The sequence below is a fragment of the Dermochelys coriacea genome, chromosome 1 (genome assembly GCF_009764565.3).
Source record: "Dermochelys coriacea isolate rDerCor1 chromosome 1, rDerCor1.pri.v4, whole genome shotgun sequence".
Taxonomy (NCBI): domain Eukaryota; kingdom Metazoa; phylum Chordata; order Testudines; family Dermochelyidae; genus Dermochelys; species Dermochelys coriacea.
This window is the reverse complement of record NC_050068.2, coordinates 206,288,418-207,437,935: the sequence shown is the minus strand read 5'-3', so window position 1 is coordinate 207,437,935 and position 1,149,518 is coordinate 206,288,418. Positions and strand designations below refer to the sequence as shown.

The 1,149,518-nt window shown below is 43.6% G+C and overlaps 11 protein-coding genes and 5 long non-coding RNA genes across 49 annotated transcripts; 9 read left to right on the top strand and 7 right to left on the bottom strand.

Moving 5' to 3' along the window:
• Positions 1-15,024: 15,024 nt before the first annotated feature.
• Positions 15,025-34,392, top strand: TRIM45 (tripartite motif containing 45). 5 transcript variants are annotated; one of them, XM_038417233.2, is made up of 7 exons: positions 15,025-15,183; positions 16,545-17,023; positions 20,135-20,868; positions 22,428-22,557; positions 28,883-28,997; positions 30,946-31,072; positions 34,050-34,392. In XM_038417233.2, the coding sequence occupies exons 2-7, from the start codon at positions 16,548-16,550 to the stop codon at positions 34,199-34,201; spliced, it is 1,734 nt and encodes a 577-aa protein (XP_038273161.1). In that variant the 5' UTR covers positions 15,025-15,183; positions 16,545-16,547; the 3' UTR covers positions 34,202-34,392. The 5 variants fall into 5 exon arrangements, with proteins under 5 accessions (XP_038273161.1, XP_038273176.1, XP_038273193.1 ...); XM_038417248.2 differs by having other exon boundaries at positions 15,049-15,278; XM_038417265.2 differs by having other exon boundaries at positions 15,062-15,278; positions 16,548-17,023.
• Positions 34,393-65,518: 31,126 nt separating this feature from the next.
• VTCN1 (V-set domain containing T cell activation inhibitor 1) lies at positions 65,519-78,936 on the top strand. The gene is made up of 5 exons (XM_043512802.1): positions 65,519-66,051; positions 72,137-72,484; positions 76,488-76,766; positions 77,874-78,040; positions 78,650-78,936. The coding sequence occupies exons 1-4, from the start codon at positions 65,988-65,990 to the stop codon at positions 77,993-77,995; spliced, it is 813 nt and encodes a 270-aa protein (XP_043368737.1). The 5' UTR covers positions 65,519-65,987; the 3' UTR covers positions 77,996-78,040; positions 78,650-78,936.
• A 4,035-nt stretch (positions 78,937-82,971) lies between these two features.
• Positions 82,972-109,568, bottom strand: CTC1 (CST telomere replication complex component 1). 3 transcript variants are annotated; one of them, XM_038387471.2, is made up of 24 exons: positions 109,292-109,568; positions 109,035-109,198; positions 106,365-106,614; positions 103,839-104,038; positions 100,376-100,520; positions 99,699-99,992; positions 99,393-99,521; positions 98,778-99,007; positions 93,433-93,607; positions 93,151-93,351; positions 92,741-92,867; positions 92,429-92,543; positions 90,990-91,452; positions 90,484-90,573; positions 89,750-89,893; positions 89,364-89,434; positions 87,502-87,611; positions 86,731-86,896; positions 86,319-86,405; positions 86,064-86,241; positions 85,460-85,524; positions 85,042-85,207; positions 84,784-84,910; positions 82,972-83,477 (listed from the first exon to the last, which is right to left on the bottom strand). In XM_038387471.2, exons 1-24 carry the CDS (start codon positions 109,343-109,345, stop codon positions 83,314-83,316), a joined length of 3,915 nt encoding a protein of 1,304 aa, XP_038243399.1. In that variant the 5' UTR covers positions 109,346-109,568; the 3' UTR covers positions 82,972-83,313. The 3 variants fall into 3 exon arrangements, with proteins under 3 accessions (XP_038243399.1, XP_043368592.1, XP_043368598.1); XM_043512657.1 differs by lacking the exon at positions 86,319-86,405 and having other exon boundaries at positions 109,292-109,474; XM_043512663.1 differs by lacking the exons at positions 106,365-106,614; positions 109,035-109,198; positions 109,292-109,568 and adding an exon at positions 106,020-106,306.
• Positions 109,569-109,712: 144 nt separating this feature from the next.
• Positions 109,713-140,248, top strand: TNFRSF1A (TNF receptor superfamily member 1A). Of its 8 annotated transcripts, none has more exons than XM_038387547.2 (13): positions 109,713-110,181; positions 110,691-110,771; positions 112,853-112,931; positions 115,350-115,511; positions 127,336-127,510; positions 128,028-128,156; positions 128,515-128,661; positions 130,581-130,659; positions 130,895-130,986; positions 131,207-131,329; positions 131,676-131,713; positions 138,172-138,322; positions 138,902-140,248. In XM_038387547.2, exons 4-13 carry the CDS (start codon positions 115,473-115,475, stop codon positions 139,168-139,170), a joined length of 1,242 nt encoding a protein of 413 aa, XP_038243475.1. In that variant the 5' UTR covers positions 109,713-110,181; positions 110,691-110,771; positions 112,853-112,931; positions 115,350-115,472; the 3' UTR covers positions 139,171-140,248. The 8 variants fall into 8 exon arrangements, with proteins under 8 accessions (XP_038243475.1, XP_043368696.1, XP_038243485.1 ...); XM_043512761.1 differs by having other exon boundaries at positions 109,715-110,181; positions 130,895-130,977; XM_043512766.1 differs by having other exon boundaries at positions 109,718-110,181; positions 130,895-130,965; positions 131,676-131,722.
• A 2,213-nt stretch (positions 140,249-142,461) lies between these two features.
• LOC122459768 lies at positions 142,462-146,377 on the bottom strand. The gene is made up of 2 exons (XR_006280658.1): positions 145,520-146,377; positions 142,462-142,917 (listed from the first exon to the last, which is right to left on the bottom strand). It is a non-coding gene; the product is annotated as an uncharacterized LOC122459768 (long non-coding RNA).
• Positions 146,378-148,121: 1,744 nt separating this feature from the next.
• On the top strand, positions 148,122-173,124 carry METTL16 (methyltransferase 16, N6-methyladenosine). Its single transcript, XM_038372378.2, has 9 exons — positions 148,122-148,445; positions 149,555-149,754; positions 157,655-157,795; positions 158,835-158,950; positions 160,991-161,133; positions 164,187-164,256; positions 168,759-168,848; positions 171,447-171,620; positions 171,728-173,124. Exons 1-9 carry the CDS (start codon positions 148,318-148,320, stop codon positions 172,340-172,342), a joined length of 1,677 nt encoding a protein of 558 aa, XP_038228306.1. The 5' UTR covers positions 148,122-148,317; the 3' UTR covers positions 172,343-173,124.
• Positions 173,125-173,300: 176 nt separating this feature from the next.
• On the top strand, positions 173,301-176,939 carry LOC122459764. The gene is made up of 2 exons (XR_006280654.1): positions 173,301-176,241; positions 176,390-176,939. It is a non-coding gene; the product is annotated as an uncharacterized LOC122459764 (long non-coding RNA).
• Positions 176,940-179,632: 2,693 nt separating this feature from the next.
• On the top strand, positions 179,633-309,079 carry POLQ (DNA polymerase theta). 5 transcript variants are annotated; one of them, XM_038386710.2, is made up of 30 exons: positions 179,633-179,908; positions 183,337-183,519; positions 184,588-184,718; positions 186,629-186,785; positions 195,721-195,829; positions 197,403-197,622; positions 207,060-207,219; positions 207,334-207,480; positions 209,345-209,557; positions 220,180-220,322; positions 222,162-222,366; positions 224,909-225,048; positions 234,578-234,771; positions 235,121-235,245; positions 248,890-249,133; positions 258,172-261,428; positions 262,912-263,058; positions 263,668-263,864; positions 276,075-276,315; positions 277,809-278,002; positions 280,571-280,708; positions 282,391-282,565; positions 287,348-287,477; positions 292,645-292,763; positions 293,354-293,538; positions 294,318-294,429; positions 295,899-296,023; positions 297,842-297,995; positions 299,235-299,344; positions 307,813-309,077. In XM_038386710.2, the coding sequence occupies exons 1-30, from the start codon at positions 179,707-179,709 to the stop codon at positions 307,924-307,926; spliced, it is 7,971 nt and encodes a 2,656-aa protein (XP_038242638.1). In that variant the 5' UTR covers positions 179,633-179,706; the 3' UTR covers positions 307,927-309,077. The 5 variants fall into 5 exon arrangements, with proteins under 5 accessions (XP_038242638.1, XP_038242637.1, XP_038242641.1 ...); XM_038386709.2 differs by having other exon boundaries at positions 224,906-225,048; positions 307,813-309,076; XM_038386711.2 differs by lacking the exons at positions 179,633-179,908; positions 183,337-183,519; positions 184,588-184,718; ... (1 more) ...; positions 195,721-195,829; positions 197,403-197,622 and adding an exon at positions 199,555-200,228 and having other exon boundaries at positions 224,906-225,048; positions 307,813-309,079.
• A 4,231-nt stretch (positions 309,080-313,310) lies between these two features.
• STXBP5L (syntaxin binding protein 5L) lies at positions 313,311-764,378 on the bottom strand. 8 transcript variants are annotated; one of them, XM_038378599.2, is made up of 29 exons: positions 763,420-764,357; positions 717,194-717,291; positions 565,428-565,509; positions 562,632-562,732; positions 493,572-493,706; positions 485,783-485,846; positions 462,691-462,774; positions 455,168-455,291; positions 454,495-454,573; positions 450,613-450,767; positions 448,271-448,343; positions 442,764-442,911; positions 438,882-438,949; positions 431,659-431,699; positions 420,837-421,054; positions 413,831-414,003; positions 407,264-407,389; positions 398,526-398,677; positions 396,779-396,850; positions 387,487-387,552; positions 373,247-373,297; positions 348,526-348,696; positions 336,546-336,644; positions 329,661-329,900; positions 327,485-327,845; positions 324,749-324,914; positions 321,559-321,670; positions 320,914-321,134; positions 313,311-318,045 (listed from the first exon to the last, which is right to left on the bottom strand). In XM_038378599.2, exons 1-29 carry the CDS (start codon positions 763,615-763,617, stop codon positions 318,004-318,006), a joined length of 3,720 nt encoding a protein of 1,239 aa, XP_038234527.1. In that variant the 5' UTR covers positions 763,618-764,357; the 3' UTR covers positions 313,311-318,003. The 8 variants fall into 8 exon arrangements, with proteins under 8 accessions (XP_038234527.1, XP_043368615.1, XP_038234518.1 ...); XM_043512680.1 differs by lacking the exon at positions 336,546-336,644 and having other exon boundaries at positions 763,420-764,344; XM_038378590.2 differs by lacking the exon at positions 373,247-373,297 and having other exon boundaries at positions 763,420-764,344.
• A 108,023-nt stretch (positions 764,379-872,401) lies between these two features.
• Positions 872,402-959,516, bottom strand: GTF2E1 (general transcription factor IIE subunit 1). 2 transcript variants are annotated; one of them, XM_038376205.2, is made up of 5 exons: positions 959,161-959,516; positions 938,886-939,363; positions 884,673-884,874; positions 879,328-879,566; positions 872,402-874,643 (listed from the first exon to the last, which is right to left on the bottom strand). In XM_038376205.2, exons 2-5 carry the CDS (start codon positions 939,331-939,333, stop codon positions 874,213-874,215), a joined length of 1,320 nt encoding a protein of 439 aa, XP_038232133.1. In that variant the 5' UTR covers positions 939,334-939,363; positions 959,161-959,516; the 3' UTR covers positions 872,402-874,212. The 2 variants fall into 2 exon arrangements, with proteins under 2 accessions (XP_038232133.1, XP_043368666.1); XM_043512731.1 differs by having other exon boundaries at positions 958,594-959,320.
• RABL3 (RAB, member of RAS oncogene family like 3) lies at positions 959,332-988,830 on the top strand. 5 transcript variants are annotated; one of them, XM_043512783.1, is made up of 9 exons: positions 959,576-959,652; positions 962,391-962,432; positions 963,030-963,121; positions 964,656-964,785; positions 974,823-974,937; positions 976,442-976,592; positions 978,765-978,836; positions 984,626-984,664; positions 986,588-988,359. In XM_043512783.1, exons 1-9 carry the CDS (start codon positions 959,607-959,609, stop codon positions 986,735-986,737), a joined length of 837 nt encoding a protein of 278 aa, XP_043368718.1. In that variant the 5' UTR covers positions 959,576-959,606; the 3' UTR covers positions 986,738-988,359. The 5 variants fall into 5 exon arrangements, with proteins under 5 accessions (XP_038230860.1, XP_043368722.1, XP_043368718.1 ...); XM_043512788.1 differs by lacking the exon at positions 986,588-988,359 and adding an exon at positions 988,451-988,830 and having other exon boundaries at positions 959,582-959,652; XM_038374932.2 differs by lacking the exons at positions 962,391-962,432; positions 986,588-988,359 and adding an exon at positions 988,451-988,830 and having other exon boundaries at positions 959,332-959,652.
• LOC122459767 lies at positions 971,787-991,096 on the bottom strand. Its single transcript, XR_006280657.1, has 3 exons — positions 990,738-991,096; positions 974,624-974,756; positions 971,787-972,635 (listed from the first exon to the last, which is right to left on the bottom strand). It is a non-coding gene; the product is annotated as an uncharacterized LOC122459767 (long non-coding RNA).
• Positions 988,970-1,047,438, top strand: HGD (homogentisate 1,2-dioxygenase). Of its 4 annotated transcripts, XM_038374872.2 has the most exons (16): positions 988,971-989,107; positions 989,981-990,052; positions 1,002,400-1,002,675; positions 1,009,695-1,009,766; positions 1,012,539-1,012,627; positions 1,016,510-1,016,615; positions 1,028,659-1,028,718; positions 1,029,568-1,029,659; positions 1,030,726-1,030,760; positions 1,032,646-1,032,725; positions 1,033,199-1,033,298; positions 1,034,811-1,034,935; positions 1,035,679-1,035,783; positions 1,042,857-1,042,983; positions 1,046,223-1,046,404; positions 1,047,137-1,047,438. In XM_038374872.2, the coding sequence occupies exons 3-16, from the start codon at positions 1,002,661-1,002,663 to the stop codon at positions 1,047,266-1,047,268; spliced, it is 1,320 nt and encodes a 439-aa protein (XP_038230800.1). In that variant the 5' UTR covers positions 988,971-989,107; positions 989,981-990,052; positions 1,002,400-1,002,660; the 3' UTR covers positions 1,047,269-1,047,438. The 4 variants fall into 4 exon arrangements, with proteins under 4 accessions (XP_038230809.1, XP_038230800.1, XP_043368664.1 ...); XM_038374881.2 differs by lacking the exon at positions 989,981-990,052 and having other exon boundaries at positions 988,970-989,107; XM_043512729.1 differs by lacking the exons at positions 988,971-989,107; positions 989,981-990,052 and adding an exon at positions 997,073-997,121.
• Positions 1,047,439-1,051,323: 3,885 nt separating this feature from the next.
• NDUFB4 (NADH:ubiquinone oxidoreductase subunit B4) lies at positions 1,051,324-1,059,383 on the bottom strand. The gene is made up of 3 exons (XM_038374943.2): positions 1,059,106-1,059,383; positions 1,053,409-1,053,555; positions 1,051,324-1,051,508 (listed from the first exon to the last, which is right to left on the bottom strand). Exons 1-3 carry the CDS (start codon positions 1,059,310-1,059,312, stop codon positions 1,051,446-1,051,448), a joined length of 417 nt encoding a protein of 138 aa, XP_038230871.1. The 5' UTR covers positions 1,059,313-1,059,383; the 3' UTR covers positions 1,051,324-1,051,445.
• On the top strand, positions 1,059,374-1,137,371 carry LOC119844299. Of its 2 annotated transcripts, XR_006280665.1 has the most exons (7): positions 1,059,374-1,059,682; positions 1,092,901-1,092,958; positions 1,093,458-1,093,583; positions 1,125,101-1,125,188; positions 1,125,463-1,125,526; positions 1,127,032-1,128,060; positions 1,128,274-1,130,971. It is a non-coding gene; the product is annotated as an uncharacterized LOC119844299 (long non-coding RNA). The 2 variants fall into 2 exon arrangements; XR_005289218.2 differs by lacking the exons at positions 1,093,458-1,093,583; positions 1,125,101-1,125,188; positions 1,125,463-1,125,526; positions 1,127,032-1,128,060; positions 1,128,274-1,130,971 and adding exons at positions 1,134,611-1,134,711; positions 1,136,080-1,137,371.
• On the bottom strand, positions 1,077,833-1,099,751 carry LOC122459765. The gene is made up of 4 exons (XR_006280655.1): positions 1,099,508-1,099,751; positions 1,095,878-1,095,921; positions 1,079,239-1,079,250; positions 1,077,833-1,077,843 (listed from the first exon to the last, which is right to left on the bottom strand). It is a non-coding gene; the product is annotated as an uncharacterized LOC122459765 (long non-coding RNA).
• Positions 1,137,372-1,149,518: the final 12,147 nt, after the last annotated feature.

Sequence of the window (1,149,518 nt, the reverse complement as noted above, 5' to 3'; positions counted from 1 at the left end):
TCACCATGTCCGTCAAGATTTTAGAACTAATAGATCTCATCCTCTCACATCTCTTTTTAATTCATAGATTAGAAAACAAACTTTCCTGCTTTTTCAACTCCCAATTGAGTCCTAAACTTTAGATGAACTACTCTTTGAACTGAACTAGTTGAATAAACTGAAATGAAGAATCTTGTGTTAGTCTGTATTCGCAAAAAGAAAAGGAGTACTTGTGGCACCTTAGAGGCTAACAAATTTATTTGAGCATAAGCTTTCGTGAGCTACAGCTCACTTCATCGGATGCATTCAGTGGAAAATACAGTGGGGAGATTTATATACATAGAGAACATGAAACAATGGGTGTTACCATACACACTGTAATGAGAGTGATCACTTAAGGTGAGCTATTACCAGCAGGAGAGCGGGGGAGGGGGGAGACGGGGGACCTTTTGTAGTGATAATCAAGGTGGGCCATTTCCAGCAGTTGACAAGAATGTCTGAGGAACAGTGGAGGGTGGGGGAATAAACATGGGGAAATAGTTTTACTTTGTGTAATGACCCATCCACTCCCTGTCTCTATTCAAGCCTAAATTAATTGTATCCAGTTTGCAAATTAATTCCAATTCAGCAGTCTCTCCTTGGAGTCTGTTTTTGAAGTTTTTTTTGTTGAAGAATAGCAACTTTCTAAAAGTTACAATTACACAAAGTAAAACTATTTCCCCATGTTTATTCCCCCTCCCCCCCGCCCCGTTCCTCAGACGTTCTTGTCAACTGCTAGAAATGTCCCAACTTGATTATCATTACAAAAGGTTTTTCCCCCCCACTCTCCTGCTGGTAATAGCTCACCTTAAGTGATCACTCTCGTTACAGTGTGTATGGTAACACCCATTGTTTCATGTTCTCTATGTATATAAATCTCCCCACTGTATTTTCCACTGAATGCATCTGATGAAGTGAGCTGTAGCTCACGAAAGCTTATGCTCAAATAAATTTGTTCGTCTCAAAGGTGCCACAAGTACTCCTTTTCTTTTTGAAATGAAAAAAATATTCTCTCTGAATCTGCAGAAGAGGCTACTGCCATCAAAAGAGGGTTTAGCATTTCGGCAAACTCTGGTTCCTTCCAAGTGGTTAGTCAGTGACATCTACCAGGTTAATGCTTTTGACTTTCTTTACAACTTTGATAGCAAGCACGGACGTCTAGAATATTTGCTTATTTAATTTCAGTTATGTTAATAGATATTAAATTTAAGCCTGAATATAGGTTGTCATACTTTCACAGTTAAATTTTAAATAGATTTATCTGTAAAAATGTATTTAATTTGAAGGAAAAAAATCTTTTTACAGTGAAAATATCCAATATTTTTGATTTTTTTATCCACCCTCATTCATGGAGGAATTAGGAAGAGAGAGGAAGGGGGCACTGAGATAGAAGAACGAGGGGGCAGGGAAATGGAAGAAGGAAGGGAAGTCGAGGAGAGCTCAGATTCCTTTTCCCAGCCTCTCACTGGAATGTTTCCCCCGATCAGCCTGCGGAAAAACTGGAAGATCCCCCCTTCCCTGTGGAGTATCTAGAAAGGTCCCTCACCCCTGTACTGGGATGGTCGAGCCACAAAAGAATTTTGATATCTCACATATAATTGCAGATGATAGTGAGGATGTGGATTCCTCCACGAGTTCTGTGTAAACAGGTGCTATACACTCCAAAAAATGCTCCCAACTGTCTGAAAAGCAGAGCCCAGACCGCCGTGTGCTCCCTCCTCCAGCTCCCAGAACACACTGAGCCACAGGGCCTACCCCCTTTGTGGCACAAGGCCACTGCTGACATCACAGTGGCAAGGTGGGCTGGGGCTGTCTGGCTAGGGCTCTTGGGGTTTGCATCCCCCAGGTTGGATTAAGGGAGGATTGCTTCTGGCTTTTGTTGGGAATTTTAATCCAAGGGAGCCCCAGGGCCTCCCCAAAAACCCTGTCTGTATAATGTGTCATGAGAAAAGGAGATTCGACCACAAGGTGCAAAATGATTCTGTGTCAGTCCACTCCAGTATCTTGCCTCTTGCAGCAGCAAAGGGGATGGTGAAATCCCCAAAATGTACCTGGCCAGCTTTGCTGTTCTCTGACATATGGGTAAAAAATTCCTTCCTCACCCCTCAGTGACCATGGAATCCCTGAAGCATGAGATTGGACTGGCCGTCTGTCTCAGCGTGAGGCGCTCGAATTGCTAGTCCAGCCACAGCTGCATTGGTGCCCTGGGCTGAGAGAATAAAAGGGCTGAGAAGATTCTTTCCTAAGGATACACACAGACACTAAATCCCATTTCTAAAGGCTGCAATAAAAGGCAGTCAGAGCGCAGGACCCATGCGTATTTATTGAGTCCCAACAGCATGCTGGAGGCTGTACAACACAGCAGAGGGCACAGGCCCGACCCCAAACAGCAGCGAATCTCTTGCTTGATTTATTTGATTTCCCATTCTCCTGAACAGGATCTTGTTTAAGGAGGACCTTGAAGGAAGAGAGGGAAGTTTGGGGCAGGAAAAAGGAAGAACGATGTTAGCCTGAGAAGCAGTATGGCAGGGGGTTGGCAAGGGAGAGCCAGGGAAGGACACAAAGGGAATGGCTGGGAGAGTGGCAGGGGAATGAGCCCAGAGAGCTAGGTGGGGACGAAGTTTACAAAGACTCAACAAGGGTGCTGAATGGAGCTGAGCAAATCAGTGACTTTTCAGTTTGGGGGCCAGTCGGAGAAATAAAAAAAAATAAAAAAATATTGGTTCGGTTTGGCCTGAAACAAAATAGTTTTGGTTTTTCATTTCAGGTTGTTTGTGGGTGTTTTTCAAACCCCCCTCCCCCCCCCCCCTTTTTTTTTTTTTTTTTAAAGTTGCCTCAATTTCAAAATGAAAAGTGACAACATTTTGCTATGGAATGGTCCAAACAGACTGGTTTGACTTTTAAAACAAAATATTCCTTTTTTGTGTGTGGCTGAAAGGATTTGCTGAATTTGAGTGTGGTTTGAGTGGCCCTGAGAGATGCATTTTTGGGGAATTTGCGAGCTCTAGCATAGGACCTGCGAGGGAGCCAGGGGAGGGATCAGAATGGGCTGGTCTGATGGGTTAGATGATTTTACAGTGGGCTCTGAAGGGGAATGAGAGGAGATGGGAGGGGGAGGGCAAAGTTAATGGGATGGGTGATCAAGGCCTGGAGCAGGTGGGTTGGAGAGGACGAGTGGGATTCTAGAGACATGGTAAAGGAAGGCCTGTTCAGGAAGGACAGGCAGGACAGAAAAGGTGGGGGGAGTTGCATTGTATGAAAGAGAGCAGTATGACTGCTCAGAGCTCCAGTATGAAACTGCAGAAAAACCTGAGAGTCTCAGGATTAAGTTTAGAAGCGTGAGCAACAAGGGTGACGTTGTGGTGGGAGTCTACTATAGACCACCGGACCAGGGGGATGAGATGGACGAGGCTTTCTTCCGGCAACTAACAGAAGTTACTAGATCGCAGGCCCTGGTTTTCATGGTTCAAAGTAGCAGCCGTGTTAGTCTGTATTTGCAAAAAGAAAAGGAGTACTTGTGGCACCTTAGAGACTAAAATTTATTTGAGCATAAGCTTTCGTGAGCTACAGCTCACTTCATCGGATGCATCCGATGAAGTGAGCTGTAGCTCACGAAAGCTTATGCTCAAATAAATTTGTTAGTCTCTAAGGTGCTACAAGTACTCCTTTCCTGGTTCTCATGGGAGACTTCAGTCACCCTGATATCTGCTGGGAGAGCAATATAGCGGTGCACAGACAATCCAGGAAGTTTTTGGAAAGTGTAGGGGACAATTTCCTCGTGCAAGTGCTGGAGGAACCAACTAGGGGCAGAGCTCGTCTTGTCCTGCTGCTCACAAACCAGGAAGAATTAGTAGGGGAAGCAAAAGTGGATGGGAACCTGGGAGGCAGTGACCATGAGATGGTTGAGTTCAGGATCCTGACACAAGGAAGAAAGGAGAGCAGCAGAATACAGACTCTGGACTTCAAAAAGCAGACTTGATTCCCTCAGGGAACTGATGGGCAGGATCCCCTGGCCCTGGGAGAATAACGTGAGGGGGAAAGGAGTCCAGGAGATCTGGCTGTATTTTAAAGAATCCTTACTGAGGTTGCAGGAACAAACCATCCCGATGTGTAGAAAGAATAGTAAATAACAGTGAAATCCTTGCTGATCTTAAACACAAAAAAGAAGCTTACAAGAAGTGGAAGATTGGACAAATGACCAGGGAGGAGTATAAAAATATTGCTCAGGTATGCAGGAGTGAAATCAGGAAGGCCACATCACACTTGGAGTTGCAGCTAGCAAGAGATGTTAAGATTAACAAGAAGGGTTTCTTCAGGTATGTTAGCAACAAGAAGAAAGTCAAGGAAAGTGTGGGTCCCTTACTGAATGAGGGAGGCAACCTAGTGACAGAGGATGTGGAAAAAGCTAATGTACTCAATGCTTTTTTTGCCTCTGTCTTCACGAACAAGGTCAGTTCCTAGACTACTGCACTGGGCAGCACAGCATGGGGAGGAGTGTTCAGCCCTCTGTGGAGAAAGAAGTGGTTCAGGACTATTTAGAAAAGCTGGAAGAGCACAAGTCTGTGGGGCCGGATGCACTGCATCCGAGAGTGCTAAAGGAGTTGGCGGATGTGATTGCAGAGCCATTAGCCATTATCTCTGAAACTCATGGAGATCGGGGGAAGTCCTGGACGACTGGAAAAAGGCTAATGTAGTGCCCATCTTTAAAAAAGGGAAGAAGAAGGATCTGGGGAACTACAGGCCAGTCATCCTCACCTCAGTCCCTGGAAAAATCATGGAGCAGATCCTCAAGGAATCAATGCTGAAGCACTTAGAGAAGAGGAAAGTGATCAGAAACAGTCGGCATGGATTCACCAAGGGCAAACCATGCCTGATTAACCTAATTGCCTTCTATGACGAGATAACTTGCTCTGTGGATGAGGGGAAAGCAGTGGATGTGTTATTCCTTGACTTTAGCAAAGCTTTTGATACAGTCTCCCACAGTATTCTTGCCAGCAAGTTAAAGAAGTATGGGCTGGATGAATGGACTATAAGGTGGATAGAAAGCTGGCTAGATCGTCAGGCTCAACAGGTAGCGATCAATGGCTCCATGTCTAGTTGGCAGCCGGTATCAAGCAGAGTGCCCCAAGGGTTGGTCCTGGGGCCGGTTTTGTTCAATATTTTCATTAATGATCTAGAGGATGGCGTGGACTGCACCCTCAGCAAGTTTGCAGATGACACTGAACTGGGAGGAGTGGTAGATACACTGGAGGGTAGGGATAGGATACAGAGGGCCCTAGACAAATTAGAGGATTGGGCCAAAAGAAATATGATGAGGTTCAACAAGGACAAGTGCAGAGTCTGCACTTAGGAAGGAAGAATCCCATGCACCGCTACAGACTAGGGACCGAATGGCTAGGCAGCAGTTCTGCAGAACAGGACCTAGGGGTTACAGTGGACGAGAAGCTTGATATGAGTCAACAATGTGCTGTTGTTGCCAAAAAGACCAATGGCATTTTGGGATGTATAAGTGGGGGCATTGCTCGCAGATCGAGGGACGTGATCGTTCCCCTCTATTGGACACTGGTGAGGCCTCATTTGGAGTACTGTGGCCAGTTTTGGGCCTACACTACAAGAAGGATGTGGAAAAACTGGAAAGAGTCCAGCCGAGGGCAGCAAAAATGATTAGGGGTCTGGAGCACATGATTTATGAGGAGAGACTGAGGGAACTGGGATTATTTAGTCTGCAGAAGAGAAGAATGGGGGGGGGGATTTGATAGCTGCTTTCAACTACCTGAAATGGGGTTCCAAAGAGGATGGATCTAGACTATTCTCAGTGGTAGCAGATGACAGAACAAGGAGTAATGGTCTCAAGTTGCAGTGGGGGAAGTCTAAGTTGGATATTAGGAAACACTATTTCACTAGGAGGGTGGTGAAGCACTGGAATGGGTTACCTCGGGAGGTGGTGGAATCTCTATCCTTAGAAGTTTTTAAGATCAGGCTTGACAAAGCCCTGGCTGGGATGATTTAATTGGGGATTGGTCCTGCTTTGAGCAGGGGGTTGGACTAGATGACCTCCTGAGGTCCCTTCCAACCCTAATATTCTATGATTCTATGACTGGCAAGATTGGGCAGCAGCCTGGATGTGGGGTGGGGGGAGGCGGAGAAGGAGGGGCAGAGTTGTAGCTGACCCCAAGGTTGAGACCATGGGGTTGGTGGAGAGGAGGGTGGCTGTGGGCCTGGCACTAGGAGGGGACGGAGTGAAGCAGCTGGGCAATGCAGCTCTCCCAAAGGCTAGTATGAGTTGCGGGGAGAGAGGCAGCCATAGCCTGGAAGGTTTTTGTATTTGGTTTAATGGAATATATTGGCCTAGAGATTGAAAGGTATTAATGTGACTCCTGCCACTGTACATCACTAAACAGTGAAACAAGGCTTGGGATTTTGGAACACACAGACATTGGTCTGCTCAGTCTCACAGCAAACACCCCGTTAAAAATCTTTGTAACCTTTTATTAAAGACACAGAACAAGAAGGGAACATTTCACACATTTGAAATGTAGCGTATTGAGCGAGGCTTTTGTTTTAACAATATTATTTTGCTATAGAGAGTTTTTAGAAGGGAAAAGCCCTGTTTGAAGGTTTCTTTGATGGTATTAAAGATGATAATAACTGTCTTTTGTTTTTTCCTTTATTATTTTGGGTTTTTTGTTTGTTTGTTTTTGGGATTAGTTGAGATGGGCTGGATCTGTTGTTGCAGACAGATGCTGTTTCCGAAAAGATGGAACAAGCCAAAAAGACACAAAAAGGGGAAGATTGAAAAAGCAGCTTCAGTTTCTGGTGTTGACTTTCAGGTGCAGCCTTACTGCTGGCGAACTAAAGGCACAGCACACAGTCCGATCAGCCACTCTGAGATTTGGCAAACTTGTACCAGCATTGGGCTGCTTAGAACATTGCTTTTTGCTGCCTCTTTAGTCATAGGATCACAGCAGTGTTGCAAAATATGCAGTCTTGGCCAGCTCAGTCAGACTCTTACTAAACAGAAGGCAAAAGGAGAGGAAAGAGGAGAAATAGGAGGGAAGGAAAATGACACACAAAGGTGGGGGTGGTGGTGACAGCAGGAACCAAAGTTTTACATCCCAGGTGGTGTTTGGGATTTGGCTGGAGACAGTGGAGGTGGCTGTGTCATCTGGGTCCCTCTCTCTCAGGCCTGATCTGGACAGGACATTTCTCAGCATCAGGATCATGAAGGCCCAACAGCATTACGGTAGATCCTGAGGTCCCTAGGAGATGGTGGATGTGGCAGCCATGCGGTGAAGCTCACTTCTTCCTGTCCACCCTTCTCCCAGCTAGTCAGAGCACTTCATTCTCCCCCAAAGGTCTTTTTTCTAATGGACCCCAAAGGGAGCAATGGGTGGAATAGTCCTTCCTCTTATTATTTTGTCCACTAATTAGACCTCATTTCTGACATACCAGTTTTCGTCCTTTGATTTCCAGCCCCACAATTCTCTTGTTGACCAGGCATGATCTTAACACTGTCCTTGAGTTACTAGTTGGCCTTTTTGTTTGGGCTCATTCAGTCTGTCTCCCTTTCATCAACATTCCCTGTTATGAGTTACTGGAACATTTGATCAACTTTTTATCCATTTACCCAAAGTTAAGCTTACAATCGGGGTAGGCGTATGAGGCCCAAATTATTACAACAGGCTCCACTAGCCTGGCTGGATCATAACGTGGTGGCTTGTCTTGCTCTCTCCTCCCCTTGAGCCATTTCTTTATCCCTTCTTCTCTCTATAATTTTCATTCCCCCTTCATCTTCTCCCCCTCTCTCTCATTCTTTTCTATTCTCTTCCTCTGCACCTCCTCCAACCCCTTTTCCTGGGGCCTGTGGGCTCTTCCCCTGAGTTTCCCCAGCTCTCCTTCCCTCCAGGCCTCCCTGTTTTCTCTCTCTTCTCCCCCCACCTCTTTCTTTCCTTCTGTCCCTTTTTGGCTCTCTTTCTCCCCCAATCCACTTGCTCCCCCTGGGTGTCTTTCCCTAGTGCATGTCACAGCTCCGTGCCTCCTCTCCCTGCTTTTTCCTACCCATATAGGTACACACCCATCTACTTTCTCTCTGTATCCACACATTCACACAGAGCGACTGAGGAAGAGTCTAATTTAGAATGAATCAAAGCTCTTGACTCTCTTAAGGAAAAGTCACCAAACTATAGGATGGTCCAGCTTTCTGATCATCTCAATGTTCCTTTGTAACAAGAGTATCTTGTCCTCTCAACCCCAGGCAGTATTGTCAGGGGCATCTGCTCTTCCAATGTGCCACTGAGGAGCAGTTTAGTGGCCATGAGAGATGCAAAGGCAGTCTAGAATTGTTCAGTGGATGCATATTTTCACTGGGCATTCCAGGGACTCAGTCAAAGGGGTGGAAAGCAACATGGCTGCTGCTAGGTCTCTTTGATCCTTGTGTGAGAAAAGTTCCTCTCTCTCTACAGTCTCTCCAAAAAGCACTACCAAGTGTTCATCATTCAAAGTGCTTTAGGAAGGTGGGTGAAGAATATTATCTCCATTTTACAGATGGGGAAACTGAGGCACAGAAAGGAGGAGGTCAAAGTTCTCAAAAGCAGCTACTGATTTTTGGATGCCTTCATTTCTTGTGCCCAACTGGGGACACCTGGGGGCTGATTTTCAGTGGGGCTGTGGAGCTTGTGCTCCCATTGCCTTCAACTGTATTTGGGACTAGAGCGGGTCAGGAGGTAAAAGACCTCTGCATGGAGAACCCTGGCCTTCTGCAGTGCTCTGGGGATGTGCAGGGCTTGAGGGTGGGCCTTGTAGCTTTGTTCCCTCTTTGCCCACTACCAGGATGATGTGGAGGTATCTCAGCTAGGGTCTCCTCATGGAGATTTCCTCCCCCAGAGCCATGGGGGAGGGATGACTTAGCCGCAGAATCTCAAGAAACCTCATCCGGAAAACAATTCAGGTCAGATCAAAACCCTCATTGGACAAAGGATCACGGTACAGTATGAGTGAATGGAGAGAACAAGCAATGGCAGTGTGGAACTTTCTGTATTCTGCTACTTTCAGGAAGCCAAATTCTGCAACATGGGAAATTCACAGGACCCAAATTCTTCTCTTACAGAGATGTATCTTTAGATGACTGCCCTTGTCTGATTTCTAGCCCCATAATAGCCAATGCTTATTAAATTCTTAGGGAACAACGTGCATGCCTATTGAGCACATTTGCAGAAGTGGAGATAGAGAGTGTATATTTTAATACATGATTGAATTCAAGCTTCTCTGGCTGCTCACATTTCTGGGAATGATTTCAGCAACTGTTCTGATCATCAGAGAAGTTATCACAATGAAGGCCCCGATCTTACAAGCTGATGATTGTGGGTGGTTCACTGCACCTAGGCTGAAGCTCACCGAAGACTCCGCAGGTGTCCACCTACATGGAGCTGCTAGCAAGGTTTGAGGCTGAGTGTTTGAAATAGGGTCCCCTTTCTACTTATGATTCATTTACAATGCAGCTGATGTAACAGTGACAACATAGTGGTGTGAATAAAAATATTTGAAGATGTAAAATTGCCATACAATGGGGTCAAACTCAGTAAAAGTCCCAGTGCTATCTCTCATTAAAATGGATTAATCATCTCTCTTGCATGCAGTGATGACTATAAAGTAGCACATTAAAGGGAGATGTTTGTAAATGCTGAGATGAAAAAGCCGTATTCTTTCAGAGGTCCCAGTTTTACAATGAGATGAGTGTGAGTGGACCCCTGTGGCTGTACAGAGCTCAGACAAGTTTGGGGGCCAAAGTCACTGATCCTCTAACTGATCCACATGGAAGGACTTTTGTGCATGTGCAGAGCTCCAGTGAAGTCAATTAGACTATTCACATGAGCAAACTCATGCAGAAGTGACACAATCCCGCAAATGGATCCATTTGGGTGGATCCCTGCATGCATGTGGCAGACCCTCCTTGGCTTCCATAGAGCTCCTTGTAGGTGTAAGGACTCAAGTGTGCAGGGCAGCTTGTGGAATCCTGGCCAGTGTTTGCAGGGACAGGGCCTGATTTAAAACAAGATGCAACAAGTGAGTGTGACAACACTAGGAGGAAAGGGCATGTGAAATGAGAGTGACAGTAACAAGTTCAGCCTGGTCCATGGGCTAGTTGTGGGTGTGTTTTATAACATACATTGCCCTAAGTTCTGTTTGGGAGTGTGTGTGTTTTTTCTCATATCGCTGTGTGTTTGTAGTCTGTCTCATAGAATCATAGAAGTGCAGGACTGGAAGGGACCTTGAAAGAAAGGTCATTGAGTCCAGTTCCCTGCCTTCACAACAGGACTAAACACCACACCTGACAGATTTTTGCTCCAGATCCCTAAATGGCCCCTCAAGGATTGAACTCACAACCCTGGGTTTAGCAGGCCAATGCTCAAACCACTGAGCTATCCCTCCTGTGGCCCCATTACTATAGGAGTTGAGCACCTTCCAATCTTTAAGGTCTTTATCCTCACACCACCACTGGCAGGCAGGCACAGAGAAGATAGGACTTCAATGGGATTTAGGTGCTTAAACCCATGAAGATCTGGGCCCAAGTGACTAGCCCACTGTGGCACTGGGAGCCTGCGGCACAGCAGGGCCTGGTTCCCACGGCAATCCCGGGGCTGACCCCATGGCTGTTCACGGCTGGGCCTGGGGCCCTTCCCCAGAGCGGTGCAAGGGACCCCACCGGGGTGTGCGGCCCGCTTTTTCTCCCCAGCAGCCGCAGTGGGGAGCGCAGGCCAGGAATCTGGGACAAGGGAGTGGAGGTGGAGCCCGGATTGCCTGTTGCTAGGCGAGAGGGAGAGGTGGGACCTAGGCCCTGCCCCCTGGGCGCTCACTCCCCACTGTGCCCCCCGGCCCCACACATGCACAGTAGCCCACAGGTACAGGATCCCCCTGTTGCTGGACTCCGGAGCTGTGGCTTGGTCCCTGTCCGTGCTGCTCCATGGGACCATGGCCAGGCCCCAGGGGCTGAAGCACCGGCGTACCACGCTGGAGCGGGCCGAGAAGTTCCTCTCCGAGCATGGCTTCCCCAACTGCAACCTCCAGGGCAGGTGGGAGCCGGACCAGCCCGCCCCTAGTTCCACCCCCTCCGGCTGGGAAACAGCAGCCCACGGGCATCCCCCAGGCAGGTGGAACGTAGGATACTGCCCTTCATCCTGCCCTTATCCCCGAAGATTCTGCTGACTGCTTTCAACAGGGGGTTAAAAAAGTGGCAGAGGGTGTGAATGCTTTAAAGTGGGTGGCAAAGGGAGGAGGGGGACGGTCAGGGTCTGAGCAGTAGGTGGAAATTTACTGATAGGGGGTGTCAAGCAGCTGGAGGAAGCAGTAGGAGAGAGGCTAAAGGGAAAAATCAGGAAAGGGGGGGAGGAGGCAGAGCTAAGCCCAGGAGTGAGGCACTGGTAGAGGGTGTCAGAGGGCAAAACCCAGTACAGGAGTCTATAGGTCTTACTGTGTCATGCTGCCTCTGGGTTCAGTGTGATTGATCACCCGTCAATTGGGCCTCTCTTTGATCTTGCTTCAATTGTACCTGTGTTCTTTTCTTTTGGGGTGGACTCATCTTACTTTGTCAGGGCTGTTGTCTGCATCTTCAGCCCTTAGTGTTTGCACTTAACTTTATCAGGACAGGCTGCAGCTGGAGGTTGATCCCAATATCTATGCATACCTCATTCACACACCTGAACTAAGTTTGAGGTTACAGCTGGGTTTTGCAAATTGAGTAAGCATTTTGAAAGGGGGTTTTAGTTACAATATAGAATCTTATTAAAACAAGTGTAATGAACAATTTAGAATGTTGGGAGGCAAACAAGAGTTACAATGTTAGAACAAAATGTTAGAACAGTGAAGTTTGGTTTGTTCATTTGATAAAAATAAAAAGTCATTAATAATAGTAATTAAAGATAAGAAACAATTTCATACATTCAGCTCTACATTAGCCTGCAAATGACCCTTCAATCCAGAGGTATTGAATGGGTCACACTTTATGTAATTGTCTCAAGGCTATATACTTTTTTTGAAACAATCTGAGCTGGTGATTTCAGCATCGAACAGAACATACCACACATTAAACTTATCAGCATAAAGAAAAGAATAATTGGGTGTAACAATTTTTAAAGTTGAAGACCAAGAGGGGGCCCATCCTTTAAGAATATGTCAATGGTGTGTTACAATTTGTTCTGCTTGCGTAGATACTCTTTATATTTCAGATCCCTGACGTAAACTAGCCAAACTGCGTGTCTGAATCTAGGCCTGTGTGATTTCAATCAGTTGGATAATTTGGTTATTTTTCTTCATTCATTTGTACAGATTTGTCCAATTGACCCACAAAGTTTAAAAAAAGTTTATAATATTCCTGATATCCAGTGTGTTAGTTCTTTTATCCTCATGAGTTGGGAAGTTAAGGTGGGAGTTTTTAACAGTTATATTATGTATACATTGCTCTACTGGTGGTTCTTGCCACAAAAGCTCCTCTAATCCAATGGCATGGTAGCCAGGTTGAGACTCACCAGCACAGCACCTCCTGCTGGTCATCAAGGCAATTAGCTCTCCAGTGTACAGAGCACCTCCTACTGGCCAGTGTCTTGCCTGCTGCTGGCACCCATGTCCCTGCCAGACCCCAGTGCCCTTTACCTTGGGGTGCTGCCCCCACAGTAACCCCTTATTCTGGGTTTCCCCTCCCAGGGGAACCCCAAGTCCTCTCAACCCACCTTGCCTCAGTGGCTACTGCCAGTCATCATCATCTAGTCCCCGCTCACTGGGGCAGACTGCAATGTAATAGCCACTCATCATTGGCAAGGGGTTAGGACCTGCTGCCTTTGCCTATCCCCGGGCTGCCCCTCTGCAGCACCAGTACCTTTTCAAAGGCCTTCATCAAGGCCTGCAGCCTGGGGTTTAACAGGCTGGAGCTCCCCAGCTGTCTTTCCCAGCACTGCTCCACTTCAGGTACCTTGCTCCCCTTCCCACTCACTCCAGGGACAGAATGAGACTTCTCCAGCTTCTGGCCCACAGCCCTCTTATCAGGGCCAGCTGGGCCCTAATTGAGCTGGCCACAGCTGTGTACCATCCAGAAACATATGTAAGGAAAAGGTTATTTTCATGTTTTGTCAGCAGAGGAGTTAATACTCTCATATCTTTAGCTTGTATCCAATCCATCTCACTTTGTTAGCATAATAGCTAATGTTGTCCAGAACACCACAAGGCTAAGAGGTACTGCCCTTCACAGCACTCAGGAACTGCTAATGGTAAGAATTCACTAAGGCCGTCTGATGTAGCTGATTCCTACAGATTGCAGTCTCACATACTGCTGGTGTGAGAAAGTGCTGTCTGTAGGAATTAGCTTCATCACGTTGCAGTGTCAACCCTATAGTTTGCAGCAGCGACAGGTCCAACTTTGCTAAAAAAGGTATTTCAAGCAGTCTCACATGTAAAACCAACCTGATAGCTTTCTTTGACAGTGTAAAAAGCCTACAAGCAGTAGATGTAGTATATCCTGCCTTTAGTAAGGCTTTTGATACTGTCTCCCATGACCTTCTCATAAACAAACTATGGAAATGAAACCGAGATGGACATAAGGATAAATAAGATGGGCACAATGGTGGGGTTCTCCAGGGATCAGTTCTGGATATGTTTCTATTCAAAATCTTCATGATTGAGATAATGGCATAGAGAGTACACTTCTAAATTTAAGGTCTAGAAAACATGACCTAGGTAATGGCATAGAGAGTACGCTTATAACGCTTGTGACAATTTAAGGTCTAGAAAACATGAGAGAAGACTGAAATATGATAACAGTTTTCAAGCACGTTTAAATAAAGTAGCATCTTTTTACAAAAAGCTGTTTCTTACAATCGATATGTATCGCTAATTGCTACAGGTAGCCCCTTTCTACATGTAGCAATTCCACGTACACTACGGTGCAAGGAACGGCTGTCTGCAGGCATTTGCTACCTCAGGCAGCAGTTTCCTACAGTAGCAGGTAGCAGAAGTCACCTACTACAGGACAGGCCCAACAAAGAAAACAACAGAACGCCACTAGCCATCACCTTCAGCCCCCAACTAAAACCTCTCCAACGCATCATCAAGGATCTACAACCTATCCTGAAGGACGACCCATCACTCTCACAGATCTTGGGAGACAGACCAGTCCTTGCTTACAGACAGCCCCCCAATCTGAAGCAAATACTCACCAGCAACCACACACCACACAACAGAACCACTAACCCAGGAACCTATCCTTGCAACAAAGCCCGTTGCCAACTCTGTCCACATATCTATTCAGGGGACACCATCATAGGGCCTAATCACATCAGCCACACTATCAGAGGCTCGTTCACCTGTGCATCTACCAATGTGATATATGCCATCATGTGCCAGCAATGCCCCTCTGCCATGTACATTGGCCAAACTGGACAGTCTCTACGTAAAAGAATGAATGGACACAAATCAGACGACAAGAATTATAACATTCAAAAACCAGTTGGAGAACACTTCAATCTCTCTGGTCACTCGATCACAGACCTAAGAGTGGCTATACTTCAACAAAAAAGCTTCAAAAACAGACTCCAACGAGAGACAGCTGAATTGGAATTAATTTGCAAACTGGATACAATTAACTTAGGCTTGAATAGAGACTGGGAATGGATGAGTCATTACACAAAGTAAAACTATTTCCCCATGGTATTTCTCCTTCCCACCCCACCCCGCCACTGCTCCTCTGATATTCTTGTTAACTGCTGGAATTAGCCTACCTTGCTTGTCACCATGAAAGGTTTTCCTCCTCCCCCCCTCCCCCGCTGCTGGTGATGGCTTATCTTAAGTGATCACTCTCCTTACAGTGTGTATGATAAACCCATTGTTTCATTGTGTGTGTGTGTGTGTGTGTATCAATCTCTCCTCTGTTTTTTCCACCAAATGCAACCGATGAAGTGAGCTGTAGCTCACGAAAGCTTATGCTCTAATAAATTTGTTAGTCTCTAAGGTGCCACAAGGACTCTTCTTTCTACAGTAGCAGTGGCTGACCGCCTGCACGTAGCGAGAAGGGCTCCCCGTCGCACACCCCTACTCGCCCTGCCGGCAGCGCCAGCTTCCCCCGGGAGGCTTCGCGCAGGTGGCGGCTTCCGGGAGAGCCCCCGGCCCGCCTCTTTGCTCAAGGTCCTGCCGCGGGGGAGGCGCGGGGCGGTTTCCCCCGGGGGCTCCTGGGGTGGAGAGTCGGGGGGGGGCGCCCCGGGGGCTCCCGCTGCTCCGAGGTAAAGGCGGGGGGTGGGCGGCATTGCAAAAGAGTCCCCGTGCCCCCGGGGCGGGGGGCTCCCCAGACCGGGCGGCGGCGGAGGGGGCAGGGACTGGCCCGGGGGCTGCGGGGTGGCTGAGTTGGGTTGCGCCGGGGCTGCGAGCGGGGACTGGGCCGGGCCGGGCCCTGCTCGCGCCGCGCGGCCTTGGCGCTGCGGGGTAAGTTGCGCTCCGGGGCTGGGGGCGGGCGGCCTGTGAGAGGGGCCGGACCCAGCCACTGCCCCCCCCCCCCCCAGCTCACAGCGCGGGACTGGCAGGAGCAGAGCACCCCCGGCGCCGCCCGAGAGTGTCCCACTCACTGCCCCCTGTGCCCCCGAGAATGGCCCCTCTCCCCTGACAGCCGCCTCGGCAGCCCCGCCCTCGGGAGCGCCCCTGTTCCCGCTCTGTGAGCACCCCATACCCCCTCCTGAGAGCGCGCCATACCCCCAGCCTAGGGAGCCCCCCCACCCACCAGCAACACGGTGAGTGCGTCCCCTTTGCCGCCCCCAAGAAGGGTCCCTACCCCGTGCCCAACTGCGACACCGGGAGATTCCCCCCCCCACACCGCCTTGCCTGACAGCACCCCACCCGACAGCAATGCCACCACACAGCCCTTGTACCCCCACCGTCCAATAAGAGCAGCCTCATATCCTGGCTTGACAGTGCCCTGGCTGTACCCCCCACCCAAGAGCGCCTCCCATCCCCCCTTGGAGCATTTTCAATTCCCCTGCCAAGAATGCCCCCAGGCCTCCGGATAATGCTCCCCTAACCCCCACCTGGTAGTGATGGCAGAGGAGTGCCCCTGTGAGCACCTCTTGTGCGCTTGAAAGCAACACCGTGAGAACAACCCTGTATCCCGATAGTGATACCGTGAGAGTGCTCCCCGTAGCTCCCCCCAAAAAACACCTCCCATACATCCTGCCCCAAAGTGCCCCATATCCCCAGAGTGCCCCATGTACCCCCACCCAACAGTGATGCTGTGAGAGTGACCCCCACATCCCCTACCTGACAGTGGCACCACGAGAGCGCCTGTCCTCCCCAAGAGTGCCCCCATTTCCCCCACCTGGCGGAGATGCTGTGAAAGTGCCCCCCTCACTTGCCCTGGGATGCTTGGAGAGGGTTGCTAGAGCAAGCTCCATCCATGCTGTGAGAGGGGTTCTCTCAGGGCCATGCCGATAGCCTTGGCACTCTTTCTACATAAATTGCATGGATTGGATTTTATTTTCATTCCATAATCTGAATTTCAGAAGATGTCCGATCCACAGGAGCAGCAGCGGCAGTTTGGAATCATGTCCGAAATCCCTGGTGAGGTCAGGGGCCTAGCCAGAACTAGGTGCCCATTGTGCACAGAGCTCTTCTTGGCCCCCAAAATCCTGCCCTGCCTACACACGTTTTGCATGGCCTGTCTTGAGCAGCTGGAACCCTTTTCAGTGCTCGGCTTCCAGGCGGAGGATTCTGACTCTACCTCAGATGGGTCATGGCTCCAAGATCATAATCAACCACCACTCAGCGTCCTTTGTCCTGTCTGTGACACAGAGGTGGATTTGCCACCAGGCGGCATTAATGATTTGACCACTGACCACCTGGCCATGAATGAGGTGCTACTGGAGGCCCTGCAGGTGCAAGGCGCAGGAATGCTGTGTGACCTCTGTGTGGATGGGGAAGCTGTGAAGCACTGTCTCACCTGCAAAGCCAATCTCTGCCACTTCTGCTGCCAGGCTCACAGGTATGGGAGGAAGCGCCAGAGGCAGAGTGCAGACGTGTAACCAAGCCCTTCCAGGCATGAAGACTCCATTGCTGTTTCTGGCCTTACACAACTATATGTAATATATATACGGTGCCATCTGTCCACTTATGCATGGTAACCACTTAGGCCAGAAGTTAGGTGTTTGGTGTCTGATTTGAGCCTGATTTTTTTGAACATGTTGAGCACCCACCACTCTAAAGGAAGTGAATGGGAGCTGTGGTTGCCCAGCATCCTTGGGAGTCAGGCCCTGGATGTCTCAGGTGGGCTCCCAAATATTGAAACACCCAAATTAGTGAATAATTGTGAAAGTCGTACAGTGCCTCGCCCATTGTGGCCACGGCTGTCAAGAGCCTGCTCACACATTCTCTTCCTCCTCATAGCCCAGGTGGGGACAAACAACAGAGTGGACCGTGTGGGAGAGCTGCACTCATCTACCTAGGCTGATCTGGTCCAGAGGCACCGGTCAATAAGTCCAAACTTTTGGGGGATACTCCAACAGACATTTGTTTATTTTACATTTAAGTGAATGTAGCGCAGCAGAAAAATAAGAGATTGACAGCCCTGGAGACTGAAACCTGCTGTTCCCAGAGCAGGGATAGCCAGGGCAGTGGCAGTGCAAACTCCCTGCTTCTTATCCAGCCCTGTCCTGGAGAGACCCCAGCTCGAGAGGAGAGAGGGCAGTTCAGCCTCCATTGGGCCATCAGCCCTTGGCCTGTCTACTGAGGTTGCCCGCAAAGAGGCAATTTTTAAAGCAATAATTGTTTGTGTGTATGTTTTAAAGTTACTTCTGGGTGAATTTGAGAACTGGTGTGGAAAATTTCAGCCCCAGAGGAGAGAAGGGTAGTGTTGTGCAAGTCCTGATGTTAGCTTAACTACATGGCTTACTTCCAGTCAACTCTGTCCATGTATCCTCTGGGTGCCCACAAACATTCATGAACATATCCACACCATGCCCTGCAAGCCAGGCAGCCAGTAGCTGTAACACAAGCAAATTTCCCTTTGCTTTGCAGCATTTAAGGCAGTTGTAGAATGAAGCTGCAGTAGAGTGAGTGAAAACTGAAGAGGTGTCAGCAGGGGGGAAGAGAGATGTTTCCAGGTGAGGTTTGAAAAGAGCTGAAGAGGTGATGAGGCAGCAGTACAGGGTGGCTGCTACAGATGTAGGTGCTGCAGAGGAGGTTCTTGCATCAATAGTGGTGTGACTGTGTGAGGAAACAAAGAAGTGCAGTGCTAGGGGAGAAAAGAGATGAGATCTGTGAGGCCAGCTGGAACATGTATGTACGTGGTTGGTGAGGACTGGAAAAGGACCAGTTTAGAGCCATTCTGGTAGCTCTAGACTGGCCAGGGAAGTCCCCTGTGCTGGAGTAGCACTCTGGGCCTGTTTCCTCCTTGTTTAGTGCCCTCCAACATTGCCAGAACACATCAAAGTGTCTTTTGCGCTACCAAGAATCAGGCTAGATTCTCTGCTGCCTCGCCCATGTGTAAACACTTATACCTGTGCAACAGGATCTTGATTCCCAGTCGCCTTGCACTTTGTACAATCAGTTACACCAGGGCAAAATGTTACTATTCTACATGGGTAACCTCTTACACCCAGTTTGACTATACAAGATGCTGGACAGCAAGGAATTGAGCCCCAGAACAGCAGCTTTTCATACTGATATAAATAGCCATCCAAAGTGCAAGGCAGTAGAGAATCTAGCCTAACGGGCCTGACTCCAGTCTCATCTACTGATATCACTTGTACACTGGGCTCACTCCATTAATATCAGTGAAGCTGCTCCCGATCTACACTGGTGTGAGATCAGGCCCAAGGAGGACCATTGGGAACTGGGTTATAGGGAGCCAATGGAGTTTTGTGAAGATGGAAGTGCTGTTGCCATGCTTCTTGGTATTACCGATGAGGGATTTCAGCAGAGGTGACATACAGGGTGTGTTACAGAAATGGCACAAGGTAGCTGTGCAGACATAACACAAGTAAGAGGAAGAGAAGAGTTTGAAGAATGCGGCAAAAGGAGAAGTCTGAGAGCACCCTGCTCTGCCCTGTGGTGGTTTTGTGCTGCTCGGGTGGTGCAAAGCAGCTCTCAAGCTATCCTACTGTCTCCTGCAGGATTTCCCCTGCATCGGAGAATCCTTGGCTGGTATAGAGCCACCTTAGCATCTCCTACCCCTCCTCAGACACTCACACCCCTTAGTGTAGGGGGTATGACCAGTGGAAGGAGGCATGGCTAGGACACCGTAATGCCCTGTGGATCCCCCAGCTGCTAAATGTCCCCTGGGGGCTGTTGGCAGGCAGCATAAAATAGAACAACCTTGAGACTGCTTTGCCGTGTGTTTGGTACTGGCCTGGCAGCTGGATAGCCCCGGGAGCTTTCTGCCGTGCCCCCACCTCAGCTGTGCTAAGCAGGAACAAACCCTGAGCCTAGAAGGGAGATGGCATTTGGATTTAAGAATATTTAGTATGTTACCATAGGTCCTTATTTGACTCTTGCATGGTCCTGATCTCCCATCTCCCCTTCAAGGGTATACGAGTTTGTGTTTGAGTGAATAAAAGGCAGATAAAAAGAGCCAGATTGACAGGTAAGGAGCCTGAGATCCCCTAGTCATCCACAGAAGAGGCAGTGGCTGAGCAAACTTACTCCATTCTGCTGCCCGCCAGCCCTCACCTGGTGGCACCCACCACCTTCCTGTTGCACTCATCACAGTGGGCTCTGGCGTCATTGCAGCTATCCTGCTTCTGTCAGGCTCTGTAAAGAGAGACTACCTGCGCCAATGGTGTGACAGCTACCCCCCTGGTCCTCGTATAACATTCTCCCATCTGAGAACAGTATTGCCAACATGCAGAGAGCAGCTACTAATTAGCACAAAGTGGGGGCAGGTTGCAGATGATGTCATCTTTCATACGGAGGTGTGACTCAAGGAGTTTAAAGATCCCGTCATGTAATATTGCCATCTACTGAATCAGGCTGGAGTATCATATGTTGTGGCTTGTGGTCCATGAAGGTCACAATGTGAGGGGGTCATCAACTGCTCTGTAGCAATATGTGGGTCACATGTTGCAAGCCCAGGTTTATCTCTTATACTTCCTTCTAGGAGACAGAAGAAAACAGCTTCCCATGCTGTGGTGGATCTAGAGGATCTGAAGGGCTACAGCCGGACTGAGAAGCCAATTCTGTGCCCTTCCCACCCTTCAGAGGACCTGACTCTGTTCTGTGAGCAGTGTGAGCAGCCTGTGTGCCGGGATTGTGTGGTGGGCAAGCACCGGCAGCATCCATATGCCTTTACTGCCAATGTCATCCGCAAGCATGGAGATTCCATGCGGGACCTCCTCAAGAGCACCCAGCTGCACGTGGACACCCTAGAAGGGGCCCTACGTCATATTGAAGGAGTCAGCAGTGCCATCTGCAGTCGTGTGGAGGCAGTGGCTGGGGAGATCCGCATATTTGCAGACGGATACATAAGGGCTATTGAAGAACACCGGGACCAGCTGCTGAAGCAGCTGGAAGACTTGAAGGTGCAGAAGGAGACCCTGTTGCACTTACAGAAGGCACAGCTGGAGCAACTGCTGATGGACATGAGGACTGGGGTGGAGTTCACTGAGCGCCTGCTGACCAGTGGCTCAGACTTGGAGATCCTTATCACCAAGGGGGTGGTGGCAAGCCGGCTGAGAAAGCTGAACAAAGTGGATTATAGCATCCACCCTGGAGTGGAAGATGGGATTCAGTTCTCTCCCCATGAAAAGGCTGGCCAGTGCTGTGGCTATGAGGTTTTTGGGACCATTCTCTATAAGGCAGTTGATCCAGCCATGTGTGTCCTGCAAGGGGAAGGTATGGGGACAACTTGATTCTGATTGACCAATGATAAAAGTGGGAGGGATTGGGGTGAACCCTAAAAAACCCTATTATAGATGTCATTCCTTAACTGAGGGGCTGCATAACCACCCTGGGGGCGGCCCTGGAGACCAAAGACCATAGTTTATCCAGGATAGGTACAGAGCATGCAATAGTAGGTCAAACTTCTTTACCATTGCTTCTTGTCATTGTCCCTCATCTCTGAACTGGATAGACCAACTCTGTGGCTGAGCAAGTAGTTCAGTCTCCGGGATACATATAGTCCTTGGCCTCTGCTGAAACTGACCACAGTGGGGACCAGTCATTACATATTGTAATGTGGACAACTGTCCACCAAGAACTTTGTGAGACTGTCAGATGCATTTCATACAGGCCACTGAGCATCTGTCAGATAGCACTAACTTTGGGTCACTCATAACCTGGGCTAGATTTAAGAAGAAAGGTTCCTTGTCCCATTCAGCCACTTCCATATTGACTGCAGATGGAAGTGTGGCCTGCCAGGATGACAGCTCCCAGTATGCAATGTTCTGTCTTGATCGGTGTAGAAGGTCACATTGCACAATGGGACATAACATCTGCAGTCCCCGCCTCCATGTTAAAGATAGGGAAGGGGGCTGTACTTGGCCCTGGACAGCAGTTAGGTTATCCCTATCCTATAGGTTTACTTCACTGTACATCTCTAGTGTCACTGCTTTTTAAAAGAAGAAATAACCGCTATTACATTTCCTGAATCAAACTGGTGATCATTCTACACTGGTAAGTCCGGGGTTGTGTTCTGTAGTCTAGGATCCTCTGGCCTGTGAGCTGTAACATGTGAACTCTGTCAGGGAAAGGGAGGGAAAGAACCATGGCTGTCCCAGCCCTTTGCAATCAAAAAGCCACTCGTGTGCAAGGCCAGCATCCTATAGAGGCAGCTCACCCCAAAAGCCCTAGTCGCTGCTGCAGCCCCTTTACACCAACAATGGCCCTAAGGGACTGGAAAACCAGTGGAACCGGCTCTTGGAGAATATCTCCATCTCGGGGGGGAAAATCCTGCTTTTGTAGAGCCAGTGGAATGGTTCTGTATCCCACCCTGCCATGCAGGGGCAGGGTGTATATTGGGGGTGTAGCTGGGTAAGGGAATGAAGCTGGAGTGTCCTTGCACTCTGGCTCTTTTCAGCTGTCACAATGTTCGCTTCGGAGCTGAGCCTAAATTAGAGCAATGCTTGTTCTGAGGACTGAAACAATCACTAGCCGAACTCACAAACCAAGGGACTGCAAAGGGGCATACAGCCCACTTCTGAGCTGCACCATCCAATTGGGGCACACTTGCCATCTGTGGGAGGGCTTGGCCAGCAGGACACTAGAAATGTGTTTGGTTTTACTTTTCATGGAAGGGGCTCAGCGAAGGGGAACCTTGTAAAATCCTGGTTAGACAGAGTGAAGTACAGTGGGGAGGTTGGGAGTTGGAAAGCTGCTGGCTGATGTATGGAGCCAGCAGCTGTATGGAACAGTTCTGTATGGAACAGTAAGGGACAGTTTGCTCTATCTTTCAGATCTCCACAGTGCCCGTCAAAATCAGCTGGCCAGCTTTACTCTGCTGTGTAATAACACATCGGGAGAGCAGATGGGGAGAGGAGGAGAGCCCATCCGGGTCACTATCATCCACAAAGACAAGAAGGACTGGTTGGTACCTTGCGTGGGATGGCCAGAATGGTTTTGTTTGCCTTCTGTCTTGTTTTAAAATCTCTGCTACAGACTTTCTCATCCCCTGTCTCTGTGTACCTCCATGTTTGCATTCCCCTGTAAGTAAAGAGCTTCCATGGGCGGGCCAGGATTTACAGGGAGAATGGCACAATGGTGCTTCACCCAAGAGCTGTGGGCCCAAGTGCAGCCCTGGGGTTAAATGACCTTATGGAGGTCTAAAACAGAGCTACCTCCTCATGATTTTATCACAATATTTGGGCATTTTTAAAGGTATAGTGGGTGTAAATCACTCTGATCTGGCAGCATTTTACATCTACTGCATACTGGGTGTTTGCACATGATCCAAGGCAACAGAGAACGAGGACTTTTGTTTCTGTTAATACCTATTTAAATTAAATGAGCAATTAACATTTTTTACAAGATGTCTTTGTTAAAGCGTCAGTCATCTCTGTCCTTCAGTTAAGGTGACTGAGCTCAAAGGAAGCTTGGAAGCCTTCCATGAAAACCTGGGAAGCCAAAACTTGACATTCCAGGTATTACTAAGACAAAAACACAAGCAAAAAAATTTCTTTTGAAAGATGCTTTGAGGCCATCTTTTGTATCAAAAAGCAGCAACAAAGGACACAAGCCCAATTTAAAAAAAGCTTTTGCAAGTCACCTTTAAGTATGTAATCTGTTCCATTTTATGAAAGTTAGGTACAAGCAAGGGCAAGTTGCCAACATGGCCATTGTTTTGGAGCCCTGATGTAGAAGAGAACATAATGCTAAATTTCTCTGTTATAGGGAAGAATAAAATAATTTAGCATTCAGGACTCCAGCTTTTGCCATATATAGTCTGATGTGGGGTTTATGCCTTGGTACAGGGCAACACCACAACAGTTGCAGCATAGTCAAAAATCAGATAAAGGATAGGGAAACGACACTATATACATAGCTATCTGTTGATTAAGGAGCATTGTCGGAGGATGTGTCTCCAGTCCTTCCTCCTGCACTCTGCACCAATCAGGATGAATGAGATGTGTATACCACAATACTTAGAGGGGAGTAATTTTGTCTGGGGACAGAAGTGGAGGAAGTCACATTAGCTTGGTTTCTCATTTCTGTGTATATATGATCACTTCATCCACTGCTGAAATCCAGTCAGTCCTAGGGTGAGACATAACAGCGATGTAGTAACATAAAGCAACACTTATAACACAGTTTATGACAAGAAGTGAGGTAGGCCACTGTATTCAGTCGAACCAATAGGGGAAAACTAAACCAAGATTTCAGAAAGATTATAAATGGTCATACTTCAGGGCACAATCAATTCTAATTAATGGTGGTTAGGAAGAAATTTTCCCCCAGGCAGGCTGTTCCATAATCGCCTGCTGCTGGGTTTCTTGCACCTTCCTTTAAAGCAGAAGAGTACTGGCCACTAGCAGAGACAGGGTACTGGACTAGTTGGACCACAGGTGTGATTGCGTATCGCAGTTCCTATGTGACTGTTTCTTGATTTCACTGGGATTTTTGCCACCTTGGTTCCCTGTGAAACCAGAATTGGGTTAATTTCATAAAGGGACAGCCTGCCAGTAATGATCAAAAATAGGGTCACAATGTTAAAGATAAGAGTCATAGCCCACATCTTGGATCTTAAGTTAGGTGATTCAGCCCTCTGCCATTCTTGTGCCTGCTGCTTCCTAACTGGCTTTTCTGCAAGCAGCTACTCTCTGAGACAGAGGCCTGGTCTGTTCTACAGAGTTAGGTCAATGTAAGGTGGTTTACAGCAACCTAATTATGTCAGTGAACACACTACAGCTTTGCTCCTGCCAATGAAAGTGCCCTACTATAATGACTCCATTTCCATGAGAGCCATAGGGCTTATGTAGGTGTAGTTGGGGCAATGGAGTGTCTTTGTAGACATTGCCTTACTTGCATCTGCTGTTGGCTAAAATTCTTCTCAATTCCATGGCTCCATGCTGGTGCCATGAAATTGACAAGAAAACCGCTCACAGGGCTGTCACCCTGGGGCAGGTGGGGACTCCCCAGGCTCCCCACTATCAGCTGGGCTGCTGTCCAGGCTCCCTGTTCAGAACCAGGCTGCCTCAGGGGTTCCAACTCCCCATTCTCAGCTAAATTGCTGCCTGGTGCCCCATGCCCAGCTCCTCACTCCCCGCCAGGAGGCCGAGTGCTGTCCAGGCTCCCCACTGGGAGCCTGGCAACCGCCCAGGCTCTGGGTGTGGAGCTCCCCACTGAGAGCGGTGGTGAGGCAGCTGTCCCACTCCCAGCAGGGAGCCAAGAGTCAGGGTGACTGCCCCGCTCCCAGTGGGTAGCAGGGAGCCGAGAGCAAGGTGGGGACAGCCAGGCTCCTGGCAGGGAGTGGGAGCTGAGAGGGGGAGGAGCAGCTGGGTTCCTGACAAGGAGCTCCAAACAGAGCCGAGAGCCTGGGCTCTCAGCCCCCCACATTGCATCTCTTAAGTCAGTGGAAGTGCTCTTGGTGAGGATGCGCACCACTGACAGAAGGAGGGCAGGGTGGACGTGACTCATCACAGTAAGCTGTGGCTGTAAGTCGAGCAAACGGGTCGACTTATTTTGTAGTGTAGATATGCCCTGAGAAGTGACACTGTTTCCAATGCCTCTTATCTTATGGGATAAGCTGCCTTTCCTTTTCTCTTGTAGTTTTCCTCTGATCTCCTCTCTTTGTCTTTGTCCCCTTCCTTCTGTAGCTCCTTTCCCCAGTTCTTCTCCCACTCTCTCTCTTCTATGTTGAGATGATAGTAGTAGTTGTAGGGTCTAATTCAAAGGTTTACTCCGGCTGCTTTGTGCCACTTCAGTGATTCAAAACAGCTGTAAAACCAGATTAACTGGAGAGTGTCACAAAGCAGCAAGAGTGTACCAGTTTAACTGGGCCCATATGTCTCATGAATGATGCACTGCCAGCACTCAGACATCAGATGCAAATAGAGTTGCTAGCAATCCCACTGAGACAGCATGTGCCTTGCAGTCCCAGGTGCTGGGGGGGCAGTTATGCAGAGTGAAATGATCCTTACAAGATCATGGTCTGAGAAAATTAATAGATTCAGAGTTTCCAAGACCAGAAAGGACCATTGTGATCATTTAGTCTGACCTCCTGTACAACACAGGCCATAGAACTTCCCTAAAATAATTCCTAGAGCACATCATTTGGAAAAATATCCAATCTTGATTTAAAAATTGTCTGATAGAGAATCAACCACGATCCTTGTTAAATTGACTAATTAGTCTCATTTAAGAATTTGCATCTTATTTCCAGTCTGAATTTGTCTAGCTTCAACTTCCAGCCGTTGGATTGTGTTGTATATTTTTTTGGGAGATTGAAGTGTTCTTTATTAAATATTTGTTGACCGTGTAGATTCTTACAGACTGTAATCGAATCACCCCTTAACCTTCTCTTTATTAAGATAAATAGATTGAGCTCTTTGTGTCTATCACTATCTGGCATGTTTTCTAATCCTCTAATCATTCTTGGGTCTCTTCTCTGAACACTTTCCAGTTTAATCAACATCCTCTTTGAACTGGAGACATTAGAACTGGATATAGTATTCCAGCAGCAGTTACAGTAGTGCCAAATATAGAGATAAAATAACCTCTCCTCCTGCTCAATATTCCCGTTTACGCATTCAAAGATTGCATTAGGCCTTTTTGCCACAGAGTCATACTGGGAGCTCATGTTGAGCTAATTGTCCACCACGACCTCCAAATCTTTTTCGGAGCCACTGCTTCCCCGGACAGAGTCCCCCATTCAGTAAGTATGGGCTACATTCTTTGTTCCTTGATGTATACATTTACATTTAGCTGTATTAAAACACGTATTGTTTGCTTGTGCCAGATTACTAAGCAATGCAGACCACTCTATATCAGTGACCTATCCTCTTCATTATTTACCACTCCCCCAATTTTTGTGCCATCTGCAAACTTTATCAGTGATAATTTTATGTTTTCCTCCAGGTTATTAATAAAAATGTTACAGCGTAGGGTCAAGAACTGATCACGGCAGGACCTTGTTAGAAACACGTCTGTTTAAGGATGATTCCCTGTTTATAATTACATTTTGAGACCCATCAGTTAGCCTGTTTTTAATCCATTTAATGTGTGCCATGTTAATTTTACATCTTTCTCGTTTTTGTTCAAAATGTCATGTTGTACCAAGTCAAATGCCTTACAGAAGTCTAAATATATTACATCAACACTATTACCTTTATCAAACTTGTAATTTCATCAAAAAAATATGTCAAGTTAATTTGACAGAATCTGTTTTCCATAGATTCATGTTGGTTGGCATTAATTATATTACCCTCCTTTAATTCTTTATTAATCCAGTCCCATATCAGCTGCACCATTACCTTGCCTGAGATTGCTGTCATATTGAAAGGCTTACAATCAACCATGTCATCCCATTTACAGTATCTTCTCGCTTAACGTTGTAGTTATGTTCCTGAAAAATGCGATTTTAAGCGAAACGATGTTAAGCAAAACCAATTTCACCATAAGAATTAATGTAAATAGGGGGGATAGGTTCCAGGGAAATTTTTTTCACCAGACAAAAGACTATATATACACACACACAGTATAAGTTTTAAACAAACAATTTAATACTGGTACACAGCGATGATGATTGTGAAGCTTGGTTGAGGTGGTGAAGTCAGAGGGTGGGCTATTTCCCAGGGGATGCCTTACTGCTAAATGGTGACCTAGCAGTTGGCTGAGCCCTCAAGGGATAACTCATTGTTGTTAATGTAACCTCACACTCTACAAGGCAGCACAAATGGAGGAAGGGGAGACAGCATGGCAGAGACACACACACCCTGTGCGTGAGAGAGAGAGATGCACATTGCTCCTTTAAGTACGCTGCCTTTTTAAGTTAATCAGCAAGATGAGATGGCAGCTGCTGCCAGGAAGCTTCCTCCGTCCTGAGCCCTGTCGTGTGTCCCCCCTGCTCTATGGAAGATGGGGTAAGTGGGGTTCAGGAGCAGGGGGGAGGGGGACACCCTGACATTAGCCCTCCTCTTCCTCCACCCCCACAGCAAACAGGAGCTCGGGGAGCAGCTCCAAGGCAGAGGGCAGGAGCAGCACATGGCAGTGGGGGGAGGGACAGCTGAACTGCCAGCAATATTGGTAGCCTGCTGGGCAGCTGCCGCACAGGGAATTTAGGGGAGTGGGGAGCTGATGGAGGGGGCTGTGGGTCCACTCTGGTTCCAAGCCCTCACCAGCTCGCTGCAATGGGCTGCTCTTCCTGCAAGCAGTGGACAAAGCAGGCGGTTGCCAAACAACCTTATAGGGCACAACTTTAAACGAGCATGTTTCCTAATTGATCAGCAATGTAACAACATTAACTGGGACAACTTTAAGTGAGGAGTTACTGTACTCTTTTTAAATATTGGCACAACATTAGCTTTCTTCCAGTCTTCTGGAACTTCCCTGATATTCCAAGACTTATTGAAAATCACCATTGATGGTCTAGCGAGCTCTTCGGCCAACTCTTTTAAACTCATGGATAGAGATTATCCAGACCTGCTGATTTAATGAATAATGTCAGTGCTGATGTTCATTACATCCATGACTGAGTGGAACAGTGAATGCTTGTCAGGGAGAGGAGTGGTGTGGTCTCCTTGATGAAAGCTTCAGCTTTTCCATACTGGCTGCAGGTGATGTCTCCATCCCTATTTTTGTCTTCTGTGTGGCCCATGTTGCTAATCGCTGTTGTATCGAAGCACTGTGATGATACAGCTCTGAGCAGGGTTTTTTATTGTGAGAACTTGCAGTGGATACAGCTTGCAACATATGCACAATCTTTTGGATAGGCCCTGCTGCTTTCCAGGCTCACTAGTAAGAGTGAGAGCTGGCCTTTAGCCTTTGCCCGTAGGAACTGAAAAAGCTCAAGTTTTCCTTCTTAAGATCAAGAGCTTTGCCACTTCCTCTTGCATCCATGAAGTAGGAAAGAGAAGACTCCGTCTGAAATCTAGATGATGCTCTGATATTGCACTTGTCTTCCTTCCTCTGCTACAGTATTTCTGCTTCTCCTCTTTCAGTACTCACTGGGTTGTTGCAAATCATTGCAACTGACTTTCTTTGATCTCCTTCATATGGTACTGTGGCCTCTGATAGCAGATTTGTGTGTGAAATCTACAGCAAATTCATCATCATTCAGGGGTCTTTTATACATGTACATTTTAGATGGGGCATGGGGTAAGAACTTTCCTATAAATTTAATTCACTAAATGATTACCTGTTAGATCAGTTTTCTACAAGTTACTGACCTTGCTTCCCTCTCTCTTTGTATTTATAGTATAATCAAGCCCAACGTGTGTGATAAGAGGGATGGGACTTACCACATTTCCTACACCCCTGAGGAGCTGGGCACATATACTGTCTGCATCTGTGTCAAAGGGCAGCATGTACAGGTAGCCTTTCAACTCACTGTGATTGATATAGCTCGGGGGTTCTCAAACTTCATTGCACCACAACCCCCTTCTGACAAAAAAAAAAAAATTACTACACAACCCCAGGAGGGGAGACAAGCCTGAGCCCGCCCGAGCCCCGCCGCCCCAGGCAGGGGGGCCAAATCCCAAGCCCAAAGGCTTCTGCTTGGGTGGGGAGCCTGTAGCCTGAGCCCCGCTGCCCAGGGCTGAAGCCAAAGCCTGAAGCCCCCAGGCGGCAGGGCTTGGGCTTGGGCTTAGGCCCCAGGCGGTGGGGCGTGGACTTTCGCCCTGGGCCCCAGCAAGTCTAACGCCAGCCCTGGCAACTCTATTAAAATGGGGTCGCGACCCACTTTGGGTCCTGACCCACAGTTTGAGAATTTGCATAAGGGGCAGGACAATAGTGAGTCAAGCCCAGTGAGCTGTTTCCATAGGTAACCCCTGAACCTCCTAACTCCCTCTGCCCTAACCACAGATGCTTTTTGCCTTCTCTATTATGTAATAGGTATTATTCTGCAGGTGCCCCATCTGCATGCCCTGTTCTTCCCAGTGGAACCGAGGAACTTGATTCATCCCCTGCACCAGCTTTTTTCCCAATTCCCAAAGCACCTAGTTAAAATCATTCTCCCACTTGCTGGTCTCTCCCAATAAAGGAGCCTACTGCAGCCTCCTGGAAAGCACTCCAACACTGGCCCTTCTAACTTTACTGCAGCCTGCTTTGATCCCTCTCAGAACTCCCATGATACCCAAGCTCCCCGCTGATCTATTGCACCTCCCCGCTGCTGATTCCCTGGTCTGCCTCCTGCTGCACACTCAGCCCTGGCTGATTCCCTTTCTCATTATCTACCCATTATCACTACCAAGTTTTTAATTGCCTTTTGTGAGGGATTTTGTCAAAGGGATTTTGAAAGCCCAAACAAAGTATTATCAGTTCTCCTTTATCTGCTATTTTGGCTTGCTCAAAACATTCTAGTAGATTGCAGAAGCTGGGTTTTCGTTTGTGTAAGTCATGCTGGTTTTTCCCTTTCACATCTTGTTCCTCTAGCACAGTGGTTCTCAAACTTTTTTTTTCCGCGGACCACTTGAAAATTGCTAAGGGGCTCAGCGGACCACTTAATGATCTTTCCAAATGTTCTTTGTACTGTTAGCTAACTATTGTAAAGCACTTTGGATAAAAGCACTATATTAAAAAAAAGTATTTTTTTTGTTCTAAAAATAAAAGCACACAACTCATATTTTCATATCCATAATCTTACCTTTCTAATGCGATGGATGTGCCCTCTCTTGCCCACCACCGCAGCTCCTGAGCTGGGGTTGGGAAGGAGAGGGGTCTCTCCCTTTCTCCTCCACCACAGCAGCCCCTGAGCTGGGTCTGGGAAGAAGGGGGGGTCTCTCCCCCGCCACAGCAGCCACAGGGCTGAGGCTGGGAATGAGGGTCATCTCTCCCCGGCAGCCGCAGTCCTAGAGCTCGGGAAAGTTGCCTCTTTCTCTGGCTGCCACAGCCTGCACATCCTAAATTCTCCCCACCCCCTCTTCTCACCCCACTGCCCCCTCCCAGCTACCCCCTATTTCCCCAAGGCCACAACCTCACCTTACATGTGCATCTTCTCCAGGATCCAGGCACCTAATTAGTGGAGCCACGCCTGTGCGGCTCCACTACTTAAGTGGGTGGCCCTTCATTCTCTTGTGTGCAGCCACCCAGGCACTCACCTTGGAGGGAACTATCCGGGGACCACCTGAATTTCAAACCACAGTTTGAGAACCTCTGCTCTAGCAGATTTGGTATTAAAGTGAGGTTCACTAGTCTGTAATTGCTAGCATCACCCTAGTTATTTTTTAAAATTTTGGTACTTTTGACACTCTCCAGTGCCCTACTACAGTAGCAGGGTATGCTGGGCACACGATTGCCTCTCTGTTCTCTTCTGCTCTGCAGGGATCACCATTCACTCTGACTGTGAAGAACAAATTCCGCAAACACCAGGGTGTGTTTCATTGCTGCACGTTCTGCTCCAGCGGAGGCCAGAAAGCCGCTCGTTGCGCTTGCAGTGGGACCATGCCAGGTGAGCTTGTACTAAGGCCCAGATCCTCATAGATTCCAAGGCCAGAAGGGACCATTCTGATCATCTAGCCTGACTTCCTGTGTAACACAGGCCACAGAGCAGATCTTTTAGAAATAATTCCTAGAGCAGATCTTTGAGAAAAACATCCAGTCTCGATTTAAAAATGGCCAATGATGGAGAATCCACCATGACCCTTGGTAAATTGTTGTCAGGGTCCACAGGTCTTGAACGTTGGTCCACAGGGCTCTTAGGCACCAGTAAGTTCAGACATGCCACCCAGTGACTGCTAACACTCACCAGAACTAGAAGCTGAACTCTGACAGAGGACTCCAGTCCTGGGATCTGACTGGTGGAACTCTGGGGGTCCTGACTGGGTCCTTGCTTGTATTTAAACTGCACAGGAACAGGAAGTTGTCCATGCAACTGGGTTGGCTCTGCTTAAGATTATTTCCCTTGTGCTACCTGCTTCTACTGCCTGACTCTGATCTCCTGGTAACCTGACCCTGCCTGCCTCCTGGCACCTAACTGTCAGTTTGCCCTCTGGCTTATCTCAGCCTCTTATCTCCTAGTATCTGACCTTGCCTGGCTCCCGACTCCCGCTCTGACCATCTGACCTCCTGATCATGACAGTTGTCCCAAGTGTATGCTATATTTTCTGTCTGAATGTATCTAGCTTCAACTTCCAGCCACTGGATCATGTTATACTTTTCTCTGCTAGGCTGAAGAGCCCATTTTTGAATATTTGTTCTCCATGTAGATATTCAAAGGTATTCTGGTGCCTAACTCCCACGGAAATCAAAACAGGTTTCCCAAAACTGTTTGAGCCAAGAGCATTTGCCACATCCCCGCCCCACTCACGAAGCACTGTGTTTATAATCACTATGGGCCCACTTCCGCCACAGCATACACGCCAGAGTGCCACTGGTCAGCAGGAGCGGGAGTACGTATTGTCTGGTAGAATCGTGACATGACCAAGGGATGGAGAAAGTGCAAACAGTTCTGTTCAGACAGAATTTTCAAAATATTCAGCTTCTCTTGACGTTGTGGGGCTGGAACGCTCTGAGCTCTGGCTGTATCCATGATCCCTGGGGCCTCTTGAGAACATTCTTTCAGATTTCAGCTTGGTCACTCATTTAATCAGAGCTGGTTTCCATGGTCCTGCACAGGACTCATGCTTGCCTGTTGTCAAAGTAGAAATGAATTCTTCCATCCCCCACACCTGACCTGTAGCCAGCTCTGGCAGTAGCACACTCCCTGTCCGTGAGGTCCAGGGGGTGGTACAGGCTGGCATGGTGGGATTCAGCAGAGCTAAGGTTTGTGATACATCACAGGCAGTGCGAAGAACATGAACAAGAAGGCGTACGTTTCTTAACAGTGGGGGTTGTCACAGTTCTACAGGATCTGTGCTACCCCCCAGTCTCTTGGAGGCACCTTATCAGTGTTCCAGATCCCCAAGGGGCCCCACTCTTCCTGAAGAGTAGGCCCTGCAGTCTCACCGCCTCTTAGGCTGAGCCTCTGGGCTCCAGCGCTCCCTCTTCACACTATAAGCTCTGCTCAGCAAGTCCAGCTGAGATAGACTCCTGGTACAGACTGATACACGCATCAGGGACTAATGTACCGCAGCCAGTATTTGCAGTCACACCCCAAACAGCGTTTTCAAAGCAGAATAGGATTTATTAGTCAGCTGGAACAAAGCTCAGGAAGTCCTTATGTTAGCATGAAGCAATAAAGGTTAAAGCATAATCCATTTTGGTCAAGCCAGAGCAATTGACCAGCCAAGATGTAGTGAGCTCCATTTCCAGGCGCTCGCTCTCTCTCTCTCTCACTTCCTCAGTCAGTTCCAGTAGAGAGCTCCCAGCCTTTATTAAACTAGCTCTTTATTCCTGCTGGACACATCTGTCCTTTGTTCTCCAGGCAGGGCCACACACAGTTCGCAGCACTCCTGGCTGGAGCTTCCTGCTTTTGAGTGTCAAATCATGAGTCACTAGAGCTTGCATTTCCTCTCTAGACCCCTTGTTGATCTGGGTCAGTTTCAGCCGCTGCGTTAATAACTCTATTCTGGCAGTTCTCAAACTGTGGGTCGAGATCCTGTTTTAATGAGGTTGCCAGGGCTGGCGTTAGACTTGCTAGGGCCCAGGGCTGAAGCCTGAGCCCTACCGCGCTGCGCCAAAGCCCACACCCCCGTGCCCAGAGCGGTGGGGCTCAGGTTATAGGCCACCCCGCCAGGGGCTGCAACCCTTGGGCTTTGGCTTTGGCCTCCTCGCCTGGGGTGATGGGGCTCGGGTGGGCTCCTGGGGTCGTGTAGTAATTTTTGTTGTCAGAAGGGGGTCGTAGTGCAGTGAAGTTTGAGAACCGCTGCTCTATTCATTCCACCTGGACGGGGGGTGACACACACACACCTTTGTCTCTTAATCTGCCCTGAGAACAAACTTAATCTTCTCTCTTCCCCTCCCCCCCAGTGAATAGCAATGGAACATATGAGGGGAAACTGAGGCACCCATAGGACTCAAAAATATTTTTAAAATTTCCATTTAATCACAGGAGTAATAAACCACTGGAACAGTTTACAAGGGCCGTGGTGGATTCTCCATCAATAGCAATTTTGGATGTTTGTTTAAAAAATCTTCTCTAGGAATTATTTTGGGGCAGTTCCTTGGCCTGTGTTATACAGGAGGTCAGACTAGATTATCACAGTGGTCCCTTCTGGCCTTGGACTCTATTAATAGCTTTTTGTTGGGGATTACTAGGGTGGTCACCCCGTGTTTTGTCCCTGTTTGTTTGAAGGATTCTGGCCCTGCCAGCCCAAAGCAGGAATACCTCATTGTGTGTGCCATGCCCTCTCAACAGGGCTCTCTCTGGCTGTCAGCCAGCTGTGAGTTGGGGACACGCTCAGGAAGTCACTAGCAGCTGGAACTGTTTATATATGCTATTTTCAGCAATGCTAATGTTGTTTCTCCTCTATCCTTGTGACGGGTAGGTGGGTACCAAGGCTGTGGTCATGGTCACAAAGGTCACCCCGGCTGTCCCCACTGGTCCTGCTGTGGCAGAGCAATTGAAAACTCTGAATGCTCAGCTGTGCCGCCTGGTGAGAACTTGCAGAGAAGCTTGCTCAAAACGGTGGCTCTCTGACTGGCGGGTAGAGTCTCCTAGAGCTGGGGGGTCTCCACTGGCTGGGACTCAGGCCTAAACCAACAGAAGTGCAGGAACTGTCACATGGCCCTCATTGCCAGGGAGCACCTTACCGAGATACAGAGCTGCTGTGTGGGCTGGGAAGGGAGACATGTTAAAATAAAAATGTGCCTTATATTCCATCCTGGGGCTTTGTGAGACAAGTTATTTCATGTACGGTCGGGGAGCCCGGGGAGTCATGTCACTGACTTCTGCACAGTGAGGAGAGAATGAGGAATTCCATAGTCAGTCTCTAAACTCCATGCCTGGGAGAACAGGCTCAGAGAGGAGATATCAGCACAAACAGCTACCTCCTAGAGGGTCAAGACACATCTTGTTCTATGGGGTCAATGTTCCCTTCCTCTGCTCCGTTCTTAAAGGATGGTTACAGTGAGGCCAAAGATGCTGATTGCATCACATTCCAAAAGGTGTTCTGCACATGTTTAGAAAAGGCTTGGCTGCTTACATATTTCTTAAGCCTCTCTGTCCAGCCCAGGGCTAGATCCTGATCACAGATGGGTGCAATGCAACACAATCTCACTCAATGGATCTGCTATTTTGTTTGCAAACTTTACTCTCCCTACGATCTCCAGGAGTATTGGCTTGGGGTGTATCTTTTTAGATCCCACAAGTGAAACAGGATTGGTCTAGAACTAGGGTGGGGAACGTTCGGCTCGCGGGCCAGATCTGTCCCCCTGCTTAATTTCATCTGGCCCACAGCAAGTTTCCGCACCATAGGCTGGGAGCCCTGAGCATCAGCAACTCCCTGGAGCTGTGAGCACTGGCTGGCCCCGCTGCGGGGGGAAGTTAGGGTGTCAGGCTGGTCGGTCAGCTGCCCCTGTGGCCCCTAAGCACAGGGGCAATCAAGAAAGCTCTGAGTTCGTGTGGTCCTACCCCAGTTGGTAGGTGCCACCCCCGCAGCTTCCATTGGCCAGGAACTGCAGGGGCGGACAGTGCGTACTGCGCAGAGCTGCCTGGCCACATCGTGGCCACTTCTGAGAGCGGTGCGGGGCCAGGGCAAGGGGGGAAGCCTGCCTTAGCCTCACTATGCTGCCGACTGGGAGCAGCCTGAGGTAAGCAGCGCCCAGCTGGAGCCTGCACCCCAATTCCCTGCCCCAGTCCTGAGGCCTCTCCCACACCTCAACCTCCTCCCAGAGCCCACACCCCTATCCAAATCCCCTGCCCAAAGTCAGAACCCCCTCCTGCACTTCAACCCCCTGCCCCAAATGCGAGCCCCCTCTCACGCCCCAACCCCCTCCTAGAGACCGCACCCCCACCCCAATCCCCAGCCGTAAGATCATTCCTGCACCCTGAACCCCTCATTTCTGGCCCCATCCCGGAGCCTAGGGGAAGCCCCAAGCCTCTGCACCCCACATGGGGCTGTGTGTGGCCCATGACTGAGTTTTACTGTGGGTCAGTAGCCCCCGATAGAAAAAAGGTTCCCCATCTCTGGTCTAGAAAATACTTAGTTGATGGAAATCCAAGGAGAACTCAAGGTGCTGGAGGAAGGGGATTGGTTTTGTTCAACATCTTCATTAATCATCTGGATGATGGGATGGATTGCACCCTCAGCAAGTTCACGATGACACTAAGCTGGGGGGAAGAGATAGGGTCCAGAGTGACCTAGAAAAATTGGAGGATCGGGCCAAAAGAAATCGGATGAGGTTCAACAAGGACAAGTGCAGAGTCCTGCACTTAGGACGGAAGAATCCCATGCACCGCTACAGGATGGGGACCGACTGGCTAAGCAGCAGTTCTGCAGAAAAGGACCTGGGGATTACAGTGGACGAGAAATTGGATATGAGTCAAGAGTGTGTCCTTGTTGCCAAGAAGGCTAATATTGGGCTGCATTAGTAGGAGCATTGCCAGCAGATTGAGGGAGGTGATTATTCTCCACTATTCGGGACTGGTGAGGCCACATCTGGAGTATTGCGTCCAGTTTTGGGGCCCTCATTCCAGAAAGGATGTGGACAAATTGGAGAGAGTCCAGTGGAGGGCAATGAAAATGATCAGAGGGCTGGGGCACATGACTTAAGAGGAGAGGCTGAGGGAATTGGGGTTATTTAGTCTGCAGAAGAGAAGAGTGAGGGGGGATTTGATTGCAGCCTTCAACTACTTGATGGGGGCGTTCCAAAGAGAATGAAGCTCGGCTGTTCTCAGTGGTGGCAGATGACAGGACAAGGAGTAATGGTCTCAAGTTGCAGAGGGGGAGGTTTAGGTTGGATATTAGGAAACAGTGTTTCACTAGGAGGGTGGTGAAGCACTGGAATGGGTTACCTCGGGAGGTGGTGGAATCTCCATCCATAGATGTTTTTAAGGCCCGGCTTGACAAAGCCCTGGCTGGGGTGATTTAGTTGGTGTTTGGTCCTGCTTTGAGCAGGGGGTGGGATTAGCTGACTCTTCTGAGGTCTCTTCCAACCCTAATCTTCTGTGATTCTATGTTGGCGTGTCCTTTCATCTGAGTCGGTACAGAACCAAGTTCCCAGTGTGACAGTAGGGGACACTGTGCTGCTGGCAGTGAGATGAGTTGCAGAAGTGCAGCCACCTGTTCCTTGCATTCATGAGGGTGCACTCGGAGCAGCTTGCACATTATGGGAAGCTAGAACCAAGTGGCTGGCACTTTCCTGCTACTATTCTGCCTATTCTCCACTGTCAGAGTCTCATTAGAAATTATGCCATTTTCCATACACAAAGGGGTCTCGCACACACTGCCTACAGACAGCTGTGGGAATTAGCCTGAGTGATATAGAATAGCAGATGTAACCTTTTTTTGTAGGTTATTGGTTCAAATGCAGCCTGGGTTGGCAGGGACAGAAAGTCATGACCACTTACACATGTGAGGCTGAGCTGTGAGAGTATTTGACTTTTATCTACTTTCTTTAACTGTTCACTATGATAGGTTTAATTGGTTAGGCTTAGCTAGTGTCCATAGGAATCAATAACTACATTTGAACATTCTCATTCTTTAGCAACTTTAACTGAGTTATCAGAGTTTTGTCTGTTGTTTTTTTTTTTTAATCAGCTGAAAGACCAGGGCTAATTGCAACAATCCAGCTTTTTGTGACCAACTGCTCACACTCACTTCTAATTCCTCTCCGACCCCAGTAAATCCCAAAATGGCCATCTGTGCTTCTGCTGGGCCTAACCCTTGAGCTATTTCACCCTTGAAAGTGGGCATGTTCCACCCCATGACCTGCACAATCTGCCACACTCAGGGTTGGCTGCATCCTAGGCTCGTTGCACACAGCAGCCTTATGTGGCAGTTCTGTGCTGGAGCCCAGCATGGATGCATCTGGGCTCATCGTACTATTAGGGATTGAGAAGGGGGGTGATGGAGCATGGGTGGAGATCAGCCAGTCAGGTATATTGAAACTGGGACAATGCATTGGTTTCAACAATAAAAATAATGTTCTTGTTTATTATTAATAACCAGAATATAAATATTAAATAACTACCTGGCATTGCTAGACATTCGTGGTGCCTGTGTAACCCACACACCTGCTGGGTGTGATGTTCTGTCCCAACTAGTGGCACTGAGACCACTTAAAGAGAGAAATAAAATGAGTCTCTCTACAGCCTTACCTACCTAGCCAGTTGGCTTTTAGCTCATGTGGTAGAGGCTCATGCACTAAGCTCCAGAGATTCCCCAGTTTGATCCCACGCACTGATGACCAGGGTCTGTGGTTGTTACAAGGGGGGACTCATTGTGGATTTCAACTGGGAAGTCTCTGAAGCTCAGTATGTGCTTCCTCAGTTAGAAGAAATATGTAACCCACACACCTGCTGAGTTCTGTCCCATCTAGTGGCACTGAGACCACTTAGAGAGAGAAAATGAGTCTGCTCTACAGCCATAGCTAACAGGCAGTTGACTTTTAGCTCATGTGGTAGAGGCTCAAGCACTAAGCTCCAGAGGTCCCAGGTTCAATCCTGTCCACCGATGACTGGGGTCTGTTGGCATTACCCTGCTCACCTGGGCCTTGAGGATTCTCCTTTATTTTTTTCCTACAAAGCAAATTTTGGAGCCACCATTCTCCATTATAGCTCTCCACTATTCATCCAAAAAGAGGGCTATTAAATAAGGCACTTCATCTACCAGGTGAGCCAAAGGGTCAGCTCTGGGAACCAGACTAGTCAGGCTGTCTTAATCTGCAAGTTGCTGCCCGTGACATCTGTGAGCAAAGATTGGGCGTGAGCCCCTTCTTTACCCAAACTAAAAGCTATCCATTTGTCTCCCTACTGAAGTAAGTACCCTGCCCTACAGAGGATAACCTCTCCCTGGGTGCACGTAGCCAGGAAACTGTGATGTCTTTTATTTTCTGTGTACTATATTGTTACATTTGTAAGCATCCTGTGTGCCATTTTGTCCCCACCTTGTTACAGAGGAGACACCTGCACGCTGGGCTCTTATCTGGAGACTTCACTTCCGTTTGATTTTTCTCTTTTATTTGGTGTAGTGTATATACCTGTCATTGATGCTCTTTCAAGGCACTGTTTGTGGGTGTTGCCCCTGTGTATAAACCTCAGGATCTACAGTCAGTTTGGATTTAGAGCTGGGTGTGGTACGGGGATTGCAATGCACTGCTAGCACTGGTTGATCTGCTATCAGGGTCAAGTGCCCATGCCAATTCTTTTAGACTTGTCGGCTGCATTCAATTCCAGTGCCTACGAGGAGTTGTTCTGCCTGGATACCCCAGCAGGGTGGATAGTGCTTCTACTCATGAGCAGCCCTATGTGCTGTACATTTATTTAATTAATTTAGTCCCTTTTTCTATTCACAAATTATTTGCCAACAGACTTCAACTGGTATGCATTGTTCAAATGGTTCAACAAGTACATGTTTTCTGCAAACATACTTCAGTCAACAGGTTGTTCACAAACTCTTTGCCACTGCTATTGCTTCATTGTTCCTAATTAGCCATTTGGGCTGCATGGTTGGCCATGGCTTTTGCCAGATGGCTTTGCCCCAAGCCAACCAAGAGATTTCAAGATGGCTGTGTGATACCGCAGAAGCAAATGCTCCGGTGGATACATATTCACACAGACAGTTGTGACAGTTTCCCTTTCTGCAAACACTCTTGCTGACAAAATTTCACTAGCACAAAAGTTTATGAAAAACAAACAGAAGGCAGCAATTATGAGGATTGGGGCCAAACCTGGGAGGCCTTTATGAGGTTTTGAGTAAATGTCTCTGAATAATTTGCAGCAGTACACAGCCAGCTCCACTCTTTTCTTTGTTGAGATCCAAGGTTTCCCTTTTCAGAGTAGCAGCCGTGTTAGTCTGTATTCGCAAAAAGAAAAGGAGTACCCGTGGCACCTTAGAGACTAACAAATTTATTAGAGCATAAGCTTTCGTGAGCTACAGCTCACTTCATCGGATGCAAGGTCAGGACTCTCTCTGCCTCCCTCCCTGCCTTCTGGTGCTGGCTGAGGTCGAGGAGGGGTGGAATCAGTAGGGAGTCTCTTCACACACCCTTCCAGGCCTGGGGAGAGGAGCAGCTGGGATTCTCTTTACCCATAGGCCAGGGGTGTCAGCAGGGAGTCTCCACACACACTCACGGCCTGGGGAGATAAGGCTGAGAGCCGAGGAGGAGATGCAGAGGTCTCCAACAACCTCCAATATTTCTAACCACCTCTTCCTGGCGAAACTTCAGAGCCAGTTCTCCATCCTCCTCCTCCTTGACCTATCGGATGCATTGGACACTGCTGATCATTTCTTGGCATCCCTTGGCTTTTCATGACTCCATCCTCTTCTGGTTCTCCTCCTACCTCTCACATTACTCCTTCAGCATCTCAGGAGAAAGTCATTGGCCCTGAGACATGGTAAGGCTTTGCCACAGAGATGAAGAACTCTCCTGTGTTACACAGATAACTCATAGGGGTTCTGTAACTAAAGGCTCTGTATAAAGAGTGAGTACCCCTCATAGCAGAGCGTAGGAGTCATTCCACTGTGTTTGGGAAGTGGACCATAACCTGCTCATTGAAGAGTCTGGCTTTGTGAAGTGATGTAATGTGTGCTGTAATCTTGACCACCTCCCTCCCCCCCAATTGTTTGTTTAGCTCTGAAGTGAGAAACCTGGTCTGCATGCTTGGTCAAGTGGCAACTTTCATTCAGTTGTCGGTGAGAGCAACAGGATGTTTCTTTAGGGTCATTTCACACTGGGTCACATCAACCTCAAGTTATGTGCTTCCACTGAAATCCTGATTGTTAGAATCACACCCATTTTTCATCAATGGAAAACTACCAAATAAATATAATATCCATTTTAAAGCAAAAAAGTAACGTATGAGACAGCAGCAGTATAGGAAAGAAACACTTCATAACCTTAAATAATCATAATGATCAGACAGCCATAGTAATTGTATTGGTAAGAAAGCATGTATACCCTATGTTTTCATTCAGATACTATAGGAAGAAGGTTAGAGCAAAGGACTGGCCACCAGGAGAATCAGGTTCTGCTCACAGCCCTACCACAGATTTTGGACAAGTCTTGTAGCATTCAAGTCATCAGAATGTTCAAACCGGGGGATCTAAAGTTAGACCCTCAAATCTATGGCAGCACCTAAATGAGTGGCTGGATTTGGAGAGGGAGTGAGCCATTGAAGTCAATGGGAACAGCAGAGGCTTAGCAACTCTGAAAATTAGACCACTGATTTACATGCCTGGATGGCAGCCATAGTCTTTTCCAAGCCACTCCTTGCTCTCCCACAGCCTTCATCCCCTCTGACCTGTCCTGCTTCTTGTACCACAGCTGAGCACATTCTCTCTTTGGCTTACCTAATGGGGAGCTCCTAATAGCTGCATAAATAGAACAGTTTAGAAGCTGTACCCTGGCCTGAAAAACAAACTATGAACTTCTTCACATGAGGAAATGCACAATTAAGGTGTTGCTGCACATAGAACACAAGCGCATATTCTTAACTCTGACCCTTTTAGCCGTCCCTGAGGGACATCACACCTTAAACTCTGCCTAAGCCTTTGTGTCCAGTATGATCTCTGCCAAGCAGCAGCAAGTACTCCCTGGATCAGTGGTGCTGCCTTGAGGATCTTATGTCTTGGGGGACTGTATGAACAGGAGTCCCAGTTTGGAGCTGTGGTTGGCACAAAGAAAATGGCAGTTTTTGTTAGGATGGGCAAGTTACTGGAATGTTCCCAGTTCCCTACCACTGCACAGGAAAGCCCTGTACAGACATTAACTAATTTATCATCATAGCAGCCCAGGGCAGCGTAGGGATAAGTGTTGTTATCCTCATTTTACAGGCATTTGCAGGCTTCCCTGAAATCCACGCTCACACAGGCTCCCTCACCCCAATCCACACACAAGGGACAGGGTAGACAGAGTCCCCCACACAAATCCTATCTGACACAAGCAGCTTACACTCCTCTGCTCTCCCCACAGGTCATCTCTCTATTCTCCTCTCTCCCCCTTTGCCTCTTAGAGCTTCCCCTCCCTGTCAGAGCAGGAGGAGAAAGTGCTGCAGGGTCTGTGCTTCCTGCTAGCCTTTGCAGGCTCTGCAGGCTGCTGCATAGCAGACCGTGGGGCCAGTAGCCAGGATGGGGAGGAGATGGGAAACAGGAAATGGTTTGGTCCGGGGAAGCAGCAATAAGAGTGCATGTTTTAGGGGCAGAAGAAATGCCTGTTGCATTTTAAGTCCCCAGATGTAGGGTGGACAGAGTTGGGGGAATCACCAGGGAGGAAAAAAGTTGGGTGTCAGAGAGGGAACATGTACTACCCTCTACTGTGCTAAAGCCTATGGCTCCACATGACTACTTTAGTATGGTATCGGGAGATGCTGGGGAGCATGCCCAGTTCAGATGATCTCTGTGAGGAGGCTCAGTGGGGATGAGGAGCGAGCTCAGTGTAGATTGAAGGTCTGTTGATTTTAGCAGCAAGCCTCTAGCAAACTCAGTACTGAGTATAATACAGACCCCTAATGGTGATTTTTGCCATTTTATAACTTGGCCATATCTGAATGGATTTGCATGGGACCAGCAAAAGGACCCTCTCTGACCTCAGGACCATCCCCCTTCCAATTTTCACATCCCTGCTGCAAATTTTGGAGGCTCTAAGAATTCCTCAAAAAAAAAGTTGGAAATGTTTTTATAATGGGACAAGGTAGGCAACCTTAACATAGGAATCAAGGCTACTGTCCTATAATACTGAAAAAGCTGTGCTTTGTTGCTGTGATTGTGTCTGATGGGAAGCCTGATCAGGTCCTGTTGGCTTCCTCATACCTCAACTTTCCCCTCCTGGAGTCACCACTCCTTACCTGAATTCAGCTATTTAAGCAGAGTAGCTGGAACTTAGACGAATGTGTCTCAAAGGGAAAGAGGCTGCACTGAATACTGCATTGAATTGTTATGCACCCTATGCTTCGCCTGTCTGAACCAATCCACTTACCATGGCTTCTCTGGGTCAGGTCATTTTCTGGAGGTACCGTACAGTCTTTATCCGCTTCTGGAGATAAGGAAGGGAGGGAATTGTGTTTATTTCATTATGGAAGGTCTGGGCTCCACAGCCACACCTGGCTGCTGTGCTGTCCTCCCTTGGGGACTTTTGTTCAGCTTTGGCGAGGGGAATTCTTTGCCATTTGGCTCAATAGCATGCTCTTGGGCTGCTTTTTAGTATGTGTATGTTTTGAGTTGTTGTGTGGAAAGTATGAATGCCAAGCCAGTCATTCATATAAGACATAGACTTAAACTGGTGTAGTCATGCTCCCAGATCCCAATGTGCGATAGTTAGTGATTACAGCAAAAATGAAGACTTATTTCCAGGGAAATGAGTAAGTCTTGCTTACAACACTTCAGAGCTGCATGTTATTAGAAGAGAGGGATGTAAATGGCATTGGAGAGCCTCTGTATTTCCTCTGTCAGCATTGGGAAAGTTGTGCAAATCTCCCCCAAATCAATGTGTTAGAGAGAGTAATCCACAATCCATACTACAGTATATTTTCTGTGTCTATACCTGTGTAAGAGCTATGCTAAGGAGGAGGTGGAAGGAAGAGAAAAGGGATTTCATCTATTTGTTCAATAATGCTTCTACCTCTTGATCTATTTGGCAAAGCCAAAAGTCAAAATCAATATACACAGAGAATAGGTATCCTGGGAGATTCATAACGGGATATAAAGTCTCACACCTACGTCGCCTGGTCTCCAGGTCAGTAATGGCTGAAAATGATTTCTACCAGACAGCAATTTGGTGGCCCCCATGTGAAATGAATTGGAAGACTCAGTCAATTTTCTAATGAACAGATGCCAGTCTCATAAAATCACTACCACAAATAGCACTTTGCTGACTGTCTTTGCAGAGAAGCTGATTATTTAATAGGGCATGGACACTGAGCTCTTTTCGTCTCCCTAAACATGACTCTTCTGGACTGGATTCAGGCAGGTTAGCACAGTGGCATGTGGGAAGCCTATGCTAATATTTATTCTGTTGATAGGACTTCAGTTCTCAAGGCTATCAGTCCCGCACTAAATTCCCCACAAAGGGCCCCAGCGGTAGAATGTCCAGTGCATGAAATTCTTAGAACAATCTAGTTCCTGTGAACCTTGCCACATTTTCCTGAATTCCTTGTGTGAGGAACAGCCTCCTCCTGCTACGAGATAGATAATCACTGTATATATAAAGCCCCTGACCTGGCCTGCCAAGGTGCTCAGGTCACTGTACATCAATTTCATAATAAACTGTGAAAGCAACAATATAATAAACTGTAGTGATAGTAGTATAATGTAATGATAAATTTCAAGTGAACGTCTTATTTTCTGTGCATTTGGAACACACATAACAAACTGCTCTGTTATTAATGGGTGTGTGGTCCTGACTAACTACCTGCAACCAGCCTGACTGGTTTTGTCAGAGGAACAATAGCTGATTAGTGTGACAAATGAGCCCTCTTCCCTTAATTCTTTCAGAGTAATCACACTGTCTGTGTCGGCTAATGTCTGCTTCATATGGACAGTAATGTCCAGCTGAAGCAGCAGAAGGAGACACCAGAAACAGTGCCGATGCTTCCCAGAAGAGAAGGGCTTTTGAGGGTCCCTGCCTCTTATCACTAAGCTTGATGTTTCAGATGGTTAGAAATGGCTAGGGAAAGTTAACTCTTTATAGCCAGGTTAGAACTGGAGATGTAGGGGAACTAAAATCCCTACTGTTTATCACAAGTCAACTGATCCTCTTTAACTATCAAATGTCCCAAAACTTCTTCAACATAGTTAAAATTGCCCAGCGCTGCCTCATGCCCTTCCAGAAGGTGGAGAATGGCTAAATTTAAGCTTCTGAAAGCCAGGAAAGTCTTCAGTCACAACACCTTGTGCTCTGGTCCCATTAGAATGGATAACATGGTTTAGTGGGGATTGTGATCTAATACCAAACAGCATGAAGTCAGAAATTGAAAGCAGTCTACTCTCCCATCTGGCTATTAAGAAGTGTTAAGGACAGAGCCAGAGATGTCCTAATCTGGCCTATTATGAATGCTGCCATGGAAGAGAAGATCCAAGAGTGGAGAAAGCAAACTGCAAAAGAACTATTGAAACCATGTGAGATTCTGGATTGCCCTTGCTCATGTTTGCTGCAGATCTATTTGAAGTCAATAGGAAAGATTACCTCTTATTGTGGAGTACTACACATTTTTGCAACAATTCAATTTTTAAAGCACATCAAGTAGCAGATTGTGAATCACATTTTGTAACTCACTATGGAACTCTAGCTAAAATTAATAAAGGATAAAGCATCTGAGGTGAAATTTTCAAAAGGAACTAGGGATTTGGGGTGCTTTAATTTTTGGATGTTCTATTTAGGGTACCCAAAGGGACTGGCTTTTTCAGAGGGTGAGTACTCAATACTTTCTGAAAATCAGACCCTTTTAATACCTTTAGAAATTAAATACCTTTAGAAATTAAAGGTATTTCTAGCTGGACACCCAAAATTCGAGGAACTCCAAATCACTAGCTGCTTTTGAAAATCTCAGCTGCAATTCACGAGAGGTTCTTTTGACAATCCTCTTTGCTATATCAGTTTGTGCCCTGATGGATTCAAGGGTTCAGCTAAAATATCAAGTTTCATTTACCCTGGGGAGCAGAAGGGTAAAAAGCTTCGTGCCAACATCTAACAAGCTTCTTGAGCTAAAGACAATTAACCTTGAAGTAGCTGCAAAAGAGCTATTCACTCGGAAGCTGGAAGTCATATTACAACACTTATGCTAAAAAGATTTACCTCAACTGGAAGTAGTAGAATGTTAGATTCCAAACAGGAAGTGGTCCAAATCTTTAGAGGAAGATGGCAGGCCTGATTGTTTCTCTGGCATATCTAGGGGAAATATCTCCTCCCTCACATCTATAGGGCCCCTGGCATTCACCTGTTGGAGCCCTAATACCCAGCAACCACCTATATTCCTTTAACTGCTGCTGTCCGCATATTCTACTATATCAAAGGGACGGTATTGCTGCATATAGGGCTCATACAGCTTCAGGGATGGATGAAGACTAAATTTGGCTCCGATCAAAGTCATGGGGCCTAAAATTTGCTCATGTATTTTGAGGGTGGTGGTGACAGTCTCATCACTTGTGAGCCCCTTCAGTTAAAGAAGTTGGGAGCCCATTCGGAAGGAAGTTTGATTCTGCTTTAATCTACTACTGTTTACACCAGACTGCCTCACCAAGGGCTGGCAGGGAGGACTCTGTGGGGCACTGAATACCTATCATACTAGTAACCCACCTAGGTCTGGTATCAGATGGGAGTGTGATGCTGACAGACCAGGTTGCAGCTCATGCCAGAGCCTCAGACCGCATAAGCTGGTTCCGAAGTAAGGGCTCAGATCTCCGAGACCATTCTGGCAGAAGTAATGGCCACAAGGAAGGCCACTTTCCAGGATAGTAAAGCAGCGAGCATGTACTTGCGGGAAACGCAAGGACGAGATGAAGTTCCAGAGATAGTCACAGGCAGTACTGTGAGACACAGAACTGAGAGGGTGGTGGGGCGGCAGGCCCCTTTATACCAGCATTATGAATGTGCAACTCCAGGGCTGACGCAATGGATACCTCTGAGAGAGAACTGTTCTCAGGGCGAGCACACACCTGCTTTGGAATGGCTATGAACAACGTCTCAAAGAACAACAGTTATGGAAGGTCAGTAATTGTTTTTTTTCTGACAGCCTGCCCTGAGGTAGGCACTCACAGTGGTGAGCCTCTCCAGACAGCATGACAGGAGGACACCATTTGGAAAAGTGCGCCACTCTGCTCCCATTGGTGTAATCTTGAAAACAGATGTGCAAGTTCAGGCCAGTGGGGGATAGGGCGGGGTACTCTTAGAATCGCGTCCCCAGTCTGGCATTGTGGGCCAGGGATTCGGTTGGTGGTTAGTATATGCTGGTTCAAGCTGGGACCAAATGACAAAGAAAGGGTTTTTGGTATAAATGGCTGAGTTTAAAATGACAAAGGGCCTTTTTTTCTGAGCAAGCAAATACACAGGACTTTTTGTGCAAGGAAAGGCCATCATCCCTTGGGCTAGGGCCTATTGGATTCCCCATGTGGAAGATAGGTGACTTCTGCTATGATTAGTAGCAGGCCTGTAGGAACTCTTGTTTTCTCTGTCATGCGTTTGCCTTAATAATAAATGTTTTTTGCATTGTGAAGTCTGGTCGGTAATTGATATTTACTGATGTAGCCCCTGGGGAAAGAGTTAACGCCAGATGCTGGACTCTGGTCAGACCTGCTGGGAAAATCACAGTGAGGAACAGAGGGACTGAAAACCTAAAATCCCAGTGTGGAGGGAGAGAGACATGGTGGTAACAGCTGGGAGCCTGAAATGAAGGGATCTTAGAGGGGAAATACAGGTGCAATTATCCTGAAATTGTGCAGGTTGTGACAGATTTCTAAGGGCCAGATTCTGTCACTTATACCAAGTAACACCTTATTCTTCAAGTAATCCCACTGCCCTCCTGATTTCAGTGGGACAGTCACAGGGTGGCCGGCCCCTTTAAGGGGAAAGATCCAGCCCCACCTGTAACACATTTTACTCACCTCCTCAGGTGGGTAAAAGAAAGGCTATGTGACTGGTGGGTCATGTGACTCAGTCAGGCCTTTAAAATATCTAGCCCAGAGGCTGGGGAGAAAGGTGGAAGTGGTGGTTGACTTTTCCTAGTCCAGGGGAGCTGCAGTCTCATTCTGGAAGAGGGGGAGGTTGTCACTGGGAGATAAGCACTGGGAGTCATTGGTTTGGTAAAGAGTGAGACTTGGTTTAAATAGGGTGTGAGTCCCAGGAGAGATGGGAGAGCACTTTGGTTTATGCTGTACTTGGACTGAGAGCAGGGAAAAGCCAGGAGGGTCAGCACTCTGGTCAGAGTGAGAAGAACTATGAGTGGAGGGGGCAAAATACCTTTAGTTAATGTTAACTTGGGGCTGTTGTCAAAGGTGGTTTTTATTTTGGACTTTGAGTACCCTGAAAGGGGACTGAACTCTGAGAGTGACCCAACTCCAAAGAGAAAATGACGAAGGGGTGCTGTAGAGCCATCCTATGCCACAAACAGGTGTTCTGGAGACAGCAACCTTGCTACAGTGACTGTTCATGGAGTGAGGGAGTACTCAATGTGAGTAAGGTAGCAGAGGTTGAATAATGGGCAGTGAATGAAGCAAGGGTGTGCTCACTGAATACTGAGAATCAAAAATGATGAATTAAGACTTTTAAAAAAAAATAATGAATCTAGCCCTCATCTTACTTGGCTGAGCAGGTGAGTAAGGTGGAGTATGGTCTACTTCACCCCTTGCTTAGCTAAGCAAGATCTATCCTGGGGTCTGGTGCAGCCCCTGGTCCCTGGATAATCCCCCTTTTTAGGCAAGTGAAGAGGTGCAAGGGAAGGGAGGAGCCTTGGCTTCACCTACCCTCTACTCAATGGCCTAGCATGAGGGGAGAAGTGAGCTGCACCCTTCCAAGTGTTACAGTGACCTGTTTTCTCCTCCTTGGAGCCAGAGGACCATAGAGGAAGGATTGTACCTCAGAGGGGGATGGATCTCTGAGGCACAACAATTCTGGAGCTACTCTTGTGCAGCTACCACAACCAGATGCTTGTGGGTTTTTTTTTTTGTTTTTTTTGTTTTTTAAAATAGCTCTCAGGGCTGTGGACTCGCAGAGGGGTAGCACTTTGAACTGGCAGGCAGTGTGTCTCTCCCACACAGAACCTCTGAGAACAGTGGTGTGAGTATCTGATGGGTATGTGATAGGAGACATCCTTGAGGTTCAGGGCCACATACTGGTCTCCTTGGGAGAGGGAAGGGGTGGTGATTTGAAGGTCAGCATTCTGAACTTGAAGATATTTATGTAGTTGTTTATTCCAGGGATCTCAAACTCCAAATCACCACAAGGGCCACATGAGGACTAGTACATTGGCCCAAGGGCCACATCGCTGACACACACACCCCTGGCCCTGCCCCCACTCCACCCCTTCCATGAGGCCCCGCCCCTGGCCCACCTCTTCCTACCCCTTCCCTGCCCCCATTCCAACCCCTTCCCCAAAGTCCCCACCCCAACTCCTCCCCCTCCCTGCCCCTATTCCAACCCCTTCCCCAAATCCCCACCCTGCCTCTTCTCCGCCTCTTCCCCTGAGCGGGCAGATCTCCACTCCTCCTCCTTCCCTCCTGGAAAGCACTAAGCACTGCCAAACAGTTGTGGAGTTAGGCAGAGGAGCGGGGACGCGGTGCACTGGGGGGGAGGGTTGGCAGTGGGTGAGGGGAGCTTGGCGGCCGCAGAAAATAACATGGGGTGGGGGTGCGGGGAGCTTGGCAGGCCGCAGCAAATAACTCCGCGGGCTGCGTGTTTGAGACCCCTGGTTTAGTCCCTGAAAAGCTAAGATGGAATGAAGACCGTCTACCTTCCTGGTAATCAGCAAAGTACCTTTCCCCAAGAATCTTTGCAGGATCTCTTGTATTGCCTCTTTTGTGAGAAGAAATTCCTCTAGAAACACTTTCTCATGAGAATGATCCTTGAAGCAGGAAAGGAAGATTTAGGAAGAGACTTATTGTGGAATTGGCTGTTATAACCATTTTAGACAATGTCTAACATGCCTGGATCAGTGGTAATCACACACAAGGCATCAAAGAAATGGGGGAGGTGATCTGCAACAGGAAGGGACACAGATGGATGAGTGCATGGTTCTCTACAATCCTGTTGAACCTGTAGACGGCAGGTAGATGAGGCAGGGTCACTGCTAGAGTTATGATGGCCTTGCTTGGGTCTGTTTCTGTTCTGAATGAAACTGGGCCTGGGGCTTCCATTGGAGGGATCTGTCCTCTTTCCATGCATATGGCCTCTGGTAGCAGAAGACTGGGTACATCACCTTTTCCCTTATGTTTGTGGAAGACTGGGATAGGCTGAGAGAATGAGCCTTAGGTCTGGTGGGCTTCATCTTGTTGAGGGCATCATTGTCTTGGAGCTTAAAAGTAGTGCCTCGATCCTCAATTGGGCCTCAGAAATGAGTCCAGACATCTAGACTCATGAATACACTTGGAGAGTCAATCTGGTGGCCACACCCTTAGCACATGTGTCTGATGAATCATAGACCTCTCCTGGGGCATATTTTGCCACAGTTTGGCCTTTGGTGCTCAGATTTTTTTGCAGGCTACTCTGATCCTTTGGAAGAGGATCAAAAATCAAAATGAGATATACCAGACTGGATAATGGAATCTTTCCATTATCACCTGGTAATTCACAACTGACATGCCCGAGGAGCTCAAAGGTTAGACCTTCCTGACCAAAGCAGGAAATATTCACTCTTCTAGGGGAAGGATGCAAACACGTTGATCCCACGGGTGCTGAGATGAATAGGGTCTTGGTGACCAGGTTCTGAGAGAAGTAATCAAAATCCTAGAAAAGAAGTAGGTATTTCCTGCAGGATGGATTGATTTAAATCAGAGACTTAAATCAATGATTTTAACATGATTTAAATCACCCAGTGGAAAGTCTCAATTTAAATAATTGATTTAATCAATTTTTCTATTTGTACTTCAGTTATTTTTAAAGAAAGGTACATTCTCAGTGGTTGATACAATTATTAAAACATGTTGATTTACAACTAAATAGAGACTTTACACTAGATCTGGTACATCTTTTTGCTACCTAGGAGGGTACAATATAACTATATACATTTATTTAAGCAATTATACAGCTTAATATTTTCAGATTCATATTAATTCTATATTTTTAGTATATTAAAAATGGTGAATGATATGTTGCTCATTTACTAGATGATTATCTTTTTGCTCATGACTTGTGTCAAGCTGAATTAGGATTGTCACTGGAATTTAATTAAATACACAATGGCATATACAATTTATTTTTAATAAACAAAACAACCTTAAATGTTTTGGAAACGTAACCTTATCAAAGCATGTTTCATATTTACAACTATATGATTTATTAAAGGAACAGAGAGATGAACTGCAGTCAGTGAATTTAACTGTTTATTTCAGGTCAGCCTGGGAAAAATTTCAAAGGTGCCTAAATGAAAGTGACTGGAGCTTAAGTTCCTACTTGCCTAGGTCTTCTGAATATGAAACATCAGTCTCCTAAACATGCATCTGATGAAGTGGGTTCTAGCCCGCAAAAGCTTATGCCCAAATAAATGTGTTAGTCTCTAAGGTGCCACAAGGATGCCTCGTTGTTTTTATCAGTCTCCTAAGTTACTTAGCCTGTCCTTTACTCTTTTAAAACTAGTAGATATCCCCTCACCCCTCATTTTTATTCATAGACTGGAAGAGAAAGACAAGTGTTCCTGATTTTTTTCAACTGCCAATCGATATCTCAACTTTAAATGAACTAAGCCAAATGAAGAAAATATTTTTTTCTGGGCCTTTGGAAGATGCTACTTCTGTGAAAAGCTGAGTTAGCATTTCAGCAAGTTCCAGGTGCTTAGCTAGTGAAGTCCACCAGTTCACTCACAGTGTTTGCACTTTTTGAAACATCATTAGCAGACATGTACTGCTTGAATGGTTCACCTCCAGCCCTGAAACTTATGATATTTGATATGATTGATGGGTGATTATTAGATGCCCATGTCACAGCAGCATCTTCTTCTTCAGCAGTTAGGCATGTATCCTGGTACTTTGGGTTTAGAATATAGGCAAGAAAATGAGGTGGAGTAAGTGCTTGATCCATCCACTTTTTTACTGCTTGTCATTTAACTTTGTTGTTGGATATTTCTTTCTTCACTGTCTCTAGAAGTTCTTTCCAAAGTTCACCAGCATCAGCACTACCGCAGCAATCTTTCTGCTGTTTGTCCAAGATTATGGAAATAGGTTTCAGTATATTGAGCCTATCTCCTACATTTCTCTGTATCCAATGTTGACTACTTTAACTACAATAGTTCCATCTATTTTGTAACGATTTTCTTCAAATTGTCATCAGAATAGGCCAGTTCTTTATAAATAGCTCAAATCAGTGAGCCACTGAATTCCATTGTACATCTTGCAGGAGAATTAGTTTGGATCTTCCTGCTCTCTTCAGTGAAGCTGAAGCAACGTGATTGTTTTAGAAGTATTTTTCAATTTCAGCATTTTCCTTTATTTCTGGAGTTGTACTTAAATCTTTGGCTAAATGATGCATCAAATGAGCACTGTACTCATATTCTCTTCATTATCTTTGTCTAGATTTCTAACCTTTGCTCCACTTGCAGCATTGTCTGTGACAAAGCTACGCACTTGACACTTGAATTTTTGTTTAGTTTGTTACAGCTTTTACTGCTACTTCTCTATTCTGCTATATGGGCATTTCCTAATACATCAGTTGTCATACAAGCACATATGACTAAATCATTGTGTACATTGCTCATCAAGACTCAGATTAATGAATTTCCCTGGTTTTTGCGCACTGTTCAATTTCCTTCTCATACACTGTATTCAGCAACCTTCCAGCAATGTCTGCATTGCAGGGTGGAGGATAGCCTGATCATGACTGAACCATGTCAATAAAATGTTTGTTCTGAACAAGAGAAAAGGGAGAATGTGTTGCATAAATGAACCAACCAATCTTTGCATCTATGGAGTTTTGCTGGTCCTGATTACAAACTCATCCATGGGTTTATTAGATAATGAAGAAAGTCTTTTTTTTTTTTTACACAGGTTATTTACTATCTGGTATATGTTTAGTTGTAGCACTGGTGGTGGTACCAGCAGATGACTCTGAAATTGTAGACGTGAAGATGATATCTAAGCTGGACCCTGAAACAAAAGAGGATTTAAAAAAAAAAAAGTCACTCTCACTCACTAAAAAAAAAAAACATTTCAGAAGTCCAGCAGGGACAGTAAAAATGTAGCTGGTAAATACTCCCACAACAAACTAACATCCCAATTATATTTTGAACACAAACATTTTGAAATTCATAAGTAATCAATCCACTCAAAGCACAAATTTATGAGAATAATGTAAGTTATCACTTACTGTCATGTAAGACACGGCTAGCAGTCCACAAGAATGATGCAAAAATAAGTTTACTAACCGGTTGGTCCAGATAGTTCAGACATGTCTTCATCATCATTATCACACTCATTGCCTTCTGAAGAGCATTTTTCATAATGTTGTTTCATTCTAATAACCCAAGCTTGCATCTCTCTGTTGCACTGTTTACATTTGCCACATATTCCTTTTATTAGCCAGAGGTACAGGAGTTTCCTGAAAATATTTCCAAATAGCATCTTTTTTAAGACCTGCAGCCACAGTAGGTTTTTCTTCCTCCAGTCCCCAGGTGTTGAAATCAAGACTAGGGGCTGCACTCTGAAGAATGTTGTCTTTTCTTCCCAGTGTCCTGCTTTGACACCAATGTTGCTTCTTTCTTGTTGCACTCTCTGCTCCTTCTCCCTTGTTATCTAACTTCCCTGCCCCACCCTCACCCCCAGAAAAACAAAACAACTAACAATAATCCAAGACTTCTACTCCTGTAACCCACATGCTTTTTTTACGACAGTATTTGAATTGATTAGAGACAGAGAAGGAAGCAGTGGAGAAATTACTGGATTTCTGTTTCTTTGTATCTCTTTCTGTGTACACACACAAGGAGACAGAGCAAAGCCATTTATGTGAAGTAACCAGAACTATCCAGAGGCAAGGGCTGATAGTTACTGGGCAAATCAGTGTTCTTCCATGAGCTGGAGAGTAAATTTCCATGGTGGGTGGAGTCATAAATATTCATAATTTGAGAACTGCACCAATCAGAGCTCAGGTAGAGAGAGGCTAACACGGCTGCTACTCTGAAACATAGGAGTGTGAGACCACTCAGGTCAGCTCAATGGATGGTCCTGACGATACACGATGCTGTCTCCTGGAGTCAAAGGCCAGGGTCCCCGTGCCTGTAATGAATTTGACAGTCTCTTGAAATCAATAGCACAGCCCCTGGTTTCCCCACAGAAGCAAGCTGTTAATAAGTACACAACTTATTGTGCCATATCTATAAAGCTGGACCTCAAAAGTTGAATGTTTTTCCCCTGGTTCTTTCTCTATATAGAAAAACAGCCTTTAACTCCAAGTGTTTGATAGCGATTCATGGATTCAACACATTTTTTTTATTTAAATGCTTTACAAGATTATAATAATCATAGGCCTTAACATATTTTATATAAAATTCAGATTTCACTTAAAGCAGATTTTTAATAAAAAACATATTATAATTTAAATAACCAAACTGTTTTATTTTTTTAAAGTAATTGAATCTTTATTCACCCTGATATCCTATTTCCTATTTTCCTAACAGCTGGAGAGGCAGCAGGCATTAGCCAGGAGTCATTTACTGGATCAGGGTGTCCCTGACTGAAGAGGGACTCAGTGTACTAGCCAGACGAGGTGGCAGTTTCCAGATGTAGCATGTGTGCCACCCTGCCCAGGAGTGCCTGTAATTGTTTGTATTCATCACATGGTAACACCACAAAGGAGTCTGACACAGAGTGGCTGGCCCCTCCCAGTGCACCTGTGACAATCTTAACTTGCCTCCCCAGGTGGGAAAATGAATTTGGTTATATGATTAACTCAGGCCAAGCCTAGGGATATAAGGGGGAGGATTGAAGGAGAGTAGAGTTCCTCAAAGAGGAGCTGCTGAAGCCAGCTGCTGGAGGAACTGATGTGGGGGGGGGGCAGTGATGAGCTGCCAAAATCTTAATAACTGGTTCCCTCCTCACCCCATGAGGGGGTCGTTGCCTACCCCCCCCCGGGACTCCTGCCCCATCCAACCCCCTACATTCCTTGATGCCCCCCCAGGACCCCTGCCCCACCCACCCCCCTCCCCTGTCCCCTGACTGCCCCCAGAACTGGGCAGGAGGGTGTTGTGGGCCACTGTAGTGGGTGCCCACCCCGCCCTGCCCCTAAGAGCCAGAAGGACCTGCCGGGGGGTGAGGTGGGGAGTCCCGGAGGTGCTTACCTGGGGCAGCTCCCAGGAAGCATCCGGCAGGTCCCTCTGGCTCCTAGGAGCGGGGGAGCGTAGCTGGGGGGCAGCAGGGGAAGCGGCTGCTCCCCCACTGATCACTTCAAAAGTGAGCACCTGGGTGCTCCAGGGCTGGAGCACTCACGGGGAAAATTTGGTGGGTGCAGAGCACCCATCAGCAGCTCCCCGCCCAGCCCCAGCTCACCTCTGCCTCCGCTCTACCTCCTCCCCTGCACTGCACCGCCCCGCCCTGCTTCTCTGCCTCCATCCCCGGCTTCCTGCGAATCAGCTGTTTGGCGGGAAGCCAGGGAGGGCTGAGAAGCAGGTGGCAGCTTCACACTCAGGCCGATGGTGGCGGAGGTGAGCTGGGGTGGGGAGCAGTTCCCCTGTGTGCTCTCCCCCTGGGTTAACTGCTGCGGTGTGGGCTGCCCTCCTTGCGCCCCCCCCGCCTCAGCTCACCTCTGCTCTGCCTCCTTGGACCTGAGCGGGAAGCCGCTGCCTGCTTCTCAGTCTGCCCCAGCTTCCCGCATGAACAGCTGATTTGCGGGAAGACTGGGGGGGGCGGAGAAGTAGAGGGCGGCGCCGTGTTCAGGGGAGGAGGCGGAGAGGAGGTGAGCTGGGGCTGGGGGTGGGGCGGGGAGCTGCTGGTGAGTGCTCTGCACCCACCAAGTTTTCACCTTGGGTGCTCCAGGGCTGGAGCACCCATGGAGTCGGTGCCTAAGGTGCCACTTTTGGCCTTTTAAATTTAGAAGCCCTTTTAGAACTGGTTGTCCCTCGCGGAACAGCCGGTTCTAAAAGGGCTTCTAAATTTAACAACCGGTTCTAGCGAACTGGTGGGAACTGGTTCCAGTTCACCACTGGTGGGGGGGAAGAAGTTTGCTGGTTAGCAGCCCTAGGAAGGAGAGCTGTGTAACCCCTAAACTTAAGTGGGGAGCTACAGGCCATGGAGGCCAGGACCTAAAGTTATGGTCCCAGGAAAGAGAACCATGAGACCCTAGACTTGAAGGGTGAACTATGGGCTGGGGAGGCCAGAACTTAAAGCCAAGGTCCTGAGAGAGAGAATTGTGAGACCCTAACCCTGAGGGGTGACCAGAAAGGAACTTTGGTGGGAGCTGAACGATGCTGAATAAATTAGACCCCAGGAGATGGGGAATATTCTTTCAAAGATTTGGCTGTGACTGGATTATTCTGTGGGAATTCAGAGGGAAACTGAGGCAGGGTGCCTATCGGCCCGCTCCAGGCAATGAGGGAGTACCCAGGGATGGCACCTAATTACAGAGCCAATGTTGTTACCTGGAGAGTTACATCTCCCTCAGGAGGTCCCTCAGGACCTGTCCTCGTGCTCAGTGTGATGATCCCCAAAGTAGGAAGAGGTGGTGGAGCCTACTCTTCATGTAGTGGTAGTTGAGGCTGGACTACCTGGAGAGATGCAGGAGCTGAGGGGACAACTTCCAAAGCCATATGGGGAGGTGTTTGTGTTACAAGTGGAAAGATAGTCCCTCTGTCCATGGCCTCTATATAGGGCTAGAAAAGTAGTTAGAGGAGCTCTTGCACAAAACCTTCTCATTTGCAGGGACAGAGGTGCAGCTACCCCGAGGAACAGTAGCAGGCAGCATTTTCCCTGTGCCAAGGACTCTCAAAGCCCACTTCACATGTAAGTGAGTGTGACTCCAGAACAAATTATATCCATGCCAGAGGGCATGGAGATGGTTCTGGGCTAGAGGGGGAGGCTTCCATCTCAAAGGGCAGCATGGCACAGAGTCTCAATGTGGAGGGAGTTAGTGGGGTGCAAAATGGGGGGAGTGTGTGCTGCAGGCAGTACTGGGGACCCCTGCACCATCACTCAAGCTGGAGAGATCAGGTCTGGTGTATCATCCCTAGAACAGTGCCGGCACTGCTTTTTCTTTTGAGGAGCCAGAGATGTTTCTCTTCTTCCTTGTGGCAGGAGCAGCTGGGTGAGGATTGTGATAGTGCCAAGTTACCAGTGTTGGGCTTCCTTATTGGAGGAGACATATTGGAGGATCCTTCCTGGGGGAGCAGGAAGGTTGACACCACAGGAGTAGTCTGGAAGTTGTTTGGGGTTGATGGGATAATGTCCCAAACATGCGTGCCAAGTCTGAGGACTCCGGAAGAATCTTGGAAGGGATCATTGGTGAATGTGGTCCCTGGGGCTTCCTGAACTTCTGTGCCCCAGCTGGGGACTTCATGGACTTAGATGACCCCAGGCTCAAACTCCATGTAGAGTCTGGTGCATATGTTGGAGCAAGAGCCAATAACTCGGCCCACTGGGTGGCTGTGGGCTTTTGGTATGCTGTGTGGAACCCTGGCCCCTGAAGTTTCAGCCTCTGTCTTTAAGACATCTCCAGTTAGGTGGGCCCAGAACCAGAGTGCTATATCCTGATAGGCTCAAGCTGTGCAGTGGGCTCGAGAGTGGGACACCCCTGGAGAGGAGAGGCCTATCACTTCATGAGGCATTAGACTCTGGAAAGATCAAGGAACATGATTCACGTTGTGGGTATCCTTTCTGGCACTCTGGACTGGGCATGACTTCAGCACCAAGCCAAACCCTGATGGGGAGAGGAAAAGTTCTCTAAATTCTATCTAATTTAATTATCTTGACTTAGATTGAACGCTCTTTGGGGAAGGGAGTATTTTATTCTGTTTTTGCACAGCACCTAGCACAGTGGGGTTCTGGTCCATGAGTAGGGCTCCTAGGCTCTACCAGAATAGTAATAACAATTTTTAAAAACTAATGTAGAAAGGGGCACTGGGTTAAGGTCTGTGGACACTGGCAGGGGTCAAGCTTATGATCTCTAACAGCATATTAACCATAAATGTTTCAATTGTCCAACCCTATCAATGTCTAAACAACAAAATTGAGGGGAATTTGATAAATTAAAAAATCCCAGTGATTTCCAAATAAGTCCTCCTTGTATTACTTAGATTAACAAGAGCCATCACTAATTCTTATGTTTGAGAGAAAAACATTTAGATTTACGCGTTAGAACATTTGAACTTGTGCTCAATTAGTAAAAGATGGTTCTTCTGTTACCACATTAGCAAATGTTAAAAGTTCAATTATTCTGGGGAAAAATAAAAAAACCTACAATTTCTGCAGTCCTCATTGACTAGGGTAACATGATAACTGACATTAACTACAAAACTCAGCACATTGTGTTCAGTGATATTTGTAATCCGTGTTGGATAAACATTTAATGTCCTCAGTTACAAAACATAATTTTCAATTATCTCATCAGTAAAGCTGAGCAAATAATGGATTTTTCAGTTGCTGGCAATTCTTAAAAATATATATATATTGTTTTGGGTTGAATTGAAAATGAAATTTTCAGTACATTGAAATGTTCAAAATTGGTTTCAGGTCAAATGAAATGTTTCATTCTGATTTTGAGTATTTTAAAACCCTTTTTTATTTTTAAAAATTAAAGGAAATTTCCAAATGAAGAGTCATTTTGAATTGAAAAATGGAAATGTTTCATTTAGAAAATATGGCAATGAAATGTTTTGGAATTTGTTTAGTATTTTTTAGACCAAAACAATTCAGTGAAACGTACATGAATTCTTGATTTGGCAACATCAAAACATTTCTTCAATCTTTTCATAAAAAAACAAAAAGGTTGAAAAACTTCACCCAGCGCTATTCATTAGCTGAAAGATTCCACTGCTAGGACATTGATCTTTGAAAATTGATCATATTAAAGACAATATCAGCAGTGAACTTGCAAAAATATATTCTTACTTGTACGTAGATGTGACTAAGGGCATGGCTACACTTGCAGATGTAGAACGCTGAGAATTAAACCAGCCCTCGGAGACCGCAGCAGGGAAAGCGCAGCAATGTGTTCACACTGTCAGCTGCAAGTGCATTGGTGTGGCCACATTTGCGGCACTTGCAGCGGCACTGAGAGCAGTGCATTATGGGCAGCTATCCCACAGAGCACCTCTTCCCATTCTGGCACTGTGGCTTGTGGGAAGGGGGTGGGGGGTGCGGGGCATTCTGGGTCCTGTCCCAATGCCCCGGGATGCATCACTTCGCATCCCAGTAATCCCTGTGCTTCCGTCCACATTTGGCACCATTTTTCAACGTTTTTTGTACTGGGCGTCCTGTCTTTGCTTTTGGTCTGGGAATGGATCCTGAACTTGTGAGGAATATGCTGATGGGTCTCGCCAGCATGTCACAAATTGCAGTCGAGTTACTGCTAAAGCTACAAAGTCACAGTTAGGGGTCCGACCATGATGTCAACTCGCATAACACATACAACACTAGATTGCTTGAGGCATTCATGGGCATTCTCACCACCGTGGAACGCTGCTTCTGGGCTTGGGAAACAAGCACTGAGTGGTGGGATCACATAGTCATGCAAGTCTGGGATGACGAGCAGTGGCTGCAGAACTTTCGGATGAGGAAAACCACTCTCATGGGACTGTGTGCTAGGCTCGCCCCCACCCTGCAGCACAAGGACATGAGATTGAGGGCTGCCTTGCCAGTGGAGAAGTGGGTGGCTGTTGCCATCTGGAAGCTGGCAACTCCAGACAGCTACCGATCGGTCACTAACCAGTTTGGAGTGGGAAAGTCGACCGTTGGAATCATGTTGATGCAAGTTTGCAGGGCCATTAATCGCATCCTGCTCAGAAGAACCATGACTCTGGGTAACATGCAGGACATTGTGGCTGGCTTTGCACAAATATATTTCCCTAACTGTGGAGGGGCAATAGATGGGATGCATGTTCCAATTCTGGCAGCAGGCCACCTAGCCTTCAAATACGTTAATCAGAAGAGATATTTCTCTATGATTCTCCAGGCACTTGTGGATCACTGTGAGCGTATCATGGACATTAACGCAGGCTGGCCCGGAAAGGTGCATAACGCATGCATCTTTCGGAAAACTGGCCTGTTCAGGAAGCTGCAAGCCGAGACTTTCTTCCCAGACCAGAAGTCATCACAGGGGAAGTCGAAATGCCCATTGTGATCCTTGGAGACCCCGCTTATCCTTTAATGCCGTGGCTCATGAAACCCTACACAGGGAGCCTTGACAGCAGCAAGGAGTGGCTCAACAACAGGCTGAGTCGACGCAGAATGACTGTGTGTGCTTTTGGCCATTTAAAGGGCTGCTGTTTTCCGCCCCGGGAAAGCCCAAGACCCTCTGGCCTGGGGTACTGGCCAGGAGGAGCTGAGCCCTGCATGTGCCAAAGCCCCACACAGCACTGGCATGGGGAAGCTTCTCTGCCCCTCAGCTAAGCTCTGGAGTGGCGGGAAGTGATTTCCAGCCTGTTCATGCCCAAAACCTGCAGGCTTCACAGCAGCCCCCTGGGTAGGGGCTTAGCAACCCTCTTCAACCCTCTCCCGCTGCCCTGGGTCCTGCCACCAGGGAGTGCAGGGCTGCTCTGTCCCCTAGGTGCCCTCCCTTGCTGAGCCACCTCTCTGGACAGTTTGCTGAAGCCCCTGCAGTCAGGTTCCCTGGGTTCTGGTGCACAATGCATCACTTAGGGCTTAACCCCTTCCTGCTTGCACTGTAGCTGAGAACCGTTGGCTTATGTCGGTGGCCAGCAGCAGCCTGGAGGTATTAGCTGCCTTTCAACACTATGTGCTGACAAGCTGCTTCCAGCCACACTGGGCCAGGGGGAGGAGGGGAGAGAAACTCTGTAAAGACACGGGCCAGATCATCCTTTCCCTCTCCTCCTCCCCTGTGGTTGGGAGCAGCTCCCTTCCCTCCCATACAGTGCCGAAAGGCTGCTGCTGGCCGCATTCTGCTGTGAACCCTGGCAGAAATCTGGGCGTGGGGGGGGGAATGTGACTTTGCGTCCCCCACCACGTGTTGCCTCAGGAAGACATGGCGCCAGGTACCAAGAGAGGCAGGTCTGTCCCAGGGGCCCAGACAGGCATGGAGGGCAGAGATCGCCAGGCAGGGAGGTTTGGGTCAGTCGGTTCCCCCCCCCCCCGTGTGAGAGAGGTGTACATAACTATGTGTGTGTGTCACCCCTTCTTGTGTGAACACTAAAGCCTTAAAGATAAGGTAAATAAAAATAATCTAACTATGCAGTATTTCTGTTTTACAGGGGCTCAGTCTACTTGATGATTTGAAAGTTTGTACAGCATAGTTCTGATTGATTGCTGTTGAACTTGCTTTAATATGAGTAATATTATTAGGTGTCCTGTACTCAGCATAGGGAAATATGGTCACCCTATTCTTAAAGAGGGCAGAGGACTATAAAAAGAAAGGGGAACACCACAAGGAACCCACTTCTCCTTGCTCACTCTGTCCATCAATTCACTGCACCATAAGAACACCAGAAGGGGTCTGTTGAGAGCATGTGGTGCATGGACGTGCACAAATCCATGGGGCTGGATCTAATGCACCCGAGGGTCCTGAGGGAATTGGCTGATATGATTGCAGAGCCATTGGCCATTATCTTTGAAAACTCGTGGCGATCGGGGGAGGTCCCAGATGACTGAAAAAAGGCAAATAGAGTGCCCATATTTAAAAAAGGGAAGGAGAATCCAGGGAACTACAGACCAGTCAGCCTCACCTCAGTCCCTGGAAAAATCATGGAGCAGGTCCTCAAGGAATCTATTTTGAAGCACTTGGAGAAGAGGAAGGTGATCAGGAACAGTCAGCATGGATGCCTGACGGACCTGATTGCCTTCTATGATGAGATAACTGGCTCTGCGGATATGGGGAAAGTGGTGGACTTGATATACCTTGATTTTAGCAAAGCTTTTGATACAGTCTCCTACAGTATTCTTGCCAGCAAAAGTTTAAAAAGTATGGATTGGATGAATGGACTATAAGGTGGATAGAAAGCTGACTAGATCATCAGGCTCAACAGGTAGTGATCAATGGCTCCATGTCTAGTTGGCAGCCGGTATCAAGCAGAGTGCCCCAGGGGTCTGTCCTGGGGCCGGTTTTGTTCAACATCTTCATTAATGATCGGAATGATTTGCACCCTCAGGAAGTTCGCAGATGACACTAAGCAGCGGGGAGAGGTAGATACGCTGGAAGGTAGGGAAAGGGTCCAGAGTGACGTAGACAAATTGGAGAGAAATCTGATGAGGTTCAATAAAAACAAGTGCAGAGTTCTGCACTTAGGATGAAAGAATTCCATGCATTGCTACAGGCTGGGGACTGACTGGCTAAGTGGAAGTTCTGCAGAAAAGGACCTGGGGATTACAGTGGATGAGAAGCTAGATATGAGTCAACAGTGTGCCCTTGTTGCCAAGAAGGCTAACAGCATATTGGGCTGCATTAGTAGGAGCATTGCCAGCCAATCAAGGGAAGTGATTATTCTCCTCTATTCGGCACTGGTGAGGCCACATCTGGAGTACTGCATCTAGTTTTGGGCTCCCCCTCCCCCCTCTACAGAAGGGATGTGGACAAATTGAAGGGAGTCCAGCAGAGGGCAACAAAAATGATTAGGGGGCTGGGGTACATGACTTACTAGGAGAGGCTGAGGGAACTGGGGTTATTTAGTCTGCAGAAGAGAAGAGTGAGGGGGATTTGATAGCAGCCTTCAACTACCTGATGGGGGGTTCCAAAGAGAATGGAGCTCGGCTGTTCTCAGTGGTGGCAAATGACAGAACAAGGAGCAGTGGTCTCAAGTTGCAGAGGGGGAGGTTTAGGTTGGATATTAGGAAACACTATTTCACTAGGAGGGTGGTGAAGCACTGGAATGGGTTACCTAAGGAGGTGGTGGACTCTCCATCCTTAGCGGTTTTTTAATGCCCAGCTTGACAAAGCCCTGGCTGGGATGATTTGGTTTGTGTTGGTCCTGTGTAGAGAAGTGAGACTCACCGGTGTGGCACCTCCTGCTGGTTATCCTGGGAATTAGCTCAATTCCAGCTCAGAGCACCCTCTGCTGGCTGGCTGCTCACCTGCCTTTGGCCCCGTGTCCTTCCCGGACCCCAGTGCCCCTTTACCTCAGGGTTCTGCCCCCAGCAGTATCCCCTTATTCTGTAAAAAGAAAAGGAGTACTTGTGGCACCTTAGAGACTAACAAATTTATTTGAGCTGAAGCTTTCGTGAGCTACAGCCCACTTCATCGGATGCATGCAGTGTAAAATACCGTGGGGAGATTTTATATACACAGAGAACATGAAACAATGGGTGTTACCATACACACTGTAACAAAAGTGATCAGGTAAGGTAAGCTATTACCAACAGGAGAGGTGGGGGGGGAACCTTTTGTAGTGATAATCAAGGTGGGCCATTTCTAGCAGTTGACAAGAACGTCTGAGGAACAGTGGAGGGTGGAAATAAACATGAGGAAATAGTTTTACTTTGTGTAATGACACATCCATTCCCAATCTTTATTCAAGCCTAAGTTAATGGTGTCCTGTTTGCAAATTAATTCCAATTCAGCAGTCTCTCGTTGGAGTCTGTTTTTGAACTTTTTTTATTGAAGAATTGTGACTTTTAGGTCTGTAGTGAGTGACCAGAGAGATTGAAGTGTTCTCCAACTGGTTTTTGAATGTTATAATTCTTGACATCTTTTTTGTGTCCCTTTATTCTTTTTCATAGAGACTGTCCAGTTTGGCCAACGTACATGGCAGGGGGCATTGCTGGCACATGGTGGCATATATCACATTGGTAGATGTGCAGGTGAACGAGCTTCTGATAGTGAGGCTAATGTGATTAGGCCCTATGACGGTGTCCCCTGAATAGATATGTGGGCACAGTTGGCAACGGGCTTTGTTGCAAGGATAGGTTCCTAGGTTAGCGTTTTTGTTGTGTGGTTACTGGTGAGTATTTGCTTCAGGTTGGGGGGATGCCTGTAAGCAAGGACTGGCCTGTCTCCCAAGATCCGTGAGAGTGATGGGTCATCCTTCAGGATAGGTTGTAGATCCTTGATAATGTGCTGGAGAGATTTTAGTTGGGGGCTGAAGGTGATGGCTAGTGGCGTTCTGTTATTTTCTTTGTTGGGCCTGTCTTGTAGTAGGTAACTTCTGGTTTTGTCAATCTGTTTCTTCACTTCTTTTCACGGCTGCAGACTAACATGGCTGCTACTCTGAAACCCTTACTCTGTGTTTCCTCTCCCAGGGGAACCCCCAACCCGCTATCCCCACCTTGCCTCAGTGGCTACTGCCAGTCATCATCTAGCCCCCACTCACTGTGGCAGATTGCAGTGTAATGGCCACTCCTCATTAGCAATGGGGAAGGACCTGCTGCCTTTGCCTATCCCCAGGCTGCACTTTTGCAGCCCCAGTACCTTCTATAGACCTTGCATAAGGCCTGCAGCCTGGGGATTTACCAGGCTGGAGCTCCCCAGCTCCTCTTGTCTTTCTCCAGGACTACTCTACCTCAGGTACCCTTCTCTCCCAGGCAGCTAGGTCCTTCTTTCTCCACCACTAGAGAGAGACTGACTCAGCTCCTGGCTCATAGCCTCTTTTATAGGGACAGCTGTGGCCTGATTGGGGTGTGGCCCCAGCTGTGCTGCTTCCCCAATTAGCCTAGCCTTTCACAGGAGCAGGGTAACTGCCCCACCACATCTTGCTTTGAGCGGGGGATTGGACTAGACCTCCTGAGGTCTCTTCCAACCCTAATCTTCTATGATTCTAAAAACTCTACTTTGAATTTAACATAGTTTAAGATGGGCCCTGGTTGCATATTTTTATTTTCTTATAACCATTTCTGACTTGTATGCCTCATTACTTGTGTTCACTTAAAATCTCTCTTTTAAGTTAATAAACTTGTTTTATTGTTTTGTCTAATCCAGTGTGTTTAAATTGAAGTGTTTGGGAAAGCTCCATTTGAGGTGACAAAATCTGTGCACATTATTTCCATTGATGAACTAACAGACTTATATTAATCTGTATTGTCCCTGAGAAGGTTGGGCAGTACAGGACATAGGGGGAAAATCTGGGACTGAAAATGAGTTGGGGTCACCCTGCAGTATAACCAGGCTGGTAAAAGTTCATGTGTGGCTGGCTGCAGAACACAGAGACCAAGCTGGGAATGACCTGCATGCTGGAGGCTGTTGGTGAGCAGTCTGAGACAAACAACTGGGATAAACAACTTACATACCACCTTATGTGCTTTATGACCTTTGTTTGTTACCTCCCTTTGTACCTTTTTCCTGATATCCCAGACAAAACATCCCTATTCATTATTTTGTTACACTCCAATCTAGTACAAGATAAAATGGTTTATCTGTACTAGCCTTCTGGAATGCATTTAGGTAAATATTTAAGTGCCTGGTAATGCCTATGTTTTAGCAATGCTAGCAGCAACTTTGCCAAGTTCACGTACTGGGAAGTGAACTTGTAAGCATCCGCTTTAATGCATGGCCTGACTCTGGTTCATAGCCTCTGGTTCAGACCTCAGGTCTTGCACCAGGCCCAGTGTACCAGGCTCTTTCTCCACTACACCAGCAAGGTGGTGAACTCTCTGTCCTGACACAGCAAAACATGTGTGAGTAGTCCCATGGACTTCAGCAGGGCTCTTGGCATGCTTACAATTAAATGTGAATCAGTGATTTACTGCCCCAAGGACAGAGCGCTGAGTACCTTGCAGGATCAAGCCCCCAAAACTCAGGCTAAGGTATCAGAGGGACCCTAAGAGCTGGAAGGGCTCCGTTTACAGGCCAGGGAGGACAGATACCACTCACTGGATATCTCACCAGTCTTAGATGGTGGAATGATCTTCCCCAAGAACCAGGGACCATCACAAACCTGATCCACTTCCCATTCCAAGGGCAAGGTGCAGTTCGTTGTATTTGCCGTCTCTGACATAAACATAGAACAACATGAGTATTAAAAACGATTCCAGTGTTTCACCACCCTCCTAGTGAAAAAGTTTTTCCTAATATCCAACCTAAACCTCCCCCACTGCTACCTGAGACCAAAAAACAACTAGGAAACCCCTGCTAATACAAGACACTCCCTCCTCGGCAGATGCTTTTCCCCCCAGAGAGGGGATGAGAGAACAAACAACACGTGACAGATGTTAGTCATGTCGCTTAATGCACTACGGGAAAATGTTCAGATATTGCAGTTATCAGGCTTGTATAAGAAGCTATATAGAATAGATATGTCAACAAAGGGAAGAAATATTAATGAATGAGATGAGCCAGCCTTTCCCACTGTAAAAGTCCTGACCTGACCGCCCACCCCCAGCTCTGCTGGTGCACCGCATTCCTGGCCTGCACAGCTCACTGCTACTCCAGTCCTGCAAATGTCACCATGATGCTAATCCACCTCACTCTTAGACCTGCAGCTCCCCCTGTTATCCCAGCTCTGATTTTCTTCTTTGAGCAGAGACTGAGAACTATGCCCAAGTGTATGATAATGTTATGATTTAGAGGAGAGAGTCTGTTAAATAATTTTTTTTTTTTTAAATAGCATGATCACCATCATCATAATCCTGGTAGCAGTGATTGCGCTGATCATCGGCTTTGGTGTTTCAGGTATGTTATTACTTCCTGTCAGCATTTTTTTCCCAATCTGAGCATCGTTCTGTTGCATCTCAGTTGGCGTTTTGGAAGCACATGCCACTGGGCAATCATCCTGCTGAAGGATGGACTCCCCTGCCACCCTGGCCCTGTGAGTTTGCTTCAACTGAAATTTTAGGCTTCTTGTTAATCTCAGAATATTTCAGTACTGGTATGAGTCTGTGATAACTTTTTTAACTGAGTCTGGGGTCCTGCATTCTAATCCTAGCTCAGACCCTAGTATGCTGTGTAGTATCTGTCATAGAATCATAGATGATTAAGGTTGGAAGAGACATCATGAGGTCATCTAGTCCAACCCCCTGCTCAAAGCAGGACCAACACTAACTAAATCATCCCAGCCAGAGCTTTGTCAAGCGGGCCTTAAAAACCAAGGATGGAGAGTCCACCACCTCCCTAGGTAACCCATTCCAGTGCTTCACCACCCTCCCACTGAAATAGTTTTTCCTAATATCCAACCTAGACCTCCCCCACTGTAGCTTGAGACCATTGCTTCTTGTTCTGTCATCTGCCACCACTGAGAACAGCCTAGCGCCATCCTCTTTGGAATGCCCCTTCAGGTAGTTGAAGGCTGCTATCAAATCCCCCCTCACTCTTCTCTTCTGCAGACTAAATAACCCCAGTTCCCTCAGCCTCTCCTAGTAAGTCAAGCCCCCTAATCATTTTTGTTGCCCTCCGCTGGACTCTTTCCAATTTGTCCACATCCCTTCTCTAGTGGGGGGACCAAAACTGGATGCAATATTCCAGTTGTGGCCTCCTCAGTGCCAAATAGAGGAGAATAATCACTTCCCTCGATCTGCTGGCAATGCTCCTACTAATACAACCCAATATGCCATTAGCCTTCTTGGCAACAAGGGCACACTGCTGACTCATATCCAGCTTCTCGTCCACTGGAATCCCCAGGTCCTTTTCTGCAGAAGTCCTTTCATAGAATCATAAAATATCAGGGTTGGAAAGGACCTCAGGAGGTCATCTAGTCCAACCCCCTGCTCAAAGCAGGACCAATCCTCAACTAAATCATCCCAGTCAGGGCTTTGACAAGCCTGACCTTAAAAACTTCTGAGGAAGGAGATTCCACCACCTCCCTAGGTAACGCATTCCGGTGTTTCACCACCCTCCTAATGAAAAAGTTTTTCCTAATATCCAACCTAAACCTCCCCCACTGCAACCTGAGACCATTACTCCTCGTTCTGTCATCTGCTACCACTGAGAACAGTCTAGATCCATCCTCTTTGGAACCCCCTTTCAGGTAGTTGAAAGTAACTATCAAATCCCCCCTCATTCTTCTCTTCCGCAGACTAAACAATCCCAGTTCCCTCAGCCTCTCCTCATAAGTCATGTTCCAGTCCCCTAATCATTTTTGTTGCCCTCCGCTGGATGTTTTCCAATTTTTCCACATCCTTCTTGTAGTGTGGGGCCCAAAACTGGACACAGGACTCCCGATGAGGCCTCACCAATGTCGAATAGAGGGGAACGATCACATCCCTTGATCTGCTGGCAAGGCCCCTACTTATACATCCCAAAATGCCATTGGCCTTCTTGGCAACAACGGCACACTGTTGACTCATATCCAGCTTCTCGTCCACTGTAACCCCTAGGTCCTTTTCTGCAGAACTGCTGCTGAGCCATTCGGTCCCTAGTCTGTAGCGGTGCATGGGATTTTTCTGTCCTAAGTGCAGGACTCTGCACTTGTCCTTGTTGAACCTCATCAGATTTCTTTTGGCCCAATCCTCTAATTTGTATAGGGCCCTCTGTATCCTATCCCTACCCTCCAGCATATCTCCCTCTCCTCTGAGTTTAGTGTCATCTGCAAACTTGCTGAGGGTGCAATCCACTTTTCGGGCAAGTCACTTTGTTGTGTCAGTTTCCTCCCTCTGTGGGGAAAAAACAGCATGTAATCAGGTAATTAAAGACTGTGTCGTAATGCATACACAAAAGAGGGATGAATTAAGGTTCCACAGGCCACTTTATTTCTGTCATTTCCTGTCTTCTGAGGATTTCTCTTTGGAATCTTAATAATCTTCTTTTAACATAGTTTGTTTTGTATATAAGTTCTTAGGGTTTTAAAAAGAAAAAAACAAATTCTATTTATAAGCAATTATCATGGCCACCTCTTACACATTATAATGAGGGTTTGCACTCACAACCTTCAACACTTCAGCACATTTTCATTTTGCAATAAATTGGGCAGCTCTGCTAGCTGGCAGCAGGCACAGACTGCTATACTCTATGGACCAGCTGTTACAGGATGCATAACACATTATAACAGTGTGTTACATATGCAAGGAAGATCCATTCTACAGTCAGCATAGCCAAATACATAGAAGCAGTGTGGCTAAATAGAACTACCAAATTAGAGTGCTAGGTTCTCTTCCTAGTTCTGCTGTAATATCTCAGTGGGGTGTGAAGCCTTGTTCCATAATGGGCATTGTGAAAGACATGGTGAGTGGATGAAGTGAAACGTAATCTTATGATGATCTGGTTCTCAGTTCAGTGCACCTTCCCCAGGACAGTGCCATCTGATAGTGTGGGATGGAGGAGGGATAGAAGGATCCATTTTGCCTGATTCTATTTGGCTTTTTATACAGCCCTTAGCACTGTAGTACTATCTAAAAATGCATAAGGTGACATGACTAGCCATCTGTCATGTGTGATTGTTCTTTGTCTCTTCCTCTTCCCATGGAGAGAGTATGTGTGCTTTATGCTTTATTTTGTTTCAAATAATGTAATATATACACTTTGCTATGTGTACTCAAGACAGCAGGTTGAAGAAATGCCTCTGGGAATGGAAGGGGGTGAGTTTTGTGTGATGCTTCTTTGTTCCTGGGGGAGTTTGTTCCAGTTTTGGATCAGCCTCTGAGAAAGCTGTACAAAGATGAGCTCTAGCATTGTGTGGACAATTCCATTGTGTCTGAGGAATGGAGTTGTCAGCTCATTGCAGAACTCTAGGTAATCTTTTAGGTATCCTGGTACCAAACTACTGAGGACTGAGGCCTTGAACTTGACTTGCTATTCTGTGGGAAGTCAGCCTAAAGAGCAAGGGCAGGTTTGATATCCTTATGGCAGCCAGTGTTGCTGAGTAGACATGCTGCTGCATTCTAAGCCAATTGGAGTTTTCTGACAGCTGAGGGCTTCCTGCCAAGCTATATGGCATTGCCATAGTCCAGATGGGAGAAGACAAAGCCATTTATTACTGAGGCCAGGTCATCAGCCGCCAGGTTGGGACACAGTCTCCTGAGTAGCTGTAGATGATGGAACATGCTACTTGCAGTTGTTGATAGAACAGGTTGCTTGTCTGTGCCCCATTCAGAAGTCCAGTTCTGTGCAACCATAGGAAAGAACTAAGGGGAATCAGGAGGAAGAATTGTGTTTACAATTAATATAAGCAAACTGGGAGGTGAGGTAGCCAACCAGGATGGCCCTAAGCAAATGTCTATCTCCACTTCCATAGCACATTTGATCCCATCTCTTTTTCAAAAGTGTTATGAATATTATTGATTGTGTAATTTGGTATGTATATTTTCCATTATATAAACCCTTTTAAAATTGGCTTTGTTCACTTGCATTTATTCTTTCCCCATTTAATGCCCTTTAGTTTATTTTTTTTCTGTTATTTCTGCTCTGTTATTTTTTCTTCCGTCTTTTTCGGTCTATTTTCCTCTCCATATCACTGTTCTCTATTTCCTTCTCTTCTCCTTCTTTTCCCTTTCTATTCTATGTTCTCTTCTTCCAAATTTCCAGTCTTTCTGTCCTCTCCCACTCTCAATTCTTTCTTTAACTTCTCTCTATGTGTATGTACAGCACCTAGCGCAATGTGATCTCATTTGGGGCACCTAGAAGCTAATGTAGTACAAATGAAAATAATAATAAAAGAGACTGAGGAGCTTAACTGTCTGACACAGTACTTGTGGTCTGTTGCCTTATGTACTTGCCTCGTTAGTCATTGGCTAACATATTCCTCCCTTTTAAATTCAGTCTCCTTCCTTCTCTTCTTATTTCTTTCATCTGGATACAGGATGAACCCACTTGCCAGCTTGCCTTGGGTGTGAACCAAAGAGAATAGGAGATGTCATAAATATAAAGGGAAGGGTAACCACTTTTCTGTATACAGTGCTATAAAATCCCTCCTGGCCAGAGGCAAAACCCTTTCACCTGTAAAGGGTTAAGAAACTAAGGTAACCTAGCTGGCACTACCCAAAATGACCAATGAGAGGACAAGATACTTTCAAATCAAAGGGTTAATCTGTCTGTGTGATGCTTTTGCCGGGAACAGATCAGGAATGCAGCCTTACAACTCCTGTTAAGTTAGTAAGTAATCTAGCTAGCAATGCATTATATTTCCTTTTGTTTAATGGCTGGTAATAAGCTGTGCTGGAGGAAATATCTATTCCTGTTTTTGTGTCTTTTTGTAACTTAAGGTTTTGCCTAGAGGGATTCTCTATGTTTTGAATCTAATTACCCTGTAAGGTATTTACCATCCTGATTTTACAGAGGTGATTCTTTTACCTTTTCTTTAATTAAAATTCTTCCTTTAAGAACCTGATTGATTTTTCATTGTTCTTAACATCCAAGGGTTTGGGTCTGTGTTCACCTGTACAAATTGGTGAGGATTCTTATCAAGCCTTCCCCAGGAAAAGGGGTGTAGGGCTTGGGGGGATATTTTGGGGGGAAGACGTCTCCAAGTGGGCTCTTTCCCTGTTCTTTTGTTAAAACGCTTGGTGGTGGCTGCATAGGGTTCAAGGACAAGGCAAAGTTTGTACCTTGGGGAAGTTTTTAACCTAAGCAGGTAAGAATAAGCTTAAGGAGTCTTTCATGCAGACCCCCACATCTGTACCCTAGAGTTCGGAGTGGGGAAGGAACCTTGACAGGAGAGTTCTGTCCTAGAAGGGAAAGACCCTGAGTTAGGGATTCACTGGGCTGCCAGCCCATCAATAGGCAAGGTTCTGCTCCTGACAGAACAAGGAGCAATGGTCTCAAGTTGCAGTGGGGGAGGTCTAGGTTGGATATTAGGAAACATTATTTCACTAGGAGGGTGGTGAACCACTGGAATAGGTTACCTAGGGAGGTGGTGGAATCGCCATCCTTAGAGGTTTTTAAGACCTGGCTTGACAAAGCCCTGGCTGGGATGATTTAGTTGGGGTTGGTCCTGCTTTGAGCAGGGGATTGGACTAGATGACCTCTTGAAGTCTCTTCCAACCCTAATATTCCATGATTCTAAGGTAGATTCAGCCCTGCCTCTGAGCATGATGGGAAATAATCACATTAAAAACCTTCTGCTGTCTCCCTAGGGTACTTTGGGTGAGAGAGCCTGTAGAGGAGTATTGCACAGAAAGAGTATCTGGCTCAGGCAAGGAGTTTGTTCTCAAGGTGATATGCTAGGACAAAAGTTGGGGACTCTGTGGAGATCTGCTCCTCTGTACTGGAGGCCAGTAGCCTGAAGAAGGCAAATGCTGATTTGCTAGATCCCACTACTGGTGGAATGTATGTTGGCCTTTTAATTTTTTTCTTGAATGTTACATCTCTGTAAAATGAGGAGTTTGCTGTTTGCAGTATCTTTTGTAAATATCTACACCTGTGGGAGGAATATAAAGAGACACTGAGCAATGAAAGCTTTTGTCAAAAGCCATTTATATCTGCACTTTTGAAAAAAGAGGCAGTGAGAAAAATCCCCTAGAAAGGGAATCAAGCTAGTAGAGAACATGCTTTTATAACCTTTATAGAAATGATTTTCTCTTGACCTTTTGAGAGGAACTGCTTTTCAGAGTGGGAAGGTACATTGTAATAACACCCCAAAGAGCTCTGTAAAAAGAGTTTTTAAAAAACACAACTCAAGAACCAGACTCCAGTAGGACTAACCACACCAGGATCTGCAGTAGCCAGTTGCTAGTGCCCTTCTGAAGTGGTTAAAGGCATTCTGCCTCTGGCTTTGTCATTCACATTGCAGCAATAGCCTGTTAATGCCCAGGATGTTCTGGCTTGCTGCTGTCCTTTACCCATCACATTGGCATGGCACTGGCACTGAACGTGTGCTCTTTCATTGCAGGGAGACGCTATATCAGTGTCACCACACTAACCTCTGCTGGGAACATCGGGGAAGATTGCATCTTGGGCTGCACTTTTGAACCTGACATCAAGCTCAGCAACATAGAGATTCGGTGGGCTAAAGCTGGGGTCCCTGGGACGGTGCATGAGTTTAAAGGCGGCAAGGACTATCTAAAGGATCAGGATGAAGTGTTCAAGGGCCGGACAGCGGTATTTGCAGAGCAGGTGATTGGTGGGAATGCCTCCTTGATGCTGAAAGATGTGCAGCTCTCCGATGCTGGTGCTTACAAGTGCTCTGTCACCACATCCAAAGGGAATGGAGAAGCAGGGCTGGCATATAAAACCGGAGGTGAGGAAAATCTAGTAAGAGAGCCAAAAAAACCAAACCAAACCCAGAGGAGTTGTTTCCGGAATTCTGTTACTTGCAACAGGCCTGGCTAATGCAGATAGGCACCATGCAAACTGAGCTGCACTGCTCTGCTCAGACACCAGCATCCTCACATTTAGCATCCTCTTCTATTCTAGTCCAGGGTCCCCCCAGAGCTCCGCCAACTCATTTCTGTCCAAACATGTAGCACATCCTTCTCTAACAGTCCTTGGACATTGTACACCTCTGTCAAGTCCCTCACTCCTGACCCTCAGCCCTACTGCTATTTCAGTGCTGGGGCCACTCCACCACTACAGGTTTGCCAGTGCTCCTCAATCCTAACCTGCAATGGCTGCTGCTATTCCATTCCTAGCCTCCTGCCACAAATCAAGCTGTGATGTGGGCAAACTCCCTCAAGCAATCAAGGACAGTGTGCTAAATCCCGTCAACTTGCATTAGTACCTGTAGGGCAGTAAAATGAATCCAGGATTCTGGAGATGGATGGCAAGTCACACTACAGCCAACTCTGGAATTCAGCTTCCAGAGCTATGCAGGCTTCCATTTAAACATATATGTGACCTCCCTGCATGACAGTTTTTGATGAGCCCTTTGGAACTACAAGGGTAAATCCAGGTATATCTCCCAAATGTACCAGTCCTTTTCTGTGCTTCCTTCTGTCTCAACTGTTCCTGGGACTTGCTGCATCTTCCCTGTGGTTCTCTAGCAAAACATTAGAGTAAGGAGAAACGTGGGACTAGCTAAGTAATTCACTGTGGGGAATCTGAGGTTTGTCTCCTGCTTCAGAAATTGGAGGGTGTTTGAGAGTGGGAGTTGACAGATTACTCTGCTCCTAGCGGAAGCGGTGCTGCCTGTCATATGAGACTAGTGAAACAGTTGCTTTCTTCTAACATTGAACAAGGAGCTTTATTAGGCCTCGTCTACCTTCTGCAGATTCTGCCATGTCAAGGGTATTCTCAAAAAACAGCCAGTTTCCTCTCCCTTTGTGTCACTCAGGAAGCAGATCAGGACAGAGAATCTGGCCTTCTGGCCTTAATTAGTCCTTCTTTGTGCTAATTGTTCTAATTCACAGGGCTTTGTTTTACTGTGTAGATCTGTAAAATCATGCTAAGTTACAGTACCTGGAGCAAACTTCTTGTAGAGAAAATATTTCTTTCATCAGTGACATTTTTGCATTCTGCAGCGTATTCCTGACATATCAGAATGAATTTGCTGTCCCCTTCACGCTGCCACTCGACTATACTGTAGATCTCTAATCGATGATTTCACCTACTGTGATCTGTCCACACTTCCCCTTGCTTCCAGGAAAATTTGAAAGCACTGCAGCAACCTCCTTCCATTCTCTGCCAGAATGAGGCATCTCGAATTATCCGTGGCCAGAAGTGTATTGCTGTATGTCAAAGGATAAGAGGGTAGGAAAAGTAAACAAGAGAAATGAATGTAGAAGAGTTTCCTTGGAGCTTCCAAAGAAATTCAGGGACTTCCCCTCCATTTCCATGTCTTTGCTCTGGGAAATAAAATTAATTTTTTAATGCCCCATTTAGAAACATAATTTAACTTTTCCTCCATTGACTGTTTTTGCTTTTCTCGGTTGCTCAGCTGACTACATATAGGGCCTGATTCTAACTTCAGACATGCACGTTATTTATAGAATCAAACCATCTACCTGGTAGCGATTTCATAGGAATCCAGGTGGCTCTTGTGTAATAATAATTAGATTTTATTAATTATTGAGTGACTTCATTTTCTTTCCATAGCTCAGATCATAACTAGAGCCGTGTGAATTACTCCTAGCAAGGAATTGATGGTCACATCTGGAGCCCTTTTCTGTTTGCCAGTTTTCCACAAACTTTGATATTTGCTAATTTGTTCATTATTCAAAAACAATAAGAAAAAATATTTATTCTAACATTAGTGCCAGTGGGTTGGTCATATAATGGCTATTGTCTCAGATGTTTATTAGTGGATCCTTGTGATTGTTCACCTAGTAATGCTATAGTTTCTGCTCCATGATTGAAGGCCTGAAACTTTTTAAAAATAGGCTTTAAATTACTATAACATTGTCATGTTGAAGATGGTCATCCAGATACTGCCAGGGCAAGCCTTTGCACTATCAAATATTCACATGAGTATTTGTGACACTTTTTACTTTGTATGAACATTTTAATTAAATTCATCTAAATCTTTGACACAGGCTGGGTTGTGTTTAATCCAGCCACGTTTGCAGAAAGTGAATTAACATGGTTGTGAATAGTATTGTTGCTAATCTGCAGGTTTAATCATACAAAAGTTCACAGTATTCACCTAGCAGTAGTTATAACTAGCTTTCCATTACTAGCTTGATATGTTTTTTTGTTTTGGTTTTTTTTTTTGTTTTTTTTTTTTAAAAACCTTCCTCAGTAAACACACTTTCTAGCTAGAATTTCTTATGGGTGCTCTCCTGCTAGAGGAGACTTTTTCAGAGCTATTTCAAGCTAACCAGACACAATATTTTTGAAGTCATGGGACTAGCATAATCGTATTTTCAAAATCAAAAATCAGGGACACGGTGGTGACATTTTTAGGGTCACAAAATAGTTATAGAAAAGGCAAAAATGCACTTTACAGATGCGTGTTGGTGTTGCTATTGCCAGCTTGTGACTAAACAGTGGCACAAACATAATTCTTGGAGTGGAGAATAGTTGTTCAGTACTGTAGTATTCTGAATTAGTTTATGATGAAACACTACATTCACTTTGAGAGAGTCTACACTCATTTGACTTTTCTCTGCACTCCAGATACTGTTCATCACTTTGAACACACATTCCACATGACTTTGTTCCTGGTAACACACAGCAATGAAAAAAACCAGGACAAACTATGATTGGCATGGTAAATCTGGTATATGTGTCTCTTTTACATAAGACCATGCGTTCAAAAGCGCGGAACACTCACAATTAGGGTTAAATTTTCAATTGTGAGTGCTGAATGCTTCTGAAAAATTCTGCCGTAATAAATCTTTCACTACTATAAATGAGTACAACTGAGGTCAATAGTATTTCACCTGCTTATGTCATCTTTGAATTTGTGTTATGCCTGCAAGAGCTTATTTTCACTAAAGAGTTTTATGGATTGTACGTCACTGGATGTAGTTACCATGAGTCAGTACATGCACATGACATCCATTTGTAAAGTGCTTGCTGTTGCACCCATACTAGTGCTGCCCTCAGCCATATGAGTGGCAATGTCTTCTGGGCATGTATCTCAGAGTTTGCAGACTCAGGCTACATAGCAGTGCTTTGAGGTGACCTTTGGGGACACCCTCATGAGTAGCTAGGGGAATTGTGAGAAGAGAGGTCAAACTCTTGCAGCTTTCACAATTTGAGGACCCTTCCCCCACAACCACCCATCATGGTTGGGGAAAAAATCCCCCAATTCCTTTTGGGCTCCATGATAATGATGGGTTCAGAAGTCACCAACTTTTTTAAAAGTTCCAGCCCAACCACATGGACCCCAGTTGCAGGCCAACTTATTTTAGAGACTAATCTGCCAACACTCTTTCTGGAACATGGAGGCTGCACAACCCCAAGAGCTGTCACCTCTGGTATAGCAGGGGTTGCAGCATTACCAGTTGACAGCCTGACAATGGGGGACTGAGTAGGACGAATGGGCCTGCCATAATTAGTAAGGTTCAGGGTTACTAGCGCTGCAGGTGCCTCAGTGGAACTTGTTAGCTTGATAAACCAAGTTGTTCAGGTATAAGAAACTTTGGGATATTCTGTATTCAGTCCCAGACATAGTTAATTGCATGAAACTCTGCCTGCCATGGAAGGATGAAGACTGGTACTTGAATCTCTGGTACTTAGATGTTACAGTAATAGGCACTCTAGAAATATGATACAGCAGAGAGGCACAGCCAGTATTTTATACCAGATGCCTAGCGGTTCCAGTTTTGTTCACCGTGCTTCTCTTTTAACTGTTTCTACAGCCTTCAGCTCTCCAGAGATGCATGTGGATTACAACAGCAGCATGGACACCCTGCGCTGTGAGGCTCCCCGGTGGTTCCCTCAACCTGTCGTGGTTTGGACCTCATACAATAACACAGGGGACAACTTATCTGAGGTCTCCAACACCAGCTTCAAGCTGAACTCTGAGAATGTGACTATGAATGTGGTATCTGTTCTGCACAACATTACAGCTAATACTACCTATACCTGTGTTATCAAAAATGACATTGCCAAAGCTACAGGGGACATCAAAGTGACAGGTACATTCCAGCACCACTTAAAGGCATTAGACTTGGGCTGAAGATGTGTTAACGACTGCATGTGGGCTCACATGGTATGGAATTTGGAGTTAGCTACAGAGCCTTTCCAGTTGCTGGTTCCAGTCCAGACCCCAGCTGGGGTAGGCTGGATGGCTCAGGGGGACTATGGGACCTTTCACCTCCCAGTTGCTTGTTCTGAATCTGGTCCTAGCTTAGGGCTTGTCTACACATACAGCGCTTCAACTGCGCAGTCACACCGCTGAAGCACATTAGTGAAACGGCGTAGTTCATCCGTGAGAGGCAGTAGCTACATTGATTGGAGAAGCTCCCTCATCAACATAGCGCTGTCTACACCAGGGTTAGGTCGATATAACTGCATCGCCCAGGCTGGTGGATTTTTCACACCTCTGAGTGATGTAGTCATACCGATGTAAGTTTGTGGTGTAGACCTGCTCTTAGTCAAAGGGAAATTTATCTGAGCATACCTGAAAATATTCTCATTGAGTAATAAAGTCCACAGACCCACTGTGATGAGTTTTCAGCCTGCATGTAATTGGGGGGTAGAACTGGACCTGTCAGGCACTGACCCTAGGGGAATGGACTGACAGTTGAGAACTTCCATAGCTGGGATCATTCCATTTGATGGTCTCTCATTAGAGACAGTGTTCACTATTGCTTGACAAGTCAAACGGTCTCTCCTGCTGCAGAGCACGGCAATAGAGGTAACAGTGAAAATTTTTTGAAATTTGAAACTGTTGATGAGCTCTCCATGGGGATACTTTCCTCTAACAAAAAAGCAACTTCTATCTGGCTGACTGCAGCTGTTCTGTTTGTTTCAAGAGTGGATTGCATCTTTTGGACCTTGTTGTTTTGAAGAAAGGAAATTTTCAAATAAACTCAGACAAGTTTTCCTTCTCTTCCCCATGCTGAGGTCCACAGAACTGTCACAATGGGAATTTCACAGCAGTGTCCCTGCAGGGTAGGAAGCAGGATCATCCTTTACCCATGGACATTAAAGAAAGGAAACTTTGGATGCTTATTTTCCCCATGGTGGGGACAAATATGTGAATAAGACAATTCCCTTCAGTCTTTTTTCTTCATTTACAGATTCCAGCATCAAGACGACAGTTCATTTGCAGCTATTGACCATGAACATGGCATCAGCCTCCTTATCCCCTCTTGCCCTTTACTGGATACTTCTACCTCTCCTGTACCTGATGGCTTTGTAGTGCTTGATCTCCATAAAGAAATGTGAAGAGGAGTTGGAACTGGAGGTAAGATTGGAAGGAGAAGTGCAGAGGACAGATTGGTGTGTGGAGACTGTCATTACTGAGCCTTATTAAAGCAACAGGTTGAATCCCAGACCTCTGTGGCTATGGTAATAGCTCTTTTTGCTGGCTGAATCCTTCCCCCACCCTTCTGCTTTTGAAGCTAACATTACAGAGGTGTCCTTTCCTGGATTCCCTCATTCTCCCACAGCCCTCCCCACTTTCTCTGTTTCTTTCCTTATGTTCTCTCCCTCCTTCCCCAATGCTCACTTTTCCACTCAAGCCTTGCTGCCTCACATCCTTCCCTGCAGGGTTAGAGCCTCAACAGTGCCAGTGCAGCAGGGGATAGCAACAGGTAATCAACTAAAACAGAAGGCACATGATCTCTCCCTACGACAGACACCACAGCAGTGCTGAGTATGAGAAAAAAAATTCAGTTTTATCTTCCCCGTTGGACTCAGAACTATCACAAAGGCTACCTCCAGGCCTTGGGGTATAGAGTGGGACTAATCTGAAGCTGCTGCTAGTCAGTGTGGTCTTTGGTTGGTTCATGGACCCGGATTTTTAAAAATCAGCTATGATGGGATGTTAATTTATTTTTCTTGTATCTGAAAGATGATGAATTCCACAAGGATACCAGGCAGGATTAAGTGAGAAGGAAGACGTCCTAACCAGAGAATGGGATACATTTTCTTACCTTGATAACTTAGTGATCAAAACTTTGGTATTATCTATCTCTGAAGGCTCTAGCCTTGATCATGCAGCTGGAAAAAGGATTTGCCACATTGGATCAGATTGGTGCCTTGAGTTTAGCATATTAGAATATGCAAATTGTGTATTTTCTTCAAATGACCTATAACATTTGATTACCAGGCCTCACTAATCTATCAGAATTCTCTGAAGGTGTCAATAAAATAATGGAAGAAGAAAAACTAGTTGATAATTTATTTGAACTTTGTCAAAGGGTTTTTAAAAGTACCATACTAAAGAAGCTATGTAGTCATGATGTGAGAAGCTGGCTAAGAGAGAGAAAACAAAGGCTAGGAATAAATGAATGTTCATCATGGCAAAGGGTGAATGGTGGGGAACCATATCAGGATTTTGGTTGTTTAATATATATATTAATAATTTGGAAAATAGAGTGAGTTGTGAAGAAGCAATATTTGCAGATGACCTAAACTCTATTTAGGTTACCAGTAAGGACCAAGCTGACTGAGTAGGCAGCATGCTGGCAGATGAAATTCAGGGTTCACAAATGGAAAGTAATGCATATTGGAGGTAATAATTGCCAATTCAGGGAAAAGGCCTGAGCATCACTGCAGACATCTCAATGAAAATCGCTGCGGAGTGTGCAGAAGTGGCAAAAAATCAAACAAACTCTTAGCATGTACAAGGGATGAGAAGGCGAATAATATGGAGAACATTATAATGCTATTATAAAAGTCATCTAGGATATTGTGTTGTTCTGGTCACCCAATTTCAAAAAATACGTAGGAAAAGTAAAGGGGGTTCACAGATCAAAGCTGGTCAGGAACATTTTGACAACACACTTATCCATCGGAAAATGCTGATTTATTGAAACAAACATTTTGCAGAAACATCAGTTTTGATGAAACTTTGGTTGGAAGATTTCTCAGATCCAGGTGTGATTTCTGTTCAAAAGCAGAGCGCGCCACATCAGAATAGCTGGTGGTTAGGGTACACACCTGGATTGTAAGAATCAGGCACAGCCAGGACTTGAAATTAGGGCGCATTACATCCCAGCTGAGTGCTCTAACCACTTGGTTGTTGTGGGGGGAATCTCTCACTCCAAAGCTTTTGAAAAATCTTGGATTCTTTCTGCATCAGAACACAAATGTTGAAACCACTAAATTTTTCACAAACAGAAATCTTGTTTTCCAGCCAGCCCTATTCACAGACGGGTGACAAAAAACAATTTGAAGTCTGAAAAACTCTCATATGAAGAGAAATTGAAAGGATAGGATTGTTTAGAAGGGCTACTAGGATGATTCGAGGAATGGAAAACCTGTCTTATGAAAGGAGACTTAAACAGCTTGGCTTGTTTAGCCTAACCAAAAGAAGGCTGAGAGGAGATGATTGCTCTCTATAAATATATCAGAGGGATAAATACCACAGAGGGAGAAGAATTATTTAAGCTCAGTACCAATGTGGACACAAGAACAAATGGATATAAACTGGCCATCGGGAAGTTTAGACTTGAAATTAGATGAAGGTTTCTAACCATCAGAGGAGTGAAGTTCTGGAACAGCCTTCGAAGGCAAGCAGTAGGGGCAAAAGACATATCTGGCTTCAAGACTAAGCTTGATAAGTTTATGGAGGAGATGATATGATGGGATAGCCTAATTTTGGCAATTAATTGATCTTTGATTAGCGGTAGATATGCCCAATGGCCTGTGATGGGGTGGGATCTGCATTACTACAGAGAATTCTTTCCTGGGTGTCTGGCTGATGAGTCTTGCCCACATGCTCAGGGTTTAGCCGATCGCCACATTTGGGGTCGGGAAGGAATTTTCCTCCAGGGCAGAGGCCTTGAGGGTTTTTCACCTTAGAATTATAGAATATGAGGGTTGGAAGAGACCTCAGGAGGTCATCTAGTCCAACCCCCTGCTCAAAGCAGGACCAATCCCCAATTTTTGCTCCAGATCCCTAAATGGCTCCCTCAAGGATTGAACTCACAACCCTGGGTTTAGCAAGCCAATGCTCAAACCACTGAGCTATCCCTCCCCCCCCTTCCTCTGCAGCGTGGGATACGAGTCACTTGCTAGAGGCTTCTCTGCACCCTGAAGTCTTTAAACCATGATTTGAGGACTTCAATAGCTCAGACATAAGTTAGGGGTTTGTTACAGGAGTTGCTGGGTGAGATTCTTTGGCCCTACATTGTGCAGGAGGTCAGACTAGATCATAATGGTCCCTTTTGACCTTAAAATCTATGATTCTATATTTACCTTAGAAAGGAGCGAATAGAAGGGGACATGAAAATATATAAAATAAGCAATAGTCTAAACAAGACAGATTTCTAACTCTTTGTTATCCTGTCTCATAACACAAGAACAAGGGGACAGTCACAATTAAATTGAAAGATGACAAATTTAAAACTGGTGAAAAGGAGAATTTGTAACTGGATTGTTGAATTTATTGCTACAGAATACTGAGAATGAGATCTTAGTAGGATTAAAAAAGGATTAGATATTTACAGTAAAATCTGTTTTATCCGGCACTTCACCAACCAGAAAGCTCTATAAATCAGCATTTCTGATTGTCATTGAAATTCTGGATTATAGTCCAGTTGGCGCAGGGCCCAACAGCAGGTGGAGAGGGGTGTGGAGTGCGGGCTCTGGGAGGGAATTTGGGTGCGAGAGGGGGCTTGAGGCAGCGGGCTGGGATGCAGGGTACCGGATCTGGGGGGCGCTCACCTCTGGTGGCTCATCACAAGTGGCAATCTGTCCCAGCTGCTCCTAGGTTCCCTTCCAATGGGAGCTAAGGTGCTAGTGCTCGGGGCAGGATGGGTGCAGCACTTCCAGCCACCTGCCGCGCCTCTGCCTAAGAGCAGCCAGAACAGACCACCACTTGTGGGTACCTGCCTGAGGTGAGCAACCCCCAGATCCAGCACCCTGCAACCTTTTCTGTGCCCCAGCCTGCTGCCCTGAGTCCCCTTCCGCACCCAAACTCCCTCCCACAGTCTGCGCCCCGCATGCCCCCACGCCGCACCCAAATTCCCTCCCTCTTAGTTAACCGGCATTTTTCACTTACCGGCACCCCCCATTCCCTCAACATGCCAGATAAAACAACTTTTACTGTACATGGATTGCAAGAATATTAATTCTTCATATAGTAATTAACTAGTTATAGAGCCAACAAATGCTGAAGAAATTATTTACCAGATAAATCATTCAACCAGTAACGGCAACAACAATCTACCAGCTCTCATCAGCATGCAGCTCCACAAATGCTTTTATTGGTCATACAATTATTCAGGCCTCCTAACAGCTCTCTAGTTTTAGGCTTCCTGACTGCCTTGGACAGTCAATTGCAGATGCTGGCTATATGCTACACCCAGTAGCCTTTTGAATTTTCTCCCTAACTTTATTAGTCAGTTTTATTGTGTGGCCTTTTTTGTATGTGATTTTTAAAAACTGAAATTATGTTTCTATATAACCCTTGAAAAGCGTCGTTCTTCTAAGATGATCCCTAAGTGGGTCTCTCTATATTTTGTGGGCAGTGCCTACTGCTAGGAGGGGTAAGAGACTGACACAGAACAGCCATTTTGGAGCATCTGACTGAGTCTAGTGGGAAGAGTCAGAAGGCCAAAGCACTCGTTATGTGGACTTGAACTTTATGAGTTTGCTTTAATTCATGTTCATGGGCCTTTTTAAAACCTATTTCAGTCTGGCCAACTGATCTCACATCTCCCCTTTTTGTTCACTGATATAAATTTACTACTCTTCCCAGCTATGTGTCTCAGCAACATCTCCTCCAAGCATGCAAGTGACAGGATCATAACTCTGGGCTGAGGAAAGCAAGGCACCCAGCCAGTCCACCCCCTTCCTCTGCACGTCACTCCTAGCACCCTTACGCAGCTCCTGGCTCAGCTTGCCGAAAAGCCCTTCCTTAGGTGCTTTGCTGCCCCATACAATGCAAGGGGAGCCTGTCTTCGGGCTGAGAATTCCACTGGGTAGCAGGGGCCTATGATTGGCACTGCACTGCCTAAATCCCCTTTGAATCGAGGCCCAGATGCTTTTCAAACCATTTTCTACGGGGGCTGCTAATTTCAGCTTTGATTTTGTGCCCCCCTCCCCATTACTGCTGTTTGATTTCTCAGGCAGGCAAGCCAATCTAGGCAGCTCTGTACCTAGCTCTCAAATCTGGTACAAATGCTCTTCTGCCCAAGTTCTCTACAAACACCCATGGCATTCTTAAAGTTTTATTAAAAATACTTTTATTTACATTAGATATTATACTGTAAAATACACACAAACTGAGTGCTACGTTTGTAAGCCACGGCTGAGTGCTAAGAGGGGATGAGCACCTGCCACTCTCAGATTTTTAGCCCTCAATTGGCCGTGTCAAGAGTCCCAGAATGACCTCTCTCAGGAAACATACAATCAATTCCACCCCTCAATCACTGACCCAAAAGCCCTAACAACAAATGCTCCAGTCGTAGCCCACAGCCTGTAGTTTCAGCCAGAACACACACGCTGCCAAGCTGTATCAGAGGCTCTCTCATTCCTTTCCTATGGACAGAGGTAAGAGACCAGGCCTCAAGCTGAGTGACCAATCGATGTTTTGATCCTCTTGCTGCTCAGACCGCACAAGACTTTGGGATCTGCCTCCTGGATGTTCAGGCATGTCAAGCTCAGTCGAGCTCCCACTCGGGACACAAACTCCATCTCACCACACAGAAACCTTCTCAGCTGCAGTGAATCTAAGGAGAAAGAAAATACAAGTAGCCCACTGATGAACTCACATTCCATCCACTCACCCAGCACACTACGGCAACATAAGACCCTGAAGTGGGCTGCAGCAGCTGTTTAAGAGATGCTCAGCAGTGAAGGGCAAGAAGTGAACACTGTAACCAACCAACTGCAGAGAGACTGAGGAAGGCAGAATGCTGGGCTATGGAAACCAATGCTCTCATTCTGAGGGAAAGAGCATTTTCACTTTTTATGACCAAAGTCAGCATGTAAGAATTAAGAGCTATGCACTGCTCACCCAGCAGGTGTACACAGATAGGCACCTACTCCCACTAATACCAGCACCAGCTTTACAAACAAGGAATTTACACCTCACGTGAAAGACGTCATCTCTAGCAGGACAGCACCCTCACTGAGTCACCCAGACCAACACTGCAGCATGGTACCACTTTGGCAGCACGCTAAAGCCCTGAGGTCATTGCCAGCTGATAGAGGAGAGGCTCCCAGCACACAGCACCCCTCTGCACCAGTGTGGCATTGGGATCAATACTGATTGGTGGAAGATCTCCCTGAGGTGCCAGCACTATGCACACTGGGATCTTGCCAGCAAACTCCAATCCAAGTCTTGACTTGACCTGCTCTTGTCGGATATCAGGATCTTACAGCTTCCTAAGATCACAGATCTGTGTGTTAGGAACCTGGAGAATTGGAAACTCATTCCAGGAGTGAGAATACTCCACAAGAAAAAGCTCCAGTTCTCCACAGAGCTCTCCAGTAAGGACAGAAAAGACAAACACACAATTCTTAGCAATAAGCTTTCCAGTCTCTCTCTAAATCAGAAAGAAGCCAAAAAAGGCAGATTAACTCCCCTCTTCTCCCTCCCCAGATCTTTAACTGAAGTCTAAGAGTGACAACTATCCTGCTAAAAATTTTAGCACAAAAATTCATTTTCTGGGATCATTGACAGAACTTGACATTGGCAGCACCACGTTCCCTCCCACAGCAGTCTGACCTTTGGGAGACAGCATGGTCACTTTTCTAACCATAAATCCACCAAGCCATGCCACAACCCTTCCCAAAGCACATGAATCAACATCCCACACAGCCTGGCTGAAGTCAGAGGACCTTGATTTGTGGATACTGGCAGGACTGATGCCCTGGGTAATTTCCCCTGGGCTGGCTCAAGAGAGGTGGCCTGCGCACCCTCCTCCTCCTGGCTGCTGGGAGGATTCTTCCATCCAGCTGGTAGGGTGACTCTTTCCTGCCCAGTCAAGCAGCACTTGAGGCTGATGGTGAGAGCTGAGGGCACTTACGCACCTGGCTGGGGAACCTTTGAGGGCTTCCTGTCGAGGCTGAAAGCCAGCAGGATGGGCCGGCAGGCGGCACGGCTCCTACACAGGCTCCTCAGGTAGCAGGTGATGAGGTCTTCAGGCTCCTCCACACACTGAGGAAGGAACCAGAGTACAGTCAGTGAACCTGTGGAGCGAGCCAGATAGCTACATAGGACTCGGTGGACTCCCTCTCAACTGAGGTTCAGGCCCAGCACCACGGCCGCTGCCAGAATAAGCCACTTACCCCAGGCCTGGAATTGGCTCCTCCGTGCTGAATGAAAACGCTGCCCCTTCTCTGCACATTGCTCTGCACAGCTTTCCACTCCACAGGGCTCAGGCCCAACACTGCAGCCACCTGCTGGTTCTTGCACAGCACCAGAGCCTCACCTGTTCCATCCTCCACCAGGATCCTACAGGCCAAGCACAGATGAACAGAGACAATGGCAAGGTCAGTGTGAAGAGCAGGCACATGTGAGCTCAGTGGGGGAAGGAGGGCTGTGCTCACGCCAAAGGGAAGTGACACAGAGTTTTAACTGGCTGTTCCATCCATGTCATCTGTTCTCAACCTGCCTTCACTGGATCAACTGCTCTCACTCCCCTAGCGTGGTGGTCTCTGCTTCCTCCCACCCACCTCTACCCACTCCCTGCCCCGCAGTACTTACTTGGCACTGGCTTGACTCACTCTTGTGTGCGATGGGCAGGGTGGGCTGTGTCGGCTGCACCTCCCCTGAAGCAAGAGCAGAAATCAGAGCTGGGAGTGGAGGGAGAAGCCAACGCTCCCTGTGCCCCCCTAAGTTAAAGAGCTTGTTAACTGCAGTCCCTGGGACAGTGTCTCAAGTGGAAGGAGCCCCCCCCCCCAGGGGCTGAGGGCCCCTGGGCTAAGGGTTTGAGTGGGACTGAAACCCTCCCACAGGAATGGAGTATGCACTGGGAAGGCAGAGCACAGCCCACCCACTCAGCCCAGAGCCAGTCCAGCCTGTGGCTAAGCCACACATCAGAGTCACATGCATCTCTGAAACTGGCAGTTTGGGCCTTTTCTGTTGTGGCGCTATTGTATATGAGGCATTAATGCTAGACACTGGAAAGGAGGCTCTAGCATTGGGAAAGGTCAGGAAGTATCAATTTCTCCGACACAGTATCTGACAAGGGCTAGATTCCCAGCGAGCAGAGAGCAGACTCAGTAAGACAGCTAATGGTCTCTGAGTGGAAAGCACACCACTCCCAAAAGGGCTCCCCTGCAATGATCCCTGTGGGCACTTTGGGTACCTCTCTGAAGATGCTGCTGCAGACGGAGCAGATCCACTGCAGAGACAAAGCCAGGACACAGGACAAGTTGCAAAGGATCTGGCCCTGGGACAGGCTGTGAGGCTGAAGCAGCAGGTTGGACAGAAACACCAGTGAGGCAGACGTGGCTGCAGGGGACTTGGAGGCTATACCTGCAGAACTGGAAAAGAAGAATGTGAATAACCCGCCATGGAGAAAAATTCCCCTGGAGAAGAGCGAGGCAGAGCCCAGACTCACTTGGAGGAAAGGAGCAAGCAGGGGGGCGGCAGAGCCAGGATGCTGATGCAGCTGGAGGCAATGTATGTGCAATAAACATTGTGGAACCTGCAACATAAAAAGAAAACATTAGAGGCAGCTCTAGGAGGCCCCTTTGTCAGGATGGGCTGGGGTCTTCCTTTTGCCTTTGGCATGGCCTATGAGAGTGGGAGTAGTAGCTGAACAGGAGGAAGGGAGAAAGGACAGTAGATCAAGCAGGAAGGGGGGCAAGAGATGAGGACAGGGAGAAGGATGTGGCCATTTGAGTCCAGGTCAGATCACAAGACCACGGGCCAAGATGGATGGTGGCAGGGAGATGTGTACCTGTGTGGCTGGGGAAAGGGAGTGTCTGAGTCTAGATCTGGGCTGACAGCTTTACAGGGACTAGACGTACCTGGAGATTTTGCGCTGCAGGTTCTGGAAGAGAATCTTGGCCCCAGGCAGCAAACCCCAGAGATGCTGAAGGTAGGCAACTGCTATGTAAACATCCAGCACAACAGAGGAGCCAGGAGCAGCTGAGACACTCAGCTTCACACTGTGATCCCAGGGCAGGACGGTCCCTAGGCATGCAGAAGGCCAAGGACACAATGAGCTCACCAGCAGCTGCTCTATCCCACTCCCAGCTTGCCCTCCTACAGGCTAATTTCAGTAGCCCTACCCCACACAGCAGCCAGTCCCCACAATCATACATTAGCACTCCCTGCTTCCTCCTGTACACATAGGCCTATGCACCTTCCCTCCCCCACATTCACCTCAAGACCAAGTACCTTTTCACTTGCTCCCAACACACCCAGGGGACAGAGTCCTGGTCCCTCCATCACACAAAATGGGACACGGTGCCCCAACCCCACACATGTACCAGGGCAGAGCACCCCCTTCCATGGCACACACAGGCACCAGAGCAGAATGCCCCATCCCATCCCTGACACACATACTCACAATGGGACACAGCAGCACCGCCACCCCTTCCCAGGGCATGGTGTCCAACCCTGGAATGCACAAAGGCACAGGGTGGAATTCTCTGGCCCTCTGACACACAGACAGGGCTGCAGTACCCTGGCATGTTCTCCCTTACCCCTAGCATACACACACAGAATGGGGCTTAGTGTCTTATCTCCTCACAGTGCAGAGGGGACCAAGCATCGCCAGAGGCAGATGTGCTGACCTTTTTGCCGCTGCATGCTGCAGGGTACAGAGAGCTTTTCATTCCCAGGGGAAGCACACAAGGTCCGCTCCACTATCTCACCAGAGAAAGAGACAAGGGAGCCTGTGAAACTGAGAGCAGAGCAAAGAATCAGGGGCTCTGTCCTGCCACAGAGACCAGAGGCAGAGCCTGATGGCTGAAGAGATGCCCCACTCTGAGGTTCTAGCAACAGAGGAAATTTAAGGCACAGACACTTCAGCACCTTCACCTGAGCTCATCTGTCCCAGGGCCCTCTGGACATCGTCAGGGCCATGACCACACCAGGGCATTACGTACACGGTGTGAATTCTGCCCCATGATTCTTTGGGCCTCGTTGGTGTTTGTGTTGGTCCAGGTTATGTGGAATGTTGTCTAGCCTAGGAAGTGACGTGGTAGAGCAACAGACAAGGGTGTGTGGCAGGATAAGAGCTGGGATAGGAGAGATGAGGGCAGGGTTTTAAGTGGGGCGGGGGGGGGGGGGGGATTTATGACAGCCCTTTGCAGTGGAGGCATCACTGTTGTTCAACAACTGTACTTCACCTGCCTTCCATCAGGGGCCTATCCAATTCAGCTATACTTTGCTTCTGCACCAGCCAGACAGTGGGGCTAGGAACACAAGCTTTCAACATGTAAGATTCTTATCCATCTCACCCCATGAGCTCCCCGATTCACAGGGAATCCCTGAGATGACAGTGGGTGCATATAGCACATTTGAAGGTCAAGACAGAGTGACAGGTTTCAGAGTAGCAGCCGTGTTAGTCTGTATTCGCAAAAAGAAAAGGAGAACTTGTGGCACCTTAGAGACTAACAAATTTATTAGAGCATAAGCTTTCGTGAGCTACAGCTCACTTCATCGGATGAGACGCACGTTCTGAAGCCCATCCCTGAGCAGACCATGCTCCAGCCCCTTCCCAATAAACCTAGGAGAGGGCCATAAGCTCAAGGGACTCAAGACTGCAGCTGCCATGGTAAGAGTGAAAGGTCTTTAGCAGCTGATAGGGATAAACCCCACCGGAAGATGCCACAACTCTCAGTCACATTATAGACAGTGTGTAGTGAGGCTAGTATACAGCAGGACGCAGTACACCTGGCTCCCACTGAGGGACTGATTCCTGGTGCTGCAGCATGTGGGCTGCAAACAGAACTTGGAATACAGGCTTCTGTGGAGCTAGTTCAGATCAAGCCTACACCCACAAAAGTAGAGTACATGGTTCCCTGCACACACTTCCTTGCTGCTGAATCTGGAGAAGCAGGAGCAAAAGCAACAGGAAAGTAGGGGGAGGGAGGCATCAGAGCCTGGGGTGTGGTCGGGGAGGAGACATTCTGAAGGCAAGCCCTAGAAACTTAGCTAAATAAGATTTTGGAAAAGCAGAGGATTTATATATCCAAGTTAGAAGCTGGGCAGGTGTAGAGATGGGAGGGGAAATCGGCCTTACTGTAGGAGCCTAGTAAGGGCTTCATTGCACGGACAAAGTCACTTCATTCATATTTAAACACACTTTGAAAAGATCAGATTCCAGCCCCATTCAATAGCCTTTGAACAGGCAGCAGAAGGTAGCACCCAATTCCACACCCTCAACAGCCCACACTGTTTTGGGGTCCCATTCGGAAGGTATCTCACTTGTGATCTTGTTACATATTATATGCTAGATAGGGTCGGGTCAGGTCAGGCCAGCACTTACATATGAGGAAGATTTCCAAAGAAACCCCACTGCACTGCAGGGGTTGGTGCAGGTGGCCGAGTAAAGTGCATTCCTAACTAGGAGCCAGCGTTGACCCCATTTCCCAAGTGGTGGTCATGTCTCAGTGACCCTAACACCACAGCAGAGGAAGGACCAACATACCTGTTGCTTAGTAGCTCTGGAATGGAGAAGACTGTCTGCCCCATTCCTGCCCACTCTGACCCTGGGATCTTCTGGAAAAGGAGGAGATACAGATTTAACAGGATTACAATATGCACCCACCACCAATATGGACCAGCTCCACCCAACGCCCATAATCACATCCATCCTTGAGGTCATGAAGCACAGAACTGTGCAAAGCTGAGAGGCTACCACTCCTCAGCATTGGTTTCAGGGCAGGAAGGCTTGCGGGGAGTGTTTTCTTCACTTCTGTGAGAAGTGCCAAAGCCCGCTGTGGTGCCCATGGGTGTTTTGTATGATCTCCTGACCCAGATCCCCTGGGAAGAACTAGTCACCCATGGAAACCCAGAGCTATAAGATGCTCATACCTGGGGCTGAGCCAGGCAGGAGATCCAGGACTCATGTTGCAGGTGCCAGGTATCTGAAACTAGCAGACACGAGGGGCAACCCGACTGGTTCAGAAGCCTCCCTTGCAACAGCGAGAGACAGGGCCGCTCAAACACCCCGAAGTCCTGTGAGAACAACAGTGCAGGAGGCACATCAAAGGAGGCAAGAGGAGAGATCAGCAGGGGAGAGGGCCCCAAGCATAGATGGAAAAAGAGGGGGCCCAGGGAGCAGTAGTAGAAAAGCCATTAGAGACTCCTGATGATTTTGGTGTAACACATGGTGAAGCAGATTACTCTGCCTATGGGTCAGAGGCAGCAATATGAGCCCCAAAGCTAGAAGGTGCTTAGTCTCCTTTGCTGTAACTCTTTGCCTTCCAGGGAGCCACTGCTGAGTCTGTAGGTGGTGTAAGGGACAGCACCATCCTGGCCATTCCATTTGTCATTCAGGGAAGTGGATGTGTCACTAACAGCACAACACTGAGTCCAGCAGGACATTAGCTTCCCCCTCCTCCAGCAGAGAAGGGGTTAATGTGCTTCCCTTAACACTCTCATGGCCACAGGGAGAGCAGGATTTCAATTGCAGGAGATGCCTCTGGTGAGCCAAAGTGTGACAAGCTATTCCGAGAGTGATAAAAAGATGAGGTGGGGGTGAAGAGCAAGCCCCAGCTCTGGAGTCCCACACTGTGGCAGGGGGCAGCACCAAGGCCCATCCTTACCGAACACTGGGGCACAATAAGCTGGTACAGCCCATCTGGGTGCAGGAATGAGAACCATCGAAGTGATCTCCCCATAAAAAGCAGCAGCACCTGGAATGGGACAAGAGAAGATGATGAGGGAGGGTCACTGGTAAGGGAGGTGGGAGGCAGAGCTCACCATGGTGGGAGTGGGCAAAGGGAAGTGAAAGCACAGCCCCCCAGGGTGCAGGGAGAAGGCAAAGTGCCCTTGCAGGGAGAGGCTGGATTACAAAGGATTGTGGGGTGTGCCCTGTGGGGGATAGGAAGGGGAACACTTGCAGGGCAGAGAGAGGGGATAAGTGGAGCTGTTCCTGGTGGGCTGGGAGGGAACCCCTTGCATTCCCAAACATCAGTGATCAAGAGACAACCATCCTCCCACTCTCTGTGGACCTGGCTCCCCTGAACCTCAGGTAGGCTCCCCATACCAAAATCCAGCTCACACCCTAACTGGAAGGCCACCCCCTTGGCTTCCTCCAGCCCTCCCTTACCCTCTGCTGTGCCTCGCTGTCCTCCCTCTGATGGTTGCTCTGCTCCAGCTCTGGCAGGTTCCCAATTTCCCTGGGATGCCCCCAGAGCCGAGGTTTGTCCATCCAGAGTACGGTGGCCTGGAAGCTGAGCTGCAGCTCCTGCCCCTCTCCATCTCCTTCTGCAGCTGGCAGGTAATTGCGTGACATAAGCCCCTCTTTCTGGGTGACCAGGAATAGACGAGACATGCAGCTGGTTCCTCTGGCACTGCTCTGGCCTCTATCACAGCCCTCTTCAGAGCCAGCTCCTGGGCGGGTCCCCTCCAACTTTGGCTGCTTTGCCTCTGGAGATCCCAGCTCAACCTTTGAGCTGCAAACATCCTTTTTCCCCAACCAGGGACTGTTATTGCTTGTGGGACCCTCTTGGATTTGCACCTCAGGCATATGAAGAATCTGAACATCTTCAAAGCAGAATTGCACATACAGCCTGTAGCGAGAAGAGGGGCCAAGAGGAGACATCATCGCATCTCCAACTTAGTAGGCAGGGAGGTTCCAAACTAGGCGGCCAGCAGAGAGAGGGAGCCTTGGCCAAAGACTCAGACAGCAGGAACGGATGGAGTGGAGGCCTGCTGAAGACCGCTGGACCTAGTGTATCCAGGACAGAGCTGGTGGGTTTGTCCTAGATAGAGGAACCCACCTTATGCAGGCAGCACAGGAGATGCACTTAGTCACTGAGATATCCCATTAATGGGCAACTTTATAAATACCTATACAGATGTGGAACTGCAGGGGTATTTCATCACTCAAGGGCTTTGTGATGCAGGAAGCACAGACTCAGTATCACTCTGGCTCTTCATTTGACACAGAGAAAGAGGGACTGGGTGAGAACAGGAATGGCCCCCTCAAAACAGCAGCCACCAGGAACTTGAATTCCACAGAGAGAAACTGTGTGCGTGTGTGTGTGTGTGGGGGGGGGGGGTGATTTAAGGGGAGCACATGTTGGTGAACTCCAGAGGTTGGTGCCAGAGGAGAAAAAAGGAACAGCCAGGAGGTTCAACAGCATCAGAGGAACCTTCAAACACGTCACCAGGGACCTGTCTGAACCATTGCATGCTCAGGTAAAGGACAATGGCAGACATGCATTTCCACTACTCTGGGACCAAACGAGTGAGGAGGAAAACAGCAAGAGCAAGTGAGAGCACAAGCTAAGGAGCACTGGGCTTCTCCCCCACTTACTTCTACCCACCCAAGGCTTCAGGGTGACTCTCCCTCCCAGCCAAGGGTCTGGAACTGCTCTCCAGGCTCTTGGGATTATTCCCCTTCGCACTATGCACCCAGCTGTAGGCACATGACACTGTGGCCCAGGCTAGGGGATCATTTCCCACTTTACATTTAACTTCTTTACTCCTTCTTTTGGGAGGCTAAGGCCTTATGCTCCTGGACACAGGATAAGGGGCACTTGCCTTGTTTCTGTGCCCCTCACATGTTCCAGGATCCACAGCTGCTCCCAGGAGGGAAAGTCACTTTGAAGGAATCGCTCCACCACAAGCTGGTAGGTTTCCACCTGCAAAAGGGACCCTGCAAACATACCAGAGAAGAGCTCAGCCAACAGACAAGCAAAGCAGAGAGAGCAAGTTCAGTGTCCTTGCTCCCAAACCCAGCAGGCAAGGTAGGGAGAGAACTCAGTGCCCCCCCACCCCCACCCCCACCCCCTGGGGCCAGCAGGCAAAGCAGCAAGAGGCCAGGATCCCCCACTGGAGTGGTGTGGGCCGCACCTATGAGAGCTGTGTTAGCGAAGGGGCTCCCATCCCTGCGGGAGATCACACAGGGGATGGAATCACTCTTGTCCCGCAGCTGAAGAGAGCCGCTGCTACAGGAAGCTCTCAGCACCCCCAGCAACACCTGCAAAAGAAAGGAAGCTGTGAAGAAAATCAACCAGTCCCCAAGCTTGAAGGGCATGGGATTGAAGTGTCTGTAATGGTAACCATTTATGACACACTCAGCAACTTGCCACCACCACCTCTTTCATTACATCCCAGGCACAGGAAGCAGGGTCCACCCCAACTGGAGGTACCCACATGTCAATCAAGAGGAGAGGAGCCACAACCCTACCTTCCAGGCATCAAGGTGGGAAGAAGGAGGGGAGCTCCTGTATGTCAGATAGCAAGGGGAGTTTAGCACGTACCATTCGGGGTTGGAAGCTCTCTGCTGAGAATGTATCATAGGACCAAGCCAGTCTGCGATTCAGTTCCTGGGTGCCCATGTGCTGGGCCTCCAAGGGGGACAGCAGCTGCAATGGATTAAAGGCTTCCTTGCTTCTTTGCTCAACCACAGAGCGCAGCAGAGAAAGAGGTGGGGCCTGGCATGGGGGCTCCAAGGGCTGATACTAAATGATACAAAAAGCAAGAAAAAAAATATGAGTCTCCTTCCCTCATACAAACAGGGAGCTCAGGGAGCAGGGCCCCACCTGCTGCAGGGGACAACGGTGCATTTCTGCTAGGATCTCACGATGAACATCTCTCACTGGTGCCTTAGAAGGCACCACAGCGTTCAGAATGGGGACAAGAAACTTCTCGGCTACTCCAGGGCCTCGAGAGACAGAGCGGATGAACAGCTGTCGGCGTCCAACAAAACAGCAAAACCTGAGAGGAGGAATGATACAGGTGTTAATAGCTCACCCATAGGACCCCCCCGCCTCCAGCAAGAGGAAGATTTGCTTGTGCTTAACTGGATGCCTGCTACATGACACCAGCAGTTTGTTAGTCACCCAAACAATCTCTTTAGGGCTCTGCCAACCTTCACTTTGTTTTGAAGGTTAACCAAACAGTGCACCTCAATCCTCTTTGAAGCGTTCCCCTGTGATATCCAGCTCCTGTCACTGGATACACTCAGAAATTAATGGAGTACTTGTGGCACCTTAGAAACTAACAAATTTATTTGAGCATAAGCTTTCGTGAGCTACAGCTCACCTGTCAGAAATTAATGGTTTGCTGTCCCGAAGGGAACCGTATACAATACATAAAGCTTGACTAGTAAAACTTGGGATCATCACAGCACTGAGATACATTTATAGTGAAAACAATCCTAATTTTATTATCAAAGACTAAGATTTAAGAGATAGTAAGGATAATGGAAACAGAAATGGTTACATATAAAACAAAAACATAAAACACAAACCTGGGTCCATACTTATCAATGTTTACTTTTCCTATTTAATAAAGTAGATTTCCCCCCAAGGATCCAGTCTTTTGCAGAGCCAGCTGGTTTTCAGTCTAGGGACCAGATGTCCCAATTTTATAGGGACAGTTCCAATATTTGGAGCGTTTTTTTTTTTTTTTAATATGGACTCCTATTACCCCCCATCCCCATCCCGATTTTTCACGCTTGCTTTCTGGTCACCCTATTTCAGTCATACCAGGATCCAAGCATCCAACCCACTCTTCAAGGGGTTTCCTCAGTGTACGAACAAAACGTCTCTGTGCATTGTATTTATTTATGTTCTTCAAAGTTCATTCCTACCCCGACAGGGAAATGCCCTGTGGTTTAGTCTCCAGTGTCTTCCCATCCCCATTTACTCTGTACGCAGATCTGGCTTCCATTGTATTGGCTTGCAGTACTTAATTTACATAGCCACATGCAAGACAGGTGAGTCAATGTCCTTTTCCTGACTCAAAACCTGTTTGTCAACCCTGCCTTGAATCAGACGTTAAAACATGTTTAGTACATATACATAACTTCTTGAGTATCACTCGTGCATATAATGTTTATGAGGATCAGTGTGATCCTGGCTTTCATTTAAGATCTCATATGACATTCTTCATAGACAAATATTATGAGAACAATGTGCTAGGTATAGTGTTTGTCAAACCTGATAGGAGTTGCTGTTACAGGACAATGAAGCCTTTCCAAGCTGGGGCCAAGGAGCCTTTGTATCACAGTTATGTATGAATGCAAGGTGCAGGCATGAGACTAAGGAAAATATAAGAAGGAAATATGGTGGTAGAGAGGGAGGATGAGAGGGGCGGACATACTCAGGGGACACAAGACGGAGCAGAGAGAGAGTGCAGATGGAGAGAATGGCAGCTCCCTAGAACCCAGAGGTTATGAGATGGCAAACCCCTCCAATCAGAGGACCTATATTTTGTAAGGGCCTTTAAGGTTGAATTTTTAACATGAAATGACCCATGTATAAGTTGGGTATGTGTGGCTCCCCTCTGAAGGCAAATTAAAAAATTCCAGCTTTTCATTATTGTTGTTTTTAAATACATGTTGTGATTGGGAGGTCTAATGTGATTTTTGAATGCCTGGAGTTGGCAATACTGGCCGTAACAAGATCCACTGGCTGGAAGTTGAAGATAGATAAATTCAAAAGGTGCAAGTTTTTAAACAGTGAAGGCAACTACCCAGTGGGACAGCTTACCAAGGATGCCACATTACTTGAAATCTTTAGATCAAACTGGATGTCTTTCTAAAGGATATGCACTAGTGTTCAACCACAAATTATTGGCCTCAATGCAGGAATCTATAAATCAACCAATCCCATCACTCTTAATTTGTGTGCTGCAACTGCATTGGTTGGAATGAGTGAGCAGAAGAGACTATACACACGCTGTGACACTCTGTACCTTGGGGGAACACCCTGTCCCCCATGTTCATCCTTTTAATAAGATTGTGTGGTATCCAATGCAAAGTTTTTCATGTTGGGTGTCTTTGGAAAGCTCATGATATACTGAGCATTGTAGTTATAGTAATGGTATAAGTTGTAATTTCACATATATAGTTATGAGACTGAAAAGGTGTCCTCATGGCTTAAAACAAGCCCAGGCAAAAACTCTCCAGGAGCAGAGGGACAGTTCATACCTCATCAGGGCATGCATGGGACAAACCCAGCCCAGCCTCACAGGAACAAAGGACACTGGCCTAGGCAGCAACAAAGGATCTGTTGGACTCTTAAGTGAGTCACCTCCCTTTCCTTGGTCAGTTTGGGACTACGATGAGGTAATGCTCACCTGATTCTGAAGAGTGGAGGGGCAAAGCCAAGAGGGAATAAAGGACATGATAAAAGGGAGAGACATTTGGCATGCTCCTCCTCTCTCTTCTACCTCCATCTACAGACACCACCACCAAGCAACTGAAGCGCTGATCAAAGGGGAGAGCCTGGCTGGCAACCAGCCAGCCTGTGGTGAGAAGCATCTAAGTTTGTAAGGGCACTGAAAGTGTAAAGATCCGCTTAGAATGCATTTTGCTTTTATTTCATTTGACCAAATCTGACATGTACTTTGACTTATAATCATTTAAATTCTATCTTTTGCAATTAATAAATTAGTTTATTCTACCCGAAGCAGTACGTTTGGTTTGAAGCATGTCAGAGACTCCCCTGGGGATAACAAGCTTGGTACATATCAATTTCTTTGTTAAACTGACGAACTCATATGAGCTTGCAGCATCCAGCGGGCATAACTGGACACTGCAAGACTGAGGTTCCTAGGGTTGTGTCTGGGACTGGAGATACTGGCTAGTGTCATTTGGTTGCACAATCCAAGCAGCGGTTGGCCAAAAGTGCTCACTCTCGTAGCTGGGAGCAGTTTACATGCCAGAGGCTGTGTGTGAACAGCCCGGGAATGGGGGTTCTCACAGCAAAGCAGGGTAAGGCTGGCTCCCAGAGTCGAGGATTGGCATGACCTAGCAGAGCACCAGTCCAGATAACACCAGGGGAACATCACATGCTCATCAAGCATTCTTACTGGTAGATCACTCGATTATCCACACGCAGACAGAACACTACGACCGAACTGGCTCCATGCTTGTATCTGAGGCAACAGGACTCCCTCTCCCGCCAGCCACAACTACCAATCCAAACATTAAAAAACTAGGAAACCCACATAAGTCGTGCCAAACACACTACGCAGAAACAAGTCCATTTGCACTTTACCCTATTCATCCTCCATCACCTTCATAAACAAACACTCCACTAAGATAATCTTAATGATGGCCTTGTAGTGATGCAAGTATAAGATCTGAAAAACAAAAAATATGAACTAGCCTTCTTCACCCATTAGAAACAATTTCAAGCCACCAGTGACCAAAACCCACTAGAATACTTTACTTTTGGTTGCAGTTCAGAAAATTGTGGTCATCTCTAAATCCACACAAAAACATATACTTAAATTCATAAATAGACAAATAACATGCCAAAAGCCAACAGGAGAGGAAAGATGGGTCAATGGTTAGAACCCTAGCCTAGGACTTGGAAGAACTGAGTCCACCACAGGCTTCTTGTGTGACTTTGAGCAAGTCACTCATCTGCTAGTTTGGTAAAATGAGGGTAATAGTACTTCCCTACCACTCAGATACTACGGTAAAGGGAGCCATATAGGTACAGTAGAACCTTAGAGTTACAAACACCTCAGGAATGGAGATTGTTCGGAATTCCGAACAAAACATTATAGTTGAGTCTTTCCAAAGTTTACAACTGAACATTGATTTAATACAACTTTGAAACTTTACTAAAAATATAAAGGGAAAGCAGCATAGTAGTTTACATTTAACATGATACTGTACTCCAATGAAGTGAGCTGTAGCTCACAAAAGCTTATGCTCAAAAAAATTTGTTAGTCTCTAAGGTGCCACAAGTACTCCTTTTTTTTGTACTGTATTTGTTTTTGTTTTTTTTGTCTCTGCTGCTGCCTGATTGCGTACTTCTGGTTCCAAACGAGGTGTGTGGTTGACTGGCCAGTTCGTAACTCTGGTGTCTGTAACTCCGAGGTTCTACTGTACCTAAAATAGATAGACTGTACACCACTGTTTGTTAATAAACTATGTACGACTACTTAAACACTTCACATACGAACAGTACGCATTGCTAACATACGTACAAATCTCAAAACACAGACTATAGAAATTACATTGAAAAAAACAAAGGTTACTGCAAGAATGTCTCTTACTACATTTTAATATTACAGCTTCCATAAAGTACAATATAATTAGAGGTCTTGAGAATACAGATGACGAAGGGAAGATTGGAAGTATCACTGGTATGTTTATTATACATACATATTTTTTTTAATTAAAGATACCCTCAGCTATAATCTATGAACTTCTTATACCCCCAAAATATCACTAAATTCAAAACCAACAAATCTTTAAAAGTAAGGACAGGACCATGAATATCCTTGTGTGAATGTTTTTTAAAACAAGACTCTAGGTAAGAAATGAACAAAAAACTGAAGATTGTAGCTAGCATCAATTATAAGGTTGTTTTAAGAAAAGGACTTGTGACACCTTAGAAACTAACAAATTTATATGAAGTGAGCTGTAGCTCACAAAAGCTTATGCTCAAATAAATTTATTAGTCTCTAAGGTGCCACAAGTACTCCTTTTCTTTTTGCGAATACAGACTAACACGGCTGCTACTCTGAAAAGTTGTTTTAGCAGAGGATGTGATAGATATGTATTGAATGGGGACAGATGCGGACTGCACTTGCTGTAAATTGCTGTGGATTGGCTGCTGTGTAGGGTGTCTGACATAACTACATGTCTTATTTTTTAATATTTGGGTTGGCAGTTGTACTTGAGCAATCTTAACTGTTCCAGAACAAAAACAATGTTATGTAACAGAACCCAGGAGTACTCACAGAAACCAACCTACAACTTCCCTGGGAGAGAAAAGTGAAGCAACCAGTGGATAGGCAGAACCATCAAGGACACAAAGTGTGTGGGGTGGAAGGGAAGGGGGGCAGAGATTTGTCTGGCAGAGCTCTGAATGGCCTGCACAACCACTTCCCAATGGGATTGGGGAAGGAGTATCCTCACCTTTGCTCCAGCATCTCCAACAGGCTCACCAGCCACAGATAGAGTGGCAGACCTAGGTTATACCGGAAGAGCAGTTGCATGTAGACATTTCCAGAGGAAGCTACAGGCTGGTGGAAGGTGCTGAGCCTTGAGAAACCCTTGAGAAGGACAGTGCTGTGCAGACAGGCACCAAGGACAACAACAAAGGGGAAAGAAGCCAGGGGCTTCTGCAGGAGGTGGACATCTCGAAGCTGAGAGACACAAACACATGACTTAATAGAGAGAACGTGGACACCCTGCTGGCCCTCCCCAAAGACCCTCTCATCCCGCATAAAGCCCTTTGTTATTCCATTACATTTCTCATCAACTCCAAGGGGCACTTCATTGATCTGCTGCCACCTATGTGGGAATCAGGGGACCACATAGCTACTATCAGCCATTTCTGACCAGGCCCAGGCACAGCCATATCCCTGATTTAGCTGGGTTCTGGACTACCCCCCGGTTGACCGAAAGATTTAGAGTACTCCTGCCCCCACCCTACACACCAAGCTTGCTCCACACACCACCATCCGCAGGTCTGTGTCTCAGCCACCCCTATCTCCTGGTGAGCTTCAGCTCCCAGCCGCATCACCTCACCTCCACGCATGCTCCTGGTCGGAGTCCACGGGCAGAGTTCAACAGCTGCTGGTAAGCAAGGCACAAACAGATCTTGTTATCAAGCTCATAGAGGCCAGCCTGGGTGTTTAGTACTCGGGTGATGATCCCCTGGAGCAGGAACACAGAGAAAAGTAGTGCGTTTACAAAGAGGGCATTAGGGCCTGGGGGAAAATGTGATTGCACAGTGCAGATGGCGCCCATGGGCCCTGCAGGGCAGGAGCTGAAATTCAGAGGTAGGTGGTTCTGAAAGCAGGAATAGGGTGCAGGTGAGGGATAACTCCTTACCATGTATGACAGGATCTTGGACTCTTTGGCTGGCACTGGCAACTTCTCATCTGTCAGGTCCAAGGGAAGCTGCATAGCAGCCTTAGGGGAAACTGGCTGAACTGGTCCTTCCCGCCAGGCAATTTCCAGAGGCTGCTCCTTCACCTGCTCTGCACAGTAGGGCAGGAGGCAGGAGGAGACGCTAGTGACCAATACCTTGTGCCCCGATGCCTTCAGGCCGGACACACTCAATGCTGTCAGCACATAGCCATGGCCCAACTGGAGCATGTGGTGCCAAGCTAGCTGGGGAGGTTTCTAGAGTAGAGAAAGCATAGTCAACATTAGCATACCCTGCACTGGACAAGAACCTTCCCTGCAGCCAGTGTGTCCCTAGAAATACAGACCAATATCTTCCCTGCCCCCAGGGCTGCACCACATTCCAGCCCAAGCCCTGAATCTTGCTGGGGAAGCGGAGCTGTGCATCACCTCAATGGTGGCTGCATTTCTGCAGGGTTCAGTGATCCTTCTATGCAGTTTATCTAGTGCTATGGGACCCTTTGTGATGGAAGGTACCAGAGATATACAAGATCATTGTGAATAATAAACGGATAAATAAGAATCAAGATGGGAAAAGGCTGACCTCGTGGCAGGGCCTGAAAAGCACCAGCACAGAGGTACACGAAGCCCCAAGGACTCACCTGCACTAGCACTGGAACACAAGCAGCAGAAGTGAAGCACTTCAGAAAGAGGAAAAAGAATGTCTTCTGGTGGATACACAGGACGGTGCTAAGTCTGGCCAGCTCACCTGCCACATTCAGCTTTGCTCTTTTCTGACATGGAACCCTACAGGAAGTTGGGGGCAGGGAAGTGAAGGGGGGAAGGAGAGATGGAAGCAGAACTTAGAACTAGGCCAACAACTAAGCCAAGGCACACATGAGGTGCAGCATGCTACTCATGGAAGGAAAAGGTCCCAAAGGGGTAATGTGGACTCACTCTCTTCCTAGGGATGGGGTTGAGATTTACAAAAACAACAAGCCATACAACTCTGTAATGGGTCTCGGGCCACCCCAGACTGAGAGTCAACTTGTTACCCCCTGGCTCTAGCGAGAGGTAGCCTTGCTCATGGTGGCTGGGCATTAGCTCCCTACCACCACCCACTTGTTATCCACTTAAGCACTCTTCTCCAGGCTACGCCAGCCCTGTCTTCACCTTGCAGGTTAACAACAGGTGCACCCCAGTCCCCAAGAAGCATTCTTCTGTGATATCCAGCCCCTGACACTGGAAACTCACAGAAACCCAATCCTCTGCCCCTAAAAGAGCAGTGTGTCCCAGTTTACCTTAAATCATCGCTTCAGTATACTACACAAAACTTGTAATAAAACAAGATTTATTTGAGAAATAACAGAAACAAGAGAGTGAGGAATGCAAAACAAAATTATGATAAAGTGTTTAATTACATGATCACCTACAATTTTCCACAGGACCGCTGCCTCATTCAGTGCACAGGATGGATGCTCAAAGGGGCTGAATTATAACTGCATAGGCATAAATCTGGCATTTCCTGACTTTCAAGTGGCTGATTTTGCAACTGAAATAATGTTCTTTTAACTTTTTTTTTTTTTTTTTAAACACATCTTATACATAGTGAGAATATTAAATTTTATGTTCCGACAGGACAAAACGAAAATTCCAGAGTCAGCAATAGAGGATTACAGTGGAATTCTGGGTAAGAGATGTTATTCAAAGATGGAGATATACAGCAATAAGAAAAAGACTAAGAATACAAACAGGAGGAACTTTTTAAAAGTTGTGTATGTTACATCTTTATTGTTACAAGATCAAAAGAGTCTAGATCATCATAAAACAAATCTCTGCTACTTCAAAAGTTGACTTGACCCAAGAAGTGTGGCATGCACTCACACAGGAATTCTACAACAGGAAACAGTTATAAAGAACAAGAAAAATCTGGCAAGATGATCAGGCACCAGTGACCAGCAGACTAATTTAAAGCTGATATAGATAACAGATAAACATTTAAACATGCAAATATTAGGTTTCTGATTGAACATTTTGCAAGTGACAGAGATAAACAACATGCTGTATTTATCAAGAGATCAGGTGTCTGAATATGACAATGTGGTGATGTGAACTTGAAACTGGATAAGAGAAAGGATGGCCTTGCATTTGAATTACTGGACAGAGGCTCAGGACATCTGAGTTCAGTTCCCTACACTGCCACTGACTAACCATGGGACCTTGGCCAAGTCACCCGACCTCCCTATTCCTCAATTCCCCATCTGTAAAGTGGCAAGCTACTTTACTACTTCCTTTCTCACACTCTTTGCTTAACTTGTCTAGATAGCTCTTCAGAGCAGGGATTGTCTCCTACTAAATGTACATAGAGTGCTTAGGACAATGGGACCTCAAATCTTGGTTGGTGACTCTAGGTGCTACTGCGTTACCAAAAAGTATTACAGTTGCTTGATTTGCTAATAACATTTCAGATCTTGAGGAAGGAGAAACTAGAAAAATCTGCTAAGAACATCACTTGGACAAAAGAGAGTTGGGGACTCAAATGGCTGGCCACCATCACGTCGCAGTCCCCATCAGTACCTGGCCTGGGGAAGCTAATGATCCAACCAGCGGATCAAATTTGGTAATGAATCCTAGTCACATACCACCTGAGGCATGTTGCACATACGCCAAGAAGAATCAAAGAAATCTGAAAGATCCAGGATCAGGTAAACCCTAAAAAACTTGCCAAAGTTATGCGTTGCCACTAACTACCTTTTCTGAATCCAAGAAAAGAAAAAAAGAAAAAGAACCCATGAGCAAGATCCAGAGAAGAAAAGATTGATAGCTGCCTGCCATCTACAGTACCACCATGAACCAAAGGCCTTGGTGAACATGTACTCATCTCAAGAAGAACCATAACGAGTTGCTGGAAAATTTCATGTATATTGGAGTTGTGTATCAAAGACTCCTTTTATGCATGTGCTTTTACGCAAATGACAAATGCTCGTGTTAAGCCAAGTTCTCAAGAGTACAAACTTTGGCTTATAAAACTTGTATATGACTTAAATGGACAATTTGTCACTACTAACACATTTCAACTTCATTGTTTAGAAATATTTTTAAATAATTATATGACTAAAGCAGCTAAGTCACACTGGTGTGCTCATTACAACCTCAATATAAAGATCTCCTGATAGCCTGCTCTGTTACAGCAGTAAAACCTATTAATGACTTATGCAAGCTGTAAGTAAACTGACATCAGAAGAAAAGCTAAGATTCACACAGCCTACAGCTTTCTGTAAAATATAGAAAAGAAAATGTCCTGTTGAATGACTAATCTGTTAGCTAAAAAGATTACCACTGCTTATAAAAAAATGTTTAAACTAGTCTGATATAGAATATTTTAACTGTGGTTCACTTGCTGGAGAAAGTCAAAAGAAACTATGAGCTTTTGACTTATTCTGCATATTTGGTGTAATTAATCTATTGGTCTTTGTGAAAGAGATAAAAGGTTTCACAAATACATACCATTTATCTATGATGTAATTTGAAATTATAAACCTGAATTTGTGTTTATTAAATTTATTGCTTAGTTTCCAAGTTTATAAACTTTAAAGATTATTTGGGTTTAGATGACATTCTGATTAGCTTAAATGGGCCTTTATCTTAATTACCAATCTAATAAGGTTCTGAATTGTGATATATATTAGTTCAATATTTAAATTTAGAATTACCTACCAACAACTTGTGTCTTTGATTACTGTGGTTCACTCCTCCATTAGAGCTACCTGTTTGTGTTAAATTAACAATTTAAATGAGCTGTCACTTAAAATTAAATGTATTATATTTTGTCATCTTCATATCTTTTCTATTTCCTAAGTTTTATTTTGGTTAATAAAATCTATGGAGTCATGAAAGTTTGAATCTGTACCTTATCCAAGTTATGCAAACCCAACAAATTTTTGGAGTATAGGTATACGTTTTGTATTATATCCACTCACTTTTTCTCTCACACATTTAGCATGGATCTGACCCAATCAACATCTCCCTGAACAGGCCAGGTTCTTGCTGTGAGGCAGGGTGAACCTGTGACAAATGGCAGTAGCAACAGCTGCACACATTGAATTAGGAGTATTGAGTGTTTACCTGGTGCTGAGCAATTGTTCAACTGTTGCTGGGTAGAAGACAGGGATGGTGTCAACCACTCTCTTTGGTCGAGGATCCACTGGCACCGGGTCTGCCAGGATTTCCACGTATCCAGCTGAGCCCTGACTTGTCTGTGGTATGTATGCCCAGCTGGGGAAGAGAAACAGTAGCTCCAGCCACTCAGATTCAAAATGCAGGAGCTAAACCAAAAAAGAAAAGGTGCTGCAATTTGATATATATTCACAATACAACTCCAGAACTAAGACACTTACAGCATTAACCCAGCCTTCCCGTCACACAGTACAAGCTCTCACAGCTCATTTTAGAGCAGGGATCAGTTCCCCGCAAGATGCACATTTTGTTACTCCCCTAGCAGTGGCAGTGATAGTGATTGATCTGTAGAGAAATAAACCCCTCTTTGCTCCAAGAGGACCCCAAACTATATGTAGCCTTGTAAACTCCTATGCAATTTTACTCCTGGGGGAATTCAGTGCCAAAAAAATCTGCATATTTTATTTGTCAAAATACCACAATATAATCACACCATTTTGAATTATTTTGGTTATTGTATTATTTTGACAAATAAAATATGCAGAACTTTGAAGAATTAAAAAATTTTTAGGTGCAGAATTCCCTCAAGAGTACCAGGGTTCTGTGTGGTGCAGCCTGGCTGCCGGCAGCTCGGTAGGGGTGTGGGCGGGATCTGGATACACAGGGGCTCACTGTGGGGTTCTGGGTGCAGGGGGGAATGGGACTCTGCAGGGGAGTCCAGGTGAAGGTGGTTAGGGCTCAGCGGGGGAGAGTCTGGGTGCTGGGGGACTCAGCGGGGGGCCTGGGTGCTGGGGGACTGAGGCTTCATGGGTGGGGGGTCAGGGTGCAGCTGGTTGGGGCTCAGTGGGGTGGGGGTCCAGGTGTGGGGGGCTCCCAATGAAGGGGGTGAGGCTCAGGGGGGTGGGGGGTTGGTGCAGGAGGGCCCAGTGATGGGGTGTGTGTGTTCTGGGTGCAGGGGGCTCCTGAGGCATGGGGTGAAGCTCAGCGGAGTGGGGATTCAGGGGACTCAGAGGGTCTGGGTTTGGGTGATCTCAAGATGGGAGGGCTCAGTTGGGTAGGTGAGGCTCAGCGACGGTGGTTGGATGAGGGTGTGGGGGGGGGATCCAGATGCACAGGGGTTGGTCAGACAGAGGGAGCAGCTCCCTGTACAGCGACACCCTCACCCCTCATGGCTGAGGAGTGATGGAGCCAGAAAGTGCGGGGTGGAGTCATTGTACGGGGAGCTGCTCTGCCTGTCCGTCCAACCCCTGTGCATCTGGGACCCCTCCCGCCACTAACCCCCCCTCCAAGCCTCACCCCTGCCGTACCTGGAACCCCCACCCCACTGAACCACACCTCCTTCACCCAGACCCCCCCGCCAAGCCCCCCTCTGCCCAATTCAGAGCTTCCTGTAGCCAGGGGAGGTTTCTGTGGGTTGATCTGACCAACCCCAGCAGCTCTGTTGGGAACTCCATTTCTGTCCTCCTTCCTCCCCCCCCCCCATCCCAGGCATCCCCAGACACATACCCTGTTTTTCTTGCCGGGAGGTGTGAGTGAGCACTGGTGCAGCTTCTCTTTACTTCCCCCACAAAAAACATTTTTCTATGGGAAGCAAAGAGAATCTTGGGGGGACATGTGTTTTTGCACATGTGCAGTGGCGCAGAATTCCACCAGGAGTAGCAATTTGCTGGGCATTAGGAATAGCATTCCCTGGGCCCAGGTTTCTCCCCATCCAGGGTATGGTGGCGATTCATTTACAGCCATTTAAATTTTGGCAGTGCTTGGTATTTCCAGACCATATTTCTAATCTTTCTCTGTCTTCACCAGTGTTTGAAGCTCATCCCAATGCCGTGTTCTCTGCAAATATAATTAACATGCTCTTCCCCCATTCTTAGATTCTTTATAAAAGTGGCAAAACAAAGAGCCCTGGGCCTCCATCACTAGTGTCACCCCTCTTCTCCCCCATTCCAGATGCTGCCATTTATCTAGACCTCTTTTATTCAAGATCCTCCAGGCAGGCCTCAGCAGAGTAACACCCCATCCAAGCCAAGATTTCATGATACAGTGTATCACATGCTTCACCAAAAGCCCAGCATAATTCCCCTGTTGCAGTAATTTTAACTCCACAGCCTGTAATTCAAGCAAGCTCACCACTGTTGGTCCCATCAGTTTCTCAGAGTCTCTCTCTCAAAGTGTTTGTGCCATTATTTAATTAGTAACTGAAACTACACTTCAATGGTAATTGATAGGATCAACCTTCTTCCCAGTCATTCCCTAGTCCAGTAAATTTGGTAGTTAGCTCTTTAGCAATGAAAGGTTTGACAAATTTCACCCTTCCTCCCTGGCATTTGAACTCACTGCCTTCACCTCGCAAGACACATGTTTGATCTCTCAAGTTACACAATCTTTTGAAATTGTTTCAATCCTCCTGCTGTCTGCAAGGTCCCTCAGAAATGTTACCAAGAGCTGGATCCCTCAAGCTGCCTGCTGCCATACCTCACAGGGAATTGAACCAGTGTTGTCTTGCACATACAGGTTGCCATCCATTAGCTTCTCTTTCCCCTCCTGCCTTCTTCCATCCGTCAGGTAGCCAATCAGGATTAGGTGAGTCCGTGGCAGAACACTCTGTTTGGGCAAGATGTCCTCACCTTGGTGAGCCCATTTCTTGAACTCACTTGTGCTCCAGGTCATGTGACTACAGCAGGGTGTGCATTGTTGACACTGGAGGTCAGAGATGGAAATAAAGCTGGAGAAAAGGGAAAGAATGATAATATGAAGGGATGAGGATGAAGCTGGGGAGGGAAGAGGGACATTTAGACATTTTGCTGCAGGAGGTCAGGCTCAGCACAGTTGCAGTTATGCAGCATTAAATGTCCTCTGAGAGACTGTACCACCATATGGGAAGTCTTGGGGGTGAAAGTACTCACTTCAATGGCATGACACAGGGCTCAACATTGAAATGGCCACTGTGTCAGGAACACAATCTATTTCCACATTTACCCTGAGAGCACATTTACCCTTGAGTACCTCAGAGGAAGCACAACCCATTTTGGACTGTGGATTGTCCACATGGCTGGACACACACAGGACTTGTGGAGAAATATTTGGAAAGAGAGACTGAAAAATATATTCATCTGAACAACCTTCCTAGAAGACGTAGGCGGGCTTTATCCCACAGTTTAGGCAGAATGTTAATGGGAGATTCCATGAGAAGACCAAGGAAACGACGTGGAGTGAGTGATGTAGATGACTCTGTAAGGGGCACTCTTCTTTCTAAATAAATACTGATCCCATTTCCCCAGCAAGGTGCTTGGAGGTGCTGACCAGTAGCTAGAAGAGTAGCTGACTGTAATCTCTGTGCTGCTTATGGGGAGACAGATCAAAACAACGCTGCCAACCTTAGAGTTAAATCTTCATCTTAACTGGCCTTGCTTAAAGGATGTGAGGCTGAGAGATGCCAAATCAAAGAGATCTCAGGCTCTTCTCTTCAACTTTAAGAATGTAGCCAAGCTTAAACTAAGAGAAATTTTGCACACCATCAGATACTGTTAACGAGCGAAAACTTGCCCAATATTCTACAATGCTGAGACTGATCAAAGCACTAAGTATGAGAGACATGGGCAGCATCGTCAGGTCATTCCCAACCCAGCTGGTTTTAATATGTGTGCCTAGCAATAACAATACCACAGACATAGGCCCTGTCTACGTTAGGGAATTTCAGAAAAAAGTTCCCACCAGTGTCAACACCAGCAACATTGGAAGCTCCAGTGTAGACAGTGCTCCAGCTGTTGTTTTAAGTACTTGCACCTAGCAGTTAGCTGACAGGGTTTTGGAAAGAGCTGTGATGTTGGAATGTTGTTTACACTAGAGCCCCCACTGAGTGCAGATGTGCTGTTAGCAGGACTGTAGAGTCATAGAGACTTAGGACATGTCAACACTACAAGTGCTGAAAGGCACAAAAGCAGGTACGCTGCGTAGCACTGTAGCATAGACACTCACTACAGACACAAAAGGTTTTTTTCCACTGGTGTAGTAAATCCACCCCCCTCTTCCATCCACCTAGCTCAGGGTGGACAAACTATGGCTCGCAGGCTGGATCCGGCCCGCGGGATTGCCACCCCTGTGGCACTGCGGGGTTAAGGAAGGCTCCCTGCCTGCCCTGGCCTCACGCCACTCCTGGAAGCGGCCAGCACCATGCACCTGCAGCCCCTGGGGGAGGGGGTGGGGCAGAGGGCTCTGCATGCTGCCCTCACCTGCAGGCGCTGCCCCCTGCAGCAACCACTGTCTGGGAATGGGGAACTACAGCCAATGGAAGCTTCAAGGGAGGTACCCGCAGGCAAGGACAGCATGCAGAGCCCTCTGCCCCACCCCCTCCCCCAGGGACTGCGGCGCTGGCTGCTTCTGGAAGCGGCATGGGGCCAGGGTAGGCAGGGAGCCTGACTTAGCCCTGCTGCGTGCCGCTGACACCCCGGAGACATTCAAGGTAAGCGGCGCAGGGCCGGAGCCCACCCCCCGCACCCCAACCCCCTGCCGAGCCCCCTTGTACACCCTTGCCCCGAGCCCCTTCCTGCATACTACACCCCCATCCAACATTTATGGCCCCGCATGCAATTTCCCCACCCAGATGCGGCCCTTGGGCCAAACTGTTTGCCCACCCCTGATCTAGCTGTATGGGCCTAGGTCACACTAACTACGTTGAACAGAGAAGCAATACGCCTAGGCTGTCCTAACTTTCAGGGCCAACCAAGTGCTGTCCCTGGCCAGTCATTCAGACCCAGACCTTGTGAAACAGTCACTCCAGTTCAACGCCGTTACATCAGGCCCTGGACCTGCAGTTCCCCACGTGCAGCAGGGAGTTGGGGATGCTCCGCACAGAGGCGGGGCAAGAGCAGGGATCGGATTTCCAGACATGCCCGGGGGCGGGGGCGGGGGCGGGGGGAAGGGGCAGCAGCTGGGGGTGGCACTGACACGAGCCCCGCCAGGGCACTTTATACATGGGGAGGCCGAGAGCCGCTGAAGCAGGCGGTAAAGCCCGGATAGGATGGAAACCCCTCCAAGCCCGGGGGTTCGGCTGCGCCCCCAGGTCCAGCCCGGTGCCAGGGGCAGGCGGCGCGGGCACGAGGGGGCGCGGCCGAGGCGGGCAGGGACCCGCGGCCACCCCGTTACCTGTAGCCCAGCGGGAGCTCCCCGCTCCGCCCAGCCCACGTGCTCCGCAGGCACCGCACCACCGAGTCCGCCAGCTGCTCAGGGCCGCCGCCGCCGCCGCCCGGCCCCGCGAGGCGGAGGGTCTCGCAGACGAAGGCCCGGGCCGCCCGCAACCACCGCTGCTCCTGGGGGAGAGACGGGAGAGCGTCAGGGCGGGGGGGGGAGGGGACGGGGGAGCGCGCGGGGGCGGGGGGGGGGAGCGCGCGCGGGTCACTTACAGCCCCGCCCGGCTGCCCCATGCACACAGCGCGGCTCCGGCCTGGCGTCTCCATAGGAACGCGGGGCCGGAAGCCGCGGGGCGCCACGGGTGTGACGTTGCAGGCGGCGCCGACTCCCGGCCAATCAGACTGGCTCCTCCCCCCCCCCCCTCCTCGCACGTGAGACGCCTGGAGCTGCCGCGTGAGCGCCGGACCGGATGCGGCTGTGGGGGCGGCGGCGCCGCTCGGCTTTTTCCTTCCGCCTCTGAGCTGAGCCGCTGCGGGCGGAGCTTCCCCCTCCCCCGGCCCCGTTCACTTGCGCGGCCCGCTCCTGTGGGCAGGGGGGCGACGGGCGAGCTATGCCGCCGTGTCCCTCCGCGCCCCCCCCCCCCCCCGGTGTCGCTCGCAATCCCGGTCCTGAGGCGGGAGAGGGCGAGGGGCTGGGAGGGTCTTGGAGCGGGTGAAGGAAGTTACCGGGGTAGCGTCTCCGGGGCGCTAGTCTCTGTGTGGAGGGTGGCCGGGGTCGAGGGGATTCTCCATCCTCCAGTGGTGCAGCTGCCCTAGCAAAGCTAGTACCTGTCTTCCCACGACGTGGCAGCTGCACTGGGGCTAGTAGGGGCAGGCGTCTTTATCTCGCCTCGAAAACCTGCTTGATGCTGCCCTGCGCCAGTACTTGCACCCTTGCCGTCATTGGCACAGCTGCACTGTGTCTGCTAGCTGCTGAAATGCGGGTGCTGGTTTTGTTTCTGTAGAAAAGGCCAGGAATTAAGATGGACTCGGCCACGTGTGGAGGCCAAACTAAGACCTGTTGGGATCTCTGCCATGAAGGGGAGTGGCTTTCCCGGACCTGAAGACCAACTTCTGTTGGTGAAAAAGACAAGCTTTGAAGCTTCTACAAAGCTTTTCTTCAGGTCTGTGAAAAGTATAATTCTGTGTGGCTTGAAAGCTTGTGTCTCTTACCAACAGAAGTGGGTCCAATAAAAGATATTACCTGACCTACCTTGTCTCTAATATGCTGGGGTGGATGTGGCTACAGCTGCACTGCATGCATGAAAGGGAAGGTCAGATTGGGACTTGGGCTTCTGTGGAAGGTAAAATGAGAAATAGTGGCCCACAGCAGGTAGGTGAATTGGAGTGGGGCTAGATCTGTGGCCCATTTGGGAAGGGAGTGTGGGATTCTGAGGCCATTCTACCCATTGATGCCCTATACAGAGAGCTGGAATTGGGGAGAGAGAGAAAGGGCCAGGGGAGAGGTCTATGGAAAACGTGCCTGATCTGATGATTCTCCTGACTGTGCTTTAAAGTAGCGACTATTTATTATTAAATGCAAATGCGTAGCAGGAGGGAGAAGTTATTTTTTCCCCAGAGTTCATGTGTTGGTCTCATTTCCCTCTGTGACATTGTCCATTGTTGCGCCAAGCTGTCAGAAGACTCTGAAGGTCTAGCAGAGTCCATTCCATGGAGGGCTGGCAACTGATCTAGGAAGAAGCTGAGAGAGAAGGTGTGTTTTCCCTACCTAGTGGTAAATCTGGGAAGTGAGTGCATCTTGAGGCTGTGTTAACAACTATATGGAGGCCCCTTATGACCTGTTGCAGGGATCTCAAATCACCAGGAGGGCCACATGAGGACTAGTACGTTGGCCCAAGGGCTGCATCACCTCCCTCACCCCCACTGCCCCTGCCCCCACTCCACCCCTTCCATGAGGCCTGGTCCCTGCCCCACCCCCATTCCAACCCCTTCCCCAAAGTCCCCACCCCAACTCAGCCCCCTCCCTGCCCCATTCCAACCCCTTCCCCAAATCCCTGCCTCTTCTTCGTCTCTTCCCTTGAGTGTGCGGCTCCCTGCTCTTCCCCTCTCTCTCCTGGAATGTGCTAAGCGCCACCAAACAGCTGTTTGGCGGCGGAAAGCACCTGGAGGTAGGCAAAGGAGCGGGGACATGGCACACTGGGGGGAGCAGCGGGTGAGGGGAGCTTGGCGGCCACAGGAAATAACTCTGTGGGCCGAGTGTTTGAGATCTTTGCCCTATTATATAAGTAACCTCTAAAGGTGTTTCCAGGAATAGATACAATCAGGGACAGCTAAAGCATGGGGGTGGGGGAGAGAGACTGCTGATGTGAAGACCTCTAGGGCAGTGGTTCTCAACCTTTCCAGATTACTTGTACCCCTTTCAGGAGTCTGATTTGCCTTATAGACCCCAAGTTTCACCTCACTTAAAAACTCAGGCTTTGGGCTTCAGCTTTCTGCCTTGGGCCCCCACTAGTCTACTGCAGGCCCTAGTGACCCCAATAAAGCAAAATCCCAGTTTGAGAACCGCTGATATACTATATAGAGCAGTATAAACAAGTCACTGTATGAAATTTTAGTTTGTACTGACTTCACTTGTGCTTTTTATGTAGCCTGTTATAAAACTAGGTAAATATCTGGAAGACCTCTGCATAGCCCCTGGTTTACATGTATCCCTGGTTGAGAACCACTGCTCTAGGGAATTCTCTGAAATCTGCATGGATCTCGGGAGATCTAGTGGTTCTGGAGGCTGATGTCTAGGGCAGTAGGGATAAACCTCATCCACTAACATAATGACATGAGAAAAACTTGATATTTTTTCTTTATGGGGGTGTGACTTTGTCCTCCACATGAGTTATTACATCAGTGTATTAGATTTTTTTTTCTGTAGGGAACAATCCTGTTTCGGCCATCTTCAAAGAAGTAGATAAGCTAGACAAGACCTAACGAGCCTTTTCCATCTCTACTGTCAGAGCTGGGTGCAACTTGGGAAGAGCTTTCTCTGCTTTTGTCTCCCTGCTGAGCACATCATAAACCTGGGGCCAAAGTAAGCGTGATCCCAGCTTGGAGTAAAGAAATGAACTTTTATACAAGGGCCTTGTCCCAAAGAACTTACAAACTGAAGGGACAACATCTAAATGAGGGAGTTCTTTATCATTTAGCCATTTAAATCATGCTGTTTTCATATTCTTTTTTACCATTGTTTTTTATTACTCTCTTTTAATTCAGAGAGACAAGGTGGGTGAGGTAATATCTTTTATCAGACCCAACTTCTGTTCGTGAGCAAGACAAACTTTCAGCCTTATACAGAGCTCTTCTTCAGGTCATTTAGTTCATTCTCTTAAGGCACATTAAATAAAGCAGGAATCTTCTGGAGATATAGTAATGCATCCGATGAAGTGAGCTGTAGCTCACGAAAGCTTATGCTCTAATAAATTTGTTAGTCTCTAAGGTGCCACAAGTTCTCCTTTTCTTTTTGCGAATACAGACTAACACGGCTGCTACTCTGAAACCTGTAAGCACAGAAACGCTGTGTCATGTTTAGCCATTTTTGCACTGCCTAGCCAAATAGTTTAGGCAGATAGTGAAGAGACTTACCAATTTTCTCTAGTTTCTGTTTTTAAATATAGCTATATGTAATTCCATACCAAAAATATATTAAAATAACACTGCCTAATGAAGCACTCAGAAGTCAGAATACGTCCCAGTTAAGATTTAACGGACAACCTTAAGTCTATCTCCTTGTGTTTCTGTTGTACAATAGTCTTTGATTACTGGATCTCATGGTTTTTTCTGCAGGTCCTGTCTCATCTTAATGGAAAAAACATAAAAATAACTTTCTTGTTCGGATAAACAGCACAAAACCAAAGTGAACCAGGTTTGTATGCATCTTAGTATAGTCCAGTGACTCAGGCCCTGTAACTGTGATCACAGCAGGCAAATTGTGATCTCTCTCATTAGTGCACTCCCCTTTCCACTAACAGAGGAGGTTTTCTTATTTGGTTTGTTTCTTGATTATTAATTGATTAATACGACCAAACTGTGGTTTAATGACAGTTAACGCAAAATTTTAAAAGGGTGGAAATAAAAGTAAAAGGCCAGCATTTATTGCTATGTTCACATTATGTTCAATGATGATAATACAGTGCATGTGACATTGACTTCCATTGGCACATACTCCAAATGTGAATATGTCCAACATACATCAAAGCAGTGTGCACCCCAAATTAATCAAACTTGCTTTCTATCACAGAACCTTAACTCTGACCTCCTAATTAACTGTCTCAAGAAACTGGCACATCTTAAATGTTTTTATTAAAGCTAATGTTAAAAAAACTATATAATACACAGGTTGGGAAAAGAGTGTCTGTACATCTGGATATAGTGCTTAGATTATCCACAAAAACTAACTTTTTTTTTAAAAGTCATATGTACTGGCATACAGTTACATAATCGGCAATAACCCAAATTTAGGTGAATAGATTGAACAATACAGTTTAGATATTAGAATCCAAATACTTGGGTACATCACTCATGAAAAGTTGTACAGAGATTTGGTTGTGGAAAGCAAAATATAACAATAAGTGGAGATTGTCCCTCAGTAATTGAGAATTAGGTTGGTTGTCCATTTAGAAAATACAATCCTACTATCACACAGTCTAAACATTGGTAATGTTATATTTTGCCATTGCCTCGTAAGGTTTTTGGATTAGGATAATAGAAACATAGAATGTTAGGGTTGGAAGAGACTACAGGAGGTCATCTAGTTCAATCCCCTGCTTAAAGTAGGAGCAGGACCAACACCAACTAAATCATCCCAGCCAAGGCTTTGTCAAGTCGGGTCTTAAAAACTTCTAAGGATGGAGATTGCACCACCTCCCTAGGTAACCCATTCCAGTGCTTCACCACCCTCCTAGTGAAATAGTGTTTCCTAATATCCAACCTAGACCTGCAACTTGAGACCGTTGCTTCTTGTTTTGTCATCTTGCCACCACTGAGAACAGCCTAGCTCCATCCTCTTTGGAACCCCCCTTCAGGTAATTGAAGACTATCAAATCCCACCTCACTCTTTTCTGCAGACTAAATAACCCCAGTTCCCTCAGCCTCTCCTTGTAAATCATGAGCCCCAGCCCCCTAATCATTTTCATTGCCCACCGCTGGACTCTCTACAATTTGTCCACATCCCTTCTCTAGTGGGGGGGACCAAAACTGGACACAGTACTTCAGGTGTGGCCTCACCAGTGCCGAATAGAGGGGAATAATCACTTCCTTTGATCTGCTGGCAATATTTCTACTAATATAGCCCAATATACCATTGGCCTTCTTGGCAACAAGGGCACACTGCTGACTCGTATGCAGTTTCTCATCCACTGTAATTTCCAGGTCCTTTTCTGCAGAACTGCTGCTTAACCAGTCGGTCCCCAGCCTGTGGCAATGCATGGGATTCTTTCTTCCTAAGTGTAGAACTCTTGCTTTATATTTTTGAAGGTTTTCTTTGTAACCATAAGGACTAGAAGACTTCTTGTTTTTAAATTGAGATTATGGAGAACAAGATAGGACCCTAAAACCCCCCACCAAAGTGCTGGGTCACTGATACGATCAGTGCTATTCAAACCCAGGCCCCCTTGCCAGATTCCAAAGTCCTGCTGCAAATAATGGAAGTGTTAGAGCTGTTCAAAAAAAGTTGCAAGAATCTTTTATGAAAAGTGTAAAATAATCTAAATAATCTCTCCATTATAATGTGTATCTAAATATATATGTAGATAATATAAAGAGCACCAATTACTGGCATATATATGTAGCATTGTTCATAGTAGGTTTAATAGAGTTTTACACTGCAAATGTCTTCCTGAAGGCTGCTCTTAATGAACAGAGGGGTTAGCTGAGTCTCATGTCTAGAGAGGTAATATCTTTTATTGGATCATCTTCTTTATGTTAGTGAGAGAGACAAGCTCTCAAGCTTTCTCACAGTCTTGTGGAGGGTTTATTAGGAGGTTGGGGATTGATATCTGGGTTTCTCTCTGACCCATGAGGTGGAAAGGGTGGGTCTTGTCTTGTCCCAGAAGGAGGAAGATTAGTAAGGAAAATGGATTTCTGCTACCCTGAGGGAAGAGTTGGCGTTAATGAGAACAACTGAGTTTTTGTCTCATGGGGAGGGGAGAGGAGAGTGAATGGGGTAAGGGCTGAATCTCTTGGTCTCTGTGCTGTGGGGAGGGAAGGGTTAACTTTACAGTTCCATGTTGCCTCCCTCATCTGCCCCCCCCTTTCCTGTTGCTTTCTCACCCTTTGCTGGCAGGAAGTTGCAGAACTTACTAGTTTCAGTTTGTGTTCGGTCTCTTGGTGCTCGATCCGGATTGACCTTGGGGGGCTTCTCTGGAGGCGGGGGTCCTATCATGGGGACGTAAGAGACCATAGAACCATGGCCCATCTGGAGCCTTCCCCTGCCTTGGTGGCTATGGTGAGTAACACTTGGGACGAGCGCCTAACACCAACAGTCAGTCACCAGGCTGGAGATCTGGGTTAATGAGAGTGCAGGGCTGGGAGTGGTGTGGGTCTGGTTGGTGACTGCAGGAAGACTGGGAGTCAAGTCTCCTGGGTTGTATCCCCAGGTCTGGGAGGGCAGTGGTGTCTGGTGGGTTAAAATTGGGAGGAGAGTGGGAGTTAGGCCACCTAAGTTTTATTTTCTGATTTGCCTTTTGTGAGTCTCTCCCATTCTGTCGGTCTCCTTTTCCCCCTCTGTAGAAGTGGGCTGGTAGTGATAACCTGCCTCTCCTCCTGAGCTGCTCTCTCCTCCACTGGTGTGACCCCCATAGAACAGTGGTCCCCACATTTTTTACTTTGCACTACCCTCCTCCTCCCAAGCTGGGGCTGGGCTCCTGGAGGCTGGGGGCATGGACAATAGTAAGGGGGGCAAGTTTGGGGCCACAGCTGGGGGTGGGCTGGCAGCGTAACCTTGGCAGAGGCCTGAGGTTCGTAGCCAGGGCCCCTGTCGCGGGCCCACAGCCGGAACCCTGGACACAGGGCTGGGAGTGAGGCATGGGGCTGGCAGCTGGGGTCAGGGCCAGGAGTGGAGCTGGGTGGCGCCCCCACATAGGGGCTGGCCTGGGCCCCAGCTGCACCCCCCCATGTTCCTCAGTAGCCCCTTGGAGGTGCACCTCACAGTTTGGGGACTTCTGCCCTAGAAAGACTGTGGGCTCCTGTCCTTGATAAGTTCTAGAGCAGGACAAACATTTTGGCCTGAGGGCCACATCGAGGTGCAAAACTGTATGGAGGGCCAGGTAGGGAAGGCTGTGCCCCCCAAACAGCATGGCCCCTGCCCCCTATCCGCCGCCACCCACTTCCCACCCCATGACTGCCCCCCTCAGAACCTTTGACCCACCCACCCCCAGTCCTTGTCCCCTGACCACCCCCTCCTGGTACCCCCCACCCCAATCACCCCCCGGGAACCCACCCTGCTCTCTGTCCCCCCCAACCCCTATCCACACTCCCGCCTCCGACAGGCCCCCTGGAACCTCACCCCCTATCCAACCCCCCCATCCCCTAACTGCCCTCCTGACCCCTATCCACACCCCTGCCCCCTGACTGGCTCCCCGGGACTCCCATGCCTGTCCAACCCCCACCCCGTTCCCCAACTCCTGACTGCCCTGCTCCAAAAGCTCCCCCCCATCCAATCATCCCCTGATTGCCCCCCGGGACCCCCTACCCAACCCATGCCACCACCACCCCCTTACCATGCCGCTTAGAGTGGCAGGAGCTCGCAGGCCTGCTGCCTGGACGGAGCCAGCCATGCTGCCCGTGCGGCATCGTGGCTGTGGGGTAAGGGGGACAGCGGGGGAGGGGCTGGGGGCTAGCCTCCCTGGCCTGGAGTTCAAGGACTGGGCAGGACGGTCCTGCGGGCCAGATGTGGCCCGCGGGCCATAGTTTGTCCACCTGTGTTCTAGAGAGACAGGGTTGTAGAGGTAATGTCTTTTTCTCTGTGGGTGAGAGAGAGAAACTTTCCAGCCACACAGAGTTCTTCTACCTTTCCTAAACCTGAAGAAGAGCTTTGTCTTGAAAGCTTGTCTCTTTCACCAACAGAAGTTGGTCCTTTAAAAGCTATTACTTTACCCATCTTATCTCTAATATCCTCGGACCAACAGGCTACAATAACACTGCATACACCTGATGAGTTATGGCAGACCGTGAGCGGGGTTTCCTTACATAAGCTAGGCAAAGGGTTAGTCATGTCCCATTTGGATTGTTGAGTGACCTGAGGCTGCTTTCTCCCACTTTCGCACCACAAGAAATAACACTTAACCCAACTCTCAAGGAGATGATTCTCCTGAGGTTCCCCAGCCACTTCCACAATCCTACAATATCTCTGCTTTTCCTCCTGCAAATGCAATGCTCTAACAGTCCCTCCAGTCCTCCCACCATCTACATATCCAATACCCCCCAGTTCCACAAATTTGGATAATGGATGTTGTCTTGTGTTTCCTGTCCCTATGTATCTAATTCTCTTCAGTAATTCCTTTTGCCCCATCTCCTGTGTCCAATTCTCCTCCCGGCCCTCCCATTTCCAGGGATGCCATTTAGGGAGGGGGGCACATGCTCCCCCAAGTTTCATACCACATTATAATTTTACCAGGAGGGGTGGAGCTATGTGGGGGGGGGGCTTCCGGGTGGCTATAGCCAGCCTAAAATTTTCCTTAGCTCCCCATAACCACCCCTCTGAGGTGGGTGCCCAGCCAGCAACCACAGCTCTCCAGCCACACAGCTCCTGCCACCATGGCCCTGGCTGGCAGTCTCCCTTTCTTTGGGAAACTGATCCATGGCTGGCATGGTGCTGGGGGACCCCAGCCAATGCTAGAGGTGGCCGTGTCTGAGTGGGTCTCTGCTGAGCTAGGATGGGGGGAAAGGAAACCTGTCTCTGTTGGTGCCTCTGGCTTCGGAGTGGGAGCTGCAGCTACTGCTATACTGAACGAGCATTCAATCTTCTGAGTGGTTTCAGAGTAGCAGCCGTGTTAGTCTGTATTCGCAAAAAGAAAAGGAGTACTTGTGGCACCTTAGAGACTAACAAATTTATTAGAGCATAAGCTTTCGTGAGCTACAGCTCACTTCATCGGATGCATCCGATGAAGTGAGCTGTAGCTCACGAAAGCTTATGCTCTAATAAATTTGTTAGTCTCTAAGGTGCCACAAGTACTCCTTTTCTTTTTGCGAATCTTCTGAGTGCATGGCTTAGAGACAGGTCAGGTACATGCACACAGTCTCTCCCCTATAATCCTCCCCAACACACACATGCACAGTCTCTTGCATACTCCCCCCAACACACCCACTCTTTCACACAAACAGTCTCCCTCCACACACACTTACGCACAGTCTCTCCCAATCCGCGCGCACACACTCCCACACTTGTATTATTATTATTATTGTTGTTGTTACTACTTGGTACTTCCTGTCGAAATGCGCAATACACATATATTCTCTGTAATTTTATTCTGTTTTAGTTTTTTTGACTGGTCTATGCATTTCATAATTCTATTTCTCTCTTATGCTTAAATTTTATTCTTTGAGTAGTGAGTTCTAAAATCCCTAACCTGTCCTGGCTGGAGTAATTATCATTATTATTTTTATTACCATATTGTGCTTTGTCATTTATTATCTAAAGTGGTACAATCAAATAATAATATCCTTGTGGAATGTAAATTTAGCTTGTACTCACCTTAGCTGTGCCATTTATTTATTTTTAGAAAACTAAACACATAACTTTAGACACTGTGCAGATGAAGATTACTTATTTTCAAATTGTATTTTTAATTATATCTGTAAAATAATTTAAAATTTGTATGAAAATAAATGCGGTTCCTAGTCTGATAGTAATGATGGAGTCAAATGTTAGTAAGTCACGTTCATGATTGTGATTGGTTAACATAAATGCCAAAATAATTAGAAAAATAAATTTGCATTCTTAATAAAAGAGAAAAAACCTTAATCACATATGTTACAAATTAAGTAAATACCTTTAGTCGAGTGAAAAACAGTTGACTAAAATAGAGTAGATAATAGCAGTAACACAGAGTAAGCAGATTTTATTTATTTCTACTAAAGATAGTGTACAAAGTATCAAATTTGTGTTTCTGATATCTGTGTTAAGGTTCCAAAACTGATACCTCAAGGCTTGGGATTGGAAATATCTAGCTGTACTATCCCCTGATTGTTCTAAACTTGCATATAAACTTAAAATATGTCTTTAATTGGTGTTTGTATATATTTTTCTGTCTTTATAAAGAAATTAGATACAGTGGTCCTATCAGCTAATTTCTAAGTTATCTACCCCCCTCCCCAAAAAAGTAAAGTTGCTCCTCCCCCCCAATCTGAAATGGCGCCCTCTGATCTTCCACCTTGTGTAGTCAATGCCCTTCAGCACCTCCAGTTTTCCCTGCCTTTCTAGTGCTCCCTGTCTGGCTTTGTTCACCCTGACCCTTAGAGGGATAATTCATGTTGAGAAATCTCCAGCTAATCTGAATTGGGTTCTCCATGGGGGCCTGTAAAGCTGTGTTCCCACAGGGCTTTATATTCCAGGGGAGTGTTCCTAGAGTAGGCCTGTTTAGTATTCAGTGACTCTAGGAGTTACTATGTCACTCTGGTGTTCTTTCCCCAGGCACCAGGCAGCTGCCTCTCTTCCCTGTTTCTGACTCCCTGGCACGGCAGAAACTATTCATTTTTAATGAGCTGCCTCCCTAATGTGTCCCTGACTCAGCAAGAGGTTGGATTTACAGGAATTGCAGTTGCTTTCCGGACTTGCCAGCCAGCCTAGAGACTTTAACTCCTCAGTTGCTGGGATTAGTCACAAAGAAAGGAATCTCTCCTCTCCTAAGCAGCACTGGAGAATTACTGCCTTACTGATTTACTGAGGGAAGGATTAAGTGGCATTTACCCCCTAGAACCTATATATGAGAGTTAGTACTGACTCAAAGGAGAGAGTGCTCCCTTTTGACTCACCCATGGTTTTCTGTGTAGTACAGCACCGACTAATACAACGTTTGGGCAGTGGGGTGAGTACTCCCTCTGTGAGAAATTGGACCCAGGGATATGTTCTTATTAAAGCATCATGACTCCTGCCCCTCAAAATCATAATATTTTTAAAAAAAATACAAGTTGGATTTCTTTATTTGATTTCTGGGTTTTGAGTCTTTAGGGAGCACTTGAGTCACATTTTCAAGCTTTTTCTCTGCAATTCTGAGGGCCACTAACTTCCCTCTTTTAAAAAAGAAAGTTGAGATTATCATGCAATGGCGTGACTCATGGAGGTGGAAATACACCAAACATCAAGAGATTTGTGAAATAGTCATGAAAGTTGGCAGCACTGAAGCTTGCTTTCACCAATTAAATATTTGTATTCTTGCTTTACAAACATTTAGCACAGAGAAAGTAGCCTGCAGCCAGTGGAATAAATTTAATCTAAAAGTGTAGGGGCAAAAGCAGCTGGGTCCACAGATGAGCTTGAATTTCCCTTCCTCCCAAAAGACCCCAGTAGTATCATGTGCTGTAATTATACCATAAAAGCTGGTGTACTTGTACACTCAAGGGTTTGTTTACACTTGAATTTTTAGTTGTTTTAACATGTTATTTAGCACTGTAACGTGACCGTAAATTCTAGTGTAGATGCTACACAAACGTTTGTTCTAGAACACAAACATTTGTTTGTAAACATGTTAGCATCACTTGCAATAAGTATTTGTATCCTGTCTGCACTAGAATTTACTGCTGTGTTAGATACATTAATTTACTGCCATAAAAACTTGAATGCAGAGTTAAAGTTACCCCATGCTAACTTGTGTCCTACCATGTTGAGTTCATGTACCCTGAAAAACTTCCCTTTAAGATATAGACTACTTCCACTCCACAAGTGTGACTGGAAGGAAAGCAACTTCCCAGTTTAGAGTAATCTGATTTATAATCAGCAATGACAGGTTTCAGAGTAGCAGCCGTGTTAGTCTGTATTAGCAACAAGAAAAGGAGTACTTGTGGCACCTTAGAGACTAACAAATTTATTTGAGCATAAGCTTTCGTGAACTACAGCTCACTTCATTGGATGCAAGTCTCTAAGGTGCCACAAGTACTCCTTTTCTTTTTGATAATCAGCAATAGCTATCCTTAGACGATATCAGGTGATATTGAGGTATACTCTAGTATCCAGCATGCTACCACTAAGTTTCTACAAAAGTTCATTAGCCTGACATTTTCCTGTTTTGTATATCTTTCCTGTCATTTTAAGAAACTCTCATGGCATCATTGATCCAGTGATGGGTTTTAGGGCAAGTCTTTGGAATCAGAATTCTTTTGGTGATAGCATTTACCTCCTTTTATTGCTCTCTTTGCCCTGGTCTACGCTGGGGGGGTAGGGGGAGTCAATGTAAGGTACGCAACTTCAGCTACGAGAATAGTGTAGCTGAAGTCGATGTACCTAGATCGACTTACTGCGGCGTGTTCACGGTGGAGAGTCGACTGCCGCCACTCCCCCGTTGACTCCGCTTGCGCCTCTCACAGTTCTGGAGTTGACGGGAGAGCACTCGGGGATCGATTTATCGTGTCTAGACTATACGCAATAAATCGACCCCCGATATATTGAGTGCTACCTGCTGATCCGGCGGGTAGTGTAGACATACCATTAGACTGTAACAGTGACCATACTTTTATTTGGGACAGATGTCCGTGATTCCATTCCATAAAAGGCTTGTCACTAAGTTTAGCTAATTGCCTTTCCACAGGGAGATCAGTGTTCTGAGTTGCAAAAAAGACATCTGTTATTGTTTGAGTGTCTGTTCTTGGGTATTGAGATATTTCCTTCAAACTACCCCTAGTGCAGGACTTTCTGCTTCTGTTTTGAAGAGTTGCTTAACTAATCTGGTAGTTACCAGTACAACCAGCATCTCAAAATAATACCACCATGTGTTTCTATAAAATAAACTAAATACATATCGATTCTAATTCATTCTGTTCCTCATGTCATGATTATTGTACTAATCCTTAAAATTTACCCCACCTTTACTGCTATCTTTCTTCATTAGAGAGACAAGATGGGTGAGGTAATATCTTTTATTGCAGTGGCTCTCGACCTTTTCAGACTACTGTATCCCTTCAGGAGTTTGATTTGTCTTACTTAAAATGTATTTGCTTACAAAATCAGACATAAAAATACAAAAACGTCACAGTTTACTGAAAAATTACTTACTTTCTCATTTTTACCATATAATTATAATAAATTGGAATATAAATATTGTACTTCATTTCAATGTTTAGTGTATAGAGCAGTATAAGGTAATTGTCTGTATGAAATTTTGGTTTGTACTGACTTTGCTAGTGCTTTTTATGTGGCTTGTTGTACAAGGCAAATATCTAGGTGAGTTGAAATACGCGCTGGGGTATGTGTACCCCTGGTTGAGAACTAGTGTTTTATTGGACAATTTCTGTTGGTGAAAGAGACAAGCTTTTAAGCTACACAGAGCTGCTCTTCAGGTCCTTCAGACTGTGTAGCTGTTGTGTGTAACTGAAAAGCTTGTCTCTCACCAACAGAAGCTGGTCTAAAATTACCTCACCCACCTTGTGTGTCTCATATCCCGGGACCAACACGACTATATCAACACTGCAAACTCTTTCTTCAACTTGCCTTGCTTACTGGCTTTTATAATTTTCTCTGTCTGTATCAGTATCATAAGGAATAAACCCTTTTAAGTGATTTATATGTACCCATTTTAAGATACGAAGTTGGTGTCCTTTAGAGATTTTGATCTGATATACCACATATATAACATTTTCCCTATGATTTCAGAGGGATCTTCTCAACTGCATCAAAGCTTTTCTGGGCCCTTCTGTTTTAGAAATGAAATATCTTACCATCAATCTGATATTTTCTGTCATAGGTTTTGTATATTTCTGTTACTCTTTCCAGGTTTTGTTGGGCAAGGAAAGATCTTCCTGTAAATATTTGCTTTAATATAAATGTATTTCTCAGTGTGTAAACCAGAAGCTCTATCTTCACTATTTTTCGTATAAAGTATGTGATATAGGAATCTCATGCTGCTTATAATGAGGTCAAAAGGTACAAATTCTGTGAACTTAACTGGTAAAGATTGAATAGACAAAAGAACTATAGGAAATCTTAAATCCCAGTTTCTTGGATGGTTGCGCAAACTCTTTTTTTAGCATGATTATGATCAATTTTCCTTCTCAAATTGGCCAGTGTTTGACATGAGCCATCAAAATGTGTGACAAATGACCAAAATGTGGACTACCTGTGTTCTGTTGTACATAAATGACACATGCTAGGGTTTTTTAAAAAAATTAATAATTGAAATGTTATGGCTTTTAATTTTAATTGTATGTATTTAATTTAAATTTAATTAGAATGTGTTAATCAATAGTTCGCTTTTAACTCTGCGATGAGAAACTGGAATGAATATGTCTGGGGAAAAACTATTGTATAATACAGATGAATGATCTATTAAAATACCACAGAATACAGGAAGTGAGCTTACCTATTCGTTACATTTTAATAAAGCATCTATGTTGTAAAATTTTGTTTTCCCCTGAAATACTCAAATGTTTCTTCCTGAAGGTGATAAAAACTCAGCAAACTGATGATGAGCCTATGATTATTTCAGTACTTTAGCCCGTCTTTCTAATTCCAATACTTCAGCCAACGTGTCCTCACCAACAGCCCCTCTATTCCCCTCTGCAACTATTTATTTTCTTCCCCATTTCCTCCCTCTGTTTCTTCTCCCTTGTTTTCATAAATACTAAGGTCAGAAGGGACCATTCTGATCATCTAGTCTGACCTCCTGCACAACACAGGCCACAGAATCTCACCCACCCACTCCTGTGAAAAACCTCTCACCTATGTCTGAGCTATTGAAGTCCTCAAATCGTGGTTTAAAGACTTCAAGGAGCAGAGAATCCTCCAGCAAGTGACCCATCTTCCTCTCTTCTTCCTCTTACTTGCTCCATCCCTTCATCCCCTTACTTGCAGACATCTACAGTACTTTCAGGCTAGGCAGGAGTGCCTGTGAGGGTATGAATTGCAGAGGTGGTGGCTTTGGGTTTTGCCAGGCTGAAGGTGGCTGGGGTGGGGGTGGGGCAGGTGACTCTCAGTGCCTCCCTGCACCAGCCAATAGCTGTGGTGGGTAAGGTCTGTGCATTGTATCATCACCAGCAGATGCAGGGGATGGGCATATGTAGGTGCTCTCCCTCCCCATCCCAACTGACAGGCACTGCAACAGGTGTAGGCAGCTACCTGAAGAGGCATAAATGTGGAACAGGGAGCTTGAACTGGCTCCTTGATGAACAGCAAAATGCAGTACAGTGGAGGGGGTCTGGCCTAGATAACTGAAACAGTATGCAATGTGTAACTTTGGGTTTAATCCCCAGTATTTTACATATATCTGCCGTGGTCTCAGAAACAGCTTGAACCACTTTCTGATTCTTAAAAGCGGCAAAGAGTCCTGTGGTACCTTATAGACTAACAGATGTATTGGAGCATGAACTTTCGTGGGTGACTACCCACTTCGTTGTATGCAACCGACGAAGTAGGAATTCACCCACGAAAGCTCATGCTCCAATACATCTGTTAGTCTGTCTGTAAGGTGCCACAGGACACTCTGCCGCTTTTACAGATCTAGACTTAACACGGCTACCCCTCTGAAACTTTCTGATTCTTGTTCCGCAAGGCAAGCCTCAGTGACTAAAAACATGATTCACCAGCACACATGCTGTGGTTCGGTGGTTTGAACTAACATTTGATGTGGGGAATAAATTCTTTCCATTTTGTAAACAAATAGGTGTCAGTTAGTATATACTTACTTATCCCAACTTGATCTGTGGAATGGGTCCACTAAAGTCAAGTTGTAAATCTGACCATGAGAAAGCAATCTCTGTGAATTGCAGAGGATGTCTGAACCTTGTCCTGGTGAGTTGCTATTTATGGCATGTAACAACTTCTTTCAAAGCAGCTCATGCATGTCTTGCCAGTATGTTGCTTACTTTAGTGCTTGATAGATGTCATGGATTCCTAAATGACTACTTCTATAGAAATCATCATGGATATGCATTAACAAAAGTTCTGAATAGTTCTTGGGAACTAGTTATCATGGTATTTTGTGTGTGTAAAAGTCTTTTAAAAAGGCTGAGTCATTAGTTTTGGTTCATCCTTGGTTTATAGTTCTTCGTTATTCCGCAGATCTTGATCAGTAATAAAACTTATTAGCCTTTTATGTATTTGTAAAGCCTAGAAATGACTGTCTTGTAACAGCTTTCACAAAATCTGATTCATCCCTGTCCCTTTATCTGTTACGCCTGAAGATGTGGTATCAGAGTAATCAGCTTACATGACCTGGTGTTTTGTATACTTGGCTTTTCTAGTATTTCCTATATTTACACTATGTACTTTATTTACACTTGGTTCATGTTTATACATTCCCAGGGTAACTTGTTGAAAGCTTCTTCTTTGGCTAGAACATCAGCTTCATTATTGTCAGACCATCTGCGTGAATGCTATTCCACTTTCTTTCCAGCAAATAATCAATTGCTGCAATCAGTTCTTTGTGTCCAACTGGCTTATTCTTGGAACTGTGGATTCCATTCTGCCTCCATGCGAGTTGGTTAATGGCAACTGTCCATCTTGAAAGTTGATGATATAAATGCCAAAGCAGTTCAGTTACTATGTGTCACACTACAGCATTGTGAGTGGTTAAAAAGTCCAATTCTTCAGTGACTGTCCTTGCCACAGATAATGTGGGCATAAGGCACCAGGCAAGAAGATAAAGTTGGTGCGCTACTAGCTCTTGAGGCCTGCTGCACTTTCCTCTCTCAACCACCTCTCTTCAGCCTTTTTGAGTCCCTGGTGCACTGTAGCACTCCAGTATGGCCTGTTGCTAGTTGCATCTTCCCAGCTTGCAGTGTTGATGTTGAAAGTTTTCAAGTCCCTCTTGCAAACATCTTTGGATTTGAGCCTAGGTCAGCCCAGTGGCCTTGGAGCACCTAGAAGTTGGTTCGATATATCACATAAATATACATTTAAATACATTCTTTATCTCTCTTTGACTGTTTTGTGGCAACTGAAAGAGCTGACAGTTTCTTATCTGTTATTTATAATTCATAGTTCTCTGACATTCTTGGAGAGGGGAGGTCCCCCTGTTTGCCAGAATTTCATTTTCCTACCATTTCTGTAGTTTTGAATGGCTTTCATATGAGTAACTTTCTCTTAAAAACTTCTGACTTTTGAGAGGGGAATAGGATGGCATACAGCTGTAATAGGCACCTTTGTATGCTTATCTTTTCCTAAACCCACAACCGCAACACTTTATTGGTTTAGCTTTCACTTTGCTAGAGTTCTCACAACTGAAAAAAATCTGTTTCTTTGCAGCTGTACTAATTCCTTTCACAAGAGCAAGTTAGGAAAACATTGCCCTCAAATAAAATTACAAAGAACTTATAAAAACAAAGATCAAAACAATTTCACAGAAGCAAAGCAAAACAAGTACATTCTCACAGCACACTTCTCATTGAGAAGTCAGCCCATTCCAGGTACAAGGGAAAAATATTATTTAACTCATTATGCCTATATAGGCCACCAAAATATCAAGTGTTAGCTTTTAGATGTGTAGTGCATTAAAAAGTTTTCACATTGGGTGTTCTTTTTTTTTTTTTCTCACAGCTCAGGGCTTAACTTCTCAATAAACAGTGTGAGGTAACATACAAAGTAAAAAAGTTTTTAAACGAGGAAGGAAAATAACTTTTCTTAACTGATGGAAATAGTAATAAGACTGCAGTCAAAAATATTCTCAGCTCACAGCTTTATAAATTATTTTGTTAAAACAATTTTCCCAACCAAACACCGACAAAACAAAAACATTAAAATAAAGGATGTGTGTGATACTCGTATAATTATAGATGTGTGAGTTGCTGTAATGATGTTACATTGCTCTGAAGCTTTCTAGACAGTTTTGGAAGTGTCAGGATGTCTGTCTTTGTAGTCCTGGAGCATATTAGTTTTTAAACAGTGAATGTATTACAAAAAAAGATTTAATCAGGAATTAGGTTGTCTTTTGCATGACTCAAGTGAAGAGATTTCAGTCCTTCCTTAAAATTCCATGTGGTTCATATTAGTCCATAGGCCTTGTATCCATTACAGTCTCCCTTAAGAAAGCTCAGTTGGTCTCATTGTCATGACAGGCTGGTGCTAGGCTCAGCTGTGAATTCTACCCAAAGAAATAATTTCTCACAATGGTCTTTTTCCTTTGCAGCTCATTCTAACTCTGGCCTGGGTGTGGGCTGAAGAATGCTTGGGAGTAGCCCCAAACCCAGATGCCCTACAAATACATGGGATAGCCCTGGGGAGAAAGAAGAGGGAGCTAAAGTGTCAGGTGGGAAAGTACCTACACTCCAACAGGACCCACTGCTGCATGAGATGCCACGCAGGTACAATAGAGTGTAACAGTGAGTCATTATTGCTAAGACCAGAGAGGAATTCCTATTTCCTGAACTCTCAGTCCAAATATCTCTTGTTCCCCAGCTATCCCTGGTGAGAATGCCACATCCTGGGGTAAAGGAGACATGTACTCTTAGTCATGGGATCTCCTCTCCCCTTGTCGCCCCACCCTGGTGAGTGCATCTCCTGCTGGGGCTAAGGAAACATACCATTTACTTGCACACTCAGCCAGATGCTGCTCAAGACAATCTGCTGCCTAGGCAAAACTTCAGAGTGTACCCCTCCAACTACAAAATCACCCCACCCTTTAGCATGCCAGGTCACAATGCCATGTGGGAGCCACCCCCCAGAAAGCTGCCACCCTTGGCAATTGTCTAGTTTGCCTATAGCTAGAGCAGACTCTCAGCTCTGGATTCCCCTTTCCCTTGCAGTGTCCATGTCTCTCATTTGCCCTAGGAGAATGTCTCTCTATGCCTGTCAGATCCCTGTTAGGTGATTCTGTTTCAGGGACTTACTTGGCAGAAGACTGTCAGTCAGACAGTCTTGCGACCCGCTGCATGCAATGTCCTAAGGGCACGTTCACGGCTACAGATAACATTTTGAGGAAATGCATTAGTTGCAATCGGTGCCGTTCAGGTGAGTCTCACCCGTCAGAGGATGGGGATGGAGGAAGCGGGTGGTGGCGGCGGGACAGGCACTGCAGGAGTGGACGTGGGGCTGCGGTAGTGAGGAATTAGGATAGAATGGAGGTGGGTGGATGGGGACAAGAACAGTGGAGGAACGGGATAGGGAGAGTGTTAGTAATTGCAATGGGGTGGTGGTATTTTGATGAGGACAAGAGCTTGTAGGGAGTGATCGTCAGGCTCTTTGGTACCAACTCTTAGTTGGGGGAAAGCAGAGGATGATGCCTGTTTCCGGCCTGTGCTGTCACCGTGAAGAGGATCCAGTGGTGGAAAGAGGGTGGAATCATGTCTCTCTCTCTGTCGCCCCTCAGAATTCAAGCAGATAACACTGTCTGAGTGCACTGAAAAGAAGGATACTGTCTGTGGCTGTCTGCCCAACCAATTTCAGAAAACAGACAGTATTTTATTCAAATGTCTGAACTGCAGCCTATGCCACAATGGGACCATCCGGCAAAAATGTGAGTGTGACGCAGACAGCTGCTACTGCTGTCAGGGCAGGACATAGCAACCCCTTCTTCTCACCCACTTGTCTTGAGGGAGCCAAATCCCCTGCCTTGGAGTTATTTCTCTCCTGGAGCAATTTCTTGTTCCTTCCCTCCTACTTTATTTCCCTGAGTCCAAGAATGATTTCACCTTCTACAGTCTTCGCTACCCCTCCTTGCCCCAGTGCAGTCTTTGCTCCCCCATCACAGATTATATTTCTCTCCTGTCCCAGAGAGTGAACTTTTCCTCCCTCCATATACCCAGGAGAAATTTCCTGCTTCATATTAATTCCTCCCACCTCTGCCCACTTGCCTGTGCTGGAGCCAGTCTGTTGTCCTGAGCAAATTTTTCCTTCTACTCTGGATACCTCTCCCCTGCTGCTCTGGAGCAATGTCTTCCCACTCCCCTCAATAAGCCCTGGAAGGATCCTACACACTCTCTGTCTCACACACTCTGGAGCAGTTTTACACCTCCTGTGCCCTGGAGTGATGCGCTCCCACACTGCTGTAGAATCACTTTCTCCTCTGCTCCCCCTGCCCTTGATTGATTTCCCTCTCCCTTGCCATGGGGCAGTTCTCTCCTCCAGCCTCTCCCTGAATTGGGAGTGATTTTTCCATACCCCTCTCCTTCTTATGGAGAGACTACTGGTCTATCTACACTTGAAATGCTACAGTTGCACCACTGTAGCAATTCAGTGTAGACACTACCTATGCTGATGGGAGAATGCCTCCCATTGGCATAGATAATCCACCTCCCTGAGAGATGCTAGCTAGATTGATTGAAGAATTCTTCTATTGACCTAGCACTGTCCACACAGAGACTTAGATCAGCTTAACTATGCCACTCAGGAGTGTGGATTTTTCACATCCCCGACCAACAGAGTTAAACCAATCTAATTTTCTAGTGTAGACCAGGCCTTAGTCCTGCACCACCTCCCTCCTGACCTAGACTCATTTCCTCCTCCATCCCCTTTCTCCCGTAGTCTGTTTTCCTTCTTTTCCCATAGTACAGCTCCCTACCCAATTGTTCTGAAGCTAGTCTCCCTCTCTTTGGCAATTTTCCCCTTCCACATCTCACACCTTCCCTGGTATGAATTTCCCTGCCCCTTAGGCACGTCCCCTCCTCTGTCCTGCCCCTTCCCATTCTCATGTCTCTCCCTCTCACACTTGCACACACTCACGCTTGCCCTAGAGTGACTTCCCTCCTCCCCCTGCCCTTGAGCAATTTCCTTCCCTCTCCTCTGACTTAGAGCTGTTTCTCTCCCTCCTCCCCCTAGTGCTCTCCCCATCTCCCCCCCCATGTGTTCTGGAGCCATTTTCCCTCCCTTCCTCAAGTGAGTTTTGCCTCTCCTCCACCCTGCCCTGCCCTTTATCTGGTTCCCTCCCTCCTTCATGGTGTGACTTCCCCTTGAGAAGTTTCCCTCATAACTGCACTAGAGCATTTTTTCTTACAGATATTGCCCACACATGACATCCCACACCTCAGAGTGATTTCTCCCTTTCCCCCTGCCCTGATTGGCTTCCTCACCCATGCTTGCTGCTCTGGAGCCACTTCTCCCTCCCCTTCCCCTCCTGCTTGCTCTGTAGTGAATTTTTTCCCTTGTGCACCTCTGTTTCCATCCTTCAACCCAGTTTCTGCTACCCTGGAGCAGTTTCCCTCAGTCCTGTGCCAGAGAGTGATCCCCCTGCTCTGAAACAGTTTTCCCCAACCACTATCTACCAGGGAGTGTCATACCTGCCCCCATCTCCTCCCAAACACCCATGCCATGGAGTGATTCACCTTCCTGACAACAATTTCCTCACCCCCAAAGAGAGATCATCCTCTCCCCACCCTCAAGGGATTTTCCTTCTCCATCATCTCCCGTGGAGCTGACATTTCCCTCTTTTCTGTACAGGTACAAAGAACAGTGACACGATCTGTGACTGTTACCCTGGATACTTCCTGCACAAAAATAGCTGCAACCTTTGCAACAGGTTGGTTTCCTGTTCCTATGCTCCCCCTACTTGTGCAACAGTGAGAGTGGACTCCATTAGGCACTGACCTTCTGCAGGCAGATTGAATAACCTCATCTTCCAGGCTCAGGCTGCCCCCTAGTGCTGTCACCAGGCAGATTTGCAAGGGGCTGTGAAATGGGGCAGTCCCAGGGAATACTTGATACATGTTGCCCTCATTCCCCACATCACTCAGATTTCTGCTTCCCTCTTTCAGCTGTAATGAAGAAGAATGTAAGAAGGTCTGTGACGCAGTGCCAAGGCCACCAACTTCCCCCTCAGTGCAGGATGACTACTGGGGTACACAGGGTATTGGCATTCCTCCATTTGCTTCTATTTTCACTACCAACCCCATCACCATCCTCCCTGCCCTATTACTGCCCTATGCATCCTCCTCTCTCCCCACTTTTTCCTCCGCTTTCACTCCCATCCCCATCTTCACATGTTCCCTTTCCAGTCTTGCTCCTGTCCTTACTCCCACCCTCTCCACTTCCTTCTGTTACTCACTCAATGTTTCTCCCTCTTCTAGGTCATACCATCTTACTCGTTGGCCTCGTCGTTGTGCTTGCAGCTAGCCTTGGGCTGCTCTTTGCAGTTAAATTGATCAAGCAATACCGTCAAAAAGTGACAACCGCTATTTTTTACTCCTGTGGTGAGTACAACGGTCTCTGTGGTGATACCTGCTGGGGGGATTTTGGCGGGGAGAGGAAGGGAGGGACATATGGGGCTCGGCATCCCATTGGTCTGATCTAGTGCAAGGATGCAGGTGCAGGCCAGGGTAGATGAGCTCATTGTCCTGATCTTGGCAGTTCTTACTGTCTTGCATCCATACTCATACCTGTGACGAGAATCCCTCCCGTGAGCTCGTTGCTGGGATTTGTGCATTTCACCAAAATCCCACGAGTGAAGTCAGTGCTGTAGAGGCACCCTTGGGCTTGAGCTGCTTTTTCTGTTTATCTTGGAGGGGAGGAAGTGAAAACAATTTCTCCTTTTTTCAGTTTCTACGCAGCAGCCAAAGAGGGAGCCGGTATCTGAAGTAAGCAAGGTACTCAGTGCAGAAATCTACCTTCGGATTATCATTCCCCTCAGTCCCATTCCACCTGCCTGGGGCTCAGGGCAATATTCTTCCCCTAGCCTGTTCTCAGGGTTTGTACTTCTGAACGTCCCGAGCACTAAGGCTCTGGGTCCTATACTCTGAGAAGTTGTCTCTTTATGTATGTCTACACTACAAAAAGAGGTCGAATTTATAGAAGTTGATTTTTCAGAAAGCGATTTCATACAGTCGATTGTATGTGTCCTCACTAAGTGCATTAAGTCGGTGGAGTGTGGCCACAGTACCGAGGCTAGTGTCGACTTTCGGAGCATTGCACTGTGGGTAGCTATCCCGCAGTTTCTGCCGCCCATTGGAATTCTGGGTTAAGCTCCCAATGCCTGATGGGGCAAAAACATCGTCGCGGGTGGTTTTGGGTACGTTGTCAGTCGCCCCTCCCTCCGTGAAAGCAACGGCAGACAATTGTTTCATGCCTTTTTTCCGTGCGGGTGCCATACTGCTTTCAGCAGACGGTGCAGTAGGTCTGCAAACTATCGTTGTCGAACGACCGCTTCCGCTGCCTCTCTGATGCTATGAATCCACCTCACAGGTCCTCTGTGACCATCGTCATCCACTGCTTCTGCTGCCACTCTGCTCTCCTGCTGATCTCGCAGGGCTGCTTCCGCTGCAACTCTGCTCAGCTTCTCTTGTCTTGCTATAACATGGCAAGCGTGCAGCCTGCTCAGCTGTTGTGTCCTGGCAGCAGACGGTGCAGTAGTTTGGCAAAATTGGTCATCCAACCACCGCTGCCCCTGCAACTCTGCTCTCCTGCAGACGCCATGGCAAGAATGGAGCCCGCTCAGATCACCGCAGCAGTTATGAGCATTGTAAATACCTCACGCATTATCATGCAGTATATGCAGAACCACAACCTGTAAAAGCAGGCCAGGAGGCAATGGCAGCGTGGTGACGAGAGTGATGAGGACATGGACCCAGACTTCTCTCAAAGCACGGGCCCTGGCAATTTGGCCATCCTGGTGGCAGTGGGGCAGGCTCATGCCATGGAATGCCGATTCTGGGCCCGGGAAACACAGACTGGTGGAACTGCATAGTGTTGCAGGTCTGGGATGATTCCCAGTGGCTGCGAAACTTTTGCATGCGTAAGGGCACTTTCATGGAACTTTGTGACTTGCTTTCCCCTGCCCTGAAGCACAAGAATACCAAGATGAGAGCAGCCCTCACAGTTCACAAGCGAGCGGTGATAGCCCTCTGGAAGCTTGCAATGCCTGACAGCTACAGGTCAGTCAGGAATCAATTTGGAGTGGGCAAATCTACTATGGGGGCTGCTGTGATTCAAGTAGCCAACGCAATCACTGAGCTGCTGCTATTAAGGTAGTGACTCTGGGAAATGTGCAGGTCATAGTGGATGGCTTTGCTGCAGTGGGATTCCCTAACTGTGGCGGGGCAGTAGACAGAATGCATATCCCTATCTTGGGACCCGATCACCAAGGGAGCCAGTACATAAACCCGAAAGGGGTACTTTTCAATGGTGCTGCAAGCACTGGTGGATCACAAGGGACGTTTCACTAACATCAACGTGGGATGGCTGGGAAAGGTACATGATGCTCGCATCTTCAGGAACTCTGGTCTGTATGAACAGCTGCAGCAAGGGACTTACTTTCCAGACCAGAAAATAACTGTTGGGGATGTTGAAAGCCTATAGTTATCCTTGGGTACCCAGCCTACCCCTTAATGCCATGGCTCATGAAGCCATACACAGGCACCCTGGACAGTAGTCAGGAGCTGTTCAACTATAGGCTGAGCAAGTGCAGAATGGTGGTGGAATGTGCATTTGGATGTTTAAAAGTGCGCTGGCGCAGTTTACTGACTTGGTTAGATCTCAGAAAAAACAATATTCCCATCAAGAAAAGGAGTACTTGTGGCACCTTAGAGACTAACAAATTTATTAGAGCATAAGCTTTCGTGAGCTACAGCTCACTTCATCGGATGCATTTGGTGGAAAAAACAGAGGGGAGATTTATATACACACACAGAGAACATGAAACAATGGGTTTATCATACACACTGTAAGGAGAGTGATCACTTAAGATAAGCCATCACCAGCAGCCGGGGGGGGGGGGGGGGGGAGGAAAACCTTTCATGGTGACAAGCAAGGCAGGCTAATTCCAGCAGTTAACAAGAATATCAGAGGAACAGTGGGGGGTGGAGTGGGGGGGGAGAAATAACAAGGGGAAATAGTTTTACTTTGTGTAATGACTCGTCCATTCCCAGTCTCTATTCAAGCCTAAGTTAATTGTATCCAGTTTGCAAATTAATTCCAATTCAGCAGTCTCTCGTTGGAGTCTGTTTTTGAAGCTTTTTTGTTGAAGGATAGCCACTCTTAGGTCTGTAATCGAGTGACCAGAGAGATTGAAGTGTTCTCCAACTGGTTTTTGAATGTTATAATTCTTGACGTCTGATTTGTGTCCATTCATTCTTTTACGTAGAGACTGTCCAGTTTGGCCAATGTACATGGCAGAGGGGCATTGCTGGCACATGATGGCATATATCACATTGGTAGATGCGCAGGTGAACGAGCCTCTGATGGTATGGCTGATGTGATTAGGCCCTATGATGGTATCCCCTGAATAGATATGTGGACAGAGTTGGCAACGGGCTTTGTTGCAAGGATAGGTTCCTGGGTCAGTGGTTCTGTTGTGTGGTGTGTGGTTGCTGGTGAGTATTTGCTTCAAATTGGGGGGCTGTCTGTAAGCAAGGACTGGCCTGTCTCCCAAGATCTGTGAGAGTGATGGGTTGTAGATCCTTGATGATGCGTTGGAGAGGTTTTAGTTGGGGGCTGAAGGTGAAGGGCTACCTTGCTTGTCACCATGAAAGGTTTTCCTCCTTCCCCCCCCCGGTTGCTGGTGATGGCTTATCTTAAATTATCACTCTCCTTACAGTGTGTATGATAAACCCATTGTTTCATGTTCTCTGTGTGTGTGTGTGTGTGTGTGTGTGTGTGTGTGTGTGTGTGTATATATAAATCTCTCCTCTGCTTTTTCCACCAAATGCATCCGATGAAGTGAGCTGTAGCTCACGAAAGCTTATGCTCTAATAAATTTGTTAGTCTCTAAGGTGCCACAAGTACTTCTTTTCTTTTTGCGAATACAGACTAACACGGCTGCTACTCTGAAACTTGTCAATATTCCCATCGTTATTACTGCTTGCTGTGTGCTCCACAATATCTGTGAGAATAAGGGGGAGACATTTATGGTGGGGTGTGAAGTTGAGGCAAACCGCCTGGCCTCTGATTACGAGCAGCCAGACATTAGGGCGGTTTAGAAGAGCACAGCAGGGCATGCTGCACATCAGAGAAGCTTTGAAAACCAGTTTCATGGCTGACCAGGCTACGGTGCAACAGTTCTGTTTGTTTCTCCTTGATGAAAACCCGCCCCCTCGGTTCACTCTACTTCCCTGTAAGCCAACCGCCCTCCCCTCCCCCCTTCCATCACCACTTGCAGAGGCAATAAAGTCATTGTTGTTTCAAATTCATGCATTCTTTATTAATTGGTCACACAAATAGAGGGATAACTGCCAAGGTAGCCCAGGAGGGGTGGGGGAGGAGGGAAGCACTGGGTGGGGAGGGGAGGAGAAGGCCACACTGCACTTCATAACTTATTGAATGTCAGCCTTCTGTTGCTTGGGCAGTCCTTTGGGATGGAGTGGTTGGGTGCCCGGAGCTGCCACACCTCCCCCCACATTCTTGGGTGTCTGGGTGAGGAGGCTATGGAACTTGGGAAGGAGGGTGGTTGGTTACACAGGGGCTGCAGTGGCGGTCTGTGCCTTTCCTGCATCTCAGCCATACGCTGGAGCATATCAGTTTGATCCTCCAGTAGCCTCAGCATTGCATCCTGCTTCCTTTCATCATGCTGCCGCCACCTTTCCTCTTGATCCTGCCACCTCTCCTGTTGCTCCCGCCACTTGTCCTCTCGTGCGTCCCTCCTGTTCTTGTGTTCATTTTGTGCTTTCCTGGACTCTGCCATTGTCTGCCTCCACGTATTCTGCTGGGCTCTTTCAGTTTGGGTGGACTGCATGAGCTCAGAGAACATTTCATCGCGAGTGCGTTTTTTTCCGCCTTCTTATCTGTGCTAGCCTCTGGGACAGCGATGCTAGTCGCAGCGTTGAAACATTTGCAGCTGCGGGAGGAAAAAAAGGAAGATTAAAATTGAAAAAGACACATTGACCATTTAAAAGGAGGGGCTGATGTTTCGGGTTAATGTGCAGCACAAACCCAACTAAACCCTCCCGACACCCAATTCTCTGGGATGATCGCTTCACCTCTCCCCCGACCGCATGGCTAACAGCGGGGATGATTTCTTTTCAGCCACAGGCAAACAGCCCAGCAGGAACGGCCACCTCTGAACATCCCCTTAATAAAATTCCCCTATTTCAACCAGGTGACCATGAATGATACCACTCTCCTGAGGCTAACACAGAGAGATAAGGAACGGATGTTGCTTGAATGCCAGCAAACATCGGGACTATACACTGCCATGCTTTCTTATGCAATGATTCCAGATTACGTGGCTGTGGTAAAGTGTCCTACCATGGAGGACGGAATAAGGCTGCCTTCCCCAGAAACCTTTTGCAAAGGCTTTGGGAGTACATCCAGGAGAGCTTCGTTGGGATGTGCCTGGAAGATTTCCGCTCCATCCCCACATACGTTAACAGACTTTTACAGTAGCTGTACTGGCCGTGAATGCATCGCAAGTCTTCAGGGCAAATTAATCATTAAACACGCTTGCTTTTAAACAGTGTATTATATTTATAAAGGTACACTCACCAGAGGTGCCTTCAAGGTCTGGGAGCCTGGGTTGGGAGGGTACTGTCTCCAGGTTGATAAACAGTTCCTGGCTGTTGGGAAGAATGGTTTCTCCGCTTGCCTGATGTGCGCTATCTTCAACCTCCCCATCCTCATCATCTTCCTCGTACCCAAAATCCTCATCCCTGTTGCGTGAGACTCCCTTGCAGGAGTCCACGTACAATTGTGGGGTAGTTGTAGGGGCACCCCCTAGAATGGCATGCAGCTCATCATAGAAGTGGCATATCTGGGGCTCTGACTCCGAGTGGGCGTTTGCCTCTGTGGTTTTTTGGTAGGCTTGCCTGAGCTCCTTAAGTTTCACACGGCACTGCTGCGGGTCCCTGTTATAGCCTCTGTCCTTCATGCCCTTGGAGATATTTTCAAATATTTTGGCATTTTGTCTTTTGGAACGGAGTTCTGATAGCACGGATTCGTCTCTGCATACAGCGATCAGATCCAGTACCTCCCGTTTGGTCCATGCTGGAGCTCTTTTGCGATTCTGGGACTCCACGGTCACCTCTGCTGATGAGATCTGCATGGCCACCTGTGCTGATCAGCTTGCCACACTGGCCAAACAGGAAATTAAATTCAAAAGTTCACGAGGCTTTTCCTGACTACCTAGCCAGTGCATCTGAGTTGGGAGTGCTGTCCAGAGCGATCACAATGGAGCACTGTGGGATAGCTCCCGGAGGCCAATACCATCAAATTGTGTCCACACTAACCCAAATTCGACCCAGCGATGTTGATTTCAGTGCTAATCCCTTCGTTGGGGAGGAGTACACAAATTGATTTTAAGAGCCCATTAAGTCGACAAAAATGGCTTCGTTGTGTGGACGGGTGCAGGGTTAAATCGATCTAACGCTGCTAAATTCGACCTAAACTCGTAGTGTAGACCAGGGCTCAGTTTCACAGACCCCCTGACGAGTGAGGAATAGTTCCTGAGTTTCTGTCCCCAGGCTTCATCTTGCCCCATTCTCCTCTCTCTCAGGATTCATGTTCCTCAGACACTTGCAGATGGTCTCATGTCGCACCCTATCTCTCTTCCCCCCCCCCCCCATCCATCCTTTATGCCTGGCCTGGCCAAGCTTGGCAGATTTAGCTCATTGAATTTCTCCTCGGAACTTGATCCCTCCAGCCCACTGAGCATTTCTGTGGCTCTTTTCTGAGCTCACTCAGTTTGTCGCTACCTCTCTGGGATTAAGGGGCTCAGAGCTGAGCGCAGTATTGGGGTCTCCTCAAGACTGTATAAAGAGGGACTGTCCCGTCTCTCCTTTGGAACTCATTTGAGATCTCTGAGAGCATGGGGCCCCGAGCTGGGGTCCCGGCATGACTCAGTTCTGTAGCCGTTTCCTCTTAGACCCCCATTTTCTGATGCCAAAAGAAAGTTTAACCCCTTTTGCTCTGCAGGTAAGAAATGTTTGACCCCATCCCCACAAATAAGGTGTCTTTGAGGAGTTCCCCTCCCTCATGGGAAAGTTTTTTAACTCTTGGGTCCCTGATCCACTACCCTGTTAAGTGTGCAGTAGCAGCTGTTCCCCCTCAGATATAGTGGGTGTTGGGCTGCTCCAGTGATGATTCCAGAGTAAATACTTGTCTCTCACAGGTTGTGATGAACGAGAGGAAAGCTGCCACCTTTGCTTCGGTACCACCCCAGATAGAAAAAATGTGGACAGTCAATGCTGTGCCAAGGTCAATGGTGGCACAAGAGTTACCAGATTGTGTCAGACCTGCTGGAAAGACTCAACTCCCAGACAGTGAGTGCAGCTCCCCCTGAGAAACAGGATTTCTGCGTGCATGTGGGGGTGGGATGTGCATGTGTCTGTGCAGCATGTGCACCTGTGTGCATATGTGCATGACAGCTCTGTGCATCAGTTGCAGTCCTGTGCCCAAGCAGATCTAGTACATATGAGTTTGCATGTGTATGTGTTTGCATGAGGCCAGCCAAGGGTGGCCTGTTGCATGTGTACAGTCTTGTGTGTGACAGTCTTGTTTTGGTGAGTTTATGGCCTGCTGTACTTTACTGTGTGAATGCGTGGCAGTGACGCAGTGCAAGCATCTTTACAAGAATGGCCTGGCATGCGTGTGCATGTGTATGCAAGACCATCCCTGTGAACAAGCTTGCGGGATCCTCCATGGTTCATTTGTAGATAGGCTCAGATCCAGGTGTGACATGTCTGTGTGATCACTCAGAGGGATGCAGGACCTCATCTGGGGGAGGTGCTTCCCAACATGGCACCATCATGTTTCCCACCCAGACTATACTGGTGCTGTTTGCGTCCCCCCTCCACTTCCCCAGACCCTGCTGCTGATGTCCCCTTGCTTTTTTCACCCAGACCCTGTTGTTCTCTATACTGTGGTGGACCATGTGCTGCTGTCTCGGTGGAAGGAGTTTGTGCGACGCCTGGGGCTGAGTGACTATGAGATTGAGCGAATCGAGCTGGAGCAGCGGCGCGTACGGGATGCTCAATATGAGATGCTGAGACAGTGGAGGCTGCAGATGGGCCAGGGTGCCACAGTGGAGCGCATCAGCTATGTCCTCAACCAGATGGAGCTGAGTGGTTGCAGTGAGGCTATCCAGGAGGCATTGTCCAGGCAGCCCTAACCCCCATTCTTACCTCCTGCACAGGCAACTCTATAACCTCTTCTGCTTTAGTGCTCCCTTCTCTAGATCTGTCTCTTCTCTTCAGAGAGGATTCTAGTTCACTCTTTCTTTCTTGTGTGTCTCCACCTCTTTTCCCCACCCCTTCTGGTATGTTTGTTGGGGTTGGCAGCAGGTGATGCTGGTGGAAGGTTAATGATCACTTTTCAGTGAACCACAAAGTCACTTACGCCGTCAAACCGAGAGAGAGAGTCCTACAGCAACTCTCATGGGGGAGCACCTCCGAAAGGACGAAACAGACTGATTCTGTGACTGAAACATGGAGGCCAACCTACAACACAGAACCCAACCTCCCAGCCCTGGAAAGGGAACATCGACTGGGGCCCAGTCATGGGTGTTCAGTGGTTGGCTGGCGCCACCACAAGAAAGAGGGAGAAGTTATTTGCCTGTTCCTCTATTGCTCAAGGGGAGTAATGGGGTTTCTCAGGTGCTGATAGGTCAGGTGAGATTGGTGCTATTTCTATAGCTCTTTTCTGTACCTAAAACACATGTAAAAGAGCATTAACAAAGGACATGTATGTGTGTCACTGTGTGTGTGTGCATGAACAAGAGCAAGTGTGCATGGATGGGCGCAAGTGTGGCTTTGAATGTGCTTGCCTGTGTGCATACAGGAATGACTGGTTGAGAATGGAAAAGTGCATGCACATACAGTGGCATGAGTGTATCTGCACATCTCTGCTTATGCTCAGGCAAGGCAGGCATGCGTGACTGTGGCCTCGTATGTGGGTCTGCCTTTGGATGATTTGCTTAATCTGATTTAACTGCAAATATGATGGCATATATTTTGTTAGGAACTTCTGAATAATTTCACACTACTTCCCAGTCTCCATCCCATGAGTGCTCAGTGTTGCATTCCTCCAAGTGTTAGCCCTTGTGAGGTGTGATGTAGCTAAGGGCTCAAATTATCCTCACACCTTTTGAGCATGAGTTCTGTCTCTTGCACAGGGCCAGAGGGCCAGGCCATTTTTTTAAAACTCTTGTAAATACACTAAACACTCTGAAATAAAAGCCCAGTTGGTAACCCTGCTTCCAGTCTGCATTTGTCCATTTCGTCCTCTCCTGCATACCACTGGAAGAGAGACAGGAGAGGGGGGACCCCAGAAGCAACCAGCATGGGCCACAGCCAGAGATGGAACACTGGATTTGTGGAATGAAGGATCTCCTCTTTTGTACATAGATTTCAATTGTCCCAAAGACTTGGGGAAGTTGGAGGAGAGCTGGCTGGTTGCAAGTGAGGAAAAGAGTTGAATGTGAGCATGAATGGAGGCCTCAAGACATTTGGAGGATTAGTTTGCTAATGAGATGCCAGCAAATTTCAAGTGAACTTGCAAATGATAGACAGTTAATATTAAAAAAAAAATAGTAAAATCTCTTTGATTAAGCACAGGGAATAATTATAGTGAAGTGGCAGTTCCTCTATAGTTAATGTTAAGATCCCCTTTCTATTTAAAGCTCTATAATAAAAATAATGTGCTCTCATATAGCACATTTTTGTAGATCTCCAAGTGCTTTACAAAGGTCAGTATCATTATTATTTACAGTTGCGGAAACCCATGACATAGAAGTGAAATAACTTGCTAGTCATTGCTCTGGTCAGAGGCAGTGCGTCAATAAAACCCAGATCTCCTAACCCGATTCAATGTTCTATTAGCTAGCCCTGCTCACTCTTCTCAATTGGGGCCAGTTCCTTTAACCAAATGACTTCACTTAGGCCAAGTCTACACTACTAAATTAAGTTTACCTAAGTTACATCAACGTACAGCCATAGCTGTAATTGAATTGGTTTTACATGTCCACACTACACTTCTTGTGTCAGCACCAGGAGTGCTTGCCCCAATTTAACTGTCAGTATGGGGCATTGTGGGATGCCTTCTGAAAGGTATCAACAGTCAGTGTAAGCAACACAATGTCTACACCAGTGATACTCAGACTTCAGTAGTTCTGGAACCAAATTAGTGATCAATCAACATTACCCGGAAGAGTCACAGTAGTGTGAATTCATTGTTTCATTTACGATAGTACTATATATTCATATTTATACAGTGTGTGTATATGTGTGTGTGTATATATATATATATATATAGTTCTCACAGCAAAATGACTGACCAAGTATTATTTTATCAACTATAATTAGTTAAAAACAGTAAAAGCATTTTGATTGGCTAATAATTAAATCACACAGTGTTTTAATATGTGCTACAAAGAGCCACAGGCTACACATTAAAGAGCCACTTGTGGCTCGCAAGCCTCCATCTGTATATCACTGATCTACACTCACGCTGCGTCGATCTAAGTACATCGACCTAAGCGCTACGCCTCTCGCGTAGGTGGAGTGATTAAGTCAGTGTAGTGGGTGAGTTACATCAGTGGGAGCTGCATTTTAGTATAGACACTTGACGTAGGTGGACATAAGCGCCTTAGTAAGATTTTTATCCTTTTTACAACCCAACCTTTACTTGTAAACATACAACTATATAACAACAATTAACTGCTCTAGGGATACTATAGATATTCAAACACAAGGAAACAAAGTTTATAAAGGAAAGAGAGTTTTCAGGATTGTTTAAAGCAATTACTGTTATGATCTTTGAATTTTACAAGATTCTTTTACACCAAGCATGCACTTAATTCATTAAAATCAACGATATGAAGGTAAATACACAAAGTAAACCAAAAGCCCTAAAAGCAGGAAGAAAAACACATATTATTGTCATCAAGACAATTTCTTAATATATTAAAGTAACAGAAAAAACACATTCTGAACAGTTAAAATGTACCATAGATCATCCTTAAGGGCTGTTTCACACAGTGAAAGTCATTATCACATTTAGTACATATGATACAGACAAGCGCCGGTATGCCTTACACCAATGATTGATCCATTCTTGATGCCATGGACCATTCCAGAAAAGCAGGGGGGGGGAAACCAAATCATAAACTCCAACATTTATAAATATATAATTGTCAATTCACTGCAATTCCATGAACAATTAAATCTAAAGCGGTAATCATATAAAACATTTAGATTTTAAAATACATTGGTCACTGCTTAATGTAATCAATAAGGTACAAGTAATTAATGGTACAAATTATAATTGTACTGCCATGTATCTCCAGAATCCTTCTGAATACAGTTAACTGTACTGCTGTGTACTTCCAGAGTCCTAAACACTTACAGTTGCATCATTTCATGCCTGCTCAAGCCAATATGAAAAGGGTTTTTTTCACATTATCCCTGCTCTGTTTTTGATTCATATTTGCAATTTTACATGGTTCAGTTGACTGTCAGAGAAGTGACTGAAAGATACCAACTTTAGAAGCAATTTCTCTTTAATTACTCTTCTTGATTACTGTATCTGCTACCATTGATAACAAAAGAAGAAAATATGTGGTAGATCTCTGCATATAAACAGCCTTTTTCATGGGGCACTCTCTGCCTACCTGGTGCAGCTACTGGGAAGCAAATAGATACTGTACTTCATAACCTTTTTTAATTAAACAGAATATAAGAATATGTGACCTCCAAATATTAATTGGACTTGCATACTCACCAGAGGTGCCTTCTCCATCATCACGCTCGGCCATGATGCTGTTCTGTGACGGGCTGAACTGTTCCGGGAGTTACAAACAGCTGCCGGCTCTCTGGGAGAATGGATCCCTTGCTGGCCTATCTCCCATTCTCCATAGTAACTGCCAGAGGAGGGAAAGATGCTTCTCTCTCTCTCTGGCTGGTCATGTGCATTTTGAACATTGTATGCTTCACAGTGGGCATTCACTCACGTGTGTCAGCCAAATGCTAATGAAGAATTGTGAAATCTTCTAGGAGAGGAGATTAGCAGGAAGAGCAGCAGGAGTTATTGTGTTTAGGGGTAAGACAATGAACTTTTGAAACTATATCTGGCATGCAGATGAACCCCTATAGATCTCTTTAATCTGTGAAGACAAGCTGCAAGCAAACTTCATCTTATGAGAAGGGGTCTTTTCATCCGGGCTTGGCTGGTAACACTGAAGATAACTTTGGGTGGGATAAACTTCTTAAAATAGGAAGATAACTTGTTAGTTAAGTTTAGGCTTTAGAAGGCATGTTATGATGTTGTTTTATATGTAACCATATGTTCCCATCTCTTACACTGCTTTTTAATTTAATCTCTATTCTTTCTTTTTTTTTTTAAATAACTGAACTCAAGTTCCATGCATAATACAGGAGCAAAGGTGTAAGGTGAAACTGGGGTACATTGTTCCTTTGGAAACAGAGGATCTGAGATTTCTGTAGCTATCCAGTGATCAGCGGCTGGATAACATAGGGGGACACTGAATGGGCTCGTGGTCTGGGGGGAATCTGTTGTCAACCTACAAGGCAAAGACAGAGCTGGTGTAGCTCAGAGGATAGAGCTTGAGTTGCTGACAGGCTGATTGTGTTAGGGAACCAACACCCAGCCAACACAAGCAAGGCCCCCTCATACTGGAGGCAGGTGGTGACAAGGTGACTCACAGTTCTGGGTGCCCTAAGAAGCATCACAGCAGTCACAAAATGTTTTTACACTTACTGTAGGGGGCATGTGACTGTAAATTGATACCAACTCTCCTTTAGGCTGAGGCTGAAAGGCCACCATCTTCTAATCATCGCCAATTCTTCTGTATCTCAAGAAGTCCAAGTTGTAGCTAGGCTCTGAGAAAGAGGGTGTGACAGAACACCCCTGTATTCACACCCTATTGTAATAATCTTTGTACAAGGTATGCTTGTAAGTTATCATTTGAAAACTCATAATTTGCTGGTCAGTATCATTCTGATAAAATCTGTGTGAAAACATTGTATGTGAAGTTATAAGATTTTTCTGTATGACATTAATACCTGTTCCAAACACCACAGCCCTGCCCAAGTAGAAGTCAGCAAACAAGTCTATCCTAAACAAATGAATGTGTGCCTGCTTTAATTTATATTTAAGCAGTAAAAAGAATCATCAAGCAGGAGGGAAAACAAAGGAAGTTCAAACAGGTGAAAAAAAACATAAGGGAATATCCTTCCACATAGACTCTTTGTCTCCTCGGTCTCAGCTGGAAATGTTTTTCAAGAGGGGGACTGAAACTACAAAAAGAGGGGAGAAACACCCTAAGGCACCCCTCTCTCTCTTCCTGTCCACCTCATCCTCTGCATCTGAGCAGATAGAACAGCTACTGGACACTGGGGGCAAGGTTCTGACCTGAAAATTTGGTCAATAATTTGCTGGAGCATGTGGTGAGAAAGTTTGTTTTGCAACTAAATTGGTTTCTTAAGTAGATATTAGTAGGCATTTTATCTTTACTTTTCTTGTAACCATTTCTGATTTTTATGCCTCATTATTTATCACTTAAAAATCTCTTTGTAATTAATAAATTTGTTTTACTATTTTATCTAATCCAATCTGTTTGAAGTGAAGTGTCTGAATAACTATTTAAAGTAATAGGATTGTATATTATTCCCTTAAAGCAGGGGTGGGCAAACTATGGCTCGGGGGCCGCATCCAGCCCTTCAACGGATTCAGGGTCTTGCCCCGCTCCGTGTGTGCTGTGGCTCCCGGAAGCAGTGGCATGTCCCCCTTCCAGCTCCTACAAGTAGGGGCAGCAAGGGGGCTCAGCACGCTGCCCTCACCCCTAGCGCCACCCCCGCAGCACCCATTGGTTGGGAACCATGGCCAATGGGAGCTGCAGGGGTGGTGCCTGTGGATAGGACAGCGCACAGAGCCACACCTCCAAATAGGAGCCAGAGGGGGGACATGCTGCTGCCTCTGGGAGCTGCTTGAGGTAAGCGCCGCCCAGAGCCTGCATCCCAACCCCCTCCTGCGCCCCAGCCCTGATCCCCGTCCTGCCCTCCAAATCCCTAGGTCCCAGCCTGGAGCACTCTCCTGCACCCCCAACCCCTCATCCCAGAGCCTGCATCCCCCAGCCGGAGCCCCCTCCCACACCCTGAACTCTTCATTTCTGGCCCCACCCCAGAGCCCGCATCCCCTCCCACACCCCAACCCCCAATTTCATGAGCAATCATGGCCTGTCATACAACGTCCATACCCAGATGTGGCCCTTGGGCCAAAAAGTTTGCCCACCCCTGCCTTAAAGGAATAATGGACTTAATCAAAATATACGTATGCTGGGGACAAAGCTACAGCTGCACTGGCATTTCCTAATTTTGAGTGCTTCTCTTATTCCACTGTATCAGACTCGAACGTCTGGTCTGTACTCTCAAAGCCCTTCACAATCTAACTCTTCCCTACCTATCTGACCTTATATCTTACAGTAAGGTTCATGTCTGTCTTACCTCTACCAGTGATGACTGCCCCCAAAATTCAGTTCTCTACTCTGATAAGCACTTCTGTGGGAAGTGGGAAATGTGCTCAGTAAGAATCCATCAGAATTCATCTCTTCAGAACTCATCTCTTCTGTATTGTTTGCACGAAAGTACAATCAGATAATGGCTGAACAAGTGGCAAATTGTGATCACTGTTTCTGATTGGCAAAGAATTGTGCATATCCTTTTGTTTGTTTTATTTCATCCCTTGCCCACTTGTCTCATCCACTTGTTGTGTCTTGTCGCTTTAGATTTATAAACTTTTTGGGACAGACGCTGTCACTTGCCATCTCTGCTTTCAGCACGTTAGCACAATCGGGCCCTGGCCTGGTTGGCCTCTACGTGTTACTGGAATACAAATAAAAAAAAAGGCCATTGCTCTAAATTGACAAAAGAGAAGGAAGAGTATGCAATACTAGGTGTTTTTTCTGTCTCTTATTTTTAATTGTCTTGTATTTAACCTCATGTTTAAATTCATTCTGTTCATAAATTTAACTGGTTTAATCTTTCTGGCATTTTTATCTCAGGGGTTATTCAGCACATAGTTGATACTATCTACTTCCCTCACCCCAGGATCAGGAACAAGCAGACAGTGGTGGTGGTGATTTTTTGTACTGTGGTAGTGTCTAGCAGCCAAACTCAGGTTTGTATGTGCACAGTGCCTAGCACCACAAAAAGTGGTCCTTGCCCCAAAGATGCTCACGTTATCAGTGGGTTCAATCTTAAGAGTTTTATAGTGGTGCCCATCACTGTATCTGTGCCTTCCATGAAAAATCAACAGCCATATCCCTAGAGCAGAAGTTCTCATACAGGGGTCCGTGTAGCCCAGCGGCTGGCCCCAAGCCTGAGCACTAAAGGCAGCAGCCCCCCTCCACCACAGCTAGGAGTGGCACAGGACACCCCAGCCAGGAGTGGTGCAGGGCTGATGCCAGCACCCCCTCAAGCCCCCAAAGCCAGGAGAGGTGTGGGGCTGAAGCTGGGAGCCCCAGTGCCCCCCCCTACCAGCCAGGAGCAGTGGGGGGGCTGAAGCTGGGAGCCCCAGTGCCCCCTCCAAAACTGGGAGCAACCCTGGGAGCCCCCCCACCCATACACAATACCTAGCTACTCCCTGCCTGCACATAACCCCTAGCTACCCATTCCCTGCACCCTGAGCAGTTTTCAAACTTTTTGAACTGAGTCCCCCCTTTGAGTTATATTTTTTGGTTGTGTCCCCCCACAGCCCAGACAGGCTGGATTGCCTCCTGAGCTAGTCAGGGGATGGAGGTGGCGCTCCGTCCCTGGACCCTGCTGTGAAGAGCTGGCTTGAGCTCCCCCCCAGCTCTTGCCCCCACAAATAGAAGTAAAACTATACCTATGCCCAAGGGTCCCCCCACTGGGCCCTGGTATTTTTATAGCATGTTGAGGGGAGCCTCAGCAAGAAAAAAGTTGAGAACCCGTGCCCTAGAGGACTTTGTGATTCAAGGAAAGCATGAGATAGATATAACTGGTGATAAAACTCTAAGCCACCAGGTCTCAGCATGTGATGGTGGTGGCAACAGCCATGATGGCCCTCATGATGCCAAAGCAGTACGAATATCCAATTATTGCACACAGGGATGATTCTATCTCCTCTCAGCTTAAGAGCAATATGCTCAGCTAGCTACTAAAACAATCTGGACTCTCACCAGGAATCGGGGAGAACCCCCCGCTCTGCCATCCTTTTAGATGAACTTGGTTTGCAAGCGTGAAAGAAACAACAGAGCCAGTAAGAATGCTAAAAGAAAAGGAGGACTTGTGGCACCTTAGAGACTAACAAAATTATTAGAGCATAAGCTTTCGTGAGCTACAGCTCACTTCATTGGATGTAAATGAAACACGAAAGCTTATGCTCTAATAAATGTGTTAGTCTCTAAGGTGCCACAAGTCCTCCTTTTCTTTTTGCGAATACAGACTAACACGGCTGCTCCTCTGAAACCAGTAAGAATCCTACAAACCATCTTTACAGGTTAAAATGACCACCCTGCCGCCCTCCTTCCCCTAGTGGGGACAGTTTCAAAGCCGAACAGAGCGGTTCCTCAGCCCTAGCTCTCATCACTGCGGTGTGCCTCGGCACGAGCCTGCACTGCGTGACTCCGCAGCCCCCTCTGCCTAAGAAGAGTCGGATAATCAGGCTCTGGTGCCGGTGGGGCGAATGTGGGGCCGGGGCGGGAGGGGACAATTTAGCTAAACTGACGCCTCCAGCAAGCGAAGCCGCGAGAACGGCAGGGGAACCCGTCTGCCCGCGGCGGCTGCCGGGAGTCGGGGCTCCAGGAGGGGGAGGTTTTACTTCTTCCCAAAGCCCCCGCAGCTGCTACTTGCTCCCCGCCCGCCGCGGGGAGGTTCCTCAGAGTCCCCTCTCCCCCGCGCGGGTCCCGCCTTCCATAGGGCGCCGAGGCAGGAGGAGGAGGCGGCGACCCCTCCTTCCCCTAGCGAGCGCCGCGCGCGTCCCGCCCCGCCCATCTGCCCGGAGTCTCCCGCACGCTCCCAGGAGGCGACGCGGGGGGCGGGATTCGGAGACGTGCTTTACGGCTCCCAGCCAATGGGCTGGCGCAGGCTGCCGCAGTGCAGGGTGGGAGGAGGCGCATGTGCAGTTAGAGAGGCCTGTCGGGAGAAGGCTGCTGTGGTTCGCGGGCCCGCTCGCTCCCCTCTCGCAGCGCGCGTGGGGCTGCGGCCCTGTTCGCGCGCGCGTGACCCTCCCTCCCCCCCCCCCCAGGTCGCTGCCGCCTCGCGCGGCCCTCCCCCCCTTCGCCATGGCGCTGAACAAGTCCATGCACGCGAGAAACCGTTATCGGGACAAACCGCCGGACTTCGCCTACCTGGCGTCCCGGTACCCGGCCTTCCGGCAGCACGTGCAGACCAGCCTCTCCGGCCGGGCCAGGTGGGTCCCCGGGGCGCTCTGACGGGGCTCGGCGGACGCGGCCCGCTGGGGACTGGGATTTTCCGCCGCCGCGGCACAGAGTCCCGCGGCGGCAGCTGAGCGTCAGCGCGGACGCTTGCGGCGGCCTGGGGAGCCCAGTTCCCTCTCCCGCCATCGCCGTGCGCCCGCGGCCTCTGGGCCGGTATCCCCGGTGCCAGGGGCGCCCCCTTCCAACCCGCGCCTCCAGCGTCGCTGTCCTGGCAACAACCCTTCTCTCGCTCGGCAACCCCGCCCCCTCCCCAGCCACAGACAAGTGTGTAGGTCGGTGCAGCTCTGACAGGGGGGGTTGCTGTCCCGCTAAGGGCATTCTGCTGCAGCTGGGGCTCTGAAGTGGAGACCTGGGCTTAGCCTCCCTTGCTACCCCACCACCAGTCATTCCCAGAACCCCGTCCACGCTTTGCCCTGAATGAGCCGGGGATCCTGTGGGGAAAACAGAAAAGGAGGACTGGGGGCACCTTAGAGACTAACAAATTGATTTGAGCATAAGCTTTCGTGAGCTACAGCTCACTTCATCGGACGCTTATGCTCTAATAAATTTGTTAGTCTCTAAGGTGCCACAAGTCCTCCTTTTCTTCTTGCCAATTTTGAGTGTTTGCCTTTGCAACTGCAACGTTTTATTATGTAGATGTTTAACTTTTTAAAATACAAACTGAAGAAATAAGTTCCCTCGTAATATCATAGTTGTGGTAGAGCCAGTAGATAGTACAGAAAAGGATGTGTGTTTTGAGGGTTGAGTTTGTCCCAGAACCAGCACTTAAGGCTTTTTCCTTCTCGGATGCTAAGGGATACTGCCTAAACAGTCTATGTGGTCAGCTTGAGTTTTTTGCTGAAATTGAATTATTTTTAATGGATTTGTTTTTATGTGTAGAAACAAGTTTTCTTCAAAACCGTCCAATTTAAAGAGATATTTCTTGTTTTGAATGTGTGGCTTTTATGATTTTATCCTCACGATAGTTTTAATTAATGCTGACAAGACACTTGTTACTGTAATCCATAAAACTAAGTATTGGTGCTTGGTGCTAACTATAATGCAAGGATTTTTTCTGTTAATTGCATTTTATGCCTTGCAGCCTAAATTTCAAGGACCCAGAAGCTGTGAGAGCTCTGACGTGCACTCTCTTGAAAGAAGACTTTGGACTTACAATTGATATACCATTAGAGAGGCTTATTCCTACTGTTCCCTTGAGGCTTAACTATATCCACTGGGTGGAAGATCTAATTGGCCATCAAGATGGTGATAAACAAGTTCTTAGAAGGGGAATTGACATAGGTATGTGTCATATGCTGGGGATTAGACAACTTTCTGTTTGATCAGGTTTGTCTGGTTCTTCAGTTTGAGTTTGGAAATGACATTAACTAATGGATTTTACTTTATATCCATTGATATGGGGGGATAAAAATTACATGTTCCAAACAACAAAAGTATTTGTGCTTATGAGAGACTGGCTGTCCAATCTCTAGCCTTATTGGGGTTGGCTCCTTTATGGACTAAGCTTCTTCCCACAGACTTGTGAATAAGAAAGGGGGGAAAAAAGTGATCCGGGTAACTACAGGCCTGTTAGTTTGACATCTGTAGTATGCAAGGTCTTGGAAAAAATTTTGAAGGAGAAAGTAGTTAAGGACAATGGTAAATGGGACAAAATACAAAATGGTTTTACAAAAGGTAGATTGTGCCAAACCAACCTGATCTCCTTCTTTGAGAAAGTAACAGATTTTTTAGACAACGAAAACACAGTGGATCTAATTTACCTAGTTTTCAGTAAGGTGTTTAATACCGTGCCACGTGGGGAATTATTAGTTAAATTGGAAAAGATGGGGATCAATATGAAAACTGAAAGGTGGATAAGGAATTGGTTAAAGGGGAGACTACAATGGATCCTACTGAAAGGTGAACTGTCAGGCTGGATGGAGGTTACCATTGGAGTTTCTCAAGGATCAGTTTTGGGACCAATCTTATTTAATCTTTTTATTACTGACCTCAGCACAAAAAGTGTGAGTGTGCTAATAAAGTTTGCGGATGATACAAAGTTGGGAGTTATTGCCAATTTAGAGAAGGACTGGGATATCATACAGGAGGATCTGGATGACCTTGTAAACTGGAGTAATAGTAATAGGGTGAAATTTAATAGTGAGAAGTATAAGGTTATTCATTTAGGGATTAATAACAAGAATTTTTAGTTATAAGCTGGGGATGCATCAATTAGAAGTAACGTAGAAGGAGAAGGACCTTGGAATATTGGTTGACCATAAGATGACTGTGAGCTGCCAATGTTATATGGCTTCCCATGATCTCCTTCTTCCTTTTTTTTTAAAGATGGGCACATTCGCCTTTTTCCAGTCGTCCGGGACTTCTCCCGATTGCCATGAGTTTTCAAAGAGAATGGCCAATGGCTCTGCAATCGCATCCGCCAACTCCTTTAGCACACTCGGATGCAGCACATCCGGCCCCATGGACTTGTGCTCGTCCAGCTTTTCTAAATAGTCCCAAAGCACTTCTTTCTCCACAGAGGGCTGATCACCTCCTCCCCATGCTGTGCTGCCCAGTGCAGTAGTCTGGGAGCTGACCTTGTTTGTGAAGACAGAGGCAAAAAAAGCATTGAGTACATTAGCTTTTTCCACATCCTCTGTCACTAGGTTGCTTCCCTCATTCAGTAAGGGACCCACGCTTTCCTTGACTTTCTTCTTGTTGCTAACATACCTGAAGAAACCCTTCTTGTTACTCTAAACATCTCTTGCTAGCTGCAACTCCAAGTGTGATTTGGCCTTCTTGATTTCAATCCTGCATGCCCGAGCAATATTTTTATACTCTTCCCTGGTCATTTGTCCAATCTTCCACTTCTTGTAAGCTTCTTTTTTGTGTTTAAGATCAGCAAGGATTTCACTGTTAAGCCAAGCTGGTTGCCTGCCATATTTACTATTCTTTCTATACATTGGGATCGTTTGTCCCTGTAACCTCAATAAGGATTCTTTAAAATTTAGCAGCCTCTCCTGACTCCTTTCCCCCTCATGTTGTTCTCCCAGGGGATCTTGCCCATCAGTTCCCTGAGGGAGTCAGTCTGCTTTTCTGAAGTCCAGGGGCTGTATTCTGCTGCTCTCCTTTCTTCCCTGTGTCAGGTTCCTGAACTTGACCATCTCATGGTCACTGCCTCCCAGGTTCCCATCCACTTTTGCTTCCCCTACTAATTCTTCCCTGTTTGTGAGCAGCAGGTCAAGAAGAGCTCTGCCCCAGTTGGTTCCTCCAGCACTTGCACAAGGAAATTGTCCCCTACGCTTTCCAAAAACTTCCTGGATTTTCTGTGCACCGCTGTATTGCTTTCCCAGCAGATATCAGGGTGATTGAAGTCTCCCATGAGAACTAGGGCCTGCGATCTAGTAACTTCTGTGAGTTGCTGGAAGAAAGCCTCATCCCCCTGGTCCGGTGGTCTATAGCAGACTCCCACCACCACATCACCCTTGTTGTTCATACTTCTAAACTTAATCCAGAGAGACTCGGGTTTTTCTGTAGTTTCATACTTGAGCTCTGAGCAGTCATACTGCTCCCTTACATACAATGCAGCTCCCCCACCTTTTCTGCCCTGCCTGTCCTTCCTGAACAGTTTATATCCATCCATGACAGTATTCCAGTCATGTGAGTTATCCCACCAAGTCTCTGTTGTTCCAATCACATCATAATTCCTTGACTGTGCCAGGACTTTCAGTTCTCCCTGCTTGTTTCCCAGGCTTCTTGCATTTGTGTATAGGCACTTGAGATAACTCGCTAATCATCCCTCTTTCTCAGTATGAGGCAGAAGCCCTCTCCTCTTGTGTGGGTCTCATTTTGCTTTCTTTAGTGTCAAATGACTTTTCAATTCAGAGCCTTTTTTGGTGCTAAATTACAAAAGGGATTTAAACGGAAGTCAAGGAAAATACTAGTAAAATTGCATATTGATATCTGTTCAGCTTTTCTGTATCTACTGAGATCAAACGTACAAAAAATCTTTCCCTAAATTATTTGTCAAATGTCTTCCAGCAATAAAACCTTTTTGGTCTCTACTGATTTATCTACTGCTTAATCCAATCAGTTAAGAAAGATTTTCTTGTTGTTGGTTTTTAAAAGTTCTATACAAATATTTTAAAATCTGTGTGGACAGGCACATTTTGTTATAGTTTAGCATCTGAACTCCTTTTTGGTTTTGTTATTAGTTAAATCTTTCCTTTATACTTCGGAAGAATTCTTTTTCTTTTTTTTTTTTGAAAATAGTCCTGCACTGGTGTGGAAGCACGTTACCAAATTGAGAAAAGTATATGGGGTCTCTGGATATCTATCCAACATTATTTGATTCATATCTTGTCTCTTAGCATTTCATCTTTGAAATAAGGCTAAAATTTATGCTTTTCTCAAGGTTTCTATTTATTAATTTCAGTATCCACTTCACTTTCTCTTAACAGTGAATTCAGTGCTCTCCTAGCATTTACTAGTGACTGTGTTGTCTTGTCTAAATTAATGTTTCTTTTTCCACAATTTATTAACTTTATTTTGTATTTTGTCAGCATTGATTTGGTTTAAATCAAACTGATTTAAATCACTAGTCAGGAAGACTCTATTTAATCATGGATTTCTACATAAGTGCATTCTTGTTGGTTGTCATAACCTTAATACATATTCTTCACAACTTATTTGCAAGAACATATTTGCAAGAAAATGAGCTGGAGATAGTGTAACAAAGTAGTCTCTGGCGGGACACTACTTGAGAGTATCAATTCAGGACAAACTACTTAGAGCAGGGCTCCTTCACTACTAAGGCACACCAAACCAGCCAAACAGAGAGGACTTCGGTTTTACCCCACTGGCTAACCGGAACTCATATGAGCATTTCCCTCAGATACTCCCAGTATCATCACCAGTGCCATTAATTATGGGGATGAATGGTTATGAAAACCAATACCTTAGTAAAAGAAAAAAGGTTCTCCTGATAGCAAAGGACCAAGCCCCAGACCCAGGTCAATATACAAGTCAGATCTTACCCACAAATCATGCTGTTGCCAATCCTTTAGAATCTAAAATCTAAAGGTTTATTCATAGAAAGAAATATAGATGAGAGTTAAAATTGGTTAATTTGAATCAAGTAAATAACCTTTGCAAAGTTCTTAGTTCAGGCTTATAGCAGTGGTGAAATAAACTGGAGGCTCAAATCAAGTCTCTGGAGTACATCTACAGATTTGGATGGGTCATTCAGTCCTTTGTTCAGAACTTCAGTTTTTAGCAAAGTTCCTCCAGTGGTCAGAAACAGGATTGAAGACAAAATAGAGAGGATTCCAGGGCCTTTGGTATCCTCTGCCATGTGGAAGGACACCCCTTTGTTCTTACTGTCAAAAATCACAGCAGCAAGATGGAGTTTGGAGTCACATGGGCAAGTCACATGTCAATACATGACTCATTTCTTTACAGGTAGAGCAGCCATCGCTCACATGCTACCTTGAACATTCCCAGGAAGGCTCCTCACATGTGGATTGGAGTCTCCCAAGGTCCATTGGCCGTTAAGTGTTTCTTGATTGGGCACTTACTCAGAATAGTCCTTTCTCAAGAAGCTGAGCAAATGCTTCATTGTTGCTACTTAGAATAAAACACATTGAGATACAAATACATAGCCAATATTCATAATTTCAGATACAAAAATGATACACACATACAGCATAATCATAACCAGCAAATGACAACCTTTTCATAGACACCTTACTTGACCGCCTTTGTACAAGATTTGGTGCAACTATAGGACCTTGGGTGCAACAATGAGCTATAGGGTCACAGTTCATGTCAGTAATGTCACAGATAGTGCTTGTCCCATTTGTTTTTTTTAATGCTTGTAATTTAACTCTGTCATTGCATATTTCTCTTTTTAAAATCTCACTTAGTTCCTTCCAAATTTCAACAGCATCAGCAATAAAACAGCTGTTTCCCTGCATTTTGTTCAAGGGTACAGAAATAGGTTTCAGGGTACTCAGCATGTGTTCAACATTTCTCTTAAGCCCAGTGTTGAGAACTTGGCTGTGACCGTGCCATCTATTTTTTCACAATTTTGTTCACAAACTGTCATCAGATTTGAGCCAGTTCTTGATATATTGCCCCAAACAGTCCACTACTGAGTTCCATCCCGTGTCTTGTGGGAGAGTTAGCTTGGTTCTTCCCACTTTTTTCAGAATAGCTGCTGCAAAGTGGTTGTTACAGAAGCATTTTGCAATTTCAACAACATTAGCCTTTATTTCTGGAACACTGAAGTCTTTGGCTAGGAGGTGCATCAAATGAGCACTGCAACCATATGTTACTAGCTTGGGACTCTCTTCTAAATAACTTCTTCTCATCTTGGATACATTTGTAGTATTGTCTGTGACCAAACTGCTTACTAGACATTTGATTTTTTTTTTCCACAGTTTGTTCTAGCTTTTACTGCTGCTACTTGTAAATATTCTACTGTTTGTGCGTTTCCTGATGTATCAATTGTTTCTGTAGGGAAGACATTCCCTTCTGTTGTCACACAAGCACATACAATAGAATCATTGTGAACATTGCTTCACCCATCAAGACTCAGGTTAACAATTTTTCCCTCTAGACCTTTTGCACGCTGCTCAATTTATTTTTCATACACTTTATCCAGCAATTTGCCTGTGACATTTGCTCTGTTGGGTGGACTGTATCCTAGCCTTCATGACTGAACCGTGTTAATGAAGTGTGGGTTCTCAATCATACAGAAAGAGTTTGTTGCATAAACAAATGGGACAATTTTTTCATCAGTTGCCTCTTTTTGTAATCTGCTGGTTCTTATCACAAACTTATCTATGGTTGTTTCTGGATGATGGAGATTTTTTTTTTCTTTTTGATACAGGTGATACACTGTGGCTATGTGACATACATGATGTGACTGAAATACTATCATTGGCAGATAACTTTGAAACTGTAGAAAATGAGGGTGATCTTGAAGGTGGATAGTCTTCAGAATACTATATGTTGAGGATGGATTCTCCTAAACAAAATAAGTCAATGCAGTTGTTTAATTCCATACTGCTCATTTAGTATTACTCATTGCATTCACTGGCACTCAGTACTATAGAGTAACAACTATATTTTTTTTGCTCAAACATGAGAATTCAAGAATTGTCCAGAAGGAAGACAGGCAGTCCTTAAGAGAGAAGTATGAAATAAAAAAGCTTACCAACCTGAAGATCCTGCATGTTCAGAAATGTTCCTTTCATCATCTTCCACGTAGCGAAGGAACACTTCTCATGATTTTGATTCATTCTGGCAACTAGGCCTTGCATTTCTTTGTTGCACTGTTTGCATTTTGCATGTGTGGCTGTCTTATCCACAGGTAGAGGAAGTTCATTAAAATATTCCCAAACTAGGTCTCTTTTACGGCCTGCTGCCACTATAGGTTTTCCCTTCTAGTGAGAGAATGCCATGGTAGATCTCAAATCAATGAAGGCTACACTCAGAAAGACCTCAAGACTTCTGGAATATGCTGCTCAAACGGTTTCACTTTTGTTTGTACTGCCTATCCCTCCCTTCTCACATTTATCTCCAGACTTTTTCTCCTTGCCCAGATCTATTTCGCCCTCAACAATCATTGAACTTTTTGAAACTTTACACTTTTAGAGAGAGGTAAGGGATTGACTCTGTATACACAAATTTGCAGAGTGACAATAGGGTTGAGGTCTGTTGTTTCTCACCTCCTATATATTTATTTGTTTATTTTAAAACATTTTTGCTTTTACTAAGCATGTCATCTCTGGAGACAGAAATCCACATTTTGACAACTGCAAAACTAAGCATCTCTGATGGTATCTTCTAGACCAGTGGTTCTCCAAGCCAGCCCGCCGTTTGTTCAGGGAAAGCCCAGGAGGTTGGACCAGTTTGTTTACCTGCCGCGTCCACAAGTTTGGCTGATTGCGTCTCCCACTGGCCATGGTTCGCTGCTCCAGGCCAGTGGGGGCTGCAGGAAGTGCGGCCAGCACATCTCTTCGCCTATGCCGCTTCTCTTGCAGTATTATCTTTCCTGCTTTCCAGAGAGTAGTTGCAGTTACTTTCCCTGTGTTGTTGTTTTGGAAATAATCCTATATAAATGTTACATTTTTTTTTTATCTTGTTGTAAAGTGTTGTTAAACATTTAATGCTTTGTTTATGTCAGAAACCCAAAACTACCAATAATTGTTCAGATAAGGGTGTGATTAAAAAATATGGCATCTCCAACATTACTGTTGTGTGTTTTTAAAAAAATCTATATTGGAGTAGGACTTTACTACCAGATGAAAAAGTATAATCTTTCTTATTCTGGTGTCATTCTCTTAATACATCTGCCAATTACAGTTCTTCATGAGAATTTGGTAGCTGTAAGAAGCATTTTTTTCTTTTTTCTCATATCCTGTGTTTTGGTCACTCTTAAGCAATGGTTTGAGGGCACAGTCAAAGTCTTTTGCCACATAAACTAGTCTCTGCATGTTTTCAGTAATTCTTCGTAATAAATAATCTAGGGCTTCCATAGCTTGTACAATGATGAGTCACTTTGTGGTCACATAATGTGCTGTGTGACGTATTTCTCTTCCCTATCAGAAACTGTCAGTTAAGTATGTATCTGGCTTTTATTCTTTGTGTAGTTTAACTTGGGAATCTTTTAGTTAGTTTAGACTTTTAGTTAAAACTTTAAACATTAAGAAATAACCAAGTCTGAAGAAAAAAAGTTCCTCTTGTCATTGGTGCAGTCATACAGTCACTAAAGTGAAGTAATCAGTGTAAATTGAAGAAATGCAGAACATAAATATTTTTGTAATTTCTCTAAGTCTTTTCTGAATAATTAGAAATATACTTGGTCACTAGTGTCTGAATTACTCACTCCTGTTTAAAACAAACAAACATAAAACCTGCTGAAGGAAAATATTCAGTCTCTGATTTACCACATTAGTCCTGGAATAAGTGAAATGTTTTGCAAAATAAATTCATGTTTGAAAATGTTCTGTTTTTTAATTAAAAGATACAGGGGTATCTACTTGTTGGGTAAAATGTTGATTAGTATTTAATATTGAAATTTATTGCTGTGAGTAACAATAGAAAAATGCACATCGTACACCGTGTGATTATTTATTAAATTAAATCTGATGCTTTACTTTTTTTTGCTAATCTAGGCTTTTTTTATTTGCTGCAGGTACAGGGGCATCTTGTATCTACCCATTACTTGGAGCTACTTTGAATGGCTGGTATTTCCTAGCAACAGAAGTGGATGATATGTGCTTCAATTATGCAAAGAAAAATGTGGAACAGAATAATTTATCTGATCTTATAAAAGGTACCATATAGTAATCATTCATTAGCTTTCGTTCCCTTCTGGTGTTTCCACTTCTCCTGTTTTTAAACAGATGTAATGATGTATTTTTGCCTTGTTCAGTGGCTAATGAGGATTTACAGTCCTGCAAATATATGCTACCCTGATTTTGGTGTAGCAAAGAGTAACCACATGTTGCTAGACCATCCTCATTGAAATTGGACAGCCACAATTGATCCAAAAACGTAACAAAAAACCCAATTCACTCTTATAAACCAGCCTGGACAGTTTTAGATTTTTGATGCATGTGACTAATCAGATTTCTCCATATTTATGATGATCCCATACAGACATCTTTGAAATGAAGTTAAGGTTGCAGATACATGCAAAACACTGATAAGTAACATTTGATATGAACATGACAGAATTCATACTGTTTCATGCTGCCCCTTACGTGTGGAATGCTGTCCCCAAATCAATTTGTACAGCCACTGCCCTGCACTCCTTCAGATGCTCCCTCCTTTTTGTATGTGGATTTCCCTTTTTTTTTTATAGGTCTAAGATCTGGAGGAATTTGATAAACTAAGTTCTGTCTCTATCCCTCCTTCCAGTTTTTAAAAATAAAATGGAAGAAAATTAAAACTTGAACTATGAAGATCTATTTTTAGGGTGTAATAATTCTGGAACTCCACATACAGTTGACTTCAAATACATTAGAAAAATTCTCTCTGCTTCAGACCTAGACTATCAGTTTTGAAACATGGCTATTTGAGGGGCCAAAATAAGATTTATAATGAAAATTCAATTTCAGCCATAACTATGGAGCACCTGCTATCGCTCTGAAAATAATGCTTCTAATTCTATGATATCGGTTATAAGAAAAGCTGTTTATATGCGTTATCTTTTGTTAGATGAACCTAAAGTTTGTTGGCAGTGTAGTATGTTGATGATAAATTGGTTGTATAATATGTTAATTATATTCTAAAGGAAGTGTTAAAATACTTATGTAACACTAGAGTTAATTTTAATTCCTTATCAATAAATATCTTCCTTTTTCTGCTAGTGGTTAAAGTGCCACAGAAGACCCTTCTAATGGATGCACTAAAAGAGGAATCTGAGATCATTTATGATTTTTGCATGTGCAACCCTCCCTTTTTTGCCAACCAGTTGGAAGCCAAGGTACAGTATGTTGATTAGATTGACTGTTGTACTTACTTTTGCTCTTTTTAACAGGTGGGAGGGTAATGATACCTCAAGAGATTAAAGTGTTTGAAGGCTCACTGTGAATAACCTCATGTCTCTGGGTTTTATAAGCTGTCATTTCATATATGTATATCTGTATAATTTTTGATTATTTTTTAAAAAAGCAACATTGCAAAACCCACCCAAGTCAGCAATTTGTAAAAGATTAACTTAGGTTTTTTTAATTCTGAAGTAGGAATTGACCTGTGGCATTCTTCCATTAGTTGTATTCAAATGGTCTCTCTCCAATAGATTTAGCACAGAGTAGGCAGTCACCATGGACCTGGTACTAGTGCGCCTCCCTTAGTGGTAGAACAGAGGGGCTTGTGGGCCTCAGTGATGCTAGTACGGAGTGGGCAAACTACGGCCCAGGGGCCGCATCCGGCCCTTCAGACATTTTAATCCGGCCCTTGAGCTCCTGCTGGGGAGCTGGGTCCGGGGCTTGCCCTGCTCAAGTATTCCAGCCGGGGAGCGGGGTCAGGGGCTTGCCCCGTTCTGCACGTGCAGTGACTCCGAGAAGCAGCGGCATGCCCCCCTTCTAGCTCCCCACACCACCCCCGCCCCAACCCCGCAGCTTCCATTGGCCTGGAACTGTGGCCAATAGTAGCTGCAGGGGAGGCGCCTACGGATGGGGTAGTGCACAGAGCTGCCTGGCTGCTCCTCTGTAAAGGAGCTGGAGAGGGGACATGCTGCTGCTTCCGGAAGCTGCTTGAGGTAAGCGCTGCCTGGAGCCTGCACCCCTGCCACCCTCCCGTGCCCCTGCCGCAATCCTGATCCCCTTCCCGCCCTTCAAACCCTTTTTTCACAGCCCACAGCACCCTCCTGCACCGCAACCTCAGAGCCTGCACCCCAGCTGGAGCCCTGACCCCCCCCCCCCCCCCCCCCCCGCAACCCAACCCCCTGACCCAGCTTGGAGCCCCCTCCCTCACCTTGAACTCCTAATTTTTTACCCCACCTTAGAGCCCACAGCCAGAGCCCTCATCCCCTCCCGCACCCAACCCCCAATTTCGTCAGCATTCATGGACTGCCATACAATTTCTATACCCAGATTTGGCCCTCCGGCCAAAAAGTTTGCCGACCCCGTGCTAGTACGTCGATGTCATAGTGCTCATCTTCGCTATTGCGGTACCAGTCTGAGGCCTGGTTTGGAATGTCACTTAAGTTGATACAAGTTGCGTTGCTCAGGGGAGTGAAGAAATCACTGTAGCGGTGTCTACACCATGTTATATTGGAGGGAAAGCGTCTCTCCCTGACTTACCTTCTGCCTCTCAGGGAAGTGGAGTACTAAAGTCAACGGGAGCACTCTCCCATCTGCTTACTGTATCTTCTCCAGACCTACTAAATTGACGCCACTGCATCAATCGCAGTGGTACCTATTGAGCATGCCAGTATAGACAAGCCCTGACTCTAGACTCAGTAAGAAACTTAGAATCTTGATCTCCATAATGACAACTTCAGCTTTTAGAAATACAGGGGAAGAAGTGGTGTTAGCTAAATAATTTTACATTTAAACATTGGGTTGTAACTTTCTGACATGACCATGTCCTGCGGTGCTTTGGAACCAGATGTTTAATGTTACTCTCGTTTAGCATCAGTATATTGCTAACTCTTTTCTGTAGCTGTGACTATATAGATTTTACTCTATTATCTCTATTGCCATACCACCTAGGAGCTCAAGTTGTGGATCGGGACTCCATTGTGCTGAGTTCCCTACAAACACAGAACAAAAAGATGACTTCAGCCCTAAAGAGTTTATAATCTAAGTATAAAACCAGATACAATAGATGGATACAGACAGGGAGTAATAACCGTTACATTGTTAAGTTTAAAAATATGTTGTTAGCATTTCCCCATATAGGGATGGAGTGCAGTGTTGATAGTGTTACTACATGGCAGAGTGTGAGGGAGACAGAAGGGTTTAAGGAAGGATACTGTTCATTAATGGTTTAAACTTCAAACACTTTCTTTCCTGTCCAGGGAGTAAATTCTCGAAATCCTCGACGGCCACCTCCCAGCTCTGTGAACACTGGGGGCATCACAGAGATCATGGCTGAAGGGGGAGAACTAGAATTTGTCAAAAGAATTATCCACGATAGTTTGCAGCTTAAAAAAAGATTGCGGTAAGGACTAGGGTTATTAAGGAAACTTGCCTCCTCCCCGCACCCTGCTGTGGGAATCACACGGAGGGGACTTTAACTGAGGGCCTTCTTGTTTTTGATGAAAATCCAATTTGTGACAATCATCTTCCTTGATCTATGATTAAAAAAAGAAAGTCCACTAGCTCATTTTATACACATTTGTAACCTGCCTCATGTCCAAGGAACAAAGTTTATACATAAAATTTGAGGAGAGGACAGCTGTTCTCCCCTTCAGATTCATAGATTTTTAAGGGCAGAAGGGACTATTATGACCATCTGGTATGACTTCCTGCATAACATAGGCCAAGGAAGTTCACTCAGCGATTCTTGCATCTAGTCATTCAACTTGCAGTTGAAGTAGAATAGCTTTTAAAAGGAGACCCATTCCTGATTTCAGAACACCATGGGAAGGAGGATTTCACATCCTGTGGAAGTCTGTCCAATGATTTATCACCCTCACAATTAAAAGCTTGCATCTTTTTTTTTTTTTTCCAGTTTGAATAATGCTGATTTTAAACTTCCCGCCATTGGATCATGTCACACCTTTGTCTTCTAGATTAGAGTCCTTTAGTATCCAATCTCCTCTTTGTGTCGGCAAATGATAGTCACTGCTAGACCTTCTCTTTAACAAGCTAAATAGATGGAGGTCCTTTAGTTTCTCAGAGTAAGGCATTTTTCCAGACCATAAATAATTCTTCTAGTTCTTCTATGAACTCTCCAACTTTTTTTACTTCCTTTTCAAGTGTGGACAGCAGAACTGGGCATAGTATTCTAATGACTTCACCAGTGTCATATACAGAGGTAATATTGCCTTCCTTCTCCAGTCTGATATTCCCATTTATATACCTGGGGATTGAATTAGCTCTTGTAGCCAGAATAATGCACTGGGAGCTCATGTTCAGTCAGTTAACTACCTTTTTCTAGAATACCTGCTTTCTAGGATACAGTCTTGAAAGTATGCTCCACAGTCTTTATTGCTTGTTTGGCTATATTAAAACGTTCTCATTTTGTAGTACTTTGAAAAAGAATGAAGAGTTGCCCAGTTTTCATTTTTGCAGACCTCTTCACAAGATGCTCAGTTTTCACTGTCCAAGAAGTGGGAGTAGGTCTTGTAGAATGTACTCTTACTGGAAGGCTGATAACACTTCTTCTCTTAAGATTCAAAAGTAGCTCAGACCAATAGGAGCTAGGTCTAAAGACTTCCAAAAAAACATTTGTTCTTGTCATTAAAAGAAATTAAGAAAACATTCAAGTTCTTGAGAGACTTTGACATATCCAGGAGCAATTTTAATGGTGGTACAGCCATCTAGGCAGTGCCAGCTTTCGTTTTTAGAATGAGTGCTTGGGACAGGTGATATGAAGGTGTCGTGCTTTAGCTGAGAAGGTTGTTGTAGTACCATGTTGTCTGGAAACAGATGATTCCTTGATTGACAAGGCATTATACTCACTAATCCCTCTTGTAGAGATGAATGCCACAAGAAAGATCACTTTAGTAAGGGAAAACAAAGATTTAACAGCCATTGTCTGGGTGGCTTCTGGTTCCAAAGAGCTGGATTTGGAGGTCAGGTGTACATCTGTTGGCCTAATTAGATGAAGGCATCTATCTTTAATGTCTTGTGTTTCCAAAATCTGGAAAAGTCATCCAACTTGTTGCTGCTATTTAATATAATAAGTTGTTCTGGGGAGTCTCATGGCAGAAAAATTGACTTAATATTATGTTCCGTTCTTACTTTGCTAGAGACAACTCAACCAAATGGCTAGAATGTTGAGCTACCCTTTACATAGGAGACTGAGACTTGCTGGCCAAAGGAAGAACTTGATAGCTTCTTTTTTCAACTAGAATATTCAAGCTCTTGGAGACAAAGGCATAACATGATTCAGTGACTGGAAGCTGAATTTTAAAAATGTGCATGGTTTTTTCCACTTCATGTTTCTCAACAAGGTAATGAACCAGTGGGTTGTGGTAGATACTTCTGCATTTTGAAGTCTTGGGAAAGCTGTTCGATCTTGATTTGCAGATGTGCTGTAGTTCAGACAGAAGTTACTGGGCTTAATGCAAGAATTAATTAACGAAATTCTCTGGCCTATTATGCAGGTGTGCAAACTAGTGGTGCCTTTTGGCCTTATTAAAAAAATCTATCTTATTTTCAATTGAATTCTGGTTTTATTAGATTCTTCACAATGTCGCATGAAAACTGGTTTTATTTATTTCTCATGCTTGTACCCATGATCACTTTAAAGCATTTTTATCTCTCAAAGAAGCTGCTTAAAATATGTAGAGAGTACTGCATTTCAGTAATTGAAAACTCTCTGGGTACAAAGTTTTAACAGTGTACTTACAAATTATTTCATTGGGCCCCAACACCTCTCCTAAATTTTTTTGTGCAAGTGCCCATAAAGGAATTTTGGGAAATTCTGCTGAAGAACATAAACTTTTGCCTTTGGAAGAGTCTGTGAGACCTGTATCTAAGGAGATGGTGAGCTCCCAGAAGCAGGGTAATCTCTGTCTGCTCTCATCCTTCTGTTTGCCCACTGGTGAGGTGTGGATTTAGAGAGCTGGAAACTGGGAGAATTAATATATCTAAATTTCTCATTGGCAGAGATACCAGGGAGCGGGTCTGTTTTTTCAGGCAAAAGCTGTTGTTTTGCTACTGACATCTTCTCTCTTCATTCCTTGGAAAGTTAAAATTGAAAGTTTGAAACAAATTATTATAAAGGGTACTATTTGCCAAAGCATTTTGTCATTTTTGAAAATGGGACAGTTAGAGTTGCTTAGAAACTTTTTTAAAATTTTACCCAAAATCTAATATTGAAAAAATCCAGGTGGATTTCTTTCCCAAGGATTAATTTCCTTGGTCTCCTAGTTTATCCACTTGCTCAAATCATATTCCTAATGTGGATTTGCCACTATTTTTAACTGGAGAGCATTCCCCTCTTGTGATGCTTGCAGACCTCTGATGCGAACCCTTTACAGTTAGTTGCCATTTTCAAATGAACTGTTTCTAAAACACCTTAATATAAAATGTTGTCCACAGGTGGTACAGCTGCATGCTGGGAAAGAAATGCAGTTTAGCTCCATTAAAAGAGGAACTTCGAATCCAGGGGGTAAGTTTGTCTCCAAATACACTAGGGTTGCATATACTGCTTCCTGATACTGTGCATTTGTGTTGCCTGTTTTTGTCCCTTAAAAAGAGAGGTTTCTTACAAGTTACTGAACTATAGTTCTTTGGAAGGTGCTTTTGTATTATGGAGGCACTGGTAGCAACTCCAAAGTTGAGGTTAAAGCAGAGTTTGAACTTAAAGCAGGGATTAAACCTCTTACATGAGAAGGCACTACATTTTCTAAGTTTTCAGCACTGAATTTTTGAGAATTTGCAACAGCTGTTTTTCCTCAATTAATTTGTATGCTACAAATATATTGGTTCTAATTAATTCAATATGAGGACAGTACATATATCAAGAGTCCTCATTGGTAAGTTACTTAGTGTTCTGTTAAGTCTAAAAATCATCGATTTGGCTCCTTGTGTTTTAAGGATCAGGCGTCTTACTCCTTGCACCCACAGCCGTGTCTCAGTGGGTTCCCTTAGAAGCAGGAGAGTCTGAGTAATGCTGTATATATTCATTGGAAGTCACCCCCACTTAACACACAGGCATGCGGGAGGTAGGCAGCAATAGAATTTTCCCGAACAGTGAAATGTATAGTATTAGCTGCCACTAGCAAGGAGTATATAGCAGAATTCACACCTGCAAAAAATGTTTCTGGCAGCTGTGATGGGTTCCCCCCGGGATGCCACTTGGAACTTGAGTATCACTGAGCTCGCCTTTTCTGCCAGCCTGGGCTCCCTTACACTGTCCTGCTGAGCCAGGCCCTCAAGCCTCCAGCACACACACAGGTAGGGGCAAATACAGCTGCAGAAAGACACTGAGATCAGTTCTTCTTGGGAAAGCTCAGCTAAGGAATGGCCAGCACTCAAGTGCACACCCCCTCTGGAGTGTAAACCCAAAATTGTATTGTCTTGCGCTGCATTGAGAACTCCACAGCATAAACTCAAAAAATTTGCTCCCTCCCTTAATGTGGAGGAAGATATGCACAGCTTTTTGCCCCCCCGTTATGAATTCCACAAACTGGTTTTAGAGAAAACAAGAACAAGTTTATTAACTGCAAAAGATAGATTTTAAGTGATTATAAGGGTTAGCAAACAGATCAAAGCAGGTTACCTATCAAATGAAACAAACACTCAAACTCAGCTTAAGATACTAAAGACACTGCTTACAAATAGTAATTTCTCACCCTAAATGTTAATTTAGGCAGATTGCACAGATTCTTGAAGGCAAGCTGCTCTTGCTTACAGTTTAAAATTCCAGGTATTTCTTTCACAGGCCATACACCTTCCCAGCCTGGGTTCAGTCCTCTTCTCCCCACCCACCCCTTTTTATTTCTTAGATGTTTCCGGGTGTCATCCTGGGCTAGATTCAGTAAAGAATGACCTTGATTATTTCCCTCCCCTGCCTAAAATAGGTTTTACATATGTCAGGAGCTCTTTGTTTTCCAGAGTGGTTCTCTTCTCTCTCTCTCTTCCTCCCCCCGCCCCTTGGAAAAATACTTGTATTCTATCAGAGTCCAGTACCAGGTGACTTGATCACATGATCCTGCTGTGTCGAAGCAGTCATGGGTCAGAGGCTCTTTGTAGCATCCCAGGAAAGCTCCTCAGGAAGGTGGGAGATTAGCATATTCAAAGACCTGTTGTTCTGCCTATGGTCTTTTGACTTGTCCCCAGTTAGTCAGACAGACTGATTGCATTTTGTCTGGTGGGTGTTCCCCAGGTGCAAACACTTTTGTGGTACAGATGTATAGTCAATATTCCTAACTTTAGATTTAAAAAAAAAAACAGCATACAAATAGGATAATAATCAGTAAATCATAACTTTTTCAATGATGCCTCACATGGCCTATCTTGTGTAAAATACATCTTAGTTATGCCATATGACAATATCTCTATGAAGAGTGTGGGGGGGGGAGGGGTTGTCACAGTGGCATCTTCTCCCAGGGTAGAATTTTTTATTTAAATGTGTGTGTTGGGGGGAGATAAATGGAAAATCATGGAAGACATGACTTGCACTACATGCTAATAAATCCTTTAAAAGACTTGGAAATTATTTTTTAAAAATACGTGGGCTGTTAAGGTTGCTTCTGACTGCAAAGATGCAGTGAACTAAAATAAGGTATCTGAAGAATTGAGGTGCTTCAGATAGTCATATCTAATTCCTTTCCTATAACACTCCATTATTTCAGTCTAATTTCATGCCTTCCACCCTCTACACTTCACAGAAATGGCTCTCACCAAAGTCTCTAATGACCTCTTCCTGGTCAGATTTCAGGGCCAGTACTCCATTGTCTCATCCTTGACCTGTTGGCTGCCTCTGACACTGCTGATCTTACTCTTCTCACAATCCTTCCCTCTCTGGGCTCTGTCCTTGGCTCCCTCTTTGTTTATCTTTTTCCCTGGATTATCTCTTGCACAAATATGATTTTGAATGCCATATTGATGATGATTGGCAAATCTGTCTCGCGCTCTTTCCATATTGAAATCTCAGCCCATCTTTCTGCGTCTCCAGTTGATGGCTGGACATCCAAAGAAGCTTAACATCGCCAAAATGGAATTCCTGGTCTTCCCTCAAAACCCTCCCTCCCTCCCTGCTTCTGTATCACTATGGACACCGTGACCATCCCCTCTGTGGCTCAAGCTTGTAATCTTGGCTTCATCTTTGACTCAGTCCTCTTTTGGCTTATACTTCCAGGCTGTGTCTAAACCAGTGATTCTCAAATTTTTGTATTGGTGACCCCTTTCACACAGCAAGCCTCTGTGTGTGACCCCCCCCTTATAAAGTAAAAACACTTTTTTAATATATATTTAACCTTATTATAAATGCTGGAGGTGAAGTGATATTTGGGGTGGAAGCTGACAGCTCGTGACCCCCTGAAGGGTCGTGACCCCCTGAAGGGTCGTGACCCCCAGTTTAAGAACCTCTGGTCTAAATCATGATGTGTTTTCCTGCACGTCTCCAAATCTGATCCCTCCTTTGTGCCCACACTGACAAAACTCTTGTCCACGCTGTAATCTTCTCATGGCTTGACTACTGCAATTTCCTTTTCTTCTAGCCTTGACGCCTGCAGCCTCGCTTCCCTGAAATCTATTCAGATTGCTGCTGCTAAGATCAGGTTGGCTCAACGCACTGTCACCCTGTGTTTAGTTCCTCATCTGGCTTCCCTATTCCACTGTATCAGACTCCAGACTTCTCAAAGCCCTTCACAACCTAACTCTGACCTATCTATCTGACCTTATATCTTACAGTAAGGTTCATACCCACCTTACCTCCATCGGTGATGCCAGCCCCTAAAACCCAGTTCTCTACTCCAATAAGCACTTATGTGGGAAGTGGGAAATGTGCTCAGTCAGAATCCATCAGAATTCATCTCTTCAGAATTCATCTCTGCTGTAATGTTTGCAGGAAAGTACAATCAGATAGTGGCTGGACAAGTGACAAACTGTGATTACTACTTTTCATTAGTTAAGAATTGTGCATATTCTCTCTTTTATCTTGTCTCCTTCATTCCACCCTTGCCCACATGTCTCATCCACCTGTTATGTTTTGTTTCTTTAGCTTTGTAAACTTTTTGGGAAAGACACTGTCACTTGCATCTCTGCCCTGGCCTGGTTGGCCTCTAGGTGTTACAGGAATGCAAATAAAAATAGGACCACTTCTGTGAAGAGCTTATTATCTAAGAGAGAAGAGTATGCAATACTAGGGGTTTTTTTTTCCTTTCTCTTACTTATTTTTAATTTTTTGTATTTAATTCTATGTTTAAATTCACTATGTTCATACGCAAGCTTGAATCAGATTCCACCCTCTGTGTTCTTAATGCTTTTGGTAGAAAACTAGCCCTTATCATTCACCTCCATGAGCTCATGCTTTCTACCCCAAGTTATTTCACCGAGTCTCTCAGGCTAGAGTTATTGCCTTTCCATTCCCAAGCACTCATCCCCATGGCATGAAACAAGTACTGGAGGGTTTGTCTTGCTGATCTCTTTAAATGCAAGGGTACATGTGTGTACATGGGATATTTCTTCTCCTTTACCAGGGAAGCCTGAGTTCTTTTAAGGCCACCTAAAGGCGAGGAGATGGTGGGTCTCCTACCTCATGTGATGGAGGGTGGAAGAAGGTGCTACCATAGCTACCTCATAGGGATATTGCTGTATTCCTATTTTGCAGAAGTGGAGGAAAGTGGTTTGCCCAAGACAATACAGTATGTCAGAGGCAGAGCTGGAATTAGAATTTGTGACCTCCCTAGCCTACCCTGTTCGCATTCTGTTATACCACGGTGCCTAAAGTGCGTTTAATTCTTAGGGATTAAAGGTGGATTTAAGTTGCCTATTTTATTATTGGTAAAGCTCTTTGGTGTGATAAATTTCACTTCAACATTGTTGTTTCAAAACCTTAATTTTAAACGTATCTGAAGTTAGACTAATGTGTGTAAAACAGAGTGACACTTCATTAACAAGAGATGAAAGTTAATGACTGCTTGACCAAGTTTCTCCTTCACATAGGTTCCTAAAGTTACCCACACTGAATTCTGTCAAGGCCGTACCATGAGGTGGGCACTGGCATGGAGTTTCTATGATGATGTCAGAGTGCCTGTAAGTGCCTGTGTGTTTGGTTTGTTTTTCATGGTCATCTATACTTTATTTGGGGGTGGGTTTAACAAGTATCTCCTCTACAATACAACTATTCCCCTTCAACCTAGAGTATAGGGTACAGTTGTTGTCTGAGCTGTATTTCCTGCATGGCAGTACAAACCTGCAACATAGCCAGTTAGAACCTTGTTCTGGCGCCCCTTCCCCCATCCATCTGTTACATGTCACTTGATGTTTGTATCAAACCCAAACATACCTTTAGATAGGCTTGGCAGAATTAGATTTTTATCAGTAAATGTCGATAAACATTCATTTCACTGTACACGCACAAACTGATGAAAAAATATTTTGATAATCAAAATTTGTGGATAGGCAAAGTAAGAAAAATACTGCTTGAAAAAATATTAGTTTGGTTTAAGGATATTTATTATATTTTGACACGTTTGTTACAGTTCATGTCCAGCAAGGGCACCCACACTCAGGCCTTCAGCTCCCCAGGTGTTGCCTCTCCTGGTTGAAGAAACACATCCCTCTCCTTTCTAACTGGGGTATTTCCAGACTTCACAGTTCCCTGCCTACACTGTTATCCACAGCAGAGACTGGTTGCCTGACAAGATCCTGCTTGCATTTTCTTTAGAGACAGTTAACAGGTGCAATTGCTACAGTAAAAAGCACTTCCAATGCTTTTTGATATTTGATAAGGTAAAAAGCATTACAGAGAAAACACATTTAAAAACAAGAAAATGTCCCATGCACATGCTAATAAGCTTGCCAGAGTTAACCCCAACCCTAACATGGATTCTGACCAGAGCAGTCCTTCAAATCCCCTACCCAAGGGGGATTTCTTGTGGTTACAAGTTCATCACAGCTTCAGCTCAGAACAAGCCAGTATTATGAGGCCTCAGGAGGCCCAGTCCTTCCAACCATACCCTAAGGATTGCGGCTCTCTGTGGACCAAGGTTCTTGTCCATTTGCTGGATCAGGAAGAAGGTCATGAGCCAGTTTAAAACCAATCCAGTTTGAGCTACAGTAGAAGCTCAGTTACGAACACCTGGGCAATGGAAGTTGTTTGTAACGCTGAACAAAGTGTTATGGTGGTTCTTTCAAAAGTTTACAACTGAACATTGACTTAATACAGCTTTGAAACTTTACTATGAAAAAAATGCTGCTTCCCTTTCATTTTTTTTAGTAGTTTACGTTTAACACAGTACTGTACTGGATTTGTTTTTTCTTTGTACGCCTATTGCGTACTTCCGGTTCCAAATGAGGCGTGTGGTTGACTGGTCAATTCGTAACTCTGGTGTTCGTAACTCTGAGGTTCTACTGTAGTATATGTGCGCCTTTCCAGGGAGGTGGCTTCTCTGGGGATGTTACAACCTGAGTGAATTTGCGTAGTTACTCCCTACTGTTTTTCTATTTACCCGTCCCATGGAAATACATACAATTTACACCAAAGGCATTAACCCTAATTCAGAAGACTTTAACTTGTTTCCATAAAGTTTGTTCAGAGTATTCCAGGATATTGTCAGTCTCACATTGGTGAAGTTTGTTTTTTCAATAGTCATAAAGCTTTAACGTTTTGAGTCTCAATGTCTGTCATTAGTAATTCTCTGACCCCACCATAATTTTCCATGCCTTTGAAAATTTAAATGGATAAAAATTAAAAAAGCTTAAAAATAAACAATATCTGTCAAATTTATATTAAAAAAAAAATGTAATTCTGCCAAGCCTCTCTCTAGAGAAAACTCAAGTCAGCAAGGCCTCTGATGGGCTTCAATGTGAGCTGCAGGTTCCCTGAAAATCAGGCCACTTCCACTTCAGTGCTTAAATAAGAATTTAGCAGCAAAAAATTACCCCCTTATGAACATTTGAAAATATCCAGGTCTTTACACTCACTTATGTAAATTGAACTGACGCCTGTTAATGTATCTATATTAAATCAAAGCCTGCTTCTCCTTTTTAGATTCATATGTATGTACTTTTTTGCACAGGTGTTGTGGTAACTGATTTTACAAGAGAGATGCAGTGATACACCTGTGTGTGATCAGAATCAAAATGTTAGTGGCTTCATATGTAGTACCAAGAGAAATACCTTTAATAATCTGTTGAGAGATGGCAGCTGAAGGAAAGCATAATTGATTCTTTCTAATAACTTAAGGTAAAATTCACCCCTGTGCAGCAGGCCAGTACAAAGCGTATGCATCTCTTAAGTCCTACTTAAAACCCTCTTCAGGGCTTAAGTGATACACAGGCCATGACAGTGAATGCACATGGTATTACAGTAGAACCCCGTTTTTATCCAGTCTAATTGGCATGGGAGCCAGATCAGATAATCAAAACTCTGGGTAAACCTGGGAATTGGAAAATGCCATGCTGCAGTGCCATCTAGTGGCCACAGGAGAGAGCACCTGCTTCTGGCCTGGAGTCCTGGTTGTTCAGTAAATGTGGAGAGTCAGTTAAGGGAGGATCGGATAAACAGGGTTCTACTATACTGACATCGGTATGATGCAGACTCTGTGTCCTGGGTGTTAAAACTGTCCCATTAGTATTGCACACTTCTGATGTTTGTTTGTAATTCATTTGTTTTGTTGCTATTTTCAGTCTCCTCCCTCTAAAAGAAGGAAGTTAGAAAAGCCCCGGAAGCCAATTACATTTATAGTGTTGGCATCCACAATCAAAGAGTTATCCATCAAGGCTTCAGCTATGGGCTGGGATGCTGTTGAAGGCATAGCGGTGGTTACAAAGTGGATAGAAAAAATACTGACGGATCTGAAGGTACAGTATTAAGTGTTACCTGTTAGAACAACATCCTGCTTTCAGGCATAAATGTAAACTTTTTTTAAAGTAGAGTGATTATGAAGTTCTGCTGTTCTCTATAATAGGTTCAGCATAAGTATGTTCCATGTGGAGAAGATGAAGTTAGTCTGTTTCTAACAGCGATTGAAAACTCTTGGGTTCATTTAAGAAGAAAGAAACGAGAAAGAGTAAGGCAGCTACGAGAACTTCCTCGAGCTTCTGAAGATATTCTGCAAGCAGTGGAAGAGAAGAACAGCCAGAAAGACTCAAACAACCCAGAGTGTGAACAAAACAAGACCGAAAACTTTGAAATGGGATCAGTGATGCTTGATGAGGATGTCAGCTCAGCCAAGGATTTCAGGCAAAGGGAAGATTCCCCTGCCAAAGAAGAAAACAGTGAGGAACGCATGGAAGAGGAGGACATAGAAGCAAAGCAAGCAGAGATATTAGTTGGTGAAGACTCCAGTGATGCAAAGGAGGAGACTGATGCTTCAGAGGATGCTGGCAACATAACAATGGAAAAAGGACAAAGTCCCAAAGGAACTAGTGGACACTTTCTTTTTAAGTGTTTAATAAATGTGAAGAAAGAAGGGGATGATGCATTAGCAGAGATGCACTGGGTTGAAGGAGAGAACAGAGATTTAATGAACCAGCTGTGCACCTACTTACGAAATCAAATTTTTCGACTGGTTGCTAGTTAGCCCTTATTCAGAATATGGTAGAAATAGGTCAGTTCTGGATTTTTTTGTAATCTTTTAATAGACTAAGAAATTTTGTGCTAGTAAGGTTTTTTTTAAGACAAAATGACCAAAATTGAGATGAAAATCAACTTTATTTTTAAACAGCCTTTTTTAAATACAAGGAATCCTAAGTATATAATGATGAGGGGTAGGAGAAACAGTGCTGAAAAAGCACTTCAGTGTTCTAGCTGTAAAATTGCATGATAAATGGAAATTTATTTTAGCAGTAGCTCTGTGGTTGGTTTCATATGGCAACATTACAGCTGATTCTGGTCTTTCTGATCTGACTTGGTGGAAATGCAGTTCTGTTTGCAGAATAGAAATCTTCACTACAATATTACATTTTTACATCATTATTATTGCAGGAATATACAGGTTTTTTCAGCCCTTATTCTCATAATTAGCCTGAAACTCTGTGTATTGTCTTTTGCAGCCAGGAATCTTCCTTGAAGGGATGGCACTTGCCACCCTCATCCATCTCCTTTCCCTATGCATTTGGCCTCAGCTGAGCGACATCTTGATAACAGGTGGCAGTTCTTTAAATGACAGCTCATAAAAGCACAAAATAATATGGGAGAGCTGGGTAGCTTTAGAGATGATCATGAATCTTGAGTTTTTGTTAATGGGCTATATTAGATGCCACTGTTTAACACACATCAGCATTTGCATGGATTTTCTGCTTTTAAAAGTTTAAAAATGAAAAATGATTTGTGCTCCTCCTGCAACATACAAGTTAAGAAAAATTTAACTGTGGCACACATTGTTTTAGACCATGTTTCCCCATTGCGTTCCCTACCCTGATACAGGAGATGAAATGCAGTGTGGTGGTTTCAAGCAATTATTCCTGAAAGATGGGGCTTCACTTAAATACTTAAAAAAAAAAAATAAGTTTAAAGGAGGGTGGGGGGAGAGAGAGAGAATTAGTGTGCGTCTCATCTCCATGGACCAGAAAAACTCATCACAGGGGATATAAGAAAGGAAAGCAGGTTAATTCGATGAACAGTGAAGGTGGGATGGGGACAGAATTCAGCTGTAGAACTCACAGAATTTGGGGTACCAGCTGCTGAGGTCTTACGCTTTTGCACATGCTTCAAGGCCCTGTGCCCTCAATGGTTGGAGCTGTACTGCCAGGGTTTCCTTGGCCACTGCTGTACTTGGAATCTATTTCCCTCAAGGGCGCACAGTAGGGATTCTGCATCAGGCTGGATTAATCTTCTGGTGGTTTTCACACAGGGTTGGTGGAGTAATTATGGGCATTGCTATCCCCATCCACCAACCAGCCTCCCAAGGGATGAGGTTGTCCATGCACAGGTTCTCCACAGGGTGTGGAGAGGACTGATGCTCTCTCTGGAAATGGCAAGATCTGTTAGTGGAGGGTTTTGAAGTGGCCCAGTGACCGAAAATGAGTTGTAACATTAAGTATGCATTATAGTAGTATGGGCCATAGATATAAAAGTGAAATCCACAACAGGGGAAAGAGAGATACATTATTGATGTATTGCAGCAAATGCACCTGCTTCATGGTGTAGGGATCACTCTGAATATGTGGTGTTCATCAAGGGTTCCAAAAAATTCAGTAGAAACTGTACATCTCTTTTTTGCACCACAGCAGGCTAGAAAAACAAGATATGCTATATAAGTCCTGTCCTTAACCATTGAACCTCTGGTAAACAGTTACACACTATTGGATTTGATGATATAAAATTGTTCTGGTACTTTTTTTATTTATTTTATTTGCATCAGATTTTAACCCAACTGAGGTGATACAATCTGACCTGGACCATTATCTTTAAAAGAATGCACTAAATGTTGGCAAATTGCCTGAAAATGTCATTGCCTGGAAGTTTCTAATATAGCAAGTAAAATAAATACTATGTTTGTTTACCATAAAAGTAAAAAATGAAGAGAACATGTTTTTATGGAAGAGACTCTAAAATATTTATGCCTTTGACTTAATGGATTCAATTTTGAGTTAGAAAGATCAATGTTTTTCCTGTGTAGCAGAGAAGAAAAATACTTCTGAGAGAATTTTAGATTTGTTCTCATGTTTCATTAACCAACAGATGTTATGCTAGTTAACTATTTTATCACAGATAACAGGCAGTGATTTATATTTGATTAGGAAAATTATATATATATATATTAAGCCCTTAAAGTGGGTTATTGATCGCACAGCCTAGTGGTTCTCAAACTATGGTTTGTAGCCTGCTGATTTTGCACAGAGCTGCTTCTGTAACAAATGAGAACATCTTGAAGCAGTGATACTTTATGCTAACTAGTTTAATCAAACTTAAGAATTTTGAGAGGTTCTTTTGTGGACATCTCAACTACCGTATATTCTCGTTCATAAGCTGACTTTTTTTTAGTAAAAAAGGGAAGCATCAGAGAAAGGGGGGTCAGCTTATGAACGGGTATAGAGAGGGAGAGGTGGGACACAGCCCCTGCCCCCAACAGAGGGAGCAAGGAGAGGCAGCACAGCCAGCAGACCCAGAAGGGAAGAGGCGGGGCCAGAGTCTCTCCCCCCAGCCAGCTGCTTGGGGCTGGCAAACTGCAGCTGTACTGCTAGGCCCTGCCCACCTGGCCTAGCCTGCTGGAAGATGTGGCCATGCCGCCTGGTCTGGCCTGCCAGAGCAGGCTGCGGCCGCATTGCCCAGTCTGCTGGAGCAGCTCCAGTCAGGCCAGAGACATCCTCCCCAGATAAAGTGGGAATTAGAGGGTCAGCTTATGAATTATAGGGTCTCTTATGAATGGGTCATAAAAATGTTGCATTTTTACTTATCCATTTTGGGGGGGGTCGGCTTATAAACGAACTGGCTTATGATCAAGTATATACGGAACTTAAAACAACACAAAATATCCAAGTCCCACAGAAACCAAAACTCTCTGTATCATGTTTGGCTGTTCCATGGGCTTCTGCCAGGTGTTGTTTTTTTTAGTGTAAATTTAGAAAGTATGGTCTTTTAGAAATGTAATTAAAAATCAGAGGGCAGTGTTAACTCTAGGAAAGAGAGATTTGGCAGCAGGTGTTCTGTGTGGTAGCTTCCTTTGAAAACCAGCAGAAACAGTCACACAACTAGCAAGAGTTGATCTTTTATCATAGGAACAGTGACTTCTGTGCCTCAGAGGGCAAAGTGTAGCACACCTACAGTTGAGGTGGTCAGTGGCTCCGAGGGAAGCTATGCTGCCAGGTAGGAAAGAGTCCTACAGAAAAGAGGCAGACAGCATTTGGAGTGCAGCTTCCATCTCCAGCAGATTCTTGGAATTAGCAGGGTTTGGTACCCATGTTCCCTGTGTTACTCAATATCCCCTTACTTTTTGAAGAGAGCATTTGTTGGGAGGGCTGCAAGTTGACCTTGACATGTAAGTTACTCATTCTGCACATTTGCTGAATCCAAATCAATGAATCATGCTGCTTTACTAGTGAACTTCTATTTTCCATCCCCTTTCCACAGAATACATAACTTACTGTTGCTGAATTGAGCCCAGAGGTTATGTATGACCTGTCAACTTGTGTAATATATCAAAACTTACATATAGCAAACTTTGTTCTGAGGGTTAATTGGACTGTGATTAATATGATTTATTGTATCTTACATTATTATGGTTTCTGTTCTGTCCTTTGTTATACATATTTATTTTTGAAGCTGCTTAAAAAAAATAACTCTTCTATTTAAAAGAATAAGAAACAACATGTTAAGGGGGATGCTAAACACAACATTGTTTAGTGGTGGAAATAAATCTCTGGAATTAGCAGGAAATGTACAGGTAGAAAAATGAGAAGCTATTCATGGAATGTTTTAACATGCTTAGACTCCATGCCTTGAAAGTCAAAATGCATCAGAAGGTAGATACTTGGAGAGGTTTCAGAGTAGCAGCCGTGTTAGTCTGTATTCGCAAAAAGAAAAGGAGGACTTGTGGCACCTTAGAGACTGAGGTTTAAAATAAAATAAAATTAAAAGGTATAAAATAAATTTGTTAGTCTCTAAGGTGCCACAAGTACTTGGAGAGGTTTACTCTCCTTGCAGATGGATAGGTTAACCTTTTAACTGCTGCTGAATGTACCAGGAACATTAACATGCATCTCCATGAAAATCTTAATGGAGGACCTGCCATGAAATGACATGAAGGAATTCATGCTTTTTCTTAGCTTGGGCGTAGATTGTGTAAAGAAACCTGACTAGATGAATCGGGGAAAACACATTAAGAGGCATAGGGTAAGGTAAGATGGAGCAGGGAAAAGAATGAAAGAGGGGAAAAAACAAAAGAAGGGGTCTTCCTGTCATAAAATGTGGAAGTGAAAGGACTTTATTTAGATACCACATTTTGTTAACTGAGTGCTTCTAAAAGGTGCCAAGTCAAGAAGCTGCCTATTCATCCACAGAAGGAATAAAGACAGGTTTCAGAGTAGCAGCCGTGTTAGTCTGTATTCACATCGGAAATGCATCCGATGAAGTGAGCTGTAGCTCACGAAAGCTTATGCTCTAATAAATGTTAGTCTCTAAGGTGCCACAAGTACTCCTTTTCTTTTTAGAAGGAATAAAGTAACAGTACAACTGCATTGCTGTGTGTCTCTGACCTGGAGTGGCTGGGTGCTCTTGGGCGGCTGGGTGAGGAGGATATGGAACTTGGGGAGGAGGGCAGGCGGTTATACAGTAGATGCAGTGACGGTCTGTGCTCTTGTTGCCTTTCCTGCAGCTCCACCAGATGCCTGATCGTGTCAGTTTGCTCCCCCATTAGCCTCAGCATCACCTCCTGCGTCTTCTGATCATGTTCACTGAATGCTTTCCTGCCCTCTGTCACCGAAAGGGTACAGATGAATGCATGGAGGCAATCAGTGAGGGAGACCTCCATGAGCTTGGAAAATGTTGTCATGAGGGGTTTTTTTTTCACCACCTAATCTGCAATAATCTCAGGGATGGACATAATATGGGGAGCATAGAAACATTTGCATCTGCAGGGGGGATGAAAGGGAAAGTAAAATTTAAGATGATACATTTCTGAGACCAAAAAGGAGACTTTCACAGTGAATCAAGCAATTCACAGCAGACAGCACATGTGCTTTAGGTACAAGGTCGCATTTTGACTTTTTTTATTGAGCGCTTACTGGTATGATGACACATCACAGGTGGCTGAGCAACAGAATGCAATTTCCAGGCAGCCATGGTAAGCTAAAAGGTACGTGGGGTTGGCTTCTTTCATCTTTATAACAGGGGAACGGTTTCAAACTGCAGCACCCTCCTTTCCCATAGCAAGCAATGTCAGTTGTGTTTGCCATTTAAAAGGAGGGGCTGCAGTTTTGGGGTAGATATGCAGCACATCCCTCCGATCGCGTGGCTATTCTCTGGGATGATCCCTTCACCTATTGCCCCACTGTGTAGCTATTCTCAGGGATGATCCCTTTTAGCCAAGTGCAAACAGCCAAACATGAATGGGGTCCTTTTATTGTTCCCTTACAAAAATTCTCCTATTTCAACCAGGTGACCATGAATGATATTGCTCTCCTGAGGCTAACACAGAAAAATAAAGACTGAATGTTGCTTGAATGTGACCAAAACCCAGGACCTTTTGCTGCCATGGTTTGTGCTGCAATGATTTCATGCTAGTGGCTTTGTGTAGTAAAGTGTCCTACCATAGAGGATGAAATAGGGCACCCCTCCCCAGAAACCTTCAGAGGCTTTCAGAGTACCTCCAGGAGAGCTTCATGGAGATGTCCCTGGAGGATTTCTGCTCCATGCCCAGACATGTTAACAGACTTTTCCAGTAGCTGTACTGGCCGTGAATCCATCCCAATTCTTCAGGGCAAATCAAACAAACACAATTAGTTTTAACCCTTGTACTGCAGTTACAAATGTGTACTCACCAGCGGTGTCTTCTCTGGCTTTAGGGTCCAGGAACCCATCTTGGTAGGGTATTGGCTCCAGGGTGATGAAAAGGTCCTGGCTGCTGGGGAGAACGGATTCATCACTTGCCTACTGCACATTCTCCTCCTCCCTGTTGAGTGAGACTCCTCCCTTGCATGTGTCCACAGACAATGGTGGGATACTGGTAGGGTTCCCCCAGAATGGCATCAGCTGATCATAGAAGTGGCATGTATGGGGCTCTGACCCGGAGCAATCGTTTACCTCCTTTGTTGGTAGGCTTGCCTGAACTTAACGACTGTATGTCCCTGTTGTATCCTCTGTCCACCATGCCCTGTGCGATTTTGGCATATATATTAGCATTTCTTCTTTTTGGTTGGTGTTCGGCCTGCACAGATTCTTCTCCCTATACAGCAATCAGATCCAGTGTCTCCTATTTGGTCCATACTGGAGCTTGTTTGTGATTCTGGGATTGCATGGTCACCTGTGCTGCTGAGCTTGCCACACTGACCAAATAGGAAATTAAATTCCAAAGTTCCTGGGGCTTTTCCTGTATACCTGGCTAGTGCATCAGAGTTGAAAGTGCTGTCCAGAGCAGTCACAAAAAGAACGCGGGGTACTTGTGGCTTGATTTTCAGAAGGGCTGAACGTGAACAACTGAGCCTGAAATCAATGGGAGTTGAGTGCTCAGAATGTCCGGAAGATGTGATCCCAGGTTTCTCAGGTCCCGAGGGTGAGGGAGGGAATAACGAACAGCAAGGGCCCACCCTTGCAAATTTCGCCTGCTTCTACCCTCCGGAGGGGGAGCGCTTAGGTGCTGAAGTGTTGCAGTTGTAAGGTACCAGCTGGGGCTGTGGGAGGTGGTGTGTTCTGGTCCTTGCTAATGCTAGTTTAGTGAAAATAAAAAGCATGGGAACTGCCAGCTGCGTTGTGTCACGAATTCCCAGCGCCTAAAACCCAGCTCGCTGCTTCTGCAATGCAAGCCCTGGATGCTTGACCCCCGTGGTCCCTTCTAGCCTTGGAATCTGGGCATCCTTGTGTGGGGCTGTTGACTTGCTTCCTATTATTGAGCGGAAAGTGAGCAGGGAGCAAGGGGAGCCCGCGGCTCCTATCAGCCGCACTGGAGGGGAACCAAGGACTTACGCGCGCTGGGCACCATGCATCCCTTGGCGCTGACAGCCTGAACGCAGACCCGGAGGCGCAGTGGGGGCTGCCATCAGGGTCTCTGCTCTCGGGGCAGCGCCGTCATTAGCCGGGACGCTGCAGCCGGGCCGACCCCGGCCCGCGCTCGCGGGCGCAACCCGACCACCGGGGGCGCTAACGAGCTGCGCTTTCCCCAGCGGGAGCCCCGCCCCTAGCTCCGTGGCCACGCGCTCTCTGATTGGCTGGCCGCGCGCCCTGGTTCCGTTAGCCGGCCCGCGCTGGGGGGAGGGGGCGGTGCTGGGGTTTGAATGGCTGGGCGGGAAGATGGCGGCGGCGGCGGCGGCGGGGCCTGGTTCCCGGGCCGCTGGCACCGACAGGAGGCCGAGGCGGGGCGGCCTGGCCCGTTCTCCGCCCTCTCCGGGGGGCTGCAGCCAGTTCGGGTCCGCGAGCCCCGCCCGGCCCGTGCTGAGCCCCCCGCCGGGCCTGGAGCGCTCCCTGCGGGGCCGCGGCAGCCCGAGCCGCTCAGGTACCGCCCGGCGCGCCGGCTCCTGCGCCCTTTGCGGGGGGTGGGCGCGTGTGTGACCGACCGATCCGGGCCCTGCCACCGCCGGTGGGGAGGCGGGTCTAGCCCTGCGGGGGCCTGGCGGGAGCCCCCGGGCAGAGCTACCGGTGGGGCCGGCTCCTGAGGCGTCTGGTCCCAGCCCGGCGGCAGAGCAGGGAGCGGCAGCACCCGCCGGGCAGCGCTCGAGAGACGGGATCCGGGCCCTGCGGCGAGGGCAGCCCTGTGATGTCCCCTGAGCCCAAGGAGGGTTCAGCGTTGGGAGAACAGGACTGTTCGCTGCCAGCGCGCTGGGCAGCCACGGGGGCCCAACAGTCAGTGTGTGGGGGAGGGGGGGCAATGTAAAGAGGAATCAGAAACTCCCCTTCCCCCCGCCCCCCCTTCCGTACCACTTGCTGGCTGAGAGGGAGATAAAATGCACGTGGTTTGTCAATTCTTATGGGGCAGGAGTGTCCAGCGCCTCGCACAATGTAGCCTCTAGGTGCTACCATAACACAATTAATGCATCGTACTATTTATATTCCTTGGGATAGAAAGCGAGGCTCATAGATGTGCAACCGATGAAGTGAGCTGTAGCTCGGGGAAGCTTATTCTCAAATAACTTTGTGAGTCGCTAAGGTGCCACAAGTACTCCTTTCCTTCTTAATAAGGAGAGTAGAGCAAATTGGCAAGGTGATTCATTTGGATGCAATAAGTTCCCTGTGGTCCTGATTGCAGCTCCCTGATATCTTCAAGTACACAGGTGTGTGGACTGACTTTTGATTTACTGTTTAATGCCCTAAGAAGAAAAGGAGTACTTGTGGCACCTTAGAGACTAACAAATTTATTAGAGCATAAGCTTTCGTGAGCTACAGCTCACTTCAGCTTATGCTCTAATAAATTTGTTAGTCTCTAAGGTGCCGCAAGTACTCCTTTTCTTTTTGCGAATACAGACTAACACGGCTGCTACTCTGAAACCTGTTTAATGCCCTGTGTCTTCATCCCTTTTCACAGCCCTTTTGTAAACACTGACACCTCTCAGACTCTGCTTGCAAACATTTACCACCTTATGCTTGATATAATGCTGTCTGATCCCACAAGGCAAGCAGGGTTGGGCTGGGTCAGTGTTTGGATGGGACACCTCATATAAAATGATTCAATAAGTGACATTCCTGAATCACCCGGTGCTAGCTAGTGTTGATAGAGGCTTGTACTGCGGGGTTAAAATTAGTGGTGTAGATGTTCAGGCTTGAGCTAGAGTCCAGGCTATGAGACCATCCTCCCTCACCAAGCTCCAGCCAGAGCCCGAACATCTACATTGGTATTTTTAGCTTTGCAATGCCAGCTCTGCAGTGTGAGTCTGAGCCAATTGACCCAGGCTCTGATGATGTTGTTGATGTGTTTTTATTGTGTGTAGACGTACCCTATTTGCCCCTTGAAAGTTTTCACTCTGTTATGTGGTGCTGCTGCCCTTCATTCTTGAAGGGGCTGGGTTGATTCATCCCTTTGTATCCTTAGTTTCTGTGCTGTGGGATCTTTGAATGTGAAAACTGATCTTTAAAGCTGTAGACGCAGTCTTTTATTTTGGGAGGTAGGGAGCGAACCTCTCACCACTGCTAGCTCAGGAAGGCAGGGTATGCTAATGTGGGTTCTAAATTAGCTATAACAAGGCAGGGGGGAAAAAACCTGGGGTAAAACTGTGGTGAAAACTGAAGATTTCTGCTCAATGTGTAGCTGCACACACCAAAAAAAGGAAACAATGTTAGGATGCATAAGAAATGAGATGGAAAATATACGGAACGTTTTAATGCAGGGGTGGGCAAACTTTTTCGCCTGAGGGCCACATCAGGGAATAGAAATTGTATGGCGGGCCACGAATGCTCACAAAATTGGGGTAAGGGTGTGGGAGGGGTGCAGGCTCTGGGGTGGGGCTGGGAATTAGGAGTTTGGGGTGTAGGAGGGTGCTGTGAGCTGGGACTGAGGGGTTCGGAGGGTGGGAGATGGATCAGGGGTGCAGGAAGGGGTACAGGTTATGGCTGGGGGTGCGGGCTCTGGGGTGGGGGCTGGGGATGAGAGGTTTGGGCTGCAGGAGGGTGCTCCAAGCTGGGATCAAAGGTTTGGAGAGTGGGAGGGGGATCAGGGGGTTGGGGCGGGGGGAGAGGCTCAGGGGGTTCAGGCTCTGAGCGGCGCTTATCTTGGGGGCTCCCAGAAACAGTGGCATATCCCTTCTCTGGCTCCTACGCGGAGGCAGCTCTACACGCTGCCCTATCCACAGCTCCCACTGGAGCATGTAGGAGCCGGATTGGGGCCATGCTGCCACTTCCGGGAGCCACATGGTGCAGCCCCTGATCCTTTGCCCTGGCTGGAGCACCAGAGCAGGGCCGAGCCACATGGTGCGGCCCCCGGCTGGAGCGGGCTGTAGTTTGCCCACCCCTGTTACAGTGCTATTACAGTATCTTAATTGCCCTTAACTGGAACTTGTGTTCATATCAAAAAGAAAAGGAGTACTTGTGGCACCTTAGAGACTAACACATTTATTAGAGCATAAGCTTTCGTGAGCTACAGCTCACTTCATCAGATGCATCGAAATGCATCTGATGAAGTGAGCTGTAGCTCACGAAAGCTTATGCTCTAATAAATTTGTTAGTCTCTAAGGTGCCACAAGTACTCCTTTTCTTTTTGCGAATACAGACTAACACGGCTGCTACTCTGAAACGTGTTCATATCGAATCACCTCATCTCAAAAAGCAGGTAGTTCAGAGATGGGCAAAGAAAATGGCTTGTGGTATAGAAAAGCTCTCATATGAAAAGAGTGAAAATATTTTAGGAGGCAAATAAAAAGGGAGGTGATAAAAGCATAGAAAATAATGAATGGTATAGAGTTGGTAAATCAGGAGTTTCTTGTGACCCTTTCTTGGATTACAAGGATTTAGAGATATTCAAAGATATTGAAACACGGCGAATTAAAAACTGATGGGAGGAAATACTACTCATACAATGTGCAATTAGCCTGTGGATCGTTGTGGCCAAGAGCTTTAGCAGAATTCAAGAGGGACTGGACATTTAAGTGGATGGCAAGAATATCCAGAATTAGAATAGTAAAAATGAAAAGAATAAGCAATATTTCTGAAAAGGCTATAAACTCTCATGCTTCAGGCCATAATCCAAACTCCTAACTATTGGAGGTTAGGAGGAAACTTTCTCTGGGGGGGGCAGGTTATTTTGTAAGGTTTCTTGTACTTTCCTCTGAAGCAGCTGGTCCTGGGCACTGTCAGAGATAGGATCCTTGATAAAATGGACCATAGCTCTGATTCAGCATGACAGTTCCTGAGTTTCTGAAAGCTTAGTGCATATAAGGCCTAAGTGTCCTATTACTCACTATGCTGCCTCTGCTGATGTTGGAATTTTTCCCAAAGGGCAATGCCAACAGATGAATATTCCTGATGACCAAGCAGACAAGCTGCTCCTGGCAAGCTGGGGTCTTCCTGAAGTAGTTCTGGAGAAATACCACAGTCTGGGAGTAGTACATATGTTTGAATGGCAAGCAGAGTGCCTGATGCTTGGACAAGTCCTGGAGGGGAAGAACCTAGTTTACTCAGGTATGCAGACCTCTGACAGAATCATGCTGTAACTAAGGCTAAGATTTTGTCATGAATATTTTTAGTAGAAGTCACGGATAGGTCATGGGCAAAAAAGAAAAATTCATGGAAGCCATGACCTGTCTAACTTTTACTACAAATATCCCTGACAAAATGGATATCTGCAAGTCCCCATACAGCCTGAAGCAGGGCAGCTACACAGAAGCTAGGAGCTGTCTGCAGCAGCTGGGGGCTTGGGGTACCGCTGCCTCCTGCAGCTCTGGGGGCCCATGGTGGCTGGGAGTTTGGGGGTTTGTCTGCAGCTGCAGCAGCTGGGAACTGTGGGGTACCCCTGCAGCTTCAGGGGCCACTGCTGGCTGGGAGCTCGGGGGTTCCGTGGGTGGCGGTGGACCCTGCAGCTCCCAACTGCTGCAGGCTGAAGTCAAGGAGGTTGCTGGAAGTCACGGTTTCCATGACTTCTGTGACTACATCGTAGTCGTAACTATAACTTCACTAATATAAATGATTTTACTGATGCTAAAAGGTGCTGGGCTGACGGCTCTGGAGGCTGAAATCATCTTTGCGTTAGAGGAGGTACAGCACAGATTGCAGCAGGGCAAGTTACTGGGCTCAGCCCACTGATGTGCCTCTGACCTGCTCTGATGAGACCAGATATGAGGAGGGAGTCCAGTCTCCATGGCCATTTCCTTACTTGGTGTCTTTTCTGAGACTGGTAACAGGGAGCCAATTAGTAACAATTGTGGCAGCACCCTTTTATGTGGCTTCCTGTCATCTAGGAACTGGATGGAGACCCACTGGCTTGTTTTACTTGGGTGACTGAACAGCCACCAAAGTGGTAATGACGTTCAGTCATGGCGGACCAGGGGCTGGGTATGAACTAGCCTTAAAGTGAAAGTCTCAGAGTAAAATTTTCAGACACACCTAAATCCCATTTTAAAAAGTGGCTTAGATGTTTAGGCACTTCTGAATATTTTTCTTTATATGCAGTTTCCACCTCTGGGGTCATCCAGTAGTTAATCGCTTGCAGTTTAAGTTTTGACACACTTTTCTTGGATCCTGTTATTTTAGCTCCTACTAGTGCTGGGAAGACGCTGGTTGCTGAATTACTCATCTTGAAGAGAGTCCTGGAGACCCATAAGAAAGCTCTGTTCATCCTCCCCTTTGTCTCTGTGGCCAAAGAGAAAAAGTATTACCTACAGGTAAGTGGAGTACAGGAGTATGGGGGTATGGCTCAAAGCTGTCAAACTAAACCTTTTCAGAACCTTAATCATGTGAAAACGTTTGCATGAAATTGGGGGGTGGTGTGGAAATAGAGCTTTGTGGAAGACAGAAATTCTGTTTTGCGAAGGATTTTGAAAATTGGTTTAGTTTTGAATCAGAACAAAATCCAAAACGTAAGTCTCTTTGAAGAAATTTTGGGTTGATCAAAACATTTCATTTTAATTTCTACTTTTTATGTTGTATTTTATGTGTGTGTGTGTGTGTGTGTGTGTGTGTGTGTGTGTGTGTGTGTAATTTATGTATAGTGTATATATAACACAAGGTCATTTCAAAATGAAAAATGTGAATGTTTATTCCAAAACTGTTGAAACAGGATGTTTTGACATTGTTGGAATACCTGTCTGGTTTTCTTCTGAAACAAACTTCCAGTGTGATGGTGCTGCTCACCTCTCCTTCAGCTGGGTGCACTTCTTCCTGCAATAAGGCTGTCACGTTCTGTGGTGCAATCCAGACCAGAGTGGGGTTGTCACTGTCTGCTTTGCATACTTCACAAGGCTTTGCTGCTGTAGCTCCCAACCTGGGCTGTTCACAACCAGCCTACAGGTCACACAGTGTATGTCTGCATAGCTGGAGTCCTAGTCTAGCACCTCTGATCCCAGCAGCTTGCCAGCAATGCACAGTCACATCTTGGCTTCCACCAGCCTGGGTTACTATTTGTTAGGTGACCCCAACACGCTCCCAGTCGAGGGTTTTCCCCAAAACATGTGTTCTGCAGTGTCCAGCCCTTTCCTGGGCAGTTCAGATATTAAGGTCCATTGCCCTTCCATGGAGTCAATTTTCAACAATTTGATACTTTAACTGGAATTACCACATTTTCCAGTTTAAACACAGCACTGGGTGGTTTGTTTCAGATTAAAAATAAAACAAATTTATTAATCGAAGAAGATAGGAGTTTAAATATTTCAAGTATGACATAAAGTTAGATGTTACCAGCAAATAAGAGTGAAAACATGCATCTAAAAGTCTAAAACTTAATCTAGCAAGTTTTGGTTCAAGACTTCAAAATGGCCTTTCTCATCCACAGTCTTTCAGCAAGATGGTGACTGACACTCTCTTTGGCCAGGATCTCTCCCAAAGGTGCTGGTGCCTTTGTCATCTTAGGTGAAAGAGAGAGCTTGGGGTCCTCTATCCTTTTCTTTTATAGACCATTGAACCTTTGAAGTGGATTCTTCAGAGGGTTACCCTTCAAAGTAAAATGTATTCAAGCAGTAAGGAAGGTGACATGGAATCTGGTGGTGAAGGGGCTTCAGGCTCTTTCTTCACCACTTGTGTTTGGTAAATTGCAAATTGTTATATTTCCCGCCATCTCCTCCTCCTGCTGTCTTGAGGACCCTGTTTACCTCAATTTACATAAAAGTAGTAAACACACATTCCTTTGTTTAGGATAGGTCTTTCAACAACTTAACTAGGCAGTGAGTTTGAACTTGCGCTAGTAATGTCATATGGGGCATTTACAACTTTATATATAATGTAGCAACACACGTTTCACGATAATATTAATTGACCAATTAGCTATACATTTTCAAATCATACTTCACAAGGCATATTTTCTACAAAGTTTATTACAATAAAGAGCAGGGTGTGATTAGAGGGATGCTTTCGGTCATAGTGACTTGGGCTGCTCTCTGTGGGGCAGAAAGTGCACAGTTGAATAGGAGACAGCAGGCACTAGCTGGCTAAGCCATGCTCTTAATTGAGTTAGCTAATATAGTGTTGGGAGTGTCTGTTTTGGATGTGTGTACTGTGCTGATTCCCATATGCAGCACATGTTGATCACAAGTAAAGATTCTAATTCTGTGAACAAATGTTCTGTCTCCCTGGCACACAGACTCTATTTCAGGAAGTGGGTGTGCGGGTAGAAGGCTATATGGGAAGCACTTCCCCTGCTGGACGTTTCTCAGCACTAGACGTTGCTGTCTGCACCATTGAGAGAGCCAACGGACTAATCAATAGACTCATAGAGGAGAACAAGATGGACTCACTGGGTAAGATACTAGGGCCTGATCTGCCTGCAGGAGGAAGGAGCATGTTTATTGTGTACAGTTCATAAATTTTGTGTTGAGATTATGTACACTGTGTATGTTTAAGCCCTTATTTTTACTCTACTCTTGCCTTGTACTTCTTGTGCAAAGGAGATGCTGTGGCACCTGGGTGCGTCTCTTTGACTGAGACGGTTTTTAACTATCAGTAAGTGTGCAGGCTGGGACCTGGCAGAACAATGAGATGGCTGCATCCTAGGTGACTCCAGTTGTCTCCAACTTGAATGCAGGGTTTTGAAAGTGGAAAATCACCAGATGGGGTGGCTGGGAAATGTGTATGTGTGGAATGGATGGATTGCTCTTGTGGTCTGAAGTGAGGATGGAATTGTAGATGGGGCTTTTCTGGGCCTGTTTGGTTGAAATTTATGGATGAGGCTCATCTGTGTTGGCTGATGTGACTAGGAGGACAATAACCTTAAATTATTTTTTCCAATAGTAATTTAAGAGGAAGCAAGCCTGCTGTCTTTCACAGTTATGGACTTGCTGTATTACTGTTGTCTTAGGTTTTGGTGGTGTCCGTTAAATAAGATGCATGTAAAGAGATGTGAAACCATTAGGAATCTCTGGGTATTCTGTGTGCATTTGAGGAGGAAGCTGTATTTTCCCAGCACAATTAAAAATTCATTCTTCCTTTGTGTTTGCCTACCTGATATTTTATGCATTGTTGTTAAATACAGAATCTCTCCTGCCCTGCCCTGGGCCTGTGATGTTACTGTAGTATTTGGATTGATATTTTAAACCAAGAAAAGACACAAAACTAAACGAATATTAAATTGTGTGACCCTCACCCTTGACTTTCCTGACCTGTGTGCATTTCATGCCATAATTTTTCATTGTACCTGTCGGGTAGCTCTTAAAGACAAGAGAGTAAGAAAGCAAAGTTAGAGGCCGATGATTTTATCTTCATGTGTGATGTGCACATTCACATGTTGGACCCTGGAGACTACAGTGATTTATGTGCTATAAATACTTTCAGCTGACCAGTGAAGGTGTGGGTGTACTTCAATGTGCTAAGCTGCAGTTTTTGATTAGTTCTAGTGCAATCTTTATGCCTTTCTGTGTGTCCTCATGGGGGAATATTGCCAAAGGAGGGTCATATAGGTGTGGAGAGTCAGATAAGTATATGATTAGATGTGCAGAGCTTGTCTACTTACTGCTACCTCATTAAAATTTGTGAAATTGTCTTGCATTTTTTGAAAGTACAAAAAAAATCAGACTGATAAAATATCATTTTCTGATACTTGATTATTTGGAAAGTTATGCAAACTAATTAATTTCTGCAACCCTCACAAAAAATCACTTTTGGAGTAAAATAATCATGACTAATTTCATCCCAAAGGGTAATGTTGGAGGTAAATTTTATAAAAGCCTGAAGAGACAAAGGCTGAAAATGACTTTAAATGTAGCCAACACCAAGCTAGTGTAATTATGCAATATTGTACCTTGGCTCTTTTAATTCTAAATTTAGACAGTTTTTTCACGGAGTGCTTAATTCTTTGAGATAAATTATTGAGACAACTGCAGCTCTGGCTGGATTCCATCTCAAGCTTGAGCTGTTCCTTTTGTTGGTGTCAACCCCCTGCTGCCAGCTCGCATTGCCTCTGGAAGTTGTTGAGAGAAACTCAATTTCTGCTGCTGGCAGAGATGTCTGTTGCCTAAGGCAGTTCCGAGCAATTTGATTTGAGTTTAATCTATGCAGTTGCTCGCATTCTGGTAAACAGGAAAGGGAGAAGTTTCCTTGCAGTATTGTTTAGTATCAATGTGAGGAATAAATCTAGAGAAATTTTAGGAGAGCAGACTAAAGAAAAAGCTCCTTCCTGTTAACTGTGCCAGCTGGGAGTGGGTTTGTATTGTGTTACCAGTGGTAGGTTTGTAACTTAAAAATTAAGTTTAAAAAGTAGAAGTTCAAAAATATCTAGATTTTTTGCATTTTTGATATAAAAAAGAAGTTAAACCTTCTGTGGCTGCCCCAAAGAACTGTAGCAACTCAGGGGTTGTCTACACTTGCAAATTAATTCAGATTAAGCTAGGGTATGAATTTAAAAAGCAGTAGCCATTCTGGAATAACTGTAGACAAGTCCTCAGAGTAACATGAGCGCCTTGCTAGGAGCCCCAAAGTCACGTATTATTTGTAGACAAAAGAGCATATTGTAGCTGTCTTCATTTTCAGTAGAGATGCAGTTTAAGAGATTACAACCCCCTTCCCCTCCCTGCTTGCACTGCTCAGCAGGTTGCTGAGTTAAAAAGAATGTTACATGCTGGGGCTTGTGCAACCAATGGAGACTACTTCTGTTTTCAAGATGAGGGTAGCCGCCTTGTTTGAGCTATTGTGGCTACTTTGGCAGCTGCAGTATAATCTCGACAGATACCTCGATGGTACTGCTTGGAGAAAGAAGTGTTGTATGTGTAAATGACTGTCAGGCCTGGCTGATTTGTGCATGGCTCAGATTCCCATATACATGGTTATACTGAGAGCTTGGATGTCATGCCTGAATAACAATAGGAGGTACAGAAGTCCCTGCCCATAAAAAAGGCAGTAGTAGTCTGTCTTTTGGCATATGAATACCATTGCTATTATAGGCTTTATTTCAGGAAGCAATTCAGCCCATTTGTTATTATGAGCACTCAGTGCCAATTTCTATTCCTTTTGTGAACACCACGACACACTACTCCTGGGGGATTTCTGCACCACTGCACAATGCAGAATTTGCACAGAAATTAATGTTCTGTGCAGAATTTCCTTTCCCCCCACAGAAATGGGCTGCAAAGCTGCGGCTGCAACTGGACCTGGCAGAGCCCAGCTGGCAAATAGAAGACCTTGCTGGAGGGAGGAAGCTGGAGGGTTCCCAACAGCTGCAGTTTCCAGCACGCCCTGAAGGAAGGAGGTGGTGTGAAGGAAATGCCACACAAGCCATGGACCCAGCATCAGTATTTCTCTCCCTCTGGATCCCGGGGCTTGGGATGGGGGGCGGTGCACGAATGTCTGGGCTGTAGGGTGCCCTGCGGCTTGGCTCTGGGGGGTAGGGGGTGCGAATGTCTGGGTGGGGGATGCCCTGCGGCTGGACTCTGGAGGCTAGGGGGTCCCAGTGTCTGAGCTGGGGGGTGCTCCGTAGCTGGGATCTGGGGGGAGGGGATGTGGGTGTCTAGCCCCTCAGCTGGGCTCTGTGAGGGGATGGGGCAGAGAAACAGGAACTGGGTTGTAGGGGTTTCTTTAACTTTATTCCCTGGGGGAAAATTTATGTCTGTATTGTTACAGACATAGTTGCTGACAGGTATTTTGAAATAAATTACCAAAATAATTGAAACTGGCATGATTATATAGTATTGTTTTTGACAAATAAAATATGCAGAATTTTGCAGAATTTTTAATTTGTTGGTGCAGAATTCCTCCAAGAGTAACACTGCATGGCAGAAAACATCACATCTGAGACATCTGATTAAGACTGTTCTTAGGGAAGTCTCTTCATGACAGACCTGTGAGGTGCTGCTGTTTCATTTAAAAAAATAATAATAATAATCCTGTGCAGGACTTGAAAAACCCACTTGCCCTTGGTTAGTAAGAAGCTGTTGCAGTAGCCATCAGGTTAATGAGAATAAATGTGAACCAAGTGTAAATGAATGCAGTGCTGTGCCTGCCTGAATCTGCAGGCAGCTGTAGTACCTCTACTGTTGCACATAGTTTTGCCAAATTATAGCAGATTGAAAAGTGATTGGACCATTATTATTTTCCCTGCTTCTATTCAGTGCTTTGTGCTGTGGTCAGCAATGAAAATGACTAGAATCAGGTCTATTCCACTTTGATGTTGCTAGGGAATGTTATAAGAAAAATGAGAGGAAAGCATTGGTGCTATTCAATAAGGAAAGAGAATCCAAAAGAGGCTGTGGGAAGGGGTAGAGCAACATAGACACCGCTCACGGTCAGCATGCTCGTACAGCAGCCAGGAAGGAGACTTTGGGTTGGGAGAAGCAAATGGAGAATACACTTTTTCTTTCCACAACTTGGAGGCATAGACTATGTGGACACCAGCTAGCCAGAGGCTAATGCAAAAGATCGAACTATCAGTTATGTTCTAGAGACATCACTCTGGTAGAAATGTCATCACCCTTTCCTTTCTCAGGGCATGTCTACAGTATGAAATTAGGTTGATTTTAAAGAAGTCAATCTTTAGAAAGCAATTTTAGACAGTTGATCGTGTATGTCCCTGCTAAGCGCAGTAGGTCGGTGGAGTGTGTTCTCAATACCATGGCTAGCATTGACTCACGGAGTGGTGCACTCTGGGTAGCTATCCCACAGTCCTCGCTGTCCTTTGGAATTCTGGGTTAAGCTTCCAATGCCTGATGAGGCAAAAATGTTGTGGGTGCTTTTGGGTAAATGTTGTCAGTCTCCCCTTCCTCCCTCCCTCCCTCCCTTCTTGAAAGCAATGGCAAACAATTGTTTCATGCCTTTTATCCTTGGTTATCTGTTCAGATGCCATAGCATGGCAAGCATGGAGCCCGCTCAGCTGAGCACTGCTTTTGTGAGTATTGTAAACACCTTGCACGTTATCCTGAAGTTTGTGCAGAGCCTGGCTAGGAGCCGCCAGCACAAGAACGATTGTGAGGAGGACATGGACACAGACATTCCTGAAAGCAGGGGATGTGGCAATTGGGATATCATGGCAGCATTGGGGCAGGTTGATACAGTGGAACGCTGATTCCGGGCCTGGAAAACAAGCACAGACTGGTGGGACTGCATATTGTTGCACGTATGGGATGATTCCCAGTGGCTGCAACACTTTAGCATGCGTAAGACTACTTTCGTGGAACTTTGTTGCTTTTCTCCACCCTGAAGCGCAGGAATACCAAGATGAGACCTGCCCAGACAGCTGAGAAGTGAGTGGCGATAGCCCCGTGGAAGCTTGCAACGCCTAACTGCTACCGGTCAGTCGGGAATCATTTCGGAGTGGGCAAATCTACTGCGGGGGCTGCTGTGATCCAAGTAGCCAAGGCAATCAATAACCTTCTGCTAAAGCTTATGCTCAAATAAATTTGTTAGTCTCTAAGGTGCCACAAGTACTCCTTTCCTTCTGCTAACAAGGGTTGTGACTTTGGGAAATGTGCAGGTCATAGTGGATGGCTTTGCTGCATGGGGTTCCCTAACTATGGTGGGGTGATAGACTGAACGCATATCCCCATCTTGGCACTGAAACACCTTGCCAAAGAGTACACAAACCGCAAGGGGTACTTCTAAATGGTGTTGCAAGCACTGGTGGATCACAAGGGCTGTTTCACCAACATCAACGTGGGATGATCAGGAAAGGTGCATGATGCTCACATCTAATGGAACTCCAGGCTGTTAGAAAAGCTACAAGAAGTGATTTTTTGGACGTTTAAAAGGGTCCTGATGCTATTTGCTGAGTAGGTTAGACCTCAGGGCAACCAACATTCCCATTGTTATTGCTGCTTGCTGTGTGCTCCATAATATCTGTGAGAGTAAGGGGGAGATGTTTCTGGTGGGGTGGGAGGTTGAGGCAAATCACCTGGTAGCCAAATTTGAACAGCCAGGCACCCGGGCAATTAGAAGAGCACAGCTAGGCGCACAGCGCATCAGAGAGGCTTTGAAGACTAGTTTCATGACTGGCCAGGCTATGGTGTGACAGTTGTGTGTGTTTGTCCTTGATGCAAAACCGCGCCCTTTGTTGAATGTTCTTCCCTGTAAGCCAGTCCCCTTCGACCACAGCTGGCAAAGTCCCTATTATTTTGAATCCATTCATTCTTTACTTATTTTAAAAAAAAATTGAGATCACTGACAATGCTGACTGGTAAAAGGTAGCCCGGGTGGGATGGAGGAGGAGGGAAGGACAAGGCCGCATTGCTTATTGTAGCCACACTACAAATCAAAACTGTTTGAATGACAGCCTTCTGTTACTTAGGCCATCCTCTGGAGTGGAGTGGCTGGGTACCCGGGGACTCCCCCTGCCTTCTTGGGCATCTGGGTGAGGAGGATATGGAACTTGGCAAGGAGGGCGGCGGTAATACAATGGATGCAGCTGGGGTCTGTGCTCTAGTTGCCTTTCCTGCAGTTCCACCAGACACTTCATCATGTCCGTTTGCTCCCCAATTAGCCTCAGCCTGTCCTCCTGTGTGTTCTGATCACCCTCACTGTATGCTTTCCTAGCTTCTGCCACCGCATGCATTCAGCTGTGCCTTATCAGTGCGGGAGGACTAAATGAGCTCTGAAAACATGTCACTGAGATTGCGTTTTTTTTCGCCTTCTAATCTGCGATAACCTCAGGGACGGAGTTGATACGGGGAGCATAAAACTTTTGTACCTGTAGGGGGGATAAAAAGGGAAAGTAAAATTTAAGATGATACATTTCTGAAACCAAAAGGGAGACTTTCACAGTGAATCAAGCAATTCACAGCAGACAGCACCTGTGTTTTAGGTACAAGGTTGTATTTTGCCTTTTATATTGAGCACCTGCCGATATGGTGACACATCACACACGGCTGGGCAACAGAATTCAGTTTCCAGGCAGCCATGGTAAGCCAAAGGGTACATGGGGTTTTTTTTTTCCTGCATTCATAACATGTGGGAATGGTTTCAAACTGCAGCACCCTTCTATCCCATAGCAAGCAATGCCGGTTGGGTTTGCCGTTTAAAAGGAGGGGCTGTGGTTTTGGGGTGTATGTGCAGCAGCAATCCCCCTCCCTCCCCCAATGTGTGGCTATTCTCCAGACTGATCCCTTTTAGCCACCCTTTTAGGCTTACAAAAATTCTCCTATTTCAACCTGGTGACCATGAATGATATCACTCTCCTGAGACTGACACAGAAAGATAAAGACCAAATGTTGCATGGATGCGACCAAAACCCAGAACCATTCGCTGCCATGCTTTGTGCTTCAATGATTCCAGACTACTTGCTACTGGCTTGGCGTGCTAAATTGTCCTACTGTGGAGGACAAAATAAGGCAGCACCCCCTCCCCCTGAAACCTGCAAAGGCTTTCAGAAGAGTTTCATGGAGATGTCCCTGGAGGATTCCTGCTCCATCCCCAGGCATGTTAACAGACTTTTCCAGTAGCTGTACTGGCTGTAAATGCATCTAATTCTTCAGTGCAAATCAAACATAAAACACAATTGCTTTTAACCTCTGTAGTGTAGTTACAAATGTGCACTCACCAGAGGTGCCTTCTCTGGCTTCAGGGTCCGGGAACAATACGCCTTGGTAGGGTATTGGCTCCAGGGTGATGAAAAGGTCCTGGCTGTCAGGGAGAATGGATTCTCCGCTTGCCTGCTGCACATTCTCCTCTTCCTCATCCATAAAATCCTCCTCCCTGTTGCATGAGACTTCCCCCTTGCAGGTGTCCATGGATAGTGGTGGGGTAGTGGTAGGGTCCCACCCTTAGAATGCCATGCAGCTGATCATAGAAGCGGCATGTATGGGGCTCTGACCCAGAGCGACCGTTTGCCTCCTTTGCCTTTTGGTAGGCTTGCCTGAGCTCCTTAACTTTCTCGCAGCACTGCTGTGTGTCCCTGGTAGCCGCTATCCACCATGCCCTGTGCGATTTTGGCATATATATATATATATATATATATATATATATATATATATATATATATATAATCAGCATTTCTTCTGCTGGTTCGGAGTTCTGCCTGCTCAGATTCTTCTCCCCCATACAGCAATCAGATCCAGTGTCTCCCGTTCGCTCCATGCTGGAGCTTGTTTGCGATTCTGGGACTGCATGGTCACCTGTGCTGCTGAGCTCGCCACACTGACCAAACAGGAAATGAAATTCAAAAGTTCCCGGGGCTTTTCCTGTGTACCTGGTTAGTGCATTGGAGTTGAAAATGCTGTCCAGAGCGGTCACATTGGAGCACTCTAAGATAGCTCCAAGAGGCCAATACCATCAAATTGCACAGTGCTCTATCTCTAGTACCCCAAATTCGACTCGGGAAAGTCGATTTTTCACGCTATTCCCCTTACCGGGGAGGAGTACAGCAGTTGATTTTAAGAGCCCTTTAGGTTGGTGGAATGGGGTTGGTTGTGTAGATGCATTGCTTATAAAATTGACCTAACACGGCTAAATTCGACCTAACCTCATAGTGTAGACCAGAGCTAAGCTGTCTTTTTGCTTTTACGTTGCTTGGGGGATGGAGGGGCATCTTTTCTCTCGGTCTTCAGCTGTGTGTACACTAGGAGCGCTTTACCGGTGCTTTTGCCAGTATAAATTATACTGGTTTGATGAGCAAAACAAACTTTACCAGTAAAAACACTCTTTCTTTTACCAGTATAACTATGTCTATGCTAGGGCTTTTTTCAGCATTGCTATATTGGTAAAAAATCACCTCCATACCTATGTCGCTATGTTGGCAAATATAAATGAATATAAACCTAGCCTAAGTGAGGTGGGAATGTTCATTTCAGCTAGACTTTCTCAAGTTTGGTGAAGTCTGGAAATTTAGAAAGATGTTATAATTAATTTGGATTGAGGTAGGCTATGAATTTAAAGAAGAGTAGCCATTCTGAAATAACCCTGTAGACAAGCCCTCAGGGTCACCTTAATTTGGTGAGATGTTGAGGTTAGAAAGATTATGTAATTTGGAAAGATGGGTGCTCTGCTAGCTAGACTCCACCAAACACGCTGTCAAATTTAACTTTCTTTTTTTAAACAAAAAATGTTTGGAGGTAGAATGTCATGAAACTGATCATCTGCTTCGTGCACTAATATCAGAAGAGAAACGGTGACAGGAAGCTGCAGAAATGTCACTGGCATATACAGAAGTTTTGTAAATTTCAACCATTGGAATATGGAATATGGTGCTGATGGAGTGATGGAGGTTTGTTCTTGCTTTTGAGCTTTGGTGAGTGTAATATCTGCAGTGCTTCTTTTCACCAGGGATGGTGGTTGTGGATGAGTTGCACATGCTGGGAGATTCTCACCGAGGATATCTGCTGGAACTCCTGCTGACCAAAGTTCGATTTGTTACAGAGAAAGTTGCTAAAAGGTGGGTAGACTGGTGGTGTCTGTCTTTTAATACTGAATTCTGAGCAGCTTCAGTATTCAGGTTGCTCTCTGAGTTACTGGAGATATGGATTGGCTCCAGGAATTTGGTGAGAACTCTGATCTAGGATCCCTCGGTTATTAAGGTCTCACCACATCAGGAGGCTATCACTATAGTCAAAAACCTTTTTCCTCATGTTTTTAAATGTGTGTTGATGTAAAATTCTTTTTTTTTTGGGGGGGGGGGGGGAGAAGAAATTGGGATAAAGCTTTAAGTTCAAATATAAAGTAAGCTAATTTTTTTTAAAAACGTTTTGGATTTGTTTCTTTTCTGGTGTCTGGTTTGTACCACTATTGCCTCCTTTAGGAGACTTTCACAACCTAATAGATCTCACTATCAAAAATGTTTTGATACGTGTGAAAGAAGTGTATGATTGGGCATCCTGCGTTGGTCTTTGGTAGACAAGGGGATAGCTTGGAGCAGAGCTTTGCACCTAGGGTTGTAGGATTGTAATGAACCCTAAAATGAGGAAATTTTATTACTCCTTTTTTCTTATGTTTGTTTATTTTGATTGATTATAAACATTATACGCAAAAGAAAAGCCTTAGCTTATTTCTAAGCTTAGCCTTCTTAGCCTTAGCTTAGAAATAGCCTACAGCTATTCTCTGCTGAATTATTCTACCCGCTTACAGGCGTATTGCCATTTGACATGGAAAAGATGAAAAAGCAATGATCACAAGTGTCTTCTATACTAGATCATAAAACATCTACACACCATAATACGAACATGAGCCCTTCATTACTCTGAGTGTTAAGCCATCCTGAGCTGGAGTGTAAGGCTTTGAATAGTTGTTGCTTTTGTGAAAGGAAATTGTGTGTAATGGAGATTTAATTTTTTCAACGTAATTCAGACCAGACATGATCTATCTAGTTCCAGGACTCAATTTGTGTTGAGATGCTCCACAATAATTACATCTTTGTATATGTGATGGATATTAACAGCATGCCCAGCAAGGCATGTAGAATGTGCAGGAGTACATAGTGGTGGATTAAGAAATACATAATTTTTAAAAAATTGTACACTATGGTGGCAGACAAGCTTTTTAAAAAAAAAAAAAATCAATCCTGTATTCTGTGGTTAGAGTTATGGATGGGCCATGCATTTGGTGAGTGATTTAGCCTTAGTTTTTACATAGATTTAGACTTTTTTTTTCCCTTTTCTGCTGATAATAGCTCATCTTACCTGATCGCTCTTGTTACAGTGTGTATGGTAACACCCATGTTTCATGTTCTCTGTGTATATAAAATCTCTCCACTGCATGCATCCGATGAAGTGAGCTGTAGCTCATGAAAGCTTCTGCTCAAATAAATTTGTTAGAGTGCCACAAGTACTCTTTTTTTTTCTATTTGTAGTTATGTATGCTGAGAGGAGAGTAATCAATTTTTCTGCTGCAAGGTATTCAGTGTATTGCTTTGAGCGTGGGGATCCCGGATTGGATGGATAGGATTTGGTATTCTGCACCAGAACACTGGCCTAGGGTTCTATTAACTTTCATTTTCTTTTAACCAATTATAGACAGACAAAGGAGAACAGTCGTGTTTTTGACAGCATACAGATAGTAGGCATGAGTGCCACCCTCCCTAACCTGGGTCTTCTGGCCTCATGGCTGAATGCTGAGCTGTACCATACTGATTTTCGCCCTGTACCCCTCATGGAATGGGTGAAAATTGGCCATAATATTTATGACTCTTCAATGAAGCTGGTGCGGGAATTCCAACCCATGCTGCAAGTGAAGGTAACTATTGATTCTTGCGAACTAGCTGCTCCAGGATCACATTGTTTCTACTGTCTAATTAAAAGAAGACTCTTAAAATGTATCAGATGTGTAATGTTTTTAAGTAGCCGACATTCCTACCCTCTTTCTAACATAGTGTGTGCATTCAAAATAAGGGCTAAAGTTACCCTTTTCCTGTGATTTGATTTTTATTGGTAAACTATCTTAAACTCCTTCCCAAGATAGGCCTGGCTGGGGAAAACCCTATCTGTCCCTAGTTCCCTTTGCCTCAGAGAGATACTCCGTCCCCTCTTATGAGCTAGATTGGAGCTAATTGGACACATCTGAGATAAAAATTCATAGATTCTAAGGAAAGAAAGGACCATTATGATCTAGTCTGACCTCCTGTATAATACTGGACATAGAACTTCCCCAAAATGATTTGTTTTGAGCTAGAGCATATCTTTAAAAATAAAAATTTAAAAAAAAAATCCAATCTTTATTAAAATGTTTGCTAGTGATGGAGAATTACCTGAATATCTTGGCAAAAATACCTTTGCATCTCTGCAGGTTTGAAGCATCTGAACTCAGAGTAATACAACAGAAGAGCCTTGCATTCCAATGTTGGGTCCCAGAAACTGTTATCTGGTTAAAAATGTACATGAAAATTTCCTAGCTAGGTTAATTCAAACTGCTTATTCTTTAGCAAGGAGCCTTTTCTTTTTAATCCCTTTTAAAAACTACTAACAAAACCACCCAAAGCCCAGGACTTGGTGGTGATGGGGGGGCTTCAACTATCCAGGTATCTATCGGGCAAGTAATATAGCAGGGCACATATTGTCCAACAAGTTCTCGGAATGCATTGGAGACAAGTTTATTACAGAAGGTGAAGGAAGCAACTAGGGGAGAGGCAATTCCAAAGTTGATCTGACAAATAGGGTTGATGATTTGAAGGTTGAAGGCAGCTTGGATAAAAGTGATCATGAAATGATAGGGTTCATGATTTGAAGGAACAGTAGAAGAGAAAACAGCAGAATAAAGAGAATGGACTTCAAGAAGGCAGAGTTTAGCAAACTCAGAATTGGTAGGTAAGATCCCTTGGGGAGCAGTCTAAAGGAAAAAAATGTTCAGGCAAGGTAGCAGTTTTTTAAAGTCACATTTATTAAGGGCACAAAAGCAAACTATCCCAATACATAGGAAAGATGGGAATTGTGGTAAGAGATTACTCTGACTTAACCAGGAGATCTTTAATGACCTGAAACTCAAAAAAGAATTGTGCAAAAAGTGGATACTAGGTCAAATGATGAAGTATGAGTATAAAGAACAACACAAGCATGTACAGACAAAATTAGGCCAAAGAGCACAAAGAAATTAAAGTAGTTAGGGACATAAAGATACTGAGACACCATTTTACAAATATATGAGAAGCAAGAGGGAGGTCAAGAACAGGGTAGACCCATTTTCTTCAGTGAGGAGGGAAAGACAATAACAAAAAACACAGCAATGGCCGAATTGTTCAAATGCCTTCCCCCCTCTCCCCTCCCCTCGCTGAAAAGGTTCAGTGATTGGATGATTAACATAGTGAACCTCAGTGTAAGTGGGGTAGGATCTGAGGCTAAAAGAGTGAAAGAACAAGTTAAGAATTATCTAGACAAGTTAGGGTATGTGTACATTGCAGTGTAAGCCTGGGCTCAGGCTTAGACTTGAGCCCAAACCCCTTACGATCTACACACATGTCTCTCAGACTTGGGCTCAGACCTAGAGTCCTAGGACCCTGCAGGGCTGGAGGGTTCAAGCCCAGGTCAAGCGGTGACCCAGGGTTGAGCCCTATTCCTTTGCAATGTAGATGCAGCCCTGCTCGACTCATCTCCTGGGAGTCCACCAACAGTATCCCACAATCCCATGGGCCAACTTCCTTTGTTCTCTCTATCCAGACAATCTCCAGTCGACTCAATTGAAAATGGAAGCCATCCTTCCTTGGCATACAGCAGCAACTCAGTGAGTCAGCATTAACTCTTCCATTGTCTTCTGATCACTGAGCTGCAAACACATCTTCGGAGAGCCTTCTCTGTTGGCAATGGAGATCAAGCAGAACAAGCCTTTTATAAAGCACACTGCTTCATGGTAACGGGATTATAGCCAGTTTTTGGTTAATCTCTGATGTGAGGCCAGTAAAACTATTCTATTAAGCAAAAGTACCAGCAGTGATCACACGTACCAGCAGACAGCTAAAAAGCTGGCAGTTTTGCAAATTTTCCAGACTGGTGACCAGTGCAGGGAGTGAATTAAATGTCTCAAGAGCGAGTGCTGGAAGACGAGGGATCAGAACCGTACCTTGTGCAACTCGTAAGCCTCATGCCTGTTTTTATGAGGAGTTTGACTGGTGCTTGGCACTGTGCCTAGCATAGAGCCAACCATGATGCATGGTGACCTGGTCAGCCCGGATGGCGCCCTGCTGTCCCCTAAATCCAACATGGGAACTGTTGGGAGCCAGGAGCAGGCTCCGAGTGAGGGCCATGGAGTGACTCTGTTTCTGAAACCAGCCAGAACAGGCTTTGGAACAGGATCAGCAGTCAATTCTGGGTGTGCAGTAAACCCAGAGAAGACGGAATCTGCCCCTGAGCCAGGTAAGTTTCTGATTCGAATTAAAAGTTTACTACAATAATGGGAGGGACTTCTGCTCTAAGAACCAATGCAAAAATTATGAGAAGCCTCAACTACCAGCATGTATCCACTAATGGTGGATTGTATCCCATCGGTTGGTGCCCCTCCAATCCCCCAGCATGTGGAGTTCAAAATGGCGACCAGGAAATGCAAACAGTAAAGAACAGGTTTAAAGAGTATTTTAACTGATGTTTGCTAGGGTCATTCATACTTTTTCTTAAAGTAATAATTGCTTAAGTTTGCCACTCTATAATCAATCAGTGTCTATGGAGCTGTCTGGAAACAGTGAACTGAGAGAGAGAGTGAGTGTGTGTGTGTTTGGGAAAATGTGTTCTGTTTCCAAATCTAGTCCATTTCAGTTAGAGGTAGTCCATGCAGTCTGCGCATGACAAAATTATTCCTCCCACGTATGATTGGGGCATCAATTTTTTTTAATCCAGAAATGTGCCGTGGTCAGGGAGGAGGAAGGCTATGGAGTTTTGTGTGTTTGAATGAAGTCATAATAGGGTAAGCTATGTGTAAGCTATTACAGCACCCTGTTAATTACCTCATGGATGCTGATAGTGTCCACATTGTGGGGTAGTGCATATTTCCCAGGGCAATCTTGGTAGCTGACTAGCCCACTCCACTCACAGATGTGCTCTTCAGTTACTATACGTTTGAATATTTCAGCTGCATACACTGCAGGTTTACACTGGTAGCTTGCCAACGGGGCACTACAAGAACGGTTGTGTCCACCAAAATGTGAAAGGTCTGAAATGATAGAAAAAGTCTTTTGTAGCAAGGGCACTTGCCACACACCTTCCCCACCCAAGTAGTTATCCAATTTTTATAAAACAGAAACAGCTTGTAATTTTAAACGTATCATTATCTGTGCACTTCTGTAATTGCGATTAACCAGGCGGTGTCCAGGGAGATTCTGTGGACTGAAGCATCCTTTTTACAATATATTTTGGTTCAGTTTTGATATGTAACATTTGCTGTCCTTGAAATTCCCCAAGAAATAATTCTGTGCTCCTTCACTTAGCTAGTTTGGACAATAACTCTCTGTTTCTTGTCCTATTTCTGGCCTCTCGACCTTCATTGGCTGCTGTACATCCAGTACACAACGCTGGCCCAACATACCCTCTTCCATAGGGCCATGCAAGTTGATAATGTGAGAACACAAAGTATCCCTGACTTCTATTGCCCAGGTGCAGCCAACTCCAGTTGTAGTAGATGCTGCCTGAGTGAACCGATTCAGCTGCTCTTGGTTGTTATAGGCCCATTTAGGGGAAAATGGCTCACATTTGGCTTCACAAAGATTGTAAAGAATACAGCAAGCCACAGTAATGCAGACAGCATTGACGAGTTAACATCCAAATGGGTCTGCTGACACCTCCAATGGGATTTTAATTTGCCAAAGCACATTCAACAGTCATAGAATCTACACTGCTGAGAGTGTAATTAAACCTTCTTTTCCCCGGGCCTCTGAAATCAGGGTATTGCTTCAGAAGACGAGGCAAAAGGGGATGTGTGGGGTCCCCCAGAATAACAGGGCGGATAGTGTTTGACAATGTTATTTGCTGGGAACAGTGTCCCAGTCTGTCCATGAATGTAGACTTCCAATTGGTGAAAAACCCTGACGTGAACTTTGGGGAATGCAGTCCATGTTGACCTTCATAAATTGGCCTCTGTGGTCCATGAGGGCCTGCATAACAATCAAGTAGTACCCTTTGCAGTTTATGTACTCCTTGAGGAGGGCAAACTATGGGCACATGAGTCCCATCAGTGGCCCCTGTGCAGTTAGGAAACTCCATTCTCTCAAAGCCAGCAGCTACTTCAGGAACATCTTTAATGACCGCCACCTTCGGGTAAACCACACACCTTACTGCCTCAGAAACCTCCACCACCACTTTACCCACAGTCGCCTTTCCAACCCCAAACTGGTTGGCAACGGACTTGTAGCAGTCTGGGGTAGGCAGCTTCCAGATTGCTTTAACAACCTACTTCTGCACTGGCAAGGGTGAGTGTGTCTTTATGCTGGAGGGTTGGGGCAAACTGCTCACAAAGTTGCAGAAATGTAGCTTTCTTCATGCAAGAGTTCTGTATCCACTGCTGGTCATCCTAGGTCTGCATGACAACGTGAGCCCAACAGTCTGTGCTTGTGGACCTGCATCAGAAGTGCCGGTCTACATAGCATCAGCTGGTTTACTGCTAAGTAAAATATGCCGATTTTACTTAGCATCAGCCAGTGCGAGTCTGCCTTGTCTCCTCACTCCATCATGAAATCTGTCAGGTGCCTTTGGTGGGTCAGAAAAAGCTGCCGAAATGCCCATTGGCACATCCCAGATGCTCTGTTTCCTGACACAGGAATGAAAGCGTAAGCAAGAGAAGTTTTTCAAAAGGCTGCTCCTCTCTGTTGCTGGCTCCAATAGCTGGGAACACACAGGCCAAAATGGCAGGCAGGGTGGGCAGTAAAGTTTTCCCACAGTGCATCATGGTCAAAAGGCTAGAGTGGTCACATTTTGAGAGGGTGCTATGGATTTTGGGATTGCTTTGATTTGGGTCTGCGTGCTGCAGTGTGGACATCCTCACCACAGGTTAGGAAAGTCTTAACGTAGGGTTAAGAATCAGTGTAGACGCTCAAGCCCAGGATTTTCTAACCTGGGTCAGGTGACTCAAGTCCCTCTAATCGTAGGCTTATCTTGCAGTGTACACATACCCTTAGATGTCTTCGGATTAGCAAGGTCTGATGAAAGACATCCTAGAGCAGTGGTTTTCAACCTGTGGTCCGCAGACCCTTGGATCTGCAGACTATTAAGATTTCCAAAGGGGTCTGCATTTCCATTTGAACTCTTTTTTTTTTTTTTTTTTTTTTTTGGAGTCCGCAAATGAAAAAAGGTCGAAAACCACTGTCTTAAAATATTTAAGGAATTGGCCGAAGAGATCTGAGCCATTAGTGATTATCTTTGAGAACTCGTGGAGGACAGGAAAGATGCCAGAGGATTGGAAAAGAGGTACTATATCCCCCATCTATGAAAAGGGGAATAAGGACAGCCCACGGAATGATAGAGCAGTCAGCTGAAAAGATAATGGAGCAATCAATCAATTGTAAGCACCTTAGAAGATAAATAACAACCTAGTTTGTTCTTGACAAATCCATGTCAAACCTACCTAATATACTTCTTTGATAGGCCAATATACTTGTTGATGGGGTGGGGAAGGAGAAAATGTGATATCTCCTGACTTTAGTAAAGCTTTTGATACTGTTCTGACTGAAAGCGGCCCTGTATTCGCACTCTATACACCATTGTAATAATCTTTGTACAAAATATGCCTTGTGAAGTATCATTTGAAAACTAATAGCTAGCTGGTAGATAATATGGTAAAATGTATGTAGCAACATCATATGTAAAGTTATGAATTTCCCTTGTAAGATGATAGCACATGTTCAAAATCACACAGCTCTGCCTAGACAAAAGTTCATAAACAGGTCTATCCTAAACACAGGAACGTGTGTTTACCTCAATTTACATATAAGTAGTAAACCAGGTCCTTGAGACAGCATGAGGGAGAAATGGCAGTAGACCACTAATCCTGCATTTTAGATACCAGAAAGTGTTTTTTTTTCTCTTGTAACCATTTCTGACTTTAATACCTTGTACATATGCTCACTTAAAATCTCTTTAGTTAAATTTTTTTTTAAATATAAACTATCCCATGTTGTGTTTAAACTGAACTGTTTGGTAACTCCATTTAAAGTAGTAAACAGTTGAATATTGATCCCTTACAGGGCAGCAGACCTTTAATATCTGAACTGCCAGGAGAGGGCTGGATACTGCAGAACACATGTTTTTGGGGAAAATTTGGGACTGGGAGTGTGTTGGGGTCACCCTTCAGGTAGTAACTAAGGCTGCTGGAAATCAGTGTGTGGCTGGTCTGTTGCTGGGGCAGAGTTTCTGGATCAGGGCTGTAGCTATACACAAACACTCAAGGTGTGACCTGCATGCTGGTAGACTGTGAGTGGCCCAGGTTGGGAGCTACAACAGCAAAGCATTGTGAGGTGCCCAAGGTTGCAGGCAAGCGGTGACACAACTTGCAATGGGGGAGGTTTAGATTGGATATTAGGAAAAACTTTTTCACTAAGAGGGTGGTGAAACACTGGAATGCGTTACCTAGGGAGGTGGTAGAATCTCCTTCCTTAGAGGTTTTTAAGGTCAGGCTTGACAAAGCCCTAGCTGGGATGATTTAACTGGGACTTGGTCCTGCTTTGAGCAGGGGGTTGGACTAGATGACCTTCTGGGGTCCCTTCCAACCCTGATATTCTATGATTCTATGATTCTATGATTCTATGGTCTGGATTGCACCCTGGAATGTGACAGCTGTCTCGCATGATCATCTCATAAGCAAACAAGGGAAGTATGTGCTAGATGAACCTACTATAAGGTGGGTGCACATCTGATTGGAAAACCATACACAGAGTAGTTATCAGTGTTCACAGAGAAGTTGGAAAGACACATCAACTAGGGTTCACAGGGCTCTGTCCTGAGTCCAGTTCTATTCAGTATCTTCATAAATGATTTGGATAATGGCATAGAGAATACACTTATAAAGTTTGAGGGTGATTCCACTATGGGGGAGGTTGCAATCTCTTTGGAGGACAGGATTAGAATTCAAAATAATCTTGGAAAATTTGAGAAATGGTCAGAAATAAATAGGATGAAATTCTGTAAGGACAAATGTAGAGTACTACACTTCGTGCAATCGATTATTCCTTCCTTACACAAAATGGGAAATGACTGTCTAGGAAGGAGTATGCAGAAAAGGATCTGGGGGTTATAGTGGATCACAAACTAAATATGAATTGTCAGTATAATACAGTTGCAAAAAAATGGAACATCATTCGGAGATGTATTAGGAGTGTTGCAAGCAAGACATGAGAAGTAATTCTTCCACTCTACTCAGCACTGATAAGGCCTCAACTGGAGTTCTGTGGCCAGTTCTGGGCACCACAAAGTGGGGAAAAATGTGGACAAATTGGAGAAAGCCCAGAGGAGAGCAACAAAAATGGTTAAAGGTCTAGAAAACATGACCTACGAGGAAAGATTGAAAACATTGGGTTTGTTTGGTCAGGAGAAGAGAAGATTGAGGGGGGTAGGGGAAAGAACATGATAGTCTTCAAGTATGCAAAAGCTTTTTAGAAAGAGGAGGGTGATAAATTGTTTTCCTGATCCACTGAGGACAGGACAAGAAGCAATGGGCTTAAATTGTGGCAAGGGAGATCTAGGTTAGACATTAGGAAAAACTAACTGTAAATTAAGCACTGGAACCAATTACATAGAGCGGTTGTGGAATCTCTGTCATTGGAGGTTAGACAAACGCTCGTCGGGGATGGTCTAGATAATACTTAGACCTGCCTCCATGGAGGGGATTGAACTAGATGACCTGTCAAGGTCCTGTCCAGTCCTTCATTTCTATGATTCTAACAGCTCAGCCTGTTATATAAAATAAGCAAAATTTGAGAGTGGCAAAAATTGGATGTTTAAACAAAAAACTCTGATTAGAGATCATAATTTGGCATAACAAGTGGAGGGAGTCCAGAAACCAAAATAAATGTTTATAATTGGAATAACTGTAACTGTGTTTTAATTTTGATGGGGTGAGGTTGCTGCTTCTTTTTCTAGAGGTTACTTGGCAATATGCTTAAACTAAGTGGGTTGGAAAGCCAAATTTGTCAACTCAACAGCTTGAGAGAAGGAGTTTCAACTTTAAGGTGCCCACAGCTCGCTGGGTCCCTGGGATCTACCATCATGGTCTTGGGCCTTTGTCATGAACCTGGAAGATGTCCTAACTAGACTGGGCAAGAAAAGGGAGCCAGATGACATCACCACCTCTCCTGGGTTTGGCAGAATTTTGAACAAGACTTGTGCACCGAAGTTTCTGCTACTGCTTTCTCCGTAGTGTAATATTGTTTTTCCTTCCCTACCTGATTTCTGCTTTCTCCTTTATTCCTCCTTTGGCCGTCTGCTTAAAAATAATCTGATTTAACTATCTAGAACAAATCCATGTCAGAAACATGCTATTAACCTGTAATCAAACAAGCAAACTATTGACAAAGGTTTTAGTCTGACTAGTAAGCGTTTAAGTGTCTGTGCAGCTATTAAAATAATGTGCTTTGCCTGAAATTTCCAAGAAATCAGGTTTTAAGCACGCACACACGTGTGTGTGTGTGTGTGTACACACACACACACACACACACACACACGCACACACACAGTCAGCAAGAAGTTATACTTTCCTATTCTTTTCCTTCTCTTGAGAGTTTGTCTTCTTTTGTCTTAAAAAGACAGAGCTGAACTTTAATAACCACTCGACCTTCATCTTTAATACAACCTAAAGAAACTGTCAGACAAGGGAGTTTTCCGTATAAGAAACTCTATGCACCTAAAGGGAATAAGGGAATTGTTAAAGTTTTTACTTAATTTCTGAAGTTTCAAATGCTTTAACTGTTCTTTTTGTGTTAATAAACGGTTAAAAAGGTTTTAGTTGTGATTGTAACAATGGGAGTAAGCTAGGGATAATTTAACACATCTTCAGATTCATTTGTTGTTGGGCCCAAGACATGTACACATCAGTCCCATACTAATCCCTAGACTTTCGAAGGTCAAGAAAACTCAGCTCCCTTTCTTTCCTTTGTTTCTCCCTCTGAATTGGGATAGGGGATTTGAAGTGGAATAGAGGTGAAAATGGCAACATTTATAATCTCTGTATGATACAAGAACTTGTTGAAAGAATTGTTTGTCTCAATTCAGGGAGATGAAGACCATGTGGTGAGCCTATGTTACGAGACCATTCACGATGGCCATTCAGTCCTACTCTTCTGTCCATCCAAGAACTGGTGTGAAAAGCTGGCAGACATCATAGCCAGGGAGTTCTACAATCTGCAACACTGGTCTCTGCAGCAGGCTGAGAGTAAGAGGGGATGAGAAAGTAGCTTAATAGGAGGCTATGAGCTGCACTATGTCTTTATAGCAGAGTAAGCCTGCTGAGAGCTTTAAAAATATTCTTTCTCTCTCCTGACTAAAGGGTTTACCAAAACTTCAGCACTTTCACCAGTTGCCTTGGACAAGGAAGGAATAGAGGAGGTAATGGACCAGCTAAGGCGCTCATCGTCAGGTCTGGACTCTGTGCTCCAGCGTACTTTACCATGGGGAGTGGCATTTCATCATGCAGGTAGTTCTGAGGTTACTCATTTCTCATGAGCATAGTATATAGATACCAAAATCTAGTTGGACTTATATTTAGTAATCATTTTCTGAAGTCTTTAGTCCCTTTTGTCGCTTATAGGTAAATCAAATGTTATTGCCACCCACAGCTAAAGCTAAGCCTGAAATTATTTTTTGTGGCCTAAGGCTTAACTCAGTAATTGTGTGGTAAACTTTCTCTCTGTTAATTTCAACATAGAGGACAATGGCAGTTGACAAACCCAGCTTTTGTTAAATGCTGGAAATACTGAGTTACAACCAAGACATGTTGTCAAAATTATCAGCTTTGTGAGTGAGTTAAGACAATTTACCCAACCAAACACTGAGACAGACAAGAAGTTGGACAGGAACTGTTATTCTGGGTCTCTGACAAAAGGCGAACATGGAAAGAAAGAAAAACTGTCACTGTTAGTGGTAGCTGCTATCTGTTTACTCCAGGTCTGTGATTTGTTTCTCAGATAAGCATGGTCCCTTTGGAAGGGAAGATTGGAAGCAAGGTCCAGTTGTTGGAAGAAGTTTCCTAGTCTGTCCTGATGGTAGAAACCAGTGGATACTGCATCAAATGTGCAGAGACCAGAATCCAGAGACAACGAGGATGTGTAGTTAACCTTGAAAAAAATCCTGGTTGAGAAAAACTGACAGGTTAAATACTCATTCGATCTCTAAGTTAGACTGGAATATAATGAAATTTAAGGACAGTGATATGCTGAATCAATGAAAGAAAGCTCTTCTCTCCCCTTGAGTTCTTTGGATTTCACTAACTGTAGTTAATGGAAAACTACTCCGGCTAATATGGCATTCTTTTCTGGAGACTTCCAATGGCCCCATTGACACTCAATTTCTCTGAATTTAAAAACAACCCAACCTTGAAGGTATGCCAACAAAAGTTCATTTTTCAAAACAAGATTCCCAGTATGCATCAGGTTCCTTTTTGACGTGACTTTGAGTAATTTTAGATCCTTTGTCAGAATCCCAGGGTAACAGCTCCTCAGTTCATAAGCCTTAAACTTGATAGTTTATTTCTTGTAGGGAAGCTGGTCTTGTTGGCTTTATTGTCATAACAGCCCTATGAGAGAAGGCTGCAAAACTGATCAGGGGAGCTCAGGAGAGTGACTTACAAAGAAAGATGAAAGAGCTGAATATAGGGAGATTGGGTTAGAATGAAGAAAAGTCTACTAATATTTAAAACCTATAAATGTCAAGGATGAAAAAGAATAACTTAGGGTGGTGCAAGGCTGTGGTCTTAGAAACAGACTGACGAAATCATATAAACAGGAAACTTCCTGGCAGTAAGATCTATTAAGCTGTTCAGCAACCTCCCAAAGGAAGTGTTAGAAGCCCTTTTGGACACTCAAAAACTAGACTGGAGAAAACACTGGAAAATGCATTTTGATGGTTTGCAGGGAAATGAACTAGATAACCTAGTCGGACTTCAGGTTCAAGAACGCAAATCACAGAAATTAAATAGGGAAAAAAAACTGTTAACTCCCATCCCCTATTATAACTGCTGGATCTAACTTTCTTCTGTTTTATAAAGATTCTCAAAGAAATACTGTGTGTGTCTGACCTTTTATGGCGTTTGTATGCACTTTGGAGGCACAGACTGCTAAATCATACTATTAGTTAGAATACTTAAAGGAAAACATTTCTGTAGAATTGAGATTATTTCAGCCATGCAGTGATCAAGATTCTGGTGTGACATGGCTCAATAGTTCTAATTGCTACATGGCAAGTGTTCGTTAAGCCTGTTCTCACAAGGCTTTCTCTGCTGATGGTTATATTTCACCACAAACATGCTGTTAGTGTGTTTATTGAAAGCATTGTCTCCTCAGGTCTTACTTTTGATGAACGGGATATCATTGAAGGGGCCTTTCGCTGGGGGTTGATTCGAGTCCTGGCAGCGACATCCACCCTTTCTTCTGGGGTGAATCTGCCTGCACATCGGGTAATTATCCGAACACCTGTGTTTGGTGGCAGACTTCTGGACATCCTAACTTACAAACAGATGGCTGGGAGGGCTGGCAGGAAAGGAGTAGACATAGTGGGTAAGTGGAACCTTTATTAACATTTTCTAAGAACTGTGTTAACCTAATTATAACCAGGGCAGTGCTTTACAATTAGTGATTAATCATGATGAATTCCTTTGGTATTCAGTATGATAAAGTTAATCAAGATTAATTTGTTTGGTATTAATAGGGATATAATTTGTAATTCCTAGGGGATTCTGTTTCACTGCATGAATTGATTTTGGTGTCTGCATGTCAGGTTGCTGGGGGCACAGTCTATTTTCTTTGTTTAATTTCATAATACTTTGATCATTTGCTTTAATTGTGTGGGGTATGGCTAGTTTAGCAAGGAGTTTTACAGACTTAAAATTTGAGAGATGATGTTGAAGTTCTAGACCCAGAATCTGGCAAACAAATAACTTCCACTTGGACAAGTAACTTGGATTTATAAGCCTCTCTCCAGGTAAACTACTTGTTTTGTGAATCTGGAAAATATTGAGTGCTTCCCTCTGGCAGTTCACAGAAAAAAAAGTATCTTGAGCTGTGCTAGCATCAGTGAAGAACTCTTTTGGCATGGCAAGGCAAATAACTTTAATGTCAGTTTTATTCAGAATGGAAGTTTATTTTATGGCTAGAATTGATGGGAACTGGGTTTTTTGCAAATGTACAAATAATGTGGAGAGTATAAAGATCAACATAAATATAAAACAGGGCTGCCCTGCTGCGGGTGGTGTTGGCTACTTACTGCAAGTTCATTGCATTCTCTTTATAAATGGATTAAATCAGGGGTTATCAAACTTCATTGCACTGTGACCCCCTTCTGACAACAAAAAATTACTACACGATCCCAGGAGGGGAGGGGGTGCAAAGCCTGAGCCCTGCCACCCTGGGTGTGTGGGGGGGGGGCAGCTGGGGTTGGAGCCCAAGCCCAAGCATGTAACCTGAGCCCTGCCACCCAGGACTGAAGCCCTAAGGCTTCGACCTCGGGATTCGGCTTTGGCCCTGGGGCCCAGCAAATCTTAAGTCAGCCCTGGCTAACCCATTAAAATGCGGTCATGGCCCACTTTGGGGTCCTGACCCACAGTTTGAGAATCATTGGATTAGATTTATGGCTACATTCATATTTAATGCACGGTTGCAGTTTGCAGACGCTACGTGTCTTGAAATGAAACATTCCATCTTGATTTGAGCAATCTGGCAGCATTGCATGTTGGAACTGAGAGTTTCTGTAGGCCACACCGCTGTGTTGAAGAGGGAAGTATCATGATCTATTGTAGAATTTCTTGTAGCCTGCTTGTTATACTTTGACCAAACCTGCTATAAAATGAAGTTGCTTGGCTTTTGAAGATCTTTTTTTTCCGCATGACAGGAGGTGATTTATTTTTTATCTGTCTGACATGAACCTAAGTTTACTCTTGCACAGTATACAGTCTGAACATATGTTTGTGTTTATAAATGTACCTCCCCCCACCTATTCTGTAAAAGCCTTTTGGATGAAAGTGTAAGCATAATGGCAAATACCAGCTGCTGTTCTTTCTACCACAGCAATTCCATTTTCAAAAAGACCAACTTCCTAGTATGGATTAGAAATTTGGTTGACAAACAAGGAACAAAAAGTAAGGTTTGATCTGAGAAAGATGACCCACAACCTTTGTCTGTAGCAAAATAAAAAAAAAAAAAACTTTGAGATACTGTTTCAGTGGTACCTCACACCAGTTAAAATATATATGGAGGTTGAATAGGGGTAAATGTTGGAGAAATTGTGGTGAAAGAGGAGATTGTATGCATATATGGTGGACATATCTAGTCCTTAGAGTATTGGGATGCAGTCCATAACCAAATATTAAAAAATTATTAGATATTTATTATCAAATGATCCTTTGGTGATCCTCCTGGCGCTTCCAGTGGAAACGGTCACTCAAAAGGAAATGAGTGAATCTCTCATCTGCTAGTTGTTGCTTGGCTATTAGCATCTCATTGGGGAAAAGATAAATAGCAAAACAATGGAGGAATGGTTCAAAAATATATGGGAGGTTGTGGTTATGGAAGAATTAACACACCAGTTATGTACCCAGCAAAATAAACAGAGGACAGATAGTTACTTAGATATTTGGTTACCTTTTACATCAGAGAAAGTACATCACCCGCAAAAAATAAATAATATCCACCACACCTGTCCAATTTTTTTTAATAACATTTGGTAGAAATACCTGATCTGTTAAGTATGTGTATACTGAGATGTATACTCAATTTAATAAAATTGACATGGATGTTGTAATGATGCTCACTCTGTAATGTGGTAACACCCTATTAAATAGAAAGATCAGATTACTTTATTCCCATATAATGTCTCTTTAAACAAATGCTAACTGTTGTAATGATAGTTTTTGTTTTTGGACTGCCATAAGATCTCAATGGCAGAGCAGGCGGATGAATCAGGATCACTTCTCAACGGCTGCAAAAGTGGACAAAGGCTGCAATGGAGGAGAAATCCCCGGTTGTATTGGATTTCCTTGTTGCCAGAGACAGGCTCCTCTTCCGACAAGATTGGTATGGCTGCTGATGCGAAACAGCTCTCCCACATTAAATTACTCACGCACAGGCTTCTCTCACAGGAAGAACTTTTTCCCTAACTCCATCCACAAAAGTCCTGCGGTTATGGACGAGTGGTGACAGGAACAGGTGAAGTGATCACCAGGAGTCCCTAGTCACAGACACACATGCAGGCAGTGACCGCAAGATGGTCGGCATGTGCCCCTGGACTGAGATGGGGGGCATTATTGGCAGCAGCGGTCACGACTGAGCAGGCCTTTTTAGGATCCCCTCTGTTCACCCCATATGGGGATGGGGCTAGAAAAGGTGCCCCCCACACAAAGTCTTTCCCACCATACCTGACAAGATAACCGTGTCCAGAGGGATCACTCCCAATGCAGTCAAAAAACAAAAATGTTTCTTGCCACTTGGAATGTCCATACTCTACTAGACAAATCAAAAAGTGAAAGACCCAAACACAGAACAGCAATAGTCACCCAAGACCTCTCGAGGTACCACATCGACATCGCTGCTCTCAGTGAGACACGATGTGCAGGTGAAGGCCACTTGAAGAGGGCAGCGATTACACTTTCTTCTGGAAAGGAAAACGAGCAAGCGACAGGTGACTACACAGTGTTGGCTTTGCAATCAAGAACCTTCTAGTCGACCACCTGAGTGAGCTCCCTGTCAGCATCAATGAGCATCTCCAATTGGCTAATAAGTCATTTGCTACTATTATCAGTGCAAATGTGCAGAATACAACCTTGTGATCACAAACACAATCTTCAAACAGCAACAAGTAGAAAATAACTTGGCAATACCCCCTGTTCAAAACAATGGCACCTCCTCGACTGTCATTAGAAAATAGGATCTAAGAGATGTCCAAATCACCCATCTCGTGAAAGGAGCTGACGATTGCTGGACTGACCACTGCCTGGTGAGATCAGTCATGTCTATCTGGATTGCACCAAAACATAAAAGTAATCCAAATCATACAGATGGCAATAAAACATCCAAAGATTTCAGTCCTCAGTGCACTAAGAGAACTTCCAAACACTCCTCAGTGAAAAACTGACCATATGCACACCTGGAAATGACAATGTGTGTGTCGAAGAAGACTGGGAAGTCCCAAAATAGGCCATCCATGAGGCTTGTGAGGAATCTATCAGCCTTGCTACCCGCCACTATCAGAACTGGTTTTACAACGACAACATAGAAATCACAGCCCTTTTGGACTGGAAGAGAAAAGCTTTCTGTGACTGGCAAAACCATTCATCATCCAGTCAGAATCAGACCTCTTTCCATCAACTCAAAGCTGAAGTTCAAAAGAGGATCTGAGAAATCAAAAACAAATGGTGGGAGGACAAAGCAAAAGAAATCCAAGCATTTGCTGAAAGACATGATATGCGGAGATTTTTTTTTGTGAGACAAAGACTGTATGGACCAAGCTCATGTGGCCTCTGACTACTGAGATCCAGAGATGGTAGTACCCTTCTTAAAGATAATGAATCCATCAAAGAGTGCTGGAAGAAGCACTACCAAAAACTTTTACGTCGAGAATCAACTCTGACTGACGATATCATTGACTCCATCCCTCAGCACCCAATTTGGGAAACTCTTGCCAACCCAGCAACACCTGAGGAGGTCTGCAAAGCAGTTAAATGAATGAAGAACAATAAAGCACCAGGTCCTGATGGCATACCAGCTGAAGTACTGAAAGTGGGGGGAGAAACACTGACTAACAAGCTTCATTTGCTGCTGCTCAAAAAAAAAAAAAAAAATCTGGCGCGCCAAAGAAATCCCCGCTGACTTACGTAATGCTAACATTGTCACCATTTTCAAAAAGGGATACAAGGTCAACTGTGGCAACTAATGAGGCATTTCCCTTCTTTCCATCGCTGGGAAGAGTCTTGCTAGAATCTTACTGAATTGCCTGCTCCCTCTTGCAGAAGTACTACTTCCAGAGTCCCAATGTGGTTTCAGACCATCATGAGGCACATGATTTTTTCAGCCAGGCAGATCCAGGAAAAATGTTAGCACCACCACCAGGAGCTGTATATGGCCCTATTGATCTGACCAAAGCCTTCGACTCTGTCAACTGTGAGGCTGTGTGGAAAATCATTTCAAAGTTTGGCTGCCTAAGCAAATTTATCACCATTGTAAGATTCCTCCACAACCAGATGATTGCCTCCATTCTGTGCAGTGGCTCTACCTCTGAGCCCTTTGTCGTTTGAACTGGTGTAAAACAAGGTTGTGTACTGGCATCCACCCTTTTCTCCATTTTCTTAGCAGTTATGAAAATGTTATCCCAAGACAGTCTGCCGCAGGGCATTGGCATCCAATATCGGACTGATGGCAATCTCTTCAATCTTTCTCGTTTCCGTGCCAGAACTAAAGTAATATTGACAACAATCACTGAACTCCAGTACACACATGATTGTGCTATAGTTGCACACTCAAAGGAGGATCTACAAAGAGCCCTTAATTGTTTCTCTGAAGCTTACAAAAGCCTAAGGCCAATCTGAACACCAGCAAAACAAAAGTTCACCACCAGCCAGCTCCCAGTCAATCATCAGACCCAGCAAGGAAGATCTACATTGACAAAAAAGAACTGGAAAATATAGACTACTTTGCCTACCTTGGCAGCCATCTGTCACAGAGGGCAGACATAGGCGTCCGAGATTCAGCACAGTATCCTCTGCACCAGCCTTGTCTTTGGCAGACTGTCTTGCGGATGTTCAACAATCACAACATCAGAACAAAAAGAAAAGGAGTACTTGTGGCACCTTAGAGACTAACAAATTTATTAGAGCATAAGCTTTCGTGAGCTACAGCTCACTTGAAGTGCTTATGCTCTAATAAATTTGTTAGTCTCTAAGGTGCCACAAGTACTCCTCCTTTTCTTTTTGCGAATACAGACTAACACGGCTGCTATTCTAAAACATCAGAACACACACTCGACTTTTAGTTTATAAAGCGGTGGTAATCCCAACTCTCCTCTATGGCTGTGAGACTTGGGTGACCTATAGAAAACACCTGAAAAACCTGTAATGTCAGCACCAGAACTTTATTCGGAAGATCCTCAACATAAAGTGGGAGGATTGCCGCACTAATGCCAGTGTCCTTACAGAGGCCAACATCTTAGAATCATAGAATATCAGGATTGGAAGGGACCTCAGGAGGTCATCTAATCCAACCCCCTGCTCAAAGCAGGACCAATCCCCAACTAAATCATCCCAGCCAGGGCTTTGTCAAGCCTGACCTTAAAAACTTCAAAGGAAGGAGATTCCACCACCTCCCTATGTAACGCATTCCAGTGTTTCACCACCCTCCTAGTGAAAAAGTTATTCCTAATATCCAACCTAAACCTCCCCCACTGCAACTTGAGACCATTACTCCTTGTTCTGTCATCTGCTACCACTGAGGACAGTCTAGATCCATCCTCTTTGGAACCCCCTTTCAGGTAGTTGAAAGCAGCTGACAAATCCCCCCTCATTCTTCTCTTCCGCAGACTAAACAATCCCAGTTTCCTCAGCCTCTCCTCATAAGTCATGTGTTCCAGTCCCCTAATCATTTTTGTTGCCCTCCGCTGGACGTTTTTCAATTTTTCCACATCCTTCTTGTAGTGTGGGGCCCAAAACTACACAGTACACCAGATGAGGCCTCACCAATGTCGAATAGAGGGGAATGATCACGTCCCTCGATCTGCTGGCAATGCCCCTACTTATACATCCCAAAATGCCATTGGCCTTCTTGGCAACAACGGCACACTGTTGACGGATATCCAGCTTCTCGTCCACTGTAACCCCTAGGTCCTTTTCTGCAGAACTGCTGCCAAGCCATTCGGTCCCTAGTTTGTAGTGGTGCATGGGATTCTTCAGTCCTAAGTGTAGGACTCTGCACTTGTCCTTGTTGAACCTCCATCAGATTTCTTTTAGTCCAGTCCTCTAATTTGTCTAGGGCCTCTGTATCCTATCCCTACCCTCCAGCATATCTACCTCTCCTCCCAGTTAGTTTAGTCATCTGCAAACTTGCTGAGGATGCAATCCACACCATCCTCCAGATCATTTATGAAGATATTGAACAAAACTGGCCCCAGGACCGACCCTTGGGGCACTCCACTTGATAGCGGCTGCCAACTAGACATGGAGCCATTGATCACTACCCATTGAGCCTGACAATCTTGCCAACTTTCTATCCACCTTATAGTCCATTCATCCAGCCCATACTACTTTAACTTGCTGGCAAGAATACTGTGGGAGACTGTATCGAAAGCTTTGCTAAAGTCAGGGAACAACACGTCCACTGCTTTCCCCTCATCCACCGAGCCACTTATCTCGTCATAGAAGGCAATTAGATTAGTCAGGCATGACTTGCCCTTGGTGAATCCATGCTGACTGTTCCTGATCACTTTCCTCTAAGTGCTTCAGAATTGATTCCTTGAAGACCTGCTCCATGATTTTCCCAGGGACTGAGGTGAGGCTGACTGGCCTGTAGTTCCCATAATCCTCCTTCTTCCCTTTTTTAAAGATGGGCACTACATTAGCCTTTTTCCAGTTGTCCGGGACTTCTCCCAATCGCCATGAGTTTTCAAAGATAATAGCCAATGGCTCTGCAATCCCATCCGCCAACTCCTTTAGCACTCTGAGATACAGTGCATCCAGCCCCATGGACTTGTGCTCGTTCAGCTTTTCTAAGTAGTCCCAAAGCACTTCTTTCTCCACAGAGGGCTGGTCACCTCCTCCCCATGCTGTGCTGCCCAGTGCAGTAGTCTAAGAGCTGACCTTGTTCGTGAAGACGGAGGCAAAAAAAGCATTGAGTACATTAGCTTTTTCTACATCCTCAGTCACTAGGTTGCCTCCCTCATTCAGAAAGGGGCCCACACTTTCCTTGACTTTCTTCTTGTTGCTAACATACCTGAAGAAACCCTTCTTGTTACTCTAAACATCTCTTGCTAGCTGCAACTCCAGGTGTGATTTGGCCTTCCTGATTTCACTCCTGCATGCCCAAGCAATATTTTTATACTCTTCCCTGGTCATTTGTCCAATCTTCCACTTCTTGTAAGCTTCTTTTTTGTGTTTAAGATCAGCAAGGATTTCACTGTTAAGCCAAGCTGGTCGCCTGCCATATTTGCTATTCTTTCTACATATCGGGATGGTTTGTCCCTGCAACCTCAATAAGGATTCTTTAAAATACAGCCAACTCTCCTGGACTCCTTTCCCCCTCATGTTATTCTCCCAGGGGATCCTGCCCATCAGTTCCCTGAGGGAGTTAGTCTGCTTTTCTGAAGTCCAGGGTCCGTATTCTGCTGCTCTCCTTCCTTCTCTGTGTCAGGATCCTGAACTCGACCGTCTCATGGTCACTGCCTCCCAGATTCCCATCCACTTTTGCCTCCACTACTAATTCTTCCCTGTTTGTGAGCAGCAGGTCAAGAAGAGCTCTGCCCTTAGTTGGTTCCTCCAGCACTTGCACCAGGAAATTGTCCCCTATACTTTCCAAAAACATCCTGGATTGTCTGTGCACTGCTGTATTGCTTTCCCAGCAGATATCAGGGTGATTGAAGTCTCCCATGAGAGCCAGGGCCTGCGTTCTAATAACTTCCGTGAGTTGCCAGAAGAAAGCCTCATCCCCCTGTTTCGGTGATCTATAGCAGACTGCCACCATGACATCACCCTTGTTGCTCACACTTCTAAACTTAATCCAGAGAGACTCAGGTTTTTCTGCAGTTTCATACTTGAGCTCTGAGCAGTCATACTGCTCCCTTACATACAATGCAACTCCCCCAACCTTTTCTGCCCTGCCTGTCCTTCCTGAACAGTTTATATCCATCCATGACAGTATTCCAGTCATGTGAGTTATCCCACCAAGTCTCTGTTGTTCCAGTCACATCATAATTCCTTGACTGTGCCAGGACTTCCAGTTCTCCCTGCTTGTTTCCCAACACCACATACTGGGAGACAGTAGTCCAGTACAGGGATAACTGGCAAAGGCTTGTCAGAGAGGGAACATCCATCTTCAATGTTGAGGCCCTGATTATCCAGCACCAGCTGAGGTGGAGCGGGAACTGTATGTGCATGCCTGATGTACACTTACAAAACAGCTGCGGTACACCCAACTTACCAAAGGAGAAAGGAAACGGGAGGCCAAAAGAAACGTTTTAAAGACGTCCTCAAAATAAACAAACATCAAGAGATGTGACATCAACACCACACACTGGGAGACAGTAGTCCAATACAGGGATAACTGGCAAAGGCTTGTCAGAGAGGGAATGTCCATTTTTGAGGAAAATCGCCTTGCCCTGGTCATAGAAACACTAGAAAAGAAAAGACAGACAACTGACACACAGCAATTGTGGCCCAACCCTGACATCCAACACCACCTGCAATGTCTGCTAACGAGCCTGTGGCTCATGTATCAGACTCCTCAGTCACCAAAGGACCGATAAAAAAAAATAAACATCTGTGAAAGAGATCATCCTCAACTTCGAGGGATCACAGACGATGATATGACAACGATATGTAAACTTGTTAAAACTTCCTAAATAGTGTGTAAAAATAAAATAAAATAAAAATAAAAATTACAATTTAAGATTTTTAAGAATAAAAAGAAAAGATATTTGGTTGACAAAACAGGAACAGAGACTAATTGTTACTGTCAAGACCTCCAAATACTGGAATATTGAAGTATCTGGGGACTTGAGTTTTTTCATTTGGTCTGAGTAGAATTAAACTTTTTAATGTTTCTAAATTGGATTATTTCTATTTCTTCTGTATTTGTCAAAATGGTCTCTCTTTACATGGGAGAAGTGAGAAGCACTGTTTAGTACTGAGGAGCAGAAACTACGAAATTGGCTATGTTTCACCTTTTTCCATTTCTGGGTGGAGGTGTGCAGGGTGGTGAATGGATTAGTTACAGAACTACATACTGAACTAGAGGTTAGAGATGGACAAAACTTGTTGGATCATCCAGTTTTCTTCTCTTCAATGCAGGATTGTTCCTCAATGGCCGAAGCACTAGAAGAATGTATCTAATCTCAGATGATTAGCAGATTAGTTAGTTCTGTGTTTGAAAGGAATATGTTTTCATCTGACTAAACCTGCTTGTTGGAATTGTTTAGCAGTTATCCGGAAATGTTGACTCTAAACGTTTAATAACTTCCCAATGAGGGAATGTGTGTCCTCTTCCATGACTTTTTTTCCCCCTGTGGTTCACTTTATCATAGATAATATGATTATATATGAAGGTTATAAATGTCAGTGGACAGTAGTTTTGGTTTGCAACTTTGGGACCTTTGTATGACTTTCACTGCCTCCCTTGGAATTTCATAGGTATGACTGTCAGAGATTAAATTAATGTTAGCTGATACATTAATGACTTAAGTACTTTATATTGTTTCAGCTGTAAAGGGGAAACTTTAAGTCTGGAGAACAAATGGTTACAAGTCAACCTCTTAAGGCTGCTGTCTTAGAATCTATAAAGATATCAGGATATTAATAATAAATATATTTTCATTATGTTGTGAAGCGTTGCTGTCAGACTGTTTGTATTTGAGATAGGTGTCATTCAAGTGCTGTGTAGTTTGTCACATTTCACTTCTGTTTTCTCTCTGGGTTTGTGACAGTCATTTAATCCGACAACAGAGGAGAGAAAAAATGGACTCCTCTGCCTAGTGTGGAACTAGTTGACTTCAGAACAAGCCGAGGCTTTCTCTGTCCTGAATCTTCCCTAGTATTGGCTCTAGTGAGTGCAGTGTCTGTTAATTCGACAGCATATGCCATCTGTTAACTGTCATGCACCAGTGGAGCCGTTCCGCAGCATTGTGTAAACATTAAGGATTGTACAAATATAAAATTGCTTGGCTTTTTGGCCAATATCACCCAAAGTTTTCTCAAGGCACTCTCTGATAACGTGTCCTCACTGAAGTTTGTAGATATTACAGCAAAATGGCCCAGATATCTAGGAGGAATGTTACCTGCAGTATACTGAAATTTCTTACTCATGATCTGTGTAAATTTAAATGATGTTTCTTGCATGAATTGATAAATGCATCATTTCAAAACTCTTCAAATTATATCTTAATTGAAAACGTAGCTTGGTTTTTTTTCACTTCATCTCTATTTTTCTCATAGGTGAGAGCATTCTAGTGTGCAAGTCCTCTGAGAGATCGAAAGGCATTGCTCTGCTTCAGGGATCACTCAAGCCTGTCCACAGCTGTTTGCTCAGAGGAGAAGGGGAAGAGGTTACCTCTAGCATGATACGAGCGATTCTGGAGGTACGGGACACATGGAAAGGGACTATAACTTAGTTTGCTGTGTTATTCCACATAAGTTTAGGATGATTGCTTGTGTGAGACTGCTAAACCTACTTCACACCTATTCTTCTTCTCCTCCCCATTACTTCAACCCAGACAACTTCACATGAAAGTAATAGAAATCCATTTCAGTCTGTACTTGCAGCTGCAATATAAAGTTAATTCAGAGAGGAAGTGACTCTGAAAATTGTATTTTGGGATTCCATCTTTGTGTTTCAGTGACTCCATATTAAATGTGTCCAGGTTATAGGTGGAAAAAGGTATTACTGCTAACATTGCATATTTAAACTGAGATCTGAGGCAATAGCTACACTATAAGCTAGGGGTGTGATTCCCCTGCTTGTGTACATATACTCACGCTAGCTCTCATCAAGCTAGCACTGGTATAAATAGTAGCATAGCCATGGCAGCATGGGTTGCAGAGGCATGGCTGATCTATGCAGTGGATATATACTTGGCATGGCATAACTCAGCTGTGCCTCTGCTTCTGCTACCTGTGCTACCATGGCTATTCTGCTATTTATACTCATGCTAGCTCAATAAGAGCTAGTACGAGTATGTGTACACAATCAGGGAAATCACACCCCTAACTTGTGTCGACGTAGCTTAAGAGTCAAACTAGATCATTCTTGTACAACATCATTAATACTAAAGATTCTGTAGACTAATTTAGGCCCTTAGTTATGCACCCCTTTTCTACAGATGTGATTGATTGGATCTTAGTAAATAATTCTGTTAATGTACGAGAAATACAATCATGCTCGATCTCTCTTATCTGTACTCTTTCTGCAGGACTAATTGAAGTAAAAAAGCAACAGAACTATTTTTTGCCACTTATGTGAACCGATCTGACTCTAACATCTAGGGAATAGATCTGTCCATTTTTACAAAGTTGCTTTTCAGGCTTTAAACATTTTTGTAATCCAGTTCCTTTCTTAACTGTTTTACATATAATCTCTTCTCCAGAAACTATGTTAATATCTGGAGACTGGTCAGATATGCCCCAGATTCTGTATTTTTATTAGCTATGAGAGGCGTACAGAGTATAGGGAACTCTAATTAAATGAACTTCTTTTTAAAATGCAGCTCTCCAAAATCTCTCCCCTTTTTGTTGGTAGTTAGTTTTTTACTTTTAAAAACAAATGGAATTCTCTACAGAATGCGTTTGTTACTAAATCTCCCCTTACCTCCAGCACTGAGGTAGTAACTCATGAAGAAAGAGGATAATATATAATATAAAATAAAAGCATAATACAAAAACCTTTACAAACCAGGAAAATGGTAATGGGATACGATATTTACATGTGTTTAAAAAACATACAAAACACAAAACTTCAATAGGATGAACAGCACTAGGGAGAATTCTGCTCCCTGGTTTGGTTGTTCTGTATCCAAAACTTAATGAATCATGTTTTACCCTTTTCTTAGACTCTCTGTGGTGTCTAAGTAGTGAGTCTAGTTTTAATCTCCTTACCCTGAAATGCTACGGTGTGTATTACTGCCTCCAAAATGTTAGGATGTTCTTTAAATGGGGTTACTAATTCACTTTCTCCTGCAGTGAGCAATCTGATACAGTAGGCAGAGTCAAAAGCATCTTATCCTCTTTTCAAAATAAAGAGAAACCATCTTCACAGTTCTCTTCCTCCGTGGTAGTAGGAGTTTGCAACTGTTTTACCCTATGTTCCTGTCACACCAAACTTTTTCTTTGGATCCATTATAGATCAATCCCTTAATTTTTCATTTCTTAAATTCTTTGTTACTCTTTTGCAACAATGATGATCGTGGAATTTTCTTTAACAGATCATAGTGGGTGGAGTGGCCAGCACTCCAGATGATGTGCGGACCTACGCTTCCTGCACACTCCTTGCTGCCAGTCTGAAAGACAGCAAGCAGGAACGTGAGAGAGATGAAGACAAAGCTCAGAATGGAGCTGTTGAGGCTTGTGTGAGATGGCTGCTAGAGAATGAGTTCATTCAGATTTTAGACTCTGGCAACGGAGTGAAAGGTAAAAATGGCTGCTTCTGTGTGTTCTGCATTCACATTTCTGCTCTTTGAGTGACTGTAATCTAGAGATTTTTGGCTGGGCAGAACTTCAAGAGCTGAGTGTAAATTTATAATTAGCCTTCTGGAATTTAGCCAAAAAAGCTTTAGCAGATATTGGCATTTGATTAGGATGCCATGAATTCAATTTTTTAATTAATTTTATTTTTGGTATGTGTTTAAGAAAAAACAGTTCTTCATGGAGTGGCCTCTGCAGGTCCCCACTAAGACTCATGTGTTCTAGCTTACAAGTCCTGGAACTACAAAGCAGTGTGGCCTTTATGGGGTATGTGAACATTGACCATGGACCTGATGATGTTTTGAATTCTTTAATCTGAGTTCCTTTTCTTTTGCCAGCAAAATTGGTCCTGACATTTCCTCTTGTTCTGTTTCACGAGACATTTAGTTTGGGACACTTTCTATTTAGAATAGTTAAGTTTAATGTTTTGTTCAGTTAAAGATAGGAAATCTCAATCCTGTTGGTGTCTGAGATCGAGCATGGTGATTCCAGTGAAGCGTTCTGCTTTTAAAAGATGTGCCTTGTGTGGAATGAAAATTCCCAGCCCAGATCCCCAGCACATGTGGGACATTTGGATTTTGATATATTAAGTCTCACCCCATGAAAGATTTACCAAACATTTCAGGCAAACTCATTTGTAAAGATAAACAGTTAAACAAGTTTTTGACTACAAAAGATGGATTTTAAATGATTATAAGTAAGGCTATGATTTAATCACAGAGGTTACGGCAGTTAGGAATTGCGTGATTTTACTGGACCTCCATGACTTCTTGAGGTTCAGCTGTCAACAGCTGCGGCTGCGGCTGGAGCTGGAGCCAAGTCTATACTCCCCTGCCCCGCTCCAGGGGCTGCAACAGGGGCCATGTGCAGCTGGGGCCGTATGCTGCGTACCTGCCCCATGGTGTGGGCTGCAACTGGAGCCATGCTCCTCTGCCCCATGTTGGGGGCTGAAGCAGTGGTCACGTGCCCCTGCCCTGGGGCTTCTGTGGGGGAGGGAAGGGGCGGAAGTGGGGACTGTGTGCCCCTGCCCCACAGTGGTGGTTGTAACTGGGCTGTTTGTCCCTGCCCTGCGGCCCCTGCCAGGGGCTGAAGTGGGGGCATGCTCCCCCTTGCGTTGGGGGCTGCAGATGGGGCTGTGCTCCCCTGTCCCGCAGCTTCCGCTGGTGGCTGCGGATGGGGCTGTGTGCCTCCACCCCGCGTTGAGGATTGCAACCGGGGCCATGCACACCTGCCCTATGGCTTCCACCAGGCGCTGCAACTGGGGCCGTGGGCCCCTGCTCTATGGCTTCAATGAAGGGCTGCAGCTGGAGCTGTGCACCCCTGCCCTGCAGCTTCCACAGGGGTCTGCAGCCAGGGCCATGCGCCTCTGTCACGTGGCTTGTATGGTTATTTTTAGTAAAAGTCATGCACAGGTCACGGGTTCCGTGAATTTTTGTTTGTTTCCTATGACCTGTCTGTGACTTTTACTAAAAATAACAATGACAAAATCTTAGCCTTCATTATAAGCGATAGGCAAAGAATCAGTTAGTTACCAAAATAAAATATATAAGCATGTAGTCTAAACTTTCAACGCTATTGGACTGGGCAACATCTAGATTGAGCAGTTTTTCTCACCCACTGGATATTGCAGTGCATAGTACACAGGTTTCACCCTTGAAACCTGGGTCAGTCTCCTCTGTTGGAGTCTTCAGTCTTCTGAGCGTCCTTGTTGCTTGCAGCATAGGTGGGGGAAGGAGAAAAGGCCAAGCATAGGGCCATTGTGTTCTTTTTTTGTACCCATAGTCCCATGTGCTTGGAGAACATGAGTCCAGGCATGTCTGGTGGGCATTGCTGAGTCCCCAGGAAAGATTGAGCAATTCTCCTGGTGTGGCCTTGTGCAAATGAGTCATTGTATTGTAGCTCCCTTGTTGAACAATGGCTGTTGATGGTGGTTCGACACATGCTTGGGCATTGGTTATTTTCCTTGCTGTTGTCTCTGGGGAGCTAATATCTGGCTGATTCCCCAACTTACAGCATGTTTTACTGACAACCATACAACACAATCTTTTAACTTCTTATGTACTAATGATATACATATTTAATAGGTTATGATCTGCCAAAAGTCATTGTTCTTTCTCCTGATACCTTACATGGCCTGATTTATATACAAAATCACAATTATATATAAATAAGGAGTAGGGGGTTACACGGTGCTTCCCCAAGGTATATAGTATCACAGTGGGATTTATATCAGGTTTTTTATTTGATTTATAATTGTCTCTTATTCAGTTGGAGCACAGGATTGAGAGCCTGAGTTTTGATCCCAGCTCTGAGGCTAACTAGCCTTGGGTGAGGCATTTAGACTTCCAGCGTTAGTTTCCCATTTGTAAAATGGAGAAATACTCCTCTTCCCCCAAGAGGGTTGATTAATATTTCTAAAACGCTTTCCAAATTGAAAATGAAGTATTATCTTTCGTGTAACATTAAATGCCTGTTTCTCTTACAGCAGAGGTCTATCGTCCAACACATCTTGGCACTGCTACTCTTTCCTCTTCTCTGTCACCAACTGAGGCCCTGGGAATCTTTGCTGACCTCCAGAGAGCTATGAAGGGTTTTGTCCTGGAGAATGACCTGCATATTCTCTATTTGGTAAGTTCCTTGTTCGTCTCTTTATAGCAGCTTTAGTTGTACAGGTGAAGGAGAAGAGAATGCACAGCACACAGCATCTTGGATTCAAGGATCTCTTGCTTTTTTTATTTTATTCAGGTGACCCCTCAAGGGGAAATGTTTTGAAAAGCATTCAATTCAGGACGAATAAAAATCGATGACTTTAAAATAATCTGATTTTATTTTTTATTTAAATTGGATTTTATTTAAATTAAATTCTCATGCTTTTGGTTGGACAGTGTAGTGGTCACTGAACATGTTATGCACCTCTATGATGTTGTGTCCTGAGCCAAATCTGGCACATGGTAGGATGTCTCTGAGGGACAGGTATCTGTTGACGCTGTTCAGCCATCATGTTTCAGGTCTTCTGGGGGTCTTTTCCATCCTGCTTTCATTGGGTCAAAGTTGGAGGTGATTCTTACAGGAAATTTGGTAGGCATTCAGAGTAGATGACCATGCCCCCTTAAAGAACATTAGGTGACAGTTTTCAGAGAGCAAGACCTGTTTAGTTAGAAAACAGATCTCTTAATTTGACTTGAATTCATACTACTTGATTATCTCAATCATTCGGTGATGCTTCATCTGAATGGTGTCCGGGTTTTCAATCTTGGCAGTGAGAGGTCATGTTTCAGTCCAAGAGGTCAGACTACTGACCACAGTAGCATTCTATATCCTCAGCTTTGTTGGTTTACTTATCAGGATGTTTGGTTTATGAAAGATGTTCTTAAGGAGGCACCCCATTATGAACAGCGCTTTTGCAGTGCAGGCTTCACATTTTCTCAGTGATGTCCCTGTTATCAACAAGAGAAGTGAGGCAGGTGAAATCACTGACAGTCTTGACGGGGTTGTCATCCACTAAGAGGCTAGAGCCTGCAGCATGTTTGAAATTAAAACAAAAATTCTTCCGGTTGCCACTCTAAACAATTTTCAGGCTGACTTTTGCCACTGAGCTTTCCACAATTGGTTCATCTATTGATTCAATAACTAGTGCTATGTCATCTGCAAAATCGATGTCAAGGAGGTTGTCATAAATATAAAAGGAAGGGTAACCACCTTTCTATATACAGTGCTATAAAATCCCTCCTGGCAAGAGGCAAAATCCTTTCACCTGTAAAGGGTTAAGAAGCTAAGGTAACCTTGCTGGCACCTGACCCAAAATGACCAATGAGGAGATGAGATACTTTCAAATCTGGAGGGGGAAGGAAAGTTTTGTCTGTCTGTCTGTCTGTCTGTGTGTGTGATACCTTTGCCGGGAACAGATCAAGGATGCAAGCTCTCCAACTCCTGTAAAGTTAGTAAGTAATCTAGCTAGAAAATGCGTTAGATTTTCTTTTGTTTTTTGTCTTGTAAATTCGCTGTGCTGGAGGAAATGTGTGTTCCTGTTTTTGTGCCTTTTTGTAACTTTAGGTTTTGTCTAGAGGGATTCTCTAGGTTTTTAATCTGACTGCCTGTAAGATTATCTTCCATTCTGATTTTACAGAGTTGTTCTCTTATCTTTTTTTGTTCTTCTAATAAAGTTATGATTTTTAAGAATCTGATTGGGTTTTTTGGGTCTTAAAAATCCAAGGGGTTTGTGCTCATCTTGTTTGTTCTCAGGCCTCCCCAGGAAAGGGGGTATAAGGGCTTGGGGGGATATTTTGGGGAAATAGGAACTCCAAGTAGTCCTTTCCCTGTTTTGTCTAAAACACTTGGTGGTGGCAGTGTTTTACCTAATCCAAGGGCAAAGACTTTGCGCCTTGGGCAAGTTTTAACCTAAGATGGTAGAAATAAGCTTAGGGGGTCTTTCATGCAGGTCCCCACATCTGTACCCTAGAGTTCAGAAGTGGGGAAGGAACCTTGACAGAGGTTCTTATCATCAAGGCGTATGTATTGATTTAGTGTCTGGTTAAGCACATAGTCTATGATGGTATTGAAGAGTTCTGGAGTTGAACGCATCCTTGTCAAATGCCCAATCTAATTTGGAAGATGATTCTTTTCCTATTTACAAGAACTTAGCTTGAGGAGGCATATAGAAGATGAAACTTTCTCCAGAGTTTGTCAGGAAGGCCTGCGAGTTTCAAGATCAGTCAGTGATTCGCTGACAGCAGAATCAAACGTGGTTGATTGTGCATTGTGGTCCACAATGCAATGTGAACGGGGCATTTCAGTTCTCATGCCTTCTCAATAAGCTGGCACACTATGAAGAATTGCTCCATCGTGGAACGGCTGGGAATGAAGCCAACTTATAGTGATCTTCTCTTGCTCCTTAAGATATCAGTGGCTCAGATGACCAAGACAGAAGGAAAACTTTCCCGGGAACAGGTAGATGAGTAATGCTATGATGTTGCAGCAGTCTTGTTTGCTGCCTTTAGATTTCCAAAGCTATAAAATAATGCCTCTTTGCCAGTGGGACGGGACTGAGTCTGTTCTTCAGATGATATTGAACAGCATCTGCAGCCACAAATGAATAGCTTGTCCTATGCTTTTTAATGGTTCTGCAACAATTCCACAAATTCCTGCTGTCTTATTTTCCTTAAGCTTTATTAGAGTACTTTGGATTTTGTTGATAGTTAATTTGCCAGGATCATCTTGTGTGGAATAGGTCATCTTGGCAGTGGCCTTAATATCAGAATCCAAAGAAATTGGGGGTGCATTTAGGAGGTGGATGAAATGTTCACTTGAGAATGCCATACACTCTGCTTCTGCCTTGATTAGCTGACCAGAACTGGAGTAGACTGCACCGGCTGAATGACCTTTCTAGTCAGTGAGCTCACAGAAGTGTTTATACCAGGAGGTGCAGCCTCCTGTTAGAAGTTTTATTAAGTACAGTGGCTTTGGCTTCCATAAAAGCTTTGTGATCAGCATGTATTGCTTTAAAATGAGTGCTATTTAGCTTTACACTATATGACCATATGACCTCTCAAATGAACTGTGCAATGCTCTTTAGTGACGGGTAAGGTATTAAGGAAGATCCAGGGTTTCTTGGCTCTTTTTCTTATTTTTGGGATGACAGTCATAGCATCATCAATTATCTAGGATTTAAAGTCCATCCCAATGGATTTAGCATCAGTACAGTCTTATTGATCCTCAGACCTTTTTGAGATGTCAACTGTGTAGCATTTTCAAATGCTATTGAGTTTTAGGTTAGATTATTCAAAGTTACGCTTTTTAGTCTGGTTTCAGAGTAGCTGTGTTAGTCTGTATCCGCAAAAAGAACAGGAGTACTTGTGGCACCTTAGAGACTAACACATTTATTTGAGCATAAGCTTTCGTGGGCGATAGCCCACTTCATCAGATATATAGAATGGAACATATAGTAAGAAGATGTAACATCTTTTCACGTTCTCTGTATGGGTGGAAGTAGCCATACCAACTGTAAGAGGCTAATTAATTAAGATGAGCTGTTATCAGCAGGAGGAAAAAAAAACTTTTGTAGTGATGATCAAGATGGCCCATTTAGACAGTTGACAAGAAGGTGTGAGGATACTTAACATGGGGAAATAGATTCAATATGTGTAATGACCCAGCCACTCCCAGTCTCTATTCATAGAATCATAGAATATCAGGGTTGGAAGGGACCTCAGGAGGTCATCTAGTCCAACCCCCTGCTCAAAGCAGGACCCATCCCCAATTTTTGCCCCAGATCCCTAAATGGCCCCCTCAAGGATTGAACTCACAATCCTGGATTTAGTAGGCCAATGCTTAAACCACTGAGCTATCTCTTCCCCCCTGTTAATGGTATCTAGTTTGCATATTAATTCAAGCTCAGCAGTTTCTCGTTGGAGTCTATTTTTGAAGCTTTTCTGTTGCAAAATTGCCACATTTAAGTCTGTTACTGAGTGACCAGAGAGGTTGAAGTGTTCTCCTACTGGTTTTTGAATGTTATGATTCCTGATGTCAGATTTATGTCCATTTATTCTTTTGCGAAGAGACTGTCTGGTTTGGTTAATGTACATGGCAGAGGGGCATTGCTGGCACATGATGGCTGATCTGAAGCAAACACATTAGTGGCTTTCATAGCCGTTGGGTTGGGTGGGGGATTGCTAATCCCATCTGATGTAGGCCTGGGTCTTGCAGAAAGACGAAAGAATCTAGGGTGGGCTTCACCCGCTCCAAGCAGGTTGGAGCCACCCTGTCTGGTGTGTTTAGTGCAAGATGGTTGAGCTGCCTACTGGCAGTATGGTTGGTTGAGACAACTGGTGGAATACCACACCTGAAGCTGCTCTTATGAACTCCTTTCTCACCAATTAAATTTGAAATTGACAATCTATGTTAAGGCTTAAAAATATTAAACCTTTTAAAATCATTTACATTTAAATGCAAAAACATTACTAAAAGAATACAGGTTTGCTGCTGAAGTTTTAAAGAAAGTCAAACCACCTTGGACTAGAAGTGCTAAACCAGCTTTTGACAGTAGTAGTCTCCACTCAAACTACTACAAAACTACTCAAGATAGTAAAGTCCTAGGCAGACTGCGAAGAGCTACAAAAGGATCTTACTAAACTGGGTGACTGGGCAACAAAATGACAGATGAAATTTAATGTTGATAAATGCAGAGTAATGCACATTGAAAAACATAATCCCAACTATACATATACAATGCTGGGGTCTAAATTAGCTGTTACCACTCAAGAAAGAGATATTGGAGTCATTGTGGATAGTTCTCTGAAATCATCCACTCAATGTGCAGCAGCAGTCAAAAAAGAGAACAGAATGTTGGGAATCCTCAAGAAATGGAAAGACAATAAGACAGAAAATATCATATTGCCTCTATATGAATCCAGGGTACATCCACATCTTGAATACTGTGTGCAGATATGGTCGCCCATCTCAAAAAATGTTTTGGAATTGGAAAAGGTTCAGAAAAGGGCAACAAAAATTATTAGGGGTATAGAATGGCTTCCGTATGAGGAGAGATTAATAAGACTGGGAAAAGAGACAACTAAGGGGGATATGATAGAGGTCTATTAAAATCATGAGTGGTATAGAGAAAGTAAATAAGGAAGTGTTGTTTACTCCTTCTCATAATACAAGAACAAGGGGCCACCAAATTAAATTAATAGGTAGCAGGTTTAAAACAAACACAAGAAAGTATTTTTTCATGCAAACGCACAGTCAACCTGTGGAACTCCTTGCCGGAGAGTGTTGTGAAGGCCAATATTATAATGGGGTTCAAAAGGGAGCTAGATAGATTCATGGAAGATAGGTCCATCAATGGTGTCCCTAGCCTGTGTTTGCCAGAAGCTGGGATTCGGTGACACGGCATGGATCACTTGCTGATAACCTGTCTGTTCATTTCCTTTGGGGCACCTGCCATTGGCCACTCTCACAGGACAGGATACTGGGCTAGATGGACCTTTGGTCTGACCCAGTATGGCCGTTCTTATGTTCTTTGCATGTGCAGAGAATATTTTCTTCATTTTGGTTCATTCAACTAGTTCAGTTCTACAGCTTGTTCATTCAAAGTTAAGAAACCATTTGGGAGTTGAAAAAGAAGGAAAGTTTCTTTTCCTCTTCCCATTTATGAATAAAAACAAGGTATGATAGGATGAAGTCTACTACTTCTAAAATCTTGGATATAGTGATCAAAACAATTAGTTTTGTTTACTAGCTACAGATAATACTACTTTTGTTTAATAAATCAGTTGTAAATGCAAAACATATTTTGATTAAACTTTTTGATAAACTTTTTTTCCTTATGTATCCAGCACATTTAGGATGTTTTATTGAATAAAAAAAATTGTTTGTGCATCTTTAATTGAATTTGATTTTCCATTCATCCAGAGATTGATACAAATTACAAGTAAAAAAATTAATAATCCTTTGTGGAAAAAATGCATCATTCATCATTTTGTTACATAATAAAAATGTAAAAATTACAAATTTGAATAAATGTATGTTAAGCTATATAATTGCTTAAATAAATGTGTATAGATATAGTGTATCCTCCTAGTTAGTAAAATGAAGCACCTAATTTAGTGCAAAGGTTATATTTAGTGGCAAAATCCAGTGTTTTGTTTGGCTAAACCAATGAAATTCAACCTTTCTTTAAGAAAATAATTAAAAACTACAAATGCAAAACATGATTAAAATCAATTATTTACATCAAGGTTTTCTGCTTGCTGATTTAAATCAATCCACCCTGATTAAGTTGGGAAACTATTCTGATTCTTTTAGGTTTCAGAGTAGCAGCCGTGTTAGTCTGTATTCGCAAAAAGAAAAGGAGTACTTGTGGCACCTTAGAGACTAACAAATTTATTAGAGCATAAGCTTTCGTGAGCTACAGCTGACTTCATCGAATGCATTTGGTGGAAAAAGCAGAGGAGAGATTTTTATATATATACACACACACACACACACACACACACACACACACACACACACACACACACACACACACAGAGAACATGAAACAATGGGTTTATCATACACACTGTAAGGAGAGTGATCACTTAAGATAAGCCATCACCAGCAGCAGGGGGGGGAAAGGAGGAAAACCTTTCATGGTGACAAGCAAGGTAGGCTAATTCCAGCAGTTAACAAGAATATCAGAGGAACAGTGGGGGATGGGGTGGGAGGGAGAAATACCATGGGGAAATAGTTTTACTTTGTGTAATGACTCATCCATTCCCAGTCTCTATTCAAGCCTAAGTTAATTGTATCCAGTTTGCAAATTAATTCCATTTCCCCATATTATTTCTCACCCCACCCCACCCCCCACTGTTCCTCCGATATTCTTGTTAACTGCTGGAATTAGCCTACCTTGCTTGTCACCATGAAAGGTTTTCCTCCCCCCCCCCCCCCGCTGCTGGTGATGGCTTATCTTAAGTGATCACTCTCCTTACAGTAAAAAGAAAAGGAGTACTTGTGGCACCTTAGAGACTAACAAATTTATTAGAGCATAAGCTTTCGTGAGCTACAGCATGCATCTGATGAAGTGAGCTGTAGCTCACGAAAGCTTATGCTCTAATAAATTTGTTAGTCTCTAAGGTGCCACAAGTACTCCTTTTCTTTTTGCGAATACAGACTAACACGGCTGCTACTCTGAAATCTCCTTACAGTGTGTATGATAAACCCATTGTTTCATGTTCTCTGTGTGTGTGTGTGTGTGTGTGTGTGTATATATATAAATCTCTCCTCTGCTTTTTCCACCAAATGCATCCGAGGAAGTGAGCTGTAGCTCATGAAAGCTTATGCTCTAATAAATTTGTTAGTCTATAAGGAGCCACAAGTACTCCTTTTCTTTCTTCTGATTCTGCAGCATATATTATGAAGCAGCTGCCGCTCCATAGTTGAGGTTCAATTGGTTGTATACATTATAAACCCAATTTGGAATCCGCTTTCCTCAAATCCATAGAAAAGTCTCATCTGTCTCAAAATTTGAATTTTTTGTCTGGAACAGAGGTAGAATTTTTCTAAAATATTTGAAGTGAATTGGACAAAGGTTTTCTGAATTTGACATCCCCCTGAGGCGCTTAGGCTCATCAAGCTGTACCTCAGACACCCACTGAGACTTCACAGAGTAACGGGGCCCTATCACCTTTCTGAGCCTAAGGAAGCTTGTTGGGGGCCAATCCCAACCACCCTATAAGCTTTAAGAAGGTTTTTGGTCCCTGATGAGCCTGTTTGGCACATTTGGGGTGGAGGAGCCTACTGCAACTATGAGAGCCGAGCCCTGAGGAGTCTGCTAAATCTGTTGTGGGGTGTGGTTCCCAACAAGACAACAACGCATCTGTGTGTGCATATTCAAGAAGCCTCTAAAAGCCAATTAAAATTCCTGCAGAGGGAGTCATGAGCCTGTAAAGATTAACAAGAGAGTGATTAGGTGTCCTGATGAGCCTTGTAAAATTCATGGGCAAGAGGGCCTTAAAGGAATGGTGTCCAAAATCTGATACTGTTCTCTCTCTCCCCGTTAAATGTGCATCTTTGTACATACTGTCCTAATAAAGACAAAACACAGCCTCTGAAACAGAATTGCGACAGTTTGGAAATCCCTGCTGAGGAACTATGTGACCCATACGAAACAAAGCTGGGATGATGTGATTGTTGGGATCATAAACAGTAAGGAATGCGTGCTTTTGCCTGCTCTCAACTCCACGCCCCTGCTTGTTCTGTCATTGACCAGCTGCTGACCAAAACGGAATGATTTTGGAGAGTGTTCTAGTGTCCCATACGTGCCTGAAAACTGCCTACATCAGGAAGATTTATATTTTGTTTCTACTTTCAGTAAGCAAAGCAGAGCTGCTTTGTATAGTATGCATCAATGTACTCGTTCCCTGCTGACATCTATTAAAAAGTAGAAAATGAAAGGATGAATTCAGTGTGTGTTCCAAGGCAGGAGATGTTAATGTAATGTATTTTCTCTCTGGAGTTTTCAAGCACAGCAGTTTGTCCAGTGTATTTAGTTTGAAATAGTGCTCTTGAACAAAATGTTCTTGAGTTTCTTTCCCATTAACCTTGCCTAAAACATTATTTGTAAACTGTTCATTTTCAAAGCAAGACTAGAGATGATATTTGCCTGGAGTTGCTCTCCAAATGTATCCTGCCTGTTAGTTTTTCTCTGTCTACTTTAATAATGGTTCTTAACTCCCTTAGGCTTGAATGTTCTGACTGTATAAATCTATGGCTGACCTTTTTTGGAATTTGATAAAAAGAATAAATATTTGTTGGTTAGGAACGGATAAAAAAGGCCTAACTCTCTGGAATGGGACCCTGTCTTCAGCTATTCTTACCCTTGCCAACATTAAAAGGGAGATGGAGGATTTGTACCTGCACCCTAGACATTTTGCATTTTGTATTCTGTTAAATGTGCCCCAAGTACTGTTAACTAGTTATTTTGAAACAAAATCTCTCTCAATATGTTGATATAAATATTACGACATTCTCTCTCCTGGTATTGAACCAGACTGACTGAATTTTAACCAAAATTATTTGTTTTGTTTTGGTACCTTAGTGGTTGAATTTTTGGGGTATTTTTCTTCATCTAAATAATAGCACTGAGATTTTTGTGCTGGAGTTTATCATGAAGTAAGAGGAAAAGTGGACTGCAGAACCCTACTCCTCTACATGATCAGATACCATAGCAGTGTCTAGCAAGGCTGCTGTAACTGGATGTCCTGTTTCTTGGTGGAATGTACTAGAAAAATGTCTCACTGACACTGTTCGTAATAGACAGGCATATGTTAATCCGTTATGCGAAATAAAAATAGTTATTGATCAAAAGCCCTTGTTTTTAATGTCTTGGATTTAGGGAACAATCTGACAAGGGTCTGAACTGTGTAATCCTGAGAATATACCAACGGGTGTCAGAGCTCATTAGTCCAAACATTAAAAACTAGTTTGGAAGAGCTTTTACGTTCTTCAGGGTATGTGGTTATGACTCAGTGCATCTGAGTTGTATGTAGGACACTATAACCATATGCCCTGGATTACATTATTATTTCTCCTCTTCCTTGCAATGTAGTTCTGTGTCTGTTCTTGTGAAGTAAAGATTTTGTTTTAAAGAATGAGATATTGATTTGTTTCCTTTTAGGTCACTCCTGTGTACGAGGAGTGGACCACTATTGACTGGTATCAGTTTTTCTGCCTGTGGGAGAAGCTGCCTTCATCTATGAAGCGAGTGGCTGAGCTGGTGGGGATTGAAGAAGGCTTCCTGGCTCGCTCTGTAAAGGGCAAAATCATAGCTAAAACAGAAAAACAGCACAGACAAATGGCCATTCATAAAAGGTAATAACAGATGGGTCTAAGTGCCTAAGGGGAGGAGGTTCTAAAGGACAAATGTGTGAGAAGAGGATACAATTGCTAGGTTCTGTTCTGTATGAAAGCATTGTCTGGGATTGGCTCTGCTGTTGGCTGAGCTGTTAGCTAATGCAATTTGGGTCAGTCCCGGATAAGTTTATCCATATTGGGTAAGAGAATTGTAACTACAAGAAGCTTGGGTATGTGTTAAGAAAAATGTCTGAGACATTATTTCCTTTGTTTGCCAATTCAGGCCCAGAGTAACACAGAGCATTTACTACTAGCTTGGCCTCAATTACTTTATTTTTTAAAATTTCTCTATATGCTTTTTGTACAGGTTTTTCACCAGCCTTGCCCTACTGGATTTAATCAGTGAGGTTCCCTTGAAGGATATTACTAAGAAATATAACTGTAGTCGTGGCCAGCTTCAGTCCTTGCAGCAGTCTGCTGCTACCTATGCAGGTGAGTCATAGGAATAGAAAAAATTCTGGAGTCTTGCGTTGTCTAGTTCTAAATATTTGGTCTTTCTAGTTTGTTACTGGAGGAAATGATGGTCCGTCTTCATATGTGGCATTTTTGGCTAAAATGTGGCAGTGATACATTTAACCCATGCACTATTATAGTGCAATTTGTGCTTGCCATCTGCTTTGTTATGAAAAAGCATCCCGCAGAGGCAACACCACTCATTGGAGGATGATAGGATAAATATGGAGAACTACATGTTGGGAAATGTAGTCTCCAAAGGCTGCATCTTAATGGTACATGAATATAATTTGTCCCATTTTATGCAAATTAAGTATAGGTTAATTCTATGCTCCTGCCAAGCTACCAATGAGGTGCTCTCGTGGACAAAGTTTGGGTGCAGCTGATACTTCAGAGATTTCTTAGTTGCAAAATTAACTGGCTGAAAAATTGTAATTTTACAATTGCCAAAAAAGAGAGAAGCCTCCTTGGCACTTACTATAGTTTCTCAAACACTTAAAAAGGGTTTGCAAAGTGTTAATTTGCCTGCCAAAATAGGTCTGGCAAATCAAAAGATAATAGGTCACAACATGAGTAAGAGAACTTTTTCTTTCATCACCAAAGTCCTTGTAAACTCTACACATGAATTTTAAAGAGTGGTCACATCTCCCAACTTTTCAAGGCCCAAATTGTGGGATGCAGTGTGTGACAGACCGAAAATGAAGGGCACACACAGCTTATTCAGGAAGGAAAGTTCATGTTAACTGTAAAATGTTAACTGTCTTCATTCTGTTAGTGTTAATAACTTCTTGTAATATTAGTTTCATGATCCTCTATTCCCAGTGTAAATCATTTTCATCAATCAGTGAATGGTTACAAGATTTTGTTCAAGAACATGGGTAACTTTGGGGCTAAAATAAATGATGTCTCTTGAAATAAGGTATAGTTAAGAGGAATGAGTGCAGTTGTATTCTGAGTGGCTATAAAAATGGAATTCTGTATCTGTCTTCCAATGATTTCCGTATCCATTGTGCTCAGTTTACAGGTAAAAAGGAGTTGATTTTTCCTAGCACTGCTAGACTTGCAAACTTAGTCTGGCCGGTGAGAGTCAAGCTTGTTTTTCTCCATCTTACCCATTGTCATCAGTAATAAAGATTGTGCAGGCCATATGTTCTGTGCAATCTGCCCTTGACTTCCACAGCCAATTTTTGTAATTTTCATAGTTCAGTGCAGCTGCATCTGGATTTCACCTCAGTAGTCCACTCAAGGACACCCACTCTGACTTCCAGCTTCCTACCCATTGTCTTTTTGCATGGAGACCTACGGTCTCTTTCCCATCTGACCAGGGCATTTCCAGGCTTCACAGTTCCCTGCTTTTGATGTGGTGTTCCCTGCTGAGACAGTCTGCCCAAGCACATCTACTTGCTTTCTCTTCAGAGACAGTTAACAGTGTGACTTTCCATGGTTATTGGTACCACACAGCTCTTTTTATGCAAGCATATTTTCTTATTAGGGTAAAAGCACTACAGAGAAAGCATTAAAAACAATAAAAGAACCTAAATGTATGCTAATAAGCTGACCAGAGATCATCCCAACACTAAGATGGAGCAGTGCTGGCTGGAGTAGTCATTCAACACACCACCCAAGGAGTTTCCTTTGTGGTCATAAGTTCATCACAGCTTCAGCTCAGAAGAAATACTCAGAATTACGTGGCCTCAGTAGGCCAAGTCCTTCGAAACTTCTAAGGACTGGGGCCCCCATGGTCCAGGGGTCCTGTCCATCTGCTGGATCAAAAGAAGGCCACAAGACAGCATACCAGTTTGAACCAGTATATGTGCACCTCTCCAGGTGGGTGACGTTAAAGCGTTGATAACTGGAGGAATTATATTAGCATATATTCCCCTCCTCCTAGAAAAAAACGCTTAATGTTAAAAGCTCACTTTGTTTCAAAAGGTCCTTTGAAGATCCTTACAGTCCCAAGATAGTATGTAAATATTTGTGTTTTTAATACATTGAACTCCAAAAATGTTTAACTTACTTCAGTAAGGTTTAATGTAATTCAGTAGAGCTTGTCCAGGACATTAGAGTAGTGTCAATCTATCAGTCATTTGACTATATTTTTCTATTTATTGTTTCTTTTTTGAACACCCCACTCTAGGGTGCGCATGCATCTCGTGTGCCAGAGTGGAATCTTTTGAATAGCAGTGTCTGTTGGAGCTGCACATGTCCTCATACCTCTCATCTGAGGGTATAAAGGCAGGGAGGCTGCAACTGCCCTCAGTTCCCCCTTACTGCCCATGACAGCAAGACAGAACAAATGTCCAGGTCGCTACTATCAAAATATAGCAAACACTAAGGAGAACAGTCATCTACCTATCTTTTTAAAATGTTCCTGTTTCCCCTTAGTTTACCAATTTGGGACCATTTAAAAAAAAATAAACAAAACCGCACAACCAACCAACCCCCCCCCCTTACAATTTCACTAGGAGCTTCGCAGTACCATGTGCCTCATGGTAGACTCAAAACTTTAAGTCCTGTCCATACTGTGACTGTCTCATTCTGCTTATTGAGGGCCATAGCTGCTGCTTGTTTTGCCTTGAAGAGAACTATGTATTGGATCAGTGCTTTGTCTTCTGTTCATTCTCCTCACTGGTACATGTTTGAAGCTCTATCCTATGGAGCAGTCAGTGAGTCGTCATCTCACCCTGGGGAGATTGTGCTCCTAAGACTGATCAAGCTCTGAAGAAATCTTCTTTGAGTGCCCCCACCAGATGTCCCACTATGCCAGTAGTTCACAAACTGGGGTTCGCAGAATGTTACAGGGGGTTCGCCAGAAAAATTTCACTAATGGCAGCCAGAGGACCCCAGGCATTGGAGGCAGCAGGTGGGACCTGGTTGCAGGACCCACCCCAGGGAGAGCGGTGCAGGGCAGTTGGGGCTGGCAGCCCGAGCCCTGTCCCCGTCAGCGGGGGAGCCGGCAGCCCGAACCCCAGCGCTCTGTGCGGGGCTGGCAGCCCAAGCCCTAGGGAGAGCAGGGCCAGGCAGTTGGGGCAGTCAGTGGGGTCCAGCAGCAGGAGCCCCACAGAGTGCAGAGAAAATTTGAACTTAAATCCCTGGAAATATTCATTTTTAGGAGGGGGTTCACGAGATTTCACAATTTAGTGAAAGGGGTTCGCGGGCTGTTAAAGTTTGGGAACCACTGCACTATGCCAAGTCCTGTCACTGAGGAAAAAACACTGTCAAAGGACTCTGCATGGATGATCCCAGCACCAACAGTTCTGGCACCAAATACCGGTACTGAGGGACAAGGTTGGCTGGAGCACAGACAAAAGCATTGCTCTAGACACTGGTCAGTGTTATCTCATAAGGATGTGCCAGAGAGAAGTTCACTAAGTCCTCAGCCATCACAGGGGTTAGCAGCGCAGGCTTGGTCACAAGCTCAGCATTAACAAACATATCCAGTGCCAACCTCAATGGCAGCATCGATGCAGTCAGCAATGCAAATACTGATGTCAGCATTGGCTGTAGAGTCCTCTGCTCATATATGTTCCAGTGCTTCAATGGAGTCTACATCTTTACCAGAGTCGTCCTCTGCACAGAGACATCATCGCTACTGGCACATGATGGAATCCTGGCACCAAGATCACCTTACATCTCGGCACTGCTCTTTAACAAGATATACTCTTCATCCCCATCGCTGGGACATATCTTTTTTCCAGCATCAAGCATCGAACTATCTCCCTTGAATATTCAGGAAGAAGATCCTGTGTAATGGACTGAATGCTTCCCCAATTAGAGCCTTGTCACAATCTTGGCCCGGATGGTAATGGGTTGGCCAACCCCAGTGAAGCCAGCTGTACCAGTATAACATGCCATCTTAGTACTACTGGGCTTTTGGGGACCACCTTCCCATGCCTCCAGGAGTCAATCTCTATTCCATCTCTCAAGGAAGTGGAAGAGATCCCATTCCCCATCAGCATTGCTGTCCTGCTTACCCACACTGGACTGAGATGATGAACATCAGACACTGTACGAAGTGGGATTAGTGGAACAGCAGCATCTTCCTTCAGTTCCTCAGGAATCCTCATTGTTCCCATATAAGGTGAAGGTTATAGCTCCAGTACCAGCACCAGATGATTTTAAGATATTCTAGGAACTGCTAGCTAGACTCAGAGGCCCTGGATATTCAGACTCCAGTCATTCAAATTCCTTAGCACTGGCCAATTAGCCCTCCCAATTAACAAGGGGATATTTGACCCTGCAAAGGCATTATGGCAAATACTGGTCACCATTCGTCCTACCACCAAAAGGATGGAGAAAAAGTATCAAGTGCCACAGAAGGGATCCAAGCACTTCTATACTTACCCCAGTCAGGATCATTAAAAGCGTCTGTGGTTCAGGAGAACTCCAAATCCACAAAGAGGACCACAAAAGAAACATCCTCTCCTCGCCACTTACGGAGGAAGACACTTCTCATAGATTCATCAACCATGGATTGGGAAACCCACTCAAACCTCTGGATACAAGGGATCTGGGGTCAAAAGGATATGACTCTTGACATAAATGTATTGAAGCTGTGAGTGATCAGGCTATTCTGCATTCTGATCTCTTACAAAATTCCAGAGTGCAAATTTTGATGGATAACATATCTGCAACATATTACACAAACAAGGAATTACCTACTCATCAGTCCTGTGTCAACTTCATGGAATAACCCCAATCAGCCCTCCATCTACAGGGAGTTAGCAACAATCTGACAGACGTCCTAAGCAAATAATCCATCACTAACTACAAGTGGTTGCTGTGGAGGTCCATCATAGACCTAATATTCCAACAATGGGAAAATCTGGTGATAGACTTGTTTGCCTCAATAGACAACAAGAAATGTCCAGCCTTTTTGTTATGGAGAAGGCATAAGATCAGGCTTGCTACAAGATGCCTTGTTCACTTGGTGGATCCTGGGAACCCTGTACACTTTTCCAAGTAGTCCCCTGATTCCCAAGTGAATCTGTAAGATCATCTGGGACAAAGGCAAAATAGTCCTAATAGCTCCATACCGTTCAAGATAGTTCTGGCTAATAGATCTTCTCTGAATATCATTTAGCTAGTATTGCTTATCCAAGGTCAGATACTCTGTGTGGATCTGAAGTCACTGCATCTGACAGCTTGAATGTTGGCTTGTTAATACTGACAGATTGTTCCCTTCAGGTGCAAGAAATCCTCCTACAAAGCAGGAAACCTCTCAAATGGAAAACACTCCAATATGGGCAACCTAATGCAGTCTTCACCTAGTGGAGGCTCCCATATCAAAGATCCTGGACTACCTCCAGGATTTAAAACAATTGGGTCTTTCATTCAGCTCCATCAAAGTTAATCTAGCACCAATTTCATCAGGTCTCTCACCTGTCCAATCCTGTTCAATCTTCACATTTTACAATATATAGATATCTGAAACGGCTACTGTATGCTTACTCTCCCATCAAGGAACCTTCTCCTATGTGGAATCTGACCATTGTCCGTGCAAACCTTATGGACCTCCCTTTTGAACCACTTGCGGAATCTGCTTACACCACTGTACCCTGGAATCAGTTTTCCTAGTTGCCGTAACTTCGGCAAGCAGGGTCAGCAAACTGCAAACTCTTACCGCTGGTATCCGTTAAACAATGTTTCATGAGGACAGGGTGGTGGTGAGACCTCATCCAGAATTTTAAACCTAAACTGATCTTGAAATTTCACTTAAATCATTCCATCAACTTGCCTGTCTTCTTCCCCAGAATTCATTCTGGGCCAGGAGAAAAACATCTTCATACCTTCAGTGTTTCAAGATCTTTATTTGTATTATCTTGACAGAACAAATCCCTTTAGACTATCATTCTGTCTTAGTTTGATCGTTCAAAGGCCCAGAAACAAGATCAATCTCCTACCAGAGGATATGGATCATATATTGCATATTGCTCTGCTACCAGATCCTGATGTACAGCCCCCAAATGTAAAGCACACTCTACTAAAGCACAAGCTACATCTTCAACTTTTAGGAACATTTCAGTATCAGAAACCTGTAAGGCAATCGCATGCAGTATGTGGATTGCTTTTTTTTTTTTTTTTTTAGACACCATGCCCTCTCTCTAGCTGCAGAGTCAGATGCCAGCTTTGGAAGAGCGGTATTAGAATCACTGTTTAAGACAATCAAGACTCCTCAATTCCACCTTCCAGGTGGGCACTGCTTGTTGGCCAGTGAGGAATCCACTCTGACACACACACACACAGGTGCTGAAACTAGAGGTAGGGACAGTGATTTCCATTATATACAAGGTTTACAGTTTGGTTCAATGGTTCTCAGAACCCATGCTATTAAAAATTGTTCCAGCTCCCCTGCACACATACTTGAAGAAAGGACAGTTACTTGGTGTATAGTAACTGTGGTGTTCAAGATGTTGTCCTTAATGTGGATCCTATAACCTGCCCTCCTCTTTTGGAGTGCTTCATATCGGCAAAGGAACTGAGGGATGGTTGTGGCTGCCCTGCCTTTAATGCCTTTGGATGAGAGACTCAAGGACATGTACTGCACAGATGCAGCCCCAAACAACACTGCTATTGCAAAGATTCAGTGCTCGTCCATGTGGGTTGCATGTGCACCACAGAGTGGGATCCACACTGACTACAACATATTGAAGAACTACAATTGCTATAAGTAACCATTTTTTCTATCCCTTGTAACTGTGTGCAAGACCGACGGGGAAATAGTGAAATTTATAGTCAAAAAGTAAACAAACAAAATATAAGTCTCTATTCTCTCAAAGAGAAAGAGTACTGGTGGCACCTTAGAGACTAACATGAAGTGAGCTGTAGCTCACGAAAGCTTATGCTCTAATAAATTTGTTAGTCTCTAAGGTGCCACCAGTACTCCTTTTCTTTTTGCGAATACAGACTAACACGGCTGCTACTCTGAAATCTATTCTCTCAGTTACAGTAACATTAGGTGGTGTTCGTAACAATAATAGACAATGTCAGATTGTATAATTTTTTTAACATTAGCTTTAATACAATTTTTAAATCTATTTAATCTGTATTGCAGTAGCACCTAGAGGCCCTAATTTTTAGGTTGAAAACCAGTATCAAGAGGAGCTATCCAGAAGGAGCCAGCTTCGTTGATTTGACTCAGACTTCATCCTTTGCTGTAGGCAAGAAAAGAGAGTAGAACTTCTTTTAAAAAGGTCCATAATAAAAATTTCTATTTTAGGGTCTCTTTGAAAGTTGTTCTCTAAGAGTACGGAGAGGTGAGATTTGGAGAGAATGGAACAGTATATATTGTGTTGCAGATTAGAATGAGAATGAACTCTTGGATTGTTATGTTGCAGAGAGGCAGGCTTCTTTCCTTACAGACTCTTGAAGTTTTGATATTTTTTTCAGGTTTTGGTACTTTTGTTCATTTGCACCATGAACAAAAGAAACTTGGTCTAATGTGTAGCTTTTGCTTCAACATCTAAGAAAAACATGAGTTTTTAATTCTCTTTAACAGTGGTTCTCAAACTTTTTTTTTGCAGACCACTTGAAAATTGCTGAGGGTCTCAGCGGACTTCATAATGATAAATGTTGTTTGTACCGATAGCTAACTATTGTAAAGCGCTTTGGATAAAAGCGCTCTATAAAAAAAACCAAACCAACAACCCCTTAATAATTAACGTTTTTTTGTTCTACAAATAACACACAACTCCTATTTTAATCTCCATAATCTTGCCTTTCTAATGCGATGGATGTGCCCTCTATCCCACGCTACAGTAGCCCCCGAGCTGGGGCTGGGAAGGAGGGCCGTCTCTCTCCTGCCACAACAGCCACAGAGGTGAGGCTGGGAAGGAGGGCCTTCTCTCCCTGGCAGCCGCAGCCCTGGGAAAAGTTGCCTCTTTCTCTGGCTGCCGCAGCCCTGCACATTCCAAATTCCCCCCACCCCCTCTTCTCACCCCACTTCACCCTCCCACCTATCCCCTATTTCCCCCCAAGGCCACCACCTCACCTTACATGTGCGTCTTCTCCTGGATCCAGGCACCTAATTAGTGGAGCCACACCTGTGCGGCTCCACTAATTAAGTGGGTGGCCCTTCATTTTCTTGTGTGCGGCCTCCCAGACATGCACCTTAGAGGGAACTATCCACGGACCACCTGAATGGAGCTCGTGGACCACTTGTGGTCCACGGACCACAGTTTGAGAACCTCTGCTCTTTAACAATAACTGAATATTTAATATCTGGGCAACTCTGTTAATGCAATGTTAAGGTTTCAAAAGTCAGGCTGTGCCAAAGCTAAGGCTGAATATGAATGTGCAACCTTAATTCTTCCCCTAGTGCATATACATTATGATAGTTATTAAGTATATGAGAACATGCTAATTTTCAAATAATGTATATATTTACTATTTATTTATTTAGGAAGTATTAACAAATTTACAATCCTTCACATGTAAATATCAGAAACCAAAAAATAATCCATTATAACTGAGAGAAATTATTCATTAATATAGTCATCAGATCTCTCTATTTAACATATTGCAGAGTGAGCATCATTACATGTATGACATCATTTCTAGTGATTTTATTAAACTGAGTGAAATCTCTGTATATACTGTGGCAAGGCACCCTTTCTGCCTCGCTGGGCTTAGCGCTCCTTCCTCTGGCAGGGACAGGGCCTGGGTAAATCAGCCCCCACTCTGGAGCATGTCCATCTTCCCTCTTCGGGGTTTGTTTCTCAGAGCCTTCCAGATAGGCCTTGGGACAGGCCTGAGGAGTGCTCCTCTGCCAAACAAAGGGAAACAAGACTACAAGGCACCAAAACAAAAAAGGAATGCCATTCTCTGGCCCCCTCACTGGAGGAGGTGTTGTCCTGTCGCTGGCCCTGGGGTGTCAGTCCTTCCCCTAAACAGGCACTGGGTTTTGGGTGTCTCCCTATGGGGAGAAGCACAGTCTACCACACTGGAGAAGCCTATCTCCCTGCTGCCTCCAGCCTTGCAGCAGTTTGTCTCTCTCCCCCCTCTTTGTCACCAGGAGAGATTTTAACAGATTTCAGGCAGCCTTTAATTGAACTCAGGTGTCACTAATTGACCTGAAGTAACCCCATCCCAGCTTGTAGGAAAAAGGGCCTTTAGCATTCTAGGGCTAACATACTTGTTTTCCCAGACCCTCCTGCCTGACTTTGTCACAATACATATTTAATGAACCAGGCATGTCTATCAAATGTTTAAAAAAAAAAATAGACAGGTGTGCTGGTTTTTGTTACAGGTGAAAGTACTTTGTGTATTGAAAAAATGGTAACCAAATATCTAAGTATTGTTCTCTCTGTTTTGCTCAGTTCATAAGTGGTGTGTTTTTCCATAACAGCAACCTCCCATATTTTTTTTTTTGAACCATTTATCTATGGCTTGATTGTTTTTCTTTTTCCAGTGAGAGGGAGTAGCTTCTAGTAGATGAGACATTACTTCATTTCCTTTTGTGTAGTTATTTTCACTAGGAAGCACCAGGAGGATTACCAAATGTTCATTTGGTAATAAATATCCAACAATTTGTGATATTTGGTCATGGATTGCATCCCAATATTTTCTATTATCATGCAATAGACTGAGGTTGCTGGTCCTCTTTCCAGAGGAAATCCCATTCCTCTAGGGTAATTTATCTGTTCACATCCTTTTCCCAGTGTGTCATATATGGACATATTTTGGTTAGGAAAGTTGTCTGCAAAGGTTGATATCAATTAGTTATTTTTTTGTTTCCTAATTGACCAGACCTCATTTCTTCTATTAAAGTTAGCTTTCTGTATAAATTAGCTTTTCTAGAAAGCTGAGAAACATAATGCCTAACTTGAAAATACCATGTGAGACTGGGCTAATTCTAGTTAGTTAGTTTTTGATGTCTAAAAGTTTGAAAAGTTGAAGTGAGCTGTAGCTCACAAAAGCTTATGCTCTAATAACTTTGTTAGTCTCTAAGGTGTCACAAGTACTCCTTTTCTTTTTACGGATACAGACTAACACGGCTGCTACTCTGAAACCTTTACTGAATAGCTGGCCAACCAGTTGTATTCCATGGCTCTCCTAGTGTTTAAAGCTCTTACGTTCATGATTTGGGTTAAGATCTGGATTATTTGCAATGGGTATCATTGGTGAGGGAAAAGAATTTATTTTACCTCTAGTTCTATCCCAAACCCATAAAGTAGCCTTTGCCTAAAGGATGTGTGGCATTTCCTGGAGGGTGAGATTTTTTTTTATCAATCCATGGTAACTTAGCATCGTTTCCTTTGCCACAATTTTCTTGTTCCATAAAAACCCAGCTGGTTGGCTTGAGGATACTATACATAGGACCCTACCAAATTCACGGTCCATTTTGGTCAATTTCACAGTCATAGGATTTTTAAAATAGTACATTTCATGATTTCAGCTATTTAAATCTGAAATGTCATGGTGTTGTAATTGTAAGGGTCCTGACTCAAAAAGGAGTTGTGGGGGGGGGGTCACAAGGTTATTGTAGGAGAGGTGGTGGTACTGCTATCCTTGCTTCTGTGCTGCTGCTGGCGCTGCCTTCAGAGCTGAGCAGTTGGAGAGTGGTGGCTGCTTGCCAGGAGCCCAGCTCTGAAGGCAGAGCCACTGCCAGCAACAGCGCAGAAGTAAGGATGTCATGGTATGATATTGCCACCCTGACTTCTGCACTGATGTCTGCAGAGCTGGGCCCTCAGTCAGCAGCTGCTGCTCTCCGGCCGCCCAGCTTTGAAGGCAGCACTGAAGTAATGATGGCAATACTGTGACCCCTCTAAAATTACCTTGTACCGCTCCTCCCCCCGAAATTCCCTTTTGGATTAGGACTCCCAGTCTGAGAAACGCTGGTCTCCCCCATGAAATCCCTATAGTATAGGGTAAAAGGACAAAAAAGACCAGATTTCATGGGGGGAGATCAGATTTCACGGTCTGTGATGTGTTTTTCATGGCCGTGAATTTGGTAGGGCCCTATTTATAGCCTTTCCATATGGCGGGAACTCCTTTGTTCTAAGTTAAGTTTCCACAAACCGGGCTGGGAAAATACAGGTACCAAAATGGAGTTTAGTTTCATGTGAATTGATCACGTGCCATGGCATGCTCCCAATGAGTCATAGCAGCCGTTGTCCGTAGACTGTCTGAAGCGTCCCCAGGAAGGCTCACCAGGTGCAGGATAAGCTTCTCCTAAGGCCTATTGTTTCCCTAAATGGCCCGTTACCTTGAATAGCCCTTCATAGTCAGATGTCTAGACTGGAAGCATCTTGCCTAGTGGGTATCACCCAGGTGTAACCAGATTTGAAATACAGATGCATAGTCAATAACTTCAGATACAAAAATGTTACATGCATACAAATCACAAATCATAAGTTTTCCATAGACCCCTCACATGACACACCTTGTACTAGATGCATCATAATGTCATAATCATATCATAATCATACCACTATGATGAATATGGGATGCAGTGTCACAAAGATAATAGAAAAGGAGTGCTTGTGGCAAATTTATTTGAGCACAAGCTTTCGTGAGCTCACTTCATTGGATGTAGCTCAAAAAAGCTTGTTCTCAAATAAATTTGTTAGTCTCTAAGGTGCCACAAGTACTCCTTTTCTTTTTGTGAATACAGACTAACACGGCTGCTACTCTGAAACCAGAGATAATAGACATGCCTCGATGGTCCTTTTGTGTAGTTCAAATGGGAGATTTAACCCCATTATTTTGCACAGCTGCTTTTGGGCTGGTGTAAAGAACAGTTATCCATTGAAGGAACTCTGGGTCAATGTCCATAGGGGACAAGTCTCAAAATAGAAGTTTCACTCTAATATATCACACTATAGCTGAGGATATAAAAAAGTATACAACATCTGATAGATCTTATACTATTCTATATATGTCAAATTGTCAGGGAAAACCATTTATGTGAAAAGTATAGCAAATAAAAGAACAGGAGCACTTATGGCACCTTAGAGACTAACAAATGTATTAAAGCGTAAGCTTTCGTGGGCTACAGCCCACTTCATTGGATGCATAGAATGGAGCATATAGTAAGAAGATAGATGTATACAGACACATACATGCATACATAGAAGGTGGAAGTTGCCATACAAACTGTAAGAGGCGAATTAGTTAAGATGAGCTGCTATTAGCAGGAGAAAAAAACTTTTGTAGTGATAATCAAGATGGCCCATTTAGACGGTTGACAAGAAGGTGTGAGGAAACTTAACATGGAGAAATAGATTCAATATGTGTAATGACCCAGCCACTCCCAGTCTCTATTCAAACCCAAGTTTATGGTATCTAGTTTGCATATTAAATCAAAGTAGTGAAAACTCCCTCCTGCACCCTGACCCCCCCCCACCCAGAGTCAGCACCCTGTACCTCCTCCTGTACCTGAACCCCCTGCCCCAGCCTGGAATCCTCTCCTGAACCCAAACTCCCTCCCAGAGCTTGCACCCCTCACCCCCTCTCCACCCCAACCCCTGCCCCAGGCTCAGTCCAGAGCCCCCTCCCACACTGTGAACCCCTTGGCCCCAGCCCAGAGCCCGCATCCACTTCCGAACCCCAATCCCAGCCCGGTTAAAGTGAGTGAGGATGCAGGGATGGAGTGAGTGGGGCGGGGCTTTGGGGAAGGAGCGCAGTAGATCCTGGGTTGCCTTTAAATTCAAAAAGGGATCTTGGGCGTAAAAAGGTTGGAGAGCACTGTCCTAGTGGGTTGGAGAGCACTGTCCTTAGTTCAGCACCTGTGGTTCACTCTCCCACAAGGGATAATGGCAGGGTTACCAGTGACCAGCCAGCTTTCATGGAGCATAGTATGTTTATTTCAGGACAAAACATTACAGAGGAAACACAGCACAAGCCACTAGACAATCTATGCAATATGCTAAGCTTGCCAGGTGTCATCAATCTGCAACATGGAGACCCTGATATATTGCCAAAGTCCTTCAAATCCTTCCAACAAGGTTTTGCCGCCTTAGTTATAGTTTCAGTTGGAGGATCAGAGGGGATCACTGACTCAGTTCAGTCTTCCCCTTTATATCAAAAGTCCATTCTTTGTCTGCTGGGCCTCTTGAACCCAGTCTGAACTAGTATGTGCAGTTCTTCTCTGGAGTTGTTTGCCGTTCTGGGAACTCCCACACTGCTCTGTGGAGTTAAAATACCATCATTAGCTTGCAAAGATAGATAGATAGATAGATAGATATAAAAGTTTATGAATAATCTGTCTGTTTGGCACATATCTTTTGATGTTTCTGTGCTTCCAAGGTCTTACATCTGTCAGTCTCTATTTAATTACAATTTAATGTTAAGATAATAGAGTAGAAAGGGAGCAATGTCGTCATCTTAAAGAGTAGAACTTCTGTATTGGCAATTTCCTGATCAAATATTTCATACAGAGGCTATAGCTTGTTTCCTGGTTATCCAGCATTTTTCTGACTGCAGCGTAGGTCAAAACATTTAGCAACATAAGAGTATTATTACACTGGGGAATCAAGAATGCTGCCTGACTTGTAAAGAGATAATTTTTAGTTTAAATTATATTATTTTTGCATGTTCAAACTGATATTAGAGGAAAATGGATCTAACTTTTTAAAATTGAAGTTAAATTAAGCCTAACAGAATGTAATTTTCATGTTCCAGGGATGGTAACAGTTTTCTCTAACCGTCTGGGATGGTACAACATGGAACAGTTGCTCTTCCAGTTCCAGAGTCGCCTCACGTTTGGTGTCCAGAGGGAACTGTGTGACTTGGTTCGGGTATCTCTGCTGAATGCGCAGCATGCCAGAGCTCTTTATAATGCTGGCTTCATCACAGTGGCTGATCTTGCTAAAGGAAATACTGCTGAAGTGGAAACTGCCCTGAAGAATGCTGTACCATTCAAAAGGTGAGAGATCAACAAGTTGTCAACCTGGACACCTGTTTGAGTGCATTCCTTTCCTCTATAAATGGAGTTAAGTTATTCAGTCTTGACTATATATTTCCAAGAGTACTTCTAATGAATTAGAGCATGTGGTGGTTATAGGATAAGTTTGGGAGTCCTGAGTTCTGTTCCTTACTTTTCTTTTGACCCACTTTATAGCCTTGGGAAAGTCACTTTATCTCTCGGAGTACTGTATGTCTATACTGCAATAAAATATCTGGGGCTGGCCTGTATCAGTTGGCTTGGGCTGTAGAGCTGATTCTGGACTCTGGGATGCTCCCCACTTTTGGGGTTCCAGAGCCCAGGCTCCAGTCAGAGCCTAAATGTCTACACTGCAGTTTTATGGCCCCGCAGCTCAAGTTGCACGAGCCTTAGTCGGCTGAGCCAGGCCAGTCACGGCTGTTTTATTGCAGTGTAGACTTACCCTCAGTGTCTGTTTCACCTCTTGTTGAACAGGGATGATACTTCTCTTCTCATCAGGAGTGTTCTAATTAATTAATCCTTTGTTGTAACAGTCTGAGATCCTCTACTAGTGTTATGTTCGAGAAAACCACTAGTACAGAGTACTATTGTAAAGATTTAACTGGACAACTGTAAATTTGTGAGCTGGTTTGTTAGCAGAAGGAACGCCAACTAGAAACTTGTAAATTAAATTTTGCATACCCAGTAAGAGCCATATTAATTATGGAGGTGTCTGTACATTTCTTATTTAAATGCAAGTTGTCACTTGAAGAGGCTGCTAATTATTTTACTGGTGTAATTCCACTATGCCTTGGGGAGGTTTTGTGAAGTTTGTGCTTGAGGTACCTTTTTAAACTAAACCGTTGGCCAAACTAACACTGTAATAAAGCAAAAGTTTATGTCCATTCAAAAAGTAACCCATACGGCATGTCTACACAGGTGAATTAAGTTAAATCCCTGCAGAGAGCCTGTTCTCACACTCAAAACTGATATAGTTGTTAGGTGTTCCATTATAACATGAACATGGTTTCTTCTTCGAGTGATTGCTCATATCTATTCCAGTTAGGTGTGTGCGCGCCTCGTGCACAGTTTTCGGAAAGTTTTTCCCCTAGCAGCACCCATCTGGTCGGCTGTGGAGCCCCCAGGAGTGGCACCTTCATGGCGCTCAATATATGAGCCTGCTTACCCGTTGCCTCCTCAGTTCCTTCTTACCACCAGTGACAGTCGTTGGAACTGTGGTGACTCGCTCTCCTTGTTTTCCCTAGCTTTCAGTTTAGTTTAGTTTAGTTCACAGTTATTCCTAGCCTTGTTAAGTTTAATTTTAGTGTTTTTTGGTTACAGCAGATGATTGTTGGAGGTGGGGAGGGTCTTCCCTTTCACCCCGACTGCGTTCCCCTTTGGGACTTGGGGTATGCCTAAATCCCAAGGGTTCAAATCCTGCAAGTACTGCAATAAACCCATTCCAACAGGAGACCCCCCCCTCCCCCACGCTTGCTTAGTGTCTGGGGGAAGCACACCAAATGGACAAATGCAGGATTTATAAAGGGTTTTGCCCCAGACCAAAAAAGGAGGGAGACTTTTGCCTCAAGCAGCTACTTTTGGAGGCAGCACTTCGACTGCAACCTACATCGGCATGGCAAGACCCGGCACCGAGCTTATTAGTGTGCAGCGCCCCAGCGGCAGTGGTAGAAGTGGCACCATGGAAGGACTCCGCGAGAGACCTGCGGCATTCCCATTTCCTGATGCAGAAGTGGCACTGGAAGCAGGGGAGGAATGGATCTCTGACTCAGAGACCCACCCCTTCGGAGCTAGCCAATGGGGTCTGTCCCAGAGAAGAGCACCCAGGGCCAAAGACTTTGGAGCTGGCACCATCGACTTTGGCCCCAGAAGGGGGACCGACGAGTCCGGTGCCATTGGACTCCCCAAGCCAGGTCATTGAGGAGATGGAATTGCTGTCCACCTTGGACACCTTTGAGGCCATGAGCGACCTCATCGTCATGATGGCACCACAGTCCCCAGTCCTTCAAGTCAAGCCTCCAGTACTGCAATGTGGGGCACCATCTCGAGGCAAACTGGCAATGCTCCATCCCTCAGCACCGCTGCTCAGAGTCCCGGCGCCAGTCGCACTTGCGGCGCTGCTCCAGGTTGCGCCAGCCCTCCCAATCGTGACTCCAATCCTCACACCGATTCCCCGTTGTGTAGCAGGTCCTGCTTCCGGCACTGGTCATCCCAGCACTGGTCCACATCCCCGCACAAACCCTGATCACGGCACCGCTCTCCAGCTTCGCAGCACCGCTCGGTGCCACCCTGGCCATCACAGTCCTGATCCCCGTCTTCAGACTCTGAGACGGGTCTAGATACTCAGAGCGGGGCCGGCTCTGGTCAGGCTGTGGAAGACCTGAGATGGGGGCCTGTGCAGTGGCAGGGACTAGTGTAGTGGCCATTTTGGACTATGTGGGCATACCACCAGGCCCAGGGCACCCAATCCTGTTTGATGACCTCTGAACCACGGGTTCCGGAGGCATCAGCCAGTCGTCCCACCCCTAGGGGTGCTGAGGAGGTACTGGTCGCACTACATCCCCTGGAACTAAAACCTGTTCGTGAGCCTGATCCAGGTGTGGTTGGCCCCGACAGAGAGGCGCAACAGGAGGCCCCTGGAGACCAAGAGGGTCAGGAGGACCCTGTTCCCCCATTAGCCTCCTCATCATCCTCCCCCGACAAGGTGGTTGCAGGCACCTCCATCTCTGGACTGCCCCCACAGACAGCCATGACCACCAGGACCTCCTTCGCAGGGTGGCATGAAATATGGGCTTGCAAGCCGAGGAGGTGGTGGAGTCGGAGGACCCAATGGTCGACATACTGGCCCCGGAAAGCCCATCTAGGTTGGCTCTACCCCTCAAGACCATACAGGACAGTGCTAAGACTTGGAGGAGAGGAAGATGATCAGGAAGAATCAACATGGATTCACCAAGGGCAAGTCATTCCTGATCAACCTGATTGCCTTCTATGATGAGATAATTGGCTCTGGATAAGGTGAAAGCGGTGGATGTGATATATTTTGACTTTAGCAAAGCTTTTGATACTGTCTCCCACAGTATTCTTGCCAGCAAGTTTAAAAAAAAAAAAAAAAGTATGTATTGGATGAATGGACTATAAGGTGGATAGAGAGTTGGCTAGATTGTTGGGCTCAATGGGTAGTGATCAACGGCTCGATGTCTCGTTGGCAGCCGGTATCAAGCGGAGTGCCCCAAGGGTCAGTCCTGGGGCCGGTTTTGTTTTACATCTTTATTAATGATCTGGATGATGGGATTAATTGCACGCTCAGCAAGTTTACAGATGACATTAAGCTGGGGGGAGAGGTAGATATGCTGGAGAGTAGGGATAGGGTCCAGAGTGACCTAGATAAATTGGAGGATTGGGCGAAAAGAAATCTGATGAGGTTCAACAAGGACAAGTGCAGAGTCCTACACTTAGGAAGGAAGAATCTCATGCACCCCTACAGGCTGGGAACCGACTGGCTAAACAGCAGCTCTGCCAAAAAAAAAAAAAAAAAAAAAAAAAAAAAAAAAAAAAAAGACCCGGGCATTACAGTGGAAGAGAAGCTGCATATGAGTCAGCAGTGTGCCCTTGTTGCCGAGAAGGCCAATGGCACATTGGGCTGTATTAGTAGGAGCATTGCCAGCGGATCAAGGGAAGTGATTATTCCCTTCTATTTGGCACTGGTGAGGCCATACCTGGAGTATTGTGTCCAGTTTGTTCCCCCCACTAGAGAAGGGATGTGGACAAATTGGAGAGATTCCAGCCAAGGGCAACGAATATGATTAGGGAACTGGGGTACATGACTTACGAGGAGAGGCTGAGGGAACTGGGGTTATTTAGTCTGCAGAAGAGAAGAGTGAGGGGGGATTTGACCCTTCAACTACCTGAAGGGGGGGTTCCAAAGAGGATGGAGCTAGGCTATTCTCAGTGGTGGCAGATGACAGAACAAGAAGCAATGGTCTCAAATTGCAGTGGGGGAGGTCTAGGTTGGATATTAGGAAACCCTATTTCACTAGGAGGGTGGTGAAGCACTGGAATGGGTTACCTAAGGAGGTGGTGGAATCTCCATCCTTGGAGGTTTTTAAGGCCCAGTTTGACAAAGCCCTGGCTGAGGTGATTTAGTTGATGTTGGTCCTGCTTTGATCAGGGGGTTGGACTGGATGACCCTAATATTCTGTGATTTTAAGACCATTTGGCAGACCCCGGCCTCCATCCCTCCCACCGCGAAGGGTGTTGAGAGGAGCTATTTTGTCCCATCTAAGGGATGCGAATACCTCTTCACACACCCACAGCTTTACTCATTGGTGGTGGCTGCAGTAAATGAAAAGGAGAAGCAGGGACAACAAGCCCTAGCACCCAAGTCCAAGGATGCCAAGCGCTAGATTTATTGTGGCGCAAAGAGTATTCCATAGGGAGTTTGAAACTCAGGATTGCCAACCAGTAGGCAATTCTGAGTAGATACAGCTTCAACTTCTGGAACTTGATGCTCAAGTTTAAGGAGCTGGTGCCAACAGAGTCCAGGGAGGAGTTTGGAGCAATAGTGGAGGAGGGCAAGGCAATGGCATGGACCTCTTTACAGGCCTCACTGGACGCTGCGGACTCAGCAGCGCTCACCTTGTTCTCCGGTATTGCCATGAGGTGTAGCTCATGGCTGCAGGCCTCAGGACTCCCGCTCAAGGTTCAACAGACCATGCAGGACCTGCCTTTTGATGGGGCAGGTCTGTTTGCGGAACAGACTGACTCTAGGCTGCATAGCCTAAAGGACTCCAGGGCTACCATGAAATCCTTGGGTATGTACACCCCGGCAACTCAATAGAAACATTTCAAGCCTCAGCAGCAGCAGCAGCAGCAATGCTCCTATCCTCCTCAGCTAAGACAGGACTTTTATAGGAGAAGGGGCAGGAATGGCAAATGAAAGCCTTCCCACCCCCCCGCCTGGGCAGGGTCGGGGCCAAGGCCTGACTAAGCCATCATCAGGTTCCAAGCAGGCCTTTTGAAGGTGCGCCCAAGGATGGCATGCCAGCCTCAATTCCGGATCCTTCCCCACCTTTCTTGAATTGTCTGTCCCACTTCTACCGTATTTGGTCCCAAATAACTTCAGACCGCTGGGTTTGCCATACGGTAGAAGTAGGATATTCTCTCCAATTCTGCACCTACCATCCCTCCCACCCCCCTTTTCCCATCCCTCTTCAGGGACCCTTCCCATAAGCAACTCCTTATCGAGGAGGTGTGGGCGCTCCTTGCCACTGGAGCAGTAGAGGAAGTTCCTCTGGAGCTCTGGGGCAAGGGAATCTATTCCCAATACTTCCTAATCCCCAAAGCCAAGGTGGGGGTCTCAGACCCATTCTAGATCTGCGAGGACTCAACACGTTCATGGTAAAGTTGAAGTTCCTCATGGTCTCCCTGGGCACAATTATTCCTTCTCTGGATCCAGGAGGCTAGATCCGCCCTAGAGATGAAAGATGCATACTTCCATATAGCTATTTGGCCTGCATACAGGCGATTCTTACAGTTTGTGGTCGACCACAAACATTATCAATTTACGGTCCTTTCATTTGGCCTTTCAACAGCCCCCCATGTGTTCACCAAGTGCATGTCGGTCAATGCAGGTGCAGGTATACTCCTACCTCAACAACAGGCTGCTCTGGGGCTGCACTGGGGGGCACGTGGAGTCTCAAATCCGATTGGTCAGATCCACATTCGAGAGAATGGGTCTCCTCCTCAATTTGAGCAAGTCAACCTTGGCACTGACCCAAAGAATAGAATTCATTGGGGCGGTGTTGGACTTGGTTCAGGCAAGATCACTTTTGCCAGAATCCTGATTCCAAGCCTCTGACAATACCCGACCATCACAGTAAGAGGATGCCTGAGTCTCCTCGGCCACATGGCAGCCTGCACTTGCGTGACTCGGCATTGCAGACTGAGGCTCGGGCCTCTACAGGCATGCCTCACTTCGGCCTATCACCCGGGTTGCGACAGTCTAAATTCAGTGGTCCCGGTCCCGGAGCAGGTGCTCGAGTCCCTTCAGTGGTGGCTCGACCCTCGGACAGTGTGCAAAGGAGTCCCCTTCAACAGCCCTTAGCCTTCCTTGTCCCTAGTAATGGATGCGTCACCTCTGGGATGGGGAGCGCGTTTGGGAGGCCTCCAAATGCACGGCCTTTGGTTGCAGGACGAGCTCTCCCTACATATCAACATCAAGGAGCTGAGGACAGTGCCACTAGCATGCCAGACCTTTCAGGCCCGACTACAAAGTCAGTGTGTAGCAGTTCTGACAGACAACACCACTGACATGTTTTACATCAACAAGCAGGATGGAGTCCGGTCCTCTCCTCTGTCGGGAAGCCCTCCAGCTGTGGGAGTTCTGCATAGCCCGCTCCATTCACCTGGAAGCATCCTATCTACCAGGAGTTCAGAACACACTGGCGGACCACCTCAGCAGGTCCTTCCGCAATCATGTGTGGTTCATCCGGCTGGATGTCATACACTTCATCTTCCAAAGGTTGGGGTTTCCCCAGGTCGATCTGTATGCCACCCTGAGCAACAGAAAGTGCCCGATGTTCTGCTCCTTCCAGAAACAGAGCCCGGGCTCAATCACACATTCCTGCTACCGTGGAGAGGCCGCCTACTCTAGGCCTTTTTTCTCTCGTGCACAAGGTTCTACTCAAGGTCTGCTGGGATGGGGTAGAGATAATTCTGGTGGCACCAATGTGGCCTCGACAACATTGGTACACCACAGTCCTGGAACCGTCAGTGGATGCCCCAATCACGTTGCCTCTCCTTCCTGACCTGATCACTCAGGACCACGGTCATCTTCATCACCCCGTCCTGCAGTCCCTCCACCTCACGGCTTGGAAGCTTCATGGCTGAACCCCACGGAGCTTCTGTGCTCAGAACAGGAAAGGGAGGTCCTACTCGGCAGCAGGAAGCCCTCCACTAGAGCCACATACCTAGCAAAGTGAAAAAGATGTACTTGTTGGTGTGACCAGCGTCATACACCCCTGCTCCAGGCACCTATACCTCTCATCTTAGAGTACCTTCTGCACCTGAAACAGCAAGGCCTGGCAGCGTCCTCCATAAAAGTATGCCTTGCTACTATCTCGGCTTTCTGCCAGGAAGCGTCTGGACACTCCATCTTCACCAACCCTATGGTTGGTTGGTTCCTCAAGGGTCTGGAACAGCTACATCCGCAGATCACGCAGCCTGTCCCTGGGTGGGACCTTAACCTGGTCCTCTCCAGGCTAATGGGGGGGCCCCCATCTGAACCACTGGCAACTTGTTCCCTTCTCTATCTGTCCTGGAAGGTAGCCTTTCTTGTCACCATTACTTCAGCAAGGAGGGTGTCTGATTTAAAGGCCCTTACCTCAGACCCACCTCATATGGTTTTCCATAGGAATAAGGTGCAACTCAGACCTCACCCAGCCTGTCTTCCTAAGGTTGTGTCATGCTTCCACACTAGTCAGGACATTTTCCTGTCTGGTTTTTATCCTAAGCATCATGCCAGTAGCCGTGAGCAGAGGCTGCACTCCCTGGATGTTCAGCAAGCACTTGCCTTTTACATTGAGCGCATTAAGCTGTTCAGAAAGTCGAACCAGTTGTTCGTAGCTGTGGCAGACTGGATGAAAGGACTTCTGGTCTCATCTCAAAGAATATCTTCCTGGATCATGTCATGCACCCGCATGTCCTACGAGCTGGCCAAAATACCAGCCCCGGCTCTTACGGCACACTCCACAAGGGCTCAGGCCTCATCTGCTCCGTTCCTGGCCCAGGTCCCAGTACAAGAAATCTGCAGGGCAGCAACTTGGTCCTCAGTAGATATGTTCACGTCTCATTATGCCATCATCCGGCATGCCAGAGATGATGCAGCTTTCGGTAGAGCGGTGACACAATCAGCATTTCCTTAACTCTGACCCCACTGCCTAGGTAAGGCTTGGAAGTCACCTAATTGGAATTGATATGAGCAATCACTTGAAGAAGAAAAAACGATTTCTCACCTTCTTGAGCTCCCCACTGTATTTTCCACTGAGTGCATCTGATGAAGTGAGCTGTAGCTCACGAAAGCTTATGCTCAAATACATTTGTTAGTCTCTAAGGTGCCACAAGTACTCCTTTTCTTCTTGTAACTGTTGTTTGAGATATGTTGCTCATATCCATTCCAAACCCACCTGCCTTCCCCTCTGTTGGAATAACTGGCAAGAAGGAACTGAGGAGACGCCGGGTTGGCAGGGTCATATATTGAACGCCATGAAGGTGCCACTTCAGGGGGCTCCACAGCTGACCCGACTGATGCTGCTAGGGGAAAAACTTTTTGACGACTCGGCACGCAGACCCCTAATTGGAATGGATATGAGCAACACATCTCGAAGAACAAGAGTTATGAGAAGGTAAGTAACTGGTTTTTACCCACACTTTCTCTAAAGTTTGCATGGACTACATCAAAGGAAAATTACATTGGTGGCTTTGATCCACTTCCTAGTAAACAGCTGTCCCTATGAAAAAATCCTAATTGTTCACCTTGGGATCCTTTGTGCATAGCACTCATTTAAATTAATGGTCATTCCCCACATAGTGGGCTTTCAGGACTGTGCTAATTGTGAGCTGACGTAGAACAACAGCTAAGTTGAGTTTGAATTTGAGTCCACAATTACCTACTCTTACATAGGTTGCTCCAGGTTTTTGTCACACCGAAGGAGGAGTGAGGGCAAACCTGTATGGGGGCACTGCACTGCAGCCTTAGCATGGTCACTCTTATACCTTTTACTAGCACTACATTCACTTTAATTAAAAAAACACAAAACAACCACCACCACCACCAAATATTCATTTCCTAGAAGGTGCAGCCTGTGTGGTCCAGAAACATGTTTTGCCATAATGGTTCATTGAAACTACTATCCTAATTGAAGATAAGAGCACAGCAGTATGGTGCTTGCTTTGACTGTTCATTGTCTGTATGAATGTTTCTAAACAACTTTCTGTCTAATTTCAAGTTGTTTTCTTTCCATTAGCATTCGTAGAGCAGTGGATGAAGATGAAGAGGCAGCTGAGGAGCGTCGGAATACCCACTGTATCTGGATGGTGGGAATGAAGGGCTTAACCGAAAGTGAAGCAGCATCCCTTATTGTGGAGGAAGCTAGAATACTCCTACAGCAGGACTTGGCTATGATGGGAGTGCAATGGAACCCAGATTCTTTTTTTGAGTCTGATACATCTTCCATGACCAGCAGTGAATCAGAGCTGGAGGACAGAAAATATAAACTGAATGGAGAATGTTCACTAGGGATTTTAAAAGTATTCAGCAATGAAGGGTATAGAATTATACCTGATAAAGGCACCAATTTTCAAGCTGGGAATTCATCAAATAATAAGAAGGGAAATAAAAGGCTGTTAAATGCTAGTATGTCAAATCCCAGACCCCAAAATGAATTACAGGAAGATCACAACCAGACAAAGGAGAGAAATGGTGATGTCATTGTATACAGCGCTAGAAAGCGGCCAAATTTGGGCAAAGGTAAAGAAAACAGGGAAGTTACTTTTCTGACCAAAAGTGAGGCAGGCTCTGGGGCAACAACTCAAGAATTCCCTACTGAAAAGAAAAAAAGACCAACCTTGAACTTCACTTCACGGAAAATTTCTAAGGCATCTGAGTACAGGAGGACTATGGACACTAGTTTTAGTAAAACTGAGGGCAAAAGCGCTGCTTTAAAACAGCATCAGTTGCTGCTTGATGAGTCAAGGATGCACACAACAAAGATAAATGGGCCCTCTGTATCCAGTCATAGCAAGTCTAAAGCTAAGTCTTTTTCAGATGGACAGAACAAGGAATTTGGAGAAAACGAATCATCCACTCACAAGTGCTTCACTGTCAAACGCTCAGAATCTTTACAAGTGGATGAAATGCAACCAGAGAGCAAAGAGATGATGGAGGAATTGCTTACGGAGCCTTCCACTACTAATAAATCCAATCCTAAAGAAACAGTGAATTGTCTGGAAGCTAGGGATGTAGTGAGGGATGCTCCACCGATGAATATGGAGGCAGATGATACTGTGCGAGACCTGGGATTTTCTAGAAGGTCAGCAAAAAATGAATACACTGGTATTAAACAGAGGAAAATCCAACCAGTTAAAAACTGTGCTGAAAAGATACCCACCAAACAACAAATGGTTCTAGGCACAGATCTTTGTAATGATGCAGCCAGCAGTTCTGCAAACATGCATGGGAGCACTAGTGCTAGCAAACAGAAAACTGTATATTTTTACGCTGATGAAAATAAATCCTTTCATTTTCAAATTCAAAATGACGGCAAAACATGTATTGAAAAGCCCAATGGAATATTGTTACAAACTGGAGGCGTGGGTAAAACAGATAATCAGCCTGAGGATTTTCTGAAAGACTCCACAGTAAAATCCAGAGCTGTTTGTGTTGCAAAAAATATTAAAAAAGGTTATTCTCCTCATCTGTTTTCAGTTTCCAAAGAATTTGAAGATAGCTTCCAGTTGGATACACAGACTGATAAGATATTACAACAGCAGGTGGCAGCTGAAATTGCAAGACAGCAGGGAGCAAAAGATACAGAGCGGGCAGAGATACCTGTGCAGAAAATCTCCATGAAACTACATTGTGCCAGCACTTTACAAAATGAAGATGTTGCGAATGAAAAGCTAGCTGCAGCACTTAGAAAAGTGGTCTGTTCAAATCTTGGGACAAGAAATACCACGAAAGAAACCACAGATTTATATTGCACTAATGCTTTGGGCTCTAGAAGCCCTAATTTACAGCCTGCAGTGAAATGCACAGAATCTGCATTTTGCTTTAAAGGAAATGATTTTTCTTTCACTGACTCACAACTGTGTAGCTTTTTACAAGGTTATCAGACCCAATATTCAGTGAAGGAAAGTGCCTCTCAAGGTCTTCAGAAGGCAGTTTCTCCCTCCAATGGCCAGTGCCCTCACACTGTGCTTCTACAAGTTGAGTGCCACCCCCCTCCTGAAACTAGTCTGAACATGAGTGACAGTTTACTGTTTGATGATAGCTTCAGTTATGTCAATGACCCTCCAGATATGCACACAGATGAGGCTGAAGGAGCAGAATCTGCAGAACAGAAGGTTGTGAGTCCTCCCCCTAAAGCCACTTCCAGCTCTCTTGCTGACCTTTTGCATCAGCAGAATTTGGAGCCTATTCAGGATATATTAACTGTCAGTATAAACTGGAATGAGCATCAGCATCCAGCACAGTGTAATGATGTGTCTGTTATATTTTCTGATATAGATTCTTTGCAGATAGCTGAAGCTTTAGGTAATGTAGACTTGCCTTCTTGTCAAGGAGACAGTCTGTCTGCAGCTCTTGTTGAGCTAGGGTTAAGAAAATCAAGACATGAGGAGGAAGATCCCAGACCAGAGGACACAAGATTGGATCAAGGTGAAAGGCCCCAGAATGCCCAACAAGCTGTGGAAAAGAATACCAATCCAGTGGTATGGTCTGATCATTCATTTCACTTAAGCCCAGGGTTGCAAGATATTTTAGACAGGTGGCCTACTCCTTCAGATAATAAACCTGTTTTAAATCGAAGAGTCTCCTCCTCAAAAGGAAAGTTGGTAATCTCAAATAGGAAACAAGAGCCAGGTGCAATTTCTGAATTCAGCTATTGTCAGAGAGAGTCATTCTCCACTTGCCAGGGTTTAAAGAACTATTTCGAAGTTAAGGAGAGCAATAAGGGAGCCCTGGATGTTCAGAAACCAGCTTATAATCCTCTGCTGTTCAAGGGAAGGAACAGAATATCTGACCCTCAGCCGGATATCAGCAAAGGACTTATTCCTCCAACGCCTCTTAAGGAACCTGTTCCAAAAAGTTTTGGCACATTTTCTCTAACGTTTGGAAAAAACAAAAATGTCAGCCATATAGATGAAGTCCCACCTTTTCAGCCACTGCAGAATAGCAAACCTAGCTCAGACCACCACACAGAAACACTGCCATTTAATCCTGGTAATGGAGACACATGTGAGATTTTGCTTGAGACTAACCCTGTAAAAGACTATTCTATTACAGACCAAGGCTTTTCATTGCCATTATCTCAACATGTTTTGCCACTTATTTCATGCAGTGCTGAAAGCTTCACTATTATTGACGTGGCAAGTGACAAAGCTCTCTTCCAGACCTTCATCAGAGAATGGAGGAACAACAGCAGATTTGCCATCTCAGTGGCTTGTGAAAGAACAAAATGTCTCTTGTCCCCCAAGTCAACTATAGGTGGCAGATTCAAACAAGGTCAGTTCCTCCTTCGCATTCCTACCAGATTAAATTGTGAACAGTACTCTGTTTAACCTGGGGAGTTAATGGGAATGACTATAAATTTATTTGTTTGGATTTATCTAAATAAAAGGATAAAGACTACCATACAAATTTGAGTACTGAGAGAAGGATTTGGGTATCAGGAGGGAAAGATGAATAGCACTAGGTGAATCATTTAAAGGGTGGATCTGGGAAGATGAAGGTGGCTGGAGTGTGGGATAGCCCCAGCCTTATTTAAAAGGCTACCAGCATTACCACCCTGCAATGGACATTAAGTACTTGCTTCCTGTATTTATTTGCAGAATCTTGTTCATGGGAACACTCACACTTGGACTAGTTAGTGCACAGAGCAAATATGAACTGAAAACTTATCACATCCCACATTTTAAAATGGAATGGTGTTGTAGTCTCCTTCTGGTGATACAGGAGGAGATGCATAAATGGCTTTCACCTTGGCACCAAGTTTAGAAAACATGTTTTTGAGTTCAGAAACAAACGAAGTAACTGGTTCGTGGCCTGTGCTAGCCAGGCAGTATTCTTTACAAATATTGTGGGCTGATCTGATCTGAGGTCACATACTTTCCAATTTACAAAAAATTAATTTGGGTACATTTAATTGTTTAGCTATGAAATTCAATCCAGTCCCCAACCCCTCAGATCACTGCTGTACTCCTGCACTTTTTCATGTGTAGTATTAATATACTGCAACTCTCCTAAGGGGCCGATGCAGTGGAAAGAAGGCAGTCATTCAGGAGCAATTGGGAGGCTGATTCAAGCAGAGTTTCCTTAGAGGAAGAAGGATAACCGCTTTCACCTTTTTCCAAACCTCTTTCCCCCTCCATCTTTTAAGACGTGTGAGCAAGCAGCATCTTCCCTCCATCTGTCTTAGGGGAGGAGATAGAACCATCAGCAGCAGCTTGTCTCTGACGTTCTCTGTGCCTGATGGCAAAAATCCCCACATGTACTGTTGTGTTTTTAGTTTTACTCTCTATTCCTATCTTATAAACATGCTCCCCTCATGAAAACAAAAAAACAAGGAGTTAAACACTGGAGGATTTGCCTGAACATAGGAACCAAACCAAAAAAGTTATTGTCTCAGCAACAATACATCATTTTGACTAAAAATGAGATGTGCCCCAATGCGGGGTGAGGGAATACCATTATACCCCAACTCTTGGGTATGTTATGAGGCAGAAAGCCAAATCTCTGTAAGGAATCCTAAGTGGTTGTTTGTGTTGGGCACCTTGCTATTCTAAAGTCGCTAGTTAAAAAGAACTGAGGGTAGGGGGGAGGAAGAGAGAGTCTGATACATACAAGAGAATTAAAGCATTTGTTCAATTTTAAGAATTCCAGGCTGCATTGGATTGTTTCATTATTAGATTTTCAGTTGAACAAACTGCTATATTTATGGATGCTGTTTTAGAATTAGAATTATAACTTTCAAAAAATGTTTGTTTAGTAAGATCTCCCCAGCGTATCCAGGTTAAAGAAGATGGTTTTCCTATCAAAGACTGTGAAGACATTTTGGTAGTTGGATTGTCTGTATGCTGGGGTGGAAAGGATGCCTACTATGTCTCATTGCAGCAGAAACAAGATGACCAGACTGGTAAGTGAGGATTGCCAGACAGACCAAACTACAAAACACCACGTTTCAGGGAAGAACTGTGAGGAGATGGCATCCTTTTTGGAAGATGGCTTCCAAGAGTATGTCCCCTATGAGAGTCCGTAACCCAGCTCAGTTGCATGACAAAAGCAATCAGCCATGATAATCATTAACACCCAGGGCTGAGAGTGACATGTTTGCCACTGTTTCATATATTTCCTGTTCCTCCATTTCTAAAGGAGGCAGTGAAGTCTGTTGGTTTCAGAAAAGGTCAAGAAAGCATGGAGTTGCAGGCTGATCTGCTTGAATGTGACTAAGCAAGTCATTATATTTCCTTGTACCTCAGTCAACTCACCTGTGATACAGGGGTAAAAGCAGGATCTCAGTGATAACCAGATACTACATCTGAGCTATTCTTTATAAATAAACTAGTACTCAGTTAGTTCCTTGGATCCCTACTGCATCAAAACAATATGGATTTATTTGTTCAAACTTGAATTATATGCTCAGTGTTTTCTGTTTAGGGCTGGTAGCTTCAGAGAATCCCACATTCCCTCACCCCTTTCTCTCCATGTACTGAGTAAATAAACTAATTTGTGTCCCTTATCTCAGAAATCAGTGCCAGCTTGGCACCACCTCCTTTGGATCAGAATCTGTCTGTGACTGAGAGATTGTGTCAAGTACAATCCTGCTTGCAGAAGGAATCTGAGAGGGCGCACTCACTTGTCGTATACAACCTCATCCAGCATTATAAGACCCTTCTGCTGGCTTGTGGCATCTCCCTGGAAGGAAGTTTCGAGGACCCAAAGGTTTCAGAAATTAAATTTTTTTAATTCATGTAAAACTTCCATTCATTATTTAAACCAGTGAGTCTGGGTAGCTTTTAGTGCTTAATTGTCTGCTCAAGTCATTTTGTTTTTTATTTAGTGTTGACAGAAATGTTTGTTTTCAAAGTTTTTAAAGATGTTTACAACTAAAGTGATAAGTTCACATTAACTAATATTTTACATTTACTTCTTACTATGATTTTTTTTAAGTTTCTCAGTGTCTGCAACAAATACACAGAAAGGGCTCAGTGGTATGTGTTTCACCCCGGGAAGATCTGACTAAAAATCTTCATTAGATCAAATATGGAAGATGAGTTTGGGTCTCATACAGGTCTTAATGGCAACGCCAGCATTGCAGAGCTCCTATTCCATTGGCACAAGAGGCCGGGATGGATTGGCAGAAGAGGTACCTAGGCTCTCGTTAGTACCACCAGTCCCTCATTTCCAGAAGAACTACATTCATGCTTAAGTTTGAGAGGAGGGGTGGATTCTACTGGTTGGAAATCAAGGAAAGTGTTTGAAAGAGTTAAAAACCAACCTGGCCCTGGTTAGTAAAAAGCGCTGCCACTTCTATATGTGTGTTTTGTGGGGGCTGGGGGTGGTTCTTGGTGATGACTTTCAAAGTTCACATCACAGTGTGAGACACAATCCAAAAAAAAGAGTAAAAGAATTTTAAACCAAATTAAAAATATTGGAACAAGAAAACTTTTCTTACATTGTTCTCAGCTTATAGAAGTTTAAGGGATTAACATGCTCATCAAAGACCTGACACAAATACAAGGAGAATAGCCTATTGATTCAAATACTTGGAAATACTGTGGGGAGAATTCTAAGCCTTCTATCGCTTGGACACTGAAATCTCTGGAAAACAGCTCTCCTGTGAGAGACCATGCTTCAGAACAACCCACAGGTCTTCCTATTTCTATAGCATGGTTTAAGGTGCAGTTTCATTTGAACCAAAATAGTATTGATGCATATAAAATGGACTGGATAAAACAAAGACAGTGATTGGTGCTTTAGGTTTCCAACCTATGCAGGTATCTAGTATAAATGCAACAGGTGTACTTGCAGAAATACCCACACTTATCGTGTGGCTGAAGGCATTTGTGTATAGGCTTCATGGTTCACTACTAACCCAAGTCATTCAGATCTGAACTACAACTTCTTCACATGGCCTCTGCATACTCCTATTTGTGGTATCAAGGCACCTGAGCCACAAACTTCCTACGCTTACTGGAAAGTAGCGTCCATTGGGGTCACCTGCCCCTCCTCATCTTAGAGGGTTGTGAGAGTATGAAAGGGGAAGTGGCCCCAGCCACCCTTCTGTTCCTTTCTAACTGCCCCAGGTGCAACGAGCTTACAGCACGCAGCATACTCTATACTGTCGTCCTCATTTTTTCTTTTTTTTCTTCCCTTTTTGAGGAAGATTTTGTTTAGTTAGTCAGATTTTTCTTTTAAAAGACCTGAGGAGATGTTGGTCCATCATGGTCTTCGATTAGACCTGTGGGAGTGGAAGGGCTACCTCGCATTCCCCTACTAACTAGGAGGCTCCTCAGGCCCAGATAACTAAGCTTGCACCGCATAAGTTCCTCATCAGCTTCAAAGACTGTGCCCCAGGAGCAAGTTTGCCCACCTTGGCCTAATTTGGATCTGGTGCTGCAAAACATGGATCTGGATCTTCAAGCCTAGCATGCATCTGGGGCTGCAAAATCCAGTATCTGGCAGCCCAGAGTACACCTGGGACTGCAAAATCTGGATCTCAATCTGGAAGCCTAGCATGCATCTGGGGCTGCAAAACCTGGATTTGGATCCGGCAGTGTGGAGCTGGGAGCTGCAACACCCAGATGCATAGCATATTATTGATCCAGGGATCCAAAAAAATAAAGCTGTGTATGAATCTGTGGCTGTTAGGAATGACTTTGGATTCAGGATCAGAGCCTGGATTCAGATTCAGCAGTCAAATATGAAGGACTTCCAAGCAAAGTTGCCAAAAAGGATCAAATTGCCTGGGATCCAGCCAGTAAGAGCATCTGACTATTGAGAGTCACTTGTCTAGTGGCTCTGGATCACTGAGGCCCCTGATTCACCTAGGTCAGTGGCTTCTGGTATTTTATTTCCAACAGCATGATCTTTGCAGAGCTGCTTTCCTTCCTGACTCTGAGTCCAACATACTGGTGTAAGCAAGTAGATGCTTACTGTGGAGGTCTTCACCACACTAGAAAGGGGTAGTACAAGCTTCTAATCAGGTGTGAAATCGTGGATCTCTGTTACAGAGTAGTGTTTTCACATTTTGCTTCCTGTTTGGCTATTTTTCAGATGCACACACTTGACACCCTGATTGTCTGGGAGAAGGCTTTCCTTTTCCAATATTCCATATATCAGACCCTCACCCTGAATGTGAGAAGAAATGGACTGATCCATTCTTAGGTGGTTCTACTATTAGAAGTTATAAAAGTTAATTTATTTGGTCCTGGAACTGTCAGTTCTCTTTGTTCTTAGTAGGAATTGCTGAGGTTCTGTTTCCCAGGACCAGATTTACAAGAACTTGATAGGCTAAGAACTGATGCCAGGTTCAGAGGCTGCCTTAGGATGTGAGGGTACTATACCCATCAAAAGTTCTATTCATTCTGAGATTCGTGGATCCAAAGAGTTCTTTGCTACATAGACTCTGTAGGAGAAACAGCATACGGTGTCACAAGATCCATCCTGATGCTCCATAAGGGATTGACTGTTGTCTTCAGAGTCTCTTTATAACCCCTGAAGGCAAAGGCAAAAGAGAGATACCTTCTTCTGGGAGTTAATAAGTGCATTACCAAAGTTCTGCCAAGAAGTTAGTGCTGTAGGTACTGTTTCCTGTTTTTGATTTAGAGCTTTATGTGAGGGTATGAGAACCACTCTGATATTCCTAGGTTTCAGAGTAGCAGCCGTGTTAGTCTGTATTCGCAAAAAGAAAAGGAGTACTTGTGGCACCTTAGAGACTAACGAATTTATTAGAGCATAAGCTTTCGTGAGCTACAGCTCACTTCATCGGATGCATCCGATGAAGTGAGCTGTAGCTCACGAAAGCTTATGCTCTAATAAATTTGTTAGTCTCTAAGGTGCCACAAGTACTCCTTTTCTTTTTTCTGATATTCCTAGAATCTGACATCATAAATATGCTGATGGGGCCGTATGTCTTATTTCTCTTAGGAGGCAATGTTGTTAGAACATTATTGAGCTCTGGGCTACCACATCTCAATCACCTTGATCAATCGGTCCTTCAGCCCTCATATAGATTGTGTCGATCACAAAATGTCTTCCATTCTTCTCTTACCCTGGCCTTCCTTCTCCATGCCTTTTCACAATAAAATTTTCTCATCTCTGTGGAGGTCGGCCAAGTTGTCGTTTCAGTTCCTGTGGCTACCACTTGGCGACAGCTGCAGTCCATCAGTTGTCAGTGAGCTAACTATGTGCCAGGTCCATCGCATTTTGCTATACCTGCTTTCAACAACGATGTCCTGCACTCTACTCTGTTGTCTGGGCTACCTACCTTCAGTTATAACTAGTTCCTGGTCCTAAACCATGAAGGAGAATGTTCAGGTCTGCTTCTGGCTCCAGTATAGAGTACACTGTCTAGGATTGGGTAGTGTCTTTGGTAGCCCCCGCTATGGGTACAGGAAACATGCAGGGGCACCCATCCTTACTTTACCAAGCCTTTCTAGGAACCAATAGGGCACACAAGTCCAATGGAGCAGTCAGCCCAGTATTTCAGAAGGTCTCAGTAAACATAGCTTTGATTCCTTCCATCTTGGAAAGAACAATTGCACCTAAGGGATGAGACAACATCATGGTGCCTAGGGTTTGTTTCCTCATCACAAACTGATTATGGTTTGCCACCTGACCTATAATGTGGATAGTAAGACTGTGTGGCAGTGGCAAAATGCTGTCTGGCTGTATTAACACCCTGAAGTTTGTTGTATTCATCTCTGGGTTCCAGAGACAGAATTCTTTCTAATTTCCAGAAATATTCCAGGGGGTACTCCCCCTTCTGTGCCATTGTCACATGGCAGTTTATTTACACGTACCTCTGACTGGAGTCAAAGAAGACCTCTGTCAATAAAACTGTATCTTACCCCTTAGCCTTTCTGTGGCAGCCAGTGTTCTATTAAATGCCTGGCTATCATAACTGTTCTCCCTGAATGGCTGGTGTCTGTCTGTGTATTGACTTGAACTTCAGCAAAGTGTCTAAATGGTTCTTCCCTAATAGTTTGCACAAAGAAGCATACTTTCATACCCATTGAGGCCTTGATATATTCCAGACCTGCAAACTTTCCTGCAGTGGACAGGATTCTTATTGGGGCAGTTACGTGATAGCTTTAATACCAGCCTATATCTGAGGCTTCAGCAGGGCTCTTTGTGATTCTGCCACCTTTTCTTTATGCAAGGAACACCTGAGCCACAACACCTCAGTGCTTTAAAAGCCTTGTTTTGTAAGAGAGGAGAAGATCATGCCCTTCAGGGAGGTCCTTTGTCACCTTCCTGCCATCTGCAATAATAGTGCTAGAGGGTATAAGGGATTCTTCACCTTGATTTCCATCCACCCCAAGGTTTGTGATCGCAGTGGGAGGTGTAGTTCCATGTAAAGCTACTGGAGCTGAGAGCTATTTCTCTGACTTGCAAGACTTTTCTCCCCTTCGTGAAGTCCAAATCTGTCTGAATTCTGACAGCATTATGGGAATTACACAGACCACTAAAGAGGGGTTCCTGTTCATAAAGTTCGATATCCTCATTGGGTGGTCAGATACAACATCTTTCCCTGATAGATGAGCTATCGGCAGGCTCTTTGAGAAGAGTTTTCCATTCAACAATACAAATGTTCTAGCAAGGGCTCCATCTGATAATACCTTGTTTTACACGTGAGGTAAATGCCAGTTAAGTCCCTTCCCAACACGGATATTGTGCTTCTGTATGGTTCTGATCCAAAGACAAGCAAGTCCTAACATCAATATTGTATTCCTTGCTCTCTCTTGCCCTTGAGTCTATTGAACTAAGAGGTTTTTTTAAGTGTTAGTCCATTTGGTACCAAGTTGCTGTCATTAGTCAAGGTTAGAGATTGGCAATTCTGTCATCAATATCATGGGTATGATATTAATATCCATAAAGTCTTGCTTTCCAAACTACTTTGTCTCTTGTGTGTGAGATAAGGTGGGAATCTACCTGGGTTCCAAGTTTCTCTGGTTGACATCTAGACTCCAGATTACTTTCAATGTTGATTTAGTGTTATGCTGAGGTCTAAAAGACTAATGAAAACCAGGAGTTCAACCAGTCAAACCTACTCTATATCTTGAAAGATATCTTTCCATCTGGGCACCTCCTGAGAGGGTGGATCTGATAAGGTCTTCCTTAGCTGTTGGTTTAGATTTGTTTTAATGAAGATGCCATTCTTAATAGCTCAGATAGTCACAGTGATGCAAGCCTCTTTACCAGAAATATTGCTTTAAGAATAGGTAATCCTATCCACATCTGCAGCCCAACCGTCTAAGATGTCTGAGATATTCATCTCTTTCAGACCATTGGAATGTCTGCTTGCTCTTTGGCCTCCTTTACGTTCACAGGACCAGGTATCATACTTCTGCATATTCAGAGAACTTAGTCATTATTTATTTCAGGCCAAAGCTCATCTAAAACTTCCCCAATCCCTTGGAGAAATGGAGCTGATGGGAGGAACCAGTCTGTTATGGTTCAAAGGTTGCCATCTATGCAATGTGTGTCACAATTATTATGAACTGGCAGGACTTCAATCTTTTTGAAACTGTCAGTCCTCATCCAAGGCAAAGGCGGAATGCATGCATGGCATGCCCTTACGTTGGCTTTATTGTATCATGTTGTATGACTGATGCTGCAGCTATGTGTTTTTAGCAAAAATGTCCCACATTAAGACTTGTTTTGGAAGAGCTAGGTTGGTTGCTTCTATTCGCTGTTTGCATCAAGAACTGATACTTATTTGGCAGTTCTGCTCTCTGTGTTCACCTAGAATTCCTCATCTGACCTTCCTGGGGTTTGTACTGCTTGCTAAACTCCTGCAAATAGAATTATGCAGAGGCCATTTGAAGAAGAAATGAAGGTTATTCAGTGGAACCACAGTTCTTTGAGATGAGCCTCTGCATATTCACACTCCCCACTCACCTTTCCACTTCTTTGGAGTAAAGGTCTGACAAGATTATGACTGTCAACAGATGGCTTAGGCAGTGGTGCTATAAGGAGGGCTTTGGGATGTATGACCACTGGGAGGCATTCATGGACAGAGGTCAGTTCTCTCGGGATGGACTTCATCTCAGTAGGGAAGGAAATAGACTTCTAGGATCGAGGCTGGCACAACTGATAGAGAGCTTTAAACTAGGAATTGGGGGGAGATGGATGGGAGATGTCCAGAAAATCTCCACGCCAGATTTTAGCATTGAGAGGGAAAAAGATGAAGTAAGAATGGATACAGCCGTGGGTAGGAGAATGTATATAAGGAGTGAGGGCGGTGTGGATACTAGTCTAATAGGTTATACTGGATGTAGAATGACTGTGCCTAATAGGGTACAAAATGTGAGCGAGGCCAAACAGCAAAAATTAAGATGTTTCCACCAATGCGAGGAGTCTAAGTAACAAAATGGAGGAACTAGAGCTACTGGTGCAGGAAGTGAAACCAGATATTATAGGGATAACAGAAACATGGTGGAATAGTAGTCATGACTGGACTACAGGTATTGAAGGGTATGTGCTCTTTAGGAAAGACAGAAACAAAGGTAAAGGGGGTGGAGTAGCATTGTATATCAATGATGAGGTAGAATGTAAAGAAATAAGAAGCGATGCAATGGATAAGACAGTCTGTCTGGGCAAAAATTACATTGGGGAAGAAAACTAGTAAAGCCTCTCCTACGATAGTGCTTGGGGTGTGCTATAGACCTCCGGGATCTAATTTGGATATGGATACAGCCCTTTTTAATGTCTTTTTAATAAAGTAAATACTAATGGAAACTGCGTGATCATGGGAGACTTTAACTTCCCAGATATAGACTGGAGGACCAGTGCTAGTAATAATAATAGGGCTCAGATTTTCCTAGATGCGACAGCTGATGGATTCCTTCATCAAGTAGTTGCTGAACCGACTAGAGGGGATGCCATTTTAGAATTAATTTTGGTGAGTAGCGAGGACCTCATAGAAGAAATGGTTGTAGGGGACAATCTTGGCTCAAGTGATCATGAGCTAATTCAGTTCAAACTAAATGGAAGGATTAACAAAAATAAATCTGCAACTAGAGTTTTTGATTTCAAAAGGGCTGACTTTCAAAAATTAAGGAAATTAGTTAGGGAAGTGGATTGGACTGAAGAACTTATGGATCTAAAGGTAGAGGAGGTCTGGGATTACTTTAAATCAAAACTGCAGAAGATATCGGAAGCCTGTATCCCAAGAAAGGGGAAAAAATTCATAGGAAGGAGTTGTAGACCAAGCTGGATGAGCAAGCATCTTAGAGAGGTGATTAAGAAGAAGCAGAAAGCATACAGGGAGTGGAAGATGGGAGGGATCAGCAAGGAAAGCTACCTAATTGAGGTCAGAACATGTAGGGATCAAGTGAGACAGGCTAAAAGTCGAGTAGAGTTGGACCTTGCAAAGGGAATTAAAACCAATAGTAAAAGGTTCTATAGCCATATAAATAAGAAGAAAACTAAAAAGGAAGAAGTGGGGCCGCTTAACACTGAGGATGGAGTGGAGGTTAAAGATAATCTAGGCATGGCCCAATATCTAAACAAATACTTTGCCTCAGTCTTTAATAAGGCTAAAGAGGATCTCGGGGATAATGGTAGCATGACAAATGGGAAGGAGGATATAGAGGTAGATATTACCATATCAGAGGTAGAAGCGAAACTGAAACAGCTTAATGGGACTAAATCAGGGGGCCCAAATAATCTTCATCCAAGAATATTAAAGGAATTGGCACCTGAAATTGCAAGCCCATTAGCAAGAATTTTTAATGTATCTGTAAACTCAGGAATAGTACCGAATGATTGGAGAATTGCTAATATAGTTCCTATTTTTAAGAGAGGAAAAAAAAGTGATCCGGGTAACTACAGGCCAGTTAGTTTGACATCTGTAGTATGCAAGGTCCTGGAAAAAATTTTGAAGGAGAAATTAGTTAAGGACATTGAAGTCAATGGTAAATGGGATAAAATACAACATGGTTTTACAAAAGGTAGATCGTGCCAAACCAACCTAATCTCCTTGTTTGAAAAAGTAACAGATTTTTTAGATAAAGGAAATGCAGTGGATCTAATTTACCTAGATTTCAGTAAGGCATTTGATACCGTGCCACATGGGGAATTATTAGTTAAATTGGAGAAGATGGGGATCAATATGAACATCAAAAGGTGGATAAGGAATTGGTTAAAGGGGAGACTGCAACGGGTCCTACTGAAAGGCGAACGGTCAGGTTGGAGGGAGGTTACCAGTGGAGTTCCTCAGGGATCGGTTTTGGGACCAATCTTATTTAATCTTTTTATTACTGACCTTGGCACAAAAAGTGGGAGGGTGCTAATAAAGTTTGCAGATGATACAAAGCTGGGAGGTATTGCCAATTCGGAGAAGGATCGGGATATTATACAGGAGGATCTGGATTACCTTGTAAACTGGAGTAATAGTAATAGGATGAAATTTAATAGTGAGAAGTGTAAGGTTATGCATTTAGGGATTAATAACAAAAATTTTAGCTATAAGTTGGGGACGCATCAATTAGAAGTAACGGAAGAGGAGAAGGACCTTGGAGTATTGGTTGATCATAAGATGACTATGAGCTGCCAATGTGATATGGCTGTGAAAAAAGCTAATGCGGTTTTGGGATGCATCAGGAGAGGCATTTCCAGTAGGGATAAGGAGGTTTTAGTACCGTTATACAAGGCACTGGTGAGACCTCACCTAGAATACTGTGTGCAGTTCTGGTCTCCCATGTTTAAAAAGGATGAATTCAAACTGGAGCAGGTACAGAGAAGGGCTACTAGGATGATCCGAGGAATGGAGAACTTGTCTTATGAAAGGAGATTTAAAGAGCTTGGCTTGTTTAGCCTAACTAAAAGAAGGTTGAGGGGAGATATGATTGCTCTCTATAAATATATCAGAGGCATAAATACAGGAGAGGGAGAGGAATTATTTAAGCTCAGCACCAATGTGGACACAAGAACAAATGGGTATAAACTGGCCACCAGGAAGTTTAGACTTGAAATCAGACGAAGGTTTTTAACCATCAGAGGAGTGAAGTTTTGGAATAGCCTTCCAAGGGAAGCAGTGGGGGCAAAAGATCTATCTGGCTTTAAGATTCTACTCGATAAGTTTATGGAGGAGATGGTATGATGGGATAATGGGATTTTGGTAAGTAATTGATCTTTAAATATTCAGGGTAAATAGGCCAAATCCCCTGAGATGGGATATTAGATGGATGGGATCTGATTTACTATAGAAAATTCTTTCCTGGGTATCTGGCTGGTGAATCTTGCCCATATGCTCAGGGTTTAGCTGATTGCCATATTTGGGGTCGGGAAGGAATTTTCCTCCAGGGCAGATTGGAGAGGCCCTGGAGGTTTTTCGCCTTCCTCTGTAGCATGGGGCATGGTTGACTTGAGGGAGGCTTCTCTGCTCCTTGAAGTCTTTGAACCATGATTTAAGGACTTCAATAGCTCAGACATAGGTGAGGTTTTTCATAGGAGTGGGTGGGTGAGATTCTGTGGCCTGCGCTGTGCAGGAGGTCGGACTAGATGATCAGAATGGTCCCTTCTGACCTTAGTATCTATGAATCTATGAATTAGCAGAAGGAACTGAGAGGTAATTGGGGCCACTCCCTCTTTCATGCCCTTGGACTCCTTCAGGGTAGGAGGGACGAGTAACCTCAATGGATACTGCTTTCCTGAAGGTTTCAGAAGCTTGCAGCACAGGTAACTTGATCTCACAAGTGTGAATATGCAGTGGCTTATCTTGAAGAACGTTGATTACAGGTAAGTAACCTTCATTTCATACTTTGCCATAGTATTGTTTATATATCAGTGAACACTTAAAAAACAGTTGGTCCCCTAGGGCTTTAGAGTGAAGGCATATAATTGTGAAGGTCTTCATTTGTTTTTTCTCATCAGTAAACCTGATAGATTATAGACCATTTTGTTTGTAACTAATTACAGAGCACATGGATAATCCATTTTTTTCTGTGTCTTTTACCACCTGGCAAATCATTAAAGTCTGACATTTTCTGACTTTTTTTTTTACTTATGACTTTAATTAAAATTTGTAAATCACCTCTGATGGATTTAGTCACTAGGAGATATTACCATTATTGCTTATATAAAGCAGACCAGCCTTCAGGTGGAATTGCATGATGTCACTATCAAAATATGTAGATAAGCAAACTGTATCTAAGATGTGCAGCACAAGAGAGTGCTTAGTTTTTAGTATAAAGGTGTAGATTTAATGTAAAAAATAAAATAAGACCGTTTTTATAAAAAAAAAAAAAAGCTTGCTCTGTTTCCTGTGTGTAACCAGATCTGTTTACTTTACTAAACATGTATTTTTGTGTCTTTTTACTCCATTTTGCACTGCAGCACCATTATGGAAGAGTGAGCTGGATTCTCTTACAGTTCATGCACCATCAGCAGAGCTGTTAGCTATACTTCAGTTTCAGGGTGAAATTTTGATTTCATTAAAGACAGTGGGCTTGCACAGGGGTTATTGAAAATAGAATTGGCTTCCTGAATCCTTATTACTAGAGCCGATATGCAATCAGGAAAAAAGCTCAGCTTCTCAGATCCCACGTTGATGGTAAAACCAATAATACCACTTTTTACAAAGTCAGTTTTCAAAGTAGTCACATTCTAACTATAGTTTTCACATTTACTCCATCTTAGATTTTAATGGATGTGTGTTAGAACATAAGATTGGCCATACTGGGTCAGATCAAAGGTCCATCCAGCCCAGTATCCTGTCTACTGACAGTGGCCAATGCTAGGTGCCTTGGAGGGAGTGAACCCAACAGGTAATGATCAAGTGATCTCTCTCTTGCCGTCCATCTCCACCCTCTGACAAAGGAGGCTAGGGACACCATTCCTTACCCATCCTGGCTAATAGCCATGAATGGACTTAACCTCTATGAATTTATCCAGTTCTCTTTTAAACCCTGTTATAGTCCTAGCCTTCACAACATCCTCAGGCAAGGAGTTCCACAGGTTGACTGTGTGCTGAGTGAAGAACTTCCTTTTATTTGTTTTAAACCTGCTGTCCATTAATTTCATTTGGTGGCCCCTAGTTCTTATATTATGGGAACAAGTAAATAACTTTTCCTTATTCACTTTCTCTACACCACTCATGATTTTATATACCTCTATCATATCCCCCCTTAGTCTCCTCTTTTCCAAGCTGAAAAGTCCTAGCTTCTTTAATTTCTCCTCATATGGGACCCGTTTCAAACCCCTAATCATTTTGGTTGCCCTTTTCTGAACCTTTTCTAATGCCAATACATCTTTTTTGAGATGAGGGGACCACATCTGTACGCAGTATTCAAGATGTGAACATACCATGGATTTATATAAGGGCAATAAGACATTCTCCGTCTTATTCTCTATCCCTTTTTTAATGATTCTTAACATCCTGTTTGCTTTTCTGACTGACGCTGCACACTGTGTGGACGTCTTCAGAGAACTATCCACGATGACTCCAAGATCTTTCTCCTGATTAGTTGTAGCTAAATTAGCCCCCATTATATTGTATGTCTAGTTGGGATTATCTTTTGCAATGTGCATTACTTTACATTTATCCACATTAAATTTCATTTGCCATTTTGTTGCCCAATCGCTTAGTTTTGTGAGTTTTATAGAAAGGATTACTGACTGAGGGCAACATTTTTGTGTGCATTTAATTGACTCCAGATAAAATTTTCAAAAGTGCCTAAGTGACTTTCAGTGAACCTTAAGCTGCTATATCATTCAGGTGCTTTTGAAAATTTCTCTCTAAATCATTTAATTTCTTCCAGGAATTATTCTAACTCTCCTATTTAATCAAGAAAGCTGATACTTTGCAGATGTTTGAATTTAATACTAATGTTAAGAATTTTTGGTCTAATTCCCAATTAATATTTTTGTTGAAGTATTATAATCAATAAAAGGATTTTCAGGTTAGGTTTGTCTCTATTTTAGGTAGCATGCTGGCTGCTGGACCCTGACTCTAAGGAGTGTACCCTTCACAACATGGTAACCAACTTTCTCCCTCACGAACTGCCCTTACTTGAAGGGGTGGGAATCGGCCAACGAGTTCAGAGCCTGGGACTTAGTGCAAATGCTGATTACTCTGGCCGGTACCGAGCAGCCATAGAATCTGTGCTCATCTTCAACACCATGAACCAACTCAATGCCCTGTTGCAGAAGGAAAATCTAACAGGTAAAGAGGACCTGGAGGTAATCCCATGAACTAACTGATTTGTTGAGACCTTTTCAGTATGTATACATATGGGTGCATGAAACTATGTTGAGTCCCTAGTATATGGACCTGCAGGCTCATTGGCTTTGCACTGAAATTTGCGTTGGGGAGTTGTCTAAGTTGGCAGCACAATGTTGTTAATTCTCTTGTTAAAGTAAAAGAAGGGCATATGTATATATGTTGTAAGTAGATCTTGTTGTTACTGAGCCCTGTAGCCAGTTTCCTTTTAATTGTGGCACATTATACATGTGAATGGTCTTAGTATTTCTATAATACCTATCACCACAGTACAGTAAAAGCATTTTTATCCGGCATGTTGGGGGAATGGAGGGTGCTGGTAAGTCAAAAATTCCAGTTAATTAAGAGGGAGGGAGTTGAGGTGCGGGAGGGTTTTTGGGGTGCCAGATCTGGGCAGTGCTCACCTCGGGTAGCTCCCCAAAAGAGGCGACAGGTCTCTGCTGCTTCTAGGTGGAGGCGCAGCCAGGCGGCTCTGGCTCTGCCGCAGCGCCACCCCTGCAGCTCCCATTGGCCTTGGTTCCTGGCCAATGGGAGCTGCGGAGCCAGCACTTTGGGTGAGGTTAGGGCAGCGCACAGTGCCCTCATGGCTGTTTCTCCACCTAGGAATAGCAGAGACATATCACCGCTTCCAGGAAGCCAAACGGTGCCAGGTAGGGAGCCTGCTGGCCCCGCACCAGCTGGACTTTCGATGAATATCAGAAATGCCGGTTTATAGAGCTCTCCAACTGGTAAATAACAGTTAACAGATAACACAGCTTTTACTGTATCTAATATAAGGAAAATAATTGGGGTTTGAAATCTTTGTTCTGAGAAATAAACATGTTTTATGTCAAGGAGCATAGGAAGTTCTGTGTTTGGGTTTTATTTTATTTTATTTTTCTGGAAAGTGTAGTGTTCCTTAATACAAGGCTCTATAACATTCCCTGATATAAGGCTCTCCATCTTCCAATTTCATTGCACTCCATCACAAACATCTCCTTATAATATACTGCATATTTGGTTCTTAAGAATGGTCATAAATATTGTTGAGCCAAGGTGGGTGAGTTGTATCTTTTATTGGATCAAATTTTGTTGGTGAGAGAGACAAGCTTTTGAACTTACCTAAAAAGAGCTTTGTGTAGACCTTCTTCAGCCAGACCTGAAGAAGAGCTCTATGTGCACTCAAAGTTTGTCTTGCTCACCAACAGAAGTTGGTCCAATAGAATATATTATCTCACCCACCTTAGCTTTCTAATATCCTGGGGCCAACGCAGCTACAACAACATTGCATACATAAATATTGTTGTCATCCTGGGATTAGAAATTTACAATGAGCATGAGCAGCCATTGTATTCTGGGTTTATAAATCTAGTTGATTTGGTATTTGCCAAATCCAGCTGTAATAGACCTGCCATTGATGTTATAAATTCATTTCTTGGTTTTTCTACTTATTTCAGATGTTTTCCATAAAGTGGAGATGCCCACCCAATACTGCTTGGCCCTGCTGGAACTGAATGGAATAGGTTTTAGCACAACAGAGTGCGAGACCCAAAAACATGTCATGCAAGCTAAACTGAATGAGATTGAGGCCCAGGCTTATCAGATGGCTGGCCACAGCTTCTCTTTGACCAGCCCTGATGACATTGCAGAGGTATTTCAAGGAGTTGGGTAGGGTGATTGCATCTGAGGGCTCTGTCACATTAATTTCTCTTATATTTGGGTAAAAACCTTGGTGGTTGGAGTGTGTATGATGATGATGAGGGAATTGCACTTTAAGGAAAGACAGAAACCAAGTTTAATTCTGATCTAAGTTGGTTTTCCTTTTCAGCCATCATAGGCCCTAGTCCTGCAAGGTGCTGAGCACTTCCTGCATGGTACTCACCTCCCAGTGACTTCAGTGGAAGGTGAGGGTTTGCAGCACTTTGCAGAATCAGATCTTTAATTTGTAAAGATGCTGTCTGCAGCCCATGATGTATCGGATGTGCCACCTGCCAAATTGCTGCCAGAATGTTTTGGGCTAATAATGTGAGCCTAGTGGCTTGTCTACATTCTGGCTTCTTGTGTGGGTACTTATTCCCTAAAATTGCCTTTGCGCAGTTCAAATTAATCCATTTGGATTAAGGTAAACTGCACAAAGGCACTCTTAATGGAGAATAAGGCTGTCCATGTGGGGAACTAGTGTGGAATAGCTACTGCACTTAAAAGTATACCTTATTTTGCAGTAGCTTCCCCATGTAGACAAGCCCTAGAGCTACTTCATTACTACATTAATATTGCCTTATTTAAAGAGACATTGATGTTTGTATGCATGAGCTGTGACATGGCATGGTCTGACTGGTATATGAACTGATTTGTGTTGACCAGTTACTCCTGCCCTCGACATTTCAGGCACAAACAAATGGAAATCTTACTTTAAAAGTTTTGAAACAGGTGCTGTTAAGCTTGTCAGAACCTGTGAACTCATTCATACAAACGAATCCTTCCAAAAAGACTCAAGAAAATCAGTTACTGATAATTCGCATATATATAATACTTTTGATCCAAATGGATGCTTTCTACACATTCTGTGTGTGCTGATTACAGCAATAAATTGCAATTACCTTGCCATTTCCTTTCCACCAGGACTATTTTTAACATTGCAAACCTTCAAGAAGTTTCAAACAGCTGCCATTTAAAAAAATGCAACAAAAATATTTTTCTTTCCTGCAAATACGGAATGTACCCACTGGTCTGAAGCCAGTCCTGAACTAGGGATTAACGTAAGGTCCAATGTTTTGTGACCAATCAGGGCTAAGAAATAAAATTAAACCTCTCTAAAATAACGTTTCTGAGAAATGTAGTATATACAGAATTATAATGATTTGATATAAAGCTTTAGCACTCATTTGAGATGATCCATATAATTCTGTTGTGGCTTCATCACTCATGAGTCATAGTTTAAGGCTAGAAGGTATCATCATATCTTCTGGTCTGACCCTCATGTATTTCACAGGCCACCATCACCACCCAGCTTACCTGTACATTAAACCCCAAAACTGGAATTAGACAAAAATATTACAGCCCTCAGGAGACTCAGCTATCTTCTGTCACAGGCAGAGAACAGGAGGAACTGCAGTGCACCAATATCTGAGGTTCCTGCAAGTAGGGAATTGGTTGAGAGATACCAAGGCGATCCTGGCAAATGACCCACACCCACACTCTGCAGAAGAAAGGGGAAATCTCCCAAGGTCACTGCCAGTCTGACCCAGGGGGAAAATTCCTTCCTGACCAACATATGGCAATCAGGTAGAGCCTGAGCACGTGAGCTAGAACCACCCAGCCAAAGATCTGAGAGAAAATTCTCTGTACCACATCAGATCACTGGCCCGGCCCATCTCTCCCCCCCACCCCGTGTCCCATCCCCAAACATGGCCATCTCTGATGCTTCAGAAAGAGACCCAAACAAATAAAAACTAAACCCAGAATATGATCATTCTAATTTCATGCCAGTAAAACCTTTGTTATACAAATGTGTGTGAAAATTACTTCCGCTCATGCCTGCCAGCTCCAGAATGAAACACAGCAGCTGTTAAATAGTGCAATATATTACACAACAATTTAGGACAAGAAATAAAGAATTGTGTAGTATTAGGATTACTATTTATTATTCTGTTACCATAGTGCCCGTATATCTAATGAAAAATAAATACTTCATCATGGCTAGTTTTTTAACTGATGGAAATTGATAGAAAAACTCCAATATCCAAATTATTTGAAGCTATTCTGTGATGGTAGTTGCCACCATTTCCTTCAGTGCATTTTGTTCTGCGGTCTCTTCCTTGCTAACATTTTTTCTTTTCCCCTTCCTCTCTTCCTCCCTCTTACTCCCATGAGGCCTTTCCATCTCATTTGACATCTTCACTTCTATTTTCATTACAGCTGGCCATTAAGAAGCAAGGATACATGTAACATTACTTTATAGCAGTCAATTACCTTATCTAGAAACACAGCTCCCAAACTTTTAGGATTAGAAAATGAGATTTTAGACTACATTCCGTAGTTAATTAATATAAGGAGGAACAGCAGAGGGTAACGCAGTTCTTTAATCAGCTTTTTAATTATCTGGAACATTAGTGCTGTGCTTTGGTTAGAATATAGGCTATTTTAATGCTCAGAGTCATTTAATGTTTTCTTCTGTGATGAAAATATAGATATTTACTGAAATGCTGGCCTCTTTTAGGTCTTGTTTTTGGAGCTGAAGTTGCCACCAAATGGAGACATGAAAATACAAGGGAACAAGAAAACTCTGGGTTACACCAGAAGAGCAACTACTAATGGAAACAGGGTCAGGTTGGGCAAGCAGTTCAGTACAACCAAGGTACAGTTGAAGCATAGTTCTCATCTGAAAAGTGATTATCAAAGAACTTCTTGTTACTTCACATATCTGCTCTCTGTATGTATATGAGTCAGATATGCTGACTCTGATAAAAATAAATTATTCCTACCTTCTGCTTCTGTTAGCACTGGAGAACCTATTCAGCTCTTGGGGTGTGGGCTGGATTCTGTTCTGCCTTCTACATCAACAGAATTTTAACCAAGTGCCACTCTTCTTCCCTCAGTTACAACTGTGCCTTAGGAAGAGACTGAGGTGTAAGCAAGGACACAACTCTAAAACAGTGGATTTGGATGCGTTTAAGTCAGACCTGAATATGGTGTGCAGCATTTACTGCAAGTCAGAAATTGTACAGATTGAGTTTTAGATCCCAGGTTAAATGTATAGGGCTAACAGTTGGAGAACCTCCCATCAGTGAGTCAGTTATTTGTATTATTGAAAGGTGCTCAGATACAGTGGTAATAAATACAGTATAAATACCAATGTAGATACATAAAAAAAATATTTAAGTGTAAATGGAGGAGATTTGCTTTGGGGGTCATGTATTAGTTCCTGTGTGGCAGAACATAGCTGATGAATTTTCCCTGTGACCATTCCTGTGTTCTGTGCTTCACAGAATTTGCTTTCAGAAGCACAAACTTGTTGGGGTTTCAAAACTGAATATATTGGTAGCATGTATAAGATCTAAGACCAACAACAGTATTGTCAGTTGTTAACTGTTGTGGAACACAGTGCTCATCCTGATTGCCTGGAGCTAATTACTGCTTTTGTTGGACAAAACATATTAGCAGATTTATGTGTTCCTTATTTTCAGGACTCATTAACTTGTGTTGTTCTCCCAATGTCCCTTTGCTCCAATGTGATAAGTGGGTTGACAAGCAAATACTGATCCCAGGAAACCTTCCAGCAGTGAGGAGATGAGGATGTTAGTAGATTTTGTTTGATGTTCAGCACAGGTGTGGCACAGCAGAGGCAACACAAAGGGGTGAAGGGCAGAAATTAAGTGAGAATACACAACAGGGGTTGACTAACTTTTATGGTGCTGAGTGCTTTACTGAACTACTAGGAGCTCAGGGGCTGTACTCAGGTTGTATATGAATGTGCATTATGATATGCCATCTTTTTTTGCTTTTGCTTGTACCTTCCTTGATCCATAAGTAGAAATTACTGTTTGACTTCAAGGTTTTAATTGCAAATGGTCCACTTTGTCCTGGGCCGAGTGTGGTCAAGGTCCTTGTTTGGGCACTCCTAATGTATAGATAGAAAAGGAACAATGGTTTAAGAACATGAAGGAAGAGAGTTCATGCTGTGAGAGAGGAGACAATACAGGGGTGGTGCAAGCGATAATTTCATGTGACTTATTTGATGAAGCAGACTCTACAAATTTTATTTAGGACTCAAGACACAAGTTAATTCTAATAATTGTTTCTCTGGCTGCATGTTATTACAGCAGCTACATGTCATAGCATTCTTGCTGCCCATACAGCAAATGTGAGTGGAGCTAATGTTCACATAATATTGTGATGTGACTAGAAAAATTAAAGACTACTGTAAGTATATCACTCCCTGTAGATTAGGATTTATCGTTTCTGCAGAACTGAAGAAACTCTTTTTGTAGAACTTGTAAGACAGCTAATAATATATCTGTTCTGCTGTTACCTTTGTAGGATGTTTTGGAAAAATTAAAGGCCTTACACCCATTACCGGGCCTGATCCTAGAATGGAGGAGGATCACCAATGCAATGACCAAAGTGGTGTTTCCATTGCAGAGGGAGAAACGTTTGAATCCTGCACTGGGGATGGAGAGGATCTATCCTATATCTCAGACTCACACTGCAACAGGTAATAAGATGTATATGAAATCTTTTCTGATCACACTGTGGCAACCTCTGTGGGTGAAGAGGAAGAGCTCAGTATGTTCCATATCTAATTTTCCACCCAAACTAATGACAACTGTTTTAAATACAGAAGAGTGCTAATTTGTATTAAGATTAGAGACTTTAAAATCCTGTGTATCTTTGCACTCTTCCAGCAATATTACTAGAATGTTGTGAGTGTGTGAACATATAAGTTTCTGGTGTATCCCCACAGATACAGCATTTGGTTGGGTCTTCAGTGTTTAAAACATTTCTGGGGCACCTTCCATATGAGGATCTCAAGCTACTTCAAAAATGCTCATTAAATTAGCCAACCTCCTTCCCTAGAATATTATCCCAACTTTATAGGTATGGAAATTGAGTCACAAAGCAGGGATGTCACTTATCCAAGCGATGTCAAAGCTCATCGCATGCATCAGAGCCCATCCGCTCACGACTGCCTGGGTATGTCTCAGGCTACTAGGTTACATGGCAGCATGTACCCTGGCATGCATGACTGCGCCCCAGACCCCTGCAGATGTGGATGGCATTGGTCTACGCCCCTGGTGGACACAATTTGGATTTCCATTGAATGTGCTCTCCTCCCTGACTTGGTGGCCAGAACTGTGATCGGTGTTGGCAGGGGTTCCTTTGTGGCCCTGCTCCCATCAGTGACATTGGTCTCTGATGCCTTGCATCTGGGGTGGGGAGCCCATCTTGGTAACCTCATTACGGAGGGCCTCTGGTCCCAGGAGGATCGCTCTCTCCATATAAACATAAGGGATCTCAGGGCGATACACTTGGCCTGCCAGGTGTTCCTAACCTACCAAAGGGCAGAATGGTGCAGATCTTGATGGATGATACTGCTGTGATATTCTACATCAGAGGTGGGCAAACTACGGCCCGCGGGCCACATCCGGCCCACAGGACCATCCTGCCTGGCCTTTGAGCCCCCGGCCTCTCCCCTGCAGCCTCAGTACAACACGCCGCCAGTGCTCTGGCCCGCTGCTCCTGCCGGACAGTGCTGCAGTGGCAAAGCTGGCTCCAGCTGGGTGGCGGGGCTTTGCTGCTCTGAGCAGCTTGGTAAGGGGGGGGTTGGATATGGGGCAAGGAGTCCTGGGGGACAGTCAGGGGGCGGTTGGATATGGGGCAAGGAGTCCCGGGGGGCAGTCAGGGGGCGGTTGGATATATGGGACAAGGGGTCCCAGGGTCGGTTAAGGACTGGGGTCCTGGGAGGGGGCGGTCAGGAGACAAGGAACGTTGGATGGGTCAGGAGTTCTGAGGGGGGGTGGGAAGTGGGAGGGGATGGATGGGCGTGGGGGCTAAGCTGTTTGGGGAGGCACAGTGTTCCCTACCCAGCCCTCCATACAGTTTTGCAACGCCTATGTGGCCCTCAGGCCAAAAAGTTTGCCCACCCCTGTTCTATATCAACAAGCAAGGCGGAGACCGCTTGTATGCTCTGTGTCAAGAGGGTCTCCGGTTGTGGGACTTCTGTGTGCAGCATGCCATTCATCTCAAGGTGTCACACTTCCTGGGAGCCCGGAATTCTCTGGTGGATCTCCTGAGCAGGTTCTTCTTGTTAACTTCACAACTTCCATCCTCTAACTTCACAAGCTAAGTAATTTAAAAACAAAAAGGTTTTGACTCACCGTATGTTTACAGTAGTCTGTGCTGGCTGAAAAGCTGTCCAGTCAGGACCACCCCTCCCCCAGTTCAGTGATGTTCAAGAACTTTGAAGATCAGCGTTTTACTGAGTTGGCTTGGCTGAGTTTTGCCTCTGTGTTGCAGGGGTCTTTGAATAGTGCATTTGTTATGCAGAGTTTGGACTGAACTATTGAAATATACCAGATCAAGTAACAATGGGCTGTCACCCCGCAAGGACACTGTCAAGTACATCTTTATATGTGTTTGTGACCTCTTTTAAATCCTCAAAAGTCACTGGGTTCGGTCAAGGTGCACCTGGTAGCCATTTTGGCATTCAACGCAGGTCGGCCTTTGCCCACCCCATGACAGTGCGGTTCCTGAAAGGTCTGGGGGTACCTTTTCCCGTATGTCCAGAACCTGGTTCCCCTTGGGACCTGAATTTTGTGCTGTCAAGGCTCATGGGTCCCCCACTTCGAGCCCCTGGCTTCCTGCTCCCTTCTGCTTCTCTCCTGGAAGGTCTCCTACTTAGTCGCTATAACTTCGGCCTGTGGGGTGTCCAATATCAGGATGCTCACATCAGAACCACTTTACACGATCCAGCTGCGTTTGTACCCAGCCTTTCTGTCCAGGGTTGTCTCCCAGTTCCATACTGGTCAAGGCATATACCTGCCGGTCCTTTGTCCAAAGTCTCACGCGATGGATGAGGAATGCAGGTTGCATACCCTGGACATCAGACGGGCCCTGGCCTTCTACATAGATAGAACAAAGCAGTTCCGTAAGTCAGTGCAGTTGTTCGTTGCTGTCACAGATAGGATGAAGGGTTGCCCAGTATCTGCCCAAAGAATATCATCATGGATCATGGTCTGCATCTGCTACTGTTATGAGCTGGCAAAGATGCCCCCACAGGTGATAGTGATGGCTCACTCGACTAGGGCACAGGCGTCCTCGGCAGCCTTCCTTGCTCAGGTGTAGATCCAAGAAATTTGTCGGGCTGAGACTTGGCCGTCCATTCACACGTTCATTTCACGCTATGCGCTGACCAACAGGCTAGAGATTATGCTGGTTTTGGCAGAGTAGTGCTCCAATCTGCAAGTCTGAACTCCAAGCCTACCTCCGAGGATTCCGCTTATGAGTCACCCAGAATGGAATCGACATGAGAAAGCACTCGAAGAAGAAAAAATGGTTACCTACCTTTTTAACTGTTGTTCTTGGAGATGTGTTGCTCATGTCCATTCCATTGCCCGGAGATGTCAGCAAGAAGGAACTGAGAGGGCATAGGGCCAGTAGCGCCTGATGTACCACGGCACCACAGTCGGCCCTACAGATACCACTAAGGCAAAAGTCTCTTATGACCGCGCACATGGGTGCGCGCACACCTAAAATGGAATGGACATGAGCAACACATCTCGAAGAATAACGGTTACAAAGGGCAGGTAACCGTTTTTTTTTTTTTTCTTACCAATTTTATCCTCTTACTTTTGGTAAACAGAATTTCTCTAGTGTACAGACCACTCCCGGCTCTCCATTTTTAATGGAGAAGCCATCAAGATTGCTTGCACATCTGTATCCTCAATGATTCTACTTGGAATGTACAAAAACAGTAAAGTTATGGCAGATTAGCCACTGGGCCGACAGAGCCTGTGTCCCCTGGAAAAATAGGTGTCCCCACACCCCGACCCTGTTCCCCGGCAGGAGCGCCATGCAGGCAGTCGGGGTGGGCCAAACTCCCATGTCCTGACCCTGCTCCCTGGCAGCAGTGCCAGGCAGGTGGGTGGGGCAAGCCCCCATGGCCCCAACCCTGCTCCCTGGGGGAGCCCAGCATCCTGACCCCGGCTGCAGCCTCCAAGCTTAGGCATAGATTGGAGCGGGGGAGGCATTTCCCCCTCAAACAGAGGCGAGGTATTGGGGGAGGTGTCACACGCCACTCCCCATTTCCGCAAATGCTGAGCTGCCCTGCAGGACTTGCTCTGCTCACCCTGCCTGGGGAGAAGAAGGCTCTGTCATTCCCATGCAGTGCCGGCCGCCCCATCCTTCCAGCATGTTTTGGCTCCTAGGGAGCGGGCCCTGTGCTCCGGGTCCTGTCTCAACAGCTGGATGCCACGTCCTGGGTCCTAGTGCCTGCCAGTTTCTGCTACAACTGAGAGTGCCTGCAGGGGAACAGAGCAAGGGGTTGGGGTGAGGAAGTTAGTGGGGATGGGGATATGGGAATGGGTGAGTGGAGGCAGGGGCCCAGCGTGTGGCGTTCCCTGGGCAGCAGCAGCCCCAGCAAGGAGACGATTGCAGCAACATCAGAGCAGTGACATCGCTGTAGCAGCCAGTGCCAGAGTGGTCACCAGCAGCAGCTGGGGCTCAACTGTTATGCTGTCCTGTACTATACAGCCCAGGTACTACTGTAGGCAGGGAACTGGCTTCAGTGTGCACATGTGCGAGCTTTACCGCCCCCAAATATAGCCGCTAAACTACACCTATGGCCCTGGGACTTAAGGAGCTCTAGGTCCCTGCTGCAGCCTCAGGGCTGGGGAACTCTCACTCTCTGCTGTGGCCCAGGGCCATGGGGACGTGTGGGGAAGACAGAGCTACTCCGGCCTAGGGGTCGCAGTGGGGGTGAGGGAGCAGAAAGGAGCAAGGTGGTTGAGCCACAGTGGGGGGCAGAATGGGGCTGATCGTGTGTGGGGCAGGGCGGTGCAGGAAAGGGGCAGAACAGGGTGGGACAATAGGCAGGGAAGGGGCAGAATGGGGGTGGGACTGCAAGGGTGGGGAGAGGCCCCCACTCGTTCTGGCCCAGGGCCTCACAAAACTTTAATCCGCCTCTGCTGGTAAGCATTCCTATTAAGGCTGAAGTAATTTTAAGGGAGGTAAAATTGGTTCTTTTTAAGGTGTTTGACAAGTAATGATTTTAAGTTTAGTCTCATTTCTCCCAAGATGTTTATAGTTCAGAAAGCAGTGATTTTGACACATGGATTTTCTTTGTTCTCTGCTCTGCACAGAAATATTTTAGTGTGTGTGTGTGTGTGTGTGTGTGTGTGTGTGTGTGTTCAGGCTGTATGTTCAGATGTATGCTATGCTTACATTTAACTGTTTCCTTCTTGGTCCTTATTTTCTTCTTGCTCTTGTTCCATTTTAGGTCGCATAAGCTTCATAGAACCTAATATCCAGAATGTGCCGAAAGACTTTGAGATTGAAATGCCAACCCTGGTTGGAGAGAGCCCACTGTCCCAAGCACGAGGGTGTGGCTCTACTTTTCCTGGGGGCAGGTAGGAATGTGTCCAGCACTGATTCCACTTGTGCTATTTCTGTTAACTTGATTGCCTTGTCAGTTTTCTTTTTTCTGTATTTTACAGAGATTGATATAGGCTGCTTTCATGTCTGATGATTGACTTATTCAGTGTTTTACTCAGAATTTAGAGAGGATAAATGTCTGAAAATCAGTGGTGCAATGAAATACCTGATAATACTAATAGTATTTAGCTCTTACATAGCACTTTCTCTTTGCAAAACACTATACAAACATTAATCTTCACAACTGCATTGTGACATAGGTTAGTGTTGTTCCTGTTTTATGCATGGACGAATTGAGGCATAGATTATCAGAACTGGGATTAGAACTCAGGAGTTGATTGATTCTGGCTTTTAGGGCAATTCAATGTTGCCTTTCGGAAAATAGGAGAGAACTGGCAGATATAGGAGAAACTTATTTTTAAACACAGCTCTTGTGTATCACAGAATTTCTTAGATCAGATAGCCTGGGTGAACAAATTCTTTGCGCTTTGTGCGGCAGTCTAGCGAGCAAAGCAATATGGGGACAAGAGCAATATGGCAGGGCCAAAAGATGGCTGCTAGACAAGGAAGATGTCTCATACGAGTCCTGGCCTACAGGTGTAAACCTCCCAAATACCAGTAAGGGCCAGCCTTCATTTTCTGGCAATTGCCCACCTGGCCAGCCTGCAGTAATTCTCCTAACTCTTGGCTCCTAATCTGGTCCTTTGAAGTGTCTTTATTAGACCAGAGGTGCTGATATAGCTAGAAGAGATGATATCAAGCCCTGCACGGCAAATCCCAGATTCAGTGGCTTAACTGGGGAATTTTCGCCGGAGAGATTTTCTCTATATGCCTCCACTAGCCACACCTACCTTCTCCAACTGTCTTTAAAAATTTCTTTCCATGAAGTCTCTGAATCCTCTTCTATTTCCTGTAGACTCTGCTTGAAAGAAGAGAGAAACCGGAAAGGAAAGAAACTAACAAGAATTTGATAGGAAGTGGGTGGTGTCTTTCCTCTCCATTTTGTCTAGCTCTTCCCAGGCTAAGGAACCTGACTTTAATCTTAAAAGGAGATTTTTTTCACTCTGCTAAGCTGATTGCTAGTGTCTCTTACTTGGAAACTAAGGACTTGCAAGTCCTTTCAGAGCCCCTGAATTAGGTGAGCCTTGCATGAATGGCTGGTCACTAGGTTCTAACAGGTCACTATTGTGTAGTGTGGTGATACACAGCTGGATGTAGTGCCACCTTCTGCCACTGGTAGGCTTCAGGTGGACCGGAGCAGCTCCAGCCCCCAGAGGCTGCCACCGTGGGACTTCTGGCTTCTCTGCAGAAGAAAAGCAGAAAATACAGGCTTCTTTGGGGATATTTTTGTTCAGTGTTACAAAGGAAACACATTGTGTTTCCTGCATATGGTCCCTTCTGCTTCTGCAGCCCGAATAACAAGCGTGTGTGACAAGGTGGATGAGGTAATAACTTTTCCTGGAGAAATTGGTTCACCTTGTGTGTCTAATATCTTGGGGCCAACATGGCTACAACACCGCATGCAAGTCTGTGTGTGCACATTTCGGAGTGTGTTGTGATGGGTTTTGGGTAGGAGTGAGCCTACAGGGAGTTAGGTTTGGGGGGAATGTGTGTTCTGAGCCTGAGGGTGGGAGAAGGTTCAAATTTGAAAGCGGTTGTCACTGTTACAAAGCTAGCTTTCTGGTTTCTTTGAATGCACCCACCTCGCATCTTGGGCCTTTAGTCCTTACCTGCATCAGATTGGAATTTTGCAACTTTCCCACTCCTTGACCAGGACCCAGGGGCAGTCACCTGTGAGTACCAACCATTTATCACCGCGCACACTCATCTGAGCTTGGGCATCAGGGTGGATAATAATTTTTTAAAATAAGGTTTTTTTATTTAAATCGGATTTTTTCATTTCATTTTACATTAAATATAGATTTATTTTAAAATCAAATTTGAAATTGACACCTACGCTAAGCCATAAACTTACTATGATATATTAAAATGATTTAAATTAATGTAAAAAATTTTAGGTGATACATATTTGCTGCCAAGTTTTAAAGAAAGCCAAACCATTGAACTGGTGGAAGTCACTGGCTAGGGCAGGTGGCACCAGAGTCTGTGGAAGTACTAAAACCAGCTTTTGACAGCAGTAGCCTCTTTTGCAGGTGCAGAGAGAATATTTTTCTTTTCACTTGATTCATTTCAATGATTATTTCTGTAGCACCCCCTTTCCAACCAGTTGCCTCCTTTAGTGCCAATCTCTTTATGGGTTTTGATGGACAGGCGTGGGTTCTTCTGGATCCCACCACCCACTCAGCAGGGTGTAACTTCCTTTTCTTCCTGTATGAATTTATTTGGCATTGCCTCAACACCCCTTGCTCCTTCCTGGCAGGGTCAGCAGGGCAGCTTGGGAAGAAAATTCTAATCACTTGCTAGATTTCCAAGAAATAACAAAAAGACGTACAATATATTTAACAGAGTAATTATATTAAACAGGAAATAAATAAAACAGGGTAAAACACTATTCTCAGGGTCACCGGTGCCCATGCTGATTATACCCATGAATTTCCCCAGTCATGTGACCTGATATCACCAACATAAAATTAGTGTCCTGTTGGTACGCGAACTTTGTAGGGGCCTTGATGACCCATGACAACAATATCTTCTGTGCAGCAGTTAGTGTGACTGATTGGGTTCAGTACAGCCCAAGAAACTCATAAGTGGGATACGCCGGTAAGTCCCTCTGCAGATTTAATAGGGCAGCAGGTTATAAAATCCCCAAACCTTTACCCTTTGGCTTGAGGACACAGTTCAGGGAGTTAGGGGTCTCCCAAACAATTTCCCTGACTAGCGAACTGAAAGATGGTGACTCTCAACTCCATGACAAATCCTCGGGTTCAGAGATGGCTCTGGACTCCTCAGTCACTGCAGAGTGGTTGATGATTACTGCTGGCAGGCGTCCTCTTCATGCAGGAGTCTTGCTGCTTCCAGGATTTCCCCTCACCACAAAAGGGTGCAGGGCTCAAGGTGCATATTACAAAACTATACTAAAATCCAAACTTTAATCTCCCACCCCCGCGCTCAGACACACTTACAGCAGGCAGTAGCCTTGGACTAACAGCCAGAGCAGAGCAGGCCATATGGAGACTGATGTCACCTATAGAGTTGGAGAGCTGACTGGGGGAAGTTTTCCCAACAAAGCTCTACAAACTGGGAGTCGCCTTGGAGAAGAGGGAAAGGGCCAAGCTGAGAGATCTTGCTTTCAGGTCTCCAGAGGCCAGTTCTCAGGGAAAACCCTGCATGCACGTGTGGGACTCACCAGCTCCCTACAACCAATCCTCCACATTCCCTGGCTGGCTCCAGACTGCTCCAAAATGGCTTCTCCCCTCTCCTAAGCTTCCTGGGAGGACCTCACTCCCGATTGGTTGCCGAGCAGACTGAGTCTGCCTTGGCTCCACCTTCTACCAGGGACAGAGTTCCTCTCCCTGAGCTACTAGCAGACAGAGTCCCTGGAACCTAGGTAATCTCTTTGGGATTACACTTCATTCAAAATTAGAAATGGATTGGGAGGAGAAAAAGCAGGAAAGCTTGTTGACCTTCTCCAAGCTGTAAATAAAAACAAGAATGAGATCTACGAAATGTAAATTGTGAAGCACATCGTGACCAGAAACAATCAGTTCAATTCACTAGCTACAGATAATACCTTGTTTGTTTAATAAATTAGTTTTAAATGCAACACATGTTTTAATAAACTCTTTGAGAATTGATGTATCCAGGACATATTAAGGTTGTTTTAAGTTTCTTATTAAATATTTTTAAATGCTCTTTTTGTGCTTATTGAATTAAGTTTTAATTTCCATCCATCCAGAGCTTGACACAAATCACAAAAAAATAATAATCTAGTTGTCACGCTGTCTGGAGTGGCTCATGACGTGCGTTCCAACCTCAGGGCAGACTGTCAAGAAGCAGGGCAGAGACCCCAAGCTGGTTATATATTCTATAATTAGATTTCATCAAGTTAGTAACAATATGAACTCCTAAAGCACTATAGCAGTCTTACTATGGAATCAACAGACAGCCCCCATTGGCATTCTAGTCTATCTTGCCACCCAGGCAAGTTGGACTTAGTGACAGATTGTTGCTATACACCAACAATCACAAAATATTCAGGTTGCTCCCAGTTCCAAGAGATCAGTCATTTATCCCAGATCAAGTGCATCATAGATGTCTCACCAAAGATTATTCTTGTAGTCAATCCTATAATAAACTAACTAAAGGCTTATTAACTAGGAAACAGAAATGAAAGTTATTTACAAAGTTAAAACAGATGTACAAAAACACACAAATGAGATAGTCTTAGGTTCAAAAAGATGATAGTGGCTACTATAATATGCAAGCTTTATATGTCCTGTAGGGCTAACCCAAGCTAAACAGCTGGGGATCACTTGCACATGCTTAGAAATATTCACCCCTCAGAGTTCAAGCAGCATAGGGATACAATTTCTCCTTAACAGGGATTTTTATTCCCTTCCCCCAGCATTCAAACTGGTGGGATGAGCGTTTGTGCACATCTCCGCTTCATGGGTGTGTGGGGAGCAATCCACAAAGTCTTTTGCTCACAGATGTACCAGAATGCCTTGTCTGATGCCTGTAGACCTTCCTTTGCTGGGGAGGAGATAACATCTCTTATAGTAAACTACTATTTCACACTTGGTAATTCATTGCCCAACTGTGGAGGTTTACAGTCTTAGCAAACATTTTTATAGTTAAAGAGCAAACATTTAAACATTACTTTCTAACATGGGATACAGATATTACAAATTGGCTTATACATGCAGCATCCTACAAGTATTCCATAATGTGTAAACACTTTCTTATAACTCTAATATCTATTTTAACAATACTAATACACAGATAATCCAGACTTGTTTCCAGCTATGCATTTGTCAGTGTTTAGTGAGGCCCAGTGGCTTTGGCATGAGCTGGCACTTAGTCTTCCAGAGTCCGACTTTGAAGGAACAATACAAAGTTATTCTGACTGTTTGTTGTTTTCTGCAAATGGTTAGTTTGATTTTAAAAGTCTTTGTAACCACAGTTGATCTAACAATAGGCACTGTAACAATCAGTTGAGTAAACAATATTTTGTCTCCACAGAGGTAAAAAGCTGTGCAGTACCTTGCCTTGTGGCCTCAAGGTTCTGGCTGATGAAGGCCCCAAAGAAAGGGGGATGCCATTTTCTGTTAGCATGAGACATGCTTTTATTCCTTTTCCAGGTAATGATTTGGTATTGCACTGTCTTGTATCTTTTCATTGAGTTAAACACGTAGCTAACGAAAATCTAGATCTAGCAGTGAAGGGAGGAAATGCTTATATGTACATCTTTTTAGGCAGGCTGATTGAGCAGCAGCAGAGTCAAGCCTGAAGCTATTCACTGACAGATTGGGGCAGGATAGCACACATGAGTTCTCACCCAGCCTCATATCAGCTAAAAGTATCTGCAATGGGAGGCAGAGGCATGAGAGAGAGAAGCTACTAGAGCATCATATTGGTGAAAAGCTGTTCAGAAGTGGGGCAGTAAGTGTAGTTTTGTATGCAGTAATCTGCTTAGCCAAATGAGTTTCCACTGCCTTTCTTCTTGGGCAGCCCTGTATTTACACTTATCTAAAGATACCAGTGTGAGTGAGTGGAGAAATCTGATTTGGCAATGTGTTGCATTTCCTTTGCTCCTGTGTAAAGGATGACCCAAGGGCAAGGTAGATGAGGATCTGGTTTGTAATTTCTTAGGTGATGGACTTGGACATGATAGCTGAGTGTTAATTTATGAAAGGTTATTGTTTGGATTTATTCGGTCTGCTGGCTGCAGGAGGTTTAATCTTGGCTGCTGATTACTCCCAACTTGAGCTGAGGATCCTTGCTCACTTGTCTCGTGACCACCGGCTCATTGAGGCCTTGAACAGTGGAGCTGATGTCTTCAAGAGCATTGCAGCTGAGTGGAAGATGATTGATGCTGAAGCTGTTGGAGATGAGATAAGGCAACAAGCCAAGCAGGTAGTCTTTGGTAAAATTTCTAAACTCCATCAGACATAGCAACTTAATGGGTAGAAAGGACTTGATCTAAGGTTATTGAAGTAAAGGAGCTCTCTGCCTCTTCAAAAACCTATTTCCTTTGGCTATTAGATTATAAAATGGGGGAATGTAATAGTTTCTCCAACCCCTCCAGGAGATAAAATAGTTGCCATACGGCCTCTACCCAGAATATTTTTAAGCACCCTGTCAGGAGGTTTTGATTGTTCTGTCAAAGAAAACTATCTCCAGGAAGATGGGAAGAGGGAGAGGGGGTTCATAATTTTCTGCAGTCATCAAAATACATTGGGATTTGAGACCAGTATTGTATACTGTTGGCATGAACACAGCTTAAACTAATAGCTGCAAATTCTGAAGATTTTCTAGTCTTTTCTCCCTTTTCTCCTATTACTCTTAAGTGGATTACTTGGAAAATGGGTGAAGGGAAGTTGCATTTTTGTGTGCATCAATCACTTGCCTCTTCTAAAGATAGGATACTGGACTGGATGGACCAGTGGTCTGATCTGTCACAGTAAATCTTATGTTCCTCAGAAGATTCACGTTCAAAATGGTGTCCTTGAAGTGTGTGATAAATGTCATTTTTCCGTGAATGCAGAGTTATGATATCCCTAAAGCAATAGGATCCAGACTGAAATCCTAAAATCATATTGGGATTTACTCTTTTCCACAGTTTAACTTGTGTTAATACTGCTTTCTGAATTGCTAACCATGTACTTGTGATTCTGCTGTCTTTTCTCTGACAGATTTGCTATGGAATCATCTATGGAATGGGAGCTAAATCTTTAGGAGAACAGATGGGTATTGAGGAAAATGATGCTGCTTGCTACATTGAATCCTTCAAATCCAGATACCCAGGTAAGGCACACGTTTGTGGCCCTTATTCTTTTCCCTCAAATTCCCTCCCAGACTGTTTCAACTCATAACTCCTTCTATGCCTAAAGAAAAAGATTCTCAAGGTTGTATGTGTACACAAAGTAATGCAGTCTCTGCTTCCACATATACTCTGTGCCCCTCCTTTGTTAATCTATGTCTTGTAAATTAAATGCTGCATTACTTCAATGATTTTGTTGTTTTTACTGTCAGTAAGTCCATCCTGGAAGGTTGACTTTTTTTTTTTTTTTTTTAAAGCTCCCAACTTGGAATAAGTTCCTTATTAGAACATGAAGGTTTAAGGATATGTAATATTTGTGGATCTAAGGACTCGATTTGTCATTTGAAAACACAATTAATGATGAATTAATGAATGATCTTTTCCACATTGCCTTCAACTTTCATCACATCTTAAGCAGCTTTGCTTTTAGCCATGCCATTTTTATCTGGCTGCTCAGAGTAGCTCCTACACACTTTATATAAAGACATCATACTTTTAAGGAGCATCTCAAATTTCCTTGGAAAAACAGAAAATGAGCAGAGGTCAAGTGGGATGAGTCACAACAAGCTTTAATAGGAGAGCGTGGAGCTGAGCTGAAAAATAATGAAGTGAAGGAAACAATATCTCATAACATTTCATAGTACAGAACACTTACATGTAATACCAATTCATCATACTAAATTACACACATAATATAATCAAGTAATGCTGTCTCTATTTTGAATACTTTTCTTTTAGTATATCATGTTGTTGTTTTTAACATTTTCAGTTTTTTTCAAATCCTTAAAAGAATCTTTCTAAAATCCTAAAACTGGAGGAGTTTTAAAATATGTAAATTTGTCCACTTCAGTACAACTCTGATCTGAGCTTGATGGTTCCCCAATGGACAGCACACCCTTACTTGGAGTTTCTTTTTACTGCTCAAGACACATTCTGTCCTTTCCTTGCAGTTGGATGAGTTCCTTTTGTTGTAAAGATCTGAAGTCACACTGTACGGGGCATCAAGGGCTCCGATTCTTTCTTTCAATTTATATCCCTTCAGTGCCACCACAAGTCCTAATTTCCCAGAATAAAGAATAAATAGCAGTGGTGTAACATTGACATCCTACCACTTGGAATACAGTTGTGCATAGTTAGCTACAACCTCATTCTCCTCCCAATCATAATAAACTAACCCTGGAGATCTGAATATACACCTAAAAGAAAGGTCACTCGTTTCCCCTGTCTCGCAGGGGGAATGAGAAATGTAAGGACTTCCTCTTCTTCACATATTAGTGATGTGATATTTGGGATTCCAAAGCTAGTGTCAGTGCCTTAGCGCAAAAACAGAGTATGGAGTAAACATGAAATACCAGACGCTCTAGCATAAAGAGCACAATATAGTGAGGGAGTGATGGCTCTCTGGCAGTAGTGTGGAATGATGGGATATTCTTTGTTTTGTTTCCTTTCCCAGGGATTCAAAAATTCTTGAAGGAGACGGTGAAGAAATGCAGCAGGGATGGTTTTGTGCAGACCATTCTGGGGAGGTGCAGATACCTGCCAGCTATCAGTGATCCAAACCCTTACAGCAAAGCTCACGTATGTTGAGGACTGTTCTTTCTGAACAGTAGAAATTCCAGCTGTACTGGACCACAATTATATCCTAACTCTGAAGTGGTGGTCATTGTGAAGGATGCTTAGTTGGTTATTGACTTGCTGCTTCTCTGTAACATGACAAAAACAAATGGGCATTTAGATAGGTATGCTAACGTTCCTTGGGGGTTCAGCTGGGAACATTTGTTCTGATGGTTGAACTCCAGGAGAGACCCTTCTCCAAGATCATTATTATTATTTATAATAGTAGTTTATATAATAATATAATTATTTATAATAGTGCCTATACAGTGCTTGGTGCTTTCCAAATATGGAGGAATGCCCCATCTCTGCCCCCAAAGAACATGTCATCTAAAAAGATTTATCAATCAAATATTTTTGAACACTTAAATGTCTTTTTTTCATCCCACCATCAATGTGGCTTTACCAAGTTCGTTCAGGGCATGCACGTTACTCCAACATTCCATTAGTTCAGTGTTTTCTTAATTACCTTTTTAGAGCTTTTTGGTCATACTCTGAAGTAAGTCTGCTGCAGCTTGGTGTGTAGAAATTGTCATGGTTATAACCTCTTCATGACCCTCACCTAGGAGTTGCAGTGAGTAATTTATTGATTTAAATGGGCACAATTTAAAAAAGTAGAGCAACGTTTAACTCTTTGGGATAAACAAGTCCCAACCAACAGTCTTCATGAATTGCATATTGTCTGGATTTCATCAAAAAGATATTTCAAATTCTGCACTTTTGCTGGTTAAAAAAAGGAACCCTTTAAAGGAAAACTGCAGTGACTAGACAGCTGAATGTTTACAAAATACGAGACTATGTATAGAAAATGTTTTGCAAGGTGAATCTTAGAAATATCTTGTCACTGTTTTGCTGTTTCCCTAATAGTGAGTTGACTCGGTAGGGAAGCAGCCATTTTCCTGACATAGCATTAAATTCTCAGTAGGAGGCTCAGTTATAATAAAGCATTAGGACTCAGTGGAAATACAGATACCAAATAAATGCATGGAGAAACGGCAGACTTTCAAAATTGATACAAGAAGTTGGGGTTGGTTTGTTTGTTTTTACAAAAAGGCTAGTTGGGTGAATTTAAAAGTTGCTAAATCTTATAGGTGCTACTTGATTAGACTGTGAAGAGATGCAACTTCTGTTCAATTTTTACTTTTTAAAAATTATATTTAAGACCCTTATAAGATTGATATTTTATTTTAATTTCAGCTTCCTTTAAATTTTCCTTCGTGAATTTCAATTAGGAGGGGGAAAAAGAAGAACCTGTGAAGAGAATTTACTTGTTTGAGGAGAGCATTAGTAGAGAGAGCTCTCTTTTATGTGAAAAACCTGCCCTTAAACTGTAGTAGTGTAGCTTGTTTTGGTTTTTGAACAGGTTGTAATCTTCTGACAGGCAGGATTTGCCACAATAGATCAGACCTCTGATCCATGAAGTCAATCATCTTGCTTCTGGTGGTATCCTATACTTGATACTTTGCAAGAAGGCACAAGCACCCCATAATGCATCCAGCTAGTTGTGTGATTGTCTTCTGCTGGATGAAATCAGATCTCCACAAGTGTGATGGTCTCCCCCTGATGGCTGATAAAGGTTATCAGCCTTAGGGCTAATAATTTCAAGTATATGAAAATTCTTCTCTAGTGACAAGAGGCCTGTGGTTTGTGTAAGAAATTCTAACTTCTCTTCCCCATGCGAGTTTCATGAAGTTGTGTGTCTATTTGTATGTCACCATAGATTTGTTATGACGTGTAACATACAGGGTTTATACCATGGAGTGATATCTTTGTAATCCTCAGGCAGAGCGCCAAGCTGTGAACACAGCAGTTCAGGGTTCTGCTGCTGACATCGTCAAAACAGCCACTGTGAACATTCAGAGGCGGCTTGAAGCATTCTCCTCAGCAGTGAAGTCCCATGGACATCTGGAGAGCTTATTCCAGAGCAAGAGGGCAGGTATGCTTTCTTTCTCCTTTATATTTGATGTCAAAAACCCAAAGGTGATAAAAGTAGCTTAAAATAAAAGCCCACTATAGCTGGGGGATTTGGGCAAGTGGTGGGGAATAAATGTTTTTCTCATACCGGACTAGTCTGTATTGTTGCGGAGGGTGGGTGGGTGGGCAGGCAAGTCCCAAGTAAGAATGTCTGCTCAGCTTGTGAATGAGAACAAAATACTTGTATCTGAAAACCCTAATTACCTGAATGGTTCAGGGGGCATATCAGAAATTTGTATAATTGGACTAGGAAAACAGGAGTTCAGTTGTGCTAATTTCCATGATGTTACTACCGATTTGTTTAAAAAGGGGGGGGGGGGGGGAGTGCAGATGCTTCATCTTTAAAGGCAGTGAGAAAACACCAATTGTAACAACAGGTTGGTCAAAGAATATAGTTTCCATTAGATTTAAGTCTGGAGTTTGTTTTTATTTAAGATATAAAGGTATGGTACAAAGCTTTTGTCAGCATCAATTTTAGGTGTTAGACTGTACTGAGGATTGAATGAAGCCATTGATAGCCAGTATTTTGTCTGAACTGGAATCTCTCTATTTGCGCTCTCACCTGCCAATTTCTGGGTCCACTTTTTTAGCTCTTAACATGGAGCATGCAGAAGGGATTCTGTTTTTGGCAGGTGTGGCCTGCTAAGATTCCATGTATACATCTGTTGTTTAGTGCTTTGGACAAGGACTGCTTATGTTTTTCAGTAGCAGTAGCTGGAACTCCAGATCAATGGAGTTGGCTGGGTAAAGCCTCACTGGCTCTTTAGAATTAGCCATTAAAACGGTTTTGGAAACGGAGCCGAATTCTAATTCATTGCCTGAAAGAACAGTATACACCACGTTCTCATTAAACCCGATGTGATTGTGTTTAAAATTTTCTTGTAGAACAGATGGTCTGGGAGAAGTGGTTGTCTTTGTTTTTTTCCTAATTTACATCTTTATAATTTAAGGCTAGAATGTTTGTATTTGAAAACCTTTGCATTAACATTCTTTATTTCCAGACAGTTGTATGAATATTGATATAATAGCGTAATAATGATATTGTATATATGTACCCTTGTGTACATGGATTTTTTTCATCTTGGAGTTCTGTCATGCAATTCTTGTTTGTAGCATTATGAATGTATATAGGTCTTTTGAGCTAAAACAGAGATGATTATGTGTAATGCTGGTTAACTATGTATATCTTTTCCCTGCGTAGGAAGGTTAGAGAGGAGAAGAAACAGAGAGATATTACAGAGTGGAGGTTTCTTCATCCTCCAGCTCCATGATGAGCTCCTCTATGAGGTTGCAGAAGATAGTGTAATTCAGGTAGGAGTGTATTTGCTTTTCCAGCCCATGTACTTTTCTATAACAAACCGGTTAAGTTTCATTTCTAGAGGTCTGCCTTCTGTTTCTTGAGTCATCTGCAGACTCATGCCTATAAGTTTATTACAGTAAGGTTTCTCGTAAGGCCAGATGGGTGTAAAAAGAGTAACAGTCTTGGGTCCAGGCTCTTTGAGTAAGACAGGAAGTCCCCTACCTAAAGTTTTTATCTGCTAGCCCAAAGCAGTGCCACCCTGGCTTAGCATGCTGAGAGTACCTGAAACTTCCTTACTGACTCAGGATGGTGAAGTAGCTCCTCTGTGCAGCTGCACAGAATGTGTGTACTCCACCGGCAACTCAGTATTGGTGTGCAGTTTTTTCTCCTTACTTTGGGGAGTCTTTGAATTTGGGGGTTTTCTGCCTGATGGGGCCAACTTGGCTCCGTGCATTGGGTCACTAAATGTATTCTTGTTTGTTTATTTATTGTAGTTTAAAATCTGTTTATGTGGGAAGGAGGATGCTGTGCTTTTGGTGCTTGAGGTCTCTTTCCCTTCTTCAGCTTTTGTCTTCCCGGATGTCACCGAAGGAGCAGCTTCAAAAATCACAAAATATTTATCACAGGCAAACTTACTCACTGTTTTTATTGCCTGGAAAAGGAACGTGGCTGGCTGTGCTGTTCCACCGGTGCCAGAAGTCTCATGCCGAGAGTGTGTCTAGAGGCACTCTGCTTCATTTATGATCACTGATAAATCCAAAGTGAAGTTAGCCCAGAAGACTTCCAATAACAAATATTATGATATGCTGGAATGAAATAACCCCATCTGGCACTGAGCACGTCAGTGCAGATCTAGAGGGAAGAGTCCCCAAGCTGTGTTTCCACACCTTCAATGTGTCTGACTCTCTCAGGACAGAGGGAGAGTGCTGTGCAGGTGGTTGGCATCGATTTCAAGAATGTGATGCTTCAGACACTCAATGAGGCATGAGACAAGGAGATCATATTTGATATGTTTGCTGATACTCCTCTATCTTTGACTCCTGGATGGGATACTTCAAAACCTCTAGCGACTCAGCTCTTACGGTTTTGTCTCCCCTCGAGTATGATGAAAGGCTATGTACCTTGTATACCGTTTTGGCAAGCAGGCTAAGCCAATTGGTAATAAGCTCACAGGTGTGGTTTCTGGATCAAGGAGAAGCAAATGAGATCTTTCTAAAGTGGGGCATGCCCGAGAGAGAAATCTGTTCTCCTCTTCTCTCCAGTGAGCACCAAATGCTCTTCTGCACAAAGTGTCAAGTGAAGGCTGTGTTGGAAGATGACATCTCCATTCACTACTGGTTGGAAGAAGTTAACATGCATCTTTCCTATCCTATTACTGCTGGTTCTGATTAAGTTGAGGAGATATAAATAAAGATTCATAGAATCCTAGAATATCAAGGTTGGAAGGGACCTCAGGAGGTCATCTAGTCCAACCCCCTGCTCAAAGCAGAAACATTCCATTACCTTAATGGTCCACCACTGGCAAATAAGGTTCTCAACACCATTTAGGACTACCAGTGGCTATTCCCAGTGTGTCTCACTACATCACATCACACAGAACAGGGATACCTCTTGACATCCTGCTCTGAGATCCCTTTCCATATAAGCTGTGACTCCAAATCAAGAATATGGTTTTTTTAGGCAAGTGCAGCCTTTTTAGCTGCCTGGAAGGAGTTTGACAGAATGGGATACCTGTTCAGATTGCAAGGTGTCCTGCTGTGAAAAAGTCTGATGTGGATCCCTTCCTGCACCCCACATGAAAGCTGTTTGGTTTTGTTCTTCACTTGTATGATCCATCATCTTAGAGTTCACCTCTTCTATTTGGCTTTCCACGAATGCATTGAAGGTAGACCAGCTTCTGGGACCTCTTCTTCAACTTAATTCTGTGGGTTCACGTTCCTAAAAAGAGGCCATTTTTCTGGTGGTAGATATCAACTCCCCAACTGAGAGAGTTTCAGATGGTAGTTGACTGGTCCAACCATTTTTTAAAACTAAGTTTTTAAAGATAGGATGGTATTTAAAAAAAAAGTATCCCAAATTGCTTCCACAGGTGTCAGAATTCCACCTTCTGCATCCTGTCAGTAGTTTTCTCCACATTTACATGTCCATTCCAGAGCAGCCTTTCTCCTTAAGATTGATATGAAAAGGTTCCAATGTTTCAATCTGAAGTGGACTAAAGTTCCTTTAGACTATCCAGTCTTCTGCGCTTTGACACTGGATCAATATGTCATGCTGTCTCTAAAAGAACTATGGCCAAATATGTTTTCTGATGCATCCTTTATTGTTATTTAACAGGCCTGCAACTTCATAGTCACCTTAAGATAGAAGTAATATCAGCTTCTGTAGCCTGCCTCAGAACTGTTTCCATCCTATAGATTTTCTGTGCAGACGCTTAGAATCCTCTACGTATTTGCACACGGTATCGTTGCCTGCAATCAGTCTTGTATTTCTACTTCAGATTTAGCTAGCTAATGTTACAGAATCTGTTTCCAGCTGAGTGAGTGATCACCTTTTCCCTCTTCTCTTTATATTTTTGAAGGCATGTTTCTATGTTTTGGATTGTTTTTTGGGGCAGGTGAGATAGTTGACTACCCACAGGCCTTGGGACAACTTGTTGAACTAGAACATATCTTTTAGAAAAACATGGAATGTTTTAGTCTCCAAATTGGATAAGAGAAAAGTTTCTCTTCTTTACTGGTGCCTCATATAGAGGTTTTAGCATTATGTAAAACGTACTGTTTTTTGGCTGCTACAGCAGTTCTGGTCTGTGGAGAATTAGCCCAGTTACATGCATAATGCTAGCTCTAATTTATTTCCAGCTGCTAAAGTGCATTCAAAAACAACTAAAAATATCCATCTAACCTGTCTATGTATTTATATGTCCCTAGTCACCATAGTATCTGAACACCTTCCGAGTATTTCAGATGAGAAGCAATGATAATCTCTTGCTTTCTCTATTCCCCTTCCCAGTCTGTATGGGAAACATGCGATTCATTTATTGGGTCGTTTGTGCATGTGAGAGGGAGAAGAACTTAGTTCTGCAAATGGCGAGCTCTCTAGTTTAAGTTCAGTGCCTGTGGAAGTTTTGCCTCCTGTGCTCATGAGCTTTCCACGATGGTCAACAGGTTCATCATTCTGCTGGAACATAGCAGTCATTGGAGGTCATGGTCAGAGGGAAAGGCAATTTCTCAGGTATCATGGGCCAAAACTGGGGAGGGCTTTGAATATCAGGACAGAGACCATGAATTGGACCCTGTAGTTAGTGTGGAGCCCGTGCAGTGTGTCACAGTTACCAGACTTACTGCACCTGTGACCACCCTCCTTGTCTCTTCAGATGCACCCCTTCTGACCTCTAGTCATCGCCTGACTTGGTGTGGAATCAAGCTATTCTCCCACTCACTAACCAGGTCCTGGGCTGCAGTCACTTGTGATTACCTCAGCAGATCTGACTTGGGTTCAGTACTTGCAGTTAATTTCTCTCCTGGAGTTCTGACAGTGATACCCAATGACCAAACAGCATTCTTAAAGCAAATTATTATTTATTTAGAACAAAAGCATTTTGGAAAAACAGATCTTACAATAGTAATCCTGTATCTACATGTACCTATTTCTCCCTAAGGCTTACTATTCCCTGGATGTGAGGAAGGCCCAATTTCTTCAGGCTCTATTCACAGAGTGTCTCTCTCTCGGTCAGCCTGTCCCCTTGGACAGCCCTTGATAATTGATCCCCACCCTTCCTCTCTTGTTTAGTGTCCTTTGATCTCTGAGTTCCCTGCCTGGCAAAACAAGTCTTATATCTTTGTTGGAGACAGGATACAGGCTCCTCAAGGCTAACAGTTCCCCCATTTTCTTGTAATTGTCCCCCAAGTGTTTTGTGTGGAGGTTCCTTATCTGGATCCATTTTGTTGCTTTCCTGCTCATTTTTCCCATAGTCCCCTATTAGGCTAGAACAATGCATTCCCGCAGGAATGTCTTATAACCCAATGTACAGTAACTTCCCATTACTGAGCAGGTCATATACAGTGTTACATCTCAGTATTCTTAGGTTGTTATATGGCAGCTCCACAGCCATCACACTGAGGTCAAAGCACTAGGGTGGTTTGTTCATGGTGAGATGTGTTGCTAAACTGACAGGCTGCAGCAATTTATACCAGAGAGGTTTTTCAGGGTATATGGCTTATTCCTAAATATAAATATAAATTACAATTACCAGGCCAGGAAGTTAGGAATGTGTGCTTCACTGTGGCCAAGTCTGTGTCTGATAAGAGGGCATGCAAACTTCTGGACAGTCACAGATAGAAGTGGATGGTTTTTGTTGACATAGCTCTTTGGGCATCCACTAACAATGAGGAGTCCAAAAGGACCATGAAGCTGTGGGGGCTAGTTTAATCCTCAGAGGACAGATGCCATTGACAGTTGGGGATATTAAAGAGGAGACAAGTTCTTCAAGCTACTTCCCTTTTCCTAATGGAATCACCTCAAGCTTTAGCCAGCTGGTCTTTATCCAGGGGAGGATTTTGGCTAGTCATTGAGAAAGTTAGGGAGTGGTGCTGTTTGATTGACATAAAGGCAACTGAGAGCTTGGTGTTGTGTCTGTGCTCCTAGTGCATTGTCCATGTTGTCTCATCAGCTATCCCAACAACTTCATTCAGGGTGTGTCTTCCATACAGAGTTAATTCAGGTGATCAGCACCCAGGTACTAGCAGCCGTACAGCAAAGCCATACTTGACTGTATCCACACTGGTACGCCTCATTCATGTGTGGAGCTAGGATTTCTGCAGCCACATCCCATAGTGGCTCTTTGAGTAGTGTCCCTATCGGTCCTCTACTTCATGTATGTGCGTGCCTCTTGAGTCCTTGATCAGAGATTTTTCCCTTAGCATTATCCATTTGGCCTGCGTACACTCCATGTGTCTCCTTGTGCTGGACATTGAGGCTAGGTAGGGGTGCATGGGTGAACTGCCCGCAGCTTTCTCTCAACTGCCTTGGCCTAAGACAGAGGCCTAGCGTGTATGCCTTGAGCATGCCTGAGCTATCGTGTTTCTGCTTTCCTATAATTGTTTTTTAGGGTTGGTTAGTTGTGAGTAATATTACAGTGAGTTAAGTAGAGATTATTAGTGAGAAAATTGTTTTGTTCCTCTCTCTCCCTCCTCAGGGATCCTTATTTTCCTGTCAGGGAATGCTTGGCTCACCAGATTTTAAATGCTGTCTTTACTGCTGAGAGGCTCCATCTGTTAGTAATGGCCACACGGGTTCACATACGCAAAGGACCTGTTTGTAATGGACAAATCAGAGTACCCACTTTTCATGGATACTGAGCATCTATCGGTACCAAGATTCCAATCTCCAGATCTCCACTGTTCTTTGGTACCCATTGGACAATATTGAGGAGGATGAAGGAGACTTCCAGTTGGTCTCTTCCATTTTTGTTCAGTGTTCTCCGACATGTCCTTTCAGAAATCTATTTTTTAACAGTAACAGGGAAGATCATGCTCATCATCAAGGTGGTGGAACCAACCCTGAATCCCACCCCTACTTGTATATTGCCCCCCGCAGTGGCCATACTGGGACCCCTGGACTGCTTGTCAGCAGCAATTTGCTAGATCACTGGCACTGTCTCATAGGGAGGCTAGAGTATTACAATCCTCTCCTCCCCAGCCAGCTCTCACACAGGAGGAGACGTTGGAGGAGCAGGAGATCAGGGCGGATAAAGATCAGCTTCATCGGTAACTTTAACAACAGACACATCGCTGTTGGGAGGGGAAGCCCACCTCCAATGCTCTCTTGACTCAAGGCAGATGGACAACTAGGAAACCAATCTCCAAATGAATTTGTTGGAACTCAGGGCAGTTCGCCTGCACACCCGTATATAGCTTCGCTGTCTGGCCTGAGGAGAGACGGAGCATGCGCAGGCCGAACAGACACTGCTAACGGAAAAGCTCCAGTCAAGGACTCCTTAAGTGGAACACCCAGAAGGGGACATATCTCAAAGAACTGCAGTTACTGTACAAGGTGAATAACCTCATCATCTTAGCACTTCCATAAGCTAAGATAAGATTCCTTCCTAATGAATTGTGGGAGAACTTGTCTATTCTTATGGGCACACATAGAGAATTGTTGGAAGGCTCTGGAGGACTATCAAACTACTCGAGTAGTTTAGCCTGTATCCACTCTCCAAAGTGGACAGATTACCAGCCCGAGTGCAAGCCTTGCTCAGATATTAACCTGTTGCCCAGGACAGGCCACCTAGCCCTGGTTGAAAGCACCACCATGGTCGGGCGAGAGGTTTTTGTGTGTAGATGGGAGCTGGGGTGGGGCAACATTCAAATAAGAGCCTGAGTTAACACTGTAGTGAAGTCAAGCTCACTTTGAATAATATGGGGAGAAGACTGAGCCTTGCAGGACTCCACAGCTCAGGTCTTTGGAAGTGGAAAGTAGTTGTCCATATCAACTCTGTGGGTTCTGTCTGAGAGGAAGGGCCTGAGACATTTCAGGGTGTTTCCCCTTCATTCTTGCAGCCTCTTGGAGGCAGAACAGAAATATTTGGTGACCAAAAGAATCAAATGCTGTAGAGGCCCATCTGGTGAGTATGGACAAGAAGAGAGAATTCTCACCAGAGCCACCAGTGGTATCTTGCCCTGACGCCTGACTGAGCGGGATCCAGGGCCAGGGTATGGATCCCTATAGGTGACACTGAATACTGTGTTTAACTAGCTTCTCAGTTAGCTTGCTTAGAAAAGGGAGCTTGAAAGTGTGGAGTGAAAAGTTTGTCCCTCGCTGGATTATTACGTGCTTCAATTTGTGTGGCAGGTTCCCTGTATCAAAGGAGGTGCTAACTATCTGCTAGATGGGAGTTCCAAATATTCTCTACTCTCCCTCACCATTCAGAAAAGGCAGGGTTCAGAGTATGCCAATAACATAAATGTCATCAGGACATCTATGGCTAATAATTATGTGTATAAATGAATATTTTCCTAATGATGCTATTCCATGAAAGCAATTGCTGTATGTTGCATGATGATGGCGAATGGGAGGGAAGGTATCCATGAGATGATGATCTGCTGGGCTAGAGAGATATCCTTGGAAGATTTGGTTCTCCAGGAATGAGAATCTGTTGTCACACTCACCCCTAAACTGAAGCAGATTCCTTACTTGTAATGTCAGTGTTAATGTGTAAGCAGATTACAAGTAAGCAGGGCTGGCCTGTGCTCCACTTCCCCTCCAGAGGCACTAGGAGTTGTCAGGGTTTTAGAATTTGCTGATCAGATTGAATCTGGTTCTTCTTCCTAGGGTCAATGCAGGATTGCTCCTCACAGGACACTCTTCTGTTTCATCAAACCCTTTAAAAGTTCTAAGGGATATGGCTTCACTACTTCTCTTTCACTACAGCCCAGTATGTGTCTCGGGGCACTTTCCCTGATATTGAGTATTTTTCCTATTCTGTTTCATGCCCCGTGCTCCTAGTTACATACCTATGTATCGCACTAAACAATTCCTTTCCCTCACTAAGATTACCATCATACAGATCTTCAGACATGTCCATGCAGACTTCCATGTTCAGCACACATCTTACCCCTTGCTTTGTCAAGCTAGATATATTAAAGCAGCTTGCTATAACATAGGGTTTATTTCTTCACTATGTATTTTCTGTACCCTCAATGTCATGATTCACGTTTCCGATATCAATAGCATACACTGAATGAAGAATAGAAATTTTTGTGGTCCATTTGAGCCTGAAAAGTCTGAAAATTTTAAAAGCTTACATTGGGGAAATCAGTCAGGCAAGTGGGGAGATGATACTGAAGTTCCGGGTTAATTTAGGAAGAACTGTGGCTGGCATAGATTTTTAGAAGAAAAAGTTGACATTTGTACAGTATAGTATGTGTTGTAATACCTCTTTGAGTATGTTACATGTCTGTGTGATTATGTTTTTATTGTGATCATGGGTATTATGACATTCCATTGGGATAATTTTGGTAAAATTGTTTTCCCAGTTGCTTGTAACTGTCTCTTGTAGAGTACCTCTTGTACCGACACAATGAGCTCTTTATTCCTGGGGATCCTTGCTTTGTGTCTCTCCGTTTATGTAGCTCCTCAAATGATTTGCTTTAACCTCTCTCATTTGCATGTTTTGGGAAGAGTGTTTGGTAGAATCTGTTTCTGGCTGAAGCAGGAAGATAGGTCTCCAGTGTATGCAGCTCCTTAAGAAAATGTATTAATACTTTCCTGAGTCTCTCCTTTCATATATCTTAATCATACTTGAAACATTCAGTCAGATTCCTGTCAATGGAGAACCTATCCAAACACACACACGCACAATGGAAAGCTCCAAGCCCCTGACCTGCCAAACTAATGATGATGAAATGGAGCATCTGAAGTGTGTGGCTCTAGGTCCCTCAACAGTGCATTGAAACTTCTAACCTTGTTTGTTTCCTTTCAGGTAGCTCAGATTGTCAAATACGAGATGGAAAATGCCATAAAACTCTCAGTGAAGCTGAATGTTAAAGTGAAAATTGGGCCTAGCTGGGGAGACCTGCAGGAGCTAGAGTTGTGAGCGTGAAACAAGACCCTCTCACAGGGATGAGGCTTTGTGCTCCATGGACTCTACAAGGCAGGTGCCAACTTACGTACAGGTGGAGACATTATTAACTGCACATTTATTATCCAGCACACTACTTATAAATCCAGCAAGTTGATAGCTAATTGGTGCCTTTCTTTTTACTAAGCATGTTACAGACTGGCTTCTTAAATGTGTTTTGGAAGTGTTGTATGAATTCCCCCAGGCAGACTTCTCTATAAGGTCAGATGGCACAGCAAGGAATGTTTACAGTTAATTTCTAAATGCTAATATTTAAATGAATTCCTATTAAAATATTTAAACTAAGGCTATAGATTTTAAAAAACCCAAACCTAATGAATTTACTGCATCTGAAGTTTAATGGACTTTTTAATACAATAAAACATAAGTCACTCAGGAAGTGTTCCTGCAGAGCTGTGTACAGGAGAAGAAATAGGATGTCACTGTATTTGTATTTAATGACAAACTTTGTGCATGTTCAACACATTGAGCCCTGCTGTTGTCCTCAGGTGATGGCAAAATTTTTGGAGATGGTATTAAAGTGTGGAAATGATTTTACAAACGTTGTGTTTTATGAGTAGAATATTGCCTCATGGTGTGCATAAGCCAGAGCAGAGAATTCTCTTTGCTAGAAGGAACACTGTTAGCCTGCTAGGGCCTTAGTATTTTAAGGAAGTCATTGGTTTGTTGCATCCCTGTTGCCTCCATGCTGTTCATCTTAGAATTGACCCTCAGAGGGTGGTGATGTTTTTGAATAAAAACAAAACGTCCTTGAAAAGTCCTAATCTGCAATGCTCAATTTAAAAAAATAAATAAATAAAAATAAAAACCTTGCCTGGGGAAAATCTGGAGCCAGGTGACCAGAAGAAGCAATTTTCCCAGTACGTGCATTTTGGGGTCTGTCGTGTTGATGAGTCATTTAAACAGTAGCTGACTTCTTGCTGTAAATGACTCAGCCTTAGAAACCAATCTTTCCCCTACTTTAGTACAATTACTACTGATCAACCTGGACTGGAGATTGTCTAGATTTCACTTTTTACGTCTGTGTTAACATCTTCATTTCACTTAGAATGTTTAGATGGGGTGGGATCTGAGTTACTACAGAGAATTCTTTCCTGGGTGTCTGGCTGGTGAGTTTTTACCACATGCTCAGAGTTTAGCAGATCGCCATATTTGGGGTAGGGAAGGAATTTTCCCCCAGGGCAGATTGGCAGAGGCCCTGAGGGTTTTTCGCTTTCCTCGGCAGTGTGGGGCCCGGGTCACTTGCTGAAGGATTCTCTGCGCTTTGAAGTCTTTAAATCACAATTTGAGGACTTCAATAGCTCAGACATAAGTTGGGGGTTTATTACAGGAGTTGGTAGATGAGATTCCGTGGCCTGCATTGTGCAGGAGGTCAGACTAGATCATAATGGTCCCTTCTGACCCAACGTCTATGATTCTATGATAAACAGGTAGAATATCTTTTTCTAGGAATATAGGAATTGTGATACTAGAGCAGTCCTGAGGTCCATCTAGGACAGTCTCCTGTCTCTGGTAGATACCAGCACCAGCTGCTTCAGAGGAAGGGGTTAGAACCCCACATTAGGTCCTAATCCCTAAATGTTAGACATTTGGTTTAAACCTTTGAAGCATGAGGTTTTTATCTCCCTTACAAAATATCATGTGAGCATTAACTATTATAACTTTGGAATTCTTGTTATCCATATAAATGTCTGGTCTCCAATTTGCTGCCGTTTAATCTCATTGACTTCCCTTGTGTGTTATGAGACAGGGAGAACCGTGTCCACGCAATTTGCCATTCTAGCCTATTCTGGTTCATGTTCTGTTCTGCTCTGCTCTTGCCAGGCTGACTGAAGTCTTCAATTTCCCCAAAGGGTATGTCTACACTGCAATAAAAAATCCTTGGCACCAAGTCTTAGGGCCAGGTCAATTGACTCAGGCTACAGGGCTAAAAATAGATGCTCAGGCAGGAGTGTGGGCTCTGAAACCTCGGGAGGGGCTGGGTCTCAGAGCTTGGGCTTCTGCCCAAATTTGAATGACTGCACTACAACTTTTAGCCTTGTAGCCCAAGCCATGCGAGCATGAGTCAGTTGACCCAGTCCAGTCACAGCTATGCCACAGATCTTTTATTGCAGCGTAGAGGTCTGTGTGTCAGCTCATTGCTATTCACAGTGCCATCAAAGGATAGAGAAATTGCTCATCCCTGGGGCTAAAAGTTTCTTTTGTTCCATTCTACTGCAGAGAGTTAAGCACCAGCACTTGGTCTTCAGTGGAACCTACCCTCCCTCTTCCAGGTGCGTGCTCCTGGGTTCCTTCTGGGAGCAAAACACCTCAGAGGGATGGAAACTACTTCGTCTTAAGGTGCCATTCTTAATTGCATTCATGATAGCTGCAAAGTAGGGGAATTAAACTCATTTTAACTTGCATGAGAACTCAAGTTTTTGCATCCCCCCTGGAGTTTATTCTGGAGATTCATTCGGAGTTTCAGGTTAATCAATCTTTCATTTCACCTCTGTTGCAGTGACTGCTCTGGTCACGATAGTGAACTCCACTGCCCAGTTTAAAACCCTCATGAATTTTTGAAATGCCTTTTCCTTATTGTCCACTTTGCTGAGCCCACCTACCATCTCTTCCTTGTTGTGAGCAACTGCCCAATCAACCATGACAGCTCCACACACTAGACTCTCTCCTGCCTGGAGTAGACAGGAGGTATTGGATCTCCAATGGGGAGAAGAGGCCGTGCAAACACGGCTACGGACAAGTCATAGACACGTGGACATCTGCGAAAAGATTGCACAAGGATTGCAGGCCAAGGGGTATGATAGGGACCAGCAGCAATGCCGTGTGAAAGCAAAGGAACTGCAATAGGCATACCACAAGGCCAGAAAGGCCAACAGTCAATCTGGTGCTGAGCCACTGGCCCACCACTTTTACAATGAACGGCATACCACACTTGATGGAGACCCCACCAGCACCCCCAAAGCACTCTAGATATGTCCAAGGAGCCTGAGACACACAGGCCCGCTGTGAACAACAAGGGGGAAGAGGAGAGACACAGCAGCAGGGGCATCCAGCTATGCCATGAGCCAGGATCTTTTTGAGACTCCAGCATTCTAGCCAGTCCCATAAGCTGAATGCAGACAAGCCTGATGAAGGGGAAGGAACCTCAGGTAAGTGTGCATGCATTTTTCTTTACAATGTTTAAATGTAAAGATGATGCCCAGCCCACCCCAACTTAGCAGGAGTCAGGCATTGACTTTTCATTGGTTTACTTCTCCGAGAGGTGTTAGTGGTACGACAAACAGAGGTAGAGGTATCTGTTTTTCATTCCACAGTAGGGTTGGGTGGGAGGGCATGCAGAGCAGCTTCTTTGTCCATAAGAATGTTCCTTGTATCCTCCTGAGAGATCTTCATGAAACTTTCATGGAGGCTCTTAGCAACCCTTTCTTAAAGGCTTCTGGGGTGGGCTGCCTCATTTCATCCTCCACAATAGGATACTTTCCCATGCCATTCAACAATGACTTCAGCAGGCATCATAGCAGTAAACAGGCTAGTGGCATATGGGCCCAGACAGTTTTGGGACACCAGCAGCAACTGTTCTTTTGTTGCCCTCAGGAATGAGATATCAGCTAAAATCACCACCACCTGTGGAAAATAGTGGTACTATTCAGTGCCACTGAACTGTACTCATACCCATGGAAATAGAGGCCAAATAGGCAGCTGCTCCTTGATTGTCACCAACAACCTTCAATTGTTTTCGCTGTGTCCCACAACAAACTGTCCTCAAACAACCATCATATCCTCCATTGGTACAGTTCTTCCTGTGGCACTGCAAATATGAGAGAATTGTTTGTTCTGGGTTTGCAATGCTCATGAATGACAATAGAGCTCTTAGAGATGGTGAACAACAAGAAGTGGGATCTATTTAAAAAAGGCATGAAAATTATGGGGTATGTATGTCTGTATGGAATGGAGAAAGTTGCATGATGGGAACTTGACCCCCCACTTGCTCCCAATCACTCCTGCATGACTTATTTCTGCCCCATCATGCATTGCCAAAATTTTCCAAGACAGTGCACTGGATGATGGTGAGTGGCACACTGGGATAGCTACCCATGATGTGCTGCACTGTGCACTGACATGCACTCCTAGTGAATACATGCAGCACTGGTGGAAGGAGTCAAGTATGCACTCACAGGTGTGATATATTAACTGCAATGACTTTGGTAGATGCAAGTTGTATCAACCTAAAGTGTGTTGTGCAGACATGGTCCCAGGCTCTCTTGGTTGCACCAGAGGATCCAGCTGTCCCTGGCTGTCAGGTAGGCTCTGAAGTTTTAAGTATCTTCCACTCAGAAGAGTAGTAACGCTTTTGTTCTGAAGGCTGAAATGAGGGACAGAATCCACAATAACAGCTCAGTGAATTGTAGCTTGAGCCCCCTCCCTCCCCCCCCCCCAAAGCCAAGATTGGGTCCAAAGTGTATGGCCGTAAGTATTAAATCCTATGCTGTAAGTGTATGGTGGAGCAACAGAATCATATTGTGAGTAATTACCCCACATGCTCCTGTTCACCTCCCAGCCAAGGAGTAGGGGTTTTCACAGCAGCCACTCATGCAGAAACACTCCACAGCCATCTGGCGCTTGGATGTGGTGTACCATGGTGACAGTGTTTGCAGCTGGGTCAGGTACTCTGTAAAAAATCACGGTGTGCCTCTAATATGGAGGTGGGGTGAGGGGCCCTGTCCGTATGCTAGAAGACCAACAAACAACATTGCTGTTTTCTAAGACTGGGGGAATTGGGCTTATTGGTTCCATTTGCAAATGTGTGTAGAACATGTGTTGTTTTTTTGTGGTTCCTGTGACACTTTTTATGTTCTCTAAATTTCTTTGCATAATATAAGTGACCTGTCTAAGCAAATGGTGCAGCTGTAACTTACTCAAAGCTTGTGAGGGGGAGGGGGTGTTAAAAAGTGCTTCAGTTATTTAGGAACACAGCTCCCAGTGACAGTCCGTATATATTTTGACACTGGAATCTTAGGCAGGAACTCATGAGCCAAGGCAGTATGGCACTGATAACCCCAATAGCTCCCCCTTCCGCCTCTCTGCTCTGCCAGCATAGTGTGGGAGTCCCAGACAAAATGAAAATACAGAAATAACAGCTCAAGAGACTAACTTACAAGATGGCACTAGTGGGGCTTGACCTTGTATGGAAGTTGTAAACCAAAAAAAGCTGTATGTAGAAATGCCTACTGTAGTAGGGATGCTTAACCACATGGAATATGCATTATAAACCCTTTACCTAACTACATACCCCTGAAACTAGTGTGAAGTGCCTGAAAAAAGAGAATTACACAAAATAATGTCAATTCTTTCCTTTATTTTCTTTCCATCAGTTCTTTCACTGGGAACTCAGAATAGCTTCAACCAAAGGTGCCTTAATTTACCTTTGTGATGCCAGTTTTAGGATATCTGTCAAAACAGTAAATGGTTAGTGGAGCAGGAGGAGCGTGTGCTTCACTCCTGGATTTAATCTTCATTTTGAAATATAGGTGATGCCTCATTAATAAAAAACACACATAATTTGTCCACAGTTCCTTATGAGACAGAATATTGGACACTAGATTAAAAAAAATACAATTTTTGATTTTAGTCAATAATAACATAAGAGAAAACACAGGAATGGAAACTCTTTTTTACATGAATTACACCTAGATGAAGCGTTGTCAACAAATGGAAACATGCAACTCATTAATGAGAGAGAGAGTGTGTTCTTACTGAGACCCTACCAAGGCAGAATTAATCAAGACTGAAATATATTGTTTGCATTCACCTTTAGGTCATGAAAAGTGATGTGGGATACCCAGAGTAGAATACTTAAAGGGTGCAATTAAATGCAGTCTGCAATTTACCTGTGATATAATAGACACAATTTATAAATAGAATAATCCTGAGGTGTTGAATACAGCATTTACATTAGCTGTGATGCTTTTCCCCATTAGATACATACAGAATTATTTTTTCGGTATACAATTTATTTATTATAATACACACAAGGAATTGGGTGTGATGGTTTCTGAAAAAGGAATATGTAAAAAGTTGTACAGAGAATTTTTGTGATAGCTTCACACATGTCTAATCGAATATCTGTTTATATTTAAATATTTATGCAAAACCTATTTACTGCTATGGTGCCCGCTGAAGTCATTGTTGAATGGCATGGGAAAGTATCCTATTGTGGAGGATGAAATGATTATAGGGAACGAATCCTGGTGCTGTTACAGAATTTCATTAGATTTTTTTAAAATTTTTAAAAACAGAATTGAAGTTTAAAGTGGTCTAGGTCTAGGAGTTGGCTGCATATAAAATAGTTCTTACTAGTAAGGACTCATCTAATGAGAAGCCACATAATGAATCTAATTTAATATATTTTATCTGCCTATTGCACCCCTAGCTGTGTGTGAATTTTGTATATCTGATTGTTTGAGAGAGTGCATATTTTTGGGGGAGTGAAAAATGTATTTTCTAACAACAAAAAAATTTAATTGAGCAATATTATGCCAAAAGTGTTGCTAGAGATAGTCTTTTGTACTTTAAATCTAATGTAACCTATCTGGAGTTTGTATTTTTTAATTAAGAGTTTAGATGTTGAAAGAGCCTAAAAGTTATGGATTTTGCGTGAGCTGGTACTGTCTTGGTAGAAAAGGTGAAAGCACATTTGATATCAACATCTTCCTTAGAAAGACTAGTGTCCGAATTTTCCTCTCAGCAAGTAAAATCATTGCTATAATTATCAGCTTGAAGGCTGCAGCTTTATTACTCTTGTTACTAACAAAAAATGTTTAGGGTAGGCCTTTTAAAAATCCCACACTCCTCCTCATGTCACAAGAAACTAACTGGCCAGGCTTCCCTCACCCTCATGAAATTTTAAGGGGAAGGCACTTCCCACATCCACGACAAATCTCAATAGAAAGCATTTTAACAGTGTGCACTAACAAACTTATACAACATATACATTACATATATATATTTATATATATAGAACGTTCTATGTACAAACATATACAATTTTTTAGATTTCTACAGACTACAAGAAAATTATTATAGTCACAAGAGCTGAACATTACAGAAACAGGAATTTGTAACTTTCTGGAAAGATGCACAATATGCCAAAGAAGATATAGTTGTGACCTCCTGGGGAGTTTTTCTAGAGAAAAAGATGATGGATTTAAACATTCAATGTTTCAGGAATCTTAAATGCCTCTTTTGTGAAGTAAAGAGGCAACCTGAAAGCTACGGGCTAGTTTTCCCACTGATACAGCATGGTGTTAAATTAGAGACTGGTGCTAGAGCAAGTATAATGTAAATGACCTACTGGAGGCACATTTCCCTTTGCACAGGCTGTAACTGTTTAAACTGACTTGTGCAACTGCTTCATGATGGAGTGAGCTCTAGCATCTGTCTAAGGAGGCTCCCATTTCATTTAGGATCATAGGTTCCTGAACTGATGTTAGAGCAACACCTTTGTCTAAAAGCAGAATAACAAGCCAAGAATTTCTATACATTACAGACCTAGTACCATCCTAATCACTCATCAAGCTTTCTGCTAATTTTGCCTACACAGTCATGTGTGATGCATTTATGGATACTGCAACATGTCATTGAATTGCAATGGAAACTCCCAGTATAGCCAGTAAAGGAGGCGTACATAGCACCACCCTTGAATATCTTTTTCATACCAGTTATATTAGTATAGAAACAAGTGCAGTAAGTTACAGAACAAACTCATGTCCCTGGTAGAATGATTTCCCTCCTGTTTGGTCTGATCCTAACCCAGTGATGGTTTAAATACCTTCTCGAGTCTTGCAGATAAGTTAGGGAACATATCCTCTCTAAGGTGTTTGTAATTCTAAAGTGCCCACAAGATTAGTGATTCAGACTAACTATAGGCCAGAGTACATGTAGAGTAAACATGCAATTCACATAGGGGCTAGATTAGCCATAAGGCTTTTTAGAGGTCTATAACTGGATTATAATGGCCAAAGCTGTCATTTTAACCTTGCCCACAGCAAAATTTAAACATTCTGTATCTCAAAAAATTCATATTGAGCCATAATAGTGTAACCTTATGATGCCTCAGACTTGTGCCTTAGCCTTAATTCACACAGCTTGTGATGCCAGACTTCTGAATCCAAAACCTAATCTAAAATGGAGCTGAATTAAATATCAAACAGGTGTTTTCCCCAGTGAGCACCTACCCTACCACTAAAGATATGAGAAAGGAATAGCTGTGAAAGTTAGCAGTGCTTTCCATGGAAAAGCAGAATCCAGAGCAGTGTCTTGTGATCAAGAGTGTGCATTAAACTATCATGATAGAAACATGTAGGAAGTTAAAGCAAAGCTGATGGCTATGGCTATTTGGGAGATCACTAGCCGCAGCTGCTTTCTCAGACCATTTTCCTTCAAAGTGAATTCTCCTGATGCAAAGTGTCTCTGTCTCTCTCTCCCTAGTTGTACTTGTGCATACTTGCTAGCAAACTTGACGTTGGCACTTTGTTCCCAAGCCAATTTTAGAATCCATCTGACTTCACAGTTGGTTAGTTTGGAAATTATGCTCATGCAGAGGAGTAAAACTGAGCTGGGGAAGGAAATTGACAGTTATGTAATGGGAATTCTGTTCAGGCAAATGAATCATGATAAAGTACTCTGGAAAAGAATTGGACAGTATCTGCAAAATGAAGAAAATTAAAAGCCCATGATGGAAACCACAAAGCCCTGTGGCAGCAGCTTTATTTCACCAGTACCTTGCACCTCATGTAGGCCTTTACGCTTGTGCAAAGTAGATATAACGTGCTCCTGAATTCTCCACTCACTCATCTCTATGGCAGTGTTTTACACCAGCTTTGCACAGGTTTTAAGTGGTGATACACCAGGCAAGACAGTAGAGAAACCGGTCTATATAAAATTAAATCTGCAGGGCTTTGCAGCTTAAACCTGTTGCTGGTGCGATCAGCCAGCTTTAAATTGGGTTACTGTGCAATTTGCGGGAGAACTCTTTCCTGCAAGCCGCTGACTTGAGGGGATTTACCAACTTGACCCACTGGGCCCTCTACTTTCTTCAGCTGAATTCACTAAATTACTGACTCAGCGTCTAATATTGAAAAAACAAGGCAACCAAGTGATTCAGACACTCCTAGGGTGACACATAGTATTACAGCCCCCACAAAGGCTGCTTGAGATGAATCTAGCAAGCTGTACACATTTCTTTCAAAAAATTAGTGTTTATGGAAGGGGTTTCCTGTACTCTTTGGATTGGAAAGACATCCTCTATTCTCACTTAAATGACATCCCAACTGGCTCCTTCACAAACACTAAATAAAGCATTTGGATTGGATTTGGATGTTAGTTTATTCTTTGGATGGGAATTAAATAGCGCTGATGATTTCAAGCAAAGATTTTCTAAGGAAAAGAATTAGCAGCAAATAAGAAAATGCAGTTCATCTAATTTTTCTGTCCAGAATAGCAGCAACCATGCTTGAGATGTACTGGCTGTTTGTAGTGTAGTTTTTAAAAATAAAGATTTTTGCGGTCTCTAAATATTTTTTGCTCAGCATAGAAATCAATCCCTTTTTCTTCGGTCACAACATGCTCTCTTTTTAAGATGTCAATTGGTCATGCAAAATTGTATTTTTTTAATAAGTGCATTAACATTCTAGGTTTGTACAGAATATTTTTAACCAGAGACACGCTCCACAGTTCATTCCTAGAGCTTCTGAAAAAAGCTACATGCGAATGTGACTTGTTCAGTTGCTTTTGGAAAAAGATTTACTACACTGTGAGCCAGGTATTTTGACTAAAAGACCAATAGAAGTCTAGGCTCCATTTTGTGGGTTATAAAACTTCTCCTTGACTTCCCGCTTGTGGTGAATCCAAACAAATAACAGGAAAACATTTCCTAGGAGAAAGTTTTGCTTCTGGCCCGTGACTGGTAGCATTGGAAATAGGTTCCGCTTCCCTGAAGTGTTCTCATCAAAGCCAAGCACCTGCTTTAAAAGTCTAAAACTGGTACCATTTCTTGTCCTTATATTTCAGCATCAACTACAGAGATGGGAAATAAGCAAAATGAAAATTAGATACAAAAATCTGTAATGGTAAAGACTTGTGCTAAGTTAGAATGTGGTAGAACTCCGTTAGTCTCTAAGGTGCCACAAGTACTCCTTTTCTTTTTGCAAATACAGACTAACACGGCTGCTACTCTGAAAACTGCGTTAGTGGTATCACAAATGAAGTAGGTCCATTAATTGTCATGGACTTCATCAATCAAGTAGAAAAATTGGAGCAAACAAATAGTAGCAGGTTGAGCTTTGCCAAACATGTCATTTACCTCTGCTGCTGTAAAATAACTTTTTTTTTTCTTTCTGGAACTTCATAATTAAGTGTTAAACCTCCACAAAGAAAATTATTTACCCATAGCTCTTATTCACTGAAGAGACACGTCTCAGGGAATTCTTACTTTCGCACTCTGCTTTTTGCATAAGGTGAAGTAGGAACTGCTATAGATTAGGGTACGCTAGGTGCCTCGCCTCGCCTCCAGAATACCATCCGTCAGTACACATCTCTTTGAGGGTATTTTTTGCCTCACACTTATAACAGCCCATAAGAAAACCAAAAACAAATGTTCTCTTTGGGGTACTAGGTACATGGTAATCCAGCTGTACAGATATCTGGAAAACTGGAATTATAGCTAAATATTCCTTAAGGTACTTATTCTTCATTTCAGTTGATTACTACTCTTAGGACTATAGAATCATAAAATATTAGAGTTTCAAGAAACCTCAGGAGGTCATCTAGTCCAATCCCCTGCTCAAAGCAGGACCAAACACTAACTAAATCATCCCAGCCAGGGCTTTGTCAAGCTGGGGCCATAAAAACCTCTGAGGATGGAGATTCCACCACCTCCCTAGGTAACCCCTTCCAGTGCTTCACCACCCTCCTAGTGAAACACTGTTTCCTAATATCCAACCTAGACCTCCCCCACTGCAACTTGAGACCATTGCTTCTTGTTCTGTCATCTGCCACCGCTGAGAACAGCCTAGCTCCATCCTCTTTGGAACCCCCCAACCCCATCAGGTAGTTGAAGACTGCTAACAAATCCACCCTCACTATTCTCTTCTGCAGACTAAATAACCCATTACCTCAGCCTCTCCTCGCAAGTCATGTGCCTCAGCCCCCTAATCATTTTTGTTGCCATCCACAGGACACTCTCCAATTTGTCCACATTTCTCTTGTAGTGGGGGGACCAAAACTGGATGCAATACTTCAGATGTGGCCTCACCAGTGCCAAAGAGAGGGGAATAATCATTTCACTTGATCTGCTGGCAATGCTCCTACTAATACAGCCCAATATGCCGTTGGCCTTCTTGGCAACAAGGACACACTGCTGACTCGTATCCAGCTTCTCATCCACTGTAATCCCCAGGTCCTTTTCTGCAGAACTGCTGCTTAGCCAGTCGGTCCCCAGCCTGTAGTAGTGCACGGGATTCTTCCTTCCTAAGTGCAGAACTCTGCACTTGTCCTTGTTGAACCTCATCAGATTTCTTTTCGCCCAATCCTCCAATTTGTCTAGGTCACTCTGGACCCTTATTCCTACCCTCCATAGTATCTACCTCTCCCCCCAGTTTAGTGTCATCTGTGAACTTGCTGAGGGTGCAATTAATCCCATCATCCAGATCATTAATAAAGATGTAAAACAAAACCGGCCCCAGGACTGACCCCTGGGGCACGCCGCTTAATACTGGCTGCCAACTAGACATTGAGCCATTGATCATTACCCGTTGAGGCCGACAATCTAGCCAGCTTTCTATCCACCTTATAGTCCTTTCATCCAATCCATATTTTTTTTTTTTAACTTGCTGGCAAGAATACCCTATACCATAGGGTGACATCATTACAGAGCAAATGTCTCCATGCTAAGCAGCCCATTTAGAGCAAACCAGTTTAGCATAACACACTATGGTTATGCCCCCAGTTTCCTGTAGTGCCCCACTTGTTCCCTTGCATCCAGATGCACACCTGTGACCCACCTAGTTTTCCCATCCCTGTTCAGCACATCTTGTGCAACTAGCAGGTTTTTAAAAGAAACAGGATTAGTGGTAATATTTCTCCTGTTGTTGTTCATAACTGAACATTTGACAGGAGGGATAGGCACATAAAATCTTCAGAGCAATTAATGAATATTGCTCCCATTGTTCCCAAAGGGACTGAGGCCCCTACGTTGTCCTCTGATTTCAGGATCAACACTGCTGCATCAATGAATGGATGTAATGGTCATATTAACTGAGGGCACTTAGTACTCTCCCTTCCACTGAACAATGGGAGATGTCAGCAGTTCTGAAAGACAGATATTTATGAAGAAAACATTGCAGGAGACTCGGGCATTGGTGGCACCCTGTTCTCTGTCCATGGCACACAGTTTAGTTTCCTGAGGACTGAACTTTTTGGTCTAATTGAAGTCTTTGGACTTAATATAGGGATACTCAGGTGAAATGTAATGGCCTGTGATACACAGGAGGGCAGACTAGATGATCTGATCATCCCTTTTGGCTTTAAACGCTATGAAAATATGGAGTAAGCGTAACCAAAGTAGATGGCTGTCTCAGTTTGCAGAAAGCTTGAAACAACAGCTCTGAGGTGGCAAACTACCCCATTTATTTCACTGGGTGCAGATGTGAATGACAATACTTCACTGCTTATCAAAGCATGTAGAAAAGCAAAGAAAGTGTCACATAATGACAATCTACACCCGTGTTCCCCAATGTGTGGGGAAGGGTGCTGTATAAATTAAGGCAACAATACTTGGGGGACTGTGCTGGGTTTAATTTTCCTGAAGGAGGTTCCGCTTTCTTAACTTTGGGTAACCCTGGGAAAGGAAAACTCTCTCCACGTGTTCGTGCGAGGAACCCATACCTCATGTGCATGTTTGGAAAATGCCTCTGCACTAGCCATCATGCTTGCAGTCTTTTCATCCAGTTCTCCCAGTCTCTGTCCTCTCTCATCCAGGGCGAGGCGCGCACGAGCCAAGTCTCCGATTACCCCTCCTGCAGCTCCTTTCATACCCTCGATTCCACCCGAGCCAGGGATGTGCTGAGCCAGACTCCGAGAGGCTTTTCCTGCTGAAGCCTCGCCAACTACATAGGGAAAGTGGAGTTAGCTCATTCCCCCATTGATAACGAGCGAGTTCATTGCTAGTGCCTCACTCCCTTGCTGTTATTTGGGGTGTACTGTGGCACACAGAGACTGCATCAAGCTACCGAGGCAGGTTTGATACTAGTGCCCTCTTAAACCTGTTCTTCAGTAATTGCAGTGATGGGGTCTTTTTATTGTTCACTTGCTCTTACTGGGAAGAAAGGAAACATTTTGGATAGGTAGAAACAAGGCTCTGAAACGTCAAGCTCTTGCTCCTTCTAGTAACTTGTGGGGACAAATTCTCTTCCCTCCTTCATAGTGTTACCTTTAACATTTTTAACATCCCTTCTTTCCTAGATTGTGTCTTGTCCTTGTATTGGTTTAACTGTTCTGTGTCTTCCGTTAGTTTCAGTAATAATCACTTACACAGCTCTTCTCTGTCAAAAGTCTGCCCACTTCCTCCAAACAGCCCCTTGAGAAAGCCTCTGTTCTGGGCTTCTGGTGTTTCCACTGGGGTAAACAAATCCCCAAGCATGTCCTGGCCAAAATCAGACAGAAGAACACATGAGGGAATTAGAGGGATGAAGATTGTCATTTACTTTAAATGTCTAGATTAACATAGAGTCACTGACATAAGATGTTTGGCAAATAAAAGATGACTTCTGATCTATGTAGCATGTTGTATTGCAAAACCAGGGCTAGCAGGGACAAAATTTACTGTCAGTTTGTCTGCAACATCAATTCTTTAAAAAAAATTTTCATACTATGTAAAGCACAGCATTAAGCATTTGATGTCCGGTTACTACGAGAGCTGGGTCAATAGCGCAGTTAAAATGTCCAACCAGAGCCACTCACATTTAAAAAAAAATTAGTGTGTTCATTTCCCCTGGTGGGTTCATATTTTATGATTTGGGGAGAGCAAAGTTTGCAACGAAGCCACAACATGAAAATGTTGATTAAAATGAAGAAATCACGATCAGCTGGTGAGCAGCAGAAGAGACAGAATTGTTGAAGAAATGACTTGCTGTGAATTGTGTTTTGCACTAGTGATTATCCAGGCAACCAGACCATCAATACTTTGCGAAGAGAAAACAATAAAGATGAATTTAGTGCTTGCTGAAAGGAAGCAATTTTACAAAAGGTCATTGGCTTCCCTCCGAGAGCTCATCACTGGATGCTAGCTGTGCCTACCTCCCACTTAATTTTACTATTTACACAGCACCAGTCATGCACGAGACATTTACAGACAGAGCTGAAGGCATGGTCTCTGCCCCCAGAGAGCTTATACTTGTATCCTTCAAACCAATGGTTCTTTAGAAACAAATCTAGCTATCAAAGTTATTTGCAATCTGCTAGGGTAACTACTTATGTAGCAACCATTTGTGGGGAGATAGCTTCAGTACATTAATACTACTGCTCTGCCAGCTGGTAGGTCAAGGTGGGTGAAACCAGGGCTCTCTGCCAATGCTCCTCCCACTTGCTCTTGGGGGAAGAGGGGATACTGGGTGTATAAAGCCCTTGCTCTTCCTCTCTGTGCAGCAGCCGTGATGTGAGCAGCTGGAGTGTGGCAGTGCTGGAAGGTAAGAGCCTTTTTCCCTTACTTGGGCTAACACAAATCTAGCCCATCCCCTAGTTTTAAACCCTTCTTCAGTGATGTAGTTAGAGTCCCTCCAGTAATTTGTAAACAGTTGCTTCAACTCCTCCTCCTCTCCAATGAGCCCAAGCCTGGCTGCAACACTCACTCCTCATAACAATTCTTCAGTGTTGAAAATGCCAGCACTCTGTGATGACTTCTGCTGCTCAATACATACCCAGGGTCTAATAAGAGCCGGCAGTACCACATCTTTTGTTGGGCATTCTGGCTCTCTGCTCATTATACAACCTCAAGCTTATTTCCTTTTTTCACTGCTAATGATCCTTCCCCAATAACCCCACACAATTCACTTTCTTCAATAAATGACATTTATAGTGTAAAAAAATCTAACAATGAATTAGCTTTTTACTTCCCTTAGACCATCTCCATAGCTGCTGTATTTTAATGTATAGTACAATCTGAGAACCTTTTCCCACCTGCAAATAAGGACTGTATTGGTTACTGTAGTGGAAAATACTATACATAATTCAAAAGTATGTCTTAATCACAAATAGGTTTTTTTTTGGAGATTTTTAATGGTTTATAATCCAACTCGGAACCCCTGCCCTTCTACCCTACTGAGTGATTGCTGAAGAAGCTGTATTAATGTGGGGAGTGGAGCCTGCATTTACTTTTAGAGTAAAATAAGCAATACTAAAGTTAGGGAAGGAACAGAAGTTGTGCTGATGCACTTTCCCTTCAGTTAGACCCACGCTGGTATCGAGGGCCATACATTTTTAAGCAGTCACTTATAACATTTTGAAACCGTTCCTCTTTCAAGCAGAGCAGCACATTAGGACTTTGCTGTACTTTGTGATGGTGAGTGCCAACCTGCTTCAAGTCTGGATCAACTTAGTAGGAACCAGAAGTTGTTACAGTTAATGCCAGTTTGTGGACTTAGTCCAGTTGCTAGGGGACAGGAGCTACTCCATAGAGGCCATGGACCAAAAGTACTGTTGACCTCCGCTTTGTCCCAATGAGGTGGTTCCTGCAGGGCAAGCATAAGGTTTACTTGGGGTGTGTGGTGTGCACGTAGGAAGCTTGGCTTGCTGCTGCAGCTGCCCGTGCTGTCCTGTGCTATTAATAAATAGGGAACTTCCATCTATAGGTTTGTCAAGCTAGCACTGATTTCACTTAAAAAAATAAAAGCAAGCAATTGTTATTTCACGGAAGTGTCACACTAGATCATATCTTACATTAAATCTAATGTCTGGCATATCTGCTGGCAATAATGTTACAATCCAACTTCTCACCATTTTTAACCATTTCATACTTTAACTTTTAATTAAATTTAAATGTAATTAAACTTAGGAGAGGAAAAAGTGTCATTACCTTGAGAAACCTACAAGTAAAACAGACTGTTTCAGATAAATTGATCATTTGGGAACAAATGTTGTTTTAGAAGCATCTTGTTTCCTCCATCTTTAGCTGATAAAATTTTGGGTTAGCGTTTTGCATTCTTTCAGAGATTTAACACAAGGAATGTGCATATTAAGGGACCAGAGCATTAGACAATGATACCATACCACTAAGTATTTCTTTTTCCATTTTACTCTTTCCAAATGTAGGAGCTTTTCTCCTGAGAAAATGTTGATGCAAATTGACATATGTTCCAGGCATGACACGGCAGATGTTACAGAACATCCTGGGCAATCTTTGCGCTGTTATGTGGAGTTTCAGGTTCCAAATTAAAAATAAGAATGCACTGGATTGAAAGAAAATTATCTGAAAAAGGAACAGGTTTCACTAGATTTTAAACCAGAGAACATGGTGTTAACAGTCAAAAGTCTGAGAATGGTGTAAGCCACTGTGATCAAGGCAGTGGCGGGAGAGCTCTGTTGAGATGCCTCTGGCTGGCTCAGAAGTGCTGAAAACATGGTGCAGCACAGATCTCACAATGGGAGCCCGTTAGTGCTTCAAAGATTAAAATAAGAAATAAGAAAGCCAAGCAGCATGGATGCTTTCTTCGGTTACAAGCCCTACCTGTAGATTGTCACACATCTCCTGGCTGTATGTCAATCGCTGGATCTCTGTGGGAGAGCTGAGATACAAAGCTTGCCCTTCATTGGTGAAACAAAATGTCCGTGCTATCCTCATGTCTGTTACTGGCAAGTAGTTGACATCCAGCATTGGGCGAAGGCTGGGCAAGCTGAAGAGAAGCAGATGCCTGTGTTATGTTGGGATTTACAGAAAATGCTTTTATTCTATCACGTGATTCAAATCCACAGGTAACTTACTTAGTATTTTCCATATATAGCCTAGAATGCTGTGGTATTTAAAATGCAGTCCTACTCTTAAATGTGCTAATATAAAAATGGCACCTTTCCATTTCAGAGATCTGTTCCCTCTATGTATTGGTCTCAAAGCAAATTTCAGTGACCAAAATAGTTTTTTAGGGCTAGCTCCACTAAAAGACTTGGGTGTCTTACATGCAGCTTGCTTGGTGTCTAAGTCCTCCATCAAGAGTCTCAAAACCCTGCTCAGCTGCCACCTAACCCTGGAGTAGCCTAAAGTCTTCGTGGCAAAAAAAAGTTCACAGAATGTGTATCTTGTGGTTTTGAAAGGTTAGCGTTTGGTTAAATCCAACCCAATGTTGGACAGAACTCTCAAAGGCGCTGCTGCTGAAGGAGGACTGCTTTAATGCCACTTTTCAACTTTCTACCTGAGCAATTTTCATTTGAGGAGCTATCCAAAAAAGAATTTAAGAATTATTTATTTTTTTAGGGATGTTGATTAATCGCAGTTAACTCACATGATTAACTAAAAAAAATTAATCGCACTGTTAAACAATAGAATGCCAATTGACATGTTTTAAATATTTTTGGATGTTTTTCTACATTTTCAAATATATTGATTTCCGATACAACACAGAATGCGAAGTGTATAGTGCTCACTTTATATTACTTTTGATTACAAATATTTGCACTGTGTAAATGACAAACACAAGGAATAGTATTTTTCAATTCACCTCATACAAGTACAGTAGTGCAATCTCTTCATTGTGAAAGTGCAATTTACAAATATAGATTTGTTGTTGTTACATACCTGCACTCCATAACAAAACAATCTAAAACTTTAGAGCCTACAAGTCCACTCAGTCCTACTGCTTGTTCAGCCAATCGCAAATACAACCAAGTTTGTTTACATTTACAGGAGATAATGCTGCCCGCTTCTTATTTACAATGTCACCTGAAAGTGAGAACAGGTGTTTACATGACACTTTTGTAGCCAGCATTGCAAGGTATTTACGTTCCAGATATTCTAAACATTCATATGCCTCTTCATGCTTCGACCACCATTCCAGAAGACATGCATCCATGCTGATGATGCTTGTTTAAAAAAAAAAAAAGTGTTAATTAAATTTGTGACCGAATTCCTTGGAGGAGAATTGTATTTCTACTGCTCCATGGTTTTACCTGCATTCTGCCATATATTTTGTGTTATGATAGTCTCGGATGATGACCAAGCATATGTTGTTTGATTTTAAGAACACTTTCACTGCAGATTTGACAAAACACAAAGAAGGTTTCAATATCAGATTTCTAGAGATAGCTACAGTGAAAACGCTCAACCCAAGGTTTAAGAATCTGAAGTGCCTTCCAAAATCTGAGAGGGACGAGGTGTGGAGCAAAAAGAGCAACACACTGATGCGGAAACTACAGAACCCGAACCACCAAAAAAGAAAATCAACCTGCTGGTGGCATCTGACTCAGATGATGAAAATGAACATGCGTCTGTCTGCACTGCTTTGGAGTGTTATTGAGCAGAATCCATCATCAGCATGGATGCATGTCCTTGGAATGGTGTTGAAGCATGAAGGGTCATATGAATCTTTGGTGCATCTGGCATGTAAATATCTTGAGTGCCAGCTACAACAATGCTATGCAAATGCTCGTTCTCACTTTCAGGTGACACTGTAAACAAGAAGCAGGCAGCATTATTTCCAGCAAATGTAAAAAAACTTTTGTCTGAGCGATTGGCTGAAGTAGTAGTAGAACTAAGTGGACTTGTAGGCCTTAAAGTTTTACACTGTTATTTTTGAATGCCTTTTTTTGTACATAATTCTACACTGTAAGTTCAACTTTCATGATAAAGAGATTGCATTACAGTACTTGTATTAGGTGAACTGAAAAATACTATTTGTTTTTTACAGTGCAAATATTTGTAATGAAAAACAAATAAAGTGAGCGTGTACATTTTGTATTCTGTGTTGTAATTGAATCAATACATTTGAAAATGTAGAAAACATCCAAAAATATTTATTTAAATAGTATTCTGTTATTAACAGGACAATTAATTGTGCGATTAATTTTTTTAATCACTTGACAGCCTTTTTTTTTAATAATGTAGAGAATGGTATTTTGATTTCCACAGTCATTGAACGTACGTGGGTGAGACCAGGCTTGGAAGTCTTTAGCCCAGAAGCTGACAGTTATAAGTGACCAAAGAGAGATTGCATGGAAATGATTCTGCAACTTTAGCCATAGTAGCAATAGCATGGCAGAAGCAGTAGTGCTCGTCAGAGATAATCCTGATACTAGATAATGAGAAGGATTACTAACCGAGAGAAATTATATACCAGAGCAAAATGGGTACAGCTTTCCTTTACATGTGTGCATAATATAAACAGCAGATTGCAGGTGGCCAGTGTGCATCCTGCTCCCATTTACAGCCTTAATTCTGTTGCCTTTTTACCATTTTGCTTAGGTAGGTAAGTACCTCATTGCCATGATATGCCCGTTGGCACAAAAGCAAGCCAGACAGATGCTGTTACACAGGGTCACCACATCTGCTCGCAGTAGAAAGGACGTTTCTGTGATGTTGTGAACATAGAGGCATGTCTGGGAAGGTAGTGAGAAAACTTTGGCTTGTTTTTCTGAGCAGATGACAGCAAACTGATGATCTCCCATATCCCCGGAGGACGAAGGAGAATACATGACAAGTTTCCTTTTTCTCATTTTTTCACTGTCATCCATGCTATTTGGGTCCCTCCATACTTCATAGGGTGGATGCATCAATGCTCCCATGCAGTCCAGGCATGAAAAAGTCAGCACTGCTCCCTTCAGCGTCAGAACTGTACCTGTAAAATATAATGCTCTAGCTTTGGCATATGCTGCTCAAAAAATCCAGTGGTCACTAGTGCATCATGGTCTATTTTGCATCCAGGTTTTCCCTTTAGGAGTACAGTAGCACATCTTAGCCCTAAGCTAATGAGCTGCACAGCTATTGGCACAAAGTAACCTTTTTGCTTCAAACGAAATATTTTTGCAGCCACACAGAGATGGTGAACGAGCAGGCTGCAGTTACTGAAAATGTTTCAGGCAACCTAACAAAAAAGATTCAATAGAAAACAGTAGAATTTAGAGAGAGAAATAGCCAATATGGGCATGTATCCAATTTGCTTACCAGTAGGTTTGTTCTTTACAGTACAATTTCTAGTGTCTTTCCAGTCAGGTTTTAAGCAAGCAGGTGAGATGCCTCCTATCCTTTCCTTGTCTAGTCTAATACAGACTACGAGTCCTTACTCCTAAATTTCCTCCCATTATTCCTAGTTAGCTCCCTTTAAAACTGCTAAATAAATCCTGTCCCTCCTTGGTGTTTACCCCCATCCAGTATCCCCTGTAACCTGTGTCTGTCACTTAGCCAAGATGTGCTTGGGATCTTTCAATTTTTCCCTGGAAATTACCCCCTTCACCCCTGCCAATCATTTTGTCATTCTCCTCTGCACTCCCTCTGGTTTCTCGGGTAATGACACCTCCGTCCTGATCACAACATTCCAGCAGGGGCTGGATCAGAGCTGTATATAGGAGGACTATAACCTCTCTGCTCAGTGCCAAAATGCTTTTGTCTAAGCCATTCAAAATTATACTGGCCTTGTTTCCCAGCCATGTCCACAAACTTGAGACTAATCTGCTGCCTATGGCTAGTTCTAGGTCTCCCTGCTTTCTACTTTTCCCCCTCTCATTTAGTCTATGTACTTGCAATTGTTTTTCCTCACATGTATTAACTTGTATTTTCCAAAACTGAACCTCGTTTTTTGTTCTCTGCCCTTGTTTCTACTCTCATGGCATGTCCTCATCAGTGTCCATAACTGCACTCAATTGACCATCCTCTGTGTCGGTAATCTTGTAGTCATAATCATCATCGTAACTTGGTGTGAAACAAGGGCCTAGTTCATTCTACAACTACTTTTACCCAAAGCTGAGTTTTTGTTCTGAAAGCTAGACCTCTCCTATGACTGAGACCTGTCTGAGGGGGTCAGTGCATAGGACTAGAAGTCAGGAACTCCTGGAGATCTAATCCTGGCTTTATCATTGGGTCCCTCTTAGCACTGACCAAGTCGCTTATTGTCTGTGCCTGTTGCCTCATCTGCAGAAGTGGGAGCAGCTCCCTATGTCACAGGGAAGGAATAATGAGTTAAGGTTTATGAAGACCTTTAGATATGAAAATAGCTATTTGTGCTGAGTACTATTAATACATCTAAAGATACCTTCTACTGGAATTTAGTGACATTTCTGTTGCCACATGATCCATCAAATTCTTGACACTTTCAAGGAAATCCCAAATATACTTTCCCATGAGGAAATTATCTCTTTTTCCAGTCTGAAAAAAAAGTCTCCTGGTTCCAGGTCCTTACAAGGAATGTGTGCAGCTCTATGTAAGATCTAATCTTTGTGATTAATAAAACAGACTGTCCTATGTCTCTAAATTACAGCTTTCACTGCTAGGATCCCCGCTTTGTATCTCGCTGTGCATTCAATGTAATGAACCACTGGGGGGTGGTAATATTCACTACATGAGAGATTTTGGTCAGAGAAACCAGATAAAAGCAGATATGTATACCCTCTCCTGCTACCGAGACACACACAACAGGAAAGCAGACAGAAACTCTTACCACTTGGAGACACCATGACCGGTTCTGTCTGCCTTAATTCCTCAGTAGCAGGCAGATTAAGGGAGATGATTAAGACCATACCAAGGCCTGTTCCAACCCACAGACAGGGGGAGACAGTAGAGTCATTCTTCCGTGAAAAGGTCTCCATAAAGTACAAAGCTGTAATTGCTTCCTTGGACTCCTTGTCGATGCTGGAGACACTGGAGCTTCGGGAACGGCTGAAGGTGTTTTCCCGGTTTTCTGTATAAATAAAGTAAATACAATCGAGCAGACATGAGCCGGCAGGGCTAGAGCACAGACCCAAACGTATCTGAAAACCAAATGCCAACGCACTGTTATATGTGGACATCGTTACAGACTAGTTGAACGTTTTGATACTTGAATAGTCTTAACTTCCTGCCGCTGCATAAACAACAGTGAGAATGCTGTCAGACCTCTCCAGACAAATCAGGCTGTTAGAAATAGCTGCATAGGCTAACCAGAATTTGCTCCAGTCACGGCTCAAGGGATCTCTTCTCAACTCATACATTACCAATATATTTAAAACTAAATCATCCACCTTATTACAGGACATGAAGTGAGCGCTCAGTGCCAGCATTATGTCCTGTTGCACATGCCCTGCACCAAACACTGCTATGGCTATGTTCAGAGTAACCCTCCTTAGTCTGTGATGTTCTTGGCAGCTGTCTGTCTGAGAGGAGACACTGACCCTTGAACTGGATCCTGTTCCAGACAATGTGCAGGGAGAAGGAACATCATTTAAACCTTCTCACCCCCAAATCACCTCCCACTTCCCATACACTGGAGTGAGAAAGTTGCTCTGCCCCTCAACCAACTCCACACCATGGGGTTGGACCATAAACATTTTTTGTGTGTGGTTTCGTGGGGAACTGTGACCACGTTAGAACAGACACACACTCTCCCCTCATCAAACTCACTGGGAGTCTACCATGTAGAGGGGCCTCGTCCCAACCCTTCCTGGAGAGGAATGGCATCGAGCTTGGTTGGGTGTTGAAGGCTCTGATTTGGGTTATGCTGACTTAGCCTTGTCTATCATCAGACCAGGCAGAATAAGCTGCTCAACACAGACTTGCTATGGGTTCACAGGGTGAAAGCAGAAGGGAGGGGGCTGGGGCTGAGAAGGGACTGGACATTGAAGGATCTGGGAGTGGCATTAGGACACAGGGGAGCAAGGGGTAGCTGCAGCAGGAGGAAGGGTTTTTTTTTCATTTTTGGCCCTTTTTCATTTTCTGGCACACAACGTAGGCCACTTAGTCTCCCCGATAGCATAGTCTGCTTTGAGTATCACTGCTGCTGATCCCTTTAATCTCTAATGCCTTCCCTGTGCTTCCTGGACAAGAAGAAATCAGGGACCCAGGCTAGTCTTTGCAAGACAGGCTTGGGCCAGCTCTGCACTCCATCTACACCGAGTCAGGCAGAACTGGAGGCAGCTACAACACAACACTGAAAGTTACAGGTGCTTTTCTGCAACACAAAAGGCTAGAGGCTGAGAGACTTTGGAAGACAAACGTTTGGAGCTAGTGGACTTGAGACTTCTCTAAGAGCCTCAGAGTACATTCAGATACTCATTTGAGTCTAATTGCTGAGATAACTGGGCGGCTATGGATGCCTTCATCAGGTCTATCTATGCATAGAATGGGGGCCATCACTGTGGCATCTACAGTCCAATGACCTCCTCCCAAGCCCTTGTTGAGAAGCAAGTTTAATCCTTCTTCATCCCCAGAAGAGGGTGATGTCTCCTCAAAGGAGAAAGTTCAGGAGCCAGCAGAAATGATTAGGGAGTAGAATGCTTCCTGGTGTTGAAGACTTGAACCTGGATAAGAACTTTCCCCATCATTCAGTCTCCCAGAACTAAAGCCTGAGTTAAGTTTCACATCACATTTACAGTTCCTACTCTCCTGAGAAAGTGACAGTTTAGGGATCCTAGTCCCACAGGCAACATCTGCTGTGCCATTAAGCTCCCTTCCTCATGACTCTGCACAAGTGGCAGAAATTAGCCAGTGGCCAGCACCCACCTGGGAATTACTGGGCACATAAAAGTATTGCTATTCAGATCAACATTTGGCACTGAGGTGGTCAGTTTATATTTAAGTTGGAGCTGCAGTTTGCAGAGCTATGCTGAGTGAGGCTGTTGCCTTGCCAAATGTGAGCTCCGCAGCACTGCAGGATTTTAGTCCCCCTCATGCTGAAGAGAAATTTATGCCTGGTTCAGTTTTCAAGTTCCACATGCTCCCCAGGCAGGGAGTTCATATTCAACTCTCAGTGCAGGTGTTAGTGCTGCTTGGCCCTGGCTCAACACTACTGCAGAGATCTGCATAAAAGCAAGGGGCGGGGGGGGAGGGAAATGGCTTAGCTGTGAGGCTATATGGACCTAATACCTTATGAATGAATGTTCCCCGTACCCTCACAGACCTTGCAGCACTCTAGCCATGGTACATTGGAGACAGTTCATCAGCACTGCACCAGTTGCTGAACCAAAGAGGGCTAGTGAAGAGGCTTTGCAGGTGTCCCAGACCCCAGAACACCGGGCAGCCCATGACCCCAACTCCCATTTTCCCCACATGATGCACAGGCTGTATGTATTTTTCCCTTTAGTAGTTGGTATTAATGACAAGAGCATGTAAAAAGCAAACATATTGGTGTTCAAGCTGTGAAAGGTGCTGAAGGGACAAATATGTCTGCTCAGTCTGTTTAGGCGACATGCAGAGTGTTTAAAATATGTGATGTGCCATTTGCATGTGTCACAGGACTTTTTCCTTCCTTTAAATAAGAATAAATGTTCCTCGTTCTTGTGCAATACAATTAACTAATGCCTTTTAGCAGAACTGACATTAACAGGTATAATTTTTGGGAGACCTTTGGGAACATGTCATGCTGTTTTCCATTAAATACAATATTCAGATTGAATTTCAAAAGGTCAACATGACACATCTCTCAAACTTTGGAGTCATGAAAGATTTCTGAAAAGAAACATGTAACTTAGGAATGATCAGAGGCATGTCTGTGACCTTCCCAGCCTGCTCTAAAACAAAGTCTAAACCCCACCCCCTTCCTGGAATTTAGGTTTATTAACTATCTGATAACGTTCAGTTTAGGCTTCTCCTCAGATCTGCTGCTCCCTCAGGGGTCTCTCACACTGTAGATCCGCTCACGCTCTCTTCAGAGAGCCATGCCCTTTTATCCGAGTGAGGTATAAAAGCACCTGGCTCAGGCTAAGCCTTTCCCAGCAGGATCAATGACTCTTCAGCGTGAGGGGGACTAAAATATATTTCATGCATTAACAGGAGTGTTGTAAGCAAGACATGAGGAGTAATTATTCCAATCTACTCAGCACTGATAAGGCCTAAAAGGGAGTCTTGTGTCCAGTTCTGGGCATCATACTTCAGGAAACGTGAACAAATTGGAAAAAGTCCAGAGAAGAGCAACAAAAATGATTAAACGTCTAGAAAAATAGGATCTATGAGTGAAGATTGAAAAAATTGGGTTTGTTTAGTCTGGAGAAGAGAAGACTGATGGGGGACATGATAACAAGCTAAAAGGTTGTTATAAAGAGGAGGGTAATAAAGTGATCTCCTTAACCACGAATGCCAGGTCAAGAAGCAATGAGCTTAAACTGTAGCAATCGAGATTTAGGTTGGACATTAGAAAAAGCTTCCTGTCAGGGTGGGTGAGCACTGGGACATGTCATCTAGAAAGGCTGAGGAATCTCTGTTACTGGAGGTTTTTAAGAGCAGGTTGGACAAACACCTGTCAGGGATGGTCTAGATAATATTTAGTCCTGCCCTGAGTGCAGGGGACTGGACTGGATGACCTGTGAAGGTCCCTCCCAGTCCTACATTTCTATGATTTCTGTGCAAACAAACTGCTAACCTCTTACAGCCCCTTAGAGCCAATGCTTAGGCATGCACCCTGGTTTTCTCTTTCCTGGACAATCTAACTCTCAAAGCCCCTGCGGTGACCAGAGGACTTGCCACCTGCAACATCTCATTCTGCATGGTCATGAACCCCTGTGTACACCCTGGAAAGCAGGATAGACTGAAAGTTTACCCAGATTCCCCGCATTTCAATGGGGCAGGATAAAACAAGCAAGCTGCCCCCTTTTATAGGAGAATTATAGGCCCTGGAGTCCTTGTAGTCATAGGGGACCTGTATGGAATCTAATTCCTTAAGGCACTTGAGTCATATCAAGCTCTCTTACATCAAAGTCTGGGTGTACCATGAGTCAACCTGGCAGGCCACCATTCCTAGAGCCCTGCATGGATACAAAACTTGTATCCGCATCTCTCAAACATGGTCTACACCTATAAAGTGGGTATCCACAGATTTGCAGGGCTCTAACAATTCGCCCTTCCATTTCTGTGGGTCCATTTATTACCCACTGGGAGAGCCAGACCCCCTGGCCTCTACCAGACCTCATCTCTCTATCGTCGGTACATCCATCAGGAACAATGTTTTTGAATATACCACTGTTTCATACATGATTCTTGGGGCTGGAGGCTTCCTCCTAAATTCCTGGTGATTGATTTTTGTCTGTGGGTTCAGTAAGTCCATACGTCTTCCCAAAATTACAGCGCAATATAACACAATTTTCTTACATGCGCCTTTTCCTAATAAGCAAAACACATAAGTCCCCCCATCAGCCCCCTCTGTGTCTGGCCAACCTTCTGTATTCATTGCCCACCATTGAGTCCCTTAGTCTTTCAATTTTCTCCCCAAGAGTACTCTATGAACTGTACTATGGAACTGAGCTAAAACTGGGGCAGTGTGGCCTTTCTCACATGTAGGCACTTATATATATTTTACCCCTTGTACCTCTACTGTGAAAAAGGAGCTAAAAAGATGTCCCAAGACTCACGCTGAGCAGGAGCCATCAGCTCAAAGATGACCAGCAGTCTCAGGGTCACCATCCAGTTTCATGATAGACAGAGACGGGCTGATGCTCACCGGCAGCCAGACAGTGGCCATGAGTTAATCATTCTGTGGAACATCAGCTCCCAGAGTTGTTGCTACTGTTCTTGTTAGACTCCTTCACAAATTGCCAGAAGGCCTGCAGCAGCTGTTGTTCGAGGGCAGCCTGGGCCTGTTGCCACTTCTGCCCTCATGTTTTTCAGTTCAAGTTTGCTTCTCTCCCCGCCCCCATGCCCCTTGTGCAGAATACGTCAAAAAAATCTCCCCTGCATGAGCAGCCGGCTCTAAAACAAAGTCCACATGCTGAGTAGAGTCACACTCACCACCCCCTGGGGGTTTGACAAAAACAACAAAACCTTCAGCTCCAACCATCTCCACAGGTGTGGCTGCCCCTAGGGCTCCTCCATCCAGACTGCTCTGCCCACACCTTCACTTCTCTATGTAGAGAGCACTCCCATCTCCCATACACAGGGGACGGTTAACAAGCTACCTGCACCACCAAGTTAGAAGAACTCACATCACGTTTCCCAGCAGCCTCAGTATCTGCCACCAGGTGGGAATGTTTCAGTCAAACAGTGCCAGCCTGTTCTACAATCCTCCATACAGTTAATGTTATCTTCCACCTTCCCAATTCTTTCTATGGACCTAGTTGCTATTAATGTAACATACAGCTCAGCAACGAAGATGACAGGCCATGCTGTGTGTATTCTGTATTATATTGCTCTGTACACCAGGTTCTCAAATATCTTCATTGTATGGACCACTTCTTCATAGAGATTGTTCCGTGGACTCCTCTCCTCCCACTGATGATCATGAGGAGCACTGCCCCTCCCATCTGTGAACACGGAACAGCTCCTTGGCAACTAAAGGCACTGATTACCTGGGACAGTACCCTTAAGAAATGAATGTATTCACAGTTCTCTTTAATAAGTTTAATTTTGTTTTTCTGTCTCTATTTTACTCTTAATTTCACTTCTCCTCCAATCTGTTCTGTTCCTCTTTTCAGGCCAAATGTTCCTCTGCTACTCCGTCCCCTCATCCTGTTCTCTTCCTGCACACAGTACCCTGTTGTGTGGTCCTCTCTCCCCCAAACATGCTTTTCTGCCACTAAATTTCCTTGTGTCCTGGACTCATGGCCTAACAATCAGGCCCCCTCCAGCCATTTATCCAACGGACATAAACCTCTGATGCCTCATTTTCTTCTCCCCTGAGCAGTCTCTTGCTGGTGCCTGGCAGCTCAAGACCCTGTTGGTGGTTCCTGTTTCCTCTTCTCCTCCTAGTAGATGGAGCAATGCTTGCTTTTCCTCCTTGCTTCCAGCTGATTTTATACGTCTCCAGGCTCTTCCTTGATATCTGTAGAAGCAGCTGGAAGCCTGGGAGAAGCAGCCAAAAGCAGAAGCAGCTACGAAAAGCCAAATCTCCACAGACCACTTAGCATGTGCTTCATGAACCACAGTTTGGTATGGTATGCTGTATGGTACCTGTTTATCCATTAGATTGCAAGCAACTGTTGGCAGGGGCTTTCTCATTTGAAACTTACCTACTGCATAGCAGCATTGTACTGTGTACACTGAATGTGCCATCTAAATGATTAATCATAAATTCTGAGTTTCAGTGAAGGAAGTAGAAAGCCAATCAGGCTACCTCTCCCCACCTAAAAATAACAATCCTTTCTCCTCAATGTTCTGCCCTATATATGGATTGGGTTATTCAGACATGGCTTGATCTACATGAATCAATTGCTGTTTTATAACATTAGTTCTACTGTTCTAATTTTTAGCAATAGTTAGTTTGTGGAGAAACATTTCTGACAAATAAAATCAGACAATAAAATTGTATTTGACTTCACCTGAACGTGGAACCTCTACCTGTTGCCCACCTCACTTGACAGAAAAATACAGGATACTTCAACTAACATGTTAGGGTAAAAACGAAGGCGGTGTTGTCAAGCCTTACCTTTGTCCATCCATGTGTAAGCGGCATAGTGACGCTCGTCGTGTGAGAATGTACTGACTCCATGTAATTGCTGAAGCATTGCCCGTCTGGAAATGTAACCTACTGCCACAAAAATGCATGCATTGCAAAAGGACAAGAACAATTGAGCCAACCATCATCATGACATTTATATGAAAGCAGCCCCGAGCAGTTACAGTCCTAGAGCAGGTTTCTTGCCTGACACAAGAGTCCCGCTGCAGTGAGCTGGTGACTTTAAAAGAAAGTTTGATTTATATTTTTCAGGATATTCAAAAGGCAATTCAAATGAAACATTTCCCCATGCTTTAATTTATAGAAATAAAACCCAAACTTGCAACCTTTATGCAGCAGTGTTAAAATGAATAATGGTTTCTATTCTCTTTGGCTTAGTGAAAATAACACCACAGGTTCCTCACTTCCCCATGCAGTCTTAAAAAACACAAGAATGCTAATGAAAATGTGTATGCTGCTGACTTACGCACCTAAAGGGAAATATTCTCCTTTCTGTTCTCATTAACTTCTGCAAGGGCTTTGAAAGAGGAATATACCCCTATAAATCATCTCTTCCATGGAGGTGTTGTGATTATATCAAAATAATGGAATAAACACTAAAGCATAAAATCCTTCATTTTTATAGTCAGGAATTGTGAAAGCAAAAGTATTACTTGATATGAAGAATGAGAGAAAAATACTAGTGACTAAGATGAACCTTTGCACAGTAACGTATACATTCACCATCAGAGAGCCTTACAATCAACACACTTTGCATTCATTTATAGATGTTTGTAGTGTGCAGTTTTAAATTAGTGAATCAAGTGTATACTATTGATCTGCTTATAAAGTCAGTCAAAGAATAAAGCCAACATTCGGTATAAAAATCAGGATATTTTGGAAACAAAGTTACACAGTTGAATAAGTTTTTAGGCTCCTCATGTAGGCACTTCTGTAAATTCCAAGCACCAAACATCTGATTTCATGGAAGCCAATGCAAATATTCAAATGTTTTTCCTGAGTATTACTAGTTTGTTTGTAGTAACACAAATCTCTGATAGTCAATATAAACAAACAGTCCTAAAATTAATCTTTAAACATTACTTCACATATGGTATCATCACACAGACAGAGACTGAATCAAATCATTAATGGCAATGCTTCAGCAACACAGAGGAGCAAAAGGATAGGAACTGACATCACAGGGTATTGAAACACTTAAGAATGCTGCACATAGATCTGGATAAAGAAACATCTCTAAACACATTTTACCGGTGCCACGCTAAAGCTACTTTGCATGTTAAAGCAATTCACTAGAAAGCAGCAAGAGTTGTTTAAAGCACAAATAAGTACTACTGGAAAATTAACTGGGAATTTATAGTGAGTGCCCTCCTATGAATAGACTCGGACAGTGTCCTTATTTCAGACTTTCGATTGTATTGATAAGTATGTGAACAATTACTGGTGCAGTATCTCCTAAATCAGAGCAATTTTGTCTACTAATGTAGGGCCAAATCTTGTGAGATGGTCACCAGGTCCTCACAGACTAACTATTCAGTAGTTACCACAGAGATTCTGCACCTTATTCACCACGAGGTTACACAAGTTGAATGCTTGTATAACTCTACTGAAATCATTAGAGTTTACGGAGATAAAACTGATGTGAACTGATGGAGAATCAGGCCCTCTCAGAAGATACAAGACTGAAGGCAGAACATTTGGATCTTTAGCACGATATCACCTGTGTGTGGGTAGGTTCAGGCCTGGGTTTTGGTTCAGTCTATTTTAAAAATAACCAGGAACTGGGAAAGCAAAAATCCCACTTGATATGAAGATAGACAGAGCTAAACATTTTCACTGCATGAACTCTGTTCTCCATCAGAAATCCTCACGTATTTAATTTGCAAAGATTCCCATGTTCTACTGTATGAATCACTTGCCTCTACTTACAAAATTGAAGTGTTTTCCCATTCAAATTACTATGACTTTGAGCTGAATTTGGATTTCAAACACTCCGAGTGTGTGGGCTGTTGAGATCTGGGACCATCTTTAATTCAAAGATGTCAAACTCTTTAGAGCTTATATAAGAGACTGAAACTGCTTATCAGAGTCCTAAAATATCCCCTTGTTCTGAAGCACTTTCTATTTATGCACGATGCAATTTATATGTCAGGAATGATTTGTGGTAAGTTTTCCATGTAAAACTGCTTCAGGGCAAGGAGAGTATAAAGGGTTCTTCAGAAAACAAATTTCCCTGTTCATTTCTAGGGGAATCAAAATATCTCATTTTGTTTCTTGAAGCATGCAGCCTAGAGCACTTTAAAATTCAATTTTGGCTCTGATGGTTTCCCTACCTGCATATTTGTTCACAATAACTATTTTAGGTACAGTAACTTTGAAATGTTTTGCATTTGAAAAACATTTGGAATGGCTATACTTGCATAACATTATCATCAAAAATACAAGCACTTCTAAATAGATTCTCCCGTGTGAGCTATGTGCATACTGCATATTGTTAGAGCACTGTGCAGATACAAAATTCGTATCCACATCCTATTGGCGATCTGCACACATGGTCTGCGGATATCCGCATCCATGGATGCAGATACCTGCAGATATATAGCAGATAGCTGCAGATTTGCAAGGCTCTACATATTGTTCCACAAGCCAGGCTAACCAGCACTATAGAGACACTGGGGATCCTCCAACTGTATGCATCACAAATTACTTAAGATATTGGGAAACAATTTCTGCCTTGTATAATTAATTGCTAGCAGTGAAACAATTGCAAAATAAAACCCTCAATGCACAGTGCAAAACAACAATCTCAGTATTCAGCTGGGTCTAGAGTGTTTCATGCAATCATCTGAATTTGGGAATGAAATAGACAGTAATTTGTATTAAAATTAAGCAGACATCAAATAACTGTAGAATAACAAATTTCCTTTTATTTTTGTTCACTTTAAAAGTAAGGAAAATGTGATATGTACATGAGCTTTCTACACAGCTAACAAGATAATTTAAAAATCTAACTAGAACCACCACACTGAGAAACTATTCCCAGAACAACAAAACCGCTGTCCTCCAACCCTCCTCTGCTGTTTTTACTTAGAGCCAATTTAGTAGTATGCTGTCAATATTTGAACCAGGGCCTTCCCCTTTGCCTGTGAATAATCTGGAGGCACCCAGGGGGTACCCATTCATGTACTTTCATAGAGGAGGCAGGAGGGAATGGGAAGAATTTGTTTGTTTTCCCATTTAAAGTAAAAACACGGTCTCATCATATCCATAACCAAGGAACGATGCAATACCGTCGGGGCAAACTGCACATTGTTGGAAATGTTTATACTGTATTCCCACTTTTGAACAACATATGGGGTATATAGCATGGTGCTCAAGGTGGGTAGATTGAAATCAAGCACAGGGAGATGAAGCCTTGGTTGGAGGTGCTGGAATAGCCTGCATGGGACAGTTTTTGACTTTTTGGTGATAAGTGCTCTGTCCCAAAAGGCACAAAATTTCGCTCTTCAGACGTATTTATCTGACACCCAGGGCTAAGTCACTTCTGACAGGAATGAGCTAGCAGGAGTCAGAGATTGGGGTTGAGACCTACAGAGATACTTAGGTGCCTAAACCCCAGACTTAGGTACCTAAATTCCAGTTTTAGGCACCAATGTCATCAACAAAACTCCCGCTCAGCTGCTGCCTAGCTCAGTAGGTGCCCAAACTCACTCAACATTTTTGCCTACGTTTTTGTCTCTGAGCACATGCACTGCTGCCTCCCTCTAGGTGTTGAGAGATGCCCACCTCTCACCTCATCCCCAGAGCAGTCTACAGACTGGTGGAAGACAGGCAGAGGAGTGCCTTTCTCACCCATGGGTCCCAATCTGGTAGGTGTTCTCAGAGGCTGCCTCTTGGATCACATGCCATTCAAAATCTGGCAGAAGGACTGGTAGTGCAATATTTGTACTTTAACAGAGAGTCTAATATCTCAGTTGATGCAGACTCCCACAAATTGGAGACTCCTGTTTCAAGAAGATTGCCCAGTGTCACATGTTTCCAAAGTGCTAAATAAAAGTCAACGGAATTAAGCTCAGATTGAAAAAGAAACACCAGCATTTCTTGCAGTTGTGAGTGGTTTCACAAATATGTTTATGGGCAGAAATTGTTCAAGATGGAGACAGGCCCTAAACTTTTGGAAGTCATATAAAACAGACACTGTGACCCAAAGCAACTGCAGAAAATTACCATGGAATTTCAAAATATTTGTTAAATGTAAAATACAGGGAATGTAAGGAGCGTCTTTTAGTGGTCATGCTATCACGAGTGCCTATAAATAATGAAAGGAGGAGATGCAGAAGGAGTTTGGAGCATATCTGATTCAAATACTAGCTAATTCCAAAAGAAAATCTGATAAACTCAGACAAGAAACACAAAGTAGCTCAAACTTACAAAAACTTGAGTAATTCTAGATTGATGGCCAAAATTAGTTTTATGCTTAAAAACTTTTTATTGGGCCTCTAGAAATGTAAATTCATTATACCTGCCTGTGGTTTCCGAAATGAACCATTTATGAATTGTGCAACTCTCACTGATGTGTCAATTCAAGTGTACCATGTCAAACCCTTAAAATGTAGAATTAAAAGGATTATCACAAACAGTACAGAAGCAGAGACAGATTAAAGCAATCTCTATTTAGCACTGTTAGGGAAGTAAACACACCTCACAATGCCTTATTACAATAATCTGTTCAGAGAGTTACAGGTAGAAGGAAAAAAATCTTAGTATTAACATCTAACAAGCCTTTTCAGCCAAAGACAAGTAACCCTGAAGTAGTAAAAAAAAACCCACCACACAGCAGAAAACTAGAACAGAAGCAATACTACAACAAAAATGCCAGTTATTCCACTGCAAGTGGGAGAAAATGTAAGATTTCAAATACAAAGTGGCTAGCACCTGCCAAAGTTACAGGTATACCATCTGCTCCATGGTCTTGTCATAACCACATGAAGGTTAGGAGGTACAGAAGACAGCTACACAAAACCAAGGAGGCAGGTCATTTTCTGAAGAGATCTAAAATGCTACTAACAGTACTTCTATGCTGATAGAGTTAACAGCCCTGCAGTCAGACAGTGGAAAACACCAGGAGCAGCAAATGTGGGTTCAAGATGGCAGCTCCACCCCATTAGCTAACAGGCCTCTCTCTCTAGATTAAACCTTTCAGAGAACAAGAAGTGGCTCTGTGATCAGAAAATCATGAAGGTTCAAAGACAGTAGTTACTGACAAATCTCCAAAGGCATTTCTTAGAGTTGCTTCTAGTCTATTACAGAGGATACACAAAAAGAAAAGGAGTACTTGTGGCACCTTAGAGACTAACAAATTTATTAGTCTCTAAGGTGCCACAAGTACTCCTTTTCTTTTTGTGAATACAGACTAACACGGCTGCTACTCTGAAACCTGTCATTATCAGAGGATACACAGACACATACAGAGTGTATTTTCCACTGCATGCATCCGATGAAGTGAGCTGTAGCTCACGAAAGCTTATGCTCAAATAAATTTGTTAGTCTCTAAGGTGCCACAAGTACTCCTTTTCTTTTTACACACAGAGTGCTCTCCCATGGCAACCTTACTTTTGTTCTTTAATGTCAGTTTTCTCCTTAATCTAAAGTAAAAAACATTTGAGACTGAAAGTGCATGTTGTCTCTCCTATACAGAAACAGCACACACACTTGAGCCAGTTCATCCCCACAGAGACCAATATTCAGGTTCAGATCTCCCCTGCTCCAAATGGACTTGGAACTGGGATGGCTCTGCAGTACTGCCTCTCAGACTCTGTGAAGGATTCTCTGTACCCTCTGGGATCTGTGCAGGGGAAGGACTCAAGGTAGGCCAGGTGAGAATGCACGTCATCTCCACAGAAGATATGTGAAAAAGTGAATACAACCCCAACCTATACTGACTTTTTTGGGTGAGCACTCTAGAGTTCCCAGGAGTTGCTGCAATCAAAATGTAGAGATGGCTGGAACTCAGAGGTGGAGCAGGGCTAGAGACATTCTGGGCAGGTGGCTCTGGCCTGCCAGAAGATCTACCAAGTTGGCGGCAAACCACGTTTTGCTTTATGCAACAATGAGACAATATGAAAAAATTTATTTACAAAGTGTCCCTTCTTGCTGCTTTTCATGAGGGGAAGGGAGAATTTGTGTCCTTGGATTTTTTATAGCTGTTGGTACTTAAAGGCATCAAATTTGGTCAAATTTGGACCCAAATTTAGATTTTATCAAAAGAAGCTTTTACTAAAATTAGATCAATAGCAACATTTTCTGATGTTTTTGTAACTTCAAAAACAATGTTTAAAAAACAACAAATGTTCTCTTTTAGTGTTTTCATCCCAGACAATGTCCAGTCACAGAAATCAAAAAAGTGTCTACACCCATAAACGGTGAAATGACATCAACAATATAAGTTGTGAAATGTGCATTAGGTTTAAAATTTCTGTACTTTTCAATAATCCTAGTTATCATTTATAACGTGAGAAAGGAAGTTTGGTTTTATTTAAAACACATGATTTTTAAATTCAAAGCATCAGTAACAGTTAAAAAGATTGAATTAGAAAATTAAGTGCAGCAATGGAATTTGGCTTTGTAATACCAATAGTTTCTGATACAGTACAAATAAGTAATAGTTTAATTAACACAAGCAGGAAACAGGTTTATCAAAAGTGTGTGAGAGCATGATTATTCAGAATTAATAATAGGCTATTAACAGCCTGCAAGATTCTTCTCATACTTGTCTTGTTAGAACCAGGTATCAAAGGTTCAACTAGTAAGTTTATTATTGCAGCTATGAAAATATCACATTTCTGAAAACTGATAAGCCAAAAGGCACATTGGAAAAACTTGTCAAATTTTAACTGAGAAATTTTAATGTCACGAAGGGTGTATCAGAAATACAGATGTCCAGTAACAAATATTGACAAGGACTATCATCATGACAAAACTATCAGAGCTATACATTATTCATTTGGAAAAACAGGCTCTGAAGCTGATATACTAACCATAAGCAATATTTGAAAAGGCTTCCTCTTTTGACTCTATTCTGAGCCAAAAGAGGCTTTAAAAAAAACTCTACTTATATTTGAAAAAAGTTTTATTTTAAAGCTTTCAAACCAGCTTTTTTTAGTAAGACAAGAAGGCAAGGGAAAGAGATTTTAATGGAATAACTGTAAAGATCAAGTCATAGTCACCATTGCTCTGCCACTACAAGATATTTTAATTTTGAGTTGTGTTTTTTTAAAGAATCTGTAAAATCCTGCAATTCTTTATGAAGCTGAAGAGTTTGAAACAGCTAAAGAGGAATAAGAAAAAACAATTCTCTTCCCTCTCTCACATGCCAGTCTACTTAACAGGGAGGTCCATCAAAAATGTTTTTATAGATTATGAATCCCTTACCCCATGTCAGTTCCTCTTAAATAAAGTGGCAAGTATTAGCAAGATATTTTCAAGGTGATAGCCGGGGGGAAAATACCCTCCTACATAAGTTCACATGAAAAACATCAAAGAAACTGCTGGAAATACACAGACTATTTTTTGATTGTGTTAAAAGGTCAGATCATGGTTATTATTGTAATGCAATGTGGGAAGTACTCGTTGATTTATTGTTTTAACATATTTTGTGTGGTTAGTCACAGAACTTAATTATCTTTTTAATCAGATCAATGATCATATGGGAGAAACAGCAGGAACTGGAAGGAGAAATTAAAACATCAGATACTATTAATGCAATAGGGCTTTCCTTAAAGGCACCAAATTACACAAAAGTAAAAACCACCCAATTTTACCATGGTAGTATATTTATTACTTCTGAAAATTGCTTTAAGTTATTTAGATAGTGATCTGTAAGGACCCATTGATGTTCTACTAAAGCTAATAATAAATAAAATACTACCAAATGTCTCCATTCTGATTTGGAAATATCACGGGCTAGTTTCACAAAAGGATGTAGGTGCCTAACTGCCACGTTAGGCACCTAAATCCCAGAATCAGGTCCCACTGGGATTCACAAAATCCCCACTCAGCTTCCACCGAGCCATGTAGGTACCTAAACTCGCTTGGCACCTACATTTTTGAAGTAGGAGTTCCCTAAATTTCTGCCTCTGAGCATGTGGACTGTAGCCCCCATACCTGGAGGTTGGCTGCCTAAGCACCAGTGTGATTCACACACTGAGGGAAGATAGGTGCTCCTCAGGGTAACTCATCTACAGGGCCTGATCTGGTAGGTAGGCTCAGACTTTACCTACGGGATAGGGTCCCTACAGGCAGCAGCCTGGAGTTAGTTCTCCAGGAGGGGCAGGGCTTAGCACACATCCCTCAGCTTAGCACATCCGACTGGCTATCTTAGGGAAGGAGTTGCCTCCCATACTGGCTTTTGTGAATCCCATTCTAATGTGCCCATCTCTCCCTACTCATTGTATGGGGAGCCTAAGTGCCTAACTCAGGTTTTGTAAATCCCAGTGATTTTCTAGGCACCTAAAAGTTTGGTATGATAATGCTCAGTGTCGGAACGCCAAGGTTCCTTTGTGAATCTAGCCTATTTCTCTTTTTGTGAAGTATCAAGTGAACAAAATCTATATTTTATTCATGTGTGCTCACCACTTCAGAGCACAGGCAGTCAATTCCTCCAAATTACATATGCTGTTTATTATAGCATAAATTCCTAAATAGTGGGTGAAAGATTGATATCCAGGTGGAAAGCTTAGCAAAGCTTCTTAACGGCTTGGCCAAAGAGAGCCTCTATTTTGATCTATTATGATTGATTTGGTCTGAAATGTAACGAGACAGAAAATATCTGGACAGAAAATGTATTCTCAGCATTTTCTTTGCAAAATCCTTTTTTTTTTTTTGTTTTTGTTTTAAAGCTACGACCCTCGCAGGCCTCACATCACTTTTGGCAGTATTTAATACAGAACACTACTGAGACGAATAAACATATGCCAGAACAATGTCTGTGGAAGAATTCTTACATACCAGTCATCTGATGCAGATCAATTACTAAACTGAAACTCAAAAGAGCTAACACAGTAGCAATCTATTAAATGTTTAACCTAGTTGAATGAAAATAACATCCTAGGTTTATTTCAAAATAAGGATTCTTATAAAAAGATTCCATCCCATTATTAATATGAGACTATAAAGTACAAGAAGGCTGTTCTTTTTTAGTGTATATATACTCTAAACAACTTGTATGCATGTGTGTATAAACATATCGTATTACATATTAATTTAATATACCCTGATCAACTATTCTGCTGTTAACTGTGACAGAGAATAGGCTGTTAAAGTCAATTCAGTGACATTAGCGAGAGCCGCAGTACCATTTCACGGACATCACTGATACCTTTAAGTATTCTTTTGTTGACATCCAGGAAAGCTAGAGTACTTTTCAGTGACAAGAGAAAGCTAAATCATTACGTGTGGAAAGTTTTAAAACTTTTACCATCTCTGTAAAATGCTTTGAGATCTACAGATGAAAAGTGCTACCTATGAGCTCCATATTAATTATTATATTATATTATTATAATATTAATTATTATTAGAAATAAGTAACTTGAACAGAACACCCAGGTTAATTCATGAATGAAGTCTGCTGTTATTCATAAGCAGTTTACAATGACTTCATTAGAGCTCTCTAAGTCTATCTTGGTACTGTACTCACTCCAAAACTATCTATTAGTCTGTATTTACATTTGAGCTTATAAAGGGCATATTCTTTGAACAGAGTTATTTCCTTTGACAGGGGGCTGGAAGATCACACTTTTTCTATGTGCTGTGTAGAGACTGTAGGGTGATTTCATGGTTTGTTTTTTTTTTGTTTTTTTTTTTTTTTTTAAGAGATCAGGATTTCTGGGTTCCTCCTTCAGCGACTCCACGTCATATTAAATTTTTCTCTAAATGTAATTCCTTTGGAAGTGATCAATGTTGCCCCTTAAATCAGCTGGATGGAGTTCCTTGAGAAGAATGCAGCTTGCTTCTTCTGCAGTGTGCTGCCTCCCGCCAGCCCACGAGTTTGGGACTTGCACTCAAATCCCTACTAGATCACCATTTTGGGATAATACATGCTTCATGAGTTCATTTCGATACTGTCAGGTTCGGTAGATCCTAGAGTGAGCTCTTCTCTCTTGCTGTGATGTGACTTTAAATGGTCATGGAGTATCATAGAATATCAGGGTTGGAAGGGACCTCAGGAGGTCATCTAGTCCAACCTCCTGCTCAAAGCAGGACCAATCCCCAATTTTTTTTTTGCCCCAGATCTCTAAATGGCCTCCTCAAGGATTGTGCTCACAACCCTGGGTTTAGCAGTACCACTGAGCTATCCCTCCCCACCCCTGGGGAGAAAAGGATCAACAGATTCCTTCCTCTATTTTATCACATCCTAATGAATAAACTCTGAAGATCTAGCTATCAGAAATACTAATGAAGGGGGCTCTGATGCTCTTTCCATTTCCTGTATGTAGAGGGATCTTTTTTACATCTGGGAACAAAGTTATTTTCTACAGTTTGTATTTAAAAGGTGCATCAACAGGCTCTATGGGTGAGATCATCACTCTCGCACTGTCCCCCTTACAATGGGTAAAAGCGCTAAGGCTGCGTAAAGGGCTCTGAAAGCTCTCATTTTGACTCTGGGAGAATTACCCTGGTGCAGGCATTGCTGAACACAGGCAAAAGGCCATCTTCCAATTATCTCCATGTAAGCCACGGTGTGGAGGGCATACTGGAGCTGATGCTGGGGGCAGAAGGTGCATGTCACGGGTGGGACTGCAGCACTGCAGAAACTCCAGGGAGTGCTATCGCCCAGAGGGTAGCCCTGGGAAGTGTCGTTACTTTGGCAGATTGGAAAATCTGTGGCAGCCTCATTTAAGTTAAAAATAGAATTTTTAGTAAGTTAAATAAGAAAATTAATAAGACTAAAGTAGAAGAGCCCCTGTATTGTTTATTCTGATATTACATTTTTTTCAGTTGCTGATTGCCGAAGTATTTTGTACAGACAACACATTGTTGCACTGTAGAAGCTGAGGAGGGTGTGGGGGAAGTTGCAGGCTTGGTAGGTGAGGGATAATTGGGAGTGACAGCATCTCACAAGGCACAGGAGGTGTTTTGAGGTTATGGGAAAAGCACATTAGCTGGATGCTTCTGTTAAAATAATGGGCACTGAAATAGTTATCAATGCTGACATTTAAATGGGCATATTTTATGTTTCACACTTAACCCATTGACATGAATGGAATAGTTTACACTTCTCAGAACTGTGGTCTGAATGTTTCTGCACACTCAGGTAGACAACACTGCACGGTTTATACTTAGTTCAAAATTTGGAGGTTGTATTCACAAACATAAGTGCTCAAAACAAATTATTTTAAAGAAAGTTTTGATTCTGGACCACAATTCTCCAGCAAGGGGTAAATCCCATAGCAAGGGAATTGCAGAATTTACAGCCCTTAATAATATTTAATACCAAAGAATAATACAACATGTGAGCAAAGGTTAAACTCTTAGTCTTATAAATATATTTCTCATTTTTCAGACTATTACTCATGAATAAACAGGGATTAGAATATCTTAAGCTTTTGATGTCACTGGCTGTCAGAATTACTGTACATAAATTCTGATGAACAATCACTTTTCTGGAGCAAAGCTTCCAGGCTCAAAAAGAGGATGGAAGGACGGAGAGTGTTTCAGGAAGTTTGGTATACTGCATCTCTAGGTAGCACAAAAGTCAGCAGCAGGCTGGCTGGTTAGTAACAACACTAAAACACAGGGATCATTCTAATTCTAAACAATTAAATGAAGACAGCAGTTTAGAGAAGTGACTAAGACAGGGATCATGCTAAATAGCGTGTAACTAGTTTGCTTTCACATCTTGAGGAAATATGAAACTAACACATACCTAATGAAAATGCTCACTGGCACTCACCTTCTGTTGTGACTGGAAGGGAAATCTCCATGCAAGCCGCAGACTGTGCTTTTCTAAATGGGGGCCTCCCAGGCCCTCGGCGATTTGATTTTGTAACATCTGCGCTAGGGAGCCGTTTTCCAGAGCTGCAAATCTGGGAAGTTGGGCTTGTACAGTGCCCGTTCACATGATCTGCAAAAAGAACGACAAGGTCCAAGGTAAAGAGGCAGCTTCCAATATTCAGAATGCAAGGGAGGTGTAAATGATGATACTTGAGAATAATTTAAGATGAAACTTCCAAAGAACTGTACATTTGTTCTGCAAGTACAGTATAGATTTGTGGGAACAACTCACCATTTCCTGAGCAGTGTAAATATTTTATAAATATAAAGAGGTATGTACAACTGAAGCCTTCTGGGCTGAGTCTTCCCTCAAATCATGTTTACAATGGTGTAACTCCACTGCCTTCACTGATAGGCAAGAGGAAAATCTGACCCACTGTTTCTAGATCAGATGTTACTGTACATGCTAGTTATACATATTGGAGAATCTGAGTCCCTAGGTCTTCTCTTGACCTACATATATAGACACTTAAGTTATGGGCGGTAATGCTTAAGGTCAGCTTTTGTATTGCATCTTATAAACATATACAGCATGATTTTGAAAATCATCCTTCCTTTTTCCTTCCCATAAAAATGTACGTGTAACTAATTATGGGTTGAGTTTACTATAAGAGCAAATGATTGCAGATAGACCTCTAACTGCCAGATATGCAGATGCAGCATAGCATATGCCTAACTGTCATTCTTTGGGAACATTAAAAAACAGGCCATAGTATCTCCATTCTATTTATATTACATGTATTTATCTTACTGGTGGACTACAGCGTATATCATCTTAAGGTAACATACTCTTTCCCTAACTTACATATGACAGTCTATGCAATAAGAATAGGAGATCAGCTGCTGAATGCAATTTTTCTCCTGCGATGTAAGGACCTGTATTCAAATACACAATCTTGAAAGTATTGTGATGAAGGTGCTTAAGTACAAAAGAACGCTGATCATTTAAAAATAAAAATAGAACTGGCAATTTCGGTAGCTGAATTTTACAGTGGAGCACAAGAGCTGAATGCATAATTCACAACGAATAACTGACTTGTGAAATCCCACCTTTGTTCCCTATTTGTGAATAAGCAAATTGCAACATTTTAACATGGACATGTTATTTAAAACCAGTCTTTATTTTTTTGTGTGTGTGAATGATTCTTGGTCTGCAGATCATTCTGATTTACTATCAGATACACTGTTTACAATTTGCACTGTAATTTATGTAAACAATAAACAACAAAAATTTAAAACTATGCAAACATGCATGATATTTGTAATTCACAACAATACCAATATGTATCATACCCATATAAGTAGCTTTCCCAGACCTGAAGAAGAGCTCTGTATAAACTGGGAAGCTTGTTTCTTTCACCAACAGAAGTTGGTACAATAAAAGATATTACCTCACCCACCTTGTCTCCCATATATGTAACAACAGTGCTGGACCATCTGCCTTTATTTAGATCTTAGATTATTTATATCTTTATAATCAGATTATGCAAAACCATGCTCTCAAGTACCCCTAGCCTGTGTTTGCCAGATGCTGGGAATGGGCTGCAGAGGACGGATCAGCTGATGATTACCTGGTCTGTTCATTCCCTCTGAAGCACCCTGGCATTGGCCACTGTCAGAAGATCAGGATACTGGGCTAGATGGACCCTTGATCTGACCCTGTATGGCCATTCTTATCTCTACATTTTGTATAAAAAACCTCACATTCCATTACTTCTCTCAGTACCAAAGTTTCACTATAGCTAAGAAAATGATAAATTTTAAAATACCAAGATAAGGTCATTTCAATATTATACAAACATACTAATTTAAAAGAACACTATAAAGGTTGCAAAGTCAAGCACTCAAAAGTTAGGAAATGACAGAATTAAGATTGTCTGTGTCACCTCAATTCAGCCCCCTAACATACAGTCTTTAATGAACATATGTTAGTTGTTGAATACAATTTTTCCCAGAGGACTCCTGCCTTACTCAGTGCACTGGATGTACCATGTTCACTTAGTAAGCAAGCTATCCAATATGTTATTTTCTCCTCATTGTTCAATGTGTGGCCCCAGGCCTTATTTATGGCATACTATTCAAACCCTGATCTGAAGACAGAATTATTAATATCCTCACAGGCTTTTTTGTGTGCTCAACATTATAGAATCTGTGTGCAGCACAAATATTAATTAATTTATTGTCACAATACCCCGGTGAGACAAGGGGGTAGTACTATCCCCATTTTACAGATGGGGAAGCACAGAGAGATTACGGTCAAAAGTATTCAATAATTTTGGGTGGACTTTGCTTTTTCATAGTAGAATTATACAGAACTTTATATATTGAAGAATAGCTCCCCCAACTTCAGCTGCAGAAGTGAGTGGAGCTGGGTGAAATTTTGTCAGCAAATAGTAAATTCACCAAAAGAGCATTTTCTCTTCCGTCCATTTCCCCCAACTTGACCACTTCTACCTTGTCCCCTCCAGCCTATCCCTGTCCGAGTCCTGCTTCTTCCCCACATCTGGCTCCTTATCCCAGTCCCACTCTCCACTCCTCAGACTTCTCATCCCAGTCCCAGTCTCCTTGCTCAGCCAGGCTCAGCTCCTAGCTCCCAGCTGCTGGCTCAATGTGTATCTCCCCTCTCCCCAGGCACTAGTTCCCAGTCCCAATCTCCCTCCTGCTGCTCCTGATCCAATCTCAGTCGATCACCTCCATCCCTGGACTCTTCATCTCAGTATCTTGGCCCAGTCAGTCCTAGTTCTGCCTCACACACCACCTGTCAGATTTGTCTCTCCTCCCATTTGTTCCCGTACTCCACCCCCCACTGCTTCCTAGTCCCACTTTCCTTGTTCAGCCAGCCCCAGGCTCTCCTCTACCTCGTTGGCCAATCTCAGTGTCCCTCCAGGAAACTAGCTCCCAGTTGCCCCCCCATTTCTTCATTGGCTCCTATTCCCAGTCTCAGCCTCCCTGTTCAACTAATCCCAGCCTCCCCTCCCCCGGTTCTCTACCCCGTCTTCTTGCCCAGCTAAGCTTAGTCTCCCACATGTCTCAGTCTCATAGATTCATAGATACTAAGGTCAGAAGGGACCATTCTGATCATCTAGTCCGACCTCCTGCACAGCGCAGGCCACAGAATCTCACCCACTCACTCCTACGAAAAACCTCACCTATGTCTGAGCTATTGAAGTCCTTAAATCATGGTTTAAAGACTTCGAGCAGAGAAGCCTCCCTCAAGTCACCCATGCCCCATGCTACAGAGGAAGGCGAAAAACCTCCAGGGCCTCTCCAATCTGCCCTGGAGGAAAATTCCTTCCTGACCCCAAATATGGCGATCAGCTAAACCCTGAGCATATGGGCAAGATTCACCAGCCAGATACTACAGAAAATTCTTTCCTGGGTAACTCAGATCCCATCCATGTAATATCCCATCTCAGGGGATTAGTCCTATTTACTCTGAATATTTAAAGAACAATTACTTACCAAAATCCCATTATCCCATCATACCATCTCCTCCATAAACTTATCAAGTAGAATCTTAAAATCAGATAGATATTTTGCCCCCACTGCTTCCCTTGGAAGGCTATTCCAAAACTTCACTCCTCTGATGGTTAGAAACCTTCGTCTGATATCAAGTCTAAACTTCCTGGTGGCCAGTTTATACCCATTTGTTCTTGTGTCCACATTGGTGCTGAGCTTAAATAATTCCTCTCCCTCTCCTGTATTTATCCCTCTGATATATTTATAGAGAGCAATCATATCTCCCCTCAACCTTCTTTTAGTTAAGCTAAACAAGCCAAGCTCCTTAAGTCTCCTTTCATAAGACAAGTTTTCCATTCCTCGGATCATCCTAGTAGCCCTTCTCTGTACCTGCTCCAGTTTGAATTCATCCTTCTTAAACATGGGAGACCAGAACTGCACACAGTATTCTAGGTGAGGTCTCACCAGTGCCTTGTATAATGGTACTAAAACCTCCTTATCCCTACTGGAAATGCCTCTCCTGATGCATCCCAAAACCGCATTAGCTTTTTTCACAGCCATATCACATTGGCAGCTCATAGTCATCCTATGATCAACCAATACTCCAAGGTCCTTCTCCTCTTCCGTTACTTCTAATTGATGCGTCCCCAACTTATAACTAAAATTCTTGTTATTAATCCCTAAATGCATAACCTTACACTTCTCACTATTAAGATTGCCCAACCAATCCCAGTTTCCCCCCTCCAACTCCCAGTCACAATTACTCTCCCCCAACTTCCAGTCCAAGTCTTCTTATGAGGCTCCTTGTCCCAGTCTATTCCTGGTCTTGCATTCAGATCAGACAGCTTCCTCCTCCTTTTCACTGTCTGGGAGTCAGCCAGAGGGTCATTGAGAACACAGGAGAGACAGTTTCCTTTCTCTCAGTTCCAGTGCCCAGCTCCATCCCATCCCAGAGCAGTCATTGCAAGGAAAGTCCAGCTTCACCCCTGCAGCCCTGGGCTGGAGCATGCTCAGCTGTTTTGCGAGGATGGTGCATGAGCAGTCCAGTCACACACAGGAGCTGTGACAGGATAGAGCATGCTCAGTGAGGAAAGAATCTTTTATGAATTTAGCTGTTAAACTCTTGCAAGTCTGAGTATGTGCAAACTGCAATTTTTCAAAGAATTATAACTTGGCCAAATTTGGGCAGATTTTCACAGGGCTAGGAAAAGGCACATTCCTGACACAAAGGCCACCTCCCTGCCAAAATTCTACTCCAAAGCATGGGGGCTCTAGAATTTCCCAAAGAAAAGGTCTCAATAATTTTTGAACATGGGCAAGACAATATTTTTTTCTCTTGCTTCATTCTTGGAAACAGCTGGACTGTTTTGGCTGATATTTCCCCTGAAATCAGGCCTGGGACACTCATTCAGAATGGAAAATTTAAAGTTAACAAACAGTTAAACTTTAGCAAAGTTAAAAGCAATTAAAAGCAAGGTCTTATAATGAGAAGTGTTGGACAACCTTAATAGCAGGCAGCGCTACCAGCTCCACCTATAATTATCTAATTAGTTAATAAGATGTTCTACTGTATGGAATATAATTTGACCTGTTTAGTTGAAAGTTGACTACGATATGGTAAGCCCCAAGTTTTCTTCAAATGATTCTGCTGAAGTTGGAGGTGGGGAAACAAGGGAGTAAGAAGTTCTCTGCCACAAAAAAACCACAGCATTCAGCCCCCAGATTGCAAACTGTCCTGAGCTCCTAACATAGCTGCACTGTAACACATAGCTGCCACTAGAAACCTCCATTCGGGGATGGCGTGGGTGAGGGGTTGGAACTTCTATAGTGCAGAGTGTGGAAGTTAATGCAGTCTCTACCACTGTTAACTTTTTGACCGATTCCCCACATGCGTGAGGATGATGCACATCCTCTAACCCTTCCTCATGGAACCTGGAAAAGTTTTCTGAGGCTCCTGTGGAAAGTGCATCCGCAGTAACTGAGCACCCCAAGTGGAAAGGGCAAGATCTATGCATCATACCTTACAGTTGTAGATTCCAGAGGAACACATCTATGGGGAAAGGTACTTTTTAACTATAATTTATTTTGGAAGAAACAGAGAAACTAGCAAAATATTGGCATTCCTTCAAGGTATCATGTATTGATATACCAAGGTTGCTTATAAATATTAAATCATAATCAGTGCGAAGTGCAGCACAATATTAGAGATCAACCATTTTAATACAATTCATTTCCTTATTATAGATGGAATTCTCTGCAGTAAGGGTTCCACTCCTAGAGTAGGGATAAGTGGAATAAGCGGAAGCCCCATCTGGTACCTCTGTTTAAGCTAAAACCCTTAATCTAATTTACTGACACAAATTCCAGCTGTTGGGACTGAGTACTTCATTTTCATCCAGGTCACGCATTTATGACCAAATCCCATAGGGTGATAAGCAGGAAAATGATAGCACCATACCACACAATCAATGGCTTCTTATATTACCTGAAGTTAAATGATCATAGATGCGATATTAGATAAAGCAGTATGCATAACATTATGTGATCTGGTAATGCTGTGAGCCTTGCCTGTTTCACATGAAACCAAGTTGATCACAATGAACAAAACTGGAAAGAATTTTTCAGTCTACCTGTATTTTAGAAAACAATGTAATTATCTGCACTTTAATATCTGTACTGCATAAGAAAATGGCGCTGTACGAGGCACAGTTTTCATGGTCCTTATCTTATTTTTGAATGCACAGGTATCACTGAGCTAACAGCAGATATAAAATCTGAGAACATTGGCCTGACTTGGATGATTCATTCAACATGATAGTTAGGGAAGATGCTTGAAATATGTCTAGATTTTAGCAGAAAATCCATTGGGATCACAGACTTTCAAGGGCACAGACTGATTGCTCAAGCTCAACCACAGATACACCCTCATGTGGCTGCTTTCTGTCTTCAAACTTTAGTTTGTGTAAAGGAGTTTTGGCACAATAGCTCATGATCTCCAAGGGGATCTTAGGAAACGGTGAGGAATACATCAGCGTAAAATGGAGTCAAGTTCTACAGAAGTGTCAATAGTATTTCTAAGACCCTTTCCCTGTGTGTTCTATAGAATGGATAAAATTTCTCTAGGCTTGTGATTTTACTTAATACATCAAACTTTAATAGACTTTCCCCTCTCTCATAATATGCTTGTTAGACTCAATTTGTATTCAGGGCCTAAAGTGCCCACATTCCACTAAAAATCCATGGAAGTTGTGAGCCTAACTCCAATAGGTCTCTGAAAATCCCATCTGGTATAAGCAAGGCTGGTTCTTTCTCACAGCATAAATCAGATTTTAGGAAATCCAATGATTATAATTTTGAAATCTGACCCATTACTGCTCACAGAAATCCCTTCAAGGATTGAACTTGATGAAATGTAGATGAGCCACATTAGTGTGTGATGGGAAATTGAGTGATGGTTAAAAAATGCCATACCTCTATATTTTACACTGTTCTAGTCTTCTAAACCAATACAATTTTAAGAATAACCTGATTTCAATGACCCCAGGCATATGTTGATAAAGCTTCAGAGATATGGCATTATTGCTGCATTGTTACTGAAAGACTGTGGGGAATCAGCAAGACATAACTGAGCATGTTTAGATGGAAGACAAAATTACATAATTGTATTTGAAAAGGAATTCCTTGTATGTTATTATGGTACAAGGTGAATGTTAGAGAATTCTTCGGAAGGAAATTTAAATTACAGTTTGAAGGGCGCTATCTCACTGCATTATATGAAAGATTATGAATTATATGCTAAAAGGGAAAGCAATATTACAGTTTAAAGGGAGTTTTCTACAGTACTTGAAAATTAACTTGATATAATACGATCCCAAAGAGTGATGCATTTAGGTGGCCAGATTCAACACTGTTACTCTAGTTTTATGCTGATTTAACTGCCCAGATTTCAGTAATGAATGATCTAGTAGTAAATGAGGTCTACTGGAAATAATGTTAATGGTAGGAATTAATGTGCCACAGAATCATCTCAAAAGGGATTGCCTGTGAAGAAGAAAATAAATTGGACATCACTAATTTCTCCTCTGTGGGTTCAAAAAAAACTGTACAAGTCATAATGTACAATTTCACTATATCCTTCAGGTAACTGTCCTACAGTATAGGTGCTATCTGATGTGACATCACAGTACAATATAGTATGTCCCAGATAAAAACAGCTTGTTTTTCCACAATTTAATTTTTTTTTTGGCAGTTGGGCCCAGAACCATAAAAAGATGTAGGCATTGTGATGCTGAACTTTGCAATGCCTAACTTTTAGGCATGCAGAAAATCACTGGAACAACAATGGGTGAGTTAGGCACCCATGGTTCCTATACAATGAATGGGGAGAGATAGGTGCCTAAGAATAGGATTTGGCCCTTGAGCTGCGAAAAGAAGAGTTTCACTGGATGGGAGGATCAGAGTGTCAGATAAAATATCAGGCATCTCAAAGGTTCAAATCTGAGATGGTGAGGTGCTTAAGGAGTCACAAAGAACTTGATAGATTTAGATACTTAAGTGACTAAGAAGAAGCATGTGCATCAAGAAAAGAAACAAAGCCAGCATTTATTTTCCAAACCAGTTTGTGCTACAGGTAAGATCTTTGTTGCTCTGTTTCATCTACCCATTTATGTAGCTTTGTGTATGGAACATGGAATACAAGTAATGTCCTGTAATGTTTGCGTGAACTCTGTCAATTTTTATCAGCAAATATTTGAGACAGAGTCATATTCAACCCTGCGGTAACTCCACTCAAGTTATACCAGAGATGAATTTGATCACTTTTATATAGACCTACCTGTACAGATCATCTGAAGAAACTACAGGAACATTACTTCCACCACTGGTCTCAGGATTCAAGACCTCAAGGTGGGGCATTTTCTTTGTTGAGGGCAAGGTTTGTTGGAAAAACCTGCAATACTGAAAAGCTGTTCTCTGAGCTAGCAAAGATATATTTTCCTTTTTATTGGAAATGATCCTCAATGTTGTTAATGGAGCACAGAAAATCCCCCCTATTACCCATCACTTTACACCTCCCTACATGTAAGGACCTACACTACAACCACTCCCTTACCAGTCCTGTGTGATTGAACAGAACACTTCAGAACTCATCAGCAGCATCCTTTGTGCAGCTGGAGGGGATACTGTTGAGCAATACAATGTATTTTCCTGGATGAATGTAATGGGCTGCCTGTAGAGGAATCCCAACCTTTGCCAGCATGGGGACCCAGAGAGGAAAATGAATAGCTTACAGGCCTGGCAGTAAAAAGTGCACCAAGCCTTATAAGTTTATACAATGAGGGCTTTTAGTTTTATATAAACAGTTCTCATGTGCACACCCTTTATGCCATGGACCAGATTCTGGCTCATCCTATGGCCTGTTTTGTTCTGGGAGTGTAAAGGAGCTGTTAAGCTCCCCTAAATGGCCAGATGAGAATTCCCTTGAGATGCAGGAACTCTGGGCTGGCATAGGACGGTGTTACTGGCTGAACAGCACTACCTCCCTGGCCTCTGGCAGTAGAAAGGGGCATGGTTGTAGCACACTGCACTCTTGTGATTTTCAACCAGCGTACTTGCTCCTTGGGTGTGATTATGAGCCAGTCTATCTAGAACAGCCCTGGGGCTCTGAACAGTCAATGAACATACTGGGCCAGATACAAGGGTCTGGAACAGTTTCTTCCAGTGGAAACCTTGGCTGAGATGAAAGGGTTCAGTGCAGCAAGTTCACCAGCTCAGGGTTAAAGAGGTGTAAAATGCTAACAACCTCCCTTCTGCCTAATAAGCTCACAGGTGACCTGCACAGGCCCAAGATAGGATGGTTGAGGAATGCCCTAATTTAATGCATCATTGCGATAATCACAGGTAATGAAAACAGCACTTGCCCTCAAGTGAATCCCCCACTCAGACAGAGGCCAGGCAGACACAATGGACTGTTCCTCCATTCATCATCACAGGGGAATTTGGCCCTCTTGCCATCAACTTTACCATAGAAGTCTGTGCAAATCTCTGCAAGACCTACAAAAATGTATGTATTTTGGTGGGGCGTATTTGGAGTGCAGAAAACGGACAAAGTTTTTATTGAATTTAAATGTCAGCACTTCCGGTCCAAAACAGCTCTACTATACATGTGTCCATTTAAAAAAAAATCATTAATAATTTTAAGAAATGAAAAAAAAGTTTAGTAATAAAAGGACTTATTAGTGCCAACCTGCTTATGTGAACAGAATGTGTGAAATAGTTTATAGGTAGATATCTTTGTTAAACTCATTTTTTCCCAGATCACTTCGAGGTCCTCAACTGTGACACAGTGATAGTAGATTGTAGTGCCATTTTTTGTTGTTATCCTGATATATTCCTTGGGATACATTGTGACTGAAACATGTAACAATGGAACATTGAAGATTGTAGCCTTGCTCATCCACAGGTGAATATCCTACACCTCTGGAGACCTGTAGGTATATTTCATCCTTGAACTACTGAAAGTCCTGGAAATACTGTCCTCCATAGGGCAATTTTCATCTTCAGAATTTTTCATTGATCTGTTTTCAGGCTGCCATCTCTGCCTAAGCTAAATACAAGCTATTTCTGAACCATTCTCTGGGAAAAGAACTGAAGCTATTAGTGAATTATTTAACAATACTACAGGTAAAGTATGTATTTATTATTCATAGGTATTTGCCAAAGAGTTTGGGTGCAACAATTTGGTTCCATGGTATTGCTTCTGTTCTATGCATGGATAACTTTTAAAACAGGAGAATAACAAATAGTGAATATTCTTGTTTGCAAAATGCCCCGATTCGCATGCCAGTATAGTGATTCGCATGAAGAATAGCCATTCCACAGATACTCACAGGCAAAGATGCCATTTGCAAATAGTGAATAAAAAGGGGCATAAATGTGGTCACATAGGTGAGGTTTTTCATAGGAGTGGGTGGGTGAGATTCTGTGGCCTGCGCTGTGCAGGAGGTCGGACTGATGATCAGAATGGTCCCTTCTGACCTTAGTATCTATGAATCTATGAAACAGCCATTCAAAATATGAACATATGTTCGCAAACTCTGTTTCTACAGTAGTCGGCCAATTCTAACAGCATCCCTCTTTTATAAAACTGTCTAACATTAATCTTCCACATACCATACAGAATTTAATTTCTGCCAGGTGATTGCATTAAAGAATTAATTACCAAGAAGGGAATAACTAGGATGCAGCAGCAGGAATAGATTTTTTGCTAATCTTCAGTTCTTTGTTTATCCACCATTTGTCATCAGTTTATTTGCTGCCAAAATGCCTAAGCCTGGGGAATTAATAATTGTTGGCTGCTGTCTCCCTGTACACAGAGATCATTTGTTAAGCCATTTGCTTGGGGGTGGGGTGGAGGAATGTTGACAAGTGACTGAAATTTGGGAATTGGTATTCCTTGGTTCTAATTCTAGCCTGGTTCTATTAGGGGTATGTCTACATTGCAATGTAAACTCAAGATTAGTGGGACTCGATTCAGCTGACCCATGTTAGGGAACCCTGGCCTTGAGCATCTTACATTGTATATTAACCTTATGTTAAGACTTTTCTGACCCATGCTAATGGGGCGGCGAGTTGTATGGGCCCGTGGTGTCCAGGCTCCAGTAAATTCAGCACCCAGGGGGCCTGGCTCCACCAACGTTTGGGGCCGGGACTCTCCCCAGACCCCACCTGCTGCTCCCGTATGCCTCCCCCGGAGCGTCCCTCGGCCCCGCCTGCTGCTCCTGCGTGCCTCCCCCCGAAAGTCCCTGCCTGCCTTGGGCAGAGGGTGGCTGCCCCCTGCAGCTCCCTGCTGCACTCCCTCACTGGCTGCTGCTGCAATCAGCTACAAGGGAGCTGCGCCAGGGGCAGGCTGAGACAGCCGCTGTGCCTGCGGAGGGGAAGAGGCACATAGCAGCCCCCCCCTCACCTGACAGGTGATGCCGAGTCAACTCCAGGGGGCTTATCCTGGCTGGATCTCCTGAGCAGCATCCTGGGGATCTTGGGCGAGTGTCTGCCAGAGGGGCCTGGGAGGGGGCTGCTCTCACCTCCCCTGGAGCTCGCTGCTGCCAGCGGAAAGAGGGCTGGGAGGAGTCCTCCTCTCTGGCCTCCCACCCCGGCTCTGGGGCAGCCTGCCTGCTGCACCCCAAAATCCTCATCCCTGGACCAGCCCCACACCCTGCACTCCCTCTTGCACCCCAACCCTTGCCCCAGTCCACAGCCCGCACCCCTCCTGCACCCAAACTCCATCCCAGAGCCTGGGGGGTGGGGGGAGCTGGACTTGGACCCATTCTGAGCACCACCAAAAATTATACAAACCTGCTGCCCCGATGCTGAGGATGATCAAGGATGGATCACTTGATGATTACCTGTTCTGTTCATTCCCTCTAGGGCACCTGGCATTGGCCACTGTCGGAAGACAGGATACTGAGCTAGATGGACCCATTCTTATGTTCTTATGTTCAGGCCTAGGGCTCTGTCATCCACAGACCCAAGTCAAAGTAACCCTATCTCAGAGTCCCTACTACCCCGCCCCCTCTCGTCCTAGTACTGTGCTGCACTGTGGGAAAACTTTACTGCCTGCCCTGCATGTCACCAGGAAACAGGTAGCTTTACAAAAGTCTTGATTGGTTCGCTCTCCATTGCAAACCCAGGAGGCTCTCTGATAGTGTGCTTGCAGAGCAGCAACCAGAGGAGAATGGGTTAACGCTGACCTGTGCTGCTGCCATTCACAAAAGGGGGTTGGCTTCTGTTTTAATTACAGTCGATTGCAGGTTGTTGAGATAGCGAGGACTAAGGAAGTTGTCCCATGGAATTTTGAGATACTTCTGGCTGACTCCCAGGAGCTGAGTCAAGCGAGGCTGAGTCTATTGCAAAGCAATAGGGCTCGCACCCCAGGTCCCTCGAGCTTAGACCCTCCAGCCCTGCAGGGTTCTGAGACCCTGGGTCCAGGCTCTGGGTTAGCGCAATTGCAGTGCAGATGGAAAGGAGATTAGGCTTGAGCCCAGGGCCAAGCACAGCCTTAAATTGCAGTGTAGACATACCCTTAGGGCAGGTCCTGTGCTAAATCTATCAATCTGATCAATCCATCGGGGATCGATTTATCACTAGATGCGATAAATCGATTCCCAAATGCGCTCCCCGTCGACTCCGGAACTCCAGCTTGCGAGAGGCGGAAGCGGAGTCGACAGGGGAGCTGCAGCAGTTGACTCGCTGCCATCCTCACGGCCAGGTAAGTCGACCTAAGATATGCTATTCGCGTAGCTGAAGTTGCATATCTTAGGTTGACACCCGCCCCCCAATGTAGACCAGGGCTAAGTGACTTAACTATGCGACCTAGGGTAAGTCACTTCACCTCTTACTGTTTTATTTTCTCCATCTGCAATATGAGGATAATACAAAGATATTAATACTTATTTACTATGGAGGATTGAGTACCAACCACAAGTAACTGGAGCTATTCAAGTAACACTGTAATTGTAAAATTATGACTAAAAGAGTCAAGTGTCTAACTTGTCAAGCCAGCCCTGGGGGTGAAAACATAGCAACATGTAAATCCAGTTTATTCTAAACATATTATATGCACAAGTGTTGTCTCTCCTCACCTAACACTTAGCCAGATTCAAAATATTCCTTTGAAGTACTATGGGTTACATGAGAATAAATTGGAAATAAAAGAGACTCTCCATCTAGAAATGTTTGCTTTCATGGGCTACTGGGTACACTGTGCCAGACAGGAACCAAGCTAACTAAACATACTCAAAAGTGTGGAAATGAAGAATAATATTTCTATGTACTAATATAAAGAATAATCTCTTGTCTGGAATGGTGATGAGGAGAATGGAGCTTTAATTCAAAGACTCTCAGGAGGATGAGGCAAGAAAGAGAAACAAAGGGAAGGAGAGAGTGAACAGAGAACAGTGTCAGACTTCAGAGTAGCAGCCGTGTTAGTCTGTATTCGCAAAAAGAAAAGGAGTACTTGTGGCACCTTAGAGACTAACAAATTTATTAGAGCATAAGCTTTCGTGAGCTACAGCTCACTTCATCGGATGCATTTGGTGGAAAAAACAGAGGAGAGATTTATATACACACACAGAGAACATGAAACAATGGGAGACTGACTTTGAGATGCTGTGAGTGGCATAGTCCTGCCTGGTACCATCTGCCAAGGGTTGCTCCAGCACTGCAGTGGTCTGCCTCTTCCTAGGACTTGGCCCTCTCACCAGGTCACTTTAAAGTCTTTCCCCTTCTGGGGTAGTCAACTAACAGAAACATGGGGAAATTACACAAATGAATAGTCTCAAAGCTGGGTTGAGGCTCTCTTCCTTCAGAGGGTGCTCATTGGGCTGTGGCCTTAAACTGAATTAAGAAATAATAGAAATGAATATCTCCTCTCAAAGGGAGTCAACATCTAACCCTCCCTTCCTTCAGGGAGGAGCCATCAGGCAGCAGGCATCTGGGGAGCTCCTGCCTTCAGTCAGCCCTCTCTCTAGGGACTGAAGGCTGAAGATCTGCTCTCCTCCCTGGTCTACCATCAAGTAAGCCAGGGTTTCCCTCTTAAACACCTCCCTCCAATCCTGACATCTACCACAGGTGTGACTGGGCAGAGCCAGCTGAACCCACATTAGCTCATTAATCCCATGCTGCCCAGTGTGGGTTTTGTATACCCTATCATAGATGCTGAGACAGGAAAAGAAAAAAGAGAGCGAGATCAGACAGTCAATGAATGTCAGACATTCCTTGTTTACATTAACAGAAATTTCAAGATGATACTCCATCTAGAAAGCCTGTTTCCCAGAATCTAGATTAGCTCTGATGCGATTCTGAATAAAAGTATGATTTTTTAATAAATATCATTTTCTTTAAGAAACTTTTGGGTTACCCACAGTGGGCTGTTCCTGGAGATAAAGAAAATCTTCTGGCCTTTAAGGCCTTTTCTTCACTGTAAAAAAAAGTGTGTTCTTGACCTCATGAAGACAAGGCAATTGTAGTTTTAAAACAAGTTAGCAGGTAAAGATAAACTCTATGCTCCATCAGAGTCTTTACTTTAACTGCCAACATGTGTGAAAACTACAAACTGCTTTGTCTTCCCTAGGATTTTACCTCCTGTTAAATCCTATGCGTTAACTAACACAAGGTAAAAACACACCTTTTTTCCCCTAGTCAAGACACATCCTAAGAGGCAGAACAAGGTAAAAAAGGTACCTGGCCTCTAGCATTCAGCCAGAGGTACAAGACAAGAGGTGGCCTATTCTCAAGAAGTGCAGCCAGAACAACTACTGCAGTCCATTGTGGGGCACAAAGTAAAGACTGGTGACTGCAAGAGTGACAAGAATGGGTGGTCTCAAGTTTACTAGGATCTAACTTAAACATTGAGAATGTCGAGAATGTTAATGTTGGGAAGTGCTTTGAGATCCTAAAATGCAAGGTGCTGTATATGTGTTTTTATGTTTTGAAGAGGAAGGCAAGGAGGAAGAGGGAGAAGAAAAGAAAGCATCTGACCTCTGACAGCACTCACTGATGAGCTTTTATTAAGCTCCAACAAAAGGTGCAGGAGAAGGAAGAGTTTAGTTTGATAATGAGATTCTACTAACCCAGTAAGATTTTATTGCTGCCCACTCATAATTATATTATGACTAACATTTACAGCTTAGCCCTGTTGTCCAACTTACAAAGAAATAATGCTACAGAGTCCACAGTCAAAGATGATGATATCAAAATTATAACATGGGAAATCATTTTCATTTCATGAGAAAAATAGGATTTTGGTGCCTAGGAGAATGAACAAATAAAGATAGCAATTGTACAAAACATTGTATTCCTGTCACAGACATTTCAACTCAGCTTCTCTTTTCCTTTAACTAAATTCTTCTTTTTTACATAAATCATCCATATGTTTCAAAAATAATGAAGCATCAAATATGTACATTTATAGTGAAGCTTTTCAGGTCAGAATATTGCTCTTTGCTGGCATAATTCCTGTCATTAAAAAAGATCATACGGCACATAACTTATTTTGTGCTATAATGATCTACAGGTCTAATTTACATCTCACAATCTTAGCCTATTTTTTGTGTGCCATTTACTCACTGACAGGATGCTCACAAATTTCTGCTAAAGCATAAGACCTCTTTCTAAATTGTCTGACAGGTATAGATCAACCTTCTTTATTCTCATTTGGAAGAAAATTGGTGCTATCATATCTGTGACTGGTACCAGACTAGAAGGCACTGAAAATGTTTCTCTTATTTCTCTCATGGAGAGGTCCTCATTCTGAGATGTGAATAGTGGCTAGCTTGCCATTCTGGAGGAAGGGACATTACTGTGGACTGTGCATAATATCTATCTGTGCATGTCTGAATGAATATGCCAAAAATTTTATGGCCAGTTTTCTGGGAAAGGAAAAGCTGCCAAGCAAATGGAGAGAGAACTGAAAATCAGGATGCTGGGTTTCTATTCTTAACAATGCCACTGGCATTCTGGAAAACCACGGCCTAGAGACGTAAACCCAAATTTTCAAAAGTGGCCTCAAATTTTGGGTAGCTTTTTCTATGGTCTGAAAAGTCATAAGGTACACTCCAATTGAAATCAACTGTTTTTGCTGAACAGGACTTCAAGAAGTCAGAGGATGGGTGAAGTCCCAGAGATCCGGAGAAGGGCAAACATAGTACCTACCTTTAAAAGGGGAAATAAAGATGACCTTGGGACTTATAGATCAGTCAGCCTAACTTCTACACCTGAAAAGATACTAATTTCCTTTTTTGACAAGGTTACTGGCCTAGTGAGTAGCTGGGAAGATGTGCTATATCTTGATTTTAGTCATGCTTCTGATGCAGTCTCACATGACATTTGCATAAGCAAACTAGAGAAATGTGGTCTAGATAAAATTACTATAAGATGGGTGCACAACTGGTTGAAAGACCAAGCTCAAAGAGTAATTATTTATGGCTCATTGTCAAATTGCAGGGCTTACCTAGTGGGATCTCACAGGGGTCTGGTACTATTAAATATTTTCATTAATGACTTGGATAATGGAGTTGAGAGTATTCTTATACTTAGGGCCGTACCAAATTCACAGTCCATTATGGTCAATTTCACAGCCATAGGATTTGAAAAGTGGTAAATTTCATGTTTTCAGATGTTTAAATCTGAAATTTCACAGTGTTGTAAACGTGGGGGTCCCGACTCAAAAGAGGATTCTGTGGGGGTCACAAACCTGTTGCAGGGGGGTCATGGGATTGCCACCCTCACTTCTGTGCTGCCTTTAAAGCTGGACTGTGCCTCCCCTGCCCAACCAGAGCTAGGAGCTCCCTTTGCTGGGGCAGTCCCAGAAGCACAGGGAAGATCAGACATAACTCCACAAGCCTCCTCCAACTGCAGGAACCTCTGGGGTTGCTGCTCAGTCTCACAGTGTCCTGCAGCAGGGGGAGGAAAGCAGACCAAGGGGGAACCTAATAACAGTCTTCAAATATTTGAAGCTTGTTAGACAGAGGACAGTGATCAATTGTTCTCCATGTCCAATGAAGGTAGGACAAGAAGTAACGTGTTATTCTGCAGCAAGGGAGATTTATGTTAGCTATTAGGAAAAGCTTTCTAATTACATCAGTAGTTAAGCACTGGAACAGGCTTCCAAGGGAGGTTGTGGAATCCCCTTCATTGGAGGTTTTTAAGAACAGGTTGGACAAACACATCAGGAATGGTTTAGATTTACTTGGTCTTGCCTCAACACAGGGGGCTAGACTTGATGACTTCTTCAATCCCTGCCATTCCCACATTTCTATGATTCATGTGAACTTAAAGGGCAATCAACATGGTTTGTTAGGGTGAAACTATTGTATGAATAAAACTTTGGAAAAAAGTCTGTGGATCAAACTTCCTATGTTTATGAAAAATATCATCCTATGTTTATGAAAAATTAAATACGGATGGATAGAAGGAAGACTTGTTATTTCTTTACAACCCTTGAACAAATTATGGGTATACAAAAAGAGCTGTTTTGTTAGAGACAGTTTTCACAGACACTACATTTTCAAAAACAGGGGTATATAAAGTAACTCCTGTGATAGTTCTTTGATGAGCCAACTTTCAAAGTAAAGTAAAGTAATGGATGATTCTCTGGGCTCCACATGAGGAGGATTGTCTTCACAGATTAATTCTTGAACACCTTGAGCCTGATTTTCAACTACCTAGCACTTAATGTAGTTATTCATAACTGTGCACAGTGAGTGTGAACTAAATATAAATACTATCATCAATGTGAGCTAAGAATTCTAATTTGGTGGCATTCTACACCATCCTACTTTGAAAGGTATAAATGATATTATAATCATTACTATGAATTATTTATATATTACAGTAGCACCTAGAAACTCCAATCAGGATTGAGGTTCCCATTGTGTTAGGAACTGTACACAACACATGAGAAAAAGCAGTTCCCTCCCCAAAAGAGCTTACAATATAAGTATATGAGGACAGACAACATCTTGATACAACCAACAGATGGGGGCAGCATAAGATAAGAGCAAGATGAGTAGTTAATTGACAAGGGGCAAGGCTGGGTAGAATCAGGTCACTTTTATATACTACTTATAAACTAGTTTCACCCTTTGAGAGATAAAATTGTTCTTGTTCCCTCATATTTCATTTCTTGGGGATCTTGACACTTTTGGCAAGGTCCAGTTGAAAGGCTGTCATTGAATATAAATGTGAAAGAATGGAATTGGTCTGTTTTTCCTTGTATAGAGGCAAAGACTATTATTCTGGGAGGTAAGGCACATTCTGTCCATTTATCCACTGTAGGTTATAAGAAGAACCTGTCTCGTGATCAGAAGCCATTTTCAGGGAAGTAACAGTTTTCTCTCTTGTTGAATGGGGTAAAAGGTGGGTGTAAGATAGACGTTCTCTAAATTGTTTCACTTTAACTGGGAAAACTTGTCACTGTTATGTGAGGTTTAAAAAGTATGCTGAGCAAGAAATTTATGTCCTAGTTTGGCCCATATGTGAGATCTTAATTGTCCCTTTTTGTTCTTTTACATAACCAAAAAAGAGAAGTATTTGATATGTTTTTTTAGGAGAAAAGCATTTATTTTCTGCTACTTTAATGACTTAGTCTCGTACTTCCTTAAAAATTCCGTAAAATCTGAAAGCCAACTCAAAGTTCCATGGTGTAACAAATCGTCCAGAGATACTACAGAGATTGCTGTACGTTTAGTCATTAATTTAAATGCAATCTTAAGAAAAATCACAAAGAAGCATAAAGGCTGTTATGCAAATGAACAACCGCTACAATTTCATATATGTAACGCCAACAGATGCCGGTTATTGGTGGGAGGATCAAAACTGGGAACTCAGTGCATGAGCCTCTACTGCATGAGTTAAAAGCCATATGGCTCTTAGCTAAGGCTGTAGAGCAGACTCATTAACCTCTAAGTGGTCTCGGTGCCACTAGAGGGGACAGAACACCACACCCAGGATGATGTGTGGGTTACAGATGCACCTCAGATAATGTGGATTTAGGCTCTAGTAACTAATCAGCAGTGCTTAATTTGTGCCAGAGCTTGCCAGGGCTGAGCCCCGGCACCTCTAAGCTTAGCATTTCGTAGACCTGGCACCTCTGGGCTTGCTGCATCAGTAATGAATGTATAAAAATTGCTTGACCCCAGGCAGCTCTTTCATTACAAATTAAGCACTGCTAATTCATGGGGAGAAAAGAGATACTCCTAATAGCATAACTGGTGTGTTGTTATCTAAGACATTCAATTTCTGTATTTAGGCCCAGATCCAAAAAGGATCTTAGGCACTTTAGCCACAGATTTAGGTGCCTAAATTCCACTTTTAGGCCTGACTGCAATCCATGAAATGCCTATGTGGTTGCCACCTAACCCTGTCAGCACATAAAGTCAGCCAGCACCTAAATTTTCACAGTAAAAGTTCCCTAGGCCATTCCAACAACTGTATTATTGGGGATCAGAGAGATCAGAAGCCCTCAGGTGATGATGGAGATGCCTTATCACAATGTCTCAATAACCTTATCCCAAAAAGCTAGGAAAGAGACAAGGTAGTAGTTAGTGAGACCATCAACTTCAAGAGATGGTTTCTTGAGCAAGGGCCTTACAACTCCTCGTCTGGGACATACTGCCTCTCTGTCCACACTCAGAAAGGCATTAATGATCACAGTCAACAATGTACTCAGTACCTCTCTGCTAGAATTACTAGCTATTAGGGGCATGGGTAACAACCAGATAGTAGGTAGTAAACTAAGCTAGGCCAGCACAGCCAGAACCTCTGGGAGCAAAAATGGCTGAAATTCAGATGATCTTATTTTCTAAACTTAATTCCTCACAGTGAGAAAATCTTACGCTTTCTTCCAGAGAGTGGTAGACTAGATTTACCAAGCTATCCACAACCCAGTACAGTTTCATGGATGCTAAGATGAAAGGGAAGAAAACTTTCTTCCCCTCTGCCACAGCCATACCACAGGATTTTAAAAATTCTTCATGCTGCTCCAATCTTAGCATGGAATGACTATCTCTAAAACACTGACTTCAATGTACATGAACTTTATTTGTAACAAGTTATCTAAACACTAAGGCTACCTGTATAGATGGCATATAAGGGGAGAGCATTTAGAAAACATGGTACAGTAACTCCTCACTTAACCTTGTAGTTATGTTCCTGAAAAATGTTACTTTAAGCGAAACATTGTTAAGCAAATCCAATTTCCCCATAAGAATGAATGTAAATAGGGGGGTTAGGTTCCAGGGAAATTTTTTTCGCCAGACAAAGGACTAATATTACATATATATATACACAAACACACACACATACATATATAAACACACACACACACATACACAGTATAAGTTTTAAACAAACAATTGAATACTGTACACAGCAATGATGATTGTGAAGCTTGGCTGAGGTGGTGAAGTCAGAGGGTGGGATATTTCCCAGGGGAATGCCTTAATGCTAAATGATGAACTAGCACTCGGCTGAGCCCTCAAGGGTTAACACATTGTTGTTAATGTAGCCTCACACTCTATAAGGTAGCACCAATGGAGGGAGTGTAGACAGCATGGCAGAGAGAGAAGGATGCGCATTGCTCCTTTAAGTACGCTAACCCCATTCTAAGTACATTGCCTTTTTAAGTAGATCAGCAAGTTGAGACAGCAGTCCTGAGCCCTGTCGTATCATCCCCCTCCCACTCTGTGGATATGTGGGTGCAGGAGCGGGGCACCCTGACATTAGCATCCCTCTTTCCCTCCCCCACACTTGCACAGCAAGCAGGAGGCTCCCAGGAGCAGCTCCAAGGCAGAGGGCAGGAGCAGCACATGGCAGTGGGGGAGGGACAGCTGAACAGCAATACTGATAGCCTGCTAGGTGGCTGCCGTACAGGGAACTTAGGGGAGCGGGGAGCTGATGGGGGGGGCTGCCCATCCACCCTGGTTCCAAGTCCCCACCAGCTCACTGCAACGGGCTGCTCTTCCTGCAAGCAGTGGACAAAGCAGGCGGCTGCCAAACAATGTTATAAGGGAGCATTGTGCAACTTTAAACGACCATGTTCCCTAATTGATCAACAACGTAATAACAAAACGACATTAACCGGGACAACTTTAAGTAGGAATTACTGTATTGATTGCCATATTTTGGATTTGTTAGAATGACAGTTAGGCACAGAATGAATCCCTTTGTGGATCTAGCTTTAAATACATTTTTCTCTCCAGCATAGTTTTAAATGTTCCAAGCAAGAGAGGTTCCAGATCATCACATCATATTGTATATTTTTAGATCATTATCATGTTCCCACACCCTTAGCGGTCACTGAACCAAGCTGAATTTATTTAGCTCTTTCAATCTTGCCAATCAGTTTTTCCCACCCCCTAATCTTTTATGTTGTTATTCACTAAGTTTCCTCCAATTTGTTAACATTTTCCTGGTAAAGCCAACAACAGAATTAATATTCTACATGTGGTTGCAAGACAGCTGTAGGGAAGGGAGTTATTAGCTCTCTGATCTATGACATGAGGCATCTGTGCTTGAAGTCCAAAACTACATTGGCCTTTTTTGGCGCTGTATCACTTTGTCCACTCAAATTTCTCTCACCAGGAGACATGCACAGGTAAACAGATGCATGGCTGTTCCTCAAGGGGAGGTGAGAAAAAAATATAGTCCCATCATTATAAAAGGTTGATGAACTTGGAAAGCTATTAATAATTATTAATAAAGAGTAGGTAAGGAATACACAGAAACTATAGCTATTAATAAAGATTACATGCATCCTAAGATACGAAGAGAATCAGCTAATAAATTTACTGAAATCCTGCCAATTATGTTTGAAAAAAATCACATCTGGGGAGACACTAGAAAAGTTCACAAAAAGAAAAGGAGTACTTGTGGCACCTTAGCGACTAACAAATTTATTAGAGCATAAGCTTTCGTGAGCTACAGCTCACTTCATCGGATGCATAGCTCACGAAAGCTTATGCTCTAATAAATTTGTTAGTCTCTAAGGTGCCACAAGTACTCCTTTTCTTTTTGCGAATACAGACTAACACGGCTGCTACTCTGAAACTAGAAAAGTTGGAAGTTAAGAAACTGTATTACTGATATTCAAACAAAGGAAAGAAGAGTGATCCTGGCAATTACTGTCTTGTAAAACTAACTTCCATATCTAATAAAATAATGTAAGAAGAACTGTGCACACATCTAGACAATATTGGAACAACAGGCAGAATAATGGTAACTTTGCTAGTTGACTGGCCACATGCTGAAACAAAGTAGACATTGAGTAGCTCTGCCTTCCTATCATCTTCCTTTACCAGCTCACCTTCTCCATTGAACAGCAGACCCACTCCATCCTTGTTTTTTCTTTTCTTGTTTTGGTCTGATATATTTGAAGAACCCTTCCTGCTGTTTCTAACATTTCTTGCCAGCTGTCACTTATTATTTGCCTTGGCTTTCCTGATTTTGTTGCTACATGATCGCTCTTATTCCCATGTATACTTCCTTGGTGGCACACCCCTCCATCCATTTTCTGTATACATCCTTTTTGGTTTTTAGATGGTTTTTTGAATTTTAGTAATACATTTAAAAATGACTCCTGAAATCTGAATTATTGGATTAATTTTCCCGAGATAAATTAGGTCCATTTTCTAAAATGAATCACATTTCATTATTATTTCTACCTTATTATTTTCTACCTCTTTAGATCAGTTTGTGTGATTTCTCTGGTTTTGCTGGTGTTTGCAGCTGCGCACAATTTGGTATCAAAGGCATATTTCATCAATATCATTTTTATTCCCTTTCCTAGATCACTGATACAGATATTTAATAAGACAGTTTTAGCACTGATTATTATTCTACCCAACAGACGCATCTTCCCAATACCAGACATTATCACATACATTATCGTTTGTTTATGCTCTGTCATCCAGTTTTCAATCCATATGATAGTATTTTTATTCAAGAAAATTTAAATTAATTTTTCAATTCAGATTTCAGGAGTCACTATCAAGTGACATCAACATTATTTTACTAGGGACAGAAGTTAGTGTTACAGGAAAGCAAGTGCTAGGGTCACTCTTCTTTACTTTTCTTTACTTTTATATCTATATCTATATCTCACTACTACAGTTTGAGAGCCAAAGTGCTAGCCTTGTCAACCCCAAATAAACTTGGCTCATCCTGACTCCTCCCATTCCCCAGACCAGACCCCAGAACAGGGAGAGAGGCAAGGGGATGGTGCATGCTAAGCCCACCCTAAGCATGGAAGAGGGACATTATGCCTGAAGGCTCCCTTCATGTATGTGTAGGGCCCTACCAAATTCACTGTCCATTTTGGTCAATTTCACAGTCATAGGATTTTAAAAATCATAAATTTCATGATTTCAGCTATTTAAATCTGAAATGTCACAGTGTTGTAATTGTAGGGGTCCTGACCCAAAAAGGAGTTGTGGGGGGGTTGCAAGGATATTGTAGGGGAGGGTTGCGGTACTGCTGCCCTTACTTCTGTGTTGCTGCTGATGGCAGCACTGCCTTCAGAACTAGGTAGCTGGAGAGCAGTGGCTGCTGGCGAGGAGCCCAGCTCTGAAGGCAGAGCCACCGCCAGCAGGAGCACAGAAGTAAGGATGGCATAGTATGATATTGCCACCCTTACTTCTGTGCTGCTGTTCGTGGGGCGTTGCCTTCAGAGCAGGGTGCCTAGCCAACAGCCGCCACTCTCTGGCCACCCAGCTCTGAAGGCAGTGCAGAAGTAATGGTGGCAATACTGCAACCCCCCTAAAATAACCTTGTGACACCTCCCCCTTCAACTCCCTTTTGGGCAGGACCCCCAATTTGAGAAATGCCAGTCTCCCCCATGAAATCTGTGTAGTATAGGGTAAAAGCATACAAATGACCAGATTTCATGGGGGAAGACAAGATTTCATGGTCCATGACACGTTTTTCATGGCCGTGAATATGTATGTGTCTAAAATGGCATGATCTGACCCAATTATTTTCAGTTTATCTGCCCTCTTTTAAATGTTGGTTTTAGGCTCCCTGGGATCAAGTTTTGACCTCATTTACTGTTCCACTTCACTAAAATAATTAAAGAAGATAATTGAAGAATAAGACACAAAAAGGAGTGCATTTAAGAGCTTATTATAGTATGTTTTAAATGGTAATTCTGAGATACAAATGGCTGAAACCTGACCTGATACCTGAGAAGTGCAACAGACACTATAAAATACATAAGCCTAAGTGTCTCATCACTCTTATGAAATGGAATTTATATATACAATTAGAAAATATACTAGTGCATGCACTGTTACAGACACAGATAAACATCGCTGACAACCAATCAGAATGGTTCAAATTTGTCCAAAAGTCTGAAGTCATTTCATTATAAAAAATTACACACTCAAGTGTGCAATGATTTGCAAAATGTAATTACATGAAAAATGAGTGTTAAACAAGCAAAATGCTGAATGCTGCCAACAGAACTGTATGGGTTAATAGGTGGTTTTTAAGAAAGCCTTTTCAAACAAAGCCTTCAAAGGTTATCGTGCTACCTTATGGATCAGTTGGTAAAAATGTTTTGCCAAATGAATGTAAGGAAACTTAAAACTGTCGGCTTTCGCCTACCGTACCAAGATCAGTCTTAAGATCTGTTGGCAGACTTAACTTTCTTGATCCTTTAACTGAAACAACAGAAAAAGGAGAAAGGCAGTTGTTAATAACTAAGAAAGAAAAAGGAACGAGGGAGAACAACATGCCATCTTCTGGTTAAAATCATGTTGCACATTTTGTATCAGCATAGAAAGGCTGAAATGGTGTTCAAATGTGTTCAGAAATGGTGTTTGCCTAGCATCATTCAGCAAAATAAATTAATCTGAAGGCAGAAGCACTGAAAAAGCCAGTGTTCCAGCTGCAAAGAAGTGAATGGTCCTTTACAAAGTCTTTGCTGTGTATTGCAATATCTTACCTTACTATGACTGGCATACCAAAAAAGCAAATGAGATTAAGGCAAATATTGCAAATGCTGGTGATGTAGCACTGCATAAAAGTATTTTAATAACTGGAAATCAATTTAATAAGAGGGTGCTACTAAGTCAATAGGTTCTGATGACATCATATCTTAAGACATCAACAGTAAAGGAGAGGGCTTATTGCATATATGATGGAGGCAGCACACATTACTGTACATGTTCTAGATGAGGGGACAGATTGCATAGAAATGAAATACAATAGCTTTAAGATAAAATTTAATATTTTCTAGAAATCAAAACACTATATTCAGTTTATTTCATTTGCTGAAAACTTAATTATGTGTACTTTAATGAGATTACCTGAAAAACGTTGAAATTAAGAATCTCTGATTTTGCTTTTGTTCAGAAACTTTCCCTTCAGATATCACTTCAACACAAACAACATTTTAAGCCATGAGCACCACTGAGGAATTCAAATGTAGCATGCCTTATAGCAGTCAAAGGGATTCTGGATATGGATAAAATGCCTTATGAAGTAATTTATTGAGTACTTAGAAGATTGTTTTTCCAATGCAGAACTTTTATTTTAATTTCAGAATTCATTTTTGTTTTCAGAAATGCATGCCACTCTTTTCTATGTTCAAATCAGACCTATATTGCCTGGTAATAAAAATGAACAATTAAATAGTAATTAGCAAATTTTGAGATCTTATTTTATTACATTATTTAGAGCCCCATCCTGCAGTTGCCCTTCAAGTCCATGTATGTTTTGATTAAAGAGGCTGAGCTGATAAGTATGTTGTTACGTCCCTTAGCCAATCGACACTTTACTCAAATTCACTAATGTGACTTTTTAAATACTAGTTCTAAAATCTTCAAATAGAGCTGGGTGAAAAATTTTGGTTAATCTTTTTTTCAGAGAAAAATGCAAATTCAGTGACACAAACATTTTGCAAATTTGTACAGGTTTCACAGAATTGTTTGTGTCAAACCTCCCTAAAAAAAGTCTACATGTTTTGTTTTAACGTTTTTGAAATTAAATGTTTCAATGTTTCTTTGAAATAACTTTTTGCCTAAAAATTTCTTATAACTTTATTTTACAATATTAAAAATGTAAATAAAAAGCTTGAAATAAAAAAAATGTTTCATTTCAGGTTGAATGACACTTTTAATTTGACTCAAATTCATTTTTTTGGACTTTTTGATTCACCAAAAATTTTTTTTAAATCTGTTTTCAGTTTGACATGGAACATTTTTTTTCTTGACTTTTTGGAATTGCCATTGAATCAAAAAATCCATCATCGAACCACTTTAGCCCAGAGTTAGTCCCCTAAATACATAGCTGGGAACCTGAACAAAAGTGGCCTGGTTTTCAGAAAAGCTGAGAATCCACAAACCTCACTGAATTTAGTAGAAGATGCAGAGTTGCAGGTGATCAGCAACTTTGAAAATGAGGCTACTTTTATTCAGGTGCCTAATTACGGATTTAGGCACCTAAGTCTATGCACCCAAGTTTGAAGAGTTTGGCCTAATAAAAAAAATGAACGAAAATCCCTCAAACCGTTAAACCCATCTCAATTAGTTTCTGTAAGAACAAATCACAAAGGAGGTTGTGACATTCGCAGGTTCAGCTATTCTCTGGTCATCTGATCACTCTAGTTAGATTCTGATTCAGGGTGAAGAATTCACGTACCTGGTAGCTCTTGGTGGCACTAATCAAGTTGGCAGGCCACACTCACTCACCCACCACACCATTGCCTACTTCCAGATGCCAAAGTCAGCCTCTTGTTATTCAATTCACTTGCACTCCTCTGGCAAATGGGAATACATTGTTCACACACCCTGACTCTAGCTAATAGGCAGGAAATCACAGCCAGAATGTTTCCACTCTGCATACCCTTCAGTCGGGAGGGAAACACTTGGAATAATTTTAAAGATGTAATTCTATAAAAACTGGCAGACTGATCAAATATCTGCATCTGCCCTCCTCCTCTCTCCTTCCCTCCCTCCCTCCCTCCCTCTCTCTCTCTCACATTGTTTTCCTCTCTGACCACTGCATCTTACCTTCCCTGCTATCATGTGCCATTTCCCTCTGTTTTCATCGGAGGTTGCACAGGTTAACTAAGAGCAAAGTTTGGCCTAGTATCTAGTTATACCAATTCACGTTCTTGGACCACATTGTTGAGGAGTGCTGTGAAAATCTTGTCATGACAGAAAGAGGGACAGGAATACATATTTTGGCACATTCTTTAATTGTCAGTTGCTTCCTGACTAATGGTTCCAAATGACCTGGGCTAGAAGAAACCAGGTCAAAGCAGTTTTCAGGTCTCAAGTTGAAGTGACAGGGTAATTGTGGATTTAAGCAAGGTACTAAACCCTCAGAAAATAACTATCAGAAGTAATTAATTCACCTTTCTCTCATGCTGAAAAAGGGGAAATCTGCCAGGATTCTCAACAATAAAGAACTCACCTCACCCACACACAATCTCAACTCTCCTCTTTGTCCACAGAGTTTAGACACCAGCCTTATCATGAAATAGCTGTGGCACTGACTTACAATGAAAGGTGCACACCAAGCATCACCCTTTTCCTTTTAGAATTGTCAAGTCCTAGACTGTCAACAAAAAGTTTTAAGAATCTGTATTCATCTGTATTATATTAAAACATAGTCATTCTAATAAAGCAAAAACTCCCTACACCATGTGATATGGTTCAATTATTTGATATCGGTCTCATTCTACAGTATAGATTTGCTTCACACTTTTCAAAAGAGAAATGTTTTCCTTCACAGCTATTGTCTGAGACAAGGTAAAGGGTGATTTAAATATTTGGGAAAAGTGCAGTAAAATATGACTGACCCAAATAGTATCACTCACTACCCAACAGTATTTATTTTCATAGTTTGGATGGTCTTATATTCTATGCTAAAGTCTCAAAGTCATGCTGTATCAATTCAAAGGATTTCTTAAATCAATTTATTTGGTGGTTTAATTTTAAACACTGCAACAGTCAAATGCAGGACAAGCAGAACAGGGCTGTGGGGAAGCGATCAGAATCAAGTATTATGAATATCAAAAATATTAGTAATATTCACATTTTGATAAATAACCTGAACACTGCTACTTATGTATTGACTCAGAAACACACTTGGAGTAGATTCTGTTGATTTGTTCAGCAGCATACCCAGTGCTTAGCTAGCTGGTCCTCAACAATCTTTGCTTGCAGAGACCCCATATGGAGTGCTGATAAGTGTGTTTACATGTATCTCCCTTTCAAAAACCCTTCCTTTTTTGGGGCTGCCACCATATACTCTTTCCTCCAGATCCCAAGAGAAGAGAGAGAGAATGCACAGCCATTTCCTGTGTAGGAACAGGGATAAGCACCAGCACTGGTATGGCCTGCTTTGGTCTTGAGGAAAGAGAAGATGACCAGACTTTGTGTATGTGTACACTTCAAGCTGGAAGTGTAATTCCCAGCTCAAGGAGACATTCCCATGCTAGCTCTTATTGAGCCAGTGTGTTAAAAATGAAGTTTAGCTGTGGTGGCACAAGGGACTAGCTGCCCCAAGTATATACCCATCTGATATGCAAGGCACATACCTAGGGCAGCTAGCCACTCATGTTGCTGTGCCTGCTCTTAATTGTAGTGTGCTGGCTGGGTCAGAGCTTGCACAGGTATGTGGTGGAGGAAACAGTGGGTGCATAGGATTTTACAGGGAACCACTGCATCAGGTATATGCATATTAATTCGCCAAAGGGTGACATGTGAGGTCTCTACTGAATGCCAGTAGCCCACTGGGAATCATCATCATTGCAAAATGTGTGGATGGATAATATTTAAGGAGCTATCTATACTAAAATTATAGTATCGTAGTATAGTATAGTAGTAAACTAAAATACTGTATCTATACTAAAATTATGTTCTTAAAGTCTCGGAGGTAAGCCAGGTCACCAGGCAGGAGGCTTCTCTTTCTTTCTCTGTCTAGTCCTGGGGGTATTGTGTATTATATGCTTCACAATGGATGCCTATTTGCAGATTGAACCAAATGCTAATCAAGAGATTGTGAAATCACCAAGAAAGGCGTATACAGGAAAAAACAACTGACATCCTGTTTATGAGTAATAATGTAGTAATGGATTTTGGGGGTATAACTGAGGATGCAGAGATAAATCCTGAATCCTTTCATCTAGGAGACAAGCTGACAGCGTATTATGTCTCATGAAAGAGGGATCATAGCCAGGCTTGGGCATAAAGCACCAGTGAGCAATAGTGTATTAGACAGGAGAGTATCTTGTTAATTAAGTCTAGATTCTATAATGCACATTATGATTTGATTTTACATTTATCCACTTGTTTCCAATACTTCTGCTTGCATCTTCTCAAATCTCTTTCCTTTGTTAAATAAAGTTATACTTGTTTTTACTCTAAACATATCTAAGTGCACTGTGTGTTATGTGGAATGATGATCTGAGGTCGAATTGGTAAACTGGGGGCATACTGTTCCTTTAGGAGCAGTGAATCTATGAATTCTGTGAGTGTCCAGAGGAACAGGAACTGGACACTTCAGGCCCACTCCATGCTCAGAGGGCTTGAGAGTTAGAGTGTGCCTACTGCTAACTTGTAGAGAGAGAGAGCGGGTCTGCATAGGCCTGAAGAGGAGTGCTTGTGTTGCCCGTGGCTGGCTGAGTTTGGAAATTGACCCTTGCCAGGCACAGATGATGATTCCTCATGGTAAGGGCCATTGGTAATGAGGTGCTTCCTCACTTGTGAGGACAGCCCCCCTACCCCTGGGAAGCATCACACTCTTTAAACTGGGAATTGCAATCCCAGCTTAAAGTGTAGATCTACCCTTTGGCCAAGGCAGCCTCCTGGTAAACTCTACCACTTCTGACTACGAAAAAGGCACGAGCATTTCTGAGAAGGCTGTTATTTTTACTCATCAGATGGATCCTATCTTGACAGTAAGATTATGATTTTTCAAAGTTCATAAGTTTCTGAAATCTGTGGATATTTCTGCTATGAGGGGACCTTATCACAGTGCTAACATCTAGAACTGCCTGAAACTTTTCAGATAAAACTTTTTTTCACTAAAAAATGCAGATCCCAGTCAATTGAAACATTTCACAAATTCCTTTTGAATTCACCAGTTTGTCATGGTTCCCTCTCCAACAATGACTTTTTAACTCAAAACAACTTTATTCAGAATTTTACTTCAATTTGATTGATTTTTCCAAAGGTAAAGAAACCTCAAACAAAATAATTTTTTTTATTTATTTATTTATTTTACTTTTTTGGTTTGCTGAAAAATTCACATTTTTTTCTTTTCTTTCTTTTCACCTGAAGCAACTTTAAAAAAAAATTCAGTTTGGTCACTGAACCAAAAAAATCAATTATTTGCACAGCTCTACTGGCATCAGCTAGGCTTTGATATACCTGCTGTATAGTTTTAACATATCCGATTGCAGTATTATAGGTACTATTTCTGTGGTGAGAAGATTACACTGGAGACTTAACAATAGTACACTCCACTCATGAGTAGATCTACAACAAGAAACCAAAGTACAGAGGGGAAACAAGGGCAAGAAAACTGATTGGGTTTAAACTTTGAAGGAATTAGTATAAACTCTGAGTAATACAACTATTCTTTTAAGATTTAAAATAACATTAATTTTAAACTGATTAGAATTTGAATGTCTCACTATCCTGGGAAGATCTTTTTGGCAACGCAGTAATGATAATGGCCACTTAAGCTATTTTGAATATCTACATAATTTATCATAATAATTCTATATTTTATGTTATACTAAATACCAAGATATCAATAGCAAGTTAAACTAAATCTATTTTGCTAAGGAAAGGTGCAAGTAGAAAGCAATCTTGTTGGAAATATTTGACAATGAAGTAGAATTCAAAGGGTGTGGAGAAGAGCAGCAGTTCTTGTTTATGTTACACTAATGCTTAAAGGCACCAGCAAATAGGTTAGGTTCTGTACATATGCAAAGTAAGGAACAGTTCCTGCCCTGAGAAGCTTATAATCTAAACAGACAAGACACATAAAGGGTGAAAGGGGACACAGAGGCACAGAGTGGTGAAATGACTTAGAATCATAGACTATCAGGGTTGGAAGGGACTTCAGGAGGTCATCTAGTCCAAACCCCTACTCAAAGCAGGACCAATCCCCACCTAAATCATCCCAGACAGGGCTTTGTCAAGCCTGACTTTAAAAACTTCTAAGGAAGTAGATTCCACCACCTCCCTAGGTAACGCAGTCCAGTGTTTTACCACCCTCCTAGTGAAAAAGTTTTTCCTAATATCCAACTTAAACCTCCCCCACTGCAACTTGAGACCATTACTCCTTGTTCTGTCATCTGCTACCACTGAGGACAGTCTAGATCCATCCTCTTTGGAACCCCCTTTCAGGTAGTTGAAAGCAGCTATCCAATCTCCCCTCATTCTTCTCTTCCGCAGACTAAACAATCCCAGTTCCCTCAGCCTCTCCTCATAAGTCATGTGTTCCAGTCCCCTAATCATTTTTGTTGCCCTCCGCTGGATGTTTTCCAATTTTTCCATATCCTTCTTGTAGTGCGGGGCCCAAAACTGGACACAGTACTCCAGATGAGGCCTCACCAATGTCGAATAGAGGGGAATGATCACATCCCTCGATCTGCTGGCAATGCCCCTACTTACATCCCAAAATGCCATTGGCCTTCTTGGCAACAATGGCACATTGTTGACTCATATCCAGCTTCTCGTCCACTGTAACCCTTAGTCCTTTTCTGCAGAACTGCTGCCGAGCCATTCGGTCCCTAGTCTGTAGCGGTGCATGGGATTCTTCCGTCCTAAGTGCAGGACTCTGCACTTGTCCTTGTTAAAGCTCATCAGATTTCTTTTGGCCCAATCCTCTAATTTGTCTCGGTCCCTCTGTATCCTATCCCTACCCTCCGGCGTATCTACCTCTCCTCACCCAAGGACACACAACTGCTCAAAAGCAGAGCCAGAAAGAGAACCCAGGTCTCCTGACTCCCACTCTAGTGTGCTATACATTAGCCATGCAGCTTCCCATTAATCATAAAATCCCTAATTATAGGTTTCAACAGACAAAGATGTGCTTGCAGCCACGACATTTTGTGTTGTTATTCTGTTAGATTTCACAACAGAAACACGGTCAAAGACGATCTCTACTTGGATGGAATTGGCATTGGTGATTCATTAGGTAGTATTCTCCCCTCTTACTCAGAGCTGGTCTACACTATGGGGGAGGAGGGAGGAATCAATCTAAATTATGCAACTTCAGCTACACGAATAACATAGCGGAAGTCAACGTACTTAGATCTACTTACCGCAGTATCTTCACTGCGGTGTGTCAACGGGAGATGCTCTCCCATCCATTCCCCTTGTACTTCTTGTTGAGGTGGAATACCGGAGTCGACGCTAAAGTGATCGGCGGTCAATTTATCACATCTATACTAGACACAATAAATAGAGCCCTGCTGGAGTTGATCACTGCCTGTCGATCTAGCTGGTAGCGTAGACAAGCCCTCAGTGCTGAATGAATTCCCTAGCACAGTGGGGTGGGGTGAAACTCTAGTCTATTGGAGGTGCGATATTTTGAGTGAAACGTAAAACAGAGGTCTCGATCATCTGTAGTTATTAAAATTCCTATAGAATGTTTCTTAAATTAGGGGGTCTAACCCTATTGGCTAAATTCTCCTTGAAGATTCAACTGCATATGGCATTCTTCACTCCCTGTCCCAAACTGCTGATATTGAAAGTCAGAACATTTAAAACTGATAAAAGGAATTGTTTTTACTCAATGCAGTATTAGCAGGTGAAACTCACTGCCATAGGACATAACTAAGACTAAGAATTTAACAGCTTTCAAAATAAGCTGAATTCTTATTGCTGATTTTCTCATCTGCAGCTTATGGCTGTGCAGACCTTAAAATCAGGCAACTTATTTAGTTGCCTTACATAGACTGACGAACCTAAAACATGAGGCACCTGTGTTTGAAAATCTTGGCTTGTGCATCTATAGCACATTTCATCTGATCTCAAACCAGTTTAGAAACATTAATGAATTTAGTTTCATAATGCCCTGTAAGACTGGAAAGGGAAATGTGTGTGAATTTTCTACTCCTAGCTATTTTTGCATGTTAAAAATATAAGAGGCGTTTCAGGGAGTGACAAAACACTCAGTTCTTAAATATCTTGTCAAATTAACCTCAGACTTTCCTAAAAAAAAAAAGAAAAGAAAAATGGACAACAGGAGAAGCCCTTACATAAAATAAGTTCCTTCCAGAAGAAATTTTTGAGGTTGTATGATGGAAAGTTTGAAAAACCGGTTTTATTGGAAAGCTAGTTATAAACTCAACTATGCAATCACTACTGCTGCTCTTCTGTTACTCGGAATCTCATAAGAAAGCCTGTTGTCATTAGATTTCCAGTCAAATTTTGCAGACTCAGATATTGATAATTGAAGTAGGCTCGGATAAGTTTCTGAACTTCAGAATGATTAACATAACCATTAAACCTAGCAAGGGGTTCCTTCTAACACTATAAAAATGGTTATGCCTAGTGCTGCCAACTGTAATCAAATTACAAAATATTTTATATTCTAATCTCATGTTTTCATGTGCTCAAATGTTTTAAAATATTTATTTTTTGCTCTGACAGTTTCCTTGCTTGGTCTCTGCCACAAGAGTTTTATTTTTAATTTGAGCAAATCCCAGGCCTGGCATTGGCTGCAGGTATCGCGGGGTGGGGCTAGCTGAACCCACAGGTTTTCTTTAACCCCTGCTATGCAAGGCAGTTTCTCTGCTCCTTCACACACCTAATGATGACACTTAAATAGGCCTGACAGAATTTGATTTTTAATTTTTTATGAGTTTGATGGCTAATATTGATGTTTACTTTTAAGCATTTTATTTTATTTTTATTGATTTATATGTTTACACTGGTGGAAAATTATGGAATTCAAAATATGGAGGGTCAGACAATAATTATTTATCATAGCTACTGAGATTCAAAAAGTTAAAACTTTATAACCACTGAAACAAAAATTGTCAACATCACATGTCAAAATATACAAAATAAATATCCTTAAATCAACTCTAAGTTCTCAAGCAGCATTTTTCTTACTTTGCCTATCTGTAAATTTCAATTATTTACTGAATTATTTGTGTGTGTGTGTGTGTGTGTGTGTGTGTGTGTGTGTGTGTGTGTGTGTGTGTGTGTGTGTGTGTGTGTGTGTGTGTGTATACAGTGAAATCGATATTTACCAACATTACCAATAAAAATCTAATTCTTCCAAGCCTACGTGTAAGGGACAGATTTTTTGTGCTCACAGTATGTGCTCTCAGTTGCATGTCTCATTGCTATAATCTAATTGCTATAACTTAGTGTACATATAGCCAAATAAATAAGGGACAGAAATATCTGTTCCTAAAAGTTCCTGAATAATTTTCCTTAATGAGGTATGGTGAAAAATAGTAAGTTTACTAAATAAGGCACTAATCCTAAAATCTGTTATGTACGGGTTCACGCAGAGCCCTGTTTTATTTTATTCATGGAATAAAAGTTTCATCTGAAGCCTCAGAGTTTATAGCCTGGTTTTTCAGAGCAATACTGCGCACTAACAGTTCCAACGGTAGAGTGAAGGTAGTATACAGACTTAATTTTTGAACTCCAAATCACAGACGATAAATAAAAATGTAATTTGGCTTTCTTCATTCTAAGAATCTTGCACTCTTGAGTTAAAATACGGCATCATAACAACACCCTCAAAGAGTGAGCTCAAAACATCAATCAACATATTTCTTTCCACTGTCTGAGATTTTTAAACAGGCAATAAATCAATCAAATGTCACTGTATGGTAAACCATACTGTCATCATGAGAGAGACATTTAAAAAGAGAACTGTTTACATTCTGCAATTTTTACTAATTCATGTTTCCATTAAAAGAAGACTTTTTGTGCAATCTGCCACAATACAGGTATCCACATACAGAATTTTCCAAATTGTTTTGTTAAAGTTCATTCCCCATCTATCTATAGTATCATGAATCCAACACTAGCATTTAAATTCTAATCAAATTCCACGGGCATACCAGCAAAAAGACTGTTCTCCATCTCTCCTGCCAAACCGCATCGAAATGTGGGCTTGAATTTTTTTCCATTACTCAAAAGACAGTATGTGGTACACTGAGGTTGAGAAATCCTTCCCTCAAGCCATGCAATTCCATGTTCTAGTCCAAAGGGTATTCAGGATGGCCTTTTGATTTTCCAGTTTTATTCACTGCATCTCTGTGGCCTCTAAAATCATACAACAGGGCTAAGTAAAAAGATAATCCCATGTAAGAGGTTTAAATTATTGCCTACTGGAACAGGTTGGATTTGTACTGTAACTAGGTTCCGATGAAGTGAGCTGTAGCTCACGAAAGGTTATGCTCAAATAAATTTATTAGTCTCTAAGGTGCCACAAGTACTCCTTTTCTTTTTACTGTAACTAGGACACTGTCATCATGTATAAAATAAGGACTATTCCGTCAGACCTGCATCATTAAATCAGGGTTCTAATATTCACAGCACAGGCTCTACAAGTAGAGTCATCAGTGACAAATGACAAATGGCAGGAAAATAGGAGTTTAAACAAATAATTGTATGGAATTCTTGAGTGTTCCTGGGTTAAACTATATTTAATAAACCTGATCTTACACTATTAGTACCAAGGGGCAGAAGTACAAAATCCACAAGGAGCAGGGTTTGATGCTGCAAGTACCATTTTTCAGGGGAATCTGGAGTTTGCCAATGCAGCCAAAGCACTGGATAGGCTCAAACCAGGAGTGGGCGGCAGAATATGTGATTTATCCAAGCAGCCCCCAATAGTAGAGTTCTTATGGAGGCCTGGCTGCAACTGAAAGGTCCCTGGATTCTTGACAAAATCCAGCCACATGTTTTGCTCTGGAGGTGAAACTGGGAGTCACTCAGTGTGCCCAAGGAGAGAAATTTGCACCCTCTTGCATCAGTGAAAGTGACTCTGGCCCTCTGAATCTACTTTCTGATTCTGATGCATTTGTGGAGTACCAAGTCCTACTGCCTCTTCTGTGGAGAGGACTGTGCAGAGACTGCTATGGAGCCTAGTTCCATGGGCTCCATGTGTGCCACGTCAAATAAATGCTGTGGGGATCAAAGGGACTAGCGGGACTGTGGTTAGTGAATCCATAACAATGCAGATTCACCAATCATCTCCTCAAGAAAAGCAAGGACCAATAATTAGAAGGATTATTGAAACCCTGAGGCTACATTAAGCTTCTCAATGGTTCTTGCAGATTTCCACTCATAAATTCCCTAGAAATCCCATTTTCACAGTTTAGTTACTCCAAGTGTGAGGGGCCCCAGACTTGCCCCCTTCTGCAGCCGATATACTGAAATAGAACCATCTTTGCATTTTGCAAATCCATTACCCTTTCTGACATATTAAATAGGCTCATATGAAAAAAACATTTTACTTTAAACCAAAGGTATTTTTGAATGACAGCCACTGCCAATAAAATTTCAGCTGGTGACCAAGTTTTACATTTCAAAGACATAAATACAATAAATATTGGTGTGCTTAGAAGAACTAAGATAGGTATCACGCATAAAAAAGTCATGGTTTACCCTGACTACAGCTTTCCAAAAAGACAAACAGTGGAACAAATGTAAGCTCCAGTGCAAAATAACTGCAAATCATCTGATCTAAAGCAGACAGTTTTGGACAGCATTAGAAAAAAAATGCACTTAACTTTACTACCATAAGTAGTCCCAGTGGCACCTCATCCCTACAAGAGTTAAGCACATGCATAAGTGTTTGCAAGGTTGAGGCCTATGTGAGAATCTCATTTAATATTGAAAAGAGCAAGTACATTTCTAGCCTCAATGACTGCAGAGAAAAGTTTGAAAATGCAAACCCCACTGGCTCAAAAAACAGAAGGTAAATAAAAAGAATCCCAAATTTGTTATTTTTAAGCCAATTTCACTAGTTTGGGGGAGCCTAACTCGTGATTTTAATTTCTGGAGACTGACAATACTGTTCTATCCAGTTTCACTTTCATGTTTTCAGATCTGCAAAGTTTAGGTTAAAAATACTATAGAGACTGTTTCTTTTTAAAAAACAACTAATTCTGTTGCAGTTTTAAAAATGTCATTTAAACATTTATATTGGTCTTAGGTTTTGTAACATACTAATTGCCGGGCCAGATTTGAAGTGACTACGTCCCTTTAAAGTTTAATAAAATATGGGAGCCAAAGGCTGAAGATTTGAAGAGCATGTTTGTGGATGTTTACCTCCTCATGAATAAGAGAAAGGGAAAATAGGATAGTAGCTAAAAATACTTACCAAATGGATGGAAAGGAATTGCTGTTTGCAGAGGCAAAATGGCCACCTTAGGGCTGTAGCTGCTTCTCTCCACCAAATTTAAAGGACCAGTTACTAGAAGACAGTGCTAGGCAATGCTCCTTTAAGACAGTGAGCCCATGCTGGGACAGATCAACACTGACTAGACAATTACAAAAGAAGTTCCTAGGGAAAGAGCTAAACTTGCTTGACAGACTGACAATTTACAGCAATATCCTGAATGAATTTTACTGAATTAAGTTAAACCTTATTGAATTAGTTTCAATGTCTTTGGAGTTCACTGAATTAAAAATGCAATTGTGTATGTGTTACTGTGGAATTGTTCATATTTCCATGGGAAGGGTAAACAGGAGAAAAGCAGGAGGTGAATAGGCAAATTCACTCAGGTTGTAACATCTTCAGAGAAGCCACCCCCTTGGAAAGTTTGATTAGTTCAAACTGGATTCTCCAGGGACTCTCAGACATAGAAAGAGGTTTTGGATAAATAGCCTGGTTTTAAACTGGCTCAGGGCAGGCTCGGAAGGACTGAGCCTGCTAGAATCCATTAGGATTGGGGTTAACTCTGGTAAACTTATTAGCATGTGCGTAGGTCCTTTTCTTGTTTTTACCATTTTCTCTGTAATGCTTTTACCTTAAGACTAAAATAGGCTTGTATAGAAAGAACTGTGTGGTATTTAGAACTGAACCTGCTAATTGTCTTTGAAAGCAAGCAAGCAGGTGTTATTGGGCAACATGTCTATGCTCGGAAAGACACATGGAAAGCAGGGAATGGAGCAGCCTAGCAATACCCCAGTCAAAAGGGAGAGAGATGCAGGATTCCACACAGAAAGACAATGGCTGGTGAGCAGGAAGCTGAAAGTGAGTGCCCTTGCTGAACCACTGAGGGGAAATTGCTCTGAACTGTGACACTCCTACTCCCAGGCCAGTTTTGTCACTAATTTCTATTAGTGATGGTAGACAACCTGTGGTTTACAGAGATGGAGGTTGGTGTGATTGAGTTTTCTTTGATATGTTTCTATAACAAAATTCTAGAAGCTCTTTAGACATCAGTGACTTCCAAGAGTTAAAATTTACCATCTCCACATCACAACATTTCAAATTATTATATAATAAAAAACCCCACAGAATCACCCTATTTTGAAAACATCACTTAAAGAGGCCAGTTAGAAAGACCTCTCTAATGATCTGAAGAATTATTCTCTAACAAAAAAATTGAGAGAGTCAATCTGAAATACAGGAATATTGTCCTTCAAGAAACTGTCAGTTCAAATGATTTCATCCCTCTTTTCCCTACCACACACCATCCTCAATTTACCTTTTCTTTAATTTAAATGTACTGTCTTAGCATCATGCCTTGATATGTAGCAAGCTCTCCCCTCTAAACAAAATCTGCTGTGTACAAATGTAAATGACTATGTACTTCACTTCCAAGGGAACAATGAAACACAGAGATGCATGACATGAATGGCTCATACAGATAGCAGGAAGAGATGTCAATCACCTTTACCTGAAGTGGGAGACTTGCAACGCTCTAGCTCCAGGGAAACTGGACTGTCAGTGAGTTCAGTCAGGCCTGAAAAAAATTGAGTTAAAAAGTTAAAGTAAAATCTAGCAGGGTGCACTTCAACTTTCTTGGCTGACTTCACATAATAAATTAGACCATGTAAATAAAGCTTGAAAGTTAAATGGCTGTGGTATGACTCAGCCCTACTCATCCTTGTCAAATTGATATGAAAATAATTCTGCATATTTTCAGCTTCTGTGGAAAGAAAAAAAACACTCAGGTGGGAAAGAAATAGTGTCACAGAAAGAGGAGGAAATTGAGTAGGGGTGAAAAAACAAAAAACAGCCCAGCCATTTAAATATCAGGTTCTTTAGATTTATTCACACATGATGGCTAATATTGAGAAATAAATGTAAAGATGATGGTAATGCTATCTGAAAGTAACAGTAAATATTTATGATGCAAGATAGTTTATACATTTGTTTTAAACACACATGGACACTGTTTAGGGATTTAGTTGTGATAGTAAGCCACACACTGCAGTGTGGACAATGCAGAATTATGACTTCCCATTGGGACCTCTGGGGCATTGTGCTTCAAACAGGCACAATGCCTCTTGCAACATCACATTCACTCCCATTTGCACAGGGCTATGGATTCCCCCCATCTGAGGCCCTACTTTATAGAAAGCTGTCTACACTCAAGATTTGCTGTAAAATTTCCCACCATATCTGTATCACTGGTGTGGCCCCGCTGGTGCTAACAGTGGGAATGCTAGCATGGTCTGGCTGCTGGCATTTTTATTACCACATAATCTAGATCTGCTCGGAACAGGGATATAAACAGAGCCAAAAATACAGTGCCTTGTCTTCCACAGCTGCTATCACTGGTGGAGTTATTCCCATGCTAGAATAACGAGGGGAGAATTTTAAAAAAAATCCAACCTAAATCAACCTAGTGCTAGGACTACAATTATGTCCAACTCTTGCACAGGGGAATATCACTATCAAGATCTTAGTGTTGAGGATCAAAGACCCTGAGCACTGCCTCTAATTTTTCACTTTCAAGCAGCTCTGGGTCCAATTAATTATTGAAGTATGATCAAACATAGGCACCTGATTTTATATGAAGCCTATAAACTGTATTGTTTGCACCTGCTTGGAGCTGCAAAACTGCAGACTCAGAATCAGATACCGGTTTTGAAAATGTGTTCATGCCTGACTTGGTCATTTTTGTAAGAATTATGGCCAACATTTTCAAACCTGAGTTACTGAAGCTGGGGTCCTACATCCATAATTACATTCCTAAATAAAATTGGTCGGATTTTTGGAAGTGCTGAACACCTGCAGCTCCAGTTAACTTCAAATCAAAGATATTTTTTCAATTTAATAAGTTACGGAGCTAGTCTATGTACTTGAACAATACCTAACTGTGACAAATGTGGAGCTACTTTGTGATAATTTATGAATATTGTATGTTGGCCTGATTATTGGGGTGTTTGCTGTATGAATCTATTGTGTTAATTTATTAGAGGGCTGTATGGGAATACAGGCACGAAGAAAAAGAATAGCTTAAGACAGCCACCTTAGTAAACACTTAACAGTGGTTAAGGGACAATGCTAGAACTATTAGCTTTGATGAGTTTGCCTCTGTCTTCTGCTGAGGACTGATTTTGACCTGAAGGATCAAGGCCCACAAACTCAGGAGAAGCTAGGCCTGCTCATGTCTCCATCACAGGATGGCAGGGCTCTAGCTAATATAGACAATTGTTTAGACTGTTCGTTGCTTCAAAATCCTTTTTCTCTAAAAGCTTTGTTCTTACAACAAAATAAGCAATGCTTTGGTTTTTAAGGAGGTTGTTTGGTCATTATGTACCACGGAGCATAGCTCTCAAAAGAAAGAACGGCAGGTGCTTGAATGCAGACAGATCTGCAGGGTAAAGTTGGTGGATATACAGGGTACTGCAGTCCAGGGCCCAATCTAAGAACGGGAGATTTGCAAAATTCTGCCAAAAGAGATGAAAAAGCATGAGGCCAAACACCTGAGGATGTGTGCTCAGAGAAACCAGGAAGGGGACAAAGATGTAGTTAGCCCTATTACTGTGACACTAACATACAACACTTGTAGTTGCTTAGTAACATCAGATTTATTAAAGGCCTTTAAGAGACATAATTCAGAGAATGGTTTACATCTACTGCAAAAGGCTTTAGATAAGTAAAGTAAAAATCCCCATAAAAGCCCTTTGACAATACCAGTATTTGCAACTGTTAAAACTGTAAGAATATCATTCTGTTGTGACTCACTTGTGTTTATGGTAAGTTTTCTAAATCTTGTACAGTTGGTGACATATCAATATGAGATTTTGTTACTGAGTATAACACATTTTATATGAAAGTCAATGTCAGTGTAAACAATACAGCCACTAAAAATAAAGGAAACACACCAAAACATATTAATACACGTTACCATTCTAAAAAACTTACAAAGCAAATATAATTAGATTGTATCTGTTCCCTTATCTTTATCACCATTGTGCCAACCTACAATAAAAAAATATGGTGCTCCATAACGTAGAAACATAGGAATTGCCATAATGGATCAGACCCGTGGTCCACCAGTCCAGAATCTTGTTTCTGACAATGACCAGCACCAGATGCTTCAGAAAAAGATGCAAAAAACCCTATAGTAGACAGCTGTAGGTTAATTTGCTCTGCATGAAGGTCTTATTCTAATCTTCACTGGTTAGAGATTAGTTTAAGTGCTGAAGCATGACATTTTTTTGCTTCCAAATTCCTTTTTGCATAAACTATTATAACTCTGATACAATGATCCAATCGCTTTTTGAATCCTAGTAAATTCTTGACCTCATTACATCATGTAGCAATGAGTTCCACAGTCTAATTATACCTTGATTGAAAAAGTATTTCCTTTTATCAGTTTTGAATTTGCTACCTTTCAGTTTTATTGATTATCCCCTTGTTCTTCTGTTGTATGATAAGAACAACATAACTCCATACCTGCTTTCTCTATACCATTCATTATCTTCTACATATATATTATCATGTCCCCTCTCTTTTTGCCTCCTTTTTAAAGTAAACAGTTAAATTTTTTTTAAAGTCTCTTCCTATGAGAGTTTGTCTTTGCACTTAGTCTTCCTTGTCACCTCTCTCTGAACCACCTTTCTTTAGGAAATCTCAGGAAAACAGACACTAAAATTACATTATAGAAGGAACAGCAGTGACCATTACAATCACGGTTACATTTCTGTTCCAAACTAAGGTCCTGATGTTAGTTGCTGAGAACTTTTTCTGAAATTTTTAATTTTCACACAGAAATTTCCTAGGCTCAATCTCTGTCCAGAGCTGAAATTTTTGGAAAACTTGAGAAGAAATTATTCAGCAAATTTTGAGTCCAAGTAGAATGAAAAAAACCTCTTCCTTTCCTCCATCTTTGAGAAGATGTGCTTTTTAATGTTCTAGGTAATTTTGATTTTACCAAGTTATGATCTTGTGAAAGTGCACAGCAATTGTGTACAAGATTTTTTGTCTGTACTGCATATAGCTAAGGATGAGTGAAAGTTTGTGCTGTGTTTACATACATGGCTAACAGCTAATTATTTATCATATGTATTGCGGTAGCACTTAGAGGTTCCTGCCCCACTGTGCTAGGCATTGTACAAACATATAACAAAAAGAGGGTTTCTTCCCCAAAGAGTTTCTTGAAAGTTTGAAGGGGCTAGGATTAGCTGCTGTGCACTTTGTAAGTTTTGCTGGAAAGATGGACCTTAGGAGTTATGCATCTGGGAAAGGTGCTTTCCACCTTCCTCAGTTGTGTAGCTCCTGAGTCACAGAGCAGGATTCCTTTCTGTGGGCTTCCTAAGGTGTGTGAAACAATGTTGTCTAGTCAAATCATTCCACATTATTGCCACTTTGTTGAAAGACCTGGAAGAGCAAAGCTCCTTTAAAAAATGCTTTTCATCTTAAAAAATAAAAAGTCTTAATCTTTTCTCGCTGGTGTGTAGACATTATGATATGGTGTTAATATACTTTAAAATGTAATATATTTGAATATATTTAAAACTATATAAAGTTTCAGTGTACAATTATTCATATTTGGCACACATGTATAGCATCTTGTAACAATATATTAATTACACTGGATATGGTTCTTATACAAACAGCAATATATTAATTATAAAATAGGGGAACAGTTAACATTTACTAGCATATACAGATCATCTACAGTCACAGATATTTTAGCTTTGCCATCAACTTGCTCATGATCTGAATTGCACCAAAAGAAGACTGCACTTGTGGTTGAAAAGAAAATAGAATAGAATACACAGGGGAAGACAAAAATCATTAAAATATATACTTTAGGGAGAAAAGAACTTATTATAGAATAAAGTCTGAGTGGAATTTTTAAAAATGCCTAAGTTATTTAAGAAGCAAAATCCAATGATTTTCAATGGCACATTGGCTCCTAAATAACTTAGGAGAAAAGAAAAGCACATAGGTGCTTTGGAAAATTTTATTCTATGTCAATAAAGACATATTGGACTGTTGTGGCACTGAAATTAATATAAAGTATAAAAATTGAAAATAGTTACAAGATGATGTCTTTGTATTTAATGTAGAAATATTCTATATTGTACTGTATTTATGAAATAGGAGGTAATCTTGTAAATATATTGTAATGAATAAGCATAAAGTGCAGAGTTAGGTACCTACTTGAGTGTTTATCAGTGCAAATGTAAATATTCTCCTGATTTATGGATTACTATATACATTTCAATATCCAGGAACAATAGTAGTATTTACTTGTTTCAGTGGGAAATGAAAGGACTTTTAACATTTTTACCTACGTTTTATACTCATGACTTATTTACCAGTGTATGCCTGATGTATAAAGTAATTCAGTGTTAAGATGGTGCATATCCTTCCACTATAAAATTGATATTCAGGTAAAAAAAGGTGTGAATGGATAAATTACTAAGAAGTTAACTCACATATTACACACTAAAAAAATACATCAGAGCAAGGTTATCTAAAGTTGATAACCACTGATGATTAAGTCATACGTTGTAAACTGCATTTGAATATTAAGGAAAGGTATCCCTTTTCAAAAGCAAAAGACAGGGATGACACACTTGTAAGGAGGGTGAGAGGTCTCTATACTATAAATAGTACACTAAAAAAACCCCACCCTACATTAAAAGAACGCTATTAAGGTTGCAAAGTCAAGGCCTCCAAAGTTAGGAAATGCCAGAATTATGTTTCCCTGTGCAGCTTAATTTGCCCCTTGTCAGTATGAATTATGATAAGTTTGCAGACGATATCAAGCTGGGAGGGGTTGCAAGTGTTTTGGAGGATAGGATTAAAATTCAAAATGATCTGGACAAACTGGAGACATGGTCTGAAGTAAATAGGATGAAATTCAATAAGGACAAATGCAAAGTCTTCCACTTAGGAAGGAACAATCAGTTGCACACCTACAAAATGGGAAATGACTTCCTAGGAAGGAGTACTGCGGAAAGGGATCTGGGGGTCATAGTGGATCACAAGCTAAATATGAGTCAACAGTGTAACACTGTTGCAAAAAAAGCAAACATCATTCTGGGATGTATTTAGCAGGAGTATTGTAAGCAAGACACAAGAAGTAATTCTTCCGCTCTACTCCGCATTGATTAGGCCTCAACTGGATTATTGTGTCCAATTCTGGATGCCACATTTCAGGAAAGATGTGGACAAATTGGAGAAAGTCCAGAGAAGAGCAACAAAAATGATTAAAGGTCTAGAAAACATGACCTATGAGGGAAGACAGAAAAAATTGGGTTTGTTTAGTCTGGAGAAGAGAAGACTGAGAGGGGACATGATAACAGTTTTCAAGTACATAAAAGATTGTTACAAGGAGGGGGAGACAAATTGTTCTTCTTAACCTCTGAGGATAGGACAAGAAGCAATGGGCTTAAATTGCAGCAAGGGCGGTTTAGGTTGGACATTAGGAAAAACTTTCTAACTGTCAGAGTGGTTAAGCATTGGAATAAATTGCCTAGGGAGGTTGTGGAACCTCCATCATTGGGGATTTTTAAGAGCAGGTTGGACAAACACCTGTTGGGGATGGTCTAGATAATACTTAGTCCTGCCTTGAGTGCAGGGGACTGGACTAGATGACCTCTCGAGATCCCTTCCAGTTCTATGATTCTATACAGACTCTAATTACATGATCTCACACTATTTTTGTCACAGGACCCTGCCTCTTTTAGTGTACAGAATGGCTGGTGCTCACTTAATGAGAATCCATTCAATATTTTGTTTTATCCTGATTTACTGCACACTATTCAAATCGGGCTCAGAAGACAGAATGATTAATTTCCTCCTGGGCTTTTATATGGTTCTCATCACTCTAGTATCTGGGTGCTTCACAAACGTTGATTTATTTTCACAATATCATTATGTGGTGAGGAGGGGGTATTATTTCCAGGCGCAATTCAAGGGGTTGATTATCATTCTATAATGACCCTTAAAATTTGGGTCTCCAATCCTTTTTTCTTTTTGTTGGGACACTTGCTGATGATCACTAAATTGGTATGTCTGGATGCTGAGTACTTAGAGTTCTCAGTGAAACACCCCGATTCTGAAACCTGCTTTTTCCAGGGGATCAAAAATACCCTCATCTGTTGAGCTTCTGGACACTTTGCAAAACCTATTTCCTCAGGCTGTGTCTTATAAGATGGTCTAAAAGAGACTGAATTTCTCTTCCCGTATGGTGAGCTCTCTGATATTCTATTGGTGAGGCTGTGTCACTTTACTTTGGGTTAATGCATGTGTTTTAGATTTATGTCCCAGTATCTAGATTGTATGCAACTCTGGGAGGAGGATTTCTGCAACTTCTGCAGAAACCAAAAACTCTGTGTGTGTGGGGAGGGGTGTGGGGGTGTGATTAAGGTGAGTCACATGGGTTGTAAACATCTCCAGATAGGTACCACCCCTGGGGAGGCTTGAATATACTACTTTAAACTGGATTTTCCAGTGACCAACAGACAAAGAATGGGCTTTTGGCTGCATTTAAACTGACTTTAGACCTTCTGTCTGATACAGCAAATGAACAGGACCTTCTGTCCAAGGGGGACCCAACCCTTGCAAAAGTTTATGGCCTGCTAGGGCCCCAGTCAGACAGATTGGTGACTCCTGTTATGTTTAGTGTATGTTTAAATCTGTTGATTGTTTTTATTATGTTTTCTCTGTAATTGCTGGCAATGCACTGTGCATAGCCTTTGGAGAGAAAGCACAGCGCAAGCAAATGCCATTAGGCAGACTGGCTTACTGGAGATGTCCCTGTGTATGGCAGGGGGCTGTGCGGCCTTAAAACTCCCAGTCAGAAGGGAGGGGGACAGGGTCCTTGCTCAGAGACAGGTGATAGCTGGAGATCTGAGACCTGACTGGGCACTCCTGGTGTCACCCACCTGTTATGTCTTGTCTTTTAGGCTGTAAGCAATTTTGGATCAGGGACTGTCATTTATTATGTTCATACAGCACATACTGCAATATAAATGTTAAATAACGAACAAAATAAAATTCCTGAGGAAACAGAGAAGGCAGATGATGGAGGGAGCTTTCAGCCAGATACCTGAGTGACCAGTCAAAGTGCAAGGATTTAGGCACCTATGCTGTAGTTAGAACAAGTCTAGGGAGATTTTAGGGAGGCCTTTTCTGATTTAGGTATTGAAGCTGGAAAGCAGACAATACATATGTTAAAAAAATTGTGGTAGCAGCTTGTCTCTCCATCTTCCAGTTATAGATGAAGTAAAATTAGCAGGAATTGAGCAATTATGTTTTAAAACATTCTATGTCATAGGCGTTATTCCTCTCACAAATCACATTCCTTTAAACAAGTTACCAGATTTATGACTGGCCTCACATTTAGTGAACAAATGGTTCACATTTTTAAAAGCTTCAAACATTTTACCCACTTTCAGTACAAAATGCATTGCTACAGGTAGGCTAAATATTGTACCCTGGAATTGTGTGGACAGTAGGTGAAGCGCAATCAGCATGGAGACAGGGAACAGATCATTTAGTGTAAGCACAGAACCACATTTTAATGGCATTATTTACAAATACTTTGCAGTAAGCTATCAAGCCACTGTTCCGCATTAGTGATCTTGCCCTCGAGTACTTAGCTTAATTGCCCTATCCAGTTCTTCTATGAAAACTGGTTTAAAAAGAGTTGAGCAAGAGGCCAGTTCATTAAGGGTATGTTCACACTTTGAACTGGAAGGTGTAACTTCCAGCTCTAAGGAAAACATATCCGTGCCAGCGGTGATTGAGCCAGAGAGTTAAAAACAGAGCGTAGCCAAGGTGATGCAAGCAGCTGGAGGGGCTAGCTTCCCTGAATATGTACCTGTCCAAGATGCTAGGTATGTACTCAGGGTGGCTAGCACCTCCTGACGCTCGCACGGTGGCAAGCTAACTCCATCAGAAGTAGCATGGGTATGTCTCCTTAAGCTGGAAATTACACCTCCAGCTTGAAAAGCAGATGTACCCTATGAATCACACAGCAGGCCTCGTAAGTCATTTTTGCAAAATGAATTATAGCCTAGTGCATCACACACTGTGTATAAAACAGTAATTAGAATTTATACTCCACTTTACATCTTGAAAGCATATTACAAATATTAACTAAATAATCCTCACAACCCTCCTTTGAGATCCATAAGTATTATAATACCTATTTCACACATGTGGAAACCAAGTCTCAGAGAGATGGGTTCATTTGGCCAGAGCCACACAGTAAGCCAAGTACAGAGCCAGGCTCAAAACTTCGTATTCCTGGCTCCCACACCATTGCTTAGTTCTATAGACCACACTGGTGTTCTAAAACAGTAGAACAGTTAATTTATTTACAACTACACTGGGGCAGCACCATCTCAAAATAAGAGATGCTTCACATAAGTAGATACATGTTAAAATTAACACAATAACAATGGATGTTAATGATCATCAGGAAGTTAACATTGCTGAATAATCCTTTTTAAGGCCCAACCCCATGGTAAGTCAATGAGAGTTTTGTCATTGACGTCACTGGCAGCAGAAACAGACCTGAAATGTTGGTGTAATGAAAACAATTGTCAGCACTCATCATGGTTTACATTTCTTGTAAAATAAAATTTAAAAAATTTGCATGCATGCTGAATGTGTTTAAAGAAACACATTACGGAGCACAAACATATGGGTTTAAGTTCGGCATATTCTGATTGTGATAAAGCTGTTTGCCTAACCTTTATAGAACTTACTCTGATAGGAAGTACGGATCCGTTTCGTTAAATCAGGATAAAAGTTAGACAGGCCACGCATGCAAAAGTTGTCTTTGGAACATGCCAGTACACCAACATCAGCAGCAGGCAGAGGAAAAAGAGAAAAAAAAACAGTCTAAAGTGAAAGGATGTGATACCATACCCAGCATCTAGAACAGCCAAGGTGAAGAAATTTCAGCAGATGTTTACCCTCTGGTCAGAAGATATAACAAGGAAAATAATAATCCAGAAAAGTAAAGGGTGTGGGATGGATGGTGAGAAAGCAGCTGAGGTTTTATTCAGATGCACAATTTTGATGAGTGGTCTAAAAAAGACCGTTATTTTCAGTAGATATTTATATAAGATGGGCTCATTTATCAGCTGCACAAAACAGCTGGAATGTTGCCCTGACGCAACAGCCAAAGATTCTGCCTGACACAAGGGAATCCTCAGGTGGCACAAAGCTAGCCCAGCTCGCCCTACTTCACCCACAGTCCCCCTCCTGCGCAGCTGCTGCAATGTCTGGTTGAAGCGTGGTTAAAAGAGCAGCAAAGTAAGCAGGGGTTGCTGTGGCCCCAGCCAGACCAGGAGTTGCTCTCATAAGCTGTGGCAAGTTTACATCATCTTTACACTTGGCATAGCTGAGAGCTGAACCTGATGGGCTTAGATATTTGTAAAATGGGATAAATGATATTTCAGGGAAAAAAGCAGAACATGGAGGTTTCTTTAAGTTTTAATAATTTAGAGTCCAAGCTTTCTTACACCAAAGCCAGTGGCAAAATTCCCACTGATTCCAATGAGAACATGACTGGGTGCCTTAGTGCAGGACATATTGATGAACATATAGTTGTCATAAATTAACAGTACACTACAATTTACATTTTTCAAAATTCATGATTAGATTATAAACCCTGAAAGTTTTCATTCAACAACAAATTGTGTTGCTACCAAACTTTAAAATGTCATAACTGTGTATGTTTTAATTGTGTAAAATTGAAACATATAGACAAAAATATTTTACACAAATATAAAGTACTCATTTTACTAATTTTCTGACACAAATAGAAATTTTATATTAACCGAAACATAAGGCAAAGTGTAATTGTATTTGTGGAAACTTAATTCCACTATGCAACACTTAACACGCCATATGCTTCTTGACATCAAATTTTTAAAAAATTGCACAGACAGATTTAATGAGCTTCTATCAAGCGCTCTAGTTACTATATCCAATGGAGGAGAAAAAAAATGTCTACTTCCTGTCTTAAGCTGCTTCAGCTACTTCATGAAGATGTCCCTGGGATGTTTTTTCAGTTAGTCCTTCGACCATAAAGATTCATTAAAAGACAAAAGCATGTGATTTGGCAGAGGATACATGTTGCTTTAAAGTGAAATCTTGCTTATCTGTCTGAAGCATTTGGTAACTGGAAAAAAAGCAGCATATTGACTGTGCACATCATGAGTTAGCTAGCATTAAGACAATCAGTTTTTCTACTCCTTACAATTATTTGGGGACTCAGCTAGGGAGATTACTTGCTGACCACCATCCCAAACAATTAAGCTTCAGATATAATGCTTTGCATTTGAGGAAGTTTCAATACCTAAGGAGCAGTCAGATTTCTCTCATGTGCTTCTATAAATTCCACTGGCTGGCAGATAATCGTGCATTTCAAAAGCACTATAAAAAGCCACAAGCAAGAAAACAAAGAATGAGTCGGGTTCAAAACAACTGTGTTTTATCTCCTACCTGCAGTGAACTGCTTGTTTTTGCGTGGAGAACGGGGCTGACGCTGGTATGGATCACTTGATCCGTATAGGTCAATGGTTCCCATGCTCAGCAATACTGTCTTCTGCATAAAATCCACAACAGCCAAACCATTGCAGTTCCCAAATGCAACTCTGAGAAAAGAAATGTTCCTCAAAGGCATTATACTCTGGCATTATATGGTATAATTCATAGAAATATCATTTAAAACAGCTACTACTGTGAATTTGCAATAATTTTCTAAGACCTTATTTTCAAAGCTTAAGTTTTTCATTGTAATTATAAATGGTTTTATAATTCTGAATTCAAACAAACTTTTGTCCTAAAATGCTGTAATTAACATTCAAAACAGATATAGTTTACCTTAAGGAACACTCACTTTGCATGTTTTATTGTTGTAATAATATCTAAACATTGCTGTATGGAACAATATATCTGTAGTAATTACAACCATGTGGTAGACAATGAAATTTAAGTGCACAAATCTTACATTATATATAACTAGTGCCCTACCAAATTCATGGACATACAAAGAAGTGTCAGAGACCGTGAAATCTGGTCTCCCCATGAAATCTGGTCTTTTGTGTACATTTACTATAATTTTTTTGTCCTTCCTTTTCTCCCACTGTACAAAACAAGATTCCACACAGCAACCATAGAGCTACAACTACCAGGAACGACAAAAGCAAAAAGTCAGTCAGTCAGAGGAGGAATATATAGCTAAGTTTCATATTGTTATTTAAAAAATGACTAAGGCCATGATTTTCAAAGCAGCACAAGGGATTTAGGTGTTCAATTCCCACCAAAAGTCAATCGGAGTTGAGTGTCTGATTTCATTTGACTCCTTTGAAAACAGGTCCATAAATCTTATAGTACATGTTTAATATATATTAGAAAAGCAATATAGATGGGAGAATGTTAGTATGGGAGAAGTGGAATACTACAATAAACATATTCACTAGAAGAAATGGTTTCTCACCTCAGACAGCTGTTATTCTTTGAGATGTGTTGTGTATGCCATCATACTAAGTGTGTGAACACACTGTGCACCAGTGTTGGCGAGTTTTCCTTAGTACCCACAGGGGAGGCCACTCCTGCACCTTGCTGTTCTTGATGCTCCCCGCCAAGAGCTTTGTACTGGATTCTTAGATGACAGACTCTGATGTACTGGGGAAGGAGGGTGGGTCGTGTAATGGACATATGAACACATCTCAAGGAACAGCAGTTATGAGAGGAGAGTAAACATTTTTCTTTGTGTTACTGCATATGTCCATTATACTAGATGTCTTCCAAGCAGTTTCCACTGGAGAAGGGCTAGGAATCTCATCGGATGAGAGACTGCAGGACTACTTTCCCCAAATTCATGTCTTCTCTTGATGTGGTAAATACACTAATTGCATCTAGCAAAAGTGTGGACTGAAGACCATTTTGCCACCCTCCAGAAATCTATAAGAAGGATGTTTCTCACAACCACTTTAGAGGTTGTGTGTGCTCTGGTTGAATGCACAGAGCTTTTCATGAGGCATGATGCCCTTGATCTTGTAATATATGACAATACAGCTGATGATCCACTTGGAAAGCCACTGCAATGTTACATGATGCCATCCCTTTCTTCTGCATAGGAAACAAACAGCTGGGAAGAGACCCGAACAGGCTGCTTTGAGACATGCAGCTGCCTGGATGAAGTAGCGACAGTGGGCGGTTGGGGACTCTTCCCTCCTTGCTTCTGTTTTTGCCTAGACTGATCTGCTTGTCTAGGCATATAATACTGCTGCCTTGGTTGAAACACAGGTCAAAATTTTGTTCTTTTGGGGTCTGGTGTATATAGAGTCAGTCAGGGATGTCATCCGATGAAGTGAGCTGTAGCTCACGAAAGCTTATGCTCTAATAAATTTGTTAGTCTCTAAGGTGCCACAAGTACTCCTTTTCTTTTTGCGAATACAGACTAACACGGCTGCTACTCTGAACACTGGCCTAGAATCTTTTAATATATGCCATGCTTCATCCATCTTCCAGAAGAATAAGGCACAGCCCCTGAAGGGGAGATCTTCAAAAATCTGTGGTACTTCTACAGGGATCCCCGATAACAGGAGGCATAACAAGCAACTCATGGTTACTGCCATCACCATGACTTTGACAGCCAAGTCTGCCACATCCAGGGAAGTCAGCACAGCGGACAGTGCGACCACCGCACCTGTCCCGTATCCTGGTCTTCACCCAGGTCTTGTCCCCCATCCCTCATTGTGTCCAGACTCCAGTCCTGTATTATTCCCCACCATCGTTCTACCCATGTATTGCATAGCTTCCCTCCCCCAGCCTCATATCAGAGACCCAGCTGGCTGGGAGAAGCTCCTCCTGAACCCTGGGTGACCTTCAGATTCACATCCAGAAGGGTTCACTCAGGATGGGAGGGCCAGAGCCAGAATTGGTGGGGCAGATGGAGCCCCATCTCACAAGTCCTAGCACATGGTTCTCTTAAAGATAGATCCCTAATGTGGGGTGGGGCTGGCCAGAACTGCTGGCTCCTTGGGTTGGGGGATCCCAGTGGGGGTCCTTCCAGGGAAACCTGTTTATAGAGGAGCAAGCTGCTCTATTTTCTACTTTGTCACCCCTAAAGGGGAACTGAGCAGAGGGTAGGAGGGGGCATTCAGGAAGCCGCAGGTGCAGCAGATTGTCTTGAGCAGTCACTGCTTGGAGGATGCCCTGGATTAATGTAGGAACCCACTTCATACTGCGAGGAGGAGGAAAACGTCAAAGCCATTCTCTTCTTAGGCTTCGGAGGTTGAGGGTACTCAAAGAACATGTGTCTCTTTGAGGACTGCCCCAATGAGGGGGATTTCCTCTTGTCTCTGTTCACAGGTAAAGCTAGGGGAACACTCCTGGACAGAATGTTGAGGAATGACCTCTATCCAACTGAGGTGGATCCAATGCTAGGCGAAGGGTGCCTCCATGAAGATGTATCTGAGATGCTCTTCTCTTAGCTTGTTAACTCTTGTCTTGAAGCCCTGTCAAATCAGTTACCTGTCCCTGATGTGACCCTCACCCAAGCACTTCAGACAGTGAAGGTGAGGGATACTCATGGCCAACAGCCTGGGACACCCAGAGTAGGGCTTGAAGCCAGGGGACTTTGGTGTAAGTTCCCCTGGAACCACTTAAGCCCAGAGTTCAGACTACGGAGAGCAGGAACAAATAGAAAATAAAGAAAATGGGATCCAAGGGAGGCAAAATGAGTACCACTATTACTAACAACAACTAACTATAACAGAACATTCACAGAAGGAATGCACTGACAGCATGCTCCAACCACTGACCATGGATCCGCCCTTAGACTTTCAACAAGGGCTTGTTGAGTTAAATAAGAACATCCATAATTATATTAGACAGGATAACATTTTGTATGCAGTATACAAACCTTCACGTTTCAGGGCACAGGCCAAGCTCTAACTGATGGGGGTTTGCAAGGCAACTATCCCTATTGTCCATTATGGGGATTCTTGAATCTTTCTGTGAAATATCTGGTACTACCAACTGTCAGAGACAGGGATTTGGATTAGATGAACCACTGGGCTAAACTGTTAAAGCAAGTCCTATGTACCTACGTAAATAAAAGACCAATTTGTACGAAGCAAGTAAAAGGGATCAAAATGAGGCAACATAGCACTGTAGAAAAAGAAGACTGGAGCGTGAACAAAACACAATCTCTTTTCTGTGATTTGAGACAACAGAAATGCTAGTCATCTGCCTCTAGAAAATGATGTGGCTGAGGCCTTTGTTGAACACAGTAAAAATAAAAATAAAAAACATGTAAAGAGATAGTGATCAGTCAGATCTTTCTGAAAGTAACCGTTACAAAATACTCTAAATACAATAGTAAGGACTAAGATGGGCAATTAGCTACAGGAGAAAATCTCAAATGAGTCCTTATCATCCTCAAAGCCATCTGACTGTTGCAAGAAGGATTTTTTAAGGGAAAGGGACATTGCATGAGGCATTCTAGATAAAGGAGGAGTCTCTGGCATTGGTTTATCAAGAGGACTATCAGGCCCAGAAAGCAAAGACAGAGAGGTACAGTAAAGATGGTTTAAACCCAGTTCAACCTGAAATTTTGGAACATTCATGAAAACAGGGGAAGAATACAGAGTCACACAAACTAATGTAAGACTAATCGTGGTTTACAGTGTGTCCGGTGGTCAACCATGGCAAACATGGCAAAGCTCACTGCCAAAGAAAAATCAAGAGAATACCTCCTAATTGAGATTACACTCTCCAGGGATTTGGGTCTGGTAACTCATCCAGTCTGCCTGAATAGTCTTTTGGCCATGATGTACATCACTCTCATGGAAAGTGCTGGAGTGCATCTGTGATGGTCCTCAATTGTGGGTTGGTTTGTCGGGTAGTGTCATCTGGTGGTCAGGGCTAAGGCCCATGACCTGCAGTGGGGTTGTTGGTAGGGGAGCCTGGACCTTCCCACTTCACCAGGCTCCAACCCAGGGCCCTTTGAGGACTGTCAGTGATCTGACAGCCAAGGCTGCCCTCTCTGGGTGACTTCCTATCTCCCCACCTGTGACTGTCCCCAGGTCGCCGGCTGGGTTAAGGTGGCATGAAGGGTGCCTGCTCACCACAAGGCACCTCCCGGGGGCAGCATACAGTGTGGTAGCTCTCTTTCTCAGGTAGCAGCTGCCTTCTCCCATGGTATGGTCCAGCCTCCAGGGCCAGCTCTGTCCAAGGGCTTTCCTTGCTGAGGTAGTCCAAACAAAAACAAAAGGGATTACTGAAGTCCAGAGTTCATATGAGGGGAGAGGGAAATGTTGCTCCATCAGGCTGCCTCTGTGGCAGGTACTCCCTTCCCTCCAGGAGGGACCTTTGGGCAGTTGTCTTAGGGATAGATTCTGCCTTCCCTCAGGTTCTCCTCCGCTGGAGCAGCAGCTTGCAGGTCTGCTCTCTTCCCTGATCTGCCACCAAATGAGCAGTTCCCCCATCTTTTAACTCCTCCTCCAGTTGGAGCATTTCCTACAGGTGTGGTGAGGCTGGGCCCAAAGTAATTCCTTAACCCCTTGTTGCCCAGTGTTGGGTTATAAACCCCGTCACAGCATCCTAAGAATATAAACCCATTGCTTGTGAGCACGGCTTTATAACATATCCTCATATGCTGGCATAGTCTATGGTCAAACAACTGACAGAGCCAAAAAACAGATTTTCTGAGGAAGAATTTCTGAAGTGGCAAAGAAAGTACCAGACTCGATAATCAATATCTATACAGGTTGCATATCAGCATAATAGATCTAAGCTTGACCACCACTGTCTGGGTTTTTGACAGAATTTTTTTTCAAGAAAGCATTGAAGACCTCTAACCAGTCTGAAGAGCGTAATTAAGCTTTCCTGAATTAGGTAGGTTTTTGTTCTCAGTTTTATTCTTTCTAAAGCACTTCCATAATTTAGCTGCTTCAGACTAGACAGGTGAGGTTTCAAATTCAACTTAGAAGACAGAAAAATCTACTCATACTCTTTACACGTTCACGTGGGGTGCCAGCAGAACTTTGGGAGATCATCAGTAAAAGAAACCCTTACCAACTTGTTAAAAAAAAAATCAGTGCACTTATTCAATAAATGTTTTTAAAAATTTTTTGTAAGTGGTCCAAATCCAAATGGATTTTAATTAGACCACATAAAAGGCACGTCTATGAGCTAAAGGTCATAGATTTTTTTTTATAATGATAAAAGGATTTTCCCCACTTTCTTTATACTTGAAAACAGTTAAACTGTTTTTGCTCAAATTTTCCAAAACACTTGACTCCCTCAGGCAGAGATCAGACCTAGAAAAGTTCACCCCAACAAGGAAAGTTATAACTGAAAAAGTTATAAGCAACTGCAAAAGAAAAACTCTTTAGATTGACACTGGCCAAACTAAACTATAGATGTGTTAGAGAGAAGTTGGGTGAGGTAATATCTTTTATTGGACCAACTTCTGCTTGTCAGAGAGACAAGCTTTTGAGCTACACAGAGCTCTTCCTCAGGACACACCGGGCTACAACAATGCATATAGGTGTGTTATGCATTCCAGCTATACAATATTGACTATAAAGAAGGAGGCTTAATCATACCTTTGACAGAGGAACAATATATGTAGGAGAAGATTACTCCTACCAGAACTAAAGGCAAATAAATAATTTCTCTGTCTTCTGTATGCAATCATAAACCTAATGAAGAGTTCAGAATGAATTTCTTATCTCCCACTGGCTACTGTACTTGCTAACTGCTAGGAAAGGACTGGTACTGAAAGAAACTGCATATTACATGCAGCACACCATTCAACTTCTTAAAGCTGATTTTTTGGGGGAAGGGCGGAGTGCTTGTGCTTTTCATTAATTAATTAAATATTTTTCATAATGGCAAAGCTAAAATCTTGATCAGACATTTCTTGGCCGTTAATATTTGCAGGAGCTGAGGACCTGGGGCTCACTTGGAGGGCTAGGGAACACACAAACTGGTTATTAATTTTCAGGAAATGCCTTCTTAGTTGGTCATTGTTTAAATTTAATTGAATATTTTTATATATTTTAAAATATACTAACATATATATACCTGCAGAATTTTGCCACACTTTTTTCTACTTTTATAACGGAAACCAGTAGCGTGATGATTCTCTTTAATTGCATGAAAGTGTAAATATTTCCAATTTGAAGCTTGCAAGAGCTCAAAGTAAACAAAAATAAAGTGAAATACATTGAATTTCACAACACATCAATTGCCTCATATTTGTTGTGTAAGATGGTTTTTTAACCTTTGTTTTTATACATGCTTTGTACCTGCAGTAATGCTGTGACAGCTGTGGAGCTGCTATGTATTACTCTATGTATGAACAGGGATATGTAATAAAGGTACGTCTTTTGTACATGGCCTACTCAGTGAGATAAAGTTACTGTATAAGATGATGGAAGTAAGGGTACTTGAAGTGCTTTCCATTATATACCGGGTTTACAGTTTGGTTCAATGGCTCTCAGCACCTTCCCTATACAAATTGTTCCAGCACCCCTATAACTATGGTGGGTTATCAGAATTTCCTGTATGACTGCACTGATCTAATTTAATAGGGGGCCATGGAAAGAATAAACAGGAAGGCAACACAATGGTCCCACATAAACAACCTCCCAACAAACACCGGGGGGCAATTACAAGATAATGGCCCATTTCCAGGCTCAAGGATGAAGTGACAACTGTTTTGCCATGGTGGGAGGCCAGAGATCAAAAGAATACTAAAGAGTTAAAAAGTCTTCTGAGGAAGAGAAGGGGCTGTCACTTGTCAAAAGCTGTCTGGGCTGAGACAGAGATACTCTGTGGAGGCAGTCTAGAGCAGTTGGGCCTTCCCAGATCAAGGAAATGGTAAACCTTAGGAAAAAGCTCAATATGCATACAATCAGTTTCATTATTTTTAAGATCTGTATTCTCTGAAATGCTTTTGTTCTAAATAAACAATATTTTGCTTCAAAGAGGCTGGTCACCATAGGGGCTGAAACTAGGGGTGCTGGAGGTGTTGCCGCACTCCCTGGCTTGAAGTTGTTTCCACCATATGCAGAGTTTACAGTTTGGTTCAATGACTCTCAGCACTCCCACTATGCAAATTGTTCCAGCACCCTTCCGGGTCATTGCTTACCACTGTCATTGCTCCCAGAGAATAGAACAGAATTGCAGCTGCTGGCCATAAATTGGAGTTCTGAGGTAATCATGGTTATTACCAGGGCACTGCAACCCAGGGCCCAGTCTGAGGATGGAGAAATGAGTGATTCCACTCTGAGCCAGGTGATGGCTAGACCTGGAAAGGGGTGCACTCAATGAGATCAGGAGGGATCAGAGGTGAAGTTTTCCTAGGTATTGTGAAAAATGCAATCTGGCAAAGGTAAAATTAATGAAATTTCTAGATTTCGTGACTAGGAACTGACCAGTACCTCACGACAGACAAATGTTTTCACACTAATACAAAGGTTATGGCTGAGATTTTCAAAGGGGCCTCTGAAGGGCAAGTGCTCAAATTTATACTCAAAGTCAGTACGAGCTGGGCACCTAATTCCCATAAGCCCCCTCGGAAACACCAACCTGTACCTTTATACACGAGTGATATCTTCTCTACCAGAAACAAACTTGTAAAGACTCTTTTCCTGATTTGATGCACATGCGCATTTCCCATTAGTATGAAATGGAATCAAATGGGCTGTGCTGGTTGGAAAGGATACATGGCCAGTGCATCCCCATCAAAACCTTTTCCAGCTGGTTTTCTGTGGAGACCTAGCCATAAACAAAAATTGTCCCTTCTAACAGGTACCCAAGTGAAGGCAGCAGTGACATCAGTGCCTGCCTTCTATCAAGGTGTCACAGGGAGGTCTAATTTACACCCCCTTGTGCCAGCTGCAGGTCATTTTGTGATTATTTTAAAATATCTTTAAAAAAAATTATAACTCAGAAAGGTAATTAGGTTTTGATTAAAAAGACAGGGATATTATGTGAAAGATGCCATCATAAGAATGTCAGATTAACTTCTTATATTACATCTTTTATGTAGGTTACTTGTTCTTGTAATTTTTTACCCAAGAACCTAGCTTAGAGCAACTTTTGATTTTTCATGGTGACTTTTAAGTCTCTTCAGGGAACTTCAAATTATAACTGAAACATACATTGCTTAGTTGAGTAAACAATAAATCAATACAACATGATTTTTAATTACTTACAGTCCATAGGCTGAGTTTATGGCCAGACTGGTGATTTGTTGTGGAGGCTCACCATCCACCCACACCAACTGAATAACAAGTTCTGCTTGATAACCAGGAGGCATTCGCACAGGTCGAGTCTTAACACTAAGAAGAAAAAGGGACACAAAATAGAAACACATAAACAAAACGATTAGGGTACAATAATAGAAACTATTTACCCTGAGGAGATAATAGTGACGCTAACTTCCCTTATAGGACTGGATCAGCACTGAAAAGGAATTCCCACAATACTTTTAATATAGTTGTAGATTAAGACTACATATTCCAATTAGAGCTGTGAAGAGAATGATAATTCCATTTCTTGGAGGGTTTCAATGAGGTTTCAGATTAGGAATGAAACCTGAAAATGTCAAAATTCTCCACGAAAGAAAATTCAAATTTTGTTTGTTTGTTTGTTTGTTTTGGGTCAATTGAAATATTTCATTTCAACAACATTGTTTTGTTTCATTACAAATTCAGCTTTTTAAAATGTTATAATATATAGTGCAAAATAAAACAATTTAGAAACAAAAAGTCATTTCAAAAGAAAAAATTGAAATGTTTCATTCCGAGTGTTGAAATGGGACACCTCAACATTATTGGAAATTGTTTTCCTATTTTTCCCAAAACAAAATTTCTGCTAAATCAACAATCACTTTGTGAATAATTTCTATTTCAATGGAACTGCATTTTGCGATGGAAAATGAAATGGTTGTGTCAAAGTTTTTCCAATCAAGCTCTAGTTCCAATCCAAAGATAAAGAACCCACCCTGTAAAATTGTTTGTGGCACTCCTTGCTCTCTGTTATGCCTATGGTTAATTCCTGTACCTCCTCCTGAATATCACACACTCAGCTCCTGGGATTAACAGTTCTGTGTCCATGGACCCAGATCTGTAGATCCTGCTGTAACCCATTCCTAACTCGATAACTGCTTAGACTAAATATTATTATGCGGAATTCTATTCAGTGGTGATTGATAAAATCTGAGAAATTCAAGAGTGACTATGCTTTAAAAGGCCCCATAAATTGTTAATTCACCTTTTAATGTCCCCTTCTTATCTATCTAGCCACATTTTTATGTAGTGCTCATCTCCGTGGTATCTGGATACCTAAAACTCATGAATCAGGCAAAGACTCCATCTCTCCTTCAATCCAACTAACCTGTTTTGTTAACTCTCCTTCCTTTGAGTACAATCACCTAGTAGCTAATCTAGCCTTGAAGACTGAATGGATTCTTATAAGAAAGACAAGGTGGGAGAGGTAATATCTTTTATTGGACCAATTTATGCTGGTGAAGGAGACAAGCTTTCAAGCTACACAGCTTTTTATACACGCTTCCTATACAGAGTTTGGTGCAGTTAGCAGTCTCTCTTCATGTGTTGTTATGGAAGGTGCAATTGTCTGCAAAGCAGGTCCCAGAGGTGTACCAAAGATGTTGCAAAAAGATTATTCTTCACCTACTGTATGGCTGCTTTCTCTTTTCAGTACCTTTCTTTGCTGACTGGTAGAATGTATTTATCATCTTCAAATATTGTATTGAAGACAATGTCCAATTTGTCTTAAGTGCTGCAGTTTAAAATACCAGACATGCTCTTAAAATTATTTAAAATTCCAGTGGTATAAACCACACTTTATTAATCATAGTTTTTAACTCTCATGAGCTTATTAAAGTTGCTGTATATGTTTCTCACTTCAGTATTTACTCTTTAACAAGAAATGTATATTTTTCTTTGTAACTGAATTTCTTTACCATAGTGGTTACTTATCAGATTGCAATGAATGTTATTTTATTGAAAATAATTATGTACTGTTAACAATGAAAATACAAATCATATCAAAATGAGAATCTGATAGCTTCTGTCTCATTTTTGTAATACTACTCAGTTCTTATGGGGCATGTACACTATACAAATTATGGGTCAATTTAATCCATGTTGTATCTCTACTGACTTCAATGTAGTTGCCCCAGGGATGCATGTGGAGCATTGTTTTTAAGGATCTATACTTTTCTTATTGTTTATTGTTTCATATCTATGAAAAATTATATCTTCTCTGGGGGTGGATAAAGTGGTTTCTGGTAGGCAAGTTTTCCTTTTCAGCAAAACTCAAAAGTGGGACCCAAATAGCATAATAATCTTAGCTCATTATAGGCTAAATTTTATAACTTTCTATTGTTTATCACCTTCAAGATCAACAGTACAGCAGTTTAAAGTAATGATGGCTCATTGATAATAAATAATTATGGGTTGGGTCTTTTTAATTTGTTTATATTGGACCTCTAACTTAGATTCTAAGGTCAGCGGGGACCATTATGATCATCTAGTCTGACCTCTTGTATAGCACACACCATAAGACTTCTCCAAAATAATTCCGAGAGTATCTTTTTTAGAAAAACACGCAATCTTGATTTAAAAATTGTCAGTGATGAAGAGTTCACCACAATCTTTGGTAAATTACTCCAGTGGTTAATTACCCTCACCACTAAAAATGTGTGCCTTATTTCCAATCTGAATTTGTCTAGCTTCACGCTCTAGCCATTGGATTATACCTTTATGTGGATTATACCATTGTGTTATACCTTTTCCTGATAGACTAAACAGCCCATTATTAAATATTTTTTCCTCAGATAGATATTTGTAGACTGTAATCAAGTCCCTCCCTAACCTTCCCTTGTTCAGATAAATAGACTGAGGTCCCTGCATCTGTCGCTATGAGGCATGCTTTCTAACTTTTTAACCATTCTTATGGCTCATCTCTGAACCCTCTTCAATTTATCAACATCCTTCTTGAATACAGAAGTGAAAAAACTTCTTTACTCCAACTTGAGATTACTCTGTTTATGCTTCTCAGGATTGCATTAGCTCTTTTCACCACAGCATCATACTGGGAGCTCATGTTCTGCTGCTTATCCAGGGGTAGAGGGATAGCTCAGTGGTTTGAGCATTGGCATGCTAAACCCAGGGTTGTGAGCTCAATCTTTGAGGGGGCCATTTAGGGATCTGGGGCAAAAATTGGGGATTGGTCCTGCTTTGAGTAGGGGGTTGGACTAGATGACCTTCTGAGGTTCCTTCCAAACCTGATATTCTATGATTCTATGATCAAGTGAGCAAAAAGGGAGGGGGAGTGGCACTTCACATTAAAAATGGCATTACCTGTTTCTGAGTCACTGATAACTGGGAAGAAAATTATCTTGAATTCTTATGGATCAATGTCCTAACAGATAAAGCACAAGATGGGGTAATACTAGATGTCTGCTACAGACCACCAAATCTCATTAGAGAGCAGGATAAGCACCTCCTTACACACCTATCTATAATATGTAGGGGGAACTGTTTATTATTTAGCCAGTGTGACTGATCCCTAATATGTTGAGCCCAGAACACAGTGGAATCCCTAACAGGTGGAGCCCAAACATGCTGGAATGCATAGACGATTGGTGCCTCCCCATACTTGGGGGGGCACAAGCTAAAGGGCAGGACACGTGCTCATGTTTCTCCTCTGGCCAGCGACCCACACAGCCTGGGGCCTAAGCACTCTCCGTGCTCCACATTACCTGCGGGGGGAGACGGGGTGTTTCCTTCTCTCCCTGTGCCTCCCCCCCAGCACATTTGGCCGCTCTACCTGGCAGCTGATCGGGGAGTGGGACGGAGCTGCTTCTGCCTAAGAGAGCCTGGCTGGGAGGCAGCAGCGGCCCGCTCCCTGCCTAGGCTCAGCTGCCGGGGACAGGGGCTGAGCATGCTGGGGGGAAGGGGTGCTCCAGCTCACTCGGTCCCTGTCCCCGGCTGCAGGGCCTGCCCACTGCCACCCCATCTGCTGGAGACAGGGACCGAGTGAGCTTGAGCCCCCTCTTCCCTCAGCATGTTTCCAGGATGTTGACATAGACAAATGGACATTAAAGAGACACTGGAAGTCTGGAAACAGAGTCTTGTTATTATTACAGCTACTTTTTGATGACAGTGATGATATTGCTCTCTCAAATAAGCAAAGACTCCACTGAGGCAGTCCTGGAAACGTTATTGTGTTCTAACAGCCTTCACAAGAACCTCAATATTCAATATTCTCATCACTTCTCTGATTTTTTCGAATACATAATTTTTTTCCATTCACATTTTGAAATAAGAGCCTGTTTCTAATATCAAAAAGTCTTTTCAAATATACATGACGTTCATGGAAATGCTTCATAGTGACAAAGAAGTTCAAACCATGGAAAACAAACAAACAACAAAATACCTCAGAGTAAAATCCTAGCCCCACTGAAGTTAATGGCAAAACTCTCTGACTTTTATGGGGCCAGGATATCACCCTGGGTTGTTTTGGTTTTTTTCCTTTTTCCATTGCGTCTCCCATTGACTTCAGTGAGATTAAGCACATTCTTAAAGTTCATCTGCTTTGTTGAATAAGGATGGACTGATGAATTGGGTGCCAAAGTGAATAGGGCCACATATGTATAAACAACATAACTTTTCTTATGCTAATTAGATGATGCTTCTATGTTCTAAAACATTACTTTCAGGAGCCTAAAAGACAGAACTGTCAGTCACTGTTTATTTAAACTGAGTTTGAAACAAAATGAGACATATTTAATAATATTTAAAGCAATTATGATTGCACTAAAATAAAAATAAACATTGATCTCTGCAATGAATATAATTGCTGTTAAATTACAATTTATAAAACATTGTAAGGAATACTCAAAACCAGAACTCATTAGGGTTTAGTCAGAACATATTAATCTACTCCAATTAGTTGTGATGTATATAACAGACAACAACTTTTTTCATTTCTTAAAACCCATAATACTTCTTTACACACAGTTAACAGAATAATAGAAACGTGGGACTGGAAGTGGCTTGAGAGGTCATCTAGCCCAGCTCCCTGGGCTGAGGCAGAATCAAGTATATCTAGACCATCTCTGAGAGGTGTTTGTCTAACTTGTTTTAAAAACCTCTGATAGAAATTCCGCAACTTCCATTGAAAGCCTATTCCAGTGCTTAACTATCCTTATAAACAGAAAGTTTCCTAATTTCTAATCTAAATCTTCCTTCCTACAGATTAAGCCCATACTTCTTGACCTACCTTCCATGGTCATGGAGAACAATTGATCACCATCCTTTTGATAATAGTCCTTAACATATTTGAAGTCTGTTACCAGGTCCCCTACCACTCTTCTTTTCTTAAAACTAAACACACTGAGCTTTTTTAACCTTTCCTCAAAAATCAGGTTTTCTAAACCTTTTATCATTTTTGTTGCTTTCCTGTGAACTCTCTCCAATTAGTTCACATCTTTCCTAAAGTGTGGTGCACAGAACTTCACACAGTACTCCAGCTGAAGCTTCACCAGTGCAGAGTAGAGCGGGACTATTACTTCCTGGGTTTTATATATGACACTCCTGTTAATACACCCCAGAATTATATTAGCTTTTTTTTCAACTACATCACATTGTTGGCTCATATTCAATTTGTGATCCACTATAACGTCCAGATCCTTCTTAGCTGTACTACCATCTAATCATTTTGTAGCTGTGCATTTGATTTTTTCTTCCTAAATGTAGTACTTTGCACTTTTTTTGAATTTCATCTTGTTGATTTCTGACTAATTCTGCAATTTGTCGAAGTCCTTTTGAATTCTACTCCTGTCCTCCAAAGTGCTTGCAACTTCTCTCAGCTTGGTGTCATCCAAAGATTTTATCAGCATACTTTCCACTCCATTATCCAAGTCATTAATGAAAATATTGAATAGTACCAGACCCAGGACAGACCCCTGCAGGCCCCCACTAGATATGTCCTCCCAATTTGACAGCAAATCATCAATAACTGTATGATTTTTCAACCACTTGTACATCCACCTAATACTAACTTCATCTAGACCACATTCCACTAGTTTGCTCCCCCCTATATTAGACCAGTAACTCTACATCTATCTCATATCATTACCTTTAAGCTTTTTATTATTGTTTTATAAATACATAGTTTTTTTCTATAAATACATACACATTTTTCCTCAAAGAAAGATCATAGCCCCATACTGGCATACTGATGGTAGTGCACATAATGGCAGTTTTGGACATGACTGTTTTATGGAGATCACTTTGTCAACACAAAAGACAATACTTTCCCCTGTAAACTAAAGGCTGATGCATGCTGAGATGCTTGCTTGTTTTCAGTTCAAAATTTGGGACTTTGTGTGTGTGTGTGTGTGTCTCATATCAGTTTAAAAGTCCAGATCTAATTTATAGGCCTCTCTCAACACAAAATCTTCTTTGGCATAATTGGGTATTCAATGTCTTCCTAATCTTTATTTCAGATTATTTTCCCCGATGTATTAAATTGTCTTTGTCTCATTTAATATTTTATATTAAATATTTCTATTTCTAACCATTTTAAACCCCTTTATATTATTTATCTCACTGTTTGCCACAGATTCCAGTTTAGTATCATCTGTGAATTATATTGACATATTGTTTATCCTCCTTTTCCAATTCATTATGTTAAATATGATTTATTTGAATGAGTAGAATACATTTTAAATAAGTGCATTACTTTACCTAAGACATGGGATACTGTCCTTCATCATTCCTTCACATGCCACAGTGTTGGTACTACCTGAAAGGCTCCTTAAGGAAGGAAGTTGGAATGAGGCATCAGGAAATGGAGGAATTATTTCTGGTTCAGGAGTAATGATATCTTCTATGTCATACTGAAGTCGCACCTCTAATGACTGAAGTAAATAAAAATCTAAGTTACAATTTATTAAAATGAGCTACTTAGACATCATTGCTTTTAAATAGATAACACTAATTCTGTTTCTAACAATAAAAGCACAGTTATCATTGCTTTTTGCTATTAGAGATGGTTGGTTACTCATTAACATCTCAATATCAGCATCTGAAAACAATGCATCTGTCCCCAAGCTGGTAGAGAAATACCCAGTTGTATGCTTCCACCAGTGACTGTGACTCAGGTGCTTTCTGGCTGATGAAAGAGACTGAGGGCACCTGGGGCCCCTATAAATAGAGATCCCCAACACTTCCTATGAAGCGGGAAATCTAGCACACAGCACAGAACTGACATGCTGATGGCATTGATGGGTGATCTTCCCTTCTCCACAGACAAGAGTCAGGCAATCACAATGAGATAACATAAGGTTCTTGCTCATTGGAAAACCACATTCCTGGCACATGAGCTCAGAAGCTTCTAGCAAGCATTGTCCAGTGGACTGCTCCATCCTTCCCCACTCACTTTAGGTTCCCAGGATGTGGGCATAATCATCTTGCATTTCTTCTCCCTAATTCAGGAAACTTTAATCCAAGACTTCATGGGCAAGGGGAATATTGGCAGGAAGTGTGAATCCATATGGGCAACTATCGTGGAGAACCACAGTTACCAAGGGAAGTTATTGATTTTTCTCCTTTGTGAACTGTCCAAATGGATCCCTATTCTGGAGAAATTAAGAAGCAGCAATGACCCTCCAGGAGGTGGTTCTGAGAAATACTAACTAACTAGTGACTGCAGGACTGCTCTGCTGAATTGGACATCAGATCTATAGTCAAAGACCCAGATCTAGAATGTAAATTATGCTGCATAAAGATGTTTATAGAGCTCCAATATGCCTTTCATATTTCAGTCATGGAGACTTGTGAAAGCATGTATAGAAGATGTGTTAGACTTAGCTGAATGTCCAAAAGACATCTGACAGATTCTAGCAGTCAAATATTGATCTGATTTGATCTGTAACAATACTGAGATGGGACACTAGATGGGGAGGGCTCTGAGTTACTACAGAGAATTCTTTCCCAGGTATGTGCCTCGTGGGTCTTGCCCACATGCTCAGGGTCTAACTGATCACCATATTTGGGGTCAGGAAGGAATTTTCCCACAAGTCAAATTGGCAGAGACTCTGGGTTTTTTTGCCTTCTTCTGCAGCATGGGCCATGGGTCACTTGCAAGTTTAAATGAGTGTAAATGGTGACTCTGTAACTTGAAGTCTTTAAACCGTGATTTGAGAACTTCAGTAACTCAGTCAGAGATTATGGGCCTATTACAGGAGTGGGTGGGTGAGGTTTTGTGGCCTCAATGTGCAGGAGGTCATCAGACTAGATGATCACAAGGTCCCTTTTGTCCTTAGTGTCCCTGAGTCTATGACCTATTTGTGTTGGGATGGTCTGCTTTCTGGTCTTATCCCCACATGCCACAAAATGTCTGTGGAGCTTGTGGGTGAGTTTGTTCCTATTTAGATAGTAACTAAGTGCCCTCTTTACTTCTATATTGTGAAGGTTGGTGTCCTCTGGATGTGAATGAGAACTGAAGAAAAATACAGGTAGGCTTATGACCTGGTTGAGATGGAAACTAGGATCCTCTTTAGATAGGAAATTGGGGTGAGGATGCAGGACTAATGTATCCTTATGGAACATAGCGTAAGGGGGCTGAACCATCAGGTTCTGATCTACTAACTCTCTGGCTGAAGTTACAGCTAAGATGATTATTATCCTCAGAGACAGATGGTAGATAACACAGTTCAATATGGCTTGGAATAGGGTCCCCATTAGCTTTGTTGGTCTATGGTTCAGTTCCCTTGATGGAGATGGTCTCACATTATATTATCTATTATTTGTATTACAGTAGTGTCCAGAGACCCCTATTGAGATTGGGGTCCCACTGCACTAGGTGCTGTACAGATAGATAGTAAGATAGTAAGGGTCCCTGCCCTGAGGTCTAATCTTATGAGACCAATAAAAGGCTGAGAGGGGAAAACAGAGGTACAAAAAAGATGAAGTGACCTGCTAAAGGACACACAGCAGGTCAGCAGCAGCAGCACAATTTCTTTGGATCCAAGGATACTCCCCAAGGTGGCTGAGCTCTGATCAGCTAATTTTCTAAGTATGAGTGGACACTGAAGCCCTGACATTTGGGAAAGGTAGTGGTGTCACAGAAAGATCCCAGGATACACAAAGTTAATGCAGAGATCTTCTCCCTCACAAAATCAAAGATATCTCCAATGAGAAGGGTGTCAAGACGTGAAAGTAAGCTAATATAAGCCAATGTCACCATATGGAATTTCGGCTTCTTGATGTATTTGTGTAATCACCTTGCATGCATTAGGTGATGCAGACTCCCTTTTTGGGTACCAAGAAATAAATGAAGAACCTCTTGTATTGGCAAGGGACCTCTTCTATAGCCCCATCTGTGTCCCTTACCAGTGTCTCATAAAAGGATCCTGAAAGATATGGAGAAAGGGGAAGGGTACAAACCCACAACACAGACTGCCTGGAGGGTTTTAATCATTTTATCAGACTTGCTGTCTGGAACTCAGTGCTGCAGCCAAGCTTGCCAGTGAGGCAGGATAGACGGCAGACAAAATACTTGGATCTAAGTATGAGAGATTAGTGCCTCAGGGTAGCCTTCTGGCCTGCTGGAGGTCAGGAAGAGTTTTACCTCTGGAACCTGAAGGGAACAGCTTTTGTCCTAAATGAAGCTGTATAGACATCAAATCTGAGAGTCGCCCCTTCTTCAAGATGTCATCTATCTTTTCCTAACAAATCAAGAGTCTTAAAGGAAGACCCCCCCACCACGCTCAGAACATCCTGTTGTAAACTCAAATTCTTCAACCAGGAAGATCAGTGCATGATAACTGCTGTCATTACAGACTTGGCAGTACTGTCAGAGATGTCATATGCTGATCACTGCAGGGCATGTTCACATCATTCAAGAGCTGATCTAAAAGGAAGAGTCACCTCAGCCCAGTAACCACATAAGGAGGTGATACTTCATCAGCACTACTTGACGGTTGGTGATTCTCTGCTGCGGTGTGGCTGAGGACTATACCTTACCCTAACAGACTCATTTATTTGTTATCCATATCTACAGATAAAGACCTATAGGCTTCAGCTTGGTGACATTTTTAATTGGCTTTTGCAACTACTAGATAATACGGAGTTGGATGACAGTAAAAGTACTGTGAGCTGGGTGAAACTTTGTTATGGGCTGAGTGAAAAAACCCTCAATGAGGTTGATGGGTGTGAACGTACACTACAAATTAGTACAACTGTAAGGAGAAGTTAATCATAAATTCTCATCCAAAACAAAAGGGTTATGTGAATCCACCTGGAGTTTTAGACTGTGTAGGTGGAGTGGCTTTTGCTGAGTATAGTTTTGGGTAAAGTAAGTGTGTGTGTGTGTGTGCGCGTGTGTGCGCGCGCACATGTGTATGTCTGTAAGGGAAAGAAGAAAAGGGAACAGAAACAGAGAGACAGAGACAAAAAACAAGAAAGGCAACAGCAGCCTATGAGCACAGTGGAAAAAGCTAGAGAGAAAATTTTTGGGTCCTGTGTTGGCTAAAGAGGCTTGGGGCTGTAAGCTAAGAAACCTTTCTTTTGTTTCTAGCTGCTCCTGCACTCCTTGTAAATAAACAGGATTGCATCAAAGAAAATACCAGATTCCATCACCAATCTCTACCTCCAACTGGAACATCTCCAGGGCCCCAAACTTTGACTAAAGCCACTAAGGAAGAAAAGGGACAATAGTATTTAAATCTTTTGAGGAATAGAGATAGAACAGTCTTTTTGCTTTGGGACAGGAGGCAAAGAGAAACCCTTGGACTCATCTGGGGAAGGTGAGGATGGAGGAGATCTTTCTGGTTCATCAGACACTTCCAACACTTTCTCCTCTATTACAGCAACCTCCTCCACCCCCAGGCTGTCCGGGGCAACACTTCTAACAAAAACCATGTTGGTAGCAGCAGGAGGATGGCTAGATCTCACCGCCTTAAAAGATGAAGAACTATGCAGATGAGGCCTTTGTATATGTCTCTTTCAAGGTCAACCTTTAAGTTCAAAGACCTATGGAAACAGAGGGAAGGGAGGAAAAGCATACACCACAGTTCCTCTAATAATGAGAGAAAATGGCCACTCTCCAGATTTCATTCAGTTCTTATCTGCTGCAGAATCTTGCTATCTTTTTGTTTGTAGCTCTGGCAAAGAAATCCATTGGCAGCTTCCACCTTTAGAGACTGATGAGTAAGATACGTGGTTGAGAACAGCCAGATCTCCTGGAAATAGTTGCTTTTGACTAAGCTAGTCTGCATGGCTGTTAAATCCTCCTGCTAGATAAAATACCCTAAGAGAGAGTATGTCCTCCTCTTCCACTACATCGGAAGTGCAGCTTCTCTGCTGAAACACTTGCTTTTTGTCTCTTCCTGTTTAAATAAGCAACAGGTACTGAACTGTCAATCTGAGTTAGGCGGGGCTATCTTTCACTTCCGGATAAAAGGTGAAACTGAGTTAATCCTAAGGCTCTTAATTCCACAGTATTCTGTAATACCTTCATTTGGCTTTGGTTCATATCCTGAGTGGAAGATCCAGAGGTTGCAGAATGGTGTATGTCTTGCCAATTTGTTTTTGGGCATCTTGCAAAAGCATCTCCTGCTGGGGGTTTACTGGAGATTCTCATCACCTAATTCAATGACCTTTCTCTGTATTTCCAAAGAAAGGCACACTGTTCCCTGCAGATCTCCTCAAAAGTTTGGTCAAGAAGCCATACCAGGGAAGGACTGATGCTACTGGTAGGGTAGAGAATTTCACAGGCCCTCTTCCTCAGAAGCTTGCTGTGGAGCCACTTAGAAGTGATCTTGGATCCCATGTCAGCTGGACATCCTCTGTATACCCATAAGGGGAGGGTCAGTATGAACTGGAAGGAATAGTCTCAGGTGGCAAAATGGAAGCAAGAGCCTTACGATATGCCTACACCACCACCTGGAAACCTATTCTTTCTACAGAGAAACTACTGATCTAGAGTGAAGAGCTGTGTGTCTGAGCCAGAGGAAGGTACAACTGATGGAGGAAGGTAGAAGAGAGGCTTTGGTGGAGATGGCGGTGCCCAAAATTCAGCAGACCTGACTGGATGTGCCATCTGTATAAGAGACTATGGTGAAACAGCCTTTCACAAAAGAATTATTCATGTAAACAGTTCTAAATAGGAGACAAAATTTGAGATATGGAGTATTGAATGTGCACAGATTATTACACTCAGCAAAATGCCATTCATTCCTTGTGACAATTTAGCTGAAAAACAGAAAGTGTACCTAATCATCTAAGAATACTGAGATATAAGAATGTTATGAATACTGTATGTGACGTGGTCAGTGAAATAATTTTATTGTGTATTGAGTGGTATGACTTTCCTGCATGAATGTATTGATCTAGCTTAATAGGGGGCTATGGGAACATCAAACATGAAAGTGACACAATAACTAGAAATAAGCAAACCTCCCAACAAACATGGGGGTGGGTAATTACAGGACAATGGCACGCTCCCAGGATCCAGACAGCAGTTTTGTCAGGATAGGAGCCTGGAACTCCTGAACATTAAAAAACCCTCTCAGGGGAAGAAGGAGAATCAATTGTTAGGAGCTGTCCAGTGAACAGGTTGAAATAGAGGGACACTCTGAAGAAGGAGTCTGAAGGAGCTGAACCTTCCCCAGATCCAGGGAATGGTAAGACTTAGGGAGATACAGGCATACATAGAGGCTGGATTATTGTTTTAAGATTTGTTTTCTCTATAATGCTGTGGTTCTAACTAAATAATGGGTTGGTTTAGGAAGGCTGTTTAGTCACTGTATTAACCACTGGTCATTGCTATCAGAGGGAACAGAACTCCAGGCTCTGAGTCTAAGTTAGATCTGCTGAGATAATCATGGGTAGAATCTGGATACTGCAGCCCCAAGCCCAGTCTGAATGATTCACAGAGGTGAAAGCTTATGGCCTGAAACCTGAGGGAGACGCACTCGAAGGGACCAGGAAGGGTCAGAGGGGCAGTTAGCCCAATATTCGAGACAATAATGTTGACTATTTAGATAGATATCATCTGCCACTTCCTGTAGTGTCGACTTTTTTGCAGAAACAAAGTCAGCATTAGTTGATTAAAATATATTAAACCAGAAAAAAACAACACTTTTACTTTGTCAAAGACTGAAAAATGTTAGATTCCTTTGTATTACAAGCACTATGAAGATAAATTAAAATAAAGCCTTCAAACTCTTGAGTTAAAAGAGAGTGATATTATCATGCAATGAAATAAATTAATGTTTAGTATCAAAGCAGCACAGATAACTTACTTTGTATATTAATGTAAAATTATTTACTGAGAACATTTGGTCTGTTCTTGGGTGCCAAAAATGTACTTTGGATGATAAAAACACATATGGTACCATACCAAGTATTTCTGGAGCAAGCAACTAACACACAGATCCGTCCTGATGGCTTGGAAACAGCCTAAGTCTTGCCTTATTACTATATTTTATTCCTATTGCAAAAGGTTGACTCCACTAAAATCAATGTGAGTTTTCAATTGTCATCAGTGGGCCTCAGATTTCACCCACAACATTTAAACATGAATGCTCCTAAATTTATTCTTAGGCAGCTTAATAGAAGTTTTATTCAGGTATATAACTATGGATTGAGCAGCCTCACACAAGGCACTCAAATTTGAAAATGATGGCTTATATTACTTATTCTTTTCAATCAACATCATATGTGAGCAAAATTCTTAGCAACTTACCACTATTTCAGTATTCACTTCGTGTTTGCTGAATCTGTAAACGATAACATATGCAGAGACTCCCGCCACACAGAATATTCGGCTTTCAGGGCACCAGTACATCATCTGAATGGCAAAAGGATCTTCTTCTACAATCTCAGCTGTTGGTTTTCCTTCCCCTAGCTTCTGTTTTTCAAACACTTTTGAGGTTTTTAACTTGTACAACATCTGTAGAGTTACTGCAAAATATTACAACATATCTAAAATTATTGTTTAACATTAAACAAACCTATACCTCACCTCTAGTTACAAAGTGTCTTAGCTGCTACTGTTTTTCAATCATGACATAGTATAACATGATATGAAGGCTCAACTTAACAAAATAATTGAGAGTAATACTAAACTTTGTTTCATATTTCTAGTAATGAATATTTGTACATGGGTCACTATTAGCACTCTCTTTTCTGGACCAGAAGAGCAAAAGTCATGAGTTTCAGTCACACACGTAGACTTAGGCACTTACTTAACACTGATGTTGCAGTGAAAACTGGGAAGATGCTGTGCTGAATGCTGCATTGTTGGTGCTATCTTCTCTATGAGATATTAAACTGGTGTCTCTTTTGTAATGTCTTGGTAGAAATTAGAGATCCCATGGCACTTTCAGGGGAAAATATAGGAGATAATTCTGGTGACCTGACCAGCTCCAAGGCTGTGTGATAACACAGTGGTTACTCTGTATTCAGAATCATTGCTTTTGATTCATTATGTTGTGAAATGCTTTGAATATCTTAGCTATTAAATAATAATTTAATATTTACAGCATTTTTATATGTTCGTGTTTTATATTTATGGTGTTATATAGATTGATAATATCCAGAAGCCCCAGTCAGGATTGGGACACTATTGTGCTGCTCATGGACCCCGTCCCAAAGACATTACAATCTAAAAGGTATGAAATGCAACTAACCACATTCTATTCTATTTGCAAAATCTTTTACATCAGTGTGGATTATGGAGAAAAACATAGCAATCATATTTTCCTGAAATGTCTCCACCGTCAGGCTCAGATTTGGAGTGAGGTGCAATTTTAGGGTCTCATTCTCTACCCATATTAGTTTTACTCCAGTATAACTGCATTGTCTTCAATGGAGTTACTTCAGATTAACACTGGTGCAAGACAAAGAGCATCAGGCCTGTTGATTCCCCAAGTATGAAATGTATTTTATGCTTTGTGAAAAATTCTTTTAAGACACTGGTGCTTTTAATGCAGCATCCAAAAGTAGGACTGCAGCTTTAAGCCACTGTCTATATTGTAGGTTGGGGATGAGGAGCGCTCAATTTACCATTGCTCTGCACTCTGTGTAGTCATTTACACCTGATTAAGTGGGTGTAAAACAATGCATTCTGATATGGATTTGGTTTTACGCTCGTTTTGCATTCACTTGGCCCTGGTGTTAATGACTACACAAGTTTCAGGACAAATGGTGAACTAGGCCACTGCCTCTGTGAATCCTAGGAAACACAGGCCTGTTACTTGTTTGCAGGTTGTATCATCTGTTCCTCCAGTACCAGTACAGATCTGCTGGCCTTTTATGAGGCGGAAAGAGGCCATGGAGTCCACCTCAGACTTCTGGGGAGTCCAGTGCTGTCCTTAGAGCTAGACTCTTATAGTCTGTGCATACTAGGGATGCAAGAATCACAGTTGTACCTGGTCTTTGCTCAGGGGCACCACAGGAGCAAGGAAAGACTCCCTGAAACTTTCTTCCCCTTGTACACCTGTGCAGGACCAGATAACACCTATTCCTAAGCAAATGAGAAATAGTGAAATGGGTCATGAGCAAGGCTGAATTTTGAAAATTGCTTCAGTGACTTAGCAATTCTGCACTCTCAATATACCTGTGGTTTGAGATATGAAAATACAGGAGAACTAACCAGTGCCTAAAGGCAGAGTACATTGTATCTTTGAAGATCCTGATGCTCACATAAATGTTTGTGATGAATCACCAAACAAAACCTTAAACTGTATTAAGATTATTTCAGCTAAAACTTTGTAACCAGAAAACCTGAAACACAGGTACAGAAAGCAAAGCATGTATTTAACAAGCAGGACTAAGAAGTGTTGTGCAAATAACACATTTTTCAATTTGATGTCTGAATCAAAAAATTGTTTTGGGTTGAATGAAATGTGTGGTTTGATCCTAAACAAAATGTTTGTTTCATTTTCAAGTTCTGTTTTTTAAAATTTTTTTTTTTTAAATAAAATTGAAGCAAAATTCAAAACAAAGAGCCATTTCAAATTGAAAAATCAAAACATTTTGTTTTGAAAATGTCAAAACAAAACATTTAGACTTTTCTGGAATTCCCCCTCCCCATTTTTTTTTGACCAAAACAATTCAGTAAATTTGACTCAAATTTGAAAAATATTTTGGTCAATCTGAATATGCATTTTTTGGCAAAAAAAAATATATAATCTGAAAAATTTTGTCCAGTTCTAGGATTAAGAGGCAGACCCCAGCTGAGCACTGGTAAATTCTATTGGCTTTAGTGGAAGCTTGGGTGTTGAGCAGTGCCCAGGCCCAAAGCCTTTCACTTCTAAGACACAGCTTCAACTTATAATGCTACAGAACCTATGAGAAATAACTTCTAGTTGCTTAAGCTTATTACCAGCTGAAAAGATAACAACCCCCTCACCCCAACACATAAACATACATGTTCCTGAAAAGAACACAAACCTTGCCCCCAGTTACTGAAAGTGGTATCAGGTCCACCGACGGAAACAAAAGGGCTGCTGTGTTTCTACATAAATCCCCTAAAAGAGGTGCATTACAGCACTGGCACATTGGTTCACAAGACCAGTATATGCTAAGTATTTCGGGATCCCACAAAGCTAAACTGCATGTTTATACCAGCAATTATATCATACTTTCACAGAGAATGTACACACTTTGTGCTTAAGAAATAGTAAACAGGCATAGCCATCAAACCTTACTCTTACGCCTTTTGACCCATGCAATTTGCCAAATTTAGGGTGTTGTCAGTTGTTCAAGTTAAAAGGAGAAATTGATTATGCAGTCAGCTATTTTCTTTTATGCAATCTTGTTTATTTACAAGGAATGAACAAAATCCTATTTTTCCAAATGCAGGAGGAACCAAATAAAAGGAGATAGGTTTTTTTGCTTACAGCCCCAAATCTCTTCAGCCAGCACCAGACCCAAAAGCCTTCCCACTAGGCTTCTCTCTTCTTCACATTGTGCTTGTTCAGGATGTCTCTCTCTCTCTCTCTCTGTCAGACAATACCCAGTAACCACCTCTGCCCAGTTCATTCAACATTTTGGGCAGCCATGTATTAATCTTTGTTTTGGCCAGAGACATGTACCTGTGTTTTGATTTTGGAGACTGCTCTTATTTCAGCCAAATCTGTCATATTATTTTTGTATGTAAGAGGCTGCAGGACTACTCGTCACAAGTCAGGCTTCTGCATCAGATATAAACTGACTACATAGCTTACTTCTCAGAGAGATGCATACCAAATGTGTTCACTGTATGATCCTTTAATGCTGTGCCAGGTATGGCAAAGGTTAGCTTTAAATAAGATATTTTACACACACTGCCACTTAGTGTAGTACAATTTAGCATTCCATTACATCTCCCCCTTTAAGTTCTGCATTCCTATCATTTACAAAATATACACTATCACACTACCTTTGAAGTTAAGTACATGTCAGTCTGTTAAGTGTTTCTGAATCATACTGGTTTTCTACTTGAACATGTAACAACTTGGTCATCTGGCTGCATTGGTTGCAATGACTGGCTGTGGTTGGTTTGGAATCTCTGAATCTTCTTCTTGTTCTGCATCCACCATCTGAAGAGTTTGCTCTGTTAATTGTCCTTTCAGATGAACAAACTGTGTATGTTGATGGTTTTCGGTTGAACTCTTCACTCTCAGTCTCATTCACATATGATTTGAGTGCTGAATGTCCATCCTTTGTCTTCATCCAATTAGATGCGAACACGGTAATCAAGTTCTAGATCCAGCAGTTCTTTTATTCTTTTTATTGGATTTGGCTACTTTTTACATGTCTGGCCACTTTGGAGATAGATTCCTTTTCAAAGTCGGAACAGTAGTTCTGAGTTGTCTTCCCATCAGAGTAGTGTTGGACGATATCTAGTACCTGCAGTTGTGTTGATCAGTAACTCAGAAAAGCAAGGAATGGATCCTCCTGCTGTAGGATTTTTTTGGCTGTCTGCACAGCTCTCTCAGCCTCTCCATTGTCTTGTGGGTCATGTGGGCTGCTAGTAATATGATCAAAATCATATTTCATTCAGAACAACTTAAATTTTGCTGCAGTGAATTGTGCGGTTCATTGTCTGTCACGAGTTGTTCTGGAATATTGAAATGAGCCAAAGTGCACTTCAGTTTCTTGATACCACTGTGGCACGTTATGTCTTTCAAGTTCATTATTTCTATATACCTGGAAAAATAGTCCACCATGATCAGATAATGATGTCCTCTGAATTCACATAAATCTGCAGCTAGTCTCTTTTGAGGTTTCTCTGCTGGGGGAGTTTGTACACTGTATGGCTCAGCTTTGTCTCTTAAGTTGTTTTGTACTGGATCTCCTTTCAAAAGTCCAGTAGCATCAAATCCTTTACTGAATTCTTCCTCCTTTATCAATAGGGCCATCATAGCTGCTACATTGTGATTCCATCCACTGTGAATGTATAGCTTTTGTATTAGTAAGTTGTTTCTGTTATGAACTGGCCCATGCAGTTCAGAATACCGTCAGAACTGTGTCAGGCAATGTTATCTCTGGGAGGGGTTTAAGGTGCTGTAAGTCCCTTGTGAGGTTGACTGTGCGCTGAGTGAAGAAGAACTTCCTTTTATTTGTTTTAAACCTGCTACCCATTAATTTCACTTGGTGGCCCCTACTACTTATATTATGGGAACAAGTAAATAACTTTTCCTTATTCACTTTCTCCCCACCACTCATGATTTTATATACCTCTATCATATCCCCTCTTAGTCTCCTCTTTTCCAAGCTGAAAAGTCCTAGCTTCTTTAATCTCTCCTCATATAGGACCCGTTCCAAACCCCTAATCATTTTAGTTGCCCTTTTCTGAACCTTTTCTAATGCCAGTATATCTTTTTTGAGATGAGGGAACCACATCTGTAGGCACTATTCAAGATGTGGGTGTACCATGGATTTATAGAAGGGCAATAAGATATTCTCCATCTTATTCTCTATCCCTTTTTTAATGATTCCTAACATCCCGATTGCTTTTTTGACTGCCGCTGCACACTGCGTGGACGTCTTCAGAGAACTATCTACGATGACTCCAAGATCTTTCTTCTGATTAGTTGTAGCTAAATTAGCCCCCATCATATTGTATGTATAGTTGGGGTTATTTTTTTCAATGTGCATTACTTTACATTTATCCACATGAAATTTCATTTGCCATTTTGTTGCCCACTCACTTAGTTTTGTGAGATCTTTTTGAAGTTCTTCACAGTCTGCTTTGGTCTTAACTATCTTGAGCAGTTTAGTAGCATCTGCAAATTTTGCCACCTTTCTGTTTACCCCTTTCTCCAGATCATTTATGAATAAGTTGAATAGGATTGGTCCTAGGACTGATCCTTGGGGAACACCACTAGTTACCCCTCTCCATTCTGAAAATTTACCATTTATTCCTACCCCTTGTTCCCTGTCTTTTAACCAGTTCTCAGTCCATGAAAGGATCTTCCCTCTTATCCCGTGGCACCTTAATTTATGTAAGAGCCTTTGGTAAGGGACCTTGTCAAAGGCTTTCTGGAAGTCTAAGTACACTATGTCCACTGGATCCCCCTTGTCCACGTTTGTTGACCCCCTCAAAGAACTCAAATAGATTAGTAAGACATGATCTCCCTTTACAGAAACCATGTTGACTTTTGCGCAACAATTTATGTTCTTCTAGGTGTCTGACCAGTTTATTCTTTACTATTGTTTGAACTAATTTGCCCGGTACTGACATTAGACTTACCGGTCTGTAATTGCCAGGATCACTTCTAGAGCCCTTCTTAAATATTGGCATTACATTAGCTATCTTCCAGTCATTGGGTACAGAAGCTGATTTAAAGGACAGGTTACAAACCATAGCTAATAGTTCCGCAATTTCACATTTGAGTTCTTTCAGAACTCTTGGGTGAATGCCATCTGGTCCCGGTGACTTGTTACTGTTAAGTTTCTCAATTAATTCCAAAACCTCCTCTAGCGACACTTCAATCTGTGACAATTCCTCAGATTTCTCACTTACAAAAGACGGCTCAGGTTTGGGAATCTCCCTAATATCCTCAGCCATGAAGACTGAAGCAAAGAATTCATTTAGTTTCTCTGCAATGATTTTATCGTCTTTAAGTGCTCCTTTTGTATCTCGATTGTCCAGGGGGCCCATTGGTTGTTTAGCAAGCTTCCTGCTTCTGTTGTACTTAACAAAATGTTTTTTATTACCTTTTGAGTTTTTGGGTAGCTGTTCTTCAAACTCCTTTTTGGCTTTTCTTATTAAATTTTTACATTTAATTTGGCAGTGTTTATGCTCCTTTCTATTTACCTCACTAGGATTTGACTTCCACTTTTTAAAAGATGCCTTTTTATCTCTCACTGCTTCTTTTACATAGTTGTTAATCCACGGTGGCTCTTTTTTAGTTCTTTTACTGTTTTTTTTAAAATTGGGATATACATTTAAGTTGAGCCTCTATTATGGTGTCTTTGAAAAGTGTTCATGCAGCTTGCAGGGATTTCACTCTAGTCACTGTACCTTTAAATTTCTGATTAATTAACCTCCTCATTTTTGCATGATTCCCCTTTCTGAAATTAAATTCCACAGTGTTGGGCTGTTGAGGTGTTCTTCACACCACAGGAATGTTAAATGTTATTATACTATGGTCACTATTTCCAAGCGGTCCTGTTAGAGTTACCTCTTGGACCAGATCCAGCGCTCCACTCAGGACTAGATCGAGAGTTGCCTCTCCCCTTGTGGGTTCCTGTACCAGCTGCTCCAAGAAGTAGTCTTTTAAAGTATCAAGAAATTTTTTCTCTGCATTTCATCCTGAGGTGACAAGTACCCAGTCAGTATGGGAATAATTGAAATCCCCTTCTAATATTGAGTTTTTATTTTGATAGCCTCTCTAATCTCCCTTAGCATTTCATCGTCACTATTATCAACCACCTGACCTGGACAGTGATAGATCCCTACTATTATATTCTTATTAGAGCATGGAATTACTATCCATAGAGATTCTATGGAACATGTGGATTCATTTAAGATTTTTATTTCATTTGATTCTACATTTTCTTTCACATATAGTGCCACTTCCTCCGCATGACCTGTTCTATCCTTCCGATTTATTTTGTATCCTGGAATGATTGTGTCCCATTGATTGTTCTCACTCCACTAGGTTTATATGATGCCTATTATGTCAATATCCTCCTTTAACACGAGGCACTCTAGTTCACCCATCTTATTATTTAGACTTTTGGCATTTGTGTACAAGCACTTTAAAAACTTGTCAATGCTTATTTCGTCAAAGCTAAAGTTCTTTGGGGCATTGAAGAGTGCATGTTGATGAAATCCTGCAATCTTTGTTGCTTTATTCCTTCTGTTTGCAACTTTTGTTGCTTTGTTTTTTCTGTTCGTTCTCCTCTGGCACTAGTTTACTTCTGATACAATGTCATGTTGTTGTTGCTGGAGTCCCCGTTCTAGCTGATGTGTAAGAGTCAATTTGTTTCAGTGTCTTCTTGTGAAAATGTAAACAGATGAGGGATTCGCAGATGTCTACAACCTTCTTTCTTCTCCCATGCTTCTCTTTGGCTTTTTCTGTTTTGTTATTCTCAATGGCTTTAACTGCAGACCAATAGGTTAGCCACCATCCTGATCTATCAGGAGCAGCAGCTTCTTCTCGATGGGAGGTTGCAGGGCTGCTACTAGCAGGTAAGGATTCTGTATCAAATATAGACTTATTACAGATCTTACTTCTCAGAGATATACACACCAGATGCATTCACTGTATGATCCTTTAGTGCTCTGCCAGGTCTTGCTAATGTTAGCTTAAGGTATGTTACACACACCACCATCTAGTGGCTGAACAGTATAATATAGCTTAGCATTCCATGACAACTTTATATTCATCCTGAATGCAAGGTGGTGATTATGCCCAAGCCATAACAAAGAGGTTTAACTCAACCCACAATGATACAACATCCATCAAAGTTTATTTGCTAACATAGGGAAATTTTCAAAGCACAACGGGCTGTTATGGGTAACATTTTCAAAAGTGCCTGAGTGACTTGGTACCATTGACTTTCATTGGGGCCTAAGCCCCTAAGTGCCGAACTCACTTTTAAAAATGGAACTTGGGCTTCTAAATCACTCAGACACTTTTGAAATTTGTACCTTATGTACCTTAGTACCATTGAAAGTCAATGGGAATGGAAGCCTAACTCCCATTTGTGCCTTTGAAAATCTCCTCCTTTATAATTAAGTTTATATATGTACAATAAAATACATACACAAACACGGTGTTACATACATCATATGGGGCAGACTGTGAACCGGCCTAATTCAGCAATGCAAGGAGCTCTTTTCTACCTTACGTGGCCATGTTAACATTCCCTGCAGTGTGGCTCAAGTGCAGAAGGGTGAGCAAGGGCTGTGCATATACTACTACTCTCTCTACTCTTGGCAGATAGTTTGGGGTGAGGCACTTGGCTTTATCCTCCTTCCAATGTGCTGGTTAGCTGAGCAGTAACAAGGGGGCAAGTAAACTACTTTTTTTTTCCAGGGCTTAAGTTAGTTGCTTCCCGACTGGAGCAAGGGACTAGCTGAGAAAGAGTTGTGACTCTGAATCACAACTAATTACCAACTTTCTCGCTGGAGCAATACAGCTATGAACTGCAGCATACTCAGGGCTGGGCCTAAAGGCTCATTTTATCACCATATATGATATTTTACTGCACCATTTTCACTGTATTACAACTTTCTGAAAAATCCTCATTTAGGGTTAAGTTCTTATATGCTTAGCTTCTTTGCCAATTTTTATGGAAAGCTTGCAGAAAACCCCTCAGCCATTTCTGAGTTAAAGGTACGTGGAAAAAAAATCTCTTTTCAAAAATCTTTTATTAAAACTTAAGATTTTTTTTTGCTCAACAATGGCTGAAGAAATGTACTCCAAACTTGACATGTGCGTGGCCCTCCATGAGAAAGAGTCTTTTTGAAAAAATAAATGATATATTATTGAAAAATCACTTCTCAGCATGTTCAGTGGACATCTGGTAAGATTTTAGAAATCTAACAAGGCTTCACCTCCCAGTATTGCATTACTAGGGCAAGGAGAATCTCCCCTTTCCTCCTGTCCAGCCTGTCACATGCAGAGATTGCTGCTAGACAGGAGAAAGACTACTGCCTGAGAAAGACTTTAGGGTCTAATTGATAACAGTTTTTAGTAAAATTACCCCAGAACATTAATACCATGTATAGGAAAAAACAAACAAAAGAAAAGACTGACTGAAAACTGAAATATTTTGATTAATAAAAGTGCTACAGCATCTCGTGAGAATTTTAGTTCAGGCACCTTATGCTGTCATTCTGGTCAGACTACATCTCCCATGATGCACCATATTTAAGTACTATGATGCATCCCTCCCTTCAGCAAGAATGAAACTGATGCATCATGGGAAATGTAGTTAAGCCATAAAGCTCAGGTCATAAAGGAGAATGGAAGAATAAGACATCTAAACTACAATTCCCATGAGGCACAGTGGTAACATTTTGAACTAAAATATTTCAGTGTTAGGCCAAAATATGTAGGTTTACAGCAACAATTTTTTGTCAAAAAGTCAATTTTTTCTGGGAAACAAGCTCCTTATTTTCTGACCCACTCTATGCACAACATTGGACTCTGCTGTTTTCTGAGGCTTTTGCCTGAAAGACTGTGTGTTGATAGTGCAGTGGAAGAACTTTTCATAAAGCTCAGAGAGAAGATGGGTAAGCTATGTCTATACAGTGGGAATGGGAGCAAACCTCCTACCCTAAGTTAACATAAAGCTGTATAGAAAATGCTTTGAAGTTTTGGCTTGGGCTCTGATACCTAGGGGTGGGGTTGGGGTGGGCTTCAGCGGCCAACCTCCAGCCTGAGCTGCAACTTCAAAGTGCTGTCTACACATCATGAGCCCCGCTAACCCAAGTCTGTCAACCTGGGCTTGGAGGCTCACTCCTGCTCGCTGCACAATGCTGAGCAAACATACCAGTGCAGATTTGGTTCTTATCATGCCCAAAGCAGTCCACCTATTCATAAATGTAATACACTCTACATTCGCTTTAACACTAAATAGATTATATAGAGCCTGATATCTGTTGTCAAGAATCTTGAATTATATGTGCAATAGGATGAACTATTACAGGTTTAGCTTTAAAAAAGAAATCTAGTTACAAGTAGGAATATATACTGTACTCAGAAAGATAGAAATTAGAGTTGAAACAGACCCATTAGATCTAGCCTAGTCCTAACTCCCCGATCCACTGCAGGATTATCTCTTACTGCATATTTTAGAGGGCTTTGTCCACTTTAGTGTTCAATGTCCAAGTTCTGACCTTTCCATTACTCCCCCTGGGAGACTATTTTACAGTCTTATATCTTACTGCCACAATTTTTTCTTACTAATATTCAGCCTAATGATTATTTTCTTAATTTCATCCCATTACTCTTACTTGCCTACTGATACCACCATCTTAAATAACTCCCCCTCTCTCCCAATATTGTTATATACTATAATTTGTTAATTCTATGAGAAAGGGAAGTTTAAAAACTTACTGGCAGAGGCATCCCAAAACTTTATCGATCCGTCTGCATGACTTAAAAAAAATTAAATGTTGGTTAAAACAAGATATAGCTACATATAATTTCAACCCTCAGTTACTGAAAATACAAACAGCAGAACAGAGTCACTGTATTTATTATATAATACAGTACTCAGGTGACCTTTCCATCATTCTTCCAGTGTAGTCTAACCTTGAAGTTAACTATTACATTGCAATGATGCAATTTATATCTATATTAGAAGGGCAATTAATTCAATGTAAATAGACTAAATCAGTTTAATTGATTTGTAGTGTACACACATACCAAAAGAAGTACACATTGACCGTAAGTTACTACAGTTATTGCTACTAAACAAGTGACTGTTGTCTAGGATTTTGCATAATAATAATTTTAATCTTTTATAGAAGAGAGCTCTCACACACACTTTAACAATAGTCATTTTTAAACTGAAAAGCTCACAGATAAAAGACTTTTTAAAAAGCATTGTTAAGAGAAATTTCCAGACTTTTAATACATGACACATATATCACACAATAGAGTCTCTGAAGTGGCCTGTAAATTAGTTTTTATTTAAAACTGTGCCATGAGAGTACTCTTCTTTTTGAAAATCACTGTTTATTTAGAGATCCATTTTATATAACTCCCTTTAGGGCCAGATTCTGCCACACTAGGTCACAGTAAAGTATTTGATATGGTACCACACGAGAAAATATTAGTTAAATGAAAGTGGGGAGTTGTACAAGAATTGTAAGGTGGATAAGGAACTGGCTAAATGGGAGAAGGCAACAAGTTGTGCTAAAAGGTGAACTATCAGACTGGAGGGAGGTTACTAATGGAGCTCCTCAAGGATCAATCTTGGGACCAATTTGATTCAATATTTTCATTAATGACCTTGGCATAAAACGAAGGCAGGCTAATGAAATATGTTGACAAAACAAAATTGGGAGGCATTGTCAGTACAGAGGAGGATTGGAACATTATACAGGAAGATCTGGATCACCTCGAAGATGGGAGTAATAGAAATGGGATGAAATTAAATAGTACAAAGTTCAAGGTCATGCACTTAGGGACTAATAATAAGAATTTATGCTACAAGCTGGGGACTCATCAGTTGAAGCAATAGAGAAGGAAAGAGAACTGGGTGTGAGGGTAATTCACAGATTACTATGAGCCACAAATGTGATGTGGCTGTGGGGTAAACACAAATACGATCCAATGATGCATCAGGTGAGGCATTTGCAATAGAGACAGAGAAGTATTAATGCCACTGTAGCAGGCTCTGGTAAAACTTTGTTTGGAATACTTTGCATAGTTCTGGTCATCCATGTTCAAGAAAGATTAATTCAAACTGGGAGAGGTGCAGAGAAGAGCTGCTAGGGTTAAGGGAGGATCATGGTAATGGAATCAGGTTAATGGAGGGCTTATCTTATAAGAGGAGGCTGGAAGAGCTTGGCTCGTTCAGCTTAGCAAAAAGAAGACAGAGAAGATACAATTGCTTTCTATAAATATCTCAGAAAGATAAACATGTAGGAGGGTAAAGAACTATTTAAGCTAAAGGAAATGTTGGCATAAAAACATATGGGTATAAACTGGCCATGAACAAATCAGGCTGAAATTTAGAAGGTTTCTAACTATCAGAGGAGTGAGGTTATTAAATAGTCTCCCAATAGAAGTCATGGGGACAAACACATTAATTAGTTTTAAGAGAGAGCCTGACATATTTATGAGTGCAATTGTATGATGGGATTACTTGTGACGGTGGAGGGCAGGGTTCAACAGCCCGGGGATCACTTCCAATTTACGTCTTATGTTCCTAAAACTCATGCTTCAGGGCTTCAGCTGGCCACCTGCAGGTGTCAGGAAGGGATTTCCTCTACTCCCACAATATATTCCTCTGAAGCATCAGAGATGGCCATGGCTGGAAATGGGATGGGATAGGCCAGTGTTCTGAGATGGCACTGAGCATTCTCCATCTCAGGTGCTTGGCTGACCAGTGTTTGCTCACATGCTCAGGGTCTAAGTGATCATCATATGTGGTTTGGGAATGAATTTTCCCCCAGATCAGATTAGCAGCTACCCTGTAGCATTTTCCCTAGGGCTGTCAAATGTTTACAAAATTAATTGTGATTAATCGCAAGATTAAAAAATTAATTGCAATTCATCAGTTTTAATTGCACTGTCAAACAATAAGTTTAAATTTAAATAATTTAATTAATTAACATTTAAATTTATTATAAATATTTTGGATGTTTTTCTACATTTTCAAATATATTGATTTCAATGACAACTCAGAATATAAAGTGCACAGCACTCACTTTATATTATTATTTTTGATTACAAGTATTTGCACTGTAAAAAAAGATAAAAGAAAGTACAATCTACAAGTTGAAGCATGTTTAGCGTATCTGGCACATAAATACTTTGCTACAACAGCGCCATGCATACACCTGTTCTCACTTTCAGGTGACATTGTAAATAAGAAGTGGACACCATTATCTCCATAAATGTAAACAAACTTGTTTGTCTTAGTGATTGGCTGAACAAGAAGTAGGACTGAGTGGACTTGTAGACGCTAAAGTTTTACGTTGTTTTGTTTTTAAGTGCAGTTATGTAACAAACAAAAATGTACTAGGGCTGTCAAGTGATTAAAAAAATAAATCACAATTGCTGTTGAACAATAATAGAATACCGTTTATTTAAATATTTTTGGATGTTTTCTACATTTTCAAATACATTGATTTCAATTTCAATGCAGAATACAAAGTGCACAGTGCTCACTTTATATTTATTTTTTATTATAAATATTTGCACTGTAAAAATAAAAGAAATAGTATTTTTCAATTCACCTAATATAAGTACGGTAGTGCAATCTCTTTATCATGAAAGTTGAACTTACAAGTGTAGAATTATGTATTCAAAAATAAAACATCAAACTTTAGAGCCTACAAGTCCACTCAGTCATACTTCTTGTTCAGCCAATCGCTCAGACAAACAAGTTTGTTTATATATGCAGGAGATAATGCTGCCTTCTTCTTATTCACAATGTCACCTGAAAGTGAGAATAGGTGTTTGCATGGCACTGTTGTAGCTGGTGTTGCAAGATATTTACATGCCAGATGTGCTAAAGATTCATATGTACCTTCATGCTTCAACCACCATTCCAGAGGACATGCATCCATGCTGATGATGGGTTCTGCTCGATAACGAGCCAAAGCAGAGTGGACCGACACATGTTCATTTTCGTCAGATGCCACCAACAGAAGGTTGATTTTATTTTTGGGGGGTTCAGGTTCTGTAGTTTCTGCATCGGAGTGCTGCTCTTTTAAGACTGCTGAAAGCATGCCCCACACTTCATCCCTCTCAGATTTTGGAAGGCACTTCAGATTTTTAAACCTTGGGTTGAGTGCTGTAGCTATCTTTAGAAATCTCACATTGGTACCTTCTTTGCATTTTGTGAAATCTGCAGTGAAAGTGTTCTTAAAACAAACATGTGCTGGGTCATCATCTGAGACTGCTATAATATTAAATATATGGCAGAATGCAGGTAAAACACAGAGCAGGAGACATACAACTCTCCCCCAAGGAGTTCAATCACAAATTTAATTAACACATTATTTTTTAATGAGCATCATCAGCATGAAAGAATGTCCTCTGGAACAGTGGCTGAAATATGAAGGGGCATATGAATGTTCAGCATATCTGGCACGTAAATACCTTGCAATGCCAGCTACAAAAGTTCCATGCGAACACCTGTTCTCACTTTCAGGTAACATTGTAAATAAGAAGCGGGTAGCATCATCTCCCATAAATGTAAACAAACTTGTTTTTCTTAGCGATTGGCTGAACAAGCAGTAGGACTGAGTGGACTTGTAGGCTCTAAAGTTTGACATTGTTGTATTTTTGAATGCATAATTCTGCATTTGTAAGTTAAACTTTCATGATAAAGAGATTGCACTACAGTTCTTATATTAGGTAAATTGAAAAGTTTTCTTAAGTTTTACATTGTTTTGTTTTTGAGTGCAGTTATGTAACCAAAAAAATCTATATTTAAAAGTTGCACTTTCGCAATAGATTGTACTACAGTATTTCTATGAGGTGAATTGCAAAATACTATTTCTTTTATCATTTTTACAGTGCAAATATTTGTAATAAAAATAATAATATAAAGTGAGCACTGTGCACTTTATATTCTGTGTTGTAACTGAAATCAATATATTTGAAAATGTAGAAAAACATCCAAAATATTTAATAAATTTCAATTGGTATTCTATTGTTTAACAGTACGATTAAAACTGCAGCCCCACCCATACTCCACTCCGAGGCCCCCTCCTGCTTCCCGCGGTCCAAGCCCAGGCTGTTCCTCTTCCCTAAAGTGCATGGGGGCTGGGGCTAGGGCAGGCTGGCAGGGGTAGCTGGATGCTGGGTCTGCTCGGCGCTCTGGGGCTGGAGGCACTAAGGCGGGCTGGCCAGGGTGGCCCATGGCTGGGGCTGGTGGGCCAGCAGCTGCAGTGTGGGGCTCGGGACTTTGGTGGGTAGAAGAGGCTGGGCCTCGGGCAGAAGGGGTGGGGCTGGAGGCGAGCCATCCTAAACAGGCGGTTCACACGCCACCCATGCCTGTGGGCTGTAACACTTTAGTCCAATTTCAGTTGTTGGGGCTCATGTGAGGGTGGCTGGGAGGTGGTGGTAGCCTGTGATATACAGGTGGGACTGGACCAGCGGTTCTCAAACTATGGGGCAAGATTTCCAAAGGAGGCACAGGAATGTGTCAAGGGAGGCACAAACTGTGTGTTTGTTTGTTTTTTTAAGAGCTTTGGCTGTCCGCCCTGTGCTGCTGGGCTTGTGCAGAAGGGCCTTGCATACGTGGGAAGCGTGGATAAAGGGGACAGCCAGAGCTCCGCCACGCAAGCTCGGGCTCTCCTCCTCTCCCCCAATTCCTCACTGGGAGGCAGTCCGGGCTCAGGCTCTCCTTCCTCACTGCAACTCTCACCTGGAGGTGGTGGGGCTCCGACTGTCAGCCCCGGGGTGGCAGCAGCAGCGCAGAAATAAGGGTGACAATGGGGCACTAAGTCAGCTGTGAAAAGTGATATTCACACTTCTGTGCTGCTGCTGGCATGTTGCTGCCTTTAGAGCTGGGTGGCTAGTATATGTACGTGGGGAGGAGGGGCGTAAACTTCACTGCACTGCAACCCCCTTCTGAGAACAAAAATTACTACACAACCCCATGAGGAGGGACTAAAACCTGAGCACACCCAAGCCCTGCTGCCCTGGGTCGGGGGGCCAAAGCCAAAGGCTTTAGCTCCAGGTGGGGGGCCTTTAGCCTGAGCCCTGCCACCCAGGGCTGAAGCCCTCAGCCCCAGGAGGTGGGGCTTGAGCTTTGGCCCCAGACTCCAGCAAGTCTAACACCAACCCTGGTGAACCCATTAAAACAGACTCGCGACCCACTTCGGGGTCCTGACCCACAGTTTGAGAACTGCTGGACAAGATGATATTGTGACTCCATCTGACTTTGAAATTGTATTTGAAGAAATATCGCTTTACAAACGGTTATCCAACATTTATGCTAGTTCGTGAAACAAAGTTCAACATATTCCAATACAGTCATATTTGTGTATTAATCAATTACAAATTTAAGAGATTAATCATATTCCTGGTAGAGCTGTTTTAGTTCTCTGGCAATTCTAAAAAAGTGAAAAAAAATCATTTTGGATCAAACTGAAAATGAAATTTTCAAAACTGTCAGCAAATCAAAAAGTAAAATAAAATCATTTTGGGTTCAATGAAACATTTTGTTGACCTCAAATGAAACACTTTAGTTTGATTTCAAGCAAGTTTTTCATTTTTTAAATAAAAGTAAATTACGAAACAAAGTCATTTTGAACCAAAAAACCTAAAGATATTGTTTTTAAAATGTTGAAATGAAACATTTCAGGTTCTTTTGGATTTTTTAAAGGTTTTTCATACCAAACCAATGTGGTGAAACTGACATGAATTCACAAAACATTTTGGTGTCATCGAATCTACATTTTTCACTGAAAAAATGTTTTGTACACAAAATTTTGCCCAGTTCTAATCCTTAGTTCTTCATAACTATGTCTATAAGAAAATGTCTGGCTATCAAGCTGCTTATCTTGGTAAAATACGCTATTTTGTAGCAGTGAGCACAAACCAATTCACATCCAAACTTATGCTTTGTAATTAACATTCTATGGATAAATAAAACAGGCAATTAAAAAGTGAATTACCAGTATGAGAAGAATGATGAGTAACCCCAATATGGACAAAATTAATATTTCTACATGGGTGGCATTTCTCAATAAATAAAACTTATTCCAAGAGTTGGTAGTCATGATGAGTGCTTAAAACTACAGAACACTTTAATACTGTAAATATTTCTCCACTCTCATATCTGAGTCATCCAGAATTGTTCCTGAGTCTGTCACTGAAATGTGATCCCCTGCCCGCTCCACCCTCTTCTACTGCAGGGCTGTGTATTACAGACACAATCTAGCTTGAAAGGTAAAATTCACACCAAAGCACAGCACTCAAACAAATTATGGGAGTTTCACACTAAATGGGTTCCACCTCCAATCCAGCCACAGCACCCCCAATAAACCACAAAACCACCCCTGCAGAAATACTTGTGGTACTCTTGGCTCTCTGCACTTCTAATGCTATTTCTGCCTCCCTAATACCCACTGAAGACTACAGCACTCTCTTGCATTGGCCACACCTTCCTGGGGATATTTAGTTCCCTTCTTCAGGGGTATATGGGACCCTTACCAGCTTGCAGACTCAGTCCATGGTTCCTATCCTTGAGCTAGGGTTGCCAACCCTCCAGGATCATCCTGGAGTCTCCAAGAATTAAAGATTAATATTCAATTAACTATTATGTCATGTGATTAAACCTCCAGGAATATGTCCAACCAGAATTGGTAACCCTATATTGAGCACAAGGCTCTATATTCTACTTAAGACTTTATTATTGAGCTTAAGTGCTGCATAAGTACTTCTGTAGGCCCTCCGGACTGGGGGGAATTTCACCCTAAAAGAAATATAAATTTCTGTTACGTAATGGAGTTAAGAGTGTTCATATTCAGATGCCCTAGTCAGCCACCTATATTGTGAGATGGGTAGGGCTGACCTATAGATGTACATCATTAAAAGTGCGAGATATTAACATTTGTAAAAGCACAAACCTTTTGTTGTGTTCTTACCCTGTAATAATAATTTCAGGATATATCTGTGTTCCTAGGTTCCATGCTCCCCCACTGATTGGCCATTCCTAAACACAATTAAAAGAGTTCACAGAAAAGAGTTATTTCTTATGGACCTGTGGACTGCACATTTTTAAATGAATATCATCATAACAAAGTCTTCTAAAAAGCAATATACCTAATTTATAAAAATGAAGACAAGGTTGTAACATTATCTTGATCATTTTTAAATACATTTATGTAGATGCAACTTCTAATTTATTGTTTATAATATTATCTGTCCTAAAAGCATAGAGATTTTTAAAACAATCATTAAATGTTTGTGTGTTCTAGTGGAAGGTTCTGAATTAACAGCTTTTGAGACTGAAATTCTTTATAATGAGGGATGGAGGAAGGAATAATAATCAATTGATCCTTCTATTGGATTCACACGAGCTGACCCTTGGGGCTTCAACAGGTCTCTGCATAGGCATAACAGTCTTCTTGCGAGGATCAAAATGCAGGATTGGGGCTTTAGATAAACTCTTTGTGGCATGCACAGTATTTTTACTCCCTGTGGACAAGACTGTGAAACCCTTACTCTGTGAAAGCAATGAGATCTCTTGTGAAATAAGATTCTATCCAGCAGGAGTAAGAGTATCATAATCTGGCTCTCTGCAAAGCTCCAGGCATATTTATGATGCTACATACAAATGTTAAATAATAAATTAATAAATAAATGATATCCCCAAAACTGTTAGACAAAATGCAGCTGTGCAAACTTTTGAACACTGCTTTGTCAATGTACCTCAATCATAAGAACATAAGAATATAATAATGGCCCTACTGGGTCAGACCAAAGGTACATCTAGCCCAGTATCCTGTCTTCCGACTGGTTTCAGAGTAGCAGCCGTGTTAGTCTGTATTCGCAAAAAGAAAAGGAGTACTTGTGGCACCTTAGAGACTAACAAGATTTGTTAGTCTCTAAGGTGCCACAAGTACTCCTTTTCTTTTTGTCTTCCGACTGTGGCCAGTGCCTGGTGCCTTAGAGGAAATAAACAGAAGAGGTAATCATCAAGTGATCCATCCCCTGTCGCTCATTCCCAGCTTCTGGCAAACAGAGACTAGGGACACCATTCCCGTTCTTCCTGTCTAATAGCCACTGATGGACCTATCCTCCATGAATTTATCTAGTTCTTTTTTGAACCCTGTTATAGTCTTGGCCTTCGCAACATCCTCCAGCAAGGAGTTCCACAGGTTGACTGTGCGCTCTGTGAAGAAATACTTCCTTTTATATGTTTTAAACTTGCTGCCTATTAACTTCATTTGGTGACCCCTAGTTCTTGTGTTATGAGAAGTAGTAAACAACACTTCCTTATCTACTTTCTCTACACCAGTCATGATTTTATAGACCTCAATCATATCTCCCCTTAGCCGTCTCTTTTCCAAGCTGAAAAGTCCCAGTCTTATTAATCTCTCCTCATACAGAAGCCGTTCCATACCCCTAATAATTTTTGTTGTCCTTTTCTGAACCTTTTCCAATTCCAATATATCTTTTTTGAGATGGGGCGACCACATATGCACACAGTATTCAAGATGTGGGCAAACCATGGATTTATATAGAGGTAACATGATATTTTCTGTCCTATTATCTATCCCTTTCTTAATTATTCTCAGTATTCTGTTAACTTTTTTGACTGTCGTTGCACATTGAGTGGATGTTTTCAGAGAACTATCCACAATGACTCCAAGATCTCTTTCTTGAGTGGTAACAGCTAATTTAGACCCCATCATTTTATATGTATAGTTGGGATTATGTTTTCCAATGTGCATTACTTTGCACTTTGAGTTAATCAACAAAATCCTTCACTGAGATAACCAGCTATAGGGATGGAGGAGAATTCAGCCTCCAAAGTCAATTCAGTTCTTGCCTTCTTTGCTAAAGCAGCATATAATCTTCAAGACCATAAAGAGGACTGTCTTGATCATGATTCCTGCACATCCAATGGGAAAGGAAGGCAATGTCTTCCCAGTCAAGCTCCCGTAGGAGTTCAAGAAAAAGAAGGCAAGAAAGCTGCACCCACTTACCAGAAATATATGTATTCCATTTTAAAATGGAATTAGGATTAAAAGCACATATCAGTAATTTAAGGATTAAAACATTACAGAGGTGTTGTAATTAGTCCCAAACCAAGTGCTATAAATCCAGGAAATTACGAGTTATGGTTAAGCTTAAAAGAAACCATCACATGTTGAAGTATGGAAATGCAGTTTAGGGCACCTGAACAAATTTAACTCCATTCTGTAGAGAAACCATGCAATAATCATACTATTCTGACATGCATAATAATGCTTGTAGTTCCAAATTAGATTAAATTGATTTTTAAAGACACATTTGCTTTTTTCCCCCTCTCTCTCTCTCAAGGAGGAGAACTGGTTGCAAGGGGACTAGGGTTGTGGGAGCTTCTTGCCTAGGGAACGGAGAGACAAGTATAGAAATGGGAAGTCATGAACTTGGGGTATTGATTGGTAGGGACAGGATTGTCCCTGGGCTTTGCTTATAAATAACTGGGGCTATAACTATGCTCTTCCCTCCTCTTCTGGTAGTTTGGGAACTGGGTTGGTAGAGGCAACTGCTCAACTGCAACCAGGGAGGATGGAATTAGTGAGTGTGTGAGAGAGTGAGAGAGAGAAAGTGTGTGTGAGAGAGAGAGAGAGAAAGGTAGGTATGTGTATGTGTGACACAGAGAGAGAGAGAGAGAAAGGTGTGTGTGTGTATGTGAGAGAGAGAGAGAGAGAGAGAGGTGTGTGTGTGAGAGAGTGAGTGTGGGGGGGAAGGTGTGCCGAATGAGCGAAGATGTACGTACAGTATAGATGCCTGGAAAATGGCTGGGTGTGTGTACTGATCATCCTGGCTGATGTGGAATGGATAGGTGTGGATTGGGGGATGGATGTGCAGAATGAGCAGATGGGCAAGTGTGGAATGAATGGAGGTAGGAGGTGAAGTGTCTGGGGAGTTGTGTGTGTGTGGGTAGAAACAAACTTGAGTAAGTTGACTGGGAGAATGAATTCAGGATGTGGATGCGAGTTGGACAAATTGGCAACATGACAAATTTATTTAGAGTTATACAAATGTATTTATATTTATGTCCATTTATGCAAATATATGTAAATCAGAATATACTTTTTTTAAATGGTGGCAATAATGGCTAAAAAATACCATTAATCCTAAAAACAAAAATTTGCAAATGCAGACAATGCATCAGGTTTCTGTGAGTTTTAACCACATGGGAAGTTTGGAGGGTTCGTGTTGTTTCATTATTGAAAACAGCAGAGACAAAAAACAGTCTGATACCAGGAGCTAAATTTCTTAAAGGACACATTTTGAATAAATTTTACCTCAAACTAATTAACAGATTTACTTGCAAATTCTCAGAAAGGACCCATGATCCTGCAAGGAGGTCTGCAAGGATGGAACATACTCTCTCATGGTACCCCGCTGAAGTCAGTGGAGCATCATGTGGGAACAGGGTTCTGAGTGCCTACATAGAACCAATTGCAGCATCAGAGCCCAATTGACTTTACTCAGATAAGAGTGAAATTTTCTGTGCATGCATACTGTCAAATGCACAGAGTAAACAAACTGAAAAAATAGTGAAAAATCTTTTCCCTGATAACATCTTTCAGTTATAATAATCTCAGATGTTACTTGTAACTACAATAAAGGAAAAAATTTGAGACAGAAATATGAGTTTTAAGTTGGTGATATCCCTTTACCTTATTTTAATACGAGTATTAATGTGAAAAGACACACAATGAAAATCATTTTCCAAAAGATTATGTACACAGTTTAGATTTTTACAATTAAACTCTCTTCATAAATAAAATGTACTTTTTTTTTACCTTATTGCTGTATCCTTGCTTTTTATGTTTAGCTCCTACAGAATACAACACAGGAATCAAATCTGGAGGACAATCAGCAAAATATTCTGTGCAGGTAACTGGTGACTCATGAATGTCAATGGGATAAGGATTTTCAAAGATTGGAAAACTAATGGAGGAAGACAATTTATTAGTACCATTGTGATATATGAATATCAGATTTTCTTTAATATTAAAGTATACAAAACAAAATTTATCTAAATTAAAACTATTCATTATTCATAATACATGCTATTTTCCTTATTTCATATTTTCTTTAAAACATATTTATTGTTTTTAATCATAAGAATAAAATTTACAGTCAGCCAATAAAGGTGACAAAATTAATGTACCATAACTGCAGTCCTTTCTCCTGTTAGTTTTTAGTCACATAAGTAGTCCTGCTAAAGTCAATGGGACTACTTGTGTGAGTAAGGGTTTGCAGGATCAGATTCTAATTTTTCCCCACATCTCTAGAATCTTCCCTATAAAACATAAATTTTACATATATTTTCTGAACGCTAGAATCAATAACATATGATTTATATTACAATTAGAATCATAGAATATCAGGGCTGGAAGGGACCTCAGGAGGTCTTCTAGTCCAAACCCCTACTCAAAGCAGGACCAATCCCCAACTAAATCATCCCAGACAGGGCTTTGTCAAGTCTGACTTTAAAAACCTCTAAGGAAGGAGATTCCACCACCTCCCTAGGTAACCCATTCCTGTGCTTCTCCACCCTTCTAGTGAAAAAGTTTTTCCTAATATCCAACCTAAACCTCCCCCACTGCAACTTGAGACCATTACTCCTTGTTCTGTCATCTGCTACCATGGAGAACAGTCTAGATCCATTCTCTTTGGAACCCCCTTTCAGGTAGTTGAAAGCAGCTATCAAATCCCCCATCATTCTTCTCTTCTGCAGACTAAATAATCCCAGTTCCTTCAGCTTCTCATAAATCATGTGTTCCAGCCCCCTAATAATTTTTGTTGCCCTCCACTGGACTCTTTCCAATTTTTCCACATCTTTCTTGTAGTGTGGGGCCCAAAACTGTACAAAGTACTCCAGGTGAGGCCACTCCAATGCCGAATAGAGGGAAATGATCACGTCCCTCCATCTGCTGGCAATGCTCCTACTTATACAAAATGCTGTTAGCCTTCTTGACAACAAGGGCACACTGTTGACTCATATCCAGCTTCTTGTCCACAGAAACCCCTAGGTCCTTTTCTGCAGAACTGCTGCCTAGACACTCGGTCCCTAGTCTGTACTTGTCCTTGTTGAACCTCATCAGATTTCTTTTCGCTCAATCCTCCAATTTGTCTAGGTCCCTCTGTATCCTATACCCTCCAGTGTATCTACCACTCTTCCCAGTTTAGTGTCATCTGCAAACTTGCTGAGGGTGCAATCCATGCCATCCTCTAGATCATTAATGAAGCTAATGAACAAAACCAGCCCCAGGTCCGACCCTTGGGGCACTAAACTTGATACCGGCTGCCAACTTAAAGACAAGAATTGTCCATAAAATTATGCTGTAGACATACTGTATTAATAACCATGTCTCATAATAAACAATTTTACTCAATTTGAAAGTGGAATATTAATTCTCCATGGTTTGTACTGTTGAAGCAATTGCAGACAAGTCAGCCCTCAATTTAATTGCTGTTCACTTGTATTAGTTTCATCTGTCAAGATAAGGAGCAATGCCTCACACTTAGAGCAACAATAAGCATAGAATGTCATTCATAAATGAAAAATGCACAAGGAGAGGTTACTTACCTTGTTCAGTAACTGGAGTTCTTCAAGATGTTTTGTCCCTATGGGTGCTCCATGTGAGGATGTCTGTGTGCCCATGCACTCTTGATCAGAGATATTTCTGCTAGTAGTTCCTGTGGGCTTGCACTACAGGCCTCATCATGCTCCGGGGTAGGAGAGAATATAGGGAATAGCAGACCTGTGCCACTCCAGTTCCTCTCAACCTCAGAGCATGGTAAATCTCTGAAGCAGGAGGAAAAAGAGGGTGGGTAGTGGAGCATTCATAGGAACAAAACATCTCAAAGAACTCCTGTTACTGTACAAGGTAAGTAATGTCTCCTTCTTCTTTGAGTTATTGTCCCTGTGGGTGCTCCACATGAACATAAGAATGACCTTACTCTGTCAGACCAATGGTCCATCTAGCCCAGTTTCCTGTTTTCTGACAGTGGCCAATGCCAGATGCTTTAGAGGGAATGAACAGAACAGGGTAATTATCTAGTGATCCAATCCCTGTCATCCAGTTCCAGCATCCCAATATGAGGAGACTCCTGAATAGTACCTTAATGTGGACGAAAGTGCTGAAGAGATAGACCCAGTATGGAGTATAGAACACCTTCACCAAAGACTGCATTCGCACTGGAGGCATGAAGTTGGGCATAATGCTGTGAAAACATGAAATGGAGTACCAGCTGGCTGCCTTTCAAATGTCCTTGATGGGTACATTCCTAAGGAGGGCAACGGAAACAGATTGAGATCTGTTAGAGTCAGCAATGACTCTAGGAGGGGATTCCATCCCAGAGGATTCATAACAATGCAAAATGCACTCCGATACCCAGTTAGTTAGTTTCTCTTGGCAAAGGAAACAAAGAGTCTGGGGGGATACCCTGAGGGGTTTAGTTCTGTGAAGAGAAAAAGCCGGGGCTCATCTTATGTCCAGTATATGGAGACTCATCTCTTCTCTGGATGAATGGGTTTTGGGGTAAAATACCAGCAGGTGAATATCCTGATTGGTGTGGAACTCTGATGACACTTCAGGGAGGAAGTGAGGGTGGTGACGCAACATAACTTTGTCTGGATAAATTGTAATATGGAGGGTCAGCCATGAGAGCTACTAGTTCCCATCTTTCTGGCTGAGATGATTGTTACAAGAAACAAAATCTTGAAGGACAGATGGAATAGCAAATAGGTTGCCATAGGCTCAAAGGCTTTTAATGTGTTAAGTGCTAAATTATGGTGCAGTGTGGGGTAGGGTCCCACACTGGATGGAACAGATTAAGGAGGCCCTTTAAGGAATCTTCTTGTTCTAGGATGTGCAAGACAAAGACACCTTTGACTGATGAGTGGAATGCTGCAATGACAGATTGTAGGGAGCCAGGGTGGCTTCTCTCCGAACCAGAGGGTAAAGAGCCACCCTCTCAGCCTGAGTGGGCGAGGCCAGACCAAGCTTACGCCAATCCCCGGAAGGGGAGGGGTGGAACAGGAAGTACAAAGGGTGGGGCCCTTTGCCCAGTGGGAGCAGCACCAGGGAGGGAGACAGACACAGGTTGCTGGCTGTTCCCTCCAAACCCTGCTGCCGACCCCAGAGAGGCCCTGGGCCAGGAAGAACCTGACCGGGAGGAAGGACTGAGCCGACCAGGACTGCCAGCCGCTGAGTACCCGGAGGACTTGGAGGGGCCAGGCTGTAACCCGGGCCAACGTGAGCCCGACATAGAGTGGGAGCTGGATCTACCAGCAGCTGAATACTCAGACGAGTTGGAGGGACCGGAGAGGCCCGCTTGAGAGACCAGGTAGGAAGTAGCCCCAGGGCAGAACTGCACAGTGTGGTGGGTGTATTTGGTCAGGGGAGCCCGAGAGGCTCTCCGCTGACCCTGCGGTGGGACCCTCGCCTCCCGCCGCTGTCAGGGCCCTGGGCTGGAACGCAGTGGAGTCAGGTGGGCCTGCGTTCCCCTACCCTGGCCAACCTGCCTTGGGTAGCAGAATTGCATGCTGCAGACCCGTGCCGGCGCTCCCCTGCCTGAGGGGCGCGCCGCAGACTCTGGCCAGCACACCTTCTCCGCTAATTCCCCAGTGCCTGAAAGGTGTGACTAAGACCTGCCAGTGGGACAGTAGCTCTCCATCGCTCCCTAGAGGCTCAGTGGACTGATTGAAACCTGTCACACAGATAAATAAATCTTAACAGAGTTCAGGGAAAGACCCAGAGATTTGAAGGTTTCCTTTGAGAGAGGAACCTTAAAGGTACCATTGAGTCCAGAGAGTGTTCCTCTCAATGAAATAAGTTTAGCAATATTGGAGGTGGTACCAGAGAATGCCCCAGTCATTCTCGAGAGGGCTGGCTGCCAGTGGATGATACTAGGTAAGATTACTTCTTTGAAGAGTCCTTAGTCTTGAATGAGTCCTTCTGTCTGTAAGAGTCCAATCTCGGTTCTAATGGGTCCATATCTTGAGACTGCTCAACAGTGGATTTCTCGGTACAGTTTCCCGGCACCTGGCTTTGTAAAAGTCTCTTTCAGCAGTGCTGGTGCATTGGTACTGTATCTGGTGGGAGCTTTATCAGTATCTGCAGCAGGACGCAAATCTCCCTACTCACAGATCTAAGTGGAGAGGAATGGGTCTCTTACATTTGGTTGTTTTCTGCAAGACTGAAGTTGTCCCCTGGTTTCTAGAGGTCAGAGCTGGAGCTGATGAAGTTTCTGCAGCTGAGTCCAATGTACAGCATGGAGGGCAGAACTGACCACACAGCTCTAAGGAACCACTCAATGAGAAGTTTCTTCCCTTAATTTTTGCCAGTCTTTAAGCCAGAGCAGATCTTACACTTGGATGGGACGTGAGTCTTTCTAAGACAATGGAGGCAACTGGAGTGCCCATCACTGAGAAGGGAATAGACTGGTGACTGATCTGGCAGGGCTTGAATCCTGGGGCATATTCTGCAAGAAAAGTCACCAGTCGAGAAGGCCAGAGAGGAAAAAGGGGGCATCAAAGAAAAAGGGGGGAAGAAGTGGAGGGAGACCCCCCTTTAAAGCATAAATTAACAGCAAAAAAACTAAAACTACATATGAAATGAAAATTAAGGATAAAAATGTGGCAGAAGAATAACTGCGTTAGCTAGATAGTAGATGCCTCAAAACTCCATTGCTAACTGCAGGTGGTTGAGAAGGAACTGGAGTGACCTGGGTCCACTCCTCCCTATATGCCCTTATACTGGAGCATATGAAGGCATACAGTGTAGGTGCAGACCTGCAGGCACTAGTAACAGAAAAATCTTTGATTGAGAGTACATGGGTGCACACACATCCTCACCTAGAGCACCCATAGGGACAATAATCCAAAGAAGAAGGCCTGATTCTGATTTCACTTCCACCAGGTTTTACACTGCTGTAACTGAATTGACTTACATAGAAAAATCAGACAAATGAATATATGCTTGCCTAGTGAAATATTGTGGAACAGGCCTGTCAGTGTTGATTGGAGAGGAGAAAGAATGAGTATTATTAGAATTCCAGGCTCGGATGCGCTGAAGATATTAATAATTTTGGAGCATCTACCATGTGTGGACAGAAGATATTACCTTAGAAAAATGGGAAAACCTGCTGGCCTATATTATCCTAGGGTAAAATTGCCTCCAGTGAATGTAAAGTTTTTACATCACCAAAATAAAAAAGAAAAGTTTGAATAGGCTTTCAACATTATCAGCTATATATTTATGAAGCAGGAACAGTTTCATATAGACTTTGTACTTACTTGCTTTGTGTTAGGTCAACAACAATGAGATCTTTTTCCAATAGTACAACTACAGCATAGGGTTCTTGAAATTCTAAAAGTGAGGAATCAAGCACAAAAAACATGCAGAGCTTTCCTGTTAAGCCTTTTAACCAAGATAGCCAAATTATATAATCCTCTCCTGAACAATTATTGTATTTTAAATAAATTATTTGAGATAGAAGTCTGAATAATAACTAAAGACAGATTTGCCAATTAGAAAGCATTGCATTTGATTAGAGTCAGACAGTGACGTAGATGGCCCACAATGACAAGTAGCTCTGGCGACGTAATTGTTGATAAACATATATGGCAAAAATAGCATGGTATAATTATAGCATGCAAACATGGTGTTGAATGAAAAGTAAAGGAGTGGAGTAGATGACATCTGAAGGCAGCTGGGTATGTTACTCTATCACTTGAATCTAATCATCACACACAGGGAGGTACCCTTGTTATAGACCTTGTGATCACAGACTGCAAAGGTTTAATGGGTATTAGAGTTTTTCTGTGGGCAGTGATTGTCCAAAGCTACATTCCACCAACTCCTTGAGATGCACAGTCCACCAACTCCCAATAGTGCACAGCTGTAATCTCAAATGCAAAAAGTTCACTAGATTCATTATTTTAAAATGTGAATTGGGGAGAGTTAATGAGGAGACAAAGATAACAAAGGTACACTCTGGAGGTGAAGAAAGAGATGCAGTTGTACTGCAAACAGAGTTGGGGAGGAATAGCGTGTAATGGGCTGAAAAGGAAGACAAAGATTTAAACTGCCTCCTCCCCTCCTAAATATCAAGCTGCCATTTGCAGTGTAGACTGTGGTCTTCCAACCACTCTTATACCACTTTCCTTTGTAAAAGTGAATTTTTATCTAAGTTGCCAATCACCTTGGTATCCAAATTATGATGTTCCAAGTTTGGGGTTTTTTAACAGAAATGAGTTCCAGATAATAAAGGGAAACAAAGTAGGAAAGAAAGAAAAAAGTTAATACAGTAAATATAAGGCATTATTTATATACTGGGAAGTATTTTTCATAATTAAAACATGCATTGCATAAATTGGTTTATATAGCAATATTATTGTTATGATTTTGTTGTGAGACTGCTGGACGCATCTACTATTTTGTGATCAATTCAGGTGCAGTAGCTCTCTCTCTCACACATGGTGTACCAGGTTGAACTCTTCAGATGGTTGAAGGCACAAGGCTGAATGAACCTGAGGAATGCATCAACTAATGCTCTTCCCTTTGTGGTTTACTATTAATGCACATCCTGTGGTAGCATATTGACACACTGGATTATGAACAATACAGGCTAACATAAAATAAAAATGTACTACTGTGTAAATCAGTAAAAGAATCCATAATATGGAAGCACCACTAAGTTTAACATAGTGAATTGGCAGCCCAGATGCATTAATTCAATTATTGAAGCTTCCATTCACTAGACATTGGAAATAAATATTTGCTTTATACTAATTCAAATTATTCAACAGGCTTTTTTAAAATTAATTTACGTGCTAAATGTTTCTTCTACATTTCTGCTCACCCTCTTTTATGCTGAAGATACCAGACTTAATTTCTTTTAGGTTTTTAGCTTTCCCTACCCCTCACCCTTCTTAGTCTTTTCTGTTAATTTAGTCCTCAATTTAGCAGCCCATCCCTGTTCAGCAGAGCAAAACATTTCAGCACATTCTTAATTAAGCTTGTGCTTAAGTGCTTTGCTCAAAAGGGATGGATTTAAGCACAAGCTTAACCACTTTGCTGATTTAAGGACTTAACGTTCATGAAAAGCACCAGAATTACAGCCATGAGATTACAAGGAGTATGGTGGCACCTTAAAGACTAACAGATTTATTTGGGCATAAGCTTTCGTGGGTAAAACACCTCTTCTTCAGATGCATGGAGTGAAAATTACAGATGCAGGCATTATATAATGACCAAGCCATGAGACTTAAGCTCTCCATTTATTTCTGAGTAGTGGCAATGTAAGCTTCCTGATCAGTGTGCGTCAACTGTGACTTGGAGCTCCCCTTTCCCCCCATTCCCCACCTCCCCCCACAACACCATGGTAAGAGGGGAATTCAGCCCATTCATTTCTTGATCTTTCTGCTGAGACTGCAAACAAAGGGTCCAGTTGCTGTCAATTGTGGTGTTAGTTTTTGTAACATGGAGAACTGTCCTTCGGGAACTGAGATCCCCAACTTGTTTATCATGCTGTATGGACACTAAATTCTGTGATAAGACCACTTCATATAATTTTTTAATGAATAACATTTCTCTTCTTTGACAAAATTGTACTATTGTTGCTTCATACACTCACCATTTGGATATGGTGTTTCACAAAGAGTTAAAAAGTCAACTATAGGGTGATCCATTTCAAGCACCGTAATAGCTTTTCCATGTATGATGGTTAGACTTGGTCTTCGACAAGCTTTGTCATAGGATAGTCCACCAGAAAAGATTATAAATGGTTCACTGTGTCAAAAAACAAAAAGCAATAATAGATTATATAATCTCACATTTGTGTCATGCCTTTCATCCCATAGTGTTTAAAAAGAGAAAAAATGAAATTGTGGTGGTGGATTTGTATCACCTATACAGATGCAGATTTTGAAGGGTTTATTTTTGTGTGTGGAAATATTTTGAGAGACCCATAGCACTGAGAAAAGTAGGTTTATACATATACATATATTTTACATTAATTAAAAATAGGCCTTAAAATATCACATTTTGAATCTCATCATTTTCAGGTCCCTCTAAAAACTACCTTTTAAAAAGTTTTACATAATGAGATTTAGCTGTGTAAAAATACACAATTATTTTATCAATTAAAAGAAAAACCTTATCAGTATTTTTTAGTATAACTGAACATTTATGAACAATGAATAGCTTGTTATGTCATCTACTTCCATATTTGAAGCTGCATTTGGAAGTCTTTATGTGGGCTCTTGAGCTGTCTGAACACTTTCATAAAGATCCTGTCCTTGGTCATACTAGCCATTGTTTCGTTGAACATCCTCTTCTATAAAACAAGGATTTTTGTGGAAGTAACCAACTAATTCAACTGGACACTTTGACAGAGATCAGGTTTTTCATGAAAGGAGCATTGGTGTGTCAGAGATATTAGCTAAATCTATAAACTGGAGAATTAATACACAAAAATACTACAGTGTGTGTAAGTTAAGATTGATCTATACAGACATAACTAATGCAAAATCTCAAAACCAAAAGACGTTAAAAACATCCAGCAGTCCATACTCCTTCCATCCAGAGACAGACCCCTCACCACTAGCACAATCACTTCAGACAACAAACTTAATTCTACCCAAGTAGAGGTGCCAGTCTTCCTGCACCCTCTTCCCCAAACTTGAGTGTATGTGATTTCATATAGCTGTATATAGATCTGGGGGAAAGTGAGTCTGTTCTGTTTGCGTGTGGTGGTGGGTTGTCTACACCTAAAACATCAAAGTAATTCAAATGTAACTGAAAAGCTCTCATGGAAAGAAAGGGAAAGAAACTTGAACTCTGGAAAGCTGCAATGCTGAAGGTTCTCAGTCTTCCATTACTAAGATATTTTATACAGAAATGTTGAATACAGAAGAAATACCACCTTTCTACTCCTACTTGGTATTGACCCGCTTAGCCATCCAAGGATTGCATTTCTGTAATACAACAGACCATTGGATACCTTAAGGAGACAGGATATCAGACTAAATGGACTACTGGTCTGTTCCAGTATAATGAGGAGATAGAACAGTGGACTAAATAAACAATGGTCTGTTCAGGTCTGGCAGAGAGAAAGCATACTAGCCTTGATAAGCACCAGAGAAAGGCCTATATATAAATAATAAATTGGACTTTCCTGGTGTGATAATTCCTAATTTCCTATAAAGAAGAACAAATGCAGCTTTGTATGTTGTAAAAGACTCTAAATATTAAATACCTAGAAACCTCCCAGCAAAATTTTTGAATTAAAATATTAAAAGATGCAATTTCTACTGTTAAACTATATAGTCTTTACAGAGTTCAAAACCCTTTTAAAGATCTTTTCAATGCATCGACAAATACTTTTATGTCATATTGTACCTTGTTTTGTAATATGTTACTTGTCATAACATTTCTGCCTCTACACAAATTAAACAGAATAACCGGTATAAGCTAAGCAGCTCAAACTCCAACTTATATAACTGGAATCTTGTATCTGTTAGTTTTGGATTCCAAAAAGATGTTGATAGATGAAAAATGTATTGCTGGGTTGCTAAAATAATTCATAATATAAGGAATAAAGCCAAAGATTTTGAAATAAAGTACATATGATATGATAATGTTTGCCTGCTTCTTTGTAACATAATAAATTTAAATAAAATAATTCTTTGTACACTGCAGTCTTAAAGTACTATAAAGCAATAGAAAGATGTATTTTCTGATTCCCAAATGTAACTTTTTTCTGTGAAACTTACGAAAAGAAAAATCATTGACCTATCTAGCAAATGCCTGGTTTTCATAATGTGGTGGAGAGGTGCGTCCTTCTGTCTCTACCCGTAGAGCTGCTCATTGCGTGCTGAGTCCACACTTAGATTCCAGTCCTAAGAATAGACCACATGGTGGCTCTGTGTGGGTAGCAGGGTAAGAGGCACATCACAACAACAACAACAATGCTGTGGATGAGGCTGACTCCACCACATTCCGTGCAGAAGGCATGAGATCTGTGCATAGAACTTGGGGCACAATCGGGCAGGCATTACAGAAATGCAAATACTTATATTATTTTGTCCCACTAGTCCTACATGTGATGTACTTAACAAGTGTATTTCAAAATTTGAAAAAACACTTGGACCTTCACATAAATTCTCACAAAGACAAAAACTTACATTTAAAATCTATTAAAGTTGCCTAAGGAGAGAGTTCTCCTCACCCACACAAACCCTTAAAAGTAGGAATTATCCAGCTAAAATATTCTTCTTTCTCCTTACCTCCACCAAACATCATATTCACCATTTTCACAGACAGATTTCTCCCTTCTATAAACAACTCCCTTACACTTTTATCATGTGTAGTAACACAACACACATATCCTAATTCCCATGATTACACTATAACACAAAACCTTAACTCCAACAACAACAACAACACATGTCTTTTAGACACTCCATACCAGAATATTGTGTTCTTCTCTGATGGTTAAGTCTAAGGTCAGAGTTAAAGTTCTGCATTATAATACAATTTTAGGAAATGTTGGGAGTTACTGTATATGCTGGAGGTGTGGGTTATTTTAAAGTGTTTTCTCTGTGGTCATTTCCTTTTTAAAAATTGTTTGTAGGAATATAGTGGAAAATATGACACATAGACCTTTTAAACCCCTTCTCAATCAGACTCCAATTCAGGAATGTATTTAAGCATGCAATAACTTTAAGCATATGCTTGAGTCCCAATGATTTAAATGGGACTTAAGTATATGTTTAAACATGTGCTTAAGTGATTTTCTGATTTAGAGCCCAATATTGTAATGTACATTTGCACATAGACTATTAATTGGGAAGATGACAAAGGAATATATTGAAAGTCAATTCAATGTTTTGCTTTTGCTGTTGTATACTAAATAAAAGAAACTAAATAATAAAATGAATATTATTTTCCTAAAAGAGGTGAAATACTGTATATAGTAGCAAGGATCAACCTCTGGAAGATTAAATGTGTATCAGAGATCTAAAAATGCATAGAAAAGGCCTAAAAAGCAGGGCAGTCCCATTTAATTTTATTTGCTATGTATTCTGTGATTCATTTACTTATTATTTTAAGAGCTGCATTTTAAAAAACAAATACATAATTTTAATAATTTTTAAACAGCATAAATTAGAAACAGCAGTCCATATCATTCTGATTCTTTACTGCAGACCATATCATTCTGAAGACACCTTTTGAAACTTGGTTTAAATGACTTCCTCAGCAGCGAAGGAAATCTATGGCCAAGGTAAGCAGCCTTGAACAATCCAGGTTTCTTGGGTCCTTTCCAATGATCTAACCATAAAACCATCATCCAGACCAAACAACATCTGATCATGTAATTACAGTCTGAATCATTCATCTATATGTCCAACAGTGCCTTGTAGAGAGAAGTATTCATTAGCAGCTCCATTTTACATAGAGTGTAGCCAAGCACATAGATTTGGCTTAATCTTTTCCTAAGGAGACAAAAACATACCTGCTTTTACATGTCTTGTATTCTACTTTAAGAATTGGTTTACAAGACTCAGGTTTTTTCCCATCTCTTTGAATTTTTCCTGTGGAAAGAAAGGAGGTATAAATCTTACTAAAACTTATAATTGCCACCACACTGGATAGTTCTATATATAGCACAATAATTGAACTTTAAAGTCATTGCAGATGGCAGAGTACTAATACCTATTTTCCACTGCAGTTTGGATATTAATTTTTCTGAAATAATTAGATTCCTTTTGCTCTTTTACTCAACATATTTTCTTTCTTCACAGCAAATTACCAAGATAACAAACTTCATGAAAACAGAGGTCCTATTGTCTTTTTAAATTTTGTTTTAAAACACATATGACCTTAAATGTTGTTTCCCAGAAGCAAAACAAATCAAAGATGGTCAGAGGCAGAGGGCATCAAACAAAAATCAGATACTTTGTGCTAAGACAGGCTTTTTTGAGGCCTCTGACGTAAAATGTAACATAGCTGCTAGTTGATTTTGAGAATATTCTGCAGATTAAGGAATATAGGAGCCTATTCAAGAAATGGCTACGAAGTAGGGACACAGGACCAGATAAAATGAACTAATCATAGATCTCTGTAAATAAAACCATCTTTTTCATTCCTTCCCTGCAATATGTTTTTTTTTAAAGCATCTTTCTTACCATGTGGGATTGTTATCTGAAATGGTCTGCTCGGACTTTTCAAGTTCCACAGAGTCAAGCTGCCATCAGAGTGACTGCACATGAACTGCTTCCCCTCATGATGCCAGTCAACAGAATGAATAGCCTAAAGAAATGGTAGTGAGAACAGACAGAAAAAGTCATTACAGAATACATGGTTCATATTAACTAATACGGCTACATTTTAATGTATGATTTGAGGTTATCCTTATCCAATGGCATCTCAGCAATTGGGTGTCTCTTATTTGTCTGCAATCCACCACCATCAGCACTCCTTTAAAGTACTTTCACTCAGATTGCTCATCTGATCAGACAAAAGAAGCACCTTCAACTGTACATGCTAACTTGAATGTGTAGTAACTTATCTTAGTGTATATCATTCTCCACATGCACAGAGAATTTTATCTGAACAGAATTAATCAGTTTTACTGAAAACACCAGAAACACCTGCAAGCTCAGGGCACTTGCTACAAGGACAGATTCCCAGGAGTACATAGGGTTGTGAGACACCACGCCCACCTGCCCTTAGCCTGCGGAAGTCTTGTTTGTGCCTCCTGTGGATCAGCTCCCTGAAATCATCAGCCTCTGGCAACACAAGCACTGTCTTCCAGGCCTCTGCAGGCCTCACCCTCTCTGTACAGGTTAGCGATAAACACACACCAATCTCTGGGTACTCTGAGTGTCCTTCTGGAGTGCCCAGCCCTGATCCAATGAACACTCCAGAATTCTCAGATCCTCTATTTTCAAAGGAATAATACATCCCAGCTTGCAAGATTCATTTTAGGATCCTCACTCACTTAACATGCACCATTTAGATACAGTGATAAGCTGCCAAAATCTTAACAACTGGTTCCCTCCTCACTCCATGAGGAGGTCGTGGCCTGCCCCCCCGGGACTCCTGCCCCATCCAACCCCCCGCGTTCCTTGATGTCCTCCTTCCCGGGACCCCTGCCCCATCCACGCCCCTCCCCTATCCCCTGACTGCCCTCAGAACTGGGCAGGAGGGTCTCGTGGATCACTGAAGTGGGTGCCCACCCCGCCCTGCCCCTAAGAGCCAGAGGGACCTGCCGGAGGGCGAGGTGGGAGTCCCGCCAGTACTTACCTGGGGCAGCTCCCAGGAAGCATCCAGCAGGTCCCTCTGGCTTCTAGGGGCGATGTAGTGTAGCTAGGGGGGGAACAGGGGGAGTGGCCACTCCCCCACTGATCACATTAAAAGTGGTGCCTTAGGCATTGACTCCCTGGGTGCTCCCCACGCACCCACCAGCAGCTCCCCACGCCCCGCATGGCCCCAGCTCACCTCCCGTCCGCCTCCTCCCCGAACACACCGCCCCGCTCTGCTTCTTTGCCCCCCACCCTCCCGGCTTCCCATGAATCAGCTGTTTGTGCGGGAAGCCTGGGAGGGCTGAGAAGCAAGGGCAGTTTCGCGCTCAGGCCCAGGGAGGCGGAGGTAGAGCAGAGGTGAACTGGGGCAGGGGGGCATGAGGAGGGCTGCCTGTGCTGCAGCAGGTAACCCGGAGGGGGGCGCGCAGGGGAACCGCTCCCCACCCCAGCTCACCTCCATCTCCCTGGGCCTGAGCGCGAAGCTGCCACTTGCTTCTAGCCCTCCCAGGCTTCCCGCACGAACAGTTGATTCATGGGAAACCGGGGGGAGAGGGGGCGGAGAAGCAGAGCAGGGTGGCACATTCAGGGTGGAGGTGAGCTGGGGCCAGGCGCGGGGTGGGGAGCTGCCGGTGGGTGCTCTGCACCCACCAAATTTTCCCTTTGGGTGCTCCAGCCCCGGAGCACCCATGGAGTCGGCACCTAAGGCACCACTTTTGGCCAGTTGTTAAATTTAGAAGCCCTTTTAGAACCGGTTCTAAAAGGGCTTCTAAATTTAACAACCGGTTCCAGCAAACTGGTGCGAACCAGCTCCAGCTCACCACTGTTTAGATATACATATAGTGAAAGCAAGAATAAGATTACTATCAAAGAACAGAGAGGTAAGTGATAGTGAGTGAGAATACTGGAAACAAATGGTACATATAAAACAAAATCGCAACACTCTTTCGAAAACTAAACTTAACTACCAAGGCATTCCTCTATCTTCGACAAGTTAGCTTATCCCAAGTCCTTTTCCCAGAATTTTCAACCAGGTTGGCCAGGTTGATCTTTCCATAAGATCAAGCCTGCTGGCAGCTTGTCCTAAAAGACTGAAGGAATAACTGGGGATTCAGCTGCACCTCAGACACAATTTCAAAAGTTCATTGTCTTACTCCTAACCAGGATAACTCCTACTGGTTTTGTTTTTTCTCTGCAACCTCAGCAATACATTGATTAGTATTTTGCTCAGACTGTAAATGGGTGTCCATTCTGAACTACACAATACTTAATTTGCACATGACCAGCCAGAGTGAGATAAGCATCTCTTTCCCTCCCTCCTCCCCCACCTGCCGGAGTATGTGGATTACCTTATGGTGACCGGTCCTAACTCACAGAGTTGGAGAACATGAGTTTTAGTATATATGCATAACTCTTCACATATTTTCTGAACATATATCTCACAATAATGATGATGATCAGTGTGAAACAGGCTTTCATTAGAGACCTTATATGATGTTCTTTGGTGGACTGGTATCTACAGGGGACTCCTGTAACCCTTACTTACCCTGTTCCCTCTGCCAGTAGGGATCAAGAGGTTCTTAGGTAACAAATTCAGATTGCGCATAGTGGGCTAGCACAGAGCTGGTGCTTTGATCTTCATTCCATTTGCTCTGCCTTCTCTGGTTTCACAATGAGGAGACTAGGTGGAAGCCAGATCAGAGCTCCTGCTTTCCCTGTCTGCTTTAGACCTTGGGAGACGTAGGGGTGTATGTGTGTGTGTGGAAGAGAGAGGAATCTCCCATTGCCCCTCCCACAGGTCTGAGGTGAGGAGAAGAACATTCTAGTAGACTCTTCTAGTGAGGTGGCATACTGCTGATGTGTGCGTGGGCACGGGGGAGAGAGCTAATGGCTGGATGAATGGACTAGAAGGTGGATAGAAAGCTGGCTAGATCGTTGGGCTCAACGGGTAGTGATTAATGGCTCCATGTCTAGTTGGCAGCCAGTATCAAGCAGAGTCCCCCAAGGGTCAGTCCTGGGGCTGGTTTTGTTCAATATCTTCATTAATGATCTGGAGGATGGTGCGGACTGCACCCTCAACAAGTTTGCAGATGACACTAAACTGGGAGGAGTGGTAGATATGCTGGAGGGTAGGGATAGGATACAGAGGGACCGAGACAAATTAGACGATTGGGCCAAAAGAAATCTGATGAGGTTCAACAAGGACTAGTGCAGAGTCCTGCACTTAGGATGGAAGAATCCCATGCACTGCTACGATGAGAAGCTGGATGAGAGTCAACAGTGTGCCCTTGTTGCCAAGAAGGCTAACGGCATTTTGGGCTCTATAAGTAGGGGCATTGCCAGCAGATTGAGGGACATGATCGTTCCCCTCTATTCGACATTGGTGAGGCCTCATCTGGAGTACTGTGTCCAGGTTTGGGCCCCACATTACAAGAAAGATGTGGAAAAACTGGAAAGCGTCCATTGGAGGGCAACAAAAATGATTAGGGGACTGGAACACATGACTTGTGAGGAGAGGCTGAGGGAACTGGGTTGTTTAGTTTGCAGAAGAGAAGAATGAGAGGAGATTTGATAGCTGCTTTCAACTACCTGAAAGGGGGTTCCAAAGAGGATGGATCTAGACTGTTCTCCATGGTAGCAGATGACAGAACAAGGAGTAATGGTCTCAAGTTGCAGTGGGGGAGGTTTAGGTGTAGGAAAAACTTTTTCACTAGGAGGGTGGTGAAGCACTGGATTACCTGGTGAATGCGTTACCTAGAGAGGTGGTGGAATCTCCTGCCTTTGAGGTTTTTAAGGTCAGACTTGACAAAGCCCTGGCTGGGATGATTCAGTTGGGGATTGGTCCTGCTTTGAGCAGGGGTTTGGACTAGATGACCTCCTGAGGTCCCTTCCAACCCTGATATTCTATGATTCTATATGATTCTAAGAGGCTAACATATCAAAAGCATTGGGAAATGTATTAATGTGGTACTGACACAAATAGCTTATGACAGCAATCAGAACCCCAATTATACATTCCCAGAATACCACATATGGAAAAGGGACCAAGACCTAAGTAAATTTGGTCACAGTATGTATACTTATGAAAAAGAGAGTATAAAACCTGATGCATAAATGTTCATATGGGACACCAAGAGTGACTGAGTAGGCAGCAGACCAAAACGTCATTTCCTCTTGCAGTGTGCTCCACTGACTGTTTCTTCCACCTTTGATTCTAATGGCTTGCATTAGGTTCCAAGAATGTCAATACTGTGGGATTGCTTTAAGTATGCATGGGACAGGGGGTCATTTTGCTATAGTTTTCTTACTCTCCTATTTTCCTGTTATTTCAGTTATACTTGTCGTACTAACTGAAGCTCAAAGTCTTGGGGTGTGCTTCACCAATCTGAGTAAAGAACCTGTTATTTGTAGTAAGTACATTTGCACCCCATTCACATATTAATCATTTTGCCCTATATTCAATAATTTAGCGATATACAAAATTTAATTTCCTATTTTGTTAAACTTAATTCTTAAAATTAAGTAAAATTCATTTGTCTCAATGCATTGGCTACAGAATAAAAAAACATGTTAAAATATCTAATAACTGATGGATGACTAATTCAATGGAACAGAATGACATTTTCAGCTGTGGCACTTCGTACAAGTTGAAAACATACTGTAAAGATGCGTTAAGGGAAAGCCAAATGTGTACTGAAAAGATTAAATAGGTATACAATAGAAAGAGAAAATGAATGCACAGAAAGTAAGAAGCCAAGTATGTTGCTTGAATAATGAGATGATGACTCCATGAGGCAAGGGTGTGAAAATGAAATGACAACAAAAGGATGCAGTTTGGAAGGAAGATGGTAAAGAAAAGATGAAAATTAATGTGTGAACCATTAGAAATAAAAGAATAAGGAAGAAAAATAAGAATCAGAACCACCATACAACTGAATATGATAATGTAAGAATATGCCATATCAACCCAAATATGGAGTGAAAAGAATTATGGCATCGAATTTTTGCATAGAAAATAATTAAAAGCTAAAGAAGCCCAGAAATGTAGAAAATCCAAAAGGAGCAAGTGACATCCATGAAAGGAGGAACCTGTAGAGATGACAGTCTCTTGTCAAGCATCTCGTACAGGTCACTGCCAGAAACCAGACTAGATGGACCACACGTCAATTTGATGACACAATTCCTACATTCCTAAGTTTGGCTTTGTGGAACTAAACTATGAAAGCATCGACAGAAAAATGATCCAACTATTTTCACCAATAGGAGTCTGGTTTTCTAATATACCTCATACCTGAAGGGTCTGTTCTTTTTCTGACAGTTTGGCAACACCTGGATGGATTGTCATGCTGTAGAGGGGCCCCGCTCCGGCCCTGAAAGGGTTAAAAGCCAGCCCTTGGAGAGGGCTGGGGCTGAGAGCCAATAAGAAGAGGCTGGGAGGCAGCCAATCAGGGCCAGGCTGGGCCCTATAAAAGAGCTGCCAGGGCCATAAGGCAAACAGTCTCTCTCTAGCCTTGAAGAGAGGTTCACTCCAGCCTTGGAGTGGGAAGGACCTAGCTGCCTGGGAGCACAAGGTACCTGGAGCAGAGCAGAGCAGAGCAGAGCAGAGCAGTGCTGGGGAACGGCAGACATAGCTGGGAAGCTCTGGCCTGGCAACTCCCCAGGCTAAGGCCCAAGGAGGTACTGGGGCCGCAGAGGTGCAGCCCAGGGATAGGCAGAGGCAGCTGGTCCAACCCCCTTGCCAGTGATGAGTGGCCATTACAGACTGCAGTTTGCCCCAGAGAAAGGGGGCTAGATGATGACTGGCAGTTGCCACTGAGGCAAGGTGAGCGTAGGGGGAGGGGGTTCCCCTGGGAGGGGAGATCCATAGAGTGGGGGTACTGCTGCGGGGCAGAACCCCAAGGTAAAGGGCATCGGGGTCCAGGAGGGACATGGGGGCCTGAGGCAGGCTAGACACCAGCCAGCAGGGAGCGCTCTGAGGGCTGGAAAAGAGCTAATTCCCGAGGCAACCAGCAGGAGGCGACACGACGATGAGTGCTCGATCTGCTACGTATGCCAATAAAGTCTCACCGAATTGAGCTGAATTGACACAGAGTGCTCATCTGCAAATGGAAATGTTGATTTGCACTCAATTCTTCTGCCCATCAGAAGGGAGTACAGTTTCCTCGCCCATCTCTGCCTAATGACCCAGAAGACACTGAACTATTACCTATGTGCTAACAGGGAGATGGCTCTCAGGCTGATCCAATGCCACCGTCTTCAGGGAACAAGAATCTTAGATCTTGTGGGATTTCTGTCCACCTCACACTAAGGAATACAAGACCCAGGGATAAGACTCCTGCCCAGACAATTTTTAGAGTTGGGAACCCTCCCCGCAACTATTTAGGTATTCTTCATACATTTAAAAAAAAAAAAGGGAGGAGGGGTGGAAAAAACAATTCCTACATGGATGTCCTCCCAGAAATCTCCTTTTATCTCTTTCTGTTACCCAGGAGCTGTATTTGTATTTCTCTGAGTTGGGTTATCCAGTCAATTTGTGTTTTGCTGAATGCCATGTACATATGAAACATTCTCTAAATCATTCGTATTTTTAAAAAGAATTCTGTGGAACACAAGAACTGAATCTTCATCTCATTTTCCAACTTAGTTACAAATTGAAAGAAATAGTGGTCTGTTAGATATGTAAGAATATTACATACTGAAACCAACTGCTACTCAGCCTCTGGGTCTTTGTGTAATATATAAAACCTATTTAATAACTTGCCTTTGATATTAACTAATGAAGTAGAAATATCCAGTAATGATAACAATCCAGTGTACTTCCTAAATACACTTGTAACTAGAGCTGAAACTTTTCTTAGGCAAAAATGTAGATGTGACAAAACCAAAAAATTCTCATCAGTTACACTAAATTGTTCATGTTTTAAAAAAAGCAAAAGAAATTCCAAAAAAGTCAAAATGAAATGTTGCAATTTTTCAGTTTGAGATTCTTTTGTTTAGAAATTTCCTTCCATTGTATTTTTAAAAATTTTTGATCCAAAACTATTTTAAAAATTTTTTCGGAATGAAAACCAGTGAAACCAAAAAATCAGTTATTCACACAGCTCTTGTTGTATACATGCATGCTCGGTGTGGTGCTCTGTCCCCCTCTAGTGGTAAGTAGACCACACAGAGGATGATGAGTCTGCTCCAGCACTGGCTAGAGAGCTGGGTCTTTTAGCTCAAGCAGTAACGGCACATGCATTCAGACTTGGAGATCCCAGGTTTTGACACCTACTGCCAAGGGGGCATGGCTTTAAGTACTATAGTATATTGCATTTCCAAAACTAACAGTGTCTTTCAGATATATCTTCTGCTTCTTAAAATACTACTGAATTGTCCTTTACTCTGAATGAGTGGGAACTACTTACCTCATCATAATAAACTCTCAAGTCTGCTCTTTTTGATCGCAAGTCCCAGAGTACTACTGTCCCATTTTCATAGCCTATTAATAGCTGGGAAGAAAAAGAAACATGTTTATCTTCTCAACTCTAAAATACATTAAAATATTTACACAGTCTATGATTTTGTATTTTTTTTTCTGACTCTGATCATCCTTGGGAAGTTCACCTGGATATTGATGAGCTTGACAAAGTTTGCCTGGCCACTAGTTCAGGTACATTCAGTCCTGATATATATATATATATATATATATATATATATATATATATATATATATATATATATATATATTTGAAATCAATATATTTGAAAATGTAGAAAACATCCACAAATATTTAAATAAATGGTGTTCTTTTATTAACAGTGCAATTAATCATGATTAATTTTTTTCCTTTCCTTCCTTGAAAGCCCTACTTAGGACATAACCTATAAAGTGATGAGGGTACCTCTGCGCCACATACAATTCACTCTGTTATTCCATGTGGCAGCCAATAATCTAAGTGTCACTATGTAATAAGGTAGCATGTCTACATAGAAATCCTCCTATGTCCAGTTCAAGAAATTATAGCAACAACAAGAAAAGAGAAAAAGGTTAGTTAAATGGCATATGTCTGAACGCAATTTTGAAACGAATGTTCTGTGATGCACTTTATCCATGAAGAAGAGAAGGTGGAGAGGCTGGCAGAGTTACAGTACTTTTGGTACCCTGTGAACTTCCATACTTTGTAATGTTTGCATGTTTTGGAATGTTATTTGTCATTTTTAATGTTTATTTATTTGTTTTACAAGATTATATTTAAGTTACTTGTAACATGACTCTGAATTTCTTAGTTTTCTAATAATTATCATAGATTGTAAGGCCAGAAGGGATCATTATGATCATCTAGTCCAGGGGTTCCCAAATTTGGTTCACGGCTTGTTCGAGGTAAGCCCCTTGTGGGCCATGAGACACTTCGTTTACCTGAGCGTCCGCAGGTCTGCCCTTTCCCCCACCACTTCCAGTGTTGAACCACACCACTTCTTAATTGATTATAGGACTTTACCAGTGCTTAATTTGTAATGAAAGAGGTGCCGGGGCACAATTTTTTTACATTCATAACCGATGCAGCAAGCCCAGAGGTGCCAGGGTTATGAACTGCCAAGACTAGAGGTACAGGGGCTCAGCCCTGGCACAGATTAAGCACTGGACTTTACCCTGTGGTTATGAAGTTTCTTTTTCTTGCATAAAGGAAGGTTTTCAAAAGCCTTTTGAAAGTCTAAAATAAATGAATCAATCAATCAATCACCACATCATTTGGATAACTTTTTCAAATAATTCTATGTGGTTAGATAATTTATTCCTACAGAAATCATGACAGTTCACCAATATCACATTATACTCATTTAGTGTAGGAGATCCTAAATTTTAATTATTTTCACCACTATTTTTCCCAGTACTAAGGAAAGGGTCATCCCAGTTTATAATTCCCAGAATAATAATATATTTCATTTTTTAAATGCTGGGTGTACAACTGACTATCTTCCAGTCCTCTAGTACAGCATTTATTTAGATTTTTTCCATCACCTATTTTAGGCTCTAGGCACTTCACATTATTAAAAATACAAAGTTCAATATAAAATCTAAAAAATACCATATGCTTTGCTTAATTAATGGACTATCCCATAGTAACAGCATCAACTGGCCATCCATATCCCAACAACCCAACACCCAAATCAGAAATGCACACTTAGACCCCACTAGACCATCAATCCCACTTTATCCCAAATGCACGCAACATGGGTTTTTAGGAGTAAACAACATATTTTTGTCAATAGTTAATCTACTTCATTACTTGTTTCAGTATAATCACATTAATATCATTTAAACCCATTTAAGGCTGGGTCTAAATTACACACCATTACAGGCCTTATTACTTTTTATTTAAATGATCTCAGTTTAGTTTTTAACTAAACTTCGACTTTCAGTGGGAGTTGGGCACCTAGCTGCCATCTATGTCTTTTAAAAATCTCCCTGTAAAAATCCAAATTCTTTTGAAGTTGGTTTTGTGCTTTGCCTATGAGAACAAATATAGTGTGTTCATTCTGGTTATGTTCACTTTCTCCTTTCTCCAAGCTCTGCAACCCCTTCTAGTCCTCTCCACTTTCCACACCATACCACATATGAAGTTGGTATGAAATAGCATAAAAGCAACTTTATTTAAGGAAAATACTGATTTTTTGGTAAGTCAAATGGAGAAGACAAAGTCTATTATTCTTTTTGAATTATGGCATAACTTTGGGACAAATGTCTACATTGTATAATACTCACTTATAGAATCACAGGGATTTATCGACACACTGTAAATACCAAGTCCTGCATGCACAGGTAGGGCTGAGTTTCCTGCTAAATCCCTCAGAACACATGCAATTACACAATAACATGCAAGACAACAACTTAATATCACCATAAAGATACATCACCATCCATTGGTGGTGATATTGTCTACACTGATCATTAAAATTTTTCCCCCTCTAACGGAATACGAATTTAAAACAGAAACTCCTATGATTCCAGGCAGTCTGCCATCCCCACAGGTTCCATGTTGATCTGCCCACTCAATTCCTATATTCATGGAGACATCACTCATAATTTGATTTAGCTTATTAGTGAATGCAGAGTTCATGTCCTCAGGTTATACCTATCTGTTGTAGACAGACTGTCTGAGGACTGCAGTCTGTTGCGATTCTGAGGATACCTTGGGAATTCCGCCTTCAAAACTGGTTTCCCTTTACGAGACACAGAAACATGCGGAGGTACCTCCAAATCCTCCTCTGCATTTCTCTGGGATGTTTGTTGAACATCCTCAGTGTTTGCCCCCCCCTTTCAATGAATCTGTGCACCAGTTCTCGATGCACTATAAAGGAGCAAGCTCTTGCTTTTAGTATCAGCAAAGATAAGGTGTTTAATTTTTAAATTGCTGTGTAAGGTCCCCTCCAAAAAGGACTATAGGATTTTTTCAAGGCTGCTTTTTCCTGTTGCATAGCTACACCTTCCCTCCTTCCTGTGGATGGCCACATAATTCTCCTTTTTCCTGGTATCTTAGGCCTGACATGCTCATTTCTGGCACATCTGTTCCTCTACCTTTTGAAATTCTGTCCTCAGGCCACCGATATAAGTCTTTGCTCTCTCTCTCACCCACAGGTGCCGGCTTCCTCTGGGCCCTGGGGGTGCTCCACCCACGGCCCTGCCGCCACCTGACCCCTTCTGCCAAGTCCCTACCCCGTCTCTTCCTGCCCCTACCCCACCCCGAAACCATTTCCCCGTCTCTCCTGCCCCATCCTCCAAGCACACTGCACTCTTGCTCCTCTCACCACCCCACAGCCTTCTGCATGCTGTGAAACAGCTGACTGCAGTGGGCAGGAGACATTGGGAGGAAGGGGGAGGGGTTGATCAGCAGGGCTGCCGGCGGGCAGGAGGCACTGGAAGGGGGGGGAGGAGCTGGCTGCTAGTGGGTGCTAAGCACCCACTGATTTTTTTCCGTGGATGCTCCAGCCCTAGAGCACCCATGGAGACAGCACCTATGTTCTCACCTGTGAAGGTGCAGGGGGCCTTATCAGTTCTTGTTGCCACAACATGAAGTCCCAGGGAAGCATGGATTTGTGGAGTCCATAAACAATCTCGCAAGGGAAGTAATAGATAGTTGAATGCTGGCTGGTGTTTTATGCAAAGATAACAAAAGTTGTTGTAGATGATCTCGTTGGTCTTCACTAACTAATACTCTAAGCATAGAACCAATGGTGCAGTTTGCTCTCTCTACTCCCACCTTAATTGCAGAGTGGGCTACACTGGTCCTCATCTTAGTTACCTGGAGTTGCTAGCTGGCAAACCTTGTATAATAACTGTGATTCAAATTCTTTCCCCTGATCATTGCAGATGCAGCTTGGTTGGCCAAACTGCAACACTACATGTTTCATCAATGCAGCCGTAACTTTATCAGTCCTTTTATCCTTCAGGGACTTCTCCCTCACATACTTTGGGTAAGTGTCATAGACTGTCAGCAAATACTGATTTCCAGTTGGTGTTTCTGGTAGTGGGCCTTTCAAGTCAATCTGTATGACCCCACAGGGCTTACGAGGTTGGGGCATTCCCACTTCTCTCTTTGCAGGTGCTTTCCTTTCTTGACAGGTAAGAGAGAGGAAAGTAACTAGTCTTTAACATCTGCAGCCATGCCTAACCAACAAATTTGTTGGATTCTCGGCTCAGTCTCTTTTCATACCTCAGGTAACCTGGTGCTTCGTTATCATTGAAGACACTCCAATACTGTTCTCTGAAAGCTTGCTGGCAAGACAACCCTGTTACCTTCTGTGTCCCTAGGCACCCTTGTATTCACACCTGACATACTACTGCAATAATTTGTGTACAAAATATGCATTATGAAGTGATATTTGAAAACTAACAACACACTGGACAATAGTATCATTGTAAAATATATATAACAATGCTCTATGTGGAATTATGAGTACTTGCTCATATTATACTTTAAAGTTTGTGACCTAGACTATGTCTACACTAGCACTTTTGTCAGTCAGTGAAAAAAACACCCTCCTGACCGTCATAAGTTTTACCGACAAAAGTGCTGGTGTGGACAGCGCTATGCTGGTGGGAGATACTCTCCTGACAACATAGCTACCACAGCTCGTTGGAGATGGTTAATTATCCTGACAGGAGAGCTCTCTTCCATCAGATCAGAGTGGCTACACAGGAGCTCGTACAGCAGCGCAGCTACAGTGATACAGCTGTGCCGCTGTAAGGACTGTAGTGTAGACATAGCCTAAAAGGAGTTTAAATCAGGCATGTCAGGGGAGTTGATTAACAGGTTTTTTTCCAGAAAAAGGAAAGCAGCTGGCACCCCAAACCATGTATGGCCCAAATTCATTTATGTCAGAGATTGCAGCAGGAAGAGATAATTTGCATAGTAGCTACCATCAGCAGAGAGGAACCAGCAGACAAACCAGAAGCCTTATCTTCCACGTCTCATGGCTCCTTTGCTCAGCATGAAATAATTAACTTTACCTGGGAGTACCCATCAAAGAATACATTTCAAAGGTTCACTGAACTATAATGAGAGGGAAGCGAATCCTAAGTTAACCTTCTTTTTAAGGAGACTAAGAAACCAAGCAGTTTGATCTCTGTGATGGATCCTGGCCAATAAAAAGATGGAAAGAAGACTATGGCTGAGAGAAAAACCATCTTGAACAAAAAATGTATTTTACTAAATTAAGTTTTAGATCTTTAGATGCCTGTTTTCACTTTTAACTATTTGTAAGGATCTCTAATGTCTTTTACCTGGTATAACTTAATCCATGCTCTTTTGTTAATAAACTTGTTTTGCTTTCATTATAAATGATGAGTTCTGGATAAGTTCAGTAAAGTGTGTGCTTCTATTTAGCTGACAGGTTAGAATGTTACTGCCTCTGTAGAGGCAGCAAGCCTAATACTTTTTCTGTGAGGATCCAATGAGAGAGACAGGATCTTGCATGAGGATGATTTTGGGGCAAATTCAACGCTGGAAGGCTACTAATGTCAGCCTCTGAGGAGGATCCAAGTTGGACATAGCCATGGTGAGGCTTGTGGGCCACTGGCAGGTTGTTGGGGGTCAGAGCTCTGAACTAATGCTGCATAGCCATAAGATACCGCGGGTTACAAGGCTGATGTTGACTGAATCCTTTACTGGCCTGGGTGAACCCCAAAACATCACCTTAGCATAGTTGGCAGGATTTACACACAGTTTGTTGGTTAACTGAGGTTCCCACTTGCATCACTGATAAACTGGCTTTAAGTGATTCACAAATCAGAAGGTTGAAAACAGGTTAAAGAGAAGTTACAGCTTCATTATTTTTTGTTTGTTTCAAGTAAGGAAAATAGAAAAAGAATAAAGTATAAACATTAGTGTCAGTGAAGCAACCACAAAGTTTGAGATGTCTAGGGTAGAGAATGACAGAATAAAAGAGGAGCATAAACACCAAAAATAGTTAGCTAAGGAGAAAGGCGAAGAGCGTGAACACCAAAAATGGGAAGCTGCCTAGAGAGCTAAAGAACAAGAAGCAGCACACTGGTGGGCCCTGGAAGCTGAGAGGCGAAGGATACCCAAGAGGAGAAGGAAGCAGTTACACACCAATCATCTATGGAGCTGAAAGCGAAGGATACCCAAGAAAATGAGATGGAAAGGCTGTATGCCCAGAGCATAATGGACAGGGAGGAGCAGCTCCCACAGTCCCTAGGTACACCCTCTATCCAAGAAATGCTCAGCTGGGAAAAGCTGTGCCCTACATTCAAAGAAACAGATGGCACTGAAGAATACTTTACCCCTTTTAAGAGGTTATGTGAGGTATATAAAGTTCCAGAGGACAAGAAAATCCCAACTCTGATTAGTAAACTTTTGGGTAAAGTATTTAATGTATTTAATGAAATGCCAATTGACCAGGCTTTGAAATACGAGTTTTAAAAGGCTGTATTGAAAAGGTTTCAAATTACTCCTGAAGTGTATAAATTGAAATTTAGAGCCTTCATAATGTATGACTAGATGAGTCATAGAACATATCAGTATAAATTGTCTGATTTGATAAAAAATGAGTCAAGGGGAAGGGGGCAGAGAGTTATTTGATTCTTTGATAGTTGTTTGATATCTTTGCACAGAAGCAGCTCCTGAGCATATATTCTGAAGGCGTCAGACATGCTATTTGGGATAAATCCATGGACTCAGTCCAAAAAGCAGTAGATCTGATTGATTCCTACAAACAAACCAGTGACTAGTAAGCAAGCCACAGAGGGAAGGGTAGAAGCCCAATTTTAAGAGGGGCCACAGTTTTGTCGCTGGGGAGAAGCAGGGCAGTTGGGAGCTTAGGTACTCTTCACCCCCAGAATAGATCCTCCCTTGGGAATCTCGCTCGCAGACCCTCAGTACAGGAGAACAGTCCATGGTGTTTCACGTGTGATTGCACTGAACACCTGAGGAATAATTGCCCTAAACTGAAAGAAGCTAAGTCCATTACTCCGTCCAGCCCAGGTTGATGCAGCATTCCAAGAGGTATCTACAGGTTTCCTGGTTAAATTTGTGAGGTCTGACCCACAGGAGGTGGACATGGTATTTGTTAAAGCGGCCAAGGTGAATGACAAAGAATGCATTGGGTGGAGAGACACTGGTGCACAGATTTCTTTGGTCAGGGAAAGCATAGTCAGACATGCTCCCTCCCTGGGGAGAATGCGGAACTCTTGGCATTGGGATGATACAAATTTACTGTACCTTTGGCTCAAGTACCCATGGAGAGGAACATTCTGGAAGGAACACTGGAAGTTGGGCTGCTGGATAGTATTCCAACAGCACTTCTTGTCTATGTCTAAATTGGTTAATATAGTAACTTGCAGCAAAAAGGAATATTGTTTTGTGATCTCAGCAGAAAATTGTGCAGACAACAAAGATGTGGGGGAAAGGAACAGCCCCAGCCCCAGCTCAGTAGGAGAAATCAGTGTGCTTTCAGGTGTGGGAGGGGCCAAGGTAAGCTCCTGCATAGCACAGGTGAGTAGCAAGCATACAGAGCTAAAGGAGGAGGAGTTATTCCCTGTAACTTGGAGAGGCTGTTCAGGTTCTATAGCCGGGGCTTTGAAGATGAGAAAACATCTGTGGTTACATCCTCAAGGGGACCCCAGTGAGGGGAAACAGGGAAAGATTTTTCTGAAGAGGAAAGGCGATTGTACAGGGAAGCATCCATGGGGAAAGATAAAAGCCCTGAGATATCTTACAAGAATTGGTTGTGCCTGTCCAGCACAATGGGGAATTAATGTTGCTAGCACATGATTATGCTTTTGCTGGTCATTTCAGGACATGTAGAACCTATGATAGGTTAAAGAAAAATTTTTTATTGGCCAGGGACAGAGAACGATGTGGAAGACTATTGTGGGTCTTGTGAATTATGTCAAAAGAGAGAGACCTGCAGAACCCAAGAAGTCTCTGTACATTCCTTGCCTCTGATACATGAGGCATTTTATAGGGTACCAATGGACATTGTGGGTCCTATGCCATGTCCTACCCAAAGGCAGAAAAAACATATCCTCATGATGATGGATTTTGCCACTAGATACCCCAAAGCAGTTGCTCTAACTAACATAGAGGCCGATTCTGTGGTGAAAGCCCTTTTAACTATTTTTAACAAAGTGGGTTTCCCTAAAGAGATTTTATCAGATTGTAAGTCAAATTTCATGTCCCATCTATTCAAGTTGTGTGGAGTGAAACAACTAAAGGCTGCCCCATATCACCTAGAGACAAATGGTGTGGGGGAGAGGTTCAATGGAACACTGAAATCAATGTTGGGAATGTATGTGAACAAAAGAGCTAGTGATTGGGACGAAATGTTACCCTATATATGATTTGTAGATTCCCTGAGAATCCACAGGGTTTGCCCCATTTGACTTTCTATATAGCAGGAAAGTGAGAGGACCCCTAAGTCTCATCTGGGACTCCAGGGAAGAGGACATTGAGGCAGAGGGGGAACCAGTAACTGAATATGTATAGAGGTTCAGGAAGGAGTTAAAAGACATAATGGAGGTGATTCAAACTAACCTCAGGACAGCCAATCCAAACAAAAAACATGGTATGATAAACATACTTGTAAAAAGAAAAGGAGTACTTGTGGCACCTTAGAGACTAACAAATTTATTAGAGCATAAGCTTTTGTGTAGCTACAGCTACAGCTCACGAAAGCTTATGCTCTAATAAATTTGTTAGTCTCTAAGGTGCCACAAGTACTCCTTTTCTTTTTACGGATATAGACTAACACAGCTGCTACTCTGATACTTGTAAACATTCTTTTGAAGTAGGCGACTTGGAGCTGGTGCTTATCCCTGGGAGAAAATACAAAATGCAGAACTCATGGGAGGGACCTTTTGAAGTGGTAGAAGAGGTGACTGAATGTACATATCATGATAAAAGACCTCACAGTAAAGCTATCCCACAGCCAGTGAGTGTGAATAGGCTTAAAGGTCATCACAGTAGGGAAGCCATAGTAAACATGATTTGTTGTGTTGAAGGGGAAACTACTGAGTCACACCTCATTGCTTTGATGGCTGAATGCCAAAATGACTCATCACTTGACAGTATTGAAAATACGCAGTGAGTTACCCCTAATTAAAAACGGAGAAGTACTGTCTGTGCATCTGAAGAAGTGGGGTTTTTAACCACGAAAGCTTATGCTCAAATACATGTTAGTCTTTAAAGGTGCCACCAGACTCCTTGTTGTTTTTGTGGATACAGACTAACACGGCTATCCTCTGATACTAAACACACAAGTATTTTCCACCAAGCCAGGAAGGAGTCATGCGATGACCCATAAGATCATTAATGAGGACTCTCTGTCGGCATTCAGCCACGCATCCCATACCATTGGCAAGGTACAAGAGCAAATTCACCCTAAGGGCTAGTCTATGCTGGCAACTTTAAAGTGCTGGCGGCAGTGCTTTAACATGGCTTGTGTTGCTGCAGCACAGTGCTGGGAAAGAGCTTTCCCAGCGCTCTAAAAAACCCACCTCCATGAGGGGAGCGGCTCCCAGAGATGGTGCACTGTCTACACGGTGCTTTACAGTGCTGAAACTTGCTGCATTCAGGGGGGTATTTTTTTCACACCCCATGAGCAAGAAAGTTGCAGCGCTGTAAAGTGCCAGCGTAGACAAGCCCTCAGAAATTCAAAACATGCTGCACCTGGGGGTCATTAAAGAATCTGTAAGTTCCTAGGTGCTTCCAGTTGTCTTGGTCCCCAAGAAAGTTAACTTTGTAAGATTTTGTGTTGATTGTAGGAAACTCGGTGCTGTCACTGGTCCTGATACTTATTGTATTCTCAGAATTGATTATATGCTGAATATTTTGCCACAGTTAGAGATCTTAGGATGTTTGACCTTGTGAAAGGTTATTGGCAGATCACTTTACATGAAGATACACAGAATCTGCTTTTATCACTGATATGGGACTGTATGAATTCAAAATGTTACCATCTGGGTTAATGAATGTAGTAGCCACTTTTCAGAGGCTGGTCAACCAAGCGTTATATGGATTACAGAACTTCACAAGAGTATGTTGATGATGTTGTAATCTTTAGCAGCTCTTGGCCTGATCACAAGAAATACTTGGAGATTGTACTGTTAAAGCTCAAAGATGCAGGCCTAACTGTAAAAGCCTCTAAGTGTAAGATAGAAGCAGCAAAGATTCCTCATTTGGGTCTGCCCTGGCCTGGCTGAGAGCATCCACAACCACATGTTACTTTCCATGTTTATTGTGAATTGTGAATGTATATTCAGGCACTTTGTGAATCCATCTCCACAGGCATCCTTCTGGGTTGCTGCTTTGCAAGGAGTCACTGTAGGGCACTGTGATCCATGTACACTGTGAATTCCCTACCTAATAAATATGGACAACTGGACTTATGAACCTCCACAATAGCCGCACACCAAGTTCTGTAGCCAAAGACTTGGGTTCCCTCTCATTTACTTTGCAACCTCCAAAAACTACTCATCTGCACCAATCAAGATCATGAATTTGTTCAAGTGCAAATTGAACAGCAACCTTTGGGGCATCACAGGTTAACATGAATGGGTAGGATGGATCCAGGAATTTAAGCACAGCATGGTTTAGAAATCCTTCTTTCAGCGACTCAAACACTTTTGGTGTTGCTCTGTCCAGACAAAATCACTCTTAGTTACCTGGTATAATGGCACTGCCCTCTCTGAGAAATTTTTTACAAATCTTCTGTGGAATCTGCAGAGGCCTAAAAACCACGGTACCTCCTCCAAGTTTGCAGGAACCTTCCAGTCCTTTCTAACATTCAGTTTCTGGGGTTGGGGTTCCAACTATATGTTGGACTATATGTCCCAGGAAGGTGATGGAACTCTTTGCAAACTGACATTTGTTTCCTGCAAGTTTAAAACCAGCTTTCTTTAAAAGCTTCAGAATTCTTCCCACTCCTATCTGATGTTCTTTCCACATTTTGTGCAAACAAATGGAGTCATCCACATATGTGAAGATGTCTTCAGTTCTCAAAACTTGGGTTAGATCATTTACTACCCTCTGAAATGTCCCTGGTGCATCCCTAAGTCTGAAAAGCATTCTGAAGAACTGAAATAGTCCACAAGGTTTCAGAAAGGCAGTTTTATCTCAGTTCCAGATGCCATTTTAATCTGATGAGATCCAGATACCGAATCAAAACTAGTGTAATAGTTTGCTCCTGACATTTTATCCAGGGTGTCTGCTGTGTGGAGAAGTGGGTAACTATTCTGAACTGTCAGTGAATTAAATCTCCTGTGGTCAATGCATATCCTCAAGTCTCCATTGGGCTTATGTCTACAGGTTCACTGTAGCAATCTTTTATCCTTATGGGTATTATTGCATGATGAGCTGGCTTCACCACAGCTTTATTCTGAGCCACCAAAGGGAGCAGTTCCTCTCTCCATGCATCTGAAGAAGTGGGGTTTTTACCCACGAAAGCTTATGCTCAAATAAATCTCTTAGTCTTTAAGGTGCCACTGGACTCCTTGTTGTTTCAGTTCCACTCTGTGATCCTGTAAGGCCCCAAGAATTGTGCTCCAGTGTCCACACTTCCTCCTACCCTTTTCCAGAAGGAGTGTCTGAATATTGTCATGGGACAAGTGTGTTTTACTAACATCCAACAGTTTTTGTAATTTTCTCGGATGAAATTCACTCCCAATACAACAGTGCTCAATATATTGGTCAAAACAACAAAAGTTCATTTAGTATGCAGAGTCCCCAAGTTCAGTGGGAGCTGTATTTCTTCAGTTATCTGCAGTGGATGATGATTAATAGTCACCAGTTTAACTCCTGCAATTTACGTTTTCTTCCTTTTAGCAATGGATGGTCACTGTTGCCATCACTTCTGCTGCCAAATCTGCCCCATCCAATGCAGGGATGATCCTGCTACCAGCAGCCATCATTCACAAGTGCCTGCTACTCCTTCTTGGCATTATCTAGTAACTTGTCCATAAACTTTGACATTGTGTCCCAATTTGAAAAAGTTTAGCAAGTAAAAAGAGCTTGACAGTTTGCAGTTCTGAAATGCAAACCTGAGGATGAATAAACCTTTCCCCAAATAAATCTGGTGTCCTTGCATCTCTATTTTTAGAAGTAGATGTAGACTGGCCTTGTCTTCCCTTCTCATTTACAGTCATCACACTACCATCGTTCCTGGGGTTGAGTGTGAATAAAAATACTCATAACCCTGGGAAAGAACTTGGTATCTCTTCTCCATTCTTTTGGCAGTGGGTGGCAGAGAGGAAGGAGTTTGCCAAAGGATTCTGGTCATCTAAGACGGCTTCATTAATGAGTTAAAACGACTCTAGCAGGTCCTGCAGTACATAAAAAGAAAAGGAGTACTTGTGGCACCTTAGAGACTAACAAATTTATTTGAGCATAAGCTTTTGTGAGCTACAGCTTACTTCATTGGATGCATTTGGTGGATTCAATTAGACCAGTTCCATCTGTCTACTTGGGGAGCTCGGGACCTTTTCATAAGCTCTTGTTATGTCTTATATTCATCAGGAACCAGGAAGGATGATTCAGAAACAGGAGAATATGAAGAAGTGTTTATTCAGTGGTGGCAGCATAGTATCCATCTGTTTTGATGCTGCAGAACCTCCCTCCCAGATAGGCCACATATTAGAGGTGTAAGTTCCACTGCTTGCTTGGTACCTGGATCGGTACCAGGATCAGTACCAGGTGGACTCTGGTGCCTTGATTGAGACTTAATTGTAGGGAGGGTCTAGGAGATGAGGATCTAGAGTCTGGAGGGATACCCTATGGAGTCCAAAAAAACAATTGCTGGATATGGAACAAGGACTGAACCCCAAGGCATTCTGTCACTGGACTGGCTCCTGAGAGATTGCCAGTGCTGTGAGCTCAATCTACACAAGAATGAATGAAGGGAAACCTCAGGCCTTCTGTAATGGGATCTCAGTGTGTAAGATCCCACTTCCAACTCCAAAAAGGAGAAGTACAGTCTGAGGGCCAAGGCAGTGTAGTACCTGGTGGTGTAGTAGAAGGCTGGAACCTGGATCGACGAGAAGTAGGTTGTGTGGGGAAGCATCAGCAGCTTTCCTGATGATGGTACTGTTCATCTGCCCAGCTGAACAGTAGAGTTTTTGGCTACAGTTATTACTGAAAACCAATGGTGCTGAGTGTGTTGGTGCCAAGGATGATACAGGTACTGAAGCCTGCATCACAGGAAGGCTGGAACCTCGATGTCTTGCAGCAAAGGTGAGTCTGGAACTGAGAAGGAAAGGAGATCCCTGACCACCACATATGCCTCAGAGACTGTCAATACCAAGAAGGTGGGATTCACTGAAGTGTGCACAAAGATGAAGTCGATGTGGTAGAAGGTCCCAGCAATGGAGTTGATCTTGACAGTACTGAAGTTAGTGCCAGAGTCAAGGTCTCTACATTGCTAGTTGAAGTATGCTGTACCCAGGACTGCCTAGCTAGTGCAGTGCTCTAACCTTTCTTCCATGAGACTCTCCAGGAGGGCAAGGCCTCCAACATGAAGAGAACTTCTTCTGGCTAGAAGAGTGCAAAGCATCTGATTTCTTCTGCCATTTGTGTGGTAGGGAAGAAAGAAAATGGTGTCTTCTCTCTGGCTCCCTCTGATGAGGGGATATGGCCAAGTTTGGCACTGCACTCCTCAGCAGAGTAGAGTCTGAACCCTTGTATGTGGAGTGGCTGGGTTCCAACTGGAGTGCAGAGCAGCTGCTATATGGAGCCCTACCTTCCTAGACTTCGTTCTGGTCTTAAGCCCCCTGCAGATAGAGCACCTATGCCTAAGGTATCCTTCTCCTGAACACTTTAGACAATGCGAGTAAGGATTGTAGACTGGAATAGACTTGTTACAGCCAGAACAGCGCTTACACCCTCAAGACTTAGGCATGAGCTTGAAAAGCTCCAAACAAAACAAAAACCTAGCAAAAATTTGTCTAAAATAATAGTTACATTAAACTAACCTAACTATATATAGGGAAAAAATCTCTTTTAAGAGAAAGGGAAAGGAGTATGACAAGCTCACATTCCGACTACTGATCACAGGTGGTGAGAAAGAACTGAGAGGGATTGGGGCAGCTTCAGCCTTTATACCTTCGGCTGGCAGCACGAGTTTGCGGAGGGCACATGAACGCTCTGATGGGCATTGCTACAGGAAAAAAATCTCCAGCTTTGATGCACTGGGTGTGCACACACCTGAAATGGAATGGCCCTGTGCAACACCTCTCAAAGAAGAATGAAGGATATATAATTCCCATAGAACTTGGATTGATAACAATCATAGAAAATTATGTATTACATCTAAATTGTGCCTATTTTACTTTAGCCATACTAATCTTCTTTTAAATATTTAGTATATTAGATGGCTGACACTTTAGCTTCTAGTGTGAAAAAAATCATGGCTTGCCTGCTAATTTTTTTTCTATACTATAATATGTCTGGCAACCCTCCACTATGGCTGCAGACAAAACTTTCCATAGCATAACTGAGTTACTGAAAACAACCAAGGCCAAACTAAACAGTCATCAAATTAAAGTCTTATTCATTTATTGATATTCCCCTCATTTCTGTATCCTCTCTCTCTAAATACATTTCATAAGAAGAGTCAGACAGACAAATCTAGTAGAAAATCAGTTAGCATGTAAGCCAATTGTTTTCTCTCTTCTAAACTGGTATGTCTGGTAATCCTCCACAACTGAGAAATAACCAGCAGTGATGCACTCCCTAAAGAATGAGGACAGAGAAGTAAGATAATGGAATAGGAGAAAAAGAATAATTAAAATGATCCATTTCCTGGCCCCTGCTGAAGAGAAGGATTAAATTATTGCTCTTTTACAGCATACATTCATTCAAATGACATATTTGCTAAGACTGTGATATGAAGTTTTCAGTTTTTGGGGAAGATGTGAAGATTGGCCTACTTAGATACCCTGCAGTTTCCTTCTGGTATAGATGAATCTTTTTCAGCTCAGAATCTGCAATGGACATGGAAGAGTGGGCTTGCAGATTCTGGAGAGGAATCAGACTTCTGGACTTGTAAACCTCCATTATGCATTGTTTATCCATCCGGTGATAGTGACTGCAGCTGCTTTCTTTTCATGACCATGTGTATTCTAGATAACAAATAGGAAGAAGAATGTTCTTTATTAAGGATTTGGGCAGAAGAATGATAGAACTATGTCCTAAGGCTTGTGAAATCTTGTTGGCCGTTTGAAATTATTCTTGTTTAAATATTTGATAAAAATGCAGCTTTATTGGATTAAAAAATAGAGGGACATTGTGTTTAGCATCAAGTATTTCACCCATTAATGCCTGGAACACAGTATTCTATTAATATTCCAGGTGAGAATTCCCTCAATCCTCTTAGTCAAATTCTTTTTATAGCCATGAAAAAACTCACTATATGAGGCTGGATAATACAAGCTGGTATATACATTTTGGGCTAATATCTCCAACTTTAAGAATTGAGGCTAAAATCCAAGCTGTGCTAGTGGAATTCTAGAATATCTGTTATTCTTGCTCTAATCAGATCCATTCAGGACTCTGCACCACAGCAAATGAGAGGAGACATTGTTCAGAAAGCACGTAAACTGGATAGTGGACACACTGTCTCTCTGAAACTGGCAGCATTGACTAGCAACTCTGGAGCAGTGGCTCGTGGCTGACTTGGTCCATAGCCACAGCTTAAATGGGTAGTGAGGGGTTGAGATGGAGTCTATACGACCAGAATGTTGGGAGCACTGGGAAAAAGCAGCAACATCAGTAGTTTAGAAGATTTGGTGCAGGAATATGTAGTGAGTGAGGTAGCAAGATCAGGCTGGTACAGAGGGCACCTGTTAGGATGGAAGTGGTGGCTGCAACACCAATAGCAAGTGGAATCAAGTGGAAGTGAGCAGAGGAGCCCCTGAGAGGTGCTGCTGGAGTAGGAGTCCATCCCCACTTCAACATGCTGGATGATTTAACTGGAGGTGAGAGTGGTAGTCATTCCAGCTGAATATTAGCTATTAATGGCTGGTGGGGCCTGTGCAAGCAGGGCCCTCAGATTTACCAAAGCAAAGTTGGTAAGGGAAGTTGCAGACATAGGCGCTGATTCCATGGGTGCTCTGCGGCTGAAGCGCCCATGGGAAAAAATGGTGGGTGCTGAGCACCCACCGGCAGCCCCCATGATCAGCACCTCCCGCTCCCTCCCAGTGCCTCCTGCCCACCATGGATCAGTTGTTCAGCAGTGTGCAGGAGGTGCTGGGGGAAGGCAGAAGAGCAAGGGTCAGGTGCACTTGGGGGGCGGAATGGGGCGGGAAGAGGCAGGACGGGGTGGGGGGCGTTGAGCACCCCCTCGCACAGTAGAAAGTCGGCGCCTCTGGTTGCAGGGGCTTGGGACTTTCTTGCCATGAGCCAAAAGGCAAAGTGGTCAAGACATCAGTTGTGCTTGAACTGTGTGTATGTTTGAGTTTTCCTTCCGCTGTTGATAATCTGTTAGTCAGTTCTGATAATCTCTCTTTCTCTCCATCCCTTTTGGTTTGGGAAATTTTGGTGTATTCACGGTATGTGGGCTCTGGGCTGCTCCTGTGGAGGCAGAAGCCAATTTAATGCCAAGAGAGTGGTGAAGAGTCCACACAGTCACAGAAGGAGGAATCACTCAGGAAGCAGTTTCAGTAGCAGAGAGCAGGTAGTGTATATGTGCTTGTGTGGATTTTGTGAGACTCTAACTAAAGGACATGGACAAAGAGGGGCCAAGCAGACCCAGTTTTAGCTGATTTCAGAGTAGCAGCCGTGTTAGTCTGTATTCGCAAAAAGAAAAGGAGTACTTGTGGCACCTTAGAGACTAACAAATTTATTTAAGCATAAGCTTTCGTGAGCTACAGCTCACTTCATCAGATGCATTCAGTGGAAAATACAGTGGGGAGATTTATATACACAGAGAACATGAAATAATGGCTTTTATCATACACACTAAGGAGAGCGATCACTTAAGATGAGCTATTACCAGCAGGAGGGGGGAGGGGGAGAGAAAACCTTTTGTGGTGATAATCAAGGTGAGCCATTTCCCGCAGTTGACAAGAACGTCTGAGGAACAGTGGGGGTTGGAGGGAGGGGAAATAACATGTGGAAATAGTTTTACTTTGTGTAATGACTCATCCACTCCCAGTCTCTATTCAAGCCTAAGTTAATTGTATCCAGTTTGCAAATTAATTCCAATTCAGCAGTCTCTCATTGGAGTCTGTTTTTGAAGGTTTTTTTTCTGAAGAAGAGCCACAACAAAGTAAATAACAGAACGCCACTAGCCATCACCTTCAGCCCCCAACTAAAACCTCTCCAACACATCATCAAGGATCTACAACCTATCCTGAAGGACGACCCATCACTCTCACAGATCTTGGGAGACAGGCCAGTCCTTGCTTACAGACATCCCCCTGTATAGGTAGGACAAGTAACTAATGATAAAATTGGTGAAGCAGAGGGTCCATCAGGTAAAGTGACCTCTATAACCCCCTTAACTACCTCTGCCAAAAATAATAGAGTGGGAGCTGGTATACAGGATACAGTCAAAATTTTAATGGGAAGTAATGTCTGGGCCTCTGCAGGACCTCCCTTGCCATGGATACAAGGGGTTATGAAGTCTGTAGTTTTGGTTTGACTAAACGTGGAAAAGGATGAGTCCAACAGAGGCTGTATGAGTACGCCTTTTAGCTTGTTGTCATATTATAATAATCTCAGCTAAAACTGAAAAGGAGTACTTGTGGCACCTTAGAGACTAACAAATTTATTTGAGCATTCTGGTTCATTATCCAATTCATAACTTTAAGCAAGGACCAGGTAATGCCTCCTGTGAGTCACAGACTGGATAAGTCTCTCATTATAAAGTGTCTAATAGACACTTGGATCTTCCTTTCATGTATACCCTGAGAATGTTCATTCTCCATTATCGCTACATGGAGAAAATACTGCTTCTTCACCAGGAATTTAGCAGAGCCTGTTCTCCTCTGTGACAACTGTCTGTCTATAGGCAAATTAAGAGATATATTGTTTAAAGATATTTCAGAAATAAAAGAATCTTTATTTGATTTCAAGGTTATGCTGGGAATGCAATGATTATCGCATGTTTGGCAAGAGTCCAACAATTCTAAGAGAACTATTTCCCCAAAGTGCCCTCATTAGTATCTACTAACCCAAGCAGGATATTTGGCACCCTCTCTGTTCCAGAACACCTAGATAATGCTGGTGTTGGACCTATGTCCATCAATACTGAGCCTGGTACATCCCCAATTGCAATGACAGTTCTCTTCCTTCTGTATCTCTGAAGTTAGTAAGCAGCCGCATGAGTCTCCACACATTGCTTCATCCTCTCAATCTGGTTTAATTTAAAGTACCCCTGATCTAAAACTAAGAAATTCTAAGTACTTTTGGTTTGTGGTCCTGGTTTTTAAAAATATCTCTAGGAAGAAGACTGAGTCAAGGTCTGTTCACAACACCATCTGTGTGTGTTACTGGAACAAGCAGCATTTTATTCTCTACCCAGAAACCAGATTTTAAAGGTAACAAGGGTCTCTAATTTTGATTCTCAAGAAAGAGGAGAGGTAGAGTTGAAAGACTTGTGGGCAGTTAAGAAAATCCAGATTTTGAGAGCTCTTCTTAGCTAGAGGCCATCTGATAGAAAAGATTAAAAGGATACAGTCTAGAAAACATTTCTGTTCCTTTTAACAACAAAATAAATGGATTGGGTCACCCAAGCAAAACCAGTTGGGCTATATCCCATTTTTTACCAAACGGCTGGCCTCAGACCCTGTTGTTCAAGATCTATGAACCATCCAGAGGGTCGAAGATCACTATCCTGGGAGAATTAGGTCTAATCACAAAGCTAATGGTGCAGTTTTTCATGGCAATTTTTCTATTGAAGCCCTAGAAAGGGAGGTGGATTGACTAGATGGGCCTGATAGTAAAACTTCTATCAAAAGTATTTAATGTAATACTGATAGCCTTAAAAGTAAATCCTAGGATTTGGATGTTGGGAATAATGTATCTGTTTGATTTAGTTTTCATCCAAGAAACTTGACTTTCAAAGGATGAGTCCTTATATCTACAGAACTTTCAATCCTTTTTAAAAGGGGGTGTTGCACATGCAAAGAGAGAAAGACTGGCCCTTCTTGCGTCTACTAAGTTAAGTGTTATAACTTGAATGTTAACACCTGGTAATCCTATTTGTAGGCCTATAGTATTATTTTCCCAGATAAATCTATTCTATTACCATTAATGTTCAGTTTCCCACTTTGCGCTTTACTTTCTACAATGAATCTTTATGGGCAGAGCCTGAATCTTTTATTAACCTGTTAATTGAGACTATTTCTAACAGAAATCTTTGCTCTTTTGGGAGATTTTAATGTCCAACTGTATCCTGAGGATAAGGACGTTTTTTATTCTTTCCTCCAGCTCAGTTAATGGGATGTTATCTTCACTACCCCCATGATATTCTAAAGACAAAGTGAAAAATCTCTGGCAATTGGGCAAGTGGCACGCACACACCTAACATGGAATGGACACGAGCAAGCACTCAGAGAAGAACTGAAGCATTTCAGAGAATGCTACCAGGAAGATCTTGGACTTTAATCACTTCCCAAATCAAGCTTTGCCTCACAGAGCTCTTAGGAGCCAATTAATTCACACCTGCCATCCTATGACCCAGAACTAGAAGCTCAGCTCTGATAGGACTCCACTATAGGGATCTGACTGTTGGAACTCTGGGGTCTTGACTAGTTCCCTGCTTCTATTTAAATAAAGCACAGGAACAGGAAATTGTCCATGCAATGGGGTTTCTCCTGCTTAGGACTGCATCCTTTTCACTACTTGCTCCTACTGTCCGACTCTGATCTCCTGGTAACCTCACCCTGCCTGCCTCCTGATATCTGATTCTCCGTTTGCCCTTGGGCATATCTCAGACTCTGATCTCCTGGTATCTGACCTGTCCTGGGTCCTGACTCCTGACTCCTGCTCAGACCACTAGGTCAGACCTCCCACGTCCCGGTTGTGACATGGTATTATTGCTATTTCTTCTCACTGATGTTTTGCACAGATTTCCTCAGGATGATGAAGGGGAAGGAAGACGTTGAGTAGCTGGTCCTACTTCATCTGTGAATTCCTTTATCTGATGAAGCAATTTTGCACTTTTGACTTCTTTCTAGCTCCAGGATGTCAAGTTCCAGCTAATAGTTCTGTCCACTACAAGATTAAAACATCTTCTCAGTGACACTCCACTCCTCCTGGTGTATTGCTGATGTATGCTTTGTCCATGCTAGTGCATTGCAATAACAGGAGGAAAGTCATGCCAAGTCCACTGAAAAAAAGAGCACTTCTTTCCTGTTGAAGTAGGAACATCTGTTCAGATAAGGCATTGTAGCTTATATTTGATGTGACTAGTATTTAGTGGCCTGACAATACAGGCTGAAATTCCATGAGAGCTAATCTGATTGTTCTTAACTCTAGCAGATTTATTACACTCCGAGTTTTTTCCTGCCCTGACCACTGGTTTGGGACCAGGCTCTTCTCATTCACGTTGATCAAACTCATGGTTTTGGAACTTCATAATGACCATCTGGGCAACTTGCTGGACTCTTGCACACAAGATGTCCAAACATGAAAAAGGAGATACAGTCAGCACCAGGATTTCCATGAACATTTAGAAAGAAGGTTAGAGACCAAAAGGAAGAATTTTGTCCTAGTACTATTCATTTTGGTAACACAAATTAAGCTAACATCCATAACAATGGAGGCAGGGACAAAAAGGGATGTGGAGAATAAAAACACCCACTAGATCTGTCAGTGTAAGGCAATCCCTGGTGGAAAGAGATGCTAATGTGGATGCCAGAGTTTCCATCTTAAATTTGTCTTCCTGGTGCTTGTTTAATGATCTGAAGGGCTTGTATAACTCAAAGTCCCCAGTTCTTATTGTGACCTCCAACGCCTATAAGAGAGTACATACTCGTACGAATCTCCACGAAAGTACTGGCTTTCTGATTCCTATCTGTTGGAGAACACTGCTCATGTTGTTGTTCTTAGAGGGCCTGTGGAGTTTGCTGTTATTTTATTAATTATAACAATTATTATTGTTGTATTCCAGTAGCTAACTGATATCAGGTTCTATTGTGTTAGGTGTTACATATGCACATAATAATAAAATATCCCTGGTCTGAAGAGCTTTTAATGTGAATAGACAAGACAAAGGGTAGGAGAAAAGGAAATATGATCATTCCCATTTTACAAATGGGGAACGAAAACACAAAAAGGTTAAATGTCTGTGAGGCAGCTGGGATTGAACTCAGATCTCCTGATTTACAGTCCAGGACCTTAACTACAAAACCAAATTTTCTTATATTTGATTTGGATGAAGTGTTAGTATGGAGTGACCTCAGCAGAGTATCTCCTGTACCCATCTGTCCCTGATATGCTTAGCCAGATACCTGTCCTCTGGCCCAGGCGACTATGGTCCAAGTCCTGGGAATCTGTCACAGGTTTGATTGGGATCTGAGGTGAAATCCCCATGAGAGCTCCCTCACTCCAGTAGATCTGCTCCACTGTCTGGCCTTAGATTAGGAGAGTTTCCCCTTAAACTGCTTTTGCCATGTTACAGGGAGGTTTCTGGCTTACTACCATTACAAATAGCTCACAAACCAAAAAAAACCACAATCAACCATATCCTGGGCCAATACTCCTATTTCATGTTGTTCCCGTGCAGAATGCAGCTCTAAAGACAGCAGATCTGGGTACTCAACACTTACAAAAGTAATACCACTTATTGAGGTAGTGAATGTAGACTTGCTGGTAGAAGCCTAAGCTTAGATACACATTTTTTAAAATCTTGCTTTTAATAACATTTTATGACATCTCTATTAAGTCTTTTCTGATTCCTGGGAAACTTCTACTTGTTGAGGTTAGTCCTACTACCTCATCAGGAAGAATCATCAGTTCCTTCTGGAGGTCTCTGGGGAGGTAATTTCTAATTGGCTCGGCTGGCTCAGCCTGGAGGCCAACAGCAAGCTACTTTAACAGAGTAGTGGCCTCAAATTCTACTTGAAAAAATATCTCCTGTCCCAGTCAGATTTAACAGATTCTGGTTTGGATAACTCACCCTCTTCATGGGACAAATTTCAGGGGCAAAAAAGGGAAGGCTACACTAAAGTATGTCTCCCCCCCGCAGTGGCTTTGATCTTATGTATCATCCTGCTAAGAGGAGAAGAACAAAGATTCAAAAGGTCCAGACTGGGGAAATTTTTCTTTTGGAAAAATTTCATTTTTTTTTTATGGAGGGTAAACCTCTGTCTAAAGCACGAAGGTCAGGAGAGTGAATGGAGAAAAGGGAGCCAGTAGGGACAGATCTAGAACCAAAAGCTTCTAATGGGATGGAGAAGGGCCTAGAGCATGATGCAGAGCCATTAGAACTGGAGAAAGGTAGTGGCAGAGGGGGGAATTGGCCACAGTAGCATAAGCTCTGAAACTGCCTGCCTGTCTGAGGAACTGGAGTCAGGAGCTGGGCTTGTGGGGTACTTGGCTTTCATGATTGACAGCTCTTTGCTGTCTTCATCTCTGTTCACAAATAGCAGCAAGCTCCAATTATGAAATATTGCCATCAATATTCTTGTCAAAGATAAGAATTCATAAATGTGCCCATGTAATACATACTCGGCAAAATTCTGAAGTCCTTACACAGTTTGTACTAATTTTCACTCAGGAAACCATTCAGTCAACAGTAGCTTTGCTTGAATGAGGACTTCAAAATATAGCATATTGTTTATACATAATATTCTTCTCAGTACAGCAGAAAGGGAATTACACTATTTTCCAAAAGTTTTCCCAGGCAATATTTTAGAGTGAACTGAGGATCTTACAATGGAGGCAAGTAATTAAGTAGTGAATGAGTGAAAAGGAAAAACTGCTAAGGTCAGGGAGAGCTATAAAATGTTAAAATATTTACATAATTAAAATATTTTACATCATTAGTTACTGTACTCACTTTTCCCTCATCTCTTGGGCTATCACTTAGGTGTACAACTGGGCCAGGGTGAGTCTTTGTGGATCTGCAAAACAAAATCAATTCAAAGCAATGTTAATTCTTTCAATAAAAAAAGGAGATTTATGTTAGATGTTAGGTATGTTAGAGACAAGGCAACCCAGAACTGTTTGGAAAATTGCCATGGAGGAGGATATTTGCACACAAACAACAACAAAAGACCTTACCCCTTATGTAGAATCATGTATTGTACTATAAATTCTGGTTATCCTTTCTAACACATGGTAAGTTTGAAGCCCAGGAACAATTTAGATACATGTGCATAACAGCCATTAAAAAAACCCTATTTTTTGCATATGAAAGCATACATTCTGCACACATATAAATGGATCTAAACTGTTATACGAGTGATGCTTTCATACTATATTATGTCTAATTACACGATGAGTGAACACCCTCATTCAGAATTAAAGTGACCTTAATTTGGTGTATTTTTATTCACTTCCAAAGTGACTTTAAACTAAGCTTAATTAAGGCCACTTTAATTCTGAACAGCATCATCCACACAGGGATTTAATGTGATTTAACTAATCCACTTCAAAATCACACCTGTAGTTAATTTGGATCAAATTTCCTGGATGTCCCTGGGTAGACAAGATGTTAGCCTCTCTCTGTTATTACTATCCATTTTATTTGGCAAACCACTTTCATTTTGCTCCAGCTTTATTATTTTAGTCTGGCAAATATGTAACTGAGTCTTACCAACCCATTTTTCCATAACAAGCAACTCTTCCCCCTATAGCAGCAATCTCTTCTTCAATCCATGTTAATATAGTATGAATATCAATTTGCAGATCTTTTATATCAGGTAATAATGCATTGGTATCTGCTTGCATTGGCTGTAGGGAGGGCCTTATCTATTTCCGCTTTCTCCACTTGCCATATTGCTATCTTTGTCATGCAGCGAGAAAGGCTCTTCTTCAAAATCCAATTATCTATTTTACTTTCTAAAATTATTTTAAGCACTTGAGGGTTTTTTCAGGGTTGCTATTAGATATTTTTCCCTGAATAGGGATGGTTTTCAGAGGTGATGGGAACAGATATTCTTACTGCCTTCTTGGACTATGGAGCCTAGGGGCTTGATTCTCCTCTTACTTATATAACTATAAGGCAAAATGACAGGTTTCATAGTAGCAGCCGTGTTAGTCTGTATTCGCAAAAAGAAAAGGAGTACTTGTGGCACCTTAGAGACTAACAAATTTATTAGAGCATAAGCTTTCGTGAGCTACAGCATCCGATGAAGTGAGCTGTAGCTCACGAAAGCTTATGCTCTAATAAATTTGTTAGTCTCTAAGGTGCCACAAGTACTCCTTTTCTTTATAAGGCAAAAGTATCTCAACTGAAGTCACCAGTTACATCTCTGAAAAACCTGTGTAAGTGTGACGAAAATTAGGTTCGATGTATTTTTACTTGGAAGGTATCATATTCCCCCTCTCCCCACCACAATAGAGGCCATCTTATAAATTGTTACAACCATCTCTGTGAATTAAGCAACACATAATCTGCATAAGCAAACATTTTTAAGCAAAATGATTAAATGTATTACTTAGACTATATTTTAGGAAGATTTCTCTAAAAATGATGAAGACACCAAAAATAAGAAAACTCTTTAAATCTAACCTTTCAGCATTCCCTGTGTGCACCATGGACTCACTCTATGCCTTAAATGGATCCTGTGCCATATATATTTCCATATAACATTGAATGACTTGTCATTATTGTTCTCTGTGATATTATATTTATCTTATGCAACCGTTACTTATGCTTTTAGTGCATTTTCACCATTAAACATAATTAAAATAAATATTAACCATATACGGCTAGAGTCAGTATGGGATTTAGGGACTTAACTGCCATTTTAAATCCCAGATTTAGGAATCACTGGCCATTTACAAAACCTCCACTCAGTTGCTGCCTAGCCCTTTAGGCATCGCCTGAGTTTTTGCAGTAAAAGTTCCCTGTGCACCTATGCTTCTGCTTCTGAGCATGTGCACTGCTGCCTCGCTCTAGGTGCTCAGATGCCTAAGCCCCCAAGGTGATCCACCAACTGGGGAAAGATTGGTGCTCCTCCGCCTATCTCACCTGTGGGGCCCAATCTGGTAGACATGCTCAGAGGCCACCTATCTCCACACAAAACAGCCAAGAGGAGCACCTCTCTCAAAACATTTAGCCCAGTGGTTAAGGTGGGATGCAGGAGATCCCCTGATTGAAGCCCTCCCTCTGCCTGATAAGGTGAATACCTTAGCCATGGGATATTCGGATGTGGGGAGTGCCCTCAATGTCTCCAGTTGAAGCTGTAGGATGTTTTCAAATTAAGGAGTCATTGGAGCAGGGGGACTGGACCCTTGGTCTCCTACCTCTCAGATGAGGGCTCTAATCATCAGGCTATAGGGTCATTTTCTCTCTGTCTCTGGCCCAATGAATATTTAGAGATCATAAATGCAAGAATCACTGTGGCCTGGTCTGAGTTCCACAGGATGGGAGGCAATTTTCTGCCAGTTGCAGATGGATGTGGGTAGTCTGGGCATCCACTAGCAATGAGGAGTTAAAAGAACTCCAAAGTTGCAAAATGATTTAAAAATCTGAGGGCAGATGAGTCCATAATCCATAGCAATGTTTTAATTCTAGTATTAAGATACCTGGGGTTTTTTTATTAGTTAACTCTGCCAGATTTGAAATACATGCACATGCACAAAACCCAGTCAATGCATAAGAATAAGCTGAGAAGTTGACCCAGCCATTGCTATCTGGAATGCAATTATCTCACTCAGTTATAGTAAAGTAACACTTATTTTCCCTGATGATTTCAGGATCCTATTGCACTCTAGATGTTACCATTTTAGCAGGTCTTTAAGCCATTATTTAAATATATTATTTTATTCACTTATTCAACACAATTCACCTGTCTCTTCTCCCTTAAAGACAGAAGCTAAATTATCTATCCAATCTTCCTTCAGTCTAAAACATTTCTATTTCATTTTCTCTCCAGTAAATGTTCAGAAGGCTTCTCCATCTTTCAATTGCTACATGCATTTTGCTATTTTTCTCAAAAACAGTTTCTAATCGCTCTTACCTATTTTTCTAATGTTCCCAGAAATATTGCATTTATTTCTGTTTATATATATTATTTCATTTTAGAAATGTGAAGATATTAATCAGGCTAAGGCACTAGCATTACTACCAATCCTGCATTCCTTATTCAGAAAATCTGACTTTCCAATTGGCATGAATGTACAATTAAGGATTAGACTGTGGCTTCTTACCCACAGCCCTACCTGAGGAGATGCATTGGACTGATTGTGCACGAAAGCAATGATTTTTAATGAAGCTATAAACTTGGGGGTTGTACCCCATGACTGGAGAATTGCTAATATAGTACTTATTTTTAAGAAAGGGAAAAAAAGTGCTCTAGGAAACTACAGGCATGTTCGTTTGACTTTAATGGCATGTAAGGTCTTGGGACAAATTTTGAAAGAGGAAAATAATTAAGGACATAGGAATAAATGGTAACTGGGATAAAATATAACATGGTTTTTCAAAAGGTGTTTCATGCCAGACCAACCTGATCTCTTTCTTTGAGAAGATAACTGATTTTTTGGACAAGGGCTATGCAGTAGATCTAATTTACCTGGATTTTAGGAAGGAATTTTATACTCTTCCACATGGGAAACCATTAGTTAAACTGGAGAAGATGGGAATTAATATGAGAATTGAAAGTTGGGTAAGGAACTGGTTAAAGGGGAGACTACAGTGAGTCATACTGACACGTGAACTATCAGGGTGGAGGGGGACTGCTAGTGGAGTTCCTCAGGGTTCGGTTTTGGGACCAATCTTAGTTAACATTTTTATTAATGATCTTGGCACAGAAAATGGGATTGTGCTAATAAAATTTGCAGATGACACAAAGTTGGGAGGTACTGCCAATATAGAGGAGGACCGAAATATAATACAAGAAGATCTGGATGATCTTGAAAACTGGAGTAATAGAAATTGAATTAAATTTAAGTGTAAATTTCAAGGTCATGCACTTAGGAACTAACAACAAAAATTTTTGCTATAGGCTGGGGACTTACAGTTGGAAGTGATGGAGGAGGAGAAAGACCTGGGCATATTGATTGATTGATCACAGGATGACTATGTGATAGAGCCATCACAAAAGCTAATGCAATCCTAGGATGCATAAGGCAAGATATTTCCTGTAGAGTAGGGAAGTATTATTACCATTATCCAAGGCACTGGTGAGACCTCATCTGGAATACCATGTACAATTCTGGTCTCCCATGTTTCAGAAAGATGAATTCAAACTGGAACAGGTGCAGAGAAGAGCTACTAGGATAATCTGAGGAATGACAAACCTACCTTACAAGAGGAGACTCAAAGAGCTTGGCTTGTTTAGCCTAACCAAATGAAGGCTGAGGGGAGAAATGATTGCTCTTTATAAATACATCAGAGGGATAAATACCAGGGTGGGAGAGAGTTAAGTTAAGCGCCAATGCTGACACAAGAACAAATGGATATAAACTGGTCATCAACAAATTTAGGCTTGAAATTAGACAAAGGTTTCTAACCATCAGAAGAGTGAAGTTCTGGAACAGCCTTCCACAGGGAACAGTTAGGGCAAAAAACCTAACTGGCTTCAAGACGGAGCTTGATACGTTTATGGAGGGGCCGGTATGATGAGACTGCCTACAGCGTCATATAGCCCGCTTGTCACTGCTAGCAGCAAATATCTCCAACAGCTGATGATGGAACACTAGATAGGGAGGTCTCTGAGTTACTACAGAGAATTCTCTCTCAGATGTCTGGCTGGTGGTGGGTCTTGCTGAGATGCTAGTGGTCCAACTAACCGCCATATATGGGGTCAGGAAGGAATTTCCCCCAGATCATATTGGCAGAGACCCTTGGGACTTTTTGCCTTTCTCTGCAGCCTGAGGCATGGGTCACTTGCAGTTATAAACTAGTCAGACTAGATGATCATGATGGTCCCTTCTGGCCTTAAAGTCTATGAATCTATGAGAAAGGTGAAAGATCTGTCGCATCCCATAGGCAGCACCTGAGTCTTTTGTCTGGGGAGGATATGCCCAGGAGTGCCGGAAACGCCCTAGAAGCGGGGGGCCTCCAACTAAGTTCCCTCTAAGCTGCGCGGCTGCATAGCCGCACAGTTGCCCATTAAGCCCCACGCAGGGGCTCAGGGCTGCGGCGAGGAGAGGCATCCATCCCCAACAGCCCCAGCGAGGACCTGCAACGATGGGGAGAAGCATCTCTCACTGCTGGCCCCAGTGCGGACCTGCCTCAGCCAAGGGAGAGCTGCCTCTCCCCCGGCCCCGAGCTGCTGCGGTGAGAGAGGGCTGGGGGAGTCATCTCTCCCCGCCGCAGCCCCGGGGCAGCCTACACCCCAAACCCCTCATCCCTGGTTCCAGCCCAGAGCTCACACACCCAGCCAGAGCCCTCATCCCCCTCCCACCCCAACACTCTGCCCCAGCCCTGAGCCCCCTCCCACACTCTGAACCCCTTGGTCCCACCCTCACCACATGAATTTTGTTACGTCACCAATATAAAGGTGATGTGTCACACATCACCTCCATATTGGTGCACATAACACAACTAATTCTGCACATGGATGTAAAAAATTAGAGGGAACACTGGCCACCGGTACCTGGATCATGGCCCTGCTCCCCGGCACCTCACCTCCTCCCATGGCCCCGCCCGTGCTCTGCCCAACCCCAAAGCCCTGCCCCCCTCCACCTCTTCCCCCAAAGCCCCACCCACCACTTGCTGCTCTCCACCCACTCACGGGGGGGGGCATAGCCTTTCCACTTTTAAAATTGATGGGGCCACAGTTCCCTGACTCCTCCCCCACCCATTCTGCCACCCCTGCAGATATAAAGCGAAGCTGCTCCAGCATCAGCACACAGGAGGAGGAGTCCCACAGCTGGGCCAGCCAGCGAGAGGTAGAACCTGTAGCATCCACCACCAATGGAGAAAGAGTCCTTTAGAGATTACAGCTTCTGCCTCTCGCTTTTTCCCTGCCTTAAGGGTGAGTGATGGTGGGGGAAAGGAGGCAGAGAGGAGTGAGCAACAGGCGGGGCCTCGGGAAAGGGGCAGGGCCATGGTCCAAGCACTGGTGTGCCCCTCCCACTTCTAGGGAGCTTCTGGAGCCCGTTGCTCTCAGGCTGCAAAGGCGGCAGCAACGGGCCGGTGTAGCGCGCCTCCAAGGCAGGGTTGACAAACAGGTTTCTACCAGATAAAGGATGTATGTTCACCTGCCTACGTCGGTTCACATTAAATTAAGCATTGTAAGACAAGATAATGCATACAAAGTCAACATGAGGAAATAAAGTCACCATGAAGTCAGCACACCAGGGAATAACCCTCAGGTGGTCATCCTGACCTCTGGAGACAAAATAATGAATTTTGGGGTATATATGGAGCAGGCAGAAGGACCCCTCTTTATTCTTCACCAAGGTAGTGCATTAGCATTCATAAAAGAGGGATGTCAGCCATGTTGGCTGGAGATGTTGGGAGATGAGAGAAACTATTTTACACAAGGATTTAACCTGTTTAGGGTAGATTCTGGGAAGCATGTTATAATTTTGCTTTATATGTAACTTTTCGTGTTTCATTTTTATTCTTACTCACTATCTCTTAAATCTTAACCTTTGATAATAATATTTTGATTGTTTTCACTATAAATGTGCTGTGATGTTATATAGGAAGTGATCCTCAGTTGAATCAAACAAGCTAGTGTGTACACTGTCCTTTGGGGATAGAAAACCTGGTATTTCTGTGAGTAGCCAGTGATAGGAGCTTGATATCACAGGGGAATGCTTCAAAGGAGTTTGGGGATTGGGGTGCACCAATTGTTAACCTACAAAGTGAGGGCTAACATTGTCCCGAGGAGATTGTTTGGGTGGCTAAAAGGCTGGTGCTGCCAGGGAGATGACACCCAGTTAAGCACCAGCAAGGCTCTTTCTCTCACTGGAGACAGAGAGGGTAATAAAGTAACCACACAGTCCAGGGCACGCCAAGAATGCATCACATCCTCTCTCCATTTCACAAACTTCATAGGTAAACTGAGGTAACCTCTGAGGAGGATGGCATTTAGAAGCCATAGCATCCATGGTCATGGACAATACATTCTGGCTATGACCTCCCCTACAACTTGGACCGGGGGAAAAAATTCTCCAGCAAGCTGTGTAGTCCAATAGGCTCCATAGTTTTCAACTTGTGGTCCATAGACCACTTGGGGTCTGCAGACTATGCTGAAGATTTCCAAAGGGGCCCACACCTCCATCTGAAATTTTTTAGGGATCCGCAAATGAAAATACTTTGAAAACCACTGGGCTAGAGGATCTGGTGATCAAATTTTGCCAATCCATATATTCAATGAAAAAGTTAGGTCCAGAGGATGTTCACTGAGTTTGTGGAATCCATGACTGTCTGTATTTTATTTAATATTTCAAGCAAATATATTTATTCGGTTAATGATACAGGGTCCCAAACAAATATCTCTTTTTAAACGATTACATGATATCACTATAATATACCTAGAAACTGAATTTCCTTGAAAAATTCTCACAATGAATCACAATCAGTACTGCACCAAAATGTTCCTTAAAACAGGAGACTATAAAATAATTCTAGTGATTGGTTATAACCAAGTAATTATCTCAGCAAAGAATCTGAAAAGAACTGCCAGCAATGTGAAAGTGATAGAAAAGTCTACACTTACAGTTCTATTGCCTTGTTCCACATGATAACGTATCCAGAAAGAATGAAGGACTCAATATTTACAATATGTGTATTTCCCCTCTCTGTTCCAACGTAGAGCCATTTACTTTGGAAAGGAAGATGGCAGTATGTAATCCTGTAAGGGAAAAAATATCTCACTTAAAGTTGTACCAACAATCATATTTTCAACAAGTTTTCTTTTGAAATAGTTGTCCCTTCTGTTTTCCTAAGGCCAGAGTAGCTTGGGCACAGTTCCCAATATGTGATCTGTGGAGTAGCACAGCCTGCGGTGCTGGCTCCTCCTTTTTTCCAGCTGATTCTACAGGTATCCAAGCTCTTCCTAGTGGAGAAGCTGGGAACAAGGAGGAGGAACCATTCTACCTACCTCTAATAGGGTCAGGAAATAGGAGCCATCTTAATGTACTTAGTGCAATCCTGACTGGGAGCGGGTAGACACACGATTAATCTCTTTATGAATATGTGGGTCACCCTATGAAAAAGTCTGAGAACTGTTGAGCTAGAGATTCTGATTTTCTTCTTTACAAAAAGCTATTTTTCCAGTTCAGTACACAGGCATTAATGAGACATGAGCATGTTTAATGTTTTGTACAAAGGAATCGTAACATTACTATTCACACAAAGAAGTGTTCACTTTATTAGCTCTTAATCAGTCGAGAGGGTATGGAGCTGATAAACCATTACCAAGTGCAGTCAAGCAGAGATATGATTTATACTCTCACTCCCACATTCATATCATTTTTATAGAATAGCCCAGTGCTATATCACTTAGGAAAAATCTCATGATAGTCTCTTGTGATAAGACGGAGAGAATCAATTTTTTTGACATTACAATATGTACATTATATTAAAAAGAGAATCCACATGAGGGATGTAGACTATTTGCAGCTCAAATCTAATTATATCTATACTGCCTACATAGACTGAAATGCTTATCTGATACTACAGTATATTCTAGCACTCAGGACGTTTGTCTTTATTAAAAGCATATACTTTGCCTGGTATGCAATATTTTATTACTTTATTATATTTGTCATTCATTTGATTCCAAAAGAAAATATTTCTAGCTTTGAGATACAAGTTGGAGTTGATGGCTAAATTAGTATTTTTATCCTGAGTTATTTTTTTAAATGATGACATACACTATTTAAGAATATACATATTTCATTTATGTTTTTATGAAGTATCAATCTTTTTTCCCTGCTTTATAAGGGAATGATAGCTTCCTTCCAGCAATCTTACTTTGTAAAATATGGTAAGGTTACTTAAGTCCTTTGTGGCTTAAAATATTCACAACCTCCTAAACTGAAGGAAGTGTTTCACTTGCAAACTTATTTCATTTATTTATCTGCAGTTTTGAGGAACACTTAGCAAGCCATATTCTTTTTCTCCTGACCCCACACAGTACTTTGAATGACTGCAGTTTAAGGCTATATTATCATACAATCAAAACATTTTATGCAGAATACAATCAAATGAATAACTGTACTTCTTCCTTTTATATTGCTCCAGGTTTAAGGCAGCTAATGCAACCCTGAAATCCTCAGTCAAGGAATTCATCCATGATCGGAGGGCCAGGACAAGGCCTATGCATCATTTCAGTCTTATTTTGATGATTCGAGCAGGACATAGGCCTTGTTCCAGCCCCCGCACAGGGATAAATTTTACCCTTACAGACTCAATTATGTCAATGGCAAAGATCCCATTAACTTCTGTGGGAGCAGGGCTTTAGGGACAGATTTTTAAAATCACTTTCAATTTTACAAACACAGTTTAGCATCTGCAAAGAAAAGTGCCCATTACAGACATCTAAGTGAGAGTGAATCAGGTAGTCTGACATTTAACAGGAGCATTTATATCTACAATTATTTGTAGGTGCAAAAATGGAGACCACTTTTTAAAATCAGACCTTTAGTGCAATTTTAGAAAGTATGTACATGTACTTATACTGTGTGTGTGTATATATTTCACTTCTGTTTACTGTTTTGGCTTCATACAAAGATAGTGATGCAATTCAAAAAGTAATATAAAATTAAGTTAAGAGACGCGAACGTAATTGTTTTGTTTATTGAATGATTTATTAATTAAGCACCCATCCTCACACAAAAATTTAAATTAACAGCTAAATCACATGGACACAAACTCAGACAATGTCAGCTTAAAAAAAAAATCTGAACACCCAACCATCTCTGCCTATCAGATGACAAAAATTCCTGCTGAACAGACGTGTCTGAGATTGAGAAAATGCTGTAACTTGGAAATCACAGTCCATCCCACTGGTCTTGTGCATCCATATACTGTGAGAGTTAAAGCTACAAGCTGTTCTGGGGACTTTGATGTAGATTATTGGAAACAAATCACTTCAAAAATGGCATAAAAGCAGACCAGAGGAGCCCATCCTATTACTCTGAGTCTCTGCTGATACATGGTCCATATAAGTTCCTTAGGGTCACTTAGCCAATTAAGGTCTTTTACAAGTTTCATGAGTGTCCATCAGACATTAGACTGCTACATTTGATACATTTTCAAAGGCACCCAACTTCCTTTCTTCCTCTACATCAGTGGTTTTCAACCTGTGGCTCATGGACCCCTGGAGGTCTGAGGACTATGTCTAAGATTTACAAAGAGGTTTGCGCCGCCATTAAAATTTTTTTAGGCGTCTGTAAATGAAAAAAGGTTGAAAATCACTGCTCTACATTAATGGTTTACCAAGGAGAAGACATGCTGAACCATGGCACTGATGCACTGGGTCAACAAAAAAGCAAAACAACCTGAGATACAGGGTCCTTCACTTATTGGGACTGGAGCCCCAAAATAAACTAAAATATATAATGTGAAAGCATTGTTAGGCTTCCACACAACAAGCAAAGTTCTTTCAACGTTCTAATGAACTGTCCTGTCTAGTGTAATCCAATTGCCTGAAGCACATTACTTTTTTTTTGTTCTAAAAATTAAATGAAAACTCACTTTACTGTGTTATATTTGAAGTTCTAAATGTTCTAATATATTATGGAATATATTAACTTCAATTCAAGGCTTACACATTGGAAACAAACCTCAGGTTCATAATGAAGAAATTTCATTTCAGCAAAACATTATCATTATGCAATGAGCTTGTAAAGATAGGTATAATCAACTGTGTTATAAAAACTATATTAAATAACATTAGAGAAGTAGATATCTATTTAATAGTGTTATAAGACAATTTAAAAGGGAACATTTTTGCTTTCTGAATGTGCCTTGTTGACACAGCTTTCAAAGGTTGTAAAAAAATCAAAAAGTTGGTTTGTGTCCTATCTACACTGGACTCTTGGTCTGTGTAGGTCGGGGTGGCCATCCTGTGGCTCCCGAGCCACATGCGGCTCTTCAGAAGTTAATATGTGGCTCCTTATATAGGCACCGACTCCGGGGCTGGAGCTACAGGTGCCAACTTTCCAATGTGCTGGGGGGTGCTCACTGCTCAACCCCTGGCTCTGCCACAGGCCCTGCCCCCACTCCATCCCTTTTCGCCCCCTCCCCTGAGCCTGCCATGCCCTCGCTCCTCCCACCCCCCTCCCCCAGAGCCTCCTGCATGTCACGAAACAACTGATTGGAAGGTGTGGGGAGGGAGAGGGAGGTGCTGATCAGCGGGGCTGCCGGGAGGCACTGGGAATGCGGGGGGGAGGGAGAGAGCTGATGTGGGGCTGCTGATGTATTACAGTGCCAAAGAGCCAATGTACATTGGTAAATTCTGGCTCCTTCTCTGGCTCAGGTTAGCCACCCCTGGTGTACATAACAGGGCAAAGCAAACCAGACAAACGTGTGATTTTCTAGCCAGATGTAGATCTGCCTAGTAAAACAGACTAGGGAGGATGAACACTGACTGAAAGGAGCTAGCCAACCAGTAATCCCAAGGCCACAATAAGCAGATAAAACAGAATAAGACAAACAAAAGAAACAATAAAATACATGAAGGCAATGAAGAGACAGCTGGATTGAGTAAGTAGGAGGAGCTTAAAAAAAAGATAGTGAAGGAGGTACCAATTAGAGTTTTAGCAGAATAAGTAAAAATGCATCAGTTAAAAGGATTTTGGATTAGTGTATATGAAAATATATTTAGAATAGAATATTTATAGTGAGGTAGTTTTAATAATCTGCACCTGAAGCATGTTACAAGAAAAGGTATACAGGACGTTTGTTTAACAAAGGGGGTGTGGAGCAGCTCAGGGACTTACACCAGATTGGACCAGCATGGATCTGCTGATAACAGAAACAGCCTATCTGCGCCCCAGAACTGGGTAATTGATCATTACGCTACCCTGAGCTATCTGCTTTACTTATGCTTTCTGCTTGATTGAGGTGGCAGTATATTGTCCTAAAACTTTCTTATTAAAGCTTCAAACTAGTTAGGGTTAGTAACTGGCATGGACTGTGTTTTTCATCCAACAAACTCTTACATATTGTGCTTCAGCTTGTAAAAGAAAGGCATCCTCACATTAATCATACATCCCACAATCAGATGAAGATGTATTTTGATGCCTGTGCAAGTAATCAAGGCCAACAGAGAAAAAAGAAAAGGAGTACTTGTGGCACCTTAGAGAATTACAATTTTATTAGATTAAATGCATCCGATGAAGTGAGCTGTAGCTCACGAAAGCTTATGCTCTAATAAATTTGTTAGTCTCTAAGGTGCCACAAGTACTCCTTTTCTTTTTGCGAATACAGACTAACACGGCTGCTACTCTGAAACCAGAGAAAAAATAGTGCTCATGATAATAAAAATAGGATCATGATGATTTTATGAAAATGTGAAACACTTTTTCCTATAACAATCTGCTTCATTAAGCTACATGAACGAACTGGCAAAGAACTTGATCTTTTGAGGTGCTGAGAATCTGCTGAGCCCCAGTGTGATGAGTTGGATCACAGAAACCCCCTTGGGAACTGCCACCTGATGTGCTGAGACTACCTCTGAGCCCGTTTTCCCTGGCCATTTGGGACTTCAGTGCCCTGCCTGGTTGTGCCAGACATGCTAGCCTGCTACAAACGCAGATCCCGGTCTGAACCACATCCCCCAAAAGCTGCAGGCTTAACTGAAAACAGTTTAAGAAGTGTTCCTGTCTCTAGCACTCAGTTACCCAACTCCCAATGGGGTCCAACCCCCAAATAAATCCATTTTACCCTGTAGAAAGATTATACAGAGTTTGCCCTGTATGACACTGATAGAGAGGTATGCACAGCTGTTTGGCCCCCCCCCAGGTATTAGTACTTTCTCTGGGTCAATTAATAAGTAAAAAGTGATTTTATTAAATACAAAAAGTAGGATTTAAGTGGTTCCAAGTAATAACAGACAGAACAAAGTGAATTACCAAGCAAAATAAAATAAAACACTCAAGTCTAAGCCTAGTTAAGTAAGAAAATTGAATACAGATAAAATCTCACCCTCAGAGATGTTTCAGTAAGCTTCTATCACAGACTGGACACCTTCCTAGTCTGGGCACAATCCTTTCCCCTGGTACAGTCCTTATTCCAGCTCAGGTGGTACTAGGGGATTTCTCATGACTGCAGCCCCCTTTGTTCTCTTCCACCCCCTTATATATCTTTTGCATAAGGCGGGAATCCTTTATCCCTCTCTGGATTCCCACTCCTCCTTCTAAATGGAAAAGCACCAGGTTAAAGATAGATTTTAGTTCAGGTGACATGATCACGTCACTAAGATTTCATTACCCACTTGCCAGGACACAAGTATACAGGGAGACTTAAAAGTAAACAGAGCCATCTACAGTCAGTTGTCCTAGATGATGGAAGCCATCAAGATTCTAAACCACATTAATGGCCCACACTTTGCATAATTACAATAGGCCCTCAGAGTTATATTTTATATTTCTAGTTTCAGATACAAGAATGATACATTCATACAAATAGGATGAACACACTCAGTAGATTATAAGATTTGTAATGATACCTTAAAAGAGACCTTTTGCATGAAGCATATTCCAGTTACATTATATTCACACTCATTAGCATATTTTCTTAAAATCATATAGAGTGCAACGTCACACCCGACAAGTCCTACTAAAGTTAAAGGGAATTGTAGGTGTTTAGCACATGCTCCACATTCCTTGGATCAGATCCAAAGGTTGTACAACAGCTGAAATTGAATGTCATTCTCAATGGGCATTATTAGGACAGTAAAAACCCATGAACCAAATGTGAGATATCTTGAAAGGAATTCCTATGCCTCTTATTCCAGTGCAATACGTTTTACTAGTCTTTCAAGGCATCCAAAACTGAATAGGGTGTTAAAATGGAATGAAAACAAGAAATGTCATATAAATTACAGGTATCAAAAATACCTTAGGCTTTAATTTATTTATTGCTACATAGAAGGCCAGATTCTTCTCTTACATTGGTTTTCCACTAGTTATGTTAGTGTAACTATCAACTCAAATGGAAATACTTCTGATTTACACCAGTCTGAGGAAAGAATCAAGCCCAACATATATAACCTTGTCTAATATGTTTGCAAAACAGCTCAGATTTTTTCATTTGTAACCACTAAATTGGAAAAAAAATCCTGAAGACATTGCCAGAATTCTAGAAGCAACATAGATGAAACAACAGCATAACTTAAAAGAATACTATCAACAATTGCTTAAGCCAAAATTAAGACCTGTTTTAAAGAGACATATACTTTACTGAGGAATAACTTTGTAATTTTAAGTATCTACAGAATTTTTTAAATAAATTCCTCCACTCCATCACTAAGAACTTTAACCAAAACATCTATTACTTATTTGTAGACATACCCATATTTGTAAATGTCTTAGAATACTAGTCTACTGGTTAACATAAGGCTGTTTGAGTGCCTAAATTCATCTTTATATTAAACGTAAATTTAGAAAATACATAACTTTTAGAAAAGGTTAGAAAACTGTACGTATTTTCTACCAAGATAACCCCTGATTGAAATGAAAAATTTTCATTATTTTAAAAAAATATTGCAGAATTTTTTGTGGACATTTTCCAGTTTCTTGGTTGCTTTTGATTTTCTATTTTTAATTAAAAAGCTGAACATTTTTAAAGGAAGCAAAACATTTCCATTAACACTTTCACTTAGAGAAAAGACAATATTTTGTCAAAAATATTTTTGAATGAAAAATGTTTACTAGCTTATTTATTTATTTTTTGAAATTGAAAAATATAACTCCACTTGTTTTAAAAGATGACTAATTTTTTCTGATATATGTGTGCAAAGATGTGCTCTCCCACCTACCCTCTACCCAGTATACTAACACAGTGTCAACATTAATGGGTCCTGATTGTTCTGATTGAACATTAAGGTGTGCAAGGAATGCACAAATGGATCCTAAAATTGTAATTTATCTTAAAAGTGGTGCACAGAAAAATGAGAAAATATAATGATTGTCAAACTACAGTTGTAAAAAGAAGAAACTTCCTATAAAGTAATAAACACAAACATTAGTTTGAATTATGCAAATGTAGAATAAGTGGGAGGGTGGGAAGAGAATAGTTAAGAAATTTTTTAAAATTGTTTTAAAGAAAACAATAAAAGAAAACTAAAAATTACTGTAGAGAGAAAAACATGGAAATAAACTTATGAAAGACTGGACAATACATTGTGTTTTCACTATGATAGATGCACAGTATGCGCTCATTGGTTATAAAAAATTTAATAGTCAAGCAGTGAAATATAGAGAGGATCAACTGTGTATTTTGATCAGCTGCTGTGATAAAGTGCATAAAAGAGAACTTGACATTACTTATATTGCAGACTTTTCTATTGAACTCACCACCTTAGTATCCAATCACTTCCTATACATTCAGGAATTAAGTCTCACTATACCATTGTAAGGTTTGTAAAAATAGGGGAAGTATTTTCAAAGCATTCTGTGAAGATGTCGGAAAATCAGATGAAATATTTGACCACTCAAGGGGTCTGAATATTCAGGGTTTAGCTGGATGGCCAGCCAGGGAATTTTCAAGATACCATTAAGCATTCATGTCACAATATCAAAACTCTTCCCATTACAAAATGTCACAGCTGCCCCACCTCCCATTCCAAGTCAATCACTTCAGCAGTCCTCATAATAAACACATATGGCTAGTGCTGGGTGAAATTTTTCAGATAACTTTTTTTTTTGCGCCAAAAATGCATATTTGGGTCAACCGAAACAAATTTACCAAATTGTTTTGGTAAAAAAAAAAAAATCTGAAAAAAATTGTGACATTTCATTTTGACATTTTCAAAATGAATCATTTTGATTTTCCTATTTGAAATGATTTTTGGTTTTGACTTTTACTTCAACTTTATTTTAAAAAGCTTCAAAAAGTATAATGAAGTGTTTGTTTGACCCTCAATTTTTTTAGTTTTTCAGCTCACCAAAAAAAAAAAATCAAAACTTTTTTTTTTTCAGTTGACCTGACATTTTCTTTAAAATTTGGTCTGGCTAGTGAACCAAAAAAACCCACTTATTTGTCCAGCCCAATGTGTGTCTTACTGGATCAGTCCAACAATCTGACAACCCCTTGAATTCATAGAAAAGCATCATAAATAGGTATGGACAGGGGAATGGAGTACTTGTGACCAACCTGTGTATAGGGATGTCCCTGCCAGATTCTGCTTTGTCTATGGAGCTATGCAAACCAGGCAGCATGGCAAATGCCCACTGCAAATGAGTCCATGCAACTGCTATTCTCTAGGGTTGTTGATTAATCACAGTTTGAATCTCATTGTTAAACAACAGAATACTAATTGAAATGTACTAAATATTTTTGGATGTTTTTCTCCATTTTCAATTATATTGATTTCAGTTACAACACAGAATACAAAGTGTACAGTGCTCACTTTTATATTATTTTTTATTACAAATATTTGCACTGTAAAAATGATAACCAAAAGAAACAGTATTTTTCAATTCACCTCATACAAGTATTGTAGTGGAATCTCTTTATCGTGAAAGCGTAACTTACAAATGTAGATTTTTTTTGGTTACGTAACTGCACTCAAAAAAAAAACAATGCAAAACTTTAGAGCCTACAAGTCCACTCAGTCCTACTTCTCATCCAGCCAATCACTAAGACAAACAAGTTGTTACATTTACGAGAGATAATGCTGACCACTTCTTGTTTACAATGTCACCAGAAAGTGAGAGCAGACGTTCACATGGGACTTTTGACTTTCACCTCCCTGAGCCTGAAAGTTGCAGCGCTGTAAATTGCCAGTATAGACAAGCCCCTACTCTGCCTTGATGTTCACTTCCACTTTGATGTGCACTGCATCTAGATAGGAAACTTTGCTCTGCTTGGGACTGCAGAACTTCATTTTCTTTCTGGAATAGGCCAACCATGGAAACTCTGGACAACATGCTGTCATGGCCAGAATCAGTGCGACTTTCATGGAAGCATAGGCTCTGGATTCCTCCGGGCCCTGGGGGTGCTCAACCCCCCTGCTCTGCCCCAGGCCCCACCCCCACCTCTTCCCACCCCTGCTTCACCCCCACCCTTCCAAGTCTCCACCCCCACTCCACCTCTTCTCGCTCAGTTCCATCCCCTCCCATAAGCATACCCCATCCCCGCTCCTCCCGCTTTCTCCCAGAGCCTCCTGCACGACGCAAAACAGCTGACTGCAGCGGGTGGTAGGTGCTGGGAGGGAGGGGGAGGAGTTGATTAGCAGGGCCACCAGCGGTCGGGAGGCACTGGGGGGAAGGGGAAAGCTGGCTGCCAGTGGGTGCTAAGCACCCACTATTTTTTTTCTGTGGGTGCTCCAGCCCTGGAGCACCCATAGAGTCAGTGCCTATGCATGGAAGGAACAGTTCCAGCCAGTAGAGGATTTACACTCTCTCTGGCTCCTCTCTCTCTCCTTCTATACAGGGGAAGGGACCTGGGGTGACCCCTCCCAAACTGGGTGGTGAGGGGGAAATGGTTTTCTGCTCCCAAAGAAAGCTGCGCCTCTCATAAGACATTTGATAATGGAGTTGAAGTAGGAGACACAGACCTTTTCTTAAAAAGGAGTACTTGTGGCACCTTAGAGACTAACAAATTTATTAGAGCATAAGCTTTCGTGAGCTACAGCTCACTTCATCGGATGCATTAGCTCACAAAAGCTTATGCGCTAATAAATTTGTTAGTCTCTAAGGTGCCACAAGTACTCCTTTTCTTTTTGCGAATACAGATTAACACGGCTGCTACTCTGAAACCAGACCTTTTCTTATGTCTTTAGCTTTATCGGCACAGCTCTCTCCTTGGAGCCAGCAGTGACCTCAGACATTTAATTACCTCAGAAATGGAAATGGAGCTGAGGTGAGGAAACACTCCAAAAAGCAGACACAGCCCTGGGACATAACTGGAAATGAAACAAATTATTAAGCCAAATTGTGATTCAGAAATTTGTGTGGGCTCTTTACATTGTGTGCAGTCAGTGAGGACCTACTGAACACCTGTACTACCTCTGACACCGCTAACACTGAAGAAATCTTTTGGATCCCTTGGGCACGTCTGAAAATGCTGTTTGGGAACTGATATCTGAGCCCATACTTTTGAACTACCCGTATGGAATACCTGTCCTACTGGATGTTCAGAGCACGTAGATGTGCTAAAAAAACAGCTCTGAAAATCCCCTGGGTGCTCAATTCGAACTTGACCACCTAGATTGTGCCAAAATAGCTATTTGCAGCCAGAGTCAGAATTAGGAACAGAAACCAGATCTCCTAAGTCCATGTCCTCTACAGTGACTACATGACCAGATAGTGTGGTTACTGGCTTTAGAAATGAATGTAAGGCAGATTCTGAGGGAGTTTTTTATTTCTTTTGATGCCCCTCTGTTTTCCTGGTATAATAAGCTTTTGCTATTTGAGTTTCAATGGGGCGTTGATATTAATTTTTAAATTGTAGTGTCCATGTGAAGTGGAAATATGAAGAGAATGAGACACAGGTTGTCTGTGGCAATGAGCAGATAATGAGGAGGTTGGTGCTTGAGCAGTTCATTAAAGGATAAATTAGCACTGAGTGATTCCAGAGCGAGTCCCAGCCACAACCAACCATCCTTGTTTGACAAGAAATTTACAGCAACATGAAACAAAAGGGTGGTAGTCAGAAACAGAAAACACTGCGAAGTATCAGAGACTTCTCTAAACATCCAGATTAGATTAGATACAGACAGACATCATCATTTTCCTTGCCAAATGCAAACAGATGGACATCATACCAAAAGGACTGAAGGTAAAAAATCCATTACAATCTACATACCACACAGACTATGCTGACAGCGGATCCGATGAAGTGAGGTGTAGCTCACGAAAGCTTATGCTCATATAAATTTGTTAGTCTCTAAGGTGCCACAAGTATTCCTTTCTTTTTTGCGAATACAGACTAACATGGCTGCTACTCTGAAACACTCTCAAAGAAACTATGGAACCACCTGATCAACATCCTCTACAGCAAACAGGGAAAGATTAAGAATGAGCTCTCAAAAATGGTTACTCTCATAAAGAACCAACCTTCCACACAAAGTTCCTCGTGGCTGGACTTCACAAAAACTAGACAAGCCATTTACAACACACACTTTGCTTCTCTACGGACACTAAACTATCTAAACTACTACATGCCACAAGGGGCCATAACAGCGGTTCCCTTAACCCACCCAGCAATATTGTTAATCTATCCAACTATACTCTTAGCCCAGCAGAAGAATCCGTCCTATCTCGGGGCCTCTCCCTCTGCCCCTCCACCCCCATGAACATGATACAGTTCTGTGGTGACCTAGAATCCTATTTTCGATGTTTCTAACTCAAGGAATATTTCCAACACACCTCTGAACAACATACTAACCCACAGAGATCTTCCTAGACCCCCGAGCATGCTCAAATAAATTTGTTAGTCTCTAAGGTGCCACAAGTACTCCTTTTCTTTTTGCGAATACAGACTAACACGGCTGCTACTCTGAAACCTACAAAAAGAAGGATTCTGGGTGGACTCCTCCTGAAGGTTGAAACAACAGACTGAACTTCTACATAGAGTGCTTCCACCAACGTGCTCGGGCTGAAATTGTGGAAAAGCAGCATCACTTGCCCCATAACCTCAGCCGTGCAAAACACAATCCCATCCACAGCCTCAGAAACAACTCTGACATCATAATCAAAAAGGCTGACAAAGGAAGTGCTGTCATCCTCATGAATAGGTTGGAATATGAACAAGAGGCTGCTAGGCAGCTCTCTAACAGCACTTTCTTCAATCCATTACTCTCTGATCCCACTGAGAGTTACCAAAAGAAACTTCACCATCTGCTCAAGAAACTCCCTGAAAAAGCACAAGAACAAATCCGCACAGACACACCCCTAGAACCCTGACCAGAGGTATTCTATCGGCTACCCAAGATCCATAAACCTGGAAATCCTGGATGCTCCATCATCTCAGGCATTGATACCCTGACAGCAGGATTGTCTGGCTATGTAGACTCCCTCCTCAGGCCCTACGCTACCAGCACTCCCAGCTATCTTCGAGACACCACTGACCTCCTGAGGAAACTACAAACCATTGGTGATCTTCCTGAAAACAGGAAAAGGAGTACTTGTGGCACCATAGAGACTAACAAATTTATTTGAGCATAAGCTTTCGTGAGCTACAGCTCACTTCATCGGATGCATTCGGTGGAAAATACAGTGGAGAAATTTATATACACACACAGAGAACATGAAACAATGGGTTTTATCATACACACTGTAAGGAGAGTGATCACTTAAGATGAGCTATTACCAGCAGGAAGGAGGGGGGGAAGGAGGAAAACCTTTTGTGGTGATAATCAAGGTGGGCCATTTCCAGTAGTTAACGAGAACATCTGAGGAACAATTGGGAGTGGGGTGGGGGGAGAAATAACATGGGAAAATAGTTTTACTTTATGTAATGACCCATCCATTCCCAGTCTCTATTCAAGCCTAAGTTAATTGTATCCAGTTTGCAAATTAATTCCAATTCAGCAGTGTCTCGCTGGAGTCTGTTTTTGAAGCTTTTTTGTTGAAGGATAGCCACTCTCAGGTCTGTAATCGTGTGACCGGAGAGACTGAAATGTTCTCCGACTGGTTTTTGAATGTTATACTTCTTGACGTCTGATTTGTGTCCATTCATTCTTTTACGTAGAGACTGTCCAGTTTGACCAATGTACATGGCAGAGGGGCATTGCTGGCACATGATGACATATATCACATTGGTAGATGCGCAGGTGAACGAGCCTTTGATAGTGTGGCTGATGTGATTAGGCCCTATGATGGTGTCCCCTGAATAGATATGTGGACAGAGTTGGCAGCGGGCTTTGTTGCAAGGACAGGTTCCTGGGTTAGTGGTTCTGTTGTGTGGTGTGTGGTTGCTGGTGAGTATTTGCTTCAGGTTGGGGGGCTGTCTGTAAGCAAGGACTGGCCTGTCTCCCAAGATCTGTGAGAGTGATGGGTCTCCTTCAGGATAGGTTGTAGATCCTTGATGATGCATTGGAAAGGTTTTAGTTGGGGGCTGAAGGTGATGGCTAGTGACGTTCTGTTATTTTCTTTGTTGGGCCTGTCATGTAGTAGGTGACTTCTGGGTACTCTTCTGGCTCTGTCAATCTGTTTCTTCACTTCAGCAGGTGGGTATGTAGTTGTACGAATGCATGATAGAGATCTTGTAGGTGTTTGTCTCTGTCTGAGGGGTTGGAGCAAATGCGGTTATATTGTAGAGCTTGGCTGTAGAAAATGGATCGTGTGGTATGATCTGGATGAAAGCTAGAGGCATGTAGGTAGGAATAGCGGTCAGTAGGTTTCCGATATAGGGTGTTGTTTATGTGACCATCGCTTATTAGCACCGTAGTGTCCAGAAAGTGGATCTCTTGTGTGGACTGGTCCAGGCTGAGGTTGATGGTGGGATGGAAATTGTTGAAACCATGGTGGAATTCCTCAAGGGCTTCTTTTCCATGGGTCCAGATGATGAAGATGTCATCAACGTAGCACAAGTAGAGTAGGGGCATTAGGGGACGAGAGCTGAGGAAGCGTTGTTCTAAGTCAGCCATAAAAAGGTTGGCATACTATGGGGCCATGCAGGTACCCATCGCAGTGCCGCTGATTTGAAGGTATACATTGTCCCCAAATGTGAAATAGTTATGGGTGAGGACAAAGTCACAAAGTTCAGCCACTAGGTTTGCCGTGACATGATCGGGGATACTGTTCCTGACGGCTTGTAGTCCATCTTTGTGTGGAATGTTGGTGTAGAGGGCTTCTACATCCATAGTGGCTAGGATGGTGTTTTTAGGAAGATCACCAATGGATTGTAGTTTCCTCAGGAAGTCAGTGGTGTCTCGAAGATAGCTGGGAGTGCTGGTAGCATAGGGCCTGAGGAGGGAGTCTACATAGCCAGACAATCCTGCTGTCAGGGTGCCAATGCCTGAGATGATGGGGCGTCCAGGATTTCCAGGTTTATGGATCTTGGGTAGCAGATAGAATACCCCAGGTCGGGGTTCCAGGGGTATGTCTGTGCGGATTTGTTCTTGTGCTTTTTCAGGGAGTTTCTTGAGCAAATGCTGTAGTTTCTTCCTGACACAATTAACTTAGGCTTGAATAAAGACTGGGAGTGGATGTGTCATTACACAAAGTAAAACTATTTCCCCATGTTTATTCCCCCCCCATCCCCCGCCTACTGTTCCTCAGACATTCTTGTCAACAGCTGGAAATGGCCCACCTTGATTATCTCTACAAAAGGTTCCCCCCTGCCCCCGCTCTCCTGCTGGTAATAGCTCACCTTTCCTGATCACTCTTGTTACAGTCTGTATGGTAACACCCATTGTTTTATGTTCTCTGTGTATATAAAATCTCCCCACTGTATCTTCCACTAAATGCATCCGATGAAGTGAGCTGTAGCTCACGAAAGCTTATGCTCAAATAAATTTGTTAGTCTCTAAGGTGCCACAAGTACTCCTTTTCTTTTTCCAGATTAGTATTGTTACCCTGAAAGATGTTAATGACTGCCATCAAGTGGCTCTTTGATCTATAGACAATCAGAGACCTGATTAAAGCCAATGGGTATGCTAAACTACATTCTTTCAGGCTCAATGGAAGAAGCAGTTAAGCTCCTTTATGTAGTGATAGCTGGAAACAATAGGAGGCTACCACCCAAGACACATGGCAAAGCTAGAGCAAAACTCTATGTCTACACACAGCACTTTCATCAGTAACATTTTGGCAGTCAGGGGTGTGAAAAAAACACACCTCAGACTGACAAAAGTTTTACTGACTTCAGCGGTTTGGTAAAAGAAAATGTGGAGGGAGAAAAGATTGTCCAAGATGGTCAGAGTATTCTGCTAGGGTGGAGGAGAAAAAGCAGTGTTATAATAAAGTGCACCAGTTGTCTGATGGCTGTAACAGAAGGACTACATTTTTTTAATCAAAATCAGCAGTGCAGATCTGCTCCCTGGGTATATCATTGTCGGACCTTCTGACTTTAGTAATGATTTTCTTTTTAGTGCTTTTTACTCCTGCTAGTCCAACAGAACCCATAAGTCACTGTGCATCATCCACACGCTTGTTTACCAAATTTCCATCAGTTATACCTGTGCAAATGACGAATGCACAGGTATCACTGTGGGCCTAATCTGGCCTTCAGGATCTTTAATTGGGATAATGACATATAAGAAGGAAGGAATTCAGCACGACTCTGGCTGGCAGTTAGGAAAACATCTTTTACGCTGTAAACTCAGTAAATTTGATCTGGAGTGCCTGAAAGGCAGCAAATGTAGTCTCACATTTCTGTTTATACAGAGGCTCATTTCAACAATAGAACTTCACTTTAAAGCAGGTTAAATGAATAATTATCTACAGTAAAATGCAAAATGTTGATCTGCTGGATATTTCTATATTTCAAGTAGGGATTTGTGCCAGCTGTTCATGTCTCTGTTCAGAAAAACAAATCCCCAAAAACAGGCCAATAGGGGAGACATTTGTGCAATATCTTCATAACAAAGCAAATTTTCATTTCCAAGTCTTACCACTTTTGAGATACAAATTGAGGAAAACATTTCAAAATTTTCTAAAATGTTAATTATTCAAATTCCTGTATCTCAGAATTGACAGAACCAATTCAGATCAAATTTGAATTTAAAAAAAATCTCCTGTTTCCCCCACCCTAGAATCACAGGCCCATCTGGAATCAGAAAGGATAATTCCTGAAAGGGGTCGAATTTCCAATTTATAATGAAAGATGGTTACTATAACCTTAAATATGGAATGGCTGGCAGCTGTCCACAATAAATGTACAATCAGTAACTACAGGACCAGAGGAACAAATTAAGGTTAAAGAGCAACATAAGCATGCCAGAATTTGAAATGGAGTTAAGAAAGGTGGGGGGGGGGGCAGGGCTTGGTTCTTTTTTGCACAGATCTGTAAACTCAAATTACTACACATGTAACTTAATATTTCTTCAAACAAATTTGAGAAAAAAAAATCAAATGTCTGAATTAGAGTTACTAGTAAACTTGGCAGACTGCAAATGAACAGAACTTGCTCTAGAGACTGACCATTTTTCTTCAGCTGTGTTTGAATAGGAATACAGTGATTTGATTTGATTTTAATTTAAATTGTAGGGAAAAAATGATTATTATTAATGTGAGATTTTCCACTTACACTGTGAGTGAACACTGATTTTTTATTAAAGTTAACTGCTTTTCTTTTGTTTGTTTCTTTTTGAGTGCTCATATCGAGGGTGGACAACTTTAGCAGACTTGTACACAGGCTACTGCGATACATAATTAACACTGCTGAGAGATAACAAAAGCCCTGTAGTATAGCAGAGCCAAGAAGAGGAGACTGGGACTATTGAACATAGAAGGGAGGGTTAAAGACAATAGTGTTCTGAAGACATTTTTTCTGAAACTTTAGCATTCCTCCAAATTTTCATGCTGAGGATTATGCAGACTACTCAAAATCTCCCTTTTATTGTGAGAAGTCTTTAGAAGTAAAGGTTATATCAGGGTTATAACTGGGTGACGAACATGTAATGAACAAGTTTCAGAGTAGCAGCCGTGTTAGTCTGTATTTGCAAAAAGAAAAGGAGTACTTGTGGCACCTTAGAGACTAACAAATTTATTAGAGCATAAGCTTTCGTGAGCTACAGCTCACTTCATCGGATGCATCCGATGAAGTGAGCTGTAGCTCACGAAAGCTTATGCTCTAATAAATTTGTTAGTCTCTAAGGTGCCACAAGTACTCCTTTTCTTTATGTAATGAACAAATTATTCTCTGAATTTAGCTCTATTTTTCTGTCATGAATCATCCATGAATGGAGAGTGCTTTTTAGGAAGTTGCTCACTGTTTATATTTGTTCAATGAATCAGCTGTGCAAATAAATTTAGCCCATTAATTTTTCATGAACTGTCACTGCAAGCATTTACTATTCACACTGTGAAACTAGTCACCTACGCCATATGGTATTGTTTCTGTTTCCTGAGCGAATGGCCTGAACTTTATAAAAAGGAGTGCTTTGAATATTTTAGGGACATGGTGGTACATGGAAGAAAGCAGCTTAAACAGAGAGAATGAAACCCATTCCACCCACATAAAGACTAAGCATTCAGGCTCCCTGTGAGTGGAATGTAGGAGCCGTTGGGGTTCTAACACCCACCACTGCTCCAGTGCTGTGCCAGGGTGAGAAACGGCTTCACATTTCTTTGCTAGAGCCTCAGGCCTTGTACACTACCACAGATTATTATACATACTTGATAAATTCATGAACAAATTCCCCTTGTTTCCATTTTATGCCATTGTAACACCAACCATTCACCAGTTGTTAACTGCACATTATATTCACTGCTATTTGATTAATAGATTCCAAGGCCACAAGGGACCATTGTGATCATCTAGTCTGACCTCCAGTATAACACAGGCCATCGGACTTCCTTGAGTTAATTCCTGTGCACTACAGCATATCTTTTAGAAAAACATCCATCTTGATTTCAAAATTGCTAGTCATGGAGAATCCACCACAACCCTTGGTACATTGTTCCAAAGGTTAATTACTCTCACTTGTTAAAAATGTACATCTTATTTTGAGTCTGTTTACCTACCTTTAACTTCCAGCCATTGGATCGTGTTATACTTTTGTCTGCTACATTGAAAAGAGTGCATTCACATACCCTTGTCTGTCTCATTGTATTAACTGCATTGGTGCCAGGTCTTTGGCCAGGAATTTCCAGGAAAACTCACTTCCTGCTGTATTAAGTGTCAAGCTCTAAACATAACCATATTTCATAAAACTGCCAAGAACATTTATTGAATTTACACTTATTTTCTTGTGTTACATTTCATCACACCTACTGTCAATCACTCTCAAACAATTAGTAGTTGCATGTGTGTGTTCAGTTCCTATTGTAAATCTATCTTTACATGTTGTTCTATTAATTTCCTCTGCGCAGGACCACAAGCGAGAGAGGACTAGGTTGAACTGTCTCATGTGTGTCCAACTGTGTAAAGCTTTTCTTCTTTTTCCACCAGTACAGAAGTGTAGCCAGGATTAGAGTTGATCAGGAAAATTTCAATGAAAGTTTTTTGTTGGAATTTGTCAATATTGAAGCGTTCTGCAGACACAGTTCAGTTTTGAAAAAGTTCCTCCAGAAACCAAAGAGATTTCCAATGGGGTCCTGGGGATAATCCACAAGGTAGTCCTACTCTGGAGCCTGGACTCTGGAAGCCCTGTGGCCCCAGCCCCTGAACAGTCCACCTACTGGGCTGCCAGAAAACGTAAATCTGCTTGGCTTCTCTGGAAGACTGCTGGGAAGCTTGGGCTTCGAGTGTCCTTGGCTTCGAGGCAGCCCTCCATGTGAACTGCCCCATGTTTTCCAGGGTCTGTGGCTCCAGGGAAGCCTGTTAGGCAGACTGCCCCAGACCAGAGTTTAAAATTTTTTGCGTTTTGTTCAGAATTAGAGCAAAGCCAAATTTCAAAATAGAAAAATCATCCAGAAAACGGAGTATGTTGCACCACCCCGCTCTAGTCAGGCTCCATACAGTGTGGGGAAATGTACCTTTCAGAGGCTCTGGCAAAAGCATTTGGAATTGGTTTTTATGTTATGCAGATGTTCATGTTAAGCAATGTTGATCAATTAGAACTCAAGACACTGAATGAAGCAGACCTCTGTCAGACTCCTTTGCTGTGTGTGCTCACTGAACACCACATACAGATGAACTGTCAGAAAAAGCAACATGCCAAGAGATATTGCTTGTTTCTGAATTTCTGTAGATAACTAGCTCTCTGAAAACAACTAGATTGTAGGAACATATTTTTTCCCGGCACACCAAACTCTAACATTATAAATACGAACCTTCCCCCCAACCCCAACCTAATTCATTTTGATAAAGTGAAGGTTTTCTATCATATTGAAGAAGAAACCATTCCATCAGCACCAAATAATGTATTTTCTAAAACACTCACTCTTCCTGCAAATCATTTCACTTTACATCAAAGCTTCCATTTTATTTATTTATTCTGGCCACAGAGTTCTCTTGTGAATTACTGTAAGTCTAAACTCTGGGACATAAAACCCTTGAGATCCTATAACATTGATTCAGAAAAATAATTCTGAAGCATAATGGACATTTTGAAAGAGCTGACACCTTCCCATTGGGCTAGATTTTTTGTTTTAAAGACTTCTTAAAGAATCACAAATTATTATGGGGGTACTTTCAAGACGGGACTAACAACCACGTAGTCCAAAAAGGCAGAGAGCCAAAGAAAGCAAACACAAAAAGACAGCCATTACCAAAAAATCACAGACATGGCGTGTAGGAATTCTATGTATGTACCTTCTCCCAATAATGTGTAGCTCTGATATGTAGAAATTAGCCTTAGCTTACTGATGAGCAGTATACATTTTATCTGCAAAAAAAGATGATTGGAACTGTGATACTTAGAGAATAGTCACCTTAACTGTAAAATGAAATATATACAAATAAAATGAGATACAATAAATACTTCTAAAAAACTACCACCAAAAGCTTAGCATAAGTATCCTATAAATTTGTATATTTACTGTATCTAAAAATAAAAGTCTGCATGTAAGATATACAATAGAATGGAATTCTGACACAGAATTCGATTTTCAATCCAAACACATCCTAGATATGAGCCAGTATTCTTTCCAACATTTATGAAAGGGCAGTATGTAATTAAAATATTTGTATTCACAAAATGGTGCTCTTTGGAAAAAAAAGTTAAAAGTATCAATATTTTGTTTTACTATGCTTGCAACTGCATTTTACGAAAAATAGGCTGGATTTCTTAAAATACTGCTGCTAAAGACTATAAATATTAGTTTGTGCTGACTAAGTAAGAATTTATGTCGCTGTCCTCCTGTAATTTATTTAGTCTTGTCAATTGGCTGGATTGCCCAGTGCTGTTTTCAAAGCTTATCAGGTGTAAACGTCTTTTGTACTATGTTTTTTACCTGACACGCTGTACCTAAAAATAGTATAAAAATGTGAACAAGGAATCTGAAAAGCAGTTTAAAAATGTTATTTTGTTAGACTTTGAAACCTCCATGTGAATATGTAAGAGATGTGAGAAGAACTTCTTAAATATATAATCTGTTGCAAGACTTGGTACCAAGATTTTCAAAAGTGACTAGATATTTTTGGTTATCGACCTGGGAACAACTTTAAAGGGTCCTGATTTTCAAAAAATGCTGATTACCCAATCATTCTGAAGAAACTTACAAAACATGAGATATTTTTACTAAAAAGAAATCATTCATGTACATATTTTCAATATCCTCTTAACAGATATTTGTATTTGCACAAGAACACGTTTCCTTTTAAAACAGTTGTTCCATCTGCCAATTTCTACTCACAATTCTGTATTTGTGACATGCATCTGTTGCACTGGAAAATATATTGATGTCACAAATTTGGCACTATAAAGTCTCAGAGATGAAATAAGGTTAGATGGGCACAGACCGAACAAGCCACTGTTTAGACAAAAACCAGGAGTAAATTGATGCATCTATTTCTCCCCTAAAAATGTATTTATATTTTTAATAGTAATACCCTGAACACTTTGAAAAACCCTTCTATTTGTAAATAATTTTGTGCACGTACACAAACACACAATTTGTCATATCAGGTTGGACCACTGGTGCATCCAATCTGCTGTCCTGCCTCTTGAAGGGGTAACAGTGGATGCTTTAGAGGAAGGCAAATAACTTTATCTGCAATGTTTTCAGTCCCTCGTTTTTTCACTAAAAGGGATCTTTGACGAAAACGGGCCAGGCCTTTCTTCAGAGGGTCTTGTGGGAGTGCTAGGCAGATGAAATTATTCTATAATGCCACAGCCTCAAGGTCAGTGCCTAAGGACTTTGGTTGGTGGTCTTGTTTTAACCTGTGTTACCTCAAGTTAGCTTGCAATCTCTTAGCTAACACGATGGCAAAAGGTAGTCCACTGTCTCCTCAAACATTTATTCTAAGACACAAATGCTGGTGGTTTACCCCACAAGGAACAAACACCGAGGGAGTGACTAGAATGGCATTTACAAATGTGTTATGTGACAAAGTTCCTCCTCTACCTTGACAGGTTTCAGAGTAGCAGCCGTGTTAGTCTGTATTCGCAAAAAGAAAAGGAGTACTTGTGGCACCTTAGAGATTAACAAATTTATTTGTGCATAAGCTTTCGTGAGCTACAGCTCACTTCATTGGATGCATTCAGTGGAGAAAAAAATGCATCCGATAAAGTGAACTGTAGCTCACGAAAGCTTATGCTCAAATAGATTTGTTAATCTCTAAGGTGCCACAAGTACTCCTTTTCTTTTTCCTCTACCTTGGTGGGTCTTGCGCTTACTGGCGGATTTGCTCGCCTTGGAGCTTCACAGCAGCCCTCAGCTTGGCCGTTTTTTGAACCCACAGTCCAGGTCAACTCCTCCTGTGTCTGATAATGGTTGTACACCTCAGTCCTCCAACTGTCCGCGTTCTCACTCTCAGCTCCTAGTGCCTCTTGCTCCCAGCTCCTCAAACGCACACCACAAACTGAAGTGAACTCCTTTTTAAAACCTAGGTGCCCTGATTAGCCTGCCTTAATTGATTCTAACAGCTTCTTGATTGACTGCAGGTGTTCTAATCAGCCTGTCTTGATTGTCTCCAGAAGGTTCCTGATTGTTCTGGAACCTTCCCTGTTACCTTACCCAGGGAAAAGGGACCTACTTATCCTAGGGCTAATATATCTGCCTTCTATTACTCTCCTGTAGCCATCTGGCCCGACCCTGTCACAGTTAGCTAATGTAAATTAATTTACAATCAGTTACTTCAGGTTAAAACAGGACTACAAATCATAGTCTAGACAAACTGTCAATCAGAGTGTGAAGTAGAAAATACATTGGGGGGGTCTTATTAGAGTAAATACATAAGCCTGGAGACTACAAAGTTCAACCAACATCTCCTTTTAAAAAATATCTAATTTTATTTAGTATTTGGAAGAACACAAGGTTAAGATATATACTTCATAAATTCACCCAGATTATAAGATATGCAGCAACCCCCTTGTCTTCCATTTCTTTTAATTCAACTATGACAGCTCCCCATTCTTTCACCTGATCATGCTATAGCTCCACAAACAATAGTATGTCCAATGTGCATCCAATTTTCCATATGTTCTAAAATATGATCACACAAGTCCTACCTGCAAATAACGCCACTGGGTCCTTGGAGCAGCAATCCAACATTGTTGCACATGGCACTACTGGGGATCCAAAAGGTCAGCACTCAGAAGAGATGGTCATTCTCCTGTCTCCCACACCCCATGAAGATAACTTGCAAGAGCTTATTTCATCTCCAGCTCAACAGGAAATTACTTTCATTCATCCTAGACAAAGTAGCCACAATGATGCATGCAGTTGTTGCCTGAGTTCTATTTAGATTGTAAGCTCTTGTGGGCAGTGATTATTTCTTCATTATGAGTGGATACAGCACGTAGTACAATTATGCCCTGATCACAATACAAATAACAAATAACAACCACCACCAATGGGCTGAACTATTATAATCACTGCATCTAGGACGAATGACTGATACAACATGGAACTGCACTTCACGAGAGCACAGCATCCCACTTCCCTAACAGGAAAAGCTTCAGAGAAAGCATCATACCTTCCATTGATTCCCAATTTGCCTCTGATGCCAATTCAAGGTCCTGAGACAATGCAGCTGAGAGCGAATGTCCTGGGTCAACCTTTCAAGAGCCAGTGATAAGGCAATCACCATCAAAGTTGCATGACTGAGGAGTGACCTAACAGAGGAGATAAGACTGAGCTGGACTATAATCAGAGCATGCTTCAAGATTCATCCTTTTGCAAAGGCCTCTCTGTTAACAATCGAAGATAAAGAGCAAAAACAGCAGCAACAAAAAACAGAACATGCCAGGAGGTAAAAGTTTCTGATCTAAGAGAGGCAAAAAGCAGAGTCCACCACTGAGTATATATAAGCTTTAGTATACAAATTTTAGTTACTGTATGTGGTGCTTACTTACTAAAGTGATGAGCACCACAGAAATAGATAGAATATCTATCCAGGTTCTTTTACCTCACTCACTGAAATGTTTAGATTTAGAATTAGACTGAGAATTTCACTGAGGATAAGTAAGAGAGAAAGAGAGATAAAGACATCTCCCTATAGGGACTCAAGGAGCTATATAAAAAGGACAGGCATATATGGCATGAAAAATTCAGCTACTCGATGAAATTTTATTTATGTGACCAATTTACTATCCTGGGGCAAAAATGATAATTATCTGGCTCTATTAGTCTCAGTGCAGTTGTACATTGTATTGCCTACAATCAATTCCCTTGCAAACTTTTCACTGACATCACCAATAGCAGAGGAAGCTGATAGATATAATAGTCCTACCATGGGCACTTGATCTTTATTTTTTCAAGGAGATAGTCATCAATGAGCACCATCAGTGCAGTCACAGTGCCAGAGGCAGGTCTGAAAGCCATAATGGTAAGTCAAGGAGGTCAATAGCCTTATGTAATTTGAATATTGTACTTATAAGCCGCTCAAGCTGCGGGATGTATCAATTCTGATTTTGCTGAGTGAACCACTTAGAGTCAATGGTCAAAATCAACTTTAGTTTAAGCACTTATCCGAGTGGTGAATTTGGCCAAAGGACTGAAAGTGGAACATGCAGAGAGATAGGTTGGATTGCTGCTTTCCTCTTTTGGGGAAAAAAAAAAGAGAGAGAGAGAGAGAGAGAGAGAGAGAGGGAGAAGTTATAGGATTTTTCTCTATCTACTGTCTTTTCAAGTAGCTATTATAAACCCTTGTGACACTGATGGACAATGCAGAGAAAAAGAAATAGCTATTCCACTTTTTCCTAGAACTAAAATGAGGCTGAAAAACAAGAGCAGCAAAAGATAGGGCTGGAAATTTCAGAAGAGGAGTGTTTCTTGAAATATTTCCTGCATATTCCTGGTTGTGGCTATATCAAAGAGACAGGGAGAAAAAGAGTCTTTTGTAGTATTTCATCCCACATTAGAAAGTGCTGAGCTGCATTTTCCTTTTATTGTTAGCAAATATTTTCCAGCCTCAAAAGTTAAGTTTGATTGAGTTCAAAGATGAGAGTTTCAGGTTTGTCTTTATCTGAATGATTTTGCCATTCCCAATTGTTATACTGCTGGAAAAGTAGACTAAAGATGCAAATGTCTTTTTTTCTAAAAGAGTCGCTGCAGCTACAGCTATGGTGCCTATTATATGGGTCTGTCATGAATTCCTAATGTATTGTGTTCAAGTCCCGCTGATACAGCTACTGAGAATACACTTTTTAAATGACCTTTTGGGCTGCAGGTTGAATAGAACGTTGAAATTTACTTAAGGTAAAAAAATCCTGTTTTTTTTTTAATAGCTTCCATCAATTAATATCACACAGATTTATTAGAGACCAGCTGTTATCCATTTGCTATGTTTCAGCAGACAGGGACTTTGTGATTAATCATTCTTGTTTCCTTGCAATCTGTATTCTTTTCTCTTCTTGCTCATGTACTGCATAATGAGGTAATCTCAATATTATTTCTGATTTATTGGCTTGATGCCCAGAGTTTAATATGAGAGAAAGAAAAATTACCCTAAATCAGTGCATCTGATTCCATTTAGAGCTGCCATGTGCTTGAACAGCACAGGGATAGTGTAAAAATAATTTCAGCTTTAAAAACCAAATGACTTAATATAAAGGATGGGTTGCTTATTTTTCAGTGGTTTAATACTATGGTTTCTCAAATTATAGTTTGCAATATTAATGGAGGATGCAGAATGATCTGGGAGGGGGTTTTGGGAGGTCACACAAACAGAACATTTGAAAAAAAATTCAGTATACTTAAAATTATTTTTAAAAGTACTCACAAAATCCTGTAATGGTGTATCCTTTAAAGTGTCACTGTTTTAACCTGAAAACCCCTGATAGTGGAGCAGTGTAGGCTATTTTAGACTGCTAAAGCCTCTACTAATAAGACAGTATTAAACCTGTATCTGAGTGCCTGGATTTATCTTGTAAAAACCCATTTTCAATATATTTAATATGTTTGACATGAAGAACAAGACCCAGACACCCCGGTCATGTCAAAATGTACTACTGAATTAGAACAGCAGACCTGTCATTTGTAATTACTAAGGGACAAGGGTACTGCTGAGCCTCACATGGCAGTGCCTGCATACACCTTATCTTTGTTACTACTCAGAACTGGCCGACTAGTAATTTGGAAATATAGAGGGTTTTGTGAAAAGGATTGTGGCAAGTTGCTTCATTGCTGGCTCAGAAAGAAAATGTGGAAATCTGATGAAAAAATACGACATATTTGTTATTCCAGGTGATGAGAAACAACAGGGTGTAGCATGCTCTGAAGTGGCATTCTTGAGATTATGAAGTGTTTGAATTTGTTGCAACATTCAGAAAACCAACAACCTGTCACTGACTGATAAATGTGAGGATTTAGGGGAGTGGGGGGGGAGAAACCCAAAGCCTTGAAAAATCAATAAGATTTGACCCCTTAGACTAGCCATTACAGGTGGCCAGAGAATGACAATTCCATTTCACAATAACGGTCAAGATTTCAAAATTTGTTTTTGTTCTGCACTGGAATGAAAGCAAAACCTTTCAAACATTTTCATAAAATGGAATTATGTCAAAATGTCTGTTTTCTGATCACAAAGGTCTTTTTTATATTCCTCTTTCTTTCTGTGGAACTGCCCTAAAAGAGTCCACCCTGGATTTCAGAAATCTTCCCAGCAAAAATTTTGTCAAAATCAATATGCCTCTGTGAAACATTTTGGCTTCAACAACACACCACATTTTGACCAAAAAAAAAAAATTAATCAAAAATGTTCTGACCAGCTCTACTGGCCATGTCAACACAAATGATCCTCAGACATTTATTTGTATCTTTGTGAATCACTCAGCTGTGCAAGGTGTATCCATTGCAGAAACTCTTTTCCTTTCCTGAGCAGCTCCCAAATTGAAAAAAAGCACCTTTGTCAAATAACATTATTTCATACTGTGTTAGGGAACCTAGCTGAGGGTGTCTAAGAACAATTGATTTAAAAACTCAGGAAAAATGACTACTTAGCAATTCATCTGGATAAACCAATAGAAGTATCTACGGCTGCACAGTTTTGAATTTCTGTGAGGTATAGTTTTGATAAGTCAGCTGAAAACAACTTGTCCTTTCATAAGATGGTGCCAGGACGTAACAGGGGAGAATGCTTATTTGAGATATTATGGGGAACAGCAAAAGAGGTCCACATTGAAGTGTTGTCTATATTGAGCCGTTAAATAAATAAATACTCCACCGCTGCACTGCCATTAGGGCAGCTCCACTGATGGCAGCCTTCAGAGTAGACAAGACATTGGCCGCTGACTGTGTTTTCATCTCTTGCTCTTACTAGGCCCATGTCTACGCTACAAACTTTAACTGACACAAGTGATGCTGGCATAAAGCCACCACAGTTAGTAAATCACTGGTGCACATGCATATTTGGCTCCTTGCATCAGCATTGTGCGTACTCACCAGGATTGCCTGTCCCAATGTACAGTGCAGCCCAGAAGCAGGGAGAAGGCTTTTGTCCCGAATTCTGAAGCATTTTGCAGCAGGTTAGTGAAATTTGTTAACCCTCTAATAGGGAAGCATGGGCAATGCCAATTATAGCAAAGGGAAATTGGGAGGGAAAAATAACTTCTATTTTAATTGTATGCTTTGAATGTTGTTTTGATTTTAGCCAAACTGTTCTAGTTAAATTGTCTCAACTAGTCTGAGTCACCAACTTTTCTTTAAATGTAGTAATGGGGAAAGAGTCATTTATATTTTGCTATTCTCAGTTTTGTATTTTCTTGTAACAGGGTTTTCTTTAAATCTATACACTTAACTGAATGATTAGTTAATCAGTTAGCTGACTGGCTAGCAGTTATTTCAGGAGAGAAAGAGTCTGCATGGATTCCAACTGAAGATTCCTGCAAGCAAGTGGAGGGAAGATGTTGTTTTAGACTCAGCAGACTGTACAGATTTGGTGATCAAAGACTCTACCTGAGACTTGGGTGAACAAAACCTAAGCTTTTGAAAACTTTCAGTTTCTTCTCACCGTATTTCTGTGGGGACTGAACTGTTCAGATTTTAATTTTTCTTTGTTTATGTTTATGTATAACTGTGAAGGTAATGTGTGTGGATTATAAAATAGCCATGTCATGTGGTAAAAATACATTTTTGTTTCTTTATCATAAGATTTTATAATGTTATTTAATTAAATTCATTTCTTTAGCTCCTTTTGGGACTTGAATGTGGGGAGGCTGACCCTGTGCAATCCTTGCTGAAAATCCTTAGAGGCTGAACTTTGAGTCTCCAGCTACTCTTCTATGGGAGTTGGGGGATTTTTAGGCACTGGAGAAGGGTAATGAAGTGAACTCTAGCTCACCCAAAGGTTACACAAGCACAAGATACATGATCTTCTGGTAAATGCATAGTCACAAGAAGACCCGAGTCAGCAGAGAACATGACAATTTCTTGGAAGACAGATTGCTGTGGGACGTAGCAAAAACCAGTTCAAGGTTATTGCTGGCATTCACAGAAGCTGCAGATTGCAGAAAGCTACTTCTGGACCTGAGAAATGAGCACCAACTGGTGGGATTGCACCCTACTATAGGTTTAGGATGATGAGCAGTGGCTGCAGAACTTTTGGATGTGCAAGACCACATTCTTGGATCTTTGCACCAAACTCACCCCAGCCCTCCAGTGCAGGGACACTAGAATGACAGCTGCACTGACAGTGGAGAAGCGAGTGGTGATAATACTGTGGAAACTAGCAACATTGGATTGCTACGGATCAATAGACAATCATTTTGGAGTTGGAAAATCCACTGTGTGTGCCATTGTCATGCAAGTGTGCAGGGCAATTGTCTCCTGCTACGGAGGACTATGACTCTTGGCAATGTGCTGGACATAGTGGATGAGTTTGCAGCAATGGATTCAAATACTGTGGTGGGGCAATAGATGGCAAACCTATCCCTATTTTGGCACCAGTCCACTTGCCCCCAGACTATACCAGAAACAGAAAGAGCTACTATTCTATGGTTATGCAAGCAGTGGTGGATCACTGGGTATGCTTCATTGACATCAGTGGTGGCTGGTCAGGGAAGGTGCACAGTGCTTGCATCTTTAAGAACACAGGACTTTTCAGAAAGCTAGAAGCAGAGACTTTTTACTTTTCAGTGGATTACCATTTGCGATGTTGAAATGCAATTAGTGATCCCGGGGGACTCAGCCTACCCCTTGATCTCCTGGCTCATGAAGAGGACACCTCAACAACAGCAGGAAAGGTTCAACTACTGGTTCAGCAGAAGCAGAATGATAGTTGAAGGTGCTTTTGGTAGACTGAAGGGATGCTGGTGTTTGCTTACTCACAAGATTGGATCTCAGTGAAAAAAACATTCCAATGGTTATAGCTGCCTGCTGTGTCCTGCATAATATCTGTGAAGCAAAGGGAGAAAAGTTGCCACCAGAGTGGAGGGCGGAGGCGGAGGCACTGTCTGCTGAGTTTGAACAGCCAGACCCCAAGGCTAGTAGAAGATCTCAGTCCAGAGCTAAATGTCTCAGGAAGGTCTTCGAAGAGCACTTTAACAGTAAGCCACCATAATGAGCTGTGGTGGATTCTGTTCTACCTGGCCCTGCAATTTTGGGGCCTGCTAAAAATTGTGTGGTTATTGGTGTACATCTATGAATATAACACTGTCAATGCACTTATTCATTTTTTGTACTTGCTGTACATTTATGATTATTACTTTGTATTGTCACTGAGTCGGTGAGTTGTGTCACACTGTACACTAACAAGTAAGTATGTGCTTTCAGTACTGCGAGGCACTCCACAGCAAATGTTGGGAACTAATAAAGATGATTCCTCCCCCCTCCAAAAAAAATAGAATTTTATTGAGTAATAAAAGCACTGCAAAAAATTGTGCAACTTAAAAGCAAATGTATTAAAAATGTAATAAATGGAACAGCACTTAATAAGGGCAAAGAACATTGATGTGAATGTTGGCTATACATAAGACAACTGTGGCTCTCCCAAGTCAGTGTTGGTTGTCCTTATTGTCCTGTGGTGTAGAACAGTAGGGGTAAGGGATGTGGCCAGATGAAATGTTTAGGAGGGTGCAGGGAGGTGCAAAATGGAGTTCTCCATGGACTGCAAAGAGAGGTGAGCCTGAGATTGTTGAACCTGTAGGTCCACAAGAGTCTGCAGCATCTGTGTTTGCTGCCAGAGAAGCCCCATTATGTCCAGCTGCATCTCCCTCTCCTTTTCCTGCTGTGACTCCTGGGCCTCTCTCCTGTCCATTCTAACCTTCTCCATCCAGTCTCCAATATTCACTCTCCAGGCCCTCTGCTCAGGGTCTGATGCAGGATCTGGCTGAACATGTCATCCTGAGTCATCTTCTTTCTCCTCCTCATCTGGCTCAGATGTTCCACATGTGTGGAGGGGGAACCCCTCAAGGCCACAACAGCACCAGCTCCATGTAAAACACACAGTGGTACCACAGTCAGTATAGTCACAACGGACAGCAAAAATTAAAATTCAGAACTCCCTTTCCTTGCTCCCCTAAAGTTTTAAACAAGACATGCTTATTGACACTTCTCCTTGGACTGCTTCTGCATGGCACTACTCACAGTGCCAGCCATGGTGAATATGGCCCACCAGCAGCCTGGGAAAAAAGGAGGGAATTTATTCAGTTGCATAAAACTATGAGTATACGGCAATGACACTGAATAACGGCACCACTTTCCACAGGTGGTTGTGATTTGAGCTGCTATCTCACTCCTGAGTGTAACAAAGGTACAGAGAGCACAGCTTCTGTTGGCATCCCAAAGTTACCTGGGGCCAAATACTGCTAGCCTGTTTTCTGCAATGGTGCCTGCTGAAGTTATCGCTAACTGGCGTGGAAAAGTGTCCTACCATGGAGGGAGAAATACAGCTGTCATCCATAGAAACCTGTGGAAGAGGATTGCAGAGGACCTCCTTGAAAGTTTTATTGAGTTCTCTCAGAAGGATTCAAGGGACATCCCTGTGTATGTAAACAAACTGTTACATCTCCCCCGGCATAATTCTATAAGGAAATGAAAAGCAGTTAACGCTACCTAAATCAATGAAAAGTCAATAGCTGCGTCCTGTTAAGTTGGGGGCACCAGCAGTGCATCACTGTAAAGGGAAATACATTTACACACTTACCCAAGATTCTTTTCCCTATGTTGGGCTCACTAGTGCTCAACTGCTAGGACCGCGGTAGAGACTCAAACAGGTCCTGGCTCATGGCATAGCTGGACCTCCAGTCACATGTCCCAATTCTCCTCCTCACTGTTCATGGTAGGAGTCTGTCTCTCGGGCTCCTCAAAGGTTTCTGTGGTGGTCTGCGGGGAGGGGTGGAATTTCCACCAAGTATGGCTTGCAGCTCTTTATAAAAGTGGCAGGTCTGTAGCTTGGCACCAGACTGACTGTTGACTTCCCTGCCTTCTGGTACACCAGCCACAGTACCTTTGCTTGTAAATATCCACATTTCTATAGCTGGCCTGTAGCTGTGCCTTCACAGCCTCTTCCCCACACAGTCCCAAGAGAGCCAAAAATCTACTGTTCACTCCAGGCCGGAGTGCATCTGCAGCACGTAACTGGCATGGTCAGTGGGGCAGTTGCATGAAACAAAGAAGAGCTGCTAGACTTGCTCACCACACTGGACAATCAGGAAAAGACATTTCAAAAATTCATGGAGTTTTAAAGAGGGAGTGACAGGGTTTCCAGGTTCTGTGACCTCTGAGCAGTGTAGTTCACAATTGTGACTGGAGTGGTCAGTGTCGGGCATTTTGGGACAACTGCTGGAGGACTATTAAGTCAACATAGGTAACGCAGCATCTGCACTCACTCTGCATCGACCTCAGTACATAGACATCAATGCTGCTCGGGGAGGTGGTATTGCTGAGTCACCATAATGGGGAACTTACATCGATGGGAGACAAATTTAAGTGTAGACACATACGCAACTAGGTCAGTGCAAGGCAGCTTATGTTGACCTAACTTTGTAATGTAGAGCAGGCCTAGGATTAGATAGCCTGGTGGTAAAAATGCCAGCTCCTTGTCTATGCTGCTGCTGCTATCACTCATGGTAAGAAATTTAAAGAAGAATGACTTAGTATTAGTGTCAGTCTCAGTGGGAGCAATATATTATGCTATGCATGGTGTACTTCAATCTAAGTGGATGGTGCCAAGACAATGCCAAGTAAGAATAGTGGCCTGCTCACAGAGTCAAAATCATCTAATTTAATGCTTCATGAAGGACATGATGCAAGTTTTCAGGCAACTTTTCAAAGCAATGCTTAATTAAAGGTCTTCCAATCATTTCCTGATCTTCTGCATTTGTCTAAGACAAGACAGATTCACTTCATTATTAACTCCTTTTACATTGAACAGAGGTGGCTCACACAAGGTAAAGTGCAAACACAAATTGTCAAAGTAAAAGGAAGTAGCACAAGTTTTCCCCAAAACTCAATCTCCTCTTGTTGATGCCATCAGTAATTTGTTTTTAGTTGCTCACATAGCCTACTTTGCTGACCTCTTCAGGTGCCTACAAGTATTGAACTGTTCTTTCAAGGACATAATCTGAATGTTCTGCCAATGTACAACAGGGGAGAAGCATTAATCAAAAATGTGGAAATTGGCTTTCCTGAGTGCAAAAAGGAAACTTGGAGTAGTTTTCTTTTACACCAACTTCACTGAGGCACAACTGCAGGACTATTTCCCTGATGATCCAAGGGGAAAGAGGTGGGTTATCATGCCCTTTATCCAACACGCTGTTGGCTTGGCAAAAAAGACTATGCAATTGAAAAACAAACTACCATCATCAGAGGGCTCTGCAAATGACTCTAGTCAGGAATTCAGCAGATTTTTGCTGTTTCTAAAGGATATCTTGCATTAACTGTAGAAGCCTTGACAATTCTCATCCTATTTTCATTCTCATATCTCTGCAAGTCAGGTTTTTCTTTGGTGAGGGCAACAAAAATGAAATGTTACAATCACCTGTTAATATAAAATGACTTAAAACTATTACCCCAATTCAATGTTATGGAAACCAACTTTCATCATCAGGACAAGCTTATCTACCACACTGAAATGTGAATACATTCAAAACATTGCACTACCATTTATAATTCAAGATCACTTTTCAAAATTTCATAATTAGTAGTTATTGCTGTATGGTTTTGGCTACAAAATTTGGCTTACTAATGCTTAAAGTTAGAGTTATTGAGAGAGGAGGTGAAGAAACTTTTCTTAGTTTGGAAACCTCAGTTTAATAGTATGTATTTGGCAACACACATCCAGGACCCGATCCAAAGCCCATGGAAGTCAATGATTGTCATTCATTAACTTCAACAGGCTTTGGATCAGACTAAAACATTTAACAAAAAGTAATAAGGGACCCTTTATGCACGTCACGGTGCAGCTTTAGGGAAGGGGATCCAGCAAATGTGGTTGGTTGTAAGCTACCTTTGCTGCTCCCTGACCTTCATGCTGCTGGATGCTGATATAGTGCTGGGGAGCACCTATGGTTTACATTAACTTTCTCATAACATACAAATCTGAGAAAAGCGTGCTTGGTTTGCAGTTAATTCATGACCAGAAAAAGGGAAAACAGCTTTTTCCAAAGCCCTGGATAGATGCTGTTAAGACAAAGGTTAAGTACATAATATATATATATATAAGCAATAATACGGTAAGCAGTATTTGTCTTGATTGTTGTAAGATAAACTCAAGACAAGTTATCCTGAAATGCACTGCATAACGCTAATACTAAAGGCACGTGTGGGATTTTATGCATCTGACTCAGGCAAGGTTCTTCTTGAAATATAGGAATGGAAAGTTTAAAGTTTATTTTCTTGAAACTTAGCTGGAGGAAACATAACTCACTAGCAGAAAATATTTAATTCAGTATTTATGTTCATTAGCGATATCAGAAATAAGACTAGAGATTCCTCTTCCCTGTTAGCCAATGATTTCCCAAGTGAACAGCCAGTCCTGTCCAGGTATGCTGAAGGAGCAAGTTTGCTAGTTAACTTAGAGTTTTTCTTGAAAATTAACTGGACAAGATTTAAAAAAGTAGCCATATTCCATCTTATGTTTAGGGGCTAGACTTTGGCCTGCATTACACAGGTGCATTGGGAGAGTGGAAAAGGTTTGGAGAAAACAGGTAAATAGTACTCCTCTGAAAGGGGCAAGCATAAACTTGATCCTGGAACTCCTGGTGTAAAAGGTTGCAGAAAGCTGAGCACATACGTGCCAGGCGTATACCTCCAGGCCCATTCTTCCTCAGGCACAATGTCTCTGGGAACAGCTACTCGTATGAAGTTTCTCCTTTAACTCCCACTCTCAATACAGGCAGTGCCTTAGATTCACAGTCTTGACATAAATTATGTTTAGCAAGGATCAGTGTTAAGAATCAATATCTGGACTTGAAAGGTGGATAATAGATATGCCAAGTTATCAAGGTCATCCAATAAAGTACCATAGGGAGGGGGAGAGGAGTTATTTTCTCACTTTAGATAATATTTAAATGATGGCTCTCTAGAGGCTGAACATGCTGCACATGACCGCAAACAAATCATCCGTACGGTATCCCACTGTAAACTTGCCATACCAAATGCATGAGAAGCCACTGCATTTTATTTATACACATATCTTAGTCTCTGCATGTGGCACAAGTCTAGTTTGTGCAACACATTTTAATGACAAAATTACAGCTACCATCATTTCTTTTGAAGATGTTTGAACTTTAGTATTTTATTATACTGTACCCAGAGCACAGAACCTGTCAGTACAAAAGGCCAGAGTGAGTGAAAGTGCCTAGAACAAAGCAATTGTTTATGAAAGTTAATTGGGAGAATTTGTATGCTAACATTTCTGGAAGTAACCAGAAACCTAAAGGAAAAAATGAATTTCAACAGCAAAAAATATAAATATGGATTGTTAAGAGAAATGCATCTCAAATGAGCAGGAATCAACAATATGTACTATCCTGTTTACCAACAACATAAAAGCCCCAATTCCCTAAATGAGACATCATAACAAAAACACAAGTGAGATTTGTACAGGATTCAGTTGATAAACTGCAATTATTGTCTGAATTCAGGCTAAATAAGAAGTGATGGTACAGTGGGAATTTTTGAAAAGGCAGTAAGAACACATGGATTCAGTGAAGCAAAAACAATGAAGATGAAAGACAACAGCAATGTACACAGTCTCAGAGCTCTAACTGAAAACTCTAATCAGGGCCCTGTGAGTTTTATGGCACAAAGGGACCAAATTCTGGGGTAACAATCACTAAATTCTGTGGGTGGTAATACCCAAATTCTATAACAACAACCCTAAATCTATCTACAACATTAATTTATCCTAATGCCATGAAACATCTTTCATTCCTACATCCTGCCTTCACACACAGCTGTGGCTTACTATTGAAAATACTCATCAGTGTAAAATCTGGTAGTGATTATTTTTGAGGATGAGTTTTTTCAACTATACTCACTAAGCAGCACAGCTCCACTCCCAGAACTTCAGCTTTTGCAATACTGTCCAGCTCAAAACCTTGTCCCCTGAGTGTGCCAAGGAAGCAGGGAACTTGAAGCCAGCTCCCATAGCTCATCTTCCCAGCTGCCCAGGGCTTCAGTTCTTGTACCATTCTCCAGGCTGCCTAGCTCACCAGCCTACACCTCTGGATCCCCTGCTCCCTGGCTGCAAGCTGGACTGCAGCTCTGGCTCTCTCTCTGACCCCTGCTACTAACAGTGCAGGGACCACGTGCTGAAGTCCCAAATAACTTCTCCTAGTGGGGAAAACTGGAGAGCAAGAAGAAGATGACAGCAGGTCCTAGAAGGGCAGGGAGACAGAAAACTACATGTCAGGAATGTGGCTGCAATAATTCTATGGCTTGTTGGAAAAATGTCAAATTCTGTGGTTTTGTCTAGAGGATCCTGACTGAATGAAATAGGGCATAGGTGCCAACTTCTCCTGTTTCCCCTGGTTGCTCGACCCCTGCTCTGCCCCTGGCCCCACCCCCACCCCACCCCTTCCATGAGGCCCTGCCTCTGCCCTGCCTCTTCCCACCCCTTCTCTGCCCCCATTCCAACCCCTTCCCCAAAGTCCCCGCCCCAACCCGCCCTTCCTTGCCCCATTACAACTCCTTCCCCAAATCCCCACCCCGGCCACACCTCCTCCTCTGAGTACGCCACATTCCCGCTCCTCTCCCCCGCCCCCCAGAGCATGCTAACGCTGCCAAACAGCTGTTTGGCAGCAGCTGGGCAGGAAGCGCTGGGAGGTAGGTGGAGAAGTAGAGATGTGGCACGCTCAGGGGGGAGGAGAGCTTGGCTGCCGGTGAGTGCAGAGAACCCACTAATTTTTCCCCATGGGTGCTCCAGCCCCAGAGCACCCATGGAGTTGGCGCCTATGAAATGGGGCAGTTATCACCTTCTGAGAGGTATTGTTTCAGACCTTTCTGAAAAAAAAATCAGACATCACAGCATCAGTTTGAACTTGGTTCTATTTATCTATAAGCATACTTATATGACCCTCATTACCGTAGTATCTGAACTTCTCACAATCTGTAGTGTATTTATCCCTGAGAGGTAAGTGCTGTTATCCCCAATGTATAGATGGGGATCTGAGATAGAGAGACCAAGTCAATTACCCAAGATCAAACAGGAAGTCCATAACAGGGCAAGGAACTGAACCCAGGGTTAGTGCAGCCTAGGCTTGTGCCCTACCCACTGGACCCTCCTTCCTCTATGGGTCTTCCTTGGAAGGTAATCTCTACAATTCTTCAGTATCCCAGCATGGTGCTAGCATATGCTGCAATACTTGAGATGGCTTCTTTTGCAGATTTCCTTTTCCTGCTATTTACAGTAATTAGAGATTCCAAAGCTCTTTTCCAGGGCTTGGATACAGCCAATATGTAGCAAACAGCATACTGGCTCCTTTTTCAAGTTGCCTCTTGTTCTCCAGAAACCAAGTTTTAATTTAAAAAATAGTAAGGCTCTAGCTGTTTTAGTTGCTGAAATAGCCTCAAAATGTGCACCAAGTATAATCGATCTGCTTTTTGTATACAGAACCTGAAACAAGAGCTCTGAGATATGTGATCTGCTCCATTCAGCTGAATGGGTGCTAGCTCAGATATAAATGATATGATTTTAAATGTGAATACTGCTAACTCACTGCTCAAAGCATGAAAGAAAGGAGAGAGAAGATCATATTATGAGGATCTGCACAATCTTCACTTTGGCACCATAAGTGAGTGGCTTTGGGAGACATCACCCTTTTTTTCCCATCCCTCAGTCAGGAAGGAGCCCAAGGGAGAGTCAAGCTCAAGCAGCCCAGTGAGGCATATGAGCCTCACCAAGGGGAAGCCAACTCCTCTGAACCCTGAAGAGCCCTTGGGTATATTAGGACTTCAGTGAAGAGGAGACAAATCCAAAGAATCCAGAGAGAATGCCTAACCATATTTTGAACAACCGAACAATCTATTGTAAGCAGCATCTCATGTCAGTAGAACTTATTTTGTGGTTGGAGCTTGGAAGAGCGCCACTATATTTTGTTCCTAATTTGATCCTCCTTCTTTTCCCAAAGTAGGGATGCTAGCCCCTTTGACCTGCCACATATCTATATGAGTAATGGCATGCTGCCTACCTAAATTCCTTGCTGTAAATTAAGGTGACTACATTGGAACAAATTCTGGCTACCTGAAACTTTACGCACCTCAATGGAGGTTTCACCATGGATGTGTCTAAAAGATCTGCTCTAGGAATTATTTGCGGGAAGTTCTATTGCTTATATGATACAAATGGTCAGATCAGATGACACATTAGTCCCCTCTGGACTTGGAATCTATGATTTACATTTAGTATTTTTGTTTCCTCTTTTAAATTAGTGTGTAATGTTATGCATGCTTCTGTATTCCACTCCAAAGGTGGCTAAACTTCAGTGACTGATAAAGTGATTTCTAACTATGGTTCATAAAATATGTAGGGAACCTATGAGATAAAGGGTCAGTATATTCTCTAACATATCATAAATTGAAAATGTGGAAACAGTATAAAATAAATTGAATTTGATATCAAAATAATTAACAAAGGGGCTACCATTTGTACAATGGTACAATTATACATTGGTACCATTGTACAATTCATATTACTTCACTAAAAACCTCCATTTTAAAATTTAAATGAAGTACCAGAGAATTTCCTGCCTACCACATCAGAATGCAACAGAATTTAGACCCAGCTTGCCATGGAGTATACAGATTCTTGATCATTGTCACAAGTCCAGCTGAGTGCCCCCTCTTGGCCACTCACCATACTGCTCTGAGGGGATCTGGCAGCTGTGTCCCAAGTGTTTTAAGCCTCCAGAATCTGATCACAGTCCAGACACTGCCATTGCCTTAGGCCTCTAGGCACACTCTCAGGCTGCAGATCCACTACCTAGCACCCTGTCCTGGGAGATGTGACTACACAGCACACTGTCCAGCCTCCTCAAAACAGTGCTTATCCCCTCAAACGTCCCTGATAGCTTAAACACACCATCTACATGAATGTTAACCACATGGGTGTTCTGGGCCCACATTTACCTCTTCAAGAGGCATGCAGCAGCTATAACACTTAAAATGCACCGACACTTTGCATAGGATTCTAACACCATTGTTCTTTAATTAATGGTATGAGAAATGCACAGGTTTATAAAAAATAATAAACCCTATGTGCCTTTCCCTATCACAGGTTCCTCACCACTCCAGAACATTCTTTGCACTGGGGTTAGAGTCAACTGGGGCATCCAGGATCCTTCTGCTGTAGTGCATGGCTTGTGTTCTTAAAACATGGAGCCTTTCCTCCCAGCTCACTTTCTCTGACTTTGGCTGGTCCATCTTGTGGCCCTCTCAGTCTTCCCCCCATGAGTCCTTTTTAAACACCTGCTTTATCACCTCTCTTTGTGGTGTGTGGGAATTTTCCACTCTCCAAAAACCAGACCCCTCTTGAAGGAAGTTGGAGCCAAAATAGGGTTTCCTACCTGAACTGAAACTTTGGTCTTCCAGATGTGGTTGCAGATGTGTATTCCACTCAGATGTGCATGCACCGACTGCACCAAAGCCAAAGAACTTTGCTTAGTAGTACCTGTTGGGGCAGCATTCACATCCTCTGTCCCTTCATAACCCTTCCCATGGCTATTAAGGGAAGCACCACCCTGACCACCCTCATTTGCTTTGCATTGAGCATCAAAACTAGATGCAGAGGAGATGAAGGATGGATTGTGGAATACATGTCTGCACCCATATCTTGAAGAACAAAGTTTCAGTTCAGGTAGGTAACTGTTTTTGATTCTTTGAATGGTTCCAGACAGATATTCCATTCAGGTAACATACAACCAGTAAAGGAAGGGAAGTGGGGCTTGGATTCTACTTAAAGAACAAAAAAGGAACTACCTTCCCAAAGTTTGGATCTGATCTAGACGCAGTTGTAATAGCTTGGTGTTTGGTAAAAGAATTTATGGAAGACCAGATAGCAGCCCTGCAAATATCCAATACAGAAACATCACTGAGGAATGTGATCAAAGCCACTTGGGCCTCCCAGAACGAGCCAGCAGTCTCTGTGGAGAAGTGGTCTGAGCTACCCCTCATGTCGTCATAATATAGGAAGTGATACACCTGGAAATCATCTCCGCAGAGATCATCTGACCTTTCATCCTATCTACATAGAAGACAAAAAGTCGAGGTGATGAATGAAATAATTTAGTTCCTTCCAGATAGAAAGCAAGCATCCTCTCACATCCAATGTGTGAAAATGCTGTTCATATGCATTTGATTGCTTAGGAAAGAATACTGGCACACATTGTAAATGGCTTGCAGATCCAGGACATTGATACAAAGGGAAGTTTCCTGTTCTGTACACAAACTTTGGACTTTCAATGTCCCTAGATGTCCTTTCCAACATACTGTGGAGGCATTGGTAACTATGATCCTGTTTGGTGGAAGATGGGCAAAGGGAACACCTCTGCATGCACTGATCTGATCTGTCTACCACTCTAGGGACTCCCGGAGGGCTGGTAGAAACCAGAGATGGACCAGGCTGTCCATTGATTGACAACTCAGGAGATAAACCAATTTCAACCAGTCTTGAAGAAGACGAAGACACAATCTCGCATGCTGGACTATGTAAGTCTATATGACTCAGCACCTTCAGGCATATACCGCCTGTAGTTGAAGGATGAAATTGGAGGGACAGACACAGGCGATGAATTACTTAAAATTGCTAATTCAGTAGAAAAGCTCTGAAACTCAGAGTCTAGTAGGGCCCCCAATTAACTCAATATTTTGTGTCTGAATTAATATTGACTCTCCTTTGTCCAAAATCAGACGCAGACGATCAAAGAGACATAGTGCGAACTGGACATGATAGAGGATTTGGTCTCTAGATTTACTTCTCACTAAACTGTCATCTAGGTAAGGAAAGACATGAATTCCCCTTTTTCTGAGGACAGTCATGCATTTGGTAAATATGCATGGGCCTTAGGACAGGCCAAAGGAAACAGTAATATTGATAATGCTGATCACTATAAATCTCAGAAACTTTCTGTGTCTTAGCAAAATCACCACATGGAAGTTGGGGTCCTGCGGATCAAGGGTAGCAAACCAGTTGTTTTGAGCCAACATGGGGAGGACTGTCTCAAAGGTGACCATGCAGAATTGCATTTATTTGATGTACTTATTGAGACCTTAGAGATTGAGAATAGGTCTCACCCCTCCCATAGACTTGGAGATCAGGAAATCCCTTTCCCTAGATAGCCTGTCCCCAAATGGCAGAGATGTGGAAAATTTATGAGTGAAGTGCTACTTTTGATAGGCAAGTCAAACTCATTGCTTGCCCAAATCTGAAATGCAGGACAGGGCAGCTGGTTTAAACTGGAACCAGAAGGCCTTCTCTATGACCATTGTCCCTTTCTGAAAAGTCTTATTGCCTACCAGGATAAATCAACTGCCAGAAGAACCACTCTGTGAGTATTGCTGCTGTTGTTGCTGACTTCCATAATAATGTTTCTCTATGGCTGGGGTATAAACTCCCAGTGAATGTAAAGTAGCACAAGAGTACTTAAAAGAATGCAATATTTCACCATGTTTTTCTGAAAACAAAAACCGATCATCAGATGGTCTTCTAAGCTTTGCTAAATCTCAAGAGCTATTCCAGAGCTTTATAACCAAGAGGCTCTTCTCATTGTTACAGCTGAGGCCATAATTCTGTCCCCTACAAAGTGCAGTGATGTCTTTGTCATTAGACAGCCTTCCACAACCAATGCTTTCAACTCTTCCCTGGAGGATCTGGGCAACTTATCTGTAAATTTGAACACAGCCTCCCAATTTACAATGTCATATTTGGATGACAATGCCTGTTGATTAGCAATGCACATTTGTAAAGAGCAAGTAGACTAAATTTTTCCCCCATTAAATCTAACCTTTAAAACTTTTTGTTTTTAGTACCGACTTATGCCTTCCCTTGTCATAATCTCTCATTTGGCATTGTTATGACAAGAGAGTTAGGGGCTGAATGAGAGTAGAAGCATTTGAAACTCTGCATAGGGACATAATACTTCTCATCAGTTCATTTCACTGTGGGTAGTAAGGAAGTTGGGGTATGCCACAAAGTTTTTGTGGGCTCCAAAAGCACTTCGTTTATAAGAAAAGCTACCCTCCCTGGAGCCAATGGCTGGAGATTGTCTACCAACTTACGAGAATTCTCCTGAACAAACTCTGCCTGAAGGCCAAAGGCTGTAGCCATTTGCCTCAGGATATCCTGATACAATTTAAAGTCCTCAGCACAGGAAAGAGGAAACTGTTATAGTGGAATCTCATCCAGTGAGGATGATGGAGAAGGAAGTGGGCCAATGGAATCTGCTGTGATACAGCTTGCTACTGCCATCAAGGCTCCAGCTGACCCAGCACAGGGGAAGCAATATCAGTATGTTCTCCAGCCTAGCAGCATCAGGAGTTGAGAGAGCAGGAGGATTAGGTGACCATGGTTTTGAATGAGGTGAGGATCGGGAACTTGAAGATCCTGAGGGAGGAAAGGGTATGAAATTGGTGGCCAGTAGGTCCTGGGTTAAGAATCCTTATCCCTACTGCAAGAGTTCTGCCAGTCCCAGTACCAATAGTGGTCTCTTGGGGACCTCGAAGACTTTCAAGCCTGGTAACTGGATGGAGAAGAAGAGGCAGAGAACAACTCCAAGCTAGATTGCAAGGCATCTCTCCCAAAGTCCATCAGGAATGGAGGAGCCACCCCTGGTAGACCCATCATACACCCTGACTCCTCTGAAGCCCAGAACAGAGGCTGCATCAGTCCAGACATAGATATAGCAACAGGAGCCTTGAGTATTGGTAGTGTCTCCAAGGCAGAACTAACTCGACACCAGAAAGAGCATCAGTACAGAAGAATGAACTGGTACCACATCTGTAGATCTGGCCCATACCAGACCTGCAAAGGCTGAAATTGTCTCCAGAGCCAAAGATGGAGCAGTTACTGACAAGGGATCCCTAGCGTGTCGATACAGATCCCAAGGCTAACAATTGCATCAGCATAGTCAAGGACTCTTGTAACAAAGGCAAGTCCAAAACAGAGAGGCAGAGTTCAATTCACAGCTGCCTGAAAAGCTTGTGGGATTGATACTGTCACTGCTGAGACGGAGGGTTGTCAGGATCAGACTCACCAGTTGTCTCCTGGACAGCACAAGAGATAATGGTACAACATTGGAATGATCCTGCCTCAGTACTAGAGAGCAGGCAGACAGTCCAGGTCTATCTTGAGCACTCAAGGAATCTCAATCCTGGCCAGTAATTCTCTTACATGAGGAATATGAATCTCCTTGAGCCTTGGAGAGGCTATGGTCAGTCTTATAAATCCTCTTTCTTGGCAGAGAAAATGAAGGAGAATGGTCTCTTCTTCTCCCTAGAGAAGAATCAGAGTCTGGCTCTACATCAGCAGGTCATAGTGGCACAAAAGCCCTCTGGGGGGCCAGATGATCTGAAGAGAGTTCAGGCACTGAAGTTAGCCTCATGGCTTGTTCCATAATTTGCTGATTGAGGCGTAAGTCTTTAGCCACCTGCGTTCTCTTTTTAAAGGAATTACAACTGAAACACTTTTCCTTAATATGTGTCTCTCAAGTAAGCAGTAAAAATAAAAAAAGACTTGGAAATTAGAATTAATGTTAAACTTGCACTCAAATATTTGAAAGTATGGAATAGTTAATACTATGACTCACCATACTATAAGACTAAGTATAGCAACAAAGTGTCATATTTTGTATTGGAGACACATGAAATAAATTATATTTTAATGCTTCACTTGTCAATGAAGGAACTTGGGAGTATGCTGTCTCTACTCCTTTTTAACAGCACACAACAACACTAAAGAGTAAAATAAATAAACTGGTGAAAAAAAAATCTATCAAATTGAGACCACATGTAGAGATTTTGGAAGCAGAAATGTACAATCATTATCCAGATGCAATTTGGATAGGAAAATGAAGCACTGATTCCAGTTATCTTATTTATATATGGCACATTCTTTGAAGCGATATCTTCTTTTTCCTTGAGGGAAAATATTAAAAGGGTTACGGTGATTGCATTCATATAGGATTTCCATCTCCATGATGCAATTAAATGTAGATTTTTCTCTATGACCAATTGATATTTTTTTGTTAGCATTTCTCATTTTAAAAAATCTGTTACGCAATTTTAAGTTTAGGACACTATATCTTATCTATCTTTACCTAGCCATATGATAATATGTATGCAGTATTAAAAGCAAGTTAATGACAGAGATCATAATTCATTCCTGGCTAACTCCTATTAAGTCAATTGAGTTTGTACCTAGAATCAATTTGGCACATGCTTTAAAAATATTTGAAACCATAGCAAGAAAATTAAAGCTAATAATTAAAATCATGGTTCTATTCCATTTTGCCAGGCAAATGAAAGGTATATAGCAGTTTCTCTAGATCTCAATGACAATATTCAGTTTGACATCCTCTTTTCTTATATTTTGTAAGTGTTCTATGCTGTTTACTTATTTAATTTTGTAATTAGCTTCACCTTAAGATTTCAAGATCATGGACCAGATTCTGCTCTTAGTTACACTTGTTGAACTTGCACTGAATATTTTGAAGTCAAAAGTAATTTCTCCAAATATACATAACATATATCTGAGAAAAGAATTAGCCCTTAACACATATATTTCTTCAGATGTCAGTAGTCATTTTTGACTTTATATATTTTATAAAACTTGGATAACATGCTGCAGAGAACAGTTTGATAAAACAGCTTTCACAGAATGTGCTCCTGCATATTCTATATTTGTATATAATAAGCACACAGGATGTAGCATAAAAGCAACATATAACAGTTAATACTGAGATATTAAATTGTTAATTTATCATTGTTGACATACAGAATTTCTTTGCTGGCCATTCAGAAACAGTCTGCCACATCTGTTATAGACCTTTTTATGTTGGGGTCATAATAGAAAATAATCTGTCATAAGTGGCAAATTAAATTTTATGTGAGTTGATGGCAGGCAAATCATTTTTTTGTTTTGGTAGCACTGCTCAAGTAATTCAGGGTGTTGGATCAATTAAAGTAGTTCTGTATTAAAATCACAAATGAGTTTGATTCCCCATAGTTTAAATTCCAGGGCATTACTAATTAAGAGGTCTCTTGGTTTTTGGTACAGTTTCTCTCCCTCTCTGTGTGAAACTTGCAAGCTGCTAATTGTGTTAGTACATTCTAAGACAGAGTCTGTTCTCAAATTTCAGAGTAGCAGCCGTGTTAGTCTGTATTCGCAAAAAGAAAAGGAGTACTTGTGGCACCTTAGAGACTAACAAATTTATTTGAGCATAAGCTTTCGTGAGCTATGCATCCGATGAAGTGAGCTGTAGCTTACGAAAGCTTATGCTCAAATAAATCTTTTCTCAAAGCAATTCTTTGTAACAACTACTCACACACAGAGAGAGACTCAAAGCAATACTCTGTAACAACAGAAACAGCACCCAGAGACTCCCCGCCCTTTTGTTGTATTCATCTCCCTTTGTTAACAATTGTGATTAAAATAGAGATACAGGATGTATGTGGATGGATGTTTGGTGTGGATAATAACTGAATGATCAGGGAGATGACAGCCTAAGAATCCAGTGTCCATCGGCTGAAAAAGGCGTCAAGTGGAAATAATCAGAGGACCCCCGGAGGGCAGACTGGAATCCACCCAACAGCCTCAAGAATGGGCGAACCAAAGAACAAGATAACATCTGGCAGCAGGGAGCTGTCAGGAATGTGCCATCTGCTGATTGATTCAGCAACAGCATGATGAAGCAATTCCCATAGACTGGCATCAGAAGAAACTCCCATAAAAATGGTCTCTAGAAAGTGAGAACTTTCTGCAAACCAACTTCCAGGAGCGTCAGATGAGCATCTGACAAGGCCCTACTCCCTCCTCATGTCCAGGCCACCTGGCCAGTAGCTTGGCATGAGCAATTCTAAGGCTGGTAACTATGATAACAACCTTGCAGAACCTGTGTGTGTGTATGAATGAATGTGTGAATAAATATGAAATTGAATGGAATATTATAGCTATAACTAACTGCTTACTTTGATTCTTTCTTTTTTCACAATAAATGTGGCATTTTGCCTTTTCCCCTTTAATAAGATCCTGCTGGTTTTTATTTTATTGGTATAACAAGAGGCATGATTCGGCAACATTTCTCTGAGTATTGTTCCTGGATTAAGTGTCATGAAAGTGACTTTAAACTAAGTATTGACAAAACACTACAAGCCCAGATTTAAAGGGAAATTGAAACTTTTTGTTCTTTGCGTTTTTATCAAGAACCAACCACATAACAAAAACATTTTTTGTAAAAAGTCCCCTATTTATGGAAAAAATTATAACTGGAATGTAGATTAGGTGCTTTGAAATCCTTCAAGATAAGAGATGCCATGCAAATATAAGCAGCATTTATTAAATGTTTGGCAAAATAGCAAAAGCTGCAATAATGGAAATGTAGCTCAAGGACGTGCCTCACAGTGGGTGAAATATATGGTTGACTTTTCCATTTACAAATGGAAGATACAATTTAAATTTGTTGACATCTGTGAATACTGTGTAAGAATTACTTCAGGGACTCTTGAAAGAGTTGAAGGACAACAGAATGTTCATATTTCTTAGGATACTCTTTTAGTCTTTGGTTTTTCTAACATCATATTAGATTCCAGAGAAACTTTTGATGGATATTTCAGCCAAAAGAAATAGTTCAGATAATAGAATTCTACACTGGTCCCAGCTATTACCCTATAAGAGGGATCAAGGTACCAAAACATAATTATGGGCCCTGAATTTTGAAATATTGCCAGAACAGACAGAACAGATAGCAGGTCTTAAGTCCAAATTTAAATCCCATTAGAGTAATACAACATGGTGTGTCCCCCTCCCCCCTCAAGTTTTCCTGTATAAGCCAAGATGTTACTTGAACTAATGTACCAATGGCCAAAGCAAGAAAGATCATGTAAAGCCAGCAAAAAATATAGCATTAACTTTGGGTCCACTAGCCTCATACACCTATCAAAAAATATTAATTTAGACTTACTGCATGTCACTCTGAAGCTCAGTCGGTAAACAAAATTCAGATCTAACCAGGATGAAGGACAGCCTGCCATCATCTCTTATTTTGGATGATATTGTTAAGCATTTTCCAGTTGAGCAGATAATGCTGCATAAGTTTGTGCATTGTCATCCTATATCAGCCATAGACAATGCAATTTTAAAAGTTCCCTTAGGTCTTCTAATATATCCCCCTGCAATACTGTTATCCTCTATAACAGTGGTTCTCAAATTTTTGCATTAGTGACCCCTTTCACACAGCAAGCCTCTGAGTGCAACCCCCCCACCTTTAAATTAAAAACATTTTTTATATTTAACTCTATTATAAATGCTTGAGGAGAAGTGGGGTTTGAGTGTGCAGGCGAATGGCTCACAACCTCCCATGTAATAACCTTGTGACCCTCTGAGGGGTCACAACCCCCAGTTTGAGAACCCCTGCTCTGGACAATCAGAGAACTATCTACAGCTGACTGGACTTCCTCTGCCCTGCACTGATTGGCTGTTTGCTCCAACTCTCAGCTTCTCTCTCTCCCATTCCCTCATAGTCTTCACCTCAGCTTCACTTTGCACCTAATCCTTTTAACTCTTCTCCCCTGCCCATCCTCCTGACCCTCCTTCCATTCAATATCCTCTCTTCCTTCACTTTTCTTTCCATTTAAGTGAGCCTGTCCTAAATTGAACCCATCTAAAAAAAATTATAATGAAACTAACATGTCTTTTGTTGCCACCACACTGTTCACTCTGCTTCTGCATTACACTCTTCCCCGGCCCTGTGACAGTCTTGTCTATTTAGATTGTAAATTGTTCAGGGCAGAGACTGTCTGCTACAATGTGTTCACACAGTGCTTAGCACAATAGGGTCCCATGCTCAGTTCTTTTTTAGGCACTATCATAATAAACGTGATTAATAATGAACTCCATGATGAGATTTATAAGCCTCAATCACTCTCAACCTAAAATGTTCTCCCTACCTCAAGACATTTAAGTGTCTACTTGTTCTTTTGAGCCTTAGGAGGCTTATGCCCTTCATCCTTGTGAGCATTAGACTGCTGAGTGTAGGGATCCTCAATCTCTACCCTGTCCCTTCCACAGATCTTAGAAGGCTCATTGATAGGCTCTCCAAACCCCATCTCTTGTGAATTGTTAACCAGTGCATATAGGTTATATACCCCTGCCCCACCTGGCACACATTATAAGGTATTATGTGCATGGTATTAATATAAAATATATATATATACACTGGGTGATCATGCTGAATTGTACGATGCTTATTCTTATCACTTATGCCAAGTCATATATCCCACAATGCTCTGGGACAAGCATAGCTCAACACTTGACTTAAACAAATAGAGAAACTCTCAAAAACTAGATGGATGAGCATTATGAAAAAGGTGCAATATGATACAAGGAAATAATGCAATATGTATGAATGCTTTGTATTAGGCAATATCTTCATGACCCTTAATGTTTGGAATTTAATATTCAAAATGGAAGATGTGAAAGTACAGGAAGGTAACAAAGACAAAGCTGGCACAAGCTGGCTAGTTAAACTTAAAGTTTAAGTGGAATGAATTGTGCTGTGTAATTTGTAAACAGCCATACTATGAAAGATGGCTAGTTTAAGGAGGCATTTGGGAAGCACGTGTTCTGTATAAAGTGAACTGAACATGCTGTGAGAATTTGCTTCCAGAGAAGGACTGGTGATGTATCAAGTCTTTCTTTCCTGTACATTATTGCTTTGTCTTTAGACAATAAAATTGGCTGACCTTGGTTATTTGAACATTCTTAATATTGAACTGTATAGTCAGTTCTATACTTTTAGTCAATAAAAAACTTTAGAAAGTTTATCAGGGCATCACAAAATCCACCCCCAGGAACTAGAAGGTTCACAGCCCCACTATAAGCTTCGACCTAGGCTTGTTGGAGTCCCAACAAAATCCTCCCCAACCCCAGAAGACATTAGGAGGTTCATGTGATAAACCCAACCCAAGCTTCCCCTGTCAGTCTTAAGATGTTCTTCAGGGGCCAACCAACTTCTTCTCCTGCCCCCACAAGCCGCAGGAGCCTCATTAATGCCCAAAGACCAAAATACATATTAATTATTTGTATTGCAGTAGTGCACAGGAGCCCCAATCTTTTTCTAGGCCTGGTCTCTGCCCAAATAATCATTCACACTCCTCCAACGTAAAAAGTTTACAGCAAAAGTAGCTCAACTGTATTTGAGGCTGAAAAATTGAACACCCGCCCACTACGCCCATCTTCCTCACTAAAAAAAAATTCCAAAAGTTTTTATAAACAGCTCTGTCAGTGAAGCGGATGGAGATAGGACATTAACATTTGGCAGAGGTGCCTTTCAATGTCCTTGTAAAAAATCCATTTTGATTTGCCTGTTTTGTCAGCTACTGAAAATCATCCTTTACTTTTAGACTGCTCAAAAATTGTAAGTGTAATCACTAAGTAGGGGAGCATCACATTATTCATAACTTCTCGGCTCAAATTTAAAAAAAAATATATTCAGACATGACTGGAAACAATACATCTTTTATCCTGCAACAGTATCTTTAGGCATAGACATCAAGGAGGCTTGTGGGTTAGAGGAGATTAGGATATTATTCACATTTTTTTATTACTTGCCACGATGCAAATGTTGAATTTGTTGATATCACATGTGAAACAAATCTTTAAAAAAATTAAACCACCAAAATTAGCTTATTATTTGAAATTAATGAACATTTACACTTATTGAAGCATTTATTTGTTCAGAATTGGATTTAGCTACTTGAAATGATGGTATATCAATGGACTAGGCCACCTGTCCCCTTTCTCATATGTGCTATTTTATAGGTTGCAAGCCTATATTCCTTTAATGGCATAGTAGATCCCCAACTATGTAAAGTTACTTAAAATATTCACAATAACTGATATATTTAGTACATTTTGCATTTAGGCTACCAGCCTTTGATGGAAACAGCAAACTTTGTTTTATATGACATTAGCAAGCAGCTTTCTCTCACACACACACACACACACACACACACACACTACAAAATATATTTTGTACCTTGGCTCATATCAAGAATAGAACAGAATTTAAATGTTATGCAAAGTGTCTTTTACTCCAAGTAACCCAAATTACAAAGCAACTAGCTAGATACTATTAGGGAAAGGAGGTTGTAGAAAAACATGTCAGCCAAGCTCACATACATTGATCCTATTTTATCAATAGAAGGAATGCTTGCCCAGATACCAGGGTAGCACAGTTGGCTCAGCAGTGCACCCTCCCTCAGCAGCATGGCACCTTGTTTTGGCAGCTGATCTTCAGAGAACCCGTTTCTCATGGGGTCTGCTGCTGTGCAGCCTTAGCCCTCCAGATAAGGCACTCTCCAGTTTCATTCCTTCTAGGGTATCAAAAAATCCCCATACAAGAGTAAACAAGGAGCTCAAGATGGGCTGGTCTAGCATGTCTTCAGTAGCACTCCACTTCTCTTCAGGGTGTGTCTTCAAACAAATGGTCACCTGGTAGATTTGCCTAGGCCCAGTCCCACAGGGAGGCTCACCGAGCTGGAAAGCTGTCTCAGATTCCTGGTTGCAATCAGGTTCTTTAACAGAGGAAGAGCCCAAATGTCTACACCACAATTAAACAGCCTGTAAACATAAGCCCGAGTCAGCTGACATGGACCAGCCACAGGTATTTAATTGCAGTCTAGACATAACCTAGCTGAGCTAAGCCCTCTCCACTCCTGACACCTGTGGGCAAGTGCACAGGTTCTCATTAACTCCCTCCTGGCCAGTGTGGGGCTTGCGTACCCCATTATACCAGTTTATTACCTATTCTTTTCACATGAGGATCTCAAAAGGACAATTTTAGAATAAGGAGGATAGGTCCTTGCAGAGAAGCTAAAAAGACATCTGTGCATCTCTTTAACCTTTCAGTACAAATACACAGGCCGGAGGGAAATTTGTAGGCCATAGGGGCAACAAAAGTGAAATTGACAATGTAATTTGGCTAGCAATATACTTTTATTACTGGTGCTGATACATAACAAGGAAAAGACTCATCTTGACTCTTAGAACAATCAAGCTGGGATTTAGCTGCCAGTGCCACAGAGCACATTTAACCCTGCATCCCTTAGAACATGAATCCCACAACGTTATTTTAACAGTCTTTTGACTACAAGCACACTTTAAATGGTATCATCTTTTGAACTTTGCTTAACACTCTGCTGTTACTACCTGTTATAAATTCACAGCTACATCAAAAAAAATCCACAGGATGTTTATACTAATATTTTCCCATTACTACAAACTAGTGTCGACATATATAGTAATCTTCAACATTAATAAAATATCTTAAATCAACATGTTATGGGACAAATTCTGCAAGCCTTACTACTGTGAAATAGTAATTAGGCATGAAAATAATCCCATTGTCTATAACGGAACAACTTTCATGAATAAATACTCCTCATGAGTAAAGGTTGCAGAGCCTGACCCTGTATAAATGGCTACTGGTGAGAAAGGGAAGTTACTCATCTGTACAGTAAATTGAGCTCTTTGCAATACATTTTTTTTCAGTGAGGAATATATAAATTATGGTCTTGAATAGGTGAATGATGTACTAATATAGCAGCTAGCTGATCCTGTAGCATGCTAACAGAAAGGGCCAACTTCTTAAGCAATAATAGGCAAGGTTAGGAGGAATATCAGCATGAGCTGGAGATACTTAGAGCAAGTCTACACTCAAGTGCTGCAGCTGTGCTATTGTAGCGGGCCTGGTGAAGACACGCTATGCCGATGGGAGAGCACGCTCCCATTGGCATAATTACTCCACCTCTGTGAGAAGCAGAAGCTATGTCTGTGGCAAAGCATCAGTGTGGACAGCGCTCAGGTCAATGTAACTTACGTCACTCAGGGTATGTCTTTTCACATCCCTGGGCGATGCAAGTTACATCGACTTAAGCGGTAGCGTAGACCAGCCCTAGTATTGAGATAAACTGAGAACTAATTCCACTTACCATGCAAGTAGAAAGGATTCAACAAGATCTACTTTGTATTAAAATATTCTGCACATCTCTGGAACAAGTCTTTTGTTTGTTAAACAGGGGATTGGTCCTGCTTTGAGCTGGGGGTTGGACTAGATGACCTCCTGAGGTCCCTTCCAACCCTGATATTCTATGAGTCCATGATTCTTTTCTAAGTCAGCCAACCAGAGAGCATCTAAGTAGTGAGATGCAGGGTATGGATGCAGTCTTTCCTCTTGTCCTGTGAGATTACGTCTTAAAAGAGTGGTAGTATTATTTGGGGATATACAAACAGCTTCATTAGCTCCGAGTACCAGTAATAACAAGGCCAAGCTGGAGCTAAAAGGATTATCAGCATTGATTCCTGCTTGATTTTCTTCAATGTTCTTGGTATGAACTTTGTAATTAGCTATTCTAAGTTGCAGAGTAGCTGAAGAATAGCTCCCCCTTCCAAAGAGAAGAAGCTGCTTTAGTACCTTTTCTTTTGCGTGGATTTTGACATCGGTTGTCATATTCTCTCTGAGCTGCTGCAGGATGTGAACAGAAGTACTCAAATCTCTCAAAGGGGACTTGACATGTGTGTGTGTCTTTTTTGAAGTTGGGAGTATGGATGCTGGCATTTGTCAGAGTAGCTGAGCTGGTTCTAGAAGGCCCTAGTTGACAGGACCTGAGTCTTTTAAGCAAAGAATGTAAAATATCTAATAATTTATGGGCCTTTTTGTGGCTATGGGAAACTCCAGTGCTCCTGCATCCTGCAAAAAAGTTTTGAAATGCCTTATCCCTATAGTCATACGGTGGAAAGGGGGAAGATGGTACAACAACTTCATGTGGCAGTGGGGATATATGAGCTGGAATTGCCTCAGAGAGTGAGTGTTGAAGATGCTCCTCTTCTGAAGTTGGGCTTGCACAGACTCTGCCACAGAGAGAGGAGAAGACTGTTGCTATGTCCTGAGCAAGACCTGCAGTGAGTATGATCTGGGCCTTGATGTTACATAGGAGCTATATTTACATGCTTAATGAATGCTTCAAGGTGCCTAGTAAGGCCAAGAGCTAGGACAATATAAGTAATATGTAAGTGGCCAGGAGTGGCAGGGTAGCAGGTATAAGGAACTTCCCCAAGTTCCCTATGCCTGCTATGACTCAACCAGAATAGTATGGGTCATAGGGTTGCACCCTGGAAAGCAGGAAGGTGATCCACTCTCACTAATATCAGAGACAAAAGAGGAGGAATACTTCTCTTGCAGAGGAGTTGACTTTGTTGGAGCCTGAGCATTGGAGGAAGAGCGGAGATTCCTAGTCGAAGCAGAGGACAATTCCGGTATGGAGAGTGATTCAGGCAGGGCTGATACAATGAGATCTCTGGGCATCACAAAGTTCAATGCTCTTGGTATTAATACCAAGAGGAAGCTAGGGGTAGTCAGCAATACAGTAGATGGTACCAATTAAATTGGTACCAGAAGCCCCCCCTGCCCCACAGTCTAAATTCAGGGACTTTATGAATACAGAGGAACCTTGGTTATACCTTATTTGCTCTTTTTTAAAATAAAAAGATCGGACTTGCCTCTCTTGCTTGGCAGCAATTTAGATGGAGTCCCACATGTTCCTTAGAGGAGCAGTGCTCAGACCTCCTCTTTCCAGGGTGGCAGGAGGGAACGACAACAGAATGAGCAGAAGAATGCTTCAGTGAAGGAGGAGCCCTAACACCTGAGGCAGAGGTAGTAGCCTTTGCTATGGACTGCTCAGAGCCTGAGGGATGCTGCCTTCCAGAGTCTGAGGCACACCTCATGGATTTATAAAGGAGAAAGCTTTAAAAGCAAGGGATGCTTGAAAACAGACATTAATCAAAACAAATAGTGTACATTTCTCAGTGAGAAATCCCTCAATTTCCTCCCAGAGACAAAACAAATATTTTGAGCATCTGTCTGAGGGGACATGACAGACAAATCTTAAAACCAGGAGATTTTTGATCAATCCTGAATACCTGGTACCAGGCTGTGACACTTTCCAAGGGCACCCAATGTTGTGAGACACGTAACTACCACCTAGCCTTAGCATGAGGAAGCCTTGTTTGCGCCTGCAGTGGGTCAGCTTCCCAACTCCACTTGCCATAGAAGCACTCCCCTTCAGGCCTCGCAACCCTGCTGTGACTTTATAGTTTAATGATGAGCAGACCCCAACCCTCAAGTCTTCCAAGCGTCTCCCTGGAGTGTCCAATCCCTGGTTCACTGGACAGTCCCAGTACTCAGATACACTGCTTCCAAAAAAACAGTGCACTCTCATTTATCAATTCTACCTCCTTTACCAATTCTACCACTCCACTTAACTCACAAACCTTCAATATGTTTACAGTGAAAACAAGTATATGTTTATTTAACAAAGCAGAGATTTAAGTAGTAGCAAGTACAAGTATTGGAAACAAATGATTACATATAAAATAAAATCATAATACACATTCCAGAGCCTAGGCTTAATTATCAATATATTCGTGTTTTGTAGAGTATTGCTCACACAAAATTCTTGCAGAACTTTACAGTCAGGTTGACTGAAACCCTCCTTTCATGAGACAAGCAAGCTGTCAGTGGCCTCCTAGATGAAGGATTGTGTGTGCTTCCTTGCACCCAAATGTATATCAGAACAATCCTGTGTCTTTATTCATAAACAGGGCACCCCCTGCTGCTGTTTGTTTCATCCTGGAGATTTCCTGTCTTGTGGATTAGCCCCTGGCTAAGTAGCAAATAGGCATACATTGTGAGGCATACACTATACAAATGGCCGGACAGTGAGATAACATCTGTCTATAACGGCAGATTCTTTGAAGCAGGAGGTAGGTGACCTCCTGGTGACCTGCCTTAGCTCCAAGACCTTAAGAATCTATTTCAGTACAAAGAAAAGCAGTACTTGTGGCACCTTAGAGACTAACAAATTTATTAGAGCATAAGCTTTCGTGAGCTACAGCTCACTTCATCGGATGCATTCGGTGGAAAAAACAGAGGAGAGATTTATATACACACACAGAGAACATGAAACAATGGGTTTATCATACACACCGTAAGGAGAAGTTTCAGAGTAGCAGCCGTGTTAGTCTGTATTCGCAAAAAGAAAAGGAGTACTTGTGGCACCTTAGAGACTAACAAATTTATTAGAACATAAGCTTTCGTGAGCTACAGCTCACTTCATCGGATGCATTGCTTATGCTCTAATAAATTTGTTTGTCTCTAAGGTGCCACAAGTACTCCTTTTCTTTTTACTGTAAGGAGAGTGATCACTTAAGATAAACCATCACCAGCAGCGGGGGGGGGGGAAGGAGGAAAACCTTTCATGGTGACAAGCAAGGTAGGCTAATTCCAGCAGTTAACAAGAATATCAGAGGAACAGTGGGGGGTGGGGTGGGGTGGGGTGAGAAATAATATGGGGAAATAATTTTATTTTGTGTAATGACTCATCCATTCCCAGTCTCTATTCAAGCCTAAATTAATTGTATCCAGTTTGCAAATTAATTCCAATTCAGCAGTCTCTCATTGGAGTGCCATCCACAGCCTCAGAAACAACTCTGACATCATAATCAAAAAGGCTGACAAAGGAGGTGCTGTTGTCATCATGAATAGGTCGGAGTATGAACAAGAGGCTACTAGGCAGCTCTCCAACACCATTTTCTACAAGCCATTACCCTCTGATCCCACTGACAGTTACCAAAAGAAACTACAGCATTTGCTCAAGAAACTCCCTGAAAAAGCACAAGAACAAATCCGCACAGACACACCCCTAGAACCCCGACCTGGGGTATTCGATCTGCTACCCAAGATCCATAAACCTGGAAATCCTGGACACCCCATCATCTCAGGCATTGGCACCCTGACAGCAGGATTGTCTGGCTATGTAGACTCCCTCCTCAGGCCCTTCGTTACCAGCACTCCCAGCTATCTTCGAGACACCACTGACTTCCTGAGGAAACTACAATCCATTGGTGATCTTCCTAAAAACACCATCCTAGCCACTATGGATGTAGAAGCCCTCTACACCAACATTCCACACAAAGATGGACTACAAGCCGTCAGGAACAGTATCCCCGATACTGTCACGGCTAACCTGGTGGCTGAACTTTGTGACTTTGTCCTCACCCATAACTATTTCACATTTGGGGACAATGTATACCTTCAAATCAGCGGCACTGCGATGGGTACCTGCATGGCCCCATAGTATGCCAACCTTTTTATGGCTGACTTAGAACAACGCTTCCTCAGCTCTCGTCCCCTAATGCCCCTACTCTACTTGCGCTACATTGATGACATCTTCATCATCTGGACCCATTGAAAAGAAGCCCTTGAGGAATTCCACCATGATTTCAACAATTTCCATCCCACCATCAACCTCAGCCTGGACCAGTCCACACAAGAGATCCACTTCCTGGACACTACAGTGCTAATAAGCGATGGTCACATAAACACCACCCTATATCGGAAACCTACTGACCGCTATTCCTACCTACATGCCTCTAGCTTTCATCCAGATCATACCACACGATCCATTGTCTACAGCCAAGCGCTACGATATAACCGCATTTGCTCCAACCCCTCAGACAGAGACAAACACCTACAAGATCTCTATCATGCATTCTTACAACTACAATACCCACCTGCTGAAGTGAAGAAACAGATTGACAGAGCCAGAAGTGTACCCAGAAGTCACCTACTACAGGACAGGCCCAACAAAGTAAATAACAGAACGCCACTAGCCATCACCTTCAGCCCCCAACTAAAACCTCTCAAACGCATCATCAAGGATCTACAACCTATCCTAAAGGACGACCCATCACTCTCACAGATCTTGGGAGACAGGCCAGTCCTTGCTGACAGACAGCCCCCCAATCTGAAGCAAATACTCACCAGCAACCACACACCACACAACAGAACCACTAACCCAAGAACCTATCCTTGCAACAAAGCCCGTTGCCAACTCTGTCCACATATCTATTCAGGGGATACCATCATAGGGCCTAATCACATCAGCCACACTATCAGAGGCTCGTTCACCTGCGCATCTACCAATGTGATATATGCCATCATGTGCCAACAATGCCCCTCTGCCATGTACATTGGCCAAACTGGACAGTCTCTACGTAAAAGAATGAATGGACACAAATCAGACGTCAAGAATTATAACATTCAAAAACCAGTCGGAGAACACTTCAATCTCTCTGGTCACTCGATTACAGACCTGAGGGTGGCTATCCTTCAACAAAAAAGCTTCAAAAACAGACTCCAGCGAGAGACTGCTGAATTGGAATTAATTTGCAAACTGGATACAATTAACTTAGGCTTGAATAGAGACTGGGAATGGATGAGTCATTACACAAAGTAAAACTATTTCCCCATGTTATTTCTCCCCCCCCACCCCACCCCCCACTGTTCCTCTGATATTCTTCTTAACTGCTGGAATTAGCCTACCTTGCTTGTCACCATGAAAGGTTTTCCTCCTTTCCCCCCCCTGCTGCTGGTGATGGCTTATCTTAAGTGATCACTCTCCTTACAGTGTGTATGATAAACCCATTGTTTCATGTTCTCTCTCTCTCTCTCTCTCTCTCTCTCTCTCTCTCTGTGTGTATAAATCTCTGTTTTTTCCACCAAATGCATCCGATGAAGTGAGCTGTAGCTCACGAAAGCTTATGCTCAAATAAATTTGTTAGTCTCTAAGGTGCCACAAGTACTGCTTTTCTTTTTGCGAATACAGACTAACATGGCTGCTACTCTGAAATATTTCAGTACAGATATATACTCCTTAAATATTATCCATACATTTTGCAATAATTGTGATAAATCACTGGGTTACTGGCTCTTGGTAGAGATCTCACAAGCTACTCTTTGGTGAATTTATGCATATATTTCTCCCAGGGGATCCCCGTACAACCCTATCCACCCATGTGCCCTCTGCCAATTGGCACCAAGAAGTTCCGGGGTCACAGAGGTGAAGAAAAAAAATTTTAAAAAATGTCACCAAGCGAAAACTTAGAAAGTAAACTTACACTGACTAATTAACTAATCCAAATTATGGTAAAGAACTATATACTATTACTAGTGTAGCATGCAGGACACTGGCATGGGCCAACACACACTGCTGGTCAAAAGATTTTTATCATGAGCACATGAAGTGCAGGTCCACCAGATGTGGAATATATAGAGACAAGAACTTGAAAGAGAATGAGTGAACTGAAACAGATTTTAAAAAAGCAGCTACTCCAACCATCATCCACACTTGAACTGAACATCTGAGGGCATGAAAGTGGAGTCACCTCAGTTTCCTGACCACCACCATCACTTCAGTTAAAACCTAAACCAGAAGTACTAGAATGCTACAGAGAAGACTGTCCTCATTGCACTGTAAAAAGCCAGACAAGGAAGTACTGGAATAACTCTTGTTACTTCAGTTCCTTAGATTCTCCATCTATAAAATAAAGTTAATTATACCTATCTCATGATGGTATCTGATAGTGTTTGCAAAACATTTGAAAGATGAGAAGTACTGCCCATCGTTTACTAAGAATTGTGAGCATTCTATTATTTTTGTTACCCTGTTTTCCACCCTCCAATCCCAACTCACTAGACATAGGTGTCAGACTTATTTTTTAGATTCCAGGCTCTTTGGGACAGGGACTGGCATTTTCTGTATGTTCCTACAGCACTTAGCACAACAGAGCTCCAAAACCAGATTGCCTCTAGGAGCAACTGCGGTGTAAATATCAAATAATAATAAGGCTCACAGACAGGACTATTTCCAATTGGATTTTTCAATGCTACTCCTAGCGTAGAGTTAAGGTAATCCTCTTTGTTTGTCGCTATATTATATGGTTTATTTGGGACATGTTTCTTATATCGAGAAATACAGCCCAAAAATTTCAAGTTTGGATGTCTGAAGTTATGCACATAACTCCATCTAGACACTTAAATAAAAGTCTGATCTTCAGAAATACTGAATATATATACTATTACAATTTGTGTTACCGTAGCACCCAAAGTCCCCAACCAAGATTGTACTAGGCACTATACAAACATGTTGCAAGACAGTCCCTGCTCCAAAGACCTCACAGTGAACAGAAGCACCCTTCTCTCTCTATTTTGGGGAACTAAAGCACAGAAAGATTAATTGACTTACTGAAGATCATATGTGAAGTATGTGGTAGAGTTGAGATTTAAACCCAGTTCTTCAGTCCTGAATGGGCTGTACGCTAGTGGAATGCACCTGACAGCATGACCTCTCAGGCATGTGCAAGGTCACAAAATGCTACAAATTGGAATCCCCCATGCTGTGCGACCTTACACCTGCACACGCTGTGTGGAGGATGCCAATTAATGTTATCCCCCCGTGCAGCAACAGTGCCAGAAAGCTGTTTCACTACACCCCTGCTGGGTCCCAGTCCAGTTCATAAAAATGGCCATATTAGGTCGGACCACTTGTCTCTCTAGCCCACACCCCCTTTCTGACAGGTTTCAGAGTAGCAACTGTGTTAGTCTGTATTCGCAAAAAGAAAAGGAGTACTTGTGGTACCTTAGAGACTAACAAATTTATTTGAGCATAAGCTTTCATGAGCTACAGCTCACTTCATCGGATGCATCTGATGAAGTGAGCTGTAGCTCACGAAAGCTTATGCTCAAATAAATTTGTTAGTCTCTAAGGCGCCACAAGTACTCCTTTTCCCTTCTGACAGTGTCTGGTGCCAGATGCTTCAGAGGGAAAGAACAGCACAGGACAATTTATTAAGTGATCCTGCCCTGTCATCCAGTCCCAGCTTCTGGCTGTCAGAGGTCTAAAGAGACCCTGAGCATGGGACTGCATCCTTGACCATCTTGGCTAATGGCCATTGATGGACCTATCCTCCATGAATTTATCTAACTCTATTTTAAGCCCAGCGATATATTCTTTTGACCTTCGCAACATCCCCAACAATGAATTCTACAGGTTGACTGTGCGTTGTGTGAAGACCTTCCTTATGTTTGTTTCAAATCTGCCTATTAATTTAATTGGGTGACCCCAGGTTCTTCTGTTATGTGAAGGGGTAAATTACATTTCCTTATTCACTTTCTCCAGATCAGTCAATTTTATAGACCTCTATCATAATTCCTTTCAGTCACCTCTTTTCCAAGATGGAGTCAGACTTTTTAATCTCTCCTCATATGGGAGTTTTTCCATATCCCTAATAAATTATTACCTTTCTCTCTACTTTTTCCAATTCTAATACATCTTTTTTTATATGGGTAACCAGAACTGCATGCAGTATTCGGGGTATGGAGATACAATGGATTTAAATAGTGGCATTATAATATTTTCTGTCTTTTTATCTATTCTTTTCCTAATGGTTCCCAACATGTTAGCTTGTTTGACTGCCACTGCAGACGGAGCAGATGTTTTCCGAGAACTATTCATAATGACTCCAAGATGTCTTTCTTGAGTGGTAACAGCTCATTTAGACCCAATCATTTTGTATGTTGGAATTATTTTTTTTACAATGTGCCTTACTTCACATTTAATATTGAATTATATCTGCCATCTTGTTGCCCAGTCACCCAGTTTTGTGAGTTCCCTTTGTAATTCTTCGGAATCTGCTTTGGACTTAACTATCTTTTATACTGTCTGCAAACATTGCCACCTCACTGTTCGCCCATTTCCACATCCTTTATGAATACGTTGAACAGCAGTGATCCCAGTACAGATCCTTGGATGGGACCCGGCTATTTACTTCTCTCCACAGTGAAAACTGGCCATTTATACTACCCTTTGTTTCCTGTCTTAACAAGTTACTGATCCATGAGAGGACCTTCCTCCTTTTCCCATGACTCCTTACTTTGGTTAAGATCCTTTGGTGATGGATCTTCTCAAAGGCTTTCTGAAAGTCCAAGTGCACTCTATCCACTGAATCACCCTTGTCCACATGTTTGTTGACCCCTTCAAAGAAGTCCAATAGATTGGTGAGGCATGATTTCTCCTTATAAAAGCAGTGTTGATTCTTCCACAACAAATTGTGTTCATCTAATGATGATAATTCTTTGCTTTCGTACAGTTTCAATTTGCCTGGTACTGAAGTTAGGTTTACCAACTTGGATTTGCCAGGATTGCCTCTAGAGCCTTTTTAAAAAAAATTGGTGTTAAATCAGCCTCTGTACCAGATGACTAGTGGATAGCTAATGTAAGCAACAGGTCACATACCAATGTTAATAGTGCTGCAATTTCATATCTGAGTTACTTCAGAACTCTTGGTTGAATATCATCTGGTCCTGGTGACTTTCTACTGCTCAAATTCTCCTCTACTGCCACCTCAATCTGGGACAGTTCCTCAGATGTGTCACCTAAAAAGAATGGTTCAGGTGTGGGAATCTTCTTCACATCATCTGCAGCATAGACCACGCAAAGAACTCCTTTTGCTTCTCTGCAATGGCCTTGTCTTCCGTGAGCGGTTCTTTACACTTCAATAATCCAGTGACCCCACTAACTGTATGACAGGCTTCCTGCTTCTGATGTACCTATGGTTATGTACTTATGGTTTTGGCTGTTATTTCAGTCTTTTGCTAGTTACCCTTTAAATTCTTTTTTGGCCTGCCTAATTATACTTTTATACTTTATTTTCTATTTTCCTCAATATTGTGACAAAGCTCTGTCCTTGCCTCCGTGGGTCCTGCGTTTCCTGGCGGATTTAGCTAGACTCAGAGGCTCACTGTGAACCTCCACGTAACCCTTCTTTCTCTAGAGACAAGGGTCACGGTCTACTGAGCCATTTTCATCATAAGCCAGCAAGGGAGGCGAGGAGAAGTTACCCTTCCTTGCACAGTCTCTGTTGTCTCCCCGACTCAGTGATTAAACAGGGGGCAAAGGTGCGGGGGAGTCTGGGCCCACCCTCTACTCCAGGCTCCAGCCCAGGGACCCTAATAGTATCAGCTATGGTAACTGACCTTTTAGAAACACGACATGTACAATTCCCTGGGCTACTTCCCCACAGCAGCCCTCACTTCCTCAAGCTCCACTTCACCCTTACCTCGGGGCGTCCTTCCTTGTGCCTGATATGGTGTGTACTACTCAGCCTCTCCAACAGCGCAACTTCTTCCCACAGCTCCTGACATGCACAGCCACCTGACTAACTGGGAGGCTTTTAACTAGTTTCAGCCAGCCCCTGATTGGCTACAGGTGTCCCAATCAACCTAGCCTTCTCCCTGTCTTCTGGAAAGTTCTTAATTGGCCCCAGGTGTCTTAATTGACCTGGAGCAACTGCCATTTCACTTATCTTGGTACCAGGGATTTGTTTAGCCTGGATCAATCTCTCTCTCTTCCACTACTCAGCCACGGGAATGTACCAAGGGCCCCGTCGGTGAGTAACCAGGAGACCGTAATCCCAGCCCCCCCATGCACTGCGAGAGGAGTTGCGGGAGTTTCTAGAAGAGGTCCGTGGCTCCTGCAACAAAGTACAGCTTGCTCTCCAGCAATGGGGGGACTTTAATCAAATCCTCCAGGCCACAAGGGCCCTCATGGGGGAAGGTAAAAGGACCGGGAGGCAGGGCACCATGGCCTACCAGCGGGTCCACCTCTTCTGTGACTCCTTACTCACATACGGGATAGGTCACGGATTGCTGCGCGGCCCATCGGGAGCAGTGAGCGTCCCTGCCGGCAAGGATCCCCCGCAGCCCTCCTCATGGCACCTCTTACCATCGCAACATTGAACACCCGCGGCTGTAGGATGGGTCTCTGCAGGTCCCAAGTGCTCTCCTTCCTTCGGGAGGGGGGGTACTCTGTGGCTTTCCTGCAGGAGACCCATACGGGTCCGACCGCCGAAGACAGCCGGCAGCTGGATTGTGGGGACAGGGTCTACTTTAAGCCATCTCACAGTTCGTACGGCTGGAGTGGCGACCCTGTTCTCCCCCGACCTACGGCCTGAGGTGCTGGGGGTCGCCGAGGCTGTGCCGGGCCGCCTGCTGCACCTCCAGGTCCGCATGGAGGGGCTCATAGTCAACCTCGTCAACATCTATGCCCCAGCAGTGAGTCCGGAGCAGATGCAATTCTATCAGTAGGCGTCCGCCTTCCTCGACACCTTGGATCCTCATGAGTGCCTGATCCTGGAGGGGACTTTATCACCACCCTTGAGGAGCGGGACCGCTCGGGGACCGAGCAGAGCCCGGCCGCCGCCCTCCAGGAGATAGTCGAACACCACTCCCTGGTGGACGTCTGGCGCGACCACTGCCCGGATGACACTTCCACGTTCACCTTTGTCCGGGTGGAGGCCCATCGGTCGCGCCACTCCCGGTTGGACCGCATTTATTTATCACGCTTTCATCTTTCACAAGCCCACTCCTCCAGCATCCGGCCGGCCCCATTTTCTGACCATCATTTAGCCACCGTGACAGCCTCCCTCTGCGCGGAGAGGCCGGGGCCGGCCTATTGGCATTTTAACAACAGTTTGCTGGAGGACGTGGGCTTCGTGGCATCCTTTTGGGAGTTCTGGCTGGCCTGGTGAGGGCAGCGGTGTGCCTTTCCCTCGGCGCGGCGGTGGTGGGACCTAGGGAAGGTGCGCGCCCGGCTCTTCTGCTGTGACTACACCCGGGGCGCCAGCCGATGGAAGGATGCAGCGATAGAGCAGTTGGAACGGGAGGTCTTAGAGCTGGAGAGGTGTCTGGCTGCCAACCCCGAGGATCTGCCCTTCTGCGGAGCATGCCAGGAGAAGCGGGAGGAGCTCCGGACCCTCGAGGGCCATCGGGCCCGGGGTGCCTTTGTTCGATCCCGCATCCGTCTCCTTCGGGAGATGGATTGCGGCTCCCGCTTCTTCTACGCCCTGGAGAAAAAGATGGGGGCTAAAAAACATATCATCTGCCTACTGGCAGAAGATGGCACCCCCCTCACGGATCCGGTAGAGATGTGCGGGAGGGCGAGAGCCTTCTACGCAAGCCTTTTCTCCCCGGAGCCGACCGATCCTAACGCTTGCAGAGTGCTCTGGGAGGAGCTCTGGACGGTTAGCGCAGGCGACCAAGACCGGCTAGAGCTGCCTCTCACTCTGGCCGAGTTCTTGGAAGCCCTCCGTCGCATGCCCACCAATAAATCTCTGGGCATGGACAGGCTGACCGTGGAGTTCCCCACGTGTTCTGGGATGTCCTCGGCCCAGACCTAGTCACCGTCTGGGCCGAGCCTTTGCACAGCGGGGTCCTCCCTCTTTCGTGCAGGCGAGCCGTGCTTGCCTTATTGCCGAAGAAGGGGGACCTCCGCGATTTACGAAATTGGCATCCCATCTCGCTCCTCAGCACGGACTACAAAGTCGTGGCAAAAGCAATCTTGCTGCGGCTAGGGTCTGTGCTAGCGGACGTGGTCCACCCAGACCAGACCTATACCGTCCCGGGCCGCAGCATCTTCGACAACCTATATCTGGTCTGGGACCTTTTTGAACTCGGGTGTAGGGATGGTCTGTCGTTCGCCCTCCTGTCCTTAGATCAGGAGAAGGAGTTCGACAGGGTGGATCACAGGTATCTCCTGAGCACTCTGCAAGCGTTTGGCTTCGGACCCCAGTTTGTGGATTTTCTCCAGGCGCTGTACACCTCCGCAGAGCGTTTGGTCAAGCTCAACTGGACCCTGACCGAACTGGTCATCTTCGGGCGAGGAGTACGGCGGGGTGCCCCCTCTCGGGCCAGCTGTAACATCTCTACACGCTCGTGCTCCACACCCTTCACGCCCGCACTCTCGTGTCCCGTCCTGATACGAAATGGCTGGACCTCCTGCCACCTTTGGAGGATGAGGAGCCCCGGTGGGCCAGCCTATATTCCACCTTAGTCCCGAGGCCCGCCCGGGATGTCAGTTGGCGGCTCCTTCACGGAGCCGTGAGCATGGGCGTGTAGTTGGCGCGGTTCACCTCAATCCCAGACACCTGCCCCTTTTGCGACGTGAGGGATACCCTGGCACATGTATACTTGGAGTGTGCCAGGCTGCAGCCCCTATTCCGGCTCCTCACCAATATTTTATTACGTTTTTGGTTACACTTCTGCCCTCACCTTCTCATTTATGCACTCCCTATCCGTGGCCCCACAAAGTCACGGGATCTCCTGGTCAACCTCCTCCTGGCCCTAGCTAAAATGGCCATTTATAAAACCAGAGTGAGGAGGTTGGCCGATGGAGTCTCCTGTGACTGTGGGGCCTATTTCCGATCCTCGGTCCGTTCATGTATCTGGGCAGAGTTCTTCTGGGCAGCGTCCTCCGACTCCCTTGATACCTTTGAGGAGCAGTGGGCACTGTCCGGGGTTCTCTGCTCGGTGTCGCCATCCGGTTCCCTTCTTTTAACCCTTTGACCGCACTCCTGTCCCTGTTATTTCATTAGTTATCCCCCGGAATTATTTGGAATCTAGGTCCTATGGATCCCCCTTTAGGCTGGGGGGGGATCCTTTAGCAGTGGACGGGCTTTGCCCTCCCACTTCCCGGATCCCAAAAGGACTACTCTTCCATAGCCATCTGGCCTTGCCCCATCACAATATGATTTGACTTCCAATTTTCAAAAGCTGCTTTTTGTCTCTAACCACCTCTTTTCCTCTTCTGTGTAGCCATGGTGGTTTTTTTTTTAATTTGGGGTACACATTTAATTTGAGCCTCTAATATGGTGTTTCTAAATAGTTTCCAAGCAGCTTGCAGGCATTTCATTCATGACTGTTCCTTGTAGTTTCTGTTTAACTAGCTTGGTCATTTTTGTGTAGTTTCCCTTTTTGACATTAAGTGCTACTGTGGTGTGCTTTTGTTTCCCTCCTCCCCCAAAAGGACGTTAAATTTAATTACATTATGCTATTATGGAGCGGTTCAGCTATATTAATCTCTTGGACCAGATCCTGCACTCCACTTAGGACTAAATCAAGAATTGCTTTTTCCCTTGTAAAAAGAAAAGGAGTACTAGTGGCACCTTAGAGACCAACAAATTTATTTGAGCAAAGCTTAGACACTAAAAAATTTGAGCGTAAGGTGCCACTAGTACTCCTTTTCTTTTTGCGAATACAGACTAACACGGCTGCTACTCTGAAACCTGTCATTATGCAAGGCACTTCTTCCCTTATGGGTTCCAAGCCCAGTTGCTCCAAGAAGCAGTCATTTAATATGTCTAGAATTTTTTTCTCTGCATCCAGTCCTGAGTTGACATGTACCCAGTCAATATGGCGATAGTTGAAATCCCCCATCGATGGGGGCTTTGGAGAGAATTTTTTTTGTAGCCTTTCTAATCTCTTACCATTTCACAATTATCGTCACCATCCTGCTCAGGTGGTTGTTAGTGTATTCCTACTGCTATACTCTTATTCAAGCATGGAATTTCTATCCATAGAGATTCTATGGTACAGTTTGATTCATTTAAGATTTTTAGTATATTTAACTGTATGCTTTCTTTCACATCTAGTGCCACTCCCACATCAGCACAACCTATTCTGTCATTCCTCTAGATTTTGTTTCCAGGTCCCACCATGTCCCATTCATTACTATTGTTCTACCAAGTATCTGTGATGTCTATTATACCAATATCCTCACTGAAGGCACTTGAGTTCACATATCTTAGTATTTAGACTTCTAGCATTTGTACACTAGCACTTATAAAATTTGTCAATATTTAGTTGACTACCTTCAGTCTTCCTTGTTTGACTGTTTCTCTTCAGTTCCTACCTGTACTTCACCAACTTTTATCCTCTCCTCTTTACCAGGCTATCCTAATATCCTCTTTAATAAGTCCTCCTCTAAGAGATATCTGTCTGAACTGTACGCTCCTCTGCACCTGTTGGCTTTTCCCCAATCCTTAGTATAAAAACTATGACCTTTTTAATTTTACATGCCACTAATCTGCTTCCATTTTGGTTTAGGTATCATAGAATATTAGGGTTGGAAGAGACCTGAGGAGGTCATCCAGTCCAATCCCCTGCTCAAAGCAGGACCAACACCAACTAAATCATCCCAGCCAAGGCTTTGTCAAACCGGGCCTTAGTTAAGTCAAGCCCATCCTTCCTGTATAGGCTCCTTCTTTCCAAAAAAAGTTCTGCAGTTTCTCAAACTGAAAACCCTCCTCCCAATATCATCATCTCATACATTCATTAAGACCCTGCAGTTCTGCCTGTCTAACTGCCATGTGCATGAACTGGAAACAGTTCAGAGAATGCTGCCATGGAGGTCCCAGACTTTATTTTATTACCTAGCATCCTAAACTTGGCCTCCAGGGTCTCTCTCCTACCTTTCCCTATATCACTGGTACCTACATGTACTACGACCACTGGCTTCTCCCAAGCACTGCACATAAATATCTGGATGTCTCCAGAGGTCCACAACCTTCGCACTCCTAACCAAAAAAAGGGTATTAAATGGCAATAAACTTTTTTGTTCACATAGTTGCCCAGTGAGAGCTCATGCCCTTCTAGAACACGGTTCTGAAAAAGTTAAACTTCAGAAAACCAGGAATACAGTTAAGTTGCATGCCCATGTAACCTTAATTCTGCCCTCTGAGAGATAACCCAAAACACCCATATCACACATACTTGCCCTCTGCTTTTTCACTGTACAAGAAAGTAGCTACCTGCATCTGCTCTACCCTCAAACACTTAGGTTACTCTCCTGACAGAACAACCACTTCACACTTACTCACAGGATACCAGTGAATAGGGCTCAGCCACCATTCGGGGGCAAGGAACCCCAGATTGTACTCACATGAAGGTAGGACAGGGAGAGAGGCTCAGACTGCCCTAGAGAGGCAAAGGCCCCCAGATCCTGGCACACACACACAAAGGGAGAACATGGGGTTGAGACAATCTTGACCCCATTCTCCCCTAGTCACCCTGCCGCTCACCACTATGTCTCCTGCCCAGTGTCCCTCTCCTTTACCTGAGCCACCCAATTCCTCTCACCACCCCCCCACCATCCATCCTCATTTATCCCACTCCCCATAATCCCCCCTCCCCTCAATGCAGCCCCAAACTCCTCTCATTCCTATTCCCCGCCACTCGTCCACACTAAAATGTCCCTTGCCTGTCAGGAAACAGTCACATGTCTTTTGTGGGGGGAGGAGAAAGGTAATCAAAGTACTTTCACTCAAAACAACCAAATCACTACACCTAACAGACAAATTTTAGCAACGTGATTCTGACCTTTTCAAGATTTCTGTACTAAGTGGGGCTTGAATTGACACAAAAGGTGAGGTGTCAAGAACGACTGCTTAGCCCCTGGGGCTATTCAGCTAGTAACAATTTTCAGACTTAAAAAAATTCATAACTCTTCTGTTCATGAATGCTGAGAATAATCTGTTTGACATGTGAACTTTAGAACTGCTTGGCACATGCCAAACTGGAGAAGCAAACTCTTTTTCAAACAATTCTTTTATCTGATTTCCCGCCAAAGGGCTGGTGGGTACCACACACTCTACTGGGGTAACGCTCAAGTTCTGGAGACCCTAGTGCAATGTTATGAGCCATGGTTTGAGCTCTTTCTGTGTATACACAAAAAAAGAGGTTGCCAGAATAAGTAAACTTTAAGAAAAGCTTCCCACCCCCCACTCTTGCCATCCCCTATTGGATATTAGGAAAAACTTTTTCACTAAGAGGGTGGTGAAACACTGGAATGCGTTACCTAGGGAGGTGGTAGAATCTCCTTCCTTAGAGGTTTTTAAGGTCAGGCTTGACAAAGCCCTGGCTAGGATGATTTAACTGGGACTTGGTCCTGCTTTGAGCAGGGGGTTGGACTAGATGACCTTCTGGGGTCCCTTCCAACCCTGATATTCTATGATTCTATGATTCTATGATACTCTGGGGTGTATCTTAAGAATCCCTTGGCTAAATGGTTCTGAACTTGGATCACTGACCCTACCCTGAATCCCCATGAGGGGCACCAAATTTCAAGTAATCATACAATTTTAGAGTATTTAGAAGAGTCAAATTGTTAAACAGAAAGTTGGTCTTAACCATAACTATATCAGAGCTGCTGTTCTGCTACAATCCTCTCTCTACCTGCAGCTCTAACTGATGTCAATGCGAGCTGAGCGCTCAGTATCTCTGAAAATACAAGCATATTTAAAAGTGACTAACCTATAGGTAGCTGCAAAAAGAAAAGGAGGACTTGTGGCACCTTAGAGACTAAAATTTATTTGAGCATAAGCTTTCGTGAGCTACAGATAGCTAAATTTGATAAATTTTACCATTGATTTAATCTGTTTGGTCTAGAGACTTCTAATAGACATTCAAAAAGCAAAACTAATCATGAAAGGGCGAGATTTATCCATCATAATTATAGTACACATCTACATTATTATGTTAACATAGCAGTATTTACTGGAAATTAATAAGGGCCAATTTCTCAAAAATTTGGATTCCACTCTGTTACACAGTAGAGAAGAATATTCCCTTCAATACAGGAATTATTGGGTGAAGGACTACGCCTTGTGTTGTGCAGTAAATCAGAACAGAAGATCATAGTGGTCTTTTCTGACCTTAAAAAGAATCTATTAATTGTGCCAGTTTGTACAGCTAGAAGGTCACAGAAGCCCAACTTTACTGGGAAGAAGAAATGGATTCTATAGACTTGAGGGGGCTACTGCACCACAAACTGTACGCTGCTGAATCATGTTCTGTGTAAGCCAGATTTTAAAAGTTACAAAGGAAGAAAAACTTTCAAAGCAATCAGCTACATCATTCATTAAGTCAGAAAAAAAAACCCAAAACAAAAAAGAAACCCTCCCAACATATGCAACAACAAATCCTCCCACCAATGATATGTCAGCAAAATCTAATTAGTCAGTTTTTAAAATAACATCCTTGTTTTTTGTCAAACTGGCTTACCGTTCTCTGTTAAATTTCAGAGAATGAAGAATAGCAGGCCGTTTCTGTCTTAGGTTCCACAAATGAAGTGTGTCATCTGCACTCGCACTGACCAAGGCACCCTACAACAATCAGAGCCAGAATATGGTGGAATGTTATTCATTTGCATATTGAAAGGGAAGATTATTTCAGAATAAGACAATGATCTGTCAGTAGACAGCAGTACAACATCTGTGAAACACTTACTTTCCTTCTGAAAAAAATACTCTGCAACAACCATTACTTTGACTGATCCTGAACTAACTCAAAGTGTTCCAATTTGAGCTGATCTGGAAAATCAAATAGCTCATTCTAGAATTAAACATTTGATATTAAATGTGTTTCTGATTGATAAACCAGGAAGAGTGCGGAAGAATGGGAATAAGAAGGGAAGAGGTATTAGCTTGAAAAGATGGGTTTGAAGGAGGCAGTTGAAGCAAGGACAGAGTGCTTAGCACACAAGGAAAGGGAGACTGCCCCAGGCACAGTATAATAGTCAGGTCAAGATAACAGAAAATGCAAAATCAAGAATGGGAAAAAGACGTGAAAGTAGGAGGATAGGGATGAAAGTAGAGAAACTGATCAGGGGAAGTCAGAACAGAAACGCAGATGGTGCCGGGGAACAGGGTCTGGGGACGGGGAGCTTCCCCAGCTGCACCACCCTGACCACCCAGCACTATTGTCCGAGATTAGGGGCTTTCCCCACTCACCCGGAGCTCCAGGCCCCCGCAGTTGGCTGTGGCCCTACACACAGGCCCTGTAGGCCCAGTGGCTAATCTGCCACTAGAGGATAATTGTGTAAAAAAAAAAAAAAAAAAGTGGATTTTGGTTACAATAAAGAGGAAGAAGTGATGTAACTTAAAGATTGTGCTCTCCCCATCCCTTCTCCAATAGTCAATCAAAGATTATGGGCCTGGGAAACAGGAAGGAAAGTGGAGTTCTCAATCAAGATAGAGAAGGGAAGCAGAGGAGGAGGAGGAGGAAAGGTGATAAGACTAGAGTTTGAGATGGTGATTGAACATCTATAGTTGTCCCTCTGGCATCTATTCTTAGATGTGAGTGGATACAGAGTGAGAGGTAAATCCAGAACTATCAGATTTGATATGGTATTTAAATCCATGAGAAAAGAAACATACACAATAGAAATAGGAGAGGAGAGGACAAAGAAAACCCCACAGATAGGAGAAAGGAAGCAAAGGAGCTAGTAAAGAAGACACTGAATGAATAATCAGCAGGGGAATACATGATCTAGGGGAGCACAGAACCACGAAAGCTAAGATCAGAAAGAAAGCAGGGGAAGCAAAAGTGATTCACGTGACAAAATGGTGGCACACGTACTTTTTGATGTTCACACATATACTCCAAAAGTAATTGTCTCAACTTTAGCGTAAGAAGGAAAGGCGTAATAGAAATGTTTTATTCAATTTGAATACATATCTGGTTCCTTTAAATGCCATGTAAAATGTATTTAAGTTTTAAATACCTATGTTAAATTATTTTGCCTAAAAGAGTATGCTCTAGGCAGTTACACCTATAGGTAAGGTTGCCTGAGACTTTCTATTATAAGATCCTATTTTCAGTTGCTTATAACTTTTGCCAAACATTACCTTTTGAAACATTCCATGCCAGGTGTTTGTCTCAAGCTGAGTTTCTCTGGGAAGTTTCAGCTAAAATGTTGTTTTCAGTTGTTTCTCAGAACATGATTAGGAAAAAATGTTTTGCACCTGTAAAAACGGTTGTAAATTTTTTTTTTGTTGAGAAACTCCAACGCCTCCTTGCTTTGGAGCAGGGGCCTAAAGTTTGTCAGGGGGTGGTCTATGTGTCAGGGATGTGCCTTTTGCCTTCCTCATGAAAGTCTGCCCAAATGTGGACAGCTTAGGAGCCTTTCAAAAAAACAAATACACATACAGAGGTTGCACATGCTCATGCTCTTATTAGAGTTTGAAAGCTGCATTCTCTGAGGATTCTGTCTGCACTGAGCAAGCTCCAACCCTCACAGCTCCTCCATGCTGACTGGACTGTGTATGTACCATCTGCACAGAGCGACTGAGTAAGCTCCATCCTGTAGCTGCAGGGACTGAGGCTTATCTCTGCTATTGTTCCTCCCAGCTGCAGGGGCTGCTGTGGCACCAGAACTTTGAGCAGAGAAACTCTCTCCTGTAGTTAGCGTTTCCCCCTCCTTCCAGCACACATGCAGTTTGGAGAAAGAGGAAGCTGCCTGAGTTGAATTGGTGGGGGGAGGCCTGATACCCCATAATTAATCATTATTATTATTTCCAGAGTAAGTTTCATTCAGGGGGTGGATCCCAAATCACTTTGCGTAGTATTTATAGGGATCAGTTTTTATTATTCTGAGTTCCCCGAGACTATGATGTTTCAGCTAAGCAGAAACTTTTTGGATTAGTACCATTTTTGTTAGTTCATTATTTCTGTCTCATAGATGTCTATGCAGTGAGGAAGATGATCCAAGAATTTAGGTTACACATATGCAGCTCGCTATGTGTTCAGTATTTCACATCACCATATAAAGGCCCTGATTCTATCACGCATACTTATCTTGAGTAATACCTTATACTACATGTAGTTCCATTCATTTAAACAGGAATATGTACAAAGAAAATTATATTTCTGAGTGCAAGTATGAGCAGCAGAATCAGGTCCATAGTTTCTTGCTGGCCCCTTTGTTTGCCCTATCTGGAAGTTACATTGTAAAAATATATAGATTGTACCATTCAACCATATTTAAAGAAAATTCTGCACACTGTACATATAGCTTACCTCATTGATTAAGAACTGGAGCTGCAGTACCGCGGCACCACTTTCGTGTTGGCAGTAGCAATCAACACCAGGTCTGCCCAGTCTGTTGCAATCAAAGTCAAGGATTCTGACATTTTGGTTATCACCAAGAGTAAACAGCAAAGAGGACACATACAGAACTCTTGCAATTAACCTTAGATTTAACAATCGTTCTTTCTTTCTCAAACATGCTAATCTTCAACTGTTCTAATTAAAGTATCAGCACTATCACCCTGAAACATGTGCAATTATGAGTGATACGTTCTTGGCTATATTCCTCCCTATGAATGAAAGTGCATAAATCATCATGAAGGTACAGCCAAAACACATCTTAAACTCCAATTTATTTCATTTCATCTTCATAGTATGTGTTCATATTACATCTGTACATACCTAGATAATCAAAAACATCTGATAATACAAAACTAATAATTTACGAGCAGGGTCAACAACATGTTATGTACAATTTACACTGTTTTTCCCTAAAGAGTGCATATTATTTCAAGTGAATAATTTTGCCTTTTTATTATGTTCTACCTGTAATTGTTACTCCATTCTCTGAATGCAACTTTCTGCCTAGGTCTGTTCTCCTTGGCTCTTGTCTCTGAAAGCTATTTTTAGGCAATAAAGACTCTCTTAAGGATGGTAGTGTGCTTTGCATCTTAAAAAAGTGTGCATGTGTCAATCTCCAACTGTTCATTCTTTTTTTTTTTTTTTTTAAGTTTAAAAGAGTTACAGTCTAAACAGAATAAGAAAATCTCACAATTTTACATAGCCAACAAGTTAAAACAGCATTACTGTTGCAGGTAAAAGACACTGAGCGATTCTCCCCTGGAGAGTTGAAGCTCTTTACAATATCAATAAACTTTGGTGTGCGATACTCAGAAAGATCTGTGCGACCAAGATTGAGAGATCCAATCCATAACTCCTCAGGAGTTAATTATAGCAACTAGAATGATGAAATATTACATTGTAAACACTATCTGAAATTCACCTCTGTACAGAGGGGGCCTGCACAAAGACTATACACCATTTTATTCCTTCTTACACCTTATTTTGAGGAGATTTAGGAGCCAGTCAAAAATCTGTGTTCTTGTCAAGGAGAGGGGCAAGCAAATACTGTACCCTTTCAAAGTGTGGTAGAGCTTCACTCCAGCTTGAGCTAGCTCAGATTCCCTGAACACATTCTGGGAGAATCAGGGGTTCCTGTTTAGTCTGACCACTCTGAACTAGAATCCTGAAACCCAATCTGGACACCATGGGACCCAACTACAAGTGTCGGGTCTAGGCTGTGTTGGGTGGGAAAGCAAATGGACCCTCTTGGTCTCGGATCAGGTCTCTTCCACCTGCCTGTGGGGTTGGCACAACGACACAGGCAAGAGCTAGGCACATAGCTGCCACTGTACCTAGCCCATAGGCAGGAGGCAGCACAGCAGGGACTCAGGTTCAGGGGGGAAGGGTCCGGTCAGAAAATGACTCTACCCTCGGGCCTAGGTTGGGCCAAAAAATTAGGCTGGAGTATACTCTACTCTAAACCTCCTCTTCTCCCAAATACAGGCCATAGTTTTAAGTCTGTATCTCATCCTAAATCCCCTAACCTGAATCAAGATTAAAATCTCATATAAACTGGCATGTACTCAACATAGTTTTAGCTCCAGGAGCATAAGGTGTACTATATAAGAAATAAGATGTCTTTATGTCAATTTCAAATAGCTTTCACAGAAGTACAGAAGCTTGGAAAGGTAGCAATTAACTGGTAGTATTTGTTTACTACCAAAATTTGGCATATTTAACTTGCTTGACAAAGCTTGCTGTGATATGGGAAATATTGTACAATTTTACAATGCCCATGTGTACCTCATTTTCCCTCTGTGTTTTGTACTGCTATACACTAAGTGTAAAGAGCTGGATACATTACATGTTTGAGTCATGTAATTGTCTGGGGTGATATGAACAGGTCATAAAGTACTGGCTGGAACCAATGTATATCAATGGAAGATCCTAGAGAGACAACAGGAATCCCAATCACTGAAGATTAACACCTAACTGCAGAGGCTGAACACGTGAACATAGCATGGCTGTGTCCAGAGAACGAAGAGAGGCGTCAAGGGTCTGTTTTAACTACTGGCCTTAGAGACAAAGGAGCTCTCACCTAGGATTTAGGTCTGGTCTACAGTAGAAAATTAAGTCAGCATAACTATGTCGTTCGGGGCGTAAAAAATCTACACCCTGAGCGGCATAGTTAAGATGACTTAAGTTCCTGTGTAGACAGTATTAGGTTGATGGAAGAATTCTTATATCAACCTAGCTACCACTTCTCAGGGAGGCAGATGATCTACACCAATGGGAGATCCACACCAGTGGCACAGCTGTAGCACTTCAGTGTAGACAAGGGAAAAAGGGAAAGTGACAAGAGAAAGGAAACTAAGCTGCTTCCTACAGCAACATGGCTTAAGGGAGACCTGGGCTTTAGACAGAATGGACTGTCTTAATCTTTGGCCTCTCTTTTGAAAAAAGGATTTCCCAGTGCTGTATTCCAGTTGACTAATCAACCTTACTCTCTCTTGAAAAAGGCTACATGGGAGTCACTGCAGATACTTGCTGAAGTGCATTGATCACTAAAGGGAGTAATCACAGGTTTCAGAGTAGCAGCCGTGTTAGTCTGTATTCGCAAAAAGAAAAGGAGTACTTGTGGCACCTTAGAGACTAACAAATTTATTAGAGCATAAGCTTTCGTGAGCTACAGCTCACTTCATCGGATGCATTTGGTGGAAAAAACAGAGGAGAGATTTATATACACACACACACACAGAGAACATGAAACAATGGGTTTATCATACACACTGTAAGGAGAGTGATCACTTAAGATAAGCCATCACCAACAGCAGGGGGGGGGAAGGAGGAAAACCTTTCATGGTGACAAGCAGGTAGGCTAATTCCAGCAGTTAACAAGAATATCAGAGGAACAGTGGGGGGTGGGGTGGGGGGGAGAAATACCATGGGGAAATAGTTTTACTTTGCGTAATGACTCATCCATTCCCAGTCTCTATTCAAGCCTAAGTTAATTGTATCCAGTTTGCAAATTAATTCCAATTCAGCAGTCTCTCGTTGGAGTCTGTTTTTGAAGCTTTTTTGTTGAAGGATAGCCACTCTTAGGTCTGTGATCGAGTGACCAGAGAGATTGAAGTGTTCTCCAACTGGTTTTTGAATGTTATAATTCTTGACGTCTGATTTGTGTCCATTCATTCTTTTACGTAGAGACTGTCCAGTTTGGCCAATGTACATGGCAGAGGGGCATTGCTGGCACATGATGGCATATATCACATTGGTAGATGCGCAGGTGAACGAGCCTCTGATGGTATGGCTGATGTGATTAGGCCCTATGATGGTATCCCCTGAATAGATATGTGGACAGAGTTGGCAACAGGCTTTGTTGCAAGGATAGGTTCCTGGGTTAGTGGTTCTGTTGTGTGGTGTGTGGTTGCTGGTGAGTATTTGCTTCAGATTGGCTGTAGACAATGGATCGAGTGGTATGATCTGGATGAAAGCTAGAGGCATGTAGGTAGGAATAGCGGTCAGTAGGTTTCCGATATAGGGTGGTGTTTATGTGACCATCGCTTATTAGCACCGTAGTGTCCAGGAAGTGGATCTCTTGTGTGGACTGGTCCAGGCTGAGGTTGATGGTGGGATGGAAATTGTTGAAAGCACGGTGGAATTCCTCAAGAGCTTCTTTTCCATGGGTCCAGATGATGAAGATGTCATCAATGTAGCGCAAGTAGAGTAGGGGCATAAGGGGACGAGAGCTGAGGAAGCGTTGTTCTAAGTCAGCCATAAAAATGTTGGCATACTGTGGGGCCATGCGGGTACCCATCGCAGTGCCGCTGATTTGAAGGTATACATTGTCACCAAATGTGAAATAGTTATGGGTGAGGACAAAGTCACAAAGTTCTGCCACCAGGTTAGCCGTGACAGTATCGGGGATACTGTTCCTGACGGCTTGTAGTCCATCTTTGTGTGGAATGTTGGTGTAGAGGGCTTCTACATCCATAGTGGCTAGGATGGTGTTTTTAGGAAGATCACCAATGGACTGTAGTTTCCTCAGGAAATCGGTGGTGTCTCGAAGATAGCTGGGAGTGCTGGTAACGAAGGGCCTGAGGAGGGAGTCTACATAGCCAGACAATCCTGCTGTCAGGGTGCCAATGCCTGAGATGATGGGGCATCCAGGATTTCCAGGTTTATGGATCTTGGGTAGCAGATAGAATACCCCAGGTCGGGGCTCCAGGGGTGTGTCTGTGCGGATTTGTTCTTGTGCTTTTTCAGGGAGTTTCTTGAGCAAATGCTGTAGTTTCTTCTGGTAACTCTCAGTGGGATCAGAGGGTAATGGCTTGTAGAAAGTGGTGTTGGAGAGCTGCCTAGTAGCCTCTTGTTCATACTCCGACCTATTCATGATGACGACAGCACCTCCTTTGTCAGCCTTTTTGATTATGATGTCAGAGTTGTTTCTGAGGCTGTGGATGGCACTGTGTTCTGCATGGCTGAGGTTATGGGGTAAGCGATGCTGCTTTTCCACAATTTCAGCTTGTGCACGTCGGCGGAAGCAGTCTATGTAGAAATCCAGGCTGCTGTTTCGACCTTCAGGAGGAGTCCACCCTGAATCCTTCTTTTTGTAGTGTTGGCAGGAAGGTCTCTGTGGGTTAATGTGTTGGTCAGAGGTGTGTTGGAAATATTCCTTGAGTCTGAGACGTCGAAAATAGGATTCTAGGTCACCACAGAACTGTATCATGTTCGTGGGGGGGGGGGAGGGGCAAGAGGAGAGGCCCCGAGATAGGACAGATTCTTCCGCTGGGCTAAGAGTATAGTTGGATAGATTAACAATATTGCTGGGTGGGTTACGGGAACCATTGTTGTGGCCCCTTGTGGCATATAGTAGTTTAGATAGCTTACCATTACCCTCTGATCCCACTGAGAGTTACCAAAAGTAACTACAGCATTTGCTCAAGAAACTCCCTGAAAAAGCACAAGAACAAATCCGCACAGACACACCCCTGGAGCCCCGACCTGGGGTATTCTATCTGCTACCCAAGATCCATAAACCTGGAAATCCTGGACGCCCCATCATCTCAGGCATTGGCACCCTGACAGCAGGATTGTCTGGCTATGTAGACTCCCTCCTCAGGCCCTTCGTTACCAGCACTCCCAGCTATCTTCGAGACACCACCGATTTCCTGAGGAAACTACAGTCCATTGGTGATCTTCCTAAAAACACCATCCTGGCCACTATGCATGTAGAAGCCCTCTACACCAACATTCCACACAAAGATGGACTACAAGCCGTCAGGAACAGTATCCCCGATACTGTCACGGCTAACCTGGTGGCAGAACTTTGTGACTTTGTCCTCACCCATAACTATTTCACATTTGGTGACAATGTATACCTTCAAATCAGCGGCACTGCGATGGGTACCCGCATGGCCCCACAGTATGCCAACATTTTTATGGCTGACTTAGAACAACGCTTCCTCAGCTCTCGTCCCCTAATGCCCCTACTCTACTTGCGCTACATTGATGACATCTTCATCATCTGGACCCATGGAAAAGAAGCTCTTGAGGAATTCCACCGTGCTTTCAACAATTTCCATCCCACCATCAACCTCAGCCTGGACCAGTCCACACAAGAGATCCACTTCCTGGACACTACGGTGCTAATAAGCGATGGTCACATAAACACCACCCTATATCGGAAACCTACTGACCGCTATTCCTACCTACATGCCTCTAGCTTTCATCCAGATCATACCACTCGATCCATTGTCTACAGCCAATCTGAAGCAAATACTCACCAGCAACCACACACCACACAACAGAACCACTAACCCAGGAACCTATCCTTGCAACAAAGCCTGTTGCCAACTCTGTCCACATATCTATTCAGGGGATACCATCATAGGGCCTAATCACATCAGCCACACTATCAGAGGCTCGTTCACCTGCGCATCTACCAATGTGATATATGCCATCATGTGCCAGCAATGCCCCTCTGCCATGTACATTGGCCAAACTGGACAGTCTCTACGTAAAAGAATGAATGGACACAAATCAGACGTCAAGAATTATAACATTCAAAAACCAGTTGGAGAACACTTCAATCTCTCTGGTCACTCGATCACAGACCTAAGAGTGGCTATCCTTCAACAAAAAAGCTTCAAAAACAGACTCCAATGAGAGACTGCTGAATTGGAATTAATTTGCAAACTGGATACAATTAACTTAGGCTTGAATAGAGACTGGGAATGGATGAGTCATTACACAAAGTAAAACTATTTCCCCATGGTATTTCTCCCCCCCACCCCACCCCCCACTGTTCCTCTGATATTCTTGTTAACTGCTGGAATTAGCCTACCTGCTTGTCACCATGAAAGGTTTTCCTCCTTCCCCCCCCCTGCTGTTGGTGATGGCTTATCTTAAGTGATCACTCTCCTTACAGTGTGTATGATAAACCCATTGTTTCATGTTCTCTGTGTGTGTGTATATAAATCTCTCCTCTGTTTTTTCCACCAAATGCATCCGATGAAGTGAGCTGTAGCTCACGAAAGCTTATGCTCTAATAAATTTGTTAGTCTCTAAGGTGCCACAAGTACTCCTTTTCTTTTAAAGGGAGTAAAAGTCTCTGAATAGGACTCTGCTTTGGTCGCATTCACTGGGCAGAGCTCACGGTGAGAAACAGGAGTCCTGGAGCCAAGAGGTTCAGTCTAGGACTTGCTGAGGCCACATGGCCTATGCTTGTAGAAAACTGACCCGTTGGGGGCTTGGCCCACTGAAGATGTCTGCCCCAGACCCATGACACCACAATGCTTGCTCAATATCCAGCCTCCCAAAGGATATTACAGGGAAGCGTAGGAAGTCATCTGGCCAGCCACGATACCACCAGCAATAACTATAAGAGGAGTGGCTTAGTTAGCCCACACAGGAAGGAGTACTGTGATAGCCTTCAGTAGTTAGGGTGACCAGATGTCCCGATTTTGGGATCTTTTTCTTATATAGGCCCCTATTACCTCCCACCCCCCGTCCTGATTTTTCACACTTGCTGTCTGGTCACCCTATCAGCAGCAGTCCTGACCAGAGCTATAGGACTACTCACTGCAGAAGAACACGACTCCTAGTAGCAAGCTGTGTCAGGACCAGATCTTTAAAATCTGATCCCAAACCCACTGAAGTCAATGGAAAGTCTCCCACTGACTTCCATAGGCTTTGTGTTGGACCCCAAGGGTCTGTCTACACTGCAATAAGACACCCAGAGCTGGCCTGCATCAGCTGACTCTGGCTCCAGCCCAAGCCCAAATGTCTATACTACAATTGTATAGCCCCACAGCCCAAGCCCAGGTCAGCTGAAAAAGGCCAGCCTTAGGTGTTTAATGCAGCGTAGACATAGCTGTAGTTAGCATGCACAAGAATTGCATGGTAACAGAAGTCACAGAACTGTAAGTACAAACAGCTATAGCTAATGTGAAAAGCAGCTGACATAGCTACAGGCTTACTTTGTCATTTATATAAAAGTTATTTTCATTTATTATTTTAGTGCCCACAATGTGCTCAGCACTGAAGATACAAAGATAAAAGTATGTACAGGATACAAAGTCTATGCCCCAAAGTGTTTTCAGTTGAAAAGATATATATACAGAAAAGACAGTGTTGGGCAAGAGAGAAGGAATTACACAATAAATGTTTTTAAAATTATTCTTGTGAACTCAACTTTTCCCACACAGAAGTAATAAGTTTATCAGAGTGATCTGAATAAAAATAAGGTGGCAGTTTTGTATACTAGGATTCATTGGATACAAGATAAGATACAGAATAGCATGGAGACTGGCAAGGTAAAAAGAAACAAATGGGGCATCAGTGGTGGAGTTGTGGGAGATATGAAGAGACAAGGTCCAATGTTCATATTGGAGCTTTTTAGGGACTTGAAGACAAACAAGAACTTTATACTTAACGCAATGGATAAGGGGAAGCCAGTGGCAGGTTTCAAAGATAGGATGAGATGGTTAAAGGAACAGGCAAGAAAAATAATGAGATTGCTTAAATTAGGTTCTTGGCCTCAGCGATGACCCATGGCAGTGTCTCACAGTCTAATTACACATTGTGTAAGAAGTTTTATCAGTGTTGAATTTGTCGTTATTCAGTTTCACTGAATGGCTCTTGTTCTAGGAGATTGAAAAAAAAAAAAAAAAAGCAGAAGTACCCAATTCACCTTCTCTATATATCATTAATTTTTTTTTTTTTTAATCATGTTCCCCTCTTATGTCTCCCTTCTAAGAGATGAGGAAAAGCCTTAGTCCAAGAGAGAACGCAACAGAGACTGAGGACAGGAAGGTTGGACTGAGTGGGAATTCCTACAGCTGAATATCTTTGCTTTAATTTGAACTTTACACTTCATTATAAATAAACAGCACTAGCTAATGCATTCCATGGGAAATTATGCTAATGCTGTTCTTAACCAGCTATCACCACCATTCTCCCTCAAAAGGTGAAATCAGTCTTCTGGGAGAAAAACCTAATGAAGCAGATGACTCCATTCAGCATGTCCCAAATAAAAGTTATAGGATATTCTGTTTACATACATCACTTTTCACTCTAAAGTGAAAGTTTATGTTAATTATAAGATGTAAAATTATACCTGTGTGGCCAGTCATTCTGAAGCAGGGATTCACACCAAGACAGTAGGCACTGTCGCAGCTTTTGGAATCCTACTGAGTAGCAGCAGCTTTCAAATATTCTAGTGGCTGTGTTGGGTGGCCCTGTAAACAGTTCATTCACCACAGCTGCTCCTCCTTGTGGGAATTAGCTCTTCCTGCATATGGTGCCCTCATCTGTTGGTTGCTCAGGCTGTGGTTCTCTCTCTCTCGACTCAGGATACTCGCTCTTTGTGACTGAGCCCTCTAGCCAGGTCACTATGTAGTCCCCACCTTCCAGGTTAATAAAATCCTGCCAGACAAGTGATACACACTCTTCCTCAGATACTCTTCTAGTCCAGGTCTTGTGCCACTTTCCCAGAGGCTGGTAGGGTAATCACATGTCCACTGAGTTCCAGCCTAGGGACCCTACAACTAGAAATCCAGCTTTGTTCAGTCTCAGACCTTGTTACTGTTTCCCTAGGCTCCTTCCTACCCCACCTCTCTATAGCCTTACTATCTCTAGTTTACCATCACAGATTCCTCCGCTCCCCATGATGACTTCACCATTCTCACCCTCTTGCTGGACTCCCCAGGGCAGGACCCTGGGCTTATTCTCCCTCTGCATTGCCTCCTTATCCCTAACCAACTCCCTTCCCCTCCAGAGACTGACTGCAGATATCCTCTCTATGCTCACTTCCTGATTTATAATCCTATCCCAGCTCCTACCACACCTGGGCTTCATCTGCCATTCGGCCCTATCAAGCCATGGTTCCCCTTCAGGTGCAGCATATAAGGTTAACTGGGTCCTTCTGGCCCATACTAACCCACTCACGACTTGTGTTGGTTGGAGGCCCTATCACAGGGCCTTTCTTACAAAAGCTGCTGAGAGATTGGCACATCTTCTTCCTAGCCTGTCCACCTCCTTCTTGGCCAGTTCTGCCCACTTAATCTATCTGTGCTCCATTCCCTCACTATTCCACTTGAGAAGATATTGCAGCATTTATCATGACTGCACACTTTGCTGGTACACTCTTACACTAAGGCCTTCTGCCAGAATCTATATTGGCAGAAGCTGATGTAGACCTTGAGCTGGATTTATTTTCTCCTATACTTTTCTTTGTCTTTTAATAAAAAAACAAATAGCTCTGTCAGCAAGGATTGTAGAATATCTTTTGAAGATGTTAAAAAGGAAAGAAAAAGGAAGATAAAGCTGAATACTTTAAAGTCTGCACTTCTGGTTCCCAGAATAAGACCCAGTCACTATCTTCTCACTCCTACCAATATGTGGGATTTCCTAGGGGTCATGCATCGGAAAATTGTCAGATTACATTCAATCATAGCCATCTCAGAAAATAAAAATTGAAAACTAAATTTGGATACCTTCAGCGATTATATATAAACGAGAGAGGAACAAGTAGATACTGACTTACGCATGCTGAATAGCAAATCAAAAATATGCTTTTTGATTGTTACAAAATAGTTAATGCCTTGTTGTCAAGATGTGTATGTTGTGGAAGAGAATATAGTGTTCTGTATTCTCATGCATAAGATACAAGTTCAGAAAACACCTCAGCATGTTATACATGTGGTAGAGATACCATATTTGGCATCCCACAGAGAATGTTGATTGGATTGCTTTTAAGTTACATTCTATTGTCTCTATAGGTACACAAAGAGAAGAGCCTCAAAAGAATCAGCAATGTTCCTTGCCCTTATTGGTCAGAAGGATGGTACTGCATTAGTAGTCTGCTGTAGAAAGATTAAAGGAGTAAAAAATGGCCCAGAGAAAAAGGTGGGCATTTTCCCTCTTCTTCCAGGGTTCTTGGATGCCTGCTATTCCTGAGTTGGCCAATGTTAATGTGAGACATCTCTCCAGAGACTAAGCATGCTCTCTGCAGCTGTAGGAGAAAGAAATCAAAGTCAACTTCCATGCTGTGGTTTCACTTGGCTGCACATTACCCTACTGATAAGCAACTATTTGTGCTTAGATATCTTATTGGATAGGGTTCAGAGAAGAGCCATGAGAATGATTAATAGATTCAAGTAGCTCAATCTATTTATCTTAACAAAACAGAAGATTAAGGGGTGCCTTCATTACACTCTATAAGTACTTACACGGGGAACAAATACTTAATAATGGGCTTCTCAATCTAACAGAGAAAGATATAACATGATCTAATGATTGGAAGTTGAAGCCTGAAAATAAGGTGTAAATTTTTAACAGTAAGAGTAATGAACCATTGGAACACCTTACCAAGGGTCATGGTGGATTCTCCATCACTGACTATTTTAAAATCAAGATTAGGTTGTTTTTTTTTTTTAAAAGATATCCTACCTAAGAATTATTTTGTGGAACTTCTATGGCCTGTGGTATACAGGAGGTCAGACTAGATGATCACAATGGTCCTTTCTGACCTTGGAATCTATGCCACCCTCCTGGAAGTAAACTAGTTTTAAGTGCCTCCGGTCAAGTTTCTGCCTCAACAAACCCCTTTTCTTTTACATATAAAGACTACTGAGATGTTATTTCAATGTCAGACTAAGTACATTTTGGATTTTTGATGTCAGATAAGATCTGTAACAGATGCTTCTGGTTTGGTGCTATTGTATTATATAATACACTGCAAAAGTAACTAATCTAAAATGATGCTTGGGTTAAGCGCTGCATTTTGTTGCAGCAGAACTATTCCACTGATTTGGAGGCCTTATCAACTAAAATAAAAACTTAAGAATGGCCATACTGGGTCAGACCAAAGGTCCATCCAGACCAGTATCTTGTCTACCAACAGTGGCCAATACCAGGTGCCCCAGAGGGAGCGAACCTGAAAGGTAATGATCAAGTGATCTTTCTCCTACCATCCATCTCCACCCTCTGACAGACAGAGGCTAGGGACACCATTCCTTACCCATCCTGGCTAATAGCCATTAATGGACTTAACCTCCATGAATGTATCCAGTTCTCTTTTAAACCCTTTATAATCCTAGCCTTCACAACCTCCTCAGGCAAGGAGTTCCACAGGTTGACTGTGTGCTGTGTGAAGAACTTCTTTTTACTTGGTTTAAACCTGCTACTCATTAATTTCATTTGGTGGCCCCTAGGTCTTATATTTTGGGAAAAAGTAAATAACTTTTCCTTATTCACTTTCTCCACACCACTCATGATTTTATGTACCTCTATCATATCACCCCTTAATCTCCTCTTTTCCAATCTGAAAAGTCCTAGACTCTTTAATCTCTCCTCATATGGGACCCATTCCAAACCCCTAATCATTTTAGTTGCCCTTTTCTGAACCTTTTCTAATGCCAGTATATCTTTTTTGAGATGAGGGGACCACATTTGTAGGCAGTATTCAAGATGTGGGTGTACCATGGATTTATATAAGGGCAATAAGATATTCTCCATCTTATTCTCTATCCCCTTTTTAAAGATTCCTAACATCCCATTTGCTTTTTTGACTGCTGCTGCACACTGCATGGACATCTTCAGAGAACTATCCATGATGATTCCAAGATCTTTCTCCTGATTAGTTATAGCTAAATTAGCCCCCATCATATTGTATGTATAAGTTGGTGTTATTTTTTCCAATGTGCATTACTTTACATTTATCCACATTAAATTTCATTTGCCATTTTGTTGCCCACTCACTTAGTTTTGTGAGATCTTTTTGAAGATCTTCACAGTCTGCTTTGATCTTAACTACCTTGAGCAGTTTAGTATCATCTGCAAACTTTGCCACCTCTCTGTTTACCCCTTTCTCCAGATCATTTATGAATAAGTTGAATAGGACTGGTCCTATGACTGACCCTTAGGGTTGGTCCTTGGACTGACCCACTAGTTATCCCTCTCCATTCTGAAAATTTACCATTTATTCCTACCCTTTGTTCCCCGTCTTTTAAGCAGTTCTCAATCCTGAAAGGATCTTCCATCTTATCCCATGACAACTTAATTTAAATAAGAGCCTTTGGTGAGAGACCTTGTCAAAGGCTTTCTGGAAATCTAAGTACACTATGTCCGCTGGATCCCACTTGTCCACATGTTTGTTGACCCCCTCAAAGAACTCGAATAGATGAGTAAGACATGATCTCCCTTTACAGAAACCATGTTGACTTTTGCGCAACTATTTATGTTCTTTTAGGTGTCTGACAATTTTATTCTTTACTATTATTTGAACTAATTTGCCTGGTACTGACGTTAGACTTACCAGTCTGATTGCCAGGATCACCTCTAAAGCCCTTCTTAAATATTGGTGTTACATTAACTATCTTCCAGTCATTGGGTACAATAGCTGATTTACAGGACAGATTACAAACCATAGTTAATAGTTCCACAATTTCACATTTGAATTCTTTCAGAACTCTTGGGTGAATGCCATCTGGTCCTGGTGACTTGTTACTGTTAAGTTTCTCAATTAATTCCAAAACCTCCTCCAGTGACACTTCAATCTGTGACAATTCCTCAGATTTGTCACTTACAAAAGACGGCTCAGGTTTGGGAATCTCCCTAATATCCTCAGCCGTGAAGACTGAAGCAAAGAATTCATTTAGTTTCTCTGCGATGACTTTATCGTCTTTAAGTGATCCTTTTTTATCTCGATCGTTCAGGGGGCCCACTGGTTGTTTAGTAGGCTTCCTGCTTCTGATGCACTTAAAAAACATTTTGTTATGACCTTTTGAGTTTTTGGCTAGGTGTTCTTCAAACTCCTTTTGGTTTTCTTATTACATTTTTACATTTAATTTGGCACTGTTTATGCTCCTTTCTATTTACGTCACTAGGATTTGACTTCCACTTTTTAAAAGATGCCTTTTTATCTCTCACTGCTTCTTTTATATGGTTGTTAAGCCATGGTGACTCTTTTTTTAGTTCTTTTACTGTGTTTTTAAATTTGGGGTATGTATTTAAAATGAACAAAGTGATTCTAATACAAAATTAATTTTAAACTTTTATAGAACCAAAAGAAATCTCAAATAAAATAAAAATAAATAAATAAATAAAATAAAATGGTCAAAAAACTCAGCCAAAAAGAAAAAAATAGTCAGTTATGTCCCTGTCACAGGCTGAAGTTTATATAGACAAAGGACAACATTTAACAAAAGTATCAGAAATTTAATAAAAAGCTCAGTATATCTAATCTACACCTGTAGCACTGGATTTGAGCTCAGCTTTTTCCCAGTCACTCTTCTGTTCATGGAGCATCTGTAAACCTCAGATGCTAATCCCATTTCTACCAGGGACAGAATGGTGCTTCTGTATCCTGCCACAACAACATTGCATTGTTTCACTTTGGTGTTTGTAACTGAGTCTCAAAGTGATTATTTTTCTTAGAAAGGAGCTTCCTGATAGTGAAGTGGAATGATACAGTATGCCAAATTCAGAGATGCACAGATTTTAACATCAGAAGGGATAATTATAATAACCTAGTTTGAACTCCTGCATAACACAGACTATAGCATTTCACTCCATAATTCCTGTGTCAAACCCATAACTTCTGGGTTGAGTTACAGCATATCTTTTAGACAGATGTCCAATCTTGATTTAAAGACTTCAAGTGACAGAGGGTACGTCTACAGTACAAAATTATTTAGAAATGATTCTATTTGAATTTTTGGAAGCTATTTTATACATTCGGTCTTCTGTGTCCCCACTAAAGCGCGTGAATTTGGAGGATTGCATCCACAGTACCTAGGCTAGTATCGAATGTCGGAGCAGTGCACTGTGGGTAGCTATCCCACAGTTCCCGCAATCCCTGCCACCCATTGGAATTCTGGGTTAAGCTCCCAGTGCATGATGGGGCAAAAACATTCTCGCGGGTGTTTCTGGGTGTGTGTCACCAGAAAGCTAAGGCAGACAATCATTTTGCACCTTTTTGGCATGCAGACGACATAGTGCTTTCAGCAGGTAGTGCACCGCTGCTTTCCTGCTACTATGAATCCACCTCTCATCTTCCTATGTAATCTCTACTCTTTCTCATCAAAGGCTTCCGCTGCAAACTCTGCTCGGCCATTGTGAGCCGAGCAGCACAGCTTCCGCTGCCAACTCTGCTCTCCCGCTATTGCTGCGCTTCCAAGCTTCTCCATGTTGTCTATCCTGGGCTCCCACCTCCGTGAAAGCCATAGAAGACAACCATTTTCAGCCTTTGTTCGGCTACCGTGAACCAAACAGCACAGCTTCTGCTGCCACTCTGCTCTCCTATGTTTCGCACTCTTTTTCCAGGATTACCCATGCAGGCGCCATAGCCATGGAGCCCAATCAGATCTCCGCTACAGTTTTGACCATTGTAAATACCTCACGCATTATCCAGCAGTATGTGCAGTACCTGCAAAACCAGGCGAGGAAGTGACAACAGTGCGATTACTATACTGATGAGGACATGGACACAGACAACATGGCATGTGGCAATTGGGAGAACATGGTGCTGTTGGACCAGGTTCATCCTGTGGAACGCCGATTCTGGGCCCGGGAAACAAGCACAGACTAGTGGGATCACATAGTGTTGCGGGTATGGGATGATTCCCAATGGCTGAGAAACTTTCGTATGTGTAGGGCTACTTTCATGGAACTTTGTGACTTGCTGTCCCCTGCCCTGAAGCGCAAAGACACCAAAATGAGAGCAGCCCTCACAGTTGAGAAGCGAGTGGCCATAGCCCTGTGGAAGCTTGCAACGCCCGACAGCTACCAGTCAGTCAGGAATCAGTTTGGAGTGGGGAAATCTACTGTGGGGGCTGCTGTGCTGCAAGTAGCCAACACAATAATTGACCAGCTGCTATCAAGGGTAATGACTTCGGGAAATGTGCAGACCATTGTGGATGGCTTTAATGCACTGGGGTTCCCCAAGTGGGGCGGGGTGACAGATGGAACACATAACCCTATCTTGGCCCCAGAACACCAGGGTGGCCAGTACATAAACTGCAAGGGGTACTTTTCCATGGTGCTGCAAGCACTGGTGGATCACAAGGGACGTTTCACCAACATCAACGTGGGATGGTCGTGAAAGGTACATGACTCTCGCATCTTCAGGAACTCTGGTCTGTTTGAACAGCTGCAGGAAGGAACTTACTTCCCAGACCAGAAAATTACTGTTGGGGATGTTGAAATGCCTATAATTATCCTCGGGGACCCAGCCTACCCCTTAATGCCATGGCTCATGAAGCCATACACAGGTAGCCTGGACAGTAGTAAGGAGCAGTTCAACTATAGGCTGAGCAAGTGCAGAATGATGGTAGAATGTGTGTTTGGATGTTTGAAAGTGTGCTGGCGCAATTTACTGACTCAGTTAGATCTCAGCACAACCAATATTCCAATTGTAATTGCTGCTTGTTGTGTGCTCCACAATATCTGTGAGAGTAAGAGGGGAGACATTTATGGCAGATGGGAGGTTGAGGCAACTCGGCTGGTAGCCAGTTTCGCACAGCCAGACAACAGGGCGATCAGAAGGAAAGGAAATAAAGTCACAATTGTTTAAAAACAGTTCTTTATTATTTGTTGCACAAAACATTGAGAGAAATCAGAAGCTAGACTGGGGGGGGGGGAGAAGAGATTGGGTTATGGGGGGTGGAGGAGGAGGGAAGGACAAGTCCAAAAACCAAATCAAAATTTAGGATATGCCAGCTTTCTGCTGCTTGTGCAATCCTCTGGGGTTGCCTGTGTGGGTCCCTGTAGTCTTCCCCCCCCCACCCGCCGTGTTCTTGGACGTCTGGGTGAGGAGGCTATGGAACTTGGGGAGGAGGGAGGACGGTAGTAGGAGCAGAAGTCAGTGGTCTTGCTGCCTTTCCTGCATTAGATCCACCATACAGTGGAGCATGTCAGTTTGCTCCTCCAGGAGCTTGACCATAGCATCCTCCCCGCTCTCATCGCACATGTCCCTCCTCTCTTCATATTCATGTAACGCTTTACACGACTCCGCAATTGTTTGCCTCCACGCATTCAGCTGGGCCCTCTCAGTGCGGGAGGACTGCGTGAGCTCGGCAAAAATGTTGTCCCGAGTTTGTTAGCTTTAATGTAGCTAGCATGGGTAACAACACTAGTGAGGATGTAATGGCACAGGCTTCAGTGTGGGCTAGCTGCCCCAGTACAAGCCCACCAGGGATCTGGGTATTGACTCAGGTGGCTAGCCCACACTGAAGTGTGCGCTGCCATGTCTTCACTACTATTGTTACCTGCACTAGCTAGATGAAAGCTAGTTTGGGTATGCCTGCCTGCACTACAATCACACTTTAATTCGCAATGTAGACGTGCCCATGGTACAGTTTGTTTCTTTTGTAAATGTTCATACTGCTAGGTGTTATAACAAAAAAGCATGGTGGAAGGAGTGGACCTTGCACTTAGAGTGGAAGGTGGTAAAGTCTGTGACAGTCCTTAGTTTCTTTGGCAGTTGTTTCCACAGTCTGCAACATGCCCTTGTGCAAGCATGGTCTCCTTCACAAATAAGCTCTGTCCTTGTGGCAGAAAGTTCCATTGTGCCTGAGGGGCAGAGTTATCCATCAATTATCTCAGAGCTTCAAGCAATCTTTTGGATCTGATGAGCTCAGGCCACTGAGGGTATGTCTACATGGGGTGGGGGAGGTGGGGGTGGGTGGGACAACAAAAAACCAAAAACACAAAAACAAAAAAATGACCCACCACAGCAAGTCTCAGAGCTTGGGGGGGGGGGGCGCGTTGGACAGCTTATACTGTTGGGCTAAAAACAGCAGTATAGATGTTCAGGCGCAGGCTGGAGCCCAGGCGCTGAAAGTGAAGAAGAACTCTGTATAAGCTGAAAGCTTGTCTATCATCATCATCATCAGAAGTTGATCCAATAAAAGATGGATCCCGCTTTCTCTCTAATATCCTGGGACTAACCTGGTTACAGCAAGACTGCAAAAGTAGGTACACTTTTAATGACAAACAAATACAGCAGTACATCAAACTTCTAAATATAGCTGGGTGAATACTATGCAAAATTATTTGTGAACATTCATTCAAAAAAACATGCAAATTTGCATTGATGCTGTTCAGAAACCCTTTTATTAATTTTTTATGAACATTCATAGAAGCTACTTTAGTGTACAAGTGTCTATAGATATTGAAACTATTACAAATACTTGTGACTATGTATTGTCATGATTATTTGTCTGGAAGTGTTCATGTGGCTATCTTGAAAGTTCTTTGTCATTTTGGGAGTCATCTGTTAAGGGAGCAGCAGTTCTACCACCACGTGACTTAACTCAACCAGTCACACTACAAATAGCAAATAATGAACAGCAAATACTCAAAGCAATAGTCACAGTCAATTGTTTGCATGTAATTCATAGTATGACATATGTTTACATATGGCATTGGAGCTGCGTTGGCCCCACTGTACTAAAGAAACAAGGTGAGCGAGAATCTCTTTTGTTGGACCAACTTCTGTTGGCGAGAGAGACAAGATTGCGAGATACAGAGTTGAGACCTGAAGAAGAGCTCTGTGTAAGCTTGAAAGCTTGTTTCTCTCACCAACAGATGTTGGTCCAATAAAAGAGATTACCTCACCCACCTTGTGCCTCTAATAGGTTTACACAAACCATTTATATAATGAAAACATTTGTAAAAGTTGAAGTATATTTATAGATATTTAATAAACTGAAATAGTCCAAATTTGGCAAAAATAAATTACTTGCTGTGAACAGGTTGGCAAGTTCTGCTACAAAATATAAAACGTAGAATCAAAGAACCATAGGATTAAAAGGGACCGCAAGGGTCATCTAGTCTAACCCCCTTCCAAGGGGTAGGATTTGTGGTGTCTAAACCACCCAAGACAGATGGCTATCCAGTCTCTTTTTGAAAACCTCCAGTGAAGGAGCTTCCACGTCTTCCGTTAGCAGTTCGTTCCATTGTCCTACTGTTCTTACAGTTAGAAATTTTTTCCTGAGATCTGTTTTGCTGTAGTTTGAACTCACTGCCTCTTGTCCTGCCCTCTGGGCAAAAGAGAACGATTTTTCTCCATCTTTTTTATGGCAGCCTTTCAAGTATTTGAAGATCACTATAATGTCCCCCTCTTAATTTTCTTTTTTTCCAAATTAATATACCCAGTTCCTTCAGCCTTTGCTCATATGATTGCTTTCCAAAACTGGACACAGTAGTCCAGATAAGGCCTAACCTGCACCAAGTAGAGCAGTACTCTTACCTCCCATGACTTGTGTGTTATGCCTCTGTTAATGCAACCCAAAATTGCATTTGCTTTTTTTGCAACAGTATTGCATTGACGACTCATGGTGAGGTTGTGATCCAGTACAACTCAGAGATCCTTCTCAGCAGTGCTGCAACCAAGCCAGTTCTCCCTCATTCTGTGTTTATGCATTTGATTTTTCTTCCTTAAGTGTAGCCTGTTACATTTATCTTTGTTGAATTTCCATTTTATTGTCTATAGCCCAGTTCTCCAATTTATCACGATCCCTCTGAATTGCAGTGTTTCCAAAGTGTTTGCAATCCCCACTAGCTTTGTGTCATCTGTAAACTTGATCAGTATGCTCTCTATTCCTACATCCAGGTCATTAATAATGATGTTAAATAACACCGAACCCAGAACAGACCCCTGCAGAATCCCTTTTGAGATCTCCTTCCTATCTGACATAATTCCATTAATAGTAACTCTTTGCAGTTGTTTAACCAATTATGTATCCAGTTCATAGTAGTTCTACCAAGCTTTGTTTACCTTAGGTATCTATATGGCTACCCATCACAGTAGTAGCTGTGCATCTCACAATCTTCAATGTATTTTATCCTCACAACACTGCATGAATTACTGAAGTACTATTAACCCAATTTTACAGATGGAAATCTGAGACACAGAGACTAAGCGACTTCCTCAGAATTACACAGGAAGTGCGTAGCAGAGCAGGGACTGAGCAAATCCTGCACTGCTGCCCAAACCTCTGGACCATCCAACCTTGAAAAAAAAGTTGAACATTTACACAAAACAAATGCTTAACTGCAGTATGCAAACAATTTGGTTAATTTCAAACCATTACAACTACCTGTTTGTGGAGACGTTATACTATGCACTCCATCTACTTTCTTTCATTATAGAAATTAACTACTGTACTTGCTAAGACTGTGCTTATTTGAAGTTCATATACCGTACTGCGTGTCATACTGAGTTATATTGTACTACGATATATTGATGGTGGCAAATGGTACTGTAATTCATTAATGCACAACACTTTGAAATGATACAATGTGAAATAGCCGAAAGGTCATAGGCAGTAGAGGCTTGGATCATGTACAGTATGCAAGGTATTGACATGGTGTTTTTATCTGGTACAAAGCTATAACAAAAAAAGGCCAATAAATGTAGCAAAAAAACCAATGACATGGTATGCTGTATTAAGGGAGGTGTCTGAATCAAATAATCCCTATTTATACATACTGGTTGCATCCACATTTAGGACTAAATTGTGCCTAGCTGTTGGGAGAAACACAAGGGAAGAGGGATGTGAAAAGCCTTCCCAAATTTATGCTACTAGAAAAAGCCAGATACAATGGTAAATAATGAAGAGGACAGGTCACTGACACAGAGCAATTGGGATCGCTTGGTAAACTGGGTGCAAGCAAATATGCATTTTAATCCAGCTAAATGTAAATGTATACATCTAGGAACAAAGAATGTAGGTCATACTTGCATGAGAAGAGTGAGGGGGGATTTGATAGCAGCCTTCAACTACCTGAAGGGGGGATCCAAAGAAGATGGAGCTTGGCTGTTCTCAGTGGTGGCAGATGACAGAACAAGGAGCAATGGTCTCAAATTGCAGTGGGGAAGGTCTAGGTTGGATATTAGGAAACACTTTCACTAGGAGGGTGGTGAAGCACTGGAATGGTTACCCTGGGAGGTGGTGGAATTTCCATCCTTAGAGGTTCACACGGCCCAGCTTGACAAACCCCTGACTGGGTTGATTTAATTGGTGTTGGTCCTGCTTTGAGCATGGGGTTGGACTAGATGACCTCCTGAGGTTCCTTCCAACCCTAATCTTTGATGATTCTATGATGGAGGACTCTATCCTGGGAAACAGTGACTCTAAAATTTATATATATGTGTGTATATGGGGGGGGTCAGAAAGGATAACAAGCTGAATATGAGCTCCCAATGTGATGTTGTGGCCAAACGGGATAATGCGATCCTTGGATGCATAAACAGCGGAATCTCAATTTGGAACAGAGGTTATTTCACTTGTGTTTTGCACTGGTGAGACCTCTGCTGAACACTGTCCAGTTCTGGTGTCCACTATTCAAGAAGGATGTTGATAAATTGGAGAGAGTTCAAAGAACCATCACAGGAAAGATTAAAGGATTAGAAAACATGCCTTATAGTGACTGAGTTCACTGAGTCTATCTTAACAAAAAGGTGGTTAGGGATGACTTGATTACACAGTCTATTAAGTACCTACATGGGGAACAAGTATTTGATAACAGGTTCTTCCATCTAACAGAGAAAGGTATAACAATCCAATGGCTGGAAGTTGAAGCTAGAAAAATTCAGACTAGAAATAGGCTGTACATTTTTAACAGAGAGAGTAATTAACCATTGGAACAATTTAACAAGGGTCATGGTGGAGTCTCCATCACTGACAATTTTTAAATAAAGACTGCATGTTTATCTAAAAGATCTGCTCTAGTTCACATGAATTAATTCAGGGAAGTGCTATGGTCTGTGTCATAAAGGAGGTCAGACTAGATCATCACAATGTTCCATCTAGACTTGGAATCTGGGAATCTATTCAACATAGTTGATCATGAGTTATCTCTGAAGGAGAATTCAGGAGAGCAGAGGCATGCACTAAAATTGTTTAGGTCCTTCCTGGAGGGACTTATCCAAAAGTAGTGATGGGAAACTGCACCCCCAGGCCCTTCCTTTGTAGAGTCCAAGAAGGATAAATTCTCTCTGGTTCTATTCAGTACCTACAGGGTACCAGAAGACTTGGTAACACATCACACCCTGAAATACTGACGGCATGTAGATGACACAAAGTCCTATTTTTCATTTACTATATGCAATAGCACCAGAGCCATCAACTAGCTCAGTGCTTGGATGTGGTCACCTTTCACAGATGAAGAACAGCTGGCTGGAGCTGAAGCCGAGGAAGACAGAGCTTATGCTGGTTGGCAAAGGGAAACATTTGAGGAGCTTGCAGCAACAGTGCAGTTTCCATTGGTTGAAGATATAAATCCAAACTAGGTTAAGTCAAGCCACAATTTAGGAGTGTTCCTGGATCCCTTGGTGACTAAGCTCTTCCATAGCAGTATTTGGGAGTCACTTTTTCCACCATCTCCAGGTGGCTAGGAAACTGTGTCCCATCCTAGTGGATGATGAGCTAGCCTCAGTTATATACATTGTCATCCTCTCTGGTTAGACTACAGCAATACAATATACCTGGGCATTAAATCCTCAGCCCTCAGGAAACTCCAACTAGTACAGAATGGAGCAATTTATCTCCTCAGCAACACAGGCTACTACTCAAACTTGTCGTCCATTCTCTACACTGGCTTCCCATAGAATATTGAGTCAAAGTTAAAATTTGTCCTTATCTTCAAGGTGCTCAATAGTCTAGGCCCAGGATATCTTAAAACAGCATTTCTCAAACTGGGGTATGTGGACCCCTGAGGGAACTCCAGGGGGTCCGCAGGCCCTGCTGATCAACTCTTCCCCCTTCCTCCATCTCCTGGAGGCTACTGAAGCCAAACTGGGAGATTTTAGATGCTAAAAGTCCAGTGGCAAAGTGGGGCTAAGGCAGGCTCTCTGCCTGCCCAACCCCACACCGCTCCCAGAAGTGGCCAGCACGTCCCTGTGGGCCCAGTGCAGATCAGGGGGTCTCCATGCACTGCCTCTGCCCCAAGCGCCATCTCCACAGATCCCATTGGCTGGGAACTGTGGCCAGTGGGAGCTCCGGGGGCAGTCCTTGTCGGCGGAAGCAGTGTGCAGAGAACCCCCAGGCCCTCTGCCTAGAAACCGTTGCCAGAAAGATGTGCTGGTCGCTTTCAGGATCCACCCAAGGTAAGCGCTGCCTGGCTGGAGCTCGCACCCCTCACCCCCTCCTGCACCCAAACTCCTTCCCAGACCCTGCACCCCCTCTTGCACCCCAACCCCCTGCCCCAGCCTGGTGACAGCAAGTGAGGGTGGGGTAGACCAAGTGATGGAGGGAGGGGCACGGAGTTAGCAGAGGGTGGGAAGAGGTGGGGTGGAGTCTTGAGGGAAGGAGTGGAGTCAAGAGAGTGCCTGGGGCTGAGAGGAGGCACTTGGGGGGTCCCTGGAAAATTTTAAATCAAAATGGGAGTCCTCGGGTTGCTAAAATTTGAGAACCACTGCCTTAAAAAAAAAAAAAAAAAAAAAAAAACACACCTGACATTCTGGAATTAAAAAAAAAAAAAAAAACACAACCCACAACTAGTCAAAAACTCTGTTCCTCTGGCACAAAGTAGCTATCCCTGACAAAGGGTGAAGCTCATTGGTGCAAGATACATAGAGGGTTTCTTTGGAGGCCTGTCAAAACAGGATATTCTACATGATCTAAGAATTGCTCAAAATCACGACAAACATTTTCATTTAAAAAAAGCTCATGATTTTCCCCTTAGAGAGAATTACACATGACAAATGTGAATCATGCTGTTTAGTACTAGAGGCAGGATAAGAATCTGAATAGAATAGGGCACGCAAAGAGGATAAGGATCCAATGCCCGCCACATTGCCCAATGCATCCTGGTCAGCACAGAGGTGTACACTGTGAAAGGGCATAATCCAGGCTCAATACCAGAAGAAATCCAGCTGCCAATATGCAGCTCTTCCTCACTGTCCACACACACCAAACATGGGCAGTGACTAAGACACAGTCTTGCCCTTGGTCTTCTCTCCATCAGAGAAGAGCCTTAATAGCTACTGGACTAGGGAAGCTCCAGGACCTAGACACCCATAGAGACAACTCCCGATTTTCAGGTTGTACTTCCCTCTCAATAGCAGCTCAACAATGCTAATTTAGGTATTATGCATTTGCCTAAGATGGACCCCCTTTTCATGCATGTAGTCACAGACTCCAATGAGTCCAACTGCCATAAAGGGAAACCAAAAATCACAGGAAAGTCATTGGGGGGGGGTGCAATTTAAGCAGCATATCAACAACATTCATCGATGGATGCTAATTTGGGAAGACCTGAGAGAAGTAGTTAGGCCAAAAACATAGTGCAAAAAGGCAGAGCTGCCAAATGTCACATATCTGTCAGGTTTGTCATGCATAGCTGGTAAAATGCCAGAGAGTGAATGAGAGAGAGAGACCGACCCTCTTCACAAAAGACTCTGTAGACTGTGGGAAAGGTCTCTGAGCTACAACCCAAGAGATCACAAGTTTTAGTTCATGCACTTACCTTAGAGTGAGACATCTAATGTTCCTCCATTTTATGGCTAAGATAACAGAGGTTGTGGAAGTTCATTTCCAGAGGAGAGAGAACCAGGTCTCTTATATGAAAGACTTATAGCGCAGCTACTTTACCATACTGCCTTTCAGAAGAAGTATGCCACATTCATGCTTGACTATACTGTCTCTCTGAACACTAGCTCACATTCTGGTCCCAGATCCAGGACTCCAGATTGCCAATGGGTTACACAACTATTTGCGAGACAGAAGTATGTTGGCTGAGTGTGCATGTCCCCTTGAATCGGCTGGTTCACATAGAGAATAGCCTGCTTCCACCACCAGTTACTTCTATAGTCAAAGTGGAGAAGAGCTGTGCTATTAATTCCAAGGTCCTCAGTTTAAATAGTACTAATGATCAATCTGGGGGGGAAATAGTATATGGTTATGCAATCAGGAGGTTGTATTATAATTCACATACACAAGGGGACTGAACTGAAGCTGTAAGGATCATCTTAATTCTGTCATTTCCTAACCTTTGCATGCTTGACTTTGCAACCTTAACATACTTTTCCGTATCTTATATAAAAGCATCCTGGAATAACTAATTACTTGAATGATTTTACATTACAAAAAAAGATTGCATTTAGACATGAATTTCAACACTGTTAATATTTCTACTGTATGTATTTTGGTTGATGTCCCTTTAAGACCAGGGAATAGCATGTTATTGTAGAGTATGTTTGCAGGAGATTGAGAGCACAGTTTGGACACAGACAAAATTTCCAAAGACTGAAAACTCCGAAAAAGGTCAAAACTCAATACCACTCAGCTCATTCTCCTAAACCAGAGATTCTCAAACTTCTCCATGAATCTTTGGCAAGAAGACTGGTCACACAGTGCTAGCTCTCTTCATAGTTTCCAACTAAGCGAAACAGAAAAGAGGAGAGGGAGATACAGAAGAGAAATCATGTGACTTTTCAAAAAGGCCAAAAATACCTATTGCACTACAGAGATCTAAAACAAACACTTTCCAAATATTACTTTACCATGTAAACAACTGCTGTAGTTGCTACAGCAAATTATATGATCAAAAAGGGATGGTAGGTACTCCCCACCAGAATGGGATGGGAGGTGTGAGGTAATCTATTAAAATGTGGTACACCTAAGAAGCAAATTTTTAAAAGAGAGGATAATTAGCCATTGGAACACCTTATCAAAGATTGTGAGGGGTTCTCCAATCACTGGAAATCTTTAAAATCAAGATGAGATGCGTTTCCAAGAGATATGCTCTTGTTCAACCACAATTATTGGACCTGGAATTAATTCAGAGAAGTCCTACAGTCTTTTATGCAGGAGATCAGATTAGATGATCACAGTGGTGCCTTCTGGCCTTAAAAAAAATTAAAACAAAAACTATGAATACTTGCTCTGGGCTAAGTGGACCTTTTTATGAGAAGAGCCATTACCTTTAACTAGATCTTGGGTTTTCCAAAATACCTCAAAGGCTGACCTGGCTATTTTTGCCAATTCTCAGAATTAGAACAGTTCACTGTGATGTTAGCTTCTCACATTTGCAGTTCTTTAGGCATAGACTTAAAGAGCTAAAAGCTCTACTGTGTGTGTTTAATACAATTTCAAACACTTCTAATGCAATGAATGTAAAACCAATTTCTTCCAGAACAAGTTAGTACACTACTGAGTGCGGGCTATTTCTAAGCTAAATCACAACTTTCAAACCTCAGGCATTTCAGCAGTCCTGTTCAGAAAGCTGCAAGACTTTTCTTTTTTTAAATGGGAAAAGTATTTTTCTTCTCACATTTTACACACATACTTTTTTTTTTCCTCCAGAAAACACCAAGTTAGGACAGAGACCGAGCTTGGAACATTTCAACTCCAAAGGTGAAAGTTTTAAAAAAGCATGAGCATCTAAAAAGAGGAAGTTGATAACAACTGCTATATTTAAGTTGCAAACACTTGGTATAATTAATCTATGCTCTTTTAGCAAGCTAGATTCATGACTGTGAAGCCAGATAAATCCAGAAATAATCTGATTTAAAAAACTCAGACTCAGGTGTATAAAGATTTCAAATCCCTGGAAACAGTCCAAAGCCACTGTAGCTATTGATATAGTTAATCAATTATGAAGGCATACTGACGATTCAATAATCAATTGTTAAGCAGCTAGAGCATTCTGATTCACTTATCTTTTTGCAAAAGCTCAACTTCTTAAATCAATTTACCCTAAGAAGTCAATGAACTGTAAATTTTCTGATTATGCTGGAATAAGCACTAAGAGGTACTCTGTAAATTGAACCCTGAAGCAAAGTGAATTGTCTGGATATGTCCAAAGATGATTCACTCTGAGCTGTCTTGATTTGCTAATGTGTCAAAAAAAAAAATCTCGATGAGCAGCAAAGCAAAGCACAGAGAGGTTAATCTGAGTGATCTAAATGGACATAGGTCTTTATTTAGATCAGTAAACAGGGATGTACTAAGCGAGGGCATCCTCAGTGCACAAAACTGCACCAATGTAAGTTATAGAAAGGTTCCCTGTGTCACACTGATTTACTGAGAAAGATGTCTGAACTTGTTCTGCACACCCAGATGATAGATGCTTCAAGAGATTAATTTGCTTATCCTTAGCACTAAACGTTATGCTCTGAACATTTCCACTGTATCAAGAGACATACCCTGTCTAGAGAGAAGCTCATTAATTGACATCAAGGTGTCAAAAGGAGCATTTACTCCATGCCATTCATACATTATGCTGACTACCAACAAGACAGTGTAGATGCTCATGGAATAGATCATGTTCCTTTAAGTCACCATGGAGTTTCTTGAATTTATTTAATAATTCTGTAAACAGTATGAAGATGTTCAAGATGTAAGCCCTCCTTGCTAAGTCAGGATATCAGTAATTCTTAAGACAGGAGAATAGCAACCCAGATGTGGATCTATTATTATCTAGATAACTTGGGAAGGAGGATTCCAGTGGGTCACCAGTATAACATTTTTAAAAGTAAACAAGACAGAAGGGCACTAACAATGTGAGATTCTTACTAGTAAAATGTTAATTTTAAGAGCTTGAGTTATCTAGGAATGAGATGCCTTCTCCAGAAAGATAGAATGGTGATATTTCCATAGACTTTGGTGGGAGCTGCTGCATGCTCTGCACTTTTCAAAAGTAAGCCACTTATTTTAGGAACCTAAACTAGGACTTGGGAGCCTAATGTTTTAAAAAAAATCTTGACCTAGAATGAAATTTATTGGGGAAGGCAGGTGATAGACAAAATATGCAGAAACTGTTCTGTGTAAAGGCTCCAGGCTGGCAAAGAAACTGTTTATTCATTTTTAGAAGTAAAATTAAATGATAAACTATGGAAAATTGAAAGTAAAGAACATTGAACATTCACACTTCATTTTACAATTAGAGTTTGACATGGTATATACACATGAAACTCATGGGCAGCTTCAGTTCACAGAACTGGATATAAATGCTGCTATATAATGTGTAAATGATTACGTTAATACATCAGACTTACAAAATTAAAAGAAATAGTTCACATCATATTAACTGAAAACTCAAGTTGTTTTTTTTTAATTCAGTAACACTAAATGCATCGCACTACATGGAAACTAAGCATGACATTGTCACTCTACTCCCAACTCTCTGGGGCAGAAACACAGTTAAGAAGTTTCATTTTTTCCCACTATTATGATTCTCTTGTGCCACACAGATATTTCACACAGATTATACCAGAGTGCTCCATTTATCAGCCTTGTCATTTAAATTACATAAAACAGACATTCTGTCATTGATTAAGCCCTTTCCATATAGACAATGAGTATTGACAGTTAAATTTTTAGTCATGTTAGCTAACACAACTGTCAATTCTAGTGTAGACACTACACACACTTTTGATGCCAGTTGTGTGAAACATGCGTGTCCTGTTTCATTAACGTGATTACAAATTTTAATGTATGTGTTAAAACAACTAATTATGCAAGTGTATTAATACCCAATGAGGAGCAAGTACTTCCTAAAAGGAATTTTTTTTGTTTTGTTTTAAAAACACAGAGCATAATGTCTTCTGGGACTCCCATTCTTTCCCTTACATTTCTCAACTGAAAGTCTACATATTGTGCTGATGAATCCGGAGTAGATTACTGATAGAGCGACAGATCCTCAGCCAGAGTACTTCAACTGAAGATCCAGCCTAAAACTGTAGTATCATTTCCCTCTATTTGTTGCAAATCTTTACTGTTTGACAGAATGAAAGAAATTGTGTAGCATGATATTTTGGGTTAGTCATGCAGGTTTTTAGGAACAGAACCAAAATCAGCCAATACGCCATGATTTTTTCCAAGGTCATCATTTCAATTTTTAACATACAAGCTAAAGTCTTTGTGAACTTTAAGGCTGATATTAGAATATGCAGGGTGGATTTGATTTAAATCACAATTTAAATCACTAGTCAGGAAGACTTGATTTAATCATGGATTTCTACATAAAAGTGCATTCTTGTTAGTTATAACCTTAATACATATTCTTCACAACTCAGAGCTAGATGGAGGTTTCATTTTTAGTGATTTTGAAAACTTTTCAGATTAATTTTACAGCTATATCAGAAAATGAATGATTGATTTGGTAAATTAAATAACCAAGGTAATTGAAGCAGATATATATGAAGCCGTTGGGAGGTGAACGATCATTAATATTTGGAGGATTTTCTAGCCATGCTGTATGAGGAGGAAAATATCAGAGACATTTAAATTGTTTTATTTAACTAAAAGCAACATTGTTTATTCTAGATTTTTTCTTCAACAGCAACCATAATATTTTAACAAAACAAGCATATGAATTTTTGAATTTAGTTAAACATTCACGTTTTTTAAAATCAGGCTCGTTTTTGTTAAGATTGTTTTTAACTAAAATAAATAGTGAAATGAATTTTTTTTAAAAAGATTAAAATAGACTATGTCAGCCAGGCAAACATGAAACTTAAAATATTGGCTTCTGCTGCTAATTCAGTCGTCTTCACCTTCAGTTTCCTGTTTGTTCATAATCTGGAAAAAGAAACAAGCTTTCCTGCTTTTTCAGGTCCTGAACAATTTCTAAATTTGGAACGAATTAGTCCAAAAGGAAGAAAATATTCTTTCTACATTGGCAGAAGCTACTGTTGTTAAAAGTGAGATTATCACTTCAGCAGTCTCTGAATTCAAGTACTTAAGGGACTTCCACCAGTTCACTGGTGTGACTCTTGAAAACATCAGCAAACATATTTCTTGAATGGTTCTTATTCCCAAACTGGGTCTCTTTTACGGCCTGCCACCATTATAGGATTTCCCTTCTAGCGAGAGAATGGTATAGTAGATCTCAAATCAATGAAGGCTAAACTCAGAAAGACCTCAAGACTTCTGGAATTCGCTGCTCAAACAGTTTCACTTTTGTTTCTACTGCCCATCCCTCCCTTCTCACATCTTCTCCTTGTCCAGATCTGTTCCACCCCTAACAATCTTTTATTTATTCATTGGACTTTTTGAAACTTTGCACTTTTAGAGAGATGTAAGGGATTGACTCTGTGTTCACAAATTTGCAGAGGGACAATAGGGTTGAAGTCTGTTATTTCTTATCTCTATATATTTATTTCAAAACATTTTTGCTGTTAACAAGCATGTTATCTCTGGAGACATAAATCCAGAGTCTGAGAACTGCAAAACTAAGCATCTCTGATGGTATCCTCTAGACTGAGCACCGAGTCCCATTGGGTAGTGTAGCAGACTGCGGACTCACTGGTGTGGCACCTTCTGCTGGTCATCTGGGAATTAGCTCTTTTGCAGCTTTGTGGTGCTCTCGGTTGGCCAGTGTCTCACCTGTCTCAGACCCCCCTCCCCCCATGTCCCTCCCAGACCCCAGTGCCCTTTGCCCTGGGGTTCTGCCCCAGCAGTACCTCCACACACTGGGTCTCTCCTCCCAGGGGAACCCCCAACCCTCTACACCCACCTTACCTCAGTGGCTGCTGCCAGTCATCATCTAGCCCCCCTCTCACTGGGGCAAATTGCAGTCTGTAAAGGCCACTCAGCATTGGCAAAGAGGTTGTACCAGCTGCCGCTGCCTCTGCCTATTCCCGGGCTGCACCTCCCAGCCCCAATACCTGCATAGGCCTTTATCAAGGCCTCAGCCTGGGGAGTTGCCAGGCTGGAGCTCCTCTTGCCCTTCCCCAGCAGTGCTCTGCTCCAGGTACCCTATTCCCAGGCAGCCAGGTCCTTCTCTCTCCGCAGCTAGAGAGACTGACCCAGCTCCTCCCTGAGCCCTTATAACAGGGCCAGGTGTGGCCTGATTGAGGTGTGGCCCAAGCTGTGGCTGCCTCACCAATCAGCCCAGCCTTCCTCCTCCAGAGCAGGGTAACTGCCCCCCTACAGGTAGATAAAAAGATTAACCTAATTAATCTATACAGAAGCCCCTGGAACTCCAGAAAATTGGGTCCCTAATCCATGAACTATTGTAACTCATTTACAAACCTTTTCTTAAACATTACATGAATATATTGTCTCATACTATAGAATTAAAATTTATAATCCCTATTCCATGATGAGATATCTTTGAGCTATAATGCATCTTAATAACCATCTTTCAATAGGTTTTTTCCCCTCAAAAAGTATTTTATCAAAAAAATCAGATTTAAATTTAAAAAAATCAGATTTTTGATTTTTTTTAAATCATTGATATTTATCAACCCTGAGTATGTATGAATACCAATGAGTGGTACAATTAAGAACAAACACATTTACAAGTATAAAATTGAAAATTCAAGAGAGTAGATAAATATGCACTCAAAATTCACTTACATAAATGTACATGTATAAATTATCACATTGTACAGGGATGAATGTAGTTAAAAGTAGCTAGAAAAGAAGCAGGGGGGCGTCCTGAAGATGGGCCTTGGGGGTTCCCCCACCATTGCTGCTCTTATCTTGAATCCTCCTCCATGATATAAATCAGCAGCACAGGCAGGAGAATCTACAAATTTTAGGTTAAATGCAGTGAAGCCATCTCAACCTAGCAAAGGAATTGTGCTCATAATATGGAAGGTGCTTTAGACTGGGCCACTTGATCCCTGCAGGTCTCCAGAGACTTAAAAAGCCAAGTGCTAGAGGCAGGAAAGAAGAGAAATAAGGAGTGAGAAAAGCCTCAAAAGAGAAGAATGCTCAAGTAAAAACTGAAATATGAACAAAGTGCTGAGGAGGTTGGCTGAGCAGAGCTATAGGATGTGCAAAGATAGGATGATGCCTGCCAGATGCTTTGATAGAATTAAATGATAATCCAGACTTCCTGAGGTGTAAAAATAAATTCAAAACTAAAAGAATTACAGACTATAACACAGAGCTTGCTTTGTGAGGGACCCCAGTAGAAACCTTCTCCTTTTCAACACAGCTCACTCATATAAGGCATTCTACTCTCTAGAAAGATTCTTCAAAACTCCAGAGGGTCGAGTCATGAAGAATAAGCAGCAGCTCCTGGAGTCAGAGAGGGGCTGCAAACAGAGAGAGAGAGAGAGAGAGACAGGGAGATGGAGTGCAACCACAGGAATGGGCATTGGCCTGGCAGAGCTAATCCCCAGAACTGCCAGAGGTGGGGCCATCCAGTGATGAGTAGAACACGCCCGTCACAGTACACATTCGATTTTATCATATGATATATGCTTAATATTCCAGAGGAAGGTGAAAAGCCCTCAAAAATCTTCTGACAATATGCCCTGTAATGAAAGATTCCTTCCCAAACCCAAATTTGCTGTTCAGTTTAACTTTGCATATAAGAATGATCTAGTTTAAATATTAATCTCATTTTACTGAAGTAATTGCCCATTTTTCCTCGTAACCTAGAAAATTAAAAATCAGCTTGATAATAGAGAACTCTCTCTAGCCTATAAACAACAGCCTGAAGTCTAATGCTGACCCTGCCAGGAACAGGCTAACTGTAAATTCACCAAATGTATGTTTATATCAAAGACTGAAATATAGGAAATGTGGAGTTTAATTCCAGTAAAAATGTTGATTGCTATACATGATCACATAACACAGCTATTAATTATCCTTATTTAACAGTGATGTATGCCAAATCACATTGAAAATCTAAAAAACAAGCCACCTCTTCCTCTTCAGTAATCTCTTCTAATTTTCAACATTCATATTCACTGCACACTGATCATTTGACAGATTTATTGTTAATTCTATTTCAAGATGATCATGGTAGCAATAGCACTAAAGTGGTCTTCTACAACACCAAGGGAAAAACAAACACGCACAAACAAAAAGAACTGCCAAATAGTGATTTAGGTCTCCTAACAATTTTTTATCTGTACATGTAGTTACTACAATAGGTTTCAGTGGTTGGCATTTTCGCAAATCAGTAAAACGTTAACCTGATGGAGTACAAATCCAGAGTAAAATTCACTGCAGATAGTATTTGAGATCCCTTATCCAGGTTAAGAAGGATTAAATTAATTTATACCTTTAACTCATACTCATTTAGAAGGTAAAAATCAACTGAGGCAAGTCAAGCTCTGCTATAGCTGGTAAATTCTGTAATCTTCAAGAATACAGCTTTATGATGGGAATTTCATGAAATTCACTTGGTGGCTTAGAACATATTAATCCAACTCCGTGATTAAAACAAAATATTCCAAGCAGTACTCTTATTCATCAACTACCCACAATGTGCTAGATGTCTCACAGACATAGACATCATATAATAAATTAAATAATATGATCCTTGCCCCAAAGAGTTTACAATCTAAGAGTTAACATACCAATTAGAAACTGGAGAAAGGGGAGCAAGAAATAAAGTGATAATGATGGTGTTAGTTACACTTGTTAGTTCCGTGTTATGCTTGTTTATTTTAATTTTGTTTCCACTGTTCAAATGCTCTCCTTGCCTCTCATACCTCACTAACCTGTTCTCTTCCCTAACTGATGTACCTTCTGTCTACCTGCACAGGTAGGGGTGAGTGATATCTGTCAAATCAGAAGATTCCCTTGAAATGAGTTCAAAAGTCCCTAAAGGTCAATTTCTAGAAAAGAGAATGAATATACTTCACACTGAGAAGAACACCTGGTTGTTACATAGATCCAAAAGCCAGATTTTAAAAAGAGATTAAAGAAAGTCTCAGACTAAGAATAAGGGAAAATTTTCTTCCATCCTGGTCATTTAATTATTTTGTTTTAATTACTATGTTTGGTCTAAACTGGCAGGGAGGGGTAAACAAGCTTTCTTACTTGCAATGAACAGAAGGAAAAATTAAAAAGAGGAAAGAAGCTTATGTTTTGAAAGCGTCAAGATGTCCCAGCTCACCAGTAAGCAAGGTAACAGTCCCACTTTATATAGTGTTCATTCTTATGCCAAATAAATTATGCCAGCTTTAATGTACTAACCCTAAAATGCATATAAAATAATGTCTTCTGTAATTTATATCATATATTGCATATTATCAAACAAGAACTGCCTCTTTGAGTTGCTGGCCAGATATCACAAACAATGAATTCCCCTGGGATATGGGAACTCCCTGCTGGGTCCCGTTCCAGTGGTCCTGCAAACTACCTGGCACAGAGGACATGTCAGATGTGGGAAGGGGCAGAGCAGAACAGAGCTACATCCATCATCCACGGCAGTGGTAGGCAACCTGCGGCATAGAATATCAGGGTTGGAAGGTACCTCAGGAGGTCATCTAGTCCAACCCCCTGCTCAAAGCAGGACGAATCCCCAATATTTGCCCCAGATCCCTAAATGGCGCCCTCAAGGATTGAACTCACAACCCTGGGTTTAGCCAGCCAATGCTCAAACCACTGAGCTATCCCTCCCCGGGAGCCAGCCCCTCGCCGGTTCCCGCAGCTCCAGTGGCCGGGAACGGCAAACCACGGCTACTGAGAGCTGTGGGCAGCCGTTCTAATGTAAACAAGCTGTCTGGCAGCCTGCCAGTGACTTACCCTGATGGGCCGTAGGTTGCCCACCACTGATTTACAGGCATAATGTCCATTAAGGATCCTATGCCAGTGACATAACTTAGAGTACACCCCCTCCCGTGTTGTTCTAAACCTTGTTGGGACCAGAGACAATGAAGATCAGCTCTCAGAATCAGGAAAACAAAATGGGCTTCCTAAATGCCCCACACCACCGCTCTCAAATCCTGTTCCAAGTGACACTCTTCTGCAAGAATCTGGGTTATAATGTCTTGTATTTAATTCAGAAGTGTTTTGAAATAGAATTTGAAAGATTATAAAACAGATAATGAATTGTACTGCATATTGCCAAGGCTCAAACTCATTTTGTTTAGCATTAGGTTTATTTTAATCCACTGATCATAATGTTGTTATAAAAATTAGAAATACCTAAGTTAGAAGAACCACCACTTGGATCACTGAAGTTCTTAATATAGCATTCATTCATCAACAGATTTCCACTGCATCCACCTCCAAATGCAAAAGCTTTGCAATTCTGAGACTTTAAAGGGTCACACATTTCTATTTTATACATAGCAGAACTGCTGAATTAGCATTAAACACTGTAGTATGGGGGGGGGGGAAGAAGAGAGAGAAAAAACACTGGATGGAAAGTGCTGAAACAGATTCTCATGTGCCAATATTGCTATCTCAAGAGATTAGAGTCAAAATTCTCTGTATAAATGACAGTATAATGGAAGAAAGGATAAGTTTCCCTACTCATAATTAATTTCTTAAATTGGAGACAACAATAAAAATGAATGGATGTTCTTCCTGGGCTGATATGGGGAGGAAGAAAGTGACCAATGGAAGATCAGATTTTTGGCTCCACCATTCCAGCATCTCTTCTTTCCCAGCCAGGTCAATGACTTCCAAAAGCTGCAACACTGAAACTATTGCGTCTTATAAAATATTATACTCATAATACAAATTACAATAAGTCAACTGAAGGTCAAGTGTCTGTAGTGTTATCTCCAGTAAAGAACTAATCAGGAAAGAAGTTCTCATTTATGTGGTCAATCGTACAGCTGGATTGGATCTGGAATAGTAATTGTCAGAATTGTGACAGAAATAAGCAGAGCTCATTCTAAACAGAGTAGTCATACGTCAACATCCAGCAGCAATCCCACAAAAGGGCAAAGATCTGGCAACCACCATATTTAGAAATTGCCTAACTAAAGGCAGAAACTGAATAAGAGGGCATTAATGTAAGTGATAATGTGTCAAAATGTATGAACTGCCAAGCTGCTCTCAATTTCATCATAGGAGGTGGACATTATGCTAGCAATGTGAATAGTCATAGATTTCAGAGTAGTAGCCGTGTTAGTCTGTATTCGCAAAAAGAAAAGGAGTACTTGTGGCACCTTAGAGTGGCACCTTAGAAATTTATTAGAGCATAAGCTTTCGTGAGCGACAGCTCACTTCATCGGATGCATTTGGTGGAAAAAACAGAGGGGAGATTGATATACACACACAGAGAACATGAAACAATGGGTTTATCATACACACTGTAAGGAGAGTGATCACTTAAGATAAGCCATCACCAGCAGCGGGGGGGGGGGGAAGGAGGAAAACCTTTCATGGTGACAAGCAAGGTAGGCTATTTCCAGCAGTTAACAAGAATATCTGAGGAACAGTGGGGGGTGGGGTGGGGGGGAGAAAACATGGGGAAATAGTTTTACTTTGTGTAATGACTCATCCATTCCCAGTCGCTATTCAAGCCTAAGTTAATTGTATCCAGTTTGCAAATTAATTCCAATTCAGCAGTCTCTCGTTGGAGTCTGTTTTTGAAGCTTTTTTTTTGAAGGATAGCCACCCTCAGGTCTGTAATCGAGTGACCAGAGAGATTGAAGTGTTCTCCAACTGGTTTTTGAATGTTATAATTCTTGACGTCTGATTTGTGTCCATTCATTCTTTTACGTAAAGACTGTCCAGTTTGACCAATGTACATGGCAGAGGGGCATTGCTGGCACATGATGGCATATATCACATTGGTAGATGCGCAGATGAACGAGCCTCTGATAGTGTGCTGATGTGATTAGGCCCTATGATGGTGTCCCCTGAATAGATATGTGGAGAGTTGGCAGCGGGCTTTGTTGCAAGGATAGGTTTCTGGGTTAGTGGTTCTGTTGTGTGGTGTGTGGTTGCTGGTGAGTATTTGCTTCAGATTGGGGGGCTGTTTGTAAGCAAGGACTGGCCTGTCTCTCAAGATCTGTGAGAGTGATGGGTCGTCCTTCAGGATAGGTTGTAGATCCTTGATGATGCGTTGGAGAGGTTTTAGTTGGGGGCTGAAGGTGATGGCTAGTGGTGTTCTGTTATTTTCTTTGTTGGGCCTGTCCTGTAGTAGGTGACTTCTGGGTACTCTTCTGGCTCTGTCAATCTGTTTCTTCACTTCAGCAGGTGGGTATTGTAGTTGTAGGAATGCTTGATAGAGATCTTGTAGGTGTTTGTCTCTGCCTGAGGGGTTGGAGCAAATGCGGTTGTATTGTAGAGCTTGGCTGTAGACAATGGATCGTGTGGTATGATCTGGATGAAAGCTAGAGGCATGTAGGTAGGAATAGCGGTCAGTAGGTTTCCAATATAGGGTGGTGTTTATGTGACCATCGCTTATTAGCACTGTAATGTCCAGAAAGTGGATCTCTTGTGTGGACTGGTCCAGGCTGAGGTTGATGGTGGGATGGAAATTGTTGAAATCATGGTGGAATTCCTCAAGGGCTTCTTTTCCATGGGTCCAGATGATGAAGATGTCATCAATGTAGCGCAAGTAGAGTAGGGGCATTAGGAGACGAGAGCTGAGAAAGCGTTGTTCTAAGTCAGCCATAAAAATGTTGTAGTCATAGATTGTAAGACCCCAAGACCAGTCTTGTAGTCTGACCTCCTGTACAACACAGGAATTTCATCCAGTTAGTCCTGTAATGAGCCCAATAACTTGTATTTGGCTAAAAGGAAGACTACTTACCCAATAGTAATGGAATTCTTCACGATATATGGTCCCAATGGGTATTTACTGTGGTGCATATGCACTCAGGGCACCTGGAACTGGAAATTCTTCAATAGCAGTGTCCATAGGTCTAAGCCTGTGCACTACATCTCCTTGTACTGCAGCACAAGGACATCAGTGGCAATGTGGACCAACTGCCCCTTCACTTCTGACTCTACCATAAATCACATGAGGATCCGAAGCAAAGGGAAAAGAGGGAAGATCACGAGTGCTGATAGGGACCACACATCTCAGAGATAGATACTATAAAGGTAAGTAACCTTACTATCTTCAAGGGCTGGTCCCTTTGGGTATTCATTGTGGATGATTCCCAAGCAGTGATTATTAAGGAGGAGGGTGTGAGGAGATACCTGGCACTAGATCTGTAGGACTGCTGAACCAAAGGATGCACCACCTTACTAGTCTTGATTTGGAGCATCAAGTTGAATGTATGGATGAAGCTCCAAGTACTTGCCTAGCAGATTTCAGAAAGAGGGACACCTTGCAACAATACCACTGAGGCAGCTTGTGCCCTAGTTGAGTGAATTTTGATATTATGCAGAGGAGTTTCTGCAGTTTAGTAGCAGAGGAGGATGCAGCCAGAGATTCACCTCTAGACTGAGAAGAAATGGGCTCATACTCCATTCTTTCAGCAAATGAAATGAACAATTGAGGAGATTTTTAAATGGCTTTGTCCAATCCAAGTATCATAGAATATAGGGTTGGAAGGGACCTCAGGAGGTCATCTAGTCCAACCCCCTGCTCAAAGCAGGACCAATCCCCAACTAAATCATCCCTGACAGGGCTTTGTCAAGCCTGACCTTAAAAATCTCTAAGGAAGGAGATTCCAACCTCTCCCACCCCCACACCCCTCCAGGTAACCCATTCCAGTGCTTCACCACCCTCCTAGTGAAAAAGTTTTTCCTAATATCCAACCTAAACCTTCCCCACTGCAACTTGTGACCACTACTCCTTGTTCTGTCATCTGCTACCATGGAGAACAGTCTAGATCCATCCTCTTTGGAACCCCCCATCAGGTAATTGAAAGCCGCTATCAAATCCCCCCTCATTCTTCTCTTCTGCAGACTAAATCATCCCAGTTCCCTCAGCCTCTCCTCATAAATCATGTGCTCCAGCCCCCTAATGATTTTTGTTGCCCTCCGCTGGACTCTTTCCAATATTTCCACATCCTTCTTGTGGTGTGGGGCCCAAAACTGGACACAATACTCCAGATGACGCCTCACCAATGCCGAATAGAGGGGAACAATCACGTCCCTCGATCTACTGGCAACGCCCCTACTTATACAGCCCAAAATGCCATTAACCTTCTTGGCAACAAGGGCACACTGTTGACTCTCATCCAGCTTCTCGCCACTGTAACCCTAGGTCTTTTTCTGCAGAACTGCTGCCTAGCCACTCAGTCCCTAGTCTGTAGCAGTGCATGGGATTCTTCCGTCCTAAGTGCAGGACTCTGCACTTGTCCTTGTTGAACTTCAGATTTCTTTTGGCCCAATCCTCCAATTTGTCTAGGTCCCTCTGTATCCTATCCCTACCCTCCAGAGTATCTACTACTCCTCCCAGTTTAGTGTCATCTGCAAACTTGCTGAAGGTGCAGTCCACGCCATCCTCCAGATCATTAAAGAAGATAATGAACAAAACCGGCCCCAGGACCGACCCTTGGGGCACTCTGCTTGATACTGGCTGCCAACTAGACACGGAGCCATTAATCGCTACCCGTTGAACCCGACGATCTAGCCAGCTTTCTATCCACATTATAGTCCATTCATCCAGCCCATACTTCTTTAACTTGCTGGCAAGAATACTGTGGGAGACTGTATCAAAATATTTGTTAAAGTCAAGGAACAACATGTCCACTGCTTTCCTCTCATCCACAGAGCCAGTTATTTAATCATGGAAGTCAATTAGATTAGGCAGGCATGACTTGCCCTTGGTGAATTCATGCTGGCTGTTCATGAGCACTTTCCTCTCCTCTAAGTGCTTCAGCATTGATTCCTTGATTTTTCTAGGGACTGAGGTGAGGCTGACTGGCCTGTAGTTCCCCAGATCCTCCTTCTTCCCTTTTTTAAAGATGGGCACTACATTAGCCTTTTTCCAGTCATCCAGGACTTCCCCCGATCACCATGAGTTTTCAAAAAGAACGGCCAATGGCTCTGCAATCACATCTGCCAACTCCTTTTGCGCCCTCGGATGTAGCGCATCCGGCCCCATGGACTTGTGTTCGTCCAGCTTTTCTAAATAGTCCCAAAGCACTTCTTTCTCCACAGAGGGCTAGTTACCTCCTCCCCATGCTGTGCTGCCCAGTGCAGTAGTCTGGGAGCTGACCTTGTTCATGAAGACAGAGGCAAAAAAAGCATTGAGTACATTAGCTTTTTCCACATCCTCTGTCACTAAGTTCCTCCCTGATTCAGTAAGGGGCCCACACTTTCCTTGACCTTCTTGTTGCTAACATACCTGAAGAAACCCTTCTTGTTACTCTTAACATCTCTTGCTAGCTGCAACTCCAGGTGTGATTTGGCCTTCCTGATTTCACTCCTGCATGCCTGAGCAATATTTTTATACTCCTCCCTGGTCATTTGTCCAAATCTTCCACTTCTTGTAAGCTTCTTTTTTGTGTTTAAGATCAGCAAGGATTTCACTGTTAAGCCAAGCTGGTCGCCTGCCATATTTACTATTCTTTCTACACATCGGGATGGTTTGTTCCTGCAACCTCAATAAGGATTCTTTAAAAATGCAGCTAGCTCTCCTGGACTCCTTTCTCCCTCATGTTGTTCTCCCAGGGGATCCTGCCCATCAGTTCCTGGGTGGAGTCAAAGTCTGCTTTCTGGAGTCCAGAGTTCGTATTCCGCTGCTCTCATTTCTTCCTTGTGTCAGGATCCTGACCTCGACCATCTCATGGTCACTGCCTCTCAAGTTTCCATCCTCTTTTGCTTCCCCTCCTAATTCCTCCCTGTCTGTGAGCAGCAGGTCAAGAAGAGCCCTGCCCCTAGTTGGTTCCTCCAGCACTTGCACCAGGCAATTGTCCCCTACACTTTCCCAAAACTTCCTGGATTGTCTGTTCACCACTGTATTGCTCTCCCAGCAGATATCAGGATGATTGACATCCCCCATGAGAACAAGGGCCTATGATCTAGTAACTTCTGTTAGTTACCGGAAGAAAGCCTCATCCACCTCATCCCCCTGGTCTGGTGGTCTATAGCAGACTCCCACCAAGTCTCCTCTTGATCTTGTTGATAAATAGATTGACTTCCTTAAGTCTCCCAATGTAAGACTTTTTTCCATTTTTTGTGGCTTTTCTCCACACTTATTAAAGTTGCTGGGCTGCTTCTCACATTTGGTGGAAAAATCAGAAAGACATCCCAGTCAAAAAGAGAAAAAAAAACTGACCTGAAAGGAAAATCATTCCTTAAAAGAATAAAGGGAAATCATTAAATACCCCACAAGGTACTGAATTCTAGTTGGACATCACAGCAGCACTGTTTTGCTTTTTTGGCGCCTGTTCTAACTCTAAGCAGCGGAAGCCATCAGTTTGACACCTTAGAGCAGGGAGCAGGCATGCATGACCCCCGGTGATGCAGTTCAATAGCTCAAATCCTTGAGCTCTTGACATTCTGAGTCAGTAGTGCATGCAGGAAACACAGTCAAGAGTGGAGAATCTTATCTACTTAATTCTGGAGAACCAGCAATTTTTCTCCATTATTACTACTCAGAGTACTCATCCATTTTACCTTAGTATGCTACCGGTGAGTTGACAACTAGTGAGACAGACACCTGTCTGGGAAGATAAGGCGAACAACTGAAGGGCCCATTTCTGCAGCCACTCAGTGCAGGGTTCTCCCAATGACTTCCTCCTTCCTGACATCTTCATGACATCTTCATCATCTGGACCCATGGAAAAGAAGCTCTTGAGGAATTCCACCATGATTTCAACAATTTCCATCCCACCATCAACCTCAGCTTGGACCAGTCCACACAAGAGATCCACTTCCTGGACACTACGGTGCTAATAAGCGATGGTCACATAAACACCACCCTATATCGGAAACCTACTGACCGCTATTCCTACCTACATGCCTCTAGCTTTCATCCAGATCATACCACTCGATCCATTGTCTACAGCCAAGCGCTACGATATAACCGCATTTGCTCCAACCCCTCAGACAGAGACAAACACCTACAAGATCTCTATCATGCATTCCTACAACTACAGTACCCACCTGCTGAAGTGAAGAAACAGATTGACAGAGCCAGAAGAGTACCCAGAAGTCACCTACTACAGGACAGGCCCAACAAAGAAAACAACAGAACGCCACTAGCCATCACCTTCAGCCCCCAACTAAAACCCCTCCAACGCATCATCAAGGATCTACAACCTATCCTGAAGGACGAGCCATCGCTCTCTCAGATCTTGGGAGACAGACCAGTCCTTGCTTACAGACAGCCCCCCAATCTGAAGCAAATACTCACCAGCAACCACACACCACACAACAGAACCACTAACCCAGGAACCTATCCTTGCAACAAAGCCCGTTGCCAACTCTGTCCACATATCTATTCAGGGGATACCATCATAGGGCCTAATCACATCAGCCACACTATCAGAGGCTCGTTCACCTGCGCATCTACCAATGTGATATATGCCATCATGTGCCAGCAATGCCCCTCTGCCATGTACATTGGCCAAACTGGACAGTCTCTACGTAAAAGAATGAATGGACACAAATCAGACGTCAAGAATTATAACATTCAAAAACCAGTTGGAGAACACTTCAATCTCTCTGGTCACTCGATCACAGACCTAAGAGTGGCTATACTTCAACAAAAAAGCTTCAAAAACAGACTCCAACGAGAGACTGCTGAATTGGAATTAATTTGCAAACTGGATACAATTAACTTAGGCTTGAATAGAGACTGGGAATGGATGAGTCATTACACAAAGTAAAACTATTTCCCCATGGTATTTCTCCCTCCCACCCCCCACTGTTCCTCTGATATTCTTGTTAACTGCTGGAATTAGCCTACCTGCTTGTCACCATGAAAGGTTTTCCTCCTTCCCCCCCCTGCTGTTGGTGATGGCTTATCTTAAGTGATCACTCTCCTTACAGTGTGTATGATAAACCCATTGTTTCATGTTCTCTGTGTGTGTGTATATAAATCTCTACTCTGTTTTTTCCACCAAATGCATCCGATGAAGTGAGCTGTAGCTCACGAAAGCTTATGCTCTAATAAATTTGTTAGTCTCTAAGGTGCCACAAGTACTCCTATTTCCCCATGGTATTTCTCCCTCCCACCCCACCCCCCACTGTTCCTCTGATATTCTTGTTAACTGCTGGAATTAGCCTACCTGCTTGTCACCATGAAAGGTTTTCCTCCTTCCCCCCCCTGCTGTTGGTGATGGCTTATCTTAAGTGATCACTCTCCTTAGAGTGTGTATGATAAACCCATTGTTTCATGTTCTCTGTGTGTGTGTATATAAATCTCTCCTCTGTTTTTTCCACCAAATGCATCCGATGAAGTGAGCTGTAGCTCACGAAAGCTTATGCTCTAATAAATTTGTTAGTCTCTAAGGTGCCACAAGTACTCCTTTCCTTCCTGAAAGGAGCACTTTAAGGATACAATTGCTCTGATCCAGACTTAGCTGTTTTGACTAAAAGCACTTCCCCCCCCCCCCACCAATTCCTAGTTAAGGTGTTATCCCTTTTCTGTTCTCCATGCTTTTGCACTTCAAAACTAGTACCCCATAATGCTTTTTACATAGGGTTGAATCTTGACACCCATTTGGACACTGAAGCTAGTGCAGAATGTGTTTGTTCACTTCTAAAACAGGACCTCAGGTCATGAGCACCTAACACTAGTATTCAATTGAGTACACTAGCTACCTGTTACAAGGCAGAATTCAAGGTATTGGGCGTAACCAATATAGCCCTACATGACTGGAGGAATAGCAGCTTGAGCCACCTATCTTCCAGTGAAATAGCACAGTACTTATGTTCACCAGGTCAGACAGCAAGGGAATGCAGGCAGTTTCCTCAGCTCTGGAACTCACTCACTTCGATACACCAGATTTGTTAGCTTTCTGCATATGGTGTAAAGCTTCCCCACTTCCCTTTTCTTGGGCATTTGGGAAAGTGATGAAATAAAGTTTTAGGCAAGGGTGATTTGATATGCAGTTATGATTATTACATCAGGCAAGTGCTATATGGAATTGCTTTAATTACAGTGAAAGCACCTAAATCTTTAAGGTATGTATTTATTTCAATTTATAATATATCTATGCAGTACACACAGTGGCCTACTTTTTCAAAAGCTATAGTGATTTTGGATGCCCAAAATGAGACAGCTTAAAAAGGAGCCTGATTTTTCACAAATTGCTGAGCACCCACTAGTGTTGCCAACTCTGAGTGAAGCTATTCCAGGAGATTTTTTTTCCTCCCAACATGACATAATGTCATTTTCTTAAATTATCCTACTAAAATCTCCTGGATTGCTTTCAACAGTTGCTGGGAGCTCAAAGCTGATTCCAGGAGGCTCCAGGCCAATCCTGGGGGGTTGGCAACCCTAGCACCCACACTTCTGAGAGTGGGCCCCTTTAAGAAGTCTGAAACTGAGCATGCAAAAAATTGAGACACAAAAGCCCATAGTCATTTAAAAAATTTAGACCTTTAAAATTTAAATTTGTGGAGGGTAAGTCCATTAATGGCTATTAGCCAGGATGGGTAAGGAATGGTGTATCTAGCCTCCGTTTGTCAGAGGGTGGAGATGGATGGCAGGAGAGAGATCACTAGATCATTACCTGTTAGCTTCACTCCCTCTGGGCACCTGGCATTGGCCACTGTCAGTAGACAGGATACTGGGCTGGATGGACCTTTGGTTTGACCCAGTATGGCCATTCTTATGACCTGTAGATCTACAGTTGCTAGTTCTGCTAATCCCTTATCTTTCACAAGCAAAAGTATTATTTTACATACATTATTTATATATGTATACACACACACACACACACACACACACACATATATATAAAATAAGAAATTTTCTTCATTTCCTACAGCTATGATAAAATGCTATAGATACCATAAAAAAAACGAGGAGTCTGGTGGCACCTTAAAGACTAAGGGATTTATTTAGGCACAAGCTTTCTTGGGTAAAAAAACCCACTTCTTCAGATGCGTGGAGAAAATTACAGTTGCAGGCATAAATATACTGACATATGAAGAGAAGGAAGGGAGTTACCTTACAAGTGTTGACAAGGCCAATTCAATAAGGATGGATGTGGTCCACTCCTAATAATTGATGAGGAGGTGTCAACACCAAGAGAGGAAATTGCTTTTGCAGTGAACCAGTCACTCCCAGTCCCTATTCAAGCCCAAATTAATGGTGTTAAATTTGCAAATGAATTATAGCTCTGCAGTTTCTCTTTGAAGTCCATTTTTGAAGTTTTTTTTTTTTTTTGTTAAGGATGGCTACTTTTAAATCCGTTATTGAATATCTAGAGATATTGAAGTGTTCTCCTACTGGCTTTTGTATGTTCCCATTCCCGATATCTGATTTGTGTCCATTTATTCTTTTACTTAGGCCTGGTCTACACTACGGAGTTAGGTTGAATTTAGCCGCGTTAGGTCAATTTAAAAATGACTGCGTCCACACAACCAACCCCGTTCTGTCGACCTAAAGGGCTCTTAAAATAGACTTCTGTACTCCTCCTCGATGAGGGGAAAAGCACTAAAATCGACCTTGCTGGGTCGAATTTGGGGTACTGCGGATGCAAATCGATGGTATTGGCCTCCAGGAGCTATCCCAGAGTGCTCCATTGTGACCGCTCTGGACAGCACTTTGAACTCCGATGCACTAGCCAGGTACACAGGAAAAGCCCCAGGAACTTTTGAATTTCATGTCCTGTTTGGTCAGCTTGGTGAACTCAGCAGCACAGGTGACCATGCAGTCCCCCCAGAATTGTAGAGTGTATAATGTTTCTACACTCCCCCTATCATCTCTGTCCCTGAGGTTATCACAGATAAAAAGGCAAAAAAAAATGCACTCGCAATGACATGTTTGCTGAGCTCATGAAGTCCTCCCGAACTGATAGGGCACAGCTTAATGCATGGAGGCATTCAGTGGCAGAGGCCAGTAAAGAATTAAGTGAGCGCAAAGAGCAGAGGCAGGACATGATGCTGAGGCTAAGGGGGAGCAACTGACATGATGAAGCGTCTGCTGGAGTTGCAGGAAAGTCAACAAGTGCACAGACCCCCACTGCATCCACTGTATAACCACCTAACCTTGTCCCCATGTTCCATAGCCTCCTCACCCAGACGCCAAAGAATAGGCGGGGGGGAGGGCGCTCTGGGCACCCAGCCACTCCAGAGGAAGGCCCAAGCAACAGAAGGCTGTCATTCAAAAGTCTGATTTTTAGTGTGGCTACAATAAACAAACAAATGTAGCCTTGTCCGCTATCTCATTTTTTTTAATCAAAGAAAGAACGCATGGTTTCAAAACAATAGTTACTTTATTTTGAAGGGGGGAGGGTGGTTGGCTTACAGGGAATTAAAATCAACAAAGGGGGTGGGTTTCCATCAAGGAGAAACACACACAACTGTCACACCAAAGCCTGGCCAGTCATGAAATTGTTTTTCAAAGCCTCTCTGATGCTGTGCTCTTCTAATTGCCCTTGTGTCTGGCTGCTCAAAATCGGCCGCCAGCCAATTTGCCTGAATCTCCCACCCCGCCATAAACATCTCCCACTTACTCTCACAGATATTATGGAGTACACAGCAAGCAGCAATAACAATGGGAATGTTCGTTGCGCTGAGGTCTGACCTAGTCAGCAAACAGCACCAGCAAGCTTTTAAATGTCCAAAGGCACATTCTACCACCATTCTGCACTTGCTCAGCCTATAGTTGAGCTGCTCCTTACTACTGTCCAGGCTTCATGAGCCTTGGGAGCAAGGGGTAGGCTGGGGTAGATGCGACCACATGGTGCCGTCGGCTGGGAGAGCAGCCTGAGGCAGAAGAATCTCCATGAGACGAAACTTAAAGAAGAGAATGACCTGGAGTCTCTGGCTCCCATTCAGTGCTCTAAGAGGAGAATAGCCATGTCTGTCCAGGCGCCCCTGATCGACCTCACTGAGATCTGCCAGGAGCACCCAGGAGACTATCAGGCTATCAGTCCTACTGCACCGTCTGCCACGAAGGCAAGGAGATGCTGCTGTGTAGCAATGCAGTACCGCGTCTGCCAGCAGCACCCAGGAGACATACGGTGATGGTGAGCTGAGCGGGCTCCATGTTTGCCGTGGTATGGCGTCTGCATGGGTAACCCAGGAAAAAGGGTGTGAAATGATTGTCGGCAGTTGCTTTCACAGAGGGAAGAGAGGGAGGGAGGGAGAGGAGACCGACGACATGTACCCAAAACCACCCGCGACAATATTTTTGCCCCATCAGGCATTGGGAGCTTAACCCAGAATTCCAATGGGCAGCAGAGACTGCGGGAACTATGGGATAGCTACCCACAGTGAACCGCTCTGTAAGTCTATGCTAGCCAAGTTAGTGAGGATGCACTCTGCTGACTTAATGCGCTTAGTGTGGACATATGCTATCGGTTTCTAAAAATCGACTTCTATAAAATCAACCTAATTTTGTAGTGTAGACATACCCTTAGAGACTGTCCGGTTTGGCCAATGTACATGGCAGAGGGGCATTGCTGGCACATATCACATTAGTAGATGTGCAGGTGAATGAGCCTCTGATGGTGTGGTTCATGTGGTTGGGTCCTCTGATGGTGTCGCTAGAGTAGATATGGGGACAGAGTAGACAACAGATTGGTTCCTGGGTTAGTGTTTCTGTGGTGTGGTGTGTAGTTGCTGGTGAATATTTGCTTCAGGTTGGGGGGCTGTCTGTAAGCGAGGACTGGCCTGCCTCCCAAGGTCTGAGAGTGAGGGCTCATTTTCCAGGATAGGTTGTAGATTGTTGATGTGCTGGAGAGGTTTTAGCTGGGGGCTGTACATGATGGCCAGTGGGGTTCTATTATTTTCCTTGTTGGGCCTGTCCTGTAGTAGGTGACTTCTGGGTACCCGTCTCGCTCTTTTAATCTATTTCCTCACTTCCCCAGGTGGGTATTGTGGTTAAGAATGTTTGATAGAGATCTTATAGGTGTTTGTTGCTGTCTGAAGGATTGGAGCAAATTCAGTTGTATCTTTAGGGCTTGACTGTAGATAATGGATCATGTGATGTGTCCTGGATGGAAGCTGAGGGATGTAGGTAAATATAGCGGTCAGTAGGTTTCCAGTATAGGGTGGTGTTTATGTGGCCATCACTTATTTGCACTGTAGTGTCTAGGAAGTGGATCTCTTGTGTGGACTGGTCCAGGCTGAGGTTGATGGTGGAGTGGAAATTGTTGAAATCCAGGTGGAATTCAAGGGCCTCCTTCCTGTGGGCCCATATGATAAAGATATCAATGTAGCGCAGGTAGAGGAGGGGTGCTAGGGGACGAGAGCCAAGGAAGCTTTGTTCTAAGTCAGCCATAAAAATGTTGGCATACTGTGGGGCTGTGTGGGTACCCATAGCATTGATGCTGACTTGAAGGTATAAGTTGTCCCCAAATCTGAAATGGTTGTAGGTGAGGACAAAGTCACAAAGCTCAGCCACCAGGTGTGCCATGGCCTCATCAGGGATACTGTTCCTGACAGCTTGTAGTCCATCCTCATGTGGAATATTGGTGTAAAGAGCTTCTACATCCATGGTGGCCAGGATGGTCTTTTCAGAAAGATCACCAATGCATTGTAGTTTCCTAAGGAAGTCTGTGATGTCTCGAAGATAGCTAGGAGTGCTGATAGCATAGGGTCTGAGGAGAGAGTCCAAATAGCCAGATAGGCATAGGCACTCTTACAGCAGGATTGAGATTATGGGGAGTCCAGGATTTCCAGGTTTATGGATCTTGGGTAGCAAATAGAATACCCCTGGTTGGGGCTCCAGGGGTGTGTCTTTGTAGATTTGTTTCTGTGCTACAGCAGGGAGTTACTTGAGCAGACGGTGTAGTTTCTTTTGGTACTCCTCAGTGGGATCGGAGAATAGTGGTTTTGGAGAGTTGCCTGGCAGCCTCTTGTTCATAATCCAACCTGTTCATGATGACTACAGCACCTCCTTATAACAGAGTTGTTTCTGAGGCTGTGGATGGCATTACATTCTGTACAGATGAGGTTATGGGGCAAATGATGCTGTTTGTTCACAATTTCAGCCTGTGCACGTCTGCAGAAGCACTCTATGTAGAAGTTCAGTCTGTCATTTTGACCGTCAGGAGCAGTCCACGCAGAATTCTTCTTGTAGTGTTCGTAGGAAGGTTCCTGTGGGTCAGTGGACTGTTCAGTGGTGTGTTGAAAATATTCCTTGAGTTGGAGATGGCAAAAGTAGGCTTCCAGATCACTGCAGAAGTGTATCATGCGTGGGGGTGGTTGGGCAGAAAGAGTTCCCTAGATAGGACAAAAAGAAAAGGAGTACCCGTGGCACCTTAGAGACTAACAAATTTATTAGAGCATAAGCTTTCGTGAGCTACAGCTCACTTCATCGGATGCATGTGAGCTGTAGCTCACGAAAGCTTATGCTCTAATAAATTTGTTAGTCTCTAAGGTGCCACGGGTACTCCTTTTCTTTTTGCGAATACAGACTAACACGGCTGCTACTCTGAAACCTAGATAGGACAGATTCTTCTGCCAGGCTAAGTGTGTGGTTGGATAGATTAATAATATTATTGGGTGAGTTAAGGGTACCACTGTTGTAGCCCCCTGTAGCATGTAGGAGTTTAGATCGTTTACTGTCCTTTTTCCTCTGTAGAGAAGTAAAGTGTGTATTGTAAATGGCTTGTCTTGTTCTTGTAAAGTCCAGCCATGTGGAAGTTTGTGTGGAAGATTGGTTTTGTATGAGAGTCTCCAGTTTTGAGAGCTCATTCTTGATCTTCTCCTGTTTGCTGTTCAGGATGCTGATCAGGTGGTTCCTCAGTTTCTTTGAGAGTGTGTGGCACAATCTCTCACCATAGCCAATGTAATATGTCGATTGCAATGGATTTTTTACCTTCAGTCCATTTGGTATGATGTCCATCTGTTTGTACTTGGAGGAACATAATGTCTGTATCTGTGCGAATTTTTTCATGAAGTTGATGGATTTCCACTTTATACGGCTAAATTCAGTGCCTTGCATGGTGCCAAGTATCAGAGGGGTAGCCGTGTTAGTCTGTATCCACAAAAACAACAAGGAGTCCAGTGGCACCTTATAGATATCAAAGTTGTAACTGCTCCATTACATAGATAAAATATATAAAGCCTTTGGGTCCCTTGTGGACTGAAACTATGACAAATGAATAATACAGATATTGCTAGGTGAGTGACAGATTACATGATTTTGCCGGATCTCCTGGAGTTGCAGAGCACTATTCTATAGTCAACCATCCAAACCGCAGACATCTCTCATACTTCCTGACACTTACTTTCTGCACCATGTTTTCTATGAAGTAAATCTCATTTGAATGCTGACTGGCTACAAGCTAGTGTTGCCAACCCCTCAGGATTGGCCTGGAGTATCCAGGAATTAAAGTTTAATCTTTAATTAAAGATTATGTTATGTGATGAAATCTCTAGGAATACATCCAACCAAAACTGGCATCCCTACTACAAGCACAGCATTCAAAGATACTCTACAACAAATTTTTCTAAATGAAATGTATTTTACTGTCCAAGTCTTCTAAAAAGCACTTCTCTTTCAGAATGAGAACTTCTCTACTCAGTATATCTATGGCTTCCAAACAATCATAATTTTATAATCAAAATTATAATTTTTAGAAGCTAAACATTTTATAGGAAACAGCAACATATCTATGGTTCTTCTTAGGACACAAAGGTTACAAGATTAATGTGGTTTCTTAGTGTCAGACTTCCATTCTGGCTATATATTACTGGAAAATACTTAAGAGATGGACATTTTTAGTTGATGTTGTACAGCAGGACTTTACAGATATTATTTTCATTAGTTCATATAGCGCTGCTCTGAATTTCACCAGCCCTGATGATCAGTTCTCCATTGTTGTTTTTTGTCAACTACAGTAATTTAGTATTCCTGACTGGCTTGAATTTAAAAAAAAAAAAAAGAGCAGTTAAGTGCTACAAGCATTCCCCCCACAGTTCTATCAATGGAATTCCTGTTAGCATAGCTGCACATATATTGACATGTCCCTTACAAAGCATTCTAATAATATATCTGATAAACATCTACTGAATACTCTATTGGGTTACAGGGGTTAGCAAGTAATAATTTTTACTGCTGCTGTAATATGGCCAAAATGTACACTATGGCAGTTCTATTTGAAAAGCTTTTTGTAAATAATCAAGGTGTCAAAGTCCTATAATCCTATAGTCCGATAGTCCTATAATCATCATCTTATATATGTTCCAATTCATTAAAAAGTTTGACTATTTTTTTTAGCTGAATGAGTAGTTGGTGCTTTCTGTGGGATCTCTTATGTCCTTATAATTTAACTTTCAGCTCAATTGCCTTTTACAAAGCAAGGAAATAGTACAAAAACATATTACTCTCAGATATTCCTTCTACTGAAAGATACAAGAGATTGGGCCCTCTAAGCTAGAAGTCTTGATTGCTCAAGATTGCTGTGTCATTTTAAAAACCATAGAATCATCTTGGCCATCCATTTGGCAGCTGCCAAATCAAATTATTATATTTAAAAGGCTGACGCAAGGAGATTCAATAAGGACCGCACTGGATGGGGAGTGGGTGCAATGGAGAGACTGGGGCTGAAGTAAGTGCGGGCGGGGCCTCAGAGAAGGAGCGAGGCAGCACGGGGCAAGGGTGTTCGATTTTGTGCAATTAGAAAGTTGGCAACCCTACTGCAAATCCTTAAATATGTCAGTAGTACCTTACAATGCCTAATTATAGTTTTAAACCTAACAAGCCATGCATCTTAATGCAAATACAGGATGTATCTGTATATTTTGTTTGATTTCTGTTATATGTATTGTAGTTAGGTGCTACTGGATCCTAAAAATTGGACCTTCCACTTTTCAGTGGCAAGTGATTTGGGGCCTGCTTTTCAGAAAGTGCTGAGCACTCACCCTTTTTATGTGGCTCAGGTGGGTCACCTGAAAACTGATACACACACAGTCACTACTCATTGAGAAAAACTAGGGCTACATTCTTTGGATATATAACATTAAATAGCATGGGTACATCTGTAAAAAAGTAGAGGCAAAATACAATAGTTACTTATTTTTACATTTCAGATCACAATCTCTAAAGTGTGCTGTACACAATATTAATTTATGAATTAGTTTAATTTATATTTTAAAATATCATTGACTAATAGTATTTGTACTTTAAAATGTGGCTCATCACATAGTTCGTATAATCACAGAAAATATTCTTGTGGCTCTGAAATTGTATAAATTCTGCTTCATGAAATAGCAAAGGCTGTAATTTATCTTTCAGTAATCAAGTTAAAATTCCTAGTTATTCCAGGATTTCAGTACAATAGTTTACCATACTCATTTCTCTACAGATAAAAAGCAATAATTAAACACAAATTAGAATACTGTGTGAATACATAATACAATAGACCCATAAACTGGAAGTGGAATGACTATGCCAAAAAAAACTCTAAACATACACATATTTACAGCCAGCAGAGCAAACTAAGTTAAAATAATCAGAAAGGAAACAGAAAACTTAAAAGTTTCAGGTTAAAAAGACAGTCCTGTGACCCTTCTGTGGACTACAGCCTCCCCAAAGAAATCACCACCATCTACGAATCAGCCAGTTTGTAGTGCTTCCCCCACAGCATCAGTAAGAGGGGTGGGAGAATTGAACTGAGGTTAGTCCTTTTTTCACCCAGTTACAATAAGTCTTGTTGGCTGAGTTTGCAAAAAGCTTGCACTCAGCTCAACAGTATTTTGATATCTCTCTGTATGTAACAGTAATTTCTGAATGCCACATCAAATCAATTCCAATATTCCAAGGAATGTTCTAGTCTTCAATGGTCAAAACCCTAGGGGTGGAAATGGAACACCAAGAGAGGGAAAATGGGAGACAAATAGAGCCCTTGCCAGCACTTTAGTACAGCCACAGCCTCTAGCACCTCTGCAATTGTCTGCAGACCAAAGAACTGGTTGATGGAACCCATTAACACCTTCGTGCGTAACTCCCTCCTCTTCTGCTCAGCCTCCCAATAGTTTAATATGCTGGACGTCTCTCCTGGACAGAAAGAATAAATCATGGTAGGAAAAGGAAATAGGGAAAGTGCCCACAACCTTTGGAATACGATGAGAGAGAATGGGGGACCTGGTAGTGGGGAATGGAGCACAGGAAAGTCCCAGTGTGGGGGGAGGAGGAGATTGTGGGAACAACGTATAGTGGGAGGGAGAAAGGTAGGCATGCAAAATCCCTTGCATGGGGAGGAGGGAAGGTGGGAACGGAGTGAAGGAGCTAAAGTGAGTTCACACTAAGCTCTTTGCTGAGGGGAAGAATGGAGGACTCTGCCTTGCGGAGAGGGGAGTTGGAGAAATACAAAACCCCTACTGTGGCGGGAGGGGGGGAAATGGTGGATGCTAGAATGGGTGGATGGACAAATTTGGGGCACCCAGAACCACTGGTGGGGGGAAAGAGATTGGAGGAGTTTGGTATGGGAGGAAGTGGGAATTAAGGGTGCACACAGATCCTGCTATGAGGGGAGGGGCATTGAGACACAGACAATATCTGGTGGGAGGGAGACTGAGGGACTCTAGTATGGTGGAGTGGGGAAGGAGGCAGAGTCCCTAGCATGGAGGGTGGAGGGAGGAGAGATGGGAATGGGGAACAGACAGAACCCCTGGCATGTGTGAATAAGAGGAAATAAGGACACACACAGAGCTACTGGTATTGAGGAAGAAAGGATGACCCTGATGTGAGAGCAGAGCAAATAAGAACACAAGAATGGCCATATTGGGTCAGACCAATGGTCTATCTAGCCCAGTGGTTCTCAAACTTTTGTACTGGTGACCCCTTTCACATATCAATCCTCTGAGTGTGACCCCACCCCCAATAAATTAAAAACCCTTTTTTATATATTTAACACCATTATAAATGCTGGAGGCAAAGCAGGGTTTGGGGTGGAGGTGACAGCTTGTGACCCCTCTCCCCCCACATGTAATAATTTCACAACCCCCTGAGGACTCATGACCCCCCAGTTTGAGAACCTCTGGTCTAGCCCAATATCCTGTCTTCCTACAGTGGGCAGTGCCAGGTGCGTCAGAGGGAATGAACAAAACATGCAATCATCGAATGATTCATCCCTCGTCATTCACTCCCAGCTTCTGGCAGTAAGAGGTTAGGGTAACCCAGAAACTGGGGTTGTATCCCTGACCACCTTGGCTAAGAGCCATCGATGGACTTATCCTCCATAAAAACATCTAATTCTTTTTTGAACTCGGTTATACTTTTGGCCTTCACAACATCCCCAGGTAGATTGTGGTTGTGTGAAGTAGTACTTCCTTATGTTTGTTTTAAGCCTGTTGCCTATTAATTTCATTGGAAGATCCCTGGTTCTTGTGTTGTGAAGGAGTAAATAACACTTCCCTATTCACTTTTTCCCCCACCATTCATGACTACCTCTATCATATCCCCCCTTGTTCATCTCTTTTCCAAGCTAAACAATCCCAGTCTTTTTAATCTCTCCTCATATGGAAGCTGTTCCATACCCCTAACCATTTATGTTGCCCTTCACTTTACTTTTTCCTATTCTCTGATATATCTTTTTTGAGAGGGAGACTAGAACTTTATGCAGTATTCCAGGTGTGGGCATATCACTGATTTATATAGAAGCATTATATTTTCTATCTTGTTTTCTATTCCTTTCCTAATCGTTCCTAACATTCTGTTCGCTTTTTTGACTGCTGTGCACAGTGAGAAGATGTTTTCAGAGAACTGTGCAGGATGACTCCAAGATTTTTTTTTTGAGCGGTAACATCTAATTTAAATTCCATCATTTTGTATGTATAGTTGTGATTATGTGTTCCAATGTGCATTATTTTGCATTTATCAACATTGAATTTCATCTATCATTTCACTGCCCAGTCAATCCAGTTTTGTGAGATCCCCTGTAACTCTTCACAATCTGCTTTGGACTTACAAAATTACTGAATATAGTTATCTACAAATTTTGCCACTTCACTGTTTACCCCTTTTTCCAGATCATTTATGAATATGTTGAAAGGCACTGGTCTCAGTACAGATCCCTAGGACACACCACTACTTACCTCTCTCCATTCTGAGAGCCAATCACTTATTCCTACTCTTTGTTTCCTGTCTTTTAACCATTTACTGATCCATAAGAGGACCTTCCCTTTTATCCCATGACTACTCACTTTGCTTATGACTGCTCACTTTGCTTTGGTGAGGGACCTTGTCAAAGGCTTTCTGAAAACCTAAGTACACTATATCCACTGGATCATCCTTGTCCATGTTTGTTGACCCCTCAAAGAAGTCTAATAGATTGGTGAGGCATGACTTCCCTTTACATAAGCCATGTGACTTTTCCCCGACAACCTGTTTTCATCTAGGTGTCTGATACGTGTTCTTTATATAGTTTCAACCAATTTGCCTGGTACTGAAGTTAGACTTACTGGCTGTAATTGCCAGGATAGCCTCTAGAGCCTTTTTTTAAAAAAAAAAATTGGTGTCACATTAATTATCCTCCAGTCATCTGGTACAGAAGCGGATTTAAATGATAGGTTACATACCACAGTTAGTAGTTCCGAAATTTCATGTTTGAGTTCCTTTGGAATTCTTGGATGAATACCTGTGGTCCTGGTGATTTATTACTGTTTAATTTATCAATTTGTTCCAAAACCTCACCTATTGACACCTCAATCTGGGACAGCTCCTCAGATTTGTCACCTAAAAAGACTGGCTCAAGTGTGGGAATCTCTCACATCCTCTGCAGTGAAAATAGGGCGCAAAGACCCTACAAGGGAAGACATTGGGGGAAATTTCACGAAGTCCCTGAAACAGAAAGGAATGAGAGGATGGCCACAGAAAGCTCAAGGTGGGGGGATGGGCATGTGGAGGAATGCAAGAACCTTGTGAAGTGTGCAGTAAGCTCAGCTTGCTCAAGCTATGAAGCATGTAACCTTGTAATAGGATGTCCTGCCTCTTTAAGGACTGGAGGGCTGGAGCTAATCAGCCTTGTCCAAATAGCCCTAACAGCCTCACCTGGGATGGTCTGGAGTGTGAACTTCAATTGGATGTGGAGGAGCTGATTCCCCTATAACAAACAGCAGGAAGGAGCAGAGGGAGTGCGTATGATCCAGTGAGAATGCCGATAGACAGCCAGCATGAAGCTGGCACAAGAGACTTCAGCACGGTCTGCCAAGGCAGGCAGTGGCTACTAGGAGCAAACAGGTTTCAGAGTAGCAGCCGTGTTAGTCTGTATTTGCAAAAAGAAAAGGAGTACTTGTGGCACCTTAGAAACTAACAAATTTATTAGAGCATAAGCTTTTGTGAGCTACAGCTCACTTCATCGGATGCATTTGGTGGAAAAAACAGAGGAGAGATTTATATACACACACAGAGAACATGAAACAGGCTCCATCAGGGAATGCTGAGGTATCAGATAGAATGTGAGCAGGCTTCAAAAGCACGGGAAAGCCTGGGAAACCTCCCTCCCACAGGAAAAAATGTGGAGAATGGACTTTATAGAGATTTGACAACTTATTTTAATAAATCCAGCCCCAAGGCTGAAACTAGAGAAGAGTATGTTTTGGTAGTTTAATTGAGAGAGCCCTGACAAGTGGGGAAACTGAGACAAGACTACCAAATGCATCCGATGAAGTGAGCTGTAGCTCACGAAAGCTTATGCTCAAATAAATTTGTTAGTCTCTAAGGTGCCACAAGAACTCCTGAGGCAAGGCTGTTGCAGAATGACATCAGTCCACGAGGGGGCACTCAGGATGTAGATGCCCAGTTCAGACGCCCTACTATAAAACAGTGTTAACAGCAACATTGACCCCAGTAGGCTATCTCAAAAAGTTTGAGCCCTCTGGGAAAAAAAAAAAAAAAAAAAAAAAGTTACAGAGCTCTTACAGTCTTTCATATTAACACATAACTGCCTTAAGAGTTCTTTAGAATCCACAAAATAGCTTCGAGTCATAAGCAGATTTTTAGGAATTCCATAATACAGTCTACAGTTAAAAAAGAAACAAATCTTTCACGGTCTTCAAAGTGAGGAGCAGAATTAACGCAGGCATCCTCCAACTTGAAAACACACTGATGAAATGCATCTAGCAAGGCAATAAACACTTGTTGAAACCCTGAGCTCTGGGTCAATAAGGAAGGTCACAATACATTGTCTCAGAGTGCAACTCACTCCTGTGCTAAGGGCAAGCACAAGACTTATGCAGCATTTAAACCTATTATGAGAACTTAAATGGGACTAAAGTGGTGCAAAGGCCTGGTACTGTCTGTCTTTGCAGTAGTGAAGTTCTCCTCCAGTGATTTAACTGATTTTTTTTTTAAATTCCTGCTGACTGGAGATCCCCCAACCATTCCATGTAGAGCTGTATCTGCTCCCAATGGACCTTCACTGTTGCTTCTCCCCACCTCAGAACTAGTAATAATACATTTTCATTCAGAGACCAAGTTCTGAAAGCGGTTAGCAACCCCAGCATTTAACTGATAGATCCTGTATTAGTGATACTGATCCTGAAATACTAAAATGGGCACTTGCCTAAAATAAGGATTAAAACCCGATACCCCACTGGACTACTTTTTCCTTTGTTGAAAACAAGACTGTCTTGAACAAAGGAAAAAGTCTTCAGCAAAGGAAAAAGTAGTCCAGTGGTCCTGCAGGGATATTAATCCTTAAAACTGGAAGTGTCAAGAAAATGAAATACATTTTTTAAAAAAGCAATATGTGAAAACACAGATCAGACTAGGTAGGACTGAAGTCCTGGACAAACAAGCAGTGGATATATCAGAAATATCTAAGAAAGCAACAAGAGTAAGTAAGATGATCAGAGAATAGAGAACCAAGAGAATCAAATGAGGAGGCAGAATGTTCAGATATAGGGAACTGCAGAAAACAAGACATTGCCAGATTTGTGGAATTTTATTCCTACATCACTAACATCAGAAAGCACAGTGTTCACATAGAATGCCTGTTCCTGCTAATAGAGTTAATAAAGTCAGTGGGGCAAGAGAAATTACCACTATCTGATTCTAGTGATTTAGAAAGAATTTTGAAGGCTGCACAAGACCAAACTGAAATTGTTTATAAAGCATCAAAGGCTTTATTTCTCTCGTAACTGAAACCTCTTCATGAGCTAGGAGAAACTCCCTCCTCCTACTTCAACAAGGCTTTGCTGCAGAAGAAGTGATAAGATACTAAAGTTATCTGCAAGTGAAAACAAGTTAAAAATATTCAAAGAACAAAAGGAAAAATGAACAAATAACGAAGAGTATTAAAGGAAATAACACTTCTATATGAAGTTTTAATCTCTAATATCTTTCAGTTATAGTACAGAGAAAAATACCTCTATTTAGTTTCCTTTGTGAATTTTGTAGCACATGATTATATAGAGAGGATTACTACAGCTGAAAGGTCAGAAGCCTTTTTCTACAGTAAGCAGCCGCCGCCACATTAGGACAACAGCAGCCATGAGCTAAGAAGCAGTCATATCCTCACATTCCATCTAAATTATGGAGGGACAATCTTCACTCATTGCTATATTTGCTTTCCACAGCCAACTCACTGTATAACTTTTCATGAGTGATGTACCCGAATATTTGGGTGCCAATATCTAAACTATATTGTTAAATTTATTCACCTAAATTTGGGTTATTGCTGATTATGTACAACTGTGTATTTTATGACTTTAAACAAACTCTGTATTGTGGATAATCTAAGCACTATACCCAGATATATAGACACTCTTTTCTTAACCTGTGTACAATATTTTTGTTTAACACTAGCTTTAATAAATGTTTTATATCAGACTGTTAAGGCACTCCACTCCTAGTAGTACCCACCATCACCAGATAAAGAAACAAATCTTAAGATGTTTAAAGAAAACTTTGTTTGATAATCTGTCTGGCAAGGAATCACTTAACACAGCTGCTACTCTGAAACTTAACAGTTGTGATTGCAAAATCTATACTTCTTTATTTTTTTGCTTTTATAATCCCTACTCTCTATTGTTTATCTGTATGCCCTCTGTCTGATTCTTTATTTGTTTGTCTGTTGAATAATTTTGCAAGATTTAAATCAACTAAGGTGGTGGGGTCTGAGTAGTTAAAGAATTGTTTTGTAATGGGCTAGGATTGGTGAAAAATACTGTTTTGTAATACTTCAGTTTAAAATGATTGGTTAAGCTATAGCTAAGCAGGACCCAAGTTTAACTATATAAACTGGGGTCCAAAAGGAAATTCTTTGGAACCTAATTCCAGGGTTGAAGATCAGAGCTGCCACACCTCAACACTCCGGCCATCACACTGTGCAGAAACTGGAACCCCAGATGACCTGATCCTGACTGACCACCAGGAAAAGTTCATCTGCCTTACTGGGAGTGGTGAGCATTGTATGCTTAGTGGTGTATTCTGTTTTGATAACTGTTAATAAAAGGAGGATAAGATATTACTGTGTAAGATTTCACTTGTAAAAGACCCTGCAAGCCTGAAGAAGATTATGCCCTGAACCCTAGGAATTGGGTATGGGTAGGACTTTTTGCCTGAAGGCCTAGAAACTAGGAAAGGGTGGGGGTACCTAAATTAACTGGGTTACGCCTTGAGCCTATGGAAGGGTAAAGGTGGGGTGTCCTAGAGTGTGTGGGTAATATAGCTACCCTCTGCCAAAAAAAAAAAACACGTTAAATTAAAGAAAGCCATGTTAGGATATGAGATGTAATTCTTTGCAATCAAACAGATGCATGAGAGAGGTCTATTTTCACATTGTTGATATATGGTACATAGCTGTATACCTCAGAAGAGAATAGGCATCCAAGTTACAAAGCTCTCCACTATAAACATCTTGTTGCGCGTCAGTGATTTCTAGAATTTAATTTCAAAATATAGTTATAACATATTTTAGTACATAACTGTTCACTTTCTCTACATTTGACTATTTTCTAAATGCTTTGCAGTACTGGAAATTTTTAAATTAAAAACTAAAAATAATTTAATATCAGGTTTATAGCTAAAGTATTTAAACAAAGAAATCAGTTAATTATAAAATATCACAGGCCACATGGAAGCCCACCAGCTATTCTGAATACCAAGCAAGGTCAAGTCAACTAGACAGAATACAACACAAAAAGGGGGAGAAAGTGGACGAAGGGGAGAACAGAAAATGATAACTAGCCTCTTCAGTTATTTCAAATTTATGTTAGGTGTAGCACTTTGAGCAATACAGTAAACAACATTCAGTAAACTACAGCTTCTTGGATATCTAAGCCTTTCAGCAGAATCATATTTTAAACCCTACAGAGGGGAGAATCTTTTGAAATCAATCCTGGAATAAGAAATCTCTCTACATTTGTTGTGAAATGAGTTCCCAGTTGATTGATCTCCTGCAATAGAATTAGGGATTTGTTAAGGGGTTGATCACAAGCAATGGGACTGAAGCAACCTGGTGCCTAGAAGTGCAACAGGCTGCTTCTCTTGCTGAGGAAACCTATCCCCTGGTTGTCAAAGTAGTGCCTGATTTGTATGCCCTTTCCAATCAGATTCTGCCATCCTTATACACCTTGAGTTGCATCTTACTCCATAAGCAGTCTATTGGAATTCAATAGGACAATTTATAGAATAAGGTGGTATACAATAGAAGTAAGATTATTAGACTCTGGACCTTATTTTGGAGACTAGGCTTGACATCAGTTTGGTAAATACTCAGAGCTGATGACAAGCTGAAAGACATTGCTACAATTTGAAGTGTTGACTATTAGCAGCATATTCATTTTAATGTAGATTCGGACTTCAAGAGAAACAACAAAAACAGAGTTCAGGACTCAACTCAAACTCTAGATATTCAACACAGTTTCTCATATTGCATGTATGATCATGCTTTAAGTCATAGGTAGGCAAAATAGGGTCCTTTAAATATATATTGTCGTCTGCCAGGTTGTCCTTAAAGAAATACTCAACATGAGTGTAACTTATGCTTAAATTCCTTTAGGGGATTTTCAAGTGACAAAACAAATAAAACCCATTATATTGGCATCTTGTTACTTTCTCTAGTTATGCAGAATCCACTCTGGTATTGACTCCTATTTTTCAAAGTAGTTCTTAAGGAGTTTGTGTCGTCTGAAACCTGTTGAAGATAGGGAAACTTCTGTCAGTTACAATGTCCAATAATGATGGCCACTAAGTCAAGGTTGGTGAGAGAGTACTTGTCCTAATCTGGAATTGAACATTCTCTTGGCAATTTTTCCCCTGTAGAGCTGCTTACTCATCCATGGAGTGAACTAGGACCCTGGAAACCTCCTCTGTTATAGAGTCAGAGTCTCAAAGGCAAACTGAAAGCCCCAAATAACTTCCAACTTTTTCATGGACTGTTGCATCAGACTTCTCATCCTTTTCACTCAGGTAAGGAGGGAGAGAGAGCTTACCTCCTCAACACTAAGTATGTTTTTAATCAGCCATGGTGGTTATGATAGGGAAAGGGGAGTATAAAGATCCTTTTAGAAGTCCTGTGTGCCCCTTTTTCTGGGGAAAAAGTGAGTGGGAAGACAGAGGGCCCGTACCACATGTCCCAGCATACAAGACACTAGAAAGGCCTAAAGGAAGAGTAATGAACAGTGGCCAGAAAGTGGTATGCTTCAAGGAATTCAAGGTAGTGCAACCTTTCAGAATCCCACAAACATTTTTCACTTATCACCTTTTTTCTCTAGTAATGGGTGAAGATACACAAACCTGGAACATGTGCTACTAAGAAGCCATGCAGATGGCCTGGAAGTAAATGCAGTCAAACCAAAACCTGGTCCTGATACTTAAGTTCCAAAGGAAAAGTCAACTTCTGCTCTGAGCAAAAAGAGGACTTCAGTGGACCACCTAGGTCCTTGGAATGAGCTGGTGGCAGAAGTAAAGGAGCACTGAACAAGCCACACCATTGCCAGTAAAGAACTGTAAAGAACCTTCTCTCCTGGGAAGGGACAACGCCTTCATTTTATACATAGAGGGAGAACCCAGGACTGTCCTGCCATTTAACAGAAAGAGTGGGGCTTTGGAGTTAGGTTGCCCCAGGACAGGGTGCCAAAAATTCAGCTAGTGGAAGGATCTACCTACCTGAATACAGAAGGGGAGAAGAAGAAACCTATAAGTCTGAGATTAGGGGGAAAGTAAAACAAAGAAACTATGGGCCAGATTGGTGACAGAATCAGGCCCTATAGTAGTTGAGTGCAAAAGTTTTAACCTGTATGTTCATGATAAACAAATAGAGCTGAAGTGACCATAAAGCCAGGGTCACATACCCAGCCTCCCCAGATTTCTGCCAAGGTTCACACCAGAATGTGGCCAGCAGCAGCAGCCTTTCAGCCCTGTGCAGGAGGGAAGGGATAGGAGCTGCTTCCAGCTGCGGTGGCAGGGGGAGTGTAGGGAAGGGAAGGGGAAGAGAGGATGACCCGGTCTGTGTCTTTACAGAGCTCATCTCTTCTCTTCCAGCCACACAGGGAAGAGAAGGGAGGTGGCATGCAGCTAGCACTGGCTGGAAACGGACAAGGGTTAGGGCCCTACTGGCTGAGAGCCAGGATGCAGCGGGGGCTCTGCTGACTGACCAGCAGGGGAGTGGGCAGTCCCATGCATCTTTGCCTTGCCACCAGTCTTGCGCACTCACCCCCATCGTCGGCCACTCGATGACACCCCCGCCCCCCTGCTGGTGGGAAGGCAGCTGGTGAGCTGGGATCCGGCCAGAAGCAGGACCTGCCAGTACTGATGGGGGAGGATGAAGGAGACAGAAAATACAGGTCAATGTTGGAACACCTACAGGAGTGATTAAATACAGGACTCTCCCTTTAAAAACAGGACATCTGGCCACCCTATCTGGTAATGTACACATACACACACACACACGAAGAGGTAAGCTGCTGCATTCAGCCTTTGTAATTCCCTGACTTCAGTGCTTAACTGAAAAAATCTTCCAAGTTCTAGAAATTTATTTTTTTGCCTTTATTTTAGTTTTGTTTCCCTTTAAAAGATGGAGAAAGCTCAAAAAGAAGCAGCTTCATGCTCCAAACTTCACAATCATTTACAAACTTCCAGAGTTTTGAAATAGTGCATGTAAAGTCCATAATGTGGAATCATTTTGGTAGACATCGCCAGAATGAAGCCATCCTTGACTGAGGCCTCTTCATTAAAAGTCAGATGTAATTTAGATGTTCACGTCTAAGTGGTATGTCCTCAGACATGAACATCTAAATTACATCCGACTTTTAATACATGAGTTTCCGATTATTTACTACCAGATTAGTCACTAATAAGGAGGAAGTTACTCACCTTGTGCAGCGACTATGGTTCTTTGAGATGTGTGTCCCTATGGGTGCTCCACAGTAAGTGTCTGTGTGCCCCTGCACCTCTAATCACCTACGAGTGCAGGGATGCACGAACACCTAAAGTGGAGCACCGATAGGGACACTACTCGAAGAAGAACTATCCAGTACTACCTAAACGTAAGACTAAATCAGAGCAGATAAGGAGCAGTCATTACAATTCACTAACATTGGAATAAAACATTTTCATTAACATTGCCTTACCAAGAGTGGTTTCAAATAGACCATTTTCCTCTGGAGTCAAATGTAATACTTTGTGCTTACCTCAAAGCACCTTACACATGGGGCAAACTTGACATCTAAAATAAGGCAACTAAATCCACAGTTAAGTACCTGAATAAGTGAAGTCATATCCAGAGATGTGGAGAACCCAGCAGTTCTCACTGAAGTCAATGGATCTGTGTACATTACACTTTTTTCTGTGCCATAAGGAAGTGTCTTTGGCAAAAAGAACACTAGCATAGGCAGGGGTCCAGTGGCTGCTAGCATTTTAAAGTCACAGTATTGTCTAGACCTGCACCAAACAGAATGCTTAAGAGGCCAGTGAGGGGAGGTGCTGATATATACCAGTATTGCTGTCACTGGTAGAGTTGCACCAGTGCAATGGTAGGAAATTTTGAGGAAAGCACTAGGATAAACACAGCCTCACCCCATGCCCTCCCACTCACATTGCAGATACAAATACAAATCATTTGAACATTGCCCAGCACAATGGGGCCCTGGTCCATGACTAAGGCTCCTAGGTACTATGATAATACTAATAAATGCTGAAATCTAGAAATGTTTATTGTAAAACAAAGGTTTACATTTTATTTTTAAAAAGTGTTATATTGTTGAAAAACCAAAAGGGGAAAATTTCCTGTGGATTAGCACCAGAAGGACCAACTTTGCCAAGGCAACACATTTTTTGAGTCTATATTGTCTTTGTAACAATGCAGGATATAACAGTGACAAAACTTGTTCAGAGCAAGTGGAATCACAGTAGCGGTGGGAATACTTGTGCATCAATGGACACCTTGTCCATGGGTGTGAGGTGTGCTAAGGGGATGAAACACAGAATGTTCTGTTGTAGTTAGACCTTTAGTGCCTCATTTATCCAATCTGTAAGATGGGGGCAATTATATTTGGTCAACACAGAGGGATGGTGTAGGGCATCCCTCAGTAAAGGCTGTGAACTGCAGAGGATTATTAGGACCAGTCAATAGAAGAAATGCAATAGAATTCAAGCCCTCTTGATTCTCAGAAGTCATAGAATCATAGAATATCAGGGTTAGAAGGGACCTCAGGAGATCATCTAGTCCAACCCACTTTGCATACTCTCCCAGGCAAAGGGGGCATTTTGTTAAGGAAAGCAGCTGGGGTAGGATTGTCCCTGTACCAGTTTCTGGAGTTCCTGAAATGCTGTTTTGGGGACATTCTATTAATTTAAATCTGTTAATCTAAATACTTTAAACAAACCAAAACAAACTACTCTTCCCCCCCCCCCCATTAAAACAGGTTAGTTCCCATGCTGTTGGATGGACAGCATATAGGCCACTGAACATGTTATGCACCTCCATAATATTCTATCCTGAGCCAAGGGGCAGAATGCTTGAGAGGGACAGGGGTCTGCGGCCATCCAGCCATTGTGTTTTGGGTCTTCTGGAGGAGGAGGAGGTCTTCAATCCTGCTTTCATTGGGTCAAAGTCAAAGATCTTGCATAGAAACTGGTAGGCATTCAGTGCAGAGGGCCATGCCACCTTAGAGAGTGTGTTGGGTGACAACTGGAGAGAGCGAGACTTGTTAGAAAATGGATCTCTTCATGTGACTTAAATTCAAACCATTTGAAGTTTTCAATAAAGAAATATCAGCAATTAAGGAAAAGGCAAGTTCTGCACAAGGTTTTGAAGCAGCCTGCCAAAATTCAGCTCATTCTTATTCCTAGGATATTTAATAATTCAGGCAGTACACTGCAGTCATAATGCCCATTTAGTGTTTCTGCATTTAAATGAAGCATTAGTCAGTGTTTTTTAAATCATGTTGCTTAGCTTTTAAACTGTCATTGCCCTTTTCCATTCAACACTCCCACTGGAGAGGGAGAATACTACTTACACTTCTATTCAAAGCAAAGTAGTTTATAATATTGCCTTGACCTCTTACAAAAATTTCAGAAATCCTATTTTACATTTCGTACACTTTTTTTTTAAACTGCATTCTTTTTCTTCAAAGCTTGGCCTTTTGAAAATGATCTGAATAATTCTATTCTACTAAATTTCTCCATTTAAAATTTTGCCTCAAGTCCTCTAACTTCCAGAGCTTAGAGGTAGGTCATTACTTTCTAAGGCACAGTAAGATGTGGGTCCTGCTGCAGAATGTACTTTGTTCTCCTGAAAGCACTTAACATGGTATAAATTTAAAAGCACATACGTTTTCAAATAAAGATAATGGTTAAGATTGTTATAATTTGATGAGTCAATAAGTTCAATTCTCCCCTCTACAAGTTACTGTGACATAGGAGAGTGAAAACTCCAGGATTTAAACCTGTAGTATTTCCTTCCTTCCTCTTCCCCCCTCCCCCCCACCAACAGGAGACCAGGAATCTCATCTCCTGAAGCCTAAGAATCTTGGGATTCTTAGACAAGGAGGGAGCATCATCTGTAGAGCCCCGGCCTCTGCGCTTACCTAACCACTAGGCAAACTGTGTTCTGCTGCCAGGGTCTCCCCCAAAAGTGACTGCTCCTCCCATAATCTTCCTCAAAATAGGGGGAGAATTCTAGTGTAGAGGAAGAGCCAGCAGTATGTCTTGTATGGTCTTCTTCCATGGGTTTGAAGAAGTGGGGGAAAATCCAGCATTGGTCTGCCAGCCCCTCCTCTCCCCCCCACAGACACACTGTACCTAGTTCCAGTCTTTCTGGAAAGGAACCCTATGTAGAAAGGGAGAAGACCTGCCACAGGGGCTCCAGTCTTCTCCCACCCTACTGCACAGCCTGGATCTGGAGTGAAAAGGAGCATGGGGATCAATGTAAGCATCAAAGCTATTTGGGGTTGAATTATAGGATGAGCTAATAGTGATGCCTAGATTTAGGTTTCCTAATGCTTTCCCCTGTGAAAGATTCTGGCCATTTTTTTTGAGGGATCTGGTGCTGGCATCAGCACCAGCAATGAAGGTGTACCAGCTCTGGACATGGAATTGACATTAGTGATGAAATCCGTGCCAAAGAAGGGCCCAGTATTGGAATGTGTATCTGTTACTGTCACTGAGGTTGGTGCTGGGGTAATAGTGGGAGCTCATCTCATAGCTTCCAAGAGGGCCTACAGAGAGTCCTATATGTAGGGCCACATAAGCAGCTGCAGCAGACCCTGCAAAATGTCCTTCCATCAAGTGTGAATCTGAGGAAAGGGAAGAAGCCTAGTATCCTGATGTTGATTCAGGGACCCTTCCAAATCCATTACCAAAAGGTGTTGAAGGCTGTCTGAAAGGACCTGGAATTGAAACAGGAAATGTAGTTGCAAGCACACAGTTAGGAATTAGAAAAGCAGGTAGCAGAGTGGTCCACAGCCTCAACAATCGTCCTCCACTCAGAAACAGAGATTGAAGGCAAATAGGAATCCGAACTTGTGATGTGACCAGGCTGATTGGTGTTGGACTCAGCACCAGAGGTGTGTGGAGAAGATGACAATTATGATGTCTGAGGGGCCCCTAAACATTTCTGTCTTGCACAGTAAGGAGTATTTGAGCAGTGGCACTTCCGCTTTCTTTATACCCCTTTTATGGGAAATTTTGCTTCCTTTCTCCTCCTTTAATCTAAGGTGGCAGACTGGATTTGAAGTGCAGAGATGCCAGAGGACACTTCTGGTGTAAGCACTGGAGCCAGCAAAGAGTAGGCACCAGGGTGAAAATCTCCTGAACTGGCATCAAAGCTATTAGACAGTGCTGGCTTAGTGATTGGTACTGATTTCACTGTAGTAGATTTGATGGATACTAGTGGTGCCAGCTGAGAGATTCGCTCCCAGTGTGGTGCCAAGAATCCCAGTCTTGACTCTGATAGAAGGTGGCACTGAGGCTCAAAGGGAGAGGTGCTTCTTGGATTCTGCAGAAGACTACCTCAACATGGAGGCAAATCTTAATACTGGAAACAGGCCTGGCAAAACATCAAGTCTCTTTCTCTCTCTTCTGCTCCTATGGCCAAAAGCCACAATCCCTTGTGCTGGTCACTGTGGTTTCCAACCAGAAAGGATACTCTGAAAGGAGGAGAGCATGGCAGTGAAAACAACTCCTGAAGAAGAGCTCTGGGTAAGCTGGAAAGCTTGTCTCTCTGACCAATGGAAGTTGGTCCAATAAAAGATTATCTTACATACCTTATCTCAGTGAAAGCAACCAGTAGAGACACAAGGAAAAGGAATCTGGGGCTGAGAAGAGGAGATAGAGAAGGGGGATCAAAATGGGGGGACACAGAAAGGGAGCAAAGAATAGGGCAGGGTTTGAAAAATCAACAGAATTAGGAACGGGCTGAAAAGGGATATGGGAGACTACTAGGGGAGGAGTACACTTGGTGGTAGTCCACATAGGAACCATCACTCAAAGAACTCGGGAGTTTACACCAGTCAAATTAAATACAGCACTTCCACCTTCAGCAACCCCTAGTTTCCCACTGCCATCCAACACAACCTTCTCTGACTAAGAATTATCCCACTAGCTTAAGTGGAAAAGATCTGGGCTGAGGTTTTGAAGGTCCTGCATAGAAAATCTGCTGATGACCCATAGGGAAAAAATATGTAATTATGTCATTAAAGACTATCATCTTAATGCACAAAGGGGCAGAATTAAGGCTGCCTGGGTAACCTTAATTATGGCATTTCCTAACTTCTAAACACAACTTTGCAACTGTAATGCTCTAAGTATGGTTGGTTTGTTTTTTAAGTACTGTACGTCATCTATCTATAGGACCCATTCTAAATATTCCAGGGGGGGGCAGATACCTCAGAACATTGCTATTGTGCTAATGGACTGTTGTAGGTCACCTGTTTAACCAATTGTTATGATCATAATAGATTATATACACGTCATCTACCAATAAGGTGAGGTAATTTTCCAATAAGAACTCTCTCATACCATTGAATCATTACAATCAAGAGAATAGCAACATACTTCTAGAGAAAGGATCATTAATAGTTTTACCTCTGATGTCACAATGGTCCCAGTAAAAAGAGTATGGTGAGCTGTATACCTACCCTGTCAATTTGCAGTCATTAATAACTTGATTATAAATCTAATTTTTTTACATGTAGCCTATGTAGAAGATTTAATTGTGATAACTGTGTGCAAAATTTAAAAAGTCTGTTGTCTCATTATTGAGATTATTTGGGACAATATAGGTCTTACATAAGGTACCATATTTTTTCAAGGACCAATTTTTAGATTAACTGTATGCATAAACTGATTAGATAAGCTTGTAACTTATCAGAAAATTCATTTTTTTAACTCAGTAAGTTTGGAGTAAATACGGTGTACTCTTCATCCATTGAGTTCAAACAGAGCTACTCTGAACCTATAGGTCAAAAAACAGCAACAATGGTAATGGGTGCTACAGAACTCTATGGGAAAGACAGAGAGATCCAGACCAGTATCTGAAGAGACTTTGGGGACAACTTTTGCAGGAACTCCTTTGAAGGCAGCCAAGCAAAAACTGATAGAGTTCTGGGGGTCAAGTAACAGCAATTGGTAGCTCACAACTACCTATTATCAGAGAAGGAGCCTCTGGCACTAACCACCACTGCCTTAGAGTATGTCTACACTATGAAATTAGGTCGAATTTATAGAAGTTGGTTTTGTAGAAAGCGTTTTTATACAGTCGAGTGTGTGTGTCCCCACACAAATGCTCTAAGTGCATGTAGTCGGCGGACTGTGTCCACAGTACAGAGGCAACCGTCGACCTCCAGAGCTTTGCACTGTGGGTAGCTATCCCACAGTTCCCGCAGTCTCCACCACCCATTTGAATTCTGGGTAGAAATCCCAATGTCTGATGGGGCTAAAACATTGTTGTGGGTGGTTCTGGGTACATATTGTCAGGCCCCCTTCCCTCCCTCCCTCCGTAAAAGCAAGGGCAGACAATCGTTTTGTGCCTTTTTTCTTGAGTTACCTGTGCAGACGCCATACCACGGCAAGCATGGAGCCCGCTCAGCTAACCGTCACCGTATGTCTCCTGGCGGACATGGTACTGCATTGCTACATAGCAGCAGTTTATTGCCTTTTGGCAGCTGACAGTGCAATATGACGGGTAGCCATCGTCTATGTAGTCCTGGGTGCTCTTTTAACCGGGTGCCTGGGCAAACATGGGAGTGACTCAGCCAGGTCATTTCCCTTGTTTCGTCTCATGGCGATTGAGTCCTACCGGTAGTGCACTGTCTTTTAATCTGCAGCCAGCAGTAGATGATGGCCAGCAGTCATACTGCACAGTCTTCTGCCGAGCACCCAGGAGGTGACAATGTCTAGTGGTCACACAGCACAGTCTGCTGCAAGATGTATAAAGATAGATAAAATGGCTCAAAACGAGAAATAGACCAGATTTGTTTTGTATTCATTTTCTCCTCCCTCCCTCCGTGAAATCAATGGCCTGCTAAACCCAGTTTTGAGTTCTATCCTTGAGGCGGCCATTCAGTTTCTCGCAAAGCCACCCCCTTTGTTGATTTTAATTCCCTGTAAGCCAACCCTGTAAGCCATGTCGTCAGTCGCCCCCCCCCCTCTGTCAGGGCAACAGCAGACAATCGTTCTGCGCCTTTTTTCTGTGCAGACGCCATACCACGGCAAGCATGGAGCCATGCCAAAGATCACTTTGGCAATTAGGAGAACATTAAACACCACACGCACTATCCAGCAGTGTATGCAGTACCAGAACCTGGCAAAGCGAAACCGGGCGAGTAGGCGACATCAGCGTGGTTACGAGAGTGATGAGGACATGGACACATACTTCTCTCAAAGCATGTGCCCTGGCAATGTGGGCATCATGGTGCTAATGGGGCAGGCTCATGCGGTGGAACGCTGATTCTTGGCCCGGGAAACAAGCACAGAATGGTGGGACCGCACAGTGTTGCGAGTCGGGGACAATTCCCAGTGGCTGCAAAACTTTTGCATGTGTAAGGTCACTTTCATGGAACTTTGTGACTTGCTTTCCCCTGCCCTGAGATGCAAGAATACCAACATGAGAGCAGCCCTCACAGTTGAGAGGCGAGTGGCAATAGTCCTGTGGAAGCTTGCAACGCCAGACAGCTACCGGTCAGTCGGGAATCAATTTGGAGTGGGCAAATCTACTGTGGGGGCTGCTGTGATGCAAGTAGCCAACGCAATCAAAGATCTGCTGATATCAAGGGTAGTGACCCTGGGAAATGTGCAGGTCATAGTGGATGGCTTTGCTGCAATGGGAGTCCGTAACTGTGGTGGAGCCATAGACAGAACCCATATCCCTATCTTGGCACTGGAGCACCAAGCCAGCAAGTCCATAAACCGCAAGGGGTACTTTTCAATAGTGCTGCAAGCACTGGTGGATCACAAGGGACATTTCACTAATATCAACGTGGGATGGCCGGGAAAGGTACATGACGCTTGCATCTTCAGGAACTCGTCTGTTTCAAAAGCAGCAGGAAGGGACTTTCTTCCCAGACCAGAAAATAACCATTGGGGATGTTGAAATGCCTATAGTTATCCTTGGGGACCCAGCCTACGCCTTAACGAAGCCATACACAGGCAGCCTAGAGAGTAGTCAGGAGCTGTTCAACTACAGGCTGAGCAAGAGCAGAATGGTGGTAGAATGTGCATTTAGATGTTTAAAAGCGCACTGGCGCAGTTTACAGACTCGGTTAGACCTCAGCGAAACCAACATTCCCACAGTTATTACTGCTTGCTGTGCACTCCACAGAATCTGTGAGAGTAAGGGAGAGATGTTTATGGCGGGGTGGGAGGTTGACGCAAATCGCCTGGCTGCTAGTTATGCACAGCCAGACACCGGGCAGTTAGAAGAGCACAGGAGGGTGCGGTGTGCATCAGAGAAGCTTTGAAAACCAGTTTCATGACTGGCCAGGCTACAATGTGAAAGTTCTGTTTGTTTCTCCTTGATGAAACCCCCCGCCCCTTGGTTCACTCTACTTCCCTGTAAGCTAACCACCCTCCCCATCTCCCTTCGATCACCGCTTGCAGAGGCAATAAAGTCATTGTTGCTTCACATTCATGCATTCTTTATTAATTTGTCACATAAATAGGGGGATAATTACCAAGGTAGCCCAGGAGGGGTGGTGGAGGAGGGAAGGACAAGGCCACACAGCACTTTAAAAGTTTAAAACTTATTGAATGCCAGCCTTCTGTTACTTGGGCAGACCTCTGGGGTGGAGTGGCTGGGTGGCCGGAGGCCCCCCCACTGTGTTCTTGGGCGTCTGGGTGAGGAGACTATGGAACTTGGGGAGGAAGGCAATTGGTTACACAGGGGCTGTAGGGGCGGTCTGTGCTCCGGCTGCCTTTCCTGCAGCTCAACCATACGCTGGAGCACATTAGTTTGATCCTCCAGCAGCCTCAGCATTGAATCCTGCCTCCTCTCATCACGCTGCTGCCACCTTTCAGCTTCAGCCTCTCTTCAGCCTGCCACATACTCTCTTCAGCCCGCCACCTCTCCTCCCGATCATTTTGTGCTTTCCTGCACTCTGACATTGTCTGCCTCCATGCATTCGTCTGTGCTCTGCCAGTGTGGGAGGACAGCATGAGCTAAGAACATTTCATCGCGAGTGCATTTTTTTCGCCTTCTAATCGTCGCTAGCTTCTGGGAAGGAGAAGATCCTGTGATCCTTGAAACACATGCAGCTGGTGGAGAAAAAAAAAGGGACAGTGGTATTTAAAAAGACATTTTATAGAACAATGGGTACACTCTTTCACAGTAAACCTTGCTGTTAACATTACATACATAGCACATGTGCTTTCGTTACAAGGTCGCATTTTGCCTCCCCCCACCGCATGGCTAACAGCAGGGAACATTTCTGTTCAGCCACAGGCAAACAGCCCAGCAGGAACAGGCACCTCTGAATGTCCCCTTAAGAAAATCACCCTATTTCAACCAGGTGACTATGAATGATATCACTCTCCTGAGGATAACACAGAGATAAAGAACGGATGTTGTTTGAACACCAGCAAACATACGCTGCAATGCTTTGTTCTACAATGATTCCCAAGTACATGCTACTGGCCTGGAGTGGTAAAGTGTCCTACCATGGTGGATGGAATAAGGCTGCCCTTCCCAGAAACCTTTTGCAAAGGCTTTGGGAGTATATCCAGGAGAGCCATGAATGCCAGGGCAAATTAATCATTAAACATGCTGGCTTTTAAAACTTGTATAGTATTTTAAAAAGGTACACTCACCAGAGGTCCCTTCTCCACCTGGCAGGTCTGGCAGGCAGCCTTGGGTGGGTTCGGGGGGTACTGGCTCTAGGTCCAGGGTGAGAAACAGTTCCTGGGTGTCGGGAAAACCTGTTTCTCTGCTTGTTTGCTGTGAGCTATCTGCAACCTCATCATCATCATCATCATCATCATCTTCCTCGTCCCCAAAACCTGCTTCCGTGTTGCCTCCATCTCCATTGAAGGAGTCAAACACCACAGCTGGGGTAGTGGTGGCTGACCCCCCCTAAAATGGCATGCAGCTCATCATAGAAGCGGCATGTTTGGGGCTCTGACCCAGAGTAGCCATTCGCCTCTCTGGTTTTCTGGTAGGCTTGCCTCAGCTCCTTAAGTTTCATGTGGCACTGCTTTGGATCCCTGTTATGGCCTCTGTCTTTCATGCCCTGGGAGATTTTCACAAATGTTTTGGCATTTCGAAAACTGGAACGTAGTTCTGATCGCTGTATGGGGAGAGGAATCCATGCTATCAGATCCCGTACCTCCCATTCGGTCCATGCTGGAGCTCTTTTGCGATTTTGGGACTCCATCATGGACACCTCTGCTGATGAGCTCTTTATGGTCATCTACAGCTTGCCACACTGGCCAAACAGGAAACTGAAATTCAAAAGTTCGCGGGCCTTTTCCTGTCTACCTGGTCAGTGCATTTGAGTTGAGAGTGCTATCCAGACCGGTCACAATGGAGCATTCTGGGATAGCTCCCGGAGGCCAATACCGTCTAATTGCATCCACAGTACCGCAAATTCAACCCAGCAAAACCGATTTCAGTGCTAATCCCCTTGTCGGGGGTGGAGTAAGGAAATTGATTTTAAGAGCCCTTTAAATCGAAAAACACAAGGGCTTCGTCATGTGGATAGGTGCAGGGTTACATCGATTTAACGCTGCTAAATTCGACCTCAACGCCTAGTGTAGACCAGGGCTTAGAGTGTCCAAATATCTCAAACAACTTTGAGCTATTGGAGTTTGACCTGCCTTGCAGTGGGGGCATGAGTGAGAGTTATGTCACGATAGCATCTTTAAATAAAGGGGGAAGGTTATTTAAAAAAAAAAAAAAACAAAACACTTTCTAACCAGGTAGGTTTTTCAAAATTATCTTAGCTGTAAATAGTTATTTGATCTTTGAAATTACTAAAATTGCAGAGAGAGACAAGGTGGGTGAGGTAATATCTTTTATTGGACCAATGTCTGTTGGTGAAAGACAGACAACAAATTGCACTCATTGGTAACTTCACTGTATGAATAAGCAGCTTTAATAAGCTACCCAGCCAGCAGCTAACCAGTGTAACTCATGTACAAATTACTTTTTATGATGCATTAGATGTCAGCAGATTTTCAGACTAAAAATAGAGCAGTCAAAGCCATTGGTTATTTTTTCATGAAAGTGGATTAGAACTCATTCCGCACATTACTCATGCAACTGGAACACACTGCTGTATTTTGTGTTTTCAAAATTACTGCTTTTCTCCTCTAAAATGTAGGAAATTAATTAAACATGACATTATGAAGGTCACTGCACATAAATTCATATCTTTCTAAACCAGAAGCAGCACTAATTGCTCAAAGAATCTTAAGCACTTAAGATCGGCTGTAAAAAACACAAACAGAATGCAATAGCAAATAATTGGTTATCACATACTCTGAGCATCAAATATTTAAACAGAGAAACAAAACATGTTCTAGTGCTGTAGTTCTGAAACTGGTCTCAGAACTGGCTGGTCATATATTGTCCTGTTTTCAACTAGTTGTATTTCAGAAAAAAAATTAATATACAGTAAATACTTTCCTAATGTAAACTTTTTACGTAAGCCAGCTCTTAGGTTTCAACATCTAGTCCTGTACTTCAGCTACTTGACCTCCTACCTTCCTTCCCTGAAATACAGACTTTGGGAGGCAGCATGTCCTAGCAGATAGAACATTGGACCAGGAAATCTGGTTCTATTCCTGGCTCTGCCACTTGCTCAAGGTCACTCAGCAGGCCAGTCACTTGACCTCTCTATGCCTCAGTTTCTCTATCTATAAAATGGGGATAATGATATGGACCTCTTTGTAAAATGCCTTGAGACCTACGGATGCAAAAACTGTTATACAAGAGCAAGGTACTACTATTAATTCTCTACTGTGTTGCACTTTGCTCATATGTAAATGACAAATACAAAGTCTAAAGAACTAATTCTGAACAGTATAGCTTTATCCTCTTTTTGCAAGAGTGTAAATGACTACAGAAGATGTAAGGGAAGGCAGTAAAAATAGAAGGTCCTCCTTTATATAGTGTTATTTATGTGGACATTGGTGGAAAGAGAAGCCTTTATTGCTACCAATTATTTCTACAAATCCCTGAAGCCAAAACCTACTTCACGTCTATAATGGACAGGAAATGCAGTTTCTGTTTAAATATATTTTCTCCTATTTTGCTTCATACTTAGAGTGACAATACTCCAGCTTACTAAGAATGACTTGGATATGCAGGGATGACCTGGTGTCCCATCTGATTACACAGAAACCCATTTTTCCTCTATTTTCAATAGGTTTCAGAGTAGCAGCCATGTTAGTCTGTATTCGCAAAAAAGAAAAGGAGTACTTGTGGCACCTTAGAGACTAACAAATCTATTTTCAATATAATTGATAACCATCTTATAGCCCACTTGTTATATAAAATGGAGCTGTCTGAGATTGACCCCTCTAGATTTCACTCTATATTAGAGCATGCACAAGACAAGAAAAAAAATAAATTATTTTCCGATACACTGACAGACTTCTACCTTCCATAAAAAAAAAAAAAGAAAATCTCAGAGGAATATTTCTCTCATGGTAATGAATCATATGACTTGCTTCTTTCCTGAATTTACCTTTGTTTAATATGACTGTAGGCATTTTATACTAAAAAGACATTTGCTATGGGACAAATCAGGGGCAAAGGTTTTGGAAGAAAATCAAAGCAAATGGAGACAAGAGAGCATGAAGGTGTATTAATATAGGATAGGGACTACCTCAGATACACAGAATCCCCAGTGGTTGTGGTGACCAGAAGGACTCCCCCTCCTGGCTCTGGGTGCAAAGATAGAAACAGTTTCTTTTTGATCTAGATGACTAAATTACCAATGCTTTTATCTGCTCTAGGCCAGATTGATAGAGTGTAGTCAACAAGACAAGACTACACTTGAAGACTACTTGAAAATTACAGCCCAGTCACTTAGCCAATTATACTACCAGTGGCTTATTTTCTTCTGGATGCAATTCTTTAAAGCCCTGTGTGGTTTGAGTCCTAGCCACTTGAGGGACTTCTAATGGGACTTCTCCTGTAAGAGTTCATTTATGTAACAGGTTCAACAGTTGGGTCCTCTGGAGTACTGTTGCAACATTTGACTTGTGTAAGTGCTTTCAGATACCCTAAAAGGTGGAGCATGCAGTCTCACCCCATATGGTCATTTCAACCCTGCAAATAAAAGGCATGTTCCAACCTTGGTTAGTTAACTTGGTTTAAATTAGGAGAAAAGACACAGCAGTTCTACTTTTAACTCTGATTAACAGTCAGAGTTCAATCCCTAGCTACCCTATAGATTTAATTCATGCTGTCAGAGTTCCCATATCATCACTGCTGTTTAACATGGGCTATCTTGAGTTAAGAGGGCACTTTTTCCTTTGCATTTAGACAGACCCTAACAAGTGCAGCACAGAACTTGTGGCCCTGCAGGGCCAGGACTAGGATGGCTTTAAATCACTTTGCACACTCCCAATCCTGGACAGCTCCATAGCTGCTGGCATAATTTAAACAGTTGAGGGCTGCAGAGCTGCTCATAATCTCTACATCACAACATGACCCCCCGACACCTTGCCCTGCCCCAGCACACCCGTACACTGCAGCTTAATAAGAGGGACTTAGAAGGCAGACCGATAGCGGTCTTCTGTTTCTGCACCTGGGAAATCCTCCCCCAGGTAGATCCAGGGCCTTCAGAGCCCGTTCACATCCCACTGGCCCTTTCTCTCAGTATAAAGGAGCTGGCCATGGAGGTGGGGGAGTGAGGATTTCTCTAAGGTTGTTTAAACAAAAAATATAAATCTTGCAATGAACAAGATGTAGGCAGTGGGGTTTTTAATTCCATCTTCAGACATTTCTAGTGAGTGATGGAAACCACCACTTTTGACCCTAGAAGTAATTAGTAAACTCAGTAAGCAGTCAATACTATGGAGAGTAGAGAATATAAATATACTGGGTAATTCATAATGTTCAGTGTGTAAAATAGTTTTGGACTACTGCCAACCTCTTCAAATTCCAGCATATTTACAACAGTCATCCTGAGTCCACAGTCAAAAGCAGTAGTGGCATAACAGAGGCACAGAGGTTCAGGCATTCCTTGCCTGGAATTATCTTGGTTCTGGCTTTTGGGAAGGGCTGTCCAACTTTACTTCATAGCCACTATTAGTTTCATGGGAATATGCAATTGTACCACTATCTAACAATTAAAATTAAAAGGGTGGAAATCTGAAATGGTGTTACTCAGCATGTTCCAAGTTCATGAGTTGTGAAAGAGAACCCCCTTCCACAGTGAAGGGCTCTTAAAGTCAGCCATTTAGGCAATCACAACAACTATTTCTTTAATACTGCACAGGAAAGAACACATTACAATAAAATAAGCTTATTAAATGTCTGGCATAATCATAGTGGTACACTGCAAACTTAGTCAAATGCCTGCTCTCACCACAGCATTAGTGCTTGACTGCCCGCTTTCCTTTGAAGAGATATAGGGGATACCATTAAAAGCCTGCATTTACCACTCCAGTATATTGGGTAACCATAATATTGTTGTACTTAGAACAAGCAATACTGTGGTTCCACAATTACCAGGCTGCAGCATCCAATCACCACAAGAGCATGCAAATTGCATAAACAGGTGACAGTGAGGATTGTGATGAAAGCCACAAGAACTGAAAAAAAGAGAGTATTTGTGGCACCTCAGAGACTAAAATTGATTTGAGCATAAGCTTTCGTGAGCTACAGCTCACTTCATTGGATGCATTTGGTGGAAAATACAGTGGGGAGATTTATACACACACACACACACACACACACACACACACAGAGAGAGAACATGAAACAATGGGTTTTATCATACACACTGTAAGGAGAGTGATCACTTAAGATGAGCCATCACCAGCGGGGGGGGGGAGGAGGAAAACCATTCATGGTGACAAGCAAGATAGGCCATTTCCAGCAGTTAACAAGAACATCTGAGGAACAGTGGGGGGGGGGGGGAGAAATAACATGGGGAAATAGTTTTACTTTGTGTAAAAGTACACAAGAACTGGTGAGCTTCGTCTGTATGCTGATCTACTTTAAACCACTACCTGCAACTGTCATATCTTTACAGTACAATAAATGTAAACAAAAAACCAAACATTTACCATACTTGAAAGATCTTTTGACAAAAAACTGAATCAATAATGTACAAACTGTACAGGAAAATGTTTCTAGTGAGATTTTATGATTTAAAGATCAATAAGTGATCTAGGGCAGTGGTTCTCAAACTTAATTGATCACCCCACACCGTCTCCATGTATGTCAAAGTTTATGTCCCTGTCTCCACCCCAGCGACACCACACAAGTACATATACCATCAAAAGGGGAAAAAACCCAACATGCAACTCTAACTATTAAAAACAGTAAGACACTGATTCAAACAGAGCCAACAATCCACTGTAATAAGAGCAAAAGCAAAACTGCGATTGCAATCAATGCTTACAATTAAGTATGCACACCACGTCATAGCAAACGGATTAACGTACAGATGGCAACAACTTTGTTTAATACTTTGCAAGCTTAGCAAAAAATCAAAATGCAAATCTAGAATCAAATGCACAGGGCCATCTGAGGACCCGATAAGTCTGGAGGAATCAGCTTTGCTAGTTATTCATTGCTGTGAGTAAAATGTGCACAGTACGTTCCCCCCTTCCCCCAATACATTCTGCACCCCCCCCCAGGCGGGCCCACTCTCTAGTTTGAGAACCTCTGATCTAGGAGAATAGGCTCCAAAGCATCTTATAATCTTAATACAAATTTACACACTAGACTCAGTTTACAAGTAGAACTGGGTTTGCACCACCTTCCTCATTCATAAAGCAGACATGTTCTCCCTCAAACCTTACATTGTGATTTGAGGAGAGCAAACAGCATGAAAAAGCTTTGTTCAGGCCATATGGACAGAAGTGAATAAGTGATTAAGCAGGATGTTTGCTCTTCTGCCTATCCACCCTTTCACCTTCCACAAAACACAAGGGTCATATGGAAAATATTGGTAGGGCCAGGTGTCAGTGGAATCTAACAAAGGAAATGGTTCTCCTCCATGCTATGGCAAGTCTGCAGCTAAAGGCCACTAGCCAAAGGCATTATACCTGGTCCTGTCATGCCCTAGTGGGTGGGAGATACTAGGAGAGAGCTCAGAGGTGGAGTCCCTCCATGAAATTGGGCAGGATCCACCAGTCTGGAGGCCCAAATACCCATGGATACTTGGCCCACCAGTGCCCTTTTGAGCTCCTCCCCTTTCCCACTCCAGGCCCCCACTTGTCCTATGGGCCATATGGGGGGAGGGGGGGAGAATGTTTGGACACAGTGAAGGAGAGTTTGGATTAACTTGTTTTCTAGGGAGCATATGACCTCAGTTGTTCTTATCATAGTAACGTTTCAGTGAAAATCTGGTTCTGAGATTCATCAGCCAGAATTTGTGTGTGTCTGGACTGATTTCAAGGCAGTAACAGACCTTTGAGGGTCACCACTTTGTTGTAGGCTTAGCATTTTAAAATACTAAGTAAAAGAATGCCATGATTGTTTTTCTTCTGCATTGCAATTTGATGTTCCTGTTCAAAATGTTGTGTATATTAATTCCGTTTGTGTGTGAATGAGGAATGGGTGTTAAAAGGTAAGTGTGAAGGCCGTCACTGAACCAAATGTTCTAGGGAGCACCCGAGACAGATGCAAGGGCGCCAGGAGGTTGTAACACGCCCCTATTGAAATGTCAGAGGAAGGCAAATTGACAATTCTAAAAGATGTGGCAAACAAACTATCAGTGGAGGCAGGATAGCTGTGATCAAAACCAGCATGGGATAACTCCCTGAGACTATGAAAGAACAAGATAAAGGATGAGAAAAAGAGTTTAAGAAAACAAGCACTCGTCAAACAATTGATTACAGCATGACTGTGCAAAACTCATTGGTCCCAATGAAGGAAAAAAAATACAGGGTGTATTGCCATGAAACTTGGGTTTGTCCTGCTAAGACTTCCCCAGAGCATCGTGTCGCAAACAGACCCCAGTTCCTACCTACCAGTGATCAACCTAGCTGGCCACTGGAGTGATCCAGATTCTGGACTGGTAATTATAACATTGACTGGCGGGACACACACACACACACACACACACACACACACACACACACACACTGGGGGGCAGGGAAGAGGGGAGAGAGAGAGAGAGAGAATGCATATGCTAATTGTTGCATCTTCAATAAATGTGGCATATTGCCTTTTCCCCTGAAAAAGATCCCGTGTGCTTCTTATAAGCGTAATACCATACTAGGGGTAAAATTTTCAAAAAGTGCCTATGTGACTTGGGATCCCAAATCCCTTTTCCAAAAATGACTTAGGCCATGTCTACAAAGTTAAGTCAACGTAAGGCAGTAAGATCTGATCCTGAGTAGATCAGAAGTGGCTACAGGGCTCTGGGAGCAAGGGATGCAGGTGGGGGTCTCTTTGATCCATCCAGTCAAAGGGAGGGGCTCAGGCAGAGACAGATGCATCCTGGAGATCCAAGCATGTCCAGGCATGGAATATTGGTATAGAAGGATATAGTTTGTTCAGGAAGGACAGGCAGGAAAAAGAGGGAGGAGGTGGTGCCTTACACATTAAAAAAAGGTATTCACTTGAACTGAAGTTGAGATGGAAAGAGGAGACTGACTTGTGGAAAGTCTCTGGGTAAGGATAAAAGGGGTTAAACAAAACAAACCAAAAAAAACCACCAACCAAGAGTGATGGTCTGTAGTAGACCCCTACCATGACACCAAACCAGGAAGAGGTGGATGAGGCTTTTTTTTTTTTTTAAAAAAAAGCCTCAAACAAAAAACCACACAGGACTTGGTGGTGATGGGGGACCTCAATTACTCAGACATCTGTGGGGAAAATACTGCAGGGCACAGATTATCCAACAAGACAATTTTTTCTTATTTCCAGAAGGTGGAGAAAGCTACTAGGGGAAGTCTGCTCTAGATTGGATTTTGACAAATAGGGAGGAACTGGTTGAGAATTTGAAAGTGGAAGGCAGTTTAGGTGAAAGTGATCATGAAATTATAGAGTTCACGATTTTAAGGAATGGTAAGAAGGAAAACAGCACATAAAAAGATAATGGATTTAAAGAAGGCAGACTTTAGCAAACACAGGGGAGTGGGTAGCAAACACAGGGGAGTGGGTAGCAAACACAGGGGAGTGGGTAGCAAACACAGGGGAGTGGGTAGCAAACACAGGGGAGTGGGTAGCAAACACTCCATAGGAAGCAAGTCTAAAGGGGGGGGAAAACAGTTCAAGAGTTGGCAGTTTTTCCAAAGACATGTTAAGGGCACAAGAGCAAACTATCCAACTGCATAGGAAAAAAACAGGAAGAATGGCAAGAGACCACACTGGCTTAACCAGGAGATCTTTAAGGATTTGAAACGCAAAAAATAAAAAGTCCTACAAAAAGTGGAAACTAGGTCAAATTACAAAGGATGAATATAAACAAATACCACTATTACGTAGGGACAAAATTAGAAAGTCCAAGGCACAAAACTAGATTAAAGCTAACACTCTATAAATACATTAGAGCCAAGAGGAAGATAAAGGACAGGGTAGGCCTGTTACACAATGGGAGGGGGGAACAATAACAGAAAGTGTGGAAATGGAAGAAGTGCTAAATGACTTTCAGTGTTCACCAAAAAAGTTAGTAGCAATTGGACATTTAACATAGTTAATGCCAGTGAAAAAGAGGTAGGATCAGAGGCTAAAACAGGGAAAGTTAAAAATTACTTAGACAACTTATAGGTCTTACCTCGGGGGTCTCCCCGGAAGCAGCAGCATCCCTCAGCTCCCGGGGAAGATTTGGCCAGGGGGCTCTGCGCGCTGCCTCCACCTTCAGGCACTGTCCCCACAGCTCCCATTGGCTGCGGTTCCTGGCCAATGGGAGCTGCAGAACAGGCGCTCAGGGTGGAGACAGCACACAGAGCTGTGTGACTAACCCTCTGCCTAGGAGCTGATGGATGTTGCTGCTTCCAGGGAGGTTCAGAGCGAGGTACGAAGCCTGATAGCCTGGCCAACCCCCCACCCGGAGCACTCACAGCACCCCCCAGGCAACCTCCCTCCCCAAGATTTAATCAGGGGTATTTTAGTAAAAGTCATGGACAGGTCATGGGCTGTGAATTTTTTTTTTTTATTGCCAGTGACCTGTCCAGGACTTTTACTAAGATACCTGTGACTAAAATGAAAAGGAGTACTTGTGGCACCTTAGAGACTAACAAATTTATTTGAGCATAAGCTTTCGTGAGCTACAGCTCACTTCATCGGATGCATCCGATGAAGTGAGCTATAGCTCACGAAAGCTTATGCTCAAATAAATTTTAGTCTCTAAGCTTTCGTGAGCTATAGCTCACTTCATCGGATGCATCTGATGAAGTGAGCTGTAGCTCACGAAAGCTTATGCTCAAATAAATTTGTTAGTCTCTAAGGTGCCACAAGTACTCCTTTTCATTTTGCAAATACAGACTAACATGGCTGCTACTCAAACCTGTGACTAAAATGTAGCCTTAGCAATTATTTTCAAAAAGTCATGGAAGATAGAGTGAATCCAGAGGACTGGGAAAGGGCAAATATAGTGCTCAACTGTTTAAAAAAAAAAAAAAAAAAAAGGGTGGGGAAGGACAATCTGGGGAATTATAAACCAGTCACCTTAACTTCAGTACCCGGAAAGATAATGGAGCAACTAATTAAGCTATCAATTTACTAACATCTAGAAGATAAGTAACAGTCAGCATGGATTTGTCATGTCAAACCAACTTAATAGCTTTCTTTGACAGGGTAAAAAGAAAAGGAGTACTTGTGTTTTTTCCACCAAATGCATCCGATGAAGTGAGCTGTAGCTCACGAAAGCTTATGCTCTAATAAATTTGTTAGTCTCTAAGGTGCCACAAGTACTCCTTTTCTTTTTGCGAATACAGACTAACACGGCTGCTACTCTGAAATTTGACAGGGTAACAAGCCTTGTGGATGTCAGGGGGGAGGGAGAGAAGAAGTGGTAGATGTGGCTTTAGTAAGGCTTTTGATGTCGCCTTGCATGACTTTCTTAAACAAAACAAACTAGGGAAATACAACCTAGATGGAGCTACTATAAGGTGGTGCATAACTGGTTAGAAAAACCATTCCCAGAGAGTAGTTACCAGTGGTTCACAGTCAAGCTGGAAGCGCATATTGAGTGGGGTCCTGCAAGGATCAGTTCTGGGTCTAGTTCTTCAGTTATTTAGATGATGGCATAGAAAGTACACTTAAAGTTTCTGGACAATACCAAGCTGGGAAGGGTTGCAAGTGCTTTGAAGAATAGGATTAATATTCAAAATGATCTGGACAACCTGGAGAAATGGTCTGAATAGGATGAAATTCAATAAGGACACATTGCAAAGTACTCCACTTAGGAAGGAGCAATGAGTTGCACACATACAAAATCGGAAATGACTGCCTAGGAAGGAGTACTACAGAAAGGGGTCAAAGAATCACAAGTTAAATGCGAGTCAATGGTCTAACACTTTGCAACAAACATACATACATACATTCTTGGTTGTATTAACGGGAGTGTTGTAAGGAAGACATGAGAAGTAATTCTTCTGCTCTACTCTGCACTGATTAGGCCTCAACTGGAGTATTGTGTCCATTTCCATTTCAGGAAAGATGGAAAAATTGGAGAAAGTCCAGAGAAGAAAAACAAAAAATGATTAAAGGTCTAGAAAACATGACCTATGAGGGAAGATTGAAAAAAATGGATTTGTTTAGTCTGGAGAAGAGAAGGCATAGTTTTTAAGTACATAAAAAGTTGTTACGAGGAGGGAGAAAAATTGGTCTCATTAACCTGAGGATAAGACAAGAAATAATGGGATTAAATTGCAGCAAGGGCAGTTTAGGTTGGACATTAGGAAAAACTTCTTAACTGACAGGGCGGTTAAGCACTGGAATAAATTGCCTAGGGAGGTTGTGGAATCTCCATCACTGGAGATTCTTACCTGCTCTTAAAAAAGACCAGTCAGGGATGATCTAGATAATACTTAGTCCTTCCAGGAGAGCAGGGGACTGGACTAGATGACCTCTCGAGGTCCCCTCTAGTTCTATGATTCTATCACCTAACTATGAAGGTGTACACACTGCAATGCTCCTCCCATCAGTTTAACTCTCCTTCTACACCAACATAATAAAGCCACCTCAATGAGAGGTGTAGAGCTTAGAACAACATAGTTAGAGCAATGCAGTATCAATGTAAACACTGTGCTGTTATGTTGCCCTAAATGGTTTCCATGAGGTGTTCCACAATTCCCATTGTGACCGCTTCGCTCACCAGTTTGAACTCTGCTGCCCTGCAGACAGCTACACAGGCATGCACCCCTCCTCTTTTAAAGCCTCATGGAGTTTTGCTTGGGTGTGGAGAGCTCACATAACAACTGCCCAGCTGAGCATGCCAACTCCATGCAGCAAACTCACTCCTGCTTGGAGTACACAGGAGGCGCTGGACCTCCTGGTCTGTTGGGAGAGGAGGCTGTGCAGCCACAGCTCTGCTCCAGCTACAGGAACTTGCTGGGGCATGGAGGAAAAGGGCTAGGATAGGGATACACAGCAGTGATGTTTAACAACAACAAAAAAAACACCCACACCACACACCCTAAAGAGCTGCGGTAGCCATAACAGAAGGCAAGGAAGGCAAATTAATCACTGGGGCTGGGGTCAGGGTGGTGGTCTGTGGGTGGGTGTCTGGTGAAGGGAGCAGTCAAAGCGGGGTTCAGGGTACTTAGCTTCTGGCAGTGGGAAAAGAGGGCATGGTTTTAAGGAAGAAAAAAAACCACACAGATATTGCTGCAGTATCTGCTTCTACTGCTGCAGTACCACCCAAGCCACTCCACCCCATGGGAAGTTAAACACAGACAGTCGCACATACATCCAGCTGGGAGAGCCTCATTGGTGTATGTGCTTGTGAATTCCCTGTTCCCTCCCCTTTCCCCTGCATGTATGAAGTTTACCTCAGCATTACATAGGTATGTTTGCACGGGTGTGGAATAAAAAAAATAAAAAAATCTACTCATGGAAACTGAATTTATCACATGGTGGCTGCTGCTAACATTCAAGACAATAGTATTAGGTGCATGTGCATTGTTATAATCGGGCACACACAACAATTACAATGTTCATAGCACAGTACAAACAAACAATGCCAGGGTTAGTACACTGAGCCATGGTAATGTGTATTGCTGTAGTGTTAAAATGCTCCTTCAAGGCCTCCCTCAGCCAAATAGCCACCCCCACACTGAGCTCTTATAGCCTTATATTCATAATGCACAGCACAATACTGAAGAGCAATGTGGGATCCACTCTGCTGGCTTGGAGGTTACCAGGGCAGTTGAAACACTGCTGGAAACCTAGTAGGATGCCCATGGAACGATGGGATTGAGAAACCATCATATCACACTGAACTTCCTCCAATGAGGCATTGCAAACCTGTCTCAAAGCACCCTGCAGCCAGTTGCACAGTGGGATAGCTACCCACAGGGCACTGCTCTCTACGTCAATGCAAGGCTGCTATTGTGGATGTGCTCCACTGACACAAGCAGAATAGTATGGACATGCAACAGCAGTTTAATTACAGCAGTGGCTATACATCGACATAACTTAAATCTACTTAACCTTATAGTGTAGATATTTCCTTTGGCACTCATAAGACCGAGGCCTTGTTTACCCTACACAGTTTTGTTGACAAAAGTCAGCTTTTGTTGACAAAATAGTGGAGCGTACACAGAGTAATGCTCCCACCACCAATGTAACTCCCTTCCTATGCCAACACAATAAAACCTTCTCGACAAGAGGCATAAGGCTTATGTCAGAATAGTTAGCCAACAGGCAACCTACGGAATGCAGATATCCTGTTGCCCTGTCATTCTTGTCAATTTCATGGCTCCAGTTGAGCTGTGAAATTGACAAGAAAGCGGACTCCCCGCTAGGCAGCCAGGCTCATAGGCAGTGACTTGGTGGGGGCTCCGGCTGGAGAATCCAGGGGATATAAATATATTTTTTTAAAAGGTGGGTACTTAGGGGGGCTGCCGGTGGGTACTGTCAAGCCCCCCGCACAGCACCTCCCACCCGCTCCAATCAGTTGTGAGGTAAGCAGGAGGCAGGGGGAAGGGGAGGAGCGAGGATGCAGTGTGCTTTGGGGAGGGGGCCAGAATGGGGCAGGAAGAGGTAGGGCAGGCTGGGCAGGGGCAGGAAGAGGCGGAGTCTTTGGAAAAGGGGTGGAGTGGGGGCAGGGCCTGGGGCATAGCACCTCCAAACACAGGAAAGTCAGTGTGTCAAATATAGGGGGAAGAGTAGCAACCTTTATGTATGCAGTAGCATAAAATCCCTCCTTGGCAGCTGTACTGGATTGCCTTACCTGTAAAGGGTTAAGCAGTTCAAATAACCTAGCTGGCACCTGACCAGAAGGACCAATGAGAAAAGAAGATACTTTCAAATCTGGAAGGGGGAAGATTTGTTTGTTGTTCTGTGTGTTGTTCCCTCTCCGGATGGAGGGAGAAGCCAAGCAGGTATAATATCTCCTGAAAATATACCTGGAATAATCCATCTGAGACCACAGAAACTGTGTTTAGGGCAAGGAAATGCACTAGGTTATCTTTTGTTTTGGCTTGTGAATTTTCCTATGCTACAGAGGTAGTTTTATTCCTGTTTTTGTAACTGATGCTGAGCCCAGAGGAGAATCCTCTATATTTTAAAAATTACCCTGTAAAGTTACCTTCCATCCTGATTTTGCAGGTGTGATTCCTTTATTTTGTTTCTTTATCAATAAAATTCTTCTTTTAAGAACCTGATTGACTTCAGTGTCCTGAAGACAACAGGTCTGGTCTGTGCTCACATTGCTAAGGCAACTGGTTGGTAGATTATTCTCAAGCCTCCCCAGGAAAGGGGGTGAATGGCTTGAGTGGATTGGGGGGGGGGGAGATAGGGATTCCAAGTGACCCTTCCCTGAATTTTTGTGTAAATCACTTGGTGGTGGCAGCAATACTGTCCAAGGACAAGGAAAGGAATATGTGCCTTGGGGAAGTTTTAACCTAAGCTGCTAGAATATAAGCTTAGGGGGTCACCACATCTGTACCTCAGAGTTCCTGCTGGGCCAGGCTGCTGCTGGGTCTCCACTCCAAACTGGGCTGCCACCCAGGCTCCCCATTGGGAACCCTGCTGCCTTCAGGGTCTTGGCTCTCTGTTTTCCACCAAGAGCACAGCAGCCGACTGGACACTGGGTGCAGATCTCCCCACCAGAGGCAAGAAGTCTCAGGAGGCTTCTCTCCACTTCTGGCTGGGAGCAGGAAGGTGAGAAGCCCCAGACTGCTGTCTACACAAGGAGCAAAGAGGTGAGAAACCCTGAGGAGAGCTGCGTGGAGCTGAGAGCCCTTTGTCTCAGTCCCCTACGGTGCCCCTCTTCAGTCAGTGGAAGGACTCCTGGTGAGGCTGTGCACCGACAGAAGGAGAGTAGTGTGGACCTCAGCCACTGAATTAATTACTGTGGTGGCAGTCAGTTGACATAATATAGGTTGACTTAAGATTGTAGTGTAGTCATAGCCTTAGTCTCATTGAAAGTGAATGGAATTTAGGCTCCTATGTCATTTAGCTTTGAAACATTTTATCCAGGTCTAGTAGCGTTTCATAAATTTATTAACAATCTGGAAAGGGGGTAAGCAGTGAGGTAACAAAATTTGCAGATGACATTGTTTAGGTTAGTCAACTCCAGATAACATTGTAAAGAACTTCAGAGGGACCTAACCAAATTAGGTGAATGAGCAACAAAATGGCAAATGAAGTTCAGGGCTGATAAAGGCAAAGCTATGCACATAACTGGGTCCTAAATTAACAGTGTCAACTCAGGAAAGGTATCTGGGTATCGCTGTAGATAGTTCAATGAAGACCTCTACTCAGTATGAAGCTGCAGTCAAAAAAATAAACAAGACATTAGGATGAATAAGGATGGAGAATGATAAAGGATGGAGAAAGGATATAAATCCATGTTGTGGCCTCATCTGGAATACTATGTGCAGTACTTATTGCCCTGTCTCAAAAAGGATATTGCAGAATTAGAGGGTGCAGAAGTTCAATGAAGGGCGACAAGAACAGTTTGGAACATGAAAAATTTCTCATAAATAGATCTCGAAAGGATTGGGATTTATTTACCTTAGAAACGAGACATGAGAGGCGACATAATAGACATACAATGGAATTGAAAGGTGGCAAATTGAAAGGAATGGCTTTTTACACAGTGGGTAATTAGATTATGTAACTCATTATCACCAGATGTCATGGAGGGTAAGAATATAGCAAGATTAAAAAGAGGATTGCATATTTATATGGTTAAAAATATTAAGAGTTAGACAAAATTTTGCAAAAAGAAAAGGAGTACTTGTGGCACCTTAGAGACTAACAAATTTATTAGAGCATAAGCTTTCGTGAGCTACAGCTCACTTCATCGGATGCATTTGGTGGAAAAAACAGAGGGGAGATTGATATACACACAGAGAGAACATGAAACAATGGGTTTATCATACACACTGCAAGGAGAGTGATCACTTAAGATAAGCCATCACCAGCAGCGGGGGGGGGGGGGGGGGGAAGGAGGAAAACCTTTCATGGTGACAAGCAAGGTAGGCTATTTCCAGCAGTTAACAAGAATATCTGAGGAACAGTGGAGGGTGGGGTGCGGTGGGGGGGAGAAATAACACGGGGAAATAGTTTTACTTTGTGTAATGACTCATCCATTCCCAGTCTCTATTCAAGCCTAAGTTAATTGTATCCAGTTTGCAAATTAATTCCAATTCAGCAGTCTCTCGTTGGAGTCTGTTTTTGAAGCTTTTTTTTTTTTTGAAGGATAGCCACTCTTAGGTCTGTAATCGAGTGACCAGAGAGATTGAAGTGTTCTCCAACTGGTTTTTGAATGTTATAATTCTTGACGTCTGATTTGTGTGCATTCATTCTTTTACGTAGAGACTGTCCAGTTTGACCAATGTACATAGCAGAGGGGCATTGCTGGCACATGATGGCATATATCACATTGGTAGATGCGCAGGTGAACGAGCCTCTGATAGTGTGGCTGATGTGATTAGGCCCTATGATGGTGTCCCCTGAATAGATATGTGGACAGAGTTGGCAACGGGCTTTGTTGCAAGGATAGGTTCCTGGGTTGGTGGTTCTGTTGTGTGGTGTGTGGTTGCTGGTGAGTATTTGCTTCAGGTTGGGGGGCTGTCTGTAAGCAAGGACTGGCCTGTCTCCCAAGATCTGAGAGAGTGATGGGTCTCCTTCAGGATAGGTTGTAGATCCTTGATGATGCATTGGAGAGGTTTTAGTTGGGGGCTGAAGGTGATGGCTAGTGGCGTTCTGTTTTCTTTGTTGGGCCTGTCCTGTAGTAGGTGACTTCTGGGTACTCTTCTGGCTCTGTCAATCTATTTCTTCACTTCAGCAGGTGGGTATTGTAGTTGTAGGAATGCATGATAGAGATCTTGTAGGTGTTTGTCTCTGTCTGAGGGGTTGGAGCAAATGCGGTTATATCGTAGAGCTTGGCTGTAGACAATGGATCGCGTGGTATGATCTGGATGAAAGCTAGAGGCATGTAGGTAGGAATAGCGGTCAGTAGGTTTCCGATATAGGTTGGTGTTTATGTGACCATCGCTTATTAGCACCGTAGTGTCCAGGAAGTGGATCTCTTGTGTGGACTGGTCCAGGCTGAGGTTGATGGTGGGATGGAAATTGTTGAAATCATGGTGGAATTTCTCAAGGGCTTCTTTTCCATGGGTCCAGATGATGAAGATGTCATCAATGTAGCGCAAGTAGAGTAGGGGCATTAGGAGACGAGACCTGAGGAAGCGTTGTTCTAAGTCAGCCATAAAAATGTTGGCATACTGTGGGGCCATGCGGGTACCCATCGCAGTGCCGCTGACTTGAAGGTATACATTGTCCCCAAATGTGAAATAGTTATGGGTGAGGACAAAGTCAAAGTTCAGCCACCAGGTTAGCCGTGACAGTATCGGGGATACTGTTCCTGACGGCTTCTAGCCCATCTTTGTGTGGAATGTTGGTGTAAAGGGCTTCTACATCCATAGTGGCTAGGATGGTGTTTTTAGGAAGATCACCAATGGACTGTAGTTTCCTCAGGAAGTCAGTGGTGTCTCGAAGATAGCTGGGAGTGCTGGTAACGTAGGGCCTGAGGAGGGAGTCTACATAGCCAGACAATCCTGCTGTCAGGGTGCCAATGCCTGAGATGATGGGGTGTCCAGGATTTCCAGCTTTATGGATCTTGGGTAGCAGATAGAATACCCCAGGTCGGGGTTCTAGGGGTGTGTCTGTGTGGATTTGTTCTTGTGCTTTTTCAGGGAGTTTCTTGAGCAAATGCTGTAGTTTCTTCTGGTAACTCTCAGTGGGATCAGAGGGTAATGGCTTGTAGAAAGTGGTGTTGGAGAGCTGCCTAGTAGCCTCTTGTTCATACTCCGACCTATTCATGATGATGACAGCACCTCCTTTGTCAGCCTTTTTGATTATGATGTCAGAGTTGTTTCTGAGGCTGTGGATGGCATTGTGTTCTGCACGGCTGAGGTTATGGGGCAAGTGATGCTGCTTTTCCACACTACAAAAACAACAACACTACAAAAAGAAGGATTCTGGGTGGACTCCTCCTGAAGGTCGAAACAGCAGCCTGGACTTCTACATAGAGGGCTTCCGCCGACGCGCACGAGCTGAAATTGTGGAAAGGATAAAGGAGTTTGAGGTGCAAGTGTTCTCGTCCATCCTCCCATGGAAGGAAAAGGCCTGGGTAGAGACAGTCTAATTGTGGAAGTCAACGAATGGCTACGCAGGTGGTGGTCGGAGAGAAGGCTTTGGATTCTTTGACCATGGAATGGTGTTCCAAGAAGGAGGAGTGCTAGGGAGAGACGGGCTCCACCTAACAAAGAGAGAGAAAGCATTTTCGCAAGCAGGCTGGCTAACCTAGTGAGGAGGGCTTTAAACTAGGTTCACCGGGGAAGGAGGCCAAAGCCCTGAGTTAAGTGGGGAAGTGGGATACCGGGAGGAAGTACGAGCAGGAGCGTGCGAGAGGGCAAGGCTCCTGCCTCATATTGAGAAAGAGGGATGATCAGCGAGTTCAAGTGCCTATACACAAATGCAAGAAGCCTGGGAACAAGCAGGGAGAACTGGAAGTCCTGGCACAGTCAAGGAATTATGATGTGATTGAATAACAGAGACTTGGTGGGATAACTCACATGACTGGAGTACTGTCATGGATGGATATAACCTGTTCAGGAAGGACAGGGAGGGCAGAAATGGTCGTATGACTGCTCAGAGCTCAAGTATGAAACCGCAGAAAAACCTGAGTCCTGGATTAAGTTTAGAAGTGTGAGCAACAAGGGTGATGTCGTGGTGGAAGTCTGCTATAGACCACCGGACCAGGTGGCTGAGGCTTTCTTCTGGCAACTCACGGAAGTTACTAGATCGCAGGCTCTGGTTCTCATGGGGGACTTCAATCACCCTGATATCTGCTGGGAGAGCAATACAGCGGTGCACAGAGAATCCAGGAAGTTTTTGGGAAGTGTAAGGGACAATTTCCAGGTGCAAGTGCTGGAGGAACCAACTAGGGGCAGAGCTCTTCTTGACCTGCTGCTCACAAACAGGGAAGAATTAGTAGGGGAAGCAAAAGTGGATGGGAACCTGGGAGGCAGTGACCATGAGATGGTAGAGTTCAGGATCCTGACACAGGGAAGAAAGGAGAGCAGCAGAATATGGACCCTGGACTTCAGAAAAGCAGACTGACTCCCTCAGGGAACTGATGGGCAGGATCCCCTGGAAGAACAACATGAGGGGGAAAGAAGTCCAGGAGAGTTGGTTGTATTTTAAAGAATCCTTATTGAGGTTACAGGGACAAACCATTGTGATGTGTAGAATGAATAGCAAATATGGGAGGCGACCAGCTTGGCTTAACAGTGAAATCCTTGCTGATCTTAAACACAAAAAAGAAGCTTACAAGAAGTGGAAGTTCAGACAAATGACCAGGGAGGAGTATAAAAATATTGTTTGGGCACGCAGGAGTGAAATCAGGAAGGCCAAATCACACCTGGAGTTGCAGCTAGCAAGAGATGTTAAGAGTAACAAGAAGGGTTTCTTCAGGTATGTTAGCAACAAGAAGGAAGTCAAGGAAATTGTGGGCCCCTTACTGAATGAGGGAGGCAACTTAGTGACAGAGGATGTGGAGAAAGCTAAATGTACTCAATGCTTTTTTTGCCTCTGTCTTCACGAACAAAGTCAGCTCCCTGACTACTGCACTGGGCAGCATAGCATGGGGAGGAGGTGACCAGCCCTCTGTGGAGAAAAGTGGTTTGGGAGTATTTAGAAAAGCTGAATGAGCACAAGTCCATGGGGCCGGATACGCTGCATCCAAGAGTGCTAAACGAGTTGGTGGATGTGATTGCAGAGCCATTGGTCATTATCTTTGAAAACTCATGGCGATCGGGAGAAGTCCCGGACAACTGGAAAAAGGCTAATGTAGTGCCCATCTTTAAAAAAGGGAAGGAGGAGGATCTGGGGAACTACAGGCCAGTCAGCCTCACCTCAGTCCCTGGAAAAATCATGGAGCAGGTCCTCAAGGAATCAATTCTGAAGCACTTAGGGGATTGGAAAGTGATCAGGAACAGTCAGCATGGATTCACCAAGGGCAAGTCATGCCTGACTAATCTAATTGCCTTCTATGACGAGATAACTGGCTCTGTGGATGAGGGGAAAGCAGTGGACATGTTGTTCCTTGACTTTAGCAAAGCTTTTGACACTGTCAAAGTAGTATGGGCTAGATGAATGGACTATAAAGGTGGATAGAAAGTTGGCTAGATTGTCGGGCTCAACGGGTAGTGATCAATGGCTCCATGTCTAGTTGGCAGCCGGTATCAAGTGGAGTGCCCCAAGGGTTGGTCCTGGGGCCGGTTTTGTTCAATATCTTCATAAATGATCTAGAGGATGGTGTGGATTGCACCCTGAGCAAGTTTGCAGATGACACTAAACTGGGAGGAGAGGTGGATACGCTGGAGGGTAGGGATAGATACAAAGGGCCTTAGACAAATTAGAGGATTGGGCCAAAAGAAATCTGATGAGGTTCAACAAAGACAAGTGCAAAGTCCTGCGCTTAGGACGGAAAAATCCCATGCACCGCTACAGACTAGGGACTGAATGGCTCGGCAGCAATTCTGCAGAAAAGGACCTAGGGGTTACAGTGGACGAGAAGTTGGATATGAGTCAGTGTGCCCTTGTTGCCAAGAAGGCCAATGGCATTTTGGGATGTATAAGTAGGGGCATTTCCAGCAGATCGAGGGACGTGATCGTTCCCCTCTATTTGACATTGGTGAGGCCTCATCTGGAGTACTGTGTCCAGTTTTGGGCCCCACACTACAAGAAGGATGTGGAAAAATTGGAGTCCAGCAGAGGGCAACAAAAATGATTAGGGGACTGGAACACATGACTTATGAGGAGAGGCTGAGGGAACTGGGATTTGAAGAGATGAGGGGGGATTTGATAGCTGCTTTCAACTACGTGAAAGGGGGTTCCAAAGAGGATGGATCTAGACTGTCCTCAGTGGTAGCAGATGACAGAACAAGGAGTAATGGTCTCAAGTTGCAGTGGGGGAGGTTTAGGTTGAATATTAGGAAAAACTTTTTCACTAGGAGGGTGGTGCAACACTGGAATGCGTTACCTAGGGAGGTGGTAGAATCTCCTTCCTTACAAGTTTTTAAGGTCAGGCTTGACAAAGCCCTGTCAGGGATGATTTAGTTGGGGATTGGTCCTGCTTTGAGCAGGGGGTTGGACTAGATGACCTCCTGAGGTCCCTTCCAACCCTGATATTCTATGATTCTATGAATGGAAAGTATTAAGCAATCCTAACTATAGATTTTGTCCCAACTCAGCTCATAAATTACATTTTTAATGATTTCACTATTTATACAAGTATTCTTAAAGAACTAAAATTCAGACATTTTAGATGTGCAATCATGAGTGAATACAAACCTACAAGATCTTCACCACCCATGCTCAAAACTATGATACCCACATGAGGAAATAAGGAAACAGATAAACAGAGCCAGACATGTACCCAGAAGCCTCCTGCTGCAAGACAAGCCCAAGAAAGAAAAGCAGACTGACTCCCTCAGGGAACTGATGGTCAGGATCCCCTGGGAGAATAACATGAGGGGGAAAGGAGTCCAGGAGAGTTGGCTGTATTTTAAAGAATCTTTATTGAGGTTACAGGGACAAACCATTGCGATGTGTAGAATGAATAGCAAATAGCAACAGAACTCCACTGGCCATCACATACAGTCCTCAGCTAAAACCTTTACAACGGATCATCAGAGATCTACAACCCATCCTGGACAACGATCCCCCATTTTCACAGGCCTTGGGAGGCAGGCCAGTCCTCACCCACTGACAACCTGAAGCATATTCTCACCAGCAACTACACACTGCACCATAGTAACTCAGGAACCAATCCATGAAACAAAACTAGATACCAACTCTGCCCACATATCTACACCAGCGACATCATCACAGGACCTAATCAGATCAGTCACACCATCACTGGTCCAATCACCTGCACGTTCACCAATGTAATCTATGCCATCATGTACCAGCAATGCCCCTCTGCTATGTATATCGGCCAAACTGGACAGTCCCTACGTAAAAGGATAAATGGACACAAATCAGATATTACGAATGGCAATATACAAAAACCTGTAGGAGAACACTTCAACCTCCCTGGACACACAGAAAATCAGATTTAAAGGTAGCCATCCTGCAGCAAAAAAGCTTCAGGACCAGACTTCAAAGAGAAACTGCCGAGCTTCAGTTAATTTGCAAATTTGACACCATCAGCTCAGGATTAAACAAAGACTGTGAATAGCTAGCCAACTACAAAAGCAGTTTCTCCTTCCTTGGTGTTCACACCTCAACTGCTAGAAGAGGGCCTCATCCTCCCTGATTGAACTAACCTAGTTATCCCTAGCCTGATTCTTGCTTGCATATTTATATCTGCCTCTGGAAATTTCTACTACATGCATCTGACGAAGTGGGTATTCACCCACAAAAGCTTATGCTCCAATAAGTCTGTTAGTCTATAAGGTGCCACAGGACTCTTTGCCACTTACACAAAGAGTGTGTCTGCACCCAAAATGACCATGTAGACAGAAAACTGTTTATTTGCTAATATATATACCGGATGTGCACATGCAATTACAATAATTAAGTTAGTCCCCAAAATTTTGAAAGTGAGGTCCTTAAGTTGTTTTACCAGTGATTTAGGATCCTGGGTTATTCAGCAGCCCTGAAAGTTGTACTGTTCTTTCGTGCAAATATTGATTTCTCCCTGATTTAATTTCACCCTTACAACAAAATGAGACAGTTTCTCTGTTAGTGAAAACTGAGCTGGCCTAATCAGATTACTCCTTTCCTTTTCAATTTCAGTACACACGAGAACAAATTCATGGCAATAATGTGAAAGAAGCAATGAAACAGAACAGTTCTGCATGCCTCTCCCCTTACACATCGCCCCAGCAGCGGAGATAAGAATTGGAACACTTTTGCTAACAATCCCCAAACAAGATCTTTCAAAGGATGGAGGCAGGACATTCTCCTTGGTGCTGCTCACCTCTGGGATTTGCCTCTCATGGTTATTCATTAGAGCTTGAGATCATTGATCTTCAGCTTATGTTGCAAGACTTACTAATTTATTCAGGCTTTGGCTTGGAAAAAGGTGGTCACCTGAGGGCTTGTGTTCTGAATATTTGTAGTTGTAGTGGGGGGGGGATTTCAATGGATTTTATGTCAATTTATGTTATTTTAAAACAACCAATATTAAATAACATGCTCAGAGGCATGTATGATGTGCACATTTTAACACGTCACAGATTGAAAAAGCATAATCAAAATGCACAGAGTACAAGTCTGGGGCGTTGTGCATACATGGTTTAGCACTTTCACAACCTTAAGCCTGGTGCTTCTTTGTGCATTTCCATCCATCACAATGCTAAAGCAGCCTGAGGACTGACGTAATGTAGGGGGCATTGCCTGGTCTCCCATTCTCACTTTTATCCTTCTGTCATGGCAGCTATCAGGGGTGTGTACACCTCATATCCTACATCAGCTATACATCACTGCAGGATTACCATTACACTAGGATGATCCTTTCTGGGTCACTGTAGTAGCACCACCTACCCAGTGTAGCTTCAGGCTAGCCACTGCCTCAGTTTCTCCTTCCTCAGTTTGAATCTCCCAGTCTACTTTGGTTGCTGTGGTAACCTGCTGCAGCGACTACGCCTTCTGGCTGAGTCATAAAAGAAAAGTCCAAAATAAGCACAAGTCTTCCACTCCCGCCTCAAGCTGGCCATACCCCTTTTTTGAGGCTTCTCTTCTCTGCCATGCCTGGGTTCTTTGAGTCATTCCCTACTCTCTATTAAGCAACAGTTCCCAAGGCTTCCTAACCAGAGTCTTCCCCAAGCCTTCTGGCTCCCCACAAGCTTCTCTTATCTACACTCCAAAGACCTTATTTAGTCATGTGACATTGCTCATTTTCTCTGCTGGAGAAAGCAAGCTAATTGTTCACAGGTAGTCCGGGACCCATTTCCCCTTAAATGTGGAGTCACTTGACGACAGCTATTTAATAAGATTTTGCTGTCAATGTACACCAGCAGTGCAGTAACAAGCAGCTGCACCACACCTTACTTGTTTCTTAACATTTGGAATATCACATTTTACTTCCTTTAAATTTAATTAATTTAGATGATAAATCAAGAGTATTCCCAGTATACAAGGTGATAGTTTACACTCACAAGAGCCAACGTGCTTTAGAAGATGCATAATTTTGGAAGTTAAGTACTCTTGAGTTCTAATCCTAGTTCTGACACTGACTCCTTGGGTGGCCTTGGGCAAGTCACATCACCTTTCTGTGCCTTAACTTCCACATCTGCAAAATGGGGATATCTATATACTTTAGAAGGGTGTTTAAAGGATGTTTCTGCAAAGCTCTAAATATGCTAAGTGTTAGGTAAGTATTAGTTAATAATATAGCAGATTTCATTTTAAAGCACTTTACAGAGATGAATTAAGATTTACACTACTTCTGATTCAAGTAAATAGCATTTTAAAGATTGAGAAAAAGATAAAGCAACTAATTTGAGGTTACATAGCATGCCAGTGTCAGTTTCATGGCTGGAATTACATAATACAGAGCCCCTGTAGAGTAGAGTTGTGCTTTAATTGCTTGAGACAATTCTGTATTATTTCACAATGCTTAAGCCCCAAAGGGCCATTAGATCTAGTCTGACCTCCTGTAAATCAAAGGCATTAAGTTTCATGCAGATACTCCTATACTGTGTCCAGCAACTTTAATTAGTTCAAAGCACTTCAACCCTAAAGGAAACTAAACAGGTGTATGTAACAGACAGAACACAAGAGGTGCCACAAATGCTTACTCCCTTGCAGTGGCAGAGACTTGATTAGGTGAGATATCTAAATTATCCTAGCTGGCAATCCACACCCCATGTTACAGAGGAAGGCAAAATATACACTGAAAGTCCCTACCAATCTGACCTGGTAACGAGGATCAACTCCTGATTTTCACTTTTACATGGTCCACACATAAGCAGAAGTTTAACTGTAATGCTAAGCACACCTGTACTCACACTCTAAGCACTACTATAATAATCTTGGTATAAAATATGCTTTGTGAAGTATATTTTGAAAACTAATAACTCACTGATTATTATTATAGTGTGATGTACGTGTATATTAAGAGTTACGACTATATGCTGGAATTATGACTAAAGTGTGCGTAAACCAGGTATGTCAGGGCAGTTGTTAAACAGGTCTATCCTAAATAAAGCAATGTGTAAAAAGAAAAGGAGTACTTGTGGCACCTCAGAGATGTGGCTACAGCTCACTTCATCGGATGCATTCAGTGGAAAATACAGTGGGGAGATTTATATACATAGAGAACATGAAACAATGGGTGTTACCATACACATTGTAACAAGAGTGATCGCTTAAGGTGAGCTACCACCAGCAGGAGAGCAGGGGGAGTGGAGGGAACTTTTGTAGTGATAATCAAGGTGGGCAGTTTCCAGCAGTTGACAAGAACATCTGAGGAACAGTGGAGGGGGGGAAATAAACATGGGGAAATAGTTTTACTTTGTGTAATGAGCCATCCACTCTCAGTCTCTATTCAAGCCTAAGTTAATTGTATCCAGTTTGCAAATTAATTCCAATTCAGCAGTCTCCCGTTGGAGTGTCTGTTTTTGAAGTTTTTTTTGTTGAATTGCTACTTTTAGTTCTGTAATTGAGGGACCAAAGAGATTGAAGTGTTCTCAGACTGGTTTTTGAATGTTATAATTCTTGACGTCTGATTTGTGTCCATTTATTCTTTTACGTAGAGACTGTCCAGTTTAACCAATGTACATGGCAGAGGGGCATTGCTGGCACATGATGGCATATATCACATTGGTAGATGTGCAGGTGAACGAGCCTCTGATAGTGTGGCTGATGTGATTAGGCCCTATGATGGTGTCCCCTGAATAGATGTGGGAACAGTTGGCAATGGGCTTTGTTGCAAGGATAGGTAACTGGGTTAGTGGTTCTGTTGTGTGATGTGTTGTTGCTAGTGAGTATTTGCTTCAGGTTGGGGGTCTGTCTGTAAGCAAGGACTGGCCTGTCTCCCAAGATCTGTGAGAGTGATGGTTGTCCTTCAGGATAGGTTGTAGATCCTTGATGTATTGGAGAGGTTTTAGTTGGGGGCTGAAGGTGATGGCTAGTAGCGTTCTATTATTAACTTTGTTGGGCCTGTCCTGTAGTAGGTGACTTCTGGGTACTCTTCTGGCTCTGTCAATCTGTTTCTTCGCTTCTGCAGGTGGGTACTGTAGTTGTAAGAATGCTTGATAGAGATCTTGTAGGTGTTTGTCTCTGTCTGAGGGGTTGGAGCAAATGCGGTTGTATTGTAGAGCTTGGCTGTAGACAATGGATCGTGTGGTGTGTTCTGGATGAAAGCTGGAGGCATGTAGGTAGGAATAGCTGTCAATAGGTTTCCGGTATAGGATGGTGGTTATGTGACCATCGCTTATTAGCACCGTAGTGTCCAGGAAGTGGATCTCTTGTGTGGACTGGTCCAGGCTGAGGTTGATGGTGGGATGGAAATTGTTGAAATCATGGTGGAATTTCTCAAGGGCTTCTTTTCCATGGGTCCAGATGATGAAGATGTCATTAATGTAGCGCAAGTAGAGTAGGGGCATTAGGGGATGAGAGCTGAGGAAGCGTTGTTCTAAGTCAGTCATAAAAATGTTGGCATACTGTGGAGCCATGCAGGTACCCATAGCAGTGCCGCTGATTTGAAGGTATACATTGTCCCCAAATGTGAAATAGTTATGGGTGAGGACAAAGTCACAAAGTTCAGCCACCAGGTTTGCCGTGACATTATCAGGGATACTGTTCCTGACTGCTTGTAGTCCATCTTTATATGGAATGTTTGTGTAGAGGGCTTCTACATGCATAGGGGCCAGGATGGTGTTTTCAGGAAGATCACCGATGGATTGTAGTTTCCTCAGGAGTTGTCATGGAGTCCCTGCTCTGGAACTGCTCCCCATGAAGCCAGTCAGGACTCTGGGGAAGTCTCCTTTCTGTGAGCAGACTGTCTTCAGGACACACAGCTCACACAACTTCCACCTTCCTGGGTCTGACCTCGGAGCATTCAGCATCCTCTGCTCCTCCATGCGCTTCCCACAGCGAGTCTACCCAGGCAGGGTCCTGGGGAAGCCAGAGGGTCCTGTACCCCAACTTCGCAGTCAGACGCGACTCTCAGCCAGCCAGTAAAACAGAGGTTTATTAGATGACAGGAACATGGTCTAAAACAGAGCTTGTAGGTGCAGAGAACAGGACCCCTCAGCTGGGTCCATTTTGGGGGGCAGTGAGCCAGGCAACCACATCCACACTTCACTCCATGTCCCCAGCCAGCCCCAAACTGACTCCCCTCTAGCCCCTCCTCCTCTGGGCTTTGTCCCTTTCCTGGACCAGGAGGTCACCTGATTCCTTTGTTCTGCAACCCTTTAGCTCTCACCTTGCAGGGGGAAGGGCCCTGCTCATCATTCCCTTTGCCACACACAAGTTCAGGAATCTTTTCCTTCTTGCTACAGGTTTCCACACCCTCAGTAGGTAACAATCAAATCACCTTTATGTTCTCCTTGTGCCCTGGCTAGGATCTCACCCTGATTAGATGGAGTTGATACACCCTTTCCCAACACACTAGCAACAGGCAAAATACAAGCACCCAAATTGTCTGGGCTCTGGGATTTTGCATAGACACTAACTGGATGCGACCTAGTTACAATGCCATTCTCCCTAGCAGACACAAACTTAGGACCATTCCCTTCTTGGGCTTTGTTGAATCCAGAAACAACTCTGAGACAACTGCACTACCCTCAACCATCACAGGCTGAAAGGCCCCTTCTGTTTGCTCCACAGACAAAGAAGAGCCGGACACACTTTCTCCTTTACCAGACACTCAGCTTGGGATCTCATTTCCCTTGTCCCAGCACACAGGGCTGTTCACAGACAACTGCTTGGAGACCGTGGTAGCTCCCTTCATAGGCAAGTCAATACCCCTGACACAGGCACATTTCCTTCACTGTCACAATTCTCCACCCAGGTAACAGGTAAGGTACAGGGACACTCATCTTCCACTATCCTCGCCTTCCCACACTGCTGACTAGACAAAGCCATCAGCTCACAAGGCTGCCTAGGCTCATCCAAACTTTTCTTACCAACCACCTTTCCACTCCCAACAGATACCCTGCGCTGCCTGTGTTTCCCCCCCACTCAGCTGGGGTCTCAGCTCCCACTATGCTCAGCGCTGCCCTTGCTGTCCCAGTGGGAGTAGGCAGTGAGCTTGCCGCTTTCCTCACTGCATCAGAGACAGTGTGAACCACCTGAACCCCCTCTCCGGTGTGCAAGGGGGCGGGGAACATCTCTGTCCCACCCAGCCCCAGGGGTCTGGTTACAGGCAGGCAGGCAGCCTAAGCCTAGCAGCTCCTCCCTGCTGCCAGCCAGGTCATCTGCATTTTCACTGACCATTTCCCTCTCCGCCGATTGGTTCCCTGGATTCAAATTCAAACCCTTGGCTACTACAGGAGCAGGGCCTGGATTCTGTCCCAAATAGACAGTCACCCCCCAACAGGGTCTCACAGCTGATATCCTGGAGAACCAATGACCAGCCAGCCTCACCCCTTCTGGGTCTGCACAGGGATCTGGGCCATAGGCAGGGTGAGTGGCTTCATCCCTGGGACCCTCACCCAGCTCACACAGCCCCTCAGCATCTGAGGCTGCACCACCAGGGGCCTGACAACAGTTCTCTCTGTCCCAGGATCTCGCCACCCCAGGAATGTCTCCCCATTGACCATCACCTTCCGCTACCACTGGAGGTCCGAGGGGCCTGGGCCCCGGAAACTCCACACAGACATATAGGTTGGGACCAGGAGTGGGAACCTGTCTACCTCCCCAGCCATCTGGCTGAGTCTACAGCCTTGGGACCCAGCAAGGGAGATAGACACCGGGGCTTTTCCACAGGGTCCCCATTGTTCAAATCACCAGCCTGCTCAAAGGCAGTGAGGTGGGCATCCACATTCCCCCCTCCCTTAACCAGGGGCAGCAATTGAGTATAGAGGTGCCCTGTGGGACTGGCACCCCAGGGTCTATCCCCACACCCCTGGGAGGTCCCTTATGCCTCTCTGCTCCACCATTGCCAGTTCATGCTGCTGTTGCTTCTGCAGCTCTCTCGGGGTCTCGCTGTCTCTCACAGTCCTCTTGCTCTCTTGGACTCAGCTCCAATCTCGTCCGTCTCCAATCCCCCACGATCGGGTTCCCCATCGAAGACCCCCGTCTGGTCGGGGACAGGAGTCTTGAGGATGCCTGGCTACCACTCCAGCTGCTCCCAGATCCTGCTATAGCCCCATCTGGGTCAGGAATCTGTTCCTTAGAACGGTCATCCTCCTCCAGCTGCACGATTAACTGTGCTTTGGTGAACTTTCCAATGCTCAACCCTCTTTTTGCACAGGGTTACAATGTCCTTCTTAAGGAGATGTGATAGGCTGTCACTCTGCTGTCCAAGTTGTGGACTCATAGGCCTGTGTGCACTCAGCTCCCCACGGTTTCCAGGGAGAACCCTTAGTGTGCCAGCCCTTCTCCAGGTCACCATCTCTTTGCCAGGGTCGAACTGCAGACTCCTCTGCCCCTGGGTCCACTCACCGCAGTCCCCAGGGGAACCCTGTTCCTGCACAGTCCTTCTTGCTGGTCACACACTCCCGGGGTTAACCGCCCCCTGAAACCGCTCCTCTGAGCCTTCTGCATGCCTGGTCCTCATCAATCCCCCTTCATTTTACTGCTCCCGAGTCACTTACTGCAGGAAGCACCATCTGCTGGGTGCAGTACATCCCACCGCTGCCTATGTAGACTCCCTCCTCAGGCCTTAAGCCTCCAGCACTCCCAGTTATATTTGAGACACCACTGACTTCCTGAGGAAACTACAGTCCATCAGTGATCTTCCTGAAAACACCATCCTGGCCACTATGCATGTAGAAGCCCTCTACACCAGCATTCCACACAAAGATGGACTACAAGCCTTCAGGAACAGTATTCCTGATAATGTCACGGCAAACCTGGTGGCTGAACTTTGTGACTTTGTCCTCACCCATAACTATTTCACATTTGGGGACAATGTATACCTTCAAATCAGTGGCACTGCAATGGGTTCCCGCATGGCCCCACAGTATGCCAACATTTTTATGACTGACTTAGAACAATGCTTCCTCAGCTCTCATCCCCTAATGCCCCTACTCTACTTGCGTTACATTGATGACATATTCACCATCTGGACCCATGAAAAAGAAGCCCTTGAGAAATTCCACCATGATTTCAACAATTTCCATCCCACCATCAACCTCAGCCTGGACCAGTCCACACAAGAGATCCACTTCCTGAACACTATGGTGCTAATAAGCGATGGTCACATAACCACCATCCTATACCGGAAACCTATTGACCACTATTCCTACCTACATGCCTCCAGCTTTCATCCAGACCACACCACACGATCCATTGTCTACAGCCAAGCTCTACAATACAACCGCATTTGCTCTAATCCCTCAGACAGGGACAAACACCTACAAGATCTCTATCAAGCATTCTTACAACTACAATACCCACCTGCTGAAGCGAAGAAACAGATTGACAGAGCCAGAAGAGTACCCAGAAGTCACGTACTACAGGACAGGCCCAACAAAGGAAATAATAGAACGCCACTAGCCATCACCTTCAGCCCCCAACTAAAACCTCTCCAACTCATCATCAAGGATCTACAACCTATTCTGAAGGACAACCATCACTCTCACAGATCTTGGGAGACAGACCAGTCCTTACTTACAGACAGACCCCCAACCTGAAACAAATACTCACCAGCAACCACACAACAGAACCACTAACCCAGGAACCTATCCTTGCAACAAAGCCCGTTGCCATCTGTGTTCACACATCTATTCAGGGGACACCATCATAGTGTGGCTGATGTGATTAGGCCCTATCAGAGGCTCGTTCACCTGCACTTCTACCAATGTGATATATGCCATCATGTGCCAACAATGCCCCTCTGCCATGTAAATTGGTTAAACTGGACAGTCTCTACATAAAAGAATAAATGGACACAAATCAGACGTCAAGAATTATAACATTCAAAAACCAGTCGGAGAATAATTCAATCTCTTTGGTCCCTCGATTACAGAACTAAAAGTGGCAATTCAACAAAAAAACTTCAAAAACAGACACTCCAACGGGAGACTGCTGAATTGGAATTCATTTGCAAACTGGATACAATTAATTTAGGCTTGAATAGAGACTGGGAATGGATGAGTCATTACACAAAGTAAAACTATTTCCCCATGGTATTTCTCCCCCCCACCCCACCCCCCACTGTTCCTCTGATATTCTTGTTAACTGCTGGAATTAGCCTACCTTGCTTGTCACCATGAAAGGTTTTCCTCCTTTCCCCCACCCCCGCTGCTGGTGTTGGCTTATCTTAAGTGATCACTCTCCTTACAGTAAAAAGAAAAGGAGTACCCGTGGCACCTTAGAGACTATGATAAACCCATTGTTTCATGTTCTCTGTGTGTGTATATAAATCTCTCCTCTGTTTTTTCCACCAATTAATTAATCAATTAATTTGCAAACTGGATACAATTAACTTAGGCTTGAATAGAGACTGGGAGTGGATGGCTCATTACACAAAGTAAACTATTTTCCCATGTTTATTCCCCCCCTCCACTGTTCCTCAGATGTTCTTGTCAACTGTTGGAAATTGCCCACCTTGATCATCACTACAAAAGGTCCCTCCCCTCCCCCTGCTCTCTTGCTGGTAATAGCTCAACTTACCTGATCACTCTTGTTACAGTGTGTATGGTAACACCCATTGTTTCATGTTCTCTATGTATATAAATCTCCCCACTGTATTTTCCACTGAATGCATCCGATGAAGTGAGCTGTAGCTCATGAAAGCTTATACTCAAATTCATTAGACTAAGGTGCCACCAGTACTCCTTTTCTTTTTCCGAATACAGACTAACACGGCTACTACTTTGAAAGCAATATGTGTTTACCTCAATTTACATACAAGACAGCAGCAGCAGGGAGAGGAGATGGCAGGAAACAGAACATTTCCAGTTCAGCAAATACAAAATTTGGGGGAAGAAAGAGCATGGAGCTTTCTTCACCATGAGATTCCATGTTGCCTACCTCACAGTTTGAATAAATTTTACATTGAGGGATAACCCTCAGAAGCATCCATTTTAAGGGTTTACTAGGCTATAAAGATTGGGGGCTGAACCTCAAGTGATAAGGAATTGAATCAACTGTACACAATATCACTGTATTATAGAGTGTTTAGAGCAAGTTCTTTTCTGAAAGCTAATGACATACTGGTGATTAATATTACTATGATATATGAGGAAATATAAATAATTATATTATGTTTAAAGTCTGTGGCCAACAGTGTGGATAAAAATCAATGATTTAAAAAAAATTGGATTTTTTTATTTAAATTGGATTTTGATAAAATGCTTTGAGGGAAAAAAAGCCACCTATCTAAAGATTGTTTTAGTTAAGATGCATTACAGCTCAAAGATATCTCATCATGGAATAGGGATTATAAATTCTAATTCTATAGTATGAGACAATGTATTCATGTAATGTTGAAGAAAAGGTTTGTAAATAAGTTCCAATAGTTCATGGATTAGGGACCCAATTTTATGGAGTTCCAGGGGCTTTTGTATAGAAAGATTAACCTAAATAATCTATCTACCCAATGGAACTCGGTGCTCAGTCTAGAAGATACCATCAGAGATGCTTAGTTTTGCAGTTCTCGAACTGTGGCTTTCTGTCTCCAGAAATATGCTTGTTAATAGCAAAAGTGTTTTAAATAAATATATAGAGGTGAGAAACAACAGACCTCACCGCTATTGTCCCTCTGTAAATTTGTGTACACAGAGTCAATCCCTTACCTCTCTCTAAAAGTGCAAAGTTTCAAAAAGTTCAATGAATAGAAGAATGTTGGGGTGGAATAGATCTGGACAAGGAGAAGAAGTCTGGAGATAAATGTGAGAAGGGAGGGACAGGCAGTAGAAACAAAAGCGAAACTTTTTGAGCAGCATATTCCAGAAGTCTTGAGGTCTGCAGCTAGACATGCGTGGCTGGGCCATGCAGATACCAGATGACTTGGGCTTGCAGGGCTCCAGCTGTGGGGCTGTTTCATTGCAGTATAGATTGCTGGGCTCAGACTGGAGCCTGAGCTCTGGGACCCTCCCTCCTCACAGGGTGCTAGAGCCTGGAAGTCTACACTGCAGTGAAAGTCAAAGCCTGAGCCCCAGAAGTCTGAGTTAGCTGGCATGAGCCAGGCATGGGTTTTTCGCTGCAGTGTACACATATACCCTACGAGTTCAAATCTTACCTTCTCTGACCACTGCTTATATGCACTTTGTAGTCATTATTAATAAAGGCAGTTATGTTAACTGAAAGATTGCGTACAACCACTTCAAGCAGAGCTGGAAATGGAACCCAGGTGTCCAATAAGGCAGACCGAAATCTTTTCTGCTCAGACACATGGCTTTTCAAGTTAAATGTGCCAAACTTATGTGCTTGGCTGTCAAGTGTGAAACCCCTAGCTCCTCTGCCGCTCCTAGAGGAGAACAGAACCCAGAACCCAAATATTCCACTGCTGTTTAGCACAGGGGTCTCAAACTCAAAATGACCATGAGGGCCACATGAGGACTAGTACATTGGCCTGAGGGCCACACCATTGACCACCCTCTGCTCCACTGCCCTGGCCCTGCCCCCACTCCACCCCTTCTGTGAGGCCCCACCCCGCCTCTTCCTACCCCTTCTCTGCCCCCATTCCAACCCCTTCCCTGAAATCCTCACCCCAACTCTGCCCCATCCCTGCCCCCAAGGAGTGCAGGAGGGGTGCATCGGGGGCTCAGGGCAGAGTGCAGCAGGGGATTCGGCTGCAGGAGGGGTTCGGGGGTGGGTTTAGCCTGGCGTGCACTGGGGGCAGGCCAGGCTCCCTGCCTGCCCTGCCCCTGCGCCACTCCATGAAGCAGCCAGGACCTGGGAGCACAGGGGTCTGTGTGTTGCCCTGGCTGCTCCTCCAGGTATCTCCCCCGACGCTCCCATTGGCTGGGAATGGGGAACTGCAGCCAATGAGAGCTTCTGGGGAGGTACCTGGAGGCGTAGCCAGGACAACACACAGACCCCTGTGCTCCCCCTCCCCCAGGTCCCGGCCGCTTCCCGGCACGGTGCGGCGGCAGGGCAGGCAGGGAGCAAGTGAGCCTGCCCTGCCCCCGGTGCCTGCTGGGCTGGAGCCGCTCTCGGTAAATGCTGAGGAGGCTGGGGGGCCACGGGGAGCTGGCAGGCCGCAGAAAATAACCCCGTGGACAGCATGTTTGAGACCCCTGGTCTAGCACATAGTTTTGAAACCCACTGGTATGTGTTGCATCCCACCAGGGGCTGACCAACATAGACTACAACAGTCATTCCTTTAGTTCTGAAAGTCCAGGATTCAAACCCTGCTGACAAACTGTTGGGAAAGAGAAAGAATTTCCTTATTTCCAATGTTTTTTTAACAAGCTGATTTAGAGGATATATTTTTCCTCACTGTGTGAATTAAAACAGGTTTTATAGTTAAAATTCTGTCCCTTGTGACAGCATATGAAACAAAATGAAGGTGTTTCACAATTCAGCCATTTGGCAATCATTTTGCTTGGTTGTGTCACATAAATTGACAGATTTGAAGACTGAGATGTTTGGGCTCAGCCAAGCTGCACTCGGTTCAAGAGCTACCTTGACAGTTCCAGAGCTATCGGAAGCCATTTCAGCCCCTAGTGCAAGATGTTAACAAGTTACTCAATGAAACACTTGTATGAAAGGTGTATTTTAAAACACCTACAAAACATATTATAAAAGGCATTAATTAAAAGAATTAATAAGAAGATAATGTGTTCTACAAAAAAGGCCTCGGGGACCATTGTGGTAGATGGAGTTCATTGAAGCAAGCAGAGCATGTTTCAGCCAAGTTCCCTTCCCCTGGTATACCCTGTACATTGAGGGCTATGAGAGGGTTGGTACATAGCCAGCTACATACCATTCAGGGATTCCCCATACACCAAGGTAATCCTCAGCTAGCCATTCAAGCCAGCTTTAATTATGTATTTAATGTGTATTAAGTATTATTTAAGGCTGCTGTGACAGACATCAAGCAGACTTATCCAAGCTGAGGATCTGGCCAAATTTTGGTCCCACTGGAATCAATGGGAATTTTGACATTGACCAAAACGGGACCAGGATTTGGCCCATTAGTAGTAAAGCACAGTAGTATCAAGTGGTCACACATTATCCTAGTAGACCTTGTGCCTCGGTGCATTAACATGAGCCATTGTTTCCCTGAAGTAGGAAAAAATGGCATACTCGAGGTGCTTGAACAATACCCTCAATAGTGCCTCTGCAAGATATTCCAAATCCAATGGGGTGACCAATGCCCCAACATCAGTACTCTGCCCAAGTCAAAACCTCAAGTATTGAAGCTATGATCATCTGCCACTAACTCAGTTGGGCAGGTTATGTTCTTTGAATGCCAGAAAATCGCCTCCCAAAGCAGTTCAGATAACCAAACCATGGCCAATGAGAAAGGTGCAGGCAAAAAAAGCACTTCAAAGACACCCTCAAAGACAACATTAAGAAGTACAATACTGACATAAATTCATGGGAGTCCCAAGCCCTCAATCAACCAAAATGGAAGAGGATCTGGTGGCAAGAATCCCAGTATTTTGAGATCCAATGGAGACAACAGGAAATGGAGAAATGGGAAAGACAACACTGCAGCCCAATTTAACAATCCAGAAGTGCCTCTTCCATTGGGAAATACCTGTCTCAACTGTGACAAGATCTGTGGATCCCAGATGATATCATTAGCCACCTGCAGATCCACCAGCGATAAGTGGCCATCATTTTATTGGAAGACAACCATCCTCAAGCTCTGAGGGAATCACAGACTACTATTTATTAATAAGACTGAGGTGGAGATCCCCTGTTCAAATCCCTTCTCTTCATGCAGAGGGGGGAACTGACCTTCTCCCATATCCCAAGTGAGTACCATAATCAGTAGGCTAAAGATTAGGAGGGAAGCTACTACCTCCTTCCCCTCACCCCAGCCTCATCTTATCTGGTGTTCACTGTACGCAGAGATCAGTCCCACAGGCTAACACATTGGGGATTAGGTGTGAGACAGGTATCCAGACACCTGCCTGAGACAACAGTGCCAGAGGCAGAATCATAGAATATCAGAGTTGGAAGGAGTCATCTAGTCCAACCCCCTGCTCAAAGCAGGGCCAATCCCCAATTTTTGCCCCAGATCCCAATGGCCACCCTCAAGGCTTGAACTCACAGCCCTAGCTTTAGCAAGCTAATGCTCAAACCACTGAGCTATCCCTCCCCAAAAACATAGGTACCTAGGAGACTTCTACAGTAAAAATATAAGCACCAGGCGAGTGGAGGATTACAATAATGCCTGAAACTGAGACAAAGAGGAACAAACGTTGGCAAGTCAAGTGTAAAAGTATAATTAGGTAGGCCAAAAAAATAGAATTTGAAGAGCAAGTAGCAAAAGATGTACAAACTAACAGCCAAAAAAAAAAAAAAGTACATCAGAAGCAGGAAGCCTGCCAAACAATCAGTGGGGCTTCTGGACGATCAAGGTGCTAAATGTGCACTCAAGGATGACAAGGCCAATGCGGAGAAGCTAAATGAATTCTCTGCATTGGTCTACACTGCAGAGGATGTCCGAGGGAGATTCCCACATCTGAGCCATTCTTTTTAGGTTACAAATCTGAGGAACTGTCCCAGATTGAGGAGTCAATACAATAGGTTTGGGAACAAACTGATAAATTAAACGGTAATAAAACACCAGGACCAGTATTCATCCAAGGGTTCTGAAGGAACTCAAATACAAAATTGCACAAGTACTATCTGTGGTATATGACCTAGCACTTAAATCACCCTCTGTACCAGATGACTGGCAGATAGCTAATGTGACATCAATTTTTTTTTTTTAAAAGGCTCGAGAGGCAATTCTGCCAAATACAGGCTGGTAGGCCAAACTTCAGAACCAGGCAAATTGGTTGAAATGATACTACAGAACAGAATTATCATACATTGTAACAGGGTCAGCACCGGCCTCTCATGAGCAAACCTTTTCTATGGCCGGTATGCCTGCAGAGTTTTTCAGGGCAGCACCCGCTTCTCATAGACAGCCCCCTTTGGTTGGTTGAATGTGAGTCTGCTTTTGGTTTTAGTTCTTGTCTCAGCATGGCACCCACCTCTCATGAGCACCTCCTCCCACAGTCAATGGTTCTTTTGGCAGGTCTTCAGCGACTCAGTCCTCCAGCCGAGCCACATACACAGTCCCCCCTTCCGGGGTATACAGTCCTGAATTCTTATCACAGCCCAGGTATGGGGCTGTAGCCCTTAGGCTTCTTCCTAGAGGCACTGCCTTCTTCAGCCACCTAGCCGGGGCCCATCTCAGTACCCTCAGCTGGTGTTCTTTTTGGCAGCCCTCCCAGATCTCAGTTTGCAACCAGACCAGTAGGGCCCATTTCAGTACCCTCAGCTGGTCTGGCCAAGTTCTGTGCTCAGTCCCCCTAGACTCAGCCTGCCCACACTGACCTTTCAACAGGCCTGCTGATTTCTATCCAGCTAGGCACCCAGTCTTTGGCAGCCTTCCCCAGGCTCAACTTTGTTCGGTGAGCTCTCTGCAGTGAGCTGTCCACAGTCCTACTGTTCTAGTCAGCAAGACACCCAGTCCTCCCTCATCAAGCTCCACACAGCAACTGAAAGTTGCTGCTCTGCTGCTTGCCTTTTATCTGGCCCTCCTGGCCCTTATTGGTCACTCCAGCATCCCCTCTGATTGGCTGCTCCTCTGCAGCCACTCCAGGCTGCCTTGAGGACTTCTCGCTGCTCTATTCTGGGGCAAGGTGACACAGGGCCATGAGGCCTCCAGCAGGGAGCCTCCAGATATAGTCCACCCTGCCACATACACATAGATGAATATGATATGTTGGGGAAGAATCAACATTGCTTTTGTAAAAGGAAATTAGGCCTCACCAATCCATTAGGAATTATTTGAGGGGGTCAACAAACATGTGGACAAGGGTGATACATTGGATATAATGTATTTGGACTTTCAGAAAGCCTTGGACAAGATTCCTCACCAAAGGCTTGTAAGCAAAGTAGGTAGTCATGCCATAACAAACAAGGTCCACTCATGGATCACTAACTGGTTAAAAGGTAGAAAACAAAGGTAGAAATAAACGGTCAGGTTTGCACTGGAGACAGGTAAATAGCAGGATCCCCCAGGGATCTGTTCTGGGACCAGTGCTGTTCAATATGTTCATACATTATTTGGAAAAAAGGTAAAATCTGGTAAACACTGAGGTGGCAAAGGTTGCCAATGACACAAAACTACTCAAGATAGTTAAATCCAAAGCAGACTGCGAAGAGTTACAAAGGGATCTCACAAAACTGAGTGACTGGGCAACAAAATGGCAGATGAAATTAAATGTTGATAAATGCAAAGTTATGCACATTGGAAAACGTAATCCCAACTATACATACTAAATTAGCTGTTACCACTCAGGAAAGACATCTTGGAGTCATCCTAAACAGTTCTCTGAAAACATCTGCTTACTGTGCACAGCAGTCAAAAATGCTAACACAATGTTAGGAACTATTAGGAAAGGGATAGATAAGACAGAAAATAAAATGCCACTCTATAAATCCATGGTACTCCCAGACCTGAATACTCCATGCAGTTCTGGTCTCACCATCTCAAAAAAGATATATCAGAATAGTAAAAAGTACAATGAAGGGCAACATATATGACTAGGGGAACAGCTTCCATACATGGAACAGCTTCCATATGCAGAGAGTTTATGTGGAAATAACTGAGAGGGGATATGATAAAGGTCTGTAATATTGTGAATGGTGTGGAGACAGTGAATAAGGAAGTGTTATTTACCCCTTCACATAACACAAGAACCAGGGGTCACCCAATGAAATTAATATGCAGCAAGTTTAAAACAAACAAAAGGAAGTACTTCTTCACATAAAACATAGCCAACCTGCAGAACTCATTGCCAGGGGATGTTGTGAAGGCCAAAAGTTCAACTGGGTTTGAAAAAGTATAGACAAATTTGTGGAGATTAGGTCCATTAAAGACTATTAGCCAAGATGGTCAGGGACTCAACCATATGTTCTAGGTGTCCCTAAACCTCTGACTGCTAGAAGCTGGGACTGGACATCAGGGGATGGATCACTCAATAAATTGCCCTGTTCTATTAATTCCCTCTGAAGCTTCTGGCACCAGCTACTGTACTAGGTTAGATGAACCATTAGTCTGACCCAGTATGGCCATTCTTATGTTGTTAAAGCCCTTTGTGAATCTGAGCTCCGGTCCATGATTAGGATTCCTAAGTGCTAGGAAAGTAATAAGTAGTTACTGGCTGCCTGCAGCTACCAGCTTGGCTTAATTCAGCACAGTACTTATATTTGTTTATTAATGCTAACTACTGTAGGGAGAATGATTTTGCATAGTTCCTGTTCTTGGCATGCAAGTTTACTTTACTATTGTAGTTAAACTAATTTGATCTTTTTACAAGAAGATAAACCTGGGAAGCTGCAGAGAGTAAACTATTTTTTCTCCAATCTGTGGGGATTTTTAAAAGACAATTATATGCAGTATAATTGGAATGAGGAACTAAGAACAACTTTTCCTTCTGTCAAACGTTAATTTGTCTGCATATGTGGTATGTGGCTGTATATAGAGAAACAGCAGGCAATTTAATATTCAGAATCTGAATAAGGACATAAAATCCACACAATATATGAATGCCTCAGGCCCATTATTCTGCTTTGGAATTTGCATGGCTTACATAACTGTTTGCTCGATTATTAAGCAGGAGAGCTTTGATGATCATTTTTTCTTATTGTTTTTAAAGGCTGATTGAACTGAATATATTTAATTTATATGTGTATTTAAATACATCTTTCATACAAGTGTTTCATGGAGTAATTTGTCAAGCAAATTAGAAATAATCAAAAATTCCCCAAAGAATAATAAATAACCCCCATCCCTAAAATAAAACCTTAAATCCTTATTTAACCGGAAATTAGGAGATTACAAACACTGTTTCATGAAAACAATTAATATAGTATTCTATTAAAAGTTGACAAATATCTGCAGTCCCAAAAAGAATGAGGAAGTAAAAGAAAAGAGACACTTCACAACCCCTTTAAAGGGAGAAATAAGCTCCAGTTGAGGGTGGATAAAAATCATGATAAACAAAAAAAAAATTATAAAACTTAAAATCAGATGTTTTTTATCTACAAGTTGTCAGTTCTTTACTTCCGTCTCATTATCTAATCTTAAACTGCCAAAGTGAACATTTTGTTCTTGTGTTTAATTAGTTTCCTCATTTTAGCAGAACTTCAGATTTTACATTAAGTTTTTTTCTACTAAAAAGAGTTTCACGTTTAAAATGTTTATCTAAGGGTGAAAAGAACAAGTCCAGAGCCTCATTAACATCCTTACTATAAGACCACCACAAATCAGACCCAGAGCTTGGGCTCCAGCCTGAGCCTGAATGCCTACCCTGCAATTAAAAAGTTCTTGTGCCCACCCCCTTAGCCCCAGTCAGCTGATATGGACCAGTCACAGGTGTTTAATTACAGTGTTGCCATTCCCTTAGACATCAACCCACAAAGCCAGAATACTAGGTGGGGAGCTGCCTGAGCTAGTCAATGGGAAAAACTGACCATAGGGGTGTATCCTAAGCCCTGTGTCTCTCATGGCACCTAAGGCCAGGTTGCAGAGAGGTGCCTAGCCCTGCTTGCAATCAACAAATGGGAGATAAGTGTTCAGCTGCCTGATTTGCATGCCTTATAAACTTTAGCTTAGTGGATGGGGTATTCACCCAGGATGGGGGGACCCCCCTTTCAAGTCTCCCCGAAAGGGGGTAGGGGGTTGAATAGGGATCAGCCACCTTTCAGGTGAGTGCCCTAAGAACTGTATTATAGAGTCATTCTAATATTTTTCTGGCCCAGTTAATAATTATTCAATTAAATAATTAAAGTGGAGCAACTTCAGTAGGAGAGAGTGAGGGAGGCCCAGCGTCTCTTCCATAGCCTAGTAATTAGAGAACTCATCTTGGAGGTAGTTCATCCTTATTCAGAAGGAGGGGAACTTGAACAGGGGTCTCCTACAGACTGGATGTGGAGCCTAACCACTGGGCTAAAGGGGTAGGTGACTATCTCCTCCTCCTTTGTGTGAACTTGCCTAAATGGCCCAACCCAGTAGACGGCCTCTGAGCATGTGTACGGCTCAGGTCCCTGCACTTGCCAGAGGTGTCTGAAAGCCTATTTTCCCCCAGTTTGTGAATCGCTTTTGGGCTTTGGCAGGAGAGAGCTGCCTGGGCACCAAGAGTCAGGCAGTAGTGTGCATACCCAGAGGCAAAAAACATATGTACCAAATGAGTTTAGGTACCTACAAAGTTAGGCAGCAGCCAAGCGGAAGTTTTGTGGAGTACAGTGGTGCCTAAAAAGGAGATTTAGGCACCTAAGTACCTTTGTGGATTGCACCCTTAGGCACCATGACACTGAGCACTGGAATACCTAACTATCTAGCACCTAGGAAATCACTGGAACCATGGGATCCACAAAGCAGCGAGGCTCCCTATACAATAAGGGGGGAAAGAGAGGCACCTAATAATGTGAGCTACGAGGCTAGAATGCTGGGTGAGGCGCTGCCTAAAACAGCCAATAGGCATAGGCATAATTTGACTTTTATATTGGGTAGGGGGGCAGCACCAGTCAGGCCAAAGGGGCTGCGCACCTGCCTGAGGCTTGCAGTTTTGGGGGAAAGGAGGTATGTCTTAACACCTGCCCCTCTCACAGAATAGGTGCTTAAGTCCAGGCTACATGGAGGTGCCAATCTCTACTTGTAACCCATAGCCAGGAATCCCTCTGCTGGAGTCCAGCAAACTAGGTCCTTAACGACATTTATTGTGAGAATGAGGTGGGCACCTGCCTCACTCCATGGAAAATGGCTGGACTAGGTGGTGATAACCTTGTAACTTTTAACCCAGTAGTTAGAGGACACACGTGGAAAGTGGAAGACCTAGGTTCATTCCCCCGCCTCTATATTCTGATGTGGGTCTTCCTCCCTCTCACTAGTTGGAGCTATTCCACTTTGTATGCATAATTAAAGAGTCAGTGGAACAGGGGAACTAGACACTGGGTCTCCTGTCTGTCAGGTATGTGCCCTAATCACCGGAATTCAGTTATTTTCACTGTCTCATTGTCCCAATGACTATTTAAGTATTTATACACAGTGTAACAGCTTCTACAGGAGAAGCTAAGGAAGGCCCTCCCCTCCCCAAACAGAATATCTCACAACTCAGTGCCTACCCTTCTTCCAATCCTCTCTTTCCTTCATGTAGAGGGGGGGATTGCACCTAGATCTTCTACATCCCAACTGAGTGTGCTATCCACTGGGATAGAAGCTATAAGGCTGGGAGCTCCCTCTCTGACCAGATTTTGAATGGGGGCGGATCTGTTAAGCAGCCTCTGCACATACCTACCACTACCAGAGCGGGCTCCCCAGCTGAGTTAGATGGAGACACATCTATCTTCCCCCAATTCATGGATCACACTGGGGTTTAGGCAGGAGATACTACAGCGAGGCAGCAGTGTGCATGCCCAGAGACAGAAACATAGCAATCTATCAAACTTTTACCCTAAAAACTTAAACGCCAAGTGAGTTTAGAGGCCCACAGGGTTTAGTGGCAGCCAAGTGGGGATTTTGTGGATAGCAGTGGATCCTAAAACTTAGACTCAGTGCCTAAATCTGTGGTTTGGGCACATAAGTATCTTTGTGGATCTGGGCCTGTGTGCCCACATAATCTCTCACAAACCAATGTAGGATGTAAATTGGATGACAGCTCCAAAGGGGAGTAAACAAATAAAAGGTTTTCTGCACCCTAAGTGGGATGCAGACAAAATAAGCCTCTCTGAACTGTTAGCAAAGAATTGAGAAGATAACCCATATCACTAGCATGATACAAACAAAAAAAATATTCCACAGCCACAGCAAGAAGTGGATAGAAAAGTCTCTCAAAGCTCAAAACAAAATCGGGACCAAACACACACACCCCTTCCTCCCCCCCCAAATATCCCATCACCCCAGTGAAGGGTAGGCAGAAAAGGTTCTTAAAGCTCCAGCAAAAGGACAATATGCAAGAATCACAGTCCCAGTGGTGAGTAAGCAAGGAACAGGAACTCAGCAAGAAAACAGAGGAATCTCCCATAACTCTAGTGGGAAACAGGTAAATGGGGATCTCAGAGATACAGAGAAGAGAAGACCAAAAAAAAGTTAATTACAAACCCAGTGACACCCAGAAAACAAAGTTTAGCCAAAAAAAAAAGTGAATCAGTAGTTTAAAAAAAAAAAAAAGAGTTCTCAAATTCCTGCAGAAAACTTAGCCAAGCCTAAAGGCATCCCTGGAACAGCAGTAGGCAGTGCAATGGAACTGAATTTCCAGCCTGCATGTTTTCACATTCACTCCACCACTGGGAATATTAAACTTTTTAATTTAGAAAAACAATATACTGAAAAATAGCCAGTTTACTTATATCTTTTAATGTGTACATGCCTGTGAGTGACTTTGCATATTATGGAGTATAAATCTAATTGTTCATAGCTGTTAATATTTTATAGCTGTATTTAAATGAATCCACATGAAGAACCTGATTTTGCAAAGACTTATGCAAACTTTACAAACAAATAGCCCCACTGAGATCAGTAGGGCTAGTCACGTGTATAAAGTTATTCATGTGCATTTTTGCAGGATTAAGCCCTAAAATAATACATTTTGTTTTCAGATTCTCATATCGATGGAATCACTCCAAGGAGTGAATGAAAACAGCCAATTGTAATGAACCTGTGAGAATACGCATATCGTAGCAGGAAGGTATGTAGAAGCTCTAGAATGAGGCGGAGAGACACAGATAGAATACTTTTAGGGATTATACTGTCTTCCTTATTCTAATAAAGTGTCTTATTCAGTATTGGAAAGAAAGTCACTATTTCTGTGATTCTTTACAATTTTCATACGACACCATGCCAAACATCAACTCATTTGTGAGCTACAATTAACAGGAGGAAAAGGAAGAGCTGGAGTTCAACCTCCACGAGACTTTCAGTTTGATAAACTCATAAAATGGCCTGAGTGGCAGATGTGCGTCTTCACCAGTTTATAAATAGGGTTGCCAGGTGCCAGCTGTGTTGACTGGATACTAGAAGTCCAGTTAGCTGCAGTACCTGGCCTCTGCCACTGGGGGCAGGAAGAGCAGCAGCTGCTGCTGGAGGAGGGCTCTGTTCAGTAAAGGCTGCTCTTCCCACCCCCCAGCCTGACGGAGAGAACTGGCTGGCTCCTGAACTGGGCTCCAAAGTAACCATGTATAGCGGGAGAGAACCTGTCTGCCACCCCCTCACCTCGCTGTGCCCAGATTTCCCCACCCCACCCCCTTACTCCTGGGACCGACCACCCCAACTCCAGCCCCTTGCTCCAGGGACTGCTCCCCCACTCCACTGTGCTCCAATTTCCCCACTCCAGCCCTGCTCCAGGGACTGACCCCTGCCATGCCCCGCTGTGACCCGATTGGGAAGGCAGGTTCCATGTCAGCTCCTCCCAGCCCGGCTCTGCAGGGGGCAGGTGAGTTCCAGGGGATGGGGAAGTGAGCAATGGGGACCGGGTGGAGAGCACAGGGAGGGTGGGAGGGAATACACACACACAGGTGGGGCAGGGGCAGTGCAAACACTTGTGCTCGCTTTCAGGTGACATTGTAAATAAGAAACAGGCAGCATTATCTCCCACAAATGTAAACAACCTTGTTTGTCCTGGCTGAACAAGAGGTAGGAGGACAAAGTGGACTTGTATGAGATGAATTGAAAAATACTATTTCTTTTTGCTTTCTTACAGTGCAAACATTTGTAATAAAAATAATATAAAGGTGAGCACTGTAAACTTTGTATTCTGTGTTGTAATTGAAATCAATATATTTGAAAATGTAGAAAAACTTCCAAAATATTTATAATAAATTGAAATTTGTATTCTATTATTGTTTAACAATGTGATTAAAATTGCGATTAATTGGGACTTTATTTTTAAATCTAGTTAATTTGTTTTGTGTTAATTGCGACTAATTGACAGCCCTACTAAAAACTTAAGTTAGGGCAAGCTCCTTAGCTGGTGAAAATCAGCCTAATTCCACTGAAGTTAGAGCAATTCCAGCCTACACAAGCTGCGGATCTGGTTCTTGGAGCTAAAGTGGATAATATAATACTTATGCACAATACATAATTTCAGCTCTACTATCTAAAAAGACATGAAATGATTAAGAAAATTTACATCCTATTACTCTTACAGTTTATACATTAAGCCTCATTTTACATCTTCATCCACAAAAAGTTATATGGCTCAAAACTGGTAGTTAACCAGGGATGAAGAAGAATTATTCTACAAAATCTGAAGTGAATTGGATGAGAGACCCGTTCATTAGGACCTCCTTAAAGTACAGTGGGTAAGCATATTTTCAAATTTCTTGTAACTTTCTTCCCCTTTTTGAGAAAAAAAAATCCTAAAAATGTAGAGACATAAAGCTTACTTCACTGCATACCACTAGCAAAAATCTAAGGGTTTGGAGATCTTTAAAATCAAACATCGTTAAGAGGCAATCCGCTCTGAAATCTGTGTCTGCAACCTTAACTTCACACTAATTAATTTTCTGCATTGGAATACGGTATAGCCCAAATGCAAGAAGTACAGAAATGAGCATAGAATTACAGAAACAAAAAACAAATAGGTTTCAGAGTAGCAGCCGTGTTAGTCTGTATTCGCAAAAAGAAAAGGAGTACTTGTGGCACCTTAGAGACTAACAAATTTATTAGAGCATAAGCTTTCGTGAGCTACAGCTCACTTCATCGGCTGCATTTTCAAACAAAAACATTTTCAAGCAAAAACAAATAGTGACGTTATGAGTGTAATATAATATCTCACTGAAAGGTGACAGGGCCATAAAGAGTTAATTAACTCACAGACCTGACCCATGGCCAAACTTGAGAGACTGGTGAGGAAGATATGTAAATGAAGAGCTTTGAAATGCAAGCCTGTATTATTAGAGATAGAAGGGTAGATGTTTGTTCAGGTCTTGTGATGTAAGCAAACAAGTCTTGTCTATAGCTTTGATTCAAAGATCAAAAGAAGTATTAGTATTTAGGAAGACACTTGAGGGAAATTGTATTATTGTCTATATGTCTCTTTGAAGGTTGTGGTAACCTGTATCTGAACTGTTTAATGGATAAATTACCCTGTGCTAATTGCCATGATGCTTCGAAGAAGGAAAGTTAAGCCTATTGTTTTCTCAGGCCAAAAGGCTGCAGGAAATGTATAGGTTTCTGAGTAGCAGCCGCCTTAGTCTGTATTAGCAAAAAGAAAAGGAGTACGTGTGGCACCTTAGAGACTAACACATTTATTTGAGCGTGTTCAATAAATAAATAAATGTGTTAGTCTCTAAGGTGCCACACGTACTCCTTTTCTTTTTAGGAAATGTATAAAGACCCTGGGATACAATCCTTCTTCATCTCAGATCTGCTTTGGGTTTCAAGAGGGGGAAACCTTAAGCCAGAGGGATTGAGATCCCCAGTCACTCTCTGGAATCACCCTGAACATGGACATTGGACTATAATTTATGGACTATTTCTAAAAGGACTTTGGCAACTACAAGCTTATCTCTGCTATGTTTCTGAACCTCAAGAATTGAACTCAAGACTGTGTGTATATTGATCTTTTAACCAACACTCTCTCTCTTTTCTTTTTTAAACAAATTTTAGTTCAGTTAATAAGAATTGACTATAAGCGTGTATTTGGGATAAGATCTGAGTTATCATTTGACCTGGATCTGGGGCTTGATCCTTTGGGATCAGGAGAACCTTTTCTTTTATATGATGAAGTAAGATTTTCAGAATTTATCATCATATTTGACAGGTGTGTCTGGATGGAGGCCTGAGGCTGGGTTCTTTAAGGGAACTACATTATTTGGACTTCTGACAGGTTTCAGAGTAGCAACCGTGTTAGTCTGTATTCGCAAAAAGAAAAGGAGTACTTGTGGCACCTCAGAGACTAACAAATTTATTAGAGCATAAGCCGATGAAGCATAAGAATAGAGCATAAGACGATCCGCCGATAAGCGGATGCCGATGAATTGAGCTGTAGCTCACGAAAGCTTATGCTCTAATAAATTTGTTAGTCTCTAAGGTGCCACAAGTACTCCTTTTCTTTTTGGACTTCTGAGTAACCAGTGAGATACTATAGAAGCTGTTTTATGCTGGCTTGGGAAATCTAAGTATTGGAATATCCACCAGCGTTTGGGGTTTGTCTGCCCCATTTTGTTTGCAGTTCACCCCGATTGAGTGACCTCAGCTGGCTACCACAGGCAGCACTGTCACACAAATACATTGATAAGAAAATGAAACTAACAAGATATGCACTAAACTTCTCCATTCAACAACTATTTTTGGAGTCCATTCCGTTTGTGAATCTTTCTATTGCCTTTTAGATTGTAAGTGCCTTGGCACAGAAAGGCCTTGTCTGTAAAGCATCTAGCACACTTTAAAATTATATAATAAGAATAACAAAGCTAATAGTACCTATGGAACTAGTATTGGTCTTGTGCCTTCTGTGGTGTGAAGCTCAGCCAGACATTTGTAGCAAGGCTTTTGTTTCCACTGGGAGCTCTCTGTGTTTCTATCCTCCAACAGGGGGATGTTAAACGGAAAGAGGGAGAGATTCTCCATTACATAATAATCTTTGGCATTCCTGAGGCGTGGACTATGCACTGGGCTAGGAGTCAGAAGGCTATGGGTTTCAGGCTTGACTCTTCTAATGAGTGTTAATATTTCTCTGCAGTTCACAACCCTTATTATTAAGGCCACATATCCCTCTTCTAGGAACAGGCAACTGACATTATCTCATTTTTCATTTAAAATAATTTAGATTACCACTTTGTATTAAAAAAAACAAAATTATGTGACCATCGCATATTAGCACCGTAGTGTCCAGGAAGTGGATCTCTTGTGTGGACTGGTCCAGGCTGAGGTTGATGGTGGGATGGAAATTGTTGAAATCATGGTGGAATTCCTCAAGGGCTTCTTTTCCATGGGTCCAGATGATGAAGATGTCATCAATGTAGCGCAAGTAGAGTAGGGGCATTAGGGAACGAGAGCTGAGGAAGCATTGTTCTAAGTCAGCCATAAAAATGTTGGCATACTGTGGGGCCATGCAGGTATCCATCGCAGTGCTGCTGATTTGAAGGTATACATTGTCCCCAAATGTGAAATAGTTATGGGTGAGGACAAAGTCACAAAGTTCAGCCACCAGGTTAGCTGTGACATTATCGGGGATACTGTTCCTGATGTCTTGTAGTCCATCTTTGTGTGGAATGTTGGTGTAGAGGGCTTCTACATCCATATTGGCTAGGATGGTGTTTTTAGGAAGATCATCAATGGATTGTAGTTTCCTCAGGAAGTCAGTGGTGTCTCGAAGATAGCTGGGAGTGCTGGTAACGAAGGGCCTGAGGAGGGAGTCTACATAGCCAGACAATACTGCTGTCAGGGTGCCAATGCCTGAGATGATGGGGCGTCCAGAATTTCCAGGTTTATGGATCTTGGGTAGCAGATAGAATACCCCAGGTCGGGGTTCTAGGGGTGTGTCTGTGCGGATTTGTTCTTGTGCTTTTTCAGGGAGTTTCTTGAGCAAATGCTGTAGTTTCTTTTGATAACTCTCAGTGGGATTTCTCCTCCCCACCCCACCCCCCCACTGTTCCTCAGATGTTCTTGTTAACTGCTGGAAATAGCCTACCTTGCTTGTCACCATGAAAGGTTTTCCTCCTTTCCCCCCCCTGCTGCTGCTGATGGCTCATCTTAAGTGATCACTCTCCTTACAGTGTGTATGATAAAACCCATTGTTTCATGTTCTCTGTGTGTGTATATCAATCTCCCCTCTGTATTTTCCACCAAATGCATCCGATGAAGTGAGCTGTAGCTCACGAAAGCTTATGCTCAAATAAATTTGTTAGTCTCTAAGGTGCCACAAGTACTCCTTTTCTTTTTGCGAATACAGACTAACATGGCTGCTACTCTGATCCAAGCTACTGTAACTCTGCCTCTACCATGATGGCCTGAGAAAGTCAGAAAAACACTACTTTAGGCATCGTACCAATTTTATTTTATCAGTGACCACAAAGACTATGAAGTCTCAATCTTAATATAGCTGCTTTACCACTTTCTTTCAGATCAAATGTAACACTCACAGACTCTGGTCATCGGCAGGCAGGATTGAACTTGGGAGCTCTGGAGTTTAGTGCATGAGCTTCTACTGTATGAGCTAAAAGCTAACTGGCTATTAGCTAAAACTGGAGAGCAGCCTCAATCTTTTTCTCTCTCTCTCTAAGTGTATGTCAACACTACGAAATTAGGTCGAATTTATAGAAATAGGTTTTTAGAAATCATTTTTATATAGTCGATTGTGTGTGTGTCCATACAAAATGCTCTAAGTGCATTAACTCGGCGGAGTGCTTCCACAGTACCAAGGCTAGTGTCAATTTCCGGAGCGTTCCACTGTGGGTAGCTATTCCACAGTTCCCACAATCTCTGCCGCCCATTGGAATTCTGGGTTGAGATCCCAATGCCTAATGGGGCAAAAACATTGTTGAGGGTGGTTCTGGGTACAGGTTGTCAGGCCCTCCTCCCTCCCTCCGTGAAATCAATGGCCGACAATTGTTTCGGTGAGGTCTGTCAGGCGCACCTTGAAAAGTTTAATGGAGATTCAGTCCTGCCTGGAATACCGGGAGGAGGGATAGCTCAGTGGGTTGAGTATTAGGCTACTAAACCCAGGATTTTGAGTTCAATCCTTGAGGGGGCCATTCAGTGTGACAGTTGTTTTTGTTTCTCCTTGATGTAAAGCCACCCCCTTTGTTGATTTTAATTCCCTGGAAGCCAACCCTGTAAGCCATGTTGTCAGTCACCCCTCCCTCCATCAGAGCAACAGCAGACAATCATTCCATACCACGGCAAGCACGGAGCCCGCTCAGATCACTTTAGCAATTATGAGCACATTAATCACCATGTGCATTATCCAGCAGTATATGCAGCACCAGAACCTACCAAAGCAAAACCGAGCAAGTAGGCGATGTTAGCACGGTGACGAGAGTGATGAGGACATGGACACATACTTCTCTCAAAGCACGGGCCCTGGCAATGTGGGAATTATGGTGCTAATGGGGCAAGTTCATGCCATGGAACGCCGATTCTGGGCCTGGGAAACAAGCACAGACTGGTGGGACTGCATAGTATTGCAGGTCTGGGATGATTCCCAGTGGCTGCAAAACTTTCGCATACATAAGGGCACTTTCATGGAACTTTATGACTTGCTTTCCCCTGCCCTGAAGCGCCAGAATCCCAAGATGAGAGCAGCCCTCACAGTTGAGAAGCAAGTGGCAATAGCCCTGTGGAAGCTTGCAACGCCAGACAGCTACCAGTCAGTCAGGAATCAATTTGGAGTGGGCAAATCTACTGTGGAGACTCCTGTGATGCAAGTAGCCAATGCAATCAAAGATCTGCTGATATCAAGGGTAGTGACCCTGGGAAATGTGCAGGTCATAGTGGATGGCTTTGCTGCAATGGGATTCCCTAACTGTGGTGGGGCAATAGACGGAACCCATATCCCTATCTTGGCACCGGAGCACCAAGCCAGCGAGTACATAAACCGCAAGGGGTACTTTTCAATGCTGCTGCAAGCACTGGTGGATCACAAGAGATGTTTCACCAACATCAACATGGGATGGCCGGGAAAGGTACATGACGCTCGCATCTTCAGGAACTCTGGTCTGTTTCAAAAGCTGCAGGAAGGGACTTTCTTCCCAGACCAGAAAATAACCGTTGGGGATGTTGAAATGCCTATAGTTATCCTTGGGGACCAAGCCTACCCCTTAATGCCATGGGTCATGAAGCCATACATAGGCAGCCTGGGGAGAAGTCAGGAGCTGTTCAACTACAGGCTGAGCAAGTGCAGAATGGTGGTAGAATATGCATTTGGACATTTAAAAGCATGCTAGCGCAGTTTACTGACTCACTTAGACCTCAGTGAAACCAATATTCCCACTGTTATTACTGCTTGCTGTGTGCTCCACAATATCTGTGAGAGTAAGGAGGAGATGTTTATGGTGGGGTGGGAGGTTGAGGCAAATCGTCTCGCCACTGGTTACGTGCAGCCAGACACGAGGGCAGTTAGAAGAGCACAGGAGGGTGCACTGCGCATCAGAGAAGCTTTGAAAACCAGTTTCAGGAATGGCCAGGCTACGGTGTGAAAGTTCTGTTTGTTTCTCCTTGGTGAAACACCTCGCTCTTTGGTTCACTTTACTTCCCTGTAAGCTAACCACCCTCCCCTTCCCCCTTCGATCACCGCTTGCAGAGGCAATAAAGTCATTGTTGCTTCACATTCATGCATTCTTTATTAGTTCATCACACAAATAGTGGGATAACTGCCAAGGTAGCCCGGGAAGGGTGGGGGAGGAGGGAAGGACAAGGCCACACTGCACTTTAAAATTTAAAAAACTTATTGAATACCAGCCTTCTGTTGCTTGGGTAATCCTCTGGGGTGGAGTGGCTGGGTGATCGGAGGCCTCCCCCCACCATGTTCTTGTGTGTCTGGGTGAGGAGGCTATGGAACTTGGGGAGGAGGGCGGTTGGTTACACAGGGGCTGTAGTTACAAAGGCGGTCTGTGCTCCAACTGCCTTTCCTGCAGCTCAACCATAAGCTGGAGCATATTAGTTTGATCCTCCAGCAGCCTCAGCATTGAATCCTGCCCCTCTCATCACGCTGCCGCCATCTTTCAGCTTCAGCCCTCTCTTCAGCCTGCCACCTGTCCTTGCGTTCATGTTGTGCTTTCCTGCACTCTGTCATTGTCTGCCTCCACGCATTCATCTGTGCTCTGTCAGTGTGGGAGGACAGCGTGAGGTCAAAGAACATTTCATCACAAGTGCGGTTTTTTTCACCTTCTAAACTTTGCTAGCCTCTGGGAAGAAAAAATTACTGTGATCCTTGAAACACATGCAGCTGGTGGAGGAAAAAAAAAAAGGAACAGTGGTATTTAAAAAGACATTTTATAGAACAATGGGTATACTCTTTCACGGTAAACCTTGCTGTTAACATTACATACATAGCATATGTGCTTTCGTTACAAGGTCACATTTTGGCATACCCCCCCCCCCCCCGCATTACTAACCCCTCGCACCTCCCCCCACCATGTGGCTAACAGCGGGGAACATTTCTGTTCAGCCACAGGCAAACAGTCCAGCAGGAACAGGCACCTCTGAACATCCCCTAAAGAAAAGTACCCTATTTCAACCAGGTGACAATGAATGATATCGCTCTCCTGAGGATAACATAGAGAGATAAACAGATGTTGCCAGCAAACATACACTGTAATGCTTTTGTTCTGCAATGATTCCTGACTAAGTGCTACTGGCCTGGTGTGGTAAAGTGTCCTACCATGGTGGACAGAATAAGGCTGCCCTCCCAAGAAACCTTTTGCATAGGTTTGGGAGTACATCCAGGAGAGCTTCATTGGGATGTCCCTGGAGGATTTCCGCTCCCTCCCCAGACACATTAATAGACTTTTCCAGTAGCTGTACTAGCCGCAAATGCCAGAGCAAATTAATCATTAAACCCGCTTGAAATCTTTAAACCATTTATACTATTTAAAAAGGTACACTCACCAGAGGTCACTTCTCCACCTGGTGAGTCCAGGAGGCAGCCTTGGGTGGGTTCGGGGGGTACTGGTTCTAGGTCCAGGGTGAAAAACAGTTCCTGGCTGTCGGGAAAACCAGTTTTTCCGCTTGCTTGCTGTGAGCTATCTTCCTTGTCCCCAAAACCTGCTTCCGTGTTGCCTCCCACTCCATTGAGGAGTCAAAGCACAGGGTTGGGGTAGTGGTGGCTGAACCCCCTAAAATGGCATGCAGCTCATCATAGAAGCTGTATGTTTGGGGCTCTGACCCGGAGCGGCCGTTCGCCTCTCTGGTTTTCTGGTAGGCTTGCCTCAGCTCCTTAAGTTTCATGCAGCACTGCTTTGGGTCCCTGTTGTGGCCTCTGTCCTTCATGCCCTAGAAGATTTTGACAAACGTTTTGGCATTTCGAAAATTGGAATGGAGTTCTGATAGCACGGATTCGTCTCCCCATACAGCGATCAGATCCCGTACCTTCCGTTGGGTCCATACTGGAGCTCTTTTGCGATTCTGGGACTCCGTCATGGTCACTTCTGCTGATGAACTCTGCACTCACCTGCAGCTTGCCATGCTGGCCAAACAGGAAATGAGATTCAAAAGTTCGCGGACCTTTTCCTGTCTACTTCGCCAATGCATCTGAGTTGAGAGTGCTGTCCAGAGCGGTCACAATGGAGCACTCTGGGATAGCCCCCGGAGGCCAATTCCGTCGAATTGTGTCCACATTACCCCAAATTCTACCCGGCAAGGCCGATTTCAGTGCTAATCCCCTTGTCGGGGGTGGAGTAAAGAAGTCGATTTTAAGAGCCCTTTAAGTGTAAAAAAAAAGGCTTCGTCGTGTGGACGGGTGCAGGGTTAAATCAATTTAACGCTGCTAAATTCGACCTCAACTCCTATTGTAGACCAGGCCTAAGTCATCTCCGTGCCACTATATGGGACAGAACACCACATCCAGGAGGTGTGTGGGTTACATAAGCACAGTCCACATACAAGAATTTCACAGATTCCTGATTAGATAGCTCACAGACTGAAGGCACTCACAGCCCAGTCTCCATTAAAGGACCAATCCTGTAAGGCCTTAAGGGTGCTAAGTGCTTAGCTCCTCAAAGGACCAAACCCTATGAATCAGCCAGTAAAAGCATCTCTGGAACATAGACAGGGTTTCCATATATAAACCTTATGTGCCTAGATCATGTTGTTCAAGCATATATGAAAAGAGCCGAAGTTAATGGGACAACAAACTATCACATTTAGTAACAGAGATCTCTATATAACTAACTATAAAACCATATTCTGTGGTGCAGATCTTCATCATTATTTATGCAAAAAAGGGAAGATGATAGGTTGGCCTCTCTACAGAGGAAGAGTTAAGATAGTTTGGTTGCCTTGTTTAAGAAGTATACCTTAACTCTGCATTTCCTGGGTTTCTAAGTTTGTTTGTTTACTAAACATCACATTCTTGAAAGGTAATATCAAACCATTGATATATGCTTATGTAGCCAGAATATAGGGAAATGTATGTAGAATTATTATTACACTCCTCTTCCTGTATCTCACTTTAACTCTTGCTGGAGTGCAGGCCAAAGTTTTGTCTTTTCAGAAAGTATTATACAGAGTCACACCCAGGGGCCATTGTAGTTAAACCCTGAATTTAAGGTTTATTCATAACTCCCAGCCACTATCAAAAGGAGAGTATCATTTCATTAAGTTCTACCTCTGTTTTTCATTATTAACTGAGACAGAATCTCAATTTAGAGCAATTAACGGATAACTAAATGTAAGTTACCAGGCTCTGTAGCCTCTCTGAAATAACAAAAGCGCCCCTCCCAGCCTTTCCTTTAGACACAAAACACTGAAATGAACCATACATTTTTCAATGTTTCCTTGATGGGGCATTGGAGGATCAGTTGGTTTAGTGGTTAGTGCGCCTGACCTCCAACCCATTGTCTCTCTGTCGGAGAGGGCGGGGGGGGGTCAATAGCAATACTTGGCTCTTGATCCCAAGTTGAGAGTGTTTGGACCTCCCTGCTGCGTCTGGGCCTTTGCTTTTATGAGGGGCCTGGTAGGGGAAGCCGGGCCCACCCTCTCCACTGGGTCTCAGCCCAGGGCCTTGTGGAAAGTAACACAGACAGAGTCCTCCTTGTGAAGAGTCTAAGTCCACTGCCCTGTGCTATTTTCTAACTACGTGCACCTTCAATTTGAGGTGTGGCTTCTGTAGTCCAAACAGTCAACAGCTTCTCAAACAAAGTTCAGATGAGCAAGGTCCTGCAAGATCAGCTGGTTCTCAAAGTGCGGGCTTAGAGAAGGCAGTGCCTGAGGGACTTACTCATTCTGTGGTCCCCTCTCAGACTCGACTTTCTCTCTGGCTTCCTGGAGTAGGATTTTTCTCTCTGCCATCCTGTCCATCACCCCTTGCCTGGACTGCAGAGCAACTTTTAACCCGCTCCTCCTGCTGCAGCATGCTCAATAGGTGGGTAGGGTCCAGCATTGCTTTTAACTGCCGTGGGACCAAGTGTGGGGTTTGTATACCCCATCACAATTTCCCTACTAACTAAATGCTCAATTGACACTCACTTGTAGCAAAATGTTTCAGGTTTTGAGACCCAGCCATAGAAGTAGTCACATTCCTCTTGCCTTCCGTTTTCAGTCCTTTGAGCTCCTGTCAGCTCAACTTCTGAACCAAAGACATGTTGAACTGCCATTAACGCTGATTTCTACACGGACTTCAAACAACTACTAAGCCTGTAACTAACAATTCTTCTCTGAGATTTTTTCCTCTGCATACTTGTAGCAGGTTTCAGAGTAGCAGCCGTGTTAGTCTCTACTCGCAAAAAGAAAAGGAGTACTTGTGGCACCTTAGAGACTAACAAATTTATTAGAGCATAAGCTTTTGTGAGCTACAGCTCACTTCATCAGATGCATTTGGTGGAAAAAACAGAGGAGAGATTTATATACACACACAGAGAACATGAAACAATGGGTTTATCATAGTCTCTAAGGTGCCACGGGTACTCCTTTTCTTTTTACTGTAAGGAGAGTGATCACTTAAGATAAGCCAACACCAGCAGCGGGGGTGGGGGAAAGGAGGAAAACCTTTCATGGTGACAAGCAAGGTAGGCTAATTCCAGCAGTTAACAAGAATATCAGAGGAACAGTGGGGGGTGGGGTGGGGGGGAGAAATACCATGGGGAAATAGTTTTATTTTGTGTAATGACTCATCCATTCCCAGTCTCTATTCAAGCCTAAATTAATTGTATCCAGTTTGCAAATTAATTCCAATTCAGCAGTCTCTCGTTGGAGTCTGTTTTTGAAGCTTTTTTGTTGAAGGATAGCCACTCTTAGGTCTGTGATCGAGTGACCAGAGAGATTGAAGTGTTCTCCAACTGGTTTTTGAATGTTATAATTCTTGACGTCTGATTTGTGTGCATTCATTCTTTTACGTAGAGACTGTCCAGTCTGGCCAATGTACATGGCAGAGGGGCATTGCTGGCACATGATGGCATATATCACATTGGTAGATGCGCAGGTGAAGGAGCCTCTGATAGTGTGGCTGATGTGATTAGGCCCTATGATGGTATCCCCTGAATAGATATGTGGACAGAGTTGGCAACGGGCTTTGTTGCAAGGATAGGTTCCTGGGTTAGTGGTTCTGTTGTGTGGTGTGTGGTTGCTGGTGAGTATTTGCTTCAGATTGGGGGGCTGTCTGTAAGCAAGGTTACCTTCAAATCAGCGGCACTGCGATGGGTACCCGCATGGCCCCACAGTATGCCAACATTTTTATGGCTGACTTAGAACAACGCTTCCTCAGCTCTCGTCCCCTAATGCCCCTACTCTACTTGCGCTACATTGATGACATCATTATCATCTGGACCCATGGAAAAGAAGCTCTTGAGGAATTCCACCATTATTTCAACAATTTCCATCCCACCATCAACCTCAGACTGGACCAGTCCACACAAGAGATCCACTTCCTGGACACTACGGTGCTAATAAGCGATGGTCACATAAACACTACCCTATATCGGAAACCTACTGACCGCTATTCCTACCTACATGCCTCTAGCTTTCATCCAGATCATACCACTCGATCCATTGTCTACAGCCAAGCTCTACGATATAACCGCATTTGCTCCAACCCCTCAGACAGAGACAAACACCTACAAGATCTCTATCATGCATTCTTACAACTACAATACCCACCTGCTGAAGTGAAGAAACAGATTGACAGAGCCAGAAGAGTACCCAGAAGTCACCTACTACAGGACAGGCCCAACAAAGAAAACAACAGAACGCCACTAGCCATCACCTTCAGCCCCCAACTAAAACCTCTCCAACGCATCATCAAGGATCTACAACCTATCCTGAAGGACGACCCATCACTCTCACAGATCTTGGGAGACAGGCTAGTCCTTGCTTACAGACAGCCCCCCAATCTGAAGCAAATACTCACCAGCAACCACACACCACACAACAGAACCACTAATCCAGGAACCTATCCTTGCAACAAAGCCCGTTGCCAACTCTGTCCACATATCTATTCAGGGGATACCATCATATGGCCTAATCACATCAGCCACACTATCAGAAGCTCCTTCACCTGCGCATCTACCAATGTGATATATGCCATCATGTGCCAGCAATGCCCCTCTGCCATGTACATTGGCCAGACTGGACAGTCTCTACGTAAAAGAATGAATGCACACAAATCAGACGTCAAGAATTATAACATTCAAAAACCAGTTGGAGAACACTTCAATCTCTCTGGTCACTCGATCACAGACCTAAGAGTGGCTATCCTTCAAAAAAAAAGCTTCAAAAACAGACTCCAACGAGAAACTGCTGAATTGGAATTAATTTGCAAACTGGATACAATTAACTTAGGCTTGAATAGAGACTGGGAATGGATGAGTCATTACACAAAATAAAACTATTTCCCCATGGTATTTCTCCCCCCCACCCCACCCCCCACTGTTCCTCTGATATTCTTGTTAACTGCTGGAATTAGCCTACCTTGCTTGTCACCATGAAAGGTTTTCCTCCTTCCCCCCTCCCCCCGCTGCTGGTGATGGCTTATCTTAAGTGATCACTCTCCTTACAGTGTGTATGATAAACCCATTGTTTCATGTTCTCTGTGTGTGTATATAAATCTCTCCTCTGTTTTTTCCACCAAATGCATCCGATGAAGTGAGATGTAGCTCACGAAAGCTTATGCTCTAATAAATTTGTTAGTCTCTAAGGTGCCACAAGTACTCCTATACTTGTAGCAGTGTCACCTGCTCTGTTTTCTACTCATGAGCATCCTATCCCCATGCCAAGTCACAGGACTTGCTGCCATCTTCAGAAGATGGGGAGCCCTGGTGGACCATTCTGTACTCCACTCTGGTTTTACACTCTGCCAGGAATATTAGTTGGCAGCTCCTCCAAGAAGCTGTGAGCACAGGTGGGTAGCTGACACAGTTTCTGGAGCATCGTGACAACTGTCCTTTTTGTGGTGAGAGGAAGTCTCTAGTGCATATCTATGCAGAGTACATTAGGTTGCAGCCCCTTCTTCTGGCTAATCCAGAACCTCCTACTGAGGTTCTGTCTAAACTTTTCCCCACGCCTCCTCATTTACCAAGTTGCAAGCCCTCCTTGTCAACCTTTCTGGCACTAGCCAAGATGGCCATCCAGCATACCAGGAGAAGGAAGCTGAGTGGGGTGGAAGGAGTTCTCTGTGACTGTGGGGCCCATTTCTGGTCTCTCATTAAATCTCATCTCCAAGAAGAGTTCTTCAGGGAGATGTCCACTGACTCCTTAGACACCTTTGAGAAGCAGTGGGTGCTCTCAGGAGTTCTCTGTTCATTGTCCCTTTCCAGTCCCGTTTTTAATCTTTGACCTTCACTCCCATTGCTGTTTTTTTCATTTGGTGCCCCAAGATTCATTTGTGGCCTGGCTCCTCTGGTTCCTCCCCTTAGTTGAAAGGGCAGACTTTTACTTTTGAGTGGTGTGACAAAGCTCTGTCCTTGCCTCTATGGGTTCCGCGTTTCCTGGCGGATTTCGCTAGCCTCAGAGGCTCACTGTGACCCTCCACGTAACCCTTCTTTCTCTAGAGACAAGGTCGCAGTCTACTGAGCCATTTTCATCATAAGTCAGCGAGGGAGATGAGGAGAAGTTATCCTTCCTTGCACAGTCTCTGTTGTCTCCCAGACTCAGTGATTAATCAGGGGGCAAAGGTTGGCGGGGGGAGCCCGGGCCCACCCTCTACTCCGGGCTCCAGCCCAGGGACCCTAATAGTATCAGCTATGGTAGCTGACCTTTTAGAAACATGACATGTACAATTCCCTGGGCTACTTCCCCCACAGCAGCCCTCATTTCCTCAAGCTCCACTTCACCCTTACCTCAGGACCTCCTTCCTTGTGATTGATATGGTGTGTACTACTCAGCCTCTCCAACCACACAACTTCTTCCCACAGCTCCTGACATCCACTCCCACCTGACTGACTGGGAGGCTTTTAACTAGTTTCAGCCAGCCCCTGATTGGCTTCAGGTGTCCCAATCAACCTAGCCTTCTCCCTGCCTTCTGGAAAGTTCTTAATTGGCCCCAGGTGTCTTAATTGACCTGGAGCAGCTGCCATTTCACTGATCCTGGTACCAGGGATTTGTTTAGCTTGGAGCGAATCTCTCTCTCCTCCACGACTCTCCCATAGCCCTCTAGCTTGGAGGGAGATGGGAAGCTGCTACTCCTGCTGCTACTAGGCCCTAAGCTCTCCCTGCTGCTCCAGCTGCTCCCCTGGCTGGGCCAGACACCCCCATTCTCTGCTATTTGGCTGCTGGACCCCCCACTCTTGGGTGCTGCTACTGCTGCAACTGCAACCCTGGGGTGGGGAGGGGGCTGCTAGGAGTGAGGGACCCCAGCCACTGCTGTTATGGATACCACCACCACCACTACCACCTGAGAGGGGTCCATTCTGCCTGCCTGGACCACCACCTGGAGTTCCTGGAGCTGCTGCTGCTGCAGAGGCCGCTGCCTGGAGCTGCTGAAGCCCGAGGAGGAGAAGAAGAGGATCATCTGCCAGTGGGGCAGCACCTAGAGACTTTGCAGACCACCGTGGAGGGGGCCCTAAGACTGAGTAATTTCCAAACTGTGCTCTTGCGGTGGGGGTTTTGACTGTGTTTGTGGGGACACAGGAGGTGTGGCGTGAAGCTGCCCCCCGATCCATCTGTGTGTCCCCCCCAACCCCCACCACTATTACCACCACGGCTGCCCCCTCCATCACCCCCACTGCCTCAGCTCCTGCCTCTGGACTCAGCTGCTTGCTTAGCTTGCCACGCCCTATTTCCACCCTTTGGGCCAGAAGCAGCAGCAAGCTAAAAAAGACTTGTGCAAGTGCACATGGGCACATGTGCCCCCCCTGGACTGCCTACCCCCCAGCTTTGCCCTTTACTACCTGCCCCATTTGCCACTTGCTTTGCCTCCTCTTTTGCTCCAGCCCCCCTTACTAGCTTCAGTTTGTTTGCCTGCCCCGCCCATTTCCTTCTGCAGCCTTTGTTTGTTTGCCCCGCCCCAGTCTCTGAAGCTAGCCCCTTGGTTTCCCTGTTCTACCCCCAGACCGCTTAGCCCCTCGCTCCGTGTGCCCGTGCCCCCTCCCATGCGCTTGTGCAACTCCCCATTTCAGTTGCAACCCTCTTCACTGCACCTTCAATGTTGTTGAATCCCCGCCCCCCATAGTGCACCAAGAGGAGCCGGAATTTCCACCTTGTGTCGGTGACTGACCCCTAATCCCTGATTGCCCCCCGTCCAGCCCACCCCTTTTGGCGCCCTCCTCCCCTGCCTGCAGCCTATCGGGGAGGAGTGGTCGACCTGCTTCCCCTCTCCCCTCCTCCTTTTGGTGTCCCCCTTTCCTCCTTGTTCATGATGGCGGGGGATGAGACGGGTGAAACCCCTCCAGCAGCCCAAGCTCCCCCTCCCCCGCCTACCCCTCTGTCACCCCCCAAGCTTCTACCTCCGCTGCCGAACCATCTGCCATCGCCCCCGCTGGGGCACCAGCAGCGACGGGCACCGGGGTGACCTCCACTGCTGCCACGTCTATCACCCCCTCAGATTTGCGAGGAGTCCTCCCAGCCGGCGGGAAGGGCCAGGGGAAGAAGAAGGGGAAGGGCCCCGCTAAAAAGACCAGGCCCTCCATGGCAGGGGCTGTCCCCGATGCCCCGGCCCCATCTCCAGCTGGGGCGCCCCTCCCCGCTGTTCCCTCCACCAGCTCTGCAGGTGTCCCTCCCCCGGCCCCTAGAGCATACGCCCAGGTGGCGGCAGCCCCCCCACCTGCCGCTACATCATTTCTCCAGCCCACCGCCTCCGCTACCATCTATAGCGGCCGGGGCCCCTTTCCCACCATGACCAGGAAGCACGGCGTCCGTTGCCTCCTGGTGCCCGCCTCACCCCACGTGGAGACCTATGTGCGGGCGTTGGCGAGGGTGGTGGGGCCCACGGCCATTGTGGCGGCCTCCAAAATGTATGGCAAGGTCGTCTTCTTCTTAGCATCAGAGGCTGCCGCCCAGGAGGCGGTGGAGAAGGGCCTGGCGGTGGGGGGCGTGTTCGTCCCCTTAGAGCCGCTAGAGGACCTGGGCGTCCGCCTGGTCCTGACCTCCGTCCCTCCCTTTCTGCCCAATGCCGCCCTGTTACCCACCCTTTCTACCTTGGGAAAGCCCATCTCTGTCATCAGCCCTCTCCCGTTGGGCTGCAAAGACCCCGCCCTCCGTCACGTCCTCTCGTTCCGCCGGCAAGTGCAGCTTCAACTGCTGCCGGCGGCGCGCGACGGAGAGGCACTCGAGGGGTCCTTCCTAGTCCCCTACCAGGGGGCCCGTTACCGGATGCATTATTCCACGGGGGAGGCCCGGTGCTACCTCTGCCGGGCGATGGGGCACGTCCGGAGGGACTGCCCCCTGGCCCGGGAAGGAGGGGCATCCAGGACACCCGAGCCCCGGCAGGACACCGGCCCCGTCATCGCCGACGCCCCTGGCTGCCCGGCACCCGAAACTGCCCCTCCTCCTTCCCAGTCCACCATTGCTCCCGCTCGGGCCCAAGGGGTACCTCCCCCACTATGCCCAAACGAGCAGGAGAACCCCTCCCCCGCTGTTTGCAATCTGGTGAGGCCTGTGGAGGAGGGTGCGGCAGGTACACCGCCCTGCATGGGAGAGGACCCGCCCCAAGGGGAATCTTCCCTCCCTTGTGCTGCCCCACCGTTACCCCCTCGAGTCCCTGAGCCATTGCCTCTGCCCCCTGACACAACCCCTGCTAGCCAGCCCCCGGATGATGCCATGGAGGGCTGGGCCCTAGTCCAGGGGAAGCGGGGCAAGCGGAAGGCTCGAGCTCCGCTCCTCCCATCTGATGCGGAGGCCCCCCGGAAGACCAGGAAGGGGGGCACCGATGCCGAGCCTTCCGCTCTACCCACGGGTGTGTTCCACCCACCAGAGCCGGCTGGGGAAGACGTGGCAGCACTGGAAGGCGGTATCTCCCCTCCACGGGAGTCCCTCCCCTCCAAGACCCCCGAGGCACCATCTGAAACCCCAGTGTGCCCCAAAGTAACCATCGCGTCAGGTGCCGGCGGGGAGAATCCTGGGGTAGCGGAAAATAATTTCCCCTCTATATATGAGGAGATCGAGGCCCTGGGTCTGACCCCGGTCACCCAGGGGGAGGACGATCCTATGCCAGCGGGCCTCGATCTGGGTGACTTCTTTCCAGCCCCCCTTTCCCCATACTCCCTCCCCCTAACCGTCGCTTCTGCTCCCACCTCCGAGGAGCCCCTGGACTCCTCCATCAACCCGGCTGCAGAAGGCACCCTGCTGAGAGCCACCGAGCCAGTTGAGGCGACGGCCAGTGCCACGCGGCTGGAACTGAGCCACCAGGGGCATCCCTCGCTGGTGAGGAGCATTCGACCTCCTTTCCGGGAGAGGACCCTACAGAAGAAAGTCCACCTCCTGATGCCGTGGCTGCCAAATCCACCAGACAGCTTGCGCCCGGCATCGGTGAGAGCCCTCTCCCGACCCAGAATCTCACCTCTACCCCTGCCCCTGCCCTTCTCCCGCCCACCTCCCGAGATATTATTGCCACCCCTGGGACAGTCTCCTTCCCCTTTCCAACAGATGACTCCCAGGGAATGGCCTTTGTGTTTGCCCGTCCCGACCCACCAGGGGCTGCTATCCTCCCTCTGCCGCCCCCTATCGCCCCAGCATTCAGGTCAACCCATCAAGAGCCCCGTCGGGGGTCCGCACCCTGTCTGCCCGTCCCGCTGGGCCAGGGGGCTGTACCAAGGGCCCCATCGGGAAGCAACCAGACCATAACCCCAGCCCCCCATGCGCTGCGAGAGGAGTTGCGGGAGTTCCTAGAAGACGTCCGTGGCTCCCGCAACAAAGTCCAGCTTGCCCTCCAGCGATGGGGGAACTTTAATCAAATCCTCCGGGCCGCAAGGGCCCTCATGGGGGAGGGGAAAAGGACCGGGAGACAGGGCGCCGCGGCCTACCAGCGGGTCCGCCACTTCCGTGACTCCTTACTCACCTACGGGGTGGGTCACGGACTGCTACGCGGCCCGCCGGGAGCCACGAGCATTCCTGCCGGCGAGGATCCCCCCCAGCCCTCCTCATGGCACCCTTTACCATCGCAACATTGAACACCCGTGGCTGTAAGATGGGTCTCCGCAGGTCCCAGGTGCTCTCCTTCCTTCGAGAGAGGAGGTACTCTGTGGTTTTCCTGCAGGAGACCCATACGGATCCGACCGCCGAAGACAGCTGGCGGCTGGATTGGGGAGACAGGGTCTACTTTAGCCACCTCACAGTTCATACGGGTGGAGTGGCGACCCTGTTCTCCCCCGACCTACGGCCCGAGGTGCTGGGGGTCGCCGAGGCTGTGCCGGGTCGCCTGCTGCACCTCCGGGTCCAAATGGAGGGGCTCGTAGTCAACCTCGTCAACATCTATGCCCCAGCAGCGAGCCCAGAGCGGCTGCAATTCTATCAGCAGGCATCCGCCTTCCTCGGCACCTTGGATCCTCAGGAGTGCCTGGTCCTGGGAGGGGACTTTAACATCACCCTTGAGGAACGGGACCGCTCGGGAACCGAGCAGAGCCCGGCCGCCGTGGCCGTCCTCCAGGAGATAGTCGAACACCACTCCCTGGTGGACGTCTGGCGCGACCACCACCCGGATGACACTTCCACGTTCACCTTTGTCCGGGTGGAGGCCCATCGGTCGCGCCACTCCCGGTTGGACCGCATTTATTTATCACGCTTTCATCTTACACGAGCCCACTCCTCCAGCATCCGGCCGGCCCCATTTTCTGACCATCACATAGCCACCGTGACAGCCTCCCTCTGCGCGGAGAGGCCGGGGCCGGCCTATTGGCATTTTAACAACAGCTTGCTGGAGGATGTGGGCTTCGTGGCGTCCTTCCGGGAGTTCTGGCTGGCCTGGCGAGGGCAGCGGCGTGACATAGATCAGGAGAAGGCGTTCGACAGGGTGGATCACGGGTATCTCCTGAGCACTCTGCAGGCGTTTGGATTCGGAGCCAGGTTTGTGAATTTTCTCCAGGTGCTGTACGCTTCCGCAGAGTGTCTGGTAAGGTTCAACTGGACCCTGACCGAACCGGTCAGCTTCGGGTGAGGAGTACGGCAGGGGTGCCCCCTCTCAGGCCAGCTGTACGCTCTGGCGATCGAGCCCTTCCTCCGTCTCCTCCGAAGAAGGTTGACAGGGTTGGTGCTGCGGGAGCCGGAGCTGCGGCTGGTCCTGTCGGCGTACGCTGATGACGTGCTCCTCATGGTCCAGGACCCGGGAGACTTGGTGCGAGTGGAGGCTTGCCAGGCCATCTATTCAGCAGCCTCCTCCGCGCGGGTCAACTGGGTCAAGAGCTCTGGCTTGGTGGTAGGGAACTGGCGGCAGGCGAGCTCCCTCCCACCCGCGCTTCAGGCCATCCGGTGGAGCACGGGTCCGCTGTTCTATCTGGGCATTTACCTTTCCGCCACGCATCCCTCTCTGCCGGAGAACTGGCAGAATTTAGAGGGTGGGGTGATAGAGCGGCTTCGGAAATGGACAGGACTACTCCGGTGCCTCTCCCTTCGAGGGAGAGCACTAGTGCTTAATCAACTAGTCCTGTCCATGCTCTGGTACCGGCTCAACACCCTGGTCCCGGCCCCGGCTTTCCTGGCCAACCTTCGGACATCGATTCTGGAGTTCTTTTGGTCAGGACTGCACTGGGTCCCTGCAGGGGTTCTTCATCTACCTCTGGAGGAGGGAGGGCAGGGCCTAAAATGTCTGCTTACTCAGGTCCATGTCTTCCGCCTCCAGACCCTGCAGAGGCTCCTTTATGTTGCAGGTAGTCCGGCGTGGAGCATACTGGCGCATGCCTTCCTGCGCCGCTTCCGAGGGCTCCGATACGACCGGCAGCTCCTTTATCTCCATCCGAAAGGTCTTCCGCGAGACGTCTCCGGGCTGCCGGTCTTCTACCAGGACCTCCTCTGGACCTGGAAACTCTTTACAACGACCAGGCCCGTGGCGGCCACCGAGGGGACAGATCTCCTCGCGGAGTCCCTGCTACACAACCCCCAGCTCCGTTTGCAGGTGGCGGAGTCCCGCTCGGTGCGCCAGAGTTTGGTCCTGGCAGTGGTCACAAGAGTCGGAGACCTCCTGGACTATGACCGGGGAGACTGGCTGGATCCCCTGATGCTCGCTCAGCGCATGGGGCTTTCCAGACCTTGTACTCCCCGGCGCATACTTCAGGAGGTGAAAGCCGCTTTGCCGCCCGCTGCTCGGGTTCATCTTGACCGGGTCCTGCACGAGGGCACGCCCCGCCCACCCGTTACCCCAGGCCCACCGGACCTTTTAATTGGACCCCTGCCCCGTGGACCCAACCGACCCCTTCACTAGAAGCCAGCTGCACGAGATGCAGCCGGTCTGCTTTCAAACCACGCCAAGAAAACATCTCTACACGCTCGTGCTCCACACCCTTCACGCCCGCACCCTCGTGTCCCGCCCCGATACAAAATGGCGGGACCTCCTGCCACCTTTGGAGGGTGAGGAGCCCCGGTGGGCCAGCCTATATTCCACCTTAGTTCCAAGGCCCGCCCGGGATGTCAGTTGGCAGCTCCTTCACGGAGCCGTGAGCACGGGCGTGTACTTGGCTCGGTTCACTTCAATCCCAGACACCTGCCCCTTTTTCAGCGTGAGGGATACCCTGGCACATGTATACCTGGAGTGTGCCAGGCTGCAGCTCCTATTCCGGCTCCTCACTAATATTTTATTACGTTTTTGGCTGCACTTCTCCCCTCACCTTCTCATTTATGCACTCCCTATCCGTGGCCCCACAAAGTCACGGGATCTCCTGGTCACCCTCCTCCTGGCCCTAGCTAAAATGGCCATCTACAAAACCAGAGTGAGGAGGTTGGCCGATGGAGTCTCCTGTGACTGTGGGGCCTATTTCCGATCCTCGGTCCGTTCACGTATCCGGGCAGAGTTCCTCTGGGCGGCGTCCTCTGACTCCCTTGATGCCTTTGAGGAGCAGTGGGCGCTGTCCGGGGTTCTCTGCTCGGTGTCCCCGTCCGGTTCCCTTCGTTTGACCCTTTGACCGCACTCCTATCCCTGTTATTTTATTAGTTGTCCCCCGGAATTTTTTGGGCATCTAGGTCCTGTGGATCCCCCTTTTAGGCTGGGGGGGATCCTTTAGCAGTGGACGGGCTTCGCCCGCCCACTTCCCGGATCTCAATAAGACTACTCTTCCATAGCCATCTGTCCTTGCCCTGTCACAGTTGAGATAAGCCCACCTACCCCAGTACTCACAATATGTGCACATGGACAGAAATACAGGTGATACCAATTGATCCCTTCCTGCTCCCCCTCTTTAGACTTAAAAATATTGAAAGCTATAGTATAAAAGCATGTGCGTTACACCTGTAGCCTTAAAGTAGAATTTATACAGGTGTAATGACCACTTATTTCTAATGGCTTTCAATTCAGTGTTGATACCAGTTCTTTGGCCCTAATTCAGTGCAATCTATTTATGTAGCCTGCCTATACATAAGGCAGAGAGTTTCCATGAGACTTGGGACTGCTAGGTGCTGTAAATTTTTAAGGTTGTCCCTTTAACTGAATGCCATAGTGTAGTACCTGCTAGTACTGGAGTCAAATTGTTAAAAGCATAGGAAATGCCACACCAGATCAGACCACTGGTCAATCTACTTTCATGTCCAAATATACAGAAAAGCCACAATCTATCCCTTAGTAAAGACTTTAGACTTTGATCCCTAGAGAATAAAGGAACCATGAGAGCTGTTCTTGCTAAACAAACTAGAGATGCTTTCTTTTTGATAAGATTACTGAATTGGTGGTTTAAGGGAGCACAGTAGATGTAACATGCTTAGATTTGAGAAAAGCGTAATGTCAAATTTAATTGTATACAAGCATGTATGTTGTGTGGACTGAAAGCTGGCTTAAGGGTAATAATACTGTAAAAGGCAGTGTATCAAACCGGGAAATGATGCTGAATGGGGTTCTGTCACAGTTTCAGGGTAGCTTCACCTATATCCCACACCCCCTCTCTGGTCCACTCCAGGATGTCCAGCCAGGTCTCAGGACTCCAGCCATCACCTGTCTCTGGGAAGGGACCCTTTTCCCACTCCCTTTTGAAGGGGGGTTTTAAGGCTGCTTGTCCCCACCTTACATTGTGATGGGCAGACTGGCTTGATGGGGATAACAACCAGCTCCTATGTGTTGCTTTCTCTCTGAGGACTATGACCAGTGTATTGGCAGCAGTTACAAGTTCCTACACAGCAAAGTACATTTATTCTTAAGATTTTTTTTAAAAAAATCACAAAATATATATTCCATATATAAACAATAAAAGTTCGTACAGACTTACTAAAAGCTTACCAGAGTTCTACCCCACCTGCTCTATAGGACTCTGGTAGGTGTCAGCCTTTCCAACCCTTCAGCAAGAGTTGGGTCTCCCTAAGACCAAAGGTCCTGTCAATTTGTTGAATCAAAAGAAAGTCCATGGGTCAATTCAAGCTCATTCATTTATATCAAAAACACTGTCTTTGTCTCCTAGTCTCTGGAAAACCCAGTCTGAATCACTATATACAGACCACCTCAGGGGGTGGTGCTTCTCTGCTGGTGTTTAAAATCCTGGGGTAACTTCCTCTCCCTCCCCCCCCCACAGTTTTAGTTCCTGGAGGAGCTGTGATAACCCTCCCCCCTGGAGTAGAATACAATCATATATAAACCATTCATAAATGTAATATGATGGTCCCCAAAAATATTGCCTGGGGTTGCAATATGTGTTACAGATGCCATAGAGATTGGGGTCCCTGCATGAAAAATGGAGGAACACCCAGTAGTCTGAGCATGTGGAAGCAAGGGGTGCCAACTCAAAAGCATTGTTCCCTCCCTTTCCTTAACCACATGGAAGCCCTTCCATAGGCTTTCAAATCTGTATGTGGGGAAGGGTCAGGGAGATGGTGGGGACCCAGGGAAGACCGTTAATCTCTGTGACATTGTTTACCTCAGTGGTTCTCCACCGGGGGTACGCAGAGCTCTTCCAGGGGCTATATCAACTCATCTAGATATTTGCCTAGTTTTACAACAGGCTACATAAAAACACTAGCAAAGTCACTACAAACTAAAATTTCAAATGGACAATGACTTGTTTATACTGCTCTATATACTATACACTGAAATTTAAGTACAATATTTATATTAAAAATAATTTATTTTATAATTAGATGTTATAAATGAGAAAGTAAGCAATTTTTAGTGTGTTGTGACACTTTTTTATTTTTATGTCCAATTTTGTAAGCGTAGTTTTTAAGTGAAGTGAAACTTGGGGTACACAAGACAAATCAGACTCCTGAAAGGGGTAAAGTAGTCTGGAAAGGTTGAGACCCATTGTTGTACCTCATTCAACCTTGCAGCGCTAACAGAGGATTCTGACATCATCAGTCTGTGGGGACAATCTATGCAAGAATGGCTGGAAATAAAGGCTGTCTGACTGTACAGGTCCTCCATTGTATCCCAGTCACCCACAAGTTCCATGGAAAAAAAACTCACCTTATCCCATGCAATGATATTGTAATATTGCATAGACAACACCTTTGCCCATAAGTGGTACTATATCGTTATCTTTGTGCTAAGCTGTTGTCCTGTTTTGATATTACGTTGTTGTAGCTGATTGGGGGGGTGGGGAGAGTTTGTAAGAAGTTTTAGTGCTGTTGGGTGTGCTGGAGCTGTTACTTGCAGTGTTCCAATCAATCCTTTGATTGACTCAAACTTGCAGTTTCCTGCTCCCTAGGCAAGATTAATGCTGATGATTTCATATTAGGTCTGTTGATTAATCACAGTTAACTCAAGCGATTAACTCAAATTAATTGCGATTAAAAAAATTAATTGTGATTAGTCACACTGTTAAACAATAGAACACTAATTGAAATTAAATATTTGGATTTTTTTCTATATTTTCAAAAATATTGATTTCTGTTACAACACAGAGTACAAAAATGTGTACAATGCTCACTTTATATTATTTTTATTACAAATATTTGCACTATAAAAATGATAAAAGAAATAGTATTTTTCAATTCACCTCATGCAAGTACTATAGTGTAATCTCTTTATCGTGAAAGTGTAACTTACGAATGTAGATTTTTTTTGTTACATAGTTGCATTGAAAAACAAAACAATGTAAAACTTTGGAGTCTACAAGTCCACTCAGTCCTACTTCTTGTTCAGCCAATTGCTCAGACAAACAAGTTTGTTTACATTTACGGCAGATATTGCTGCCTGCTTCTTATTTACAATGTTACCTGAAAGTGAGAACAGGTGTTCACGTGGCACTTTTGTAGCAGGCATTGCAAGGTATTTATGTGCCAGATATGCTAAACATTCATATGCCCCTTCATGCTTTGGCCACCGTTCCAGAAGACATGCTTCCATGCTGATGACGCTTATTAAAAAAATAATGCATTAATTAAATTTGTGACTGAACTTCTTGGGGGAGAATTGTATGTCTTCTGTTCTGTTTTACCCGCATTCTGCCATATATTTCATGTTATGGCAGTCTTGGATGATTACCCAGCACATGTTCATTTTAAGAACACTTTTCAAAGCAGATTTGACAAAACGCAAAGAAGGTACCAATGTGAGATTTCTAAAAATAGCTACAGCACTCAACCCAAGATTTAAGAATCTGAAGTGCTGTCCAAAATCTGAGAGGGATGAGGTGTGGAGCATGTTTTCAGAAGTCTTAAAAGAGCAACTCAGATGCGGAAACTACAGAACCCGAATGACCAAAAAAAGAAAATCAACCTTCTGCTAGTGGCATCTGACTGAGATGATGAAAATAAACATGCATCGGTCCGCTCTGCTTTGGAGCGTTATCAAGCAGAACCCATAATCATCATGGACACATGTCCTCTGGAATGGTGGTTGAAGCATGAAGGGACATATATATCTGGCATGTAACTATCTTGCGACGCCAGCTACAACAGTGCCATGCAAACGCCTGTTCTCACTTTCAGGAGACACTGAAAACAAGAAGTGCGCAGCATTATCTCCTGCAAATTTTAACTAAACGTGTTTGTCTGAGCTATTGGCTGAACAAGAAATTGGACTGAGTGGACTTGTACTCTCTAAAGTTTTACATTTTTTTTTTGAATGCAGTTTTTTTTGTACATAATTCTATATTTGTAAATTCAACTATCATGATAAAGAGATTGCACTACAGCACTTGTATGAGGTGAAATGAAAACTACTATTTCTTTTGGGGTTTTTTACAATGTAAATACTTATAATCAAAAATAAATAAAAGTGAGCACTGTACACTTTGTATTCAGTGTTGTAATTGAAATCAATATATTTGAAAATGTAGAAAACATCCAATAATATTTAAATAAATGGTATTCTATTAACAAAATATTGTTTAAAACATTATTAATTTTTTAATCACAGTTAATTTTTTTAATCGCTTGACAGCCCTTATATAGATAGATAGATAGATAGATAGATTCATATATTCATTCTTATATATTTAGATTCATAAAACAACAAGATATGGTCTTATAGTGCTACTATGAAACATTATTTCTCAGCCAAAGTATAAATGGTTTCCATTATAAAGACTCCACCGCACCCCCTTTGGCCACCCACTATATTTAAATTACCTATTCTATATACGAGGAAGAACAAGTGCCAGTGGACAATAACATCTACACTAAAACTATATACAGTAAAAGCTTTTCTATCCGTCATGTTGGAGGAATGGGAGGTGCCAGTAAGTAAAAAATTCCAGTTAACTAAGAGGGAGTGAGTTTGGTGCGGGAGAGGGTGCGGGGTGCCGGATCCAGGGGGTGCTCACCTTGGGCAGCTCCCTGCAAGCAAGGACCAGTCCCGGTGGCCCCTAGGTGGAAGCGCAGCTAGGTAGCTCTGTGCATGCTGCCCCCGTCTACAGGCATCGCCCCCGCAGCTCCCATTGACCGCGGTTCCTGGCCAATGGGAGCTGCGGAGCCAGCGCTGGGGCGGGTGCAGCATGCAGAGCCGCCCAGCCACACTTCTGCCTAGGGGCCGCAGGGACTGGTCACCATTTGCGGAGAGCCACCCCCGGATCTGCCACCCCGCACCTAAACTCCCTCCCAGAGCCTGTGTCCGCACCGCCCCCATGTCCCAACCCCCAGCTCCCGCGTGGCCGTTCCTCTGCCTAGGAGCAGCAGGGACATGTCGCTGCTTCTGGGGAGCGAAATAAGGAGTCTGCTGGCCCCGCACCAACCGGACTTTCTATGACGATCAGAAATGCCAGTTTATAGAGCTTTCTGGTTGGTACAGAGCTGGATAACACAGCTTTTACTGTATACTATTTGCAGAAATGCCCATCAAAGATAAGCTAAAGGAGTGCAGATACTAAAGGGCTAGGTGTCAGACCAAGAGTGGTGAGAAAGAACTAGAGAGGTGATTGGTCCCACACCACTGTTGACCAATATATGCCACTTATTAATACATCATATTAATAGGAATTATCTACACCATATGTATAATAGTATGTATTAAGCACAAATTTTATAGTAATTATATAGCCTACACTGGCCCATCCCTTTACTATAATCTAGTTTTCTTGTGCTAAGTATACCCTAATGCTTTGTGTTAGTTGAAGTAAGCTTTGGTTTAAGCACATAGCAAAATTGTCAGGATCAGGACATTTGATTATTTTACCACAGCAACAGATTATTCTCACAGACCTGTACTGGAATGTCCAAAAAGAAGAGGACAAGACATACGATTGCTCTACCCTAGTACAAACCCAGGAGGTGCCTTCATGCCCTTTGGAATTTGGAATGCATGTTTTCAGAACAAAGAGCTACACAGTACACTATGCACAGAAAAACAAGGTAGAAAACGGATTGGTTAAATGTAGTTTCAGTTGATGTACACAGTACCTTGTATTTATAAACAGATTGGGTTCAAAAAGATGGATTTAGGAATGTAACTTTGGGAGCACAACTTCTATGTAAGGTAGGGTGACGAGATAGCAAATGTGAAAAAATGGGACAGGGGTGCAGGGTAATAGACGCCTATATAAGAAAAAGTCCAAAAAATGGGACTGTCCCTTTAAAAATGGGACATCTGGTCACCCTAGTTGTAAGGTGAATGTAACAACACTGCATGAGATGGCTTCATGGAGACTGGTATCATAGAACTGGAAGGGACCTCGAAAGGTCATCTAGTCCAATCCCCTGCACTCAAGGCAGGACTAAGTATTATCTAGACCATCCCTGACAGGTGTTTGTCCAACCTGCTCTTAAAAATCCCCAATGATGGAAATTCCACAACTTCCCTAGGCAATTTATTCCAGTGTTTAACCACTCTGACAGGAAGTTTTTCCTAATGTCCAACCTAAACCGCCCTTGCTGCAATTTAAGCCCATTGCTTCTTGTCCTAACCTCAGAGGTTAAGAACAACAATTTTTCTCCCTCCTCCTTGTAACAACAACCTTTTATGTACTTGAAAGCTGTTATCTTGTCCCCTCCCTGTCTTCTCTTCTCCAGACTAAACAAACCCAATTTTTTCTGTTTTCCCTCATAGGTCATGTTTTCTAGACCTTTAATCATTTTTCTAGAACTGTTTTCCTATGCTATATTATTTTTGGCTCATAGTAGTAAACAAGACTGACGTTGGTTATTTGATCTCTTCAGTATATTTCATAACAAAACAAAGTGTGGTTAAGCAACTGACTATACAATTTACCAACACTGTCTTTCATAACCTTGGTACATGGCATAAGGTTAGTCATGGCACATATACAGACCGAATGAACGCTGCTAGCAAAAACTCCAATTTCAGGCACATGCACATCCTAGAACAAAATACACATATGGCAAGCACTCAAAGAAGAATTTATTTCACCTACATGGATTCTAAATGTAGTTGGCATCATTGCTTAAAATGCTGCAGATACTGTTCTCCAGTTTACCACCTTTTTATGTGATATTTCTGGATATATAAGAAGCATTTTTCCCTGAAGAGTAGGTTTTAATCACAAATGCTAGGCCAAATTTTGTTGTCACTTATATGGATAAACTCCAGTTGAAGGTGACATTAAATGGTTTTGTTTAACTGAAAGCAGAGTTTAACCCATTTACTTAAAAAGAGTGAATGAACACTTTTGGCCAGATTTTCAACAGTAGGTGAGTTCAGTTACATGCACGAAAATGCACAGAATTAATATGTGTACAAATCAACTGTGTGTGTGCACATAACCATATTCATAACAGGCCTTGTGAAAATGCAGATGAAAATGAAAACTGACTCTCTGGTTTTAATCAGATTTATTTGTGTGAGTAAATCTATTCTTAAATCTTGCAATATCTTTTTCATTCTTGTATATTGACAATTTCATTTCAAAGTGATTTTAAAAAAGAAAGAAAGAATAAATCGATGAGTTTCACTCCAATGCCTGTATTGGTTCACTGCTTGGGTGGTTGAAACACAATTGAAATGTGCACCAATCGCCCACTAATGTTCAGCCTGTCACCTTATTGCTGAAAATGAACCATCTTACTCAACAGATCTGTTCCCTGTGAGCATTCAGAGACATAGCTCCTAACTTCAGGGTCACAAATACACTATTATGTGTTTTATTCATGGTAGCAAACAGATCTAAGAAAGAATGAGCTTGATCTCTCTCTTCTTTGCTGCTTTGAGCAGGGAGTTAGATAGATGACCTCCTGAGTCTCTTCCAACCCTAATCTTCTATGATTCTTGTGCAACAGAATTGTTTACTAAGGCCAGGACCTACAAAGCGACTTTGGTGTTGCAATGCTGAGCTTTGCAATATACCTAACTTTTACGCTAACTAGAAAATCTCTGAACAACACTGCAATCCACAAAGCCTGAATGAGGTGCCTTGGCTCCCTAGTCAATGATTGTGGCGAGATAGGCACCTAAGAAGGTGATCCAGCATGCTAATCATTAGAGCAAGGAGACTGGACCCTGAGACTCCCATCTGCCTGGCGGTTGCCCTAACCACCAGATTATATAATCTAAAATAGAGGAGGCACTATTTGTTCTCCTCTATGCAGTGCTCACTGTTCCTCCATACTATTGGAGGTACAGCAGATAATAATTACTTATACAGAGCCTTATTTTTTTCAAAAGAGCTGTACAAACAATCCCAATTAACCCTCACATTAATTAACCCTGTAGGACAAGTATTAATATCCCCATTTTACAAGTGGAGAATACAAGAAGGTCAAGGTCAGACAGCAAATAATTGTCAAACGAAGACACAAACCCAAATCTTTCATCTGAGATCCAACCCACTATCTTTCACTGTCACTCAGCTACTTTATTCAACCTTTCTTTGAATCAGTGTTCCCGTCTGTATAACAGGTCTAACAATGCTTTGCAGTTATATAACATTTAACTGTAGCTCTCAAAATGCTTTACAAAGATGGGTATTAATATCCTTATTTTGCACACTGTATAACTAAGCACAAATTTAAATCAATGTGTGAGATAGGCACCACAGTCTAGTGAAGCACACACGAAAAATTTCACTTGAAAAGATATGGGCATTTTAAAATAGGTGGCTAGAAAGACAATTATTTTGCTAATGTAACTACAATGATTGCTATTAAGTCCCCATTATGATAACAAATATTTTAGTCTTTCTGTAAGTATAGAATTAAGAAAAGATATGATTAAGAAACATATTTTTGAACTTTAATAAGAAACCAAGCCATTCTGTACTTTTTCAGATTGGAGTATGGACCTGAAGTTATTGTCCCTGATTTTCCTTTCATTTAATCAATATTTGCACAAAGGTCTCTCCATCTTCAATAGATGGGCCCATCAGATCCAGTTCTTCTGTTTTCTCCTGCCTATTCATCCAGTTCTCCATCTTGCCTTGCCCACTGCTCTTGTTCCCTTGCTGCTCCTCCTCCTCCTCCCAGAAACCACTGATTTTCATTCCCAACCCCTTTGTTCCTGAAAGATATTCTGGAATTAATGGGCTAGAGTCCATATGAATAACTTTAAATGACTAATACTTAACTATGTTGTAAAACACAAGGTATCATTAACTTTGATATCCCTAAGGACATAAGGAACTGCTTATTCTTGTCAATTCTATCACATTATTGTTCTGCCTCTTGTCTCAATATTTCCTATGGAAAATGCACAGAAAAATTCACCTCTTCCATATGCATGTCTAATTTCTATCTAGGTCCCTAATTTAGTATCATAGAGAAATCATGTACTGTAGCACCTTGTTCTAGCTTGTGTCAGAGTTTCTGGATCTACCTTTAAGAGTTTAGGGCCACAGAATAGTTTCTTTGCTGGAAAGAAAATCAATATTACCACCACATGATTTGCCTTGGTCAAAGGCAGAATCATTCCATGACCCCTGTAAGCATTTTGGAGAGTAACTCTGTCTTCCTATGTGTTTGTGTTGTCTAATAAAACAGGATCCTGATCTTAGTTGGGTCCTTTGGGAGATACCACAATATAAATAATCAGTAATCCAGTCTAGTCAGAGGCTGGTATTGAATTGATTTTCTTCATGATGGCCAAATTGTCCTTCTTGTACCATCACCAAGACTGTTCAGTGGCACCAACAGCAGAGACTACAAAAGCAACAGCAAGGTATATTGAAGTGATTCCTCCATTCTATAATTATCTAACACTAATCAGTTTCAGGACACTATGTGCTGACCCACTAGAAGCACTTTACAAAGAAGAATGTGTAAGATAGAAAGTCATTAAAACCTGCTCATTTTTTTGATATTTTAAAAGTCTCTCTATTATAAATTCAATTTTCAGGAGGGTAACAATAAATCAGTTTTTAAAATGTTGAAGAAGGCATAACAGGTTTTAGCCCAGAAACAAATGATTGTAATAAATTTGGCTTAAAATGACTAACCATGTGAACATTGTAAGAGGAGAAAATGAACATACTTTTTAAAAAATTCAGATGCTCTAGCACTCCTCTAATGTTCCCATAATTTAAAAATGGCATTGATTTAATACATCTGTCCTCATATTCAATAGCTGTCATAGGAATATTAGGCACATTCATGTCAGAAGAATACTAGGAATATTCAAACACTAGGGTATTTTAACAAGAGATTTAGAAATGAACAAGAGTATATTATTTTCTCTCTAATTACACATAGGTAAAGAAACTTGGGTGATGCTATTGATTGATTCAGATAATCGAATTATTAAATTTTCCATGAACGGAGGGGACTCTAAGCTAGCAGATTGGTCTGGAAAGGTATAGAAAGAAGTGCCACTTCAGCAGCATTGTTCCCCTCCTTCCTTTGAAAGCCCCTCGACAGATAACTGCAGGGTTGAGTAAGGATGGGGGCAGAGCTCTTCTCCACAAAATCTTCCCTTCCTGTGATAGAGGATATCCAGGCTTAATTTAATGCTACTTGAAAGTAGGGGCATAGCCAAAAGGTAGGGCTAGGTGAGCTGCAGCCCACCCACTTAGCATCCAGGCCCACCCAAATCTGAGCAGAGGTGTAGTGCTGCCACAGTGGCCTGGAGCAACACTCAGGCACCTGAAATTCAGGACGAAGTGTGGGCAGGGCTGGAGCCATCCAAATCCACAGGTTGGGAGTGAGGGAGGGAGTCGTCCCAAGTGTGTGTGGGAGGGTGCCTTGTGCAGGCAGGTCTGGGTGGGGCTAGCGCTGGGGCCGGAGCGAAGCCAGTCTGTGCGCCTAGGCACATGACTGGGCTGGGCATGGGCAGGGCACTAAACACCGGGGCAGCAGTGTGTAGTGCAGGTCGCACAGACACAGCGGTGCCGGCAGGACAGAGGGACACGCCTGGCTGGGCAGACAGAGACCGAGCCACAGTTGAGAGAGGCGGGCAGAACTCTAGCTTGTGCACATGGGGCAGCCTCATCTTCTGGTGCCTGCTGAGCGGTAAGGGCCAGCTGGAAAGGGTGGGAGAGACAGGCCCCCCAATCTCTCCTGCCCCCCCTCCCCAGGGCCCCGGATCCCTCCTGCACCCCCCAATCCCTCTTCACCCCAGTCCCAGGCTCCGCAATGCCCCCCAATTCTGCTGCCTCACCCATGTCTCGCCCCCCCTGAGTCCTGCCCCTTCCCCCCTACTCTGGCCCTTGGCCTTTGCCCTCCCCTGTCCAGCCCCCCCACCCCAGTTTTCCCTCCCCTCTCTGGATAAACTCTCTCTTTTCCCAAGATGGCGAGGCTCAAGGAACCTGTTTCCCTGACTGGGTACCCTGTGGCGGGGGTTGGGGCAAAGATGTAGCCTGCGGACTCTGCTCAACTGAATGGGGGTGGAGGGGGTCAGTGCCTATTATCTCCCCTCTCTGCCTTAAGGAATGTGGGGAATTTCAGCCCAAAGGGGGGGAATTTTTTTTAGCCCAGCAGCTACCCACATTGGAGCATGAGGGCGGGGTCCTCGCTCCATGTGCATTATCAGCTCGGCAGATGAACCCATTTCTGGGGGCCCCAGGGCTAGGACAAGGGCATGGTGTTGGGGGAGAAGCTGAGCTTGCAGTCTGTCATTGCCCGCCCACCCAAATCTCCTCTCCTAGCTACACCACTGCTTGAAAAAAGCATTAATTTGGGCTCTGCAGCTGCACTTTCCTTAGAGCAGGAATTTTATGTAGCCATAGGGTGCCTGGCCAATAGCAGCACAGCTCCTAAAAAAGCCTGGCTGCTGGGGTCGGGGGAAGAGGAGGGCAAAGGAATCAGGGCTCTGAGGTGACTGTGTGAGTGAAACTCCTAGAGGTAAAAAGAACAGGAGGACTTGTGACACCTTAGAGACTAACAAATTTATTAGAGCATAAGCTTTCATGGGCTACAGCCCACTTCAACAGAGGTAAAGCTCTAGTCCCCTTCCGTAGGTATTTCCATAACAGAATACAATTTGACCATTTGAGCTGTGGTCTGTCAGAAGTACAGAACATGCAGAGATTTTCCATGCCAGAAACGTATGTGTTCAATAGGATATATTCTATCTACTTCACTGAGGTAAATAATGTTATATTAAGAGCAGAATCACCAACAGCACAGACTTTGTGATATAACTGGTTTAGTGTCCTGGTGGAAGGCTGATATTGGAAAAACATCAAGGCCTTTGAGGATAAAATTTATTGAGCACAAGAGCACTCTAATATGTGAGGAATCAAAGCCCTAGTTGCTAAATGTGTTATGTGAGGCACTGGCTGAGTTTCCAAATAAATAGTTTTCACTTTTTTTGCAACTTGCCTCTGCTGTCACTAGACTCATAGGCACTATGGTGATGAGGAGAGTAGAAGAATCTGTATAGAATAAATTGACCATACTTCTTAAAATACCTTTCAGTTTTAAACCTGGGATTTATAGGGGTATATAATGTGCATAAGTATTGAGAAGCTTAAAATTGAAATCCTCTTGGATTGTAGTTAAGCTTATATGTTAGTGTTCATAGAACTAGGGCACTCATGTTCTCACTTATTGCCAATTATTCACAGCAGAAATGCTGAACCTGTAAACTGAGGTTACAAAAAAAAATTCCTTTCGTTAAATACATCAAACCTATAACATTTTAACTCTCCTGCACTGTTTTTCTTGTCTCTCCTTTATTGACATGTATCCCAGTTTGGTGGAACTGTTTGGGCCCTGAGAAATTGAGAAAGGTGTTCAGAGGAACATCCTGTAATTCAGAACTTTGAAATGTACTTTTTAGATTCTCAAAAATCAGACCATGTTTGAATTTTCATTTCTTTTGTATTGAATTTTTCCCTCTGTTGACAGGTTGTCTCATTTTATCTATCGGTAGCGCAACATTTCTCCCACACTCATCAATATGATATCTGAACATTTTGCAAAATTAAATTTATATTAAAAAAAAGATATCCAGTTCTCTCTCTTTCCCTCCCAGTGAGGCTCATGGTCATCCAAATCTTTTGTAAAAATGAATTCCAAAAGGATCCTAGGCTAACAACTGAGAGTTGAGGAGTTATGCATATTAAATTATAAACATCAAAACTTCAAGGCAAAATATTATTGTAACAATGCCCAATTTTATAAATGGATATTCACTTTTGAAAAAACTCATGAAGAATGAAAATATCGAAAAGAATTTCCTCCACATGTATCCTTGTTTGGAACCTAATATACTTGTTTTTAATCCCTCCACTTTCACATACTGAGCATAAAAATTAACTATGTATTAGCCAGTGTTATTCATAAGCCAGTAATTCATGCGTGAAATGTCTTCCTTAGTCACATTCATAAACCAATATTAATTCCAGAACAACCAAAAAAAACTACAACTTTTTTCAGATAATTTTTCCAGTCCAAACAGTGAAGTAAAACGTTATAAAATGTATCTTACCTGAGTGTTTGTGGAATGAAGCTGATTCATGTTACTACAGTTTTGAAAGTACAGAAACTGTAAAGACTTTGAATAAGAAAGGATACATTCGAATGGCTCCTGTTCTTGTCCCCACAGCCAGAATTTTCTGAACTGGGTCAAAAGCTAAGGCAGTGGGCAAATAAGGAAAACCATGGCGAACAGTCTGAAATAGAGCAAACAAACGCAATTAAAGTATAGGACCTGTAGCACTAAATTCATTATACATATTGCATATCAACTGCATACAAGTAGAATCTACAAATTGTTCAATACTGTATCGTTCATAACAAATTTTATCAAAAAAGCTATTTTGAAGGATATGCTATTTTCAACCATACAGTTTATTTTCCATCAAAGCAATTTTAAATTATGTATTTTACCCAGTAATATCATTGGATTTTATACATATTTAGAGTAACAAAGAAAATGACAAAAAATGTGTATGAATGAAAACAACTGATACACGTTGTTCATTTGCTTTATATTCTTTCACACTATCAAAGACAGCCCTAGATGCCAACTGATGACATTACATGAAATAGTGCCTCAAAACACTGCCACAAACAGGAGCAACAAAAAGGAAATCGAATTAGAACAGGAGTTCTCAAAGTAGGGGTCTACTTCAGTTTTCAGGAGGGACACAATCATCCTCCTTTTCTTATCCTTTAATTAAAATATATTATGTTTCTAGTCCTAATAGTTGCAGAGATGAACTTGAAAAAGTGAACTGAGCATAAACTGATGCAGTAATGCATGCCTGAATCTGCAGACACACTGAAACAATAGCAACATAGTCCTTAAACTGGAGATTGTGAACATGTTTTAGGAGGAGGTGAGGAATCTGCCCTTCTGATGTTGCCAAGTGGGAGAAATGTGCCAGCTAGATTACGGTATGGAAAAAAAAATAGTCCTGTAGGGAAAATGTTGAGAATTACTGCACAAGAACGTATATGGCAGCATTACTTCAAAATAAACTGTTTGGTTTTCAGTATCCCAGCCTGAGTTGCAATATTGTGCAATACAAATCCTCAACTGTCATCAAACTTTCAAGGACCACCAAGGTTTTGAATTGGGGCATTATTCTCTATTGTCGCTGCTCTTTTGTTCTCCTCCCCCACACCCACAAAAAATGTGTTCTTGTGAATTAATTTCCTTCACCATGAGAAGAAAGCATGATTCTGCACTGTCTACATGGCTTATTTTTGTTGTTAATAATTAAAAGTTCTCTTCTGAAGAAGAAGAAAATATATTTTGCATTTCTAGCCATTCCAGTACCAATAACATTTTCTTGTAGGGTTTTCCGGCTAGAGGATCTAGAGGCCTGGAAGGTCAAGGATTTTATAAAACCTGTTCTGCGTTTGTGTCCATATTGTTAGCATTATCTTTTTATTCCCAGTGTTTTTATGGTGTAAAAAGGGTCAGACTTTTCATTCATAAATAATCCTCAAAAGACACGTGGAGGGATGTTTGTGTATTTAAATACGTATGAGTAGGGTCGACAATGTAATAGTTCAGAAATCAAAAGAACATCCTAGCATTTAAATGAATTGTAAACACGGGATATATTGACTAACATGGCTGCTCCTCTGAAATGGGATATATTGGTATTCATCTCTTTGAATTCTAATGTGAATGGTGGAGGAACAAGGAAATTGCCTTATGTTAATTCTGTAGCTAAGTACCGGTGACGGACCTCCTTCAAAGTCATCCTAATTACCTTTTTGTTCCCAGAGAAACTCCCAACTTGTCAAAGAGGACATGAAATTGAATAAAAGATCCTTGGGTCCTGATTCTGTCATCTCAAGCTTCCTCAGGGGAAATTTGAGTCGCAAGACTGAGGTCCCACTTATGCTGGTAAGCCCTGAATGTGATATTTGGGCATTGGACTATAATCTATTAACTGAATTCTAAAGGAACTCTTTGCAACTATAAAGCTCACCATCTCTGCTATGAATCTAAACGTCAATGAACACGGCTGCTACTCTGAAACATGTCTGTATGTATACTGATCTTTCTCTCTCTCTTGTTTTTTAATAAATTTTAGTTTAGTTAATAAGGATTGGCTGTAGCTGTATTTGGGAAAGATCTGGAATATTCAATAATCTGGGAGGTAACTTGTCCGATACTTTGGGATTGGTGGAATCTTTTCTTTTATATGAAGAAATAAGATTTTCAGAAATCATCATATTTGACTTAGGTAGATGGAGTCCTGAGGCTGGATCACTTTAAGAGAACTGTGTTGTTTGGACTTCTGAGTAACCAGTGAGGTAATAAAGAAGCTGTTTTATGCTGGCTTGGTAAATCTAAGTATGGAATATCCACCAGCTTTATGGGAATTGTCTGCCTCATTCTTTGCAGTTCACCCTAACTGAGTGACCATAGCTGGCCCACACTGGAACCCTGGTCACAAACTACATTTTCTGTAGAGATCAACATGATTTTTTTTTTACATTAAGTGGAAGACTCAATTCCAGGAACAGAGAAAAAGCCATCTGAGTGGCTGACAGCATTCTTTCAAAAGATTGACCCATGAACAGCCAATCATCAAGGTACAGGAATACTAAAATCGTCTCTCAATGAAGGTAAGCAGCCACCACTGTTAGAATCTTTGAAAACACTCTTGGAGCTGAGGTGAGGCCAAAGGGGAAAACTCAGTATTGAAATTATCCTGGTCCGTAAAAAATTTGTGTTTTATTTTCTGTGAGATGGATGTATCACTGTATGGCAATATGCATATTGTAGATCAAGGGCCAAAAAACAATCCCTTGAATTTAGTGAAGAAATTATAGCTGCCAGAATCATGATCATGAACTTTTGAGACTTTACAAAATTAGTTTAGTAGTCTTAAAACTAAAATCAGTCTCCACCTTCCATTTTTCTTTGGCATGAGAAAGTACCTTGATTAGAAGCCCTTTCCCTCATGTTGAGCAGACACAGCCTTTATCATTCCTAAACAAAGAAGGGAGTTTATTGCCTGTCTCAAGAAGTGCTAGTGAAAGGAGTCCCCATGGGTGGCGGGTAAAATAGGCCAGTGGCGGCTCAGCCTCCCTTGGCGCTGCCGCAGTCGCCGGACGCCCTGGTAGCAGGGTTTTGAGGGGAAGTTTTTATTTAGTCTGCCTGTGGTGTGAGAAACTGCTACCTGTAGGAATTTGCTACCTGTAGCAGTTACTCATATGTAAGGGATTGTAAAAAACTGCTATCTGATGTAGCAAATTCCCACAGATAGCAGTTTCTTGAAGTACACCAGTCGCGGGGGGGGAAGGGAGGGGGTCTCAGGGCTCTGGCCAGCTCGGGGCTCCTCTGGCTGCGGGGAGGAGTGAGGGGGGAACAGAAGGGGCGAGGGGAGTAGCGCTAAAATTGACCTTGCTGGGTCAAATCTGGGGTACTGCAGACGCAATTCGATGGTTTTGGCTTCTGGGAGTTATCCCAGAGTGCTCCAATGTGACTGCTCTGGACAGTATTTTGAACTCCAATGCACTAGCCAGATACACAGGAAAAGCCCCGAGAAATTTTGAATTTCATGTCCTGTTTCGTCAGCTTGGCAAGCTCAGCAGCACAGTGATCATGCAGTCCCCCCAGAATTGCAAACGAGTTCCAGCATGGACCAAAAGAAAGACACTGGATCTGACTGCTGGGTGGGGAGAAGAATCTGTGCAGGCCGAACTCCAATCAAAAAGAAGAAATGCTAATATATATGCCAAAATCGCACAGGGCATGGTGGAGAGAGGATACAACAGGGACACTCAGCAGTGCCGCATGAAAGTTAAGGAGCTCAGGCAAGCCTACCAAAAGACAAAGGAGGAAAACGGTCCCTCCGGGTCAGAGCCCCATACATTCCACCTCTATGATCAGCTGCATGGCATTCTAGGTGGGGACCCTACCACTATCCCACCACTGTCTGTGGACACCTGCAAGTGGGGAGTCTCACACAACAGGGAGGAGGATTTTGTGTATGAGGAGGAGGAGGAGGAGTTGGAGAATGTGCAGCAGGCAAGCGGTGAATCCGTTCTCCCCAGCAGCCAGGACCTTTTCATCACCCTGGAGCCAATACCTTCCCAAGGCAGGATCCCCGACCCTGAAGCTGGAGAAGGCAGCTCTGGTGAGTGCACATTTGTAACTAAAGTACAGGGTTTAAAAGCAATAGTGTTTAATGTTTGATTTGCCCTGAATAATTGGGATGAATTTGCGGACAGTACAGCTACTGGAAAAGTCTGTTAACGTGTCTGGGGATGGAGCGGGAATCCTCCAGGAACATCTCCATGAAGCTCTCCTGGAGGTACTCTGAAAGTCTTTGCAGAAGGTTTCTGGGGAGGGCTCCCTTATTTCGTCCTCCATGGTAGGACACTTTACCACACCAAGCCAGTAGCAAGTAGTTTGAAATCATTGCAGCACAAAGCATGGCAGCGAATGGTCCCGAGTTTTGAACGCATTCAAGCAACATCGGTCTTTATCTTTCTGTGTTAGCCTCAGGAGAGCAATATCATTCATGGTCACCTGGTTGATATAGGGGAATTTTTGTAAGGAAACAATAAAAGGACCCCGTTCATGCTGGGTTGTTTGCGCTTGGCTAAAAGGGATCATCCCAGAGAATAGCCACACTGCGGGGAAAGGGGTGAAGGGATAATCCCAGAGAATAGCGTGGCGGCATGGGGGGAAGTGTGCTGTATGTCCACCCAAAAACCGCAGCCCCTCCTTTTAAATGTGAAACCCACTCGGCATTGCTTGCCATGGGAAAGAATGGTGCTGCACTTTGAAACCATTCCCACATGTTATGAAGGGGTAAGAAGCCAACCCTGCGTACCAAAAGGTTTCCCATGGCTGCCTGGAAATTGAATTCTGTTGCCCAGCCGTTTGTGATGTGTCACCATACCAGCTCAATATAAAACCAAAATGCGACCTTGTACCTAAAGCACATATGCTGTCTGCTGTGAATTGCTTGATTCACTGTGAAAAAGAGTCTCCCTTTTGTTCTCAGAAATGTATCATCTAAATTTTACTCTCCCTTTTTATCTCCCTCAGATGCAAATGTTTCTATGCTCCCCCATCATGTCCGTCCCTGAGGTTATCGCAGATTAGAAGGCAAAAAACTGCATTCGCGATGACATGTTTTCCGAGCTCATGCAGTCCTCCCACACTGATAGGGCACAGCTTAATGCATGGAGGCATTCAGTGGTAGAGGCCAGGAAAGCATTAAGTGAGCACAAAAAGCAGAGGCAGGAGGCGATGCTGAGGCTAATGGGGGAGCAAACGGACATGATGAAGTGTCTATTGGAGCTGCAGGAAAGCCAACAAGAGCACAGCCCCCCACTGCATACACTGAATAACCACCTGCCCTGCTCCCCAAGTTCCATATCCTCCTCACCCAGACACCCAAGAATGTGGTGGGGGGAAAGGGGGAGGCACCGGCGCCGGGCACCCAGCCACTCCACTCCAGAGGATGGCCTAAGCAACAGAAGGCTGTCATTCAAACGGTTTTGATTTGTAGTGTGGCTACAATAAGCAGTGTGGCCTTGTCCTTCCCTCCTCCTGCACCCCACCCTACCCGGGCTATCTTGTCCAGTTATCTCACTTTTTTTTAAAATTAATAAAAAAAGAATGCATGGTTTCAAAACAATAGTTATTTTATTTCCTTTGCCAGCTGTGATCGAAGGGGGGGGAGGGTGGTTGGCTTACAGGGAATTAAAATCAACAAAGGGGGCGGGTTTGCAGCAAGGAGAAAAACACACAACTGTCACACCGTAGCCGGGCCAGTCATGAAACTGGTTTTCAAAGCCTCTCTGATGTGCAGCACATGTAGCTGTGCTCTTCTAATCACCCTGATATGTCTGGCTGCTCAAAATCGGCCGCCAGGCGATTTGCCTCAACTTCCCACCCCACCATAACCATCTCCCCATTACTCTCACAGATATTATGGAGCACACAGCAAGCAGCAATAACAATAGAAATGTTGGTTGTGTTGAGGTCTAACCTAGTCAGCAAACAGCACCAGCGAGCTTTTAAATGTCCAAAGGCACATTCTACCACCATTCTGCACTTGCTCAGCCTATAGTTGAACTGCTCCTTACTACTGTCCAGGCTACCTGTGTACAGCTTCATGAGCCATGGGAGTAAGGGGTAGGCTGGGTCCCCAAGGATAACTACTGGGATTTCAACGTCCCCAACAGTAATTTTCTGGTCTGGGAAGTAAGTCCCTTCTTGCAACTGCTCGAACAGTCCGGAGTTCCTAAAGATGCGAGCGTCATGCACCTTTCCCAGCCATCCCATGCTGATGTCGGTGAAACGTCCTTTGTGATCCACTAGTGCTTGCAGCACCATTGAGAAGTACCCCTTGTGCTTTACATACTGGTTGGCAAGGTGGTCCGGTGCAAAGATAGGGATATGCATTCCATCTATCGCCCCACCACCGTTAGGGAACCCCATTGCAGCAAAGCCATCCAGTATGACCTACACATTTCCCAGAGTCACTACCCTTGTTAGCAGAAGATCACTGATTGCATTAGCTACTTGGATCACAGCAGTCCCCACAGTAGACTTGCCCACTCCAAACTGATTCCCGACTGACCGGTAACAATCAGGCGTTGCAAGCTTCCACCAGGCTATTGCCACTCGCTTCTCAGCTGTCAGGGCAGCTCTCATCTTGGTATTCCTGCATGTCAGGGTGGAGGAAAGCAACTCACAAAGTTCAAGGAAAGTGGCCTTACGCATGTGAAAGTTTCACGGCCACTCGGAATCATCCCATACCTGCAACACTATGCAGTCCCACCAGCCTGTGCTTGTTTGCCGGGCCCAGAATTGGCGTTCCACTGCATCAACCAGCCCCACTGCCGCCATGATGTCCCAATTGCCACAGCCCGTGCTTTCAGGAACATCTGTGTCCCTGTTCTCATCACAATCGTCCTCGTGCTAGCGTCTTGTGCCAGCACGTACTGGCATGCTCAGCCCAGTTCTGAACATACTCCAGGATAATGCGCAAAGTGTTTACAATGCTCACAACAGCAGCGGTGACGGTGAGCTGAGCGGGCTCCATTCTTGCCATGGTAGGGCGTCTGCATGAGTAACCCAGGAAAAAAGGCACAAAACAATTGTCTGCCGTTGCTTTCATGGAGGGAGGAAGGGGCGTCTGACGACATGTACCCAAAACCACCCTCAACAATGTTTTTGCCCCATCAGGCATTGGGAGTTTAACCAAGAATTCCAATGGGCATCAGAGACCGAAGGAACTTTGGGATAGCTACCCACAGTGCACAGCTCCATAAGTAGATGCTAGCCATGGTATTGAGGACATACTCCGCCGACTTAATGCGCTTAGTGGGGACATACACAATCGACTGTATAAAATCAATTTCTAAAAATCAACTTCTATAAAATTGACCTAATTTCATAGTGTAGACATACACTAAATAGATTGAGCTCCTGGAGTCTATCACTATAAGGGTAACAAACAGAAGGTTAAGAGGTGACTTGACTACAAGTTATAAGTACCTGCATAGGGAACAAATATTTATTAAAGAGCTCTTCAATCTAGCAGACAAACATATAACAAGATCTAAAGGCTGAAAGTTGAAGATAGACAAATTCAGGCAGGAAATAAGGTATACATTTTTAACTGTGAGACTAATCATTGGAACAATTTACCAAGGGTCATGGTGGAGTCTCTATTACTGACAATTTTTAAACCAGGATTACAACGTGGAGTCCGGTGGCACCTTAAAGGCTAACAGATTTATTTGGGCATAAGCTTTCATGGGTAAAAAACCCACTTTTTCAGATGCAGGATTGGATTTTTTCTAAAAGATATGCTCTATGAATTATTTTGGGGAAGTTCTATAGCCTGTATTATACAGGTGGTCAGGCTAGATGATCATAATGGTCCCTTCGGCTCTAGGAATCTATGAATTATGCCAAACCAACCTAATTTCCTTCTTTGACAAATTTACTGGCCCAATAGATGGTGAGGGGAGCTGTAGGTGTGACAGATCTTGGGTTTCGGTAAGGCTTTTGATGCAGTCCCACATGATATTCTCATAAGCAAACGAGAGAAATGTGTTCTAGATAAAATTACTATAAAATGGGTGCAAATCTGGTTGAAAGATTGTACTCAAAGAGTAGTTATCAATGCTTCACAGCCAAACTGGAAGGATGTATCTAGTGAGATCCTGCAGGGGTTTGTCCTGGGTCTGGGATTATTCAATATTTTCATTAATTACTTGGATAATGGAGTGGAGCGTATCCTTATAAAATCTGTGGGCAAAACCAAGCTGGGAGGGATTGCTAGCACTTTGGAGGATAAGGATTAGAATTCAAGACGACCTTGACAAATTGAAGAATTGGTCTGAAATCAACAAGATGAAATTCAATATAGACAAGTGCAAAGTACTACACTTAAGAAAAAAATCAAATGCCTAAATACAAAATGGGGAATATCTGACTAGGCAGTAGTACTTCTGAAAAGGATCAGAGGTTACAATGGATCACAAATTGAATATGAGCCAGCAATATAATACAGTTGAGAAAGAGGCTAATATCATTCGGGGGGGAGGCAGAGTGTATTAATAGGACTGTCGTATGTAAGACATAGGAGGTAATTATTCTTCTCTACTCAGTAGGGGTGAGGCCTCAGCTGAAGCTCTGTGTCCAGTTCTGGGCACCACACTTTAGGAAAGATGTGGACAAGTTAGAGAGTCCAGAGAAGACCAACAAAAATGATCAAAGGATTAGAAAAACTCACGTATGAGAAAAGGTTAAAAAAAACTGGGCATGTTTAGTCTTGAGAAGAGAAGTCTGAGGGGGCCTGATAACAGTCTTCAAATAATTTAAGGGCTGTTATCAAGAATATGGTGATCAACTGTTTTCCGTGTCCACTAAAGGTAGGGCAAGAAGTAATGTGTTTAATCTGCAACAAGGGAGATTTAGGTTAGATATTAGGAAAACGTTATAACAATAGTGAAGCACTGGAACAGGCTTCCAAGGAAGCTTGTGGAACCTCTGTCATTGTAGGCTTTTAAGAACAGGTTAGACAAACCCCTGTCAGAGATGGTATAGATTTACTTTGTCCTGCCTCAGTTAAAGTGGCTGGACTTGATGATTTCTCAAGGTCCCTTCTACCCTACGTGTCTATGATTCTATATAGGAGACTTGTGTATGGATTTAGTCCTATCTAGCTAAGAACTAAGAGGTCTTATCCTTTAGACTATTTGTATGTAATCTGCCTCTCCTCAACAAATGAGGTTCGGGGTAACTACTAGGAATTTAACTTACTGGTTTAGATGAAATTCAGATACCATCTTCATAAAAAATTTAGGATGTGGGCACAGAACCATATTATCCTCATAGAGCACAGCAGGGATGTTCAACCATCAGGTTTGTGATGTCAATTTAGCAGGTCTACTGAAGATCTGCTAAATCAATGGCAAAGCACTCTCCAGTCAACTATGGTACTCCAGCTCCCCAGCAAAGTAAGTCGACTGGAGAGCGTCTCCCATCAAAGCAGTGCAGCAAAGACACTGGGGTAAATCAACTTAAGTTACATCAACTCCAGCTACATTATTTACATAGCTGGAGTAGTGTAATTTAGGTCAATTTATCGCGATAGTGAAGACAGGCCTTAAGTCTCCATGATGGTCGTATAGTCACTTAGAATGCAATCTATAAAAAGGAGAATGCTCATTGTACAATATAATGGTTCAAATGAAGGTGATTAGCAGCAAACAGGCAGGAAGATGTAAAAAGTAGCATGAAGGAAGAATAAAGTTCAATATACTTAAGCATATGACAGGCTGCTTAGTGGATTTTGAGACAGCTCAAAGAAAATCTGGATTATATGGGTGCTAATAGTCCAAAATTGAGGGACATAAATACCAGTGGAGCACTATACTAAAGAAAGAACCATAATGAAAACCTCTTCCACTTTGTAGCACAGACATTTATTTTTGAAGGCTTCTGACACTAGCAGAATTTCTTGAGATTTCCAGTAACTAAAAAGGCTCAGTCCACAGATGCAGCCAAGTTCCACTCAACACAACTGAAGATATGGGGACAAAAACGGATTATGGTTCAAGGCATGGCACAATTTAGAACAGCCTCAGGACTACTGGAGGTTGTGCCTGCCTTTAACAGCCACCAACAAGCCAGTCTATCAACCAGGGATTGCTGGAATGCAGCAACATTTCAGCCCACCTTCTCCCTGACCAGACTTCAACATGCCTCCTATGCCAGGGACTATGTGAAGTGTGGTGTACAATCGATCCTGTTCCCCTATATTTCAGGAATTCCCCAAAAGCTGGTGAAGCTCCAGAGGGACAAAGGGGCTATACCAGGGCTGACCATCTGGCCTTAGAAGTCTTGTTTGCATCATGCTTCCAGGCCATAGCTCCACTAGATCTTGAAGGAAAACCTGATCTCAATCTAATGATAAATCTGGAAGAACTGGAAGTTGAACTGGAGGTTTAACTGACAAAGTCAGAGATCTAACCAACCACATTAATGAGGCCATGTGAAAACCAAAGTAATATGTTTGGGTCTTTTTCTTATTACCTATTACCCCCCACCCCCGTCCCGATTTTTCACACTTGCTGTCTGGTCACCCTAGCTGTGCCCTAAACTATGGATACTAGAATAAGAAAATATCAACAAAACTAGAAATCATGTACATGATTAAACTGTCTAAATAGCAGATAGTGGGATCACAAAGGGAATCCTAAAATAGCAGCCCTGTGCTCTGTGGATTGTAGGCACTACTTATTCTTGCCATGAAAGAAGGAGCCAAAAAGAGCAACAGAGAAGGCAGTGAGGAGATCGGGCTTCTCACCACATAATCCCACCTTCTGTCTCCTTTTTTGGCATCTTGATCCCTGGAGGTAGAAGAACGGGGCAATACCTATGCTCCTCAGATCACATTAAGTGTATACCAAATATATACAAAGTTTTCTTCTAAACAAAACAAACCAAGCTGAGGATACAACTTTAACCAAAATCCTTCTTCAGCTTTTTGAATTCCTTTTTCAAAGGCAATGAGTTGGAATAAACTTTACCCCACCAATATGCATGTATAGCTCATTAATATTCTTTATGCAAATAAATTATCTAGACTTATGTAAGAATACAATTAATTGGGTCTGACAGCATTTCATGCATAAAACTGAAAACATTACCAAAACTGTATAGAATACAACAGTCATTTCAGTTCAATTAAGCTACACAGGAGATGCAGTCAGATTTTTTTGTAGCTGTAGCAACAAAATCCCATCAGAATTTAGTGTGCATGCAACGATATAATTATTTATACTGTGATGATAGCTTCTAATAACTCTTGTCCTATGGTAAGATATATTAGCTTATAAAGCTATTTCCTTATAAAGTATTTTTGATCTTCCATAAATAACTCCAGAAAATACAGACTTAAAATTGATTTTAAAGGGTTTCCATGAAGTAACACAGTATATGCTCAGAAATTGCTTGTGTGTAATCTGTCTAATAATATAAAATTTACGGAAGCCTGGAGTTCTGTTAATATTTTATAGATAAAACATTTTGGGGGTCAAATTTGAAAGCAGGATTGATTTATTCAGGTGTGTAATTATTTGAGAAAATATTCTTTTTGGGGGGGTTAAAAATGGATAATGATGCCCAGGGTTACGAGTCAGGATGCTAGATTCTATTTCTAGTGTGCCACCAACATGCTTTGTGTTCTTACATAAGTCACTTACACTCTTTGAACCCAGTTTAGCAAAGTATTTAAGCACATGCTTAAGTCCATCCCTATTCAAAGAGCACATAAGCCTCATGCTTAACTTTAGGCACATGCTAAATCCCATTGATGTGTACAGGACTTAAACAATTACCTAAAATAAGCGTATGCTTAAGTACTTTGCTGAATAGGGATGAACTTATGAACTGGGGCCTTTGTGCTTCAGGGATGCTCTTACTCAGCTTTGTAAGAAATGTATAAATATCAATTATTATTACTTTTATTGATGTTGAATGCAGAGGTGAAAGGGGGCTTCAAAACAGTGCATTGCTATATGTGGTGGAGCCAAGCTCAACCATGCTCTCCTTCCTTGATGCACCTTTGTGCCTGGACCTGCCCCGTTGAGTTCTCTACTCACTGCCCACAAGAGGTGGAGAGAGTGAGCAAATCAATATTGGGATTCCATCCCAAGACTAAGGAGACACAAGACAAAGATGAGAACACACCAGGCTTCCTCTCGAGACAACACCTATGAGACAAGATAATGAAATGCTCTGAGGTTTTTTATGCTTCCCAGTTTCTTGTCGAAATTGAAACATTTGCCATTTTAAAAAAAGTTTGGGGTTTTGTCCCTTCCTCCTTTTTCCTTTATTCCTGTCTGCCACAGAATTCACCAGAATAAATTATGTCTAGGATTTTGTCCCTTTTGCTATTCTGTTACTGCACCCATCAACTTTAACCAAGAATATCTCTGATGTTTAGATCAACCAAAGATCTTGTTAAAGTTGATAGGTGCACTAAGCACCCATCATTTTGGCTTAAATTGCTCCTTCCATTTAATACCTCTTTGTGTAGGGACAGATGAAACAACAGACACCATTGATGAAAGACCATCATGGCAAGGCCTGAACGGAAGCTAAGTGATACGGACAGAGGAACACAGGGGCTGGGAATTGATTGGTGACAGCTGTATGTGTCTGCGTGTCAGAAAGGCAAAAAGCAATGAAAAAGCCAAGAGAAAGCCAGCAGACAAAGCAGTAGTCCCCCATCTTGTAATGTAACGTACACACTTGGCATACTCAATATGAGTGGTCATAAGCATGACCCTGCCAGGGAGCAGAGAGAGTTCTTTGTGGCACAAGACTTGCTGAAAAAGCAAGCTTACCAAGGGATGTGGTAGATTCTCCTTCACTTAAGTCTTTAAATCAAGACTAGATATCTTCCTAACAGATATATTATAGCTCAAACATAAGTTTCAGGCTTGATGCAGGAATTTTATTGGGTGAGGCCTGATTTCTGAAGGAGGTTAGACTAGATCAGAACAGTCCCTTCTAGCCTTAAAATCCATATATTTATGAAACTAAACATTAGAGCATACTGCAAAGCCTGTTTATTTTCAGAGCCTTTGGGACAAGTTGTCTGGTTATACTAATGTAAGGGTTAAGGTTTTGGTAAAAGATTTATGGGTACAGTTTAATTGTATTTTTAGTGAATATCAAAGACAACTGAAACCATGGATAATAATAAACCTTTTTTTAATGTTACTAAATACATAAATAAATAATATTGACACATATTAGTTGTTTATAGTATATCCTGTAAAAGTGTTTCAGATTCTATTTTTAACTCTCTCAATCAAATGCTTCATATAAAGAATGAAACTGGACATCATCAGCAAATATATTTGTAGTCACTATTGTAATTCCTTCTGGTGCCTAAGAAAAGTTAGGCTTATGTATTTTTATTAGCTTCATTTTTGTTTTTGTTTAAAAGTAAAAACAGTATAAATCACATGCCCATATAATTTCTATGTTACCTAACACAGTCACCAAACTGTAACATCCTAAATGCATTCTGCTGAGTCAAGATGATTGCCATTGCATTTATCATCTTTCAGCACAATTCCCAGAAATGGTTCAGCTCTAGTTATATTACGTGAATTTACAATATTGTGTGCTCTAAACTCCATAGTTTTTCTACCTGAGAAAGCTAGCAAATTGTGGTTACTAGTTTTAAATCTGTTAAGATTAATAATTATTTGGCACTTAATGCAAATATACTGATCAGAATGCACTTTATTTAGAGTCGTTTTGAATTTTAGATGAGACTCAATAAGAACTAATTTATAACTCATCTTTATTTGGGTGAGGGGATAAGCATGCAAAATTATATGTGGCACTTATTAATTCTGTATTCTAATGAATTATGGTCTTCCATTTTTATTAAAATATTTCTTATTTTTAAAAATTACAAAAATAACTAATACAAATCCAATTAAAATCAGTAAATTTCTACAGCAGATTAAAAAACACAAGAGCAAATCTAGAATGTCTCAAGAAACATATAGTACTTTGGAAATGGACATTACCATGAGCCAAATCATGCCTCTAGGAAGAAAACTACATGTTAGTGTCAGGAGCTTTCAGAAGGTATCCCTCCCTCATGGAGTTTTCCTCCACATTTGTCTTTTGGGGGCAAGGACCCTGAACCAGCAGATCTCCAGAGATCTCAGGAATCTACTACAGGACAAAGCCAACCTATACAGACCCTGGGTCCATATGTTGCTGCATACTGTTCCTTTGAAGCTTTCCCCCAAGCTCCCTGTTGGTATGGTTGACAAGGGCTGCCTCCTGATGGCTGCTGCCCCTGTAATTCCTTTAAATGGAGTTTCCACATTGCAAAAGAGAGTCCTTTCAGGAATTAATATAGCCACAGTCTGTATTAACTTCTAAAGCAGATTACTTGTGTAGTTGAAAGAGGGACAACATGATTTTCACCCCTGGCCCTCCTGTACCCTCAGGGTATGTCTATACTGCAACTAGGCGCCCGTGCCAGCTGACTCAGGCTTGTGTGGCTGTTTTAATGCAGTATAGACTTCTGGGCTCAGACTGGAGCCAAGCTCTGGGATCCTCCCACTTCACAGATCCCAGGACCAGGAACTTTTGCAGGGTCTAGATGAAGAGGAGGTACAATGCGACAAAGTCAGCTAACCCTAATCTTCTATACGGACAGGAAGATATTGGCTCGCAGAGGGTCCCCTCCCCATACAGATCAATGAAGCATAATATTGCCTATGTTTTCTACTTTTTCCAAAACATGTAGCTTACTGTTCTTATTGTAATAAAATTCTTTTCTACTTTTAAAAGTGCCTGAAAACTGGAATTGTGAGGCTCTATGCTTAATGTCACCCTGATTTCCAAATCAAATGTGCTTATTTTACTGGTAAAAAGATTTTTTTCTGTCACTGTCAGCCCCGGGATCTGAGAGTCAAGCTTGGTTCTTTCCTTCTCATGCATCATCACTTGTAATAAAAACTCTGCAAGGCAAAAATTAAGCTGTTAATGACTTCTGCCTTCAAAGGGCTTGAACAGGTGTAACTGTGAGGAATTTAGTAAACAATTCCGTTGATGATGCACTAAAGCAGTGGTTTTCAAACTTTTTTCATTTGCGGATCCCTACAAAATTTCAAATGAAGGTGTGGACCTCTTTGGAAATCTTAGACATAGTCTGTGGACCCCCAGGTTGAACACTATTGCACTAAAGAGACAGAAACCAGCTAACTCTCGCTTAGTTCTATTGACTCTGATTCTGCAAGGCTAACAGGAGTAGAATTCAGTGAAAAATTATTTTATAGTCACTGAAATCAGAAGATCTGACTCTGGTATATCCTGGGGGCAGATCTGTTGAGGTGAAGGTGTCACGATATTTACATAGCCACTTTTCAACTTATTACCACACTAAGCTTTTTTCTCTTCTGAATTCTTATCCAATTAATAAAAACTGCATTGTAAAAGATTATTTAATGATACACTGAAGAATAGTGAGAAATTTCTGTCCTTGACTGAAAGACAAAACTAGACTTTAAACTGAGACTTTTACCATTTTGATTTCATAAATATCACACACTATCAATTATGTTTACGTAAAGAATTCACAGGTGTATGTTATTAGCATCTGAATTAACAAATGAGCCTGTATCATACAATTAATTTTTTTGTATTATGTACAGGCAGAGCCCTTTTTCCTTGGAAACAAGCACCTTAACATGTGCTACGTTGCTTTCATATACTTATATAAACAAATGTTTTGATATAATTCAGTAATAATCCTACTTCAAGAAAGAAATAACATTACAAAAATTCATATCAAGCTGATCTTTTTTTTCTAATATGTCATTTTCATTTGACTGTTTCCAAAAAGTCTATATACGGTATATTTGGCTCATCAACAAATTTTTATTATTAATACACTGTACTTCTACAAGGCATTAAATAAATTCTGAAATCACCCCCTCATATTATTTTGGCCTTGAAGGGGGTGGTGATATAAAACTACATCTTTCAGAGAAGTAATTTATTTTAAAAAACCAAACATCTAAAACCAGAAACACAATCACAACAGTAAAGGAAAAATCCTACAATCCTTACTCAAGAATCCTCTCTACATGAGAAAAATCCATACAAGACCAAGAAACTCAAGGAGTCTGATTCTCCACTGTCCTTCCTCAGGATAGTCATTTTCACCTATGCAAACTGAGAGTAGAACACTACCAATTCAAATTGGTCATATTTTACCCCCAGTTTGCAGAAATACAAATGACCACACTATGTGTAAGGGAATGAAGAATAAGGCCTTAGGAATTTCCGACAGTAATTTCCTGCACACTATTCTTTCAGATATGGTAGGATTTTTCACACATACAGAATGAGTTGGAGACTCAGATCTCCAAATCCACAGATGCATCAAGATACTCAAAGAAATTCCATTGATCCTGAACCTCTGCATTACTCCCTGGGCTTTCCCTGTGCCAGTTAAGCTCCATCTAAATCTGTGCCACCATAGGCAGCCTCCCAATAACCACACCAAAGTTGCCACATCCACCACATATCTGGGTTTCAGTGTAAGCAGGGTAACCCATGAAAGATTATTTTCACTGAGCAAGTATTACCCTCTATGGAGACATCCTTAGATTTTCAATAGGGACAAAGTCATGGAGATTGATCATCCCTTCTCACCTTTCCTCTACTCCCAACCAACAGAACACCATCCCAATGTACTTACAGAGGAACTTCCAAGGGGGCAGGAATAGGAAGGAGTATGCCACAAAGCAACTGTTTCTCTTCTATGAACATTTCACCACATACTCCCATTAGTGCCAGTGAAACTGGAGAAAAGCACTGGGGCCCAGATCCACTAAGATACTTAGACACCAAAGTCCCAGACTTAGATAACTAAGTCCTGGTTTTAGGCAACACTACAATCCACAAAAACCCAGCTAGGCTGCCACCTAACCCTGTAGGTGCCTTTATTTTTCCTGTAGACATTCCCTAGATGCTTACGTTTCTGCTCTGGGGGTGCACGCTGCTCCGTCACTCTAAGCTTCCAGATGCCTGTCTCTCAAGGTGTTCCAGAAACTGGAGGAGCGCCTATCACCGATAGGGCCAATCTGGTAGGCAGCCTCTAAGCATATATACTGGATTGGGCCCCATTCAAAATAACTGGTCAGCGGTGGTATACACCTTATAACTTTTAGCCCAGGGGTTAGCGCACTCACCTGAGATGTGGGAGACCCAAGTTCAAGCTGCCCTGCCACCAGAGGGGGAAAAAGGATTTGAACAGCAGTCTCCCACACCTTCCCAGGAGAGTGCTCTAACTGCTGGACTATGAGATATTCTGATACAGGTCTCTCTCGGTCTCTCCTAAGCATTTCCACTGCATATAAATAAAGAATCTTTGGAGTAGGGGGACTGGACCCTTAGTTTCCCACCTTGCAGGTGGGTGCTCTAAACTAAGACTATATAATCATTCATTCTCTCTCTCTCTCCCATACCCCCCATTACTATTTCATGTTTTCATACTCCCACCAAGTTATGTGTGGAGTGAGGAAGGACAAACAGGATAACCTGGTAATTACAGGCCTGTCAGTCTGACATCAATCCTGGGCAAGATAACAGAGTGGCTGATATAGAATGATTAATAAAGAATTAAAGGACAGCAATATAATTAATGCCAATCAACATGGGTTTATGGAAAATAGATCCTGTCAAACTAACTTGATATTTTTTGGATGAAAGAATTTTGTTTGATAAAGTTTGCTGATGTAATGTACTTAGACCTCTGTTATGCATTTGACTTCGTACTGAACGACATTTTGATTAAAAACTTGAAAGATAAAATTGACGTCCTACATTAAATGGATTAAAAATGGCTAACTGATAGATCTCAAAATGTAATTGTAAATGGGGAATCCTCAAATGGGTGTGTTTCTAGCAGGATCCTGTAGAGAATAGTTTTTTGCCCTGTGCTATTTAACATTTTTATCAATGACTTGGAAGAAAGCATATCGTCATCACTGACAGAGTTTGCAGATGACACAAAAATTGAAGGAGTGGAAACTAACAAAGAGGACAGGTCACTGATACATAATGATCTGGATTGCTTGGTAAACTCAGCACAAGCAAACAATATGTGTTTTAATACGGCTCAGTGTAAATGTATAAATCTTGGAACAAAGATGTAGGCCATACTTACATGATGGGGGACTCTATCCTGAGAAGCAGTGACTCTGAAAAAGATTTGGTGGTCATGGTGGGTAATCAGATGACATGTGGGCAACGCAGTGGTTGAAAGGGCTAAAACAATCCTTGGATGCATAAAAAAGGAAATCTCGAGGAGGAGTAGAGAGGTTATTTTACCTCTGTATTTGGCACTGGTGTGATCGTTGCTGGAATAGTGTCTATTGCTGGTGTCCATAATTCTATTTCCCCATGGTATTTCTCCCTCCCACCCCACCCCCCACTGTTCCTCTGATATTCTTGTTAACTGCTGGAATTAGCCTACCTTGCTTGTCACCATGAAAGGTTTTCCTCCTTTCCCCCCCTGCTGCTGGTGATGGCTTATCTTAAGTGATCACTCTCCTTACAGTGTGTATGATAAACCCATTGTTTCATGTTCTCTGTGTGTGTGTTTATAAATCTCTCCTCTGTTTTTTCCACCAAATGCATCTGATGAAGTGAGCTGTAGCTCACGAAAGCTTATGCTCTAATAAATTTGTTAGTCTCTAAGGTGCCACAAGTACTCCTTTTCTTTTTGCGAATACAGACTAACACGGCTGCTACTCTGAAACCTATAAATTGGAGAGGGTTCAGAAAAGAGCCATAAGAACAATTAAAGGATTAAAAACATACCTGATAATGATAAAATCAAAGAGCTTATCTATTTAGTTTAACAAAGTGAAGGTTAAGGGGAAATTTGATCACAGTCTACAAGTACCTATATGGAGAACAAATATTTAATAGTCAGCTCTTCAATGCTAGCAGAGGAAGATATAACATGATGCAATGGCTGGAAGCTGAAGTTACATAAACTTAGACTGGAAATAAGGCATAATTTTTCAAACAAACAGTGACAATAATTAACCATTGGAATAACTTACCAAGGGTCATTGTGGCTTCACCATAACTGAACTTTTTAAAATCAAGAGTGGATGTTTTTCCAAAAGATCTGCTCTAAGAATTTTTTTGGGAAAGCTCTATGGCTTGTGTTATATAGGAGGTCAGACTAGATGATCATACGGGTCCCCTCTGCCTTGGAGTCTATGGATCACAAATAGAGACAGTGTCTCCCTGCAGCCCAGACTCAGGTGCCTATTTCCAGGAGAAGGGCAGGGCTTAGGACAAACACCTCGTCAGCATCTCCAACTGACCATCTTAGGAAGTTCCCAGCCGAGCAAGCTGGATTTTGCGGATCACATTCTTAGGTGCCTCTCTCCCCCCATTCATTGTACAGGGAGTCTCTGTGCCTAGCTCAGGCATGATGGATTGCAGCTTTGTTCCAATAATTTTTTAGATGCCTAAAAGTTAGACGTTACAATGTTCAATGTTGCAGTGCCTAAGTCCCTTTGTGGTTCTGGGCCTGAGTCCTCACTCCTTATGTAAAAATCCCACTGGTAAAAATTCAAACCTTGTGTAACCGGGCATAACTCTATTGCCTTCATTCGGGCTAGATTTGGCCCATTATCTCAAATGGGGACTGTGTATTTGGCCCTAAGTCAAAGCAGTTCAAGTAGTAGTTCATATTAATTTTTTTTGTTGTTGCAGCACTAACCATAATCATCTAAAAACAGAAGATACATTGTGTTCAGAGCAACATTTGTGCAATGGAGAGCTAGTCTGCAGATATTTACCAAGAAGAAAATGATGTAATGCACAATACTGCGACTTATGCACCATAACTACTGTAATTTTGAGATGTTCTATTTTATTATGTTTTATTTTATTAACTTTTCTATTTTATGAACTCCTCAATCCTCAATTTAGTTCATAAAATAGGGGTTCTACTGTTTTAAAATGTTTTTGCAACCTTTTTTGAAAAGCTCTAGCACCACAGCAGGAAGGCTCTAAGCCCTGGTCTACTCTAGGCGTTGAGGTCGGATTTAGCAGCGTTAAATCGATTTAACCCTGCACCCGTCCTCATGACAAAGCCCTTTTTTTCGACTTAAAGGGCTCTTAAAATCGATTTCCTTACTCCGCCCCCGACAAGGGGATTAGCGCTGAAATCGGTTTTGCTGGGTCGAATTTGGGGTACTGTGGACGCAATTAGACGGTATTGGCCTCCGGGAGCTATCCCAGAGTGCTCCATTGTGACCGCTCTGGACAGCACTCTCAACTCAGATGCACTGACCAGGTAAACAGGAAAAGGCCCGCGAACTTTTGAATATCAATTTCCTGTTTGGCCAGTGTGGCAAGCTGCAGGTGACCATACAGAGCTCATCAGCAGAGGTGACCATGATGGAGTCCCAGAATCGCAAAAGAGCTCCAGCATGGACCAAACGAGAGGTATGGGCTCTGATCACTGTATGGGGAGAGGAATCCGTGCTATAAGAACTACGTTCCATTTTTCGAAATGCCAAAACATTTGTGAAAGTCTCCCAGGGCATGAAGGACAGAGGCCATAACAGGACCTGAAGCAGTGCCACGTGAAACTTAAGGAGCTGAGGCAAGCCTACCAGAAAACCAGAGAGGCGACTGGCCACTCCAGGTCAGAGCCCCAAATATGCAGCTTCTATGATGAGCTGCATGCCATTTTAGGGGGGGTTCAGCCACCACTACCCCAGCCATGTAGTCTGACTCCTTCAATGGAGATGGAGGCAACATGGAAGCAGGTTTTGGGGACGAGGAAGACGATGATGAGGAGGCTGTAGATAGCTCACAGCAAACAAGCAAAGAAACCGGTTTTCCCGACAGCCAGGAACTGTTTCTCACCCTGGAACTAGAGCCAGTACCCCCCGAACCCAGCCAAGGCTGCTTCCCGGACCCGCCAGGCGGAGAAGGGACCACTGGTGAGTGTACCTTTTAAAATACTATTAAAAGCCAGCATGTTTAATGATTAATTTGCCCTGGCATTCGTGGCTCTCCTGGATATACTCCCAAAGCCTTTGCAAAAGGTTTCTGGGGAGGGCAGCCTTATTCCATCCACCATGGTAGGACACTTTACCACTCCAGGCCAGTAGCATGTACTTGGGAATCATTGTAGAACAAAGCATTGCAGTGTATGTTTGCTGGCGTTCAAACAACATCCGTTCTTTATCTCTCTGTGTTATCCTCAGGAGAGTGATATCATTCATGGTCACCTGGTTGAAATAGGAAGATTTTCTTAAGGGGACATTCAGAGGTGCCCATTCCTGCTGGGCTGTTTGCCTATGGCTGAACAGAAATGTTCCCCCACTGTTAGCCACACGGTGGGGGGAGGCAAAATGCGACCTTGTAACGAAAGCACATGTGCTATGTATGTAATGTTAACAGCAAGGTTTACCGTGAAAGAGTGTACCCATTGTTCTATAAAATGTGTCTTTTCAAATACCACTGTCCCTTTTTTTTTTTCCTCCACCAGCTGCATGTGTTTCAAGGATCACAGGATCTTCTCCTTCCCAGAGGCTAGCAAAGATTAGAAGTCGAAAAAAACACACTCGTGATGAAATGTTCTCTGAGCTCATGCTGTCCTCCCCCACTGACAGAGCACAGACGAATGCATGGAGGCAGACAATGTCAGAGTGCAGGAAAGCACAAAATGATCGGGAGGAGAGGTGGCGGGCTGAAGAGAGTATGTGGCAGGCTGAAGAGAGGGCTGAAGCTGAAAGGTGGCAGCAGCGTGATGAGAGGAGGCAGGATTCAATGCTGAGGCTGCTGGAGGATCAAACTAATGTGCTCCAGCGTATGGTTGAGCTGCAGGAAAGGCAGTTGGAGCACAGACCGCCGCTACAGCCCGTGTAACCAACCGCCCTCCTCCCCAAGTTCCATAGCCTCCTCACTCAGATGCCTAAGAATGTGGGGGGGGCCTCCGGCCACCCAGCCACTCCACCCCAGAAGATTGCCCAAGTAACAGAAGGCTGGCATTCAATAAGTTTTAAACTTTTAAAGTGCTGTGTGGCCTTGTCCTTCCCTCCTCCACCACCCCTCCTGGGCTACCTTGGTAATTATCCCCCTATTTATGTGACAAATTAATAAAGAATGCATGAATGTGAAGCAACAATGACTTTATTGCCTCTGCAAGCAGTGATCGAAGGGGGAAGGGGAGGGTGGTTAGCTTACAGGGAAGTAGAGTGAACCAAAGAGCGGGGTGTTTCACCAAGGAGAAACAAACAGAATTTTCACACTGTAGCCTGGCCAGTCATGAAACTGGTTTTCAAAGCTTCTCTGATGCGCACCGCACCCTCCTGTGTTCTTCTAACCGCCCTGGTGTTTGGCTGTGCGTAACCAGCAGCCAGGCGATTTGCCTCAATCTCCCACCCCGCCATAAATGTCTCCCCCTTACTCTCACAGATATCGTGGAGCGCACAGCAAGCAGTAATAACAGTGGGAATGTTGGTTTCGCTGAGGTCTAACCGAGTCAGTAAACTGCGCCATCACGCTTTTAAACATCCAAATGCACATTCTACCACCATTCTGCACTTGCTCAGCCTGTAGTTGAACAGCTCCTGACTATTCTCCAGGCTTCCTGTGTATGGCTTCATGAGCCATGGCATTAAAGAGTAGGCTGAGTCCCTAAGGATAACTATAAGCATTTCAACATCCCCAATGGTTATTTTCTGGTCTGGGAAGAAAGTCCCTTCCTGCAGCTTTTGAAACAGACCAGAGTTCCTGAAGATGCGAGCATCATCTACCTTTCCCTGCCATCCCACGTTGATATTGGTGAAACGTCCCTTGTGATCCACCAGTGCTTGCAGCACTATTGAAAAATACCCCTTGCAGTTTATGTACTCGCTGGCTTGGTGCTCCGGTGCCAAAATAGGGATATGGGTTCCGTCTATGGCTCCACCACAGTTACGGAATCCCACTGCAGCAAAGCCATCCACTATGACCTGCACATTTCCCAGGGTCACTACCCTTGATATCAGCAGATCTTTGATTGCGTTGGCTACTTGCATCACAGCAGCCCCCACAGTAGATTTGCCCACTCCAAATTGATTCCTGACTGACCGGTAGCTGTCTGGCATTGCAACCTTCCACAGGGCTGCTCTCATCTTGGTATTCTTGCGCCTCAGGGCAGGGGAAAGCAAGTCATAAAGTTCCATGAAAGTGCCTTTATGTATGCAAAAGTTTTGCAGCCACTGGGAATCGTCCCAGACCTGCAACACTATGCAGTCCCACCAGTCTGTGCTTGTTTCCCAGGCCCAGAATTGGCGTTCCACGGCATGAACTTGCCCCATTAGCACCATGATGCCCACATTGCCAGGGCACGTGCTTTGAGAGAAGTTTGTGTCCCTGTCCTCATCACTCTCGTCACCGTGCTGACGTCGCCTACTTGCTCGGTTTTGCTTTGGTAGGTTCTGGTGCTGCATACACTGCTGGATAATGTGCGTGGTGATTAATGTGCTCACAATTGCCAAAGTGATCTGAGCAGGCTCCGTGTTTGCCACGGTATGGCATCTACACGGAAAAAAGGCGCAGAATGATTGTCTGCTATTGCCCTGACTGAGGGAGGGGCGACTGACGACATGGCTTACAGGGAATTAAAATCAACAAAGGGGGTGAGTTTGCAAAAAACTGAATGGTCGCCTCAAGGATAGAACTCAAAACTGGATTTAGCAGGCCGTTGATTTCACAGAGGGAGGAGGAAGGAGAAAATGAATACAAAACAAATCTGGTGTATTTCTTGTTTTGAGCCACTTCATCTATCTTTATACATCTTGCTTGCAGCAGACGGTGCTGTACGCCCGCTAGACATCGTGACCTCCTGGGTGCTCAGCAGAAGACGGTGCAGTATGACTGCTGGCCATCATCTTCTGCTGGCTGCAGATTAAAAGACAGTGCACTGCCGGTAGGACTCAATTTCCATGAGACGAAACAAGGGAAATGACCTGGCTGAGTCACTCCCATGTTTGCCCAGGCACCCGGTTAAAAGAGCACCCAGGACGACATAGACGATGGCTACCAGTCATACTGCATGTCTGCTGCCAAAAGGCAATAAACTGCTGCTGTGTAGCAATGCAGTACCACGTCTGCCAGCGCCCAGGAGACATACAGTGACGGTTAGCTGAGCGGGCTCCATGCTTGCCGTGGTATGGCGTCTGCACAGGTAACTCAAGAAAAAAGGCATAAAATGATTGTCTGCCCTTGCTTTTACGGAGGGAGGGAGGGAACGGGGGCCTGACGATATGTACCCAGAACCACCCACAACAATGTTTTAGCCCCATCAGGCACTGGGATTTCTACCCAGAATTCAAATGGGCGGTGGAGACTGCGGGAACTGTGGGATAGCTACCCATAGTGCAAAGCTCCGGAAGTCGACGGTTGCCTCAGTACTGTGGACACAGTCCGCCGACCACATGCACTTAGAGCATTTGTGTGGGGGGACACACACTCGACTGTATAAAAACGCTTTCTACAAAACCGACTTCTATAAATTCAACCTAATTTCGTAGTGTAGACATACCCTAAGATGAAATTTGACAGAGAGATAATCTATAGGTTGGGTTTGTACTTATCAATGTTCCAGTGAAATTTTGTTTTGGGACAGATTTTACAGTCGTTACTCAGAACGAATAGTACCTTACTCCACAAACAGATCTATTGATTGCAATGTGGTTACCATAGAGTACTATTCAACATGAACACTATCAGTAGAATTTAGCTCTGTACAATTAAATAAGCTCCCAACTTTCTACTAGCACTGCCACTGCATGTAATTTGAGTGCAATTTTATGATCTTCAATGGTGGATATGGAATTTCATTTATATAACGTTTGATAATGCCTCATCACACGCAAGATGAATAGTGAATGGAACATGGCCTTTTTGTGGCTTCTTTACACCACTCTGGCACTGCAAAGCAGCTAGAAAGCCAGTCGATCCTACACCCTGCATTCCCCTAATGGTTCCTAAGGCACAACTCAGTTCCAACCTTTGGCACAGGAAGCATACCCAGGAGAGACGCTGTGTAGCTGGGGCAATCCTGTGCGGTAGCAATCCCTGACTACCAAAACAGCCATAGGAGCCATTGGTAGCTAGTACAAAGTTGAGCAGCCCTGAGTCTGCTCTACTTTATGCAGAAACGGAACTGGTGCTCTGAAAGTTCCAGGATTAGGGAAGTTCATATAAGTGACTTACCGTCACCTTTGTGCTCTTCACTTTCATGTTGCTTCAGACACAACCCCAGGATCTAGGTCAAAGAGCACACATTTTGTGCAGGACATAGCATTTTACTGCTATATACAAAAGAGTTTCACATAATAGAATTTCTTTGTTTTTATGAACATTCTTTTAAAAATTCCTACGAAATTTCATACAAAAAATAAGAGAGCATTAAGGGTGGAAAGTGATGCACCCAAAAGTCAAGAAAAGCCAAGATTAAGTTTGCTCACACAACCTTAACTCCTAACCCTTTTGCATGTGCACTATGATACAGTCTTTAAGGCTGATTCTCCACTGCCTCTCCACTTGTATAGTCATTTACATTCATGCAAAGTAAGTATAAAATGCTACCAAATCAGCATGAAAATGTTTTACTCTTATGTTGCAGTCTCACTACAGATGTAATGACTACATAATGTGCATGATGCCAGAGAATCAGATCTTTATGTACATGATCCCATGTTATTATCTCTGCATTTATTCACACCCAGTGTGCGGGCTAAACAGTATACAATATCTGAGGCAGGGATACATTAGTGAATGAAACAGAGGTCTTACGGATGTGTGCTTTATTTTTTACCCATTTCTATTTACAATTACTCCAGTGTAAATCTAGAGTAAAAGCAAATTTACACAGGTGTTTACTGAAAGTATGTTGAGTCCCTCCACGTACAGGATAGATAACGTGATGAATGAGGAAAACATCAAAGGACCTGTGTGGCAGGTTCCAATCGGTCCACCGAGCCTCTAGGGGGCAATGGAGAGCTACTGTCCCACTGGCAGGCCTTAGTCACACCTAAGGGGCACAGGGGAATTAGCAAAGAAGGTGTGTCGGCCAGAGTCCGTAGTGCGCCCCCCAGGCAGGGGAGCGCCAGCACGGGTCTGCGGCGCGCCCCTTAGGCAGGGGAGCACCAGCACGGGTCTGCGGCGTGCCCCTTAGGCAGGGGAGCGCTGGCACGGGTCTGCGGCGTGCGATTCTGCTACCCAAGGCAGGTTGGCCGGGGTAGGGGAACGTAGGCCCACCCGACTCCACTGCATTCCAGCCCAGGGCCCTGACAGCAGCGGGAGGCGAGGGTCCCCCCCCTCGCCCCGCTGGCCAAATACACCCACCACACTGTGCTGTTCTGCCCCTGGGCTACTTCCTACTTACTTTCTCAAGCGGGCCTCTCCGGTCCCTCCAGCTCCTCTGGGTATTCAGCTGCTGGTAGCTCCAGCCCCTCCTCTGTGTCGGGCTCACGCTGACCCGGGTTACAGCCTGGCCCCTCCAAGTCCTCCGGGTACTCAGCGTCTGGCAGCCCTGGTCGGCTCAGTCCTTGCTCCCAGTCAGGTTCCTCCTGGCCCAGGGCCTCCCCTGGGTCGACAGCAGGGTCTGGAGGGAACAGCCAGCAGCCTGTGTCTGTCTCCCTCCCTGGTGCTGCCCCTGCTGGGCAAAGGGCCCCGCCCTTAGTACTTCCTGTTCTACCCCTCTCCTTCCGGGGATTGGCGTAAGCTTGGTCTGGCCCCGCCCACTCAGGCTGAGAGGGTGGCTCTTTACCCTCTGGTTCGGAGGGAAGCCACCCTGGCTCCCTACATACCCCACCCCTCAAATCCAGCTCCTGACCCTCGGAGCTGGGGTCCTCACCCTCTCCGAGGCAGGATAGAAAGTCCGCATTGGCGTTGTCCCTTCCCGCCGGATGGTGAATCATGAAGGCATAGGGCTGCAGAGCTAGATACCATCGCATCAGCCTGGCATTATTGTCCTTCATCTTATTAAGCCACTTCAGGGGCACATGGTCCGTAAGCAGTATAAAGGGGGCTCCAAGGATGTAGTAGCGGAGGGCATCGACCGCCCACTTAACTGCTAGGGCCTCTTTCTCCACGACGGAGTAGTTCCGTTCTCTGTGGAACAGCTTCCGGCTGAGGTAAACAATGGGGTGTTCTTCTCCATCCACCTCCTGTGAGAGGACTGCCCCAAGCCCTACTCCTGAGGAATCAGTCTGAACGATGAACTCACGATGAAAGTCAGGGCTGAAGAGTACTGGATCGCTACACAGCTGTTCTTTGATAGTTCGAAAGGCCATCTCGCATTTGTCGGACCAATGCACCCAGCGGGGGCTGTCCTTGGTCAGGAGCTCCGTCAGTGGAGCGGTAAAGCTTGCGAAGTGGAGTACGAACCGCTGGTAATAACCAGCTAAGCCCAAGAATTGACGAACCTGCCTCTTCATGGTCGGCGCCGGATAATCCTGGAGTGCTTGGACTTTCCCGATGAGGGGGTGGACCTGTCCCCGGCCCAAGGTGTACCCCAGGTAAGTGGTTTCCTCCCGCCCAATTCGGCATTTTTTTGGATTGGCCGTAAGCCTGGCTGCACGGGGGTCCTGGAGGACCGCCGCTACTTGGTTAAGATGTTCCCCCCAGTTATTGCCATAAATGACTACACCGTCCAAGTAGGCCGCAGCGTACTTCGTGTGTGGTTGCAACACCCGATCCATCAAACGCTAGAAGGTTGCCGGGGCCCCATGGAGGCCGAAAGGCATCCAGGTGAAATGGTACAACTCTGAAGGGGTGGCAAACGCTGTCTTCTCCTTGGACCTGGGATCCAAGGGGATCTGCCAGTATCCCTTTGTGAGATCTAACATAGTGATATAACAGGCCTCCCCAAGCCGGTCGAGGAGTTCATCGACGCGGGGCATCGGATAGGCGTCAAATTTTGAAATGGCCTTTACCCTCCAGAAGTCAATGCAAAACCACAGGCTCCCATCCGGCTTTGGTACAAGGATGACGGCGCTCCACCACTCGCTCTGGGAGGGCTCAATAACACACAGATCCAACATCGCCTGGACTTCCTCTTCTACAGCCTCCCGCATTCGCCTAGGCAATGGCCAGGTTGTCTCTCGGACCACCACCCCGGGTTCAGTTTGGATCACATGGTAGGTGGGCGTAGTCCGCCCGGGTTTTATGGTGAATGTCTTGGGGAATGCCTTTACTAAGCAGAGGGCCTGTTCTTGCTGCTCGACTGTGAGTGTCTCGGCTAGCTGGGGCTCACCATTAGCCGACTCCTCGGGCGTTTGGGGCCCCAGGTCCGGTTCGGGTACAGGGCAACTAATAGTCCTTCCTGTTCCCGCCAGGTTTTAAGAGGCTTACATGATAAATCTGTTTTTCCTTACGGCGACCAGGTTACTGAATTTCGTAGGTGACAGGCCCTACCCGGCGGAGGACCTCATATGGTCCCTGCCAGCGGGCAAAAAGCTTTGATTCCTCTGAGGGGAGCAGGAGGAGTACTCGGTCCCCTGGCACAAATGATCGAGCCTGGGCGCCCCGATTGTAGTGCTGCTCCTGGGCACTTTGGGATGTGTTTAAAGTTCTCCTTCATGAGCTCACACACCCGCGCCAGCCGCCCCTGCAGTTGTAAGACGTATTGTAAGAGGCCCGGTGTCCAACACCCCGCAGGGTCGCCGCCCATAGAAGAGCTCGAACGGGGAGAACTTTGTGGACGCCTGTGGGACTTCTCGAATTGCCAGTAGTAAAGGAGGGAGCAGCTGGTCCCACTGGCGAAGGTCCTGGGTGGGGAAATGCCGCAAAATTCCCTTCAGGGTCCGGTTAAAACGTTCGACCAATCCGTCAGACGGGGGATGGTAGACCGAGGTCTGCAATTTCTTAATCCCCAAGAGGACACATACCTGATGGAACAGCTTAGAAGTGAAGTTTGTCCCTTGATCAGTGAGTCTCTCCCGTGGGAGGCCCACCCTTGCGAAGATCTTCACAAGCTCCGCAGCGATAGTGTGGGCGATGATACTTCTTAAGGGGACAGCCTCGAGGAAGCGGGTGGCGTAGTCCAACAGGACAAGGACGTATTGATGGCCCACCTTACTTTTTGGAAAAGGCCCGACCAGGTCCATCGCTACCCGCTCAAACGGTACACCTACAACTGGTAAAGGGACCAGGGGGGCCTTCCGTACCCCTGCCGGGGCTGCTTGTTGGCAGTCTGGGCACGACACACAGTAATCCTTCACCTCACGGTAGACACCAGGCCAGAAGAACCTGGCCAGGACCCTAGCCACAGTTTTTTCCTGCCCGAAATGGCCTGCAGCCGGGATGTCATGTGCAAGCTTCAGGACAGCCCGACGATGAATGTGGGGAACCACGAGTTGGGTTTGGACCTCTTGGGTCTGGGGGGTCTCGATCAAGGTGGTAGAGCCGCTCGTGATTGAGTTCAAACTAGGCCATTGGGTGGCGCGCTGGGCCTCCACGATCTCACCATCCACCCAGGCTAGCTGCTCATAGGCAAACCGGAGCGTAGGGTCCTCCCTTTGATCTCGACTAAAGTCCACCAGGTCCAGCAGGGCACCAGCCATTTCCAGGCCGTCCTGCCCGGGTGGGGGACCTGGTCCAACTCTGGGGTCGGACGTCGAGTCGGGGCCTGTCCTTGTCTCCACTGGAGCTCCCTCTAACGCCTCTTTGGTGGGTAAGGATTGGAGCACCTCGACGAAGTCTGGCCAGTCGCGGCCCAGAATCACTGGATAGGTGAGGGATAATGCCACTGCTATGTTCATTAACTGAGTTGCTCCGTTCACCGTGAGGGGGACCTGAACCGTGGGGTACAACTTCACGTCTCCATGTATGCACTGAATCCATACTTCCCCAATGGTCCGCTCAGTGCCCGGGAAGAGCGCCTGGCTGACAAGGGTCTGCCCACAGCCCGAATCCACTAGGCCAACAACGTGGATCCCGGCAACTTCCATGGGGGCTGTCAGTTTGGTCACAGAGGGCAGACAGGCACTCCCCAGTGCACACCAGGCCAAAGTTGCAGTCCATCGTGGGACAGCCCCGTTGCAGCTGACCGTACTCGCCACATCGAAAGCAAGGTCCTATCTCTGAGCGCCCTGGCCGCGTGGGTGCACTGGTGGGGCTGCAGGGTTGGCTGGGGCCCAGTGGTCGGGTTAAGCATCCAGGGGTGGAGTGCCGTGTGGATTCGGCGCATCAGGAAAAATCAGTCCTGCCGCCATCTGGTCGTCGGGTACGGTGTGGTGCATTGGTTTGGGAAGTGGGCCCCCCCTTTCAAGTATCTGTGCACTGGGTCCAGGGTTTGGGGGGCGGGCTGCCGGTCCTATCGGGGCCTCTGCCTCTAGAAATTCCTCCATAAGCGCGACGGCCATGTTCAGACTTTTTGTGGCCGGTGCCGCAACACCCAAGTCCTCCCCTGGGGCGGGAGGATGTGCACGAATTGTTCGAGGATGACCTATTCAGTCACCTTGGGCTGTAGCCATTGACTACCTGCGTCCTTCAATTCCTGTGCCACGGCCCATGGTCTGGCGCCTGGTGGGTAGACCTTTTCCCGAAACCGTCGCCGAAACGTCTTTGGGGTAATGTCAAAGGCATCCAAGATAGCCGTTTTCACTCAAGCATAAATGTGGGCCTCATCATCTGGTAGTCTACGGTAAGCCTTCTGGGCAGGCCCCGTCAGTTATGGGGCGAGGAGAGTCGCCCATTGGTCCGGTGCCCAACCGGCCACTGAGGCAACCCGCTCGAAGGTCACCAAATAGGCCTCTGGGTCATCCTCAGGCTCCATCTTGGCCAGACGGATCGGTGGGGCAGGAGGCATTGGGTTGGCCATCCTCTCCGGTTGAGCCCCACCATGGCCCGGCCACAGGGTTGCAAGCTGCTGGAAGCATTGGGTTTGTTGTTCATTGTGCTGGGCCCCCAGGGTTTGAAGCAACTGCTTCTGGTGGCCACGCAGCTGCTGTACGAGTTGGTGCTGCTGCTGTTGCTGGCTCTCGGCCAGGAACTTGATTAGCCTTTCCATCTCCATCTTTCAATTAGGGGAGCTTCAGAGTCCCCCTCGCTCTAACCCTTCCTGCAGGGATGGGGATCGCCTGCCCGCATTCTCCACCACTTGTGGCAGGTTCCAATCGGTCCACCGAGCCTGTAGGGGGCGATGGAGAGCTACTGTCCCACTGGCAGGCCTTAGTCCCACATCTTTCGGGCAAAGGGGAATTAGCGGAGAAGGTGTGTCAGTCAGAGTCTGCGGCACGCACCCCAGGCAGGGGAGCACCGGCTCGAGTCTGCAGCGCGCCATCCAGGCAGGGGAGCACCGGCTCGAGTCTGCAGCGCGCCACCCAGGCAGGGGAGCACCGGCTCGAGTCTGCAGCGCGCGATTCTGCTACCCAAGGCAGGTTGGCTGGGGTAGGGGAACGTAGGTCCACCCGACTCCACTGCATTCCATCCCAGGGCCCTGACAGCGGCGGGAGGCAAGGGTCCCGCTGCTGGGTCAGTGGAGAGCCCCTCCCCCCCGCTGGCCAAATACACCCACCACACTGTGCAGTTCTGCCCCTGGGCTACTTCCTACTTACTTTCTCAAGCGGGCCTCTCCGGTCCCTCCAGCTCCTCTGGGTATTCAGCTGCTTGTAGCTCCAGCCCCCCTCTGTGTCGGGCTCACGCTGACCCGGGTTACAGCCTGGCCTCTCCAAGTCCTCCGGGTACTCAGCGTCTGGCAGCCCTGGTCGGCTCAGTCCTTGCTCCCAGTCAGGTTCCTCCTGGCCCAGGGCCTCCCCTGGATCGACAGCAGGGTCTGGAGGGAACAGCCAGCAGCCTGTGTCTGTCTCCCTCCCTAGTGCTGCCCCTGCTGGGCAAAGGACCCCACCTTTTGTACTTCCTGTTCCACACCTCCCCTTCCAGGGATTGGTGTAAACTTGGTCTGGCCCCGCCCACTCAGGCTGAGTGGGTAGCTCTTTACCCTCTGGTTCGGAGGGAAGCCACCCTGGCTCCCTACAACCTGCAACTCATTTAGCATGCAGTCTGCATGCAGTCTACAGTGAATGAGGCAGAGGATTTCTCACTGAATAAGGAGCACAAAAATAAATATCGAACAGCTGCCTCATTCCCTGTGCACCATCCAACCTGTATACAAAGGGCCAGATCCTCGGTGCAAATACGACCTACATCAGCTGAGGATCTGATCCTAAATCAGGTAGGTATCCTGAGGAAATAATAATACTTGATCATATATTAAAGACTAGACTGTAGTGCATACAAGCAAGGGGATAGAGGTGTCGGGTTCCAGACTTTTCAGTGCTTCCATTTGCAACATTAATGTTCTTTTATTGTAGTTTTTTGTATGAAATGTAAGAAATCCATTTTAACCGTTTAAGCCGTGATCCTGCAAACAGATGTGCTAGGGTGGACAGTTGCATCTGCACCACATTCCAGTGAAATGGGTGTGGCTACTTGTGAGTACAGGAGCCTGTGCTAGTACATCCACTAGCAGCCAGAATCAGAGCCTTAAATGTTAATTTTGCATTGACTTACACCTTGTGCAATCCTGCTGACTTCAGAGCTATACAAAGTGTAGAGCTATACGAAGTGTATGTAATCACAAAATTTGTCCCTAACTGCAGGCATCAAACATCTCCCATTTGCGTACCAGTCTTTTATCATTCACAAACCTTGCTAGCGAGCAGGCCTATTAAAACTGGACAAAACCATCCAGGGTTAGCATCACATTCCATTTCAAGAGCTAAGTATTATCAACCACCTGTTCTTGACAACATTGCTATCTCCTCCCCCAGATACTCACTACTTACACTTCAAATCATACAACCCTCTGTCCTCCTCTCTCACTCCCAGCAAGCATCTTATATAAGTTTTGACAAGTTAACCAATCCACATAAACAGCTTTTTTTAAAACACAGAATCACAGACACATAGGTCTGGAAGAGCCTTTGAGAGGTCATCTAGTCCTGCCTCAGCATTAGGGCCTGGAATTCTCTTTATTACAGAAAAAAAATGCGCAATGTATTTGCATGATCTTGGGTATGTCACTTCACCTCTCCCATTTCTCATTTTCTCCATCTGTAAAATGAAAATCCACCTTTGTAAAGCACTTAGAGATCAAATGTATAGGTCCCTTTTTGAGGAAAAATACTATACTATTGCTAGGCATTATTGTTTTGTAAAATATTTTTATAACTCCAATGCCTTTTTCCCACATCAGATGTCATAAAAGTAGCGGGTACAATAGAATCTTTTCAGTCAATGGAATGCATTTACTGCATACATGCCAATAACCCCGTTGGGTCAGGATAGTCATGAAAGTTGACCTCTATGCTGCATCCCCTTCACTGTCTCTAGTAGCAACTGCCTCTCTTCTCTCCTGTTTCCTTTAATGTTCTCGAACAGTGTCCACAGGCAGCTGGATACCAGGGTAGCACTTCAGTTCCTCCCACCCCATGGTAAGAGGGAAAGAGGACACTAACCTCAGACCTGCGCCACCATTGCAAAATGCTCCTGTAAAACAAGTTCACCACCTGAAAGTTTCTCCGTCAGCAAATGCTTAAGAATAATATTCTACTACACAGAATCCTACACAAAAACTCTTTCAAAATGGCTGACGTTCCATTATGCCCTCAGGTGGCTATTTTGAAAAAAGCAAGTCCTACTGTACTCATTGGGTCTGAGGATACATCTACACAGCTCAGGGCAGTGACTCTCAGAACCTGGGTCAACAGACTTGGGCCTGCAGGGCTCACACTACCAAACTAAAAATATCTGTGTAGATATTGTGGCTTGGGCTGGAACTTGGGCTCTAAAACTTAGGGAGGGAGGTGGGCTTCAGAGCCTGGGCTCCAGCTCAAACCGCAATATCTACAGTTATTTTTTGCACAGTAGCACAAACTAGAGTCCGTCAATCTGGGCTCTAACACTCATTGCCATGGGCTGCTGCCTCCTGTACCCTTTATGTTCCTCTCCAGGGGTTGATAGCATAGAGTGCCATCACCTTCATGAGGACAGGTTGGCCTCTCTTTCATTGGGAGCAATAGGAGGTGATGGCCTTTTGGAAAGAGGGAATCAACCTATGACCTCAGACTCTTACAAACAAATGGAGATAACAATTTTTTGTGTTTCTCTCTCAGGAAGTTCTTATAAACCAGATACATTTTAGTTATGAAATATAATGGCAAAAAATTATACTTAATCTTAAATTCTCCTTTTCTAAAGCTCTATGTTACACCAGATCTAACGAAAAAAAGAGGGAAGGAGAGAGGGGGAAACCATGTGTGTGCGTGTGTGCACACACATGAAGGAGAACGTAGGGTCCAGGGGGAAGAGGGAAATTGGAGTACATGTGTGCACGCAAGGGACGTGGAGAAAGTGGGGGAGAGGAAATTTGGAATGTGTGTGCAAGGAAAGAAGGGACTTTCAAAAAGGAGGATAATCTTGAGTGTACACTCTTGCTCAACAATGCAACTGCAAACCCTGTTTACTTAAATAGTATACTTTGTGCTGCTCCAGAATGGCAGAAAACAGCCTTTTATGACTTAATTTGGCCATAAAAATTAAAATGATTTAAGGTTGATACTTCATATCTTCAAATCATTAGAAGAGATGGGAACATTCTCTTTGAATTTCTTGTTTAGTGTTCATAAATGAATTTTTTTAATTAAAAAGAACATAATTCACAGACAAAAACTACATTAAATTGGTGTTAAGACTGAGAGTACATATTAGTAATTTAGGATTAAATACTTTGCAGGGATGTTGTCCAAGAACCAAACATTATAAACCCTGGAAATTAAGAGTTAAGCTTACACTTGAAAGAAATCCAGACATGTTACAGTATGTAAACGCACAGTTAAGGACACTGATCAACCTTATCTCTGCCCTGCAATAGAACCCATAAAGGAGGGAAACAAATCTAGTGCGTCTTTAAAAATCAAGTTTCAGAGTAGCAGCTATGTTCGTCTGTATTCGCAAAAAGAAAAGGAGTACTTGTGGCACCTTAGAGACTAACAAATTTATTAGAGCATAAGCTTTTGTGAGCTGCAGTTCACTTCATCAGATGCATTCAGTGGAAAATACAGTGGGGAGATTTATATACACACACAGGGAACATGAAATAATGGGTTTTATCATACACACTGTAAGGAGAGGGATCACTTAAGATGAGCCATCACCAGCGGGGGGGGGGGGGGAGGAGAGGAAAACCTTTCATGGTGACAAGCAAGGTGGGCCATTTCCAGCAGTTAACAAGAATGTCTGAGGAACAGTGGGGGGTGGGGTGGGAGGGAGAAATAACATGGGGAAATAGTTTTACTTTCTGTAATGACTCATCCACTCCCAGGCTCTAGTCAAGCCTAAGTTAATTGTATCCAGTTTGCAAATTAATTCCAATTCAGCAGTCTCTCATTGGAATCTGTTTTTGAAGCTTTTTTGTTGAAGGATAGCCACCCTCAGGTCTGTAATCGAGTGACCAGAGAGATTGAAGTGTTCTCCGACTGGTTTTTGAATGTTATAATTCTTGACGTCTGATTTGTGTCCATTTATTCTTTTACGTAGAGACTGTCCAGTTTGACCAATGTACATGGCAGAGGGGCATTGCTGGCACATGATGGCATATATCACATTGGTAGATGCACAGGTGAACGAGCCTCTGATAGTGTGGCTGATGTGATTAGGCCCTATGATGGTGTCCCCTGAATAGATATGTGGACAGAGTTGGCAACGGGCTTTGTTGCAAGGATAGGTTCCTGGGTTAGTGGTTCTGTTGTGTGGTGTGTGGTTGCTGGTGAGTATTTGTTTCAGGTTGGGGATCTGTTTGTAAGCAAGGACTGGCCTGTCTCCCAAGATCTGTGAGAGTGATGGGTCGTCCTTCAGGATAGGTTGTAGATCCTTGATGATGCGTTGGAGAGGTTTTAGTTGGGGGCTGAAGGTGATGGCTAGTGGCGTTCTGTTATTTTCTTTGTTGGGCCTGTCCTGTAGTAGGTGACTTCTGGGTACTCTTCTGGCTCTGTCAACCTGTTTCTTCACTTCAGCAGGTGGGTATTGTAGTTGTAAGAATGCAAGAGAGAGATCTTGAAGGTGTTTGTCTCTGTCTGAGGGGTTGGAGCAAATGCAGTTATATAGTAGAGCTTGGCTGTAGATAATGGATCGTGTGGCGTGATCTGGATGAAAGCTAGAGGCATGTAGCTAGGAATAGTGGTCAGTAGCTTTCCGATATAGGGTGGTGTTTATGTGACCATCGCTTATTAGCACCGTAGTGTCCAGGAAGTGGATCTCTTGTGTGAACCGGTCCAGGCTGAGGTTGATGGTGGGATGGAAATTGTTGAAATCATGGTGGAACTCCTCAAGGGCTTCTTTTCCATTGCTCCAGATGATGAAGATGTCATCAATGTAGCGCAAGCAGAGTAGGGGCATTAGGGGACGAGAGCTGAGGAAGCATTGTTCTAAGCCTGGTGGCTGAACTTTGTGACTTTGTCCTCACCCATAACTATTTCACATTTGGGGACAATGTATACCTTCAAATCAGCAGCAGTGCGATGGGTACCCGCATGGCCCCACAGTATGCCAACATTTTTATGGCTGATTTAGAACAATGCTTCCTCAGCTCTTGTCCTCTAATGCAGCGTCATAAATGTGATCTTCCAAGATCTTAACATGAGATTTATTCCCACAGCTAACTAGTCATTTCTACATACTGTGTCAGGGCTGGGTAGCCTGTGTGCACCAGTCAGTTACCAATCAGGAGACAAGTAGCAGGATCTGAGTCAGGCACCACATTGCAGTCAGCAGGCAAACAGCAGCATCAGGGTCAAACTGGGTCAGGTTAGCAAGAAGTCAGGGTCAGACAGCAAGTTACAGACAGCAGGCAAATAGCAGAATCAGGGACAACCAGGGTCAGAAGCTGGAGTTTAGGGTCTACAGCAAGACAAGGTCGGGAGTGGAAGCAAACATACAGTCTGCATCATTGCTCAGACAGCTTCCGGGTTTATATACTTGCATAAATCAGTCAGTTGGCTGAGAGGGGCTGCCACTCAGGCCTTCTGGGCAGTACTTCCTGCAGTGCCTAGCTTCACAGGGTCTTCCAGTGGAAATGCAGCCTAAGTTTCCAATGGTGATGTGGAAGCATCAGCAGCCCAGCACCACTACAGTTCTAGGTTCTAGTCCAGCAGGGGTGCTGCTGGTCCAGGCTTATTCAGGTGAGTTCTGTGGAATTCCCCACCAGGTGAGTTGCACGGACATGGGAAGCAGGTTCATAAGTGTGCTTCTCAGGGTCATGGTCTTCCTAGTCCACCAGATAGTACAGGCATCCATCAGGAATCAAGGATGGCACGCACTTTGTACTCCTTGTGACCCTGGATTTCAACCATGGAAGCCGTGGTATGGTTCAATCAGGGAAGGAGTTCTCGGTATAGGGTTTCAAAAGAGAAATATGAAAAAATTGGGTGTATTTTGAGAGACTGGAGAAGCTGTAGTGTAAAGGTAACCAGGTTGATCTGCTGGCATATCTGGAAGGGTTCCAGGAACCAGTGGTCCTATTTCCAGGAGAGTGGACTGATCTGGAGATGCTTGGCAGTGAGCCACACCTTCTGGCGTACTGTGAATGCCAGAACTTCCTGTCGCAGGTGGTCTGCATGCCTTTTGTAAGCCTTCTTCACCTCTGCTAAGTGGTTCCTGAGTTCCCCTGAATAAGATGGATTTTTTGGACCCAGTCGATGGCAGCTGGTAGTGCCAGGTGAAAACCGGGGTTAGGATTTTCGTCGGGAGTCTCCCGGAATCAGGCTCTATCTCCCGGAGGCTATTGAAACCAAACTGGGAGATTTTAGGCATTAAAACTCTGTCAGTGCAGTGGGGCTAAGGCAGGCTCCTTGACTGCCCTGGCTCCATGCCGCTCCTGAAGTAGCCGGTAAATCACTGCAGCCTTTGGGGGGACTAGGGGTCTCTGTGCGCTGCCTGTGCCCCAAGCGCTGACTCCGCAGCTCCCATTGGCCGGGAACCACTGCCAATGGGAAATGCAGGGGTGGCACCTACAGGCAGGGGCAGCACGCAGAGCTGACTGGCTGCCCCTGAGCCTAGGAGATGGACATGCTTGCTGCTTCTGGGAGCCATCCAAGGTAAGCATCGCCCGGCCAGAGCCTGCCTCCTGCATCCCAACCTCCTGCCCCAGTCCTGACCCCCTCCAGCACCCAAACTTCCTCCCAGAGTCTACACTCCCTCCCTCACGCCTACCCCAGCCCTGAGCCTCCTCCTGCACCCAAACTCCCTCCCAGAGCCTGCACCCTGAGCCCTCTCCCACACTCTGAACCCCTTGACCCCAGCACAGTGAAAGTGAATGAAAGTGGAGAAGAGCAAGCGAAAGTGAGGGGGTGGGATTGACTGACTGGGGCATGGCCTCGGAGAAGGGGTGGGGCAGGTGGCAGGGCAAGGGTCTTTGGGTTTGTGAGATTAGACAGTTGGCAACCCTAATTCAGGGGTGGAACCCGTAATTAGAGAAGAAGGGGCTCTAATGTGCACAGGCATGGTCAGCATTGTTATATGAAAACTCTGCATTTGGGAGAAGTGTGAATCAGTTTATCTTGGTGATAATTTACAAAACACTGTTCCAGTACCTGGTTCACCCTTTTGGTTTGTCTATTTGTTTTGGGGTGGTATGCGGAGAAGGGTTTAACCTCGTATATGGAGAAAGTGAATATGCAGACATCCAGTAACCTGAATGCTCCGTGTCAGAAGTGAGAGGTAAACTGTGGGCTTGGTCTGAAACTATGTGGTGTGGGAGCCCATGGATGCTGTCCAGTTGTAGATGGCTTCCATCTTCTGTGGATCCATCTGAATACACTCTGAGGAGATGATGTAACCTAACAATCAAGGATGGCCTGGTTGAAGGTGCACTTCTCTAGTTGGGCATACAAACCATGCTTCCATAATCTCTCCAGGACAGACCAGACATTATGGCAGTGCTGCTCAGGGTTCTCTGAAAACATCAGTACATCATCAAGGTAGATTATCACATATGGCCCAGGATGCCCCTGAACACATCATTTACGAAATGTTGACATGTTGCAAAAGCACTGGTTAAACCAAATGGCATTACTAAGTATTCAAAGTGTCCATATCGGGTAAGAAAAATGGTTTTCCACTCATCCTTAGGTATTATGCGCACTAGATTGTATGCCCCCTGAAGATCTAGTTTAGTGAAGAACCTGCAGTCCTCAGGCAGCCCAACAATTCTGGGATGAATGGTGGGGGTACTGGTTACAAATAGTCACCTGATTCAATGCATGATCGTCTATGCAGAAGTGTAGTGACCCACTCTTTTTTCACACAAAGAGGACTAGTGCCACATTGGAGAGGTGGATCTCTGAAAGAAGCCCTTTATAAGATTTTCTTCGATATATGCACATAGTGACTAACTCTGGCTCAAACATAGTGTATATCCACCCACGTGGCACCTTTGCCCTTGTTTGTAGGTCTGTTAGATAATTGTAGTCCCTGTGTGAGGGTTGTGAATCCATGTTTTTCTTTTCAGATACATTCAGGTAATCTCAGTATTTGTCGGGGAGGTCGAGGTTCTGATCTGGAATCATTGCTTCTGGTCAGCCCCCACCATTTGGGGTCTCGCTTCTGAAGGTCTTATTCACTCCTGGGGCCCTGGTTGCATGTCACCTGGGGGTTGGTTGATTTGCTCAAGGCAAGCTTTCTGGCTATATTTGGAGGAGAAGCTAATGCTTCTCCACCACCAGGAGATACACAGGTCATGCTGCTCCAACCAAGGAATACCAAGAATTATTGGGAAGACTGGAGAGCAGATCATATCAAAGCATATTATTTCCTGGTGCCATTATTATAGTCTCTAAGGGGACAGTCTCTTGGATCATCAGTCCTGATGACAGGAGGGACCCAGCAATCATCCCCACCAGGTCTAGAGTGGGTTTGGCAATGGTTTGGACTGCCTTAGCACCTACAAAGTTGGCAGCAGTCCTGGAGTCTATTATCATTAGTTGCAGAGAATCTGCTGTGCCTGCCCATAGCCTGCAACTGCAGTAGCAACTGGAAATGTGGGGAAGCCTATGGTTCCAGACAGGGTTCTACTTGAAGGTTGGGGGCTGGTTCCAGAGCATGGAGCTCTAGTGATGCCCAGGCTATACTCCACCTCAGCAAGCTTGGGCTGCTCCATTTCCCCAGCTCTTTCAAGTGGGACAAGAGGCAAGGGCATGTCCTGGCACGCTGCAGCTGACATTCTTTCTCCTTTGGGACCAGGCATCGGCGACCCAGGGAGACCTACATGGGTTCAGGACTGAGTTCTACAGGCTTTGGTGTACAGGGTGGGCACGGGGTTTCTTTCCGAAGATGCAGCCAAGAGTTAATGCACAAGGCAAGATTAATAAAAACCTCTAGGAATGTGGCATTTTCAACATGGGCTAGCTCATTTTTCACATCCTAACTGATTCCCCACCAGAACTGGTATAGTTGGGCTGCTCCATTCCATAGGACATCAACCACAAACCAACAGAAAAAAGCATCACAGGAGATGGCTGGCCTTTGCCCAACAAAGCTTCCAGAGGGCAGCCTCTGTGAAGCAGACATGATGTAGCTCATCAAAGATGGTTGAGAAGGCTTGCTGGCCGGAGTCCCAGTCAGAAAGCACTGGGCTGTTCTGCTCCAACAGGAGGAAGCCCATTCAAGCACTTCACCAATGAGCATACTAACTACTAGCCCCACCTTTATCTGATCTGTAGGGTATATTCGGGGGCGCAGCAGGAAGAGCAGCCTGCATTAGTTCAGGATCCTCCAGAATTTCCAGCAATACCCATCAAACCATTCAGGCAGCAGCACTGCAAGGGCCAGTTCAGATGATGTCAGGACCAGGCCATGAGCAGCCTATGTGCCTTGGTCAATTACCCAGCTGCAATCAGGAAACAAGTAGCAGAGTCAGGGTTGAGCCAGGTCTGGATACCAGGAAGTCAGAGTCAGGCACCAGGTTACAGACAGCAGGCAAATAGCAGAGTTGATAACAAACCAGGGTCAGAAGCCAGAGTCTAGGATCCACAGCAAGACAGGGTCTGGTTTGGAAGAAATCTGCACCATTGCTCAATCAGCTCCCCATAGTGGCTTCCGGGTTTATATATCAGCATGAGCCAATCAGTGGTGCTGCAAAGGGCTGCCACTCAGGCCCTTCTGGGCAGCACTTCCTGCAGTGCCCAACTTCAGAAGGTCCTCCAGCGGAAACCCAGCCTGAGCTTCCAGTGAAGATGCAGAACCATCAGTGGTGCAGAACCCCTGTGCTCCCGGGTTCTAGTCCAGCAGGTTCTTACATATTGTGGACTGTGGCTTGGACTCACCTGTGAATTTCTGATGGAAAGCACCTGTTTAATATGATGGCAAAATATAAGAGACTACGACGCTTATTCCAAAGAATGAGGCTAATTCTCTGCCACTAACATCAATTTGAGCTTTACTATCAGGGGTATCATTTCAGAAAAACTCTGTGGGTAAAGGGTGGGCAAAGTTGTGTCAGCATACAGAACATTCTCTGTCCAAAACAGCATCATGAATGAGAAAAACTGGGCAATTATTGCTCTTCTGATCATCATACCCAAAGTTGGGGGAGGGAGGGAGAGTAGAAGACATAATGAAGCATATAGACCTTTGAAAAGTCAGGGGGGTGGGGCACCAAGGACTGGGGAGGCAGCTGCTCCTCCCCCATCTCATAATAAATAACACCCCTGTTTACCAGTAACTTCACCTGGATCAGGCCCAGTTTTTGGCATGAGGCTACTGTCACAGTTTCAGGATAACTTCACCTGCATTCCCACTCTGTGGTCCCTCAAGGGCACCCACTTAAGGCTTCCAGCCCTCAGCCATCACCTCCCTTGGTTGAAGATCTATGTCTCTCTCCTTTCTGACTGTGGTTTTAAGGGTATACAGCTCCCTGAATTACACAGTGATACCTCCAGAAAGCCATTCTCCCTAAAGGCCAGCGCCTGTGCATTGCTTTCTCTCCCAAAGCTATTAATTGTGTATTACCAGCAGTTACCAGTTACCACACTGCTCCTTCTAAGCAAGCACCTTTATTCTCAAGGAAAAACATAACATTACAAAACATGTCAAAAACAATAAAAGTTCCTATACCTATGCTAAAAGCTTACCAGAGGTCACCCATCAGTCTTATGGAGCTCTAGTAAGCCACAGTCTTCCCAACCTTTTTTCAAGGGTTGGAGCTCTTTGACAGAAGGTCCTGTCCATTTGCTGGATCAGAAAGAAGGCCCTAAGTCAGCTTAAACCCAGCGGTTTTACACCAAAAGCCTGTTCTTTGTGTGTTGGTTTCTAAAAAAAAAAAACCCCAGTCTGAACTAGTATACTGAAGCCTCTCCAGGGGGTGGTACCTCTCTGGAGTGTTTATAACTTAAATGATTCATCTTAATCACCCGCTACTGCTTTTAGTTCCTTGCAGAGCTGTAATAATCCTTCCCCCTTGGAATTACATACAAACCCTGGCCCACAGTGTTATATAAACCATTCATATATATGATCACAAAATGATCCTCACAGATACTGCATGCGGTTGCAATATCTGTCACAGCTACTACATTAAATTTTTTGATTCAGTTGATCCAGCTATAATCAATATCTTTTTGATATGCACATGAATACCCACCTCCCAAGGGCAGCCATGTAAACTATGTGATCTATATCTCAGTTTGCTGATTTCACAGTAGCTGACAACTAGAAGAGTGTCAGAATTTCATGTCATTATATTAATACTGTAAAAGAGGTTGCCACTGATTCATTATTACAATATTACCTTCATGTAAATTTATCATGCTTGTTAGGAAAAGCAATAGTAATTTAACTCACAATATTTCCAAACCTAGTGTATTTATATTCTTAAAATCATTAATGTAGTCCCCTACTTTTGAAAATAAATATCAAAAGGCAATTGTGAATACATCCAAATAAAATAAAATATTCAGTTTCTATCTATTAGCTTTCTGCCTACATCTAATTTACTAATATACCTGATAGACACCCCAGTGAGAAGCACCTTCGAAATACACAGAGAGGAAAAAGCCCTCAAATGTGTTAATAATAAAACCAGTGTCTTAATTGTGATCTAGATCCTGCAGTTTTTATTTAAGAAAAACTCCCATTCACTTCAAATGGGAGATGTGTCTAAGTGAGAAATGCAAGATCAGGCCCTATAATTCTGAAGTATGAGTCAGCTTTTATGTTCTACACCTAAATGAAGACACAGCAAAGGAAATAAAAATAAAACTGTTTTAAAAGATTAGCTAAACTGTTGCTCTATCTGTCCTTAGCCTGCAGCCCATCAAAATCAAAATTTTCCATTTGCTTCAATGGGAGTTTTGAGTGAGCAAGGGCTTTAGGATCAAGACCTAAGACATGCAGCTTAAAAAAAAAACAAAAAAAAACAAAAAAAAAAAACTTACCTATTCCAGTTGAATAATATTCAACAGAAATCTCAAAAGTCTGTGTAGGAGTAACTTGAAAAAAAGGCAAGTTTTAGATTCTATAATCCTTTCTTTATTTTTGCTTTTGCAACATTTGTTTTGCATTGGTTTATGGTACAAATTATTACTCTGACCCTGCACCTTGTAGAATGCGAGTGAATGCTGTGCCCGTGTGGAGCCCCACTGATTTCAGTGAGGGCCTGCATGAGCACAGCCGTCCATTCACGTGCTAAAAAATGCAGGATTGGGGCCTATAGGTCTTCTGTTGATTTACTCAGACATATTCATAAGATTACCAAAAGGACATACAGCAGAATAATTCCCATCTAAGGAACCTTTAGGGTAGTGTATTTTTTTTTATCAGCACATATTTATGGAATATTTTGGCAAGTTTGCTTTTATTTCATCTATGTGTTTTGATCAAAGAAAGTAAATATTTTGTATACTATCAGGGTGGCCTCTGCAGTACCATGCTTTTATAAGCAAGTGCTGCTGCAGCCTGAAGCTTTCTTGTATTGATATTAACACTCAGCTTAATAATATTTTTTTAAAATAAAAAGTTTGCTAATTTTAAAAAGAGAAGCAATTATTGCCTGCCAAAATCTTCCAAAAATGACGTGTTACTAATGTACTCATGTATGTAGATAGATTCATCTGAAAGTAACACCACATAAATATTTTAAAGTAACAAGTAAATTCAGAATTAAGGCTGAAAATGAACTGACACTGTTCTTAATGCACCCTATTTTGACTATGTATTACAACATATGACATGTAATAATCACATGATACTATTTTGAGACAAATACAAATCACAGGTACTATAAAATGACTTCATCATGGAGTTCAACATGCCGAGTTTTAGCCTTAACTCAGAATTCTCTTGACTTTGTGGATTTAAGTCAGATTCAACAATGATATTATAATATATTTTTGATTATTTGCATTTCCTTTTTATTACTGTAGTATTAAAAAGGGGAGGCAGGGCTCTGATTAAAATATTAGAAGTTTGACATAATACTGTTTTTTTGTATGCATACACAAAAGGAGCCAAATTGAACCCTGGTGTAAACAGGTATAATTCCATTAAAGCCAACTGAGTTGCACACATTTAGACTACGGAGGAATTTGGCCCAAAGGGCCTGATCCTGTTTTCACATAAGGCAATGAATGGCAAAATTCCCATTATTATTTACACAGAGCCTAATCCAAAATTCATTGAAGTAATTTTCCCTCTGGTCCTGTTCCTACTGATGTCAATGTGAGTTTTGATATTGACTTTAATTGGGAACAGAATTACAACCATAATGCCCCAAACTGTGTTAGTAGTTTGATTTCAATGACAGCAGAAGTGGGCCCTTAGTTTTAAATATTTATGTTGATACATGCACTATAAATTCATAGTAATCGCTTTACATGGTTAAATATCTTAAATTTCTTCTTTTTTCCAAAGAACCAAAAGCAATTAGATTACGATATGATTTGATCACTTCCCAAATTTCAAACCATAGCCTTTTATGCTGACTAATAAAGAAGTATCTTAAACAGGTAAACTTCATTTATTTTTTCTTTACATGCCTTATGTTAATTAAATTATTTTATTTTTTTCAAAGGTATTAAGCAAAACAATAACAAAAAATAAAAATAAACAGTTCACCCTTCGATGAAGTTTTGTACATCAAGTTGACCAAATTGGAATTTCAAAAACCTTGAAGGATGAAGTTTATTTTGGGAAGATTAACACAGCTTTTAAAACATACGAGCAATTTTTTTCTTACAATTTTTTTCAAAAATCATTTTCCCTCCTCACTATTTACAAGACATCCTTGAAAGTTCAACATTAAGGGACCTGATTCTGTAGACCTTTCTTTGGAAAAACTCCCATTGAAAGTCAACAGAATTCATGTCAAAGTTAAGGACAATGGGATTGGTCTCAAAATTTCATTTCTTTTTTTTAATTATAATTTGTTGTTGTAGTGTTGGTTATAATTACTGAGAAGCTAGTACTGATTTGATTTTATTTAAGAGTAGTGCTGAAGCTTTCGTTATGAAAAATAAACCTGAAAAAGACAAACACAGGGATGACCCTATACTTCTTACTCCGACAAAACTCTCATTGAAGGATCAGGTCAACACCTAAGAAAAACAAAGACCAATCAGATTTGGGGCTTTCCAATCTTGATACTGTTCTATTATTATAATGTTGCCATAGTTAACAGTCTTCACTGTGAATATTAAAGGAAAATAATTGATCCCTTTTCAATGCATCACAAATGAGAAATTAAAACATTATGTGTAGCATTAACTACTGTGGATTTTATCTTTGTTTAATGCCTTTTCCTGAAATATTACCTGCAACATATTTTATTTAAAAAAAAAAACCCTTGTATACTACTCTGAATTTCTAAAAAAAGAGCTCACTTGCACATTTTACTCTTACTAGCTTTGCCTGAATTCGTACTGTAGTGTTATCAATTTGGAAACTGAGCCTGAGCTCAGGATTGGGCTCTTGAGGCTGACATTAAGAGCCTTATGAATTTATTGACTACTACAACTGTACACAGGGAAGAACAAGCCTAAATGTGATTTCCATCCCATCACTCCAGGGTTAGCTATCAGAAACACTGCAGTTGTCAAGTAAAAGGTATGCTGGTATCATATCACCCAGGCCCCCTGAAAGATGCTTTTTTTCTTTTATTCTTTCTTTCTTTTAATTCTAATAGTAAATGAATAGAAAGAGCCACTGCAATCCTTACCTTACAAATCTGGAAATAATCCGAAGACATGATTTCCTGGATCTCATCTCTGGGTGTCCCTGCAGCACCTGCCGTCCCTCCTGGATGCATGGATCCACTTCCAGCCCCAATTCCACCACCACTGCCACCACCGCTACTGCCACCAGGAGATGAGGCAGTTAAACCATCCAAAACTTTGCGGAAATTAAATTTCTTCATTTTGGAAAAAATCTTTAAAAGGATGTGGGGGCGGGGGGGGGGGGAAACCAGTGTGCTTTAACACAATCAGTTACATGTAGCAAGAACAACAACAACAACAACAACAACAAAAAGCCCCCAAAACCGGTCCGATGTTCTGCTGGGTCAGGCAGTGCGTTAGTCCCTTGTGCTAAACAGGATGCCAATATTATGTATAACTGACTGAAAAATAAATGCACTTCACTTGGGCAGATGTAAAAGCTGCCCTGAAAAGGCCCTTTAAAAACTCCACAAGCAGCAAAACTAGAATTTATATTCAAAAAAGAAAGAACGTCAAGCCCAGCACCGGATTCTCTCACAGAATCCACCTTTTAGTTATTTTGTTTCAAAACGAATAAGCAGCCATCAATCAAACCCTGCATCCAAAAGGAGCTGAATCTATTTTCCTGTCTGTTTTGCCTCAGCCTTGCCTTTACTTCTTCGGCGTTAGGTAGTTTATTAAAATAACCAACCAGCGCTAAAATCCCCAAAGCACCTTCAAGAAACGGTACCAGGAACCGCTTTCCCCTCCGGCGCGTTGGGCGAACGGGGGGTGCCGGTAAGGGGGAAAGCCCGGCAACTGAGGGGTGCGCGAGACTTTGGGCGCGGGGCAGCGGCGCCGGATCCGGGGGGGGCCGCTCACCTCGCTGGGCTCCCCGCAAGCGGCGACCGGTCCCTGCGCCGCGGCCCCTAGGCGGCTCTGCGCGCGCTGCCCCCCTCCGCGGGCGCCGCCCCCGCCGCTCCCATTGGCCGCGCTTCCCGGCCAATGGGAGCAGCGGAGCCCGCGGAGGGGGGGGGAGGGGGGCAGCGCGCGGAGCCGCGCCTCCGGCGGCGCAGCCGAGCGAGCGAGGTGAGCGCCCCCCCCCCCCCCCGCTCCCGGATCCGGCGGCCCGCGCCTCAACTCCCTCCCAGAGCCCGCGCTCCCCCGCCTCCGCACCCCTCGCGCCGTGCCCCCCCCCCCCCCCCGCCGAGGCGCTGCAGGTGTCCCCGCTTCCGGGGAGCCTGCCGGCCCCGCGCCACCCGGGGCCATAAACCAGACCTGCTCGGAGCACGGGAAATGCTGTCGGGGGTGTAGCGCTCTCCGCTTGGTACAGGGCCGGGTAACAGCTTCTGCTGTGATTGTCGGTTGCGGTTATGGTGCTTCTGAAGCCTGGATTCTCTCCCTGCCCCTGCGGTCTCCTCCTGCTTCTGCTGCTCTTGCTGTGTGCCGGTCTGTCTGTCTGTCCCAGCAGCGACAGCAATTGCTGCTCTCCTCTCGCCTTTTTCCCTCGCCCTCCCGAGGGTAACTGACCGTCCCGCACTGGACTGGTAGCTTTTCACTTGCCTGAGTATTGAACTGCCCCCGCACAGTCCTCAGGGAATTGAACTACCCCTCGCCGCTGTAACATCACTGAACTGCCCCTCACAGTCCTGGTGTATCTGAAACCCCACGCACAGATGTAAGGAAACCAACCAACTCCTCGCCCGTCGAGGGTAAACGCCTGTCTGTTAATCCTTTTTTCAGAGTAGCAGCCGTGGTAGTCTGTATTCGCAAAAAGAAAAGGAGGACTTGTGGCACCTTAGAGACGAACAAATTGATTAGAGCATAAGCTTTCGTGAGCTACAGCTCACTTCATCGGATGCATTCCAGTTATTCGCAAAAAGAAAAGGAGTACTTGTGGCACCTTAGATAGTCTCTAAGGTGCCACAAGTCCTCCTTTTCTTTTTGCGAATACAGACTAACACGGCTGCTACTCTGAAACATTCCAGTTATTGTGACACACGTGGGCCACAGAGTTTTTATCGTATTCTGGGGTGCATCCGATGAAGTGAGCTGTAGCTCACGAAAGCTTATGCTCTAATAAATTTGTTAGTCTCTAAGGTGCCACAAGTCCTCCTTTTCTTTTTGTTAATCCTTTGGCAACCAACCATCTCCTGTCAGTGGCGCTGGAACCCTTTTAATCGTGGGGATGCTGAAAGCCAGCCCACTTACCCCTGTCTGCATCCTCCCTCCCCCCCGCCCCAGGTGTGGCCGGGAGCAGTGCCGTGTCTCCAGGAGGGGGGGGACCCAGACAGGGGTAAGGGGATGGGTAAGGAATGGTGTCCCTAGGCTCGGTTTGTCAGAGGGTGGAGATGGATGGCAGGAGAGAGATCACTAGATCATTACCTGTTAGCTTCACTCCCTCTGGGGCACCTGGCATTGGCCACTGTCGGTAGACAGGATACTGGGCTGGATGGACCTTTGGTCTGACCCAGTACAGCTGTTTTTATGTCCTTGTGGTAACATAACCTGTTGGTCCCAAGATAACCAACCAAGTGTTCCTCTGAGACCTAGAATAATGGACTATACTCCTGGTCCTGGATTAACTGACTGACCATGCCCCACAGTCCTGGGGTAAGCAAAAATTGTTCTCTGCCCAATCCCATGGTAACCAATGGATCATCCACAGCCCTGAGACAATTCACTGGCTCTCTGTCACCACAACACAATCCAGGGGTAAATGAGCAACTATCCCTCACAGTCCTGGGGCAGCCCTTCCTGGCAGTGCTGGAGTAGCTGGAACCTGGTGGTGCTGTTCACCTGGCCAGGATGCAATTAGGCTTGTCCCCCCGCATCCCGTGTCTATCATCAAGTCATTTAATCCCAAAACAAAGATTTACAATGGGGTAAGGCGCAAAACAGTTTAACAGTTTATTAAACGAAGTAAATTAACAACAGACGTGTATTTAACTAGGACCCCCAAGTCCAAAAGGACCAAAATACAGAACCACTCGGCTGTTAAACAAGATACAGGGCTTAAAGCCCAGGCCCCAAGCTATTTACAAGGACAGGCTGCAAAGGTTACGAAGATGACACTGTACCATGTCTTGATAACAGGATGCGACCGACACTCAAGGACACATCAGGACCGGAGCACTGGACACAGGTGACAGGTGAAGACAGGAACTCAAAGACAGGGCTCGAAGACAGGTAAACTGATCTTTCCCCAACAGGTCTCCTTTGCGAAGACAGGGCTCTGACCAGGGATGCCAGTCTTTCTCCCATGGGTCTTGTTCCCCTGCTGCATCCTGCATGTGTGTAAGATCCAGAGACCGAGGACGGCTGATGGACTGCTATCCAGTGTGCAGGCAAGTAACCCCAACCCTGCAGCCAGAGGTATTGTGGCCTCAGCAACCCTAAGTGCAGTCATCCACTGACTGCCTTGCTGACAGGCAGCCCTAGGTGATGGGGGAGATGGACTTTTATACTCTCCCGTTGCCAGGCAGATTAGCTGGTCACGTCGCTTTAGCATTTCCCACCTTGTTAGTCAAAAGAGCGCCAAAGTTGAAAAAGGGCACCAAACTGGTGAAGGAGAAGGGGAACAAACATGGATCCCAAACAACTATGGTGGTCCAAGATGGCGATTGCAGGGGCAGATGTTAAAATATGAAATTTTCCCCACAGTTCCAGGATAGCCGGGACAACTGTGCCTGGCAGTGCCAGGGTGATCATGCCTGGTGGTGCTGGGGTAACCCAAACAACTGTGCCCAGTGATGCAAGGGTAGCCGGGGCAACCGTGCCCGATGATATCAGGTAGCTGGTGTAACCCTAACCCAGCCACTGAGCAGGGTTCACAATGTCCCTCTTTCAGAAGCTAAACAGATAAACAAAGTAGTGGTGGGGACAGCCGCTGTCCCAGACCCACGGCTCCAGCCCCGCCATCATTGCTCCTGCACTCTCTCAGACACTCTCCAAGGTTCTGAAACCACCGGCAGCATCAGTGGCAGCTCCTCCCCCCAGCCCGGCCCCACCAGCACTCATGGGCGCATGTACAAATGGACACGCCCATATCCTCACGTGCGCGCGTGCCCTGCTCTTAGGGGGCGGAGCACGTATCACTGATTGACAGCAGATTTGCCAAGTCACAGGTCTCCACCATTAGCCCATGTCCGCTCCACTGGCTGTCTGAGGGAAGCCAGTGATTATATGCAATTGGCGAGGCGGACAGTTGCCTCAATCTGGGAGAACTGTCCAATAGACAGAGACACACCATCAGCTGGTGCCTGGTTGGACAGGGACAGGTGAGAAAAGCCTTACTGACAGTTGGAAAAGCCAATGGAGGCCAGTTGCCCATCCTAAGGGCTTGTGATTGGAGCACAGCTGAGACTGGACACTAGTGCTGCCAACCAATAGGGAGACTGGAAGGGCAAATGGCCCAGTGCTGCAACTGGTGGCTGATGAGCAGGTAGCACTGGGGGCGCCCAGCCTGGAGGGGGCACTGGGCAGAGGGGCAACGTGTGCAAATACTTGAGCACGTGTGTAAGCGCCCCCCCCCACCCGCCGCCTGTGCGTCCTCCTCTGCGCCCATACCAGCCCCTGCCCACAGGAACCCAGCTGGGGGTACCTGCAGCCACAAGAGGAGCCGCACACCACACGCTCCGCCCAGCCCCATTGTTCCCTCCAGCTGGAAGGGAGCGGGGCCCCTCTGAAGTGTCTGCTTTTGTTGCCAAGCCTGCTTCTTGGGCCAGAGCGCAACCCAGCTGCAGGGCTCCAGGTAACAAAAGCTGAAGTTTAAAGGAGAGAAACAAAACCCAGAGCCCTGCAGTGGTGCTGGAACACTTTTTATAGTAGGGGTGCTGAAAACCAGCTAACCAAACTGTAAAGCAGTGGCCCCCAAACTTTTGACCTTGCACTCCCTAACCCCTGTCCACACCCCCTCTCCAAGAGCTGGGGCCGGGAGCAGTGCCATGGCTCCGGGAGGGGTGGACACCAACAGGGGCAAGAGGGCCAAGGCTGGGGTCACAGCTGGGGACAGGCATGGGGCAGGCAGCCAGGACTCCGGGCGCGAGGGGTATCGGCTGGCAACTGGGATCCCGAGCGCAGGCCAGAGGTGCTGCAGCACCCTCCCCACCCCTAGTTCCCGTGGCTATGTAGCCTTGGAGTTCTGGTGGGGACCTGCAGGCAAAGGCCAGCCTCTGATGAGGGACAACTGGGAAAGCATCACCCCTCTTGTTCAGGGCAGCTACAGAGCTGGCTACTTCAGGGGTTCTTCAGCCTTCCTCTGAAGCAGCTAGTCCTGGTCACTGTTGGTGACACGGCACTAAATGACCTGGCCCCTCCAGTTTGACTATTTCTGTGGTCGTAGCTCCCCCCAGCTCCACCCAAGCATTAGCTGTAATTTTCTGAACAGATTAATGACAGAGAGTTGAGGTGAAAGGGACACGACCTACTTGAAAGCTAGTCAGTTTTCAAGAAAGATTAAATTAATTTCATGTACTACACTTGCCCTGATGTCCCTTGCTCATTTTTGTAGTTTTATAATAAGATTTTCTAATATGTTAAAATGTTTTTTTTTCATTGTGTGCTGTGTGAAAGACCGACACAACCAACAGAGAAACTGATTGACTGTACAAGGGAAATTACACTAATGGATCTGTAGCAGTTACCATGTTTTCTTGAAATGACTGAGTCCCAGAGGCTTACTCTGAACTCAAGAATGGCCTCTTGATTTCAGAAGCATGATATAGCAAACCAAACTTCATGCACAAGGCACAATAAGGAGTCTGTTGAGCTCAAAAGCAAATGAGATAGCTGTTAAAAATGACTCATGCCACCTCGTAAAGTCTGTCAGGGTACTCAAGAGCTTAGAACTGACTAAGAATCTGTTCAGTATTTCATATGATTTTCAACAGAATTTTCCATATTTTCTTGTATAATAAAAGCAGCTGGCTGACTCAATAAGAGCATGAAAACTGGAGTTGAAAAGTTAGACTTGAAGATTTAACCTACTTATTTACTTGTGTGATTATGTGATTTATTTAAGTGATGTTTGGGGGAAGGATGTCCAGATTTTATTTTAGAATTTTATATTAATGTCTTTATCACAATTTTATTTTACATTATCTTGCTTTGCATCCATAATTTTTCTTTGAGTATTTTGTCCAAAATGAAATTTTGATACTTATGATGGTGTCTAATCTAAACTTTTGTTTTTTATGTAGAAACAAAAGTTTTCCAAAAACTGGTAATATGTGTGTTTATTTCAGATCCTTGTACTGCACCCATCACATTTTATCATTGGGTAGCTCTAGAAGTCATAATGCCCACTATCTGACTAGTGCTACCAATAACCAGCCTTACGAACACTCATATCACAGTTACAGTGAAGGTCTAATCAAAGAATAGCCAGTTACTGTCAGTTCTTAAACCTAGGGTTGCTGAGCAAGAGCCTTACCATCTGCACCACCCTGCTACAAGAACAGACATAGTCCCACAAACAGGGGCTACAACTGCGGACTCAGCAGGATCAGCTCACTAGCAACAGACTGCTGATTGGACACATCTTAGCATAAATCTTCTTGTCCAGGCCACTCCCCTTGTCTGAGCAATTAGTTGCTAGGTCTGCTGCTGACCAGACCCCTGAGACCAAGTTCCAGCCTGCTTGCATGGTCCCTGCTCCTTGTTCCTGTTACTTCACCTTGTTCTTACTCCCTTGCCTTCCCTCCAGTTATTAACACTGGCTTCTTGATCCATGGCACATCTCTGACTCTGGTTTGACCCTTGGCATGGCTTCTAACTCAGTCTGTGTCCCTTGGCATGACTTCTGACCATGACCCTGACTCTACTCTGGGCTCCAACCATTAGGTTAGACTGCACGTTATAGGCCCTGAGAGTTTCCTCAGACCCTCTTAGTCTCTTCTGGGACTCGTTGCTGAACCCCTGGGCCAAGTATGGATATTGCTGGAGCTCCAATGCTCTAGGAGCCTGTGAATCTGCAAGACAGATCGCTGTCCTCTAGGCTGGAAACCAGAGGCTTTGGGATCAAGTACAGCATCTGCAAATGGTAAACTGCAGGAACAAGTTGCAGCACTCGGAGCAGCTGTGAGTACCTATTTGTCCCCTCACTACAATTCCAGCTTGGGACCAGCCCCACAGTTCCATTACCAGACAGCTATGATGCCCTCGCAGCTAGGGATGTAAATATTGTTTTAAAAGTTAACTGTTTAAACAATTAAAATTATATTGTTTAACTGGTTAACCAGTTAAAGGAAGAGGGACTGGGGTCATTCCGGCTGGCCCGGCGTGGCCAGAGCTGAGATTGACTGGCTGGGGTCAGCTAGCCCGGGGCTGGTGTCGCTCTGGCTGGCCAGCGTGGGGCATCTGGGGCTGGAGTCGGCCAGCCGACTGGGGCTGGGGTCACTCTGGCAGGGCTGGGGCAGAGTTGGCTAGTGTGGGGTGGCTGGGGTCAGCCAGCCAGAGCTGGGGTCGCTCCAGTCACCCCCGGGTCTGGCGTTGCTCCAGTGTGGGGCATCCGGGGCTGAAGTTGGCCTGGCAGGGTTGGGGCTGGGGTTGCTTCAGCCAGCCTGGTGGGGCTGGGGCTGGGGTTGGGTTTGCTCCAGTCAGTCTAGCAGGGCAGGGGTTAGCTGGCACAGGGCGTCTGGGGCTGGGGCTGGAGTTGACTGGCATGGGGTAGCTGGGGCTGGGGTCAGCTGGCCAGCCCGGTGGAGCTGGGGCCGAGGCCGCTGCTGCTGGCCCTGGGCTGGGTTGGTTGGGGGCAGCCGGGGCTGGGGTCACTCCGGCTGGCCGGGCACAGCTGAGTCTGCTCCAGCTGGCCCTCACGGGGTTAACAGATAAGCCTAATGCTTACTGGTTAACATTTTACATCTCTTCCCGCAGCAAGTTTTGAGAGTTTATTACCCAATGCAGACTCCTCTTTGTGCTCCAGTCCCCAGGAATACGCCACAGAACAGGTCAAGGAGAGGCTGGTACTTAGCTTCCTTCCGTAATATAGGCCTCTCCCATTCTAAATTTGGACCACCCACTTTTGACAAGCTGGGCTTCTTTCCTGCAAGTGTTCCCCGCTATTTCTGATGTCCCACATAATGTTCACATGATGGAGACCACTTTCCATAAGCTTTGGCAAATCCTTCCTATGTCACCTAGTTTAGATGCTTGGTTGCAGATACCACCTGGAATGATGTCACATTCCTCCACCAGTTTTGGTCTCTGCAACAAATGAAAAGAGGAGCTGGCACGGATAGACCCTCCCACCAGGATGAATGCCTTTATGGACCTGTGTATCAGGATAGACACCAGACTTCATGAATGACAAATCCTACAAATTCATGTCTACATTCAGCGCTTGTCCAAGGTTCAGCCTTCAGACTCATAGATTCATAGATACTAAGGTCAGAAGGGACCATTCTGATCATCTAGTCCGACCTCCTGCACAGCGCAGGCCACAGAATCTCACCCACCCACTCCTATGAAAAACCTCACCCACGTCTGAGCTACTGAAGTCCTTAAATCATGGTTTAAGGACTTCAAGGAGCAGAGAAGCCTCCCTCAAGTCAACCATGCCCCATGCTACAGAGGAAGGCGAAAAACCTCCAGGGCCTCTCCAATCTGCCCTGGAGGAAAATTCCTTCCCGACCCCAAATATGGCAATCAGCTAAACCCTGAGCATATGGGCAAGATTCACCAGCCAGATACTACAGAAAATTCTTTCCTGGGTAACTCGGATCCCATCCATCTAATATCCCATCTCAGGGGATTTGGCCTATTTACCTTAAATATTTAAAGATCAATTACTTACCAAAATCCCATTATCCCATCATACCATCTCCTCCATAAACTTATCGAGTAGAATCTTAAAACCAGATAGATCTTTTGCCCCCACTGCTTCCCTTGGAAGGCTATTCCAAAACTTCACTCCTCTGATGGTTAGAAACCTTCGTCTGATTTCAAGTCTAAACTTCCTGGTGGCCAGTTTATACCCATTTGTTCTTGTGTCCACATTGGTGCTGAGCTGAAATAATTCCTCTCCCTCTCCTGTATTTATCCCTCTGATATATTTATAGAGAGCAATCATATCTCCCCTCAACCTTCTTTTAGTTAGGCTAAACAAGCCAAGCTCCTTAAGTCTTCTTTCATAAGACAAGTTTTCCATTCCTTGGATCATCCTAGTAGCCCTTCTCTGTACCTGCTCCAGTTTGAATTCATCCTTTCTAAACATGGTAGACCAGAACTGCACACAGTATTCTAGGTGAGGTCTCACCAGTGCCTTGTATAATGGTACTAAAACCTCCTTATCCCTACTGGAAATGCCTCTCCTGATGCATCCCAAAACCGCATTAGCTTTTTTGGCCCTGGTCGAACCCATCCAGATAGACAGAGTGAGGCCCACCTGTCCCCACGAGAGCAATAGCACTGCAGATGGAGGAGCAGGATGTGTGATATCCATGTGCCCTGCCAAACTCTCTGCCAGCCCAACAACAGGAAAAGATTAGGCCCAGGCTTAGTTTAGGTCTGACCCTGGGCTCCATGACCAAAAGATCCCAAGGTTATGTTCGACCAGGAGGCCCTCATTCCTTCCCACTTCAGGAGTTGCAAATCCTGCTAGACAAGCAGGTCTTTCCTTTAAAATGATCCTTGATTGACTTGGGAGCAGGAGATACTTTCATTGATGTGTAGAGGCAGTGGACAGGTCCCCACTCCTGTCAGGCTTTGTTACTCAGGAGACCATACTTTTGGAAGTGGTTTTAGGGATTATCTGCTATTTTTGTTTTGTTGTTTGTTACCCTCCATATTGCCTCACCTTTTTTTGCCTAGTTTGGTGCTTTATTTTAATCCTTATTTTTGATTGGATGAGTTTAGAAGAGCTTTGCCTAGTAACAGTGCCAAAGGCGGAAAAGGTCATCTGACCTGGGGAAAAATCTCCCTGGTAACAGGAGATTATATAAGGGTTCGGCATAGGGTGCCGGAGCTGTCCATCCTAGAGACAGCCTGTGCTTGTTCACAGTAACATCGAAAGAAGACACCTATCTGTTCCTGTCATCGAACTGCACCGGTTCCTGCCCAGTGGTGACCTGATCCAGTGGTGGCATGATTAGGGATGTAAAATAATAAATGGTTAACCAGTAAGCATTAGTCTTACCGGTTAACCCGTCCTCACCATTAACTCCAGCTGCACCGGCCAGCAGCCAGCCAGCAGGAGCAACACCAGCCCCGGGCCAGCAGGAGCAGCCCCAGCCTCGCCGGCCAGCTGGAGTGACCCCAGCCCAGGAGTTAACCAGTTAAATGATATAATTTGAATTGATTAAACCGGGGATCAGCAACCTTTGGCACGTGACACGCTAGGGAAAGCCCCTGGTGGGCTGGGCCAGTTTGTTTACCTGTCGCACCTGCAGGTTCAGCCGATCGCAGCTCCCACTGGCTGCGGTTTGCCGCTCCAGGCCAGTGGGGGCTGCAGGAAGCAGTGCAGGTGCAGGGATGTGCTGGCTGCCCTTCCCGCAACCCCCATTGGCCTGGGACTGTGAACCGTGGCCAGTGGGAGCTGCAATCGGCCGAACCTGTGGATGTGGCAGATAAACACACCGGCCCGGCCCACCAGGGCCTTTCCCTGGCGGGCCATGTGCCAAAGGTTGCTGATCGCTGGTTTAAACGGTTAACTTTTTTACACAATATTTATGTCCCTAGGCATGATCACCCAAGATTCCTGGTCCTGGTTCCTCAGAGGTTGCTGGATTCACTGATTCTGTCTGGCTTTAGGTTGTTTCCTGCAACAGATTGAGTATCAGAAAGTTTTATATATATATTCCCAGTTGTCTTTGATTTGGGTCTGGACCTAATGTCTATTATGTGTTAAACCACTGAGCTGTTTTGTTAATAAATCCCACCTATTTTATATCTTACAGTGAGTAGTGTAATCCTTGGTGTGACCTTAGGTGATAGATACTAATTCAGGTTAAACGAGCCTGTTGGGGAGGGGGTCCTTAATAAAGATAGCTCCTGTCACAAGATTTCAGGTAATAGTTTATGGTGACCATAGCTGGATGCTTGACAGTTGTCCCTTGAATTGTACTGATTTTTATGTTATTTATGTCTTATTATAATCAGCTTTGTTAAAGGTTTATTTAAGGTCTATAGACCTTGAGAGTGGAAGCACTGACAGCTGGTCAGTGGCTTTCTTGTGTGGGACCCAAACTAACTGAAGGAGCAGACCAAGTTGCTGACAGGTGCTGCTTGTTACAGCAGGCATTAGATTGGGGTGTGCTGCTTGAGCTTTGAGTAGCTGTGTGTGGTAGGCCAGCATAAATTGCTGAGCACTGCTGAGCTCCGACTTTAAGAAGTCACTGCGGTGACCATAGCGGTTGAGGGCCATACAAGCAGTTGTGTCTGTGTGGGTCAGACATTTACTGTTTAAAAATGAGCAGCCAAAACTTTGGCATACATGGATGGAATAAGGAAACAAATCAAAATTCTCTGGAGTACAGTGTCAATTTATTTGGAAAATGTAAAAATCCTTGGAAAGAAGATTTATTTGTGGGGGAGAATGCTTTTGAAAAGTTATGTGAAAAGTGGGAAAGCTTTGTTACTTTCAAACCAACCCCAAATAAGAAACTAAAGAAAAGAGCCTTAATCTATGTTTTGGTAATGGTGGCAAGGGAATTAAATGAACACATTCAAAATAAAGAAAAAGTAATAGCTCAAGTTAAAGAGCAGGTGGTAAAAAGGGGAGCTGAAATTGAAAAGTTAACGATTCAAAATAGTACTTTGTCAGCTCAAGTGCTTAACCCATCAAAGCAATTTAACCAATTAAAACAACAGGTACAAGAATTAAATGCATGCCTTGCGAAAAAGGATAAAGGAAATTTTGTATTGGCTAAAAAGGTAGAGCAATCACAGGCACATAAAGGAGTTGGTTAAAGAGGTTAGAAGCACACAAGAGGGTATCTGGAATCACTCGTCTTGTAATAGTAAAATCAACAGCTTGAGGGATAAATTAAGAAAAAGCACAAGGAGTTGTAGCTGCCCTAAATATGGATCCTTTAAAAGGATATAGATCTGAACACTGATTCAGGAAAGGAGGAGTCTGATGGTGACTTAAAGTAATGGGAAGGAAGCAAAAGTAACAAGGACTCAACCCTCTGCTCCACAAGACTTAGAGGAGCCGGAAAGTTCTAATGAAATGGAGGAGGGGAAAAGATACTCCCTGATAGCACCTATCACCACAAGCATGATAAATTATGGTTCAATTGGCCAATTGAGACCTGATACATGACAAAGCCATATGGGCCCAATTAAGCAAGGGCAATGGAAAGACACTAGGTCCACTTAATAAAGAAACTGCACTGGACTGGTTGTCAAAGATCAATAGTATGGCCACCATCAGTAAAGAAGATACAGCTGCCTTATTAAGGGAATGCATGAATGGTGAGGAGTTTAGTGCCTTACCCGGGGAAATCCAGTTGGCAAACATTAGATACATTACAGAAATTTATGAAGCTATGTTTAGGTTCTACTTCCCACATAAAAAATATCATAGGGAAGTTTTAGTTAGACAGACAAAAAGTGGGTGAGAGACCTGAAAGGTTTTTAAGCAGAAAACGATCCTGTATTGGCTAGCAGGAATATCACCTATTGTTAATGGAATAGCAACCTGCGAGACACCAGAATTTAAGGAGGCTCATTCAGGGGCTCATACCTATGTTGAAAATAACGCTGGATACAGTCAATCCAAGAATGGTGACCATCAGAGAACTAGAAGATAAAATAAGGGAGGCTTCCAAGCTTCAGTAAGAAGCTTTTCCCAGTTACTGGCAAAAGAAGAAGATAGCTGCTGTGAAGTACACAAGTAATAGAGCCAGTGAGCAAAAGGGGAAGAAGTACAATTTTGATGGCAAGAATTCTACACCAAAGGAGAAGAATGTCTCCAACCATGCTGATCCAGTCAGAAACCAGGAATATCATCATAACTGTGCTGACATGAAAGGATTTAGAGCAGTACTGGGGAAGCGATTATTAAAGTATGAGAAAAAGGATTAGATTGATCGACTTCCAATCGAGGAGTTATTTTGAAGATTGGCAAGATATGAAGGGAATAATTTGTCAGCTGCAACTGCACCCAAGCACCTAGAAATGCAGGAGTAGAAGGAAAGTTTATTGTGATGGGGTCCATCTCTTCCACCTTCCCCCATGTGGTGCCTATTGACAGCAATGCATGGAGAAGACCAGTGGTGGATGCCACCTTACAGGGAGTGTTTTGTAAATTTAGACAGACAGTGATCATTAATACAGATGCCATATTGTCTCTTATTTGCACTAAAGCAGTCCCAAAGATCAAAGAGTTTCAAGTGCAAGAAGTAAAAATTTTAGAAGGATATAATGGCAAAGAAAGTGCTGTTCCCTTCTTAAGACCTATCGTGTGCAAGACTGGAAGAACTAGCCACTGAAGCTATATTTGGTATTCAGGCTCTGGATGGACACAGTATCATTAGTATCGACATTTTAAAGAATCTTAATCTGATAGAGGATTTACCGAATAGGGCACTGACTCAGGATACAGCTAGTGAAGGAGGTTTTACTGTTCCAACATCACACAGGGTCACAGCAGTGGAAGCTCTAGAAAAGCTTGACATGCCCCATTGGGAAGAAGCCGTTACACAAATAGCAAAACAAGAATGGACTTGGGGCAAAAAAACAGATGCATTCTGTCAGTTAAAGCAGGTATTTACAAAGGCTCCGGTGTTGGCCTACCTTCAGCCCAACATACTCTTCCAGCTTCAGATAGCTACAACTGAGAAAGGCCTAAGTGCAGTCTTATTGCAGAACAATGGAGTAGGATTAAAACCAGTCGCTTTTGGATCCAAAGTGCTAAGCAAGATAGAAAAACATTATTCACCTTGTGAAAAACAGATGCTGGCACTAACGTGGGCACTTAAGCACGGGGACTATTTGACAGGCATTTCTCCTGTCATGCTAAAGACCGTCCATACACCAATTAAATATGTGTTATCAGGCCAGATTAACGAGGGCAGCGTGTCAAATCCTAGATTGGCCGGTTGGACTTTAAGCCTCTTGAATACAGATGGATAATGAATTATAAAGTAAATGAAGAAGAAATAAAGAGTGAAATCATTAGAATGAGGAAGTGATTACTGTAAGACTTGCAAAGAATAAGACTGTCTTATATCACATGATGATGGAGGAGAAACACTAATTCGATCAATATATTTAGTTTTGCAGCCTAATAGTCCAAGAATGTACGGGAAACACAAAGGTGAAATAGAGTGATTCAGTGAAGAAAGTAAAGGAGTACTTATGGCACCTTAGTGACTAACAAATTTATTTGAGCATAAGCTTTCGTGAGCTACAGCTCACTTCATCGGATGCATTCAGTGGAAAATACAGTGAGGAGATGAATTATATACACAGAGAACATGAAACAATGGTGTTATCATACACACTGTAAGGAGAGTGATCACTTAAGATGAGCTATTACCAGTGGGGGGGGAAAGAAAACCTTTTGTAGTGATAATCAACGTGGGCCATTTCCAGCAGTTGACAAGAACGTCTGAGGAACGGTGGGGGTGGGGAAATAAGATGAGGAAATAGTTTTACTTTGTGTAATGACCCATCCACTCCCAGTCTCTATTAAAGCTTAAGTTAATTGTATCCAGTTTGCAAATTAATTCCAATTCATCAGTCTCTCTTGGAGTCTGTTTTTGAAGTTTTTTTGTTGAAGAATAGACACTCTTAGGTCAGTAATCGAGTGACCAGAGAGATTGAAGTGTTCTCCGACTGGTTTTTGAATGTTATAATTCTTACAGACAGCCCCCCAACCTGAAGCAAATACTCAGCAGCAATCACACACCACACAACAGAACCACTAACCCAGGAACCTATCCTTGCAACAAAGCCTGTTGCCAACTGTGTCCACATATCTATTCAGGGGACACCATCATAGGCCTAATCACATCAGCCACACTATCAGAGGCTCGTTCACCTGTGCATCTACCAATGTGATGTATGCCATCATGTGCCAGCAATTCCCCTCTGCCATGTACATTGGTCAAACTAGACAGTCTCTACGTAAAAGAATAAATGGACACAAATCAGACGTCAAGATTTATAACATTCCTCCCCCCGCCCCTCCTGCTGGTAATAGCTCATCTTAAGTGATCACTCTCCTTACACTGTGTATGATAACACCCATTGTTTCATGTGCTCTGTGTATATAATTCATCTCCCCACTGTATTTTCCACTGAATGCATCCGATGAAGTGAGCTGTAGCTCACGAAAGCTTATGCTCAAATAAATTTGTTAGTCTCTAAGGTGCCACAAGTACTCCTTTTCTTTTTGCGAATACAGACTAATATGGCTACTACTCTGAAACCTGTCAGTGAAGAAAGAAATGCAGGGAGTGGAAGTAAGACCAGAATAATGAGAAAAATCCCTTTAGAAACGTTAGTGGAAAAGAACTGAAGAAATATCATTCACCAGTTACACATTACTGGGACATCAGCAAAATTGTTCCTTAAAGGAAGACCATGGTGTATAATACTAACATCTGGGTACCAATTGTTGTTATGTATTATTCAGCACCTGAGAATCCTTAGGCACCTGAAAAACAAATAAAGTGCATGTGATCCCTGCCCCAAAGTACTTTGACAGGGTCCGGCCAGATGTCTACAGGAGAGTGATCCTATTGGGATCACTGCTAAAGGATCCGCCCGCCCCCCCCCCCCAGCCTAACAGGGGAATCCACAGGACCTGGAAACCAGTTGAGTACGGGGGACAACTAATGAAATAAGAGGGACAGGAGTGTGGTCAAAGGGTCAAACGAAGGGAACCGAACGGGGACACCGAGCAGAGAACCTCGGACAGCGCCCACTGCTCCTCAAAGGCGTCAAGGGAGTCAGTGGACGCCGCCCAGAGGAACTCTGCCCGGATACGTAAATGGACGGAGGATCGGAAATAGGCCCCACAGTCACAGGAAACTCCCTCGGCCACCCTCCTCACCCTGGTTTTATAGATGGCCATTTTGACCAGGGCTAGGAAGAGGTTGACCAGGAGGTCCCATGACTTTGTGGGGCCACGGATAGGGAGTGCATAAATGAGAAGGTGAGGGGAAAAGTGTAATAAAAAATGTAACAAAATATTCATGAGGAGCCGGAATAGGGGCTGCAGCCTGGCACACTCCAAGTATATGGGTGCCAGGGTTTCCCTCACGCCGCAAAAGGGGCAGGTATCTGGAATAGGGGTAAACCACGCCAACTACACGCCCATGCTCACAGCTCCACAAAGGAGCCGCCAACTGATATCCCCGGCGGGCCTCGGGACCAGGGTGGAGTATAGGCTGGCCCACCGGGGCTCCTCACCCTCCAGAGGTGGCAGGAGGTCCTGCCATTTTGTATCAGGGCAGGACACGAGGGTGAGGATGTGGAGCACGAGCGTATATAGATGTTTCCTTGGCGCGGTCTGGAAGCCGACCGGCTGCAGATCATGCAGCCGGCTCATGGTGAAGAGGCAGGATGGTTGATTGGGTCCATAGGGCAGGGGCCCAATGAAAAGGTCTGGAGGACCTGGGTAGGAGGGTGGGTGGGGCGCACCCTCGTCCAGGACCTAGTCGAGGTAAACCCGAGCAGCGGGCAGGAAAGCGGCCCTCACCTCCTGAAGTAAACGCCAGGGAGTATGAGGCCTGGAGAGACCCATGCGCTGAGTGAGCATCAGGGAATCCAGGCAGTTTCCCCAGTCGTAGTCCAGGAGCTCTCCAACTCTTGTGATTTCTGCCAGGACCAACCTCTGGTGCACCAAGGGGGACTCTGCCACCTGCACACGGAGCTGGGGGTTGTGTAGCAGGGGCTCCGAAAGGTGTCCCTCTGGTGGCCACCACAGACCTGGTCACTGAGAGCAGTTTCCAGGTCCGGAGGAGGTCCTGGTAGAAGACCGGCAGCCTGGAGAGGTCTCGCAGAAGACCTCTCAGTTGGAGATAAAGGAGCTGCCGGTCGTATCGGAGCCCTCAGAAGTGGCGCAGGAAGGCATGCGCCAGTATGCTCCACACCGGACTACCTGTACCATAAAGGAGCCTCTGCAGGACCTGGAGGCGGAAGACATGGACCTGAGTGTGTAGACACTTCAGGCCCTGCCCTCCCTCCACCAGGGGTAGATGGAGAACCCCTGAAGAGACCCAGTGCAGTCCTGACCAGAGGAACTCCAGAATCAATGTCCGGAGATTGGCCAGGAAACCCGGGCCAGGACCAGGGTGTTGAGCCAGTACCAGAGTTGAACTGGACTGTGGATTCCACCAGAGGGGAAGGTCTCTGGCCTGTTCCCTGATCCACTAGGTGGATCAGCAGAGACTGCGGGTATTGTTCTTCTTCCTTTTCCCCATGCCGGCCAGTGATGAGGCTAACTGAGTGAACGGCAGATTTGAGCCACGAAAGTGGCCAAACTGAGGGCTGCCATTAACCTCTGAGGCGAGCAAATCCAACAATAAGCACAGGACCCACCAAGGCAGAGGAGGAACTCTGTCACAGTACTTACAATATGGTTTCATAAAACATCTGACAAAGAGTGGGGAAGAAAGCAGGGGAAAGGAGATGGTGGAGAAAAGATAGGTGTTATATCAATACATTGGACAAGGTTTGTTCAAAATAAATATAAATTTGAGAAAAGTTTGTGTTGATTCACTTCTTGTGGATATCACAATAGAAGTAGATCTTAGGGAGTGATTTTAGAGGAGAGAGTAGTGGCTTGGCAAACCAATTCAGGGAGGGAATTCCATGCAAAGTTGGCACTGTGACAAAAGGTGCAATGATGGATATGTGGGGAAATGGACAAACAAGACACTGGATCTGGCATCATTAGTGGAGTAGGCAGAGGCATAATGCAATAAGAGACTACTGTCTTGTCCACATGGGAAAGTGTTACCAGTTATACCAATATAGTTGTACTGGTATACTCATACCAGAATAACCCACCCCATGTGAACACTCTTATTCCAGTATAAGAGTGACTTTTTTCCGTTTAGCTTAAACCCTTCCTAAGCAACATAAGATAAACCTTTAAAATACACTATTATACCACAATAAGAGCATCTACATGTGGGGTTATACTGGTATAATTATACTGGTTTACATTCACACCTTTGGCTTTACAAAAAAAAACAAAAAACTTTCCCATGTAGACAAGGCTTAAGGGGAGAATTTTCCAGCACATCTATGTTATTTGGCATCCAAGTCCCATTTTTAAGAGACTTACACAAGTAGCCTCCTAAGTCACTTCAGTAATTTTGAAATTTTGATCCTAAATCAGATACATAGGCAGAGTAAGGAAGCAAGACTGGGGTAGTGGAGAATAGGGAGCCAGCCGAAGAAAAGGGAGAATCAGAGAAGATATGACTGACTGGCAAGGAAGCCGATTGTAATAGTTTGTCTGTTCTACTGGTTGCAGCTGACTGATGCTTAATGCACTGCCCAAATTTTGTTTTGTTCTGCTTGCCTGTTGAGGTTTTTTCTAGCTTGTCTTCAATAGCGTACACCTTTTGAGTGCATGCTTTAAGAAATACCTTGATACTGTTCCTCCGAAAGTGTCCTTCTATATGTGGTTGTTTTGCTAACGTTAAATATAAGATGTTTAGATGTGTAAAATAAGGTTTCCTCCCCTTTTCAATGTCATAAATTATAAGAAGATGGCTTTTGGTTCTTAAACTTACAGCTTTCACTGAATCATACTACTCATCATTTAGTAACCAGTTATACACTAAATCAGAGAAACCCATTTTTTCTACCAGCAAATGACTTAAACCCCAATCTTTCAACTACATCCACACAGATGGATCCTTGCATCTGTATGGAATTGAAGTCAATGTGGTTCAGTGCTAGGATCTCCGCTCAGGCCAATGCAGTAGCAGGATTGAGGCCTTATTTAACTGCCCTGTCATCATCATAATTTACTATTTGCCAGTGTGTGTGCCATCTGCAGGTTTTATCAGCAATGATTTTATGTTTATTTCCAGATCATTGATGAAAATGTTTAATAATGTCAGGCCTAGTACCAATCCCTTCAAAGCTCCACTAGAAACACCTGCACTGGGTAGTGATTCCCCACTTTCATTTACAGTTTCAGATGTGGCAATTAGCCAGTTCTTAATCCAGTTTAATGTATGCTTTACTGAGGTTGTATAGTGCTGATATTTTATTCAGAATGTCATGTGGTACTAAAGCAAATGCCTTCAAAAAGCTTACGTACATTAGATGGATGCTATTGCCTGCATCAACCAAACTTGTAATCTCATCAAATATTGAAATCAGGTTTGACAAGACACATTTTCTGTAAAACCATGTTAATTGGCATTAATTGTATTCTCATCCTTTAGTTTATCAATTGAATCCTGAAACAACTTTTCAGGTTTTTTGCCTGGGATGTCAGGCTAATCGGTTTATAGTTACTCTGGTCATCCTACTTCCCCTTTTTGAAGATAGGCACATTAGCACTCTTCCAGTCTTCTGGAATTTCCCCATTTTCCAAGACCTATTTTAACATCAGTGGGTCAGAGATCTCCTCAGCCAACTCTTTCGGGACTCCCAGGTGTAAAGCTGTCGAGGCCTGCCAATTTAAAAATGTTTATCCCTACAAGATTTTTTTAATATCCTCTTTATTCACTAATTAATTGAACTGGAAAATATTTCATCATCCTTATGTAATACAAGTACATCACCCTGCTTCTTTTCAAATGAAAAATAGAAATATTTATTGTAAAAGCATGGCCCTTTACCACTTGAGCTAAAGGACCAGCTCTGTTAGCAAGGAAACTGAGTGGGAAATGTTTGTATTGACTGTGCACTCCATTTTGTATTATGTGCTGAACATGGGTCTAAACTTGCCTAAGGGTGACCTATTGCAATGTACTCCTGGTAGCTGCTCAGCTCAGGAAACAGGCTTGACACTTGTTGAATGACTATTCTAGAGAAACCATCATGACTAGAGCCAGGCAAATAATGGATTTTTCCGTTCACTGGTAATTCCAAAAAAAGTTTTGCTTTGGGTCAAACTGAAAACAACATTTTTCAGAATTCCACTGAGCTGAAAAGCTGAAAAAAATTCAGTTCAAACTAAATCCAACATATTTCAGTAATGCCCATGCCTCCTTCAGCCATTTCATGAATCCTTTCCATTACTTTTTGTCAAAATACCTGAAAATCTGAACAAAATGTTTTGTATCAAAATTAAATGTTTTGTTTCAACATTTTTGATTTAATTGAAACGGTTTGGCAACCTCAGCACAAATTCATGAATAATTTCAGCTGACACAATATCACATTTGTTGACAAATTATGCATCCAAAAAATTTTACGTGCTCTAATCAAGACAGCAATCTGTGACTATCAAGTTTGAATTACTCTCAACTAATTGCTCCATGAGGGTGAGCCACAGGTTTTCTGCACAGGTTTTGGGCTATCGTAACTGGGGGAGGGACCTATACCTTTCTAGCTAAGCACATGCCAAAGGAGGCAAAGATTGTACTTAAGAAAGGTTGCTGCTTTGAGTAGAGGGGGCCAGTTGTTACCACATGTAAGAAGGATTTGACTGAGAGAGATGGCAGGAGGAATTCTGCCTGTCCTGAACTCTGACAAATCTCAGACTCTCAGAAGGAGTGAGCTCAGACTAGAGGAAAGTGTATCTCAGGACTTATTAGTTAAATTAGTTTAATTTACCTTTCAGCTTTATGAATCTCTGCTAGTGAAGGTCTCCACTAGAGTTGGGCAACTCATTCTGGACTACTTTCAAACACACTCATTATTGTAGGTTTGAAGAATCAATATTGAGTTCACATTCCTCTTACAAGAGACTGCAGAAAGAGGAGCATACGGAGGTGGGGAAAAATTCAAATGAAAAAATAAATACAGTTTATACTCATCATAGAGAATCCATTTGTTTCAGCCTACATATTTTTGAGGGGAGGGGTTCTTCAACCCCTAGCACAGACCACAGGCTTCCTTTTAACCGAAAAAAAAAAAGTAAAATTCAACAGTCCTTCAAAAGACTTTTCTGTTTAAATTATAGGGTAAAAAGTTCCATGAACTCAAACTAGCTCTGTGAATCCTATGAACCAAAAAATATAGTTTGTGAAGTTAATAGAACTTCAGATCCCACATCCTTTGTCTTGGTACAGTTAATACTTTATATGAAATCCATACCTACCAACAAACGCATCAAAAAACAATAGATTGTAAATTTGTACAAGTGTATACAAATTCTTTTGGGTGGCAGGGGATGGGGGGGAAGCAGCAGCAGCAGAAGCTTAATTTGTATACATTTGCATAAAGAGCCAGACACAGTTAGAAAGATGGATGGAAGGAAGGAAAGGAGAAGAGAAAGGGGGATGGAATGCGATCTCAGTATTTCAATGCGTCCATCTTTAAGAGCATTTAATTCTCCTGCATCTTTATAAGTCCAGAGGATCTTCAATTACATTACTATTGACCTATAAATACATTACTGTTGTCTCTCCTGGAACACTAAATGTGCTGTAATAAACAGCTCCATCAGAGAAATCCAGTGGGGGATATGTTAGTTGTATTTCAACTTTCAATTTTGTTAGATAACCCTGTGGGAAAAGGTAGCTAACTTCCTATAGTGTTTCCTCCCAACTGTTTCTCCTCACTCTAGGAATTGAATTCTCTTTGGACTATGCTGGTATTTAGGATCAGATCACAGCCGCTGCTATGCATCCGTCTTGTCACAGAGGAGTAGAAAACCCACTTAATCAGCTATCTAAGGATTACCCCAGTGAGAGGAGATGCTTGGGTGGTAAAAAAAACTGCAGTAAGCCACATACACACATTTTACCCCCTGGTGTAGGGATATGGGAGGAGAACTGTTCCATTTGAGGGCCCTCACGAATTCGCACAATGTAAGAGGCACTCTAACTTGTTCCTAAGGACTGGATCCAGCAGACCCAGTGTTTTGTTGGGTTCATAAGAGCCAATCCTTAACGGTTGGACCTCACCATCTAACCCGTACTTTCCATGCATTATGTACTGCTGTTATTCCTGATGAATATGTAGTTAAGAAACAATTTTTTAAATAAATTACAAAAGGAGAGAAAAGTAATAATGCACACACTCCAAAGTGAAATGGAGCTATCAATGTCATTTCCACTTTGTTACTAATAAACAAATTCAAAAATAAAACAATACAAAACTTTAGAGCCTACAAGTCTACTCATTTGTACTTCAGCCAATCACTCAGGCAAACAAGTTTGGTTACAATTTTCAGGAAATAATGCTGCTTGCTTTTTGTTTACAACGTCACCTGAAAGTAAGAACAGGTGTTCGCATAGCACTGTTGTAGCCAGCATTGCAAGACATTTACGTGCCAGATGCGCTAAAGATTTATATGTCCCTTCATGCTTCAACTACCATTCCAGAGGACATGCTAGATACAGGGAGGGAACTAGGTGATACTGCAGTGAAATGCTTTCCACTCAGAGTTACACTGAATACATCCCCTCACAGGGCTATTGTGCACTGTTCTGTCTCTGCTGTCATCTTACAGATGAGATATAAAACCAAAGTCCTCACTCACCACTTAGAGATATCAAAGTTCTCTTGGCAATTTATTGACTACATGTGTTCAGAAAATATTCTGGCCTGACCAGCTTCAAAGTTTCGTAATTACATCTTTCCCACCTAAAAATTTTCCTGTAGTTTCAGTTAGATATAGGATTGTTTGGTTCTACCTCCTGTAGATTGCTATGTAGTAGTAGTAGATCACTGTAAAATCGCTGAAACCCCTCAGGGAGCTGTCCGTTAGCGGTGAATGACAGAATTCCTTTGTGGACTCTGTAAAGCACCTTTGGATCTTTGGGATGAGAAGGTACTACATAAATTAAGATGTTACTAGTAGCTGAGAGCCCATGATGCAGGCTGTAGACTGTAGAGATGAAGTTGTTGCATGCAAACTAACTGTAGAGTAATGGTGGTGATTGGTTGAGTTGCATCTGATTTCACAATGGTCTAGGACTCTTCGCATGGCCTTACAACCATGTTATGTATAGCTACAGTAATTCATAACATCAAAATAGCTGAGAACTTCAACATTGGATGGCAACAGACAGCAAAGCCATGTGATGCCTGACCTTTGTGATATTCTAAACAAAAACCCTCAACCTGCAGCTGTTTCCACTGCTTCACATTAACTCAACCACCTTTCTGGGCTTCAGAGTGACACACAGAGTTACAATCCTGCAATCTTACATAGAGTAGTAAAATGAAATCTATTGCACAGGTGTGGCAGTTGGGACAATTATCTAGATTGTTATTTATAATTGTTACCTTTTCACATTTCATTTCATGACATTTCTCACCTGCGTGCAGCTCCTATTCGCTATAGATAACCTCTGCCCCCTACATATTATATTGCTGACTTCCGGAATGCATAATCTATTTGCATGTATATTTCCTACAGGTACAGTTTCTTGCTTTCATCTCTGCAGTTGCATATATTTGATGATAGTGCAGATTAGAGCCATCCTGGGAAGGAAACACATTTAATGGTTCTGGCAATCAGTCACCTGAAGTGTTTCTTACTCTCATGTATACAATCCATTCTTTCCTATGTGCCACATAAGTAGGGTGACCAGACAGCAAATGTGAAAAATCGGTAGGGGGTGGAGGGTAATAGGATCCTATATAAGAAAAAGAACCAAAAATCAGGACTGTCCCTATCAAATCGGGACATCTGTCACCCTACACATAAGAGGATACTCAAGGGGTTGACTTAGCATACATCTACACTGCAAACTCAAAAACACACACAAACCAACATGGCAGTGAGTCTCACAGCTGGGGTCAACTAACTTGGGCTCGTGGGGCTTGCTCTAGCAGACTAAAATTAACAGTGCAGACATTCCTCCTCAGGCTGAAGCATAGGTGCTGAAACTAGGAGTGCTGGGGGTGTGGCAGCATCCCAGGGCTTGAAGTGGTTTCCATTATATACAGGATTTACAGTTTGGTTCAATGGCTCTGAGCACCCCCACTACACAAATTGTTCCAGCACCCCAGGCTGAAGCCCGGGCTCTGAGAAGAAGTGGGGGTGGGGAGGTGTCACTAAGCCCAGTCTCCAACCCAAGCAGAAATGTCTGCAGTGCTAGTTTTACCCCCAGGGCACTAGGCCCGTGAGCCCAAGTCAGTTGACCCAGGCTCCGTGACTTGCTGCCAAGGGTTTTTGTTTTTGTTTTTTTCTGTGCACGGCATAGATATATCATCAAGGGTCTGAGCATCATATTTAATCTAGATTCCCTGAAAACAAAATTTTGGCAAGGTCAGCTTGACTTTTCATGCTTCTGAGGAAGATTAACTTTTACTGGAATTCAGTTTCTGTGTTGGAGTCTTTGGGACTTGATCTTAAAAAATATTTAAAAATTAAGAATTCCTTTCTGCTCTGCAGGTTTACTAAAGGTAAAGGCACTTTTATTTATATAGATTCATAGATACTAAGGTCAGAAGGGACCATTCTGATCATCTAGTCCGACCTCCTGCACAACGCAGGCCACAGAATCTCACCCACCCACTCCTACGAAAAATCTCACCTATGTCTGAGCTATTGAAGTCCTTAAATCATGGTTTAAGGACTTCAAGGAGCAGAGAAGCCTCCCTCAAGTCAACCATGCCCCATGCTACAGAGGAAGGCGAAAAACCTCCAGGGCCTCTCCAATCTGCCCTGGAGGAAAATTCCTTCCCGACCCCAAATATGGCAATCAGCTAAACCCTGAGCACATGGGCAAGATTCACCAGCCAGATACTACAGAAAATTCTTTCCTGGGTAACTCAGATCCCATCCATCTAATATCCCATCTCAGGGGATTAGTCCTGTTTACCCTGAATATTTAAAGATCAATTACTTACCAAAATCCCATTATCCCATCGTACCGTCTGCTCCATAAACTTATCGAGTATAATCTTAAAACCAGATCGATCTTTTGCCCCCACTGCTTCCCTTGGAAGGCTATTCCAAAACTTCACTCCTCTGATGGTTAAAAACCTTCGTCTGATTTCAAGTCTAAACTTCCTGGTGGCCAGTTTATACCCATTTGTTCTTGTGTCCACATTGGTGCTGAGCTGAAATAATTCCTCTCCCTCTCCTGTATTTATCCCTCTGATATATTTATAGAGAGCAATCATATCTCCCCTCAACCTTCTTTTAGTTAGGCTAAACAAGCCAAGCTCCTTAAGTCTCCTTTCATAAGACAAAAAGAAAAGGAGTACTTGTGGCACCTTAGAGACTAACAAATTTATTAGAGCATAAGCTTTCGTGAGCTACAGCTCACTTCATCGGATGCATTTGGTGGAAAAAAAGGTTTTTTCCACCAAATGCATCCGATAAGTGAGCTGTAGCTCACGAAAGCTTATGCTCTAATAAATTTGTTAGTCTCTAGGGTGCCACAAGTACTCCTTTTCTTTTTGTGAATACAGACTAACACGGCTGCTACTCTGAAACCTTTCATAAGACAAGTTTTCCATTCCTCGGATCATCCTAGTAGCCCTTCTCTGTACCTGCTCCAGTTTGAATTCATCCTTTTTAAACATGGGAGACCAGAACTGCACACAGTATTCTAGGTGAGGTCTCACCAGTGCCTTGTATAATGGTACTAAAACCTCCTTATCCCTACTGGAAATGCCTCTCCTGATGCACCCCAAAATTGCATTAGCTTTTTTCACAGCCATATCACATTGGCAGCTCATAGTCATCCTATGATCAACCAATAATCCAAGGTCCTTCTCCTCTTCCGTTACTTTTAATTGATGCGTCCCCAACTTATAACTAAAATTCTTGTTATTAATCCCTAAATGCATAACCTTACACTTCTCACTATTAAATTTCATCCTATTACTATTACTCCAGTTTACAAGGTCATCCAGATCCTCCTGTATAATATCCCGATCCTTCGCTGAATTGGCAATACCTCCCAGCTTTGTATCATCTGCAAACTTTATTAGCACACTCCCACTTTTTGTGCCAAGGTCAGTAATAAAAAGATTAAATAAGATTGGTCCCAAAACCGATCCCTGAGGAACTCCACTGGTAACCTCCCTCCAACCTGACAGTTTGCCTTTCAGTAGCACCCGTTGCAGTCTCCCCTTTAACCAATTCCTTATCCACCTTTTGATGTTCCTATTGATCCCCATCTTCTCCAATTTAACTAATAATTCCCCATGTGGCACGGTATCAAATGCCTTACTGAAATCTAGGTAAATTAGATCCACTGCATTTCCTTTATCTAAAAAATCTGTTACTTTTTCAAAAAAGGAGATTAGGTTGGTTTGGCACAATCTACCTTTTGTAAAACCATGTTGTATTTTGTCCCATTTACCATTGAAAAGACTTTGCTCTAATGTCCTAAATTTTCTTCTCTCTTCATTGCTGTGTTGCACAGTTTGACTGCCACCCTCCCACCTCAGAGATGGCTGCATTTCACTGAGAGGTGAAGTGATTCCTCTGTATGTATAATTTGTAAAGGCTGTTTTGGGATGAAAGGCACTCTATAGTGACATGGTACACTTATAGCATGCCCATGACAGAAACCCATGTGTTGTCCTCTCGTAAGTGAGTGGATAAATGGGTGACTTTCTGATGGAAGTTGAATGAAATGTTCCACAATTTCCTCAGTTAAATTTCTGCATCTGCTTTGTGTGATGCAAGTAAATGTTTCCCCTTCATATACTTTAATATTTCATTCATAAATACATAAGAGCCTGAACACTGGATACATGTTGTTGCATTTGACAGGCTAATTGACCCATTTTTATTAATTGGCTGTGAGTTGTGCATAAAAGATCACCTCTCACATAAGCAGCTTTTAATTAATCCAGACATTAATCTTCCTAAGTGGCTACTCAGTTCTAGCTTCCTCCAAGGCATTAGTTCACACAGCCTCCACTTTAGAGTCTTCATCCAGCAACTAAGTCCCCTAAGACCAACTCATTTGCTGAACTGTGGCAGGATCCTACCTCACAAGATAATCCAAGAAAAATGGGGATGCCAGTATTTGGCCCAGTTGCTCCTTTACCTCACATAAGACAGCTAAATTAAATTCACCTCAGATTGCCCTTGAAAGATTTTAGTCTCTTGGGAACATAAGGTAACAAGAGGCAGTCAGGGCCTTTTAATTCTAACTTTTCATTACCACACTGATACCACCCGCTAATGTAAAACATGTTTACAATCCCTTAGTGTCGTGGTGCAGTAAGACCATTTTACTTCTACTAGTTTTCATTGACCTCTGTCAACATCCAGCATAAAAATGCAATGCCTGCTCAGTCATAACACTGCAATACATATGGATGCATACACAGAAAACATTAGAGGCAGAATGATCTTGGGGCTATTTCTAGCTCAGACACAGATTTGCTATGTAACCTTTGGTCAGTAGCTTCATCACTTTGGGGTTCAGTTTTCCCCATCTGTATAATGGGGATAGGACCTCTTACGTTACTGGGGAGAGATTTTATTCCTTAATGGGCCAAAGTGTGTAGCTCACAATGCGGCCCATTTTTAGGTTCATGGAGATGCACTGACCAAGAGACACTGTGCCCCCTCCGATTCCATGGAAGGCATGAGGAATGAACATGCTACTACCCCTTTGGATGATGAAGCTTGCTCCACCCTGTTTCTGGCCTACATAGAGAAGCAGGGCCATGACTCTGCCTTCTTCCCTGTCCTCACTGTACACCTGTAGAGACACAAAGAGGGAGTAGTTCCTCTGCTCCTTCAAGTGCAAGGGCTGCTATTGTGCCTAACCCATGCTAAGAAGGGTAGACAGGTGGCAGAAAATACACCTAGCACCCTCCTTCTCAATAATCTAGGGTTCTGAGTGCTTTCAGATCCTCTGAAGGACGAGGCCACAAAGAATTACTATAACAGTAACGTTTATGACAGAAAGAAGTGGAGTCAACATTTTCAAATGCAGGTACCTAAGTTTAGGTGTATAAGTAAGAGGCCCGTTTCCCTCCACCCCCATTTAATGGAACTTCGATACAGTATCTGAGATTAACAGAGTGGTCAGCCTAGCTCTTTTCACACTGCAGCGAATCCAGACATAAGCCCTAACAGCAAGGTCAAAAGAAAGCAGTAAAGTAAAACAAAAGTTCCAACTCGTACAGCAATCTATTTAAGACTAGCCATGGGACCTAATTCTCCACTTCACTGAAGTCAATGGAGTTACTCCTCAATTAGAATGGTTTAAATGAGAAGAGAATCAAGGCCCAGATCTACATAAAAGTGACTCACAGAGAGAATGCTCATATTTCTTGCCTAGACAATGCTCAAAATTGTTCAAGTTGCTACATTCTCTATGCTCACTCCATGAATATGCAAGCTTTGTCCAATTAGCAAAATGATAATAATATACCCACTTCATCTTAACAACCAACTGTGTAATATTATCTAGAAATACTCAAAACTTAAAGGTTTCAGAGTAGCAGCCGTGTTAGTCTGTATCCGCAAAAAGAAAAAGGAGGACTTGTGGCACCTTAGAGACTAACAAATTTATTTGAGCATAAGCTTTCGTGAGCTACAGCTCACTTCATCGGATGCATTCCAATGAATGCATCCGATGAAGTGAGCTGTAGCTCACGAAAGCTTATGCTCAAATGAATTTGTTAAAAATGCATCCGATGAAGTGACCTGTAGCTCATGAAAGCTTATGCTCAAATAAATTTGTTAGTCTCTAAGGTGCCACAAGTCCTCTTTTTCTTTTTGTCAAAACTTAAAGAAATCCATAATGCTGAAGAACAGTACCTTAGAAATGGAATTTCTTTATTCTCATCCTTTGAATGGGTATAGCGTAGGCTGTAAAAGTGCAAACTTCCCACATACAGACCTCTACCCGCCTGGGTCTTTCTTCTGAGATAACAAAAATAATTATGTCAGTTATAAAAGTAATTTTTGTGATTTGTGTTTTTCATGACTAGGAATTAGACCAAAACCACTAATTCGTTTAATATAGGTAGGTCACCTACAACCTTCAGTGTCTGTTGATCTGAGCTCTTGTGTATCCAGTGTAAATAGTGAAATCAAGCAGCCATAACCCTTTCAAAATGAATACTTTTCTATATAGATACACACTCACACCCTTAAAATAGTTTGTATTGCAGGACTCTTGTGTGACATTCCAGAGTACAATCCAGACAAATGAGTAGCTGCGTCACCCCTGCCCTGTAACAATGCCTTGCTGCTGTAGCCTCTAACCTGAACTGCTCACAAACACTCTCCAGCATGTACTTCACTCCCAACCATGTCTGCAACCTTGGCTCCCACTAGTCTTAAAAATTATGACAGGGAGACCCCACACACTCCTAGTCCCAGATTTCCCCCCAGAAATGTATGTCCTGTACTGCCCAGCAGAGATAGACTGAGTCCATTATTCTTTTAATGGAATAATCTTACTCCTGAGGGCAGTCTGCACCAAAAAAATAAAAATTCTGTGCATAATATTTTAAAACTCTTCAAAATTCTGCACATTTTATTTGTCAATGTGAAGACTCCAGCATGGCAGTGGTTGGGGCTTGGGGAGGGTGGGGCGGGGTTAGAGTTGGGGGGGTCTGGGTGCGGGTATTCAGTGTGGGGGTCCAGATGCTGGAGGAGAGAGGCTCAGTGGGGTGGGGATTCAGGTGTGGTTGGCTGTTGATTGGTAGGGTGGGGATCCGGGTATGGGTGACTCATCAGGGTAGTTCAGGTGCAGTGGGAGTGGTGCTCATTGTGGGGGATTTTGGGTGCGGGAGGGGGGTGAAACTCAGTGGAAGGGTCTGATTATGAGGGCATCTGGATGCATGGGGGTTGGGCAGATGGGGGAGCAGCTCCCTGTACTCTGATCCCTCCCTCTGCAGCTGAGGAGTGATGGGTGCAGGAAGCATGGTGGGGGTGAGGGAGTTTGCAGAGCTTCCTAGAGCTGAGGGAGAAATCTGGGGGTGAGTCTGACATGGCCCTGGATGCCATGCAGGGGAAGAGGAAGTCTCGTCCTTCCCAGGCCAGGTAAGACTAGCAGCTGAGCCTGCTGCAGGGTAGGAGGCACCAGCTGGGTCTTCCCCAGTCCCACCTCATGCCCCACAATGATTTACCTCTCTGCTGGCTGCCCTGGACACCCAAAACATACTTCTGGGGAGGGTCACATAATCATGCTTGTGGCTTCTCTTTGTTTCGCTATCAGAAAGTCATTTTTCTGCAAAAAAGTAAATAAATCTGCAGGGGACATAAATCCTGCACGTGTGCAGTTGTGCAAAATTCCCCCAGGAGTAAGAATATGCATACAGCTTGTTACCCCAAATAGAATTACCTAGGCACTTCATCTTGAACACAGTTGATTAGATAAAACAAGTTTATTAGCTGTAAAGAGATAGATTTTAAGTGAGAACGAGTAATGAGGCATGAGAGTCAGAAATAGTTACAAGTAAAATAAAGATAAATTGCGCACTGGTGTGTGGTAGGGCCCGCTCTCTCTTGCCTGTGCTCAAGTCCACAAACAGCTCAGAGACCTTTTTGCTGGTAAAACACTCCATGCAGTTTATTGACCACAGTGGTTTCCACCACCTTATTTGCTATATAGACTCATACCTAGATTCCTAGGGAACTCTCAGCTCCTGAGGCAAGCAGAGAAGAGCAATCTCCCTTTCTATCTCCCAGGTCCTTCCTGTGCTTTTTGTATCATCTGCCGACTGGCCTAATTAGCCTCTTAGTTCTCCTCAGCCCACCAGGTGGGCACAGCTTTTCTTAATGAGGTCTGCTCTGGAGTAATGAATTAGAACAGCAGTGACCAGAGTGCTGGCTTAGCAATTTAACAACTGTAATTTAACAAACTATAATATAGTCAAAGCAAAATTTCTTACTATATATTCCAAACTCTCAGGTCAGAATCCCTCCCACAGAGTCCAACAGCTGCTTCCTTGTGTTTTCAGGGGCAGAGAATTTGATTGGCAGAGAGAGCTGTCTTGGAGTGTCTGGTCCTTCTTTTTATAAATCTGTCCCTGCTTTAAGCAGTATTTCCCAGCTGGGAAATATGCTCCAGCTGGGAGCAAGGCGACAAGCAGTCTGTGAGGAAGGAAACTCCAGACTGTTTCTTTGTTAAGAAGTAGACTTTTGTCTTGCTTTGGGACGGGCACTTTATGCTATTGTGTACACTGTACTTGTCTTTAAGTATGGCCAAATCATTGCTCTGTCTAGTGTGAACAATGCTGCCTCTGTTAAGTGTTGCATTTTGGCTTTACAGATGCAACCTGTGGACAAAGAAGTGGTTCAGGACTATTTAGAAAAGCTGGACAAGCACAAGTCCACGGGGCCGGATTCACTGAATCAGAGGGTGCTAAAGGAGTTGGCGGATGTGATTGCAGAGCCATTGGCCATTATCTTTGAAAACTCATGTCCTGGATGACTGGAAAAAGACTAACATAGTGCCCATCTTTAAAAAAGGGAAGGAGGAGGATCCGGGGAACTACAGGCCAGTCATCCTCACCTCAGTCCCTGGAAAAATCATGGAACAGGTTCTCAAGGCTAGTGTAGCCACTCAATGTTTTTTGGCATTTTCTGCAGAAGCATATTCTACAGTATAAGTGTTTTCTACAGAAGTATTATGTGGTATTCACACTGGTATATGTGGTATATGCTCATCAGTCAACTCTGTATTTTACAGTCTGTTGTTCTACAATTTCTCTGCAGTCTGGTGATAGCGGTTATCATGGGAATTGTCTCTTTTAATCAAGTAAGAATAGGGAGTTGCTGGTTGTGCAGTAAGTTTCCAAGAACTCCGCAGGAAGCTGGTAATGGTTGTCCCTACTCTGAAGTGACCCAACGGAGATCAGGATAGTAGCCTGCTTTCATCATGCAGAGAAAAAGGTGGCTGGCTTCTCAGGGTGATGCGAGAGATATAAATAATATAGAGAAACCCAGTTTATGAAAGCCAGTCCTTTTTGTCAGATTCTTTCTAGCCTGAGGAGGCGTGGTGACTGTTGAATTCCCCATCATAGATGGATAGATTTTGAAGGGCTGGTAGAGTCGGAGTGTGGTGGAGTGTTCCAGGCTTCATCAGGAGGTTTGTAAAGATTCACAACTTTAAACTGACTGACTCTTACGGTGTCACAGTGAGGCAAAGTAGTGATAGGTCCTACACATCATCAATATCAGAGTTCACATAAATGGCTCTGCCATATTTTCTGTGAAGATTGTAGCTAACAATGTCGTAATCTCTTATTGTTAATCTGCTGGCAAGGAAGGCCGGTACATGCATTTCTTGGAGCAAGATAATGTCCACCCCATGACAGTCTGTGAGATTCTTCATTACCGAGTGCTTTGCAGCCGATAGCCCTTGACACTGAGTTGAAGAATGGAGAGCACAGAACCAATGAGTACTGCTCTAGTATCACCACAACCGGGATTTGGATTGTCCAAGAATCAGTCTGCTAGTTGCTGCTGTAGTTTCCTCTAAAGGGTACTCAAAGGATGCATGATAAGAATGTATCAGCTTTTCCACAAGATAGCCAAGAGTTTAGCAGAGTTCAAAAATGACTACTCAAACGTGAGGGGCAGCATAGGAGAATGCATGAAGGTGCCTGTTTCAAAAGCTTGTTTGAAGGCTGGTGGATCAGAGGCAGGAGTCAACATCTTGACAGTGAATAAGAGATAAGGTGGGGATAGGCCATGATGGGCCTTAAAAGTGAAGACAAGTAGCTTATATTTGATATGATAGAGAAGGGGGAGCCTAAGAGACCCTCAATGTGTAATGGAAAAGGGCCTGCTATACTGTAACTCCTATCAGGCCTGACACACACACTACTCCAACACACTGTTGTCATAATACTTAACTCAAAGTTATCTTGTAAGATATTGTATGTGTGACCCGGGGTGCCTAGAGCAGCCCACACTGAAAATGCGAAGGTGAAGGCCGGCTGTGAAAAGGAAAGCAGATTCTCCCAAAACTGGTGGTTAACATTGAAGTTAGATTCACCAACCAGTCACAAATTGAGCTTCTGATCCCCCACACTGATTATCAAGAAGCTGAAAAAAGAAAACACACAGTCCCCTTTATAGCATTCCAGTTCTCTGGCTCCCAATCAGCACATAGGTCCAGTAAAGTGAGAAGTTATTTTAAAATCCTGCTCACTATACAAAATGTTCTTCTGATCCCCAAAGGGCCAGCCACATTGCCTGATCAATATTAGTTTGGATCTTACCCAAAATACCATGCTGCCAGCCAATCCTTTTGTGTCTAAAACTAAAGGTTTATCATAGAAGTAAAGAACAAGAAGAAAGTTGTTAAATTGTCAAAGCAGTCAGTTACATACATAAGACTTCAGAGTCCATATATCAGGTTCTTAGCAGCATTGGTGAGACAGCTGACTTGAAAGACCCTCTGGAGCACATCCAAAGCTTGGATGGGTCATTCAGTCCTTCGTTCAAAGCCTTCAGTTCATAGAGAAGTTGCTTCAGAGGTAAGAAGCAGGATTGAAGACAAAATGGAGAAGATGTCGCTCTTGTAGAACATTATATCTCTTGCATGATCCTTTGCCATGTGGCTTGTACTTCCTTTGTCCCAAACACAAACTTACAGCACATGGGAGTCCCCTGTCCACCAGCATGTCCCTACATGTCCTGCTGACTCATAGGTGAAGCCCCTGGCTTCTCTCAATGCTTTCGTTGTACAGCTGATCCCCACTGATAGGCAATTGAACTGGCTAAATAGTGCTGATGCCAATCTGTCTGGGCGTGTCACCCAGAAACACAGCACAGGTTTGAGATACAGATATATCACACATATTTATACTGCACAATACAAAGATGATACAAACAAGATTATACTTGGCAAATCATAACTTTTCCACAGATACCTTAAACAGATTCATTGCAATTTTGGAAAGATTGGTATCAGCAATATTATAAATGGTCACCCATATTCCATCCAGCATCACAATACGTAAACTGGTGACATGCCGATCAGAAATATCACTGAGTGATGGATGGATGGGTTGGGTATAAGAAGTTATGTATATGTGCTGGAAATGTGTTCTTAAAATGTGTTTTGGAGGCAATGAATAGATCAAACCTACTCTAGACAAAGGAATGTGGATTTTTCTGTCTGCACAGGCATAGGACAATGAAAGTATATTTACATATAAGGTAAACAAAGCAGCAAATAGCTTAGTAAGCACACCAGGGGCCCAGAGTCTGCATCCCCAGGAACTCTTCCTGGCTCCTGAGGCAGAGACAATGGGCTTTGGGAAATATAAGGGGAACAAAAAGACATTCTAGTTATCTGTCATCTTTCTAGAGGACAATAGCCTGGAACAGCACCCTCTGACCTCTTGGCCGGAAGGGCAGGAGCTGCTGCTAACTTTATGAAAATGATAAATTGTTTTAGGCAAAGTTATAGCTTGCTAGAATTAAGTTTTAGGCACGAGGAAGCTTCCTATTTTTGTTTTGTATGTTCCCCTTCTCTCTCTTTTTTATTCTTGCCTGATATCACTTGCATCCATAAAAGCGGCAAAGAGACCTGTGGCACCTTATAGACTAACAGATGTATTGGAGCATCTGACAAAGTGGGTATTCACCCACGAAAGCTCATGCTCCAATACATCTGTTAGTCTATAAGGTGCCACAGGACTCTTTGCCGCTTTTACAGATCCAGACTAACACGGCTACCCCTCTGATACTTGAATCCATGTTCTTTATTTATAAATGTATTCTTTTCTTAATACAAAACCATCTCAGTGCTGTTACATTGAATCCCTGTGTGATTCCTCAGTTAAACTAACAGGTTGGTGTGAGCTATGTCTCTTTGGAGGCAGCTAACTTAATTTCTGTGTGTCTAATGAGAGGGACTGGACACTGCAGGAGGAACTGGGTTTACTGATTGATACCTGCAAGGCAAGGTTTTGACTGGCAGAGTCTTGAGGAGTTTTCTGGCAAGGCAGACAGACTGGAGTGTCAGGGAGCTGACACACAGTTTTGCAGCAGCAAAGCTCTCACCTGCTGAGCCACAGGGGTAACACAGTGGCTTACAGTTTGGGGTTCCCTGAGGCAAGCATCACAGAGCCAACAGAGGAATTCAAAGAGGGGGTGACATGGTCAAAGCAATGGGCTAGGAAAATGCTCTTTGCAACAGCATACTGAGTAGAGATAAGTGAGGCAAGATTGCATTTGTCAAGGCTGGAGAGGAAAATGTTGCAATAATTGAGACACAAGATAATGAGAGCTTCAGCTATGTGATGGATAGGTAAGGCCATGCCTTAAAAATGTTATGCAAAAGGAATTGGCAAGGTTTAGACACAGCCTGCATGTTAGGATCAAAAGAGAAGTCCAATGCTAAAGTAACCAAGTAAAGTAACAGACCTGAGTCATAGGGAGGATGGTGGCGTTATCCACAGTGATTTCGAAAAGAGGAAGGCGGCAGACCTATGGAGGAAAGATTAGTAACTCTGTATTGGCAGTGTTGAACTTAAGCTGGTGGCTAAACACTCAAGAGGAGATGTCAGAGAGACAGTCTGAGATTTTAGTTTGAACAGAAGATGACAAGTCCAGAGTGGAGAGGTAAATTTGAGAGTCATCACTGTAGAGATGGTAGTTGAATTTGTGTTTGTGGATGAGATTACCCAGAAACAAGGTGTAGGGAGAAAAGAGAGACAGGAACCAGGAACAGATGCCTGTGGAACCTCCACAGAATGTTTAGGGCTTTTAAGGTCCAGTGCCGCATTGGAGGCAATAGAATGTTGTATCATCTTAACAGGATGTGGCTGAAGCAGATAAGGAGTACAGAAACTGCTGTGCTCGGTCATCTGTGAAGATGGGGCAGCATCCTCTGCACCTGGTCAGCTCTGTTTCTTCTCCTGAGATCTTACTTTCTCCTCACCCCTGCATAGGGTGAATGTGGAAGAAGAGAGTCCTTGGGCCATTTCCTGTCCCTGCACACTGGCACAGGGCCAGGCATTATCTTACTACTGAGAGCAGCACCAATAGGCCAACAACCTAATTCAAAGGGAAAAGCAGAACTAAGCTGTGAAGGGGGATACAAATGTAGACCTGTACAGTGGTCAAGCAGAGTCTTGACAGTCAGAACTCCTGGGCTCTATTTCTGGCTTTACCACTGATCTGCTGTGGGATCTTGGGTAAATCACTTGGGTGTGGGTGCACAAAAGGAGTTAGGTGTTGTGACCCAGCATCACAGCGCCTAACTTTTAGGTGCCTAGAAAATCTGAGGAACAATTCCACAGTTCACAAAAACTGAGTTAAGCGCCTAGGCTTCCTGTATTACAGAGAGGTTTTTTAACAGGATATGTATCTTCCTTTACCACTTCCATCACCTCAAAGGGTCTTTCCCAAGAATTTTGCATTTTGTACCTTTTTACAGAGCTCAACATTAACACCAAGTCTCCTATTACCAAAGAGCATTTAGAACTATTTTTGTCACAACACACCTTTTGTTTAGGCTGATTGTCTTTGAGGTTGGTTTGAACAATATCCATCATGTCTTTTAATGCCTTTGCACATATTCAGTTACGGACTCTTCTTTTATTTCAGTGTTTCTTTCTCAGGAGTCTCTGATGAGTTCTAGGAGTCCCCTCCCTTTCCTTCCCTATATGAGATTCTTGGGGCACCTTCCTGTAAGTAAATAACAGATACAGTTGTGACAGGAACCCCCCAGGATGCAGCCTGGGACTGTGGGACCACTGTGCTCCCCTAAATCTCTCCAGACTGGGCTGTCTCTCACAATGGCTTGCTAGTGACCAGCAGCAAACCCCTTCAGGAGCTATTATCACTCAGCACAGCCTCATGTAGAGATCCAACATCCAACTATATTGCATGAATGCTCCCAGAGCCACTCATGAATCACACAGAGAAAGGCATCAGCCAAATCCCCCCAGCTCCTAACCTTGTACCTCAGAAATATACTGTCTTGCACTGCTCAAGCAGAGCAGTGCAAATTTATTATTTGGTTCACCACTTCATCAATGGAAAGTGGATATACACCAGCCTTTGCAAACCTGAGCAGTTTTGCCACACATATCATGCAGACTCACTGGTAAAGATAACAGTTAAACAAATTTATTGACTACAAAAGATAGATGTAAAGTGATTATAAGCGATAGTAACTAACTCTGACTTTTTGCCTAACAGAAATAAAATATAAGCACTCAGTCTAAACTTTCAACCCTATTAGACTGGGAAATGACTAAGTTTTTCTCACCCCACTGGATATTGCAGTTCATAGTACACAGATTTCACCCTAGAAATCTGGGCCAGTCCCCTCAGTTGGAGGCTTCAGAGTGTCCTTGTTGCTTGCAGGGTGGATGGGTGAGGAAGAAAGGCCCAGCATGTGGCCACTGTGTTCTGTTTTATACCCTCAGTTCCATGTGCTTGGGGAGCACAAGTCCAGGCATGTCTGCGGGGCATTGCTGAGTCTGCAGGCAAGGTTGAGCAATTCCCCTGGTGGGGCCTCATGTAGGTGAATCATTGAATTGTAGCTCTCTTGCTGGACAATGGTTGTTGATGGGTTAATACCCTGCCCAGGTGTTGGGTGTCAACTCTCCTTGCTGTTGCCTCTGGGGAGCAACATCTGGCTGATTCCCCAACTTACAGCATGTTTAAGTGACAACCATACAACACAATTCTCATAACTTCATATGCATTAAAGATATACATATTTAGATAGAACAGTGGGTTTCAGCAGTTCATAACCTTTCCCCGATACCTCACATGGCATGCTTTATATGCAAGATCACAATTAAATATAAATGAGGAATATGGGGGTTACAGGACACTCCCCCAAGGTATAGAATGTCACAATGGTAACAATTCATCCCGATTTTGGCCCCTTTTATTTGCATACATCCCCAGCATAGATTTAGGGTGCCATTGGATCTTTCCACCAAACCATTGGTTTCTGGATGATATGGGGCAGTTTCATTTGTTTCACTCCCACATAACTTCCATATCTTGTTGAATAGCTGTGACATGAAATTTGACCCATGGTCAGATAAAATCTCCTTGGGAAATCCAACTCTGCTGAGAGTAAGAGTGGCTCTTGCTACAGTTGCTGCTTCAATATTAGACAGAGCCACTGATTCAGGAAATCTAATGGCAAAATCCACCACCAAGATATATTTATTTTCTTGGTGGGAAACTGACGAAGCACAACCAATCAGGAGGCCTCTGAGCAAGCCTACCAGATCAGTCCCAGCATGCAAGCTAGGCACCAAATGTCTATCTTCTCTGGGTTTTGAATCTCTCTGGGACTTTTGCAGGAGATAGACACCCAGCCTCCTAAAGGGAAGCAGCAGTGTGCATGGTCAGAGGCAGAAACATAAGTGTCTAGGGAACTCATTACTGCAAAAATTTAGGGGCTGAGTGAGTTTAAGCACCTACAGGGCTCAGCAGAAGTTTTGTGAATCGCAGTGGAGCCTATAACTGGGACTTAGACACCTAAACCCAGACTTAGGTGTCTAAGACTGGAGTTTAAGCACCAGAGTACCTTTGTGAATCTAGGTTTTAGGCCTTATCTTTGCTAAGGAAAAAAAGATGCATTCTTAATTGGAGTTAACACATGGTAACTAACCTGAGGTAAAACCCTAGCGAAGACAAGGTAGTAGTTATTTCACCTTGGCCTTTAGCTCTATTTATACAAAAATGAATAAATAAGAGTGACTCGTGGCATCTGTGAAGTCAGGAAAATTAGTAGGTGGGAGCTAGAAAGCATTGCCAAATGGCCTGAGAACAATTAGTAATAGATGAGAGTATTGTGACACCAAGTGCTTTTCTAAATTGTGCTGTAGCTTCCCCCTCTCACCTTGATTATAAAGTTTAAAGGCCCAATTTTCTGCCACCTACACACACAATTAAAATCCTAATATGTAATAAAAATGCTTTCACAGCTGGTTCAGAAATTTCTGTTAGTGTTGCTATTATCAGGAGAAGGCTCTTCACTTTGACTTGTTTTACTGCCATCTACCATGATGCACTCAGATCAAAGTCTTGCCACCGGCTGGCATATTTTGTAGTCATAGAAACCGTTAGTTCCCTGTCCTCGCCTTTGTCTTGCTTTCTTCTTTTCTGTTTCTCTCCACTCTCCTGGTTGCCCTGTGAATTGCTCAAATCATAGGTGAGTGGCAGCAGAGAGACATCACCCCACTTTCCTCATTGACTAGCACAATGGTCCTCAGCCTTTTCCTTTCTGATGCTCTACCTCCCACCCCAACATGCTATAAAAATTCCACCCCACCTGTGCCACAACAACTGTTTTTCAGTAGATTAAAAGCCAGGGCCGGCCTTAGGGGGTAGCAAGCAAAGCAATTGCCCAGGGCCCCATGCCACAGGGGACCCCCACAAAGCTAAGTTGCTCAGGCTTCAGCTTCAGCCCCGGGCAGCAGGGCTTGGGATTTGGCTTTCTGCCCTGGGCCCCAGTGAGTCTAATGCCAGCCCTGTTCTCTGATTTATTTTGGCAGACCCCCTGAAACCTGCTCACGGCCCCCCAGGGAGCCCCAGATCCCTGACTGAGAACTGCTGCACTAGCATACTCCAATCCTGTTGACTGAAATGAGCCGGAGAGGCAGAAGTGATGTGTAACTGCTAATGAGGGGGTGGGGGGACAGAATTTAAAGGTTCTGGGCCCAGTGTCCACCCCACACATTGCTTCTGGATCTAAAACAGCTTTTCAGACTGCAGGATGCGCCCCCTCCGAGAGCACAGGGGACCAAGCAGCTCAGGCTAACCCCGCACAGCAAGGCTCAGGAAGGGAGCATCACCTCCACTCCTGACTCACTTCAGTTGCACCCCACCAACCCAGACAGGCTGGGTGGTCCACTGAGGTGAGTTGGGGGTGGAGGTGGTGCTCCCTCCCAGAGCCAAAGCTGTTACTAAATGGAAGACAGAAATCGGGGGTGGGGGCATGCGACCACCATGGAGAGATGCGTGGGGGGCCTGAAGAGTCACATGCCCCTCCCCAATCACCAGGGGGGTGGGGTAGCAAGGGCCCAGCAGCACCCAGGAATCAGAGCTTGAGTGTGGAATGTGATGAGTTCTATGCTGCTAAAACTTCCACCCTTGGTGCAGGGAGTTTTTTTTATAAACAGAGGCAGGGTGATTAAGATAACAAAAGGCTTGTCATTAAATTAAATTAAGGATCGTTAGATGATCCTGAAAGCATTCCCAGGCACTCCAGTGAAAAGACAGGAAACAAGGGGTAGGAATAATGGTCCATTTTCAGAATGGAAAGAAGTAAATAGAGGTGGCCTCAGGGATCAGTACTGGTCTGGGATCAGTGCTGTTCAACATATTCATAAATGTTCTGCAAAAAGGGGTAAACAGTGAGGTGGCAAAGTTTGCAGATGATAAAAAAATTACTCAAGATAGTTAAGTCCAAAACAGACTGGAAAAGAATTACAAAGGGATCATACAAAATTGGGTGACTTGGCAAGAAAATGGCAGATGAAATTCAAGGTTAAATGCAGAGTAATGCACATGGCAAAATATAATCCCAACTATACATACAAAATGTATAGCCTAAATTAACTGTTACCCATGAAGAAAGAGACCTTGGACTCATTTTCAGTACCCTGGAAGCACTGTTTCCTCCATGCATCTGAAGAAGTGGGTTTTTACCCACGAAATTTTATGCCCAAATTAATCTGTTAATCTTTAAAGTGCCACCGGACTCCTCACGGTTTCCAGAGAACTGCAAATGTATAAGAATCCTTCTCATTGTGCCTGTATCATACTGAACTCATTCTCCAGCTTCAGAAGACAAATTATCTACAGTCATCAATGGGACAGACGCAACTGAACAATGTAGCTGTCCTTAATGTGCAGGCTACGTAGGAGGGCATGTGCCTCCATCCTTAGCTGGTGTCTCTCCAACATGTCGCTCCTCTGCAGAGAGGTGCAAGATGCACGGAACACAGATTCCAAACTAGAGTGGGTTAGTTAAAGGGAAGCTGGCATCACTTTGTAAGAAGGTGAGGATCAGAATGATTTATAGGCTAGTCCTGGTTTTTTTAGGGGCCCAGACGTCAATACCACTGAATGTGCAGGAAGCTCAGATTCAGATCCAGATTTCACAGCTTGATTATAAAGTTTAAAGGCCCAATTTTCTGCCACCTACACACAAAATTAAAATCCTAATATGTAATAAAAATGCTTTCACAGCTGGTTCAGAAATTTTTATAATGCATTGATTCAGAAGTCTCAGTCTGAACAACTCAGTCTTTGTGCACTTTAAATGTGGGTAGGACGTGAATTCACTAACAGGTTAGGACACATGACTGCTCTGTAAGGGAGATATCATTTGCTTTCTGAAGAAGTGTGATGCCATTTTACAGAAGGGTTAGGTGATTTAGCTAAAATCATAAACCAATGCTAAGGCAGAAGCAGGCACAGAACTTAGGTTGCCTGTCACCTAGGCCACCATTTTAACCAATAAACCATACTTCCTCTCTGTCTTTTTTAAAGATCATTTTACGCTATGCTGGTGACAAGATAAAAATGCGAACAAATGAGTTTTAGATAATCAAGGATCAAGGCTGAAAGGATGAGGAGAAAAATTGTACAACTATTTTTAAAATAATCATTTCTCAAGTTTCTAAAGAAAAGTGGATTGTGATTTGAGAGTGGGTGTCAGAGTTTGCTGTGTATTACAAAAATGTAGCTTCAACTTAACTATGCATAAACTAGCATCTCTATAATTCACTATTCAAGAGTCAACCATCTTTAAAAGGCAATTCCAAAAACTTTAAATCTCCTGTTTGGAAGCTTTTCCTGGTATTCAGCCTACCTTTCTTAATTTCATCCCACTACTCCTAGTGACAGCCTATCTACACTGCGATGGGTACCCGCATGGCCCCACAGTATGCCAACATTTTTATGGCTGACTTAGAACAACGCTTCCTCAGCTTTCGTTCCCTAATGCCCCTACTCTACTTGCGCTACATTGATGACATCTTCATCATCTGGACCCATGGAAAAGAAGCTCTTGAGGAATTCCACCGTGATTTCAACAATTTCCATCCCACCATCAACCTCAGCCTGGACCAGTCCACACAAGAGATCCACTTCCTGGACACTACGGTGCTAATAAGCGATGGTCACATAAACACCACCCTATATCGGAAACCTACTGACCGCTATTCCTACCGACATGCCTCTAGCTTTCATCCAGATCATACCACTCGATCCATTGTCTACAGCCAAGCGCTACGATATAACCGCATTTGCTCCAACCCCTCAGACAGAGACAAACACCTACAAGATCTCTATCATGCATTCTTACAACTACAATACCCACCTGCTGAAGTGAAGAAACAGATTGACAGAGCCAGAAGAGTACCCAGAAGTCACCTACTACAGGACAGGCCCAACAAAGAAAACAACAGAACGCCACTAGCCATCACCTTCAGCCCCCAACTAAAACCTCTCCAACGCATCATCAAGGATCTACAACCTATCCTGAAGGACGACCCATCACTCTCACAGATCTTGGGAGACAGACCAGTCCTTGCTTACAGACAGCCCCCCAATCTGAAGCAAATACTCACCAGCAACCACACACCACACAACAGAACCACTAACCCAGGAACCTATCCTTGCAACAAAGCCCGTTGCCAACTCTGTCCACATATCTATTCAGGGGATACCATCATAGGGCCTAATCACATCAGCCACACTATCAGAGGCTCGTTCACCTGCGCATCTACCAATGTGATATATGCCATCATGTGCCAGCAATGCCCCTCTGCCATGTACATTGGCCAAACTGGACAGTCTCTACGTAAAAGAATGAATGGACACAAATCAGACGTCAAGAATTATAACATTCAAAAACCAGTTGGAGAACACTTCAATCTCTCTGGTCACTTGATCACAGACCTAAGAGTGGCTATCCTTCAACAAAAAAGCTTCAAAAACAGACTCCAACGAGAGACTGCTGAATTGGAATTAATTTGCAAACTGGATACAATTAACTTAGGCTTGAATAGAGACTGGGAATGGATGAGTCATTACACAAAGTAAAACTATTTCCCCATGGTATTTCTCCCTCCCACCCCACCCCCCACTGTTCCTCTGATATTCTTGTTAACTGCTGGAATTAGCCTACCTTGCTTGTCACCATGAAAGGTTTTCCTCCTTTCCCCCCCCTGCTGCTGGTGATGGCTTATCTTAAGTGATCACTCTCCTTACAGTGTGTATGATAAACCCATTGTTTCATGTTCTCTGTGTGTGTGTATAAATCTCTCCTCTGTTTTTTCCACCAAATGCATCCGATGAAGTGAGCTGTAGCTCACGAAAGCTTATGCTCTAATAAATTTGTTAGTCTCTAAGGTGCCACAAGTACTCCTTTTCTTTTTGCGAATACAGACTAACACGGCTGCTACTCTGAAACCATTGAAGTTACAGGGAGGTTTCCTGTGTGCAGACTGCAGAAACAAGCCCCTAGTCACTGTTTGCCCATACTTCAGTATATTGTGCATATTTAGCTCTTTCACTCTTTACTAATGAGCCGATCATTCCACCTCTCTAATAATTTCTGTTGGTCTTCACTAAGCTCTCTCCAATTTGTCTACATCAGGATAGCCAACCTGTAGCTCCGGAGCCATTTGCAGCTCTTCAGAAGTTAATATGCGGCTCCTTGTATAGGCACCGACTCCGGGGCTGGAGCTACAGGTGCCAACTTTCTAATGTGCCGGGGGATGCTCACTGCTCAGCCCCTGGCTCTTCCATAGGCCCTGCCCCCACTCCACCCCTTCCCGCCCCGTCCTCTGAGCCTTCCGTGCCCTCGGTCCTCCCCCCACCCCAGAGCCTCCTGCACGCCACAAAACAGCTGATCAGGAGGAGCGGGGAGGGAGGGGGAGGTGCTGATTGGCGGGGCTGCCAGTGGGTGGAAGGCGCTGGAAGTGGGGGGTGGAGCTGATGGGGGTGGCTGCTGACATATTACTGTGGTTCTTTGGCAATGTACATTGGTAAATTCTGGCTCCTTCTCAGACTCAGGTTGGCCACCCCTGGTCTACTGCAAAGTAGAGAAAAGGTAAGCGGAAGTTTAGTGTTAATTTTTGGGAGTCGACATTTTCTCTGGAATTCATTAGCTGCCAACCTGCTGTGATTCAGTGTTCAACGTTTCAAAGAACTCATATGGTGAACACCTCTTATGCTAGTCTTTAATATTACAGTTCCCATATGGATCAATCATTGCTGGAAGGTTTGTTCTAGTGCTAGTACCAGGCTGTCCTGTTGCTTATTTCTATTCTTGTCTCCAGGAAACTACTAAACAAGCAAGATTAATCTCGGGTGGAAGTGGAAGCTCTTGTAAAATAGATTCTAGGTAATAAATTCAAATACCAAAGAGAAATATATTAGAGGAGCATTAAGATTTAGATAGAAAACAATAAATACTTTGGTCAAAACATGCCCCTCAGTTACACATGAAAGTGATTGTATCTCCTCTTACTTCTGAGCACAAGGCAGCCTAAAGCAAGTAATCAATGATACACCTCACTGTGCCTGGGTGTTGGAGGTCCATTTCATCCATCAGCAACTAAATATTTCTTTTGCTTTCACTTGATTTCTCACAGCATTTTAAGAGTAAATACTAATTTGCACGTTCTTAGCTCTCTTCTTGCAAGTGTAACAGATTCATATCCTCTGCATAGAGGGGGACCTATAACATACCAGTGGGTTACATACTTCCTCAGAGTCAACACCCCATTAAGATAGCCTGAAGCAGCTCTACATGAGGTGTCTGCACATTCAAGCCAGTGCTGCTACAAGCAGTTTACATTCAGTTTGTGTTCACAAGGTTTTTCTGCAACTAGTAAGATTAAAAACATATTTCAAAAGAATTAAAAATGAAAGCTTCACAATCAAATTTAAAATGTCCTCCTTTTTATAACCTTCGGGTTACTTGTTACTCCAGCTTATTCTCTTCCTTGCTCATCTCCACACATCACTGGCTGCCTCTCCGACTATCTGAGACAGCCTCCCTATATCTTTCCTGACTCATCAACTATATGGAGATCTTACAGAAAGTATGTCTCATCTCCCTTGTCTGATATACCTTTAAAGTCATCCCTCCCTTTGTTATCTTAGTTACTATTTAACTCTAAAAAGCATTTCAGGATACAGGTGGGTTGTTTTTTTTTTTAAATCAAGGCCACTGAAAAAAATGAGGTTGCATAGTAGCTACAGTGGAGATGATTCTACTGACAACTTCTACTGACAAATTGTTCTGAGTTTTAAAAGCCAGATACTCAGCTGGTTGTAAGTCCGTTAAGCTCTGTTGACTTCAGAATCTGGCCCATTATGTTTTCCCCAATTATTTAACCCACCCTTTGCTTGCTGTACCTTAAACCCATTCCATCCTGATCCCTTTAGAGACATGTGTAAGTCATCCATCAGGTGCCAATGACAACAGCAAGGGCCAAGTTCAATGCATCTAGGGGTCTTTTCCTAAAATAAAGGAAACTATGGTTTCAGCCCATACCCAGAAGCATACTCCTAATTCTGGCTCTGGGAAATCAATATATAACCTCCTGGCTCACCTTTCTGAGCGGGTTCTTTGCCACTTGCAGGCTCTGGACATCCTTGGGAACAAGGAACTACAAGGAACAACCAACCAAACAAAAGAAACATAATCATGTGTGTTTCTTTTCCCTGGTTTCTCATATAGATATAAAATTTACCTACAAAGAGTACAGACCCCAAGCGGTGTATCAGGAGTATGGTCACCACCACAGTTCCAAGTATTAATTGTCCAGCTTGTCGAGGTCCAGGACTTTTGGAACAATAATCCATATCTATCTAAAACTCCTTTCTTGGGTCCAGTCAGACTCAGGGGTAGTCAGAATGTGGCTCTCCTCCCGCTGTCTGCTCCAGTTCAGACTAGTTCACATCTCCCAGTCCACTTCATCACCCCTGGTCTGGCAGGCCCCCTTGTGAAGTTCAGCTCTGTGCTGCCACCTGCCAGGGTGCTGTGAAGTTAGTTTCACACCATCACCACTGATCCAGGCAGGACTCAGCGCAAAGTCAGCTCTACACTGCTGCTGCTGATCCAGCCGTGAAGGATCATGCCATGCAGGGTTCAGAAGCACCACATGGGGAACTCAGAGCAGAAGAGGACCTTGCGATAGAACTCCTGGTCTCTAGGCTAGATCCTTCCACTCTTTCTTATTAACTCTGAGTCCACTCTGTCAGTCAGGGTGATAAATTTACTCGGGGACATATCTTGCACAATCCCACTATCCTTTCATGAGTATAGTTGCAGAAAAACAATCTATTCTCATTTATCAAATCACAGCAGACACATTCCAACTAAAGCAACAAAACATACTGTGTGGAACGATGGACGAGCAACATAACTCATGAAAATGAAGCTTGGCAGAGGTGGCTGTTCCCCTTTCCCCCGACAGAGGGAACAGAGAATTCCATTGCTCTACAACTGCTAGCTGTGGGGCTTACACAGGTCAGTAGAACGCTTCCCTCTGTTGTCTCTTCTACACACAGAATATGTCCAAATTGGCCAGTGCTTGGAACCTTTCTTTGTACATCTTATTTTTGCTGCTCTCCTATGAACTCCATTAGGCTTAGGTATTTTTTGATGTGTGATGCCCAGACCTGAACTGAATGCTCCAATTCAGGCCTCCCCAATTATCTCACTTGTTTAAACACAACACTTTTATTATTCCCCCATCTCCTCTCAATTTAGCATTTGCACCAATAAAAACCTAGACAATGCCTATTCAATTGATCATTCTCTTTAAGCCCTAGAGCCTTCTCTGTGTGCTGAGTTCTCTCCAGTATACCCTTCTCACAGTTCCAGGGACAACTGCCTCTCTCCAGGTCTTGAACCCTGACACAGGAGTATCTAGACAGTCACCACATCCTGATCTCCACCCAGTGACTGCTGAAACCTCATGGGCCGAGAAGCTAGCAGTACTACTGCCTCAGCCAAGGCACCACCCACAGGAGCCCTCATTGGAGGATTGCCCAGTTCGACTGATTAGCCCAACCATGCTATTTAAGCCAGAAGGAGGCCCAGGAAGTTGTTTGAGCAACAAGGTGATTTCCTGTTGTTGCTGCATTGGACCCCGATTTCTGCACCCAACCCTATTCCTGCTCTGCTTTTGGCTCACCCCTTTCTTTGCTCCTGCTCCCACTGTGCTCAATCCTTGCCTCTCCTCTACTTCCTGCTCTTATGCCTCTCTTCCAACCATCAGTTATTAGTCCTGGCTTTGACCCCGGCCTTCAGCTTCTGACTCTGGCTTGACCCCTGGCTCTAGTAATTGGCAGCTGACTCTGGTGCTGACCCTTGGCTTTGTTCCCCAACCTGGATGCTTGCTCTGACTACTAGTCTGTACTGCCTTCATTCCAGTCCATTACAGGTCTGCTCAAGGACACCCCTTTAGGTCTCAGGCCTCCAGCTGTCACCAGGGATCTATGTCCTTCTCCTTTCAGACCAGAAGTTTTGGTTTGTGGTCCCCCTGCAATGCACTATGTTTATCCCAGAAGATCTGACAAGACCCTTATCTGCAATTCACTCTGTCTCAGGGACAATGGCTGGGTTACCAGTGACCATCCAGCTTCCACAAAGCATGGTACATTTATTTTAGAGCAAAAGTATTACACAGAAAACATCATAAAACAATAAATAGTTTACATTCATGATAATTTCCAGGTGTCACCCCTCTTCCACATGGAGACCCTGACAAGTTCTAATCCTCCAAACCCTTCCAGCAGGGTTTGTCAATCTCATGTCAGTTTTTGGATCACAGGTCAGGACGAGCTGAATCACTTCAAGCTGACTTTACACAGTTGGGTCCTTTGTCCAGGCCTCCTGAAACAGGTAAAACCAGTCAGTACCCCTCACCCCAGGGGACAAAATTTCAAATTGGGAGTCTCCATAATCACCCCTGAGTTATTTCAGATTCCATAAGAAATCCACCCATTGATTCAGAAACAAAAGACACATATAACACTCATTGATACAAAAGTCCATTAATATTCTGTGTGTGTGTATGGTATTTGGCATATCTCATAACAGTTTTTAGAAGCTTCCACGCTTCTAAGGTCTCACACCTGTCACGCCCCTTTCTATACTTGTGTGTTTTATTCACCCCTCCCTTTATATTTTGATAATTAAATCTTGTTTTATTGATTTCAGAACTTTTCTCCAGTTTGCCAAGATAGGGCTTTATTTATTCTTAGACTCAGACTTATGTATGCTCTCCTGTTTGGAGAAAGAAAAGGAGTACCTGTGGCACCTTAGAGACTAACAAATTTATTTGAGCATAAGCTTTCGTGAGCTAGAGCTCACTTCATCGGATGCATGCCCATCTCCTGTTTGGGTATCTTGCCACTGTGATTAGTTGTTTTCCCTACGGCATTAGCCAACCGAGGAAGGGTGCCATTCCAGGCAGCCTCCTAACTTAATACTGTTCCATTAATAATTCTTTTCAGCCTGTGTTTATTTTTTCACCAGTTTTGTATCTGTTTATACAGGGCAGACCTGCCAAGTATCATGCATCTCACTTGACACTCCTGCATTTTGCAGGCCTGTCATGCCCTCCTGCAGAAATTACAAAATGACATGATTTAGAGAGAGAGAGAGAAACACTCTCAGAAAATTCATAGATTCATAGATACTAAGGTCAGAAGGGACCATTTTGATCATCTAGTCCGACCTCCTGCACAGCGCAGGCCACAGAATCTCACCCACCCACTCCTACGAAAAACCTCACCTATGTCTCAGCTATTGAAGTCCTCAAATCATGGTTTAAAGACTTCAAGGAGCAGAGAAGCCTCCCTCAAGTCAACCATGCCCCATGCTACAGAGGAAGGCAAAAAACCTCCAGGGCCTCTCCAATCTGCCCTGGAGGAAAATTCCTTCCCGACCCCAAATATGGCGATCAGCTAAACCCTGAGCATATGGGCAAGATTCACCAGCCAGATACTACAGAAAATTCTTTCCTGGGTAACTCATCCCATCCATCTAATATCCCATCTCAGGGGATTAGTCCTATTTACCCTGAATATTTAAAGATCAATTACTTACCAAAATCCCATTATCCCATCATACCATCTCCTCCATAAACTTATCGAGTAGAATCTTAAAACCAGATCGATCTTTTGCCCCCACTGCTTCCCTTGGAAGGCTATTCCAAAACTTCACTCCTCTGATGGTTAGAAACCTTCATCTAATTTCAAGTCTAAACTTCCTGGTGGCCAGTTTATACCCATTTGTTCTTGTGTCCACATTGGTGCTGAGCTTAAATAATTCCTCTCCCTCTCCTGTATTTATCCCTCTGATATATTTATAGAGAGCAATCATATCTCCCCTCAACCTTCTTTTAGTTAGGCTAAACAAGCCAAGCTCCTTAAGTCTCCTTTCATAAGACAAGTTTTCCATTCCTTGGATCATCCTAGTAGCCCTTCTCTGTACCTGCTCTAGTTTGAATTCATCCTTTTTAAACATGGGAGACCAGAACTGCACACAGTATTCTAGGTGAGGTCTCACCAGTGCCTTGTATAATGGTACTAAAACCTCCTTATCCCTACTGGAAATGCCTCTCCTGATGCATCCCAAAACCGCATTAGCTTTTTTCACAGCCATATCACATTGGCAGCTCATAGTCATCCTATGATCAACCAATAGTCCAAGGTCCTTCTCCTCTTTCATTACTTCTAATTGATGCGTCCCCAACTTATAACTAAAATTCTTGTTATTAATCCCTAAATGCATAACCTTACACTTCTCACTATTAAATTTCATCCTATTACTATTACTCCAGTTTACAAGGTCATCCAGATCCTCCTGTATAATATCCCGATCCTTCTCTGAATTGGCAATACCTCCCAGCTTTGTATCATCTGCAAACTTTATTAGCACACTCCCACTTTTTGTGCCAAGGTCAGTAATAAAAAGATTAAATAAGATTGGTCCCAAAACCGATCCCTGAGGAACTCCACTGGTAACCTCCCTCCAACATGACAGTTCGCCTTTCAGTAGGACTCGTTGCAGTCTCCCCTTTAACCAATTCCTTATCCACCTTTTGATGTTCCTATTGATCCCCATCTTCTCCAATTTAACTAATAATTCCCCATGTGGCACGGTATTAAATGCCTTACTGAAATCTAAGTAAATTAGATCCACTGCATTTTCTTTATCTAAAAAATCTGTTACTTTTTCAAAAAAGGAGATTAGGTTGGTTTGGCACGATCTACCTTTTATAAAACCATGTTGTATTTTGTCCCATTTACCATTGACTTCAATGTCCTTAACTAATTTCTCCTTCAAAATTTTTTCCAGGACCTTGCATACTACAGATGTCAAACTAACTGGCCTGTAGTTACCCGGATCACTTTTTTTTCCTTTCTGGGAAAATTGCTAGTAATTGCTAGTGGTTCTGAAATTGCTTCAGCTAACTCTTAAGTAGCTACTGGTGAATTTCATTGGGCCCTGCCAACTTGAATATATCTAATTTACCTAAATATTCTTTAACCTGTTCTTTCCCTATTTTGGCTTGTATTACTTCCCCTTTCTTCATATTATTTGTGTGAACATCTGGTAACCATTAACCTTTCTAGTGAAGACTAATGCAAAATAGGCATTTAAAACCTCAGCTTTCTTGATGTCATCAATTATTAGCTCTCCTTCCCCACTAAGTAGAGGAACTATGTTTTCCTTCATCTTTCTCTTGCTCCTAATCTATTTAAAGAATCTCTTCGGGTTATTGCTCTTTATGTCCCCTGCTAGATGTAACTTACGTTCTACGTCAACAGACAGGGGAGGGGCCTGATCGAATTGTCTCTGCCAAGAGGAGATACAGCTTTATGAGTTTTGTATCACCGATGCGATTCACTTCAAAGCGTCCCATCTTCCAGGTGATCAGAACAGTCTGGCAGACCACTTGAGCAGAACTTATTCATTGCAGCCTAGGGCTGAGAGGTCAGCCCAGAGACCAGGTGCTATAATCCAAACTCTTCCCGACTGCTGTTAATATTTATCTGCACTTCACAATCATTATTAAACGTAGCCTCTTATTATACCTGCTTTAGAGGAGGCAATCATCATTCCCCCATAACTATACACCGTTAGTTTGTGTAGAACTTGCCATTGAACCCCAGTCCCTACTAGGATAGGCCCAATTCCCATCCACAGTGCCACATGGCCCGCCAGGAAAGATGGGCCAAATTACATTCCTGTGACATTATGCTAACACTATGATTCTGTCCTCCTCTAGTGACAAGAATGTATATAGAAGTTTATGACTGCTACTGCCCCTGTGCTAATGAGCCTGGTCTTTCAGTTCAAGTGTTAGGAGTTCATGTTTTTAGATCATCCCAGGAAACAGTGGAACCAATAAAACCACAGTGCTGATGGAGTCAACTTCCTGGTAAGGTCCTGCAAAGCAACAGACACATCCAAACCCAAGAGCTGCCTACTTCAGGAAGCACAGAATTACCACAAATGTCTGGAGAAGAAGGTAGAGAGCCAAATGGAGAGATTGCTCCACCCTGGCTGACTGTCAGGGGAAGGAGCCACAGAAGTAGTACAAGGGCTAATGTCTAAGGAGGCAAGTGTTATAGGACTGCAGGGGGCAATATTAACCTTTCTTCTGTCAACAGTAATACAATTAGAGTTATGTCACATGACCCTGAATGGAATCTAGGGCTGCAAGCACCTCAGCTATTTATAAATGGGACTGCTCTCCAAGGAGGGAGGATGCAAGGATCTCCTATCATTTGAGAAGCCTATTAGGGTTTGCCATTGCACCTACTCTGAACTAGTGGGGTCTTTATACCACCAAAAGGCATGTATGGGGTTGTTCCCTGGCCTCAGTTTCTCACAGCTAATGGGTGTCTGCTGAGTGTCCATCACAAGTGGTACAATTCCTATGCCTACACAGGTGTGGCACTCTTTAGATGTGGCATTTCATCATCCTAATTCTCTGCTTTCCATAGCCCATAGACTAAGGCCATAGACAGCAGGGCATAAATTACAGCAGCTGCCCTTCAATATGGGAAACACAAAGGAGGCTTAAAGCACCTTTGTCCTTATCCTGTCCTCTCCCCCCTCCTTCCCCCCATGAATGGAAGGCCCTAGGACCTCTGCTTCTCATGTGAAGCATTAGCACTGCCATTGTATATGTCAGGCACTTCTGGCCTCATTTCATAACCTTGCCTTTACTAAGGGCAGACTTTGCATGGAATGATCCTGGAGTTTATTCTGGCTCTTCTTGTCAGTTACAATAACACTGTAGAGCAAAAAGTCTCCCCACTCTAAGAAAAGACCTAGCCTTTAGCTCTTTGTGTTGAGATCAGACTACAATCGCTCTCCAGAGAGAACCTTGTCAAGAATTTATGGCAATACTGCTGCACTGCCTGCTGACTATTGACATTTAGTGTTCTTTGTAAAGCCCCAGCTTCTGGAGCCATGTAATTACAGGAGAGTCTCAGTTTTCATTTTTTTAAAGTATGTTTCTAGCCATGATGGTTTTGGAGAAAAGCTTGCATACAAGATCCAAGTGTAAACTAAAGGATAAGGAACCAGAAGGCAAATTAAAATAGCCAAAAAGATTTAAAATTTCCTGACTTTTATGCCAATCTTGTGATTTTGTTGAGGCCTGACTTGTGATTTTTGAACATCTGGGACTGGTGCTATCGTAGGCATCTGGAAAATGTCTTTAGTCCTTTTTATAACATAAAGACAGCGCTGGTTACTACTATGCCCTCAATATTAGCAATATTGGGTTTAAAAAAAAAACCAAAAACACTGACTTGCAGCAGCTTTCCTAGTCTTCTGTTATAGGGCAGGAGCAGTTCCTCTAAAAGTGCAACATAAGCCTTATAAATTATTCAGGATCAATAGGTACAAACAGGATTTGAGGCAAAGGGATACACAGATAATACTAATATCTAGCCATTATATAGGACTTTTCATCAGTAGATCTCAATGCATTTTACAAAGGAAGTCAGTAGCATTATCCTCATTTTACAGATGGGGAAATTGAGGCACAGAGAGGGGAAGCAACTGATCCAAGGTCATCCAGCAGGCCAGTAACTGAACTCAGATCTCCTGATTCCTAGTATAGTGGCCTACCTATGAGACTAGAGTACCAGCAACTATAGTCAACAAATGTAGGAGGTATGGGCATCTCAAACCAGACCTCAAGCCCGCAAGAGGTGCAGGAGGTCAGAAGAGAGGTGCATTGGCTGTGCAGTGGTTGAGAAAGCTTGCTATATGCCTGACTGGATCATGCCTAGCAGTAGCTAGTGATATTAGTCCCACATTGCGATGAGCAGGCTGAATTCACTCAAATAGAAAACAAAATAAGTCATCTGTAAATGTTAATGGAGACTTAGGGCTAACAACAGTATCCAGCTAACAGAAGATAATGCTGCTATATCCACAAGCACTTTCACACATCCCGACATCTACATCTCTGTGCTCAACACAATAGCAAACAAAAGAGCCAAACAAGGAATGTGGATTAAAGGCCCAACAGGGAGGAAAGGAATGGCCCAGAGGCAGGTACTAGGGTTGAAACAAAAAAAAGAAAAAAAAATCCATGTTTCTCACAGAAAGTTGAACAATAGTCCGAGTACATGGACACAGCTGCTGCAAATAAAATACTCAAACCAAGAATCCTCCCAGGTTTAGAAAAAACTGTATAAAGCAGACTAAAAAAAAAAAGAGGCAAATTTCTGAATAAATTTAGTGTTTTGAAAGCAATGGTGTGAAAGGCACAACAACCACTGAAATCAAACGTGCTATGAAGCATTATCGTAAACAAAAAGGAATAACTGACAGTGAACTAGCTCACGAAAGCTTATGCTCAAATAAATTTGTTAGTCTCTAAGGTGCCAAAAGTCCTCCTTTTCTTCTTAGAGCAGAACTGCAAAGCACACACAGTCCAAGGCTTCACCAGATCCATGCCAGAAAGAGTGGAAGGGGAATAGCATGGGGGAGAAAACAGAAAAATACTAACAAAGCCACTGGTGGCGGGGGAGTTACACAATGGCCCCAATCCAGAAAACTGAAAATGCAGCTGGGTCCATTAAATAATTACACGGCATATCAGCAGAAGGCACAATCAGCTTGTACAAAATCAGCTGCCATGCAGATGAGAAAAAAGTCCTCAGGGGCTCTCCCCACTGAACCATACAAAAACAACAACAACAAATGATACCTGTGGTAGAGGATAGAGTGAAGGGCTAGCAAATCACAAGTAACCAGTTCATTTCCACTCCCTCAAAAAGCAAGGTTTCAAGCCAGGTATATGCTGTCAAAAACTCAGCATAATGCTAAGCATGACAGTGTGTGCCCAGGATAGATATGGACATGAGAGAAACAGTGCCTGGAGAGGAGATGCCTAGAGTTTGGAAAGTTGGTACAAGTCTCAGGGGATATGGATTAGTGTGTAAAGTTGTCAAAGATAAGGTGTGTAAGAACAATGGCCCTGCATTTTATCAAATTCAGATTACTTCCTCTTAACATGCATACCATATACAAATGGGTTTAAAATGTAACAGGGAATAATTAGGTGAAGTATTATGTAAACTATTTATAAAGCTATGAACTGTTTGTCAATGGAAAAAGCTGCTAAGAGATATAGTGGAATTATCTTCACTGCAGCAATATCTCAATGCAGCTTTATTTTGCATAGACTCTTTCATGAAAACTGTATCCCAAAATACTTTAGTGAGTTAAATACAGACAGTTTTAAACAACAAATAATAGCATAGACGAGAGAGATGTTAAGAGACATAGGCAACGAGAGAACAGTGATGTTTTCAAGCTAAGATTTGAAAATATGGAGAATCAATTAGGAAGAAAGATGAAGTTTCCAATCAACACCAGGTCTTCAGTGTGGAAACTGTGGAAGATACCTCTCAAAATCCAGCTGGTCCAAGGGAACAGAGAGATGTCTGGGACATGTCTGTGGATGACAGCTCAGCCCAACCTGTAAAAAAAAATCAAGTTTTCCCACAAAGATGTCCAAGGAAGATGGACGATCCTTGCTCAGATTCAATATTCAGAAGAATCAAAAGAACATTCTGCAAGGGACAGGTGGAGAACAGGACGGTGTGCAGCCTTCCGAAAGCCAAGACAAGACATCACTCTAAGACTGGATATGCTTTTGAAGTCAGTGGGAAAGGATTCATTGGTGATGGTTCATATTGGCACTAACAACACTGTCATGGGATATTTCACAGAGAAAAGATGACTTCAGTGAACTCAAAAGTGTGCTGAAGAAGAACATCCAAGAGATTTTCTCTAAGATCCTTCCAGTCCTGTGAGCGAAGGAAGGCAGAAGATTCTGGAAGTGAACCACTGGCTAGATAAGTGGTATAGGGTAGAGGGTTTTGGTTTTGTGGAACATTGGTTTACCTTCCAGGGGAGAGGCGGTTGAACAGTTTGGATGGCCTCCACCTCAGTAGAAAGGGGACTAACCTCCTCAGGGACAGACTGGCTAAAGTAGTCAGGAGGGCTTTGAACTAACAACAAAAGGAGAGGGTAAAAAGAGGGAAGATATGAGTGTTCAGTTAGCACAAAATCAGGATGTTGTGAACAAAATTAAACAAGGAATTCAAGGAAATGGAGAAGAAATTCTTTAATTGCCTATATACCAATGCTAGGAGCCTAGTTAACAAACAGGAGGCATTGGAATTGTTCATTTATGAGCACAAATTTGATCTAGTTGGTATTAATGAAACCTGGTGGGATGATTCCCATGACTGGAATGTTAAAAATCAATGGTTATAATCTATTTAGGAAGGCTCAAGTGGGTAAAAAGGGAGGAAGAGTGGTACACTGTGTCAGAAATGGCATTACTTGTTTCTAATAACTCAAAAGAAAATGATCTTGAGTGCTTATGGATCAATATCCTAACAACTAAAGCACAAGATGGGGCATTAGTTGGTGCCTGTTAAAGATCACCCAAATCACACTAAGGAACAGGATGACCAGCTTCTTACGCACCTAACTATAATGTGTAGGAAAAAAGTTGTGTGATCCTAAGGGCTCTTCAATTTGAGTGACATATGCTGAAGGTCCGATGCTGCCAGTATTCCTAACTGGAAAACATGAGGGACCAGAACTTGGAGGTTAGTTAGGTGCGGCAGCATTCAGCAAAGATCCACAAAGGAACTTAGTGGATCTAGTGTCCTTAACACTCTTATTTTCCTCATCAATATGATACAAAATAAGCAAAGAAGAATCAATCTAAAGCAGGGATCGGCAACCTGCAGTATGCGTGCCAAAGGTGGTACGCGAGCTGATTTTTACTGGCACACTGCTGTCAGCAGGGCTGTGAGCAGGGCCAGGGGTTGGGACCCTGGTTGGCAGGAGCTGGCGGATGGAATCCCAGACCAGCAGCAGGCTGAGCAGTTCAGTGCAGTGTATTAAATTTCTCCCCGTAGGAATGTGCTACTTGCGGAGCACCAGGACTGGCAGCCGTAAGTAGTACACCGTAAGTAGCACATTCCTACAGGGAGAAATTTAATACACTACACCCAGGTAGGGAAGGCTGTGCCTTCCCAAACAGCCCATCCCCTCCCACTTCCCGCCCCCTCACTGCCCTCCTCAGAACCCCCCACCCATCCAACCCCTCCTGCTCCTTGTCTCCTGACTGCCCCCTCCCGGGACCCCACCCCCCATCCAAGCCCCCCTGCTCCCTGACTGCCCCGACCCTTATCCGTACCCCTGACAGGCCCCCCAGGACTCCCACACCTGTCCAACCCCCCGCTGTTCCCTGTCCTCTTACCATGCCGCTCAGACCACCAAGACTGGCAGCCATAAGTAGTACACCGTAAGTAGCACATTCCTATGGGAGCAATTTAATACACTACACCTAGCCCCGCTCAGCCTGCTGATGGTTTGGAGTTCTCAAAATATGTTCTCGCACCCCTTATCAAAAATTATACTACCTAAAACTTTTAGCTTAAAAACTTACAAACTTTGTTTGTATATTACAGTAATTGTTTAAAAATGTATAATGTTAATAAATACATAGGTTTGATGAAACAAAGTAGTTGTACTTATGTGCCTGTGCTTAATTTGTGTTTTTGATGATTTACCTTCTAAAAAAATCTCACGTCTCACAGCCCCAGAAAGGGCATCTTGCACCCCCAGGGGGTGTATGCACCCCAGGTTAAGAACCACTGCACTAAACTGATAAAACTTGCATTTTAATTTAATTTTAAATGAAGCTTCTTAAACGTTTTAAAAATCTTGTTTACTTTACATACAACAATAGTTTAGTTATATAATATAGACTTATACAAAGAGACTTTCTAAAAATGTTAAAATGTATTACTGGCACGCAAAACCTTAAATTAGAGTGAATAAATGAAGACTCGGCACACCACTTCTGCAAGGTTGCCGACCCCTGATCTAAAGTATGCATTTCTTGGCATTTTCTGTTGGTCTGAAACACAGCTTGAATAGTATTTAAAGCAATCAGATTTCACTAAATTTATCAATTCATTTCTGCTGTTTGCCAGCCAGTCTTTTGTAGTACTCACTGGATTCAAGGAGATGTCATTATAATACCAATTGATGTGTTAGGCAGGTGAAGAAATCATGATCAAAGGATGACACACTTGTCTGCACATGTGTGAAGAGACCTTTTCATTATTCATGACTGGCACTGAAAAAAAAGTCTAAATCTAAATTAAGCATGCAAGGTGCAGGGGAACAAAGGTGAAATCCCAGCTGCACAGGCCAATTGAGAAATGGAAGCAATAGCCTGTGTAGAAGCAACAGAGAAAGAAATGAACCTACAGTCTCAAGTTGCTCAGAAAGAAAAAGAGTACTTGTGGCACCTTAGAGACTAACAAATTTATTTGAGCATAAGCTTTCGTGAGCTACAGCTCACTTCATCGGATGCATTTGGTGGAAAATACAGAGGGGAGATTTATATACACACACAGAGAACATGAAACAATGGGTTTTATCATACACACTGTAAGGAGAGTGATCACTTAACATGAGCCATCACCAGCAGCGGGGGGGGGGGGGGGAGGAGGAAAACCTTTCATGGTGGCAAGCAAGGAAGGCTATTTCCAGCAGTTAACAAGAACATCTGAGGAACAGTGGGGGGGAGAAATAACATGGGGAAATAGTTTTACTTTGTGTAATGACTCATCCATTCCCAGTCTCTATTCAAGCCTAAATTAATTGTATCCAGTTTGCAAATTAATTCCAATTCAGCAGTCTCTTGTTGGAGTCTGTTTTTGAAGTTTTTTTGTTGAAGGATAGCCACTCTCAGGTCTGTAATTGAGTGACCGGAGAGATTGAAGTGTTCTCCGACTGGTTTTTGAATGTTATAATTCTTGACGTCTGATTTGTGTCCATTTATTCTTTTACATAAAGACTGTTCAGTTTGGCCAATGTACATGGCAGAGGTGCATTGCTGGCACATGATGGCATATATCACATTGGTAGATGTGCAAGTGAACGAGCCTCTGATAGTGTAGCTGATGTGATTAGGCCCTATGATGGTGTCCCCTGAATAGATATGTGGACAGAGTTGGCAACGGGCTTTCATTTTTCAAATGGTACAAATACAATGGAATTAGGGTAAATTATATCATCAAAATGTGTGTGCGACCATGTATTTGCAGAGGATGACTGAGCAGAATAATCCCTAAATTCCCAGCTCTCCAAATACCCACAAGCATGGATGGCTACTGCCTAGTTTCTTGTGTATCCTGTCAAGGGGTTCACTCACTGCAGGAACTCCTGCTTGTGGCCACACACAGAATAGCAGCTGTCTCCCCAGATGGCACCCCCTGCCAACAGCTGCCTTGTCACTGCAGTGCTCTCTCTTCCCACACCTTGGCCCTCCAACTAGGTCACACTTTAATCCTCTCCTGCCGGGGTAACAGAGAATCCAACCAAGCTATGGACAATGACTTTACAACAGATCTGCCATTTGTCTCTGGGCTCTGTGATCCTTACACCCTTTACCGCAGGAGGTTTCAACCCACCTACCTCGCTGGCTGGTAGGAGTACCCAGCCCCTACTTCTGCTCTGGATTCCAGCCCAGACAATGTAGCTGACAGACAAGGTTTACTCCCTCAGACTCCGTGCTGCCTCCCTGGAGGGCTTCCTGTCTCTTCTATCCCCCAGCCAGTGACTGCAGATTTATTTTCATTCTTTCTTTCTTTCTCCTCTATCCTTCCCCCCCCCCCCCCGTTACTGCAGACTTCCTGGTTTTATAATCACTCTCCCAGCCCCTCCCCAGCTGGGCTTAACCATCAAGGAAGCCTGGCTTTTTCTCTTAGAGGTGCTGGCAGGTATGTTAATTGGCCTCACAGGTCCACATTAACCCCCATCAAGGCCTGTGTGGAGTAAACACCCCATCACACATACCAGGAAGCATGACCACCCACCCCATCCTCAGAGTAATCCACTGGCTTCCCATTCAATGTGGGATACAAATCAAAATTGCCATCCTGGTTTATAAAACCCACTAGGAATTGCTTCAGCCAACCTCACAGACGTACAGTCGTCTCTCTCTACTCCTTTCCTAGCTGCTGCTTATCTAGCAACAACTTCCACTCTGTCCCTGCATATAATCTAGCTAGTGTTGGTGTATTGGCCTTCTCACCCCACCCTTTGTTCCTAGATTCCAAGGCCAGAAGGGATCATTGTGATCCTCGTCTAGTCTGACCTCCTGTATTACACAGGCTACAGACCTTCCCTAAAATAATTCCTAGAGAAGATCTTTTTAGAAAAACATCCAATCTTGATTTTAAAATAGGCAGTAATGGAGAATCTACCACAATCCTTGGTAAATTGTTCCAATGGTTAATTACTTTCACAATTAAAATTTGTCTAGCTTCATCTTCCAGCCATTGGACTGTGTTATACCCTTCTTTGCTAGATTGAAGAGCTCATTATTAAATATTTTTCCTTACATAGTAAGTATAGACTGTAATTAAGTCATCTCTTAACCTTCTCTTTGATAAGCTAAATAGACTGAGCTCCCTGAGTTTATCACTATAAGGCATGTTTTCTAACCATTTAATCATTTTCATGGCTCGTCACTGAACCCTATCCGGTTTAGCAATACAGTATCCTTCTTGAATTGTGGACACCAGAACTGTACATAGTATTCCAGCAGTTGCATCAGTGCCAAATACAGAGGTAACCTCTCTACTTCTATTCCAGATTCCCCTGTTTATGAAGATAACAGACTTCAATTATGCAAAAGGTTGTTATAAAGAGGAAGGTGATAAATTGTTCTCCCTATCCACTGAGGACAGGAGAAGAATGGGTTTAAAATGCAGCAAGGGAGATTTAGGTTGGACATTAGGAAAAACTTCCTAACTGTCAGGGTGGTTAAGCTCTGGAACATATAACCTTGGGAGACTGTAGAATCTCCATCATTGGAGGTTTTTAAGGATAGGTTAGACCAGGGGTGGGCAAACTACGGCCCACGGGCCACATCCGGCCCCTTAGACCTTATAATCTGGCCCCCCAGGAGCGGGGTCGGGGGCTTGCCCCACCCTGCCTGCTTGACACTCCCACATGTTCAGATGGGACCTGCGTGAGGGCATGCATGTTACTGCGGCTGCACAACCCAAAGACACCATCAGAGCCTGGAACGTGCAAGCTCACGTGTCTGCTACTTCTTGGCTTAGGTGAATCTGCAGTTTTAGTAGTGTTAATTTTCCAATGTTGAGGATAAAACTAAGAATAGTTGGCCAGAGAGTGCAAGCTGCACTGTTCACATTAATCAAAGAGGGCGTGGAAAGGAGATAAGTTTGATTTAATTATTGTAATACTTTATGATGGCATATTCATAATAGTAAGTAATGTTTGATGTTTATTTCCACTAAAATGTATCTTTATTAAATAAAGTTTATTTGAATATCTCTGAATTGTTAATTTTGTGAGCATTCATGGCCCGTCATACAATTTCCATACCCAGATGTGGCCCTCAGGCCAAAACCTTTGCCCACCCCTGGGTTAGACAAACATCTGTCAGGGATGGTCTAGGTAATACTTAATACTTAATAATGCAGGGGGCCAGATTAGATGATCTGTTGAGGGCCCTTCTAGTCCTGAGTTTCTATGATTCTATGTTGTCACAGTTCAGGGCAACTGCACTTATATTTCCCCTCCATGGTCTGGCAAGGGCATCCACTCTCAGGTTTCCAACTCCCCTGGTGTTGTCTCTCTTGGGTAGAGACTTGCATCTCTCTCCCTTCTAACCAGGGACAAATTTGCATTCGCCTCACCTCGAGGTATTTCCTAAGGAAATCTACTTCACATGTATAGTTCCAAAAAGACCTTTAAAAGTTGTCATATCTTCCAGAGATTGCATTAATCTTGTCTTCCTGCTAAAGAAGATCCATATGATCTCACAATAGCACATAAACATTTGCATTTCCAATACAAGGCACCCAACAGGTATTAACCCTAGTTCGATAAGGTTTAACTTACTTCGGTAACATTAATTCAGGATATTACCGGATATTGTCAATCAGTCACATACATACCCAAGCATCGCATTAACCCTTTTGGAAACAGCATCACACTGGGAGCTCATGTTCAGCTGATTATCCATCACTATCCCCCAATCTTTTTCAGAGTCACTGCTCCTCAGGATAGAGTCCCCATCCTGTATGTATTGCCTACAGTCTTTGTTTCTATATATATGTATATATATTTACATTTAGCCATATTAAAACACATATTGTTTGCTTGCACCCAGTTTACCAAGCAATCCAGATCACTTTACACCAGTGACCTGCCCTCTTTATTATTTACCACTCCCCCAATTTTTGTGCCATCTGCAAACTTTATCAGTAATGATTTTATGTTTTCTTCCAGGTCATTGATAAAAATGTTAAATAGCACAGGGCTAAGAACTGATCTCTGCAGGATCCCACTAGAAACACACTTATTTGATGATGATTCACTCTTTATAATTACCTTTGAGCCCTATCAGTTAGCCAGTTTTTAATCCATTTAATCTGTGCCATGTTATATCTTTCTAGTTTTTAATCAACCCGTCATGCAGTGCCAAGTCAAATGTCTTAAAGAAGTCTATTACAAGAACACTATTACCTTATCAGTCAAGCTTGTAATCTCATAGAAAATCAAGTTAGTTTGACAGGATCTATTTCCCATAAATCCGTGTTGATGGACATTGAAGTCATGGGATTGGAACCTGGGTGTCTTCTACCAGTGCCCTAACCCCTGGGCTATAGAGTCAATCTCTCACACACTTTCTGTCCCAACTTTACTGTTCCGTCAGTATTGATACACATTGGCACAGCTTCAGCAACAGATAGTGAGAGATATCTCCCCACCCCAGAATGCCCCATAACTCAGTAGTTAGGGCACTGTCATGGGAAGACCAGAGTTTAAATCCCTTCTCCACATCAGGCAGAGAGGGTTCATGGCTGAGAATCCCAAGCAAAGATAGCTGTCTACTCCAGCCCAGACTTAGGGGGTCAAATCCCTTTGAGGGTCAGGTCTTAGGAACACAAGTGTAATTGACAGCCATGGTTATGGTGGGAAAAGTGCATTAAAAAAAATCACCCTGTATTACTGCCTATGGGCTTGCCCTAGCCAGGCGCTGAGGGGCCTCAACTCCCAAGGAGATTGTAGGAGTTGAGAGTACTCAGGGATAGATCCACAAAGGGACTTGGGTGTTGCTTTGCTGAGTGCTGCAGCGCCTAACTTTCATGCATCTTGCAACCCACTGGAATCCACAGCCCCACAGGAGCTCTCTAGTCTCCCTATACAATACATGAGGAGAAACAGGAACCTAAATATGGGATCCACAAAAGCCAGCACTCTGAGTGGGGAGCTGCATAAGTTATCCAATAGGAAATGAAGAGGAAAGGCGTATGGCCTAAGATCTGGTGCAGAGAAGGGGTCTGAAGCTAGAACCATGGGCAGGTTCTGCCCCCCTCATCACCAATCTCCTCCCTCCTGAACTTGCTTATGTACCCACCTCTTCTCCTGATCTTCCATACCCCATCCTGGCCACACTTACCTCTTCCCTATTCTCCACTATACCCATCTTTGCCACCACCCTCAAATGTCCCCTTCCTCTGTACCCAACTCTCCCCCCAACACTATTCCCTTATTCCCTCTAGCCTTCCCTCCCACTCCAATTTCCCCAACCTCTGTGTCCCTCTTTCCAACTCCTATCCTCATGAACCTGCCTCTTCCCTGTTCCCTCTGTGCCAATCTCTTCTCCTCCCCCATCCAGGCTGGGTTAAACTCACCATGGAGGGTCCTGGATGAGGTAGTACTCCCATGGGAGTGGGAATGACAGGTTGCTCCACATAGTGGAGATGTCTGAGAGGGCCCATCAAAGAATTTCTTAGGTCAAGGAGGTTCCTGACCTTTGCACTCTGACTAGACAGTATTATAACTGGCATTCCTGCTGATGCATTGCATCCACAGGTTTCTCTCCCATCTGCAATGTGAATCCACTTCCATAGTGGAGCCTTGGGACTGACAAGTACAAATGCAGGCTAGACCTTAGTAGGACCAAGCCACCTTCCTTATAACATAAGAACGGCCATACTGGGTCAGACCAAAGGTCCATCTAGCCCAGTATCCTGTCTTCTGACAGTGGCCAATGCCAGGTGCCCCAGAGGGAATGAACAGAACAGGAAATGATCAAGTGAGCCATTCCCTGTTGCCCATTCCCAGCTTCTGGCAAACAGAGGCTAGGGACACCATCCCCGTCCATCCTGAATAATAGCCATTGACAGACCTATCCTCCATGAATTTATCTAGTTCTTTTTTGAACACTGTTATAGTCTTGGCCTTCACAACATCCTCTGGCAAGGAGTTCTACAGGAGTTCCTTCACACTTATGGTGGTCAAGTTGGAGTGAGCCTGCAGCAGCTTGTTTCTGGGGTAGTACATCCATGTAACATACTTTACCCTACATTGCTGTGTGAATGCTCAACCTTAACTCCATTTTAATATAGTTCTTGTTTGGGAAGTTAATCTGGGTCCACAAACACAAAAATGCCTAGTCATGCTGGGGAAGTTTGAAGTGTCTGGAACAGATTATTAGGGGCAAAACCCCAAAGTTTGAAAGTGCTAGATTTCTTACTGGATCCATTTTTAATTAAATTAATTTTTAACTAATAAACTAAGGAACAAGTTTACTTGTAAACTCTCTGAAAATTCATTCTGTGCTGAAAGAGTAAGTGCTGTAATTCTGGGGAGGACATACTGTATTTTTCATACACAACAAAGAGGTGGAATCCCTGCTTTAAATAAAAAAAGTGAACATTTACTATGGTGTTTCTACCAATACTTCCATAATTATTATTATCATTATAAAGATATAACCAACACTAAGCAGAGTTCAGTTAGCACAGTCATTTCCTTACTAGTAAAATGCTACCTATCCTTACACTGTCAATGGTTACTTTGCCTGGTGTTGTATGATCACATGATCAAAGACCCTCCTGTAACACAGGCCCACAAGGGAACATAACTGAACACATTTTACACAGTCCCAGAAGCATGAATGTTCAAAAGACAAGAAGTTCTCCTGTGACTGTCTGACAATTTCCTGCAACTTTACTGAATTAAGTTAAGCCTTATTGAATTAGGGTTAATACCTTTGGGGTAGATTGTATTCAAAATGAAAATGTTTATATGTGATTGTGGCACCATATGTACTTTCTCTAGTAGGGAGGAAGGATGCTAATGTACTTCCTCCGTCATCAGCCCTTTGAAGCCACCCCCTGGAGAGGGGTGCATATACCAGTTCAAACTGGATTCTCCAGGGATGGACAGTCAAAAAAAGGTTTTTTGGATAAATAGCCTGTTTTTAAACTGGCTCAGGGCCTTCTTTCTGATCCAGCAAATGGACAATGACCCTTGTCCACAGACAGCCACAATCCTTAGGGTGGGATTGGAAGGATTGGGCCTCCTGAGGCCTCAGAAGACTGAATGCTTCTTGTGAGCTGTAGCTATGATGAACTTGTAATCACAAGCAATCCCCTGGGGTGGGGAGTGGAAGGACTGCTCCTGCCAGAATCCATATTATGGTGGACACTGGTAAGCTTATTCGCCTGCGAGTAGGTTCTTTTCTTGTTTGGAATATGTGTGTAATGCTTCTATCGTGAGAATAAAATAGGCGCGCATAGGAAGTGCTGTGTGGTACCGTATAACTGTGATGTGCCCAAGATGTGCTTAGGCAACCTGTTCTGGGGATAACACTGAAGGCAGGGAACAATGCAGCCTGGGCATGCCCTGGTTAGAAGAGATTGAGGCACAGGTCTCCACCCAGAAAGGCAATGGCTAGGGAGATTGAGAATGGGTGCCCTTTTTGGACCACTGAGGGGAAATACTGACGTGCGATTGCCCTCATCTATGACGCCTCTCACCAAGAATAAACTCTGAGACATACTTAAAAATCAAGGGCCAGATTCTCAGCTGTGCAAACAGGAAAGGTGGCTCTGGTCATGTGGGCCTGCTGGGGGCAGAAGCTGCCCCTGGTGGAACTTAGGGTAGTCCCTACACTGCTCTAAATTACTCCAGCTGCAATGGTACCATCCAGACCTCTCCATTAGCTGAGGATCAAATGGAATGTTGTGCATTCTGCCCTGCCCCCTCCGGTGCCTGAAACACCCCCTCCCAACCCTCCCCGGCACTCACCCCCTGGGCAGAAGGGTTAAGGAGCCAGCACAGATGAGATTATTCTGCAAAAGGAGGAATCCCTAGTTGCCCCTTTAGTGCAGCTCTCTGGCTCCTTTGCATGCTAAGGCAGCCCAGAGTGGCTGGAGTCCACGGACCTGGCCCAGAAATTTTAAAATTAAAACATTTTACATTCCTGAGCTTCTTGGGGGTTGTGGCCATTTGCCAAACATGCCCCAAGTCTCCGTGCTCAACCCTTTTTCTTGCTGAGGCTCCCCTCAACATGCAATAAAAACTCCAGGGCCCAGCAGGAGTCTCTGTGTGTGTATGGCGTGGGTTACTCAGGGCTCCAACCCGGGGGGGGACCCTTGGGCATAGGCATAGTTTTACTTCTATTTTGCGGGGGAAAGGCGCTGGTGGGGTTCGAGCCAGCTCCCTATAGCAGGGTCCAGGGATGGAGTGCCACCTCCACCCCCTGACTCATTCAAGAGGCAACCCAGCCTGTATGGGCTGTGGGGAGACGCAACCAAAAAATATAACGCAAAGGGGGAACTCAGTTCAAAAAGTTTGAAAACAGCTCAGGGTGCAGGGAGGGGGTAGCTAGGGGCTGTGTAAAGTGAGGGGGGTAGCTCGGAGCTGTGTGCAGGAAGGGGAGTAGCTCAGGGGTTAGCTAAGGGCTGTGTAGGGGGAGCTCCCAGTGTGGCTCCCAGCTTCAGCAGGCGAGGGCGCTGGGACTCCTGGCTTCAGCCGCCCGCTGCTCCTGGCTTCGGGGCAGGGGGAGGTTTGCCGACCTCAGCCCCACGCCACTCCCGGCTTCTGGGGCTTGGGGGGAGGGTTGGGTGCCAGCATCAGCCCCCCACCACTCCCTGCTTCAGTGCTGGGGCTTGGGGCACTGGGTTTCAGCCACGGGGCTCTGTGGGCCCCCTGAAAGAGCTCATGGACCCCAGAGGGCCGCGGACCCCCCGTTGAGAACTGCCGCTCTAAACTACAGATTGGCAGCCAGGCGACCTGCAGCCCAAGTAACAGGCCAGGTGATGGGATTAAACTGTGAAATGCCGCATCTTCTTTGTTAGTCACATTTATTACTCGTTTGGAACCATAAATAAAATGTTTGGTTACTGCGATATCAATGAACAGTGACATTTTAACAATGCTGGCAGAGCAGGAAAGAAAGTGTTTTCATGTTAATGAGTTATGGGAGGCCAGTGTGCTCCCTCTCCATCTTCCCTCCTTTGGGTCGATTGCTGAACTGCTTCTGAAAAAAATAGAGAACTTTGAAAACTGCTTCCCCAGAGGATCTCTGAAGCAGTAAAACAGTGGAGCAATAATCCTGGGGTGTTTCTGAGGAACATGGGAATGCTGATCTAAGGCAAGAGATACAGACCCCTAGAAGCATCCTGAACAAGTGTGATGAACAATGGGATAGGTAAAAGGCACAATGATTTCCCACAATTCAACATTCTGGAAAGAGAAAGTCAGTGAGATGGGCTCTGTTGTTAGAGCATATTTGGTACAGTGGTGCCTGTCTCCAAGGGACCTGGGCCTCTGACATTCATAGAACAGTTAATTTAGAATAAAAATACATCAAGACCTCTTCTCACTGCCAGCCCCTTCCCAATATTACTAAAGAACACCACAGTTAAGGTGAAAAGAAAAGGAGTACTTGTGGCACCTTAGAGACTAACAAATTTATGTGAGCATAAGCATCCGATGAAATGAGCTGTAGCTCACGAAAGCTTATGCTCACATAAATTTGTTAGTCTCTAAGATGTCACAAGTCCTCCTTTTCTTTTTGCGGATACAGACTAACACGGCTGCTACTCTGAAACAGTTAAGGTGAATGATTTGTCACAATAAAACAGTCTGATGGGGGGGAGGATCAGAAAATCAGAAATCACCAATTTATAATAAAAATGGCAAAAACCAGTATTTTAATCCAAATCCCCTTGAGACTTTTATACCATTTGACATATTGAACAGATAGTTCCAAGCCATTTAAAGATGTAATCAGAGTCCCTGCAATAACAGCACTGCTGTGGCTGGGTGCTTCCCCTGCATTTTCTTCAGCACAGCTTTCCTGCCTCAGCAAAGCCAGCCAGAGCCATACAGCTGAGCAGATGCCTCTTTAAACCAGCTGTGTTCACTCAGGTACTTCTCCCACCCCCCATCCTCACCCCCGGTTACCGCCCATACACCCAATAAACCACAGAAACAAGAGTCTGACTCTTCAGGATCACGGGACAAACCATCAAGCCCAAAGATGAAATTTCCTGCCTCTCTTAGCCTCCCATGCAGCTAAAGGCTTAACTGGGCTACTCTCAAGATCCCCCAATGTTACCACCACATTTACCCACCAACCCACAAAAATCCAAGAATTACAAAAAGTTTTGGATAGTTTTAAAATCTAGTCAGGGGACTCTTCTCAGAAAGAACAAATCTCAAATGATACCGGCATGCATGGGGGATTCTTCTTTCCTGCCACCCTTTGAAAGAATTAGCAAACACTGTCAGTGACTGAGAAACAAAATTCTAAAAACATGTCCCCCCCACCCAGCTATGTTATTCCAGTCACTATCAGCATAATTAAAAACCCTCACAGTCAAAACCCTGGATTCCTTGCAGGTCTTGCTTATCTGTAAAAACCAATCCTGATCTGCTTTATCTAAGTGACCTGGAACAACATCCAGTAATCACCCATCTTCCTTGGTTGTCTTTAAAATCTATCTGATGTCATTTCTCTCTGTGAACTCAGTTTGATATACTTTTCTACTCTCTTCTGCAATGAGACTTGTTCTACAATGTAAGGGTACCTCTTACACTTTTCCCCATCTTGATTGCTGTGTTCTTCTCTATATCTCATCGCTAAACAGGGGGACATGGATCAGTGTTCACGTCAGTACCCGGGCTGGGCCAGGGAGGCTAATGATCCAACCAGCAGACCAAATTTGGTGATGAATGCTGGTCACGTACCACCTGAGGCACGTTACACATATGCTAGGAAGATCACTAACCAGTGGAAAGGGGCCAAACCCAACCCTCAGATCCAAACACCCCTGGTCTCTGAGGACTAAGCAAGGTTTGGAATCTGAGTTCCACATTTCACCATCGTCTCTACTATGGACTGAACCGAAACTCCAGATCCAGAAGCACATGAATTTCAGAGGAGATTATGAATCTGAACCAGGAACAGGATAGATTCATGCCTATCCCATACCTACACCTATTTCTACAGAGGTGGCTGATTATTAAGGGCTAATGGACCTTGTGTCCCACTCATAATAACCAAGCCATCAGCCACATTATACAGATTCTGAGCCCAGTCTGCACTCAGGGCAGGACTGGCACTGAAGAAAGATGGCTAAGTGCCCCAGGAACACAGGTACCCATATCTCCCACTGGCTATCATAGAGTTTAAGCCCAGAAGAGACCACCAGATCTTCTAGTCTTACCTCCGGTCTAACACAGGCCACTGACACAATTCAGCCACCTGCACACTAAACCCAACAATTAGAGCAAAGTGTTACAGCCCTCAGGAGACTAAGCTATAGTGTGTCTCAGGGAGAAAATAGGAGGGACGGAGGTGCACCACTGCCTGAGGCCCTGCAATGGCCAGGAAATGAGTAAGTGAGATACACCCAGGTGATCCTGGCAAGCGACCCACATCCTGGGCTGCGGAGGAAAGTGAACCCCCGCATCCCCAAGCTCACTGCCAAGCTGACCTGGCCATCAGTTAGAACCTGGGAAATTCAAATGTAAATCCTCTAAGTTAAAATATCTTACATTTTTATATCCTCTAACCAGCCCACCAAATTTGTATGCCACCCCTTTCCTGTCCCTTTCCCTTCCCTTCCCTGTTACTGACTTAGGAGTAGACTTTCAAAGCTCATTTATAAATGATGGAAGATTGAGTAAATGAAAACAAAAGAGGTTGGAGCTGTGGGGAATGTGCTGTCAATAGATCTACTTGAGGAGATGGTAAATTCTCATGTCCTTGTATGAAGGACTTACCCTGACAACTGTTTTCCACTGATCCCACATTGCTTAACAGTCACCAGGAACTTCACTTCCCCTCAACCATCTAAGTGCTTGTCTAAGGACATGAAGAAAAGTTAATTCAAGGTGTGAATTTAAAGTGGATTAGTTACAACCAATTAAACCATGTGTTGACACTCTTATTCAGAATTAAAGTGGCTTTAATATAGTTTAATTTAATTAACTAAACTAAAACAAAATTAAGGTCATTTTAATTCCTAGTAAGTGTCCACATAGGGTTTGTCTATATGAACACTTACTTCATCTGGTAAGCTGGGGTATAAATCTACCCCACACTAGCCTGCCACACATGAAAAGCTCTGTAGTGCAATTTGATTTACTCTGCTTCAAAAGAGAAGTAGATATAACCATTCTAAGGAACTTTTGGTGCATGGCAGCATAGTCCACATGGAAATTCAGTGTGCAGCAGGCTAGCGTGGGGTAGATTTACTTCCCAGATTGCTGTGAACTATGTGTTCTTTTAGATGGGCCCTTAGTCTCTTCTGTCCAGATCCTCAAAGATATTTAGGAACCTAACTCCCATTGAAATTGTCTGAGATTGCATTGTTCAAGCTATATAAGTCCAATTAGACAGGACTTCTTGGTGGTGGCTGAAACATTTTGTGCAGACGTATTGATTTTAATGACTTTTTTTTTTTTTTTACAAGAAGTTTTGAGGCCCAGGATGGACTCTCTGGAGAGAAAGAGGCCCAAATACAAAACCGCATCTCTTCGATCCGAAAATGGACATTTTGATTGATGCCTTTTGTGAAAATGTTAGAAAGGTTTTGTTTTCATTCCAGTACAGAACAAACACAAATTTTGAAACTCCAAAGTTGTTGCAAAACAGAATTGTCGTTCTCTGTCCAGCTCTGCTCCCTAGCCTCTGTTGGAGTCCAGATGGCCGTCTCAGGTGAGGGCTGGTCCTTATTGGACAGAATGCTGAGGATGATGTTTGGGTGTCCACCAGAACCTCCAGGTGCCTCCCTCATATCTGGTCTCCTCTTGGTTCTTGTGGTGAGGCTCAGCTCAACACTTGCTTTCTATCTGTGGCTTGGTCTACTGCTGGCTTCCAGATCCTTTCTTCTTAGTCTTCCCACATTAAAATCCATTTTGCCTTTCTGAGCTGTAAACAAAAAAGTTTAACACATTTGCTCTTATCAGAATGACCCCTCTCACATATACGCCAACATTCCACTCTCCCTGGGGGTGCTCAACCCACGCTGTGCCCCAGGCCCCACCCCCACGCCATCCCTTCCCCCAAAGCCCCACCCCAATCCCACCTCTTCCTGCTCCCATTCCGCCTCCTCCCCCCGAGCACGCCCCACCCTCACTCTTCCTCCTCTTCCCCCCAGCACCTCCTGCATGCCGCTGAACAACTGATCTTCAGCAGGTGGGAGGCTCTGATTGATGGGGCTGCCAGCGGTCAGCAGGACTGGGGGGGATGGGGAGGGCTGATCAATGGGGCTGCTGATAGGTGCTGAGCATCCAGGTGTAGTACTAGCTCCAATCTCAGGATCATTGGGAGGCCAAGAAAAGGAAAGGAAAAAACACTGGGTAACTGCAGGTAAGGTCCAAAGTGAGAAATGGCTCAAGAAGCTACAAGATTGATCAGGAGTCAGTTTTAACATGAAATAAAGTGGAAACCAGGTTTGGGATCTCATTTTACAACCCAGCTGTCACTTAGTAGTACATATTCATATGGCCGGTCTTGTTCAGACAGGTACATGCACACCTGGTATGTCATAACCAGAAAATAATTACATGTTTAAAAAAGGTTTCAAGCCTGTTATTACTTTCTCATCAGTGGGCCTACATTGTCTGACATTAATTTTTTCTCCCTGTATCTGGCAAGCTCTCCTAAGATGTTCACTTAAAAGAAATGCGCTAACTCTGCTCAAGCTAGTGCATTACCAATAGCAGTGTCGCACGGCAGCACAGGCTAGCCAGAGTACAATACTGCTTGACCCGCAGAGGTACATAGGCGGAGGGCTTGGCCACGCTGCTATTTGTAGTGCACTAGCTCAAGCAGAACTAGCACATTTGTCTACCTATGCTGGGAAGCTCTCTGCCCAGCTGGTGTGTAGACACACCCTAAGACAGAGGTTTTTCTTATTGAGGACCCCCTTCCAGATCTACCACCTGCCCACACACCCCTCCCCTTCTCATCACTGATACTCTGTGTTCTTCTTAATGCTACCTGTCTTCAACCATCTGTCCATATTTCACTGTGATGTACAGATATAGTTATAGTACAACATATACAACCAGAAAAACCAAAAACCTTGACTAAGTTCTGAGCTCAGTTAAACTGGACAGTTGTTGGAGGTGAGGGCTCTGTATGTCAGCATCTCTGTGTTGTCACCAAAATTTAAAAACATCATGGCTTCTCTGGGTATCTTTCCTCATTTTCTTTTAAATCAGCTTCTCTCTCTACAGAAAATACTTTTTCCAAAGATTTTTCCCTCACCCACCCTCTTCCTCTACTTTTCAATGCATATAGCCTGAAAATCTCTGCTCCACTCCCACTCTGTGAAAGGCACTAGAACTAGGATACAGCTGCTTTGTGCTGCTCCAAGTTGCAGAGGGTACCTAATAATAAGTATATAGCACTTCATGAGTGTTCACGTATTGACTAATTAATCATCCCAACCCTGTATGAGGTAGGTAAGTATTGTTTTACTCATGTCCCAAATGGGTAAACTGAGGTACTGAGACATTAAGCAACTTGTACAAGGTCTCTACGTGAGCAGGTATTGGTACCATGCAGCAAGCTGCAGATTACTTCCAGCTGTGAAACTCCAGCCTGCAAATCACAGACAGGGGGAGCAACCCTTTAGAGAGGCAGCTCCAGTCTAGGGCCCCTAACGTAAATAATACAGATGGGGAACAAACAGTGAGATGATAGAGGATGGGAGCCATTGGCAGCTCTGTTACTGGAGAAGTCTGGCTGTGGTGTATGAACCTCCTGGATGTCTGTAGGCCACATGGGCTGCGGCCACCACTGGTGCCTTGTGATAGACTAATAATGGCTGGAATTTTTTCCTTGGGATAGGAGCTAGTTAGGTCATTTATTGACTACACACTAGGGGCAGATCACTTCCTCTCCTGAGAGCACAGTGAATTGCCTTGTTTGTGATGAGGCAGGGGGTAAGGGTAAGGCTATCTCACCGTCACCACCAGGGCATTTCAGCCCCCATCACTGCTCTCCGCATTGCACACAGAGGACAATTAAATTACACTGCTGTTTCCCCTTCATTCTGATTCAATTAAAAGAGGAATTAATGAGAGCAGCGGAAGAGGCTTTTTTCCAGGCCAGCATGAAAGCCGAAGCCAGAGCAACTGGCTCTACAAGAATTCTTGAAAAAATTAGATCCTTGACAAAATGCTTCCGTGAGAGAGGAAAAGGAACAGAGGAGAGAATTACTGCTAGAAATGAAACACATGTGCACACACAGGCCTGTTACCAGGAGGGAGTTTGGCATTGATATGTCTATACTGATATAGCTCTACTGGTTCAAAGCCCCAGTGTAGATGCCCTGCACCCATGTAAAATGGTGCCACTTGCCTTTAATGGGACTGCTCATGGCATAATATGTTATTCGACATAAGTAAAGGTACCAGAATCTGGCCCATAGTCCTTATGCAGCTTTACACAATGCACATGTGAATTTCTGACTAGACAAATAGAATCCTGAAGGTAGTAGTCTGTCACTCGTTATTAAGGACTCATTCCTGCCACATGCTGCCTGCACTCACTGCCTTTCCAGAGTGCTTCAGCTCCTCACAAGATCAGGTCCTGTGAGTCCAAGAGACAACCAGTTACTCAAATATCCTTTAGATGACTCCATAAATAAACCACAGGTGTCCTGGCCACACCAGCAGAACTCTGGCCTGGAAAGAGCAAAAGTTAGCATGATGACACATTGTCACACTTCCTTGGAAATGGAGGTATGTATGTATGTATGTATGTATGAACCAAACTGTAAACCATGCTCTCTGGGGCCCATTTTCAATATCCTGCTTAAAAAGAAGGAAAGGTGATAGGCTAACGCCTGTCTGAAAACAGAATTAAGATGCTTTGGTTTCCTTGTTTGGAAAGTGCAACCTTAACTCTGCTTTCCTGGGTATCTCGCACTGGTGGGGTGGCTTTTTTATAGTCTAATACTCTTGAAAGTTCATACGCGCTCAGACCACTGAGATGTGTCTGAATGTTGAGCTTCATGTTTACTAATTTCTGTGGGTGGGACAGTCACTCCAGATGGCAAAGCACATAACATACGAATGACTTTGTTATTTCCCTACAGAAATGGGGAACAGCGAGCCCGGGCAACAGTGATGTTTTTCAGGAACTTCCAGCCCACGAATTTCTCACTAAAGCCGAGCCTGTGCGCAGATGTTAGCATAGCCAGTCAGTCTAAACCTTCAATAGAGCAATGAGGCTGGAGACCTGGGAAAGCTAGCACAGAGCAAAAGAAACAGGTGAAAAGCCTAACACCGCAGGAAATATTTCTAGAGCAGGAGGGTGAGAAAATTCGGAGACAGACAGAAAATGGATCCAGGAACCAGAGAAGCTGGATCAACAACTAGTAAAGCCATGAAATGTGAGAAATGCCAGACCAGAAAAAGAAAAGGGAGAAAATTGCATTTAACTCCTGCTGGAGTTACATACCTGCACTGCACTCATGTGCTGACTGTTATAAAGGGAGTCCTAATCTAATACAATTATTCAGTACACAGTATGTTTCTGAGAAGCACAAAGAGATGGGAGTGGTAATTTCAGGAATAAAATTACAAAGGGAGGCAAAGGGGAGTTGAGAGTTATTTGAAGTCAAAAGGAGTAAAGAATCTTAAATTGTATAGAGAGTGTGAATGTAGGACTCTGTGCTGGGTACAATCTAGTGACTGCAAAAGGTTCACTGATTGTTGCCTTAAGGATCAGTGAAAAGAGAATTTTGGAGCAAAGGCTAATGGCTTTGATCCACATCCACCAAGGTCCTTAGGTGCCTAAATCCCAGATTTAGGCAGCTAAATCCCAGTTTTGGCTCTACTGCAATGTCCCTGCTGAACCCTCTATGTACCTAAACTCAGTCAGCACCCAAAGTTTTCAAAGTAGAAGTTCCCTTAGTGCCTAAGATTCAGGCTCTGGACACAAGCACAGCTGCCTCTCTCTGGGTGCCAGGCCATCTATCTCCTGCCTTAGCCCCAGAGTGATTCCCAAACCAAGAGAAGATAGGCATTTAGCTGCCTAAATTGCCTGTGGGGTCTGATCCAGTAGGTGTGCTCAGAGCCCGCCTACCAAACTAGGTACCGTTCAAAATCAGCTGGAGGAGGCAGTGGTGCCACCTTATCACTGTTGACCGAGCGGCTAGACAGCTGACCTGGGATGTGGGCCCAATGGCTAAGTATTTATCCACAATGGAATGGTCAGTGGGCCACAGAGAATGAGAATGACTCTGTAGTCCAGTGAGTAGGCACCCACATGGGAGAAATTTGGGGTCAGTCCCCCTGCTCCAATTGCTCTTTCATTATTCATACACAGTGGAACAGCATCACGAGGAGAGACTCAGGGAGCCCCACATCAGAATATCCCATAGCTTACTGGGCAGAGCTCTCTGAGAGGTGATAGACCCCAGCACAAATCCTTTCTCCCCCTCTGCCAGCATGGGGGGAATTGAACCTGATTCTCCCATCATGTCTCATGTGAGTGTTTTAACCATTGTGCTAAAAGTTATAACGTGGGCAGCTCCTCCTCTGGCTGTTTTGTGTGGAGAGAGGAAGGTGCCTAACTTATTCCCTCAAGTGGCTTAGGCATGTAAGCTGCCTGACTGCCTGTTCATGGATCACTAAGCACAGTTAGGTGCATTCCCTATAGCCTGGACTTCAGCACCTAACTCTGAGAGTGGGGTGGGGCTCGGCATCTCTCCCCCGCTCTGATTACCATCTCCCAGCTTAGGTGCTCCTATGCCTAGCATGCTGGTTTTTGTGGCTCCCATTCTTTGGCGCTTGCCTCTCCCCATTCATTGTGCAGGCTGCCTAGGTGCCTAACTCAGGCTTTGTGGATCGCAGCATTGTTCTTGTGTTTTTCTAGGTGCCTAAAAATTAGGTGCTGTGAGACTCAGCATTGCAATGCCTAAATCCTTTGTGGATCCCACCCTTTATGCTCCGGCTGCAGCATCCATGTCCTGTGGCTGTTCCAGAGAAACTGTACTTACAGACTGGGGTGGAGTCCACAAGGAAACTGTAAAGACAGAAGTGGAGTTAGTAACTGTTGGGTCACTTCACAGAGTTAACTGGATAGGGTCAGATTCAGCCCTAAGTCACACTGGCTTGTGCTGCCACAAACTAGGACGCAGGAGTCTGGAGGAAAAGCCACCTGTTAAGGGGGTGATTTTGGCAGTGCAAGGCACCCACAACCTCTGCTCTGCACCAGGCCCCACTGCTGCTTATCCATCAACAAAAATGGGTCGTAATGGATGAGGGAATAACTGGCTGGGAAATCAGCTTCTGCTGTGTAGCCAGAATCACAAACTAAAGTTGCCTCCGGCAGTCAAATCCCTCAAGGAGGGCAGGCACGGTTTGAATCCTCTGTGGGGCACAGCTGCTCTCAGACACACACACACACACACACACACACAGTGTTGTGGGTTGCACCTCACAGCTCCAGCTGGGGTGAATCAAGCCCATAGAGTCTCAGCTGTTTCTGCAGAACAGAGTGTTTGCTTCGAGAGACCCCAAACCTGCAGCGTGTATGCTGCACACATCAGGGTGCAGGCCCCTGCCAGCAGATCAGACAATTAAAGGCTGGTGGTCACCTAGCCAGAGTCAGGTACTCATTACACTGAGCTCACTGCCTGCTGTTTGGTGAGCCATGTGAATGAGTTGGGAAGGTGTGTGTGGGGAGTCCCACTCTAATTCTGATACCCACCAACCCCATTTTTGCCAGTCACAGCGGAGGCCAGAGGAGCCCTGAGGTGGTCTCTTCCAGCTGGAGTAGAGGCACATGTTAGAGAGCTTATTCCTTCACTCTCCCACTTCCCTGGTCCTTCTCGCATGAACAGAGAGCAACAATACCTGAAGTCCGAAGGTGCAAACAATTCGATGTTTATTGGGGTGAACTTTCAGCAAGCTTAAATCCAAGTTCCTTTTTCCTTATTTTCGAATCCCAACTTACTTCCTGTTTACCCCTAATTTATATAGTAAATATAGCTATTTAGTTATTTAGCTATACCTTAACCAATCATTCTACTGACATTTACCTAACCAATCCTAACATATTGTAACATGATTAGCTAACCAATTATATCCCACCACCTTAATTAGTTTACACCTAGCAAAATTTATTATACAGCAGATAGAAACAATCACAGAACCAGACAGAGACCATGCAAATAAACAATAGCAAAGTGGGAACTATAATGACAAAACAATACAGAAGTGAGGATTTCACAACTACATCTATCTCTAAGGTGCCACAAGTCCTCCTTTTCTTTTTGTGAATACAGACTAACACGGCTGCTACTCTGAAAAAAGACATAAGGGTTTCCCAGCTGTGTCTATTGATAAGTGAGTTCTTACTAGACAGAAAACTATCAACCTAAATTTTCTTTTACATTTTCTAGACTCTTCCCTTTCTCTGGAGGTGATAGATCTGATCACCTTCCTAACAGCCCCAGATTGACTAGTTTGGAACGTGAGGAGGTGACCGGTCGCTTCCCAGCTTATGGCTGCCTCTGCTGCTTAGCCAAAGGCTTTGGCCTGAGAACAGGGCCTCAGACTGTCACAGTGAGAGAGGCCCTTACACAGATTCTTTCTTGTATACCTCTATTACTAACTAAAGGATAAACATATACCTACATTCTTAAAGTATAGGCCTTTACAGGCAGGCCTGAATATCTATATCCTAACAACACATTGTTGGGTGCTGTTTGTGGGAAGTGTATCCTCCCCGTACTGCACCTGTTCTGGGGATGAGAAGAGGCACTTTACCTCCAAGTATCTCCAAATAAAACTGTTCAACAGCACAAATCTCAGGATGAGAAAAATGTTTCTAAAAATTCTAAAGTGGCACCTCATCAGCCAAGCAGCCATCAGCACCCTCCAGAGTATGGGCGATATAAGGGGCTAAGCAAAGCACATGGTCTTGGGCTGTTTTGAGAAGTGGAGGCATCAGAATTGACTGAGGAGGGAGCTAATCTTAAGGAAATTCCACTCCATAGAGTCTGTCTGTGAAAGGGTGGCCTGCCCTTTAGGGCCTGGACTAGGCAGACCTGTTCTATCAGCCTACCTCTGCTGTAATTAGCTGTTTCCCAGACCTTTAGCAAAGCTTTTGATACAGTCTCCCACAGTATTCTTGCCAGCAAGTTAAAGAAGTGTAGGCTGGATGAATGGACTATAAGGTGGATAGAAAGTTGGCTGGATTGTTGGGCTCAAGTGGTCGTAATCATGGCTCCATGTCTAGTTGGCAGCTGGTATCAAGCAAAGTGCCCCAAGGGTTGGTCCTGGGGCTGGTTTTGTTCAATATCTTCATTAATGATTTGGAGGATGGTGTGGATTGCACCCTCAGCAAATTTTCAGATAACACTAAACTGGCAGGAGTGGTAGATACTGGAGGGTAGGGATAGGATACAGAGGGACCTAGACAAATTAGAGCATTGGACCAAAAGAAATCTGATGAGGTTCAACAAGGACAAGTGCAGAGTCCTGCACTTAGGACAGAAGAATTCCATGCACCGCTACAGACTAGGGTCCGAGTGGCTAGTAAGCAGTTCTGCAGAAAAGGACCTAGGGGTTACGGTGGATGAGAAGTTGGATATGAGTCTACAGTGTGCCCTTATTGCCAAGGAGGCTAATGGCATTTTGGGCTGTGTAAGTAGGAGCATTGCCAGCAGATCGAGGGACATGATCATTCCCCTCTATTTGGCATTGGTGAGGCCTCATCTGGAGTACTGTATCCAGCCCCACACTAGAAGGAGGATGTGGAAAAATTCGAAAGAGTCCAGCAGAAGGCAACAACAATGATTAGGGGGCTGGAGCACATGGTTTATGAGGAGAGGCTGAGGAAACTGGGATTATTTAGTCTGCAGAAGAGAAGAATGGGGGGGGGGGGGGATTTGACAGCTGCTTTCAACTACCTGAAAGAGGGTTCCAAAGAGGATGGATCTAGACAGTTTTCAGTGGTAGCAGATGACAGAACAAGAAGCAATGGTCTCAAGTTGCAGTGGGGGAGGTTTAAATTGGATATTAGGAAAAACTTTTTCACTAGGAGGGTGGTGAAGCACTGGAATGGGTTACCTAGGGAGGTGATGGAATCTTCTTCCTTAGAGGTTTTTAAGGTTAGGCTTGACAAAGCCCTGGCTGGGATGATTTAGTTGGTGACTGGTCCTGCTTTGAGCAGGGGGTTGGTCTAGATGATCTCCTGAGGTCCCTTCCAACCCTGATATTCTATGATTCTACAGGGGCTGGACTAATTGGGGGTCAGTGACAGCCTGCAGTTAGAGCAGGGGTGGGCAAACTTTTTGGTCCAAGGGTGACATCTGGGAATAGAAATTGTATGGCAGGCCATGAATGTTTACAAAATTGGGGTTGGGGTGCAGAAGGGGGTGACAGCTCTGGTTGGGGGTGTGGGCTCTGAGGTGGGGCTGGGAATGAGGGATTTGGGGTGCAGGAGGGTGCTCTGGGCTGGGATCAAGGAGTTTGGAGGGCAGGAGGGGGATCAGGGCTGGGGCAGGGTCTTGGGGTGCAGGGAGGGGATCAGGGGTGCAGGCTCTGGGCGGCGCTTACCTCAAGCGACTCCTGGAAGCAGCGGCCATGTCCCCTCTTTGGCTCCTATGCAGAGCTGTGGCCAAGTGGCTCTGCACGCTGCCCCATCCGGAGGCGCTGCCCCTACAGCTCCCATTGGCTCAGTTCCCAGCCAATGGGAGCTGTGGAAGTGGTGCTTGGTGCAGGGGGCAGCGTGCAGAGTGGAGTCCCCTGGCTGCCCCTACACATAGGAGCTGGAGTAGGGCCATGCTACAGCTTCCGGGAGCCAGCAGGAGCTTGAGAACCAGCTTAAAACAGCTGGCGCAGGACAGATCCGGCCCACGGGCCGTAGTTTGCCCACCCCTGAGTTAGAGAGAAGAACCACAGGGAGCACATTGGGTTACTAGGGAGATCCTAAAGAAGGGTCTGGAAGGACTGTAGAGAGGTTCCTGGGAGTCAGGGCACTCGCCCAGAGAGATTCAAAGGTAGCCCATTAGGGATTGGAAACTGAGCCCAAAGGGTGGGCAGAAGAGAAACCCAAGCAGAGATGGATAATCTTTTGTTTGTTTGGGACTTGAGTTACCCTGGAAGGGGTCTGGACTAAAATGTGATTTGGGTAGAAGGCTGAGCCACATAAATCCCTGGGAGAGACAGAAAACCCTGGCGAGGGGAACTTGCACTTGCAGCACCACAGCTGGCCAGGAGGAAGTGCTGCAGGGCAGGTATGCCCTAAGACAATGGCGCTCACACAGAAAAATGGAGATCTGAAAAAAACACAAACCCAGGGATCAACTGATTCTACCATAAACTCCTTCTACCAACAAACATTATACTGAATGCTTCATAATAATCACAGTGAGCATTTCTCTAGTGCCTTCCATCCAAGAGCCTCAAGGCCTGATCTAATGCCCTCTGAAATTGATGGAAGACTTTCCATTAACTCTGCTTGGCATTGGGCCAGGTCCATAGTGAACTAAATCTCACAATGTTGCTGTGAGATAGCTATTATTCTCCTATCGTCTCCATTTTACTGAAGGGGATACTAAGGCAGAGAAGGTAAGTGACATTACTTTTTCATAGACATTTGTACAAAACCATATGGCCTTGATCCTAATGACAGATTTCAGAGTAGCAGCCATGTTAGTCTGTATCTGTAAAAAGAACGGGAGTACTTGTGGCACCTTAAAGACTAACAAATTTATTTGAGCATAAACTTTTGTGGGCTACAGCCCACTTCATTGGATGCATAGAATGGAATATATAGTAAGAAGAGAGATATATATATACATACAGAGAACATGAAAAGGTGGAAGTAGCTATACCAACTGTAAGAGGCTAATTAATTAAGATGAGCTATTATCAGCCGGAAAAAAACACTTTTGTAGTGATAACCAAGATGGCCCATTGAAACAGTTGACAAGAAGGTGTGAGGATCCTAATGTGGACATTGCTGTAAAACAAATAACAACAACAGAAAAACCAGGGTAGAGAATCCAGGAATCCTGACTCCCAGTCCTGAGCCTTATCTGGGTGATCATTCTGCATGTTTGCAATGGTCTACAGTGCTAACAGTTTTGAGTTGGACTTCAGGTTGGATAAACACCCAAGAGTCCAAGTGCTTCTCTGAACTATGCAAACTTGCTGAGTCTGCAAATTTGGGCTGCTCACTTCAATCTTCCTGTATTTCCAAATTTAGTTTTGGGGCAAGTTTTAGGAGAATAGGGCTTGTTTTATCCTCATCTTCATCATTTCATTCTCCATTGTATTATGGGTGCTCAGTTTCAAGTTTCTTTCTCAGAAAGTCACACTTGCACCACAAGACAAAGAGGATCATGCTGTGGTCTGTGAGTGGCCAGTAGCATCTATTATGGTGGTTGAACAGAATAATATATACGGGGAACCAAACAGTGGTAGGGTTGGGAAGAGAGATGGGTCCTTGAGAGGATCTTTTGCTTACAAAGTGGTCCACAAAACAAAACCACTGGAAAGCCACAGCAAGAGGTAGTCCCTCTTCTCCTACCAGCAGACTCATTCACAGCCTACATAGCAGTTGGTGTGTGCTGCACAGGTGCAGGACTAGACTGTGTTCATCCTAGGGCATGGAAATACTGAAGATGGAAGCACCTGGAACACGAGACTTTGAGAGAGCCTCAAATGCTTTACAGCTGATGATAGTAGATGACTATCCCAAGAGGCATTTAATGAAGGAATGTTTATTTTTTTTAACTTCTATACCCATCTCTCTCAGTCCATTTTCCATATTGAGTTGCCCCTTGGCCAAGCCTGGAACTTGACACCTCCTTGCAAGAAGAACCTTACTATTGCTATGCTAAGGGATGGGGAGCAGGTGTTCCTGCAAGACAGATTTATTACCTGAGTTGTATCCTGTTGCTCTGTGCAATTATTTTCATTTCAGCATCTGTCAAAAAAGATTACATTAAGCCTCGCATTTCTAGTCAGTCAGGACCACGTATGGTGTCAGATTCATCCCTGTAGGCCTCAGATGCCAGCCAGCCATGTGACTGTTAGCAAAGCGATGATGGCACTAAACAAAGACTAAGACACTACTATTAGGGTGTGGAAAGCAGAGGTGAAAGCTTCTTAATTTGTGGTGTTGGATACCATGTGCCTGACTACAGCACCATTTCTCCTCCACATCAAGGGGCCAGGTTGCAACCAAAGGGAATGGAACAGAATTGCTTTGGGATATCAGTCCTACCCCTCAACTAGCCGGACAGGGTCACTGTAAGTGGCAGAGTGTATTGTCCAGTCTAGAAGGAAGTTAGGTGCCCATGAAGACTAGCCAAACTTGGGTTGCCTATGTTATGGGTCAGAGCTGTAACCACCCAGCTATAATTCTCACAAGACATTATGGTCTTGCTCACTCTCTTTCTCTTTCTTTCTTTCTTTCTTTCTTTCTTTCTTTCTCTCCAGGCTAAAGTGGGGTGGGATGGAGGAAAATTCCCTAAAAGCCTCAGAGATCTGGTAATGAGAGACTCATCAGTGACTGCTGACAGTCAGATGCTGACCTCAGGTCTTGGGCCAAAGACACTAGTCAGAGGCCTAGGAAGGTTTTGTTTAGGATTCCTTGACTGGAGTGAAGTGGGTGAGTTACAGGCTTCACACCAGTTGCCTTTATTAGCAGTTTCCCAGCAGTTCGGTCATAGGTGAACTTTCTGGGACAGCTTCTGTACAGTGTGGCCATCTTCCACCATGAGAGGGCCCTGTTGTCCACAACTGTTGTACTCCAGGTTCTTATGACAAGGTGGCAGGGAGAGAGGTTGGGCTCCCAAATGGAGGTAACTCTCCACAGTGTTTCTCTCACTTCTGGGAGCTGCTGCTAAGGGCTGTTCCATTTTATATTTTACCACCTCTGTGAGCCTCACAAATCATGTGGAGTGCAAACCACAAAGGTACTTAGGTGCCAAAGTCCTGGTTTTAGGCAGCACTGCGATCCACAAAACTCCCCTTGGCTGCTGTGGAATTCTGTAGGTGCCTGAACTCTCTCAGCACCTATATTTTGGCAGTAGAAGTTCCCTGCACACTGATGTTTCTGCCTCTCTCTCACCTAAGTCCCTGAGCAATCCATGACCCAGGGAAGAGGGGCATTTGGCTGCCTACGTGGTATGTGAGGGCCCAATCCGGTAAGCGTGCTTCAAGGCTGCCTACCAGACCAAGCCCATTAGGCAAGTTCACACACAACAGCGGGGTTGGTGGGGGGATTTCTTTAACCTTGTGGCTGAGGCACTGACCCAGCAGGCGATAGACCCTGGTTCAAGTCCTCTCTTTGTTGGGGGAGGGGAGGAAAGGAATTTGAACAAAGCTCAGCCACTTCTCAGGTGAGTGCCCTAACCACTAGGCTATGGGGAGGGTCTCATGGGGAGGGTCTCGCTCAAACCCTCCTAGTGACATCGTTCCACTTTAAATAAGTGTTTAATTAAATAGTAATTGGGCCAGGACAAGTTAGAATGACGCTATAGTCTAGTGGTTAGAGCACTTGCCTGAGAGGTGGCCAAGCCCTAGTCAAATCCCATCTCTTCTTTAGGAGCAGTGGGAACTTGCACTGGGGTCTCCCACATCCTGGGTGAGTACCCTCTCCACTGGGTTGAAGATCATAAGGGAAGTACACCTTCTCACTAGTATTGTTTCAAGTGCCTGAGCTCCTATCTTCCCTCAGTTCGTGGATCACGAGCAGAGAGGCACCTCCCTGCAGCCCAGATTTAGGTCCCTATCTCCATGTGAGGAGGCAGGGCTTAGGACACAATTCTCTGGTCAGTGTCTCTCATTGGCTAGCTTTGGAGGGTCCCCTCTTAGTATGCTGGCTTTTGTGGATCACGTTCTTAGGCATCTCACTCTCCATAGTATAGGGAGCCTAGACACCTGACTCAGGCTTTGTGGATTATAGGGTTAGTCCATTGATTTTCTGGATGTCTAAAAGTTAGGCACCACAATGCTCAGTGTCACAGCACCTAAGTCCCTTTGTGGATCCACCCCTGGTCCGCAAATCTGAGTTGCAAAGAGGGTAAAGGAGCAAGAGTGAGTTTAATTTTAATTCACATTAACAGAAAGGTAGTACCATCCTGTGTTAGAGTAGGAGGGGCCTGAGGCAAGAGCATAGAATCAGGACTCAGTTGTCAGGTGTGTCAGTGACTCAGTGTGTGACCTTGGGCAAATCACGTCATCTCCCGGTGCCTGTGTTTTCATCTGTAAAAAGGTGATCATAGCACTCAATCAAGTCTCTCAACAATCCTGAGAAATAAGTAAGTCCCATGCTCCTCTGCCACGATATAGCTGATTTCTGCACTGGTGATGTTATCTGCCATTATTTTCCCCTCAATCACCTCTCCTATTTTCTGACCTCTCTTATTCCCTTTCTAAAATGCTTCTTTTCATTGAGATCCTTTCCTTCTGCCTTCACACCCCCCACCTCACCCTTTTCATCCCTTCCAAAATGCAGCTGCAAAAATCCTCTGTCTCACCCACTTCTCTGCTCCCATCCAGCTCTTCTCATTCGCCTCCTTTCACGCACTGCATCAAAATGAAACTCCTTGTCCTGGTCTTCACAATTCTGCACGTCTTGGCTCCCCACTTCCTCCTCGCCCTGGTCTCTTTCCACTCCCAATAACAGCAGTGTGGATGTGTTTGTACCTTACACAGTTAGATGGTAAGCTCTGTGAAGCAGGGGCCTTGTAGTCATATCTGTCTGTAGAGCTCCCAGTGAACTACTGCTATACAAGTAGTAAAAATAATAATCTATTAAAGATGATAAAGTGCACAGTAATCCTCATCTGGAGGGCTGGTTATAGATGTGCAGAGTATTAGTCCTGTTATCCGATGAAGTGAGCTGTAGCTCACGAAAGCTTATGCTCTAATAAATTTGTTAGTCTCCAAGGTGCCACAAGTACTCCTTTTCTTTTTGCGAATACAGACTAACACGACTGCTACTCTGAGTCCTGTTATAATTACTCTATCATTTAGCTGATTGCAGCAGTACACTGAGGATTCTGGGACATAAAGCCTCACCACCAAACCAATGACCTTCAGAAAGCCAGGCAAGCAACACAGTGTGTTAGAAAGGACCTGGACCAAATTGATAATGCTGCTAGCTTCGGAGACTGGGTATTCTCTTTATAAAGTAAAAGTGACTGAACAAAGGGACAGGATCATTACCTGACTAAGTGGAATGTTGTAGATTGTGGTGGATTATTTTAAGCATCAATTCGATTAGAATGATTGTTGTTGCTTCTTCCCTAAGAAGTGTATGATATTAATTTAGCCTTATAGTGAGAAAATACTTGTAATGATGATCTCATTTGTTAGTGCCATTTGCGCTCTCTCCGGTGATGTGTTAGCTTTGCCTAGAGTGCTTGGAGCTTAGTTTTCAGGGGAGAGGATCAATTCTAGATGTGAATTTCAGCAACTGACAGAACAAGTGTTTCCATTAATATGTGGCAAGTCATTCCCCTGTAAGAGAGCAGCCTGAGTACCACACTGGCACTGATCAGTTCTACCACCCTTACGCCCAGTTTGAGTGAGCAAATCCCTCGCCAAGGAGCACTAAACTCACAACATTTGTGAGTGACACAAAGGGAAAGCTAGTGGATCAGAGGATTGACACTGAGCAGTAGAGCCTTTCCCCAGTAGCTTCACCAGTTTGAATCCAGTACAGTATAGCTGTTACCATCAGTGGACAGTTTAGTGGGCTGAAATCTGCAGGTTGTCTTAACTGTCCACCAGGAACCAGACTATCATGATGTTAATTAACACACTCTGGAATCAAGTCCATTAGAAATAGCTCACTAGGGGATGCTGTGCCATTTCAGTATTGGAGCATTTCTCCAGAATAATGCTGAGGGTGCGGTGCTGCTGGAGCTACCACCAGCCCTGACCACTGATAGTCACTAAGATCTCTTGACACACTGATGTCCTGGCCCCATTGCAGGTCAGAGAATTACATTCTGCTGCTTTCTGGCTCCTGCTCTCTCCTTAGATTGGCCCCACTCTGTCTGACCCTGGAAATTCCAACTCACACAGAAGATGGGACCCCCCTGGCCTCCTGACTCCCTCATTAGCCTGCCCATCCTGTCAATCAGGCTGACCTGGAGCACTGGCCTCTCCCCTTTGCTCCTGGGGACTGTCAGCTTCAGGGTCCTGATTTCCCATCAACTTTTCCCTTTTCTTTTGGTACTGTGAGCTAACCAAAAACCTCCTACTGAGGAGCCAACAGTCCCCTTACATTCCCCCCTACTAAAATTCTGCCACAGCCACAATATTCACACCAATACATCCGAGCCCCATATTAACAACATATACCCACATCATGTCATATAAAAAAACATCAACAAAAGAACATTTAACGTATTTAACATTCCATGTCTACTTCTTTATACTATACATGATGATATTCATTAAAAAACTACATAGAACCAATAAGCCAGTCCTTGCTTACACACAGCCCCCCAACCTGAAGCAAATACTCACCAGCAACCACACACCACACAACAGAACCACTAACCCAGGAACCTATCCTTGCAACAAAGCCCGTTGCCAACTCTGCCCACATATCTATTCAGGGGACACCATCATAGGGCCTAATCACATCAGCCACACTATCAGAGGCTCCTTCACCTGCGCATCTATCAATGTGATATATGCCATCACATGCCAGCAATGCCCCTCTGCCATGTACATTGGTCAAACTGGACAGTCTCTACGTAAAAGAATAAATGGACACAAATCAGACGTCAAGAATTATAACATTCAAAAACCAGTCGGAGAACACTTCAATCTCTTTGGTCACTCTATTACAGACCTAAAAGTGGCAATTCTTCAACAAAAAAACTTCAAAAACAGACTCCAACGAGAGACTGCTGAATTAGAATTAATTTGCAATTAACTTAGGCTTGAATAGAGACTGGGAGTGGATGGGTCATTACACAAAGTAAAACTATTTCCCCACTTTTATACCCCCCTCCCACTGTTCCTCAGACGTTCTGTCAACTGCTGGAAATGGCCCACCTTGATTATCACTACAAAAGGTTCCCTACCCCACCCCACCACCACTGGTAATAGCTCACCTTACCTGATCACTCTCATTACAGTGTGTATGGTAACATCCATTGTTTCATGTTCTCTGTGTATATAAATCTCTCCACTGTATTTTCCACTGAATGCATCCAATGAAGTGAGCTGTAGCTCACAAAAGCTTATGCTCAAATAAATTGGTTAGTCTCTAAGGTGCCACAAATATTCATTTTCTTTTTGTGAATACAGACTAACAAGGCTGCTACTCTGAAAATAATCATCTCTAAATTTAACAGGCAGTACACCCTTAGGAGTTCTCTGGGACCTTCTTAAGACTGATGGTTCATTACCCATATTTTCTATTCCTCTGTCCCTGGGTAACACCAGGTCAATTTGAGGGATCTGGCCATTTTTGTTAGGGTTTGCCCCACTCTGTTCCCCTCGGTATTCGGTTTGTGGGACTACAACCATCCCCCAATTCGTTTCAGTCTCCTCGGGGCGTGCTGATCTATGCCTCCTATGGTCCCTGACTGGACTAAGAGTACAATGTTTAGCTGGTCCCTATGTACTACTCTCTCAGGACCTCCTTGTTCAACCCAGATAATGTAAACTGGCAGCTCGGGATTGTTGTGAACGACTCTAATGTGGGGATTCAACTCCCACTTGTCCTGTATTTTATTACATCCCTAGTGTCTGTGGTTACGAACTGGTACACAGTCACCAGGTCTGATGAGAGCCCCACTAGACTTGTGATCATAAGTCCTTTTCCTACTTTGGGCTGTGTCTTTTGTTGTACTGGGAGCAACTTTGCTTGCTGTCTTTGGCCTGTTATGGACACGTTTGACCCAGTCATCGAAATTGGTCACCTCATTCTTAGAAAAGACTTCTTGATGCTTCTCTAGCAATGCCCTTAAATTAGCCACCTGGGCAGGAATCAGCCCTTGGCGTGCCACTTGAACTAGAACTGGCAGTCTCCCACCACATCTTTCTTGAGGAAAGGTAACTTGTCCTCCCATTGCCTTCCTTGTCACGCACAGCTCATTTCCATTCTCTTCAAATGTTACCTTCACCTGAAGAATCACCTCCTCAGGCCAGTGCACCTCTGCAGTTCTGGTTCGAGGATACAACTCCACAGTCTTCAAACTTGAGTTTAGAAGACTCACTGGTACTCTTCCTTTGATGGCATTAGTCAGTAAATTGGCTGGCTGGAGCCCATTAGATATAGGCTCTACAAACACTTGATATCCATTAATATTTCCTGGTACCCAGCAGCGTTCATCAAGGATATTCCCTCTACGAGGAGGAATAACAGTCTTCTGTTTTCTTCTCACTTTAACATTTCCAATCTGCCCTGCAAGGCCCAGTGAATGATTTTCTCTCTCCACTCGAGCCAGTACTCTACTCAGCACAGCATTCTTCTTAGCGTGCCCATGACGGTTCATCCTCCTGGTTCCTTCTCCTGGCAATAGTTCAGCTCACTAATAGTGTTCATTCCTAGAATCCCTGTGACTTCTTCTCCCATATGGCTCCCTTCAGAGGCTGTGTATTTCAGGATGAAGATGTATTTTCCTGGCCATGTCTGGCCCATGTCGTCTCTGCTTCGAGGCATCCCACCACTGGGATTGCCAGTCCTTTAACTGCTGTTAGACGTACAAATCGTGTGCTATGCATGGTCAGCTCTTGTCCTTCAAATATTTTTGAAAATGTGACTCAGTAACGGTGGTGACTTCTAAGCCAGTATCTAACGAACATCTGGTCTTCACCCCTGCTATACATACTTCAGCAGTTAGACAGTCTCCAAATGCTCACTTGCAAAAGTCACTAGATATGCTGGCACTGCCCGCGTTCCTTTCAACACTGTGTGGAGAGTGATTTTCCACGAAGGAGAGGCCTAGGAATCCTTCTGCCACTGCTCGGCCTTCTACTGAAGATGGACCACTTGCTCCTGGTGCCCCATTGGTTCCCAGTGCCTGGGACTCTGTTCTCCTTCCCAGTGGACATTCCCGGCGAGTGTGCCCTGGTCTTTCACAAGTGTAACAGATGTACTTTCCCAGCTCATCCTTCAGTGGGGATCTTCGGGATCCCGGTACCCTTGGATACGCTGGCATACTAATGGGATTTTTTTCTTTCATCAACTCAGTCATCACTTTCAGCATCTCCCCCTGTTGGACCGCCAGTTTTTTTACCACTTTCACTTAAACTTTCCAATGTTAACTGGGTTTGGGGCAGGGTCTTTTCCCCAGCAGTTGCATTCACTAGGCATCCACTTCATGTACGGGAGTTAGGCTTGGCCATCTCCTCCACAGGAATTTCCTCTTCTTCTGACCACACAATGGCAGCCTGCATGAGTTCATGGAACTTCTTATCAGGCTCTGCCTTAAACCTCCTTTTCATTTAATGGCAGAGAGAATCATCCTGGAGCCCCAGCACCCGCTGCTCTTTCAGAACCACATCTGGGTCTGGAACTAATCAAGGGTCTTGCCACTCCACTTTGCTCATTCTCTCCTGGAGGTCATACACCTATGCCTGGACAGTTTCACTAGGCTCCTGCTTTCTCTCAAAGAACTCCTCTAGTCGGGTTCCCATAGGTACCTAGTCTCCATACACTTCTAGAAGGAGTTCAAATACCTTTTCCATATCCTTCTTTTCTGCCATTGCCAGGAACTTTAATGTGGCCCTGGCCTGGCCCTTGAGGTGTTCCTCTATGAAGTCCACACAGTCTTCTTCAGGTACTCTTAGCACACGCAGAGCTGCCTTCACAGACTTGACCCACTCCTCTACCGCAATGTCTCCTGGTCTAGTCAGGAAGCCACCAAACTCTTTGACCTTCTGCTCCCATGGACATAAATATTAGGGGGTTTCTTAGCTTCTGCTGCCTGTTGGTCTATTACTGCCTTAGCCAATGATAAGGCTTCTCTCTGTTCAGTTCTAGCTTGTTTAAACGCCTCAGCTTGGTCTGATAATCTGCACTGAAGTTCAGCAAACTGGGCCTGTAGTTCTTCAATTCCAGCCATGGTAGGGTTCTCAATCAGGCCTGGACAGTGCTACCAGAACTCAATCAGTAAATCAGTGGGGTGGACCCTGTGAATAGGATCCTGTTCGTGATGCCAGTTATGTAAGCGGAGGAATGGTCCCACTGTTGTGGGAACTTTCTTGGCTTATACACCACCCTGGTGAAATGAGTTAGCGAAAAGATCTGAGTCCTCACTCCCACTTTCTTTACCCAGAGGCCTGCCTGATCTCAAGGGTTCCCCTTCCACTCTTCCATGCGGCAGAGTCCTCATAACCCCAACAAGACTGGGCCCAGGATTCTGGGAGGCTCGACCCCCAACCTTGTTGTGGTCACTTAGGGCTGGGGCTAGGGTGTCCCCACTCCGGGGTGCTCTCTCTGCACTGGTCACTTCCCTGACCCACTAATCATTACATACAGTTCAAAGCAAATATAATTTATTAAACAGCAATCAATTAAAAAAATAGGAAAAAATGGGAAAGGTTAAAGAAAAACACATCACCCTGCTCTGTGGCATGGGGACGTCACAACCAGTGTCTCTGGAATGTCAGGGCAGTTCAGTCTGTTCCTCACACGTCCCAGGAGGCCTCCTTCTCAGGCCCGGCTGTGCTGCAAGGATGCTGCGGGTCGGACACTTGCTCTGGTGGTGGACACCCGCCCTCAGGCTCTTGGTGGCAGGACCTTTCTTCCCAGCATCAACTCCCCGTGTTGGGGTTACGATCCCCTTCCAAGTCTGGCCCGCAAGACCTCTTGGCAGGGGACGTTTCCCTGCGCTGGGCCCACTGCCCAGGGTCCCCTTCGCTCTCCCAAGATGCTCACCACACCCAGCTCTGGACTGCTCAAGCCTCAGCTCCAGCTCCACTCTGCCTAAGCACTGCTGCTGCTCTGCCTCCAGCCCCCTGGGCTGCAGCTGGAGCTGAGAGAACTGGAGCCCCATGCAACCTGGCTGGGGCTGCTGACTCCCCCACCCCCAACTCCGCACAGCCAGGGGCTGACCCCTTCCCCCAAGCTCCCCATGACGTGGCCAGGGGCTGACCCCTCGACCACCACATGCGGTCTGACCCCCACTAAGCTCCACATGCCTTGGCCAGAAACAGGGGCTGACCCCTCCCCCTCCCCGAGCTCTGCATACCACTGCCGGGACTGTGGCTGACCCCTCCACCGCCCCAGCTCCCCATGCCGCTGCCAGGAGCCGGAGCTGACACACTCCCTGAGCTCCTCCCAGACCACTGCCAGGGGCTGGGCAGGCCCCCAAGCTCCACTCTACCTGGGACTGGGGCTGATCCCCCAGGCCTCACTGCCTGACACCTCACGTTGCCACGCCCGCACACACATACACGTTCTTCCATGCCCCGCTAGGGGATTGCACCGGACTTTTTTGGTAAACTGGGCATTTGTTCGTTTGCTCTTGCCAACTGATCAGTTGGCAAAAGCAAACAGGACAAACACCCATTTTTGTCAAAAAAGTCAGGACAGCTGGGACAGAGCTTAAAAAGGGAACTGTCCTGGCCAAACGGAGATGTATGATCACCCTACCTCCAGGCAAGTGGGTCCTGAGGGAACCCAGCCGGAGTGGGGGCAGACCTGGGCCTGGCTGATTGTGCCACTCCCGAGAGGCCAGAGCGATTCCCCGCCGTGGCACTGGACTGGCCCTGGCCGCGCTGCCCGCTCAGCCTGGCAGATGTAGTCACCTCCTAGCAGGGCCGGTGAGTGTGGCCGGGGGGACGGGGGCAGGGTGTGAGGTCTCTGGGAATATGTGGGGGGGTACTGGACTGTGAGGCAGTGGGGCAGGTTTGTGTGTTTTGGGTGCTGGGCAGCGGGAGAGGTCTGTGTGTTGGGATGCTGGGCAGTGGGGGGTCTGATTGGGCTGCTGTGTAGTTGTAGTGGTGGGGCTGTGGGGAAGTGCATTGGGCAGTAGTGGTGGGGCTGTGGAAGGGTGCTTGGCAGGAGTGGTGGTGTGCAGGGCGCTGTTCACTTGTGTCTGTGGTGGGGCTTCTGGGCATAGGAAGTTGGGGCCTGTGTGGCACGGCATGGGCCCACCCCCACGGGGAAGGCGCCCACTGGCAGTGCAGCGCTGGGTAGCCCAGTTTGTGTCTGGCAACTGCCGGTTTGTATACCCTTGCACTGGGCTGGGAGAAGTGGGGCCGCCCATGCCCTAATGCCCCTGGCTGGCCCCTTGCTTCCAGTACCGACCTCCCCGTGCCATGCTCCATTGCTCCCACGGGGGGCCCACAAAAATGTTTGGCACCAGGACCATAAGAGGTTAATCTGGCGCTGACTTCTGTGGCTCTCCCAGCACCGACCTGCTTCCTAGGCTGCTTCTCTGGCTCTGATTGCTGCAGTTCTTCTCCCAGTATAGGCCTGCTCTCTGGGCTGCTTCTCTGGCTCTGCTCCCAGCATGGATCTGCTTCCTGGGCTGCTTCTCTGGCTTTTGTTGTTGCAGCTCTGCTCCCAATACTGACCTGCTTCCTGGGCTGCTTCTCTGGTTCTCTCTGGCTGGCACGGCTCTGCTCTGGCTCTCTCCTTATCTTGGCCCCACTCTGTCTGACCCTGTCAATTCCTAACACAGAGGATGGGACCCCCTGGCCTCCTGACTCCCTGATTAACCTGCCCACCCTGTCAATCAGGCTGACCTGGAGCATTGGCCTCTCCCCATTGTTCCTGGGGACTGTCAGTCTCAAGGTCCTGATTTCCCATCAACCTTTCCCCTTTCTTTTGGTACTGGGAGCTAGCCAACCAAAAACCCCCACTGAGTTTTAGTAAGGGGCCAACAGGCCCCTTACACATATACAAGTTCTGCTGCCAGTGCTTCTGGGCTGATAAAAATCAAGCAAAGAGTCAGTGGGTAGACTGAAATAGATGGATAGATACCCACCCACCTCAGAGAGATTTGAGCTCCTTGGGACAAAGTATTAGATACTAGTAAATAATGAGGTGCACAAGTTTACCTGCATGTTTGTCTGAGAAGGTGCCCTGTAATGGTTTATGAATGTAGGTCTCCTATGCAATCAGAATCATATGCTTCCTCAGACCATCTTCTCCAGTGAACTTGTAAAGGGATGAAGTTGTGAACCTGAATATGGGTTCCAGTAATCACTAGCTCGGGGGTTCTTACCTCAAGCTACAACCAGCTGCTAACTGGGAAGGGAATTTCTTTTGGTACCTGCTGAAAAGCCTTCTATTTGAACAGTAATAGCTCCAAGCCAGGCTTTCAAGTTAATTGGGGGAACTGGCTGATGGTGTCTTACATGTACACTGATGAATTCTGACCTTTTACTGCAGTGATACTCTGGCTTTCTGTGTCTGAGTCAAGATGAGCTCTCTCTTGTGATTGGGGCTGAGCTACTGTGATGAGTTTTATTCTTGTTAAATACAATATCTGTTAATTGGTAAAGATGTGTCTGTTGCAATGTAGCTCCCACCCAGAGAAGGAAGCAGCAGGCCAGAGCAAGGCAGAGGTTCTCATTTTTAAAAAGTGTTTTGACATTTCCGATGTCATCTTCCTTACGGGCCATTTAATGACTGGCATTTCAATTCCTGATGGAGCCAGTGAAGGGATGGCTGCATTGGAGTGAGCCCCCTACCAGCCACATGTCCCGTCTCTTTTAAAACACGAAGGAATTAGCCTTTGTTTTTTAAAATATTTTTGCCAGGCAGTTTCTTGTATTGTTTGTAACCATGGCCCCACGATCTTTAACTTCCCCAGAGGACCAACAGCAGTCAAAAGCCAAAGCTTTCAGGAAGCCTGCTTAAAATGGACATTATGGAGGCAGAGCAGGAGCTTGGGGCCTCCCTCTCGGAGCAGTCTTAAACACTTTTTTTTTATAAAAAATAATGTCAGAGGACATCCTGGAGATTAAAGTACAGCTGGACCCAGGCAGAGTGATCTTCAGGGACTGAGTGCTACACAGGTGACACAGAACCAAGAATTTGCTGAGAGGCACCATCCAGGAGCTTCAACGCACTGAAACCAGGAGAACTGCCAAAGCATTGGGTTTGCTTTTTTTTAGAACAAGGTAGCTGATTTGGAAGGCAGATCTTGTTGCAATGATCTGCATATTGTGCAATTTCCAGAAGACACAATGATGAAAGCCTACCGGATTCCTGCAGAAAGCTCCACCTAGAGGGAATTCCTGGCCCCATTGAAGCTAGCACACTTTGGGTGTATTTGCAATGATAAAGAATACCATCATAATAAACAAACCATTGCCCTCTGTGACAAGTTGCTCCCTTTCAAGGTACCACTTGATGTGCTGAGATACCACTGAGCTCGCCTGTTCTGCCAGCATGGGCCCTCTTTAACCTGTCTTGCTGAGCCAGACTCTTAAGCCTCCTCTAGCACAGACACAGGCAGGGCCATACCATGCTGCAGAAAGACAGAGACACTGAGATGAGCTCTGGAAAGACTCAGCTTAAAGGACTTGCCCCAGCATTCAGGTGCCCACCTCCCTTAGAGTGCAGACTTAAAGATATATTGCCTTGCGCAATATGGAAAAAATCTGCACAGCACAAGCTCATATAAATTCACCTTCTTCCTCAAATCAAAGAGAGATGTGCATGCCTCCTTGCCGCCCCCCAGTTAGAAATTGTACAAAATGGGTTTAATAATAAACAAAATAAATGCATTAACTATAAAAGGCAGATTTTAAGTGGTTAAAGGGATAGCAAACAGAAAAAAGCAGATTACTAAACAAATAAAACAAAACATGCAAACTAAGCTTGATTGACTAAAGAAATCGGCTACAAATAGTAATTTCTCACCCTAAAAGTTGTTTCAGGCAGATTACAGGGATTCTTGAAAGCCAGCTGCATTAGCCTGCTGCTTGAAACTTCAGGTATTATTACTCACAGGCTAGACAACCACCTAGCCTGGGCTCAACTCTTCTCCCCACAGTTCAGTTCTTGTTTCCAGGTGTTTTACTGTGTCTCTTTGGTTTACTCTCCTCTTTGGGCAGGGAGGCAAAGGAGAACCATGATGATGTCACTCCCTTGCCTTATATAGCTTTTGTGTATGGCAGGAACCCTTTGTCTCTCAGTGGAAAAACATTGGCATTCCAGGGGGTGTGGGGTGTCCAGTACCAGGTGACTGAAACCCAGGTCTCTGCAGGGCTGTGGCTGCCATTACTCATAGGCTGTCTGGAGCTTCCACAGGAAGACTAAACCCTTTCACAGTCCATTGACTTTGCTAATGGGCCATCAGCCCTGTCTGGCTTTTTCATTGTTGTACCTGAAGTGCTAGTTGTGGGTGACACGCTAAGTAGCACATTTGAAATACAATATTCCTAACTTCAGATACAGAAATGATACAGGCATACACATTAGATAATCAAATTCAGTAAATCATAAGCTTTCCAATGATATGTCACATGAGCCATCTTACATGAAGTATATCTCATTTATGCCATATCCATATCATAAGCATATTTCATAAAGAGTATGGAGTGTAATGTCACACCCTGCACCATTTTCCCAGTTCTGAAATGAAAATTCAAGGAGCTCTCTTATGCCATTCAGGGCTCAATATTACAGATTTTCAGTGGGAAGGATAAAGACTTTATTTCAGGGCTGAGACATACAAGGGGTCAGCAGCAAAATGAAAGGTGTCACTCCGCTTTTCCCCAAAAAGCGTCCAGCCATTTGGTTTGTTCTGACACCGAGACAGGAGGTCATCACTCAGAAAATAGCTCATGACCTTAAGAGGCCTGAGCTATTCCTCAATAGTGCACCTTGGTCAAAGCCTTGGGTTGGGATTTTTGCAAAGACTGATCAGAGCCAGAACACACTCACTTTCTTGGGGGGTTGAATTCCTAACCTGAATTGGACCCAATTCTAGCTTGCAGTTTTCATTTCACTTTACTTTTCAAGAAAGGTCCAAAAGAGCTGCCCTAAGTGTTGCAAAGTTTGGGCATTGACATGGCGTAACTAATGTGTGCATGTGAGCTACAGCCTTACTGCACGATCCGACTGCCTGCTACATTTAACGTGCCCCATTTTTAACCCTTTCAGTTTGTTTCTAGTGAATTTCACGCTAATGTGAGGTTCTGAATTGAGAAGCCTGGCGACTAATGCCCACTACCTAGCCACACAACTAGTATCTATTACAGCCATCTAAGGCACCTACCACTGTGGCATCTAAACACTGATGGTACCTAAGGTAAAACACTCGAAGCTTCATTCACTTCCTACCCTGCCAATGTGCCTTTGCCCTAGGAACTCAGTCTCCATGGTCCCTTTGGTATTTCGCTGAGATTGCCAGTAAAGTAGGCAATTGATGACATTTGTGGGAGGGGCTTTTGAGGTCTGAATACCTCTGTGCTAGGAAATGAACTGGGTCTCATGCAACTGAAGTCATATAGGGCCACCAAACTGGCATTCGACAGTATCACGGTTAGCTCACTGCAGGATGGTGCTATGAACTGATCACAGTGACTCGTTACCAAGCCCTGGAGTCATTCAGTCCCCTCATTTGTGGATGATTTGTTGTTGTTTTTTTTGCCTTTGGTGATAGACAGTGGCTGTTGGGCCCCACACACTGCAGCGTGTCATGGCCACAGAGTAAGCCAAACAGTCCAGCACACAGCCAGAGAGAGCAAAAAATGGTCCCTGGCATTCATGTAACCACAGACAGAGCCTCCTCCTGACAGCAGCCCAAAGCTAAGAGCAGCTAAAGAAGGATCACTGCTACCGGAGCGGCTTTCATTTAGAATTGCTAATGAACCAGCTCTGGAGACCTAGGTAATAATTAGTCTTTGATGCTAGTAAAGTCAAAATCAGATTAGAAAAATCTGCAACCAAGTAAAAGTAATTGTCTCTTTCATTATGGGAGGTCACTTCTTAGTGCTCCTATGGTGCACGGATAGGAGTGTTTTCTGTATTCTCCTCAGATTATGAGCGACTTCAAATAAGAGGAATATCTCCAATATTTCATTAAATACATATATAAAAGCCACTAAGTCTCCCTGCACCCCCCCAGAATGCTGGGCTGTGATTACGCTGAAGACAACTGACCTGTTTATTGCTCTCATGCTATTCCTTCTCTGATTCACTTCCCATAGGCACAAGCTGTTCTCAGAGAACAAATGTTGAAATGCAAAGCACCACAAAGGTTCTGGGACCTGCCCATCTAGACATGCTCCAGCCACAGTTGTAGATTTTAGAGCTGGTTTGGGGTATAAAAGACTGGGTTTCTCTGTTGCATCCAGCAGGTTTTGTCCCAAAAGGCGGGGGAAATTATTCGTGTAACAAATCAAAGAGGTGCATAAAACAAGACAATTATTATGTAACTCCCCCTCGACCGGGTTTAGATCCATCCTTCTTTAGCTCCAAAAACACATGAGCTAAGAGAATTCTTGTGACTGGAACTAGTAAAACGTGTTTTATTCTCTCTGTCCATCAGTCACAATAGGTCTACAGAGAATACACACTGTAGTCACTAAAATTCCAGATGTGCTAAGGGGCTCCAGCCTGCTTGTAAAACAAGACCAAATGGAGAATCATAGTCTACTGTTGGTTGAGAATATTAATAGCTTGCCTCAGTGAAGGCAAGATGCCAGCTTCTCTCAAATGAGCAGCTTTTAGGCCCTTGCTCAAGAAGTCATCTCTTGATGCAGACAATCTCACTAGTTATAGCTCTTGTCTCCAATCTTCCCTTTTGAGGGAAGGTTATTGAGCCTCCTGTGGCAAAGCAATTTAAGAGTCATCAGTTTTCTTTAATCCCCTTCTGTCAAGCTGTAGTCCTGGATATTATTAATTTTTCTCCAACATAAGGAATTAACTTTTTTTTTTTCCAGTTTGACTCAATTTTATTTTCAATTGAGGAAAAAAATTGACAAAAACAAGAAAGAACAGAAGTAAAGTCTCCAAAAGGAGAGCACAGTGTGTATGTGGTTCCCCCTAACATGCTGCATCACAAAATGGCAGCTGCCCCCACAGACAAGACTCTGAGAAACCCAAAGGGGAAGTGCAATAAAAACAAAATCATAGCTACTTAGCTGCATACATCAGAGGCATGGCACAAAGACTACATTGGTTTCAGTGGATGTTGACCTTCTTCCACGGATGGAAAAAAAATTGGGTGTCCCATATGGAATCATTTAGATCCATCAAACAGTCTTTGATACCATTGACCATGAGGCTGTGTTGAGTGGCTCTGTTTTTTCTTTGGTGAAAACCCAACAGCTGTTGTTTGACAATTGCCCATTAGCCCTAAGGGCTTTCTTGTGCAGGGTATGGAAAGGTTCCACTTGGTCACCTCTCCTGTCCAACATGCATCACAAATGGAGCAGAGAATATACAATTTCCTCCTTTCCAGCAGACTTTGGACAAGTTGACTCTCTCTTATTTCCTAGTCAGAGAGAGGTTGGTGTGTCCATTGCAAACATAAATCAATGTATACATTTCCCCATAAACAGGCTCTGATCATTTCAAGTGCCATCTCTCTTTCATTTCTGGCCACCTGAACAAATAACCTTTCATGCATGTTATTCATTTAATTTGTTTTGTGTATTTCTAATGAGTTAGGTAACATCTTTCTTGCAGCAGACTCCATTAGCATGTAAATGAACAATTTTCACAAGGAACTCATTAGAACAATGCCAAGTTAGAGGGCCCTTGATTCAGAGCAAACCTTTCCTAGTCCATTGCTGTAACAAAGATCCCAGTGTTAGTTTTAAGTTGAGTAGAGAAATGCAAAAGTAAAAATCAAACAAATATTGAAAAGTTGGACAAGGTGATGGTCACACCTGTCCCAGACTAGCCTAAATACAGATTTCACCATGTACATAGTTTATTAAAATAAACTGTTTTATTAATTACTTGGGAATAATTACATTTGGGTGGTTGTCTAGATTAGTGATCTGCAGCTCCTGTTTGATAGCACAAAATTCTATATCTATCAACTCTCAAGTAAAAGGAGTTACAGGGAATTGGGAAGCCCAGCCAAGTGATTTGATTTATTTTAGGGCTGTTAAGCTATTGAAAAAAATTAATAGCGATTAATCGTACTGTTAAATAAGAGAATACCATTTATTTAAATATTTTGGATGTTTTCTACATTTTCAAATATATTGATTTCAATTACAACACAACACGAAGTGTACAGTACTCACTTTATATTTATTTTTGATTACAAGTATTTGCACTGTAAAAAACAAAAGAAACAGCATTTTTCAGTTCACCTAATACAAATACCGTAGTGCAATCTCTTTATCATGGAAGTTGAACTTACAAATGTAGAATTATGTACAAAAAACTGCATTAAAAATAAAACAATGTAAAATTTTAGAGTCTGCAAGTCCACCCACTCCTACTTCTTGCTCAGCCAATCGCTCAGGTAAACAAACTTGTTAGTATTTGCAGGAGATAATGCTGCCTGCTTCTTGTTTATGGTGCCACCTGAAAGTGAGAACAGGTGTTCTCTTGGCACTGCTGTAGCTGGTATTGCAAGATATCTACGTGCCAGATGTGTTAAAGATTCATATGTCCCTCCATGTTTCAACCACCATTCCAGGGGACATGTGTCCATGCTGATGACGAATTCTGCTTGATAACAATCCAAAGCAGCGTGGCTCGACGCACATTCATTTTCATTATCTGAGTCAGATGCCACCAGCAGAAGGTTGATTTTCCTTTCAGGAGGTTCGGGTTCTGTAGTTTCCACATGGGAGTGTTGTTCTTTTAAAACTTCTGAAAACAAGCTCCACACCTCGTCCCTCTCAGATTTTGGAAGACACTTCAGATTCTTAAACCTTGGGTCGAGTGCTGTAGCTATCTTTAGAAATCTCACATTGGTATCTTCTTTGCATTTTGTCAAATCTGCAATGAAAGTGTTCTTAAAATGAACAACACGTGTTGGGTCATCATCCAAGACTGCTATAACATGAAATATATGGCAGAATGCTGGTAAAACAGAACAGAAGACATACAATTCTCCCCCAAGGAGTTCAGTCACAAATTTAATTAATGCATTATTTTTAACGAGAATCATCAACATGGAAGCATGTCCTCTGGAATGGTGGCCGAAGCATGAAGGGGCATACAAACGTTTAGCATATCTGGCACATAAATACCTTGCAATACCGGCTACAAAAGTGCCATGCAACTGCCTGGTCTCAGTTTCTGGTGACACTGTAAATAAGAAGTGGGCAGCATTATCTCCTGTAAATGTAAACAAACTTGTTTGTCTGAGTGATTAGCTGAGCAAGAAGTAGGACTGAATGGACTTGTAGGCTCTGAAGTTTTACATTGTTTTGTTTTTGAGGTCAGTTATGCAACAAAGAATATCTACATTTGTAAACTGCACTTTCACAACAAAGAGATTGCACTGCAGTACTTGTAGGAGGTCAATTGAAAAATACTATTTCTTTTATCATTTTTATAGTGCAAATATTTGTAATCAAAAATAATATACAATTATAAACACAAACTACAATATATTTGAAAATGTGGAAAAACATCCAAAATATTTAATAAATTTCAATTGGTATTCTATTGTTTAACAGTGTGATTAAACCTGTGATTAATCGCAATAATTTTTTAAAATCACAATTAATTCTTTTGACAGATCAAAGGAAATACTTTTTAATGCAATATTGAACTGACTTTTGCAACTTGCTGCTGTGGAATATTATTGAACCAAATACTTTAGCTAGATGAAAAAGGATTAAGCCATTAAAACTGGCATGCAGTGACTTTATTGTTGTTGATCACTAATTGGGACCTTCCCCGTCATATAACATTAGACTGTTACGTGCACTGTGAAAGTTTCCCCATTCCTTGGAAGTATCTGGTAAAGGAATATGTCAAACAGAACCACACATCAGGCTAGCTGGATTATGGATTCATTCAGCCATAGCACATCCTATATTTCTCATCCTTATAGCCCCTCATTTCTGTTTAATTCACATTTTAAGATTTTTTTTCCCCATAAACACATGGCCTGGGAGAGTGTGCAACAATGAAATGTCCCTCAACATAAGTCATTGTTAAAGTAGACACATTCCCTCTTATCCCAGCCCTCTCCAATCTTCTCCAAAGAAATCACTAGCGGCAGTGATGGATGTTCAAAGCACACACATCTTCCTGTAAGGAAGCATTGTTATGGCAAAGTAATAGTAATTATGGTGACAGGGGAGGGAGAACAGTTCTGGCTCCCTAAAACAATTTCACAGTCTCATTTGCACTTGAAGAAAAAAAAATCTTGTTAGCAGCAAGGAAATGAATCATGAGAAATTCAGCAACTCCAAATATTTCAAAGAGATGAGAAGAATAAAAAATAAGCTCCTCGAAAATCCCATCAGCCCTTTTTGTCGTGCAGGAAAAAGAGAGTAAGTGAGCTCAAGTGGACAACCAGCCCAGTGTGACTTCATTGCCAAAGTCCTTTACAAGTGTTACTGGGTCTGGGAACTCCAGCCAATAGGGCAAACACTGCAGGGTGGTCTCAATGTGCTTGATGGCCCACTAGGGTCATATGCACACTAGCTTTCTCCCTCTGGAGAACTAGCTTCAAATTCTACAGGCAGCAAGAGAAGAGGAGTCTGACTGTTCTAGTCCCCCCACCATTATATCATGGAATCACCCACCACACCTGCCCTTAGAAGCAAAGCCAAAGCCTCACTTCCTGTATAAGAATTCTCCAGTCTGTACTTTAGCTAAGCAATTTAGCTAAGCTAAGGAGAGGCTGAGGGAGCTGGGATTGTTTAGTCTGCAGAAGAGAAGAATGAGGGGGGATTTGATAGCTGCTTTCAACTACCTGAAAGGGGGTTTCAAAGAGGATGGCTCTAGACTGTTCTCAATGGTAGCAGATGACAGAACGAGGAGTAATGGTCTCAAGTTGCAATGGGGGAGGTTTAGATTGGATATTAGGAAAAACTTTTTCACTAAGAGGGTGGTGAAACACTGGAATGCGTTACCTAGGGAGGTGGTAGAATCTCCTTCCTTAGAGGTTTTTAAGGTCAGGCTTGACAAAGCCCTAGCTGGGATGATTTAACTGGGACTTGGTCCTGCTTTGAGCAGGGGGTTGGACTAGATGACCTTCTGGGGTCCCTTCCAACCCTGATATTCTATGATTCTATGATTCTATGATTCTAATTCTCTCTCTCTTGTTCTGTGTTTGTACAGTCACCTAGCACAATGTGGGCCTGGTCTACAGTTAGGATCTCTAGGCACTGCTGCAATAGCAGTACTGATAAAAACTCAACAAAATTCATGAGATATGGAGAACTGGTTAATTTAAATTATTAAATCAATATGTTTTCTTTATCATATGGACTCCAATGTTTCCATACATCCACTATGGACCAGGACTGGTTTTGACTGAGCAACCAAGAAATGAAAGGCTTTGTAATCCATTCAAATCTCCTGAGCCTGCTAGTCTCCCTAAATTGTGTTTTCACTGTTTGGTATAGTTCCCTTACCTGCCTAGCTTACACTTTCCAGCACAAAGATATTTGAAAAGCTTTATAAATGCCTGAATGTTTGCAGTGTCAGGCATATTTCAGGTTAGAAAGAGCAGACATTGTGAGATAACAAAAATAAAGCTGAAGAATAAGTCAGTTCAGGTCTTTATCTGAACCAGATTTCCAAGCACGGCTCACAACTTTAGCTCACAACATAATCATCATCCCCACTTCTACAGCAACCAGTTGGGATACAAGATACTGAAGTGAAGGATTCCAGGTAAAAAATAAACAAGATGACCAAAGCAGCTCTTTCATTATTATACTAGACACACTCTTCTCTTTTAGGGTTACCATATTTCAAGTTCCTAAATAGAGGACACTACTTGGGGGGAGGAGGGGTGTGTGTGTGCGCGCACGCGCGCTGGGACAGGAGAAGGTATTTGGGGGCTGCTGGAGGGGTGTGCACACTGAGATGGGAGTCAGTATTTGGGGGGCATGGAGGGAGGTATTTGGCAGGGCTGGGGTGTGTGTGCTGGGAGGGTGTATTTGGGGGCTCCTGGAAGGGTGTGTGCACTGGGATGAGAAGGGGTACTTGGAGTGCTGGAGGGGATATTTGGGGGTGTTAGAAGGGTGTGTGTACTGGGATGGGATTTTAGGGTGCTGGAGGGGCCATCTGTGGCTTCACACTTGAGATGGGGGACAGCGTTGCACTCCCTGTCATGGTGGTAGCGTGGCTGGCGCAGGCCTGGGAAGCAGTGCCAGCCCATCAGTCAGCACCTCCCTGTGGGTCTCTCCCTCTCCCCAGGGCAGGGAGCCAGGGCCTGGCCCTGTCAACCCTCCTGGCCAGGCTCTGAGGTCCTGCAGCAATAGGGATGCTAACTTTTAAATTGCTGAAAACTGGACACCTGGCCCTGCTCTTGCCCCTGAGGCTCCGCCCCCAGTCCCACCTCTTCCCCCAAACCCAACCCCGCACGTTTCTCTCCCACATCACTTACTCTCCCCTGTCCTGGCACTCACCTGCCGAGCCGGGCTGGGAGGAACTGATGTGGAGCCAGCCTGCCTGCCCAGTTGAGACACAGGGGGCTGGGGTGGGGGTCAGTCCCCAGAGCAAGGGCTGGGGAAATCAGGGCACAGTGGGGTAGGCAGACAGGATTTCCCCTCCTCCCCTCTGGGTGGCAGCGGCACCGGTACCTACATCTGTGCTGGAGAGACTGGAGCCAGGTCCCAGAGCCAGCCAGCTCTCTCTGTAAAGAGTCATCAGCTTAGCAGAGACCAGCTCCTCCAGGCTCCAGCAACAGCCGCTGCTCCTCCCTCCCCTGGTGGCGGAGGCCAGTTACAGTGGGTTCCCTTTTCGACTGGACTTTCTGGTAAAAAAAAACAAACAAACAGACACCTGGCAGCCCAGCGCAGCGAGTCATGTGGCCCAGCCAAGAGGCGCTTGCAACTCCGCTTACCTGGCAGGGTGGGCCGTGGCAGATGGGATACAGCAACTGTGGCTGCAGGGGAGGAACCAGTTGGAGCACAGAGACAGCTCTTTCTGAGCTGCAATGTGTGCTCCACTTGAAAAATATCAGATATTTCCTGTTATTTGAAAAATCCTCCCGGAGAGAGAGCAGACTACCAAAGAAATAGGTCATGTTGGGAAAATCTAGCCGTATGGTAACCCTGCTCTCTTTTCTGTTTGTAAGATGTGGCTTTTTTTCTCATGCAGATGTAACACATACGGAACAACATTTGATCAGCCTTAATTTGAAGGCTCAATCCACTCTGTTTCTGTAACAGATCAGGGCAAAATTTCTTCCTGCTGATTTGTCCAGCTCTTGCTCTCCCCTGTATTCCAATCACAGTGTGTATCTAAGATAAAGTGCAGTGTCTGTAACACATTGCAGGGGAGCTGAATCAGTTCCCATGCCGCTGGATCAGCCTCCCTTTTGTCATTCCTGGCTGATTCATTAGGCTCAGACTATTCAAAGTGATGGAAATTATATTTAGGTCAGAAATGTATTTTAAATATAATGGGTGTTTCTAAAAGCATCTTATGCAGAGACTCACTGTCTGCTGCAGATATGACAGCATGTGGCTCTGCAGAACCGTGTTATTTACTGTCCTTACTACATTTTTCTGATACAAAAGGAGCTCCCAAAATCTGATTTTATTTTGCTAATTCGGTGCTCTCTAAATAAAAGAGCCACCTTCTGGCAGTTCTCATTAAGGAGCCCAAAGAGGAAAAAGCCCAGATTTCCCCAAGTAAGGGGGGGGGGGGGGAAGAGAGGAAGGGGAGAGACACAAATAGCAAAAACTATTTTTCTACAATGATGTTGGAGATGGAAATGTTTGGAGCCATTGATCGATACATGAACTGGCCAAATGCTGGTTGTGAACCAATGTTAGGGATAGGGCAGGAGTTTGGTGAGGTGCCTGTGATTCTAGGGGGGTTCACCCACACCTGTAAGGGGCTGTGTTACCATCTACTCTGCAATCCTGGGTGCTTCTGTCATGTGCAGCTTTGGCTCAGTGCCCTGGCACCGGCAGCCTGCTCACAGCACAGTGGCCTCACCCTGGCTACAGCTTGCAAGGTGACACCAACAGCCCTTCCAGTCCTGAGCCGCCGCAAAACCATCTCCCCTGCAGCGTCCTGTCCCTCTCATTGGTCCCTCACAGAAGTTTAAGTTAACTGCCTCCAAAGAGGTAGGGGAGACACCAACCTGATAATTTGGCTGAGGATTCTACCCTTCAATTTAATACATAGCACTAAAATGGTTTTGTAATAAACCAAGAATAAGTTTATTAACAAAGAACAGCGATTTAAATGATAACGAGTAATAGGCCAGACAAGATGGTTACAAGTAAAACCCAACCAAACAGGGCTTGTAGTGACTAACACTTAATTCTGTCAAATTACCATCTTTGTCTAAGTAGGTTTCTCACCTGTAGTCAGTTTCCAGCTCCTCCTGGGCCAAGTTGAGCCACTTTTCACGATCTCCAAGAGTGGTGCTTCTTTATGTCCCACAGGTGACAGATATCCCAAAGTCTTCCAGCTCTTCCCTATATCCTCAACAGATAGATTTTTCTTAAAGTCAGGAAGCCCTCCTGGAAGCTTAGCTTTCTGTATTCACCTGGGAGACATTGCCAAGTTAATTTTTCAGTTTCCTGTGATTTTTCAATGGAAGTGGTCTTCCTGCTATCCCTGATTCAAATGAATAGTCCATTGTTCTTGGCCACACCTGGTTTGATTTTTCAGTTGAGCCCAAGAGGTGATGGCCATTCTCCTTCCTCTGGAAAAAAGCTGGTTTTGCCTCCCGGGTCTATTTACAGACTCCCAAACATAATATCAAAGTAGCTATAAATTCACATACAGCATCGTTACTTACACTTCACAGTGATATTAATGGCTAGCATGTTGCTAGTTTCCAAACGGTATTACAAAACACCATTTAAATAAATATCATGAAAGGTGTGTGAGGTGTATTGAGCTAGTCAAGTCAACTAAGTTGTACTGATACATGCCAGGAGGCCTTTTGCCATCTGGCATTGGGGTTCGCTTAGTGTCACAGTGGCCATTACACTGTGGTCATGGACTCCTATTCCATAGGGCAATGGCCTTGTTTTGATGATCCTCTGAAGGCTAATGGAGCCTGTTGGTTTCCAGGTTTCAGAGTAGCAGCAGAGGGCTCTGAGAGAATGTATTATGTACTTGACAGACCACTCTATTGGTGATCCAGTTGGACTTTTTAATGGCCTAACATTGTCCTGTTCCAGAAACTGAGCTCCGCAGAGCAGAGCTGCTGTTCCTCCTTAGATACAATACTGAGGGGAGGTGGCAAGAGGAGCTGGAAACTGACTACAGGTGAGAAACCTGCTTAGACAAAGATGGTAACTTGGTGGAATTAAGTTTTAGTCACTACACGACCTGGGAGTTAGAACACTTCTCCCCTTACTGTTTGCCTGAGGTCCCGTTCAAGCTGGTACCCTGTTGAGTTTGCAGCTGGGTTACAAATCTGGGTGGGGTGCTATGGTTTTGTTGCTCCTGCTCTTCTATTTCTTTGGGTGAGGTGTCCATACATGATTATGTTATAAGCAAATGTGGGTTAAGATGCCTTGAGACTCTTGGCTGTAATGCCTAGATTAATACTCCTAAACCTGTTATGTGTGAATCACAGCCACTGTCATTGTGGCCAGGACTCCTGATGGGGTCTGAAAACATCAGTCCTGAACAGGCTGTTTGATGAACAATGTGATATACTCGCTCTCCTTTAGGGACTGCGCCCATCACAACCCCGACTCCATTCATTTGGGTTGCAGCAGACTGAGAATCCAGTAGAGGGCTGCTACATAGCTGCCCAGAGCCCTACCTCATATGGTCCCATCCCAGGAACCTGTTTTATGAAGCATTTTCATCACAGAACAGCTGAGCACTTTGCCTCATTGCTGAAGTTCAGCTACACCCCCCTGCACACTCATTCCCAACTGTTAACTTTCCATTTCATTGATGAAAGCAGCTTGGTTTATGCTTTCTGTTCCCTGTTACTTCCTGCTCCCCACAGGGCTTCAGCTCAGGAGTGAAAGGAGAGCTAACCTTAACGACTTTTCCCCCACTAAGCCTTGTCAAACTTCTCAGCAGCCAGCCAGGAGCCCCAGGGCATCATGGAGTCAAGGCTCTTAGATCTTTCAGGGCGGGGGTATTCTATTTTTCTGCCCTTTCCTCCAAGGGATCTCCAACTCACCTGCTGCTCTGCTAGTGCTAGTCTGCTTAATGAGAGTCTGTTTGAAGAAGGCAGCAACAGGGAAAAGAAAAGTTGGAAGGACAGACATGTTGTTTCCAGGCAGCTGCTTCTTGGGATCGATGTGAAAAATCAAATCAAACCCTCTGCCATCCTCAAGTTATGGTACATCTCCTCCAAATAGCCAGCCAGCCTGGCAATTAGCCTGTTTGAGGAGATAAATTCATTTTAAGCAAGGAAGGCTGCACTCTTCATTGTGATGGGAGCAATGCTCTCTGTCAGTGATAGCTGGGACCTGCGTTTCTTACTGGCTTTGGGATGTTTTGTTTGTACAACAAACAATAGAGACACATGGCTGAGACAGATTTGAGGTGCTCAGGTACTAAAGTGGCTGGGACTACACTAATAGGTTTCTTTTTTTTGTCTCATTTTAGTTAGAGGTGCAATCCTGTGGCCTGGCGTTTACTAAGCAGACAAACTGCAGATGACGCTGAAGTCAGGATCAGAAACTTAGTTCAGTGGAATTACAAGAGACTATTGTGCAGGTTGGTCTTGTAGCTACAGACACATAGTTGTTTGATTTTAATTACCAGAGGCAGTGTGATCCAGTTGTTAGATTGGGCCTCCATCAAAACTCAGGGGCTCAATTTCTGACTTCGCCATTGATTTGCTTTGTGATTTCCAGTCTTGCACTTGGCTGTGCTTCACTTTTAGCAATTGCTGCAGTGACAGTTCTCTGGAATAGTATGTGCACAAAAAGAAAAGGAGGACTTGTGGCACCTTAGAGACTAACAAATTTATTTGAGCATAAGCTTTCATGAGCTACAGCACACAGTCCCTCTTTATAGAGTACATTTTAAAAGTGCCATTGGCCTTCACTGCTCCTGTTCAAAGGAACATTTATCACAACAGCTATGACAATAACTGTGCATCAGTGTCCTTTCACAAGAGTCCTGAACTGGCTGGGATAAACTGGCCAGCAGATCTTGGGATTCAGCAGCTGTTAGGGGACAGTACACCTGCTCACATACCTACCTCCAGTCTCCCAGCAGAGTGGCATCTCAGTAAATTGCCACTGATGGACCAGAAATGTCAGGAGTGCCCTATAAATATTTGGATGGATTCCTGATGGTAGGTATATTATTAAGTTTGGGAATCTTGTTGAATGACATTATATAAAGATCATATATGGATAAAGCCCACTGTTTTCCCACCATAACTATAAACCACAGTAAAATGTGATACACACAGCCTATTCTTTATAATCTCTCAGATGCCAGTTGCTCGTTGTAACAATGGGTAAGACTGTTCCTTTGCAAAAGGTTTAACAAACCTAAGATCTGATCCTGCAAATACTAAAGCACAGTAGAAACTACTCATGGAAGTTATGAGCCTGAGTTAACTATAGCGTTTGCTAGATTGGTTGAACAGTTTCTAGCCAATGGTCCCTTGTATCTACTCCCTTATAATCGGTCACCTTGTATTCATCTTCCTGAAATCTGTAAAGCTCCTTTCCCTCAGCTGACAACTATTTGGCATGATTTAGCGTGTCTGTGATTTGGTAGCCACACTTATGTCTCATACACATTTCCATGCCATATTAGCCATTTTAAATTGGCAGCAAGACAACTTTAAGACAGCCAGCATTTCAGCAATATTCACTTCCTCACCGAAGAAGGAAAAAGAATGGGAGTGCTAACCATAAGATCCCTCTGACACAGGAGCCAACCATGGCTCCCAACTACAATAAACACCACAGAAAACGGTGCAAAGGATTCTGAGATGTACCCAAGGAAGAACCAGTGATGACACTGAAGGTGGGTTTATGGTTTGAAAGAAGCTGGAAGCCTTTCAAATAGCATATTAAACATATCCAAAGTCCTAGAACAAGCAAACAATCCCAGTTGAGCAAGTAATAGATTGAAAAGACAACCTAGGACAGAAGCATCATTTTATTAATTTATTTTAAAAATGGCAAATTTAACATGCTATTTTAAAAAAGGATAAAATATCAAGATGTTGAAAATAAAACCACAAAGGAGGCATCACAGGGCTAGTCAGTATAAAATAGCTAAGTTTAAATGCTCGGCAAATCCGTACTGTTCGTGTAAATCAAACAGCACTTGATACAGCCTCTAAACACAAAATCCTTTTATCACTTTGTTTTACCATAGCACTGGATAAGAAAACACAACAATTAAAAAAAAGTAACACTTTTAAATTGAAAGGTAGCATTACAAACACGATATTGCTATAGGCACTGGTAAAAATGTTTTTATTTGAACAGATAGTGCCATGCTAAATATCAGTATTCAGAACTCTGCATAATTCCTTTTCAAATTATACAAACCTTTTGGTGTTAGTGAAATTAAAACTAGCTATGTTGGTTCCCTGGTACTGTCTGGCTGACAGCCCAATCTATTGTGAACTCAGGCTTTAACATCGGGGCTTAGATGGGGTAAGGTGAGGGGACAGGCAGTAACAGTGTACTGAAAGTATTCTCTTGGTAGGTCAGAGTACTCTATCAATTCAGTTCCTTCAGTGAGTTTCATTACACTGACAATGAGCCAAGACTTTCAAATTTGGGTGCTTCAAGTTACATCTGTCCTTGAGGTGCTGAGCACTCACAGCTTCCATTGAAAACAACAGGCACTATAAGCACACTCAGCACCTTTGAGAATCAAGTTGTTTGTTAGATGCTTACCCTTAAAATTCTGACAGATGGGTGTGGAGGGTGGGGCATGTGGAAGGGGGGGAACAGGCAAGGACAGGTTTGTCTTTTCACAGAGGACTGAAGTCCCTGACTGCTAAAAACAGGAGATAGAAAACCAGACAGACAGTCTTTCAAAGGAGCATCACCCAGAGATCTGTACTCTCCTTTCCAAAGCTAGTCTCCCATTTTGCTCCCCATCAGAAAGCAGTCTCCCATTTACATCTGCAGTTACAACTATCATCATCAGCTGTCCACTCCAGGGATCCTAACCGTGCTGGAAAATAATCTCAAACACAATTTGGTCAAAATACATGGCTGAATCTAAGCAACATAGTTGAGTCTGAGCAAGCTTGGGTTACAAACCCTGTTGAGAGGTTTAGCTAGGGAACTGTAAGAAGACTGAGGAGGGGAGGGGATAAGTATGGTTTCTGCTCACATGCAATGGGTTAGCGACAACCTCATTGGGCCCGGTACTACAGCTCAACCCTGCTCAGCCACCACGTTCACATGCAACTACATCTACAGTCTGTCTCAGCATCCAGCGCACAGACCATCAGTGTCACTTGCACTCTCCTGTTCTGTAACACTGAGAAGCAAGGCCTGATCAGACCACAGAGCACCCAAGTCCTCTGCAAGGAGGGAGCTGGACTTCGTCAGAATCCATTCCCTGGCCTTCTAGAAAAAGAATAAACCTCAGGCAAAAGGAGGCTGTTGGGCTAAAGCAGCAGCAAGTGAGGGCCACCCTGAAGTGGAGCTTCACCTTGCAAACTTTCTCTCCTGATTAAAAAAAATCCACATGTTCCACCACCCACCTCTGCTCCCTCCCTTTTTGGCACACCCAGTTAGTTTTAACTCCCCTCTCTGTTGTGTGGGACACCCAAGATCAGTAGTTCCTTTAGTCAGGGAGCATTTCTAAGCCCCATGCTCCTGCATGACAGACTATAGGGAAGGGAGAGATGCAGTTCAGTCTTTTGTTTCACTAGGGAGCCTCCTGTTAAAATTCACTTTAAAAGCTGTCGTGGCGGGAAAGGGTTAATCAAACATATCCTCAAACATACGCTGCCCCATGGCTATATAAAGCTCCTTCTCCTCTGGGGTCATTTGGGCCACCAGCTCAGGCCGCTGGCTCACTTGACTGTAAGAGAATGGACGTCCGGCCACCATGACAGTGGGGTCCTCTGCCACCACTTCAAACTCCTCCTCATCCTCTTCATCCTCGAGCCCATAGAGTGTAGCTGAGGCAACAGGCAGGCGGGGTGGGGATTCCTCCTCTGATTCACTGGTATCGCTCTCAGAGTCACTGGCATTGGTGCTAGCTAAGGGAGCAGCCCCCCCCACACCAGCTGCAGAGACAGAGGGGGTTTTCTTCTCATGAATAAGCAGAGCACGCATCACCTCCTCGTTATCGTCCAGAGCTGCGCGGCCCTCCCCACGTTCCTGAAATGCATCCATATCTTGACCACCTGCAAGAAAGCATAAAGGAATGGTAGGCAAGTCATCATACCGATGTGTCATGCTGGCCATTAAGGAGGGAGCACTATGTACTGATTAGGGCAGCCTGCTACTGGGGGTTAGAACTCCTTAGTTCTAGTCCCAGCTCTGTCACTGACTCTATGGCCTGGAACAAGCTGTTTCCCTTCTCCACTTCTTCCTCCCTGCCTGTCTTAAAGTGGAGATAGTTATACTCGCCCAGCATACCTCAGAGCAGGGCAAGGCTTAACGTGTGCTAATTGCTGACAGACTATGTGACAGGTCTATAGCCATAGTGGTTCCCAACCCATGGGGGACTCCCCACTTGCAAGACAACAGCAAATTATTCTGTATCAGAGAATGCAGCAAGAACAAGTCAATTCCAACCCTACCCATCACCTTTTGCTCACCTCTGATTGACCCAAATGCTGTGTGGCTAACGATGCCATTGTTTAGAAAGCCAGCTGCCCCAGAAAAGATTCAGACAAAGAACTGCAATTACAAGAAGTCTCAGTGCAGAGAAGGTGGCTATTGCAGGGCTGGCACCTAGGCCCAGAGATAGTTGGCAAGCCACTTCCCCAATCACATCTTTCCACAGAGAGTACTAGTATGTCAAAGGAGGTGCCATTGCAGGTAGTGCAAAGGATCCTGGAATGTATCTGAGTGCCAAAGGCATACTTACAAACCAATGAGCAAGAAGAGGGATCCCGTTAGGGGAATGCGGAACGGGCAGGCAGAAACTTCATTTTTGGAGAACAGTATCTCAGGACTGGTTTGTTAGCAAGGGAGCACTGTGGCCCCAGTACTATGCTGGCAGTACTTCTTTTAACATAGTACCCCCTACGGGGCCATAAACTATGCCTATCTTGGCTCTACAGAAACTTTTTGATCACTGTATAAAGAAAACAAGGAGCAGTTTTTTTAGGTTAATAAATATAAATGTTTAGCTTCTGGCCTTTAATTTAGATAAAATATGAACATTTAAACAAGGAGGAGTGTCTTGCAACCTTAAAATTGCACCAGTCATGCAGGAAGAGAAAGTTTATTACAGGAACTTGGTATTATCAATAAAATTAATCCTGCATGGGAGGTAGACTCTTAAAGCCCCTTGACCGCATATGCAACACAACATGTAAAGGGTGTATAAAAGGGCTACTATTTTTCAAGCCAATTTCCTCTTTGTAGCCTGGGCTCTCTTTTCATCTGGGACCTGTTCCCTAGCTTTACTTCACTTGTAAGGGATTATAATGCCTCAGGTGAAAGATGGACAAGACAGACAGACACACACATGCTCGCATCGCAGTAGCGTCTTCTGTACCGGGAAAGGGCTGCATTTTTGTGAAGTAATATTTGTGTACAATAACTGGAAGAGCACGATAGTGTTTGGGTACGCAGGGTGTGTACAGTTCAAGGATTCAAAAACAGAATACTATTAAAAAGAAGGCTTTCTGAGCTTTTCTGCATAAAGCTCTTATCAGATTCCTATATTTGGTGAGAGCACTGTGAGTCCACCCAACACTAATAAACCTGCAGGCAGACTGAAAAAATATAGAAGAATGGATTTTAAGAGCCTTATGTAAAAATAAGGAATAAAAACTAAGACAGATTCCCCATGGCAAACTTTTTCTACTGCACCGAAAGACTCTGCATGTGAATGATCACTTGAGTTGAGCTGACTGGATTCCACTCTCACACATTAATGCCACTTGCTCTCCTTTTCCTGAAGAGATGGAGCCTTGACCTTTAGTTCAGTATCATCTATTCAGGCTCCAATACCATGCCCAGCACCATAACTCCCAATTGTCCCATAAGTTGCCTTAAAAATGAAACAGAAGGGGGTGTTTCATCTTTCCCCTAGGGAGGAGCAAACTGATGAAGTTTTTGGTCATTCCCAGGAGCTGACACTAGGTTGCAACTCAGTCCCATAAGAAAGGAAAGTCCCATCTTCTCCACAGACGCATCCCTCAACCGTTTGACTGTTTCCTGGTTTTATGGAATGCTGCTGTCAAAAGGTGGTTCATTATCATGATGAGAGAGGGGGTGGGTCTCAGGAACTTAAAGCCAGCCCCATGGTGGGCTTTGAGTATCAAGACAATCTTGAATTAGACAAGCAGTTCTCAAACTGTGGGTAGTGACCCCGTTTTAATGGGGTCACCAGGGCTGGCTTAGACTTGCTGGGTCCCAGGTCCAAAGCCCGAGCCTCACCACCTGGGACCGAAGCCCAAGTCCAAGCCCCACTGCCCAGGGTTGAAGCCAAAGCCTAAGGGCTTTGGGTTTGGCCCCCACCAGGGCAGATGAGCTTGGGCAAGCTCAGGCTTCAGTGCCCTCCTTCTAGGGTCATGTAGTAATTTTTGTTGTCAGAAGGGGGATGTGGTGCAACGAAGCTTGAGAACCCCTGAACTAGACTATTCAGTGTGGAGCTAGGGCAAAGATCAGAGCATTAGAGAAATGTGTTCAAGGTGAGCTGCTGTATCCTGTACTAGAGGAAGCTTTTCCGGGATGTGTAGTTTCATTCCAATGTATAATGACTTACAATAATGAAGCCACAAGGTTACAAACATATGACTCAACGTGGTAAAGTCTGATGGGGGAGACGGGGGTGGGGTGGGGGAACGGATGGATGACAATCTTCTAGGCAGCTGAAAATGGATGAAGGTTTTTTTTTTTTTTTTTGCTTGCAACACACACCACGGAGGAGTGCAGGTAGAACACATACATTCTTCAGAGTTGGTGTTGACAGGCTTTGTTAGTAAGAGTCCCAGATGTTCCTGGCACATTTTTGCCTGGTATGAAAGCTGGAAGTCAGATTCACACGTGGTGGCCCTGATTGCTGTTAGTGTTTCCAGGACTTGGCAAACAGGCCAAATTCTTGGAAAGAGGGGATTGTGTCTGCAGTTTTGTGCTCAGCTTAAGTTTCTAGCAGCCAAGAAGTCATTCTAGAGACAAGAGATCTTTTTTGTGAAAAAACATGATAGTCCCTTTCACTGAGAAATGCTATACTCTAGGAGGTTAATCAGCAGTAGTCCAAGTTTATTGAATGATTTACAGTCCAGAAGGGTTCTATGAATCATGACCTTGTGAAAATTCTTTGTGCTGGACTTCAGCATCTAATGTTTTCTGCCAATACCCAAGTTTTCTTCCTTCCTTCCTTTTCTGTCACACATCATCCAAGAGTCATGGAAATCTGTGTGGGTGGTGTGGTTGCAGAAAGCACTCTGGTGCCAGACTGTGGATAGCAACATTCAGGGTGTGGCTTTAGTTAGTATGCTTTGTATAGGATAAACAAAGTAATGTACCAGAGAATAAAAGGAAGTGCACCCTAAAAGCCGTAAGTTAAATAAGGCAGAAACACACTGCCTGACCATAATCACCTCAAGCTCTGGTTTTGTCAGATATCTGCCTGAACAGGGTTAGCCCACCATCCGCACCTCCATTCCCCTAAAAAAATCTCCTGCTGTTCTGTTCCCCTCCTGGGGGTTACTTTGCAGGAAAAAGGAAGATTTTAGTGTTTGGATTTAATTAAAACAGAAGCATCAGAAAGATTCAATACTTCACTTTTTACCATGTCCTATATGTCAGAAACTAGCACATTGCAGTAAGATTTCAGTAGCAATACAGAGGGAGAACTAGAACGAGATCCTCTTCAGAATTTTTTTTTTTTTTTTTTTTAAATAAAGTCCCTGCTGGTAGCCACTCTCATTGCATTTTGTCCTTCTTTGTGCTGTTTTTTTTGTTACTGAAAATAAACACTCTGCTTTTTGGATCTTGGTTACATTTCGCCATGTTCTGAGACACTGCCTGTTTCATCTGGTGTTGCTCACACAGCTCAGATGGTTGTATATTTCAGTTGAATCACCCAGTTAACAAGCTAAAATGGTCTCCATTTATTACTTTTTTGTTTTGGGTTTTGAATAAAGCTTCTCAAAGCAGGGACTGTCTGCTACTCTGTTTGCACAATGCCCAGCACAATGGGCCCACAATCTTGACTCTGGTCTTTTGCGGATATGACATTAATACAAACAATAATAAAAGCAAAAACTAACGAAAAAGACTGTTGATAACTGATAGTCATAGGAGAAAGCAATAATGAGAAACCCACTATGGTGACTGATTCTCACTCCTCGTCCCCAGACTCTCAAGCTGCAGTTCTGATACATTGTTCTATGCATACAGTAGTCTTGAAAATCAACAGATAACCAGTTACAGAAGGGGAGAGTGGATACGTGAATATGGCATATCCACTAGAAGCCGATTTGATGAGCCTTATGCTCAGCACACATACAATTTGAGTTTCATTTTCCATCCATGCCCAGTTGGTAACAAGCTTTCCAGAAGAAGCTGAAAAATCTTTCATCCAAAACCAAACAAGTCATAATGGGCCAGAACATCTGTCTTTGAAGCTCCCAGAAAAACTAACAAACAATTAACATTTTAGTAACATAATCACACCAATGTGGGCAACTCAGCTTTACTGACATGGGTTTCAATGCTGTGCCTAGTAAATCTTGTTCTTACACCTGCTTGGTTTCCAAAGGGTTTACATAGCAGATGAAAGATACAACAGTAGAGCAGGTTAGTGCTAGGATGCCAGGAGCAGCAGCTGTACGCAGAAAGGGTCAAAAATGTTCTTCCCACTCTAAGAATTATGCAGCACTTCTCCCTTTTTAGCTTCCTTACCATCTTTGGTCTCGTCCGGGTCATAAGCCCCCTGCACTGTGCTTTCCCGCAGCCAAATTGGCCTCTCTCTGGCTGGCTTCCCTTCATTTGTTGGCCGATTAAGATCCTCCTGGTCTTCCATGCTGATGACGACATTCTGGGTGTACAAGTCCTCATATGACGGCCCTTTTGTAGTCCATGCTTCCCGATGGTATCCACCTGCTAGGGCAGCTGCCCCTGCAGCAGCAGCACGTTCTTTGCTATGTAGAAGCCAAAGGGATTTAAAAAAAAAAAAAAAAAAAAAAGATACCATTCAGAATTAGTCCTTTCCTGTATAAGAGATGTTTCCTGTAGTGATTTTCAAAAAAGCCCAGCGGATTTAGCCACATACCCCTTTTTAAAATTAATTATCTTCCATGATATGCTTAGAGAATCTCAACCCCCATTTCTTAACCATGTTGCCAAGAATTTCTAGACCAACTCTTTGATTGAGGAATGTAGGGTTCAAAATACTAGACAATCTAAACTACTGTTATACACAGGAGAGATACTAGAAGGCAAGGAGGTTGTTAAGCTCTGTGAATATGATTACGTAGGAACAACAGCCAACCTGGTTACATACTTGAATACTCTGAAATGAAAATCACATGGATGCACAACATGACCCTTACCAGTAGCTACCTGGAAAAGTCATTATTTGCTGTTACACCATAATCTTGTATTAAATAAATTAAAACACCAAGGTTTAATCAAGTGGGTTGACTGGATTGGAGTCTCATAATGCTCAGATGTGGAGATTCTTATTCATAGCAATTAGACAAATTCACCTCGGAAAACTAAGTTGAATTCCCAGCTCTGATCACAAGCGATAATGAACTTGCAAGAACTACCTGGTGAAGTTCTATAGCTTATGTTATACAGGAGGTCAGACTAGATTATTTTAGTCAGGGGCTTGGAGGAAGGGAGAGGGGGTTTACAGGTCAGGAATAAAGTGGGGCAATGACTGAGGTTTGGTGGAGGCTGTTGTCCTAACCCTGAGTAATTGGGGGGGGACACACGCGCTGAACGTCAGTATTGATGGTTACTGGGCAGAACTGGGTGAGTGCCCCGGACGGGAATAACAAGGAGCTGCTCATCAGAGTTTAGCACCAGCTTATTTTCTCAGTTGATTCATAGACAAATCATTGTCATCCTGGTTCCTATCTGGGCCAGGAAAATGCACTACTTGGATCTGAATAAAAAGAACACAGATCTGAATGTCCTCTGCCACTGATGGTAATGAACCCAAATTACCTTCGCTATCTGGTCTTGTGCTCTTACATGCATAGTGAGCTGGAAAGGCCACAGAAAGAATCTTGCCATTTTCTACTTGAGGGAAACCCAGGTGAATGAACTGCTAGGCTAACGTCGCTTAAAAGAATCAACAGATTCAATGGAGAATGCACCCATCTACCCTTAGTAGATCTTGCAAGCATTTTGAACACTTTATATAGTAAATGGTATCAAAGGCTGCTGACAGATGATAAATATGCATGGGCACCACCCTCCCTTCGTACAGAACATGATGCTAATGCTGTCTCTGTATCATCCCCGGGGTTGAATCTATACTGATAGAAGATCCAGGTGAAGGTGTTCTGCCATGATCTTCTCAATAAGATTCTCCAAAGAGAGAGGGTGGTAATTGGAGAGGTCACAAATATCAAATGTTTGTTTATTAAGCAAGTGTTTACCCACTGCTTGTTATCCTAACTCTATTCTATTCTATTTTGATGTTTAAAGGTTGGTCCTGGGAAACTGCATACACATGCCATCATTTTATTTGCTCTGGTAGAAAATAATTATGCACTCAAATCTCTGCCAGGAGCAAGGAATATTTAACCTTTCAACAGCCAGGTTGGTGTTCCAGGAACTAACCAACCATATACACACAATATTTTTGTATGTTTACATTTTATTCAACATACACACATTCACAGAATCAAGGACTTGTATTTCTTCCCTACAGTCATCCCGATCAGGAAAAAACAACTTGAATTTCTGAGCAAGTGGGAGAGACTATTTTATGCATGCAGATCACGTATGCAACTTAAGGAACCACACAGAGATCTTCTCTCAATTTGCACTACTTCAAATACTGGTACTTTTCAGTTTTCAAAGAAAGGCATGTGTTCTGTGAAAAGCAATATTCTCCTTCCCCCACAATAAAAATCAGCAACCATAGAGCTTCCCTGACAATTTTATGTAATCCAGTTTCCTACAATACACAATGCAAAAAAGCCTTCCTCACCAGGACTGCAGCAGTGACATTTAAGTGTTCGGCAGGGTCAGGGATTGCCTTGTCAATTCAAAGCCTCCTTTTCCCTATGAAGTTCCATTTAGTTGTGATATACTTATTCAATGATGTCAAGGACAATTTTTTAAAGTAACAATTCTTAAATAAAAGATACCTATCCCTGTAAACTAGATTAAACCATCTCCTGCAATGTGATTAATTTACAGGGAGTAATGAGTGATTTTAGCTCCTTGGTATGCCCCAGGATAACCAAAGCCAAGAGGGCTTATGTCTACAATTTTACCCCTGTTAAGGTCAATGACTAAGTAAATGGCTCCATTTTCTTCCTTGTTTGTACAACAGTATCATCAATTATACTGTTAGAAGCAACATGCAGCCCCTTGAGATCATGGGACTGGGGATTTATCTGCCGCTATAAAGAAGCGGTGTCTTTTTGTTCAGTGTCCCTGCTATGGAGAAGTGAATTAAACACCACTGAACAGAGACAGAGGACCAGATGCTCAGCTGCACCAGGGCAGCGCCTGGAACAGAGCTGAAGAAAGGGAGCAACATCTATAACAAACTTTCCATCTCCCTTGATTCTAGGGCTGTTTTGTCTCCTGGCTCATGCTAGGGATGCCCTGAACTTGCCTGGCTGCAACACCTCCCGGGAGCTATTGTGAAGCTGGGGATCGGGGATTAGGCAGTAGTGTGGCTGGGTACACTGGCTTTATGCTGTCTGTGGGTCACCTTACATGGAAAGTCCCCCAGCATAACTGATTAAACTGGCTTTAAGGTGGCAAAAAGCATCTTTAGCAAGGCTAGGATATGGTAAAAGAAACCAATGAGCAGACCTCAGATTATATGTATTTAAATCAAACACAAGTTTTGCATCTCAACTGTTTGTAGAAACTGAAGAAAAGACAAGCATAGGAAAAACTGAGGCTCTAGAGTCCAACAGCTGTGTATGGTAATTTAAGTACATATCGGCGATTTGCATTAATGAAAATTAGGTAAATCTCATGCTATTGTTTTTAACAGCCTCCATCAAAAGGCATATGGACTCACGGTCTTCGGTAGTGTAATTGCATAAAGTAGTTCATTCAGGAAATCTAGGATGTTACATTACATAAGGTGCTGGTATTTTAAACAAGAAAAAGTGGAAGGAAGATTAATTTCAACACATCTGGAAAGCCACTGGGGCTGGTTTATGAAAAACAGGTTCTTATTACGATACTTGCATGGGACAAAATTCCTGCTTAGTAGAGGATTTACAAAATATCACTTAAGACGGTCTAGAAAAATTTAAGTAAATGATTTGACCAGTCTCACAATGGAGATGCAGGATTGTTAGAAATTTCCAGTGTAGACTGTAAGTGCTAAAGCTCTCTAGAAGACACACACAGCTATTTGCTCCTGTGTGAACTGGAAAGGCAAGAAATTCAGAGGATTTTTTTCTTCAGTAGCATCAAATGTCAGTTTTACCTATGATTCCAGTATCTCAAGACTCTGTAAATTGGAGTAAATAAATAACCCAGAGGTGGGGGGGGGGAAGGAAAGAGGATATTCTTTTTTAAAATTTCACTGCAGCACTTTTATGCAATTAGCTGCTTTGAATTAATAAGGGTTAATAAATAATTGACTCTCTATGTGCTGAAGCTAGTTGTGTTCAAGTAACCATTTAAGAAGCTGCCTATTTATTTTGTAAGTCCGTGCACAGAGTAATCATTTACAATGGGTTTTGTTTTTGTTTTTTTAAAGTATTTAAGAGGCAGGTAAGTGGGTGCTGCTGTTATTTAACCATTATTCATGGGACTGCAACAGGCATTTGCTGTGTGAATTTTCTGGTCACAGAGATGAAGTAGCCATGTGGCGGCTTGAAAAAGCCCCTTTTCTCTCATTTGAGGTGATTATCCCAAATGTGTTAGTCAAATTACAGAAACTGGTTTTAAAGCAAAGTCTAATGATTAAGCCATAGGGTTAGGAATAAAGGCGCCAAAATTCTACTCCTGTATCTGACAGTCTGGTCTTGGACAAGTCAGTTCCCCTCTCTATATACCTTAGTTTCTTCATCTGTAAGATGGAGAACATTAGTTAGTTCATATCTGGGATCCCTGGCTAGAAGGGACTAGACAGGTAAAGCATTTTGCTATTAAGTTAATTAGAAGCTATCTAGCATCAAGTATGAAAAATTCTCTCTCTCAAGGTTAGTCTGCATGTGATGAAAGAGAGGAACCTGAAAAACCAACAGCATTATATTTGGTGGAGGCGGTTGCTCTAGTTGTGTAACTTTTTTTTCCGGGTGTGCGTAAGGTTTTTTTTTTTTTTTTTTTAAATGAAAATAGGCAGAGCACACTAGATTTCACCGCAGCTGACAAAACTGACAGCTTACTGCATCTTTCTATGCTATTTAAACGTCATCTCTTTTTGTATAGTTAGAAATCTTCCGAAGGATGCACTTTGGTTTCCTAAGGCTAGAAAAATACTAACCTTAGAGTTCTTGATTAAACAGGTCTTTCCCTATAAAGGTGTGTATCAAATGGGGGAAAAGAAGAATAAAAAAGATACTCAATTTCTTTGAATAAGGGTTTTGTTATAAGTGGGCTTGAAAATACAAAGTGTGGAAGACAGCTAGTTTAGAATTTCAAAACCTTCATAGAAGCAAAAGAAAAAGAAGGTGAAAGAAAAGATGTTTGCAATGGAAAGAAGACAGTAAAACAGCATGGGGTGGCCAAAGTGTGTCCTGGAGTCCAGAGGCTGCCTACAGAGCTCTGTAAAGTGGCCACACCTCTTCTTGGAAAACTATGTGGTCTCAGCTTCTTATGCAACTGCTATGTATAGCCTCCTGTCGGACAAATATTCTTATTAAAAGGCAAGGGCTTAGTCTGCTTTGTTTTATGAAAAATGGTTGCAGCCCTGGTCTCCTGGCAAATGTAGACTGTAAATCTCTTAAGGCAAAGATTATTTATCAGTATCCTGCATAGCTGATGCTGAACAAACAAGTTATCAAGATTTGGGCAACAATATGGTTAAGGTAGACAAACATGCAATATGAAAGCAGTATGGCTCAAGAGGACTTTATGCTCATTCCCACCTCTGTTTCAGTGCAGGAATCTCTGTGGGTTCTGGCTCAAGGATTTCATAGGCCAAGTTAACGTCCTCTGTCTCTCGTAGCAGTGCATAGATGGGCTCAATCTGCTCGTTAAACCTTGCCACAAGAGTCCGTGCATCCTTTTTGGGCATCGCCGACTCATCCTCTTCCACTTCATTCTGACAGAACGTACAGCGGAAGGTTCCTAAACAGAAAAGAAGTTGCTAAGCACTAGGAGAAAGTCAAAAGACCCACATTTTTATGCAGCATTTAAAGAGAAGTATTTTGCAGTTCTCTTAGATTGAAACTAAATAGCTTTTCTTCTTGGGACAACTTTCTTCCCACATATAATGTACCTGATTATTATTTAATCACCTGAAGTGAGACTTTAGATGCCATCCAGTGATGCAGAAAACTGATTAGGGTTTCTGTCTCTGCAAAGCCCTAAAGGATGGCAAGTTGCACCATTCAGACATATCCTAGCATTACACATTACTTTCCTTACCACACATTTTTAATGGCACCGCAATATCAGTTTCAAGATATATTTTGGGATGATCAAATTTTAGGGCTTGCAGTGTCTGAAGAACTTGCCTTCATCCCTCTCTAAAATAATCTTGGGGGGAGGGGCGACCACTCAGTTTCATTCCATACTGCTACTGCTACTAAAGGAATAACCCACTCCCTCTCCTTTTCAGTTGGTAGTGACTTTCTCCAAAAATTTCCTTGAGTCAGACATTTTCCATGCTTGATCTCCAAACAAAGACAATTTTTCTTTTTTAAAATCTATTCTGTTAGTTTATAGTTGCTTGACGATAAAGAAAAAAAGGGGAAAAAATGGTCTCTTACATTCCAATTAGAAATTTTGTGTATGCGTAACTCAAAGAATGATCAGAGTTTACTCTGATTTAGATTGTTTTGTAGATCATCACGATCTAAGAAACAAGCCAAGGGAAAAGGAAATTGGTTCAGTATCACTGAAGTAAAAATTTTTTTGAAGAACTTCTGCAGTGGAGGATTTTCTGTTCCATTTCACTTGTCAATCTGTGGCTAAGAATTTTAGGGAAGCACATTTACAGTAGGACTTTATCATCCCAGCTCAATATTGGAATTGCTGCAAAACACGTTATCTCACGCTACACTTGAAGCAATGCGTAGGAAATTCAGGTCATTCCAAATCCTAGATGGAGAAAGGGGTGCTACTTATCTAGAAGAATAAATTGAGGGCTGAGAGCAGAGGCTTTTGGATTTATCTTCTCACCTCTACCACTAACTGGTTGCATTATTTTGCCTTTATATGGCAAACATTAAGTGTAGCCTCACAATGCCCTATAAGAAAGTAAATATTATTCCTTTTTACAAACAGGGAACCTGAGACGCTGAGAAGGGAAGTGACTTGCTCACCGTCATGTGCAAAGTCAGTGTCAGAATCCAGATTTGAAGCCACACCTTCTCACTCCTAGTCCCTTGCCAATCAACTAGATTAAAACATCTTGTAGGCAAGTAATTTCCCCTTGTTCTGTTTCCCAATCTGTGAACTTGGAATAATATTTACCTGCTATCTCACTGCATTACTATCCCCAGGGCCCTCTTGCTTCATGAAAAGCTTGCACTCTACTTAATAGCAGTCTCATTTGTTGACTTGGCAAGGTGTGTAGGGAAGTCAACTCATCTGACAATGAACATGCGTACCAATGGCTAGATCACTGACATTATGTGCAAACTCAGCCTATGGGTCAACTTTGAAGAGGTAAACTTGGGCAGGGAGGGGGGTCAGAATATCTGCCACATTACATTGGAAGTTTCCTAAAGTCACAACTGTGTAAATTGTTGTACATTAACCATTGGGTTATAGTTTCAGATGATGGGCACATTGTCTCCTGGGTCTCATGTTGCTTCCAACATAGATTTACCTCATGAACTTGGGACTACTCACTTTATCTCTGCTTCCTCAAATGTAAAATGGGGATAATACGTACCTAGCTGTTTCACAAGTGGTTGCAAGAATTATTGTAAAATAAGACACTACAATAAGTGCTGTTTATTACAGTAGGTACAACCTGCAGCACCTCACAGGGATTTCTAAATTTTTAAGTTCATTTATATTTGTGCACTTTTTCTCTTTGTACTGTGAATCAGGGATGGCAGATCTCTGTCTCTCCCCCCACTGCAACCTAAGCAGACACACAAATTAGTGTCTTATGTATAGCCTACACAGTTTTCATTTTTTTGCATTAAAATCTTTCCCCTCTACCCCCAGAGTTTTTCCTAGACAGAAAACAAAACGAATAGCGTTTACATGAAAGCCAACTTTTTGAACTCATGAAGTGAAAGTCATTTTGAAAAATTTGACAAAACAAGCATCTCAGCCCTTACTTTAGAAAGTTAACATTATCTGTATGGGAAAGCAAGAGCACTGACAATGGTGGCAAAAGATGCTGAGAATGGGAAAACGGTGGCTTTCTCCAGCCCTTTCTTAATCCAAGCGTAAAGCATTATGCTTATTTTGTCATGCTATAAAAAACACCACCATTCATGCATAAACTGCACATTAGATACATTTGTCAGTCCAGTTAAGTTTTAAGTCACAGTTTGATTTCATTCACATTCCACATCTGAGGCCATCAGTACCCCTGAGATCACAGAACCACCTGAATAAGTCTAGAATAATTAGTAAGATTCAGCTCATATTATACGTTTATTGACTGGACAGTGGTTGACTGCAACCCTACAGAAAAAGCCCGGCTAAACATTTCTTAGGTGGCTCAGGCTTTTCACACTTCCACTCACGAACCCCAGGTGTCTTAACTAACGATTAAAAATAGTTAGGACAGCTCCAATTCAAAGCATCTTTAATAAAAATAAAAAAAAAATCAGAGTTAATGCAGCTCTAATTTAATAAAATTCTTAAAACTAAGGCTGATTTACTGCAACTTCTCCAGGGCTCTTAAGGAACAAAAAATAAATGCCAATATAATGAGTTATGTAAAAAATCTGGATAATGATTGGAGTGACTAATTTCCTGCAATCGTGCTCAAGTTTTTTGTCGTGAGGCAGCACTTTACAAGAAATACCCACATTTAGGAGCAGAACTGAGCAGCTAATCTCAAGTGCCGCCCATCAGGACAATGCTGAAAACCTCACTTGTGGGATGTTAAGAGGTCACAAAATCACTCTCTCACTACTATACATCACTGCCTTGAGTCATTGCATCGCAACAACTGTGATACAACTTTCTGACAAACATGCATTACAATGTTGTCACATAGGAATTTGTCCCATTAGACAAACTTGAAATAGTGGTCACTCTAAGGCCAGAGATTGTCAGACTTGCACCATTCACCATTCCTTCTGTCATCCCAACAAAGGCACCGTTTTGCTTTTCTAATCAGAGGCTGTCATGCAACAAAAGTGGTCAGATATCCTGGCTGGCAAGGGTGATCCTAGCTTAAAAAAAAAAAAAGGAAGTGATCAAGAGGCTTTGAAATGGGAAACCAGAAATACATGTCCTCCTTCTTCCCCCAGCCACTGTGTACACACTCATTGCACTTCTCCTGGTACTCTATGGAAATCTACAGAGTGTAAAAAGATACCTATTTGAAAGAGATCAGAATCGTACATTCCTAGACTTGCAAGGGTGAACAAAGCTTGAGTGGGTTCCCCAAGGCATACTACAATTAAGCAGCACATCAGGTTCTGAAGTGTGCAGGCCAGAATATTTGGTCAAATGAAATCTAGCCATCAGGGACTGAGCAAAGGGAAAAGTCAACAGCTAAGTATAAACATTCTACTCAGCACATAATACATGAACATATGCATTGTATTAACTATACTTTTGTTACATAAAAACCTATATTAAAAAAAGAGTATTAAGGTTGCAAAGTCAAGTACCCAGAAGTTAGGAGATGCCAGAATTAAAGTTGACTGTGCAACCTTAATTCAGCCCCCTTTTGCATATACCTTAATGATGCAATCTAATTACATGATCACACACTATTTTTCCAACAGGACCCCAGCTCATTCAATACACAGGATAGACAGTGTTCACTTAATGAGCAATTATTCAATACTTTGTTTTATTCTCATTATTCAATGAATGGCCCCAGGCCTTATTTACTGCACATGCTTCAAACCCCGCTCTAAAGACACAATTATTAATTTCCTCATGGGCTTTTCTATGGTGCTCATCACCATAGTATCTGAGTGCTTAAATATTAATGAATATATTTTTACATTGCCCCTGTGAGATAAGCAGATATTATCATCTCAATTTTACAGATGGGGAACTGAGGCACAGAAATTAAAGTCTAAAGTATCCACTAATTTTAGGTTCCCAATTTGAGGTGCCTAGAACCTGATTTTTCAGAGTATTTAGAATTATATAGCACTTTGTTCAAAGCACAGCTCCCATTGACTTGAGTTGCAGCTCTGAGCTCTTAGCTCTTTTGCAAATCAGACTTGAGGATCTCAAGTCAGGCACTGAGAACATGAGGAACACACAATGAGTGAACACTTGTGAAAAATTCAGTTTAGGTGACTTGCCCAGGATCACGTAGGAGCTGTGGCAGCAACAGGGTTAGAACCCATATCTCTAAGGCAGCGTTCAACTGCCTTAACTCTGAGACTGTCCTTTCCCTTCCTGGAGTCCCCTGCCCCATTCACTACACACCTTTCAACTTTTGCAACAAATGAAACAGGGGTCTAACAGACAACAGCATTCTTCACTACGCAACCCTGATTCATCCCCAGAGCAGGTGATCCTGGGAACTAAATGAGGCACAGGTTCTGTGGAAAAAAATAATATATAATCATTAATTAAAGACTGTATCTTAATGTGTACACCCAAACAAGGGGTTGAATTAAGGATGCACAGACAACTTTAATCCTGGCATTTCCTAACTTCTGAGTGCTTGATTTTGTGACCTTAATATTTTTAATGTATTTTTTTTTTATGTAATTTCTACAGTTTTTAAAAAAAAGCAAACTGAAAAAATCAGAATTCCATGATGGGCTCTCATAATGACACCTACCCACATGGTTCATCAGAAGGTTGGAACCTATAGCTCCACCACAGCGGTTTACTGCTTGAGTTAATGGAGTAATTGATAGGATGAAAACCTACTACTATATGTGGACCAGCATTAGAGGGGGATGACACACTTTGCGATCAGCAAACATCTGTGAAACTCATGGACAGGGGAATGGTGGGACTAAGGAATCTTGGGTACTAAGCTCTGAAAGGGAGTGTCATCTAGGGCATACACTCTTCTGTCAGTCATCCCTGTTTGACCCTTCTGCTCCATTCACTCCAATTTCTCCCAGTTGTAGTCTCGTCTCTTCCCCACTCCTGGTTCCTCACATCAGTGCCATCCTCCTCATGCAGCCAGGCCCAGTCTCCACTCCTCAGGCTTCTTGTCACAATCTCCTTGCCCAGCCACTCCCAGTAAGCCAGCTCATCCCCCAGCACTTTGTCCAGTCAATCCCAGTTTCCCTGCTCCCAGCTTCACACTGGGTTAGTCTCTCTCCTCCCCGGGCTCCCACACCCCTGCACATGTTCCCCATTCCCAATAACTCCCTGTCCCAATCTCAGCGTCTTCCCCTTCTCCAGCTCCCTGGCCCACTCTTTTTGCTGAGCCAGTCACATTTCTCCCCATCTCCTCATCAGATCGGACTCTTCTCTCCCCTCACCGCTGGTTCTCAGCCCCGTTCTCTTTTCCCAGTCAGTCACACACTGCCACCTGAGCTCCTCATCCTTACTGGCTGCCAGTCCCCATGTCCCATTTTTCTCCCTGCCTCCCAATCTCAGTCTCCCCCCAACCATTCCAGGTCCTCTCCCACCCCCTCACCAGACTCTTGTTTCAATCAACTCTGCCCACACACCTCAAAAGGTCTAGTTCTTACTCCTCTGCATTCAAATCAGACTGTTTCCTCCTCTCTGCTGAGGCCCAGCATGGAATCACTGAGAGCACAGCAGTGACTGACCCTCTGTGTTCCATTCAGGAGCCAGGATAGACTGACAGCAGCCCCAGTTGAAATTGCAGGCGAAAGTCCTGCTCAGCCCAGGAAGGTGCATGAATGGAATCTTCAGCGAATTTAGCTGCTACAAATCTAATAAGTCTCTACTGAGCATGTGCAAACTTGCATTTTTTCCAAAGGCTTATCACCTGGCCAAATTTGGGTGGATTGTCACAGGAACAGCAAAAAGATAAATCTAAAATAAAGGCCAACCCCTGCCAGATTGCCAGTCCCTGCTCCAAAGCATGGGGACCCTACCATGGATTTTTTTTTTTAAATACAGGCAAAAAAACTATTTTCCCCTAACCCTGTTCTTAGACATGGGTGAACTGTTTTGGCTGTAATTTTCCAAAACAATTCAGCCTGAGGAAGACACCCAATATGGAAAATCTTAAGTCAAACAGTTTCAGTTTGACAAGGTTATAAGCAACTGAAAACAGGCTCTTACAATGGGAAATGTCGGTCACCCTTAATGACAGGCAATGCTACCAGCACGCCTATAATTAAGTTCCCTTCATTTCTCATTGATTTCCAGGGTCTAGAAGACCATCTACCACAGCACCAAAGGCATCACCCTCCTGACTCATTAAGGAGGGGAGATGCAGCTCAGTCACAATAGCTTATGAATCATTATTTACGCACCACACATTGTAATTAGAGGGAGTGGAGGGCTGGACCAATGGTTTGGAAGTCAAGACTCCCGGGATCTAGCTCCATCTCTAAAACAGACTTCCTTTGTGACCTTGAACAAGTTTAGTTAATGTGCCTCAGCACTGGCCTGAGGGACCATCTGTAAGGGTTAAAGTATTCAGTCTCTGTAGATCATTTAATCCTTGTCCTCTTGCTAAGACTTCTGACAGAGGGACCAATTAGTGCCTGCTGTGTGTTAGGATGATGACATTTGCCTATGAGAAACTGGAGCAAGAGGGAAAACTGAGGCACAGGGAGATTATGTGATTTGCTCATAAAATATCAGTGGCATAGTTTGAATTAGAACTCAGGAGCTCCTGATTCAAGGCGTTTCATATACACAATGCATTTTACAAATCCCTCTGGACCACCCAGACTCCCAGCCCTCTATAAACAACCCCTCATGATTGTGAGGAGAAAGCATCACAATTGGTCAGGATGTGGAGCATTTTAGGCTCTAGTCCTGAGGATATATGATCTCTATTCCCTTATATGGTAGTTGCAGCCTATACGCCCCTTTTGGTATCCCATGACCCTAGTAGACACATTTGCATTCATGGTTCACTTCCAAAAAAGCAAGCCCCTTTTGGCAATAACGTGCAAGGTGTTTTTTGGTTTTTTGTTTTTTTTAAATAACCAAGTTTATCAGAATCTCATCATTACAAATACTCCAGTTTATTCCAAAAGGCAGTTTAAGAGTACACTATTTAGCATAAACCACACTAATGCCACATTTAATCTTTCTGAAATGAATTTCATGGTCCACTGGATCTCAAATTCTTGAGGACATTCCACTGCCCAAAGCTGATTGCAGCATTAGCTCTTGAAATGTGACATGAGAGGAGCGTGTATATTTTTATATTAGTCTTGTCTGGGGCTCTAGATATTCCAATGCACATGTTACTGCAAGAAGCGCTAACTGTTATAAACACCAGGCTGTGCACAATGAAGGTTGGCATCTAGAGAATATCAGTAATCCAAAATCCCGGATAAAAATCACCTTGTCAATTTCACCTAAAATGCATAGACTTTCATCATGACACTTAAAAATACTTGTTTTAAATTTCTCTCACCTTCAAATTGAATGAATTTCACTGTGACCAAGACACACTACAGAGGTGAGAAACAGTGACAACGCAAGGCCAGAAGAGCCTGGAGATATCTGAAAATGGGGAGGTGAAAGTGATACATAAAAGGTGCTGCTCAGAAGAGCATGTGAAAAGCATTATGAATTTAGTTCAAAACCAGGTAGGCAGATCCACAGTGCTTGCCATGAGGAACTGCCACTAGAGCAAACAGGGGCACTGTGTGGGAATTTCCTCAATGTGCATTGGTTCAGACCTGCAAAGGGGTGGGTGAGTGCAGTGAAGCCACCATGCTGTTTTTCCTGTCCCCCACCCCCACAGCTTTGCCAATGCAAATAAGCCTGACCTGCAGCACCCTCGGCTTATTCCTTGGGCTTCTCCTCAACAGGTGCTACCCAATTATGTGACAGATTTAGAATATGGATTTGCCCTCTAAGTAGTAAACCGAGACCAAACATTTCATTTGGGACTTAAGCCAAGGTTGCACCCATCTAGTGAAGGGCTGGTGCATTAACCCACTGCATTACCAAGCCCCTATTATTTTGAAATATATGTCACAGATATTGTATTTAAGGGCTTGAATTCACTAGAACTATTTTTGACTAATACCCACTAGAAGTGTGTTCAGGAAACACCACCTTCTAGAGGGTACAAAACTACAATTTCCTAGCATATGAAAAGCTCCCAGAATTTCCCATCTGTCCTTTTAAATGAAATTCATTTAAAAATAAATAAAATGGCAACTATACATCAAGAGGAGAGACAGACATGCTGCATTAGCAGAAAGATGGTGAGAAAACAGTAATTTATAATTGCTGTTAATCAGTGTCTCACCACATCCAGAGTGAAATTTCACTTAACCAATAGATATGCTTATGCATTATGTACTCTCAATTTCAGAAATGTGTACATCCATAAAGGTTAGGGACTGGCAGTGCTGGAAACAGAAGGTCTCCATTAAGCCACAGAGTGGATTTTAATGAGGCAGTTCAGTGCACGTTATCTCAGAGCATCAAACAGATGCCTCAGCAGCTCTTGTTCTTATTGTTAAAGCGTCCTTAAAACAATAAACAATGTTTAACATATTTAAAGTACTGTATCTTTTTCAGAGGATCTCAATGTGCATGATAAAGGTAAATATGTATCCCTGACTTAGGCACAGATATGTTAAGTGGCTAGCTCAAGCCCACACAGCGAGAGAGTTAATGGCCAAATGAAGATTAGAGTTTATGATTTCTATACCCTATGCTCATTTGTTAGACCACACTGTTTGTGTGCGTGTGTGTGTGTTGATTATTTAAAGAGATTTATTTCTCCCTGTTGCTTGATGCAGCTATTAGAATTCCCAGCTTTATGAGCTTTCATCACAAAGCCACTTGAGCCTCCAACAGAGAACCATGTAGATAAAAAAAAAATTAAAAATACAATTCCCTCCTCAATACAGTAAACTCCAGTTAAACAAAGGGTTTCAGAGGGGAAATGTTATGGATGCAGAAAGGATTTGCATGAAACACAAAGCCACATGTACACACAAGGAATCTATTTAAGAACAAAGAGTTTAAGACAAGTATTTCACTTTCACAGTCTAGACACTCATCTGAAAGGCTTACAGGCCAATGTTGAAAGCCTGTATTTCCACACCAGTGCTTCAAAAAGTCGCATGCCTCAGAAGTCTGGCTTAAGCTGCTGATCACAGGAGTTCAAATAAGAAGGCTAGGTAGTGAACTGCAAGATATTGCTTTCTTTTTAATATTCAATTTATTAGTATTTCAAGATTGTTCTTTTCTCCTGTGCTGGCCAAACATCTTGTACTTACGCCTAACCACATTCATATTCTTGTATTTAATTTGTTATTACAAGGTAAAAAACCTCCACCCTCAGCAGGTTCTGTTGTGAAGGGAGAGCAAGAGACATGCTGTTCTTCAGCTTACTTTTTTCTCCTATTTTAAGAACGACATTCACTGGTGGACACTTAAAGAGAACCATTGAGCTTTTTTCAGCGAGTGGTTACTTAGGAACTAAGAACTGCCATATCAGACAGACCTCATCATGGGCCATCTGGCCTGGTATCCTGTTTCTCTGCAGTACTGGAATAGACTAGTATTAATATCCTTTTCTTCCTGATGCACCAGATCAGACCGATGGACCATCCATCTCGTCCAAATGTTTCAGAAAGCAGCTTTAAAAAAAAAACAGGTTTCAGAGTAGCAGCCATGTTAGTCTGTATTTGCAAAAAGAAAAGGAGTACTTGTGGCACCTTAGAGACTAACAAATTTATTTGAGCATAAGCTTTCGTGAGCTACAGCTCACTTCATCAGACGCATGCAGTGGAAAATACAGTGGGGAGATTTTATATACACAAAGAACATGAAACAATGGGTGTTACCATCACTGTGTGTATGGTAACAACCACTGTTTCATGTTCTCTGTGTATATAAAATCTCCCACTGTATTTTCCACTGCATGCGTCCGATGAAGTGAGCTGTAGCTCACGAAAGCTTATGCTCAAATAAATTTGTTAGTCTCTAAGGTGCCACAAGTACTCCTTAAAAAAAAAAACCAACCCAACTCCATGAATCCAAGTGTGTATAATGGGAGGACATTTCTCCCTGACCAAGCTGGGATTCAGTTTATGCTGAGAAACATCAGGGCGGTTAGCACTTTTATATTTGCTGGTGAAACTCTAAATTCTATTCTTAGTCACATAAAAAAGTATTTTAAAATTCAATTTAAGTGAGCTACCTGTTCTATTTCACCACATGCAACCTTACTCTTGTACTGGGATGGGGTAACTAGGAACACCCAAATAAACTTCTAGGTACTTTTAACTGCTTCTCATTATTCTTCCTCCTTAATTCTAGGCCTCTTAAATGTATCTTTGCACATGGAAGCCCTTCCCCTCTCCTTATGCACACACGTCATGAATCTTTTGTTGCTCTTTCCTTGATCACTTCTATTCCTGATGTATCTTGTTTGAGAACCCTCATGCAGCAAGCAGATACAGTAAGTGTAATGTGAGATAAAGGCAAAAACAACTCAGCCATATGACCCCCAACAAAGCTCTACAACTATGCAACTAGGCTAGCCCATAACTTTCTGGCATGTGTGGTGAACAAGAACAAGAGTAATTTAGAAACCACACTGAAAATTCAGGCAGTATGCCATATCACACAGTAAATAGACAGTGGCTGGTAGGAATGACATCCCTCTCAGAGAATAGGAGCAGATGGAAAGAGAGGGTACAAAGGACAGATCTGGGTAATTGCAGAAAGAGGCCAGAATTGTTGTACAAGAGGAGGAAATCAGAATGATACAGTTACTACAGACTGTCTTTAGAAGTGGACCAGAAAAGGGAACCTCATTCTAGAGCTAGAAACGGGGGGAGAGAAGGAAAGGGGGAAGACAGCATGAGAGGAGTACAGGACAGACTGGGCTTGAGCTGCTATCCAGAATGAAAGCCTCATTCATGGTATTAGGAAGGGTCTCTACTAAAGCTTGAACTGGCTTTATGTGCACATCTATCCACACTCTCAGAGAAAGAAACAGTAGGGTTTTATTTTCTACCCATCACTGTGGTGGTCTTATTTTTCCTTTCCGTTGATTCACAGAGTGAGAGTATTATGGGACTCTCCCCAGGGACCCAAGTTAGAAGATAGAAATGGCTATAGACACATGGGTGTTAACCACAACACCTCTGACCAGCCCATCCATGCTGCCTAGTTAAATCAAAGGTGGAGGATTTAAACCTAGCTCATCTTGCACAGAGACAATCCCTCTGTATTTGAGGCCACCTTTCCTTTCTTGACCTTGATCTCTATTGTATCATCTTTCTGGATAAGAAAAAGACAGAAAGGCCAACAAACAGAAACAGGAGCCCTCTTGCTAAAGACCAGGTTCTGCAAAGTCAAAACACCAACTGGATTTGGGCAAAGGACAAAAACATAAAAGGTGAGGCCTCCCTTCCTCAGAAATATTCTCCCATACAGTGGATCCCAGCCCAGTCAATAAGAATGGCAATCATGGGTTGGAGGTAGGAGGGTTGGCCATAATTTACTTTTTACATGAGGAATAAGAAAAGAAAAGAAAAAAAAAAGATTAAGAGACCAAACTATTTGGGTTGAAATAAGGCAATAAAAATTTGCACAATTAGATCAGGTGGCTTCGAGCACCATTAAGTTTCTCTCTCAAACCTTTATTTAGTAAAGACCATTTGGAATAAACACATTGAAAGACTAACCTAATCCCCTCAGATCTTGTCCTTGCACTCTCTCCTCATCAGAAACTGGTACGAGTGTATAATTCTGCACATATGCAGGACAATTAATTCCAAGGTCCCTCAGAAGAAAATCCCAAAATGAATCTGTGGAGAGGAACTGCAAGAGCTAGAGAGAAATGATTCAATGACAATATAGAGTAAGGGGCAAACAAGCCTTTCAGTGAGTGGCAATACTCAATCTGGTGACAAGCATACCATATTCCCTAAAATAATGTTAAGTCTGTACACGTGAGAGATCAGATATTCTCGCTCTGAAGCTTGAGAAAGCACAGCAAAAGATCAAGCGCGATAGTGTGATACTCCTCCCCCAAGCAGCTCTCTCTGCACTTTGTATCCTTCTCCTGAAAGTCCAGTTGCATATCTGTTTGTAATGCTGGGAAAAAGCTACTATGTAGGTATGCTATATAACTTAATACTCCTAGGAAGTCATTATAATTATGGTCCTGACCTGGCTGAAATCCTGTTATTTGGAGCCTGTACCTTTCTTCTGGAAAGACATTGAAAATTCTCCCTCTGCTCGCTATGGAAATTGTCTTCTTATCCTTACTGGATAAATATTTTTGTCTTTGCTTCCAATTGCATTAAGTCCCATATCAAGACCTTTCTGAGGCTGTTATTTTTTTTTACGAAGGCTTTAGGATTTTTTCTTCCAAACCAACAGCCTTATAAGAGTGATTAGCTGTGTATATAACCTCTTCCACTCTCCTTTTCCAATTACTTAATAATCTGTGGTGTTGTTAACAACAGGGAAGGAAACATTAGAACCAGGAGGATTATGTTGACAATGTTCCTGGCCCCAAGGCTGTTGCTGTAATGGCTGCCTGCTGGGGACCTTCCATCTCATTCACAAGGCTGGCAAGTGAGATATTACTGCAGCACAAGGACTTGTGTGACAAAAGCAGACAAAGCAATAAAAACCTCCCTTACACTTGTAAATTTGAGAGCCCATGGAAACTGCCTCCCTTGAGTCCACTCAGCCGTGTTCCTGTTCTAAGTTAATTTCCTCCCATCTCTATTGTTTCACAGTTGGTTATGGGAAAGGTCTGAGCTGGGGGGCCTAAAGGAACAGCAGAATTGCTTTCATTTCATTGTTATAAACAGACAGAAGCTCCAGATTATTTGACAGTGGCAGCATCTTTCCAGCACCCTAAACTTGCAGTACGTTTTCATACAAAGTGTAACAGGAAGAGCTGTGTTCAAGGAAAGAAGTGAACAGAAGAGAGAAAAGTGGAAGGGATCTCAAGTCCCTATTTCACCTCAAGGAAAGGGGGTGGCAGGTGACACTTAAAAGGCAGTTTTTACTGGCTTGACAGCCAGTCTCTGGGGTTTGAAGTCTTCTACCGATTCCCAGAACAGAACGCATCATGGAAGCAAAAATACAAGTCTCCCCAAAACTGCACTCCATCAACATGTATCTTTTGAGGCCAGGTTTGGTGCATACCGACAGGATATGCTTGGGGTTAGGGGGGAGATAGATAACAGGAAAATAAAAGCTGAATAGATGGAAAGAGAAATATGGTGTAGCAAATAAATTTCAGTGAGTTTAAACAACATAGACCTTCTCCCTTTCTTTTAAATGGACTAAGTAATTTCCTAATTTTACTGTTGATTGAGAGAAGGCTTTGGATTCTTTGACCATGGGATGGTGTTCCATGAAGGAGGAGTGCTGGGCAGAGACGGGCTCCATCTTACGAAGAGAGGGAAGAACATCTTTGCCAGCAGGCTGGCTAACCTAGTGAGGAGGGCTTTAAACTAGGTTCACCGGGGGAAGGAGACCAAAGCCCTGAGGTAAGTGGGAAAGCGGGATACCGGGAGGAAGCACAGGCAGGAATGTCTGTGAGGGGAGGGCTCCTGCCTCATACTGGGAATGAGGGGCGATCAACAGGTTATCTCAAGTGCTTATATACAAATGCACAAAGCCTTGGAAACAAGCAGGGAGAACTGGAGGTCCTGGTGATGTCAAGGAATTATGACGTGATTGGAATAACAGAGACTTGGTGGGATAACTCACATGACTGGAGTACAGTCATGGATGGTTATAAACTGTTCAGGAAGGACAGGCAGGGCAGAAAAGGTGGGGGAGTAGCACTGTATGTAAGGGAGCAGTATGACTGCTCAGAGCTCCGGTACGAAACTGTGGAAAAACCTGAGTGTCTCTGGATTAAGTTTAGAAGTGTGTGCAACAAGAGTGATGTCATGGTGGGAGTCTGCTATAGACCACCGGACCAGGGGGATGAGGTGGATGAGGCTTTCTTCCGGCAACTCACGGAAGCTACTAGATCGCATGCCCTGATTCTCATGGGTGACTTTAATTTTCCTGATATCTGCTGGGAGAGCAATACAGCGGTGCATAGACAATCCAGGAAGTTTTTGGAAAGCGTAGGGGACAATTTCCTGGTGCAAGTGCTAGGGGAGCCAACTAGGGGGAGCGCTTTTCTTGACCTGCTGCTCACAAACCGGGTAGAATTAGTGGGGGAAGCAAAAGTGGATGGGAATCTGGGAGGCAGTGACCATGAGTTGGTTGAGTTCAGGATCCTGACGCAGGGAAGAAAGGTAAGCAGCAGGATACGGACCCTGGACTTCAGGAAAGCAGACTTTGACTCCCTCAGGGAACAGATGGCCAGGATCCCCTGGGGACTAACATGAAAGGGAAGGGAGTCCAGGAGAGCTGGCTGTATTTCAAGGAATCCCTGTTGAGGTTACAGGGACAAACCATCCCGATGAGTCGAAAGAATAGTAAATATGGCAGGCGACCAGCTTGGCTTAATGGTGAAATCCTAGCGGATCTTAAACATAAAAAAGAAGCTTACAAGAAGTGGAAGGTTGGACATATGACCAGGGAAGAGTATAAAAATATTGCTCGGGCATGTAGGAAAGATATCAGGAGGGCCAAATCGCACCTGGAGCTGCAGCTAGCAAGAGATGTCAAGAGTAACAAGAAGGGTTTCTTCAGGTATGTTGGCAACAAGAAGAAAGCCAAGGAAAGTGTGGGCCCCTTACTGAATGAGGGAGGCAAGCTAGTGACAGAGGATGTGGAAAAAGCTAATGTACTCAATGCTTTTTTTGCCTCTGTTTTCACTAACAAGGTCAGCTCCCAGACTGCTGTGCTGGGCATCACAAAATGGGGAAGAGATGGCCAGCCCTCTGTAGAGATAGAGGTGGTTAGGGACTATTTAGAAAAGCTGGACGTGCACAAGTCCATGGGGCCGGACGAATTGCATCCGAGAGTGCTGAGGGAATTGGCGGCTGTGATTGCAGAGCCCTTGGCCATTATCTTTGAAAACTCGTGGCGAACGGGGGAAGTCCCGGATGACTGGAAAAAGGCTAATGTAGTGCCCATCTTTAAAAAAGGGAAGAAGGAGGATCCTGGGAACTACAGGCCGGTCAGCCTCACCTCAGTCCCTGGAAAAATCATGGAGCAGGTCCTCAAAGAATCAATCCTGAAGCACTTAGAGGAGAGGAAAGTGATCAGGAACAGTCAGCATGGATTCACCAAGGGAAGGTCATGCCTGACTAATCTAATCGCCTTTTATGATGAGATTACTGGTTCTGTGGATGAAGGGAAAGCGGTGGATGTATTGTTTCTTGACTTTAGCAAAGCTTTTGACACGGTCTCCCACAGCATTCTTGTCAGCAAGTTAAGGAAGTATGGGCTGGATGAATGCACTATAAGGTGGGTAGAAAGCTGGCTAGATTGTCGGGCTCAACGGGTAGTGATCAATGGCTCCATGTCTAGTTGGCAGCCGGTGTCAAGTGGAGTGCCCCAGGGGTCAGTCCTGGGGCCCGTTTTGTTCAATATCTTCATAAATGATCTGGAGGATGGTGTGGATTGCACTCTCAGCAAATTTGCGGATGATACTAAACTGGGAGGAGTGGTAGATACGCTGGAGGGGAGGGATAGGATACAGAAGGACCTAGACAAATTGGAAGATTGGGCCAAAAGAAATCTAATGAGGTTCAATAAGGATAAGTGCAGGGTCCTGCACTTAGGATGGAAGAATCCAAAGCACCGCTACAGACTAGGGACCGAATGGCTCGGCAGCAGTTCTGCGGAAAAGGACCTAGGGGTGACAGTGGACGAGAAGCTGGATATGAGTCAGCAGTGTGCCCTTGTTGCCAAGAAGGCCAATGGCATTTTGGGATGTATAAGTAGGGGCATAGCGAGCAGATCGAGGGACGTGATCATTCCCCTCTATTCGACACTGGTGAGGCCTCATCTGGAGTACTGTGTCCAGTTTTGGGCCCCACACTACAAGAAGGATGTGGATAAATTGGAAAGAGTACAGCGAAGGGCAACAAAAATGATTAGGGGTCTAGAGCACATGACTTACGAGGAGAGGCTGAGGGAGCTGGGATTGTTTAGTCTGCAGAAGAGAAGAATGAGGGGGGATTTGATAGCTGCTTTCAACTACCTGAAAGGGGGTTCCAAAGAGGATGGCTCTAGACTGTTCTCAATGGTAGCAGATGACAGAACGAGGAGTAATGGTCTCAAGTTGCAATGGGGGAGGTTTAGATTGGATATTAGGAAAAACTTTTTCACTAAGAGGGTGGTGAAACACTGGAATGCGTTACCTAGGGAGGTGGTAGAATCTCCTTCCTTAGAGGTTTTTAAGGTCAGGCTTGACAAAGCCCTGGCTAGGATGATTTAACTGGGACTTGGTCCTGCTTTGAGCAGGGGGTTGGACTAGATGACCTTCTGGGGTCCCTTCCAACCCTGATATTCTATGATTCTATGATTCTGAGTTTGCCTGGGAACTGAAAATGAATGTCCCATTCCTAATTTAGTTCAATTACAAACATCTGTGGAAGTTTTTAAGCCCTCAGAAAACAAACTTACTTTTTCAGTGGTATTCAATGAGGCAGCATAGTTTAACAGACTGAGCTCAGCATTAGAACTCCCAAGTTATAAACTCTGCCACTCACTGAACGGATTTTGGCAAGAGTGTCTAAGCCCTGGTCTACACTACAGAGTTAGGTTGACATAAGGCATCTTACATCGACTTAACTCTGTAAGCGTCTACATTAAAATGTAGCTCCCATCGATGTAACTTGCCCACTACACCAACTTAATAACTCTACCTCCGCAAGAAGCGTAATGCTTAGGTCGATGCATTGTCAGTGTAGACACTGCATTGCTTATATCAACTGTTGCTGCCTTTCAGAAGCTGTCCCACAATGCCCCACCTTGACAGTTAAATCATGCAAGTGTTCCTGGTGAGGATGTGAACCTCTGACACTAGGAGTGTAGTGTGGACATGTAAAAGCAATTTAATTACTGCGTTGGCTATAAGTCAATGTAACTTAGGTCGACTTAATTTTGTAGTGCAGACTGGCCCTGAGAATAATCCCCCCTTACAAAGACAGGGAAATAACTACTCTCCTCACAGGGGGCAGGTCTACACTACAGCTGGGACTGACGCTCCAAGATCGATCCACTGACGGTCAATTTAGCAGTTCTAGTGAAGACCCGCCAAATTGACAGCAGATCGCTCTCCAGTCGACCCCTGTACTCTACCCCCGATGAGAAAAGTAAGGTAAGTCAACGGGAGAGTTTCTCCCATCGACCCCCTGCAGTGCAAACACCACAGTAACTTGACCTAAGGTACATCAACTCCAGCTACGTTATTCATGTAGCTGGAGTTGCATAACATAGGTCGATTTACCATGCTAGTGTAGACATAGCCAGGGTGTTGTGAGGAATTAATATTTGTAAAGTGCTTTGAAAACAATAAGTGCCAAGCCTTGTCCTGCGATTCACAGCGCAAGGGCAAGTAAACACAAAAACATCCACATTCTAGTATTCCTGGCTCTCCCTACTGCTTTGAAGGAGGTTTTAAATTTAATCTAGAGCTCTTTAGAAGCATTTTAAGCGCTTCATGGCCTCTGCAATCTAGCCAAACCACAAAACAAGAGGGAAATTAATAAGTCTTCCCTTTGAGCATGTATTGAGGAATTGGGTACACCTGGCAGCTGCACAAAGAGAGGGAGCTTGAGAGGAATGAGCAAAAAAGAGAAGTAATTTGTTTTGTTTTTTTTTAAACTGTCCTTTCTCTGCTCTCATGCTTGGGAAAGCAAAATGCATCACTGAAAATCTGTCACATAAGGTTGCCCCACTCCTCTTCCTTCCTTTTTCCCAGGTGGAGCAATGGCTTCACTTGTCTATCACGTATAACAACATTTCCTGATTAATTCTAATAGACACTAGCAGTTAGCTGGCCCATCAGCCTCATCGCCCTAGGATGCACAATAATCTGCCTCACCATCTGCTCTCAGATAAATTTATTTCTAAACCAGTCATTGTTCCCTCCAGTGCAGTGAGCACAGCGGGAGCAGCACCATCCCCTTGGATCCATTCTTCTGCTGGGTGGTGGCAGAGGGATAAGGTGAGAGAATCCATTCTCAGGTTCTCTGAACATGACAGAAGATGGGAAAACAGATGGATAAATTCAGGATCAGAAGAAAGAGAAACTACTTCTTTTCCATGCGGGCAGTCTTTTGATTAATCTCTTCCAGCAAATATAGAATGTCCCAATTGCCCTTCAACTCTCTGGGCAACCCAGAAAATGCTTAATGACTTAGGACGGTAAGACGGTTGGGGAGGGGGAAAAGATGGCAGCAGTTGCATGGTATCAATCTGATATCACGCTGCTGCACATGTGAACATACATGCCCCCTTCCCTGTCATCTAACACTAGGTCCATGCAGTATGTCAACAGAAAAAATGATTTTGGCCATTTAAACACATCTTTGCAATTGGTTGATGATTGACTAATTTGCATATTGATCAAATATACTTATACAGCTGCTCATTTTTCAACAGTTATGTGAGTTCACCAAATCCTAAAAAGGACATCTGTTTTGGAATTTCATACTGCTGCTCATTACTGTAGTATCCGAGAGCCTTCCACATAAAATCAATAGCAACAGCAAAGTTTGTCCATGCATTCTGTTCCAAAACCTCTTGGCATTTTAGAGAAGAGTAACCAAGGAGTCATCAGGAGTTGGAACAGACTGTGTTTCGCAGGATACAAGAGCTATCCCCATTGTTTACTTCATGGTTTAGAATTAAAGGATGTATGGTCACTGGAACAGAAAACTCAGTTTCTGAGTCAAGCTCTTGGCTTCTTTCCATTCCCCACCCCACACAGGGACAAAATCAGAACGGCTAAGACAAGGGACATAAAAGGCAATACGAAGTGCTTCTATAAATACAATGCAAGCAGGAGAAAGACAAAGGAAGTGACCTACACTTTTGTAGGGAAGGAGAGCTAACAGATGTCACCAAGAAGGCTCAGGTGTTTAAATGCCTGCTTGGCTTCAGTCTTCACTAAAAAGGTTAATGGTGACAGATACTTAATATAATGAATATTAACAACAAGGGGGAAGGAACAAGTCAGTATGGGGGGGAAAGGGTAAACAATATTTAGATAAGTTAGATGTATTCAAGTTGGCAGGGTCTGAAGAAATTCATCCTAGGGTACTTAAAGAACTAGCTGATGTAATCTTGGGAATATTAGCTACTATATTTGAGAACTCAGAGAGGATGGGTGAGGTCCCAGATGACTGGAGAAGGGCAAAACATAGTACCTATCTTTAAAAAGGGACACAAAGAGCATCCAGTGGATTATAGACCAGTCAGCCTAACTTCAATTTCTGGAAAGACACTGGAACAAATTATTAAACAATCAATTTGTAAGTACGTCTCAGAGGATAATAGAGTTATATGTAATAGCCAACATGGATCTGTCAAACCACTCTATTTCCTTCTTTGACAGTATGGCCTAAAGGATAGGGGAGAAGCAGCAGATGTGATGTATATTGATTTTATTCATACTTCTGATGCAGTCCAACACGACATACCCGTATATAAACCAGGGAAATTGGGGTAGATGAAATTACTACAAGATGGGTTCACAACTGGTTGAAAGACTATACTCGATGAGTAGTTATCAATGATTCACTGTCCAAATGGGTGGACTTATCCAGTGAGGTGCTGTAGGGGTCTGTCCTGGGTCTGGAATCATTCAATATTTCATTAATAGGTTAGATAATGGAGTGGAGAGTATACTTATAAAATCTGTGAATGACACTAAGCTAGGAAGGGTTGCAAGCATTGGGAGGACAGGATTAGAATTCAAAACGATCCTGACAAATAGGAGAACTGATCTGAAATCAACAAGATGAAATGCAATAAAGACAAGTGGCAAGTACTACACTTAGAAAGAAAAAAAAATCAAATGCACAAATATAAAATGGAGAATAACTGGTTAGGGAATAGTACTGCTGAAAAGGATCTCGGGGTTATAGGGGATCACAAATAGCACATGAGCCAAAAATGTGATGTGTGTTGCAAAAAAGGCTAATATTCTGAGGTGTGTTAAAAAGAGTGCTGCGGATAAGATGCAGGAAGTAATTATCCTGCTCGATGATGGAGTAGTGTGCCCATTTTTGGGTGCTGCCCTTTAGGACAGATGTGGACAAACTGGAAAGAGAGCAGAGGACAGAAAAAAAAATGATAAAAAGTTTAGAAGACATGACTATGAGAAAAGATTAAGAAAACTGGACATGTTTAAGTCTTTAGAAAAGATGATTATGGAGTGACTTGATAGCGTTCAAATACGTTAAGGACTGTTATAAAGAAGATGGTGCTTAATTGTTCTCCATGTGCATTGAAGGTAGGAGAAGAAGTAATCTGCAGCCAGGGAAATTTAGGTTAGATATTAGGAAAAACTTTCTAACTATGAGGGTATTTAAGCACTGGAACAGGTTACCAAGGGAGTTGTGGAATCCCCGTCACTGGAGGTTTTTAAGAACAGGTTAGACCAGGGGTCTCAAACTGAATTTAGCTCGGGGCCAGTGCCAGTCCTCAAATCCTCCCACCGGGCCAATAATGTCACTGAAGATTTTGTTCAGAAAAGAAAAAGTTTATATTGTATTTTTTATTTCAAATTTCTTAGAAATAATAAAATTGTCATACAACTTTATACAATTCTTCACCTGCCAGAGAGTTTTTAGTGTTTGCCAGACACCTGGCAATGCTTCAGTTCTGTCCGTTTGTTGATGTTTGGCCTCAGTGACTGCGCAGTTGAAACCTTCAGGATTGAAGCGAGGTGTGCATCAGATAGCTTTCAGAGTAGCAGCCGCGTTAGTCTGTATTCGCAAAAAGAAAAGGAGTACTTGTGGCACCTAGAGACTAACAAATTTATTTGAGCATAAGCTTTCGTGAGCTACAGCTCACTTCATCGGATGAATTCAGTGGAAAATACACACTGAGGAGATTTATATACACAGAGAACATGAAACAAAGGGTGTTACCATAAACACTGTAAGGAGAGTGATCACTTAAGATGAGCTATTGCCAGCAGGAGAGCGGTGGGCCACTTCCAGCAGTTGACAAGAACCTCTGAGAAACAGTGAGGGGTAGAGTGGGGGGAATAACATGGGGAAATAGTTTTACTTTGTGTAATCACCCATCCACTCCCTTTATTCAAGCCTAAATTAATTGTATCCAGTTTGCAAATTAATTCCAATTCACAGTCTCTCTTTAGAGTCTGTTTTTGAAGTTTTTTTGTTGAAGAATAGCCACTCTTAGGTCTGTAATCGAGTGACCACATAGTTGTGTTTGGTCCACTCTCCCACACTCCATGCTCTGCTGACAGCAGGAACTTGCTGGGTGGGGCCTCCTTGGGCACAAAAGTGGCTGAGGAGGAGGCACAGTCATGGTCTGCCCACTGGTCAGATGCAGGGGTGAGGCGCATGGCTACTACCTTAAAGAGATGGGGGCAGTGAGTGGTTCTAACCCTCCCTGTGTGTCTGGGAACTGTCATTGGAGCCTCATGAGTACACCACCTCCTAGTCCATTTCCCACACTTTTCCCTCGCTCACTTGGCCTCATTCTGCCCCGGATGATTTTTAATTTAAATACGATTTTTTTGATAAAATGCTTTTTTAGTTTTAGTTAAGATACATTATAGCTCAAAGAAATCTTATCATGGAATAGGGATTATAACTTCTATTTCTAGAGTATGAGACAATATATTCATGTAATGTTTAAGAAAAAGTTTTGTAAATGAGTTCCAATAGTTCATGGATTAGGGACTCAATTTTATTGGATTCCAGGGGCTTCTGTATAGATTATTTAAATTAATCTTTCTATTTACCCAATGGGACTAGGTGCTCAGTCTAGAAGATACCATCAGAGATGCTTAGTTTTGCAGCTCTCAAACTGTGGATTTGTGTCCCCAGAGATAACATGCTTGTTAACAGCAAAAAATGTTTTTAAATAAATAGAGAGAGAGACGTGAGAAATAACAAACCTCAACCCTACTGTCCCTCTGCAAATTCGTGTACAGAGTCAATCCCTTACCTCTCTCTAAAAGTGCAAAGTTTCAAAAAGTTCAATGAATAGAAGATTGTTGGGAGTGGAATAGATCTGGATAAGGAGAAGAAGTCTGGAGATAAATGTGAGAAGGGAGGGACAGGTAGTACAAACAAAAGCGAAACTGTTTGAGCAGCATATTCCAGAAGTCTTGAGATCTTTCTGTGTGTCACCTTCATTGATTTGAGATCTACCATATTGTTCTCTCACTGGAAGGAAAAACCTATAATGGCAGCAGGCTGTAAAAGAGACCCAGTTTGGGAATATTTTAATGAAGTTCCTCTACCTGTGGGTAAGACAGGCATATGTGCAAAATGCAAACAGTGCAACAAGGAAATGCAAGGTCTGGTTGCCCGAATGAATGAACATCATGAGAAGTGTTCCTTCTCAGGAGGAAGCTGCGTTGAAGATGAGGAAGGGAACATGTCTGAACATGCAGGATCTTCGGGTTGGTAAACTTTTTTATTTCATTTCATACTTCTTTCTTAAGGACTGCCTGTCTTCCTTCTGGACTATTCTTGAATTCTGATGTTTGAACAAAAAATATAGTTGTTACTCTATGGTACTACCATTTTCGATGCACTTGTTATAAAAAAAATAGCTGAAATAGGCAGATCTTCCTTTTACAATTTCACCTTTAAAGTAGTACTGTAAAAATGATAAACAAAAGAAACAGTATTTTTTTATTTACCTCATTCACGTACTGTACTGCAATCTCTTTATCGTGAAAGTGTAACTTACAAATGTAGATTTCTTTTGTTACATAACTGCATTCAAAAACAAAAAAACAAAACAATGTAAAACTTTAGAGCCTACAAGTCCACTCAGTCCTACTTCTTGTTCAGCCAATTGCTAAGACAAACAAGTTGGTTTAAATTTATGGGAGATAATGCTGACTGCTTCTTACAGTGTCACCTGAAAGTGAGAACAGGTGTTCGCATGGCACTTTTGTAGCTTGCATTGCAAGGAATTTACGTGCCAGATATGCTAAACATTCATATGCCCCTTCATGCTTTGGCCACCATTCCAGAGGACATGCTTCCATGTTGATGATTCTCGTTAAAAAAATGTGTTAATTAAATTTGTGATTGAACTCCTTAGGGGAGAACTGTATGTGTTCTGTTTTACCCTCATTCTGCCATATATTTCATGTTATAGCAGTCTTGGATGATGACCCAGCACTTGTTCGTTTTAAGAACACTTTCGCTGAAGATTTGACAAAACGGAAAGAAGGTACCAATGTGAGATTTCTAAGAATAGATACAGCACTCGACCCAAGATTTAAGAATCTGAAGTGCCTTCCAAAATCTAAGAGGAACAAGTTGTAGAGCATGCTTTCAGATGTCTTAAAAGAGCAACACTCCGATGCGGAAACTACAGAACCTGCATCACCAAAAAAGAAAATCAAGCTTCTGCTGGTGGCATCTGACTCAGATGATGAAAATGAACATGTGTTGGTTCGCTCTGCTTTGGATCATTATCAAGCAGAACCTGTCATCAGCATTGATGCATGTGTTCTGGAATGGTGGTTGAAGCATGAAGGAACATATGAATCTTTAGCACATCCGGCATGTTAATACCCTGCGATGCCGGCTACAACAGTGGCATGTGAACGCCTGTTCTCACTTTCAGGTTACCTTGTAAACAAAACATGGGCAGCATTATCTCCTGCAAATTGTAACCAAATTTGTTTGTCTAAGCAATTGGCTGAAGTAGGACTGAGTGGACATGTAGGTTCTAAAGTTTCACATTGTTTTTTTTTTTTGAATGCAGTTATTTTTTGTACAATATTCTACATTTGTAAATTCAACTGTCATGATAAAGAGATTGCACTATAGTACTTATATTAGGTGAATTGAAATATACTATTTCTTTTGTTTTTTCACAGTGCAAGTATTTGTAATTTAAACAAAGTGAGCACTGTACACTGTATTCTGTGTTGTAACTGAAATCAATATATTTGAAAATGTAGAAAAACCATCCAAAAATATTAAAATAAATGGTATTCTATTGGTTTCAGAATAGCAGCCATGTTAGTCTGTATTCACAAAAAGAAAAGGAGTACTTATGGAACTTTAGAGACTAACAAATTTATTAGAGCATAAGCTTTTGTGAGCTACAGCTCACTTCATCAGATGCATTCAGTGGAAAATACAGTGGGGAGATTTATATACACACATAGAAAACATGAAACAATGGGTTTTATCATACACACTGTAAGGAGAGTGATCACTTAAGATGAGCTATTACCAGTGGGGGGGGGGAGGGGAAGAAAACCTTTTGTGGTGATAATCAAGGTGGGCCATTTCCAGTAGTTGACAAGAACGTCTGAGGAACAGTGCGGGGGGTGGAGGGGAATAACATGGGAAAATAGTTTTATTTTGTGTAATGACCCATCTACTCCCAGTCTCTATTCAAGCCTAAGTTAATTGTATCCAGTTTGCAAATTAATTCCAATTCAGCAGTCTCTCATTGGAGTCTGTTTTTGAAGTTTTTTTTGTTGAAGAATAGCCACTCTTAGGTCTGTAACTGAGTGACCAGAGAGACTGAAGCGTTTCCGACTGGTTTTTGAATGTTATAATTCTTGACGTCTGATTTGTGTCCATTTATTCTTTTGCATAGAGACTCTCCAGTTTGACCAATGTACATGGCAGAGGGGCATTGCTGGCACATGATGGCATATATCACATTGGTAGATGCGCAGGTGAACGAGCCTCTGATAATGTGGCTGATGTGATTAGGCCCTATGATGGTGTCCCCTGAATAGATATGCGGACAGAGTTGGCAATGGGCTTTGTTGCAAGGACAGGTTCTTGGGTTAGTGGTTCTGTTGTGTGGTTGCTGGTGAGTATTTGCTTCAGGTTGGGGGGCTGTCTGTAAGCAAGGACTGGCCTGTCTCCCAAGATCTGAGAGAGTGATGGGTCGACCTTCAGGATAGGTTGTAGATCCTTGATGATGCGCTGGAGAGGTTTTAGTTGGGGCTGAAGGTGATGGCTAGTGGCGTTCTGTTATTTTCTTTGTTGGGCTTGTCCTGTAGTAGGTGACTTCTGGGCACTCTTCTGGCTCTGTCAATCTGTTTCTTCACTTCAGCAGGTGGGTATTGTAGTTTTAAGAACGCTTGAGAGAAATCTTATAGGTGTTTGTCTCTGTCTGAGGGGTTGTAAAATGCGCAAATGCAGTTGTATCGTAGAGCTTGGCTGTAGACAATGGATCGTGTGGTGTGATCTGGGTGAAAGCTGGAGGCATGTAGGTAGGAATAGCGGTCAGTAGGTTTCCGGTATAGGGTGGTGTTTATGTGACCATCGCTTATTAGCACCGTAGTGTCCAGGAAGTGGATCTCTTGTGTGGACTGGTCCAGGCTGAGGCTGATGGTGGGATTTTGTTGAAATCATGGTGGAATTCCTCAAGAGCTTCTTTTCCATGGATCCAGATGATGATGATGTCATCAATGTAGCGCAAGTAGAGTAGGGGCATTAGGGGACGAGAGCTGAGGAAGCGTTGTTCTAAGTCAGCCATAAAGAGGTTGGCATACTGTGGGGCTATGCAGGTACCCATCGCAGTGCCGCTGATTTGAAGGTATACATTGTCCCCAAATGTGAAATAGTTATGGGTCAGGACAAAGTCACAAAGTTCAGCCACCAGGTTAGCCGTGACATTATCGGGGATACTGTTCTTGACGGCTTGTAGTCCATCTTTGTGTGGAATGTTGGTGTAGAGGGCTTCTACATTCATTACCAAAAGAAACTACACCATTTGCTCAAGAAACTCCCTGAAAAAGCACAACAACAAATCTGCACAGACACGCCCCTGGAACCCCGACCTGGGGTATTCTATCTGCTACCCAAGATCCATAAACCTGGAAATCCTGGACGTCCCATCATCTCAGGCATTGGCACCCTGACAGCAGGATTGTCTGGCTATGTAGACTCCCTCCTCAGGCCCTACGCTACCAGCACTCCCAGCTATCTTCGAGACACCACTGACTTCCTGAGGAAACTACAATCCATCGGTGATCTTCTTAAAAACACCCTCCTGGCCACTATGGATGTAGAAGCCCTCTATTCTATTATTGTTTAACAGTGCGATTAATCACAATTAATTTTTTTAATCGCTTGACAGCCCTAGTTTTAACAGTTATATATCTTTAGTTTTTTTGAATCTCAACATCTAGTGTTACTAAATAAACACCGTCTCGTCCTCCTTATGGTCTGATCCCCCATAATTTCCCGCAACTGTGAAAATTTAAATAGCTAAAAATCAAAAACCAAATGCTTAAAACCCATAATTTTGAGCAACTGAAAATTTATATTGATAATCATCAGGAAAAAATGCTTTAAAGTAAACACTGATATTTTTCATCAAAATTAGAAAAAATAAATATGATTAATTCTGCCGAGCCTAATCATATAGCATACATAACTAGCACACACATGTTATAGTGAAGAAATTCATTTCTAATGGTCAGCTTAAAAGAAAAAGATCAGTAAAATTCTTTTGGTGAGGCCAGCTTGAGACTTCGAAGTTTCTCAATAGCAGCTGGGAGGTGCTTCCCAGCACAGGTAGACAGACAAGCTATAGCTTAAGCACTGCAAGTGTAGCTGCAGTGGCTAGGGCTAGCCACCCGAGTACACACCCTGGGCACTGGGCAGGTTTGTACTCAGGTGACTAGCCTGAGCTGCTGCCCATGCTACCATTTTTAGCATGCTAGCTAGAGCAGAGCTAGTGCATGTCTGTCTACCAAATATGGGTAGCACTTTTCCAGCTTCTGTGTAGACAAACCTTCAGACGCCTACAGAATCTCAACACACTTTTAAAACCCTACAGGAAAAAAAAACAGACCATTTATAAGCAGGCAGGATGGCAAATTCCTGAGCTTTCAAGAGAAATTTTACATAGTACTATGTGCCTTCTGTACATCTCCCTCTTCCCCCAATAGGCACTAAAGTTTGGTGCCATAAATGTTTCTTTCAGAGCAAGCAAAATTAAACAATTCCTAGGAGGCCAGTAAACTTCCTTCCCTTCTTTTCAGAAGCACATATCAGTGTGTGCCAATTTTGGCTTTATTTACTTTACTTAATAGTGTATTTAAAAGTGACCTAATGTCTTCAGTTAAAATTAAAGTGAAAACTGATTAGTAGAAATAAGCATTAACTCCTTCACATTTGCAGTAAAATCAGCAGCAAAATGGGTTGAGCTTGTCAAACTCAAATCACCTCTACTCCTGAGAAAGAGGGGCTAAGTACAGGAGATTCAAGTTAGCCAGTTATAACTGAACCTCCTTAAACCAAACCTACTTCATTAGAGTGAACTAATACTAGAAAATTCCAAAGCAGATGATTTACATCTGTCTCTTCCAGTTAAAAGGTGACCTATAAAGATGAAAAGTAGAATGGAAAAGTTAGAATGTGCACTGAATTCTCCACACTAAGGGCATGTCTTCCCGTACAGCGTTAGTGTTGCAGTTGCATCGCTGTAGCATTTTAGTGAAGATGCTACTACACAGATAGGAGAGCTTCTCCCGTCTGTGTAGTTAATCCACCTCCACAAGAGATGGTAGCTATGTCAATGGGAAAGCGCGTTGTCTATACTGAGGGTAAAGTCGGTATAATTATGTTGCTTAGAGGTGTGGGTTTTTCACACCTGAGCAATGTAGTTATACCAACGTAAGTTTGTAGTCTAGACCCGGCCTAAAAAAGGCCCCTAGAAATACTGAAGGCATCAGTCTTTGCCATTATGCCATTATGGCTATTCCAGAAATATTACTGACCCCACTTTAAGGATGGGGAATTGAGAACAAAGAAATTAAGTGACTTATCCAAGGTCACACAGGAAGCCAGGGAACTCAATCAAGATCTCTGGAGTCCCAATCCAGTGCCTTAACAACAAGAATGCCCTTCCATTGTGGTATCTCAGTGCCAAATACAGCAATTCAGGAAGCATCCAAAACACCACAAGGATTTCTTCCCTATCCCTCTTTTCCTCCCTTATTCTCAGTGGCCATGAAAAACCAGGGAAAGCAAAAAGATGGAACTTGCATTTTGACGTGAACATGATCAGAATTGGGCCAAGTCTGGTCTCTAGTAAAATGTTCCACAACTCAATCCCATTGTCACAGGAAGTCTTGTGCTGGGCTTCCCCAACTGCATTCTCTCTGGAGCACAGCTCTCTTGATGGGTTGTGGATGGATAAGTGGTTGAGATTACCAAATCGTAAACACATTGAAGGTTTGTAGATTAGGATGAGGATTTTACCTGAAAAAAAAACAGGGACCCAGTGAGGAGCACAGGGCATTTGTTTTTTAAGAGCAGCAGGGTTTGGTATATTGTACAAGTTACTGCTTTTGTCATCCTCAGCCCCAGGTAGAGCAAACTGCAGTAGTCTACCCTGCAGACAACCAAAGCATGAATCACAGTGATAAACAGGCAAATAAATGGCTTGAGTTTCAGAGGTGCTGAACACCAACAGTTCCCATTGAGTTATGTGGCTCAGCATATTTTGAGTGGAGGGGAATCAAGCAACTTTTTTCAGATACCTAAACATGGCTTTGGCACCTGAATTTTAGGAAAATTTTAGGTTTAAAAAAGTTGGTTTTAGTGCTACCAAATGCACAAAGTAAAACTGAAGAGAAAATTATTTCTCCTCCTGCACCTGGCTTCTTTCAGTTAGAAGTAACACTAAGGATCAGTGTAACTACAGAGAGTACCAAGTTTTCAGAAAGTGTGATTTTTCGAGTTGATAAGGTCCCTTTTAAACAATAAATCTTAGGTGCTCATTTGATCTTTGTCAAAAGGTACAAGGGACCACTTTGCAAGACAGTCAGATCTCCAATTTTGCTTGACTTAAGCATCAAATATCATGCAACCACTGTGCTTCATGCTCATTTGTACACTTGTCTCTCACACACACTGCAAAATCCTAGATCTGCTACCGTTCAGGCTTCAGGGCTGTGAATTCAAACACCTTTTCACCAGACCAAATTCACTGCAATTATTTTTTGAAGCAAGGAAAGTTTAAAAATCTCCCAGCCAAATGGAAGTCTTTTCAACAGTTTGCAGAGACTGTATCCTGTGTTGGCAACTGCCTTATGCATCAGTCATGGGCTCAGCAACAGGCTCGAGAGTCTACCCCAAATCCTGAAACATACTTATTGACTAGAAAGTAAATGTAATTAGCAAGAGTGTTTCCAGGGTCAGATTAATTTAACCTTTTCTCCTAGCCTGGACTCAAGCCAGTTTGATTCCACAGTCTCACACAGATAGCAAAAGAAATAGGGAGAATTTTGACTCCAGCTTTGACTTAACTAATTCTAGTGATTGGGAGTGGATGGGTCATTACACAAAGTAAAACTATTTCCCCATGTTTATTCCCCTCTTCCCCCACACTGTTCCTCAGACGTTCTTGTCAACTGCTGGAAATGGCCCACTTTGATCATCACTACAAAAGGTTCCCCCGCTCTCCTGTTGGTAATAGCTCACCTTACCTGATCACTCTCGTTACAGTGTGTATGCTAACAGCAATTGTTTCATGTTCTCTGTGTATATAAATCTCCCCACTGCATTTTCCACTGAATGCATCCGATGAAGTGAGCTGTAGCTCACTAAAGCTTATGCTCAAATAAATTTGTTAATCTCTAAGGTGCCACAAGTACTCCTTTTCTTTTTGCGGATACAGACTAATGCGGCTGCTACTCTGAAAACTAATTCTACTATGCGCATTTAGACCACAGCAATAAGGAGACAATGAGACAACATACAACTGTCAAGCAGCCCAGGAAGAAGAAGGGATATCAGAGTGCCACAAGACACACACACTTGCAGCTTCAGAATGGTTCTTAACTATTCTATATTATTGATTCTTGCTCGTTTTGCCAAAGCAGCTGCCTACTTTCTTCCTGTACCCAGATTCCTTTAATAAATTTAAAACAGGACATTGTGGCCTGATGAAATGCCTTTCCGGACAGTCCATGGAAGGAATTAATAGCGGTGCCATTCCTTTTGGCAGGTTTCAGAGTAGCAGCCGTGTTAGTCTGTATTCGCAAAAAGAAAAGGAGTACTCGTGGTACCTTAGAGACTAACAAATTTATTTGAGCATAAGCTTTCGTGAGCTACAGCTCACTTCATTGGATGCATTACTTAGAGATACCTTAGAGATCCTTTTGGAATGCAAATCTTCACCAAATGGGTTTCATGCCTCTCGTTGTTGTCATCTTCCCCTGAAGAACATATGTTAAGTAGAACTGGGAGCTGTTTGCTTATCTTCTCCTAAAATGGAGTATCATCCTGCATTTGCGATTCCTAATCAGCCATTTTCTCTCTCTCTTTTGCAACCCCTCCCTTCTTTCCCTACTGTCTTTTGTTTCTAAGCAAGAAATTTTCTGTTACTTCAGGACAAAAAATGCTGATCCTTCAGCAATAGAGTCATTAATTCTCTTATCTGCACAGCCAGCATGGTTCTGGAGAATTGCTTCCTTCAAACATTAAAAGACACCTAACTGGAAGGACCTTAAAAGAGTAAACATTTGAACTACTGTATTTCTCTCCACATTATTAACAGAAAAACTCCCCCTCCCTGCTTTTTAACACATAATTTTTTTTAAAAAAAGTAAGGACAGGAAGTTGGCACCAATTTAAAAAAGAGGGGGAAAGTCTATAACACCATGGAATGGTACAGCAGTGAATATACTAGTAGTCTAATAGGAGAAATGAGAATACTAACAATTGTTAGTACCAGTATTGGAGAGCTGCTGAGTGGAGATCAACTGAGTGGAGATCAGCTGAATTGTCATTCGTTTGGCTGTGGCAATACTCTGAATGGTTTTGTTCGTTCCAGGTAAAAAGCCAGGGCCAGTCTCACATCTAGCATGTGAAGATGGCACTCCTCACTAGACGTGCGAGGCTTGGGACAGAGCACCGGAAGGAAAATATCCTAGCTCATATGATAGGTGTAGACGACGTTGGGGAGGATCGAAGGATGTGGGCGGAGCTGGATTTTATCTTTATGAAACACCATATACGGGGGGTCGAAGGTTAGAGCCCAGAGCTCCAAGACCCTCCTAGCAGACGTGATTGCCACAAGAAAGATTAGTTTCAGAGTAGCAGCCGTGTTAGTCTGTATTCGGAAAAAGAAAAGGAGTATTTGTGGCACCTTAGAGACTAACATTTATTTAAGCATAAGATTGTGTGAGCTACAGCTCACTTCATCAGATGCAGTCAGTGGAAAATAAAGAGTGGATATTTATATACACAGAGAACATGAAACAATGGGTATTACCACACATACTGTAAGGAGAGCGATCACTGAAGATGAGTTATTACCAGCGGGGGTGGGGGAGGAAGAAAACCTTTGTAGTGATAATCAAGGTGGGCCATTTCCAGCAGTTGACAAGAACATCTGAGGAACAGTAGGGGCTGGGGGTGGGGTGAAAACAACATGGGGAAATAGTTTTACTTTGTGTAATGAGCCATCCACTCCCAGTCTCTATTCAAGCCTAAAGTCAACTGTATCCAGTTTGCAAATTAATTCCAATTCAGCAGTCTCTCGTTGGAGTCTGTTTTTGAAGGTTTTTTTTGTTGAAGAATAGCCACTCTTAGGTCTGTAATCAAGTGACCAGAGAGAAAAAGACTTTCCATGAAAGATGGGACCAGGAGCATGTGGCAAGCAACTCAAATGGAGGCTGTCAGCCTGTTCAGGTCCCATTGTGGAACAGGGGGCCCAACATAAGGAAACAGGCGATCCAAGCCCTTAAGGAATCGACCCGTCATCGCATGAGAAAAAACTTTGTGGCCTTGCACAGGTGGATGGAAGGCTGATATGGCTGCCAGATGCACTTTGATGGACTCGGGCGCTAGGCCTTGGGCTCGGAGATGAAGGAGGTAATCCAGTATTAGCTGGAGCGAGGCAGCCACTGGTGAGATGCTGCGATCGGCGGCCCATTGGGAGAACTTGACCATTTTGCCAGGTAAGCCTGAAATGTGGAGGGCCTCCTGTTTTCCAGGAGGACTCGCTAGATGCCCTCCGAGCAGTTCCTTTCCTCTTGGTCTAACCATTGAGCAACCACACTGTGAGGTGGAGGGCTGCAAGGTTGGGGTGGAGGAGGCAACCTTGGTACTGACAGAGAAGGTCTGGGTGGGTTGGCAGCGGTCATGGGGGGGGGGGCGGCAATGGACAGGTTCATAAGAGTCCCGTACCAGTGTTGCCTGGGCCATGCTGGGGCAATCCCGAGGATGCGAACCTTGTCCATCTTGATTTTTTCCAGGACCTTGCTGATCAACAGAATTGGGGGAAAAGGCATAGCAGCTGACCAGACCAGGACAGAAGGCAGGCTTCGGAAATCACGCCCTTGCCTCCTGGAGCAAAACCAGGGGCACCGGCAGTTCTGTCTGGTCGCAAAGAGGTCCACTTGGGGAGTGCCCCATGTTCGGAAGATCATGTGAGCCACCTCCGAGTGTAGCTACCACTGGGAGGAGAAGTCCTGGCTCTGGCAATCCACTTGAGAGTTCCGGATGCCCAGTAAGTGGTGGGCTTCCAAACTGATATTGTGGGCGATGCAGAAATCCCACAGCCGGAGAGCTTCCTGGCAGAGGGCTGTGGGGCAGACCCCGCCTTGCCTGTTGATGTAGAACATCAAGGCCATTTTGTCCGTGAGAACTCTGACTACCCTGCCCGTAAGGCATGAGTGAAAGGCCACGCAGGCCAGATGGCCTGCTTGGAGTTCTTTGATGTTTATGTGCAGGCCTAGTTCCTGCACGGACCACAGGCCTAGGGTCTGGAGGCCTCCTACATGGGCTTCCCACCCCAAGTCCAATGCATTGGACACCAATTCTATGGTTTGGTAGCAGCTTCTGAACAGGACCCCTGGGAGCATGTTCTCCGGGGTGGTCCACCAGAGGAGGGAGGCTAGTACAGACTCGGGCACAGTGAGGACTTTGTCCAACCTGTCTCTGGACTGGGAGAATGTCGAGGCCAGCCAGAGCTGGAGGGGCCGCATCTTTAGTCTGGCATGGCATACCACGTACATGCAGGCTGCTATGTGACCCAGGAGTTGGAGACATGCCCTGGCACTTGTCACAGGAAACCTCGTGATCGCCCTGATGAGATCCCTCAAGGTTTAGAACCTGTCCAGTGGGAGGGAAGCTCTGGCCAATGTCGCGTCAAGAATCACGCCAATGAACTCTATTCACTGTACCGGTATCAATGTGGATTTGATGCTGTTTACCAGCAGCCCCAGCTTGCTGCAGGTGGACAGGAGGAGTGTTACGTGGTCCTGTACCTGTGACCTGGAACTACCTTTGACCAGCCAGTCGTCAAGGTAGGGGAAGATCTGGACACCCTGACGTCTGAGCTAGGCTGCCACCCCAGACATACGCTTTGTGAAGACTCTGGGTAACGTGGAGACACCAAACAGAAGGACGGTGAACTGGTAGTGTTCCTGTCCTACCATGAAGCGGAGGAAATACCGGTGGCCCTCAAAAATGTGAATGTGGAAGTACGCGTCTTGGAGATTGAGGGTGGCCTACCAGTCCCCGGGATCCAGGGAGGGAATAATGTAGGGCAGGGACACCATGCAGAACTTGAGTTTTATCATCTACTGGTTTAGGCCTCTCAGGTTCAGGATGGGCCTGAGGCCCCCTTCAAGGTAAGGAAATAGCGGGAATAGTATCCTTTGTATCTGAACTCTGCAGGCACCACCTCCACCACTCCCAGCTGCCTTACCTCTTGCTCGAGTAGGCTCTCATGAGAGGGGTCCCTGAACATGGACGGGGAGGGAGGGTGAATAGGAGGGGTAGAGAGAAATTGGAGGGTACAGACCCAGGAGATGGTGTTGAGGACTCATCTGTCTGAGGTCAGCAGTGACCACTTCAGGAGAAATGTGTAGAGATGGTTGAAGGGTAAGGTGGGCAGATCCCTGGTGCAGACTGGCAAGTCGTCCCTGGGCGTCCCATCAAAATGGATGCTTACCTGCCTGTTTGCCCTTAGAGGGGCCAGGCTGCAGGGGCAGACAGACTGCCACTATGGACGCTTCTTGTAGCTTCTGGATTTTTTATAAGAAGGCTCGTATTGGGAGTGGGTGACTTGGCTGGGGGCCTGCTGAGGCTTGAACTTGGTCCTGGCCGGGGCCGGGACATAGAGGCCAAGAGTCTTTAAGGTCGTGTGAGTCATCGAGACCGTGTAATTCTAAGTCTGTTTGTTCTGCGAACAGGGCCTTGCCATCAAAGGGGAGGTCCTGCAGGGAGCTCTGTGCCTTGTTGCACAACCCGGACAAGAGGAGCCACGGTGCCCTCTGCATGGACACCTCAGAGGCCATGGTTCTTACTGCCGTCTCCGCTGCGTCTGAGGCTACCTAAAGGGTTGCTCTGGCAGCAGCGGTGCCCTCCTCCACCAGGGCCTTATACTTCTTACTATCACGTTCAGGGAGGGAGTCCATAAACTTTGGCATTGAGCCCCATAGGATAAAATCATATCTGCCCAGCAGGGCTTGGTGGTTTGCCACCCTCAGCTGAAAGCTTGACCAAGAATAAAGCTTCCTACCAAACAAGTCCAGCCTCTTCGAGTCCTTATTCTTAGGGGTGTGAGTGGGCTGGCCTTGATGCTCCTTGTGGTTGACCGCCTCATCCACCAGAGAGTTGGGGGCAGGGCGAGTATAGAGATATTCGTGCCCCTTGGCAGGCACAAAATACTTCCACTCTGCCCTCTTAGAAATTGGGGCAAGGAAGACTGGGTCTGCCACAGGGCAGAGGAGATTTTTGCCACCCCTTCACGGAGAGGGAGCGCCACCCAGCCGGCACTGTGGCTGAGAGGACATCAAAGAGGGAGTCCAAAGGCTCCTCCACCTCTTCAGCCTGTAAATTGAGGCTTGAGGCCACCTTCTTCAGGAGCTCCTGGTGGGCTTGTGTGTCCTCCTGGGGAACAGGAGGAGGCGGCGCCGTGATGGCCTCATCTGGGGATGAGGAGGATGGAGGTGTGGTGCTTTGCGTTCCCACCAGTGCCGCAGTCCCTGGCGATTGGTCCCCTTCTGAATGCGGGACCAGGGAGAAGTGTTCCGCTGACCCCTTCCTGCTGGGTTGAGAGAGGGAGGATGATTGTCTGTCTGAGGCCCCCGCTACCGAGCAAACCACCTGTAGGGGATGCATCAGGGCCAATGGGGACTGCTGGTACCAGGGTGCTGGCCAGGGAACCTGATGCCACTGCACTTGCTGCAGCACCGTCAGAGTGGGCTGCCCCATTGAACTCGTCTGTTCCGCCAACTGCTGGTTCCGAGGGGAGGCTGGACTGGTGTACAAACAACCACTATCGAAGGATGGGGACGAGTAGTGACATCGTAAGCGGTGCCAGGCCCAAAACGGTGAGTCCAGTGTATAGGAGCGGGAATAGCGTCTGCCAGTGATCTATGCCTGGGGCTGTGGGAGCGGTGCCGTGCTGGGAACCTTGACCAGGGTGAAGAGCGTGAGCGGTGTTGACGTCGGTACCAAGAGTGGCTACAGGGGCTTCCTGGAGTTGGAGACCTCCGGTGCCATCGGTCCCAGCAGTCCTGGTGGGGCATGCTCTGACCTTGAGGCCTGTGCTCCCTAGATGTGGAGCAGTGCCTTGCATCCCTGTTGCTCAGCACCCAGCCAGCCAATCGGATGGAGGTCGACGTAGACCAGTGCGGGTTGCGAGTGGGGTGGTCACTTGGCGAAGAATGTCGTTGGGATCCTCCGTGAGCGGTCCCGCCTAGGTGGCAACTGTGGCAGTCCGAGCGCCAGCTTGCCTCTAGACTAGGGAGCCACTGGGGTCAGTGCAGCCGGTACCAGAAGAGACATTATGTCTCAAGCTGCCTGCAGGGCCTCTGGCAAGGAGGACACCTGCATGTGGCCACTGGCATCCGGGGAGGTCAGCTCAGAGTGGGTGGGGCTACTCCGCTCCACCTGAGTCAGAGGCCGCAAGGTCGAGGGGGATTGAGAGCTACCCAGCACGGGTCTAGTCTCGCCCCCAGCCTTGCCCTGGTGCCGTGATGGAAAAGATCACTTCTTTGTCTTCTTAGAGTGTCCCGTGACCGCTGGGTTGCTGCATACCAATGCTATGGTGCCGACTTGAAGCAGCGTAGCGATGTCGGGGTCAGGGCAGATTCCATCAATATGGCTCAGAGCCGTATATCTCGCTCCTTCTTAGTCCGGGGCTTAAATGATCTGCAAATTTTGCAGCAGTCGCTGACGTGGGTTTCCCCAAGACAGAGTAAGCAACTAGTATGCGGGTCACTTATGGGCACAGGCCGTTTACAAGTGTTGCACGACTTAAAGCCCGATGCCCCAACCCGGGTGCGGTTCTTCTACTTTACTACTACTATTTATCTATCTATATTTTTTTAAACTACAGGTACTAACTATCTACGGAACTAAACAACAGACCAAACAGGGAAAGCTGCAGTGAAGAGCTGGAGCACAGCAGTTCCAAAGCACCATCACTGGTGGCAAGAAGGAACTGAGGGTGGGGGGAGCGCACAGCACCCCTTATACCGCACCATGGCGGCTCCACTCCACAGTACCTACAGGTACTGCTAAGGGAAAAACTTCCAGCACCAGTGCAAGTGGTGAGCATGCACACCTGCTGTGGAATGCACATGAGCAATCACTCGAAGAAGAATTCGGGCTGTCAAGCGATTAAAAAAAACTAACTGAAAATTAATTGTGCTGTTAAACAAGAATAGAATACCATTTATTTAAATATTTTGGATGTTTTTCTACATATTCAAACATTGATTTCAATTACAATACAAAATACAAATGTACAGTGCTCACTTTATATTTACTTTTTTACAAATATTTGCACTGTAAAAAAAAAAGAAATAGTATTTTTCAACTCACCTAATACAAGTACTGTAATGCAATCTCTTTATCATGAAAGTGCAACTTACAAATGTAGAATTATGTACAAAAAATGCATTCAAAAATAAAACAATGTAAAACTTTAGAGCCTACAAGTCCAGTCAATCCTATTTCTTGTTCAGCCAAATCACTCAGACAAACAAGTTTGGTTACAATTTGCAGGAGATAATGCTGCCTACTTTTTGTTTACAATGTCACCTGAAAGCGAGAATAGGCATTTGCTTGTTGGTGTCACAAGATATTTACATGCCAGCTGCGCTAAAGATTCATATGTCACTTCATGTTTCAACCACCATTCCAGAGGACATGCATCCATGCTGACGATGGTTTCTGCTCGATTACAATCCAAAGCAGAGTGGATCAACATGTTCATTTTCATAATCTGAGTCAGATGCCACCAGCAGAAGGTTGATTTTCTTTTTTGGTGGTTCAAGTTCTGGAGTTTCCGCATCGGAGTGTTGCTCTTTTAAAGACTTCCAAAAGCATGCTCCACACCTTGTCCCTCTCAGATTTTGAACGGCACTTCAGATTCTTAAATCTTGGGTCGAGTGCTGTAGCTATTTTTAGAAATCTCATATTGGTACCTTCTTTGCATTTTGTCGAATTTGCAGTGACAGTGTTCTTAAAACAAACATGTGCTGGGTCATCCTCCAAGATTGCTATAACATGAAATATGTGGCAGAATGCGGGTAAAACAGAGCAGGAGACATACTATTCTCCCCTCAAAGAGTTCAGTCACAAATTTTATTAACACATGATTTTTTTAATGAGTATCATCAGCATGGAAGCATGTCCACTGGAATAGTGGCTAAAGCATGAAGGGGCATACAAATGTTTAGCATATCTGGCATGTAAATACCTTGCAACGCCGGCTACAAAATTGCCATGCGAATGCCTGTTTTCACTTACTGGTGGCATTGTAAATAAGATGTAGGCAGCATAATCTCCCGTAAATATAAACAAACTGGTTTGTCTTAGCAATTGGCTGAACAAGAAGTAGGATTGAGTGGACTTGTAGACGCTAAAGTTTTACATTGTTTTGTTTTTGAGTGCAGTTATGAAACAAAACAAAAAATATACATTTGTAAATTGAAATCTCTTTATCATGAAAGTGCACTACAGTACTTGTATGAGGTGAATTGAAAAATACTATTTCTTTTGTTTTTCATTTTACGGTGCAAATATTGGTAATAAAAAATTACAAAGTGAATACTATACACTTTGTATTCTGTGTTGTAGTAGAATCAATATACTTGAATATGTAGAAAAAATCCAAAATATTTAAATAAATGGTATTTATTCTTGTTTAACAGCACAATTAATTTTCAGTTAGTTTTTTTAATTTGCTTGACAGCCCTAATTTTTTTTTTAAAGCTCAAGCTATTGGAGTCATGACTACATGAGTGTCACTTGTTTTTTTTTATACTTTAAGCTAACTGTATAGCCCTCATGGTTGTAAAGAAAAATTTGAAAACATTTTCCAAGTGTACTTAAACACCAGAAGGCAAATTGCATTCCTACCCTTACGCAGCAGATGTGCACATTTAAGAGATGCTGGATGACAGGAAAAGTGCTTTGGTGTGTAATGTTTTCCTCCCCATTTCCTACTAATCCTGGCCAATGGAAGCTGCGAAGCCAGCGCTCTGGGCAGAAGCAGCAGGCAGAGCTGCCTGGCCATGCCGCCACCTAACAGCTGAGTGAGGGGGATGTTACCACTTCTGGGGAGCCCCCCAGGTAAGCACTGCCCAGAGCCCGCCTCACCCTGTCCTGTGTCCCAACCCCCCTGACCCCTTCCACACCTAAACTGCGCTGCTGGGGGAGTATCGGAGCCCAAGACTGCCCCAGCAATGGCTGGTGCGCCTGGCACAGGGGCTGCCTGAGCAGCTCGTGAGTCGGGTGCACCAGCCGCTGAAGAAGTCACTGAAAGTCACAGAATATATTTCCCATGCCCCAATCACCTGTTACCTCCCACACCAAACCTCTGCTGTTGTTGCTGGGGGGAGGGAGCGCGGGGGGGAAGGTGTGGAGCCAGGTAGGGAGCCTGCCGACCCCACCAACCACCCCCTCACCCCCCCAGCACCAGCAAGGGTCTTGGGTCACATATCGCCCCTCCCACCCGCCCCAGCACCCACAGGACTCCCGGACAGCACCCCCCAAGTTTTATTCACTGGTATTTTTAGTAAAAGTCACAGACAGGTCGCTGGCCATGAATTTTTGTTTACTGTCTGTGACTTTTACTAACAATTCCTGTGACTAAAACATAGTCTTAATCATGATTGTTTTAATCGTGATTACATTTTTTTAGTTAATTGTGTGAGTTAACTGCGATTAATCAACAACCCTAAAAAAAACAGTGTGAGATTTGCAATAAAATCATGAGGATTGGCAACATTTTCAAGTTACATAATCACTTTATCTACCACTAAAATTGCAGCCACTTCTAGGGTGAAACACAGACATCATATAAAATTTTAGGATAGGAAGTGCAGAAAATCCTATACTCAATTTAAACTAATCGGGAGTGGCAGACCATAATTACTTAAGATGGATTCTGTTCAATACATTAGGAATAAAACACCACAAAAAGTGCCAGGGAACTTTAATGACAAGTGGGTCAGGGCCTCAGATTTACATCTCATTGGAAGATACGATAATTGCTCTGGGTGCCACAGCAATTAGTTAAAAATAGTTTTGACCAGAACTACTTGCTCTAACTTATCATAGAATAGATAGAATATCAGGGTTGGAAGGGACCTCAGGAGGTCATCTAGTGCAACCCCCTACTCAAAGCAGGACCAATTCCCAATTTTTGCCCCTGATCCCTAAATGTCCCCCTCAAGGATTAAAACTCACAACCCTGGGTTTAGCAGGCCAATGCTCAAACCACTGAGCTATCCCCTCCCCCCGGCACAGTTAATTGACTTTCCCAAGTTCAGTGACATAGCCAGGGATATAACCCAAACTTCCCGATTCCGAAGCCAGTGTCCTATCCACTGGACCATGGTCTCTCTCTTCCTCTTTCTTCTAATTTTAAAAGTAGCTTGAACCAAAGATGACCAAAGTTACAGCATAAAACATTTTACCAAAAAGCCCCGATTACTTCCTATTCCTCAATATTACAATGAATACTTATGAACTCATGAAGGATTAACACAGATGCCTGTTATATTTCCATAGTAATCTCACTGTAATTTATCATTCTTGACTACAACTACTAGAGGACTACCATAATGTCTAACCACCTCCTATCAACACAGAAAATACACTGCATCATGTCTGGCAACTGGGTGTACACTTTGTGTTGTAAGCAGACACTAAGGCCTGTAACTTCCATTACGATGGCTATGCCTAAAGAGAAAGTGTAGCTTACTGTACTATCTCACTAGCAATTTTTTAAACAGAGCTATACCAGTTGTCCCCAATCTTTGCAGCCCAAAAGCTGAACGTACTATGCCACTACAGTCCAGAGAGGACTATCAATACTTAAAGTATATTCTCTGCGGCTCCTGCAGCACAACAGAGAAACTCATAAATATTCCTCTCCACGGAAATCGTTAGTAAAAGGCGAAAGATTAAGCAGGCAACAAAACAGCCAGAGTAACTCTTCTCCCTCCCCTGCAATGCAGCAGGCAGCCAGTTGTGGACTTGTTGAGCAGCTGCTCAGAGTGCTGCTAGCTAATCCCAGAGCAGCTCAAGGGAATAAAGGAGAAGCAGAAGGCAGGCAGTTGGAGAGACTCTTACCTCCTCCCCTTTGTAAAAAGACAAGGGGTTCTTGTTTTAAAATCACTGGGTGTGGCTTATGGAACACATGTTCAGTTTATAATCAGCTACAAATCCTCCTCTTAACACAGTTGCCTTCAAGGGCCATAATTTATTGCATTCATGAACACAGGAGACCTTGGGCAAAGGCTGGACATCAGCAAGTTTCATCTTTAAAAAAAGCCTTATCACACAACTGCAAAGAAGCACAGTATGGGAAGAGTTAAAGAGCAGAGTGGTGGAATGGAAGGAAAGTTCAAATCAAACTCCATAGGACTGGCAGTGTCAACATTCGGACACCCTGTGGGTGGATTGAGAGGAAGGAAGGGAGGGAAGGGGTGCAGTGTAGTTTCTATCAGTAGTGGGAGACACCCTGTGACGGTTCTCAGGGTACCCAGACTGAGCGTCACTTTGTTATCCTCTGTTTCCAGCGTGAGGGAGTCTTGCTTGCGATAATCGAGTGTTAGCTCCCTACCACCACCACCCTTTCAGCCACTCAAACACCCTCCTTTGGGCTATGCCAGCTCTGTCTTCACCTTGCAGGTTAACAAGAGGTGTGCCGCAGTCCCCAAGTCCTCTCAAAATGTTCCCCAGCCCCTGACACTGGGGACCCACATAAATCCCAGATCCTTTGTCCCCAAAGGAGAAGCGTACACCAGTTTTACCTTAAGTCACTGCTCTTGTTTACACACAGCTTTTGTTTTATTGTAAGAAAGAATAGAGATTCCACTAGAAACCAAAGAGTGATGGAAATTGGTTACAATATAAAACAAAGTCATAAAACACGAACTAGGACCTACACTTATTAATAATTACCTTTCCTATCTAATAAAGTAAGTCCCCCGGAGAATGTAATTCTATTGCAGAGAGGGCTGGCTTCCCAAAACCAGGAACTAAACTTTCAGGAAAAACACGCCGGGCTAAATAAGATGTCTCCTTAGTGAGGAGGATCCAGGATGTCTCTCCCCACTCTGGTATTATACTGAAACAGTCTTTTCATAGGTTTCAGAGTAGTCAGGGCAATCTCCTGTCTGTTATAATGCTTTTTTTTTTTTTTTTTTTTACCTCCAAGTGGTTTCAATTGTTTGCAGTTGTCTTTGATGTTTTCCCCCTGACTATTCTGGGATGGGATAGGCAACAACACATCCCATAATCGGCTTGCCAGGGAGGGGTTACAATATGAGACATACGGTTCCCTGACAACTAACCTTTACTTCAAGATCATAAGGCGTAATTTTCAATATAGTTACATTTATTCCTTAAGTATTACCCCTCCACACATCTCACAAGGATTATGAGCAATGATAAGTTACAAACTTTCAATAAAGACCTTACCTGTTACCCTTTACAGATAAATACCCTGTAAGCAATGTATTGTATGAAGCGAGTGTGGCAGGTCTGGGATGACAGTTCACAAGATCCTTTGCCTAGGGACCTATGTATCGTAGACCCCACCTTGAAACAGAAAGCATACCAAGTTTTTATTTAGGGGCTCTTTTAAACAAAAATATCTATTAGGATTCACTGGTTAGGAGCATTGTACCACTGGATTTTATTTGTGTCCCAGTACTGTCGTGAAATGGCAGTCTGATTGAAGCCTGCCATCTAAGCACAAAACTGTCCAGATACATGTATTACGAAGGCACACTTTACATAACAGGCCCTGGGGAATTTTCAGTGCGTGTTAACTAAATGGGCTTTAGTTCTTAGAAATTACATCTGTTTGAGTTTGGTGCAATCATTTTCCTTTCCTGTTTACTGGCGTTTGCAGTTCATTAGAAAGGAGAACCAATTTACCATGTAATGCCCTAAAAAGGCAAACAGCTTGATATTACCTACTAGAAGAGCACAGCGAGTTACACAGTCTTCATATGTTGCTGACCAAAGTTTAGCCCAATAGATTGAAAATACCACACAAGTTTGAGAGTCCTTTGAAAAGATGAATTTAAATAATTAGACATTTGCTTAACACTAGTGATTCAGTCTGTCTCTATTGCAAGCATGTACTTTTGTTTTTATTTTGTTTTTTAATCTGTGCTCAGTACAAGATTGCAAGCGGGAAAAAAAAAAAAGAAACTTTTTGACCCAGTCTTTTCCTTTTCATATAAGGAGCCTTTTGCTCATATTTATATGTATATAAGCTTTGCAGATCTGAGCTGTGATTGTTCATATAGGGTCAGATTGAAAAACTAACAGAACAAGGGTAAGGAATTGTGCAAACAGCACAACCCTTTACTTGTAGGATCCAAGAGTCTCTGTCTTTGTAAAGCAGGGTGGAACAATTTAAATAATTGTTTTTTAAAAATTAAGTTATTTAAATCAGATTGAGACTCTGTAAAACTAATTTGAAAATATGTACTCTGCAACTTCAGTGGCATTTAAAAATGGAGTTATGATTTTGTTACATGTTTTAATCGACTGGTAAGGTATGTGAATTTTGCAAAATTAGTATAGGCTAAAAAAATATTGAAAATTAAAGCCCTGATCCTGTAAACATTTAACCAGGTACAGAACTTTACTCCCAAGAACAGTCCCATCGACCTCAATGGGACTATTTGTGCTTAAAATTGAGCTTCTGCGTAAGTATTTGGAGGATCAGGAGCAAAAATTGTATTTGTTAAAAACAACTCTTAGTGTCATAAAATCTTTGTCATTTAAAAACAAAAGTCCTTCAGGGTGATCAATAATATATTCAAAGTCTAAATAATTTAAGTTAGTAACTTTTTTATACACATGCCAACATTTTCAAAAACAGGAGCCTAAATGTCTAAATATAGGCACATAAAAAAGAGTGGGATGTACAAAAACAAGATTCATTGACTTCAGATTGCAAACTCTGACGAAAGAATAGAGCTTATTTTGGTTTCTTGACTTGCTGAAGTTGAAGATATCAATAGGTGGTGTTCATTGCAAATATAGCACAGACTACGTGGTTACAATTTTTGGTTGGTTTGTATTGTTCTCACAGTAAAGAACTTCAATGAGGACCTGGATTTTTTTTCAATATAGATTATCTTTGCGTGTGTGAAACTTTTTAACTGACTTTCAGATTTTATAGTTTCTTTACTAACATTGAGGAAACTAATTAGAAACACTTACAAAATGTTCATTTTAGCAATTTAAGACAAAAATGGGAGAAAGTGAAGAACAAGCAACTTGTAAATAAAACATGAAATAAAGTAATAAAGTACGTTTAAATCAAGATTTTTATAACAGTTCTCCCGCTCCCAAAATAAAGTCAAGGTCTTAGAAGGATCTTCTGTTATGCAACTATCTGAAACTGTTATTGAGGTTAACTAATTATTCAGTGGTATGCATGTGGGCAATCAACTTGATAGATGGGCAGAACAGGCATCTTTTGTATAAAATTAGGTGTTTGCATACCTTGGTGATGGGCAATTTAGAAATACCTAAATAGATGGGCTGAAGTAGAACTTTTTATTCATAGATTCTGAGGCCAAAAGGGACCACTGTGATCATCCAGTCTGACCTCCTGTATAACACAGGCCACCAAACTTTGCGAAAGTATTTCCTAAGCAGATCTTTTAGAAAAATATCTGATTGACTTAAAAATTGTCAGTGATCGAGAATCCACCACAAGCCTTAGTAAATTGTTTCAGTAATTAGTCTTCCTCACTATTAAAAACACATGCCTTATTTATGAATACTAAATTTCATGGGCAGCGCATGAACTGCTAGCTCAGGGAGACTAGCCTCCGGGCCCACCCCTTCTGCCCAAGGCTCTGCCTCTCCTGTCTCCCTCCCCCGACAGAGCCCGGAGCCCCTGACTCACAACAGCTGCTGGTCCCTCCATGCCCCAGGCCACTCAAGTGTCCCCAGCTCCAGAGCACTGGACGGGCAGCGCAGCCCCCAGCCTCAGTGCCCCCAGCTCTGGAGCACCGTGCCAGTGGCGCGGCTCCATCCCCGGCAACCCCATCCCTGGGCCAGCGGCCCAGGCCTGGCCCCAACCATGGGGGGGGAAGAGCAGAAAGCAGGAGGGGGCCTGGTGGTACAGCGTGGGCAGGGCCACGCCTGGCTATTTGGGGAGGCTCCGTCTCCCCTGGCCTTTGATACCATTGCCCGTAAGAAGTTCCAGACTGACAGCTCTGGAGATCAAAGCCCTCTACTTAGTCACAAACAGGTGTACCATGAGTAGCAGCAGGCAAGCTACCTTTGTGCCATCCTTTAAGTGTTCCTCACTCCCGACCTGGAGACACTATCGATAGCGATTTCAGTTGAGTTCAGTCTGCATCACCCATTAATTTCTTAGCCTTGGTTTGGGGCCCACAAACTCCTCCAACTGGCACATAAGTGGTGGTGATTTTTTGTAATGCAGACACAGTGGGACCTGGCATGGATCAGAGTGGCCAAGGTGAAGTATAAGAGCGTTGGAGGGGAGAGGCAGTGCCTTCTGGAGAGCCGGAGATGGAAAAGAGTATTTTTCATAGTTGTAGCTATGTGGGCTCTAACAGCACTGTCTAAAAGGCCACCAACACTGAACGGACATAATCTGACAGCACGAGCCCTCAACAGAGGGTACTGTTATAGAAGAGGAAAATACAAATGCTTCCCTTGCTCCACTTGTCTGCGTTCAGTTTCAGACACTTGCCTTTCATACAGGTGCTGATCCAGCTTTCTCAATGCCTAGCTGAGAAGATGGTGCTGGTTATATTGGGTATAAAGGTGATTTAGAGGTAGGTGTCATCCGTTGCCTCAACATTATCCTCCCATACCCTGTATTGAAAAAATAGGGGAGAAAATTAAGCCTTGTGGAATGCCACATAGAGGGTTTTGAAGATATAGTATCTGTTGCCTATTATAACCCTCTTGGTTTGGTATGAGAAGAACCAGAGCCATTTCCATTCACCGTGCAATCTCTTGGAGTCTGCCCAGCAGAATTTGGTGATCAACAGCAAAAAGATCTAGCAGCAAGATCCCCAAATTCACACGTATATACCTACATGCCTGAACAATTCAAATTTCATCTCAGAGCTGGAGACATGCACGCACACTGAACCTTATCACCAGTATAGTCATCTGTACACCTTTCTTGCCAGGGACATTCAGTAATGGAGACAACAATGAAGACAGAGAACATGGAATCCAATGGGTCTTGTAAGGATATTTCAGGACCAATTCCACCAGGCCCACAGGTTACCTCAAACCCATAGAAAGCAGAAAAACCACTCCTTACAGTGAGTTCTTAAATCCAAGGACCAGGTTGTATTTACCCAGGTACAGAGTGTTACACCCCAGGGAACAGCTGGAATGTAGCAAGCCAGTGAACTGGCTTTATTTACAAGGAGAAAGGCAGAGATTCTAGTTTCCGACATCATCTTTTATACACAATGTTTTATCAACACTCCTTCTCATTCACTACTCCAAAACTTTCTTTTACTATTGGGACATAGTTATTGCCATACATGATGTTACAAATTACACAATAACTTACATAACACGTTGTTCCCCTTTTTAGCATAAAGAAAATTATCAATCCTATTATTTGACAGGGACTTTACTTATTTACCTTAGACACTACAAAAAACTTAGTAACAGAATGACCAGATGTTAGTATTCTTTCCCCGGAACTTTTGTTTGCACTTTCCCCATCTCTAAAAGGTTATAACAACCACACAATTTTGCAGGCCTACAAAACCTACTTTTATATAACTCATACATCGCTAATCAGTCATCCACTTTATAAGGATTAGGCCTTTACCATGTTATATAGAGTAATCTCACCTACCCTACCATGTTATATAGGATAATCTCAATGCTTTACTCCCTTATGGGTCTACTTTAAATTTCAAGATGCTATAATCCTGACTCTGCCATCCCTTCTAGGTGTGTTGTATTTCAGGAGCCTCCCATATTTCCTCCTACTGCCAATGCTGGCTCAAATATTTACCACTGTAACAAAAGACCCCACTACTGACTAAAATCTAGTGCTTTAGTTCCGTCCCCCAAATCTAAGCCCCTTCACAGCAGAGTACGTTTTTAGCATCAGCACGGACACTGACTAGGCTTGCATGCTATAAGTTTAAATACAAATCCAATAATATAATCTACTGCAACACAAGTAACAGGATTCCATGTGTGTTCTTGATCTGACATCTAAACAGATTTCTATGTCTAAAAGGATGACACACTTGGGAGACGGTATTACCAAGCATGCACCTTCAAAAGAACAGCGAGTCAGCAGAATAATACAAAGCAAGAAAGCTGCAGGAACAACCTTTTCCACTGAAGTGGCAATGGCTTAGCAATATTCATAAGAGGGTTAGGGACATCTTTCCATTTGTGTGTGTTTGGATTTGTAAAGCCAAGAGAGGGGTGTATGTGGCAAATATTTTCTGTGCTTGTATTGACAAAACTCACCCAGACAGACATGGCATGAACAATGTAGGTCATGGCATGAAAACTTTAGCAGATGCTTAATAGCTGTGAAGATCAGACATACTAGCCAGATGTTGTGACAGCCTGTACACCCCTATGTTCATCCTTTTACAGGACTATGTTGCATTTTGTATAAAGTATGCCTTTTGAGTGGACACAGGGGATGGATCACTCAACGATTACCAGTTCTGTTCATTCCCTCTGAAGCACCTGACAGTCGGAAGACAGGATACTGGGGTAGATGGACCTTTGTTCTGACCCAGTATGGCTGTCCTTATGTGAGATACCATTTGAAAACTCATTATTTGCTGACCATTATTGTCCTGGTAAAATGTGTATGGCAACACTGTTACAAAGTTATGAGATTCTATTGAATGCTATTACTGAAAGACGTGTTTCAAGTCTGGAGAGCAGTCACAAACCAGTTCCCCAGAGACAAAATGCTAGCCAACACCTGAGCCAGGTGTCAACAAAACCAAATGAACCCTCACCTGATTAAGTGGCCATTCTTTGGCAGGAAAGAGGGTGTGGGCAAAAAAAAAAAAATCTATCTTGACAAAGGAACAACTTGGGGTTCATGTCCACATAGACTTTCTGTCTCCTGAACCTTAGCTGGAGATGATTCTCGAAGAACAGAAAGAACTGTAAGAAGGGAGAGCAGACACCCCAAATTATTCCTCCCTTTCTCTCTACCCACAGCATCCACAACACCTAAAGAAGAAAGGAAACAGCTTTGGACCGGGGAGGGATTCTGACTGAAAGAAACTCAGGCAGTAAGACTGCAGAAACATGTGGTGAGAGAGACTTTGCTTTGAATTCACTTAGAGTGTTAAGGTAGGCATTAGTTGTGTTTTACCTTTATTTTCTTGTAACCAATTCTGACTTTTATGCCTCATTACTTATATTCATTTAAAATTTATCTTTTGTAGATAATATATTTGTTTTAGCTAAACCAGTGCGTTTGTACTGAAGTGTTTGGGAAAGTATTTGAGATAACAGGATTTATTGGTCAAGAGAGAACTGGCCAGTACAAGACATACATTTCTGGGGAAAGGCTGGGACTGGGAGCTTGCTGGTGTTGCTCTGCAGTGTAATTCAGGAATGGCTAGCTATAGCACTCATATACAATAACTGGGAGTAAATTACATGTGGGAGGCTTTGTATGAGCAGACCAAGAGTGGTTGCTCTCACAGCAAAGCAGTGTAAAAGTCACCCCAGGTTGGATAACTGAGTGGACACAGCTGTTCATCAGTACAGATTATACCCTGGGTAATGTCACAGACATTACTTCAAAATATGAGAGGATGACCACCAGGACTCTATGAGCAACAGCTCCAGTGAATCATAACTGTAAAGCCAAGGCAGCCATTTGACATTCTGCATGGTACTAACCATAAACTTGCACCCACTAATTCCTGAATGTCCAATACCTTGTGGTTAAACTGAAGTAAATCTTTCAGATAGACATGAAATCCTTAAATCAAGATTGTAAGCAATGGACAATCTACCACATCCCTTGAGTCATTCTAAGCATTACCATTAGTATTAAATGTGTGTGCCTTATCTACAGTATGAATTTCCCCATTTGTCTTTAGGTGTAGCTCAGAGATTTGCCAATCTGAAGCAGAGTGAAACTGACATGATTATCAATTTCATTTCTGAGCAGTGAAAAAGTGAGCAGAGTCTCTACCTGCTACCTGACATAGCTCTGAGCAGTGACAAAGACCCTTAAGCTGTGGTAACACTGCATTAGTTTACATTAAGGTCACAAATGGAAAGCTACCTTTGCAACCATGATAGTGAAAAATTTAAAAATAGAAATTGAAGTTCTTCAGAAGGGGAAGGATCAGAGCCCTTTCCAGGAAAAATTTCTGACATGCCAGTGATGAGCAAACAAATGCATTTTTGAGCCCTGCTGGAGGTTGTAGAGTTGGTTGTTTTTTTTTTAAAATCATTGATATACAATATGTACATGGCCCTGTACAGTAGAGAAAATATAGCCACAATACCTGCTCCAAAGATCTTGCGGGCTAAGGTTATGATTCAATACTATACCGAATAAAGAAAAGGGTAGTTACACAGCTTCATGGAACACATGGGTCTTAGTAATATTTTTTTTTTTAAAAGGTAGGACGGGAAAGAGCAGAATGAAGAAACATGAAGTGAGAAGTGGACAAGGGAGACTATCAAAAATGAAAAGAGATGAGAATGAACAACACAAGAAAGGGAAATGGGTGGGTGGGCTTTAGTGCAGGGTCTGAGTGAGAAAGTGGGGAGACTGAATAGTGAGAGAAGACAGAGGCTTTTGGCAGATGTGTTTAGAATACTCTGGAGGGGATGAAGTGAGAAGCTGGGCACTCAGAGAAATTATGGGATTTTAAGAGATGAGATGCTCAAGGCACAACAGGAGTTTGGTCAAAATCCCTTTCCTCAGTAAGACATTCCAGGCCACATGAGAGCTCAGTTTCACAATTATTGCCTTACCTTAGCTCAAGGTGCTTTGAGAAAGCTGGAGTTTGAAAGGTGCTAGAGAAAAGCAAACTAAGTGCGTTATACAGTGGAATGTTGCTGTTAAGCACAAGAATATGCAGTGGAGGACTGAATTTTTTTTTTTTTTTAAAGACTCCACTGATTTTCTTTTTAACATTTATATCTCCCCCTCCTTACACAGCTTAAATTTCATTTAACTATATTAACAATATGCCACTGCTACCATGCAGGAAACTGACAACACTAAAATAGCACCAAGATTATTATTACGAATGCAAGAGCAAAGAGTCAGGGAGGAAAGGATCAACTACTTCTGATTCCATATAGCAGGAGAATATAGTGATGAAAAAAAAAAAAAAAAAAAAAATCTATCCAGGCATCTACTCCATCCCCTTTCCAATGGCTACCCTCTAGAGTACCTTCTTTAGTGTCTTGTTCAATGTAATTTTTAAAATAAGCCATTGCCCAGTCTATGGGTGGATGTCCCATTCTGTACTAGAACATAAAGCCAACCCAATAATGCAATATGTTTACCTTAAGATTTTTCTCACTATAATAAAAATAGAAAGCAATATGGTACAATAAAAGGATTATGTGACTATGATGGGGTGGGAGGGTGGATAGAGAAGGGGGAAGGAGGAGAGAAAAAGCTCTCTCTTCAACCACAGGGAACCTTAGATTTGTTTTCTTTCTAGCTTCAAAATCAAATTCAAATATTATCCTGCTAAATACTCTGACAGCTTAGTTTTTCAGTAAAATGCAGTGTTTCAATTGAGTACTATAAGTAACAGAGCCCAATAAGAAAAGGAGTACTTGTGGCACCTTAGAGACTAACAAATTTATTAGAGCATAAGCTTTCGTGAGCTACAGCTCACTTCATCGGATGCATCCGATGAAGTGAGCTGTAGCTCACGAAAGCTTATGCTCTAATAAATTTGTTAGTCTCTAAGGTGCCACAAGTACTCCTTTTCTTTTTGCGAATACAGACTAACACGGCTGCTACTCTGAAACCAGAGCCCAATAAAAGTCTGTTAAATTCAACGTGGGATCTCTAGCTTCTGTCTCTCCCTTACCATAACCCACTCTCCCTTGCAGTTTCTAGTCACGTAATTTTTCTTTCAGATTAACCTTGAATCTGACAACTGAATGTTACACTATGTCAGGTTCACAAATATGATTGGGCTATGAGAAGGGGGAAGAAACATCAAAAGGCATGCATCACCCATCCAGACTCGATTAACCTGAGCTACAGAAAACAAAGCTATCAAATGTTTTTCTATGTTGGTAACGGTTAACAAATTCATCTTCCCCAATCACTGCCTCCAGACAGAACAGAGCATCTCCCTCTACCGGTTAAGAAAACACTTAAGCTTGTACTCTTATATATAGTATGTGGCTGACCCACATGAACAACAAAATGTACTTGTGGATATTTAATGCTTTGTGTTTTCTCTTAAAGTACTAAAAAATCCATTTGAGGAGATGGTACTGAGTTATTTAGATTCCGACAATCTTGCAACACTTTGCCAGTAGAAAGTACATTTCTGCAGATTGCACGGTTTTAAAAGGACACAGAACAAAAGATTAACATTTTCCCCCAGAAGCCTCTGTAAGAGATAGTGCTTTACTTTAGCTATCTGCCATTTCATCTCTACCTCCAGCTATATTACAGCAGGGTGACAACCCCATGATAGTTAAGGTTAAGATCAGCTTTCTGTTTAAAGCTCAAATCTTTACTGAGATTGCCTTGAAATTTGACGTGCATCATTTGCACATGGGATTCTGTTAACAAGCCAAATTTGGGGACATTTGAACCAAAGAGTTCCCGAAATACAGCCCCTGGCAAAAAACCCAGCCTGTTTAAAAGTTATGCATCAACAGTGGAATACCATGTGGGCAATCACACAAAGAAAAATCTTTTTTACCCTCAATCATGGACAAATCTGACAGATTTATTTAATGACCGACTTTAAACAGTAATATATTTCTTTTTTTACTTTACTGACTGGTTCCATTGTTACCCCAACAGATCCTAACAGTAAACCACACACAACCAACCACAATACTGATAAATGCAAGGTAATGTACATTGGAAAACATAATCCAACTATATACATAAAATGAGGGGGTCTAAATTAGCTGTTTCCACTCAGAGAGATCTTGGAGTCATTGTGAATAGTTTTCTGAAAACATCCACTCAATGTGCAGAGGCAGTCAAAAAAAGCAAACAATGTTGGGAATCATCAAGAAAGGGATAGATAATAAGACAGAAAATATCATATTACCGCTATATAAATCCATGGTACACCCATATCTTGAATACCGTGTGCAGATGTGGTCTCCCCATCTTAAAAAAGATGTATTAGACTTGGAAAAGGCTCAGAAAAGGGCAACAAAAATGATTAGGGGTATGTAATTAGGGGTATGAGGAGAGACTAATAAGACTGGTACTTTTAAGCTTGAAAAACAGACAGCTAAGAGTGGATATGACAGGTCTATAAAATCATGACTAGTGTGGAGAAAGTAAATAAGGAAGTGTTATTTACTCCTTCTCAAACACAAGAACTATGGGTCACCAAATGAAATTAATAGGCAGCAGGTTTAAAACAAACAAAAGGAAATATTTTTTCACACAACACCCAGTCAATCTGTGGAACTCCTTGACAGAGGATGTTGTGAAGGCCAAGACTGTAACAGGGTTCAAAAATGAACTAAATAAATTCATGGAGCATAGGTCCATCAATGGCTATTAGCCAGGGTGGGCAGGGATGATGTTCCTAACGCAGTGGCGGGCAAACTTTTTGGCACGAGGGCCACATCGGGGTTGCAAAAAGGTATGGAGGGCCGGGTAAGGAAGGCTGTGCCTCCACTAACAGCCTGGCCCCCGCCCCCTATCCACTCCCTCCCATTTCCTGCCGCCTGACTGCCCCCCTCAGAACCGCCGACCCATCTAACCCCCCTTGCTCCTTGTCCATGACTGCCTCCTCTGGGGACCCCCCCCCCGGAACCCCGTCCATCCAACCATCCCCTCTCTGTCCCCTGACTGCCCCGACCCCTATGCACACCCCCGCCCCCGACAGGCTCCCCTGGGACCCCCGACTCATCCAACCCCCCCCTTGTCCCCTGACTGCCCCCTCCCAGGACCCCCATCCCTAATTGCCCCCCCAGAACTCAGAACTCACCCCCCATCCAACCCCCCCGCTCCCTGTCTCCTGAGCCCCCCCCCAACCTCTACCCCATCCAACTGCTCCTGCCCCCTGACTGTCCACAGGATCTCCTGCCCCTTATCCAAACCCCCCACTTCCCCTTACCACGCCACTCAGAGGAGCAGGACAGGCTTATTGGAAAGCTTGGGAGGTGGGTGGCCGGAAGCCGCACTGCCCGTGCGGCGGCGTAACTCCAGGGGAGAGGGGACAGCAGGGGAGGAGTCAGGGGCTAGCCTCCTTGGCCGGGAGCACAGGGGCCGGGCAGGATGGTCCTGCAGGCCGTAGTTTGCCCACCTCTGCCCTAGCCTCTGTTTGCTAGAAGCTGGGAATGGGCGACAGCGGAAGGATCACTTGATGATTACCTGTTCTGTTCATTCCCTCAGGGCACCTGGCACTGGCCACTGCTGGAAGACAGGATACCAGGCTAGATGGACCTTTGGTCTGACCCAGTATAGCCATTCTTATGTACAGGCAAGAGCAGCATGTGGTGAAAGGCTACTTACTACCAACAAGGACACCCTGCTTTCTTCTCCTTTGAATTTGATTGTGATACTGAGCTTTCATTTCTATACTGCCTTTTACCCAAATATCCTTACAAGTATTTACTTTATAAACAAACACTGCTCCTGGATTGTACAACTATATAAGTAATACTGCATCCATCACCAAAACACAGCCAACCACTGGGGCAAAAGGTGGCAATTGTTTAATATCTCTCAGCAACACTAGAGAACAGTTGAGGTCAGGAAGCAAAGAATACTATGTTCTATTCAAACTGAAAGGGAAAAAACTAATAAGACCATGTAATTACCCATGTTGAAATTTCAAGAAGCAACATGGAATCTTTGATTACAAACTATAAGGACTTTGGGTTTGACTTTTGTATTTCATTCCAATATTAGCACCTCTTGAAGCACAGTGCCCCCAGCTCCAGGATAACCCAGGAGAAAGATCTCAATCACCAAAGTATGTTTCACTACTGAAAAGCACTGCATTTCCTGAAATTCTGGAGCCTAAATGATGAAAGGAAAAACAAAAGTATTTGATGCTTGCACCATACCTGTCATGGGATCAAACAGCTGATTGGCCTCCAAGTCTGTGAAGGTGCTGAAACAAATAGGACATTTGAAGGAGGCACGATTGGTGGAGTCTCTCTCGTCTGTCTCAATCCTCCTTCTCATGTGGTCCAGCTTGTACTTCACCACATTGACCAGCAGGCGATAATTGATGAAGTAGTAGTTGTGTCTTGTGGTTTTGCCATCCGGAGCTGTCTCCACTCTCATCCTGCATTTGATGAACTTGTCCCCCTTCAGGGTGTTGAGAACTGCCCGCAGTTGCTTCCGATCAAACTTTAGCAGCTCCAACATGTCCTCCTCCTTTACGCAAGGATTCCGGATGAGGATGTCCAGCGCCAAAGCATGTTCAATGCCATAAAAACCACGCACCACATACTTGGCAAGGCGCTTCAGAGCCGCTGGGACTTCAGTGAGGACGTCCGGGTCTGTCATATCAGGTATGACACTGAAGCTTCATGTATACTGCAAGGAGAAGAAGATGGACTATAAATTATTTCCCCTCACTTAAACAGTTTTGATCCAGGTTACCAAAACCTAAAAAGGAAGGACCACTAAAAATAATAGTTTTTTATTTCCCCTTCCCCATCCCTCAACAATCTCTTCAGGTATTACTAATGCAACTAACATCACAGTACGATTAGATCGTGCACTGTTTCCACTGCAAAAATCGGAAAATGTTGGTGATATTTTTCTACCATAATACCTAATAGATTTTAGTTCCACCTGCTCTGCTGTAACATTAAATATCTCTTGCCTTTGAGCTTTTATAGAGCTACATGATCAGCTGAGACTTACGACTAGGAAGCAAGCACCAAAAGACTACAATGAGACACATCATCATACAGAAATAAGTCGGAGTTTGACATTTGGAGAGAGTTTAATGAGGGAGTTCTCCAGGTGAAGGAGGAGTGATAACATGATGCTTGGGGTGAGTTTGTTGTCTGTCTGTGTGCTTGCAGTGTGCCTGCCTCCCTGCAGTTTATAGTGTGGTCTGGTTGGGGCATCATGTGCTGAGCCTAAGGCCTGCCAGGCAAAGTTGAGAGCTTTGATCCCTAAACCCTTTAGGATCTGTAAACCAGTGGATGGGGCTACTCAGGGAGAATTGGGGGTTAAAAAGCCAGCTTCTCAGCGACCAGAGGACTAGCAGTGGAGTTTAGAGAGGGAGCGTGAGAGCTAGATACATCTAACATTCTCTAAATGTAGGCCAATAAACACTCTCACCCTTCCCCCCCCCCACACACCTAAAAAATAGCTGCAGGAGTGAAACTAATGTAGGCAGAAGCCTAGCAGCCAAGCAGAGCCTACCCATTTTATTGCACTGAATGAATACAGCATGTACGATTACCAGCCTTATGGGCAGGAGGCATATGTATGTAGTCAATGCAAGCAGTTTGTATCACAGGCTCTTGAGGCCAGAGTAGCTGAACTGGAGGAGCTAAGAGAGGTACAAAGACGAGACTTTCCGGGACACAGTAGAGTGGTTCTACTGCTTCTGTGCTGTTGAGGAGGATGAAAGTCTCAGGGAAGGAGAACATTAAAGTGGAGCGGAGGGAAATGATCTCATAGTTGGGACCCTTCTTCCAGATGATGTCATGGTATCCTCATACACTGGGGGAGTGGACCTCAGTTGTTAGGCAGAGACCAGTAATAGTAATGGGGGATTTGATCATTAGAAATATAGATAGTTGGGTTTGTAATGACCAAGAGAACCGCATGGTGAATTGCTTGCCAGGTACGAAGGTTGCAGGTCTCAAGACATCTAGACAGATGTATGTGCACTGCTGGGGAGGAGCCAGTGATGTGGTTCATGTAGGCATCAATGACAAAGGAAAAGGTAGGAGAGAGGTCCTGGAGGCCAAATTTAGGCTGGTAGATAAGAGATTCAAGTCCAGGAGCTCCATGGTAGCATTCTTTGAAATACTCTCAGTTCTACCATCAAGGCCAGTTAGACAGGCAGAATGGCAGGGCTTCAATGCGTGGATGAAACAATGGTGTATGGAGGAGGGTTTTAGATTTATTAGGAACTGGAGAACTTTTTGTGAAAGGAGGAACCTATCCAGGAAAGATAGGTTCCACCTAAACCAAAATGGAACCAAATTGCTGGCATATAAAATTAAAGAGGGTCACAGAAGAGTGTTTAAATTAAGGGCGGGGGAAAGCTAACAGGTACAGAGGAGCACACAGTTTGGACAGAGACATCCCTTAGGGGAGGAACTCTTAACGGGGATCCTCTGTATCCTACTAACGAAGAGAGGATAGAAGTTGATAAAGTACAAATGGGAACTGAAGAGAAACATTCAAATGAAAAGGAGTCCCATTCAATTACATCACATGAAGGCAGACAACTAAAGACTGACAAATTCTATAAGTGCTTGTATACATATGCTAGAAATCTAAATACTAAGATGGGTGAACTCGAGTGCCTGGTATTAAATGAAGATATTGCTATAATAGGCATCACAGAAACTTCGTGGAACATTGGTAATCAATGGGACACTAATACCAGAATTCAAAATATATAGGGATGAGAGTAGGTTGTACTGGTGGGGGTGTAGCATTATATGAGGAAAAAAAGCATAGAGTCAAATTGTCAGGGTTCCCTCCCCACTCTGAATTCTGGGGTACAGATGTGGGGACATGCATGAAGGACCCTCTAAGCTTATTTCTACCAGCTTAGTTTAAAAACTTCCCCAAGTCACAAATCCTTCCTTGTCCTTGAATGGTTCTGCTGCCGCCAAGTGAGTTAGACAAAGATTCAGGAAACGGACCACTTGGAGTTCCTGTTTCCCCCAAATATCCCCCCAAGCCCCTTCACCCCCTTTCCTGGGGAGGCTTGAGAATAATATACCAACCAACTAGGTAAACAAGGTGAGCACAGACCAGACCCTTGGGTTTTTAGGACACTAAAAACCAATCAAGTTCTTAAAAGCAGAACTTTATTATAAAGTAAAAGAAGCACCTCTGTAAAATCAGGATGGAAGGTAATTTTACAGGGTAATAAGATTTAAACCACAGAGGATTCCCCTCTAGGCAAAACTTTAAAGTTACAAAAAACAGGAATAAATCTTCTTCTTAGCACAGGGAAAATTCACAAGCTAAAACAAAAAATAAGCTAACACATTTCCTTGCTATTACTTACAATTTTTGTAATCTTGGATGCTTATTTCAGGTAGGGTTTTAGGAGACAGGGACCGGGGTAGGAAAAACTCTCTGTCCAAGAGAGAGCAACAAAGAGCGCAAAACAAAACCTCCCCCCACAGATCTGAAAGGATCTTCTTCCCTTATTTGTCCTTTTGGTCAGGTGCCAAACAGGTTATTTGAGCTTCTTAACTCCTTACAGGTAAAGGAGGGATTTTATGCTACCCTTAGCTGTATGTTTATGACATAAATATAGTAAAAATCTTAAATGACTCAAACTGTACCATAGAATCTCTATCGATAAACATTCCATGTTCAGAACAATAAGAGTATAGCAGTAGGAACATACTACTGACCACGTGACCAAGATGGTTATGGTGACTATTAAATACTCAGGGAGATTAAAGAGGCTATAAAAATGGAAAACTCAATAATAATGGGGGATTTCAACTATCCCCATATTAACTGGTATATGTCACCTCAGGACATGACGCAGAGATAAAATTTTTAGACACCATTAACGACTGCTTCTTGGAGCAGTTAATCCTGAAACCCACAAAGGAAGAGGCAATTTTCGATTTAGTTCCAAGTGGAGCACAGGATCTGGTTCTAGAGGTGAATATAGGTACAGCTTGGTAATAGCAATAAACATCCAAAGAAACCCCCCACAGCAGCATTTAACTTCAAGAAGGGAACCACACAAAAATGAGGAAGCTACTTAAATGGAAATTGAAAAAACAGTCACAAGAGTGAAATGCCTACAAGCTGCATGAAAACATTTTAAAAAACACCATAATAGAGGCTCAGATTAAATGTATACCCCAAATAAAAAAAAAAGCAAGAAGACCAAAACAAAAACAAAAAAACCCAAACAGAGTAAAAGAGCCTATTAGAGGCAAAAAGGCATCCTTTAAGAATTGGAAGTCAAATCCTATGGAGGAAAATAGAAAGTTGCATAAACTCTTGCAAGTCAAGTGTAAAAGTATGATTTGGCAGCCCAAAAAAGAATTTGAAGAGCAACTAGCAAAAGACACCCAAACTAACAGCAGATTTATTTTTTAAATACATCAGAAGCAGGAAGCCTGCAAATCAATCAGTGGGGTCACTGGATGACTGAAGTGCTAAACGAGCTCTCAGGGAAGACAAGACCAGCATGGAAAAGCTAAAAGAATTATCTGCATCAATCTACACTGTAGAGCAGGGGTTCTTAAACTTCAGTGCACCGCAACCCCCTTCTGATAACAAAAATTACTACATGACCCCAAGAGGGGGGGAACTGAAACTTGAGCCCGCCCAAACCACACCGCCCTGGGATGGGGGGAGGGGGAGAGGAGGGAGCTTGAGTGCGGGGGGGGGGAAGCCAAAGGGCTTCAGCTCCAGGCAAGGAGCCTGTAACCTGAGCCCTACTGCCCAGGGCTGAAACCCTTGGGCTTTGGCCCCAGGCCCCAGTAAATCTAATCCAGCCCTGGCGACCCCATTGAAATGCAGTCGTGACCCACTTTGGGGTCCCAACCCACAGTTTGAGAACTGCTGCTGTAGAGGATGTGAGGGAGATTCCCACACCTCAGCCATACTTTTTAGGTGACAAATCTGAGGAACTGTCCCAGATTGAGGTGTCAATACAGGAGGTTTAAATGATAAATTAAATAGTAATATGTCACCAGGACCAATCTTCACCCAAGATCTCTGAAGAAAGTCGTACATAAAATTGTATGTAACCTATCATTTAAATTAACTTCTGTACCAGATGACTGGAGAATAGCTAATGTGATGCCAATTTTTAAAAAAAACTCCAGAGGCAATCCTGGTAATTACAGGCCAGTAAGCCTAACTTCAGTATCAGGCAAACTGGTTGAAACTATAGTGAAGAACAGAATTATCAGACACATAGTTGAACACAGTTTGTTGGGGAAAATTCAGCACAGCTTCTGTAAAAAGGAAAATCATGCCTCACCAATCTATTAGAATTCTCTCAAAAGAGGTCGACAAACATGTGGACAAGGCTGATCCAGTGGATTTAGACTTAGACTTTCAGAAAGCCTTTGACAAGGTCCCTCACCAAAGTCTCTTAAGCAAAGTAAGCAGTCTTGAGATAAGAGGGAAGGTCCTCTCATGAATCATTAACTGATTAAAAAGATAGGAAATAAAGTGTAGGAATAAATGCTCAGTTTTCAGAATAGAGAGAATAAATGGGGGGGGGGTCCCCCAGGTATCTGTACTGGGATCAATGCTGTTCAACATATTTGTAAGTGATCTGGAAAAAGGAGTAAACAGTGAGGCAGCAAAGTTTGCAGATGACATAAAATTACTCAAGATAGGTAAGGCCAAAACCAACTGCGAAGAGTTACAAAGGAATCTCACAAAACTGTGTGATTGGGCATCAAAGTGGTAGATGAAATTCAATGTTGATAAATGCAAAGTAATACACATTGGAAAACATAATCCCAACTACACATACAAAATGTTCTAAATTGGCTATTGCTAGGGTTGTCAATTAATTGCAGTTAACTCACGTGATTAACTCAAAACAAATTAACTTGATTAAAAAATATTTGTGATTAATTGCAGTTTTAATTGCACTATTACATTTAAATTGGTATTCTGTTTATTATAAATATTTGATGTTTTTCTATATTTTCAAATATATTGGGATAGCTCAGTGGTTTGAGCATTGGCCTGCGAAACCCAGGGTTGTGAGTTCAATCCTTGAGGGGGCCATTTAGGGATCTGGGGCAAAATTGGGGATTGTGCCTGCTTTGAGCAGGGGGTTGGACTAGATGATCTCCTGAGGTCCCTTCCAACCCTGATATTCTATGATTTCTATGATTTCAATTACAAGACAGAATACAAAGTGTACAGTGCTCACTTTATATTATTTTTATTACAAATATTGGCACCGTAAAAAACAAAAGAAATAATATTTTTCAATGGACTGTAGTGCAGTCTCTTTATCCTGAAAGTGTAATTTACACATGTAGATTTTTTTGTTACATAACTGCATTCAAAAACAAAACAATATAAAACTTTAGAGTCTACAAGTCCATTCAGTCCTACTTCTTGTTCAGCCAATCGCTAACACAAACAAGTTAGTTTACATTTGCGGGAGATAATGCTGCCTGCTTCTTACTTACGTCGCCTGAAAGCGAGAACAGGCATTCACATGGTACTTTTGTAGCCCACATACATTTTACGTTGTTTTATGTTTGAGTGCAGTTATGTAAAAAAAATTTAAAAAAAATTTACATTTGAAAGTTGCACTTTCTCTCTGCCCCCCCTCCCCCGCTACAGCCCCGGGGCCCGAGGACCTGTCAACCTGCATGCAACCCCAGGACTGGAGGACGTCTCATGCCCCCACTATAGCAGGTGGGTCTGGATCCAGGGACCAAGTTTGTTCCCCAAGGGGGCCCACAAATATGTTTGGCACCAAGCCCAAAAAGGTTAATCCAGCCTTGCTCACAAAGAGCTCTTCTTTCCAGTTAAGGAGAGCTACTTTCCAGCTGATGGCTGTTCATAAACTTAATTAGGATAAATGTCTCTGCACCCACTACCATGGCCCTGGGGCCGGAGCTCTCTATGTCCCTTCTCCTGCCGCAGCCCCGGTGCTAGAGTCATTACGAGCTCTCTCCCAGGGTGGACCTGACATGGGCATCATAGTAAACCTGGTATTGTTTACGAGACATATTTTCTTAATCCAAGGGAATTTAAATTGGGATATTTCACCATCAATAGACAGTTTTACCTGTCTTGGTGTTCACTTCCATGAGTCCTCTCTGTCATCTTCCACTTCCAGAGCGGACAGACCACAAGTAAAGGAGGAGGATGAAATATAGAGAGAGAAAGCCTCCACTAATATCCTGTCTTGTCATCACTATCACAAACCCCTAATCTCCCAAAGCATGAAATCCAGAACTCATATTCTTCAGCGCTGACAGGGAGCACCATCACTCTGGCAGCAAGAATGCCTTCAATGTTCTTCATCTGAGCACACTAATGAGCCATCACTGTGCAATCACCAAGCCCTGCGTGTGACTCAGCAGCTGCTGAATCACCTGTCAGCTGAGATTGCTTAGGATTTTGCTAGCAATTATTTATAGAATGATTACATGCTCTGCAGTCCAAGAAAAGCCTGCAAACAGGGAGTTCTTGGTACCGGACACATGCACAGACCCCCTATCCTTAGTGACAGCTGCCTTTCTGCCATTACCAACTCAAGCTTTGCCTCTTTTCAATCCCCCTCCAAACCCCCCACTGTATTCCTTCCCTCCCTCACGTCTTTGCTGCAGCTGAAGATTATGCTCCTCTCAGTTTACTTGACCTGATGATCTTGGTGGCTGGGTAATTAGGCTTTATATGGTACAGCTCAATAATAAAGAAGTTAAAATTGGTCTATCCCCAGCCTCCTTCCTTCTCCTCAGTGCTTGCAGAGTAAAAAACAAACAAACAAAATCATTGCCCCATTCTCTCCTGGCACTCACTTCCCCCATGCTTTTTTCCTGACTCAAGGCTATATCCTGCCCTCAGCTTGGATACCGAATGCCCACCAATGTGAATAGGTTGCATGCTGCAAATGGCAGAAAGAAGGCAGTGCTTGGATATCCATCTCCAACTCCTCTGTGAAAAGTAAACCCATGCCATAAAATCAACCAGATGGAGCATTTTAATAGTTAACTCTCCACATCCCACATAAAAAAAAAGTACTACACTGAGTAAATTTTTAGAAGTTTCCTCTTACTAACATTAATTTATCTTCACTAGTTAGCATTGATGGGAGTCTTAGTGTAAATGGGCCATCAGTGCTCTTAACACTATAGATGAGAGCTGATCTTAGCATGGCTATTGGACACTTTCAAACACTAACAAATTTATTTGAGCATAAGCTTTCGTGAGCTACAGCTCACTTCATCGGATGCATCCGATGAAGTGAGCTGTAGCTCACGAAAGCTTATGCTCAAATAAATGTTAGTCTCTAAGGTGCCACAAGTACTCCTTTTCTTTTTGCAAATACAGACTAACACGGCTGCTACTCTGAAACCTTTCAAACACTGGCAGCCCATATAGACTGGGCTCTCACCATTAATAATATGGTGCAGCTAAATTAGAGTTAGTTGCAGGAAAGCTTTGAAAAAATTCCCCAGTGAAACTGAACCAGCATCAGCAATGATGTAGATGGAGTCTGGAGTGCTTGACCTGAATTAGATGGTTTACAATTTCGTTACCTTATAGTCTGTCAGGTAACTAAGCTATTTTCACAGGGAGACTGGATGGCTGAGGGGGACCAGAATACAAAGACTGAACTTCCCCCTTACCTCAGTGGTGATTTCTCCAATAGTAAAATCGTGTGTAAGAGATGGCATGAGGGAATCTCTCTCGGCACTGTCTATACCCATGCCTATTTTGGGGATAAACAGAGACTTCAGGACTCATTTCACCAGCATGGAGTCAAAAGGGGAGAAAAAAGTAACACTCATAAATGCATATCTAGAACTCACTTTTTAGGTCTTCCTTCTCTGTGTTCATTCCCATTTTATCTGTTCTCTTTAGAAAAACCAGTCTGTGCTTGATCCAAACTCTTGACTCTTTATACTTCAGTGGACAGCCCCATCTACTCAAGTGCCAATTTCCCCGATTTCTTCTATGCCATCCTCTCCCACACAGTTCTTCCATCTTAATAAACCTGCTCAGCACATGAAAATACGAGTTCCCCTAACGCACACTCACACTTCCCAAGAATTGCAGCCACGTGATGCAGAGATGTCAGCATGACACTGTCACTAAGGCAAGGGAAGATGCCTTGCAAGATATTTATTGCTTTGGGGGAGAAATATTGTCTTTGAAGAGAGTGAACACTTGAAGGAGCCAGTGAAATAGCTTGGTTTATACCAACTACAGAGCTACAAAGTTCAGCCCCTCCCACAGATACCAAAAAGCAGGGAGGTCAGGCAACCTTTCAATACAAAGTCAGGCCACTAAGGCAAAAGTGGTGACCTGGCATTTCCTATCCATGCTAGAAATGAGGTCTCTACCCTTTCCAAGAAGATGACAACATGTGTTCCAAGTCACCTAGTAATGAATTCTTCCAGTCATTCACTCACTAAAATGGGAACACGGTGAAGGAGGAATATAATTGGGCTCTTGGAAACTCCCTTTGGTAACCTAACAGTAATTTGCACTTCCCTGAACGTGGCATGGGAAATAGTTGCCAATGACAAATGTGTAAAGACAAAGCTGGCATTAACCCATAAAGATCAACTCCACTTTTCAAACAGTCCTGTTTGCATGCCCAAATAGACCATACTTGCTTTAATCCGTATTTAGCCTCCTATTCACAGTATTCCCAGATTACAAAAGGATCCCTTAATAGTGAGAGGCCCAGGCAGGGGGTGATGTGAGTTTTGACCCAACAGAGGTAGCCCAGAAAGTTGGTTTAGGTCTCTTAATGGAGTATGGCAGGAGCACAGAAGGTAGAGTTCAGGCAATTGCTGAAACATTAACTGAAATATTTACTGCATTTTAAGCACTTCATTGCTCAGATACAGATTATAGTAAATGTAGATTTCTGCTGGAATAATCAACTACTTGCTCCATTAGGGCAGGGGTAATTCATGGCTTTCAATGCTTAGAGGACACTTCTCTGAATATGAGGATAAAAAACAGGTATCAGACAACTTCCCACTTTCCTTACTAAGGGGTGAAAGTGGAAGCAAGAGACATCAGACTACCTACGATACTCTAGGTTTCGGAGTAGTAGCCGTGTTAGTCTCTAAGGTGCCACAAGTACTCCTTTTCTTTTTTGCAAATACAGACTAACAAATTTATTTGAGCATGTAGCTCACGAAATCTTATGCTCAAATAAACTTGTTAGTCTCTAAGGTGCCACAAGTACTGCTTTTCTTTTTTATGATACTTTAGTGAAAGTGACACTGTCACTCCCATTAATGTCTCAGTTTCTCCAGGAGTTAGTGACATATTTTAAAAGGATTCAGGTAGAAATTTCTTCACATAAGTAGACAAAGCAAAATATTTTGTAATAATAAAATGCTTAACAACCCCTAAAACTGGGCTGTGCCATGGTTGTTTTAGAGTGAGAGAAGCAGGAAAAAGTTGCATACGTCAAACAAGAATGATTTATCAAGACAAATTTACAGTTGCATGAGACTAAACTCTACTTTTGGATGAGCCTGCCAAGTTCAGGATAGATAAAAATAGATTAAAATAACTTTTAATTAGATTTTTAATTTAAATTTAATACAGGTTTATGTTTTAAAAAACAAAACAATTTAAAGTTTATTTGAAATTGACAACCTACATTAACATCTAACATTATAATCTATTAAAATCATTTAAATTAAAAACATAAAAAATAATATTAAGCAATACGTTTGCTGCCAAGTTTTAAAGAAAACCAAACCACTGAACTGGTGGGAAGTCACTGGCTAAGCACCCGGAAGCAGAGTTTGTTGAAGTGCTAGCCCAGTTTTTGATAGCAGTAGCCTCTTCTGCAGGTGCACAGAGAATATTTTTTTCATTTCAGTGTATTCAACCAGTTCAGTTCAATGACTAGTTCATTCAGAGTTAAGAAACCGATTAGAAGTTGAAAAAGTGGGAAAGTTTATTTTCCTTTTCCAATCTAAGAATAAAAATGAAGTGTGAGAGGATGAGATCCATTAGTTCTAAAATCTTGAAGGAAACAGTGACCAGAAACAATCAGTTCAACTCACTAACTACAGATAATCTTCCTTTGTTTAATAAGTCAGTTTTAAAAGCAAAACATGTTTGATAAATTTCTTATGTGCCTAGCTTTTTAAGGTAGTTTTATTAAATAAAGTAATAAAATAATGTTTTTGTGCATTTGACTGAATTTGAATTTCCATCCAAATAGAGCTTGACACAAAATAATCACAAAAAAAACCCCAACCAATCTACTAAACAAGAAATGCATCATAGATTCATAGATACTAAGGTCAGAAGGGACCATTCTGATCATCTAGTCCGACCTCCTGCACAGCGCAGGCCACAAAATCTCACCCACCCACTCCTATGAAAAACCTCACCCATGTCTGAGCTATTGAAGTCCTTAAATCATGGTTCAAAGACTTCAAGGAGCAGAGAAGCCTCCCTCAAGTCAACCATGCCCCATGCTACAGAGGAAGGCGAAAAACCTCCAGGGCCTCTCCAATCTGCCCTGGAGGAAAATTCCTTCCCGACCCCAAATATGGCAATCAGCTAAACCCTGAGCATATGGGCAAGATTCACCAGCCAGATACCCAGGAAAGAATTTTCTATAGTAACTCAGATCCCATCCATCTAATATCCCATCTCAGGGGATTTGGCCTATTTACCCTGAATATTTAAAGATCAATTACTTACCAAAATCCCATTATCCCATCATACCATCTCCTCCATAAACTTATCAAGTAGAATCTTAAAACCAGATCGATCTTTTGCTCCCACTGCTTCCCTTGGAAGGTTATTCCAAAACTTCACTCCTCTGATGGTTAAAAACCTTGGTCTGATTTCAAGTCTAAACTTCCTGGTGGCCAGTTTATATCCATTTGTTCTTGTGTCCACATTGGTGCTGAGCTGAAATAATTCCTCTCCCTCTCCTGTATTTATCCCTCTGATATATTTATAGAGAGCAATCATATCTCCCCTCAACCTTCTTTTAGTTAGGCTAAACAAGCCAAGTCTCCTTTCGTAAGACAAGTTTTCTGTTCCTCGGATCATCCTAGTAGCCCTTCTCTGTACCTGCTCCAGTTTGAATTCATCCTTTTTAAACATGGGAGACCAGAACTGCACACAGTATTCTAGGTGAGGTCTCACCAGTGCCTTGTATAACGGTACTAAAACCTCCTTATCCCTACTGGAAATGCCTCTCCTGATGCATCCCAAAACCGCATTAGCTTTTTTCACAGCCATATCACATTGGCAGCTCATAGTCATCCTATGATCAACCAATACTCCAAGGTCCTTCTCCTCTTCTGTTACTTCTAATTGATGCGTCCCCAACTTATAACTAAAATTCTTGTTATTAATCCCTAAATGCATAACCTTACACTTCTCATTATGAAATTTCATCCTATTACTATTACTCCAGTTTACAAGGTAATCCAGATCCTCCTGTATAATATCCTGATCCTTCTCCGAATTGGCAATACCTCCCAGCTTTGTATCATCTGCAAACTTTATTAGCACACTCCCACTTTTTGTGCCAAAGTCAGTAATAAAAAGATTAAATAAGATTGGTCCCAAAACCGATCCCTGAGGAACTCCACTGGTAACCTTGAACGTAAAATTTAAGAATCTTAATAAATGTAAGTTAAACTGTATAACTGTTTAAATAAATGTGCTAAGGTATAACGCATTAGGGATGTAAATACCATTTAAAAAGTTAACCATTTAAATGATTAAAATATGTTGTTTAAACAGTTAAGCGATTAAGCAACTGGGGACGATCCTGCCGGCTGGCGAGGCTGGGACTGGAGCTGATCTACCGGTGTGGCTGAGGCCTGCTCCGGCCAGCCCAGGGCCACTGGGGCTGGTGCAGGATTAACAGTTAAGACAGGTTAACCGGTATGACTATTGCTTACAGTTAACTGGTTAACTTTTTACATCCCTATAATGCATCCTCCTGGTTAGCAAAAGAAGCACCAAAATTTAGTGTAAAGGCTATATTCAGTTGCAAAAAAATTAACATTTAATGGCTTACCAACTAATGAGAATCATTAGGAAAATAACTAAAAAGTATAAATGCAAAACAATTAAAACTAATATTTAAATCAATGTTTCCTGCTTGTTGGCTTAAATCATAATTAAAATTGGTGATTTAAATTGCTTTGATGTCAATCAATCCACCCTGCCCAGGCTCTCCCTTAAGTCACTGTAAATCAAGGGTGCATGTGAAGACAGACTCTGCTGTAGGCCTTTATTTATTCAAATTCATTAATCGTGCTTATTTCAGGCTCTAGGCACCTTATAACATTTCTATGAAGACCTATTTTAAATAAAAGCATGTCAGAGCTGAGCACCCAAACAAGAGCGAAACTTAGTTTCAAACAAAAAAAACCCCCAATTCTTCCCTCCGCCCCTCCCCCCCCCAAATTCTAACCTTAAATATCAGCTCTCATAATCATCCCCTTGTCAGCAAAAGCCTAGCAGAGAGGGGAAGTATTTTGTGACATGTCCAAAAGTCACTAAATACAGGTTGCTGTAGAACAAGGAGGGAACGGAGTTCCAGGGACAAGAACCCCTCACCTAAAGTATCCTGCCACCAGCCCCCCTCCTATTTGAATCAACACATCTGCAGTGTGAGTGTGGGTCACTTGCCAGATTTATGTGGGTATAGCTCATTTAATCATTTCCCTGTCCTTGGAGGACCTCAAGGTACACCTCAGTCCCTCCTATTTTCTGCTTGTACCACATAATAGTCTAGTCTCCAGTGGGCCTCATTTACTTGGGTGTCTTTTCCATTGTTGGGTTTAGTGTGCTGATGGCCTGTAATATACAGGAAGATAGACAAGCTGGTCCGGTGGTCTCTTCTGACCTTCAACTCTATGGATGTCTACACAGCAATTAAACACCCATGGCAGGCCTGAGCTTGGGCTACCAGGCTATAAACCTGCGCTGTAGACATTTGGGCTTAAGCTGGAACCCAGACTCTGGAACCAGCCCCCCTTGCCCAGCTATGGAACCCCAGCAGTTTTATAGCCCTGTAGCCCCAGCCGGAGTCAGCTAACCCAGGCCAGCCACAGGTGTTTGCTTGCTGTGCATACCCTATGACTGAGGGGGAGGGGAGTCTCAAACGTTTTTTGCTGGGCCCACCTTTGAAAATATTTAAGGGTGTGACAACCCCTCCCAAAAAATGACAACCCCCCATGCCATCCTTACTTTTGCACTACTTCTGGCAGTGGTACTGCCTTCAGAGCTAGGTATCCAGCTAGTAGTCATCGTTCTCCAGCTACCCAGCTCTGAAGGAAGCGCAGAAGAAAGCATGGCAATACCGTGACCTACAATAGCCTTGTTACTCCTTTCTGGGTTAGGGCCCCCCGTTTGAGAAACACTGCCCTATGATTATCACAGAGCATAGGTGAAAGACATTTTCTCCACAGACCGTGTTCAGTAAGTGGGCTGCGGAATTCTGTAGCAGGTATAGTTTCAAAATGCTTTTAAGGTACAGCTTCATGTAGTACTTAAATTTTAAATACAGTAGCTTAAACTTAGAGTTGAGAAAGGTCCAAATAAACACAGCCTTCCTAAAGGAAAGAGCACAGTTTTCTTGCAAGTATGATAAATGCATGTGGCAATCACTGATACTTCAATATGCAGTAGCAACTAGGGATCCAACAAGATTCCCTAGATTATACGCACTGAAAATGATGGACTTAATTTAGCAAGAAGGGCCAGCAGATTTTCCACTATTTCCTTTAACTATTACCCCTCACCTAGCAAATACACTTTTGTGTAGGCTGAACCTCACCCCATTAAGCCTCCTCTATGCCCTAAATTTATATCCCTGAGAGATGTAGTTAAGCCATCTTACGTCCAAGTATAGACACCGCTAGTTCAATGCAAGTATTATTCTGTCTGCCAGCTATCGCCTTGCAGGGAGGGACCCCTTCCATTGCTGTAGCAAGTGCCGCACTAGTGCTTGTAGTGTAGACATAGTCTTAGACTAACTGTTTCAGTGCAACAGTGGTCACTTTCAAGAGACAGAAATATAAAGCTCAGACATAAGCATACCGGATACATTGCAACCCACACTCTTCCTCATTAACCCCCCATCCCAATAAAATGGTTAACAAAAGAACTAAATAAATTTCTGCAGAACAGCACCTTTGTGGTAGAGAGGCAATTGTCCTGTATCTCTTTCAGAGAAGACCCAGATAGCAAGAAATAATACCTAAGGGAGACCTATTCAACCCCCACTACAGTATGCAAATTAGTTGACAATACTGAAGGCAGATGACAAACCTAAAAATAATCATGGACACTTGATCTTCCACCACCACCAATGCAACTTTCATATTATACTAAGCCCTAAAACCAAACTGATTATAGACAGGAACATGAAAAATCTATATGTAGCTGGAGTTATTTTGCCACAGACTTCTCAATCTTGCCTCAAATACATGTGATTTGAGATAGAGCAATGGTTAGAGAGCATATCAGTATCAAGAGAACTCATTGAGGAAGATTCTAATGAATTTCTTCTTTAAGAGAAGTTGGCACCTTGCTCTCCTGCCACAAATAACTATCAGTTCTAGTAATGGTCCCCAACAACTTCTTGCTGACTGTCGCTTACTCGAAGGACATGCATCCAACTCACAGTTGGTAGCACATGCATCCCCAGTACCTCCAAAGCCCAAACATCCATCACAGGCTAAAATTCAAGTGAGCAAGACTACTGCTTCCACTTCCAGTTCTCAAGTGTACACATGCAGAAGCTAAACTTGATTATACATGCAAAGAAATCTGAAGAAATTTCATAACAAGCATGATGGACATGGAACTGTTTTATAATAATTTATGCATACTGTATGCAAACCTAATTATTGGGGATATTTACGTATGAATCTGTTGATTTTATAATGGGAGCTATCAGGAAAACAAGCACGGAGGAAAACAATGGCTCCAGATAAATCATTGCTTGGTAAGCCCGTAGCAGGTTAAGAAACAATGCTGGACAGGAAGAGACATGGAAACACAAGATCAAAAGCACTCTAGAAGTTTAAAAAGGGACTCAAAAGAGAGGGAGGCAGTTGTTGGGGAGCTCTTCCAGGAAACCAGGCTGATACAAACACTCACTGGAATATATGAAGTTAGGCCTGCCTAGGTTATCATCAGGGAATGGTAAGCCTTTGGTATGATAGACATGCTTGTAGACGGTTTTAAAATCCCCCTTTGCTCTAAATGCTCTGTTCTTACTGTGAGAATAAACAATTTTGTTTAAAAAGACTGTCTGGTCACTATATACACCATTGGTCACAGACGCCCAAAGGGAAGAACCACAGATGCCTAACCCAGTAGGACTTGCTGTGCAGGCCTAGTGTATACACAGGGCGCTGCAGTCCAGGACCTAATCAAAGAGTGGGAGAATTGTGGAATTCCCCCCCAAGTGAAGTGAAGACATGAGGTCTAGCACTTGGAGAGACCAGAAGGGAAGAGATGGACAGCTAGCCCTTTAACTGTTGCAGCAAAGAACTGTCACTGGGTGCAAAGAGCCCAGAACAGCTAGCATATAAACCAGATGGAACAGTTACACCACCCAGGACTTTGCCAAAGCTATGCAGGAAACAATGAAGCCTTTTTTCACCTTGTATACAGCCACAACAATTATTTCAAGAACTCTTTGCCAAACAGAATTTCTGCCAGTGATGCCTCATCCATCTTCCTTCCCACTTTACTTGACTAACATGGTGAGGACAAAAGTGAGGATACCAGCATTTTGAAGCCAAAAACTTGGGACAACAATCTGTCAGCAAGATCAGTGACCTTAAAAGAAATATATTTATTTTAAAAGGTCAAGTGGCCATTTTTATCTTCAACTTTTATTTGGTTACTACACCTGTAACTTCTCATTTATTTTAGTCTACATCACTGAGGTTGATAAAATACTAGAGTTATACTGATTCCTTTAGCGACTTTCACCTGGAGGGTCTCATTCATTAAGTCTCATGCTGCTCATACGTAGAAGAGAACAGAAAGGGAAAACTGAGGCAAAAAGATTAAATGACGTATCCAGTCACAGGCGAGTCATTGCGAAAAACGGAGAAGAACCCAAAGTCCCAACTCCATTTTCCCCCTAACCACTAGACTTCAGTCTCTGCTTATAAATATTAGAACTTATGACTGACTCACTATATGACTCAGTTTATTTTAATCCTCTCCCCATCTTTCACAACCTGCTTTCTGCATCTGTTATATTCATATTTTAGATTCGTTTAATACAGATCAAAAATCCAGAGGCCAGGGACCATACCTTTTTAAAAGTCTCTGACAACTGTCATGCAAAGTTATGGCATTACCCAGATAACAATACACACTCTCCCTCCATGATCCAGGTTGTCCAGTATCCTACTTGTGCAGCCATGCAAGAGTCCCAGATTTGATTGCTGGCTTTTTCCTCGGCAAACCTGGTGAAGTTTAGCATTAAGTCTTCCAGTGGATGAAAAGTTGGAGCTGATGTGACCATTTTTCAATCCTCCTTCACAAGGAGAAGTAAAAAGAGGGAAAATAAGCTCATTCCACAGAACTGCAGTAGGAAAAATTCCATTAATAGAAATGTCTAATTAGGATATGTAACTTCAATATATTACCCTCAAGCACAAATCTCCACCAGTTGTCTATTTCAGAACCAGGTAAATAAGCATCCTTCCTAATCTCTACACTGTTCTATCCTTTTCTCCACCATGAGCTACAGATCCTTCTTCTTGTTCCCACCATACAAAACTGCCTCTACACCAGACTAGTTTTAAATACCATAGCTTCTCTCTGATACTTCCTGGAGCATTCCAAATCCCACTCCCTGGATGCTCCAGCAAACCCTGTGCTCATTCTCCTGCTTTTTCTCATCTATAGACACTGTGAGAGATTAATTGACATACTTTTTTATATTTATGTTTACTAGAGGACTCCTCTCAGCAGAAGTGGAAATTAGAGGGGGGAAAAATAGATTAAAGTGAAAACAGATCAATTTCTTTTAAGTCTGCCATCTTGCCATCTTATAATATAAAAGCAAATGGTCAGGTAATTAAGTTAACGGTTTTTAAAGAAAAAAAGGGAATATTTTCACTGCAATACATAAAGAGCCTGTGGGATTTGCTGAAAATGGTTAGAGTCCAATATGGTGACTGGTATTAAGAAACACCTGACTAAATTTGCAATTAACATTTGGAACCAGAGGCAGTAAAATGACACAAAGGTAATGAAGTCCCCCACATTTCAGGGTATAAACTGAACACTGCAGGATCAGAGTGTAATTCTTTCACATGTATGCAAACTCAACCCTGTGCAATTTATGCTCAAATAAATTTGTTATTCTCTAAGGTGCCACAAGTACTCCTTTTCTTCCTGTGCAACAGTAATGCTTAGCACATATGCAGCACTTTTCATTCCACAGATCTCAAAGCACTCATCAACGATGGAGAAACATTACACCATTTTGCACATATGGACACAAACAGAGAGAAAGATTTGCTCAAGGCCACACTGAGTCAGTGACAGAAACAAGGAACAGAACCCAAGTCTTCCAATTCTTATTCTGGTGTTCTAGTCCCTGCAGCACTGTACAACTGACCAGTTTGCATGGCTAGGACTGTCTATTTCTCATGCAGCAGATATTGGTAGCCACTGAAGACAGGTTACTAGACTAAGACCACCAGTAATCTGACACCAGATATGTATATGTTCCTAAGAATTGTATAACCGTATAGGGATCCAGGAGTACCTACAATTACACTGTATGCATCCGATGAAGTGAGCTGTAGCTCATGAAAGCTTATGCTCAAATAAATTTGTTAGTCTAAGGTACCACAAGTACTCCTTTTCTTTTTTGCGAATAGACTAATACGGCTGCTACTCTAAATACAATTACACTGTTACTGTAGCAGATGCCAGCAGAAGAATCTAATCCTCCTCCACCAAAAGCATAACTCATGGGACCACAGTGGAATAGATTAATTACTTCCAATGAAGTTAACAAGCTGGTGGGTCCATTTGAGTAATATGTTTCTCATACAAATCTCAGAATCCTTTCTAAAAACTCTCATGATTTCACCATCACAGTCCAAAGAGCTAATACATTCTCCTTGCACAGCTTCTGACAAGCAGGAAGATAATGCCTTTTTAATGCTTTAGACACAACTGGACCTAGAATGTTTTATTTGGTATTGGGCACCACATTACCAGAAAGAAATTGACAAACTGATGAGAGGTCAGAAAAAAGCAACAAAAGTGATCAAGAGGCTAAAGGGACTGACTTATTTATTGTATGAGGAATGATTTGGCTCTTCTAATATTTAGTGTAGCTAAGCAACAACTAAGTGGAGGCATAACAGCTTATGAACGTTGGGTGTAAACACAAGGAAGGGAAATAAAACTCAGGTGGTTGAAAAGATGTGCTATAAGTCTTAATTTCATGCCATTACTCCAATCAGGGAGACTTTACCAACCACAAGAACTAGCTAAAGAGAGTGGTCTAGGAATAGTTTCCCAAGGAAGTTGGGAGGATAAGTCCTGTCATTTGGAATCCAAGATGTTCATTTTTGCAGCAACATCATACTGCAAACTTATGTCTCCCTTGCTTTCCATCACTGCCTCGTGGTCTTTTATGGCATTCCTTCCTCCTATTGTGTATTCTTTCTGATTATTTCCCCCCAACTATATTAGCTGTATTTTTCCTAACCTGAATCTCCAAGTTTTCAGTTTATGATTCTAGTCGCCCAGCCTAGATTCCCTTGTATAATTTCTCTAGCCCCACTATGCCTTCCCTCCAATCCCACTGCTTTTTCCATCTCTGATGTTGTAATTTTTTTTATATTTTTAAAACAAAACGCCTACTTTTGGGGTCTGGAACTACTCAGCAACGTCTCTACAACAACAAGGTGTAACCAGAGACTAGGAAAGGATCGGGTAGGAAAGCGATCAGCCCCCCCACGCAAAACATTCATGAGCTGGGGGAGCCGGATGCAAGGTAGAGTTCACCGGCCAGCAGACGCGTGCAGCACTGATGATGAGCACTGCATCGACCGGGCCCAAAGGGGTCCTGCGAGGACACTGGGCCGAAGCCCGCTCCCCGCAGAGAGCCCGGCCAGCCCCGCACAAAGCACGTGGCGCGTCTCGCGGGGCGGCCGCGGCAGCCCGAGGCCGCCCCGGCGTCGTTTAACCCCCTTCCCTGCGCGCGCCGCGGTCCGGCTTTAAGAGCCGGAGAACGACGCGGCCCCGCTCCCCCGGCAGCGCAGTCCGGGCGGGGGAGAGGGGGGGGGCGCCTCCGCCCGGAGCCGACCATCGGTGTCGCGGCCAGGGACCCAAGATCTCAGTACAAGCCGCCCCGCGTGCCCGGGGGCAGCGAGCGGGGAGCGGCGGCGGCGGCAACAGCCGCCCCCCGCGCCACAGCACGGGACTGACCTGCCGGCCGCTCCGGGCTGGCTTCGTCTCCAGGCGGCGCTTTCGGCAACTCCGTCACCTCACGTCATACACAGCCCTCGGCGCACACCTATGGTATCACTCCGCCGGGCTGCCCCTTCCCCCACCCGGCGGCGCACCCCTGTGACGGACACACGAGGTAACCCAGGGCGCGAGGAGATCGGCTCCAACCAAGCTGGAGGGAGAGCGGGGCCGCTCCCCAATCCTCGGCTGAGAAGGGGATTGACAGGGCGGCGCACCAATCGCTCTCCGAAGAGCGCCTCAACCCACATGTGCCAATCAAAAGCGAATACGGCAATATAGTGGTGCGCGGGAGGGAGAGGACAGCCAATTGGTTGAGTCCAGGGCCCGAGAAGGGGGGGGGGTTATGATTGGCTGCGCCGGGAAGGGGCGGTGCTCCGCGAGGCTGTGTTGCTAGGCGGGGTAAAATGGCTGCGTTAGACAGGGTGAAGGTGCTGGTGCTGGGCGACTCCGGTGAGTGACTGAGTGAGGGTCCTCCTCACCCGCACAGGGGCGGTTCCGCCTGTCGCGTGAACGAGTGTCCCGGCGTCACGCGGGCAGCGGGGACCGCTCCTCCCCGCAGCGGTTCCCGTCCGCCCCGCCCTCCCCCCGACGCAGGCCAGCGGCTTCCGCCTGGCGCCGCGGGTGGTGTGAGTCACCGCTACCGCCCGCGTCGGGCCCTGCCACGTGCCCCGGCTCTGACGCGGCGGCCGGCGCACGTGTCTTGGCAGCAGCTCTGGCGCGCGGGCTGCTCCCGGCGTGTGTTGTGCAGAGGCCCCGGGGCCGCGCGGGCGTCCAGGGCGTTCCCGCCGGCTCCCTCGCCGCGAGGCGCTGCACGGAGCTCGCCTCTGAGCTCCGACAGAGCGTGAAACGGCCGGAATCCGGTTTCCAGTGTAAACATTCAGCAGCTTTCCAAAGCTTCGGATCAGCGCCAGGGCTCAGCTCTGGCGCCGACTGGTTCCCCTTTGGGCCCTGAAGGTAAACGGGGGCAATTCCAGCCCCAAAGGAGACTTCCTGTAAAAGTGAAAAAAGGGTGAGAGCTGGGCCGGACAGTCGAAATTCCTTCGGCCTTCCCGTAGTGTCTGCCCTGCTGTGTCCTCATCCTCACCTTCAGAACAGGCCCCTTGTTCCCCCCCTTCACTAAATACTTGCGTTTCCAGATGGCTTTTTCTTAGTGCATCCTTTGACTGAGCTCATGGTCACCAGAAGAATCCCGTTAGTTTCAGATTTCAGAGTGGTAGCCCTGTTAGTCTGTATCAGCAAAATCAAGGACGAGTCATTGTGGCACTTTAGAGACTAACAAATTTATTGGGGCATAAGCTTTTATGCTTTTAGAACCCAATTCATTAGATGCATAGAGTGGAAAATACAGGAGCAGGTATAAATACATGAAAAGATGTGAATTGCCTTACCAAGTGTGAGGTCAGTCTAACAAGACAATTCAATTGACAGCAGGATACCAAGGGAGAAAAAATAACTTTTGAAGTGGTAATGTGAGTGGCCCATTTCAGAGAGTTGATAAGAGGGTGTGAGTAACAGTAGGGGGGAATTAGGACTGGGGCAATTAGGTTTAGGTTTTATAATGACCCAACCACTCCTGGTCTTTATTCAGGCCTAATCTGCTGGTGTCCAGTTTGCAAATTAATTCCAGTTCTGCAGTTTTATGTTGGGGTCAGTTTTTGAAGGTTTTTTGTTGAAGAATGTGCCAGCAACACCCGTCTGCCATGTATGTTGGCCAAACCGTACAGTTTCAATGCAAAAGAATAAATGGATACAAATCTGACATCAGGAATCATAATATACAAAAACCAGTAGGAGAACACTTCAATCTCCCTAGTCACTCAATAACGGGCCTAAAAGTGGCAATTCTTCAACAGAAGAACTTTAAAAACAGATTCCAATGTGAAATTGCAGAACTGAAATTAATTTGCAAAGTGGACATCATCAGATTAGGCCTGAATACAGACCTTCTTGTCAACTGTCTGAAATGGGCCACTCTCATTACCACTTCAAAAGTTATTTTTCCTCCCTTGGTATCCTGCTATCAGTTGAATTGTCTCGTTAGATTGATCTCACACTTGGTAAGGCAATTCACATCTTTTTCATGTACTTATACCTGCTCCTGTATTTTCCACTCCATGCATTTGATGAAGTGGGTTCTAGCGCACAAAAGCTTACGCCCCAATAATTTGTTAGTCTCCTAAGGTGCCACAAGGACTCCTTGTTGTTTTTGCTATTAGTTTCATGATCTCCCTATGGAAGGGTGCAGCAATTGGCTAGCTGTATCAGGTGTGTTCTGATATTGTGGTTTAACTTCTTATGGTAGGAAGTGCTTTTACAAGTCAAGTCTTAAGAAATAAGCCAGGTCTAATGGGATTGGGTAGCAAATGAGAACTACCGTAAGAAACAAAATCGTATCATTCTAGTTTCTAAAGGTTCCACTACATACATTGTTACATAGTCATATAAGACCAGATGCAGGCCATTAGAATATCAGGAATGGTTTAATGACTCTCTCTCCAACAAAAAAATTAAATTAAAAAAAAATATAATTCTTTGAGTCAGAGGAGGGACAAACCTTTCCAAGCAAAAGAAACTCAAACAAACCAACAAAAACCATGGGAACAACCAGAGGATGGGGATGTACAACAGCCACTATCAAGTACAAAAGTAACTAATTATGCTTTTAATTTTATATGTTCCATAGAGTCATCCAGTTTTTGCTTAAACATATTTTCATGATCTTTGACTGAAAATCCATTCCATCTCTTCACCATTCCCTTACAAAATTCTCTTTTGTCTCATTCTGGTCTGTCCAGAAATTTCAAGTAGATTGTTAAGCTATGACCTATGTTAAGTTACCAGATATCATGAATGATGAGCATGGTCTAAATTCTTAGAAGTAAGCTTAATTTTAGAATAACTTAGTTTAAATGTATTAATCATATCCCTTCTTCATTGTCCTCGCCCAGTGTTACTACTCTCACTGCTATTTAACACCCACTAATCCTTTACTATTGTAGTTGCCTAATGCTACACTCTCTCCAATTCAGTTAGATTTTTTTCAAATAGGGTGCAGTAGATACTATGGTTCAAATGTGACTTACCCATTTCTATATAAGCAATAGCACAATGTTCTCAGACTTATGTATTCCTCTTGACAAAAGCCTGTATATTATTATCCTTCATTTTACAAACCTCGGTATTTATAGGGTATGTCTACAGTGGAGCTGGAGGTGTGATTTCCAGTTCAGGTAGATGTGTTTAAAAATAGCAGTGTAGCTGAGGCTGTACAGGCAGCAGGATGGGCTAGCCACCCTGGTTACATATCTAGAGCTTCAGATGGGATTCTGCTTGAGGCAGTTAGTGGTTCCCACAGCCCATGCAGCCACAGTTATACTGCTATTTTTAGCACACTAGCTCAGTCAGCTAGCACACGTACATCTGCCTGAGCTGGAAATTTCACCTTCCACTCCAATGTAGAGATACCCATTGTGTTCCTATCATCAATAATTTCTTAACTGCTGCTGAACACTGGATCATAGATTTCAGTGTGTCTAGCAAAGGATAGCGACCTAGATGTATTGTTATAGTAATTAGTTCATTGCCATTTAAGCTATTCTTAGCATCAGTACTATTTCTCCCATGTGCATCATTTTACACTAAGATGTGTTATACTTAGAATTCCACTGCTGAGCCTTTTTGCCAGATTTGCCAGCCCATTCAATTGATCTAAGATTATGCTATCCTCACTCTTGAGTCTTAACTATACTTCTGTTTTGGTATCACTAGTAAATGTAAAGATCATGCATTGCCAACTATGCAGCTTCAATTTATGTTTGTTTTTTCAGGTGTTGGGAAGTCTTCACTTGTTCATTTATTGTGCCAAAACCAGGTGTTGGGAAACCCATCTTGGACTGTGGGCTGCTCAGTGGATGTCCGAGTAGGTGAAACCTTCTAAACTTGTAGTGCATAGTGTGTGTGTGCTTCAAAAATTAGAAGAAATGAACCATCTAATCTCTGACACTGTGGGCAGTTCTCTCTGGAGTCACAGATTCAGATCTCAGCAGGATGCTTCCAAAGCCTCTAATTAAGTTTACTGTAAGTGGGTCTTTCAAGTGATATCTTAAATACTCATCCTTAAGTCTTGTCTATTTTGTATCGACATTAAAGGGTCTCATAGCATTTTCTTAATGGAAGGAGTTTACCTGGTGTCTTTGGTTAAAATTTCCTCTTCTCTCACTTACCTATAATGAACTGACAGCTGCCCTCCACCTCCTAGGTAGCTGCATTTCAGTGAAGATGTATGTAAATTGTTGAACACTTTGGGATAAAAGGTGGTAAAGGAAGGTAAGATATTCTCATTATACATTGAGCATTTTTGCTTCCAAAAATTGGGCTTTACAGTGCTACCATCTAAAGAATCCTAGGTGTGTCCATTATAGAAGCATCATATTATAGTGGATATAACTGTATTATTACTACTGTTCATTGAGTGGTGAACTCAGTATCAGTAGGTGAATAAATTGAACTAAACTCTTCAAAATTCCCTGGAAATCAATTGCCACATATAGTTTAATTCCCCACTCGTGCTGCCAGCCAAACATATAAAAGAAAGATTTAATTTCATTTGTTTATATCATGTATGCATGTTTTGCTCATGTCATTAATGAGCAGGATGTCTGAAATGCGGCCTTTTTCACACCTTGGGTAATCTAGACATTTGAGGAAGTTTTCAGTGATGAGCAACCATCTGCATGGCATGGAGAGAAACATCCCCTCCCACGCCTATTGTATATTTCATTCTTTCCAAGGTGTCTTGCTTTTCCTGAGACTAGTGATGATACTGTCTTAATGTCTGAATAGCACCTTTTATTCCAAAGGATCCCAAAGCACATTTCCAACTTTTTGGGAAAAGAAATGTGGCATTTGTTTTTAATAGTGCATAGCAAAACTACGCATCAGACTTTAGGAGGAAATATTATGGATATTGAATTCAATTGAAACTTCAGGGAGAATTTAGAGAGGCAGAAGATAACTAGATCTGGACTTTTGCCAGGACACCAGTGCTAATCTTAATCATGCTACTATTACCATGTGTCCTTTTAATGACCACAAGAGGTCAGAACCTCACTTTTTTCATCTGCTATAGCAGCACAGTGCCCCTAAACAACACAGTGAGGATTTAGGTTCACCAATATCTCTGAAGGAAGAAGGCCCTCTATGGCTCAGCAAGACCGCTTCTTGAAGCACCCATGGTGTCCATTGCAGGTCTCCTAACCTGGCCCACACGTGTGTAGTTTGTGATGAGATCTGATAGCCTCACAGTGCACTGTGACTTGATTCCAGTACTCTGATTTAAAAGTTATTGTTCCAACACTGGGAATTTTTGCCCTTCCAGCTGAGGTCAGCATTGTGTGGATCGCCTTCTACAATTGATACTGTGCGTTATTTATGGATTTCCCTCCCCCCCCCAGATTCACGACTACAAAGAGGGGACCCCAGAAGAGAAGACCTACTACATCGAGTTGTGGGATGTTGGCGGTTCAGTGGGCAGTGCTAGTAGCGTGAAAAGCACACGGGCAGTGTTTTACAACTCTGTGAATGGTAAAGTATATTTGGTGTAAATCCATTTTTGTTTCCGACTGCTTTCTCTTGAGATGTCACTATTGGTTTTGAGTCAGGATTCACCCAGGTCTTGCTGGTTTTATTATGATATCTGCACTTAAAAAAAAAAAAAATTAGACAGGAGATAATTCATAGATTTCTTAAGTCAAATATATCTGTGTGGAGCCAGCTGTGAGCTAGAAAACCACTCTGAGTAATGATATGCAAATGAGCAGAATCCAGTATCTCACTCTGTTTCAGCCTTCCTGTGTTCCAGAACTAACACAATAGGGGGTCTTTGAAACTTCAGTAGGGTTACCTCAGGCTATGCATGCAGTAATGAAGGCATGTTTCACTCTTCCAGGCCTCATAAATATACAGGGACTTAAATCTTTTCTTTTCCATTGGCTGGTTCAGGACCTATGCTAGGAAAAATTTATTGGTTGTAAAATCATTTGCACTAGTCCTGCCAAGTATTTCCAGCCCTGGCAAGCTGTGAGATATTGTCCCATAAAACATTCTGATTACCATCATGCCTTTTTTCACTTCATCTGCAGAATAACTTTTAACAGCTGAATCTCACAACCACCTACAGGTAGAAATTAATACTTTATATCATGGGGGAAAAGGGTATCCTAGCTTTGAAACATTGATTTATGTCCATGTAATTCATAAAACATCATCCTTTAAATTCAAGTCGGGGAGAAAAAAGGAAGGCGCTAATTGGAATACACCTCTACCCCAATATAATGTGGTCCGATATAACGTGAATTCGGATATAACTTGGTAAAGCTGCGCTCTGGGGAGCAGGGCTGCTTTACCCGTTATAGCCATATTCATGTTACTGCAAATTGTTCCTCTGCACGCGCCCCCCCCTTTACTTGCTGCGAGCCCCCAGCTCAGCTCCACTCCGCCGCCTCCCCTGAGTGCGCTGCAGCTCCGCTTCTCCTCCCTCCCAGGCTTGCCGCACCAATCAGCTGATTGGTGCAGCAAGCCTGGGAGAGGGAGAGAAGCGGAGCTGTGGCGTGCTTGTGGGAGGAGGCGGAGCAGCAGTGAGCTGGGGCGGGGAGGCCGTAGCAAGTAAGGGGGGGTGCAGAGGAACCGCTCCCCGTCCCAGTTCACCTTCACTCCGCCTCGGTCTCCTCCCCTGAGCGTGCTGCTGCTGCTGCTGCTCCGTTTCTCTCCCCCCCCCCCCCTTCCAGGCTTCCTGCACCAAACAGCTGATTGGTGTGGCAAGCCTGGAAGGGAGTGGGAGAGAAGGAGAGCGGTGGTGCACACTCAAGGAAGGAGACTGAGTGAAGGTGAGCTGGGGCGGGGAGCGGTTCCTCTCCCTACCCCAATATAACGCGGTCTCACCTATAAGATGGTAAGATTTTTTGGTTTCCGAGGACCACGTTTTATTGGGGTAGAGGTGTAATTTGATATTTTGTGTTCTATATCTTGTTATTTTATGCCATTGTTGGAAACGGAGTAGAAGTGTTCACTGAAAAATTTGAGGCAACCAAAGTTAATAACCACTTTTGAAAATTTTTGTCCCAAACATGCTATTTTGTTCAGGTTATTAGTCTATATTTCTTATCATGGTATCTGAGTGCTATTCAGTAGTAACTTAAGCAATGTGATAGTCCTCTGTCACATATGGTTCTTAGCATTATTTTTCTCTTCCTCTTCCCAGGAGGAAAATTGCATGGGAATACTTATTTATTTATTATGGAGGTACCAGTCAGGGTTCTGTAGTTAAGATTTAATTGATTTTTGCCCTTAAAGCAGGGTGAGATGTTGCATTCCATATGCTTTATGAAAATATGTTTATAAATGTGAATATGATGTAACTGGAATATGCTTTATGCAAAAGGTCTCTTGTAAGGTATCATTACAAATCTTATAATCTATTGAGTGTGTTCATCCTATTTGTTTGCATGTATTTATACATCTGGAGTTAGGAGAATAAGATATAAACTTTTATTACTGATGTAAACGTATTAAGTGGAAGCCATTAAGGGTGCTTCAGAATCAATGAACTGTAAATGCCTCTGTTTACTTTCAAACCTTCCTGTGTACATGTGAGCCAGTCCAGGAAGAATGGAAGCTGTGGTCTCACAGGATATATGACCATGTCACATGATACTGGAATCCATCTTAATCCTTGTACTTTTCCATTGATGAGGCGGGGTTGGGGACAAGCACAGACAAAAGATTCCTGCTTTGTGCCAAAGCTATAAAAGGGGGTGGAGCAGGACACAAGGGGCTGCCAGTCATGAGAAACTCCCTGCTTACTACCTGAGATGTCTGCTGAAACTAACAGGGACTGTACCAGGGAAAGGATTGGGCCCAGACTAGGAAGGAGTCTAGTCTGTGAAAAGAAAAGGAGTACTTGTGGCACCTTAGAGACTAACAAATTTATTAGAGCATAAGCTTTCGTGAGCTACAGCTCACTTCGGAAGTGAGCTGTAGCTCACGAAAGCTTATGCTCTAATAAATTTGTTAGTCTCTAAGGTGCCACAAGTACTCCTTTTCTTTTTGCGAATACAGACTAACACGGCTGCTACTCTGTAGTCTGTGAAAGAAGCTTATTGAAACACCTCTGAGGGTAAGATATTACCTGTAATCAGTTTCTTAATGTATTAGGATTAGACGTACGTGTTTTTGCTTTATTTTGCTTGGTGACTTACTTTGTTCTGTCTGTTATCACTTAAATCCTATTTTTATACTTAATAACATCACTTGTGTTTATTAATAAACCCAGAGTAAGTGATTAATACCTAGGGGAGCAAACAGCTTTGCATATCTATCAGTGTTAGAGGGTGGACAATTTATGAATTTACCCTGTATAAGCTTTATACAGAGTAAAACAGATTTATTTGGGGTTCAGGCTCCAAGAAAGGCTGAATACTGCATGCTGGGAAAGTCCCTGTTAACTGAGAAGCCCCTGGGCTGAGTGAATCTCAGTTTCAGTGAACTGCAGAGAGGAGGTGTCCAACCTCTGGGTCTGTACTGGAGCTGACTAGAGTGTCTAATTCAGCAAGACAGGAGTGGAGGGGCCCCTGTTCTGGCAGGAGGATTGTTCTCAGTGGTATCCCGACTCATTGAGTGATAGTCTCCAGGAGAGTCTCTGTGACCGAACCAGTCACACAGGGATTCAGCCTCTTTGTTAGATATAAAAATACAGCATGTTCTCTCCGACACCAAATCCAGGATGTGATGCCCTATGTAGGTTAGACTGCAGGTGTCCTAGAGAAGCAAATGAGGAAATGAAAGTTTGGGCTTTTCCAACTGAAGGATGTTGAAGTCTCCTCAAAAGTCTGGGGTATTTCAGCACCACTGTTGATTAAAGTATAAGTCAACTCCTTTATGAAACCTTTAGTCTTTGGTGGTCTGTAAATGAGCATAAAAGCTGTATTAGCATTGGCTATGGTTTAGATCAGACGTGGGTAAACTGTGGCCCGTGGGCCACATCTGGCCCATGGGACCTTCCTGCCCAGCCCATGAGCTCCTGCAGAGTATGACGGTCCTAGTGTCCCCTCCCCTGCTGTCCCCCCTCCCCAGCAGCTACGCCGCCGCGCGGCAGTGCTCTGGACAGCAGGGCTGCGTGCTCCTGCAGGGTAGCGCAGCAACATGTCTAGCTCCAGCCGGGTGGCATGGCGGCCAGACATTCTGCTCTGAGCGGCATGGTAAGGAGGCGGGGGGATCCTAGGGGGCAGTTGGAGCAGGGGACGCTTGGACGGGGCGAAGTTTCAAGGGGGTCAGTCAGGAGACAGGGAACGGGGGGTTGCATAGGTGTGGGAATCCAGGGGACATGTGAGGGAGCGGGGGTGTGGATAGGGGGTGGGGTCCCAGGGGGCAGTCTGGACAGGGAACGGGGGGGTTGGGTAGGGGGTGAGGTCCCAGGGGAGCAGCTAGGGTTGGGGGGGTCTCGGGTGAGGGCAGTCGGGACAAGGCGTGGGGGGGGTTGGATGGGTTGGGCATTCTGAGGGGGGGCAGTCAGGGAGCAGGAAGTGGGAGAGGTCGGATGGGGGCAGGGGCCAGGTGGTTGGGGAGGCACAGCCTTCTCTATCCCGCCCTCCATACAGTTTTGCAACCCCGATGTGGCCCTCAGGCCAAAAAGTTTGCCCACTCCTGGTTTAGATCATTAGACAAATGAATTCCATTGACTTTGTCTGACTGAGGTGCCTCTTTGATTTGATATGAGAAGAGAAGATGAATGCAGTCCTGACTTCTTGTCCTTTCTGGGCCTATTATGGGCAGAAAAACTTCTGATTCAGGGGCACTGGGCTTGCAGTTTAAGCCATCGAGGCCTTTATTATGCAGGCTGTATTGGGTGCTTCATTGCTGATGAAGTAGTCCGTGGTTTGCTGTTTGTTTACTCCAGGTCTGGTGTTAATGAGCTTCAACTTGTGTCCTTGTGACTTTGTTGCATCTGCTGGTTTGTGGACAGGTGACGAGTTTTGAACAGTCAATAGGTGGTAGGTATAACTCTATGCCCCATAATCTTCATAGAAATATTGTTATGATATGAATATGGCATAATTAAGATGGGTCATGTGTGGTATCATTGGAAAAGTTATGATTTACTGAATGTGATTTTATCCAATTCGTATGCCTGTATCGTTTCTGTATCTGAAGTTAGGAATATTGAGAGTGTCACAATTACAAGTGTGTGTGTGTACTTGGGGAATGCCCACCAGGCAGTAGGCAATCAGCCTGGATGGGCCATTGGGAAGGACAGTAGAACTTTAAAGATACTAATCTCCCTCCTTCCTGAGAAGTTTCCTGGGATGCTGCTTTGACACTGCAGGGTCATGTGATCATGTCACCTGATATAGAATACCATCTTGAAATGCTGGTATGCTTCCGTGGAGGAAGGAGGTCAAAACTGGGAAACAAAAGATTCCTGCCATATGCAAATCCTATTTAAGGCTGGGGAGTGAGTTAACCTTGGCTCTTCTCCACTGCCTCTCTGCCCAAGAAGGAAGACTGCTGAAAACGCCTGAAGAAACAAAGGAATTAAGCTGGGGGAGGTAGGGATTGAGCCCAGGCCAGACAGATCAGCCTGTAAAAAGAATCCCTGGAGATTTAAGCTGCAATCAGTGCAGTTTATCTTCAAGAAACTCTGCAACCTACTTGAAACAATGTTTAGCATGAAAAATTATTATTTGTAACTAGTATTTCTTAGTGCATTAAGCTTAGTTTGTGTATTTTATTTTATTTGGTCAGTAATCTGCTCTGTTCTGTTTATCCCTTGTAATCACTTAAAATTTACCTTTTCTAGTTAATAAGCGTGTTTTTTGTTTATTCCAAAACCCAGTTTGTGCAATTCATGACCAAGGGGAGGCCTAAAGCTGTGCATGTCTTCCTCCATATTGAGGGAGGGTGCAAATTTCATAAGCTTATGCTATATAAATCTCTATACAGTGCAAGACAATATAATTTTGGGTTTATACTCCCGGGGGGGTGTGCACCAGAGTGCTGGGCAATTCCCTTAGCTGAGTCCTCCCACTCACAGCTGAATGCAAACTCTGTGTGATTCTACAGCTGGGTGTGTCCCTACCTGTGTGCACGATGGAAGGGGGCTTGAGAGCCTGTCACAGCAGCATAGAGTAAAGATTATCCAGGCTGGTGGGACAGGTGGGCTCAGTGGGACTCCAGCACATCAGGTGGCACCCTGGACGGCGGGGGCCAACCCATCACAGTCGGTCTCTCTCTTGTATCAGGCTTCATGTCTCTGTACTGTACTTTTTTTGAGTAGTTCTTCCCAGGAGAATGGGCTTGTGTAGTGGGCCTCACTGGATAGAGAGAAGGTTGCCAAATATCTGGGTGCAACAACTCTGTTTGATCCTGTCTGGCACTGGTGGGAAAGGTCCTTTGTAGCATGGTCCTGGAGTACTGGTAGGTATGTTGATGGAAAGATGGCATAATGTTAGTGTGTAAGATTGGTGAGGTCTGTGGGAGATCAGGTGAACACACATGAAAGAAGCTTTCCAAAGCTGTGGGTTGTGGAGCTTATGTTGTGAACAAATGGAAAGGTATTAGCATGATGTTGTGTGCATGTGGGTGTGCAGTGCTCTCTACTCGTTTTTAATTAAATTACATATTAAATTCTGGAGAAACTTTGGGGCATTCCACAAGTACTTGTCTCCTTTGGCAGGAGGTTGGGAGAAGGAAAAGGTGCTGGCTGCTGCCAGGAATTGCTTATTGAGTGAGGAGCTCCAGCTGTGAGAGGTGGGTATCTGACAAGAGAACAACTATTGAGACTGGCCTGTAATTTTTCCTACCACTGAGTTTACAGTTCGAAGGATCTTGGCAAGGAAAAGGTCCAGAAGCTTAACTTTTCTAAATACAGGAAAACTTATTTATGCTCATCTCTACCAGCCATTTGGTCAACTATGAAAGGCAGGAGAGGGTGGCAGAGCAGATGAAGGAGGTGGTTTTGCCACTTCCATCTCTTTTGCACAAGAGATTCCCCCTACACAAGGGGAATTCACCACAAGAAATATCCAGGAGGGTATCTTCACCTTTTGCTGCATAAAGTGAATGTAGCAGACTGGAAAATCCAACCCATCATTTTCTGATGACCCAGATGATTCTGAGTTATGGTAAATTCACCTCTTATTTTGGGGAAAATTCTCTTCTATCCCCAAACTCCCACACCTATCTAGAGTTGGAAAAGACTTTTTAGGAGTTTGGGGGCAAAAAGGGAGCTTAATGCGGAAATGTGATTGCGACCTTAACGATGATCTGTTAATGAAAAATTGGGGTTTTGTCCTTTGTGATGTATGAAGCAAGGCTGAAAGGTTTTTCTTTAACAGTAGAAAATCAGATCTTGTCTGCTCTGTCATTCTATGGAAGAATGGAGAATTTTTGGGAGTATGAAGACGTATATATTATTACATATAAAAAACTCTGTTAAAGACTATTTTTTAAGGTTGCAAAGTCAAGCACACAGACGTTAGGAAATGCCAGAATTCAGGTTGCCTGTGCGACCTTAATTCAGCTCACTTGTGCATATGCATTATGATAGTCTTTAATTACATGATCATATACTATTTTTTTCTACAGGACTCCTGGCTCATTCAGAGTGTAGAATGGACAGTGCTTACACAGTGAGCAGCTATTCAATATTTTATTTTTTTCTCATTGTTCAATGTGTAGCCATAGGCCTTATTTACTCCATGCTATTGAAACTCTGCTCTGAAGACTGAATTATTTATTTCTTCGTGTGCTTTTCTTTGGTGTTCATCACTGATATCACTCATATCGGAGTGCTTCACAAACATTCATGAATTTATTTTCACAACACACTTGTGAGACAAGTGGGTATTAATATCCCCATTGCACAGCTGGGGAACTGAAATACGGTGAGATTAAGGTAAAAAATATCCAATAATTTTTCCCAGTTGGAGATCCCTAGGACTTGATTTTTTCAGAGTACTTCGAATTACATAGCACTTTGTATGTTCAAAGCACAGCTCCCATTTGACTTGAGTTGCAGCTGTGAATGCCCCACACTTCTGCAAATCGGACCCCAAGAACTCAGTTTGGGCACCCGGAACATGAGAAACACATGCCTTAATAACCACTTATGAAAAGTTTGGTTAAGTGACTTGCTGAGTACCACACAGAAACTCTGTAGCAGAGGCAGGGCTAGAGTCCAGTTCTCAGGGTAGCATCAATTGCCTTAACTATGAAACCATACTTTCTCTTCCTGCAATCTCTTGCCTAATTCACCACACACCTTCCAGGCTTCTGCAACAAATGAAGCAGGGGTCCAGCAGACAATAGTCTCCATCACTGTACAGTCCTGTTTCACCCTCAGAGAAGGTCCTTCATGAGAACTGAATCAGGCAGGGATTCTGTGGAACAAACAGAATGTGATCATGTAACTGAAGATTGTATCATAATTAATGTGCACAAGGGGGCTAAATTATGATTGCACAGGCAACTTTAATTCTGACAATTCTTAACTTTTGAGTCCTTGACTTTGTAACGTCCATAAATATTCATAGGTTCTGAAGCCAGAAAAGACCATTGTGATTATCTGGTCAGCCGTACTGTATACCACAGGCCTTAGAATTTCCTCCCAAGGTAATGCTATTAATTATGTTTTTAATGCAGTTTTTTGTGTGTAACTTTCTAAATTTAAAAAAAACAGCTGAAAAACAGAAAATTCATCATGTGGCATATTTACACCCCCATGGGCCATGAGCAGGTTGGAACCTTTAGATCAACTGCAGAGTTCTGCACTTGAACTAATGGAGTAATTAATAGCAGTAGTAGATTATTCTCCTCTGTGTGGACCAGCACTAGAGGAGGATGGGATACTTTGCCAGTGGATTTCACAGATATTTGCTGACAGCAGATGAATGGTCCCAGTCTTTGCTCCAAGTCACAGACTTCTTGCCGAGCAGTTCCTAGTTACCTTAACCGTATACCCCAGCTCCTTGTCCCCAAGCAGGTTCTATTTCTCCATCTCCTGGCTCTTCATCTGATCTCTCTCACTGACCACTCTTCCACCATGCACATTCCCTGTATCCACTGGCTCGCAGTCCCAGTTTTCCTCCCCAGCTCCTTGTCCAATCTCAATATCACCTTTCCCCCAACTTCTTGTCCAGCCAGTTCCAGTGTTTTCCCGGTCTTCCAGTTCCTCCTCCAGTCTGTCTCCCTCCCTGCAATTTCTGTCTCCCTGTTCCTTTTCTCATTAGCTCCTAATCCTAGTCTCCCTCTGGTCCGCAGGCCTAGTCTCCCCACAGCTGAACTCTCAGTCCCAGTTTCCATTTCCCCTTCTACCATGCTCCAGTCTGTTTCCACCCACATCAAGGCTCCTAGTCCCAATCTACTTCTCCCCACGCCCTTCCCCCGAAGGTCTGTCCTGTATCCCCTGTGCATTTAAATCAAGCAGCTTCCTCCTCCATGCTGCCTGTGGCCAGCAGGAGGGTCATTGAAATCCCAGGAGAGACAGGCTCCCTGCTCACAGTTCTAGTGCTCGGACATGCACCCAGCCTGCAGCAGTCCAGAGCTGCAATTACGGGGAACGGTCCTGCTCAGCCTTGGGTCATGCATGCCCTCTGTGGATGAAATCTTCAGGGAATTTAGTTACTAAAATTTAAGAAGTCTTTGTGGAGTATGTGCGAACTATGGGTTGGGTTGGGGTGGGTTTGTTTTTTGTTTTTTTTCAAAGGCTTATAGTATAGCCAGCTTTGGGCAGATTTTTACAAGAATGACAAAAGGCACGTTCCTTCCAGATTGCAAGTTCCCGCTCCAAAGCGTGCGGGCACTAGAGTTGCTTAAAGAAAAGTTCACCAGGTATTTTTAACATGGGCAAAACAACATATTTTCCCTAGCCTTGTTCTTGGAAATTACTGAAATTGGTTGAACTATTCAAAATTTATTCTACATTCAGCCTGAGGCAGACACCCAGCATAGAAAAATTCAGCCCAAATAGTTATAGTTTGGCAAAATTATAAGCAACTGAAAACAGGGTCTTATAAAGGAAACTGTCAGGTAATCTTAATAATGGGCAGGGCTACAAGCCTTGCCTGTAAAACAATTGCAACCTAATGCATTGTGAAGGAAGAGGATTTTTAGATGCATTGTTTAAAACTGTGTTTTTTGTTAGGCCTTTTTAACTCAAATGCCTAAGAAAAAGACAAGACAAAAATTGGCATTCCTGATGCTTCTAAAGTTAAAAAAACAACCAAGGTTAGAACAAAAAGGGTGGAGGTTCTTTTAGCCCTTCTTTATACACCGTTAAAAAGCCAAAAAAAAAGAGGGGGGGGGCACAAAACGAATCCCTCCACTCTCTTGCTTCAGGTCACATTAAGGTGCCACAAGTACTCCTTACCTTTAACCATGTCCCCATAATGACAAGACAATTTAAAGTAGTACCAAACAGCTCCTCTTTACTAATGTTTTCAGCCTGACTCCATGTGAGGCTCTCTCCTCTCTCAGTTCCAGAGCTTTCTGGTCTGTGAATCCTGTATAGGTGAGGTTAGGAAAATATCTTATGATTAAGGAATGTCTTGTCTTTACTCTCTATTTAGGCATAATATTAGTGCATGATTTAACCAACAAGAAGTCCTCCCAGAACTTGTATCGATGGTCATTAGAAGCACTTAACCGAGATGTGGCTCCAACTGGAGTGCTCGTGACGAATGGGTGAGTGTACAACATGCATACAGCATCAGACACATGACTCCAGGCTATCATATTACTCTTCATCCCTTATCACTAGAGCCACTTGAAATCCACGGGAAGTTTGACCAAGTGCAGAGTTCTCAGGCTAGGTTGTTCTTGGGAAGGCTGAGAAGAGCTATGGAACTGTGGAAGAGAAATGGTACTGCTATTCCATCTCCAGATCCTCTGTTGCTAGATCCTTGGGTTTTCTGGGAGTAGCATGGAGTCGGGAGCATGTCTCTATATTTCTCCTTCCATATTTGTTAAGGCTTATGTGGGAACAGGTACATTTCCTGCTACCTCAAAGTTTTCCATGCCTGCTTTGTGGCATTCAGGGCCATCTAGCAGGAATCCTCATGAAAATGTGGCTGATTCCATGTCCTACCTAGCTTTTTTTTTTGTATGAGGAGTAATGAAACTCACTAAATCTTGAAGATTTCTTTAGTGGGATTTTTGGGGCCTTGCTAAAGAATGTTTTCAGCAGTGCTGCGCCATCTAACTGGGTATTTGTTGCTGTTTTCCCCTGTTCCTTGTTACAGGTATAAGGGGAAAGATTTTCAAACCCGGAAAAATCACACAGATGAGAGTGAGAGAAATGGAATGGGGGTTGGGGGACGGGCAGAATCCCAATTATCTGCACACCACAGACAGATACAAAGCTGCTATTTTAAAAACACGGGGTGGAGGCGTGTCCTCCAAAATCCACATTGTGTGTGGCTGTAAAGAAGACTCTCTCACCAGTTTATGTGGTGAGATAGAGAAAAGGCGTGTGAAGCCAGTTGAAACAAATTAATGGAAAGTTTCAAAACTATGGCAGGAGAGTTTTGAATTGGTCCTGAAATGAATGGGGAGTCAGGTTAGTTCTCTGATGATGGGAGTGATATGGTATCATTCCTTTGTTTGTGTAAAACCAATGATCCATCTAGCCCTGCATCGTGTCTTCCGATACTGTGGGAGTGTGGGTAGCAGCATTCTGCATCGCATCCACCTTTACCCTCCCTTTGTTTCCTATTCTCTCTGATTTGTAACATGGTCACATCAGCCTGCTAGCTACTTCTGCCTTTTCCTTTCCCACACTGGAGCCCTGACCCAACCCAGCTGCTAGTTCCTTTCTTCTCCTCCTCTCCCTTTAAAACATAGTGTGACCCAACAAGCCTCTCAGCTGCCTTTTCCTTCCTGCTCTTCTCCAGCTTATGCATTGTGATCCAGCTCATCTCTTAGCTGCTGCTGCTTCCCACCCTGTCCTCTTCAGACAAAAGCCTCAACCCATGTCTCAGGTGCTAGTTACTAGTTCCATATCTGTTTGCACTCTAAATCTCCCAACAGGCAGTGTGATTTAACTACAGAAACCCTCCCATAAGACCCAGACACACACACTCTTGGCCATCAGAACACAGTATCCAAGAATCTCCCACACACCTAGAGTGGAAAGGATAGCGCTGTCACATTCATCTAGGTTTGTATTGTTCTGTTTTTCACTGCACAGGGACTATGACCGTGAACAGTTTGCAGATAATCAGATTCCGCTGCTGGTGATAGGAACCAAATTGGACCAGATCCCAGAGACTAAGCGCAATGAAGTTTTGACCAGAACAGCTTTCCTGGCTGAGGATTTCAATGCAGAAGAGATTAATCTGGTTAGTATTTTTGCCAGAAGTTTTGTTTTTCTTTGCGTGTGCATGATGCTTTCCAGCAAAGAGAACTGTGCGATCCCAATTACAGGAACTAGGCTATAGATGATTGCCTGGTCAGTCACACTGAGGTCACTTACAGTGTTGGTTAGCCATACCCCTTGCTAGCATAGTGGAGAAATAGTAGCTGCTTTCAGTTATAGAAAGGCGCTGGTTGTGGGAAGTCAGCAAGATGGGTTAGGGGATTAGGAGTCACTTGGTTCTGCCACTCACTTTTCTTTTGAGCACATACAGACTATACCCATTTATATCTATACCATTGCCTGGGTAAAATCGGTGGCTGGATGTATAATGGTTGGCTGAAGTTAAATCTGGGGAATGCAGATACAGTATTGAAGTTTTCAGCCTGCTTCTCTGCTTTAGAATTGGACTTCCCTCTTAATGCTTTGAGATGAGTCTTTAGTTCAGAATTGAGACACATCAGCAGGACATTATGGGGAAAGCTTCCTCCTCTTTATCTTTTGTGGCAACAGAGGGTTTTCGTCTCCAGGGCTGTAAAACCAACACCTTTCCTTAGCACCTAGCTCACTTAAAAAAATTGTCAGCATTTTTTTAATAGGCAAGTGTCAAATTCTAGTTCATGTTTACAAAGCTTCAGGACTCTACAAGAAATTCCTGGCTGATTTATTTATTTGTGGGGAGAAGTGACTCAGTTTCCCAACCCCATCAGTGGCTGATCAGTATCAAGAATCATAGAGGAGGAGGACCTACTCCTCTAACATGGAATAGAAAGCTGCTCTGATATATTTGCTTCCTGGCGCCTCTTGGGTTTTGAAGAGGATAACCTTCAGAATGACCACCTTTGTCGGTAAACTTTATGGTGTGAGGCACTCCAGTTGTTGTAGTACAAACGGAATCTAGATTTCTGTCCCACCAGTCACATTGATGATTTCTGTATTTTAATGTGAGGAAAAATGATTAGTTGGTCTTAGAATTATCTGTTCTCATTATCGTTAAATTGTTTCTTCTGGAATTTGCAGCCAGTGCCAGGAAAGAGTCTTTCCCATAGACTTCCTCAACAAGAAGGCTTCCTTGTTTCTGCTGCTACTAGGCACCTCGATACCTTCGTAATATTCTTACAATGCTGCTGTTGTGAATTATGAGCTGATTGGTTCCTCAGCACAACATCCTGGGATCTACCTTAACCACATCATTCTGCATAACTTGTAGCCAAATGCTTCACAGCCTACTTAGGCCACTTCAGACTATGACATCAACTGTGCCCACAACCACCCATTCCGTTTTGTGTATTTCAGCCTGCAAAGGAGCTTGAGCTGCCCTAAACCCTAGAACAAGGGGTCCATGTTTTGTTATAGTAGTACATGTAGTCAAATGGGAAGTGGGTAACAGTAGTGCTCTGAGGCCTAGCATAGCAACTCAACATAAAGGGAGGAAGGAGAGATTAGAGTGCCAGGAGTTAGAGCTTGATGCCCCAGTGCTAGTGGTTGGGAACGACTGCTATGGAGGGCACCTCTTGCTGTACTACTAGTAGACCCCCCCCAGTTTCTGTTCTTGTGCCTATAAAAAATGTTAGGCTGGTGCTTGTTATAAACAGTTTGGTATAGGTTTTGCATTTGAAAGTGGGTCTTCTAATGTTCCCTTTAACACATAGTTTTGGGAGTGGGATGAAGCCACCTCTTGTGAGTAGAACCCTATTTAAAGACACTTTTATTTTTTTTAACATTTCCCAATCTGTTTTGTCCTCTTCCGTTTGGAAGTCACTGATATCTTCCCCACCCCCCATGTCCTTCCAAATGGCTTTGGAACAGAAGTCAGTATGGGTTTGCCATGTTTGCATGTTTCTGGGAAGAGGGCTTATTGATTTCCTTGTATTCCCTCTGCTGGTTGACTAATTGCAGCAAAACCAAATATTTCAGCTGTTGTGGCTTGGTTTTCACCCATTTACGTCTTATTAGGTAATCCGTTCTTAAAGTGACACCAATAGGGCCTGTCATTGCATGTCCTTGCATTCTATAGAAATCAAGCACCTTGAGAAAACATTTTGTTTGAGATGAAGAGTTGTGCTGAGTATCTGGTTATTTTCAGTAGCTTTCTTGCTCCTTAAAGAATGTTGCATAACATGGTTCCTAATTATGAGTTGCTTTTTGTGTGTTCCAGGACTGCACCAATCCCCGCTATCTGGCTGCAGGCTCATCCAATGCTGTCAAGCTCAGCAGGTTTTTTGATAAGGTGATGCAAAGTCAATTACGTTTGTTGTTTTTGTTTTATGTAATTAATCCTGTCTGTATTCTGAGAGATAACAGCATAGTTACTCTCACTTGCCACTTCTTTGGAGCTTGGTTCAAATCCTGTGTGGAATTGCAAGTGAAAATGGCTTTGGGTAGTTCTCAGACTGATCTCCCTTAAATTATTATTATGACTATTATTTACTGTTTGTATTACAATAGCACTTTGGAGCCCTATCATGGACCAGGGCTAGGTGTTGTGCTAGGTGCTATACGTACACGTTACTCCTGGGAGAATTCTGCACCACTGCGCAATGCAGAATTTTGCAGAAATTGTTTTTTGCACGGATTTTCCTTTCCCCCACAGAAATGGGCTGCGGTGCTGTTGGCTGCCACTAGGGGCTGCTGGACTTGACAGAGCCCATCTTGCACATAGAAAACACTGAGGGGGAGAGTAGAGTTCTTAGCAGCTGTAGTTCCCCCGCATGCCCTGAAGGAAGGAGATGGCAGCGTGCAGGAAACTCCACACAAATCTGGGACTGAGCATCAGGCTGTTTCTCCCTCTGGGCTCTGAGGAGGGTAGGTGCATGGGCTGGGGTGAGCCATGGCTGGGCTCTGTGGGGGAGGGGTTATGGGTGTCTGGCCCCCTGGCTGAGCTCTGGGGGGGAGGGAGCAGAGAAATAGTATTGAAATAAATTACCAAAATAATTGAAACTGGCATGATTATATAGTGTTATCTTGACAAATAAAATTTGCAGAATTTTAAAATATTGTGTAGAATTTTTAATTTTTTGGCACAGAATTCTACCAGGAGTAACATATAACAAAGACAGTCCCTGCCCTGGGAAGCTTTTCAGTCTAATACTGGTCTGCATTACAGACTTGCCAAAGAGTTTGTTAGTTTAACTTAACTAAGTCACGTTTTAGATGAGACTGAAGACTCTTGACAGCAGAGATTGTGTAAGTCATTGAGTTTTGTTGTCTGAGTTACATGTGGAGCCCAGAACATGAAAAAATTAAGTGGTGAATGGGAAATGTTCTGTTGGTCCCTACTGCACTATGCCTGACAACTAGCTAGCTCTATCCCGCTAATCATCCCCACTTCTTGAAATTCACCCATGGGAACAGAATGGGTGTGGGGGCTGGAGTCTGGATTTGGAGTCTGATTCTGGCCTTTTGCTCCTTGAGCCAGGAGCACTGCAGAAGCAGCAAAAATTGAGAGAGTGGTAAATAACACAGAAGGTGGGTCACTGATACATCGTGATCTGGATGGATTGGTAAATTGGGTGCCAGCAAACAATATGCATTTTAAGAGGGCTAAATGTAAATGTTTTTATAGATTCATAGACACTAAGGTCAGAAGGGACCATTCTGATCATCTAGTCCGACCTCCTGCACAGTGCAGGCCACAGAATCTCACCCACCCACTCCTATGAAAAATCTCACCCATGTCTGAGCTATTGAAGTCCCTAAAACATGGTTTAAAGACTTCAAGGAGCAGAGAAGCCTCAAGTCAGCCATGCCCCATGCTACAGAGGAAAGCGAAAAACTTCCAGGGCCTCTCCAATCTGCCCTGGAGGAAAATTCCTTCCCGACCCCAAATATGGCAATCAGCTAAACCCTGAGCATATGGGCAAGATTCACCAGCCAGATACTACAGAAAATTCTTTCCTGGGTAACGCAGATCCCATCCATCTAATATCCCATCCCAGGGGATTAGTCCTATTTAACCTGAATATTTAAAGATCAATTACTTACCAAAATCCCATTATCCCATCATACCATCTCCTCCATAAACTTATCAAGTAGAATCTTAAAACCAGATAGATCTTTTGCCCCCACTGCTTCCCTTGGAAGGCTATTCCAAAACTTCACTCCTCTGAGGTTAGAAACCTTCGGCTGATTTCAAGTCTAAACTTCCTGGTGGCCAGTTTATACCCATTTGTTCTTGTGTCCACATTGGTGCTGAGCTGAAATAATTCCTCTCTCTCTCCTGTATTTATCCCTCTGATATATTTATAGAGAGCAATCATATCTCCCCTCAACCTTCTTTTAGTTAGGCTAAACAAGCCAAGCTCCTTAAGTCTCCTTTCATAAGACAAGTTCTCCATTCCTCGGATCATCCTAGTAGCCCTTCTCTGTACCTGCTCCAGTTTGAATTCATCCTTTTTAAACATGGGAGACCAGAACTGCACACAGTATTCTAGGTGAGGTCTCACCAGTGCCTTGTATAATGGTACTAAAACCTCCTTATCCCTACTGGAAATGCCTCTCCTGATGCATCCCAAAACCGCATTAGCTTTTTTCACAGCCATATCACATTGGCAGCTCATAGTCATCCTATGATCAACCAATACTCCAAGGTCCTTCTCCTCTTCTGTTACTTCTAATTGATGCATCCCCAACTTATAACTAAAATTCTTGTTATTAATCCCTAAATGCATAACCTTACACTTCTCACTATTAAATTTCATCCTATTACTATTACTCCAGTTTACAAGGTCATCCAGATCCTCCTGTATAATATCTCGATCCTTCTCTGAATTGGCAATACCTCCCAGCTTTGTATCATCTGCAAACTTTATTAGCACACTCCCACTTTTTGTGCCAAGGTCAGTAATAAAAAGATTGGTCCCAAAACCGATCCCTGAGGAACTCCACTGGTAACCTCCCTCCAACCTGACAGTTTGCCTTTCAGTAGCACCCGTTGCAGTCTCCCCTTTAACCAATTCCTTATCCACCTTTTGATGTTCATATTGATCCCCATCTTCTCCAATTTAACTAATAATTCCCCATGTGGCACGGTATCAAATGCCTTACTGAAATCTAGGTAAATTAGATCCACTGCATTTCCTTTATCTAAAAAATCTGTTACTTTTTTCAAAAAAGGAGATTAGGATATTTAGGAACAAAGAATACAGGCCACCTAAATTCCCTCTAAGCTGCAGGGTTGCACAGCAGGCTATGAAGGGCCATGCAGGCGCGCAGCCACAAGGGCCTAGACTAGAGAGGGGAGAGGCACCTCACCCCCGGCCCCAGCCCTGGAGCTGCCACGGCCAGGGAGAGGTGCCCTCTCCCCTGGCCCCAGCACTGGGGCAGCCTGCACCCCAAACCCCTCATCTCCAGGCTCACCCCAGAACACACACCCCCAGCCAGAGCTCTCACCCTCCCGTACCCTAAACCTCTGCTCTAGCCCTGAGCCCCTTCCCAAATCCCTCATTCCTGGCCCCACCCCAGAGCCCTCACCCCCCTGTAACCCAACCCTCTGCCCCAGTACTGAGCCCCCTCCCACCCTCTGAACCCCTCGGCCCCACTCCTGCCACACATCACAGCGGGGAGGAGAATTACTTTGTGTAATGACCCATCACTCCCAGTCTTTATTCAAGCTTAAGTTAATTGTATCCAGTTTGCAAATTAATTCCAATTCAGCAGTCTCTCGTTGGAGTCTGTTTTTGAAGTTTTTTTTGTTGAAGAATTGCCACTTTTAGGTCTGTAATGGAGTGACCAAAAAGATTGAAGTGTTCTCCAACTGGTTTTTGAATGTTATAATTCTTGACATCTGATTTGTGTCCATTTATTTTTTTACGTAGAGACTGTCCAGTTTGGCCAATGTACATGTACAGGGGCATTGCTGGAATTAATTTGCAAACTGGATACAATTAATTTAGGCTTGAATAAAGACTGGGAGTGAATGGGTCATTACACAAAGTAAAACTATTTCCCCATGTTTATCATCTCTCCCTTCTCTCCACCCCCTTCCCCCCCACCCCCCGCTGTTCCTCAGACGTTCTTGTCAGCTGCTGGAAATGGCCCACCTTGATTATTGCTACAAAAGATTTCTCCCCTTTCCCCCGCCCCACTCTCCTGCTGGTAATAGCTCACCTTACCTGATCACTCTCGTTACAGTGTGTATGGTAACACCCATTGTTTCATGTTCTCTGTATATGTAAATCTCCCCACTGTATTTTCCACTGAATGCATCCAATGAAGTGAGCTGTAGCTCATGAAAGCTTATGCTCAAATAAATTTGTTAGTCTCTAAAGTGCCACGAGTACTCTTTTTTTTTCTTTTTATTTTATCTCTGAATTTCGCTCTGGTGCAACCATTGGTGGAATACTGGGTCCTGTTTTGGTGTCCACAATCCAAGAAGGATGGAGAGAATTCAGAGAGATAGAAGAATGATTAAAGGATTAGAAAACATGTCTTGCGTTAATAGGCTCAAGGAGCTTGATTTAGTTAGCTTAACAAAGAGAAGGTTATGGGGTGAGTTGGTTACAGTCTGTAAGTACCTACATGGGGAGCAACTATTTAATAATGGTCGTCTCAGTCTAGCAGAGAAAAGTGTAACAGTCCACTGGCTGGAAGTTGGAGGTACGCACATTCAGACAGGAAATAAAAAGTAAATATAACAATAAGGGTAATCAACCATTGGAACAATTTACCAAGGGTCATGGTAGATTTTTCATTGCTGACAATTTTAAAACCAAAATTGGATGTTTTTCTAAAAAATCTGCTCTAGGAAGTATTTGTAGGGGAAGTTCTATGGCATGTCTGTACAGGAGGTCCGATGAGGTTTCTGAATTGACACCCTGATTCGACTTATGACATTGGTTTCGACTTTATGACGCTCGGTCCTGCAATGGAGTGGATTGCGGTTCTGAGTTGCAACATTTTGACTTGCCACACAATTTTCAGGAACCAATTGTGTCATAAGTCCAAGGACTGCCTGTATATCAGGGCAATACAGGGGACCTCCATCAAGGACATAGAAACACTTTCTCTTGGAAAAGAGAGTGACAAATAAATGTGATAAGTGTCTGTAACCCCTTTTTTAAACCAGTTAGATTGGGGTAAAACCTAGCATCATATACCATGTGTACATGTGGTTGCTGTCACTGAAACTCCTTTCACTTCTGGGTGAGACTTTGCCCCAGCTTGCTGGCTCATGACTTTTTGGATTTCATATCATCATCTTCAGCCTCCTGTGACTTTTCCCCAGCCTTAATGTTTATCTCTGTCTTTTTCCTCATTCATTTACTTTGCAATTCATGTCTTGAGATTTGATTACATCCGGGATTATAATTCTGGAATCTCTAGGTGGGGGAGGGGATTGGGTAGCTATTCTTCAGTGTTAGAGATTTCCTGAGAACAGTTATTCTGTGTGAAACATTGTCCATGGTATCTGCTTAGAACAATGAAACTGGACTAAAATTTAAAGTGTTGTAGCACACTAGCAAATATCCCTTGTCTCTGTGCAGGCTGGTGGGTTTGCTGTACACTTTGCTAGCACTGAAGTGAGTGCTAAATGTAGATGCCCACCATTGCTATTCCTGTTTAAAACAAATCTGGGGGAATAAAACTTAGTGCTTTATTTCCCACCCATCTTCCCCAGAGAAAAAATGTCAGGGTAAATCTGGAAATAGCCAAATTGGAAGTGGGAATGCTTTGGTCAAGCCACTTAGTAGTCCCCTGGGGGGATGGAGATGGCATTGGGGACCCAGGGGATCACCTTTCTTGTACAAACACCAGAATTTGGCCAGGATGACTTTTTTTTTTTTTTTTAAGGAAAGGGGGGATAGGGATTTGCAGTAGAGCAATATCAGCTGCTCCCTCTTGCCCCTTGTATTGAGGGCACTGCTTCCACAGCATCCTCCAGCACAGGCAGTCTGTAGTCGGGATTTGTCATTTGAGAATGTAGTATCCCAATCGTTAATGTCTTTAAAGTGTTAATCACATTATGATGGTATGTACATGCCACACCTTCTAAATTCTTTCTCTGATTGCATCCCCCAGGTCATAGAGAAGAGATACTTGTTACGAGATGGTAATCAGGTCTGTGTTTTTTTTCTGTAGCTTTTTTTTGTTTGTTTGTTTTTTGGGTACAATGCTACCTGTGGATTTTGTTGGCTGACAAGACCCTGACCTTTAAAATACGAGCTCCTGGTTGCCCAGACGTAGGAGATTGTGGATCAAATGCAAGTGATGATCGGTAGTTGGATGCATGGGAAAGATGGTGCCAATTTTTACAAGCTTCACCAACAATCTGGATGTTTTGGCTATAAAATGATAAGCAGTGAAATAATTAAGAATATTGACATTTAAATTGCCACTCCTGGGAATCCGATGGAATTGAGATGAAAGGGGGCTCAGTTATCAACTCTCTCAGAGCTGTTGTTTCAGGCTGTTTTCTGCGGAATCACATGGCACCATTTTGAATCGCAATCAACAAGTTTCCTTCATAACCAGGGCTAACAATGTATATTTTTAATGACAGTTCCACCAGCTGCACGAGAAATTATCAGAGAAGTGCCAGAATGGTACAAGCTTAGTTGGACCCTGAATGCTTAACTCGTTAATTAAAAAAAAGTTTGGAAGCACTAAGTAGAATCTGGGACCTGGACTCTTCCACCTAGGACAAGTCACTTCATCCCTCTGTGCCTCACAGTATTTACATCTGTAAAATGAAGGGGAATAATAATACCTGGCTCTTAGATAGCACTTTCTATGAGTTGATGTCAAAGCACTTTACAAGGCAGGGTAGTATCATTATCCCCATTTTACAGCTGGGAAGACCAAAGCACCTATGAGAGTGACTTGTCACCTAGTAGGCTAGTGTTGAGCTGGGAATACAATCCAGGAGTGACCTACCTCAGAGAAGTGTAGCATAGGCGCCAAGTTTCTAATCCCACTGGCTCCACCCAGGCCCTGCCCCTACTCCACCCCTTCCTGCAATGCTCCACCTTCGCCCTGCTTCTTTCTGCCCCGCCTCTTCCCCGCCCAGTTCCGCCCCCTCCCACAAGCGCACTGCGCCCGCCCTCACTCACCTCCTCACCCCCGCCTCCCAGCGCCTCTTGATGCCACAAAACAGCTGATCCGCGGTAGGTGCTGGGAGGAAGGGGAAGACGTTAATGGGTGTGACCCGCCAGCAGGAAGGAGGCTCTGAAGGGGTGTACGGAAGCTGGTGGGGAGCTGCTGATAGGTACTGAGAACCCCCCATATTTTTCCTGTGGGTGCTCCAGTCACAGAGCACCCACAGAGTTGGCACCTATGAAGTATATTGAGGTTTAATTCATTCATATTAGTAACAAATGTCATAGAAAAACATGTATATTAAAAAACTATACTGTGCTGTGCTTTCTTCCTTTTAGGGAGGGAGAAAAAGTGAAAATAAAGCCGGAAGTGTATTATTTTAATTTTTCATGAAAATTTTTTAAAGCAAATCTGTTTTCTCCTATTTCAATCCTGGAAGGCTTTTTTCCTCTGGTAAAAGAGAATCTCTGTTCCATGAAGATAATAGCTTAAAGCAGGAGCCTGGTTTTTTTTGTTTTGTTTTAAAGCCATGATGCAAGATTACATTATTGTGTATGATAGGTTTTAGTGGCTAACCAAGGATTAACTTTCTATTCTTTATGGCCAAGGGCCAAAGATTACAGCCCACTGCCAGCTACTCTGATCTGCTCCCTCGATGACAGCACAAAAGCTTAAACAAGTCGGCATACATATTGTAGAGAAACAACCCAGCAAGGATTTAGGAGCTTCAGTATACCCCCAAGTGTTACTGTTTGAAATTATCTGCTCCTTGTACATATAATAAATGGGCTTCATAGTATTCTGCAGTGGGATCTGCTCTTCCCACTCATGCTTTGTGGAGTTTACATGGTAAAACTCTCCTAAGCATGGATGGAAGAATAGACCCTAAACACATTTTGTGCGGGTTTTTTAAATCCTGCCTCGGCATATGCATCTTGCCTTTAGCTTGCAGCCATAGCATCAGTCAGATCTCAGAATGTGGTCAGACCAACCCAGCGTTGGTGGGAAACCTCCACAGAACACAGAGGATGCTCTAGGAAATGTGCTGTTGAATCTGGTTGGTGCAGTCTGCCTTCCAAGTCAACAGCAGACTAACACCCGAGCATAGAGCTGGGATGCTATGCTATCTTTTGGTTGAGATGTAATAACCACAAATGAGGTAGACATCGGTTTTAAGGATCCCATAGCACTTTTGACAAAAGTTTGATTGGTAGCCCTGGTGTGCTGCTACACTTGAACTCTAATAATTACATTTTGCCTCTGTGGCTTCCCATTGCAGTTTCAATTGGATATGCTATTCTTAACTGTTGTATAGAGTTGCCTAGTTTCATTCCAGAGCTGACTGCATTTTAGTGATGGACAAAGTGATTCCTTTGTATCCACTTTGTCTATCACCATAAGTTTGTGAAGCACTTTGAGCTGAAAGGCCCAAGTCTTATACTTCTCCACTGAATTGACATTTCTGTAAGATCTATGGCTTTCTCAGGGCTTGTCTACACTTGAATGCTTCAGTGGCACAGCTGCACTGTTAAAGCTGTGTGGCAGTAGCACTTCAGTGAAGATGCTATCTGTGTCGACAGGAGAAGTTCTTCCATCGGCATAGATAATCCATCTCCCCAAGAAGCAGTAGCTAGGTCAATGGGACAGTTCTCCTGTCAACTTAGTGCTGTCTACGTTAGGGGTTAGGTCGCTTTAACTGTGTCACTCAGGAATATGGATTTTTCACACCCCGAGCAACATAATTGTACTGACCTATTTCCTAGTGTAGACCAGGCTTCGTCTACCATTGTAGGGTATAACCCCAGCCGGCTGTTTTATTGTGAAGTCTAAACTACCTTGTCCCCCACCCCCTGTTTTCAGATATACTGCTTTTGGCCAGTTCTGATATTTTTCTTGATTGGGCATGACCATATATTTTGCTGCTGCTTTTATACAGTAGGTTGACTGTCCGGGGTTGTTGTGACAGAGCAGTGAGAAAGGTAGCATGTCCTGTTGGGTGAGCACCTCAGCTCTGCCCATGTGTAGACAGAGGGGTGAGGTGACTCCTAAACCATAATCTCGTGGATAGCTACAGGAGATGCTGCCACGAGGGGCGCTACGTAGTACAGGATAAAAGAACCATGGACCACTTTCTGTTGTGGGATTGTGTGTTTGTAGGCACTCTGCAGTGCAGATCTGTTTGAAATCCCATTAAGCAAGGAAGCATGTGGTGGTTTTGAATAGACTTTCTTTGTAAGCACTGATTCTCACCGTGTAAGCACTATGTTCACAAGCACTATCTGCATATATGCAGCCGAAAAATGAGTGCCGATACCTTACTGCAGCTTTTTTCATTCTGATGGATTTCACAGAGCTTCACAACTTGATAAAGGCTGTTAGGTCAATTACTGCAAAACAGCAGCCATCTCTGGGGTAGAACACAGCAGCTGTTTAGTAGAGCACAGTAATGGTGTACAACATTTAGAAAAGGAAACAGACTCCTGTATACAATTGAAATTGCAGAGGGATTTAGTGAAGAACAATGTAATAAACCAAGTTGGAATTTGGCCAGGACAATAGTGCTCACACTGCAAGTCTTGCATAAAGTTCCAAAAGATCTATAAGGCAAATGGTCAGGACCTCACTTTTACATTTCATTCAAAAGATGGCACATCTTAGGAGCATGCTGAAGCGCTTGGTCTGTCCTGACGCAGAAGGAAGAGTGGGATGGGAAGGAGGTAATGGTGTCAACTTGGTAACATACATGTTAATGTGGCCTGGAAGGAATTCTTGCTGGTTCTGACATGGTGACATCTTCCATATCTACAGATTCCTGGCTTTTCTGATAGAAAAAGATTTGGAGGTGGTGCACTGAAGAGCCTTCATTATGACTGAACACTGCTCAATGTCCAGAGACTGAATAGAAGATGAGTTCTCTCCGTTTGCAGCAACATTCCTGTCCCTGTTGGACTCTTAAAGGCAACGATCGTCATGCCAGGCAAAATACATTTTATTAATTGCTTTGGCCAACAGGACTATGGAAGCTACCAGTGCTGATGAAGGCACAAGGAAGAATCCCCCAAATCAGTTTCGGGGTTCAAACTCTCTCCTAGGCTTAGGAACCTTGTGGAAATACTGGATCTTTTTGAATTGATGCAATAAATTCAGTGTTTCCCTTGCTGCTGTGGGAAACATTATCATGCACAGCATGTATGTGTAACTTCCCCCCCATCTTGGAACATTTCTGAACACTCTTCAATGAATTATACTAATTTTACCTCTAGCAGAAAGGGAACACTGAACAGTCTTCTCATTTACACTAACGTAAAGCAAAGCAAACAAGCAAGATATAAGACTGTATAAGAAATAGGATGAAAAACAGTAGAAAGCCATCATATAAATAAGTGGTACAGTCTCAACTGGAACTCTCAGTTCTGCGTCACCCCATCTCAAAAGGGCCATAACAGAAATAGAGGTTGTTCAGAGGTAGGTGCTGAAAATGATTAGAAGCCTGAAAAACAATTCCCCGTGAAGAGAGAGTGGCGTTCATATTGCTGTTTAGTTTGGTATTTGTAGTTTGGAGAGTACAGAGAAAGTAGATCAGATACTCCAAGAAACTTAAAATTCATGAAGGGAAGTATGTTTTTACATTGTGCATGTGGAACTCAATCTGACAATCTGTGTTTGAGACCATAAGCTTAGTGGATAAGACCAAAATATAAATAATAAAAACATCCACAGTTAGAATAAAATGGGTAGAAAATTATAAGAGAGATAAACCCATATGCTTAAGGGTTGGACCTAACCATGAAGTTCTGGGGGTTAGAAAGAAAATTCTCTTATGGGAAAGTAATTCCTCTGAAGCCTCTGGTATTGGCCATTGCTGGAGATATGATACTAGACAAAATGAACCACTCGTTTGACCTATTACAGCAGTTTCCTTACTCTTAAATATAATTTTTTTTGTATCGGGGGGAACAGAAAAAGTGTTTGAGGTAATTAAATGGGCATCCCAAAGCTCTAGTATTAACTACTTTCCTTTCTCCTCTCACAGAGGATTCTCACAGTAACCTTATAATGGTTTAACCTGGGCTAGAGGCTGACTAAGAGCTAGTGTTAAATATAAATACAAATTAATAGTAAATGAGGGTAAAAGAAAGTAAAGCATTAATGTGAAATTGACAGTAGGCTGAGTTCTGTAGACTCCACATTACATCTGCATGCAGCTCTTCTCTGGCTGTTGATTGGGAGTAACTGAATGCTGCCTATTGCTAACAAAGCAGGAATGACAGAGAGAATCACCAAACCTAACTTATGAAAAGTAAAAATATGAACACTTCTTACTTTCCCTCTCTTCAGCACCTTCCACCAAAGAGACTCAAGAACATTCTACAAACCTGAATGAACTAAGCCACCAAGCATCTGGGTGAGGTACAGTGAGAATCAATATCCTTATTGTACAGCCAGGGAAACAGGTACAAAGACATTGAGACTAAAGTTTTCAACATCTTCCAGTTTTGGGTGCCCTATTAGAGACAGCTGCAGAAGTGCCATCGGGGCACCTTTGAAAATGAGAATCTGAGTGATTTTTCCCAAGGTCACGCTACAGGGTCAGGAATAGACTCCATGAATCCTAATTTATAGACTTGAGCTTTTAACCGTGAGACTGTTGTCTTCTAAAATAGATCACTGAAGTCCCTGAATTAGTTGTATGTTCAGTGAAACCATAGGTTTGATTATAAAGAGAGCACACAATAGATTCCAAATTTAGCCTCTCAGCATCACATTTAAGAGTGACAAGATGGGAGTCACTAAGCAAGAGCTTTGTGCACTGCTGATTTATCAGCCTTTTTCTCAGCAGGGATGGCTCAGCAGTTTGACCTCTGTTCCCAGGGGTTGTGGCTCCTTTCCAGTTGATAACCAGGGGTCTGATTGGGAATGGCAAACTTCATGTATCTATTCCTTATGTATAATCAAGTTGCAGGAGCAATTTAGAGAAGGAGTGTGATTGAGTGGTTAGAGCACGAGACTAGAAGTCAGGAATTTTAGGTTCTATTCTCACCTCCCTTGCAAGCCTTAAGCAAGTCACATCACCTCTCTATCTCTGTTTCCTCACCTTTAAAATGGTGGTAGTTCTTCACAAGATGATCTGAGGATTATTTAGGCTGAATTGCTCCCCATTTCTTCTGTGAGCAGAAAGGAGCACAAACCTGTAGAAAGGGGAAGGCAGGTTAGGCTCCTGCTCTGTGCCTTACTTTCTCTCTCACCCTGTGGAAGCAACTGGGATCCACAGTGTTGTGGGCTGGAGGGAGCCACTTTCTGTTGCATCTGATAGCAGATAAATTACTGCTGCAAGAAGTAGTAACAAGTTCTGCCTGCAACCAGGGCTCAGATTGGGGGAAAAACAAGTTATGGAACTCTCTGAAGTTCTGCCTACCGCCAAAGGGCTGCCTGCTCATCACATCAAAACAAGACAATCCCAGATTACAAATTATCAAACTGTGATCATCCTTTCGTTGTGTTTTGGTAAATAGTTAACTAGGTTTAGTTATTGTTAGGCTTTAATGTCAGCAGCCAGTTGAGATAAATGGGAGTTGTTTACACCTCTCAGCCTGAAATATCAGGTCTATCTGCAGATTAGGGCAGGCATCATTATGCCCATTAATAATAATAATAATAATAATAATATTGAGGGCAGCTGCAATCTGCTCTAGGTGTAGACTTCTAGATCTCAATCAGTTGCCAAAACATCCCTCAGTTAGGTACATTCTGATTAGTGCTCAACCCATCATTTCTGATCATCTTTTTCCACTGATACGAATGTGTTAGAGTTTACCAGCAGAACACCCTGAATAGTTCTTCTGCAAACAAAGGAAGCTTTGCTCTTCTATTTTCTCTCCTCACTAAGTCCCTATTATTTGGCTTTCCCCGACAGATGTCATGCTCCTGTATGGCTCCCCTTGTTAAGATGCTGGTGACTTTGATTCCCTTTCAGCACAGAGTGTTTCTGTAGCTCTGAGCAATGTTTTTCATTGACATGAATCCATTATAGTTATTGATTAACCCATCACCTGTTGACATATTTTTATTATCTGAGGGAGCTCAGAGGAAAATATTTCTTAAGCCTGTTCAATCCAGCAGCACTGTGCTCTACGCCCACAGATACAGACTGCAGTCTTTGAAGAACATGGTGAACACAAGGGCAAAAGTAAGGGGGCCATAAAATACCCCCAACCTTTACTAGCACCAAAAATCCAACCCGCTGTGAGTCCTACAGCCCTTTTACTTATTAATTTCAGGTCTGTACATAGCCAAAATGACAGGTTTCAGAGTAGCAGCCGTGTTAGTCTGTATTCTCAAAAAGAAAAGAAGTACTTGTGGCACCTTGGAGATTAACAAATTTATTTGAGCATAAGTTTTCTTGAGCTACAGCTCCCAGCTAATATTTCCCCATGTTATTTCCCCCCACCCCCCACTGTTCCTCAGACGTTCTTGTCAACTGCTGGAAATGGCCCACCTTGATTATCACTACAAAAGATTTTCTTCCTCTCCCACCCCCCCCCACGCCCCCCTGGTAATAGCTCATCTTAAATGATCACTCTCCTTACAGTGTGTATGATAACACCTATTGTTTCACCTCTGTATATAAATCTCCCTACTGTACTTTCCACTGAATGCATCCGATGAAGTGAGCTGTAGCTCATGAAAGCTTATGCTCAAATAAATTTGTTAGTCTCTAAGGTACCACAAGTACTCCTTTTCTAGCCAAAATGTAGCCATGCAAAATGAAACATTATTACCAATATTATCATCAATGGGGAGTTGTGCCAAAAGTTTTATAATGTAAAGCTGACTTGAAAGTGGGAGTGGAGGGAGACTGAATGGGTGCCCTTTTTTGTTTCTTTAAATAGGGCCTAGAAGATTTTTGTGGTGGGGGTGTTAGTGTATGTGTTGTGGAAGGTAGGAGAGAGGGTTTTTGCTCAATTTTTGCCTTAGAAATATCAGCGTATCCAGTCCTGTCTTTTTTTGCTGAAAGACTTGTGGGCGCTCTCTGAAATGTGGGTTGTGAGTTTTCTCAGAGCTTAACCGAAGAGGCAGGGGTGTTAAATCTTAGGCATCCTTATAACCAAGTGCTTGTCAGTCATTTAAGTGAATAGGTGTTAACAAAAAAGCCACAAAAATGTGTCAGCACACCCAACTGCCACAAGCTGGTCTAGTTCGACCTCTGAGAAGCAGTGTCTATTAGTCAAAATGCACCCCAGAATTCTTTGCATCAGCTACCTTGGCAATGTGGTGACTCTGTGGGTGCTCTGGGGCTCAAGCACCCCCAGAAAAAAATAGGGGGTGCTCAGCACCCACAGACCGTTGCCCTGCCCATTGTTCCACCCCGATGTCCCACCCCTGCTCGGCCTCTTGCCCCATGGCTCTGCCCATGGTGCGGCTCTTCCCACCCCTGCTCCTCCCCTTCTCCTAAGGCTCCCAGCCACTCGCTCCTCTCCACCCCCTCTTTCCATCACTTACCCTTAAGGCAGGAGAGGACAGAAAGAAGCAAGCGGGAGGTGCTCAGCAGTGGGGGCAGAGAGGAACAAGCAGCAGGCATGGGAGGGCCCTCAGGGGAAGAGGCGGAGCAAGGACGGGAAGAGGTGGAGTAGGGGCAGGGCCTGGAGGGATGAGGCCGAGCGGGAGTGGGGTCTCCGGGCGGAGTGGAGCACTCACTGGCAAAAACAAGTCAGCGCATGTGCTTGGCACCATTTTTAAGCACCAATGTAGCTAGTGCAAAGGATTCTGGGAGTTATTGGGAACTAAAAGTGCCTGCTGCACAAAAAATACAGATATAGGGGATATGCTTTGGGAGGAGGAAATTATATAAGGGACTGGCTATGCCAGTGACAGTACAAGAGCAGGCAGTGATGGACACATGGGCGTCAAATCCCATTTTCAACAATGCACTTAAGGTTACCCCTGCCCAAAGTAATCCTCTCTAGGGTGAGAGAGGAATTACAGCTTTATGGCCCATTCAGTTCTTGGTCACTGGTTTGAGATTTCTTAATGAGAGGGCCTGTTTTTTAATGATAGTTTCCAAGATATGGACATCTGCCTCATTTCTCACAATGACAATACTTTTTAAGTGTAATCTCTTATACCTAAAATCTCCCCATCCTGATCCCAAGCATTGAACTCCACAAACTTCTGTTGTGGTTTAGCTGCATAGCCAAGATTAGCCTCAAATACTGGTAAGATAGGGAGACTTTACTTGTGTTCTCTTTTTCCTTCTGCGATAGTATTATTTAATTGAGTTATGCTTGCTATGTCCTCTGGTTTGAACAATACACTGACTATAGTTCCCCACCCACTGAAACTGAGCAAGCAAATTCCCACTCAGGCCCTGCACTGGACCTATGCAGAGATCAAATTCAGGAAAGAGAGTAGGAAATGAAACACACACGCTCTTTGTAAACTAAAGCAAGACCTGTGTTCTATAGGAGGTCAGACTGTATGATCACAATGGTCCCTTCTGGTTTCAGAGGCTATAAAAGACAGTGTAAGGGAAAGCAAGCTTGGACACTTCTCATGCTCTCCTACTTCTATTTTGACCTAAAAGTTAATATGTTTACAAAGTGGAAATGCGCCAGTCACTTTGGGTTAAAGATTTGTAATAGAAGGAGGGCTGATGGTTCTGGGACTAAGGTGTGGAGTTTTTCATAATTCCTCAGATCTAGTGTCCATCAGCGGTGTAAATTCCATTCTCATTATCCAGTGGCCCATGTGAACTGAGTGGTGGTTTACTTGTATTGGTGAGGAGTGGTCACATCACAAAAGCCCACACACATTATAAATTAGCTGCCTTGCTAGCAGTCACACTAGAGAGGTTAAGGACTGAGTGGGCCATGGAGACTGATTTCCCCTCTCCCTCCTAGAATTGGGGACAGGTCAAAGCAGAAGCATATTGGCAGGCTACAGTGTGGGAGCAGTTTGCCCTCCAGCTACCTGTCTGTTCTCTGGCTAAAAAGAGATTTTGATCTCCATTGCTGACCTCTGGGGACCTTTCACAAACAATAAATGATAATAATTAACCTCCACGACACCGGCTGCAGGGTAGTCCCACAGTGACGGGACAATTTTTCACAATAATCTATCTTAATACATGTGATTTTTTTAAAAATATGCTGCAAAACAAGGGGCTACATTCAAAAAGAATGAGCAACACATTTGCATTAATATTATTGTTTTGTTATTGTATTGTGGCAAGGACCCCAAACAGGTCTCTGGGTCCCATTTTATAAGCACTGTACAAAGAAATCACACAAGGCAGTACCAGCTGCCAGAGAGCTCACAATCCAGGATTTGGCAATATATGAATATGCAGACAAATGGTTTGGAGGAAGAGAGGACGAGGTAACAGAAACAGGATGTGTCTGCATAAATTAACAAATGTAGATAGTACATTTTAGTTGGACAACAAGAGACAGGAGAGAAGATCTCTCCTTTTGTAAACAAAATACATCAGCATAAACACTATAATCATATACATGACCCTTTCATTCCCAGATTGCTTCTCACGCATGTTTTGGATGTGCAAAATCTGGCAGATTATCAGAGTAAAGTTCCTAAACACATTTCAAATCCTGTGCTACATAATGAAATTCCCTCTGGCTCCTACTGGCATCTCTGCCTGTGACATATGGTGGAAGATGTCATGTCAGATTTCCAACAGGTCTTGTTGCCTACCAGTGACAAAATCCATCACTGTTATTCCACATGGCAGTGCTAACATATTCCCAGCTAGTCTTGTTCGTGCTAGTCTATTTCCCAGGCCTTGTGATTTCGTTCAGCTCATGATAACATGCATCTGTATGGTCCTGTGCTCTGATTCCCATTAGTCTTCGCAGGTTAGGCAGGACAGGGCTGCATCAGCATTTACACTGGAGCTCTTCAAGAACATCTAAGTAGTACATGCAGTGGTAGTGGATGGTGATTAAGTAGGTGGGGCTGTTTGTTATTATTAAATAATTATGTTGCCATAAGGCCCAGAGACCACAATCAGGATGAGGATCTGATTGTACAAAACACCAAACAAACATGTATAAAGATATGATCCCTACCCCGAAGAGCTTACAATGTAAGAAGACAAGTAACACATGAAAGCTCTGGGAAGAGGGATACAAACTAACACAGTAATTATGTACAATATATAAATTAAAATATATTTGATTACTATAGATAAAGTAAATGCCACCTATCTCCATCTGCTCTGGAGCCCAGACAGCTTGAACTGACTGTTTCTTGTAAATGATGTTGCATGGGAAAAAAACAATTGATTTTTAATAGAGCTGGTTGAAACTCAGAATTTATGTTTTGTGGAAATCTCATTGAAATTGTTACAATCTCAGGAAAATTTTCAGTTTTGTTAAAATGGCATTTTCCAGTGAAAAATTGTTTTGACAAACATGTTCTGGCAAGCTGTGATTTTTAATGCACATGTTATGAAGCCTAGTTTCCCATAAACATGCAGCAGATGTACTGCTTAAACTGCTTGTCGGCACTCTTTTGGGCCTTCATGTCCTTTCCTCACCTTATCTATCATCTCTCATTCATTATCCATGTTTGGACTCCCACCTCTGATCAACCCATGCTACCAGCCTCCATCAGCCACTTACTGAATTTTAAAACAAGCCCCTTTGTGCTTTCTCCCAGGCTGCCCCTCACGGTTGGGAGATGCTCCCCACAAACATCCACACAGCTATCTCATTATCCAACTTCAAATTCCTCCTCAAAACTTCTTTGCCAGGATGCCTCCAAAAACCAGAGCCACTGGTGTGCCGAGACCACTGCCTACCATGCTGACCAATATTGTCTCATTGTTTCTTTGTACCCCCCGTCTGCCTGAATCCAGCTGTTGTCTCTTGTCAGATTGTCAGTTCTTTGGGCAAAGGATCATCTTTCGTTCTTTGTACAGCACCTAGCACAAGGGGGTCCCAATCCATGACAGAGGCTTTTAGGTGCTACAGTGATACAAATAATAATATTAATAGTAATAATAATAATAATAATAGCAGTTACGGAAGTTATCAACTGAAGTCAGCCAGGCATCAATGGAAGAACAAGTGCCTAGATTTCAGTGCTACTAAACTTTGGTCTGGCTTGTAAAGCAAAACACAATTGGGCACAAATAACTGTGCATGATATAATACAGGCTGGTTAATGAGATTTTTTTCCCTTAGGCTAATATGCAGCCAGAGGGACTGAATTCATCCATTGCATATGCACAGATGCACTTCCCCCACAACCGCAGCCCTGACTCCGGCACCCCACACACATACCCAGCCCCCCCCCAGCCCTCTGCCCTGACTCCTGCACCCTCCTCACACACCCCCAGCCCCCTGCCCTGACTCTTGCACATCCACATCCCCACCCCCACCCTGAGCACCAAATGGGAGCTCCTGCACACACACACCTACATTCCCACCTGCACCCCTCGCACCAAATGGGAGCTGCCCAGGTAAGCACTCTACATCCAAACCTCCTGCCCCAATCCTGAGCCCCCTCCCTCATTCTAGCTCCTGGCTAGACCCTGCACCCCAACCCCCAGCCTGCTCCTTTACCCCCAGCCTTGTTCTCAGTGCACTCCCACCCTCAGCTCGGTGCAGAGAGAGGAAGAGAATGGGCCAGAACCAGGGAGAAAGTAGGTACCTACTCTATGTGGACAGGGCGGGGACCCTAGACCGGCAGTGGGCTGAGCGGGGCCAGCAGCCGGGACCCTGGCTGGCAGGAGCTGGCAGATGGAACCCCAGACCGGCAGCAGGCTGAGCCGCTCAGCCCACTGCTGGTCTGGGGTCCCAGCCGCCGCCCCGCTCAGCCCGCTGCCGGTCTGGGGTTCTGGCTGCCAGCCCCTTGCCAGCCAGGGTCCTGGCCACAGGCCCCACTCAGCCCACTGCTGCCTAGGTGAACGGAACCCCAGGCCGGCAGCGGGCTGAGCGGGCCGGCGGTGTAAGATCAGCATTTTAATTTAATTTTAAATGAAGCTTCTTAAACGTTTTGAAAACCTTGTTTACATACAACAATAGTTTAGTTATATAATATATAGACTTATAGAGAGAGACCCTCTAAAAAACGTCAAAATGTATTACTGGCATGCGAAACCTTAAATTAAAGTGAATAAATGAAGACTTGGCACACCACTTCTGAAAGGTTGCCGACCCCTGATCTAGTTGATATGTAGCCCTGCCTTGAGTGCAGGGGACTAGACAAGATGACCTCTCAAGGTCCCTTCCAATCCTACGCTTCTATTGATTCTATTTTTCCCCAACCATCCCAAAAGCTCCAGAAGGCAACGAGCCAAAGATAGTTGGATGCAGCTTGTCAAGCTGATTGCCAGTCAGCCAGGTGAGATTTCTGGAGTGTAATGAGGCACTTCCAGCAGATGTAGGTGACATTTTTTTTGATTAATTGTTGCATTTTTCAGGTCCTGAACCTATTTGCCAAATTTGAGTCAAATTCAATTAATAGATTTGATGCGGGGAGGGTGGGGGATGTTTAGAGTCAAAACATTTTGTTGCTAAATGTTTCATTTAGATGGAGTTGAAATGTTTCATTTTGAATTTTTGATTCAAAATGGCATTTTGATTTCAAATTTGGCCAATTTAAAAAAAAAACCACTTGAAATGGCTGAATCAAAATGCATTTTTAAAAAATTGTTTCACGTCAATCGAAGCATTTTGGTAGATTTGAAATTGAATTTTTTTGAGTTTCAATTGATGGAAAAAAATTGGAAAAATGAGTTTTAGTTTCAGTTTAGCCAGAGTTTTTTTCTGGATTTTTCCGTTTGCCCCCCAAACCAAAAAATCCATTATTTTATCAGCTCTAACTCCTACCCATTGCAGGCCCAGACAGTGAGATACTAAACTCCAGTCCAAACTATTCGGTAGCTGCCAATAGAGAATGCTCTTTGCTCCTCAGATGTCTCTTTTCTATCTTTGATGTCTTTTGCATGTCTCTGTCCTTTTCCTTTTGTTTTTTTTTTCTCCTTTTCACCAGGATTTCACTTAGAGATTCATAGATTCCAAATCTAGAAAGAACCATCGTGGTCATCTAGTCTGAACTCCTGTATAACAGGCCGTAGAATGTCCCTGAAAAAATTCCCAGAGCAGATCTTTTAGAAAAACATCCAATCTTGATTTAAAAATTGCCAGTGATGGAGAATCCACCTGAACCTTGGTAAATTGTTCTAGTGCTTAATTACCTTAACTGTTAAATATTATTTCGTGTCTGAATTTGTCTAGCTCCAATTTCCAGCTATTGGATCATGTTATACCTTTCTCCGCTAGATTGAAGAGCCCATTATCAAATTGTTGTTCCCCATGTAGGTACTTGTAGACTGTAATCAAGTCATCCCTTAACCCTCTCTTTATTAAGTTAAATATATTGAGCTCCTGGAGTCTGTCACTATAAAGGATGTTTTCCAATCCTTTAATCATTCTCATGGCTCTTCTCTGAACCCTCTCTAGTTTATCAGCATAATTCTTGAATTGGAACATCAAAACTGGACACAGTTTTCCATCAGTGATCACACCAGTACCAAATACAGAGATAAAATAACCTCCTACTCAAGAAGATTTTCTGTTTATGCTTCCAAGGATCACATTAGCCTTTCAGCCACAGCATCAGACAGAAAGCTAATGTTCAGCTAATTGCCCATCACAACCAGTGTTCCCTCTAAGCTGGCCTCCCAAGAGTCAATCAAGTGCCACGCACATCTGGAGACTTGTGTTCCAGTGCCCCTCCCCATCCTGTTCTGCAGCCACACTGCTCCTGCCCTCTGCCTTGGAGCCCCTAGCCAGCTGTTCCCAGGTCGGGGCCCTCCTGCTTGCTGTGCAGGGCGGAAGGGGGTGCTGATGTCAGGGTGTCCCCTTTCTCCCCCCACCAATGTACCCCATCTCCGCAGAGCTGGAGAGGGGGGACAGGGCTCAGGAATAGGATAGAAATGCTTGCGACTGCTGCAGTCTGAATGAGCCTTCAGAATGCCTCTCTGCTTAAAGAGACAGCGCATGGTCTCTCAAACACTTCCCCAGCAGCCAGCACACACACACTCTGTCTTTGTCTCACACTCATACACACACACTGTCTCGCTCTCATATACACACACTATCTCTCTCTCACACAAATACACACACACTGTCTCTGTCTCACACAGACATGCACGCATGCACACAGTCTTTCTCTCTCTCTCTCTCACAAACACACACACACACACTGTCTTTCACACTCACCTCCCAGTGCATTTCATAATTTTATTTCTCTCTTATGCTTCATTTAATTGTTCGAGTAATGAGTTCTAAAATGCCTAACCTGTCCTGGCTGGAGTAATTATCCCTATGGTAACCTTTAAAAAATATATATTAAATCTAGGTTTTTTGTTTCTACTGGTGATGCACATCTGCACATTACGTCGATATTGGTGTACATAACAAAATTAATTCTGCACATGGATGGAAAAAATTAGAGGGAACATTGACTACAACCCTCAATCTTTTTCAGAGTAACTGCTTCCCAGGATTGAGTCTCCCATCCTGTAAGCATGGCCTACATTCTTTGTTCCTAGATGGATAAATTTACCCGAATTTAAATGCATATTGCTTGTTTGCTCCCTATATACCAAGCGATCCAGATTGCTCTGTATCAGTGACCTGTCCTCTTCATTATTTATCACTGCCTCAACTTTGATGTCATCTGCAAACTTTATCAGTGATGATTTTATGTTTTCTTCCAGGTCACTGATCAAAATGTTAAATGGCATAGAGCCAGGGGTGAAATTAACACAGAAGACTTACTGGTATGGAGAAGGGGCGCGGCTTAGGGCAGAAGGGCCAGGACCTCAGGTGGAAGGGTCCCTACCAGCAGGGCCGCTGATGGAGGGGGGAAAAAGGGGCAGCGATGTTAAAGCACTGGCATGGCAGCGCTTTAACGTTGGCTGCGTACGGGCCGGTACTGGCGACCACTTCTTACCGGTACTCCATACCAGCCTATACCAGCCCACTTTCACCCCTGCATAGCGCCAAGAGCCTATCCCTCTGGTACCCCACTAGAAACTCACCTGCTTGATGATGAGTGCCTGTTTACAATTACTTTTTGAGACCTATCAGTTAGCAAACTTTTAATCCATTTAATGTGTATCATGTTAATTTTATATCATTCTAGTTTTTTAATCAAAATATCATGCAATCCCAAATCAAATGCCTTACAGAAGTAATTACATCAACATAATTACCCTTATCAACTAAACTTGTAGTCTCATCAAAAAAAGATATCAAGTTAGTTTGCCAGGATCTGTTTTCCATAAACCCATGCTGATTTGCATTAATTATATTACCCTCCTTTAATTTTTTATTAATCAGATCAACTGTATCAGCCATTCCATTTTTTTGCCTGGGACTGATCGCCTTCAATCGCCTAGATCGTTCCATTTATTTGTTTTAAATATTGGCACAACAGTAGCTTTCTTCCAGTCTTCTGGAACTTCCTGAGTGTTCCAAAACTTTTTGAAAATCAACATTTATGGTCCTGAAAACACCCCAGACAGTTCTTTTAAAACTCTTGGAAGCAAGGTATCTGGACCTGCTGGTTTAAACATGTCTAATTTTGATACCTACTGTTTAGCATCCTCCTATGGTGCTAATAGAATGGAAAGTGTTATTTTATTATATGACTACATCTGTTTTTTCCCAAATACAAAACAGAAGTATTTATTGAACACTTCTGCCTTTTCTGTATTGTTCTTGATAATTCTATCATCTACACCTTGTGTTCTTCTTTCTGGATCAGTATGGAAACAATGAACTATTATTATTCTTTAGTGCTGACAACATTCTTGGTGCTGTACAGTTCACAAAAGTTTAGATAGTCCCTGCTTTCAAGAATTTACGGTCTAGAATGGTGGTTCTAGATTATCTTCCTCGCATGGTGTATTTGAGAAAATGCCAACTTTCAAATAAGATTTAAATAAGATTTAAGGTAAGGGGTGAAATCTTACTCCTGTTTAAGTCAGTGGCAAAACTTCCATTGACTTCAATGTGTCCAGGATTTCACTCAAGGGCCTGACCACTAGTGGGAATAAAGGATTCCATCGCACTTTCCATGAGAGTGCAGGTAATCCAGGGTCTTTGCCCAAATTCCAACTAGTGCAAATACATTCTGTCCTCCCAAAATTTGTCCCCCAGTACTCAGGCTAGAGCTGATCAAAAAATAAAAGGAGAAAATGTTGAAATTTTTTTAAATGCTCTCTCTTTAAAGAAAATCAAACATTCACATAATTTCAGTCAGCTTCCATGACTGGCTGAAAAGCAGGGAACATTTTTCATGATCATTCTGTTAAAAAGTTTACCAATTATTTTTTTAAAAATTGTCAAAATTCAGAAAGTTCTGACCAGCACTAATGAGTAGGGTACAGAATCCTTCACTTCTCTCCCTAACCTGCTGTGAAGCATTACTGTGCACTGATAAACAACTACCACCTTTCACACCAGAGCTGGGGAAGTGATGCCTTTTAAATCCCACACATTGTGAGATCTGTGGATTGAAATTACTAGAGGTATTATTAATAAAATATTCTTATAAATCAATTTCAGAAAGGCCTTTTTCTTGTTCCTGAAATACCTTTTTGATCTTAAAGTGTACCCTTTTCTCTCTTGTACTTGAATAACTACTCTCTCTAACAGCTAATAAGAAAAAGGAAAACTAGTGGAACAGACTCCTTTCCCCTCTACTCATTTTATCTTCCTCAGATCAGTCCCTGGATTGGTTCAAAGAAGAAATGCCTGTGTTTGATTAAACCCAGACTGAGTTGAGTAAACAGCTGGGAAACTCTTTTGGACTTTCGAACTTGCAGGCAGACGATTTGCAATCTGCCTGACTTTGTCCCTGCAGCTGCTCTAACAAGAAAATCAGCAAGAAGAGTTTGTTTTTAGGAGACCACAACAGACCATTTTGGCCAAACATCTCATTTGTTTTTGTATTTGCCAAAGTGAGAAAGCAAAGTGAGGAAAATGGCACAGTTGAAGGTAAGTGATACTGTGACACCCAAGAGCCTGTGTGTGTGAGAGAGAGAGAGAAACATGCCATCTCTTTCTCCCCCTGCATCTCCACTTTCTTGTTAGCAGTTCCATAGCTCTTTAAAGAGTGGGGAAAGGGAACTGCTAGAACATGTCTGCAATGAGGTGCTTAATGTGTGGGGTGGAGCGCAGTAACTGGGGAGGTTTGGATAATTAGGATGATGTAGCGGGAAAGTTGTCTATTGTCTAAACCTGAAGTCCACGTGTGAGTTAGGGGTGGTTCTCTTGACAGAGATACCAAGTCTTATTTAAATTTAAAGTTTCTCATTTTTAAAAATTCATTTCAAGGTAGGTTATAAAGTCTCCCTTTCTTGTAGGAAGGATTTTGTTGTGTTTAGTTTGGGATGTTGTAAATCTCCCATAAGCAGATTGTCTCAGTTCAGGAGTCTTTCCATCTGAACTTTTGTCATCCCCCTCCCCCAGCATACCTCTTCCTGCTGATCTAGCTGCCTGGGGGTGTTCCCCAACCATCCAATGACATTTATCTTGCAACATCTGCCCTGCTGTTGCAACCCTCTTAAACTAACACCAAAGCTTTAAATCATAGAAAAGTAGTTAGAGCAAGGGACTGTTAGGACTCCTAGATTTTAAACCTGGCTTTACTACTGACTTTCTAGTTATCTTAGGCAAGTCACTTCACTTCTCAGTGTCTCTCTATGTAAAATGGGGAGAATGATACTGACTTATCTCACAGGGGGACTGTAAAATATTAGTGACTGCAAGCTTTGGGAAAGATAACCAAGCTGTTTGGAGATACAGATCTCTGAGACAATGGCAGCTTTTATCCTGAAGAACAGGATTTCCATTTAAGTGCCTAGACAGTTTAAGAATGAAGTTCCTGAGCCAGCTACCCCCTTTCATGAAGATCCTGTTCTTCACTGAAGATGTTGCTGTGTCAAAGATCCTCATCCTTTCAGGAGGAAAATTAATCTTTCAAAAACTTGGAAATCCATACTTCAAATATAACAGTATGTGTCTGTTAAGGGTGATCTACACATACACAAAAGTTAAATCATCTAACAGCACATACCATCTACTCTTCCACCCAGAGATATGTACTTCACTAATAGCATGGCCATTTTTCATTACAGAATGAACCACCACAACCTTAACTCTGCCCACATGAGCGGCGGAAATCTGGAGTAACGGGACAGCTGGAAGTCCCGCATCAAATAGTGGCAGAGTTAAGGTTATAGTGCATTGACTGTGGCATAAGAAAGCTGTGCTCTAGTGAAATGTTTATCTCTGGGTGAAGGAGTAGTGGTTATGTCCTGTTATATGCCTTACCTGTTCATTTCCTTGCTTTTGTGGTTTTATATTAGGTGTTATGTGTAGACTAATCTTAACTGATGCACAATGTAATGTTTTTGTGTCTGAATTAATACATTATTTTTCAGTATCACACAGCAGTAGTTGAAAAATGTATTATTCAAAACGCTTGAAGAGGGGCACTAATTATATTCCAGTCTATCTATTCAGACTTCAAAAGCATTTTTCCAGGCCTGCTGTCTAATCTCTCCAGCAAAAGGTTATGGTTTATAGAGAACTCCACTTTGCATCCCAGTCATTCAAATCCATGGATGTTTAATTTTTTATGTTGCACTGGGCTTTTATCTCCCCCATTTTACTTAAAAAATGTCAAAACAAAGACAAAAGTGTAATCAAACGTATTTTTAAGATCACATTTACATAGACTGCGGCAGGATTATGAGAGAAACACACATACACTAGAAACTTTGCAAACTTTTCTTTTCACAGAAAAACCTTCTCCCCAGGTCCCCTGAGCTCTCCCTTCACCAACCCACCCACACAACCCACTGGGATGGTTAGAAATAGTGGTAAGAATAATGAAAACAGACCAGGAGTGATTCCCAAGGGAGGTAGCTTGTAATAATTATCTTGTTTGATCTCACATATAAGAACTTGGTGAAGGGGACATTTCAAACAGATTTCAGGGTTGGGGTTTTTTTAACCTTACCAGCTTTTCTGAAGAAATTACTAATATGGGTCCCAGTCCTGTAACTAAGAAAAGGAGTACTTGTGGCACTTTATCATCCGATGAAGTGAGCTGTAGCTCACGAAAGCTTATGCTCAAATAAATTTGTTAGTCTCTAAGGTGCCACAAGTACTCCTTTTCTTTTTTGCGAATACAGACTAACACGGCTGCTACTCTGAGTCCTGTAACTGGATCTATGGAGGCAGATCTTTACCCCTATATGGAGTCCCACTGAAGCTGGGGGCTCCACTCTCCTGGATCAGACTGTTCAGACTGGATCAGAAAAGTTCAAGCCAGGGAATCCACTACATTTCATTGCCGTGTTATTTGTCTAAACTTTTGTGAATTCAGAGTTGGTGAAAGGTGCTGGAGTAACAGCCCTGGAGAGTGAAGCCCTCTCTTTATCCACAGAGCTGATACAGCATGGGCAGTAGCAGGGCAAGTTTCCCACATGGTACTCTGACTATGATTTTTAGGGTGTGTCCACAGTAATGAATGTGTGACTGTAGTAAGGGTATGCTCACTCACAGGAGCTTTAATCTAACTAACACATGTAACAATAGTAAAGACGTGGTATGGACACTGGAACAAGCTAGCAACCCAAGTAAGTACCCAGGGTTCCTGGTGGGTTTGTACTGGGGTGGCTAGCCTATGTCCCCACATCTTCACTACTGTTGTTACCTGTGCTAGCTAGATTAAAGATAGCGTGGGTGTGCCTACCAACAGTACAGTTATACCTTCATTTGTGATGTGGATATACCTTTGGTGGTGAGAGGGGAGTTTGGTTTCAATGGCCTTTTCAGTCCTTGGCCGTTCTGGTGAGACTATCAATATGCAGTCCAGTTGGTGCCAATTGTGATAGTGCTTTGTAACGGGGCCACCTATTCACTAGGACTTGGACTTAGATCCTCCAAACTACCGTCCCACAGTGGCAATTATTGTTGTCACTATCGGTATGGATTGGATTCAAACCAGTGATAGAGCTCATCTCGCCAGAGCCATCTGCACCCAACCCTCTTCAACATGGTTTTATTATTTTTGCCAGTTTGAGAAATGTGCTCTAAAGTAACATTCAAATAACTGTCGTAGTGTAAAGGACTCTGGGGTTATACATTCAGCTTGGTGTAGCCAGAGGAAAATGCTGCAGAGTTATAGATTGATCTCTAAGGGAACAAGTCTTTTGGAATTTGCTATAGCAAAAGGCAAAGTACAACTAAATAAAATACAAGTCCTTGAAAGCAAGTCAGTACTAAATAAATAGCAGGACAATGTCTCCCTGCCCACAGCTACTGCCACGCCAAGAAAAAGCAGTTGTCTTTTGGAGGCCCTTAGTGCAGTTACCTGTGATTTATTCTTTTTTTCTGTAGCATCTGGAAAACTCATTTGACAAACAATGCCACAGCAGCAGCTTCCTTCACTCCTGCCAGTACACTGCAGCTGAGATGGGGAAGCTTGAGCAGGGCTCTGACAGTGCTTGTATGACAGGTCTCTAAATATCAACTCCTCCCTGACTCGACTGAATCCCATAAAACCTGCAACCCCCACCGCTGAATCTCTGGGCTCTGTGTATTGATAGGGGATGACTAATGCCTCTGCAGCTACCCACTGACTGTGTAAAGTATGAGGGGAACAGACAGTAGCTCAGTCTGTCCAAAATCTGCCTGCATCCCAGTGCTCTCAAGTCAGTCCCATGCTCTCGGCTGTGTTAGATGCAGTGCAGCAGATTGTGGACTCGCAGCAGATTCAGTCATGAGGTGCTTTTGATATTTCATTTCACAGCAAACAGGAATGAATAGATTTTTTTAGGGTATCCTAATTTGGGTGCAGCTGGGATTCTGTCCAGCTGATAGATTGGGTTACCTGAGGGGGTTTAAAGCTTTTTAGATTTGAGGGAGCTGATGGAGTCAAAAAAAAATTTCACACAGCAGAGAGCTGAACAATGATCTCATCTCTTTTCCCCATATGTTGCTGCACTGTGGACATCATGTATCTGAGGATTTCTCTAGCTAGATTAGCGGACCCGCGATCTAATCATGTCTCTGAGAACCACAAACTATCCCACCCCTCATCAGTTTTAGTTCAGAACATTTCACAGGCTCATATAATATTCTACGCATGATCACATGATGTCTCTTCCATATGCAGCAGGCTTTTTGCATTAACCCTCCCCTCACTGTGGAGCTGATATGGTGCATCAGGCCTGGCCCTGGAAAAATAAGGTGCATTCCCCCTCCCCATCACACATATGCTTATGCCACCATGAAGTGAGCTGTAGCCCACAAAAGCTTATGCTCTAATAAATTTGTTAGTCTCTAAGGTGCCACAAGTCCTCCTTTTCTTTTTGTGGATACAGACTAACACGGCTGCTACTCTGAAACTCACCATGTTTGCATCTTTGATAAAGGTGAATGCAGTGAGTCAGGCTGGTTTAATTCTGGAACTGCTGCAGTCCCATCAGATCTTGCTGCAGTTCTGTTTGTGGGGGAGCTCCATTACAATACATTTGCCAGGACTGCCTCTGGTGACCTGCAGTTTTGCATATCAATTTGCATCTTGCAGCACTGCTTGCGGAAACACATGGAGACCAGAGTCCCAGTGACTTATTCATTTGCAGGAGGAACAACAGGGAACTTTCCTCCTATAAACCACTGGTTCCCAACTGTTTGCACCTTTAGAGCCAGCAGGTTTGGATTAAGGTGATCTGTGGCTCCCTGCACATAATGCCATTGGGAGCTTCATGGCCCCTTCCCTATGCCATATTCCTGCCCCTGAGCTGCAGTAGCTGTGGCAGGGTGCTCCCTCTACCATTCCACAGAGATGTCCCCTGTCCCCGTCATATTCATTTATTTCCCTCAGGATCCCTTCCTGCCTCCTGACAATAGTGGAAAGTGGCAATTTTGATTAATGGCAACATTTCCTGAGGTTTATCTTGATCATCCCAAGATCATGAGCAGCTTTTAAAAATCATTGAATATCGTGAGTTCTGTGATCATATCACAAGAATTGCTGTCTCTGCCAGTTTCAATGCAGTTTGAGATTATTGTAACAGCTAGTTGAATACACTAATAAGCCCATCTAACCCCTATTCTTAAATGTTGAGTATTTCCACATCCACCCCCTGTGAATTTTTCTGTAGTTTGCATTATCATTTGCTAACTATGCAGTGTTAGGACATAGTGTTTACTGTCTTGAATGGTTTTCCACTTGGGACCCCTAGAAATGTCACAAATAAATCTCCGGAGAACACACACACACACACACACACTCTTTGCAAGCCAGATGCTTTAAGTGTCACAAGATGCGGGTGAGAGGATTGTTTGAGACATTTTTAATCCTTCCAACCCCAAACATCAGCTGCCTGACCCAATATCAAGAAACCTGAGGCCTTGTCTACAGAGGGTGTTCAGCCACTGTTGTAAATTACACTGATGTATCTGTACTGGTGCAAATATTCCCTTACCACCTTTAGCAGGGGAGGTAGTGTGACTCGACAACAGGGAGTGAGAGAAGTCCAAACAAATGTGTAGCAAGGTGGGGGCTACTGCTAATTGCTGATATTCCTAGTAGCTGGTGTCCAGTGCCAGTAAAAACTAAAAGGGCCAGCTCCCAGAGGTAAATGGGATCCAGGATTGTGCAGATGAACCTTGTGCTCACAGGGGGGAAAGAAGGCTGAAGTCTTTGCAGACTGAGCTTCCCCACCACCCCCCCTTATGTCGAGTAGGGGAAAGAGATTGCACAGCTGAACTGAATCGCTTGGTTTGTGACCAAAGCTCTGTAATCCACACCTGAGCCAATAAAAGGCCTGGTACCTGGAGAGCTGGGATGGGCAAAGTAGCTCCCCCTCCCCAAGGTATAATTAATAAACTTGCAGCTTGCTGTTTAAACCCATCCCATGTGCCTGTCAATCATTCACCTGCTACCCTAGTCAAACCCTAAAGTACACTTTCTGCCCTGGTGTGAATGGTGACTTGCAACAGTGCAGTTTATCATGGTTTGAAACTGGGGTTAGCCCACTGTTAGGTTTGGGGGACCAGGGTAGGAGGAAGGGCTGTGAGGAGCCCAGCTCTCTTCCCTGCTGCCCTTGCAACAGGCAGGAGCTGTATGCCTAAGGAAAAACGAGGACTGAAAACATCACCCCCTGCTCTGGAGCCCATCCAGGCAGAACAGCCCTAGGAGGATGTGCAGATCACTTTCTCTAGTGTGGATCCCCTGTGTGCACATCAGTTTAGAAAACTGATAAAACTTTTAAAATATTGCTCGTCTAACATGGCAGTGGGTGTTGGACATTAACTGAGCTCAAACCCAGTCAGACGATATCAGTTTGGTGCATATCAGTGACATAGTTTGAGCTCCAGGTGTGTGCGTGCATGTGCACACACAAAATTACTGACAGGTCCTTTAACAGGGGGCACTGTATGTCAGACCCCCTACTACCCAAATGACTTCAGATTTGCATTACTAACCATGTACTGGAGCCCAGTAAGTCACACCAGTTTATAAGACAGCATGGGCATGCAAGCAGATGTTCCAGCACTTAGAAAAATCACCTTTTACAGAGTAACCTTGTCTCAACATTAACTCCGGTAGAGCTAGCACTCCTCCATAATGTCAGCGAAGTGCTTTGATTTCCTTGTGTGGAAGGGGCTACCCAAGGGTATTATTATTCCTGAACCCAGGCATACTGTTATCTTGCATATCTAAAAAGTGCCGTCATGATATGGTGCTGGGTGCATTCACATGTGCAGACAGATTAGACTGAAAAGGAACCCTGGCTATGTCTGCCAATATCATCATTGGTTAATGAAGATAGCTAAACCCTTGTTCACATATTGCAAAGTCAGTCCTCTGAAATAACCAAACCGAAATAGATCACTTGGCAAAGTCAAACTGTACCCAAAGAATTTGGAAAGAGCACATCTGTTTATTTTTAAACATTTATGAATGAGTGTACGTTTGTGTTATTATTTCATAGTACATGCCAGGATTTGGTAATGAATGTGTCTCTGAAGATCCACGCTGCCCTGGAGCTTTACCAGAAGGACAGGTACTGATTTATTAATTTTTTTAATAGCAAGGAGTAATGTGAGCACCTGTTCCTCTGCTATTTTGAGTCTCAAGATGCAACCATGAATCTCAAGCTTGCCACTACAGAAATGTTCAGGAGCATCCTTTTTGCATCATTAGAACTGTGCATTAGTAAAAGTTATAGTTAAGGGTTTCCAGTCAAACTTTCTATTTTCAGTCATTCATAACTTTCCAAAGTTTTCACCTTTGGGGCTGAAATTTCCAGGCCTGGTCTCTGTCCCAGAGTGATTTTTTTGGGGAGGAAGTTGGAATAAAAATAGTTCAACTATGTTTGAGAATGAAGAGAGGGGGGAAATTAACATTTTCCTCATTTAAAAAAAAATTCATGCGACTTTTTCTCTCAGCTCTAGGTCTGATGTGGATTGGGATAGAAGCTTGAAATCTGGGAGAGAAATAGCCCTACAGAGAAGTGTTTCATTCAAAACTGATTTTGATTAGACTGAGCAATGAGTCCATGATAGGGCAGTGTCTCCTTTCTAGGGATGGGGGCAGGGAATAATTAGCGTGTCATGAGATGACGGGCTCATTACAAAAATGTTAAAAGTGAATAAAATAGAATAATTTATTTCCAAATATATTAGATTTTTAAAAAATTCTTTTATTCTTGTTGTTTAAATGAAGGCCTGCAGGCCTCACTCTTACTATTCAACTTAGAGAAATAAAAGCAAGTCATCAGAAAATTAAAGACTATGGACCCAGATCTAGTTTCATTTACACCAAAGTAAATCCACTAAGCCTGATTCTCCACCATCTTGCATGTTGTATAAGTGCTTATACTTGGGCAGAGTGGGCATAAAACCCACCCGCAGCAGGATGGTAGCATTTTACACCCTGCTCTGCATTCTGTAAAAGTGTAAATGCACAAGGTGCAAAGATGTGGAGAATTAGGTCCTGGAGCATAAACTGTATGCATATGAGGGAAGAGTTAAGATTGTATAGAGAACCTCAGCTCTGGCATTTCCTGACTTTTGATGACTTCTAATACTATTGTTTTTTGCCAGGAGTGTATACTATAGACAATTAAACACAAGTCACGGATGGGTTAAATGCAATCTAGAGGCCCACCCACCTCCACAATGCAGCCTACATAACTATAGGTCTCACTATGCAGTGCTCCATCCTGAGGCCTCGCATGCTTATTACATGCTGGGACTTGTAATCTCCAAGGTTTAAACCCATCCCATGCTCTATTCCAATGCTCTATTCAAAATGAGGGCAACTGCAACCTGCACTAGTTTATGCAAATTAGATGTAGCCCTCAGACTCCTGGTTGCCTATGCAGCACCTTCAGTTGGGCAAAGTTTGGTTGCCCCAGACAATACACAGTGTCAAAACCGTTAATACAAGATTTGAGAATGAGTAAAAAATACCAGGTCCCAAAGGTCCCCTCTGCAGTATTTATAAGGCAGGCATCTGTAATGATGCAAGCTAAGATAAATACAACAGGGGCTATTGATCCCCCCCGCTTCAGAGCCTAGCATACTCACAAGGTGAGGTTTAAGGATTGAAGAACTAGGTGCATTATGAAGGTTTTACATTTTACTCTCACACACCTGGCACTGGCTGCTGTTAGGGGAGAATGGGAGACTGCGTGGACCACAGGTCTGTTTTGGTACAGCAGGGTGGCAGGATACCAGGCTAACTACAGGTGGACTATAGGTCTGATCTGGTACAGCAGGTAGCTGGAGATACCAAATGAGGTGGACTATTTGTCTGTTCCACTAAGGCATTTATTTGGGCGCCTTTGTTTCACACTAAATTCACAACAAAGAGATGTCAGTCTAATTAGATGAAAACCTTTAGCCACTTTCCTTGAAGAACAAATATTTCACCTATAAACTCATAGGAATTGTTTCACTCTACAGCGGCCAGAACCAAGGGAAAGGCAGAGCGAAGTGCGGGAGTTTGCACCCCGCTGAATCACTGAGCTGATTGTTCTGAAACCTTGCACAAATTCAAAAAATTCCACAAAAGCCACCAGTGGGAGCTAACCCCATTAGCATCTGGAGGCACTGTCCCATTTTTAATGTCCACTGTATGGATCCTTTCCCTAGTTGAGGGGTAGTATAGTTAGGGGAATCAGGGAAGTGATGGAGGGAAGTATTCATTCACTGTGCAGTGATTGTACACTTACATACATTTGCTGCAGCTTCCGTAGGGCTATGGGCCAGGGGCCTTTACCAGCACTCTGCAGACAGTGCAGCTTTCTTACCAAGAGCCCGGTAAACATAAAACATGGGACAGGAAATCCCAGTTCTAGAATCCTGATCAGCCCCTCCAAACATCTTGATGATAAAACAATGTGCTTGATAACCTGATTGATGTTTTGGTTGCTTTATTGATAATTCCCCTTTCCTTCGACAGCCCCATAAGCGTTGCTCCTTAGTGGTTGCTCTAGAACTTGGTGCATACTCTAGCCACTTCTGTTGATTCCTTAGAGCACTGTGTAAGCTTCAGTGTATAGGGAAATTGATCTCAGAGGCTGGCTGATACGCATTGTATCTCTAACCTCATGAGAGATGGAGGCACCATGCAAATATCCCCACTGGTTAATCCTGTTATCAGTGAGCAGAGGGTGAGGCCATTGACAAGGTCCGTACCATTCTGAGTGAGTGGACCAGGCTCCAGACCACCTAGAGGAATTGGGAATTTTCTTTGTGCTGATGAGACTAATACTAATACTTGTACAGTCGTCTTTAACCTGTTTCCATCATTTTCTCTTTTGATGTAGAATAACCCTCAGGTCTGCCCATATGGTCTGTATGCAGAACAGCTCTCGGGCTCTGCCTTCACCTGCCCCAGGTCCACCAATAAGAGAAGGTACCATGACACTGTCCTGGAACAGCCATGATATATTGCTGCATGCAGGCAGCAAGGCTGGTGGTGAGATCTGATTGTACATACTCAGTGTTTCCTGAGCTTGTAAACAACTCCACTGCATGCTGGGAGGGGGAACTGTTTGGAAGGGAGAGGAAAAATCTCAGTGGAGTGAAGTAGGAGGTGGATCGTTTGTGAGGGATGGGAAGGCCATGCTGGGAGTGGGGTGGGGTGCAGATCAAAGAGGGAAGGTTTCAGTAGGATCTGGAGAAAGGGACAAAAGGTCTCAGGGGAGGCTGATGAGGATGAGCTGGTGAGGAAGAGGAAGGTCTCATGGAATGGGATCTGTGGGTGAAGAGGGAGGGATAGTTTCTCTGAGAGGAGGATCTGAGAGCTCTGGGATATGAGGTGAGGGTCTCAGTCCAGTTGCTAGTGGCTATCACAAAAACACATTCTCAGAATGGCCCCTTGTTGGCAGTGTCAGAAGATGGGCTGTGGGACTTGAACTTTCCTCTCATCCTAGAGAACATCCCTGTGGGTCAGGGCCTACTGGCAGTGACTGGTGTGGGGGAAGTTCCCGCTGCCGCCACCAGGCTGTATTTGATCTGTGGATAAGTAGAAGCGTCGGTCTGTGGGCTGTCAAACTGGCACCTGGCACCAGCATGCAATTTACCACAAAGAATTCTCATCAGGTGCTGGAAACAGTGGGTTGCTGCTTTGAAGAAAAAGTCCTGAAGTTCAGGCCATTGTCTGATTGCAAGATATTGGTTTATCATGTCACTGCTCCAGCAGAGGCTTTCTATCCCCTCCATTGTTCAATCAAATGAAAGGCAGATGCACCATATGAGCTGCCTAGCAGTGCTCTGCTCTCAAGGCTGGTGCCATCTCTCAGGGTACGTGGAAAAGGTGATGACTCATTGTTTCTGCATGGAAATGTCCTTGATGGAAATTTTCCATCTCCCAAGGAAGAGCTCCTTCCCCCACCCAAACTGCAGTGAGCAACCTTAACAAGGAGAGAGGCTGTGGCATCCCTGTTTGTTGCCTTCCTGAATATCTCTGGCCACCTGCCTGGTTCAAAGCCCATCTCCTGGCTTAGCCCATTTTCTGTGTGCATGCTAGCTCAGGCACCAGGTGTAGAGAGGAAGGGAGGCTCAGGAACTGGCATAGTGGACAGAAAGGAAGTAGAGTGCAGATCCATTTATCCAAAGGTTCAGGGCCTTGGGCTATATCAGGGCTTCAAAGGAAGGGAGGCCTGTGGCAGAAAGCGGGGCTAGGCTGGAACTCAAAGCCCAGGCCTGACTCCCTCTGAAGTGTTCAAAATGCAAACTCAGATGTGGCTCTTGAGCCTCTCTCTAGCTGAATGGGCATGCTCTGAGCTCCTGACCCCGTAGTGCAGTACAGAGCAGGCCAGGTGTTTTTTCAGGATGGCCAGCCTGAAAGGGGCTGGGCTTAAAGAGAGACATTAGAAGGCAAAACAATCTCAGGAGACAGAATATCACACTTTGGTTTCCTGGAGTTTGGTTAAATGGGTTTGCACTGAAATTCCCATGCTGCATTTATCCTCTAAAGCCTGGTTACCTCAGGGGAGCAGGTGTGTGTGTGTTAACCCTTTCATTGCTACCCAGCCAAGACTGTGTTTCTAAAGGGGAAGTGGCAGCACTAGTTAAATATCTTCTCCAGGGAATGCTGGGCTGAGCTGAACAGGCTGGATTGCAGAGCATGTTGTACCTGCCCTGCTTTGGATGTCTAACATCAACAGACCCTGGTCATCATTGAACCTGGGACCTCTGGAGCTTAGTGCATGAGCCTCTACCGCATGAGCTAAAAGCCAACTGGCTGTTAGCTATGGCTGTAGAGCAGACTCATTTAACTCTCTCTCCAAGTGGTCTCAATGCCACTAAATGGGACAGAACACCATACCCAGAAAGTGTGTGGGTTACAGATGTGCTGCCTTCCACATGAGGTGTTGCTGTTTCTGCTCCACACGGTGGCGAATGATGCATTGCCTGAGGCCAGTGACCCAAACAGTTTCTGGAGCACAAGTTGATTCTGCTACAAGACAAAGGCTCTGGGGAAAGTAAATCAAGCCATTCAGTTAAATCCTGTTCAGCAAAGCCTGCAGCTTTGGGCTGGGATCTCATTAGGTTTCATAAACTAGGCAGGGACATGTCTGGCTAGTGCTTGGATAGAGATCTCTGGAGAAAATCCACATGGATTCGGGAACTGCTGTTGATGAAAGAGTAAGTGATAGGTACAGCTAAGATTTTGTCACGGATATTTTTAGTAAAAGTCCTGGGCAATAATGAAAAATTCACGGAAGCTGTGACCTGTCCCTGACTTTTACTAAAAACATCCATGATAAAATGAGGAGCCTGGACAGCTGTGGGTTGGTTGGTAGCTGTGGGTTGGTTGGTAGCCTCCTCTGGGGGCTCCAAACTCCAGGGGTTCCCCCTGCCGCCACAGAAACCAGGAGCTCCGGGGGTTCCTTCTGTTGCCCATGGAGGCAGAGAGCTGCAGGGGCCCCCAGGGTGGCATGGAGCAGCAGGGGCTCACCCCTTCCGCCCACAGCAGTTGGGAGCCCCAGTGGTCCTCACTGCTGCCTGCAGAGGCAGAGAGCTGTGCGGGTCCCCCCTGCCGCCTGCGGTGGCGGGGAATATTGGGGTTCCTCCCTGCCTCCTGTGGCAGTGGGAGCTGTGGTGATCACCCTGCTGCCAGAGGGAGTCCCCCCTGCGACCTGCAGGAACAGTTCGTGGTGGAGGTCCCTTCTACTGCCCACAGTAGCCGGGAGCTGCAGATGGTCTGCCTGCAACCTGCGGCGGCAGGGGACCCTGCAGCTCCCAGCCAAGGCTGCCTGAAGTCACGGAGATCATGGAAGTCACGGAATCCATGACCTCAGTGACTAAATCACAGCTTTAGTGATAGGTAACCCAGTGTGGTGGTAGGTGGTGTCATCTTTCAAGAAACCTAGGCCCTGACTACTTGTGCTCACTAACCATCCCATGGCATTGTTTTCAGGAGTACGATGTTACTTCCAGTAACATGGCCAAATGCAGACTCTAGGAATTACCTTCTGCCTGCCTATAACTCCCCTGTAGTTTTAGGATATGTCTTCACTGCACAGTCAATACAGGCTCTTACCTGGGTTGTAGGCCAACCTCCCTCCCAGCCACACAGAAACTCTCTGACCTGGGTTTGTAGGTACTGTAAGACCAGGCTAGCTGACCCAACTGGAGTGGGTGGGGGAGGATTAGAATCCATGCTTTGCTTTCACTCTGGCTACAACCCAGGACACAGGCTAAATTACTCAAGTGTTGATAGTCCTCCAGTACCTCTCACAGTTCCCCAGGAGATATAGACATGATTTCCTGCAACTGACAGAATGGACTAGGAAACAATTCCAGAGCATCTCAGTACACAGAACTGTGGGCTGTGCCCCCAGACACACAAAAGCAAGAGGAGAAACAATGAGGACACAGTAACAGGGGTAGGGCTTTGCAGGGTGGCTTCTCACATCCAGGCTAGGCTAACCCTGGTGCTAGTCATCCCAGTTCACTGGGCAGTGAAGAGACACCTTTAGTAAGATACTATGTTCTTTAATGCCTGCTCTTAACTATTGTGTAGTGTTGCTGTGTGCTGTTAAACAGCTGCTGAGTTCAACCTCAGATGTGGCTGCATTTCCATGAGAGAGGTTATCCATATTCATATGTGTGTAATTATGGCCCATAAACTACTTCGGGATCTATATAACTGTGAGGATTGATTGAGAATTAACACACTAGCGGTTCACTTGATCTCATTGAAAATGTCATAGGTGCTGTCAAGAGCACAGAAACAGCTATTTGGAAAGTCTGGGCTTGGTCTCACTGGTGTTTCCTTTCTCTGTAGCTGGCTGTATAGAATTCTACCCTCTGTCTGTCACAAGCCCTTTAAACCCATGGATCAGGGCCACCTGACACACAACTGGGATGAAGCGGAAGCTGACCCCAACCAGGTAACCAGATCTGAAGAGAGGGAACATCAGTATTTGGAAACTCTATGACTATTTTCATTGCAGCCTCATCATGCCTAATGCACAATGGGAACTGCACTTTTAAAATGTTTATTAGCATGAATCCAGCACTGAAAAAAAGACAAATGTGTCCTATTAAAATCCCAAAGACACATTTTGGTTCTGACAATACTAATAACAACAGATAGCTGCTCTTCCTTAGTCTCTTCCATCTAAAGATCTCCATGCGCTCTACAAACAGTACTCAATCCTCCCAACACCCCAGGCAGGAGAGTAAATATTCGTATCCCCATTTTATAGATAGGGAAGCTAAGGCACCAAGCAATTAAGTGACTTGACCAGTCAGTCACACAGTGAGTCCCTGTGACTAGAGCCCAAGAATTCTGACTCCCAGCCCTGTGCTTCAACCACTAGAGCGTGCTTCTTCACATGCATGTTAGCAAATTGGGTGCTACCCTTGGTCTCTTGGCTGGTAATTAGCACAGCCCTTGTAATCACCGAATTTGGGCAGTGCTCTCTCCAGGCTTTCCCCAAGCCACAGTCCCATGCTTGCCACCTCTGCTACTGCACCTTCTCAGCAGGGCCTGATTAACCTTTTGTGGGCCCGGCACCAAACATATTTGTGGGCTCCCATGAGGGCAATGGAGCATGGCACGGGGAGGTCGGTCCCCAGAGCGAAAGGCCAGCCAGAGACAGTGGGGCATGGCATGACAGGAGCAGCCCAGCCCCATCCAAGAGCACTGTTTACAAACCAGCAGTTGCCAGATGCACACTGGCCCACCAGGCCTTGTGCTGCCAGCGTGCCCCTTTCCCTCGAGGATAGGCCCATGCTGTGCCACACGGCCCCCCGATTCTCTATGCCCAGCACCCCCCAGACCTATTATACCCAGTGCCCCCCACTGACTCCCCCACCACAACTGCTAGCACCCCACACAGAACCCCCACTTCCTAGCACCCCAACACACACAGACTTCCCCCATCACCCAGCACCCCCCCAACAGAACCCCCCCATTGCCTAGCACCCAAAACATACAAACCTACCCCACTGCCCAGCGCCCTTGCCCATCACAGCCCCGCACTCCCCACTAGGGTTGCCAGTTTTGGTTGGATGTATTCCTGGAGATTTAATCACATGAAATAATCTTTAATTCCTGGAGACTCCAGGACAATCCTGGAGGGTTGACAGCCCTACTCCCCACAGGCCCCCCCAGAGACCCACTCCCCAGCGCAGAGCAGGGATCCCCCCTCCCAGCACAGTGCTAGGGAGCAGGACAACTGAAGCTCAGGAGTGGCTCCATCTCCCGGGGCCACACCCAGCCCTGCCTGCCTGATTGCAGGAGTGGGTGGGGGAGGGCAGCCACCGACTTTCCCAGCCCACCACTTCTGCAGAGCAGTAGAGAGAGGCAGGCCCCACCCCTGGGGAGCCCAAAGGGGATGGTCACTGGCCCGGAGCAGCACAGACTGAGAGCTCTTCAGGCCGTCAGCAGTCTGCCAGTGATGGGGGTGGAGAGGAGCCCTCAGCCAGCGGGCCAGCGAGAAGAGCTAGCAGTGTGTGGGGGAAGGGCCAGGGGGTGGAGAGGAACCAGCAGCTCAGGGCGCAGAGCAAGTGGAGTGGGCCAGGCCGGGACCCCTTTTGAGCGTGGGTCTGGTCCCATGGTGCCGCTGGTGCCATTGCAAACCCAGTACTGCTTCTCAGTTTTCCCAGTCAAAAGGTCATCTGACTCCCACCCAGCAGGCAGAGGAGCAGATTGTTCCCACAAGCATTCCCTCCGCTTGTTTTTGGAGATGTTACTCCCTTTCCATGTGTTTCTCCTCAGCCCTCCTTGGAAATCAGGTTTTGTTCTAGAGAGTCATGCAGAGGGATTACATTTGTCTTCCTCTTTTATGGCCTTGCCATCATCTTTAATCATGATTTCCTCTCTCCATCAGCCACATAGCATTTAGTTTTGCTAATCTGCCTCGTTCCTCCTGCCATCCTTCCCTCTCTGTGTTCTTGTATTTATTGGCTCTAGCTTCTCTTGGGTTTTATCCTCGATGCATCATCATTAGCTAATTTCCAGCCATCCGGTGGCCCCACTATTTATCTCAATATTCTCCCAGTTGTGCTGAAATATGTTTTCCAGTCACAGTGACAGGATCATATTCGTGTGTCTTTCTCTGATGCTCCTTCCTAGCTAATGTTTTGATGGTTTCTATTATAGCCTCATCCATCCTTGATCCCCTTTCACAAACAAATCTTAAGTTGATGATTATTTATTATTATAGGTATCTCTATGGTATCCATCCCAGAAGTATCTGGAGCTATTTATTTACATTACATCGGTTCCCTGAAGGAAGAGTGACAAAATGGCCATCCCCTCCCTCACTTCTTAAAGCCACCATAATCAAATCTAGGAGGATAATTTCCTAGAGCTGAGAGGGAGGAACCATTTTTCAACGACATCATAGAAGAACGAGAGGAGATTCAGTTTCTCTGACAAGGAGAATGTCTTGCTATCAGTATGGTGTTTTCTATAGCACCCATAGTGAAATTAAACATAAATTAAAAGGTACAGTGACTCAAGTGAAATCCCTGCAAGCTGCATGGACACTTTTCAAAAGCACCATAATAGAGGCTCAACTTAAATGTGTAGCCCAAATTAAAAAAAACAGTAAAAGAACTAAAAAAGAGCCACCATGGCTTAACAACCATGTAAAAGAAGCAGTGAGAGATAAAAAGGCATCTTTTAAAAAGTGGATGTCAGATCCTAGTGAGGTAAATAGAAAGGAGCATAAACACTGCCAAATTAAATGTAAAAATGTAATAAGAAAAGCCAAAAAGGAGTTTGAAGAACAGCTACCCAAAAACTCAAAAGGTAATAACAAAATGTGTTTTAAGTACATCAGAAGCAGAAAGCCTGCTAAACAACCAGTGGGGCCCCTGATGATCGAGATACAAAAGGAGCACTTAAAGATGATAAAGTCATTGCAGAGAAACTAAATGAATTCTTTGTTTCAGTCTTCATGGTTGAGGATGTTAGGGAGATTCCCAAACCTGAGCCGTCTTTTGTAGGTGACAAATCTGAGGAATTGTCACAGATTGAAATGTCACTAGAGGAGGTTTTGGAATTAATTGAGAAACTTAACGGTAACAAGTCACCGGGACCAGATGGCATTCACCCAAGAGTTCTGAAAGAACTCAAATGTGAAATTGCGGAACTATTAACTATGGTTTGTAACCTGTCCTGTAAATCAGCTACTGTACCCAATGACTGGAAGATAGCTAATGTAACACCAATATTTAAGAAGGGCTCTAGAGGTGATCCGGGCAATTACAGACCGGTAAGTCTAACGTCAGTACTGGACAAATTAGTTGAAACAATAGTAAAGAATGGTTTCAGAGTAGCAGCCGTGTTAGTCTGAATTCGCAAAAAGAAAAGGAGTACTTGTGGCACCTTAGATTAGTTAGTCTCTAAGGTGCCACAAGTACTCCTTTTCTTTTTGCGAATAGTAAAGAATAAAATTGTCAGACACCTAGAAGAACATAAAGTGTTGCGCAAAAGTAAACATGGTTTCTGTAAAGGGAGATCATGTCTTACTAATCCATTCGAGTTCTTTGAGGGGGTCAACAAACATGTGGACAAGGGGGATCCAGTGGACATAGTGTACTTAGATTTCCAGAAAGCCTTTGACAAGGTCCCTCACCAAAGGCTCTTACATAAATTAAGTTGTCATGGGATAAGAGGGAAGATCCTTTCATGGATTGAGAACTAGTTAAAAGAGAGGGAACAAAGGGTAGGAATAAATGATAAATTTTCAGAATGGAGAGGGGTAACTAGTGGTGTTCCCCAAGGGTCAGTCCTAGGACCAATCCTATTCAACTTATTCATAAATGATCTGAAGAAAGGGATAAACAGTGAGGTGGCAAAGTTTGAAGATGATATAAACTGCTCAAGATAGTTAAGATCAAAAAAGACTGAAGAACTTCAAAAAGATCTCTCAAAATTAAGTGATTGGGCAACAAAATGGCAAATGAAATTTAATGTGGATAAATGTAAATTAAATGTAAATGTAATGCACATTGGAAAAAATAACCCCAACTATACATACAATATGATGGGGGCTAATTTAGCTACAACTAATCAGGAGAAAGATCTTGGCGTCATCATGGATAGGTCTCTGAAGACGTCCACACAGTGTGCAGCTGCAGTCAAAAAAGGAAACGGGATGTTAGGAATCATTTTAAAAGGGATAGAGAATAAGATGGAGAATATCTTATTGCCCTTATATAAATCCAGGGTATGCCCACATCTTGAATATTGTGTACAGATGTAGTCCTCTCATCTCAAAAAAGATATACTGGCATTAGAAAAAGTTCAGAAAAGGGCAACTAAAATGATTAGGGGTTTGGAACGGGTTCCATCTGAGGAGAGGTTAAAGAGGCTAGGACTTTTCAGCTTGGAAAAGAGGAGACTAAGGGGGGATATAATAGAGCAGGGGCGGGCAAACTTTTTGGGCCGAGGGCCATATCTGGGTGGGGAAATTGTATGCAGGGCCGGGGCAGGGGGTTTGTGTGCGGGAGGGAGTGTGGGGTGTGGGAGAGGGTATGGTGTGCAGGAACAGGCTCAGGGCAAGGGATTGGGGCAGAGGAGGGCTGTGGGGTGCATGAAAGGGCTTAGGGAAGGGGGTTGGGGTGCAGAAGGGGTGCGGAGTGCAGGAGGGGGCTCGGCAGTGTTCAGGAGGGGTGTGGACTGAGGGAGGGAGCTCGGGGCAGAGAGTTGGGGGGCAAGAGGGGGGCAAGGTGTGATGGGGGCTCAGGGCAGAGAGTTGGGGTGCAGGAGGGGTGTGGCAGGGGGCTCAGGGCAGGGGGTTCAGATGCATGGGGGTGCAGGATGCAGCAGGAGGCTCAGGGCAGGGAGTTGGAATGCAGGAGGGGTGCAAGGTGTAGGCAGGGGGATTAGGGCAGGGAGTTGGAGGGCGGGGTGCAGGATGGGTTCGGGGTGCAGGCTCCCGCCTGGCGCCACCTACCTAAAGTAGCTCTGGGCTGGCAGTGGCGCGCATTGGGGCCAGGACAACAGGCTCCCTGCTCTGGCCCCACGCCACGCCGGTCTGGGAAGCGGCCAGCACCACAACCCTGCATGGCCCCTGGGGGATGGGGGTGGCACAGGGCTTCGCGCACTGCCCTTGCCATGACTCTCGGTACCTCCCCCGAAGCTCCCATTGGCCACGGTTCCCCATTCCCGGCCAATAGGAGCGGCGGGAGGCGGTGCCTGGAGGCAAGGGCAATGCATGAAGCCCTCTGTCGCCGCTCATCCCAGGGACGTGGTGCCGGCCGCTTCTAAGAGCGGCGCAGGGCCTGCGGCACCACGGGGAGCAATCCCACAGGCCGGATCCAAAGCCCTGAGGGGCCAGATCCGACCCGCGAACCATAGTTTGCACACCCCTGTATAGAAGTATATAAAATCAGAGTGGTGTGGAGAAAGTGAATAAGGAAAAGTTATTTACTTGTTCCCATAATATATGAACTAGGGGGCACCAAATGATATTAATGGACAGCAGGTTTTAAACAAATAAAAGGAAGTTCTTCTTCACACAGCGCACAGTCAACCTGTGGAACTCCTTGCCTGAGGAGGTTGTGAAGGCTAGGACTATAACAGGATTTAAAAGAGAACTGGATAAATTCATGGAGGTTAAGTCCATTCATGGCTATTAGCCAGGATGGGTAAGGAATGGTGTCCGTAGCCTCGGTTTGTCAGAGGGTGGAGATGGATGGCAGGAGAAAGATCACTTGATCATTACCTGTTAGGTTCGCTCCCTCTGGGGCACCTGGTATTGGCCACTGTCGGTAGACAGGATACTGGGCTGGATGGACCTTTGGTCTGATCCAGTATGGCTGTTTTTATGTTTTTACCCATCACTTTAGTACCTAAGCACCCCTGGAAGCACTCCAGCTAACTGTACCAAGGGCCTTTGGGTATTGGGAGTCAGAGACCAATAGGTGCCACCGTTCCTTTGCTTTCTCAGGCTCCGATATCTGAGCTGGGAATATAGTCATGATCAGTGAGTTAGTTGCCAGAACCTAGTGGTCATAGACACCACAAGGCCAGGGTGTTGTTTGTCTGGGTGCTCTCAGCGTGCCAGCACAATTGATCTTAAGTTTGGCCCCAGAGCTTGCACAGGTTTCAGAGTAGCAGCCGTGTTAGTCTGTATTCGCAAAAAGAAAAGGAGTACTTGTGGCACCTTAGAGACTAACAAATTTATTTGAGCATAAGCTTTACAATCCATTACAATCTACATACCACACAGACTATGCTGACAGCTTGTGCCACACACTCTCAAACGGCGGAACCACCTGATCAACATCCTCTACAGCAAACAGGGAAAGATTAAGAATGAGCTCTCAAAACTGGATACTCTCATAAAGAACCAACCTTCCAAACAAACTTCCTCGTGGCTGGACTTTACAAAAACTAGTCAAGCCATTTACAACACACACTTTGCTTCTCTACAAAAGAAAAAGGACCCTAAGCTATCTAAACTACTACATGCCACAAGGGGCCACAACAGTGGTTCCCGTAACCGACCCAGCAATATTGTTAATCTATCCAACTATACTCTTAACCCAGCAGAAGAATCTGTCCTATCTCGGGGCCTCTCCTTTTGCCTCTCCACCCTCATGAACATGATACAGTTCTGTGGTGACCTAGAATCCTATTTTCGACGTCTCCGACTCAAGGAATATTTCCAACACACCTCTGACCAACATATTAACCCACAGAGACCTTCCTACCAACACTACAAAAAGAAGGATTCTGGGTGGACTCCTCCTGAAGGTCGAAACAACAGACTGGACTTCTACATAGAGTGCTTCCGCCAACGTGCACGAGCTGAAATTGTGGAAAAGCAGCATCACTTGCCCCATAACCTCAGCCGTGCAGAACACAATGCCATCCACAGCCTCAGAAACAACTCTGACATCATAATCAAAAAGGCTGACAATGGAGGTGCTGTCGTCATCATGAATAGGTCGGAGTATGAACAAGAGGCTACTAGGCAGCTCTCCAACACCACTTTCTACAAGCCATTACCCTCTGATCCCACTGAGAGTTACCAAAAGAAACTACAGCATTTGCTCAAGAAACTCCCTGAAAAAGCACAAGAACAAATCCGCACAGACACACCCCTAGAACCCCGACCTGGGATATTCTATCTGCTACCCAAGATCCATAAAGCTGGAAATCCTGGACGTCCCATCATCTCAGGCATTGGCACCCTGACAGCAGGATTGTCTGGCTATGTAGACTCCCTCCTCAGGCCCTACGTTACCAGCACTCCCAGCTATCTTCGAGACACCACTGACTTCCTGAGGAAACTACAATCCACTGGTGATCTTCCTAAAAACACCATCCTAGCCACTATGGATGTAGAAGCCCTCTACACCAACATTCCACACAAAGATGGACTACAAGCCGTCAGGAACAGTATCCCCGATACTGTCACTGCAAACCTGGTGGCTGAACTTTGTGACTTTGTCCTCACCCATAACTATTTCACATTTGGGGACAATGTATACCTTCAAATCAGTGGCACTGTGATGGGTACCTGCATGGCCCCACAGTATGCCAACCTTTTTATGGCTGACTTAGAACAACGCTTCCTAAGCTCTCGTCCCCTAATGCCCCTACTCTACTTGCGCTACATTGATGACATCTTCATCATCTGGACCCATGGAAAAGAAACCCTTGAGGAATTCCACCATGATTTCAACAATTTCCATCCCACCATCAACCTCAGCCTGGACCAGTCCACACAAGAGATCCACTTCCTGGACACTACGGTGCTAATAAGCGATGGTCACATAAACACCACCCTATATCGGAAACCTACTGACCGCTATTCCTACCTACATGCCTCTAGCTTTCATCCAGAGTATACCACACGATCCATTGTCTACAGCCAAGCTCTATGATATAACCGCATTTGCTCCAACCCCTCAGACAGAGACAAACACCTACAAGATCTCTATCATGCATTCCTACAACTACAATACCCACCTGCTGAAGTGAAGAAACAGATTGACAGAGCCAGAAGGGTACCCAGAAGTCACCTACTACAGGACAAGCCCAACAAAGAAAATAACAGAACGCCACTAGCCATCACCTTCAGCCCCCAACTAAAACCTTTCCAACGCATCATCAAGGATCTACAACCCATCCTGAAGGACGACCCATCACTCTCACAGATCTTGGGAGACAGGCCAGTCCTTGTTTACAGACAGCCCCCCAATCTGAAGCAAACACTCACCAGCAACCCCACACCACACAACAGAACCACTAACCCAGGAACCTATCCTTGCAACAAAGCCCGTTGCCAACTCTGTCCACATATCTATTCAAGGGACACCATCATAGGGCCTAATCACATCAGCCACACTGTCAGAGGCTCGTTCACCTGCGCATTTACCAATGTGATATATGCCATCATGTGCCAGCAATGCCCCTCTGCCATGTACATTGGTCAAACTGGACAGTCTCTACGTAAAAGAATAAATGGACACAAATCAGACATCAAGAATTATAACATTCAAAAACCAGTCGGAGAACACTTCAATCTCTCCGGTCACTCAATTACAGACCTGAGGGTGGCTATCCTTCAACAAAAAAACTTAAAAAACAGACTCCAACGAGAGACTGCTGAATTGGAATTTAATTTGCAAACTGGATACAATTAACTTAGGCTTGAATAGAGACTGGGAATGGATGAGTCATTACACAAAGTAAAACTATTTCCCCATGTTATTTCTCCCCCCCACCCCACCCCCCACTGTTCCTCAGATATTCTTGTTTACTGCTGGAAATAGCCTACCTTGCTTTGTCACCATGAAAGGTTTTCCTCCTTTCCGCCCCCTGCTGCTGGTGATGGCTTATCTTAAGTGATCACTCTCCTTACAGTGTGTATGATAAAACCCATTGTTTCATGTTCTCTGTGTGTGTATATAAATCTCCCCTCTGTATTTTCCACCAGATGCATCCGATGAAGTGAGCTGTAGCTCACGAAAGCTTATGCTCAAATAAATTTGTTAGTCTCTAAGGTGCCACAAGAGCTTGCACAGTTCACTTCAGTTTTCTGTGCAATCTTTTATTTATATATTTATCCTTTTATAAGGAGCCCACAGTGAGTCTTCTAAGAACCTGATCCAAAGTCCATTGAAGTCAATGAAAGGTTTTCCCTTTACTTTCGTGAGCTTTGGATCAGGGCCCAACACAATAAAACCCAGACATAACAAAAAATCACCCAGTTGTTTGAATACAACTCAAAGCCTAACATCTAGCACAGGGTGTCAAACTCCTTTGGAGGAGGGAGCTGAATTCTTTGTTTCATTATGGTCCATAGGCTAGGCTATAATTTCAAGATGTTCTACTCCCCTCGTTCCACGGTGGACCTCCCACTAATTTCAGTGGAGGTTTGCACCAATATCAAGGGGAGAATACAGCCTTTAGGTGGGAGCTAAACATTATTATTTACTCAGTAACTTGTCACATTCAGCATCACTCAGTGAGAAAATATGCTCTCCTTTAAGCCACCTTTATTTCTGCCCGTTGTTCTTTTCCTTTCCAATCTCTCTTTCTCCCCCTCTCCTGTTTTGTGTCTCTTCTCTGTTTTTCCGTCTGCATTCCCTTGCCTGCAGTGACTGTCAGTTCGCAGCCATCAAGGGCTTAAACTGATCAGCAGTGGACACTTGAAGTTGTCACTGTTGCTACTGAAGTATCTTCATTGCCCTTTAGAATTGTCACTCCCAATTAGATGAATAGGGGACAGGGAAGTTCACACCTCTGAGTCATTGCTCCAGGCTGTCTGCAGACTCAGGCAGACATGTCGTCACTTTGCATTTACACTAGGTTCACATTTAGGAGGTTATCGCTGAAGCAATGAGGCCTAGCCACTTTTTTATTTTAAAAAATGAAAGCTTAGAGTGTCCATAACCTGATTGTTTCATGCTGGTCATAGGAATACATCACGAGGGCCACATCTGGTCTGCAGACCATATGTTTGACACCCTGACCTAAACTGGTAGCTCCTTCAGAAATCTCTCGCTCTCTGACATCTAAATATCTCCTCCCCCAGAGGCCCCCTTTTTTGAGCAGCCAAAGTCTCTTTGTGTGGAGAGCCCCTTGGGACGTTGCTGCATGGCAACAAACATGCTGAAGGTTCATCCAGATGCTCCCAAGGAAGAGCATTGTATCCAGTGGCCTGGGCTATTGTATCACTCATAGCTCGCACCCTCAGTCAGCTGTTGCATCATGTGTTGATCCCTTGCCAGTTTGGTCTGTTAGCTCACTCTGCCTTGCTTGTGTATCATATCTATTGTTATTATGACTATTATTAATAATAAATAACCCTTTGCTCTTCTCCAACCCCTTCTGTCACTGGATCTCAAAGTATTAATGAGATAAGCCCTACTCCTTCTGTAAAGCAGATAATTATCATCCTCATTTCACCGATGGGGGAACAAAGGCACAGAGCAAGATAGTGAGTTGCTTAAGGTCAGACAGGCAACCTCTGAACCTGGACCTTCTAACTTTGAGCTCTGTGTTTTAAACACTAGACCATCCTTTCTCCCCTATGTATCAGTCTATCCACACTCTCTTTAAACTGCCCCTGCCACTTGAAAAGTATCAGACTTGTTTAGTACAAGAGAAAGGCAATTCATAATTATTTCACTCAAATCTTTTTCATTTATACTTTCTTGATCCATTTGATTGCTTTTTAAAAAAAATTAATATCCTGTAGCACAAAGTCATACAACACTTACTTCCCTGTGTTCAGTAGGAGACTCTGCCAGGAGCAAGAGCTGCCCGACTGACCCGACCTGGCTGCCCATGCCAGGGCTTGAACTGCAGGATTTCTTTGTAAGCAGATGGTTTCAGAGAACAGAGCAATTATCTGCCAATAGCAGTGCCAAGCCTGGTGTGCAGCTGATTAATAAATGATGAACTCCTGCACTGTTTCACTCAGAGGTGCATCTGCCGTGGCCCAGCACACTACCACTTTCTTTTCCTCCTAAGGTTAATCTTCAAGGAGACTCTGACAAGTCATTTAGACTCAAAATTTAGATTGTTTTTTTTAAACTGTTACAAAATGTTAAATGATTTAAAAAGAACTATCAGCAGAGAGCCTGATTCTTCCCTCAGATCCACCAGTGTTAATCAGGAATAACTCCATTGAAACCCAGACACTTACATTGGAGTAAACTTGGAGTACATACCCAGAGGTCTCATTGGGCATGTAGTGGGATGGCTACCCTGAGCCACCGCCCGTGATACCTCAGTTGCACCTCTATTTTTACTGTGCTAGCTTGAGAAGAGCTAGCTCAGGTACAGTAATGCTGGCAGGGAATCGCACTTCTCAGCTTAAGTGTAGCTATATCTTCAGTGTCACTGAGATCACAATTGGGGCCCAAAGCTTTTTGGTTGTTGTAGGGGTTTTATTTAATTGAAACCTGTCTCCGTAGTGTTAGGAGCCTTGGCTCATGCCTCAGAAACAGCGAGCAAAATTGACTGCCGTTCCAAATAATATATACTTCTCGAGCACCTTTTATGTGAGCAACTCCACAACGTTACCAACAGCAGTTATCTGAGCCCGCAGCCCCCCTGTCTAACAGGGAAACTGAGGCACAGAGAACAGACAAGAGTAGCCCAGGGTCATGCAACAAGTGAATGGTCGCATGCTGAGCAGAGCACAAAATGACACAAACAGCATTGGTGGTGACGAGTCAGTTAATCTGAAATTCTTTGCATGTCAGGTAGGGTTAGTAACACAGGGAAGGACAATTTTTAAATAGGAATTTCAAGCTTGGCAACTCCCAGGTCAGAAAACTGGTTTGCAAAATAATATTTTTAAGATCTCCTGCGAAGAAGAAAACCCTGAAAATACCAAGCAGAGGGCAGGGTGAGGGCATGGAGGGCTCTCTGTTCTTTTTAGCTAGTATTGTTCATATTAAAATGGCTGGCATTTCCTTCCTCACTTTGTGTTTGCTTGATTCTAGCTGAGATGGAAGCCTTTTGAGATCCCCAGAGCCTCTGAAAAAAAGCTGGACTTTGTGAGTGTAAGTCAAGCAGCTGGAGCCTCCCAGGCCATGTCCCTTCTTTATAGGATTTAGTAGAGCAGATAGCAATACTGTGCAGTTTACAGAGGGGGAAACTGAGGCACAGAGAGGCCCACTGACTTGCCCAAGATCACACAGTGAGTCAAAGGCAGGGCTAGGAATAGAACCCAGGAGTCCTGCTCTTACTACTAGACTGTACACTGGCAATAAACAGAGTCTGGGTAAAGAGCAGCCAAGCCTCGAATATAGTGTTTTGGTACCGAAAAGTCAGAAGGGCTTTTTGCAGCCATAGCTCCCTAACTGAAATCAACCAGGCCACTCAAAGCCCTACCCTCCCAAACTGGGTCTGACGCCTGAACTACAGAGTGAGAGATTCGCTGCTCCCTTGGCATAGACAGAGGCGTTCACTCCAGCTGAGCCCAGCCCCATTCCCCTTACGAGCTCCCTGGCAAATGCTATGAGGAGGACAGACACCCAGGGTAGCTCATCTCCTCAGGGAGAGGGTTTTCCCCACTCCCTACCAGTGACTATTGAGCTGGGTCTGTGCCTTCTGCCATGGTTTTTGAAGTCCCCTCTTTACTGGGCTTTAGAGAAGCTTCATGTGCTGTTAGCCACTGGCCTGCTGCTCTGCTGCATATTCAGCTTTGAGAGGTCTCCAGGGATCAGGGTCATTTTAAACAACAGCAAACAACAGTCACGCAGAAACAGGGAGCCCAGCCAGCAGGGGTGGGATCTGCGAGGAAGGAGGGAGTCCAGCCAGGGGGCACAGCCCCATCAAAGGGGATGGAGGGATCTTGTCTTCATCCAGCTACCGGCTGCTCTTTCTAACTCAGTGTGTTTGTCTTCTAGGGTTTGCACACATTGTGTGGAGCTGGGGAGCCCAAGTCACGGAATGGGATTGCCATCCACATCTTCACCTGTAACACCTCTATGATTAATAGGTCAGTGACTATTAGATTTGAGGTCCAGGTTTTCCAGGGCTGGTAGTTTGCAAGTTAGTTGCAAGTGCTAGGCTTTGTCTACACTAGCATTTTTGTTGGCAAAACTTTTGTCAGTCAAGGGAGTGAAAAAACCACACCCCTGACCAACGTAAGTTTCACCGACAAAAGTGCTGGTGTGGACAGCGTAATGTTGGCGGGAGACATTCTCCCGCCGCTCGTTGGGGGTGGTTTAACTATGCCGCTGGCAGAGCTCTCTCCCACCAGCAAAGAGCGGCTACACATGAGACCTTACAACGGCACAGCTGTAGTGGTACAGCTCAGCTGTGCCGCTGTAAGGTTTGTAGTGTAGACATAGCTTTAGTGTTAGTTTGCAACCATCCCGATAGCATATGTAATTCATTGCAAATGCTCTCTGAGAGCACAGACGAAATAGCAACTGTTTTGCAAATAACAATGCCTAGATATCCCTTAAATTCATGTGCACACAACAAAAGTACTTAGATACTATGGTGATGGGTGGTATAGAAAACCCTAATAGATTGCACTCCCTTGGGTAAACATCGTGCAAAGAGATGGGGACGCACATTGATCAGCAGGGAGGTGGGAATGGTGAAGGGTTGGGGCTGCAGAGATAAGAGGGGCTTTTCTGCAGGGTTCATAGATCCTTATCCCACAGACCAAGCTCACCCTTGGAGGTCAATAATAATTAGTATCACACCTGACAGACATTAACAGTTTCTCACAACAATTCTGTCAAGTGGGTCAGCATCATAATCTCCATTTTACAGATGGGGAAATGGAGGCTCAGAGTGGGGAAGTGATTTGCCCAAGGTCACAGAGGAAGGATGTTAGCAGAGGCAGGACTAGTCCTCAGGAGTTCCTAGTCTTGCGCTTTGTGCATTAGATCATCCTGCCTTCTGCATGCCTCTGTGTGCTGAGGCTCCACCAACCCTGTGAATGGGGTTCCCAAGGTTGCTTTTGTTGGCATCACTGACACTCTACCTGCTCAAGAGACCCTCATATTACAGCCTGTAGTATGTGTGTGCCTGTGCTCCTTTTTCTTTAGGTGCTTTTACAATTCAGATGGAGACTTCCTGATTGGTGAGTTACTGATGTGACTTCTATTTCCCCCATCATTGCTAATCTCTGTTGCCAACAGCCCTCCTCTCTGTTTCTCCCAACACCTGGTTCATTCTTCCTCCTGGGAAGGTTTGGACAGTGGTCAGTGATAAACATCACTCCTGGACCATCCAAAATTAGGTGGTTTGGTAACGGTTAAGTTGCCTACCACCTTCAGCTTCTCTCTCTCAGTCCAGGATTGTAAGTCTCTTTTTTTAACAGGACCCAGATTCCTTGGCTAGCTAGTCAGTGTCCGGTTCCTAATGCTCTGCATCTGTAATGCTATTGTGGGAATCCCATTAGGCATGTCATAAAAGCCCTTGAGGTTTTCTGGAAACTATAAACCCTGGGATTGATAGACAGCTCACAGTTTTGCTTCAGTCCAAGACTAGTGAGTCTTTGACAGGGGATCTGTGTTCCTGAGTTCCACCAGACTGGGGTGTCCAAACTTGCAACAATAAGTGTTGCATTGGAACTTGAAATGCATGCATATTTAAATACTTTATTTCACCAAAAATAAATGCATGTGACCCTGATATTTGTTTGTATCTTTCTTGATTGATGAATAGAAACGACTTGGTGACTGAACTCATTCATCAGCAAAAACCCCAAAATACCAAACTGCGGTTCCTCTGCTCTCTCCCCACCTTGAGGTGAAAAGGAGAAGGCCCAAGTAGGGCACACTGCATGACTTCACAGGCCTTCCGGTTACAGTGTGGGCCCTCCTGGGCTAGTACATTCAAGAGAACGAATGCAAAGGTTAACTAAAGACCATTAGCCCCCGCTCTAGTCGAGTGGAGAATTAACCATACTCGGCCTCTGCTGTGTATCAAAGAAGGGAAGGGGTAACCACATGGAAAGCAGGATCCTGTAGCTCTTGGAGACACAGTTTGCATCTTTGGTGAAGGGGAGAGGCTCCTCACATGAGAGAATGTGTTGAGTAATCCCCCGAACCACTGCCCTGAGAGATAGTGCAATAGTAACGTCTCCCCCTTTCTTTGTATTCTCAGAGTTCAGAAGTTTGGACTCACTGCCACTCAATAATTAATTTATTCTCCTAGTGGCGTAGGTGCAAGGGAAGAAGAGCTGACTGGCTAGCTCTGGGGATTGGCATACGGAGCTTTTCGCATCTAGGTCTCTAGTGTAAATCCATCCTCAGCTGCTAGGCCCAGATCCTCAAAGGTGTTTAGGCACCTTGCTTCCTTTGGTTTCAGTGGGAGTTAGGCACCTAAATATTTTTGTGGAGCTGGGCCCTAGTGACCGAACACTGCTCCCATCTAATGGCTCTTCACTGGCCCTTAGGTGAAATGAATCTGAGGAACTCAGGCCAGTTCTTAGTGGATATACAAATCAATCACAGCTGTCATTAACCGGACTTCTTGTTGTCAGTTTAACCTGAGACCAAGTACTGAATGGCTCAAGAAGGCTGAATTTGTATCTTATCTCTCAAGGTGATCCCGCTGGCAGGAGAGCAGTGAGAAGCACAGTTGCACTACTGTGGCAGGCTCTGTGGATACAGAGCGGTCAGTCTGGCATCATTCATCAGCAGTTGCTTCTTTGAACAACAAAAGAACATGTTTCTGTGTTTTTTTTCTGTCTGAGCGATTTGTTTGCCTGTAACACTGGTCTGCTTCTGTTTGCTGCTTACAGACAACATTTCTCCCTAGGCCACAGTGTGAGGGTGATGGTGGGGTTAGGAAGGACAGAGTGCATCTGCAGCTAAGAGAAGCAGGAGCCTTCCTCGGAGGCTGGTAGCATACCGGGGAGGAGAATGAATTTGCAGATTGAAGCTTATAAACTGTGACTTTTGTTGACAGGAAAACCCTCCGGTTTCTCAGTGTCCGCTGCTTATGTTTCCTTCCCACAGTGCCACAGCAAGGGAAGCTGCTCATCACCTCTGAGTTTGGCAAATTGCTGGTGGAGCCCAATGAGATCTGTGTCATTCAGGTGAGGAGTAGGCAGGATTCCACCTCCTGCTGGCTTATTTTTGGAGGGAACCTCCGAAAGCATGCTGCTGACGTTGAAACAGTGAGTTTTGCTCCACCCGATCCCCAGAGAGATGGACTAACCCAGGGGGCCTTAAACTTTGCTCAGCATTAGGAACTTGCCACGAACCCCTGGGCTGACCTAATTTGTGTACAGTGCACCAGTCACAACCACCCTAATCTTTAATAGAGAAGCATACAGTGTGGCATGGGCTGCTTGAATCCAGTTTGAGCATGGCATGCTGGGATATGTAATCTCGCAAACCATGCCACCATGTCCAACTTGAGGGCAGCCCTGTGGGGCACCCTGTAGAAGTCAGTTGGCTGCATTTGGCCCACAAGCCGCACATTGGCCACCTCTGCATGAATCTTTTGTGGGCTGTAACAACCATCTTGAGCTGCTCTTGGTATCTACTTTTATTTTTTCCTTCCTAGCAAGGGATGCGTTTCAGCATGGAGGTGTTTGGAGAAACCAGGGGCTACATCCTGGAGGTGTATGGCACGCATTTCGAGCTACCTGACCTGGGACCCATCGGTAAAGATTCATCATCAAGTTTACAATGGGTTCCGTGGGGCCAGAGTGCTACAAGAGCAAGGGACTGAGAGCCAAAATCCATTCCTCCTTCCTCCTCAGGCTTTCCATTCACATGGGATACAGAATGCCAGGCCCATCCTCTTCTTGTAGCAAACTCCTTTTTACGACATAGGAAGGCTTAACATTTCAGAGACCTCTCTGCTAAGAATGAATTGGAAGCCTCAGTATGAGATGCTCAATAGGAATCCTGGAGATGCTCTTCAGTTGCTCCCTGACAAATGGACACTATCATTTCACAGAGTAGCCCCCATTCCCAACAAAAAACTTGGAAGGCCATTAATTCCTTGATCCTCCCGGAGTAGAGAAAGGGATCTTTCCCCCCACCAAAATGCCCTCTCCTGTGTGATGTGTGCTCTGCAGATCCTTTGCCTTGTTCACTGCTTGCTCTGGAGTCCTGTGGACCTGTGGAATGAGATTATAAGAGTGATTCTTCGGCACCCTTAGCTGTAGCACTCCAGGCAGGATACGGTGATTTCATGTCGTTACAGTCAATGCCTGTTTCATACGATTATTTATACTATTTTGCCTATGTATTTGTAACAAGTTTTTTCATTAGTTAGCTTTTTTCAGAGACACTTTTGGAATTCTTGAGTCTCCAAGAAGTGAGAAATCTATTCTAATGTTCACTTTTTGAAGAAAAGAAAATGACTGTACTTGCCTGCAATCCTTCTTTTCAGGAGGTAGTAATTGTAAGAGATTCTCTCCCTACCAGCCACTCCACTTCCCCCCAGAGATCATTTATATTTTATTCTTGTTTAACTTCACTTTTCACTTGAAAACTGACAGCTGGAGGAAAGTACTGACTGTTAAACCTCAGCAGCAGGTAGTAATGCCTGGCACTTTTATCCAAGGAAGTCAAAGTTCTTTGTAATAATAACAATAATAATCATGAGAAGAAGAAGAATTCTTAGCACCCTTGGTGCTTTACACTTGAAAATATTCTACAGACATTAACCAACTCTTACAGTACACCTAAAAGTAAATAAGTATGATTAGCCTCATTTTATTATTATTTTCCACACATCCAGAAATGTGCTAGTGCCTGATGACTTTCTAGAGATCTTTCCCCAAGGTTATACAACTAGTCAGTGACAGAGCCAAGAATAGAAAGTCCCTGATGTCTAATCCTCTTCTGCCACCCCAAGGTAACACTCCCCGACTATTGAGGGAGTGTAACAGTGTAGTAATCAGAGTTGTGAGAGTTGTCTGACTCCCATGATGGGAACATGGACTTAAGTGCCAGAGCGTGTAACAGTGACCCCGTCTGACAGTAAGGATTACAGGTAAATAGTTTTGTTGAGAACAATAAGCCTCTTTATGGAGTACAGTGAAGTGCCTCTAAAGTCATTCAAACTCCAAAAATACACCGGTATAACCAGGGAAGGACAACAGTCCCCACTTTGTAAAGACATCACTCAGAATCTTGCTGCTTTCTTTTTTTTTCTACCCGAGGGGCCAATGGTCTGGCTAACCCACGAGATTTCTTAGTGCCAGTTGCCTGGTATGAAGATCGCCAAGTAGCAGGTGGCTACACAGTGATCAGCAAGTACCAGGGCAAGTTGTTTTCAGCCCAACAGGTAAGGAAATCAGAATCCTTTTCACAAAGACTGGATCACACTGAAGCTCTATTAGTTATAAGTGCACATTGTAGGATGTACTATTTACCGACGTGGCAAATAACTTTGGGGACCAATACTTCTCCCACTGAAGTCAGCGGCCAAACTCCCACTGAATTAAATGAAAGTAGGATTGAGCCCGTTGTTTGCTGGCACATTTCTCCCTCCAGCTAAAATGCTCTCCGTCCATAGTAAATGTTTCTTAAATAATTGTTTGACTCTGAAGTTAGTGATTCATTGCCTCTAAGTGATGATTTTTACCTCACTCCTTCCAAGTGCTATTCAGTGGCCTATGTGAAAGGACAGGAGTGTGTTTTTGTGGGAGGGCATTGGTCTAATTTCTAGTGGGCAGGTGTTCCTGTCACAAAAAATTGCCATTACAACTATTTCCGTATGGATGGTGTCAGCAGTGAAGCCAAGGAGTAAATGGGCCTTGGACACCAAACTCCCCTCTCATCACTAGAGATGGGGCAGAGCTGAGGCCCATTGGCAGGGTATGGCGAGGAGGAATGTGCCCTGCCACTGCCCAGGCAGTACCTGTTCTATGGATACACAGGGGGCTTCGGCCTCCAGGCTGTCAACAGAACACCATTTACTAACACTAAATGCATTTTGAATAACAGAGCAGTGCCCTGTATGTTAGCAGCATGTTGGAGAGTGCTGGGGATAATCCTCTGCTGCCTTTGTTCTTCTTGATTTGATAGGATTTCTCCCCATTCAATGTGGTGGCCTGGCATGGAAACTACACACCATACAAATACAATCTGGATAACTTTATGGTCATCAATTCTGTTGCTTTTGACCATGCGGTAAGTTCTAAGGCTGTCAATATAGGCACGTATGATGTGGAGCAATTAAATTGGCGCCTATGAAATCTAAAGCCCTTGGGAGCTGAGGGTGCTCAACACCACTGAAAAACTAGGTCTCTTATTAGGAGCCTAAATATAGATTTAGGAGCATAACTGGGGTACTTAAGTTTGAAAATGTTGACCTAACTTCTCCAGTGCCCCACAATGTATCAGTGGCAGAGATGGAAATAGAACCTGGGACATTCCTGTTGCCCAGTCTCCTGCAACACACTACCCCTCCTCTTCGTCTAGTCTTCTGCTTGCCACACCACAAGACCAAAGTCTAATTCAGGCCAAATGTCTGTAAATCCATGGAGTTGGGGACCAAATCCTGCAGTGCTGTAAATGGCAGTGTAAGTTGCACAGCAGGTAACTGGTGAATTAGAAAATGTATGTCAGTGGAAAGTCTGTGTAGCTTGCACCACATTGGCATCTCAAGCACCTGTGACTTTCAGTCTCTTTGAGAACAGCTGGGAAAGCACTGAACAGGGCTGTGCAAGGCAAGACAGTTCCCACACAGAGTGGGCCCAATTCTCCAATCCACTACACTTGTTTTACATTGAAACACTGGGTGAAGCTGGTGAAACAGGCTGGGAACTCGGGCCTTACATCAGGGAATCTTACACCCTCCTGGTTGTTGCTTTTCCTGTTATACCTTGAATAAGTAAAGGGGGGAATATAAGTTACAGTCCTTTTGCACACCTGCTAAATTGATCAGACTTAGTCTAGTTTACCATTTACTCCTGATTTTTGACAGACTTACAGCAGGCATGTTGCTGACAGCACTGTGTGTCCCTGCTGCATTTGGACCACAGCTGTCTTTCGGTAACATTATATAGTTATTATTAATTACTATTATTATTTAACATTCCTGTTGTTGGAGTACTTGGAGTCTACAATCAGGTTGAACTCCACTGTGCGAGGCCCTATACAAACATATAAAAAATGCCAGTCCCAGTGCCAAAGAGCTTGTGCTCAAAAAGACAAGACATAACAGGTGGATGAGACAAACAAGCAGGCCAGGATGGGGAAGACAGAGTAATAGCTATAAAAGGATATGCATAGTTCCAGCCATCATTTGTGTCATTGGAAATCTGCTTCAATGGGTGTGGGTATGAAGATGTCCCAGACAGGATTCTGACCTTTTAATTTGAACAGCCAGAGGAAGGAGATGGAAGTAGGTAATATGGGACACTCAGATAATATAGTCACAGCGGCATCCAATCACTGCTAGGAACTCAAACCTCATGTGTTGCTAAACCCTCCTGTTCACCTCCTGCCTAAAGAGAAAATTCTAAGTATTCTAAGTAATCAGCAAGGTAGAGTAGTACTGTGCCTTTAAGGACTGGCTGTTTTTTAGTGGACTCTTAGTCAAGACTATAACAGCCTATTGATTATAGAGCTGTGCAGATAATCAGCAAGCAGAGCAGCCCTATGGTACCTGACTCTAGCAGCAAGTCTTAAATGTTCGTATGTTATCCTACAAATGTTGTGTAAAATCACTACTGCTTTTTACACTGGGCCCAATTAAGCTCTGGTGTAAAGGGGCACAAGTGCTGTACATGCTTACACATTGCTGAATGTGGCCCAGTTTGCTAAACATCACTTTACACCATGGCCCAAAGGGGGAACTCTGTGCCTATAAAGAGAGCTGACAATTGGAGTTGATGTCCACTGTGCAAGTCAGAGAAGAGACTTTTGCCTCAAATTCTCATTCTGATTCACCTCTGCAGAGTCTTTCCGTTGGGTCTCCTGAGCCCAGGGCTGTAACTGTATTTGAAGAATTGACAGCTTTCATTGTAATAGTTTATAATGTTTATGAAAAGTAACAAAAGCCAAAATCAATGCCAGCGACTTCTCTTATAAAGAATCAGCCCTGTGAAATATTTGTTTTCATTAGACTATCTCTTGGTATTGCTTCTGCATGTGAGAATGGAGAGTTCTGGAGGCAGCCAACAGAAAGCATTTCTTAGACTCCAGTTAAACATGCCAGGGGAAAGGATGATCTTGTGATGAAAGCCCAGGGAATCCGACTGGAGTCCAGTCCCAGCTAGGCTACCGAAGCACTATGTGGCCTGAGACAAGTCACAATCTCTCTGTGTCTTGATTTCCCCACTTGTAAAAAGGAGGAACGTAATCATTTCCCAGCTCATGAGGAGCGGGGAGGCTAAGTTCCTAGTCCATGGGATGTTCTTGTCTTCAGTAAACTTCACAGAAAGGGTTGAGGAGGAGTTATGGAGTCAAGACTTCTAGGCCCTGTCATTGCCTTACTGTGCAATCTTGAACAAATCACTCCTCTTCCCTATCTGTTAAAGGGGATGATAGTGCTGACCCACCAGGATGTTGTTGATTTGTGTCTGTAAAATGTTCTTCAGACTAAAACTAGGTAAGGAGAAACTGCTGTTTTATTACCACAGACAAGTATAGTTCTCAGTACACTGACACCCCCTGCCCTTTCCAGCCCAATCTTCATGCAGCCCCTCCAACCAGCAGCCATGCTCATCTGCAGGCCGCACTCACAAGTGTCTAGACTGATGCTTCAACCCAGCTCTCTTCAGCCCATAGATCCTCCCTGCACACACATTCCTGGCAAATGACCTGCTGGGAACTGTGTATAATTCTATCAGACCTGGGGTTGGTGTGTTCTCTCCATTTCTGCTTCCTCCTCCCTCAGTTTCAGTCTTTTTTCAACTGTCTCTCTGTAGTGAGGGGAATCCTAGAAATGTAGGGCTGGAAGGGACCTTGAGAAGTCATTAAGTCCAGCCCCTTTCACTGAGATGGGACTAATTAAACCTAGACCATCCCTGACATATGTTTGTCCAACCTGTTCTTAAAAACCTCCAGTGACAGGGATTCCACAACCTCCCTTGGAAGCCTGTTCCAGAGCTTGACTATCCTTACAGTTAGGAAGCTTTTCCTAATATCTAACCTAAATCTGCCTTGCTACAGATTAAGCCCATGGAGACATTAAGTCCATTAAGACCTGGAGAACAACTGATCATCATCCTCTTTATAACAGCCTTGAACATATCTGAAGACTGTTATCAGGTCCTCCTCAGTCTTCTTCTCTCAAGACAAACTATGCCTAGTTTTTTTTAACTTTTCCTCACAGGTCAGGTTTTCTAAACCTTTACTCATTTTTATTGTTCTCTGGCCTCTCTCCAATTTGTGCGCATCTTTCCTAAAGTGCAGCACCCAGAATTGGACACAGTGCTTCAGCTGAGACCTCACCAGTGTTTAGTAGAGAGGACATTTACCTTCCATGTCTTACGTACAACACTACAGGTAATACACCCCAGAATTATATTAGCCTTTTTTGCAACTGCATTACGTTGTTGGCTCATATTCCATTTGTGATCCACTATAAACCCCAGATCCTTTTCAGCAGTACGACCACCTAGCCAGCTAGTCCCCATTTCGTAGTTGTGCATTTGATTTTTTCCTTCCTAGAGTGCAGTACTTTGCACTTGTCTTTCTTCATTTTCATCTTGTTGATTTCAGACCAATTCTCTTAATTTGTCAAGATCATCTTGAATTCTAATCCTGTCATCCAAAGGCTCTTCTCCTCAGCTTGCTGTTATCTGCAAATGTTATAAGCATACTTTCCACTCTATTATCCAAATCGTTAATGAAAATATTCAATAGTACAGGACCCAGACCTGATCTCTGCAGGAGCCGACTAGATATGCCCTTCCAATTTGACAGCAAACCATTGATAAGTACTCTGAATGTAGTCTTCCAACCAGCTGTGCACCCACTGTAACGCTGTCTGCAGTGACTCAAAAGCATGAGTATCAACATCATGGCAGACAGTTAGGAACCAGGCACAAGCCCCAAGTTGGTTGTGAGTTCTATACTTAGGCCTGGCCTATACTGGGGGGCGGGAGGGGGGGAAATTGACCTAAGATACATAACTTCAGCTATGAGAATAGCGTAGCTGAAGTCGAAATATCTTAGGTCGACTTACCTCGCGTCCTCATGGCGTGGGGTTGACTGCCGTCGCTCCCCCGTCGACTCCACTTTCCGCCTCTCGCCGCGGTGGAGTACAGGAGTCGACAGCAGAGCAAGCTACACTAGATGCGATAAATCGATCCCCAATAGACCGATCACTACCTGCTGATCCAGCGGGTAGTGTAGACGTATCCTCAGATTTCCAAACCAGTTATCAAGTATAAATGGTTCAGTCACTATAATTGCCTTAACACGGAGTCACAGTCTGTCCCCTGAGCTACTCCAATCTACCACTCAGATAGGTAGATGGTCCCTTACACAAAGAATCACAGCAATATTTAGGTTACTCCCAGTCCCCAAGCACCAGTCACTTACTCTAGGTTAATTGCACCATAGATCTCACATTAAAGACAATACTTGTAGCCAATCCTATAATAAACTATTTAAACATTTATGAAGCAGGAAAAGTAAACCAGAGAATTATTTACAAGGTTAAAGCAAGTAAACATAGATACCCAAATGAGTTCCAATCTTAAGTTTCAAAAGAAGCTTCTATATTCCGCAAACTCTGTATGTCCTTTAGGGCTAACCCAGGCTAAGCAGCTGGGGATCTAATGCTTATGCCTAGAAACCTTGCCCCCAAGAGTCAAATCAGCATAATCAGTTTCTTCTTGTTAGGGGTTTTATCCCTCTCCTGTAATGTGCTCTGAGCTACCAACTCAGCAGATGGGAGGAATCCACTTGCATGATTCATCTTTATGGGTAGGAGGGCAGAACAACAAAACTCTTTTGTTGATGATATGTAGGGAAATTCCATTTGCAATATTCCACAATAGTACATCTGGTATCGATGGACCTTTCATCTGTTGAAGATGAACTCTTCATACTAGTTAATGTCTCTCTCCGATCTGGTGATTTACACAGTCACAGAGGCTTACAATACAGTTGTTCCAATATTACCTTACAATATGGAATACAGATGTTGTTAGTGAGATCAATGCATATGGCAACTCGCAAGCATTCAATAAAGTCTAAACACTAAACACATTCCTACAGTTCTAATACCTATTTTAACCATACTAACAGACAGGTGAGCCAGACTGATTCCAGCTATGTATTGGTCAATGTTCAGTTGAGACATGGGGACCTTGAGCTGGCACCTGGTCTGCCAGTATCACATCCATTTTATAGTAATTTAATCTAGACTACATCATTAGTTTGCTAATGAGAATGTCATGAGACACCGTATCAAAAGCCTTACTAAAATCAAGATATATCACATCTACAGCTTCCCCCCATCCACTAGGCCAGTAACCCTGGCAAAGAAGGAAATTCGGATGGTTTGGCATGATTTGTTCTTGAAAAATCCATGGTGCCTATTCCTTAAACTCTATCTTATAAGTGTTTACAAATTGATCGTTTAAATAATTTGTTCCAGTATCTTTCCAGGCATTGAAATTAAGCTGACTAGTCTATAATTTCCCGGGTCATCTTTGTTCCCCTTTTCAAAGATAGTTACTATGTTTGTCCTCCTCCAGTCCTCTGAGACCTCAACTGTCCTCAAGAAATTCTCAATTATAATCGCTAATGGTGCCAGGATTGCTTCAGCCAATTCTTTAAGGTTTCAGAGTAGCAGCCAAAAAAGAAAAGGAGTACTTGTGGCACCTTAGAGACTAACAAATTTATTTGAGCATAAGCTTTCGTGAAGTGAGCTGTAGCTCACAAAAGCTTATGCTCAAATAAATTTGTTAGTCTCTAAGGTGCCACAAGTCCTCCTTTTCTTTTTGCCAATTCTTTAAGTAACCTTCGGATGAATTTAATCAGATCTTGTAAACTTGAATACATCTAATGTATCTAAATATTTTTTAACCTGTCTTTTCCCTATTTTGGCTTACATTTCTTCCTTCTGGTTCTTAATATTGTATTGAGTATCGGATCACTATTAACCTTTTTAGTGAAGACTGAAGCAAAACAGGCAAAAACACTTTGGGCTTCTTGATGTCATCAGTTATTAGCTCTCTTTCCCCCTACACTTTCCTTCGTCTTTCTATTGCTCCTAATGTACTCAAAGAACCTCTTCTTATTGCCTTTTATGTCTCTTGCTAAATGTAACCCATTTTGGCCCTTCGCCTTTCTGATGTTGTCCCTAACATGTCTGTGCTATTCTTTTGTTTTCATCCTTAGCAATTCATCCATGTTCCACTTTTTGTAGGATTTCTTTTTGATTTTCAGATCATTAAAGAGTTCCTGATGGAGTCATATTGGCTTCTTTATTATTCTTCCTATCATTCCTTCACATCAGGATAGTTTGCAGTTGTGTCTTTAATATTGTCTCGTTGAGAAACTTCCTAATTCCTCCTTCCCTGAGATTTTCTGCCCATGGGACCTTACCTGTCTTTCCTTATCATTTCTAATCTATCATTTCATGAACACTTTCACCCAAATTGCCTTCCACCTTCAGATTCACAACCAATGTCTCCCTGTTGGTCAGAATCAAGTCTAAAATGGCTGTTCCCGGGGTTACTTCCTCCACCTTTTGAAACAAAAAGTTGTCCCCAATACATTCTGGGAACTTACTGAAAATGTTGTGTTTTGCAATATTAGGGTCACTTGGGGGAAAGGAGAGGAGCAGAGTTATATGGTCTCCTCTGAAGCCAGCATTCCCTGTGGGATGAGGAAGTGCTGCAGCATTCTGGGCTCAGGACAGCTCCTCTTCCTCTCTGCAGTCAGTGCTGCAGTCATGTGAGGGAATCAGCAGGACCCAGACAAGATGTGGAAGGTCAGGGGTGGCAGAGTGCTTGTCATGGGAGAGACAAGAATTAGAGCTCTTTTAGGCCAGCCAAATAAGGAGGCATCTCCTTCCTCCTATGCCCAGAATGGGATCTGGAGCATGGGTAGCCTCACACCAGCCAAGAAATCCCACTCACCCTCTAAACCTCTTCTAAAATACAGGTGGTGAAAATGTTTCAGAGGGTGAGAGGCTGAATTGGCAGGTGTGGCTCACAGGATGCAGCTGAACTGACAGGTTTGAATTTAGCCATGTTTTCTGATTTGCCATCCTGTTTTGTTATGTTTTTTTGTAGGACCCATCTATTTTCACTGTCTTGACAGCCAAGTCAACCCGACCTGGAGTGGCACTTGCTGACTTTGTCATCTTTCCACCCCGATGGGGGGTGACTAACAACACCTTCCGGCCACCTTATTACCACAGTATGTCTGCCCTTACTCAGTTACACTTGAGAAGTGGGTCGGTGGTGGGGGGTCAAACAAACCATACTTCCTGTTCTCCACAGGAGCTACAAGGAGAAAGATGGCTTTGCCTGCATCCTCTCACTCAGCTAACATGGGCCACTTGTAGCCAGCCAGTCTTTCTTGGGGCAGGAACCAAAGGAAAGCTGTCCCCATTTACAGCAACTGAGGACAACTGTACAGGAGGTGACGTGACTTGTGGTTACACACGTACATTTATTTGTATTAGATAAGCACCTAGAGGCCCCACCAAGATTGGGTCCCCATTGTACTGGCACTGTGCAAATGCCTAGTAAGGGTATGTCTGCATTGCAAGTGAAGGTGTGAGTGTAGCATGGGAAGGAAGACCCACACCAGCTTTAATCTAGGTAGAGCAAGTAACAGTAGTAGTTAGTAGTAAAGACATGGTGGCCCAGGCTTCAGTGCAAGCTAGCTGCCTTAGTACAACTCCATGGGGGACCATGGATATGTATTCAGGTTGCTGGCCTAAACCGGAATCTGTGCCTCCATATCTTCCCAGCTATTTTTAGCTGCACTACCTAAATTAAAGCAAGCATGGGTGTACCTACCCAAGGTATAATTGCATGTTAATTTGCAGTGTAGACGTACCCTATAAATAGTCCCTGCCCACCAATGCTTACCATCGCACCAGAGAAGAGAGACAAAGGGCAGAAGAAAGCAAGTATTATTCCCATTTTATTGATGGGAAATTGAGGCACTGAGTGGTTAAGTGACTTGCTCAAGATCACACCGGAAGTCTGTGTCAGAACTGGCACTGGACTCTAGATCTTCTGAGCTCCTCTCCAGTGCCATAACCACAAGGCCATCCTTCTTCACCACTTCATGTGTATCTAGTTGGAAAGTGGTGCTGTTGTTACCCCAGCAATATCTGGGGCACTTACAGGCAGAGATTTGGAACCAATGTCCTTCTCAGTCCTGTTCTTAGTGGCAGGCAACTACATCATGGAAGAAAAATAACCCTCCACCACCATCACTGTCGGCTCCTTGTTGGTTAGCCCTGCTCTCGTTTCAAATAATGAAAGAAAGGGAAAACAGCTAGACACCAATTACACCAGGTCACTCAGAGTGTGTTTGTGAAACACTAAATTCATATTTATAGGATTGTTTTTCACCTGTGGAATGATAGTGTCTAACCTGGCTGTCTGAACACATTACATTGGCTTAGGAAGCGCCCAGTCTTGCAAAATGCTGGGCATCTTCAAATCCCATTGAAATCTGAGGTGCTCAGCACCACTGTAGAGGGATAAGGAGTTTAAGCAGTTCTTTCTCATACATTTTACATGGGATCTAGTCTTTTACCTGTACAACTATTGTTGTCAGTTCTTGTGTCCTGTCAAAAACCTGCATTCAGAGATGAAGGCTGCACAGTTAGGTACTCATGAAGATCATGAAGTGGCAAAGTTATGATTTCCCACACAACCTTAACTTTCCCCTATGTATGAATGTATATAGAGGCTTTTATTACATGGGCATACACTATTTCTCTGTCTTTGAAGGTATTTATATGACCCTCATCCCTGTAGCATCCAAATGTCTGAGAATCAGGAATGTATTTGTCTTCCCAGCACCCTATTCAGGGAAGGAGGTGCTGTTTTCCTCATTTTACAGATAGGGAACTGAGGCACAGGGTGGAGTAAGTGACTTGCTTATGGTCACACAGGAAGTCTGTGGATGAGCCAAGAATTGAATCAGAGTCATTTCAAGTCCCAAACCTGAGTCCTAACTGCTAGGCCAGCCGTCCTATGATATAATATATTTTACAGCCTTAGCTACACCTCTGTAACATCTTATACTTCTGTGTAATACCCTGTGCCTCCTAAATGCAGTTCATGAGCCATTTCTATGAAAAATTTCTCAGTAAACCATTCATACACACGATACTGCAGATTAAGAGTAGCAGCCGTGTTAGTCTGTATTCGCAAAAAGAAAAGGAGTACTTGTGGCACCTTAGAGACTAACAAATTTTGAATTTAAATTTGTTAGTCTCTAAGGTGCCACAAGTACTCCTTTTCTTTTTGCAGATTAAGAGTGAGTAGTAGTGAACATTTGCTTGCAGATATAGGCTACCTATATTTTTGCTAAAGTACTTTTGTAGTTGAATGCTTCATCCCCGAATTGCACTGAAGAAAAGATGCGCTGCTGATGCAAATGGAAATGTAAAGAACACAGCTACCACCATATGGCTCGATCTTACAAAAATGTGTAGCCAAGCTAACTAACTAACTACACTGAGTAAACCCATTCGAGGTCAGTGGGTATGACAAGTGGTAGTTGTTTGCAGAACTGGGACTAAAATCCATACTTTAGAGAGACGAGAACTTACTTTAATGAGAATTCAAGAGCCAAATTCAGCAACCCTTATTCCATAAGAACTGACTGCGTTGCTTTCAGTGGGACTAGTGCTCATCATGAGTACTGGTGGCAAAATTTGGCCCATAACCATTAGAGAGATATTGGACTTTTATGACCAAGAAGATAGAGTGAGTAGAAAAGAATGAAACAATATCACAAGATGTTGGAGTACACAAGTGGCTCAGAGCTTGTACAAAAATGAGTAGCAATATGACCTAATCCATAAGGCTCTGGAGCGGGCATCAGCAGGTCTGGATTCTGTTCCTGCCTCTGTCACTGGCCTACTGTGTGGCCTCAGACAAGTTACTTCAGATCTCTGTCTCAGTTTCCCCATCTCCAAAAGAGTGATACTAATTCTGACCCTCCTTTATAAAGTGCTTTGCGGCCTATAAACGTTGCCTATAAACACGAAGTAGTGTTATAGGCTTCTCTACACAATTTTAGTACCAATATAATTAAAGCAGTGCAACCCCCTAGTGTGGCCCCAGTAATACTGGTTTAAAGATGTGTATATTGATATACAGTATGAACTCCTTACATATCTGCATCAAGCTGAGCAGTTTGTACTGCTTTGACTATATCGGTTTCTGAATCCATAGAAATGTAGTGGTACAAAATCTGCATGGAGAGCAGCCCTAAGTGCACCACATACTGGATCACCAACACTGCAGCTTGCATCACCCCTGCATTTGTTTGGAGGTCACTCATCCAAATACTGAGCTGGTCCAGCCCTACTTAGTCTGTGATCTTCAAGGGGATGACCGCCACGCCACGATGACTGCAAACGGTGTTGCGTTGTAACATCAACTGTGTCTCCACTCCTGTAGGGAATTGTATGAGCGAGTTCATGGGGCTGATCAAAGGGCGCTATGAAGCGAAGGAAGAAGGGTTCCAGCCAGGAGGGGGCAGCCTGCACAGCATGATGACACCCCATGGGCCAGATGCTGAGTGTTTTGAGAAGGCAAGCAAAGCCAGGCTAGCGCCCGAGAGAGTTGCAGAAGGGACCATGGTAAGAGCCCTACAGAGCAAGTAAAATGACTGCCTGGCCAGGTAAATGCTCTAGCAGCAGCACAACATACTACCAACATGAGTCTCAGAAACGCAGCTCAGACCCTTGCTCTCGGGGTTGGATGTGTGCCCAGGGAGAGATTTGAAGTGCTGAACACCCAAAATTGGAACTGGATTTTCACAGGTGCTCAGCTCCCCCATTGTGACACAACATGCTGAGCTCTTTTGACAATCTGGCCACTTAATTTGGTGCTTAAAGCGGGAGCTGAGATTTTTGGGAAATTCTGGCCTTCTGGAACAAAAGCACACTCCTCTCCACCCCCAGTTCCTCAGACCAACCAAGGCCTAACAATGACTTGCTCTAGAAAATGGTCCCCCAGCAGGCCCTGACCCAGATTTCTTGGATGGTCTTGATTTTCCAGGATGTTCCCAGGTTCCAAAATCCCTTTTGGGACCTGCCAAACACCAGTGTTGCCATGGTACGTCTCCATGGGCATTATGGACACTTTTAGTGGTCTTAGCTGGAAGCTTTCTCCCCTTGACTGAGCAGATAGGAGTCATGCTAGGCTGGGCCCAGCTGGGAACCTCCTCAAACTGAGAAGCTAAGAGCTAGAATCTGACCAACACTGGACCTTTGGTGTATTTTCTGTGTATACCTAATAAAGCATGATCACTATGCATGTATTCTCTCCTCTCCTTTCTGCCCTAATGTACTTGCTGTGGTTCCCAACAGGCCTTCATGTTCGAGTCCTCCTTCAGCATGGCTGTTACCACGTGGGGCCTCAAGACCTCCAACTGTCTAGATAAGACCTACTACAAGTGCTGGGAACCGCTGAAAAGCCATTTTAATCCTAGCTGCAAGTAAACAAAAGTGAACTGCTTGTGCGTGCTCAGGCCTGTCACACCGATGGGAAACAATCAATGATACCTACAGGGGCTAGGACTGGCAAAGGAGCAAGCATCTGTCAGTGCACCGAGCGCCATTGCACTGCAGCCATTCCAACAGCGACTGATTAAATGAATTACTCTTGCAAATCTGCGTATCTAGCCTTGAACCGCCCCACAGTTCTGAGCTTTCAAGTATCCAGTTAAAGCGTCAGAGCTGCAATGCCAATGCCTTGGGACTCCCCCAGCAGGTGGGGTGGGGTGAAATCTGTGCCTTGTACCGAAGTGAGATAGTGGTAGACTTCCTCTCTCAGGACACTCATGAAAATATGACACGTTTTTCACAGGGGGGATGCTCAGGAGCAATGATTTATTAAACAATACTCAAGGAATGATCTTTCAGCGAGAGGGTAAGAATAAAGAATAGGAGTTAGAGGAACCAGCAAGGTCCAGTCTTAAATCCAGCAGACCTACTGCCAGTCAAAGGAAGGTTACCCTTCCAATGACACACGGCCCAACCTTCAGCAGCTACTAACGCATTATCCTTTCCCAGCAACTTTTGTCCGGGTTTGTCAGCACTCAGGATGGAATCCACGAAGCAACTTAGGCATGTAAACCTCACTTCTAGGCACCACTGTGGTGCACAAAACTCCTTGGCTGCTGCTGAACCCTGTAGGTGCCTAAACTCACTCAGTGTCTGAGTTTTTGCAGGCAAAGTTCCCTAGGCACGTAAGTTCTGCCCCTGGGCCAATGTACTGCTGCCTCCCTCTAGGCATCTCTCTTGCTCCAAGCCTCAGAGCAATTCATGAATTGGAGGAGGGATATGTGTTTGGCCACCTAAATTGCGTGTGGGGTGTGACCAGGTAGGCATGCTCAGAGGCTGCCTAACTCCACCCAAAACAGGTGGTGGGGGGAGGAAAAAAGACAAGTTCCCTTAGCCTAGTGGTTAGGGTACTCACCCAGAATATGGGACACCCCAGATTCAAGCCCCTCCCCCCTTCATTGGATAAGGCTTTTAACATGCGGTGAAGTGGTTATTACAACCTTGACTCCCCATTGCTTTGTAGGGAGGACCTTATAGCAGCTTAGCTTGATCCTTTACCAATTACTAGAGAATGTGCAGACCAAACAAGTGCCCCCACAAGATGTTGCACACATTTAACTAGATCTGTTTCTAAACCAATTTAGTTAAATCAGTACAATTTTCCTATATAGACAAGGCCTGATTTGTTGAGTCCACTAGAGCAAAAGGAGAACCCAGAACACATATCTGGGATTGAAGCAGTTGCACAAGCCCCCTTGACAGCAATAATTTACACACCTTATTTTGAGAAGAGGGGCATAAGCATATCACAACTTATTTTCCAGAAGAGGGAGAGAGAAATGTAAATGGTCTAGTGCATAGAGCACAGGATTTGGCATCAGGACACCTACGGGTTTTTTTTGTTTAGTGACTGCCAACAATGAGCTTGATCCTGTGCAAGATGTTTGGCTAGAATATGTTTTGTACATGCAGAGTATTATTACATAAATCCACCATGCAGCACGTGTGCTAAAATAGAAAACTCAGAAAAGGCCGTTTACCAACGATCAATTTGCCAGAAGGATTCAATTCACTGAACCAGCCCAGGGTGAAACTAAGGACTTGTCTACAGATGGATTTGTTCCAGATTAATTTTGAAAGTGGGTTAAGCCAGGAACAAGGCACTCTTGTTCTGGAATGAGTATCCACACATGGCATTGTTTAGGAATCGCTACTGTACTTTAAATTCATACCCTCCCTTAATCAGCGTTAACTTTCAAGCATAGACACACCCTAAACCAAAATGGTCTAGGGACTGAATGGAAAGTTTTTCTCTCATTGCGGGGCTAACCCATGAGAGCCATAGACTATTTACCTGCTTGAAACTCTCCTGCTATAGGCACAACTCTATTGCTGACACTGGAAGTTATGGGCAAATTGGGCATGCAACAAGGGTTTTTACACTTGCTCACTCTCCTCCCCAAATTTCTGATTGGAAATATCTTTTCTAATATCTCCACCTCAACTGCAGCCTTGCAACAACTCAAGCTCTAGCAGCACAATGTGCTCCTCACAAGGAACTGAAAAGGCAGCTTGGAGAACTCTGAAAATGAGAAAAACTACAGGCCAGTCTAGCTCCAAGCACCAAACTCCAGTTAATGGGGAGTAACCTCATTTCCTCTGAGCTACACAGAGAGGGGCTAAGGCATGTGCATTAGCAAACCAATTGGAAATACTCCTTCCCCTAGTGACCAGAGGCATCGTATTCTTCTGCAACCCCTACTGAACAATTTGTACAGCTGCCAGGGAGAATTTACATGTGTGGCAACTGAAGGCCCAATTAGCTGAGGAAATGGGTCCTGAGAAATCGTATCAATTTGTGGTAGCAGCTGGTGGATCATTTAGCATGCTCAGACAAGCATTGTGGGCAATTCTTTCTTTCCCTAAATACCACTTCCTTCATGCATCCATACCTTTCCTTTCACTGACCCACAGCTATATTTTTTTATGTCATTTGAGAGGGGGAGTCTGTTGTAGAAACAGTTTTGGAAAGGGAATGATCTGCATTTGCTTTATTTAACCTAGCTGGAGAACATAGGAGGGAGCTGGGTCAGAGAGAATAAACTAAGGAGCAGATCAGAGACAGGCTACAGCTCTGCATAGCTGCTGAACAGCTCCAGTGCCTGCTAATCAGTGAGGAAGAGCACAGATTTCACCTCTGTCAAAATGGGAAATACTACAAATCTCAGAAGAGCAAGGTTTTGATGCATGAATGCTGTGTAACAGGAGCAGGAAAGGGAGAGAGGTAAAAGCACATTCAGCCACTTCTGGCAAAGGAGACTGCAAGGGACTTGCTCCTTTTTGCTGCAGGAAGAAGCAGCACAAGTGTGTTCTTGCTTGTGTTTTACCTTAGTAATATCAAGGATATCAAGTCTGGTCTTGCTGTAGAGCCTCCCTCAAGTGTTTAAATCAAATAGGTGTTTTCTATTGTTTAGACTGGGGTGATAGCATCTAGAGGCCAAACAAAAAAACTAAGTCAATTCCTCTCCATTTTCACTCACGCAGTATTTATGATTTCTGAGTCCTATTAGTTCTCAAGTCATCCAGGGCCAACTACACCTGTATTTCTAATGTAAAGAATAAGCTGAAAAGACACTATTTTCAGGCCTTTTATGTCCACAATGTAAGGAAGCAAAAAGGCACAAAACCCCACTTCTTTTCCTCAGCATGCCCTATAACTAAGCTATTTTTGAAGCAGCACCTTTATCCATAGATTTTAAAAAGACTTTGCACATATTTGTTCACAAAACCCTCATGAGGTGTCCTCTTTACTTTCTGTAAAAATGAGCAGAGGTGAAATGACAGTGAGTCAATGGCAAATGGGAACAGAACCTGCATCTTAATTTCCTGTCTCACTACTTCAGGGGTTCCTGTGAATGAGAAAGTGTGGTTGGTCAAAATGTGAAAATTCTGAGCTCACATTGAGTTGGATCCAGCAATCCTTATGCAAGAAGAGATCCCATGAAATCATTGAGAAATTTACCAGAGTACAGGCTTCTGTTTTACTGGGGAAAAAATGGAAAATTAATCTGAGTTGGTTTAATGTGAGGCTGGCTGCTCTGAGAGAAAGCACCCAGGCAGTTTTCTAACCTGCTCAGCCCATCTAATAAATTATTCAAAATATGAAGTTAGAAGTTGCCCATTATTTGATTACAATGAATACAGCTACATATCTAAACTGAATTCAAGACAAATTCTGAAAACACAACAAGACAGCCACTCAGATAATTTCTTGGACTTACTTGATGCTTTAATTCATTTAGCTATCAGTTTAAAATTCATCCTGAGGCTACTCTTAAAGACACAGGCATGTGGGTCTCATGGATTAAATGGAAACTCTGAACATGCATCCAAGGGAACAAAGTAATGTATTTTTAAAACTCTTGTACACATTCTGTCTGTAATTCGATTGATTTCAGTGTTAGACAAGAAGATTCTGCAGTAAGTCATGATCCTATGACTAATAATATAAAGTTTATTTTGATGGAGGATTAGTCTTTTCATCAATGTACAATACACAGCGCTTTCTATGAATAGCCCAACAGCAGCACTGCAACATCCAATTCCCAGAGACTTAGGAGCTGAGAGCAAATGGTCGCTGGTACTTGCCTTCCTGGATAAGTTTCTCTTTACGATCCTGTATTGAGAAGGAAAAAAAAAAAAAATCACTATCCTGTGAAAAGAAGAGATATGCTCCATGACACAGACTGATCTTCAAGGAGAAAGGGCTCACTAGTTCTTAAGCACAGAAGCTAGGGACAGCACCAATTAAACAGCACTCTAGAAACAGCTGTGAGGACAAAATATCCTATCATTTACCTGTGCACATCAGCCAGGAACGCAATACATCCAAATGCAAAAGCAGCTGTGTGGCTCATCCCCTCATAAACAAAGTGATTGACAGAGATGGAATAAACCTCTATTAAGGCACATCTATCCCACTTCCATTAGCCAGTGAGGACCGTTTCCTATAATGTATTCTCTCCAGGGCTTTGTCCTGACTAATTTAAAACATCTTAACTTGATGGGGCTTCCACCCCTTCACTTGGGTGAATAACCAACAGTTTAATATATTTCACTGCCGGGGGGGGGGGGGGGGGGGGGGGAATCACTTAATGTTCTACCTACATTTTTCTTTGTGCACTTTTCACCCTCATTATGTCACCTTGCACCACCTTATTATTTATATTGCGTTAGCAACCAGGAGTCCCAGTCATGAACCAGGACCCATTGTGCTAGGTGCAGTACAAACACAGAACAGAGATACTGTCAACTTTTTGGGGTAGGGACAATCTGAGCAACCAGAACCAATCACCTCCCATCTTGGTGTTTACACCCTTAGTTCTTTGGAGAAAGGGGGTAATTTTCTGCCTCCCTCCATAAAGGAACTGGCGCGGTAACCCACAGAACTATTTTGTGATAAAGTTGAAAGCTTTAACTATCCCGTCAGTGTGTGCAGACTTCAATTATATTCAGCCAATTTCAAATTACATTTTCTTGTGCCCAGCAAATGCTGAGGCATTTGGATTGCAAGACACTGCAGGGGATGTTCATATTCAACCAAAAAGTGTTTGAAGTTGCATAACAATCCACCAACAGGTTCTGTAAAAACTTAGTATCAGAGAAGTAGCCATATTAGTCTGTATCCACAAAAACAACAAGGAGTCCAGTGGCACCTTAAAGACTAACAGATTTATTTGGGCATAAGCTTTCGTGGGTAAAAAACCCACTTCTTCAGATGCCCAAATAAATCTGTTAGTCTTTAAGGTGCCACAGGACTCCTCATTGTAAAAACTTAAATTCTGTATTTTGGACTCCACCTACAAGATTCTGTCCCTTAAAAAAAAAAAAAATTATGGGTAATTTAAATTTGCACTTCTTCCCAATCAATGATTCGACAGGACAATCAGGATTTTATTTCCTTTTTTAAGATACATAACAGCTTTTCACATCAGTGGCAGCTTTGGTTAAACATTAGATGTCACTTTCCCCAAAATCTGAACATATTGGAAGTATTCTAACACTGGTCAGAATTTTACAGTGCCAATTTTCGGAAGCAAAAGAGGGATTAAGATAGCATCTCCTAAAAATCAATCAATGAATCAAGACTAACAGAGAGACCTTCCCTAAATTATTTCATGGAATAGAGGAAATGAAAGAACGAATGGTCCAGAAGGTCCTTGCCAGCTTGGTCATCTACCAATTGACAGATAAAATACACGTGTTCTAAATACTCAATTAGCTGCTAATTATTCTTAAAAGCCTCTTTTGCAGTTTGCTTACATAAATGATATTACGAGCCCTCTTACGACAGAAGAAAAACAAGCCCCTTGGCCAAACAAAAACCACCCACATCTGTGGGCATAAGACAGCACTCTTAGAAGATGCAATCAGTCCCTAGTGCTTTGGGGTAGTCCTCCCTGCACTAGTTTTCCACCCTCAGGAACAGGTGTTCTACTCAGCTACTCCCCCATGTATGCACATACATTATAGCTTTGTTTTTATTAAAGTTGTACATGCCTAGTCAACAAACTTACTCTGTCAGCTTTGAGGACATACCACCAGAAGAAAATGGGTCCTATCCCAAACAACGCACCCAACAGGGAAGTCTTGGGAGTGGGCCGGAAATTGGGGTAAATGTTGTACGATCTAGCATAGGTCCAACGGAGCATAGCAGGGTCCTCCTAAATTGAAGGCAATGCACAGTGAACAATGTTAAGTTGCAGAACTATGAACATTAGCAAGCTTAGGGTTGGACATTTGACTGATTCAAAAATAAGTAGTCAGTTGGCCAGTCAAACAATGTTAAAAATGGTCAAATATTTTAAACACACTAGTTTATTAGAACAGTAACTAAAAGGAGTCAGACTTCAGTCTCCAATAGGATTACTTATGCCTAATTACAACATATAATTTACTTAAACAGTTATTTTAATTCAGAAAAATGCCAAATGAAATTAATTTCTAAACCTTTTTAGCAATGGTAAATTAGCATTTAAATGTGAACAATATTATTCTAGACTGAACAGTGACAAAAGAAATTAAATTAAATTTAAAAAAAAAAAAACAACAACCCAGCACCTATAAAAGAAAGAAAGGCACTTTTAATTGCACTTATGCAAGGCAGGCAGCAGGCCAACTTTTCAAGCATCTTGCTCTGTTATCTTTTTTCTTTGTCAGCTTCAACTGCTTCTTCTTCCTCCTCTTCTGCTATTTTCTCTTCTAATATTAAATTGCGATACATGGTTACCAGCTTCCCAGCAGTGGAAGTCTTCAGTCTATTTCTGGTTGTTGAATGGATGATTTTCAAACCAACCAATTTCATTCTGGACATGCAGTCATACACGGAAGTATGAAACATTTCTGCCACTGTAATTAAGAGTACCTGGAGGACAACTCTCTCCACTCTGATGAAAGAGCAAGCTGTTTTGATTCAACTTCTGGAATTGCACTCTACATTGTTTTACAACTGAACAGGCTGCTTCTTGCTTTATAAATTTGCTACCTCCATCAGAACTGTTTGTCTGTTTATATAGCCTTTACAATTTGCACAGCCACAACATCACAAGCTGAATCAAAATTAATCATCAGAAAGCTCTTGGCCCTGGAAGCGCGGATCAAGAAGGTAGGCAGCATTATGCATGTGAGTGATGACTTGATTTTTCTGTGATATTATTTAGTCTATTTTCTTCTTTTCAGCTGTCATGAGACTTTTGAACCAATCCACTTACAAATAAGTTTTTTTTTTAATAGTCAGAAACTGTTCTTTGCATCACACAGTTTAGCAATATCATTTTCTGTATTCTACAAGGACTGAGCTACAGTTCAAACAGTGAAATAGTTTTTTGAGTTTGGCATCCAAAAGACAGTCATCAAGAAACTCAGTATGGATTACTTGGGGTTGAAAGCCAGTTACCCCGTCTTCAACAGCAGCTGATTGAAGAACCCTCTTGCTTACATGAAGATCTTTGAGACACTTAATAGAAGATACACACTGAGTATGACAAGGCTTATTCTGTGCTGATGAAATTGTCAGATCTTTAGTATCACCAATGAAAAGCTGCATTGTACAGGCAGCAGCACATCCATAACACAGAAGGCGTGGATACATATTTATCAACAAAGCCAAAGCAGTTTTCATATTAGCCACATTATTTATTGACCCATAGCAGTGATACTTTTGTTTATTAAGGGAGAGGCTTACTGGCTGTACATCTGTTGCAGGAGAAGTTTTAATGACTGTGAGCCCTCCTTTCCTTCCCCCACTCCCGTCTTGATTTAATTTCTGTATGTTTGTCTAATCACTTTAGAGTGCTGGCTCTTTGGGGCAGGGACTCTGCTTAACTTGTTCAATGTGTCCTGTAAACTGCCATGTACAGTGATGGCCTGGTATACACACAGATTCACACTGTATGCATGTTTGTTCTAGAAGATTCTAGCAATTCAAGATGCTCAACTTTCAGTTTACCTCCGACCCCCACAACAGGTATCATTAGTATGTAGTAAAGAGAGCAATGAAGACATTTAAGTAAGCTTGCTAACAAATGGCACCATGATGCAACCAAAAAGGTACACCACCACCTACATCAGGTCATTCTTGTTGGAATATCTGACAATATTTGACAGTGATCAAATAATAGGCAGTCAACTGACTGGCTTGCCAACCATAAGCCAGCCTTCTCTGGAAAATGAGAATTCTAGTTAAAACAGAGAAAAATTAAAGTCCAACTGACTTTTCACTATAAATGCATTTACCTGTTTCATTATTCTCAGCATCGGAGGGTGAAGCTAAAACTTGTTAGTTCCACTTTTGGGTTCTCAAAGCTTTGGGGTTTCAATTCCCAACATTGCAGGGGTGGTTTAACCAGAGAACTATTTTAAAATTCATTTTTTGTTAAAGCTCATTCATAAAGAGGCAGCCTACTCCACAAAGGGGCTCTGAGGATTCATTAGTTCACATTTATAACGCCATCTTGAAGCTGAAGAGCTAGGTAACAGCTGTGTATTTATGTGGTTTATGATATATAGCCAATGAAACACAGTTTATCATTTTAACCCCCACTCTTATTGAAAAGGATCTTATTGAAGGAGACAAATCACCTAGAGGACAGAACAGTCCACTGGAAGTCAATAACGAGTGTTCTAGCCTCTGCTCAGACACCAGCTCTATAGCACTGGACATTCATTCCCTCTACATTTGTTTTGTCCACTTAACTACAACACAAAGCGGTGTACTGACATGGCCACGGTCACACAAAGGATCAATGGTTTTGCTAGGAAGAGAACACAGGTCTGACTATTCCCTGTTCTGCATCTTAGCTTCTTGACCATTTTGCCTCTAAAAATAAAAACATGAATGAGGCTTAAAAGGCAGTCTATAAGTGTCCTTGAGTTCACAAGAGATGGGGTAACGAGTGAATTTGAGACAGCCCTTTTCTGTCCCAGGACAGATTTAGGCTCTGCCTAAAAGGGATGGATTCTCCCATTGCTTTGCTGGATAAGTGTTCAGCTAGTGCTGACTTGACTTCTGGATTTATTTTTATGGCTTCTCAGTGGGAAGCAAGTCTAATCCTGAATTTGCAAATGTAGTTGCATGTCTTACAAGTGTAATTATTGTTGGGGGAGGGGGGAGTTAGAGGTGTTGTCCTTACAATGTGCTCTCTTCTTCGGCAGAGAGCTCACACACCACTCCTCAGAAGCGAACATAGGCTCATAGACCTCTCCATCTGGGCCTATCCAGCGCAACAAGTTCCCAGGTTTTAATGTCTATCTTGCATGCTTTGAGATTGGCCTTCAAGGTGTCTTTATATCCGAAGATGAGCTGACCCTTAGAATGGGCTCCTGTGCTCAGCTGGCTGTAGAGCACTGCTTTCAGTATACAGGAAACCTCCATGCAGACCACATGTCTGACCCAACGAAGTCGAGCCCTGATGAGCAGGATCTTGATGCCAGGGATTTGTCACGTCTCAAGGACTTCAGTATTGTGGATTCTGTCCTGCCACTTGATGTTGCAGGTGGATCTTAGGCAGCCAAGGTGGAAGCTTTCCAGCTGTTTGATGTGGTGTTGGTAGAGCATCCACGTCTCGCAGACATAAAGGAATTAGGTGAGTACAACAGTGGGGTAGATTTTTACCTTGGTTCTGAGGCAGACTCCATGCTTCATAAGGAGCCTGCAAAACGCCAGGCTGGCCTTTGCCAGGAGCTGAGTGATCTCATTGTCCAACATGAAAAGGAGTACTTGTAGCACCTTAGAGACTAACAAATTTATTTGAGCATAAGCTTTCGCGAGCTTCAGCTCACTTCATTGGATGCTGTAGCTCACGAAAGCTTATGCTCAAATAAATTTGTTAGTCTCTAAGGTGCCACAAGTACTCCTTTTCTTTTTGCGAATACAGACTAACACGGCTGCTACTCTGAAAATTGTCCAACATGGTGTTGCTGGAAAGTGCGCTACTCAGGCATCAGAATTTCCTGAGCTAACAGAGGGGTGGCTTGTCAATTATGATGAAGGGATCACGGCGCTCGTGATGCTAGCTGGTACATAATCTCCATCTTTATCAGGTTGATGGTGAAACTAAAGCATTCTGAGGCATAGGCAAAGAGGTCCACGATAAACTGAATGGCCATCAGCGTGTGTCCAGTGAGGGCACAGTCACCAACAAACAGGAGCTCTCTTAATAGGTGTTTGATTACCTTGGTGCAGGCCCTGAATCACTGTAGATTGGCTAGACGCCCATCCAACCTGAACCAGATATGTACACTTCTGTCAAACACAGGTGTGGCTGAAAAGACAATAATAAAGAAGACTTGGGCTGTTGTTTGGTGCCATAGGTGGCATGGAAGGCTTCTGATGAATTCCAACACTCCATCACCCGGACATCATGAAATGAACAGAGGACAGCAATTGTCTTCTCTGGGCAACCAAATTTATGAAGGGGTTTCCATATGCCCTTGTGATTCACCATGCCGAAGACCATAGTTCTGTTCCTGAGCCGTCTCTCACATTTTTCAGGCTGCAAAAATCATGTACATGTTGCCAACGCCAGCACGAAAGCCACACTGTGACTCTGGATACACTAAGTACAGTAGATGAGAGATGAGCCTGTTGAGGACAACCTGTGCAAGGATCTTCCCTGCTATAACAGTAGTGAAATACCACAAAGGTTGTCATAGCCAGATATACGTCCCTTCCTTTTGTCCAGATGGACTGTGAAAGCATCCTTATATTCCTGAGGCAAGGTACCCTGTTCCCACATACTCTTGAAAAGTGAGTTTCCTGATCAGGTGGGTACCTCCACATGTTTACGCTTCCAGGGGAATGCTGTCAGGGCCTGGAGACTTGCCTGTGGACAGCTGCTCAATGGCCTTAGTAATCTCATCTATAGAAGGGGCCATGGACAGCTCCTCCAGGATAGAATGCTGCAGGAATGGGTTGATAGCTTTGCGGGATATAGTCTCCTGAACTGTCAATCCATTATCAAAATCTAAAATAGGAACTGATGAAAGCTACAATGGAGTTGACATGATTGCACCTAGCTTGCTTTTAATAGCACAGGTGATAGAGCCTGAGGCTTGCTCTACACACAGATTTGCACCGGTTCAACTAAAGTTGTGATGTTGTGCTGATTTAGCTAAGTGGGTGTGAAGTTTTACATAGTCTAGCAGTTCTTTTGCTAAACTGATGCAACCTGACACCTTTAGTAAAAGTGACTGGGCTCAGACCATCTCTTCAATCTATTCAAGTGGGGACTGTGGTATGACTTGCTAGTCAGCACACAGCAGCCCTGCAGGCAGCCACCAAAGGCGCAAAGGCAGAGTGCCCGCAGAGCATGGGCAGGCCACACAGATCAGGGCACAAGACACCAGTGAGAGCGGCGGGAACCACGGCCCCACTTCAAGGGCACGGTTTCGGAAGGAAGCTCCCCCCGCCCCACGTTACACACACGCGGGGCAGGTGGGCGCCGCGGGCTGCTCCGGGCCAGGGCCCCAGGATGTGGCACTTGCTCCCCCACGGACGCTGACAGAGGTCAAGCTGGAGCCGCTCTGGGGGAGGCCCAGGACACGCTGCCGGCCAGCCCCGCCGCCGGGGTAGGAGGGTTCGTGCTGCAGGGCGGTCGCAGGCAGCCCCGAGCTGCGCAGAGAAGATCCCCCCCGCCCCGCGGGGCTCAGGGCAGCGGGAACCTCCTCGCGCTGGGACCCGTCGCCGGGGCGGGGCGGGGCGGGGCCGGACTCACGATCAGCTCCGTGCGGTGCGGGTCGTTGAGCTGCAGCTGGTACTGGCGCTTGAGGCGGGCACGGAGCGCCAGACGCTCCGCCTCGGCCCGGCGCTTCTCCAGGGACTCGTTGTACTCGGCCGGGTCAAGCTCCCGGGGCAGCGAGGCCAGCGGGGCCGGCCGGTAGCCGGAGGTCGAGGAGGAGGAGGAGGAGGAGGGCGCCGCCATTTTTTTTTGAGAGCCGCCCGCAGCGCGCAAGAACGGAAGTGACTTGTACCCCGGAAGTACTGGCCGCGCCGGGGGGGGGGAGGGCGCGCGGCACGGCTTGTTGCTATGGTTACTCAGCGACGCCTGGCCTCGCGCTGGACCCGAGTGGGGAGCGCGGCAGCGTCCGGGACGGTCCCCGCCCTTCCCCCTAGGCCGGCGGAAGGAGCGGGAGCAGCCGGGGGTTGGGAGAGCTGGGAGCCGTTCGTGCTTCGCCAGGCCCCGCCGGTGTGTGAGCGGGGCCAGTCACGGGGCCGCGGGCCGGGCGCCCAAGGCCTGTGAGCCTCTCACCCGACAGGCCGGGCGGCGCGTCGAGCCCTGCTGGTGAAAGGGGGTAGGTACGAGGCGGGTGTTACTGTTTCTTTGCCCGCTGGTTGCCGAGTCCTTCGGAGACATCCCCGCCCCGGGCTCCAGCTCTGCTCTGTGTTCACGAGGGCCGGGAGCTTCCTCTTCGCGGGGGGGGGGGGGGAAGCGTGAGAGCCCCCATGCAAGTGTCTGATTCCAGCGGCCGCGGCTGAAAGAGAAACATTCCGCAGCCGCGTCAGACTCGGGTCCGGGATCAACCTGCGACGCAGAGCAGGTGACTCGAGGCAGGAAATAATGGTCATTCCTGTCCCTTCCAGCCTGTGCAGGGCTGTCCCCAGGCACAGGCAGAATACACAGCTGCGTAGGGCGCCATGAAATGTGGGGCACCACATTGCCTCGAACTTCATGGTGCCCTAGGCAGCTGCGTGCTGCTCATGCGGCAGCACCAGCGACCAGCCCTATCCCCCCGCTGACCCCCCCCCCCCTCCGCAGGCTGCGCCCACTGCAAGGGGCGGGGCCATCCCTATGGGGATGTGGGGCCCAGGACAGCTTCCTCCGCCCCGCCCCATCCCAGCTTTCCCCCCAGCGACCTCGCACTCCACCGGCAGCCGCGGGAAGCGGAGCAGCCCAGCCCCAGCCCGCTCCACTCCGCCAGCTCCCCGGGGTCGGTGCTTCCCCCTCCCGCAAGCAACACGGCTGGACCGGGGCGGGGGAAGCAAAGCGGGCTAGGGCCGGGTAGCTCCACTTCCCGCCGCTGGTGAGTGCGGGTGGGGCGGGCCCCCTCCCTCAAGCGACACGGCTGGGGCGTGGGGAGGGGAGCGGAGCAGGCTGGGGCCCAGTCATTCTGCTACTGGCGCTATCGCCCCCCCCCCCACTAAACCCCCCGAGACGCTCTGGGCCTGTGGGGCTCCCCAAAGTGGCCCCCCATAGTTCCTCCCTCCCCGGCCCCGCAGGCCTTGAGCACAGCCCAGACCCTCCACAGGCGGGAGGGGGAGAGCAGGTGCTCAGGCTGCGTAGGGCACCATAATTGGTAGGGACGGCCCTGCTTCTGTGCATCTCACCCTGGTCTCATGCAGGTTGTTGTGCTCAGGACCAAGAGGCAGCACACCCGCTTCTATTCTTGGCATCATCCCATCAGAGTGAGCTGGGGCACACAACATTAAAGGGAGAATTTTTCAGTGGGATTTCACCTAAGTAAGGGTTGCAAGATGGGTACCTGTGGCAAGTTGCTTTATGCTTCAGGTTCCCTATTTGTGAAATACAGGTTATTACAAGAGGGTTTGTGAGGTTTGTTAATAGTTGTAATAGTGGTAAATAGTTTCACTGATGTGTTGACACAACATGATGATGCACTACAGTGTCCACAAATAGCATTATGAGACACCCCCCCCTCGGAATTCATTACCAGACATCCTTATAATATTGTCGTGAATAAGCAACAACCCACAGAGACCACAGCTATATTCATTCTGAAGGATCTCAAACCATTTTGAAATTTTAAATTGATTATAAATTACACTATAGTGCACACAGAATCACTTCACCCATCACTGAAACCTCTGGGGCAACACACAGCAGCTACTTAACAGACAGTAGCAACAGCACACAAGTGTTTATGACCAGGAAGTTAAGGAAAATACTGCATCTAATTGAAGCTACAAGGAGACTTTAAGCAGATAGCATATGCCATTTTAAAAAATGCTGTGGTATGCCATGCACCCAAATACTGTAGTATCATTATTGCCAGCTTCAGTGTTTTGGAGCCTTATATCAGAATACTGTAGTATTTTCTTGTATTGTTAAATACCAGAGATAGAATTCGGCCAGGATAAACACCGAAGTTAAGATCCCAACTCTTGTCAAAAATGTCAAAGGATCTTTATAATCAGTTTTACTTTTCATCCACAAGATATAGACAGCACCTCCAGAGGCACAGCACCCCTTACATTAGTGATCTGCAGTAACACAGCACCTCCTGCTGAATCCCCCAACTGTCTTGATAGTTTAGGAGGCTTTGTAGTAGTATCAGATCTAGCTCCATCCAACCATTTGCTTGAAGATGCTATATGTTGTAGATCACAGTGTAGTGCGAATATACTGTGTTCTGGTAATATGTAGCACAGAATCATAGAAATGAAGGGCTGGACTAGATGACCTTGAGAGGTCATCAGGTCCACTTTCTTGTGCTGAGACAGGACCAAGTAATCCTAGACCATCCCTGACAGGTGTTTGTTTAACCTGTTTTTAAAAACCTCCCATGATGGGGATTCCACAGCCTTCCTTGGAAATCTGTTCCAGCTCTTAATTATCTTTACAATTGGAAAGTTTCTCCTAATATCTAATGTAAATCTCCCTTGCTGCAGATTAAACCCATTACTACTACTTCTGCCTTCAGTAGACATGGAGAACAATTGATCACTATCCTCGTTATAACAGCCCTAAACATATTTGAAGACTTTTATCAGATTCCCCCTCAGTCTTCTTTTCTCAAGCCTAAACATGCCCAATTTTTTTTAACTTTTCCTTATAGGTCGGGTTTTCTTAATCTTTCATCAGTTTTGTTGCTTTCTGCTGGACTCTCTTCAGTTTCTCCACATCTTTCCTAAAATGTGGCGCCCAGAATTGGATACAGACCTCCAGCTGAGGCCTCATTAGTGCTGAGCAGAGTAGGACTATTAACTCCTATGTCTTAACATACAACACTCTTGTTAATACACCCAAGAATGATATTAGCCTTTTTTGCAACTGCCTCATATTGTTGGCTCATATTCAGTTTTGATCCACCATAACTCCCAGATCCTTTTCAGCAGTACTACCATCTAGCCAACTTACTCCCATTTTGTAGAAGTGCATTTGATTTTTCCTTCCTAGAGTGCAGTACTTTGCACTTGTCTTTCTTGATTTTAATCTTACTGATTTCAGACCAATTCTTTAATTTGTCAACATTGTTCAGAATTCTAATTTTATCCTCCAAAGTGCTTGCAACCCCTCCCAGCTTCATATCATCTGCATATTTTATAAGCATACTCTCTACTTTATTACCAAGTCATTAATGAAAATATTGACAAGTACTGGACCTAGGACTGACCCCCTGTGGAACCCTAGTAAATATGCCCTCCCAGTTTGAGAGTGAACCATTGAAAATTACGCTTTGAGTACTGTCTTTCAACCAGTTTTGCACCCCTCTTATAGTAATTTCATTTAGACCAAATTTCCCTCATTTGCTTATGAGAGTGTCATGGGACTGTCAGAAGCCTTACTAAAATAAAGTTATATCATATTTACTGCTTCTCCCCTGTGCGCTATGCCAATAACTGTGTCAGAGTTGACCCAGGGGAGGCCTGGAGACTGTTCACATAACCAGTAGGGCTACCCTGTTGCTGGACTCTTTATATATCCCAAAAGGGTGAACAGAAATACATGATGTGGCTGCAGGGCTGAGTTGTGAGAGGGGCAGACCATTGTGGGTTTGGAGCAACTGTCAACGGTGCCAGGAAAGAGCCTGTTATGCCCTTGCTTGACCACAAGGGGGTGCCTGTGGTAAGCAAACATCCTTCACAGAGGGATGTGGATACTATACTCCCTCGAGAATTCTGCGCCGCTGTGCAATGCAGAATTAATATTTCCTGCAGAATTTTATTTTTTCACGCAGAATTTGTGATTTCCACCTGGCACTCCTGCCCATGCCTGGCACCCCCACTGTCAGCGCGGGGCTGACAGCAGGAGCTGTGATTATATTTTGTTAATTTTACAAATAAAATATGCAGAATTTTGTAGAATTTTAAAATATTGAGTGCAGAATTTTAAATATTTTGGCACAGAATTCCCCCAGGAGTAATAGTAATTGGGAACCACTATTCTGTACTGCTTGGAGATTAGTGTTTGGATGTCAAATTATCCTGTACTGACATCAAATAATACTTTGCCTTTCACTAGCAACTTTGGTCTGAGAAACTCAAAGCACTTCAAACACTGGTGAATTTAGCCACAAGCCCCTGTTTGAGGTAGATAGGTGTTTTAAGGAGGACAGAGTCATTAATCTGCCCTCCGGACCAGAAATCCCGAGACGTGTGCTGCTTGCCTGAAGCTAGAATTCAAGCTGTGAGTGAGAGTCTGCCGAGACTCATCAAGCCCTCAGTTGGCTACCCCTTCCTACTTATCCATGTGGGCACCAATGATACTTCTGAGAATGACCTTGAGCGGATCACTGCAGACTACGTGGCTCTGGGAAGAAGGTGTGACGGGGCAGAGTGGCCCTGCACTGGTACCGCAGGGGTTAATCCTTCCCTCCTTGCAGAGGAAGCCATGCCCCGGAAGCTCTTCTGGGCTTGCTCCAACTGGAGAACGGGTATAAAAGCCTGCAGAACTACTCAGTTGGAGCTGACCACCAGAGGGGAAGGAAGTGTGCTGCCGGCTCCTGAGGGGAGACTGCCTGTAGTCCCGGATCCAGTGACCAGCCAAGCCGGGACGCACCCTGAAGTGCAGACAGAGCGGAGAGCAGACTGGAGGACCCTGTGAATTGGAGAACCCGGCAGTTCTGGTAAGAAGTACCCAGAGGAACTCTAGAGACAAACGGCATTGGAGCCGCAAGGATGCTCAGCATGTTGCAGGTGGATTCCCGCTGAGCTGGGGCAAGGGAAACCCCACCACTAGCGGGATCCGGTGGAGAGTGCAGGCCTGCGTCCCCCTACTAACCCTGACATGTGGGGCGAGTTATATGGACCCTGGCCGTTGGGCCACACTGCCCTGCGACTCAGGGAAGTGATATGGACTCTAGCCAATAGGCCACACTGCCCTGAGACCCGGGACAAGCTACATGGACTCTGGCCATTGGGCCATGCTACCCTGAGACTCGGGGTGAGTTATATGGCCTCCGGCCATTGGGCCACACTGCTCGGATACTCGGGGCATATTATATGGACTCGGGCCGTTAGGGCCCACTGCCCCGACCAAGGGACAAGTGCGGGGAGACCAGCCATTAGGCCACATCAGGATGCCCTTAAAGGGGCGGGCGTGGGAACTTGAGAGTGGCGTGGTACCGAAACCACACTCACCCCCGCCACAAAGGGGTGCTGCGGTGCCAGACCCATCACAGAAGGATAAAAGAGTTTGGGGCACAAGTGCTATACTTGTTCATCCTCCCTGTTGAAGGAAAAGATGTAGGCAGGGACCATCGAATGGTGGAAGTAAATGCGTGACTATGCAGGTGGTGTTGGCAAGAGGGCTTAGGCTTCTTTGACAACAAGCTGATGTTCCAGAAAAGAGGATTACTGTGCTGGGATGGGCTCCATCTAGCAAATACTGGGAAGAGCATCGTCTGACTAACCTGATAAGGAGAGCTTTAAACTAGGGCCTATGGGGGATGATGACAAAAATCCAGCCAATGCACATCTAGGCTCAAGTAACGAAAACAGTGGGAAAGGACTAATTTCTGGAGAAGGGACTAGAAATCACAACTGCATTAGAAAGGCAAAAAGAAAAGCAATAGAGCAGTCTGCAGAATATTTTCGATGCCTGTATACAAAGGTATAGGTAGAAAATTATGACTTAATCGGCATCACAGAGACTTGGTGGGACAACTCCCATGATTGGAGTGCTAGCATTGAGGGATCTATCTTGTTCCAAAAGGATAGGTATAGGGAAAAAGGAGGTGTTGCTCTGTACATCAAGAATGTATACACTTGCTCCGAGGCCCAAGGGGAAGTGAGTGACAGACCTACTGAAAATCTCTGGGTGAGGGAAAACAAGGGAAAAGAACAATAGCAATGTTATGGTGGGGGTCCACCAAATCAGGAAGAGGAAATGGATGAGTCATTCTACAAGTAGGTAACAAGATTAGCTAACACACATGGGCTAGTATTAATGGGGTATTTTAACTTCCCTGATATCTCTTGGAAATCTATTGTGGCAAAACAAAATATGTCCTGCAAATTCTTAGCATGGGTAGGAGACAACTTTGTGATTCAGAAAGTTGAGGAAACAAGTAGGGGGTCATCCATTTTAGATCTGGTTTTGACCAACAGGGATGAATTAGTTGTGAACATGAAGGTGGTCAGGAACTTGGGAGGAAGTGATCATGATCTGATAGAATTCAAGATCTTATGGTAAGGAGGACATGAGAACAGCAGAACAAGGACACTGGACTTTGGAAAGGTGGATTTCAGCTGACTTAGAGAAATAGTAGGCAAGCTCCCATGGAAAGACCAATTAGGAAGAAAAGGAGTCGAAGGGGTCTGGCAGTTATTAAAAGATGTAATACAAGAGGCTCAGCATCAAGCTATTCCGAAGCAGAGAAAAGATAAGAAGAGCCATAGGAGGCCAATGTGGCTGCACAAGGAGATTTTTAGGGATCTAAAAATCAAATGGAATACATACAGGAAATGGTAGAAGGGGCATGTCACCAAGGAAGTATATATGAGAATAAGCTCAAGCATGTGGGGACAAAATCAGGAAAGCAATGGCAAAGAGTGAGTTACAGCTGGCAAGAAATGTTAGTGTCAACAAGAAGATCAAGGACGGTGTGGGTCCGCTGCTCAATGGAGAACGTGAGCTGGTAACGGAAGATCATAGGAAAGCAGAGCTGCTCAATGCTGACTTTGCTTCAGTCTTCTCACAAAAAATAACATGTGACCAGACAACTAGTGAAGTTACCATAGACAATAAAGGGGAAGGGTTACAGATTGGGATAAATAAAGAACACATCAGATCTTCTGACCAACGTGAACAAATTTAAATCAGTAGAGCTGGATTTTGTGCACCTAAGGATACTGAAGGAATTAGTGGAAGAAATCTTAGAGCCACTGGCAGTAATATTTACAAAATCATGTTGACAGGAGAGGTCCCAGAAGACTGAAGAAGTGTTAACCTAGTGCCCATCTTCAAAAAGGGGGGGGGGAAAGGAGGAGCTGGGGAAATATAGACCAGTCAGCCTGGCTTTGATATCTGGGAAGCTACTAGAGCAATATATAAAAGATTCAATTTGTGAATACCTGGAGAATGAAGGAGTAATCATTAGCAGCCAGCATAGATTTACCAAGAACAAATCATGCCAAACCAGTTTAATTTCCTCCTTTCACATGGTAACTGATTTGGTGAATAGAGGGAATACAGTGGACATAATATACCTGGACTTCAGCCAGGCTTTTGACACAGTCTCACCTGACATTCTGATAAGTAAATTGGAGAAATGTGGGCTCAACAGAACTACCATTAAGTGGACCCAGAATTGATTAAAGAACCACAAACAAAGAATAACTATTAATGGAATGATGTCAGATTGGAGGGAAGTCTCAAGTGGGGTTCCACAGGGATCTGTTCTGGGTCCTGGGTTTAACATCTTTATTAATGACCTGGATGTAGGAATAAAGAGCATACTGATCAAATTTTCAGATATAGACAACAAAATGAAATTCAACAAAGGGCTGGTCTACACTACGAGATTAAGTTGAATTTAGCCGCGTTAGGTCGATTTTATAAGCAGTGCAGCTACACAACCAACCCCATTCTGTCGACCTAAAGGGCTCTTAAAATCAACTGCCATACTACTCTCCGACGAGGAGAGTAGCGCTAAAATCAACCTTCTTGGGTCGAATTTGGGGTAAAGTAGATGCAGCATTGTGCAATTTGACGCTATTGGCCTCCGGGAGCTATCCCAGAGTGCTCCAGTGTGACCGCTCTGGACAGTACTTTGAACTCCGATGCACTAGCCAGGTACACAGGAAAAGCCCCGGGAACCTTTGAATTTCATTTCCTGTTTGGTCAGCTTGGTGAGCTCAGAAGCACAGGTGATCATGCAGTCTCAGAATCGCAAGCGAGCTCCAGCACGGACCAAATGGGAAACACTGGATCTGATTGCTCTATGAGGAGAAGAATCTAATCAAGCAGGACTCCGATCAAAAAGAAGAAATGCTAATATATATATATGCCAAAATCGCACAGGGCATGGTGGAGAGAAGCTACACCAGGGATACACAGAGGTACTGCGTGAAAGCTAAGGAGCTCAGGCAAGCCTACTACAAGACAAAGGAGGAAAACGGTCACTCCGGGTCAGAGCCCCATACATGCTGCTTCTATGATCAGCTGCATGCCATTCTGGGGGGGACCCTACCAGTACCCCACCGCTGTCTGTGGACACCTGCAAGGGGGGAGTCTCCCGCAACAGGGAGGAGGATTTTGTGGATGAGGAGGAGAATGCACAGTAGGCAAGCGGAGACTCTGTTCTCCCCGGTAGCCAGGACCTTTTCATCACACTGGAGCCAATACCCTCCCAAGGTGGGTTCCCGGACCCTGAAGGCGGAGAAGGCACCTCTAGTGAGTGCACATTTGTAACTACAGTACAGGGGTTAAAAGCAATTGTGTTTAATGTTTGATTTGCCCTGAAGAATTGGGATGCATTTGCAGCCAGTACAGCTACTGGAAAAGTCTGTGAACGTGTCTGGGGATGGAGCGGGAATCCTCCAGGGACATCTCCATGAAGCTCTGCTGGACACACTCTGAAAGCCTTTGCAGAAGGTTTTGCAGGGGGGGGGGGGCTGCCTTATTTCATCCTCCACGGTAGGACACTTTATCACACCAAGCCAGTAGCAAGTAGTCTGGAATCATTGCAGCACAAAGCATCGCAGCGAATGCTCCTGGGTTTTGGTTGCATTCATGCAACATTTGGTCTTTATATTTCTGTGTCAGCCTCAGGAGAGTGATATCATTCATGGTCACCTGGTTGAAATAGGGGAATTTTTGTAAGGGAACAGTAAAAGGATCCGGTTCATGCTGGGCTGTTTGCATTTGGCTAAAAGGGATCACCCCAGAAAATAGCCACGCGGTGGGGGGAGGGGGGCACAGCACATCCACTCCAAAACCGCAGCCCCTCCTTTTAAATGGCAAACCCAACCAACATTGCTTGCTATGGGAAAGGAGGGTGCTGCAGTTTGAAACCATTCCTACATGTTATGAAGGCAGAAGAAGCCAACCCCATGTACCCTTTGGCTTACATGACTGCCTGGAAACCAAATTCTGTTGCCCAGCCGTGTGTGATGTTTCACCATACTGGTAGGCACTCAATATAAAAGGCAAAATACAACCTTGTACCTAAAGCACGTGCTGTCCGCTGTGAATTGCTTGATTCACTGCGAAAGAATCTCCCTTTTGGTCTCAGAAATGTATCTTCTTAAATTTTACTCTCCCTTTTTATCCCCCCTGCAGGTGCAAATGTTTCTATGCTCCCACTATCAACTCTGTCCCTGAGGTTATCGCAGATTAGAAGGCAAAAAAACCGCACTCACGATGACATGTTTTCCAAGCTCATGCAGTCCTCCCGCACTGATAGGGCACAGCTGACTGCATGGAGGCATTCAGTGGCAGAGGCCAGGAAAGCATACAGTGAGGGTAATCAGAACACGCAGAAGGAGATGCTGAGGCTAATGGGCGAGCAAACGACATGATCAGGCGTCTGGTGGAGCTGCAGGAAAGGCATCTAGAGCACAGACCTCCCCGCTGCATCCATTGTATAACCGCCTGCCTTTCTTGCCAAGTTCCATATCCTCCTCACTCAGACACCCAAGAACGTGGTGGGGGAGGCTTCGGGCACCCAGCCACTCCACTCCAGAGATTGGCCCAAGCAACAGAAGGCTGTCATTCAAACAGCTTTGATTTGTAGTGTGGCTACAATAAGCAAGGTGGCCTTGTCCTTCCCTCCTCCCCTCACCCCACCCAGGCTACCTTGTCAGTGATCTCACTCTTTTTTTTTTTAATAAGTAAAGAATGCATGGATTGAAAACAATAGGGACTTTATTTCCTTTGCCAGCTGTGGGGGGAGGGGGATTGGCTTACAAGAAAGTAAATTCAACAAAGGGGGTGGTTTTGCATCAAGGAAAAACGCACACAATTGTCACACTGTAGCCTGGCCAGACATGAAACTGTTTTTCAAAGCCTCTTTGATGCACAGCACACCTAGCTGTGCTCTTCTAATCGCCCCGGTGTCTGGCTGCTCAAAATTGGCCGCTAGGCGATTTGCCTCAACCTCCCATCTGGCCATAAACATCTCCTCCTTACTCTCACAGATATTATGGAGCACACAGCAAGCAGCAATAACAATGGGAATATTGGTTGTGCTGAGGTCTAACCTAGTCAGCAAACAGCGCCAGCAGGTTTTCAAACATCCAAAGGCATATTCCACCACCATTCTGCATTTACTCAGCCTATAGTTGAACTGTTCCTTACTGCTGTCCAGGCTGTCTGTGTACAGCTTCATGAGCCACGGGAGCAAGGGTTAGGCTGCGTCCTCAAGGATAACTATTGGCATTTCAACATCCCCAATGGTAGTTTTCTGGTCTGGGAAGAAAGTCCCTTCATGCAGCTTTTTGAACAGCCCAGTGTTCCTAAAGATGCAAGTGTCATGTACCTTTCCCGGCCATCCCATGTTGATGTCGGTGATACATCCCTTGTGATCCACCAGTGCTTGCAGCACCATTGAGAAGTACTCCTTGTGGTTTATGTACTGGTTGGCAGGGTGGTCTGGTGCCAAGATAGGGATATGCGTTCCGTCTGTCATCCCACCCCAGTTAGGGAACCCCATTGCAGAAAATCCGTCCACTATGACCTGCACATTTCCCAGAGTCACTACTCTTGTTAGCAGAAGATCACTCATTGCCTTGGCTACTTGGATCACAGCAGCCCCCATGGTAGATTTGCCCACTCCGAATTGATTCCCGACTGAACGGTAGCAGTCAGGCATTGCAGACTTCCATAGGGCTATCGCCACTTGCTTCTCAACTGTCAGGGCAGGTCTCATCTTGGTATTCCTGTGTTTCAAGGCTGGGGAAAGCAACTCACAAAGTTCAACGAAAGTGGCCTTATGCATGCAAAAGTTTCGCAGCCACTGGGAATCATCCCATACCTGCAACACTATGTGGTCCCACCAGTCTGTGTTTGTTTGCCGGGCCCAGAATCGGCATTCCACTGTATCAACCTGCCCCACTGCTGCCAAGATGTCCCAATTGCCACATCCCATGTTTTCAGGAACGTCTGTGTCCATGTCCTCCTCACAATCATCCTTGTGCTGGTGGCTCCTAGCCAGGTTCCGCACACACTGCAGGATAAGGGTGAAGTGTTTACAAGGGTTAGAACAGCAGTGCTGAGCTGAGCGGGCTCCATGCTTGCCATGCTATGCCGTCTGCATGGGTAACCCAGGAAAAAAGGCATGAAAAGATTGTTTGACGTCACTTTCAAGGAGGGAGGGAGGGGAGACTGACAACATGTATCCAAAACCACCCGCGACAATGTGTTTGCCCTATCGGGCACTGGGAGCTTAACCCAGAATTCCAGTGGGCAACGGGGACTGTGAGATAGCTACCCACAGTGTACCACTCCGTGAGTCAATGCTAGCTATGGTATTGAGGACGTACTCCGCCAACCTACTGCGCTTAGTGGGGACATAACGATCAACTGTATAAAATTGCTTTTTAAAGATCGACTTCTATAAAATCAACCTAATTTTGTAGTGTAGACATACCCAGAGACAAGTATAAGGTGCTCCACTTAAGGAAGAAAAATGAAATGCACAAATACAGAATGGGGGACAACTGGCCTGGCAGCAGCACTGCTAAGAAGGATCTGGGAGTTCTGGTAGATCACAACCTCAACATGATGCTGTTGCAAAAAAAGCAAATGTAATTTTCGGTTGCATTAACAGAGGAATAGCGTGCAAGTCATGGGAGCTGATAATACCACTCTTCTTGGTGCTAGTTAGTACTCCAGCTGAGATCTGTGTCCAGTTTTGTTCACCAAGATATAGAAATTACATAGAGAAACTGGAAAGGATCTAGAGGCCAACAACAAAAATGATCAAGGGGGTGGAAAGCAAGCCATATGACAAAGGTTGAGGGAACATGGTATGTTTAGTTTGGAAAAGAGGAGATTAAGGGACGATAATATACCAATCTTCAGACACTTGAAAGGCTGTCATAAAAGGATGGAGAAAATTTTGCCACAGAGGGCAGGATGAGAGGCAATGGGTTCTAACTTGCACCAAAGATGATGTAGATTAAATCTCAAGAAAAAATTCCCAACTGTAAGAACAGTAAGACAATGGAACAGACTGCCTCAGGAGATTGTGGAAGCTTCTTCACTTCAGGTTGTCAAAAGGAGGCTGGATAGCCATCCATCTTGGATGGTTTAGACACAACAAATGCTGCATCTTGGCAAGGGGTTAGACTAGATCAGTGTTTCTCAAACTTTCCAGACTACTGTACCCCTTTCAAGAGTCTGATTTGTCTTGCATACCCCCAAGTTTCACCTCACTTAAAAAATTACAAAATCAGACACAAAAATACAAAAGTGTCACAGCACACTATTACTGAAAAATTGCTGACTTTCTCATTTTTTACCATATAATTATAAAATAAATTGATTGGAATATAAATATTGTACTTACATTTCAGGCTATAGTATAGAAAGCAGGATAAAAAAGTCATTGTATGACTTTTTTTATACTGTACTGACTTTGCTAGTGCTTTTTATGTAGCCTGTTGTAAAACTAGGTAAATATCTAGATGAGCTGATGTGCCCTCTGGAAGACCTCTGAGTTGAGAACCACTGGATTAGGTGACTCCTGTGGTCCCTTCTAACCTTATGATTCTATGATTTTCTGTCTTACAGATAGGGAAACAGAGGCATGGAGAAGTGAAATGAATTACCCAAGATCACACTAGAAATCAGTGGCAGAGCTCAGAATAGAACTCAGATAATTCTGTGCCTTAACCATAAATCCAACCTTCCTCTTACTATCAAACAATAGATACACTAGTTTATTGGTATTGTCATAATTTAAGAAACTCCAGATGATAGGCATGAAACAGCTGCTAATGCAATTCCTAGATCTGTCCTAAGAATATAGGCCTGTCAGGGACTTCATAGATCACTGAGTGCAGTTTCCTGCTGTCACAGACAGTCCCAGTATATAATCCTGTTAATAAATGTATCAAGCTCCATGTTAAAACTAGTTAGGTTGTTTGCCCCACTTCTGCTATTGGCAGGCTGTTCCAGAACTCACTCTCCTGGGGGTTAGAAACCTTCTAATTTCCAGGCTAAATTTATTCATGGCCAGTTTATACCCATCTGCTCTTGGGCCAACAGTACCATTTCCTTTAATTATATAGAATTGTATTATAATACATTTACTTCAATTATATTAAAGGAAAACTTGAAGAGTAATTTAGGATATTTTTTACTTTCTCTCACAAACACACACACTTGTTGCCACCCCTCCCCACCCCCTCTGCTGTCTGCCTATTTACTTGCTGGTCTTTAGAGTGTGAGGCCTTCTTACATGGAATAATCCTTCTATGTTTTCAGAAAACACCTAGCACACTGAATGCTACTGGAAACAATCATATTGAGATTCAATGGGAGTTTAGAAACATACAGTAACAAAACAGGGAGGCTGGATGGCAAAGGGCATTGGGGAATGGAAGCCTTTTGCTTTTATATTATCTGCCATATCCAACACAGGCTGGTAGAGATTGAATCCCATTCCCATCTGATGATAGTCATTTGTCGGCTGATAGTAAACAAATTCTCAATCTTCAGAGGCAGGTGTCCACCTCCAATCTGAAGTTAATTGGTTCCCTGGTTGATAGTCTGAGCAGAGACCAAGGATTGAAGAAACTATGGGCTTGTCGACACAAGAGTTTTAAACCAGATCAAATCAAATTAATCCTGTTTGAAAACGCTTGCATATACACATCACAATCCATCACTGTTCACTCACTCCACATTTATTTTAAACTCTGGAGTACTCTTGCGAAGTGAACTAGGTTTGCTTCAAATCAAAGTAGTTTGGTCTATTGTTTTTGTGGGTGCAACTGCTGTGCACCATTTTTGCATGCTTCTAACAGCTATCCCACAGTTCTTTGCAGGTTGACAAATCCCTACCCCCCTTTAAAAGCTTGCACAATGCCAGATTTTGCCCATTTGCTCCTGGATCCCAGTGTATCATTCTGATGATATGACCATGATAGTGCTCCAGAAGTCCCACAGCATGCCTCATGCAGCTGTTTGGAGCCAGGCTGAAACCCTGGATCTCATCACCATCTGGGAAGTGTCAGTTCAGGAAGCTCTCTCTGGCCAGCCCCCATAATAAAGACCTTTCTGTGGACATGGCAAAGCTGATGTCCATGAGGAGTCACAACTGACACCAAGCAATGCTGAATAAAGGACAAGTAGCACAGGAGAAAACACACTGCAATGAGTGACAAAAGGAGGCAATGCAGCAAAAGTCATGTGACCTGTCCATTTTTGACGAGCTCCCAGTGGTCAAACATCCCAAAGCTCTCCTTATAGCACCCCTGCCTGAGCCATTTGTTGACCTTCACAATCTTGTCTTGCCTTTGCTCTCCTCCTGTAGGGACAGGTAGAATCCCACTGAAGATCACCTGAGCCTCCATTTCTTTAAGCCTCTTCCCCAGCCTGGCATAATGTCCCATGATACCTTCCAGTGAGAATCTAGCTGTATCATTTATTCCCATGTGGAGGACAATCAGTGGATTCTTTCTAGCTTCCATTAGGATCCTCTGCAGCCACAGGTCCACATCCCCATATCTTAACCCCGGCAGAGAGTATACTCTTCTTTTGTCTGGATCAGCTCTGGTGACAGACCTATCTGTTCTTCCTGACAGGGAGTCACCAATCAAGTAGACCTGCCTCTTCCTGTGTTGGTACAATTCCCCAGCCTTCCCCATTCTGTTCTTTCTGGCTGGAAGTCCTCTTGTCTTTTGTTCGCACTTGCAGTCTTCTGTGAGTCATCCTCTATCCTCCTGGGGCCCCGAAATCTGGCTATCTCCATTGACTCTTTCCCTCTTCTTGTAGGACTATCCGCTCTTCTCTTCATTCTTGCTCTCCCACCTTCAGGTAGTGCCTGCTGGGCCCCTTCTTCATTTTCCAACTCAGCAAACTTGTTCCTGAGCTCTCTTTCTCCTTCAATAGCCAGTCTTTTCCTCTGCCTGGTGCTAGTAGTCACATGCTTCGTTGGTTACTTCCTCATCCAGCAGTCTCCCCTCACAATTCTCCAGTCCAGCTTGAGTTTTTCCTTCAGCCTTCTCTCGCCACCTTTTAGGTAACCGCTCCAGGATAATGTACATGCTGCAGCTTCCACATCCAGCCATCTTCAATGTCTCTTCCATTCCTTGGGTCACTATCTCTGTAACTATCATCACCTTCCCAGTCAAGAAGAAAAACACATGCACACAGGCACCGACTTTCCAAAGTGCCGTGGAGTGCTCAACCCCCAGATCTGCCCAATTCCCCATCCCCGCTCCACCCCTTCCCCCAAGACCCCACCCTGCCTCTTCCCACCCAGTTCTGCCCCCTCCCCTGAGCACACTGCGTCCTCGCTCCTCCCCTCAGAGCCTCCTGCCTGCATGCCACAAAACAGCTGATTGCAGCGGGCAAGGGGTGCTGGGAGCGTGTAGTGGGGAGCTGATAGGGGGACTGCCGATGGGTGCTCAGCACCCACCATTTTTTCCCTGTGGGTGCTCCAGCCCCAGAGCACAACACCCCACACTTCCCTCCACCCCGCCCATCAAACTCTCCTTAGAAATTCCCACTCAGACTTCCCTGATTCCAGCTCCTCTGCCATTGGTTGGAACACTTTCTGCTGCTGCCTCCAACCTATTCTGTAAATAGAGCCACCTGGCTTTCAAAAGATCAAATGCACACCCAACTACCATTTGGCAACCACTCAAGTGATACTTAAAATATTCCTTCATTCTGTTCAAGGGGCCTGTGTATGGCTTCATTAACTAGGGTGTCAGAGGATAAACTAGGTCTCCCAGAATAACTGGATGCACCTGCACACCGGGATGCGTGTCGGCAGTGGTCCTGGGGGAAAACTGTCCTTTCTCCATTAATTTAAATAGAACTGAGTTTCAAAAGATCGTAGCATCGTGCACTCTTCCAGACCACCCTGCATTTGTTTTTAAACCTGCTGCAGTGGTCAACCAGTCCTTGGAACACCCTGGAGAAATACCCCTTTCTGCATAAAAAATTTCGCACCCTGGCTGGGAGCAGGGGCAAAGGAGAGGCACATGGGGTCCAAAAATTGCCCCAATACAGTCTAGGAACCCCATGTGTGCAAGGCCATCAGTAATCTAAGCATTCCCCAGCTTTATGACTCAGTTGGGCAACATCTTATCAATGGCATGAGATCTCTCCATGCTGAATTGTTTAGCTACAAACCTGTAGCATTCTGTGTTGGCTAGCTTCCTTTAGGCAATGGCAACCTATTTCTCCATGGAGATGGGGCACCACATATTGGTACACTGCTGCTGCAGCCCCATGGTCAGTTTTGCACAGATCTCAAAAAAGGTGGCTTTCCCCATCCTGAAGTTCTCTTTCCACTGTTTGGTCATCCCATGTCTACAGAGCAATTCTCTTCCACCAATCCACTCTGGTTTCCCAGACCCATAAACAGCACTGAATATTGTGTAGCTCATCCAGGAACAGGTCCTCTAATTTAAGCAGTCCAGCACTATCTTCTTTCTCCTCATCCTGCTGCCACAACTTCAGAATGTTCTGCTGCCAGAGGAGCTGCTGCAGCTGCTGTAGAATAGTTTAATGCTCCAGCATCATCTGCTCAGTGGTGCAATGGAAAAAGTCCAATTCTGGATTAGTTTAATTTTGAGTGCTCTTATACACTCAAGCTGTTTTGAGTGCTGTTATACACTCAAGCAGTCTCCATGTGTTCACACTGGTCACCACAGCAGTGCGGACATGGGTCGCCGGTGACCCAGCTGTTCGGGGAGGCTAGCCCCCAGCCCCTCCCTTTGGGCCCAAGGCCCCACCCTTCCCCTTGTACCCAAGGCCCCCACCTCTCCCTTTTTATCCCCCCCCACAGTAGCCCAGAGCACACCCACCGCGGCCCCCGGCCCCAGTGCCAGGTGGCTGCGGGGGGAGGCTCCAGCCCAGGTGCTCCGGGCAGCATGGCCCCAGCACTAGTCACCCTGAATCCCTGCAGGAGACAGGCCAACCAGCCCCAGCCAGCCTGGTCCAGCCAGGGCAGAGCACTGGGAACCGCAGGAGGGGGCCTGACCTGGGGACGGGGCCACGCTAGACTGGGGAGGCACAGCTTCCCCCTGCCTATGATACCCGCCTCCCATGCTGCGTGGAGCATTGTTGGGTTCATCTTGGCTGACAGCAATTTGAAAATGCTGCTAGCCCACCCACAAAGGAGGTATGGGGTTGAGACAGTGGAAACATGGGAGATATTTAAAAAACTTGAACCCACCTGGCTTTCTACAATTCACAGAGAAAACAATTGCAGGATGGACTGTACTCAGTAGTGAAGCAAATGACCATAGGATAACCCCTAGAACGCGACACCCTCAGTTTTGACACACGTCAAAAAACTTCAGATTAAACTTTCCTTGCATGTACCCCCTATGCCCTCAGTTCAGGAGATGTCCCTGCCAGGGCAGAGGTGAGACATACTGGTTTGACTATTGCTATATATGTTTCATGCATAGCCATGTGGTCTGAACTCAGCTATCATTGTGGTATCTTTCACAGCAATGCATTTACAGGCATTGAATAAAAATATTCAAACTTTCATACAAAAAGAATATATAGCAGACACATTGCAAATAGCTAAATTCCATTGACATTGATTTGCAATTTTAAATTCTCTTTGATTCCTTAGCCAAGGTTAATCCCCTGGCTAGGCTGCTTAGATATTCTGCCAGATAACCTTCAGAATTAACTCATCATGAGTCACATCTCCAATAAACCATATTGACATGTTCACAAATCAGCATCCAGTGATAAATGAAAGGGAAAATCTTTCCATCTTAGGGGTTTTGGCTTCAGGTAGAGTCATCCTTAAGAGTTTTGTTTGATAGAGATGCAAAAACTGAATGCAGATTGGCTTTCCCCTATTTGAATTAAACACAGTTGTAAACATCCATATATTTTTTTCTTCTGGGATAAAAGGTAATAACATCAATTTATACTAGCTGAGGTTTTGGCCTATGGATATAGGGCTATGATCTCATTTCCAATGGTGTAACTCTATTAACTTCAGTGATGTTTGGGGCAGATTCTAATCTCATTTATACACAGGTAAACTCAGAGTAACTCTAAAGACTTTAATGGAGGTACTTATCCCTTTATACTGCTGTAACAAAGAGCAGAATCTGGCTCATGCTATATGATTTAACATTAAAATCTTTCACAAAGCACTTGGAATAATAAAAAGAAAATCAATACCATCTTACATTTATATAGTGCTTTTCATCTCATTGGATCCGAAAACACTTTACAGTCTGTGGACTGTAATCAGTGCAGGGTCTGCTTCTCATTGACCTTTAAAGCCTGCTGCTCCCCATCCTACATCACTTCTGAGTGGCTGGACACCTGGGGTCTGAAAATGGAGGCCCCAGAATTCCAGGAGATAAGAAAGGCAGTGTTGGAGCTGGGGAGAGAAGGGTGAGCGTGTTGGAGATGACTGAATCGTGAGAGCAGGATTTCTGCTCTGATATAGCTTCACAGGGGAGGTCCCTTCCCCATAGAAGACCTCCTGAGCAGGAGCAGGTTACCAGGCTATGTGGCTTCTAAGGTCAGTAGTGGTGGGACTCTATTCTGGTCTTGTGATTAAGACACCTGACGAAGAGTCTGGGCTCAAGTCCCAGCTCCCAGTGTAATGTTAGGTGGCCTAGTTCACGCTATGCCTTCTCTCCATCTTCAGGACATCCTGCTACGGATATAAATCTTTGACATGCAAACAGCTTTGATGATATTCCACTGTGAGAAAAACAAAAGGGGAAGAGATACAATCTTATTAACAATGTCATATTATGTATTCCAAAATCTAAAAACAGTCTCTATGGTCCAATCCTTTGCAGATCACCTTAATCACAAAACCTCCTGTGTCCTGAAGGAGACTGTTCCCTAGAGAGAGACTTTTTAAAGAGATGCCACTTGTTTCACAGGGGAAGGGAAGAACCAAATTATACCAGAGAAACATTCCCTGACACTGAAGATGACTCCCTGCATTGCAGCCCATTATATTAATTCTTCCTAAGGTGCTTCTTTGAGACTCCTTTGTTTTATTCCAAGCAGACTTCCAATTATAGAATAGCATCATTCAGTAAAAGCTCAAGATTTCAAGCATAAATGTTCAAAACATGCACAAAGTAGAGCAAAACTGACACTGCAGGTTAAAACAGAAAAATCAATGATGGTTTTTCTAATGCAGACTACAACAGCTCCACCTAGTGGAGAACTGTGTAGTAACATCATCAATCTGAAATGAGTTACAGGCTTTGTTTTCCCCTCCCCAATCCTGCACTTACCCTCATTTGTTGTGTCTCTGACTTTCTGGAGTTCAGACATTGCTTATGTTGCAGGCTGGCGGCTGCACACTGCTCTTGAAACTAAAGATTTAAAAAGAAGCGGATCTATTCCTTGCTCTGTTTCGACCTTTGTTGCTAAAAAGTGCAAAAAGCAAAGGTCTGCATCTCCTAGGTCAGCATCCACACTGTGAGTATATAACGGTGATTTTGTTACTAGCTTGTGACACTCATCTGACCTCTTTACCACAAACACAGATGACTTTTACCCACAACACAGCCATGAGTTAACCAAGTTTGTGCATCCATTTCTACCATGCTGCCTGCCTGTAGTGCATTCTGGGAAAATCTGGGCAGCTTTGCCAGGGCTAGCTTAGAGTTGCTGAGGCCAAGGGCTGAAGCCAAAGCCCGAGTCCCACCACCCAGGGCCGAAACCTGAGGGCCACCACCCTGGGGGTGGGGTTCAAGTTACAGGCCCTGGGCCTGGGGCTGAAGCCCTTGGGCTTCAGATTCCCCCTCCCACCCCCAGGGCAGTGGGGCTCAGGCTTTGACTTTGCCCCCCCCGCCCCCTCCAGGGCTTTGGCAGGCTCAGGCTTTGGCCATCCTTCTCCCCTCCCCTCCCCCCCCCCCGGGGTCATGTAATAAGTTTTGTTGTCAGAAGAGTGTCACAGTGCAGTGAAGTTTGAGAACCCCTGGATTAGATATAATATCAGTTGAATGAAACCTTAAACCAAATCATAGGGTTGTATGCCTATCCCTGCTGGTGATTACCACAGCATTTTCTCATCAGAGACAGGCAAGCGGTACTGTGTCCAAAACTTTTTGTCTCAGTAAAGCCAGTTCTCATGTCCACCACAGTTGTTGCTGAGTGCTGTTTTAGTGGCTTTAGTTATCAGACTGGACCTAGATAGTGTTGGCATTGTTTTGCCAAAACTGTCTAAATAACTTTCACCAAAAAAGGAAGGCTTGAGACAGGTCAGAAATTTGTAGATTCTAAGGCTGGAAGGGACCATTGTGAGATCACCTAGTCTGACCTCCTGTATAGCACAGGCCACAGAACTTCCCTAAAATAATTCCCAGAGCAGATCTTTTAGAAAAAAAATCCAATCTTCATTTTAAAATTGTTAGTGATGGAGAATCTACCGCTACCCTTGGTAAATTGTTCCAAAGGTTAATTACCATCACTGTTAAAAATGTATTCCTTTTTTCCTGTCTGAATTTATTTATCTTCAACTTCTAGCCATTGGATTTTGTTATATCTTTCTCTTGTAGACTAAAGAGCCCATTATCAAATATTTGTTCCCCATGTAGGTACTTATAGACAAATTACCACTTAACCGTCTCTTTGTTAAACTAAGTAGATGGAGCTTCTTGAGTTTATCACTATAAGGCATGTTTTCTAATCCTTTAATCATTCTTGTGGCTCTTCTCTGAACTATCTCCAGTTTAACAACACCCTTCTTGAATTATGGACACCAGAGCAGGACACAGTATTCCAGCAGCAGTCACACCATTGCCAAATAAAGAGCTAAAATAACTTCACTAGTCTTCAAGATTCCCCTGTTTATGTAGGTTTCAGAGTAGCAGCCGTGTTAGTCTGTATTCGCAAAAAGAAAAGGAGTACTTGTGGCACCTTAGAGACTAACAAATTTATTAGAGCATAAGCTTTCGTGAGCTACAGCTCACTTCATCGGATGCATTTGTTATGTAGTCGTAGTCATATTGCAGTTTTTCTGGAACTATGTAAAAAATTATTCTCTCATTGTGGGTCTGATTGTTTAACCTTACCTACAGGCTTATGGCACCAGTTGACAGCTCCATGTCATACCTCATCTAAACATACATAAAATAAGCTTTCAAATAATATCTGATATGAGTGTGTGTAGGGTGGGTACATTAAACTCCAAAAATATGGAGAATTGCTCCATGCTTAAGATTCAGTGTGCTGTTTCTTTCAACTAAGAGTAGTTTGTACATAGCCCATACAAACTAAACTTTCCTATGTATGTTTTATGTGATGGTGAATCATTGATCAAGCAAGGTGAGGCCCTACGCTGAATTCACAGGCATTTCTGTTTGTCTGTAATGCGATAACTTTTGAGGACCTTATCGAATCAATTCAAAAAATTTAGAGAATGTTCTAGGCAGCAATGGACAGAGCTCTATTGCTTTTGGTGAAGATTGGAACACCAGAGAAGTCTGATTTCCATTGGTCTAAGTGAGAGGAAAATCAGATCCACAGAATGCACACTTGGTACTGCAGCCAGAGGAATCTCTCTAGTACCTCCGGCTGCTGCCTACACATCTTATAAGAGAAACTCAATATGCTGTGTTCTCATTGGGTGAACAGCTCAGTCTACATAAACAGTAAAGAATTTTCACTTTCAAAGAGCCAGAGATTTGTAGATTATGAGGCCAGAAGGGACCATTGTGATCATCTAGTCTGACCTCCTATATGACAGGCCATGGGACTTCCTGAATTAATAACTGAACTTGAACTTATCTGGTAGATGAACATCCAATCTTGATTTAAAAATTGCCAGTGATGGAGAATCCACCACAACTCTTGGTAAATTATTCCAATGGTTAATTACCCTTATTGTTAAAAGTTTGCACCTTATTTCTAGTCTGAATTCTTCTAGCTTCAACTTCCAGCCACTGGCTTGTATATATCTTTGCCTCCTAGACTCTCACCAAATTTGTGTTCCCCATGTAGGTACTTAGATATTTATAGACTGTGTTCAGGTCACCTCTTAACCTTCTCTTTGTTAAGATAAATAGATTGAGCTCCATGAGTCTCATGGCATGTTTTCCAGTCTTATAATCATTCTCATGACTCTTCTCTTTACCTTCCTTGTATGTTTATAGCACTGGTGCCCTAATAGATTGAGGCCAAATGCTATTAATGTTTATAGACCCTCTCTTTTACTTCTAGATAACTGATTGAACTTCATTCTAGAGCGACAGAGTGAAATCTTGGCTTTATTGAAGTCAATAGGTAATTTTGCCATGGACTTAAATGGAGCCAAAATTTCACCCAAACCGATCAGAAATTCTCTTTGCTGTCTTATTTGAAGTTAGTTGGTTGTTTTTTATTGAAGTCCCTGTCACAAACAAAATCACATCACAAGCATGTCTTGACTTTAACTGACCCCTTGTTGGGAGCCTTAGCAGAGAGGACACAGAGACTGAATTCACCAGTATGTCTAGCTCTTCCAGCTCAGGACTGAGATACCTTGCCAGGCCCTTTGTGTGTGGGAAGCTTACACAACCACCACTAATGCTGGTAGTGTGAGAGAAGCTTGCACAGCCATTGTTTGTGTTGCATCTGTTCTGAGGGTAGGAGGGTTTTACGTTGTGAGGGACACCCAATCTGAATCCTTTCAACCGCGTGAAATTAATTTTTAAAAAATACAGGAGCAACATTTTAGAAACGACAGCAGAATTTTAAGAGGCCACAGATTGATTCTCTGTGTGGAAAGTTTGTTCCTTTTTCTGGGAAAAGAAACCGTATAATATTTTGTACAAAATCAACTTTGAAGGGAGATGCAGTTACACTATAAAGTTAAGTAGGAATGAAGCTGACTTTATGGTGTCACTGTAGGCCTGAAAATTTAAAGCACGTCTTTGGAAACATACTATGAAGCAAACAACCAACATTAATGAAATATGTAACCAGGGATATGTAGATACAGTTTGGCAGTCACAGTGGGAAAGTAGCTAGTAGTGCCAATGCAAAATGTCTTTTGCTCTAGTGAAAGGCAAACGAGGTTGCTGCTGCAGAACACTAGAAATTGGGGAAGATTCTATGGCTACACTGTGCATTTCAAAATGATTTAAAACCAGCACCACTAAAAACTCCAATTTCTGACCTCTAAACATAAAATGAAAGTGATTCAATTTCAGATGCATTACTCAGCATATCATTATTATGAATAGAGCATTTATTATAACCCATGCAATGTCACACCTATGTGGCATGCAATACAATAATTAATGTTCTGTTTGTGCTTCACACTTAAACAGCTGATTTAGGGATTTGACATATAGCAGTTAAACATTTTTTTTTTAAACCCACCAATTTCTCTTTTTTAATTGACCATCTAACTATCCATGGCAAGAAATGGCTCAAACACTTTTGCAAACTTCTGAAACTAAAATAATTTTGCTGCCCAAAAGGGGCCTTTGCCAATGATTGATTAATTTGTCTGGGGAACGATAAATGTAATTATTTTTGTGCTTTGTTCAAAAAGTGAATATTAACCAAAGAAAAAGTCCCTTATCATGGTGGCAGCCTTGTTACATTTCAGTCTCCAACAGACTTTCTTTGAGTAGAATGTTTTAGATGACTGGCCAAAGGGGGCTGCCAGCCTTGGAAAATGCAATACAAATTGGAGCATCAAGCTTTTATATAGTATGGAGCACATCTTAGCAGAGAGATTGTTGCATGGACACCTCATCATTCACAATGGCTTGTCCCGACCTAACCTCTCATTTACCATTGTCTGGTCTGGCCTGGCCTGGCCTGGCCTGGGCTCCCCTCTGTGATTACTTAACATGCCTTTGGTACTGCAGTGATTCCCTTCATTGGGAAAGGACTTATGTATTCATAATTGTTTTTAGCGTAATCATTGTTTTGTCCTTTTTCAAAGAAGTGGATCACATTCTCTCTCCTTTTGCTCTTCATTTCATCTCCCCTCCCACGTGTTCTGTTTTCCTCTCTCCCCTGCCCTGACCCCTACCCCATATGCTTCTCTGTTGCCTAACCCTCTTCTCACCCACTCCTCTGCACATGCTGCTCTGCTGACTTGTTCCTTTTGTCCCTTGCACATATTTCCAGGCTGCCTGGTTCTCCTCTCCCTGTCACATGATACCTCTTTCTCTTCTCCCTCTGCCCTGAACATGTTGCCTATTTCCCTTTTCCCCTACACTCCTGAACATTCCTTTCCTGCTGGCTCCTCTTCTTCAGAGGCTCTGGTCCCTGTTTCCTCTCTTCCTCCTATTGAGAGCAGCCCTTATGGGAAGCATTTACATTGGCTTCTTTTCCTCCATTTCATTCGCTTTACAGGCTTACAGAACCAAAGCAGCTGGAAGTTCCAGCACCATGTTACCTACCAATCCTCTGTAGACCACAGTCTGAAAACTGCTGGGCTGTAATACCTCACCATTTCCCAGAAGGGACCATACCAACCTCTTAGAGTTAGGGAACAAACTTTTGGGAAGGCCTTCACTATTTTGGGGTGGGGTGGGTTAAACCCGTCAGTTTCCAGTCACATGCCCTAGGTACTTTTTCCTTCGCAAATGTACTGCTTTGAGCTTAGCCTCCCTCAGGGGCCTGGGCTTCAAGAGGTTTCTGTACAACTTCACTTGGCTGTGGCTGCCAATTGGTGTGAAAAGCAGCCACATTGTCCAGGTATACAGCTACATTTTGCTGATGGTGACAGAGAGTATGGTCCCTCAGTCATTGAAAGGTGGCTGGAGCTCCATGTCACCCCGGAGGCATGCTGACAAACTGGAATAGCCCAAGGAGAATGACAAAAGCTACTTTCCCCAGAGAATCAGGTGTTAGTGCAATCTACCAATGACTCTTTCTTAAATGTAGGGTGGTGAGATATCTTTATTACAGCTTTTCCTAACCAGCTAAGGACCTCATCTTTTTGGGCTATTGGATACATATTGAATTAGGAGACTGAGTTTTCTTTCCACAAATCAACAGAGAATCGAGTGTTCCCATACAGCTTAGGAACAAGGACTACTGAGCTTCACTTGATGCAACTTGATTCTTCCCTCCCTCCTAGCTTCAGCATTTTCTGAACCTTTAGTGCCATCTCCTGCATTTCCTCAGGGATCCTATAGGACTTTATTTTCTGGTTATTCCCAAGGCTGAGACTGCATCAAATGGACTAATAAGGCTAGAGAACACATCCATACATGCCTCCATCACTTTGCAGACCTGCGATTAAAGCTGAGTGAAAACTGGAATTTCTGTCCTGCAGGAAATTCTGGTATTTCAACATTGGTTTTTGTCCCAACTTTGGATGAAAAGTTGAAATATTGCAATTTTTGGCTGAGCAAAATGTTCCAAAAAATTTCAACTCAGAAATGGTGAAATGTTTTCTATTGGCACTTTTGGAGGTCCCAGCAGACTCTGGGCAAGATTCTCATTTGGCCATCAGCCCCTTTGCATTGCCCAGCCCCAAAGGAACTTGTGATAGGGTGCTCAGAGAGCGAGACAGCATAGCAGCTAGTGCACCTGATGTCCTGGTCCCTTGCTTCTCTGACCAGGCCTTCCCTGACCTTAGGCTGAAATCTTCTCTCCTCCACTCACATCTGGGCCTCATTCCTCAAGAGGGTGTGGTAGGGAGACCCAGCCCTCCCTCTTTACTGGGTCCCAGCCCAGGACCCTGTGTGAAGCAACACTGGGAGTGTCCCCCTGGTAAAGAGTCAAAGTCCACTGCCCTGGGCTACTTCCTACCTATATCTCTTCAGTTTGGGACATGGCCCCTATAATCCAAACTGTCTGTAGTGGCTCACCTGGAATAGCATACCCTTGTGGACCTTTTGCAGCATTCTGTTACAGCCTCCGGTCCCTCTGGGTGGGGATGGAGGGGGCCTAGTTCCATAACATCCTTATAGTCAAATAGTAAAAGTTCACACACTGCAGGGTGCTCCCTAGTCTCCTCAACAGTCTCTCTCAGTCAGGGATGCAGTGCTTCTCCCCAGTCAGCTAGCCCAGCAGTCTGACTCATCTAGAGAGAGGCAGAGCTATCTCCTGCAGAAGGGTGTGAATCAGCTCCATAACCATTTGTCCTCATCCCAGAGATCAGACCTGCCCCACTTAAGGCTGAGCCTTTGATCTTAGGTTCCCCACATTCGTTTAATTAGATATGTTGTGAAAATAGTGCACTGTTCTATGAAGTTCTGAGTGGACTTATTTCTCTGTTTTCAGACATGGTTTTTATAGTTGTGTGGCAGCTGTAGATAGAAAAGGTATTTCTGGAAATCTGGAAGTAGTGATGGCTCTAGTAAGATTCCAGGACTGCAGACCACTTTGATAATGGTTGGGCAGATATCCCCAGTTGATGGATTATAGATTTTGTCAGACCACATCCTGTTTCAGACAGTGTTGCCTCGATCTTGTCTAGTTTGAGCTACAGCCACCTGGCTTTCATCCAGATCTTAGTTTCTGCCAACCATTAGATAAGCCTTGCCAATAGCTATGTCTGGATTCAATGAAAAAGAGTATTTTTGGCTTTGTACTGCAGTTTATATGGTCTCACTGTCTCCCAGCAACTTCACTTCGATACTGAACAGGGTTGAGGCCTGAAGGAGCCCACAACCAACACCCCCTCAGAGGGAGATCCCCTCGAGCAGCAGTATTTGCTTGTGATAATTTTGAAAAAAAGTGATCAGAATCCCTAGCTGGTCTTACAGTCTTGTTAACATTTCATGATGAATAGGATTGAAGGTCACTGAAAGATCAAGCAGTTGTCAGCAAGGACATCTGGCCTCTGTCCATTGCTCAGAGCGGAGTGTCAGTCCCTATGATCAGTGTTTTTTCTGTGCTGTGGTCCAGCCTGAAGCCCAGCTGCATGGGTTCCAAGACACCTGAGCTTATCAGATCTTGTTAGAGTTGGCCTGTCACCACCTGCTGCATTATCATTTGAGGAAAGGGAAAGTTAGGGGATAAGTAGTACTTGGCCAGGACATTAGTGTTCAGTATTGGTTTCCTCTGCAGAGGCCTGATTATAACTTGTTTAAGGGCTTTTGTCAGTTTGCTCTCTGATTAATAAAAAAGGGCCCATACATTACCAGCAAAGACAGACATGGATCCAAGTTGCTTGAATCTAAGTGGACAACTTGCTGCACAGCTAGAATGTCAGCTGGGACACTGGTTAAAACTCAGCCACTGGGGGATGATAGCGCAGCTGTATCCTTCTGCTCTGACCCGTCAATCTTGGCTCAAGAGAGAGAGTTCTCTGAATCCAGGCAATGTCCTCCAAAAAAAAGATCAGAAACAAGAAAATGGACATGATTGGAGCCAGTTGAGGGAACCCTGGGTTGATTGTGATGATAATAATGACAACAATATATAATTAGAACTGGTCAAAACAGTTTTTGACCAAAAAATGCCTTTTTAAAAAAATTAAAAATTTCATTTTTTAGGAATGTTCTGTTTTTTCAAGAAAAAAAGTTTGGTTTGGGTCTCCCCCCACCCCACCCCTGGCCGCCTTTTTCCTCCTCTTTTTCCATTTAGTCCCTGAGAATAGTGGGATGAATAGAAAAGGAGGAGAAAGAGAGAGATGGAGAAAACAAAACCTCAACATGTTTCAGTTTGCATAAATGTGTTTTAAAACTGAAAACTTTTCAAGAAAAAAGTTATAGACTCATAGACTTTAAGAACCATCATGATCATAGAATATCAGAGTTGGAAGGGACCTCAGGAGATGATCTGGCAGGCACAATCCCCAATTTTTTTTGCCCCATATCTCTAAATGGCCCCCTCAAGGATTGAGCTCACAACCCTGGGTTTATCAGGCCAATGCTCAAACCACTGAGTTATCCCTGCTTGACCCCCTGCACAGAACCTCACCCACCCCCTCCTTTAACAGACCCATAATCTCTGGCTGAGTTACTGAAGTCCTCAAATCATGATTTAAAGACTTAAAGTTACAGACAATTGACCATTAACGCTAGTTTGAGCCTGCAGGTGAGCTGTGCCCAATACTGCAGAGCCCTCCCCATTTAGTGTTCCATTGCTAGCTGTTGGAGATATTTGCTGCTAGCAGTCACAGATCAGCCACATGCCATTGTAGGCAGTCTCATCATACCATCTGCTCCATAAACTTATCAAGCACAGTCTTGGAGCCAGTTAGGTTTTTTTGCCCCCACTGCTCCCTTTGGAAGTCTGTTCCAGAACTTCACTCCCCTGATGGTCAGAAACCTTCATCTCATTTCAAGCCTAAACTTATTGATGGCCAGTTTATATCCATGTGTTCTTGTATCAACATTGGCGCTTAACTCAAATAACTTCACTCCCTTCCTGGTATTTATCCCTCTGATGTGTATTTATAGAGAGCAATCATATCTCCCCTCAGCCTTAGCTTGGTTAGGCTAAACAAGCCAAGCTCTTTGAGTCTCGTCTCATAAGGTAGGTTTGTCATTCCTCTGATCATCCTAGTAGCCCTTCTCTGCACTTGTTCCAGCTTTAATTCATCTTTCTTAAACATGGGAGACTAGAATTACACACAGTGTTCCAGATGAGATTTCACCAGTGCCTGTATAATGGTATTAACACTTCCCTGTCTCTACTAGAAATATCTTGTCTGATACATCCTAGGACTGCATTAGCCTTTTTTTCACGGATGCATCACATTGGTGGCTCATAGTGATCCTGTGATCAACCAATGCATCCAGGTCTTTCTCCTCTTCTGTCACTTCCAACTGATAAGTGTCAAGTTTGTAGCAAAAATTCTTGTTGTTAGTCCCTAAGTGCATGACCTTGCACTTTCCACTATTATATTTCTTCCCATTTGTATTACTCCAGTTTTCAAGGTTGTCCAGATCTTCTTCTGTGATATTCCAGTCCTCTGTTTTGGCAATGCCTCCCAACTTTGTGTCATCCACAAATTTCATTAGCACATTCCCACGTTTTGTGCCAAAGTCATTAATAAAAATGTTAAATAAGATTGGTCCCAAGACTGATCCCTGGAGAACTCCATTAGTAACCTCCCTTCAGCCTGACAGTTCACCTTTCAGTATGTCCCTTTATAGTCTCCCCGTTAACCAGTTCCTTATGCACCTTGCAATTCTCATATTAATCCCTATCTTCTCCAATATAACTAACAATTTCCCATGCAGAACTATCAAATGCCTTACTGAAATCCAGATAGATTACATCTATTGTGTTTCCTTTGTTTACAAAATCAGTTATTTTCTCAAAGAAGGAGATCAGGTTGGTCTGGCACAATCTACCTTTTGAAAAATTGTGTTGTATTTTATGCCAATTACCATTTACCTCTATGTCCTTAACTACTTTCTCTTTCAAAATTTGTTCCAAGACCTTACATGTAATTGAGGTCAAACTAACAGGCTTGTAATTTCCTGAGTCACTTTCCCCCCCCCCTTTCTTAAAAATAGGAACTATATTACCAATTCTCCAGTCATAGGATATGACCCCTGAGTTTACAGATTCTTTACAAATCCTTTCTATTGGTCTTGGAATTTCAAGTGCCAGTTCCTTTAATATTCTTGGATGAAGTTTATCTGGGCCTCCCCCCAATTTAGTCCCATTAAGCTGTTTGAGTTTGACTTCCACCTTGGATGTGATCATTTCTTCCACTATATCCTCATTACCATTAGCCACCCTGCCACTACCTCTAACCTCTTCATTAGCCTCATTAAAAACTGAGGCAAAGTATTTGTTTAGGTGTTGGGCCATGCCTACATTATCTTTAATTTTCACCCACCCTCAGTGCTTAACAGTCCCACTTCCACGCTCCTTATTTACTTTTTATTTATATGGCTGTAGAACCTTTTACTGTTGATTTTAATTTCCTTTGCAAGGTCCAACTCTGCTTGCCTTTTGGCAGTTCTCACTTTATCCCTACACTTTCTGACCTCCAAGAGGAGGCTTTCCTTCCTGATCCATGCCCTCTTCCATGCCTTGCAGGCTTTCTGCTTTCTCTGAATCACCTATTTGAGATGCTTGCTCATCCAGCTTGGTCTGCATGAATTTTTCCATATGAAATTTTCCCCCCTTGCTTGAGATGCAGGCTTCAGATAATTTCTGCAACTTTGATTTAAAGTAATTCCAGGCCTCCTCCACGTTCAGATCCTTGAGCTGTTCAGTCCAGTCTACTTGCCTAACTCATTTTTGCATGCTCTATCCCACAGTGGAGTGTAGAATGATGCTGCAGTCCTCATTTTCATGGGTTTGGAACATCATTCAGGGCATGGTTCTGAGGAATTTAACAGGGATGAAGTCAATAGAGTTCTAATGGAATTAAATAGGGATTAATAAAAAATTCTCAAATAGCTAGTAGAATTGGAGAATGGGGTCCGTTCAAAGAATGTTCAAAATATCCTATGGAATGCAATAGAGAATCGAAGCCCCTGCTACTTCTGTCAGTGTGTTCAAACATTCTGCAGCAAGATTATTGTTCCTTCTTAAATTCTGGAAGGGATTTTCCATAAGGGAATCTCCATTGTAAGCTGCAACATGCACAGCTGAACAGAGAGAGAGGACACTGACCAGTATAACCAACCTCAGCTTCAGAGCCTTCAGATTTCACCTGCCCTGCAGGGAGAATTCTACCAGGTTCCTGGCAGAAGACCCCTTGTTTGTTTTGAACTTTACTTCACTTTTAATAATTCCCATTATCTTTTTGAATTTCCAATAGTGGTTGCCTGATAGCTCCATATGTTTGCGGAAAGTTGATGTGTATGCAGATCCAATTTGTCAGAAAAAGAGTTTAAGATGCCCATTAAAGACTTGCCAGTGTCTTTGGTAAACTTTCAAAAACCTTCTATTTCAAGACATTTCTGCTTATATAAGCAGACCCTTTCCGTTTCTTTACTTCCCCTGGTATTTTTTTAGCACTACAAGCATTTGCTGGGAATCACAATATTTTTTGTTTGGAAGTTCTGAGCTGCCACCTGTAGGTGTAAATCTCTGCTGATCATCTTATAATCTTTTCCACAGAAACAAGCCCTGATGGCTGGCTCAGGGAATTGGTAAAGTACTATGCAGCCTTTTACCTCTTATATCACCTGTGTGAATCCAATTCAGATCAGTCATAACTATAGCACATAGGATACTGCAAAAACCAATGTGTTTTCAAGCGTTCTTCAGCATTCTAAATGGCTGTTTAGTTTGATCACGTTTGTGTCTTTTAATTATGGCTTTTTGTCCAGAGGAATGGGAAATAGCTAATCTTCACACAACTACTCATATATTCACCTAAATAGTTGTTGATCAAGAGTATTTATCAGTAGTCAATATAGAAGGATTCTTAATTTATCATTCATTAATAGAAAGAGTCTTCATTAGTCACTATTCCACATTGGTTATTTATTATTCATAGATTCATAGATTCATAGATACTAAGGTCAGAAGGGACCATTCTGATTATCTAGTCTGACCTCCTGCACAGCGCAGGCCACAGAATCTCACCCACCCACTCCTATGAAAAACCTCACCCATGTCTGAGCTATTGAAGTCCTTAAATCATGGTTCAAAGACTTCAAGGAGCAGAGAAGCCTCCCTCAAGTCAACCATGCCCCATGCTACAGAGGAAGGCGAAAAACCTCCAGGGCCTCTCCAATCTGCCCTGGAGGAAAATTCCTTCCCGACCCCAAATATGGCAATCAGCTAAACCCTGAGCATATGGGCAAGATTCACCAGCCAGATACCCAGGAAAGAATTTTCTATAGTAACTCAGATCCCATCCATCTAATATCCCATCTCAGGGGATTTGGCCTATTTACCCTGAATATTTAAAGATCAATTACTTACCAAAATCCCATTATCCCATCATACCATCTCCTCCATAAACTTATCAAGTAGAATCTTAAAACCAGATCGATCTTTTGCCCCCACTGCTTCCCTTGGAAGGTTATTCCAAAACTTCACTCCTCTGATGGTTAAAAACCTTCGTCTGATTTCAAGTCTAAACTTCCTGGTGGCCAGTTTATACCCATTTGTTCTTGTGTCCACATTGGTGCTGAGCTGAAATAATTCCTCTCCCTCTCCTGTATTTATCCCTCTGATATATTTATAGAGAGCAATCATATCTCCCCTCAACCTTCTTTTAGTTAGGCTAAACAAGCCAAGCTCCTTAAGTCTCCTTTCATAAGACAAGTTCTCCATTCCTCGGATCATCCTAGTAGCCCTTCTCTGTACCTGCTCCAGTTTGAATTCATCCTTTTTAAACATGGGAGACCAGAACTGCACACAGTATTCTAGGTGAGGTCTCACCAGTGCCTTGTATAACGGTACTAAAACCTCCTTATCCCTACTGGAAATGCCTCTCCTGATGCATCCCAAAACTGCAATAGCTTTTTTCACAGTCATATCACATTGGCAGCTCATAGTCATCCTATGATCAACCAATACTCCAAGGTCCTTCTCCTCTTCTGTTACTTCTAATTGATGCGTCCCCAACTTATAACTAAAATTCTTGTTATTAATCCCTAAATGCATAACCTTACACTTCTCACTATTAAATTTCATCCTATTACTATTACTCCAGTTTACAAGGTAATCTAGATCCTCCTGTATAATATCCCGATCCTTCTCCGAATTGGCAATACCTCCCAGCTTTGTATCATCTGCAAACTTTATTAGCACACTCCCACTTTTTGTGCCAAAGTCAGTAATAAAAAGATTAAATAAGATTGGTCCCAAAACCAATCCCTGAGGAACTCCACTGGTATTCTTTTTGCTCAAAAAAGTTTCAGTGATTTAATCAGGGAGTAGAAACAACACCATGCACTTTTTGTGACGTACGACTGGTCTCGGAATAGTGAACACCTCACGGCCTGAAAAGTTCACACATGAGGAATTTGGGAATTTGGCAGAGTCCATGAACAAGGGACAAAAGGCCTATGTTGGTTAGAAGATATATTTTGCACATAAAATGTGACCAGATGTAGTTGTAAATTAAAGCTACAGCCATCCAGTGGCTGTTGGGTGGCATTTGTGTGAACGGAGTAGGTGGCCCTCAGTCCAGTGCTTAGTGTGACAGGTGTGCATGTCCCAAATAGTAAACCCAAGTACAGCATTGGACATTTTAATACTGCCTGTAATTAAAGTGTATTTTAAATGTACATTAGGATAGCTAGAACCTTGGATGGGAGTCTTTTTGTTATTTTTACATAAAAATAAATACAATTGCTCTCTTACTGGCAGGTTCAGCAGGAAGGCCAACGACGAAATGGGCTACGGAGACTGAATTCCCCTTGAGGAGGTTTGTGCTGGGCAGGGGTGAGGTACATTGGAGGGGCTGTTGGGTGGGGGGAGCTTTCCCTGATGCTGTTGGCGCAGGACTCCAGAATCCAGGGATATCAATCTGGCACTTTTTGCTATGTATTGTATTTAATAATGGGTGCGTGGGGGGGGGGGAACTGGGATGTCACAAAGGATTTGATGTCAGGTGGAAAATAAGCAGCACTAGCTCAGAGAGATGAACTTTATTCAGAGTCCCATGCTGCCTTATGTGTACCAGCTCCCCTACATGAACTCTGTGGGGTTCAGGCTCTGAAACTAGAGGGGGCTGGGTGGGCAAACCAGCAAGGACCTCCGTATTCCTAAGCCCAGGAACTATGCTTTCAGACAGAGGACGCCGAACCCTACTTCCACCCACAAAGGAGGGGCGTGAATTCCACAGTGCAAAGGGCAAAGCAGCACAAGTTAGTGCAGCTCCAGATTATATTAATTTGCACCCACTTCTTCCATGAATTTCAGAGAAGAGGAGAAATAAAGAGGAGCCTGGCTGCTTCTCCCTCACAGCTGCTTCCAGGTTCATGAACCCTGAACCCTACGGAGATCCTCCAAGGTCTGCAGGTTAAGGAAGCGAAGCGCAAAATGGAAGGGTGAATAGAAAATGCATTTAGACTGTGAACTTCTCTGGGCAGGGAACTTGTTTTTAATATATCTGCCAAGTGTGCAGCCTCCCCTATAGTGCTAATAAACAGCAGTAATCCTGAAGTAAGGATCTTGTTGCCATGCAAACACCCTGCACGGTGAGAAAGAGCAAATTGGAAACAAGATCTGTGATGCACTGGCAGAGCTGTTCCTAAAGAGACTTCCTTTCAGTTTCCCAAATGATATCAGCTTTCAAGACTTCAAGCCATGCAAAGTGAGACCCCACTTAATTCTCCCTTGCTTTGAACACTGTGAGTCAGGCTAGTGCAGGGGTGGGCAAACTATGGCCCAGGAGCACAGCCGGCCCTTCAGGTGTTTTAATCCAGCCCTTGAGCTCCTGCCAGGGAGCGGGGTCAGGGTCTTGTCCCACTCTGTGCATGCTGTGGCACCATAGGGCTCCTGGAAGCACCAGAGAGTGTCCCCACTCCATCTCCTATGTGTAGGGCAGCAAGGGGGCTCCGCACACTGCCCCCACCCCAAGTGCTGCCCCCGCAGCTCCCATTGGCCAGCAACCACGACCAATGGGAGCTGCAGAGGTGGTGTCTACGGACAGGGCAGCGTGCAGAGCTCCCTGGCCACGCCTCCATGTAGGAGCCGGAGAGGGGACATGCTGCTGCTTCCGGGAGCTGCATGAGGTAAGCGCTGCCTGGAGCCTACACCCCTGACCCCTTCTAGCACCCCAGCCCTGATCCTCTTCCCACCCTCTGAACCCATCAGTCCCACCCTCCTGCACCCCAGACCCCACACCACTATCTGGAGCCCTCACCCCCCGCACCCTTGCCCCAGTCTGGAGCCCCCTCCCGCATGCTGAACTCCTCATTTCTGGCCCCACCCCAGAGCCTGCACCCCAACTCCCAATTTTGTGAGCATTCATAGCCCGTCATACAATTTCCATCCCCAGATGTGATCCTAAGGCCAAAAAGTTTGCGCACTCCTGGGCTAGCGTCTGTGGTGGTGGTGGTGATTTGCCAAGATTTATACAACAGAGTTCAAATGAACAAATAGTGGATTTGGTTGTGTAGCTCCTGCAATCCACTCTGAAAACGCTCCCTGAACAGGACTGTGAAAATAGCCATCTCAAGACAACTTTTTTTGCCAGGATGTTGCCATTGTGTCAGAGCCAAATGTTCTTCTCCACTTATGTGTGCATAGGGGACGCTAAGCCAATGGATCTGGGTTAGGGCAGGTAGAGTCGCCTCTAAGGCATGCAGCTCCTTCATTCTAATCCCAGAGAAGTCCCACTGTGGGGTCTCTGTAGTGTTCCAGCTCTGCAGATGGGATGAGTCAGGGCAAAGTGTCACAAGAGAGACTCTACAATAACTTCTGTGGCATCCCCCTCCATGCCTGAGACCCCTTCCTCCTAACGAGGGGCTTTTGGGGGCTGCCAATGGGACTATGCCTTCAAGGAACATGGGAAGGTAAGTGGTAGTGCAGGGGAAAGAGATCCATGTGGAGGTGTTTGCCTCTGGCAGAAACTCCAAGATCCACTCAAATGTTGAGGTATTCTCAGTATTAATCCCATGCCATTTCTGCAGGGGAGCAAACCCTGCCCTCTGATGGAAGAATGAGAAATGCTATAAGTTAAACCTATATAGACTCCAGTCCTCTGTGTGGTTCATTCCCATGTTGGAAAACATCTATCTATCTATTATGCTCATGACCACAGTATGGAGCATAGGACCCTTAAATAGCCTTTCACTGCTATTGAAATTAAAACAGTTCCTTGATTTGATGGACTCCCCAGGAGTCCCAAGTATCAGTGAATGTTCTATTGCCTTGCTGCAGTCCTGAGCAAGTTTCTTTGTTTTTCCCCAGATACATTGCCTTTCATCCAGAACATCAGATTTTGTAGAATGCAAATGGTAGCTAACTTAGTGCACGTCCTAAGTCTGAACAGAGATATTGCAGCTCTTAGATTTGTGGGCATGTCTATTAGCAACCAAGCCTTGCATTATAGAACCTGTTTCCCAGGGCTTTACAACAAGCCTTTTAGACTGCATAGTAAGAAGCTTTTAGCTGCCAGAGTGAAGGATTAATAAGGCATGTGCAAAAAGCATCCCGGTGAAGAGGTTCACTGCTAGAGTGGCAAGCTCAAGGGGCTTATTAGATAAGCTGGGACTGTGATTCTCGTATAGATAGCTCTGAAACTGTAATGTCTTTTGTTTTCTGTGTATTGTACCGGTATACTTCTAAGAACGCCTCCTCTATGTCAAGATACCAGCTATTTTGTTCTCCCTGTTACTGCAGCAGGAACCAGTGAGCTGAAGTGAGTCCAGAGCATGTGACCTACAGCCATAGGAAGGCAAAAAGAGTGTGATGTTATTAATGAACTGCATGTCCCTATCATGCTGGGACACAGATGATAACACTAATACTGGCAATTTTAGAGTGTCTACATTTGTAGATGTCTGTTCCAAGTGAGAAGTCCATCTACTTTTCTACCATCTGACTAGTCCATCATTTTATGTATGGACTTGTCTACACTTGACACACTACACCAGTAGTGCTGTACTGTGCCCCTGTAGTGCCAGGGATGCCATTTAGGGAGGGTGGGAGGGCACCTGCCCCCCCCTCAAGTTTCATAACACATTTGGGCGACGTTTTCAGCAGGAGGGAATATGCTGCCTTTCCTCTCCCCACTGCCATGTGCAGCCGTGCTGCTCTGCTCCCCTAGCCATGGAGCCACCATTGGCCACGCTGCTCAGGACCAGAAGCCTAACTCCTGATCTGCTGTGCAGGGGTGTCCCTCTGCCCCCATCCGTGTACCTGGTTTCTGCTGAGCTGGGGTGGGAGGATGGGGAGCCTGTCTGTGTGGCTGCTTCTGGGTCAGGAGTGGGAGCTGCAGCTGCACCAAACAAGCATTCAGGCTCCTGAACACAGTTTCTCTTACACACTCCCTCAACTAACTACTTCTTAGTGCTTCCTGTTGAAATGTGCAATGCACATATATTCTCTGTAATTTTATTCTTTACAAGTGCTGTTATTTTAGTTTTTTGACAGGTCTATGCATTTCATAATTTTATTTCTCTTATGCTTAAATTTAATTCTTTGAGTAGTGAGTTCTAAAATGCCTAACCTGTCCTGGCTGGAGTAATTATCATTATTACTTTTATTACCATATTGTGCTTTGTCAATTATTTAAAGTGGTACAATCAAATAATTATATCCTTCTAGAATGTAAATTTAGCTTGTACTCACCTTAGCAGTGTCAGTTTAAAAAAAGTTAGCTAAAAGTTAGCTAAACAACTTTAGATATTGTGCAGATGAAGGTCACTTATTTGCAAATTGTATTTTTAATTATATCTGTAAAATAACTTAAAATTCATACAAAAATAAATGTGGTTCCAAGTCTAATAGTAATGATGGAGTCAAATGTTAGCAAGTCCCATGCATGATTGTGATCGGTAAACATAAATGCCAAAATAATTAGAAAAATTAATTCCCATTCTTAATAAAAAAGAGAAAAAACCTTAATCACATATGTTAAAATTAAATAAATATGTTTTTGATGGTGTGAAAAACAATTGACTAAAGTAGAGTAGATAATAGCAGAAACAGAGCGTGTCTGTTAGAGAAAGTAGGCAGATTTTATTTATTGCTACTAAAGATAGTGTACAAAGTATCAAACTTGTGTTTCGATATCTGTGTTAAGGCTCCAGAACTGATACGTCAAGGTTTGGGATTGGGAATATCTTGCACTATTATCTCCTGATTGTTCTAAATTTACATATAAACTTAAAATATGGCTTTAGTTGGTGTTTGTATGTATTTTCTTTCTTTATATAGGAATTAGATATAGTGCTCCTGTAACTGATTTCTAAGTTATCTGCAAAAATACTAGAGTTTTCAGGTGCCTATGTCGTCCCTGGAATTGTGGTCAAAGTCCTTCTCCCCCACCAAAAAGATCTGAAATGGTGCCCCTGTATAGTGCTTCAGTGTGGACACTACTTATACTGATAGGAGGGGTTCTCCTGTCACCTTAGATCAGGTGTTTCAAACTCCTGGCCCACAGGCCATGTGCGGCCCACGAACCTCCCCAATGTGGCCCACAGGACTCCAGCCTTTTGAGGCCGGGTCTCTTCCCTCCCCCCCAGGCTATTTAAAATCGCCCCACTCACCACGGGCAGCGCAGTGGAGTGAGTGGCTTCTGCCTGCTCACTCCATGTGTCTGCCGGCCCCTCCCTGTAGCCCCGGGGCAGGGCTGTACCTCCGTGCACTGCCTCGGAGGCCAATGGGAAGCTGTGGGGGCAGTGCCTGGGGGCAGCAGCACGCAGAGGCCCCACCCTGCCTTGGAAACCCAGGTAAGCACTGCACCCCCAACCCCCTCCCAGAGCTTGCACCCCCACCTTCCCACATACCCTCTCCCACCCCTAAACTCCCTCCCAGAGCCTGCACCTCCTCCTCACACACACCCAGCCCCCAAACTCCCTCCCAGAGCCTGCACCCCCTCCCCCACAGCCCCTCCCACCCCAAACTCCCTCCCAGAATCTGCACCCCCACCTCCTGCCCCAGCCCAGAGCCTGCACGAAACACCTAAACTTCATCCCACAGCCTGCACCCCAGACACCCTCCCCCACCCAAACTTCCTCCCACAACCGTAGGCAGGTGAGGGAGCAGAGTTTTAGGGGGAAGGTTCTGGGCAGCATGAGTGACATTATTGGCCTGCTGGGACGCTTTGAGGACTGGCACTGGCCCTAAGGTAAATTGAGTTTGAGACCCCTGACTTAGATAATTCACTTCCCCTGGAAGCGGTAGCTAGTTGATGGAAGAATTCTTCCATCAACCTAGTACTGTCTACTTGCAGGTTAGGCTAGTTTAACTATGTCATTTAGAGATGTGGATTTTTCACCCCACGTGCTGTGGCTATGCCAGTGTAAATTCCCAGTGTAGACAAGCCCTATGTGAGATGAGTAGACAAATGATCTTCTGTAACATTTAAAAGCCCCTTTAACTTGGTGCTGGTCTACACTGAAAACTTACATTGGCATAGCTACGTCTCTGAGGGATGTGAAAAATCTACCCCTCTGAGAGACGTTGTTATACTAATATAACCCTGGTGTAGACAATGCTAGGTCGATGGAAGAATTGTTCTGTTGACCTATCTTCTGCCTCTCAGGGATGTGGATTAACTATTGTGACAGGAAAACCCCTCTCATCAGCATAGGTAGTATCTACACTGAAGTTCTATAGCAGTGCAGTTGCAGTTGTACTACTGTAGTGTGTTTCAGTGTAGACATCCCATTACTTTAACAATGGCCAAAAGCAAGGTTAAGTATGGGAAGTACAGCTTCCCCACCTCTGCTAATAGCAGAGGAATTGCTCCCCATCCTGTCCCTGACTTCATCCTGTTTTATACTAAAAAGTAAGGTAGACCCAGCTGTGTTGCTTGGGTGTGAAAAATCCATACCCTGAGCAACATAGTTAAGACAACCTAACTCCCAGTGTAGACAGTTCTAGGTTAATGGAAGAATTTTAATGGAAGAGCTACCATCTCTCTCAGGAAGGTGGATTAACGACAACAGTGGGAAAAATCCTCCCATTGCTATACACTGATGTTACCCACATAAAATTCTCAGTTACTCACACTCTAGGGCACCCACCTTTACCCAGTTCCTATGGCTCAAGGCATAACCCTCTTAATTTAGACACTCCCACCCTTTCCCTGTTCCTAGGGATCCAGGCAAAAGGCACCTAACTTTACTCCTCCGTGGGCTCTGGGCAAGCATCCTTTCCCTGTGGACTCAGAGCTTAATCTTTTGCAGGTTTATAGGGTCTTTTACCAGTGAAAGTGCCTTATACAGTAATATCCTTATCCTCTATTTATTAACAATCACCAAAAACAGAATGCACATACTACACAAACAGTGCTCACCACTCCCAATAAGACAGATGAACTTTTCTTGATAGCTAGTCAGGATCAGGTCCATCTGGGGGACTCCACTTTCTGCACAGTGTCATAGACAGAGTACTGGGGTCTGCCAGAGAATTCTTGGAGCTGTGTCCTAGAGCTGATTCCCAAGGAACTTTCTTTTGGACCCAGTTTATACAGTGAAACTCGAGCCCTGCTTAGCTATACCTTAACCAATTATTTTATTAACCAATCCTAACAAAATTCTCTAACCAATCATATCCCACCACCTTAATTAATTTACACCTAGCAAAATTAATTATGTAACAGACAGAAACAATTAAAGAACCAGACATAGACCATACAGACAAATAATAGGGAAGTGGGGCCCATAATAACAAAACATTAAAGAAATGAGGATTTCACAACCACAGCTATTGATAAGGCTATCAAACAAGTTTTCTTTAACCATCTTAAGATCTGTTTCTTTATCTGGTGATAGTGGGTGCCACTAGGATGGGGTCTCCTTCTCAACAGCCTGCTATTACATTGTTTTAATGTAATTTAGATGGAATGTGAGGATGTGACTTCCTGCTTCTCAATTAATGGCTGCTGCTCTTTTAACCTGGCTGCAGATGAAGGCTTTAGGCCTTGCAATATGGCTACAGACAAAGTTGCCTTATCCTTACACTGAAACACTATAGCCTCGCAGCTGCAGCTGTAGTGTTTTAAGTGTAGACATAACCTAACTCACTTAAAGGCACACTGTGGATGTGGAGTTCAAAGCCTCCATTTATGATTGGCTGCTGATTGAGTGAAATGGATCCTGCTTGTTAGGTCTGGACTAGACACTAGGATGGAATTTGGAAATTCTCTACTTTCCTTTTGTACTAGCCTGTAGGACAGGTTCCAAGAGTAGCTGCATGCTTTCTTTCCTACCAGTCCCAGTAAAGTATCCTCTATTTAATAGATGTGGATGAATGTTTAATGAGAATCCACCAAAGACTGGAGTCCAGAATAGTGCTATTTGGAATCTGGAATTCCAGTTCCATGGGAAATTCTGAAATATTTTAAAAAGTCATTCCAAATGGAAATAAAAAATACAAATTTTGAAATTTTTCACGGAATGCAATTCCAAAATTTTGTTAGAAAAAATCTAAACTACATTTTGTTTCAACCTTATTGTAACATTTCGTTAAGGCTGAAACACTTCATTTTGATTTTATTGCCTAGACTTTCAAGTTTAATTTAATATAATATAGCTGGAACATTTTGACTATTATATTATGTCATATCATGTAGTTTCATTTAAATCAGTCTTTTCCTATGGGAAACTGTTCAGTTGGAATAATTTTAACCAGCTCTGGTCTAGAGCATAATGCTTGGAGCACTTATATCACTAGCACAAATCTCATGGCACACAGGGTACATTAGCAGATATCTGAAAGTGTCGGTATATCGGACAGTTATAATGACTTACTGCAGTGGAGCTGACTACACTGGAAATTATAGTTAAGTGATTATCAGAATGTTCCTGTTGAGAGACACTCAAGAGAGTTTAGCTGTGTTTAGAGCTTTCTTTAAAATAATAAATTATCAAGGCTGAGGGGAGGTTGTGCCTAGTCACACCCAAAATGAATTGCCTGGAGGGTATAGTGTAATAGTATGCTAACTGAAAAATTATTTCACTCATTCCAGGCATGACAGCTCACTCACTCTGCTAAACCCAAAGGAACTAGAAAAAATTAGTTTCAAATAATAGAATAATAAATTGATATTTGTTTTTAAAGGTGACCTGGAAATTGGGGGGGAGGAAAGGGATTGTATACCCTTTTTTCTTTATGATGTATAAAGAGGGCCAAAATTAGTTTTGTTTTTGTAGAGGGGTTTTCTGCTTGATTTTATTTTAGGAATATCAGGAATGTCAACCCTTGTTTTCCCTGCCTTTGCAGCTCATTAGAAGTTTCAGATGTGAACTGTGAGCTTTCTTGGCCCTTAATTGAAAGGATGGGTGTTGAATCTTTAACAAAGATATATTTTTCCCCTAAGCATATGTCAGGCATTTGAACTAAATAGGTGTTAACAAACAAAAATAGTTGTATACAATCTGAAGAGAAATTACTTCTCCTCTCAATTAAAATCATGATTCACTTGTGTGGTGTATCAGATGCCATAATACTGCCATTTGTCCATTGAGTCGTGTGATTGGGTGTATGCCCCACACAAGCTCTGAAGGGGTTAATGTCGGCCTGAGAGGCAAATTATGGTACCTGGCAGTACCTGAAGGGAGAGCCAGGCTTAACTGATCGTGAAGTCCAGCTGGGCAGGAGAAAGCTAGTTAGTATAAAACCAGGAAGTTGAGAGCAGAAGAGAGCTGTAGGGAGGGACTCTGCAGTCACTCTTTGGGATTAGAGAGGTGGAAAGGCGGAAACCTGGGCAGGGGGATAAACCCTAGGATCCTAGCCATGGAAGGAGGATCCACCCAGAGAAGTTACAGGGGGGAAAAGTCTGAGAAAGGGCTGAGTAGGAAGAAGTCCTGGGAAACAGCAGAAAGGTGTAGGACTTTGAAGACCTTGGCTACTGGTAATAGGGTCCCTGGGCTGGAATGCAGTGTAGAGGGAGGGCCTGGGTTCCCTTATCAGCAGCACTGGGAAAGTGGCAGAGGACCTGGAGCCTTGGAACAGAAGATCATCTCAAAGAGCATCTGGACAGCTTGTCCAGTTGGACTTTGTTACCCCAGAATGGGGAGATTAAATAGTGACCTGGCTGGAGGGTTGAGTCATGAAGAGGGAGCACCCTAAGTCACTGAGAGAGAGAGGAGTCATAGGGCAAGCAACCAGTGGCAGGATGCACTAGATAGGGTGAGAGCTAATTCCCAAACCCAGCCACAAGGAGGTGCACCTGTTGTGAGTGAGACTTCCACCTCCTTTGCAGTCTTCTAGGAAAAACAGGGTAGAAAAGACATAAATTTCTAATGTAAAAACAAACAGAAAAAAATAATTGTTTGGAAAAAGCTTTCAGGTTTCCTTTATATATAAAAAAGGTACAAATCTATGTCCCCCCACTTTGCAGTTCATCTTTAAGGGATCCAACTTACTGTACTATATACAAGTATCCAAATGAGAAAACACAGGGGTAGAATTGAAGCCAAAAGGTGTTTCTATCCATTCCTGATTACATTCATTATTTATATATTGCATGATGGATTTTAGAGCCTATTTCACAGACCTAAATGCACAGCTGTCCTGTGTACATTCAGCTTGTAAAATATTGTCTCAGTTCATTGGTCCCAATAGAGTCGTATCTATGATGCACTAGCAGAACAACATGGAAAGTCTGCATAATCATGCAGCTGATGTAGAGTAGATGATTTCATAGAAGACTGTTTTATTTAGTGTAAGCTTGCAGTATTCTGAAAGAAGGGTCATTTGTATATGAAACTGAAGTTTTTTTACTTAGACAAGCAAGCATGAGCCTCCTGTTGGAGACACTTTCATGCCTGAAAAGTAATATTATTGGTAGTGCCAATTTTTGACTTGTTTTAATGCTAGTTTTAACAGTCAGGAGAAAAATAATGGTGTATAATGTTTCAACAGGAGAATTGCAAGCATATTTTTAACAGCTTAATTCACAAGCAGCCTTTTTCAAAGTACCACAATTGTCACTTAGGGATAGTCTACTGTATACATTGTGTTCGAACATGTGTTAACAGGGTTAAACCCTCAGTGGAGACAGAGACTCTGATATTAACATCATGTCTAGCTTAACCAGGCCCAGATGACAAGATACTAAGTGCCATGTCTTTGTCTACACTGAGTGCTAAGTTGTATTTAACACCATGGTAATTACCATGTGTTCTAACATGTTATAATTTTCCAGTGTCCCCATATGGGACATCCTCAATTTAAAAAAAAAAAATCACACTTCTGCCTAGACATTTGCATGTGCTCTATTTATGAGTAACACCTGAGATTCCTGTCATTGAAAGATTAGAGCGAAAATACTGGTCTCTATTTTTTGTTGTTTTTGGGTGGGTTTTTTTGTCTGCTTGTTGTTTATGTTGGTTTTTCATATAGCCCCAGGGGAGAGAGAAACATCATAAGAAATAGGAGAATGTGATTGCAAACCCACAGAAATTGGTCAGGGGGACTCAGAGGCAAGCACACCATCTGCAATCAGTTTATTTCATTATTTGAAAATTGGCTGGACTCCAAATTGATGGTGCCCCCTTAGATCATGACAATTGATTATGGCTGCAGCCAATTCTAGATCTTCAAAAATTAAGCCAGTATCTCAGAAAAATAAAGTGCCCTGTGGTTTCTCTGGCTTGCAACAGCATCACTTTTGAGATGTTCTGGATTGGTTCAGAACCTTCAGAATACCTCCTTCCACATCTCAGTATTGCACGGGAGCTAGTCAAGGAGAACTGCAATTACACTTTTAGGGCCACTTTTAGCCTGTGGATGTGTGCACAGAGGTCTCATTCATTGACATCAGTGGGAGTTATTCTTGTGCATCCAAGAGCAGCATTTGGCCCTTATAATTTATTCTGGATGGCAGTATAAGGGAGGTTTTAAAAATGACATTATTTTGTAATCTTCTCCAAATAAGTGATGGAGGTGTAGACAGTAATATTATGACTGCTTCCTGCTGCCTCTGTCTCTCTGCAGAAGTAGGGTGATATTTGGGATATCTGGGCTGAAGGCACAGCTCTTCTGTAAACTCCTTACATGATCTTTGGAAAATCACTCAATCTCTCTGCCTCAGATATCCACCAGCAAAATGGAGATGATAATACTAACCTGCCTCCTGGGGTGCTAGAAGCATAGATCCATTAATGCTGTGAGACTCTTACTTATTATGGCAATGAGATCCTATATAAATACATTGATAGATGGCCAGCGCTACACTAGGTGGGTTGTGTCAGCCCCCCTAGGGCTGTTGGCACTGTATACCATTGTGTACTCAATTGTGCTCTGAGCATGTCAAAGTAAACTTTGTCAGTGATATTAGTCAGTCCAATGCTTTAGCTCATCACCTCATAGCATGCTCCAAAGAGAATGGTGTGAGTAAGACAAGTAAGGAAAGGAGGAAGAAGGGAAAGACCCAGAAAAAGAGGTGGAAAGGAGAGAGAATGAAGGGGACAGGGATACTGCTCCCATCTGTAACAGAAAAGGAAGGTATTATTTTTTTTCCTTTACCAGACTGTAACAGCTAAAAAGAAAGAGAGAATGGAGAGGGGTAAATGAGACCATCTGGCCAAATAGTCACCTCAGCACAGACATGTTTATTCCTTTCTACATGAAAATAAAGAAATGGAACAATTTTTTTTAGGGCTTTTAAAAAAGTTTTAAAAAAATACTTAAAAAAAAAAAAAGAAGAGAATATCTGAATGCAAATGCCTGGTCCTGGCTGCATCTTTGAAATGGACAGGGTTGGGCTGGGAGGCTGGGTGTTAAAACATTGGCTTCCCATGCTAAGCTTTCCAACTCTGAAGCCTGACAGCCAAATCTGGATGAGATCACCAGTGACATGAGTTGGGTGGTCTCTGCAGATATTAGCACAATGTCCCTATTACACAATTTGGCACAAGTTGCCTCTTTCTGTTCAGAAGGGGCCCAAGGACTAGAAAGGTCAGCAATGAAGTGCCTTAACAGAGCCTGGTGAGTGAAGCCTGCGTAGTGTCTGCTTACACCATATCAGCCTTCACACTTTCGTGAGAACTACAGTTGATTAACATCACAAATTAATGGCTTTTTTCTTAATCCATTTTTCCTGTACAGTTTGTCCAGTTTTTGATGAGTAGATAAAATTTGAAGCAAAATCTTTTCCTAGTACAATTTCCTATTATTTTAAAGGTGCCATCCTGCTTTCAGTCTTATATATTCCCTTTGGTTTGCATAGTACAAAACTTGATTTTTTTGCCTAAAAGCAGAAACAAATCAGAGAAATAGATGTGATTTTTCAACTAGAACTTGGAAATTTCCTAACAAATTGTTATGCTGTAGCACATAAAACAATCACTGAAATGAACATTAGGCTTCCTGCAGACTTTGTGTGATCATTGTGCAGTGATATTTATGTCTTCTGCATGTTTAGCATTCCTGGCCCACATGCAAACTGAGAACTATATGTCTAGATTCCAGGAAAATGAGCTTTCTTGTCTCTTAATTTTTTTCTTGCAATATATTTATCTTCATTGTTATTCTCTTTTCCCTAGCCTGATCTCCTTTTAAGGGCCACATTTTACCCTTGGATGAGCTCCTGTTGAACTCAGATGGAGTCCCTACACTAATTCAAGGGCACACAGAATTTGGACAATGATTTTAACAGTGGGTCCAGTGTAGGTTGTGCCAGTGCTTTGGTTTAGCAGAGCATTGTGATGCTCATGTCCTTTCACATCTGGAAAAAGAGAATATTCACCACGTGTACTGTTGCTGGCAAAGGCATAGGACTAACTATTCTGATTCAATGAGTGTTGCTGTAAGAAGTTATAAAACAACATTTAATTAGCACTTACAGATGCTTCAGTGAAACTAAGGGTATGTCTACATTTGGAGCTGGGGGTGTGATTCCCAGCTTGAGAAGACATATTTGTGCTAGCTCTCATTAAGCAGGTATGCTAAAAATAGTGTATCCATAGCAGCACAGGCAGCAGCAAGTGGTGCATGGGCTGGCCACCCTGTGTTCAAACCTGCCTGGATCCCATGGGTACATACTTGGGCCAACGAGGTTGCGCTGCCGCTGTCCAGGCTAGTGCAGCCACACTACTACTTTTAGCTCACGAGCTCAATGAGAGCTAGTGCAAGTATGTCTAGGTGAGCTGGGAATCACATCCCTAGCTCCAAGTGTAGGCGTAGCCCTAGATGACCAGTTAATCAGCTTGCAGCAGCTAGCGGATTCTTGCAAGTTCCACCTATTCTAGTACTTCCAAGCTGACAACTTTGATCATGTTGTTTGGAAGATTTTTTTTTTTGTATTGCTTCCCATTCAGCATTACAAGCACCCAGAACTCACCCAAAGCATAACAAGTGAACTTCTGCATGGCTTAGAAGGAGATGAGTTTCTGTGGGTGACATTTTAGCACACAAGTAGTTTGAGGAAGGACATAAAGTTACAGGAAGTCTAGCTACTATGCTAAAATTGAAGAGAGAAAATGTATTGTTATCGTTTTTAGGGCTTGTGATTGTAAAGAGTGAGGGAGGTCAGTGTGAGAACCTCAGAGCTATAGTTGAAATGCCACCACCTGAAAACATATTAGAACTGATACAATTCCTGGGTATGACACAATTTTGGAGCAAATTCAAACATAATCTGCCCTCAGAAGGCCAAACTCTTTATGAACTGTTTAAAACAGCCTCTGGGCCTGACCCCACCTTTTATTAAAGTCACAGCTCTCTGAGTAACTGGGATAAAGCCCAAGGTTTGCTTTTGAGGCTCTAAAGAATCTACCATATTGACCACAATCTCGCTACGGCATTTTACATGTTTCCAAGTCTATGGCTATTTCAAAAGACACCAGCAGCTGTGGGGTCAACGGGGTGCAATTCCTGCTACCTGGAGACAACTGGAAGTTTATCGTAGCATATTGATCCAGACAGCTTTCAGAAACTGAGACTAGGTTCCCCCTAACAGAGAAATAATATCTGGCAAGTTTATGGCATGTAACAAGTTCACAAAATATGTAAAGGTCTTGATAATTTCAAGCTAGTGTCAGGCCTCAGAGCACTCATATCCTTAATAAACAGTAAATCTAGACAAAGGTGCCCCCGAGATGCCAAAGATTGGGTATGCATGTGATGAGATTTAAACCTTTTTCAGAATATACCCCAGGGAATGAGGAGCCATATTGGCCACCCAGATATCTTCAGAGGCTCAGTGGGATATAGGAAGGCACATCGGTGGCCTACCAGCCTCAGCACAGAAATCAGAACTTTAAATCTGTGAGGATGCCAAGGCAGGAGAGGTCTGGGACAGGCTCTAAGCAGAAGAGCCACAGTGAGGCAGACATAGCTGTGTTAGGGACAGTGCTGTTTTCTTTATTCTAAGTTCCTTGTTCAGTGTTTAAGGAAATTCTTTCAGGAATTCTTTACTTTGACACTTGACGGATGTTTCACTCCGCTGGAGGGTGCATTACAGCCTCTAGTGCGCATTAACATCAGCTCCTTTTTTACTGCTGGCGGCTGCATCGGTCCCACAGATCAGCTAAAAGCTGATGCAACTTGATTCTTTCCTGAGGGTTTCACCTAATTAATTTATCTGTCTCTATTTCTGTCAATTTAATAAAATGAAAAGGCAGTGATTTTGGGCTGCATGGAGAAGTGGGTGCCTCTGTCACTCTCATCTCTTTCCCTTTCCTGACAATTTGCTGGCTCTCCTGTTCTCCTGCTACTGGTTTTTGGTTTGGGGGTTCATCGATTGCAGAGTTGCCTTTGAGTTTTGATCCAGTTCCACCTCCCCTTGGCTGAGCTTTCTGTGGTGAATCCAGCTGGCGTGCTCCCCCAGCTGTCTGCTTGGGATCAGAGGATTATTATCCCTCTGAAGGTGTGTGTCTGGCACCCTCCCTCAAGGCAGCAAACCCAATAGGAGGTGCCAGCCTTGGGCCTTGATGCTCTCACCAGCTGTATCTCCCCTCCAGCTGCTGTTCTTTACTCCTTCCCTGCTTGCCCTGGGGTTTCCTGACCCTCCCACCATAGTTCTGCCTCTCTCTACCCCATTCTAGAGACTCTGAGCAAGGAGTCAGCATCATTGAAGGGGAAATCCCCACTAAGGACCGGCACAAAGAAGGGGTCCATCATGTCATGGTGCCCCTTGAGGTAGCCTGGGTGCTGGTACCAGGAAATGGGGGAGGGGGTGGAATTGCTATGCCTTAATGACATCTAGATCTACCCCATCCCGGGCTTCCTAGCATCTGGCATGAGTTCAGCAGCCTCACCCAGCTGACCTTGCCTAAAGGGGCTCAGGAGCTCATTAATCTGTATCAGGATTCAGCTACTTCACAGGGCTCTCTGCCATCTGCATCAGGGTGAGGTGGCCTTACGTCCTCAGAGAAGCCTGGCACCTCCTGATGGACGATGGCCTTAAATTAAACCTACCTCTGCCATGAGGCCTACAAATCACTAGCTTCAGGCCATGGTTGGACAACGGGGGTGCTGTGACTTTTGCTTTTATGCTCCACTCTATTCATCGTGTTACCTCATCCTCCCAACCCAGCCACACCCCTGTGTGTGTTTTGTCCACTTGTCTGACACCTAGCTCTTGAGCACAGAGGATCTTCTCTGTACAGTGCCCAGCACAATGTGCCCCCAATCCTTGAGTTTTGGCACTGACAAAATATAAATAATCATAATGGGTAAGATTGCTTTACTTCTGGCTTTCATGAGCTCTGCTGCCTCAAAGGCTTTCTGCCACCTACAACTGGTATCTGCGTCTTGCTTCACCGACGGCAGTTTGGTGGTCTCAGCTCTGCCTCTGCTACAAGAAACATCCACCTCCAAACAGATCTAGTCACCACTGTGGTACAGCTCAGTGGGTTGTAGCAGATCTGCACCATCTACAGCAGATCTCAGTAGCCTCAAGCTGCTCTGTGCCGTGAGGATCAGATATAGTGTCTCCTGCAGTAAATCCAGATGCCTCATCTAAATCAGGCTGAGTGTGTTCCATAAAGCTTGGTCTCACATGAGATGCACATTCTGCCCAGTACCTCGTCAGATACTTGGAAAGTTTTTCTTTATTATCTTTACAAGTCATAACTTAAGACTTTTTCCATGAATCCAGTTTTCCCTTGTAGGATTTTCAGTACATAGCCTGGATTGAGAGACCCTAACTCTCCTATCTCTCTTTCTCACACACCATATGTCTTCGGGATTGTGGGACATCTGTAGGCTTAGCCATGTTTTGGCTATGATACTTGCTCCTGTGTTGCAGTTGGGTCATTGGTGCACATTCACTCGTTGCTTCTTGAAACCTTCCCTAGATGATTCATCCGATGACATCTGACTCATGCTCACTCTTCTACAGAGAAATCTCAGGAGCCTTTTAGTCTCCAAGGGGGGAAAAGATCCATTAAGGGAGAGAGATCGATTACAACTGGTGCCTTTTAACAAGATATAATCATGTACCTCTTGTGCTCTGGAAGTGTAATAGAGCCAAAGGAGCCCAGGCACTTATCTTCTCCATAGAGGGCAGGTGTCAAGTATCAGGGCTTGCAGCAGAGCCAGTCTCAGGGCAACCTAACAAAGATCAACTGGTCTGTAGTAGGCTGCCTGATTGGCTACACCACCTGATTGGAGGAGAGAGTCAGCAGACCAGCTATAAAGCCCAGCAACAGCAGCATTTTGGCAGCAGCTCAAAGTATTTGCTCATGGCTGTGTTAAGCTCCTGTTGGTTTCCAGCCTTGCTTCAGGCCTGTTCCTGCCTCAGATCGAGCCTAGCCCTTTGCCTTGCTTCACTCCAGGTAAACAGGCTCTGACCTTCGGCTCTGATTCCTGACTTCAATTCTGACTCTTGGCTCTGGCATCTGGCCTCTGACCCTGGGCTCCTATTGCTGGCTACCAGTTGCTGCTCCAGCTAGTAGGCCTGACTCTGGCTCCCACCACTAGTCTGACCAATCACACCTTGGTCTCTGACATTTTGAGCAGCTCTAAAAATACAAACAATAAGGGCACTAGATTTGATACAGCGAGCATGGATGATACAAAGGCCAATATCTCTTTCACAGAGATAGTGGGAGCCCTACAGACCTTGTGGGCCAAGGTTGCCACCCTGCAGGTACAAAATGCGGCCCTGCAAACTCAAACTGTGCCATCTTCAGTTCCGACCCCCACTCCCTGTGAGCCCTCCCCCCTCTTCCCCAGATTCCCTTGCCTGACAAATGGTAATCATGACAAACATCATGGGTTCCTAAATCAGTGTTGGCTCCTATTTCTGCTACCTCTGCAGTTGTACCCCACTGACCAAGCTAGAGTGGAACTGATTATGAGCCTGCTTGCTTGGGAGACCCTGGCTTGGGCATTTCTGCTCCTGGAAAAATCAAGCCTGCTTCTGGGATTTGAGAACTTCATTTGAGCTATGATCCAAGTCATGAGCATATGGCTGAAGCAATGGTTCAGGCGTCGAAGTAGGGACACTGGCCAGTTGCTATATATACAATGGAGCTATGACACGTTATAACAGACACTGAGTGGAATGAGGCTGCCCAGCATTCTGGCTGAGCCTAAACAATGATATTAAAGATGAACTGGCACAGGTGGAATCCCCATCCAGCCTGGATGTGTTAGTCGACTTATGCATTAAGATTGATGACCGTCTGACCGAATGCTACCATGAAAAAAAATTCGTGCTCCCAGCTCCCACCAGCTGCAGCTCTGATAACAAGGCCTGGGCTGGGTTGGTGTCCTTCCCCTCACACCAGCAGTGGCCAGTCAATGTCCAACACATCACTGTCTCCCTCTCTGGCTCCGGAACCCTGTGTTGCCCAACACCAATGTAGAGGTGCAGGTGGACTTGGGTGCTTCACGCAATTTCATTGATCTTCAGTTTGCCTGAGCACATAAGATCCTGACCCAGTTGAAAGGCTCCCCCAAGTGAGTGGAGTCCATAGGCAGGTCACTCATTTCATCCGGATTGGTCACCCACCAGACTGCTCCCTTGGAGGTAACACCCAGACTTACCCATAAGTTCCCCGAGCACTGTGGATTTAGCCTCCCACCTACACAGAGTGCACCAGGAGCTGAAGGAACACTTGCATTCTGCCAAAGAAGTCTATAAACACCATGTGGACCAAGTCCATGAGGCTGCCCCCAATCAGGCCATAGGGGACAAAGTATGGCTTTCTGCCCACATCCTTAGATTGATTCATCAGTCTGCCAAACTAGACTCCAACACTTGGGCCCCTTTAAGATTATAGGATGGTGAACCCAGTTGCCTTCTGGTTACAGCTGCCCGAACCCTTGAAGATCCACCCCATCTTTCACGTCTCATTTTCAGAGCCCTACATGGAGAACCCATACCCAAACCACTCCAACCCTCCACCCATAGCTGGGATTAGTGGACAGGAGGAGTACTTGGTCAACCAAATCCTCAACCCTCTGCAACTTAGGGGAAGGCTCCAGTACCTGGTGGACTGGGAAGACTGCAGTTCAGATGATCAGTCTTGGGAATGAGTAGAGAACATCCATGCCTCAGACCTGTTATGAGAGTTCCATCAGAAGTACCCCCAAGAAACCAGGCCCCAAGATTCGCCCTCAATGGGAGAGGAAGCGGGAGACCTTTAGGAATCGGCCCCTGTGACAGAGCCAGGTTCCAGGCACCCTAACGAGCACAGCTGGACTGTAGCAGGCTGCCTGCTTGACTACGCTGCCTGATTGGTGGGAAGAGGCCAGCAGCAGCAGTTCAGCAGCTGCTCAAAGCATTTGCCCATGGTTGTGTTAGCTCCTGGGCCTGTTTGTTCCTAGCCTTGCTCCTGCTTCAGACCCAGCCTTGCCTTGCTTCACTCCAGGTAAACCAGCTCTGACCCTCAGCTCCGATTCCTGACTTCAGCTATGTCCCTTGGCTCTGGCATCTGGCCTCTGACTCTGGTTCTGACCCTTGGCTCCTATTCCTAGCTACTGACTCCTGCTCTAATCACTAGGCCCAACCACTCCCATCCCAATTGTTGGGCAGCAGATGATTTTCTCATTTGAATGAATAAGTCATTCCCACCAGACTGTGATCATCTCTGGTACCTAAACTTATTCACAGTGTCTCTCTAGCTCCTGTGCATGAAGGAGCAACTCCAGGGACCCCACCCTAAGCCCAAATAGCAGAAGCCAGGCATTGGAATTCCAGCTCAAAGACGGTAATTGGAAGAGAATTCCTGCTTGACCTGGGGTGTAGAACATCCCTAAATCCACTCCACAGAAACTACTTCAGACCAATGTCCGGAAAAGTTTCTAAGGCCCAAATATATCTCTGCAGTGGAGGATCCATATACCAGAGCATCCTCTGTCCCTCCTTGGCCTGCTACTGCCCCAAAACCAATCTCCCTATATATTTTGTCTGGGGACCTGAAGACTTCTACGTAACTTTCACCCCTGCATTATCAGGGGATGTACAACTCCTGAACAGCTTCCCCTATCCGGCCCCACTCCCTCAGACAGTGGACAGTTCCATTGCCAGGGGACCTCTGCAGCTGTGGAAGTGGGAGCTGTCTGTACATTGATCATTATGATCCTTATCTGTCTGATTGTTCATCAGAAAAGTCTCTCCTACTGAATAAATTTGGTCATGCCAGAAACCATTGGAAAGTTCGTGGCCCAAATACTATTCAGCATCCTTGGTTTAACTCTACAATAATGATACTGAATTTGATATAGTTGCCCCAGATTTACACAGGTTTAAATGAGAACAGAATTGGCCCATGACTTACAAATGACTAAAGTGACTGTTTTCAAATCAGTCATCTGGAGACCAACAGGCACAAAGGGGAGGTCTTGTGGCTTTCTCACTGGGATGACTCTGTTGACATTGAGCAATTCATCTGAACTCCAGTTACATTGGCAAAGCAATAGATAACAGCTCGGGGGGAGGGCAGGCATTAGCAATTTCTGGTGATTCTCTCATTCCAGTTCCTTCTTTGCTGGCAGCAGATAAAATGCTACCTCCTTGCACTTCCTGTAAGAAGAGAAAAACAGCTCCTTAAATCAGCACAGCTGAGACAGAAAGGTAGCATGTGCCTCAGGTATCTACTTCTGCATGAGTGCAATTAATTTCCATTAATTTCACGGCGTATCTGGGAGCAGGATATGACCACATGAATGTAGAAATATGACCTGAAAGACAGAATAATGTCAACTATCATGTGATTTAATGGTGAGACCCTGCAGTATTAAGGGCCCTCAGCTAGTTATAACTCAAGTGAAACTCTGTGAGCACAAAACAGTAACACCCAGCCCTGAAAAAATGAGTGTTGTCTCCATGCATTTCCATGATACATACTCCTTTGTTGCAATGACATAACTAGCTGTACATTGCTATATGAGATCACACACAGCTCATTTCTTATTTAATGAAGTTGGATAATCTATGTAATCCCTCAGCAGAGTAAAAGCAGAACAGAATGGCAATGAGAACTTGAGTTTAGCATAGCCTAAAATCACACCCACTTGTTTGCATATTGCAGATGTACAAATCTCAGCTTCCTACAAGTGTAGAAGGAAAAAAGCTGTGCTTGAAAACTGCGCTTGTGGCTGAGATGTTTGTTTCAGTACTGAGCAGTACTGATGGCTTCCAATAATAAAACTAATTTCATATCAAACCTTTCTTGTTTTTTGGGGGGTTAAATATAACTTTAAAGGAAGGTTATATATTTTTCTCCCTTCCCTTTGCATTGTTCTTTGAAACATTTAGGAAGAATTACTGTGGTTCTGTCTACTCTGGACTATTCTGAACTGACTCTGTAAGTAGTTAGAGACAGCTCTGGTAAGGTAGAATATCCCATCGTACATTGCCTCAGGCACTGCTGGTTCCACACTATGTGCATGTTCTCTGGACTCTGTCCCCTGCAAATCACTATGAGAAAGCTGTGCAGGTTTTCCCAGTAGGAAGTGTTTCAGAGTAGCAGCCGTGTTAGTCTATATTCGCAAAAAGAAAAGGAGTACTTGTGGCACCTTAGAGACTAACAAATTTATTTGAGCATAAGCTTTTGTGAGCTTCAGCTCACTTCATCGGATGCATTTGGTGGAAAATACAGTGGGGAGATTTATATATACACACAGAGAACATGAAACAATGGATTTAATCATACACACTGTAAGGAGAGTGATCACTTAAGATGAGCTATTACCAGCAGGAATGTGGGGGGAGGGAAGGAGGAAAACCTTTTATGGTGATAATTAAGGTGGGCCATTTCCAGCAATTAACAAGAACGTCTGAGGAACAGTGGGGGGTGAGGTGAGGGGGAGAAATAACATGGGGAAATAGTTTTACTTTGTGTAATGACCCATCCACTCCCAGTCTCTATTCAAGCCTAAGTTAATTGTATCCAGTTTGCAAATTAATTCCAATTCAGCAGTCTCTCGTTGGAGTCTGTTTTTGAAATTTTTTTGTTGAAGGATAGCCACTCTCAGGTCTGTAATCGAGTGACCGGAGAGATTGAAGTGTTCTCCGACTGGTTTTTGAATGTTACAATTCTTGATGTCTGATTTGTGTCCATTTATTCTTTTACGTAGAGACTGTCCAGTTTGTCCAATGTACATGGCAGAGGGGCATTGCTGGCACATGATGGCATATATCACATTGGTAGATGCGCAGGTGAACGAGCCTCTGATAGTGTGGCTGATGTGATTAGGCCCTATGATAGTGTCCCCTGAATAGATATGTGGACAGAGTTGGCAACGGGCTTTGTTGCAAGGATAGGTTCCTGGGTTGGTGGTTCTGTTGTGTGGTGTGTGGTTGCTGGTGAGTATTTGCGTCAGGTTGGGGGGGCTGTCTGTAAGCAAGGACTGGCCTGTCTCCCAAGATCTGTGAGAGTGATGGTTGTCCTTCAGGATAGGTTGTAGATCCTTGATGATGCGTTGGAGAGGTTTTAGTTGGGGGCTGAAGGTGATGGCTAGTGGCGTTCTGTTATTTTCTTTGTTGGGCCTGTCCTGTAGTAGGTGACTTCTGAGTACTCTTCTGGCTCTGTCAATCTGTTTCTTCACTTCAGCAGGTGAGTATTGTAGTTGTAAGAATGCATGATAGAGATCTTGTAGGTGTTTGTCTCTGTCTGAGCGGTTGGAGCAAATGCGGTTATATCATAGAGCTTGGCTGTAGACAATGGATCGTGTGGTGTGATCTGGATGAAAGCTAGAGGCATGTAGGTAGGAATAGCGGTCAGTAGGTTTCCGATATAGGGTGGTGTTTATGTGACCATCGCTTATTAGCACTGTAGTGTCCAGGAAGTGGATCTCTTGTGTGGACTGGTCCAGGCTGAGGTTGATGGTGGGATGGAAATTGTTGAAATCATGGTGGAATTCCTCAAGGACGAAGTAGGGAATAGGCAGCGTAGTAGGGGTAGATGCACAAACCTGGTAACTCACGGTCATGTTAGGAAAAAGCTATTGTGTGGGTACAAGTTAACCGTGTTTGTTGCAACCAGGTCAGCCTTGTGTGTCACAAACTGGTTATCAAACCAGGGTTGTACTTGTAGTGTGGATGGAGTCTTAGAAAATCAGGAGCTGCTCTCTATGCAGTCTTTGGATGTGGTTAAAACTGACTTTCTGGCATTTAGTCACAGATTATTTTTAGTTTGCCTTTGTTAGACACAGGTCTGTACCTTCCATATGAATAATGTGAAATGTGCGAAAACCAGACTGCACATTTCAGTTAACTCAGTCTTTGCACCAGGCAGAATTATAATGCTGCACTTGATTGAAAATTCATGGAATTCTTGATGGGTGTTAGTTCCTGAACTGCAAGTCCTAGTATTTAACGTGAGCCAGGAAAAAGACCTTTTTGGAAAGAAAACTGCTGCTGCTCAGACTGTTAATGCATCTTAATCCTCAACAGAAAATGAAATCACGTTGGACTTCTGCCAAACAATACAATGACTTTTCTCTGACTTCAGGGAGGAGTTCTTCTTAAGCAGCCTTTCTAACATGAAGTAAGATTTAAATTGCTAGGGCTTGATTCTGCTCTCACTTTACATCAGTTTTATACTTGTGTGACTTCAGTGAATTTACTCCAGATTTACAGAGGGAAGGGAGAGCAGAGTCACTGTTATTTAGTGTCTATGTATGGTTCAGGCCCCACATTCTCTGTTGCTGACCCTGGGCTTTATGTTTGCAGATCAAAAGGATATTTTTCTCCCCTCCTGTTTGAGCTTTTTAATTTAATTATTTCTAATCTGCATCACTTGCTGGTCCATTGATAGCGCTGCTTGCAGGGAAAAATGTCTAAGCATCTAATTGCAAGCAAGGGTGCTGGAACAATTTGTATAGTAGGGAGTGCTGAGAGCCATTGACCCAAACTGTAAAGTTTAAATGTGATCAAAGCCACTTCAAGCCTGGGGGGTGCAGCAGGACCCCCAGCACCCTAGTTCCAGCACCTATGCATGCAAGGCAGAAGGCCTGCTGCAGTTGGTAAGGCACTAAAACCGGTCAGAGACATGCAGCTCATCACCATTACTTTGCTTGATTATTAGTAAAGTGAGCTTGATCCAGTCAAACACTCACTTCAAAAAGCACAACAGAAAGTATACGTTGGTCTGTGTTCTGGTTTTTAAGAAACAGCCTGTATTGGAGTGAGGAGAGGGGGAACTTGCTGTGGTCTTTACAGCCTGGGACTTCCCTAAGGCTTTCTGGAGGACTCAGTGGGTATGTCTACACAGCAATTAGACACCCATGGCTGGCCTGTGCCAGCTGACTCAGGCTCATGGGGCTCGGGCTATGGGGCTGTTTAATTGTGGTGTAGAGTAGCAGCCGTGTTAGTCTGTATTCGCAAAAAGAAAAGGAGTACTTGTGGCACCTTAGAGACTAACAAATTTATTAGAGCATAAGCTTTCGTGAGCTACAGCTCACTTCATCGGATGCATTTGGTGGAAAAAACAGAGGAGAGATTTATATACACACACACAGAGAACATGAAACAATGGGTTTATCATACACACTGTAAGGAGAGTGATCACTTAAGATAAGCCATCACCAACAGCAGGAGGGGGAAAGGAGGAAAACCTTTCATGGTGACAAGCAGGTAGGCTAATTCCAGCAGTTAACAAGAATATCAGAGGAACAGTGGGGGGTGGGGTGGGAGGGAGAAATACCATGGGGAAATAGTTTTACTTTGTGTAATGACTCATCCATTCCCAGTCTCTATTCAAGCCTAAGTTAATTGTATCCAGTTTGCAAATTAATTCCAATTCAGCAGTCTCTCGTTGGAGTCTGTTTTTGAAGCTTTTTTGTTGAAGTATAGCCACTCTTAGGTCTGTGATCGAGTGACCAGAGAGATTGAAGTGTTCTCCAACTGGTTTTTGAATGTTATAATTCTTGACGTCTGATTTGTGTCCATTCATTCTTTTACGTAGAGACTGTCCAGTTTGGCCAATGTACATGGCAGAGGGGCATTGCTGGCACATGATGGCATATATCACATTGGTAGATGCGCAGGTGAACGAGCCTCTGATAGTGTGGCTGATGTGATTAGGCCCTATGATGGTATCCCCTGAATAGATATGTGGACAGAGTTGGCAACGGGCTTTGTTGCAAGGATAGGTTCCTGGGTTAGTGGTTCTGTTGTGTGGTGTGTGGTTGCTGGTGAGTATTTGCTTCAGATTGGGGGGCTGTCTGTAAGCAAGGACTGGTCTGTCTCCCAAGATCTGAGAGAGCGATGGCTCGTCCTTCAGGATAGGTTGTAGATCCTTGATGATGCGTTGGAGGGGTTTTAGTTGGGGGCTGAAGGTGATGGCTAGTGGCGTTCTGTTGTTTTCTTTGTTGGGCCTGTCCTGTAGTAGGTAACTTCTGGGTACTCTTCTGGCTCTGTCAATCTGTTTCTTCACTTCAGCAGGTGGGTACTGTAGTTGTAGGAATGCATGATAGAGATCTTGTAGGTGTTTGTCTCTGTCTGAGGGGTTGGAGCAAATGCGGTTATATCGTAGCGCTTGGCTGTAGACAATGGATCGAGTGGTATGATCTGGATGAAAGCTAGAGGCATGTAGGTAGGAATAGCGGTCAGTAGGTTTCCGATATAGGGTGGTGTTTATGTGACCATCGCTTATTAGCACCGTAGTGTCCAGGAAGTGGATCTCTTGTGTGGACTGGTCCAGGCTGAGGTTGATGGTGGGATGGAAATTGTTGAAATCATGGTGGAATTCCTCAAGAGCTTCTTTTCCATGGGTCCATGGAAAAGTACCCAGAAGTTACCTACTACAGGACAGGCCCAACAAAGAAAACAACAGAACGCCACTAGCCATCACCTTCAGCCCCCAACTAAAACCCCTCCAACGCATCATCAAGGATCTACAACCTATCCTGAAGGACGAGCCATCGCTCTCTCAGATCTTGGGAGACAGACCAGTCCTTGCTTACAGACAGCCCCCCAATCTGAAGCAAATACTCACCAGCAACCACACACCACACAACAGAACCACTAACCCAGGAACCTATCCTTGCAACAAAGCCCGTTGCCAACTCTGTCCACATATCTATTCAGGGGATACCATCATAGGGCCTAATCACATCAGCCACACTATCAGAGGCTCGTTCACCTGCGCATCTACCAATGTGATATATGCCATCATGTGCCAGCAATGCCCCTCTGCCATGTACATTGGCCAAACTGGACAGTCTCTACGTAAAAGAATGAATGGACACAAATCAGACATCAAGAATTATAACATTCAAAAACCAGTTGGAGAACACTTCAATCTCTCTGGTCACTCGATCACAGACCTAAGAGTGGCTATACTTCAACAAAAAAGCTTCAAAAACAGACTCCAACGAGAGACTGCTGAATTGGAATTAATTTGCAAACTGGATACAATTAACTTAGGCTTGAATAGAGACTGGGAATGGATGAGTCATTACACAAAGTAAAACTATTTCCCCATGAAGAAAAGGAGTACGTGTGGCACCTTAGAGACTAACAAATTTATTAGAGCATAAGCTTTCGTGAGCTACAGCTCACTTCATTGAGCTGTAGCTCACGAAAGCTTATGCTCTAATAAATTTGTTAGTCTCTAAGGTGCCACACGTACTCCTTTTCTTTTTGCGAATACAGACTAACACGGCTGCTACTCTGAAACCTATTTCCCCATGGTATTTCTCCCTCCCACCCCACCCCCCACTGTTCCTCTGATATTCTTGTTAACTGCTGGAATTAGCCTACCTGCTTGTCACCATGAAAGGTTTTCCTCCTTTCCCCCCCCTGCTGTTGGTGATGGCTTATCTTAAGTGATCACTCTCCTTACAGTGTGTATGATAAACCCATTGTTTCATGTTCTCTGTGTGTGTGTATATAAATCTCTCCTCTGTTTTTTCCACCAAATGCATCCGATGAAGTGAGCTGTAGCTCACGAAAGCTTATGCTCTAATAAATTTGTTAGTCTCTAAGGTGCCACAAGTACTCCTTTTCTAATTGTGGTGTAGACATTCAGGCTTGGGCTGGAGCCCGGTCTCTAGAACCCTGTGAGGTGGGAGGGTCCCAGAGCACAGGCTGCAGTCCAAGCCTGAACATCTACACTGCAATTAAACAGTCCTTTAGCCTGAGCCCCACAATCCCAAATCAGCTGGCACGGGCCAACTGCAAGTGTCTGATTGCAGTGTAGACATACCTAGTGGGACTGCAAGCTCTAAACCCATTTACAGAGCGTAGCTATATGCTCTCTCCAGTTCTGCTTCCAATCCACAGACGGCTGCTGAATTTGGAGAGTCCAATAAGGAATACAAAGACTGGGATTGTGGCAGTCCCCTCTGTGGTGTGGGAGGTGTGTGGAAAGCTCCTTGTGCCCTCTCCCTCTTGCCATAATCAGGTACTTGGTGGTTGTTCAATGGGCTCCTAGTTTGGCTCCTAGTATGTTTTATAACCTTCTGGCAAAAATATCAACTGTTTAGTTCAACCAAAAGTCAACATTAATATCACAGGCTGGAAACACCAAGCGGGGGAAATCTGTTTAGAGAAGGGATTACCCTTTAGGGAACTAGAGAATCTGCCGGTGGGTGTCAGACTGCCTAATAGCCTATGGGGTTGGACTCCACACGGGGCACTATATCAGGGAGAAAGCATCGATCTTTTAGGGCTATTTTTAGAGCACTGTGTTTTTCGTAAAAGCAAAATAACACAAGATAAAACAATCCAACAGATAAAACAAAATGCCAATTGCAGGTGGACAGGCCAAACTTCATGACTGATGTTTCAAGTCCATACACAAAGGTCACAGTGCCACTCAGGTTTGGCCAGGGGTGGGGCAGGTGACGAGTGGAATTTCACAGGGCTCTAGCTACTTTCTTCTGGAAGTTTCATTCTCACATGCTATAGAAGAGAGAAAAGTGATCAGGAACAGTCAGCATGGATTCGCCAAGGGCAAGTCATGCCTGACTAACCTAATTGCCTTCTATGATGAGATAACTGGCTCTGTGGATGAGGGGAAAGCAGTGGACATGTTATTCCTTGACTTTAGCAAAGCTTTTGATACGGTCTCCCACAGTACTCTTGTCAGCAAGTTAAAAAAGTATGGGCTGGATGAATGGACTATAAGGTGGATAGAAAGCTGGCTAGATCATCAGACTCAATAGGTAGTGATCAATGGCTCCATATCAAGTTGGCAGCCGGTATCAAGCAGAGTGCCCCAAGGGTTGATCCAGGGGCCAGTTTTGTTCAATATCTTTATTAATGATCTGGAGGGTGGCGTGGATTACACCCTCAGCAAGTTTGCAGATGACACTAAACTGGGAGGAGTGGTAGATACACTGGAGGGTAGGGATAGGATACAGAGGGACTTAGACAAATTAGAGGATTGGGCCAAAAGAAATCTGATGAGGTTCAACAAGGACAAGTGCAGAGTCCTGCACTTAGGACAGAAGAATCCCATGCACTGCTACATACTAGGAACCGAGTGGCTAGGCAGCAGTTCTGCAGAAAAGGACCTAGGGGTTACAGTGGACGAGAAGCTGGATATGAGTCAACAGTGTGCCCTTGTTGCCAAGAAGGCTAACAGCATTTTGGGCTGTGTAAGTAGGAGCATTGCCAGTAGATCAAGGGACGTGATCATTCCCCTCTGTTCTGCACTGGTGAGGCCTCATCTGGAGTACTGTGTCCAGTTTTGGGCCCCACACTACAAGAAGGGTGTGGAAAAATTGGGAAAGAGTCCGGCGAAGGGCAGCAAAAATGATTAGGGGTCTGGAGCACATTATTTATGAGGAGAGACTGAGGGAACTGGGATTATTTAGTCTGCAGAAGAGAAGAATGGGGGGGGGGATTTGATAGCTGCTTTCAACTACCTGAAATGGGGTTCCAAAGAGGATGGATCTAGACTATTCTCAGTGGTAGCAGATGACAGAACAAGGAGTAATGGTCTCAAGTTGCAGTGGGGGAAGTCTAAATTGGATATTAGGAAACACTATTTCACTAGGAGGGTGGTGAAGCACTGGAATGGGTTACCTAGGGAAGTGGTGGAATCTCCATCCTTAGAGGTTTTTAAGGTCAGGCTTGACAAAGCCCTGGCTGGGATGATTTAGTTATGATTGGTCCTGGTTTGAGCAGGGGGTTGAACTCGATGACCTCCTGAGGTCCCTTCCAACCCTGATATTCTATGATTCTGTGCGTCTCTTCTCCCCTCCACCAACCAGCCTGATGGCATTGAAAAGGACATGACCTAGAGCTCCCTCATCTGTACAGAGAGAAGGGGAGCTCTCTAAATTCTAAACTTGTTGATTGGCACTGGAGGAAAGGCAGCAAAAGGTGAGGTTTTCACTCTTTCCCTGAATACTACTTTGTACATTTCTGACCCATCCACTTTCACTGAGGTACTTCAGGTACTATATAGTGGGCATCTACTAGTGAGAGAAAGAATGATACACAAATGATTAGGCCACCTCTCTCTTGGGACTCGGGAAGCCAGCATTCACTCCCTGCTCTGTCATTGATTTCCTGAGTGACCTTGGGCAAATTGCTTAGTCTCACTGTCTCAGCTCCATTTCTTAGTTCTGTGTTACCTGCTCCTCTGCCCCATTTCTGGTCTCTGAGCACATTCCCCCAGGTGTTTGGGCCTCTTGCCTTCACCTCTCATGAAGTGGAATCCTGCCATTCTCCCATTCTCTTTGGCTGGGCCCAGGATAGCAGTACCCGGTGTACCAACCATGGTTACTCAGCAGATCTCAGAATAGCAGCCATGTTAGTCTGTATTCACAAAAAGAAAAGGAGTATTTGTGGCACCTTAGAGACTAACAAATTTATTTGAGCATAAGCTTTCGTAAGCTACAGCTCACTTCATCAGATGCATTCGGTGGAAAATACAGTGGGGAGATTTATATACACACACAGAGAACATGAAACAATGGGTTTAATCATACACACTGTAAGGAGAGTGATCACTTAAGATGAGGTATTACCAGCAGGAAGCGGGGGGGAAGGAGGAAAGCCTTTCATGGTGACAAGCAAGGTAGGCCATTTCTAGCAGTTAACAAGAACATCTGAGGAACAGTGGGGGGTGGAGTGGGGGGGAGAAATAACATGGGGAAATAGTTTTACTTTGTGTAATGACCCATCCACTCCCAGTCTCTATTCAAGCCTAAGTTAATTGTATCCAGTTTGCAAGTTAATTCCAATTCAGCAGTCTCTCGTTGGAGTCTGTTTTTGAAATTTTTTTGTTGAAGGATAGCCACTCTCAGGTCTGTAATCGAGTGACCAGAGAGATTGAAGTGTTCTCCGACTGGTTTTTGAATGTTATAATTCTTGACGTCTGATTTGTGTCCATTTATTCTTTTACGTAGAGACTGTCTAGTTTGACCAATATACATGGCAGAGGGGCATTGCTGGCACATGATGGCATATATCACATTGGTAGATGCGCAGGTGAACGAGCCTCTGATAGTGTGGCTGATGTGATTAGGCCCTATGATGGTGAACCTATCCTTGCAACAAAGCTCGTTGCCAGCTCTGTCTACATGTCTATTCAGGGGACACCATAACGCATAACTAGAGGTTTTAATATGAAAAGTCTACACGCGTATATGTCTCACTTAAATGCTTAGGCCTTGCTGATTCCAGAGACCCCCACCTCTGGAGTCTGGGATTCAGTCTCCTCTCCTCCCCAGCAGTTTCTGCCTCTCTCCCCTCTTAACTTCAGGGGCCATGCTTTTACCCACCACAAATTTCTTTGTTCTAGTTTCCCACCTGGATTCCACCTGCACCCTTCCAGTCAGTCAGACCCAGCAGGATTGCAGGTAGAACTTCAGAACAAAGGACACCTGCACTGTACCTTTAAATACTTTTAAATTGACCTATCTGAAGCTAGGGTCCTGCATAAATGCCATCAGCTCCTGCTGGAATGAACCCCTTGTGATCATATAGCAAACACAGTAATCATCTGGCAAACAGACAGAATACATGTACTACAAGCACTCCTCGACTTTACGACGTTTGAGTTATGACGAATGGCACTTATGACATTTGTAAATTGACATCCTGTTTCCACTTTACGATATCGGTTTCGACTTTATGACGCTTGATTCAGCATTGTTCTTATGGGAAAATCAAGTTATGATGTTTCGACTTAAGACGCGTTTTTCAGGAACCAATTGTGTCATAAGTCTGAGGACTGCCTGTATTTGTAAATAAAATTACAGACAGCTACCATGTCATCTACAAACCCCATCTTTACAGTGGGGATAACAGCACTTCCCTGCCTCCCAGGGGTATTGTGAGGGTAAATTATATTAAAGATTGTTAGGAACTCAGCTACTATGGTAATGGTGACCATATAAATACCTACGGTATCGTTTCTGGGCCATTTCAAACATGTCCTGTGCACCATGCAGACAACTTCATTGGTGTCTCCTCTCAGAGCATAATTTTCAGTTCCACTCTCCCAATGAGGATTGAAAGTAGGGACAAGGCTACAGAGACATGCTGCAGCCAAGTGGGCAGACACGGGACTGTCATGGATTCCAGCCAGGAAGAGTGGTCAGCATCATCCAGACTGCTGTGGAGGTCCCGGAAGAGCACCTGGTAGTTGAAGGGTGTGACAAAATTCCTCCTCTGCCTTGGTGGGTCCTGCGCTTACTGGCTGATTTGCTCACCTCAGAGATTCATGGCAGCCCTCAGTTTGGCCATTTTTGCAAGAGGCTCAAACCTGCCGTTCGCTCAGCTAACCTCGTCACTGGCCAGCCTTGGAAAAAGGAAGGAGAACAATCCCCACAGTCTCTGCTGATCCACCATGTGGGTCGGGGAACAACCTAGAGACCTTCCCTTCTGGTGGAACCCACAGTCCACGTCAACTCCTCCTGTGTCTGATCAAGGGTTGGGAGGTTTAGGGGGAACCCGGGCCTGCCCTCTACTCCGGGTTCCAGCCCAGGGCCCTGTGGACTGCAGCTGTCTAGAGAAGTGCTACTCAAAGTGGTGGTCCACGGACTGCTGCCAGTCCGCGAGCCATCGGCAGCCAGTCTGCAGCGAGTTTCCAGGAAAGATAGAAATAATAGTATAATTTAAAAATCACACTGGAATTCCACCAAGAATAATTATCAGTCAATAAAGTCAACAATATTAAATAATATTATGTTTTCAGAAGCATATATTATAATATTGAAAATTATGCCATAGTGCTACAGCATGTTTTGCATGAGACGCGCGAGCGCACGCTTATCCCACTCCTTCACATATAAAGACTCCGCCCCACCGGCAGTTACTATCGAGAAGTTGAATAAAGAGCATCATACGGATCTCTGCGCATTTGTCATTTGGGACCTCGTCCAAACCCACTGATCTGAGAATGTAAGTACTAATAATATTATAAAATTTTAATAATTATTTTCTATCCTATCCCGCTGTATCCCTTATGAGGTAGATAGAAACGATTGAGCACCAAACACCTATAGCCAAATAGACAGTCCTCGCTTCTTCCATATCCATATATTGTTTCATACATGCTCTCATTGTTCTTACTTATAGCCTTCCCCTCTTCTAGAATCAAATCTACATGTTTCTGCCAGGAAGTTCTTGAAATTCCTTGCTTTCTCACTTCATATTTTTCAGACAGGTAAATCTTATTTTTGATGTTCATTATCCATACTTTCCATATGTTCAAACCATCTTAACTTTCCAATTATTTTCCTGTTTGCAATTTAATTTTAAAATGTATATAATCTTCTTATCCTAACATTACTTACCCTATTAATCAATGTTCTCCCACACATATTTCTCATTAAAAGCATTCCCACTGCATTTATTCGGCTTTCATCCTAATATCATAAATTAAGTATATACCCGGGGTAATGGAATTTATATGCATTATTTTTATGCCTAATTTACAGATGGAGAAGTGAGACCCAATCAACATATTTATCAAGCAGAGACATCCAGTTGCTGAACACGCAAGTAATTCTGAATCAAATGATGGCAATGTAAATGATTGCGAAGTATTGTCAACAAAAAGAATTTGTACTAGCTTTACTCAGAAATATTACTCCTCATACATTCAGTTCCGTTTTGTAGCCATGAATGATGGTGGAGTGCCAAAACCGCAGTGCGTTATTTGTGGCGATGTGTTGGCTAACGACGCAATGAAGCCGTCAAAGCTCAAGAGGCATTTGAATACAAAACATAATTAAATTAGTTCAAAGCCAAAAGAGTTTTTTGAAAGAAAGCATGTTGATTTAAAAGGCCATCAGAAACAGATCTTTGAAGTGTCACACATAAATACTTGTGTTTTGCAAGCTTCTTATAAAGTAGTGCTTCTTGTTGCTAAGGCTAAAAAGCCATACACAATCGGTGAAACGCTAGTGATAGGCTGTTTTAAAGATGTCTGCATGGAAATGCTGGATGAGCCGGCAGCAAAGAAAGTGGCTCAGGTGCAACTTTCAAATGACACTATAGCTCAACGAATTCACAATCTGGCTCACTATATGGAAGATCAGCTCATAGAACAGATTAAATTAGCAAAGTACTTTTCTTTGCAGCTTGATGAATGTACAGAGGGACCAGGGGAGGAGTCAAACAGACAGCTAGCAATTACTTTTTTCTAAATGCATGCTTCTTCTTCGAAAAAGGGATTAGGGTCAGAGCCTTAGCAAGCACGAGTGCACATTTCTGCATATAATGCTCAGTTTGTATCTGTGTCATGCCAGAACACTTTTTGAGTTTCATTGCTGCTCGCATTTCCCAAGCTGTCAGGATTATAAATCCCAATGCTGGGGTGGGCAAACAGAGCTCCTTGCGGGCAGCTACAGTTGGTTTGCTGGGCCTCTGTCTAGTTGTGGCATGTTGTCTAGGATATCTGTGCTGTCCAGGGTGTGGGAAGGGAGGGAGTGGGGTTGGTTCCACAGCTGCTAAGAGTCTGCATCCTAGTTCAGCGTCTTATGAATATTTGCCCAAATTTTCACCTACTCCTGGCTGGTGATGCTTGTAAAGCTTTCAAGCAATAAAAATTCTAGACAGTGAGTCAGATTCCAGGGCAGAGTTGACTTATAACAGCTTCCTCTATTTCACTAGCCCCTTCCATTCACTGATATGCTGTTCAGTCACCAGATACTGAAAAAGTTCCTTTGCATAGAGATGGTATTCCTTGGCTGGCCTGGGACAGGAGTCCCTCCTTCCAGTCTGGCATCTCTAGAAGATTTGTCTTCTAAAGCTTGCCCTGACTGCAATAACATGAAAACCAAACTAGTAACAATTTTTAAAATGTAATTCTTACTGTAATGTGTTTGGGCTGGCAATGTGACTGGCCAGAGCTTCTTAGCAGGCCAGTGAATAAAGAATGAATTAAAAACCCCCAAGATGATAAATATCAACCTATACCCTTAACATGATGCTGAACGTAAAAGGGGGGGGTCTTTCTTTCTTCCTTCCTTTTCTTTCCTCAGTGTGCTCTTTCATTGCCTTAGGCCCTTCCACCTCAGATGGACTGAGGAATCCACCCAAGACTCTTGGGGAGTGTGTGCTCCCCATTGTATGAGAAGGAACAAGCTCAGGGACTAAATGCTACAGGACATTGTGGCCAAGGTAGATCAACTGCAGTACCAGAGAAGGACGGAGGAGTAGAAGGCTCAGAGGGGGACAGCCCTACTGAAGGAGAGAATGGTGGCGTGGTTCTTTGACCATGACTGGAGATTGAAGGAGAAGGACAGAAGACACACCTGTTCAAGAGGCTGCTCAGATTCATGGCCATCAGGCTGCAGGACCCAATCAATTTCCCTCATAATTTTCTTCATCTTTGGGAAATTAGCCCTTTTGGAGCACCAAATATATGCATCAGTGGTTGGGACTATCCTCTGCCCACACTGAATGTAATCAGATCACGCTCACTGGTTCCTAGGCAACCACTAACTTCCAGTCCAGTGATCAATTCAGTTATGTCACTGTAGTCCAGGCTTCGTGTCAAGATACTCTCTGGACATTAGAGCAAGGGCTTTCATTGTGGACTGCCCTATCGTTGAGCGGTCATAGCTCTTAATTCTGCCCATTCTGGAGAATGACAGTTATGCTTCAATATTGGGAGGTAAATGCAATATTGGGAGGTAAATGCAAAGAGCGATATCTAGGTCTGGAAAAGTTGATTCCAGGTGAAGAGCCTTCTGCTGTTTTAAAAGGCAATTTACAATTTTCATTTGTTGTGAAAGAACAAAACTGTTCAAACTCAAATTGTTTCAAGATCTCAAGGATATTTTGCAACCCAAGTGCAGAATGAATCTCAGAGTGGGGTACTGTGTTGAAATTGGTTAGGAAACCCAAATCCTTTATATAAACAAATATAAGCTTCCAGGTAATTTTGCAGGGACATTTGCAAATGATCAACTATGAAATTAAAAGTTTCTACTCTAAATGTTTCTGGCCACTGCAGCTCCATATTTGGTGTATTGGATTCACATGCCTGCTGTTTATGTTTTGGGACATGATGAGTTTCACTGTAGTAGGTTTCAGAGAAGCAGCCGTGTTAGTCTGTATTCGCAAAAAGAAAAGGAGTACTTGTGGCACCTTAGAGACTAACAAATTTATTAGAGCATAAGCTTTCGTGAGCTACAGCTCAATGCATCCGATGAAGTGAGCTGTAGCTCACGAAAGCTTATGCTCTAATAAATTTGTTAGTCTCTAAGGTGCCACAAGTACTCCTTTTCTTTTTGTAGTAGGTTTGAGATACAGTCGGTGTCTTTAACTTTGTAAGTGCTTCCATGTCATCAGTCTGATCCCTCAGGTGCAATAAAACCAAAACCAAAAATCAGCCAGTGACTGCAGGAGTTGAACAGCAGAACCAGTCTTTGCTTTTTAAAGTGTGGAACTTGTTGACTGAAATTGCTAGAGGATATGATTCCATAGCACTGCATAAATGCAGTTTCAAGACAGTCCATCTTGTCTCACAAGAACTGAGCTTCTGTTTGTTTAGCCCCATATTCAGCAATGTCTTTGCTGATTTAATCCAGAGCTTTTCGTATATTTAAACAATTGTGCATAGGGCTTTTGTGGATTCAGGGGGCAGGTCCAACAGGTGCTAGACAGAGATTTCAGAAACAAAAGACAATTATTTTCATTTCCTTTAAGCCTCTCTGTAAGGATTATCCAGCAGTAAGGCATGGAGTTGCTGGAGGAAGCCAAAAAAAAAAAGGTACTGCTTGCAGGTAGCACGTTAGTAACTACGGTGTCCAGAGGTTCAGAGAATGTGCAGCACAAGGAACATTAATCGGCCTAATATGTGTCTGAAACCCGGCATATTTTCTTGACATGTTGGCAGCATTGTCATAGCTCATTTAGAGTACACAGCACATTCTCTACAAGACTTTCACCAGAATGACAGTAAATGGGCACAAATTTCAGAAAACATTTGATGCGATTTCTGCTTTCGTTAACAAAATGAACAGTGCATGCCAGCTGATGAACATGAGAAACAGTGGGAATACTGTCAACTGAACAGTAATACTTGGCTGTATTGCTGATAGAACTTTCTTCCCCCTCAGTTGCAAAAACTCATTGCAGATAGTGGAGGAAATATATGATGCTTTTCCATGCCCAGCAATGCTGAACTTCTCAACATGAATTGTAAGGAAGTTAACAGATTTGAAAATTAGCTATAAAACTCCCCAAATATTTCCATTATGAACAGATCCATTTTTTCCATCGTCCTCACAAAGCAAGAACCTTCTTTCAGCAAGAAATGTGATTACCTTCACAATTCACTTTAGTATCTCTCACCAGTACTGTGTCTTGTTTTGAAACTGATTAACTTGACAGCTCAGTATCAATACACTGATTAACTTATCACACATTAACAAAAGTGATCAGTGCTACCCTTATACTTTTTAATTCAAACAGTAATCTCATCACTAAATCCGCCACAAAAATCGCACTAAATCCATCACATACGTCGTGTTTGTCTGAAAAAGCTTGCCCCTGAAACAGAACACAGCACCGGTTGACGTTGAGTACAGCAACCATTCCCAGAAAAGTGACTGTTTCTCTGTTGACTGACTTCTGAGTGAAAATAACTTTGGAAGGATAACAACTGTAAGACTGACCACGTATGTGTTTGTACAGGCTGAATGTGGCATTCCCTCAACTGCAGCATCCATATGAGTTACCACTTGATTTACAAAATTGTTCAGTTTCGGTACTTTCCGAAGTAACTCTTTATCCCGCAGTTCCTTTTTTAAATTAATTTTCATTTAGAGGAGCTGCTCATGTATTTCCAACTTGCCTTTTCTTACACAAAATTAATCAATCAACTTAACTAGAGTGTGCATGTATTTGTGCGTGTGTGTATTTGTGTGTGTGCGCTATATGGAGTCATGTACATTAAGATTAAACAAACCATAGCAGCTTCCAAGGGACAAAGCTTAAGGGGCTTGAAAGCTTTGTGACAAAATGAATATAGCAGAAGGTCCTAGGTTATGATTTTTATTAAAATGCAAGTAAACATGATGAGTGCGTATTGGTGATTTGAGTTTGCAGAGGTAAGTTTTGGGTTCAGGTGTGGGTTTCTTTTTCCTGGTGGGGTCAGGAGCCCCCCTAAGGAAAGGAGTTTTGTGGAAGTGCATATTGGTTAATCTGGGCCTAGGGATGGGAAGACCTGAAGTGGCAGGACAATTACAAGAATTACTGCAGGAACAAGCAGTCTGCATGATATTACAAGGCAGCCATGTGGTTCAATGTGCTGAGTTAAGATTAAAAAAACAAGACTATCAGGGTAACTGTGTTGCATATGCTCTCAATGGAATTAAGAGGGGGTTTTGGTCAATATCACAAGTTAAGGTGAGGCCCCTCACCTGTGATTAACAATCCAAAGGCCTTGGATTTGGTCTCCTCAGTCAGCTGCTTTGTCTTAATTAGAAAGCACAGGACAGAGATATTGGGAATGAGCATGGCCATGTTCTGCTCCTCACAGGTGAAGGGCATCTAGAAAGATGATGCAGGTTCTGGGTGGCTGTGCCAAGAATATTGCCTGTGGAAGGGGAGACACAAAGTGTGAGTGCTGCTCAGAGCCTACACCAGATGTAAATATCACAGCTCCATTGAAGTCAATGGTATCTAGATAACAGCAATGTTCACAGGCTCTGAGACCTGTGGTGGCCAGGAATCCCAGGCTGAAGGGGCTTTTCAGGGAAGCAGAGTTATGTGCGTACTTCTCCTTCATATAAAGAACATGTGAGCAAGACGTGCTGCTTTGTGGAGACATTCCGTCCCAGCCATTCAAGACTTTGTGAACACACCACCTTCCCAATGAGACACTTTTGATGTCTTGAGGTGTCAGAACCTTCTTTTGCCCCTTGTGACAGGGTCAGGCCAGATGGCTACAGGAGAGTTTAGAAGGCAGATATATTAGTCCCAGATTAAGCAGGTCCATTTTCCCTGGGTAAGGTAACAGGGGCAGTTCCAGAACAAGAAGGAACTTACTGGAACAAATTCAGGCAGGCAGGCTAATTAGGACACCTGGAGCCAATTAAAAAGCTGCTAGAATCAATTAGGGCAGGCTGGCTAATCAGGGCACCTGAGTTTAAAAAGGACCTCACTTCAGTTTGTGGTGTGCATGCGAGGAGCTGGGAGCAAGAGGCACTAGGAGCTGAGAGTGAGAAGGCGTACTGCTGGAGGACGGAGAAGTACAAGCATTATTAGGCACCAGGAGGAAGATCCTGTGGTGAGGATAAAGAAGGTGTTGGGAGGAGGCTATGGGGAAGTAGCCCAGGGAGTTGTAGCTGTCATGCAGCTGTTCCAGGAGGCACTCTAGACCAGTGCTTCTCAAACTATCTGATGTGGCGGACCGGAAATTTTTTTCCAATGTGCCAGGGACCAGTACCATATTTGTGCCATATTATTATCGTATTCGCATAGGCATGTAGCACATCAGATCAGATCACTGTATTAATTGGAATGGGAGTGTGCATACCAAGTATATCGCACTCGTGGAGATGTTCCCATTTAAATACATTAAAGACTGACTGAAAGGCTGTGCATCTGTGCAGATAGTATAAAATGACTATTATTCATTTATGATCCAAGAAAATATTATTTGAACATTCGCAGTAATATTAATTTATATCGGAAACAATATAATGAATATAATAAAAGTTGGTAGACATTTTTATTTTATGTTTATTTTGTAAACAAATAATACATTACAATACAAATAAAAAAAATCAAACCAGCAAAGTCTCCTAACAAAGATATTATTAAAATAATTATATATAAGTAATAAAATCAAAAATTATAATGAATAAAGAAAAGCTTAAAATTTTTTTTAAAAAATAAGATTGAAAGGAATAGGTAACATTAAATTGAAGACATAATAATTTTGAAAATATGTCATAATACTAAAATATCAAATTGATAAGCTATTTTATTAACACAATAATAGGCATGTTAAAACCTTAACCTTTACTAATGTGAAAGGTGAGCCTGCTTCTTCTTTGTCAGCTTATCCAGTCGTGGTTCAATTGAGGACAGTGCCATGCACAATGGAGAATGAATATCCATACTATTCCTGTACTTTATCTTAATGACACTCATGGTTGAGAAGCCAGTCTCGCAGAGATATGTTGAAGGAAATGGGAGAAGAGTTTTCAGAGCAATTTCAGTAAGCTCAGGATATTCTGCTTTCACTTTTATCCAAAAAGAAGCAAGTGATGTTGTAGTTTTGAAACTCATCTTCAATTCTTCGTCAGCAGCCAGCTCCAACAATTTATCCTCCATAGTGACAGTTAAGTCATCTTTCAATGGAATAAACGGATTTCGGATCCATCCAGTCCCTTTCCGTGGATCTTCTTCTGCTGGAAAGTAAAACTCAAAACGTTCTGCCAAATTCGTCAAGTGTTCACTGATGACCTTTCGTAGAGATGTAATATTAAGGTCTTTGCCTGCATCAGCGATGATTGTCACTAATTTGTGAAACATGTCATAACAATCTCTTGACACTCGACTCTTCCATGCTTCTAGCTTTCATTTCTGTCCGTTAATCTTGTCTGTCATTGTAAGACACGAAGCCATCCTTCTCTGCATGGAGGTGTTGAGATCATTAAAGATGGCAAAGATATCAGCCAAATAAGCCAGCTTGGCTATCCAATCCACATCTCGGAACAATTGTGACCAATTTGTTTTTCTGTCCTGAAGAAACTCGGCAAGCTTATTTCGGAGCTCAAATACTCTTGACAGGACTTTTCCCCATGGTATCCAATGTACATCGGCATGTAATAGGAGCTGTTTATGATCATCTCCCATATCATCACATAATGCAGCGAATAGTCTCGAATTTAAAGCATTCATCTTTACATGGTTCACAATTTTTACGACCTCACTGAGCACACTGTTTATATTCTGTTGATATTTTTTTTTGTTGTAAGACTTTCTCGGTGAGGGAAGCTGTGCATTGACTTGCATTCGGGTGCAAGCCCCTTAATCTGGGTAACCACTCCAGAACGTTATCCTGTCATTGTGGCAGCGCCATCAGAACATACACCTAAACTTGAAATCCAACCCACATTTGTTAAAGATGTAGTCGCTCACAGTCTTGAACACTTCAGAACTAGTTGTTTTTGTTGGTAGTGAAGCAGAAAACAAAAACTCTTCCTTCAAATAACCCTCATGTTCAAAGCGCACATACACCATCAGAATTGCCGTAATCTTGGACCCCAAGTGGCATGGGGCCGGGAAGTTGCTTGGCTTCAGCCCTTAACAGAAGCGAAATACAGTCTCCTGCATGTAGTTTCTTCCCAAACAATAATTGCATTGGTCAGAGCCCAGCAAATCCTCCCATTAATGCTGCGATTCCAAAAACTAAATATAGCAGGTGCCACTTATCAGGATCTGGGTCCTGCTGGCTGCTGCATTGCCACATCCTCACCAGCCCCATCCTTAAACAGGTCTTTTGAATGTGGGTCCCCAGCCAATCTGTCCACATGGCCTGATGTCCAGTCCTGAACCTCCAGCCCCTTTGCCACTGGGTTCTCCTCCGGTGGTGTCCCAGTCCTCTCTGCCTCTGCTCTGAAAAAACATACTGTCCCAACTCAGGAGATGGTCACTCCTGACTGTGGGCTCTATGCTGGGGGCAGTCGCCAGCACCTGGTTGAATTCCTCATAGTAGGGCAGGTAGCTGGGAAGTTCCCAGACTTATCATTTCCATTCTTTGCCCTGGGTAGGTGGAACTGAGGTGTTTAATCCTCTCCCTGCACCACCCAATAGTTTTGTTGATCTCCAACACTGCAGCTCTTGGAGATTGTCATGGAAATGCAGGTTTCTGCTGATTCTGCTAAATGTCATGGGCCTTGCACACTTCACCCCACGGATTGCCCAGAACCTTGTTTCCATCCTCTCGCCAGCTAGCAGCACATTAGCTGGTGTCCATCTTTCCTCTGCTTCAACCAGCTAGACATAGCTATGCTGAAAGTTGAGCAGACTCAAGCAAAAAAGGGTTAAACGCCAAGTAGCTGTATTTGAACCAGGAGGTTGCTTCCAGTGCGGGAGGCAAGTGGGAAGTTGGAAGGGATGGAACACACAGGCCCTGGGAATTGTGGGAGAGTATTGCGGGACTATCCAGACACAAGCCCAGCTACATGTGCTTTAGCTAAATCTTTGCTGCAAGTGGGAAAGCAGAGACATTTGCAACAGCAGGACATGAGTCTATACCGATGTTACTGAAATAACAGATGAGGAAAATAATGTATATATCCTTGCTCTTAGTTCGCCCTCTTAATTCAGCATCTATCATCTGTAGGTAAATTTCCCAGCTCTCCAACCCTAAACAAACCCAGCTCAGACTCTCAGATCCCTGCTTTAAGCAATGATCCTGTCACAGCAGTAAGATCAAAACAGGAAACATTTATTAACAACAGTACTTATATTACAACATCATACATGATACACTCTATGATATATTATATGCTCAGATTAACTTCACAAGGCCTGAAGTCTGGACCAAAATTACCCCACCAAGGGCCGCAACACTTAACAATAATAAAGGATTTCTTCCACCTTATTTCTGCACAGCATACCAGGAACAGCAGCCAGACAATAGGAATCAAGACTGGAACTGAACCCTCAGGAATCAGGAACAACTGACAGCAGCCACCTAAGATCTTCTGGAACAGGTAAGTCTTCTTCTGTGTCTTGATCCAACGAGCGGCGATGGTGCACAGGCACTGGCTGGCACTATGACGGACAGCACAGAGCAACATGTGCTGAGTCCTTATATGCACTTTCTATTACCAGGCAGATTACACACTCAGATCACATGATGTTTCCCCCTCTTGGGTTGCCTGGCAGACTACAACTGTCAGGCTGAGCATTTTTCAAAAGCTTTTAGCCAATTAAACATTAGCACCAAAAAGGGCGCCAACCATGGCAACAACAAGAAAGCCCAAGATGGAGGATGAACTGACTGCAGCCTAAACAAAATGGCTAAACCAGGCTACAGATCCTCTCCTTGGTGGCCAAGCGGTTACAAGTTCTTGAGCCACCACATCATTTTAAACACTAGTTGTTAGGATGTACTGGGCATTAACCTATAATTGGTTTTCTTGACACTTTTAATTTGCCTTATTATCCAGAACACCAGTAAAATTTTGCATACAATTATCACAAACTGAATGAGTGGAACCACTACAACTGGGTGTAACAAGATATTCCAAACCTTGGATTTGTGCGCAGACCAATCAAACAACACTTCCCACCAATGACTAAAGGCGGATTCCTTAGATACCAGTTTAAGACTCTTTTCAATTTGTTTAGTGGAGTGATGGATTGTTAACATAACTTCTAAACCATCCTTTTTCAACTGTTCAAGATGCTTCTTGAGGTCAGATGGTGCATTATTTGGTTGAACAAGGAAACATTAGCACTCAAATGAACTGGCTTTACAGAGTCATACAAAGCATAATGTACATTTACAGTCTGCACAGATATCTCAGCTAAAATTTCCATTACACCCCTTTATTGCAATTACAGAACATAACCACAAATTTACATGGAGATCACGTGATACCTTGTAGAAATGGTATATCAAGAATTCAGTACACCAACTATGCAAGCAAACACATTTGGTATCTGCAAAAACAATGACAGAATGGTTTACATTACTGGGTTTTAAACTGTAATGGCATTTACTTTCAGAAGGGTTCAAACACAGATGCGACATTTCAATGACTCCAGAACCACGTGTATAGCCTATCCCATTCTCCTCAACACAAGAACTTAAGTTGACATTACTATATATGCCATCTTTTTTGTGTACCCATTTATTCAAGTCTGTGGGGATTGAAACAGACTGATTCACATTTAGCCCCAATGGAATTAAGGGATAGACCCACTCGTTCTGTGCCTTCACTATGGTTAACACAAAGGCAGTAATGGTGGGTTGATAATTGAAAATGAAAAATTTACCAGCCTCCACTAGTCCTGATGTCTTTGTTCAAAGAGAGTAGTGGAATTTTCCCAGAGAGCTTTTCTTATCTCTACAGGAAGGACTCCATTTAAACCTTCTCTAATAACGTTTAGTACTGTGCCTGGATACATGAAAGGGCCATGGACACATTTGACTGCAACACATTGAGAGCATGAATGATGTGAAGATGGTCTACCCGTTTGTTGCACCTGTAACCAACCGTGTAATACATTTGCTATCTTGTATTCCATAGCGCTAAGCTGATCGAAAGAGGTAATTAAGGGATGCGATGAGGCCATATCTTGACCTATCGCCCCAATTTTACTTGCTAGAACCTCTTTATCTATGGTGTTTAGGATGCTCGATCCTGTTCCCATCCATCCTAGAATGATAGCTATTGAATCCCTCCTCTGATATTTGGGCTGCTTTGGGAGTACACTATCTAGCCAAGCATACTACCCAACATGTAATGTGAAGACATAAGGTGCACATTTGGGCTGCGCTCATGACAAATCTAACTGCAGAGGCATAATAACCTTTTTCAAGGCATACATGGGATTTACCATTAACAACTTTTTCACATCCCTTTTTACCATTACAGGCCCAATAACACTTTTCTGTGGTTCAGGAATCACTATGATTTCTTTGATCCCTGTAGTCCCAAAAGGACTTGTAACTGTTCAGTTATCAGTGTCATTAACATTAACAGTGATTTTAACATTTCCAGTACACTTTACATGAAATGTGACATTTTTTCTGTCACAAAACTGATTTAACCCTTGATAATTATCTAAACAAGTTTCATTATGCATTACACATTGCAACTTACTTTCATAGCTCTTAGTGGGGGTGACCAAATTAATTTCAATAGATTCCAAGTAATAGTGCAGGCCCATTACTACACTGATATTTCTGGCTTCTACCTGAATCCATTGGCCAACCTTGAGCTCAACGTATCAACATTTGGAGGAGTTTGCAGTCATTGCCACATTAGTACAATTATTCATAAAATTGTCATTGAGGAAACAAATACATTTAACATCAGATTTTTGGATAAAGGGGAATAACTCTCCATTACCCTCAACATGGTTACATTTTGTTCCCCTGCCTTCTCTGTAAAGAAAAGGACACTTTCCCCAGTGGCTTTTTCCTCCCACATTGTATAACAGGCTGTGAATTGTTCATACGAGTACACTCACACCTTTCCTTTAAACCGGAGAGGCATCCAGTCTGATACATAATTTTCATTAGCCATACAAGTGAGATGGTCTCCATTTCTAACAACTACAGAATCTGACATATATAACAATACCCAAGAACATATCCAGGTATACATTCTGTAGTCGTTCCTAAAAGAAAAAGGAAAGAAAAGAACAAATACCATACTGTTCACTACACTTAAGTTACAGAGCCTTTCCAGGTCTTTAACTGGCTCAAATGAAACCATTTCAGCAGTCTCTTTTTCTTCCCTTTAATTTCCACTTGATACACTGTGGGACTTGCTTTATTAGTTATAACTACAGGTGCCAACCACTATGGGCTCAAAACATGGTTCTTCTCTGAAAAGAACCTGTACAACACCCTGTCACCTATATTCAATTCTTTAGGACTTAGGACATTTCCTAATCTTTGGTTCATATGCTTTACATTACTTTTAAAATTGATTACCACTTGCATTTGGATAGTGATCTTTGTTTGGTACCCTCCACCCCAGCCCCTTCTAAAATACTAATCAGATAAAATTAATAACCACACGCTCCCTGGGCATGCTTTTGAGACATGTGACTCCTTTGAGGAAAAAGAGTATAAGAATCAAGCAAAGTAAATTACTGTTAGAGAGAGTTGGGGGAAATCCTTAATTGATGCTTGAAGAAGCTGCTAGACAGAATAGCCAAAACTGCTCCGTGGGCTCGAGTAGGACTGTGACCAGAGGGTTTCCAGGCAGCCATGGCCTTGCCTCGAGGGAATCTAAGACAGGCCAGAGGGCTGAGGAGACTAGACCAGGAGAGGAGAAGTCATCCATAGAATTGAATGGTGAATACCAAGGGAGGGAAAATTACTTTTGTAGTGCTAATGAGGCCAATGCAATCAAGGTGGCCCATTTCCAACAGTTGACAAGAAGGTGTGAGTATCAGCAGAGGGAAAATTACTTTTTGTAATGACCCATCCACTCCCAGTCTTTATTCAGGCCTAATTTGATGGTGTCCAGTTTGCAAATTAATTCTAGTTCTGCAGTTTCTCGTTCAAGTCTGTTTTTGAAGGTTTTTTTGTTGAAGAATTGCCACTTTAAAGTCTGTTATTGAGTGTCCAGGGAGATTGAAGTGTTCTCCTACTGGTTTTTGAATGTTACAATTTTTGATGTCTGATTTGTGTCCATTTATTCTTTTGTGTAGAGACTGTCCAGTTTGGCCAATGTCTATGGCAAAGGGGCATTGCTGGCACATGATGGCATATATCACATTGGTAGATGTGCAGGTGAACGAGCCCCTGATAGTGTGGCTGATGTAGTTAGGTCCTATGATGGTGCCCCGGGAATAGATACGCAGACAGAGTTGGCAATGGGGTTTGTTGCAGGGATTGGTTCCTGGGTTAGTGTTTTTGTTGTGTGGTGTGTAGTTGCTGGTAAGTATTTGCTTCAGGTTGGGGGGCTGTCTGTAAGCGAGGACTGGCCTGTCTCCCAAGGTCTGTGAGAGTGCGGGATTGTGGCGCTTTGATCTCTAGCCAGAGAGGGTATCTGATAAGCACTGCTAAGTGATCTCAACAGAGAGTGTGTCCAGTAGATGCTTTGATCTCTAGTGAAAAAGGTCCACAGTAATTATCTTGCATACACAGCAGTGTATTTGAGAAGGAGTTACACAAGCAGTAAAGGGTTACATTAAGCACATAATTCCTGTGTTAGACATTAAGAACTATACATTCCTCTTATTGAGCCTGTCTTTCACAAACATACACAAACAGGCCCTGTGCTAGCCTCACACAATTCCTGCTTGGCAAACAGGGAAGGCAGCTCCCATCTTTTCATGTGCTAGAATATATATTCTGTTTGCTGTGTTTTTCACTCAGTGCATTTAGTGAGGTGGGTTTTAGCCCACGAAAGCTTATGCCCAAAGAAATTTTTTAGTCTCTAAGGTGCCACAAGGATTCCTCATTGTTTTTGCTGATACAGACTAACATGGCTACTGCTAAAACACGCTACCTGCTAAAACACTGCAGCACTCACACTGCACACTTTTGGATCCCAGATAGAATATCACTTGCCACGCCAGCAACTCCCACTCACAGGGTCTGTGGACCTAGTTAACCTTCTGAGCAAATAGACAATAAACAGTACTACAGTACTATTAGGATCTTGTCTCTAGAAGCTTTACTTTTAGGGGATTCCTTTTTAAGGGATTTACCTTTAAGGGTCCCTTTGTGGTGCCAAAACTGTTGCCAAAATAACAGGTGAGCAAGATAACTTAAATATCCTTGCTCTTAGTTCGTCTCTTTAATTCAACATCTATCATCTCTAAGTAAATTTCCCACCTCAGACCCTCAGATTAGATATGCCAAACCCATGAAAAAAATGCAGAAATTGGGCTTGTTTTTGGCTTAATTGGCTCGAGAGTTGCTTGTTGGCTAGTTTTTGGCCTGTTGCTTGTTTGATTTGTAGCTTGCTGGCTTTTTTTTTTTTTTTTGATTGGCTCCCGGCAAGCAGGGGCAAGGTGGGGAGAGAGTCAGCAGTGCACAGCGGGCCCACCACAGTCCCAGACTGCACGCCAGGGGGATATATTCATATAGAGTTTTGGGGTTCTTAGGGATTGGCTTGTTTTGAAATGGATTAGCTTGATTTTTGGCTTATTGTGAAAGTCGGGGTGCTTATTTACCACATGCGTGAAAGTTGGCAACTGTGCCTCAGATCCCTGCTTTAAGCAATAATCCTGTCACAGCAATAAGATCAAAACAGGAAACATTTATTAACAACAGTACTTATATTACAACATCATACACGGTACACTCTATGCTATATTCATGCTCAGGTTAACTTCACAAGGCCTGAAGTCTGGACCCAAATTACCCCACCAAGGGCCACAAACCTTAACAATAACAAGGATTTCTTCCACCTTATTTCTGCGCGGGATACCATGAACAGCAGCCAGACAACAGGAACCAGGACTGGAACCAAACCCTCAGGAATTAGGAACACAGGAACCACCGACAGGAGCCACCCGCCAAGAAGTTGCCAACAGGACCAAAGATCTTCTGGAACAGGTAAGTCTTCGTCTGTGTCTTGATCTGATGAGCGGCAATGGTGCATAGGCACTGGCTGGCGCTATGACGGACAGCACAGAGCAACGTGCTGAGACCTTATATGCACTTTCTGTTACCAAGCAGATTACACACTCAGGTCACATGATGTTTCCCAGCTCTTGGGTTGTCCAGCAGACTACAACTCTCACTGAGCATTTTTCAAAAGCTTTTCACCAACTAAACATTAGCACCAAAAAGGGCGCCAACCGTGGTAACAAGAAGGAAGCCCAAGATGGAGGATGAACTGACTGCAGCCTAATCAAAATTGCTAAACCAGGCTACACCTATCCCATGGATGAGCCAGGAAGCACATGTTCTAAGGACATACAGGCATGTGTCTGAGGACTTTAAGTATGGATGGAGGAGCATGGGAGTAAGGGGGTGGAGACTGGAGCCTAAACTTGTCAGACCTAGGGTTGGATTTCCAATTAGGCACAGTAGGTACGTGCCTAGGGGTACTTAAAAATTAAATGTGGGTTAAAAGTTAAAAAGTTAAAACATACAGCTACCCTGCAGGTGGCTGGGCTCCTGGCACACGTTGGTGGCCACCCTGCATGTGGGGCTGGAGCAGGGTGAGCATCTGAATCAGCCTGCCTGGGGGCGCTGTAAGCCACAGCTACGCGGGGTAGACACCCAGGGACAGCTCGTGTGGGGAGAGGTACAGTCCCCACCTTGCACCTCATCTATGGGCAAAGAGCCCACCATGTATCCCATCAGCAAGTCTTACTGTGTCCCATTGGGAGTTAAGCTCCATGGGAAGTCCTAGAGCGAGCCACAAGGGCAGTACATGCATAATACTATTGAAGTGTAAAGATGTAGTGGCATGCTGCCAAGACTACAAGCTATACTCTGCAAGGCAGAGATGGGAAGTGGAGATTTTTGACATTGTGTAGTTCAGCCCAATCTGAATAGATTTTTATGAGACCAACAAAAAGGTACTCCCCTGCCAAATTTCAGTCTTGTTGCAAATCAGGAAGTCGCAGAGGCTTGGGGGTTGTTTTTTTAAACAACAAAAAAGTCATACGAATTTTTAATCAAAAGAATGTGTTAGGCAGTGACCGACTAGGTTGCCAACTCCCCTGTAAAAATAGAGAAGTTTGAAACTATCACTGTCAACTGAGTTGTGTTCGCAAAAAGAAAAAGGAGTACTTGTGGCACCTTAGAGACTAACAAATTTATTTGAGCATAAGCTTTCGTGAGCTACAGCTCACTTCATCGGATGCATATGGTGGAAAGTACAGTGGGGAGATTTATATACACACACAGAGAACATGAAACAATGGGTTTTATCATACACACTGTAAGGAGAGTGATCACTTAAGATGAGCCATCACGAGCAGCGGGGGGGGGGGGGGGGGGAGGAGGAAAGCCTTTCATGGTGACAAGCAAGGTAGGCCATTTCTAGCAGTTAACAAGAACATCTGAGGAACAGTGGGGGGTGGAGTGGGGGGGAGAAATAACATGGGGAAATAGTTTTACTTTGTGTAATGACTCATCCATTCCCAGTCTCTATTCAAGCCTAAGTTAATTGTATCCAGTTTGCAAATTAATTCCAGTTCAGCTGTCTCTCGTTGGAGTCTGTTTTTGAAGTTTTTTTGTTGAAGGATAGCCACTCTCAGGTCTGTAATCGAGTGACTGGAGAGACTGAAGTGTTCTCCGACTGGTTTTTGAATGTTATAATTCTTGACGTCTGATTTGTGTCCATTTATTCTTTTACGTAGAGACTGTCCAGTTTGACCAATGTACATGGCAGAGGGGCATTGCTGGCACATGATGGCATATATCACATTGGTAGATGCGCAGGTGAACGAGCCTCTGATAGTGTGGCTGATGTGATTAGGCCCTATGATGGTGTCCCCTGAATAGATATGTGGACAGAGTTGGCAATGGGCTTTGTTGCAAGGATAGGTTTCTGGGTTAGTGGTTCTGTTGTGTGGTGTGTGGTTGCTGGTGAGTATTTGCGTCAGGTTGGGGGGCTGTCTGTAAGCAAGGACTGGCCTGTCTCCCAAGATCTGTGAGAGTGATGGGTCGTCCTTCAGGATAGGTTGTAGATCCTTGATGATGCGTTGGAGAGGTTTTAGTTGGGGGCTGAAGGTGATGGCTAGTGGCGTTCTGTTATTTTCTTTGTTGGGCCTGTCCTGTAGTAAGTGACTTCTGGGTACTCTTCTGGCTCTGTCAATCTGTGTTATGAGTTGTGTTCATACGCCACCAAAAAAGGGTCATATGGGAGGAGCGCGCAACAGTCAATACATTCTGTCAGTAATCCACAGTCCAAAGAGAATTGGTTTTAATGCCAGTTCATCAAAATATAGGGTTCATGAAGGGCCCAGCACACTGAGTTTCACTTCAGCCCAGAATTCAGAAGTAAACAGTCCAAATCTGCGGGCTGCTGCCCACCCTCAGACTCTCAGTGTGGCTTTCAGCTCAGGCTTCAGTCTCTCCTGATAGCCTCACAGAGAGACCTACTCACTCTCACTCCATCCACCCACATGCTTCCCATTCAACATCTGACCCTTTTATCTCTGCCCCCTCCTGATTGTCTCTGGAGCAATGAAAGACAGCTGTGGTCTTTCCCTAGAAAAACATGTTAACTGTTTCCCTGCCAGCCCAGACTTGGGTCTGTGCACCTCATCAGGCTACAAAATCATCACTGGTATATCTGACCACTAGGACCTTATCTGTTGAACTTGATCATTAAACATATAAACGAGAAGGGAGACAATCATTAGAATGAATTTGCACTATGGAAGCTACAGAAAAACAGTAAATGTAGCAAGATATCTATGAAAGAAAGACACAGGAAATACATCAATTAATCAAAAATACAAAGGGAACATAATTTATTAGTTGAATATCATTTGTGATTTCAGGTGATTTCTCACAAAATCTTGCTTTGCGATTGGTTACTATGAATCAGCATTTCAGTTGGAAAAATGGGATTAATTGCACAGACAACATTTATTCTGGCATTACCTAACTTCTGAATGCTAGTCTTTTGCAGACTTAATGTTCTGTTAACACCGGCTTTTGTCTCTTTTCCTAGATTATTAAAATATGCAAATTATCTCATGCAACTATAACAACCCACTACATAACTCATCAGCAGGTTTGAACAGGACCTTTCTCACTACAACACAGATTTCTAACACTTCCTCTGAGGGGATAATCCCATTACCTGGCTACAGCAGTAGACTGTTATCCTCTGTGGACCAGCTACTAGTGGGAGATACACAGTACATAAAACAGTGGGTTATATCCACAGAAATTACCCCCTTTTCAGGCATCATTCCTAAGTATAAAGATTTGACAGGTTCTTTCTAAGAGCTGGTGTCACAGATCCACATAGGACTCAGGTGCCTAAACCCAGTTTTAGGCACCACTGTAATCCACAAAAACTCAGCTTGGCTGCTGCCTAACCAGTAGGCATCTAAACTCACTGGGTGCCTAAGTTTTTCCAGTACAGGTTCCCTGGGAACCTACGTTTCTGCCCTTGGGCATGCGCACTACTGCCTCACTCTAGGCGTCTGGAAGCCTATCTCATAGTGCGAGCTGCAAACCAGGGGAACATAGGTGGAGAAGCACCTATCTTGTCTGCAAGACACTATCTGGTGACTGTGCTCTGAGCAAGCCTATCAGATTGGGTGCCATTCAAAATCCAGTTGGGGGAGGCGTTTCCTTTATAACATTTAGCCCAGTGATTAGCATACTCATCAAGGATGTAGAAGACCCACATTAAATTCCTCTCTTTGCCTGATGGGGAGAGAGGATGTGAACAGGGTTCTCCCACTGCTCAGGAGAGTGCTTTTGCCACTGAACTATGAGATATTCTGGTGTGAAACTCCCACAAACTCTCCTTTTGAAGCTGTCCCACTTTTTATAACTATTTAAATAGTCACTGGGGCACAGAGTAAGAGAATGAACCTATAGCCTGGTGTTTAGGGCACCCACCTCAGAGCTGGGAGACATTGGGTATGTCTACACTGCAGCTCGGAGCATGCCTCCCAGCCTGGGTGAATGGACTTGTGCGCCTGAGTTCAGACCCACTTGACCCCATGGGTCTGAGCTCAGGGGGATAGTTTGAACCTCAGCCTGTGACACAAGGTCCATACTGCTATTTTTAGTGAGCTAACATGAGTCTGTCTATCTGGGCTGGGAGGCATGCATAGATATACCCAATGTTTCCCACCTCCCAGCTGGGTGCCCTCAGTCCAGTCTCCCCTGCTCCAGTAACTCTATTTACACAAAGTGGAACAGCTTCAACAGGACAGATTGAGGGACAGCCACATCAAGTTTGGCAGTTAAAAGGAATTGAAAATGGGATTATAATAGGGAGTGCCCGGCGACTTCAATGTAGGGGTTGTCAGCTCCACCTATAGTGATGTTTATTAAGGAAGTTACTATTCCTGCTGAGTCGGTGGGTTGTTTGATGCATGAATACCCCCAAGTTATTATAATGGAGAGGTAGAAAAACCATAGCTAAGGTTGTGTCAGAGAATTGTGTTTAACAGGTTCTCCGTCCCCTTCCCTTCGCTGCTCCCAGCCCTCCCAGCTCCCCAATCCTCCACAGATACAGGCGCCCACTTCAATCTCAGGAAGTTATTTTACCTCAGTGTTGCAGAGGTTACCCTTGTAGACAATGTGAAAGCAGCAAGGAATGCAGGAGATTTTCCCTGTAACATGTGATTTCTGTACTTTTAAGGTTTTGAACTGGAGGGGTGCCTTGGTGCAACCTATCTGTCTCTAAATGAAGGTTTTGTTTGCGTTAAGGCTGTATTCTCACCCTGGTTCATAGCAGTTGTCATTTTCTGTCAGGAAGGACTCTCCGGAGGACTGTGCAGAAAATCTAGCACTTTTCTGGAGGATACACACTCCTCAGTCTTTAGAGAGCTCATTACACCATTCCCTCTTGGTATATTTCCATACACAAAGAGTAAAATGTACTTTCAGTCTAAAATAACTTATTTTATAGGAGAGAAAGTCAGTAATAAGAAAGAGTAAAAATAAAATCTCCCCGAGAGAGGGAGAGAGAGCACAGGATGCATGCATCTCCACATGATTGTACCAACTTGCAGCCATTCTGAGGAAAAAGGGGCTTGATCCAAAGCCCACTGAAGTCAATGGAAACTTCAGCGGGTTTTAGCTCAGGCCCAGAATGACTGAGCTGTAAAGGTACAGTGCACAGAAAACAATGGCAACACAGTTTCAATAGTGATATACTGACTGCTACACAGAGGACTGTCGCTTCTGTGCCTAGTAAGCACCTTCTACACCTTTAGAGTTTCTGCAATCTCATGGTTATATAAAGACCATCATTACTTCGGACAAGTCCACACTACAGCGCTATGTTAGCGCAGCTGCATACTGACAGGAGAGCATTCTCCCATCGGCATAATTACTCCACCTTGGCGAGAAGCGGAAGCCATGTTGGCTGAAGAGCATCTCCTGTCGACATAGTACCATTGTGGACAGTGTGAAACTTGCATCGCTCAGGGGAGGGAGAGGTTCACACTCCTGAGCATCGTAAGTTAGTGTAGACCTGCCCTCAGTGTCCAGTGCATCAGCAAATGTAATACATATTCTACATGTGAGAACATGTCACCCCTCCCACTCCCCTATGGTCTGACATCAATTACAGTTAAGAAATCCTGTAGGGTGGGTCAATTATATAGTAAGGATTAGAACGAGAAACAGTTTGAAAATAAAAAGAATGATCTAATTTTCTTCCTTCCATCACAAAAAAAAGGACTTTTATGTGAACAAGAAAAGCAGACAGACAACATACAGCTGTGTGCATTGACTCAATGGAAGTTATCTGTATCCTGTGAATTAGGGAACAATACTCTGTTTTGCCATTTTAAAAGAAAGCTGGCAACTTTTTTTATTGAGAAACTTGAGTTCCTTGTGATTTGGAAATGAGCTTGAAAATTGGCAGTGAGATGGCTTTTGTATCAGGGATGTGTTATTTGCCAAGTTTTAAGCCTATATCTTATAACTTGGATATTAGAAAAAACTATTTCACTAGGAGGGTGGTGAAGCACTGGAATGGGTTACTTAGGAAGGTGGTGGAATCTCCATCCTTAGAGGTGTTTAAGGCCCAGTTTGACAAAGCCCTGGCTGGGATGATTTAGTTGGGGTTGGTCCTGCTTTGAGCAGGGGGTTGGACGAGATGACCTCCTGAGATCTCTTCCAACCCTTATCTTGTATGATTGTGGAAAAATTGGAAAGCGTCCAGTGGAGGGCAACAAAAATGATTTGGGGACTGGAACACATGATTTATGAGGCGAGGCTGACGGAACTGGGATTGTTTAGTCTGCAGAAGAGAAGAATGAGGAGGGATTTGATAGCTGCTTTCAACTACCTGAAAGGGGGTTCCAAAGAGGATGGATCTAGACTGTTCTCAGTGGTAGCAGATGACAGAACAAGGAATAATGGTCTCAAGTTGCAGTGGGGGAGGTTTAGGTTGGATATTAGGAAAAACTTTTTCAATAGGAGGGTGGTGAAGCACTGGAATGCATTACCTAGGGAGGTGGTAGATCTCCTTCCTTTGAGATTTTTAAGGTCAGGCTTGACAAAACCCTGGCTGGGATGATTTAATTGGGGATTGGTCCTGCTTTGAGCAGGGGATTGGACTAGATGACCTCCTGAGGTCCCTTCCAACCCTGATATTCTATGATTCTATGAGTCTATGAATCTATCTCAGTTCACACATGCTCAGTAGAGACTTCAGAGATTTTAGCTGCTAAACTCTAAGAAGATTTTGTCTTCACTGAGCATGTTCCAACCCCTCATGGCTCCTACGTGTACCTGGATTGCTCATGCGCCATCCCCACAGAGCCACTGAGTGTGTTCAAGTCCCAGGCAACAGGGGCAAAGCAGGACTTTCCCTATAATGGCTGTGTGCAAGCTGCTCCTGGTCACAGGGAGGTCGGGGACTGGCTCTGAGAGCAAGTATCCTGGCTCTTCTCTGCTCTCAATAACCCCCATGTTTGCTCCCAGGCAGCATGGAGGAGGAAGCTGTCTGATTTGAAGGGGACAAGAGCCAGACCTGGGGGGAGGGGGAGGGGGAATGGAAAAAAGTAGATCTGGGCAAAGAGTTAGGTGAAGCTGGGACTGGAGGTGGGTAAAAAAACCACTGTGACTGGAAAAGTGGTGAGGGGAGAGACTAGGCAAGGAGACTGGGACTGGGAACCAGTGGGTTGGGGAATGGGGTGGTGGGTGGAAAAATACATCCAACAAGGAGCTGTAATGCAGAAGAACTGTTGCTGGCTGGACAAAGAGACAGAGAAGGTGCAGGGGGGGGGAGACTGAGATTGGATGAGGAGCCCATGGAGGGAGATTTGAACAAGGAGCCAATAAAGGGGAAGGAGGGGGGAAACACAGGTAAGGAGGGGATGAGGGTCCGGGGAAGGGAGAGTTAACTCAGACAGGTAGCCCCGAGTAGGGGTACTGGGACTGGCTGGGGAGAAAAAATAGGGACAAGGAGTCAAGGATGGGAAGAACTGGGACTGGCTGGGTTTGGAGACTAGGATTGGAGAGGGAGACTGGGACTTGGACAGGGAGCCTGGAGGAGCAGCCTAGGACTGGCTGAGCAAGGGGACTAAGATGAGAAGCCTGAGGAGTAGAAACTGGACCTAGATAGAAAGGGCTAATGGGATGGGATGAGGAGCCAGCAGTGGGGAGGAGACAAGACTGGGATAGGGATAGTTTGGAGGGGACAGGACAGAAAAGGTCAAGTTTGTGAGGAAGAGGCAAAACATCTGTGGTCACCAAAGCACAATCCTCTCCCAAGCCTGGAATGAAAATCAAGATTCCTGAGTCTCATCATTCCTCAGCTGCCAGTAGATATTTGTGAAACCCACTGGCAGACCGTGTCTCATCTCGTGCTGTTCCACACACAGGATGACAGCCTACTATTGCTATCCCTTCCTTAGTTAGCTCAAGTGGCAGAGGTCTGTGTGGTGGAGCTAAAGGTTCCAACCCTCCTGATGACCTATGTGGAAAATTACTCCAGGAAATTACAATACTGTGTTGAAAGAAAATTGTTAAGTTTGCAAAGTCAAGCACTCAAAAGCTATGAAATGCCAGAATTAAGGTTGCCTGTGCAACTTCTATTCAGCCCCCTCGTGCATATGTATTATGATATAGGATCACATACTATGTTTTCCACAGGCACTCCAGATCAGATATTACTATTCCAGCTTTCCTTTCCCTTTCTTTGTCTTCTTCATGAGCTGATATTTGTCTCCTTTTTATTTACACATTCATCTTCCACGCTGTCAGAGGATTGTGTGTTTCCATATCGTGGATTAAATCACAAACTGTTACCAAGCCAACCTGTAACACTTGTGATTACACTATGTGCCCTCTGCTTTCTTGTTAGTTGCTTAGTCCAGTGTTTGAGATTTATGAAAGCTTGAGGAAAGTGAAAACAAATGTGACCCCCTTCCCCCACACAACCCCACCGTGTATGTTAAAGGCCTGCCTATCATAATGTATGCACTTTCCATGCTCCCCAGCAGGCTCTTCTTGCCCCCCTACTTTGAGAAATGCTGCTGCGTAGCTCTTCCTGATATGACACCTCCTCTTCTTCTTGACATGCTGTGATGAGCAGTGAAATAGTTAACATTTCCACTTCAAGCATCATTACTGGCACCCACTGAAATGAATGAGGCAAGTTCCACCTCAGCTGTTGTTTCAGACTCTGCAAATTCAGGCAGAGGTCTCCACATCAGTTATATTCCCTTAACATTCTGATTTTTTCATCTTTACTTACATGAGTAGTCCTGAATGAGTTCAAAGGGGAATAATGGAACCACTCATGTAGTGTGACAAAGCTCTGTCCTTGCCTCTGTGGGTCCCGCGTTTCCTGGCAGATTTCGCTAGCCTCAGAGGCTCACTGTGACCCTCCACGTAACCCTTCTTTCTCTAGAGACAAGGGTCACAGTCTACTGAGCCATTTTCATCATAAGCCAGCAAGGGAGGTGAGGAGACCTTCCTTGCACAGTCTCTGTTGTCTCCCAGTCTCAGTGATTAAACAGGGGGCAAAGGTGGGGGGGGAGCTGGGCCCACCCTCTACTCTGGGCTCCAGCCCAGGGACCCTAATAGTATCAGCTATGGTAGCTGACCTTTTAGAAACATGACATGTACAATTCCCTGGGCTACTTCCCCCACAGCAGCCCTCACTTCCTCAAGCTCCACTTCACCCTTACCTCAGGGCCTCCTTCC

Bases quoted from the DNA above. Each gene is read 5' to 3' on its own strand.
- TRIM45 (XM_038417233.2), top strand. From the start codon at position 16,548: ATGTCCGATCCACAGGAGCAGCAGCGGCAGTTTGGAATCATGTCCGAA. The intron at 20,869-22,427 runs GTATGGGGACAA...TCTATCTTTCAG, and splicing joins GTGTGTCCTGCAAGGGGAAG to ATCTCCACAGTGCCCGTCAA. The intron at 22,558-28,882 runs GTTGGTACCTTG...TTGTATTTATAG, and splicing joins CACAAAGACAAGAAGGACTG to TATAATCAAGCCCAACGTGT.
- VTCN1 (XM_043512802.1), top strand. From the start codon at position 65,988: ATGATCACCATCATCATAATCCTGGTAGCAGTGATTGCGCTGATCATC. The intron at 66,052-72,136 runs GTATGTTATTAC...CTTTCATTGCAG, and splicing joins CATCGGCTTTGGTGTTTCAG to GGAGACGCTATATCAGTGTC. The intron at 72,485-76,487 runs GTGAGGAAAATC...CTGTTTCTACAG, and splicing joins GCTGGCATATAAAACCGGAG to CCTTCAGCTCTCCAGAGATG.
- CTC1 (XM_038387471.2), bottom strand. From the start codon at position 109,345: ATGGAGACGCCAGGCCGGAGCCGCGCTGTGTGCATGGGGCAGCCGGGC. The intron at 86,406-86,730 runs GTACGTCTAGTC...TTTATGTTGCAG, and splicing joins CTGCAGCGCAAAATCTCCAG to GTTCCACAATGTTTATTGCA. The intron at 83,478-84,783 runs GTGCGTAAGTGC...CTTTCTCCTTAG, and splicing joins CTCAAAGGTTCCCCAGCCAG to ATTCACTGCAGCTGAGAAGG.
- TNFRSF1A (XM_038387513.2), top strand. From the start codon at position 115,473: ATGGCCCATCTGGAGCCTTCCCCTGCCTTGGTGGCTATG. The intron at 127,511-128,027 runs GTACAATAGAGT...ATTCTGTTTCAG, and splicing joins CTGCATGAGATGCCACGCAG to GGACTTACTTGGCAGAAGAC. The intron at 131,723-138,171 runs GTACTCAGTGCA...TGTCTCTCACAG, and splicing joins CGGTATCTGAAGTAAGCAAG to GTTGTGATGAACGAGAGGAA.
- METTL16 (XM_038372378.2), top strand. From the start codon at position 148,318: ATGGCGCTGAACAAGTCCATGCACGCGAGAAACCGTTATCGGGACAAA. The intron at 157,796-158,834 runs GTACCATATAGT...TTTTTCTGCTAG, and splicing joins TTTATCTGATCTTATAAAAG to TGGTTAAAGTGCCACAGAAG. The intron at 158,951-160,990 runs GTACAGTATGTT...TTTCCTGTCCAG, and splicing joins CCAACCAGTTGGAAGCCAAG to GGAGTAAATTCTCGAAATCC.
- POLQ (XM_038386709.2), top strand. From the start codon at position 179,707: ATGGCGGCGGCGGCGGCGGCGGGGCCTGGTTCCCGGGCCGCTGGCACC. The intron at 220,323-222,161 runs GTACGGGACACA...TTTCTTTAACAG, and splicing joins TGATACGAGCGATTCTGGAG to ATCATAGTGGGTGGAGTGGC. The intron at 296,024-297,841 runs GTATGTTGAGGA...TGTAATCCTCAG, and splicing joins ACCCTTACAGCAAAGCTCAC to GCAGAGCGCCAAGCTGTGAA.
- STXBP5L (XM_038378599.2), bottom strand. From the start codon at position 763,617: ATGAAGAAATTTAATTTCCGCAAAGTTTTGGATGGTTTAACTGCCTCA. The intron at 438,950-442,763 runs GTAAAAAAAAAG...AATTGTGTTTAG, and splicing joins AGCAAGGATACAGCAATAAG to GAATGGCCAATCAGTGGGGG. The intron at 321,671-324,748 runs GTAGGGCTTGTA...GATTTTGGCCAG, and splicing joins AGATGTGTGACAATCTACAG to GACATGCTTGGGGATTTGTT.
- GTF2E1 (XM_038376205.2), bottom strand. From the start codon at position 939,333: ATGACAGACCCGGACGTCCTCACTGAAGTCCCAGCGGCTCTGAAGCGC. The intron at 884,875-938,885 runs GTATGGTGCAAG...TTTTCTGTTTAG, and splicing joins GCTGTTTGATCCCATGACAG to GAACCTTCCGCTGTACGTTC. The intron at 874,644-879,327 runs GTAAGGAAGCTA...GCTTTCTTGCAG, and splicing joins CCCGGACGAGACCAAAGATG to GTGGTCAAGATATGGATGCA.
- RABL3 (XM_043512783.1), top strand. From the start codon at position 959,607: ATGGCTGCGTTAGACAGGGTGAAGGTGCTGGTGCTGGGCGACTCCG. The intron at 962,433-963,029 runs GTAGATGTGTTT...TTGTTTTTTCAG, and splicing joins AGGTGTGATTTCCAGTTCAG to GTGTTGGGAAGTCTTCACTT. The intron at 974,938-976,441 runs GTGAGTGTACAA...TTCACTGCACAG, and splicing joins GGAGTGCTCGTGACGAATGG to GGACTATGACCGTGAACAGT.
- HGD (XM_038374881.2), top strand. The intron at 1,028,719-1,029,567 runs GTAAGTCAAGCA...TTTGTCTTCTAG, and splicing joins AAAAGCTGGACTTTGTGAGT to GGTTTGCACACATTGTGTGG. The intron at 1,046,405-1,047,136 runs GTAAGAGCCCTA...GGTTCCCAACAG, and splicing joins GAGTTGCAGAAGGGACCATG to GCCTTCATGTTCGAGTCCTC.
- NDUFB4 (XM_038374943.2), bottom strand. From the start codon at position 1,059,312: ATGGCGGCGCCCTCCTCCTCCTCCTCCTCCTCGACCTCCGGCTACCGG. The intron at 1,053,556-1,059,105 runs GTGAGTCCGGCC...CCTTCAATTTAG, and splicing joins CGCACCGCACGGAGCTGATC to GAGGACCCTGCTATGCTCCG. The intron at 1,051,509-1,053,408 runs GTAAGTTTGTTG...TTCTCAATACAG, and splicing joins ATGTCCTCAAAGCTGACAGA to GATCGTAAAGAGAAACTTAT.